The 1133461-nt window shown below is 48.6% G+C and overlaps 24 protein-coding genes and 6 long non-coding RNA genes across 107 annotated transcripts in view; 16 read left to right on the top strand and 14 right to left on the bottom strand.

Moving 5' to 3' along the window:
* The window catches only part of NRG2 (neuregulin 2), a 175953-nt gene extending 161292 nt beyond the window's left edge, over window positions 1-14661 (bottom strand). For all 6 annotated transcript variants that reach the window (XM_080554948.1, XM_080554947.1, XM_080554949.1 and 3 more), the window contains exon 1: window positions 14180-14661. In XM_080554948.1, the coding sequence (XP_080411074.1) occupies window positions 14180-14612 (433 nt within the window). In that variant the 5' untranslated portion in view covers window positions 14613-14661. The remainder of the gene's footprint in view (window positions 1-14179) is intronic.
* Window positions 14662-47187: 32526 nt separating this feature from the next.
* On the top strand, window positions 47188-68516 carry PURA (purine rich element binding protein A; the record flags this gene model as incomplete). 18 transcript variants are annotated; one of them, XM_080555886.1, is made up of 4 exons in its annotated part: window positions 47188-48402; window positions 65129-65194; window positions 65281-65336; window positions 66347-68516. In XM_080555886.1, one exon carries the CDS (start codon window positions 47188-47190, stop codon window positions 48172-48174), a length of 987 nt encoding a protein of 328 aa, XP_080412012.1. In that variant the 3' UTR covers window positions 48175-48402; window positions 65129-65194; window positions 65281-65336; window positions 66347-68516. The 18 variants fall into 18 exon arrangements, with proteins under 18 accessions (XP_080412012.1, XP_080412013.1, XP_080412011.1 ...); XM_080555887.1 differs by lacking the exon at window positions 65281-65336 and having other exon boundaries at window positions 67957-68516; XM_080555885.1 differs by lacking the exon at window positions 65281-65336.
* A 29114-nt stretch (window positions 68517-97630) lies between these two features.
* CYSTM1 (cysteine rich transmembrane module containing 1) lies at window positions 97631-126189 on the top strand. The gene is made up of 3 exons (XM_080555600.1): window positions 97631-97788; window positions 107406-107653; window positions 125698-126189. Exons 2-3 carry the CDS (start codon window positions 107425-107427, stop codon window positions 125802-125804), a joined length of 336 nt encoding a protein of 111 aa, XP_080411726.1. The 5' UTR covers window positions 97631-97788; window positions 107406-107424; the 3' UTR covers window positions 125805-126189.
* Window positions 126190-128127: 1938 nt separating this feature from the next.
* Window positions 128128-161808, bottom strand: PFDN1 (prefoldin subunit 1). Of its 2 annotated transcripts, XM_080555598.1 has the most exons (4): window positions 160482-160748; window positions 160160-160326; window positions 145527-145611; window positions 128128-128348 (listed from the first exon to the last, which is right to left on the bottom strand). In XM_080555598.1, the coding sequence occupies exons 1-4, from the start codon at window positions 160512-160514 to the stop codon at window positions 128265-128267; spliced, it is 369 nt and encodes a 122-aa protein (XP_080411724.1). In that variant the 5' UTR covers window positions 160515-160748; the 3' UTR covers window positions 128128-128264. The 2 variants fall into 2 exon arrangements, with proteins under 2 accessions (XP_080411724.1, XP_080411725.1); XM_080555599.1 differs by lacking the exons at window positions 128128-128348; window positions 145527-145611 and adding an exon at window positions 152258-152405 and having other exon boundaries at window positions 160482-161808.
* Window positions 161809-166390: 4582 nt separating this feature from the next.
* HBEGF (heparin binding EGF like growth factor) lies at window positions 166391-174183 on the bottom strand. The gene is made up of 6 exons (XM_080555284.1): window positions 174024-174183; window positions 173737-173907; window positions 170940-171117; window positions 168291-168446; window positions 168082-168174; window positions 166391-166961 (listed from the first exon to the last, which is right to left on the bottom strand). The coding sequence occupies exons 1-5, from the start codon at window positions 174064-174066 to the stop codon at window positions 168102-168104; spliced, it is 621 nt and encodes a 206-aa protein (XP_080411410.1). The 5' UTR covers window positions 174067-174183; the 3' UTR covers window positions 166391-166961; window positions 168082-168101.
* A 6622-nt stretch (window positions 174184-180805) lies between these two features.
* On the top strand, window positions 180806-203755 carry SLC4A9 (solute carrier family 4 member 9). Of its 8 annotated transcripts, none has more exons than XR_013939171.1 (21): window positions 180806-181487; window positions 183256-183416; window positions 183627-183776; window positions 183979-184040; window positions 184488-184645; window positions 186598-186685; window positions 186974-187128; window positions 187695-187811; window positions 188070-188244; window positions 189023-189156; window positions 189282-189553; window positions 191046-191107; window positions 191231-191413; window positions 191552-191665; window positions 193065-193226; window positions 194116-194294; window positions 194703-194775; window positions 195756-195824; window positions 196765-196938; window positions 197097-197749; window positions 203213-203755. XR_013939171.1 is itself a non-coding variant. In XM_080554883.1 (21 exons), the coding sequence occupies exons 1-20, from the start codon at window positions 181210-181212 to the stop codon at window positions 197722-197724; spliced, it is 3096 nt and encodes a 1031-aa protein (XP_080411009.1). In that variant the 5' UTR covers window positions 180806-181209; the 3' UTR covers window positions 197725-197749; window positions 203213-203755. The 8 variants fall into 8 exon arrangements, 2 of the variants coding, with proteins under 2 accessions (XP_080411009.1, XP_080411008.1); XM_080554883.1 differs by having other exon boundaries at window positions 191046-191413; window positions 197097-197252; window positions 197674-197749; XR_013939173.1 differs by having other exon boundaries at window positions 191046-191413.
* Window positions 203756-204623: 868 nt separating this feature from the next.
* On the top strand, window positions 204624-324412 carry ANKHD1 (ankyrin repeat and KH domain containing 1). 16 transcript variants are annotated; one of them, XM_080554878.1, is made up of 39 exons: window positions 204624-205089; window positions 219618-219771; window positions 247159-247315; window positions 250061-250208; window positions 251102-251249; window positions 252243-252476; window positions 254076-254170; window positions 257323-257560; window positions 257755-257946; window positions 259323-259432; window positions 265857-265916; window positions 273064-273151; window positions 274440-274567; window positions 274741-274884; window positions 275553-275655; window positions 285331-286074; window positions 293953-294098; window positions 294241-294352; window positions 295202-295347; window positions 296792-296934; window positions 297678-297891; window positions 299154-299329; window positions 300018-300180; window positions 301116-301211; window positions 301485-301601; window positions 302673-302847; window positions 303262-303715; window positions 304146-304223; window positions 305932-306078; window positions 307575-307685; window positions 309227-309376; window positions 309674-311289; window positions 315720-315851; window positions 316932-317186; window positions 318556-318731; window positions 320247-320411; window positions 320863-320909; window positions 323818-323991; window positions 324192-324412. In XM_080554878.1, the coding sequence occupies exons 1-38, from the start codon at window positions 204790-204792 to the stop codon at window positions 323969-323971; spliced, it is 8016 nt and encodes a 2671-aa protein (XP_080411004.1). In that variant the 5' UTR covers window positions 204624-204789; the 3' UTR covers window positions 323972-323991; window positions 324192-324412. The 16 variants fall into 16 exon arrangements, with proteins under 16 accessions (XP_080411004.1, XP_080411002.1, XP_080411001.1 ...); XM_080554876.1 differs by having other exon boundaries at window positions 315720-315866; XM_080554875.1 differs by having other exon boundaries at window positions 315672-315851; window positions 316935-317186.
* Window positions 324413-324980: 568 nt separating this feature from the next.
* SRA1 (steroid receptor RNA activator 1) lies at window positions 324981-326893 on the bottom strand. Its single transcript, XM_080554890.1, has 5 exons — window positions 326744-326893; window positions 326422-326541; window positions 325763-325971; window positions 325445-325553; window positions 324981-325357 (listed from the first exon to the last, which is right to left on the bottom strand). Exons 1-5 carry the CDS (start codon window positions 326766-326768, stop codon window positions 325164-325166), a joined length of 657 nt encoding a protein of 218 aa, XP_080411016.1. The 5' UTR covers window positions 326769-326893; the 3' UTR covers window positions 324981-325163.
* On the bottom strand, window positions 326887-332515 carry APBB3 (amyloid beta precursor protein binding family B member 3). Its single transcript, XM_080554891.1, has 12 exons — window positions 332297-332515; window positions 330976-331166; window positions 330558-330634; window positions 330221-330278; window positions 329841-329987; window positions 329280-329407; window positions 328965-329079; window positions 328619-328706; window positions 328266-328349; window positions 327951-328066; window positions 327566-327748; window positions 326887-327272 (listed from the first exon to the last, which is right to left on the bottom strand). The coding sequence occupies exons 1-12, from the start codon at window positions 332343-332345 to the stop codon at window positions 327039-327041; spliced, it is 1470 nt and encodes a 489-aa protein (XP_080411017.1). The 5' UTR covers window positions 332346-332515; the 3' UTR covers window positions 326887-327038.
* Window positions 332516-332686: 171 nt separating this feature from the next.
* Window positions 332687-590447, top strand: UBTD2 (ubiquitin domain containing 2). Of its 5 annotated transcripts, XM_080554750.1 has the most exons (4): window positions 332687-332694; window positions 536094-536191; window positions 566510-566746; window positions 589636-590447. In XM_080554750.1, the coding sequence occupies exons 2-4, from the start codon at window positions 536122-536124 to the stop codon at window positions 590031-590033; spliced, it is 705 nt and encodes a 234-aa protein (XP_080410876.1). In that variant the 5' UTR covers window positions 332687-332694; window positions 536094-536121; the 3' UTR covers window positions 590034-590447. The 5 variants fall into 5 exon arrangements, with proteins under 5 accessions (XP_080410876.1, XP_080410875.1, XP_080410877.1 ...); XM_080554749.1 differs by lacking the exons at window positions 332687-332694; window positions 536094-536191 and adding an exon at window positions 536728-536868; XM_080554751.1 differs by lacking the exons at window positions 332687-332694; window positions 536094-536191 and adding an exon at window positions 537997-538057.
* On the top strand, window positions 347050-363622 carry SH3TC2 (SH3 domain and tetratricopeptide repeats 2). Of its 9 annotated transcripts, none has more exons than XR_013939117.1 (19): window positions 347050-347227; window positions 349018-349847; window positions 350531-350650; window positions 351783-351887; window positions 352100-352227; window positions 352719-352824; window positions 353173-353316; window positions 353422-353623; window positions 354152-354225; window positions 354576-354771; window positions 355582-355718; window positions 356077-356118; window positions 356211-357914; window positions 358005-358185; window positions 359624-359774; window positions 361273-361395; window positions 361659-361805; window positions 362430-362626; window positions 362986-363622. XR_013939117.1 is itself a non-coding variant. In XM_080554720.1 (19 exons), the coding sequence occupies exons 2-19, from the start codon at window positions 349532-349534 to the stop codon at window positions 363175-363177; spliced, it is 4203 nt and encodes a 1400-aa protein (XP_080410846.1). In that variant the 5' UTR covers window positions 347057-347227; window positions 349018-349531; the 3' UTR covers window positions 363178-363402. The 9 variants fall into 9 exon arrangements, 6 of the variants coding, with proteins under 6 accessions (XP_080410846.1, XP_080410844.1, XP_080410847.1 ...); XR_013939119.1 differs by having other exon boundaries at window positions 347051-347227; window positions 361659-361809; window positions 362492-362626; window positions 362986-362999; XM_080554720.1 differs by having other exon boundaries at window positions 347057-347227; window positions 362492-362626; window positions 362986-363402.
* LOC308177803 (beta-2 adrenergic receptor-like) lies at window positions 390890-423243 on the bottom strand. 2 transcript variants are annotated; one of them, XR_013939416.1, is made up of 3 exons: window positions 421841-423243; window positions 393996-394087; window positions 390890-391315 (listed from the first exon to the last, which is right to left on the bottom strand). XR_013939416.1 is itself a non-coding variant. In XM_080555597.1 (2 exons), exons 1-2 carry the CDS (start codon window positions 423012-423014, stop codon window positions 394053-394055), a joined length of 1209 nt encoding a protein of 402 aa, XP_080411723.1. In that variant the 5' UTR covers window positions 423015-423243; the 3' UTR covers window positions 390890-394052. The 2 variants fall into 2 exon arrangements, 1 of the variants encoding a protein (XP_080411723.1); XM_080555597.1 differs by having other exon boundaries at window positions 390890-394087.
* A 13394-nt stretch (window positions 590448-603841) lies between the features above and the next one.
* STK10 (serine/threonine kinase 10) lies at window positions 603842-652066 on the top strand. Of its 2 annotated transcripts, XM_080554731.1 has the most exons (19): window positions 603842-604336; window positions 615760-615924; window positions 630946-630994; window positions 632969-633118; window positions 634824-634896; window positions 635622-635816; window positions 636962-637043; window positions 638154-638288; window positions 639482-640042; window positions 643834-643964; window positions 645292-645415; window positions 646610-646789; window positions 647024-647116; window positions 647279-647408; window positions 647818-647942; window positions 648303-648491; window positions 648757-648882; window positions 649129-649242; window positions 649353-652066. In XM_080554731.1, the coding sequence occupies exons 1-19, from the start codon at window positions 604181-604183 to the stop codon at window positions 649491-649493; spliced, it is 2919 nt and encodes a 972-aa protein (XP_080410857.1). In that variant the 5' UTR covers window positions 603842-604180; the 3' UTR covers window positions 649494-652066. The 2 variants fall into 2 exon arrangements, with proteins under 2 accessions (XP_080410857.1, XP_080410858.1); XM_080554732.1 differs by lacking the exons at window positions 603842-604336; window positions 615760-615924 and adding an exon at window positions 630491-630637.
* A 341-nt stretch (window positions 652067-652407) lies between these two features.
* On the bottom strand, window positions 652408-655778 carry LOC308177447. Its single transcript, XR_013939121.1, has 2 exons — window positions 654360-655778; window positions 652408-654244 (listed from the first exon to the last, which is right to left on the bottom strand). It is a non-coding gene; the product is annotated as an uncharacterized lncRNA (long non-coding RNA).
* Window positions 655779-657894: 2116 nt separating this feature from the next.
* SH3PXD2B (SH3 and PX domains 2B) lies at window positions 657895-734609 on the top strand. 8 transcript variants are annotated; one of them, XM_080554723.1, is made up of 17 exons: window positions 657895-658140; window positions 670629-670709; window positions 681080-681219; window positions 681522-681603; window positions 682046-682129; window positions 691102-691177; window positions 701906-701982; window positions 704897-704988; window positions 715093-715118; window positions 715543-715578; window positions 721225-721359; window positions 722825-722929; window positions 724699-724816; window positions 726004-726230; window positions 726786-726835; window positions 726956-727081; window positions 727912-734609. In XM_080554723.1, exons 1-17 carry the CDS (start codon window positions 658069-658071, stop codon window positions 729340-729342), a joined length of 2958 nt encoding a protein of 985 aa, XP_080410849.1. In that variant the 5' UTR covers window positions 657895-658068; the 3' UTR covers window positions 729343-734609. The 8 variants fall into 8 exon arrangements, with proteins under 8 accessions (XP_080410849.1, XP_080410851.1, XP_080410850.1 ...); XM_080554724.1 differs by lacking the exon at window positions 715543-715578 and having other exon boundaries at window positions 657898-658140; XM_080554725.1 differs by lacking the exons at window positions 715543-715578; window positions 721225-721359.
* NEURL1B (neuralized E3 ubiquitin protein ligase 1B) lies at window positions 734137-862237 on the bottom strand. Of its 8 annotated transcripts, none has more exons than XM_080554734.1 (6): window positions 862111-862178; window positions 810866-810952; window positions 743102-743662; window positions 739610-740317; window positions 738722-738847; window positions 734137-737966 (listed from the first exon to the last, which is right to left on the bottom strand). In XM_080554734.1, the coding sequence occupies exons 1-6, from the start codon at window positions 862151-862153 to the stop codon at window positions 737722-737724; spliced, it is 1770 nt and encodes a 589-aa protein (XP_080410860.1). In that variant the 5' UTR covers window positions 862154-862178; the 3' UTR covers window positions 734137-737721. The 8 variants fall into 8 exon arrangements, with proteins under 8 accessions (XP_080410860.1, XP_080410859.1, XP_080410864.1 ...); XM_080554733.1 differs by lacking the exon at window positions 862111-862178 and adding an exon at window positions 838896-839048; XM_080554738.1 differs by lacking the exon at window positions 810866-810952 and having other exon boundaries at window positions 862111-862237.
* A 21041-nt stretch (window positions 862238-883278) lies between these two features.
* Window positions 883279-885979, bottom strand: DUSP1 (dual specificity phosphatase 1). Of its 2 annotated transcripts, XM_080554748.1 has the most exons (4): window positions 885462-885979; window positions 885187-885335; window positions 884847-885066; window positions 883279-884315 (listed from the first exon to the last, which is right to left on the bottom strand). In XM_080554748.1, exons 1-4 carry the CDS (start codon window positions 885829-885831, stop codon window positions 883945-883947), a joined length of 1110 nt encoding a protein of 369 aa, XP_080410874.1. In that variant the 5' UTR covers window positions 885832-885979; the 3' UTR covers window positions 883279-883944. The 2 variants fall into 2 exon arrangements, with proteins under 2 accessions (XP_080410874.1, XP_080410873.1); XM_080554747.1 differs by having other exon boundaries at window positions 885187-885968.
* Window positions 885980-913802: 27823 nt separating this feature from the next.
* ERGIC1 (endoplasmic reticulum-golgi intermediate compartment 1) lies at window positions 913803-971459 on the top strand. 2 transcript variants are annotated; one of them, XM_080555272.1, is made up of 10 exons: window positions 913803-913959; window positions 935167-935228; window positions 941518-941590; window positions 951912-952006; window positions 952643-952767; window positions 955444-955548; window positions 959553-959613; window positions 960664-960764; window positions 963520-963642; window positions 969347-971459. In XM_080555272.1, the coding sequence occupies exons 1-10, from the start codon at window positions 913940-913942 to the stop codon at window positions 969452-969454; spliced, it is 873 nt and encodes a 290-aa protein (XP_080411398.1). In that variant the 5' UTR covers window positions 913803-913939; the 3' UTR covers window positions 969455-971459. The 2 variants fall into 2 exon arrangements, with proteins under 2 accessions (XP_080411398.1, XP_080411397.1); XM_080555271.1 differs by lacking the exon at window positions 935167-935228 and having other exon boundaries at window positions 913806-913959.
* A 1883-nt stretch (window positions 971460-973342) lies between these two features.
* RPL26L1 (ribosomal protein L26 like 1) lies at window positions 973343-978519 on the top strand. Of its 3 annotated transcripts, none has more exons than XM_080555282.1 (4): window positions 973343-973452; window positions 975117-975289; window positions 975994-976134; window positions 978348-978519. In XM_080555282.1, exons 2-4 carry the CDS (start codon window positions 975122-975124, stop codon window positions 978474-978476), a joined length of 438 nt encoding a protein of 145 aa, XP_080411408.1. In that variant the 5' UTR covers window positions 973343-973452; window positions 975117-975121; the 3' UTR covers window positions 978477-978519. The 3 variants fall into 3 exon arrangements, with proteins under 3 accessions (XP_080411408.1, XP_080411406.1, XP_080411407.1); XM_080555280.1 differs by lacking the exon at window positions 973343-973452 and adding an exon at window positions 974136-974244; XM_080555281.1 differs by lacking the exon at window positions 973343-973452 and adding an exon at window positions 974211-974290.
* LOC308177669 lies at window positions 978354-979227 on the bottom strand. Its single transcript, XR_013939297.1, has 2 exons — window positions 979133-979227; window positions 978354-979098 (listed from the first exon to the last, which is right to left on the bottom strand). It is a non-coding gene; the product is annotated as an uncharacterized lncRNA (long non-coding RNA).
* On the top strand, window positions 979182-989024 carry ATP6V0E1 (ATPase H+ transporting V0 subunit e1). The gene is made up of 4 exons (XM_080555283.1): window positions 979182-979365; window positions 981156-981203; window positions 985550-985677; window positions 988513-989024. Exons 1-3 carry the CDS (start codon window positions 979262-979264, stop codon window positions 985641-985643), a joined length of 246 nt encoding a protein of 81 aa, XP_080411409.1. The 5' UTR covers window positions 979182-979261; the 3' UTR covers window positions 985644-985677; window positions 988513-989024.
* Window positions 989025-990670: 1646 nt separating this feature from the next.
* Window positions 990671-1010096, top strand: CREBRF (CREB3 regulatory factor). Its single transcript, XM_080555270.1, has 9 exons — window positions 990671-990829; window positions 998191-998370; window positions 999414-999539; window positions 1000150-1001227; window positions 1005417-1005611; window positions 1007404-1007593; window positions 1008054-1008127; window positions 1008264-1008386; window positions 1008628-1010096. The coding sequence occupies exons 2-9, from the start codon at window positions 998362-998364 to the stop codon at window positions 1008741-1008743; spliced, it is 1911 nt and encodes a 636-aa protein (XP_080411396.1). The 5' UTR covers window positions 990671-990829; window positions 998191-998361; the 3' UTR covers window positions 1008744-1010096.
* Window positions 990734-1015284, bottom strand: LOC308177807 (uncharacterized protein; the record flags this gene model as incomplete). The annotated part of the gene is made up of 3 exons (XM_080555602.1): window positions 1015146-1015284; window positions 1014773-1014997; window positions 990734-996405 (listed from the first exon to the last, which is right to left on the bottom strand). The coding sequence occupies exon 3, from the start codon at window positions 991901-991903 to the stop codon at window positions 990734-990736; it is 1170 nt and encodes a 389-aa protein (XP_080411728.1). The 5' UTR covers window positions 991904-996405; window positions 1014773-1014997; window positions 1015146-1015284.
* Window positions 1015047-1020688, top strand: BNIP1 (BCL2 interacting protein 1). The gene is made up of 6 exons (XM_080555277.1): window positions 1015047-1015457; window positions 1015576-1015668; window positions 1015850-1015941; window positions 1016400-1016501; window positions 1017193-1017311; window positions 1019392-1020688. Exons 1-6 carry the CDS (start codon window positions 1015374-1015376, stop codon window positions 1019586-1019588), a joined length of 687 nt encoding a protein of 228 aa, XP_080411403.1. The 5' UTR covers window positions 1015047-1015373; the 3' UTR covers window positions 1019589-1020688.
* A 10688-nt stretch (window positions 1020689-1031376) lies between these two features.
* LOC308177667 lies at window positions 1031377-1032970 on the top strand. Its single transcript, XR_013939295.1, has 2 exons — window positions 1031377-1031621; window positions 1032565-1032970. It is a non-coding gene; the product is annotated as an uncharacterized lncRNA (long non-coding RNA).
* A 4409-nt stretch (window positions 1032971-1037379) lies between these two features.
* Window positions 1037380-1043081, bottom strand: NKX2-5 (NK2 homeobox 5). Its single transcript, XM_080555274.1, has 2 exons — window positions 1042662-1043081; window positions 1037380-1041953 (listed from the first exon to the last, which is right to left on the bottom strand). Exons 1-2 carry the CDS (start codon window positions 1042939-1042941, stop codon window positions 1041346-1041348), a joined length of 888 nt encoding a protein of 295 aa, XP_080411400.1. The 5' UTR covers window positions 1042942-1043081; the 3' UTR covers window positions 1037380-1041345.
* Window positions 1043082-1070256: 27175 nt separating this feature from the next.
* Window positions 1070257-1082246, bottom strand: STC2 (stanniocalcin 2). The gene is made up of 4 exons (XM_080555273.1): window positions 1081924-1082246; window positions 1079851-1079993; window positions 1077185-1077396; window positions 1070257-1073886 (listed from the first exon to the last, which is right to left on the bottom strand). Exons 1-4 carry the CDS (start codon window positions 1082096-1082098, stop codon window positions 1073493-1073495), a joined length of 924 nt encoding a protein of 307 aa, XP_080411399.1. The 5' UTR covers window positions 1082099-1082246; the 3' UTR covers window positions 1070257-1073492.
* Window positions 1082247-1082586: 340 nt separating this feature from the next.
* Window positions 1082587-1087661, top strand: LOC308177666. The gene is made up of 2 exons (XR_013939294.1): window positions 1082587-1083962; window positions 1084473-1087661. It is a non-coding gene; the product is annotated as an uncharacterized lncRNA (long non-coding RNA).
* An 11213-nt stretch (window positions 1087662-1098874) lies between these two features.
* On the top strand, window positions 1098875-1131534 carry LOC308177664. The gene is made up of 3 exons (XR_013939292.1): window positions 1098875-1099857; window positions 1117858-1117940; window positions 1130101-1131534. It is a non-coding gene; the product is annotated as an uncharacterized lncRNA (long non-coding RNA).
* LOC308177668 lies at window positions 1111227-1112921 on the bottom strand. Its single transcript, XR_013939296.1, has 3 exons — window positions 1112763-1112921; window positions 1112554-1112664; window positions 1111227-1112459 (listed from the first exon to the last, which is right to left on the bottom strand). It is a non-coding gene; the product is annotated as an uncharacterized lncRNA (long non-coding RNA).
* Window positions 1131535-1133461: the final 1927 nt, after the last annotated feature.

Here is a 1133461-nt window from a genome sequence, read left to right as displayed (position 1 = left end):
CCACTTCTCATCTAACAAGTGAATTTTAAGGAAATTTCCTCAAGAACAAGTCTAAACAAGAAGAGTCACTGAAACAAATTCATGTCTTCAAACAGGGTGCAGCCTCAGAGAACACTGCAGAAAAAGAAACCAAAGCCATCATTAAAAACATGTTAGGATTTTCTTAGCTCATCTGCAATCGCTGCTCTAAAAGCTGAGGATGCATTATAGAGAATAGTGGGTGTGGGAGGGAGAAGAGGAGAAGGAGGAAAGGAGAAAGACAACAGCAGCATGTGAGGAAATTCAGCACTGCCAAGAGAAAGCCACAGTGATGGGCAGAATTTATTTCCTTGAAGAAGGGTTTCCCATACCATTGGTTACACAGGGAAGGAGAAAAAACATTATTTTGAAGAACACTGGCCTGGCCATAAAACTAAGACTTCTAGGAGGGAGGTTTCCCTCAGATGCTGCAGCCATATTACCCTCATGTATGCCGTTCCACCACCCTCCTGCAAAAGATGAGTTTAGACCAGCATAAAACTGTTCCACATAAAATCCCCTTATTAGCCCAACTTGCTGGAAGGTGTGTGTCCACTACAGCAAAGGCCTCCAAGCCTCACTGCTGGGCAGGTTTCTGTCCTAGGGACATGGATGTTTTCCACAGGCTCCACGCTCACCCCTTCCCACCGACATGATAACTCCTGGGAACTCCTGGCTAGTGGCTGACCTTGGTTTTCAACAGGAGGAGCCCAAGCACACGGGTCCTCGCACAAGCACTGCCTGTCACTACGACCACTCTTCCTTCCTCAAGCCCAGCAGGAGGTGTGGAGTGGCAACCTGTGCAGTATCTGGGGCTGCCGCAGTCTGAACCATTGCCAGTGACATGTCTCTTGGCCCATCCTCTCTTCCTCCTTTGACAGCATTGGCACCCGGGCTGTCCTGCACCAGGCAGGAGATAGGCAGCCAGGAGAGAAGGGGAGTGCCTGGATTCTCCCTTCCTGCAGCACCCGCCTGATACCACAATTAAAGATCTTTATCCCCACCCTCCCCAATCACAGGGATGTCTCAGGCCACGTGAAGAGTCCTGGCCAGTTCTACCCCTGCCCTGAGAGGAAGCAAGCACAGATCCTCCCCAGGGCCATCTGTCCTACTGAGGCATCACTGACCCTGCTCCTCACACCCTCAGCCCAAAGGAGACAGAGGAAGCTGCTTTGCCTCCAGCTCTGCACCACTGTCATCTCTGGAGTGGCCCCCAGACCAGCCCACCTAAGAAATACCCGAGTGGGTCAATATGGACCCTGCAGCCTCTTGGGGCCAGAATCAGAGACTCTGCAGAGATCTACGTGCTGCATTTCAGCACCTCACAGGCTCAGGAGGTGAAGTGCCAGGGACTTCAGGAAACCAGGATGGCTGAGCAAGGACCTGCTGGTCAAAATGAATGTAAGAAGGAAATGCACAGGCAGTGGAAGCAAGGAGATGTGGCCTGGGAAGAGTAAAGGGATGCTCTCCAGATGTGCAGGGATGGGATCGGGAAAGCCAATGCACAGATGGGATTAAACTTGTCAAGGAATGCAAAGAATAACAAGAAGGGATTTTATAAGTATGTTGCTCAGAAAAGAAAGGCCAAGACGAGTGTACCCCTTCTGATAAACAAGAAGGGAGAACTGGTAACGACAGACATGGAGAAGGCTGAGGGACTTCTGTAAGGCCTTTGACACGGTCTCACACAACATCCTAATCTCTAAATTGAAGAGATATAGATTTGAAGGGTGGACCATTCGTTGGACAAGGAATTGGCTTGAAGGCCACACCCAGAGAGTTGTGGTCAACGGGCCTATGTACCGGTGGAGGCCGGTGAGACTGGGAGAACTCATGGAGAGCAGCCTTGCAGAGAAGGACCTGGGGGTTCTGGTGGGTAAAAAGCTCGACATGAGCCAGCAGTGCACGCTTGCAGCCCAGAAGGCCAACTGCACCCTGGGCTGCATCAACAGAGCAGTGGCCAGCAGGTGGAGGGAGGTGATGGTCCCCATCTCTTCTGCTCTTGTGAGGCCCCACCTGCAGTGCTGCATCCAGGTCCCCAGCACAAGAAAGCTGATGACCTGTTAGAGCAGGTCCAGGGGAGGCCACAAAGATGATCAAGGGCCTGGAGCACCTCTCCTATGAAGAAAGGCTAAGGGAGCTGAGGATGTTAATCCTGGAGAAAAGAAGGCTCCGGAGACACCTCATTGTGACTTTCAGTTCTTTAAGGGGCCTTATAAAATAGATGGAAAGCGACTTTTTACTTGGGCAGATAGGAGTAGGACAAGGCGGATTTTAAACTAAAAGAGGGGAGATTTAGATTAGATGTTAGGAGGAAATTATTTTCTTAGAGGTTGGAGAGGCACTGGAACAGGTTGTCCAGAGAAGTTGTGGATGCCACAACCCTGGAATTGTTCAAGAACATGTTCGACGAGGACCTGGGCTACCTGGTCTAGTGGGTGGCGTGCCTGCCCATGGCAGGGGGGTTGCAACTACATGACCTTTGAGGTCCCTTCCAATCCAAGCCATTCTGTGATTCTATAACTCTCTGAGCAGAGAAGGAAAGGACTAACACTCCTCTCCTGGCTCTGTGGCACAGTCTGACCACTGGGTAAGAGAGAGGGGTGGAAAATTTCCCAACGGCGGGGCAAAAAGGTCTTTGAATTATGAAAGAGCTGATAGGAAGGGAAACCCTACAATAAGTCTCCTCCCAGCAAGTTGACATGATGCTTTCTAAACTCTCAGTAAATCTTTTGCAACATAAGAAAACATCCAAGAGGGAGACCAGCCCTATCCACAAAGCCTCACCATCCCTCATCCCAAATGGGAGTCCAGCAGGGAGCTGTGCAGGGCAGGGACTAAGCAGCCTTTCACAAAGCCTGTCCTACACTGCTGCACCCACAGCCACACGTGTGCCAGGAGCAAAGGAGAGAAGACGACCTCTCTCTCCAGCAGCAGAGCTCCCCAGCTATGGCTTCGGGAGCCACCTCCAGCCCCAGCAGCACCTTGATGGCAAAACCCCAGGGCTCAGCACCAGCACTTGCAGCCGTGCAGCTGGCACCCAGCACAGGCAGCTGCAATCCTGCAGCCACCCAGGGCTGCCTTGGCACCAGCCACTGCAGGGAAACCATGGCCACTCTCCCGGCAGGAAAGTTTTAGAAGGTCGCAGTTTCCTACTAGAACCATCATATGTGCCTATCTGCCATTCTGAAGCCAGAAACCACTTAAAGTGTCTCTGATCTAGCAGTCACCAGGCCATTTCCTGGATGTTTTAACATCCAAATCTGAGGTTTGCTGCTCTCATCAGATCATTGGCCAGTTTCAAAGCTCACCATGGAGTTCTCTCCTTTGGAGAGATGGAGAACCATCTGGAACCTTATTCCTGCAATGGCCATAGTTCATGGCTACCAGTCTGATTACAGAGAGAGCATGCACTTTGTTGGCAAATTCAGCTGTTTTCTCTACAGGTGTGTCAACACCATGTGCAAGATTTCCTCTACTTTCTTGCACCTGTGCTGTCCTGACGTGACTGCTCTGGTCTCTGTGCTTTTGCTCTGATGACATGGAGAAGAAGGCACTTCAACCCACAGTGCCTTCTTGGGAAGGCAGGAGAGGCCAGATATCTTCTGCAACCTGAGGCAGGAGGGCTCTGGATAAGCTGTCTCAGCACAGGTGGTGAGCACCTTTTCTCTCACCAGGAAGTCTGCAGAATTCAACCAGCACACACAGCCCTGCCTGTCCGGGTTTGGACAACCTCCCAGTAACATTTACTGACACGTAGCATCCCAGAGGGCTGCAAAATGAGGCTTGATGGCAACTTTCAGAGTCATTTCAACACACAAGACAACCTAAATTGCTCAGACCCACACAGCAGCTACAGATTTGCAGAATTTCACAAGCATCAAACAGACCAGCTGCTCAGCCCCCATTACCCAAGCATCCTCCATCACAACACGCACCACAAAGTTGCTCAGCCCTCCAACAGCTTGGGAAATCATCTCTCCACACCATCATGCAGGATCAAGTGCCCTCGGGGATCAGTGCTCGCTGCCAGCACTCCCAGCTAGTTCTGAGAATGAGAAAAACAGTCTAGATGCCAAGAGCCTGCATGTCACCACGCGATGGACTGACAGAGATCATCTCTTGACACGTCACAGCTCCCCCACACAGACAGAGCGTGCTGCTGCAGATCAGAGACAGGTCTGGGGACCACAAGTTTATGTCTTTGCAGATGTAGCACCTTTGCTGTGCGCTGAGCTTGGCTGGAAAGCTAGATGGCCACCCATGGAGAGTCGACAAACTGCTGGCTGGCAGCGGGCAGGTCCCTTGCAGACCTGTTCTGGGAACAAGCCAGGGCTCCTCCACTCCTAGCCACCCACTCAGATCCTCCCAGCTGCGTGAAGTACCACCACAGGATCTGTCCTATTTTGAGCAGGGTCTGCTATCTCCAAGGAGGAGCGGTCAGCTGCAGACACAGCCCTGCACCCAGGGGGATGGATCGCAGACTACTCTGAGATCCATCAGTGGCAGGCACTGGAGCAAGGACAGGCTTTCATTGCTATTTCTGCTGATTTCCAGCACTGATACACTGATACATAATCCAGTACATGACCAGTTTCCGCCTGCTCCCTAGCAGAGCATGCAAAGCAGCATCCTACCTGCTAGTCAGGCAGGGAATCACAGCATGAGGATGCTAAGAAGCTTTCCTACTGTCAGTGGCACAGATGGGAAGTGAACCCAAATCTCCACGCACGTCCCCCTTGCCTGCACCCATTCCCTCCAGAGCACGAAGACACACAAACACAACCCCGTGCCATGTGTGCAAAGGCACAGCCACCCACACACAGAGCTGGGACAAACCCACACAACAGCAGCTGGCTTTCTGTGCTGCAGCCTCCAGGTAGACTGACCATCAGGTAGAAACAAGGCAGATGCTCTACAGAGCTCCTTCTCTGGAGCATGGCCCAGGTGAGGGAGATCAGGCTCCACAAAATAATTACTGTTCATTAAAAGGAGAAACATGTCACTGCCTTACTGCACCGCACAGCCTTCCTGGGGCTGCAATCACAGCACTGCTTGACACCCATGTTGTGCCTCTCCCCTGGCACCGATGTATCTGGGGAAATCCAGAATCAGTGGCTGCACCCCAGCCATCCCATACGCGCAGACACAACCCCTGGGAGCCTGCATAATACTTTTTCCCTTTGGCCTCAGCAACACCCTGCAGCAAGGCAAAAAGAGAACATTCTTCGGGTGACCCTATGCCTGTTGCTTCCCATCACCCTAGTTCTTGTAGGTAGAGAATACATCCCTGTTTTCTACCCAGATTAAGCTGTATCTCCTCGTACATCCAATTCAGTGCCCCAAAACCTCAGGGCCTTTCCCAGCTTCTTACCTGCATCTCATCATCCCAAACCTACCAGGCCACCTCACCCCCCTCTAGGTTTCCCCTTGGGCTATGAGACCATCTGGACTCTATGGCACGGTCAGGCCTGGGGCTCCTACTACATTTGCCAAGACCTGCAGTTGCTGTTGTGCCTGAACATCCAAGAAAGGACAGCACAGAGAATCAGCCTACAGACCCAGCCTCTCCTGTTCACCATACCAGGGAAGACCAGCTTAAATCACCAACCTTGGAAGAAAAAGTACACCAAGAGCGATCCCGCCTTATAGCAGACCTCCACTCCAGCTGCATCAAGGCATCTTTCTGTGAGTGCTCAACATCAGGGCAGCACTGGGATGGTGGGACGCACATTTGACGTCTGCCCCATTTGCTTGGGGCCAGCAGCACTGCTGGAGAAGCAGGGTTGGGTGTGCAGACACTGAACAGGCACTAGCTCCTCCTGCCATGTACATGGAGCATGCCAAGCCAAGCCAGGAGCTGCAGGAAGGTCCAGAACAGGAAACCCTGTCAGGCAATGGTCAGCTTGGCTCAAGGCAAAAAAACAGCTTAGGGGAGACTCAGCCACTCCTCCACACCAAGGCACGCAGAAGGGCAGCCAAGGAAGACTGGTGGGGAGGAGATAGGAAGGAGGGAGCAGCCAGAGCAGCGAGCCCAGGCAACGGCTGGAGGCACCTCTTCCCATCACTGAGGTTACTACCACCCCACAGACCCAGGGGAAGACCCAAGCCCCAAGGAAGACATCCTCACAGCCCACTCCTACTCCTTGTCAAGTCCCCAAGGCAAACAGATGTGTTGCTGATTGTCACACCCAGCACACTGCATGTTGGGAAAGGCCACTTTACATTCGGTAGAGGCTCACAGTACAGGCCATGCCCGATCCTTACCTCACCTTGGCTTGACCCAAGGCCACCAAACAGCGTCAGCGGATGGCACAGCAGCAGGGAGCCCGGGTCTGACGGGGTCAGGCTCCTCTGAGTGCGGCAGCCAGGGCTGGTGCATCACTGCCAGCTCCGAGACAGCCCAGAAAGCACAGCTGATTCCAGTCCCCACCCTCCCACCAGCAGATCCCACCAGCTCATTTCCAGCACCTGAGACCACTCGGGTTCCCAGAGCCCTCGTCTTCATCAAGAGGTCAAAGAATGGTCTCCTCCCAGCCAGGAAGGGTGAGATGGGATGAAAAGGGTGGGAGCTGGGGGCTCTGTCATGAGCACGACACATCCCCACCCATCGAACATGTATGTCCCACCCCAGAGGGATGCTGAGCCTGGACACCACAGCAGCCAGCCTGCCACCAACCATTCCTGCAAAACTGGGACACACCAGACAACACAGCTGCCCTCCACAGGGCAGCAAACAATAAGAGATGGGAATATAGAAAAGGCTGGCACTGTCCTGCTGTGGCCAACAGGGCTTGGGGCAGGTGGGGGGAGCAGTAAGAATCACTGATGCCACACAGACCAGGCAAGAGATTTTAAAGGACTATCCTGGCCAGGGACAAGTTGTGAGCTGAAGTACCTTGTCCCTGCGTTACAACAGGGTGGGACTGGAGCTGAGCAGCTCTCTAGTCCCTATTCCTGCCCGCAAGGAGGTCCCCCATACCAGGGTAATTACTGATGGTTGCCCACTCAACCTACTGTCAAAATGCTCTGCTGATAGCTCTCACATAGCTCCAGACCAGGCTACCATTGACAAGGGGACAGATACATCTTGTTTGCAGTTCCCACAGCCTTGTCAAGGTTGTTGCCATCTTCTAGCCTCCTTTTTGCACACAGCTTCTTCTCATCAGCCCACCCAGCTCCATCCTCAAGGTGCCACACCAGCTGGGGTCACTGGTGGCTGAGCCCGTACCAACACCGTGAGGCCGAGATGACTTTCAACCCTTGATTCATCCTGAGCAGCGTTTCTAGGAGGTCATGCTTTGGTGATGGTTGGGACTGCAGAGATACCTTAAGGGAGCAATTGCTTGCCTTTACTACCTCAAGGCAGTAAAGGCAAGAAAACCAGAGAGGATTCCCTGAAACAGGAAATCAGCCAGTAATGCCAAGACACGGCTGCAATCTCAGCAAGAGCTGGTTAATCCCAACACACACAGAGAGGCAAGAAACCCCTGCTCAGCTGATCACCAGTGCCATGAGTCTCCAAGGTGGCATCTCCTCTCTCTCACCAGCCCACTGAGTATCTTTTCCTGTTCCTTTTTCTTCCCCTAATATGAACCCTCCCCATAACATCTTCAGTACTGTCTGCTGCGACATTCGTACAAAACTTCTCTTCAAATCTTCTGAGCACAGAGGTGAACTCCCCCTACCCGATCACATCCCATGTTTGCCTGTCTGTAGTTGCACACATTATTTTGATTCAAGTTGCAAATCATCTGCTCCCCTCTAGTACCCCATGTTCTGGTGAGCCTCACATTTTGCCTCCTCCACATTGGTCACCCTCTTACTCAGGACAGAGCTGAACCACAGGAATTAACTGAAAGTAGTTTTTACTGACCCTTCTGGCCAAGCTTTGCAGCACACAGCCCAGCATCTGAGGCCACAGCAGCCAAGCACTGGAAGCACGGTCATTCAGCAGAAGAGCAGCACAGTGATTCATCTTCCTTTTGATCTTTACCCCTGCTTTGCCAGCTCCATACGCTGTCCCCAAAATTTCAGGCAATTGGCAGACCTCTCCACATCCTCCCAGACCTGAGAAGAAAGCACCGAGAGGTGCTTGCACCCGTTGGGGGGGGCGGGGGGCGAGTGCTGCATATCCAATTCAGTAAGCAAGCAGATGCCTGGCTACCAAAGTTGCTAGGGAGATGAGCTTATTCTGGAGCCTCCCCTGGCTGCACACAATCTCCGAGCTTCCACTGAGGACCTGAGTCCTCCACCATCTGCACTGGACAGAGCATGGCACAGCACAGAGAATGGCTCCCCAGGGATCCTTCTCCTTTAAACAGTACCACTGGGACATGAAAATGCTCCAGCAGTTTTGGAGGATGCGTGCTCACATCTTGGCAGCCTGCTCTGGTCAGCAGTGAGAGCATGGGGAGAGGCAGAATTACTGACACCTCTCACGGCCCTTTGCTACAGCCAGCCCAGCTCCCCACCAGCATGACCAGCACCAACCAAGCTGCTGTATCCAGCACAGGCCCCAGCAGAGTGACAGGAGCTGCTAGCCAGCCACGGTGCATCCTGGTTCACTGGACGCACTTTATCCCTTCTTGTCACTTTATCATTCAGGTTTCTCCACAGAGAGAATTCCTCAGGCAATCAGAGTAACCCACAGGCTCACAGACTTGCAAGCCCTTTGGAAACCTGCTGCCCACCACTGAAAAACTTCACGCCTCTCACCTGTGCCCTTCTCACTGCATCTGCACTCTTGCCTCTCAAAGGCAGGCACAGATCTCTGGGGAATCCTCCACACTTGTTCCAGGACAGCAGAGCTCTCCTCTACACTCAGCAGTGCCACACAATGACTCAAGATGGGAGACAGAGACAAGGTGCACTCCAGCACCAGCATTCAGCATCCCAAACCCAGCAAAGCAGCAGCCATTCTCCATGGGACCCAGGCCATGCTGCTCAGGGAACCGGCAACCTTGTCTGATTCATCTGGGAGAGGCTCCCTCACCCCAGCAGTGTGGTACCAAAATTTAGGGTGCGCTGCCTTTGCTGCAAAGCCCATATACCTTGAGGGACTTTATAGTAGCTTTTGAGGTGTGCCAAAGGCCCCAGACCCTGGTGACCATGGTGCATTTTGCCTTTTCCAGCCCAAACCAAGTGGGGAGCTCAGCTGCAGTAGAACATGGCTCCCTTTCTGCCTAGTGATGGAGTTTATTGCCTCTGTGCTCCCAAGCATGCACCAGTTTCTGATCCAGATCCAAACCCAAGACAAGGTGTTGCCTGTGATTTAGAAAGGCCGTTATGCTTCAGGGCCCATATCTAAGGGTTATTAGCTAGCCGAGCACAAAGACAGCCACTGGGCAGCAGCTGGTGTCCAGGGGCTATGTATTGGGAGACCCTCAGTACAGAAACCAGAACTCCTGGGATCATTCAAGAGCCTTGTTAGTCTCCTGTTACTTATAGAGACCCTTGGGGAGATGCTTCGTTTGAAGTGTTTCTGAAAGGGGGACTGAGAAATTTTTGGGGTTTTGCTGTATGCACAGCATGTGTCCAGGTGGGTGTATCCTCGGGTCTTTCAGGTACAGCTGAACCTGCAGCACCAGCTGAGCAAAGCTTCAGTTGCCAGTTTCCCTCATGGCCGATTCAGCTGGGAGACAAGGAGGTGAACTGGCCACGGGGGCACAGCTATCCCAGGCCCATGCCCAGGCAAAACCCCTTGTGCCAGCAAACCAGGAGCAGAGAGCAAACAGAAGGGTGCCACCCTTGGAAGGGGTAAAAGCTTTCCGCAGCTAAGTGACCACTCCCCATCTGCAGAAGCTCAAGGAAAGAAGGAAACAAGTTTTCACTCCTCTGTGAGCCTAAGAAAGTGTGATTTTTCTGAAGGTGGTGAGAAAAAATTTCAGACAACTCTAATTAGCAAGGTGGCACATGAGAAAATCCAACTTTTTTGCTCCCCGCCTGGGATAAAGGGAGAGCCCTGGCTGGAGCCCACATCCTTCCCCTGCACCTGCCCAGTCTGGAGCAACTGAGATGATTTGCAGGATAGAAGAGAGGGATGTTTTTGCATGAGCTTCTTGTCCAAAGTTGCCGGTGCTATTTCAGGCAGCAACACCTACACTATAATCCAGAGGGCTGTATTTTCCCGCGGGCACTTCAAAATCAGCCCTCCCTACTCTCCTCAAAGGCCAGCTAAAACCACCCTGGCTCTCAGAATCAACAGATAAAGCTGCCAGCAATGTGTGGTCCCCAAACCCAATGACACAGCCACAGCATGTTCCTGATTCCCATTGAGTTCAAGGTACCTTCTGACCAGGGAAAAAAAAAAGAAAGGGGGGGGGGAGGGTTGATCAGGGACCTCATCTTATGCAAAGTACCTGCTGCAACAACAGGTCCTGTGCCTGCAAATCCTCCCAGGGATCTGCCACCACCAGATTACCCGTTCAGACTAAGCTAACTAATCCTACAGGCTAGTCGTGTACTTTGTCCTGGAAATCTGCAGCACTTTCAGTGAAGTGCTCCAGGAGATGTACAAGATCTAATTAAATCTACTTTGCAATTTCCTGCATATGGAGGCAGGAAGATATTTGTTCCTCTGTGGAAGCAGAAATCAGTGCCCAAAGAGGTTAAATCCCAACCATTCAAGAGCCCCTCCTGTATCCAAAATACCTACCAGTACATCTTTTTCACAAGAAACATCAGTTCATGTAGAGTGGAAAGCAAATTATGATACAAGAGAGCCTTGAGGACGAGGAGGATCAGGACCACAACCCCCTTTCTTGACTCAAATCAGGAGTGGTCCAAGCAGGGATATCATGCCACACAGACGCACCACTTGTGAAAGCCAGTGCTGGGTTTTGCACCTATTCCTTCCTCCTGATCTGTGCATTTAGGCACAGAGGAAATAAGAGACCATCCAAAATTAAGGAGCTAAAGGATGTAAAGAAAAGAGACAGGAGGAGAAGCAGTAACAGGAAACATTATATAACAGCATGAAAAAAAACAATACTGCCAGTGCAGAAGAGGTTTTAAGATGGCCAAGTGAGTGGTGAGACCCATACAATCCTGGGACCACAGACCAGCAGTACTTTGCAGGTTGCTTCGTGTGTGCCAGGGGAACACAAACACTCACTCATTTCACCCATGGTTGTGCAGCAGAGATGCAAAGGCTGCAAACCTCTGGATTTTGCAAGTAGGAAAGTTCCAGCCTCCCGAGTCTGCCCAGCAGTGAGACTGTCCAAAACGAGAATCCCCCTTTCTGGACCTCAGCATGGGGGAGACAGACACGAAGCAGTTCAGCTGAGACCTGCAACAGATTCCCAAAGTTCACAGGCTTCCTGAAACTCTGCACGTACCAGCTGCACAAACTGATTTTCCCATTTTGCCTCCCATACCCCATGCTGTCCTTCCCTCTCCTTCAGCCTTCCCAACACTGCCCAGCAAGGGTCTGGACCCCTGAAGAGCCTCACCATCTACCTTCTCTTCTCCAAGCAAGCTGAGCAGGCAACAGCAGAGATTGTCCATTGGAGAGAGACATAGGTGCTCCAATCACGGGCCTGGTCCTGCAGCGCATCCTGGACCTCAGCAAGCAGTGAGAGCAGAGGACACAGCATCTCAGCCTGTGGGAAGGGTATGAATCACTAGAAAACACCCAGGCACAGAGCCAGAGCAGGGAGAAGACGGTCCTGCAAGGCCTCCATCTTTGGAAGTGGAGGGATAGCGATCAGAGCCATGAGGTCCCTCTCTGCTCGTTCAGCAGTGGCCCCAGCATCTCTCCCCCTTGCTCTATAATATCATATGCAGCCTGGCTGCAGCCTGGCTGTCCCTCAGAGATCACTTTGTGTCTGGACACTCCACCTTCTGTTAATTTTAGAGTTGTCCACTGCCCCCATCTGCAGCAAGAATGAGAAACAGACCGGTGTCTCTTCAGATTTCTTCTCCCAGCTGAAACCAAGGAGCAAGAAAGCAGACCATGGCCTGGTTTCCCAGTCCATGCACCTTTCCAGCAGCTCAGATGCCACAAATCAGAAGATCCTGCCAGGAATGTCACCTTCAGAACCAACCTCCTGGTGCCCCAGCCGAAACAAGAGCATGAAGTGCTTGGGGAACTACAAGTGCAGCATGCTGAGGCTCCCATTTAAACTTCATCACTTGACAAAACCACAGTTATGACAGTTCCCAACCACCAGCTTTTTTTTCTTTTGCATCTGCTGTATAGCTCTGCTGAGATGATGTTCTCGACAACCTGCAGTCCCTTAGCCAGGGAGCCTATTCAGACTATCAAAAACACAAAAACAAAAGCATCAGCTCCAAGAAGGTGTCACAGCAGAATGACATCCTTTAACTTGTTGTTACATCAGCCTACATGATAACAATTTGGGCCTGATCCAGAAAGCAACGGAGCAGCCTCCATTCCTCTTAAAGCCATACCCTGCTGCTCACAGATACACAAGTTTGCAACCCTTCCTGCTTTAAAAAAAAAAAACAAAAGCCATGTACCTTTTGTCATGCTTTCACCTGACTGTGAGACCGCAAACCTGAGAAGTTCCCCGTTTATCTTTCTTTTAACTTCACAATAGCTATTTCACTAAATCCTCTATGTCCATGATGGCCCACATACAGATGTACATGAAATTAGTGCCTTCCAAATTAGTTTTCTCATACACCGTCCTAGCCCATTTTCCTCAACAACATATTATCATGTGCAGGGTTCCACCTTTCTCCCAGGAAATGCAATCTTCTAAATTTATCTTTTGGATAGCTAAAAATAGAGACAGGTCTGGCCTTCAAAATCTGGGGTCAGCAGCCCAGAATGGCAAAGTATTTGCTCCAGAAACACCTTTCTGATAACACAGCAACAAAGCCCACATATGTTCATTACGGAGCCAAGAATTACCGGTGTAGCACCTTGCCTCTAATGAGGCAAACGGCCAATTAACCCCATGGGCAAGTGCAGCATTCTGTCATTGAGTGGAGAACCAGAATTCCCTGGAGACAGGCCCTGTATATCCTTGCAAGCCACCAAACACGAGAGACTCAAATTTGTTTCTAATGGCACAGTACGGCTCTTGGAGCTCCATTTCACACTGGCCCCGTTGGGGTTTTATGACACAGGATCTGAGCGCTAAAGCTGGACTAAGGGCCAGCCTTGCATTTTTGTAAGCTCAGATCCTAACCCTGGGAAAATGCAGTCATTGTCTCCTCCTGGTCCCCCGCCCCCAGCCCATCGCAGGTATTCACCCTGCCGGAGGACAGCAGAGAAAATCGGGCACGACACGAGTAATGCTGTGGCAGGCACTCCCCTGCTGAAGTAATTTCATAACCGCATTTAGAAAGGCAATGAAGGACCAGTACACAGCACATACAAAGAACCGAGCAGGTACATTAAAGGCAGAAATCTAAATGCACCAAACAAAGAAAAAACAAATAGTTCAGAAAATGAGAACGTTATTTTGAAGGAGGCAAAACTTCCCGGCGCTCACAGCACACCTGGGAAGCCAGCATCTGCTCCAGGCCCCTCGCCCAGCTCGGGGAAAGGCCCGTCTCTGCGTTAGTAAACACGTCTGGGGAGAGGAATGCACCAGGCAGCACCAGTGCGCACAGAGTTAACGGAGCCACCACCGCATGCCGGTAACGGCTCTCCCAGCCGGGGGCTGGCCGCGATTACCGAGGAAAACCGGGGAAAGCAGCACCCGACGGGGTGCCCGGGGAGGGGGGCAGCAGGCGCCGAGAGAGAAGCCTTCGGCGGACCGAACCGCGCGGCCAAAGCCGCCGGTAAGGGCCGAGAGGAGCCGGGGCACGGGCCCCGCACCGGGGCTCGGGGCTGCGCTGCTGGCGCGGCGCCCGGGGACCGGGGCGGCCGGGGCAGGCCGGGACCTCGAGCCGGGGACGGGGGGGAGCGGGGCCGCCGCAGCCCGCACCGGGACCCCAGGGCCGGGCCCGGGAGAGCGCCCCGGCCCGCTGCCAGGCAGAGCCCCGGTGCCGGCCGGCGCGGGGTGGGGGGGGCGATGGCGGAGCAGCCCCCAGCCCGGGCGGGGCACGGTCCTGCCGGCGGCGGCTGCCCGGGCCGCCGGTACCCGCCGGGCACTCGCTGCGCCGGCGCCGCCCCGCTGCCGTCCCACGGCCGCCCGGGCCCGGCGCCCCCCGCCGCCCCCGCCGCCCCCGCCGCGGCCCGTACCGCAGTCCGCGCAGAGGATCCGCGCCACGTCCCGCTTGAGGTTCTTGCCGCTGGTGTCGAGCGGGGCGAAGGCGGTGCGGAAGACGAGCGGCTCCTCCGTGGGCTCCAGGAAGAAGATGTAGCGGTGGTTGCGCTTCACTTTGAAGCAGGGCGCCTTGGAGCCCACGCTGATGAGCTGCTCCCGCTGCAGCCCGCCGCTGTTGAGGGGCCACAGGTCGAGCACCTTGACCAGGACCCCCCCGGCGGGGCCAGCGGCGCCGCGGCTGTCATTGCCGCCGCCGGCGGGGGGGGGGGCCACGGACTGCACCTTGCCCTCCAGCACCACGGCCGCCGTGTACGCCTGGTCCTGCACCGACTTGAGGCTGGGCGAGTAGCAGGCGAGCGAGACGCCGAAGAGCAGCATGGAGAAGCCGGGCGCCGGGTCGCGCCTCATGCCGCCGGCTGCCGCTCGCTCCCGCCGGCCCTGCGGCGGCGGCGGCCGGGCTGCGGGGCTGCGGCGCGGCGGGCGGGCGGGCGCGGCGGGGCGGAGCGGCGCGGACCCGGACCCTCCTCCCGGCGCGGCGCCCCTAGGCGTGGAGCCGAGCCGCAGCCGCGCTGCCGCGGCCCCCGCCGCGCGCCCAGCCGCCGCCAGCCGGGCCCCGCAGCGAGCCGAAGCCCCCGTGCCTCCCGGGAAGGACGGGCGGGCGCGCCCCGTGCCGCGCTATGGGGGGGCGGGCGGGGGGGGGGGGGGGGGGGGCGGCAGTCGGCCCCGCTCCGAGCGAGGGAGGTGGGGACCCTCCCGGGATGCTGCAGAGGTAACCTCCCCCCCCCCCCCCGCCCCGATCCCCCGGGATGCTCTCGAGCCCGGAGCCCCCCGCCTCCCGCGACACGGCTTCCACCGGGCCTCCTCCCCCAGGATGCTCTGGCGGCTGGATCCCCCGCCGCAGCCGTCCTCCTCACCGCAGAAAGCCCCTGCGCCCCCCTCCCGAATGCTCTCGCAGCCGGAACTCCCACCCCCCGGCATGCTCCCTCTGCCGGTCCTTCCCCCCCGTTCCCCCCCCCCACTCCCGCCCCGGATGCTCCCGCAGTCGGCGCCCCCCGCGCCCCGGGATGCTCTCCCGGCCACTCCCCACCGCCCCTCTGCTCCTTCCTTGCTCCCCGCCCCCCCCGCCCGCGGCATTCCCCCCGCTCGCCGGAGACCCCCGCATCTCGGGGGCGGGGGGGCGCGGGGCAGCTGGGCCCCGCGGTGATTCCCTGCCCTCGGGGGGAGATGACGGGGAGTCCCCTGGGGATGTCCCCAGCACCCAGCTGCACTCTGTTCCCGCAGGGCTTGGAGGTCCCCGGGAAGAAGACAAATGACGTTCCCTCCATCTCAGACACGGAGCAAGCCCCTCCCTAGGCCCCCAGGCGTTCGCAGCCCCCAGCCCAGAGTCACCAAAGAGGCGCTCATCTGGGGGTTGCTGCAGGTGGCACGGGCTTCCCTGACGTGCAGGGCCCGGGAGCGGGGGTTTCTCTGTGCCTGATGCTTTTGGAGGTGGGAGATTTTTGCCTGAGATTCCCTGCACACCAGAATAAAAAGCATTAAAATACAGACAAATGGAGTAAGGTAATAACAAAGGAGACAAAGCCTCCTTTCATGTCCTGATCCCTGCTGTCGCTTTTTAATAAACAAGTGCTCTTCCCCTGCAGTGGTTTCCAGGAGGAGTCAGTTTAATCTCCAAAAAATGGCTTATTTGGGTTTATTTTCAAAGCTGATCCTAAAATATCTATACTCCTAAAGCCTTGCTGCTCATCTACTATAATGTGGAAGGGATCTGAGATAATTAATTAGCAGCAGAGGACTTCATATTTGTTGTCACAGTAGATTCTGCATTGAATGAGAGCCACTATGGTTCCGTTATGATGGAGGTGACCCGGAGGCAGGAAGGCTGAGCTCAGCCCAAGCGAAGGGCTGGGGCACACGGTTCGTAGCAGGGATACACAGCCGTGCCTGTGCTGCAATGGTGACCCAGGGGAAAGGCACAGCCCCTGCCCCAGTGGCTTTACAACCTCAAGGAAACACCCAGCACACCCTAAAAGATGGTGAGACAGGTCTTTGAGCGCAGCAGTGAGAGAAGTGGAGCACAGATGGCAGGATGAGGGTTTACACTCAATTTAATATAATGCAGCCAGAATAATTGGAAAAATATGAAAGGGAGCAGAGCTGCTGCACCCAGGTACAGACACAGAGCACTGCTTTTGCTTGTGTTGCCCGGGGCTGGAGCCAGCGTGGTCTCACCACAGGCACGTGATGGCACAGCCCCAGCACACACAGCTAGCTCTCCAGCCATGAAGTGACTGTGGCTCTGCACAGCTAATGGGGGCACCTGCATTCCCCCCTCACCTGGGAGGCAAACAGCCATCTGAATACCTCTGCCATTGCAGGACCATGGTGCATTAGAAGCAGCGCAGTGTACTAACAGAACGGGTTGGGGAGCATTTCGTGTGTGCATTTTGTTTTGCTAACTGTGGCTTTCTGTTTTCTTACATTTCTGAAACCATTCTATTTTGCCATGTTTGGGCGACCATGGGTTGGTTTAAGGTTCAGAGGGATGTTGCATGAAGCTGCAGAGGCCTCAGGTTTGGTTCTACCAGGCTGGGCTTTGTCCCTATATTTTTGGTGAACAACAAAGCCAGTGGCAAAGTCCTGCTGGGACTGCAAACCTCCAGGGACAGGCATTACTTAGCGCCCAAATGGGGATTCCTAGTTTCTGTCCCAAGTGCCCAGGCAGTGAATTCGGCAACAATAAATTGTCAAATTATATATATGTCAAATATATGACTATAACAAATCCCTGTCTGGATCCTCCCTGCTCATAGTGATGGGGTAAATGCGGCCAGCTCTATAGAGCAGGGGGCTGCCCACCCACCTGCTCTGCACCATCCACCCTCCCCCAGAGCAGTGGTCAACTGGTGGCAGTGCAAAAGCCAAGGGCTTCACCATGGTCCTCACACCCCTCTGTTTCAGGCAACACTGAAGTCTCTCCAAGGTCCCCTGTGTGTCCCACATGCAGCTATAGAGAGCAAACCTTCCGGTCCTGCTAGCACCTGACAACCAAGAAGTCGTTCTTCTAAAAACAGCTGAGATGAATTGCTGTCGCTTTCAGGAGGCACATGAAAAAGTATATGAAAGAATAGATTAACCATTTAAGAGAGCAATAGAGATACTTCACAGTTGGAAGAGGGGATGCAATAGACAGCCTCGGCATTAGAGATGTGCTGCAAGTGCCCAACACGCGCCCCACCACAGGAGGAATCTGCATGCAAAGGTCCTGTGACCAGGGAAGCCAGACAACACGAAGCCACAGTGCTGGGGAAATGCAGTCTGGTGACACAGCCAGCAAGTGACCATGCACAATAGAGGAATACAGGTGAAGGGAGAGGGGGTAAGAAGTGTTTCCCATAGCAGGGAGGATGGGATTTTGGCTTCATCAAACTGCTTGAAGGAGTGGGGAAGTCACCTGTCTTCTCTCTTCTTTTGGCACAAATCTCTGTGGAAATACACCATTCCCTAATGTTTTGTTGAGACAGCAACACAGACTTTGCCTAGGGGCAAAGGCAATACCTGATGCCATAATTTGATCCAGAGCTCTCCTTCTCTATCCTGCACTTAACCAGAAAATATGGTTTAATACCCAGGCATTTGTGTTTGTAACCCATCTCCTTCCTGTTTGCAGGCTGAAATCCCAATGGGACCCCAGTGGTTCTACAGCTGAGAGAAATTCGGCACAAGATACCTGTGAACCCTCCAGGACAATTGTGAAAAGTGAGGTCTTTCTGTCTCTGGAACATTTTGGGGCCTAGGACACATGACCTTACAAAAGGGCACTGTGCATGTGTCCTTTTCGCAGTATTTTTCCTACTGTTCAACTTGGCTGTTTTGGAGACAATTAGCCTTCATCTCCAGAGACGCTTGCAATTCTGTTATCATTTCAGATCAAATTATTTTGATCAAATTTTGATCAAATTTTGATCAAATTCCTTCCCCCTTCCCTGCTGCTTCTGGAAAATCATTCTCTTCTATACACCAATAGATCCCTGAGCATTTTGACATGTGAAATGAAGAAGGCAAGGCCCTAGGTGTAGTCACCAAACCAATCTGAACTCTGGTTTTGACAGAATGAAGCCTAAATTATATATATATATATATTTCTCTCTTTAATTGCCTTGCAAATACTGGACCCTCGTTCACATGATAATGGGATTGCTAAGGTTGGCAGGGACCTCAGGAGGTCTGTGGCCCAAGCATTTGCTCTAGCATGGACAGCTGGAGCAGGCTGCTCAGGATCATGCCTAGCTCAGGCTTCTCTGTCTCCAAAGACGTAAATCTCACAACCTCCCTGATGGACCTGCTCCAGTTTTGGCAATCTTCAGTGTGAAAAAACTTCTTCTTATCTTTAATGGAAATTTCCTGCAGTCCAGTTTTTACTTCTCACCCCTCCTTGGTCCAAGAGGAACCTGGCTCTGCCCCTCTGTCCCACTGGCTGCAGCCACCACCTTCATCTCCCATTTCCCTCTTCTTTTCCAGGCTGAGCATACCTAGCCCTCTGAGACCCTTCTCCTGCCTCTTGGTCTTCAGCCCGTGACCTCCGCTGCACTTGTACCTGTCTGACAGCACCTTTCTAGTGCTGGAAAGCCCCAGGCTGGAGACAGCGTCCAGCAGGGATTTACAAATGCCACACAGAGAGGAAGGGTCCCTTCCCTCACCCCACTTGTGGCACCCCGACCATACAGTGGATTTTGTGGAGCCAAGGGCCCTGTTAGAGATTGGTTTGGAGACCTGCGAGGGACCAAAGGACTCCTTCAGTTTGCTGGTGTCAGATGGCTGATCCTCATCTGCAAATCACCCATCAGTTCATTGTGGGTGCCCAAAGGGATGGCTGGCAGGAAAAGGTCCTAATTCTCCACCTAGGGCTGGGCTGCCTTTCTCCCACAGGAATGTAAAGGATGCACAAGGACATAGCCCAGAGTGTGCAGGGACAAGGCTGGCCATCATGCACTGAGGGCAGCAAAGGCAGGCGGGAGGTGGTGTGATTCAGCTGGTAGAAAGCTGCACAGCTAGAGAGTGATGGCTTCCTTCCAGCGCGCCCATGGGCTGGTGAGACAGACTGAGTCACATCATTTTCTAGTATCTTCTTTCAAGGCCTTGTGCTGCCTGATGGCGTAGGCAGTACTATGTCTTTCCCTGCCTCTGGGCTGTAGCATGTATGCGGCATCCTGACCACGATCATAGACTCATGGAATGGCTCGGGTTGGAAGGGACCTCAAAGATCATCTAGTTCCAATGCCCCCGTCATAGGAAAGGATGCCACCCACTAGATCAGGTTGCTCAGGGCCTCATCTAACCTGGTCTTGAACACCTCCAGGGATGGGGCATCCACAACCTCTCTGGGAAACTTGTTCCAGTGCCTCACCACCCTCTGAGTGAAAAATTTCCTCCTAACCTCTAATCTAAATCTCCCCTCTTGTAGTTTAAAACCATTTCCCCTTGTCCTGTCAATATCTGACTGAGCAAAGAGTTGCCCTCCATCTTTTTTATAAGCCCCCTTTAAGTACTGAAAGGTTGCAATGAGGTCTCCCTGGAGCCTTCTCTTCTGTAGCCTGAACAGCCCCAGGTCTCTCAGCCTTTCTTCGCAGGAGAGGTGCTCCAGCCCTTTGATCATCTTCGTGGCCCTCCTCTGGACCCGTTCTAACAGCCCCACATTCTTCTTGTGCTGGGGGCTCCGGATCTGGACGCAGAACTCCAGGTGGGGCCTCACAAGGGCAGAGCAGATGGGGACAATCATCTCCCTTGACCTGCTGACCACTCCTCTGTTGATGCAGCCCAGGGTGCACTGCTGGCTCATGTTGACCTTTTCATCCACCAGAACCCCTGAGTCTTTCTCTGCAGTCCTACACTCCCAACTGTTCTACATCCTCCCACCCCAAGCAGCATGGGAGAATGGGGAATGGGGGTTACAGTCAGTCTGCAGCTGCCCCTCTCTTCCACTACTTCCTCCTCACGCTGGTCCCTGCTCCACCGTGGCCTCTCCATGGGCTTCAGGGCAGACAGCTGCACCGCTGGGAGCACCTCCTCCTGCTCCTTCTTCTCTGAACTTGGTGCTCATGGGGCTGTTTCTCACTTTTTCCTCACTACACACTGCTGTGCACGCTTTGCTTTTTCTTGACTGTGTTCTCAGAGAAGCACCACCAGCATCACTGTCGGGCTCAGCTCCGTCCTGCAGTGGGTTCTCTGCAGAGCCAGCTGGACCCATCAGGAATGCCTTGCAGCAGTCTGCAGCCCCTGCTTCAAACACCTTTCCACCTTCACACAATAGACTATTCACTGTTCACCCAATAGAGAAATCTTAGCTCTTTTTTGGTGCTTCATAATCAATACAATAGTATTTTCTACTTTTGGGGTCTGTATATCCTGCTTCAAGAGTCTCTGTGCATGACAAAGCCACCTGAACAGACTGCTCTAGAGTGGTGTTGCTCATGGGTCCCCAGCCTGCACAGTGCAAGAAGTTAGCCTGTCCTAGATGTGCCATTTGAGCTTGTCCATGCTGCATTTGGTGAGGGCTCCAGTGGCCTGTTTCTCCAGCCCTTCTGCATCTTGCTGAATGGCAGCCTGACCATCAAGCATAATACCAACAAATCCCAGTTTGGAGTCCTTGGCACACTGTATGACCTCCTCAGGTAATTGTTGCAGATTCGAAACCACAGAGGTCCCACAAGGCTAGGTTGTTAAACAAAGAAAAGAAGCAGGGAGAATAATAAATTATGCATGCCAATGTTGCAGTGGGTTGGCTTTCTCTCCCACGACCAAATTCACATTACTGGGTGAGCCCAGGAGAGAAATGTTGATCCCTGACAGCAGTTTGGGGGCAAGTTTCTATAAGAAGGCCAGGTTGTGCTGAACCAATGCTCTTTTCAAAGCTTTCAGTGATCTTTTTAAAGCTTTCTAGAAAGAGCTCAGAAAAGCTGAAGTGCTGAAGCACAAGGGTTGTGCCTTGATCAGGGACTTGCATTGGTTTTACCTGCATGGGGAGGGGAGAGAGGGGAGATGACAAAAATATTTGGGGTCCAAAGCATGTTTGCCAGATAGTACTTTTTAAATCTCACCCTTTGCTGTTAAATGCATGTTCTGCATCTCCTGTGTCTGTTCCTCAGGGTAGGGACTCCCACCTGCCTCAGCAGCTATCACATCTTTTTGGCCTCTTCTGCTACTCATTTTGACTCAGAAACATTTTTTTTTTCCAGCTTTATCACCATGGTTGTTAGCTGACACCATCCCTGCTTAGTCTCAAGGCCGACATGTATTTTCAGATTTTCACCTCGTTTAATGATGGTCAAAACGGTGGCAAATTTAAAATACTTCCCAGTTTCCTCTGTCTTCTGCAACATCCGCTGCACCTGTTAGTAAAGAGGTTCTGTGTTTATTATCAACCAACAGCCAGACTTTTCTGCACCAAACCATCTCAATGCAACTGCTCTTGAATGTTGGTGTCTTTAACCCACTCAAACTCCTTCCCAACTGGGTTTTTATTTATTCATCTTTCATATTTTCCCCTTGTCAGGCAGTAAAGTCAGTTCATTCTGCATTCAGGCACAAGCTGGCATACCTTGTGAAGACCCACTGTTTCAGAAAACAACTGTTTCATTCCCCATCTGCTTTAATTGCAGCAAAGGCCATCTGTCCCCTACCTTCCCGCTGAAAAAAAAAATAATAAAAAAATAAATAAAAAATCACATTTGCCACCCTACAAGAGAGAGGGAGCATCTGAGCTCAGCCCAGGTTCCACCCTGTCTGGAGGATCCCAAGGGCTCAGCAGCATCCTCAAAGGCCTCTACCCCTCAAACAACTGCTGAAGGGGGCAGGTTTTCATTCACTTTTTTTTTTAATTTTGCCCCTGTGGTTTCCCAGTGATGCCTGTAAAGCAAATCACTACTCTGGTCTCTGTCTCCCTCTGCAAAGAGAGCTCCTGGCATGAAGAGTCACGTCCAGCTACAGATACCACAGAGCTCAGCATCTCAGGGACAAAAACCCTCCCTGCCTTGGGGAACCTGTGGCTCTTCTGCCAGGTAACAGTGACCCCCAACAGCATAGGCAGGCAGTCTTCAAATCCCCAGCATCTTCCACATTAGTTGAAAACACATTCCAGCAGACCCTGTCAAAGTCCTGTCAAAGAAAGTTGTCTTCTGGTATAATGAGGAACAGATCCTGCAAGGCTTTTCCAACCCAGGGTCCTCCGTATGGGCTTGTGTTAGCCAGCACGGGGCTGTGCTAAGCTTTTTCCTGCTCCAGATGAGGCTCAGAAGCATGTACATGTGCATCACAAGTGTGTCCCAACAATTCACGAGCCTGCCCCCTACCCACCATCTCCATCACCAGGTCTGTCCTGGTGCCTGGCAAGGACCCCACAAGCCCTGATAGTGTGAAGACAGCAGGCTCTGGAGATGCCCACGCATACCTCAGTCAAGGGGACATAGCTTTCCTTCACTGTGGGACATATCTCCCCTGCAACAGTCAGGGGTTCTAGAAAGGTTTAAAACATATCCAATACCAAATGCACTGCAAACATTTTTTTTCCTACCTCAGGTTTTCATCTGCAAGAAGCTGGCTTGTTAAACTTGGTGCAGTACAGCAACAGGGGGTAGGTAGTCCACAGAGAGCACCAGTAGGAGGGCAGCAGCCAACCCTTTGCCAGGACATTCCAGATTCCTGGCATCACAGAATCACATAATCACTGAGGTTGGAAGGGACCTCTGGAGATCACTGGTCCAATCCCCCTGCTGAGCAGGATCACCTAGAGCACGTTGCACAGAATCCCATCCAGGTGGGTTTTGAGCATCTCCAGAGAAGGATCCACAGCTTCTCTGGGCAACCTGTTCCAGTGCGCTGTCACCCTCACAGTAAAGAAGTGTTTTCTCATATTCAGATGGATCTTCCTGTATTTCACTTTATGTCCATTGCTTCTTGTCCTGTTTCTGGGCACCACTGAAAAGAGTCTGGCCCCAATGTCTTGACACACTAAACACATTGGTAAGATCCCCTCTCAGGCTTCTCTTCTCCAAGCTAAGCAGGCTCAGCTCCCTCAGCTTCTCCTCATACTAAAGGTGCTCCAGTCTTCTCATCATCTTAGTAGCCCTCCTCTGGACTTGCTCGAGTAGTTCTATGTCCCACTCGTACTGGGGAGCCCAGAACTGGACACAATACTCCAGGTGTGCCCTCACCAGGGCTGAATAGAGGGAGAGGATCACCTCCCTCGACCTGCTGGCAACACTCTTCCTAAAGCACCCCAGAATACCATTGGCCTTGGCCACAAGGGCACATTGCTGTCTCATGGTCAGCCTGCTGTCCACCAGGACCCCCATGACCCTCTCCAGAGCTGCTCTCCAGCAGGTCAGCCCCCAGCCTGTACTGGTGCTTGGGGTTATTCCTCCCTAGGTGCAGGACCCTGCACTTGCCTTTGTTGAACTTCATGAGATTCCTCTCTGCACAGCTCTCCAGCCTGTGCAGGTCCCTCTGAATGGCAGCACAACCCTCTGGGGTATCAAATAGTTTGAGGTGGCATCCTCAAACTTGCTGAGGGTGCACTCTATTCCGTCATCCAGGTCACCGATGCAAGTTGAACAAGACTGGACCCGGTACTGACCGCTGGGGGACACCGCTAGCTACAGGCCTCCAACTAGACTGCACCTCTGAGCACAACCCTCTGAGCTCTGCCATGCAGCCAGTTCTCAACCCACTTCACTGTCCACTCATCCAGACCACACTTCCTGAGCTTGTCTATGAGGATGTTATGGGAGACAGTGTGGAAAGCCTTGCTGAAGTCAAGGTAGACTATATCCACTGCTCTCCCCTCATCTACCCAGCCAGTCATCCCATCACAGAAGGCTATCAGGTTGGTTAAGTGTGATTTCTGCTTGGTGAATCCATGCTGACTACTACCGATCACATTCTTCTCCTCCATGTGCTTGGAGACGACCTCCAGGATGGGTGATTCCATCACTTTTCCAGGGATGGAAGTGAGACTGATTGGCCTGCAGTTTCCCAGGTCCTCCTTCTTGCCCTTTTTGAAGACTGGAGTGACATTGGCTTTCTTCCAGTCCTCAAGCACCTCTCCTGTTCTCCATGACCTTTCAAAGATGATGGAGAGTGGGCTAGCAATAACATCTACCAGCTCCCTCAGCACTCATGGGTGTATCCTATCAGGTCCCGTGGATTTGTGGGTATCAAGTTTGCCTAAATGATCTCTAACATGATCCTCTTCAACCAAGGGAAAGTTCTCCTTTCTCCAGACTTCCTCTCTTGTCTCTAGGGTCTGAGATTCCTGAGGGCTGGTATTAACAGTGAAGGCTGAAACAAAAAAGGCAGTCAGCAAATCTGCCTTCTCTGTATCCTTCATCACCAGGGCACTCACCCCATTCAGCAGTGGGCCCACATTTTCCATAATCTTCTTTTCCCTATTGATATATTTGAAGAAGACCATCTTGTTGTCCTTGAAATCCCTTGCCAGATTTAGTTCCAAATGGGCCTTGGACTTCCTTGTTGCATTCCTGCACACTCTGACAATGTTGCTATATTCCTCCACAGTGGCCTACCTATTTTTCCACTTGCTGTACACGTCCTTCTTCTGTCTGAGTTTTGCCAAGAGCTCCTTGTTCACCCATGCAGGTCTCCTGCCCCCTTTGCTTGCCTTCTTGCTCATATGGATACCTCAATTTTGAGCTTGGAGAAAATGATGCTTGAATATTGACCAGCTCTCCTGGACCACCTTTCGTTCCAGGGTCCTAACCTATAGGATTCCTCCAAGTAGGACCCTGAAGAGGCTGAAGTTTGCTCTCCTGAAGTCCAGGGTTGTGATCCTACTTTTTGCTCTGCTTCCTCCTTGCAAGATCCTGAACTCCACCATACCATGGTCACTGCAGCCCTTTTTGGTCTGTTAATACAAGGTCCAGCAGCACACCTCTCCTTATAGGCTCCTCAACCACCTGTGTCAAAAAAACATCAGCAACGCTCTGCAGGAACCTGCTGGACTCTTTGTGTCTAGCTGTATGGTCTTTCCAGCAGATGTCAGGGTGGTTGAAGACCCCCACGAGAATCAGGGCTTGTGATTGTGAGGCTACTTCCAACTGTCTGTAGAAGGCTTCCTCTACTTTCTGTTCCTGATCAGGTGGCCTGTAGCAAACTCCCACAATAGTATCAACCACGATAGCCTGCCCGTTAATCCTTTCCCATAAGCTCTCAACTCGCTCTTCATCCACCCCTAGGCAGAGCTTGATGCATTCCAGTTGCTCTCTCACATAAAGTGCAACTCTATCACCTCGCCTTCCTGGCTAGTCTTTCCTAAAAAACACGGAGCCCTCCATGACAGCATTCCAGTCATGTAAGCTATCCCACCATGTTTCGGTAATTGTGATGAGATCATAGCCTTGTAACCGCACACTGATCTCCATTTTGTCCTGTTTATTCCCCATGCTACGTGCATTGCTATACAAGCATTGCAGGCAGGTGATCGAGCCTACAGGTTTCCCAGGAGGGATGAAAGAGGATCCTCCATAGTCACGTCCTGCACTCATTTCCCTGTCAGGATGCCTCCAGTGAGGCAACATATTGAGGAAAGCATATTGAGGAAAAAATAACATGGGATCCCAGGCCCATCATGCCAGAACTCTAAAGTCCTGTTTGACGGTTTCTAATTTACCATTGGTGTCATTAGCACCCACATGGAAAAGCAGCAGAGGGTAACAGTCTGACTCATGGACAAGCTTTGGCAGTCTTTCCATGACATCTCTTACCCAAAACCACGGCAGGCAACAAACCTCTCTAGACAAGAGGTCAGGACAGCAGAGAGGTGCCTCCATACCCTGCAGCAGGGAGTCACCCCCAACAATCACCCACAGCTTCTTCTAGGCGTTACTGCTGGGCACAGGGTCTGTCGGTCCAGTTGTCTCCCTTGAAGTCTTGCCCAGCTCTTCCTCAGCCTAGAGGGTACTGACCCTGTTCCTCAATGGCAAGGCTTCAGAGGAGTAAGAGCCTTTCTCCTTCTATGAGAAGTGACCAGATTCCAGCCCTCTTTTATAGTGTTATGTTGACTGCTTCATGCAGCAGAGCCCTCTGACAACTCCACTGCTGTATGGGGTTGGGACTCCCGGAGCTGTATGGTCTCCATGTACACACTGTCTCTCTCTTGCTCATCTTCCTGGACGCTTCACAAAGTGTCTCACCAGGGGAGACACTGCCACAGATGTGGGTGAAACAAGAAGGGCAGATGATAAATGATGAACTCAGAAATTCTGTGGAAAAAGCAAAGCCCAAGACCCAGTCTGAAACGCCAATCTGGAGACTGACAAAGCAGGACCACATCTGGCATTTCTCTCAGGTAGACGAGGACTGGGATAGAGGTAGGCCTCCAAAATCTCCTATTCGACTGGCTTGTCAAAGGCTCCCGTGAGCAGCATGTCTGCCCAAAGGAAGCCAAGATTCACTTCAGTTCTCCACCAGCAGAGCTGTCGGTCTGGGGGGGTTTCCTTGGCCTACCCCGTCTCACTGTGTTCCTGTATCCCCTGCCTATTAATGTCACCCCCCTGGCCACTGCCAGTAGGGGAGTGCAGAACTGAGTGATGCAGCTGTAGGCACCAGTGCTGCCTCTCCCAGAGGGCAAAACAGTCCGGAGGCCTAATCCAGCTCTCTCCTCTGCAGAGAGCCTTCCCCTAGCTGTGTGAGCATTGCCCTACTGTCTTTTTGCAAGATGCTCAAGAGTCCAATGAAAAGAAGTTGGGCACATTCACTGTTTGGAGACAAAGCAGTACTTTCACTAGAGGGATAAAACCCATCATGGAAAGCCTTTTCTCTCTTGGCACATGGCAATCAAAGGGACAAAGACCCAACAAAAGTCAAGAGCTAAGTGGTTTCTTGCACATAGGAGAAAATCTACTAGGGTTCTCTCTAGCCCCCTTTATATCGTATTAACCTAGGAGCAAGGAAGAAAAAAGCCAGTCATCTTTTGAGAAAATGAGTGCCTCTTTTATTTGCTGCCCTCCCCAGGAAACTCATTCTCTCCTTGTCCACCCACACAAGCAGGAATGATGAATGGAAACAAAATATAAACAGATTAGCCTTTCTTTTTCTTCCTAGCCTTCCCAATCAGATGTTTTGGTCCATGCCTTGGTACCCAAATTTTGCACGTCAATAATTCTGATCACTTGCCTGTGTGGCCTCGGCTCATAGCGCCTTTAAAATGTTCTGTTTGTTAGATACGTACATAGGTATCCATGACATTTATAAGCAGCTCCAGCTTCAGAGGGTCTCACACCACTCAGTGTGGAGGAGGCAGGGGGGAGCCTGCTGCTGAAGAGCCACTGCCACATCACACCTCTCGGCACTAGGGTGCATTTTTTGGCTCCCTGCTTCTGCAGCCCCCAATCTCCAGGCCATCAGCCCTCAGGCTCTGTGAAAGACCATTCCGTCTCAGAGACTCTCCTCAGGACTGGATTTCTCTACCAGCTGCCAGTGCATCAGATACGTCTGTGTACCCCTTGGTTCCCAAAGCCTCTGGCAGACCGAACTGTGTCACGGCTCCCTTGGCCTGGAAGTCCTAATCGCTAAGAGAAGGTTGAACCACTGCCATTCACTGGGTCAGGAATCATTTAGAAAATTCTGCTTTTGGAGGTGTCATTTCAAACATTGAAATTTTTTCTGCGAAAACAGACGGAGCAACCTGGAGGGCTGTGTGACAGCAGGGAACCCTCCGTGTGAAGTAGCACTGTGTACTGACAAGAAATTCTTCATCCGTAGCCCCACCAGTTCTGCTTGGGGCACTCCTACCTCCACCCCAACTTCTCATTAAAAAATAACAACATCAGGTAAAGGTGAGTGTATGTGGGTTTTGCTCAACCTGAAACCATTTTCTGACCAACAGTGGTGAAAAATCTTTCACACTAAGCTCCTGCCAGAGACAGAAGAATGCACACAAAGGGCCACCAAGTGATGCCGACACAGGAGCAGCCATTGCAGACAGACCATAGTCCCCAGCATGGGCAGTAACTTCCTTAATATTGCACTTTAACCTCATAGTAACACTCCAAATTCTTCACGGCAACTGCATGTCACAACAGAGCAGGAATTCTTTGCTACTACAGCATCAGCCAGGCACAACAAGGTAGGCTTCTAATGAGTTCAAGGTGGCAGCTAACAACCCAGGCAGTGCAGAGGTTTCATGTTATCAAACTCCATACTCAGCACCTCTACTTCTCCTTTCAGCCCACCCCAGAGTTTGGCATGGGTGACACATTGCAGAGATTGGGTACTGGCTAGGGGGGGGCAACAAAAGAGGATGATGGCAATGGGGTGATGGCAGCAAGTTTGAAATTGGGGTGTGTGCACAACCACTGAAAGGCGGATGAAAGCATTTACATTAAAACAACAGCTTTCTGCACTGCAAAATACATGTGTCATTGAGGTGAACTCTTACTGAGCGCTGAGGGCTGTCTGCAGAGTCAGGAAAACGTTCCCCCTTCCCACTTTTGCCAGTTTGATGTATTTTGTTGTAAAAATATGCTGAGTGGGTATATACCTTATTACATGTATGGAAAATAGAGGGAAGGACTTGAGGAACCGTGAGAATAATAGAGACACAGAAGCCTCCTTGTCTGGCTTGGACTTTGACTTCCTTTTAGGTTTAAATGTTTGCCACTGTTCAGGCAAGAGACTTTCTCTGAATGACTTCTGAGATTCAGGAGACCATTTCTGCTGTAACAAGTTAATGTTTACAGGCACCCCGTGGCAGGAGAACACCCTTGATATTGCAGAAGTGGTGACTTGTTTAATGGATTCAAATAAATTGAAAAGCAAAGCCCAGGAGCTGAAGTGGCAGCATCTAAGCCCTGTACTGAGAGGTGCAGAGACCTTACAGTGAGATTAAATATAGGTCTCACAAACCAGAATAACAGTGCTTTTACTGAGAAGATAATCAAGCGCTGGAGGAAATTACATGGTATAAAGCTTAGATTTAAAATAAATGTGAAATGAGTTGGTGGATTCGGGACCAGTTCCTTATGGAAAAGTTTTCACATCAGAAAAAACACTTGATGAAACTGGCTTTTTAATTAGCAGTTTTGGCAGAAAGCCAGGAGGATGAAAGGGGTGGTGGAGCCTCAGTCCTCATCTAGCCCTTTGCAAGGAGGGCCAGGGACAGTGGAGGGCTGGGATCAGGAGAGGGGTGGACTCTGCATAGGCCAGGCCAGGACACAGGCTGTGACTCTGCACAGAAGGAGCAGCCACTGCAGGAGTAGGGTTGACAGACGTCTTGGGTCTTCCCCAGTGTGCCACATGCAAGCTCTCTGCTCTCGCAGCCTGGCTTGCAGTTCAGCTGATGCATTGTCAAGGAGACGGGTGAAGGGATGAATGTTCTGTCCTGAGACAGCTGCTACAAACATGTTTGTCCTGGCTTAACTACCTGTTGCCTTTGCTATCTTTTAGTCTGCTTTGTCACTAATGATCACCCTAGGATTTTTACTTGTGCCTATGGATGAATCTAAGGTCCCTGGTCTTCTCTCCCTGCCCTATGAACTGTGGGTTGGTTCCTCCATTAGCTCCCCAGTTCCATCTCCTCCCTGCAGGACAGGTTCCAGTGGAGCCCAGGGCTCCTGCAGGCTGGTGTCTCATCATGCACCCACTGGGGAACCTGAGGTGTCTGTTCCAAAGCCCAGCACCAGGCAGGCTGCACCCACCTGGAACAGGCCCTCTGACGGCATCAGACGTTTTGGTAGTAAGGTCCCAAATGCAATCTCCCTTCTATGACGCCCAGTCAGAGACTGGCCACATGACACGGCCACCGTCCTGACCAAGCACTTCTGCAGCCAGTTCAAAAGATACAAATAAAAAAATAAAGACCAAGCTGCTTTTCCTTCTTCTTCTTTCTTTTCTTGCTTCACATCAGACTGTAATCCTCTACTTTGCAGTTTAATTGTGTCCTTATGTCTCCTTCTCCCAATGAGTTAATGTGAATGATTTTGCGCCAAGGTGGAACATGAAGTCTTGCTCCATGCTGAGCTTGACAGCAAAATGCAGGGCCCAGGAGGCACATGATATCCTGCTTCTCTTGTGAGTGGTGAATTGAAAAAAAAAAAAAAAAAAAAAAAAAACTCCAAGCATCTGAGACTCAAGTTCCAATTTTCAGCTCAATTTTCATCTCTCTTTCCTCCCTGCAAAGTCTGTTCAACAGCAGTGGGAGGTTACAAATAGAGCAAGGCAGCTCATCTGCTGCGTCTCACTTGTGTGATCCATGAGAACACACACACGCACGCAGGAACCATCCTCCACAGGCACTTGACTTTCCACAGTGTATCTGTGGAGTGATCATCACGGGTCTTTCCTGGTTTGCAGCTCCCTCATCAGCCCTTCACTGTGCGTCTCCAGGATGGAGCTGAGGATGCAGGCAGCACCATGTGTCTGCACTGAGATTAACCCTGCAAAGTCAGGAACAACAATTTGTATTTCCTCATCCAAAATTCATCCTCTGGGAAGGCTGCCAGGCCAGCTCTGCAAAAGAAAGGCTTCGGTGGTAATATCTGCTCTCTGCAGGAGTGATGGGGTATGGATGTCAACACAGCTTACCTGGGTGAGTGACCACTGTTAGTGCCTGCTGTGGCCCCTAATGAAATGGTGGCAATACGGCATCACACATATAAGCTAGTTGGGTCAGGGATACAGGGACTGGGAGGAGGGATGAAGGGAGGTGATCACATTTAGTCTGGCCAAGAGGAGGCTAGAGGCTGAATTAATGGTGGCATAAAACTACCCGAAGAGCATGTATGAGGACAACAGAGAGAAACTTCCTTGGTTGGGGCATATCACAGGAGAGGCAATGTTCCCGCACTACAGCGTGGGGTGTTTAGGCTGGACGCACAGAAAGCTTTCCTTCACAGAAGGTGGTGTATCCCTGGGAGAGGCCACAGCAGGGGGTGGGTCTCCATCACTGGGGGTTAACGAGGATAAGCCCAACGAGGTCACAGTCATCCCAACCCAGCGCTGGCAGCAGTCGTGCTGCAAGCAGTCGCTGCCCAAAGGCGTCCCAGGGCTCCCACCACTTCCCCTCCGGGCCGCCTCCCTCCCGCCTCCCTGCCAGGCCCAGCCGGCCCAGCAGGAGCCCGGAGGGCGCTGGGACACCGGGGAGCAGCGGCCGAGCCTCCGCGGCCGGGCCCCGGGCCGGGCCCTGCTCCGGGCCCAGGCCTCTGCGGCGGCGGCCGGGCCGCGTCCCGCCTGTCCCCGCCAGGTGGCAGCAGCGGCCGCGGCGCCGCCGCCAGCCCGGGGCCCAGTGCGGCCCCTGCAGGGCCACGGCACGCCGGGCTCGGTGGGGAAGGCCCGGCCGCAAGCGGCCCGGTAAAACAGGTGGTTTGATAGAACAGAAGAAAATGGAGAAATGCAGCTCGCGCAGGAATCTTAGCTCCCTCCAGATGCTCCCCCCATTCGTGCAGCATCAGGCGGATCCCGGATGAATTTTCCCATGGTGCAGAGCAGATCCCGTTGCTGAAAAGAAGTTCCTCTTTTATGGTCCCTCAAGCAATTATTTGTCCCTCTTTCTATTTTAGCTTACTAAAGCAACTACTTTATTAAGACATTTGTTGTCAGGGCTTTCTCACTGAGCTCCAGAAATAACCCTGCCCCTGTCCCTCCTTCTCTCACCTCACCTCACCTCATCTCACCCCACATCACCCCACATCACCTCACCCCACATCACCTCACCCCCCCCCCCAGTGCAGAACAATGTCTCCCTTGCACTTGCTGGAGCCCCTTCCTTTTCCTAAAACATTCCAGTAGCCAATATCCTCAGTTGTAAACCATAAAAACAAAACAGACCGTATATATAGACACACTGTGAGAGGTTGAAACCACCCTAATAATGCTCCCTGGGGAGGGAGAAGGACCTGTTGCTGTGCTGGCTGCATTTCTTATCAGCTCCAGGTGATTCCTGCTCTCCCCAGTGGCAGGATTTGGGTGAGCTATGAAAATGCTGTGGTTCTCTCCTCCTAGCAGGAACTTGAGGATCTAAAAGCATATGGCCAGCAAACAACCCACACTTGATAAAAACACGCCCACAGTAGTGCTCAGTGGGCTGCCAGGGCAGAGTGCTGCTATTACTCTTTTAGGAACTGGGGCCCCAAAGCGTCCGTTTGTGTTACACCAAGACTCATCCCAGCACATGCCACCCTCTCTTACTCCATCCCCCTCCAAGACACATGGGAATTATTTCATAAAAGTGAAGCTATTTCCCAGCAGACACTATGCCAGCATGGACCCTGCAGCCTCTCTTGCACTGTTGGAAACAGAACATCGTGAGTCCCAGTACCTTTACAGGGTTTTTCGCATTGCATCTTGTGGAGAAATGTAAAGGGATGTTGCCTCTGCAGTGAGGGTCTGGGTTACGGCCTGAGAGATTTTAAATGTCACACTTCTTCAGCAAGATCCCAAGACACTGAGACCCATTATGGGGCAACATTCTCCAGCTGTTAGCCTCCACCTATGCTACAGACAGCAGACATCCCAGGTTTTCAAACCTTGACCAGGTCTCAGTGAGACAGGAAGCAGTAAAATCCTGGCGGCTCCCAGGGCCACGACAATGCAACAGGCAACACCCCAAAGGCAGTTCTGAAAGAGATGAAGGCAAATATTTAAAAAATAATAAATTAAAGGAATTACAATTAAAAAATTGAAGTGACTGCCCTATTCCTCTTACAATGCAACATTTCTTAATGCTCCCCATGGTAAGTCACTTGATAACAATGAAAGGTGTTCACTCCATGCCCGACTCTTCCTTGTCACAGCACCCATGTTGGGTACACAGGACTTCTGCTGTCAGTGCATGAACTGGGCCTCTTCATCTCCCCAGGGCTCATAGGTATCCCCATCACAAGTGACCCTGCTACCCTTAGACAATCCCTTTGTCACAGCCACCTTTCCTCTTGGTGAAGTTTCAAATCACAGAATCATAGAATATCCCAAGTTGGAAGGGACCCATAAGGATCATCCAGTCCAACACCTGGCACCACACAGGTCTACCCAAAATTATAGACCATGTGACTAAGCGCACAGTCCAAACGCTTCTTAAACTCCAATAGGCTTGGTGCAGTGACTATTTCCCTGGGGAGCCTGTTCCAATGTCCGACCACCCTCTCAGTGAAGAACCTCTTCCTGATGTCTAGCCTAAACCTCCCCTGCCTCAGCTTGACACCATTCCCGCAGGTCCTATCACTGGTGATTAAGGAGAATAGATCGGCGCCTGCCCCTCCACTCCCCCTCGTGATGAAGTTGTAGACTGTGATGAGGTCTCCCCTCAGCCTCCTCTTTTCCAGGCTGAACAGGCCAAGTGACCACAGCCGCTCCTCATACATCTTCCCCTCTAGTCCCTTCACCATCTTTGTAGCCCTCCTCTGGACACTCTCCAACAGTTTTACATCCTTTTTATACTGTGGTGCCCAGAACTGCACACAGTACTCGAGGTGAGTCCGCACCAGCGCAGAGTAGAGTGGGACAATCACCTCCCTCGACCGACTAGCAATGCTGTGCTTGATGCACCCCAGGATACGGTTGGCCCTCCTGGCTGCCAGGGCACACTGCTGGCTCATATTCAACTTGCTGTCAACCACAACCCCCAGATCCCTCTCTGCGGGGCTGCTCTCCAGCGTCTCGTCACCCAGTCTGTACGTATAGCCAGGGTTGCCCTGTCCCAGGTGCAGGACCCGGCACTTGCTCTTGTTAAACTTCATGCGGTTGGTGATTGCCCAGCTCTCCAACCTGTCCGGATCTCTCTGCAAGGCCTTTCCACCCTCAACAGAGTCCACAACTCCTCCAAGTTTGGTGTTGTTAGCAAATTTGCTCAAAACACCTTCTAGTTCTATATCCAAATCGTTTATAAAAACATTGAAGAGGACTGGCCCTAAAATGGAGCCTTGGGGGACCCCACTAGTGACCATCCGCCAGCCTGATGTGGCCCCATTTACCACAACCCTTTGAGCCCTGCCCATCAGCCAATTGCTCACCCATCGTATGATGTTTTTGTTTAGCTGTATGCTGGATATTTTGTCCAGTAGGATCCTATGGGAAACTGTGTCAAAAGCTTTACTGAAGTCCAAAAAGATCACATCAGCTTGTTTCCCTTGAAAATGGAAAGCCAAGTTCACTCTTCTCTTCCTCCAGGTCCAGAAATAGCCTTTAAATGGTGGTATCACATCTACTGCCCAACAGCGGTGATCCCCCTCATACCTTGTAGGAGGACTGCAGATCTAAATGCTGGCCCGTATTTCCATCTATCCACAAGGTTGGTCCGTGCTTCAGGTCCTCTTTCTCATTGAAAGAAAACTGTGAATTCTACCCAGGAAAGGCACTGGAGCAGATTTATCCCCTCAGCAAAGACAGAGTCTGGGGACAGAGGGTCTCCTCCCACGTGTGGGCACCAACACTGAAGGACAAGTCAGCAGTCATTAATGTTACAATAAATGATGTATGGCTTCAAACCCTTATACTGCTTTCCCCCACTCCATCAAACCATACTTAGGGATCATCTCTTAATATCCTCCGAAAGGGCTTTGTTTGCTACCACAGTTGCTGTGAACAGCCTATAATGAGATGCCTTCATTGTTCTCACATACATGATTACATAATAAGTAGTCCAGAAGTTACAAGCTATAAATTCTTTAGGGCCAAAGTTCCCATGTTCTCCAAACTGCCTGCTAGGCAGAGGGGCAACTACTTACATAGTTTTTTTTACAGTCAACCAAGTGCTTGCATGTCAGGAGATCCTGATTGCACCTCAGGAGACCCTGATTCCTTTCCTGGTGGCTGCCAAACGCCATCAGAGTGAGCTCCATTAGCACTGGGTGGAGCAGCAGATGCCCTTCATGAATCTGTGCTCAGCCTGGAGGCTTGCAGGGTGCCCAGAGGTCCATGTCCAGTCGAGGGTCCAGACTTCTGGGGAAAGGTCAAGCTCATGGGACAAACCGTCTATCTCAGAGAGATCAAGACTGAGCCCAGGGCTAGCGTGAAAACTCAGACCCAGCTCCAGAAGTTGTGGAAAGTCTTCTTAACGTCAAGCTTAATTCAAGCTTAATTCAAGAAACACAGAAACGATTGGGCATCAAAGCTGAAAAATGCCAAGAGACACAACTGCTTCAGCTCTTACCCACTGATTTGTTTCTGTCCCCTGCAGCCACAATGAGGAGCTAACTCCCTTGTGGCACTGGGCCCAGCATTGCTCTGGGGACAGAAATGGGCTCCTCCCTGTGCAGCTCCAGACCGGGCACCTCTGGCACCCCAGGGCTTCCCCCAGCTCCATGGCGCAGCCTGGCCATAAGAAGCTGCAGAAATGCCTTTGTGTCCTCTCTGTTCATCTCTGGGTGGGCATCAATGAGAACTTCCAGGGCAAGTTTTTTTCCACTTTCCTTGGAACTTGGGGGGGGGGGGGGGGGGAGGATTAGAAGTGTTTGTATTGGGCTTGCATGACAAGGTTTTGGTAGCAGGGAGGCTGCAGGGGTGGGGGTGCTGCGAGAAGAGCCCAGAAACTGGGGCTCCCGTTGGCTGCAAAAGGGACCCGGCACTGGCCAGTGCTGAGTCATGAGCGTGTCCGGTTGTGCCTCTGGGAGAGTGGATTTAAGAAAGGGAAAAATGCTGTGCGACAGCAGCTGGGAGAGAGAGGAATGAGAAACAGGTTTGCATCCACCAAAGCCTGTGAAAGAGGGCAAGAGGTGCTCCAGGCACAGAGCAGAAGTCTCCCTGTGGCCCATGGAGAGGCCCCTGGTGGAGCAGGCTGTCCCCCTGCAGCCCATGGGTCCCACACGGAGCAGATCTCCACGCTGCAGCCCGTGGAGGAGCCCCCGGTGGAGCAGGTGGATGTGGCCTGGAGGAGGCTGCGGCCCATGGAGAGCCCCCGCAGGAGCAGGCCCCGGGCCGGAGCTGCAGCCCGTGGAGAGGAGCCCACGCAGGAGCAGGGGGTCTGGGGGGAGCTGCAGCCCGTGGGGGACCCGTGCTGGAGCAGTTTGCTCCTGACAGACGGACCCCAAGGTACGGACCCATGTTGGAGCAGTTCTTGAAGAGCTGCTGCCTGTGGGAGGCCCAAACTGGTAGTTGAGAATGACTGTATCCTGTGGGACGGACCCCATGCCGGGGCAGGGGAAGAGAGTGGCCGTGAGAGTGGCACATAATGAAGTGTGATGGACTGATCACAACCCCCATTCCTCATGCATCTGTGCCTCTCAGGGGGAGGAGGTAGAAGAGGATGGATGGGGGGAAGGTGGTTTTAGTTTGCTTTTATTTCTCACTGCTCTTGTCTGTTAATAGTAGGCAATAATTACATTAATCTCTCTTATGCTGGGTCTGTTTTGCCTGTGACAGTAATTGGTGAGCAATCTCTCTGTCCTTATCTCAACCTACGAGCTTTTTTTTTCATCATATTTTCTCCTTCTGTCCTTCTGAGGAGGGCAAGTGAGAGAGCGGTGTGCTGTAGTTGAGCTGCCCATCGTTTTTTAAACCACTACAGTGTTTAAATTAATGACGCATGCACAGCTCCACTGCCTCTGCTCTCCTCCAGGCAGGTATAACTGTATTCCTGGTTTTATCTAGCACCCTTTCAAATTACTGCTTTGGATATCAGCTATGTGTCTGCAGGGCTGCATTCACTCACACACAGATACATATATATCCTCGCAACCCAAAAGGCAGGTCCTGAACTTCTGCGATGAGTGGAGCTACTAGCCTACGCTGCTAGAACAAGCTTTGAACACACCCATTTGCCAGTGCTGGTTGCAGTTTACCTCTGCAAGGATCAAGGATTCGAAGTCACAGTCTGCAGCATCAGCAGATGGGTGCAGGATGCAAGAAGTGGCAATTATCTGAATGCAACAAGAGGTTCCATTTTAAATAGGGACACGTGAGCTCAACAGCATCGATTACTCTCAATCCAGTAAGGAATCTAAGCACTTGTCTGTTCTGTATAGGTTGATCTGCATGGTTGGAGCTTTCCCTTCATGGTGTGAGTATTGGAGGTTTCCTTTCAGAGCTATGTAAACAACATCTCACAGAAGATGGGGACGCAGCAATGTGCCACACTGGCAGCAGCCAGCCTGCTTGAGAACAGAGGACTTTCCGCATCCTCTCAAAGTTGGAAGGAACAGTTTGGTGAGCATCCTACCTCAAGATCCATGCCTCTGCTACCCTGTCAATATGTTCTGATAATCCACAAGTATTTTATGCTAAACAGAAGAGCAAAGATTTCATCCACTCTGTGAGGGACTCATTGCTTTTAGTCCCACTTAGCTGATTTGCAGTATCTGGCTGAAAGCACATGCGATGGGGTTATGTTTGATGCTTCCTTGCATGTTTTTGAGGGTGGGCAGTCCTTTAAGACCTTGTGGTGTGGTGTCTTTTGTTTCATGCAGTGTCCTACCCTGCATTCCCACAGCTCTGATGTCTTCTCCAAAGTAACAGGGAACTTGTCCCTCTCTGCCCTCTGGCACAAAGAATTGGGCTCACAGCTCAGCATCGTAAGAGCTCCCAACTGAGCACACCACAAAATCTACAGGCACATCTGATGCTTCAGGTGCTTGCTGGTGCTGGACGCCAGATCCTCATCCTGGTAGGGAGCAATTGCTGAAACCTGATTCAGTTCCAGATTATGGTCCAATTAGGCATGTTCCCTGCAGCCCTGCCTTAGCACACGCTGCAGGAAACCTGTCCTGCTCTTAGCTGGGATAGAGTTAATTTTATTTGTGGAAGCTCATATGATGCTGTGTTTATGGTTTATGATGAAAATAATGTTGATAACACACCAATGTTTTAGTTGTTGCAGAGCAGTGCTTACACAAAGACAAGGACTTTGCAGCTTCTCATGCTGCCCTGCCAGCAAGGATGCTGGGCGTGCACAAGAAGCTGGGAGGGGACAGAACTAGGACAGATGACCCCAACTGGCCAAAAGGATATTCCATACCACATGGCATCATGCTAAGCAATAATATCTGGGGTAAAGAAGTATGAAGAGGGGGACATTCAGAGTGATGGCTTCAGCTTTGGACCCCCAAGGGCTCTAACTTCCATCTATTTACCATCTCATGTGCTGCATTGGATTGGGAACATCCCCGCTAGGAGCAGGAAGAGGCAGTTTCCCCATGGGGTGATGGGAAGCAGTGTGTGGAGACCCCTGGATTGATGAGGAAGAGCGATTCCTGAATGGGAAACATCCTACAGCTTTTGACGAGGTGGTCACAAACTGTCACTGTGGTGTTGGTGCCTGGAACTTTAATTAGAAGAGCCACTGCGGGCAGCAGAGCAAATCTGACTGCATTTCAACATTCCTCATGGATGAGATGGCCACAGTAAGCCACAGGGCACAAATGTGCCTTCCTCACACCTCCTTGGCCACAATGAATCAGAGTAGCTCTGAACAGGAGCTGTGGCAGAGCAACATCTGTCCTCCAGTTCCAGTCATAGCAAAGCACCCATCAGGAAAAGCGATGAAGAATCTGAAGGAATGGTTTTACCACCACCAGATCATGGTCCAGCCAGGAAGAAGTCTCCACAGTGCAGCCATCCATCAAATTCCAGCTGCACAGCCAGGAGGCTGAAAGAGAGGCTGAACCACAAGCTGTTTTTACAAAACAAGCATGTCACCTAGACATCCACAGTTGTTTTGTGCCAGCAGCAAAGCATGCATCGACTGCAGGAAACTTCCTCCAAATGGAGTTCAAGTTAACACACTGCACTCCTGCAGAGAAAACACTGCAGACAGCAAACCAGAAGGAAAGAAATCCCAAAACTTTCGTAGCTTTGGGCTGGCATCTGGGTACCAACCAGATGAAAGTGGTGAAAAAATTTTGGATTGAGATTAAGGCTTTGCATAGCAATCAGCAGGTTGCCTGAACAGTGCAGAACGCCACTTGGACATGCGAATGCACTGAAGACATTTCAAAGGACTGTAAAATATCTAGTCCATGATCTAGGAGTTGCTGACACCCTCACATGCTCTTTAAGCAAAGTGAGTTCAAAGTAGTGGGGAAGAATTACCTGCAAGAAGGTGAAGTGGGGAAGGGCTGTACTCTTACCCACAGAAACCAGATGCTACAGAAGACCAGAAAGCCCCCCTGGTTTTTGCCTGGACTGAGGAATGCTCAGACTAGGAAGTCTCCAGAGCAAAGACTCCACTGCACACAATATGAGACTACTGCCTCCTCTCACCCCATGTTTCTGTGAGAACCTACAATGTCTGGACTGCTATTGAGCATGCCAGTGACCTAATTCGTTGTGATCCAGCACCTTTTGGAGGCAAGATAAATCAGGTATTCTGGCATAGAAATGGGCTGCATTTCTGTCAGATAGGCCTGCCAGAATAGCCTGGCAATATCCTGGGCTGGGAAACCCAGGTGAGCTGCAGACAAAGCCAGACAATGCTTTTAAAAGCACACTTTCCAAAAATGTGCCTGAGGGGATGAATTCACAGTGCACAAACCCCAGCACATCTGTAAACCCAGAAGGAAAAGCAAGAGTGGAGATTGTGTCAGTGGGCTTGCTGCATGCTGTACAAATCAGGGACCAGGAGTCATGCTGGTAGGAACAGCACTGCAGGAACACCCAGGCACAGTCAGCTGCAGCTCTGGACACACCAAAAAGGCAGTTGAACAGGAATCATCGGCAAAAAAAACACAAGACTGACCTCACAATAACAAAAGGAACAGCTGGTGTGCCAAGAGCCAGAGGCAGCTGTCCACAGAGCCGGCTGTGCCATCCCTGGGGACTCAGCACCTTCCCAGAAAACGCCACATGGGAAGAGGGAAGGGAAGCTGGAGGCCCCACCAGGTATCACACCGCTTCAACCAGAGGCAAACAAGCAAGCTGGACGCTGAGAGACATGCCATAGTAAAGCGGGGTGTATGTAGCCCCAGTTCATGTAGGGTACATTTGCTGCTGTTGGACAAGGGCACAATTCAGTTTAGGGGATGCGAAACCTTTGCTAACAACAGTACATGATACTGGGCCTTACTTCTTACCTGAGAAGGCAAGGCACAGCAAGCCCTGGTTTTACAAATTTTTGTCACTGAAAACCAGCAAGATTAGAATTTGACGGCCATTTGTTGTTAGTTTTCAAAAGAAGAGCAGCCAGCACTTCGGTCTCTGTTACTGGATTGTCTGAGGAGCTGGAGAACCATGCCTCCCCCTAAATTCACAGGGAACCAAGGACTGGCAAGGCAGCTCCATCTCTGCAGGTGGCAACACTGCACAGTCCTCCAAGGTTGGAAAGAGAAAGATTCAATTAGGTGGAAGACAGCTTGCTGAGAAAAAGACAACAGGAAAACCTACAGGCCAGTCAAGGGAGAAGAGAAAGCATGCTGCATAATTGGAGCAAGGCATCATGGAAACAATCCCAAACTTAATTTACTTGGATGGATCTGCCGATTCACTTTTTTTTTTTTTTTTTGAAAAGTGAGCAACAGAGGCATCTTTATGGCTTGCCATGGGCGCTGCAGCTGTGGGCAAGGAGTGGTTGGTGAGTCCTCAGGACGTCTGTAGCAGGTGGTCAGAAACACACAAACCCTGTACCTGGGGACAGCCTGGATCCCGCGGTGCCTGGCACCAATCTCCCAAGAACCTGGAGGTCAGGCTCCCCTGCAGGCTGTCCCCCAGCACAACAACAAGGGAACATCACTCCAGTGTTCACCCAAAACAGAGCATCAAAAGAGTTGGAGCAACTTTTCTTAGAGAAGCGGTTACAACTGGAGGGCTGTAGTTAAATGTGGCCAAGCTTCTCCATTGTTATTTTACAATCGCTTGATGTTCTGAAAGATACTTAGAAAAATGACTTTAGCTGTCCTGTGCCAAACTGGGCGAGGGTAAAAAAAATGAAATTTGGCAGACGTTATTCATTCAGTGTGTAGTTTGGATGACGTCCAGTGACTAAGAGTTTTAACGGATCTGGGAGACTAAAAACCATTCACAAATAATTTGATTTAGGGTCATTGTGATTTCTTTTTATAAATAATTTTCATTGAGAAGTATTTTTTTAATTAGAATCGACAGACCTAATAGCAACTCTATTGTGTGCACAGCTCATCATTCCTGTCTTCATAAATGACTTACATATGTGGTGTGCTAGTTTCTTGTTCACTGCACATGATGGGGCTTGTTCACGGGGCAATGAAGTTCTTGCAGACAGTGTACAGGCCATGCTGAACTCCTCTTTCCACAGGCATTCTCTGAAGAGGACCCATGTGGAAAGCAAGGGAAGCTTTTGCCATTCTGTTGCACGCTCCAGCTTGGGGGCTGGTCTCAGCCTTTGCACAAATCAGACACCCCCACACTGCTGTAATTGCTTTCTAACTGCTCCACTCCGAGATCATAACAGCAACTTTGTGTTGACTGCTCTCCAGGCCCCAACATGGCGCAGGAAATACTTGGTAGAGCAGAATATATTATAAAGCAGAATATGCTGCCTTTTCCATGGTGGGAGCAGTGAACAAGGACTAGACCCATGCGCAGACCTGACACGTCCAGGCATGAGGGAGAAGATTTGTTCAATGGCACAACAAAACTTAATCACCTCCTATTCCAGTAGGTAGCTCAACTAGAGCTCAGCTGAATAGATCTGGAAAGACTGAAGGAGAATTCAGACAATGATGGGGAGAAAAATGGCTCCATGGCTCAAATGCATGGTTCTTGGCAACATTCTCTGTGTGTGACAGTCTTCTCTTTGACTTGCACATTAACAATTGCATCTCAGCCACTTTTGGTACTAATCTTGTCTGTTGTTTAAATGGCTCTTAGATTCCCTCCTGGTATTATAAATGTTCATACAAGGTCTTGGAGTCAGCAGAGTTGTTGCTCTGTAGTTAAATAACTGGCCTGGACTCCAAACTTTGAGATGCTCACTGTAATGATCAGGTATGTTCTTAAGAGCCCTCTGAATTGGATTTTGAAAGAAAAGTCCCATTGATCTTAAGTCTCAAGTCACAGCCATGACTCTGAAAACTCTATCCTCTGTCCTTCAGAGGAACTGACATTGATGCACTAAGACTACTACAACAGACAAAGAAAGGAGAATTTATCTCATGAGGGTAAACTACCAAAAATTTGTCTTATTTAGACTACCAAAACAGAGGCCGAAGGGGATATAATTGCTACTGTGAGGGGTCTGGAGAACAAGTCTTACGAGGAGTGGCTGAGGGAGCTGGGGTTGTTTAGCCTGGAGAAGAGGAGGCTTAGGGGAGACCTCATCGCTCTCTATAGGTACCTTAAAGGAGGCTGTAGAGAGGTGGGAGTTGGTCTATTCTCCCACGTGCCTGGTGACAGGACGAGGGGGAATGGGCTAAAGTTGCACCAGGGGAGGTTTAGGTTGGATATTAGAAAAAAATTCCTTTACTGAAAGGGTTGTTAGGCATTGGAATGGGCTGCCCAGGGAGGTGGTTGAGTCGCCATCCCTGGAGGTCTTTAAAAGACGTTTAGATGTAGAGCTCAGTGATATGGTTTAGTGGAGGACTTGTTAGTGTTAGGGCAGAGGTTGGACTTGGTGATCTTGGAGGTCTCTTCCAACCTAGACGATTCTGTGATTCTGTGATTCTGTGATAAGTGGAAGGGGAGAAAACATAAGAAAAAGTTGTGAAAGCTCGAAGATGAAAGTTGTGCAAGAATCAATAGCTGCAAAGAAGTTATTGATACATTCAAGCTGGAGATGAAAAGATTTCTGAGCTCTTGAGCAAAGAGGTCTGGGATGGTTTTCAGCAGAACCAAAAGAAGCCCAAAGTGGAGTTTGATAAGCATATGGAACGTGTTGGTATGACCGCAACACCAAGATACAGCAGCATGTTACCCAGAAGGTCCCTACAGGATCCTCGTCCAATCTTTAAGCCATCACTACCTAGACAAGGTACTTAGAGAGTCCCCTGGCTCCTGCAATTTGCCTGTTGTCCACCTTTGCCACCGTGTCTTGCCTTGCTCGAGCAGTCAGTCCAGGCTAGTCCACTGCACTGACCTGCCTTGGTCACCTCCTCTTAGCACTGGGCAGATGGACACAGGTCTCCAAGGCACAGCCACAGCCGGCTGCCTGCGAGGTGGTGGTGTATTAAAGTTCCCATCCAAAAAGATTATCTATCAGGAAGAAGAAATGCACTTTTGCTTTGTTCTGTTTATTTAAATAAAAAAGGGCCTGCATTCCAGTCAAATTCAGACTCAAAAGCAGAGTGTTTGCATAGCTGCTGTGACCAGTGACACTGAGCAACGTTGGGCAGACCAGGCCACCAGTACCTTCCCACTGAAGAGGAAGTATTGTCCAGTATTCCCAGGTCAGGTGTATCCACTGAGCGCATACACTCTGGAAGTAATAATGCTGACCAGTGTTTGAGAGGAAAATAACCTCTGCTGCTGGCCCTCCTTGAACAGCATCATTAGCACCACCAATGCTCACCCCACCATGGTCAGAGACAGACAGACTGGACACGTGCTTCCTAGGCACCAGGTTTTCACCAAAGGAATTTTGTCAGTAGTTATATATTTAGTTATATATTTTAATGCCTTTGTGCACGGATAAACTGGTGGTTTAGACACCATAAGGGCACCTGCTGGCATTAGCAAGATGGCCTAATGGTTAGGTCCCAGGTGAGGTTGGACGTTGCCATTCCTCATCACAGCAAAACAGGAGAGAGACTGGCAGAGCACCAGCGCTCAGCCTGCCCCAGGGGAGCAGGGTGGCAGTGCCAGCCTCGCCAGGACTCCCCTTGCTCACCGCTGCAGCCCCACCACGGAGCCCCGCCAGGACAGGCTTTCCCACTGCGCCTGAGGTGCCTGGTTGTCTCTGAGCAGCGTTTGGAAGATCAGACCCAGCGCCTGGGCAGCTCTGTGAGTCCCAGGCATGCAGGGCAGTCCCGCAAGCCTAAAAACAGCTTCTTGCAAGCTGCAGCAAACTGCAGCTAGAAACCATTGCTTCTATGCGAACAGTAAATTGTTTTCCTTTCTTTTGGGGGGATTATTAGCCATGTAGTCACTAATAACTACGGCTTCGATCATAACTATGGGGCAGACTGTTTTTTTTTTTCCCATGACAGCTGAGAAACATTGAAGACGCAGTTGTTTTAGCAATTTAATCTCTTTCTCCTCGACGAACCTGTACGTTATTTACTCCAGCACAGGGCACGTCCTGCAGGCAACTACGGAATCAGCCTCCTAAGCGGCCACGCTGCATACCATGCTGGCAGGTAGGGTTTTTTGGATGCTTTAGGCAGCGCTGATGTTCTCCACACCAGTCTGCCCTCGCTGTCCTGGGAGCAGCAGGCAGACAGGTAAGGGAATCGCAGCCAAACCGAGCCGGCCACGTTGCTCCCCGGCCCACAGAGCGGCCGGAGCAGAACGAGGAAAAAGCGCCCTTCCTGGGGTCGGAGCTGACTTTCGGTTTGGGAGTCGCGATTCAGAACTCGGGGCCTCCACCCCCGCTCATAACGGCTGAGAGGCTCTCCGCAGAGGGCGATCTGACAGCAGCGCTTTGCCGAGGAGCTGCCAGGACACCTGCAGCGGGATGCTCCGGGGACCGCCCGCCCGCAGCTGCCCCCCGGGCACGGCCCCGGCTCCGGGTCCCCTCCGGAGCGGCCTCAGGCCCGCCCCGCCCCGCTCCCCTTCCCCGGCCGCCTTCTACCTGCGCCCTCCCGCGGGGCCGTCGCTCACCGGCCCGCCGAGGCCTGCGCCGCCCTGCCGCGGGGGCCGAGCTCGGGGCGGAGCGGCTCGGCCCGGCTCGGCTCCGCTGGGCCCGGCTTGGCCCGGCCCCGCGGCGGCGGACGGGGGCGGTGCCGATCGCGGAGCGCCGCGTTGCGTCCCCGCGGCCGCTGCCGCCCCGAGCGCCGGGGCCTCTCCCCGCACCCCCGGCGGCGGAGCGGAGCCCAGCCGGTGGCTCGGCGGCTCTCGAGACCCCTCTCGGCTCCGCTGCCCCGGATAAACATAAATAACTGTATACTTAGTTAGCAGCCCCGGATAAATATATATCCCCCCCCCATCCCCATCCCTCGCAGCCCTCGGCCCTCCTACGTGCTCCGGGTCCGGGAAGCCCTCGGGAAGTTCAGGTCCCGCCCGGCCCCTCCGCCCGGTGCCGCGCACTGCCCCCCACGGGAGCGGTGGCCCTCGCTCTCCGAGATCTTCTGCTCAGCCTGCTGCCGTCACCCCCAGGGATTTCCGTCAGGAGCCTGGCGGCTCTTCCCGGTCCTACCTGCAGAGCCCGGCCCGACGGCAGCACGGCATCAGGTCCCCTCACGGGGAAGGCAGCCGTGTGCCCCCGTTGGCTTGGAGCCGCGCCGTCGGGCCGGGCTCCGCCAGATGAATGGGAGAGCCCGGAGCGGAGGAGACCCGGGCATCTGCTCAGCCGCAAACCTCCCCCGCTCGTCGGTGTCCGGCGGGCCGGGTGCCGGAGGAGCGCGGAGGGGAAGCCACGGTGCCGAAGTGCTCATCCGGCACGGCCCCGCCGGCCGGCGCGGGGCCCGGGCTGAAATTTTGTTTTCGGCATTTTCGTGCCCGGCGGCGGCCAGCCCCGAGTGTCTCTCCCTGTCGCCTCCGGCCCCGGCACGTTTGCCCCGTCTTGCTAAGGGGCTTGGGACGGACGGTGTCCCCAAGCGGACCGCCCCGACGGGTCAGGGCGGTCCCGCAAATCCTCTCGCCAGAACCTCTTCCCGCTACCTGCGGTCACCGCACACCCCGACCCTGCGGACAGCGGCGCCGGGTCGGTTAGGAGCCGCCGCCACCCGGGACTCGCTCTAGCACCGGGAACCGCACCACCGCCGGCCCCGGTGAGGGGGGAAGGAGGCTCAGGCGCGGTCGTAGCGAGACAACGAATTTCCGTGGGGAAGCCACGGGGCATTTGACGTGCGGCCAGCAGGAGCCGTGCGGCGGGGAGGGCCGCCCGCCTCGACTGGGCTCCTCTGGGTGGCCCGGGAGCCCGAAGGAACGGCTGTCCCGTTAAGGTCGGGTGGATGGGGGGACTCCCGTGGCCTCCCGGCCCCGACGAGAGGTGCCCAGGCCGTCTCCCTCCATCTGGGCTTGTCCTTTCGATGATTTCCCAAAAAGTAACCCTCGCAGCTGCCCGAAACGGCGAAAGACGGATTTTTTTTTTCCTTTGGAAAGAAACAGGTGGCGGCACCTGGGCCGGGAGCGGGGCCCGGCGCCGGCCCGCCCCGGGGAAACCGCGGCCGTGCCCGGCCGCAGACGCGCGGGGTCCCGGGGAAGCCGCCGACAGCGTTTCCTTCGACGGCCGGGACCGGGAGCTAAAAAGCTCCGTGCAAACCGTGGGAGCGGCCGGTGCGGTGGCCCCGAGCCGCCGCGCCGGGCAGGCGGGAGCCGCCGGGTCCCCAGCTCCCGCAGGGCTGGCCGGGGGGGGGAATCCTCCGGGCCGTCCGCGCCGGCGGCCTCGGGGGCCGCGGTCCCGCCGCAGGCACTCGTCCCGCCGCAGGTCCCGCTCCAGCCTCTCCTCGACGGGGCGGCGGCGCTCGGGGCTGCCCGCGGGGGAGCCGCCACCGCCAGAGCCGGGGAGCCGCTGGGCGCCCGCAGCCGGCGGCGGGGCAGCAGTCACGCCTTGGGGGGGGGGGGGGGGAGGGGCGGCTCCGGTGGGCGCCGGGGCGGCGCGGTGCGGCCCAGGCCCCGGGGGCGGCCCCGGCCGGCCGGCGGCGGCGGCGGCTGCGCGCGGTGCGCGGTGCGGCCGCCCGTCGGCGCGGCGCTGCTGCCCGCGCGGCGGGGCGGCCGGCGGCGGGGCCGCTCTCTGCCGCCTCCCGCGCCCTCTCCTCGCTCCCGCAGATCTCGCGAGAGCGGCCGGCTGGTGGCCGCGGGGGCTGTTGCAGCAGCGGCGGCGGCGGCGGGCGGAGCGGCGGCGGCGCGGGCGGCGGCCGGGGCGGCCGAGGCGGCGGCGCGGGCGGCGGCGCGGGGGCGCCGGGCGAGCGGCGGCGGAGCGGCGGCCGAGGCGGCGCGGCCGGGCGGCGGCGGCGGCGGGCGGAGCGGCGGCATCATGGCGGACAGAGACAGCGGCAGCGAGCAGGGCGGCGGCGGCGGCGGCGGCGGCGGCGGCGGCGGGGGCGCGGCGGGCGCCGGGGGGCCGGGCTCGGGCGGCGGCGGCGGCGGCGGGCCGGGCGGCGGGCTGCAGCACGAGACGCAGGAGCTGGCCTCCAAGCGGGTGGACATCCAGAACAAGCGCTTCTACCTGGACGTCAAGCAGAACGCCAAGGGCCGCTTCCTCAAGATCGCCGAGGTGGGCGCCGGCGGCAACAAGAGCCGCCTGACGCTCTCCATGTCGGTGGCGGTGGAGTTCCGCGACTACCTGGGCGACTTCATCGAGCACTACGCGCAGCTGGGGCCCAGCCAGCCGCCCGAGCTGGCGCAGGCGGCCGACGAGCCGCGCCGGGCGCTCAAGAGCGAGTTCCTGGTGCGGGAGAACCGCAAGTACTACATGGATCTGAAGGAGAACCAGCGCGGGCGCTTCCTGCGCGTTCGCCAGACCGTCAACCGCGGCCCGGGGCTGGGCGCCGCGCAGGGCCAGACCATCGCGCTGCCGGCCCAGGGCCTGATCGAGTTCCGCGACGCCCTGGCCAAGCTCATCGACGACTACGGCGTGGAGGAGGAGCCGGCCGAGCTGCCCGAGGGCACCTCCTTGACTGTGGACAACAAGCGCTTCTTCTTCGACGTGGGCTCCAACAAGTACGGCGTCTTCATGCGGGTGAGCGAGGTGAAGCCCACCTACCGCAACTCCATCACCGTCCCCTACAAGGTCTGGGCCAAGTTCGGCCACACCTTCTGCAAGTACTCGGACGAGATGAAGAAGATCCAGGAGAAGCAGCGGGACAAGCGCGCCGCCGCCGCCGCCCCCGCGGGCGCCGGGGCCGGGGCCGAGCCGCCGCCCGAGGCGGAGGGCGCCGCCGCCGCCGCCGCCGCCGCCGCCGCCGCCGCCGCCGGGCCGCCCGGCGCCCTGCTGCAGGCCGAGGAGCCCGAGGAGGACTGACCGCCCGCCGGCCGGCCGGCCGGCCGCCCCCGCCGCCGCGCGGACAGAGACAGAGACTGCGCCCGCCCGGGCGGGCGGCGGCCGCGGGGAGCGGCGGCGAGCAGACGTCCCCGGCCACGACCCCCCGGGAGCACCCCCCCGCCCGGCAGCCTCCACCGACCGACAGCAACGCCTCCGACCCGCCACCCATCGCTGGATGTTCCTCCACTTTACCCACCGTATCAAACAGTAAGCAGCTGCTAAAACAAAACAAAAAAACAAAACAAAACAAAAAAAAATCAAAAAAAGTAATAACATTATATATGAACTGTGTTTCCTACTTGATTAAAAATATAAAGAACTGAGTGTTTATTTCCCTAATTAACCGAGAACTTTTGTACACGTTTAAGCTATTATTATTAAAAGTGTTTGCAAAAATGGTCAAGATTATAATATTGCTGAATTATATAAAAAAGTCCTTTTCATGTTGAGCTAACATTTGACTTTAGCACAAAAAAAAAAGAGATATTTTAGAACACGTAAAATAATATTTTTAGTTTTTTCTTCTCATTTTGTTACCAAATTTCGAACCTTACATGGAGGTTACTATAGTATATTTGACACCCTATATACCTGTGATTAGAGATGTGTATATATATATGAGGGCTAGGCATGCTGTGTGTCTGAGCTTTGTCTAAATGTTATGCAGAAGTTTGTAGAGTTAAAAGGTACGTAGGTTTAATTCATGCAAGGTAAACAATAAGTGCTCTCTTTTATACAATATGCATTGCATCTGGACCTTAAACATATAAAAATGGTCAGTGAAACTTCTGTGAACATGAAGAAAAATTATTAAAAAAGGCATTTAAATGAAATTTGCTAACTTGTGATTTTTACGTTTGAACCAAAGTTATTCAAATAGTAAAAAAAAAAATATATATTAAAAAAAAAAAAAGAGGAAAGAGAGAGAGAGAAAGTAAAGAATTTCCTCCCATAATATTTTTCTGCACCTGTTTGGTTTACAACTAAGTAGGCGTATTGTCATTATTGTGTATATGAGATGTACTTGTATTGTTCATAATATATTTTTTTTATTATGTGTACTTAAAGTACTTACCTAACGTGCAGCAATTTCCAGTAAACCTGGTTTTGGACAACAGGTAGCAAGTCTTTTCTGTCACCACTGGCACTAGCGCTATCTCCTAAACTTGTAAGAGGTCTGAACCGATACTTTGGTCTGTGCCAGTGCTGTTAACTTCTGTAGGCCTGCTAAAAATCAGTGCAACGCAGTTGTAGAGCGATCCTACTGAGCCATGGGATTCTGAGTTTCGTTTAAAAGTGAAAGCCAAGCTGGTGTTTGTAATGGATTTCCATGTAGCTGTGGTGCTAGCTATTACTGGCTACATACCCGACGAGCGTAGCTGTGACCCTTCCCTCCCCGTGCCAGCCTCCTGTCCAGGGCGCATACTCGTGAGCTCTAGTCGAAAGCCTAGGGTAGGGAAACGCAGAGTTTATCCGAACACTAATCTGTCCAGTTGCGTTCTCCAAAATGAAATTCTTTGTAATAATAGACTTTTACAGTTGTTTTTTTCTTTTAAAAAAAAAAGTTTGTGCTTTTAATTGACTAACTTCTTGCTGCTGTATAGTAAAATATTAATATATTTTTATCATTAAACTGCTGCATGACTATCATCATGACGAGTGAAGAGAAGATGTTATAAAAAAAGATGCCTTAAACAGTAAAAAAGCAAAATATTATTTTTTTTTTCTTGGCTGGAATTCAGTAGAAAGCATTTAAGAGAAACTAGGATCTTGTTCCACTCAGAAGTTTTTTGGGATGCAATCCTTTTTCTTAACCTTCTTGGCAAAGTTAACCGTGTCATAGACCTAGCTGTTGTGCGTAGAAGGCACCATCTGTAGGAAGGGGAAGCTGTCGGTGCTTCTTTGCTAATTGTTAAGGACGGAGTTTCAGAAGGGTGGGGAAAAAAAAATCTTTTAAATCATTTTATTTTCTACTGTCCTTTATTTCTATTGAAAATTATAATTACCCCCCCCCCCTTTTTTTTTCTTGTTTCGGAGATGTACTGTGAGTGTCAAAACAAGCTGTTTCCATTGTACCATGCATTTCCCTTTAAAGAAGTTTTCTGTTAGTATTAACAGAAAGTTAAATATGAGATGAACGTAGTTAGGTGTTTCTGTTTCTTTAACAATCACTGGAAATGTTTAAAATTGCTTTAATGTGCACTTTCCTATTTCCAAGTAGTAAAATAAGCTTTCAGAGTGCATAATGTGACATTTGAAATGGTTCTCAATTGCATGTAAACATTGTCTAATAACCTGCTTTTTAATCGGAGGGTCTCGATGAGCAGTTTCGTTTATTACTGTTGTACTTCAACTGTGATGTGTACAGGACTGCATTCTCCATGCTGCTAGCCGTAGTTAGGAAATTAATTTGCTTTGGTTTTGCTACTTGATTGTCTCGGTTCTACTGTTTACTGCAGTTTTAAAAGTTGTACCGCGGATTGACACCCATTGCTTAGAGTTACAAAAATGTTTTGTGTTATCAGCAATAAGTAGCGCGAGTCAATGAAAACCCAGCAAAGTGCCCTTCCCGACTGCCGAGCTGGGGCGCGGGGCAGTACCGGAGCATCCTCCTCCCCGGGCGGCCGGATCCTGCCCGGGATCCGGCTGGCTCGGGACGTGCACGGGCCGCGCAGCTCCAGCCAAACCACTGCAGCGTGACACCCCTCTGGCAGTTTTGTGAACAGTGTCCGAGAGCTTGTGGTCAGTTTTTGTCTCATTTGTTTGGTTTTTGGGGGCTTTTTCTTTTTTTTTTTTGTGCGTGTGTGTTGTCGGTTTTTTTTTTTTTCCTTTTAATGCACATTATATATGTTCTAGGACTTTATGAATTATGATAATGAAAGACTAAATGACTGTAAAGGTTCGTGGGATTTGAGCTTGTTTTGTTTTTGCTTTTCTGTTTGGTGTTTTTGTTTTGTTTTGTTTTCTCGGAGGTGCTCGGTACTTTACCAAGGCTCTAATATCTCAGTATTTAAAATAAAGTACATAAAACCCTGTTTAATGTTGGAAGATTAAAGGTATATTTGACCATATGTGTTGTTTTTAAAAAAGACAGTATGCTCAAATGTGCCAAGTTATCTAATTCCTGAGAAGTATGCCTTATATTTTCCTTGGTGATATGCTTTTAAATGTCTTGTAGAATAGGTCCAAGAGCATGATAAAAACTACTTTATAATGACTACGTGCAAGAAAACTTGAAATTCATTGCAATACTGACATTATTTTATTTTAAGTTAAAGGGACACTGTCAAGTAATTTACCGCTAAAATACGACCTCCCTGTAAGTGGTTCTGTACTAACGGAGAAATGTCCTCCGAAGTCAAAGTCTAATTTTTGTTTAAAAAACAAAAAACCAAACAAAAAAAAAGTACAAAAACAAAACGAAAAAAAATAATAATAAAACCGCTCTGTCTCTGAGAAGTTCAATAAAAAAAAAAAAAAAAGAAAAAAAATGAAAAAAAAAAAAAACCAAAAACCACCAGCCGCTTGTTGGTTCCTGCCTCTTCTTCGCGGTCCGGCTTGCGGGCTGCTTCGCGGCCGGGAGGCGCTGGGCGGGCGCCGGTGCTGCCCGGTCCCTCCGCGGCCGCGCAGGGGGCGGCGGCCCCAGACCGGGCCGGGAGCGGGTCGGGGCCGGGGCCGTGCCGGGGCCGTGCCGGTGCGGAGGGGCGGCGGGGCCCGGGGTCCCGGCGGCGGCGGAGGGCGTTGAGAGGAGGGCAAGAAATACTTGACAGTGTCGCTTTTCTTGCGCGTCCCTTGCGGGGGGGGCTGAAAGTGGCTGCGCAGCGCAAGCCGCCCCCCGGCTGCCGCCCGCCCCGGCTCCCGGCTCCCGGCTCCCGGCTCCCGGCTCCCGGCTCCCGGCTCCCGGCTCCGGGCAGGGAGCTGCGGGGCGCCGGCCCCGGCTCGGAGCTGAGCGAGCGACCGCGTCTTTTGGGAGCAATGACTTTGTTGCCTTGAAAAATAGCACTGTAACCACCTTTTTTTATGATTAGCTGTAGTATGACCTTTGTCCCTTCAAACTATGCAAGCTCTTAAATGTAAATTAGGGATCACTTAGAGATAGTCGGTTATATTCGATCAGATGGCATTCGTGCACTAACTGGAGTATATACAGATAAAGCTATTAGAGTGACTTGTATGCTAACGGCAAAATATACCTACCTATTCTAAAAAATGGCTATTAATATTGTATAACAGGACTGTGGGGGGTCGGGAGGGGATGTTATCTCTTACCTTCTTAAAAGGGGATTTACGACTTTTATAACTGTTTTTTCCATCAAACTTTAATATTTTTGTCAAATTTTTAGGTATTTAATTTGTAAAATAGATTTTACTTTGTACTGGCGTACAGAAAATAGGGATTGATTTAAACTTTTTGAAGCCAAGTGATCAAGTACATTTGTAATAAAAAGTCAATGGATCTATATCAGTTGTACTCACTGTTTTCATTTCTTGTACGTTCTAATGCAGTGGCGCTGTATGTCTCCCAAGGAAAAAAATCGGGGAGGTGGGTGGAAGGAGAAGGCAAAAATGTCAGCATTGATGCTGCAAATTGATGCAGCTTTTCATATGCAAGTGGCCTGGGTTAGTCAGTGGTGATTTGGTCAATATGCATTTTTGCTAAAAACACCGGCACTTTTTCGATAATGGTTTGTGAAAACCTGAAGTTTTTGGCATGTCTTCACTCCATGCTTCTTCCACCTTGATGTAGCTTAGTACCCGTAAACTCAAAAAATGTCCTTTGGGATATGTTTCCCTGGCATTTAAAAAAGAACAGAGCAAAACGAAACTCTGATTTCTTATCAGGTGGTGAACTACAGCATGTTATATTTTTGCACCTGCGCACTGTCTCCCTTCCTCCAAGGTCTGCCACTTTCTTCTTTTCTCTAAGTTGAATGGATTAAACTTTTTATTATTATTATTATTTATTCTTATTTTAAGTAAAATTTCCACCTGTTTAGACTGAAGAATTCAGAGGATCCAGTGAGTCTGGATCCACCACCTTCCAGAGCACCAACTTAATTTTTCTGTTTGTTTGTTTGTTTGCTTAAAACCTAGACTTCCCGTTTCCTATTTCAGGGCATATACCAAATCTTATTGACTTGTCTGTTCCAGAATTTGTGGGAGCTGGAGTGGAAATCCTGACATTAATGTACAAGAATGCTAAAACAGGTTTACATCATGGGGGACTCTCGTGAAATGTGAAAATTCAGAGTATAACTAGAACCAACAAATTTCCTGATTTTTGCTAGTCTAACATGCAGAAAACGAGTCTCCGTTTCTCGTAGGTGAGTTGGAAATAAGACAGTGAAAGCAAATTGCCCCATTACTGTGCATTTTTCATTTTTCCCATTCAAAAACCTACTGCTTCTTACTGGCTCGGATTGCTTTTTTGAGATGTAGGCGTCTGCCTAAAACGTGAGAGAGTTTCACTGTTAAAAGGACACTGTCAATGATTTATAATTTTTTAAATTGCAAATTTTAAATCCTGGTTTGTACCTTTTTTTTTTTTCTCACTTTGCTTTGCTTTTTGTCGGGCTTATTCAAACTTTCCTTTTATTTTCTTATTATCCTCCTCTACTGCCCGTCCGCTTCATGTTAACTCAGCTTGTGTAATTGAAGGGTCACTGTTCATGTTGATGTTTGTACTATTTTGAAAAGGAGTCGAGCATAGTTTTAAGTTTTTGTGCCAGCCTTTGTATTTCTTGCACATGCACTTAAACTTTTGCTCTCTTGGTTTTGTTCTGTAACATGTAAAGATAGGTGGAAGGATCTGAATTTTTGGTAGCAGAATAGAGAAGTTGACTGCATGCAAAGTGTTGTCAAAATGTTTTGACAAAACTGACAAGGTAAACAAGCTAGTTCCATTTTTATTCTTGATTCCTTAAGCTGTTGCAATCTCCTGTGCCACTTGTAACAATGAAAGATAATTTCAGCCCAGAGTGTTTTTTCAAGCCTGTGGTTCCTTTTACTCTGGTTACTTTCACATGAGTTAGCTCTCTGCACCGCAAAATGTTGTGCGTGGGTTGTGAATGTGGCAAGGAGATGCATATATATAGTTTTAAGCTAGTTAAGGTTAATCTAATGAACTTTCAAAATGATAACATTTTTGAACAGACTGCTTTAACCAGAGCCTAATCTTTGGACCTGAAGCACACGGCATTTTTTCTTTTGAGCTGAATCTCTTGTGTTGAAATTACTGAGAATAATGGGCTGATGGCAAATGAAGAATGCTTCTCTAATTTGGCAGCTGAAGTTCCTGTGCCGGAGTGGGGGAGCCCTGAATGGGCTGTGTGCTTGGCTCAGATGAGTGATGCTGTCTCCCTGCTATCATATTGTTTGTGCCAGATGGTTGTCTTGGGTCCGCTTTGTGAGCTTCTTTTAACCTGCCTTCCCTTCTTTTCTACTTTTTGTCTTTTTGAAGAATTTCAGTTCTCGTTGGAACTGTTTTAGCAGCATCGACAAGTCCAGGGTAAAGTCAGCCTGTGGAGTAGCCGGCCATGCATCCCACTTCCTGCAACGTACCCGCGGGATATCAGGATTTGCTGGGCCACGCGTTGTTTGTAGTTAATGCAAATCTGAGCAACTATAGGTATCACACGGAAGTAAATACCAAATGGCAGTTTTGAGGTGATAACAAAGTTAATCTACCAACGGCGTACTGGATATTTTATTGCAATTTGGATCGTGTAAAAGTCGTTGATGGAGAAATACATGGGAAGGGAAGAGGTGAAGGAGTTTGCATTTCTAAGTGCTCGCCTGCGGGCACGTAGCGATGCTGTTGTCAGTAATGAAGACCCATGCTGGGCTGTGAGCGGGAGGAGGCTGGGGACTCGCTCGGGCACTGAGCCGGGTACAAAGACCTTGTTCTGGGGGAGAAGATCCTACTAGCCAGTTAGAGCCGCAGAAGTGGTGTCCTTTCCCGAGCCGTCTGGAAGGTGGGAAAAAGAGAGCTCAGCAGATTCCTGGGGCTTTCAGAGCGCGTGTAGTACGACAGGAGGGTTAGGCTGGCAGAAGCGGGTGATTAAGCTATGCATTGGCTGCATTTGGGATGTTTCAGCGTATACACCGGCGTTCCTTGTGGAGAATAGGTGGCGGTGATTGGAATTCATTCGCTGAGCATCCTGGCCCGCAGGGCAGGTGCAAGCCACGGGCAGAGGGGACGTGGAGCCAAGCGGGACGGGCCCGGTCAGGTGCCGGCAACACGGCTGCTGTGCGTGCCTGGGGCCAGAGAGGCAGCAGTGCTTGTCAGGAGAGGCAGAGCACGTCACGCCCGCGTCTATAAAAATAGTAAATAGTTGTGTGGCCCGTTTGAGGCAAAATATCACAGAAGAGGGAGAGTTGAATTCATTTCACAAGGAACGAGGTGTGTTTTCACAGGAAATGTTAGCTGGAGATCAAGTGCGAAAAGATAAAGGACTTCTGACCCTGCTATCTGTTTTTGAGTGTTGACTGATTAAAACAAGACAAAGTGAATGGCTGGATGTTCCTGAACAATGCTTTGCTGTCCCCATTCAGATTGATACCACTGGTGCGCATGTGTCTGGAAGGAGAATCTGGTCCTGAGCTTCTACTCCGGAGAGCCACCAGTCCTTCAAAGATAGATTCCCGCTCAGGCTGGGTTTAGGAAGCACACGGATGTCGTCTCTTTCCAGATGACATGGAGCCCCCCAGCACACCTCCCAGGGCAGCAGGGGCTGTGTCTGCATTACCTTGATAGCTTAGATCAGGAGCACCCTTGCACAGTCTCCGTAAAAAAAAATCTGAAAAAATCTGAGAAAATCTGAGATGATGAAGTCTCTGTCACCCCTGCATAACGTACCTTGGTTTTGATCATGGAGCAGTCTCAGAGCATGCAAACTGTTTCACTGTGGGTTAAACACAGACAAAACACAAGTCCTAACAACCAGTGGGACCAAGCTGTAATTCGTAGGAGAGTAAAATCCTAGAAACACAGATAATGCAGCTGTCAGATCCTGAGCACCAACCTTTTTGCTGTAGAGCTCCACTTGGCTCATGCCATAGTGATCGCTTGCGTAGACCTAGTCCTAGATCAAACAGGAGACTCTGTCTGTGTAAAGTGCTGGCCGTTTTTGCTCCTTGTTGTTTTGAGGCTCAGCTGGAAGAATGCTTTTTTTTGAGCATCTTCCGGATCTCCTTCAGCAGATAACTCTGTCTTAACTCAGATAATTTTTTGGCTTTGTGAGTTGTCAGTTGGTTTGCTGTCCATCCTGCCTTTAGCTTTGCGAAAATATGTCTTTGTCTTCTCTTCGGCTTAGTACATGTAGGAAACTGAAGTGAAAAGAGGACTGGCTACAATGCTGGTAATGGAAGTTTGTTCTGAGCCTTCCTGGCTGTGGTGCAGTGGTGTTTGTGTGTGTGTGTGTTTGTTTCTTTTGTTGTTTGTTTGTTTGAAACAGTTATCTTGAAATACGCAGAAAGTGAAGAAAAGCTTAATTCTTTCTGCTGCAGATCAGAGAGGAGAGAGGTTTGGAGTTACAATTGCAGTGTAGAAGGGTGTGCCCCTCTTGGCTGGTGAAAACTTGGAGGGGGAGAGGCTATTACAGGAGCTGATCTGCTGCCCACCATGGGGAAGCCAAAGTTAATGGTTTCTTAAGACGGTTCGACTACTGTTCAAAGAAAAACCTCTCTATGTTGAAATATGCCGGTCAGCGTGTTGACTTCTATGTGGAACTATTTGTAAAGATGACTTTATATGACCATGTTAACCCAAATGAGCTTGGGTTTCATACTGGACATGGTGAAGGGACCACTTTTTCAGTCTGCATCGGTGACTGTATTGTTTAAGAGGTTGTGTCATTACTGACATCATCTCAGAGGTTTTGACCATGAGGTGGCACTGCCTCACCGTCAGTCTGTGCAGCTCATGTGCCCTCAGAGGGGTCTCGCACGGCCGCGCTGGGTGTGTGGCCCGTGACTCAGGGTGGGTCAGCACAGGTGCCTGGGGTGCAGGGGTTGGCGAGTGCCAACATCTCTGCAGCACGGGTCTCCAGTGCAGAGCTGACCCCGATCCTGTGTTTGCAGCTCCTCTGGGCTGTTGGCCGTGCTGATATTCCCAGGGCTGAGATGAAGATGCAGGCTTCGCATGGAGGCTGGAAGAGGTTATATCCATATAAGCGTAGAATCACAGAATTGTTTGGGTTGGAAGGGACCTTTCAGGTCACCTGGCTCAACCCCCTGCCACGAGCAGAGACATCCGTCACTAGATCATGTTGCCCAGAGCCCCATCCAAGCTGACTTTGAACACTTCCAGAGATGGGGCATCCACAGGGTAGCCTGTTCCAGTGTCTCACCGCACTCATCGCAAATGTGTGCCCCTGGGTAATTCATACTCCTGGGAGCAGAGGGTGGAGAAAACGAGTGGTGGTGGTTTTTCTTTCTTTCTGTCACTGGTGAATGTCTTGATATGTGAGTCAAGCTCAAATCACCAGGTTCTCATGAGGTCTTCAGCACCCTTCAGCCAGTGTCAAGTGTTAGATCTGATCAAAGGTTGGGGGTAAGGGGTGCTTTTTTTCCTTCTACCTCTGCCTGGGTAGAAAGGCATATTGTTGTGTGCCAGAGGGCAGGACAGCAAATGTGCGTCTTGTGCAGTACCTGTCTGGATACGACACCTCAGGGTATTGTCGTAATTCAAAGGTTAGCCATACTGGTTTGCATATCTTTCTCACCTCCAGGTAGGACTTGCCGTGGTGTTTCACTAAGGAGCATCTTTTATTTCTCTGTGGTCTGTCCTAGTTGCACCATAGTTTGTGAGTGCATTGGAAGCTGTTGGCTCTATTGCTTGTGGTCTCCTAACATTTGAAGCTTGCTTTTCCCAGGCTTGCCTTTTACTCTAGCATTTTATATAGGCAGAGGAGCTCAGACAGGCTGTTCTTTGGGAGCACGTGTCACCTCATCAACGTCAGCTGATCCAAGCTCCTCAAGACTCACGTGAAACCTAAGGATGGACAGCGGGAACTTGGTCTCCAAAGGCCACCTCATGTCTTCTGCATTGGTCCAGCAGAAGCCGGTCCAGCTTTCACATTTATAGGCAAACTGTGAAAGCTTACTGATCTGCCAGTGCTTCAAGAAATCACGGGGCTAGGAAGTGTGCGTAAAGGATTTTGTGAAATCTGGTATTTAAACCTCCCGCTCAAGTGATGATGAGAAGAGCTGGCAATGTAATATTGGCTTATCAGGAACCATGTGGGTAGGTCAGTTTAAGAAAAATTTTGTGTGAACAGCACCAGAGGTTTAGAAGAGAAGCCAGTGCCTTGTCAGGTACAGGGTTATAAACCTAGTCTAAATTTCTTTTCCTTAAAAAAATTATTTAAATAATAAATGACGTTCATCGTAGCCGGGGGCTGATGAAGGACAGCTAGGCAAACCAAGCAGGTCTCTGAGTAAAACAGTAAACAGTAAAACAAAATACTTTGAATTATTTTTCTAGCATTAATAATTCTGAACTAAGCACTGCAAATTAATGTACTTGTCATCTCTGCTTTCATGAATTCAAATAATTTGGTGTGTGGATAGGTCTTTTGACAATGCTGTGTTCAGGAGCTCTTTCAATCTTGCTTAAAAAAAAAAAAAAGTTGTCTTTCAAGCTTCATCTGTCAATAAAAGTCCTGTTAATTGAGTCCTTGCAGGTTTCTGCAAGGGCATATGTAACTTATTTTGTCCAATGAAAGTCTCTAATTGGTGGTTAAAAGTAATTAAAAAAGAATCAGTTAGCAGTCACTCTAAAGATGGACTTTATGTGGTCATAAAGTAAAAATCCTTGCTTTGTTATGGAAATTAAAGAATATCAGTTTAATTGCACTAGGTACAGCACACTGGAGTGCGGAAAGGACACATTTTATAAGTGATTATCTTGTGATAAAATATTACATAGTGCAACAAATGGTGGCACTGTGAGATCCAGAAAGCATCTTGAGACCAGAGTTGTTGAGCTGTTGTAGAAGAGGTGGGATGAAATCATTTGCAGGTGGTCATTGTCTGTCCTCACCTCTGTACTGGCTTCTTCGTCTTTTATTTGAGGAAATGTGACTTGTAACTGGACAGGACCAAAGGGGCAATTTATAATTTTGGAAAAGACTTGGTTGAGGAGTTGTTCTCTGCATGTTGAAGAGCTGCCTTCAGAAGCTGGGGAGATGGCTTTGGAAGGTTTGAATGGCAGAGGATTTAATGGTGGGAAATACAGGCTGAGCTCCTGATGATTATGTGGTCCAACTGATGAGTGGAAAAATAGATCTAGGAAGATATCAGAGTGCTTGGGGCAGTCCTGGGGCTGTCATCTTTGCATATGAAAGAAGTTGAAATACTTGAGAATCCGAATTTGGTTGCCTGGGAAGAAGACAGCATATAGGACATGGTGGTACTTCTATCCAAAAGTCTTTATGTGTACCTGAGAAAATGATAGAAAGGGAATGATAAATAGGTGAATTCTCATTACTTTGTAGTGTAGGCTGTTTTCCACTTCAGCTGTAGTGGAACTAGACTGATGGCACAGAAAGTGGACAGGGTTTTGGGAGGACTGATTAAACTAGCGCTGATGGAAGGCTGAGCTGAGGTGCTGAGCAGGAACACCAGTAACGTGTGACCATTTCAACTGGAGGGCAAGGGGTGAGTTTCAGTGCACACATGGTACGAGGAGCTCGAGAGCAGAGCTGCGTGTGCTGGAAGGGCGACCAGATGTTGGACTGAAGATTTGGATGAGAAATAGGCATGTGGTCAAAACAAGGAAGAAATCTGTATACCAGTGTGGAAATGTGAAATAAAAATAGTCATAGTAGACTGCCCGGCAGTTTTAAAAGACCCTGATATAGCTAGCTTGATTAAAACGTGGTGGGGGGATGATAATGAAAATCAGTAAGATACTGTACTACCTGCCATCAAACTATACAGGATAGGCATGCTTGGTCATAAAGTTGTGAAAGAGCACTAGATTTAAAAGTTCCCATAAAGTCTGAGAGAAAATTGGAATAGTGATGACCACACAGCCAAATCTGTGTTGGAGATAAATCCCCCATTTTAATGAAATAGGGGCATTCAGACATTTTCTATTCCAGACAAGAAAAAGGTTATGGATTTCATGGGTCTTCAGGGAAAACCAGGTTCATACATCTTCATAAACCTGTTGGAAAAAGTAAATTCAATTATGTACATGCTATCTGGCCAGATCTTGGAAGGAGCTGGCTAACATTTTGGTGAACAAAGATTTTGGTTTACTTAAAGTATCATTTATTGTAACAGCCTGTTGTAGAGTTAGCCTTGATTTAGGACTAAAACATAAGAACAGGTTCAAGATATAATTACAGCTGAATCATTAAATAGCAGTGACCACAGAACAATTACAGGTTCAGCATCCTCAGGGGTGGAAGATTCTTTACTAAAAATGAGTCTTGTGTTATAAAACTTTGCAGAGGCGAATATCAGAAAAGTAAAATTCTTAGTTACACAGACTTGTCTTGAAGGAGCTTCGGAGTTGAAGTGTAAAGCAATCCAGTAAAGTAGTTACAAAGGAAGGGACTTCTGGAGCCCAGCAACACTCTTTAAAAGACAGAGGTCCAACTCTAATGAAGTGGACTGAAAGAGCCATGTAATCTTTCATAGTGGGTAATTCGTGATCTGGAAATTAAACAGTGTAGGAGGGGCTTTGAAGAACTGGAAGCCTGAGGGAACAAATGTTATTTTAAGTCTATCAGAGAGAAGGCTGGGGAGAAAATTGGAGCATGCAGGACTTCACACAGGTAATTTTCTGCACTACTTCATATTACTTAAGTGACTTCTCAGCTTTGTTCTGGAGCACAGGGCATACTGGTGAGCCCAACTATCTGTCATCTGGTCCTTTTGGATGAGCCTCTCTCTGAAACTCAATCATTTGAGGCAAAGATTATGGAGCAAAGAAATAAGTGTAAGTGGAGGAGCAACAAGTGTACCTGTACAGGAGTTTTAAAAGAGCTGGAGTCTGAAACACTGAAGTTACTAGCAAAAATAGGGACTGTTGAAAAAGATAGCTTGGTATTTTCCATAATTAGATAACATCCTAATGTCAGATTTTTATTATTTTTAATTAAAATGTTAAGCAGGGCACTGGGAATTGCATATCTGCAGTTTGAGAAGGAGTAGCTGAACTAGTATCACACTTTGTGTATGATAGGTTGAAAGCAACATACTTTCTGCAAGGAAAGGATCTTTGAACACGTTGGCAAACATCAGGAGGCAGAGAATCAGCTGATTTTTATTTGGATGTTTTAAAAGTTTTTGGTTGAGTCCTCTCAATAAGGTCTTAAAAATTATGTTTGGAACAAGAAGAGAAATATCATGGATGCCGCCTTTTGCTACAGCTGATGTTGATCACTTGGACAGTACAAGGTAGAAAGAAGTCTAGTTTGAGATGGAGACTGAAGGTTTCCTGGGCTTGGAGGCAGGTCTGCTTCTTGAGTAGATCAGCAGTCTTTGAGCAAGCAGGTTTCCTCTGGAAAATGCCGATTCACCAGAAACAAAGTTGCAGGGTGGAGAAGAGTAGATTTTTCTCTGGACTTTTCTGGTGAGCACATCTAGGTCGAAGTCTGGTTGGCCAAAGAGGAGACACAAGCGCAGAATACTTGGCAGCATGACATCTAGATTCTCCCCCACTGACGGCCCCAGTTTAAATCTCTACCCTGAGCTCAGTTTGCAGGCCTGCCACATCCCATAGCATGCCTCAGCAACGAACAGGTCTGGATGCATTCATTTTTCTTTTGTTTTTAACAACAACAAAAAACTAATAGGCGTTGGTTTTGACAATGGGCAGAAGGGCTAGGTGAGGAGAGAGAGGTCTACAGGTCTCATCTAGCTCCATGCTTGAGGTTGTCCATGTTACGTATGCATGTGTGAGTCCTATGCTGTCTCACTCCCAAGGGACCCAGGAGGAACTGTAATGAGCTGGCGTGAGCTAGAGCAACCCTTTGCTGCTCTACCTTAGTTTAAGGCTTCTTAAATGTCTAAAGGTCACAGTGAATCCTCTTGCTTTTACCGCCTTCCCTGTCTTCAGTAAGTCATGGCAAGTGCTGTGCTAAGTCAACGGGTGTTGTGATAGGAGCCGGTTAACAGCAGGCTTACCTCCAGGCCCGCTGTTAAAACTACTATTTAAAGGTATGAATTGGTGACTGAAAGCACGGAGAGGTTGGTTCATACCAGTGAAGTGGCTGCACTGCAGCTGGACGACGGCAGGGAGAGTTCAGGGGGGCATTCCTGCACCAAAGCTGGGTGCAGGCAGTATGCGGCAGCGGGGACTGCCCTCTGCAATGCAAGGCAATAGACAGAGAAAAAAATAATAATGCTCCAACAATATTGTTGGGCTTTAAATGATTTGCTCATTTGGGAGTAAGAGTGTTTTTCCCTCAGCATCTGATTTTGGGTAGCAAAAGTAAATGAACCAAAGGTGTATAAAGTGCCATAAAAAATAACTATGTTTTACAGATTTACGTGCTAAGATCTTAGAGGCTGCTGTGTTTGAACTCATAGGTAAAACAGTTCGTTAGATTTCCAAGATGTTCCTCTGCTGTTTTCCCGTGGTAAGCTGGCAGTTGTCACTGACACAACCTTTGTTCCCCTCCGCTAGAAATACCAGTTTCATTGTATTGCTCAATTCTAGTGAAATGCTATCAGCTGACTTTGAAGTACACAGTATAAAAATGTTGTAGTATGCTTGCATGATAGCTATTTGATGTAAGAAAATGCAAAATCTCTCGTGCTCTCTTTTTAGGAATTTGGGCTTTGAGTTTCATTGGGGAGTGCTGTATGTACCCAACTGCATGGGATCAGGCCCACCTTTTTAAAAAATGTATTTCACATCTGAGATTAGAAATGTTCCAGAAGACAAATCACAAGAAAAAATTGTCTGTTCCATGCTCAGATGGTATTAGTGACTTGTACTAAAGGCTGTCCATCCACACAGAAAACTGCACGGCTGCTTCTGTTTTAACTGCTGTCAAAGGTCTAGCATTTTGGTAATAGTATTTTTTTCTAAATGTACTGAGTATACTTGCCTTTAAATCCTTCTAGGTACAGATAATTACCATTGGTATTCTATAAATTAGCTCTATACTAGCATTCACATTGGACTAGGCATAATATTCTAGGCCAAATATTTTCAAGTCAAAGATGACTTGAAAAAGGAAAACGAACTTATAACCTTTTATGTGGTTCTGCCCCACATAGCGGTGGGCTGGTTTGTTTGTAGAAGTATCAGCAGTGCTACATTGGTCTTCCCTGTTTTACTTTCTGTGATTCTCTGCAGGAGAGCCCAAATAGGTAGACTGGAAGCCCACTCTGCTTTTAGTTAAAAGTTTTTACCTGCAAGATACAGATTTATATTTTTCCATCCTTTGGAGACACTGAGATATTGTCATGATGAGGTCCATGGAAATACTTAGATAAAGTAGGCCATAACAGAGATAATGCATCTTTTTATTTTTTTTTAATTTTGCTGTCAATCGGTTATCTGAGCTTTTTTCAATGTAAAATGTTAAACTGTTTGAAAAATCACTCGTCTGTTGGATACTACTCCTTCCTATACCATAAATCCAGTTAGGCCTGATTATTTGTAGTCTTCCAGAAAAGGTAGACAGGATATGAATTCCCCAAATCAAAAACTGTCCACGGTGAGGGAAGGAAACCCTTATTCTCAAAGCAGCACCCCTGGGCCCATCTTGGACGCTCTGGGTTACCCATACCCGCGCTTCTCTGCTCCGGGGGACCTCTCGGAGCAGCGCAGCCCACGGCAGGGCTGGGTGAGGTGGGGGCAGGCCGAGCTGTTGCAGGGTGGGACAGAGGTCCTGTCCCGCGGCAGTGCCCTGCTCAGGCAGAACGCACACAGTCCTGGGGCTGGGCTACCGGGCGGCTTCTGGCAGGCTTCTGCGCACCAGGCACGGGCAGTCCCAGGGCTACCGCGCTGCTCGTACCAGCCCTGCACCAGCGCTGCGTCTAGCATACATCTGACCTGTCGGTCCCAGGGAAGGTAAATCAGGAGTTTTTCCGGTCAAGAGAACACAACAAAAGTGACACCGAGTCCCTGGAGAGAGGTGTTTCCCTGTGGTAGTGACAGCCGCTCACACCTGCTTCTTTTCAACCATGACCCATGGTTCAGTTCTGCTGGGTTTTTAGCCATCTTGACCTCATGTTTGCAAATATTATTGGTAATATAATGCTATATGTACAAATGTCTGTGTGGCTCATGTATGTTTCTGTGGTTCAAATCAGCCACAGAATTCTGGAATTTCATTGTACTTTGGTTAAATGTTGGACTTTTAACTCTTCTGTATGGCTTCTTGATTTCTCTTGTCCAATGTGGACCAACTCTATTTTTGGAAATAAATAAGCATGTAAATAAAATGAATGGGTTTATGCCACTTACAAGAAAATGCTTTATTTGAAATATACACTCAGCCTTGTATATTTTATGGTATCTCAAGGAGTGGATGACCTGTGAAAGATTAGAGGCTGAGGTGAAAGCAGCCTTCGTGGTGAGATACCATATTATGTACAAATTCATTTCCAAGTGGTTTTAGTCTCCCAAGCTGCCAAACACTGTAGGGTCGTGGGGTGAACAGCAGTCTCATGGAGGAGGGGGGGAGTCCAGAAAGCGGCACGTAGTTTGAGAGGAGTAAAGAAAAGAGACCTGGTTTTGCGGTACACACACGGCTTCTGGTTTGAGGTGTCCATGTCAACAGTCGCCACCAAGCGCAGGGAGTCCAGGGCCAGCTCTTGGCCCCTGCCCGCAACACAGTCCCGTGGCACATCCCAGTGGCGCCGGGCGCGTGGAGAGCAGGAGCACAATGACGTTTTTTTCTTCTCCATATAAACCAATATTTACCAGTAATCCTGTGTTTCTGTTTTTGTTTTTTGGCAGACTTTTACCAGTAAATATCGGTTTATTCCTGAAACCAGAAGCCCTAAACATACCTTTGTTTATAAGGTCAGTTGCCGTTTTGTCTCTCTTGTTCCCCGCTTCCCCCAGTACAAACCGGCAGGTGATTGAAAGGTACCAAGCTTTCTTTCTAGTTTTCCTGCTCTGCAACTCTGGAAATGGAGCCCACGAGACCTAGAGCCTTCGCTTGGTAATGTAGACCTAAGTTTACAAATTATTATTTAACATTTTAAAGTCTACTTTCAAGGACAGAGGTGTTCCTGTCTGCCTGGTATGGGACTGATACAAACTCCTGCAGATGCATAAAGTGGTTCACCTTCCCAGAACCTGTGGGCAGGTGTCTCACAAGCATCTTCAGGATTGGGCTTGGAAACTAATTATTCCAAAAGTATACGCTGCAAAATGACTTCTCTGTTTTACAGTGAAGAGGATGGGGGTAGGGAAGGGTGGGAACAGAATATTGATATCATTTTTTCCTGATTTTTTTAAATTTTTTTTTCTATTTTCTGCTAGAAAGCAAGGCTTCTCTATCGTAAAGGAAGCATAAAGTGGGAAGGAGGGAGAGAATTTGAACATTGCCCGTCCTAAACTAGTTGTAAACTCTTCCCCGAAGGCTGAGAGAAAAGGCAGGTGAAAGGTCTGATCCTTAAAAGGACATTGCTAGGTATTTGGGACTTCAAAAGCAGCTGGCATTTTTAATGACTGCAATTGATTTAGGTAATTTTCAGAATTTTTCAAGACAAATCAACTTGGGAGAGTTGAAGCCTCCCTTTTTTCTAAGTATTTGCAACCCAAACACAACCATATTATGCTAATAGTTGAGAAACAGTGAAGCTGATAAGAATAGAAAATGGGTTGACTGCACAGTCCCAGCAAATTTTTTTCTTTTGAATAAACAATCTGAAAAAAAAAATCAAAACCACCCTAAGCCGAAAAAATGCAACCTCTCCAAAAGCAAGCAGTACAGACTCTCAGATGCTTAGTGTGGTTTTATCATGCATAGCTGGCAAGAGCATTTCTGGTATAGCTGCAACCTAACTATGTCCCTTTAAGGCTAACTTCATCCCAGTGAAACAAAAGATGAGGTTTCGCACTGCGGAGCAGATCAAAGCTCCTGCAGCTGTAGTTGGAGTCCATAATGATGGGAGTCTTCCAGCTGTACACTCTGAGCTGAAAACTACCTTTCCTCCCCTTTTGCAGCCTGTGTGGTTCTGATTGCTGGCAGTTCTGTAATACAACTTTAATCTGAGCAGTTGAGGCTGGTCCCACCTTATCTTCAGACGTCTTGCGGAGGACTCCTGTTACCAGTTTGGTACTCAAAAGCTACACCCCACCATGAGAAGTCACTTATTTTTTAAAAGGCAGTGATAGATTACCCTCTCTAGCTCTAATGGGAAAATTATATTGCAATGCAACTTTATAATAAATTGTTCATATATTCATAATTCTGTGGCAATCCCAAATTGGAGAACAGATCTGTTAAAGGTATATATTAGTCTAGATTTTTTCTTATTGTAAATACTGTAATTTTATAATACTGTCAATATTTTATTAACTTAGAAATATTTAACAGAGTTTAATCTATGGTAGTTGATTTATTTATAGGTTTATGTTGCAGCCAATATTGAATTGCATTCTAATGTAAGATTAACTTTAAGTATGTATACGTTGATTTAATATATCATTGGAAAGATTAAGAATAGAGAAAATTCTCACTCTTAATCTGTAATATTTATCCCCCGATTCCTGGCTCAGAATTCTCTAATGAAATATTACAAGCTTTCAAAAGCTCATGAAGATAACAATTGAAGTTGAATCATGTCATTTGAAAACTTGAATTTTGAAATGTACCTGGCCTTTTCGCCCTGTTTGTAGTGAACACAGTTGCTTCAATATCTAATCTATATAGTACGGAAGTCTTTATTTTGAGCAAAGGGACACTCTCAGATCAATCTTTGCTTCTTGTTTCATGAAGAAGAAAAAAAAAAGCAAAACTCACCCAGTGCTTGTGCGTTAATTCCTTCTTAATCACAAGGTAAAATTCCTTTTTTTGTTGGATTGTTTATTTGGCTTAAAGCATTCCCAGGGCACCTGCATCCCGGAGCCACGCAGCCCGGCATGGAGATGCAGGCAGCCAGCAGGACCCTGCCCCAGCCGCAGCACGCAGGGTCCCTCCAGCCCAGGTGAAGGCTTGGTGCCATCCTTGCCACATACTGCAGACAGATTTGGTCTCTGGCACTGGTTATAATCTTAACTTGGCAAGGTGGATAAAAGTGTGCTAAATGTCTAAACCTTGCCCTTTTTCGATCAAAGTTTCTCTTCACAAATTTGTTTCTTTTTTTGTGTGTGTGCATTTTCTTTTCTTTTTTTTTTTTATGTATATATATTTTAGCCTGATAGTGTCCCTTTGTCTGTATAAAGATGTTCACTTTCCTGAAAAATAAGTACAAGTTATTTTCTTTTTAAGACGGGGGGAATTCATCTGTAATATGTTTGCAACATAACATGCATAAAGATACCAAAAATATATCAAGGGTTTCATGAGAGGTTTTTGTTTGTTTGTTTGTTGTTTGTTTGTTTGTTTTTGAGTGTAAAAGTTAATCTTTATTAGAGATGTGCCAATCTATACTGCTTTATTGTAGTGTTGTTATATTTAGGCGTTTCAGTTAACTTACAAATATATACTGTAACAGTATACTTTGTACAGATTTATTTAAAATTTATTTGAAAACTGAAATAAATTAGGCAGAAAATAAAGATATTTATTTTTCATTTGACTATGTAAGAAGGTATCATTTTTTTGATTTTAGTGCACTGGTGTACCAAGCCTCAGAACCACTGCTTTCTTCAGTTCATAGGATGCTTTCCAGAGACTGTGGATATGTGTATGTGTACTGTTATATTTATAAGTAAATGCCAACAATGGAGTTCATTGCTTTTATACATCCCAAAGAGAAGTTCTCCACCGTTTATTTTCTGTTTTCTGACCGAAAAGGCATGTGCTTTTGAACAGTGTCGTTGAAAGTTCTGCCATCCCACTTTCACATCAGCTTATGCCAATACCAGGATGGGAGGATTTGCCTGCGTACCTTTCCTAATACACCACATTCACCAGTGGCATCGGCAGGGAGCAGTTCAAACGTGTGTCCTTTGGGTTTTATGTAAAGCAAATGCAGAACAAGAAAAATCAAGATGTTAAATTCATTAGAAAACAAATTCCTTATTGTACAGTAGTATGGAAATCTCTAGTCAACATGCCATTAATAATAGATTCTTATTTTTGAATGATCTATTTAAAAGAACAGCAAGCATTGTATTTGCTAGTAAATCTGAAGTGTTTACATGGAACTACTAAATAAATTATTTGATCTAAGATGGCTCTCATCAGTGCTGATTTTTAATGCTGAAAATTAATTTTGGCAGATGCTTTTTTAGTTTGTGCTGTTCTTTAAAATCTTCCAGAGCAAAATTTTTAATGTGCATCCTTTTGTTTTAAGTTAGGTTCTGAGGAAGACGCAAAACATACATTTCCCTGCGAGGTCTGACAGGGGTGCCACCTAACGTTTTCCAACACTCTCCGCATCACGATGCTGTCCTTTTATATGCCAGACAAATGACTGTATTACCGAAACAGAGCAGGATGCTGTGAACTGAAAGCCCTGCAGCAAATGGTACTGCTTAGCTACAGTTTTCACCGCTCTGAGTCCAGGTGTTTGTATATAGATAGATTTTTTTTATTATTATTATTATTATTCAGCAGAAAGTGGTAGGATAGAGGCAAAACACTATTCGTCAAGGTAACAAGTAGTCCAATTCGGTTCGGGGCAGGCTCAGCACACAGCTCGTGGTTTGCTTTATTCATTTTTATTTTTTTTCTGCAGGAAAGCCCCGTGCTCCAGGCCCACAGACGCTGTCAGAGCTGGGGCAGGACGAGGTTGTGGCCGGCCGCGCTGCTCCGCAGCCCGGGCAGGGGCTGGTGGCACGGAGCCGCCCTGCCTCAGCTCCCGGCTCCGGCCCCGGCGCCCAGCCCGCACACGGGGGCGCGCTGGCTCCTGGCTGGAGGTGGAAAGCAGCTGGAGTGAAGTTAGTGAGAGGCCCCGTGAAAGGAGCGGGCAGGACTAGCAGGCAGTCCTTGCAAATGCAGAGTCTGACCACACCGCGGCCCCCTCTCAGCACGGCATTCATTTGTTCTTTATTAAGCGTTGAAAACTGACAAAACTGAAACCACATAGCGCAGTCTATGCCCGTATTTCTCATTTTCCAGACTTTCTTGCACAGCATACGAAGCCACATCATGTTTAATATAACGGTCTCAGCACTAGGTTCTTGTTTAGAAAAACCCATCTAACATTTACATTAAACACTATTTGAATTTTTTTTTTGGAAATGGATTTTACGCTTTGTATCCAGGGCAGGATTCCCATCCTCCCCTCGGTGAGCTCATGTGGAGGCTTCTCCCCTTACATCCTCACACTTGCAGGAGATGTGACTCCATTCGGGAACAGCATACACGGACCCATTCCACATGGCCCCCCGCTCCCTAGCCTGCAGAGCTGGGCCCCACTTGCCCCTGCTGCTTTGGAAATATTCCTGATCCCCATCCCCTGTCCCCTGTGCCTGCAGTTCAGTCCCAGGTTGTCACAAGCCCTTCGTCCCCAGCTGCTCTCCCACCAGCACAATGCACCATGCACTGTGCTGCTTCAGTTGGAAATAATTCTGACCTCTACCTATTTTTCTGTATAGTACATTTATATGCACTTCTTCTTATATGAGAAATAGCATGTGATTATGAGCAGCATATTCCTAGTAATTTGCTTTCTGGTTTGGGGGAAATTGAGCATACCAATAAAATGTCTACGTTTGTGTGACTGACATAGGGAAACTTATTTGGGACAGATGTTTCACCAGGTTGATACCTATCAGCACTGAGCAATAGATGGTGCTTCAGAAGAAGTTGGAAACAGCTCTCACACACCCACACCCACACCCACCCCCACACACCCACACCCACACACCACCACCACCACCACCCCTCCATTTTAGCATGAGAAATTACAAACATAGCTCAGTAAATAATTCAAACCACTGCTGAGATTCACAGCTGTAACAATGCTTTAACACAGAGGCCAGCAGGCAAGAAGGCAGATGGGCCGACCTGCTCCGGTGAAGTGCCACAGCTCACATCCCACTCCCTCTGATGGCTCTTGTTCTCATTTTAATGCTTAAAACAAAATGCAGATTAAAACATCAGACAAAACCAGTGATAATAAACTTGTATTTTTAGTAATGGTTCTCATTCATTTTTGACTGGTGGGGCAGTGCTTGAGTAACTTTAAACTTCCTCATATGATGCGTCTTGCCAGTCTTGAAATACATTGGCATTTCCTAATGTGATTGAATCATAGAGTCACTGAATCATGGAATATCCTGAATTGGAGGGGACCTGTGAGGATCATCAAGTGCAACTCCTGAGTCTACACAGGGCAACCTAACAGTTAAACCATACGTGCTTCTTGAACATTCGTGGTGCCCTGAATATGTCCCTGGGGAGCCTGTTCCAGTGCCCAACCACCTCTGGGTGCAGAACCTTTCCCTCACACCCAGCCTGACCCTCCCCTGTCCCAGCTCCATGCCGTTCCCTCGGGTCCTGTCGCTGTCCCCAGAGAGCAGAGCTCAGCGCCTGCCCCTCCGCTCCCCTCGTGAGGGAGCTGCAGGCCGCCATGAGGCCTCCCCTCGGCCTGCTCTGCTCGGGGCTGAACAAACCAAGGGACCTCAGCTGCTCCTTATAGTCTTGCCCTCTAGAGCCTTCACCATCCCCATAACCCTCCTTTGGATGCTCTCTAATAGTTTTATGTCCTTCTTATATTGTGGAGCCCTTTTGGGCTGCACACAGTATTTGAGGTGAGGCTGCACCAATGCTGAGTAGAGTGGGACAATCACTTCTTTGGACCAGTTAGCTTTAGTGCACTCAGTGCACCCCAGAGTACGTTTGGTCCTTTTGGCCGTCAGGGCACTCTTGACTCATATGTATCTTATCATTAACCCAAACCCACACGTCCCATTCTGAAGAATTGATCTCCAGACATTTGTCCCCCAACCTTTATGTACATCCAGCATTATGCTGTCCCAGGTGGGCGGCCTGACACCAGCTGCCACTCTGGGCAAGAGGGGGCTGCAGGAGGAACAGTAGCATGGCTGATCCACCTCCTCCCATCCAGGGCCGGGACAGCAGCAGCTTCCAGAAGCGGCCCAACAGTGACAGCTGCCTCCAAACCTTGCATTGAGACCTAGCTGGCAGAGCAGTAATTTGCCCAAGAATGGTCCACGCATTGGAGCCGTCAGCTCATCTTGCTGTCAGTACTTCTCCATCTCACCAGCCCACCTGAGCTGCCTGTGCCTTTTCCCAGCCATAGGGAGCACTGGATGCAGACGGTCACGCACAGGTCTCTGCCACTGACAAATGTATTGGCAGTCCTGACGCAGATCAGAAGAAACTCTTTACACGTCACACCATTTGCCCCAGAAAACAAATCATTTCCAGATGAGGCTGCTCATCTCAGTCATGCAGAAGAACCTGCCTTAAATATCTCTCCCAGGCAGTGCTGTGGGAGAGCACCTGCTACTAGCTTCTCACAGCTGTACAGGCAGAGGGGCTGAATGCCCTTCTGGTGGTGATGAGAACTATTGGTGGCCTAATGTCATTGCTGGGTTCCCGTGAGAGCAGGAAGGGCCACTTTACACAGAGACCAAGGAGGCCCTGGTGTTAGGGGCTCTTTGAAACTTCTGAGTGTGGAAGGTCAGATTTATCTCCAACAGTGAGTGATACTCACAATCTCCCTCGCTTTGCTGATGAGTATACCTATGCCAAGATAATACCATTCAACTGGAAGATCAGGTCACTCTTCAACAACAAAAAAAACACCTCTAGCAGGAACGCCAACAACTTTCCTTCTGGCTGGTGGTATCCCCCCACCCTCAGACCATTTCCCTTGGAAGAGGAGAGTTTTTCCTCCCAATGCTGAGGTGCTCTGGCTCAGACCTTGGGGACAAGCCCAGCAGGAGACTCCAGCCCAGCAGCCAGAGCCTCTGGCCTTGCTTCGTCCTGGGCAGCCAGGATGACAGCTTCATGGCTGCTTCCTGCAGCAAAGCCAGGAGTGACAGTTTCATTCCCTGAGGCTTCCTTTAATTCCTTGTACTTGCTGCATTAGAGTTCCTTGAGTTTGTTTTTAGCCTGTAGCTCGACGGTTTCTCAGCAAGCCTCCACTTCTTTGTGATGGAATTAGTAATAACGGATACAGGAACAGCAAATAATCATTCAAGAAATATCAAATAATCATTTAGTAAAGATGAAACAGTAAATATCAGCTTAATTTGCTTTACATAGAAAATGATTGTTACATTGTTACCTCCTTGCACAACTACCAGCAGCAAAAAAATAAATTGACAGGTTTTCTATTATTTTAATAAAAGCTTGCAGTATTAAAGCCCTTCCATAAATATAATTCAAGGTGTCACACATGGCATACTGGGAAACTTAAGAATCCTGATGCCTTTAGTGAGGAGAGAAGAGCTGACCTGAGCTTCTCTCCAGATACTTTCATAGAAGTGGTTTCTGGTAGCAGATGAATCTTGCAGCAAAAAGTGTAGAAAGAGACAGAGGTCTGAAGATGGCAGTGCCAAGGACTTGCCTAAGATATGTCTGAGCAAGTGATGTTGGAGAGGCTGTTGCCTGAGACCTGAAGATTGAACACTGAAACTCGGTGTCGTTGCACTGAAGGTGTGGGTGAATGTTTCCACACCCTTTCTGAAGCCAGAGAAAATGATATCTGTGGCTTTACTAAGGTCTAAGCATTTATGAACCTGAAGATCCGTTGGAAACACCATCATATGTGGAATAACAAAAATACACCTGAGAGAACTGAGATGTGGACTGGAGCAGCACCAGGAATTCTCACAGTGAATGAAGGATCTGTTTGGAAGCAGGACATGTAGCCCTTGAGTTCCACTAGTGTCACAGCCAGAGGACTGCCCACATAGCACCCTTGACCATGGTGGTCCTTTCCAAGTGCAGATGGTGCTAAGACTTGAGGTCCCTCGGCATGGAGAGCAGCCCAGCCACGGCTTTATTGACGATGTGACAGATTGCCCAGTCCATCCTCCTGAGACAGCTGTGGACACACACAGCCATTAGATGAGGACTGAAACAAGGCGCTGCCAGTATTCCCAGCAAAGCCTGACACTGCTAGTGGGAACATGCGGCAACAACACCAGGAGCTATGTCAGTCTTCAGGCCATCAAACTTTTTTGCCAATGTGTTTGCACAAATGTGGTACACCTCTTGGCCAGGGCAGGAGATGTTGAGAGGAAAAGAACAGGTGGAGAAGAGATCTTCTCAGCTCCAACTCATAGCCTGCTTTCAGACCATTCATATGAAACAGGTCATCTTGAGTGCAATCACACAGCATGTGCCAGACAACCATGGGATCAGGCCCAGCCAGCATGGGTTCATGAAAGGCAAGTAAAGACTGACCAACATCATCTCCTTCTATGACCAGGTGGATGAGGGAAAGGCTGTTGACATAGTCTACCTAGACTTCAGCAGGGCCTTTGACACAGTCTCCCACAGTATTCTCCTGCAGGAGCTGGCAGCCCATGGCTTGAACAGGTACACTCTTTGCTGGGTTAAAAACTGTCTGGGTGGCTGGGACCAGAGAGTGCTGGTGAATGGAGTGAAATCCAGGTGGTGACCGGTCATGAGAGGTGTTCCCCAAGGGTCGGTGTTGGGGCCCATCCTCTTTAATATCTTTATTGATGATCTGGATGAGGGAATTGAGAGCACCCTCAGTAAGTTTGCAGATGACACCAAGCTGGGGGAAATGTCAATCTGTTGGAGGGTAGGAAGGCTCTGCAGAGGGACCTGGACAAGTTCGGTCGATGGGCAAAGGCCAACGGGATGAGGTTCAACGTGGTTAAGTGCCAGGTCCTGCACTTTGGCCAAAACAACCCCATGCAGTGCTACAGGCTTGGGGCAGAGTAGCTTGAAAGCTGTGCAGAGGAAAAGGATCTGGGGGTGCTGGTTGATGCTCACCTGAACACGAGCCAGCAGTGTGCCCAGGTGGCCAAGAAGGCCAACGGCATCCTGGCTTGTATCAGGAGTAGTGTAGCCGGCAGGACCAGGGAGGTGATCGTCCCCTTGTATTCTGCCCTGGTGAGGCCGCACCTCGAGTACTGTGTTCAGTTTTGGGCCCCTCACTACAAGAAGGACATGGAGGCCCAGGAGCATGTCCAGAGAAGGGCTACGGAACTGGTGAGGGGTCTGGAACACAAGTCCTATGGGGAGCAGCTGAGGGCACTGGGGTTCTTGTGTCTGGAGAAGAGGAGGCTCAGGGCAGACCTTATTGCTCTTTACAGCTACCTGAAAGAAAGTTGTGGGGAGCTGGGGGTTGGCCTTTTGTCTCAGATAACCAGTGATAGGAGTAGAGTGAATGGCCTCAAGTTGCACAAGGGGAGATTTAGGTTGGAAATTAGGAGAAATTTAATCTCAGAAGGAGTGGTTAGTCATTGGAACAAGTTGCCCAGGGAGGTGGTGGAGTCACCGTCTCTGGGGGTGTTTAAGGAAAGGTTGGACGTGGTGCTTAGGGACATGGTTTAGTGGGAAATAAGGAGGATGGTTGGACTGGATGATCTTAGAGGTCTTTTCCAACCTTAATGATTCCACAATTCTATGACATGGCAATGCCATTGAACTGGGAGCACGCGTAGCAGAGTTTCCTGAGCTCTGCTGTACTTCACACAGACTCAGTCCCTACAAGCAACATGGTTTTCTGCCCTAATTCTGCCCTTCACTGTTACAGGGATGCTGGATTTATTGTTGGTTTGAAAGAGATAACCCACTTTTCCAGGGATGGGTTAAGAAGCCAAAAGGATTAATTTCCAGCTTTTTTTTTTTTTTTTCCACATCACAACTGTGCCCAGTGGGGCATCCCATGGGCTCCTTGGTCCAGGTGTCCTTGGCTCACCTCTAAGTCTGTGTTTGGCAGCAGCCAAGACCTGCAAGGAACACATATCTGTTGTCAAATGAATGAACCTCTGTCAAACAGCAAATTTCATTCTGTACCATGTGGCCACAGGTCACTGTGAGCAGATCGGATGGCCTGGCTCTGGGTGACCACCTCTGATTCAAGATCTCCCCAACAGTTTGTTAGAAAATATGCATCCCGAGCTCTGGCAATGAGCAGCTAAACAAGGTGGAGCAGATCCCGGGCTGAGACAGCAAAAATGCTCCCCAGTTTTACTCCCACCAAGGCAGAGAGCTGGCGAGTTTGGGGGTGGAAGAACCCTGCTTGTGATCCCTCTGTAGCACTGCTGGTCCAGCTTGGAGGACAGCTACAGCTTGCAAAACACCAGCCGCATCATATGTGTCTTGGCTTCCCCCAGCCAACGCCAGACCTCTTAGGGCATGTCCTCTGTAGAACAGACGGGGACATGGACCTGGGCCAGACTCCCACCAAGTGCTGGTGGGACACCGTGGAACCACGGTCACTTCTGTTAAGCGCCTGGGGAGCAGGGACGCTGGACCTGAATGAAGGCATATGAATAACCATTACTTGGTAAAGCCAGGATAGCTCTCAGTGTCTCGGCAGAGCCATGCCCAAGGAAGAGGAAGGCAGCGAAGGCAGCGCAGCGAGAGCCATGTCCCTGCTGGGCCCTTCTTTGGCCTCCTCTGGTGCAGAGCTGGGTGGCGGCCAGAGGTTCAGTCAGAGCAGAAGGCTGACTTTGGGGCTTTTTTGCCTTTCAGTTATGTACCCTAAGGTAATTCTACCCAGAGCAATTCTTGACATGAAATGGGAATCAGTGATTCAGAAAAATTTTAAATGTGTTTAGCATTGCAACAGCGGAGCCCTCTTGGATCATTCATCTATGTCAGCTTTCAAAAGACCTGCTCATTTGGGCAAAGTAGAGTTGGCTACAATTTTTTAATGACACTGCTGTTTTGAAGAGAGTAGTTCATTGCTTCCTGTGCATGTCCAGCATGTGGGCTTCAACCTCAGGACATTTTTAGTTGTTATTTGCAGCAGGGAAATGCAGACCCACTGGCATTGGCCAAGCACTGGAGCTCTGCGGGGGGCGGTTTTCTGCCCTGCTGCCTCCGCACACCTGTATCTTGCCAGCCGCAGCTCTGCCAAGCCTTTGCCCAGCACCTTTCCTCTGTCATAGCCTAAGAGGTGTAAGGGCGCTGTCCTGCCATTGGGCTGGAGGAAAACAACTTTCCCAGTGTGCAGAGCACAGCCATCCCACTGTGTCCCACAAGAGGGGACATGCTGAGGGGTGCAAGGCTTGTGGAGATCTTGTATTCCCTGTTCAGTGCCCGACTATCATGAACCTTACAAGAATGATGCCATTGACAGAGAGGAGTGTGCTCAAGTCTGCCTGGCTGCAGAAGGGGTGTCAATCTCATACAGATGGGTCCTCAGCAACTTTGGTTTCAGCAACATATAACCAGAAATCTTGGCTACAAAATGCTTCTCTTTTTACTCTAGGAAAGCTGATTTCCTGCTCAAAACAGTGTAGTGATTTTCACCTTATGTCCACACAGGAACATCTCTTTTATACAGTTTTGAAATTAGATATAAAGCTATTTTTCCACTTGCTTTAGCAACTAATCCTGAACAAGTCATGTGCACAGACAGTATTTCTAACTTCAGCCTTTAGGTGCCAAGGCAGATATGGAGAGGGAAGGGAAGGGAAGGGAAGGGAAGGGAAGGGAAGGGAAGGGAAGGGAAGGGAAGGGAAGGGAAGGGAAGGGAAGGGAAGGGAAGGGAAGGGAAGGGAAGGGAAGGGAAGGGAAGGGAAGGGAAGGGAAGGGAAGGGAAGGGAAGGGAAGGGAAGGGAAGGGAAGGGAAGGGAAGGGAAGGGAAGGGAAGGGAAGGGAAGGGAAGGGAAGGGAAGGGAAGGGAAGGGAAGGGAAGGGAAGGGAAGGGAAGGGAAGGGAAGGGAAGGGAAGGGAAGGGAAGGGAAGGGAAGGGAAGGGAAGGGAAGGGAAGGGAAGGGAAGGGAAGGGAAGGGAAGGGAAGGGAAGGGAAGGGAAGGGAAGGGAAGGGAAGGGAAGGGAAGGGAAGGGAAGGGAAGGGAAGGGAAGGGAAGGGAAGGGAAGGGAAGGGAAGGGAAGGGAAGGGAAGGGAAGGGAAGGGAAGGGAAGGGAAGGGAAGGGAAGGGAAGGGAAGGGAAGGGAAGGGAAGGGAAGGGAAGGGAAGGGAAGGGAAGGGAAGGGAAGGGAAGGGAACATACAAGGTGTAAACCTCAACTTGGAGGTAGGAGGAAATGGAGGCAACCTGGGGCTTTGGTGCTCAGAAACGTTGTAGATGGGAAAGAGATGCCCTATGATGCTCTTTGAGCCATGACAACCTACAGGCTTCCCCTCACAGCTCTGCTCCTGACCATGAGCAGATGGATTTGGCACTCTTGAGGTGCTTCTGTCTGTTCTGACTGCGCTTCCCTTCATCTTTTCTATATTTTTTTCTGCCTTTTAAGCCCTTTTTTTCCATCTTCAGCATATTTAAAGGATGAGTGAACCTGTACTCTGTGTGTTCTGCTGTTGACCATATTTAGTAGGTATCAAGCAACATTTGTGAGTATTGAAAAAAATACATATCAAATCTTTTTATAGCTCTAATGCAGCTTAAGCACAAAGGACTGGGGAGCCTGAGCTCTTGTTCTTCCACCGGACACGTAAAAAACACACATGCAAAGATCTGCCCAGACAGTTGTGTCTAACCAGTAACATCCAAACAAAATCTCATTATCATGACACCTCTGCACCTGGCTCCCAAACACCTCTCAGCGGTAACAGTGCCTCCTTTTTTCTTCCCAGTAATTTTTGGCTAGCACAGATGTTTTTGGTGCTTGAAGACCACAAATGTGGTGACCACTTCAACCCATATTCTCCCACAAAAATGATCCCATCCCAAATGTGATGCACATAATTTCTGCCAAGATCTTCCACCAAGCCAAAATATACTTAATGGTCATAAGATTAAATAAAAAGCTTATCTATTTAAATAATTCCCACAGAAAAGCACAAATACACTTACAAGATTTATGTTTGATGCAATCAGGTTTTAAGCCTGGGGAGAAGGAGATGATAATACTTAACTATACAAACTTCTAGGTTACTCAACTATAAAATACTATGGGTTTAGAAGACAATCTTTTAGTGCTTGCACTGATATTAACAAAAAGTTGGGGTTCAGCCCCTCTTTCTGCAATCTGAAACCAGGAACCTTTGGGAAATTGCAGGAGAGGAAGACTGTGGCAGAGTTACTAGGAACTTCACTGGAGGACGCCAAAGCAGAGTCAGTCAGACTTTGCTGTAATGCTGTAACTATTAAAGTAGCTGTTCCCTCCATCCTGTGCCATCACATGGCACGTCAGCCACACTCACGGCTTATCCAGTTTTGTATGGCATGGCTGCAAATGTAACACTTGAAGACAAGAGGAAGAAAGTGACTGTGATAAAGGAATATAGGTTTACAGTGGCACCTCCCTGTAAGCCAGCTTTCCCTGTTGAGCTGATCAAGTCATCTGAGGCATTATTTGAGAGTTTCTTATATTCCAAAATACCCCTTTTCCAAAAATCTCTGCAGAGGCGAGGCTCAAATGCATATTACTTACATGTTGATCTTTTCACATTCATCCCCGTTGGGTTCCTCTCCACTTCTGATGGGCTTCCTCACAAGGAATTGGGCGGGGGGGGTCTTTCCTAAGACCATCCTGTTTCTCTCACTGCCACCCCACCTTGCTCTCTTCAAGAGGGTGAGACTGCTTCAGTAAATGTGACCCTCCAGTGACACAGCTCTTGTGCACAGGGCTCAGTGTAGCTCAAGTGGGCTGGGAAGGGCAAAACTGCCCAGCAGCGGGCCCCATGAGTCCCATTCTTGTTTAGAGGCAGCAGCAGCTGGGAAGACCCTCTAACACTGCTCTCTGTACCCTGGTCCAGGAGAAAAGCCAAAAATACCCAGGCAGTGGGACGGCACACCCAGCACCAAAGACTTACAGAGTGAAAGAAATCAGGGAGGCCCCAGGAAAGCAGAGGTCTTCCATGAATCAAAATACTTACAGGCGGACCCTCCAGGACAACACTTAAATACCCAAAATGAACCTCAGTCTCTGCTGCTGAGACTGGTGGAGGTGGGTTGAGACAAAATGGCTGTGTTCTCATGGGTCCCAGCACCCAGTGTGGTGTCTCAAGGACAAGGCGCTGTCAAAACAGACACTAATTTGTGCTAATTGCAAGTAGTCAGCCAAACCTAAGAGTATGAAGGAACCCAAGCCTGGCAAAGCCAATAGCTCCAGTAATAGTCATAGAATGTTTTGGGTTGGAAGAGACCCTAAAGATCATCTAGTCCAACCCTCCTCACCAGGAGCAGAGACACCCAGGCTGGACAGCTGGTTCAAGGAGGGCATTTGCTTGACAAACGCTGGTGGAAGAACCTCACAGACTGAGACCACAGAGCCTCTGCCCACAATCACCCACTTTTCCCGTGTTCCATACAGAAAGAAGTGCCTATGTGCTGGAGCATGTGTATAGCTCCTCACAAGCTGCTGCCCTGCGTCCTTTGGAAGCAATCTGCGTATCCAGAAGGGTTGTGTATTACAGCTCGGGACACCCTGCTGCAAGGCATAGGATGGGACACTGCTCCGCCCTGGGCTTTTGGCTACTTCAAAAGCAGTACAGACACTAAGTGAGATGCTCAGAGATGCCACATCCAAAACCAATCCTTGCTTCTGTCCTCCTAGCACCCTGGGCCTACAATCTGGCTTGGTGCACATGATGTTCCAGTGAGACGTTGGGTCACATCCTGTCCTAGCAGGGTTAAGCCCATTTTCTCCAGATATCTTTGAAAGAAAATAGTAGTATTTCCAACACAAGTTCTCAGCATCTGCTTTCTGTCATCTGCAGTTTTCTCTCTAGACACGACCCTTCGGTTCTCCATCACCTGTACCTGTAGCACTTTCAGGTGTAGCTCCTTTGGCCTCAAGATCCTCACAAAGCAATTTGTGCCCAGAGCAGATCTCTGAGCATGGCACCAAGAGCTGCAGCTGCAGTGTGAACTTGGCTAAATCACCACATCCCACTGGTGAACCCCATGGTGCCTTCCTGAGACAATTTGGGGTGATGAACAGGGTGCTCTGGCTTCTTCCAAAGACGAGGTTGAAGGTTTTTCTCTTTCATCCTTGTAAAGTGATTCTTCATCTGCAAGTCTGCCATCACATCTGCAGACTTTATTTTGTACGCAGATCCTGATGGGTACTGAGGTCTCAGAACTGGCTTTGAAATCCTCTGCACTTCCTTCCTTACGCATTCCACACAAATTCTCCTGGCAGATAGATAATATTTCTATCCCTGCCCACTCTGGAATAAAAAGCAGGGCACAAATACACAGGTGGGCATCACAGTGGGTGCTGAGCCAGGATCTCTCCCAGGGCAGTGTCTCCTGTCTCCCCAGCACTCACGATGACAGCAGAGCACAGGCTGGGACAGATGTCTCCAGCCCTGGGCTCCTGCTGAACTGCTGAGAGTCCTCAGGACATATTCACTGTGAGCAGGACATAACAGTGATGAGCAGAACGAGGAGTAAAAAATCTTACCTTTGTGCTAACCCCCGTGGTTACCCCACAACCTAATGGTGAGCTGCTCATCTTAACGGACTAGGCAACATGGAGACCCAATGGCAGACCTCTCTGTAAAGTTCTGGAACAAAATTTCAAACTTTTTGCTAGTAAGTTCCCATCCATGTGTGATTTCTCTAATGCCTTTTAAGTGTTTGCCTTTACTCTGTGCCCTCAATGAGTCAGGCTTGGAAGTGCATTGTTAGGCAGTAGAGAGCTGATCTCTTGCTAGGAATTGCCGTCTGCTCTGCAAGACAAATATTTAAATGTCCTCTTTTGGTTACTTCCTATGTCATTGACTTGGGTATCCCCTTCTCACTTCTGCTGAACAAAACCCTGGCAAATCTCCTCTGGGATCTTTGCTGGGATGTCTGTGCTCCTGTACTGGTACAGCTCCTGCTCTGCTAAGCTCCTGTGCACGCACGGACATTTCGCCTCCTGCTTCATTACCAGTTTCTGCAGCAGAATCATCAGCATGTCCCTGATTTTATTCCCATCGTGGGCCAGGACGACATCAGGAGTTGAGAGCTTGGCCTAATTTGCTGCTCACGCATTAGCCCATTCTCCACAGAAATGTCCAACAGCCCGTCCGCTAAACGAAAGCTGCCTTGGCCGAGGATGCTCAGAGTGTGCATGTTCACAGCCCCCTTGTTTCCCTACAGACGTTTGTATTTCTCAGCCAAGTTTAGTAAAATTTAGGATGTGGGAGATGTCAGGGTAATTAACTTCCTCTACCTTGCATGACAAGTGGTGGCTGCGCAGGAGGATGAAACCAGTGCTCCTCAAGAATGGAAAAACTGCAGTGAAAGTTCAGCCGCAGTACAAGCCTTTAGAGACGCCACAGAAAACTATGTTTTATAACCCTCCTTTTCCCAATAGCAGGGTTCCTTTCACAACTTGCTGTTCTATTTAATTTATATGAAATATCTTACAGAGCCATTACTTTTTCTTTAGGAAAAAAAAATGTCTGCTGTGGCTTTGTCTGCATTTGAGGAAGAGGATATTACAGAAAACGAAACCAGTTTGCCCACAAAAGTATTAAAATCCAAGCTGGCCATTTACCTAAACATGAAACATGAATTTTTAACGACTAGGTCATGCTACCCAACTCCCTCGGCAAGAGACAAGCTTATGCTGGCTCATTCTGCTCTGCTTGGTAAGGAAGACAGCAACTGGGAACTGCAAAGCCTAAATGTGGCATATTCCCAGGTAACCTGAGGATGCAGCTCTCCGGGTTCCCATGGACCCCTGGCAGATGTGCAAGGCTTCCCAGTGTGGTGTAAGGAAATTATGGCAGATGGATGTAACATCCCGGGGGGCCCTCCTGCCCCAAGAGCTGATCCCAGGGTCAGAGGAAATGCAATCCCAGCTGTGCAATCCCAGCTTTGGGGAAATACTGCACTGGAGGGAGGTCACTGCCCGAAGGGCCCGGCCCTGCCTCTCCACCTGCCACCATGTGAGCACTGCACCACATGTTTAAACTGTGTAATCCCAAATACTTGCATGCATACCTCCGCTCTCGCTCCAGTTCCTATGGGGGAAGAGACTCAGCACTCACCCAGCTCAGGCCTTTGGGGGTGAGATGCTGCTGATCAGCAGAGCGGGGCATTTGGTGAGGGCACAGGACCCTCTGAACCATTGCTCAGGAAGGTGCAGAGCTGTTGTCCATGTGCTGGGCACATCACTGGATCATTATGAATTCCTTTAACAGCAAAAGGAGAGTGACCCTTCACATTTGGCAAAAAAAATCAGCTTTGCCGAAAACTTTAATTCCACAGAAAGGACTTGGCTGGAGGAAAGCCTTTTAAATTAGAGGCAAGGCTGACAATGGCTCATTTCTGTGTACACTCTTCCTGGCACTCAGATGAGATGCTCACATGAAATGTGTGTGCATTAAATATTAGCCTCAAGACTGTTAAATAATGTTGCCTGAAGCTGACCTCTTTAATTTGTATTTTAGCCAGCTCAACAAATAGTCTGTATCTCACAGAGGCAGCACGCAGCAGCTTTGAAAAATTCAAAGTAACTGTAGATGTTTAAATATAGACTAAAGAAGATATTTAAGTATTTATCATTTCTCCTGGCCCATTAAAAAAAAAAAAAAAAACAGCTTATCCTTCAAACTGTCACACATTTAATTTGTTCTTTCTTGGCCAAGCTCAGCCTGGCTGTTCACTGTCCAAGGTGATGGGCATAGGTCACACCGTACACCTGGGCACCTACATAGTGAACACTCGTATTCCAACAAAATAAATGCACATAGATATCTTGGTCCAGCACCAAGATCAACAAAGAGAGTACTCTGAGACTGTCTTGCTTCCAGTACAGTCATCACGTGTTAGCAAGGAACCTCCTGCAGTTAATCAGACTGTGGCCTCTGGATGGAGACACAGGAGTGCCTGCTCAGTCAGCCTACTTTGTCTGACCCTTTCCAAAGCTCACCCTGCCATTTCTGTGACAAGCCACAGAATCACTGAATCAAAGAATCAAAGAATGGTTGAGTTTACCAGGGACCTATGAAGGTCATCTGGTTCAATCCCTTGCTCAAGCAAGGCCACCCAAAGTCCAGTACCACGTACAGAGGGCTTTTGAATCTCCAAGGAAGGAGACTCTGCAACCTCTCTGGGCAACCTGTGCCAGTGCTTGGCCACCAACATGGTAAAAATGTGTTTCCTGATGTTCAGAGGGAACCTCCCGTGCTTCAGTTTGCGCCCATTGCCTCTTGTCCTGGCACTTGGCACCACTGAGAAGAGCCTGGCTCTGTCCTCTCTGCACGCTCCCTTCAGGCATTTACAGGCATCAACAAGATTCCCCATGAACCTTCTCTTCTCCAGGCTGAACAGTCCCAGCTCCCTCAGCCTTTCCTAACAGCAGTGATGCTCCAGTCCCTCCATCACCTTCATGGCCCTTTGTTGGCCTCTCTCCAGTAGCTCCATGTCCCTCTTGTACTGGGGAGCCCAGAACTGGACCCAGCACTCCAGGGGTGGCCTCACCAGTGCTGAGCAGAAGGGAAGGATCACCTCCCTCGACCCTCTGGCAACACTTTGCCTTAATGCAGCCCAGGACACCGTTTGCTTTCTTTGCAGCAAGGACACATTGCTGACTCATGTTCAGCTTGGTGTCCACCAGAACACCCAGGGCCTTTTCTGCCAGGCTGCTCTCCGGCTGGGTGCCCCCAGCATGTCCTGGTGCCTGGGGTTGTTCCTCCCCAGGGGCAGGACTCTGCACTTCTCCTTGTTCAGCTCCATGAGCTTCTTGTCAGCCCATGTCTCCAGCCTGCCCAGGTCCCTCTGGATGGCAGCACGATATTCCTGTGTAGCAGCTCCTCCTCCAGTTTTGTGTCACCTGCAAACTTGCCAAGCGTATGCTCTGCCCCATCGTTAATGAAGATGTGAAACAGAACTGGATGCAGCAATGACCCCTGGGGCACACTGCTGGTTTCTGGCCTCCAACTAGACTTCATGCCACTGATTTTCACCCTCTGAACCTGGCCGTTCAGCCAGTTTTTAACCCACCTCCAAGTCTGCTCATCATCAACAGCTTCTCCATGAGGATCTTAGAGGTGACAACCTCGCAGAAGTCAAGGCAGACAATATTCAGTGCTCTCTCTTCATCCACCAGGCCAGTCATTTCATCACAGGAGGTGATTACGTTGGCCAAGCATGACTTGGCATGCAAAGAAGGCATTTGGTTCCTCAGTCTTTTCACTGTCCTGTGTAGCCAGGTCTCCCATTTCATTCAGCAATGAGCCCACATTTTCGGGCATCTTCCTTTTGTCACTGATGTTCTTATAGAAGCCCTTCTCATTGTCTTTGACATCCCTGGCCGTGACTGAATTCTGTTAGGGCTTTAGCTCACCTAATTTCAACCCTGGATGCTCAGACAATCTTTCTGCATTCCTCCCAGGTTCCCAATCCTTGTTTCCACCCTTTTTATGCCTCCTTTTTTTGCCAAGAGCTCCTTGTTCATCCATGTAGGTTACCTGGCATTTTTGCCTGTCTTCCTATTTGTTGGGATGGATCGCTCTTGTGCGTGGAGGAGGTGATCCTTGAATATGAATCAGCTTTCTCGGGCTCCTCTTTCCTCCAGGGCCTTACCCCATAGGACTCTTCCAATCAGGTTCTTGAAGAAGCCAGGCTGGATGGGGCCTTGGCCAACCTGATCTAGTGAGTGGAATTCTTGTCTACGGCAGGGGGTTGGAGTTAGATGGTCTTTAAGGTCCCTTCCAATCCAAGCCATTCTTTGATTCTGTGAAGAGGCGATCTTGAAGGTCTCTTACCCAGATGTCCAGGGTTGTGAGCTTGCTTTATACCCTCCTCCATTCCATCAGGATTCTAAAGCCCATGGTCTCTGTATAACCCTGTCCTGTCCTTTAGGCTGAGGCATCTGAGATTCCAACACCACCCTCCATCAAGCTCCAGCATCCAGACAGTGTATTTCTTGTCCAAACCTGTCTAGCTAGGGCTGCACCCTCCACATCTTCTCCTGGAGTCTGAAGACTGCTTTTTTCAGACACCTCACCTCACGCTGACTGAGACTGAGTCTTCCCTTGTGTCAGTTAATCCAAAGAGATCAAGCGTCTTCACTCTGCTTCTCACTCGGTCCTATCCTGAAGCCTGTGCCTGCTGCTCCCCAGCTCGGCTCTAGTTCTCTTTGAAGGAGGTGTTCGAAAGTGGACTTCACTGGGTTCCTTATAAACTGGGATGTGCGCCTAAAAGAAAGCAAGCTCTGCCCTGCAGCCAAAGCTAGAAAGTGCTGTTGTGGAGCGTGTTCCTGGGATCTGAGGACGAGGACAAGTTGTAATGAAGCAGACTGAGGTTAGTCTGATTAGCCCGAATTTGCACATTGGTGTGAAGCGCTGCACTGACGCCCCATTTCACAGCTTGCCCTGCGGTTTTTCCACTGTGAGACACGCACTTTATTGGCTGTGTCACCGTTAATGCACAGATCTGTAGGGATCAGAATGCGTGCTGTGCGGCTGGTTTATAGCCTATAAAACCTGCTCCATGGATGTCAGGTATGTAAAAAATTGGTCTTCAACTCGGCAGCTCCTGGCAAGCACCAAAGCTCATCAACCTCCTTCAAGAGGATGTTTCAAAGGCTCAAATATCTGTGCTCTGGGATGCTCCCAGGTTTCCAAACCCCTGCCGGCAGACGCGGCAGGCACAGCCACGAGCCAGGCTCGTTCTCCTCAGATTGACTGTCGTGGTTGTTCCCAGCACTGCCCAAAGCTACAGGGCTGGGGACCATGTGCTACAGCTGTAGTCAGACAGGGAATGGGCTGGGGACAGTCCGACCAGGCAGCAGCTTGCATTAAAGGGCAGGGGACTGTCACCATCCCCCAGAAACCAGCGAGCCCTGGGCCCTGGTCTCTCTGGAGAAGTGACCTTCCAAAGGGATGCAACCAAGTGTTTGGGAATAGCCACCCTGATTTATTAACTGACAGAGGGGAGCTTTCCCCGCTGGGCTTAAAGCTGCTGCTGAATGCCACCACCAGAACAGTGTCTCCGGTGATGGAGAGGACCGACTGGCATCTGCTTATGGTGTTAGTGAAGAGCAAACTGTGCTCCAGTGGAGGCTCAGCTCTACCACTTCTTGGAGTCCCGGCACAGAAAGGACTGAGGAGCTGGAAAACATCGCATCACTGACACCGAGCACGACCCACGGACATGCTGCTGCCGTTGCCATCAGTGGTGTAAGCATGGTGGTATCAGACGTGCTGCTCCAGGAGGAGCCAGTCCCCAGAAAAGGAGGGAAAACCGGAGAAGAAATGCCAGCATCCCGGCAGTCTCCTGCCAGGACTTCCTGGGGACAGAATAGGCTGGGAAGTCTGTCCTTGGAGGCTGCAGAAGATTGCTTGTCTGATGGCTGTCTGTGAGCATCAGGACACAGGAGAATGGCACTTGCGCTGATAGCTCCCTTGTGGCATTGTGTCCTGTCACCTTGGGGACGGAGGAATTTCAGGAGAGTGATCACAGTAAGCAAGCAGGGCTCTGCTTCCCAATGGCAGCACAAGCTGTCTGATCTTCACCTTGGACCATCTCATCTGTGCTTAATTAAAATTATTTCACAGAATCACAGAATCATTTAGGTTGGAAGAGACCTTCAAGATCACCGAGTCCAACCTCTGCCCTAACACTAACAAGTCCTCCACTAAACCATATCACTGAGCTCTACATCTAAATGTCTTTTAAAGACCTCCAGGGATGGTGACTCAACCACTTCCCTGGGCAGCCCATTCCAATGCCTAACAACCCTTTCAGTAACGAAACACACTTCTAAGAAGACAAGTATTACTCAGCATCCACAGGCAAGAGCTGGCTGGTGCCTGCCTGGGGCTAGGTGAGGAGCAGCTTTCCTCTGCCCTGGCCCTCGTGTGGATGCCAGAGTCATGTCTCTTATGTGGGGTGGAGGTGATGACTGGAATGCCCAGGGCCCTGGGTTTCACAGAGCCTCTTGTGCAGTTGCTGCTCCCTAGTGAAACCAAGCCAGGTGAAGGGATGCATAATCCCATGTCCAAGCCCTGCACGTTCCCTGTGGGGAGCTGCTGGCCTGTCCGCTCACTGCTAGGGCATCTTGCTAAAGAGGTGACAGCAACTGCAGAGGTCAGAAGTCTGTCTGGCACCATGTGGACTGGAATTCTGGAGAGCGGTGTTCAGCCTTGTCCCTGGGACACGCTGAAACCTGATACTAGCACGAGGCCGTAAAATTATGAACGTGCCCTTTCTCAACAGAGCTTCTTTGCATAGTGCTTTACACCTCTGCTCATTGCAAAGCAGTACATGCCTTTCTGGAAGGCTAAAATAAAGCTACTGGAAGACAAAAGATCAGTTCTTGCTTTTCTGGACTCCCTGCCACACTGCAATTCACACCCGTAATACATTTGTCTTTCTTGCTGCACTCTGCAGAGGTTCTCTCCAGCAAGATGCCAAGACTCACATAGCTGAGGAGGAGACACCTGTGGGACTCCTGTCGCTCCCTGGGACTCCTTCCTCGTGTGCCCTTTCTGCCGAGGTCACCTGTGTCACCTTGGACTTCATGACCAGGCACAGCCCCACTGTCTTGAGTCCCTGTATTTTGCTACAGTTTCCTCTGCTTATCCCCACAGGTGCCTCCTAAAGCACCTGTGCTGTCCAAGTAAAAATGGATATTGTTTTTATTTCCTTTAACTGTTAAACTGTTTTATATCAGCTACCCCTTCATCCATTTCTATGCATTTTTTGACATGAGGCACTGTTCCATAAACAAGCCTGAAACGCTGCAGTTCAGGAAAAATGCAATGCTCCTGGAAAGAAGCTGGTAAAGCCACTGTTATTTTCTTCCTTAATTGCAGTTTTGGTGACTCATCCCTGGTGCCACACTGCAGTGCACAGCCATTGTGTGGTTTTTCACCCAATCTCCAGCAGTCACAATTCACTGCTCAAGTTTTCAGGCCACCCAAGCCATTAGGAAAATAAATGTAAAATTAAAACCTCCTGGTATGCAGTTAGCTAGCTGAGCACCACAGCCCCTTGGGACAATAACAAGAGAAGAGACAAGCATTCAGTGCTTTCCAAGGCTGCTTGTAAACAATGTAGCTGAGCTAGCGTGAGCTCCCGTCTGAACATGTCCTTCTCTGAATGAGAGCTGACCTTTTCCCACCCCATTCCCTTCCTCTCCCCATCTTCTCATCTGTATTCCGTTCACCATCTCAATTCCAATTGAGATCCCAATCACCATCCCTATCCCATCTCACCCACATGCCATCCCCATCCCATCCCGCTCCCATCCCACCCCATCCTGTTCCCACCCCATTCCAACACATCTCCATTCCTATCTCATTCCATTCCTATCCCATCCCCATCCCCATCCCCATCCCCATCTCAACCTATCCCTATTCTTCTGTTTTGTATGCGGTCCCAAAGGTTTCCCCAACCCCAGCCATTCAATGCTGCAGGAAAAGGTTTCCCTCCCCTCCCAGGAGACCGGCTCACCTACCGGCTGCCTCCCAGACAGCAAATCCAGCCACGGTCTCCACCAGGCAGAAAGCTCTTGCCACAAAGACAGTGGCAACCCAGACTGACTGCCTGCCCCAAAATGCGTCCGTTCAGGTCTCTGGCTGCAGGGAGTGCCTGAGCCTGTTGCTGCCAACGGAGGGTAGCAGAGATAGCACCTGCACGAGGTGTGAGCAGGTGGATGATCTGATCAGCCTGGTGGCAGAGCTCAAGGAGGAGGAGGAGAGATTAAGGACGTGTAAGCAGGAGTTAGACTGGTGGAGCAGCTCCCTGCCATGCCTGCGAGAAAGGCACCAGGGTGATACGCCCCAAATAGGAGTGCACCGCCTGCCCTGTCACTGTCAGGCAGAGGGAGGGGACCTAAGGGATGGGGAGGAATGGAAACAGGTCCCTGCTCGGCATCGCAGGCAAGCCCCCTCCCTCCTCACCTCACGTTCCCAGGTGCCCTTATGCAGGTTTGAGGTTCTGGAGCTTGCGGTATGGGTAGGTGAGGATGTGGTGGAAGGTCCGCCCAGGAGGCTGTCTAGGGCAAGGCAGTTGACTCCATACCTCAAGACTCCCCCCACCAAGAAGGAAAGAAGGGTAATTGTTGGAGGTGACTCCCTTCTGAGGGGAACAGAGGGCCCTACGTGTCGGCCAGAGCCTACCCGTAGGGAAGTCTGCTGCCTCCTTGGGGCCCAGGACAGGGACATTACCAGGGAAATTCCTGGCCTGGTTCACCCCTCCGATTATTGTCCCTTACTGATAGTTCAGGCTAGCAGCGATGAAATAGCTGAGAGAAGCCTGAAGGCTATCAAAAGGGAGTTCAGGGGATTGGGGTGGTTAGTGGATGCGGTGGCAGTACAGGTGGTGTTTTCCTCTATCCCTTCAGTGGCAGGAAGGAATACTGAGAGGACCCAGAAAACCCAGATGATAAATACATGGCTGGTGCCATTGCAGGAGTTTGGGGGTTTTTGACCATGGGGTGGTTTACTCAGCACGTGGCCTCATGGCTGCAGATGGGTCCCACCTGTCTCAAAGGGTGAAAAGGATCCTAGCCTGGGAGCTGGCAGGGCTTGAGAGGGCTTTAAACCAGGTACGAAGGGGCATGGGGATAAAATGAGGCTCGATAGAGATGAGCCTGGGGAAGCAATGCCAGGGTTGGGGGTGAGGGAAATGGCTCACCCCCAACTAATGCACACAGCATGGGCAAACAGGAGGAGGTGGAGGCCACTGTGCGGCAGGCGAAACCTAGTTGCCATCACTGAAACGCGGTGGGTCCACTCTCACAACTGGAGCTCTGCAATGCATGGCTATAAGCTCTCCAGAAGGGACAGGCAACAAGGGAGGGGTGGTGGCGTGGCTCTCTGTATTAGAGAGTGTATTGGTGTTTTAGAGCTGGGGGCTGGTAATGATAAGGTCAAGTCCCTACGGATAAGGATCGGGGGAAGGCCAACAAGGCAGACATCCTGGTGGGGGTCTGTTAGAGACCGCCAAACTGGGATGAAGAGATGGATGAGGCATTCTACAAGCAGCTAGAGGAAGTAGCACAGTTGCCAGCACTTGTTCTAATGGGGGACTTTAACTTCCCGGATATATGCTGTAAATACAATACAGCCCAGAGGAAGCAGTCTAGGAGGTTCGTGGAGAGAATGGAAGATAGTTTCCTGACACAGGTGGTTAGTGAGCATACCAGGGGGGTGCCCTGCTAGACCTGCTGTTCATGAACAGAGAAGGACTGGTGGGAGATGTGGTGGTTGGGAGCTGTCTTGGGCAGAGTGACCATGAAATGGTAGAGTCAGCAAGACCAGCGAGGTGATCCTCCTCCTGTACTCTGCTCTGGTGAGTCTTCACCTCGAGTACTGCGTTCAGTTTTGGGCCCCTCACTACAGGAAGGACATCAAGTCCCAGGAGTGTGTCCAGAGAAGGGCTACGGAGCTGGTGAGGGGTCTGGAACACAAGTCCTGTGGGGAGCAGCTGACGGAATTGGGGTTCTTGTGTCTGGAGAAGAGGAGGCTCAGGGGAGACCTTATTGCTCTCTACAGCTACCTGAAAGAAAGGTGTGGGAGGCTGGGGGTTGGCCTTTTGTCTCAGATAACCAGTGATAGGAGTAGAGGGAATGGCCTCAAGTTGCACCAGGGGAGGTTTAGGTTGGAAATTAGGAGAAATTTAATTTCAGAAGGAGTGGTTAGTCATTAGAACGGGTTGCCCAGGGAGGTGGAGTCACCGTTTCTGGGGGTGTTTAAGGAAAGGTTGGACGTGGTGCTTAGGGACATGGTTTAGTGGGTGATTTTGGTGGTAGGGGGATGGTTGGACTGGATGATCTTAGAGGTCTTTTGCAACCTTAATGATTCTATGATTCTTAGGATTTTTCCTGGGAGGAAAACAGTGCCAGGCAGCTCCCACAGGAGCTGTTGGAGGGGTTGCACTAGGACATAGACTAGAGCTTGCTCCATTGCACTCCACTGCCTGTGTCTCAGCCCCAGAAGGGAAAGGCAGGCCCAGCCCAGGGCATCCCTCTGAGCACTTGACCTGGCCCCTGTCTTGCTCACACTATTGCTTTACTTTTCCAGAACTTGTCAGCCCATTTGTAAAGGAATGCAAAACCCTGCTTCCCAGGGCCATTCCTCAGCTCCTGCCTCATGGAACAAGGCAAAGAGCTGCTGACTTTGGCCATAACACTGGCAGAACAGCACTGGCATGTGCCCTGCCAGTCCAGATATCCTAACTCAAATCCATCAGCATAACACTCCTGAGCTGGCCTGTCCAGTGTGGCCAAAAATCCAGGCTACATAGCCTGGCTGCAGCTGGGCAGCACTCCCACTCCTGCACACCGGCCAAGCACAGCTCACTGTGCTGCTGGGGCTGGGAGGACGGGAGCACAGACACACACCTGGCAGAAGCTGTGCACAAACACAAGCCTTTCCTGCTGCCTCTCACAGTCCCTGTTTGAGCCCAGGGAGCTGTGGCTTAGGACCTAGAGCCGAGCAGGGCAGAAGGGGGAACCCATCTTGTGGCGCTGCCCCATAGAAGCCTGTGAACAGGCTTCATCAGCCTGTGCCAGCACAGTGCAAAAGACAGGCAAGCAACCCAGCCACCAAGGCATTCACTGAAATACATAATTGTGTCATTAGAGGGTGCCAGTGCATTACGCTGCAGAGCAAGCCTGTCCCCCTCACCTGTCCCAGCTGTACTCCTCTGGCAGCTGGCCTAAAGATGGGGCAGGAGTCATCAGGGGCTGCACAATGTTGCAAGCACAGCACATCTAAATTCCCTCTTTGGGAGTTCAAATGGCAGATCCAGCCTGGACGTGGAGCCGGGAAGGACGCAAGTGGTAGATGCAAAGACCTGGGTGTCTAGGAGGGGAACCCAGTGTGACACAGGGATGCTACCAGCTACCAGCTGTGGCTCCAGCTCTTGCAGAGGTTGCTTAGCCTCCTCCATGGTAGGACCTGCACCACCGAGGCCACTGGAAAAACCAACAGGACAGAAAACTCACAGCAGGCACAGAGCAACTGAAAGATGACCTATCCAGCCCTGCAGTCATCTCCAAGCTTTTCCATGGCACTGCAGGTCTGGTGAGTCCAACAAACCCAACCAAAAGGCTCAACCAAAGCTGTGCTCAGGTTTGGGGCTTAAGGTCTTCACCAGCAGGCCCCTGGATGGGGCCATGAGCTCACATGTCCTACTGCAGTGGAGAAGCCACAGTTCAGTTTTCTTTGACATCAGAGTCCCATTGGGAGATGCCTGCAGAGCCCCCAGCAAACACAAATGTGTATTAATTCCCCCAGAAGGGGAGCCTATGGGCTCCAAAAGCTGCTCTCTAGAGCTGCTGGACTTGGCTGACTGAGTAGGGTGGTAAGTAGGTGGCCCTCTGCCTAGGCAGGCTTGGAGACCCTGGGGCCATATCAGCCTGGCCATGCAGTCTCATGCAGATTGCTGCGGGGTGATGGAGACACCAGCTGCTGCACCAGGGATGGAGGTCTGGCAGGCAGATGGACGATGCCTCCAGCAGGGCAGGACCTAACCACACTCCGCTTCCTTGTGGCCATGCCCACCCCGGGCTTTGCCCTGCTAGCCTGTGGGTGTCCATGACCATGGATGGCCACATCCTCTGGGCAGCCTCCTGCCATCAGAGAAGGGAAACATTGGCCCTGTCTCCACTATGAACTACAACAGGGTCCTTGGGCATGAACCATCACCCCAGTCCCCTTTTTTACTGGGGACAGCTCTTTGGCACAAAGCTGAGGTGCCTGCAACTACTGTTGGCTTCAGCTGATGGACCCTCTCCCCATGCGCAGATTCAAGGACTCAAGGGTCATCCCACTATTCCATGTGGGACAAGGAGCTGTGCAACACAAGGCAGGCCCCGTGAGGGATAAAAGCATCCTAGCAGACAGCAATGTAGGTATGAGAACAGGGAACAGAGCTGCAAAAGCCAGGCCATCTGCAGGAAACCTTCCTGTCTTGTGTCAGAAGTGGGACTGGAAGCTCTAAAGGGCCCAGTAGCCAAAAGGTCCCATCCTGGGCCAGCTGTATGCCAGTGGGGACACCCATGGCAGGTACAGGAAGGAAGTCTGTTCCCACCCTACTCTGCTGGAGAGCAGAGGCTGAGCACCCAGGCCCTACCACTGGGATCCATGGAGTGTTTTCTGCTCTGCCCAGGCAGGGGGAGCAGCTGATCCGTCTGGCACAGACTCTCAGAGCTAGCTCCTCCATGCCAAAACTAGCTCAGCTGGCAGTAGAGGTCATTCAGATAGAGCCATTTCTACCACTGGAATTTTCCCCATGCTCGGCTGCTGCTAACAGAACTTTCTGGAGTGATTTCAGCCTTTGACTCCCTCCCTCCATCTTCTTTCTGTGCTTATCAAACAGGAGGTTTTCCTGGGCTAAACAGCATACCTGTAGAGAGGAATTTGATTGCTGAAGTTGCAGCCTTGTCCAGCATTGACAAGGCACTGACACCTTGGTTACCAGGTACCCCAAACGTGACAGGTCTGCACATCTTGTGTCCACAGGTGAATGCCCTTCAAACCTCAATCTGTCTAGCTGGGACCTGCTTTGGCTTTACAATGATCACCTCCAGACCATTCACATGCCTCCTCTGCTCCTTTGCGTTCATGGCTTGCCGTGTTGCTGAGCTCCAGGTCCCCCTGCAGCGCCACACAGCTGGCAGGGCTCCCCAGCACTGCTCAGAGCTCCTGGAGAAAACCACATAGGGACCTTGTGGCCTAAACACAGGCAAGATTTCCGCAGTCCACAACGGTTCTGCCAAGCCACCATTGATCTTTTCTGCCGAATCAGAGTCAGGCCAGCCCATGAATGAGGTACTGTTGCTGTTTTACTGCTGCTGGTGTCTTGGTTTCCCACAGCTTGAAAGCCTCTGGAGCAGTCAGCCAAACTGAAGCATGCCTTGCCTCAGCAGCTGCACAGCACTCACTAAGGTAAGGGGAATTTCCTCCTCGACCCTGGCAGCTGTATGAGCGACGGGCTCCACCATCCACTTGGGAGCAACCAGGGCTTGCCTGCCCAAACCCCTGGGGGACAGCACCCGGCAATGCACCAGCTGGAGAGCAAGATGATCACACCTGCTTTTTGAACTCAAACCTGTAGGCCTGCTGCACATTTTCTCCACCACAGATGATGACGTCCCTTCAAGAGCACTCAGCCTTCATTTTCTTGACCTTCTATATGAACAATGGTGAGTCGAAATCCATGCTTTCAGGGGTGGCCTCTGTTCAGCCTTTTCTTGCTGATAGGAAAACTGAGCCACAGCAGAATGATGCTGCTTCCATCAGTCACACTGGGAGTGTAGGGAGCATTCGTGGGTTTGTGATGTGTACATCTCAAGCCTCAACCTTGGCACAGGAGAAGACGCTCTAGCTGCACATTCAGTAGGCATCTTCCAGTGGGGGTCCTTGAGCCTAGGGCTTTGCCAGGTGATCCACTTTCTTTGCATTAGCCTGACACTTGATGCGGTTTTGTTTCCACACACCCAAGTATAACAACATTCATACCTTACCATCCAGCATAGATCTCTCTTGACTGGGTGGTGTGGGAGTGAGAGATGAGCATAACGCAGGTAGAGACCAAAAGACACTGAACATGATGGAGCATGGAGACCATGCTTCAGAGAGCCTCAGCACAGGACAACAGCTTGGAAAGGACTCAGAGCTCTAGAACATGTGAGCAGAAGAGCTACTTTGGGAATATCTGGTGTAAGATCAGGACACAGTGAGCACTCTAACAGCCTCTCTGGCCCATGGTGCTTCCCAGGTCTCTGCAGAGTGGAAGGCAGGGAGGGAGGTGCTGCCAGCAACTCCCTGTCAGGGAACCTGAGGCAAAGACCAGCTCACCAGAATTCATCCTAAAGAAGGCATGAACAACCATTGCTTCTGTGTCACAAAGCCAGTTTTTAGAGTGCATGGCTTAGATTCACTCAGATGGGGCTGACAACATGTGAAAGGGCATTGAATCTGTTGAACAGCAGCACAGCAGGAAGATGTGGTCCAGACTGGACCAGCCAGCACAGCAGCCACCCATCTCACACGTGGGTTTTGCAGACTGGGTTGCTGCTGCTTCTCTGCTCACAGGACCCAATTGCCACGGTTTGCCAGCAGGAGTATCAGCACGTCCCCTCCTGGATCCAGCAGTGCTCATTTGGTTCAGATCAGACACCCAGGCACAACTCAGACAAGTATCTCCTTCTAAATCCTTGTGTCCCTGAAAGAAACTATGGACTCAAACATTTAAACTGTAAATCTTCAGCAAGCAAGTCAGAAAACTTTTCTAACAGCATAAATGATGTCTGAGAAAGTACCTTTGACCCGGGCAGGCCTTGGATGTCAGCACACAGAGTGCAGACCTGCCAATCTTACCCTCCAAGGCAGCATTTCCATGTCGAAGTGTTTTATTGATCCTGGATCTGCCCACAAGGTCCACGGGATATTTCTGCACTGAGGTGCTGGCAGGTGGCCGGGACAAACACGCAGGAGGGCGGGAGCATGGGGATGGACAGGGATCTCTCTGGCTGGCACCACCGCACATAAAGACCTGGCCCTTCTGCCCACTTCCGCCAAAACTGATAGCTAACAAAACTGCCCAGCCCTTTCTGCAGACTGCAGTCTCACGTAATTGCCTTGCAAGTCAACGGGGTGTTTCACAAGGCTTTTGCAAGAGGTTTAACCAAATGACTGTGTGGAAAGAGGTGGGAAAGTCAGCAAGAATGGGGGCAAACAACCACAGCAAGTTGTCCGTGCAATGGTTGTGCACTCTGCCATTCCCCATCTTACAATTCACCTTCTCTGCAGTGCTGTGTGGTCTCAGCTTCTCCATTTTTACTCTGCAGGGTCAAGTCATTCCCTCTGGATGGTGTCTTTTGGACAATAAGATTTTAAAAAGTAAACACCAAAGACAAAAGCTATGATTATAAAGCCTCTGAATGTGTCCAACGTAGGGAGGATAGGGGAGGTAAATCTTGCTCAAACAGAGTTTCCAGGCAGCAGAGTTTTCCCAGAAAGCTGGATTCACATTTCCCTTCCCACGTTCCTGAGTAGGCAACAGAACAGAACCGAGGAAAGCAAGAGAGAAAATCACTGGTAAAAGAAAGGCAAAAAGGAGGCTGTTTTAGTAGGTGCAAAAGCCTGTCTGTCTCCCAGCATCTCAGATAATGTTTTCAAGCAATCACATCAGTATGTCTCAGGAGTTTTCTGCCCTCAGCTGCAGCTCGGTAGCAACTACCTCGCACGCACACACAAACAGGCTGTGCAGCCTGGGCAGGAGGTGAACGCATCAGTTCTAACCGTGCAATGCCTTCAGGATGCTCCTGCCTCTCAGGTAACTTTGTGTGATGTGCTAACACAGCTAGTGGAAACTGGGTGACCATACCCTCCATTTGCCTTGGTTCACCGGGAAACCCACCCCTTCCCATCCCACAGAGAGCTGGCACATGCTTTTTATAGGGGCTAAATCCCAGCCTGTTGTACAGTGTTATACGGTGTGAAATCTCAGCCTCATTTCCAGGGTACAGTCAAGGTATTTGGAACTAAAAATGAACATATAATTTCTGTTGGAGGGATAATAGGAGCAATAAAGCCCAGACTGAATTATTTGACTAGGCAATAAGTAGATTTAACTACCAAATGTCATTTTAAAATTTTAACGAAATTAATCAGTGTTTTTCAAGCTACTTTCTCAGTTGATGTTCAAAAGTCAACAGAGTATGTTCACTGGCACTGGAGTAAAGGACCAAGACAAGGTTAGTGCTAACCAGTGGAATAAAGCATATTTTGCCTGCTGTGACATACACGTCTGGGTAGGTATGTCATCTACCCATGAATATGGAAATAATATTGTAAGGTAAAGAAAGCTACACATGGAGGAGCCGATCTGCAGCTCCCAGGGCAGCAGAACTGGCGCCTGGCAGTGCCCCCGCCTGCCCACGGCCCCGCAGTGCCTGCTCCCTGTGGCACAGGCCACTTGAACAGAATCACCCAGCGCGGCCCAAAATTATCCAGGGGATTTTTTTTTATTATTATTATTTTGTTATGATAGGTTTTTCCCATTTTGCAAAGTAATTTGCCATGCAGGAGGCTCTGGGCAGTACCAGCCCCGAGCAGGACGGCGTGGCTGGCAGCTGGGGGGGGGGGGGGGGCGGGTGGCTAGCTCAGGGACCACAGCCTCAGCTGCGGCAGGGAGCCCTCTGTCCTCTGCCGCTTCGTGGCCAGGCGGTTTCATGCGGGATGTGGTCAGCACTTATTAAACTGCCCCGGTTCGCTCTAACGGCTGACAAAGACGAAAACGGAACCGCCATGCCCGGCCCCCCCCAAATCACCTCAGCGCCCCCCGGCCCCGCCCCTCGGGGGGGGGGGGCTCGCGACGTGGCCCCGCCCCTCCGCCATCAGCGCCCGGCTCCGCTCGGGGAGGGGCGGGGGCTGGGCTCGCGCTCGTGACGTCACCGCCCGCCGCGGGGCGCGCAGCAGGTGCCGGGCAGCGCCTCAGGTACGGCCGGGCGGGGGGGGGGGGGGCGAGGGGAGCCTGGGCGCTGAGGGGGCCGCGGGGTGCGGGGCCCGGCCCGGCCCTGAGGGCGGCTCGGCGAGGGCCCGGAGGCCGGGCAGGGCCCCCCCCCCCGGCCAGCAGAGGCCCAGGGAACGGCCCCGGAGGGGGCGAGGGGGCGAGGCGGGGAGCCGTGTGCGTGGCAGGGAGCAGGGCGTCCTGCCTTGGGTGCCCCCGCCTCTTCTGCCGGAGCCGTGCCGGCAGCGGGGTCGGGTGGGTTGGCTGGGTGCGGGAGGCGCCCGTGATGTGGTAAAAGGACTGCTTGGTGTCGTGGTGAACGCGGTGGCAAGGTACCAAGTGTGGAAGTGCTTCCGTGCCGGAAAATAGGCGTGTTGCTTCCCCTTCCACCGGTTGCTTTAATAAAAAGAGCGCCTTGTGCTAGAAACTTTTGGAAATAAGAACGCTGCTACTGTATCGCACTGAATGAGGAGGCAGCAGAAAATGTTGAAATTTGCAGTGTTTCAGTGGCTGTATTTCAGTGCTTTTTGGGGGTGGTCAGGAATGAATGTGTTCAATAACCAGCTGCGCTGCACACAACGGTGTTTTTTCCATGAACAGAAACTTCTGCGGCGCTGTTGGAGTTTGCCTCTTTTGCATCCAGTAAAGGCCGTCTTCGTTAAAACACTGATTTAACGTGCCCCGAAGGGTTCGGGAACGGCGACTCTCACCAGCAGATGCTGGTGGGTGTCCTCGCTGTGGAGGCTGAGGAGGAATGTCCTGTAAGCAGGTGACATCTGCTGGGTAGAGGCTGCCCCGGGCCGTTTCTGCCTCAGGTCGAGGGACGTGGGGACTTGCTGCCCCATGCCTTGTGCCAACACCCAGCCCTCAGCACCTCGCAGCGTGGGCCATACGCCGGAAACTGGCAGCGGCTTGCCGCTTCAAACAGGCGTTCCTGTAAACGTGAGCATAGGTGTTCTGCTTTTGTCATTGCACTGGGCTGATGGAGAATTACCTGGAGGGCTTTGTGTACAATAAACAGAGGAACTGCTTGTTTTCAGGGGTAATTCTATGCCTCTTCAGATTAATGTGTTACTTCATGTTTTGTAGCAGGGCACAGCAAGCTTGGGTAACTTCTTCAACAAACAGGTCTGCGCTGTTTCAGGTACTTGTTCCCTATGACCTGGCTGCAGACTGAATAACAAGGGATCATGAAAGCTTCTAGCGGGAGTGGCAGACTTGAGCAGAGCTCAAATGTCCACCTTTGATACCAATATTTTCTACTCAGTCAGTTCTGTGCTTTGCCTCTCAACTTCCTGTTTCTGACCCGAAACCCTGTGGCGCAAGTTGTAGAGAATGGTACTCTGTCATTTTTGGGAACTGAGGAAGGTAGCGAGAAGCCTGAGTCATTCAGACAGGCTCATTACTGCGGGTCTGGCATCCTGCCGTCTGCAGCTGCTTCCCACAAGGCATCCAAGGCTCTCACCCAGCACATCAAGAGGTCGCCTTCCTCCACGTTTCCAGAGCAGGTGCACACCCTGATACCTCGGGGGATGCTTCCTGGTTGTGGTGTGGCTGCGAGCACGTTCCTGCTGCTGCCACTGCTCCCGTAGGGAGGACACTGGAAGCTGCATTACGCTTCAGTGCCTGCCTGGCTGCCAGTTGGGACTGCAGGGTGCACTGGGCATGCACCAGCTTTACAATGTAGATCTGCCCAATTGCATCCCTTATATCGCTCATCAAAAAACACTGTTTCTTTCCGTTTCTTATCGTTATAATGCATTGTTAAGGCATTATTTGGTCTGACAGCAGTGCCCTGGACACTTTACAGTGGCATGTATGATGTGGAAAAGGAGGAAAAGCACAAGTGAGAAAGCATAGGGAAAGATGTTCATCTCGTTCCATTTTCCACCCTGTGACAAAAATCCCTTTTTTTGAGTAAGGAGATCTGAGATGCAGGAAATGTGTGTATTTCTGTCTGCATATGCTGACTTTGCTGTGTCTTCGAAGCTATCTGCTGGCCTTCAATGTGTTTTCAATGCACGCTTGAGAAGTGGGAAATATCATGCAGTCTGGGTAGTATCTTCCATCAAATCCACCAGTTTATCAGAGTCGGGGAGGCTATCATGAAAGGCTGCTGCTGTTCCATTACTGGGATGCTGCCAGAGCACCATCTGAACGACACATATGAATGTATTATCTGTCTTGGGTGCTTCTTGCCAGTCAGGCTTTTTGTTTCTCATTCTCTTTTCAGTTGGACCAACAAAGCCTCTTTAACTACTATTTGCAGAGTCTAGTTTAACTTTACAATCAGATGGTTTCAACGATTTTTGGTTTTGGTATTTGTTGTGCCTTAAAAATGTCTTAATACATCCCTTTAAGAGCAAAATATATGCTTGCATATTTCTGGAACTCTCTCTAATGTAGCATGTTACAAAAAGATTTGAACAAGCACATTGTACAAAAAAAAAAGGTTCAAACCCTGAAACCAGGGTGTTAATGCCTGTATCTAGCATGTGTTCCATAGAAAGGGCTTTTCTTTGTCATGTGTTTTCACCACAGCATGGTGCAGTATCTCAGCTGATGAGTGAGCACCGAGTGCTTTGGCTCTTCACACTGGAGGATCTGTGCTGCGAAACTTCCCATCATCACAGTTGTTAGTCTATGCAGTTAAGTCATGTGCTCTTAAAACTTTTAATCAGATGTCCGGAAATTTTGAAACCATGCCCTGTAAGGACGCAGTTCATGTGATAACAGTGCAGTGGATTTGATCTCTTTTTCCATTAGCATTTTTATTGTAGGAACTACACAAGCAGCGCTTCCAGTTTCCTGCTGTTACTTCTGCAACGCACAACATGTAGGTATACAGTTGACAGCATGTTGCAATCAGAAAAATTAGGGAGCAAGTTGTGAGTACTGTTTTTGAGGAGCTTATGCTCATAACAATTGACAAGACATTGAAGCTTGTCATCAGGAGGAAAATCTTGGCATTCCGACTTACATGGACACGAGGCTGCATTGCTGACTTGAGACAGAGCACCACAGATAAATCTTAAAACTACGAAGCTCTACAAAGACAGTTTAATCTGAGGCAAATGCTGTCAGTGTGTCTATAGGCCTTTTAAAGCTGATCAAAGCCCTTATTTTTGAAACAAAAAAATCTCCTGGAAACATATGTGCCGTGCTGGCTTTGTCAAGGAGGTGTGACAGGTAATGGGACAGGGAAAGTGGGACGGGTTTAAGTTTTCAGTTTGGAGGGGTACGAGGGTCAGCCTTGTACGTCAGCTGGGCAGACTTGAGGCCTCTGTGGGCTTGGAGGATCACGGATGAGGTAGCACCCAGCTCGGGAGTTTGTGAAGGTTAAACACCTCCTCATCCAAACCTAGGCAGCAGAGGTGCCTGCTCTGGTGACTTCTACTACTCAGAACAGCTGCTGAGTTTTTGTTTAGGAAAATTCTGTCAACCACTAGAATAAAGGTGAGGAAATCCACCTCTCCCTGATAACCACGGGGTATTCCCGATCCCCGGAGACCTTTTAAGGAAATCGGTTGAAACAAAACAGTGTTGTCGATTTTTCTTCCGACGGCACAAAGCAGTGCTTTTCACTCCTGCTTAGACCTGCGTTTTGGGAAGCAAAATGTTTTTGAGCAACTTTTTATTTAGAGGGTGAATGCAGTTCTGCTATGAAGTCATTACTCCAGGCTGATATACTACCTGCTGCAGTGGGTAGGGAACTCGAGAGGAGGTTCTTCCTGGAAGTCAACCAAGCAAGAAGGAATCTCTTACAGTTTGCTCTTAATGTACCTTTTATGCAGTCGCTGTGTGGAGCTTGGAAAGAAGCTGATAAGGGGGAAACACAAAACCAGTGCCATTTGAAAGCCACTTGTACTTTTTTCACTTGGATACTGTTCATATGAAATACAATTTAAATTCTAGGCTTGTTGCCAGGAGCTGGCTTGCTGCTCTTTGATGTACTTTCCATTAGAACTCTGCATTGGAAAACGACTTCCTAGCGCTGCAGGCGTCAGCAGGGTGGGTTACATCGGGGCACTCAGCTGCCCTTCTCAGGGCCTGTGCCTCTCACTGCGTTCTCTGACTTGAACCATACAACAGCCAGCTGAATCGATACCTGACGTGCACAGCGTGATTTCTCCTGACCTGAATAGTATATGAAGCATGGTGCTCGCTCTGCTGTTGTAAAAGCAAACTTTCATTTCTAAAGTTCTTAAAAAATGCTAATATTCTTTGGGGGAGGGAGGGAGGGAAGGGCAGAGGGAGGATTATTTTCATTTTTCATTATACGTATTTTTTAGATTTAGTAATCTCTCACTGGTTTTCAGAGAGCTATTTTTTGTGCTGTTCCCTATGCAATGGGAGGCTTTTTACCCTGTTTCAGTACCTACATTAGGTTGTCATGCCCCCCATACAGCCAGCTTTTTACTTAATTGATCCATTTTCATAAGAGATTGAATATGAAGGTTCAGCCTTTCAGCAGCACATAAGGACAGGTATTTCTTTGCAGGTGGGTTAGCAGCTGTGAACACCTACAGTATAAAAATGCAGATGGTTCTTATGTGTGTATTGCTTTCAGTTTTTGGGGAGGTAACAAGGTGTTGTCGCTGCCAACAGTTAGGCATGAATTCATGCTGGTCTCGAGTCAGTTTAAAAGGCTAGAATTGCACTGACCTCGTAAGAGAGATGTGCAAGGGCCAGCCTTTGAAGTGGCCTTTTTGGGAGAGGGAAGAGAGTAAAGCCAGGTCTTTTTGGTAGAGTGTGAAAGCTTCTTACTCGGGAACCCCTCATGCTAACAGAAGAGCTTTCCTTCCCTTGTACTTTCCCGTTTTCTCTTTGTCCTCGCTTGTTTTCCTGCGTTGTGTTACCTTCTGACCAGAAGTCCTGCGTGTTCTCGATGCTGTGCTGTGCTGCAAGGCTGCTCTTGCAAAGTAGAATGGCAGTCAGATATCTAAATGAGGCTACCACAGAGTACCGGTTTAGGAAAAAATCTTTCCCATTGATTCCTAAACACAGATGGGATAAAGGTGATTCTCACTGGATTCATCACTGGATCTTACTGGATTCATAAACCCACTCAAAAAAAGGATGGGAGGGAGCAGCAAGAGTCTAACCTCCCGAGGGGAGAGGGTCCCTGCTGGAGTCCCATCACGTGGTGATCTGTGGAAAGGGGTGAAGAGGTGGCAGCTTGTGCACAAGGAGACTTTTCCAGGACTGGTGAAACGAAGGCTGTCTTCAGAGACTTGTGGAAGAATCTCACAAGTCCCCAGGAGCTGGACTCGATGATCCCTGTGGGTCCCTTAACTGAGTCAGGATGTGATTCTGTGAACCTGATAGCTGGTCAGTGAAACAATTGCTTGGGAAGGGGATGGAGCAGGAGGACACTGCTGCAGCACCGCACAGCTTCCAGTGGCTGCTTGCTCCCCGCGGGGACACAGAAACCAGAGGCAAAGGATGGGTGACGAGAACAGCTCAGGAACAGGATGTGCTATGGGACCGACGAGCTCTGTAACAGCTTTGCTAGTATGCTGAACTAGTAGGAGGCAGTGAGTTTAAAGCAAGGAAGAAGTAGGTATTTTCAAAAGTGTAGTGATTAATTTGGTTTCTTCAAGGCGTAGTGGTTGCCAAAATTGACAGGTTTAAAAAAATACACGTGAGTATACGAAGCATCATAGTTCTGTACTTGCACCTGCATTACTCAAACACAGGTTGCTGACCTAGGTAGAACTTGGGTCCTCGCGTAATGGTTTGTTCTTATGTATGATCCTTCCCCCACACCTTGTGTGTGAGGATATAGATTGTGCTATATATCTGTGTGTGTGTGTATATTCTATATCTGCTGAATTGATTATGGACTGCTACAGTGATTTTTATTTTTAACTTTTTTCCTTCTCCCAAGCCCTTAAGAGAGTCAGCGTGCGGCCCTTTGGGGTACAGTAAGCTGCTTATTTAAAAGTTCTGCCCTTCTGTTAGGGTAGAGGAAAAATGTTTGCTCAGCAGCATGGAGCAGAAGTTCAGGTATCTTCTGGAACTGTAATGGTATATTAACAGGCTTATTTCTTAGCAAAATTACTCAGTTTTGCTGGGGGGGGGGGGGGGAGGAATAGCAACATGTGTCTGAAGAGAATCAGAAAACTAATAAATTTTCTGTTATCCAGCAAAATATAGGGCAAATGCTTAGGTAACATCAGGGGAATCTGAGTTTGCTGGATTTGGTTTTAAGCCAAAATTCCACATCAGGTGAGACTGTGCAGTGCTGCACTGAGGCTTCCTGATGGCACCTCCTGGAGTGCCATGAAAAACAAAGGGCTTTACTGTCATGGAGGTTGCTTTCTATAGAGCTTTGTCTACAGGGTGCTTGTTGGGAAAGCCACAAGCATGCCGCGTGATGCAAGCTTGTAGGAGTAAGTGTGGGTTACAACTCCTGTGGAATTAGGACAGGGTAAGAACCCCCAGTAAAGCTTGATAATAATACTCTTGACTAGGAGCTCAGGTATGTCTCTGAAAAGTATCTATGTAGTGATTTAAGGCCCTGCTTTGCAAACACATACCTAGGTTTGTAAATAAGGCCTGTAAAGCATGTAAAATCAGGTATGATTCATGAGAGTTGGGAAGACACAAATGTCATGCAGTTCAAAAAGGGCAACTAGAGAAGAGTGTGTGCATGGCAGTAACTGATGATGGAAATGGGGACAAGGAAAACATATTCCAGGAAGTGTACCTTGGGACAAAGCCCGTTGCAGGAGGGCTGACCTTTACAGCTCAGAGGGAGTGGGTGGAAGCTGTGCTTAGGACCTCTGGAGTATTCCGCAACCACCTTCTAGGCTTGCTGAATGCCTTTATGAAGTTTTCAGGAGTTTTAATCATCTCATTCATCAAAAAAAAAAAAATCTCCAATACAGTTGCTGCTGAAACTGTTCTTGTTGGATGCTCTCTTTCACTTTTGACCTCTTCTTGGTTGTGGTACTTTCTGCTCTTTTTTGAGGGGAAAATTAACTTTTGCCCTGGAAGGCTATACCCTTCTTAATCTCATTCTTCACTGTTTTTCTGTTCTGTTGTGTTCTTCTGACATCTCTGTGCGAGTGTCTGTCTGCTTTCTGGTAGACTGCGTCCAGTTTTCTTGTCAGTCTCGCTGTGTTAAGAAGCAGAAGCTCCATTCCATTCCTGCCCATCTTTGAAAACTGGGTTTTGCTGTGGCTAACACAAAGCTGTTTTTACCAGTGTTCGTTGTCTGTGATGCCACCATTCCCTTTTTACACAGGCCACTGCCAGACTCCTCTCTAGTTTCTCAAGCTCTTTGGCAGAGCTGCTGGCATGCAGCTTTCTTTACTCATTCACCAAGGCTGTCTGCTTTAGCCAGGCTCTTGCTTTACCGTATTCTTTGGATGGAATGTGAGCGTTACCAGGCGCAGCCTTGTACAGGTGATGCACATCCAACATCTTTCAGAGGTGTTTGTGTGTAGCCTGTGTGGTCTGGCAGTTGAGCCGGCTCTCCGAAAGTCTTTCGGGATGACCCAGTGCATGACAGGTGCTCGTGAGGAATCCGGGCAGCTACGGGATAATGGACGGGTTCCCTGCTTCGGTACTGAGGGGAGTGTAGCCACTGCATGTATGTAGTCACATGCGTTCACTTGTTCTTCCCCAGGAACTTGCATTTGGCCGGTATTTTGGGCTGAGTTTCTGGGTTAGATGAACGTTAGTGATTCCTCAGGTCCCTATTTGTTGCATCTGAGTAAGTTTAAGGGCTTGCTGCCTGCTTTGCCAGCTCTTTGAAGGGAGAACTTCCTTGCTGCTGACTTGGCGGAGGTGTTGCAGTGCACCGTGAGGGTTAACAAGCCTGACGCTGAACTTCTGTTGTGCTTGACCATTTTAAAATGAGCGGTTAAGTGGTCTGGCTGGCCTGGCAGTGGGAAAATAAAATAAATAAATAAAATAAATAAAAATAAAATAAAATTCCTCTAATCACTGGCGTTGGTAAAAACAGTTAAAACTCTTCTCAAAGGCGTTAAGAAATGCCCGTTGGAAAGGTAACACCAGTGCGTGAGCAGTTAACTTGAACTGCCCGGCTCGCGCAGCAAGAAGAGGACAGGGCTGCGTGTGGAGGACGGCGCGTGGTGTCTATAGGGTGAGCATACTGCCAGCAGCATGCAGGTAGGAGTGGCTGGTGAATACGCAGAGAGCCTCTGCAGCCTTCCCTGGGGAAGGACAGGCAGCTCTTTCGGAGGTGATGAAATAGCGAGCTGCAAACAAACAACATTCAGGTCAGCGTTCAGCCAGGGACTGCAGCAGCTAAACATAGCCCCAAGTCTTGACTCGGATGGCTTCTGCCTGGAGCGTGACTGCTTTTGGGCTCGCTATAGAGTTACGAAGGTGAAATTCTTCAGCCTGTGTCATGCCAGAGCTCAGTCTGGATGTGCTGATGGTCTCCTCTGGCCTCAAAGTCTGCACATCTCTGAGAACTACTGCAGAATACTGAGTGTCGAGGAAAATCTGTCCCAGCTGCAGTGGGCCATCCACTGTCTAAAGTGGGTCCTGCTGACTGTTCATCAGCCTGTCCTCTGTATCAGCAGCACCGAGCCTTAGCAAAGGCAAGTCACGCTCCTGGTATTTCTCCCAGACCTGCTGGTATGGGGAAGGAGGTGTGCGCCACAGGGAAATGGTGACCCTTCTCCACTGTATTTTGGTGGAAGAAAATAGCAGGGTGCAGCTACTTAAAACAGGATGGCTCCTGGACGTGTGGTGTTAGGGATGTTTCTGTTTCTCAGACAGAGAGAAGCTTCAGAAACCCAGTGTAAGGAATGTCTTGCTCAGTCATGCTGCTTGGAGGTTAATTAAAGTTGCATCATTGTGGCGACTGTCCTGTCTTCTGATGGCTGTTGCATGAGTAATACATTGGATAGAGGCTTCAAGTTCATAAAACCTGAAGTATCTTTAATGTTGCTTTTTTAACGAGACCGAGCCCAAGGTTCTGATTGCTTTTGGCTGCTTAATGGTTCAGTTGCATATTACTGGAAGAATAGATGATGTGCTGAGTTACAGTTTCATCAGGAAATTATTCATACACAGCCTTGCTCCAAAGTGATGGTCTAGATGCTTGTAACAATTAGCAGAATTGTAATGTTCTACTCCAGAACAAAGCACATCTCAGCTGAGGATGTGTGTTCACTCCTTCTATCATTAAGGCTATCAAGTATGTCTTGGATAGGCTGCTTTTCTGCATGTTTTTCCTCTTTAATATTGACAGAAATAGGAAGTAATCACTTTTAAAACTCACTTAAAAGCAATTGAGTCATGAGTAGAAGCAGAAATCATTTTCTTTGCAGTAGCAAGACTGTGAAATGTCTTAGAGTAAGTAGCGAGTGCATGACTGGAAATGAGCAAGCCACTGTCCGTGCTCTCCTGTGCTAAACTCCTGTCACTTAAAAGAAGTCACTTCAGCTCAGGCTCTGCCCTGTGATGGAGTTAAAAATATCCTCGCTGCTTGACAAGGTACTTTCGGGTCTGGTTGTGTCAAATTCCAGTTCCCTGGAAAGCCATCTGAAATGGGATTTATATGCTTGTGGATGAAGCAGGTGAATGCAAACCAACTCTTGTTTGTATTTGTTCTTCTGCAGGACAGATTCTGCGTCCAAAATGAACTACGAAAATCCTCCACCTTACTCCGGCCCGGGACCGACCGCCCCTTACCCACCCTACGTACAACAACCAGGTGGTCCTCCTGGCCCCTATCCTGGCTATCCTCCTGGACCTGCAGGGCCGTATCAGCCAGGTCAGCCAGGTTATCAAGGTTATCCGCAGTATGGATGGCAAAATGCACCTCCGCCTCCAGGACCAGTGTACACAGAGGGGCCTAAAAACACAGGTACATCTAGCAGCAATGGCGCAAAGCAGTCGTAACCTTTTCTGTCTTACAAATGCATGAGTGTGTGTTGACCTTGAGGTAATATGGTTATCAGGTTCTGGCATTAACAGAGCTGGGGGAGGTGGAGACCTGTTTGAGGTAGGTGGTTTGATTATAGCGTGTTTTCCTGCCTGATTTTGCAATTTTGTGCCTCTGATAGTTCTCTGGCTCTTCAGAGGTACTGCTGAAGGTCCTTGATGCTGATCTCTGAAAGGAATCCTTAAACTGAGGTTGTTACACACGCTTGTTGCTGGCTTTAGATTTCCCACAACTCTCATTCTGCCTGTCTTCTGGCTGATAAAAGTTTATCTGAAAGCTGCATATCCAAAACAGTTAAAACTCAAATGTGTGGTTCTTACTCAGTTAACATGCATCAGTTTTCTTGAGCCTGTGAATAGCTGTCCAAGTGATGTGGTAGTGCAGTTGGAATAATTCCTGAACTTTTGTGTGTATGCCTGAACTTTTGTGTGTTTTCCTGAAGCTATTATTGTCTGTGGGTGGGGGGGAAATAGGTTTCTGGGGCAAGGAAGACAGTATAACTTACCTTGGAAGCTACCTCATCCATCTGCCATTTTCCCTCAGTTGGTATGCTGGTTTAATCTGGATACTTACAGCTCTCATGGGGCACACTGCAGAGCTGGGACTGTTGAGCCTGAAGAAGAGATGGCTTGGGCAGGATCTTATCAATGTCTATAAATACCTGAAGGCAGGGTGCAAAGAAGATGGAGCCAGGCTCATTTCAGTGGTGCCCAATACCAGGACAAGAGGCAATGGGCACAAACTGGAGCACGAGGGGTTCCATCTAAACATTAGAAAGCAGTTCGTTACTGTGCGGGTGACGGAGCGTTGGCACAGGTTCACCAGAGAGGTGCTGGAGTCTCTCTACTTGGAGATATTCAGAAGCCATCTGAACGTGGTCCTGGGCAGCCTGTGCCCGCTGACCCTGCTAGCAGGATCTCCAGAAGTCCCTTCCCACCTCAATGACTCTGGGATTCTGGCAAGGCTGGCTCTGGTCCCTGCCTTTTCCACGCTGAGAAGAGGAGAAGTGTTCAGTGTGTTCTATTAACTTTGTTGTGCTGGTGAGGACATATACCTAGAGTTTATTCTCCTCAGTGTTTCATTGGCTTTGGTTTTAAAATCTCTGCTTATGCATCATGGAGTGTATACTCCCCATCAGCATGGGTACTCTTTTTGCCATACCAACTCCAGTGCCTTATTTTGAGCTTCCTCAGTGATGATAACCTCCTCATAACCGTAACCTCCTTTCAGGGAGGCTGTGGAGTCTCCTTCTCTGGAGATATTCAAGGCCCGTCTGGAGGCCTACCTGGGCAACCTGCGCTAGGGAACCTGCTTTGTCAGGGCGGTTGGACCCGATGATCTCTTGAGGTCCCTTCCAACCCCTACAATTCTGTGATAATTATACTAATCTGGACTGGAAAGCCAGACACCATCGTTGCCTCTGCTGCAATGAATATCACACACAGTTCTGAGCTGTTGAGAAGAGCCTTAACTTAAGTACCTACAGCTGTCCTGGCTGCCTTGGGGCATTTTATGCCTCGTAGGCCTCATTTTATGTGAAACTGGAATTTGAGACAGTTCCTGGTAGGAACTTTTCACTGTAGTGAATCCAAAGGAGAGTTGACACACATGGCTGGACAGGCTGATCTGTGGAAGGATATTTTTCAAGAACTTGTTTTTCCAGTATTCTTGGTTAAAATGGTGGGTTTGGATTCAACTGCTGAAGCCAGTGTACATAAAAGTACCCCTGGGGACTTTAACTGATGTGAGATGTCAGGAAATTTCTGGTGCGGGTATGGCCAGAGAACCCAAATATGAGAACTGAACAGTTGGTATCGGTGATGATGACAAGTAAATACAGGTTGTGTGCTCAGCTTCCTCTGTAAAAGAGGAAAACCTCAAGGGTCTGCCTTTCAGAAAGAGGAGGCAGCAGCAGAGAGACGCTTCCTACTGCTGCCACCACATGTACTCAAAGTATAACCAGGGTTTTTCCTGAGAAATGCACATTGTTTTGAAGTGGCTAATAGGCATGTATTCGCAGGGAGAAAAATTCAGTCTCCTAAGTAGAACACTTCCTTTACCTAGTGCAAGTGTCAGTTTGCTGCTGTAGCCATAAAAAGGGATGCCCTAGCAGAAGCCAAAGGAAGAGGTCCTGCTCCTTTGGACAGTCTGGCACTGAGCCAGATCAGCTGCCTTGGATGCTGAAAGGATCCCGTGTCAGACTTGATCAGGAAACTGCCCTGAACACCCTTGTGCTCAGATCAGGTTTCTCTTCCACTTACAAACCTGTGACCAGCATGGAGAACAGGCTGGGAGATTGGAGAGGACGAATATCATTCACTGACCAGGCTTGTGCTGCAAAAGGCACAGTTTTGTGTCAAACTGAAGCTCACACAACTGTTCTTCTGCAGAAATAGCACCTTAACCCCACAAACCAATAATCTTCTGGTAATTCATGTTTCTGAATTGGCTTCCTGTAGCCACGTGGGCTCTGGACTCAACCTGGGAGTCAGTGACTTGCGTTGCTTTCACTGAAGTAAACGTGATCATGGATCGGCTGAGGTTGGCCTCTGACAGTCATCCGTTCCAACCCCTATGTCACGGTTTTATCTGGGATAGAGCTAATTTTATTTGTGGAAGCTCATATGATGCTGTGTTTATGGTTTATGATGAAAACACACCAATGTTTTAGTTGTTGCAGAGCAGTGCTTACACAAAGACAAGGACTTTGCAGCTTCTCGTGCTGCCCTGCCAGCAAGGATGCTGGGCGTGCACAAGAAGCTGGGAGAGGACAGATCCAGGACAGCTGACCCCAACTGGCCAAAGGGATATCCCATACCATGTGGCATCGTGTTGAACAATAAAAGCCGGGGAGAAAGAAGAAGGGTGGGGAAAACATTTGGAGCGCTGGCTCTTAACACGTGTAACGGTTTCTTGGGAAGACGAGCCCTGTTTTCCTGGGAGTGGCTAAATGCCCACCTGCTGATGGGAAGTAGCGAATGAATTCCTTGTTTTGCTGTGCTTGTGTGTGCAGCTTGTGCTTTACCCAGTAAACTGCCCGTGTCTCAATCCATGAGATACAGGGGGAGAGCGTGTGAGTGGCTGTGTGGTGCTCAGCGGCCTGCCAGGGTTAAACCCCAGCAAGCCTGCTCCAACAGGGTGTCCCATAGAGAGATCCAATGAAGTTGCAATTAAAAGGCTTTATTAATAACAACAAGCTGTGAAAGCATATGGTGGCTATCCTCCATCAAATCCTTACTGATGACTCGTGACTGACATCAAACAGAAACACCTAGAAGATTAGTATACTACATGGATTTTATGTTCAGAGAGTTATTTGTGTAATGCTCAGTAGATGTACAGATGCTGCTTATGTCTCTCATCTGTACTATGTTAACGCCGCATGTTATAAGGCAGAAGGAAGGAGCACAAGTCATTTTATATTCCAGAGGTGATATCCGTATTTCAAAAAGGCAGGCTTTGCAATAACAGAAGTCTGCTATAGTCACTAGAAATATTTTGCTGTGTTAACAAACAAAATCAAATCGTAGATAAGATGTCAAGAGCAAGGATGAAACTTTCAAACAAGAAGGTACAAGAGAGTCATTGGGGGAGGGGAGGTTTATGCCTAATGCAGTGATAGGTATTTGCACAGAACTTCTGTGAGTTAAAGAACCCTCTACGTGGTATTCCTCTGACAAACTCACAGTTCAGATCGTATCTCAAAAGAATAATTTACTAGTGGAACTGGGAAAACAAAAGTAGCTGCTAAGTTTGGTACTCCTGAAGAAGTAAACATGCCTTAAGAAATTATTTTGGAAAAAGTTCTTTAATGTTTAACACACTTGAGAAAGAAGCTTCATTCGAGCTTTCCAGTTTCAGGTGCCTATTTTTAACCACTTCGGAAGAAAAACAAACAAAAACCCACAAATTTAATTCCTTACGGTTTATATCTTTTTTTTTAAATCAGCATTTTAACTGCAACCAGAAGCCAAGTATTTCCAGCACTTGGGCCATGTGTGCGCTCTTCAGCACTTTGTTTCCCCAAAACATGCAAGAAAACAAAATGCTAGAGTCAAAGTCACAAGTACTACAGGGCTGTAGCACTGCTCTTATGAGTGTGCTTTTGGAGGTGCTTTTGGCTTCAAAATGTCCAAAGTGATCAAACTGCTTATCGCAGTATTGCACGTTGCTTGGTATCTGCTTCTTGCTGGCACCACCTTCAGCGAAGTGATAAGAGATGAAGTATCATTTATTGCTTAAGTCATGCTTGTAACTCTCAGTAGCGGACGTTTTCATGTGCTCCATAAAACAGTAAAAATTTAAATGAAGGATTACATTTCTCAGTGGAATGTGTTGTTTGCTTATGTAAAAGGATATTTATTAATGTTTGTAGAATGAAGTCAAGTCTATAATTCTGTTTTTCTGCAAAAGTTTTTCCTCTTCTCGATTCTCCTTCCATTAAGCATCTGTTTTTGCACCTTTGTTCAGTCCATCATGCAGAAACCTGATCTTTGTTCTGTGACACCTTAACAGAAGTCTTCTGAGATAGCTTTTGGTGGGGCTTGTTTTAATGATCACCTACAGGAGTGTCTAATATATAACTCGTAGCCCTTAAAAAAACGATTTAAAAAAAAATCCATTATGCTAATGCTATATATCTGTTTCTGTGGTTTAACTTCTAATGTCAAAAATTGTCATCTAAATTTAATTAAGATGATGTCTAGCTAGCTGGTCTGGTGGGACTTAATGTGGCTTGTCAGTCCATGTGTTTCCAAGCAGTTATCTGGGAAGAGCTACTGTGTGGTTGCTTTCCTCTGAGTGTATGTTTTGCTCTTCCAAGTGTGTTTGCTTAATCTTATGAATTAAGCTATTCCAAGGAATTACATTGGTACTTCTGAACAAATGTGTGTCCACACTGAAAACTAGGAAATTTGCTCTATGTTAGTATTTATGTCTAGTTACTTTACTGTGTAGGCAAACTGCAAGGGAGGTCTCTTCTGTTGTGAATTATATCTGATGTGCTAATGTGTGGAGGTAATCAATTGTGCATCCTCAGTGGATCCACAGATGGAAATAATCGCTGCTGAGGCACTTTGGATCTAAATATCTGTCTTCAAATATGCGTATAGGTCCTCATGTATACGTGCAATCAAAATCTGATGTAAAGTATCATTTCTATGGCGGCAGTATTCTTTTTAATCAACTGATCCGTGGTCTGTCTGGAAGAGTGATGTACCTAGCGTCTCCAATTGGTCCTTGAAGAAGAAAACTCATATGGCTCACTCTCCATATTTAGAAAATAAAATTTAGAAAATAAAAATAGAGTTAATGCAATGTGTCCTGGCATAAGGAAACTAAAAATATCTGCTGACTGGTCATCAGGTACTTCCTTGTCACCATAAAATAGAGGTGAAATGTAACACTGCTATTGATAACGTACTGTAAGAAGTGGAATGGGCCGAAGTACGAAGTGACATTCTTCATACGTAATTTTGAAAAAACTATTTGATGTTAGCAGTTTGCACAGCTTTGATCTTTTTTTTTTTTTCCCTCCATTGATACGTAACATAATAGATAAGGCTGTGTGATTCTGTGCTAAAGGGAACCAGGCTCTGTCAGCAGCCGTTCCAGCTGATGGCAAACAGAGCTCGGTATTGCATTTGACCTATTGTGCGCAAGGGTGGAAATCTTATTTCTGCAAGTTGGCCACTGGTAGCACAGCTTGCTGTGATAAGAGCAGTAGTCACGGTGATGATGCCTGCCTCCTAATGTTTGGCCAGCTGCAAGAATAAACAGGTCACCCTGCTGCAGAGACGCTGCCTTCTGCTAGAGGCATGGATTTTTCCTCTTTGTGGCTCTCACTGTGGGAAGGAGGGGATCGTAATCGCTCTTGTTAGACTTCTAGGTGCCTTTCAGTGATTAACCCTTCAGTTCTCAAACCAAGTTGAGTTCAGCCTTCCACAGTAGAAGTTTACTTGGAAGGCAGCACGTAGCAATTCCCTCAGGCTTTCTCTTTGCCTGTTGAACCTTTCCAAGCAGCCTACCGTAGCATTTAGTTTAACTGTTCTTGTACCTTCCGCACCTGCAACTCCAGACAGATGGGATCCTGGCAAAAAGTTGTCAGGCATCACAACTAAGTTGGCAGGTGTGCCCTTACCTGCTTCTCATGATGCAGTGCTTGTTTAACCTGGTGTTGTCTTTTCCCCAGACCTGCTGTGTAATGCCTCTTTTTGTCCCTGGCTCATGCCAGCTGGCTACACAAACAGCGTGGGCTGCTTGCGGACAGGCAACACTGTCCTGGCGCTGATGTTTGAGGTGTTCTGGCCTTACCTGCTTTTCAATCCTAAGAAGGTAATCTGAGAAAAATTCAATGCAAGGGAAAGGATTTCCAAATTCAGGCCCTTTTTCTGAAAACATGCTTTGTAAAAACTGGCTGAACCCTGAAGAGTCTGGCCCATAGCTGACTGGATTGAAAGAGGCTGCCACTCTGGACAGCCTCTGTTAGCTGGGCACCTACCCCGGGCAAGCAGCAGGTGGTGAAGGGCAAGGAGCTGCACAGACCGTGGTGCTCCAGCCCTGAAGGGACTGCTCAGGGGCATTCTTGTCACCTTGAGCAACTGTTCATTGTGACATGTTCAGTTTGCTTTAAAACTGGACTTTTCCCTCCTGTCTGTCACCCAAAACACTCTTTAAAAAACCTTGTGAGACCAAGTTTGTGCTGCATAAAACCCTCCAAGCCAGGACATGTTTAAATGTGGAACTAAGGATGATTTTCACTTAAAACCCTGGCTCAAGCTGAGGAGTGTGCTGTTCTTATCTTTGCAGTTGACTTGGTGGAAGATTGATCCTTGCTTTATGACTAAATTAGGATTTTCTTGGGAAAACAAATGTTAGAGGAAGTTCTCAAGTTCTGTAGGTTTGGGAGATGTCTCTGCATCAGTATTTGTTGCAGTATGGAAGAAAATTGAAGGATCTGAAGCCCTGAATTACTGTACCCTTGAACGGGGGAGAAGCTGGCTTCTCACGTGACATTGTCTCCTGAATGCTTTCTAACCTGTGTGGCAGCATCTCTAGTGCTTCAGAGAGCTGGCTGGTACCTGCTTTACCCCAGAAGAGCCCAAGTACCTGCTGTATGAGGTATGCTTTCCTCCTAAGAAGTGCCTGTAGCCCTTCTTCTCAGAGACGTTGAGTTCTTCCTGAGCACATCTGCACTCCATAAATGCTGGTTAGTGTCATTTCCACAGGCTTCCTGTGTTGTCTCAATCTCTGAATGACAGCTCCATGTGATCCCTGTGTGTTCAGGTGAGGAAGCTCGCCTCTTCCCCATCCCAGAGCTCAGCTGCAAGAAAATCTTCTGCAGGGCTTGTGGTCAGAGGCACCCTGTGCTCTGCACACGCAGTCTGTGAGAAAGAAACTTCACCATTGTGCTAAATGCAGCCGATGCAGCATTGGCTCTTGAAAGTGCTTGCTTGGCGTGCCTCTGCGGTCGCTTTCCTGAAATGTCTTGCCTGGTCAGCTCCCTGAAAACTGAAACAGCTCTCCAGGGTGACCAAGGGCTTCTTGGATTTGCGGGAACTGAAAGGTGGGACTTCCTCACCCTGGTGGATGAGGTTGTGCAGCCACTGAACAGTGATGCTAGTGTGGGAAACTGCAGGTAGTACCTTCTGCTTGAGTGCAGGCTGCAGCCCGGGCTGCAGCAGCGGCAGCTCTTGGGTGGTGTAGAGGACTTGCAGGTGAAACTGGCTGTGCTCACTGGCTGTTGTCCTGCACAATAATTGATTTTGGCTCAGGTAGCTCTGGGAGTAGAGCTGTTCATGTTTGTAGCTGGGGATCGTGAAACTCTGAGTGTTTTGCAGCTTTGTAGGTTTTTTTGCTCGGGAGTTCACTGTTGTATTTCCACCTGGCTCTGGCAGGTGTCTGTTTTATGAGTCTGCTAAGGCTTTTCCTGGAATTTGAATACTGTGTAGGTAGAGTATTTGTACTCTGAAAACCTCTGGTCAAGACGGAGCTGGAGGACTGGGGAATATAATTTCACAGGTATGAAGCTGCTAAGATGTGTCCACAGAGAGAAGGAAGTTTTTCTTGCCAAGGGAGCTGCTAGGTGCCCCTGTGCTCTAGCTCTGCCCAGGAGGTCTTGTGGGCATGGAAGGAGGCGTGGTGTGGAGAAGAGCCCTGTTGGCAGCTAATGGGAAAGTTTTAGCTGAAGTACACGTTCCCCGGTAGTGCAGCCCCTTTTTTCCATGCTTGCTGCTAGCATGGGATGTACGACAAGATATGCTGCAGTCTAGGGAGGTCTAATTGGGTCATCCTTCCTTTCGTGGTGCTGTGTCTGTGCACCTGGAGTGCACATCCCAAAGCATGCCTCAGAAACGCTGGATTTCTGGTCACTATCACCTCTGCATCCCTTGACTGCTGCTAACACCCTTGTGCTAACTTTCTCTTCTCTGGACTCCATCCCAAATGGAAAGACTTAGAGAAAACTTAGGTAAGAAAGTTTTGAAGGTATAACCAGATGCACAGACTGACTTATCTTAGCAATCTGCTGCAGGCAGCACTTAAACCTGTATGAAATGATTATTAAAATAGTGTTGTACAGTATTAAATCCCAGAATCGTCTAGGTTGGAAGAGACCTCCAAGATCACTGAGTCCAACCTCTGCCCTAACACTAACAAGTCCTCCACTAAACCATATCACTAAGCTCTACATCTAAACGTCTCTTAAAGACCTCCAGGGATGGTGACTCAACCACTTCCCTGGGCAGCCCATTCCAGTGCCTAACAACCCTTTCAGTAAAGAAGTTCTTCCTAATATCCAACCTAAACCTCCCCTGGTGCAACTTTAGCCCATTCCCCCTCATCCTGTCACCAGGCACGTAGGAGAACAGACCAACCCCCACCTTGCTACAGCCTCCTTTAAGGTACCTGTAGAGAGCGATAAGGTCGCCCCTGAGCCTCCTCTTCTCCAGGCTGAACAACCCCAGCTCCCTCAGCCGCTCCTCGTAAGACTTGTTCTCCAGACCCCTCACCAGCTTCGTTGCCCTTCTCTGGACTTGCTCGAGCACCTCGATGTCCTTCTTGTAGTGAGGGGCCCAAAACTGAACACAGTACTCGAGGTGCGGCCTCACCAGAGCCGAGTACAGGGGCACAATCACTTCCCTAGCCCTGCTGGCCACACTGCTTCTTATACAAGCCAGGAGCTGTTGGCCTTCTTGGCCACCTGGGCACACTGCTGGCTCATATTCAGCCACCTATCAACTAATACTCCCAGGTCCCTCTCTGCCAGGCAGCTTTCTAACCACTCATCTCCCAGCCTGTAGCTCTGCTTGGGGTTGTTGTGCCCCAGGTGCAGGACCCGGCACTTGGCCTTGGTGAACTTCATACAGTTGGCCTCAGCCCATGGGTCCAGCCTATCCAGATCCTCCTGCAGAGCCTTCCTGCCCTCGAGCAGATCAACACACGCACTTAGCTTGGTGTCATCTGCAAACTTACTGAGGGTGCGCTCAATCCCCTCATCCAGATCATCGATAAAGATATTGAAGAGGACCGGCCCCAGCACTGACCCCTGGGGGACTCCACCAGTGACCGGCCTCCAACTGGATTTAACTCCATTCACCACAACTCTTTGGGCCCAGCCATCCAGCCAGTTTTTAACCTAACAAAGCGTACGCCAGTCCAAGCCACGAGCAGCCAGTTTCTTGAGGAGAATGTTGTGGGAAACGGTGTGAAAAGCCTTACTGAAGTCAAGGTGGACCACATCCACAGCCTTTCCCTCGTCCACTAAGTGCGTCACTTGGTCATAGAAGGAGATCAGGTTCGTTAAGATTTTTATCTTCATCTTATTAAATAAGGCTTCTCACTTGCTGTCTGGACAAGCTAAAACAAGGCTTCTGGTGCAGAAGTGGCCTGTGATAAAATCGCTTGAATCACGTGGGGGAAAAGGTTATTGGTCCATTCTCTACCGCACGCTTCTTCCCAGAGGAGAAAGCTATGGTATTAACGAACACTTGTGGTCTGAACAGTTGTCACTCTGGCAAGCAGCCGTTTAGATAGTATGGGATGAGTTTAGTCTGCATAGCACTGTTTGGTGACCTGCTTGTTTCTGCTTCCTCTTGCATGCTCCTGGACTTGCCTCGTTTGCAGCAACTAGGAGCGTATCTGACTTGTTTGCATGCCGAGTGGGGCTGTGTGCTGGGATGCAGCTCAAGCTAAAGAAGCAGCAGACGTGACCCGTTGCTGTTCCTGTGCTCCTAGCCCTGCAGCCTCAGGAGGCAGGAAGGGGTCTCTGCAGCCGGCCGGTGCCCCAGCTGAGCGGGATCCCTGGGCGTGAGTGCCTCGCTTTTCCCCAGGTGGCCAAGTTCGTGGCTTGCTTGAAGTGAGGTTTTGCTGTGTACATGGATGTCATCCCTGAAATAGCTGGACGAAGGTCAGAGCCCCATTGGCATGCAGCAAAGTGTCTGGAGGGGCTCAAAGGCCTCTTGAGGGCTCCGGGCTGCTGTTGCTCCCTGCTTTTCAAGGGGTTCTCTGTGTAAGTCAACACCTGAATGGAGCGGTGCTGTCTGTGCGAGGGCCCTGGGAAAGCACGGTCTGGTTGTGTTAGCAGAGCCTCTATCACTGTATAGCAATCCTTGTAGACCCATTAAAGCACTGGGCTAAGTCTAAGGTCATGATTTTAGTTTATACCAAACCGTGTTAAAAGTAATGCTCGTGCCTTTCCCTCATGGAGCTAATGATTAACGTACCACAGAATCATAGAACGGCTCGGGCTGGAAGGGACCTTTAAGCTCATCCAGTTCCAACCCCCCCGCCACAGGCAGGGATGCCACCCACTAGATCAATTAGGTGTGAACAGAAACAAAATATGTATGCTTAAGATAAAGCGAAATGTATGTGAAATAACAAAGTATTGTAGTATTTGTTTTAAAAACAAAGCGGGAGTTACTCGCGCTGGACTGTGCAGACTGTGTGATTACAGGGAGCGCTGCCGTATTCAGAGCAAGCATGATTCATTGTGGTCTGCAGTCCTTAAAGCTGATTAGAAGATGGGAGGGTCTGCTCAGTTTATACCTTGTCCCGTCCTATTTCAGAAAAAATAGTGGAAGTGGCAAAGTGTGAGCCTTTTAAAAATAAAAACAGCTTGAATGCCTCTGAGAATAGTCACCCTTATGTCTGTTCTCTATTGGGTCACCAGTCCCAGAGTGCTAACGGGTTCCTGCTGGTAGCAGGAGAGACTTTGGCACGTCATGGGAGATCTTTGGAGTTCTTCCTCTTGGACAAAAAAGAGGCACAAAGGAGGTAATGAAGTCCCCAGTAAGGTGTGCCACAGTGAGCTGGCTGGCTTTTGTTCGGAGCCGTTCAGATTTCTGACGTGAAGCATATAAAAACAGCCGTTTCCTTGATTGACATAGTTTGGGTTGGTTTTTTTGTTGTCGAAGTTACTGCAGCAGGCAACCTGATCTCTGTTAATGGAAGACTGCTGAGCAGGAGGAGTACTGGGAAACTGCTGGATACAGTGAGTTGGGGAGATGGTGGCTGACATCACAAACACACTCAGCTAAACTTACTTATTTTCAGTGGTTTGGGTAAGGGTTTCATTATGCTACATCTTAACCCTGTTTACAGAGGATCTTCTGCTTTTAAAGCAGCGCTAATGCATAGACTAGAAAGAGGGAATAAGGGTGCAGTAAAACACGCTCTTGGCTTCCTTGGGTTGTTCGCTGTGTTTGTATTAGTGCTTTGAAGCTGATGTTCAACTGCTTAGCGTCCAAAATAAAAGAATTGCTGTAGGACGTTTCTAGCTTAATGAGAGCTTGGCTATTTATCTAGCCTTCCTTTGAACTGTTTTTTACTCTATGCACTTTGATAGCTGCAAGTGAATGGTCAACCAGCCCTCACCCGGTCTGCTCTTATCCTCTCCTGCGTAAGCTGCACACCCAACTGGCTGATGAGAGAAGCTTTTTAGCATTAATACTATATAGCCGTAGTTAAAGTTTCTCTGGCATGTATGTCAGATGAATTGTATCCACACTTTCTGAAGCGCTGATGAATCTTCAAAGTGATCATTAAATTCAAAGTATAAAGGCAAGGAGGTCGTTTTTACTTAGGATATTGCCGAGGTGCTGTCAAAGTCTGAAAACCTTCACTGGTAGTTGTATTTCCTCTCAAACCAGATTCTTGCTTTGTCTGAAGCAGTGTTTGGAGCTGGTCCCTGTGAGCTGGTGGTGGCAGAGCTGCCCTGCTGAGACTTAGTATTTCAGCAAGTGTTTCATAACAGTACTTGATACGTACTTCAAATATGCTTCGTCAGTATGTCCTCATCGCTTAGCTGTAGTTTAAAATCTTTAATGGATTAATCATAAATACTTTAGGCAAACTCTTCTTGTATGCCTGCAGCCATAGACAGGTTTCTAGAAATTGCACAGGGCGTCATGCTTCAGCTCTGCTTTAAGGTGTGGATGGTTATGCAGCGCAGTCTTCCAGTAGATCATGTAGTTAAACTTGATTTTACGGATCTTTGAGTTATCAGCAAACCCACAAAATCCTTTATTGGTTTGTGTGGTAAAACGGAAGACTTATTAGTCCTGCAAGGATTGCATTAGTGTCAGTGTATCATTTGACAACTCATGCCTTTTGCATGCTCTCTACCATTGCTCTTTGGTAGTTTATTGCTGAGCTACAACACCATGACAGGCAGTGGTCTGAGAGCTCTTCCCAGAACGGTGCTTTGGCTGTGCCTGAAGATACAGCTTTCTTCATTCCCGAACTGTATTACCTGTTCTTCCTGCTTTTTTCTTGGGCAGTTAGCAAATGTGTACAGACTAAGCTATACCTAACTTCAGGTAGCAGCTCTGGAGTCTGAAATCAGCATCTTTAAATCGGGAAAGTAGCGGCAGTCACTGCACTGGGAACACAGGCTGGTGGGAGAGGTAGAGTGCTGCTTCCCCGCTCCTCCGAGCGGACGGTGCCGTATCTGAGCATGGGAAGTTGGGAGTCCTTCCGCTGCTCCAGCAAAGAGCGGTTTCTCAGCTTCTTGTCTTCCAGCAGCCAGCTGAGGAGATGTGAGGCAGTGCCAGTGTAACCTCAGTGTCCACCGACCAGATCTGGGAGCATCACATGCTGCAGAGGAATTTCTGGGGCACAGGAGGGTGCCAGACTTCTCCTGGGTCTTACTCAGGCTGAAGCTGCAAGGACTTTGCTCTGTAGCAAGTTTAGGTTCTTGCTGATGTTTTCAGAGGACAGGGTCAGCCTGCTGCCTCCATACTGCCGGGAATCCCAGGGCTTCCCTACGTGTTCTCCCAGACCCTTTACTGCATGAATCTGGATGTCTTAGGGCACTGTGGTCCTGAATTTGGGGTATGGCAGTGCTCTGTCAGCAGCAATCCAGATGTCTGTGGCTCTGAAATAGGACGGCTTGAAGTGCACCTAGCAGCCAGTTAGAAACCGGTGCTGCTGCAGGCTGCAAGCACAGTGAGCTAGTTCAGAAGTTTCCTGAGCAGCCACGGAGAAAACACCCTCACCTGCTTGCTCTGAGGGATGGCAGGAGCTGCCGAGCGTCCTTTCCCATGACTGTGGGCAGGAGGTGATGGGGGTTTCCCCTTAACAGCGAGGAGCTGTTGCCCTTCACGTGTGCCCTTCAGCAGGCAGCGTGCACCGCTGAAAAAACGCATGCCCTCTTTTTATACAGGGCTCTTGTATCAATTGATAAGTGTTTGGTCTTCATTCGTTGTAACAGAGCCCTTCTCAGAGGAAACAAAGGCACCAGAAAGTTAGCTGCTTGTTCAGGCCTCCTGGATTTGCCAGGAAAAGAAGCCCGAAGGCTTTTCCCAGCCTGAAACATAACTGCCTCCTCTCTCCTTCCTGAAGAACCAGGCCGTGTGACTGGGTCTGTACGGAGGCATTGTGTGGCGCAAGGGCTCGCTTCTCGTCGCAGCTCTGTGCCACGGCAGGCAGAAGGGCAGAAGCTGAGCCAGTGCTGGGCACCGCCTGCTGCAGGGGCGAGTGCCGTGCAGCTGAGGAGCGTGAGGAGATCAGATGTCTGGCTGCACAGCTTCTCCCAGCAGTGCCGGTCAGGAAAGAAAAGTAAGCCTGCATGGGCAGCTCTGTAAAGCCACCTTCTCTTCCGGAAAGCAAGGCACAGCTTCTCCATTTCCCACAGCTGAGCAAGGGGCTCTCCACCCAGGGGAGCACTGCCCTGGCCAGAGGCTGCGGGGAGGAGGTTGCGCAGCCTCCCGTAGCTGGCCCTGCTGCTCACAGCTCTGCTCTGCAGCCCGGGCACCTGCACTGCCCTGGTCTGTGCGTGGCTCCTGTTAGGTCCTGGTTCCCTCCTGCCTCACGCTGAGGGACAGGAGGTGCGTGCCTGACGTGTAGCTGGGAAGCCTAGGAGAGAAGAGCAGAACGGGCAGTGGTGCTCTGCCAGAGACGTCTGGGGTTCCTCTGGAGCTGGGCTGTGCCTGCACGGCAGGAGTTGCCTGCCCTTTGTTATTCCAGCTGGCGAGAGGGAGGCTCCCTGAGGTGGGGGATGCAGACTCTAGCTGAGGGTACGTATTTGGGAGTTTTTACTGGGCTCTGCCACTCTGTACGCCAGCTGTGAAGTATGATGACAGCAGGATTTTAGTATGGTGTAAGTATGAGCCAGATCATCCTCCACCCGTTGCTCTTGAGAGAACTGAAGCAGTGAAGGAGGAGGGATGTTTTTTCCTAGCATGAAGCTTGCCAGGAGAATCAGGCTGACAACAGGAGCCTTCTCCTGCCCAGACCTCTCGTTGTCAACACCACACGTTCAGCTACTCAAGGCAATAGCTATCTGCCTGGGTCAGACTCTTCTGTTTCTCATGTAGACCATAACAAATGGACCCAAGAAAGCTCTAAGGAAGGTCATATGTCCGCCTTCAAATTGTGCTGCAGTTGCAGGTGTGATAGCCAAGCACAGTGAGGAGGAACCAAAAGGAAACTGTTCATCTGCCCTGAGCTGGCTTTGGAGGCTGGCAGAGACAGCAGGCACCACGCTGGACTCATGTATGAGGTACTGCTGGCAGAGCTGCATCCCTGCCAAGGGCTGTAACAGGTGCCAGTGCTTACAGAGCCACTTGCTCCATCACCAGGTCTGTAACAAGTAATATGAAGGTTAATGCAACTGGAACACATCGCTTCGGGGGGTGGGTGCTCTCTCTTATGTGCATGTGCACTGAAGGTATGGGGAAGAAGCAAGGTGAGTTAGACGTGCACGTGCAGTTGCAGGGCTGTGATCTTGTTGGGATGCAGCGGTTCAACACTGGACAGCTACATATCACTGCTCCGCTCTCAGCCTCCCTCAAAAGGACAGAAAATATGATGGGGGGAAAAAAAACTCATGGGTTGAGATAAAGGCAGGGAGATTACTCACCAATTACAGACATGGGCAAATCAGACTCAGTAAGCTAGATTAAAGTAATTTATCGTTTATTGGTAACAGATGAGGGCAGTGAGAACTAAAAGCAAGCTGAAATCACCAAGAGCCAACTGACCGTTTATGGATTAGGACTAAAGGGAAGATAGGAATACGTGATATAAAAATGGGTGTTTGCTACAGGCCACCTGACCACATAAACCAGGCACATGAGGCCCTCTATTGACAGACAGGAGTAGTGTCACACTTGCAAGCCGTGGTCCTCACGGGGGACATAAACCACCCTGGCATCTGCTGGAAGGACAACACGGCAGGGCATAAGCACTACAGGAGGTTTCTGGAGATCCCTGCTGAAAACAGTCTGTTCCAAGTGACAGAGGAGCCAGCAAGAAGAGGTGCTCTGTTCGATCTCATACTCAGCAAAGAACTTGTTGGGTATCTGGAGATCCAAAGGCAGCCTTGGACTCAATGATCTGCATAGGTGCCTTCCCACTCAGGATATTATGAGATTCTTGGATGCAGTGACCATGAGATAGTGGACTTCAGGATCCTGAAGACAGGATAGAGGGTATAAAGCAAGCTCACAACACCTCTGGATGTCTAGATAGCAGACAAGCAATCTGCTGCAGCCTCCAAGGACAGACTTCCCAGCCTATTCTGTCCCCAGGAAGTCCTGGCAGGAGACTGCCGGGATGCTGGCATTTCTTCTCTGGTTTTCCCTCCTTTTCTGGGGACTGGCTCCTCCTGGAGCAGCACGTCTGATACCACCGTGCTTACACCACTGATGGCAACGGCAGCAGCATGTCCATGGGTCGTGCTCGGTGTCAGTGACGCGATGTTTTCCAGCTCCTCAGTCCTTTCTGTGCCGGGACTCCAAGAAGTGGTAGAGCTGAGCCTCCACTGGAGCACAGTTTGCTCTTCACTAACGCCACAAGCAGATGCCAGTCGGTCCTCTTCATCACCGGAGACACTGTTCTGGTGGTGGCATTCAGCAGCAGCTTTAAGCCCAGCGGGGAAAGCTCCCCTCTGCCAGTTAATAAATCAGGGTGGCTATTCCCAAACACTTGGTTGCATCCCTTTGGAAGGTCACTTCTCCAGAGAGACCAGGGTCCAGGGCTCGCTGGTTTCTGGGGGATGGTGACAGTCCCCTGCCCTTTAATGCAAGCTGCTGCCTGGTCGGACTGTCCCGAGCCCATTCTCTGTCTGACTACAGCTGTAGCACATGGTCCCCAGCCCTGTAGCTTTGGGCAGTGCTGGGAACAACCACGACAGTCAATCTGAGGAGGACGAGCCTGGCTCGTGGCTGTGCCTGCCGTGTCTGCTGGCAGGGGTTTGGAAACCTGGGAGCATCCCAGAGCACAGATGTTTGAGCCTTTGAGACATCCTCTTGAAGGAGGTTGATGAGCTTTGGTGCTTGCCAGGAGCTGCCGAGTTGAAGACCAATTTTTTACATACCTGACATCCATGGAGCAGGTTTTATAGGCTATAAACCAGCCGCACAGCACGCGTTCTGATCCCTACAGATCTGTGCATTAACGGTGACACAGCCAATAAAGTGCGTGTCTCACAGTGGAAAAACCGCAGGGCAAGCTGTGAAACGGGGCGTCAGTGCAGCGCTTCACACCAATGTGCAAATTCGGGCTAATCAGACTAACCTCAGTCTGCTTCATTACAACTTGTCCTCGTCCTCAGATCCCAGCAACACGCTCCACAACAGCACTTTCTAGCTTTGGCTGCAGGGCAGAGCTTGCTTTCTTTTAGGCGCACATCCCAGTTTATAAGGAACCCAGTGAAGTCCACTTTCGAACACCTCCTTCAAAGAGAACTAGAGCCGAGCTGGGGAGCAGCAGGCACAGGCTTCAGGATAGGACCGAGTGAGAAGCAGAGTGAAGACACTTGATCTCTTTGGATTAACTGACACAAGGGAAGACTCAGTTTCAGTCAGCGTGAGGTGAGGTGTCTGAAAACAGCAGTCTTCAGACTCCAGGAGAAGATGTGGAGGGTGCAGCCCTGCTGCAGGCTGCTGGAGGGCAGGGAGAGGTGGCAGGGCAGCTGCAGGACACTGGCGCAGGCTGCTGCTGCCCAGTGCAGGCAAGCAAGTGCTCCTGCTCTGCTCTCTGAGCGCAGCTTGCCTGCCCAAAGGAGGTGCATTCCAGGCTGAGCCTGTTTTCTCGCTCAGTAACTGCGGGTGATGTTATGAAAGCCTGGTCCTGGCTGATCTGCTCCAGTTACTCATGCTGAATGCGTAACATAGCGCAGTCCCAGCAGCTGGGACCTGACTGTGGAAGTAGTGCTTTATCTGGGGATAAAGTGCTTTATCTGGGGACTCGTCCGTCTGCAGTGGGTCTCTATGGGTTGCTGCTGCTGTTGGGATGAAACCATGGCTGGAGGCTCTGTCAGACCCATCGTGGCAGCTCCGCACGTGCCCTCCTGCATGTACTCACCTGTGCATCAGTGGAGGCACCCTTCAAGGGTCAACTCCCTGCTGCAGTCCTTGGGGGATGTGTAACTGCCCCTTTGGTTTCCGGCAGGCATGGGCAGCCCACCATAAATGCCGGGGTGCAGACGGGCACTGACTGACTGAGCTCTCTTGTCCCTGCAGTGTACGTCGTGGAGGAGCGGCGACGGGATGACTCAGGCGAGAGCGCCTGCCTGACGGCATGCTGGACCGCGCTCTGCTGCTGCTGCCTCTGGGACATGCTGACCTGACTCTGCTGAAGCCACCTCTCATACCTCTTACTGAGTGCTATGCAGTCTCCCCACTCCTCTCCTGACTCCTTTCTGTTACTGTAATCAACGCTCTGCTTTGCACAGCCAAGAGTTCCTGTCTGTCAGTCCTAGCGCCTTGTTGGGGTGGGGGGTGCACTCCTTATTTTAGTAAAGGGAAATCCCTTTTTAACATTTCTAAGACTTTTGTTGTAACTTTGAAGAATGTGCTCGTGGTGTATTTCAGCCAAAGGCATTCTGATGAAATGTATATTTATCAGTTGAAATTTTCTTAGTCCTAGAAATGAAGATATATGCAACAATTAAAGCCAACAGTTGATTTTCTTCGCTAGGTCACGATTGTTTCAATAAATCTGTCCTGTAGAGAGTGTGCTTCCCCCATCACTGTCTGTTCTCAGCCTCCTGCCTGCACTGACTCCGTGGTGCAGCAGTGATGGACCTGGTTTCAAGCAGTTAGGAGGCCTGATCCCACATGGGTGTTTTCAGCATCATGCCCCTGCTGTAGAGCACACACACAGAGGTGCTCAGAGAGGCAACAGCACAAGAAAGCCCCGCCACCACCAGCACCTTCCTCCCAAACACCCTGCCAGGCTGCTCCCAGGCCCACCACAGTGTTCATTGGGCCCAGCTCCATGAGCCCAGAGAGCACATGGGCCCAGTGGCAGGCAGGAACCAAACCAGGGTACAAACACCTTGTCTGGGCCCGTCTCCAGGGCTGCTCCTGCGACACCGCAGCCCCAGCATCCAGGCACGACACCCAGTGCCACGCATCGCATCTCAGACTATGGAGCTGCTTGCTTGAGGGAGGAACACATAACAGGATGCAGGGACAACAGTCATTCAGGCTGGCCCAGGACTTGCTATGGGAGGTTTAGGAGGCAGCAACCAAAAGGCGGAAGGGGGGAAGTGATTTGGAGCAGATCATGTGTGGAAAAATAGCAAGGTAAGGGGGATAAAAGAGCCAGATGCTTGCAGGTAACTGGCTGGTCAGCATGCTTGTCCAGCACCCGGCCAGCACAGGCTGGCCCGTCATTAAATTCCTCTCAGTCCTTGAGCGAGCACCTCCTGCTCCATGTTTCCATACGCATGTGGGGTGACTGTGCGGAAACTGGGGACAGACCACAGGTCCCGTGCAACAGGAAGGAGTGCGGGTGTGCGAGTGTGCAGTGCCTGGTGCCAAGCACCCCAGCCCAGTCAGTGGGTAGGTGAGGAGGCCTGGGGTAAGGGGGAGGTGGGTGGATCGCCAAAGGGTCAGCTCTGCGTGTGAGTGTAACTGTGTGCGTACAGGGACATGAGTGCTGGTGGGTCAGCTGTGGGAGCAGGGGTGTGCGTGTGCAACAGCCTGTACCAGCAGCTGCAGTAAGGCTGGGGCTTGTATGTCCAGATGTCAGCAGCTGGAGATGCTGGGCTCTGGGAGCAGCCGCTGAGCAGGCTGATGGGCTAAGCCCAGCTGCTGAAGGGACCCACCTTGTGCACAGCCTTGTCCATACTGGTGGACTTCTGTCCTGTCCAGCCAGAGAGGGGACAGCCCCGACAGCAAACGCCAGCAGTGTACACCATCCCAATGCTGTTTTTACTTCCCCAGTTCAGGGTGAAATGATGCTGAATCAGCAGCTGCTCTCATTGTCCTCCCCTCCCCACAACACCCAAGTGCCAGCAACAGTATTTGACTGCGCCGTGCCTATCACACCAGGGCTGACAGCCAGACCCAGGCCATGGTGCTGCACCTGGCTGTAAGGCGGGCAGGGCTGTGCCCATCTGCCCAGCACAGTTCAGCCTCCCCGAAATCCCAGCAAGCTGCCAGCTGAGGAGCGACCGCTGACAATTCAATTTTACGGCTGCACCAGTCAGGAGCAGGGGGAGCAGGGAGGCCGGGCTCGTGGGCAGGCACCACGAAGGCTCCCTGTGAGCATCGCGCACACCACGGCACTGACCCTGCACGAACTCAATGCCATGCTGAGGCTGCGTCAGGCCTGCATGTAGAGGGGGGAGTAAGGGACCAGGCTAACAGCCCGTCACCACCAAGACAGAGCAAGTGACAACCCGCACTGGACCTGGAGATGCTTGTGACAGCCTGATCCCACCAGCCGGCTCCACCACAGGTCATGAGCTTGACTGCAGTCACACCATGCAAGGACTGCTTTCGCACGCCCAGAGCCAGCAGCACCCCGTGTGTCAGGGGTGCGAGGAAAGCAGGCTTCCCCCAAGGACACCCACCTATTACTATCTACTTCAAACTCCAGCAGGGAAGGCAGCTGCTGCGCAACACAGAGGCAGAAGGCAGAGAGAATGAGCTAACACAGGCTTTGTGGTAGAGTTTATTAAAACTGCCAAGTAACAGCCATCGTGTAGACGGGCAGTGGTGAGCAGCACCGGCAGAGCTGCCTCGCATCACCCAGAGGGTGCTACGGGCCTGCCTGTGGCCCCATGGGAACCACGCAGCTACTGCGCCCTCCGGGCCATCAGCATTTCTCTGATGTTATCTTCTGCTTCCTTCACGCTTCGTTCCAGGTACGACTTCTTCTGCTGCAAGGCAGAAACCCAGAGGAGAGTTAATGTCCAGCCTGGCACCAGCAGCACAGGGAGACGATCAGGGCAGAGCCCCCAGCAGCCTGCTGAGGGCGCACGCAACACGGCGTGCTTCCCCAGGAGCAAGAGGCGTTTTCATTTCCAGAGGCATCCTGGAAGTGTTAATACTGAATCGTTTTTGCCTGGGCAGTGTTTACACAGAGCTTGAATTCTGTTCCCTCTGAAACCTTCCCCTCAGAGTTGTGGGACTATTTCAACAGCAGAGCTGCACAAAGTGTGTGACATTAAATGTAGCAATGAAGAAAAGGAAATCACACCCCATAATGCTTGGAGCCCAGAGATAAATTAATATGCTGGAGCCTGCTTATGCTATCAGCAACCAACACTAGAACCCTTTCACACTCAGGTTAAAAGAGGCTCTTTTTTCCCAGCTGGGTGTTTTCAGAAACCAGACCCTCTTTTCTATCTGCCGCATGTTCAGAAATTCCCTGCCATCATCACAAAATGTGTTTCTTTAATCATCTTTAATTAGTCCAGGCTTGGCAGGGAAGCAGACCGAAGCTGTGCATCCCAAGATAGGAATTCAACATGCAGCATTTTTTCCTGCTAGTCTGGGTTCTCCTAGGTGACTGGAAAAATCTGCAGTTGGCTCCCTTGACTATTTTCTCTGGGTTTCCAAACAACAGACACAACAGTCTCCCACGGATGCCAGGCCCACAGAAAGCATTCCCGTCCATGTGCTACCGGACTTTACTGCTGGGCGCAGGGAAAGCACCGCTCCGGCTGCTTGGTGATGGGCTGGGGGGAAGCCTGAGGCAGGCTCCCCGGCGGTGGGCTCGCGGAGGGCTCAACCAGCGCCTTCCAGACTGGCTGCACAACAAGCTGCCGAGGCACATGCCGGGCGTCACAGGCTGCACGTGCCTGCACACAGGCCATGCTGGTACAGGGCTGGCTGCCCATGCAACCGCAGCACGACGCTCCTTGCCTCTGCAAGGACCCTCTCCGTCTTGAGGCTGAGCAAGGTACCAATAAACACGGGCAGGATTATCCTTACATTACAGCAGGCTGAGCCTCAGCCTTGAGCATCCGGTCCCAGGCTCCACTGAATCACCTCTACAAACATGGGGAGAGGAACCCAGTATGATAGGAATGACCTCCCCATCTCACCAAAGCTTATCCAAGTGATGAGAGGAGGGGAAACGGCCTCAAGGTGCACCGGGGAGGTTTGGGTTGGATATCAGGAGAAACTCCTTTACTCCGAGTGTTTTGCGGCGTTGGAAGAGGCTGCTCAGGGAAGTGGTTGAGTCACCATCCCTGGAGGTCTTCAAGAAACATGTAGAGGTAGAACTTGGTAGCATGGCTTAGTGGTGGACTTGTCAGTACTAGGTTAAAGGTTGGACTACATGGTCTTAGCGGTCTTTCCCAATCCGAATGATTCTATGAAAACTAAGAACAGCTACGGGGAACACGGGAGGTCCTCAGCACTGCTCAGCCATGCATGGGGAACTGCAGAGGGGGAAAACAAAAGGGATAAAACATGTTGCTCTGGGGTTCTCACCCCCAGCCACTGCCTTGCTGAAGCAGACCAGCACCCTGTCACTCAGGTGTGGTGTGGAAACGGGGTACACAAGGCCACCAAAAGCAAACGCTGGCCTTCGATGAGCAGCACACTCCCGACGGCTGTGGGCAAAGGTTGGAGGGGGTTGGGGGTGAGCCCCATTTTTGCCAGATTGCAAAAAATGCCAAGCCAATGCTCCCCTGACAGTTTCCTGAATGATTCTTGCAAGAACACAGAGAGCTGGGATGCATAATGCAGAAGGAAAATCCATTAGCACATGGTAGGGCCCTGCTGCCATCACTCTGCATCCATCCTCTCACAGCTGACCCCACAGCGACACTTCTGCGTACCTGGCAAATTCCCATGCTGTGAGGACACCCCTTCCAGTCCCATTTCTAAATACTGAAGGACTTTTATTTAAATAGTAAAGGTTGTTAACAAAAGCCAAGGCCACGGGTACGGTAAAGGGCTCCTCATCTCTCTCGCCCATGGTCCCCCGACACATGGGATCCCTCTTGCTTTTTAGAGCTGCTTTTCAGGAAACTGGTGGCAGAGGAAGCACCTTGTGGGTTACCACTGCTAATGACTTCCCAGCACAGTGCTGACGCTCTAGCAGGGCAGGACTTCTGCAACTACCGCTGTGTTCTCTTGCTGCTCCTGGAAGACGTTGATGGATTTCACATCTAGGGAACTGAATGTGAAGGTTGGGAGGGGAGACACGTCATAGAAAAGCATGGGTCTGCGCTCAGAGGAAGCTCCCGGAGTTGCAGCCTCCTTGCCCTGCTGGCTATAGGAAGAGAGCAGCTTCCGCAGAGCTGATTTCTATGTATTCAAAACATTTTTTATATTAGTCTACAAAACAGACTTTTTATCCTCTCCGTTCTCCACCTATGCCCACCAGGAAAGAGACATTTTTCAAGAGATCATCTTGAAATGCTGGGGCAGGCAAAGGAAATGCTGCACCCACAGTTCGGAGTCTGAAAACTTTCTAAGCTGTTCTCCAGGCCGGCAGCGTGCAGCGCCAGAGCCAGCACAGCAGCTGGCTCTCACTTGGACCAATGGCCCACATAAAGCAGGGTGAGAGGCAGACTATCACGACATTTTCCAATGCATGTGGCAGGAGCAAGGTGTTCCTTCCTGAGAAGCTGCGGCCTGGTTTCTGCTTAGGTAATCACAGGAGAAAGAGCAGGAACTTACATGCAAAACCCTCCTCACCACAATTACTGGGGTCTAGACAGGAAACTCTGTGTCTATCTGATACTCCTTCCCGGGGAGCAGCACTGTGAGCAAGCCCAGCTGACACATATTCTGCCTCGTCACACCAGCTCTGAGAAAACCAAGTAATGGGGCTGACGGCGCGGCTCTGAAGTCATCCTTGAGGCTGTTCCAGTCCTGCCAGATCTGCTGGGCTGGCAGTAACTGCTGCCTGCACAAGAAACACCATCTGCGGCCTCCCAAAACCCCACCTCCGAGACTCTCCGAACTTGCTGTTGACCTGCAGCCCCAAGGCATCTGACCCAAAGCACTGGGCCAGCCTGCGGCTGCTAGGCTGTAGCTCTTCACTTGATGAGCTGCGTGTATTTTCCTGTGAAGAAGCATTTCGCGCTCCAAGTAGTAATCCTCTGTTGCATGTGCCAAGGCAAGTGCAGTTAGAAGCACATTTCCAGTGCGATGCCAGAACTGTACTGCTAATTTTGGTCCCTAACGAAATCAAAGGCTGCTGAGAGACTCCTTCCCCAGCACGTTAACCCCAGTGCTCACCAGTCTGGAGCCTGACCTGGCCACGGTAGCACACTGGCCCTGCGTGGTGTATGCATGGAAAGCTGCTGACTTCGGAAACTTCAAAACATGCACACTGCAGATTCAGAGCTCTTATCTGCACCCACACCATTACAGCCAGAAACTGCCTTCTAACACAAGAAAAACACCCATCCAGCCAGCCTACAAGCTCCCGTGTGCCTTTGGCAAGACAAAGTGGTTACCCAAAACAGAAAGACACACGACTGCCTGAGTCACGGAGCCTCAGGGTGGGATTGAGAAAGGAGACTTGCTTTGGAAAGCCAGTAGGTAGAGGTGACACACGCCATCTTGCTCTCAGAAAAGCCTACATCCATGGCCTGCGACAACCACCACCACGCTCTGCAGTGAAGCTGGCATCTCACCAGCGGTTACAAGAAAAGCGTGGCAAACGAGCTAAGGAGGAAATAAAAGGAGCATGGCAGAAAGATGTGAAGTTGCCAGTTCTGGTTCACAACTGTCATGGGTTTAAGCCAGGTTGGATGGAGCTTTGAGCAACCTGGTCTAGTGGAAGGTGTCCGTGCCCATGGCAGGAGGCTGGAATTGGATGATCTTTAAGGTCCCTTCCAACCCAAACCATTCTGTGATTCTACGGTTCACTGGAAAATACACCTATTGAGTGCTGCTGAAGAGGCATAGCTTCTGGAGACCCCTCTGCCACGCTGAAGCACTCAGCCAGGGCGGCCAACAAGCGCTCCCCACTCAGCACGCAATTCACATAGCACCAAAAGCCCCCGGGGTTCCTGCGCTCACCAGCCTGCCTCTGCCTCCCCGCTGTTCTCAAGGTTTCATAATATCACTTTGTTTTCACTGTGCTGCCCCTGATCACCAGTTCCAGCAGCTCCCACACAGGGAGGAATGACCTGAGGTTGCAACCACCATTGGCATGCCAGAAGCCTCCTTGCTGCAGGAGCGAGGACCTGAAGCAGAAGGCTGCCTCGAAGGCAGCTGAACACATGTAGGAAGGTAACGCGATTTGCAGTTACAAGTTTCCAAGCACGTAGCATGCTCATTATGCACGCTGAAATCTAAACAGCTCCAGCACAGGACAAACTCTGGCACCTGCACTTGGCCATACCACGGGCTGTTATTCACCACTTCTCACCTCGCCCATTATTTGGGGTGACAGCCTCTCAACCCCCCTCCTTCCCTGCTGCTTCCCCACACAGGAAGGGCACTGCCACCTGCACTGGAACACCTGAGAGAGACACCCTGCTACAGGTTAGCAAGGTCTAGGCTGCACGGAGACTAGAGGACAGGCTGCTTAACTGGCAGAGACGCTCACAAGGAGCCAGTGCAGTTAACGCCTCCAAGCCTGCAGTTTAACAATTTCTTTAAGCCAATCCTGTAGCCAACAACAGTCACCTTCCCTAGCCAGGAAGGGCTGCCGTGGCTGGAAGCAAAACAAGTCACAGGCCTGCTGATCTGTCTGAAAACAAGCCCTGAAGAAATGTTTTCTCTTAAATCTTTCTGGAACCACGTTTGCCACGCTAATGGCTACCTGGCACCCCGATGGAGGGCAGAGAACTACAGCCAAGACCTCTTTGGGCAGCACAGCAAATCCATCCTGCAGGCAAAGCTGCTCATAGGGTTGAGCTGCCCAGTGCCTACCCGTGGCTCAGAAGTCCTGCTAAGGCTCTCGGGCTCCCTGACTGCAGAGGGTGCCGTGCCTGGCCTTGCTCACCTCACCCCTCCCAAGGCTCGGGAGCATTCCACACTTCCAGGCTCTACTGCAGCCTTCCAAAACTCTGGAGTAAGGGCGAGGAACAGCACAGAGTAACCTGTACGTGTTTTCAGTAGAGCTACACAAAGTAAAACTGCCACCTCCCACGTGATCAGAGGAAGATGCAACCGAAAATATGACTGGCTTCTGCCACAGCCACGTCAGACAGCGTGTCCTGCTCACGGGGAATCTACAGAAGGAAGAGAGGACAACTGCACAGCTTCTGGCTAGCATCCACAGCAGCCCTCCTGCTGGGCAGTTGCTTCACTGGATGCCCAGTGTGACCCCAAGGAGGCCACCCGCAGCTCACAGGCGGCCCCGTGACTCCTGGCAGCCCGCCCAGGGCCACGCTCAGCCTGGTGACCCCTGTGCCTCTCCTGGGGACAACGCGCAAGCTCTTGAAAGCATCACCTTGAGCAGCCTCAGTCGCAAACTAGGTAAGGCAACACCCCCAAACCTTCATCTGCTGCTCGTGCTTCTCACTGATGTGCAGAAGAGGAATGACTCTATGCCCTAGTGATTATGCGTGAAGTGAAAATGATGCCATAAATTCTTGCTGCTGCTATTACGCAGTGCCACGGCTCGCCCTCGTACTTCACTCCCTGTCACAGGTAACCTGCTGCCAGCACGCTCCCCGATCAGCTCTGCGCTATTTGCTCTCAGCAGCTGCTGCGGAAATAATAGATTTAATGCAAATAAACCTGCAGGTCACAGCCCCGAAGAACAACAGGAGCTCTGGTTAACAGACATAGCTGGTGACCTTCTGACACTGCGTGAACTTCCCACCTCCACTGGTGTTGCATCACGCTGCAAGAAACCAAGCCTTTGTTGAGAGACACAATGACACATCCAGGCTGTGCATTCCTGGCAGATTAAAGAGCCAGCATCCACAAATTCCACAGCAAGAAAAAGCTATTATTCAGCTCCTCATGGACTGGATTTAGATGATCAAGGCCATGTATTCCCACAACGCTGTGATTTAGACACCTCTGTCTTCAGAGTCTGTCAGCGCTGGCCACACCAGCACACCTTCTAAGCCTTGTCCGGGGTGGGTAATTCAGTGCAGTGTTCCAAGGCAGGCGCACTCAGCTCCGAAAGACAGCACAGCACTTCTGTTCTCAGCAAGAAACCAATACATAGCAGCCAAAGTCTACTCGCGTTGCATAATGCCTAGCGCTCACATGTGAATTGCCTTTTTCAAACAGTGGCTTATCATTCAATTCCTATTCCTTTTGCTCTTTAAATTCTACTTTTTTCTCTTCACCTCAGCAACAAAAAAACAAAACTATTTCCACCCCTGGCCTGCAAACACAAATGTGAAGTGCATGAACCCAAACAAAAATGTCTCCATGGAAATTTAAGGATCTGGTATTGGAACATGCCTCCTCATTTCAGGTTGAAAAGAAAAAAAAAAAACTTTTCTGCAATGCCTAACTTGTGAGGATGAAACGAGTTGGCAGGTTCCTTTCTAGAGAAGACCTCCCTGTGGCCTGCAGCACGCTCAGCTGCTGGCATGCCGCTCCCGTGCTCAGAAGGCTGTTGTGGAGGAATGCCACAGAGTCTTCAGGCATGATGCAGTGCTTCAAATAGGAGCCTTGATATAACTCATCTTGTGACAGTCTCAGTAAACCTGCTAGCCTAAAGTTTCTGTATCTCCCAAAGTTAACCCAGGTCATTTTTGGCATTCCTCAAGGGCTCTGTGTGTGCACTCTTTGGGAAAGTGATAAGTAGATCCCCAGACAGCGCTGGGTGCACATGCTCATCTGCAAAGGGATCTTCCCAAGAGGGAAGAGAGCTGCGCTGCCAGCACAAGGGGGGCCAGGCAGCGGCAGCAGCACATCTCTCTTACTCAAGGGCCACTGCTGCTGCTAGGATGGCTGGAATCGCCCAAATACCGCCCGCCAGAGAACAGCACGCTGAGCCACCACCACATGCTGTGGCACGTCAGATATTTTGGTCAGCCTCAAATCACTGAAGATGGCGTGCCTAAGACGTGCACTTTGTTTAATGTCATTTCCATTTGAAACTCAGAAATGGTAAAGAGGCAGACGTGCTAAACAGCAGCCAGCTATTCCTGCTTTGGGAGAAACTACCATCCAGTGGGCACCACCGACAGGGCTGGGTGGGTGAGTCCCACGCCCTGCTGGGTCCACCCAGCACCGCTCCTCACCCAGCGCAGCACATGTACACATTGGGAATTACACACTACAGCAACCACCAAATATTTAGATACTCTTCAAGACTTTCCAAGCACGGTTATTGCTCTCAGGAAGTTGCCTACAGTTTGCTCAAGAGCGAACTGCAATAGGAAGGGAGTACAGCTAGTTTCTGATGACAGCTGCTGACAGAAGCACGATGATGCCATTCACCTAGGAGGAGAAGTGATGATTCACATCCCTGGGTTTTCCCTTAGCCACTCATTCCAGAAGGCAATGGGGACTTTTGGTCACTTCAAAGCCATCTGGATTACAATTGAGAGCAGAGGCTGTCCCAGGGAGAAAGGAGACCTAGCATAACAAGTGTACCTGCCAACTCCGGAGGATCTTTAGGAGCTCCTGCCTAAAGAACTGCTGGTGCAAATCTGCCTTCATCATGTACTGATCCTACCTACAGCACTACCAGAAGGGCTTCCAACATCATTATTATAGTGCTTTGAGACAATGAGGAACATACTCTGAAAAAAACTAGTTTGGAAAAGCATTCACTACTTTCCAGACATGGTACTAAGGAGGCAACCCTTCGAGAGACGATGGGGCAAAGTAACGGGCAGGAGAACACACCTGCAGAGCAGTCTCTCTGTACCAAAGCCCCAGCCCATGTTGGAGCATGCTTCACATTAACTGTCATGTCAGCCACATGACAGCGTATTAATTAGAGGTGGAGACACGTGCTTTCCACAAATGGGAAGTGACAGATTGTTCCAGTGAACTTCTGCACCCTAGCCTGACGTTTACTACAAAAGAAAGCTAACTGGGAACATTTCAGTAGGTGGCAGCAAGAAATACATTATCAACTCAGAAGACTCCCTTTAGGATACGTCTTCTTGGAAAAGTTACCCATTTAGAGCAGAGTTTCAGAGGCACGTTGTTTCAAGCCCAATGCAATACGCCTGACCAGACTCATGACAGCAGAGTCAGGTCAAATACAGAGAATTTAGGGAGGCAAAACTTACCCAGAGTCTGAAAATCCCCACTTTCTGCACGGAAATGTCCCTCACCAAACTGCCTCTTGCAAAATGTGCTAAGTTCCTTAATTTTGTGCTTGGGTTTCCATACTCCTGCAGAGTCAGTATGGCTGATCAGAGCATCTCCTAGCACTGTGACTTTTGTAAAATCAAGCCATATCTTTCATCCAGATCTTACAGCTCAGGCCAAATGAGGCCATTTTTTGGCATAAAATTACTTCTGCAAATTTCAAAGACTCAGAGAGCAACAAGAAGATGTAAACTCCCAACTAACCCTCATCCCCTCGCCCAGCCAATCTGGACACCCTTGGACTTGTCTGCCTTACAGACGGAGCGGGCACTGCCACATCCCCACTAGGAATACATTTTCAGGCAGATCACAAAAGTAAACCAGGCAGTGGCACAGGGCCAGCAGGAAGTCGTGACAACCTCCCTGCGTACCCAGCAAGCAAGGTGTGGTTTTCCAAAGCTGACTCAGGGCTGGGTCAGGTCTCTCACACGTAGGAGCACGCTTTCCAAATAATGGCTTCCTGTCCTCCCCAGGCAAGACGGGGGGGATGGGGGTGCCAGATACAGATAATCCCCCTCCCCAGAGCCACAGAATTGCCTGGTACAAAGGACAGCAAGGAGTGACTGCATGGGCCTGGTGACTCAGGCAAGTGCAGCGGCACTGGTTTTGTGACTAACTATTACTCACACGAAGAGGAATTCGGAGGGACCCACATCCAGCTATCCTCATTGCTTTGGATACTTCCGCAGCCGTAAGTACAAAGGAAAGCTTTGACAATGAATCAGACCCTGATTTAAAACGACAAAGAAAGACTTATCTATCAATTTTGTGTTCAAATGATTTCAGTGTATTCATAACAGCAGTTTAACGCTAATCAGAGGAAACAAGCGATTTTCAGACCCAGATGACTAAATGTAGGCTCCTGGATGGACAAACCATTTAGACAGAAGAAGGTTTATTTTTCTATTAATGCGTAATGTTCTTCACTTTCCCCTGAATTACAAAGAAATGCTAGTGTATTGGCAAATTTTACTTTGAAAAGCTTTTTCCGTTAGTTTTTTTTGTCAGAGCAAAACCAAAAATCCTAAACTTCTAGGATGAACGTATTTTGAAAGCATCTCTATAAGTAGGCTCTGAAGGATTTAAAAGTAAACAATCAACATTCATGTTCATTATTCTCCTGCTTTTAAAATCTACAATTATCCACCTAAAATTAAAGGAGGGGGTGGGAGGGAGGAGTTGCCAAATTCCAGTTCGCCCTTGTTGAGGCCTTTGCCCTCTCAGCCACTTTGTGTGCTTAATCTGCAAGCTGTAGTGCAGTGGAGAGTAACAAATAATCACTAATTAACTAGTTCCTTGCAAAAACTGTGGAGTTTGAAAAGGTTTCGCTGTGAGTCATTGCTCCAAATGAAAAATCCAGCCCTGTGAATGTGTATCACACACGTTATTTTAGAAATACAAGTCACTCTTCACAAGAATATGGTGAGATGTTGAGCTTTCATAAGCCATCCCACGTCTAAACCAGTGGAAGATCCTTTCAGAGAGCTGGGAATTCCCTCTCAAATGTGATGATTTTCTGCTTCTATATCTGAAAGGTTACTACTTAGCATTGTGCAACCAGTGACTTGTGCACTAATTAACATAGTACAAGCTTAAGTATGTTCTGCTTTGAAAATTGCTTATTTGATCTTCATCTAACAAACGTAACATAGGAATCAGGTCCAGTGTTAAAAAAAAAAAAATAAAAAGAATACACCTTCTTTCTTGCAATTACCAGAGTGTTTGTTCCCATGTAAAGCCGGAGGATGCTAACTGCAAACAATTCACTTACATTTGTCTGGGATGAGAGTGAAATTAGGTGATCTGGATAAAAGAAAAACAGCATAAAGCACACGTGAATTAGGCTGGAAGAAAATGATCCTCGTACTGTTTTCACTTTCCACAAATGACTGCAAGATCAAATGTGTGCTTTAAACAATTAAGTCATCACTCAGATTCATCCATGGCCTCAAGAGCAAGAAACAAGTATACTATTTGTACTATCACCAGCAGAAGCAGTTTAGGGGACAGCAACAATTAGTGGAGCATCAGCTATGCCCAAGTATTTACTTTAACTTTGTATGGTCCCAGCCCAGAGGGCTTCTCCATAAAAAAAGGCTTTACAGTATCACAGTATCACAGATTTCTAGGTTGGAAGAGACCTCAAGATCATCGAGTCCAACCTCCGACCTAACACTAAGTACTCCACTAAACCATATCGCTAAGCTCTACATCTAAACGTCTTTTAAAGACCTCCAGGGATGGTGACTCCACCACCTCCCTGGGCAGCCCGTTCCAATGCTTAATAACCCTTTCGGTCAAGAAGTACTTCCTAACATCCAACCTAAAACTCCCCTGGCGCAACTTTCGCCCATTCCCCCTCGTCCTGTCACCAGGCACGTGGGAGAATAGACCAACCCCCACCTCTTTACAGCCTCCTTTAAGGTAACTGTAGAGTGCGATAAGGTCGCCCCTGAGCCTCCTCTTCTCCAGGCTGAACAAGCCCAGCTCCCTCAGCCGCTCCTCGTAAGACTTGTTCTCCAGACCCCTCACCAGCTTGGTCGCCCTTCTCTGGACTCGCTCGAGCACCTCGATGTCCTTCTTGTAGCAAGGGGCCCAAAACTGAACACAGTACTCGAGGTGCGGCCTCACCAGAGCCAAGTACAGGGGCACAATCACTTCCCTAGCCCTGCTGGCCACACTGCTTCTTATACAGGCCAGGATGCTGTTGGCCTTCTTGGCCACCTGAGCACACTGCTGGCTCATATTCAGCCGACTATCAACCAATACTCCCAGGTCCCTCTCGGCCAGGCAGCTTTCCAGCCACTCATCTCCCAGCCTGTAGCGCTGCTTGGGGTTGTTGCGCCCCAGGTGCAGGACCCGGCACTTGGCCTTGTTGAACTTCATACAGTTAAATACTTTGTCCCTGGAGCGTTAGCTAGTTCTGTGTCCATTACACTCTCAACCTTTTCACCTTACTATTATTTTAAGGCCTATTTTACTCATTGCTCCAAGTATTTCCCCTTTCAAAACTGGAAATGAGAATGCAGATTCTCCTCCTGCACTGTAAATGTAAAGGCCTGGATGTCAACAGCCAGCAAGGTCAAGGTGAACTGTATTTCCCAGAAACATCACCAAGCCCAAAAGTCAGCACCCAAAGCAAAATGGCCCAGATACATGCTGCCTGGGCCATCCAACGCCTGGTGAGGCTCTGCTGCTCATTTATTATATACCAACCTCCACAATTTGCAGAGCTCCCACAGCTTCCTCCTAGAAGATCTATGCAAGCCCAAATATTAATCATACACATTTAATTCACTTCTATACTGCCTGTCCAATACCATCAGGTGCCCAGCCTCCCTATACAGCAAGCAGAGGGAGAAGATAATGTGTAGGAATAAGTGACCCTCTGAAAGCATTTCTTTTTCTCTTGTCTGTGGTGAGCATCTGGACTCAAGGCCTCCTGACAGCCAGGGAAAGCTAATGAAACTCCAAGGTGCGATTCAGGGACAAGAGGAGAAGATAGGACCACTCCAAACTCCCAGGCACCAAACGCTGTAAAGTTTGATTAGAGGAACGGGGCGGGGGGGCAACAAATTCAATATCTTCCAGGACAAACAGCTTAAGAAAATAAAAATCGGATCTGCTCCACAGCAATGCCCCAAAATAGCAAACCACTTGTGCTAGGGAAATTTTGTATGTTTGCAAACTACAACTGCAGCTGAGCTCCCAGTTTGCACGGACGTGGTGCGCAAACCGTGCCAGGGACAGTTCCGGCTTGGCTCCTGTATGAAGCAACGGTGATAAAAGCATGCCAAACTTCCTTAAAGCAGATGAGGCCATAAAGCCAAATGCACTGACACCGGGTCAGGGTTTGACCTCTTCTATACACACACTTAGGGTTGTCCTCAGAAGTCAGGGACTGTTTCTGTGACAACATATGTTTAAATCATGTCCTAGGTACACGCATGTATGCCAGCAATGGAATGAGAGAAAAATATACTCATCCAAGGTAAAATCTGCTCTAGGCTAAAGCACGGAGGGCCAATTCTTGAAGTTTCTCTCCAAAGCAAACAGGACCATTCCTTATTTTCCCCTGTTTAGTTAAAAAGCCCACCACATGCTCCTGGGCACTGGCCTATCCCATGCCAACCACGAGGATGAGAGCCGCTGTGCTGCAAATCCCAGGAAGAAATTGGTCTAACCTGGGAAGGGCCTAACAATTGCTACCATCTGATGGCTGCATAGTGGTCTGCAAAATGTACCATAAATCTTGTTTTCACATCTTTAAAGCTACCCTCAGAATTGGCCTCCACGTTGTCAGCTTTAGTATAAAAAAAAACAAAGGACCGTCCAGAGAATTGCTTTAGGAGTAAATGTAAGACACTTGGCCATTTGGAGCAAGTCCATCCCCGCCATACGTGCTCAGGGAAGAAGAGGCACCAGCTCCCAGACTCCGGCATTTCTCCCCAGCCACACCTTGCCCACTTAAATCTCTGTTCCCCCAGGGCACAAAAACATCAGCGTGGCAGCCAGCAGAGACACCCTGCACCGCTCGCTGAGAAAAGGAGCGCTGCCGTTATGCCCCGGGGCTGCAGCAAGGCCATCTTAAAGCTCCCAGAGAACAAGACTAGAGAAGGGGCCGCCCAGCACTAGCAAGGTGGCATCCAGGCCGCGCTGGGGAAGAATCGTTGTTAACTCTGACATCTGATCACCGAACAGCACTGTAATTCAGTGACATTTTGACTTTACCAGGAAACAGCCCTACAAAACCATCCACGCATTTACATGAGAAGCATCGTGGTGTTTGAGAGCAGAATATTTTTTCTTCATCATGAACAAGAGCAAAAAAGTTCTGTGTGTGGGATGAGACAACTGGACACGGCATTGTAGGGATCAAAGGAAGAATTTCTGAATCAGAGATCTAGCACTTGGGTGTACCTTTTACCTCTATATTTTCAACTTCAGACAGACAAAGAAGAAACCAACTTTAGCTCCACAGCATTAAATATTCAGTCTCCATACACACGTGTAAAAAAATTGCATGGGAAACAGGCACACAACAATATTACGGTCAGAGCTTTAAAACCGATATCCAATTCCACAAAAAAGCTGCAGGTTGCTGTTGCCCTTTGCATGAAGGAGCCAAATTCAGTGACACACAGTCAAAGCTGCCCAGCACAGCCTCCCCCTTATTTGTTATTTTTAGAAATTTAGTCTGACAACGCCTGACAACTAAACATGCTCAATATAGCAGGAGAGAGGGGGATTATCAGATATTATCAGAGAAAACGCACAGCAATAATCACTTTCTCCACCCCTAATGAAGAATCAATTTTCCATGTCTTTATAATATCAGAGTTTGTTCTTTTTAAAATGCCACATTTAAAAACAGAATCCATCTAGCCCTACAATGGAAACGGATAACATTTCCTGAAACAAAGCATTGTTCCACCCCTCACATATCATGTTTCCTTAAAAACAAGGGAAGAAAAACATTACTTGGTTTTTCTCTTAATACTGCACAAACATTGCTGAGCTAAAAAGAGTCTGTGCTCATCCCTTTAGAATGCTTTCAAAATAGATTTAGCACATACCCCTTGTACTGTGAAACACAACAAGAATTTGATATTATCAGGGCTGGAAAAAACCAATCGCTATGGCTAAGCAGAAAGCTTCCCATGCGAGTGCATGAGTCTATGCCATCAATCTCTGCAAGATCCAAGGCTTTTGGAAGCTTCGCTGGCATAGCCTTTAGGCAAGCATGTGCATTTTGCAAGCAAGCCTAGGCAGTTTATTTAGATTCCAAAGGATTATACAAAAGCTGTGAACTTAAGTTTGCTAAATGAATATATACGCACACATTCATAGCTTACCTTGAAGGAAAAGGGGAAAGCTACCCTGCTTTTTTCTGCAGATTAACTGACAGACTACACGTTTACCCCTTGTTTGTACACATCTATACCTCTATGGGCATTTTCAGAGACACGGTGACACAGTTCCCCTCACAAAGTACACTGAGCGCATATTCCAGCAAAGTCTCTTAAGTGTTTTTTCACAGCTCTATACAAAGACAGTTTGGGTTCTCCCTGCTGCTTTGCTGTGCAAGGAGCTGCAGGAAGGACCAAACCAGCAGTATCACACTCATCTGTGACGCTGCCATAAAAGAGACAATGCAACACTTGAACAGCAGAGAAACCCAGCAAAAAGGAATAAGGTAAAGAGAGTAACTTCAGTCATTGATTGCAGTAGAAAACATCTGAAGAAAGAGAAGGAAAGCTTTCAAACCAAAGGCAAAACCCTTTTCTGTCTTCATTTTGACAACTGTGAATGTCACAAAACCCATCTCACGTCTCTGAAGCAGATTAAAGCACATGTTTTCATAAACGGCCAGTACTTAGGAGTTCTCCTTACTACACAGCTGGACAGATTTATAGAAGAGCTTAGCTGTGAGCTGAGATTTCTGTGCTGTGCTCCTCCAGAAACAGAACCCAGCTAGCGGTGACAGCATTTCTGACATTCAGGTTTGTATGAAAAATGCATGTTTCACAACACCTTGGCAATAGCTCTACAATCACAGTGCATAATTACCTCAAGCTCACACTACAAGAGTAACCGGGTCAGCTACACTGTGTGGATACCAGAGGATTACTCTGGCCAGCTGCATTCAACCATGCAAAGTGAGCTATGTGAGTGATAAGGTAATTAACAATATAAAAAATAAACTTAAGCTTTAAAATCTTTCCAGTTTTAATAACTGATGGAGCGATGTTTTAATCTGGTTATCTTGGTCTGATATTTATTTTACAATGATGTAGTGGAAGCACAAGGTCACAAAGTTTCACATTCTTTCCTGCTTCTGTCACAACTTGTTTTCAGGACAGCAAAATCCCCTACTCCTGTGATAAGCACTCTCTTAACTTGGACTCAGGTATTTCCCCTGAAATCTTAGTTTCCAGCAGCTGTCACTTTTATCCTCTTCCTGAGGGAATCCCAAGTCTAAGGAATATCCTTTACACAAACGTGCCAGACAGCTGGAAACAGTAGTTAAAAGATGGATTTGATGAAGGACCTAGCAATCTGAGCCCTACTATCTATGGTTAAACAGAAAACAAACCAAAACAATCCATGCAGCAACCACCTTCACACTCCCTACCACCTTTTGAGAGGGTCACTGTTGCTGGGAACTGCAATTCAGTGACCATAACCAGAGACCTGAGGCAACAGGGAGCTACAACGTAGGAAGAACACATCTGCGTAGCAACCATCTCTGAGGCTGCACATAAGAACGACAAAGGTTGTAATTTGGGGAGAATTCCATCCATTCTAAAGTCAGCAATCTGAAAGTTCAGGAGGTAAGATCATTCCCCACCAGGAACAGGAAGAAACTGAGATGCACAGCTGAAGGGGAAAGAAGCCAAAACTGTCAAGCACACTCCACTCAGTTCCAAATGCAGGCATGCTGCTATGAAGTTCTCCAACTTCACTTGCAGAGCTGGTTTTGTTCAAAGCCACTGGTGTCTGGAATGGTTCCAGATTAGCCAGGATACAATCACTTTTATCACGTAAGCACATAAAGGACTGTGCCTTGTATGCATTAATGTGACCTGACATACATGGCGTATATATGGAGTACTTGTTTTCCCTGTGTAGAAAAGGTTCTGGCCACCAGAAACGCAAAATCCCTTAATATCTACCACAAAAAACACAACAGGCAACACGGCATGCGGTGACATGTTTGCCATACATCTCCCGAGACAAGCTTAGTTTTAAGAAGAAATTTAAAAAATATAATTTCACTTTTGCTGTAATATAAGTAGGAGACAACGGAGACAGAACTGCACGGTCCTGTTTGAGTACCTACTGCCTATTGCTGCTTGCCCCTACTCACCTGGTCTGCACACTCACCTTCTTCAAAACACTAACAGATTAGACAAGCAGCTTAACTCAAATCAGTCTTTGCTTTCTGTCATTCCCCAAAAGCTAAGGAACGGAGTTTTTACATTAATTCTATTTTAGGGGCAACAAGAAAAAAAATAACGTTGGCCTTGGAAAAGAACGGTCTGAAGCCCTTCTCCAAAGAAGTGTAAACTGAACTTGTAGCCACTAGAAGATACTCAAGATTCACTAGATAACTTGTTCAAACAGCTGGAACTTGTGCAGACACTACTTTATATATCCCAGATATTCTTCTCTGCCTTAGGAACACCAAAGTGCTCTGACCACATCATAAAAACTAGGTCCCATCTTCCCTAGCATCCAGTCTTCAACAGCAGCCCCAAGTAGATGCCTAGGGAAGAGTGTAAGAAAAGGGCAGGCATACACGGTACTTCCTCCTAATACTTTCCCAGCCTCCGGACATATTTAGCTCACAGACTTCCTGAGCAGGATGCAATTTCTACATATTTGGTAATGCTCAAAGGATTTCCCTTCCTTGAATTTCAGCAATTATCCTAAACCAATGTAAACTTCTAATATCCACAGCACTGGCAAAGAGTTTCATATCACCTATCTGCTGCAAATAACCACGTAAATATCCTCTAGCTAGTTTTAAACGTAACTCCTACTAATTTCATATGAAACCCTCACCTCCAGTTTGCATATCAGGACACAGAGTGAACAATCAACTTTATCTGCTTTTTCTGTACAAAGTTTGTATGAAGTTTTCTGTATGAGTTTGTAGACATATCAAAGAAACCAAGTGATACGAATTATTGTAGGTTACTTATTAACAGCTCCTTGTTCCCCCCCAGTTATGATCCTTGAGAATGAACAGTTCTAGATAGAAACAAGCAATGTAACAGATCGAATTTTGTTGACCTTGAATATTCTACTTTCACCATCTTTACTTGCCAGAAACTTACCTCTAATTCCTTAATTTTCTCTTCTGCTATTCTCTGTTTTTCTAAGAGTTGATTATGAATCACTCCTTTAGACTGAAGAATAAACCTACAAGTGGAAAAACAGATAAACAAATGTTGGATTATTTTTTTTTACACATCTAACTATTGTACACCTAGCTGTGAACCAAGTTAAACTGCAGTAACCTCTGCAAAGTATTCACATTCTCAACCTGCATGTTCTGTACAGAGACAGAAGAAACAACCATGATAGACTGCCCAAAAGGTTCAAAAAAATCAGGTGCAGAACAGTGGTAATCAGCTACTAAAAATGACAGTTATTTAATAACCCCAAATAAAAATCTTCACTGTTAAATTAATAGACTCCAGATTTTCTTTCCGTTCATCAACCCTACAATACTTACCAACCTTCTACCTTCATAATAGATCTTAACATTTGAAAAATACATACAGCATACCATTGAAACACCAACCCATTGGGCAAACATGATGCGAGCAGTCAGACATGACAACCTGATCTGGTGGGTGGCATCCCTGCCTATGGCAGGGGGGTTGGAACTGGATGATCTTCAAGGTCCCTTCCAACCCAAGCCACTCTATGTTTCTATGATTCTGCGACTGCAACAACTGCCATGTCACCGGGCTGGCCTTTAAGGTTTGCTCACTGATCTCAGCCATTATTCTGGAGGAAGGAAATGGATGGACACACATCACCCTCTACAATTCAACGTCCCTGAATACTTTGAAAGCAGTTTTTGCATACAACTAGCAATGGGAGTCTTTCTTTCTTACAAAGTATCAATCACAGACATTTTCACCAATGACAGTTTTATATGTAATAGCATAGAAATATAATCAAGGAGGCCTCTTTCATCAGGTAAAAGCCATACACCACCATTTTAGTGCTTGCAAGCTAAATGAACCTGTACCATAAAAACAAAGCTTTCTACAAGGCGTAGAGCTTTCTACAAGGTGCTTTCACCAGAAACAAAGAGACATGGTTTGCCTGTCTTCACTTGAACTTTCGCAGCTCCTACTGCTCAGGGCTTAGCTTTAACATGTACCCTCACTGAACTCCAAATTCCCATGTTTTCTAAATTCAGAGCGTTTTTCTACAGGGTTGGAAATGGTTGTTTAACTGCTGTTTCAGCCACTAGTGTCTATTTGTTCTGCATTTTAATTGCCAAAGGGATTTGAAAGATGCATCTGTAACATCTCTGTCACAGTGTTCTGTTGGACAGCACGCAAAAGCTGCCTGACTTGCTCAGAAGAACCAACAGCACCCAAAGCACCTCTCAAGCACGTGGCACTGGCATCGGCAAAGAAGTAAAGGACAACTAAGTCCAGACAAATTTTAGGAACCCTCTATGGTTGCCTTTCCTCCTTCCAGACATAAAGAATGTACAAGCTGGAGATCAGCCCCTTCCCTACTTAGAAAGTCCCTCAGGGGATTTAGGAGGAGCCTCCATGTGTCATACCAATGAGGTCAAGGTCTCCCCCCAGCAGTGCTGGGTGTTTGGGTCAATGTCATCTTGCCAGGTGACACGAGCTCATGCCTGAACAGTTAACGTGAACAGCTTTAGACACTGCAAAATCAGAATGCATTCCTTGTCTACTACAGAAGAGTCTGCGATCATTTGGTAGCGCCATCTCCCACAACAAATGATATTATTAATGGGTTTGCTCAGAGTCTCGACAATGTTCTTTGAATATAAATGGTACCTGCTGCTTGGCTTGAAAAACAGAGTACTCTGCATCAGCACCACAACAGCGAAAAAGAGAACTGCCTGTCACATCCATTCCTGAAATGCCTGAGAGCAGGACTGTGGTTAGGTACAACACGTTGTAAATTAAAACTCAAGATGGGCAAAGAAGAAGGGAATACCTCCTCATCAGCTTCCCCGAACTGTAGAGCAGTATCAGCAGTCTTAGTTCCAGTGAAGTCTCCAGCCTAACTAACAAATTTAACTGATACAGCTTGATCAATTTTCCTCATGCTGCAGCTGGGAAGATCTCTGAAGGGCTACGTGACACTGAAGTGATCCCTGCAGGCTTACAAAGGTTACAGGCACTTTGAACAAACGAGCGGCTGACTTCACTCCTGTGCTACAAATGTCAACAGCAGTCATCTGGGAAAATAACCTCCCTCCCACCCTCCTGCAACGCTCTGACAGACTTGCAACAGCAAATTAAAATTGGATGGCTGAAGTTAGCACTGGCGAGACCCAAGCGGGCAGCTGGACACAAATACTACTCCAATTTTACTGAGCCATAAAATAGTGGACTGGAACCTGTGTCAGTTCACGAGCTGGCTCAGAAGCAGACCAAAAGTCTCAGACAGGAGCATCCTTCAAAAGGTTGTCATCAGTTGCAGTTCAAGTCACGCATTTTAATTTCCTGCCCCAAGACCCTCAAGCCCTCAACCTAACGCTTACAGGCAGTGCACCACAAGCTGTCAAAGGCCACATTTTCAAAGTGGAAGCTATAAAGCCACATGAACAGGTAACTATTTAAACCCATGGCTTCACTTTCCAACATTGTATGGACTCAAAAGAGCTCATCAGTGTTTTAGCTTCGAGCTTGGAATACACACATGGTGAAGATCTCAGCCGAAGTTTTTACCAAAGAAAATACGGGGGCTTACAGCAGCAATCGGAAAAACACAGTACTTGTCCTGATCTTTAGGTAAGAAGTACCACAGGGCACTTGTAATAAACCAGAGTTTAAGTTTAACCTGGATTTCACTATTCTGGTTACTCTGACTAAAACACCAACTTGACCATTTTTTTCTCACCAACCCAGAAAAATAAGGCACAATCACTGTTGCGCTGTTCTGTAAGATTTGGTTATTTATGCATTTTTAAACTCATGAAAGGACCACGGGAGGCTTTAAGAATTTAGCTCTTCCTGAGGTTGTGAACAAGCCTTTCAAACACAGTAACTTCAGGAACTCACTGGAGGCATGCCACCACTCAAGAACTTCCTCCACGGACCATCCTACAACAAGTCCATCGTAAGAGGCTCCAAGCTCTCAGAGCTTGTACCCTGATTTGGGATGACTTTTAAGTACGGATAGTCCACAGAAGACAAGCAGCAAAAATCTTCCAGGCAACAGTGGTCACTTGTGCCCTCCTACAGAAACGAAGCTTTTCTCGCTTAGACACAGACAGAAGCTTCACAGCACACACCAAACTGGCCTGTTGAACATGACACGTACAATATCAAACCTGAAATGATGACTCAGAATAAAGCGTTCAACAACATAGCAAATTAATTGCAAAGCTTGACAACAACCATCTCCACATGAGCTTTTTCACTGTTGTTAAATAATACCAAGAATATCTGGGTCATAAGGGACAGATTCACCAAGTCTCATTTGGTCACTCATTTTAAAGGGAACGGCTAGTAACAGAGCAGAATATGTTCTACTCCAGATACTTCGCGATATATCCAGCACCCACACAGAGAAGTAAAAGCCCAAAAACCAAACAATGAAAAGCAGAGAAGAAAGTTATGGACTGGGGTCCTCGAGGACAGCCGTATTCAGCCAGATCTGGGCAGCCAACGCGAACAGCTCTGTAACACAGTGAAGTATTTTTGAACTGGCTGTATCTACGTGATCTGGTATCCCAGCGATTACTGGTTGTTAAAGAGCAATGCATGGAACAAAAATAGAGCACAAGGGAACTGAAAGAGAAACCTCACTCTAAATATTCCCTCTTGCTTCTATTTTCTTTCCTAGAGTCCTCTGCTAGCTCTACATCAGGCTTTTTGTTTCTCTAAGCCACAGCAAGTAATTTATAACACTATGGGACTAGGTGCTTGTTTCCCTCTGAAGAAATCTCTCACCCTTCTCAGTTTAAAATCTCTGGATATGGAGTCCCACTTGTTAGTGTTTATACAGCACTCCCTCACACCCTGGCCAAAATGGCCTTTGGGGTCTAGTTACACAGGTCAGCAATGCTGTTAGCTTCATCTGTCTGCTCCTTTGTGTCACACGTACACACCCACAAAGTGATGTTCATAGGGTGTAAGTAATTCCATAACTCAGTTTGTTTGCACCAAAATGTACTGTTTATTTGACTTTAAAACATAACATTAGATATTGAAATATTCATCCCCTAATGAATGAGGTTATGGAGATGTTTGTTCAGCACAAGCCAGCCTTTACTATGACATACAAGTTATTAAAGTTGTTAAAGGTGGAGTAACAGCAATGCTCATAGTGAAGATTTTCCATTAAGAACCCCTATTTTCAATTACTTGCAACTTCAACCTTCAACCCATATGTCTGAAACTTTTGGTGTCAGGCATCTGTCCCAGATGCAAGCACTCTCTCCTCTTCATATTTTGCCTAGGTAACACAATTCGGGTGTTTAAGTGAGGAAAGAACAGGACGGCCTGTGGGTGCAAGAGGCAGTCGTCCCCCGGGAGCCACGTTAAGGACCTGCAGGGCTGGCACTAACATTTTGCTCAGGAAATCACTCCAGTGGCCACGGTCTGAGCATTCAACTGCCCTGCACATGTCAGCCCCGCACTGGGGCTCAGGCCAAGCAGCACGAGGGCAGAGCCCCAGCACCAGCAGGGAAGGAGCAACACGGCAGGCTGCAAAGCTCCTCGTCCTGCTTTGGTCTGCTGCGCTCACTGCAGAACCTGCGTGGGGCACCAGGGTAAACACAGCTTTTCCACTGCCTCGTATTGATATACATCCCTACACCTCATTTTGGAGAGGCGCAGTTTGACGGGTAGGAAAGCTCCAGTTACTATTTTGCCAGAATAACAATGAATGACACAACTAGAAGTCCATTCATTCTGGTTTCCAGCTCCCAGAAAGGGCCTTCAACTTCAGCTTTACAGTTCCCATTGAATTTGGAAAACACTATGCAGAAACTTGCTACGATACAGAAAAAAACTTGCAACTTTGTACAAAACTGTAATATTAACATGTTTCTTGTACTTCTAAAGGAAACTAACATGACACGTTGCAACACTGCACAGTTGCTTGTAGGTAGAATCCCGCTCCTTGAAACCAAGCCTTTTCATTAGGCTCCTCCATGTGAAAAGTTGGGCTAAGCCCAGTCATGCCCTTGTCTATTTAAAGACGCTTTTTAATTCTGAACTTGCACTGCTGTTCAAGCTTTGAGCACACTCAGTAGGAGATTAATGCATTTTAAGTACTGTTCAAAGCCAATGAAAGAGAGGCTTCCAATGAGCTGATCCCAAGCAATCTAGCTTGATTGAACAGGAACCGGCTGTTCACAACTGCGAGCACCCAGAAGTCCCATTTTACTCTCCCAGGGTCTGCTTACGTTACTATAAATGATTCCCCATGCAGTTCATAACAGGCACGGCTTAGACCACAGCAAATTCCAGTTTTAGTCATCCTAGATGGATTACCCAGTTCCAAATCAGACAAGCAAGCAAATTCAAAAACGGAAAGCCATGACTAATTATAGTCGGTGCTGCCACCCTTCACGTCTAAGGGCTTCACATTTTTCAGTCTGATTTGAATTTCCCATTCAACAGATCAGAATCCTTAAGTAGCTTCTGAACAGGCTCACTTGGAACATACCAGCTGAAGCTTTTCCTATGTTTGCTTTTATTTCAATGCTCAGTTGTCTCACTAGGTCACTTAATACGGCTAAAATGCAACTATCCCCCTTCCCCTCGCCAAAGTGGCACGTAACATAAAGCAAAACAAATGCCACAGCTTATATTGGGAGGATTGTATACAAACACATTCTAGAAGCAGCAGCTTAGGGTTCACTGCTGCACCCGGAGAGACGTACATGCACCAGGTCCCAGGAGACACCTGGGAGAGAGACGCAGCAGAAGCATGCTAGCGGAATCGCAGGCAGGCAGCGGTACCTGCGCGAACTCAGCCTGACAGCACGGGAACACACAGAGCCGGGATTAGCAGCACTGGCAGCAGCCCAAAGGCACTCTTACGTAGGCCACAAGAAGCGTAACTTTTACTCAGATGAACATTTGTAAGCCGTAAACCTATTTGCTTTAAGGAGCTAAAGGAAAACAAAAATGCCACGATGTTGGTTTTCCTCTAAACTCCCCGCAGTCTGACTCAACACACATCTTGTGCAGCTGAGGGGCAGCGGCTTTTGTTCTGCACCTCAGGCCGTGTTTACATTGACTTTTCACTTTTTTTGGGGGGGGGGGGAGGAGGGGGAAGGGGAGGAAAAATGTGTCAATAGCTACAGCGTATTACATTACCTCAAATGAAGATAGTAACATAGCTCATAAACAGCAGTTTCTGCATTGCCAGACACTTAACTAGATGGTAGAATTATACCATTGTTCATACTTGGTTCTTTAAAAAAAAAAAAAAAAAGGAATATACCTCTAAGTGTGGATTAAATATAGCACAACCAAAAATAATAAAATACTACTATGGTCAGCTTTTAAAGGACAACATCCATTCTTTCTGAATGCTCATTCAAGATAAATGGAATTTTAAAAAAATGACTCCTCTTAATTATACGGGAATGAGTAACATCTGAATTCAAACCACATGTGGAAAACAGCACAAGTATGACTGCAGTTCATGATGGTAAAAGCTCCATGAATAGTTTTTCCTCACTATATCTCTAGTTTAGTAATTTTATCTTCTATTTTTGTTTTATAGTAAGTTTTAGTATGTAGCGAAGACGACCTGTAGCTTGTTTAAGCAAAGGAAACTCAAACGAGTACAACGTACCTACTAACATATGCACTTCAAATCGATTTTTTGCAGTTTATTTTGTACCAAATTTGAAAGTTGCAAGCTGCAGTAAACAGAAGCCATTCCCTCCAACAACAGGATGTCCGCATCCACTTCTAAGGCATCCAGTATTTTCAACAATGTCCCAAATTTCTAAGGAAGAACAGCTAAAACAAACAAAAAACAGCAAATGAATAGGCACTTAGGAAAACAGAAGCAAGCAAAAGTTAGCTTGAACACAAACATCTTTGTCAACCAATTCTAAAGACATTTCTATTAAAAAAAAAAAAGAAAAGTTCTTCTATTGGTAAAACTTCAGTGATCAGAAAGATGAATTCTGTAGTGGTACATGAAGTGACATGGAAACACCGCTGCACTCTGCAAACTTATATTTACACTACTCAACAGCAGCCATTCACTAAGAACCTATATAGGAAAGCCAACAAAATCAGGACACATCTCTTTTGAAAGACAAATCCATCCCCAGATGCAAGAAAAAAAAATGCTTTGTCTCTCCTCCTGGGCACACAAAATCAGAAGTGAGAATACAGACATAAAAGGATCCTCCTTTTGAAATGCTAGAGTGAGAATGAAGGCCCAGCTATCCATTTATGGTTCTTCAATAACACAGCCTTCACTCCTGCATACCACAAATCCTGCTATAAAAATCAACAGAACATCAAAGAAACCAATACAGCAAACAGCACAGAAGTAGATGCACGATAACTGTTTCAGTCAAAAGACCTATTTCTAGATGCTAAATTTAAATTAGCTAGCACTAAAACAATCACACTACAGCTTCCTAATCACTAAAAACAAAACGTTTAAGAATTAGCATTTGTGGACCGAAAAGGATGGATGTTATGTTGTTTTGGAAAATCATTCCTTCCCAGTATGTATGGTTTTGGTTGTTTTTTTGTTTGTTTGTTTGTTTGTTTTGTTTTTTGTTTGTTTGTTTGCTTTCCCCTCAATTTTTATTATTTTAAACTGGCTGAAACATTCTGTCAACTCAGCAAATAGTTCTGGAGAAAACAAAAATAAAAATTCAAGATAGTAGTTGCAGAATTCCTGAGTTAAGCACTTTGGTTCTTGCATCTCTGCGTTATAGTTATGTAAAATATAACCACATCCCACAGCATTGGAGTCCTCATATTTCACTTCACTCTTTCAGAGTAGGGGACATCAATTTAATCTTCCTGCTTTCAGATTTTGAACAAGAGCAGGCAGCTAGTTCAAAGGATGCTCAGACCTAGATTTATCATTTGTATTAAGATTGTTCCACATCAATTTTATACAGTATATTTAAATCTGCATATCAGACTGGGAACAGGCTCTGGGAATCTCCACCCACCAGCCCTAGGGCTGGTGTCAGGCTAGCTTGTCACACGCCACGGTGGTACCACATCTGAAATAGCATTCCCAGGCACCACACGGATACAATAGGGACTCTTCCAGTACCTCTTTGGTCCACTAATTTGGCCATTTTCATCTGCCACAGGAAAGCACAATTTAAATCCCTGTGCTAAAGCAGGGAAACAGATCTGTATTCTGAAAGAAATGCTTTAACGCTGAGCATTTCCCACAGGGACTCTAACCCTTGATTTCAAAATTTCCTGTGGGGAATGGGGGAAAAGGCTCAAAATACAGTACTTGAAATCCAGTCAACGTCAAAACAAGCAGAAGTTCTTTGCCGTTACAAAATACGAAACTGACATTTTAAGCGCAAAAATAAGATAGCCATCTTCCATAATTTTTGCAGTCATTTGGCACAACAAGCTACAAAAGCAGGCATTTGGATAATGCCTTTAATAATACGCTTTAACTTTTGGTTAACCCTGCAGTGGTCAAGCAGTTGGACTCGATGTTCTTTGTAGGTCCTTTCCAACTGAACTATTCTATTCCCCAAAATATTTAATACTTGTATAGAATTCTTCCAAAGATAGCCCTGTAGCATTGAAGCAACAAATTTGTTGCATTTAACAAGAGATCCCGGATTTCCCCTTTTTGGAGGTTGGGACAAAACAAAGGTGCCTTACTATGGTCCTTGCTCCCCACAACATGACATCCAAACTGCTGAAGTGCAGGACTTCTTGAAAGCTCTGGCACCTGTACTGTAACACATTAGATATGTTATACCACAACGCCTCTGGATCACAGCAGATCAAACTTCCTCTTCCATCTAGAACAGCATTCTGCACAAGTAGTCTGTCTTGGTTCTGACTCTTATCTTCTAAATTGAGATTTTACCTCCTTTACATTTACCCAGGTAGCTCTTTCGTCTGTAGGAACCCCTGTCGAGGTAACAGGTAGGGAAAATACTACGGAAAAAGAAGATACAAATGGAACAGATTTGTCTGAATATCATACTCAAAGACCCAACACAAATGTACTCCTAAAGAGTTAGGTATTTCCAGGCAAGGGAGACAAACATCAAGTAAAAACCGCATCCCCTCGTTCACTAACCTTCTATCACAATGCTCATGGAGTAGGTAGGGGAGTACAACCAAGAGGTTCTGAGCAAGGCTGAGAAAAGCAGCTATTTTTTAAGCTAGCCATTATTTATATTTTAAGACTATTTTCTTCTGTTGCTTATACATTTGACAAACACTGACTTATCTGATGTGTCCATTCTACGCCAGTTCTCTGTCAAAGCTGGTTTTTTTTGTTGTTGTTTTTTTTTTTTAATGCAGCTATTTCCTGGAATTAAGCAGATAAGCATTTTGCATGCAAGCTATGAAAATCTTTTCTTCTCTAAAGTTTCAGTGTTTCATGGAGCATTATATAGAGCAGCAGGGCAGGAGAGCTGTAACTAGACCACAATATCCAGAAGATTACAAGTGAGCAGCCCAGGGCAGTAGGAGTAAGATCAAGAACCAAGTGGGGGAACAAGGAAGAAGAACATCTTTGAGACACCAAAAGATGCCAAGCTGGCAAGGGAACCATCAGAACAAGCTCCCTTTCTGATCCTGAAGCAGAATCCAGCAGTCTAAACTCCCAGGATCCCTCTACCACCAGCAGTTAACTGAGAACCACTGACACCAATGGTATTCTTCTCTCACATTACTGACTCTACTTAGACTTACTGTGGAAAATGAAACCTTGACTTTTTCAACAGCAAGATCACAGAATCACAGAATTGTAGGGGTTGGAAGGGACCTCAAGAGATCACTGGGTCCAACCCCCCTGCCAAAGCAGTTTCCCTAGAGCAGGCTGCACAGGTAGGCCTCCAGATGGGTCTCGAATATCTCCAGAGAAGGAGACTCCACAGCCTCCCTGGGCAGCCTGTCCCAGGGCTCCGTCACCCTCACTGTGAAGAAGTTCTTTCGCATGTTGGTGCGGAACTTCCTGTGCTCCATTTTGTGCCCATTGCCCCTTGTCCTGTCCCCACAAACCACGGAAAAGAGGTTGGCCAAATCCCTCTGTCTCCCACACCTCAGGTATTTATAAACATTGATGAGATCCCCTCTCAGTCTTCTCAAGGCTGAACAGACCCAGCTCTCTCAGCCCTTTCTCATAGGGAAGATGCTCCAGGCCCCGTATCATCTTTGTGGCCCTCTGCTGGACTCTTTCCAGGAGATCCCTGTCTCTTTTGTACCGGGGAGCCCAGAACTGGACACAGTACTCCAGGTGAGGCCTGACCGGGACAGAGTAGAGGGGGAGGATCACCTCCCTTGACCTGCTGGCCACGCTCCTTTTAATGCACGCCAGGATCCCGTTGGCCTTCTTGGCCACCAGGGCACGCTGCTGGCTCATGGCCAACCTGTCGTCCACCAGGACCCCCAGGTCCTTCTCCGCAGAGCTCCTCTCCAGCAGCTCATCCCCCAGCCTGTACTGATACATGTGGTTGTTCCTTCCCAGGTGCAGGACTCTCCGCTTGCTCTTGTTAAGCCTCATTGGGTTTCTTCCTGCCCAGCTCTCCAGCCTGTCCAGGTCTCGCTGAATGGCAGCACAGCCTTCTGGCGTGTCGGCCACTCCTCCCAGCTCTGTATCATCGGCGTACTTGCTGAGGGCAGACACTATTCCCTCATCAAGGTTGTCGATGAAGATGTTGCACAAGATAAGCAAAATTTAAATTTATAATCTATGTATTGGCCAGAGGCTGATAGCAACATGCTTGTCATGGGATTCATTTAAGTATTACAGCACCCATCAGCTTCTCAGCAGCTGGGCTTCAGTGCTGAGCTCTGGACAAAGCCTTATCTGAAGAGATGGGCAACAGAGAGCCACTCAGATTTCACAGACTGACCTATAGTTAGTAACTGAACCATAAAGATTAAGCCTTGCATGTCCTTCAGTTCTTCGTGAGTTTTTGGAGTGTGAGTGGGCAGCACAGTACAGCTACCATATTCTGCGGTGATCTGTGCTGGTAAAATCAAACACCAATCCCATCCACAGAACAACAGAAAAACAACAACAACAAAATCAGCCTTGTCATGTCTCATTTAGAAACAAAACTAAGTATCATGCTAAAAACAGGAATGCATTTAAATCCCACAAATGATCAAGAACGTTTAATCCTCCCTCAGCTTTCACTTGCGGATGGTTCCACCAAAAATCTAAGTCACTTTTAAAAGAAACAATGAAAACTATAGCATTACAGCTGTTCCCGTAAAATAGTGTACTCACGGAAAACCTGGAATATAAAGTTGTGCTGCAGTATTTGCTTGATTTTTACTCTCTTGCACTTTATTTTTAAGTGTATTTCTAAAACAAATGAGAGAACACTGATGACAAAGCAATGTCAAACCAAAACTGAACATCTATTTTGGCATGGCATGAAAAACTGAAGTGCTCTCCTCACTGTGCCTAACATAAGCCCTTGACATTTTTCTTCTCTAAATAAGAATCTTGTGCAGGTTAATAGTTAAAGAACATAAAGGGAAAGGTCTGAATATTCAGACAGGATTCTGAAACTTAAACTTTCAGCATAGTTCTCAAAGCAGTATGATGATATCAGTTCACAAATAGCTTAAGCAGAAGTCCAGCACAGCAGTAGTTGTCTCAGGCTACGTAACAAGCCTTTCGAAAGAGTATGAAGTAAGAGAATTGAAATGTATTTGGCACAATGCCACTACTCAGATGATATCCTAGCCTCATAGATATGTACAGTACACAGCAATTCATCATCTCATACTATGTGGCACTGACATTTCTTGTGTTGAAACAAAAATAGCTATAGTAAAAGTAAATCAAGCACCACATGTGGAGGCCAGTAAGGCTTGTGCATGTTATACACGCTGCAATTATAACTAAATAAAACCAAAAACGAACTCGCCCACACAAGTTTTGGAACAACAAGTGGACTTTCACATTCACTAGTGGTGCAGGAAAAGCCTCTCAGAACGTAAGCAGGCTCAAGCTCTGGGTTCAGAGAACCGAAACCACACAACTACTGTCCAAGTAGTGCAGAAGCAAATACAGAACTAGGCAGACTTCTTCCCAGGATGCATCACATCACTACCGTTCCTCAAACCTTCCACTTTCACTGGAGTAGTTTATTCTATAGAAGTGTATGTACTACCCCCACGCACACAGCACATATCACCACAGCTGAAGAAAAAAAAAATCAGAAGTCAGATTCTAAGCAGCAGTTTAAGTGGGTTAAAGAAGAAAAGAAGGTGATAGGAAAAAAAAAAAGTGAAGTAAAACAAGAAAAAAAAGTTGAGTGCGGGAACAGAAGCACCAAACCTACTTTCAAGAATTTAGCTCTTCAAGGAAGCTGTCAGAAGAGCTCCAATTATCAGAGCTGATACTGACACCAACACCAATCTTTTCTGGATAACTGAAATCGACTACAGTTCTAACATTATTTACAGAAAACATCTATGCCTCTTTTGGTCACATGAGATAATGCTAAACTGTGCAAAACAAATCACAGGTGTTGAAGACATCATCAGCACCCAAAGGTGTGTAAAATCCCATATCCGTACAAGCCAATTAAGCCAACAAGGTGTTTTTTTGTGTGTTTTTGTTTGTTTGTTTGTTTGTGTTTTTAAAGTCTCCAATTTCACTCCATAGAACACAGATTACACAGACAAAACAACTGTAATGACCACTTCCTTTGGAATATAAATGGCCAGACTGCCCTTGGATTTTAATTCCTGCTCAAGCACAGCTTTAGCCAACTTTTCCAAGTGCCCAGATTTCAGCAAGAAATTTTCTATGATGGGATGGAGTGGGCTCCAGGAAGAGCCTTGTGTCCCTGGTGTGAGTTCATCGCGTTAGCGAGTGACACAGAGCATACCAAAACACAACTACCAATTCGCAAGGCAGACTTCAGCCCCGTGGCCAGAATAGGCTGAGCTCACATAAATACTGCATCAGGCTAAAGAAGGGGAAAAAAAAAATATATAAATAACTTATTCACTAAGTAGTATTGTGAGCAGAGTACTCTCTTAATCTGTATTTACATAATGACTACCACAACAAAATCCATTAAAAGTTCAGGCTTTAAATAAATACTTTCATAACACAAACCATATTTTTCTGGTGGCACTTCTACAATCCTCCAGGATCAGAAAGCCATCTAGCAGGGTCTAAACCACCTTATCTGGTCATTGAAAGGTAAGCAAGAGAAAATTCCCAAAAAGACTGTCACTCCAGCAACTGCTGCACACAGAGAAAACATAAGTGGTTTAGGGGACAAAGAAGTTAAGTGTCTCTTACTGATAAGCTGGCAGCAGAAAGCAGGACAATGCATTTCAGCTAGCAAGGAAACACCATCTCGTTCACAAGCAACATTACTTTGCAGTAAAGATTGATACACTCATGCTTTTAAGGAATCTTGAAGTATTTCTCCCTATTGAAGAAGTATTCTCTGCTTTCAGATTTTAAAAAAGCTCCTAAAAAAAAAAAAAAAGTTGACAACTCCTGCATTATCTACCCTCAGTCTGTCGTCTGTGACGAAAACGAACAGCCTCCAGTCTGACCAGGTTGCACCAGTCACCTTCTGCAAGAGACCAAAATCTATTTCCTTTCAAGGTCACTACTATCTCCACACAAACCCCAAATTTAGTTCATCTACATGGAAACATTTATTTACTGGGAGCCCTACCGCTCAGTGAGTGAGCATGCATTCCAGATCTAAAACCAGTTTGTGTGGACTTCTACAAGAGCCTGCTGAAGTCAAGCAGAGGTGCATCATCAATGTTAATCAAAACGTATTACTTCTAGCTTTAGGTGTTTCTTTTGACAACCATCCAACACACAGAAGTAGTTTTTCATGGGTGCACTGGGACTACCCATGCTCGCTTTCAAGGTTTAAATCCGGACAACGCCAGCCAGATCCACGCGCTGACATGACACTGCGAAGAGCTCTCCTGCAGACGAACACGTGTGTCAGCCAAGGCCTGAGCACATCAGCTGCACACGGGTGCTTTTCAAGGAGTCTGATGTAAATTACATCCGGAACAATCGCAGCTGGACAGACTTGTGAGAGCCCCCCCATGCTGCTCACAAACGCAGCTTGTCGTTAGAACTTTGTTTTGCTAATTGAGATGATAAAATTCAAAGTCATGGCAAACGAGACCATCACGGACAGCAGCAGAGCCAGCAAGCAAACGCAAGTAGAAGTACAAGTGGAACTTAACAGTCCTTCTTAAAGGCATGTAGTAGCACACCCCAACTGATAAAACCCAGTAAGCTTCACTGTACTCCCAGAAAGACTGACGGAATCCTGAGGGAAGGGAAGGCTGCGAGAAAGCCGACATAAGCTTCCTAACAAGAAGAACCCTCTCCCAGAGACAGCAGCCCAGGGGCCTTTTACGTACAGAGGCCAAGCAGATCTCCTCATCCACCGGGCTGCAACCGCCGCCTCGCTTGCCTACAGAAAAAAGGCACGCACAAGCGATTTGCCAGCGGCGTGGAGGAGCACGGTGACCAGGCCTCCCGCACCTGCGCCACGGGCAGGGCCGCTACTCACATTCTGCCCACGCCCTCGTACATGCGGGTCTCGTCCACCAGCATCATGATCTCCGTGTCGGTGAGGTGCGCGTGCTTCTTCGTCTTGCTCAGCTGCTCGATCTGGATGTCGGCCAGCTTCACCTTCTGCTGCGTGTCTATCACCTTGGCCTGGAGCTCCGTGAAAGCCTGGGGGGGGAGAAGAGCAACCACAAGGAAAGGCTGAGGCGGCCGGGCCGGGGACTGCGGGGGGTATAAGGGGCCAGGAGGGAAGCGCTGCCCCACGCGGGCGGCCCGAGGCGGCCGGCAGGGCTCCGCAGGGCTCCCCCGGGCTCCCCCGTTACCTTCTTCAGCTCCAGGTCCACGGGCGCCGCCATCTTCCCCTCGCTCGGCGCCTGCGCGGGGGGAGGAGAGGAGGTGGAAGGGGGAGAGGAGAGGGGGGGAGAGGAGAGGAGAGGGATGGAGGAGAACAGGACGGGAAGGGACAGGAGAGCGGTCGGGAGCCGCGGCTGGAGCCGGCAATGGGGACAGCGAACAGCGAGCAGCTCGGGGTAGCGCCCGGCTGCGGGGCGGCTGCCTCCGGGGCAGCGCAGGCAGGGCGTGAGGCGCTCGCCGTGCTGCACGGCTCGTCGCTGGCAGAGGAGGGGGGGGTCCCTGAGCCCAGAAACTGCAGGGACAGGTCAAAAAGCTGTACCCGTAGCTAAAGCCAGAGGCAGGCCGATGCTGGCGTGCAAAAGCAGGCTTCTTGCCCGCAGAAGCAGGGCTGCTGCTGCAGGGAGGGGACAGGATGGGTCTGGGGTGTCCTGCGCCAGAAGTGGGAGCGAGGTGCGGCAGTGGGTTTACGTGGCAAGGGTTTGGTAGCAGGGGGCCATAGGGGTGGCTTCTGTGAGAAGGATCCAGAAGCTGCCCCATGTTAGATAAGGGCCCTGCTGCTGGCCAGAGCAGAGCCAATAAGCGGTGTTGTTTGTGCCTCTGTGAGAGCAGATTTAAGAAAGGGGAAAAAAACAACAACAACAACAACAAAAACTGCTTCACAGCACCTGGGAGAGGGAGAGGAGTGAGAAACAGCCTTGCTGGCACCAAGGTCAGTGAAGAAGGAGGGGGAGAGGTGCTCCAGGCGGCCTGTGGTGAGGCCCATGGTGAAGCAGGCTGTCCCCCTGCAACCCATGGAGTACCCCGGTGGAGCAGGGTTCCACGCTGCAGCCCGTGGAGGAGACCACGGTGGAGCAGGTGGACCTGCACCGATGGAGGCTGCGGCCTGTGGAGGACCCCCGCAGGAGCAGATTCCAGGCCGGAGCTGCAGCCTGTGGAGAGGAGCCCACGCAGGAGCCGGTGACCTGGCAGGAGCTGCTGCCCGTGGGGGACCCAGGTTGGAGCAGTTTGCTCCTGAGGGATGGACCCCGTGGTACGGAGCCATATCTGGAGCAGTTCTTGAAGAGCTGCTGCCTGTGGGAAGCCCACACAGGATCAGTTCAGGAAGGACGGCATCCTGTGGGAGGGACCCCACGGCACAGGGGATGAGAGTGACCAAGAAGGAGCGGCGGAGACGAAGTGCCATAGACTGACTGCAGCCCCCATACCCCCATTCCCCTGCACCGCTCGGGGGGAGGAGGTGGAAGAGGGCGGATGGAGGGGAAGGCGTTTTTGATTTCTTTCCTTTGTTTCTCACTTCTCTAGCTTGTTAGTAATAGGCAATAAATTTTATTATCTTCCTACTCTGAGTCTGTTTTGTCCATCACGATAATTGCTGAGTGATCTCCCCGTCCTTATCTCAACCCTTGAGCCCTTTCCATTTCTCCCCCTTTCTCTTTGAGGAGGGGGAGTGAGAGAGCGGCCGTGGTGGAACTCGGCTGCCCACCCGAGTAAAACCACCACAGGTGCATGGCTGCAGCCAGGACTGGGAATACCAGCCAGCTCAAATCCAATTAAAAACTGAGAGAGAGGCTGAGGAGTGCAGCATACTTGCTTGGCAGGTAGTGAGCTGACAGCACAGTACAAAGCCCAGGGTCTGTCTGTGGCATGCAGGGGTAGCAGTGCTGCTTCTGCAGACGTGGCTGCTCCAGCAGCCTGCTGATCCCTGCACAGCCCTGCCGGACTCAGCCAAGCAAGTTCCTGCTCATGAATCACCTCCGCTGCTTCCAGTCCGAGTTTTCCTTGGAGTTTGTCCAGACAGGCTAGGACAAGGTATGAGATCATGATGAGACCATCAGATGCCTTTTGGGGGAAGGCAGCAAAAAACAAAATACCCAGCGTGGCATTCTGTAGTCAGAGGCAAGCAGGAGGGAACCTGCTGGAGCACCCTTATTTAACAGCAGAGTGCAGGACCTTCAGGGACAGTTGGTTCTTCTTGTAACCTGCTGCACTTGCCCTGAAGTGGGGACAGATCCAGGCCTCCCACCATTTCCCATGCTCATACACTGGGCAGACACACATGCTCTGAACCAGTTAACCAAGCCTTGGATGCAGGGAAGATGTTTCCCTTTGATCCCTCTGTGTAAGACCTCAGACTGTTGAGGCCCCTCCTGCTGCTCTGCACCACAGACCCCAGTGTATACAGCACACAATGATTCCTGCAGAGAAAAGGAAAACCTTGCACAGAACAGCAGGAAGAATTTCATCAGCCACTTCTAGCACGGCCTGGTCTCCCTGGGGGAGCACGGGTGTCCCTCTGCTTGAGTCATCCACGGGTTATAGTCCACTGCACAAAAGGCTAGAGGATGCTCAGGAGTGAGGGACAGTGCCTTGGCTTGGGGAGGCCGTGGCATGGGGACTGGAGCGAGCACTTCCTTCCCATCTTGGCAGCGACGGATGCTCTGCATTGGGCTGGTGCTGGCTCCTGTAGGGGCAGGCTGCTGCCCAGCTTCATGCAATGCTGCTGGTGATCTGTGAGCCCAAGAGCAGATCTGGAGCCTTCTGGCCCTGAAGCTGCCCAGAGAGGTGGGCCATCGTTTTCAGTGCCTTCCTGATCTCTTCGTGGCAGCTACCGTCCCACCAGGCCCAAGCAGTGCTGCTCCCCAAGCGCAGAGCTGGAGCTGGGAACAGTCCATCCTCTGCCATCAGTCCGTCCTCCCAGATCCTTGGCACAGAGCTGTAAACCAAGAGGGCTGACCTGCAACCACTGGCATGGAGATGCTCCAAGAGCTTCATGGGAGGGAGCTCTGACCAGGAAAAAAAAAAAATCTCTGGATGGACCATGTGAAGGAGGCAGCAGCAATCTGTGCTAGCAGATGGGCTGGAGCAAAGCACAGCCCTGTGCAAACCCACTGGGATAGGTAAGAACAGAAACTCTCTGGAAGGGGCAGGAACTGGCTTCCCACCTCCAGATCCAGACAGGCCTGGGCCAGATCTGAGTATCCCTATGATCCCTAGAAAGGGAGGATCTGCTGAGCAATTTTGCCCTGAAACAACGCAGTGACTCTGGATGCCAAGCTCATTTTCACTGTGAACCGGCCAATGCTGCAGGTGTTGTGGCCCCCTCCATGGGTGCTTGAGGCAGGGGGGAGTAGCTGAGTTCCCCTTTCCACAGCAACAAGAAACCCATGGGAGATGCCTCTCTGCAGTACAGTTCATTGCGTTCCTCGGCAAAGCCTGTCCTTGGCTCAGGGCTCAATGGCTGTGTAAGGAGTGGAGCAAAGCTAACATCTGTCAGGAAGAAAATCAGCTGAATGGAATTGCTTGCAGGGCTGCTGCTGTTTCTGCAGGGAGGCGGCTCAGCAGCTCTGGGGTTTTCTCTTTGGCTGCCTCACTTCAGGACAGGTAGGAAAGCACAAGCGGTGCTCCTGCAGCACCACAGCCTCTTCTGCTCCAACCCACTCATCCTGCCATGGTCCCAGATGCTGGAGCATGGCTGCAAAGGTGAGCAAGAGCGGTTCTGGGCAGGTTGGGAAGACGGTTATTAAACTGACTACTGTAACATAGTGCATTTTTTTTTTAATTAAAGCCAAAGTTAGGATTTTGTCTGTCTGTAAGCCTGACTCTGGAGAACAGTCCATCAGTAAGTCCCGCCATCCTGGCCCACAAGGGTGAACCTTGTGGTTCACCACTTCATGGTGAGGGCTGCTTCCTTCCCCAGTTCCCACAGGCCTCTGGCCAAGCAGCCCACTTTACCTCCACAGCGCCCAGGGACCTGGGCAGGACAGAGCTCAGCATGACCCTAATGGGCTTTGGGGTGTCACCTGCCTCAGTGCCAGAAGCACAGCCAGGCTGGGGAGCTGCCCCGGGGGCCTTCATCCCTGCCTTATCTAGGCAGAGAACATCCACAGGACTCTCATCCTTTCACAGCCCAAAGGGCAGAGAGAAGCAGCCAGCTTCCCCCTCTCTGCACCTTCAAAATACGTTCCCATCTCTTGGCCTGTCAAATTACCACCCATAGGCAGCCCAGCCTTTGCCACAGCCCTGCAGAGGCGCACTGTGATCCAGAACACATCCTTGCATGGCAGGTGTGCAGCGGGCAGCAGGGCTCTGGGCAGCATGGCAATGATGACGTGGCCCCGTGGCTCTCAGAGCTGCCACCACGGGGAGCACCTCCCCTGCTCTCGGTCAGGAGGAGCAGAACCGCTGCAGTGGCCATCAGCCTCCCCCTGTGGGGCAGGTCCGAGGTGAAGGCCTTGTCCCCAGGTGCAGGGATGCCCCATAGCTTGCTCCCCCCCAGGCAGTGGCTGCCTTGGGTCCATCACAGGCAGGACGGCAGCAGCAGTTGCATGCCCCTGTTCTCCGTCTTCCTGCAGAGCACCCCGAGCTGAGCGCCCACAGGCTGGGATCCCTGCCCGTGCCAAGTCAGCAATTCCTGCTGTTAGCCCAGCTGGGTTTGCAAAGGCTTTCACCCCCACTCCTGCACCTCCTGCTCACTCCTTCCCATCCAGAGCAAAAATCAACACAACAATTCCAGTTGTCTGCAGAAAAAACATACCAGCTAAGGTATTTCCAGTGCTGCCAGACCTGGGCCAGGCAGAGCTGCAGGCAAACAGAGCTGAGGAGCCACAGCAGCACAGGGAGGTGGGGATGCAGCAAGGTGACCTGCGGCAAGGGCCTCTTGCACAGCCACTGGAGATAGTATTTGCTTAACAGACATTGAAACGGTCCAGAGTTCAGAGTCCTTGATTAAACCAGCACTCTCGCAGCATTAAGGTTCAGGTTCACACAAAGCACAATGAGTGACTTGTTTTCCATTGCTGGGACTAGGGCTGCTGCAGCTGCTGGGGCTTTTGCTCTCTGGATGATAATGCACAAGGGTACTCAGTGCCGAATACCTGCTTCCCATCCATCGCAGCTCTGTACTTTAACCATTCTATCTTGGGAAGCGCTGGAGTTCTAAAGTATTGCTTCATTCCCCCTTCCCACCCCCCAGGTTACAGCAAAACTCACTGGCTGTGCAAGGGGCTTGAACTAATAAACTCACTTCCTAAAGCCTCCCCCAGGCAGCAGATGAGCATAGAAATTATTTCATGCTTTACCAGAGCTAAGTTGGGGCTAAGTTTGTCAAAAAAAAAACAACACTCTGCAAGACTATTCACTGCCCCTGCTTCAGCATAGCTTGGCATTCCCTTTTGAAAATTCAACTCTGACATTTGCAAAAGCAAAATGGACTTGAGGAAAGCAGATCTCATGCAGTGGGATAGGCCTTTTTTTCTGCTTAATTCACGAGGAATGGGTCCTGAAGCACAGTCTGAAACCCCCAATGACCCCAACCCCCAGGAAGCTGCATCCACAACCCTCAGCAAGCCCAGGAACCACTAGGAGCTCCTGCAGGGCAGGTATGAGAATCCACCTCATAATTTTCAGCCAAATGCTGGCTTAAAATCCAGGAATCAGTCCTGTTCACATTGATCTGTGATCAGAGTGGCTGAACTGCTGAACTCAAGGAGGCTTTGCTTCATCAGCAGATACCCAAATACCACATCCATCCCTGGCTGGCCAGTATGTGAGTCTGATAAAACACACGTGGGGCCAGCCTGGCTGCAGGCTCTTGCCACTGAGAAGCCAAGGCAGCTGCCCCAAGGCAGGGTGAAGTATGGATACTGGCAGCAACCCCTCACACCACGCTGTTCAGCTCCAGCAGAAGATGCTGTGCTGCACCCCACGGACAGCAGGAGCAGGTCTAGTGGCCACTGCAGCACACTCAGGACCCATGGCACTGTTTCACAGATGCACCTTGGTGTTTTGAGATACCCCACTAGCAAGGGCTTGCTGTTACGTACACCCTACAGAGGTCTGACTCCTTTCCACCCCCATCATTAAATTAACAAGCCAAGTGTTTGTAACAAAGTTATTTATTAGAATATTACATTGCACTTAAAAAATAAGGGAGGTCTGACCCTGTCATCTTGACCTACAAAAGGACACAGGGGCAGACCTCCAATAAATATAAATACTATGTACAATTTATCTAAAATAAATATATAATTTAAAAGGAAAAATATCGTGTTAAATAGCTGTTACCCTCCCACCCCTCCTGTGCCTAAGAAAGCCCCGGGCCAAGTTTCTCCGCCTTTCACAGTTTGTTCCTCCACGTGCACCACAGCGGGCATCCCCCAAGCTCTGGACAGCCCCTCTGCTGATTGCTGGCCAGTCCCTCCTGCCCTTCTGCGTGGCCAGCTCTGCAGCACGGCAAGGGATCTTGCCTTGTGGAGAGTCTCTCTCTCTCCAGTCTTCTCCATCCCAGAGACTGCTGAAGCTCCCTGCAGCAGCACTGCTGCCCAACAGAAATCAAAGCGAGCACTGTCATGCTGCTCCAGCAAGCTCCTGATGCACTGCAGGGTCCCAGGGACAGCACTGGCTCCGTGGCTCGCATCCTCCAGGAGGTAGAACTGCGTTAGTGCCGACCCCTGAAACACAGCATCACAGGATCAGTCACTGGCTGCGCACCAGTATCCAAAGACACTACTAACATGCTGCCCACTGCCACTCTCGCCCACGGAGTTGAGCCCTGTATACCAGGGCCAAGGTGCTCATACCATGCAGCTGGCGAGAAAGCTCTTGTGGCCACTGAAGCGTGGCCACTTTGCAGGACTGGACCCAGGAGAATTGAGGCCAGGATGCCAGGGGAAAGCTGTGGCAAAGTACAGGTAACATCCCATGTCTCTCATGGCATTTTTCCCCTGCACATGGCTTCCCCAGTCCCCAGGGCAGAGGACAGCAACAATAAGTCTTGCTCTGATTCTCCTTCCCTAACCTTCAACTCCTATCAAAAGTTAGAAATCCCACTCCCAACACTACCTAAAAACTAATAACATTTCAGAAACCCCTTGAAGGCATTACTTGGTACACCACCACCCCCAAAGAACGAAGTATTTTCTTTATTAGAAGGAGAAGTAGCTGTAATATATATGGGAACACCTAACATCAGGGTTTGGACCAGGGCAGAGGAAGTCTGCAGGCTTTCCAGCACCCAGCTACCACTGACATGTGGCCACCTCCGGGCCAGAGCACACCCAGGGTAACATCATGGGGCACTCCCATGCCCAGCTGCAAAGCATTACATTGGTGCAAGTAATAAGCAGAGGACAAGTGGGAGTGAAAAGGAAGGTTGTTTTTTTAGATGTGTATATAAATAGAGGCAATATCTAAGGAGGGGAAGTGACTCAGTGGGTCAGACAGAGGGAGCAGAACAAGTTACAGAGCAGGGGAAGAAGAGGGAAAGCAGCTTCCCTGCTGCCAAATATCCCCAAACCATGCAGCAACAGGCCAAAGGAGAGACATAAGGTTATGAAGGAGGAGGTAGTAGTCAGATGTCAGAGGACAGGGATTTGAACAGAAAGGGAAGGAAAGATAGCTGGGGCCACACGGGGCAGCCCATGCTCTTGGGCCACATCCAGCAAGCTGCTTCTCCAGGCTCAAAGCAAATTCAGCTCATGCCTGGCTCTGGCACAGGATCAGCACAGTGGTCCCAGCCAGCACAAACAAGCAGAGCCCCAAGCCCCCACCAATTCCCCAGCAAGGGCTCACCTTGCCAGCACTCGGCATCCTCAGTGATTCACAGTGATGCCCAGCTTTATTTTCTCTTCATTTTCTACATCGTAGACACCCCTCTTGTGACACCTGTGAGGCCAAGCAAAGAGACGCTCAGAGCATGGAGCAAGCAGCCCCTGCCACCGTTCCCCACAAACAGCCTTCCCAGGGACATGGCTCCAGGAACACAGCCCCCACCTGCTCACCTGAGCATCAGTAGGGCTGCAATGATGACAAGACACAGCGAAGACAGGACCACTGCAACAACAGCCAGTGCTGTGGTGTGGTCATACGTGCTAGGGGGGTGCTCCACAGGCAGCGAAAGGCCATGGCATCTCTCTCCATGATATCCTGGCTGGCATCTGGGTGAGAAGGAAAGTTTTTAAGGACGGTAGTGGCCAAGCAGTGGCGCTGTTGGCTCCCTCAATCCCCAGCGCAAAGGAACTGCCTCTGCTTAGCTTTGGCCAGAATCCTACAACCTTCTCCTGATCCCCACCCTGAGTCAGGAGGCCTGGTGGCACCATTGCCTCCCTAATACTGGTAAGTTATGTTTCTCCTGCATCCCTGCCCCAAGCATCACATTAAGACTCCTAGGAAGAGCGGTTCCTTCCCCACAGTAGAAGGCACTGGGGTCTGTCCACTTCTCAGTCATTCCCAGACTGAGCTAGGCTGCTTGAGCCACCTCTGAGCCATGACAGACCCCTCCACTCATGGGGCTGAAAGAGGGCTGGCCCCTGAGATCCCAGCAGGCTCACATGGGCTGGTTCCTAGGGGCATGCAGAAGCTGGGTATGCCAGGCAGGCTGCATGCTTTGGGGAAGGGAAGCCTCAGGCAAGGAACAGGAAACCAGCTGGGGCCATGGCCTCAGTGCTTCCCTTGGAGCAGGATTTCCCTGTGCTCTTAGCCAGCCCAAGAAGCACAAATTCCCTGCGGATCTGTGAAGTTGTTCACATATCAGAAAGTGTTCCCCATCAGAGCTGTGAGGCAGCCACCCAAGCCTTCCCTGCGAGGAAAAGCACACTGATGTGACCAGCTGAATGCATCCAGTGCCACCAACCCTCCGCAGAGCTGGGCAGTACACACATACTTGTTCCCAGCTCACAGACTCCATCCAGCCCTTCTGCCTGGCTCATGATACCGGGGCAAGTTCCAACACACTTCTATCTGCTCTCCATCCATGCAGCAGGGCTGGGTGCTGCACTCTGGCACCCACACCTGGCAGCATCCACCCTCACTCCCAGGCCCCCACCAGCAGAAACAGAGGTCAAGAAGACCCCACAGCCTAGATGGCACAGCTGGAGCCAGCAGCGGCCAGGCAAGCAGCCACAAGTGACACCAGTCAACATGAAGCCTTGGGGCAGTCTGTCCTCAGAACAGCAACAGCTCAGGGAAGACAGCCCAGAGACAGGCCACCAGAACGGGGAGCCCCACCTCGCCCCAGCACCAAGGCTGGAGCGCCCTGCCTGCATCCCCAGTCCTCCTGCAGCCCCCTGAGGGCAGCCGGTCAGGAAGGGGTTGTGTGGCTGGGGCGGTGTCACACCCTGCTTCAGGCTGGGACCCCAGCCCGAGCAGCCCCAAGACACCTGGCTGGAGGGCCCAGCAACATTTTCATGTCAGGCTCCAGGCAGAGGAAACTAAGCAGTTCAAGGAACTGCACCGACACTGATCTCTGTGGATTGCAGGGTGCGAGAGCTTCTGGGCACTGTAAGCCAGGGAGCTATTATCTGCTCCGGGCACAGGGCTGAGTAGCTCAGGGGATTGATTGCAAAGAACAAAGCCTCTTATATCCACCAGCTCAACCCCTGTCCACGTCAGCAGAGATCAAGTGTGTACCCACGGATATTTCCTGAGGTGGCAGAGCCAGATGCAGGTGCCCAGGCAGCAAGCAAATTATTTCTCCTCTGCTTGCCTCATCTGATCCCTGCTCGCTGCCTGCACCCAGCGGAGTCCGTCACACACAGACCTTTGTGGTGACACAGCCCTGGCCTCAGGGCTAGAGAACCACAGGGACGTGGCTTTAGCATACTGTCCCCCAAGGAACTGCCTCTAATCCCATCTGCCTCACAGGTGCCACGGTAGATGCTCTCCCTGTCCCAGCTGGGGACGTGGCAGGGTGAAGGAGGGAGCCCATTCTCCTCCCCAGCTCCTGAACTTTGATGGCACAGGGCCACGTACCCCACGCTGAACAAGGGATCACTCATACCGCACCCCTCATGCTGGAGCCTGGCATCTCCATACCTGCAACACCCCCGCCACCCATGCTGGGGACGCAGCCATTGGAGCTCCTTAGCTCTTGGACAGGGCTTGCAACAATGAGATGGGCCCAGGAACATAGTTACTGAGACGGGATAGAGTCTCTCACACCAGACCTACAGAACACTTTGGATATAGGACCCAGCCCATCTCAGAGGCCCAGGTGCTCAATTACTTCTCTGGGCCCAACCAAAGCTCGAGGAAAGTCAACCTCTGGACAGCTGCCAGGCATCTCAGCCCTGCATCGAGTTGGCCTCCTCCAAACTCCACCACTGCATGCCTCTGTGCCAGCCTCAGCCAGAGCTCACTGAGCCACGCCAGTGCCCCACAGGCACGGGTGCTGCAGAGCTGCCTGGGTCTAAGGCTGAAGTAGATTTTGACAAACGAGATTTGTTTAAAATCCAGACCAGAATGGAGGCCAAAGTTTCCCACTGCTCTTCAAGCGATACACTGCACAGAGAAGATGCAAAGTCAGAGCCACCCCCCCATGGACAGGGAACGTGCACTAAAAATATCTCCTACGCTCTTCCTCTGCGCTGCCTAGAGAATTCAAGGAACAATGACTAAGGTTTTCCCGATTGAGGCACACACCAGTAACTCACATGCAGGATGGAGCACCCAGCTCTCTGATGTATTTGCATTCACCATGAATGCAGAAATCCTTGTACTTTCGCAGACACGGGTCTCTCTTCTTCCCCAGGCCTTTTCCTTTTCTTCTTTTATTCCCATTCCCCTTTTTCTTGGGAGTAACCAGGCCTTGAGGCTTTGACAAGAAGGCAACTGGAAAACAATTTCAAAAGGAGAAAAAGTTTATCACCTCAATTTGTCATTTGAAGACAAGACAGAGCAGCAAACCCTCTGTTACTGTAGCCAACTCAGCCCTGGCATTTGTGCAGCCTTTTGTTCAATCTGCCCCCAGGCAAAGGTTTTTCCATTTTTTCAGATTTTCACAAATATCATGGCCTTTCCAATTCATATGAACAATTCTAAAGGAAATAAAGGAACAATTAAACAAGAAACCAGGGGAAAAACAGAGCTTTATGCATCTCAAATGTTGCTATTATATGCACCAGTTTCCACTGAACACAGAAGACTGCTAATTGCGCTGCTATCTGGCTTTTATTTCCTTGATGAGTGCGGTCTTTTGTAAAGAGTCCATTCATGGCCCCGAGGGACTCGCCTTCCTGTGGTTACAACGATGCTTGCATACAGGACAAGAGCAGGATTAGAAGAGCAAACCCAGGTCAATTTTTGGTTTTGCAAAACCAAGTTGATGGCTACGGAAGCGTTCCCATGAATTACAAAGGTATTTTTTAATTGCAGCGCAAAAATTGGTGGGTTTTGGTGCGAGGCCAGCTCCCTGCCAGGCTGGTGGGAACCGGAGCAAGAAGTTCCACGCGTGCTCCCCACAGACACGGGGTGAAACCGTCAACATTATTGGAATAGTTTGAGATGGGCAGATGTCAAAAATAAGCCCCCACCCCACCCCCGCCCCGATCGCTCTGGCAGGGTGCCAGGACGTCAGAGGACACCCCCTGCTTGGGGGGAGGCTGGTCAGCGCTGCCCGGCCACGGCAGGCTCCCCGAGACTGGGGAAATATGAACTGAATCACGTTTAAACCGGGGAGGGTAAGGGGAAAAAGGGCAGCCACATCTAACCTGGCAAGTTTCAGCCTGCCCCGTTCCTTCTCAGCAGCTTCCTTACACAACTGAGGCCTCAGCAATCTCTTCCTCCCCGTGCAAGAGCCTCTCATGCTGTGGAACACCATAGGCCTGTCTAGGAAGCTATTTCAAAGTTTCAACATCCTTCAAGGTAGGCCTGGAGAAAACCGATCCAGCAGAAAACTCTGCGACTTGGTACAGCCGGGTGAGGCACAGAGCTCCATGCAAGCTGCCTCAGGCTGGGAACAGGGGCTGCCCCCTCCCCAACGGGCTACCACCGGGGGTGCCCCGCAGACCGGCACTGCCACAGGGCTGGCACAGTGCTGCTGACTCCCCCCACGCTATTCCACTGGTGGCCTCCACTGTTACCACCCCCCTGGGGCTCTGACCCTTGTCCTCCAAACAGCACAGCTCCGGAGGCTTCAGATGATCTTGTACGTCGGAAAACAGGTCCGGCCCAGGTGGGCAGGGGGATGCCAACAACACCCTTGGTACTCAGATACCTTGTGCCATGGGCCCTCATGGGCTGCACCACCAAGGGGAAGGTGCCTTCAACACAAGAAGCGTATTTTTCTGATTATAGCTCAGCTCAAGGCATTGAGAAAGCGCTCCAAGAGGCCACAGGCTGCTGACTGCGCAATGCTGCCTCAACAGCTGCTATTTCCCATCCCATCAACCTGTCCTCCCCTCAGACCAGGCACAGCCCAAGCCTGCCAGATCGCTTGCACCTCAGAGGGCTGCACAGAGGAGCAGAGGGCAGACAGAAGCATCTCCCTGCCGCACCTCCCATCAGGAGGGGGAGCAGTGTTGCCCAGGGGCTGGGTCCCCTTTGTTTAGGGCTTAACCCAGTTTTGCAAGCCGGGGTTTGAGTCACAGTTGGATGGACACAGACAGCTAAAAAGCAAAGAAAGGAAGGCCAGAGAGCCAGGGGGGGACCTACATGGAGCTGAGCGCATTCATCCTGGTGCCAGGTTACCAGTCTGAGCATACCACATGCCCAAGGCTGGGCAGGTATGGGTCGCTCTTCTCAGCCTGCAGCGGGTCCCCCATCCCAGCCTGCCCTCACAAACCCTGGAGAGCCCTCCAGACGCTCTCTGGTCCTGACCCGGGGGAGAGGAGCCAAGCATGAATGCACAGAGAGCCTAACAGAGAGACAGTGTCCCCAACGCCCCCGTAGCAGGGACTGCCGGGTGACTAACCCTGCCTAGGTATGAGGAGCAGCCATGTGTGGGCGGCGGGTGACTCACAGCGATCCCCTCGCTGCCATCCACCAGTGCCATGCTCGGGAGAGCGGCTCGGGCCCACGAGGTGACCACAGGGCCAGGCTCCTGCCCACCTCACCCGGGGCCGCCGGGGACCTCCGTGCCCAACGCCAGCACCCAGGCTCGGAACAAGGAGGTGCCGGCACCCGAAGCGGGCACAGCCCCCTGCCCGGGACTCCTATGGCTTCGAGGCTACCGGGCAGCCCCGGTGGCCACGGCTCCTGCCGGAGCACGCCCGGCTCCCGAGGCCACCCCGAGCCTGCCGGTCCACACGTTCCCAGCTCCGGCCGCGCCGAGCCCCCCCCCCCCCGGCACCCCCTCCAGGTCCGGCTCCGCACCGCGGGCTCCCCTTGCTTTTCGGTCCGGACCGACCCCGGCCCACGTCCCGACCCCTCCGCCCTGCCCCGGGGCCGCTCCGCGATGCCGGTGCTGCCCCGAGCGCCCCGGGGGCGGCTCGCCCCGCCGCCCGCACGTACCTCTCGGCGCCTCGCTGAGCTCGTCCCCCGAGGCCGCTCCGCCGCCCTCCTTCTCCGCGCTGCCGCCCAGCAGCGGGGCCGGGGCCGGGGCCAGCGCCCCGCCGCCGCCCTTGTGCAGCACCTCGTTGTGCAGCTCCTCAGGGCCGAGCCCCCCCGCCGCCGCGGAACACACTGCGGGGAGCGGGACACGGTCAGACCGCGACGGGAACGGGACGCGCTGCCCCCGGCCCGAGCCCCCCCGCCGGCCCGCGGACCCCCCCCCCCTTCCAGCCCTTCCAGCCCCGTACCTGCTGCCAGCAGCGCGTGGATCAGCACCGCCCGCCCGTCCATGACCCGCGGGGCAGCGTCCAGGCAGCCGCCCAAGTCCCGTTCCCGGCTCCGCTCCGCCGGCAGCACTCGGCCCGCCCGGCCCCGCCGCCGGTAGAAAGCAGCGGGCGGCGGGGCGGGGCGGGGCGGGGCCGGGCCGGGCCGGGCCGGGCCGCCCCTTCCCCGGAGCCCCGCGGGGCCGCGTCTGTCGGGCCCGAGACGGGCGGGGGCGCCCCCGGGCCTCCAGCCAGCCCCGGCCCCCCCGCAGCGGACGCTTTGGGGCCGGGGGCTGCCCTCCGGGGTTGCCCTTAGCGCGGGGTGCCCGGTGCCGTGCGTGCTGCCGGCTCAGCGGGGGGACTGGGCTGCGTTGCGGAGATGTCAAGGAAGTTCTGTGGTCAGTTGATTCATAGGATCATGGAATGGAATCGTAGAATCGTTCAGGTTGGAAGAGACCTCCAAGATCATCCAGTCCAACCATCCCCCTACCGCCACCATCACCCACTGAGCCATGTCCCCAAGCACCACGGCCAACCTTTCCTTGAACACCTCCAGGGACGGCAACTCCACCACCTCCCTGGGCAACCCATTCCAATGAGTAACCACTCCTTCTGAGATTAAATTTCTCCTAATTTCCAACCTAAACCTCCCCTGGCGCAACTTGAGGCCATTCCCTTTAGTCCTATCACTGGTTATCTACAAGAAGAGACTGACCCCAGCCCCCCACACCTTCCTTTCAGGTGGTTGTAGAGAACAACAAGGTCTGCCCTGAGCCTCCTCTTCTCCAGACACAAGACCCCAGTTCCCTCAGCTGCTCCCCACAGGACTTGTGTTCCAGACCCCTCACCAGCTCCGTAGCCCTTCTCTGGACACGCTCCTGGGCCTCCATGTCCTTCTTGTAGTGAGGGGCCCAAAACTGAACACAGTACTCGAGGTGCGGCCTCACCAGGGCAGAATACAAGGGGACGATCACCTCCCTGGTCCTGCTGGCCACACTACTCCTGACACAAGCCAGGATGCCGTTGGCCTTCTTGGCCACCTGGGCACACTGCTGGCTCGTGTTCAGGCGAGCATCGACCAGCACCCCCAGATCCTTTTCCTCTGCACAGCTTTCAAGCTACTCTGCCCCAAGCCTGTAGCACTGCATGGGGTTGTTGTGACCAAAGTGCAGGACCCAGCACTTTGCCATGTTGAACCTCATCCCATTGGCCTTTGCCCATTGACCCAACCTGTCCAGGTCCCTCTGCAGGGCCTTCCTACCCTCCAGCAGATCGACACTTCCCCCAGCTCGGTGTCATCTGCAAACTTACTGAGGGTGCACTCAATTATTCCTTTACGACCATCTTAAAAACTGTAGAAGGGAAAAAACAGATTAGAAAAACCAGATTGGAAACTTTCTGTTCACTTGTCTTGCACAGATGAAGAAGAAAGGGGATCACTGAGGATCCAGCATACACCGCGGCATGTGGAACTTGCTGCTGCAGAATGCTCTCTGGATCATAATATTAATGTCAAAAGTGGCCAGGTTTCAGGAGGAGCCAGGCTCTCTATTAAGTACAGCCTGCAAGAAGAGTGTAAGACAGGAAGCGGAACTTCACAGTTTGGAGGTAAAACCTTCTCTGCTGTTAGCAATGGGGATGGCACCCTGTTAAGGAACTGTGTGAATCTTGCCCGTTTGCCAGCAAGTATTGGAAATGGGAGACAGGTCCATATGACAGCCTGAGAAAGTAGTGGAAATCCTTTTTTTCAGGGGACATCCAGCAAAGGGCTACCAAGATGATGAAGGGACTGGGGCACCTCTCTTATGAGGAGAGGCTTGAGAGAGCTGCGACTATTTAGCCTGGAGAAGAGGAGGACTGGGGATCTCATCAATGCCTGAAAATACCTGAAGGGAGGATGCAGAGAGGATGGAGCCAGCATCCCATTCCAAGGGTACCCAGTGCCAGGACAAGAGGCAACAGGCACAAACTGGAACACAGGAGGTTCCCCTGGACCATCAGGAAGCACTTCTGTACTGTGTGGGTGACCAAGCACTGGCACAGGTTGCCCAGAGAGGTTGTGGCATCTCCCTCCTTGGAGATCTTCAAAAGCCATATGGACGTGGCCCTGGGCACCCTGCTCTGGGTGTCCCTGCTTGAGCAGGGGGTTGGACCAGAGGTCTTTGCCAGCCTCAACCAGTCTGTGATTCTGTGATAAGCCCTGGAGCCACCTTTGTGCCTGGATGAAGAGTTCATTAACTAGGTTGATTCATGGCTTCCTCTCACAACCTGGTGTGAAAACATCCAAGTCAGCTGATCGCCCTGGCTCTCCCCCACGGTTCCAGGCTGTGGTGCTTGTGTGTGGGGGCTGGCTGTGTTTCAGTCTGTCTCCTGTGTCATGCTGAGAAACACTTCGGTTTGTGTTGAGTTTGGCCTTGTTTTCATGCCAGGTGACAGGCTAGAAAACACTGATGACGCCAAACATTGGGCAAGTGCAGTGGCTTTGCATTGTTTCAAGTCACATTTGAGATGGACACATCCCCTTGATTGTTCCTGGTGGTAGCTCGAATTCCCAAGCCAAGAACTCTGGTGCCAGTTTCAGTTCAGCAAGGCATAGTCGCGGCATGATTAAATATTCCTGTGATTGTTGTTGTTGTCTCCAAGGAATACTGCCGGATTTGGCAACCCCCCCCACTCACGCCCTCCTTCTTGCTCAGACTTGACTTTTGCAATTGTTTGCTGGATGTTGTTCCTTCCGGCTCCTCCAGGCATCATCAGCCTTTAAGAATTTGGCAACAGAAGCAGCACAGGTGAGGTGAGTTCATTGCAGCAGACTGGTTCTTGTTACTCTGAGCAGCAGAGGTGCTGGCACCTCCAGGACTCCCACACATTCATTCCCCGGTATGCCCCTGTGTCAGGAAGGGATTTTCTGCCCATCCAGTTCCCAGCCACGTTCCACCAAAACCCTTGAGGATGGTCTTGCACGGCTGGCGTGCATGGGAGGTGCTTTTCCTGACTTACCTGGAGCAGCACAAAGCAAGTGAGCACGTAAGGAGAGAAAGGCACCCGCTCGTGTCATCTGTGGAGGAGGTTTTGCTTCCTGCATTCTTCAGCCCATACAAAATGTTTGACTCTGGCTTAGTGGGTGAGCAGCAGTAAAGGTTTGTGTTTTCAAGCTGTGGCTCATGCATAGGACCCTGGAAAAGCCCCGATACTGGCAGCGCAGCCTGCTGCTCTTAGCAATGGCAGGACTGGGCAGTTGTGAGTTGTGTCAGGTCCTGGGTGGCTGAGATCAGCAGTTCTCCCAGAGACCCAGAGCTGGGTTTGAGTCCACAGACCTGACTAAGCTGTGTCTCAGCTCAGAGGCAGCCTCGCTGGCCGGGCCTGCCCAGGAGCAAAGCAGCTGGAGATGTTTAATTCTGTTTTCCTGCTCAAGAAGATCCTGGCATCCTCCACCTGTGCCCCTGGGTCTGTGTTTGTTGGCTTCCTTCTCTCGGGCCATGCACCTCTGCAGCTGCCGTGCCTGTCAGCCTCCCCCTGCCTGCAGCAACCAGCAGCCCCTGTGGCACGAATATATTCTGCTGGCTGTTGTTCGCGTGGACATTGTGTTCTCCTGCTCTAAAGCTCAGGAAGCCTTTCTGCCCAAATGTCTGCCTTGTACTGCCGGTGTGCTGGCTGCCTCCCAGTCCCGAGGCCCCACATCTCTAGGGCTGTCAGAGCTCTGTCTGCTCCTGTGCAGCACCATCCCCGGAGCAGCAGCTGTGTAGGAGCAGCACCCTCATGAGGGATGCAGAAACATGAATGCCCCAATAATCTTGAAGCACATAAGGAATCACTTTTCGAGCCTTCAGGTCTACTAATGGGGCCTCAGGAATACCTGAGAGAAGGTTGCGTGCCCTGAAGCCTCCACCACCTTTCTTGTCTCTTAAGTCCTGTAAGTCCTCACCTGTAAGATCCTGCTGCTTCTGCATGTCCAGCCTTACATTCGTTCACGGGTTGCTGAGGCACAGACCCAGGCACGTATGGCAGTGCTGAGGTCAATAAAGCTCTTGCTGTGCCCTGGAAGCAGCTTTGTGACTCTTGCTCAAGACAGGTCAGCCCATGCTACTGGCTGAATTGGGCAAACGCTGCCAGCCTGTTACAGCAGGGTCAGAGTGGTTTCAGGTGCTTTTCCTGGGCCTGGGCCTGGGCCAGTTCCAGTGGCTTTGCAAACACTTTTTTTTTTTTTCCAACTGTTCTTTTCTCTAGCCACTGTGCAAAAAGACCTTTTGCAAACAGAGGAGGAAAACGGCCAAAAAAGCTGGTTATTCCAGAAGAACCAAGGTGGAGGTCAAGCTCAAACACCCATCAAATACCCCGGGAAAGATGTGTACAGATCCCTTTCTACTCCTCTCCTTGCAGGTCGGTGTTGAACACCAGAGAGAAAGCAAATCCAAGGGCGAGCACGCTTTTCTTTCCCTATTACCATACTTTTCTTGCCTGTGGCAGCACAGCAGCCAGCGGCTGGGGAGGGGCAGGCACTGCAGGCTGGGATCTGCTCCACAGTCCCTGCCTGCACACATGCCCCGTCTTCACCTCTGCTCTGGAAGCAAACCACAGGTCAGCTTTTCCACACTGCACACCTAGGTGGCTCTCCACAGGCCAAATGAAAGCTGCTGCGTAGCTGGTAACCTGCAAACCATCCGTGTGCGCTGGCACACTCCTTAGGAAAACACTGCTATCGCAGGGCAAACAACCCAGCAGGTACACAGAGCACAGCTGGCGTGGTGAAGGCCTCTGGAGGACGTGGGTGCCAGGGTCCAGCCCTGAGGGCAGTGTTTGGATCCCTGGGGATGTGGCAGGCTGAGATGTGGCTGAGAAGTGAGCAGAGAAGTGAGAGAAAAGGATCAGCATTAAACTGAAAGGGAGAAGTGAGAATCTGGTACGTGATGGGAGAAGCAGGTAGAAGCGACAAGGACAGGGAACACAGCAGAGCAGAGAGGACATCTAGTGTCTCCTGAGCCAGGTGGGCAGTGACTGCCCCTAGAACAGGACAGCCTGGGGGTGTGGGGCGGGCTGCTGAAGCTGTAGTGCAGTCCCCAGTCATGACCTCCCACTTCGCCCAAGGAGCACTGGGGAAGCGTGGCAGCCCCAGAAGGGGCTGGGGATGGGCCTGGTAGGTGGGAAGCCCCAGTCAGTAGCTGCTGGTGCCAGAGCAAACCTGGTTTGCTGGAGGTCTGCGATGACTGATGGGATGCAGGTAGAGGGCAGTGGATAGGCATGAGGCAGATGTGGTTGTAGCTTTGGGATAATGAGGTTGGCTGGGAGGTGTGCAGGGAATGGGGGGATGAGGAGCAGGAAAAAGACATTTGACCAAAACAAGATGAGAGCCCTTCTTGGGGTGGGACTGGGTGCCACATGGGGAATGGGGACCAGTGCAGGACTGTCACAGCTACCTGGGGAAGGCACAGGAGAGGCTGAGCAGCACAAGCAAAAAGAGTTCCTGTCCCTGCTCAGCACAGAGGGTCTCGCACATCCCAGTGCCTCACTGTGGACCAGAGCTACCACCGTGGCCTTAGCCTCAGCTCCTGGCCCATTGAGCCCAAGCTACAGCTGCTGCGGAGCAGATACCAGCCCACCACAGGCCATCGTGTGCCCCTTTGGCACTAGGGCCCAAGTTTATGACCACCCGTGCTCCCCTGAAACGTGACTTCAGCAATGGTGGTGCCTGGCCCTGCTCCAGGCTGCTCCCAGCACCAACTCCTGCACAGACCGACTGGTTCCAGTACAAACAGCCAGTGTTTGCTGGGCTGTTTGTGTTGCATGTTGTGGTATTTGCACTGTATACAACGGGACTGTTTGTTTGGAAGGAATGAAGGTAGCAAAACCCCACGGCAGTGCAGGCAGGGCTGCATGTTGTGGCAACACAGCAGGCTTGTCTCCATCCTGCCCTGGCCCAGCGGCACAGGGCACAGCTCCCTGCCGTCAGCTTTTCTCCAGGCGTGGCCAGCTCAAGGCACAGGCTGGGGTGTCCAGCTGCCCTCACAGAGGAGGGTGGGCTGCTAACAGTTGCTTGGGGATGGTGAGAGTGGGTCAAAGACGGTCCGAGTAGGCCAACTAGCCCCTTGCTGCTAGGACAAGTGAGGGCTGGTCCCTTCATCCTGCACTGGTGGAGCAGTGATGGGAAGGGGAAGCACTGAGCTCTGTGGCGGCCCTGCACTGCAGGGCACAGGCTCTGTCTCCACTGGCTGTGGCTTCACTGTGCCAGCTCCCTCTGCCCAGGAGGGCTGTACAGATGTCCCCACATCCTTCCTCCTTGCACACGCTGCAACATCCGCTTGCCTGCCTCATCCCATGGTGACATCCTCTGCATGCCGTGATGGCCCTTGTCGCCACTCATGACGCACTGTTCACCTTCTGCCGTGAGCCCGCCAGCAACTCCTCATCTCCCAAAGGCTCCCTCTTGCCCCACTCTGGATTTCCTCAGCGGTGACACATCCTTCCCTGTCGCACATCCCCGTTGCCCCACTGCAGCAAGGGAAGAGCACGGTGCTACATCCCCCTCCCCGGCAAACACTGCCATGGGGCCGTGTGCTCCCTCCTCCCACACACTGTGGGGAGAGTGGGCAAGGGCTGCCTGGCACACGCACCCATACTGTCATTGGCTTCACGGGGTTGGCCTTTCTGTGTGCTCTCCAGAGTCCACTGAGGTTTGGGAGGGTGCAGGAGTGCTTGTAGACAAGCTGCTTCCTCCAACAACACATGTACAGGTGTGTGGTTGGTCTAGGAGGCAGGTGTGGGTGGTGGGTTCTGACATTTAACCAAGAAAGCCCAATCTCATTCTCACTGCAGCAATCACAGAGCCATCACGATGGTTATCTGGCTCATGTCATTGTCCCCAGCAGCAAGCGAGGTGGGTAAGGATGGGCCGTGTCACCCACAAGCCCAGGTTTAAGGTGGCAGACCTGGGGTCCCCAGGTCTCTTGCCCAGGTTGGGGAATAGGAGCAGTGGGAGCCAGAGACACCAAGGTTTTCAGGGCTGGCCACTGTATTTTGATAATGCTGTTTGGGGTTTGGCTCCTGGCTGTTAGTCTGTGGCCAGTTTGAACCGGCTCACAGCTTTTATAAGGGTGAGATGAGCAAGATGCCAGCAACTCCAGAAGAGTGAGCACCCAGCAAAGCTGGTGCACGTGGCTCCCAGTCGCTGGTCACAATGAGAGACCAAGCGCCTGGGCCGGCCAGCGCAGCTCTGCAGGCAGCAGATGCCCACTCACAGCTCAGGCAAGAAGACACCCCGAGCAGCAGCTCCGATGTCCTCTACCCAGTGGTCAGCTGCAGCATCTTTGCCTCAAGCATCTCCTCAGCAGCAGAGCGAGTCCGTGCCATCCTGCAACAGGAAGAGGTGGGGGACAGAAAGTGTCCACTGCTGTTCATCCAGCTCAACGAGCTGCTCAGCACCCCGGCAGGCCTGGAGTGGAAAGAGACGGCCAGGTAGGCACTCGTGCTGTGGTCAGGCCAGCTGGTGATGCTTGGGGAACGCAGGGTGAATTGGTCTTTAGACTACTAGGTGCTCCAGCAGTGCTGAGCTGTCTGCTGGGCAAGTCTCCTGCCTTACTCTGGCTTGTAATGGTTCCTCAACAACAGGGATGCTCGGTTTGCTCTCCCCCCTCCAGTGCCCATGCTGTGTCTTCCAAGAAATTCTTCTTCCTAATTTTGAGTGACTCATTTCATCTGAAAGTTTCCACCACCCGTGAGGACACAGTGTCAGGCAAGGTGCAGACAGTGACCCTGCCTTTGCACAGTGCTGACACATGTATTTCCTTAGTTCTGCTTCTGCATTTCTTGCCTCTCCAAGGCCTCAGCATCTATGCTGCAAGCTGGTGATGGGACAGTGCTTCATTGCTCACTGTCTTTGAGCACTGGCCTGGCACAGCTGAAGCTGAAGCAGAACCGAAAGCGTAGCAGCAAGATCACTGTGGGAAAACAGGGAAAGTAGGTGTCATAGAAGAGCTGGGGAGAAGGATGTATCCTGCAGTGCACTGGCATCAGGGGCGAAGCCTGGGTGCAGACCATGAGCAGTCCAGCAACACTAGGCAGCTCTTCCCGAGTAGTGGATGCAACCTTCCCAGAAATTGCTGGTGAAAATGAGGGTGTGCTGCTCTCCTCAAAAATTCTGGGACAGCGTCGATGGGTTGGATGTCAGCCCAGCAGGGGGGCTAGGCCTGCGGCCATGGTCCCTGTGCACACAACCTGAAGGCCTGGGAGACAATTTGATTTCTTTTCTAGAGCATGGAAGAAAGGCCTGGAAAAATGTTTAGGCCACAGGGCAGCACTTCCAGGGTGGAACTAGTACATAGGGGGAAAGAAGGAGCAGGATGTGGAAATGGCTCAGATGCCTGAGGCAGCAGGAGTCAGAAACAACCCGAGGGTGAGAGCTGGGAGCGGAGGAGTAGATGGAGCTCAGGGCTGGCTGGGTCACCTCGGGCCAGGGAGGGAGGATGGGACCCAGGGGCAGAGGCACAGTGGAGAGGGGCCAGGGCCAGCCGTGTGCTGGTGTGGGGTAGGAGCGTGGCCAGGACGTGTCCCCTCGCCACGCCACCCCTCTGCAGCAGATGGGGATGCATGGGCGGGATGCTGGGATGCGTGCGAAAGGGGGCTCCGGCAGCAGCAGGCCTGCTGCAGAGGCCACAGGGAATGGAGGGGAAGCGGGTGCCCTTGCCCCAGAGCCAAAAGTCGGTGTGCTGGGGGCTCTCCTCCGTACTCAGCTGTCCTCTCCCAGCATGGCTGTGCCCCAGGCTCCGCCTCAGCCGCCATGGGCCTCCCCTGGGCCTGCCTGGAGGAACAGCCAGCACTGGGCCTGCAGGCAGTCTGCTCGGCACGCTCGCACCGCGCCGCATGCTGGTGGGACAAAGGGAAGCTCTGTGTGTGCTGGTCTGCAAATATTTGGCACAGCCTGTTCATGGTAAATGCCTCAAAACACGTCTCTTCTGACTGCCAGCAAGCACTGCTAGCTATGGGGATGGGTGAAATTCCTCTGGGCAGGAACTCAGAGCAAGGTGTGAGGTGGCAGGGGCAGGGATGTACCTGCCCAGGCTGCTCCTGCCACCAGCCACCCACACTGCCAGCCCCGGGCCCCAAAACCCGATCCTGCCTGGTCTAGCTCCATGCTGAGATCAGGGATCTGCGGCTCCTGCTGCTGGGCACAGGACACCAGAGCAGCCTACTTCGTGCCACTGACCCTGTCATTCTTCCTGGGTAGGTGGATAAAGTTCGAGGAGAAGGTGGAGGATGGAGGGGAGCGCTGGAGCATGCCCCACATCCCAGCCCTCCCCCTGCACAGCCTCTTCGAGCTGCGGACATGCCTGCAGAAGGGGACAGTGCTCCTGGATCTGGATGCCCACAGTGTCAAGGAAATAATTGGTACGTGGGAGACGTAAAGGTCACCTCATAGGATGAGCTGCCTCTGGGAGCGGGGCCAGGCCACCAGGAGATCCCTAACTTAGAGCCGTGACACAGGATTGCTGGGTAGCCAAAGTGGCTCTGCCAGGCCAGCAAAAGGGGCCTTTCTCTGGCAGAGCCCCGTGGCTGGGCAGTGCGGGGAGCTAAGCTCTTCCCCTGTCCTTGTTGCAGACAAGGCGCTTTGCAGGCAGCCCAATGAACGGGCGCTGCCGCCTGAGCTGAAGGACCGCCTGGCAGCCCTGCTGCTCCTCCAGCCACGGCACCAAGCCACCAAATCCCCACTGCTGGCGCTCGCTGACCTCGGCCTCAGTCCCTGCAGAGGTATGCCTGGCACCTGGCTGTGCCCGTGCTGGGAGCTGAGCCACTCACGGCCCAGCCCCAGCTGGTGAGTCGGGACACCACCGTCCCTCCTGTTGTGTCTCTGCTGCCTCTGGGCCACCTACCTGGGGCAATACCCATGCTGAGCTTTTGCTTCCACATGTATTTTGCTGCTTGTTCCTTTTTTTTTTTTTTTTTTCCACAGGGAAGGCCAAAAACTGCCCTCAGGCCAGAGCTCAGCTCTCAGAAACACCTCTCAAGGAACAGGTAAGGCAGGAGAGGAGGCAGGAGGGAGCTGGGATAAGGTCTCAGTGGAGGTAATCGACTTTTCCAAGCAATGGACACGTTTCTTGGCCTCAAACCCAAAGTGGGCTGAAAAATTCTGTCCCGTAATGGCATTACTGTTACTGGGTAGGCCTGCGTTTGTCACTGCAGAACCAAGTCTTCCTGATGTGTCATCTCTGAGGGAGGCAGGGAGTCCCCAGGCCATGATGCCCCAAGGAGATGGCCAGGCAGGTGCATAGTGCAGCTGACAAGGCTGGCAGCTGGAAGTGCTGCAGCAGCTTAGTTTCATTGCAAGACGTTCCCTGGCCCCTGGGCAGCCATCACATCCTGAGTTCCAGCTGCTGAGCACAGGGAAAGCAGCTGCCTTAGACATGACAGTGCTGTGGCAGATGTCATCCTACACGGACTTTCCTTTCCATGTTGTTTCAGCTGAGAAACCGATTTAAGAAGAAGCTCCCACCAGGGGCCGAAGTTGCCAACATTATGGTTGGTGAAGTTGACTTCCTGAAGAAGCCATTTACCGTCTTCGTTCGTTTAAGGGAGGTGGTGGCACTTGGCTCACTGACTGAAGTTGCTTTCCCCAGCAGGTAACTGGAGCTTGGCTAGTGACCCTTTGCTGGCCACACAAACCCCTTTTCCAGCCCTGTAGTCCCCTCTGTGGTCTGTGTCCCCGCTCGCTCCTGCATCCCTCAAGCTCTGGACCATGGAGCACAGAACAACCATTTGAGCTAAGCACCAATGACTAGACTTACCTGGTAAAAGCAAAGGGGAAGACACCCAAAGCCACACAAAGAGCCTGCGCACAGACCCAGAACCCTGACTCACCGCCTGACTCCAGCTTTCCGGAGTCCCTCAGGAGCTTAGTTCCCTGCAGCTGGGAAGTGCTGAGAGCAGTGTCAGCAGCTGCTAGGCAGGCTGGGGGGACGGACCCCTGTGTTGTCCCCACCTGAACTCTGCACTCACCCTCCTCCCTAGGAGGGTCTGGATGCACTCAGCTTCCTCCCCAGGAGCATCAATGCTCGAGGCTGGAAAGGGACGTGGATTTCAGGGAGCCTCTCTCTTTCCTGCCAAGCTGGCCTGACGGATGCTTTTCAGAGCAGCGGGGCGTCTCTTGTTCTAGTATGGGGCATTGTCAGCATAGAGGGAGAGGAGCGGGTGCAAGAGATGTTTTGCCATGCTTGCAGAGTGCATCATGTGAAGCTGTAACAGGGAAGTTCCAGTGTGTCCCTCTGAACTGGGGACTTCCTTAGGAAGCACTCTGAGGAGACAGACAGGGACCTGGAGGAACATTGCCACCTCCTGGTCACTGCAGCCAGAGCATTCAGAGGATGAAGGGATAGAAGCAGGACATTCACCTCCTGTAGTCGGTCTCCTTGATGGGAATCGTGTGGCTTGAGGTCGAGGCATATCCCCATGGAGCACTGCTCGTGTCTTTATATGGCTGACAACAACGCTTATCCACATATTTTCTAAATGGCTCTTTTTCCTCTCCGGGCCCGAACAGGAGCAAGAGAGTTTGTCCCTACCCATCTCATTACCCTTAATGCCATTCCCCTTTGCCTGCCGCTCTGTGCTGCCATGCGGATGCAGCCAACAATCCGGAGCTATCAACCCCCCAGTTCCATCTCTAGGATTTTATCTGTCTGGTTTTCCCATTGTCCCGATGCACGCACATATGTGAATGAAATCCCGGGCAGCTGCTGCTCTGTACTGCTTTCCTCTCCTTCCTACCACATGGAGCAGGGTCTGGGAGGCTTCAAGCACTGACACTGCACATCAGGGCTGGAGCAGGCTCTTTTCAACCACATTTGGCCCTGCTCATGCTGTCAGAATAGTTCCCCTGTCCCATTTCTGGATGTTGATCTGGGTCTGATCACTGTAACCACTCTGCAGCCTCTGTGTATCATGACAGTAACAGATTTCTGCAGTCTTGGGAAAAAAAGTGGGGGACTTGGTTAAATATCTGGTCAGGCTGTCCCTCTGTAGCCTTTATATTGCAGCTGTCTGTGAGGTGTGGGACTTTAGCCATATTTCTTCGAGGGCTCTGAGCCCTCTTTCCATTCTCTTCCTATGTCCATGTAGTCCTATCAAACCTTGCTTCCCATGCAGCTAGCAAGCTCTCCTTCCTGATGGCAATGCTCCTGCAAACTGCCTGTGAGCAACATCCCCATGAGCATGAACCCACACGTCAGCATCTGACTCTTCCTGTGCCCCAAAGAGCTGCCTCCCACCCCAGTCAGCCCCATCTCTGCAGACCTTGGGGTCCCAGTGCCCTGTGGTCTCCTGGGTGAGCGCGGTTTCTGTGCACTGGGCAGCAGGTGTGTGTCCTGTCTTCTGCCCACCGCCCCCAGCCTCCTGCTTGGGGTAGGCGCCCACCTCCCCATGTGCAGGGGAGACTGCTTGGCATCTGCAGTCCCTCAAGCTTGCCGAGCCTTTGTCACTGGGATCCCAGCAGCACAGCGGCCTGCCCTCAGAAGAAGCTCCCCCAGGAGAAGTTGCTTTGTGCAGGGATGTTCACGGGTTGCTGTCTTGTCCATAGGTTTCTTTTCATTCTGCTGGGCCCCCACGCCAAAGTGAAAGCCTATCATGAGATCGGAAGGGCCATGGCCACACTGCTGACAGACGAGGTAAGCCTGATGCAGCAGTTGTCCTGAGCACTCAGGGTGGAATGGGGCTGAGCTGAGGATACCAAGACTCCTCCAATGCAGGCTGCAGTGTGAGAAGCAGAAGACAGAGCAGGCTGGCAGCTTCCATTGCCTAGGATAAGAAAACAAAGATTTTGGCTTGGTCTGTAGGATCTAGGCACACCCATTGTAATGAAGCGTATGGGTGCTTTCCTGGCTGGGAGGCTGGGGGAATAGCTCTGAGTAGCTGAATGCAGGGTTTTACAGCTAATCCACTGTATATCACCACAGCTCTTCCAAAGGGTTGCCCTGCAGGCTAAGAACCAAGAGGACATCATTGCAGGAATTGATGTGTTTCTGGATGAGCTGACCGTGCTTCCTCCTGGGAAATGGGATGCCAGTGCCCGAATTCCTCCACCAAGCTGTTTGCCGTCTCCGCATAAGAGGTATCCTGGGGGAAGATCTGCTGCAAAAGATCTCTGCTGCAAGCCTGTGATGCTGAAATCTGGGTCTCTATGGGGATGAAGTCACCCAGGAGCCAATCTTTGCCAGTGAAGTCCCAGCCAAGCCCCTTCACATCTCCAACTAGTGCAGATCACAGCGACGGTCCCCAGTGCTGTTGGTCCTGTGGTCCCACGTGGCTCTTGGCAGTGAGGGAATGGCAAAACCACACAATGTCCTGTTTGTGCAAGAGCTGCTGGGAATGTGGAACTTCAGCACACTCCAAGCAGGACACCTCCTGCTTCGCCCAGCTCCCCCTCTAGAACCGGTCCGGTTGGGGCTCATTCGGGGGCTGGCCTGCCAGCTGGTGAAGGGAATTTCTCCTCATCATCCTCCTGATCCTTTCCCTCCTCCTCATTGCCAGAGGATATACAAGGTTCCTCCAGCCCTGCCTACAACCCTCTTCCCTCTCCAACCTTCCTGTCCCCTCGTAGCCTCTCCTAGATGCATCGGTGTTCTGAGGGCTCTGCTCTGTAGCCTACCTGCTCAGGCTTCCCTGGCTCTGCCTCAGGATCTCCATGCACCTGCGGGAGTGGAAATCTCACTGCAATGGGAGCACAGCAGCTGCTGAGGACAGACCTGGCCTGGGCCACCCGCACTTCAGTGAGGAGCTGGAGAGGACAGGGAGGTGAGTGCCTGGACAGACAGGCGTCAGCCGCTCCCCTTGCCGTGGAGCAGGGTGAGACCATGCCTTTGCCTGCTCCATCAGCCCTAGCTTAGCTGGGCAGTTCAAAGGTCCTCCCCAGCGAGTCTGCCAGAGCCACCACCTCCAAACTGTGCTGGCTGGTAGCTCCAAGGGAAGGGACCAGCAGCTCTCTGGTGGGGCTCTGGCCATCAGGAGAGAGTGCTCTGAGACCTCTTTCCTCTCACAACCTTCTGGCTGTAGGCTCTTTGGGGGACTGGTCCGAGACATCCGGAGGAAGGCACCTTGGTACAGGAGCGATTTCTCTGACGCCCTGCACATTCAGTGCCTCTCAGCAGTTCTCTACATCTACCTGGCAACTGTGACCAATGCCATCACCTTTGGGGGCATGCTGGGGGACGCAACAGCCAACATGCAGGTCAGTGTGCTCACAGGGTGCCAAGCTGGGCGTGAACCATGCCACGGGGTAGGCACATGGGGCTTGCCTGGCAATGAGTGTCCTCAGGGCAGGGCTGCCAGGGGAAGCACAACACAAACCTCCCTGCTCATGTACCACTTGGCTGGGTTGCAGGACCTCGTGAAGCACCACCTTCTGTGGGTGCCCATGGAGTGATGGCCAGGCCCGTGCATCTTGAGCATTGTCTTTGGACAATAGTTTGCCCTTCCCTGGCCTTCCCAGGGCCCCAGTGCCAAGCTAGGGCCCCACACTCTGGGGCTTCCCCTGCTCCCCAGGAAGGATGAGGGATGGCAGCTGCCTCAAGACACAGCCTGCAGGCACAGATGGGGCTGGTGGTGTTCTGGTGTGCTGCCCCACAGTGAGCCCAGGCAAGCTGCAGCCCCTGGGCCAGCCTTGCTTCTGCAGCTCTATCCCCAAGCCGTGTCAGGACCTGGTCCCGTAATGGGCTGGCTCTGGTGACAGCCTGAGGATAAACCCAGGGGTGCTCCCTGAGCAGTGTCTCCTCACACCTGCAGCCAGTACCAGCCCCAGTAGCTAGTACCAGCAGCACCAGCAACGCCAGGCCCACATGCCCTGCATTCCCCTCCTCCCTTGCCTGCGGGGCTGTCACCCTGGAACCTGCCTTTCCGTTGTCCTTCATCAGGCTGACAGCACAGGAGCGTTCAGGCAGCCATGTGAAGCCCGCCCCCCCGTCTCCACTGCATACCCGGTCATGGCACCCCATCTATTTGCATTGCAGGGCGTGCTGGAGAGCTTCCTGGGCACTGCCTTTGCTGGCTCCATTTTCTGCCTCTTTTCCGGCCAGCCCCTGACCATCCTGAGTAGCACTGGTCCTGTGCTGGTCTTCGAGCGCCTCCTCTTCTCCTTCAGCGAGTAAGGACTGTGCTGAGGGGGGCTCCTCAGGGGACACCCCCCTGCTGCCACCATCCCCTGGCCAGGCATGGGCTACCTTCGTGTGTCTGTGCTGTACTGAGGATCTGGGTCACCCTTCCCACTAGGGACTACAGCCTGGACTACCTGGAGTTTCGCCTCTGGATCGGGCTCTGGGTGGCCTTTTTCGGCTTGGTCTTGGTGGCCACCGAAGCAAGCCACCTGGTGCAGTACTTCACCCGCTTCACCGAGGAAGGCTTCTGTGCTCTCATCAGCCTGATATTCATCTATGACTCCCTGAAGAAGATGCTGAGCCTGGCAGAAGCCTTCCCCATCAACTGGCACTACCGAACTGATGATGTGACCTTGTACAGCTGCTCCTGCAACTTGTCCAGCCCAGGTAAGCCCAGGCTGCCTGCTGCAGCTCCTGGTCCGTGCACAGCTCCCAGGCTGGCTGCTTGGGGTGGCTGTGGGGCTGTGCCACGCTGGTGGGCAGTGCACTGGCTGTGTACGAGGGGCTGTACCTTCACGGGGACCTCACGGCTGTGGCAGGGCCCCAGCCCAGTAGCCTCAATGTTTTCTGCTGTGGACTGGTCTCCACCAGCCTGTCTCAGAGCAGGAACAAGGGAGGCGATGAAGGTGGGCACAGCCGGTGTTCCTGTCCCAGGCACCACAGAGCGTAGCCCTGCCTTGTCCAGGCCCTGTCTGTCCAGGGGCTAGGTTTGGCCCCAAGGAGCGCTGTGGTCCCCAAGGCAGATGAGGGCTGTCTGGCTCACGGATGCCTCACAGCTGCAGCGGGAGGAGGCTTCTCAGTCCCATGCGCTGGCTGTGCCCCTCAACCAGGGCATGTGTGGTCAGGGACTGTCCCAGGGCATCCCCACGGCTTGCTCAGGTGTAGACACAGGAGCGAGCAGCCAACTGCATGGAAACGTCACCTCATTCTGCCTCTTTGGCTGGTCTGGGCCAGCCCTTTCCCAATGGGATATGGCAACTACCTTCCTGACTCTGGTGACAGACCCCCCCCGTCCCGTGCCAGGGACCCCTGCCGAGCCCCTCTGTGACCTGTGGCTGGAATCAGGGCAGAGGCACCATCCATCCACTCCCTCATTGAATCTGTGGTCACCCAGGTTGGAGCGCCCCGCTGAGCACAGCCCAGCTCTTGCAGCTTGGGGATGGGGGAAGCTGGCCACTGGAGGTGGGGGGTCCAGCAGCACCAGGGCAGGCCTCCTCTGCAGTTTATACTCTGGTCTATAAATCAGAGGGCGTTTCACGGGGTCTGGATGAGATGTGTCTCCAGTGACATGGAGATCACCACGTCTGCAGGATCGCTGTGGCAGTGGGGCCGTGGCACTGTGTACCAAAAGCATCAATGCTGAGCAGAGCTTAGTGCTGCTGTTGCCTCTGAGTGTGATGATGTTTCAGGCAAGCCCTTCCCAAGCCTTTACAACCCCAAAGGCAGGCCTTTGGGCTGGAAAACATCACTTTGAATGACTGAAGTTTTGCACGCTTCAGCTGGAAATGGGCTGTGGGAAGAGCTGGGGAAGGAGTATTTTAGTATGGCAGTGAGGAGGCAACACTGAAGAGCTGGAAAAGATGTGAGGAAGCCTTGCAGGGTCTGCGAGGGGCTGGGCCAGGGATGTATCCTGTAAAACTTGGCTCCAGCCCCTCCTGCACTCCCATGCCTCAGCCCTGGCCTGACACCACTCAGAGCACACAGCTGCCGATCAGGCCCTCCCTCTGCTGCCCGGAGACATCTCCAGGCCTCGGGGGTCCCACACGGCCCTGCCTGGGCAGCCAGACCAGCTCAGAACCCCCCGGGGATGCAACAGGAGCGGGGTCCTGGCTGCTCCAAGCCCAGCCCCAGGGCACTGACTCCCACCACGCTCCCGCAGGCCACGTCTCCGCAGGGAATGACACCGACACACCGCTCCCTTCGCCCACAGCCCTGCAGCAGGTACGGACCCTTCTCCTGGCGGGGGGGGGGGACAGAGTGCAGGGCTGCCCACCCTGGCCCTCGGACTCCGGGTGCCCGCATCCCTGGCCCCTTTCCTCCTGCTCCCTCCCCGCATCCCCACAGCCTCCTGCAGCCCCTGCCGGGCTGAGCCGGGCCCAGTGCCTGAGTCGAGGTGGCCAGCTCCTGGGGGCCAGCTGCCAGTACGTGCCCGACATCGCCCTCCTGTCCTTCCTGCTCTTCGGGGGCACCTTCCTCTGCTGCACGGCGCTCAAGCACTTCAAGAGCAGCCGCTACTTTCCCACAGGGGTAAGTGGTCCCCAGCCGCCCGGCTGGGGCTGGCCCTGCCATGTTTCTGGGGTGCACACATCGTCCCCCCCACCGCAGCTGCTTGGGGATGGTCCCCGGCCAGCCCAGGTAAAAGCCTCCCTGTCTGCGGCATTGCAGCTTCGGAAGCTGGTGAGCGACTTCTCCATCATCCTGGCCATCCTCATCTTCTGTGCCATCGACGTGGCCCTTGGCCTGGAGACCCCCAAGCTCCTCGTTCCCAGTGAGCTGAAGGTGACTGGCGGGCGGGGAGTTGGCAGCACTTTCAAAGAGGTGCACGCAGGGCAGGGGCTGTGGGCCCTGGCTGGCCTTTTGTGCACACAGCGCTGCCCAGGCACCACTGGATGGGAGAAGACACCAGGGCAGGGGGCTGCTGCAGCTTGTGCAAGGTCTCAGCTTGGAGGAGGGAGGATCTGTAGAAGAATGGAGCCTTTGCTACAACTTGCTTGCTCCAGGCCAGCCCAGGCATGTCCCACACACACCACGGGTGCTTGAGGGCTCGCCCTTGCTGGCAGGAGGCTGCTAGCTCATCTTCCCAGCTTGTCAACTGTCTCCAGCACTGTCTCACAAATCGAGGGGGCCTTGGAGGAGAGAGGAGGCAGGGGGCTGCCCAGAAGAGCTGGCATCCCTCCTCCATGGGAAGCAGGTGTAGCCCACCCAGCCCCGGTGTATTGCAGGGAGCGTAGTCCCTATGGACAACAGGAGAACCAGCTGGAGAAGCAAGCATCGGCATGCCAAACCCACTCTGGCCAGCTGGGGAGCCTGGATGCCCAAGGACTGTGGGGATTTGCCATGCCAAGGCCTCCAGGAGCTCACCTCTTTACCTCTCCCCACAAAGAGCCTGGCTGGGTTTAGTGCCCCAGTCCATCTCCCGCAAGTCCCACCGTGCTATCAGGCTGATGTGCTGGTGCTGGGCACTGCAAGCTTTGTCAGCGAGCAGGTCTGCATCCCCTGTGCAGACCGTCTCACATTGCTGCTGGTGTCTTTCCCGTCAGCGCGGTCTGGGTGGAAATGCAGGACGGATTGTTGGCATGGCTGTCCTCCTGTAGCCCTTCAGCCCTGTATCAGTGCAGGTTCCTCCACTGCATACAAGGGGCTGAGCTGCAGCCGATCCTGTGGTCTGTAAATCATCTGGCCCAGTCCTGTTCATGCGGGACAACCACCTCACGCTACAGCTCATGCTGGAGCTGGAGGCATGAGCTCAAGCCTGGGCTTGGGCTCCCCACCCTGGGTGTGGAGAGGGATTGGCAGCACTAAGGAGCAGGCTCAGCCTCTTCCATGAGCTGGACTGTCGCCCACGTGTGCTGCCACCTCCTGCGAGGGCCTTGGGCACTTGTGGCTCACTGTCGTCAAACTTGCAGGATCTCCTCTTCTACCCAGCACTTAGCTGCCCCCACAGGTTGTGTCCCGGGAGGGCACGTGCTACTCCAGGTGTGCCCAGCTCCCGGCACTCGCTCGTGGTGCCTGCTCAGGCGGAGCCAGGGTGTCCTGGTAGGGCAGCTGGGTGAGTCACGCTGCCCAGCAAGGAACATCCGCAGGTCCCCGTGTTACTCCAGCTCGGGCACCTATGGGCTGGTCTCTTCACCCTGCTGTGGCATCACGTCAGCTAGCACGATCCTTCTGCCTTCCGCAGCCCACGAACCCCACGCGGGGTTGGATTGTCCTCCCCTTTGGAGCCAACCCCTGGTGGGTCTGCCTGGCAGCCGCAGTGCCCGCCGTCCTCGTCACCATCCTCATTTTCATGGACCAGCAGATCACGGCTGTCATCCTTAACCGCAAGGAGTACAAGCTGAAGGTGAGTGGGGGCCAGGGGGTGGGCAGGGGCTGGGCGGGGTGCCGGCCGTGGATGGGGAGCACCCTGCTGTACCCCACGTGGGAGCCCTGGGACAAGCTGGGCAGCCAGGGGCGAGCTGCACACCTAACCACGGCCAGGTCCCGTGCTGGGCACTGTCTCCTCCTTACACGCAGCACCTCTGCTTAACCGATGTGGGTGCTCAGAAGGAGCTGGCTGGTCGGCTGCTGCCAGGCCTGGGTACCTGCATCCTTCAGGCAGCCGATCGAGCCCTTTCTGAAGCCAGACTCCGAGGACTGAGGGTTTCCAACCTGTGGGCCCGACCGCTGGGGACAGGAGCCCCAGGCAGGGATGCACCCGCGCTGGCAGTGCCAATGTCTCCGCTGACTTCTGCAGAGACAGCCCTCGCTAGGCAGGAGGCGATGGGGTTTGCAGTGTCAGGGGTGTCGGTCCTCTCCCCAGCTCTGGGGGGGTGCCACCGAGCCTCCCCCTCTGCTGATGTTGCCAGCCCACGCCTCCGTCACCCACTGCAGGGGGGGCAGGCAGCAGGGCTTGGTGGGGGCCGGCCATCAGGGAGATGCACCAGTGTGGAACCACTGCAGGGGCCAAGCCAGCTAGGGGACAAGGCCATCCTCCGTGCAGCTCCACAGGGCCAAGGGACAATGGTCACAGCAGAGCCAGGCAAGCTCCCACCTCACCGGCTTCGCACATGGCACATCCCTGCCTTCTTACCATGAACAGGCACCCGCCCTGCTGGCCGGTGGGGACAGCCCCCGGGTCTGTCATCCTCTGGGACAGCGTCTTGCCCCCTGTGCCCTGTGAGAGCCCTCCAGCCCCATGGTGCTGCCACGGTCCACAGCTCACCCCCCGGCCCTGACCTCCCTCGTTGCAGAAAGGGGCAGGCTTTCACCTGGACCTCCTCTGCGTCTCCCTCCTGATGATCATCACCTCCGTGACGGGCCTCCCCTGGTATGTGTCGGCCACCGTCATCTCCTTGGCACACATGGACAGCCTCAGGAAGGAGAGCACAACCTCAGCTCCGGGAGAGCAACCCGAGTTCCTGGGCATCCGGTATGGTCTGAGCTCACCCCCCACAGCACCCCCGTTCCGGGTGGCTCCCGTGTCCCTCCTGCCTGTGGCTGCGGCGCCAGGGGACGGGCAGGTACCCACAGCAGTCAGCAGAGCTGGCACCACGCCCCAGCTTTGGTGCTGCTCGTGTGTCCAGGGGGAAGCCCCTGATCCCCCCAGGATGAGCTCTCAGCAGTGCCTGGTGAGGCTCGGTGGCTGCGTGACGCTCCCCAAAGCGCAGGGGCGCTGCTGTGTGCCGCCCCCACGCGCTGCCACCACCAGCAAAAATGAAAAAGCCTCTGCAGGGACCCCGTGGAAGCCGGGGCACTGCTGTGCCTGGGGGCCAGGCAGGGGCTGTGGGTGCCTGAGAGAGCCCCGAGCTTCGTGTGACGCATGTGCCACCGCCTGCAGGGAGCAGAGGCTGACCGGGTTGGCAGTCTTCATCCTCACAGGAGTCTCCGTCTTTATGGCGCCCATTCTCAAGGTATGGAAAGCAGCTTCTGGTTTTGGCCTCCAAGTGGTTTTTGCCTCCTTTCTGAAGTCGGTGAGGAGCGGTTGCATCCAGCAAGGCCAGGGCCGTGGGCTGGTGGTTCCCAAACCAGACGCCCCTCCAGCCGCAGCCACCAGCATCTGGTCGAGCTGGCGCAGGGAAACCTAGCCAGCAACAGTGAGAAGGCGCTCAGCCAGGGAAGGGGAGGGGAAAGGGGAGGAATACCTCTCCAGTGACCCTTTCATCACACCGGTAAAGCTGACCCAAACCCCAGGCACCCCCACAGTCCCACTGGGAGTCCATGGGGAGCAGAAAGCGACGCCCAGCTCCCTCCTTGCCTGAATGGGCTCGGGGAGAAAAGCAGACCGCGCTGAGCAACACAGGTGGCAGGAATCTGACAGCACAGCGTGGAAATGCGGCTGTGAGAGAGAAGGTAAACATGAAAGCACCCCAGGGGTGGCAGGCCCCTGCTCTGCTCCAGCCAGCAAACAGCTCCTCTCCCATGCCGGTGCCAGCCAGGGGATAGCTCAGGGCATGCCAGGTCCCGGTGCCGTTTCACAGAGCTGCCCGCTCAGTTGTGGCCCTCCAGTCACCCATCCCAGCTCAAAACCTGCCTTTGCTTTGCCAGCCACACTGCTGTTTATAAATCTTAAGCCCTAAGACACATCTCCAAGTGGCTTGGTGCCTTATCTCCAGCATTTGATCACTCCTGCCATGTGCTAGAACACGAGGACACTCCGTGTGAGTGTCCCCTCTCTGAAGATGGAAATTGGTTGCATTGGTTTCCAGCACAGACGGGAACACATCTAGGCTGCAAAGCCCTTGGATCCATAATATAAGCAAAAATACATGAAATTGTGCTATTGGAAGTGAAGTGAGCAAATGTGGCCGAATATACAGACTGTTCTTAAAGGAAGCAAAGCTTACCGAGCACAAATCACACCCTGCTGAAGCCTCACCCTGATGTTTTACAGTACATCCCAATGCCGGTGCTGTACGGGGTCTTCCTGCACATGGGGGTGGTGGCTCTGAACAGCATCCAGGTGAGTGGGGCTGCACAGAGCATGCCTCTGGACTGCTCTGGGGAAGCTTGTGGGTACTGTTTGGGGGATGAAGGGTTTTGCTCAATACCAGCTTTTACTTTGAGGCATGGCACAAAGCCTGGATTTTGAATCTGTGCAAGTTGCAGCGCGGCACCGTACACACAAGCCCAAGGCAGTGGGGCAAAGAGGGGCCTTTAAAGGTCAGAGGAAAGGGAAAGAAAGGTATCTGGGATGCTGGGGAGCATAAGCGACTTCTGCACTGGCAGATCAGGTAGTCTGGGAGAAGCAGAGGACCAGCGGATGGCCCAGACCTGCTCTCCGCAGCTGCAGGGGAGCACGTCCCTGCGGTGCGTCTGGGAGCTGCAGGCAGAGCAGGGGACCTTGCTGGTCCTTTGACCCTGGCCATACTACTGATTTGCCAACTCCATCCTACTCCTGCAAAACCCTGGGTGGGGAGAATCCCCGCCCCAGTAATATCTACCCCCCCCCCCGCTCTTGATGAGAACATGATTGCGGGTACATGCTGTGAGCTCAGGCTGGGAAGTCAAGGTGTTATTATTCCTTGGTTGCACTTTGGACAAGCTTGACTTGTTTCTAAATGCTTACCTGGAAAGAGCTTCCCTGGTTTGGAGCAATGTTGTGCCCTGCTCAGATGAACTCACCTATAACAGATCCCAAAAGCAGCGCTGGCGGCCAGCACGGAATTGCGGGGGCAGAGAGCCTGAGGGCTGAACTGCACAAATGGTGGTAGAAACCATCCTGCCAAAACACAAACTATGCACCCCTCCTGCCCCCAACCCGCCCAAAGCGACCCCGTGAGCAGTGAGTGGCCATGGCAGGGAGGTGGGTGACAGCTGCCTGGAAGCTGGAGGTGTCTACAATGCCCGGTGTCCCTTCCCTGCACCGTGTGTGTGCCAAGTCTGCTGTCCTCTCGCTACAGTTTACGGATCGAGTGCGGTTGTTGCTGATGCCAGCCAAGCACCAGCCAGATCTCCTCTACCTCCGCCACGTGCCACTGCGACGAGTGCACCTCTTCACGTTCATCCAGGTTCTGTGCTTAGCTGTGCTCTGGGTCCTCAAGTCCACTGTGGCTGCCATTATCTTTCCAGTGATGGTAAGACGTACCTGTTAACCAGACAGCACTGCTGGCCCTGCCAGCGACCAGAGCAAAGCCACAGACCTACCCAGACTTGCATCCACGTGGGCAGCACCACACGGTGCCCCAGCCCTGACCGCTGTGCTGTGCTGACCTGCACTTTTCCCTGGCCCCAGCTGCTAGCCCTGGTGGGGATCCGGAAGGGGCTGGAGTGCATCTTCTCCCTGCACGACCTGAGCTGGCTGGACAGCATCATGCCTGAAACAGGCAGGAAGGAGGCAGAGGGGAAACTGCCCAGGAAGCATGAGAAGGAGGAAAGCGACACTGAGGAGGTGGGTGATGTCCTGGGAGCTGTGCTCTTTTGTTGTTGTTGTTCCCATGGATGTTTTGGTGCTGAGGCTGAGCCTGGCCTGGGCGTGCAGCTCAGGGCAGCAGCATCTGCAGCCCGGAGAGGCAGGTAGAGCCAACAGCCTCAGTGCAAGGCACCGAGCCCAGCTGAAATTGTACCAAAGCCATGAGTGCTTTCATCTGGGAAGCAGCATAGGAGCAGGGGCTGCAGCGAAGCCAGCAAAGCTGGGCCACGGGCTCAGCACACACCATGTCAACGGTGATGCTGAGTGCTTCAGGTGGCAGTCTGGGACAGCCACTGGGCCAGGCTGCGGGCAGCAGCCTGGGTTGGCTCCCCTGGATGCAGCTGCTGCAGCAAGGCTGGGAGCACCGCCAGCCTCATCCCTCCCTCACTTCTCCCTCCAGTCTGAGCTGATGCATCGCCAAGGTCCAGAGATCAACATCTCCGTGAACTAGGTTTGCAGCTGGGACACAGGGCAAGGTGAGTGGCAGAGGAGGACGGGCCTGGGACCACTCTCACTGCTCGTCTCCAGCTCAGCAGAGACACGCGACCTGATGGCATGCAGTTATTGCCACGCTGCATTGCAACAGGACCCAAACCTGTCCTCATACTTCACCTTTCCAAGCCAGCCTGTTCTCAAGGGGATTCAGCCCCCATGGGTGCATCATGCCAGCGTCAGCACGGACTTTGGCAGCACAAAGGCTGGGCTTAGGGATTCAGCAGTGCCCAGCCTCGTCTGGCAGAGCCAGTGGGTGCCACAGGACCAGCAGCCACCCTGCATAAGTGTTGACGGAGGGAAGACACAAACGCTCAATATGAGTGTTAAGTATGCTTCAGCTTTAATGGATAGCTCAATTGTCTTTTATCGTGTACAGAATAATTAGCTCATACATATTGCAAAAGCCAAGCTCCTTATTGGTAAGCGTCATCTACTGCCCTATCTGTTAGTTCCGCATTCTTCTATCCGCTAGTTCCCATTTCTAATCTAACTATAACTCCCAGGGCAGTATGCCCTCTACTATCATTGTTTCTAATTGCCTGGGATTTCTCACAAGAGTTCCCAGACAAGCCTTGCGTACGTGTCTTTGCTCTTGTTTCTCTAGACCAGCTGGGTGCGGTAATCCGCCATTTCCTTATCTTGCAGCTGCATGATATCAATGTGATTACGCGCAGCGAGCCAGTCCCCAACAATTCCCCCGTTTTTATTTTGAACCAAAAGCTTTCTATAGATTTTTCTATCAATCACCGCACACACTGCAATAAGCAAGGTACAATAAGCAACAGGGTCAAAAAATCTCATGCAGAACTACGATTGTAAAGTAGTGTGCCTACTAGAATCTACATCAGTCAACAAGCCACTAAGCGCTAGGAATGTTGCTTCGCAGCGATACTGCTTCTTACTCGCACAGCACAATCACACAATCACACAATCATGCAGAGAGGCCTCTTGCACTTCTCATTCATACCACAAGACAATATCACTGAAAATAATTTGTGTGCAGCTTCAGGAGGTCCTTGTCTGCTCCCGTGGTGAGCGGCTGAGAGTGGAGACCCCTCCGAGGAAAAAATGCTCGGGGTGCACCTAGGGGCGTCCGTTCCACAGTCGATCCCACAGCCGAGCAGAGCGGCTCCTGGCGCAAGGAAGGATGCTATTATAGTTTGTATAATGACAGCAAAGAGATGCATTGCAATAAGGAGCACGTGTGGCATTGACCCCTTTTTTTTTTAAAAGTCTGATGCTCTACCGACTGAGCTATCCGGGCAATTACACCTTACACATGCTATTACTGTTGCTAGAAAAACCCTACTAGTTAACTGCTCGAGCCTTTTTATTAGGCAACTAAATACTACTCGCGCCGCTACTATAATTAGGACAGTTATTAGCAGTAAGCGTAGCCCTTCTTTTATCAGACCCAATATCCAACCCCCCATGTTCCCAAACCAATTTGCAAACAGTTCATCAAGCCAATTGTCTTGGACCACTATCTTCTTGGTGTGGTCTCTCAGCCATTTCAGTTGCTCGTGGATTGACTCGCCATGGTCCGAGAGATTAAAACAGCACATTCCTTCGAGCTCTTCACACCCGTGGCCCTGTGCCAGCAGTAGAAAATCAATCGCCGCTCTGTTCTGTAATACAGCGTGTCGCAGGCTGTCCAGGTCCTGGGCCATTTCTGTGAGTATCTGCGTAGTCACATTTACTTGTTTTACAGCCCAACAAGCTAGTTTCCCAAGACTAGCCATAGCATGAGCCACAGCCACTCCTGGCACAAGTGCCGCCGAAAAGAACCTTTCAGCAGGACCCCAGAGTTCGACCTGGTCATCGCAGTCACTCCCCAAGGTTTTTAGACTGCGTCTCGTCCGGCGTTTCCATTGTTGAGTAATGTTTCGCAATTCTTGACTGTGTAGGTCAGGGGCAAACAAAGTCAAGCGTCCCAAATAGCATGGCCCCCCGTGCGCATTTGCTGGGATTCCCTGCCAGGCTCGATCTCCACAGATCAGGAATATGCCAGGTGGTAAGGCCTTAGCAGTTTGCCTTGGCCATGTGCTTGACTTGTTCCCGTATGCCCCCATGGTGGTGTTGGTGGTGTCGTTGTACCCGCAATAGCTGCTATTAGCTTCGAACCCCCTTGTGTGAGAGGTCACATTAGTCCATTGAGTCATACTTTGTTTTCCTTTATTCCACATAAAGCACGTCTGTGTCCAGTTATTACTGGTGTTCCCTACCGCCACTGATCCCAACAAATCCAGTTCTTGGGGATCCCATGGCAAGCTCGTGTTCAGAGCCACTAGCGCCGCCACAACGGCGTCGGAGAGGTTGGACGAAAGATCGAACAAATCAGTACTTGCGGAATATGGTGCTAACAGTTGTTTCAGCTCCTCCTTGTTCCCTATTGGGACCCCGAACAAACAGGTGCGGAAGGGATCAGTCGCTTTGGCAAGAGACAGGCAGAATTGAGCCAATCGAGTTCCCTTCGGTATATGTAGCGGAGGGAACATGGCTGATACCATAATTTGTATCTCCTCAGTAAAGTCCTTATCAATAAGTCCTGTTAACACTAAAGCCCCATTTAATGTCGCCGATGACCTTCCAATCAGAAGTGCTCCAACAGGCTCATTATTAATTTTTACAGGTCCCATAACGCCTGTTTTCACCCCAACAGGCTTGTTGTCCATCAAAGTCACATTTACTGCGGTTGCCAAGTCCAATCCCCAGGCTCCCTCTGGTGGCTGGTTGGAGGTGAAAGGATTCGTCTCGGTTGGAGTCTCCGCAGCTGCCGCCGCTGTTGAGGGAAAAGCCGCTTTTTGTGTCATTGCGGGGCGGCGGTTCCCGCCGGTCTTCCCGTTTCCCTGGGTCTTCCGCCGGCAAGCGGTTTCATTATGCGTATTAGATCGGCAAGAGGGACACCACACATTAGCCGTCCCACATTGCCTCTTCATATGACCCGCGATGCCACACCGATAGCAGCGTAGTGCAGGTCTTCTCGACGAGTGAGGTCCTTTTCCACTTTGCAGGGGGGCAAGGGCGGCGAATACCTGCGACAGACTAGCCTGCAGTCCCTGAGTAATACTTTCCCCTACCTTTCGAATAGCGTCAATCAATAGCGCCTGCGAGCCTATCGGTATCCGCGACAATCGATCAAGAGCCTCTTCTATAGTCCAGGTACTGGGCAGCGTATTTAGAACATTTCGAGAGGTTTGATTACAATTTTGAAGGGCACATTGTTTAAGAATAGGGCCCTTGAGATATTCGGGTAACCCAGCTACCTGTATAGCTGCGGCAACCCTATCAATAAAGGTTCCAAACGCTTCATCTCGCCCTTGCTTGATGGACATATAGGAGGGCATTCTTCCAGGCTCTCTAATTTGGTCCAGTGCTCTCCTAGCTAGCGTCATGGTCGCTTTTGCCTTATCCGGCCCCATTAGGGCCTGGGCCTCCAAGCGATTGTATGCACCGACCCCCAAAAGCTCCTCCAGCGTGACCCCGTATAATGGATCTCCGGGCTGACGCTGCACCGCAACTGCCTCCTGACAAGCTGAATGCCAGTGGGCATTAAACAGCAGAATCTGATGCTGCGTCAGTATTAGCTTCATGATATTACGAATGTCACCGGGGAGCAGTATATTAGTGGACCACAGATAGTCTAACATCTGTTTCGTTGGCTCCCCACGTATTCCTGACTCATTTACCGTGGCACGCAATTGGGTCAGTATTTTCCAGTCCAGATTTGTCATAGTAACAGTTATCTGGCCCTGGGCGTCTGGTGGAGAATACACCACGGGGAAGGCGCCTACAAGCGCTGTCGCTGCCCCCACATCACCTTCACGTAACGCCTCCCCTGCTATTTTCGCCCAGAGTCCTGCTCTCTCCGACCCCCCTGATTCGAGTCGCATATCTTTCAAAAATGGATTCTTTTTTCTCTCCTCGCCTGCCGCCTCTCCCTCGGGAGTTTCCAGGGGTAGAGGAGGCGCACTGGGTTGTGCTCCCTCCTCCCCTCCCCCGGGGGCCGGGGGTAGAGGAGGCGCACTGGGTTGTGCTCCCTCCTCCCCTCCCCCGGGGGCTTTCATAGTGAATTGCCGGACTGATGGAGGGAGGGGGTACGGATTGGTCTCTTCATCTGCCCTCATCGTTTTGCGCAGCCGTTGTGTCGCAGCGGCTGCCACTTTCTGCTCTACCCGATATATCGTTAAAGCGTTCGTAACAGCCCGCCATGGTTTTGCCAGCTTCTTAGCCGTCTTATTCTCATTAATCATTTCCTCAAACAATATATCACCAAACTTACGCCACTCATCCTCCTCAAACAATGTGTCAGGGTCAACAAAGCAGCCCTTCGCCACCCCATAGGCCACTAACCCCTGTAATTCTTTATGACAATCTATATCTGGCGTCTTACGCTTTTCTAAAAAGCACTTAAGTAAATCAATTGCCGCCTGTTTCTCCATGCTTACTCACGGTGCCGTTGCCCCCGTGCAAAGCGTGTCTTACGCTTTTCTAAAAAGCACTTAAGTAAATTAATTGCCGCTTGTTTCTCCATGCTTACTCACGGTGCCATTGCCCCCGTGCAAAGCTTCCAGTCGCGGCGTTCCGGCGGGACCCGCTATGGGTTCGTCCCGGGCGCTCTTCCCAAGTCGCCTTCTGCTCGCCCCAATCTTATGTTCCGCGGATTCCAGGTTACGTAGTCAGAACCGGCTTTCCCCTTATACTCCGTCGCCTAATTCCAGCTTACTCGTTCAGGGTTCTCGTCCAGCAAGGCCTGTTCGGGCGCCATTTGTTGACGGAGGGAAGACACAAACGCTCAATATGAGTGTTAAGTATGCTTCAGCTTTAATGGATAGCTCAATTGTCTTTTATCGTGTACAGAATAATTAGCTCATACATATTGCAAAAGCCAAGCTCCTTATTGGTAAGCGTCATCTACTGCCCTATCTGTTAGTTCCGCATTCTTCTATCCGCTAGTTCCCATTTCTAATCTAACTATAACTCCCAGGGCAGTATGCCCTCTACTATCATTGTTTCTAATTGCCTGGGATTTCTCACAAGAGTTCCCAGACAAGCCTTGCGTACGTGTCTTTGCTCTTGTTTCTCTAGACCAGCTGGGTGCGGTAATCCGCCATTTCCTTATCTTGCAGCTGCATGATATCAATGTGATTACGCGCAGCGAGCCAGTCCCCAACACATAAGTTTGCTGCTCACAGCTCCTGGTGCAGGGAGGCCGGGGAAGGGGGACCCTGGCTTGCAAAAGAGCGGCTCCTCGCCCGCCCAAGCCCGGCAGGCAGTGTTTGGGCAGCCCAGTGCTGCCCGGTTTCGGGAGCCAGGGGTGCCCAGAGCTTCCCTCCTTTCCCCTTCAGGTTGGGTTGAGCTGGGCTGTGCAGGTGATGGCATTGCCACGCGTCTGTCTGCGCTCTCTTTAGCAATGCCATCAGGTAATTGCCGTGTGCCACCAGGTGCTTGGAGCAGCCGCATCCCTGGGAGCGGCTCCGTTCAGCAGGCAGCCCGCGGGCTCCGACTGGCTCCGTCACCACCTGGCAGCTCGCAGCCATCAGCACCGACACGGCCGATCACCAGATCACCTCAGATCCCCGGGGGGATCCGGCACAGGCCGCACCAGCAGGCCGCGGGGGGCGTCTGAAACCCTCCCAAAGCCCACGGTGCCTCCTCCGCCCCTGCCTCGTCTCCTCGGGGAGCAGCGCACCCGTGTCGCCCGTGTGTCCCCCCCCTCCCACCGGCTTCCACGGCTGCGAGGCGGGCACGGCTCACCTCGGCCGGTGCCCGGCACGGGTGCGGGCTCCGGGCCCCTCTGTGCGGGGCAGCCCGGACCGGCCCCGCTCAGGCTCCCCCCGGGCAAGCCCCAGCCGGGGCTTTGCCTGCCCCTGCGGCGTCTCGGGCAGGGTCAGGCTGCTGGGAGCTCCGCGGCACGCCGGTGACGCGGGGTTGCAAAATTCCGCCTCGGCAATTAACGATAATCTGCGTTCGTTTTAATAAACGGCACCGTGACCCCGCGCCATCCGCCTGACTCTTCCTTCGGGAGGGAAAGCCACGTTTCGCCTCAGGGCGGCCCTGGCGGCGCCCCCGCACCCTGCTCTGAGGGGGGGGGGGGTTCTGGGGCCGGATCCTGGAGGGGAGAACCGGACCCGGGCGGGGGGGGCGTGGGGAGGCGCAGGAACCGGTCTGCCCCCACACAACTCCGCCTGGGGCCTGGGGCAGGAGCTGGGGCAGGAGGTGGGCGGCGCAGCCCCGGCTCCCCTGAGGGGCCCGCAGGGACGGGCGCGTCCCGGCCCCACGGAGCCCGCGCGGCTCCTGTCAGGGGAGGGGGGCGGCGGGGGGAGAGGGGGGGGGAAGCGGCCGGAGGGGCAGGCGGCCGGAGTGACAGCCCGCTCGGCCAATCGCGGCCCGCGCTCGGTGCGTGAGGTTGGGACGCGAGGGGGCGGCCCGCGCGCCTTGACGGGCAGCGGCTTCCTCCAATCGTCGCTCGGGACGCGCGGGCGTGGGCCAGGCTTCGGCGGTGACGGAGACCTTCACGGGGAGCCGAAGGGGGCGGGGTCTTAGTCCGCGGCAGGAGCCAATCAGGCGGCGCCAGACGCCGTGCGTTGTGAGCGACGGAGCGACCGAAGAATCAGAACCCGGGATCCTCGTCTTGCCGTTGATCGACAGCCGGCTTATCCAATCAGAACCCGAAGCTCCGGCAAGGCGCGTGAGCGACGTCCCAGAAAGCCAATCAACCCCCGGATAGTTCAGGAAGCGAGCCCAGGGAAGTGGGGCGGGGTGGCGGTCTCCAACCGCCTCGGCGTGTGCTCTCAAGGCAGCATGCTGGGAGCGCGTGACGTCGGCCGGAGCGACAGCCCCGCCGGCCAATAGCGCGCGGCCTCGGGCCGCGCTCCGCCAATGGGCGCGGGCAGCGCGGCGGGTGGGCGGCGCGGCGGCGCGGCCGGGTAGGGTGTGAGAAGTTAGTGGCGCTGCTGCGGTGCCGTGAGGGACGGAGACGGCTGGGCTCAGCGAGCGGCGGCGGCCCCGGATCAGCGCGATGCTCACGGACGGCACCGCCGCCCCCCTCGGCGACGAGGAGATCGATTCGGTCGCTCCCCGCGCGCCGCCCGCCGCCGCCGTCGCCGCCGAGCCGCCCGCCGCGGCCGGGCCCTCCCCGCTGGGGCTGCGGGCCGTGCGCCTCTTCGGGGAGGCCGGGCCCGGCGGGCCGGGAGGCCCCGGAGCGCCCGCGGCCGCCGAGGCCGCCCTCGACTTCAAGCTGGCGGCCGCCGTGCTGCGCAGCGGGGGCGGCGGCGGCGGCGGCGGCGGCTCCGGCAGCGACGAGGACGAGGTGTCCGAGGTGAGCGCTCCCGTGGCCGGGCCCGGCCGCCGCTTCCTGACAGGGCCCGGCCGGCCCGGAGCGGGGGTCGCGGCCCGCACCACGCCCCCTCCTCCCGCGCCGCCCCGGGGGCCTCGCCGTGGGCGGGAGAGGCCGCAGCGGAGCCGCGCGGGGGCCGGCGGCCGGGGCCTTCCGCCGCGGCCGGGAGGAGCGAGAGGGGCCCGGCACCGCCCGGCGGGCCGCGGGGAAGGGGCTCGGCCGCTCCGCCCGCGCCGTCCCGGGGCGGCCGGGCCCTCCGCTGCCTCCCGGCCCGGCGAGGCGGGGGGAAGGTGTGTGCCGTGCTGCCGCCTCCTGACCCCGGGGAGTGGCTTCCGCTTCGCGGGGGGGGGGGGGGGGGGAGGCGAAGCCGTCTCCGTACCTGGGAGAACAAAGTGAAGGCTCCGGCCCCCCGCCTCGCTGCCCTGGGCTCGGGAGGAAGAATCTGTAATGGGCACGCCGTTAAATGCCCGATAGATAGAGTTTGGCGGAAATAGAAATATTCTCTACCCGGCATCCTCTCTCCTGAAGGAAGGGTAGAAGGGTAATGGAGGTGTCTTTGATCTTCCAAACCTGCAGAGAGTTTTAAGGGAAGGGTGTGGGAGAGGGATTGGAGCCTTATCCCAACCCAAATGGGGCTTTATTGGGCAGGTAAAATTGTATCTGGGGCTGCTTTATGTAGCATGGGGAGAGAAGGCTTTTATCTGTTCCTGCTGCCCACTTACTACACCAAAGGGTGAACCGATGTTCTCAGCCATCTCCTTTAGAAAGAAGAATTAAGGATGCCAGCCACGAGCACAGCCCTTAATATAGTTTTAGTGGATGTCAGGAGAAAGTGGAAGCACTTGGAAGCTTGTTGCAGATCCAGTGGTTTGCGCTCCCGTATGCCTCTGCAGGAGGAGGAAGACGGTAGCCAGTATGAAACATGCCATTTGGGGGGGGGGGAGCAGGAGTGGTTACTTTAGTACGTGTCCACATTCCTTCTGAGAAAATAGAAGGAGGCAAGCCTGCATTTGCCCTTCTAGATCTAAATTTTCTGCCTTCCGTTGATTATTCTCTTTTCCCAGTCACCCCCGAAGTGTGAACTGACTGACAGGTCTGAATTAAAAAGTGATTAAACTGATGCAGACCCACTTTTGCACTGTGTGGCTGCCTGACCAAAGTTAAAACTTGTGGTAACAGCAGGACATGGAACTAAACTGAAAACGTGGTGATCATGGAGATAGAACTCACGTGTGAACATTCCTTAATTGACTGACATTCCAAACATATGGCGATAAAGGAAGCCATGTTCAGGTGCTTTCCTGTTTTGGGGAGCTGGAAGGCTTGTTGTAAGATGAATAGGATGCAATTAAACGTATGAGTTTCTGCCATCTAGGCTGTTTTTTTACTGTCTGTCCGTTCACATTTTAAAGTATTCTTGAAAGCATGCAATGCTAGTTACAGAAACTGGAAAATGATGTGAAATAAACTATACCGCAGTGTCAATGGCACTCTTTGCAAGATGAAAATGACAGAGTTCTGCTATGATAGCTTATCCCTTTTGAGCCTGCCCTATTATTTAAAGGATGTGAAGATTGAACAGCTAAAGTGTTTGCTAAGCACTCAGTTGGTCTTTTGACTATTGGCAAGTATTAAGATAGGCCATTATAAATAATGTCTGGGAGGCTAGCATTGAGGTTAAAAAAAAAGGTTTACAAACAGTTGTTAAAGTAAAATTACTTGTTTGAAAAACATGAGAAGAGCTTTCTTATTTAAACCATGTCATCAAAATTAAATTGGAATTAGAACACTTGAAGAGTTCCAGAACATGGTTAGAGGAGTTGGACCAATCCCTAAAGCTGAAATTGCAGGGGAGTTCTTGGGTTTTGTGTTTCTGGTTTTGGAGAGTAATGTGTGGAAGAAATGTGGATGGGAAGGATGTGCCTTGCATCTGTACAGCCTTGTTAGTTTTATGGGGTAGGGTTGTGAGGACCCAAAGTGAATTTTCAGTTTTCTTTTCTTTGTATGAGAACTAAAGGAGCACCTGTTGCCAGTGTGTTGTGGGTTTTGGGTTTTTTTTTTTTTTTTCCTTTTTGTTGTTGTTTTGTTTTGCACAGAATGTTAGGGATTGGAAGGGACTTGGAAAAATCATCTAATCCAGTCCCCCTGCTGGAGCGGGGGATTTTTGTTGAACAAAGAAAATTAAACTCTTGGGATGGAACATTACAATTCTTGAACAGCGCTGTTTTGAAAACCTAGTGGCTGTTTGGACTGTGGTCTCGTGTCATGAGTCACTGAGTTGGGTGTATGGCTTTAGCTGCTACCACTGAGTGGAATTAGTGAGAACTAGAAGGGAGAATTAAATAAATAATGTGAGCATTTGCCATGCTGCCGTGATCTGTGCCTCGTTCTTTACTTTTGAAGCCATTAAATAATGGTACAATATTCAGTAGTCCGTGCCATGTCTGTGCAGTTTTTGTACCCTTGTATTAGTCTGAGGGTAATATGCTGTAACTCATTAAAATGGCAGATTAAGCAGAAAAAAATAATCAGGGAAGCGCAGGAAGAAGAGTATAATGAAGCTTTTATTTAGAGAATGAAAAGAGCGATGCGTTTTCGCTGAACTTTTAAAAAATATATATATTGCATTTCTTTCTTCAGTTTTTGAAGTAGTTTACAGTGGGAGTACTGTGGAGGACAGGGAAGAGAGCGCGCTGTGATTATCCTCTTGGTGCAAAACAGGTAGAGAAAAATGAAGTTTTGCGCTGTGCTAGCTCAGTGCTGGCTGATGGCAGTCACCGGGCAGCTGTTTGGTCCTGCGTGGATGAGTTGTACGAGGGCTGTAAGGTGAAATTGAAATGCAGCTATAGAGAATATTTTCTAGAATTACCAGTTAAAACTATCACATGCAAACAGAAACGACTGCAAGCTGAAGCACGCCTTTGGCCAAGGAAGGAAGAGACCAGGAGGCTTTCTGCTATTTCTGTGTAAAATAGAAAGGAAGCTATGGTTCTCCTGGGCACCTGAAGAAACTTTCACCGGTGGTTGCATGCTGAGAGGCGAGGTGGTTTTCACCTTGTTGTATGTAGTTGCTTCACTGCCTTCGAAGCTTAATCAGGACTTGGATGCAGCTTGCAGCTTATTCAGAATTAAATTTTGGTGTGCTTTTAAATATACTATTGCCACTCCATGTGAATTTTGCTGGCACTTAAAGTGGTGCCAAAGGCGTGAGTATTAAGCAGCCTCCTTGATAATGGTTGTGAAGCCTGTAGGTCAAGGTGAAGGCATGCTGTCAGGGCAGTGAGTAATAGTGCGTGTATGTGAAGTTCACAGGGTCCCTGGCTGTGGAGGACTTCCAACCACAGAGCATGCAGGTTCTTATCAAATCCTGTCTTGGCAGAAAACTGCTGTGGAGACGTATGGAGCTGAAGGAAGTGATAAATATGGCAGTGCTAGTGCTTGCGGGATTGGGTGGTTTGATGATCTGTTGTAAAGCAAGCATGAGAAGCAAACCGCGCTGCCAAAGGTACCGCAGGATCTTGGAGCTCTGTTTGGTGAGTGGCTCTTGACGGTGACCATCCGTGTAGCAAGTTCCCTGCGTTCTGGGGTTTGGGGCTTGGAGGCACGCAGTGCCAACTGTACCCACCTCTGTGGAGTCAACTGAGCTCTTGGTTTCCCCTCTCCAGAGCAGGATGCCTGCCTCCACCAGCCTGCCTTACTTAAGCCTGTACCTATTGCATAAGCCTCTGGGGATATTTACATAAAGCATAATTAAAAATCAGACATAACCTCCCTCCTACAGTGAGCAGAATTATTATTCGAATGGCATGCATGCCAGATCACTTCAGCACTTGGAGTTTTTGTTTGGGCCTTATTTATTTTATTTTTATTTTTTCACAAATATTAAGTCTTTTAATTTTTAAACTGGGTTTTGAATTCAAAGTAAATACTTAAATGGTTTGTTTTAAATTAGCAATGTAATTTATTAAAGTCATTGCTGCGTCAGTGAACTTCTTAAGTGTGGCACTGCTTAAATGGTATATACAATGTGTCTCTGACTTTTGAGGTTAATTTAATGCTTATAAACTTTAGTTTCAATGTGTTTAAAATAATGTAAGGAACATTTTCTTGACAATAAGGAATAGAAATTCAAAAAGTTGATGCAAATTAGGTTGGATAACATTAGCCAGAAAAGCCTTTTCTCTGAAAATTTAGTAGTTGATGTTTTTGCTATTTTTACTATCTCTTTCAAAGTTTGGGAAGTAAGAGATAGAACAAGATGGAAAAATTTCTTCTAGAATTATTCATTGATTAGAAAACATTGAGGGAGAACGGGGTCAGGTTTCCAAAAGTATTTAGGTCCCTAATGTTGCAGGTAGCTGTTCCGTGGGTGTTCATTCATGCTCAACCGATTAGGCATCTAATTCTTGAAAAATATCGACAGGTAGCTGAGATACTTCGAAAGTCTGGCCTTAGATAGCCAGAAACAATCTGTCTAGTTGTAGCTAAGGCTTCATGTTCAGTAACACTTTCAAACAAACTGCTTTCTAAAATTTTTTGTAGAATGCTGGTTTTCTGCCCGTGCAGCTTGACCCAGTTGAATACATGACCTAAAATAAATATCATCAACCTTTTTCTAATGATAGGTATAGAAAGTAAAGATGTGAAATACTACTATGTAATTATATAAATACGCAGTACATCCCCTTGGTAAGGAAAAAATTACCAAATTTAGCAGAACATCTACATTTAGTTACAAATTTGCACATAGGTTTCACCATTCGGCTGGTTACTGTCTGCGGGTGCGCAGGGTGGGTTCATTTAGGCATTAACGTGCAACAGATTACAGCTGGCAAATGAAGAATTTTTGTGTTCTGATTCGAATTGGGCAACCCAGCAGCTCTCCTCTGAAATTAATGCTGGGATGCTCTCTTCTCTCCTGTCCCCATCTCAGAGGATTCTGAGCGTTAGGAGCAGAGGAATGATGCTGTTGCAGCATTGTCCCGTGTTGAGAGGTCAAGCCGTTCCTGGGATATTCCCTTAAGAAAAGGCTAGGTGTGGAGGGAAGGGAATTATAAAGGCACTCCTTTTTTCTGTGCGCACATGTGGCCTGGCCTTTAGAGCTGTGAGCAGCTATGTTACTGGCTTGGCGTGCTTGTGGAGGGAGTTCAAACTGGGTTTTAGCCCCTGCAGGTGAGGAGACTGCCTGGCTTTGATCTGAGCAGGTCACTTCGAGTTCTTGTGACATATGTGAAGGTACTTCAGAAGTATTGAGCCCTTGTTGCGGGGGGAGGAGAAATGACTCTGAAACCGAGGAGAGTCTGACATGAAAAAAGACAACTTTCTCAGGCTTGTTTCACACTTAACACTTCATCGAGCAAGAAAAGTAACTTCTACGTCTTGTTTGAGGGCTCCGCAGAGCGCAGTGCCAGCTAAGTTCGGAAACCTTGGCATTCAGTAGGGTGCTTCAGTGTTGCCTGTTTGTATACTTGGAGACTTGTGGATCCAGCCAATGCACACTATTGCAAATAACCACCTAAAGTCTGCCTTAAAGCTTACATCTCTAATTGAAATGGCTGTTAATGGAAGAGTTCAGAAATCAGTGGTTTGTTCAAGGCTCCTTTCAAGGTTCTCTTTTTTTTTTTTTTTTCCTCTCATGGTAACTAGCCCTCTCTGGTTGTTGTAAAGGTGCAGAGGTTTCATTTTGTATGTTTTTGGAGAAATGCTGAGCAAGTGAAATTTATGGAAGAAATGCACCATATCACAGCATGTTGTCTTCCTTTTACTCTTGCAGCTCATTACCTAAAGTTAAGAAAATATTGATTCTTTGACACTTTAACAGATTTTTAAATCAAAATATTCAATAACTTTCTCACTTTTTGCAGTATTTCACATCTTATGTTCTGATGCGTATAGAAAGGACCAAAAATATAAATAGAAGAATTGGTCCTGTACTAGATCCTGTCATTTCTTGATTTCTTTTTATAGGCTGCTATCACTCATTTATTTTGTGCCTTTTTCTTTTAGGAAGAAGTTATGCAGGTAGTTTTTCAAACTTCTTTTCATCTTTAGCTCTTCTAAAGTGTCCCCAGCCTAGAAGTCCTAGGCTGGGTAGAGTTCCTCATGGTCGAGTTACTGTGTTGTGTTTTGCAGAGTGCTGGTATTCAGTGAGAATGAATGTGTGTGGCTGTTCTGTCCAGGAGCAATTTTGAAAGTTACCGAACTGAATACCAGTCCACAGGAAAGATGCATCCCTATTTGTCAAATAAATAGTGGATGTTTTAGTGGGTGATGAACAGTGGGCCAACTGAAGAGCTCCTCTCTGATTTATTTTTTTAAATATTTCCTGGGTGTTAAGCTTCATCTTGGGCTCATAAGTTACTCTCATTTACCTTCAGTAAAACAGATTTCTAATAAACTAAGAGTTTCTTCTAGGAAAATCCTTACCTCTGTTGAACTCTTTCCTTTCCAAATTCACAAATGAAGCCAATGGTTTCACGTGGCTGAGAGGCAGTAAATCCATCCTATTTCAAACCAAGGGAAGAAGAGGAGATCAGCTTTTAGGCTGAATGGGCTGCCTGTCTTTGAGCCATGTTCTGTGATCGTGGCAGCTTCAGAGCATCACCTGTTGTGAGCGTGTGGTCATCGTCAGCGTGACGACATAGCAAGGGGGAAAGGGAGTCTGGGAAACGGATGCTTATCATTTCGGATTTCGTAGTTTAAACTCGATACCATATATGGAATGGATGTGTTTTAGCTGTTCTGCTAAAATAGTTACCTTTAAAGCCCTTCTGCTGCATCTGGAGTTTTCATTGGAGCCTGTTTTAGATAGGGGTCTGTGCTGTGCTATTCAGTGTGATCGGTTTTTAAATGGTTAACCGATGGATTAGTAGTTACATTATGGTTTTTGCTGGTTTTGCAATAGCAGAGTTCACACAAGCTTGTTTATGCAGGCTTTGAAAAATGTCTGCCACTAGCCTCAGCTCTGAGAACGGTAGAAAGCCCAGTAGGATTTTCAGTTTGGTATGAGCCTCTAGATTAGCTAAAATTTAGTCACTTTATTGAGGCCTATGTAAGAAAGAAGTTGAAATGGGAACAGATTATCAAATTATTAGAGCAGGCTGCATTCATCAGATCCACATGTATGATTCTGAGCACTGGAAAAACGTGTGTCCCTTTGGATTGATGAGAGACGTGAAAAGGTCACCTAAAGGTTAGTTAAGCTTTATTTATTAAGCTTGTGCATTGGCATGTAAGGTGCTTCCCAAGAAGGTGGCTTAGAATACTTGCCGTCTCAGTGGGCGTGGGCTTTTACATCAGCAACCAAATGCATTCGTTCATCTTCTGGAGTTTCTGTCACTTGATAAAATCCCAGGCATTGAGACGCTGAAGCAAAGATCCCGCCCCAAAAGCCCTGGCTACGTTGAAACAAGAAGGCTCTTTATACGTGTATGTTTTACGTTTTGTAAGGCGGGACATTGAGTAACACCTGCTGTTTCTCAGATTGAGATGAGGAAAGAAGAAGGGCTATTTCTACAGGTCTGTTAGAAATATTAAGTGATAGGAGGGAATCTTAAGGCAAGTAGATACGAAGGAACACCAAAAACATGATTTAGAGTGGGCTGAGGTAGAATACATGAAAACAAGTAGTGTTTAGGGCAGATGATGCTGATTTTAAATGGTAAACTCTATTGGTCTTCAATGCAGACTGCACATGTCATGAACAGGCAGGCAGTTTAGTAGCATTAACGTGAATTTTGAAAAACTTCTTTGTCAGTTCCAGTTCTGTAAATGGCAGTTCCTTGTTGCAAAAGAATGTTTTATTGTAAATTAGGAAAACTTAGTTATTTTGTTTCTACTTATCAGACTTTGAATATTGGTGGCTACAGGTTCGTTTTTAATGATTGTGGTTGTTTTTTTTTGTAGAAATTAGTGAAATAACTGGCATTTTCAGTTCAGCTATACATAGTTTTTTAATGTTGTCTGTCTCTTGTAACAAGAGGGCGCAATCTGTTCTGTGGCTTAGGTTTTTTTGAGAGCTAACTAGGGGTACAGTTGTGTCTTGGGTTTGTTGTTCTTGAACGGTGTTTTAATAAAAATGAATTGCATATTTCTAGTTTGTGGAAGAACTGTAAATCAGACAGCTTTGTCTTATAGACAGAAGATATCTAATGTCGATTGACTGCTTAAGAGAGAAACTTACTATTTACCTAAAGTGGTTAAATTTACGTGAACCTTGATGACCGGCGTTTGATCGTGATTGCCTGCTTTTGCATTTTCTGTTAGTTTTAGCACAAGGAAATTGAAACCCTAGGATTAACGATCTCTAACACTGGAGAGTAGTCCCATAAAGCATTAATTCTGATTTATTACTTTATCTGCATGTTTCAACTACTAGCCATAATTTTAAGAGTTGACTAGTTCCTTTGGGTGCTTGGCTTGAGATCCTCTGGGGCCTGACTTACCAGAGAGAAGCTGCCCGGGGAATATCAGGCCCGTCTTACTGCTGGTGCAGCACCTATCATGACTAAAGTCAGCTTCTGAAATCAAAAATTAATACTGACATCAGTTCCAGTGTGTGTGCGTGCCAGCACATCAAGAATATGCCCCACAGTTCTATATGTGAATGTCAGATGTCGGTACCATACTTTGTGGCTGGAAGTCACTTCCTTTGTCTCCAGTGACACACCGTAAAGTTAGCATCGTGTCCATCTTTGTGTTACATCTCTAGCAGTGTTTGCAAAATGAGCTGGTATTTTGAAAGAGGCTTATTACAGCCCAGCTCCTCTAGCTGCTAGTTTCATTTTGAACACGAGCCAGCAGTGTGCCCAGGTGGCCAAGAAGGCCAACGGCATCCTGGCTTGTGTCAGGAGTAGTGTGGGCAGCAGAACCAGGGAGGTGATCGTCCCCCCCTGTACTCTGCCCTGGTGAGGCTGCACCTCGAGTACTGTGTTCAGTTTTGGGCCCCTCACTACAAGAAGGACATCGAGGCCCAGGAGCATGTCCAGAGAAGGGCTATGAAGCTGATGAAGGGCCTGGAACAGAAGTCTTATGAGGAGTGGCTGGGGGCACTGGGGTTGTTTAGTCTGGAGAAGAGGAGGCTCAGGGCAGACCTTGTTGCTCTCTACAGCCACCTGAAAGGAAGGTGTGGGGGGCTGGGGATTGGCCTCTTCTTGCAGATAACCAGTGATAGGAGTAGAGGGAATGGCCAGGGGAGGTTTAGGTTGGAAATTAGGAGAAATCTTATCTCAGAAAGAGCAGTCAGGCATTGGAATGGGTTGACCAGGGAGGTGGTGGAGTTGCCGTCCCTGGGGGTGTTTAAGGCAAGGTTGGACGTGGTGCTTAGCGATGTGATTCTTTAGTGGGTGATGGTGGTGGTAGGGGGATGGTTGGACCAGATTATCTTGGAGGTCTTTGCCAACCTTAATGATTCTATGATTATCCGATAATTGCTTAATATATATTGGAATAAAGCTGTCTTTTTAGATAACCCAGCCTCATTTTAGTCAACTTGATGTTGTAGTTGGAGCTAAAAAGATGATGATCTGTTGGAGATTAAGAGATCATAGTGACTTACGATTTCTTGAGCTGAATTTTTTTGACTGAAGAAACTGTCTTTAGAAATTCGGTTCAAGCCTACCAGAGGGGGTATATGTCCTTAATTATGGCTGCATTGTTATTTATGGTGATTATATGATGTTCTTATGTGCTGACTCTGAAGTACTTCTCTGAAATGCTTCTTTTCTTTCTCTAGCTTTGAAGTGCCAAGAAGGTTTAGAGTACTGAGATCCCACTGAAAAGTTTTGTGAAAATACCCACGTTCCTGTATGTTTTCTTCCTCTTTTACCTGTTCTCTAGAAAGTGAAACAGTAATGGCAGGATTATACCGTAGTGTAGGTGTAAAAATATTTGGCTGATACTGCTGGGTTCTGGGAAAGCAGTGTTGAAAGGTGCTTCGTAAAGTAAGCCCAAACCAGACCTCTTGCTGGTATGAAGCCAGGGATGTGGTGGTGTTCTCAAGTGCCACGCAAGTAACAGTCCTTCGCTTTGCTTGCTCCTTGGGCTGATTATTTTGAGTAGTTTTGAAGGTGACATTCTTTAAACGTGGAATTCAAAGGGGCTCTGTGCCGAATTTGAAATACAAAGTCCTTTACAGTATTAACTTAGTTTTATCACAGAATATTAGGGATTGGAAGGGACCTTGAAAGATCATCTAGTCCAATCCCCGTGCCAGAACACCTCAATCAGGTCACACAGGAACGCGTCCAGGAGGGTCTTGAAAGTCTCCAGAGAAGAAGACTCCACAACCCCCTGGGCAGCCTGGTCCAGTGCTTTGTCACCCTCACCGTAAAAAAGTTTTGTCTCACATTTAAGCAGAACCCCCTATATTCCAGCTTGCACCCATTGCCCCTTGTCCTATCATTGGATGTCATTGAGAAGAGCCTGGCTCCATCCTCCTGACACTCGTCCTGATATGATACCTGCTGTCTTATCGGTACTCCCAAAAACTTTTTAAAGTAGAAATGATAGAGTAGTAGTCAGACACTGGCATTCAGTGTAATAAAGAACATGGCAGTGTAAAGTGAGAGGTAGGATTTAGCAAAGACAGCAATATATTTTAGTGTGGTTCTAATGCAGCACAGTACACTTTAATTATGGAATACCAATAGTTTAAATATAGGTGATCTATTTCCATTTTGTAACTTCGAACTTTCAGCCTAACCTACAGGCCTGCATTAACCCTAAGGAAGCCCGGGTCCCTCTATGTATTAAGACCCATTTGAGACTTGCCCAGATGGAATTGTTATAGAAATAATTAGGAAGATACAGAAGAGAAAATAATTTCTAATTTCTAACGCAGAAGAGAAAACTGGGTTAGTAGTTCATTTGCACTGTAATGTTGCTTAGGAGCCCCAGTCACAATGCTCGACTCCTCGGTATTGTAGGCACTGCAGATGCAATGCAAGGATGCTTGCTGCCCCACAAAAGTGTTCATTGTTCAGAGTATGACTGGACAACTCAAGTTCAAGGATGTAATTTCGTAGCATCTTTCTCTTACACTTTTCATAAAGATACTACTCCTAGTAGTTTGGCACACATGAGAGCTGAAGCCGCGATGGGCTGCGTTCGTATGCAGCAGGAGAAGGAAAGAATGGTGCTGGGACAGCTAGAAGAGGAAGCTTTTCCATCGTGTGGAGCCTGGGTCAGGAACAGGCTATTAGTGAACAGTCCAGGCTATTCTGGAAAAAGTACTTTTGTCCGTAACCGGCAGCTTGGTTCTTGTTGGTGTAGAAATACCTTTTTTCTTTTTTTTAAAGAAAAAAAAGTCATTTCAATGTAGTGTAGAAAAGATCAGTTTAGATTTGATATTAGAAATATAATCCCAGTCCTATATATCATTGCCAATTTTATAAGAATTGCTGGTGTTATTTTGGATGTTAGTGCTTGCAAAGTTGTCTTTGTATACCCCTGAGCTGAGGTAAACCCAATCATGGTATTAATGTATAAATACTGATGTAGTTGAGTACAAAGATCTGTGAATGTGGCTGTTACGGAGTGAGCAACCAGGAATGTAACTGGATCTGCAGAGCTGTGAGATCGCTGCAGTCTTTGGCAGAGCTTCAGGAAAGCTCCATCATTTCTCTGGATGGATGTGAAAGATCGCGGTATGGTGAGTTGCACTGATGTTTAGTGCACTGTCCTCATGTCCCACACAGCTAGCAGCTTGCAATGCTTCTTGGAGTTTTTGATCGGGAATTATTGCTAGTCGTAATTATATTGGGAATTAGGATGACATGTTGAATCCATGTATTCCTAAGGAGTCTTTCCAAATAAGATGCTTATCAACTACTGCTGTCCAAAGCAGCTCAAAAAATAATCCAAGAATAGTGCAGTGACCAGTGACCCTCTCGCTTTGCCTACAGATCTCATTAGGGTAAAGTGGAGCATCTAAATTTTGCAACATGAGCACTCTATGAAGTCTTCCTGAAATATGTGTGGTGGTGGTGGTTTTTTTGTTTGTTTGTTTGTTTTTCCCCGTTTATTTAAATTTAAAACTTGTTGGATATATTTGGTACCATGTGGTGGTGATGTAACCATCACAGGTCACTTTCATTCACAAGTTAATAAGACAGTTTTTTACTCTGCTGGTAGTGATAAGGTGTCCAGCTGTGCATCCTCTGTAGCCATGCCTGAGTGGGAAATTCTGTCCGTGTACAGAAACATCGTATGTTCTGACTTGGAAATTCATTGAAACCCATTTTGAAAGATTGGCAATGGCACAGTTGCTTAAACAAGTTGCATGTGGATTTTCACTATTTTCATGCTTACCGTATCCACAACACAAATATATACATTATTAAACATGAAAAAAAAATCAAAACCTAAGGTTTGATGCTGAACGTGTGCCTTTGCGTAGGATATCGTGAGGCTGAAGGCTAAGCTTGCCAGAAGGCAGTTTGAAAGTTTCTGGAGTATTTGTGTGGCTGCTTCAGTGGTAAGTAGCATCGTCCTTCCTTTTGGTATGCCTTCAAAGGGGAGGACTGCTGTTATCAGGGTAAGTGGGAAGGAAAAAGAACCCATCTGTTGGCATGCAATATACCTGCCTGTATGTAGCCCTCAGCTCTATGTAGTGGATAGTCGCTGTTGTACATGGTGGGGTTTTTCTACCAGTCATGCAAACGTTGCAATAGGAATAATATTTGCTGCATATTGGTGCAGCAAAATGGGCCTGGTGTAGTCTTAGTGGAGAATAATGAAATACCCCGAAGCACTCCTGTGTACAAGCGTGAGCTTCTCCACAAGCTATCTTTGCATCAGGCCTTATGGCAGCAAGGAGTCCTTAAACTGGCTAGGTGAACAGAAACTGAAAGTTGAGTTCTGCAGAGGGGAGTCATCGTGTGCGAATACCTTTTGCTGTGTGTCATAAGTTCTTCTGTTTGTAGTAAAAATGTGCATCCCTGGTTCAGGTCACTGCTTTTCTGCTTTTGTAACCTTCAGCTCTTTCTCACAATGAAACAATACTCTATTTTTAGGAGTGTTGTATCTCGTTTGGACTGAATTAGAGGTCTTGCTGCTTAAAGCCCTGAGCCATAGCCTGCTGTCCTACCTTTAATGTTTGTGTGTTGGCACGCGAGGTGAAATACCTTTAGCCAATATTATGCAGATCCCCTGAGATGTGCAACTAGTGATCTGTATTCCTAAAAGCTACTCTTCCCCCCTTCTCCCATGAATATAATTCTTTGTATTCTTATGTTAACATTGCATTTCACTGCCCTAACGATTATTGGATTGGAGGCTAGGAGATAATGTTACAGAACATTTACATATCAAAAAGAAATTAACAACAGTTGCTTTTGAGAGCAATGTCACCTGTAGCTCTCCAGACCCACGAACATCCTTCATACAATAGGGCACTTTCCTGAGTTTGTAGATGGCCTGATCTGGATTTTTGGAGCATTAAGGCGGTGTGTGATCTTACTGAATATGGTGGTAGGTTACCACTGGCATGAGAAAGACAGTGGGAAAAATTAGGGGAAGAGAAACGAAAATGAGGTTGGGATGTGAAGTTAGAAAGGACAGAAATTTGTCTCATTTCTGAGGGATACTGAAGGCACCAGTAGCCTTGAGCAGGTAATTTCTAATTGAGATAGCGTCCACGTTTTCATTTTAAAACGTTGCTGAAAATAGAGGGAGTTACGCCTGAACTTGAGACAGATTCTGAAATGTAGTTGTGCTCCCATTAGCGTATGAGTCAGGTATCCTCCTTGTTTATTCTGGCAAGCTGTCCTTAAAGCACAGTGTGTTATGTTGAGTAATTCCATGAGCTTGTGTTTTGAGATGACGTGGACCAGTGGTGGGACAGCATTATTGCTACTTAGTTGGAATACCTGCTTGCTTAATTGTTCTACGTATCTCTTCTTGTCTAGGAAACATTGGTGACTGGTTTTAAGTGTCAGTGTGGGAACAGATGTTTTGGTTTGAATTGTAGTTGACTGTCTTTTTTTCTCCTCAAACAAAATCCCTGTGTTGCATTAGTTGAAGTTACTTTCAAAAGGGAGCTGAAAAGTGTTTTAGGAAATCTTTCAGTCCCTCCCTGGCTCTCAGATAGTAATGACTTCGGTATGGCTGAGCCTCATACCTGCTTTTTGTTTTTAATAACGAGGTAGACGGACTCCTGGTGGCAGAGATGCTACATCCTCTTGTAGCAGTCTGTTCTGGTGGTTAACAGTGCAAACATCCATAACATTTTTCCAGTGTTTAATCTGAGTGGCCCTTGCTGTAGCCTCAGCTCTTGTTAATTAAGCTGTTGATACGCTGTTTCTCATGCTGAGTTTTTTCTTTAGTGATTTCTTCAGCTACCTTTTCAGTGAGTTGACCAAATTACTTCTAAGGTTCTATCCGATAATCTGTACAGTTAACTGTACTGTCATAGTAATGGTTTAAGTTATTCTGTAGATTTTTTAATATTTTAAGTTTATTATAAAATGTCAAAAATTGTAAAATTGTTTTTTCTTTGACTTCACAAACAGGTTGAATCGTTTATTTTGGACCAAGAAGATCTTGATAACCCAGTACTTAAAACCACATCGGAGTTGTTCTTATCGAGTGCTGCAGAAGGTGCAGACCTGAGAACTGTGGATCCAGAAACACAAGCAAGACTAGAAGCCTTACTGGAGGCAGCAGGTATTTTGTGCAGTATTTTTTTTCTGAAACCAACTTGCACACCGATCTGGCAACCTGTAAATTTTGACCCTCGTAAAGTATTCACAAGTCTGGAAGCTTACTGTGATGATGAGGAGCTGAGAATAACAATAAGCCCATAATTCTTACAGGTGTTGAGGGTTGCTTAGTTCACCGTTTCTGTGAGCATAAGGTTGGAAAAGTTTGTTTGAATTAAGTGGTATTTCATTGATCAGAGAATATTACATATTACCAGAGGGAGGGTTACAGAGGAAAGGATGGAAGGAAGTAGACCTGCTAAAGTTATGTTTTTCTTTATGCTGCTTTCGTCAATATATAATTATTAATTTACTACTTCAGAAATTCCTGCCTATGGCAGGGGGGTTGGAACTAGATGATCTTTAAGGTCCCTTCCAACCGAAGCCATTCTTTGATTCTATTCTATGAAATTTACAGGTGAAATACTGGTTTCTATTTTGACTTCCATAAAAATCTTTTTCTATTCTGTAGTTTTGAGATATAGCTGTTGGAAAATGCATGTTTAATGTTCACGTTACAGAACCAGACTAGATAAACACAGTGCCACCACATTAGTTACTTTTACGGTGAAATGGCTTGACTAATCAAGTCTTTCTAAATTTTGTGGCTCAGATACTTGCAATGAAATAGGAAATCAAGTCTTTTTCAAATTTCCAATGAAAAAACACCCTGCTTTGAAAAAAATACTGTTTGATCATTGAGTGCATACTCAGACTAGTAGTCTTGTGCTGAAGTTGGAGTTTTCAGGCATTAGCTTTGAATACCCTTAAGAGGTAGATAAAATAGCATTTATTTGTAGGTGTTTAGATGTTAAGCTATCTACAGTCTTAAAAGGAGAATTTCAATCTGAGGATGCAAAGTTTGAGAAGTGGGCCTGCATGAACCTAATGAGGTTCCACAAGGCCAAGTGCAAGGTGCTGCACCTGGGTCAGAGCAACCCCAGCAATGAGGACAGACCGGGAGAAGAACTCATTGAGAGCAGCCCTGCAGAGGAAGACCTGGGGGTTCTGGTGGGTGAAAAACTCGACATGAGCCAGCAGTGTGTGCTTGCAGCCCAGAAGGCCAACTGCACCCTGGGCTGCATCAACAGAGGAGCGGCCAGCAGGTGGAGGGAGGTGATGGTCCCCCTCTGCTCTGCCCTCATGAGGCCACACTTGCAGTCCTGCATCCAGGTCTGGCGCCCCCAGCACAAGAAGGAAGTGGGTCTGTTAGAGGGAGTGCAGAGGAGGACCACAATGTTAATCAAAGGGCTGGAGCACCTCTCCTACAAAGAAAGACCGAGAGAGCTGGGAACATTCAGCCTGAAGAAGAGGAGGCTAAGGGGTGACCTTATTGCAACTTTTCAATACTAAAGAGGACTTATAAAAAAGACGGAAAGCAACTTTTTCCTTGGTCAGATAACGTTAGGACAAGGCTAATGGTTTTAAACCAAAAGAGAGGAGATTTAGATTAGTTACTAGGAGGAAGTTCTTCATTCAGGATGTGGCGAGGCACTGGAACAGGTTGCCCTGAGAACCTGTGGATGCCCCAACCCTGGAGGTGTTCAAGATGGGGTTGGATGAGGCCCTGGGCAACCTGATCTAGTGGGTGGCATCCCTGCCCATGGCAGGTGGATTGGAACAAGATGATCTTTAAGGCCCCTCCCAACCTGAGACATTCTATGAAAGGGGGCAGGGGACTTATTTTGGTCTCTTTGCATTTTGATTTTTTTTAAAAAAAAAGTGTAGCTTTTGTCAGCAGAAAATTGCAGCACCTTAATTAATGATGGATCTCTGAACTTAATCCAACTGAATGTAGTTCTTGTGGACCAAACTTTGCTTTGCAGGAAAGATAGAATATATCTGGGATTCTCTGAAAACCCAAATATGAATAATTGGATCTGTTGCAGTTCTCAGGTACCTAATGACTGATGTGTCCAAAAGCCTATTGCTAGACTTAGAAATTGTCAGTGAAGATGTCTGATGGCTAGTGTTATGAGGGTAGCTGGTCTCTGATGGTTTCCATCTAGGTTTGCAGTGTTCGAAATGAGTTCACAGTATATAATAAATCTAGGATGTACCATTGCTTCTTATAATGTCTGTGAGAATGCTTTCTTCAGGTTTCTAAATAGCAGTTTGCAACTTGTCCTCTGGATTAACTAATTTGTTTTTAATCTGAGATTCCTGTGCTTTGATTTCCTCCTGTGCTTGGAGTAGAGATGTAGAAAATGGACAGAACAGAATCCGGAAAGAAGAACAAGCCTGTTGGAGGGCTTTTGTTTGTTGGCTCCATCTCCTGTAAAAAGATGGGATGAAATTAATGCCTCTTGATTAATTTTTGCGGTTGAAAGATTGAAAACACTTGGGAGAAAGTTTCCTAGTTAAGGCGTACTTGTCTTTCCCACTGTGAGTTCAAATACTAGAAATATCATTGGTTTAAAAAAATACTTAGTAAAAATATCCAGAGGAAACACTGAGAACCTGGTAGCTTATTGATAAGACTTAAGTTGAAGGTGACTGAAAAATAAGCTTGTGTTTCTGGGAGGTGTTCTAAATAGCTTCATTGGGGGGGGGGGTCACACTCATCTGACTGGCTTGACTGAAAACACCCTTTCTAGCCTTAAATGAGCTGTTCAGGTTTCCATCATGGCAACAAAATGACCTAATGCTGTGATTTCTGTATTGTTTTGCAGTTTGGCAATAAAGGTGATTTCTCCTGTTAGTCATGTTTTAGTCACACTTCATTCCCCAACATTAAGTATAGCTTGCAAAAAGTAGATGGCAGCACTGCTGCTAGAACAAGTAGTTAAGCTACAGCTTGTCTGATGTGGTTTCCAGGGCAGCTCGGCTTTCTTTGTTGTGATTTACCCCCTCCTGCAGGAGGCTTGATCTTAACTTGCAACCTGCAGTACAGTCAGCCGTGTGTTTCATGTCTCAGATTTCGTAGTATTTCTCACATGCAGGGTTCAGGCTGTGTCCTTAGCATTTAATGACTTGCAAAACTAGTTCTGCTTACTGTTCCCAAATCCCTTAATGCTCAGATCTCACGTGAGCATGTTGGTTATTCATTCTGGAAAGTTAGTTCTAGCAACTGCAGCCAGATGAAATACTCTTTTTCAAATTACATATGCAGAAATTTTCTTCAACCATTCTGTCTTTTTTTTTTTTTAATTTTTTAGCAGCTGTTTTGATTTGTGAGCCCTGTAGACCTGCATGTGAAGGTGTAGTGATGTGAGCTGAGTTGAACTGCTTACGAGTATTTCTGTACATCATAATTACCCATCACGATGTAGTGCTGGATTTTTTTTTTCACAGTTTAGTTTTTATTCTATTCCTGTTTTCAGGATGACTTAAAATATTTTGTGTTCTCAGATGCTGAGTGGGGACAGTCTTAGAATTTGTAGTGTTACGGCCGTGCCCTGCTCCACTTTAACAGAGCAGTAAATACACATACATACACACTAAATATGCATACACACACACATGCAAACATTGGCTAGATTCGCTACATTTGCTAGGCCCTCTGAAAACCTGGCTAATTAGCTTTATTTATGACAGCCAGGCTTCTGTAGTCTGTTTAAGCAAAGCACAATCACCTTGTTAATGAAAAGCTATCTTTAAACAATTTCAAGTGATTGTATTTTTTGAGAAATAAACCCAACAAACTAGCTTTAAATTCTGAAGTCTGAGACACTGTACTGTTCTGAAGCAGAAGTATGAAGGTCATAAATGAGTTGTGTTGATCTTCAGCAAAAGAACTGAATCCTGTTGTTTGGGAAGCTATCCTAAACAAGCCAAGTCTTTTGCTGGTCTCAAGCGAAGTCTCGTCAGTTTTGACTCCTAGTAGTAAAAAAGGGATTTATAACTAAATTAATCTATGGAAAGAGAAAGTGAAAGGGAACACTGCTGTTTTGAGACATTTAATTTTTTCAGACTGTAATTAAATTGATTCTTAGTCTTCATCTTATTTTAGTCATCATCTTATTTTGATGCTGGATTCATGTTCTGCACTAGAAACATTCAGGTCCGCTGTTAATTAGGGTAATGTTGGTTTCCTAAAATAATATTCCAGCTCTAAAGAACCGTGGTTCCTTTTGTGGATCTTCAGTAAGGCTACCTATTAAATTTATTTTTTTTAGAGACAATAGTTGGCTGTTGGAAGATGAGCGCTTTGCTGCTGTGAATATAACACTTATATACATATATATATTTTATATTACATTATATACATTATATACATATATTATATACAGTGTGGGTATAACACTTGTGTATATGAGTCCTTTACCCTCTCTTATCCATCCTGGTACATCAGAAGGGACCAGAGCTCTTGCTGCTCTTGGCAGATTCTTCAGCGGGTCCCTCAGCACATGTTCTTACAAGGACAAACTCCGCTCCAAAGAGCTGGGGAAGATTTGGCAGGTTAAAGCTGTTTCATGTTCTGGCCCCTCCTTTTATAGGCATCAGGAAGGGAAAATGATTTACTTAACATAGTGCAGGGCTCTTTAGGGGAGTACAGGTGTCTTTTAAAGAGGAAAGAGAGGTATTGGTTGAAGCACGTGGTCAAATAAAAGTCTTGGATGCTTGTTTGGTGCTTTCAGCACCTGAAACATGGAATACCACAAAGTTGTAAAATGTCAATGTTAATCACTGCAGTTAAAACACCCTTTTCATAGCGTTCCAGCGTGGTTTTGCTGAGTTTTTTGGGAAGCGATATAGGACACTGCTGAATTGTTTTATAACTTGAGGAAATAGCTTGGGTACCTGCGTACTTAACGGCAGATCTTTTGAGCATGGTTCCGATCAGTTGGAATTTTGAAGCACTTTGACAATGAAGCATCAAAAAACAGATGTAGAAGAAAGCGGTGAAGAATTTTTTTCTTGTAGTGTTAAGAACACTTTTTATTCCTGTTGAATATGTATATAGGGAGGAGCTGTATTAGCACACAATGTATTGTGTTAAAGGAAACAGAAAACGAACTGCCCCTTGCCAGCTCAGCGTCTACCTGACATAAGCACCCCTTGGCAGTAACCATGTGGGCAGCACTAGGAATAAGTCTTCAGTCTTAGCTGCAGGTACGTTGGTACTTCTGACATAGGAATTGTGAATACAAGTTTGCTTAGGGCCTGTCATAGACTTGGGTAGTAAGATGGCTTGCACGATTTCATGAGTGACTTCTTCAAAAATCCTACTATTAGTCATGAAGAGACTTGTGAGGAAGATTAGGGTATTTTGGAGAGGAACCTTCTTCAGCCAAGGGTTAATGAAACAGATGTGAGTAGTCCATTATTATGTTCAGAGAGCAAGTTGTATTTCAACAGAAAAGGCTGTATATAAGACTAAAAGGTGGCTGGAGACCATCAAATAAATGAAGTTTGGTGTGTTTGAGACTTTAGGAGATCAAATGTAGTGTAACTCTGTTTGAATAAATGGTCAAAGGGAAGTGATTTTATTTTTTTAAACAAGTGTCTGTTACTGCAACAAGCATGTCTTTAAAAGAGGCAGTGGGCACAAACCGGAGTGCAAGTGGTTCTGTGTGAGTATCAGGTAGCAGGCTGCCGTGCTGGAGACCGAGGAGGTTGTATGTTCTGGAACTGGGGCTTTCCAGTTCCAGAACTTTAGTTCTGGAACTAATCGCCTACTTAGTGGAAATAGAGAACACAGGTCAAAGTAAGAATGGGCCCAGATCAAATCTGCCCACTTTAGGATAAACTGAGAGGGTAGAGTTAGATTCAACAACTGTAAAATTAAGTGCTTTCCAGTGTGTCTCTTTATATAGCTCTGTATTTACCCACTCGACATGCTTTTTGTGATGTGAGCAAAACCATTCATTATTCACTAATGGCACTTTTTACAGCAAAGCTGATGTAAAATAAATAAAAATCACCCAACATTAGAGAGCTCGAATGTAACAAAATAGATTTGTGATCCAGCACTACCGGGCAGTGTGTACGTGGTCTAAATGAACAATTCGAAAGTTTCATGGCTTGCTTTCATCCTGCATCAGAGACACCCTTTGGAAAGTGTTGGAGACTGGGCTAGGTAAATATTTTGATCATATTTATGATAAAAAGATTCATAATTTGGATCTGGTATTTCTTTTCTTAGAGTTGATGAGTAACTTACTTCTGGTTTTTAAATATAGGTGAGCATCTCATGCATTAGAAACTTAACCTCTAAAGGGTTATCCAAGTTTCACTTCAAATTTTAGAATTTGGGGGCTGCAGAAAACATGGATGATTGTTTATCAGTTTAATGACTGCACATCTGTACTTGTGGTATGTAATGAATACACTTCTAGATTTGTGTCAGTATTATTGATTTTAAAAAAGAAAAACTGGGCCTTTATTAGAGGAATCTAAGAAGGGATTGCTGAGATTGGAGCAAAGATGAGGCTTTATTGTTAAATTACAGCAGTAACAAATGTAACAAATTTAAAGTGTGTTTAGGCTTCTTCAACATGGCAAAAGTCTTTCTTTAGTCCAAGCAACCGTTTTGTTCTTTATTTTTAAAGAAAGACAGACTTTTCACCCTGATTTGCTTTGGTCTGAAATACTTGTTTAAATCATTGTGGTATACGTATCAAACAAGGGAAACAGTTTTCATCAAGATGGCCTCAATGGGCTTCATTCCCTGAGTTCCTTTAGAAATCAGGGCTGTGCTACTATTAAAATCACTAGTGCTTTGTAACTGGAATACTTCTGCCCTTTGAGATATTGACATATTACAGTGACTTGCTCATTTTCTTTCTTCACCATCTAAAGATTCAGAATGGGAAGGAATATATGGTATGTGAAACTTACAGATGTGTTGTGCTTTTGATTAAGTTGTATAAACTGAGTTTTGTGCATGTAATTATTAATATTAAATTTTGCTAAGGTTTTGCATGATTGAAATATTTTTCTAATCTATTAGTCATTTAGATTAGAAAAAGTCCGGTCTACTCCTGTGCTTAGAAAAATTAACTTCCATATTTGGAAAGGGTTTTGAACTGTATCGACTTCATGTTTTTGGATTCTTTTTCAGTTGGATTTTGCTGTGAAGAACAGTTTAATTTTAACACTTAAATTGATGCTTCTAGGCGTCAGACAGCTACGTTATCATATTTGATCTGAAAGTTATGTTTTGGGAATTCTTTTCTTTGACAAATATGATTCCAAGATTTTAACTTTTCCTTGCGGGATGTGGTGGTGGGAAGAGAAAAAATGATCAGTTAAAACCTTTGACTTCTGAAGTTAGAGAACACTGGCCAGGGTACTGTTCAGTCTTTTTAGTTAACTGCTGTGCATAAGTGGTCACTGTTAATCAACTAGTGTTTTATGACTACTGTATACAACTTGCACAATTCTTTTTTTATATGTTTTTATTTGAGGTCATAGGTGCGTTTTTTATTAACTTCTCCTTCCTGTTTTACTTCTGTCTTGTTTTTTATGCAAGTTGGATCCATCTGCGAGGCGAAATCCATTTCACTCTCCTGTTCTAATACGGGGATATTTCTGGTTAAAAGCTTTTTTCCAGTTGGTATTATTTTGAGGGCGTCTTGTTATATTAGTGCTTCAAGCAGCCCCAGCCAAAGGTTGAAAGTGGGGACAGTTCAGGCAGGAGAAAAGAGCTGGTGCTTTATTGACAGTCCTTAACACGGGATTGAAACGGAGTTCAGCCAGTACTGAGTGGGAATCCTAGACTAGGATGCGCATGCTTCCTTCACTAATGAAAGTGGAAATACCGTGTTCAGGCTTCACAGGGGCGTAAAGAAGCTTACGCTGGGGCTTTGTGGTGCAGCAGCTGGCTCGGAGCGAGGTGTGCAGTACCGCGGCCTGCGCTGGGGAGCTGGTGCCCTGCACAGGGTTAGGGGGGGCTCTTGTGGGCCAGGTACTAAGACTCTGTTGGCAATATATTGAAGCAATATATGAAAACATAAAAAAAAAAACTCTATTTTGGTCATCTTGAGTTTTATGCTTGTTATATAAATAAAGATAGTTATGTAAATGTTATGTGAATAAAGGTAGTGCACAGCAATACCACATGCAAGATAGTTATGTGGCTATGTGATATTAACCATGTACAGAAAGAAAAAGAACACTAGCTCAAACCACAGGTTACTTGAAGCTGAAATGCTGGTAAATGTTACTGCTGCCCCAAGTATCTTACAACAGAATGTGTCTTAGTTGTGTGTGGTGTATTTCTGCTGTGTTCTGCTACGTTTATGTGCCTGTTTACATGTGTTGATAGTGATAGGACAAGGCGGAACAGTTTTAAATTAAGACAGGGGAGATTTAGGTTGGAAATCAGGAGAAAGTTTTTTCACTCGGAGGGTGGTGAGGCACTGGAACAGGTTGCCCGGAGAGGTTGTGGATGCCCCATCCCTGGAGGCATTCAAGGCCAGGCTGGATGCGGCTCTGGGCAGCCTGCTCTAGTGGTTGGCAACCCTGCCCAGAGCAGGGGGGGGTTGAAGCTAGATGATCTTTAATGTCCTTTTCAATCCAGGCCGTTCTATGATTCTGTGGTATGATTCTTTTTGTGATGCCTGTGTAAGAGATGAGCGCAGATGGTAACGGTGTGAAATGAAGCAGGTACTGTGCTTGCAAGTTGGGGTTCATCGAAACATAGCTCTTCTCCCCAAGTGCATCAGCACAGGGGGAAAGGAGTGAGAAGGTGGAAAAGCCTGTCTCTTGCTTGTATCTCCTGCAAGAAGACGTGTTTATAAGTAACTCGGTTACACAGGCAGGATAGAGGTCTGTGGTTATGCTTGTTTTCTGTGCAGAAATAGGATCTGAATCTCCCCAGTAAGATTTCAGTTTTATTTGACTTTCTGGAACTTAATGATGAGCTGTGATTGCAGTAATTAGTGCCAGCCACTTAACTCTACACAAGACAGACTGGTAAGTCAGGCTCGTGGTAGCCTGTATGGGAAGCCACCCATTCTGGGGCTGAATGGCAGTAGGCTGTGAGATGTAACAAGTACATTTGAATCAAGGCTGCCTGATACCTTTCTAAGAGTTGCTTAAACCTTCTCGTCTCTGTACTGTGACAAGTGGCTCAGGAGACTAGCGAAGAATAAACTGACCTCTTCTTGGTGTACTTACAATAACACATTGTTCTATCAGTTTTATAGCTGTACTGAATATTGTGGTATTGTGGTGAAACAGATATAGCTGATCCTCTTTTCAATTGGTAAGTCACCTCTGACAAAATACTGCTATTTTATATTTAGGGAGTAATCACAGTACATACTAGTTTCTAGTAAAAATAAGATAAAATATGCATAGTGTAAATGATCAAATTCTGTTTATTTCTAGAAAGTTAGACTATTTTTTGCCAGACTAATGAAAAAATAAAAATACACGAAATATATTACCACTCGTTCTTGGTTCTTCTTGAGGGATCAAGAGGTCTTTTTTTTTTGCAATAGGACCTGAGCACTTTTCCTATATAGCACATTTCCTATAGCACATTTCCTATTATAAATTCTAAAGACTTTATTTTGAAAGTTTATTTAAAACAAGCTGTAATATGTTAAGCATCTTGCACACTTTTTTTTGTCAATACTGTTTTTAATAGGTAGCTTTTTATCCTAAACTTGCTGAAACATTCTTTAAATGCTTCTTTTAATAATATTTATGAATATGAAGTATTTAAATATTTGAAGATTAGACACATTCTGATAAACTTAATTAAAAATGCATTGCAGAAATTTATCCTTGTTTTATCCATCAGGAAAATACTTGCTGTGGAAACAAAGTACAGTGCAGTTCTGTAAAGGCTTTTTTCCACCGTGTAAAAAAGCATTATCTCTACACCACCACTGTTAACTTCTTGTTTAGCCATTACCTTTTACTCATGTTTTGCACAGCTTCTTAAAACTTAATAATAGGGCTGAAAGAAATCTCAAATCTAGGTTTATCTCCTTCTCTTCCTTTTCCCCAGGCAGCCTCAGCCATGTCTGTGCCGTTCCTGACAGGTGGCTTTAAGAACTGGTTAGACAAACCATTTCCAGCACTGGAAGCTCCCGGCGTGCTGAGCCAATTGCAGCCCTTAAGACTGAGGACTGATACTTAGAAAAAACTTCTTTGTGCTAAAATATGTAACTTGGGTGTCAAGGAAACACTAAACTGCTTTGGAAGGACTTCATGAGGAAGAGAAGGAAGTTGTCCTAGTAAAGCATTTGATCTTTTTTTTTTTTTGGTGCAGTTGCTTTAGCTTCTGGCTTTGTGCACCATATCTGAGTTCAGTTCATTTTCATTCCAGCTAGACTTTTCTGTTCTTGTTCTCTGGAGTCTCTGTATGCGATCTGTGTTCTTCAGGGCTTGTCGCCCCAGTTTAGTAACATTACTGAAGTTGAGCTCTAGTGATTCATAGAGAGTAGGAGTATTACTTCATCTGTCCTGCAAGATGTGCTTTTGTTTATCTATCACATTTTGTTGACTGTCTCTTTGCAGGGGAAAATGTTGATTTACAGGTTGAATTTGACCTTGAATAAGTCTACCAATACTCTTCAGAAAACTTACCTGAACAAGCTATTCTGTATTTGTGCAGCTGATTATTTTTGTATGTCTATATGTATTTGTTGATATTTCTGTTTGAATATGTCCTTTGAGAAGAAAGCCTTGACTCGGAATCATTATAAAGGCTAAAGTTCTATCGTTGCTTTCAAAGAATTGTACGGCTTTCGAGTAACAGAGGAAGGACACAGCTAGAGAGAACAGACTAACCAGCCTGGCCTGACTTCTAGTTGGTTTCGTCTGGCTTTGCCAGAACAAGCAAGCACCATGTTTTAGAAGCCTTTACAGGGAAAGGAGTAGGTGGGAATGAAAAGAGGAAAAATGTCCTTGTGGCCATGCTTTTGGCTAATAGCCTTCTCTTACAGTGAGCATATCGAGTGCCTGATCTGCCTAGGCTGTAGATAGAATACAAGGAAGAACAACTTCATTTTAGTTTCTTGTACAGATAAGAACAAAGGTCTGGAGGGGAATGATGGAAGAAGTTTGCTTTACTAAAATCTTAATCTGCTAAATCTTTCTATCATTTGAAACAACTTCATCTGTAAGTGATCCATGTGATTAATGCTTATTACAACTTCTCTCAACACTGTGCTCCAAACAAACGTAGTAAAGCTTGCTCTTTGTGATGCTGTGTGTTTGATTCTGTGACCTCTGATGGACAAAAACCTCCATCTGATGAAGCAGAACTGTCTGAATTTGTTAGATATAGACTTAGGTGAAAGAGCATCTCTTGACAGCCTTATGTTGCCTTCCTCTTTGTTTTTTGATTGATGTATTTTTTTTGAATTTTAAGAGGATATCCCAAGGAATTAAAAACATGATGGGATGAATCTCCTGGACTTTTCTTGTAGAGGTTTTTTTTCTAAGGCATTCAGGGTAGGTGGGTGTGTGCTTTCTTAAAGTTGGGTCACGGTAAAGTAAATCTAATGGCCTTTCTGAAGGAGTAGGATCTGGATTTTGGTGGTTTTCTACTCTAATGTACTGTGGTATTCGTAGAGATACTATTTTCAGAATGCTCTTTTATTTAATGACAGTACACCCCCCACCCCGTTGCTGAACTGTGTAGTGAACCAGAGCTATTTTCTGATGAAAGTTACGGTCCATTTGGACTCAGTTTCTCACTGAATGCTGCAAATTTGGGGTTCAAGTAGGATATTTGCCTATAAATAGCCTTTACAGGTTACTTGAGGTCTGTTCCTGCGTCTTGATTGTGCACAGAGATCGTATCCTGCTGTTAGTCTCCAGAGAGTGATGATCCTTTTCCTCCATAAGCCTTAGGTTACTTAAAGATCAGAAAGTAATTCCATTGTTTTCACCTTCTGCCACCATATAGGTGAAGGTGTCTGAAAAGTATCTTCTTTTTTTTTTTTCCAAAAGTCAGAAGCCCTGAGGTAGATGAGGTGTAATATTTGGCATGGAATGGTAGCAGAAAAGAATTGGAATTTTGTGGACCTTCTACAGTATGAATGAATTTTATTCTTTTCATCAAGTTTCTCAGGGATATGTTTTTTTTTCCCTTTGGTGTTTAACCTCTCACAGTGGACAATATGATTTCTAAGTTCTGTCTTTCCATGTTTCAGTAGTAGTCTTAGTTCTCTGAGGTGTGTCCTTAAGATTCTTGGAGGCAAGCCGTTGTTAGACTTGAAATGAGGAAATACTAATTTTTATCTGAGTAAGGCATAAAAAGAAGAATTAGAAATCAAGGAATAATTGCCTACTGCTAGCCTTGATTTTTTTCCTGTAAAATAATGAAATAGTCCTGTAAGTTTTTCCATATTGGATGGAATGAAGTAAAGAATTTGAGACTTTCCTTATGGAATTCACATGAGAAACACTCTGTAGCCAATAACATAGGCTCAGGCGAGGATCTCAGTGACGTAGCATATTTATTTGCGATTGCAATGACGGGCGTCCCGCAAGCAGGAGTGCGCCTACTAGTTGTGTAGCACAGTTTATACACTTTATCTCTCTACGACTAGGACCCTCTCCCCTGTTTTCCCATTGACTGGGTAGTCCAGGTTCACAAATAATACATGGATTTCAGTTGCCAGCCTGTTATTTTTCAAGGTTTTTTTTTTTGACTTTTTATTTTTACTCTGTGAGGTGGTAATGTTTCTTCCCTTATCTGACTTGACACCGTGTTTTTCACCTAATTGCACTAGGGAGTATGGTGGTTGTCTGCATATTTACAAGGTAAGCTTTCTTATCACTGCAAGCATATCTCAATACCACATTCCTTCCTCCTAAACAATGTAACATCTCTGCAAAAACACAAAACCAATCTTCCTTACAGTTCCTGATGGTTTTTGCTCCTGGATCATTAATAGGGCTGCTGCCTTTATAGCTATACAGGGAAGTATTGTAAGCACTACAATCTTAAATAGAATAAATTCCTCCAAGAGTGACTTAGGGCTTTAAAGTCGTTTTAAAGCCCCTAGCAATCTAATTCTTTTTTCTCAGTCCCTAGTCTGGATACTTCCTAGAAATACGGTGTGTCAGAGTTGATGCCCAGAACTCTCAATTTGGAGCCTAGCTCCTTTGATTCTTGCTGGGTCACTCACTAGTTGATACCAATTCTGATATGCTGATTTAGTGTTGTATACTGTCATCACAATCCAGCTGAGCGTGCTGGTATGCATGGGTTGCACTTACGCTTCATTGAAGGGACACGAGCAGGTGACTGTCTCTAGGGCAGATGTGCTGAGTCTGCCATTTGAGTTTGTCCATTTAAAAGCTAAACAAATCCAGGCAAACAATTCAGCTTGTAGTTGACGTTTTCTCTTAGCTAATCACAGTGGTATTGTCAAATGTGGTACAACCAGACGAGCATTTGAGTTTATAAATGTTCTTGAATACTTGCTGATGCTGTGGCCCTGGAAAAGATGTAGCAGAAGGAGGTAACTGAGTAGGGAAGAGAAGGCTTGGTATAGAAAAGTCTTCAGGCACCCAAGTAATTCATTGAGACTTTGCTGCCATGGGAAACCTTTCTGGGTGTGTACTGCAGTCTTTTACTTATGTTTGGGGTGGAGTGGGGGAATGGGACACGGGACATGTACAAACAAAAATGAACAGCTTGGTCATTCCAGAAAATTCAAAAGTGAAACAATAAGCTTATATTTATTATACAATATATATTATAATATCAAATATAAATTTAATATATAATATACAGTACCTCCCATTTAATCTTAGAGGTGCTCCAAAACAAATTCACGTCCATAGTAATGTGTAAGTTTATAAACTGGTGCTTAATCCGGTCCTTTTTAATTTGGATTAAAGTTAGTATTGTGCTTTGAATATTCCTGTAAAATGCAAGATTAAATTTACTTGCAATCAAAAACAAGTTAGAAAGAAGACTTTGCCTTGGGTAGAAGAGCTTTTTTAATCACAAACAAACAAATGCATTACTGTAGCTGATAGAATTAGCTGTTACTCTGGCTTGGTTTATAGAAAACAACTGAGTTACTGTCAGAACTTCTATAATATTGCACTAAAACCAGTTTATATTCTGAGGGAAAACTGGCAAGATACCGTACTTTTCTGCAGGATACAGAATATTTTTTCCTACATATTCCAGTATAGATTCCTAATTTGACATGAGATCTTTACAGGTGGAATCAAGGGAAAAATCTGTGCTGCAGGTACCATCCCTGGCTTGACATGCGGCTTTCAATAGTTGTAGTTAGACTGGGTTGCAGCTGTCCCAGAGTTAGAGCAATTTCTTGGGTTTCTTCTTCTGACTCTTTTCTATTATAGTTCTCACTCAGCAGTCCCTGTTGATGTCAGTGTTGTTGTTTTTTTTTCTGGTCTGGTGTTCTACTTTTGCTGTTAACTCATAATGAGTAAACAGAAGCTTTCCCCTCCTCCAGATCCAAATTCAAATTTGTCTATGCACATTTAATATGTCTTGCAAGCCAAAACTCAAATACAGGGTTTAAGAGCCGCTTTTGTAGGATTCCTTAATGCTATACATTAGAAAGATCTAGTTTAACTTCCTAAGCCAGGTTCCTTGAAGAAACTTAAGTTTGTTTGCAAAAATAGATGATCTGGGACTGAGGAAGATGCTCCTTTCTTACCTCTTCATCTTGCTGCCTAATGAGTGTTAGCTGAGCAAATGCTTTGGCCAGCAGGGATGCTGTAGGATCAAATATGTGATTAAACTAGCAGTTACATGTCAATTGAAGCCTAGTTATTGGTGGTAGATAGAGACTAAGAATTTCTGTCTGGGGATTCATGTGTAATAGTTTTCAGTGCACACCAAATAGTTTTTGCCTTGATTGGTTGTAACATTTGGTAAGGGTGGGATATGTGCTCACTAGGTTCCAAAGCAAGGCTTAGTTCTCCCAATGAAGATGTGTTTTTAAAAAAAGAAAAAAAAAAAAAAAAAAAGTGGCTACTGCAGACCAATCTAGACAAGTCTGTTCTGTTCATAATTGTTTTTTTTACTTACCTGCTAGAAGAAATATGAATACTTTCCCATACCTGAATAAAATTCTTCAGTTTTTGTGCTAGCTTGCTTTGTTCGAAGCAATTCAGTCACTGAATTGCTGTTTAAATCGTGGCTTTGACAGAAATGGCAAGTTCTTACTGTATTATTTTTTGTGTTAATTGTAGCTGCTTCTCCAAAGGAAGAGCTGATCCAAGAGGCAGATGCTTGTACCAGATGCTTAACTGCAGTGAGATGGGTGAAAGTCATTTGTCCTTTGAGACCTTTCTACCTTCTGTGATTACTGCTGGAGCATCCACCTCTGCATTGCCATGCAACATCTGCAGCCAATTTGCAGTTCTGTGTTGTGTTCTTGCTTTGGCAGCACCGAGGAACTTGGGGTGCTTGGCAAGAACACATGTGGCTAGGCTCCAACTGGGGAAAAATCACCCTTTTGATGAAAGGATTGAAGTTTTGTGAACAGTAAAACTTGCTAATAGTTGGTGGAGAAAAAGCAGCAGCTGACCCTTGCAGTTTTCTGTACTGAGCATCCATCCTGTAATATATTCAGGTATGGATTTTGCAGCTAATTGATACGAACAAAATGGCTGATGACAAAGTAGATCTGTGTAATGTAGGAGTAATATGTGATGCTTCCATACCAACTACATGTAATATGTTAGGAAAGAAAGTGTACTTGGTTGCTTGATCAGCAAGACTTTATGCACATACATATTTCTAATGAACGTGTCCAAATGTCTGGGTTCCTATAAAGCATCAGAAGCATTGAGGATTGTATCTGGTAACTTGTGACCTTGTAATCAGGTGAATGTTTCTTTGCTAGAGATATAATAGGGAGAAAAACTTGGAAAACCAAAATTTGTTTCTTTTTATAAAGGTGTTCTATTAGGAAACCTGAACATTTGGACATTCTGAATAACTAGTACAGAAAAATTGTGGTTGAGGTAACTTAGTGCCTATTTGCTCTTACTGGCAGGCAGGAATCTTTCTTCTGTTCCTAGCTATGCAATTGGCTCTCCTCTTTCCAGTTGCTGTATTTGCTAGACTCTTTGCTGGTCATGTTCAACTTGCCGATCTGCCATAAAACTCCGTTTTCCAAAAGGTGAGTGTACTGCAGTTGGTGGGAGTGCCTTGGGAAAAATAAGAATAATGGAATCATCGAATGGTTTGGGGTGGCAGAGACCTTAAAGATCGTCTAGTTCCCGCCTCCCTGCCATGGGCAGGGACATCTCCCACTAGACCAGGTTGCTCAAAGCCCCATCCAGCCTGGCCTTAAACACCCCCAGGGATGGGGCGTCCACAGCTTCTCTGGGCAACCACATCCAGCTCTGAGGGTCCCAGAGCTGAACATGGTGCTGCAGGTGGGGTCTCACGAGAGCAGAGCAGAGGGGGAGAATCACCTCCCTCGCCCTGCTGGTCATGCAGCTGTTGATGCAGCCCAGGATACAGTTGGCTGAAGAAGAATAGGAGGAGTACTGTCATCTGCCTTTCTGGCAGCGGCCAGATACTAGAATATCTCCTGTTATTTCAACTGAAGAAGAGGTAACTAAAGAATTTGCTTAACTTTTGTATAATGGGAGAAAAAGGGCATTAGCAAAATTGCAAGGGTTGAAAAATCAAGCTGAGAGAGAAATTTAGATGCACGTAGTGATGCAGGGAAAATACAGTTTTGCAGTGAAAGTTTGTATCAAATGTATATAAGGGATAAATTATTGCATTAGGACAGGAATTTTAATGGTACAGTAAGGTTTCAGTGTACTGGAACTAAGATCAGACTATGATTTTGATATTCTTTGTTGAAGATGACACAGGTGTATGTTTGTCTTTGAGAAGACTAAAAACCTCAATGTAATTTTTTAGCATTTTAGAAAAATAAAGTAAAATATACCATATCATATTACTGCTTCCTGCCTGGGACTGATAGTGTTGTAATGACCAATTGAAAAATGTAGAATCGTTTTGTCATATTGTCTTTTTTTCTCTAGAAAAGCACTAAAGCTTTATATACAGGAAAAAATTCTTTTAAATGAGAAATTTCAAAGAAACAAAAACATGTTTCGGGGAGGTTTAGCTTCTATGAGTTTGTTAGCTGTGGTCTAAATACTTCACCATTATGTAATAAAAATGTTTATTCTCTGTGGTTGCAATCAAGATGTTCTCTTTTCTCCTGGTAGGCAGCTTTTCTCTCAGAAGGGATTTGGAATTTGCTACCTTATTCCTGCTCTTCCTCCTGTCCCTTCCCAGTCAAGACAAATCTGTCTACTATTACAAGCCTCTTGTGATTTTTGAGGTCATGTTTCAGAAATGCCAGGATTTTAAATATTAGCACTGCCATTGTCTGATTTTTTTTTCAAGTTGGGCATAATGTCAAGTTTCACTTGCACTGTAATTAAGAGTTTTTTCTGACACCAGTACTGGCTCCTTTTCTCACAGGAGCTCTTAAGCCAGTAGAGCTATTTGCAGAAGAGTTTTGGAAGATAGCAAAGGCTTACTGAAGTTAAGCAAGGTCTATCTGCTGTCAGATTGCCTCTAGTGCCGAAGTTTATCCTCTGTAATCCTCTGTTTGCTGGTACTGTCCATAGGGAAGATTATTCTCACTTCTGTAGAGGTATTGTGCTTGGGAAAGCTTGAATTATTTTCTGTAGCTGTGTGGGATTGCCCACTGATGGGAGGTGGATTGAATAACTCTACAACGTAGGCTGAGGAAGACCAGAAGGAGCGAGACCTTCTGCAGGGAGGTTTTGCAGTTGCTCTGCACTAGCTGGCCACAATCCTGCTGAGGTAAGATGGCCCAGCTGGGCAGGCACAGCTGCTCAAACGCATCCCAGCAGTGCCAGATTCAGTTAACCCACACGGATCAGCTCAGAGTTACATATGCAATAGACCCTGCTTCCCTGAAGCAGAGGTTAAACTACATGCTATATGAAGATGATTGAAACTTTTGGCTGGATAAAGGTATGGCAGTGCTAATTACAGGGTTTTACTGCTGTGAAGAAACCTTTTGATAAAGGCCAGGGTACTAAAAATGCTGTTAATTTGGAAATGCATCAGCATGAAGAATTGAAGCATTAGGAAGGTTTGTGGCTAGCTTTGGCTTGTACACGAGAGGTGGTTAGGTGATAACTTCAAATGTTTTTTCTCCTGTCTTTCATTTGGAGGCATCCCGTGAGACAGTAAAAGCTTAGTGTGTTTTAAATGCTTCCTGAATTGAGATTTACTGAGTATGCCAGTGATGTTCTGCTCACATAAAATGTCCTGTCAGAAAGATACTTCATTTGCCTTGTTGCATGATTGGTTTCCAGCAAAAATGCTGAACTTTTCTCATCTCAGGTTTGGGTTGCAAAAACTTAAATCATTAAATCTAGTTCAGTATGAAGGAGTCCCTTGTTAGATGAGGGGTTTTGAACTGAGGAAATGAGCATGACCTCTTGCTGAAGTGTCTTCTGTTTTGAGGCTCCTTCAAAATCTGAATCTTGTAGGAGAGGAAGGAGTAGTGAACAGAAGATTCAGCTCCTGTCCTAAGATACTTATATCTATGCTAGAAGCTAGCATCTTGCCAATTCCTGATTTTTGAGTTATCCTGACTTTGGGGTGGGGGTTCAATATTCATTTGTTGGATTTGACCTTGGAAAGGGTTTTTGGGGCAGGCATAAGAGGTATGCCATAAAGGAGCGAACCGACTTCAGAAGCTCTGATACATGAAGTGGCAACACAACACTGTCAGCAAGTTCTGAAGGTACCGGGCATGAAAGCAGGGAGAATATATATTCATACATTAAATTTAATAAGTCTGTACAACTATCTTGGATGATCCAGCCCTGCTGTATTTAAGAGAACATTGTGAATTTTAACAATAAATATAGTAATGGTCCACCAAGTTAAAATTTAAGCACATGCATAATATGGAGAAGCAATCAGAGCTGATTATGGAATGTTTTTTCTCATGTTGCTGAAGGTGGACCAGTGCACTGGGCTAGGCTGAGCTAGTACAGATCAGGTGTTTGAAAATATTGTGACCAAATCCATGTCAGCATGGTCTTGTCTGATTTGATTTGCATTCAGATACGCCTCTTGGGAGTAGTGCTTTTTCTTAAAGAGCGATTAAGCCTATATTTGAGTACGGTATTATACACTGTAGAAAGATTGATCTGGGAGGAATTTGGAGCAGGAAGGGAGACTCAAACAATTGTTACTTCATGATATTTTTTATTTAAAGAAATGGCTGGTGTTTAAAGATGTTCATGTATGAAACTGCATGCTTATTTAAGCACTAATGGGAAATCTTATAATGGTACACTAATAGGCGATAACATGTTACATGAGAAAAAGCCATAATCAAAGTTTTCTGGGTAGCGTGGTGATAGAGTAAGATAAGCAAGTTTGTTGTGACACAGAACTACGTGTCATTTTATATGTTGGGAGATTGAGAATACAAAAACTTTGAATGAAGGTTTCCACTCAAATTTCATCTTTATTGTTAATAATGTGAAAGACGAGGTAAACAATGTTATGGTGAATAGGGTATTTGCTACCAGTATATTTACTTAGGGGCAGAGGTCTCATAAGAGGACTTCTACGGTATGATATTGAAGTCAAAATGTTTTTTGGAAAGCAAAGTAGAATCAGCTACCTGTATTCCATGCATATTCAGGTTCTTCAAATACCATTAAAAAATAAGGCATGTTTCTTGACCTTGATTTTCATTTCATTCTTCTTTTAAGCTGTCCCCATTTGCATCAAAACTTGCCTTTGTGGAAAGAGTGGTTCAAGACCTTAAGAAAACACAAGATTCAGTTAAGCTTCTGGGACTAGCAGATGGTTCCATGTGAGCTGAAGTTTTGTTAGATTTCCTGACAAATGTGAGATCATAAACTTGGTCTGTTAGCTGGTGATTGGCCTCAATGGCCTTTGTCTGTGTCTGTGATGCCGGAGGCTGTCCTGAGGAGCCCCATACCCCTGAGGTCCCAGAGGAAGTTGAAATAAAGGAGTTTGCCTTGGGTGATGAGGGCTGGGCGAAGGATCAATTAAGGAAGCTGGACATCCATAAGTCCGTGGGTCCTGATGGGATGGATGCACCCATGGGTGCTGAGGGAGCCGGCGGAAGTCATTGCTAGGCTGCTCTCCATCATCTTTGGCAAGTCATGGGCATCGGGAGAGGTGCCTGAGGACTGGAGGAAAGCAAATGTCACTCCAGTCCTCAAAAAGGGCAAGAAGGACGACCTGGGTAACTATAGACTGGTCAGCCTCACCTCCATCCCTGGAAAGGTGATGGAACAACTTATCCTTGGCATTGTCTCCAGTCGTATCAAGGATAAAAGGGTCATTAGAAGCAGTCGACGTGGCTTCACCAAGGGGAAGTCGTGCTTGACCAACCTCATAGCCTTTTATGAGGACATAACCAGGTGGATACACGATGGAAAGGCAGTGGACGTGGTCTATCTTGGTTTCAGTAAAGCCTCTGACACCGTCTCCTACAGCATCCTCACAGCTAAACTGAGGAAGCGTGGTCTGGACGATCGGGTAGTGAGGTGGACTGTGAGCTGGCTGAAGGGCAGAAGCCAGAGGGTGGTGGTCAATGGGATGGAGTGGAGTTGGAGGCCTGTATCTAGTGGAGTCCCTCAAGGGGTCGGTGCTGGGACCAGTGTTGTTCAATATATTCATCAATTACTTGGATGGAGGGAATGGAGTGCGCCATCAACAAATTTGCTGATGACACAAAACTGGGAGGAGTGGCTGATGTGCCAGAAGGCTGTGCTGCCATCCAGCGGGACCTCGACATGCTGGAGAGCTGGGCAGGGAGAAATTTAATGAAATATAATGAGGACAAGCGTAGAGTCCTGCATCTGGGCAAGAACAACTCTAGACACCAGTATAAGGCTGAGGGAGCTGGGTCTCTAGCTTGGAGAAGAGGAGACTGAGGGGTGACCTGATTAATGTTTATAAATATTTAAAGGGTGAGTGTCAGGAGGATGGAGCCAGGCTCTTGTTGGGAAGAACTTCTTTACGGAAGGGGTTGTTAGGCATTGGAATGGGCTGCTCAGGGAAGTGGTTGAGTCACCATCCCTGGAGGTCTCTAAAAGACGTTTAGATGTAGAGCTTAGTGATATGGTTTAGTGGAGGACTTGTTAGTGTTAGGGCAGAGGTTGGACTTGGTGATCTTGGAGGTCTCTTCCAACCTAGACGATTCTGGGATTCTTGGTGACACCCAATGGTAGGACAAGGGGCAATGGGTGCAAGCTGGAATATAGGAGGTTCTGCTTAAATGTGAGACAAAACTTTTTTATGGTGAGGGTGACAAAGCACTGGACCAGGCTGCCAAGGCGGGTTGTGGAGCCTCCTTCTCTGGAGACTTTCAAGACCCTCCTGGATGCGTTCCTGTGTGACCTGATCGAGGTGTTCCTGCTCCGGCACGGGGATTGGACTAGATGATCTTTCAAGGTCCCTTCCAATCTCTAACATTCGGCGATTCTATGATTCAAGTGTATGTTGCATCATACCTTGTGCTGGAATTGACTGAGGGAAAGACAATCAACACTGAATCAGCAGGTTTTTTTGTTTGTTTTTGGGTAGGGCTATCAGGCATAGCTTTTTATAATATGTGTTGATCTCTTTTGAATGTTAATGGAGATTGCTCTGAGCATATGTTGACACCAGTCGTGTGTGCGATGCACATGAATAGGGGCTCCATACCACAGTCTTCTTAACATATTTTAAATGGTGCTAATTGTGAGCTACTAACTCTAAACTATTTTTCCGTATTTTTCTTGATATGAGCTTTAGGAAGGACAGAGTAATTGATGCTCTTGTGAGATTGTTCCTTTTCTTGAAATAGAAAGGGAAGGGAGTGGTTGCTAGAATGAGAATTATCTGACTCATTCCTTTACTACAGTGAACTTGAAACAACTTTGGACTGAGGTATTTGTGTAGGTTCTTTAAGATTTGCTCGTGACTTCTAATTTCTGTGTTTGAATTGTGAAAATGTACATACATAGTTTTCAGATGATGTTAATCTCTTGATTCCTCGTGGTGAAATCACAGAATGGTTTGGATTGGAAGGGACCTTAAAGATCACCTAGTCCCAACCCCCTTGCCATGGGCAGGGACACCTCCCACTGGATCAGGTTGCTCAAAGCCCCATCCAGCCTGGCCTTGAACACCTCCAGGGATGGGGCATCCACAGCTTCTCTGGGCAGCCTGTGCCAGTGCCTCACCACCCTCTGAGTAAGAATTTCTTCCTAATACCTAATCTAAATCTCCCCTCTTTTAGTTTAAAGCTATTCCCCCTTGCCCTATCACTATGCTTCCTGGCGGAGTCCCCGTCCAGCTTTTTTGTAGGCCCCCTTTAAGTACTGGAAGGCTGCTAATAAGGTCTCCCTGGAGCCTTTTCTTCTCCAGGCTGAACATACCCAACTGAGCTACCCAGCAGCAGCAAGAACCTGATGGATCTGACAGTCAGTGAGAAAGTCCATGCTTCAGATCAGACTGCTGGGTTTAGGTGTACAGGTGTATATCTGGGCAAACCTTTCTCTTAGAAGGTGAGCTTCTTGTCTAATGTATCTCAGCAATCAAATTCAGGATAATTTAAATAGTCCAGTAGTATGGCATTAACTTCTGGAACATCTGGCATTATCTGCCACTAATTTGAGGCATGCTGTGTGCCACAGTTGCTTCCTTATTTAAAAAAAAGGGGGGGGGAGTGGGCAGTTGCTCCAGACTCAACCTAGTTATATACTAGGCAGTTGTACTGGAAGCTTAGTTTCTGTTAAGCTGTTAAACTGTTGAAATGTTTAGCCTGATGGAAAGATCCTTTGCAGGTGCAGCTGGAATTTGTGCACCATGTATCTGGTAGTTTGTGGTCCAGTAGAAGGACTCATGTCCTTGCAGATCCTGGAATTTAGAACTGTTCCCTTGGAATACTTTTCTTCTTCAGTTTAGAGATCGGCATGTTGATGTGTTGGATGAGGAGGAGCTCAGTGTTTATCCCCAGTCAGGAGAGGATAGGATTAAGGGCTCTTTTTTCACCCGTCATGTGACAGTGCTGGCCTTGCATCTCCCAGGCATTGTGGATTCATAAGCATGGGGCTTCAGCAGCAGGTGCTCACCTGAAGAACTGCCCTACAAGTTAAGGTGAAAGGTGTGACTCTGCTTGTAGCAGAGTAGCTGTGGACACCTAAAAAGCAGTAAGCTCGTAGTGCAGATGGCAGTCTCTCCTGTCTGTATCTTTCCAAACTGTTGTTCAGGGATGTGCACAGCGTGACTGTCTAGGCCACTGTCTGTAATGCTGCTGTGAAGCCTATGCCTTCTGTGAGCCTGTCTAATCTATTTCCAAATTCACTTGTTTTGGCCTTTTGTATGGCAGTTGTACAAAAGTACTTCCTTTTGGGTTGCTTCTAAACATAATCTTGATAGTTCTAGTGGTAACCTTTAACTTTGTGTTGAGATTGTCACTGTCTCCATATCATTAATGACTGGACTGTGCTCAGTAAAGATCTGTCTGCAGTGGCTCCCTTGTTCTCTTTACAGATTTACCCTGCAACAGTGATCAGACCATGGGGGAAAAAGATATTATACAGCATTTCTGGTGGCTTGCATTCTTGAAAGTGTGACATTGTGCCACAGTAAGCAGAATGTCAAACACCGTAGGTTTCAGTTCAGGCATTTTCTGAACTCCTTATCAATTCTTGTGACTCAGGAAAGTGCTAGAGAGACTAATAATGTGGAAAACTGAATTCATCTTTCTCACACGCAAGTGATCACAGGCGTGGAGAATCCTCTTGAGGATGCTTCTAGTGGAGGATGGGAGAAGACGAAGAGCTCATTATTGCTGTCCATGTGTGCGTGAGGTGTTTGGAACAACTAGTGGAGTGACACAAGAACAAGTGGGAATTAGGTGGACACAAAATTAAGTCGGAGATTAGAAGATGACTGAGTATTACAGCAATAACATTCTAGCATAGTCATCCTAAGTCACAGAAGTAAAAACTGAGCTGGTTGGTAATTCTTATTATTTAGATAGTACTATAAACCTGCAAAAGAGAAATAAATGACAGGTGTCAGCAGTAGCAGCATCCAGCTTGGTAATGCTTGTGGTCTGACTCCCTTTTACTGTCTCCAGCCTAACAAATGTCTGCTCTGCCTCAGGTGGCTGGCTGTTGTTTAGTTTTACCGTGTATAAAAATGTGATCAGGTTGTTGAGTCATGATGCCCTTGAACTCTGTTTTGACAACAGTGTCCTGTCGTGTAGTTCCCCTGCCCCAACTGATACGAATGAAATTAACACCAAGGAGTGGCACCAGCGTTGTTGAGCCCTAGTTGGCTATGTAAATAAATGGCTTCTGCAGTTTACACTCTCAGAGTCCTTGGGATTATATCACCTTTTTGGGAACAAAGCAGGAAACAGTAAAGTGAGCTGTCAGTGTGCTTTTTAACACCTGTAAGGGGGAGGGGTCAGTGACCTGTAGGTTGGTAATCCCCTTGAGAAGCCATGGGAAATCCATGAAAACAGATATTTTGGAGCAGGAGCTCTGCAGTGGTTGAATCCTGCTGGTCTTCATAGGACACAGGACTTAGATCTGTGCAGTGACTTATTTCTTTTGGCTTCAGAAATCCTGCGTATGAAGGCTTCAAAGAACAAACTTCAGGAATGGAGTCAATAGCCAAGTGGAGGTTGTGTTTGCTTGTACCTCATCCCGATGAGATCCAACAGCTTTTCTTCTTGGGCACTAACCAGGTTCTACAGCTCTGAGATTAGCAAAGAATTAGCCAAAGAGGCGTAGGTAATCCCTCCCACCATACGGGGACAGGATCACCTGCACATACATCTGTCGCAGCTGTCTCACCCAATCCCTTCTTGATGTACAGAGGTTAATTCTGTGGCCTGTCTAGGTATCCTGTCTGTCTGACTACCTGAATCATTTGAAATGATTTGGGTATCTAGTTTAGTTGCAGATAGCCAGGAAACTATTTTGTTTGTTGACTGGAGCTTTTATTTCTCATCTCCTTTGCTAGCAGTAGAGAGGTATTTAGTCTTCCTTCCTGAGACCATTGTAGGTAGAGGAAAACTGCTGTTGTTATGCTCCTTTTACGCTAAATGTAGCCTTTGTTCAGGGATCATTTTTCCAAATCCTCTGGACTTCTTTCTTGTACTCTTCCATTTTGCTTAATGTGGTGGTCAGATTTGGCTACGCTAGTCCCAGATGAGGTCTCAGTGCTGTGTTGTGAAATCTTAATTCCATTTCTTTCCTTAGGCAGTACTTGTAGATACACTCCAAGTTAGCGCAAGCGAGCCCTGCCACCAGAACTAGCTAGTGTAAACATTTGGGTGATTTCCTCTCGGAGCTGCCTTGGGGCGTCAGAGCCACGCAGAAGGCTTCCCTGCGTGGCCAGTGCTGAATTGTTCCCTGTGCGCTTCCCCAAGGGCTGTACCCCGCCGTCTGGCCTGCTGCTCTGTGGAGCCATGGGTGCAGAGACCTTTTGCTCCTGAGCAATCCCAACTTGCTTCCCTTTGTGAACTACCAACACGTTCAGTTCACATTAATGTGAGGCGTGAGCTGCGGTGGTTGAGTCCTGCTATTCATAGCCTCGCTATATTTAGCAACAGTGGCTAAAAAGGTTATGTCCTCAACAGTCTGGAGGTGGAAGGGCTCACATCGCCAGCAGCCTCTGAAGTGGGGTAAGGAGCCTGTACACCTACATTTTGTTGGCCTGACTGCTCTTCAACATGGTTCTGCCATTTTTGACTGAAGATAAACAGAATCCTAGCGTGATATGGACGTTAGTCAGGACTAGCACTAGCCTGTCTTTGAAAACCAGGCAGGTGTGATGTGGTTAGAATCTACTTGTGATTTCTCATTTTATCACAGAGAAGATAATTTATTATAAATTCCTTTTCGTAGCTTCTTGATATTGCTGAAGTGATCTAAAGTGATCTAGAGACAGGGGGTTGGAGCTGGGGAGGTAATGCGCTCAGAACTGGCCACAAACCTGAAGCATCTCAGTCTTCTTAGTGTACTCTCAATTTCAGTCATCTAAGTACTTTTTGCATCTCCTCATGGTGTCTGGCTGGAGTTGACAGGATAGGATTTCTTCATTGTTACCAGCAACACAGTTCGAACGCTAAGCCAGCACTTACCAGCTCTGCGACAGTGATGTAAGGTTATGTGACAAAGCATCTCATGTGCTGTCCTAAGTTGTTTTTAGGACACAAAAATGTGGCCAATGTTGGTTCTTGCATTAATGTTAAATAAATCTGATGCTCTCAAGCTGGGGAAATAGTGTCTGAAGACAGCATTCAACGCTTTCAAAGTGTAATTTCAGTATTTGTACTGTAATAGTTGCAAGCTAGTTGTGGGAAACATGGTGTCAGTCAGTCTTGTGGAAGTGTGCGCATACCAAATAGCAAATGTCCAGAGATATGAAATGCTTTTTTTTTTTTTCAGAGGTTTATATCGAATGTGACTCTATTTAACTGCTAAGGAATTGAAAAGTTACTGTTTCATCACTGGTAAAGATAGCTAATCTAAAAACTAGGAACCATTTGCTGTTTCTAGCATGTGAAACTTTTTTTTTTGTTACACCTGTTTTTTTCCTTACACTATTTTCACAATTGTATATGCGAATATAACCGTGTTCAAGGCTGTGATAAACTTAATGGAATAAAACCTGTGGAGTAAAACTGCACAGCTGTACTGTAACTTTATATCAACCATGTAAAAGAATGAGATAAATAGCTGCTTTTGGTAGTATTCCGTATTGTCCTTCAGATTTAGTCCTGCAGGAAAGAAAATGATTAAAACAACACAAAAAAAATGGCAAAGTGAAAATGTTAAAGTTCTAAGTGTTTCTACTGTGTAGTGGAATGTTAGTATAGAGGGGACGTTATTTTGAAATATACTTAAAATACTTTATTTCATATTTCTAGTTGGAACTGTACAGTTTAGAATGTTACATTAGTGGGAATTTCAGCTAATTTTTATAGCTTTTTTTCTTGCTCTTCAAATAAGAAAAAAATGTATCAGAGGTAAATCCACTTCATTTTGGGTGGATTTGGGTGAACAAAGTGGGAAATTCTTCTTCACACACAGATAACCGTAATCCAAGCCTGTGGAATAATACATTCTTCCCATACTTCTGTGAGTGGGTTTAACACCTTAGTCCTGTAGTCCTGTATCTATCCCTCCCCCTCCCCGAGATTTTAATTTGTATTTTAATTCGTGAAAGATAGTTTTATTAGTGCTTTATTACAGTTAATTAAATGTTCAGGTTGTAGACAAGCATTAACAGTTTTAAGTAGTTGATTTTCTGGCATGTTTGCAAATGATTTTCAACTAATAGTGCATGTGGCTGAAATCTAAAATAGTGTTTTTGCATTTCTTTTGTGTGACTTTCATACTAACCTCACTGATGAACGAACGTACACTGAAGGAATTGGTAAATTGTCCACTGCCGATGGTAAAGCCTTCGCAGATCCTGAGGTTCTCCGAAGACTGACGTCTTCTGTCAGCTGTGCACTGGATGAAGCTGCTGCTGCATTGACACGGATGAGGGCAGAGAACAATCACAATGCAGGACAAGTGGACAAGTATGTATTGATCATTCCCCACCCACAGCTTTTGAATAATGGAACATATTTTTTTAAATTTCAAATTATTTTTTTACAGTTACTCCTTAGTAATATTTCTGCTGTAGTACTAGCATAAGCAAAGTTAATTGAATCTGGAGGTATAACTACTGCCGCATCAGGTTCTTACCATAGAAGTATAAGAGAAGTACACAAATGCTAATTGGTAGATTAGAGGAAATGCTGTTATTTCTGTGTAATAGATAACTAATTTCTTTTTCAAAAACTGGTTAAGCTTTTAGCTGTAGAAATGTTGGTGATACTCCTCTATTTACTGCCTCCACATATTTTGTGGAAACTAAAGGATCTAGTTCATAGTATTTTCTTTCAACTTTTAATACAAATACTTAAAGGGTAGTGATTTGCCCAGGAATCTTGCTCAAGAACTTAGGGGCAAAAAAAAACCCAAAACTATATACCTGGTAACTTTTTTTAGGTGATAATTAATGAGGATAGCATTCAACTCCCATGATTATAAAATTGAGCTCCAAAAGCTTACTTCTCCATTGGTAATTTAAAAGCATCATGAGGGGACCTGAAGTACTTTCTACTCTGATAAGTGAATAAAAGTTGTTCCTAAACTGTTGAGATGGTGTGACTGCATATACTGCTGAACTTCAAATCTCAGATCAGAAATCTTAAAGTCTATTTCTTTTCATGTGGGTGAAATTATCAATTTTGTCAAAACACTGAAAGTGATTATAATACAAATATAAGTGATCAGATACCTGAATGTTCTATTCAGGTCAGATCTCAGCTTGTTTTATCTAGCAGCTACTACTACGAAGGGCAACGAAGCTGGTGAGGGGTCTGGAGAACAAGTCTTACGAGGAGCGGCTGAGGGAGCTGGGGTTGTTCAGCCTGGAGAAGAGGAGGCTCAGGGGCGACCTTATCGCTCTCTATAGGTACCTTAAAGGAGGCTGTAGCGAGGTGGGGATTGGTCTATTCTCTCACGTCTTTAAAAGACGTTTAGATGTAGAGCTCAGTGATATGGTTTAGTGGAGGACTTGTTAGTGTTAGGTCAGAGGTTGGACTTGGTGATCTTGGAGGTCTCTTCCAACCTAAATGATTCTGTGACTAGCACAGTTTAGTTACACTTAGTTAGTACACAGTTAGTACATTTTTGGGTATCTGGCAAATGAGTTCCTTTTAAAATAAAGCCTTAATATAATTTAACCATTAGTCTTTTGAAAAATTGAAACTTGCATGCTTTCCTGAGGAAATGCTGGAGTCGGATATATTCTTCATCGCAAGTAAACTTCTTGAATGATTGTCTCCTTTACAGAAGAGAAGTTAAAGCCTTTTAATGAATCTGAATATAATGGCTTTTGCTTTAAGACATAAGCGTCCATACCTTGTAAATAAACTATACAAGAGGGAATACATCATATACAGTCCACTACCGATTCTAGTAGAAGGTTCTTCCTCCCTTTCCTTCTCCAACCACGGTATTAGCTGTATTTTCATTCCTGGTGGCTCAGGGACTATGATTCCTTGTATATGTTTTCCAAATAAAATGGTGTCATCATTTAGATAAGTAACTGAGTTGATACTGAGAATGACTTAATTTTGTTTACACTCAAGTGTGTGTTTAGCCATGCTTTAGCAGTTGTCTTTTCTGTTAGAATTACACTTTTTGGTGCAGAAAAAGATGTAAGAGACAGATTTGGTTCAAAATAAATTGAAGCTCACTCACCTTTTTCTAGATTGGTTTAGTGTGCTTTCCTAGGTATCAGGAGAAATAGCTCTTCTCTTTAGTGCAGAGGTTAATGATGGTTAAAGTAATGATTATAAACTTCCTGAGCTTTTAGATGCCAAGAACTTCAGGTATGTCTAGTCATTGCCTTTTAACACTTAGCTTGTAATTACCTATTTTGGCTTTTGAAGGATCAGTTATTAGTGTTCAGTGTAGGATTTGTGGTGTTATTGCTGTTTAAAAAAATGTGTACTTCAATTGGTGTATTTCATCCATATGAAAAGTTCTGTAATGTACTTTTACTGTTGTATGAAAGGAAAGATGGTAAACTTTTTGTAAGACTCCTCTCGTTTCTTCCTTTAAGACCTCATTAGGTGAGGTAAGGATTTTTCTTTGTTTGGAATGGCTGCTTAAGAAGAAATTCATGTGTTCACTTAAAAAAAACAAAAGCTTTGGGCTAGTGCAGAGAAGGAAATAGTCCCACTTTGAGAAAGACAATGGTCAGGAAGTTTGTTTTGTAGCAATATTTGGTATTAGTAGCCTCTTTGATGCTAGGCTGTTCACTTCTTGGCTTTATCTCTACTGGAAACTTGCCTTCCTACCTGTAGCTTGTCATGGTCATAGCCTGTGTGTACCTGGCATTCCAGAGAAGTGTGAATAGCATCAATGAGGTTTACTTCTGTATTTTGCACAGATGGCAAATTACTTTGTTCTGAGAACTTTTCTGCATGTAGCCTGTATAAGAGCTAGTGTTAAGCTAGCAACTGAGAACAAGAGCTAATATGGACATCAGCAAGGCCTCTGTCTCCGTTTCACCAATTGAAATAATGTATATATGTACTTTTTTCTTTAAAAAAAAAATAAAGCTGCAAGGTATATTTCCTAGTAAAACTTGGTGCTGCCATCAGCACTAAGTAAAGACTTAGTAAAGACTATTTCCTTGCATAAGAACACTACCCATCTATTGTAGGTCTATTTTGTGCTTACTCTTGTGATAAATGATTTTCCAGTCGCAGTTTGGCAGAAGCATGCTCAGATGGGGATGTAAATGCTGTCCGGAAGCTGCTGGATGAAGGAAGAAGCGTAAATGAACATACTGAAGAAGGGGAGAGTCTCCTTTGCTTGGCCTGTTCAGCTGGATACTATGAATTGGCACAAGTAAGTAACAAATACATTCGCAATTAAACCTTTATGAAACATTGTCTAAGGGGTTTCTTTGATAGTTAAACATCTTAGATATTCTGATTAAAACAATTTTTATAGTCTAAGTGGAGTATCAGTTAATACACCTTAATGTGGGTTTACAGCTGCTGGTTGTCTTTTTAATGTTAAATGCCATCACACATGCCTTAAGGTTTAACGGGCTTGTGTGAGGAATATATCTCGTGCTTTATGATTTGTCTGTTTTTCTGACATTGTTCTAGATGCAGTCAAGGTGTTCTGCCAAGCAGACATTGCAAGAGGATCTAAAATATCGGCAAAATAAAAAATGCAAGGGCTTACATTCTGAAGACTTATGTCTCAGTCACTCAGTCTGTTTCTTAATGACATCTGTGTCATCAGTGCATTAGTTTGGGTTAATTTTTGACTTTCATATGTGTATTCAATAGCAGAGCTTATTTGGTTTGAGTGTAACTCAGAAAGTGACCAGCTAAATGTTTTTTTGTGGTGGTCAAGTGTGCAGAGGGAAAACCGTTTACCTGTAAGCTTGATTTAATGTGGGCTGTGGTCATTAATGCAAGTTTATAGTTCTTCTGTTACTCTGGTTAGTGAATTGCCCTGTGGCTTTTGAAAACATCAGTACTGCACTGTAACTTAATATTGATTTTAACATATACGAACAAATGTAGAAAAACAGCATTTTCTGAAGCAGAGTACAGTACAGGTGGTAATTATACGCTATTCCTGGGGAGTACCATTTGTGCTTTGCGTTGTTATTAATGTAAGGGAATGTCATGGCTGACTGGGGAATCATTCTCAAGCCCGACTGAACTAAAAGCAAAATGTCAATGCTAGAATTTATTCATACTAACTGAACTTTTTTTCTTTAGGTGCTACTAGCAATGCATGCAAATGTTGAAGATCGAGGGAATAAAGGAGACATAACTCCCTTAATGGCAGCTGCCAGTGGAGGCTATGTAGATATTGTTAAACTTCTCCTTGTTCATTGTGCAGATGTCAATGCTCAGTCTTCAACAGGTAACTGGGAAGCAGGAAGTTGAAGAATCAACAAAATTAGCACATAAGCCAAGTGCTTATGAGTGTCAGTGGGTTTATCTGATGTTTTAACTTACAAGAAAACATGACATGAATGGTTAAGAATAGGCTAGATGCATATTGGACATGTTTAATAATGGCCAAATAAAGGTATGAAGACTGCTTTTAATATTAACTGTAATGGAAAGCACTGTTCCTCTGAAATCCATTGTGGTATTAGATGACCAGAAGAATTCATGAAGTTTAACTTCTCTCACTTTAATAATCCAAAATTACCCATTGAGAAGCCCAGGGAACATAGCTGGTCGAGACCAGTTACTTTGGTCTATTGCTTTTACCAAAGAAGAGCTACAGGTCTTTGGGCATTGAATATTGTCTGCTGTGATGATGCTTGACCACGACTTAACTAACCTTGCTGAGAGTATTAAACTGCTGTTCAGTTTTGCTAACCTTAAGATAGAATTTACATTTTTTTCAAATTAAAGACAGATGTTGAACTATGCAATGTTCATTTTATGTTGATGTTTAGTCATACTTAGTAGAACTTAAAATTTACTGTAACATTTAAATCATGGCCACATGTGATTGTCATTTTCAGAACTACAGTTTTAAGTTGCAATAATTTTATAAATGTTTTTTCAAGGGATCAATGGATGCTATTTTAGACAAAACAAAAATCAACTACAAAACACAACGAGCAATTCTCATGCTCACTATAGAGTTTGAGGTTTATTTGATCTCTGTGTGCTGAAGTAGGAAGCGTAAAGTAAAAAATGCCAATTTTTCTAATATTGGCTTAGTGTTAAAACTTTCATATTATAGTTGTGGTGAAGTTATTGGCTGGAGTAACATTACTGTGAGGTAAAAGGCTGCTGCTTGTGATGTACTTGGTTTTGTTCAGAGTTTTAAAAACTAAATTTTCTGTATTAGGACTAGGTAATGGAAAGGACTTACATGCAAACTTCTTCTCTGCAGGAAACACAGCGCTCACTTATGCTTGTGCTGGGGGCTTTGTTGACATAGTGAAGGTGCTATTGAAAGCAGGTGCTAACATTGAAGACCACAATGAGAATGGGCATACCCCCTTAATGGAAGCAGCCAGTGCAGGTCATGTTGAGGTTGCAAGAGTATTGCTGGAATATGGTGCAGGAATCAATACTCACTCCAACGAGTTCAAAGAAAGTGCACTTACACTTGCATGCTACAAAGGTATTATTTTGTACCTTATTTTGTTTTTGTTGTTGAAATTTATTTTCTGGGGTTTGTCTAACTCAGGGTTCCAGCCAAACTTTGATTCAATGTTTTCTTAACTGTTTACGGAATACCAGATTTTAATTTTAAACTTGGTGTCAGGAAATGTTCATCCTTGGTGTAGTTGTGTTAAGCCTGTCTACTTGTATCCAAATGTGGTGGACACACATTCAGCATGCTGGAGATGAAATCTTGTGACTGGCTGTGTCCGAACTTGTGCTTTGGCACAACACCACTTTCCTCTTCCCCCACTACTGTATTTTCCATTTCGTTCAGATTCCCTTCACCAACTACCTGCAAGTTCTGAAAACACATGTTAGTTGTTAGTGAGATGTCAGGTTAGACTAGATATTTTTAGAATACCTGATGGGGGTAAAATGCTAGTATTATTACTGAATACTCTTCCTCAACTGTAACTTTGGAAGTTGTTTATGAATTAATTCATTATTGTGAACACTTGTGGACTTAATTTCTTGTGCAGTTCAAAGTTTCTACATAAAATAACTTGGTGCCATGGTAATCCATTGGGCTTCCAGATTCTCTTCTTCCAAAGGAAAAAAGCAGAAAAACAAAAAACAATTACCAATGAATGTTTTTCTCCTAATAGAAACTATAAGGATGCAGATTATTGTAATAGTGATTTATGTTTTGCCTCTGCAGTTAGAATTGGAGGATACTTGTTATGTATAACCCATCGGAAGAGTTGGATCTGATACTGTCATGGAATTCCTGCAATATATAGTAGTTCATTACAGAGAGTTTTCTGTAATGGTACTCTTGAAAATGTTGGAGGGATACTCTTGTTTCTTGCAATGTTGAACTTAGTAGGTGTGATGTAATGCAAGATCTTCATTGACTAGGGATTTCCTTTATAACCTTTGGCAAGAAGGTTGAGCTACCTTATTTACCTATCCTCGTTTGTGTAAAACAGAGTTTTGCCTTGAAACTCGATGCCCATTAGGAGGATAAAATGTATAACTTCTAAGGGACACATTCTATCTAGAACAATGGAAGCCATAATAGAGTTGAGTTTAAAAACAAGCTTTGGTAAAATTTAATAGAAACTTTTCAAAGTAGTGTCAGATATACACATTATGTCATAACATGTTCCTGGAGTTCTCAGAAGTATTCCTGAGTGCTATGATTAAAAAGTTTAAAGTTAAGTTCAGATCTACAAGGGCCTATCTTCAGAAGATAATTCCCCCTCCAAAATATATGCTGCTTTGGAACACTTACTCAACTGTATAACGACATTGTTTAAGGAACAAGCACAGTCTTTTGTAGCTTGAAGTCACAAGTTCCTGTTGTATAAATTTGAATTAGAGAAGTCTGTCTTAATTTCATAGTTGGGCTGTATCATTGGAAAAGACAGTCTGATGTCTGACCGTTCTGCAATTGATTTTCATTAGAGGACTTAAAGAGCAGATTTATGAATTATAACTTATAAATTTATAATAACACATGAAAATCTAAATAATTCCATTAAATGTATTTTCTGTACTACTAAAAATGTACGATATTAAATGCTTGCCTATTTTGTTCTGTTTCATTTTGAAGGCCATTTAGATATGGTTCGTTTTTTGCTTGAAGCTGGAGCTGATCAAGAACATAAAACAGATGAGATGCACACAGCGTTAATGGAGGCCTGCATGGTAAATAGCCTTTATTTGTACTTCTTCCATCTCAGTGGGAGAGGAATAGAGGAGATGATAAAATGAAGTGGGCCTTTGTTAACAAACTGGTTTAGGTGTGCAGTTGAGTGTTTTAATTGTTACTGTAAGAAAGTCTTTAGTATAGTTAACACAGGCAACTTCTTAGTCTAATAAGTTTTAGGGGAAAAAAATTATATTTTGGGTATGTGGTATGTTGTATTAAATGTTCCCAATGTGAAGTGTAGGGGTAATTAATTTGCAATGCTATAGGAGGTTGAGCCCAAATCACCGTTTCTTTTGCAGTATAAAGAAGTTAGTTTTCTGCCTTTGTCTTTATAAATAAGGTCTCACGGGTCATAATGGCGTGAGCCTTCCAGAAGTGCATTGAACTGGATGAGTAATGCATTACACTTATCCTTTCACCACAGCAGGAAATAAGTGTTGCACGTAGAGACAGTTTGCTTTATTCTAGGGTTCTGTAAATGGTAATGTGAGGTTTTTGTTTTGCAAACAAAAACATAGTTCAAAAGTAGTTCAGTTCTTAGTTCCCTGTTTTCATAGGAAGCACAGAGAATGGAGGAAAAAATAGTTTTCTTCCAGTAAGCTATAATCCCTAGAATATGGGCTGCAATGTTCCCCGCTAGTCTTCTGAGATCAGGAGGATCAGTTGTTCTTTTACTGCAGCTGCGAGGTGATGATGGCAGTGACCAAGGTCAGATTATTACATCTCAAGGGGCGTTGAAGTCTTCTGATAGTGAGATGGTAATAGTATCCTTGAATAGGCTTCCCTGTATGAGAGCCTAGTGCCAATAAGGAATTTGGAAGGACCCAGTTGTGGTGGGTGTATGGTGTCACCTAAAGGAGATTGCAGCATGGCTGCAAATTGAATGTTAGATTTAGTCACTTCTTATAATAGTCTGAGCAGTATGTTAACTTGGGGTCTATGAAATGTCTAATCTGGGGAAGTTATGTTGGTGGTCTGAATGCTGTTATTTTGGGGTATTTCAGACCAGTTTGCAGAATGTGTACTTAACCTTTAAAAGCAATAGAGAGGAAACTGATCCTTTGAAGTTCCAGCTCCGAATCTAGCAATGAAGTTTCTTGTTATCTTTTAGCTACGCCCTTGTGGAAGGGAACCATTCTGGCAAGTTATTGTGACTTTTGCCAGCCAGCCTTCTGTGTTCTTTAACTAGTGTTGCAAAGAAATACAGGTTGATGAGGTATCTGAGCCTCCAAGTTTTGGTACTAGGTTCTGGTCACATTGGAGTACTACACCAAAGATAATACATTTTGGTTAGGTGAGGTGGTGGTTGGCTTTTTGACCAGCTTCACTGAGAACAACAGCCTGTCCTTAATTTACACATTTGGTTGCTGTTAATCTCATGTTACCTAGTACCTGCTTCATGGTTAACCTAAACGAGACAAGCATTGTCAGGAGTTGCCGGTTTGATATCCCTCTTTCCCTATTTTCTGTTGCTCTGTGTTAGCTGTTGGAGTTACTGGCTAGTGATTCTGATGAGATCAGAATGGCGAAGTCATTCACTTAAGATTGCTGTTCTTAATGGATAAAGTCTTTACTGTTGGGAATTAGTATGTGATATAAGTAGGAAATCCACTTTATGATCATGTCTAGGGGTCTGTGCCCTAACCTGAACAATTCTGGTTTTAATTTCAGGCAAAGGGGTATTCTGATGTCTTTTTTGCTCTTTAATATTGCCCAACTTCATTTGGATTTCTTTCCAAGGAAACAATATAAAAACATCTGCTTTTCGCCACTGAAATTGGCCTTTTTTTTTTTTTTTGACTATATTGGGAGGAAGTATCCTCTTCTCTAGGAAAATCTGCCAGTAAGTGTTGGGGCTAGTTTAAAGTATTAGTCCAGGTTTACCATCCTGTCCCAGAAGAACCACTGTGTCAGGGCATAGAACTCTGTGAACACAGCTAAATCATCAAAGCTGTCTGAACAGTTTTTTTTCCCCTTCTAGAAGAATCCATATTTCTTCTTTGAATAGTAAATACAGTGATCAATGTGATGTACCTAAAATGTATGCATCTGCAGTATACAAGGCAGAAAGTGTTTTTTTCTCTACTGAGAGATACTAACAGCATACCTCAATTCAAGTCTGTCACTTTGGAATTCCCTTTTGTTTTTACTATATCATATTACCTGTATATGCTGAAGAAAGGTTCAGTATGACATCCTCTGATTAGACCATCAGAACTCTCGTTTCTCACTGAGCACTGTTTCTTTGACTTGAGTCTTCTACCAGCATGGTTTATCTGTTTTGGTTTTCCAAGCTCTCTTCTCCAAAGTGTTCCAAAAGTTTGGGTTCCATTTGTGTTAGCAACGTGAGAGGGAGAAACCATGAGGGTGTTCTTTCCAGATGCCAAAACCTTTTTGCATTTGCCTATTCTCAAAGATATTGTGGCTCTCTACAAAACACACCTTAGATAAATCATGAATTTCTGGTACTTGGGCTCTTTCAAGGAACTGGGAGTTCAGTAGTAGCTTCTGGAGAAGCTAACAGCTATGTTTATCTGCTTTGATTGGTAAGTCTGAAAGACAGCTATGGCAATCCTAATTCTCTTCCTTCATTGGCAAAGATTGGTTCACCGCAAGTCACTTTTCATTATCCTTTTAAGATGTGTTCCAGCCTTCCCTCCTCCTGTCAACCTACCTAACTGAAGTTTTTCAGCAGGTATACAGAAACTGACGGAGCTTTTTTGTCTGTAGAAGCTATGAATCAACTCTAAAGAAAAATAGTCTCTTTTCTTTTTCTAGTGCTTGGTTTGAGGTTTAGTCATCCAGTGGATTTAGTCATGGTATTTGTTTGCTATCTATAATACTTCTGTGCCCCAGGTATTTTGCTGGATATTTAAGAATGTCTTACCCCACAACTCTTCCCCTGCTCAACACAGGAAAGGCGGGGAAAGAAAATCTGGCTCTTTTTTCCTGATGCATTTAAACCTAACATAAGCGTAGGTGGAAATCTAAATGTCAATTTAATCCAATTATTATAACAATGTCATAAATTAAACCATAAGCTTCCTCTAGGTCATTTTCAGGCCTAGTGCACGTAGTAGTGGTTGCAATTAATGCATTAAATGACTTTGACAGTTTCTGATTTCTGTTTTTCACCTCTGTTTTGTAGGATGGACATGTGGAAGTAGCACGCTTGCTTTTAGACAGTGGTGCTCAAGTGAATATGCCTGCAGATTCATTTGAATCTCCCCTCACCCTGGCTGCTTGTGGTGGACATGTAGAGTTAGCAGCTCTCCTGATAGAAAGGGGAGCTAACCTGGAGGAAGTTAATGATGAAGGTTATACTCCTCTCATGGAAGCCGCACGCGAAGGTCATGAAGAGATGGTGGCCTTGTTACTGGCACAAGGTGAAATCACTGTTTCTTTAGCATTCATTATGAAGCATGCAGTGTTGACTTCTGTATTCTGTGCAAATTCCTCTAATCTGGCCTGTGCTGTAACTACAGAGCAAAGCTAAAACACCTAAACTGTGGAGGTGATCATCATTCATGTTTCCATCCTGTCTCTGGTCAGTTAAAATAACAGCTCTTTTGTTTCCTAGGGGCAAATATAAATGCACAGACAGAAGAAACACAGGAGACAGCTCTTACTCTGGCATGTTGTGGAGGGTTTTCTGAAGTGGCTGACTTCCTTATTAAAGCAGGAGCTGATATAGAACTTGGTTGCTCAACACCTTTGATGGAAGCTGCTCAAGAGGGTCATCTTGAATTGGTGAAATACTTGCTAGCAGCAGGTACGTATACAGTACAAATGATATAGCCCACAGACTTCATAGATTTGAATCGTATGGCTTAGAAGATACCTAGGCTCGATGGTGGCAGCGTTGTAACAAGAAACCATCCTCAGATGCCTTGATAAGGGGTGCGTGTGTTTTTCATCTTAATATTGTCTGATACTGTTAACAGAGGAAGGTGTCTCATGGAACACTGGCTTTTGTTCCATCTCCAATAAATACAAATATTCATTAGGAAAATTGTTTCCAGCGTTTAGCAAAAGTTAATACAGATAATGCTTGTCTTTATATGCTGCTCCTGCTTTGACTAAGCCAAATGATCTGCAGACAATTAGTCTTCTTGAATAACTGGTACTTCAGAAATTGGGCCCTGAGAAGTAGTGTACAAGACAGATTTTGGAATGTGCTGAATTTCTTCATTATAAAGTCTTATAAAATTAAATCTTGGTGGAGTTGGGTGGGGTGAAATGACACTTCAGTGTTCATCTGTCAATTTAAAGCTAGTAGAAACTAGAGTACATTAATACTATTAAAAAAAAAAAAGAAAAAGCTGCATTTTATATATTTTCCTTGTAGTGGACAGTAACTTATTTGATATTCTCTTTTCTAAGAGTAAGCATAAAATGTGCTGGATTTGTAATTCTAGAAAGTAATGCTCACTGCTCATCAAGGGATGGTAACGATGGTGTCTCTTATGCAGTGACACCAGTCACAAGCTTGCTTGAAACTCTGCTTGCACTTCACTTACACTGGTAATGTAGAAAGTTAATTGAGGAGCTTTGTTTTGGCATCAGTTGATCTCTAAATATTTCTCACACCTTGAAAATAAGAAATTAGGTAGTCACATTTCCTTTTTTAGAAGACTAAAACATAATTTTAATGTAGCTGATAAAGACAAAGCTAGTCAAATTATTTCACTAATATTGTTTTAAAGAAAATGGTTTTAAAGAGCAAAAAAGAAATGAAATTTGTAGAAGTATATTCTCTTGTAGTATTAATACTTATTCAGTAAAATGCATTTTGTCTGGTTTTACAGCTACCTGTCAAATGGATAGTCTAGACAAGCATCTGAATTCACTTTTGTTGTTGGAACTGAAATCTTTATTGCTGTAGGGGAAGAGTAGTAATGAGTGACCAATAAGTGCTTCAGTTGTCAGTTAAGCCTCTTCTAAACCTTGGCTTATCCCATCTTCTCAGGATATTTTTATTATGACATCAATTTTGACTATGAGAGCAATGCCTGTGGGCTGTGGAAGCTTTTGGTCTGTAGGATGTAACTGTCGTTGTGGATAAATATTGCCTTGATTTTATGTTTATCAGATATGAAATACTTGATAAGGAGATGTCCAGTAAGAAAAAAATTGTTGTCTCTGTAGGGGCTAACGTTCATGCCACCACAGCGACAGGAGATACAGCTTTGACCTATGCCTGTGAAAATGGACATACTGATGTTGCAGATGTGTTGCTTCAAGCTGGTGCTGATTTGGTAAGGCTTCTGTTGCCTTTTGTGGGGAAAACTTGGTTTGAGACTTCATGCCAAAGGTTGTATGCTTGTAGAGCAGGAAGCTTTCAACAGTTGAGTTTCATATGTGAATGTGAAAAGAGGTGTGAGTAACTTTTTAAAAAGCTTTCATGTTCTGCTTGCTCTAAAAAATTAAAAATTTTTCTACTTAGCGGGTCAAATATTAGCTAATGAGTTTTAGCTATAGATTACACTTGTGACAGTTAATTATCTTAATTTCAATATGTTCCATAGGTTTTATTGTTTAGCAGGATACAATTCTACATTACGTTTATTTTTCATGCTACCTATTTTTTTCTAAACTCTTGCAGATTACAGTTTCTGTTTTACTGCTGTGAATTTAAAATAGGTTAGTAGTAGGATATATTACTTCTCTGTTGTTAATTTCTGAGTCCTTTTGGTATTCTTTTCTGTTGCAGCTTTCAAAAGTTAATCTAAGCAAATGCCTTTTAAATGACCAACATAATATGATCTTTTATTTTTTCCAGAAATCTTTTCTTTCCTGTAACTTTTTTTCTGTATATTGCTTTCATAATGCTTCTTTTTTTTATGATGCTTTTAACCACAACTTTTTTTTTAATGTTAACTGTTTTTTTAAAATTTGTTTTTACTTTCCTGATGTGCAGTGAGACACCTAAAATTGCTTCTTCGTGACCTACGGTTACAATGTTTGTTTGGCTTTTAAGCAGTAAAAGCAAACGATACCTTAGTCGTCTAAAGGAGATCAGGAGCCTTACGTCTTATAAAGCATGAGCAGGGAGGATTGTGCTTTTGTTTGTTTGTTTTAAACATTCTTCTTTCTTTTTCCACACTCTGCTTTTGTGCTTTTTTTTGGGGGGTGGGGGTGGGGGTGTTGTTTTTTTAGGGACTTATCTCAAAATAAGTCTTTTACTATTTGAAGTTTGTATTTAAAAATATAGATTTTTAATTGAATTAATACTTCCACTCTTGTTGTGAACATAGTGTGTTGTTTTTTTTTTTAGGTCTCAACAATTTATCTGCAGGAAAGTTCTAGTTCATAACAATGCCTTCCTACCAGGAAGGGAAGTCATGCTAATTGTGGGGGTGTTAATTGAATTGTTAGGGGGTGGCACATCTCCTGAACTTTGCTCAATTTAGTGTTAGTTACTAATCAGTAACCACTTAAATAGATATAGGCCTTTTTGGTTTTACTTGGGATTTAAAAAAAAAAGAGGTACTTTGGAAAAGGATATAATTCATGAATCCATGACAGTGAGTAGCACAGCTGCAAAGCCTGAAACAAAGAAATATAAATTTGGTGTGCAGAAGCTTTTAAAAAGATACAACAGTTTCTGCTTACGTGTAACTTTAATTATTTACAATTTACAAAAATGTCTATTACTGTATTATTTTTTTCTCTCTCACCTCTTGTGTGTGGGTTATTTGGAACAGTGCTTGTGGCCTTTAGCATCTAGCTCTGTGGTCAGTATTGCTGAGAAAAACATCAAACCTTTCTAAAGTCTTACTTTAATACATTTTTTTGTTCTGCCAATCAAAATGAAAAACTGTCAAGAAAATTATAGTAAGGACGAAAAGTAAAATTTCTGTCAGTGGTAATTGGCTGTAGCCTGTCCAAATAGTCGCTTATTGTCGAAGCACTGGTTTACATGTGAAAGGGGGTCTTTCCATATAGTTCTCCTATTTTTGAATTCTGATGTTACGTAACAATCTTGCATTTCAAAGGAAATTGCAGTCTCTAACATAGGTATGTTAAACTTCAGCAATTATTTCTTAAGATGGAGGGAAGATGTTTGTCAAAAGCCCCCTGGTAAAGTTATAGTCTAAATAGTACAGATGAAATCTTCAGAACAGGGAAATACCTGCAGAAGTGTAGTGATGCTTACAGTGGGTGCCTAGAGTTTTGAAGAGTTCCCTTTCAAACTTCTGTGTTGCTTTGCTTTTTTAGAAATTGTAAGCTGTTGTGAATAAATTTGCTGTGATTGTGATTGTTCTGAGGAAGGTTTCGCAAGTGTGTCACCTTATCGTTGGAGTTTAAAATACCTTCTTTGGCAGTACCATTCTTACAGATTTCAGCGTTCATTTGTAATTTAAATGAGATTAGATGATTTCACCAAGTTGTCACAGGAAGTCTGTGGTGGAGTGGTTAAATTGGTGCTCTGTCTGTCACTGTTTTTCTAATTAATTTTGCTTTCTTTCCGTTGTTAAGGCACATCAGATGAAAATACATCTTCATTTGCTTTCCTTTTTCGTGGTGCAACTTCAGGCTTTCTTGAGATTGCTTTCACTGGCATTTCACTGCTTTCTGGAATCCAACTCTTTACTTGGGGTTTATATCCCAGTCACTGAGGAGGTGGACATGTGCCATTTTACCTTGTGTTCCTTTATGTGGGAAAATAATGATTATGTCTATATTAAAATAAAGGATGGCCAAGGTCTGTTCTTGAAATGCCAGGAGAAAGAGCTGTTGTTGAACCCATCCATGCAGTGTTGCACTGGACCTGGGGATTCACCGAGCTTGTGCCTGTACCCAATGTCTATAAGATTTTGGTTTATGTCTGTGGCTATGTTGGCTTATGGGCTATGTTGCAGTCCACCAGAGTGGTGTTTGTTTAACACAATACTGGGACTATGCACTAAACACCCCTGCATGTGGGACGAAGTCTTGAAGTTCATCAGGGTGTGCAAGGCCTCTGAGATCAGTGGAGACAAACTTGACGTTGTGTTATCCATGCTGCCTGTTGGGAACAGTTCCTGGTGCCCTTTGTTCCCATAATTCTGGACAGGGCCAGAACTGTGCCAAGGAGGCTGTTAAGGAATAAACAGTGTGAAAGGTCAGAGATCCCATGCCTGAACCTGTTTTCTAGCCCTGTTTTATTTATCTATTTACCTAGGAAACTATTTACGTAGCCCTGATTTATTTATTTATTTACCCGGGAAACTACAGGCCAGTCAGTCTCACCTCTGTCCCTGGGAAGGTGTTGGAACAGCTTGTTCTGGATGCCATCTCCAAGCAATTGGAAAAGAAGGTTATAAGGAGTAGTCAGCATGGATTCACCAAGGGGAAATCGTGCTCGACCAACCTTGTTGCCTTCTATGATGGCATCACCAGCTGGGTAGACAGGGGAGAGCAGTGGATGTCATCTACCTTGGCTTTAGTAGGGCTTTTGATACCGTCTCCCATGACATCCTGCTAGCAAAGCTGAGAAAGCGTGGGATAGAGGAGTGGACGGTAAGGTGGGTTGAGAACTGGCGGACTGGCAGAGCTCAGAGGGTGGTGATCGGCGGCGCCAAGTCCAGTTGGAGACCTGTGACAAGCAGTGTTCCCCAGGGGTTGGTGCTGGGTCTGGTCTTGTTCAACATCTTCATCGATGATCTTGATGAGGGAATAGTGTCCACCCTTAGCACGTACACCGATGACACAAAGGTGGGAGGAATGGCCGACACGCCAGAAGGCTGTGCTGCCATTCAGTGAGACCTGGACAGGCTGGAGAGCTGAGCAGGAAGAAACCAAATGAGGCTTAACAAGAGCAAGCGGAGAGTCCTGCACCTGGGAAGGAACAACCGCATGTATCAGTACAGGCTGGGGGGATGAGCTGCTGGAGAGGAGCTCTGCGGAGAAGGACCTGGGGGTCCTGGTGGACGACAGGTTGGCCATGAGCCAGCAGCGTGCCCTGGTGGCCAAGAAGGCCAACGGGATCCTGGCGTGCATTAAAAGGAGCGTGGCCAGCAGGTCAAGGGAGGTGATCCTCCCCCTCTACTCTGTCCCGGTCAGGCCTCACCTGGAGTACTGTGTCCAGTTCTGGGCTCCAGGGTACAAAAGAGACAGGGATCTCCTGGAAAGAGTCCAGCAGAGGGCCACAAAGATGATACGGGGCCTGGAGCATCTCCCCTATGAGGAAAGGCTGAGAGACCTGGGTCTGTTCAGCCTGGAGAAGAGAAGACTGAGAGGGGATCTCATCAATGTTTACAAATACCTGAGGTGTGGGAGACAGGGATTTGGCCAACCTCTTTTCAGTGGTTTGTGGGGACAGGACAAGGGGCAATGGCCACAAAATGGATCACAGGAAGGTTTCCGCACCAACATGCGAAAGAACTTCTTCACGGTGAGGGTGAGCACTGGAACAGGCTGCCCAGGGAGGCTGTGGAGTCTCCTTCTCTGGAGATATTCGAGACCCATCTGGAGGCCTACCTGGGCAACCTGCTCTAGGGAACCTGCTTTGGCAGGGGGGTTGGACCCGATGATCTCTTGAGGTCCCTTCCAACCCCTACAATTCTGTGGTTATCAGTAGTGTGGTCAATGCTGAATTTTTTTGTTGCTTTGTTTTGTGAGCTGTCTGCATACTGTTTACTTTCAGACCACGAAGACAAGGAGCACAGTTTTTTGAGATTTTTTTTCTCTGATTATAGATTGAGGAAAGTTGATCATAACTTCTTCCCCAAATGTGCTTGAATTAAAGGAGCTATAAATACTGGCTGTATTTATCTGTATTGTCTTTTCTCATTTGCTAGGTGGTCAGGTCTGAACAGAATTTGAAGTGGAGACTTCAAGGCTGCAGCTCTGAGGAGGAACCTCTTTTGGGCTGCATTAGTCACATAACAGAGGGCAGAAGATGTTTCTGTCAGGCAGCTTCCTGTATTGTGCTCATTGACAACTGAAATCCTTGGACTTTGCTAAAGTTATGCAGCTCATGTTCTGAACTATTTGTGTGTTGTTTGTGTCCAGTTGAGGCTTCATCAATCTTCAGATAGAATCATGAGCTGAAGTTCAAGGAAGTTATTCTAGTTCCCAGTGAAGTCTTGTTTGAACTGAGCAATTATTACCACTATATCTCAACACAAAAATGATGGTGTTCCTGCAAGCAGAAAATGAGAGGTCTTGCTTTCCAGGGACTGACTCTCTGACATAGGTATTAAACATGTAGCGCAGTTGAGGAACCAAGCACCAAGTGATGAGGGAAAATGGCCTCAAGCTGCACCAGGGGAGGTTTAAGTTGGATTTTAGGAGAAATTCCTTTACGGAAAGGGTTGTGCAGCATTGGAAGAGGCTGCTCAGGGAAATGGTTGAGACGCCATCCCTGGAGGTCTTCAAGAAACATGTAGGTGTAGAACTCGGTAGCATGGTTTAGTGGTAGACTTGTCAGTACTAGGTTAAAGGTTGGACTAGATGGTCTTAAAGGTCTTTTTCAACCTGAATGATTCTATGATTCTGAAGGCTTTGCTGGATTCATTAAGCACAGTGGCTTTATAAGAACCAGGAGAACAAAAAGCAAATGCTTACGATTAATGTTCCTTGGATGTGGTTGGTTTTCTCTTAAAACTGTGTAGTGGGATGTTATACTAGAAGTGACAAATGTCAGATTATATCCTTGTCTTCTGCAGAGCTGTTTGCTCATGTATGGTATTTTGATGAATTTGTATCTTCTTGTGACTAATTGTTTATGTCCTGACTTGTTACCAATTATTTTGATGCTTTTCTAATGGAGTTCTTTAAGGTATACGTCTTTTATGTCTTGAAAGGAACAAAGTTGGCCTGTGAAAATCTGTAGTAAAATAGGTTTTGCAGGTCTACATCTTTTCTTGTTAATGTAAGCATTTGAAATTTGCTTGCTTTTGTGAAGTATATGAATGACTTGATGAGGCACGTCTGAAGACTTCAGCGTATGATTCCACCTGATTAACATCCCTCACACTAATATGAACCCTTAATTCAAAACTCACTGTCCTCTATGTGCATGACACACTACATGTTTGCAGCATAGAATCATTTAGGTTGGATTTAGGCCTAAGATCATCAAGGCATGATGCGTAAGGCAGTTTTTGAACACCTACAAAAGTAGACAATACTTCAAGAATTTGAACGAAACTATAACGGAGATCTATAATGGAATCTAACAACTAAGTTGCTGTTAGAGTGAGGGTTTCGAGTTGTCAAGTTTTTCTATATTGCTTCTTCAAGCATCAGTGGAATATCAGGAATTTTAAGTCTCTTTAGATTTGGCCCTCAATCTTCTCCAAATAAAGCAAAAGGCAGTAAGGACATGGGAAGCTAATTTTTATAGTTAACACCTTTTTGATGCTGTGTTTTTGCAATCTCTGGATGGTGTAAAGTACAATGAAATACTTTGTTTTGCCAGTAGGGAATAAAAGGTCATCTTGTATTTAATCAGATGCTGTGTATAACCTTTATGCTATCTTCATGAACCTGAATGGGCTGTAGTAGGAATCTTAACTGGTGAGAGCTGCGTTGCTTGGTTTTACCATTGTGTTTTGTTGGTGCAATTCCAGTAAAGCAGAACATTCAGTTGGTGGATCTGATCCATTTAAATTCACTTTCCAGGTCTTCATGACCAAGGATGACATTTATGTGTAGAACAAGAGACGTGAGTTCTTCTTTTTCCTTCCGCAGGACAAGCAGGAGGACTTAAAGAAGACTATTTTGGAGGGCATAGAGACGGGCAAGCATCAGGTGAGGTTGGCCTTTGATGCTTGTAAGCTGCAGCCTCAGGATACGCAGCCTCAGGATACATGCTGAGGATGAGCATGGCTTTAAAGCACTTACATTTCTTCAAAAATCCTTCAGAAGAGACTTGTTGTGTAGACTAGAAATGCCTTCTTTGTCCTGTATTTTCCCTTCTTTTGGGTTTTCTGAAACCCTATTTTTAAAGAAGAAAAAAGCATCTCAACCTTCACACATGCTGCAGGTTATCTCATTGAGCCTATTAACACTAATAGTTACGTTAAACTTTTTGGTGTATTTATGGTTTCCCGTAAGGTTTTCCCTTTTCAGGTATTTACTCTAAACTAGAGGCCTAGTTGTGTTCTTAGGTGCCTCTGAAATTCTGGTTGGCCATGTATCTTGGGAAGGTTGTCTGGGACAATTAGGTTGGTGACTGCTAGCATACTGTATCTTTTGATAGCAGTTCAATCTTGAAAACTAGCAAGTGGTATAGCATTAAGAACAGTATTACTTGTTGGCTGTCATAAGAAATCTTGTGTAAATCATTTTGTTTAGAATAACAAATTTAGACCCGAGTTGTTAAATATCAAGAGTTGACAGTATTCGCTGAGGAACTGTACGCTGTTGTGGACTGCAGAGGCTTGATAAAGAGTTGAGGAGAGCAGTTGGACCTTTCATAGTGGGTTTACGTGGCAAGGTTTTGGTAGCGGGGTGCTGCAGAAGTGGCCTCTGTGAGAGGAATCCAGAAGCTGCCCCATGTTAGTTAAGGGCCAGCTTCAGTCGGCTCCAAAGGGGCCTGCCGCTGCTCAGAGCCGAGCCAATAAGCAATGTTAGTGATAGTCATAGAATGGCTAGGGTTGGAAGGTACCTTAAAGATCATGTAACTCCAACCCCCCTGCCATAGGCAGGGATGCCACCCACTAGATCAGGTTGGCCAAGGCCCTATCCAGCTTGGCCTTGAACACCGCCAGGGATGGGGCATCCACAACTTCTCTTGACAAACTGTTCCAGTGCCTCACTACCCTTACAGTGAAGAATTTCCTCCTAATGTCTAGTCTAAACCTATTCTCTTTTGGTTTAAGACCATTTCCCCTTGTCCTGTCATTATCTACCCGAGTAAAGTGTCTTTCTCCGTCTTTTTTATAAGACCTCTTAAAGTATTGAAAGGTCTCAATGAGGTCTCCCCAAAGCCTTCTCTTTTCTGGTCTGAGCCATCCCCAGCTCTCTCAGCCTTTCTTCATAGGAGAGGTGCTCCAGCCCTCTGATCATCTTTGTAGCCCTCCTCTGGACTCGCTCTAACAGGTCCACATCTTTCTTGTGCTGAAGTTTTGTTTGCACCTCAGTGAGAGCATATTTAAGAAAAGGAAAAAATAACTGCTGTATAACAGCAGTTGGGAGAGAGTGAGAGGAGTAAGAATTAGCCCTGCAGAAACTAAGGTCAGTAAAGAAGAAGGGGGAGAGGTGCTCCAGGTACTGGAGCTGATGTTCCACTGCAGCCTGTGGAGAGGCCCCTGGTGGAGCAGGCTGTCCCCCTATAACCCATGGAGTACCATGGCAGAGCAGATTTCCACGCTGCAGCCTGTGGAGGAGCCCACAGTGGAGGAGGTGGATGTGGCCTGGGGGAGGCTGCGGCCTGTGAAGAATCCCCGCCAGAGCTGCAGCCTGTGGAGAGGAGTCCACACAGGACTGGTGGGAGCTGCCGCCCATGGGGGACCCATGTTGGAGCAGTTTGCTTCTGACAGATGGACCCTGTAATAGGGACCCATATCTGGAGCAGTTCTTGAAGAGCTGCTGCCTGTGGGTAGCCCACGCAGGCTCAGTTCGGGAAAGACAGCATCCCATGGGAGGGACCCCACGTGGAGCAGGGGAAGAGATGACTGAAGGAGCCGTGTAGGTGAAGTGCTGTAGACTGACCGCAACCCCCACTCTCCCTTCCCATGTGCCACTTGGGAAGAGGACGTGGAAGAGGGTGGATGAGGGGAAGGTGATTTTTAGCTTGATTTCTTTGTTTCTCACTTCTATAGTTTGTTAGTAATAGGCAATAAATTTATCTCCCTACTCTGAGTCTGCTTTGCCCGTCCTGACAATTGTTGAGTGATCTTCCTGTCCTTATCTCAACCCTTGAGCCCTTTTCCTTATATTTTCTACCCCTTTCCCTTTGAGGAGGGGGAGTGAGAGAATGGTTGTGGTGGAGCTCAGCTGTCCGGCTGGGTAAAACCACTACACCTTCACTTGGAAAATTCAGATTTTGTTCTAGAACTCTTAAATAGCACACAACGTTGGAAACAAACTTGTGAAAAATATCTCAGTGAATAATACTTGCAAACCAAAGAGAATAGTTAATAAAAAAAAAAAGTTTAAGAGTAGTTATGATATTGTTATTTATTTTTATTACGTAGGTAATCTTCAAAGTATCTAAGACTGAGGACATGAAATCAAGAGTAAGAAATATTATCAATGATTGTTGTAAAATACTTGCGATGGCATAGCTTTTGCTCTTCTCCTCCTAGACAAATCACTGCTTGAAAGAGCATACTTACTACTAACTGGACTCTCATCTTGGTTTTGCACCTTTTTCACTGGGACTTAAATAATGTAGAGTTGTACTTGAGTTGGGGAGTTCTCTCATTTTCCCCTCCCTTCCTTATCTGGTACACAAACCTACAGAAAATTGCACTAGGGCATTATTCCTATTCAGACAGGAATTAGCAGGAGAGTGCATCACGCAGAGAATGGCTTTTCTGGCCAGTGCTGGCATTAGGTATTCTTTATACCTTTTTCCAATATGCTAATTACAGTATTCCTCAGGATTTGGGCAGTGAAGAGAGAAACTAGAATATTGTGGTAATTCCTCCAGTGTGGATAGCAGGGGAAATTGTCTTCAGAGATGAGTTCTTTGCTATTTTTTGTCCTTACAAAATGAGTACTTACACATCTTCCTTGTATTAGCAAAAGTACATGCATTGCAAAGCAGATGGGGGTTGCTGTTGGATCACTTCAGTGTTCTCTGTCCCGATATTGATCAAGTATCTACTACAGCTTCAAAGAAATCTTTTAAATTTATGGTCACTTCAGGTGAAATAAAGGAAGCAAGTAGACAAGTGTAGTGTGCCTTCTTATTTTGTCTTGTTCTAGATGTTTATCATTAAAGCTTGAGTTGATACTAATCTGTTAGCCTTTATGAAGGCTAAATAGAATGCTGAAATCACAGAATTAATTTAAGATTAAAATAAGCATTTCTATCTTCTGATAAGAAAAGTACTATTAAAATGCTGTAACTTTTGAAGGTATACAGTGGGTAGGCACGCAAATGGTTTAGCTTGGCTGGACTGGTGATGTGAATGATACTGCGAGTATCTGAAGTATATAAAAGCTGAGGATCAAGTTCTGCCTACTCAGTGAAGTGACAGTTGGTCAAACTGGGTAGAATAACTGCATTGCTTTTAAATCATGAAGCCTTCTGACATCCGTGTTTAAGACTTCAGCAGTGAAGTGTACTAGGAATGGAGAATTTGTTGCAAATAGTGGTACCTAATCGCTAGTTCTCTGAAATATTACATTTGAATGCAATAAAGAATGGTCTTTCACTATCTTGAATTTAATCAAAATGAGCTAAAATAAATTTTGCTTTTTGCTATGTTTGCTGTTACATCAATGTGGATTTTGAAATGTCTGTTAAATTGTTTAGGCAGTAATGTTCTGGACCTGTTCAGTCAGTGAAGTGTTATTTAATAGTTCTCTGCATTCATAGCTGTTTTGTGAATGGTTTGCCTGTAGTTCTGGGGTTTTATTGTGCATAAAACAAACAGCAGTATCTGGCTTTTTATAACGCATAGGCAGTAGCTGAGGATTAAAAAGCTATGCCAAATACCTGAGCTCTCGTGAGTATGCTACTAATCCTTGCATGTCATATTTGACATGCAGACAATCTAAAAGCATGCATATATTTACTGATAGTTAAGCAGTGATTTGCCCTGGTAGTATAATCTAATGATTAAAAAATAAAAAGTGATTTAAGTAGCAAGCCTGTAAGGCTTCCTGTCTGCCTGCATGTTATTTATATATATGTGTGTGTGTGTGTGTGTGTGTGTATATATATATATATATATACATATATATATATATGTAATAGCAAACATTTCTTATGCAGGTGGCAAGAATGAAGTGCATAGAAGGGTAGTGTTGCCTTCATGATGTCAAAGGATTGGTTCGTACTATCTGTGTGGGATCAATCTCCAATATAAGATCCAGTCTAGATATTTCTTCCTCAAGTGGAAAGGCAATTCAGCCAAATAGCAGTTGATGATTACAAGAACCTTTGTAGGGTATGCAGAGATGAAGTCAGGAAGGCTAAGGCTCAGCTAGAACTGAAGTTGGCCAAAGATGTCGAGAACGACACAAAAGAGTTCTTCAGATATGTAAGCAGAAGCACAGGAAAGACAAAGATCTGCGAATAACATTGATAAGGCAGAGGTTCTTAATAGCTTCTTTGTCTCTGTCTTTAACAGCAAATTAGGGCCCCAGATCACAGGATCGAGGAGCTACAATGCATGTAGTGGGGGAAGGGCTGGTCTGCAGCCTCAGGGGCTCAACCCACGTAAATGTATGGACCCAGGCAGAATCCACCCCAGGGTGTTTACAGAAATGTCCGATGTTGTTGCAAGGCCACTGTCTATAATATTTGGAAAGTTAGTGAGATCAGGGCATGCCCCTGATGACTGGAAGAGGGCAAATGTTATACCCATCTACAAGAATGGCCCAAAAGAGAACCCAGGAAACTACAAGCCCATTAATCTTAATTCAATCCCTGGGAAAGTAATGGAACAAGTCCAACTAGAAACTATTACAAAGCAAATGAATCAGGTGACTGGGAGAAGCCCACATGACTTTACAAAAGGCAAATCATGCCTGACTAACCTGATCTTTCTACAACAAAAACAAAAAATCTTCTGTAGACAGACTGGTCTGTGAGGTGGGTAAGAAATTGGCTAACAGGATGGTGTTCAAAGATTTTTACTCAGATTGGCAGCATGTCGTAAGTTGGATCCCTCAGGGATTAATACTGGGCCCCACACTTCTAATATCATCATAAATCTTAACAATGGGATTGAAAACATCCTCACCAGCTTTGCGGATGATACTAAACTGTGTGGTGGGGTGGACATCTCAGAAAGGAAAACCATCTTAGAGAGAGACCTGCATTGGAAAAGTGGGCAAGGAAGAACTGTATGAAGTTTAACATGGCAAGTGCAAGGTCCTTTAACTGTGACAACATAACCAAAGAGCCCTGTACGGGCTAGGATCTTTGTGGCTAGGATGCAGCCCTGCTGAAAGGGACTGGGGGGTTCCTGGTGGTCAACAAGCTGGACGTGAGTCAGCAATACAGTGCTGAAGCAAGGAAGGCAAATTGGATCCTGGGCTGCATCTTCAAGGCCGTTACTAGCAGCCATAGAGATGCGATCATCTCACTCTACTCAGCACTTGCCAGGCTGCACCTGGAGTACTGTGTCCAGTTCTGGTCCCCACAACTCCAAAGAGACATGAACAGACTGGAAAGGGTCCAAGGGAGGGCCACCAAGATGACCAAAGGGCTGGAGAACCTGCCAAATGAAGAAAGACTGAAGGAGTTGTTTCTCTTCACCCTGGAGAAAAGTAGGCTCTGAGGGACCTCACTGCAGGACTCCACTACTTCAAGGGTGGCTGCAAAGAGAAAGGAGGCCCTCTCTTCACAAGGAGACACATGTAGAAGACCAGGGGCAGTGGGTACAAGTTGTGCTGGGAGAAGTTTTGTCTTGATGTAAGAGAAACGTTCTACAGTGAGAACAATCAGTCATGGGCACAACCTCCCCAGGGATGTGGTAGAATCCCCATCGCTGGAGGTGTTCAAGATGTGGTTGGACAGGCTGCTGGATAATTGCATCCAGGCTCCCTTTTCCCATGGAAGGTTGGATCCGGTGATGAAAAAAGGTCCCTTCCAGCTTGGGCTTTTCTTTATGATTCTATGAAGTGTGTGAACAGAAAGCTAACTTAAGATGCAGGCTTGCAACCAAAGCAAGCAATGTGTCAAGATATATGCATAGTTTTCAGGAATACTGAAACTAAGGGAAGGAGTTAATTAGTTTGATCAAATGTGTTCTTGTGCTTTTACTTTTGTAATCGTATCGTTCCCTGTCAGTACTAAATGTTAGCTTTCACAGTCGGATATACTTGCAATTCCATGATTAAATAGTGTACTTGGAGCTTGGCCTCCTAGACTCTTAATTTAAAAAAAATAAAAATACAAATCCTATTGTTCTTGTTGTATTAATGATTAGACTGAATATAAAGAGTGCAAATAAAAACACTCAGGAGGAGGACATTCTCTCCCCTTGTTGCTGTGGGATAGTTGATGTGTGTTAGTCAGCATTCTTTGTAGCAATAATCATGTCTACAGAACAGGCAGACTTTCTACGTCTAACTTCTCTAATATAATTCTATTCAGCCACATCTTTCCAGTTGTCAGAAACTTTTTAAATCAGAAAATCATTCTTGTTGTTCCTTTCTCTTTTGTTATTTTGTCATCTGTTCGTCTGTGATGCTGAATTCATCCTTTTGTTGTCTTCGTGGTTTATTTTCCAGTACTTTTATTCAGAGACTTGTGACCTGCAGTGAAGGATATTTACCCATCCAAAAAGAAAAAAAAAGAGGGAAAAAAAGGCGATTGTCTCCTTGATCCTCTTCAATATGTCTTAAAAATGTTTTCTGCACTTTTGAAGTTACTTCAGTTCTAAAAGTCTCATGTGCAGCATGTGACAGTTCTCAGAACTGCTGCATATCAGCTATGTGTATACTTCCCAGTGTTGGTTGATACGCATGAAATATGTATGTATTGGCCCGCAAGGAAGAAATGAGACGTTACTATTCTCAAGTGTGTTATGCATTTGAATGCTAAAATAAAAACGGGTATAGAAATTGGGAGACTTCCTTGTATGACTAACAGTATGGATGTGATCTTGATGACAAAATGATGAAAATTAATTCCAGTCAGTAAAGAAGACATGTAGATCTTCTTCAGAGACTGATAATTCCAGTCCCATCACTGGGTGGTTCAAGAGCTGAAACAATATTAAAGTTTTTGCCCATTTATGCAACATCTGTTATTTCTCTTTTACAACAGGAGCATGAATCTGAGGGGGGAAGAACTCCACTAATGAAGGCTGCACGGGCTGGTCATTTATGTACTGTGCAATTCCTTATTAGCAAAGGTAAAATATTAGTTTAAATAATTAGTTTTTTAAACTTAAAGTACCAGTTACATTCTGCATTTGTGATCAGTCTTCTAAAATAATCTTATGTGTATGTGAGCGCTTGTCAAGCTGTTAAGGGTTTCTTGAATTTTTTTGGTTTATGCACCGGGTCCTGCACCTGGGACGGGGCAACCCTGGCTATACGTACAGACTGGGTGATGAGACGCTGGAGAGCAGCCCCGCAGAGAGGGATCTGGGGGTTGTGGTTGACAGCAAGCTAAATATGAGCCAGCAGTGTGCCCTGGCAGCCAGGAGGGCCAACCGTATCCTGGGGTGCATCAAGCACAGCATTGCTAGTCGGTCAAGGGAAGTGATTGTCCCGCACTGCTCTGGTGTGTGGGACAATCACAAATCATAGTACTCACCGTGAGTACTGTGTGCAGTTCTGGGCACCACAGTACAAAAAGGACGTGAAACTGTTGGAGAGTGTCCAGAGGAGGGCAACGAAGGTGGTGAAGGGACTAGAGGGGAAGCTGTATGAGGAGCGGCTGTGGTCACTTGGCCTGTTCAGCCTGGAGAAGAGGAGGCTGAGGGGAGACCTCATCACAGTCTACAGCTTCCTCAGGAGGGGGAGTGGAGGGGCAGGCGCCGATCTATTCTCCTTAATCACCAGTGATAGGACCTGCGGGAATGGTGTCAAGCTGAGGCAGGGGAGGTTCAGGCTAGACATCAGGAAGAGGTTCTTCACTGAGGGGGTGGTCGGACATTGGAACAGGCTCCCCAGGGAAGTAGTCACTGCACCAAGCCTGTTGGAGTTTAAGAAGCGTTTGGACTGTGCGCTTAGTCACATGGTCTATAATTTTGGGTAGACCTGTGTGGTGCCAGGAGTTGGACTCAATGATCCTTGTGGGTCCCTTCCAACTTGGGATATTCTATGATTCTATGATTATGATGCAGCAAATCTCAAAATATTTGGTAGCTATTTTTTCTACTCCATAATATAGAGTAAGAAATAGCTTTGAATTATGGCAAAAATTTTCATTTTCACAAAAAAGGGGAAGAAAGCATACCCACACTCCCCTTGGGGGGAAAACAAACAAAAAAAACCCTACATTTCTGCTTTGTGAGATGATGACAATTCTGTATACAAGCCATCAGTTTATCTAAAATCTCTTGCTCTTGTCCCTAAAATATGTATGAATTTGGATAATTAAAAGACAAATCTTCTTATTCCAGAAAATACTCCAGTATTTGTTGATACTTTAAAAAAGTCCTTGTGTTTGATTCTGAGACGTTCTCTTTACAGGTGCCAACGTTAATAGGGCTACAGCTAATAATGACCACACAGTGGTGTCTCTGGCATGTGCAGGAGGCCACTTGGCAGTTGTTGAGCTCCTTCTGGCTCATGGTGCAGATCCTACTCATCGACTCAAGGTATTCACTTGAAACGATTTATTTATCATGGTTATTTCATGTATCAAAAGAACTACATAATTGATTTAATGAAGTAGTGAATGTGCAATTTTAAATTAAACATCGTATCTGATGTTCTATACCAGGGAGCAGAATTCATCTTCTGGCTTTTTATTTCCAAAATCTCAATTCAGGATGGCTCAACAATGCTCATTGAAGCTGCCAAAGGAGGACATACAAATGTTGTTTCTTACTTGCTGGATTACCCAAACAATGTTTTGTCAGTTCCTGCAGCAGACTTGTCTCAGCTCACACCTCCATCTCAGGATCAGTCTCAGGTAAGGTATAAGAAATTTTTAAAAAAATAACACAATAAATGTTGCAAGGAAATGCTTCTTTTGTACCTAACTTCTCAAGCAACTTCAGATGCAAACAGAGTGAAAAGGAGGGGAAAAGAAGTATACATTTGAAAATAGCAGAGTAAGAAAGTTGATTGGTATTGTCTGTAGTACATGAACTTTTTCCCATTTTCTTCTCTCAGGAAATGGGATAGTCCCAGACCTAGTGTCTTAAAAGTGTATCATTTTCTTGGTTGCTTAGTATTTTGTTTCTACAGCTCTAAACCATTAATGACAGTGCCTCTCAAATGTCCCTGCTGATTCTGATTGTTATATAAAAGAAATTATGCTGTATAAATTTACTATTCTCCAAGTTGTTGGAGACGTATCTTTCCAGCACAGTTCATTGATTTAAAAGCCTAAAGATGTAAACAGCTTTCCAGCTTACACTGTCCAGGATTTTTGTAATGACTAATACAGCTAACTGACATAAAATCCACAATAAGATGAATGAGAGTGGTCATGCCAACAGATAGCAGGGCATAGACAGTTTGGGAAGAGTAGAATGGAGGTCTGTAGAAACATACCTTCACATCAATGCCTTACGACTGGGTCAGTTTGAGAGTTTTTTTTTTTATCTGACTATGTATCTGTGACTTTATTTTAAGGTTCCTCGTGTACCAGTGCATACACTTGCTATGGTTGTACCTCCCCAGGAACCTGACAGAACCCCTCAAGAGAACTCGCCACCTCTGGTGGGAGTGGTGAAAGGTTAGTATGTAGCTCTTTGGAGAATACATGCAGTTTGGAAACTGTTAGGCTAGGGAACCTTTTCTGAGTGCTTATACGTAGTATAGTCCACTCCATCAATTTCTGAACACCTGTAATGAAGGTAGGACTTAAATATAGAAGTATTTTATGTAGTGAATAGTTTTTGCTAATTTTCTTATTTACTACAGTATAGTAACACTGGTTACTGGGCATGCTTAACCTAAGTTTTTGGAAGAAAGTGGTTTCAGTAACTGCCATAGTCCAGACTGATAAAAACAGTAATAAACACTATCTATGGTGTTAACTTTTGAATTTTGTACATTGGTTGTCTAGAATAGTTGCTATTTCCACAAATTTGTTAATATCAACTTATTTCTTTTTTTAAAGTAGCAGTGCGAGCATTTTGGCATCATAAAATGCCAACGTAGATCTACTTACAGGAGGACAATTTTTCTTCTATTAATAATAGTACCCTTGTAAGTAACTAACATCAGGGTTTTTGCTTTGAACATGGTTAAGCTGACTGGTTAAAATTATTTGCAGTCATTAAATGGCAAATTTAGCATTTGATTTTTGGCTGTGGATGGAGTTACAAATTCTTCACTTCTGTTAAGTAAGCTCAGGAAGAGAAGCAGATTGTCAAGTGGAAAGTTACAACTTCTAGCAATTTACTTAATGAGTTTTGGTTTGGAGGAGGGAGAGATTAGATAGCACGGTATACAAAGCTCTGTCAGATAGCTTCATTTAATTTGTTTATTCTTGAAGTGTTCAATGCTAAAACAAACTAAAAATGCCAGGGGCACAAATGAATTAAGAAAAATATTGTATACCTAATGGTTTTTAAGTGTGTGACCTTGATTCTCTCTATGCATGCCATGTAACTTCTAAAATACAGTTACTATATATTTTTTGCAGGATGTGCAACATCTGCTACTTCATATTTCATAAGAATTAGTACCAAAAGTGCCAAAAAATGAAAAGAATATGCAACTTCTGGTCTAGATAACGCAGTGAAAATTATCTGCTAGCGTAACATGCTTTCCCTTAAGTAACTTTTGATACCAATGGGTAAGCTAGTGTTCTGGAAATGCAGTTTGTGATGCATGGGAATTAATGAGAGCAGTTGATCGTCTATCAGAAGACTAAAGTTATAAGTTTAAAGTCAGATATTATTTAATCAAATAGTGAGATGCAGAAAGTTGATATAGTTTAAGAAATAGATCCCATTTAAAAAGAAAACTTATAGGAAATGTCAGTTCACGTTTTAGGCATGTTTTTAGCAATACTGTGTTGCTGAAACTGGTACTGAGGGTTCTTGGTATTTCACGATATGCTTCATGTGTGTCAGCAAAACTAATCTGTGGTGTGTTACATCTGAAAAGTAGTGATCTGAAGTGTCATTGGGTTAATGAAACGTTACTGAAAGCTTTGTGTGTAAAGTTCTGGTATATCTAAAATGTTTAGGGGGAGAAAACATTTTTGTCATAAAAACTGTGTGGTCGTTATAAAGATACCACTGTTGTTCTAACTGTGATAAGAACCAAAATTCAGCAGAGAACACTGTCTCTAACTTCTGACATGCACGTGGCTTTAATATGGCAGACTTCATTGTTAGACTTGGCAAATGAGGAGTGACAGAGGGTGCAAATGAAGAAAGACATATTATTGGGGGGGAGGGGGAGACACGGATGGGGATGAGACAGACAGAACAGTCTCAAGTTCTTATGTAATGATTTTTTTTGGAATAAATTTCTTGCCTGCAGAGTTACAAATAAGCTCCTAAGTCTTTTGCATAAATTCTTGACTACTTGGAGGAAGGAGAGGAACACCTAGCCGTTTCTACCTCATCTCAGTCTGTTTTAGGGGTCTGTATTACTTTTGCAACAAATGCAGTAGTAACAACTCATTGCCTAAAGTGTAAAACTAGAATGCACTTGTGTGTTGTTATAAGTCAAATATGCTGTGAAACCTTTGAAGAATTTATGGTTTAATTGTGAATGAAATTATTCTTACTATAGTGAGGAGGCTTGTAGGAACATTACCATGGAATAAATGTTTTGGCAGATTATTTAATTCTGATTTTGGCAACAGAAAAAAAACATTTCAGAGCTGACAGTGGATATACAGAGACATAGGCACTGTGAAAATGTTGTAACCTCATAAAGAGATGAAGAAAAACGAAAGAAGCAGCAGAATTAGTTTATGGGACTGAAAAGAACTTGACTTATAATTTAACTCATGTAAGATTGTTATTAGTATACTTCTAACATGTGTCTAGCTTGTCCATGTAAAAGTGAAATCACAGTGTAGTTTTGTGCTTTTGTGTGAAAAGGCAGAAGATTGTGACCTTGTTTTGTATTTGTTGCTTCCCTCAACTGAATGCAGTCAGAATTGCTCAGCAGTAATTCTGATGCAGCTGAACAAGGATGGTCTTCCAGCTGGAAAAATGAGCTGCAGTATTTCTGCAGCTGAAGGATGAGCAGGTATCTGCTGCTGCTAGTTGTCCTCACTGAGTGGGTAGTGAAGCACAGTGGCAGATGTGCAGCTTCAAGTGTCCCTGCATCTGGTTCCCTAGAGTATGCTGGGGCAGCTCTGTGCTCTCAGCCCAGCTGGCACGGAAGTCGCTTCCAGCACCAGCCAGCTCTCCAGCCAGGGTGAATACATTTTCTCCCTCTTGCTGTAAAGCTCTGGCACTGGAAAGATAGACTTCTTGCAAGGTGCAGTGACTCCAAGTGCATGACTTAAGAAAGAACCCTTTTAGAAACCATTTCTCCTCCCACTGTCTGAGCCTAGCTGGCTTAATTCTTTGCCAGTTAAGAAAGGTTGCTCTTCAGGCTCACTCCCTTGGAAATAAGCAGTGATGCTAAGAAACTTAATGTTTTGACTTCACATGGGCTATGTGAACTGTCAATTCCACTTAATGTAAGTTGTGAACACCATCAGGCTGCTTTTGTAACTTTAGGTGCACTTTTAAAAACAATTCTCTTTTTCACCTAAATGTGGACCATTTCCAGTATGTGAAATGGTTGAAAAGAATGCTGTCAGGTTACTTGAAGAAACTAGCCTGTGTAATATTGTTGACAATGATAGTATTGTATATCTTGTAAACTCAATATAATGTTAAATTGTGGGATCCACAGCTCCCAGCGTGTCTATGATTCTGCGCTGGCTTAGTCTTTCACAGCAAGCTTTTAGAACGTTATTGAAAGTAATCACACTAGTGAAATAAAGGGATGCTTAGGGAGTTCATGGTAAGCAGTAGTAGTGTTTTCTTATTCAAAGTATTTGAACTGATGTAAGGCTTTTTTAAACATGCAGGTTTAAGTTTGTTTTTTGAAGATGGAGATATCAGTTATCCTATTTTTTTCAATATTTATTTCATTTCATAACTGATTTGAAATCTTGGTTATAAATTAACTAATTGGCCTTAACTAAGTGCTTAAAATTTCAACATGCTGTCATTCCACGTCTTCACTATTGTTTTTAAGTTGACAGTAACTTGCAGTGTTTTCTTATTTGGAGAGCTTGGTTATGTATTAAGAATTCAACAGAACTTACAGACTTGTTATTCACAACTGCTGTTCACATCTGCCTTTGATCCCAGGGGAAGGAGATTAGAATCCCCTTGAAGTTAAATAGGTTTGGGGGATTTTTAAGCTTTTTAAGTGAGACCTTTAATGTGCTGTTTTCTCTGTATCATCATGCTAAGTCTTACTAACAATCTAATGCCTTGGAGAAAGAAAAACAAACAAAAGCTTCTACTTAGCTACAAACTAAATATATGTTTTTTTAGTCAAATATCTACTACTTTGCTTAAATACTGAGTTGTGTACTGATAAAGAACTTGATGCATTGTGTGACTTAATTGAAAGATCCCAAAGCCTAAAATGCCCACAAAGGTGGATAATTCTAGATAGTATTCTTTTTAATCTCAAGGAAGCAGTCTATGCCTTTTTGCTAACTTAACTAATGCTTTCTCAGTAGACTTACATACTCATTCTTCTATGTGACTCTTTAGTTGCAGGCAGATGATTTAAACGAGACAGGCGTAGATCCACATGATCACAAGTGTATCGAAATTATTTTCACGATGTTTTGTGAAATTCCAATCTTTGAAAGCTTCTGTTGCCTGCCTGCCACCTACTAATTTAGTCACATCTTAGCAGTTTTCCAGTTAGATTCCATCAAGCCCCTGGAAAAAAAAACCTTGGGAAGATGACTATAGTTAGAAAGCGACCAAAGCTTTTGAATGTCAGAAATTGAGTTAAGGTTGATTAGAATGTCAGTTTGGTTTCAGCCATGTAATCATTGCACCTAATTCCTGCAAGTTTTCTGTAGAAACAGTTGCAGGAGCGATAAAGATTGGCAGAAATACTACGTGGCTTGCAAGAGGAATGTAGTGGAGTACAAACTCATCTGAACTTTCAGTCCTCCATGAATCATCCTGCTCTTAAAGAAGAGTTAAGTATGCAGTGAAACAGTGTAGCAGATGAATTTTTTGGGGAAAAGTAGATTATTTTTTAATTGTCCAGTTAGCCCGATTAATATTTTGTGTATGTGGATTGACTGTTTCCCCGTGTCTTTACAGTTGAAGTTCTTACTGATATTAATTATAGTTAAATACATAATGTTCTCGAAAATTCAACATGGAGCTCATCCTATTCCTGTTGAAACTGGTAAATTTTAATCGGAGACTGCAAATCTAGCTTTAACCTTCAATTTAAAAAAAAAAATCACCTGATTTCACTCTGATGTGCCAGAATAACAGTAGGCGAAAAAAGCTGTAACAAAGCACTCATCACTGAAATCCTTTTCTATGGATTTATGCTTCCCAGTGCCTGCCTTTTGTGAAGGGAGGAACAAACTGAGTCTGGCTGTGTGGTTGGTTGGTTGGTTTTGTTTTTGTAAATTCTAGGCAATATTAGCTGTCAGGATGGATGACATGCTGATTAATACAGGTGTATATACTGGGTATTGATTCCAGTGGAGAGGATGTCTTTAAGTGTACAAATGTTTCACAGTTGTTTTTTTCATGCAATCATTTCTGTATGGCAGAAAAATCTTTTGGAATTTAGCTGTTTGGATTTGGATCCACTCGTTTTCATTTAACAACTCTGGCAATTAAGGAGCTGTCAACAAGTCCCAGAATTTAATCTAGTAAAAAGTAAAGTAAAGCAAAGTAAAACTGCTGCTAGTGGTGACCGAGATGAAAACCTCTAATCTGAAATGCAAGAATAGCAGTTGCATTGACAGAACCTTCCTGAAGAGCATAATGGATTATAAAAAACAAACCTAATAAAATAGTGATTAAACTTTGGTTGCTTGCTCTGAAGCACTTCATCAGAATGTCTGTCTTTGCCAATTTATTAGTGGCGCTTTCAGAGCAAGATCCCCATTAGCCTTTGTTTATATAAGGAAGTTGCATACCCAAGTCAGGCTTCCTGGACACTTCCTTGTGTTGACTGTCTGTCCTCTAACTTGCAGAAGACAGCAGAAGTCCCTGTCTGTGCTACTACTGAATGTTAGCAGATCTACATGGTACATCCAGTAACAAAGTCATTGGAGGTCAGTAAGGTAGCTTGTTTTAGGTAGGTTCATCTGGGATAGGTAGCACTTCACCTGTGCTACTCTGTTAGTTGTGAAAGGACATAAAATCTACTACTTTATTGGGAAAACAAGATACCCTGTAGATTAGATGGCAGGACTAGAAAAGCAGTTTCCTAGAGAATCTTAAGCACTAGGGATGAAATCTGGTATCATACTTGTTCACAAGCAGCAACCCTGTGGAGAGTAAATGTGTGAAAGCAAATTTAAATTAGAAGATTTTAATTGCTTAGGAGAGCTGAGAACTATAAATATCAGTTACCTTTCTTCAGTCTTGCTCAGAGCATCTAGGACCTTTAAATGTTACTTTATGCCAGAAGTGAGTTTTAAAAAAGAACTGGTATTGGTGTTCTCCACTGCATATTATTGGATGCTCAAGAGTTCGGGTATGATATTTGGAGCATGCTGATCTGAATGGATGGATTATTGCAAATCAATTTAGGTACTCAAGAGGTTATCTACAGTGTACTGGGATAAGTACAGTAGATCAAAGCAGAGAACTTATACTTCATATTTCCTGTAAATGTAGGTGAATAAGAATTCAGAGAAAATGATGGGATGCTGAACTTGTATGCAACTTGTACTTGGGTAGCGTATGTTTGGTGAAAAATGGCTGAAAACGTTCATGGGAGAAGAGAAGTGTGTGAGGCAAAAAGTAAAATGGTGACTCTGCAGGAATGATGGTAAAGGCTGTATTGATGAAGTTAGGATGCAGAACCCGTGGAAGTACGGGAAGCAAAATAGGTTCTGCAAATAAATGTGTGCTCTAAATATATTAGTACTGCTATTGACAGAATAAATTAGGAAAGGATCATTTTCTTTCCTCCACTGCTTTCCTGGCATGCCCATAACCACCCTGGATTTTCTGTCAAGTGAACAATTCTCTTTCCTGTAACCTTGATTACCTGGTAGCATGTGATGTTTGTCTAGCTACATCTAGGCTTTCACTGGACCTCAGTCTTTAGTCTTTTGGATACAAAGTAAGTGGCCAAAACAGCTGCTTTAGGGACTAGATGGACTCCTTGGTATTGCTAGGTTTAATTTCGTAGTAGGTTGGTTGTCTAGATTTACAATCCACTGAAAAGGTAAATGAAAATACAAGTTGAAGTAATTATGGTCTGGCCTATGCCTGAAATTCTAAGTCCTACTTTCAAAAGTGAAATTATAAAATAGCGTCTTGTTCACAATTATTTACTAAAATGGGCACCGTTTCCAGGATATTGTAATACAGAGAAGATCTGAATAAAGGCAGGAAATACCTACTTTCAAGTACTAATATACTATATAATATACTATAGTGCTTACAATTTTTAGGGTACCAATAGTGTCTTTTCCAGCTCTGTTTTGAACTGGTTGTTAGGATGTGAAGGTTTAGCAAATCTTTCTTCCTGTTCCTCATCCTTTTCCATTATCCCCAAGATTATAGCTGGCACCTATTTTCTGGCATAGGAGGAGTGATTTAGTGCCTATAAAGCACCCCTTCTAATCAATTAGAAGGTGATTGAAGTACATCTCTGCATCTTTTTTTGGAACTTCAGAGCCTAGCTCTTCATTTGTACCGTGTCCATATTTGCATACACTTTGTGCTGTAGCATGCTGTGGGCTGTACTGATTTTTCTAAGTTCTGTTTTCAGAAACTTTCTGAATTTTCAGTGCTAATTCCAAATCTGAGGCACTGTTTGGACAATCTGATTCCCATTGTGAGACCAGCCTTGTCGTCTTTAATCAGTACAGACTAGAAACATCAGATTTTTCTTTATACAAGCCTACTTTGTCTCTGTAGTTTCTCCTGTGTTCTTAGAAGACTTTTCCTATGACAACCAGGCTTGTTTTCTCCCCAGGTGGTAATTAGTTGAGGGGGGACATTGTTGATAATTTATTATTTGGGGGCTTTCTGAACTGCAATTTTTCTTTCCTGTGGAGTGATGGAGGCTGTCCAGAACTGTGAAAAGTCATGAGAATGCTTTGTGATACGATGAAGATGGTATAGTACTCTTAGGAACAAAAATAAACAGAGCAGCATGAAGTGTTCCTGTCTTAGCTGCATCTTAAATTATGTTTACTAAAATGTTTCTGCTAATTAGCAGAATTTGCAGAAGAGCAGCTTAGTTTCAAAGCACCAACGGACTTGTGTTTTACTGATTTCTAACAAAGATGTAGAAAAACATTTTACAGATTTTTGGTGAATAAATACATTTTCAATCGTGGTCTCCAAAACTTAAATTATATTTTAACTGTATGAATTAATTCACAATTTTTAAAATGAAAGGGTAACTGTAGACCTTAAATATGCTACAAAGTCAAGTAGCCAACAGCTTATAACAGCCTTGAGCTAAGGATCCAGTAGTATACCAGCCAATACAAAGGAAGTTACTACTAAACTTTTAATCAAGTTCGCTATTCTTTTCACAGAAATTGTCTTGGAACTTAGAGACAAAATAGCCGAAATGTTTTGAGTAGGAGTTCAGCTGGAAGTACTGATCTTTCAGGATATGGCAGTGATATAAAGTAGCTAAGCTAGAGAAGAAGCTTGGTTAAGGGTGTCTGTCTTGATGTACCTACAGTTTTGGTACTGAACAGACGTACAGTTTGTGGGTATGGTAGTATATTTCCTGGGGCTATTAACGTTTTTGTTGCTTCCTTTAAATTTAGTTAGGCTTTGTTTTCAGTCCAGAGAATCTTTTCGGTGAAAGTATTCAGCATAGAGTTGGTTCAACTCTTACTTTTGTTTCTCTTATTAAGAGGAAATTCTCACGCTTGTTTGCTTCTTGAATTAGTACCTTAAAAAAATAGTAATCTGGAAGCGCAGTGTGTATGTCTCCTGTTTTGACTGCAGTGTAAAAAGAACTCACTTGTAAATTAATATTTTGGTGAAGGAAGACTCAGAGAGAAATAAATTAGTGTTTTAGGGAACTTAAACCTTCCAGAGCTAGTGGCTTATATAGAATTTAGTTCTAGCATCCAAACTTTCACTTAATTGCGTTACATTCAGGTAGCTTTATTAATCCACGGCTGAAACTGTGCATAATTTTAATTCCCCTTTTAATGCTGAGGTGTAGGAGTGCTTTGTTCAAGTTCTGTTTCTTTCTTTAAAGCTACACATATTGCTGCTTAGATATGGTAAATGAGTGTTACTGCAGAAAGTTACTTGATCAAGCTAAAACCTTTTACAATTGTCATTAGAATTTCTTAAACTGAAGTAATAATTAAAATTTAAGCACTTAATAGATTCATATTAGCAAGAACTGAGTGAAGCTTTCGCACATGGCTTTCAGGACAGCAGCTGTGCTGCTTGAAGGCAGTGCGTTGTGAGCTTTCCCAGAAGCCGTGCTCAGGCGTAGTGTCTCCTGGTGGATTGAAGATTTTCAAGTCTTAATAGTGAGCAGAATCGCTAATTCGTTACCAGAGAGAGGGAGGCAAGCAAGATGTTATTTTTCTCTCAGAACTGTTAAAGGGGTGCCAAAGCTTGAAAATATGTTTGTATACATTGAGCTTGCACTGGCAGGATTCTTTTGTAATGCAAAGGTAGAATGCTATAGCATTTGGATAAACCATATATAGTGATTGACAAAATACTGATCTTACTGTAGAGTTTTCTCTCAAATATAGAGTACTATATAGAGAGTACTTTTGTTCTCTCAAATATAGAGTGCTTTTGCTTGCAACCTTGCTGTTGGAATTAGCTTCTAGAAAATAGTTTAATTTGCTCTGCACGCCCAAACAATTTTGAGAGCTTAGTGAATTATTTAAATTGCCTCGCTCTTGCTGATTTCCCTTCCAAGATGCATTGTCATGGGTATCAGAAATCATAAAGATTCCTTATTCCTTAAGATTAAAATAGTGGTGTTCAAGGGTGTATTAGGATCAATATTTAAAATTCCAGCATTTGCTTTGTCCTTTCTGTCTTAACGTGGAGTGTAGGGTTTACCTTTTTATGATTTGACAGATGTGCAGTGTTAGTTGTAAAGATTTTTATTTATTTATTTTTATTTTTATTTTTTTGGTGGGTGAGAGGGGAGGTATGGGGTATCTTCAGCATGGCATTTTTTCAAACATTTTTCATGTGCTTAGGTGCATCCAAGCAGAAGTCAAGTTCCCTGCAGGTAGCAGATAAGGACCTACTGCCACCTTTTCACCCATACCAGCCTTTGGAATGCATAGTAGAAGAGACTGAAGGCAAGCTGAATGAACTTGGACAGAGAATTAGTGCTATTGAAAAAGCACAACTTAAATCATTGGAATTAATTCAAGGTGAACCTTTAAATAAGGATAAGATTGAAGAACTTAAAAAGAACAGAGAAGAACAAGTACAGAAGAAGAAGAAAATATTGAAGGAGCTACAGAAGGTGGAAAGGCAGTTGCAGATGAAAACACAACAGCAGTTTACCAAAGAATATTTGGAGACCAAAGGTCAGACAGACACACCACTTCCCCTGCAGCAGCAGTGCCCACTTACAGGGGTCTTCCCAGAAGTGGAAGCTGATAAGGGTCTGCCAGAGGATAACTTTTCAGGGTTACCTCAGGTTGACACAATTTTGTCAAAAGATGATGAGCAACAACAGTCACCACCACCTGCTGAACAAATAGATTTTGTCCCTATCCAGCCTTTGCCAGCACTGCAATGTAATTTTTCTGGTAATTTAGGCTATAATGGGACAGAGTCTCTTGAACTTCAGAAAGCAATAGGTAATCAGCAGAATATAGGACAGCAGCAGCAAATTGCTGGGCAGGGACTGTTAGTTCAAGAACCAGACGGATTAATGGTTGCCACTCCAGCACAGACGCTTACCGACACTCTTGATGACCTAATAGCAGGTGGGTTAAGAAATATACCTCTTTTTGCATTAATTTGTGTGCTCAGTTTCCCTTTCTCTCCTTCCCTCCAAAAATATCTTGGGCTTTTCCAGTTTGGGAGTACTTGCTCATGCATAAAGTTCCTGATTAATCTATTAATTTTAACAGTGACTTCCAATTCTAATGTGAGACTTTAAAAAAAAAAAAAAAATCTTTTTCCAAACCACAAACCATCCTGCACTGGTGACCTGTTTTTTTTTTTTTAGACCTTTCGGCCTTTTTTTTTTCTGTGCTACTTTAAAGCTACTTTAAAAAGCCTAATCATGAGTTACTTGTAGTGTCCACTAGGAAACCTGAGAATGTGACAGCTTTTTTTTGTCTTCAGTAGAATTTTCCGTATAGGCTTATACCACAGTGGATATATTTAGTGTACTGGTCATCTCTAGAAAAATACAAATTATTGTCACTTGTATTGACAAATGTATCCCTCTCCATTCTGCTGGAAATGTTGCTACAGTTTGAACGCAATCTGGAATCCATGCACAACCATTTAGTTCTGTAATGGCTTGTGTTTTCAGAGTACATTCTAAACTGTGATCATTACACAGGAATATCTGCTTATTAGATATAACGTGGCAAAAAAAGTCCCATTATCTCGATGAAAAGAAAAAAAGCAAAGCACCCTTCCACTTGCTAATAACTATATGTAGCAGAATAGAGGGTCCCACACGTTGCGTTGTGTGAGTCCCATTGTGGAAAAAATCGGTATCATTTTTGTTGACTTCATTTCATATGTTTTACTAGGATTTGTGTTTACTGCTGGAGGTATAGAATCACAGAAAAGTTCGGATTGGAAGGGGCCTTAAGGATCATCTCATTCCACCCCCACCCTGTCGTGATCAGGGACATCTCCCACCAGACCAAGTTGCTCAGAGCCCCATCCAACCTGGCCTTAAATGCTTACAGGGATGGGGCATCCACAGCTTCTCAGGGCAGCCTGTGCCAGTGCCTCACCACTCTGAGTGAAGCATTTCTTCCTAATTATCTAATCTAAATCTACCATTTTTTAGTTTAAAATGTATGCAGGGCGTAACCAATGTTGATTGGTCAGTATTTTTTTTTTAATTCAGTGTTTTTCAACTTCTCTTTGCACCTTGTCTGCCCTTAAGCCCTTATTTTCCTGTCTTTTTTTTTTTTTCCTCTTCATAGTCACTGCCTTCTCCTCTGAAGTTCATTTCAAGGTTTTAGAAATGTGTGGTAAGACTTGCTAGCAGTTTCTGTGAACTTTCAGAATGGTAATTGCCATAATTGAGCTCATGCATGTCAAGGCTAACTACAACTTCGCAGCCTTCACTGGAAACCACAGTAGATCGAATAGCTGTGCTGTTTTGTATCAGCTGCCTTCAGCTATGTAGTTTTAATTCAAAGAAATCTTCCCGTGTTTTTTTGAGTATCAGCTGTTCTTCAATATACTCAGCTAACTTGAAAGCAAAAATGCAATTGGATTGTTCTCAAAGCGTTACTCAAGATTTGAAACTGCAGTGTGCAAGGAGGAAATTTTGAATGTATAACGCAAAACAACCACCAAGAACTTTATCTTTGCAATAGTTACTGTGCTGAGTTTAACATCTGGCACAAAACCATGTAGTATATACCTCTTAAAGGTCAGCAGCTGTGCATTATATTCAAAATACTCAGTGCACACAGACCAAAAAATTGCTATAGTCAGCTGAGTCAGCTCTACTAATTCTGTTTCAGATGTATTACCAAAATACTTGTGACTTGTCAATGATACTGGCATTGTACCCTGTGACAAAATGTACCTTGCCTTTTCATTTCCAGATAGCATAAGAAAATGAAATATACTTAACTATATGCTTGGGGGGTGGGGGGAGAGGGGGGGAAATCTTGAGCAGGAAAATAAACTTTATCTTAAAAAAAAAAAAAAAAGACAATTTTGAATAGAAATATTTTGACTCAAGGACCTTTAACAGTAGATTTGCTAGTTCCTGTTGTTCATTTTCTGATCTGTTTACTGGTTTTGCGAAGTAAATCTCATTTCAAAAACTATGTGCAGATAGCACACACTTCTAAAAACGATTAGATACAGTGTGCTTACAGATGCAAATCAAGGAAACTTTAGCTATCCTAATTCCAGATGCTCCTGTAAAAAATGTTGATGTTGCTTTACTTTCTTAAATTCATAAATTTGTTTCAAAAACAAAACAAAAAGTCAGGAGAGATTTAGATAGTTTTGCTCAGTTTTTAAAAAAGACTGTGTAAAACAATGTGTAAATCATAGTCCTACTAAACCCAAATGTATGTATATTTAAAAACAAATTGTAAATCTACCTAATCTTACGCGTAATTCTTTGATCTATATTTAAAACAAACCTGATCTTTTTCCACAAATTTGTCTATTAGTCATTAATTTTGTAAAGCAATTTTGAGCAGCAGAAAACATTATAAAAGCTGACTTTGTGTGCGTACTATAGATGCTGGTTAAAATTGTTAAGGGGATGGGTGTCTGGTGTCTGGGAAGTCTGTCTCCGTGGGAAGACTCCTGTTCTCCCTCAGACTGAGGATTTAGTGTGCGTATGAAATACCTCCCTTGATTACAGTGCCACTGGTGGAACTACGTTAATGGTGGTGAGTGACACTTGATTTAGAAGAGGTGTGAACATTTTTATTCCTGTTGAGTATCCAGTTTGTATCAAGTCTACTGTAGAAGAACAGAATGTTCAAGTCAGCTTTTGGCCCTCTGCACTGAAATGACATTGTTGCTCTTACCAGTGGTAATATAAAAAAGGCAAACTTTTCAAAGCTTCAGTTCTGGCTATTTGTTTGTAGGGAAGGACGTATATTCCTACAAAACCTCAAATCTTCATTTTGCTAACTTCCTTTGACAACATACACAGAGTATTTCTCGTCAGCTAATAGAATAGCTACTAGGGGCTGAGATGGTTGATGGTAAGGTACAAGGTATTGAAAAGTAACAGACAGTTGCTGGTAGGTGTTTATACCTGAGTCCCCTCGTTCATAAAGCTGATCAACCTCAAAAATGCAGAAGTAACTGAGCAATATTTGCGAAGTCAGGTAAAACCTAAAAACAAAGCAACTCTTCTTTTCTCTTCATGTTTGCTTATAATGGAAATTTAGATATGTAAATTAGTATGTAATGTATGTATGTAATAATTAATATGTAATTAGATATAGTAAAAACTTTACAACTAATTTCTAATTCTATCTTTGAAGGTGTGATCTTTAGTCAAAATTTTAATTGGGTCTGCAAAAGAGATAAATGAACATGGTGCAGTTTAGAGTGGGAAAACAATAATTTGGATCACATCTTCCAGTATAAGAGCACATTTATGACTTAATTATCATCACTTAGCACAATTTTTTTTTAAAGCATCTTGCCTTACATTGTTGGCGTTTCATTGCTGTGCACATGGCACATTTGCCGTAGTAAATTTCTTAGGTGGCAGTAGCTGAATTGATGTTTTCTTGCTTTTTATTTTTTTGTCTATTCAAGTATTCAGGATGAATGATTTTCTTTTGCTACTACATTTGGTTTGTAGCTAGAATATTAATGATTCCTGCTTGCACTCAGCTGTGGTTCTTTTTTTTGGGGGGGGTGGGCAGGAGATAGAAGTATGCTATCTGCCTCTCCTCCTGGGCGTTCAGGTTTGTATACTTACATTCCAGATGATTTAAGACACTTTATTAAATTTTACTTGGTTCTGAAATTGTGGTTGTGGTTGGTTATCCAGAATTGGATTTTTTTAACATAACTATTTTAAAGGTGTGACATCTGGGTTATTTTTTAGGATAGCTCTTTGGAATAGTTGTTTACTAGGATAATGTGGAGTGAGAATTGTGATTCATAGAATGAGACACAGCAATATGCGGAAGAATTGTTCTCTTTGTCCTGAAAACACCAGTCCCTTTGAGGAAGGCAGAACTGGAATACAAGTCCACTGTTCATGAATTTACATGTTCATGGCATAACAATTGTTATACATATTCTCCTTCAGACTAAAGCTGTGATCACCTCTAAAAGCTGTTTGCTTAAGTTTGTGCCAATGCCTTGAGTCGTACCAAGACAAAATATGAAGTTCTTGCTTCCATTTGTTTTACTCATGCTTCTTGTGATTTATTTATTTTTCCATAACTTTGGGAAATAGTCATCCGTGTTTATTTGAGAATTGTCTTAGGCTTCACCCTGGTGCAAAGGAAGTCTCTTTGGAAAATTGCATGCCTGTCTTAAAACGTGGGAAAAATGGATTTTGACGTTGTCATTTAAGGGTTGGACCTAGAATAGATACGTGTTTTTTTATTTAAATTTAAGTCTACAGAAGCATCCAAACCCTTTGTCACGAAATAAGCATTTTATCATGATCTAAGGTACACACTGTGAAAATTGATTTTAATTTATTCTTTTTAATTTATTCTTTAATCGGTGCCTGGTTATCATTGTTTATGGGCATCCTTTCACGTGGAAAGATGAAACAATTGTTCATTAGGAAGTAAGCTGCATTTTGAAAAGCTTTTGTCGTAAAGATTAAAGCAACATGTTTTCCAAGTCCATTAGAAATTCCGGAGTGGTGCTTGACACTTGGAGTCCCTGGAAGTGATCTTCCCTTTGATCACTTGTTTTGTATTCTCCAAGCAGTCTTTCCCCTGGAAACAACATGATTCACCTCCTTCCCTCTCACTGGCTACACCTCATGCTGCTGTACTCCTAGAGTTATCTTTGCAGTACTCCCGATTACTGAGACACAAGTAATTGCTGTGATCTGGATCGGGTGTGATATTGCCGCTACTTCGGAAGACTGTACTCTAGCTGTCGGTATTGGAAATACAACTTGCTAAAAATCAGTAGTTGGAAATTTATCCCGTTTCCCTCTGGTCTGTCAGGCAGACGATGGGACTCTCGCAGAGGTCTGACAGATCTGGTCCTGGCCAGGGAAGGGGATGGAGAGGTGCTTCTCCCATTCCTGTTGGAAGGGTTCTGTTCAGTCAGTAAGACGACGACATCTCCCTGGACGAGTTTCACAGGACCAGTAACTGGCTTACGGTTCAGAGATGGAGGTGTGTAATTGAGGAGCAGACCGAGAGATTTGTCTGCCCAGTCTTGGTTAACTGTCTCAGTATCCTAGGCTTCCGTAGGAGGGTTTGTGAAGGTGCATTGGAGACTTTGTTGCAAGATGATACTTCGAGTTAAAAATCTCTATATTCTGTAACCTTTCTAATGCACTGAACTGAAACATCTGTGTGAAACTGGAGGCAGAAGTTCTCAGGTATGTTTTACTTTCCAGAGCACAAATCACATTGGCGTTTCCCTTAGACCAATTTCAAGCCTGACAAACATTCTAAGGGAGTAAAAAATAAACTTTAGAAAAAAAGAAATCCTGCAATTTTGTTGACACAGTAGTTAACAGGAAAGGATTAATCACTGCATACTGCAGGACCCTTGTTAGATTGTGTTTTAAAGAAGAGTTTAGGGTATCAGTAATATACAGGGTTTATCTGTTTCTGTTGCCTTTGGTGCATTCTCTCACACTTGGCATTGTTACTGTGTAAGCGAAATGCTTAAAGCATACTCAGATTTCAAACGTGATGAAAATCTAAAGTATGCAGGAAATAGTTTGACACTTTCAGTTATGGTTGTGAAATATAGAGAATTTGATGAATCTAACAGTGGCAATAAATGTATTTCAGTAACAAATCTTAAAGTGGCTCAAGTGGAGTCCCTCTGCGTACACCTGCTTTGTATGTCTCACGCATGCATACATTTTTAGATGCCATCTGTAGCTGCAAGACCTGAAAGCATTGAGTCAGTATCTTGTTTGAGTAAGTTTGATTTAAAGTAAAATCAGTCCCTAACAGGGTGATTTGGTATTTCATGTTTTAGAAGGAATAATTTGTAGAAATGCAGTTAATATCTTGCACTTCAGTGACTTGAGGGAGACAGTTGTATTACGTGAATTCTCATCTGCTGCTCTCAGTAGTAATCCAGAGTAAGCAGATGAAGTGTGGCAACTTCAAAACTTCTAAGGCAAACCTGGTTTGTTCAGGAAGGTTGTAAAGTGAAGCAAAACCGGGAATGCGGATAGAATATCTTGTTGCTGAAATGTGGTAGCCACATGGTAATGTTTGTGACCGTGGACCAAGGAGAACACTTTAATTAAAGTAGCATTTAAAATTACGGTGGAAAATGGTAGCTTCCCACAGTTTGTGTTAACTCTACCCCCCCCCCATGCATTCATTTGTGCTTTCTCTCTTTCTGAACACATGTAAACTGGGCTCTCTACAACTTACTGCAGTCTGTATTTCCTTTGTCACGTGCAGTTGTATATGAATAGGCTTCATTAGTGGTATTAGAAGCCATGTTGAGGATTTTTCTAAGACTTTTCTATCTGTTTTTATATGAATAATTATGGATATGCAAGAGGAATCATGAAGGCTGAACTATTTAAGCACAATTATTGGGAAAATTTTGCAAAAGTGTCTCTAAGCAATACACAGATGAGAGTTTATCTTTCATATTCCCTTGCCACTTGAAATGTTTGAACTACAGCAGGTAACTGCACTGCGTATTTCTTACCTGCAGTTAATGTTTTCCATTAGTTGTTTGCTCCGGGAATACTACAAAGCAGTACTTATATTGGAGTAAGTAAAGCTAATTAAATATTACATCTGAAGAGGCTGCGCAGTATAGAAACTTGGCATTCCTGCAGTGCAAGTTACTTGTCCAATACAGATGTTACATTAACACGGCTTACTGTAAAGTGCACTAGTGGTTACTGCATTGGACCTTCCTGACAAGTAATCCCAGCTGAGAGCCTTTGATTTGAGTTCCCCTTGTAGTCCCTAAGCTGGAAAAAAACAAGGAAAGCTTGAAGGAAATAGGGAGGCTTGTAGCTTGTGTAGTCTTTCTATGGCTTGTGTAGTCTTTTAGCTGAGAAAATAAGGAAAGAGAGAGGCAGGTTGCCAGATGTTTTCACTGTGTTACAAAGGCAGGCTAGGGTCTGGAGCATGCAATACACGTCCATGGGGATATTTCTTTGCTTGTTCTGTTAAAGCTTCTCAGCTTATATTTAAAACTAGTCAAATAAAAACCTAATTTCAGTTACCAGTTTCTTAAGTTGTTAAGAGAAAAAAAAAAAGGAAAATGAAGTTGCACTACCAAACTACTTCTGTCCCTGAGCTGAGAAGTACCTTCAGGATGAGGTCTTTTAAAGGCTGCGACCAATCAGTAGTAAATCTTAAGGAGCACACAGTCTACAGTTTCCAGCTTTCTTATTCCCCCCCTCCCCCTTCTGTCTTTCAGCCTTTCTGGGTTGTTCTAGCCCTTCATGGGTTGTAGATAACTCATGTAACTTTTGGGTTGTTATAGCACGATTTGAAGGTGTGAGTAAGTCACTGTCACTTGTCTTGCTTTGGAAACCTCCTCTGGTGTCTAGATGTGCTCTAACCTTCACATGAAAAACTTTTTAATTCCAGATTTATACTTTATTTCTGAACATTGGGTTTGTATTTTAGCGATTAAAGTCACCTGTGTGGTTAGATTTAGTATATGATTAATCTCTAGTGGTGACAGTTGCAATTTTTTAAAAAAAAAATAACTAAATGTTATAGTTTATAATATTTACAGTCTAATTCATAAAATTATTTTTCTAAATTAACACAGTTTGGAGATAATACTTTTATTACTGAACTGCTGGAAAGCTCCTTTACGTGAGATACCAACTTGTTTGCTGTTAGGACCACTTAATTTGTTTTTTCTTCCGCTTCTGTTTTGATACTAGACTGTTGCAGTTTTACAGGACTAAATTTCTCATCTAAAATGTAGAATTTCTCAGAATGAATTCATAATATGTTGTTACATTTCAGCTGTGAATAGCAGAGTGCCCAGTGGCTCCACCTGCTCCTTGCACACTACGGAATCCCCTACACCTGAACCCTGCTCACAGACTTCAAGTAACGTGGCGTCACAGTCAGTGCTCCCTATGTATCCTTCAGTTGACATTGATGCTCATGTGAGTAATACCAACTAGGCTTGAGTGGTTTTCCTTTCTGATAAATTCTGAAAATTTTTAATCTAGTACTGTCAAAAATGCTGAAGTTCTCTTAAAATATTTTTAATTTTTGACTGTCTTCTTTTCTTGCCCAACTCTGCAGACTGAAAGCAATCACGACACTGCTCTGACCCTTGCATGTGCGGGAGGTCATGAAGAACTTGTTTCTGTCCTAATTGCACGTGGTGCCAATATTGAACACAGAGACAAGAAGGGTAAGCTACAATATCAAAACAGTTTGACCTTCAGCTACAACTTGGAACACCAAATCCCAAATAGGAATTTGGGATTCTTTGCTTCAGAAAATGGCCAGGGGTTGCAAAAGTAATGAATTGCATTCTGGTACTTCGTGTAGAAATATTGGCCATGTAAATCAAGAGACATTGTATGGCATTCCGTCCTTATTTTTGAAAAGAAGTGCACCTATCTGAATGGCATATTAAGCAAATTTTTGAAATATAAAGTTACTTCCATCATGATTCACTCTCCGCAAAAGACCTTAGTGTCCTAGAGAGAGCAGCTAATTGTGGTAAATATCAAATCTTGGATGACAAAGGTAATGTTTTGTGGATAATGTCAGGTTGCATATCACATTATTCCTAATAATCAAATTCAGCAAAATCTCAAATCTCTTGGAGCTGAGAGAACAAAACCATGCTTCTCTCCCCAGAGCTGGCACTGGCCACTGGAAATAACCAACATGCACAGTGCCGATTTGTTCACTGGTTGGAATGATATTAAATAAGAATTAAGTAGAAAGAGGTGACATGCCTAGAGACATGAATTGGTCAGAAGTTAATCCAAACTGATCGGTGCAATATTGTTCAGATTTATTTATTTATTTGAAGAGCCTTTAAACGTATTTGGAGTTTGGGTCTAGAAGTCTCAAATTGTCAGAGTCAGAAGAGGGGTAGGAGAGGATCCAAGATTGTGGCCTATACAGGAAAACGCCCAGTCTGAGGAAGACATGTCTGAGCAATGAAAGTCACTATGAATTTTGCATTTCTGCCACTTACAGTTCTGAAATTCCCTAGGTTACTTTTAACATAATTTTTTGTTATTAGGTTTTACACCTTTGATCCTGGCTGCAACAGCTGGACATGTTGGTGTAGTGGAAATCCTTTTAGATAAAGGTGGCGATATAGAAGCACAATCTGAGCGCACAAAGGATACTCCACTTTCATTGGCATGCTCTGGTGGACGCCAAGAGGTACAGATGTTTGTCATCCTTGAATGTTAATTCTTTTTTTTAAACTGTCTTCTGTATGGTGCTGTATGGTGTTTTTTTGTTGTGGATGGTATAATACATCTTCCTTTTTTTAAAAAAAAAAAAAGGTTTTTAAATTATATAAATGTTACTAGTTTTAGTCTTTCCCAAGAAGAAAGGGAATTTATTCTTTTCTCCCTCGGCTATCCTGGTTTTGTTAGCTAACTGTTATAACTCATGATCATTCTTTTGTCAATGTATCCCTAGAAGATGAGTAGTTTTGTGAAGGAGGTAGAGGCATTTAACTTCATTCACTGAACGCTACCCTTAGGAATCCTCCCTGCTCTCTAAACTTAGTCAGTGCAGGCAGCCAAGAACAAAAACTGGAATTTTGTGTTGGCAGTACATGGTTTTATTATTAGATTGATAAATGCAGATACAATGCACAGCACATTCTCAATAGAAGGACACATTATACTGGTCTTCTAATGATGTTTCAGTTCTCTCAACAGTTTTATTTGGACTTCAATAGGTTGTTTCTCTTTTTTTTTTTTAAACCCTTCCTACTTCCTAGCTGTAGTCAGACTAGCTTCGAATATACCATAGTAATGGCAAAGGATTCCATGCCAGATAAAAGAGTGATAAGTTTTGAAATCTGTAAGGACTAAAGTGATTGGACAATATTGGAAAGTTTCCTCTTTGTCTTCCAAATCACAGTAAAAGTGGTGCTCTTAAATAAAATGAGATGTCAATGTAGCCTGTGATAGTATTACTTATTAAACTACATACATCTCTTGTTCTTACCTTTTGTTTCCTTATGCCAGAATCTACCTGTCATGTTTCTTGCTTAGCAACTAGCTAATCAGTACACCAACGTGTAGTACTTCACCAGAAACATTTCAGTCTTTTTCTCTTTTATTTCTCTTAAGCAGCTTCTGATCCAGAGAGTAGTTCTTCCTCATCCTTGTTCCATTAACATCAGTCTGATTTTTTACTGTGTGTTTTATTGTAAAGACCATGTAACACAGTCAAACTTCTATCAAGTGTCATTTGAATTAAAGTTTTGGGAGTTTGTGAAAGACACTCAGTGTGAGACATTACAGGACTTGAATGTATCCATTGTTTGCAAACTTAAATTCACAGGAAAAGCTTCACTTCGAAGCCTTGTAATATTTGATTAGGTAAAATAATCTTTCTGGAAGACAAGTGCAGTACTGTTAGAACCCACGTGGATTATCAGATATATTTGTTAGTTGCTAAGTCTGTACAGTGACATGAAGGAAAGTAAAGATTGTACAGGAAAACCTCTATCCTCTTTTGCTCACCTTTTGACAATAGACACTGGTAGCAGACTAGAAAGTTTGAGCGTGTGATAGCTATCATCCAAGGACGTTAAAGAAGGTTAAGGCCACATAAATATGTCTTCTAATGTGTGGTGTTTTTTCAGGTCGTTGATTTGCTGTTGGCAAGGGGAGCAAATAAAGAGCATAGGAATGTGTCTGATTATACACCATTAAGCCTTGCTGCATCTGGTGGATATGTTAATATCATCAAGATTCTTCTCAGTGCTGGGGCAGAAATTAATTCAAGGTAACGTACCTAAGATGAACTGCATCTAAGGCATATATTGGATTCTCTAGTACTTTCAGACCTCCTCACAGATTTTCTACACTACTGATGTTACAGTTTTTGTTCACATTATCTTAATTACCTTTTAAGTTGCCTTTAACTACCACAGACAAACTTCATCTCTCTAAAAATTTTAAGTGATGATGTAGTTTGTAAACCTACTCCTTCACTCTCCTTTTTCTTCTGGGATCTAGAAGCCAAATTTCCAGTAGAACCAGGTAAAGGAACCAGCCGAAGAACAAGGCAGCTTCATGTATTTGTTTGGAGACACTTTTTTCTGCAAAAGAAAAAGAATGTATTTAGTTGTGTGTCTCAAGTTTCCTATTTATTAACTGTAGGAAAACTAATATTTTTTCTATCACTACAGAAATTTATGCTTCTAACACAGATGTAATTTTTCCTGAATCAGATGTAGCCTTGTTTATACGTGGTTTAATTCTTTTGTGTACTTCCGCCATCTAAATGTGTAAAAGCTGGAACACCTCTTACTTGTTTATTAATTTTGGTAGTCTGTGGATGTATTTACTCTGCTGGTTTCTGATAATCAATTCAGAATTGCTAGTATTTTAGGTGAGTGTCTGCTTTTGTATATTTTAAATGTTTGGTTTTGACTTTCAATGGAGCATCTTGTTCCTCTTAGATAAGCTTGCATTTCCCCGAGCATTCATCCAGTTCTGGGAACTGTAGTGTTTCTTTCTCTTTAGGACTGGGAGTAAACTAGGTATTTCTCCTCTGATGTTGGCTGCTATGAATGGCCATGTACCTGCCGTGAAGCTGTTGCTTGATATGGGTTCTGATATTAATGCTCAGATTGAGACCAATCGCAATACAGCCCTCACCCTGGCCTGCTTCCAAGGCCGAGCAGAGGTGGTCAGTCTGCTTTTGGACAGGAAGGCCAATGTTGAGCATAGGGCAAAGGTAAGTATGTGAATCACCTTTCTGTGTCACTTATTTCTCACAAGTGTATTTCTGAGTAGTCATTTTTTCATGTTTTCCTATTATTATTTGGGGATTCATCTCTGTTTTCAGTGGTTCAGTAGCAAATTAGCAATGAAAGGAGGTGGATGTTTGATCAGGTTTCTTTTTCTTTAAAGATACTTGAACGCAATGCTTGCTGATGAAGGATTAAATAATTTTTAGTAAATACTCCTTGCCCCTGTTGTGCAGGTTTAATTTACTGCAAATGAGAAATATATGAGGACTTATTTAGAGTTCTGAAATGTTTGTTTTTTATGTCTTGTTTAAAAATGGAAGCATTGATGAAGGTGCATTGTACTGGGGGTGAAAGCAGCCTGATCTTTTCAACTTAATAATGTAACTTGGATTGCCTCTCGCTCTCTAGTACAGGCAAACTTTTCAGGTGTAATGTTGGTGTGATATTCATCAAAAGATATTTCTACATCTGAGTGAAGTCTAGACGGGAAGAGAATCGTAATGCTTATTGTGATTCTCATATACAACAGATTGCTTAATCCAGATGAACAGAAGTAGTGGAATCAAACCCTGTAAAACTAAACTGAAAATGTTAGTGCAGAACCCATGGTTTCAGTACTGTGACTTTCTGTGCCTCTGAAATAGGTCCCATGTGTTGGTACTCTGGGGCAGCTTTGTATCTTGTGCCATAAAGCTTAAGGCTTGTGTGGACAGCCAGACTGATTTCCCTAGCACAAAACAATTTTTGATAACTCTTAAGGCTGCTGAAATAATTGCTATCCTGCCAGCTTTTGGAATGGCTGTGGCTGGAGAAAAAGGGCTATGGATAAAAGCCAGCTCTCAAATGGTCAGTTGGTATAAGTTTGTTTAGCAGTCTAGTCAGGCAACTGATTTGGCCCTAGAACAGTCATGCTAAGGGAGGCTAGAGAAATTGTATAAAGCTAGTTTGGGGACATTTTTATAGAAATAATTATCTCCATTTGGATCTGTTCTGACTCTTCTTTTAGGTACATTGTAAACTTTGTTTTTGCTGTTTGAGGTAGGTGTCAGGCCATACTTAATACAAACCCAGGCAAGCTCTTGACTAAATCAAATGGCAAGAGTTTTTCGAGAGACTGCTTCAAGTTAGGCTCCTTATATACAGCTAAGTAAACAAAAATCTGATTTCCACATGTAGAAAATCATGTATAGTTTATCCAAGTATATTGTATGAATTTCACATCACGTAATTCATTCTCTTTGCACAGACTGGTCTCACACCTCTGATGGAAGCTGCTTCAGGAGGATATGCAGAGGTTGGAAGGGTTCTCCTTGATAAGGGAGCAGATGTTAATGCTCCACCTGTGCCTTCCTCAAGAGATACAGCTTTAACAATTGCAGCAGATAAGGGTCACTACAAGTTCTGTGAGCTGTTGATTAATCGGTAAATTACTTCTCATTAGCAGCCCCTGTGTTCTGTAGCTATATTCCTCGTGGCAAGGGTACTCTTGTTTACATTGCCTCATGCATCTGAGAGCAAATGGGATGGGAATCTTCAGAAGTAGGATGTTGCATCTGCTCCCTACTCTCCTATGTTATCCTAGAGTATCCTGCTACTCCAGTGTTAATTAAGCTAAGCAGGCAGCTGGGACCACGGGTAAGCAAACAGTGTCTGATTTGGCAGCTCTGTTGGCTGTGTATTAATCCAGCAGTTCACACGTGATCATTGCCCCACTGTCACTTGCGGGGCAAAGCCTGGAAGTAGCTCGAGCTCTTCAAGCATAACCCCCATATACAGCTAACATCTCAAGGGGCTGCTTTGCCATGTGTTTAGTCACCATGTTCATGAAATGGTAAAGGACCTTTGGTTGCTAGTTGCATAACTGTGGTGCAGTAGGCTACAAGAAGTGGGTGCTCATTGCTGGGAAACAAGAGTAAAGGAGTCTTAAATAATCCTTGTGTTACTATGTTGTGACATAAATGGATGATTTCAGGGACACAATTTCTCTAGCCACTAGGTTTCAGTAATTAAAGTTTCATATCTAATTGTACTCTGATCTTTCATTATCTTACTTCCTGACTTCATCTTTACTCATGCTTTATTTCACTTGATTACACTTGTACTCTTCTAGAGGAGCACATATTGATGTTCGTAACAAGAAAGGAAACACACCCCTTTGGTTGGCCGCTAATGGTGGTCACTATGATGTAGTTCAGTTGCTTGTGCAAGCAGGAGCAGATGTGGATGCAGCAGATAATCGGAAAATAACACCTCTTATGTCAGCATTTCGCAAGGTAAGACACCAACTGGATTCTGTGTTTCAGTGCTAAGTGTTTTCAAAACAGTTTCTCATCTGGTCTTAAATCTGAATGGTTGGTTATGGAAGAATCAACACACCAAAATTTCTGTTTTGATAAAATGCTTTAAAGTGATCATAATTTTTTATTATTTATGACAGTCTTAATTTTTTATGATTACTTTAATCATAATCTGCGAATCCTAGACTATGTATGGAGAAGAGCTAAGGTATACTTCACACGGATCTAATTTATAAGAGGTGAAATCTTTGTTCCGTAAAGCTTGTTAAATAACTTCTGCTATAGCAGAACAATTCATTAACTGTAATTGTTTTATCTTTAATAAAATATCAAACAAGTCTGCAGCTTTTTGTGACAAATGACAGTACTGAGCATGCTGCTTCTGTCTCTCCATTGCTTTCAAATAAATTCAGAGGCAACAGAGACTGGCTGCACAGTGTACCCCATCAAGTGGTGGATCCAGCAGTAAAAGAAAATGTTTGCCAGGATAATATTCAGGTGGCTTAGTTCCCTGATGAGACTCACCTTGTAACTGGACAAATTGCATCCACTCAGTGGAGTGACTGGCCAGAAAATGGACTAGAGGTGACAGGTGGGGGCAAAACAGGGTCATTCTGGCTGTTAAAAATGTGAACAGCTGGCTTTGCCCTCAAGCCCAGTTTGCTCCCTGTATTTTAAAAGAAACAATTACTTGCAAGAGAGCTTGTCATTGCCACCATTACATACAAAAGTAAATGTACAGTCAACACTAAGCAAACTGTAACTGCCTTTCAGCCCAAATAGCAGTTTATCAGAAATGTTTTTGCATATTTTTTGTATTCTGTACTGAACCAAGAGATATCAAATTTGTGTTTTGATGATGAATACTAACAATTTTATACCAGAGACTAGATTTTTCTTTGATATTCTAGGGGCATGTGAAAGTAGTTCAGTTCCTAGTGAAAGAAGTTAACCAGTTTCCGTCGGACATTGAATGCATGCGATATATAGCAACCATAACTGACAAGGTGAGTTTGAGAGCAAACCCGGTCCAGTATTTTCAGCAAAAACTTATGAGAAATTCTTAAATATTCAAAAACTGAATGTATGTTTGTTCACGTGCTTGTCTGATTCTGAGTTTTCTGAATAACTTTTTAATACAGAATTTAAAATTGGTGTTCAGTGCCTTAATCTGTTCAAATAGTTTGTGTGTTTATGAATACAGGGAATCTCGTGTTTTGTAGAGCAAGCCTCTTTCCTTAGTTTATTACATAGGTGGTAAGAAAAATTTTGCGTTCCAGGACCTGTTGAAAAAGTGTCACCAGTGTGTGGAGACAATTGTGAAAGCTAAAGACCAGCAGGCTGCAGAAGCGAATAAGAATGCGACTATATTGCTGAAGGAGCTAGACCTGGAAAAAGTGAGTTGAGAATTGCAGTTGTGTAGCTTAACTGTTGAAGTTATGTGTAAATCTATAGGCTGTATTTCCTCTTGGTGTTTCTTTGGGCGGTAGTTCTTCATGCTATAACTGTATTTCCTTTCCTTAAATGTAAAATATATACTGAGGATGGCAGATTAGCACTGAATTTTGCTTTAGCCACTCCACTGTTGGACTTGGTGATTGTTACCTTAGTAGTAGCTCTTTTGCATTACTTCAGCACGGATGATAAGTTTGAATAAGGGAGATCTTCAGTCCTGGTGGTGTGATACATGGTATCTTGTATACAGTGTGAAGTACAGTCCATAGGTGTTTTATGGACCTGTAGTCAGGTTTGCAAAGGAGAGCATGCCAGATGAGCTCAACGGAGTTGAGCAGATGGTGAGGAAAGTCAAGTTCTTCCTCACTAAGAGTATTGGTAAGTGTCCCGGAATAATGCAGAGGCTTCCTAAGCACTCTTTAACAGGCTTTCTAAATGGAGGCTCTTAGAACTGCTGATGAACAGTTCATACAATATTTCATTAGTGAGGGATGTTTTGGACAAGTTTCATATTTGTTTTTTTAAATCTTCCGAGGTTGCTGACTTGTTAAACATCTATCAGTTGCTGTACAAAGCTACAGTATAGCATAGCTGTGACTGATACCATATACTAAAAATGTGATTAAAATGGAAAAATTACAGTAGTTTCTTCTGTATTCTAGGATACTTTTTTTTGAGTCAAAGGTGGTAATCTCATCAGTATTTTTGCAACATTATGAAATTTTTTTTGAGAAAGGACAGAGATAATGAGAGATTTTGCTGGCTTTCCAGTAAAATTGTTTTTATATCATCTCTTGTTTAGTAGCATTTTACTGTCATTCCTTGGAAGCTTTTGAGACCAGCTAGTCCTGTTGTTCCATGACGTCTGTTTAGTCTCTGCATAATGATTCAGTATGTGACAGTTGTCATTGTTCACCCTGCTCTCCTCTCCTTTCTCCCTAACCCCGCTTTGTAGGAATTAAAACTTAGTTTTTGTCATAAGGTTTATATATGAATACTTTTTTCCTATATAGTCAAGAGAAGAAAGCAGAAAACAAGCCCTTGCCGCTAAAAGAGAGAAGAGAAAGGAAAAGAGAAAGAAGAAGAAAGAGGAACAAAAGAGAAAACAAGAAGAAGATGAAGAAAACAAACCTAAAGAAACTCTAGAACTTCAAGAAGATGATGATGAAGAAGAAAATGATGATGAAGGTAAAGAACAAGTGTTTCTGTGAACAATGCAGTTGGGGTTGCCTGTTTTTTGCTATTTTTGTTTTTTTTTTTTTTAAACCACCTAGTGGTTAAAAGTGAATCTGTTAGGAAGCTGGTTTCTTGGGTACTGTGACATTGTTGCATAGTTTCTGCCCTGGTTCTTACCCCTTCCGTCAGAAACTTGAGTGAGCAGTTGTCTGTGTTCCTGGCAAATCTGCTTTGTTCTTTTTTTTTTTTCCTTTGGTTTCCTCCTATGTTCCCAAAGCTTTTACCTTCTTGGAGATTTTACAGCTGTATGTGGTGCAAATAGACTGACAACTCATCAAAGAGCGTAACTTCAGCTGGAGTATCTTCAGGGGCACTGATTCCTTTGCTTTGTGATTTTTGACTGTATATCAAATCTTTTTCTTTCAGTGGAGCAAGAAGTTCCTATAGAGCCTCCTAGTGCAACTACTACGACTACAATTGGAATTTCTGCAACTTCAGCTACTTTCACAAATGCCTTTGGGAAAAAGAGAGCTAATGTGGTGACTACTCCCAGCACAAATAGGAAAAATAAGAAAAATAAAACAAAAGAGACTCCTCAGAATATGCAGATTATTTTGCCAGATCAGCATATATCTCTAGCACAGCAAAAAGCAGATAAAAATAAAATAAATGGAGAGCCAAGAGGTGGTGGTGCAAGTGGGAATAGTGATTCAGATAATTTGGATAGCACAGATTGCAATAGTGAAAGTAGCAGTGGAGGTAAAAGCCAGGAGTTGAACTTCACAATGGATACAAATTCCTCTGAGCGGCGCTATGCCTCGTTGCTTATCCCTTCTCAGGAAGAAAAAACGAGTGCTTCAGCTTCAAAAACACCAACAAGGTGAGACTTTCTTGTTGCTTCCCTGTTGTTTCACCATGTTTTACCTATGCCGATGTAAATTTTTCTGTAGCTCAGGCCTTACGTCAGTTGGTACATTCCCAAAGTCTTAAGAGACTGAGTTTGCTTTCCTATTAAATTATACTGTCAAGTTTGAATGCAGCCTTGTTAGAACACTAAAGATATTTTTTTTGGTATTCCTGACTAGTTTTTAATACTACTTCGTCAGAACATCCAGTTTTCTCTTTGCACTGTTCTAAGTACCTGTGCTGAATTGCTGACTTCATTTGAATAGATTTTAGAGTGAATACACTGGGAATTTAAAAAATAAAAGCCGGCCTTTCTTATGATCTAGTCACAAGGTTTAGTTACCTCATGATTGTTTTCTGGTTTCATCATTAACTCATTTGAATTGCAATCTCTCTTTTTTAAGGAGGGAAGACGTTGATGACTCTGAGCATTTCACCTGTCAGGTTGATGGCCAGTTTGACTTAACCTTGTCGAACCAGAGGTGAGAGTCAAAAGAACTCAGGGAATGTCTAAGGGCCATATGAATGGTTTGGAAGATCATTGAGTTGCCAGTGAATAAGCTAATAACTAACGTTTATAAGACCAGGTTCTGAATAGGGTCATTGTATCTAAGCTTTCTGATTCAGACCAATCTAAATTTGTTACTTTTGCTAAAAAGTTCCACTCTAACTTGTACATGTAAGTAGTACAAGTCTGATCTCCATATATATTTTTCTCCCTAGGCATTAAGTGAGGTAGAGGGGTTACAGGGGTCAGTCTTCAGGACACCTGTCTGACTAAGAACCCAACTTCAATAGGAATACAAACATGGGATCAAAAAACACAGCAAGCAAGAAGGCAGTTGCCAGACTGATTGAGGCACTTGACTGAGAGTGGGAAGAAAAGTTGGGCTCTTAGCTGTTTTTCTTTTTCCCTCCAGGGTTAAAATTAGGTGCAGAATGAGTGGATTTGTCAGCCCTTGGGGTTGTGGGGAGGGAGAACGTCTCTAACATTCTTCATCAGTATTAGAAACTGGCTTCTGCCTATGTTCTGGTTTATGAATATAAACTGATTCTGTCTTGGACCTTTTGTCCAAGATCTCCTACAAAAGCCTTTGAATACCGTACACTGAAGCAGGATTAAGTAAATGCATACTTCTAACTCCTTATGTTGAAGAAAGGAGTGATGCTTCTGTTAGAAGTACACTTAAGAAAACAAAACAACAAAACAAGACAGTATATAAATTAAAATGGAGCTAGTATGTTTAACTTCTGCAGATGCTCTTTGGTTCTTGCAACAGGCAGACTTTTTCTGAAAAAATGTCTTAAGTTTTTTCTCTTCCTGAATTCTTTTCCTCTTTGGTCATAGACGTGTCTGTGACAGTGCTGTTATGATTCAGACGTTTTCCACTTGTGCTGTAGATTTGCTTGGCCGAGTCTAGTCTTACAACTATGACATAAATTTTATAACTTTTTAAATGTTTATAAAACTTATAAAATTTTAGACATCACGTCTGTTTCAGTGCTGCAGATGAACTTGTGAGCCACTAGAACCACTTTTTTCACCTTCACGTAGATCAGTTAGCCTACAAGAGTTTATCTGTTCCTCTCTTTCCCTTTTTCTCTCATCCAAACTTTGCACTGTTCATATCACTAGGCTATTGCTGCAGTTTTAGTACAGGTAATATTTGCATACGTGCTTTCAAATTGACTTTACTGGGAGTTAAATATCCTAAAATAAACGTGCCCTGGTTACCCTTCCATAAAATGGGGTCTTGAAGGGGGTAAAAACACTTATCTAATACTTTACTACTTTCTAGGGAATGTGTAATAATAAGAGATGAAAATTGGAGACGTTTTCAAGTACCAAGCAACATTATTCTCAAAGTACCTTTTATTAAAAAGCTATTCAAAAAAGAGAACACATAATCAGGGTGTACCTTAAGTGGTTGTGTACCACCTATTATAAACTATTTTATAGATGATGTTTTTAGTACTTCTGGTATTAATTCGTTCAGTTTAGTGCCTCCAATCCTTGAAGAAAGGATATAGGATGTGGACTAAAATGTAACAAATTACTTAAGTCAGCCAGTGGTTTGGGGCGGGGGGAGAGGAATGAAAGCAGTTCAGAAGTTCTAGGTTCTAGAGATGTACACTATAATGCTGTCACCATTATTCTGTATGTTGTAATCTGTACATTTCTGTTCCTAGACTTGATGGTGAAGGTAATTCAAATTCTTTGTCAACTACTTACAAGCCTGTTTCCCTGCCTCTGAGCTCTCCAAGTGTAAAGCTGAATCTGACTAGTCCAAAAAGAGGCCAGAAGAGAGAAGAAGGCTGGAAAGAAGTGGTTAGAAGGTAAAGACTTTAATTCTGTGTTTAAGAAAACTGTTTCAACGTTTTAGCTTGTAAATTATGCTCAAGTATAGAATGTCCATCAGGTTCGTTTAATTATTTCATTGTAATTTATTTTTTAAAAAATCCTCTTCATCTTGCAGTGCCATGAAAAATTGCAGTCCTAATTTGTAGTAACCCCTCACTAAGTTAATGTCAGTATGACACAAACACTTTATTTGGCATGAAGGTTTTCATCACCTGTGGCTTCAGCAGAATAAAGGATGTAGGGATAAGATAAAAGGGCAGGGAACAGATGGTAACAAAAAGTCCCGAAGGCAGATGATTGCACATGAACTAAAGGTGGAATAGATGTTAGTGAAGTAGAGGGCAGGTGGATGATCACTGCAAGGCTGAACCTCAGTTGTGTTTTGGGTGGTGACTTTGATCCCTGATTCTAATGAAACTTTTGTGACCTTAATTTGGGTGCTGGAAAATGTTTAAAACTAATTTGTACTTCTGTAAAGCACAGTTTCCCTTTGAAAATGTACTGATTTTTATTATCTGGTCATTAGCCACGCAGCATCTTTTCTGTAATCTTCGTTATGTCTACTACTTTTAACTAGAAATTGTCATCTGGCTTTCTTGTTTTGTTTCCTTTTTTGATAAAGGAATGTGGCACGGACATACAAGTGTCAAGTGCTTTAGGTGCACTGCTGTTTTTCTCTTCTGCAACGGTCGTGACCAAATATCTCATTTTAGAGAATTTTAGGCTGTGTGCAAAGAAAGTAATTGCACAGCGGATTTAATGCGTCCAGATTAGTGGAAGCCACAAAACTTTTAATAAAATTAAAAAGAGGTGTTTTAGTCTGACTACTTAAGCGTTTGAACCTTTGGAGTTGGCTCAGTCTTCTGCCTTTTGTTGCATTCACAAATATGGTTCTCTGCTGTGACAATGACCTTGTGTGGTCGCAGGCTGCCCACCGCTTGGTGAGTCGTGCAGGCATTAAACCATTAAACAGGCAGCTGGCTCCTTTCCAGGGCTGCACACAGACCCCGCCATTGACCCTGGAGCTGCTCCATCTCTCCTACTGTGTCTCTTGAGTCTCATCGGCTCAATTTAACTGCTTTGTTGGATATTGTCTGCTGTCCTGCCGGAGATGCTAGAGTTTTAGAAATAACACCCAAAACCTGAGCTTTCTTAACCCCTGAGGGCTCAGGTCTTGTCACAAAGAAAGAATGTGTGCGTAAAGTGTTCTGTGCCAGTGTTTGCTGCGACCGGCCAAAGAGCATTTTGGTGACTATAGATGTGGGTGCAAAATGCCTGGGAGCTGCATGCCTTCATCTCCTAAAGCCTTTCACGGTCTCAACAGTGGGAATTCTCCTCTTCCTCCTCCTTCCTCCTCCTCCTCCTCTTCCTCCTCCTCCTCCTCTCCCCCCTCACTCTCCAGTACCCCCCTGGCTAGAAGGGATGTCTGCCAAAGAAGTAACCAATGAATACATCCCTTCTACCCCGACAGGCAAGTAGGCAGAGTTTTGAAAGACCCTCCCCCTAGCAACACTCTGCAGCCAACACCAATTGAGCAATTTCAGCTGCAGAGAGGAGGGCGCTGCTGTTCAGGAGCAAAAAGGTACTGTTTTGGGCACTTCTCAAGGTTAAAAAATGACTGATCTTGGTGGGTAGGGAGGGAAACAGCAGTGGGTGTGGGGTGGGCAGGGACCCTGGGCGCTACGGTGAGCTCTGTTGGAAGAGGGACGTCTTCTTGGGTGGTGGCATGGGGTTCTTAGTGGAATGCGGTGAAAGGAGACCCAAGGTACAGTTAAGGAGCCCTGTGTAATGTGGAACTATCTTTAAAGATAGGTGATGATGGGATCTTTGATTTGGGGAGGGAGCAATTGGGATGTCTAGCTTGAGTGAGGAGCCTTTCGGGTAGAGGGCGCCCAAAGTACGATGCAGCCTTGGGTTAGGAGCTTGGTGCATGCTCTGAGTGCCTGGTTTCTGGGGAAGGGAGGGTTGGAGTGTCGTCTCCTGGCAGAAGGGAAAAGAAAAAACACCTTGGAAAGATAAGGTTGATGCTTTAGAATATTTCCATGTATTTTGATGTGTTTAAAATAAAATGTTTTCTTTAAATCCTGTTAACTGAGAAACAATTTCATGAGGATCAAATTACTTAATATTTTCAAAGACTGGAATAACTAGGTGAAGCTGGCAGCATTTGGGGGGGGTGATCTGTACAGTGTTCAGAGGTGCTTGAACTGTGATCACAGTGGTTTCTGAAACCCCTTTGAATCCCCTCTAATTGTTCGGTGTTGAACTACTGCACATCACTAGCAAGCTGAAAAGCAGTGTATGGGCTTGAGAGGTCCAGCCTTTAAAGTCTGGGGACATTAGTGGCCCAGAGAGACCTTGGCTGGGGTCTGGATGCAAGCATTGATCATGTTCAAAGACTTCCCAGTACTGTATGCCTGCACTGACCCACCAAAACCATTTGAATTAGAGAAATCCTAAAATGACCTTTCACTGAGCATATGGGTTACAGTGTTGTGGCCTAAAAATGAGCCTGCTTCTGAAAATCTGTGCTACCTTCACAGTGGCTTCCAGCAGCTCGTTAAATCACAGAACTGCACAATTTAACAGACTGACGTCCACCATTGTGTAGTGGCATGAATTAAACCTTAGGATCACGTTTAGTCAAGGTCTGAGAGAGGTGGATACTAAAAGGGTCGTGAATGTAAGTGGTACCAGAGAGCTGATAACTGGGAAAACACTGGAAAATCACCTTCTCCTGGCTGTAAATGATCAAAGTGGCTAAGTCGTGGCCTTTTATATTTGAAGCAGTGCTGCTTATGTAAATTCAGGCCAATAAGCTGAGGCTTTGTCTCACTTTGAAGTTACACGAGATAAGAAAAAATTGGAAAATGTTTCTGAAGCACTTTGAGGCACATACATCTGTGATGCAGCAGTGATGGTAGAAATGCTTCTGAAGAGTCCTCATCAGGTACTGAGGATAAGTAATCTGAGTGGGGGATTTTTAGAGAGGCTCCAAAGGGTGAACAAAATACTAGCAGAAAACCACTTCCTACCCTGAAACTTAAGAATTTTGCTTCAGACAATGAGGGAGTTTGTACGTGTTTAAATACATTTCATAAATTTGTGATCTTTGTGATACAGGTCAAAGAAATTATCTGTCCCAGCTTCGGTCGTATCTAGAATAATGGGGAGAGGTGGGTGCAACATTACAGCAATTCAAGATGTTACCGGCGCCCATATTGATGTTGATAAACAAAAAGATAAGAATGGAGAGAGAATGATTACTATAAGGTACAGTATCTAGAAATGGAAGTTTAAGTTAGTCCAAAATGTCATATATTAATAAACTTTGTTTGCTTTTTAAGACAGGATGTATTTGGTTTCTTGGTTCTAGAGTAGAACGCTTATAACTGCTGCCAAGATATGCTGAAGGTCTGCTTATTCAAAGTTGTTTCTTGACTTTTGCTTATCTTAAGGATTAACTTACTGGAGTAAGTTGCAGTAGACTTGTAGATCAGTATTAAATTAGGGCTACAAAATGCTGCACTTACCTTTTGTAAAAGATAAATATGTTCCTATTTAATACAGGGGTGGTACTGAGTCAACGCGATATGCAGTGCAACTCATCAATGCCCTTATTCAAGATCCTGCTAAGGAACTGGAAGACTTGATTCCTAAAACTCACATAAGAACACCTGCTTCAAGTACCAAATCAATCCATGCAAACTTCTCATCTGGAGTTAGTACTGCATCTGCTTCAAACAAAAACTCCTTTCCTCTTGGAGCACCACCTCTCGTTACATCGCAGTCATCAACACTGTCTACTTTCCAGCCTACGAACAAATTAAACAAGAATGTCCCAGCGAATGTGCGCTCATCTTTTCCAGTGTCTCTTCCTCTAGCTTATTCTCATCCACATTTTGCCTTGCTGGCTGCCCAAACTATGCAACAGATCCGGCACCCTCGCTTACCTATGGCCCAATTTGGAGGAACATTTTCACCTTCACCAAACACTTGGGGACCATTCCCAGTGAGACCAGTTAACCCTGGCAGCACAAACAGCTCTCCTAAGCATAATAGTTCAAATCGTGTAGGTAGTCAGAATGGAAATATTTTACAGACAGAGTCTCCTGGATTAGCTACTTCTAGTTGTCCCATTACTGTCTCTTCAGTAGTTGCTTCCACCCAACCGCTATGTGTAACAAGTAATCGGACTCCCTCTTCAGTCAGAAAGCAGTTGTTTGCCTGTGTTCCTAAGACGAGTGCTGCAGCAACAGCAATCTCAACCGTGACAAGCACATGTAGCGCTCTGCCTTCGGCCTCCTCTGCACCCCCAAACAATGGGCAAGTTCCTGCAGCGTTTCTGCCTTCTAATGCTCCGCAAACACAGCATTCTGCACTTAAAGTGGACTCTTTCTCAGCTGTCTCAGCACCCAAAGAGAAGGTGTCAACACCAGATCAGCCTGTTGGAAATGTGTGCGTGCCATCTTCAGTTGCAAGTAGTTCCAGTATGTCAACTAGCAGCAATTCGGGCGTCACCGAAGCTCACCCATCCAGCAGCCCCACGCCACAAAGTAACGCCCAAGATGAAATACTACCAGCCAGCGTGTCGGAGATCGGTCCTTCTATGTCGATGCCTTTTTCTTCCAGCTCAGAACCCTCTCCTTTAAGCTTAGCGTCACCCAGGTCAGTTGTTGCAGATAATCAGGACAACAGTAACTTACCTCAAGTAGCTGTACCAGCACCTCGAGTTACTCACAGGATGCAGTCCAGAGGTTCTTTCTATTCAGTGGTACCAAATGCAAACCTACATCAAGATCCTCAGTCTATTTTTGTTACAAATCAAGTTCCCATAACACCTTCTCAAGGTCCACCTGCTGCGGTGCAGCTTTCGTCAGCCATGAACGTTATGAATGGTTCTCAGATGCACATTAACTCAGCAAATAAATCATTGCCTCCTGCCTTTGGGCCAGCAACGCTCTTCAATCACTTCAGTAGTCTTTTTGATAGCAACCAGGTGCCCTCTAACCAAGGATGGGGAGACTGTCCTCTCTCTACCCGAGCAGCAGCTGACCCATCTTTCACTGTTCAGTCTACCTTTCTGAATAACTCTGTGCTAGGACATGTGGAAAACATGCATCCGGATAACTCCAAGGCTCCTGGCTTCAGGCCACCTTCCCAGCGGGTTTCTACCAGCCCTGTAGGTAAGTCACTAAGATCATGCACTGGACAGAATTTTTTTTCCAACCATTACACTTTGGTAATTTGAAATTATTTGAGAAACAGTTTAGAAATTAAGGTTATAGAATACTAGTGTAACAAATATGGCCTATTTTTGTTCAAGTGCTCTTTAAAATTGTTACAAGCTTATGTGCTTTGAGAAATTGGTGTGCTCCTGCATGGTGTGTTACTAGGAAGTTGCTGCCCTTCAACTGTTAAGTGCAGTAGTTGAAGTTTACGTGTTTTTAATTGAAATGGGTTAGGAACACTCGCAGTGAGCTCCCTGCCTGCTATACTCTGCCTCGAAGATTATCATCCTCTTAGTAACGATGATGATAGTGCAGGGTAACTGGCAGCATCCACTTGGCTGAAAGGGACCCTCAAGAGATTTTCTTCTATGCTACCCCATTCTCCCATTTGTTCTTGCTGTAATGAATTTATGGTGCCTAGAAGCTGGGTAGCTGGAGAGCCTTGCTTTGAAGCTGAAGATATCTAACACTGTGTGTTAGATATTTGAGCTAATGCTTCAGGACTTGAATGCTGAATTTGGGCATTTCAGTAGTTTGACTTTCAGAGTAAAGGAAGGGGGGACACTGGGAAGATTTAGTGGAGGATGAAAAAGATTTTCAGCATTCCCATTCATCCCAGTTAATTTAAAAATATCCAGGGCTTCTGAAAACCAGATCACCTCTCTCAGACCAGGTTTAACCACAAAATCAAGAAGTTTGCCATCACTGTAGTTTTCTTAATCATATAGTTTGAGCTGTGTAGCTGCGCTGCAAAGAACATGAATACCTAGAGCTCTTGCAACATGTCCATTCCCAGTTCAGTAGGCAGAACCAGTCAAAATTAAGACTGGGGAGGGGGGTAAAGTAACTGGGCCCTGCTCATCAGATAGTCTGCTACCAGAAGAACTGCCAGACCCTCCTCAGTAGAATACCAGAAGCACTTTACATTGTCTCACCTTTATCTGCAGAGCTCTCAACTGGATGTTGGCTGTTCATGGAATACCCTGCCCAGGGGAAGGAAACTTATGGCAAATGGGGCCCAATCATTTCTCTTAGGATTGTGCTCTGTGTATACAGAGACTTCACATAACAGCAAAAATTTTTGCTGTTCCCTTGTGCTAATGTCATCTCTCTTTCATTAGGGGTTTTTTTCCCCCATCAGTCCCTTTTATATACTTAAATGGCTGTAAATATTTAAAAGGTAGCTCTTCTGAGTTAAGAGTTAAGTAAATACTCAAGGACAGTGAGTTTGGGGAGATAAGTGTGAAGTTCTTCTCATCTGAAGCACAAAAATATTCAGATGTAACCCAATTTTTCCAGTCTGGAACTTGATCGGGATATTACAAAATAAAGAACAACTGAAAAATATGTAAAATGTGCCCCTAAAATCCTGACTGCTGACTGGTTTGTCAGGTCCTCTGTTGACTCATAATGTCATTCTACTTTATGCTACTTCTGATCACCCTCATTTCAGAATCTAAATTTGGTCTGTTACACGGAAGGAGAAGCGATTTACTGGAGTTGAAGGAGAAGGGGGCATTTGTAGGTGTGATGCTGAGGAAAGAAGAGGGGGCAGTAGGCTGAGGACCTCTCTTACGAACCTTGTACCAGAAGTGTGGTCCTGCAAGTCTGTCTGCCCGTGTCTTTCACTGGTGGTTCACAGATGAACAAACCTGAGTTTTCTCTGATTGACCAGTTCCTTTGAGAAGTGTGTGCGCGTGTCCCTACTGGCTTTGGATCTGTTCTGGAAATGGCCCTTTGTCCTGTATATGTCTTCATATCTCTTGTTCTAGCAGTTTACAGATTGAGGGCAGGCTTAGACTGTTTGGGAAGGCTGTACAGAAGACCAAAAGATTTTTTTTTCCTGTGCGTTTTAAGAAAGCATTTGAGACCTTGCTCTTCATTAAAAGGTATTGCAAACTCAATGTAGGTCAGCTTAAAAAGCAGCACGACTACAAAGTAGCGTGAGATGACTGGGCTCCCTATGTTACAAGGAGTCACAAAGTATTGTTACTTCTTATCTAAATGTAGAGGTAGCTCTTACAGTTAACCAGTTTTTGCAGGAGTGTCTGGGGGCTTTGGTAAACTGAATTTTGAGCGGAATTTGTGTGAGGCTGATAAACCAGTCTCTTAAAGCTCAGTTATGCTTTCAGAGTGTAATGAAGAGCCTGAATTTATGGGCAAAGTAACTGCAAATTACGCTATTGCAAAATGTTCTATTCTTAGTTTTAATGTTAAAACGTCTGATTCGATTGGTAAATACATAAACAGAAAGCTCATTACTGAAATCAGGATGAAATCATAAGTCATTGTTCACAGAAGCAATTTTTAATATTAAACTAAGCTTTTTTCATCTACTTCAATGAATCATAGAATCATTTAGGTTGGAAAAGACCTCTCAGATCATCAGTCCAACTGTAAAGACAAGACAAAAGCAAGATTGAAAAGTGACTACTCTGTTGAATTTGCGCATCTCTGGCTGCCACACTTCCTTCTACCTGTAGGAAACACACAGCAGTGCCGAAACTGCCATGACTGTTTAGTCATTGCACTCTGACAGCTGTGTCCCCATCCTACCAAGCATTCAAGAAGCACAGTTGGGCATCTTACTTCTGCGGAAGAGCTCTTTTTGTCACAACCTGTACCTTGTTCTCCATGTAGGGAACAAGCAGTCCCCGTGGGCCTCAGCTGTGTTACCCCGTCTGTGCAGGGAAGAGTTCTTGAAACTCAGCATCTTCAGTGGTTTGTCAGCCAGCTGGAAAGCAGTTGTTTTGTGGTGGCACCTATGACCTTGGGGGCCTTTTGACTACTCCAGAATGCGCTTTTGTGCATGGAGGGTTAGGAAGAGCATCCCACTGGTAGCTCCATAACAGGTGTGTGGGAAGGGCCCCTCAGCGAGAGATGCTGCAGTCTGCTTATTGCTGTGCTAGAGGTGAGCCCGCAGGCTCTAGGCAGGTAAAGATCACTTGAGCTGCATTTGCAGGCAGCCTGCACAGGCATTAGCATCTTCCTTATAGTGGCGGAGCCACCTGCGCTGTGACAAACCATGTAAGATTGTATTCCCAAATCAGGGCTCCCTTATGAGCACTCTATAGCTGGGTGGTAGTGATTTACTTTTATTTCCAATTGTCTGTTATGGAGACTTAATCTTTTGGGTAGGACTAGTGAGAAAAATGCCACCTCCTTCAAATCCAGTAAGTCATTTCTGTTATTGTGGTCAGGCTGAATCTGCCACTTTTGGAAGGAGGAAAGCGTGGCTTCGTGGTTGGTGTGGGGCTTCGTGGTTGGTGTGGGGCTTCGTGGTTGGTGTGGGGCTTCGTGGTTGGTGTGGGGCTTCGTGGTTGGTGTGGGGCTTCGTGGTTGGTGTGGGGCTTCGTGGTTGGTGTGGGGCTTCGTGGTTGGTGTGGGGCTTCTGCTTCATTTAATACTGGGGAAGAGAGCTAGCTTTCAGTAACGTATCCAGGAGATGCAAGGTACACCTCTAGTTTATGACCTGTTGCCTATCACCACTGCTGTTTTCGGACTTCTGGGATGTAAGTAGGTACTTAGTCTCAACCTTGCTCTGTGGCAGTATAGGCTAGTCCTGGTTGTGGTCATTTTGAAATGTTTAAATGGTGTTGAAACTAGTCTTGTTTAATAGGCCCTTGAAACTAAACCCAAAACTCAGGTAAACATACGGTCATGCCTGCTTATGCTTTTTTCTGGTAATAATGTGTGATGAAATCTTCTACATCATTTTGGAAAAGTGCTTAAAAGATTTGGCTTGTTCAAAAACTGTAATTACCTTTGTTAATTCATTTTTTTTGTGGGACTGAACTTTCTCTCCATCTTACCCTTCCTCACACACATTTCTGTAGAAAGCAGCCCCCTCTCCTTTTGCGCTGTGTATTACCAGCACTGGTTTCTTGGATGCATTATGCTCTGACTGATCTATATGTGAATGTAGCTATGGGATGGCAAAAACTGTGCTGCAGTGAAACTTTCTTGTTGTTTGATTCCCTCAGGACTTTCACAGAGCCCTGTGTTCCTGTTTGACTTGTATGGCTCTTTTCTAAGGAAAGATTTTTTTTATACTCCCGGTTTTCCTCTTTTGCCTTCCATGGTAGGACTTTGATTCCTTTCAGTGACCAAAGCATTGTTTTCTCTGCTTTCACCTCAAGTTTTAACAAAAACATACATAAATTCATTCTGTTAGTTTGTCTGAGGGAGAATCGTGCATCTGTAAAATGAACTTGCCATGTGCAGATACCCCTGAAGGTGATGAGATGCTTTAGTTCTATTTGGAGCACTAGCTCTCTCTGGTGCTTTGAAGCAGGTTCCCAAAGAGAAATATTTAATGAAATTTATGTTTATTTCAGGCTTACCCTCTCTAGATCCATCCAACAGCTCTACAACTTCTTCTTCAGGTCCTTTGACAGGCTTTTCAGCAAACATGCAAGGAGCACGGGTTTACCTTCAAGGGCCAGCGCCTGTTGGGACTCCCAGCTTTAACAGACAGCATTTTTCACCACATCCTTGGACAAGCGCAACAAATTCATGTAGGAACTTCATGGGTCTGTCTTAGTTAACTGTAAATTCTTAGTAGATTTGTAACTTAAGGGGAAATTAGCCAGTGATGCACAAAACGCTTTCCAATTGTGTTTAGCAGTTGTGAGGATGAAGTGCTAATCCCACCTAACTATTTGTTTCTTAACATGTAAAATGTCACTAGTTCTAGTAGCATAACTAAAGACATTTGGGCAATAATTCAGTCATAGGTTCTAAAAGGAGAAGGCATGAAGTTGTGGGGGAGTGGAGGTGATTGTACCAAACCAAAGATTCCCCTCTAAATGAGCATAAAATTAGGTGAAAATGTCCTGTTTGGCATGGTTTGAAGTTATACTTTGTTGTTGTTTTTTAAATTGATATTCTGGAATTTTCATGTTAGTTAAAATGTTCCAGATTCTTAATGCATCATCCAGGGTAACATAGGGACGTAGGGTTTTCCTCCTCATGGGAAGAACATGGAAGTAGCTTTACAGAAAATATGGGTCTTTGATTCAGAGTCTTAAATGAAGAGACTTTTCATGTCACTGCATGCAACTTCATTGCCACTCTAAAAATAAGAACTAAAATGTTTAAATGAGTGCTCAAAAGAAGTTGGATTTCACAGGAAGAGTCAGTGACGCTTCTGAAGTTGGTGGAAGTTATGCTTTTAAGTTACATATGTTGACTTTGGGAAGCTGTCTTTAGTTTCTCTTCTGCTGGAGGTGGTGGAGACCAAAACCAGGCTGCTCAGATATTTACGGAGTTTTGGCTGATTTTTTTCATATCTTCCCGAAACTCTTCCATGTTTCTTATTCTTTCTTCTAGTTATTTTAGATGCACTTCTATGTCGTGACGATATCACCATTCTGATGGCTTAAAGCATTTGTGTTAATGTTTGTTTTAGAGTTAAAATAAACTTTAAACAGAAATTCTGTGAAACTCTGTGAAAGAGTGAAGAATGATGGGGGGGAGGCTTTAAAACCTTCTTACTATTTGATTTGAGACAATATTGGGGGAATAGAGAGGGCTGCATTTACTCTCACTATCTTGTGTGCTTTTCGTGTGATTAAGCAAAAGAAATGCTCTTTCAGCAGGTGAATCTCCAATTCCATCAGTTTCCTCAGGATCGTCTTCGCCCCTTTCAGCCGCTTCTGCACCTTCTAACTTGGGCCAGCCAAAAACGGGTAACACAAATCAAGATCGAAAGGTACCCCCTCCCATTGGGACAGAAAGACTTGCTAGAATTCGACAGGGAGGATCTGTCACGCCTACACCCTTAGGAACCAACTTTACAGCTCCCGTTGGTCATAGCGGTATTTGGTCGTTTGGAGTTAACAGTGTATCTGGTAAGTCCACTATGTGCAGTCTGGGGTAGCCTGAATAAACTTGTGGAGCCTTTTGGAAATACTACATTTCAAAAAGAAGTTGGATAGGGAAAGTGCGAGGAGGAATAAAGTTCCACAGCCCAATCAACTTCAATGTAGTATATCCTAAAAGGAAAACTGGTATCAAAGTGGTGTGTTTTTTTCAAAGAAATCATCAATGAAGGTGTGGCTTTCTCTCCTAATATAGGTGATTCTCACACAGTCTAGATTCTCTCTGAGTACAATTGTTAAACCCTGAAAACAGTTTAAAAATGTTATATTAGGTGTATTGAACAATACGGAATTTTAAAAATAAACAACTTTACCTATTAAGGGAATCCATCTCCAAGTCTGACCTTTGGCCTGAAAGGACAAGAGCCTTCCTCCAAGTTTCTACTTGGTACCCATTAACGCTTTAAAATATGAGCTGTGGTGCAGCTAATACATCCAGAAACGCATAGTTGTGGATGATGATTTTACATTGATCTCCTTGTGGCTCTTAACGAGGATGGGATAACTTCTGTTCTAGGCAGTCCCACTTTAAAAAGAGTGACTTTGAAACAGCTGAAGTCTTGCATTCAGTTTCCTGATAGCATGGGATTCTTGTGGAAGGGAGAAGCTGCATCGTTTGAGTTGTAGATTGTTTCTATTTGTAAACTAAAGACAAATACATAATGGCCCTGTATTTGTTACATTTTTTGGTAATGCCCTAGGTATTTCCTTTAACTTCAGTTTCTCACTCTTACCGTGTTGGAAAACAAACAAACAAACAAGAAAAGCTCATGTATGCTCACAAACAGTGTTCGGAAGTTTATTGAATCTTAATGGTTCTAGTGTGGACATGTGAAATTTGAAGTTACTAGAAGTCTCCATAACTCCATGCTTGTCTGGAGAACCAAGATGAATGTGCACTCGGGTGGCCTGTGTCTGGTGCTTCCAACCTTCCCTGGTCTTAATGGACTCTCTTCTTTCCCTTTTTTTCGTCCCTATCAAAAAGTGTAACTTTTTGTGTTCCTATGATAATGGACAGGTACACGACAAAGGAAATGGAAGAGCCTTACCTGGTGTGCTTTCTGCAGCTTCTATGTGAGAGGCCATGACACCACTGATAAGACTTGTGTGTTTGCTTTGTTTGTAATGTGTCAATAGTCTAAAAATTGCAGGTATCTTCCTACTATGTGTAGGCTGTGGGAATTCTGCCTTTGCTCAGAGTAAAGCCCTAAAATATTCTGCAACTGTGTGTTTTCTGGGAGCCTTTGGATTTGTGGGGATGTGTGCAGCTGTATACACCAACGCTCTAGAGAATCTTCAATCGATCGTAATTGTCCATTTTCAATCTCTTCCTTTCCAGAAGGCTTGTCAGGTTGGTCTCAGCCTGTAATGGGAAATCATCCAATGCATCAGCAATTGTCAGATCCAGGCACCTTTTCTCAGCATCAGCCAATGGAGAGAGATGATTCTGGAATAGTGGCACCCTCAAACATTTTCCACCAACCTATGCCAAATAGTTTTGTGGATTTTTCTAAAGTAAGTCACAGAGGGCTGGGTTTTGGCTATTAAATGACCAAATAATTTATTTGCTGGAGCTATTTGGGCAGTATAAGACTAACAGACAGGGTTCACACTACTTTTCTGAAAACAACTGTGTGCGGTTTGGAAAATCACTGATCTGTTCAGGTGTTTCACTGTGCTAGTAGACATGAGGAGTCTGTAGCATTTATGTTGAGACATTTGCACTGGAGTGGTATGTTCTGTTTTGCCTATGTTACGCAGTATGCCTATCTTCTACCATTTCTCAGTGTACCTAGTTCTGAACCTCCTTTCATCCTAGTACTGATTTTTCTGGCTAGAAGAGATACACAAACCTAGAGGTGCACTTAAACAAAAACAGAATTTGTGGATTGCAAACGTTCCCTTGTTTAGGCACTAGATGCCTCTGTCATTCTTCAGTTTCCTTTCTTAGAGACTCAGTCACTTGGAAATGGTATCAAAAGGCTTGTTCAGCTCTTGAGGCTGTTTAAACATACTAATCATGCCTGCGAATGCTACAAGCCTTTCTTAAGGAAGTGGCAGCCTGAGAGAGCCATTCACGAGCCTGCAGGTTGTTGTTGGCATTGGAAAGTATCTCCAAGCAAACCAACGTTGCCAAGCCATCATCAGCTCAGCCTCCACTGGAGGAATGTCCAGGGCATGTGCTTCTTGGATCTTCCCAATTGTAGAGCAGCAGTCGTCTAAACACAGGCAAGAAGTCTTGTAATTGCAAAATCTGCTCTTTAACTTCCTCTTTCTGAACTGGATGAATATTTTAGATGGCTGTTAAGTAATTTGTAGAAAATATTCAACTTGGATGGAGTCGTGTAGTCTCAAGCTGCCTGAGGGCTTTGCTGTAGCAGCCCTCTAGCTGCAACACTGTGTGCGAGATTATCATGTGTTGCAGAGGTGAGAAGAGGGAACGCGGAGATCACTTTGTGCAACTGCTGTGTCCTGCTTTTGGGGTAATCTGAAAGCATTTTGCAGAGGTTGCCACCTTTTTAATTCACTGTGAGATGTAATTTCAGAAGAATGGGCACATTGTCTTGAATCTCAAGCTCTGAAGATTCTTTGTATTGCAAACTCTACCTAGGTGTGCAGTGATGCCCCTTTTCCTTACAGTGCTAATACTTACCAGTCTGTGAATGTTAAATAGGAATTTGAACCATCTCTGCCAGTTTGGAAAACGTGGTTTATGCTTGTGCATAATCCTTTGCAAAAGAAGTCTGACTAAATGTTGATTTTTTTTTGTAGTACTGCTTTCTGCATTGTTTTTAAAATACTACAAATCGGATGTGGTGCATTTTTTCATTTTCAGCATTTCCTAGTGTTGCCCTTGCCTCTATCTTAGGCCAGCATTTCAGAAGCAGATGTGATCTCTGAAGTGTTTGGTTGTTGTATGACGAAAGCTGAAAGGTACTACACTGCAGAAGCAAGAGAAAGATGACCACAGTCGTCATCTCTAACCAGTAGCTGTTCTCTGATGGTGCTCTTTTTTTTTTTCCCTTTTAGGGCCTACCAATTTCCATGTATGGTGGCACTCTAATACCGTCACACCCTCAGCTAGCAGATGGCCCAGGAGGCCCGCTCTTTAACGGGCTTCATACTCCAGATCCGGCCTGGAATCCCATGATCAAAGTAGTCCAAAATTCAACAGAATGTACTGATGCTCAGCAGGTAGTTTGATTGCATTTTTCCACCTTTGCTTCTGTGGGGCTTTGTACAGTGGCGTGCTTCTTGTTTTTCTTGATTATTTTTTTTAGCTAGGTGACTTTTTCCAGTCCTTTGATATTAGAATTGAGATTGTGCATGATTTTTCACCAGTAGTGTGTGTTTACAAATACATATAGCACTATCCATGCCACAGCTTTCAGGTAAAACGGCCAGAATTTTCAAAAAAGCTCAACAAGGTAACAGACTTTGTTGGAAGTGGTAGGGTTTACATCCATACTTGTTATCTTGCAGGTTGTCGGTCAAAACCTGGCCAGAGATGAAGACAGCTCCTGTTCTTTGGCAGTTGGGTTGTATTTTAGGGGAAGCCTTAAGCATGCCCTCTAGTGGTTAAATTCTATTAAAGGAAACTTTATTTGTTTTCATAATAGCCTTGTCTTTTTATTTCTTGCTGTAGATTTGGCCTGGCACCTGGGCACCTCACATTGGAAACATGCATCTCAAGTACGTCAACTGATTTAAGGGGGTCTATCCTTTTTTAGCCTTGTTTGGGAAACCTTATGATCTTGAAGAACCTTGGGGATTTTTTTAATGTGCCTAACTAAGCAATTTTCTGTGGGCTGTAACAATGAAAACTTGATTGCTCGTTGTATAAGAACAAATTGATTTACTTATACAACTGATTCTGTTCTCCAGTTAGTTTAGCCATTCTGAACTTAAAAAATCAGATGAAACTAATGCTGGCTAAACTCTACTGAATGCTACTTGCAGGAGAGAACTAGATGATTTCAAACTTCTAGGGTGATAAATACATGTATAATTGTTTACATAAAAGAAAAGCTGGGTAAATTTCATGTCGTATAGTGGCTCCACTTTATGTAGCCTGTATTAATGTGAAATATTTACCTGAATATTCAATAAAAGGCAAACAGTATTTATAGGTTGTGTGTGAGAATTTTGGAAGAGGATATATGTGGTTATCATTGGTAGCTGCCATGACCAGTGGTGCACCCTTTCAGGGTCACATCATTAGCACGTGGGGGAAGGGAGGGGGGAGTGTTTCCATGTACAGCCATCTGTGATACGAACTCCGCTGGGTTCTTCCCCCTGCCAGTCATGGTGACTGTTTGTATGTTTGTTTATTTTTGTGAACATCTTGTATATCTTTCTTTCCTGGGTTAGTTCTGTTTCTTGTAGTGCTCTTTTTCCAGGTGGGTTGCCTGAGACACTCAGGTATTGTTCAGTGGCTGACTTGACACCTTGGCAACCAATGGTGTCCTAATTTGCAGAAGGTAAATCAGTAGCTTATAGATGAATGCAGGGCTTGGCTTCTTCACCTGACTCTGTGACTAACTGCTCAGAAGCAGATACTAGGAAAGCAGAGACCACTTGCTACCAGAGAAAAATGTAATTAATTAATTTAAAGCTTCTTATAACCCTTTAAATCTGGTAAGAGCTTCTCAAGTCTCTTCCATAAGAAAGAAGGGGATTTTTGCGTCCTACTTAAGATGAACCGTCCTTCTCCACCCAGACTGATTCCAGTGTTGGCCTGCACTTGGAAGTTTTCCACTTCCTGCATTCAGACTATGCTTATTTCTGATTTTGATCAGTGGTGATGCAGTAACTACACTGAATATTTGGTCCATTTCTCAAGCAGGTAACTACAGTGCACAAACCGTCCAATGTAATGGACCGCTTTTGGTGGTCTCTTAGACCAGAGAACAGATGGAGACTTCTTTGCCTTCCTTCTTCCTCCTCCTGACCATTCCTTACATGCAACAGCAGTTTCCCCAGGAAAAGCATGAGGAAAGAGCACCCAAAAGAGAGGATCAGTGATAATTTGCATGGAGTAAACTCTTGAAATAATGTAATGGTGTGTGTTCTCTGTCCCAGTTACTCCTGAGTGTTCAGGAGTACTGAAAATATGAAGTGCACAAGTAGTATCTGAGTACAATAGGCAAATAAACCTCAGAAACAATACTGGATGTGTTCAGATGTTCTACCTAGTACTCAAGAAGGAAACGCAAAAAAAAAAAAATTGGTTTTACTGCTACCCTGACAATGCAAATGCCAAAGGAGAGCCACTTGTGTTAACACTAATTGTATTCAAAGTAAATGGTGAAGGAAAAAAATGGCAGTCTAGTAAAGGAGCTTTCGTGCTTGCTTAGGCATCTGTTCTTGGGGATCCTTGGGTGAGTTGTTGCAGCCGTGGCCCTGTGGATGGCACTCTGCTTAGCAGCGTGTGCACGGGAATGAGTTGTCCTCAGTTTGGCATTAGAGAAGAGTCCTGGAGCTCTGCTGTAGGCATTGTGTTAGCCCCTAAACCAGCTTTGTGAAGCACATATGAGAACTGGGCTGTGTCAGTGCCAGGTGTGGGGCTGAGGCTGTTGCAAGCCTGTGTGCTGCTGGCGTGAGGAGGCCTGGGGGGCCAGGGCCCTGCCACACTTGCGTTTGGGTCCGCTGCCCCTCGAGGCTCCATGGCGTGGTGGGCAGTGCTACCTCCTCGCGCCCCATCCTGGGTGGCTGCAGCTTCCCTGCTCCTGATGGCTGCAGCTCTACTCCAGGTGGCAACCTCTGCTGCTCTACATCAGGCTGTGTGTGCAGGGGCCGTGCTGGGAGAGCTGAGCTTTCATCTTGAGTGAAGAGTGGTGGCCTCGGCCGCCGCATCCCTGCCTGCTCCATGCAGCCCCGAGCTGGTGCCTGCCTGCCCTTTTCTGCTCCTGGGCAGCCCTGGCTGTGCCTCTCTGCCTCACTCCTGGTGGTGCGGGCACCTCCCTGCCCGGGGACACTGCAGCAATCCCCCTGGTCCTGGCATCTGGCAGGCTTCCCCTCTGTAGCTGGAGTGGCAAAGGGAACCTGAAGTTTTGTGTAAAGACTGCAGAAGCTGTAGCCACTGCAGAGGCCATCGTTGCTCTCATACAACCCACGGGAGCAGGCAGAGGCTGTGCCTGGCATCTGAGGGCTGCCTTGCTGGGGAATGGGCTCCCAGCAGCACTGCTGCAGTTGCTGGGGACAGTTCTGCTCCCAGGCTGGGATAGGCTGCACCCTGGCTCCCGGATGGAGAAGCATCCAAGTGCAAAGGCTGAAGTGCTGCAGGCACCTTAGGGCTGGACTTGGAGCCACCCAGTGCTGTGGCTGGCCAGTACTGCGTGGGCTGCCCCAGGGAAAAGCGTGGTTTCCACACCCGTGCCCCTGCTGTGCACTGTGCCTTGCAAGGCTCTGGGAGGCCCAGGAGGAAGGAACTGTGGTGGAAGCAGCTGCTGGGCAGGATGGCGTTCGGTCTGTAGGAAGTCTCACCGTTGTTCCAAGCGCTGCCTTCCACCCCTGCTCTAGGCTCAGGCCCAGGCTGTGCTTCTCAGGAAAGGGGGCTGCCAGGGGAAGGCAGTGCCTGACAGCCCCCTGCTTTTGGCAGGTACCCACATCATCTACGTCCGCAAGTTCCTGCTGGAGTGCAAGAATTCGCCCGCGGCCAGGACTCTTCCCTGCTGCCTGCCCCAGATCCCCGGTGTCACCTCCCTGGCCCCGTGCAGCCTCGTCAAGCTGGGGGAGCTCAAGGAGCAGAATGAGAGTGAAGAAGCCATGCCAGGTGAGCAGCCCAGGCAGCACAGCCCCTGCCTAAGCAGGCGCTAGGGCCCTGCTGCCTGGGGCGTGGGGCTCTCACCTGGCCACGAGGGGAGATCCCGTCTCAACCCTGAGCTCAGGCTGGCCCCGTTCCAGCCGTCTGCATGTTTCCTTTGAGGCAGCCCCATCCTAATGCTAGCCTTGTATGCCTCCCTACCCCTGCAGATCAAGACCAGTGTGAGATGGACATCTGACTTTCCAGCTTCCGCTCTCTGGGCCGTGGCTGGGCCTGTTCCTGGGCCTCGTGGAGGTGCTGGCACCGTGACCAGCTGGCTGCAGTCCTCTCTGATGCTGGGGATGGATGTGACACCTCAGGCTCTAGCACAACTGGCTGGTGCAGCTGCCTAGGAGCTCATGCTTGATTAATAAACACCCTGAAATCCCTGTGTGGAAATGATGAATCTCTCTGCACTGGGGCTCAGCTGGGTCCTCAGAGCCCTGGGGAAGGCAGCTTGGAGGAGCTGATCAGTGCCAGGTAACCTTTCAGGTTGCAGAAGTATTTTCCCTCCTGCAGTGAGATCCTGCATGTTAATAGAGGACCCTAGGGTTATGCCCAGCATTGCCTGGACCTGCACTGAGGCCAGGAGTGCACTTGGAAGTACAGGCTCATGCCAGGGCCCAGCTGGATCTGCTCCCACCTTTGGGATGCCATGTGTCCCCCCCGCTGCCCTAGCTGTGGCTGGGGCAGCTGCTGAGACCACCTGTGAGCAGAGGGTGGAGCAGTGCGTATGGGGCTGTATGGGGTCACTGTAACAGCCAGAACTTACGTGGCTTGGTGGGCCTGGGCCAAGTATCGTCATGCTTCAGCCCCTTCCCTGAGGCTGCCTGGATTGAGGCCCCCAGAATCTGAGCCATGCCACGATGATGGTGACAACATGGCCTGTAGCTGTGGCATGAACCGAAGTTCTGTGGTAGCCGAGAGCCTCCTGCACCAACGTTCCAGAGCAGGCCGTGACCAGGGGCAGATTCGTGCTATTTATTAACATGTAGTGAACTGCCACTGAAATGTTGCAGTGAGTAAAATCCCCCTTAGGAGAGCGCTGAGAGCCAGGAGGGTTGCCCCTTCTGGGAGTTCTTTCTGCTGGCACCTGGAGGCAGAGGCTGCCCTGCTTGCGGGCTGCAGCTCTGTGCTTGGCTTCAGGAAGCCTCCTGCTCAGGCTGGGCCTCAGTGCTGTCGTCCCTCGCTGCAGCTGGTTCCATGGCAGGCAGTTTCCTTGTCTCGGCTATCAGGCGCTTGACGCCTACCAGCCACTGGCTCACCTCATTCACATGGTCCACCATGAGGGAGCGGTGGATTTCATCTGCTGCGTCCCAGTGGCATTGCTGGAGCTCTGCCGAGAAAGGGGAAGCTGTCAGCAGCTCCGGGTCAGCGTTCCCATGGCCCAGTGTTGGTTTGTGTGCAGCACCCTACCCCTCACCTTGCACCAGGAGGCTCATCCTCTTCTTCACAGGGGCCGACAGCTTCCCCTGAGACCATGCCTCTCCGAGCACCGTCAGACGCCGCCCAATGTCATCACCCACTTGTTTCTGGAAGCACCAAGATGAGCCCTGGAGGGGACCTGCCTCTGGGCAGCCCTCCCAGGCAGGGGTGGCTCTCCTCTCCCCAGAGACGTCCTGGGTCTCCAGTGGGCTGCCACACTTCCATGTTTCCCTCCACAGGACAGCAGCGCTGTCTTGTTTGAGCAGCCATGCCTCGTGGGGCTAGGAGGCAGAGGAGCAAGCGCCAACGGCCTCACCTGCATCGTGGGCCGACAGTTGGCAAGGGTCTCCCTCAGAGGGCCAAGGACAGCATCTGCTGGCACATCGCCGCCCTCAGAGCTCTCCTCTGCAGCCGGCCTGGCACTCTCTGTCCTCAGGGCAAGGTTAACAGGCCCAAGCGGGGGTGGCCCCAGCACTTTGGGGGGCAGTGCTGCGGATGCAGCGGGGGCATTGTCCGGAGGAGCACCTGGGGAGGACATGTGCCAGCGTGAGGCCCTGTCAGCGGCATGCCCTCAGCCCAGCCAGGAGAGGCACCAGCCAGGTGCAGGGAAATGCAGTGTTGCCACCCCCATAAAACATGCTGAGGGGGAAAAGGGGATCTTAGCCCACCGCCACCTCCTGGCTCCATTGCCCCCCTGGCTGCACGGGACGGGCACTCGGTTGTTCCCGTGTGCTTGGAACTGCTGCGCCAGCGCTGCCCGGCCCGAGGGGCTGCAGCAAGAGCGGGCACCAGCGGTTCTGCTCTCCAGCAGAGCCAGCCCGTGCTGCTCACGGGGCAGGGCGACGCAGGACGCGCTGCCTGGGCTGGGCCTGGTCCCACCGGCCCTAAACGCCGAGTGCCACGGCTCCATCCCCGGGCGGTCCCCCGGGGCAGCCCCGCGGGCAGGGCGGCTGCGGGAGCCGGGCGGGTGCTGACCTGGGAGGGCTCCCGGGGCGGGCACCCGGCGAGTGAGCGGGGTTCGCCTGGGGCCCGCGGCCTGCGCCTGCAGCCCGTAGGAGAACTGGGGAGGGTCGTTCCAGCCGCGCTCCTTGTTCCCTGCGGGGGCAAAGGCCACGGTGAGAGGCTGCCGCTCGGCCTGCCGCCGGGCCGCCCGCGCGCACGGCCCCGGGTCCCGGCCCGGCCACGACGCCGCCCCGCGCCCCGCTCTCCCCGCTCCCAGCCGCCCCCAGCCCCCCGGAACCGCGTGTCCCCCCCTCCCACCCCCGCACCACCACCCCCCCGTCCCGCAGCCCCTCACCCGGCTTCACGTAGAGCTCCGCCATCCCGCCCCGTCACCGCGCCGCGCCCCGGTGCCCTCCCGCGGGGCGGAGGCGGCCGGGGCAGGGAGCCGCGGGGCGGCGCAAGGCGGAGCCGGCAGCTGCGTGGCGGAGCTTTATTGGGGGCGGCGCGGCGCTGGGGGGGGCGGGGGGCCGGGCCCGCAACCGGCACGGAGCCCCGGCCCCGGCCCCGGTCCCCGCAGCCGGGGGGGTTCCGACGGAGGGGTCCTCGCCGGCGGCCGCGCTCCGGCCGAGCCGAGCCCCGGGCTCGCCCCGCTAGGGCAGGTGCAGCAGGGAGTGCTTCTGGCGGAAGGCCTCCAGGAAGGAGAAGACGCCGCGCTTGCGAGGCCCGGGCCCCGCAGCCCCGCCGCTGCCCCCGCTCGCCTTCGGTACCTCCCCGGCGAACGGCCCGCTCGGGGCATCCCCGGCCGCCGCCCGCCGCCCCTCCGCGGGTGCGCGCTTCGGCCTCGCCCCCGGCGCGGCGGCCACCAGGCACTTCTGGTACTGCACCTGCGGGGACACGAGGGACACGGCGGGACGGCCGCCTGGCACCAGGCTCGGACGCGCAGCTCCGCGGGGTGACGCCCGGCGAGGCATGTCGGCACCCTGCTGCCCCCGCCACCCTGCCAGGGGTGGGCATTGCGCCCAGGCGTCCGGCCTTGCCCCATCCCCCAACCCTCCTGCAATGGGGGGGGGGCTGCCCCGAGCCCCCTGCCAGGAAGCCAGCCGTGTCCGGGCTCGGACCAGGTGAACGCGTGGTGCGGGCGGGGAAGCAGCGTGGGGGCCCCCCGGGTCCCGCTCACCATGCAAGCTGCCTGCACCGCCTCCGAGATGGTGCCAGCATCGGGCTCACACCAGAAGGCCGTGCACTGAAAGTGCTGTCCCGTGTCCACGATGAGCGCAAAGGTGTGTGCATCCCTGCCCACCCCGAGGAAGGTCACATATCGCACCTGGCACTCCCAGATGTGGCTCCTCTCTTCCTCCTGCTGGGATAGGACAGGCTGATCCATCACACACCAAACCCACAGGCAACCCTGCACGCCTCGGCACCCACGGCCTGATCTCCTCCCCTTGGGGGCTTGGCCGCTGTGGGCCAGGCCCTCCCCAGCAGGTTGCTTCTTCCTACCCTGGGTGCCTGCTTCAGCTGCATCACCCCAGGGCCCCCTCCCCTTCCCTCCCTGGTCCCACCTGTGCAGGGTGCACCCGCATGGCTGTGTCGGACACGCTGATGAGGGAGGGCGTCCAGCACTCCCGCCCAGGGCCTCTCGTCAGCTTCTCGATGGCCTCATTCAGTACGTCCATCCCTGGCAGGACAGAAGCCTGGCTGTTGGTCCCTGCCCCGGCAAGGTGGCTGCTGGAGCTGGCAGTGGAGTGCTGGGTGCCCCGCAGGTAGTGGCCCCCTACGCTGGGGCATGGTTGGCCACCCGTGGGACTCGCTCGGTCTCCCCACAGGTGGGCATTTCTCAGGCATCCCTCAGCTGCTGCAGGGCCAGCAGCACTTACCCATGGCCCTGGGTACAGGCAGGCTGCCGATGTACAGTGCTTCATACTTCTGGATCGACTGTCTCACGGCATCCAGGATATCCACTGCCAAGAAGGGAGAGTTGTGTGGGATCCCTGCCCCCCCCCCCCCCCCACCAACTCCCAGGGTCCATCCCAAGGCCCACAGGGATGCATCAAGACAGGCCGCGACGTTCTGTCTGCTGGGCATCCCGTGGCCCTGCTGGCCTTTGTGCTGGGGGTAGCAGCCCAGCAGCACCTGGGGACCTTGGGCGTGGGGAGAGCAACACAGCCCCTGCAGTGCGCTGGCTGGGGCCCGGGAGCTGCAGCCAGGCCCTGTGCCCGCGAGCTGGTACCTTGCAATGGCAGGTCGTCACTGGAGATGGGTTCCAGCGTGATGGCGTGTGGCAGCCTGCTGCTCGCTACTGCTCGCTCGGCCACGATCTGCAAGAGACAGAGTGCACGGGGTCCCGCACGCTAAGGGGCAGCCTGATGGCTCGTGTGGACACCCAGACACCCTTTGCCAATGGAGGGTAAGCAGAGCTCTGCATGGGGAAACTGAGGCTCACAATGGCAGAGGCAGGGGCTCCTGTGCCTCCCCTCACCCCCAAGACCCCAGGGCCACCCTAAAGCACACCCCCGTGAGCACCAGGGCCATGAGAGGGCTCAGGCCAGCCATGCCTGCAGGCCCGATTATCCCACCTTGGAGCACATTTTGTGCAGGGCCTTGGCGATGCCCTTGGCAGGTACGTTGCAGTGGAAGACGTGACACTTGAGCACGCAGGTATCCTTGTCACTGGCCACAAACGCAAAGTCCCTGCAAGGCCATGAGCAAATGAGTGAGGTCCCAGCAGAGGCAGCCTGCTTCGCTGCCCCTAGCCCTACACCAAGTTACCTGTCCCTGCACGTCGCAACAGGAGGGGAGAAAGGAGAGCGGATAGGTTACTGCCTGGGTTCCTTCACCCCAAACGGGCAGGGCCACAGCACGCCCATGTGTTCTGCCCCTGCCTCCAGCACCTGCCATTGTTGCAGCCAACACCCCAGACACGGATGTTGAGGATGGGCTGGCAATGGATGAGGCTGTGGTCGAGAGGGTCTACCAGGCTCATGGTGTCCTTCTTCAGGATCATCACCAGGTCCTGGCCCTGCAGAGAGTCAGGGGCACCCTCAGCTTGGCAGCAGGCCTGGGCATCCCCAGCACACATCCCATGTGTAGGGACAGCCACATCCATTCAGCCTACTTGCCCCCTCCTACCCCCCGGCATGACCCCAAATGTGGGGACATCCCCACAGCCTGTCCCCCACAGGCCTCTCCGATACCATTCCGATGTGTGGGGACAGCCCGCTCAGGCTCCCCTTGTCACTGTCCCCTTGTGTACACACAGTCCTGTCAATCCCACCTGCCCCACGCTCAGGCCAGCAGCACGGACACTGTACGTGGTCAGAGTTGGCTCTGCCACCGGCACAGGTCCCTGGGCTCCCCACTCCCTCTGTGTGAGGACAGCCAGCTCCAGCAGCACTGCTCCCTGGGCACGGAGGGGATAGGTACCGTGACTGAGCACCATCCCAGGCTCTCACCTCACCCCAGTTGTCTGCAGAGCCCTGGCCCTGGCATTTGCTGTTGGAGAGCTGCTGGATGCAGTTGTTGACAGCGATGCTGCTCTTGCCAGGTGCCAGGTCCTCCTCAGGGATCTCGACCCAGCCCAGTGAACGTACAGCGAAGCACTGAGCAGAAAGACATCTGGGGCTTGAATGACAGGCCAGCACAGCCCCTGTCTCATGCCCCTCACCGTGCCGATATGGCCACCCCTGCCCTTGCTTCCATCTCTGTGCCTGCCAGCTGCTAACCGCACGCTGCTCTGCCAGCCCCAGCACACGACACTGCAGCGAACCCTCTGCGTGGGCTGGGCTGGGTGCAGGAATCTTCTGGCACGCCAGGAAGCCCCCTGATGCAGTACCTTTGAGCTGGGCTCCGTGCTGTGCTGGAAGTCTTCTCTGTGCCAGGGCAGTGAGGTCCTGCAAAGGGACAGGGTGGTGAGGGGAAAGCGCCCACTCAGTATTCCTGACTCTGGGTACGAATGTCCACAGACATGCCAGAGAAGAATGCCCTGGCACCCAGAGACCCCCACACCACCAGCTGGGTGCTGTCCCATGAAGGTGCTCAGCTTGAGCCTGCTGGCTCCAATCTGTGTGGCTGTTCTGGGGGAACACACCAGGGACCAGCACCCAGTGGTGGTCGTGGGACAACGGTACCCCTGAGTACCACAAGCTGGCAGAGCACACAGGCAGCCCTACCTCCTGGAGAGCGAAGCCATGGGGCTGGGAATGGGCCTGGTTTTTGTTGGGTGCTTCACCACGGAGGCCTGGCAGTCCTGAGAAAGAAGACGAAAGGGGTGAGGGCAGCAAGAGGAGCTGTCAGGAGAGTGCGTCTGCAGAGGCACCAGGTAGGAGGCCTCCCTCCCAGGACAGCAGTCTCAGTTCACAGGCAGCCTGAGAAGAACCAGGATGGGGTCAACATGGGCCCTCCTGAAGTCCTTCAAGGGGCTTAACCCTGGCCAGGAATGGGTTGAGCAGGACTTTGGGGTGACAGAGAGAGTCCTGCTCCAAGGGGAGGCAGGACAAGGTACCCAGAGAGGCCTTCAGCAACCCACCCCCCAAATGGCAGGCTTCTGCCAGGTAGTGGGAACCAACACTCCCCTCCCACATCCCCTACCATTTCCTGGAGTGTCTCCTCTCCATCAGCCTTCAGGCACCCTCCTGGGCTCGCGGTATGTGCCGGGTGCTGCCACTGTGTTGTGCCAGTGGGCACGTGCCAGTAGTAGGTGCCCAGAGTGTCATGGATTTTCCTCCAGCCTGGGGGGAGGTCTGTGTCCATCTCCAGGCTCTGGTCACTCCAGAGGTTGTCTGTGCAGAGAGAGTGTGAAGGAAGGGGGAAAGCTCCCACAGCTGCTCCCAGCTGCAGGGAGCCTTGAGAAGCAAGCAGCTTTGGCCAGCAGGGAAAGGGTCGTGCAGCTGCCTCTAGGGCGCGATGTGCTGCCCCAGAACACAGCTGAGCACAGGGTTTGGGAGGGGAGTGCTGACCAGGAAGGTTTACAGAGATGCCAGAGAGGCTGCAGCAGCAGCAGACCCCAAGGCACCACAGTCAGTGCAGGCAGTTGCCTCCCTGACATCTGGAGGAACGGGGTGACCCCCACCATGAGCACAGAGAGCTTGGGCAGCCTGAAAGCCTCGCCAGGGAAGTTACCGTGCTGAGGTGCCCAGGCAGGGCACAAGACCGCCAGCCCTGAGGTCCCCCTGCTAGCACTCAGTTCCCAGCTCTTTGCCAACACTCCAGGACGCCTGAGGCTGGCTCCCTCCCAGCTGTGCTGGGGAAAGGCGGAGACCCTCTTCCCTGCACCTCAAGCTCTGAAGAGATTAAGAAAGCGAGCCCGTGGTACAGATAAATAACGAGATCTGCTCCTGGGCATGCAGCTATAAATACACAGAGGTCACCGTGCCCCTTGTGGGTGCTTATCCCCGGGAGCTGTGCTGCTGGGAGGGACGGGCTGCGTGTAACCACATCGCTGACAGCGGCCCAGGCCGTGCTCACCGCTCCGACTCCTGCGCCCCGCTGGACCCCACACCGGGGCCCAGCCCCAGCACAGCCACTGCCTCCTGCCCCGCGTCTGCTCTCGGGATTCTGGCTGCGGACCCGGGATCTGCCCCCCCCCAACCCCCTTTCTGCACCCCCCCCCCGCCCCATCTCGCCGTGCCCTGCCCGTGCCCTTCCTTAGGGCACCGGGGGGAGCAGCAGAAGGAAGACAATGGCGTAGAGCGTGGAGGGGCTGGAACCAGCAGCTCCTGCAGCAGCTGGGCCTGGCGGAGGGGCTACCAGGAGCCCGGCACCCCTCGTCTGAGCTCAGCCCCGCGGGGGGGGGGGGGGGGGGGTCGAGGACGATCGTGGCCCCCGACCCTCACCCAGGCGGCCCGGCCCCGGCTGCGGGCCCCGTCCCGGTCCCCCCCCCCCCAGCCGCCCCTGCCCGCCCCCGGCTGACCGTCGCAGTTGACGAGGATGATGGCCAGCATGTAGTCCTTGCCCAGCATGGCCCCGGCTGCCGGGCCCCGGCTGCGGCAGGGGGCGGAGGGGCCGGGCCGGAGGGGAGCGGAGCGGAGCGGGGGTAGCGCCGGGGGCCTGCGGCTGCCGGGGGCCGGAGCGCGAGGGAGAGGGGCCCGGAGGCACCGGGGCGGGCGGCGGGAGGGCGGCGTTTGGGGGGTAGGAGGGGACGTGCGGGCGTCTGGGCGTGGAGAGGGCGCTGGATGCGGCTGGGAGGGGGGGGATCGGGGGCGGGGGGGGCGGTAGGGAACGTGAGGGAGGGGTTGCGGGGCGGGAAGGTGGCGTTCGGGGGGGGGGGGGGGGTGGCTGAGTGTGGGGCAGGGGTGCGGAGCGGAGGGGGGGGGGGTGCTTGTGTGGAAGGTTTTCAGGTGCAGGGATGGGGATGTTGGGGTGTGGAAAGGGTATTTGGTGTGTAGGGGCAGGGAAGGAGGGCTTGGGGTGTATCAGTGGGTTCAGATCAGCGCTGTTCCGCTCCATATGCCCTCAGGTTAGTTCTTCTCGCTCCACACGCCATAAGGTTTTTTCCATTCCCTTGCCTTTCACGCAGATCACCCCTTTTCCATTCCATCCACGCTTTACATTCATTCTCTCTGATGCATGCTCAGATCCCCTCCATTTAGGGGGAAATCGGAGGATTTGCACATGTCTAAAGACAACTGCCTGTGGTCCAAACTCTTCCAGACAGTAATGAGGACACCTGACTGCGGGTGCCCGTCATGTTCCTGCTTTCACGAAACGTGCAGAGCTCTGCACTTCCAGTTTGAGACTTCTGTTTGCCATGCTGTCCCGAGCTGACAGTCTTAGCTCAGTACCTGGGGACAGAAGCTCTGGATACATTTGTTGTGCATCTCGGTTTCACAGAGTCGTGGAACGTCTCGGGTTGGAAGAGACCTTAAAGATCATCGAACTCCAACTGTGCCATAGGCAGGGGTGCCATCAACTGGATCAGGTTGGCCAAGGCCCTATCCAGCTTGGCCTCGAACACCTCCAGGGATGGGGCATCCACAACTTCTCTTGACACTTGCTCCAGTGCCTCACTACCCTTACAGTGAAGAATTTCCTCCTAATGTCTAGTCTAAATGTATCCTCTTTTGGTTTAAGACCATTCCCTCTTGTCCTATCATTATCTACCTGAGTAAGGAGTCCTTCACCATATTTTTTATAAGACCTCTTAAAGTATTGAAAGGTCTCAATGAGGTCTCCACAGAGCCTTCTCTTCTCCAGACAGAACAACCCCAGCTCTCTCAGCCTTTCTTCATAGGAGAGGTGCTCCAGCCCTCTGACCATCCTTGTAGCCCTCCTCTGGACTTGCTCTAACAGGTCATCAGCCTTCTTGTGCTGGGGACCTGGATGCAGCACTGCAGGTGGGGCCTCACGAGGGCAGAGGAGATGGGGACCATCACCTCCCTCCACCTGCTGGCCGCTCCTCTGTTGATGCAGCCCAGGGTGCAGTTGGCCTTCTGGGCTGCAAGTGTGCACTGCTGGCTCGTGTCGAGCCTTTCATCCACCAGAACCCCCAGGTCCTTCTCTGCAGGGCTGCTCTCCATGAGTTCTCCCAGTCTGTCCTCCTGTCTGGGATTGCCCTGACCCAGGTGCAGCACCTTGCACTTGGACTTGTGGAACCTCATGCGGTTCACATGGGCCCACTTCTCCAGCCTGTCCAGGTCCCTTTGAATGGCATCTCTTCCTTCTTTGGTATCAACCACACCACTCATTTTCCCCATGGAGCCCTCCATGTGCTGTTACAGACAGTCCCTCCAAGCATTAGGTGCCCAATGACATGTTCCAAGATGGTTTGCAATACATGGAATGTCTGGGCTTCTTCTAGTAGGGCTTCTTCTGGCCTGGATGTAGCATATATTCTTGAGAGCCTCCCATGCCAACTCATCTGCCCTACTTCTTTCCATGCATGGCTCTGCACAGAGCTTGTATTTTTTTGAAGTACAAAATAAATTTTTGATGTATGTTTCCTTGCTTTCAGCTAGGCATTGCATTTTTGCTCAGAGCTCAGCCCAATTCGTGCGTTCTGTGGGCTAACACGCCTCTAATCTCATGAGACTGTTTCACAGTACTCTTCCCTTCTATCTGCTTGTCTGCTGGCCTAAAAAAGGCACCAGCTCCATAATCCAATTTGGTAGCAATCTACCATTATTTCTGTCTTTTTATCTTCTGTTGAAATCTGTTTTATTGGCTGCAAGCTATTTTTTCTATTTCTTTATGAGGAGCAACTGAAGGAATCGGGGTTGTTTAGTCTGGGGAAAAGGAGGCTGAGGGGAGACCTCATTGCTCTCTACAGCTACCTGAAAGGAGGTTGCAGTGAGGAGGTTGTCAGTCTGTTTTTTTTTTGTTTGTTTGTTTTGTTTTGTTTTGTTTTTCCAGGTGACAAATGATAGGATGCACAGAAACAATTTCCAGTACCACCAGGGGAGGTTTGTCTCGGATATTAGGAAGAATTTCTTCACAGAGTGTGGTCAAACATTGAAATGGGCTGCCCAAGGAAGTGGTGGAGTCTCCATCCTTGGACGTACTTAAGAGACATGTGGATGTGGCACTAACAGGCAAGGTTTAGTGATGAGACTCAGTAGTTAGGTTGATGGACTTGATGAGCTTGAAGCTCTTTTCCAGCCTACGTGATTCTGCATCTGTCCAGAGCTAGTGGGATCTCTGAGATCCTGTTTGAGCTTCTTAGGACATATCTTGCCTTACTCTAGCCCTAGCCCAAACCATCCAAGCATGGCAGGAGTGAGAGGCTGGTGGGTCCCCGTGGCCTGTGTTCAGTTGTGTCTGAGGCAATGGGAGTCAAAGACAGTTGCAGACCAGCTTTGAAGAGACCAAGTCACATTTCCTGTTCTTCCACTACTCAAGAGTGAGCTTACTGCTATCAGGTTACTTGTAATATCATGGTGTGCTTTTCTGCATATGTTTCCTTGTCCTTAGTGCAACTGAATTTTATAGAACACTTCCAAAAACTGGACTTGGATATTCAGACATGTGGCAACAACTCTGAATCAAATTGCTCCGGTTTTTCTTCCTTCTTAGCAGACCCGACAGTGACCTCCAAAGAAGAAGAAAGGAAAAAGAGAAAGTCTGAAGATGCCAGATCAGAAACCCCCTCCCAACAAACGCTTGATAAAGCATTTGGTTACATGACTAAAGGCTAATCAAAGGAAATAGAGGAAATAACAGCAGGCGGAGAGAGCCCTGTAACCTACTCAGTGAAAATGGAGCACACTAAATAGGCTGACCCTCATATCATCAGAGAAGAACAGTCCCTGGGGCCATGGGTGATCCACCCCTGCATCATCCCTGGTGCAAAACCCACCAAGGTGACTCATTGTAAGAACTGTCTCCTGGTAATATCATGAAGGGTAATTATGGCCTACAGCGATAAAAGACATTACGGGATGCAGAGGGAGAATTTAGAAATGGAACAGAGCAGAACCTAGGGACTGCGTGAAACTTCATATGGGATGTTTAGGGGAACAGACATAGGAAGGGGAAAAGGTGGGATCAGTGCAGATATGGCAGGAATGAACATGGCAAAACAGAAAAAAAAAGGAAAAAAAAAAAGAGAAAAGGAGCCAGTGGCATGTAAACAAGGGGCAGGTAGATATGCTTGACCGACAGAGCATTTTGTTTCATCACTGTAGTCTGTCCTATACTCTTCTTAAACCATATTTCTTCTGTGTGACTGTGCTCTCTGTTCTGAGCCTTTGTTTTTGAGCAGCTACTGAAACTCAGACTGCACTAGCTGCTGAGTAGACTAGGTGGTCTGGATACCCCCACTGTCTGAGGGACCGGGCTGGTCCACCATAAAAGTGGGTAAATTCTATGTGCTTCTGTGTGAGGGAAGGGACATTGCTCCTAGTTGCTACGGTAAGCACCAGGAAGCTCTTTTGGTAAAGGTAAGGTAAGCTCTTTTGACCATTGCTCTAGAACTACACCCTAAGAAAGGAAAATACAACACGAGAGTATGTAGCGGGGAGAGTACCTTGCACACTCACCCAAACCTGCTTTAAGCACAGTTAGTTCAGCTCTGGACCACATATGGATTTGAGGGCAAGCTGTTGATGGGAGCAGCCATAAAGGTGACCTGGTTATAATGGAAAAAATACAATCAATTACCATTGAGCATTTATGTCCCCACAAGCTAGCACCTGACAGGCATTGAACAGGACAGTTTGAGGCACTTCTCTGTCACATTCACGCATATCTTGACAGGGTATCCTGTTGCTCCCCTTCTTGGTCATCCTTTTTCCAATCTGCCAATTGACCAAGGCCCTCTGAGGCGTAAAATGACCATAGTCAAAACTAATACTTGACCTCTCCCTGCCATTATTTTAAATTATTTTTAAATCTTTTTTAAGATTAATTATTTTTAAATTAAATAAATTATTTTTAAATCTTAGGTTTCCAAATAATTATCAATATTAAGATGAACTCTGCTACAAGAATTAAAACACCCTGGGGGCACTCCAGTTCTATATAGGCCAGTCCTTTCTCCCAATCACAAGTCACATTCATTAGTTACTTGCAAAAATAAAATTTGGTTTACAATTACAAACTTTTATCCCACCCAGAGTCTACTATGAAACTTTCTTTTAATTTTAACTTTCAACGACTCTTCTATAGGAACAACTTCCCAGGTACTAGGGTCGACAGATGCTTTCACTTGAGTATAGTGAGCCCAGCCTTTTCCCACAGTTCTTATGGCTGTTTCAGTAGTGAGCAGTACTTGGAAGGGTCCTTCCCGCTCAGGGCGGAGTTTTGTTTCTCTCCAGGTACATATCAGCAGCCAGTCTCTCGCGTGGAATGAATGCACTGGGAATTCCAAAGGTGGGGTTTGAGCCAACAGTCCATGAACCCTGAGAGATGTCAAGGAAGAAGACAACCTGAGTATATAGTTTTTGAGAAAAATATCTTTGGTTTCAAGAGTAGGTATCTCACCACTTCTACCCAGGTATGGTAGTCCAAACAACATCTCATATGGCAAAACTCCTATTTCTTTCCTAGAAGCAGTTCAAATTCTGAGCAGAGCTAAAGGTAAGCATTTTGTCCAGGAAAGTTTAGACTCTAAAACCGGTTTTGACAGGTGTTTCTTTAACGTGTGATTCATTCTTTCCACTTTCCCAGACGAGGAAGGATACCATCGAGTATGAAACTCCCATTTTATTCCCAAAGTTCTCATTAATCCTTGTGAAATATACGAAGTAAAATGACTTCCTTGATCTGAGTCTATATTTTCAACAATCCCATACATAGGGATAATTTGTTCCAGAATTATCTTTATCACCTCAATAGCTGTTGTTGATACTGAAGGAAAAGCTTCTACCCATCCTGACAAATGGTCAATTAATGCCAGCACGTACTTGCATCTGCCTACTTTATGTAATTCAGAAAAATCTACTTGGATTCTCTGAAAAGGTCGAAGTCCTGGCTTCTGTCCACCCAGAGGTTGTTTCTGCTGAGCCTTCTTATTCACTTGTTGGCACGTTATGCACCTGTTACACACCTGCATTCCTACACATACATAGTTTCTCAATACAGCATCACACACTGCCTGGACTCCCCAGTGGCTTCCTTGATGTAGAACAGCTAAAATTTCCCTCATTATTTGTTTATTTATTATTTCTCTACCATCAGGGAGAGTCCACCATCCGACTCCTTTGTTCCTAACTCCTTGAAGCTTTGTATCTCTTTTTCTTATACTTACTACTTCTTACTTCTGTATCTTTTTCTTATACTTTTCTTACACTTGCTTTTCAGGTGGAAGATTGAAACATGTAGCAGAACAGCTTCCTTCCTACTTCTCATGGCAAAGCCAATTCTTTAGTCTTTTCATCCACAATTCTGTTTCCCCATTCAACTAGGGAGTTTCTTTTTTTCATGTCCTGTTGATACGCACCACAGCAATCTCTTCAGGTAATAACAGATTTTCCAAAATCTGCCTAATTAATTCTTCATGGATCAACTCTTTTCCCTTACTGTTTATTGAACTCCTTTCTTTCCATTTTTTTCCCCAATGTAGGTATCACCCCATATGCACATCACAAATCTGTATATATAGCTCCCCGTTTCCCTTGTAAAACTTTATATTATCAATTCTGACGTAAAAACAACATTTTTGGTCCCACACATGGCGGGGGACAGGAGAAGCCACTGAGGGCGGCCTGACGGCTGACATTCTCCCGACCCAAGCCCTGCCCTGCACGCACCGCGCATGCGCGGAGGCGGCGCTCAGCCGCCACGCAGCGAGCGGCAGGCGGGGCAGGCCGCGAGTTCCGCGGCGCCCTCTGGCGCCACCTGCTGGCAAGTGCCGGTACTGCAGGCGAGGGGCAGCATTGCCCTCTGCTGCCGCCCGGTGACGAGACAGCGGTACCACAGGCGAAGGGCGCTGCGCATGCGCAGTTGCGGGGTTTTACTCGCGAGCAGCAGGCTCGGCGCGGCCACACAGGGCCCTGCCCGCAGCACGGCTGCGGGCTGTGTCGCACCCCGAGAAGTAACCCCTAACCAGAGCCCCGAATCCAACCCCTAACCAGAACCCCGAATCCAACCCCTAACCAGAGCCCCGAATCCAGCAGCAGTGTTTGCGGGGCTTGGACACGCTCGTTGAGTGTGGCTCGCTGAGCGTAGCTCAAGCAACCCAGCACCTGCTTTGTTTTTTGTTGCTCTGGCATGGCCAGGCTAATGCCATCACTTTTATGAGCAATTCTCCATTTCATTGATTTTTTTCTTTTTTTTTTTTCTCCTCTTTGTCAGGAGGGCATCCTTTCTGAGCCGGACATCAGGTGCTCCAAAGTTGAGATTGTGAGCTTTTAGTGGCAAAGTAGCAAGAATCTTAGACTGCAGTCCAGGAGACCTGAAATTCCCTTGGCAGGCTTTACACAACCGCACTCCCAACAGGACTCTGCACTATCTCTCCTTCCAAACCCTTTCCCTCCTCTAATACTCCCTCTAACCTTAAATTAAAGCTACCTAAGCCGTCCATGAAATAGTTATAATGAAAGCCTCTTGGGAGACTGCAGCTGGCAGCCTTAATCGAATCCCACACACAACAGGACTCTGAGCTTTGTCGCTCCCAAAACCTAAGCCCTAAAACAGAACCCCAACCCCAAGGCAAAGCTCGCTGTATCTAGCTGCCAAGGAGCCATCTCTTTTACAAGCATTTCTCTGTTTAATTGGTTTTCTTTTTATTTTAATGCTTCTCAGCTGGACACTGAACTTTATTGCTCCCCAAAACCTGAGCCCTAAACAAAACCCTCACCCCCTAAGCAAAGCGAACTGTAACTACCTGCTAAGGAGAGCTGGAGCTCGGCACTTCTCCCTGAATGCAGCGCTGATTTTTCGCTCTGGCATTGCCAGACTGATGCCATCACGTTTACAAGCAATTCTCCATTTCATTGGTTTTCTTTTTTTTTTTAAATGCTTCTCCTCTTTCAGGAGTGCATCCTCTCCGAGCTGGACATGAAGTGCTGTGCTGGAGTTGGAACGCTGCGTGTTTAATGGCAGAGTGGCAAGAATCTTAGACTGCAGTCCAGGAGACCTGAAATTCCCTTGGCAAGCTTTACACAACCGCACTCCCAACAGGTCTCTGCACTCTCTCTCCCTCCAAACCCTTTCCCTCCTCTAAAACTCACCTTAACCTTAGACTACAGCTACCTAAGCCTCCCATGAAATAGTGCTACCAAGGGAAGCCTTTTCGGAGACCTGAACACGCAGCCTTAGTACGATCCCCCTCACAGCAGGACTCTGATCTTTGTCACACCCCATGAACTAACCCTGAAACAGAACCCTGAATCCCAAGGCAAAGCACACTGTAGCTAGCCGCCAAGGAGCGCTGGAGCTCGGATCTTCTCCACGAATGCGGCTTGCCCCCTCGCCGGAGGACCGCGGGGACTCCAGGTCGGCCAGAGCTCAGGCACCTTGCTAGCAAGGCAGACCCGGCAGCTCTGGCAGCACTGCTTTGCCGGGGGCTCGGAGCCCTTTATCTCGGCAGCCCAGCTGCGCACGGCTCACGGTGGCGGGCACATCCTGCCCAAATCTTGCCCCGCAGTGCTGGGCTGGTGCTGGGCTCCTGGAACCTTGCTGTGCCATAGTGTTTTGGCGATGCCGCCTTTTTTTTTTCTTTCTCCACTGCCGCCACCACCACCAAGCTTTTGCACATGCTCTGCGCCTCACTAGGCTACACTCGCTAACCCCCTACACCCACCCGCGCCCACACCCCCGCGGAGGGGGAGGCCGGTGCCCAACACCACCTCCCAAAGCGTCTGCGCTGCTCCCACTGCGCTGCTTTCTCCTACCGTATGCTTCCCCTTCACTGCTAACACATCCTGCGACAGTGCCCACAACGCGCGCACACCTTCCTTGACGCACACCAGCGCTGACGCTACCACCGCAAGGACTTCACACCTTCTCTGGAGCTTATTTTGCGTGTTGGGATTTTTGGGACTTCACCTCCCCTCCTGAAAGACCAGGACACCAGGAGAGGAGAGGTGCTGCAAGATCTGCCTGAAGGAGGAGTGATGGCAAAGGCTTTAAGGCAGCCGGAACAAGGTGTGCTAACACCTTCAAGGATCTTTCCCTCTTGACCGCTGCCACTGCTGCATGCCAAGGCCCAAGGAGCACACTGCTGCGGCATGCAGCACGGCTGGGGCTCCCAGGCAGTCTCAGGGCACATTGCCTGAGGCCAGGCATTTTGGGGTTGCTTCATTTCCCCTCCTGCATGCATATCTGGGTCCTGGTGCCAGTGCAGCCCCTGCTCCCGACCCCAAAAAGCCCAGCCACGAGGCTGGGCACTGCCAGCAGCTCCAGGTGAGCAGCATCAGCACAGTGCTGCAAAGGGAGACTTCTACCAGCTGCAGTTCTGACCCCGAAGTTCCTGACCCGCTTTCTCACTGCCAGCTGCGTTTCAACCCATTAAAGGTCATCGGAAGTTGGGTTTATTTTTAGTTTTCCCTTTTAAGCTGCCCTCAAGCACCGAGGACCGACGGCAGGAAGAACCATCCTCCCTCCCACCAGCGCTGGACCAGGACCCCAGGACACTGATGCTGAGCAGCCGTGCCCACCTTGAGTCCTGGCGAGAGGCACGGCGCTGGTGGCACCAGGCTGGCACGCCTCCTGCCATGCTCCCCAGGGAGCCCCCGGCCGCTGCTTCCCAGTAAGAGCCATGTAGCCTTGGCAAATGCTGCCGCTTTCTTCTTGCCGGAGTGGCGTTATCACAAGGGCTTGGTTTTCCTTTTGTTCCTCATATTGTTTCGCGGGGAAACTGGGAAGCACAGCGGTTCCTGCACAGCTTGGGGACCACTGGGTCCCTGCACCCAGCTGGCTGTCCCGGGGACACAGCATTTTCATCCCCCTTCCCCATCGCCCTCCCTCCGTCCCATGCTGCAGCCAGCCACCACAAGGAGCCTGAGCCACGTAGTTAGGAAAAATCATTTCTTTTTACACTTCTAAGGGTAAGAAATACCGCAGAACCGCTAGCCCCGGGTAGGTGGCGGGTTCTCTCTTTTGTAGGAAATCTCACTTTTTTCTTTTCTTCCCCGCAGTCTAAAAATGGAACGCGGACACTTAAAATAAATTCCTGGAGAACAAAACTGAGAAAACACAATGGGATTTGCATCAAAGTGTTTGGATTAATTAGCTTAAACTGAAAGCTTTCATTCTGATTTCAACCTCAGCTTTATGTACAAAAAAAAAAAAATATTAAAGCAGCAAAGCTTTGCAAGTTGAAAAATCAAAATGTTCCACCCTGAAAATATCAAAATGAGATGCTTTGGCTCTCTGAGCTGCTTTGTTTCTTTCTAAAAGCAAATGGCATCAGGACCAACACCTTTGCAAGCAGCTTGGATCATTAAGAGCTTCAAAAAAATCTAGATCAGCATAAGCAATTAATATCTTAAGCAGTTTTTTTTTTTTCATTTTTCCCCTCAAGGAAGTGTAAAACTACTAGCTGGCCAAAATTATCAAACTATTTCTTTAAATTCTTTCCTTTTTCTGCGTGGTTGGCACATGGAGCTTGAGCCTGAAGCCCTGAACTTGCTGCTCGGTGCTCTCCGTGTTGGACACATCGGTTCGGCCCCTCGCAGCTCATATTGTGAATACTGGAAGGGAAAGAGGTATGAAGGAGGCTGGGATTTTATAAATGTGTGTAGTCTAAAGATGAACAAACCAAGTTTTTGTGAACATTTTCCTACTGTGGGTGAAACTGAAAAATGAAAAAATGGAGATCTGGGGGGTTGTGCTCACTTTGTTATTTTCCTTTCTCCTTCCTTGTCCCGTTCATTTCTGTTTCAAAGGCAAAATATGAAAAGGGTAAAACCAGAAACAGGGAAGAATAATAGAGCAAAAGAGAGGCTGGAAGGTAGAAATGCGGGGAAACAGAGAAGTTAAAATGAAATATTTTGAATGTTTAATTTTCTAGAGACATCTCCAGATGAAATACATTTCCTTTGCAAACCTCACCAACGAGAACAACTTTGACGTTTGGAGCAATTTTCCCTTCGGATTTTCAAGCAGCTCCCCCACTGCAGCACCGTGTCACACTGCTGTGCTCTGCAGGTCAGCATCCAGCGGTTCCTGGGTGTGCTCACTCGTGGGAAGGGCACCCGTGGATGTCCTCTGGCCCCAGCGGGTGTCACTTGTGTCCCCGCTGAGCCCCGCTGCTGCTCAGGACGCCAGTCCCCGTTTTAGAGCCTCTCCTGGTTCTCTTTGCTAGCCCGGTTCTGCAGTCCCGCAGTACTTTCCCCACGCTGTGTTAATTACACTGTGGGAACCGGCTGCTCGATGAGGTTTTGCTGCTTCTCCGTGCCGTGGTGCTGCAGCTGCTCCGGTGGGGTGAGGCTGGGGAGCGGCAGGGACTCATCCTGACTCCTGTAAGTGAGCTGGGTGGCCTTGTGCCTCCCCGGGCCCTGCCGCACCATGCACCCAGCTTGTGATGGAGAAATTTGGGTTCTGCCATGGTGCAGCTGCTGGTGGCCGGGGGCTCGGGGCAGCAGGGCTGGGGGCTGGCTCCAAATGGCTTTGTGCAAGGCCTGGGGATGCTGATGGTGCAGTGCTTGCTGCCATCTATTGGCTCTGACAATTAATAAGCTGGAGGGGGAGAGCCCTGCTGCCCACGCCGTGCACTTCTGCAGGGTTGGCGGCAATTAGCTAACGAGCATTCCCGTGAGGCTGTGGGTCTGCTGGGGGACGCTGAGGCTGAAAAGCAGAATAAGGTCCCACGGGGTGATGCTGAGTGCAGAGGGGGAGGCAGAGCTTGGGTGCTCCTCGGCCAAGGTCCCTGCAGCAATGTCCTTCCCGGGGGAGGTGAGGGCACCCTGGGGTTTGCATGCAGAAGGTCTGCACCAGCAGGAACCTACCAGCCGCTGAGCAGACCCCACAGCCGTTCCCCCTCTCGTGGCAAGGAGCTGGAAGATGGGGCATCCCCAACGGGAACGTGCTCTGAACGCCAGCCGTGCCCCAGGCTTCATGCGATGAAGGTGGCCCCTGGACGTGGTGCTGACAACCGGCATGGCCCTGTGCACCCAGAGGAGCCCCCCCAGTGCCCATGGCCAGCTGGTGCCATCCCTGTGTCCCCACAGCCGGTGAGCAGCCAACTCGCCGGGGCAGTGAGAGCATCCCTGCCAGGTCTCTCCGGGCCAGAGGGGTGAGCAGGGCAGGAGCTCACTGCCCTGATGTGGGTTGCAGGCTCTTATCCGCACCCCACGCCTTGCCTGGCCAAGTCCAGGGGGGTCTCGGTGTCCCTCTGAGGGTGGGAGCTCTCTACAAGCTACCTACCATCAATTCTCCTGCATTATTGATAGGGTAAGTGGATTTAATGCTCTGGTCAGTGCAGGGCAGAGATATTTCCAGCACGGGAGGAGAGCAGGGATGAGGGACCACGGAGAGAAGCCATGACCAGATGGGGCAGCAGGAAGGGTGGAGATGGGGGACCCCTTCGCAGCGGCTCTTCCATCGGCCAGGAGAAACCAGGTGGGCAGGGGAGACCTGGCATCAGCTGGGGACCTTCTGCTGGAGGGCAGGCGGAGCCAGCTGCCAGCTGCACGTGTGTCCCCGTGGGGCTGAGTCCTGGGCTGGGCTTCTCGGCGCTGCAGGGCTGAGGTGGTGTTGGGAGGGAGGGAAAATGAGGGCTCGAGAAGCGGTGGTGGTCGGAGGGGCAGTGGGAAGGGCTCCTGTCTTGCATTCGTGATGAAAAAATTGACATGGAGAGCATGTCGCAGGTGAGTCGGGGGTCTGGGATGTGGGATGGGCTGGGGACACCAGCAGCTCACGGCACACCTCATGTCCCCTTACACGGGGGCAGCGTCCTTGTGCAGGCAGGGAGCACCCTGCAACCTTGTCGTGGTGCAGGCAGGAGAGACGTACAGGAGCCGGTGTGGGCTGGGAGGAGCATCCCGAGGGCACGCGATGTTTTCAGGAGCTGTTAGCTCACATCTGGCAGAGCACGTGAGGCCTGGGCTGCCTCTGTCTCCCCGCAACCTCGGAAGAAGCTCTTCCAGAGGCAGAAGGAGTTTTTCCCTGGCAACTCCATGTCCAAAATCTGCTTGTACCTCCCGTGGCTGCCCCAGAAGCAGCAGTGGGGGCTGCTGGAGCTCTGCTTTCACCCGCAGCAGGGTGCTTGAGCACGGTCACTGCTGAGCAGGGGCGGTGAAGAAGGGCTGCAGCAGCTAAAGAGCTCAGAAAGGCTCCGAGTCCTGGTCCCTGCATGCCTGGAAACCCCCCGAGGTGTTTGCACGGAGGTGAGCAGAGGGGCTCCTTCCAGCAGCACAGTGCCAGCAGGGGCTGCAGCCACCTTCAAACCCTCGAGCCTCGCTTCCTCCTGGCTCTGCTCCCTCCTCCTTCCTTCCCAGGCCTTATCGGTGCCCCGCACGTCCCTGTCCCTGTCCCCGAGCAGTCTGCAGGGTGGGGACGCCGCGCGCTGCCTTTGAAGCTGTGGTCACGTTCAGAGAGCTGTGGTCATGTTCAGAGAGAGGTGGTCACGTTCGGAGAGGACGCTGAGGGTCCAAAACGAAGCAGCAGGGAGGAGACCCCAGAGCAGAGCCCAGGATACTCCCGGGTGCTGGGGACCCCTGATGGTTTGGGGTGCAGGGGCTCTGAGCCCGCCCGACCCGGCGGCACGGCCGAGGCCCGCCGGCTGGTTTCCAAGAGCACTTACTTCCTCCGCCCTTGGCTGGAACAATGCGAGCCGGGGAGAGGCGCAGGCCTCAGCATTTCTGAAAATGAAGCGCTGAGTTCAGCGCGGTTCGGCCCCAGCGCCCGCGTAACCCTTTTGCTGCGGGATGCAGCGAGGGCCCCTGCGAGCAGCATCTGCGGGCTGCGGGGTGCAGAGCGGGGAATGGTAAGGGGGTCTTGGAGGTGGAAGAAAATTCCTGAGGGCCACCAGGGAGGAGAAATGTCTTACAGCCAGGCCTGCATCTCAGCAATTTGCCACGCTGGTTTTGCTGCAAAATTTTATTTCCCTTGTGTCCTGCATCCATGCATGACTGCTCTCCATCCCCAGCTCCCCCCAGCTCGCACCACGCCAAGGCCACCCCATTTTGGGGGGCCATTTGGGGCAAACCCCTCTGCCCCCAGCAACCAGGAACTGGTCTGCAGGGGCCATGCTCAGGGCAGGGTTTTTCACCTCTCTGTGACCATTTGCAGCAGGTGAAAGCAGGAACAGGGAGCGCAGGAATGAGGAAATGCCACGGCTCACCGGACTCTGCCCTCCTGCCCGGGGCACTGCAGGGGCCGGGGGGGCTCTCAGCAAAGGAGGGGAGGAAAACGCTGCCCAGCTGTCCTGGTTCCAGTTAGGACAGAGTTAAGTAGCTCATAGTAGCTGGTAGGGTGCTATGTTTTGGATTAGGATGAGAAGAGCGCTGATAACATGCTGATGTTTTAATTGTTGCAGAGCAGTGTTTACACCAGGCCAAGGACTTTTCGGCTTCTTGCTCTGTCCTGCCAGCGAGCAGGCTGGGGGTGCAGCAGGAGCTGGGAGGGGACAGACCCAGGACAGCTGACCCAAACTGGCCAAAGGGGTATTCCATACCATCTGACGTCATGCTAAACAATATATAGGGGTGGCTGGCCGGGGTGGGGGGTCGGCTGCTCGGGGATAGGCTGGGCATCGGTCAGCGGGTGGTGAGCAATTGCATTGTGCATCACTTGTTTCTTACACATTATTATTGTTAATACTATTACCATTATCACTATTATTATTATTATTGTTATTATTATTTTCCTGTCTTAATAAACTGTCTTTATCTCAACTCACAGGCTTCACTTTCCCGTTTCTCTCCCCCCATCCCAGAGAGGGAGGGGGGAGGGTGAGCGAACGGCTGTGTGGTGTTTAGCTGCCAGCCGGGTTAAACCACAACACCAGCCCAGCACCAAAGCAGGTTCCCCAGCCCTATCGGAGCATCAAAACCGCGGAACAGAAGTTTGTTTGACCTGAAACAAAATGTTTCATCTTGTTTGTTTGCTTTTTCCCAGGCTGCCGTCAGGTGGAGGCCCGTTTCCTTTTTCTTTCAGGTTCTTTTTTAGATTACAAAGTGAAAAGCGAGGAGGCTTCATTTTGAGCCTGCCAAGGAACGGTCAACGTCTGAGCGCTCCCAGAAGGAAACAGGAATATTTGATAAGACTATTAACCCTTTCCTTGTTTTCAAAAGAAAGAAAGGGGGAAAAAAAACAACTCTGTTTTTCTCAGCTAGCACTGTTTGCCCAGGCGCACAAATACTGCTGGGTCCACAGATCTCTTGTCCCGTGTGTCTGCACTCGCAGTTTGTCTGAAAAGCAGCGAGTTCCCGAGCTGCTCCCCGGGCTGCTGAGCCTGTCCCCGGGCAGCGAGGACGGGAAGTCCCCAGCCTCAAGGACACGGCGCCCGAGCAGGGGACAGGTGAGAGCCGGGAGGGACCGGTGGCGGCACGGGGTGGACACGCGTGGCGCTTGGTTCCCGGCGAGGCTTCCCCTGCTGCCTCGCTGACCTCCGCTCCGGAGGCTCTGCTGGGAAGCGGAGGCTCCCGAGGTAATAAGCCTCTCTGGGAAGAAATTCCTTTCCTCCTACGAGGGAGTGGTGGAGTTGGGGACGCCTTGCGGGCACGTCCACACCTCTGCGCACACGCGCCAGCTCCCGGGGGACCCCGAGAGGTGGGAGCAGCGAGGCCGAGGCTTCCCGGGGAGGACGGCGGTGCCGGGGCCCCGTGGAGGAGCAGGTCAGTACAGCTGCTTGCCCCCGTGCCTGTCGCATGCCGGCCGGTCCCAGCTGAGCAAACAGGGCTGGGCGGCGGCGCTTGCAGGTGCTTGGAGCAGCCGGGTGCGAGGGGGAGGCTGCGCAGATCCAGAGCGGGGCAGGGAGCTGGGGTTGGGGTCCCGGAATGGTTGGAGGCTCGGATACGGTGGTGAAGAGCACACGGGGGAGGGATAGGTCTGTCTGGGGTCCTTTGTGTGCAGGAACCGGTGGGAGAGTGAAAGGGGAAATTGCACCGGCAGTCGCTAGATTTAGGGAAGAGAATTTGGTGCCAGGGAAGGGTGAGAACCCCGGAGAGCGGTGGGGTTGCCAGGCTGTGTCCCCAGGTGAGGGTTGCCCAGGCAGCCTCTGCTGCCTCTTTTGTGCCCTGGGGAGGGAAGTGGGGCCAGCAGCAGGGGCTGTGCGAGGGCTGCACAGGGAGCAGAGGCCCTGGGGAGCTGGTGGTGGTGGCTGTCCCACCCCCGGGCAGGGGCTGTGCCGGTGGGGACCCCAGGACATCGCTTCTGTAGGACAGGGCTCTCCCAAAGAGGCTGCGGTGAGATCAGCAGCAGCAGCAGTGGGGGCCCTGCAGGGGTACCCGTGGTGCTGAGGGTACGGGGGGAGTGGAACAGGAGGGGGTTGGGTCTCTGGCCAAAAAGAAAATTAAATTTCAGGTCAAACAGGGTGTCAATACCTTCACCTGTAGAGGGGTGGGTTTGGTCATCGAGTTATCTGGGTAAACTTGAAAACAAACAGGAATTTCAAAAGAACAAATGATTTTATTTTATTTTTTAAATGAAACATAACCTTCTGTTGATTTTTTAAAAAATGAGTATTTTTCCCTGCTTTGATGTTAATTTATAAATAGATGTTGCTAAAATAAACTGCCCTGCTCCAGCCCTGGCCACTTTGGCAAGGTGGGCCCAAACCAGCAGCATCTGTCCCGTACAGATGTACCTGGTGGCACCCCACGAACCTGGGCTGTGATCTGAATTCCCCCTCTGGTCCCCAGATCTTCCGAGCATCCCTAGACCGACTGGGGGAGTTTTCTAAATCCGGAGCCTTCCAAGGCTGCGTGCAGTGGGAGCAGGCAGCGTCCTTGCCGGGGGCAGAGCCTGTCCCAGCGCTCACCTTCGCACCGGTTCCCTCTGTCGTGCAGCTTTGTGGGGCTGCAGGGCAAGGATCAGATCAATTTTAGCATGCCAGGAAAGAGCAGCAGGGCTTTGCGCCCTCACATCGAGGGCTGCAGCAAGGAGGGTGAGGAGGACGGTCCCTTCCCCAGGCAACCCCAGCATTTTGACATCCAGGAGAGCCAGCGGTGCTCCTGGAGCACGGCACAGCAAGCAGGGCACCGCCGCGTGGCACTGGCATCGGCTGGAGTGAAGGTGCATCCCTGAAAGACCTCTCTGCCTGTGACTTCTCACCCTAGACCTCCTTTTGTTGTTTTTCTCTTCACACAGGGGCTGTGTTGACCTACTCAAAGCTGCTCTGAAGACGTCTGCCACCACACTGAGGCCACCCGGCGGGTCCTGGGTGCTGCTCCTGGAGGCTGGGGAAGGTCAGGGCACGTGAGCGGAGAGGGAGACAGAGTCCACCGGGGCAGCCCCGAGATCCCCAGATCACTCCCTCCTGGTGTCTGCGGCTGCAGTTCAAACAGTTCTGATCTCAGAGACGAGATGAGCCCTGCTAGCCTCTCGCGAGGCGGCCGTTCGTGCTGCAGAGCCTGGTGCCTTGCTTGGCCATAGCTCTGAGGCCAGCGCGGTGCCGGCTGCCCTCGCCGTGCAGCGGGGAGAGCGGTGCCGCCGGCTGGAGCGATGCTGGAGGGTGCTGGAGGAGCCCTGGCGGGCTGTGCCGGCAGGTGAGGGGGTGTCACAGCGGCGTCAGGAGCAGGGTTGGTTTTGTATGGGGGGAGATCAGGGCTGCAGCTCTCCAGAGGGGCCAGCTTGAAGCGCTCCCTGTGCCGCAGCAGGAGGAATGAGAGGAATGCACCACGTGGGCCTGGCGACAGGCGCCCAAAGGCGAGGGCGAGAGCAGAGCCTGGGGCAACGGCAGGGCAGCGATGCGGGCGTGAGATGTGCCCGGCCCCCGCCCCGCCGGCAGATAGGGCCCGCTCAAAAGGCACATTGTGCATTGTGGCCGGGGCCGAGCTGCGGTGGGGCTGGCGGTGAGCAGCTCGCTCCCTCCACCAGCACAGCAGCAGGCTGCCGGCTCGGGGCTGGCGGCGATGCTGGACACATGGGCTGCTGCCTGGGGGCCCCTTGGCACCAGGACCTGTCCCTGGGGTGCACAGGTAAGCTATCCTTGGGGAGACTACAGCCTGGCTCTGTCTGGCTCGAGGGGCTGGTTTATTCCCATGCCGTGGGCTTTTCGGGCATCCTGTCACCTCGTCCTGCTGTCGCCGCTGCCCAGGAGCACACTGAGCACTGTGGGACTCGCAGAGCCCTGGGGTGCTGGAGCAGGGGGGCAGCGAAGGGCCAGCGACTGTGGCCATGTGCCCCTGGGAGAGCAGGGCCAGTGGGTGCCAGGAGCACAGCCGGAGAGCCTGGGACCTGCACTCGGCTCCAGGCTGGGGCTGCTTCCTGCCCCGCATTGCAAAATCTTTCAGCAGCAGGGAGGTAAATGAGTCACTGGCACGAATGGGAACAACTCTCCACCAGCACTTTCAATTGGTCTCTTGAAAGAGCTCCCAGTTCCCTTTCTGAGGCTAGCCCAAATGAAAACAAACACTGAAGCAGCGAGCACAGCCATGAGCAAACCCACTTCTCTCACCCCAGGAAGCTCCGTCCCCATTTTGCCCAGCTCTGCGGGAACCCGTCAGGGTGCTCGGCCACGCCGCTGGCTCTGCCAGCATGAGCGGTGCCCCACCTGCTCCCTCCTTCCCCACGGCTGCCCCCGAGGCACAAGGAGACCCCTTGGGCTGGGAGCATCCCTCCGGGGGGCCGAATGCCTCCCCCTACCACCCTTTTTCCCCAGGAGAAGAGTGTGAGTCCTGCTGCCCCCGCTCGCCCCTGCTCCTGCCCCGCTGGGACCGCCTGCAGCGAGCCGCCGCCGAGCGCCGGGGACCATGGTGGCGAGGGACGACCATGGCATCAGGTACGGTCCCCGGGGAGGGGACACCAGCCTGCCGAGCCCAGCAGGACTGCCAGGGACTGCCAGGGTGCGGGGAGCAGAGGAAGGGAGGGACGTGGGAAGCGAGTGCCGCCCAGCCCAGGCAGCTCTGTTGTAACTCTGCCTCTGGCTCCTTTCGCTTCCCCGTCTCCGTTTCCCCCGTGTGTCAGAGGGGTTGGAGTTCCTGGATGAAGTCCTTTGTTAAGCTTGCTCAGTTCTGCTGTTGAGAAATGTAGAGCTTTTCTTCCGAAGAAAAGCCCCATTTATTGCCCGTCCAGCCTTGGGCTGTTCTTTTCTGCTGCTAACTCTAAATAAGGATTATAATTCTGTGTGCAAATAACACAGCTATTTGACTGGCCAGCAAAGTGGGCTGAATAATAAGACCTATAGAGAACAGTTATGGTCACAAAAGTAGCGTAGGAAAGCCGCTGCACTGTTCCAGCTCCAGATCTCCGGGTACATCTTAGTCGTGTGAGTCCTATCTGATTGCTGACAAAAATTGGTTTCTAACCTTGTTATCCCTCCACAGCCAATGCAGCTGTGGAAGAGCAAGCTGGATTTGTATGTGCCTCAGCCATCAGCCATCATTAACATAATTGCCAGCTAAAGTTTCCACTCCTGAACCCTTTATGGCAATAGTCGATGCTGTGTGAAGCAGAGAGCATGCAGCTTGGATTTCAGATACCAATCAGATCAGGCAGGGGAGAACATCTTTTTCTGACTGTCAAATTGATGAGCAAAGAGTTTTGCAAGTCATTGGCTCGCCTGTGCTGGAGAAATGTTCTCACTCTGAGATCTCCTCCGGAAAGCCTCTCTGTCCCGGGGCCACCCTGCCCCCAGGTCTGTGATGCTGGCCCCAGAGCAAGCAGGGGTAGTCCCTCACTTCAGGCCACCCCAGCACTGGCAAGGAGTGAGCTGCCAAGGGTACCGTGTAGGTAGAGCACATTAATCTTTCTTCCCTCCTCGAGTATGATTTTAGGGTGATGCCCGATTCGTGCAATCCCCCAGGCAGATCTGCAGTGTGGCTCACAGGCTTTGCTTTCAGGTGGCATGGTTAGGCAGAATAGCCTAGATCCCACTACAAAACCTGACAGCAGTGTTTCTGTGTCCTGTGTAGGTAGGGCTGGGGCACCAGAGCCAAATGGCGCAGCTACCGAGGCAGCAGAAGGCTTGCCGGACACCCCCTCGGTGCTGCTGGCCGTTGGGGAGAGCTTCCTCCCAGGTAAGAGGCTGCCTTTGGCATCGCCCAGATTTCCAGTGGCTGACCGTACGAGGCCAGGCATCGTGGCTAAGCAAGCCCTGCCATCCCTCGGGTTGCTGGAGGGGAAGGATGGGATCTGCCCGTGCTCCCGGAGCACGCAGCCGGGCTGGAGGCAGCCCCACCAGTGGCACGGGGCTCCTTCCCCCCCTAACCCTGCACGTTTCCTCCCCAAGAGATTTCACTCTTCTTCTCCGTTGAGAGCCGCTCCTCCCGGTGCCTCAATTCCCAGCTGCAGGAAGCCGCCAGGAAGAAGCTGTGGGCCCTGGAGAGCGACGACAGAGCTGTCCATGCCCTCTTCAAGGTGGGAGCTGCTGGGAGGCTGCTGGCCTGGTGGGATGTGTAATGGGACACCGAGCCTGGCCGAGGAGGAGGAGGTCCTCTGGGACGTGTCCTGCATACAGGGGGGCTAGAATGATGTGGGAAAGGGAAGGGTGATGGGTGAGAGGTAGATCCTCACGTCTGGAGCCTCATGTTGGAGGTGGTGAGCTGCTGGAGGGGTGGTACAGGTAGCACCGGGGTGAGTGCTGAGTAGCTGGTTGTGCTTCATAAAGAAAAACCCCATTCACTGCCCTGAACAATCCTTCCCTGCTGGTTTTCTGTGCCCTCACCCCCAAGGGCACCCAGCAAAGCTGCCCAGAAGACCTGGGACAGTTCACAGCTTCGGTCTCAACTGTGCTAATAAATGCCTGCCTGGTCTCATCCTGGGGGTTGCTTTTATGGCCACACTGCCAGGAGAACCCCTGTCAGGCCCCCAGCCCTCTCCTTCAGTCTTGCTTTCTCTTCTCTGTGCAGGAGCTGTCAGCCAGGCTGGTCTGTGTGCAGGCACAGGAGGATCGGTTCCTGCTCACCTTCAAAACCCTGGAGGAAGTCTGGAAGTTCTCCACGTACCTAACTTTAGGTAATGATGTTTTCAAGGCGTGGGGGATCCACACAGGCAGCGTGAGAAGCATTTTTGGAGAAGGTATCCTGTGACACCAAAAAAGTAATGGAACAGGGAGAACACCTTGAAGAGGAAGGAATATTAATGAGACCTTGCTATTCATGAAACCACAGTCTGGATCAGTGGAAAAGATTCAGGAGGTTTCCTTTTGGGTAATTCCTCTATTGCACCTGGGGATGGAGACGGGATTGCAGATCGTTGCCTTACAGCGTGGTTGCAGATGGCAGATCAGGAGACACTCGAAAAACTCCTCGTGCTGCCCAGCAAAGGAGGGTGCTGCCACTGCTTTCCTCTTTGCTGTCTTAGGCTATGTGGGCAACTGCTTGGAGCAGCTTCTCTTTGGCCAGGAGTACTGGCTAAACTGTGCTCTGATGGAGGACACGGCGATCAGAGTTAGCATGGATGAAGATCGCTTGGCCACCATCTACCTGGGTCTGCTGCTCCAGGAAGGTGAGATGGGGCTGCGACAGCATCTCGGCAGGACAAGTGTGGCCCTCTCCTGGGTCTGTCCTGCACTGGTGCCATTGACCTGGCCGTGACTCTTTCTATCTGCAGGTAACTTTTTTTCCAGAGCAGTGCCCGGTGTCTGCCAGCCTGAGGAGGAGGGAGAGGAAGGCCTGCGGCTCCACAGGAACGAGCTGATCCACGTGAAGAACGTTGGAGAGGAGTCCATGTGGGAAGGGATGTCCTTGCTGACGGGGCAACGAGGGCTGGTGCCTGTGGCAGCTCTAGAGCCCGTTCCTCACCCGTTTTACCAGTAAGTAGGTGGGCAATGGATGGTGCTCAAGCCAAGATTTATTCCTGACCCAGATGCACCACCTAACACCAAGCCAGGAGCGAGGAATTGCTTTTACCTCTGGCACTGGGCAAGAGCCAGATAATTTTGTGAGAATAAACATTGTAAAGACAACCGCTGGAACCAGCTCAGGTCCCGTAGTGGGACAGAGCAAGGGCATAGTTCTGATATCGTTCTTATATAATATTGATTTAGGTCATACCTGGGACTATTTGTGATTTACAGGTCAGTAACTGGGACAAAAAAACAGCCTGTCTTGGGCAATGCCAGTCGAAATAGGGCCTGACACCTGGCTGAGCCTCACAGACATTCACAGATCTTCTTGAAGGCACACAGAGAAATCCTCCTTAAGGGCTGGCAAAATCATCCGTCTGTCATCTGTGTCCTCTGTGTCATTAGGGGACATCCCCCCTGCTGTGTGGGACTGTCCCTGGTGGTGGCCCGAGGACTGCCCGGGGAGGACCAGCATGGCTCCCTCTTGCCTTGCAGGTGGTTCCTGAAGAATTATGCCGTGAGTTTTGGCATCTCCCAGGAGATCAGTGGGGCAACCTCTCAGCCGATCGGTGAGTGATACCTGTGTAAGGTGGCCGCCCTTCCCAACAGGGGCATGGCTCTTGGCCAAAAATGCAATGGGTCCACCTCCTGTTCTGACAATGACACTCCGTTGCAAGGGGTTGCATCTTGAGACTCTCCTGAGTGGAGAACAGACCTTTAAAACTGCAGGTGCTCAGAAGGATGATCTGAGGAGCACAATAAGGGTCTGAGTCTGAGAGCGCAATAAAGCTCAGGGGACGGAGGGACAGGCTGGCTTCTCCAGCTGAAATCACAGTCTCCTTGCCGAAATCTTTTCTAGCAAGGAAGCATTTGCAGTGGGCCTCGCACTGAAATGCAGCTGTTTGCCTTTGTTTCCCAGTGAAAGGCAGGTGCACAGCCACAGAGGACCACAAAGGAGCAGCGTGGGATGAACTGAGTTTCTCCAAGGGAGACAGCATAGAAATCATCGGCTTCCTCATTCCAGGACTCCCGTGGTTCGTGGGCAAATCCCTGAGCAGCGGGAGCATCGGCTTTGTCCCGACACGATGCATAAATGCCACGGCTTGTGAACCCTTGTAAGTTTACTGCTACCATCTAGATAAATTTAAAGTCAGGTGGAAAGCAGGGGAAGACACCCAAAATCCCAGTTCAAGGCTACGTGCAAGTCTGGAGCAGGTAATTTGCTTTGCAAGGACTTCATAGAGGATTCGCCTGAGGTCTGTCCAGAAGCCTTGGCCAGGCTCTTCTGCCACCAGGCTGGCTTTGCTTGCCTGCTGAGGGATGCCAAGGCAGGACAACCACTGGCACTGTGAGCAGAATCGAGCACCCTGCTGTGGACGAGGACAAGAGTTATCTGGAGAGGGGGGGTGACAGCTCAGCTCTTAAGATCCAGCAGTTGTCTTTGTTGCTGCCTTAAAGACAGCTCCAGTTCAATACCCATCCAAAAAGGCTTCTCCTCCAAGACTGTGGGGGGAGGATGGGGTCCTTAGGCTGTTGCTAGCTCTGTTAGCATCTGTTGGGCTTCCCCGGGTCAGGTTCACTCAAGATAAGTCTTAGGCACTTTTCTTTGACACTGCAGAGAAACAGAGAGGAAATCAGATATATCCTGGCCTCAGGAAGGGCTTCTGGAGAGAAAAAAAGGCCAATAGGTTACTCCCTCTGGCACTCCTTAGTTTCTCCATGGAGGATCTGGATCTGAGAGCCCCGATGGGGAAGGGGTCCAGACTCCAGTATCCATCTGCAGCAGAGCTTTTCTGGTGGGAGGAGGAGGAGGGAGGAGAAAGTCCATCTCCATCCCACAGGACAGCCGTGGTGTCAGGGGATGGGGAGACACTGAACTGTTTTTTTTTCTTTTTTCTTTTTTTCTGGTGTCTGCTTCAACCTAGGGGAAAGGGCTTGGTGTTTCTGAGCGAAGAGGAAAAATCCCCCCTCCTGCGCATCCCCTGCAATGGTGGCGAGCAGCACTTCGCCACCCTTCTGGGTGAGCTGGCACGCACAGACATCACCTCTGTGTACCGGCTGGGTGAGTTCCCCTCCTCTTCATGCATAGCCCCATCGGTCCCCCTGGGGAGCAGCCCTGGGCCATGTCTAGAGATCTCCTGCTCGGGACTCTGCCAGGGCCAAGACAGCCTCCAGGCCTTCTGCTCAGCCTGGCCAGGGAGGCTGGAGATACCCTAAAGGACTGGGTCCTGCCACACTGCAGTCTGCAGGAGGCTTCTCTGCTGCAGCTGTAATCACCGGGGCTCTCCCAAATACAGGTCTGGGGTTTAGCAAAGCAGCAGGAGATTTCTGTAAGGTTTGTGTGCTCTGCCTGCACACTAACATTGACCAAGCCTTTTGACCAAGCCTGGTTTTTTCTTTCTGTTTGTCTCTTTGTGTAGACGGTTTTGAACCCACAGCCATGTTCCCCAAAGTGCCATCAGGTGAGTATGTGGAGGATGCTTTTATAAAGATGTCAGAGGGTGAATTTTGACATGCAGAAACATTCCGCTGTGGTCTGCCTGTCCCCTTGCAGAGGCTGTTCTCCATGGCGGTAAGGATATCCAGCTGCTCCAGTCCTGGGAAGAAATAAATGGCCTGGCTACGGCTAGCACCTCCGAGCAGTCTAGCCCTGGGAGTGAATCAGCCCCTGCTACATTGGAAGATGTTCTCCTGGACAAGCTGGATGACTTTGATGATCCCAAGTTCTTTATTGACCTGAATGCTGGACACATGGAAGATGCTGATGTCTTTGACCCCATACTGACCTTCCTTAACCATGAGAGTTATGTGCCCAGTTTTCAAAGCCTCTACGATATGAGTTTTTCCTTTCTCAACTCCACTTTTTATGGTTTCTCTGATGAGGACGAACTGGTCTTGTACCTTGAAACGTCCAGGAACTGGGCTAAGAGGACTCGTGCGATTTGGGCTCATGTAAGGCTCTGTTTCCTCTTAGGCAAGCTCTGCATCAGAAAGGTCAAGTTCTCCCAGGCTCGGGTCTATTTTGAGGAAGCCCTGAGCACCCTGGACAGGGGCTTCGGGGACCTGCCCCTTCTGGCTGCCTTGCACGTGAACCTCGCTTCCATCTACCTGAAACAGAACATGAAGAGCAAGTTCTCCTTGTTGCTGGGCAAAATGGTGACCTTGCTCGTCTGCTTGCCTGGCCGCCCTTTTAGCTCTGAGAACGAGCTGGAAGTCATGGTGTACGTGCTGAGGGAAGCCATTGCCGTGGGCAATGCTCCCCTGGAGGCGCGGGTCTGTTTCCTTATTGTCAAGCTCTTCCTACAGCTGGGAAAAACTGATGAAGTGCTGCCCTTTACTGAGCATCTTCAGTGTCTCACCACCACGTTACTCAGCCCAGACACTGGTGCTGTGCCTCTGGATGTCACCCCCATCTTGAGCTACCTGTATGACAAGAAGTACTTGCCAAACATTGCGCTGGCCTCCGCCAGGCTCTTTGTTCCCAGCGGCATCAGGGGGGCACCAACGCCCATTTGGAGAGCTGGCTTCATCCTCCAGTGTACGTCCAAGCTCCTGGGAAGCCAACCGGAGAGGAGCAGCATCCCGGCGCTGGCTTGTTTCTACCTCCAGCAGGCCCTGCGTTTCTCCTGCGAGAGCAGGGCCGTGCCCACCCAGAGGACGCTGTGCACCATCTTGTCCCGGCTGCACCTCCAGCACGGCCTGCTGCACGGGGCGCTCCGCCACGCCACCAGGGCCGTGGCCTTCAGCAAGCTGATGGGCGAGGAGGAGGCCTTTGAGTCTTCCCTCTCCCTGGGGTGGATGTATCTCCTGAACAGCCAGCCGGGCCCAGCCGCAGAGCTCATGGGGCAGCTCCTGCGGTCCCTGCACGGGACGGACAGCGTGACGCAGCGGGGGGCTGTGCACAACCTCCTGGCCATTGCCCTCAAAGGGGAAGGGCGGGTGCAGAAGGCTGCGGAGAACTACCTCCGGGCCCTGCAGAAGGCCAAGGAGACCGGCAACAAGAGGAACCAGGCCATCGCCCTGGCCAACCTGGGGCAGCTGAGCCTCTGGCACGGAGCGAGCCAGCTGTCTGAGCACTACCTGCTGCAGTCCGCTCGGCTCTACGCTGAGCTGCAGGGCTGCCAAGACCCGGAGCTGGAGGCGGTGCAAGTGCTGCTGTGGCTGGCGCAGGCCATGGTGAACAGGCAGAGGGTGGAAGATGGCAAGCTCTGCTATGAACTGGCGCTGGGTTTTGCCCTGAAGTGGCGTAACGTGAGGAGTGAGTACCACTTGGCTGGCAGGAACTCACCGCGGGGCAGCGCCTGTTAGGTCCCTAAAGCCATCCCTTTCCCTTCCCTATACCACGCAGGTCAGCTCCACGTCACGGAGGCTCTCTGCCATTTCTACAGCAAGGTGTCCCCCAACCTCCAGGCCTGCATCACCTACCACGAGCACTGGGTGTCTCTGGCCCAGCAGCTCCAGGACAGAGAGATGGAAGGCAATGTTCGGCAGACCCTCAGCCAGCTCTACCAGGCTTTGGACACCTCCGAGTAAGTCCTGTTTGGGGCTGTTTCCATGTAGATGGTGTTAGAGCAGTGTCTCTGCTCACCCAACACCAGAACAGTGGCCTTTTTGAGGTGTCTGGAGCCAAAGTCCCTGGGGAGATGTGGGGACGGCGTGTGGCAGCTCCCTGCAGGCAGGCTGGTGGCTGGGGAACTGCTGAGGTCTGTGAGCTGTCCCTGCGCCGTGACGGGGGGAACAGCTCAATGTCAGCCAGAACGTGGTGACTGCTGGGCAAACACTGGGCTGCGAGCTGGGGCACGGCCAAACACGGCTCTCCAGAGAGACACGCGGCCCTCTTCAGAGGGGACCCAGTGACAGGGAATTCATCACTTCCTTTGGAGGCTTATTTCAGTGATTAATCACCGTCCGCCAGCAAAAATAGTCTCCTTATCAGTTATTGAAATAAGCCTGGCTTCAGCCTCCAGCCACTGAATCTGCCCTTCCTATCTCTACCGGAATATTTTCCCCAGGATTGCACGTAAGGCCCTCTATCAGCTCACCCTTCAATCTCCTGCTTGACGTATGCAGGTGGCATAAGGTTAGGCAGGAGGGGAGAGAAAGACTTGGGCAGACCACAGGCTTTCTTCCAGTTTTGAAAGAAAACGTGTCAAACAGCGGAGATCTGGCTCCCACGTCCCAGGAGGACAAGCGGGCAGGGACTGTCGTTAACTGGGACGTTAACCTTCCCGTGCTGGGTCGCAGTGAGTTCAGAGGGAAGGAATTTAGGAAGCAGACGCCTGTCATGTGAGCGGTGCTATTTAAGATCACAAAGCGTCCCCCAGCCTGGGCTGGAAGGACAGCTGGAGCGCAGTCGGCAGCAGGCGAGACACCAGGCAAGCAGACATGGCCTGGGCACTGCCCCGCGCTCCCCTGGCCACGGGTGCCTCGTGCCTTCAGCCTGCCACCTCGTCCTGCTGCTTGTCCCCTCGTCCTCCAGTGACACGGGGCGTGGGAAGGGGCTGTCAGGCCTTGCACATGTGGCCACAGAGCCGCCTTTTTGGATGCCCCAAGGGGCAAACAGCAGGCCGAGATGTGGATCTGGGTTCCAGAGGCTGTTTGGGAGATGAAGGCGCAAGCACTGCCAGCCTGCACTCCCTGTGTGGCTGGGGGTGACTTGGGGCTCGGTGCAGGGGGCAAATAGGCTTTGCAGGTGGCCTGGACAAACCTGCTTCATCAGCTGAAATGAGGAGCAGCCACTGGGGAGCAGCTCCCCTGGGGCTGTGCTGAGACAGAAGACACACGTACATGTCCTGCCCTTTTGCCAGGACACACTTCTGGGAGCTGTGGCTGTCCATTTGGCTCTAACCTGCAGCAACAGCAGGAGGAGAAGACAGCACTGCTAACGGGGACGTACTGTAGCCCTGCAGCTGGCTGCTGGTGCCCCGTGGTTGCTCTGTAATGGCTTTCTGCCCATTGCTGTCACAGGGCTTTGAGACGGTCTCTGGACTGCACCAAGCAGAGCCTAAGGATCTTCATCGACCTGGAGGAGACTGGCAAGGCGGCAGAGGCCTGGCTGCAGGCAGGAAGGCTTTACTACCTTATGCAGGAAGACGAGCTGGTGGAAATGTACTTCCAGGTATGCAGGAGGTGTCTGGAGCAGCCCCGTTCCCACCCTGGCTAGGTGCATTCCCATCAGGGCTGTGTGGCTCAGTGGGAGACATTTGGGGCTGGAGAACTTGGAAAGTTTTCTCTTGATCAGTAGAAACCTGCTGCTGCAAAGAAGAGCTGTTGCCTCAGCACTCGTGTGCTATCTGCCATTAAATTTCCTATCTTTCCTTCCATAAGTCGGGTTTGGAGGATTCTGGGGTGAAAGCAAGTGAATTTATTGAGTCAGAAAGTGATGTGGGAGTGCCAGAGAGAGCTGGAGCTGCTAGGTGGTCAGTTCCCATCAAAATGCACATAGATAGAGGGTGAGGTGCCGGGGAAGTGCTTGGAGACTTCTTGGAGTAGAAAACTTCTGGCTTCTTTCCATCTCTAGCATTATTCTGTCAGCTGGGCTGCAAAGAGGAAGAGCTACTCATAAAATCTTAGGGCTGCATCCTCCAGGGAGCATCTATTTAAAGATGCAGAAGCCTTCCACATGCCCAAAGTAAGCAGAGCAGGAGGCTGGCTGGGTCTGCTGGCATTGCACTGAGCTGGGGTATCCAGCAAAGCACCAGCCTGAGCACACACAGGGGATGCTCTGGGCCCTCACTCTGTGACCCCAGAAGCATTTCAGAGCTGGTGGGGCTGGGTGCCTGAGGCACCCGGTGCTGGAGACAAGGAAAGGAGCCTTTCCCATCAGCGTGTCCCTAAATCAGGGTGCTAGAGGCACCTGTGTTACTGGTACTGGGGGGCTGCTCAGGGACCTGGGTGATCTGAATCCGTGGCTCTAGCATCAGCAGGTTTCCTGGTGGTCACAAGGGAGTGCTGAGGCCCAGAACGAAGAGCCATCATCGCCTTCCTCATGGATTCAGCAGGTTTTCAGGGGCTAAGGAGGGGTGACTTCCCATTAAGATGAGCCAGTCAAGGAGAGATCTCAGCAGGGCATGTCTGCAACCCTGATGGGCCCTTTCCCAGGCAATGTCATTGGCAAAGATCGATTGTAACGATGAAAGGAACAACACATTCCTGCTGGAAGGTGGCACCAGGGTCGAGTGTGCAATTGACACAGACATCCCTTCTTCCCAGAAGTTAGCATACCTGCCCTCACTCCTGCTGGCGCTGGCCTTTCCCTGTCCTGGCTCTCTGCTCCCCTTGTCAATCTTCACGTTGGCTCCATCACACTGCAGTGACAGCCCAGGACAGGGCAGCTGCCGCCTGCACCGTCCCCACTCTAAGTCCTGATGCCGTGGGACGTCCCAGCTGGTTGGTCTGGCATGCTGACCCTGCATGGGGATGGGTGTCTGGCTCCATCCTCACACGTCAGCAGGAAACACAGCGCAATGTCCCCCCAGACTTGTTTGCCAACCTTTGTCCTTGCTGTTCGGAGCACTGGGGCTCACATTTAGTGTGACTTTGTTTTATTTTGTTTCTCCAAAGTCTTTGTGCAGATTTCTCTTTCCAAGTCTCACTGCAGTTTCTCTTCCCTCTAGGCAGCCATTCAGACAGCTCTGAAGTCTGAGAACTTCTCCTTGGCCATGGAGCTTTACGAGAAAGCAGGCGATACCTTTTTTAATGGCAGCCGAAACAGAGACCGAGCGGTGGAGTTTTATAGGGTACTGATCCCTCCAAGCGTTTCTCTCTTCATGTCCCTGCTACGTGATGGCCATGGGGAGCTGTGCCCTAGCAGGGTGGAGGGTGGAGAGGGATGGGGCCCTTCTGGGTGTGCCGGCATGAAAATGTGGCTGGGGGGGGGACTTGCAGCACGGACGCATTTGTAACGCCTTAGTCCATCTCCTGCTGCTCCATCACCCCTCTGCGGGCAGTGCTGTACCCATACCTCCAGGAACAGCCTGGACTCACTCTTTTCTCTCCCCAGGGCGGTGCTGTACCCTTGGCCAGGAAGCTAAAGGCCATACAGACAGAGCTACGGCTGTTCAATAAGCTGGCGGAGCTGCAGATTGGGCTGCAAGGCTACGAGAAGGCGCTGGAGTTTGCCACGCTGGCAGCCCGGCTGAGCATCAGGGTGGGTGAGTGATGCACAGCCCCTGGGAGCAGGGCAGAGCGGGTGCCTGTCTGCGTGACAGCAGCGTGCACGTGAAAGGGAGATGCTCCTGCTTTCTTAAGACCTCTGGACCGATTCGTATCCCAAGGGCAACGTCTCTTTAAAGGCCGCTTCCCTTTTTAAGCTGCCCATGGGGGTGCTCTGCTGTGGCGGCGGTGGGGCTGGCTGAGCAGAGGGCTGTTGCTACACCAGAGCACAGGAAATCTGATGAGGGCATGGGACTGAACGGTTCCTCTTTGCCCTGGCTCTTCCGATAAACTTACCCCTTTCCATTGCAGAAGTAGGCCTAATGGGCAAAATGCTAGCATAAATGCCTGAGATGGAACCAGCCTCTCCAGCCCCCAAGAAATCCCCTGGCTGAATGATATATGATATACTGCCTGGTAATCTAGCCCGCTTTGGTATCAGCACCCCTGATAGTTCTGTTTTCTCTGGACCATCTTCAAACGCAGTGTTTCCTTATGAAGACAGATATCTGTGCCCTGGGGCTGTGGAGTAAACACATCTCTGAGTGGCTCGGTGTGCTGGGATAGGAAGGGTTTGTGAGCGCCCTGCAGTCTGACTGTATCAGCAACTCTTTTCCAGGAGATCAATTGCAAGAGCTGGTTGCATTCCACCGCCTGGCTACAGCCTACTATTTTCTGCAGATGTATGAGATGGCAGAAGACTGCTACCTGAAGACGCTCGCCCTGCGCTCCCCCATGCTGCAGTGCTCTGGAGAGGCCCTGTACTACTCCAAGGTGTATTGCCACCTTGGCAAGCTGACCCTGAACAAACTAAAGGTAGGAGGACACCCTCTGTGATGCTGTGTCGAGTTTTCGGGTCTTCGTGGGGCGCTGGAGGTGGAGTATCCCATCTGCTGGCAGAGCAGCCATGGTTGTATACAGCTGCATCCTGTGTCTCTTGGTCCCATCTGCAGCTTTACAATAAGTACACACAGTGCCAGCACAGCCAGGTTTTGAAGTGGGACAGGCAGTTTGGAAAGAAGTGCTAGCACTTAGTGACTGTACAGAGCCCATTTCAATGAAGTCAGGTGTCACTGGCTTCTGCCTGGAACCGCTGGGCTCTGCTCCAGCACCCTCACACCCCATGGCCTTGCATTAAATGACTTCCTAACGCCTGCCCTGCTCTTTATGCTTAGGACGAACAGGATGCAGCAGCCTACTTCCTCCTGGCCCTCGCTGCAGCGACCGAGCTGGGAGACCAGGAGCTACAAGGCCTCATTCATGCCAAGCTGGCCGACATATCCAGGGCCACGCTGGGGCCTGTGGGCACGCCGGGCTGTGCCACGTACCGGCCCCGGTGGCTGAGCGAAGGCGGCCACGTCGTCTGACCCATCCATTGCCGTGGGGATGTGCCTGCGAACAGCTTCTTGCCTCGCACGAGTCCACGTGCTCTCCAGAAGCAGCATCCCACAAGGGGTCCAGCTACCGACGGCAATTTATCTCCGTGCCCCCAGCAGACAAGGGACCTGGGACCCTCATTTCTTGGGAGCGGGGCTGTGCGCTGCGGCGCTGCCGGCAGAGCGAGGCAGGATGGGGCCAGGTGCTGGAGCACAGTGCAACGGGGCGAGAGGCAAGCAGCACTCCGGGAGTGTGGCTGTGCGGGATGGGGACAGGGACGTGGATGGGGAAGGGGACAGGGGACAGAGACAGGGATGGGGACAGGGACAGGGTGCCACCTGTCCCCACCTGGACCCCACCGGACAGCTCAACCGGCGAGGGGACACCTCCGACCCGAGCGTGTTTTAACTCGAATAGCAACTCTATTTATTCCTAGCTGTTCTCTGTGCTGTGTGCTCTGCTCTGTGACCCCCACAGCCCCGCAGAAGCCGGGTCCTGTTGGGCACCGAGCTCCGGCCCCGCTCACCGCCAGGGCGCACCAGAGCCCCGCGGTTGCGGGCGGTGCAGCCGCTCCTCGTCCCGCCCGGCCCCGGCCCCGCCGCTGGTGCTGAGCCGGGGAGGGGGAGCGCTCCCCCGGGCTCCGCAGGCTGTGCCAGCCAGCTGGGGCTCCACGGGGAGACCCTGCTGCAAGTCCCTTCGTGTCCCTTCCATGCTGCGCCCCTTGGAAGTGCCAAACGCACAGCGTGGGTTTCCTCGCCCCCGCTGCAAGTGCCCACTTCGTTTTCCCCTTCTGATCCCTGTGAGCCATCCATCACCAGGGCAGCGAAGTTTAATGCTTGTTTACCAAGCGTTCCTGCGATGCCATCGGGGGAACCTCAGCCATGTGCTCGGAGGAGGCAAATCTCTGTCCCGTTTGACATCCAGCGAGCTTTTGGGGGAACCAGTCCAGGAAAATCCTCTGGCTGGCCCCACGGGCAGCCCGCTCTGTGCTCAGCTCAGGGGCCGTGCGCTCTCCCATGGAGGCCAGGATCTGTGCAGCTGCACCAGCCTGCCTGCGCACACATCCCGTCCTCAGCTCTGTCCTTGGGGGTCCCGAAATGACGCCTGAGGCCACCATGAGGCTGCTGCCCAGCACCCAGGTGGGTGCAGACCCAGCATCCCTGCAGACCCACATGGGTGGCCAGTGGCTGTTGTGGTTCTTGTCAAAGTGAAGCCCCGTGGAGGATGAATCATGCAGAGAGCATTCTCCCTAAAATATCCTTTCCAGAGCCAAAACCTGAGGCCTTTCCGCCTAGCACCAGTGAGAAAAAATGGACTTTGTTTAAACACAGCGAATCAGAGTTTCAGCTGGTCTAAATCAGCTGAGACATCCTGATCTGCAGGACTGTAGGTCTGGCCCATAGTTTTTAACCAGACATGTGTTTTCTAAATCACACTAAATGACTTTGTGGTGCCTGGGGGGGAAAAAAATGAGGAGGCTCGCTCCTTGAGAACATCCCATAAAACATCCTTTTCCCTCATCCACCAGCCCTCTCTGACAGATCTGGGCTGTTTTCCTATCAGGATGAGAGGTCAGGGTGGCCAGGGCTGATTAAACACCATAATAACACTTGGAAGTAAAGTGAAACTTGCTGCGTGCCAGCCCCTGTGTCTGTGCCCAAGGGAGGGTGAGGACCCAGAGTTCCTGCAGCTGGGGAGGAGATTTCTCCTTGCCCCCTTCTCTCTGGGCAAGGAAAAGCAGATCCTTTGGGATCTTTGTGCCAGAGGAGGTCACCGGGTGATGGCACAGGCCCTGGGGCAGCCTGGCCGGGGATTATCATCTTCCACCCCTGCATCCATCATTCCTGGGGCATGGGGCTGGGAGCTGTCTCTCGGGCTCGCCACGGAGCTGCTGTGTGTGTGTAGGGAGCACAGAGACCACACAGGGGGTGCACACCCCAAGGCGCTGCAGGGCGCAGAGCCTGGTCAGAGCTGTGGCATTGTTTCACCAGCGAGGAGGTCGGAAGAACAGGACTGCAGTGACACAGGAGATATTTATCCTACAGGCACTGCCACCAGTGCCCAGCCCGCTTCACCAGTGCGAATGCCACTCTGAGCAGAGGAAAAAATAGGGGAAAGGGAATGGATGGATCAGGTCTCCTCGTATCCCAGGTGTCGTCGCCGTGCTGTGGCTTGTGACTCATTTCTGAGCTGCATGTGACTGCCTGCTCCGTGCCCAGTCCCGGCAGTTTTCCTGCCTCCAGTCCCTGGCCAGCAGAGCTGGAAATAGCACCAGTGGGCCCACGTGTGGCAGCATGCGCCTCCACACGGCCACAGAAACTGCACCTTCCCTTCCAGCACGTTCAGAGGGCGAAGGGTGCTGCTGGAGGAACCTCCTCGCATCGGTGCCAGCGCTTGTGCGTGCCTGGGGCCATCCCCTTGCTCTGATCTTCCGCAGGTGTGATCCTCCGGGCACCAGCACGACCAGCCCTGATGCAAGCCTGCATAAGAGTTGAAGCTGACACCCTGAACCCATTTTTGTCTAATGCCCTGGGGGGAATTAAGGCCTGGCATAAAGAAGGACCGGATTTCTTTAACATATGCTCATTCTTGGACAGCGGAAATACTACAAGAGTAATTCCTGGATCGTCTTAGCTCTGGTGTTAGCCTCCAGGGGCATTACAAAAAAGGAAGCACTGATAACTGCACGTATAGATACGGACAGAAGTGTCGAGATAGCTAGATTTATTTGGGCTTACACAGAATCTACTCCTTCCTGCAGAAACACAACACCCAGCAGTAATACTTACTATGAGCTGACATCTTTCATTGTACGCTGCTGCAAATCGTCCCTGTCTGTGCTGGATAGAGAGACCTTCGTATTTCCAACTGCACCATACAGCACCTGAGGGCCCTCCAGGTTAGCTGAGGGGCAGAACCCTTCTCCGAGTGCTGTCAAAGCCCAGCAGTGGGGCAGGGACAGTGCGTGCTTCTTGGGCGAGACGTTTGAATTTCAGGATGTGCTGCACAGATCCAGGGAGTGGGTAGGAGCCGTCCTGAGGACCTGTGCCTGGGCATCCCTTAACCAAAATAACCAGCCACAGCACAGCAGCCAGCCCTGCTAGGAGCACACCAGGGCTGTACAGAGCTCTTCTGTTCCCAGGTTTTGCAGCCGGAGATGCTGTCCGTGGATCTTACATCATTTACCCATCCCCATCAACCTTGGATTTTGGCAGAGGAGAGGTGCTGGCCTCCAGCAGTCTGCTTCCCTTGGGGCTTGTTGAGGATGCGGAGGAGCAAAGCCGCGGGGGCAGAGCTCACCTTACCTCAGGGGCGGCTGGTCCTCTGCAGCCAGCGTCTTCATGCGCTGCTTGGGAAAGTGATGAGGGGTTGGTAAACACCAGCTGTTCTGCTAAGCAGAGGTGGGTGAAGTATGTAAAATGGGCAATTTAGATTAAAAATCATTTATTTTCAGAGCAAGCCGGGTTTTTGTTTGGTGTTAATTGGGATCATAAATATGCATGCTAGGAGGTGTGTTCGAGGCTGATGCCAGGAGCCTGAGCAAGAGCCAAGAGTCACTAACTGTAACTCCACGTGCTTAGATAAACCTGCCCTGCCCTGCACCACGGTAAGGCAGCAGCACAGTGCTGCCCATCTCTATCTGCTGCGACGGGGGCTCATGTCTGCACTGCTGGTGTCCCCATCCTGGGAGCTCGCCATGTCCCTGAGGCAGGGGAGAAGCAAAACCAAGAAGAAAGGAGGGAGAGAGCAGCTGGGAAGTGACCAGTGGTGCAGACAAGAGATGGTGAGGCCAGATATAAACCATTCCCTAGCTGGGATGTAACAGGTTTTGTGCTGAGGTGGCATCAGGCGTCGGTCAGCACTGGGGCTCTCATCCCTGCTGTCACTGTTCACAGGGCACCCGCATCTCCAGACCATACCCATACTGCCTGCCCTTACCCTCAGCCCTCGTGAGCACCCTGCATCCAGCCAGACCGCCTGGACACCAGCACTGGATGATGTGCCGGGCAGCACCAGGGCAGGCAGCCCTCTGGAACTGGAGAGAGCAGAGAGAACAAGCGGCAAGCACAGCGCAGAAAGCATTAAAGCATCATCCCTTCGAGCACCCAGCTGGCAGAAGCTGTGTGTGCTGGTGACAAGCACACCAAGAAGGGTGACTCTCTCCTGGTGGGTCAAGAGCTCCATGTCCCCGGCTTGTCCCATCTCCAGACACATGGGACGGTGCCAGCACGTGCCAGGGCACACCAAGGTCCCAGTGAAGCTGCTCTCCTCATAGCTCCGCAGCTCCTGCCTGGTGTCCCACCAGCTCCTCGCTGAGAGGGGAACAGGCAGGAAACCTGGCAGCGAGACCCCCTCACCGCTGGGGACAGGCAGAGGAAACCACACCAGTGCCAACAATTCCTGTCCACTGCAGGGGAGGGGGCAAGGAAGAAGAGTTTTTGGGAAAAGAAGAATAAATTCTTACATAACCAGCACACAAAGGGATTTTGGTCATGGGGTGGTTGGTTATTTTTCTTTTGTTTTTTTCTTCCTTTCTTTTGCACCTGCTCTGGCAGTGGCGCTGGGGCCACACAAGAAGACATGGATGCACAGGGAGCAATGGCTCTAGCATTTATATCCCAAAGCTCACATTTAATTCTGCCTGGGGCACCTCCAGATCCTTGCAGCTGGTTTTCCAGTTGCGGCATGACCTTTCCCCATTGCTGTCCAAGATTTAAGTCATGCCTGATCCCCAAGTATTAGTATAATATTAAAACATTTACTCCAACGCCTTAGGAAGGATTTGCAGAAGTTCCTAAATGCCTCCTGTGCACCAGGTTTGTGTCCTGAAAGCTCTCCCAGGCTTTTCTCTAACCCTTCAGCTGGGCTTTCCCATCCCATCCATCCCATGATCTGACAGAAGAACAAGCTGTGTGCTCCGCTGATGGCTACGCCTGGGGCAGGCCATGCTGGCACCTGCGAGGACGCTGTGCATCCCTCCTGGGGCACCAGGCAGCCAAACTCAGCAGAGCATCATTGCCTTCTGACTAATCTCTGTCCTCTGAGCCTGTATCATTTGTCTTGTGCCTGTTTGGGAAGCTATTTTGTACTCCAGAAGCTCCGGTCTTGGGTGGGGGTGACAAGAGTTGCTTCATGCCTGGCTTCTTCTGCAGAATAGGGTTTGTGAGCCTGTCCTGGCATCTGCCAGTCCTTTATCAGCTTGGTTTTCATCTTGCACACCACTGAACTCCTATCTAAACCACCTTTGTCTGGGATTGACATCTTTTTCTCTTAAATCTCCTTTATATCTCAAGAAGCGGGGGCATTTCTCCCAAAACTGGCCATCTTGATAAACTAGCAGGCATGAGCACTCACAGCTCTTTGTCTAGTATGCCTTTTTTTTTTTTTTTTCTCAGATTCTTTCCAAATCTGCCTTGAAAACTGGCATGTAGCTACTTTTTTGATGCCACGTCCTGCTGTGTTTCCAGTGTTCGTCTCAGATTGGAAATCGCGTGATCTTGCTTATCTGTTGTACTTTTATGCAGGAGGAACACAATGGGTAAGGAGACACTTAGACAATAATGTCTGTTAGACGCTTTACCAACCCAAATGGTCGCTGAATGGACATCTGGTGATTTGCATTGGCTTTTGGCAGGAAGGCTGTTGCCTTTGGAAGTCAGCAGGTGTCCCTTGGATGGAGCCACGGTCGCTGAAATTTTCATCTCTTGCCTTTGTCCAAGCTGAAATCTGCTCCTGCCTCTCCCCGAAGCCTGAGCCAGGGCTGCGCGGTGGTGCCCCAGTGCCTTGCCCCACATTGTCACCTGCCGTGATGCTGTCCTGCCAGCCTGTCTGAAGCAGTATTGCCTGCTCTGACCAAAATCCCTGACGGCACTGCTCCCCGTGCTGCTGTGGGAGCTCCCACCGCGCAGCTGGTGCCGTGCTCGTGCTGGTACAGAGGCTTCAGCGAGGCTGTGCCTGGTGGAGCTGTGCTGCCGCCACCTCCAGAGCACTGAGGCAGTTCCTATGGCCTCCCAAATCCCCTGATGCCCCAGTGCCAATTTGGCATTGAATTTGAGGTCAATCTGCACGCAACTGCCTTGCAAGGTGACCGAGCTAGCCTGGGCCTTCGTTACTCTCTGCAAATTTGCACTACCTGCGGTGTCACCCCCGGGCATAACCCCAACCCCTCAGTAGTGGCTCTGACAGGTTGGCTCTTTCACTTGCTTTTCTGATCTGCAGGCTTTAGTATGACAATTCTTGCCATGGTCTCTGTACAGGAACCGTATGCACATCATTCTCCACTGTCATCTTTTTCTCAGCACCACCCACAGACCTTTCCTTGCAGTTATTTTCCCTTTTTCCTTCTATCTCTGCATAGTCTCTGGATGCATTTCACTTTTTTCCCTGAGGTTTCCCCTGCTGGGCTGTGGCATATCGCAGAGCTCACCTTGCCCAGCACGCCTGCCCCGGGTGCCCTTTCTCAGACCAGCCCTGCAGCTTCCTCCCTCTTCCAACCTGGAGTGAGCAAGCACAGCTCCAAAGGCTGGGCCATCGCTCCTGCTGATGAGATGCTGGTTTCCAGCAGGCACAAAGCCTCTCCCACACCTCCCTGTCACCTCTGCAGGTGGGACATTGCAGGAGCCTTTCAGGGCTGCCAGCAGCTCAGCACGGGCAGCCTTTACCCGTTGCAGCTTGCCACGAGGCTGCTCTGCCTTCCCGGCCCCTTCCCAGCCTCGCTGCAGTCCTGCTGGCTCCGTACTCCGGAAAATGCCCAATTTCTGAACATTTCCTGTGTCGAGTCCAAAAGCTTGGTGCTTGGAAGTCGGTGTGCTGCTGTGTGCATTGTTTTCTGCATGATGTTTGTTTCTTTCCTTTTGTTTCGCTGGATTTCTTGGCTCCAGTGGCCCCTTGCCAGCCTCCTGGTGTTTTGCAACAAGTGTCCGAAGCACAGGACACTAAATCCCCTGTCCCTGGATACTTGCTTTCTCCATGGGATTGCACTGCTTGAACCATGGGGTAGGGGAAGCACTGAGAGCTTCTCAGCAGAGGACAAGGAGGTGCTCAGATGGCAGGGGAACGTGTAGGAAGCGACGGGAGGTGATTTGGACCACGGGGGAGATGGAGCAGAGACGTAAAGACAGAATAGAAAAGAGAAACGCACTTTTTTGGAAGGCTGAGTTGTCCCCCCCATCCCAGCCCCGTGTGAGTGCATGTACGCAGGGGTGTGTGAGAGAGGAGCCCAGCAATAATTAGCAGCTCATTAATATTTCCTGCTGCCCAGGCCAAAGGCCAGTCCTCGTGCAGCCTCACCGACACGGCCCCGCGCTCGCAGGCATCCTGAGCCCTCCCCTGCCAAGACACAGCTGCTGTTCCTGCCTGACCGGGGGAAATGAGCTCTTCCCTTTCCCCTCCCTTTTCGAGGGGCCTTGGCTAATGCAAAAATACACATGAACCAGGAGCAGGACAAAGGCGAGTCCCGGGGCCAGCTGCTGTTGTAAACAGAGCTTTCCTCCCCTCCCCGGGCTCTCTCTCAGCTCTCCCGGAGGTCCCGCAGCCCAGCCAGCCCAGCTCTTCCCTGCCTGGCTCTGGGTGCCCTGGCACAGGCACGTTCCTGGGGTCTGCGAGAGGAAGAGGGAAATGGCAGCAGGGAAGCAGGCAAGTGCTGGGTCACAGCTCCAGCTATTTCCCTCACAGAGCCTTTGGAAATCCCAAATCTTTCCTCGTTATTCAAATTTTTATCAACATCAGTTCTGAAAGTTGCTGCCTTGGCCTCCCCAGACACTCCACGTGTTCCTCTGTTGGCCCTAGGTCTGCTTTAGCCAGAGCTGTCTTTTAGAAAGACACCCGGTCCTCCTTTCAAAAGCCTCCCAGTAACAGTGAATCGCTCCACCCCTGTAGGTGCTGTTCTGCTATTTAATTACTCACCTTGCTTCCCACTCCGAATTTGTCTAATTTCAGTTTCCAGGCCCTGGGTCTGCCCGTGTCTTTTGCTACTTGGTTGAAGACCTTCTTACCATCACAAAGCTTTTTCCGAGCTGGCATTTATAGTCTGTAATCAAGTTACACATCTGTCTTCTCTTTTTCAAAGAAAATAGATTGAGTTTCGTTAATCTGCTCCTGCAATCCCAGGTTGCCAGGCCCTTTTTATTTTCTCCTGCACAGAGTGCACCTCGGCGAGAGCTCCAAGTGCCACATGTGCCCCGAGGGAGCTTTTTAAAGAGAGGGAGAGAGCTTCTTTCCAAAATTGGCTGAATTTTGCTGCTCAAATTGGCATCCCGTTTGCAACTTTTGGTGCCGGTCCCGTATATTAAGAAATGTGTTTAATGTTCAGTTGCACAGATTAATAAACATGACCCTTCTGTGGCTGCCTGGAGCTGGGCAGGGTGATGTGTTCATCCTGCCAGGCGCAGGCCCTCTGCCGAAGCTTTTACAGTCTAATGTAGGACGAGCTACGAGGGAAGCCGTCTACAAGGGTGGATGAAAAACCAGCAGGAGAAACGATGAAAGAGATGCCTGGGTAATGCCACCTCGCGCTGGTGGGTGGCCAGCGTCGGCTTCTGCTGCTCCTTGTGGGTGGAAAGGTGCTGGGAGCGCCGGGGAGAGCTGGCGGGGAATAGCCAGCGTCAGGCTGTGGAAGTGGAAGAAGGGGACACGGAGGGAGAATTGCTGCTGGGGACGTGCACAGAAGGATGGGAAGGATTTGAAGGACGGGAAGGGCAGCCCGGACACTGCTTTCTTGGCTCTCGCTCTGTGACAGGTTGGCAGCACCAGGCGGGCAGGGCAGCAAGCACAGCTCCCAGGGACATGCCGCAGGCAGCCACGAACTCGTCAGCATCGCTTGGTGACCCACAAAAAGTACGGCTGATTTTTAACCCGATGCAGGGTGTAGGAGTTTGCAGGAGGAGAGGGGCCACCTCTATTTTTACACACCAAGGAAGGCTGCAGGAACAGCACAAGCGGTGTCGGGACGTCAGATTAATCGGTTCATCATGAAAGGCAGCGTTTCAGACAGGCAGCACCTGGGGTAGCCCTCTGCTACGCCTGCTCTCTTCCCCAGCATCAGTACAAAAGCTTCACCCCAAAGAGGCCGTTCTGCATTCTCTGTGTTCGTAGGGTGGTCGCAGGCTTTCAGAAGTTGGGGTCTGCACCCGGTGGCTTGGCCCAGAAGTGGGATGGTGAGGGGCAGCAGCTAAAACTCATGGGCAGCCTGGGGAAAAAAATAGCCAGCATTAGCAGGTGGAAGGGCAGCACGTGGCCAGGAAAAGGGGTTACCATGGCAAAGAGCAGTGGCTGCTCCGAAGGACGTCCTGGACCTCTTCCAGCGCGCAGCCCGGGCTGGAGCCCGCAGCCATCCCCGTCGCTCACCGGGGCTGCTCTGCGTACGGGCCTGCACCAGGTGAGCTTCATTAATTCGGTCTGGGTAAGGTGGTAATTGCCTGTTTATGAAAACGCACAAATAAAAAAAAATGACTGAGATTTAATATCTACCCAGGAGACACGGATTGATTTTCTGCTCATCAGCCAGTCTGTAATTATTACCATGCACCTTTGTATTTCGTTTCCTAAAGAAAAGGCAATGAAAAATAAAGAGACTAGCATTAGATACCTATAACTCAATTTATGTATAATAGCTTTATTAGCTTGAAGCCTGGAACATTCTAGGAGAGTTACTTCAGCACATCCTCAAGATACAAGCACTCACTTGAGCTCTATGGGGACTAAAATCCCTGCCGCACTGTCCTGGCCAGGGCAGGCTCCCAGCGCAGGCAGCAGTTTTCTGCCACCTCTCCTGGAGCAAAGCGCCTGCAAAGCTCCTGGGGTTAACGTGTCTTGAGTCTCTTTTGAGGCGTTAGTCATTGTCACTTGAAAAAGTGCTCGCGTTTCAACATTTATTAGCATTTATTATCAACATTTATTATCTCTGAAAGCTTGCCCCATGCTTTGCCTTTGCCTTAGGGGAATGCTGCGCCGAAGTACTTGGTGGCCCTGTCATTTCTTACGCGTGTCATGGCTTCATCGTACGTCTCGTTAGTTAATTATACGGCAGAAAAGTTAGCAGCACAAGTCAGAGCAGCCCTACAAAACGTGTGAAAATGTCAGATGAGCTCACAAAGCGGAGCCCAAGGTGCTGCCCTGGGTGAAAGCCCCACGTTGGGCATCTTGTTGCTGTCATTCAGGATGAACATGGAGCACAGGTGAATGCTTGTGCCATGCCAGGACAGCTCTGGTAGGGGAAGGAAACACCTCACAGGGCACCTGGCTGCCACCCTGTGCCCGGAGGGGACTTCCTGCCCCGGGGTGACAGCCAGCGATGGGTGATGACTGCCCTGCTCCTGTTTTGCCATGGGCCCTCTCTGCCAAACTGCTCTCTTCTATCATTTCTCCAAGAGGAAGGGATAAAGGGCAACGCTCCATCATTCAGCCAGAGTTTTTGCTCCACGTCAGAGGAACCAGAGGCCAAGGTTGTGTTTTTCACACACACAAAAATGACTTTTCCTAGTTGGGAGGAAGGTGAAAGCCACAAATTAATATATATGGAGCCAGAAGGTGTTATCCTGATCGCTCCATCTGGTCGCACAGCCTCCTGCCCAGGCTTCCTCCATTTCCTACATCAGGTGTTTACATGCAGGGGGAGAGCAGAAACCTGCCCTAGGTAGATATTCAGGTTTGATTTCATAACTGCAGGAAGGTGCACTTGCGTTGGCATTCAATCTTGCCTTACTTGAGTTTCTTCCAGCCTTCACTGCTCATTAGTTTAGCTGGTCTGGGTTGTGCTAAGGGGGTCTGCAGGCACCTTGGTGTTCCCTGCGAACCTCCCTGAAGTGTGAAGGAAGCCTCGATGGGAAGGACTGGGATTATGCCTTCATTAGGGTGTGACTGCCACGGCTGCTGCCCCATCCCTGTGGCACTTATGCAGCCGCAGGACTATTTCTATGCCAGGCACTCAGGATTTTGCAGGCCTCTTCTGCAAAGCCTCTTACCCTTAGCATGCAAAACACGTGCTTGGGGTGTCCAGCCCCAAGGAGCCCCTCTGCTGCCCCATCCTCCAGAAGCCAGAGCTCTGTCCGAGGCCAGACCCAGGCACCAGAGCTTCCCTCCTGCAGGGCAGGGCAGGGTGAATGTCTGTGGGCTGCTCAGGGACACGGAGGCAGGAGAAAGCCTCCACTGCAAGGCACAGACGGTGCTTTCTGGAATTTGCTCTGCCACGTGGGCCGCAATATTGATTTTTAAAACCCCTCTGCTGGTTATTTATTTCTGAAACCAAGCCCAGTGCCTGCAAGCTGGGCACAGCTCTAAATTTTAGGGAGTATATTGTACCTGGCTAATTTTATGGTCTTCATTGCTTTTTACCTTAGCTTGCTATTAATTTAATAGCAAATCTCTGTGTTTGTCAGTTTTGATTCCTGGGGTACCATATAATTTCGTTTGAAAATTGATTTGTGCTTTCTGATACTTCAATAAACCCATTTGGTATAAACACAGCTCTTCATTTCCCTGTGAGTACGTGGACAACAAGCATCAGCTGAGCACAAAAATAGACATTTATTTAACCAGCAAGTATAGCAAGGGGGGCGGCAGGAGCGGGGCGGATGGAGCAAGCAGCAGTCTGCTGACAGCCTTCAAACAAGGTGCGGATTTTGGTGCAAACCACCCAGCAGCTACGTCCAGGCAGGCCCCACTGGGTGCAATACCCTGCTTATCTGCTGTCTGCTGTGTGCAGGTGAGAGGATTGAGGTATCACGGGGACCCCCAGCTCCCCGGGCTGCACTGCCCAAGATGCCATAGTGTTTCCCAGCCCCAGCATCTCTCCAGGTGGAGATGGAGCGGGTGGCTGAGCAGGAACCAAAGGAGATTGAGCCCAAGCTGGGAACAGACTTAGCTATTCATCCTGGAAGGCCACCAGGGCTCTCTCTCCTTCTCCCCAACTGTTCCTGTTCTCCGTGCTCATCCTCCCCTTCTCATGCCCAGTTTCTTACCTGCCTCACCAGCAGTGGATCGTGGTCCCAGTAGCAGCTGCCACCTGGCAGAGAGGACAGACATTGTTCATCTTCATTCCTCTTTGCAACCAGCTTTTTCTCTGTGCTGTCCAGCAGGCACCAAGGCAGCAGCGTGGAGCATCCACAGCCCGTATCTCACTTGGAGACAAGCTGCAGGTCCGGGCTCAGCCAGCTGGCTGTGCAGCCACTGCAGCTTGTTCAGCGCACAAATAGCTCTTGAAAGCCCACAGTAACTACTAATTAAATTAATTTGATAGTTGACGTGCCATGTGCAGGCGGTGGGTGATTCACAAACAGGGCTCTTGTTAGGAGTATTGGCTCAGAAACCGCTTTCAGGCTGGGCACCGTGCGAAATATCGACGAACGCGGAGAAGAGACGCAGCACTTGCAGCCAGGAGGGCTCAGCCGAAGGCTCTTCTCCCGCTCAGATAAATTCAGATAAATTCACGAGGTCTGCGCACTGTGCTGGGGCGGGCTGGCGCTTCTCTGTATGCCTCCTGGGCCACAGTTGCTGCTCAGGGGCTAACACTCAGTGCCCACCATTGGGAAGCCAGGGGCAAGATGGGCTGAAGCAAAACAGGGGGCACCCAGGTGGAGCACCTGGTGTGCCATCACACCACCCCCTTCCCAGGAAATCCTGGGAGAAGAACCAGCTTTCTGGAGGTTTTTAGCAGCAAAGATATTTTCATTCACGTGTAATTATCTTCTAAGCTGTCTATGCAAAGGAACTTGCAAGGAGAGCATCAGCTTTTGCTGGCGGCTTTGCTGAGGACTTAGCTATATGGGATGCAACATCCAGCCTGCAAAAGCAGCACCTGCAGGGAAAGCAGGGCAACATTTTAACCAGAGCACCACGGGCTAGGAGGAAACGTGCTGAAAGCTGTGCAGATGCTGTGGAGTAGGGCTACAGCACATCCAGCTGGTCAGGGGAAAGGACAAGTGGCAGAACGCCTAACTACAGGCAATGGAAACCACCTCTGCAACTGCTTTGTAGTGTGCTAAGTCAATAGACCTCCTTTTGCTTCTGTAACACAATTCTTTAAGCCCTCCCTCAACAACCAGCAAAATGCAGTTTGTAAATGTTCTCCTTTTGTTACTTCTTTTATTTTATAAACCCATAAACCGGTATAGAGGCACACACTTTGATTACTGTATTCACTTTCTCTCCTCAGCTGTATGTTTTATTCCTTTTTTTTTTCTTCCCAGTTAATGAAGCTTACTTGTATGACTGCAGATTGTGAGATTAGAGCTAGAAAAGTTTTATCTCAAATAGCTCCCAATTATCATTTAGACTTCTGTTATTTTTTGTCCTCCCAGATCAATACTGCTCTTAACTATTGCAGATTGGAGATAAGCCATCAAAATATTCTATTTCCACAAAAGATGTATGATTAGGTCGCTAGTTCCAAGTCACCAATCATTTTTATGATAATCATTTCTCTGAAGGAACTTCCTTTTTCATTTCTGAAACCTTTTTCAAGCACAAATACCAGGAAAAGCCAGCTAAAGTCAAACTTGACTTCTCATATTGTAACAGGTTGATTCATTTTTAGGGGGTGGGGAAAAGCATTTTGAAAAATAAAGAATTTGAAAACTGATATAAAAATAAGTTCATTTCTATCCTCCAAAATGAAACGTTTATTTATTTTTTTTTGTACAAATCCATTTCTGCTGTCAGCCACAGGCTGGCTGGGAGATATCTGTGTGGGAGAATGAAATTGCTCAGGCTGCACCAAGTTAATGATGTAGAGTGCGATATTCTCTTTTATTTATTTTCCTCTTTTCATCAGACAACATTTGTGCTTGTGCTTTTTTCCCCCATTCTCAAATGCTAAGGGAAATAGGTCCCCATGTGCAGCAAGGTGCCTCCTCAGCCCCGCACTGCCTTAGAGAGGGGCTGTCAAAGAAAACCCTTGGGAGTCCTTCAAAGTCTTGAAGGGGGAGCTGCCTCCAGCATACTTTCAGTGCGTTTCATCTCCCCTTTAGCTATTCCATGGCTAAATCTGCTCCCAGCAGTGCAGCCACCTCCCCGTGGGTGGCAGGCGATGCCTCTCCAGGCCAGGGATGGATGGCAATGGCATTTATTGCAGTCTGCCAGCAGGCCACAGCTGGGTGGGCACTGCCTCTAACAAGGGCTGGATCACCTTGTCCTCCCCACTGCACTGAGCTGAGCTCATTCCCACATCTGCCCTCCGTTGAGGCATCTGTTTCATGCATTCCCAAAAAACTTTGCATAGGAGGGAGCAAGGAGGTGGCAGGCTGCGGGCTGGTGACAGCAGCCTCTTTTATACATATATAAAGTGCCTATCACCGTGTTAATAAACACTCTTTTGAACTCCTCTGATGGCAGGGGTAAGAACAGGAGTTATCCCCTTACCTCAGCTCTTCTCTTTCCAACCACTGCCCCCGTTAATGCCCCACGGAGGAGCTGAACAGAAAAGGGTGCTCGAGTGGCGGCATTACAAAATGCCTCCTCCTTTGAAATTAATTGCCTGAATTCTGACAGAACCTGTTATTAAAAGAACACCCTTGCCTACTTAATTGAGTTGTTTGTAAAGCTCTCCCAGAAACTGGAAGTCATTCCCCCTCCCTTCCTGCCCCCCCAGCTCTTTTGTTCATTTCCATCTGGGGGGAAATTCATGAGAATTCATTAAAAAAATTATTTAAATATTGGCAACACAGAGCCAAAGGCAAGGGGCCTCTCAAAATATCCAAATAAAAACGGCTCTAAGGAATATTTGCTGTCAAATGGCCAGGCCAAAAAGGAGAGATAGGACAGCAAGCATAACTAAACAAACCTCAGTGTTTGCCTGTTAAGGGACTGCAGTTATACGTTCCGTGATTCACAACCCAGCTGTCTCCAGAATGATTCGAGGCAGAGAGCTTCACCCTCATGCCCTGGGTCTTTCATTTTTTAAGCAAAAACCCAGGGCTGAAGGCAGCTGGGATGCTGTGAACCTACAGATGCAACTGAAATTAAGGACACAAGGAGAAGTCAGCTCAAGGCAAGCTTTGACCGGCCATCTCCTGGCCACCACGAGGTGGGAGCAGGTTCAGAGCAGGTAACGGCCTGATCCTGGGCACTGAGCCTGGGGACCCTGCCCTGTGGCCCTTGTCCTCAGGCACTCTGCCATGGCACAAGGGGCTTTGCAGCATTTGGGCTGCGCTCGCAGTGGCTTCATCAATATTCATCCCGCTGTAAACATGACCTGCCCCTGCTGCTCGGAGTCACTTCAGACCAACAGCGCTGAATCAATGCGAATAATGATTAAATGCAATGTTCTTCAAAGCCTGCATTTAACAAGAAAGCTTGATTGGATTTACTGTTTTGAGGTTGGGTGGGTTGTTTTCAGTTACATTGCCTTTTTGTTTTTTTTCTCCCCCTTGTGGAACACTGTGTCATTTTCCAAATGAAGAATTACCCTCTTGCCTTTCAATAAAAACTTCCCTCTGAAGGATTCGCATCTTCCTGCTTAATCAGACAGCTGCTATGTCACACCCCAGGCAGGCAGCACCCACCCCTGTGCCGCAGGGACAGGCACAGGGACACCAGGGGCAGGTGGGTGCCAGCTCCAGGTCAGGCCACCCAGGACAGAATCGCACACAGCCCAGCTGGGTGCTCGCCGCCCCCCGGCTCAGACAAATCCCACTGGCTCTGGCGGTGCCCAAGCCATTCTGTGTTTTTCTGGATAGATAAAAATGGTATTGACATTTGTGTCTCGGCTTCCATCAGCTGGAACAAACAGCAATTACAGAACCCAGTGCTTGCCCTGGAGAAAATTTTATGTCTTTACAGAGAAAGTCAGAAGACAAAATGCAGAAAGAAGTTATTTACTTGATGATCCCTATGGGCAGTGCTGGAAAGGCATCCCTGAAACTCCACCACAGTGCAGTTTTACCTTCTAAGTGTTGATCAAGAGTCCGTCCACCCATCCAAACACCATCCATCGATGGGTCCCAGCCTTCACAGGAGATGTCCAGAGTTAAACATGAAGGAGGAACACGCTCCATGTAGACACACCAGGATGTAATTGCTGCACACACCTGGGGCAAGTGCTGTGGCTGAACCAGGGCAGAATTTGACTGCAAACAGAGCTGCCGTTGTATTTCTCATCTTGTCTGAGGGAAAAACAACATACAAGGGCTCAACCACGTGTTGTAAGGAAGGAATAACAAGGAGAGGACATAGAAGTGAAATTGCCGAGTTGCTACTAGTTAATGACAGTTCAAACGGAAGAAGTGAAATCAGACTCAGTAAAAAAGTCATTGACCCTCCAGAGCACAGAAGTGCTAAGGGAAGCAGCAGAGGCCAGCAGTCCTTGGGGCTGTGTGACACCGACGTGGGGACACGGGCACGCTCACCGCGCGCTACGTGCACCAGCAGCGCCGCCACTGCTGCGGACGCGTGGGCACGAGCGTGTTGCTGCTCAGGTCCCTGCGCCCGGGAGGAGACGGACAGATTGACGTGACCCAGAGGTCCGGGGTTACATCTGGTTAGCCTCAACGAGATGAAATCCGTTTCAGGATCTCTAATGGCCCTCCTTCAGAGCGGAACGCTGGAGCCGGGATATAAGGCACCTGTCAGGGTTATTTTAGGAAACAGAAGCCTCCTGCCTCCCTCCCGTCTGCACTGAGCTTACGTGGTGTCAAATGAGGTCTGCTGGAGCAGGGCACTCAGTTTTGTTTTCAGTGGAAAGGCTGGATGAGAAAGTGACTTTCTGAGCCCCTCTCCAGTCACCCACAGCCCTGGACCTGACCCATTACACCAGGATAAAGGCAAGGATGAACTGGGCTCGCTCTTCCATGAAAGCTTTTTCTGGAAAGACCTCACCTCTTCTCAGGAACTGCCAGAGGCTGCGTTTCCCTCTCAGCATGAGCTGAGCTGACCTCGGGCACCTCTGCACGGGGGCTCCAGCACAGCCTGTCCCTGCAGAGCCAGCGCTGACAGGAGCGCTGCGAGCCCGGCATGCTTGGCTTGGGCCAGGATAGCCCGGGGAGAAACACGTAAGGGAGGGACAGAGTGCATTTTAAAGCAAGAGACTACAAAGCAAACACGCTAAGTGCACTGTATGGAGGAGGAACCCTTCCAGCTCAAGAAGGATCCTGCTGTGATTTGCATGGGAAATAAACCCTTGGTGGAGGAAAGTAGGTGTGTGATTTCTCATCAAATGAGCGGCTCAGGCAGACAAGAACACAGTTCTCAAGATTATGTTGCAATTAATTCAGTTTAGCGTCAAAGCCTTTTTTGTGCTTGTCCCATTACCTCCTCCAAGGCTTCAGACCCAAGCTTTCTCTTTAGCAACCATACTTGCCAGTGCAGGGGAGGCCACCACCATGCAGCCAGCTCCTGCGGCAACAAGCTTGGAAGCAAGTGCTCTTCCTGACCCTCAGGGAACCAGAGGTGAGATGCATTTCACCTACTACTTCTCATAAAGTGAGGAAAGAAACCGGGGGAAAGTAAGAAATAAGTGAAGGAAGAGGTTAGTGCTTTGTCTGTGAGATGCCTGACCAGCTCAGTAAGCCCAGAGCAGTGCTGCAGCCCTGCCATGAGCTGTGTTTGGATTTATCACCCACCTTTTGCTTTCAGCCTCCATCATCGTGCTTGCAGACTAAGGACATTCCTTCCTCTACCAGAAGAGACACAGGGAAGATGCAGGAGTGAGATTTTTCAAAACCACAAATGGTTTTTGATTGGGAACTCAGGACCACAGCCAGTCACAGTGGTGATTCAGTAACCAAGCTGCTCCCAGAGAGAACTTGATTTATGGACAGTCTGAGAGCCCTGCTTTCCAGCAACAACAGCTCCAGTGCCTGGTTTCCAGCTCTCCTTAAAGGCATCTTTAAGGGCATGAACAGGCAACGAGAGCACCCAGAAACCACTCCTGGTTCTGGATGAGAGGCCCTTTACTGCAGTAAGACCAGGCCTTTTTCCACACTGCTCACCAGCACAGACCTAGTGTAAAAAAGCTCCTTTTCTTCTTCTGTGGAGAATTTGAAGACCCATCTGTGCTGCGAGTGGCTGCTGGCAGGATGGGAGGGAAGGGGGCACCAGCTGCCCAGGTATAAAGGGCTCTGCCAGAGCCTGCCCTTGGCTTGCTTCTAGTGCTGCTGGGCTGGGGAGCTGCAGGCTGGCCTGAGCTATAAGGTATAACAAAGCAAATTTATTGTTCTGTGACTTCTCATTGAGTTGCTCATGTCTGCCTCTCGGCTAGATGTCCCTGATGACCCATGTTTTCCTTCGATGTGCTCCTAGTGCTGCTCACTGGAGAGCTGCCTGCAGCAGGAGCAGGGTGCTGGCTGTGCTCTGCCAGCTGCGCTGCACAGCAGGGGCTGCTGGCTCTGTGACCCTTCCTCTGGCTTTCCCACCCCAATCCAGACCACTGGGGTGTCCTTGGAGGTAGTACTGCTTCAGAACTGAATTTATCCTGGTATTTCTGCTGGGAGAGCTCTGTCCTATCTGCTGTGGGTGAGTCCTTGGTGAGTTCCTGTTGTAGGGAATCACCATCTGCATTGATTTAACTTAGTTACTGGGGAGCTGAAAAGCCTATGGCTCAGTTCCTGATGTAGTAAGTGATTCTCTTGCTTACAAACCCTGTTACATCAGCAGATGCAGTTTGGGTTGCTGAAGGCTGCACTAATCACAAATAAATGCAGTAATATATCTGTCACTGAAACTTATCCCTATGCTTGACTGTGGAAAACAAATGCATCCCAACTCTACTTCTGGAGCTAAAAGAAAACTTCCCACTCAACCCTCCTGTTGTTTTTTTTCTCCTTACTTTGGCCTTGAAATCATTGAAAGGGGAGGGAAATGGGAGGACATGGAGACACCTGTGTGGGTAAACCTCGAGCTTTCTCCACCTGCTTCTGGCAGAAGGCATCAGGGCTCTATTTGTGCCCTGCCCAGCTGTGCAGCAGCCCCAGCTCTGTGCTGGAGGGGAGGTCCGAGCACCTCTGCCTGGGCTGTGTGCCCCTGGTGCAGGAGGGACCAGGTGGCTGCAGGGTGATGGCTGCAGGCAGGCATGAAGGGCACTTCTGTCATCAGACAGACATCTGCCTGCAGGGGGACAGAGTCACGGACTCCTCCAGCAGGCGCTGCCCTGGAGAGATTAACCCCAAAAAGGGGATGGAAAAACAGCCTGACATGAACCCGCATTCTCTGCAAGCGAGTCTGGAAGGAAATTCGGGCACAGGACACAGTGAGTCAGGCTCCTTTTTCTCCCCTCTAATAATACCACCCTGAGAAGGGTCCCCTGGAGCTGGGGACTGGGTTATGTGAGGTTGCAGGGGAGGTTTCCAGGAAAAAGCAGCGCTGTAATGACTGCTGGAAAGCCTGGTCATGTCTCAGCCCTTTCGGGGTTGCAGTGGTGCTGGATTTACACCTGTGTAAGTGAGAGGTGAGATCCTGTTCGGATGTGGCTTGCCAAGATACCCTCACACCAACACCCAGGCACAAACACGTGGCTCCAGCATCCCCAAAAGGGCACTCTCCCAGCCCAGCTGCATCCCTCAGAGCTCCTGCAGAAGTCCCCACACTGGAGCTTTGCTGTTCCAGAAGAAAAGCCAGGCAGTAAACACTGGGAAAAGCTGTGACTGATGAATTTCTGCTGCAAAAAGAAATCCCTTCAGCCTGGCAGGAACTTTAAGAGAAAGTCTTTAGTCTCGGTTTCTCCCTGGGGAACAGCAATGGAGCTCATTAGGACCCCCATGACAAACAGACCTTGGTGACGTGCCTGAGGCCAGGCAAGTCTGCCAGCTCCCTGGTCCCCTCCTGGAGATGTGAGGGGATGCCTCGTGCTGCAAGTGTCACACCAGGGGACAATGTGACAGTGCCACAGGCTTGGGCTGCTGGTGAAGATAACTCCTGTCCCTTGGGGAGCTGTGTGCTCGCCACCCACCTCTGCATCTGGGAGAGAGCTGGAGAGGGCAGCCAGGCTCGGTCTGTGCTCTGCATCTATAGGAGGCACCGATGCTGGTGCATTTGCCTTGTCCTCACCTTGCTGCTATGGTCCCCAGCTTTGAGCCGAGCTAATCCCAAAGCCCACTTTATCAGCTGTATCTGATAAAGACCTTGAACAAGAGGTGCCACTTGTCCCATCTGTCCTGGTCCTGTTCTCTTGGCTGCCTGGTGCTGCTGCTGGTGGAAGACACCTGGCTGTGGTGGGGTCACGCTCTCCCTGGGTTAAATTACTCAGCTATTGACTGTTTGTTAGTCACATATTGACTCACCCTGCTGAAGAAAACGAGGACTGCTACAGTAACTGCTTCAGTGCTCCGTCTGTTGAAAGAAAAGCTTCTCCCCAAAAAGTTGAGTGTTCAAAAGGTCAGAAGGATGTCTCAGCATGAATCAGCCAGGAGATGCAGATCTCAGATCAAAGGGATTGTCAATCCAATTAACAGCCTGGGTTCCTGCAGTGGCAGGCTGTTTGCTTACAAAATATACTCATTCAATGTTTCATCTCCAAGTCCCAGTCCCTCTGGAAGCCTCAAGTTTTTCTTCCCATCTCCCTGCTGACCCAGACATCCCTCAGCTGGCAGGAGCAGGTCTGTTACCAAGAGTGTAAATACTTTTTTCTCTCCTTCCCCAGAGATACTGCCTTTTTTTTTTTTTAGTTAATTAAAACCACCCTGTTTTCTCATTGCAGCTGCCTGCCCAGACTAGAGGGAGGAAGCTCAGCGTGTCCGGCTGCAGTAGGGAATGCTGGATTTTGGATCATAAGCAGGCCATGAGCTGAGCAACTGGGGGGAGCAGGTGGTGAAGCTCAGTACCTCTGCCTGGGGATGGGGCTGTGCTGTTGGTGATGCCTAGTGCTGCTCTGCAAAGCCTTGGCACTTCTGATAACTGATTTTTTGGCTTATCACACATAAAGGCAGCATGGGCTGGCTTAAAGCAGGAGGATTAATCCTGAGAAAGCAAGAGACTGGGAAATGTTGGAGGTATACAAAGGACCTCCTGAAGAGCTTGCTCCAGGTGGGTTAAAATCCACGTGCCCCACATGGAACAGCTTCTCTGAGGAAGCGAAGATGGGCTATTAATACCCTGCATCAGTGCCAGTTCCTTGGGGACACCCAGGGTACCCATTTTAATACCCTATCAGCACATTAGGATTCATGTGGGCACAAGAGAGACTGCACCAAAGGGATGAATAGTGATGAGGCCATTATCTTATTGGGCTTCCTGGAAATGCCGATATCCCCTGTGTGGAATTAGCATAGCAAGCAGCGGTGTTGCAGGCAGCCAGGAGGACTCGCCAAGCCTCTGGGACCTCCAAGCACCCAAAGCGCTGTGGATACAGGCTCTTACCTTCTGAATCCCTCCCTGGTGGGAGATAAGGACTCACTGTGTCCTCCCTGGGCAAGGAGGTGACAGCTTGTAGGAAAGGAGGGCTTGACACCTCCTCTGCCTTATTGCCAGTACCCAGTCTCTGGTAATGGCTGTCCTGGAGCAAGATGAGCACACAAAGCAAGCTCTGGCTGAGTGCTCAAGGTTTTCCTGTTCCTCAGCCAGGTTAATAATAGAGCAGGATCCAAACCCAGAGAGCTATGTTGTACTTTAAGCTGGTCCCAGTTCCTTCAGGGGAGCAGGTAGACTACATGCAACTGGCTGGTTCCCTGGCCTTGGGAAGGTGGGAAGGCCATGGAAAGGCAGTGCTGGTGGAGAGAAGCCCCCCTTGCATTGCTCTCTGATACCCTTGTCTGGTTAAATCTGGAAACTCAGCCTCCCAATGGGCAGGACATTAACCCAGTAGCTCCTCATTAGCATTTAGGACAAACGTGTGGAGTTGGGACCAGGCAGTTTTTCCACCAGTCACCTAGACAGTGCTGAGCTAAGGGAATTCATGGCAAAGAAACCTCACTTTAAAAATGTTTTCTTCCTCCACAGTTCTCCAGTCAGGTGGTTTTCTATTAAAAGTCACCCTGAGATGCAGCTGCCGGGTTCACATGGCATCACCCTGGTTGGCTCCGCAGTCCCCAGCTGTGCCGTGGCGATGCTCTGGTACATTCTGTAATTGCTAATCAGCTCTATGCAGCCCCAGGAATCAATGCTTAAATAAGCACAGGGAAGTCTGAGCTAATGAAATGGGTGTTCATTTCTATTCTGGGGCCAGGCTTGTTCTCTTCTTCCTGAGAAGTATGCTGGGTTTGTGTGCTGACGTTGAAGCAAGTGTGGCAGTTGTGAGTCCCAGATCTGCATCTGCTTAAATATTTCCCATGACACATCAACGGGGGCATCTGCAAAGAAACCAGTCTGCTGCTATCGTACCACCACCATTCATCGCTTCAGAGCTACGAGGCTCACTATTTTATGTGTGAGCATCCAGGACATGAGTGCATGTCTTATCAATCAATTACAGATGAAGAAAACGAGGGCAAAGCCATAACCATGGTTTTTCGCTATGGTTTCAAGACATTTGCTTGGGGAAAGCTGCTTTGCTCTCAGCATCCTCATTCTCAGGATCAGCTGTATTTCTACAGCCCAACCCCACTTCTTTTGTTCAAGTCACTGTTGCCAGGTTTTGTCCATCCCATCTTGAGCAATGCTTTTGGCTGGGAGAAACACACCTCAGCTGCTGGTGGGGCCAAGAGGTAGAGACCACCGTGTCCCCATGGAAAGGAGCAGTGATGAGGCTTCCCTCTATTCAGATGTGGTATGAGCACTATGTGAGCCAATGGTCCCCTCTCCCTGAAGCACCCAAAAAGAGGGGAGGCCTCAGGCAGATTGAAGGCTCCAGGCGATAGAAAATGTGGTGTACTTGTTCGCAGCAGGATGAAAACAACACTCGTTGAAAGCTTTCCAGGGACTTGCCCTGCTGGTGTATCTTTATTAAGGTTGTCAGCTTTGGACTTCTTCTGGCATCCGTGGGTGCCACCATATGATCTGGCTCCTATCGACAAGAAAATCCTCTCCTGTGAAGTTCCTCTGGATTGTATGGTCTGTGCAGACTGTCCCTTTTCAGTCAAGCTCCCCGATCCTAGAGAAAACACCTCCTCTCTCATCCCTGCTTCCCTCCTTCGGACCTCATATGGGGGTTATGTCTATCCCAGCCTGGTGCAGATGCAGAATCCTTCTCTTAGCATCACGTGGGGAGATCAGCCCCGCACCTTTCTGCCATCCCAGGATTGCTGCAGAATTGCAAATATCATCCCTGCTGGTGCTGAGCCCCGAGTATCTTGCCCTGCTGGGGAGGTGGGGGTCAGCCCTTCCTGCCCCCGCCTGGGGCAGCGCTTGGTGCTGAGCCCTCTCTCCACAGCCAGCCCAGCTCTCCTGTATGTGGGGCGCATTAATCCTTCCTGCCCTCAGGCATGCTCCAGAAATAGCGCTGAGCCCCTGCCCAGCGTGGCCACAACAGCAACAGGTGCCGGGAGGTGCAGAGCGCGCCAGCCCCAGCCTGCTCCGCGTCCCAGGGGCTTTGGGGCCATTTCTGGGCAATTAGCACGAAGCTGAAGTGTGACCTGCATGTACCCCGCTCTCCTCTGGGCTCTAAGAGAAAAACGATGTGCTTGAGGAGCTTCCACTTGCTCCATCTCACCAAGCACTGTGGGAGCCTGCTGCAAGCCTTCCTGCAGGGCTTTCTTCCATCCCACTCTGTGGTCTCAAAAAGACGGGCAATTTCTCTTTCTTGGCAGCGTGCTGGTACTCCATGGCCAGGCATGTCACCGCACCAGCTGCTGGTACAGCACGGGAATTAAAACCAGGTCTGCCCTTCTCCACGCTGCAAACCCTCAGCTGGACCTCCGGCACAGCCCATGGCATTTAACGGCATCAGGAAAGAAAAATCCCCAAATGGGTTGACATACCAGGAGGCACACCATGGAAATCAATATAGGAACAATATAATTTCTGCCTGCAGCAGGTCAACAGGTGATGGAAGTGAGGGAAACCAAGGCAGCTGCTGCACACCAGTGTCCTCAGCCCTGCTGGCCCCATCTGTGGTGCTGTGGGGGTGCTGGGGGTGTCGTGTCCTCGGGGCTGAGCACGGCATGAGGACTCGGTCACCCAGAGCTTATTTGCCAAGTGGGACTCTCAGGCTGCTCACCAAAACCTTCCTGAATTGCAGGGACCAGCATGGAGAAGTGCTCCACCACCGCCACAGGATGGAGAGCTGGAAGTGCCATTTAATGGAAACGGCCACGATCTGTGGACGAAAGGGTCTGATTCCATCAAACCCATCTCTTTTTCTCAAAAACATAAATTATGGTTTCATTTCCATAAGGGCACCTCTGAAACATGGCAAGCTTCATTTTGGGTCAATGCATTCATTTTGCTTTGGTCTTGATGATAAAAGAAAACTGAAAAATTTAATTTCCTCTTTGTTTTCTTTGTCCCTGAATGCTCTTGTCTAGGCGATGCTGAGGGCTCTCCTGTTCTTCCCCTCCCCCTTCTCTGTTATTTTTAAACAAAACAAAACAAAAGACTTTCCCAACTGAGGGAGGATAGGAAAAAGCAGAACAACCTGGGGGTCGGTGCACTCTGCTTAGATTTGGAGAGGGGAAGGCGAGGAATGTGGTGATGGAGATATGGTTTGTTTATTTAAAAAAAAAAAAAAAAAGTCTGATTTTTCAAACACAATTATTCACTTAAGGAAAAAAACTTTCCCCAAATATCTGCCTTGACAAGCTTGGCGTCTGTTGTGCAATTGCCCTCTGGTTCTACCCTTAGTGCACGTGCTCCCTGCAGGCAGCAGCAGCCCGTGCTCCTGCCGGGCTCGTGCAGGGGCAGTGCCCCCCGGGGGGGCGCAGGGAAGGCTGGCACCGGGGGCGACGTGTGCCTCTGCCCCAGGCCTGGGGCTGGGCCACAGACACAGAAAAGAGCAGACCAAGTGGCCAGCGTTGGTCTGACCACTTGCAAATATCTCCAGCTGAGCTACTACAAAGTGCTCGTGTAACCCTGGTAGAAAACTCGCCCCTCGAGAGGCAGTACGTTAACTCTTAAACAAGTGGGCTGCCTTGCAGCCTGCAGCCAGGATTAACAGCAAAATGGTTAATGATTGCTTTAAATATTTTTCTACTTCTCAGTTTCAAGTCGCAACAGCCTTCAGAGAAGCGGCACTGGTAAATCAGTCTGTGCCCGGAAACGTTTTGCTGTTGTTTTTTTGTTTTAATTACCATAATTTCCATCTCTGTAACACCCCGTCTTCCTGTTTTTTGTTTCCTGCTGTCAGATGACAGCCCGGTCTGTGCAGATTCACATTTTTGTTACAAATTTCACTGACAGACACGTACAAAAAGAAAAGCAGACAAATAACCCAGCCCCCATCACTTCCCCAACCGATGAGCCAAAGCCATTCTCCCCAGCATCAGGACTGTGCGATTGAAAGGTGATTTATTTTTTTTCTTAAATCGGTTTCCATGGAGACCAGAATGGAGTGCCTGGGATTTAAAAGTTCTCCCGTATTAATCAAAATTATGGTAAATTACCGGGACGAAGTTATTTAATCCTACATTTGCTGGGATTTGTGCCTCTAGAATTGGAAGCAAACGTGTCTGGGAGCTCCAGAAATGGGCTGCCGCCTCGGGAAGCGGGTCGGGATGTCAGGCAGGCTCGGGGCTGACGTGGGTGCCGTGGCAGCAGCGCCCTTTGGGGTGGTGTCAGGCCAGGGAAGCGTGACCGGGAAAAGGGACACGTCCTCCAGAAGCTATGCCAGGCATACAAGGCAGGGCAAGCGCCTCGCTGCTGTTTATGCCCAGCCGTGTGGTTTTTAAAAGGATGCCGTGGGTGGAGGACCCCGAGCGAGGGCCTGAGGTTACGGCGGGGGGAACCGTGGCTCTGGGGTCGGTGCGGGGGCTGCTGCTGAGGGCAGGGTCCCCTCAATGCCCCTCCGTCCTCCGGAGAAATCTGCGTCAGGAGCAGCAAGGCCCTGCAGAAAGGCACCTACGGGGCTTGCTGGGCTGTTAGCTCGTGCGGCAGCAAACAGAGCAGCCCTCAAAGTTGCAGCTGGAGCACTGGGCATTTCTTTTCTCTGGTTTTGCTGCTGGCTGCCCCCAAAGAACCCCTGACTCCTCCATAGCCTCTGCTCTTTGCCAGGTAGCAGGTAAGCTAGCCAAACATGGGGCTCTTCTTATCACTTACATTTGCAAGCTGCAAGACATCTCGTCTGCTGCAAGAGATGACGGTGCCAGAGCCTCGAGCGAACAAACAGGCAGGGAAGAAGGGAGCGAGGAGTGAATGCGATGCTCAGAGCGGGCAGAAAGGGGTCGTTCAATTCCTGGAAGGATTAAACTGGCTCGTAAAAGAGCCCCATTCAGGCAGCAGCATTTGCGAGTGCTGACATCTTAGCTTAACAAGGCTCTTTACCCGCAGTTTGAGAAAACAATTTTACATGCTGCTCTCGAGAGGCTTAAGCTGCCATAATTCATGTTCATACCTCTAACCATGAAAGGATGAAGAAAAGGTTTATTGCAGTTTTGTGCCGCAATAATCTCACAGCTCTTTTCTCAGGATTGCTTTAAAGCTTTAGGAACTTCAGAAAGATATTTGGACACATCATGGGATGTCTGGTTGTGTTCTTGGAAAATAAGGCTCACAATCCAGTCCCAAAAACCCCAGACTGACCCCAGAGCTCAGTAAATCTGGATACGAAGTCTGAGAGATGGGGAAAATGCATCCTGTTAGCTTGCTGGAGGCCTGCAGAGGCTAGACAAGCCTTGTTACTGTGGATGTGCAGGCACTTGGGTGGCGTAAAAGTCTCTGAGCCCTCAGTGACTTTGGAAATGTCCTCAGGAAGCAGGGCAGGAAGGATGCTGAGTTTTTGTGGTACTCAGCCACACAAAAAAGTGGAGCTATAGCACTGTGGGGACGTGTATACAGCTATACAACAGTTGGAGGCTGTTGCTACTCCTCGATAAAAGACACCCAGGCTCTCGGGGTATCTCTCCCTGCTGCTCCCCCCAGCTGACCCCTCCCAGGCTGCGTGCAGCCGCAGTGCAGATGCTGCCTAAAGCCCCGTGCTCCCTGCCAGCCGTGGAGCACAACCACAGACTCGAACATCTTTATGTATCAAGGCACTCCAGGCCCTCCAATGGTTTAAATTGGGATGATTAATTGTCTAATCATGAATTCTGCTGGAAATGTGTTGTTCTGATTCTTTCGGCGCGCGGGGACCAAATGCTTCTCCAGACGATTGCTTGTGGAAAGCTGTAATGTTGTCACTGCCACCCTGCCCCAAATCACAGGAGGGAGCAGCTGGGGATGGAGAGGGGCAATTAAGGATTGTTCTGGTGCATCACCGACCTGATGTTTGGCCACAGGAGCCCCTGGGAGCACACACTGCCACATGGAAGGGACTCTCCAGATTCCTTTATTATCATTCCGAGAAACCCTTGGGAGTCTCAGCACCCTCCCTCATCTTTTTGTCTCCTCCTTGGTTTCCTTGACCTCTGCTCCTCCTGCCCCACACCACAGCAGCTGCAGGCCCAGCACCACCCCGGAATGCCTTGCGTTGCTCAGCTCCCTCCAGCCTGGTCCCACAGCCCCATCCCCAGGAGATGCTGCACCCCAGCTGCCTCAGCAAACTCCCCGGAGATTCCCTGCTCCCATGCCCTTTCCATTTGCTTTCCCCAGCTGCTCTGCCTGCATTCGACCCCTCCCCAGGTGACCCCGGGCACCTCTCCACGAGCTGTCCTGGTGTCCCCAGGAGCGTGGCGTGCTCCCCCCACCCCGGTGCTGTCCCCTCCCACAGCACTGCTTGACGAATAGTGTAAAAAAGACGAGTGGGAAGAGGAGGGCTTTTCATTCTTTATTTGTAGGAACAATTTGTTCAGTGAGGAGAGAACAGAGCTCTTACGATCACAATAGTGCTCCGGCCGAGCGCGGCACGTGAGACTGCCCCAGCACATACTCCACGTGCCTTGGTGCTCAGCACCCCTCTGCTGAGCAGGATGTGGGGTGCCCTCGGTGGGGTGCCCTCGGTGCTGAGCTCACGGACCCGATTTCCAGGCAGCAAAAGCACAGACGGTGCCCAAGTGCCCCCTGCCCCATCTCTCAGCCTGCGTTTTGCAGAGATGGAGAGGTGGTTGTGCGCTCTCCCTAGCAGGCATTTGCTCCCTGTGGGACGTGAGCTGCTCACCACTGACTCAGACATTTCTCTGCATCTGCCCCGCTCCTGTACCATGTGTGCTGTGCAAGGAGGTGAAGAGCAGCTCCAAGAGACTGGGGAGACTGGGCTCTGCTACAGGTCCTGACTGCTCGCTCCTGGGTGCAGATCCCTGACAAAAACCCCTGACCTCTGATTTAACAGCAAACAGGCTCGTTCTGTGCCAAACTATGGGAAGGACAGAGCAGCAGAAACCAGGGAGCCAGAGAGGTTCGTGGGGGAGGCAGGAGGAGTGCAGTTCAAGTGGCAGAGCTTGCCCAGGACATAACGAGCAGCGGGTATTTGAAGGAATAACTGGGAATTTGATTATTCCCATCACTAGGAATAATGGAATGAAATTTTCAGGAGGAAATGCAGGTGCAATGCTAATAGCAGCTCTTGACTTGGACTACGGAGCAGCCTCCCAAAGGACAGCACATTAACCCTGGTGTCATGCATTTAAAAATAGACTGAGCATACCACCAGTAAATGGAATACATGGAACAAGCCTGAAGGTCCATAGGCAGATGGATTTGTAATACATCTCTTCCATATCCAACTCTTATGACTCTGCAAGGAAGCAATCAGCAATAAGCAGGTCACTGCTTTGGGGCCACTCTGATGAATTATTGGAGAAAACACATCCATCTCATGTATTGCTAACTGCTCTTGAGCATGAGAGGATTTGTGAGAAAAAGACCTACAAAGATCCCATGCGTGTCTCTAACCTGAATGCTAATCCCAAGGGCAGCGTTTCCAGTACATAATACGTGACTGGAGCCAGCCAGGAATCTTCTGAGGGAACAGGTTTTTGGTTGGGGAATATTTCCTTTTAGCAGCAGCACAGGTTTGGACAAAGCCCCTTGCCCAGAGACACGGCTCTTCCAAGGCAGGGGACGTTTGCTTCGTTGCAGCTGGGAGGGCAGGATCTGGGCATGAAGCAGGAAAAAGTGATTTGTGCATAAGCACTGCACAAAATCGGCTGCACACAGAGCATGGGGCTGGAAGGGCTCCGCAGAGCTTAGGCAGCGAACTGCTGTCCCACTGTCCTTCCTGTTCCACTGTCCTTCCCAACAAGGGTTTGTCCAACCTGTTCTTAATTCTCCAAAGACCAAAATTTGTGCTTGCCCAAGCAATGCATTCCTGTTTTATTGGCACCCTTTTCCTCGTGCCTCACACTCAGGTGCTCCCACACCCCGTGTGCGTGCCCGGATCCGGCACGATCGAGGCATTTACACCTGCTGCACTTCGACCACAGAAGCCTGCTTGTCCCTGCATGTGCATGACCCACTGTGTGCCCTCGTCACCTGCCTGGTAACACTGTGCTTCATGCAGATAGTGCTGAGGGGAGGGCAGGTGTCTGTCTGTCTGTCCATTTGCTCCCATCTCACAGACAGATGCACAGCACGCGCTCCCTCTCTGTGTCCTCACCCAGCATGGGAGGTGTGTGGGGAGGGTGCCCTGTTAGCAGCATTGCATCAAGCAGCAAGGTAATAAATAAATATGATTGCACACGAGGGAAGGGTTTTGCAGCTGGAAGCCCGACAGAGAAGGTCCCAGCACAGGTCAGTACCAGCTCATTTTGCCCAGGCCTCCGGGAGAGGCTCGGTGAGCAGAGACCTGCAGCCTCCCCGCTGGACACACCAGTCCGCCACTGGGACGCCATCTGCAATTAAGAAGTGCAAGTTTCCCTGCGGTTTTGAATCATTTTTTTCCTACATTTTCCTGCCTTTCCTCTGTCACTCCTTATGTCTCTGTCTCTTTCTCCGCTGAATGAATTTTTAAAAATCCACGATGCAGGAGCTGAGTGTGCAGCCTGCCAGCATGCTCGTTTCAACAGCTACAGCAGAGAGACGGATGTGCTGTGCTGTTTTGGGGCTCGGGTATTAAACTTGGCTCCCATGAGTGGCTCGTGCTAGCATATGACTGCTTGCAAGTAGGATTGCCAGCCTCGAGTCTTTCTCCCAGCTGAAGTCCAGGCATTGCAGCTGCAGATCTGTCGGCATATGGAGCAAATGAAGGCCAGGTTGTGTTTGCACTGTGCAACGTCAGCCCCATCTGGCAACAGCAAACTGCACTGGGCAGGATTTGCCCTGTGCTAATTCCCCTGCTTGTTTGCGTGGGTCTGTGCCCCGTATGCAGTACATTTAGGGCTAAAGAGAAAAAGAGGTAGACAGAGAAGATAACAGAAGGAGAAACAAGCACAGAATAAACCAAAGCAATCTTCCATGCTCCTTCTCCCTGAGTCTTGGTCAGATTCCTGTTTGTCTGGAGCCCCAGCCAACATGTGGACGGGGGCTGTGGGCACATCCTGCCACTCTCCTGATCTGGCCGTAAGGCAGGGACCTTGCTGTGGCTCTTCTGAACCAGCCACTGGAGACAGCCACGTAGTCCTGATCCCCCCTGCCCTTTTGAAAGTGCCTTCCAAGGATGCTGTGCCAGGAAAACCCTGCAGCACCTTTTGTGGTGACTCAGACATTCACCTCCGTCAGTTCACAGGGCTCTTGTAGCTTCTTTCCAGAGCTGGTTTCTCTGCAGTGACTCCTGCAAAGTGCCTCTCCTAGTGCTGGTTCCCCATCTGCATCCTCCGATGCTTGAAATGCTGCTGGTAGAGCCTTTCCTGGCCCTCTAGTAATCCTTCATCAGCTTCTCCTTCAGGCAGTGCGCGATGGGCTAGGGGTTGAAATGAAGACATTTGCCAAGGCGATCACTTCCCGCAGCATGCCCAGGCTCAGAGAACCAAGGCTGTGCTCCCACTCGATCTCTTCAGAGCCCTCAGGAGCTCAGGGTGGTGAGGAAGAGAGGTCGGCCCATTCAGCTCTCAACCATTCCTGGACACCCAGGGATCTCTGTGTGAGAAAGAGAGAAGAAAAAAAAAATGCATCAGATTTTCATAGTAGAGGTTGGAATAGAGGATGGCTTCAGATGCTGAAGCCAGGGAAGAGGTTACACTTCCCTGGGACTCTCTGCTCCTGCCTGCTGTACCCCATGCCCACTGGCTCCACCTTAGCCTTCAGACACTCATCTGATACATCCCCCAAGGGAGCCAGTGGGTGCATGGGCACCAGGAGCAACCTCTCTCCATGCCCCCTGCCCATGCACAGCACCACATGCCCGGGCTGCACCTCCTCGAGGCAGGTAAGCCTCAGCCCCCCGGGCCGCAGCAATGTTTCTACAGTGCCCTTGTAATCCTGGGCTGTGCGAGCTGAGCAGCTGAGCCGTTCTGCAGGGACAGCTGGGTGCGTTAGCACCCGGGCAATAGTTTTCCTGCAGTGCCTACCAAAAAGCAGAAAAGCACTTCTTTGCACAAAATAATTGGAATAAACAGATGCGGCTCTACGTACGCGCTCAGGTCTGCTAGCCAGAAGATGAGAACATGTTTCCTTCTGGTTTTAATATCTGTGAATCTACAAAAAGGAAGGAACAGGGCTTTCTCTTGATTGTGGAGATACCTGAATGACTGACATGTTAGATGGAAAAATGGGAAATTAATCTTGAGATAGAGAAAGGAACAAGTACTAGATATGCCTGTGCTTTTGTTTATTTGAAAGCGACATTTTAATAAGTACGTGGCAAAGATTACAGTCGGGGGGCAGCATTTGCAAACAGAATGGATCTAAAGAAATAAAAAAAGAAATCCTGTTCTTTGGGAACACAACACCTCTCTCAGAAGAATTCTGGGTATAAAAGACGAAGCTGAATTTCTTGTGCAAATGGAAGCTGAAGTTCCAATATGAGAGGGTTGATTTGCAACAGTATCAGTTGCCAGCACCTCTTTTAAAAAACCTTTCACTCTCCATCTGCCCTGCAATGTGTGTCTGTCCCTCCACCCTTCCTTCCTTCCTTCCTACCTGCCATTTCAGAGTATCCCTGGCTCCTGTGATGTCAAACCACTGATCTCTCCTGCAAAACTTGGGGTTTATTCTGCACGCTGACTTAAGCAAATACGAGGAAGAGCCGTGAGTTCTCCAGGGTGAGCAGAGGACTTTGCAGGGTGCTGTTGGAGCAGGTGGCAGAGCAGGAATGCAGAGAAAGGGGTTCCCGGTGGGAATGACAGCCCCATGAGAGCCAGCCCTGGGACACAGAGTCAGCTTAGCAAAAATATTTGCACTCAGGTGGCTCCAGGTACCAAGACAATCCCCCAGAACAGCAGTGACATTTTCAGACTTATTTCAACTTGAGGTTGGGCCAGTGTGGGATTTTACACGGTTAGGGAACCGAGCGCTGTTTGACCCCTGCATCCAGAGATGGGGCAGGGAGCACCCCTGCCCGGCTTGGGGCTGGAGCGTGCGTGCAGGGCTGGTCCTCTCATCCCGTCCCTGCAACAGCAGATACCACGGGAACTCTCCCCAGTGCCACAAGGGACCTGTGACCTCTACCAGGAAGGAGCAAAAGCCACAGAAGCTGCAGAGCACCACAGGGGGACACCAGGGGAGATTCAAGGGCACAGCCAAAGCCCAGATGGAAAAAGCCCAGCCACAGCCAAGCTCTGCACCTCAAAGCAGCTCCAGCTGTGGCTGGGGTGTGCAGGTGACACTGGGGGGGGGAGATGTGTGCACGGGGCTGGTCGGGGATGCACAAACAGAAATGTTGGGGTGGAGTACTTAAGAAAGTACAGTTACACCCTGAGCATAAAATCAAGCATGCTGTGGAGAATTTTGTACTGCCAAGAAGGATTCTACTTTGCACAAAAGAAGGAGAAAGTTTTTCACCTCTTATGTTTCTTACTCTAAAAAACCTCTGTGAGCTGCAATTACTTCTGCTGGTGCAGTGAAGTGTGGGCTGGGGCTGGCAATCATTAAACACCAAGGTGAGGAGAAACTGATTTGCTAAATCAGCTGGATTTAGGTGATTTGTATATGTTAATTGTTACCATTTAGTTTTACATATGGGCACTGTGGGCTATCAGAACTGTGGCACAGAAATCTTGCAAATCAGGAGCTCTTTAGAAAATCCCTGAGATTTCCCATGTGGAGTGATAACATCTCCACAACTCCAGTGATTTCCACAGGCAGCAGCCCCACAGGCATGCAGTATGAGACCAAGGGCTGACAGTTTAACCAGGGAAGAAAACTATACCCAAATATGAAGTAACAATGAGAAAATCAGTGACATTCTGCAACACGGTATGCTGAGCATGCTGGAATCTTTCCAGAAGAAAACTGGAATTTCTCAGCGATGCTTCTCTGCCCTTTTTCATCAGCTTGAAGCCAAAGGGCTCTTCTTCTACTATCCTACAGATGGAGCCTGTAAGCTTACAAGGACACTTGAACCATGCTGCAGCTCCAAGGGCAAAGCCACTGCTTTAGAGTTCATCCGGAAAGGAGGAGGGAATTCTCTAAACAACTCCCATGTCTACTTTCAGGAAAGACACCCATGAGGCAGAGCAAGGTTAAGTTTCCTGCATTCCTCCACTGCTGTGATTTAACTGCCACCGCTCCTCGTGGGAAGAGCTCTGGGACTGGTGATGGTGCTACTGACTGCCCTCACCCCTCGCAGGCCAGCCCCAAGGTCCTGACTTGACTTCACTCTTGCCAAGAATGCCAAAGAAGTCCGTGTTTCTTGATATCTGGATATTTTATGACATTATTATTATAATAGTGACTGTCTGGTATTCCGAATCCCCAGCCGTGCAGATTAGCTTTGATAGGACACAGAAGTCCAGTGTCCTCTCCTGCTCCCGCATTGGATGAGCTTCACTTTCAAGCCCAGATCCCTATGGCAACAATCAGTTTTGTTTCATGACTGGCAAACTCTGCGGCTTGCTGCCGGTGAACGCATGGGCTAAGTTATTCACTGCTGGGGAGAGCAGAAAGGGTGGGAAGACCTGGGCCGTGCTCCCCTGGCTCTGGTTTCATCTCCCCGGGGCCACCTTGCAGCAGGGGGGGACACGGTGTGGGCAGTGGGCGCCAGGTGCCTCCGAGCAGCGCCAGGCCGTGGCTGGGCCTCCTTGGGGCCAGGAGCATGGAGAACGGCGTTCGTTCTCCTGCCTGCAGCCAGCCTTGTGGATAGCGAGTGGAGAGGGAAGGACTGCAGTTCTTGGCAGGTTTCCGAGGTTCTCCTGGGCCTCTCACCTCCGGCAGCACAGGGGAGGCTGCTCTGGGTAGAGAGATGAGGAAAGCGCGGCCTCGGTTGGTGTAAAACAGGAAAAAAGTGGAGGGCTTCCCATTTCCCAGAAAGAGTAGGAGGTACCTGGGACACTCACAGCCACGGCCTGCTCCGTGGCACCTCCAGGCTACCCTGGAGTCAAGCAGGCCTCACGTCGATGTGCTGGCGGTGGAGCAGTCACAGCACGCAGGGCTGCATTTCACCCTGTGCCACTCGCAGCACACCCGTGCCATTACAAGTCACTTAAGAACAATTAAGGGATTGGCCCCATTCCAACAGAAGATTGCAGACCAGCGGGTGTAAATCTGTTTGTCTCCACTGGCTTTAATGGAGCAAGGCTGACAGACACCAAAGTGGCCACTGGGCTCTGACTTCCCAGAAGAAAACCACCAGAAAGCCAGAGCCAAAGTCTCTTTCAAACAGCAAGACACTGTGGGAAACCCTGCTGTTTCAAGAGGAAATTTCCATTTCTTGTCTCCTGCTTAAATCTGCAGTCTGCTGCCTGAAGCCACCCGAGATCAGAGAAGGGGCCAGCGCCCCTTTTACAGCCAGGCTTTCACCTTTAGCCCTTTACAGACAAGGTGGGAAAATCCAGAGAAACAAGTGTGTAAGGATTAACACCCTGACCACTGCCAGCACAGAATGCCTGCAACAACTGTGGGTGCCCTCTCAGAGGAGAAAAGTGCAGCCAGCTCTCCCACCCTCCCGCCTGGCCCTCAGCAGTTTCAGCTACTGCTAATGCAGCGTGCCTGCAGCTTGCAGCCCCTGATCCTTCCTGACATCTGCCTGGGAGCAGTCTGTCAAGATAAATGGACAGATTTACCCCTAGGTAACTCTCCTGGAGTAGTGACCAGCAATAGGACTAATCACTTTGCATGGGAGCATTGGCTTATTCTTTTTTTCACTTATCCCCTGCTAGATGAAGCTCTTTGAGCCCCAAACTCTGGTGACGCTACAAGTCATTTTCATCAACATAATGCCTGTGAAATCAGCGGAGCTGTTCTCTATCATCACCACTGTATCCCGCATGTCCCGCTGTTCAGTTACGTAGTGCTAGGACATGCTGAGCCCCGCTACTTTTGCTCTTGTTCTGGTGTAAATCAGCAGCAACATTGTGAAGCCAAGAAGGCCCGGTGTTCCTTTACACTGCTATTACAGTGCTGACGTCAGTGGAGTGACTTCAGATTTATGCTAGTGTCACTGAGGAAGGAATTAGACCTAGCTGATTTACATCACCGTAACACTGATGCACAAGGGGAACTGGGTTTGCAGCATACAGACCTGCCCGAGCACTGACAGAAGACAGGGCTATCTACCCAAGTAACAGCATAACCTGAACAATCCTTATTTATGGTCTCCAAATGTGTGCGCGAACACAGAAAAGACGTTTAGAAGATGGCAATTAAAATAAACAGCAGATCACTTCTCCTAAACATATGCCTTGTAAAAGCAGAAAATCAGATGTTGCCCTGGAACGCTCGCTATTTGCTGCTCTGGGTAACGCAGAGGGAGTGCAGCTCGCCTGACCTCTTCCAACATTTCCTCTGCCCTGAATTCCTCCGGGTTCACAAGTCAAAATATAATTTTCAAAACAGAAGTCATCTAAAGAAGCCTTGTGGTCTCTGTTATTGACTGCTGCCTGTTGGGAAACTTGGATTTGCACACAGGCCAGTCAAGATGAGAGGATGGACCACGTGTATCCCACACAGCAATGGATGTGTGGAGATGGGCAATAGGCCGGGTGCGTGCATCTTGCTGACTACATAGCCAGTTCGATATCGGTAATTTGCATGCCCTTATTTTGTACCAGTACAGTCCTAGAAGAGATGGAAAACTAATGATGAAATCACTTCTGGCCATTACTCATAATACATGCCAGGCTTGAGAGCAATCATTCTGTAGGGTAAAGATTTGATGAGAAAATAAAAATTACCTTTTCAATCAAAGGGAATTGACTATTACCTACACTGTTACAGTGGGACTTCAAAGTGCCCCTGAGGGACATTTCCCAAAGGTTCAAGGGAAGGATGAAGAGAGAAAAAATCCTTCACTGGCCCTAGGCTGTAGATTGGCAGTAGAGTTAACTCAAGTGATCTCTCGTGCTTCCTGGAAATCATGGAAAGCCCCAGCACACTCACCTTTTTGGGGTCCATTGTGATGGATTGCTCCCACAGGGGACGCTTTCAGCCTTTCTTGCTCAGGTTGCCCCAATTCCCAGTCCACACTGAGAAGCCCTACAGAGTCAAAATCCAGATATCCCCAGGGCAGATACTGCACAGGTAGGCTCTCAGACAGCCTGGAGAATTCAAAAAGCCCAGGGTTTCATCTCGCTGTGGAGCTCTCCACCTGAGCTAGTCATCCAGGCTGTCTTCACAGCCAGAGGAGAGAAATGGGCTCCTCTAGGACTCAGTCCTCAGCTCAGTGTAGCTATATGCAAGGCAGCCAAACAACTCTTCCAAGCATCAACCAGATTTAGGGTGAAGTGAGGGCAGAGCAAAAGCCTTCCTGCATCCCAGGCGAACTAGACAGTCTGTCAACCTTGCATTGCACAGCCTGTGCATCTGAACAGAGGTCTTCCGACTGAATAAAGTCTGGTGCAGACCGTCTACAGATTGTCCCCTCCTTCCCTTCATGCTTTTTCAATGTCTCATTGGAAACTTTTTCTATTTTATGTTTCAGCAAACTGTCACCTACCATTTGCCAACAATTCTTCCTGTAATCTTTAAATACGTTAAAAGAGCAGGGTGTAAGAAGGATCCTAGAGTGCAACAACATGAAAGAAACCATCAGTTGCTTCTTCACAGATCGAAGTAAAAGAGGAACCAGTTAATGCGTGATAAAAAGCTGAGGTATAACATAGGTCAGAAGGAACCACAGAGCGCATCAGTCCCAGAGTTTGCCTGCTTTATGACCAAACCTATTTGAACGGAAAAAACAAAACAAAACACTTTCAGTTTGCTGTAACCCAAACCTGTGCTTCAGGGCCTGTCTGTACTTGGCTGTACAGGGTGACACATGGTGATACTACTTGTTTTCATTTTGTTGCAGGGCTCTGACACAGCACCTTCCCTCCACAGAGCCCATCCATGACTCCAGATACAAGTCGCAGCTTTGGGAATGTCTGGCAGTGTCTCTGAGCATTTTATAATGAATCTGTCAGCTCAGGATTCATTATTACTCAGTAGTATTTTTCCTCTGTCACTCTCATCGGCTTGTGCTCATTTTGTACTCCTTCCCCCTGAGCTCTCCTAGGGAAGAGGCATCCAGCAGCCAGTGCAACCAAGCCAAACTTTGACACAACTTCCCAGTTGGTGTCAGCCCTTAGCACATCCCCAGCTTGCTTGCTACTAGCCAAGCACTGACTTAACTTCCCATCTCCACTTTTTGGTTGTTATCAAACTTCTCTGAGTCCTCTTTGTCCTTTATTACCAGTTGGGGAACACAGATCTCTCACCACAAGGATACACTCAAATCTGCCAGGGGCTCCGTGAAGATCACCGGCTCTTCAATTGATGCAGATGACACCACTAAAACCCATACCTGGATCCTCCTTTCCTTTAGTGAGAAACTTTAGAAAATGTCCTCATCAAATCCTACATTTGAAGGACTTCTTTTTCCTGGCAGTCAATCATCAAAGTAACTCTGGAAAGTAGCCAGAATGTGGAACAGCTGCAAAGCAACAAGATTTTAAAAGCTATGTTATCTTACTTCTCTCTTGTTTGCTTGCCCCAGATTTTCTGAGGGGGTTGTTTGCTTCCTTTTTGATTTTTGGGGAAGTCAGAAGGAGATGGTTTACTTTGCTTTTTTTAATCATTTAATAGATTGAAGGTGGTTCCCAACAGAATAGCAATTTTCTTTGAAACTATTAAGTCAAACTGCAAAATCTTGTAGTCCCCCAGCAGAAACTCTTGACTGTCAGAGAGCTGGGAGCCCTGCGGAATATTTTTTGGGGGTTTTATGGTTTTTTTTTTTTGGCAAATGATTTTCTTTGCTGTGTTTTTCTGACAATAGTGCAAAGTGCTGCTCTTGTGCATTCAGTCTGTGCAGTTGATAGACTTCACTTAAATGTTGCAATCGTGATGTTAACTATAAGGGCAAGAAGAAGGACTACAGAAAGAGAAGACACTTTCCGAAGCCTTAATGGGAGAGGTTGCCTGTGAAACATGAGCTACTGCATGCACACATGATGTAAGGCAAATGACTTTCTTCACTGTTGGAAGCACTGAGACAAGGCTCCGTGGAAAAGCTGCAACACAGCCAGTGACAGGCACTCAGCCCACACAGATCTGATAACTGGGCACCTTGCTGCTGGGTAGCGCTGCGTGCATTCCCCCAGGGCTGCATGCATTCCCACACAGCTGAATGCATTCCTACAGAGCTGGACGCATTCCCATAGAACTGCACATTCCCATACAGCTGCATACATTCCTACAGAGCTGCATGCAACCCCATTCTGGCCACGTGTGAATACCACGTATATGGGATCTCCCTATGCTCTCAAGGTGTAGAAACATGATTTCGCAACCATGGAAAAAAACGCATCCTTTTGATGCTCCGCAAGCCTGCAATCATGACAGAGTGTGCTGTTATAACCAAAGCCCTGCACGCCAGATAATGCAGGCAGTGCATTTGTCTTGGGTTGTGGCAAGACACAAGCTTCCTCTCCTTGGTGTGACGCCAACATACACTTCTCTTTAAGCCGGGCTTACACCCAGTTTCCTCTGATGTTGTTTCAACTAATACAGACTTAAAAACAAATCAAACAAGTTACAATGAACAGAAAGTCCTTCTTCCCGTAGGAACAACAGAAGACTCAAACATCATGCACACTCCTCCGTCTGCTCTGCGTTCAGTACCCTAGTGAAGAAAGGTGCTGGGATGGGACCTCAGCTCCTCGCCTGCCACAGTCAAATGCACAGCTGTGAGCAGCCTGCTCTCACTGACCCTGCTTTGGGCAGGGGGCTTGGACCAGATGATCTCCAGAGGTCCCTGCCAGCCCCAGCCATTCTGTGAAGCTGTGAAACGCACCAGGTAGCACTGCTGTGGGCCAGGCCCAGGTCATGTAGCATGAAAAAGGGCATACATGGAGACACTGACGTCTCTTCTTTCCTGCCAGCCAGCTGTGAAGTCGCAAAGACCTAATTTTCCTTTGAAATGCCTAGATGCTGCCCTCTGGGTAGCACACTGAGCTTGCAGGGCTGTCAAACACATTAGGTGCCATGCTGGCATGAAGGGGCGCTCTAGTGGCAGTTTCCTTAAGGACTCTTGAGGCTCCCAGTGAATTGCAGCAGCAAGAACCCTTCACTTAAGTGCCACTCTGTTATTTAAGTAACAAGGTGGTCACAACCAGCTGAAATAGAACCTCCCGATGACTTTACAACAGTGTTTTTCCCACTAACTCAGAAGTTCTCCATTTTCCTGCTACACTGGGATTTGTTGCTAGGTAGGCTATGTCCAGCCCCAGGACACAGAGGTGGACCACCATCAAGACAACCAAACCTAAGGGCTGTTAAGGCAGAGATTAAGCCCAGGTGCTTCCCCTGCCCTGCTTTTAGGTGCAAATTTATAAGTATGAATAACAAACAAGGGCCCTCTGGGTGAGAAAGGGCCAGGGATGGGAGCAGAGGTGACAGCGGCACATCAGCAGGTGCTTGCCTGTGAGTGTATTAAGAAAGAAGCATTTGTGACCAGCTGTCCCGTGGTCACTCAGAGCACAGAATCTCTCCTTTTGGGGCAATCTGACAGTCACAGCTAGATTGCTGTAACCTACGTTCTGCCTCATTGAACCAAACATTTCCAGGATGGTTTTCAGCCTTGGACAAGGGACCGGGACACTGGTGGAACTCAGGGCAGGTGAAACTGGGCATTGCCATGTCCCCCTTCAGAAGCACAGAGACTGAACATCCCCGTTAGTGCTTTGCAGTGAGCTTTTGTGATGCTGTTGCGGTTCCCTGGGCCTCTTCCTGGGCAAAGAGGCAGGAGCAGAGTGCGAGATAGGAGGATGTCCTCCCCCTTCCTCTCAAGTGCAGCTTCGTGGCTGTCCCTCTCGCAGGCGCTGTTCCCATGCGAGGCTTGGGTGCGGATGATCTCCGATCCCAAGGGCACGGGTGGAATGGCCTCAGATGTGGGAAATGGTTTGCAACCTTAAAGCCAAGTCCTCTATCCTCAGGCAGCCTGTGAATCCTGCGCTTGCCCCAGGGCTAGGCAGAGGCACGGGGAGGCTGGAAGTGACGCTTCCATTGCTCGTTGCCGGGCCCTGCTGAGCCGCAGAGGTTTGTTTGGTGTGCCAGGAACTTGTGGCCACTGGGGTTTCCTCTCCTGCTGGGAGAAGCTGAGAAGGAGGCAGGTGGCTTGTGTGCATCCAGCTCCGACGCTCCTGCCTGCCCCCACGCTGCTCTTCTCCTTCCTCGGCAAAGCCCAGCCTGAGACGTGCAAGGAGCGCTGACCCCATGCGATGCCAGAAATGGTCCGGAGCGGGGCCAGATGGAGGAAACGGCCCCCGTGGCTGTCCCCCAGAAGGAAGGAGCTGCTGCTGCCTGTGGCTGCCGGCACCCTGCTGCGTGGCCGGCGGTGCTGCCGCGGCGTGGTCCCACCGCTGGGAGCGAGGAGGAAGGCGTCTGCCTGCTTGCGTCAGATCACAAGTATTTCCCTCGCTTTCAAAATGCTGCACGTCACCTGCCTTTAGTCGGAAAGAAGTGCTCTCTCCCACCCTGCAAGGAGGGGCTGGGACCTGACCGAGGTCGCTCAGCTAGCCAGGGCCGCTCACGACAGAAGCCTGGTTGCCAAATCCTTGATCTTCAGCCAGCTCCCTGCACAGCTCTGGCATCTCCTGATGATCCCTGAGCTAACGCTAGCGCTAGTTTATGACTAACATGACTAATGAGGTAATGCGAACGCTAGTTTGGACTCAGAGATGTAGCAAATGCCGTTTCACTTACAAATAAAATTCTTTATTCAAATAAATCCTTCTCCTTAGGAGATCTTATTCTCCAAAGCTGGGCATTATCAACCTATTTAATTTCTTGGGGTCGGGATATGGCAGAGAGGACAAGGGACCAGGCAGGGGCTACCTGTGAGAGGTGACTATGGGGGAAATCCAGTTCCTGGGGTTTCAAATCAGTCAATCGCTTACACAAATCTGGATTTGGTGGGAGCGTCCAGGCACAGATCAAAAGCAGCAGTTCCTAGATATGATTTCAGTGATATATTTTCAATCAGCCCCGCTCAGGAAGGAAGGAGGGAGTCACCAGTTTCTGTTCTGTTCATGTTCTGCTGCCACGTGGCTGTACTGACCGCAGAGGGATGTGGCCTCCTCGCAAAAACAGCAAGGGGGCATTTCAGGGGTTGCCCAGGGTTTGTTCAAGGGCTCAGTTTTTCTGGTCAGGCTAAAGGCATGCAAGGCAAGTTACCCTAATGAATGGAAATCAAAATGGAAAGAGAAAGTGGTGAAACCTTAATGCTACAGCAGGGCAGGAGGTGCCCTCTGTTCTCAGGCATGACTACAGGGCCCAGAAATGTCAGGGCTTCTCTTTCAGAGTTTTAAGTGTTGACGTGGCAAGGTGTTGGTGCTACTGCTGGGAAGTAAGGGACGTGCTGCTGCCCCTCGGGACAGCCCCAGCAGCTGGAAAACTCAGCGCTGCCACAGCTGGGGGGGCTCTGCAGGGAGCAGGCAGCAGGAACGGGGGAAAGCAAAGAAAGAGGAAGAAAGAAGAGTCAGTCATAAGGTTTTGAGGTTTTCTTAAGGCAGATACTGGAGGACTTGCATGGTTTCCTAATGCTTGGGGAGAAGGCATTTACGTAACTGTACATGATTCAGCACAAAGAAACCATCTGGAGACAGCAAGTCCTTCCCCTCCGTGTCAGTGGCGGCACTAAGAGAGCATGTAAATAACACAATGGGAATGCAAACAGTGTCGCCATCCCCGTCACAGCCTTCCTGCACGGCCACGCTGCGCAGCAACCCTCCTGCAGGACACACGGAGCTCCAGGGAAGGCAGAGGTGGCATTAACCCCCCAGGGAGCTGGCATCCTCCCCGCACATGTCCCCAGCCTGCACAGAGCAGCACGAAGCAGCTTTCCCCCGAGCTGGGGACTTACAGGGTGCCTCCTCTGCAGCAGTAGCTTCTCACTTCTCTTTCTTAAGACCAAAGCAAGCCTGGAGGCTCCTGAATAGCAATGGAAGCAGCCTGCTCTCATCCAGCCAAAGAGGCAGCAGGAGAGAAGGCTGGGCAGAGCAGAGCCTGAAGAACAGCAGAGCCCAGGACTGCAGCCGTACCTGAGGCTGGTGGGTCTCCTCGTGGTGCTGTCTCCCACACAGAGCACATGGGAAGCTTTATTTTGAAGATCAAATGACACGTTAGGTCTCTGGGAGATCCTCGCAGTAAGCTATTTCTGAGAGGCTTCAGTATGGCTCCAGTATACCACATCTAACGGCACTCTTCCCCTTCCCACGATATGTGATCTAATAAAAAAGAACCTATTTTTCACCTCTCGCAACAGTAACCTAAGAGCAAACACGTGCATTTCACCCTGTGTATGCTGAGGTCACACGACCAGCTTGCAGTGGCAGTTTTCTGCAATCATGGTTATATACTGGTGCTTGGAGGATATCACTCCCGGGAAGCCCAGTGGCTCTATCATCCCGTTAAATCGGGGAGGAACACATGAGGAGTACATAGGTGTGTGGGCAGGAAGTGAGATGGAGCGCCGCCTGTCCTTTATTCCTCTCTTGTGCAGTAACTTTTTCAAAAGTGGCTCTGGAGCTTAAGCCCCATTTTCAAAATTACCTTGGGAAATCATTCACATTTACTCCCCACATGAGTAACTTCATGAGAAGAAGCCGAATTCCTTTTCCCTTATCCTGCTCATCCACATCAAAGGGTGGAGCAAAGAGGCCTGCGCCAGGGCTGATAAACACTCCCAGGCTTTCCAGGGCTAAACCTGTGAGGAAAATGCTAGGCTTCACCGTGGCGGAGCTCCCTCTGCACCTTGCTTTCCTTCAAAGCGAAGCTGCAGCTGCCCAAGCAGAGGCTGGTGCTCTGAGGTGCTGGACACAGCTGATGGTATCGCAGGCAGACACAACACCGCCCCACAGCAGGCTGCTGTTTGCAGCACAAACAGCACGAAGGCGACTGCCAGGAATCCATGGGTGGAGCGGGCATCGCACCTGGGTAAATACAGCCCCAGCAAGAAGGCCCTTTTTTTCCCAGAGCCCGGCTTCGAGCTGGTGATTGCACCACATCAGCCCTCGGGGGCTTTTCTGCATTACTCTCTGGCAAGCGACTTCGTGAGTGAGTGAGCAAATGGTTGGCATCTGCCACGGAGCTATTAGAAGACTTCCCTGTGAGGTGGAGCTTGGCTTGTAGATGATCTCATGGTTTCAGTCACGGTGACCTGCTGCACTTGATGGATGCACCCCTTCCTCCAGTGCCCCCTGCTCCCGCCCTCCTGTCATTCCTGTCTACAGATGGGTTTCCAGCCAGTGAGGCTGCAAGCTCGAACCTGTCGCTTTCCACTGCAAATCCCAGTCGCGCACATGACAACAGCAAGACCTGTCCTCCTGGCCCCCAGAAAGGGAGCTGGAAGCGAGACAACCCCTGAAGAAGGTAACGAAAGGAGAGGAAGAGCCCAGCAACCCCCTTCCATAAACATGCAGAAATGGCAGGGGCAGAAGGCGAAAGGGACACCAGGTTCTAATTTCAGCGATTTATTTATTGCAATTTCCCTGCTCTTTAGGAAGGGCCAAATCTTACCTCATGGCATCATGACCCTGAAGCAAGTGCAGGCTGTGAAGCCCAGCTGTAATCCAAAACCCCATTTAAAACATGGATGGTCCCAAGGCTTCTGCAGGCTGACTGCCCTGCTATTTATTTATGAGGCGTTCAGGCAGCTCAGCTACAGCCCTCTGATGGTCTGATACAGGAGGGCTTTCAGGTTTATTGTATTTTCAATCAGTTGCATGGTTGTGACAGCACTGACATCCGAAGCCCTCTGGCTTGCCTACTGGAGACTCACCAGCAGGTGAATATCAATAATCAGCTGTCTGATTCCTCCACACCTGAGCCTGAGATACAAGGGCTCACTGTGATGGCGAGAGGAAAAAGTGGGCTTCAGGATCCCTGGAGTTTCCAGCTCTGCGCTAAAACGGCCAATAAAGAACCAGTGACATGCAGAGGAACTGTTCCTGTGGAAGGAAAAGGAAAAGTTCCTGTGGCACGGGAATCCATCCAGAGGGAGTCCACATGGAAATCACAGCAGAACTTTCCATAAATTACTGGAAGTCGGACGTTAACAACCTCCTTGTAAGGAGATACAAGGTGGAGCAAGTGAGATGCACACATAGATTCGGCTTTATTCACCTCACCTCACAAACCAGTCCAGCCAGCCCTTTAATCACTCAGCAGCTCATCTCCAGCTTGTCTCTATTTTTAACAGTGCTGTGCTCGTAGGAGCCGCGGGTGGGGATGAGGACACCTGTGGTGACAGGCACCCTGCTGGCACAGGACGTGGGCAGAGCCCCAGCATCCCTCTGCTGCCCTCCTCGAACAGCCGGAGGGACTGAAACGCAGCAATGTGAGCAAGGGGGTGAAGTTCAGGGGACACAGGAATAGGAAAACGTGTGCTTCTGGGGAGTCCCAGACCTCTGTCCAGGGGAAAGGTGGGCACCCCGTTATCCTGTGTAGGGCAAACAGCACGAAGAGCTTATGGGTGACTTCTGAGCACAACGTGCTCATACATGTCTACGTTACAGCAGAGGAATCCTCCAGAAATGCACGAGATGAGCTAATATGTCTAGTTTCTGTTAGTCATCTGCTTGTAACAAACAGTAATTGGAACTTCTGGCTAAAATCACCGGGGGTTTCCTCAGGCAAAGCCATAGCTTGGACCTGGCTTTGCCGATGCTATAATTAGCAGGAGTACAGAGAGGTACCCATTAGCATCCGCCGACTCCTCTGGCCCTATTTGCACTGATGGCTGTGATGCGCTGGCTTCTTGTATCACCCACGGAGGAACGTGGCATCCCTGGATGAATCACGCAAGAAGCAGGGGGGAAGGAAGAAAGCTCTCTGCAAATGCAGCTTTTTTTTTGGCAGCTGAAGGAAGGAAATGGGGGGAGAAAAATTTAACCACTGTTTGGGGTTAATGAAACGCTTTTGCAGGGCATTGATGTTGCTTTTAGATTAGGCGGGATCACTCTAAACTCTCTGCAAAATCTAACAGTTAGTGACTTTCAACTGCAACTCGGAAGTTTCCTTCTTGGTGCACAGGGTTTATCTTATCCGCTGGGGATCTCGCCCCGGTCTCTCAGCCTGCTTGTGGTGAGGCGTAACGCCGTAACAGCTCGTCTCACAGACAACCTCGCAGCACTCTAGGTAAGCTCTGGCAAAGTCACAAACGGTTTAATCATTAAATGAAACCGGATCGGGCTGAGGTTGAGATTCCTGCTGCGGCAGCCAAGAGATGACAATACCTGGCAGTTGTAAAGCATCTCTCCTCTCCAAACTCCCTGACACCGCTTGCAGAGGCATTGCCCTTCGCGGCTCCACGCGCCCAGCAGGCTCCATCTCGCATCCCGCGCGGCGAGGCACCGCGATGTGCAGTGAGTTACGGCACCGGAGCGCAGCCCTCGGCGCTCTCAGCTTCTAATCTGGTGCCTGCATCGCAGATGTTTGTCACCACGGAACATGCTGATATTTTTGTGCAGTATTTCTTCCTGTAACTCAACAAGCACCCCACATAAAAGCCTTTGCGCTTTAGGGAGGGTTGAGGTCTTGAGGAATTAAGAACATCTCGGCACTACTGGCTCACCCTTGTTTCCGTAACACCACAATATAACCCCAAATGCTTTTCAGGGATGGCAATGGACATTGGAGGCTGAGAGCATCTCGATGTTACTCCAAGAACACCTTGTACATAAGGACAACTCCAGTCCAGACGCGGACCATGAACAGGTTTACACCCCTCATATGGCCAGGGTCGTGCCCAGGTCCCGGTCCTGCTGGGCTCCCTGCAGGAGGCCCAATGTCTCTTCAGGCACAGTGAAGCTGCAGGGCCCTCTGCACATCCTCCTGAGCTGCTAACAGCAAAACCACCTCAGCAAACCAGGGCTGATGCTAGCCACACAGCACGCACCCATGTTACCACCAGTGCCGCAAATAGCATGGCTGGAGCAGTGCAAGGGAGCAATGTGGGCACACCAGGAGAGATGAGCTATGGTGACCTGTCCCTTCCTTGCTACAGCTGCCGGCCGGCACATCTTGCATTGTGGAGACACCCCCAGACAACACACAAAATGCAGCCAACGAGCAGCAAAACTTCAGGGAGCGATGCTGGTGCCAGAGCCCAAGCAGCATCCCTGCTGCCACCCTGCTGCCCAGCCCCTTCCTGCGGCTCTCCTGCGGGGAAAAACTGGCTGTCACCACCTGCACCTTGCAGCTGCACCTCCTGCTTATTGCCAGGGACATTGCCGGGCCACCGCAGGAGACGGCTGTCCCGATTTGTCTCCGTACCTGGCAGGCACGCTGGCTGCAGAGGCTCGCATGCTTGCGGAACAGCAGGTCCGCCTGCTCCACGCCCTCCCTAATCGCGCCTTGGCAGGCAGCGGGGCAGCTCCGAGGAGGAAGCAAGCTCACGTTAGAGGAAATCGCTGCTCTACACAAAGCTTCAGCAACGCGGGAAGGAACCTGGGGACTGAGAGGAAGTCGGGAATGTGTTGCTTTAAATAATCCTGCCTTGCGCCAAGGATTAGGAGGGGGCTTTCCAAAGGCACGGCCTTGTCCTTGTGTCTTCTACTGACACGAGAGGAGGAAAGAGATGCTTTAGGAAACAACCAGGTTGCAGGACTCAAGGGCCCCAGCTCCAGAAGGAGAGGGTTGGAAAATGAAGGAAACACAGATGGTGTACTAGGGCAGAGAACTTATTTTTGGAAATTCCTAACAGATTGCCCTCATCTGCTGGCCATCACTGGTTTTCTCTGGGCATCTCTATCAACAGGTGGGCGCTGCTAATAGAAAATACATTAAAAATGCTTTTTAAAAGCCACCTTCTAATTCTTTCAGCACTCATGGACATCAAAAGTTAAAAACCCCAGCTAATGCCAGCCAGAGCACAAGCAGGTACTACACAAGCATTTGTCTGCCCCCATTTCTGAACCATGATGGTGCTCTCCCCAGCTGAGGCTGTTCCCCAAAAAGCAATGCTTTCAGCGGGGACTCCTTCCTTGGCCGTTTGACCTGTGGCCCTTTGTGGGATTCAACCCACCCCTTCCACAGGGTCACTTTCTTAAAAAAACTGCTGTGCAGGACACATTTTTCACATGACGCCAGCAGAAGTCTGCTGGGACGCTCCTAGTTGCTGGGACACCCGTAGTTGTGAAACCCTTCTTCCCTCGGCCACCCTTCCTTTGAGCCGAGAGCTGCAGCAGGCTGCAGGAGATGGCTCTGTGCCCTGGCTGCATGGCTGTACCTGGGTCTGTTCCCTTTTCACTGTCTGAGCACGTGCTCGGATCCAAGAAAAACCTCCCTGACAGATCAGGAAAGTTAGGAGAGGCATTTCACCAGCATTTCACCAGCAGCAAAGAGCATTTCGACGTTTGGAGATTTTACTCTTGGTTTTACTCACTGCTAGCACAGCAAAGGTAATGTATTCTGGTCCATCAGCCATGCAGGCTCCTACGTAGGCATCGTGTTGGCAAAACACAGCGTCTTTGCCAATATTTCCCCCTGCGGTTTGGACCAGCAGCTGCTGGCTCCTGGCTCCCACTGACAGCTCCATGCGAGCTCCGGTGCTGGTCTCAGCACGGTGAGTGTGACGTGCGGCTCGGGGCCGGCGGCAGAGGTGAGCCCCACCGGGATGTTCCTTCCCAGAGCTGCTGCTGGGACGGGCTCTGCTCCCAGTCGGAGCAGCTCTGCCCCACCGTCCCGAGAAGACAGAGGCAGCTCAGGATGGAGGAGAGGAGGGGATGAATGGTTTTCATCCCCTCTCACCCACGGTTCCCCAGCATTTCTCTTCCACCCAGAAGCCGTCCCCTCTCCCTGCCTCCTGCCTTCCTTCTCCTCCTGCCAGCCCCAGCTAGCACCACCAGAAAAAGGACGAGAAGGAAACACTAACGCAGGAGGGAAGAGGCACCAGTCAGGCTGCCTGTACTGAAATGCAGATCCTGCTCTCGTGGCATTTTCCAGCCCTGTCTCTTCTCCTTCTGCAATCCCTTTCCAGCTTCTCCCTCCTTTTCTACAAGGGACTCAGCCTCTTGCTTTCCACCCCAAGTTTCCTGCTGGTGTTTGAGTCATTTTCTCCCCTAGGGCCCATTTCTCATCTCCGTTTGTTTCTTTGTCACCGTTTTACACTCTCTTTGGGCAATGTTTCATTTTGCCTTTGTTCTTTGGTTGCCTCCATCTGTCCCTTCAGCCATTCTCCTGAATGTCCTTCTGTTTCCCTCCAGTTTTCTTCTCCAGTCTATACTGTATTTATGAATCTGTTGGGAGATGAAAGCTTCCTTACAGACACATGCCCTCAGTAAGCTGCAGCTGTCCAAATCTATGCTGAAAGGTTGGCTTTTCCAAACAGATTTATCATTATTTTTCATCTCCTGAGATTTGCAGTGTAAAGGGAACCTTTAGGCAGAAAATGTCTCCAAAAATCACTCTGATTTTGATACAAGCCTTTGGCTTTGCACATCAAATCACACAGGAAAATCTCCAAAGCTTTGCCACCTGGCTTTAGCCCTCTGAAATCCAACGGTGGCTTGTCTCTAGCACAGGAGCTTGGATGGAGCCCGTCCAGCCTGAGACCAAACCCGAGCAGATGAAATGTCAGCACCCCTCTGGTCCCTGGGGTCCAGGGAGGAAAATGCAGACTGGATGGGGATGCACATGAGCTTGTTGTGCCCCTCAGCAGCACTTTGGAGGAGCCCCACGCTTCACTGGGATGGCAGGAGGACCAGCCTGCACATCGCCAGGATGGGGAGATGTGCATACAGGGCTGTGTGGCTCCCCTGCAAGGGTTTCCGCGCTATAAATAGGTCCCGTGAGGATCCCCTTTTAACAAGGGTCTTCCTCTGCAGCAGGAAGCCCTGGAGGGATGGGGAACTAACTGCACAGCCAGGCTCTACGTGGGCTGAACAAATCACGCAGTGCAGTTACCGAGGAACTTGCTCCATGAGTCACAAAATGTCTTTCTGGGGTTCTGCTCTCTCTTTTTCCTGCTGTGCTTCCCCTCCCTGCAGCTCTGCTTTGTCTCAGCTGCTGTGCTGAAGGGGTATGAATTAACTCCAGCAGCTGTGGATTGTGCCCAGCTCAGTGCCTTCCCTTCTGCCCCATCTGCTTCGGTGTGCACTTGCAGCCTTGTCTCTGGATTTGTTTCTCAGCAGGAGACAACAGGACGTCCAGGTCTTGGGTGGGACTTGCCCTCACTGCTCCCCCCCCGTGACACTGCTCCCCAGGCAGGGAGGCTGCTAATATCTCCGTTGTGCAAAAGCCTGGCTAGCTCACAAGTGACTCCACTTTCCAGAAGCAGCGAAGAAGAGGACAGCCTGTGCCTGCGAGGAGAAGATGAGGGGAGGGGAGAGCTGAGCCACAGCACGTCACAGAGAAACGCAGGTCCCTACCGGCGCTCGCTGCAACCCAAACCAGGCTGTGATGCAATGTAAGACACTGCTCTGATGTCTGTGCTAGAAAACCAGTCCTGCTGCGTCACACCGACCCCTCCAGCCCATCCGTGCCAGCATCTCCCTTCCCCTCCCACCTTCCACAGCAAAGATCTCTACAGGCATGCCCTCCGGACCATGCAGAGCATCGACCGAGTCCCTGTCACGACCGGTTGCACCGATTCTGGTAATACAGTCCAGCTCAACAAGGGCACAGAGCATTACACATCTGCTTGGAAAACCTGTGGCCTGGTGGTTTACAGCACAGTTGTCCTTCATGTATGGCAAGCTGGGTACAAAGAGGTCCTGCTCGAACCGGGCTGGTTTACACAGAGCCACTCAAGTCGCCTGGGAAGGTGCTGGGGGAGAAGGGCCCAGCACTGCAAATCCCTGGGGAGAGCATCCTACAACCAGCCCACAACGTCAACAACTCTCTGTATCGAACTGCTGGGGTGCTGCCAGGGTGTTCCTCATCCCAGCACGAGGGAGCTATTGCTCTTTCTCATATTTAGCTACAAAGCAGTTTGTCCTGCCCTTCCTGCTCAGCAGCTCAGCACCCCAGCTTTTGAGCCCGACTTGTCTCTACAAAGAAGAGTCCAGACTCACGTGGAGGCAGGATATTGCTGTAGGACCTGGGTTACGGGGAGATGTCACCACAACCTACAGCCAAGACTGATAGGGATTTATCTCAGCATTGCTGCGGTGCAGGGCTGGCCGCGGTGCTGACATGCATCCTGCCGCAGCCCAGCGGCTGGCAGCAATGCCCTCATCTGGGTGAGACACCGACCTCGAGCGAGGTCCTGTGCTGGAGGGGAGGGATGGCAGCTTATGCCCAGGCCCACCTGAGCAGGACAGCCAGATACAAAGAATGGAGAATAAGGAAACATCTGAACAACAACAACACATTTCCCAAAGAACAGATTTCTACACAGAAATCTATTTTCCCCCTCCCCTGTGCACAGACGTGTTGGGTCCCCCCGTCTCTGCTGCATACAGAAATGCTTCCTTTCTCACTCAGCTTCTATCAGAAAACAGGGAGTATCTCTCCCTGAGCAGTTTGCTTTCAAGGTGCTGCTGTCACTAACCCGCTGCTGTCCACACCGCCGCCCATGGGACCCCCACCCAGGTGGCACCAAGCAGCGTCACGTCCCAGTCCTGCTGGGCACCCAGCGGGGCAGGCACCATTTGCTTCAGTGCCAGCGGGCTTCAGAGGCAGGATGAGCAATAGGGATTTGGGGGCAATAAGAAACGCTGTTGGCAGCATGGATTTTGCTTGGGCTGATGGTTGCAAAACACTAAATATCAAAGTGAGGGCTGTCCCTGCCCAGGGATGAACAAACATTTCTTTCCGCCAGAAAGAGAAAAGATTAAGGAGGGATATTTCACACTCGCATACACTTAAGAGGAAAAAATATTTATATGAGGGAGAAAGGACTTGGCAGGGTTTTCCCAGAGGCCCCGTTTGCTGTTTATGCGTTTCTCAGGACGGGGTTGATGTTGCGGAGCCCAGCGGAGGAGGCCGAGCCCCCCCAGCTGCCGAGGCGGGGGCGCAAGCGGGGGCTGCGCGCAGGCTGCCTGCAGGGCTGGTGAGAGATCTCGCCGAGGCTGCTGTTGCCTACGCCTGCAATGAAGTCATGTCTGCAAGGCTGCAGGTAGCTCCGGCAGCGGCTGCTGTGGTTTCCTAATGACATTCGTTTGGCATGGCTGGGGACCAGAGCCAGGAGGGGGTGCTGGGAGCCTCAGCACGGGCACCAAGGGTGCTGGGAAGCGGGCACTGGGCTCTAAGCACCTCTTAGGACCAAGCCCAAGGTGGGACGTGGTGAGAAATGTTCTCCAGTCTGAACGTCCTGTTTTAAAAGGGTGGATGGCAGCTCAGGCTCCCACTGAGATACTGAAGGTCTGAGTCCCTCTTCCAAACCCCTGCAGTTGGCAGTGGCTCCTGTTCCTAGCTGGAGCTCGCTATCCCTTGAAAGCACAAAGTTACAAAACCATAAATGATTATAATTTGGGCACCTGCCGCGCTTTGGAAGTGCCTGGTGCAATCCCTCCCTGTCCAGGCTGCACTACGATTCCTGTTCTTGTTTCTGGAAAGGAGAAGCCTTGAAACGTGCAGGGCTTGCACTGGCCTTTGCTGCCAACGCTTTCATCATGGTCTTAAGTGGCATAAAGAACGCAAATACTTGTCATTGCAACACGCGGGGCTGGGATCTTGCTTAACATAAAGCATGCTCTTTCTTCACCCCACCTGAGGCAGTGAGAGCAGCATGATAGGGCTGGGCAGCAGGTACCAGAGGAACAGGCTGGGGCTAGGATGCTTTTCCAAAGACCTCCCCAGAAGCTTTTCCAATCCTAATTAGGAGATAAAGCAACCTGAGACAGGCAGGAGAGAGCCACCACACTGTGCTACTGTCCCCCCACTCCTGCAGCTCAGGGCATCGTTGCTGCTTCACCCCATGCTCCTAACCGGCTGCAGTGAAGTTTGCTGAGCCAGGACCAAGGAGCCCCAAGAGGTGCACAGCACCCATTGTGGGCATGGTGAGACCTCGCTCAGGCAGCTCAGAGGGAGCTTTACGGTTGATCCCTGTATGCACTGCCCCTGTGTTTCGCATTTCCCATCCCTGGGCTCTGTGTTGGACATGTGTGCGCTCCTCCCGGCGCTGGGGAAGGCTGGCACCAGAGACCAGCAACAAAGGATTAAAAGCCCAGCTGTCCTCGACCCTGCTTCTTCAGCAGCCCCACTCTGCCACCACATGACTGCGGCTGTTTGAAGTCCAAACAGGCAGCAGAGCAGGTGGGTTTTTAAAAAACACTTTTGCTACGAGCCCTGACACAAGGGATGGAAACCAGAGAAGCCTTTTTACAGGGAGATGCTGAGCACCCCCAGCCTTCCCAGTGCTTCCAGGTAAGGAGGGCTCACAGCACTGCACAAACGAATGAAATTCTCTGCCACTGGAGGCTCCGTGTGCCTCCTGGCCTGCACCAGGTGACTCAGCTTTGAGTTATGTTTCACAGGAGTCCTGAAGGATTCACTGGAAGAGTCTTGGAGAATGTGGTAGATACAGCCAGAACAGCTTCAAGCAAGGACACTTGACTACAAGCATACCACAAATACTCTTTATTTAAACACAATGTCAGTCAATAGAACCTGCAATAAATACTCAAACGTCTGAACATACATGTCCTCATCTATGTATCTAGCCAGCACAAAACACCTTTACATTTCCTTGTTTAGATACAGATCTATATATCACTGTATATAGATAACATATATACACACACACACATACATACATACATCAAAATATATATGCGCTTGTGCAAAAGTGACCTTACCAAGGACAGTAAACAAGTAAATATTTCCCAATCCACTCTCACTGGCAATATTGCACTGAAGTTCAGTTGTATGCTCCTGCCATTGGGAGAGTGAGAAAACAGGAGAAAAACTGAAATTGCATGCATGGAGAAGCAGCAAATCCACTTTTATCATGATCAACAATCCTGATCAACAACATTTGTAAGGGCTTGATGCCCCCTGAAATACCAGGCTTGATTCAGCACCCTTACAGACAGCAACCCCAGCAGATACCCACTGCCAAATCCAGGTGAATCAGGGTTGTGTCGAGCTCTTACAAATAGATCCCATGACACTTACCAGGAGAGATAACCTCCTCCCAAGCTCTGTGTAAACTTGTTTCCAGCATGCACAGCTCTGTCTAGACCCGGGCTGTGTTACCATGACCCCAGCCAAGCTGGCTGTACTTTGTTCGGTGGCAGGCAAACAGCCTCAGCACTGCAGCTGAGGGTGCAAGGGGCAGCAGTTGTGCCCCAGGGTCTGCCTGTACCACCAGCTGCAGCTCAGACCCCAAGGAACAGCTGTAGAGCATCTCTCAAGAGGCAGAGATGGGCAAAATATGCACTGCCCTGCTCTGTAGTATCATGAAAAGCACCTACAGGTTCGCTGGGTGCCCCTGCAGCTGGTGACAGGGGAGGAATGTCAGTGATAAGAGGGTGCAGCTACCCCAGCTGCCAAACGGGGATGTGTGTTCACTGCAAAGTGTTCTCTTTGCCTCCAAAAGAAAGGTTAGGGCTAATGCTCGCTTTCAAACAGCTCCGGTAAAAGGCTAACCGGGGGAAGAAGTGCTCAGCCTGCTGGGCTCAGCTCTCCAAAAAAGCCAAGCTCTCACGCTTAAAGAGACTTTGTTGACAGGAAGATGCCCAACAGTGGCTGTAGTCCTATTCCTGGGCCTGGGAAGCCAAGCACAAGTGCAAAAACAGTGATGAAAGGAACCTTAATCCTTGCAAAACACTGGTCTCGGGGAGCCAGGGGTCACACCACCTCTCTGCCGAGCACAACATCCAAGGCCAGGGTGGTTTTTCAAAACAGCCCTTGCCCATCTAAACCTGAAGCACCACCCTCGGATACTATGCACACTGCAAACATGAAGTGCAGGCACACAGCTCTGACAAGTTAGCAAAAGATGTGGGTCAGCCGAAGTACGAGGTGCTTCCCCAGGGCTGGATGCTTCTGCAGACGGCTGGGGAAGGTGCAGACCCCCTGGCTCCCCCTTCCCACCCTCCCTGTCCCGGGACACAGCCAGGCTGCTCGGGAAACCTTTGCTTGCCTGCTGCTTTTACAGGGACGGCACTTTCTATTTGCTGACAGAGAGCAGAGAAGGGAACGTGGAAGGCAGGACATCCTCCCCCCTGCCAGAGGAATGAACATGCTCATAAACTCATCTCCTTGGGAAATGGATTCATCATACCAGTTAACACAAACACGCAGAGGCAGGGGACTGGCAAAGGGAGGGGGGAAAGCCTTTCCCTTAGCCAGTGCGGGTGATTTGGGCTCCTGGCAGCTGAGTATTGTAATATCAGAAGGGCAAGAGATGCTGGGAGAGAGACTGCAGCCTGCTGTTTACTCCTAGCCAGCCCTGTCAATGCCCTCCCCCCTACAGCAAAAACATGTCCCTTATAGTAAATAAATACATAAATAAGCCCTTTGAAAAGCACAGCGACCGTGACGTGGCAGGGCTGAAGAGCACGGCGTGTGCCTGCTCGCACACCCACTCCGGAGGAGCGGGGCTCTCCTTTCTGCACTACTAAGCCCTGGCCTATTTTCAAACATTTGGGAGGATTTGGTAACTTAAGTCTCTTCCCTCCCTCCCTGCCGTACCCACTGCCTGGGCAGTGCCCTCAGGCAGGGCTCCCACGCTTTCCTCGACCAGAGGAGAAGCCCACACGGTCCGGACCTGACTTCACGGGCTCCACGTGCCCCCCAACACCCCACAGATTTGTAGATGCCACCAGGTGGGGATCTGTGCCCAGCCCACCCCCCCTGTGCCGCTCTCCTTGCACTCTCACAGCTCCCCAGCAATCAGCAGGTTGTATTTCAAGACCCGGGCTTCCCTGAAAGCGAAAGGGCTCCAGGAATGCTCCCAAGAGGCAAAGGACCGACAGAACTCGCGACACTCTGCCCGCTGTGGTGGACGAAGCCAAGACAACTCCTGACGCGGAAGCTACAGCTGCCAGAGCGGGGCCGCCCGCAGCAAGGACAGGATTTTTAACACAAAAGCTGCATTTGTGACACTCATCTTGAGCAAGACGTTAAAAGCAGTAACAACCTGTCTGACTGCGGCTGAAAGGGTGAACGTACCGCAGCGCAAAGCTCCAGTTTGTGGAGCCCGCCCGTGCTCTGCAATACCGTGGCAGTGGTGTAAGGTACAAACCAGCAGCACCCAAGGCAGCCTGGTCGGTTTGCCATTACAATCGGGTATTTCATCACAGTGACTGTCCTCTAATTAAGTCACTGCTGTGTTTTATCAGATGTACTTAACCTGAGCCAACCCTCTGCTAGTGCAAATCCCAAGTACCCTAAAATCACTGTAAGTGGTTAGTGTCCTGACTTAAATGTTCCATTTTTGAATGCCTAGCATACATCTATAAAATTCTTTTTATTACAAAATATTTTAATAGGCAAAAGGATTCCTTTATATAGCTTATCTTTTCAACCCTGGAACAGGAAAGGTTTGTCATGTTTGGCTTTATTGGTGCCACAATTTTTTGTCCTCAATTATTTCTCTTTTGGCTCCCGCTGCCTCCAGAACTGAGCAGTTTGTATTGTACCCGTTTCGCTAGTGCTGCCTTAGAGGAACAAAATCAGTTCTTCAACACTCAGACTGCATTGCAAGCCTGACGTTTCCTAACACTGCGACTGAGCACTGCAACACAGAGATCAACAGACAAACGTCCCCTGTCCCTTCCACCTCTGCGCAATGGACACTGCACGGGTTCTGCAGCTAGCCATTGCTCGTCTCCCAGCTGTGGCATACAGCACCATCTGAACTGTGAATATAACCAGCCAGGCAAGCAGAGTAATTATTTGGACAATAAAATCCTGGTCCACAACACATGCTATTGAAATGCAAACAGTAATTAATAATGGTAAAAATACGCAGAGCCGCTGAGATGCGGGCACCGGATCTCTCCCGGCCCTGCCTTGGCACAGGACCTTGTCCCGCTGCGCTCCCGCTACAGCCTGCATTCCCCCGGATTAACGACAGGAGAAATCGATCGTGACAATCAAGAGGTTAATTTTCACTTCCCCCAGAGTGCTACATGATAATCATGACCTGCAATGAGCTGAAGCGCACCTCTAACCCACGCGGGGCACCTACTCTGACCCCGCAGCGCAGGTCCCTTCCTTTCAGCCCTGGTACAGTAGGAAATCAGAAGCACCTGACCCCACACAGCCTGTTAATGTGTCCTGTTAATGTGTATCTGAGGAGCAAATGTTTTTGCAGACCAGGGGCCACCTCCTCCCTGTGGTCACACGCCGTACTGTGCCATCACACCCCTCGTTTGCTCAGGTGGCTCACGCTGTGATCTCAAAGCTGAATGCAAAGGAGTTGGGGTGCGCTGGGGCACTGCTGACGGCCCCACCAAGGAGGGCACGGGGGCAGGCACGGCATCAATGCTGGCAGCGAGAGGCCGGAGGGATGAGCTCTCTTGGGCACATGCCCTGCCTCTGTCTACCGCGAGCTGGAAAGGCTGCAACGGAGCTGAGCCAGCACCCATCACAGCACCAGAAAAGGATCGGGCTGTTACAGCTCTTTGTCCTTCCCAGCACCCTTTCCAAGCAGGATCAGGGCTGCTTTGGGAAAGATAGAAGGGAACACTGGGAGCTCCTTCTCCCCTTCCCCACAAAAGCCGGGTGGGGCTTTACCATGAGGAGTGCTGAGGGCTCACGGATGAGCCTGCCGCTGCCCTGCACCTTGCAGCACCAGCACCTCCCCTGCCCCAAGCTGCCCCTACAGGGGTGATTCCCCTGCAGTGCCCCCTGGGGCTGCCTGTTCGGGTGCCAGTGCTTGGGACAAGTCCAGAGCTGCAAAGGGAGCCACGGTCACAGAGGGACTGCAGAGGTGGGCAGGCAGAAATCCCACTCCCTCCCTGGCCAACCCAGGCCAGCACAAGCTGCTTCCTTGCAGCGCTGCCCCCCCTCAGCAGCAGCACAAGCAAAACCCCCGGAGCTCAGGGCAGGTGCCTGGAAGTGCATCGGGAGAAGAGCCCCCATGCATGCAGTGCCCGAGCATCCCTCCCACGGGACAACACAGAGCACCGATCTATTTCTCCTCCATCTCCCCCAAGTATTTCTGAAGACACCACACTTTCTCATTCTCCTTGAGTCCCCCCTCTCAAACTGCAGCTGAGTTTGAAGGCAAGGGGGGAGCCCCATTTTCCCAGCTCTATTGCTGCTCTCCTCCAGTCTGGGACTGTCTGAGAAGAAGCCCTTAGCAGCACAGCGCAGCACAGCCCCCTGTCCTGTCCCGTCCCACAGCCTGCACCTGCCCGCTCGTGTCTGCGTGCCCCTGACAGCTCTGTGCGCCCGCCGCCAAGTTTTGCAACCCGGGAACAAAATGCAAAGCCTGCCGCAAGGGGGAAAAAAACCCTTAACAAACAAACAAACAAACCTAAAGCCATCCCGCGGCCAGAGCTGTGCTTCCAGTCTGTCAGTCCTCTGCAACAAAGTAAGGAAGCCCTCCTCCCTGCCCACCTCCTCGGGCTCTCTGTCACTTGAGACCTGAAGTTAAACAAACCGGGCAGTGAAAAGCTTTGGCTGGAATCTCAACAAAAGGACGGTCTGTGACTGTGACAGCATCTCACCCAGCTTCCCGGTACCACATTCCTGAGCCCCACAGTCACAGTCCCACATTCTGGGCAAAGAGTCCATTTATTTCTATAATTATTTCAGCAGAAACTCCTATAGCACTTGGCAGAAGACGCATTCTTTGTTTCTGTGAGTTGTTTAAACAGTCCCACCAGCAGCAATTGCAGCGGGTCAGACACAGCTGACCGAGTTACACTCAGCCCTGGTTTAAGCATCCCTTCCGTGGGGAATTAGGCACAGGGTGCCCTCTCTGCTGGGCTGGGCAGTGCTGGGAGCACAGGACTCCTCCGGCAGCCGCCCAGCCGCTCACACTCTGGCCATGAGGTAGTTCAACACCAGACACTGTCAGGAAGTTCCTCCTGGGACGAGCTTTCTGCACAGCCCCAAAATACCATACACCCCCCTCCGCTCCCCCTGGCTCAAGGGACCTAAGGTCGTGCGCCTAAATAGGTAGCCTCTGCGAGCAGCCAGCCCACCCGAGCCTCCCCGGGGCAGCCTCCCACCTGCCTGCAGAAGGTTTGCTGAGTTTTAGGTTTCTTGCAGCCTCTGGGTGTTAGGGGTGCTTTAGAAGAGGATCAATATTATTCTTGGGGGTTTTGTTTTTCCTTACAGAGAGAAAGGCTCATCTTTATAACCAGTGTGCCACTCCAGAGCCCATCGCGTCTAGCTACCCGCTAGGCACAGTACCTTTGCAGTGCAAAAAGCCCTCGGGGTTAGGGAAGGAGCCCTCTTCGCAGAGCAGCTCGCAGGTTTTATCCGGTGCCAGGGGGTAGCCGTTGTCCTCCTCGTTGTAGTCGCTCCTGCCGTTGCTGTTTGAGTAGCCATTGGCATACATCTTCAGGGCAGACCTGCGGAGGCACAGGAGCTCCTGGAAGGCATACCTGAAGTCCGGGCTCCGGCAGTAGATCAAAGGGTTGAAGGCAGAGTTGACATAGCCCAGCCAGTTCAAGAGGATGTACACGTACTTGGGTATGATGTCGTCCTGGATGACGTGCACGATGTTGACGATGAAGAAGGGCAGCCAGCACAGTGTGAAGGTGCCCATGATGATGCCCAGGGTCTTCAGGGCTTTGTGCTCCTTCAAGAAGAACTTGGAGGAACGGCGGTGCCCAGCTCGCCCGTTCTGGTCCTGCTCCTTGTTCTGGGTGTGAAACCTCCCCTCACTCTTGTCTATCTTCTGCAGCTGCTTCTTGGCCACCTGGAAGACCCTGGCGTACACAAATACCATGACCACGAGTGGCAGGTAGAAGGAGATGATGGAGGAAGCAATAGCATAGGCTTGGTTAGTGAAGAAGTCACAGCACGTGTCCTTCTCATAGCAGAGGATGGCCTCATCACGGTCTGCCCGGTACCAGTGCATCTGAATGGGCAGGAAGGAGGTGAGGGCTGAGACCACCCACACCACCAGGATGACCACGCGCGCCTTGCTCTTGGTCAGCAGGCTCTGATACTTGAAAGGGGAGGTGATGGCAAAGTACCGGTCCACGGCAATGACGCAGAGGGTCTCAATGCTGGCTGTGACGCAGAGCACATCCAGGGATGTCCAGAACTCGCACCAGAAGTTCCCAAACTTCCACATCTCCATGATGATGTGGCTGGCACCGAAGGGCACCACGGCCAGCCCCATCACCAGGTCCGCACAGGCCAGCGAGGTGATGAAGTAGTTGGTGACAGTCTGCAGGCGCTGAAACCGGGCGATGGCCGTGATCACCAGCACGTTACCAAAGACGATGGCCAACACGATGACCGACATGAGGATCCCCATGCCCACCATCCACATGTCCCGCGACACCGTGGGGTCTGCGGCGCTCTGGTTGGCGCTGCCGTTGCCACCGGGCAGCTCGGTGCCCACCACCCCCATGACCCCCCCCCAACAACCCACCCCTCTCCCCGGGCAGGCGGCGGGGGCTTTTCCCTAGGGCTGTGCCGCCGAGGGGCTGCACATAGGGGACGGCAGGTGCGGGACGGGCTGGGTGCCGGGGTGCGGTGCGGTGCGGTGCGGTGCGGTGCTGTGCTGTGCTGTACGCGCTGCGCCCCGGTGCGCTCCGCTCCCGTCCCGCCGCTCCCCGCCGCGCCGCGCCCGCCCGACTGCCCCGCGCCCCTCCGGCGCCGCCGAATTTATAGCGGCACCCGCCGTGACATCAGCCCCGCCGCAGCCAATAGCAGCCCGCGCCGCGCCTCCTCGCGCGCACCTCGCGCCCCCCCAGGTCCCCACTCCGGTCCGCCCCCGGCCCCACGCGTGTCCCCCTCCCTCCCCCCTGCCCCGCGCGCGGGCTGCGGGCACCCGGGGGTCCCGCGCGTGGGGCGGCCCCGAGGTGTCCCCTCCGTGTCCCGCGGGTGCTCGCCGCACCGTGCTGGCCCCGCGCTGCCCCGTGCTGGCCCCACGCCCACGCGTGCTCCTTGCCGCGGGGTGTCCCTGTGCTTCCCGCACCGCATGCGCCCCCACGCGCTCCCAGCCCTGTCCCCGTGCCTGACACCCACGGGTGCCACACTTGGGTGCTCCCTCTCTCAGGCTGTCCCCACAGCCCTTGCTCCACTCGTGTTCCACGCCACCTGGGGGTCCCCGCACCCCACCCGTGTGCCCCGTGTGCTCCTCGAGCCGGGCCGTTCCCAGGCCATGCGGCACCAGGAGGATCCCCCCGATGCCGGTGCTGGTGCTCTCAAAAACTTTGTCCCTGGCTGGGCACAGGGGTCCGGCCTTCCCGAGAGCCCCCCCCGCCTGGTGACGCTCTGTGCTGGGATGGCACCGGGCCCTCCAGCCCTCGCAGCACCCAGCCCAGCACCACAGCCCTGCAGCCCAGGCAGTCGGGGTCACATCGGAGCGCTGGAGCTGCAGCCTGGCCCCAAAAACCCAGGGCTGGCCAAGGGCATAGGGGCTGTGCGACTGCTGCGCGCTGCGCTCCGCCATGCCGCAGCCAGGCGTGTGTTTAACCCTGGCCACCACCACAAGTATTTCCCTCCAAAGCAAACAAATTTGCTAAATAAGGGCTAAGGAATCCTGCAAACTTCCTTTCAACCTAACAAGATATAACGCTGCCACTGGAGTTTCATTTGTGCCCATCGTTCTGCACTGAAATCTCCCACCCTGGTGCTGCTCTCCCGCAGACTCATCCAGCTGCCTGCAGGCCCTGGGGGCTTGCGGAGGTGCCGGCGGGGCCCGAGGGCTGTGCTTGGCACAGCTGCTAGCCCCGTGCCACAGAAAGGGGGAAGAGACAGCGTTGCCTCCGCATTTACCCCCTGCTACCAGCTGCACCAGCAGCGGCTGCAGCTCAGCGCCCTGGCTGCCGCGCTGGCTGGGCTAGCAGCAAGGCAGGGAGGACGGCTGCTGCCTCTGTTAGCAATTAAGCAGTTACTGCTGCTGAATCTTGATCGAAAAGCGTCGGCTGCCAGGGTCTGAAGGGGTTTCGTGACGCTCCTTCACTGTTTTCCGGAGGACCGCAGCGCTGCGGCGGCGAGCAGCCCTCCCACGGCCCCGCTAGGTGTCCGTGGCTTCGTGCCGCCTCAGCCCGGGCTATTTATAGAGGAGAGCCGGGTGGGGGAGAGGAAGTTTTGTGGTTTAAGACAGAGGGGCAAACGAGGTGTTGGAATCAGGAAATAAGATGAGAGGCAGTTTCAGCGGTGTGAGCGCTCTGCCTCGGCAGGCATCTGCCTTAACTAGTGGCTTCCCACACGCCGCTTCTGCGTCTGTACGCTCCTGAGGTTTTAAAAGTGAAGAGAGGAGAGCAGAGCATCGCAGGCACCTCTTCCCACTGCAGGCAGGTGCAGGCTTTAGGAAACAGGCATTCGGGGGAGCCGAGTGTGCGGGGGGAACACTAACGACTGCTGCTAATTACCAGGAGTTTCCACTGCCCGTTACTGAGATAAACAGGGGTGTACATTCACGCAGGAGGTACAACTGTAACCAGCTGCTGTACGCCTGTAGCTCTCCTTTGGCATTCACAGGCTTTGCAGCAGCTGAGGGTGAGGTCTGCACACAAATTCAGGCTGGTTCAGCACCTGCTGGGTGCCCTGCCCGCACCCCGCTCCCTGCACGCAGGTCCCCGCGCACCCTCAGGGGCCAGCAGCACGCACCTTGCAGGGGACGCGTGGCAAGGAACTGCTGGGAAAGTGGAGGTACAGATCAGAGCAGGGAAGGAGAAGTGGGAGGTGTGTGAGCTACATGTCATATACTCAGCTCAATGTTCAACCCTCTTTTTTAAGACCTGATCAGAAAAAGCTGGCAAATGATCCAGGTAAGCTTCTGGTGATAATCTGGCAGGTGTGCTGGGCTGTTTCTTGTGGGTTATGCTAACTTCTGGGGATGCTCTAACACTAAATTAAAACTTTCAGAAAGCATTGGGTTTCCTATCCTAACATATGTGCCAATGCTCATCCTCACAAGAAGCACTGAGTCTTGAAAGGAGGAGAAGTAGGTTTGGGAACTTAGTACAAAATACACTAACTCTGTGGGAGTCAAAGCTCAGTTCTGTGCTTCATAACACATGTAACATCACAGGCGTCTGTATGTCCTGCACGCCCCTGGTAACAGTCCTACATCCTCTCCCAGAGCCTGCCTCAGCTCTCAGAAAATTTCTGTGGCCCAGGATGCAGAAATCAGCAAGCCCAGCTTATATGTCAGTATTTTGTCTTTGTTGTGCTATATTCAGAGAGGCCTGAACCTCTTGTGGTTAATGGGGTGTGGTAGAGGAAGCACAGAAAGGCTGAATTTTCTTCCTCGGTTCGGCAGCTCTCTGCTTGCTTTGATGATCTTTGCTCACCTGTGAGGTGTGTTGGGGTGGCCCCATGGCGTGAGCTGATTCCAACCCCTGGCTATGTGGCCGTGAACCACACCAAGTGGAATAGTGAGCATGGGTTCAAAATAGAGGCAGGATTTTGCCCCACATAAAAAATAAATAAATAAATAAATAAAATTCAGCACCCAAAGTCTGAGTTGCTTCTGTGGCTTGCCTGCCTTTATTTGTGCTTTTCAGTAGTTGTTACCTTTCCAGCATGTTCAAGGCTTCCTATTCAAACAGAAATAACACCAAAACTCAGAACAGAGGTCAAGAGGAGAAGTAAGTTTGCATTTCTTACACTGCCTAAAGTGCTGGGGCTCTGCCCACAATAAAATGTCTCCTCCTGGGCATCTCGGGCTTGCAGGGTGTCAAAGCCAGGCACGCCTCATTTATTTCGTGCAGCACAGCTCCCCCACTGACCCCGCTGCTCTGCCATCAGGCCAATCTTTTCTCTTTTTATAATTGGATGTGTGCTCCCTCCTTGCTGGGTGACATTTGAAGAACGGCTTGTGGGATCAATGAGAAAGGCAGGATTGGTAGAAAGAGGTAATCACTTTTATTAGCCCAACTGACATAAATTGGAAAAAAACAGCCAGGCTTTGGGGTGTGCGAGACCTTCTTTGGGACTGTGACTAGCTGGGATGCTGCCCTCACCCCTCATTCCCAGATGCTTATCACAGGCAGGAATGCAGGAAGCACCCTGACAGAAAGCAGCTGGCCAGAGCAGGCCCTGGGCTTGCAAAACCACCAAAAGCAGCATGCAAATAGCCCCGAGGTGTTCCTCCTCGTGTGGCTGCTGGTTACCACCAGCTCTGCCGCCGGTGACCTGCGGCCGGAGCCACCCGTGCCCAGCAGCACGGAGCAGCCGGGGGAAGGCTTGGCAGTGCCTGCTGGAGGGGCTCGCTCTGCTCTTCCCGATTTTCTGCTGCATTTGTTCACAAGTGTCTGGCTTCGGGTCTCCAGGGGCTTTTGGCTTCCTAATTCTGCTTCAGACACAGCGGCTTGGCAGGAGTCAGGGAGCTTTCGGCAGGTTGGCTGTGGTGGCACCCGTGCGCTCCCGAGTTCCCTTCCTCTCCTGCTCTTCAGTCCATGAGGGGGAGCCACCTCTGATTCCCAGCTCCTGGTTACTTTCCTTTCTGTTAGTTTGGAACAGCAGTGTGATTAGAAATGAGGGTTTGAGCGGTAAAGTGATTTTTTTTTTTGCTTGTTTCTCTCTCAGGGCTCCCTGCAGGGGCTGGCGGGAGCCAGGGGCAGCTCCTTGCTCGGTGAGCAGTGAGGAGAAGCACAGGGCTGCCTTTTGGGAAAAATTCCTGCTTCTTTTCCCTGGGGAAGATGCTGCCACCCCCACGGTACCCAGATGCCCAGCCCTGGCACCCACCAAGGGCCATGTCCACCCCGAATTGTGGAAGGAGGCAGCGGAGAGGCTCTCGTCCGCGCTGGGGTCTGCGGGATGGCACGAGGCACCCGAGAGCTCTGCCCTCCTGCTCTGACCCAGGGGCATCCCTCACGCTGCCACGGGTGCCATTCCTGTCAGGGAGTGCCAGTCCCCACATCCTCCTTGTGAAGGTGCTGTGGGGCTGGGAACGGGCACTGCAGGACCCCCTGGGCTGCTCCGCGCATCTCCCAGGGCGTCTGGATGTCACGGCTGCCAACCTCTGCAGCCCTGGCATTTGCAGGGAGATAGTTATTGCCCTTTTTTTAGACTAGACTAAATAGAAAAAAAACTGCTGCATATGAGCAATGACCCCAGTAAAAATGGAGGTGCTTAATTTGGAACGTGACACCGCTGGAACAGCTGAGCACCATCAATTCATCGTCTCTGGGCCAAACACCGACCTGTTTGTCTGTACAGCAGTACTGGTGGTGGATACAGGCTACGGAATGGCACAACGTGAGGGCAGCAGAAGAAACAGAAGAGACCACTGGAATAATAGTTAGAGATAAAAAAATGTTATCAAGAGTTTTTTTTTTCTTCTCATGATTGCTCCCCATCGATGGGGGTCAACAGTGACCCTCAAGTGAGTCCTGGTCCTGGGGATAATGGTCCCTGCTTGAAATAGGGCCAGGGCTTCACCTCTTATTCCTAATTTTAGAAGCCTACTTCACGAGCTTTTAGGAAAGGGAACTGTGTGTGCCGGAATATGTGCCCAGTTCTACCGAGTCCAAGAGGAAATTTGTTTTTTCCTGAGAGCTTTCTTATCAAATCTGCTGCAAATCAAATCCAAAACAGCCTGTGTGGCTGCTGGTCAGAGCAAGCTTTCCCTCAGCTTTCAGGGATGGTTCAGAGGTGGCTTTGGGATTCCAGCACCAACGTGCTGCTGTGGGCGGCACAGCCTCGGTGACTGCCGTGTGCACGCTCTTCATCTGGGGACCAAGGGAGGGATTTTCACTTAATTTAATCACCTCTCCCACCGTGAGCAAGGCTGTGGCTTGTTCTGGAGGCAGGTACACCGGGGTGTGCTGGGGCTGAGCTGACAGCTGGTGGGCAGAAATGGCTGGGAACTAGGATGGGCACAGGCAGGGGATAAGTGGTTCTGGAGCTGAAGTGTCAGTACAGAGAAGGAAAAGTGGCAGTGCTTGACATTTGGCTCCTCCATCACATAGACATTTTCAGTAAACGGACCCGTAACTTTATGTTTCCATGCAGTGAGGCAAAACTAATTCATCCTTATTCATCCATGCTTCTAAAGAGGATATCCACTAATGCCTTTGCCAGGTCTTTTGGAGCAAACTTCACAAAGTAATGACAAAAAAGTTTGTTTTTCTCTGTGGCTACACCATCTATGGTCCCAATGTTTCTCTAAGCACCTTGCTGGAAGAAGAAAATCACAATTCAGAAGTGGTTTAGGATAAGCCCAGTCTTGTCTGTTCTTTTGTTATGCCTCAGTCTTACTGTAGCTATCAGTTTTTCTTCTTTATACAAGGCCGTGACGTTTGCAGTGGGAATTGTCATGGAGTTCTTGCTTTTGATGTGGAGGAGAATCCATGTCCTGAAAGAAAGGCCGTAGTTGTGTTATGAGAGCTGCGGGGATGGGAAGGTCCTTCGGAAGTGAGTGTGTTTGATTGAAAACATCTCCAGAACACACCAAGATACTTCTTTTGCTTGTCACCAACAAATTTGCCTAACTGGAGACCACGTCTAGCAGCAAAAGGTCTGGTAGGCAGTAAGGTACCAAGATGATGGGTACAGCAGAGGAACCTAGGCAGAATCCAAGTCTCCACAGCCTGCGCATCGCTTGCCCCTTCTCCTCAGCCTGCTGGTGACATGTGATGTGAACCATGTTTAATTTATCCCCTAGCTCTGGGAGGAATTTGCGGCACATTCCCAGCTCATATTGCATACCCCACCTAGTATCCTCATGTTTTTCTGCCTATTAATGATTTCAGGCTAAATTCAGAGCAGCACATGAAAGCAAAAGGCACCATGTCTCATGACCACCAGGCCTCTTTACCCACCCCAGCCCATGCTGGAATGTCAGAACAAACACCATGTCTAACTCCTCAAACAATGCAAGCAATCGCTTTTAGATGGGCCATTGTGTGTGGCATTCATCTAGGAGATGGTATCTGTGAATGGTGTTTTGTGTCGTTAGTGTATTTTAATAGCACGTGAGATTACATCTCTGGCTAGTGTTTTTATTTGCTATAGTATGGTAATTGTATGACTTTAATCTGTGGTTCTTTTTTTTTTCTCAATGTAGCTAGCCCTGAGGGAAATGGTGTAAATCTGTCTCTTACTAAAATTAGTCCTGGCAAACTCAATTTTGCCCCTTCCGCCAGCTCTGAGCGGAACAGTCAAGAAAAAAAGGGTTGTGAGTCTGGCCAGCTAAGCAAGCAAGCCTGGGCTTTTTCTCCTACTCTTGCTGTTAACTGAGGCTCCTCTCTGATGGAGACACACGCTCCAAGTTTTGAGAACCTTGCAACCTCCACAATTCCCCCCTGTTCCCCAGAGACCAGGCACGCTCTCCCTCCGTTCTCCAGGAGTGCCACCAAAGTCTCAGCTTTTTGCACCAAAAAAGGTTGTGCATGATGCTTGGGGGCTTTTCTGATCGCAGCCCTGGGGGTGCTGCTGCAGTGCTGGGCCCGCCCTGGCAGTCAGCACAAAAGCACCGTAAGTCTCCTGTCCCCCAGGACAATTTTAGAAACTTTTTTTTTTTTTTCCCCAGAAAACCTCTCCGAATTCCACCTTGCAGCTGTGCTGCTCCCCAGGGCACGGCAGAAGGCCAGGACAGGTAAAATGCGAATCATGATGAAGATCTCAATGCATGAATCAAGCCTAACACAGGCTGGCTCCTTGCCTTCTCCCAGAATAACAGAAATTAAGGCAGTGTTCCTGATGTGCCTGTAAATATTTCTGCAGTGAATCGGGCCCAGCCCAGCCATTGATTCCCCGCTTCAAAGGTCAAAGTCATTTGGTTTCATAATCCCTTGTGTAAGCTTCTGATGGGAGTGGAGAGCAGGGAGAGGAGTTCCAGAGACCTCGAGGGGCAGGTGGTACGATGCAGGAGATGCTGCGGTCCCAAAATGCAGAGCTATATGTCCACATAGGTCAGGCATGAGCACTAGGGAGGGGAGAAGGCAGAAATGCCATTGAGGCAGCTCTTGGTGGGCAGAGGTCCTCTCTCCAGGCCACCATGGTTTCATCCCAGGAGCTTCTGGCAGCCCAGCTCCTCTGCTGAGGTTCTCACCACCCCGAAGTCCACCCTGAGCTCTTCTCCCTGCTGCTGCCAGGTCCCACTGGGTCAAGGTTTGGGAGGCTACCCATGATAGGTGATGGAGGCAAAGGCTTCCTTTCAACAGTAATTCATTCCTTTCAACAGTTTCCTTAACAACTTTCCAAAAGGACCCTCTGAAATTAAAAGATTCTGGGTAATTTTACAGGCAAAGCAGAGGTGTGGAGGAGACTTGGAGCTTCCACGTCTGATGTCAGCTGCACCAGCTACAGCTGTCCTCAGCAGCATATGCCAGACACAGACGCTTTTCATCCAGAAAAAAAACTCGTCCCTTTCCAGATTTAGAGCTTTAGGGTGACTGTGGCTGATAGATGCTGATAAGAGGGAAACATTTTACGGGAAGGTATGCATTCCCTTCCCTTGTAAATCTCAGTTCATTCCTCTTGCATTAGTTAAGGCAGCTGTCGAGTTTGAGTGGGTGCAGTTTTGAAAAGGAAAATCCTGCTTGAAGTCCAAAATAAATAACAGTGAATATAGCCATGCGAAAAGTAATTATGAGGATTTAAATAAAATAAAATAAACCAGCACCCTTACCTTTTACCTGCTAGCAACTGACCTCAGCAGATGCGTTTCCTAGCCGGGTGGGTGAGGATGGAGAACTGAAGCAGGTAAAGCAGCCCAAAGCATCCAGGGTGGCTGTTTTTTTCTGGCTCCTGCCAAGTACAACAGCCTTCCCCCCAGACCAAGCATGGGACCAGGAGGTCGTGGCTCCTGGCTCCATCCCTCACTTTGCCAGCCAAGTCCCCAAACCTTTCTTTTCGCCCAAGAATTTGAGGCTCATTAACTAAACAACCCACACAGTCTGTGTTATTATTATCATTGCGAGTGAGGTCAGCAGCTTTTGTGGGAGACGAAGGAGACCCTGGTTCACAGGAGCTTCACTGTGGGCAGAAGAACAGGGTCGTCTGGTGCAGCCCTGTGAGACCCAGCTCCCGGCCAGCCGGGGAGAGGCTCTGGGCAGGGCTCCAGGCAGCTCCGATACCTTGCAGGGCTGAGCCCGCTTTGTAAATCTGCTTGCATCTTCTCTGACAGCCTCTGTAGCTTTTATTATTATTATTATTATTATTATTTTAATTACAACTTTCTTATCTCTTTCATGCTTGGATGCCACTTCTCTGAAGCTAAAATCTGTCAAATAGGAGCCCATGTCGGAAGCCTGTGCCTTATATTGCACCCCAAAGATGCAAACAGGAGGCAGACGTGCAGCTGAGCACGGGCTCCCAAGCCCCTCTGCTGTGTCCTTCACTAGTCAGTGCCATCTCACCCATGTCCACTTCTCAGGCCAATGTCCTGCTCTTTATCAGGACTATGGCAGAGTCCTGCTGGGATCTGGATTTCTTTAAATGCGGGCATTTTCCATGCTTTCAAATTGTACTTTCCATTGACGTCCTTAGATTAGACCCACAAATATAAGGCTACCTAGTGACCTCCAACCACCTTCAGACAATTTTCACTCCACAGGCACAGCCTTCTGTATCCTGTAAAAGCAAAATCTTTATTTTACTCACCTGCCTTACGCTGACGTATTTGTTGAGCAAAACCCAAAAGTACATAGTGGATGTTTAGCATCGGCCTTATTCCTATGTGAAAAACAAGCTCATCGCTTGGCTACTCGTTATGTAAATACCAATTAAAATGAAACAGCCCAACCCTTTAAGAAAAGAGGCAGCCGAGCAGCGAGGCTGGGCCATGCGGTGTGTATGGGGGAGGCTGGGGCAGGTCGCTGTGGATGAACCTTGAGAATCCCCATAGGGCTCAGGGACTCAACAGAGCTTCTGTGCCCAGCACGAGGAAGGGCAACCACAAGGACAAGGAGCAGAGTATTTCAGACAGAAGACTCCTGCCAGCCGTCATACCCAGCGCTGGGAAAGGGCATAGGACAGGAACTTCATTAGGAGCCCTTCACCAGCAGCAGGGGAAACACCTCATTAGTAGCAGGGCTATCTGATCTGCGCCATGTGCCCATGATTATCCCCTTGACAAGCAATGTTCCCGCTAATCCCCAGCTTCCTGCTCCGGATGGTGACTTCAGAGCTGGTGTCAGCGCTCAGGCTGGCAGCCAGGGCAGCGCGAGCCCCGCGGCGGGGGCACAGGACGGGCTGGGTGGCCCCGGTGCCATCCGCTGGGCAGCAGCTGAAAGCCCGGCAGGGTTGAAAGCTGCCTTCTGGGCAGGGGCTCCCTGCCTGTTCTGGTCCTCCCTGACCTCCTGCTGATCTTCAGCAAGGCTGGAGAAGGGAGAGCATCTTCACCTTCTCCCAGGAGAGCCCTCTAGACCAGGCAGTGGTCTTGCTTAGAAACCCACCTGCCCTGGAAACGCTGCACAATTAAATGAAAAATCCCTTCCCTCAATAGCCAGGTCTAACAAGGCCAATTGTTTCCTGCCTTTCAGCTCTGCTCCAGCTGCTGCTGGTCTCCAGGCTCCAGGGGCCAGTAAAAACACTCAGGGATTAGCAATGATTTAAAAATCACAGCGGGTCTCTTCCTTCGGTGTCAAATCTGTTCATGCCCTGCAGAGGGGAGAGAACTCTCCAAACCCAGGAGCCTCTCCACTGACCCCCAGCCTGTAACTGCCCCACAGCAAAGCCAGTGCAGTGGCACTGGGGGGAACAAACCCTAAGAAATGCCCCCGTGTGTCACTGCCCTGTCATACTGGGGTCCTGCACAGCTCTCAAGTCACACTGCCTCTCTGCAATGAGCCCCTCTCCTTGGGCGGAGAAAGCTGAGCACTCACTGCCACTCCAGCAGCCAAATTTCTGGGACCTGACCACAGTGCTGGGACCCCAAGGGACAGTCCTGGAACTCTACCAGGGTTAAGTCCACTTGGGGATTTCTCTGTTTGAGTTTTGGAAGGGATTTCAGCATGGCTTTAAATAAGAGCTCTGCCAAAGAACAGCTTTAGCATTGCAAAAAAAAATTACACAGAGCTCTGCCGGTGTATGCCAGCTGGGACCCACAGCACCATCTCCTCAGCCTGCAAACCAGCTCATGCAGCCTCCCTTAGTCCTGGCTTCGTCCTCATATCCCAAAAAGTTAGCTTCTGCTCATCTTTTCTAGCAGGACTCCATCCAGAGTTATAGTAACACCTAATTATCTGGATCTGAAAGCAAACACAAAGTTGTTTCCTGATTTTGTGGTGTGCAAAAGTGAGGGAGGTTTCTCCTTGGGATGCAGATACTGCTCTCTAGCAATTGAAAGAAATGACATATTTAATGGGTCCTTCCAAGTTCCCTTGATCCTACTGGTGGAAACACTACTGAATTTGTTATCTGGGTTGTCAGTGGAGCCGGATCAGCTCTTGTTCATCTGTAATGGGCCTGTTCATCTCTGGAGCCACTCCCTCTGCTATTAGTAGATGTGCTATATGGTTATCAGAGTTAAAACCACAGCTCAGATATGGCTAGCCATCTGCCACAGAATGTGTTAATTTGGAATAAGGAATGCAGGAGCCTTACCTCTTATTTACCAGTGTCCATCGCTGTTTTCTTACTCACACCTATATATATACCCACTGATAAAGCTTGAGGGATTTAACTGGATGCAAATGTTCTTCACCTGGGAATAGGACAAAGCACTTCAGAGAACTGAGCCCTGTCTCAGTCACTTTTGGACTACTCCCCAGCAAATGTTTCTGCTGATAAGGACTCAGCATTGTTAACTTTGGGTCCTTCACCCCAGGGGGAAAAATGAGTGCGTAGCTACTGTGGCAAATCATAAATCACGGGTTTCCTAAAGGCCCATCGGCAGTCAGGCTTCCTCAACGGTTGCAATGTTGCTGCCAGCTCCCCTTTGTGCCGTGGTTCAACAACAGGGTGATTGCTCGTTCTGCCCTGGGAGAACAAGTGGAAAAAGGAATCCAGTGGTGACTGCACATCTGAATCATTGACAACTCATTGCTGCTGCTGGCTGACAGCAAAAGGTGCTGAGTCTGACCTGCTTCTCCCTTTCACCCGGCACAGCAGCTTGTAAAGCCAGGGAAGAGTAAAAGCCCCTGTAGTGCCACAATGATCTGTGCTTGTCAGCTCCTGGCCCAAAGAGCCAGAGGGGATGAGCAGGCAAGGTACTGCCTCTGCAGGGTGCGACACCTTCGTACACAGGAATCGGGGAGCAAAAACCATCCCCAGGCTCCCAGATGGCCACAGCAAAGCACAGTCCCAGGTCTCTGAGCTCCTCACCCTGCACAGAGCCAACAAACAGGTTCCGAGTCATCACGCTGGTGGCTAGGAGGAAAGTAGGATGCCTGGAGATGTCTAAGCACTTACTCATGCATTAAAGCATGTTTCCAAGCTCTGCCAAAACAGAAGGATTAGGGAGGGATTTATTTATTTATTTAGTTTATCTGCTTTTCAAAGATTGCTTTTATTTGTGGTTTGGCATAGCAGTGCTGTAGGTCTTTCAAGGATTGAATCGAGTAGGTCAGTGTCCTTCATAAATATGCAGTCATGAGCTGGGGCTAAGGTCTGGTACAGCAAGGAAAGGACAGAGACAAAAGGGCAGAGAGATGTGAATGTGATGGCTGTTTTGTTCTTGTGCTGAGGCCTCTTCAGCATGGGGCTCGCCCGGACCAGGAGGAGATAAATATGGATGTTGCTGGTGGAGGCTTCTGTGATTTTGTAGTGGTGCTGGAGGGATGGGTGATTTCCTGAATTGCTGTTCCTTGGCCTTTTTCCCCAGGAAGAAATGCTCTTTTTTTTCTGTGGTCCCCCATATCTGTTGCTCATCCACCTTCCCACAAGGGACATGTGGTGGGGTGCTGCTCACCCAGTCGCACAGATAGGTTTCGTTATCAGACTGTGAAGGGCAAACACTGATAAAAACATAGGGACAGCAGGAGGGGAGAGAGCCACGGGCCAAAAGCTGGTTTCACTTGTCCATATCTTCATGTCTCAGGGCCAGAATGCAAGCAAGCGTCTGCCTGCACCAAAGTTAACAAGCGCCACCCTAGTGGTGCTTAGCTTAGCATAGCTGGGAGATACTGATTAAAAGCCCTTTTGCTTTTGTGGAGGTTTAGGATGACAGCAGAGAACCAAATAGAGCAGCTCGCTAGCTTAAAGGGTCTTTATTGGAAGTAATGGGTTTTAGAGTAGCTGGGATCTGCACTATAAAGAGACAAGATTAGGGAAAATGAGGACTCCGTTGAAGGGTGAGCACGAGTTTTGCTAATGTAGAGCCCCAGTAATTTGATTTGAAGAGGGAAATCCAATGACTGAGGGCGTTAGGCACCGCAGCCGGGGTGGCTGGGCTGGAGCAGCTGCTGTGCGCACTGATGTACCTCTGGTGCTGGGTGAGGAAAGGCTCTGTGCGTGGGGACGGCTCACACCTGCTGCGGTGAACTGAAATTGCAAAGCTGTGTCTCTGGTAACAGTGCAGGGAGGAAAGATCTTTCATTGTCCCTGCAGTGCCTCAGCAGACACTTGTCAAATGGGCCAAGGCAGAGGCCACTCCACTGAGTCCCTTCCAATAGGCTTTAGACAATAGGCTATTCGGTATTACAACTAACTTTAAAGAAATACTGCAACTAACTTCAAAACACTCTAGTAGATTATACAAAGGGGGAGAAAAACAACTAAATAAGTGCGGAAGAAATGTTTTCACCCGATTCCAAAATAGGAGCATCTTTTTCTTTAATTTCTGGGGGAGTATCTTCCTCTCTGACTGAAGAATCATTTTCCTCCATACTGTCACAGGCCCCATCATTTGTCTCTGTGAATGCACACAAGCCAGACCAGGAGCACTGTGTACGGAAGACGTCACACATACAGCACAACACAGACACAAGCCAAGACTTTGGGAGCTCACGGATGACACACTGGGGTTTACCAGGCGTGTTTGGATGGGCTGGAGGGATGTGCATGTGCCCGAGTGTAATCAGGATGCCACGCTGTGAAAACACAGTTGTGCTTGACTTGTTTTATGAACGATGCTTGTTTGTCTTTCTCCCTAATGCTCTGTGACTGACATGAAATTAAATTCTCTGAAAGCGGGCAGCTGGTGCAGAGCCATCCCAGCAGCGATGTGCCCAAACCGCGGTCCCATGAGTCCGGGCACGTGGAAGTGCACGGGGCGGTTGTGGTGATAGCAGGCACAGTTCCTCCGTGCCAGGAACAAGCAGGTCCTCTGCTGTGCCCTCCTCTCAGCCTTGGTCTGATTCTTCTCCAGGGCTCGATGCCAAGGCAAATGCCAGCGGGGGAAATGGTGGCAGGAGAGGAAAGGAGTAGTATGTAACACGAGGCAATTCTTGCAATGTTGACAAGCCAGGATTATCTAATAATCGGGTTAGTTTTTTAGTGCCCAGTCAACACCTGACATTATGAGCCATTCAGGTTTCTGTTTGCCTGTTCCACAGCTCGTGTTCTCGGTATGAACTTTGTATCCTCTCCACCTCAGTAAAGGTTATCCATGTTGGATCCTACTGCAGCTTCTTCTCACACAGCTTCAAAAGATGTCTTTCTAGTTAGGTTCTCAGGGATATTCATAAAATCTTGCATCACAGTGGAGCTTGACCTGGCTCTGTGGTCTTTATAATCCAGAGTTGGATTTGAAAACTCTGAAAATTCTCAGGATGGAGGAACTGAAAATCAACTCATCCTTTCGAATTTCCATACTGTAACTCCATCTTCAAGGGATGGATTGTGCTACAACAGCGGAATGATTAAGACATTAGCTGGCAGCACTCCTAGTAATGAATTGTCTTCATATCTGACCATATAGGGTATTAAAGATCACAGCCTCAAACTGTTTTAATAAGAAAACAACGTGAAATCTATATTTTGCATCCAGTGAAACTTTGTATTTTCAAGCACTGAAACGGACTTGTGGCTGTATACTGTACTGACTAATCTCGCCTTGCATTTTAACTTGTTCTTAAAACATTTCAAAATTATAACTTGGAGTAACACCTGGAAACACGAGCTGGATTCTCTGGTTATGGGTAATGAGGCCAGCTGTGTATTGCAGAATGCAAGGAAAGCACCTTTCAAATACTTGCCTACTGGTCCCGAAGAAGTCAAAGTATGCAACATGAAAGAAAATTGACCCGGAGTAGGGATGATATCACTTCCCGTACACAGCAAGAAAAGCAAAGCTGAATGGGCTTCTAAGTACCAGGAGCAATATTTCATTTTCTGAAAGGTAAGTACATAAAAATTAGGTACTTCCTACTTCAGACAAACCAGAGAAAAGTTAAAACAGGAGCACTAAGATAAGGTCTATTTTATATGGGAAAAATAAGTTTATTTTCCATGTAAAAGCAAGATTGAGAAGTGCTGCATTATGGATGCCTGGCAACGATAAGAGCTGATCTCCTCTGTCCAAAGCCTATAATAAAGGAGACGGAAGCAGAAATAAGATTGTTTTCCCCTGTTTCAGTCATACAGTGCACATAAAAGAAGTTTTCATAGTATCTATGGAGTTGGAAGTTTGTTCAGCTACATGAATACTTCCTTGATATCCTTCCTCAAGTGTCCTCAGAGAATATTCTTCCTCCTGAGAGGCGATTTCTTGATTTTTCTATTTCTTCAGCTGAAGGCTAATTAGAAGAATAACAAAATAAGACTTTGCAACTACTCAGATTTTAAGAAATTAAATTAAAGAGTCAGTTCTGTGTCAAGGAGGGACCCTCTTACATCATATTTGTGCTTTTCCTGACCCAGATTGAGGAGAGGTAAGAGCAGGTATCAGTGGTTAGGAGAGCAGCTGCAATGGGGTTATTAAGACTGAAACCATAGAGGCAAACAGGGAGCTTCAGCAGGACTTCTCCTCTGTTATCTGGTGGTGACACCTGGGAATACATGACAAATTCCTCCTTGTGCTGAATGCATGTTAGAGGAGATCATCCTTAGTATAGTGCCTGTTATGTCTCCTAGATTTCAAACATTTTACACTGGTCTCGACACGGCTTGAACGTGCAGAAAACCTCAGGGTTTGTACAGTACATTTGGCCAGGACATTGGGCAGCATTAGCCTCATCCCAGAATTTTGTTACAAGCTTCCCATCCTTGTGCAGAAAGTCTGAAGATTCTTTCAAGTTTGTACATGTTGACGTAAACAGAGCCCCTCGCTGTGGAAATAAAACTAAAGAGAATTTCTGGCACCATGCAGAATTATGCATAGTTTTACGATGACCTCTCCATAGCAAACACAAAGTTCTATCTCCCTGCTTGGCACCAAGTGAAACATTTGGCATGGCTTAAAAAGCCCTGAGGACCAAAACGCGAGCCACCTCTTAAGGTCCTTTTCCCCACTGCTCCCTGCAGAAGCAAAAAAAAAGTATCAGTGCTCTTTTTTAAATGCAGGAGGAGTTGCATTTTGGAAAGGTTAAGTGAGTTGCTCATGGACACACAGGAAATCAGTAACAGAGCCACCAAGCTGCATTTCCTAAATATTCTGTGTGCCCTTAAGGAAACCTTACAGAAGGTTTTATCCTACCGGGGAGCAAGTGATGGGCTGCCCCAGCCAGATGGCCCCGAGCACCTGCTCCAGCCCCCTCCACCCCACGTCAAATCTGCACCTCTTCCAGCTGCAGGGTGCCCTCTTGTCTCAGTTTGTACCCCGTTGTGGAGAAGAAAGAAACCCCTGTCATTTAGCAGCAGGCTGGCAGCAGCTGACCTTTCCATGACAAGCACTATTCCTCAGCAGTGTGCATCAATTTGCATTGGTTTACATTTATTTCGTTCATCTCCTGTAGGCATCCCAAGTGAAACCGATTGGATTAGACAGGCAGGATCTCTTGGCATCTTGAAGCAATCTGTAAGGAACCAGCAGCACGATAGTCATTAGGCAGCAGTTGCTGCAAATGGCTTTGGGGAATTTGTCTCTGCTAAAGAGCATTCTCATGTCAGAGGGAGGATTGGGAAAGCCTCGGCAAACAGGGTTTTGTTTGTCTTGGAAGAACTTCGGGGAATCACGGGGAGAATTGGAAGTCACTGGTGGAAACGAACCCATCCAGCTTTTTACACAAGCCCCTTGGAAGCTGTCACTCTTTCAGCTTCCCTGCATCTCTTCTAACTAACACTGTGGAAAAGCGAAGTCATAGCTCCATCTCCGCTGCATTTATCACAGCACACAGCAGTTTTCTTGCTGTAAAAATGATGAAATCCCACCAAAATCAGAGCACGATTTAGGGACAGGAATGCAACTGGAAAGCTTCAGCAAGGTGTTCTGCACATGTACATTGGCTTGTTGAGACAGGTGACACTAAATTGTCTTTAAAAACTCCCTAAAGGTGAATTAGCCGGGTGGCAGACCTTCATATGCTGCTCAGCACATTTCAGACACTGCAGGACACCTGTACCAGGGGCAATGCCTGTGCTCCTGGAACACCTGCACCCGTGGCACTCAGGGTTGTTCTGACGGGATTCCCAAAGGCTTGCTCAGAGCACGCTCAGGCTCCCCCAGCTTAAGGAGTCAGAAACGTGTGTCAGACCTGGTCTAGAGGAATGAAACATGGAGGAGGAGCTTAAGAAAATTTGGAAAGCTTTGGGGCATGGTGACTTGGAATGTCCTCACCCCATCCCCTGTATGAGGTCTGTTCCTTCAACGAGCTCCTGGTGGCATGACCTTTCCTATGGAGCCTTTCCCAAAAGGAGCCAGGGCACACAGGAGCACATTTGTACACAGGAAGGAGAGACAATGCTCCAGCCTTGACTCACACCCAGACGGGCTCCTAGTGACACTGCCCTGGAGAGACCTGCACTCCCAGAGGCAGCAAGGCACTAATGCTGCACTGAGTCTTGGCGCAGCCTCATCAGCTCCTTCACCAGGGTGACTCAAAGGGATCACCAGCAGCCCTTGTAGCTGCTGGACCCAGCAGTGAAGTTCTGCAGCTCGGCACTGTTCCACTTCCAGCAGGAAAAGAGCAAAAGCACTCCACTGAACCCAGGGCAGCATGCTCTTCCAGGCATTAGCCATTGCATTCGTTTTCATTTGCTGCTGTCAGAACAGGACAGTAGGATTTGGCCTTTTGGCAGAGATGTTGCCCACGTTTTATGAGATTGCAGCCTCCTGACATCAGGAATCTGTCATGCAGCGATTCTGTTCCATGGGGGAACCTCAGATGAGAGTCAATTCATCACCAAGTCCCCTGGCTTATCAACACACTGTCCAGGTGGGAGAACTGGAGCAGGAGAACAGTTCTGAGCAGATTGCTTAAGAGTAGTGTCACTGCCGGGAATAGGACCAGAACACTTTGTTGCCACATTACCACTCACATGTCTGAAGCAACAGCGGATAATGTACTCTGGAAATGTCAGTAAGACATTCTTTCACGTCTTTAAGTGGATACGTGTGTAGATCCTGGAGACCCAATAATGCAGTGATGAAAGAGATTTTTTTCTTAATGGGTTGTGCAGTGTCCAGTGGGTTTTGGCATTAAAAGGAGAATGAGCAGAAAGACCATAAAAAAAAAAGGGGGGGGGGGGGGAAGGGGATGTTGCTTAGCTATGAAGTAGAACTCAAAACTTAAAATCAGAACATGATGTATGTGTGTGTTGGCATTAAACGATACCAGTGTCATGTCTGCATGGGTATGCCATCAGCAGTAGGTAAGCATGCACTCAGGTTTGTATTCATGACCATATCACCTGGGTACATACCCAGAAATGTCAATATTCGTACTCCAGTCCAGCCCAAGCCTGCAAATTCTGATAATTTGCTCTGTGATTTCACATGTCAGCCACTATCCACAATATCAGCATCACCAGTATTGCAGCATGCCTATAAACCGGAGCTCAGACATACAAGTCATCCCACTCTTCTCTCCCCTCTCTCTGTAACACCACTTGCCCAGCTCATGAGCCTTCCAGTCTCTCCATCCATCCATCCATCTCCTTCCACCTGACATTTTCCCTCCTTGTGGTTTTGGCCACGCTGCCAGCAGTTTGTATTGATCTCTGACTGTCTGTCCATCCCATTGAATTTCTGCGTGTGTTCCCACTACAAAATAATTTTGCACGTAAGCACTCAGCCACCTTTGGCCTGATGAGGCTGAACTGCTGTGAACCCAAAAGTGTAAGAAGCAGCTCTGGGAAGGGGCAAACCAGTTTTTACTACACGAAGCAGGATGCAGCACTTCTCGGAGTCTCAAGCCATAAAGCCGTCATCTCCCCTGCCCTGCTCCCACAGCAAGGTACTTGCTTTCCAGGAAGAAGAGGAACAGCGTGCCGTGGCGGGGCGGTCACGTAGGACAGGGACGGGCAGGCCATTTCAGGCTGTGCAGTATGCAAGCATCCACCGAACTGCCCCTCGGGATGGCCCATTCAGCTATGACCCTGCAGCCTTCCCACAGCACAGGACACCACGGGCTGACCACCAACTTTCCACAGGCATGAGGAGCAGGATAGAGGTCATGCCTGGAGCTCGGTCATGGCGGTGCTGGGTTGGTTTTTTTGCTTCCCTCTTAACTCATTTGGCTTCCCTTTATCTGGAAGCCCCCCATGGGATTTGCACAGGGGGCTCTCAGCATGCTTCCCAGCTCATTCCTAACCGGACACTTCCCAGTGAAGGGCTCTGGAGAGCACACTGAGAGGTCTCACAGCATTTCTGTCATGATGGAAGCCACCGTAATATGGGGACATAATTCCCACTGAGCTGGTTTGGCACCAGCAGAAGTAAATCCTTGGCTGTTGACACATCTGATGGTAAATCCCAGGGTTTTTGTCCTCCCTGCCCTGGGGGCTTTCAGCAAACAAGCAAGCTGTTTCTTCTTCCTGCTCTTCCTGATCCTTCTCCATCCCTCAGGTGAAACTTGCCTGTTCTCAGGGCAGGAATTCAAGAGGGCTGAACAAGTGTGTGGTGGCGAAAACTCTCCTTAAGCTCAGCAAGAGTTGATAAAGTAGTTATAGTAGAAAAGTCATCAGACCTTTGAGCAGTTCCTCACACCCTTCAGGAACAGACCTTTTCCCTTGAAATTCCCTTTGCTTCCCCACCTCCCAGCTGCATGGTCTCCCCTTGTCCTCAGCACATTGCCCAGCCCAAAAGAAAAACCCAGGTTCTGCCTTGTTGAGCAGACTCCCCATGGTATTCCTAAGGGACAAATCGCCTCCTGTGGGAAATTAAACATCTCTTAGGAAACACCAGGAAAGCCGAACTGCTGACAGCAAAGGTCCAGCCTGACCAGTGTCCTGCCCCCAGCTGTGACCAAGTGGGGAGGATTGGGGAGAGATAATAAGCAGCAGAACAAAACTTGCACGAACCCTTCCCTGAGAGGCACTCCCTGTTCTGGCAGGCAGCTGCCGAAGGACTTACTGAGCCAGGGGTTGCATCCAAATCTCAGACACGAGCAGAGGTGACACACCAGAAATAATACAGTCCGCAAACTTCACTTGCAATGCAGGATCGCTGTGGAGAACTAGGTGATGATGTTTTCAAAGGAAACAGAGAAATACCTATCTGGACAGCCCATCAAAGAGGGGGCAGTCAGATTTTTTTGATGACCCCTGTTTAGAAGGAGGAGACACATTTGTGTGTCTTACGTGCTATTGTGCACTTATCTCTGCATTTCAGCTTACTTTAGTTTTATTTCATTCAGGCCTGCTGTTGGCAGGTAAATCTGACACGTCACATGTTTTGTGTGTACAGATTTAACGAAGATTCCTTTTTGTCGGACTGGTTATTATTCTTTGTGTGATTACAAAATATCGGGAAGCTATGGCAGAGAACTTTCTCGGAACATAAATAACTAACGCGTGCTGTATTCACCATCAGCCATAAAGCACAGTACAGCCAATGCACTGCCTTGGCATAAGTAGCTTTCTCTTGATCCAGGGGCACAAAAGAAAATATAAATGTCATTGCCAAGACCATAACAGAGTAGAAGTTGTATCATGCAACTGTGCAAGCAATTATTTATTGCACTACGGTGAGGGTCAGTACACACAACAAACCCACCACTTCCCTACTATTGACTGACCTGCTGCCCCTGCTGCATATTTCATCAGGCAGTTCCAGAGTCCATCCGTACCAAAGTTCAACCCCATGTGAAGCCTTCATCCCCAAAGACATTGGGAGGTTCATGCAGCCCTGTAGCTCTAATGTGAAAAGCATGAGGAATGTCAGCACCTCTGTGAGTTTGTAAGCAGCACCATCTTGTTTGCAGCTTCTCGGTGCTGAGTGAGCTGGAAAAAACCTATCACATGCTCTTTGTTCCCAGGGCAGGCTCTTGTTTTTATTAGAACATCTTGGACAGAATCTTGTCTCAGTTACATTGATAAAAATCCGGTTATGCTACTACAGACAACTGAAGTATTTCAGACATATCCTGGTGTGTCTCGGAGCAGAGTGTGTCCCTGTGCTCACAAGGGACTCCTCGGGGAAGTTGATAAACAGCATCTGGAAGCACAGGAATCCACACTTTGGATAAAATATTGCACACAAGTATCATATGTCAAGCCATTCACATCGCACAGTTAGCAGATGATGACAAGATTAGGTAGACCTTTTCCAGTTCATGTTTGCATTTATCTTGCTGTTGAAAAGCAGTGTTTTGGCTGGGGAACCATGATAGAAAATGATAGGGGATTCCAAGCTGAAAATAACTGAGGAGCACCATATTCAAGATCTGGCCAGAGCCCAAACTTGGTAAAGTAGGTTCATCGCTGTGACTTTAATTCATTTTTAGAGTGAGAAACAGAGGCGAAGCAGCTGAAGGTTCACGTAGTTTCCAGGCTGGATTGCCGAAGCTCAAAAACTACAGCATGAATACCTGCTTGAGAGAAAACAGATGAAAAAAAAAAAAAAAAAGAGGAACAGACCACAGCTCAACATAGGCTGCAGTCCTCACCCAAACTTCAGTGCATGGTCAGTGAGGATGAAATATTCAGGAATTAGGGGCTGCCTGCAGCCCATCCTCATCCTGGACAGGAGATTCCTTTTCCAAGTCCTAAGGAACCCTCTCTGTGTTTTATGGGGGATCATGCACAAACTGTACTGAATTTCAGCTGGTGCAAGTGAAGAACTGTCATCTTGCTGAGGACATGATACGCAAACATTGAGCTAAAATGTAAAAACACTTGAAGTCAAAAATAGTAGATTGCAAATTTTGCATTTATTTTTTTTTTTTCATGACTGAGTGCCAGCAGATAAGGCCATGTGATTTTGAACAGTTACACACAATTATGGTAACAGAACATCTGGACATACAGTTCAGCCAGCCGTTTCTCTAGTACTGGTGCCCACATGAGACCAGAAAATCAGTCCCTCGATGACTCCAGCGAGGTCTTTCCAGGAACAGTGCTTCCAGTTACAGTACTAGGAAGCTTGTGGATGGCAGAAAAAGGAGGGGAGAAGGAATTTGAAATAACTCAGAAGCTTGGTAAGTGGGAAGTGAGGATTTCTCAGGAAAGGCCAAGGCTGGGTCCTTGCAGAGAACAGCTCTGCTCATGGAGGAATATGTGCGGTGCATAAAATTGGGTTGCCCCTCTTTTGAATAACTTCTGCTGCTGAAAATGGAAGGCTGATTGCTGCGGAACTCCAGTCAAGGTGGTAACTGAAGCAACAACTTCTTGTGAAGTCCTGTGTCAACAGTGTACAACACCCAGAGAGGGGCAAGCTGGCACAGCCCTACAGGGAGGTCTTCCCCCTCCGGGGAACCACAACAGGGAGCACAGCCCTCACCTCCAGATTGCCTTATGCTGATGAAGCAGCGGGTACAGTTGTACCTCTATGCCAGTTGGATCTAGCACAAGAGGGAGGACCAGGCCACAACCGGTGGCGTAAGAGCCCTGGTTGGAAGGGATTGTTCTGTGACATGAGGAGACAGAGGCAGACTGTCCTGCGCCAAATCACTGGGGCAGCTCCCAGGGGGAAAGCCGGAAGAGTTGGCTGGGTTAGGAGAAAAGCCTGTTGAAAGATCTGCTGGGCAGATAACCTACTTCCTGCTGAAGTGTTGTTTTCTCTGCTCTGCAAGAGTGTTTGTGAAGGGCTTTAGGTTTATTCTCATCTATCAAGATGGGATGTGCTACAGATTTCAAGAGGACGGAGAGTTCATGGCCACCTAAGCATAACAGCCTGTTATTTATTAAGGACTCAGCTCTTCGGTGAGCTCAGCGTAGCTCTCAGCCACTGTAGTAGAAACAATGCCCAGACGGGAGGTGACATGGCACAGAGACATGGGCAGAAGCACCGAGGTAGGTCAAGAGCTGAGCGCTGGTGTTGAGTGCCAAGAATATTTTTAGTGTCCAGAGCACAAGACGTTGAACAGACATCCATCATGTGCCAGTCGCTGGCAATTCACCGCAGCCACAGACTCATTTTTGAGTGGACGATCCAAGAAACATGGAAATCTTCCTCAGCAAAGCAGGTGTCAATGTGCACTGTTGTGTGGTTGCTGTGGCTGAGTGAGTAGTATCCTCATACCGGTGTGCAGTCTCCTGATGTCTGGTCTCTGAACCAATGTATTATTAAATGGCTTGGGATTTAGAAATACAAAAGGATCTGTACAAAGTCCAGAGCTTTTTCTCTCTTTTAGATGCTCTGCTTTCTACAAATGTAAATTGCTTTCACCTAAAGTCTTTGCTGCTGTCTTACCTGTGCTATTGAGTTAATAGAATGCAAAAGGAGATGTCGTTGTCACATCCTCACAAGCTCCATCAGGGTTTCTTGCTCCATCAGTTTAACATTTCTCATGTGTAACTTGTTATGAGATCTGTGACTCATTTATACCCCAACGGTACGCCTTTTCTATTCAAAACTTGTGTAAAATTTTACAACATCACACCATAAATCAGTGACATCAGTAACGATATGCTTAAACTCTGAGGTTATAAAAAAATTATTTTGCATTATTATTATTCTGCATTAAAAATATGACTTATAGAAGAAAAGGAGTTTGCAGGACCTGGCAGGAACAACACTGGAAGGTCACAAGAAAGTCCATGTTCACCACTGGGTTAGTGATATTTGTCTGTCCTAGCTGATTAGAAACCTTTAACCTTTCCAAAGAAGTTATGCAGCTACCAAATGAGTCAACAATATCTAATCTGGGAAAAACAGCCAAATGTTAAGTAACGTTAATTGCTGCTTTCTATGACATGTGGTGAACAGAGCAAAGTTCACCAGAACGTGGTGGGAATTATCCCCAGATAATTTTCAAAGCGCCCTGTATGTGCCTGTGCACACACACACACCTTCCCGAGAGCGACTCTCTTGTCACTGATGCTTTATATCTCCACTTTGGCAATGTTGGGAAATTCATGGTTCTTTGTAAATCAGCTCGCTGTCTGCTTCTCGAGACATTTCTCAGTCAACCTTTACCACTCCTCCAAAGCCACCATAGGAATTCAAACATCCCTAAAACAGTTTTATTCGGCAGACTGGGAGGGAATTTCCATGCAGGGAAACAGTCTGTTTTCTCCTTCCCACACCCACACTTCAAAGCACTACAAGAAATCCTTCAGAAATTGCTCTAGGTTATAGGTCTTAAGTTATAGGTCTTAAGAAGGCTCTTCTCTCTCCCTGTCAACATGGTCAGGGGAGCTGTTAAGGGCTAACATTTTCTGCTTTGAAAAAAAAAAATAAAGCAAACACAAAACAGCACGAGCAGGTGTCATTCTTGGGGACTGTCTCATGTGGACTCGGGATGCTCTCGGAATAGCCATCCTCTGACCGATCTCAATGGCAGCTGGAAATCATGGGGAGGAAACTGTGATGAATGCTCTCCTTTAGCAGCCAGCTCCCAGTGCATCTCCACACCGTCCCCTCACCCAGCAGTGGTGCTGCATGGAGCTGGTCCAGTCTCCTTGAACTGTTTTCCTGAGGGCTGAGCTTTTTCCCTCTTTTCTGCAAAAGTTCAGTCCATCTCAAGATGCTGGAGAGAATTCAAGATCAACAAAAACCCCATATTCAGGGAGTTTTAAGCATACCCTTTGTTTGTTACCAGTTCTGTTACTATTTCCCCCCGGAGCTTAGAATTTCACAATACCAAGTTTTTCAGGAGCTCATTTCTTTTCCTGTTCCTATGGCACAGTTTGCTCACTAGGGCTAGGCAGTACTGCCAGAACTGCCAGGGACATTGAGAAAGGAATGTCAGAAGGAGGTCAGCTCCAAAGGGCACTACCAGGGCTAGAAAACACCAAAACACCTCTCCCAGGCAGGCAGTAGCCTTTTGGAGAGGCAATGTAAGATCTCAGGATGACACTGATCACAGGAGTAAATGAATCAGAAAATGAACTATCCTTCTGGTGTGAGTAAGCAAGACAAAACAATGATTTGAAGTTTTTTTGCCCTTTTTTTTTTTTTTTCAAGAGAAGGGTTCAGTACATAGGACGGGTTCAAGGCAGAGGCTTGCAGTCAGTGTTTGACATCTTGAGGCTGGCCTTTCCATCACTGTTTCAAGGCACCAAAGGTTTGTACCTGGCTAAGAGTTTGAAGAAATGAGGGATTCCTATGGTGAGTGGAAATTTAACTGGTATTTATAGACATTAACATCACGTTGCTTTACAAGCAGCCAGGACAAGACCAAAGGCTCAGGCGGGACCAGCTCCGGAGCTGGTGCAATGCCAGGTCAATGGCGGGCCTGAGCCTCAAGTGTTTGATCCAGCTTTGAATAGCTCAGGAAACTGTGTTTCCATTCTTCTCCTGAGCTTGTTCCACAGCCCTGCACAGCAGCTTACAGTTAGGAATTATTTCCTGACACACAGCTTACACTTTCCTTCAATTAGTCACTCTATTTCTCTTAACTATACCCCTAATGCTCTGCTAATTGCTTTCCTTTTCTTGTTGGTGTGTACACCCTTCTTGTGCCTGCAGACGGTTACAGTGCCCTATTAGTCACTGGTTAATTTGTACTGCTTCCATTTTCCTTGTCAACATGCTTGAGGCCTTCCATTTATTGTGTTTTTCTGGCTTTCTTCTCACCAGAGAAGGCAGGCACGCTGTCTGGCACGGAACAGTTACACCACCTCAAAAGACAGCTGAGCAAAAAACTCCAGCATCTCTGGGCTGAGTTTAAGGGCATTATGCATCTCATGTCAGCTGATTTTTTAATTATTATTATTATTTTTTTCACTTGGGATGCTGCTCTCCACGCTGGCAAAAGGCATGAGAGACTTTGCCATCTCCCTTTCAGCAAAGGAAGCTGGGGGATGTTATTTGCTCATGAAGTGCCTGAGGGTAAAGAGAAGAGAGCTCCAAAGCTTTAGCACACTCAAATAACTTGGGTGTGCCACCAGATTTTCCTTGGTCTCTCTGGCCCCAGGTCAGGATGTTGCACAGCAAAACAGCATCCCCAGCCACCAAGGGATGGGCTGCAAAGGTGCTGGGGGCTGCACCAGGGCAGAAGGGGGTGGTTTGTGCTTGCAATGTAAAGACTCAGGCCTGCTTGCCCTCAAGATAAGGCCTGGAGGAGCCCTTATCTCTTGCTGTCCCTTCTGCTGCACACAGCCAGCTTTACCTTGGCTCATGACGGGGTGGGGAGGTGGTGAAGGCTCTGGTGATCTCAAAGCAATCCCTATTGTCTGCAACACATGTGGAGATGCAGCAGTGAAGGATGTCCATGGTTTGGCATCCTCCAGCACTTGGTACATGTGCAGGAAGCCTTGTAGTCCTTTCTGAAAGTGCTCTGTCCACAGGGGCCTAAAAGGTTTCCCTCCTGCACGTCATTACACCCAGTGCTTTGCACTTCAAAGGCAGGCTGGAAGGACAGAGCATGCTACCTTAAAGTCCCCAGGTCACAGCCTGTAAGTGACCCATTAGCTGCAGAACCTTCATGTGCTTGATGATGACCACGGGGATGTTAAAATTGAGGCTGTCAGGAAGGGCAAAGCCTGCTGCTGCCTATGACATACCTCTTACTCTGTGCTGTTTTTCCTGAGTAGTGACAGATGAGGGTCACAGCCTGTGACAGGGAAAACCCCTCCTGGACAGGTGAGATATGCTTCTAACCAGGCTGAAAATGACCCAAAGCTCAGGGAGCCTGACATGACCAGGAGCAAAGATGGGACAGAAAGACCACAGGAAAAAGTAAAGCGTAGAAGTAAATCACCACTGCAGCCTCAACTCTTCAGTGTAAGAAAAACAGACTGCAGACTTCTCACCTCTCCAGTCTTTCTTTAAATAGTCCAGCTGAAAAATGCCGTTCTCCTCTTAACGCTGGTTCTTTGGACAGCAAGCTGTTGCAAGGAAATGTTGGGCATGCCCCTCCAAAAGGCTCGAAAGAAGGCTTCCAGGGCAGCGGGATAAATGATAGCTTTGGCATGCTCGGCTCTGGTCTGCCTTTTCTCCCCCTGTCAGCACAGGCCTGGTGACACCCAGAAGTGGCACTTGCCAGCCTGCAGTGCTCTCCACAGGCTTGGATATGGACAGCATAGGTGTTCCCAAGACCATCTGCATGCCCTACTTTGGGAAAAAAATGGAGAGCAATCGGTCTAGTTGATGCAAAACCAGGGATGGCCCCAAGCGGCGGGGGGCTGGCAGCGCAGCAGCGATGATTCACATCACTTCACATCACTGGGCCAGTTCTGCTTCCAGTGACTGCAGAATGGATGGGCAGGGAAATGAGGTGTGAAAGCTCCGAAGGAACGGGGAGCTGGCTGCCTGAGTCACTCCCAGCGCTTCTCACAGGTACCGCTCACGGCAGCAGCTCCCCGGCGCCCCGGAGCCAGGTGCTGGAGCTGATCTCAGCTAATCCCCGACCCAGCTACACCCAGATACCGAGGTGCTGAATTGTGCCGTGCGCTCGCACCATTCGCTGGTTTCTGCAAGGCTGGGTTAAGCTTCTAGAGCCCACGGCCTTGCTTTTGAGAAGGTTCGTGAATGAAATAGTGTTTTTCCCTTGATCCCCTAATACTGTGCCTTTAAAGTCCAGTACCACTGGAAGACATGTGTCCTTGTCCCATTTTCTCAGGGTGCAGTTAAATTCCCCCCATGCCCAAACAGAGCCAGTGGGGAGGCTGGTGGGGGCCACGCAGCCGGACCATTGCCACCCATGGGATATTTGCAGGGACATCTCTTCTTGCTGTCTCAGTGGCAGGTGGTCTTCCTTCTCCACAAGGAGAGCTAAGAACTGGGGGAGAGGGAAACACATGTGGGCACAGAAGCCTTAAAGAGTCACGTGAAGTTCTATATAGCCTTCTACTCTGAAGAAGACGGTGTCTTTATTATTTTGGAGCTGCTCACCTTCTCTGCCTCTTGCAAATCCTCCCAAAGCTCTTCCTTTGTCTCTTGCTTGCTGAAATGTCTGTAAGTGCAGCCACACCATGCAAAAAAGCACATATTTTCTTTAAAAATATTATCTGTATTCACTCCACCCAGATGAGTACAGGGGTGAAGCTGCAGAAGAATAGAGGTGTGAAAGGGAGGTAGCAAGCACATGGGCAAATAAATTCCTTGGCTATTGTTCATACCATACTTGACTCATTTAAATTTTATTAAAAAAAAAAAATCATCTCCTAAGTGTGAGAAAGAGGGAGTGTTTCCATTAGTGAAGCTTTGCTCGCAGAGTGCTTTCGTATTTACTCACACCTCTGACTCACGAGCGACCGAAGCGTGAGCTGTGCGGATTTCAGCGGTTACCACCTCCCCTGGAGGAACTGCGAGCATGAACACCTCCTGGTGACGTTCAGAGCCCCTCCGCTAACACTTGCAGAGCTGAGTCACAGCCCCTGGCCATGCCTCCCCCAAACCCTGCTGGGCATCCCTCTGCCCTGGGGTGATACTGTCTGGGGCTGATCCGAGGTGTCTGCCAGCCCTGGGTGCATCCAAGGCTGGTCCTTTGGGCTTTCCAAGCTCAGCTGTCTCAGGGGGTGTCGAGTGGCAATGGCTGGAGGGATGATGGATGGGGCACGGAGTGGGACAAGCACGCTGGCCCTGGTGGCCCCTCTGTGGGGCTGTGCCAATCCCATGCTGCCATTTGAGGAGCTGAACATCAAAGGATATTTTGGTTCTGGTGCTTAACCTTTTCTTTTTTTGCGTGCCTATTTAAATTGCCACACACACAATCTGCAGACCAAACTTATTATTTTTTTTTTTGATTTACAGAAGGAGAGAGCAGTGCCCAGAAATAAATTATTAGGAATAGCTGGCATGCAATTCCCATGTAAGGCTCTTGGGATGAGGGATGGTATTTCAGAGACAACAAGCTTAGCATCTCCTTGACTGTCAGAGGGGTGAAAACAGGAAGAAAAACCTATCCAGAGCTGTCATTTTAACACAGCTTGTACCAGTCTGCAGCCAGAGTTAGCTCACAGCAGCTCCTGCTTCCAGGGGCCAAACAAGGATGAAACCAACAGCAGCCAGCACCAGGCTGTGCAACCTGTGTTTATCCTGGAGTAATTTTCTCCTGCAGTTTGCCCCAGTAAGACCAGCTGGGGGATCACCTCACTCCACAAACCCACTGGGAGCTTTTTGAGCTGCAAGTGTGCCCAGGCTCAGCACAGACACCCCTGTGCACCACCCTTTCTGCAGCCCCAAAGCAAGCAGGAGTGGACATAGAGCTGGGAAGTTATATCATTCATTGTTCCCGCGTGCACAGCCCCAGCGGGTGACTGGAAATCCCTCCGGCACATGGGCAAGTCCCTGCAGCTCCACAAGCTGCAGGGCAGCAGCTGGGCTGCGGCAACCCCTTGTGCAAGCACACGTAGCGAATGGCACGGCCAAGGCAAAGAGCATGGGCTTCAGCGCCTGGGAAAGCCGTGCTTTGCTTCTCTGCTGCTTGATTTAAGCTGTGCGGGCAGCAATTCCTCAGACACATTCAGCAGGCACACGTTTTGAGAAAATTCATAATTAATGCTATCATTAATAGACTATTGAGATCCGCACACGTTTCCACAGGGCTACCATTGAGACTCCTGGGAACAGCATCAACCTAAGAATGGCAGCACTTTAATTCTTTTCATTTGTGAACGTGACAATGAACCAGTTTTCTTTTATATATTCAAACAATTCTGGTCTCCCAATTTCTCTGCCAGCAACCCCATTCTCTAAGTGCACTTTTCAACTGCTGTCCTCCAAACTATCTGTCTCCATGTTCAGCTCCAGTGAAACTGCAAAATGGCTTTAAGGTACCGTTTTCTGAAATGTGTCAGCAGTCTGGGAGCTCGCAGCCCAGCATGTTAATGCATTTGGGGGTTGCTGCGCTAAATGCTCACATCTAGGTGACTTCATTACTTTCCAAAAAGTGATGTGGAAAACAAAGTTTCATGTAGGTCAGCCTTCTAAGTGGGCTCACACCCTTAGGAGACATTGATGCGTTTGGAAACATCTTTTAGAGTCTTCCACCTCTCCACAGACTCCAGTTTTGCAGGTGCTTTCTTTGCAGCACTGCCACGGGTTTTCAGCAGAACAAGACAAGGCAGCTTTTCCCCTCTCAGTTCTCAGGCCTGGCTCCCAGCCACCGCGAGCACTGCAACAAGCGGCACAGGGCGTAGCACGGAGCTTTGAAGTCCAGAATCCCACCGACAGAGGCGTCGCAAGGGGAGCCCTCCCTTTTTGTTTTTCCAAATTCGTGTTTCCTTTCATGCCTTCAGTGGGCTGCTTGGCGTCTTCCTGCGAGGGAGGACAGTGTCCCTCTCCCACTGGTCTGCGCAGCTGCCTGCAGACCCTTCCTTTAATCCCTGCGAACACGGCCCATCCCAAGGCTGCTCTTTACCATGGCCAGCTCAAAGGCTGCCTGCTGGCATTACATGTCCCTTGGATGCTGCCATTCCCAGGCACATCCTTATCAGTGTCTAAGGGAACTCAGGGTTAAGTGCCTCATTTCTCCTCTCTTTCCCAAGGCTATCCGTGCCTTGGTTCATGCTCTTCCACTCTTGAATTGAGCACACTGTTCATCTGGTCGCAGCTCTGCTCCTTCCCTTCCTCCTCACTGTTCTTTACAGCCCCTTTTCCTGACTGATCCTCTCTCCTTCTCACCACCAGGTTCTTGCCCGAGCCCTCCCCATTCTCTTGTAGTGAGCCCATGCCAAGCATCTCCCCTCTGCTCTTTTAAATCCCTCCCATGCAGCATCACACCCAGCCCATCCCCTGATCAGTCACTGCTGCTGTAAGTGATTTGCAGGCTCCTGCTCTCACCCCCTGGGCTCACATCAGCCTGAGTTACTTTGTGGGCTCCTTGGGATGCATTTACAGTTCTGGGGCACCATACCGGGTGGAAAAGCACCGTGGGCTTTGCAGTGCTGGCTATTACAGTTAAATGCCAAGGCAGAGTTATGCAGCACAGCCTATATAAGCACTTAATGTCTGGCTGGCAGCAAGGGAAGTCTCCTAAAGTGGGAGTTACCTCTCTTATTAGGAGGGTTTCTAACAGCCCCACTTTCACACTGTCAGTCATACAGATTGGGCCTTTCATTCCCACATGAAGTAGGGTGCTAAACAGCATCATCTGTCCTCATGCCAGAAGCCAAAATGCTCCTCTTTGCATCTCCCTAATCATTTATAGCCAGGCAGCTGTACAAGCTCTGGGAACATTAGGCCCCAGGGAGAAGTTTATGTGAATCTAAGGTACTTTGCAAGCAAATTATCAGGATGTATATTCCCCTGCTTCACACACACCTTGTGCTCGTATGAATCTTTGGGATACATACACGATAGAGTCCTTAAAAAGAAGCCCTCCTCTTTGAGAAAACCCTTCTTAGTGCTTCAGTGGAAAGAAAACTTGATGGAGTTTGCTTGAATTTTCAGTGAACAGAACTCTCCCCAGATATTTCTGATCGCCCCTGCTTGTTTTCCTTTAAAACCAGCCTCTTGCCCTCTCCTCTCCCTGGGCAGGGTCTATAAATAGCCTTGAATGTCTGGCTCCCAGAGTGACATCCATGTCTTGGGGAAGGTGTATACGGTTACTGTGTTCAACTTGACCTCTTAAATTAGCAAAGCCATGAGAAGGCACAAAAGAACAACAGAAATTATGTTGATGTTTATTCCTGGGGAAATAGGAAGGAGGGGAGTTTCGTAACATTCTTCATGTTCTTTAATGCTCATGGAAATGATGCTTTGGCACTAGAAAGAGGCAGTCGACTGAATCATAGCTGCAGCAACCCAACCCAACCCAGGCAGCCACAGCCCAGTGCACGCACAGGGCTCCCTGCCCTTTGTCCGTGTCCCCGGACCCGACAGCAGCTTTTTGTTGTCCTATACAGCCCTGACTCTGCACCTCCATCCCTGCATGGAGAGCCACCAGCTCCATTCAGTCCTAACCCTTTCCCAAATGCACATCAGCCTGGCATAAAATGCTATGACTTTATTCTCGCACAGCTGATGGGTTTCATCAAAATAAAGTGGCAGTGCCGAGTAGGAAGACATGGGCAGCTTCCTTCCAGCAGAACAAGGTAAAACAGCTTTTTCCCTCTGCTGTTTTCCTCCTATGTGGCATCAGCCCATCATCACAACCCTAGCCCAGCCTGTACAGCAGTCCTTCCCCAGCACAACCTGCCTGCTCTGCCAGCAGTGAGCACCGTGAACTAAGGGTCACTAAGGGCCACGCAGATTGCTCACATATCTAATCTCCAAGAGCACGCTGTTTGCTTTAGGAGAGCATATTTTGGTGGATTAAGGCTCCTTGCTGTGTTACAGGGCATTTTACAAAGTCCGTTTGAGTCAATGGGAAAGCTGCTGATGGTTTAAACAGACTTGATAGGAGGCCTTATTGTATGGGATTTTGAAGTGAATCCTTAAAGTTTTGTGTATGTGTTGGACTTTCCAGGCAAGCTCAAGTCCTTTCAAGTACTCTGTGCCCCACACTCTCAAACCAAAGATTTTTATTTTTATTTATTTATTTATTTTTCCTGGGACAAGCAAAAATTGAAAGCTGAGGATTAGATTATAATATGATTTCATGTATCTAAAAATGAACCCAGGAAGGAGCAGTAGGTAAATCAGACTGCTGAAATGGGTTTTACACCAAGGCTCCAAACATCCTCACAGTACTTCTGATCTGAAATCCCTTACCTGTTCTTCCACTGGCTACTGAGGAAGCATGCATTAACTGTGAGATCCAAGTAAATTACTCACTTGTGCACTGTATAGTCTCAGGAGTCTCTCCTGAGGTTTTTTTGTTTGTTTCTTTTTGTTGTTTGTTTCCCACGATAATTAATTAGCTTCCTTCAAAACTGTCAAGAATTTAGCAAAATCCTTGGAAGCTGACTGCTAGTTCCAGAAATGTCCATCCATGCATTGAAGCCAGGGGCTGAAAGGCTGCTAAGAGAAGCCTTGCATTGAAGAGGGTCTTGGAAGAACTAACTCAGGATGGTGTCCCTCCAGGCATGCAAGGCTCATTTTATGCTGGCCTTGTGAGGTGAAAAAGAAACACAGCCCTGAGTCTGGCAAGTTGGGTATTTTCATCAAGACTTTAACCACAAATGGTTGAAAAACACGCCTAACATTAAACAACCCAGAAAATGGCCACTTTAAGGTCAAATGCTTTTCTTTTTGACGGTTATTGAGCTAGCACCACAGACAGGTGGAAAGATTTTTTCATCCTTTAGCCTAGTTTTTACACTATTTGCATCCCAAACAATGGGGCTTTACATCACATCCCAGCTGAGGACTTAACCCCAAACAGCAGGGTATGTTTGTGGCAGAGTGTGCCCCATGCTAGCATACCAGGGCAGCTAATAACATGAGCTTATTTTTCCCTTTATAAGACTCACTGCAGAGTCTGCTAGAAAGCTGTCGTGGGTCTGTGGACCATACATATAAACCCCAGCACCTCTGTGCAGTTCTCAGCTGTAGGGTGGCTCATAAAACTTCTCCTCTCTTCACATGTCTGAGAGCTACTGTTACTATTATTTTCTATTTGCACAACAATAATGCCCAGGGGCCCCAGACAGGACCAGGATCTTGCTTGCACTAGGTGTTACACATCCCCAGAGACAACCTTTGTCCAAAGATTTCGCAATCGAAATAGCTGAGAAAACAAACAGCGGAATAAAAACAGGGGTGATGGGATGGCTGAGACCTGAAGGGGAAGATCAGCGCTCCTGGGGATGGAGGTCTGGGAGGAGAGGATGATTTGGGGTTACCTGTGGACAAGAGAGGTGAAGGAAATGGACCATGTGCAAGCTTAAAGGCAGCTCAGTTTTCAGCTACTTTTATCACATTTGGAGAATGATTCATCAAAGACCAGTCACATCAGAAAGCTGAGGAAATTACAGAGTCGTAGCAATAACCATGTGGGCAAAGCAACCTTGCCAAGACATGCGCAGAACAAATTTTTGGTTGTGGGCAAGAGTCCTGCATCTGAAGAAAATTGTTCTCAGCCCAACTCCTGCCTTGGCTTAGGAGTAAAAATAAGCACAGTGGGTCCATCTACTTACCCATCTCATGAAACTCCTATATTCATTGTAGCTGTTGCTCCAGAAATGCACGACTTCTGACTAATGGGGAATACCCATTTCATTCACAGAGCACTGTATGGCCCTGGGGCCACCTGAGCTACTTCTGGAGCATCTTTATGCTCTCCACGATGCTCCTCAGGCCGCTCAGACACTGTACTCAACAGGACATTTTGGAGGATGAAGGGGCAAAATAAAAGGCTGACCATTTTGCTCAGTAAGAGGAATACAAACCAAAAACGGAGGTGCTGGGCAAGCACAGGGCAGATGCTCCCCAGCTATTGCCCATGCTGAATGCTGCGGCAGGAAAGGGTCTGCACACCGGCATGGCCAGCACCAAGCTGCTGGTGGCAGGGGGCTGGTGCTGCTCTCCCCCAGCTCCCCGGGGAGTAGCTGAGCCCTGTCCGAAGCAGGCAGAAGGCATTGCTGGCATCGGGCTCTTTGCAGAGTTTCCCAAGCAAAGAAAGTTCAGGATACCAGGAAGGGAAGCAAAAGCCCCATAAAATGAGAAGTGTTTCTGGCAGGGGCTCCCAGGAAGCACACAGCAAAGCTCAGTTGCTCAGCAGCGAGCTTCCTTTCCAGTTGCAGGCAGGCAGCCCTGTGCCAGGACACTTCTGTTTCCCTATTCAGCAAGTGGTTGACTTGGAGCCATCCACACTTGCTCAAAAGATACAAATGAGGGCATGTCCTTAGCTGCTGATTGCATAAGCCGCCCTTTGCCATGGGACACCTCCTGCAGTCAGGTGCTGTCTCCTTGCAGTGTACTCCAAAATATCCTCCAAAAGCTTTGGGCTGGTGTAAGCAGGGAGGTGGAGGATGGAAAGGGACAAATAACCTCAGTGGCCGGAAATATGTTTCCATCATAATCTGGCTATGAGTTGAAGTGGTGGCTGTGGGCCCTTGAAATGAGTATGGATTGGTGGAACCCTGTTCCCTTGAGCCCTACGGCACTGTCTGCCTCTCCAGGCTCACACCACCTATAAACTTCATTTTTAAAGTTATGTTGCAGCACAGCATCCCCTCCCTCTCCCTGGCTGGAGGAGAGGATTTGTCCCTCAGCACAAATCCTCCACCTTTGGAGTCCCCTCCTGGTCGCAGCCTCTGGGACCTGCACCATCCCTCCATGCAGCCAGGTCCCCCGGCGCGCACCCTCCTTTCTTTTTCCCCGACAGCTCCGCACTCTGCCCGATGGAGAGGCAGGTCCCGGGCGCATCCATCCCAGGACACCTTGAGAGCAATTCCTGTTTTGCAGAGGCTGGAAGACAAAGCTGTTTCTGAGGACGTCCTGAACGTCAGCGGGGCCGCTCAGCCGCCGGTGGCACTGCCACTTCGCTGCGGGAGGAAGCAGAATGGACGTGGTGAATCACTGCACAAAGGACAAAAAGCCGCTTTGGGCAAAAAGGACGTAATGGAAAATTCATTTTAAAAAATATTTACCTTGTCTTTAGAACGTTTAGGCCAAACAGCATTGGCGTTAATTAAGGGATACGGAGACAAATCATGTGCCTTAAAGTTGAGTCAATTAACACTCACTAAAATGCAATGTTATCTTAAAGAGCCTCGGGAAATTGCTCTGTTTATTCAATATAAAATAATAACACATGGTCTATCTGGCCACTGCCAGCTCAAGATCCTGCACTTTCCGCCAGCTGACTTTCACAATACCCGCAAGGAGAAGCTAATGTCACCATTTCCCCTTTTCCAGATGAGGAAAGTGAAGCAAAGCAGGGGGAAATGACTGGCTCGGTGTTATCAAAGAGCCCTGGCCTCCCACCCTGTGTCTTTGGAAGAGCCACGGACAAGTCCCCTGAAATGCAACAGGTATCAAAGGAGAACCAGTAGCCAAACCTGCCACTTTGCCTTGCTGTAGGATAATTTACACACAACCAGACCTCTTATTTGATATGCACATTTGCACCTGCAGCTGGTGAAAGCCTAGTCCGCAGTGTGCTCTGGTGTTCAGATAACACCTTGACACCAGGCGGACGCCTGTGATTGATGGCTGCCACACACCCAGGGGACACAGCCACCTGCCTCTGCTCTCCCGTGCTGCGAGGTGGCCCCGGCCCTCTGCTCCCCAACAGGCAGCAGCTCGGGGCTCACTTTGTGCTGAGAATTAGGGTATGCCAAAGTGCCCCCAGGCTGCAACGCAGCTAGTGTATTGTCATTGCAAAAATGAGGGAAAAAAGAACACATTTTCATTGAAATAATTTTGAGGGGACATTTAATGTGCTCGGTGTTTTTAGTCAAAACTGACTTGAAATTGTTGGCAAGGAATATTGTGCGGCAGGTTACATAAATACATAATATTTTACAATATAAATAAAAGTGAATATGATTAAATGATCCAACTGTGACACTTTCAGAGAATGTAGCGGCAGAGGTAATATTTTCAAAGAGTCCTGCATGGTGGTGGGCTCAACAGATGGACAAAGGTCAACACTTACAACCAGGAAAGCCTCAGTCACATTTTTACCATGAAAGCCATGTTTCTAAAATAAAACTCAACATTAAACAAGCCAGACCCCACATGCCAAGATCTACAGAGGAGAAACAGTGGGTTCAGAGCAGTAACGTGGTGTGCCTGAGCAAAGTTGCCCGCACAGCCTCACTATTATTTTGAGGAGGGTTTTTCCCTGCACGTCCCTTGTCATGGGATCCTCCGTCAGTCTGGGATGACATTCCACATTTCTAAGATGGTGGAGCTGTGCCACGCACAGAGCTCTGCCTGTAACTCTGCCTCCTGTCCCTGTGATCTCTGCAATTTGGGGAGGGGAGCGGGAGCCAGGTGTTTCCACACTTCTCAAGGAAGGTGCGTAGGTTACAGGAGAGTATTTTCCAGCCCCCTGAAATCCTCACGACACTTCCACCTCCAAACCGTAGAGAGTGGCGGGGAAGGTTGAGTCTTCCTGTTTACAAGCCAACCAAACCCCTTCCTGGCCAGCTCATGTCCCATCTCTTGGTCAATGCAATTAACACCCATAATTGTTTTTCCAGGCAGAAATGTAAAGAAAACATTTTTCCTACCGCTGAAGACATGAAAGGCAGGATACAGAATATGAAAAAATGTTTGGATCTGCTCCACTGCTTCAGGCATAAATTGTCAGTCCCTTTACGTTTATCACTGTGTACAGGGTCAGATTGTACCACTGTTTCCAGGCTTTTCCCTCTCCTGGTCTTATTCATGGTGCAGAAACAAACAAATTAGCAGCTGTCCCTTCTTCCAGCAACAGAGCTGGGAAAACAGAGATGTTGATGCATCTTGTTCTGGCAGCCCGATACACCAATACAGACAATGCACCAGGCAACACATCTCCTGCTTTCCACGCTGAGCCTGAGAAAAAAAAAGATCCTCATAAAGGAATTTTGTGTGCTATTGCTTTTCCTTGGCCCCTCAGCAATCACAGTAGCCACCGTGCGCTTGCCATCTATTTCTTTGTTCTCGCAAATAGCAGAGGTGTTGGAGAGGGGTGAACAAAGTTAAGTCTGGCTGGGGTGGAGGATATGCACGTCCTGTGCAAAATCCTCCTGCAGGGCCCTGTCAGAACATCCCAGCCCTGGCCTCCTGCCTCAGACTCCAGTAGTGTTGGGTCACTGTGGCTTCTGGCTACTCTGGAAACCAGCTGGAACAGCGTGCTCCTAGCTTCACCTCTCTGCTGTCTCTGCACATCTTGTGCTCGAGGACTTTGGGCTGACCGGAGGTAAGGCAGCCACTTCTGAATGGGTCTTGGGATTCTTACTGTGTTCCTTTCACAGCACGCAGCTTTCAGCAAAGCCTGTGAAAGGGACAGTGAAGAACTGGCACAAACATCAATTTGGCAACAGCTTGCTGAATTTCCAGAGGTCCCAGACACCAGCAGCCTCTCCAGTGTCTGGGTGGCCAGCGATGCCAGCAAGAGGCTCTCCACGCCCAGCCCCTGGCTGCCTCCAGGGCTACTTGAAGCCAGACAAACACAAGCCCGGGCCCCAGTGGGGCAGAAGTCACAGCAGGCTGTGCTTGCAAATCTTTGTGTACAAGGGAAGCTTCATCTGGAGGGCAGACAGAGCTGCTGCTCACAATGCACCTGAGAACTGGGGCTGGACTCCTTCCCTCCAGCACCTGTGCTCAAAAACATGTCCCTGAGTCCTCCTGAGTTTCATTATCATGCACTATAAAACAGAATTAATAGGCGGATGCGTTAAGTTTTGGCAATGTAACAGGCTGGGGGAAGTGAGAGTGGTTCTCTACCAGCTAAACCCTGACACACACAGAGCCTGTGTCTCTGAGGTTCACTGCAGCATAGCTTATCATCTGAAATGCTTCCAAAAGAAATGAGATCCCATTGTAGAAGCAGCTCTGTACCTTTATCTATAGCTCCACTTTGGCTATCCTTTGAAGATATCCATCCAGGTAATCCTCATTTGCTTAAAGGGAACTGAGCAGAATCTGAATTGCATTCCCCCTCTGGGAAGATCTGCCCTGGGGTATTTTCCTTCCACTGCAATCACTGAATTACTTCCAAGAATTTTGCAGCTGGCTCAGCCCCATATTTTCATTTGTTAACTAGCTCGCTGATGATTAAATAATGTGTAATAGCTCACATGATTTTTATTTATTTTAAAAATAAATAGAATGCCGATGGAGGAGTAGAATAGTTTCAACACCAACATGCCCTCCCACACATGCACACTGCAAGAGCCAAGCTCCCAGCTTGCCTGCAGCAATGACTTCCATGGAGGTGGCTGGGCAAACCTGAGTGCAGACAACAAGGAAGGGTCGGGCCCAAGGGATGGAGAGGCACAGGTGGGTTTGTTACAGCTCTCAGAGCTTGTGGTCCAGGAGTTAGCTTCAGGGAGGCACCTTAGAGAAGGGATAGGTGGTTTTAGCTTTAATGTCCTCAGTGAAGAATCTTACTGAAAGGCTACAACACTTACCACGGAGCAGATTCTCTGCTAAGCCTTTCCTTCACACTTTTGGACTTGAAGAGCCCTAAAGTAACATGGGATAAAATGCAGGAGCCTGCTGATATCACCTCTGATCCTTCTCTCAAGGGTATACAAAAGGAAATGAAAGAAAAGAAAAGCAAACCTGCACAACGAATGGAAGCACTCATCAGAGGTACACTCCAAGAGCTCCTGAAGAATTTCAGGTTGAGCCCAAAGAGCTGTGTCTGCTTCTTAGAGGATCACATCCAAAATCTACACAAATCATAAAGAAAAAAAATATCTTGTTTACGGAGGCAGAGTAAGGACTGATTTCCCTAAATTACCAGTGACACGAAGAGCAGAACGTACCGAGTCCCATAGATCAGAGAGATAAGTAATAAGCTATTAAGGTGTCATCAGAATATCTGTACAAACAGAGCATTTCATATTGGCAATAGCAATAGCTTTAAAATCTCATTTTTGGCTGGCAATTAATCTCTTGGGACAAATAACTAACTTTTAAAATATTTGCTTTGGTTCTCATGAAAAAAGAGGGAGTGTTAGCCCTGGCTCGGGACATTCCTCATTGCATGCAGGCTCTCCAGCCCATCTCTTCAGCATGGCCCAGCCTTGGCAGCACAATCCTGCCCGTGTGCTGCAGGGCTTGTTGGTTGTGCAGGTGGCAGGTCTGGTCCCCAGGGACCAAGGAGCATTTATTTCCCCTTCACCTGTGGACAAAAAAGCAACTTCCACATTCGAAATGCACAAAGATGCCACTGTCTCACCGTGAACCCTCAAATCTTCAATATGTGTACATTTTTAAATAAAATGATGCTGTGTGATTGCCAACTAATTAAAGAAATTAATCAGGCTGCCTTCATAAAAGCGTAGTCAGTGAAGAAATTCTCAATTACTTGGGAAAATACTGGATGTATGGAAAGTTATCTGTATATGCTAATCCCACAGCTAAATGCTGCCAAGTGTAGTTTATTGCTTGGGAAAATGTACGCCCATGGTTGATTGCAGGCATAAAATTAGAACCCTTTTTTTTTCTTTTCTTAGTAAGAAGATAAATGTAGTCGGTAAATTGCAAGTTCCAAAGTTGAAAAGATAGATAAATAGACAGAGAGAAGCCTCCTCCCAGTGGCAGGAGAACAGGCTGGCAGACTGGTTTCACAGACTGGCATTTTTCTGCGATCGCAGTGATGTCATTTTCCAGGAGGCTGGCCGCTGGCAACCAACGGCACTGAAATGCCAAAAGTAATTATAAATCCGATTTCCTCCAATGTCCCTGATTATGCTTGCCGGGACGTGTTTCTTGCCATATGAAAGTATCACCAAGTTGAGCTAGAGCCAGAAGTGTATGAGATTTACTGGCTGCCTCTATTTTAAAAAGTGCTTATAGTAAACATTTTACATTTGCTAAAGTATTAAAGTTTTTAGATGTCTCAGCACTGGCCTCACACACAAGAATTAACCAGGGAGGGGGTTGGGTTTGTTTATCTATGGTTTCAGGTTGTTGGCTTAAAAAACTCTTATGTGAGTTCTTTAGTGAAAACAAATGTCACATCCACTGTATCTGACTGGTGCTTAACACACTGGGTCCAATCCTGGCCAGGATCTCCTCAAACATCTGTACCACATGTAAAAGGGCATTAACAGCATTAAACCTTGACTTGCTACTGCAAACTGCTGCACTTCTTTATGTGATGCCCTGGAAAAGTGTAATGGGTCTGCCTTTTACTGTGTCACAATCTCTGTTTGCCTTCCCATAAAATTCTCTGAACCATTCTCCGAACACCGGGCACTACCTTAAATAAAGTTGCCACCTACAAAAAGGAAGCTGGGTGTCAGGGCTGGGGGACAAGTGTTCAGAAGCTCCCCCTGAGCTGTAGTCTTTGAGGCCACAGCACTGGAGAGAACATAATTGATGTTTGCAGGGGGCCAAGTCACAGGGACATCCTTTTAAATGGTTTTGAAGCCTCAGTGATTAGTAACAGATTATGGAACCTCTCTCAGGGGAGCTCGTGCTACATATCTCTGTCATGCACAAATGGGCTTGAATTTTGTGCAGCCAGGAGGCATTAATTAGCGATTTACACCCTGTTTCTCCAGGGGACAGCCTGATTGCCGCACGCCTGGGAATCGGGACAAAAGGATGGGGAGAAGCCTGGCGTGCTGGAGCCCAGCCATGGCTCAGCTAGTGCTGTGACACCATGGTGCTGCTGCAGCGGTGCCTCCTGCTCGCAGTGAAAGTCCCTGTTTGTGCTACACCAGGAGTCGTGGGCAAGGCTCGCAACCAGCCTTTAAGTGACCGAGGAAGTAGTGGCATCACCCAGGACTTTGCTGCTCCACTCACACACCCAGAGGATGCGACCGAGGCTCATGCAAGTGATAGCGGTACATTTAGCAGTTCCCGCAAATTGTCATAATTAAAGGCTTAACCAGTGGTTTTCCCAGGTGTTGTTCACCAGTCAGGCACCCAGTGTTCAGGTGTACAAGGTTTTATTGCTGCCTGAGACATGCAATAAAAGCTCTCTGCCGGCACTGCTCCTTGGGTGTGGGAGGTGAGCGGCTGCGAGGCTTCCCAAGGTCGCTTCGGGCAGCAGCAGCAGCACGAGGTGGGGACAGCTCACAGCCTCCCCACCGTCCCCTGGCAGTCACCAGCTGGGGATGTTCATTTTTACAAGATGATTTTCTGGGTGAAGAAGAAAAATAGCCTTAGCAAGTAGCTCCAGGTGAGAGTACCTCACAGTGCTGATTTGCTGTACATCAGCAGGGTGCGCGCAGGGGAGAGTGCTGCTCCATGCTATTTGCTCAGTTTTACGTTTTACTTGCTTTGGCTGCTTTACAAATACCAGCAGTATTTTGTTAGGCCTTTTTCTACTTAGCCGAGCAGCCCTCGCTTTGCCATTTGTCTCTTGCGGTTACTGGTAGAGCACGGCCCTGTCACAGCTTCACCCTCTCTTTTAGACGTGGCGTAAGATGTAGTTCGCCTGCTGCGATGAGAGTTTTTGTGGAGGACAATCTGGGTGAACCCCTTGTTTCTCTCTACTTTCTCCAGACCCTGTAAACCAGCAGAGTATAACAGCAATGAATTACAATGCAAGAAATGTGTGCTTTACTTTCAATTTGTCACCTCCATGGTCACTGGAAGAAGGACAAACGCAGCTTGCTCCAAGCAGGGCTGCTTCAGAAGAGTGGTTCACACTCCTTCCCTGTGCAGCAGTCTGGGGAGATTTACCAACCCTGAGTCTATGCAAAGAACAAAAGCCCGTGAAACACTTTTCCTGCAGTGATCTGATCTTTTCAAAGATCAAACCATCTCAGAGGAAAGGGAGGAGTTGGAGAAATAAGCAGCAGGGGGAAGCCCTGATGAGAAATGAATTAGTCACTGCTTTCCAAGCCCTGCAGTTGATCTCAGGGGGCACTGGGATCATTTTACTGGAGTCCTGTCTCCTCCACAGGTGAGAGCAAGCACAAAGCTGTGGGGATGCAAGCAGTTACGGGTGATTTGGGTGTGGACAAGAGGCAGGCAGGGCTGACCAAGCCATTTGCTTGGTCTGACTTTGCTCTCAAGTCTAACACAGTTTATGGAGCACAAAGTCTTCGTGGCAAACAGAAGAAACAGCAGAAAAACAGATCCAGCATCAGGCTAGTGCAAATGTTGATTTATAAATGATGCAGATGCATTATTGTTGTTTTTTTCTACATTGGCTACCCTTAGGCATGAAGGGGGTACAGAGCTGGCGATGCCATCATGCTGTCCTGGCGTTCCTACTGGGAGAGGCAAGAAAAGCCAACTGAACTCAAATACTGCCCTGCCCAGCTCCATAAAAGACTATGAATATGTATATATGGCTAATAGGATTTCAAGCTTGCTAATCCTGTTGGACTCATGCTGCCATCTCTAACATGAGTGTGTGAGCCCACTCCTATGTTCAGCAGTGGAAAGTACACAGATCCTATTTGACATCTTATTCTAAGCACAACGGAGGTGCCACGTTACCAGCCCAAGCCATTATTATTATTATTATTATCATTTTTTCCAGAAAGATAGCACTACCATTCTAAAGGAAAGGATGGAGGAGGCAAGTCAGAATTTGCCAATACATCCCATATCTGGTCTGTGTCTGTGTGCCTCGGCTGTCCCTTAATGTCCTGTGCTGGGACAGGGAGCTGCGGGCAGCGATCTCGCCCTGCGCCTGACTGCTCGCCCTGCAGCAGGAGCTGGCAGCCTGGCAGAGAGCATCCCTGTGTCAGCATGGCCTGACCTGCCAGGCAGATGGAGGTGTCAGCCGGATCTATGCTGCTCCAAATCACTTATTCTTTTTGCTGTTCCTCTTCACAAATTCCTTTTCAGCCACAGTTTCCAAAGTAAGGCAAACAGACCTTGCGCTGGGATGTCTTCCAATGCAAAGATGAGACATGTTGCTTTTCTTTAACCGGTTTGTTTAAGATATAGACGCCAGTTCCACAGTGGGCCAAGTTCCCTTCCCCTAATAAATTATGGGCTGATTTCTGAGACTGTTTGTGAAGCACTGCTGCAAAACCCCATTAGCCCAGGGCACATTTCTCTCGCCCAGCACCGCTGCACCTTGAAACGATGGCAGCTCCACAAATCTGCAGATACTCCTTGAGGATCCCTTGTTGCACCCAGGCAGGCACAGTGACAGCGCCCACTTCATGGTGCTTGAGCATCTTCAATGAAAGAGCCTCTAGCTAATAGAGAAGCTGGAGGTGCTGCCAAGTTTTCGAAATGCTTCTGTGCTGTGTATCTCACAGAGGTTTGCTCCCAGACTCACTGCAGAGTCCTGGAATATCTCACTGCGGTGCCAAGGAGTGATTCTTCCTGGAAGGAAGGGCTAGATGAAGTCATACTCACCCCTGGCACTGCTCTACTAAACGAAGGTGCAAATAACACAAATCTGTGCCATACAGCATCTCATGGTATGGACCTGGGCAGCAAGAACACAGCCTTAAAACTGTGAGATGCAGTACAGGGAAGAGACGAATTGGTCTTGCCTGTTCTCAGTTGAAATAAGCTTTAAATATTGCTCAGCTGAAAACAATGAAGTGTCAAAAAGGTCCTGTCCTCCCCTTATTTTTGAATCTTTTTCCCTTCCTCTCACAGGTGAAGAACTCCAAACTGCCAGACTCCACACCACCTGCTCGTGTCTCTGGATGTGCAACACCTTAGGGAAAGTTAAGTTTAACGTCATTTTCAGCAGATGATAGAAACTTTCTGCCTTTTGCACAAATATATGGCCAATGCCTCCCAAAATTTGGCTTCTTTTAAAATGTACTGTCATCACCAACCCCTGTAGTTTTATTTTCTATAAACTGTCTTCTCCCTTCAAAACAGTCAGCAGCAAGGGAGAGTGCTTCACTGCCCATGGTCAGAAACTGAAAGTGCAAGAGAAGCCATAATGCTCTGCTGAGGAAGGACGAGAGAGAAAGTAGGAAGACAGAAGTGCCCTCGAAGGTTAATGGCTAAAAACTGGGAAAGATGCACACTCCTTGCAAGCACCTTCTTAAAACAGGATGCAGATGATGGGGCCAGAGAAGAAACCAGGTGTTTAAAAAAAAAAAAAAAGTTTTACCATCCGAAAAAGGTGGTGTTTGTTCTTTTTACTTTCAAGACAGTTTATTTCTAAAGGTTTTCCTTTAGAACTCCATTTAAGACAGACTCATTGAGAAATTACTCCAGAGTGTTTATTCACACTGATAAAACAGAGCATTTGGCTCCAAGCCTAATGACACACCAGTTGTGAATTAATTAAGTGATAATCTTTATCGGTCTGCAGTATACACAGCAATAAACCTCCACCCTGACTATATTAATAACTGGAGAGATGGTTAGGCATTAAATCAATCTCAAAAAAGCTGTTTATTGCAAGTATCCTGCCCCGCAGTGAGGCTTATGTAGCCTGGACAACGAACATCCAGGAAATGAGAGCTGTGTTGGGAGCCTCATATTTGGGGCTCTGGATGTAAGAGCAGCCCCGGATGGTGGTGGGATTAGTGATGCACTGCGGTGTGGGATCAGCTGCCCACCAAGGGGCTGGCTGCTGCTGGCAAGGAAGCCCTGCAGCTCCTCCCTAGGGATGGATTGGGGCAGATCCTTGTAAGAGCATACTGAAAAACCTCTTCCCTCTTCAGAAGGGGGACCCCAGGGCTCTAATATAGGTACAGCCCTGCCAAACCAGGCACTGATTCCCTGCCACGGTGCAGAGGCAGCTCCAGGTATGTGGTGGGAGCTGAGAAACACAGCCCAGCCCCTGTGGCTTGCAGGAGGCACGCTGGGCTGGAGGTTGCACAGACAGCATTTGTCATGGAGCTTTTACTTGTTGCATTTTTTTTTATTTATTTTTTTTAAAGAACTAAATAGCACAGTTTTCCAGGCTTGGCATCCAGGTGACCAAAGGGCTTTCATTATTTCTGATAAGAAAGGCAAGCCTGCTGCCAGCAGAGTTCCCATCGCAGCAGTATCACAGCCAGTTGAGGATGATTTGAGATTGCCGTTAGCAGAACTGTGGTGGTTGTTCATTTCTTTTAGCTATCTGGAGGTTCCTATTTTTATTTTTCCTCCTTTTTCCTAATTGCAGAGTGTTTCTGAGTGGCAGAAAACAGTACTTCTGGCTAGAGCCTGGTTCCTTTACATAAAGGCAAACATTCTGGCCTCATGTTGGCAGCATCATAGCTTGTTACTGGTGGGGTAACAGTGCCCGGACTTCCCTGCAGAGAAAAGGATGCCCTGAAGGACCAGCAATTCCTGTTGTCCAAGAGCCATAACAAAAGCACCTGCTTTTTTTGTCCCACAGATAACTGAGGCTGAGAGGATAGATTTCCATGAGTGATTTTCAGCCCTGTTACTGGCTTTGGCAGTGGGTTGCTGGAGCCTTGGCGCTGGTTATTGACACAAGCCCAGCACCTCGGAGGGCAGGATGCAGCGTTCATCCCGGGCCAAACTGCCCCGGCCTCCTGCTCTGGAGCTCACTTTGGGCCGGGCCAACGAGTGTCACCAACTCTCTAAAGTAGGACACTTTGTCCTAGAGAATAAAATACACGCTGCTGCTGCTGATCAACTAAATTAGGAGCCCAATTATTTTAATGGCTTTTTTTTCTTTCCTTCTTTCTTTTTTTTTTTTTTTTTTTTGGAACACCAAGAACTTGCAGAACAATCAGCCGGGCCAGGATGTTTTTTTTTTTCCTAAATGCTAATGACTTGCAACTTGTCAACAGGAACCAAATTCCCATGGCGAATAAAGGGAGAAACCATGGCATTTTGGCATGTTTCACCATGCTCAAATCAATCACCTCTGAAAAATAACATCATGGGAGAGAGACTGGTCAAATAAGATAGTTGGAAAAACAGAATTTGTTCCCTGCTTCCTTTCTCCTCTAGCCAAAATGTACATAAGTACAACAGTTGTATCAATTATTTAGGGAAGAGGCTCATTCTCTCATGTACGTAAGGTTTTGGGTCTCAGTTCCAGTGGACCAGTAATTAGGCTTCTTTTTGTCATATATTTATGATGGGTCTCTTGAGACTTCTTTATGACTTGGAAACATTTATAGTGGAAGAAGAGATGGCCCCTATGGCTTCTTGTCATCCATATTTTTATTTTTTAGAACAAAACGCAACATAATTAAATACCAAAATATCAATATGATAACATTTAGAAATAATCTTCTGCCAGTAACATGTACATAACATAATAGTGCAATAATGCACTGGTAGAATGTGCTCACTAAGAGAATAACATGTATTTTGGCATGTTTTCACTAGATAATTTTTGCCTAAAAATTTTGTTCAGATTGTAGCCAGCTTGATCTGTAAACCAAGGGGTGGTCAAATGGAGGCTGCACATTCTGTATCAGATAATGTGAGCATAATTTTTTCATTATTCCATCTGCTCGTTAATGTTGACAACAGTCGCCATCAATAAAGCAATATTTGCTGACCATTACTATCCAGGTGGTCCCTGAGATAACACAGTCCATCCCTGCAATATAAACTGGCAAATAACTGGGCTATTTCCAGATACAGTTGTGTGGGCTCTAATGACAGATGCTGATTTATTTATTTTTTTAATACCGTGTGCTAAATATAAAACACCAAACAATTCATGAATAATCTAAGACCTTAAATAACTTGGGCCATACATATGTATATTCATTCTACCCAGCGTTCAAATCAAAATATCACAATCTGTCATCTTAACAATCATTACTAAACCATTTTTTGAGTTCTTTAAGGCTTTTATTTTTCTACCAGACCTGCTAGTATGGAGTTTGCTGTGAAAAGATTGTTCTTGACAAAGTTTGAGTTTATCTCTAGTAAATATCAGATTATTATTAGGACAAATATGCATGTATCCAGTGCAATATGAATTTGGAGCCTTTTTTTCTCATACCAAATATGTATATGTGGGTTTGATACTATTCACTATGACTGTTCCAGAACTCAAAGCTGAAGTCAAATTTCAGTACAAGTTGATCGTAAGTGAAGTTGTGACCCTCTTTACACTGTGCTCCAAAGATTCCCTAGGCTATTTCTTGCTGAGAGAGTTTAAACCTCATATTGGCAGTAGGTTGCCATATATTCCACTTAAGATGGTTCTATAATTTTTTTTTTACAATATAGAAATCCCAGTATCAGTTTTCTGTCATTTTATTTAGAAGACTTCCGTGGCTTCTGTTTAGTAGGTAGTAAAATCATTAAATTTCTCTTGCCTGGAGGAAAGAAATGAGTTTATGTCACACGTGTTTAACTCTTCAAATTAGTCCTGGATATATTTTCTTACAGAGTGATGAGAAAGGTTTTCATGGACAGGAGTTGTTCCACCTGCACTAATACCACTCTCTGCATCGGATTAACAGTCCAGCATTGCTTTTATCAATTACTGAATGTGCAGAAATAATTAATGATTCCCTGGTGTGGTTCTAAAAAGCATTCTTTGATTCTCAGGCTGCCCAGTTTGCTGACAAGTGGCTACTGAAGAGGCGTTTTCTTGGCAAGACTTAGGCAGTTCTGGAGGAGGCTCTGGATGCAGGATGCAGAAAGAGATGCTGAGCCCCAGCCTCGGGAGTGGGAGATGGCTGTCTGCTGCTGGGCATGGAGATGTGAGTCCAATCCGATCTGAACAACAGTCACTGCCATTTGCCAGTTTTCTGTGGAAAGCATCATTAACCAAGCAAGAAATCGGGCATTCATTCCTTTACCATGTAATGAAGTATTATTTGCATAGGCTTTTGGCTGAAGGAACCCACAGCGAGATGTTTTGCCCCTGTTTCAGAATGAAACTAGATCTTATTCCCAGTTTAATTCCCTATAGGACTTTTTTTTTTTCTTCAAATAACTTTGAGTTTAAGGTTGATCAAGATAACCTCCAGAAGTCCCTTGTAACTGGAGTTATTCTGTCGTTATAACCAGCCAAGAGCAGTGAGGGCAGCAAACTAGATTCAAGTAATTATTTTGTGCAGAAGACAAATTGCAGTAATATATTGCAGTAATTCCTTACAGTTCAAACATCTTTCACCATTGCTGATCAGATAAGCCAGAGAGCTGGCTTTTCTCTCATTTTTCTCAAAAGCCCCAAAGGGGACCGAGACTTTTCTGCCTTCACTGAAGTGTTTCTTCTTTGCTGCCACCTCTGTTCCTGCTTTGACAGCAATTGTTTCTTAACTGATGGAAAACTCTCTGAATGAGGTGGCATTTTTTACTGTTCTGGTATTTAATGAGACAGAACAGTGGGAGCAGGGGAAGATCTAGCTCTCTATTCAGCCTGTATCTAATGTATTGAAAGAAAACTGGAAGAAAAAGTGCCAAGGCAGCATCTTATCTCTCTTTATCTGCCCAGACAGAAGTACGTGAGAAATGATACCTGCTACACGAGTGAGCATCTTCACCTGTTAGATTTTTTTTTATATACGTATTTTAATTTTTACTAAAATGTGAGAAATGTCAGATTCAGAATATTTTTCTCAAAACAAGAGTGACAATTTCCCACTCCTGGTAGTCACATTGCAGGCCATCAGCTTATGTCCAGGAAAAGTTCAGCCCATCATTTTCATTCCCACAATGAAACATACAGCTAAGAGCAGCACATCCACTCAAGGGCCATTAGTATGCCTGGAGCATTTTGCATAGGGGAAACATGAATTATCTTTCCATAGTAAAGCTACAGCATGAATTAATGTTCCTTAATTTCCCCAGTGCAGTAATTTCACACTTGAGGGATAAAGCTTCCCTGGTGCCAGAAAGCTCCGCAGCCCAGCAGGCTGCTGGATTTATGGCAAAGCATTGCCCCTGTAAAGCTGACTGCAACAGCAAATGGTTGCACTGCTGTGGGGTGGTCGGTGCCAGATCTCCCCTTTCCCTCTGTGCACAGCCCAGTGCTCTCCAGGCCCCGAGGCCATGATGTGCCATCATTAACCAACCACCTTACTGCCTGAGTTAATTACAACAGAGTCACGGCTCCGGGACAGAGACCTATGGGCAGAATTCACAGCAACAAAACTTTTAAAGACTATTTTGAAGAGATACTTGCTGACAGAAGAAGAGAAAGATCAAGCAAGTGCCACTAGAAAAAATAATAATTAAAAAACAAACAAACAAAACCACAAAAACAAAAACAAAACAAAACAAAAAAAAACAACCACCAAAACCATACTCAAAAGCATGGTTACACAACAGCACTGCCAACATCAGTTTGAAATGAGGAGCTGAAGCCAAGACTAGATCCTGTCTGGGAGAAACTGGTGTCACGGTGTGGCGTTCGGGCAGGACGCAGCAAGGCAGAGGAGATAGCATCTCCTGAAGCCACACCTGGAGAGATGCTGGGCTGTGCCACGAGACCCAGGTGCTGGCACTGCCAAGGCAGTGATATCATGTGTGGTGTCACCAGCCACACCCTGGAAGAATGTAGGTCTTTTATTCAACACTTTTTGGCAGAAGAAAGAGAAAAGCTGCTGTCTGTCATCAGGGCTGTCTCAGGCTGAAGGTATGGACTCAAGTGAACATCAGCTTCTTTAACACTGAGACAGGCAGTACAAAACAACAGGCCTGTCATCCGTATATTAATTTCTTTCTCCATCCTGCTTGTATGTGAAAAAAAAAAGGCGTTTTTAGTACCACTCTGCCACATGTATTTCTGTGAGCTGGCTAAGTCTCCTGGCCGGGTTTAGATGCTGCTGGGATTGTGCTGGGGGAGAAGAGGGAAGGAGATGCCTAGGAAGTTTTCTACCATGTAGGATTGCCAATGGCACTAACTCCTTCAGGATTTTAAGTAGCCACACACATACACACAGCTGTGCTCAGCAGGACACACAGTGTTCAGGGTGAAGAAACTCCCACTCCTACCAAGTTTTCCAGTAACTCATCTTCCCAGGGACAGGACAGCAGGGACAGTGGATGGGACGGACTCGTAGCCAAAGCCAGGATAACCATACCTTGCATCCAGTCCCTTCCTGCCCTGCCCTGATCAGTTTTCTCCCTCCTGTCTTGATCTTTCTGCTCCTTTCCCCTTGCCTTGCTTCCTCATCTACTCTGAGGCAGATGGGAAGAAAGCCACGGACACAAACGAGGTCGCAGCAGTCAGAGCTGGCTTAGCTGTTCCCAGCCCGCAGCACGAGTCCCACCTGGGACCGGAGGTTTGGCAGAGTCACTGGGGCTTCACTGCTGACTGCAGGGGCTTCGTCCTCCCAAAAGTCAGCCCCAGTCTGCAGAAAGTCTGACCTCTGTTCATCGCGTTTTCTCAGCTGCTTCTCTGCTTCCTCCTTTGTGCTGCTTGCTGGCTTGCCAGTACAACAGTTCATCAGCAAGGAATTTTTTTTTCTTTCTATTTACAGCCCAGGAAGAGAGCACTTCAATGGCCTTTCCAACAACAGAGAGAGAGAGACAGAATCTATCTTGGACAGACATCAAATGGATGCCAGCCTGGTTTAGGCTAATAAAGAGCATCATTGAGCTAATGAGATTAAGGCTGACTTGTTTATGCTGTCCCTGCTGGAAAAGGTGCTCCAGGACAGCGGCTGTGATGTCCCTGGGACCTGGGGAATTACGGAGGAATTTTTGCGTGGCCCAGAAGGCATTGACCTGATTCCTCTGCCCTCCCACGTCCAGCAGTTTGCAGGTTTATTGGGAAAGATTAAGGTAATGAACTATTTCCTCCTAATTTTCCCATCCCTAGATAGAAATAAGCAGAAATCCTCAGGCCAGTGATGAGACACCACATTCATCTTGTCCCTGGAGAAACCTCTTGACATGTTCCCTAGGGTGGGGGCTGAAACTATGAGCAGGTGGGGAGGAAGAGGAGGGCAGGGCATAGGTGAGAGGGACCAGATGTCCACCTTGCTATCTATTGCCTGTAACATCCACTCACCATATCTACCTGCAAGTTATCCGCAAGGAAGGTAGGACATTCTCTGAGCCCTTCTGCTGCATCACCAGCTGCAAATAATTGAAACACAAATTAAAAATCCCAACAGTCAAATGAAGTCATGCCTGAGTCCAAATCCAAAAGCGGAAGGGACTCGGTTTTTCCAAGCTCTGTGCAATTGCTCTCAAACCCACTCCAGTGATCTAGGAAAAAGGAAAGTACTCCTCTGGGAAACGCTTTGGGAGTGTGACTGCCCGCTGGGAGGAAGCACAGGCGTGGTGGCTGTGGTTTTGGGGATGCTGGCAGAGCTGTGGACACCATGGGGAGAGAGCAGAGGTGCTGCCCTGGAGCTGGGCGCTTCTTGTGGCTCAGGATTTGGGGCACGGCTGCTCAGCCTGCCTGCTGGCACCGTACCCCGAGCTAGATGGGGAGGTTGTCCCCTCTGCCAGCCCCCATCCGCAGCACGTCCCCCTGCCCGGCCCAGGCACCAGCGGGGATGCTGAGGGGTCCCGGGGGGGCTGCCGTCCCCAGGCAGTGTCCTGCAGCTCCTGGGCTAGCGGGGGACAGGGGGATGGGATGGGATTGGTGCCACTGGCTTGGCAGGTGACCACAGGAAGCATTGTGCTACTGAGCTCATTTCCACCAGGACCAAGGGTTCATGAGGAGTAAAAATAACTCTGGAAAAACAGAGCCGAAGCCCAGCCGTGGAGTCCCTCAGTTGCTCAGGCTGATTCTCGATCTGCTCCAGCCAGCCCAGGATCCTTCCCATTCCACTCTACCTGCATAGCCCTATACTTTGTTAGCACCCACAAGCACAGTGATATTACCAGGACCAGAGGAACCATCCTCAGCACATCAAATGGACCGTCAGCCCTGCCTGATTCCTAAAGAGCAGTCTTTGCTATTTTTAAATAACAAATGTTGTGTTACTCTTTTGGGAAATGTGGAATTTGACTCCGAAGAACAACAGAAATGTTTCCAAACAAAATACTCTGCCCTGGTGCTATTCCTTTTGAGAGCCCTTGGATGTTTCTTACAGTCTTACTGTTTGAATAAGGAACTTGTCCAGCTCATTTGCAAATATGTCTTGTGCTGCAAATAGAGCTGTAGGAACAGCTGAATTTTCAGTTTTGTTGGTGAACAAAAAAAAAAATCAGAGAAAAATATATTAGCTCAGCCTGAACAGCGCTGCATTTTTCCCCAAGTTGCTTTTCAGAATAACAATGACAAAGAAGATGAACTAGACCCAGAAGCTTAATTTATTTGGGAACCATTCATTCTTCTTTTTCTCAAAATAAATAAATAAATATATAAATAAAAAGAGAAGTTTCAAAAGAAAAAAAAAAGGTGATTCTAAAAGATCAGGTTGAAAGGCTTCTTTCAAAAATGTCAAAACAAAAAACTTCAGTACCTTTGGTGGAAGGGTAATCTCGGAGGGGGGAATTTTTCATTAAACTCAACCCAAAAAGGGTGGATAATTTCCTTCTCCTATGAGCTGCCCCCAAAAATCGTTTTCCATTGAGGACAAATGCCCAATTTCCCAGCTAAATCTCCTCTGCAGCACTACGCTGGAGCAAGGGATAAATCTGTACAAAGTAGAAAGCCTTTCATGGAAAGACATGGAGAGCCAGGGACAAAAAGTGCAAGAACAAGGGACAGAAGAACTTCTAGCAGCAAATGAGTTTCCTTCTAATTCAGATATTATTGAGTTTAAAGCCACAGCGAATGTAGTTTGATCAGGGTTCAGGAGAAAGTAATAAATGTGGAGGGTTATTTCCCACTCTGCTTCTAAGTTTCTGATAAGAAATGTTCACATGCTCCCCCCAGAGGAATTAAAATGTAAGAAGCCCAAATCTGGCAGAGTTTAGTTCCACTCTGTTGTGCATGGGAAAAAAAATGAGACAATTGAGCTCAGGCCATATCGAGCAATTTATTAGGTGCTGCAAAATTAATAAGAAGCTACATGTGCTACATGTGTTTTCTAATATGATCATATTTCCTGTGGATGCAATCACAAGCTGACTGTACTGTGCTACTTCTTCTGGCTCACATTAAATATTAAATAGTCATGGAAATACCAACTTTGCAGGGAAAAGACAGGGTTCTTCACCATGAAATAAGATCTTAAAGCAGAAGTGTCTCACTGGACTCCAAGAAACCTTATGAAATAAGGTTCTCCAGAAGTATCTTTGTTAGTCTGCTCATGTTGTTCACTCAGACATGCTGAAGGAAGAACCTGATGTCCTCACTTGCTCATCCCTCAGGTCCCCCAGATGTTCATGGTTTCACAGGAGCCGCCTGACAAAGATTTAGTCTGAAAAGAAGGCGCTGAGATTTCCTAAGTCCCGGATATCATTAGATATCTATCAAAGCTGAGGGCAGTATTTCAAAGCTGAAAGACAGTGATAATCTTTCCACAGCCTTGTCTTGCTGACACAGGGGCTACTTGGGAGCAATCGCCTAAAAGTTGGTGTTGATGTTAAGGGCTCTCAGATAAGGTTATTATGGGATACATGGAAGGAAAAGTCTTGGTCCGACCACCTCCTCTGTCCAGGAGAAGGTAAAACACATCCATCCTCGTGGCCTGATAAGTGACTACACAGAAGCTCTGCCCAACATCCCTCTCCTGCCAGCCTTGATGGCCCTTGGGGCTAATGTTTCCCCTTTCAGGCTTTCTCCTGAGCCAACAAGCAGGGTCCCTGGTAATTAATGGCTGCGTGGTGCTGGCTGCCAGGAGAAGCCCAGGACAACCTCCATATCCCTTGCTGAGCCTTGACAAGGTTAAAGAAAGAGAGAAAAAAATCAAACCGCAACAACACCATCAAACTGCAAACAGAAGTTTGCCAGTCCAGTGTAACGAAGGGGTGGGACGGTAAGATCGTATCTTGTTTTCTTTTCTTTTCATCCTATGCAGGAGAGGATACCATTTCACATCTCATTCTACCAAAGCTCATGCCCACAGCATCCAGGCAGAGGAGCACCCCCAGGGCAGCAGTGCTCCTTCCTCACCCCTGAGAAATGCACACAAAATGGCCAGCAAGAGTCATCCAGCCTCTGCCATTCTCTGGGTATTGGGATGGGGCTGACACTCCTCCAGCACTGGGGCCAGTCCAAAACCGTATCACCCTGAATGCTTGCAGGGCAGGGCAGGGGGAACACGCTGAAACGGGAGCAGGGGACTGGAATCGCATCTGCTGGTGGGGCCAGGAACTCCCCTCCCCTCCCATAGCAGTCTAGCTCTCCTGTGGAGGGCGTTGGGAAAGGATGTGACCTTTTGTAGAGCACATCCGAGCTGGGGAGCTTTATTATTCCATAACAGCTACAGCCTGAGGGCAGATTAAGTTGTCCCAGAGACAAAGCTGATCTCTGCAGTCTTCCTGCCAATGCTTTGTCAGGGCAGGGGTGGATTTAATGAGGTGGTTATCCCAATCTGACAAATAGCAGTGAAATCAAAGGGCCCAAATCATGTTTGAACGCATCTGCATCAACCAAGCAAGGACTCATGTATTCCCAAGGTGGGATTGCTCCTCAGAATGGTTCTCCAAAGAGCAGTCTTGGAGCTTAGAGCTGGCACAGAGGCATTGGGCAGCTTTAAATAGGAGCCATGGAGATGTTGTAGCACATGGATCCAGCTCTGCAGAGACACAGGGGAGACACAAACGCAGCTTGGTGCCTGGCAAGATGCAAGTAACTGAGGTGGCCATAGTCAGATGGTTTCCTGAATGTATGACCTAAACAAACACAAACTCTTGAGCTTGTCTCCTTGTTCATCATGCCGTCATGCACCGTTTCTTGGGATCACCTTCATCTTGCAGGGACAGGCAGCCGCAGTTCCCAGCAGGATTTCTACCACTGGCACAGTTGAAGCACCGCCCTCGCAAAGCTGGTGACACTGAAGCAGTTCTGTCTGCTTTTGCCTTCTTCCACAAACAGCAGGTGAGCCGAGGACTCGGTTCCTTCATGACACAAACCTCCCTCGGCCCTTTGCTCATCACTAAATCAAATCAGGGAGGAAAAAAGCTCAGCTTGGCTGTGGAGAGCTCGTGGTGCTCACCGTTCTAGGCCCGCCGATTAACATAAACAGTTACCTTGACATTTTCCTAATTATGGAGAAGAGTTTCCTAAAGGGGACTCAAGTCCCCCCTTTCCCATCTGAACTGATGGGAAAAATAATAACTTACATTGTTCCAGTGTTCTTCAGCTTGTAAGATCCAACAGCACACTATAAATATAATTTATGGGTGAGGATTACACTGCTGACCACTGAAACACAACAACTTTGCAAGTGAGCAGGAGCAGAGTACGGAAAAAGCACACTGTGAGTTTTGTCAGGTTTTGTGTCCAAAGTCTGGGGGAAGAAGAATGCAGCTGGCTGAAGGGGAATTCGAGCGGGCTGGGGCCCAGAGTCTCCCATGACAAACGCTGCTGGTGAAACGCTGCTTGGTGAATGCTGCTGGTTAGGACCAGCATTTTGTCTCTCTTTGGCAAGCCATCAGCTATTCCAAAATGATCCAAGTACCATCCTTTGGAAATTTCTCTTTAAATTTACCCTGGAGCTTAGCAGCACCATGGTGAGGAATACTGCCACTCAGAAATGGCTTTGTGCAGCGACTGGCTCTCTGATAGTTCAGCAAAGAGATCTTCTCCATGTGCTTGCACCCAGGCCATGCAAGAGAAACCCGAGCCGGGCCAGGAGAGCCCCAGCCTGCCCAGGGCACAGCCACGCGGGAGCCAGGCGCAAGCTGCAAACAAACAAAGCCTGGGGAGGAATCTCAGCCCGGCTTTTTGGGGTGGGTTTTATATGACTCGGGTTACACAGACCAGAGCTGCAGATGTCACCATTTATCACTTCATCTCCAAGGGGACAAATATTGCCCGAGCAGGTCCCAGCACCCGGAATATGGTTGTGCCAACGCTGCAAGCAGGACGCGCTCCAGCAACCTCCCTGGTACAGCCGCGTGCACGGATTTGGCTGTGTGTCCTCACCCCTGCCCTCAGCCCACCCAGCCTCAGTGCTCCCCTTCTGTCCCTGGTGCTTTCACTGCTTGGGGACACGGAGAGTGCCTTGCCAGGGGTGTCTCTGCAGGAAAGGACTGTAGGGCAGGCAGGAGCCCAGCATCCAGCTGTCACCCCCTTGCCCGACACCTCTCCTTATCTGGATGCTGACTGTCCCCTCGCACGGGCAGGCAGTGACAGGACCTTGCTCCATCCAGGCCGTCTCCCACAGCTCTCTGCCCTTCCCCAGTCCCAGGCCGGGGCATTGCACTGCAGATAGCCTGTGTTTTTCAGGAACGAAGCATAAACATCTCTCCAAAGCACATTAGTGACTGTTTATTTGCCTTGTGCTGTTGCCTCCTTTCTTGGTCATAGTTGCAAGGTGGGATTTTTCTGTTTTAAACTTCAATGGAAAAGCAAATTAATACCTTCCTCCAGACACTGTCTGCTAGCCAGCAAGAGCAGCTGTCACCCACAAGGGGTGGCTTGTGACCCTGATAATGTTGGGAACAGGTCCACGGGCTTTCAGAGCTCATCACGCAGGGGTCAAGCAGGAGGGGCTGCTGCTGCTTCTCAGCCCAGTGCTCCCTGTAGGGATGGTGTGTCGATTAAAACTCGTCTCTATCTTTGAAAAATCATTCTGCTCTTTCCCCATCACTGAACGGCCTTGGCTCTTTGCTCTGTATCTGTTTATTTATTTCTGCATCACCTGGCCATGCGTCCTGGCTGCGGATGTATCCCTGGGTCTGTCAGGCTGAGGTGGGAGCTTGGGCCCCTCTTTTGTTTCAGAGCACCCATTTAGATGGAGCTGCAGAACAGGCTGTGCTCCTCAGCCTGCCTTCTCCAGGACGCCCTCCCGGGCAGGTTGAATACCAGCCACAGACAGGTATGGCTGGAAGCAGCTCAGCACCACCACGACACCAGGCAAAGCAAAGCAGCACAGCAAAGCTTGAGCCCCTTGCTGTGCTGTTTGCTGAGCTGAAGATGCTGAGAAGCCACTAAGTGACATCTCTTTGAAAGTGTCCTCAGGGAGGGCACGTTCAAAAGCTTTACAAAGCTCTCCCAAAGAGGCAGGAGACAGCTCAACACCAAGACCTGGCTCAGGGAGGCTCTCTGTGAAGTCACCATGACCCCTAGAGGGGAGAGGCTCAGTTTTCCTGGGGCTGCTGCACAGTTGCTTTGCCTGCCTGTGCTCTTGCAAATGCTGCTCTTCCTCCTTCCCATGACAGTTTCCCTCTCCTACCAGGCCTGGATCTGGCCATGCTGGGACAAGCTTCCCCCGAACCCTATGAGGTGTTTTCCTGGCATCTGTAGATCTCACTGAAGCTCCCAGACTTTCCTCTCCTGCAACCAAAAGTGGTGTGTATTTTGTTTTTCCAAGAGTGAGTCAGTATTCGGTTTGCAATTGTTTTTCTAGTTAGAAGAAAGTCTATGTTATGTGGTCCAAATGTGGCTTGCCTAGAATTTGCCCTGTATACAAAATGAATTTCATGGGAACACTCTCTCTGCTCCATTTTTCATTTTCTTTGCCTGTTTTTCACTTTGCCCTCATTTCCATGTATATTCGCTAGATTTTTTTTCATCTCCCTTCTTCTGCTGACTTCTTACTGTTCAGTTGTGATTTTCCCCTGTTTTGTTCCCTCTTTTCCTGTCCTGTGTGGCATGGTGGGCCTGAACCGCCAGGGCTTACACCTCACAGCCTTGAAGGTCAATGCGTGGCAAGCAAGCCCTAGCAATTTTCTGGGAGCCAACGACTCACGGGAGGTTCGTAGCCTTAACAGTTCCTTCAGTTCACCAGGTCTGAAAGGCAGTTCAGGATGGTGAGGGATCTCATGCCAATGGCCAAAGTGTACAGCAGGTGACAGCCATGGAGGGTGCTGAGACGGGGTGGATGCAGCAGGGCTGGGCACCGTCACACAGGTAGGAGAAGCATGGCTGTGTTTTGCCCTCCAGCTTTCAGAGCCTCACCGCATGGCCTGACTCTGCACAGCCCCGAGGCTGCGTGTTCACCCGGGACTGGGCAGGAGTCACATTTGGTGGCAGCTTGGATGGGATTCATGGCGTACGCCCCCAGTATGACCAGTCTGGAGTGCACCCCCAGTGTGACAGCTCAGTGCATCTCCGGCATGGCTGCACACCCAGGAGTGCCATCTGCTGGCACTGGCTCTGGTGCTGTCCCCTAGCAGGGACACGGTCACATTTCTTGCAGCTGGGACACTCTCCAGGTGATTCTACTCCTCTTTCTGAGATGTTTGCCTTGGGGCCACCTCCTCCAGCTGATTTCCTTCTGCAGAGTTCTGCATCGCTGGGTTTCATGGCCCATTCCTGCCAGCTGACATGATTTAATGTCTTTTCTTCTGTCATCAGTGCACCTTCCCTCCCCTGCATCTCCATTCCTGGCTCATGCAGGAGGACAAATCCTTCCTGGATGCTCTCCTAGCTGGGAGCCAAAGTGTGAGAGGGAAGGCAGAGTCCTGACCTGGGTCAGAGGTTCCCTGGCTGGGCCAGCAGCAGCTATTTGCTCCTTTGCTCTTGCATCTGGGATCCTGGTACATGCAAAGTGGAAAAACACCGGATCAGGAGCAGACATCCAATCTGTCTGCAGGAGGCAGAGGATTCCTCACTGTCTCCCTAGCATGTGATCATCCCATTACCCAGCGCCATGTAATGCAGGAAGCTAACCAGCCTTCTCAGCGTCATTTTTGAGCCCGTAGGTTTCATTTACTCTGGCCCCTTTTCAGTGCTCTGGGCTGGGGAAAGCGCTGCCTCAGCTCTTTGTGTGCACAGCTCCAGCACACTGCTTGCTCCCCATCGTTGCATCTGGGTCATCAGCTTGATTTGTTCAGTTTCCTTCGGATGTTGTTTTTCTCACAGCTAGAAGGGGAAGAAAGTGGGCAGAAAGCTCTTTATTCTGCTGGGTCAGGCAAAAAAACAAAACAAACCTAGAAGGTCTGTCTTGGGCTGTGGGTCTGGAGCTTTGAGACACAACAACAAAGTGTTTAAGGTGATAGAAGGGAGGAGCTACTGTGAGGATTGCCCAGATCTGTGGGTGCTGCTTGCCTGATGGAGAAAGCAGGCGGGGGCTGGTTGCTGTGGAATTACAAACCTAAGGGGTAGGAAGAAAGACAGAATACCCAGCATGTGCTGGGGCTCAAATATGGTCACTCCTGTTCTTTCCTAAACAGGGCTACATGTCCATCTCCCACCAGAAGTGGTGGATGGGGACAGAGCAGCATCCTACCTGTAGTCTTTTCTATGCTCCTCATAGAGCCTCCATGCAAGATTTTGATTCTGCAATTGTAAGAGCTTTGTCTCTGTGATGCCCTAAAAAAGCCACAACTCCAGTTTGAAGAGGGGTGAGCTCAGTGTGGGCTCCCCTGATCACTCTGCCTCTGCAGCAGGTACAAGGAGACATTCAGCCTCCTCCCCCCCTTCCCCTGTTTGCAGGATAATAACTTCGGTGATTAACAATACTCCCAGGACATGTTCCTTCTGAGCAGTGAGAACTTGCAGCATCAGTGCCTGTAGTCGAAAACTCCAGGTACCCAACTGGAATAATCTGGAGATTAACACTGGAGATAGGAAAATTAGCTGCCAGGCCTGGGTCCAGAAGGACATCTGAGAAATCAGGCAATTATATTCCAAAGGCATATCTTTTTGTGTTCTCACAGCTACAAATATAGCACAGAACAGGCTCTTCTCTGGCAGCGCTTGTCTATTTTGCTCATCAGAATAGTAGCTGACTGGAGGATAAAGATCTTTGCTATCAATCCTTTCAGCTAAGAAATGAAGCTTGAATGAACCTTTTATAGACAAACAACTGGAGGAGGGTGAAGTGAAACCACGAGCTGTTCTGTGACATCTCCAGCACTTCAGCAGTTCCCTTATTCTTTACAAGCTTTCACAGCCCTTTAGTGCTTTTTCAAGGTTGACTCCATTTACTGTCTATTCTCTGAACTTCCCCACACCTGAAAAATTGCTCCAGAGCCAGGAGAGTTCTCCAAAATTCAGGTACATCCCACAGAGACCCTGGGGATGCTAACAGGTCAGAGCCATATACCATATACCAAGTACACCATAAAGATCCTCAAGGCTGTTGTATTTATACAACAAGCTCTTTACCGTCACAGATCTGGCATTTTCCTGTCCCTAAACTGTGCTTTGCTCTTAAGCTACCACAGCACCCAACCACAGGCATGTTACTTAAAAATCTCCATCAGTCTGGAGGCTGCTCAGAAAAGCCTCCGGTTTGAGAGGGCTTTATGCTTTGCATGTTACAGATAAACAGAGTAGAGATATTTAGTTCCAAGGATGCTTTTAGACATTTTATACAGTGGCACATTTCAAACGTGTAAGCAGTCACTGCTTTCACTGCACCCTGAAGGATGTCACCACTGATAACACACGGATGGCTGATGGACGCCTGGCCTTTCAGTTCGTGCTGGTGAGGAGCTCCTGGTAGAACTGGCATTTTCTTGGTGTGCTGCTGCCTCCTAGGCCAAGAAGCTAACCAGGAAGATAAACTGTTTGTCAAAGAGCAAAGATCTAGTTAACACTGATCAGAGGGAGGCTGACTGCCAGAGCTCCTCGTGGATACACAGCAAAAGTCCCAGGTGAGGAAGGACCTGAAGTTGTCTTCCTCATGTGCTTGTGACTGGGGGATTTCAATACTTTCAAGATACTCACATGCCTGTCAAAATTGATAAGGTTTTCACAAGGCTATACCATCAATGTTTTAATATAATATGGAAGACAGCTGATTTTTAAGCCTTCTTGGCCTGTATGATCTTTTAACAGCAAGCTCCAAAGATGAACCGTGACTCACGTAACAGGCCTATTATCAATTTAAACACATTGCCATTTGATTATTTTGATTGCCTTGCATTTATAGCAGATGTAAATTTGCTTGTTTCCCAGCATATTTCTGTTGTATTCCTCCTTAGCTCATTGTTTCCCTAGCAGCAAGGCCTACCAGTGCACGCAGGGCCCAGACCAACAGGTCCCATCTTAGCTTCTTTTCACCAGGAGGCCTCTGGCCATTTTCAGGTGTTTCATTCCCTCCCAGCGTGTGCCCTTCTGAGACAGGGTAATCACAGCACAAGGCTGGAGAGGTCAGAGCTCCACCAGGTTACACATCTGTGGCAGAGGATTTCCTACCCCAACCTTGAGGCCTCCTACCATTTTGTTTACTCTTCAGGCCAGTGCTGCGCAGGGAGCCTTGCTCTTTATTTAGCTGTGTGTATATGCCCAGATCCATTCCCTTTATGGGTACCGTTCATTTGGAGTTCAGCAATGCTCTCACTGTACGAGGTGTTCAATCCATTCCTTCCAATGTGACCTAGTATTTGGCATACGATATGACATGGTGCTGTTTGTTTGTTTGAGTGTCTGACATCCTTTAAAAATAAATCAATATCTTTCCTGGCCTAATTAAAATTACTTTTTGAAATGCAAAGGGCTTCTCTTTCTCCAGTATCTATACTTTTATCATTGTAGTCAAATAATTATAGTAGACTTGAGGAGCACAAATATCCTTTATATAAATTATGCTTGTTTTTGGTTCTTGTGCCATATCTATTTGGCGTTTACACAGTGCTTCCTAAAGCCAAAAAGCATTCATAGTTTTAATCCCCAGTTTCATCTCAGACAATTCCTAGACCCAAAGACAGGCATTTTGCCATGAAATAGTCTTCTGAGATAGTTTAGCGAGTCTTTCTTTGTCAGTGCTTCAGCTACTTTATTCTTTTTAGCTACAAAGAAAACTAACAATTTTTGGCCTTTAGCTTAAACTTTGATGTCTTTCCAAGTGTTCTTCAGCTGCTTTCTTTTAGGGACAGCTAAAAATTTCCCAGTGAAGATAGAAACTTTTTTTTATCAGTGTCACATATGGGGTTTGCAATGAAGAATGTGTGGAGCTGATTTCTTTAGAAACCTTTTGTGGGCTCCAGTTATCTGCATACCTCAGCCAGAAAACTTCCTCTGCCTTGTAACCAGACCAGAAAGAAACCAAAATGGAAGCACTATGTGAAACTTCATGCCTTACACTGAAAACCAAATGATAACCGTGGTTCCTTCTCCCTTTAAAATGTGTAAAATTGTCAACCATTGTAACACCCCATGAGCATTTGTGTAAAGCCTCTCTGCTCCTGGGCACAGTTCAGCCTGCCCGGTCTATGGGAGCTCTCACGTTGCTTGGAGTCCTTCCCCGAACCAACTCATAAACTGCTAATAGCACTTCTTTTTTGGTCACTCCAATTTTAGACAATTTCTTCGTGTTTATTGCTTGGAAAAAATATCTTGAAAGGTGCAAATTGGTGCCAAGTAAATAATCTCATTTCTGGATAATATTTGAGTTGCCAACACGATTTCCTTGCTGTGCTTAGGATGGATTTTCATGTTTTGACTGATACTTATTTGAGGGGCATAGATTCTTATGCCTTGCTAGTTTTCACTTTTTTTTTTTCCTTTTTCTTTTCTCCCCACCCCTCCAACTCCCATTCCCCCATGAGACCAAACGTTATGAGGTACTGCAGTGCCTGCCACCACCCTGTCTTCTCCGCTTGGACTTCCAGGAGCTTCTCCACTACCCTTTCATCTCTCTGACCTCTCCTTTTGAAGCCAGGACACGGTAATTTCTAGGGAACAACCCTTTCCACAAAGATGCTGAATTTTGTCACCTGCTGCACTAAACAGCCCAGCCACATCTCATTGTCTGGAACCAGTAAGACACCAAAGGGACTGACAAACATCTCATCTGTTATAGAAAGGTGAGGCTGACTTTACATTTGCACTGAGAAAAGGCTTTGCTGGGTAGCTTTATCAGGCAGCTTGCCTCTCTCCAAGAGTCAGAGGTTCTTGGCACACCGCTGCATGGGCAGAGAGGCTCACATTTCCTGCTCCTGGAGCCCTCCTCACATAGTAACCTTTTTCTTATTTACTCGTGTTTTCCCCTCTTGCTTGAGCCACCCTGGATACGTTCTGCTGCTTAGACCCGTCCTGCTAATGTCTCTCACACAAAAAGGACAACATCCAGCTGGGGCTCAGGCTGGGATTTAGCTATTTCTTTCTCAAAGAGCCATTCAAAGCAGGCTGCGAGCCTGGATCCAGGTTTACAGTTTCCTAGCAGCCAGTATCTCAAGTGGCTGAAGGAAAATGCTCTGACATGGTATTTTTCACTTGCTTGTGTCAAAGCTGCTTTAACAGCCTTGTTTTCCACCAGGCCTGCTTGGTTGCAGGGGCAGCCCAGGTAAGACGAGATGGTCTCCAGACCATGCTTGTAAAAGAGGCTCTGACATACAGCTCCCAAGGAGCTCGGCTCTGGCCCATGGTCCTAACTGCAGCTTGGCAATCACAAGTCAGCCCAAACAGTGGGAAAAGCAAATTCAGGCTGCAGCACAGGCTGTTCCTCTCCCGGGACTGTCTCTGGTGGGCAGGTGCCCAGGAAATCCCACTGTATCTCAGCCCCAAGTCAGTGCAGAGGCACCCACAAGGCTGTGGCCAGCCGCGGTGCGATGTGCTGCACTGGAGCAGGATATGCAGGGCTCAACCTGCTGCTGGATTTCCCAGAAAGAGATCTTCTTCATGACAAAATGCTTCCACAGTGCTCCTTGTTGCCTCTGTGGCTGAGAAGAGTGACCACTGCATTAGAAAAATAACTTTGGCCACAAGGTGCTGGGTGAAGAAGGGCAAAGATGCTGCAAGTGTGTGAGGAATGTGCACACAGAGCTGGCTCCAGCCCGCAAAGGAAACTGCAGCTGCTGGGGAATGTGTGGGTGAGGGAGTCCAAGGGTTCTCCAAAATGCCAAGCTATGGTCTGTCCTTCCCAGGGTCACAGAAAACCCTCCTGCTTTACCAACAGGGAAAGGAAGGCTGAGTTTTGAAGTACAAGAGACTCCTTTGGCCAGGCAATATGTGAATATGGATAGACCTCAGTGCAAGCTGCATGGGGCAATATAATCTGGTCATCCTGACTGCAGCCTTCTCCATGGCATGATTCTCCCATGGAGAAAGTCCCAGTACTGAAACCTAGTGACTGGGACTCTTTTCTGGCTAATCACGCACCCATTTAGGTAAGACTCTGTGCACTGCTGTGCCTCAGTTTCCTTGATGGCAACATGAGAGCAAAATCAGCTTGTCTCAGTAGATGGAAAGGTATAGGTCATCACTGTTTGCACTGCGCAGATGGGAAGGAGCCATAAACCAGCAAGGAATTACAACTGACTTTATCTTGGTTTTGATACACACCCAGCCTGCCCTTTCCCCTTCTTAGCACCTACCAATTTGCACTCCTTTGCTGCTCTTTGAACTCAGGCTCAGCGCCACATTTGAGCCTCATGGGAGCTGTTAAGAAACCTGAAGCTCAAAGGCCCCTCAAGTCACTTGGGAAGGTGCCAGCTCCTCCACCCAGCACCTCCTTATCTCGGCCCCACACCGCAGCGAGCTGTCCCGCTGCAGCAGGGAGCTGTCATTGCACACCTTCGCAGGCACAGCCTGGCTAGGACCAATGCCATCATCCTGCCACATGCTCCAACAACCCTCTGATGCTCACTGTGCCTCCTCCTGCCAGCTCTGGTAATAATTACAGTGCTTTATCAGTTTCCTCGGTCTATCGGTGCATTCCCAGGTTCAGCCTGGTTTGGAAAGAGGTAGTTTTTCTATAAGGGCAGAGTCCTAGCAGAATCATTGACTTTGCTGTAGCTTAATCTTTCAGTACCTTTGCTTCTTGCCCGAGCTGGCAGCTCCCTGCCCTCACACCCACCTGCAGGAGCTCTGCTCTGTCTGTTCCAGGAGTGTTATGACAGTGAAACAGCCCAAGAGCATGAATCGTTGGAGCAACATTCTTCAAAGAATTGTTCTGCTCTCCCCTTCCCTTCCTCTTCTTTTCCTCTTTCATCTGGTACTCTCTCCGTTCCCTTGCCCATGCTTTTTCCCTCACTCTGCACACTGAAAAACAAAAAACACTAAATCTGAGCATCAGTACCCCAAAGGTTCCTGTAATTCTGCAAGCCCTTGCTATTGTATTTATGCACTGTGCACATGGCCACAGCAAGCTTGCAGGCTGCTCACCCAGCCAGATAAGTGCTGCAGTTATACCAGCCACAAATAGAGTTTAAGAGTAGGTATGTCAACCAGAATTATAATCCTCAACAACACAGAAGGTCCAAAATGTCTCTGAATCTGCACAAACAATACGTGTATTACAGTGACGATACACATCAGCAGAGAACTGCAGCTGATAGCATCCCACAGTAGCTGCAGTTTTACCTCTGGTGTGCTGATGAAGCAGTCCCTTGTGGTTCTTCAGAGGAGTGGACCTCCTTCAAAAGTAATTGGGGACAAAGTAATTGGGTTCAGGCTTTAATCCAGGCTGGCTTTGACAGCACTTTGTCCTCTTCAAAATGCCACCGTCCCCAGCAGCTGGCTGGCTGTGCTGCCAGTGGCACACGGGTGTCACGATGCAGGGCTAGTGTAAACCAGCCTGGGAGATGCTGGACTCCCTGCCAGAGAGGATGGGGTGCTCATCTGCTCCTTTTGAGGCCCAAGCAGGGCAGTGACAGCACACAGGCAACAGCCAGCATTAAACGACAGCAGCTGCAGGAGCACAGCCGTTCCCAGCCACGGTTTGTAGACGAGACAGCGTACAGCTAAGTGGTGAGAAGCTTCCTTGCTACAAAGGTAGCAGGAATAATCGGAGTGCTTTGAGAGGCACTGCAGAGATTTAAAGACAGCTTACCTGCCTGGGATTTCCTTGCTATTCGGGGATTATAGCCTCACTTATAGCATTAGAGAAGTTGCATCAAGATCTCAGCTTTCTTGGAGGAAAAAAGGTTCTAGGCATTTGCAGAGCTTAAAAATTCAAAGCAAGTAAATGTTAAAGATCAGACGTGAAGGGAGACCCTGATGCCTCTGAAAAATCCTTTCTTGCAAGGAGGAAGGAAGGAGAGAACAGGAACAGACTTGCAAGTCTGGATACATAGGGTTAGTGATATGGAAAAACAGTCCAAGGAGAGATGCTTCTCTGCCATCCCACACTTGTCTGAGAGCTTTTACACCCACTTGTCAGTCTTTGTTTCCCCAGTTCTCATCCTTTCCTTTCCCACACTTGTCTATCTTGGCCTCCTTTCCCCAGCTCAGTTCCTCCTGACTAGATCCAAGTGCTCTGAGCACCCCGCTTTTGTCTCTGCAAAGGAGTGTACAGAGCACATTACACAGCTGGCTTTGTGTGGTATGGGTTCAGCAGCAGGGCAAAAGAGGCAATGTGACAACAGAGGCTGAATGTCAGCAGAGGAAATCACCACGGACCATTCTTTATCAAGAATGCTAAAAATAAAAGCACCCATTTTTGAGTTCTGGGAACCCAGACAGTAGCTATGCTTCCTTCCTGTAGGTGGTATTAACCAGCCCTGCGCAAATCTTCCCAGCACTGCAAATTCAGAGACTAAAACCCTTGGGGCCATATCCTCAGTGGTGTAAAGCATTACACTGCTGCTGCCTCAGGTTTGCTGCTGCTGCTTTACTCCTGCTGAAGACTGGCTACTTTCAAATCTTCACAGTTATTTAGCTGGAGATTTGGGTCTTCATTTTCCCATAGCCAGATGCCTTCCATGTCCTGTAAATATGCAAAGGGTTGCTCTGAACCCTGATTGTGGGGACACAAGAAGCAGCCTGGTGCTGGTACCAGCCAGATCAGCCTCACCTGTATGCTTGCCAAGTGGAGGCTGTTTGTGGGACCACAGGGCTTTGACATCTTCACTTTGGGCTATGCAAGCCCACGTGCCAGGCCTGGTGATCACAGACCACAGGCCTCTGCCAGGTCTCTAAATCCCAATGGGTGATATCCACATTAGGGCTGCTTCTGTTCTTTGGTGTCTGGCAGCATCTTGCAGAGCTGTGATTCCTGTGTTTGTCCTGCTGCTGGAACCCAGCTCAGTTCCAGCCCTGCTGGGCCACCCCTGGCTCTTTGCAGACCCCATGTCCTCCCTGTCTGTTCCACCTCACCGCCCTCCTCTCGGTATTCATCATTCACGGCAATTTGGGGAGCTACTGGGCTCTGGCATTCTCATCTAAAATAGCCGATGAATTAAACCAGCACCACAGGACCTTACTGAGTTTTCGATGTTCTGGAAATGAGGGCACAGCAAGGAAACAGCCCAGGTTAATAATGCTCAGCGCTGGCTGAATGCCTCCCATCCCAGGAGCTCAGATGGCTCTGGACAGCGACGGAAGGCACACCCAGCCTCCTAAGAGCCAGCACAGCAGCTCCCATCTCCTAACAAGTTAGACCAGGCTTGTCCAAGCTTACAGGGCTCCTGAAGTGCTACAGGACACTAGGACCATTCACCATTTCCCCCACATCACAGACCTCTGCTCTGTCACGGATATTTCTGGCTGGTGTTTGAGGAGCAAAGGGACAGCACAGAACAGAGCACAGTGAAGCATTGCATCCAACTCAGGCATGGCAGAAACCTTTTTGTGGGGCTGATGAATTGACCAAGACAGTCTGTGTAAAGCCTTAACCCGTCTCATTCCTTGTTCAGCTGTGCTGTGCAGTTGTTTTGGGGTACCCTGCCTCCATGTCAGACGAGACATCTCCCCTGCACCAGCTCTAGCTTCCATCCTACCCAGGGAGCACGCCAAGCACCTCTAATTTTTGGACTGAGCACCTTCCACTGCTCTTTTCCACCCATTAATCTGAACCAGGCAATCTAATTCTCGCACTGGCTGATTTCTTAGGAAGCTACAGATGGCAGCAGCAGGAAAGCAGAATGTCCCAGCCAGCAGCTCCAGTTTTCTGGAGCCCCATGAAATCAGCCCCACACAGCTCTGCACTGCCCTGCCAGCTGAGAACAGGTTTGGGCAAAGCCCTTGTTTCGTGGCTTTTAAATAATGCCAGAGACTCTGCAACCTGCTGAGAAGAGGTGGCTTCCTTCTGAGCCCATCACTTCAGACTAATCCAGTCCCTTTCAGCTGCCTGTGATTTTTGCCACCATAGGAGCTGAGGAGCCGGCAGTGACTTCAGTGGATATTCAGCCTCCTGCAAACCACCTCATGCATCTCTCCCTGCTGTGTCACAGAAGCCCATTTCTTACACTGATCTTATCTTGATTTACCATAGTCCAGGTGCATCTTTGTATTCATGTAATGGAGCATAAAAATTGCAGAGCACCATGTTTTATCCCACCAAAGCTGCTGACAGCTCCTCTGACTTCTGCTTTGAACTGGAACTGCCATATTTGGCCCAAAGAGACATGACACTGCCACTCACTGCTCGGCCATCAGCTGAGTTGTCATCACCATGCTGCCTTTTGCTCTGCAGAATTAATTCCCACTTAAGCCTTGTGGCATTTATTTGTTTTCCTGTATTCTTTGCCCATGAATGCATGCACTAGTGCGGCAAGATCAGCCTGTGGATGTCACTCAGTGCCTTGTACTGGTGCAGGACTGGGGACAGTCCCTTACAATCTGTCCCAGCCTTCCTGCTCCACTTGAGTTTTCCAGCCTTATCCCACCAGGGGAACAGCTGATTGGATTATGTCCAGGCCATTCTTCTGTCTCTGGCTTTTGCTGAGCAAAGGAGCAAACTGGCTGATTTCAGCTGAGCAGACCAGCTTGGCGGCAGCTGCTGTCCGTGCTGGAAAGTGCCAAGCTTTCTTATTCTGCTTTGTGTGTGAGCGGCTCTTCTGCACATCCCTCCAGGACCTCAGTCCATGCTGCACCCTGGGTTCAGGCTCTCGGGGCTGGGATCTGGCTGGGATCAGGGAGGAAGATCCTGATGATCGGCTCTGCACGTAGTGAAAAGCTGCTGCTGTTAAAAAGCTCAGCCGCTCACTGAAAGGTTCAACAGACATGAAGCAAGCCCTAGGCTGTCATTGCACAGTGCTAAATAGTTGTAAATGTCCCCTTCTAGCAGCAGGGTTGAATTCTTGAAAGCTCAGGACCTTTTTTACAATGGGAAAGCTATTTGCTGCTCAGCTCTGGGATGGCTTCTCGGAGTTTAATACTGCCAGACCAGCACAGAAGAGAGAGAAATTGCACAGCCAGCTCCTGTCCAGGATGGACCATCAAGAGGAAACACTTCCACATATCCCAGCTTAGAAATTGTCATTTAGAACCTCCAGGTTTTGGGTCTCAGGGTGATGTGTTTGACCACCTTATGCTTTATCTTCAGCAAATCCATCTTTATTCCACCTCCTCCTTCTTTTCAAGCCTTTAATCACAACATTTCAGAAGAATTTTGTTGTGAATACATACAGCCATGTATTAGCTCTGTGTCTTCTTGGTTGGAGTTAATTCTGAGAATAATGGAGGAGCTTTATCTATTAATTAAAACTAATGACTTTACAAAATTGCAGATGTGTTAAACTTTGAAAGACTTGCTTTGGAGACCAATAGGAATAGGCAATTTGCAAGCTTGAATAATAAAGGAAATTGCCTTGAAATGGATATACCCAGCTAGATGAAAGCCTCTTCTGCTACTAGAAAAAGCGAAGAGAATTAATTGTGGCTGTTAGTTCTTAGATTACTGTGTTTATCACCCCATTTCAGAGGTGTGCCTGGGAATATTTTCCTTGTACCTTGCAAAACTGGGAAATGGCATTTGTGTCCTTCAAGGTAAAATCAGATACAAACCATTGCAATGATTTCCGTTTGTTTTCTTCCAAATTGCTTCCAGATTGAGCCTCCTCATTTTACAAACACAAGGAGTCCAGCTGGATGCTTCAGGCTCATCACACCCCCATCTGACAATAAAAGCTCTGCTACTTTTATTGTCACACGTAACTGCAGAGAACTACACTAAGCCCAGCAAAGAAATGGATGGTCCTTCTGAGAGCAGTCAGGAATGATTGCGCTTATCGTCACTGGGATTTTGGTGGTGGAGTAGGAACCCAGTGCCAAGAACCAGTACAGGGAGGTGTACCAAGTCCCCAAACAATTTGCCAGACCCTTTTCTGATGAATGACACCGGCAAGAATTCCCATGTGATTCTGTGATTCAAGGGCCACCCTGCTCCCGAGAATACCAGGCATCCCACCACCACCTCCTGGGTCTCCTCCCTGTCCTCTCTGCTAATGGCTCAGGGAGAGAATGGGGTGCCACTGAGCTGCTGCACTTGCAGACCGTTCCCAAGGGCCTGTTCTAGACTCTCTTGGGCAGAGCAAGGAGAAAACAGGCCCAGTATTCTCTGACTGCAAGAAAGCATTGCAAAACGTTAACTGTCTGCTCATTGCAGCTGTTGTGGGTGTCCTCCAACAACCTGCAGCAGCAGAGGAAATCACAGCAGCAATACAGAGAGAGAAAAGTTTCTGCAAAAGGGAAAAAAAACAACTCATGAATATACACAACTTTCCTTCTAAGATTGCCAGTTCACATAGGCTAAGCAGTGCAGATTAACTAGGATTTACTTTACCCAAAGATGCATCCCAAACCCCTCCTGCAGGCTGCATTCTCCCAGATGTTTCCTGTAGCTGGATGCTGGCCAACCTGATGCCTGCCTTCGCCAGATGTGCAGCCCACTCCTGCGCTGCCAAGTGTTTTGCCTGCCGAGCATGTTTCCTTCACTGGAGTTGGATTTTCCTAATTACCCACCTGCTCTGTGTTCCTGCCTTTCAGAAATTATTTGTTCCTGCCAGGCACTAAATCTGATGGTTGTAGTAGGTGTTTATATGGGAATAAAAATGGCAGGCTGACAAATCCCCAGTGTCAAAGGTTTTTTCTGGTGGACCTTTTGCACTGAAACAGGGGAAGATGAAGAGCACTGGGATGAAAGCCAGCCCTCCAACTGGGGTACAGCAAATTAACTGTGCTTCTCTTTTCTGTGCAGCGGCTGTTAAGCATGAATTTAGCACAGTGTCAAGTGCAGGTTTCACAATCTCAGCTTGTGTTCACTCTGGGCTGCTCTGGAGAGTACTGAGTCTGGGAGCACTCAGGGAAGGAGCACAGTCACCACAACTCCAGATTTACTTATTCTGGAGGCAGAGCTGTGCAAGCAGTTTGAATGAAGAGAGCATTTTTAAGAAAATTGAGCTGTTTTGTTCTTCAGAGAGGTAGTAGATTTCAATTTCTTTAATGACAATTGTGCAGTTTTTACAGCAGTACAAACTTAGGTTCTGCTTCCTTTAGCCCAGGTGCCTTTGCTGCAGCAGCAAGCACTGCCCACAGACCTGACTTCCCACCCTGTATCACCCTGAGAAAGCTCCAAGCTGCCCTGACCACCAGGACCCCACACAAGCAACCCAACTCTTTGCCCTGCCAACTCTCCTCGGGCTGGCTGTGAACAGGGAGAGATGCCCTGCCTGGTCTCCAGTCCATGCGGCGTTCACACATAGGTGTGTACGTGAGGAGGCAAGGAAACGTGTTTCCCTCTGCAACCAGGGAGGGAGGATGGCATGTTGCCTATTAATAATTCAGCAGCTGAACTCCTTCCAGGGTCTCAGAGCTATCTGGGGGGTTTGCTCACTGACTTGTCTCCTTTCGCTTCTCCAAAGCCACCACAATTCCTGATCTTTTGGCAGTTTGTGCAGTTTCTCTTCCGGTTTCTTACCGTGGGTGATACCAGTTGCTATTTTGTCACCCTCTCCCTGCCACCTCTATATAACAGTTTCTTATTAAGAGATAAACATAAGCATGGATTAGTCAGGGAAACAACTCTGGGCGAGGTGCTCTCATAATGCTAACAAACACAAGAGATGGCAAATATTGACTCTTCTTGCTGTAAGCCTCCAGCCTCCAGCTGCATGGGAGACAAGCGATAGCAGCATAGCTGCAGCTGGTGATAGCCTGAACAACCCCGAGTTCAGGTTTATGTATGGGAGCACACACAGTACTCACGGCTCCTGGCTTCTGCCCCTGCCCGGACAGCACCTCCCTCAGCACTGCCCCAAACATGCACCCAGGTGTCCCAAATTGCCAAGTGACTGTGAGCCCAGGGCTGGGCAGCAGCTGCTGGGTGTCTGCGAAGAGCTGGCTGGCACCGCAGCGCTGGCTCTGCTCCTTATTTCCAGCTGCTACTTCAATTAGAAGTAGCTAAAAATACGCAAGTGTATTTTAGCTCCCAATACTATTTTCCATGTATGCGAGAGGAGAGGGATGCTATGCAGGCATGAAGGAGAGGTGTATAGCTTGTCCTCATTTGGGGAGCAAGGGGAGGAAGGTCTGGAGGAAGGAAATTTATTTCCAGGCACAGCCCCTGCAGAAACAAGTTCAGAAAGCTCTCTGAGGATCTTTGATCAGGGTCTTTGCAAGAGTGTCAGACGGGAGATCACACTAGTGAACAGGCTGCAAAAGAAATATTTAGGCACCTCCAACACTTCTGCAGGGAGGCACCTTTCTCCTCTCCCTTGAGAAAGCTGTATTTATCTGGAGAGGTTTGTTCCAGACTTGACAAATAGAAGTTGTCCAAGTAATTGCTTCCACATGAAGGGCTTTTGCACTGCATAGATGCACCAAGCAGAGCTCACTCTGCCATGCAGCTGCCTGGCAGTGATGGGCAAGCAAAGGCTTGTCCTGAAGATCCAGCAGGAGGGTCCTCCCTGAGATTTGCTGCAGGCTACTACCTACAGCAGCTTTGCACCAGCCCTGCTGTGAAACCCATGTTCTTAGCGATCCCAGGACAAACTCACTGGGTGGTACAATCATATTTTGATGATTTAGGTGTATGTTGACTTTGTGTGACCCAGCCTGATGGCAGAAACATTTACTTGAGAGTAGATGTTCAAAGAACTTTCTCCTTCACAGATCCATAAATAAATAAATAAAGCTTTAGACACTGGGTCAAAATAGAAGGCACAAAAATTCCTTCCTAGGCACCTTCTCAGAAAAACTGCAAGTCAAATTAGAAATGCAGAAGTCTTCTTCGAATGTGGAAGTTGTGTAGGAAAGTTCCTGGCCTCACAGGTTGCATCTGAGAAAACATAGTGCAGATGGTGAATGTTCTGGTGTCTGCCAGTCTCAGCCTCCTGACACATAGGCAATGACAGGGTGAGACCTTCAGCTCTCTCAGAGCCCCATGGCCCAGCTGTTGGCCATGCACCGTTGCAAATCAGGGAAGCTGGGCTGGTGCAGCAAGTTGGGAAGTTTGTGTCCCAGCCTGGAGGAAGGGAGACAGCCCCTTCAAGAATGGCTGGGAGACGGAGATATCAAATGCTCCTCCTAAAATAGCTGCTCTTCCACAGCACGGAGCTTGGAGGCACTGTCCGGATAAAAGCAGAGGAGAACGGCAGCATATGGTGAATAGCCTGATGCCAAGTGGAATTTTTCCAGCCGTGTTCGAGGAACTTGGTTCCAAGTGCTGCTTCGAAGGCCTCAGCTCAGAGCCTATATTTAACCATGTTGAATTTGATGGCAGCCTGGATGGGGTGGACAGTGGCCAGCACCTCCCTGGCACATCATTCTTCTCTCAGAAAAGCTTCTTTAAAGGGCTGAAAGTGTCTTCTGGTACAAAGGCAAGGATCAGGTGGAAAAAAAGTAAAGAACACACACAGTTTGGGGCAGGTCAAACATGGTGTACTTCTTGTAGTGGATGTCACATCCAAGGAAGTGTATGGGAGCAGGAGTTGCCTCCAGACATCCTCTTGCTGTTGCTTGGACACTTTGAAATGTTTTTGATTTTCTTAGAGCCCTTACCTAGCACCAGGCATGCCCAGAGGGAGAGCACAGCCCTGGCTGCATGTCTCCAGCTCTCCCTGGAAGAGAACCAGCCCACCAACACCACCATCTTCAACCATCAGCAACAGCCCTGTGCAAACATCCCTGCTCCTGAGTATCCTAACCCAGCCTTAGGCCTGACATCAAGCTCTAAGATGTACAGACAGCCACACATCAGGCTGTAAAGGGCTAGCTGGATTACTCAGGCTTTGAGCTCCATCTCCTGTCCTGTTGGCTCAGCTCCATCAGGGCACCAGGGCACGCTGCCTGTGGCCGAGGAGCAGCAAACTGTTGCAGCAAATGTAACAGGGCTGGAGCTGCTGGCCTTGGTCCACAAACCTCCACACAAAAACATGTCTTTCTTGGGGCGGTATCATCATTTCCAGGTCTGGATAAATAGCCCTCAGGATTTCTTAGCATCAGCTTCTGAGCCCCTTAACACGGTGGTTAAATGTGAGGGCAGACAGAAGCTGTCTAGATCAACTCCAGAGTTTACATCATTGAGAGCCAGTTCACTTCTCCCAGCTCGGAAGTTTTATTTTGTCATTACTTTAAAGGTGGCAGTGCTGTATTCCTGTGAGGACCTTGTAGTTATTCAGTCCCTCAGGAGCTCCAGCATTTATCACATTAGTAACCGCTTCAGCACAGAGGCATTTTCCTGAAGCTAAATGCTGCTGGACTGTAAGGCGACACGGCTCTGATGGGGGTCAGATTTGACGTCAATGCCACACGCTGGCTTCTGTCCTGGGTGATATCGATGCACAAGCACCATCCTGCCCTCGCCTTCCCCCTCATCCTCCGATCCCCAGGAAGGGGCAGAGATCTCCGCTCAGGACCACGTGCCAGCCACCACCACCTTGGGTCACACTCAGTCTCCTCAGAGACATCCAATCCATCAGCTGGTGACTGTGCCCAAATTCACATCCCCTCCCTTCTCTATATTGGTACCACTGGGAACACAAGGCTGCTGATCCCAAGCAAAATGGGAAACAGCATGGCTCGGGTGCAGCTGGGCCTTCCCCGTATGGGGCAGCAAGGCCCACATGCACCATGTCAGCCTTCGTGTGGTGTGTTCCTCACATAAACACCTCCGTGTGTATGCAAGTACAGCCACCAGTAGCTCCAGCAAACATGACGCCATCCAATAGGGCCTGCAGGCCTGGTTCCTTCTTGGGGCCTGGGTGAGAGAGCAGCTGGTGGTGGTGGTGGCGGTTGGAGCTGGGAGGACACTCGGGAAGAGCTTGGCAACTCTGTCAGCTGGAGGAGAGAGGAGAAGCCAAGCTGACAAGCTGCAGGACTGCGGGAGGCCATGGTGTGTGTCAGGGTGTGAGGCAGGCTGGATGCATACATGGTTCAAAACCAGAGCCAGCTCCCAAGCTGTCTCCTGCAAGTTCCACTCTCCCTCTCCTTTAACTAAGCAGATTTCTCCCCATCCTCCTTCCCCAGCTCAGGTTTGGGCTCAGAAGTCTCCATCCCACGCCAGCCAGTTCCCTCCCTTCCCCTTGCCTGGCCTCTCAGACCGAGGTGGTGTTGCCAGAGCTCTGCTCATGGGGATGAAGAGCTAGCCCTGAGCAGGAGGGATGTGGAGGCTGGCAGGCCGGGTGAATCCACCCCATTTCATGCGTACATTTCCTGACACAGTGGTGGTTGGATGCTTCTGAGCCAAGGTTTTCCCCATATGTTCAGCTTTGTTGAGGCTTTCTGTATTGATGTAGCATCCTTCCCCATAGCTTCCCCACATTCAGTATTGTTTTCAGAGCGGTAGTTGTGAATGGAGATGACTCAAAATGGTTGAGGTGTTTAAATGTAAGAGGAGCACCACCAGCCCAGGCTGTGCATTCTTCCTTGCCCCAGCTGGGTGTTATTGCGGGATGAGAAGGCTGCCAGCTTCCCAGTATCTTATTGCCTGTGCCTGGTCACTGCCTGTGACTCTCAGCTCGACCGCCCAGAAAGTTTCCCACCGTGGGCACTGTCTCACAGGGACACTGGGCTGGATGTGCCTCAAAGGGTCGCCCTGACTTGCCATGGGTTATCACAGGCAGCCAGCCCATTTTAATATTCTCTCACTCTTCAAACACAGCCTTGATAAAAGCCTCCCATTTCCAGCAGCCTGACTCAGCCACTGGCCCACAGAGAGCCAGGAATCAAAGCCCTCAGCAACTTCCCCCACAGCTGTTATTAAAGGCAGGGACAGAGTGAGGATTTGAACCATTATCTCAGCTACCATGTGGACATGATGAACCACTCTCTTACCTCTCTCAACAAGATAAAGGCCAAGTTAAAGGAGTCCTTCCAGCTCTTTTCCCGCAGGCCACAGATGAAGAAGGACCTCAGTCCTGGCGGGACACCAAGTGTGCTCTGAGCTGGGGACTTGAACTCCAAGGACTCTGCAATACCAGTGAGCTGCTGAGCTCCTGGTATTCAAAACGCACTGGTGTTACAGCCAGCTGCCAGGAACTGTGGTCCTGCAGAGCAGAGCAGAGAGAGAGCAAGAGGGGCAGAGACCCAGGAAGCATCCCTAAAGCATCAGCTGACATTAAGATAACTTGGGAGTCTTCTCATTTTTTCTCTTAAGTCTCCAGCAAACACCTAAGAATTACCCACCTCTGGCCACCTCCCACTGTACAGAGCTCACGGTAGGAGATTTTTGCCTTCCATCATTGTTCTGCAGCAAAGTGGGATAAAAGACAATTAAAATCCTGGTTTGGGAGAAGGGCTGGAGCCAAAGCCGACTGTGGGCAGCGTTCTATGATGCTCCTGCTCTCCACGGGATGTCAGGGTCCCCCCTCCCGCTGCCCAGCCTCGGGGCCTGGAGCTGAGCCAAGCTCAGCTCTGCACAGGCAGCAGAAGGGAAACAAAACCAGAGCTGGCAGCCTGCAGACAGGGCCACACACGCTCCCAGGCCATGTTTTGCTGCCTTTCTTCAGAGAAGGACTCCAGGTCTGAGTTCCAGCACTATCAAAGTCGCTCACATCGCTCCCTTAGCCATAGCCTCCCAGATGGAGAACTCATCGGTTCTTCCCACAGATCCTGTTCATGTTCGTGCTGAACCCGCTTGAATGTCGACGTGGCTGCTCCTGTTCTGAACATGTAAGCTATTGGACTTGAATGGCTGCATCTTTGCTCTTATCCTCCAAGGAATGTTATGAACAACCCATTGAACATCTGCTGATGACACCCCTTGCAGGACTCCGGATGAGGTTATTTGAAAGCCCAGGTGCAACATGTTCTGTTTGCAGCTGCACAGGCCCCTTGCGTGTCAAGCCTGTTCTGCTGCTGAGGTCTGTGCCACAGGAGAAAAGGCTGGGTGTCAAAAACTGCAGAAAGGGAAACAGTACCAAGAAAGAGACTCACAGACTTTATCTATTAAAGAAATAGGAATGGCCATCTGTCCTGATCCAGAATGTCTGCAGCTTTGATGATTTGCACAGAATAGCAGCTCTGCTAATACAAAGGACTCATTTACTCAAGTGTATTGGCTTGCACCAGCAAGGAGAGCAAGAGGTTAACCCTGACAAAGGGTTTGCTGCCTGGACACCGTAGAAAGCCACATACTGACACTTGTGCCATGTTCAATTTATACCTTTACTAAGGGTGTATGTATTGCACAAGCATGGGGTGAAGACGAGAATCATTTTCACACTAATAGCAATAAATAGTAGATTCTGGCCAAAATCAGAGGAAGGGCACAAAAAGAGACCTGGAAGAAATAAATAGCACCGTAAAAACCAGAGACTGCAAGAGGCCAGCTGGTCTTGCCCCCTGCTCCAGGTTCAGCTTTTCCTGAAGGATCCCCAGGGGAAGCTCAGTGCCCAGGCTCCCCACCAGCCCTCCCAGCTCCCCCCAAACACCAGCATCAAAACTCAACCACCAGAGATAAATTGCAAGGTGAGCAGAGCAGGAGGAGACAAGATGGTCAAAGCATTTGGGACCTGCCGGCCCTGGGACAAAAAAATGAGTAACTTGTATCATTTCCTTTATTAGTACTGAACATTTTTGTGCTTCCAGTGCATCTCTGATCCTCTCACTCCCTCAAATGGAAAGGAGAAAATGCATCCCATGGTGCTTTTACAAAACAAAACAACACAAAGTATTAAGACGATAAAGTTGCTTCGTTTCTGGCAATCCGTTTTCAACTCCCCCCGATTTGGTAATAATGTTATAATTGAGCCTGCAGTTATGAACGGTCTTGTCTTCCTTTCCTACAAGTATTTCCTCACCTCATACAACAATATGAAAGCTGACATATTTTGGTGATTTTCTGGAGGAAACACAGGGCACAGACTGATGTGTGTTGGGGAAATGCAATCCCTAGAGAAGCCGGCTCTACTCCTGGGGCTAACCGTTTTGCAAAGCTATAAATGAATCCATATTTGTTATTGTTTTTAATTAAGAAAAAAGAATTGGCACAGCAAATGATTTAGAGTAGTAATAATTACATAATCGGGTCTAAAATTATATATTCCAAAGAGAAATGTACAGGGTGATTCTCATCATTACTGGAAAAAATAGCAGCAAATGTGAGGGGAGCTAAAGCAGGGGAAAACACAGAGCCCCCAAAATAGCACCTATGAACTAGCTTGTATTTTTAGCCTCCCGCAAGTCAGAGGGGGGGACAGGGAGCCCAAGACACACAGGATCTGCCCTTGGGCAAATCTGAGCTGCAGACCTTTCCCACAACAAGAAGAGCCCTTGGATGGCAGCAGATGTCCATACCAAAGATGCTGAGCCAGCAAAAACTCTCCTGTCCGTATAGCTCTGTTTACAGCCTGGCTGTACGGGCACAGCGAGCCAGCCCGGCTGGGTCAGCAGGATGTGACAGAGGACACCTGGTCCAAGGCAGAGAAAAGAAGGGAAGAAATATGATCCAGTGTTTTCTCGCCCGCTCTTGATTTGGAAATGCCACGTGACGCTTAATGGTCTATATAATTACAAAGTGCTTCCCTCTGAACATGAAGCCTCTTATAAAAGAAGCAGTGCTCTTGGCTAAAATTTCCAGAATCCCTGCGGTGCAGTAATAAATAAGATGAATGCAGGGATGTGGGATCCTGTCATGCAACAGCTGAATCTGGATGCCAAAGTGCAGATATCTCGATTGCCTTCGAGCAGGCAGGCTGTGCCCACAGCTTTGATATATGAGCAACCTCATAAAAACAAAGGAGTAGCAGCATTACCCTGGAAGCCAAGCAGCATCAACAGCAGAGAAAGGCCTTTAAAACCCCATCAGTTCTAACCAGAAGGCAGGACCTGCCCACACAAGTTTCCTGGCTGCTACAGATAAAAACTCTTCTGTTGATTGCCAGCGGCACAAAGAAATATGGGGACCATTCTGGTTATCATTCTGCTTCAAAGCTAATGAAAAGGCATTGCAGGTCTGTAGCACTGCAGAGCTGTGTCTAAGCAATGTAAAATACATCCATGAAATCTAACAGCATGGCGAGAGGGGAACAGCTAGAAACTCAGCTGTGCCCTTGGCAGACAGCAGGAAAAATAAGTTTCACTACATTGGGCATGGCTGGTCACATGTACCCAGATCTTTGCAGCTGTGTGTGATTTCTGGGATGGCTGGTTTGCTTCCACGGCATTGCAGCTCTGCCTCTTCAGCACCGTCTGCTCTGTAAGGTCCCTCATGCTGCCTGCTGCACACAGGGTGGGTGGAGGGAGCTTGTGCACGCTTATTTCTTGATTCCAGGGACTGGACAAGGCAGCTTGTCCATAGAATAAATATGGCCCTGAACCGGTGGGTTTTCCCAAGCAGTTCACTTTGTGCAATGAATTAAGGATCAGACCTTCTATTTTCACTCACTAGTATCCGTGAGGTGAATTCAGAGAAGTGATAGGCAATGAGTTACAAAGCCTGCTTCATAACAGACACCTTAAAGTGTTCTCAAGCTCCAAAACGTGTCTTAGTACATCTGCTCTGTAAGTCTTTGGCTTACTTCAAATTTTGGTCTACAGATTAATTTCTGGATCCCAGAGCTGGGCCACAAAATCAGGTGTACCTCATATCCCAGACTCCAAACTTGAGCTTGAGCATCCCCTGATCATACCATGTTTGCTCCAAAGTCAGTCCAAGAAGTCAAACTCAGGTAAATTTTCCCCAAGATGACCCATGAATACAGACACTTCCAGAGGGTTCCCAGAGCTCTGCCAGCTTCTGCACCCTGCTGTTTATAGCTCTGCAACCTCTGACAACAGCTTGTCCTTATTCATCTACTGAGAGCAAAGTGCTTTCAGCGCAGGGATAGATGTGTCAGGTTGTTGGTGACTAATGGAGCTTCACTCCCATTAAGTCAGCACGTTAATCTTCTGCGGGTCACCAGAGAGCAGGGGCTCGCTGCCTCCACAAGGTAAGTGCCTGCTAGCACCTGTCCTGCTCCCGAGGCTGCACGCAGGCTATTGCCTTCAAGAAAACCTCCAGTGTGCAGGAAGCCAGATGGCCCCACTAGGAAGCAGAGGGAAGGCGTGGAACTGCTGTTGGCCCAAAAGGATAGGCAGGGAAAGGGGCTGTCAGCAAAGGTCGAGGTGCAAAAAGCCAGAAGCCCTGCTGTGGCAGCCAAACCTGGCTTATTGTGTACCGTTGGGGCTGAGTGTCCCCATGCAGGACAAAATGCCTGGGAGGCCAGCCCTTCTGGAATCGCTGCTGCCTGATAAGACACAAGCTCCTACCAGCAACTCCAGTGCTGGAGCTGTTCCCACAGCCAGTGCCCATGCCTGTGCCCTGAGATCTCAGAAAGTTTTGCTGATGCTGCAGCCTCTTACTCAGAGATAGACTTAATTTCTTATGCTCGGTCATCTATTTTCACAATTTTTTTTAAGAATTACATTCTCTTTGGCACCCGTGTCCCTCTGATTGGTGAAATTTATCCAACAACCCCAAAGTCATCAGTGGGACAGGAAGTGAGAGAGAGAAAGATGATTGAAGCCTTATTTCCTTATGACACCAGACCAAAAAAAAAACTTTTGTGAGGTTTGCCCCCCATCTGGAATTCCAGGGTATAATTTTTGTAGCTGTGTTCAGGTGACAATGGGGAACAGCCTGAGGCCATGTTGGAGGCATCACTCAGGACATCAGAACAGGGTCGTGAATGTCTCAGGTACGCAGAAAGGCAATGCCAGGCCCCTTCCAGGCTCTTGCCTGTGATGCACGTGGCCACATCTCCCTCCTCTTGGCCATGAAATCAATGCCTGTCCACCTCCACGTGCAGCCTTCCCGGAAAGGACCGAGACGCGCTCAGAGGAGGGCATTCAGACCGAGGCAGGAGCGACGCCAGCACTAATCCTGGCAGCGGAACAAGGAGTCCTTCCTGTGATGGATGGAAACGCAGGAAGATCAACGTGGAACAAGAGAGCTTTCCAGTCCCTGGGCCTGGTGGCAAGCGCCCAGCCCTGGTACACTGGGCGGTTTGTTTAATGCCCAGTGAGGACAGAGGGAGGGTGAAAAGCCATGCAGTGAGCCATGAGCCAGGTTCCCCGACTGCTCGGGATGGGTTTTGGGGTATGAGAGGACAACCCCCTGGTTGGCACAGCCAGGACACAGGACTTGCTGTGGAGGCTGGATAATCACTGTGTCACAAGAGGTTCTGCCCGGCAGCTGTACCACTCACAAGTTGAATCCCTCTCTCTCATTTCACATTCAGGTGCTGTACTGAATTAATAATGGCAGAATATTAATGACTGTGCTGTTTTTTCTTGGTCAAACCTGGCTCGCCCTCACACTGCAGCAGCAGGCAGGCAGCTCGGAACCCCAAATGTCGACGCAGAGCCCGGGCAGGATCTGTCTGTCCTGCAGCTGGAGGCTGCTTACTGTTCTTGGCCCCAACACCAGCTTTCCAAGCTCCCATGCCTGTGATGCTCTTGGCTTCTTGTCCAACCCAAGAACGCAGCAAAGCCACCAAAACACAAGGAGATAGAAAACAACAAGGCAATGCAGCACCCTTCAAGCCCTGCGTGGTTTCCCACTGAATTACAGATTGTCTTCCATGTTTTCTGACACCAAAATGTCCCAGCTCTGCAGCACTGCCTTGCAGCTCTGCAGCACCTGGTGAGGGCAGCTTTATTTACCCCAGAGATGCTTGCATCGAAGGCTCCCCACAAACATTTGTCTCCTAATGTTGGTGGAGCTGATGGGCAACAAACAAAGGGACAAACAACTTGGAAGGGTCCATACCTGGCAATCAGCATTGCACCAAGAAATCAGGCTTTCCTAGCTCTTAATTAGGATTTATTTCAATACAATAGCTGATTGCGCCACTCTAAAATGCCTCAGCACTGTCCATAGCCTGTCTTTTCAGACTGGTATGTGGCTGGTACAACCCCAGCCATGGGACGGAGGGAATGCTCCACCAGACCTCAGCTTCACAGCTTTCAGCTGGTGAGGTCTGCAGTCCGCTGGTTACAACTTCCAGCAGAGTGCCATGGGGCAATAAAGGACACGTGGAAATGGGATACTAACCCTGGGGCTGGCTTACATATAGGCAGGGGAGGGTGTGGGGAAAACCTTGCTGCACCCTAATCGTCCTCCTCTGCTGCGTTGTCTGCCTGGCACATGCCCTTCCCCGAAGGCAACAAAACATAAAACATTTCATGAGCTAGAAGAACGGTGAAAGTTTATGAAGAGCTGCTGGCACTATATTCACAAGCACACAGAGGGAACGGAGTGATTTTTATTTTCCACCATGCTTAGATTATTGTCATAAAGCTCTCAGAGATGCCTGGCACGAGGGGATGTAACAGAAGGAAGACTTTGGAGAGCGTCGCTACAGGGCGAGCAGCATCTTGTGAGGTCTGAGATAAACGGCTCCGCGAGCACGACTGTGAGCAATTGGAACAGGCTGGGCACATGTACACATTTTTTCTCTGTATTAAAACTTGCAGAAGATTTTTGGGCATTGTCAGCATTTGCATTTACTGCACCTTTTTTCTTCTCTGCTTGCTGTTCACACACTGCCTTGTCAAAATGCAACCTGCTCCATGGGTAAAAGTTGCTGACAGGCAAAGCAAAGGTCTGTTTCATATATGCTGAAGACCATATTTCAGGATATGAAATCTAACGTCACAATTTGTTTTTCAAGTACGATTGAGGACACAACATGCTCTGTCCATCCTTGGGCCTGCACTGCTTCTTCCACACAACAGATTTTGAAGTCAGATCCATCACAGAGTTACTCTGGCTGCCCCACGGGGGATGCAGCCCATCACCCCACTGCCCACATCCATGTCCAGCCCAGCCCCATCCAGAAGGATATTTTTCCTTGGGATGGCCGGTAAGAGGCAGGAATGATCCCGCTACAAGGCTCCAAGTCCCAAGGCTGAGTCTGGGGTGTAAGTAAATAGGAAAATCAGCTCCTAATTTCTAGTTGGAGAAAAAGATTGTCTGGCATTGCTTGGCAAATGAACAAGAAGCCCTACATTGTTTATATAGTCACCCTCCTCCTCTCCTGGTGAGCTGCAATTATAGGAACTTAATGAACCTTTTTCAAGTCATAGGGATTTATTTTAGAGAGCCCATGCAGCCTCTAGAGAAGCAGAATACACACTCTAGAGAATGAAAGGGACTTTGAGACAAACTGGCCGAGCAGTCCTTCCAATCTGTTGTCCTTTCAAGTTCTTTAAATGAGATAGCTCTTTACAAATTAGGATCTCCTCAGCCAAACCCCAAACCAAACCATCTGCATACACAGTGGCTTTAAATAAGCAATCCTACAACCGCAAATAGTATATGGTGAGAAATAGTTGGTCGATTAACAATCCTCCTCCTCCCTGTGTCCCAGAGGAAGCATATGCAGGACAGAATGTTCATTTGCTGGCATGGATGCGCGGTATTCCTTTCATTTCATCTTGCTTTTGTAAACAGATCCATTTGTGTGCCACTGAGGACGGGGGATGTCATATGGCCTGTTCCCACTTACAGGTTCCCTCAACATGCCATCACACTTCATTAAAAAATGAGTGGAAGGATAAGGAGCCAGCCCGTTAATCCTCCTGGGGTCACAGGGGTGAGAGGTTTCCTCTTGGTGTCACTGGGGTGAGAGGGTGAGGGCTCTCACTTTCACAGGAGCCAGCCTCTGCACTGAGCGAAAATTAAATATTGGACTCTTGGGATCATTTAATTCATAGCTTCAGCAGCTGCCAATAGCCTCCTGCTTCCATTTTCCGAAGGGCAGATTGTGTTCACAGGCATCTGTAGGACTAAGGAGGCGTGCTGCTCTATCTGCCTCTCTGCTCAAGGTACATTTAAGGTACCATAGGTGTCTCTATGGAGATGACAATTTCCCTCTTACTGCCTCTGCCTCTGGTAGTCATTGGGAATATTGCTGGGCTCCAAAATTTAATGGAAATAAAGAAAAAAAATAATCTTAATTTTATAAAACTAAACGCATATAGTAAAATAATAATCTGTCCTATACTGTGGTTAGATTCAGGCACTGCACATCCAGCAGTCCTAGTCTTAGTGCGAAGCTTAGCTCTATCATCAATTTTATTTTAGTATGTAGGCTTGGCTATGTTTCCTGACTGCTCTATCAATTTTCCCATCACTAACAGCAGAATAACAGCTCAGAGCACTAAGGATTTGTTTGTTAATATTTGTAGACCATTTTGAGATCCATTCTGAGTTCTTGTTTATGGATTTAGAAGAGTTCCAGCAGTGATTTCAGAGCACGTTGTGGATCTGAGGTACCTCCTACGAAATGGATTTGGCCTCTGTTCCTTCATTCTCTTCTCTTGGTCAACTTCTCTGTGCCAAGGACAGCAGTAAAAAAGAAAGGATGGAGGGTTTAATTCCTGCTGCATTTCCCAGTTCAGAGGAAGGATGCAGCTGCTAAGATCAGAGAACATAGCTTCCAGCTGATTAACCAATATACAAGCTCGATATACAGGCTAGGTGTGCAGTGAGCACTGGCTGCCTCTGGGGAAATGATGGGAAGGCAGCCAAAGACAAACGTGCTGGATGTCTGCAGGCTGGAAGAAGAGTAGACAAGGGAAATTGGAGTCAGAAGCGGTTCTATGTCCTCTGGTTTGTTGTTGTGTTCAGATCCCCCAGCCTGAGTGGGATCTTTGACATCTGAAGCATCAGTAGTGACCTTTAGACATGCTTGTATTGCTGCCAGCTGCCTTCACATCCATACACATCCTGCATACAGACGGCCGGACTGAGCATCCTGACTTTCTCCTCCATCAGTTGAGGTGATAAAAATGATTGTATCAAGGGATCTGTGATGAAAACTATCATGCACACAGATGAAAGGAGAGGATCCAAGTAGGAAAAATGCAGTCTTGTGCTCCACATAAAAGCGGTGCCCATTGACACACTTACTTTGTAGATCTATGATTGTGGCTTCATTAATCTAAGCCTGTTTGAAGAAAGCGGTGTTTCACAGCTGACAGCAGCAAGGCCAGCGAGGAGCGATCTATTACAAAACAGGCTGTGTAGTTCACCGTGTAATTGGGACTTGCTGCTGAGCTCCCTTCTTTGGAAGGGTATTTCTAAAGCATTTCTTACCACGATTAATAGGAACCTGCCAAAGTGTGCCTCCTCTTCCCCTCCTACAAACCACTCCAGTGGGAGAGCTCCCATTTTTGCCAGCCGGTGTCATCTGTAACCACCCCTGTGCTAACAAAAGCATATTCAACCCATAAATTCCCAATAAACTAAATATAGTCGAGGAGAGAAATTGAAATTCTTCTTACTGAGCAGAGATATTTTCTTATAAAAGAGCTTTCTTGAAATGAAACCCAACGTGATCCAGCCTCCAGAAGAGAAAGCAAATATTTATCACCAGCGGTGAATGTGAGGAGAAGGAGGGCACTCACATTAACTCAGCATGGGCTGTTCAGAGAGTCCATTCATTTCTCTATAATCAACACAACCTGGCAAAGAATGTTTCTCTCTTGTCCTCTCTCCTTGTAAGTCCTGTTTCTTCGAGAGGATCCTTATGGCCTTTGAAATGCTTTAAAAGGTCAGACTACACAGCGGGAGGAACTGCAGAGACGGGGGGGGAAGCAGCAGAGGGAAAGGCCATCAGTGGAAACCCACTGAGAGGAGAATACTGGCTAGATAAATAATATCATATTAAGTAGAATTCAAGAGCCAGGCCTGCCATGCTCCGCTAACAGAGAGTGAATAATTATAGGAGAGGTTAGGAGGTGAAAGCCTGTCTCCTGTAGGGGATGAGGAGAGGATAATAAGCTTAGCACGCTCACAAAGGCAGCCAAGGAAATCTGACCCTTTATCACACTGTTATCGGTAGAGAAGTAGATGAGATTAGGCCCATAATGGGATTGGTGCCACATGAAGCTTTGCATTTCTGACGTTGCAAGGAGGTTACTGACACCAATCCCTGCTAATTTATTGAATTGCTGCAATAAAAATGCCTTCTCTACTGAAAATAGCAGAGAGTAACTGAATAAACCTCTTGAGTAAAAGGGGATTCATTGCCTGAAGAGGATTTTCAGGGCACCGCAGTTATTGAGTTAGCAGATTCAGAAGCAGCCAGCTGCCCTGGCGAGGGCTTGAACTGAATAATGATGCTTTCCCGGGCCGTCCTGCCTCCCACCCGCCGTGTGTGAGGAGCTGGGCTCCTGCTCCCGTGTCAGAGAGCAGGGAAGTGACCTGCTCAACAGTCAGGCTTCAAGCAGAGGCCGGCTTCACCTTTATTCTTGTGCCAGGCTTACACAGGAGTCAGAGCAGGAACAGGTCCTCGCGCTCCCTGCTGTCCTCTGGGACCAGTGTGCTTGTGATGCTAACCCTAACATGGTACTTCCGTGCTGGCTGGGATTGCCTTCACTCTTCCTTCTTCCTTCCCCACCTGCCCCTGGCTGAGCTGCCCCATCGCCCCTACACCTGGTGGGACCACGGGCACCAAAAATTCCTCCAGGCTGGGGTCGCAGGTGCCCTGATGGTGAGCAAAACCTACAACAAGGGGACTGCCCCCACTTCTCTGGGGACACTTCCCCTCCCCTGGGCTTTGCAACTGCATTTCAGGGGTGTTTTTTATCCCCTTTGGAAAGAACTCTTTATTATTTTGGATGACTGATTTTTTTCTCCCCACAATCTGTGAGCTTCTCATCGTCTGTGTGGCCCAAACACATTAGTATCCTGGGAACTCCTGACAGCTATTGACAGAAAATATTGTTTAAGTAGCGGCAACTGACAAAGCACAGATGAAAATGGATTGAAGTTGGCTGTAAGCAATTATTGTGTGAAAAGCATGTGGTTACAGTAGCTCTTAGTGAGTCAGCTAAGACAAGCTAAAGATGAAGAAAGTTGAGAATAATACTGTGGGAACTGGTTTTCAGAGAGCAGTAGATTTACAACCTCCTTCCCCCCCAAAAAAAAAGAAAGCTGAATTCTTTGATACTTTGAACACTTCCAGAGACAAAAGCCGAGATGGAAGAAAAAAACATCTTGAGAAAGTCAAAATGCAGTGTTTCATCATTTTCAAGATCAGATGGGCTAAAATCTAAGTGGTCAGATTATAATTTTGAAATGATCTTTGTTGCCAAATTGCCCCATTCTGTGAAAAAGACACACACACAAAAAAAAGAGGCATTAAAGGGTTAAATTAGCTAAAAATGATACTAAATGAAAGCTTTTGAGTTGAGCCAAAATAACATTTTTCATCTTTTTTTTTTTTCAGAAGGAAATAAAAATGTTCTGATTCAGTGCAGGAAAAATTTTTATTAGCTTTTTCTATTCAAGCATCAATAAAAAAAAAAAAAAGCCCTCTTTTTTTCCCTTGTGCTAATTCAGAGCGCTCTTGGCAGGAGAGGGTACATCCCCAAGAAGCAGCTTTTCATTTGTGCTTCGTCGTGTCATACCGAGAATAATTTTTCCACTTAACCTAACCGTAACTTGGTGTGTTTAGCAAATTCCTCCCAAAGGAAACTGGGATGGAGCAGGGGGCAGCGGGGGCCAGGAAAGAAGTGCTGTGGCAGAGCGGTGTGGGAAAGCGAGGACCAGGAGAGCGGCTCGAGATGTGCAAAGATCTGTTCTGCAAAAATATGCAGAGACAGGAAGCAGGCAGGGCTGTTTCCCCCTCTTTTATATCACGTTCGTTTTAACTCATCAGTGTTTCTGTTCTCATTTGGGGATATAGTTGTGGGAAACTTTCAGCCCCTTAATCATCCAGCTTGGAAAACGCCAGCGAGCATTGTAAACAAACCCTTCAAGATGACAAATGGAGATGGGCTTACTCCTCGCAGAGGACTTTCTCGTTCGTGTTGCTGGGAAGATGGGTGTACAAGTGGACAAACGAAACAGCCATTCCCACAGGGGAAGACGCTGTGAGCACAGAGCTTAGCTCTTGCCTCCCACGGGAGCGAGGTTTAAGTCTCTCCCTGTAGAATGAAACTTGCTTTAAATGCCCCAAATATGACACTGACAATAACTTAAACAAGAGTCTGAGAGCCACGGGACGGTGAGAAGCTGAGTCATGTAACTCAGCCAAGTGACAAATCTAGAGTGCAGAAGGTAGAGCGTACAGCACAGAGCACATCCTGTAGGACACAGACACTTTTTCTCCTGGAAACACTGGGTATTTTACAGTGATGATATCTCGGAAGAGTGCTTGACCCCCATCGTCAGCTCGTTAAAGAAGCAATCTTCCCTGACACCAGCAACCGTTGGTATGAAATGTTATGAAACTCTCACCCTTGCTCTTCTTAGTAACAGAGTTTTCCAAAACAACCTCAAACACAAACTTTCTACCAGAAGAGGGTTCTAGTCTGCGAAATTATCCTGCAATCACATGTAAATTTAACTCGCAGTGCAAAGCACCAGTTGGCCCTCCAGCACCGCAGGCTTAATAGCATCTTCCCTCCTGCAAGAGCCAAGACCAACGAGCAGGACTAGGCTGATAAGGTGTAACCAGCCAGGCTGCAGTGCCCTTATTCCCAGAGTCAGCATCTCAGTGCTTGGAACCAGAGTGAAAGGTTACCATTTTGATCTGCATGCTTCTTTAAAGCATTTTCCACTGGCAAAAAAAGATGACGCACAGGGAAAAAAGCCACGAAGAAGGACCTCCTGTCCTCCCTCCCCTCCTCTCCTGTAGTCCCCTCCATTTCTTTCTAGCCGTTTAATTGGAAAGTATATTTGCTCACCCTTGCTTTGTGACGCACTCCAGATATCATGTTCCCTCCTGATTGCTTCCACTTTGTTTGCCTATATATTAATTCTTACAGCTCGCTGCCTGGCTCTGCAGAGCCAACCCCTGCTGGGAGGACAGCCCCTCCGCCAGCCCCAGGACACGTACCGGGTGAGGCCATCCGACCTTCTCACCACCCAGTGAAAGAACACCTTGTTTGGGATGGCGGCTTGGATTTTCCGCTGGGGACAGACGCAGGACTTCACAGGAGGGAGGTGGCGACGGACTCGTGCCTGTCTGTAACAGGAAAATAGGATGTCTCTTATTCCTGGCAGTGATAAAACCCCGCAGCCCCAGAAATGAGGCAACCAGGACATCTTGTCCCAATTCCCAGGCAGCACAGGTGATGTCCTTCATTGACCTCAGCCCTGGAAAACCAGGGAGCACACGGTAGCAGAGTTTTGTCCTTCCTTTGCAGCAGGAAGGACGGACACGCACGCTTCCTCCACCCCAACTTTTCCCTTCTTAAGCATCCTTGCTCCATGGGTACAGCGCTGTGGGCTCCCAGTGTGGTGCCACATAGCAGTGCAGGAGACTTCTCACCGCTTCCCCTTTCTCACATGCTCTGTGCACAGGCCTTGCTGTATGAGTGTGTGATGAGTTTGATGGGAAAACGCTGAGAGGAAAACTCCAGAGGCTGGTGCAGAGACTGTGGCTGAGACAGGAGCAGCTGCCGGCTCTTTCTCCCCACCTTTGCCACTGGGGACACAGCATCCTCCACCCCTCGTGAGGTGAGGAGAGCCTCAGATGGTGGGGGAACTGTCACAAGATCTTCCAGATGCATTTCTGTTTCTTACTTAGGTGGCAAATTGCACAAAGTGAGGCTTGTCCCTCTCTGCGCTCTCCAGACTTCTGGCACTCAGCTATATCTGTAGCATAATTACGTCTCCTATCAGCTCTGTAAATAAAGTCTTGCAGCACAAAAAGCGGTCTGGATTAGCTGTTTATCAGTCCAGATGAGCAACAGAAAGGAATGCAGGGAAAAATCCAGGAACAGTCTGAGGCAAAAACTAATTCCCATTTATTCAGCTTTGCACTGCAGCCCAGCAATACCAGCAAGAACAGCACAAGCACTTACATCAGACAACATTACACCATGCAAATATTTTCATGGAGCACTTCCTGGGTATTCCTTTTTCTCTATTGCTTTACCTACCTAAGTTTTCATAAGTGAAAACCTTTGCTGAGGTACATTTGCTGAGGGAAATCAGGAGCTAGCAAGATAACAGGGCTATTTCCCAGGTGTAAAGTTTGCTTGGGGGAGAAGGAAGGCACAACTCCTCAAATTTGTTTTTCTACACCCCACCAAAACCAGAGAGTGGATACTCAGCCGTCAGCCTTTCCCAAGGCACTCAGTTGGCACACATCTGTGGGTGTGCACACTGGCACTGACACACACACGTGCACAGATGCCACGCTTCACTGCAGCCATCCCCGGGTGGGATTTGGCCAGCACTACCTCCAGGATCCTCTGCAAGCTCAGCAGAAGCACACCAAGCATGCAAACCAGCACGTACAGAGGATGGACTGCTTCCCTGCAGCCTTCGGTGTGGTTCACGCTGCTGCAGGAACGCAGAGCACCTCTGCACCTTCAGGCTGGCTCCTGAGTCCTGAAGGAGCTCCTCTCCCTCTGGTTGATGCCAGCACAGTGCCTGGGCTGAAGTCACACTGCAGCTCTCCAGAGGCTGGATGGGGAGCAGAGCCGAGTTATTCCCTCCTCATCTGCAGGGTCCAAAAACTAAGGAGATAACGCACAGATAGCTTGCATTGCAGTCCGCTCCCTGCAGCCCTGGAAGAGCCGAGGGATGGTGCTGCAGGATGCCCGCTCTGCACCGGGACACTTGCACACAACCTCCTAACCAAGCCCAAACTGTCCCAGCACTGGTACCCAAAGGATGCAGTGGTGCAGCACTGCCAGGAATAACGTGTGTGGTTATACAACGCGCTGTGTGTCTGTCACAGAGCCTGGTGTCCCAGGAAAGCAACGACGACCCCAGGCTGCTTGGTTTCAGCAGTGGCCAGGCGCAGATTTGAGAGATCAGCAGAGGAGGCAGCGGTGTCCCCATCAGCAGTGCCTTGCAGCTGGTGGGGAGCAAGAGAGCGCCCACGTAGCTGCACATCCCCGCAATCACGTCCCGGCTGTGTCCACCCCAGCTTTGACTGGAAATCAGGGAACACAAGGACGTCAAAGAGGCTGGGAGCGGGAGGCTGCCAGACACGCACACCCCGTCCTTCCCCGCCGGAGTCAACAGAAACATGGAGCGTTCGGGGGCCAGGAAAAGACACCTCCCTCTTTACTTTTACTGGCTTTGGACAGGGAGGAAATGTTCTCCTGCAGCTGGTGAAAGAAAAACCCTTTTCTGCCAACCCCCTGCTGGGTGAACAGATGAGGGAGGTGAGGAGCTGGGGTGTGCTGCGAGCCCTCCGCTGAGGCTGCTGCTCTGCTCCTCTCGGGCCACTCGCACCAAGCACGGAACCACACAGACAGAGCAATTTGTCGAGGCGTCGTCTCAGTTATTTTGGGAGCACTTCAGAAACTCCTCCGTGGCTTCTGGGAAAGGAACACATTGAGCTGATTGACCCTCTGATTTTTCTGTGGTTAGAGAAAAAAAAAATAAAGAGGGCATTATTTTTAAATGCTCGAAATTATTGCCATGCTCTATAAGGTGGCATTTCCCACCCAGCTGGGAAGGGTGAAGGACAGCCACCTGCTTTGTGGGAAGAAAAGGAGAGGAAAATTGCCAAGTGGAGGAGTCTTCACCATGCATTGATCGCCCTCTCCATATGACTGGGGTCTGCACTGTCACATCCCCAGGTCCCTGTCAGGTACAGGAGGCTTTCACGCCTCTCCAGCTGTTTGTGTCCCTCGTGTCCCCCTGTTGTCGCAGGCTGCCCTTTGCCCCAGCACAGCCCTTCACAGGCACTTGGGGCTGTCCCACACCCCAGCCCAGCTCTCTTACACCTCACTCCGTGGTCTGAGCACGAGCTCACATCAATTTGTTGTGATCCAAGCCAAGTTTGTGTCTTCTTCAGTTCTGTGTATCACTGGCCTTCAGACGTGTGAGTTAAAGCTCTCTTAGCTGCACAGGGTTATGGTGCCTGCGTAGGAAGTTTTGGTTACACCTGGGAGAAGGTACGTGCTGCGTGTGCCTTCAGGCATGGTGCTGCTCACAAGCACACAGCCAGACAAATTTGTCCTTACAACTCCACATGCAAAAAAAGACACACCCTTCTTTTATCTTCTGGTTCATCCTGGCTATTTCTCAGTACACCACAGGAGATTCTGGCCCAAATGTCGCTTAAAGAGGGGAGGCGATACAGAGGATCCCATAGGATACTATTGCAGACACTCTGAACCTCATGGTCATTAAGCCCTGAAAATGTTCTTCCTTTCTTTTTTTTTTTAATATATATTTATTGTGTCTAACACACTGATACCCAACAAAATATTTCTCCCTGTAAGAGTTAATAGAGAAGCAGAAACAGTGCCCTGGAGTGGAGCAGCCTTCCCAGCCGGTGGGATTCAAGGGGCTTCTCTCTTCTTGGCATTTCAGAGCTTACAATGGAAGCTACAAAGTTTGTAAATGTTCCCACTTGGCAGAGTTTCCGTGTTTACTTAGACTTTGATTTATAAAGTGCATCTCAAAGTCCCCTTCCAAGACGAGCTATTTGCTGTATCAATCAGCGTGTGCGTGGGGATCAGATGTGGATACAGGGCTCCCAGCATAATTCTCTTAAGTGCAGCCTGCGGAGCTTTCTGTCATTTCATACTTAGTTTCCTATTGATTGTCCAATACATTTTGCTTCAGCCCATGTTATTAGATAGATGCAGAGGTTTCTCAATGCTGACTTCACTCCAAAACTACTTGGCAAGCATCCCACCGGCACACAGCATTGGCCCTGCTGTATATGTACATTTCATGCTGGGTCAGACTGGAATTGCTCGGATATTTCTCACTGGACACGCAGCAGTAGGTGGGTTGTCACCTGGTTCTCGAGCACCAATGACCATCTGCTGGCTAGAATTAAAACTGGCCAGGCGTTGGTCATGGGCCTCCTATCACTCAAAATAGCTTTGCTGGGGATCAAGTGACTGCTTTGTGACAGTTCTGACCAAGGGGATATTTTGCGACATGAGCTGACACCTGGAGGGCTCCCGAGAGGATAGGTGGAGTTTGCGTGGTGGGCTCAAGAGATGGTTGGAGAGGTAGGTTTAGGACAGGTGGCCAACACGAGCCATGAGGAACACCGTCTGCAGTGCAGAGAAGCCCCCAAATCTGTGATGGGAGCCACCTTAGGACAATGCATGTCTCTCCCCCAAGGAGAGATGTGGTCGTGGCGGTGTTTTTATTATTATTATTATTTTGGTTATTTGGTTTGCTTTGGTTTGGTTTTTGTTTTGTTTTATTTTATTGGTTTGATTTGATTTGTGGTTTTTTTTTTTTGATGGTGGTGCTTTTTTTTTTTTTTCCCCAATTGTTTTCACTGGCCAGTAAACAAGGCAAGGGACATGCTCTGTTTCAGGGCTTCCTTGCACAGCAGACAGACAGAGTAATTCCCTCCTGCTTTTAAACACAACAAGTCCAGCTAAGAAACAGGAAGAAAGCTCTTTTGGTCAGCATAGCCCTTCCCCAGCAAATTTCTCCCCTGGATCTGTTCTATTAAGCCCTTGGGAGCTTGGAAACACTTTTCAGGTGTAAAAATAGTGCCTGCAAAGTCAGCAGTCAATCCCTGCTCTTGGACAGGTTGTATGGCAGGGGATTTTTTGCTTTATTTAATCCCCCAGACCAGTTCCAAACTCTATTCAAGGAAACAGGGACTCTCCCTGGCCATCCTGGTGCATGAAATCCTGAACAATATTCCACCTGAGCCATGTCAGGGAGGAAATTACAGAAAACAGATTTCCTGGTAAACTGAGCTCAGATCCGCATTACAGAAATGATGCCAAGCAGCAGTGATGCCAAGGAACCCCTGGGACCCCAGCAAGGCTGCCACCCTGGGAGCCAGCCTCGGGGTCTCCCCAAGCCCCCTCTCAGCCCCGCTCTCCCTGCAGGCTCCCCAGTGACCCCAGCCCGACCAACTGCGGTGTTTTCGGATTTAAGTCAGGAGGCCATTCACTCAGGCACAGACTGGAGGGAGGTTTTGCTATCCTGGAAAGAGCTCCCATGTTTCCTAAGGGTCCTTTTTTTTCTCTGTCAGGGCACTGCATGAAAGGAGGAGGCTGGTGGGCAACAGGGCATTTACCAGGGGTGCCCAGAAGTCATTACAGGTCTACTTGGGGCGGATGTAATCAGCAATTCCCAAAGAGGAACCTCTGTCCCAGCACTTCCAGCCCAAACCCTGGGGTTTAGCAACACTCCTAATATCCCCTTCAGAACCCCTTGCACAAAAAGTTCCCATTTCAGTAAATCAGCATTTTCTGACAAAACAAAACCAAAAAAAAAGCTATTTCTCCAGAAAATTCTCAGTTGTCTCAACTGCTAATAGCCCATGCAAGTTGAATGCCCCAAGGACTTATCACTTTGTTATGTTCCTGGCACCACTTCCCATGTAACTTGCAAATTGTTGTTTGCCCAGCTCTGCCTCTAACAGATCAGGAGAAATTCTGGCTACTGCAGCAGAGGAAAATAGCAGTGTGTGTCCACTTTTGCTACTTCAGAGTTGTTCAACCAGAAAATAATGAAGAGAGAATTGTTTTTCCTTGGCTACGAAGTGTAAGTTATTGGTGAATAAATAAGCCCAGAGGCCAAGGGATGAAGTATTTATTGATTTTTGCAGTGTTTATTTCTGAGTTAATTTGCAACCCACACAAAGAGAGAAAGAAATCACTGTGATAAATATAAAATATGCTTTATATTGTGTGTATTATGAAAAGAGTTTCAATAAAAAGATTATTACATCTTTCTATGGAGTGTTCGCTGGGTTTGGTTGTTATCATATCCGACAGTATAATTTGATCAAATCTGAGCAGTTGCAAGGCAGACCCACACAATTTTTATACTTTGCTTTAAAGCACACAGATGCCATTCTGCAAAGCTGAAATTTAGTGGGAGAAGGAGATGCAGGAGAAATAAAAGGAGATGAAGGAGATGTAAAAAATGCACTATCTCAACTCCTTCTGAGATGAAATAATAGTCTCTTCTAGCTATGTATAGGTGTCTGGATGGGATTCCTCTATGTACAGCAAGCTCACATTGCCATCTCCTCAAATTTTCAGTGACTCAGAGATGACAAGGCTTGATACAGGAGACTGTTATGCTCTGACAACTCCATCCGACTGCACTGTCTGCCACAGGTCCCCAGCTAATTAACTATTGATCTAAACTTTTGAGATTTTATTAGAATCTTCTGGATGTCACATTATTGCTAATAGGGCTTTAACATACAGCAGAGAGAGAACCGCCTGTGAAGATGAAATGTCCAAAATAATAATTTCTCAAGAAGCATTACCCTGTTTGCAAGGCAGGCTGTGAGCGTATACGTGCTGGCTCCGTGCGTGCTTGCAGAGAGCGCTGGCTGGTTCAGCTGCTTCGCAGGAGCCCCAGGACACTGCAGGCCCTGGCTCCTGGTGTTAAAGTCTTTGGACCCAATGTTACAAGACCTTTTATCTGCCTGTAAACTAGCCAGCAGCTCGCTAAATGGATCCCGTGAGTACAAGCATTGCACAGCAGCAGAGGGGAGGAGGGAGGAGCACCAGGCTGGGTTTCCTGCAGCACATGCAGAGGTTCAGCAGAAGATCCCAGCAGGCATGTCCCATCTGAGGCTGCATGTGCCAGAGCCTGTTCTTATTTGGCACAGAGCAGCAACACGAATGAGGAAGAGAGGCACCAAACCTCTGATCAGCAAGGGGACCACGCTGGCTTCAGCACAGGGCACTTTGAGCTATTCCTTCGGCCTGTTTCCCAGTCTGAACTCCCAGCTGGTTTAAAAGAAGGAACATGCTGTATGGTGAGCTACTGTTCCCATATCAACACCCCTACAGCAGCAGAAAGGGCACATCCTCTCCTGTCCGGGTCACGCTTCTTCGCCAAGCACCTTGTTGTCAGTGGACGCAGCAGGTTGTGTGCTCTCGTTGAACAGGAACTGGCCAGCACTTCTGAGCAGCTTCCAAGTAAGAGATGCTGGAATCTACTGAATAAATACAGAAGGACAGGTCTAAACAAGCACGGTTCAAGTGGCACAATTCATCTAGCTTCCTGTCAGGGCCTTATCTGTTAGCCTTTCTATTTTTGTTTATTTGCTGTAGCATATTTTCTTTATTTGTATTGTACTTTCTGGCAGCAGTTCTCTAGTGCTGCCTCCGGCTACCTTCCTAAAGGTGCTCTAGCACATGAAGGAATGATATGCCTGATATTTGTAGCCTTAGTGATTCACAATGATTCTTCTTCATATCAAAAAAATAACATATTATGAGGAAGAAACCTAAATTCCTGTGCTCTGGACGCTTGCCATAGAAAGAGAGACAGCAAGGAGCTTTGATGCCTTTGTTCTCTGACACACTCAGGAAAGGCAGCACCATACTGTGCCTACGCGAATTAGACGTGTTCTGTCTTTACAAGAGCTTTCCCAAGTGTCCCTTAAAGCTTTTCCATGCTAAGCACTGCCATGCTGCTGTTCAGCATCCAAGGCTGCTGGAAAGCTTCCTGAACATTCAGCAACAAAAGCAGCCTGTTTTAGGAAGAGCCTTGGGCCAGAAGAGGGAAATACATTCGGTCCCTCCCATTATCTGTGGTGGTGCTTTGCCTAGGCTGCCCGCACTAACGCTGGCAGAAGGGCAAAGTTTATCTTGCAGCAGTGACTGGAAGGATGCTGTTGGCCTTGGCAAACCCATAGCACGTTGCACTTCTCCACAGCTTTGTGCTTGTTTTGCTACTCTGCAACAGGGAGATGGTAGAAACTCATGGTGGTGTTTTGCTCATACTGTGGCAAATGTAGCAGAATCCTTTCTCCAGATGCTCCCCCCACAATTCCCCTTCCACTTTAGCTCTATTCTTCAGACCAAAAAGAGAAATGCGGATGATTTTAACAGTGGCAGACTCTAGGGTTGTCTTCATTATCTGCAAGGAGCATCCCCACAGCCATGCTCATGCCCAGCCTTGCTGCTCTGGCTGGAGAGGTCCTTCTCCAGCAGCAGAAGCGCTGTACACTCTGGAAGCAATGGAGATGGCAGGGACATGATACACATCGCACCAATCCTCAGGATACTCAACAAACCTCGCTTTAAAAGTGGAGTGAGGGCAATCTGCACGATAAAGGTACTAGTGGTGGGGAAATCCAGCAGTATTTTGCTGGAGGTGAACACTGACATGATTGCCTGGCTGATGCCACATCCAGGGCTGCCTCTCCACCTTCTCAGAGCCTTCCCTTTTGCTGGTGAGATGGGTTTCAGGAGCTGACATATACACACGAAGAATGAACCTTTCCAGCCTGTGCTCATTTTCCTGTTTAAATCAGCGTGTTTTACCATAGCAACTACCAAAGAAGGAATCAGCAGTGTTTGAGCAAACAAACACCTATTAGAGATCCCTTCTGGAATATTTATGCTTTGTTCCCCAAAGCCCACTAAGTGCACTGATGGAGCAGCTCAGCACGGCGCTGCGTGGAACCAGGAGTGTCAGGAGAGCCTTTTCTCAGCTGCCTGGCAAAGTGGAAAAAACATTCTTCAGCGGACTGTTTATCAGTCCCGGAGTTTAACCAGATCCACACAGCGTGATTGAGAGACCGAGAGGAGGAAGCCACTCCATCAGAGGCCAGGACATCCTCATCCTTCCTTTGCAATGAGGGTAGAGGCTGCACATCATCCTTCCTTTGCAATGAGGGTAGAGGCTGCACACAGCCTTGAAGACTGGCTGCAAATTCCAAAATTTCTGGTTTTCAAACTCCCTGAAGAATTCACCCCAAAATCTAACGAAATGCTTTTGGTCAAAATCTGTCATTTTTATGCTGATGTTTATAATGAACTGAAAGAGATAAGAAATGGAACTGGAGTTTGTGGGGTGGGAACTGGAAGGTGTTCAGGAAAGGAAATGCAGCTTACGGGGTATAATAGGAGAATCAAACCTAGGATGGAGGATGTAGTGACATAAACATTTCCTTCAGCAGTGCAGGCAGCCACTTGTCCACCTCTCTCTTTGCAGCCTCTTCAGTGCTGCAGAGGTAACCAGAGGCTGTTCTAACAGCCCTGAAAGCTGTTCAGGAGCACATCCTCCTTCAAACAGGACCAAGGAATTGACGTGGAGACCATGGAGGGAAGGAAAGACTTTTAAAATGGATTTTACTGCTGTGTAACAGCAATCTGAGAAGGTAGTTTGTATCTCTCACCATTCACCATTCGTCATCCAGAACCTGCAGAATGGCCTCGTGGCCTCTTGTTGTCCAGGAAAGCCAAACACCGAGGATTGTATGGGTACCTGCTCTCCTGGTGTGTGTTTTCCTCCCTCAGGAAGCAAATCAGATGGCCTGTTCCTGAAAACACTCTCCCCAAAACCTCACTGCTGCAGGCATGTGCTGACATTTGACATGTCTCTTGTTTGTCATTTGTGCCAAGTATCACTTCCTTGACAATGACGGAACTGCTCAAAGGAGGGTCATAAACCAGAATGAAACAACTCTGCCGAAGAAAAGTTGTTTATAATTGTGTATTCCCGGAGTTGTCAGCCAGCTCTTATGAGTAAATGTTGTTTTACAACTGAAAAAATTGTGTGAGCCTGCAGCTATTGCTGTTTTTGCTTGGGTTGAATTTTCTGCATAAATCAAGTTAGCAAGAAAATTGTGTACCATTACACTGACAGGAAGGTTTAAAACACTTGAGGTATTTAAACTGAACTGTGGGTCTTGTCAAAAACACCAGAAACTACAACAAGCATGAAATTGTACCAGCTCCCCTCCACTGAGGCTCTTCCATTTGCAGCTTCTGGGATCACCGCATGTTTGAAGAGAATGGCCACGCGAGAAGAGACGTGCACATTTGTATTTTATCTCATTTGGTAGTTGATGGATCTGTGGGGAGTTGGGTACTGAGGAAATAGTGCCTGTTTTCCCAAATATTTTCATTTGAAAAGGAGCAACATAGTTACACTGCTAAGAAGCATATGCCAGAGCACCGCAGGAAAAGGGGCCGCCGAAAGCATAGTGCATTGCTCCCAGACGCAGAAGGGGGGAGTGGGAACAACTGATGGAGCAAACATCTTGGAGGACGTCAGCTTCACCGGTGGGATCTGCGTCAGTCCAGGCGTGCAGACTGGATAGATAGAGAGAAGATGCTGTTCTGCCTGTGCAAAGACAATATACACATGGTCAAAGTATTTCAAACATCCTCCAGCGCAGGAAGCAAGGGAATAAGAAGCAATGTAAGCAGAAGAATTAAAATCAGGCTGTACGTTGGTATACGTTTAAATTGGCACTGCCGCCCAAGCCCTGGTGTCCTTCATCCCAGATCCGCTCTCTTGCATGCATCCCAGCGATGCTCTACAGGCACAAACACCCGCGTGCCCACGGGAGGAATCCCAGCGAGGTGTCCCTAGGAGAGGCTTGCAGCGGGTATTTCAGGCTGGCTGCTTGCCTCCCCGCCGTGCTGGGTCCCCTGCACCTGCTCACGGCTCCGCCGTGGAGCAGAGCGGGTGGCACGGTGGCCCTGGTGGGTGGCCTGGGTCCGTGGAGGCAGTGGCAGCTTTTCACTGCCACCTTAAACACAGAGCCAAGATAAAGAGCTCATTTTGCTCTTAAGGCACATCTCCCCTCCACAGCTCATTTGCTGTGCCTAGGTACACGAGGAGGATACGTCTTCTGAACAGGATGCCACGGGATATGACGGCTAACTCTGGCCGTATTAACGTAGGTACATAGCTTCTTGGACAAGCAAATTTCTTTGGAATGTATTATCTAATCTGCATTCTGGATTACAACATGCTGTGAAGACACAGACAACACTGAAGGAAAATGAGGCAGGATTCCTGTAAGATTTATTTCAACATAGTAGAGGTCTCAGTCCTTTCAGTCCCCACTGCCACAAAATAGCAGCAAAGGGTTCGGAATCTGACCTCCTAAAACTGCTTGAAATTTATCATTTTTCAGCCCTAAGAGCTCTAATATTTAGCTGTGAGTTGTGTGCTTACAGCACAGGAGATGAGTCGAGCAGAAATGAAGTGTGCTGCAGCGCGCGGTGCTCCAGGCACCTGCCTGAGCCGCAGGATCCAGCATCGCCTCTCGCTGTTACAGCACAGCGAGGAGCCTCCAAGCTCTGGCTCCAGCAAAGCAGAGATTTTCAAGTCAAGCTTCGGGAAGGAAAGGCCGATCGCTGGACCAGTTCAGCCACCTGGGGCCTATACAAAAGCCCGGTGACAAGGACATGCCACTGCCAGGGGAAGCCTTGGAGAGCTGGAGTACCACACTGCGGCAGCCATGGGCTCAACCTGCTCTCAGATAATAGGGCACATTTTTTGCAGTTTGTTCAGGGCAGTAAAGCCCCCTGAAGGGCTATTCAGTGACTGACATCAATGAGTGCAGGGGATAAATAATAGCAAACTGCTGCTTTGTTTTCTGGTGTTGGAAGGAGATGAAGAGGGAGCATTATGTGACCATTTAACCTAAATGATGCGAAGCCGGCTGTGCTCGCCTGCAGAGCCCTGTTTGTTTATCCAGCGATGCTATGCACAAGTATTTGGCAGGCTTTTCTCAAGCTATTCCAAGAAGTTTTTCCTTAAACAAGAGAGCGCTGCTGTCCTTTGCAATGTTCTCTAATGCAAGGATTCATAGGGTTTCTCCAATGAAAGTTATTACACACCACCCAGACACCCAGCATGGAGAAATAAGGAGGAAGGGGCACTGTTTGATTTCACGTATTTTTAATTGCATTGCATTTGCTGGTGCTGCCTTCTCCCATGAACTTGGGCATGATGACCAAGGAGAGGTAAGTGCCACCAGCAGCCCTGATGGCAGCAGGGGACAGCCCCCGGCAGCAAGCACTCACACCACACACACACGGGTCGCATCGCACAACGCAGGGGTCAGGAGATGGCCAAGGGGCAGCACACATATGCACTACCTTAACCACTACAACGACACCTTCCTGCAACATCTAGGGATCCCACCCACACATCCAGAAGGTTGTATGTTTTGTCCATTGACAAAGATGTGGGTGAAACCAGTCCACACACCCAAGTGAATCCACACAGGCCATTGCTAAAGGACAGAAATACCCCGTGAAAAGTGGAGGAACATTTCTCACAGGCCACTTACTCTCCTACTGCTTTTCCACAGAAAACTGCAAATTGCTTCAGCAGACAAGGGTGGGAACTATTTTAACAGTCCCTGGCATTAAAAACCATGGACTCAGCAGAGGTTTTTACGGCATACTACAAATGTTGCCACCCCTCATCTCCAGCTCCATCCCCCTCAGACACTAGCACCTTATTTCTAAGCAGGAAGCCAATATTTCCCATTTCCCTGGGCCTTACCAGCCCTTTCTCTTCTCTTGGCCTGCTGGTTAAGTTCAACTCAGAGCCATTGACCTCAGTCGGTACATAGCATGAAGTTTGCTCTTTCTCTTCCAGACTTAAAGAAGATACTGTGCACCCAAGAATTTGTCGGCCTTTCCTTTTCCCATGATATCAATGTAGTACAAGTTACCATTTTTCTCTGCCAACTCTGTCTCATTCATACCCTCAGATCATCAACACTACCTGCAGAGATTTTACTATTAAGCATTCATGTCTTGATTTTTTTAGTACCACCAAGTTCCAGCATTTCTTTCCTGAATATGATTTTGCACAATTTATGCCATCAGTGGACAAGGCTGATTCTTTGCTAGGGGACTGCCAGCTGTGTGCTCACACCGTCCAAAAGGCAGGCTATGCAAGTTCTGGCTCAGTGTCAGCTTAATGCCATGATGCGATTCCCAGATTGGATCTGGGTTACCTCTGGTCCCTAGACCAGCCACCAGAAGATGCCCTTACACAGGGCAGCTGATTCCAAATCTAAACTGAAGTGTTGTTAATCTGCTCTCCACATTAAGTCACTTTCTATGTGCCCCAGACTGAGGTGACAAAGGGAACACTTCGGTAGGTAGAATTTTTAACTTTCCTTTGTTAAGAGCTGCAGCTAAAAGATTTTTTTTTTCCTAGCACTACTGTGGATAAGATTAGAGAGCTCCCTAGGCACAAAATGAAATTTAGCACCAGAAAGCCCCAGGAGAAGAAATGGGTGGTTGCAAGCAGCCAATGTACATTACGCTCAAAGAGGGCAGAATTTCTGAAGCGCTTGCAGGAGCTAATTCAACCACTTCTCCAGGTGCAGACAGACTTTCACAGGAGGTAGGCAATCCCTTGGCCCATAAGCAAGGGGAAAGGTGAAGTCCTGAGTTGATGGGCATAAGCTGTAATCACAAATTTCGACTTATTTTTTCTGGATCTCATGATCTGAAATGTCATTTCCATTTCATGCTACACAGCAGTTGGCATTGGCTATAGTCTGGCTCACCCTAGTGGTCTGAAGTTTAATGAGATGTATGTAATGCTCTTTAATAGCTTTGGCTGATTTAAGTATTAAGGAAAAGTCATCCGATCGCTTGTGAGCAGTTAAATTAAAAGCAAACTGGATTTTGCTAACTATGGTGTGTTTCTAGGTGATAAATGCTTTTTAACAAATCCCATAAAATATCCTCTCTCTGCTGCCCTGACTGTAATTTGGATTTTTATGGTATTTTTTTTATAGTTCTTCAAATAATTTCATCAGCATAAGGTCTCCTCCTGGATGGAAATTTAATAAAAAGCTGAATTGTTGTGAAAGGTATGAGCATGATCTAATCTTGCCCACTCTTATTCCCAGACCTTGTAAATGTATTCCTAACAGTCTGAAAGTTAATAATTAATAAATGCAAGAAATTACTTGGAAATTTCAAGCTCACACCCTACTCTGCCCACCTGCCTGGCCAGTGATAATTAACACTTTCATGTTTGAGTTGCATGTCCCAGTGCCTCTGTGGTGCAGTGTAACCAGATTCACTACCCAAATAAAGATGCGGCATGTCCCAGGTGTGTGTATCAGTACATGCGTGGCTGTGCTTTTGGCACCAGTGGGATCTCTCAGGTTTGTAAATCTGCTCTTAGGGTGAGTTTGCTGGGTTCACACTTGGGCAAAACTGCCCCCAAGTAAAGATGCAGAAAATGCCCGGTTCTTTTTTCAGGTCATGACATGGCGAAACAACCGCCCATGGGCAGCAGCCATGATCTGGACCACGACTGAAACAGCAAGGGAAGAGAAAATCCCCCATGGCAGCAGGCAATCTGTGCTCCGATACTCCAATACCTTTCAGAAGGCACAGTTTCAGCTGTAAGGGTTTCAACCGCCAGAAACCCTTGAATTCTACATTCTTCTCTGGGCCATAGATGTCCTCATAGAGCAATTTGGATGTAGGACCAATTTTTCAGTTTCACAGTTCGTCTTTTAATTCAGTAGCCTTATTATTTGATGAATAAACACATGATCAGGAAATTGCCCCTGTTTGGTAGCAAGAGTTTTAGGGCTAAGTGCTGCAAAACCGTGGTCTTATTTTTCCTGCAGATGTTTAGGGAAATGAACCTCCAGCTGAGAGGTTTATTACAGTCAGCCAGACCAGGTCTATGCTGTGGAGGCCAGGACTTCCCAGCTCCTTGCCTGGGTACTTGTCTGCCTGCACGCACCCCCAGTTTTGGATCGATGCAGACACGCTCCACCATGGTGTCCTCCCTTGCAGGAAGCAGCACCCGGTGCAGGGATGGGAAAGGAGCCACGTACACAGGCTAGACTAAGGGAAGAGCACATGTGAAAATGGTTGGAAGTCAGCAGAGCTAACGGAATTCATCCCGGAGCACTTGGGAACCAGCCAGGGGGATTTCTAAAGCAGTAGTGGTTATCTCTGAGAAGCGGCGGTGGCAGACCCCAAGGGATGGGAGAAACAAACAGTGCCCCAGCTTTAAAAAGGAGAAAAAGAGGCCCCAGGAGTTATCCACCACCCTACCTAACTCTATTTCTTGGAAAGATACTGGAACAAATCATTAAATAATCAATATAAACACCTAGAAGATAATAAAATGACAAGAAAGAGCCAGCGTGGATTTCTCAAGAACAAATCACATCAAATCAATCTAATTTCCTCCTCTGACAGAATAACAGGCCGGGTGGACATGGGAGAAGCAGATGTGATATATCCTGACTGTAAAAAGACTGTGTACTCAGTATTACATGACAGTCTCACGAGCAAATTAGGGGCATGTGAGCGAAATGGGAACATAAACAGAATTACCATAATCTGGGCGCATAAGCAGGAGAAAAAGCACTTCTCAAAGAGGCCATTTGAAGTGAGGACACAGGAGCCTAGTTTCTTCATCATGTTCATTAGTAACTGATTTGTATGATAGCAAAGATAATACAATCTTATAAGCTGGGAGGTATTGTAAACAGTACAGAGGAGAGGATCTGAATTCAAATTGATCTGGATAATGGAATGAAATCTGTAAGCTGAAACTCAATGAGGACAAATACAAAATACTGTGCTTAGGCAGGAAAAATCGAACGTACAAATGCAAAACGAGAAATAACTAACAAAGCATCGCTGAAAGGGTGGTGATACCAATTACTCTATCACTTCTGCCTGCATGTACAGTATTTTTTTGCTGATTACAATGGTTAACCTAGAATTTACTGTTGTGTACTGATACTATTGATGTTGACAGAGCTGGAGGCAGCTCACACATTTTTATTTTTGGCAAAGAAAATTTCTTTTCCCGAGGTTCATTCATTAAAAAGTAACTTTGGGGGGGTTGGGGGGGGGGGCTAAGTGGAGAAAACGTGGTGAGTGTGAGGGTTAAGCATTAAGCGCCAGGCTGCAGAATCACAGTACTACAGTCCTGTCTGGGATGGATGAGCTGTGGTGTGTGCACTGTGCCATCGCATCCCGATGAGCCCTGTGAGAGTCCCAGGCCATCCCTGCCTGAAGGACAGGACTAGAGATGCTCTGTATACGGTTAGGCCAAGACAGGAAATCTCAGCTATGGTCACTTCTCAGTACCATACCCAAAAATGTGTTTCTTGCTAGATCCAGCAGAAAGGGGTTGATCCAGGTCCTGAAGCAGAAGTTTAAGAGTTCTCTTATGTTCCCATACACCGTAATAGCAGGCTCCCTTTTACTACTATCAATATATAAACCATTTTTCTCTCTCTTCAGGTTTTTTCTATAAGGAGTTTCAGGGGGTGGCATTCACTCTGTCCCAGCATCTCTCCAGTTTAAATCACTGGAAACGGTTCACAGAAGAGCTTGGAGTTCTGAAGTGGACATTAAAGCAACTTGTATTTATCTGAATTCACAGATTTTCAAACTTCGCTGTGTGTGTCCCTCATCTGGTTCCCTTGCATGTGCTGTAGGCCACGTCCACCAAGACAGGACAGGACGGGTCCCTCGCGCCGTGCTCTGTCTCACACAGTCATTATTTTCCTCTATTTATACAAAGAGTATCTAATAAAGCAGGAGGAGAAACTGCCTCTTTGTTTACTGGAAATATAACAATACGATGCTATTCTAAAGCAGGAGGCAGTGTACAGCACAGGGGACAAACAACAGTCAGAGAGACCTCTTCTTGCTATTGTTGCTATTGTTGTCATTGTGCATCGTCATCAGAAGTTCAAAACAGATTTTGAATTATCCCTGACATAATTCCACTAACTCATTAGAATTACAGTACATATGAAATAAGCTTATCCTCAGAGACAATAGGGACAAGAGGAAACAAGCTTTGACGTAAATCCAGGAAAAGTCATCGAACATTTCAGTGTGAATATGTCTTGCCATGCTGGTTTTTTTTTTTTTCATTCAAAACTCAGTTATATAAAAGAGAACAAAGTATTTCACTTCTGAATACCACGTCACAACTAGGAAAGCCGGCATGAATCTGGAAGATGAGCAATCTTATCATTCCTCTTCTTGGTAGTGTCTGGGTCACCAAGACAGGAAATCTCTCCCATACCGTGAACACGACACATTCCCGGGCTCCCTGGGACAGAACTGGCTTTGAGCATCTCACCATCTGAAGCAATCCTGAACATCATTCCCCCATGGGTGAGAAGCCACAGTTTCATCTTCCCTGCATGGGAAGGATAGGGAGGGAGGACAGCTAGGGGTGGGATGGAGGGACAAGGAGTCAATTCATGGAGAAGCAGGCTTGCTTATGCTCCTCGAAGCCATGTCTCAGCAATAGCTACCATCACCTAGACCTCAACCCCTCTCAGAAGCAGCATTCAGTGGGTTCTTCAGACCTCCAGCACACACAAAGCAGGCAGAAGGTATTTGAGCTACTTGAGCTACCTCAAGCAGTGTCCACTTTGCCCTAAATACACTGTCTGTGATTGCTGCCGTGACTTCTGCTTTTCCCTGTACGACTGTCAGACAGAATTGAATTGGTCTGGAGCCAATGCTCGTTCACCCCTGCTCCTTTTCCTCTCCCTCCCCAGCTGCCACCAGAGCCGTGCAGGAGGCACGTCCACACACTGCACCTCTCCTCCGATGTCCTGCACCGCTGCAGAACGGGGACTAACTGGGGCTGCCAGTGTCCCTGCCCTGCCCCTGCGTGCCGTCAGCCCTTCTCCCTTTCAGTGTCACCATTTCCCTTCCAGGCAAGCACCTGCCCAGCCACATACCCTGTGTGACGTGGGGAGAGCAAAGCAATAGCTAGGCCAGATGTTTCCTTCTGCTGAGGAGAGTGGCGGAGGAAAATCCCCCCGGCGTGCAGCAGCGGTCCAAGCAAACGCTTCCTGAACACGTGCATCTTCTCTCAGCTACAGAGCCCATGAGAATGCTCAAGATACAAATCTCAAATATTTGGAATATTAACATCTATCAGTTTCACACGTTCCTTAACGTAGCATATTTCTTGCATGACTGATCCTGCCATATGGTAACATTAGCCTGTACCATTCCCATCTGGCTCTGCTTTTATTGTATGAAAAGCATTTTGACAGGAGGTAGCATCTTTCCTTTTCCACCCCTCCTTCTCCTCCCGCCAAAAACTGTATGATTTCTCCTCAGATGAACCCCTCCTGTGGTCCTGTGTGAGAAGCTTGTCTGGATATTCTGTCTAAGCTTTAGCTCAGATTTCAAATATTTTGTATTTGGGAAGCAGAGCTAAATCCCCGGAACAAGTGAACACAAACTTCTTTCCAAAAGGAATTTTTGGTGTTCCTTGGTGCTAAGCCAAGAAGGAAGCAATGGGTCATGAACTAGCTGCTGGAAAGCTTATCCGCACCCTCTCCCACCCCCTACACTCTGCCCTGCAGTCAGCACACCTGTGTACCTGTTAGTTTGTGACTCTGCCACTAACTTTCTTCCCTCCACTCTGCTCTGGACAGGCAGGAGACCCCCTGCCTGTGGATTATCAGAGCGAGCAGCTGAGAGGCCGTGTTGAACCTGGGGTCTTTCCCGTTCCAGCATCCAGCATCCAGCACCAGCTGCTCCGCAGGGAGGTGCAGAAAACCCTGAAGGAGGTGCAGACAAGACAGGCCACCCCCTGACACACCTCCAGTTCCAGCTATGAACCTCTGGGAATTTTTTTCCGTGGGGCTATCAGTTTCTTGTACTCTCGACTCAGTTACATGCTCCATGGAAAAAAGTTCCTTTACCAGCTCTGGCTTATCCCGTTATCACTGCCAGCACGTGTCTTCATTCTTGCACTACAAAGAAATCCAAATCTCTCGACGTGACTCTTCGCACTTATTCATGACCACAGATATTTTTATCATGTCCCCTGCTACGTTCCTTTTCTAAAGTAAACCACATCCCACATTTCCATGTCTTCCCTTTGAAACTTCAGCATCCTTTTGTATGGTGATATGGGACCCTGGCTGAGCCCTCCAGATATCAATACAATATTTATAATAGTAGCAAGTGCAGAAATGGTGAGAATACAGCCCATTGTGCTGGCTGTCACTCTGTGCTGGGCCAGCAGCCTGTAAAACAGCTCATGCTGCATCAGCGTGCTCTGCGAGCAGGATTATGGCCTTCATCCATGCTTGCTCCCTTTGTCCCACTGCCACTAATCTACTTCATTATTTAGCACACTGAAACGCAATACTCATGCCCCCCCCCCCCCCCCAAACACTGAATCAATTAAAATGCAGCTGAAAGAGGAGAACTTGTCCATAAACAGCAGGTCCTAATGAGATGTGAGTTCGCACATCTTCTATCACAGCCTATTAAAAGTTGACACTGTGTGTGCTTAAACAGCACAGCTAAACTTCGCAAAGAAAACCTCCATCCAGCACTGTAACAATAACAGCAGGATGTGAATGACTACTTGGCTGCAGATCAACAAGAAAGTGATAGTCTGCAAATGTTGTCAGAATAACACGAAAAATAATCACTTAATATTTGCAATGTATTTTTTTCTATACTAATTCAGCATTTCAGTGTGCAATCAGGAAAGGACACCACAAGAGGGAAGCAGTGTTTCACTTTCGTTTCTTTAGTATTCGAGGCTAATTCTTTTTAAAAATGTACATTTTGACCATTAGAACAACCTCCCTGATGTGACAAAGCAATAAATATCACCCAGGAAGTCTCTTATTCAGAGAATTTAAGTTGACAGGAGCTGTTTGGGACTGCAGGTTAAAAAAATCTGCTTTCAGAACAGCTTGCAGAATTCAGAATTTATTAAAAATGAGAAGCGTGTTTAAAAGGAGAAGAAGCAATAAAGCTGTCACAAAACATAAAATGAAAGTGGACAGCTCACTTGCCAGCTGCCTTAATGCATGCCTGTCATGACAGTACCTGCTGGCCAAAAGCTAATACTTTAGGATATATGGTCCTGCTTTCCATTTAAAAAATGAGTTTGTCAGTTCTTGATTTCCAGTGCAGACAAGACACGGAACTTACAGTGGAATTGCTTATATACTTATAGCCTGAAGATATAGCAACTGTTTTCTGACATAAATTATTTGACAAACATAACTTCACAATTTTCTGGTTTTAATGGCATCGATGGAGAGAGAATTATCTGATTAAACTCAGTGCTGAGAAACTTACCTATTTTCAAGGTTATCAAGTTTAAAAAACATAATAATCTATGGTCCCTGTAAAATAGTACTGGTACTGAAATGTTCAATGGAAAATTATCATTTTCTCTGAAGACTGTCTGTCAGCAGACGGTACTGACACCACTGGACAATGTGCACTCTGGACATCTGGGTCTCCTGCAGAATGAAACAGCCAGCAAGGAATATTTGAGGGAATTTTGTCATTTCCTGCAGTAAACCCCTGCTCCTGCTGGAGATTCCTACAGTCATCTCTGATGCTGCACATTAGAGAGCAATTTTTAGCCTTTCCAGTGAACCCTTCTCTACAGCTACTGAGGAAAGGAACCACAGAGCTTTGCAGAAATGTATCAAAGAAGGCTGAAATATTACAATTCCTTCTGTTATCAGCAGAGAAGATGAGAACAAAAGCCAGCAAAAGTCGACCACAGGTGTAGGAGCTTGGCAGAGGTCAGGAGAGAAACAGAGCCTGCTTTTGACAGCAATATGCTCTCTGACCGATGGAAGACCCCCCAGAAATTCGACCTGCCCATCCCAGCACCTCATGCGGCAGAAACATGTGCCAAGGCATTCCGAGCGGTGTGCTTATGCTGCTGGAGATCCGCGGAAAGGCGTGCTCTACCAGAAGGCACAGGACTGGGCAGACATTCACTCTGTATACACTCAGCCAGCTGCCGATGTCCTGATGTCTGATGGGGTTTCTCAGCCACAGGGACCCCACTGTGCAGTAGATTTCTTTCAGCTTGTGATTCCACGAAAACAAACTCTGCCCAGTTTAACATCATTTCTGACACAGCTTTGCGGTCTCTAGGTGGTAGGGATTGGTACCAGATGCTTTGGTATGGTTTTCTAAAGGACAGATTACGCTAGCTTGGAGCCGGCCTAAAAATTGCTGGTGGGAATTTTGGAATGGGAGCTGGCGTTCCTCAAAACCGCATCTAAATGAAAGCACTATGCATCATATGGGGGCAGGGGAATCTCGATCATGTTGCCTTTGAAAATGAGGCTACAGCCTCATTAGCTTTCAGGAAGAGAGCCATGTGGAAGTAAATCTGAAAATAGCAACTTGCTAAATTTCTTCAGGCTCTCTGAGGAGGAAGACAGGCTCAGCATCACACGGTGGTTGGGCTCTATGGTTCTTTCCTGCTTCTGCTTCCTGTGGGACTTCTGGCAAATAACCTCATCTCTTGTGTCTCCCTTTCCCATCTGTCAAAGAAGGATGAAAGAGATCTGGGCAGACTTTCACTTAGAGTGATAAGACTTTGATACTACAGTCCTGGGTAGCACGGATAAAAATCAAAATGTTGATGCCTGAGACAGAAGTTTCAGCACTGGTGCAATTCGTCAGTATCTCATTCTTGTTCCCACGCAAAGATGAATCATCAGAGAACAGGGATTTATCATACTGTATCATCGCGTGATGGCATAAACCACTGCCATTGACTGCAAGCAAACAGTGAGATTCCAGTTGGAAACGAAGCCAGGTGAAGTATATGAAATGTTTTAATGTATAGGAATGTACAGGAAATAACCCTGACAATGCAAATGCAGATTCACTTCAGACTTGTCCAGACGCTGCATTCCTTGGGTCAGTAACCCCATTGTTATGACCCTCCTGGTACAACACACAGTCCAGTAGCATCCTATGCCAAAAGAAGGTTCTTTAGCAGTTAGCGCTGTAGGGTTTATGGCCTACAAAGAATAATTTCCAACCATATAGTGCCATCGCACCTGTATGGAATAGTCGATTCATTACAGCATCTAATTTGTGAAATGACACTTCCGATCTTCAAAGTGTTTTACATCCCACAGATTGCAGGCAGTTAACAAGTAATGAAGAGTAAGAATTAATTAATCCTAACCATACCCCAAGAGATAGGTAGACAAACATTAATCTACTGACAGAAATAGAGCAATTGAGGTTATGTGACTTGTTGAAGGCCACAGTGGATATCTAGGACACAGCAAAGATTAGACTGCAAAAAATTTCATTGCAAAGCTTAGTCCTTGCTTCTCGTGAGACGTACTTTGAGGAGTGCAATCTTCAAAATATATCATTTGTTTAGGAAAAGCCTTCGTTTGTCTTCTGTACTTTATTAGTACATTGCGACTGCATCCAGATACACAGGATCAAGCAGTAAATATTGACCTTGGCTAATTTGAATATTTACATACACACTAATACATATATATATCTACCATGTACTAAATACAGCGTGTGTGTGAGAACAAGGTAGTTAATGAAAGGGTTTAGTAGAAATATTCAGAGCATCATGCGTCAATGTGTTGTTGCAATGCTCCGCAAGCAGACTGCTGTGTCAGGGTGGACACACTTTTCCACGCCAGCTCGCTGTCCTGCAGCCACTCCATTATGGAACAGTCACATTCTGGTTAACCCCCACCAGCTTCACTGACAGCCGTTTTTGGGATCTCACCGGGCAGGATGATAGCCAGCAGCAGAAGCCCTCCCAGTACCTAAGCGCAGTTCATGCTTTCTCTCTGTACAGTTACACTCTTACAATGATATGCACACATCAACACCTACTCTCATCAAAAATTGTAAACATCCTTTATTTTATTCTCTATTTCTACAATTTTGAAACAATTACATCCAACCCAAACAAACAAACAAACAAAAAGTACCCAGCACACATTTTAAAATACCTGTGCACGCTCAAGCAGACAACCTGTGTGGCCTACAGATACAAGCTGAAAAGAAAGCTCAAACAACTTGAGTGCTATGTGTTTCCTTTCTCTGGTTTAAATTTCTTCACAGAAAAGAAAATTTTGCTTTTCTTGTAATTAGCGTGAATGCAGGCAGATTCTAATGATCTTTCCCCACATTTTCTTACGATTTGTGAAATTCCTATTTGGGCCCATAAAGCAGATCGACTCTACATCATTTTGTTCTCAGATGATGAAGTGTTCAGCCTCTTGCACTCAGCTTATCTCATACATTTGGGATTTTAATTATTGACACAGGTGTCTTCCCAAAGGTTGACTGGTCTTCCAGCATGAAGAATACATATGAAAATTAATGGTAGAAACGGACCTGTCTGTGTGTTCCTCTCATGTGGTGACTATGAGCCCTATGAACAGCTATGGCATTTTAATTAAAAAAAAATAATGTATTTGCATTGTTATCTGTAAGCAGGTAAAATATGTTCAGCCTCGGTTCCATTTTCTGCTTTTTTTTGTGTGTAGCAGAACATTAAGCTGCTGTGTACAGCAGAACATAGGGGAACCCAGAGCTCAGTCTGTTATCATGTTTTATTTTTTGCAGCGTCTGCTTTCATTTTTCAATGTTCTGACTTATTTTTCAATGTTCAATGTTCTTATTGCTAGCTGTTTTGAAGAGCGACAGTACATCTGATAGCGTACGAACCGTAATTCCACAGTGAGATCGCTACTAAAATAATATAACCTCTGGGCACGAAGTGCACAAAAAAAGCAAACTTTTCTTCTCAGAGGATTGAAGGCAAGTCCTGATTGGCCACGAGGCACTATTTTTGCTTAGCGTTGTTTTTAATTTAAACTGGCATGCTATTAACACTGAGGTGTTATTAGCAGGCTATAGATTTATCCGAGTGTGCGTGTACTTTCTATGTAAAAATGTAAACGGTATTGGCAAAAGGGGGGGGGAAGGAAAGCCCCAGACTGCGAAGCAAGGTCAGGGCAGGCTCCGCACGACCCCTGGGTCTCGGCCTGGACCCTGCGGGCTGCGAGGAGCCGGGGGCGGCCCCGGTTCCCCACGCGAAGCCCCGCGGCCTGCCCGCCGCCCGGCCCCTCGCCTCGCACCGCCCGGGCGGGCCCAGCCCGGCCTCAGGCTCCGCCGCGGCCTACGCCGGGCCGGGCCGGGCCGCGGGCAGAGCGGGCCGGGGCGAGCCGGGGCCCGGCGGCGGAGGCGGAGCGGCGCGGCGCGAGGCAGGCCGCGCCCCGGGGGCGGCGTTGCGGAGCTCGGAGGCGGCTCCGGAGCCATCGCGCCTGCCCGGCCGGCCGGCGGCGGAGCTCGGCTCCAGGGGGAGGGGGGTGGGGGGGCGGCAGCGGAGCGGAGGGCGGCGGGTCTGCGGGCCCCATGGGCGGGTGTGTGGGCTCCCACCACGACTCCTCGGGCAGCCTCAACGAGAACTCGGACGGCACCGGAGGTGAGAGCCGGGGCCCGGAGGGAGGGGAGGGAAGGACGGAGGGAGGGCTGGTTGCCCACCGAGCCGCGCGGGGACCCGGGGCCTGCGGCGGGGCCGGGGCCGGGGGGGAGCAGCGCTGCGCCCCCCGGGCTCGGGGCGCCGCGCCCGGTTCCCGTCCCCGACACACGGCCGGCCGGGCCGCAACTTTCCCGGGGAGGGCACTGCGGGGACCGGGGGCGCTCGGAGCCCTTCGGGGGCGTCCCCGCTCGCCGAGAGCCGTCCCGGGATGGATCCGGGAGCAGGGAGCTGGGTTTGCCCCCCCGGTGCCCCGGGGGGGGGAGCGCGGACGAAGCCCCCCACCCCCCCCAGCCCCGGTGCTGGGGAAATAAACACGGGCTGGGGGAACGGCCTGCCCAGGGCTCCCAAACTTTGTTTTCCTTGGGCTCAGCTCCTTGTGGTGTGTGGGAAATAATTCTTCAGATAACTTAGGTCCTGGCACTGCTGTGGGTTGGGCTTTTTTTTTTTTTTTTTTTTTTTAAATTCTCTCCGAGGAAGATGGATGCTTTCCTCTAGCCTGGATCACCCCTGCTAAGTAGTCAGTTTCCAGGGACTTCAGATGCTGGAGCAGCCTGTGCGCGCTCATGTGCAAGTGCACACCTCCTTAGCCAGCGTAGCCTGTGTGGAAACACTTCTGCAGTGTAAGTGGCCTCAGCCTTTCTGTTTTACCCTACCTAAATGTCTGAGCGATTGCGTTTTCAGTCTTAGGTTTGCGGACCCCTGATGTTCTCCAGCAGAGCTCTGTATGCTGTGCAGTCGTTTAAAGCCAGCCTACCAACAGGACACTTGTATAAGTATTCCTCGCACATGCAGGGTCCACAGATTTCAGGTTGAAAACTGCTGACCTAGATCTACATCTTCCTCTGTACCTTACAGAGTATTATTTATTGGTCTGTTTTTACCTCAGACAGCCCAGCTGATGGGTATTCTGTCACAGCAGTGACTTTATCGCTGTTCCACAATGTCCAAAAAACGCAGCTTTTACATCTGAAGCAGCCACCTGCTGATTAATGCCAGATACATAGTTCACAGAAATACCAGGAAGTCCAGATGTGTGGGATTTAATCACATCATTGACATTAAAAGGAATTTTATAGCTTTGCCTAATGTGAGTCTTTCTTACTCTCCCCTCCTCCCTCCCCCCCTTTTTTTTTTTTAAAAAAAAATCAAGTTACTTAAAAACTACATCAGTACTAAGCAAACTTACCAACCAGTAAGAGATGCAAGAGCGAGTAAGGGACCAGAGCATACTAGATGTCAAGGAAAAAGAATGGAAGGCATAGTAACATACCTGTAAAATCTTGACCAAAAAATAGCATTAAAAGCTGTGCTGACGATTTTTCAGAGTCCTGCTTCAGTAGCTAGGTGTTGCGAGGTGAGATCATGTCACAGAAATAGCTGTGGTTTAATTTCCTCGCTCTTATCTTCCCTGTGATGCCCAATGAATGAGATGGGGAAAAAAATCAGAATTTTGCTGATGCTGTAAAATAGTAATGCTGTCTTATTATACTCTCAGTAGCAGTGTGTGAGGTAGGCAGTTTCTGTCCAAGTTGTCTAAAAATTGCTGTCCCGGGTAGACTTACTCAGAGCATGTTACTGCCTAGTGTTTACATGGCGTGGCACGCTACAGCTTTGGGGTTAAATAACCTATTGTACTTGGTGCATTAGAACAGCAGCTGGGTTTTTCAAGATGTAAGAGATGCAAAATGCATGTCAGCTGGCTCATGTTGATTCATGCTCTAAGGATAATGTTCCTTAAGGTTGTCTTGCTGAAGTGAGAAGTGATGAAATTTCAGTTGAATTATGTGCTTCTTAGGACTGTCTTAAACAGTGAGTTACAGCGTGCAATAGCCGGTTTTGTAATGTTACATATCTGTTCTTGCTTCTCTGAAAGGAAACAAAAAAAAGGGGGAGGAGGGTGTTAAGGTGCAGGAACCTCAGTACATCTTCTATAATTCCTGAGACGTTGAAGTCCAGCCTTCACCAATCCTTAGATTTCCAAATTCTGTGTGCGTGCCTGTGCTGAGTATGAAGTCTGACTTGAGCTCTGGAGGGAGCTTATGTCTTGAGACATCAGAAAAGGAAACAGCTGAAGCCCAAGTGAACATGATTTTGAGCCCAGTGCTGGACAGAAGAGCAGCCTATTCCTGTTTCCAGTACAAGGGTTATTTCCTCCAACTCCTGTTTTGTGACCGAGTGCAGTGTAATCACTTTCAAATTGCTGTCAGTCAGCAGGGCTGCATCATTTTATAAATCTCAGGAAGGTGTTTTAGAACAGAAACATCTCACTTACAGCCAGAACATTGCCAGTGATAGACTTGCTTTGGGGGAACTTTGTGTTTTTTTTCCTCCAGAACAGGAGAGTTTTTTAAAGAATTACAAGCAATTGTGACATTGATTAGATAGTAATAGCATGCTTGATGTTGCATAAAAGTGGGAGCCAGATCTCAAGTCTAATTCATACCACTCTCAACCTATTACAGTGCTGTGAGGAGCTGGTGAAATCTTGCTAGATTGTATCACTGGAATTGAGATGAGAATTTGTCACATCCCGAGACTGTCCTTGGTCCTTTTGTCAATCACTGGCACTTCCAGTTATTTCCCTGCTGCTCAGCAAAGCTGACAGTGCCCTGACCGTGTGCTGTTCCTTTGTCTTTTCCTATGGTATTTTTCAAGGTCAGAGAGATGCTTGCATTTACCCAGAGAACTATTTAATGTACTTGGTGTGTCTCTGAGTGTAAGAATGAGTTAATCAAACACACCAAGCTCTCCTGCATGTGTACCAGCTCGCTGCACGTCTCTGCTCACATTGACCAAGCAGGAGGAGTCTGTTACTTAACAAGAATTAAGCAGATGCTGCTTTGCCCATCCTGCTGGAAATGAAACGGTCTTTTCAGATTGATGCCAGCTGTTTCATTATCACTGCTCTTTTTAGTGAGTTTTCATTTTAATAGAATATTGCTGTATTTAGAGAGAAAGTTCCTGTCTCAAAGCTTGGTGCATTACAGTCCAGCAGAGCTGTACTGTGGTGTGCGTATGTCCTAGGTGATGAGATGGATTTATTGGTGACTCTTTAAAGGAGATAAAAGAACAATAAAAGATGATTGTTATATGCTTTATAGACACAGGTGTTTTTCCCCATTCCTTTAGCTCAGATGTCTCCCATCAGATATTTCAGGAGCCAACCAATCTCTGCTTGCTGTGCCTTGTCAAAGGTGACTGAATATCTGCAGGAGAGAGAGGGGAGGGAGAAATAGCTGTTCTCTGGCTGCTTACAGGTTGTGGGACTTCTTCAGTTCTGCGCTGAAGAAAAACACTGAAGCATCGGGTTAGGAGTTAGCAGCTGGAGAAGCATGCATCGTGCTTGTACGTATGGTTTAACAGCTTATCAAGTTATGTTTGGTTTAGCATAAACTAGGGAGTTTGCATTCCCACATGCAGGGCCTTTTCGGAGGTCTCTTCTTAAATTTCTTTTCCTCTTTTTGGAGGGGAGGAGTGGGAAGTTTATGAAGGGAAAGGAGAAAACATGAGCCAGTTCGTTTTCTTCTGGTGAACTCTTTCCCCTATTATAAGTCGCATATTACTTTGTCTGACTTCGTAAAGTTCAGCGAGACAGTTATTTGTGTGGAGTAACGAAAGGGCAGGAAATCCAATGTCTTGAAGCGCGGGCATGACAAGTCATTATAGATTAAGTCTTTTAGCTGCAGCTGTCTGATTGCTGCTGTGCTCTTGATGTGATGTTAGCCTGCCTGCTGGAGCTCTTATCGCTATTCTTTCTTATAAAAGACGATGATTCTGTTTGAAATTTGTCTTCTTTACTGCTGCCCCTATCACCCAGCAGTGATAATAGGAACAAGCGGAAATAGGTCTGCCCATCTGAGTGACACACCAGAATATATTAGAAGCGTAAATTCTTCCTGCAGAATTTGATATAGTACTGGTGCTTCATTAAGCTCTAGAAAGCCAAATGCCAAGCTTGACCTCTGCTTTTGGTAACTGGACAACAGTTTCTTAAATATTTTCAGTCGAGTGCTGCGTAATGCTGCACATCACGTGTCTAATCTGAAGCTACAATAACTGCTTTCATGGTGCCTCCATGGCAGGCTGACCAGGGGAATTTGCATATTAAGTAGTCAGATTTGTTGCTCACAATTGGCCTGATACAGTGGGCCTATGCACAGCTTGCACAGGGTTTTTAAACAAGGCTCTTATGACTGAGCAGTTAAGAGCATTTGGTGCGGACCCCGCGTATCAGCATACAAAGGATCTCCCGGATTGCGTTTTGCAGTGTTTTGGCTGTTGATTGCAAGCCGTGGGTAGCGCGTGCCAGCACGTAACACCTTCCTGGGACTTTGCTGTTACCTAAAGGAGGTTGTTCCAGACTTCAGGTAGTTCCTGCTGTTTCGTAATGCAACCCTGAAATAAGGTGCTGGATATGTTTTTGCAAACATAGTGCTAAATTCAGAGCTGGCATTAGGCATTACGGCTTACTGTGGCTTTCCTAAAAAAAAAAAAAAAAAAAGAGGAATAATAAGGAAAGCTTAGTATGGTTTTCACAACTTGCTGTAAATCTCTTGTGATTTCCACAGCAGCATGTGTGTGTTTTATCGGGGCTTTGTAATAAAAGTAGCTGTTAATGAATGACTTGGTTTCCTAAGGGCTGGGCACCCACAGCCTGCTTGGGATGGGTAGGATCTGCAGATCTAGTGCAGAGAGCACCCGAATATCACTTTGCCGGTATGGCACTTTTCATTTGTAGCCCAAGAGACCTTATTTGTTTTTCAGGTGATAACAAGTAACTGGTAGCAAATGAAATAAGGTGTTATTCGTGCTGTTAATAAGGGCTGACTAATGCAGCTGTTCTGTTTCCTTTTTGGCATTGTTCCTCCATGTAATTGTTTGTTTGGTTTCTAGATGAAGTGATTTGTTTTAATTTCTCTGTTTGGGCTTTCAGTGTTGAAAGCAATGAAATCCTCCCTCCCTGAATATTAAATATAATAAATTGAACATTCTTTGTGCATTGGAGTTTTTGATAAATGGAAAATATTATTTGTTTTCTGTTTGAATAAACTCGAAGTCAGCAATCCAGTCTTATTACAGCGGGTAATGTGATAGCTATTATTTTTCATATGAATGTTGAATAATACAATTTATGAGTCACAAGTTATAATGCAACTGAAGGCAGAAATAAAGATCTGCCTTATAGCTAAGTCTTGACAATTGCTGCAAGTCTTGCAGGTACAAGGAAGGATCAAGGTAGCCACAGTTGGTCTAGTTACCCAACTCTTAAAAATAAATATATAACTAAATCTGAAGAACTTCTGACCACATGACCCTGTTCAAGCAATGAATACAATTATTCCTTTGTTTTTAAGTATCACAATCCTTTTTTTGCTTAAAGGGCTTTATGTAAAAAACACTTTCACCCTGTCTTGTAGGCTAACACTGTATTTGTCAGTTACATTTTTAGGCAGTTGTTACTAGTTTGTGTCTCCTTCACTTCCTTAAAATTCAGACTGCTCCGATGCAAATTCTTATACTTCATTTACTTTTTCCTCTTAAATGGTGTATGTGTGCTTGTGTTTATATATATATACACACACACAGAGATAAACACGTAATTTTGCAAATTGCTTGTGCTGGCCACAGGAAACTATGGTTTGAGGGCCAGTAGGTGCTTTGTGATCCTCCCAATTCTTTCTCATCAGATTCAGATGACTCTTTGAGCTTGGCTGGTGCGGTACAAACATCCTGTCCTGCAGAGGCCAGGTACCAGTACCTGCTGCCGTGCCTCGTGGCTTTCCAAAGAAGTGCTCTGAAAGAAAACACAGCAAAGGCTTGGTTTCCATTCCTGGTGGGATAGCCCATGAGAAGAGGTCCAGCCGAGTGTGCAGAACCAAGCTTCCCTTTCCCAGAGCTGGTGGCATCCCTGTTCCAGGGAATCCTGCCTCCCAGCAGCCAGGGTGAAGAAGGGGGCGAAGACTGTGTGTGGCATCTGTTGGACGCATGTTGCCGCAGTGTCAGCTTAAAGGCAGGAGCCATTGATTCGCTTTCATCTTTCCTACACGCAAGTGCTTAGGGTATAGCTTGTGGAGGTTTGGTTTATAATTCTTCCAGCTGGAAGCTCTGTAGGTCTCCTCTTTCTTTTGCAAAAGTCAGATTATGAAATTAAGCCTCTCTGAATGTTGCTGTATCTAGTTTTAAAAGCAAGTCCATTTAGATGGCTGTAGTTATTTTAATCATAGTAAAAACACAGCAGGTTGATGAGGCAGTACTCAGGGATGCCTTGCCCGTTTGGGATGCTGAACGTAAGTGTGCTGAAAGGTGGTTGACCTTGGGTGGATGCCAGGGTGATGAGAATGTTACGTGCGTATATTCGGGGCTTTCAGTCATCTGTTTGCTCTGCGTACTGAAAACCTACGGGCTCTATTTACTCACAGAGATGCTAAGCCCTTGGAGTTTGCTTTGTGACTTTGCAGCCGGGGACTTGGCGCGGCACAGGTGGATCTGCGTGTTGGGAGCAAGGGCACAGCACATCAGAACGGTTCCTTGGGGAATCGCCTGTGCCAAGGCAGTAGGAGAGTGGTGCGGGCATCACTTGGCATGGGAGGGGGGCAGGACTCAGTTACCCAAAATCAGTGAGGTGACCCACTCTGTGAAGCAGGTAGAACGGAAGGAAGGATAAAAAAAAAAAGCTGAAATTGGCTGAAATCTTAAGATTTGAAGGAACAGGAATGTTCCGCTGCTTGAGAAGCAGAAGAAATAGAGGATTGTTGTTTATTTTTAAGAAAAAGCTTTCCCCTCACATTGTAATTGCATTTCCAGTGTGAAAAGTGCAGGATTGAGTTCAGTGCTTCAGACTGATTTATCAAAGATCAGCGGCAGCTGTAAGAGCGGCACATCCAAAAGCCGCCCGGGTGCTCGCGTTACGCCGCTCGTACAGTCTACGGCAAGCACCTATAGCACGGCGTAACGTGATATGTCACTGTCTTGACCAGCGTGCAGTAAAATATGCAGGATATCTGATGTGGTTTAAGGTTCAGCTGGAACCTGAGTTTTGCACGTTCTGCCTCTTGCTGACCTTGGGCTGATCTCCCACTGTTACCAGGTAGTCGCTCTCGCTCCTGGCAGGCTTCGAGTAGGTTTGTTTAAATGAGTGATGGCCGAAAGATGGGGCAGTGCAAACTGTGTAAATGGTTTTTCCTCTGTTTCCTGCCTTTGAAATAAATGGAACCGCGTTTTAAATGCTGAATGGTGCTAGAGTCTCTTAGGCTACCTTAAATATTTAAAATGACATAAGCAGCCTGTCATCCGGAGACTTCGCAGTAGTGAGAGATGCAGAGCAACTGCAGATTCTGCAGGTGATAAGTGCAGAAGCCGCTAATACACACGGCTAATGAATTTGCAGTTGTTGTACATCCATTTGGCCTGTTAGGAGCTAATGTGAAGCAATTGAAAATTGTACTTCATAAAGTACAAATACTGGAGGGGGGGGTCTTTGCTGCTGTGCTTGTGCATTAGACCACTTTTATAGCTCCTCCGTTCTTTTTCCCAGTGTCCTTTTCTATTCCCTTCTCCCCACCTCCTCAGTGAACATGATTTAAAAGGAAAAATTCAAAGCACTGCTCAAAAGCCGTTTGTGGGAGGAGATAGGCACGGTTTTGAAGAAATGAATCTTCCCTTCTGTAGAAACTCAGATGTGATGAAGGATTTTTTTATGCGTGTGTGTATATGAAGACATCCTTGTGCTTAAGATGAGGTAGAGGAGAGGAGGGTTGGGGAGTTTCTGCGTGATCTATCATGTGGTTTTCCTACAATCCCAAACATGAAAGAGGAGGCCCTTTACAAATGGTAGTGAGGACTACTTCAGTAGTTTTCAGTGAGAACAGGTTCTGCCCAGGGGAAAAACATTTCCATGGAATAGCCTGTAATCTATAATGCTTTAGATTGCATGTTAATATTTCATGTTTCACAGGGGATGTTTACCCTTAGTATGATTAATCTCCTGTTATTGACACTTTTCAAAAAATAACTAAAATACCGTTCATTATAAACATTTTATAATTCATAACCTTTAATGTACAAGAACTTCTAATAATTGTACCAACTGTAAATAATTCTTGGAGTGCTGCCTTCCTACATTGTCTGCTGTCATTTTTCACCTTTTTCTCATTAGAGATGCGTGTTCTGTGAGAATACTCCCAGGGCCTGAAATTGTATCAGGAGCAGAGCACAATAGTTTGGGGTTGGGAGCTTGTTACCTTTGTATTTTTAAAATTCAATTCTGGAACTCAATTTTTGCTCTCATGCTGTGATCAAGGGCGCTCCGGATCCGTGAGAAGGATCTCTCCTGGCATTTACTTTGTCGTTTTATTTTTCTGTGGCAGAACTATCATCTCCTGTGATTTCTTGTCTGTAGGGATAAATACAGTCTTTTATAAAAGACTACCTACAAAACATGGGATAGTACCTACAGCTGGTGAATGCCATTTTCTCCTGCCAATTTTTATTTGGCAACGTGCTGCTGTTTGAGCGACTGAGCCTACTGTACAACACTGGCAATTGCAGGATAACGTCTGTCTGGTGAAAAGGTAAATAGTTGAAGTAAAAATCGCTAATTCACACACTTGGTATGTACCGCACCAAATATTTCTGGGCAGAGGTATAGAGAAACGCTGCGTATGTCGTATGTATTGAACTTAATGATTTCAGTGCATATTCAGATGCATTTGCTTAATCTGTGGTATAAGCAAAAGCTGCGTGCATCAAAATAATGTCTTCAGTGCAGCGTGCTGGGCTCTGGTTGGGCTCCTGCCCAACAGACATTTTGGAGCCCCTCTTGTGAGTGTCGCTGCACTGTTCCCCTGTCTTCCCAGGGAGCTGAGCTGTGCAGGGCCCTGCTGGCCCTGGGGAGGGATGCTCGCGTCCCTGTTCCGCTCACCGGTGGTGGCTGATCCACGGCACAAGGGCTGAAGCGAGGCTGAGGAGGCAAGGGGCAAGAGGTATTAATGGGAAGCAAGGTTTAGTCTGAGGAAAACAGTTTAGAAACAGCAAACATTATCTGAAGGCTGGACGAACAATTTCACTCAGGCTTGCGGGATGCATTCTTCAGGAAGCTATATTTGGTGGCAGCGGTAGTTAAGCATACGTTCAGATGAAGCTTCGCGCTCCAGTCCTTCACACCTCTAACTAGCATCATCCTTTGCTGCTGCCGGATTTGGTGTGGTTGCCTCTTGGGGACGTGATCAGAATGTCCCGAGGGTGAGCAGATCTTCTTTGCGTTGCGTGTCTGTAGCGCACACAAAATGCACGCGGTGAGCATCCCCGCTGAGTGGCTGGTGGAATCGCGGGTCCCAGCTGAGGGTTAGCACTTCGAGGGGTGAAGAAGGGGAAAGCTGTCAAATATCGATTTAAACTTTTTTTTTTAAAGAATTGGAACCGACTTGAGTTGCATGTTGATGACTTGGCTCAGTAAAATGCATGACTGATTTTTTTAAAAGATTTTTTTTGCTGTGTGCCTAGAGAACCACATTAAAAGAATGTGGGTTACTATAAATACAAGCAATTATTGAATAGCAGTATGTTGTGTAAAGTGCTTATCAATATCTGATATTATTCTAAGGCAAGTTTAAATGCTCATTTCAGATAAGTTTTCTTATTCATTCGTTTGTATGTCAGTTTTTCACATCTGTATATTTCCATTGTATCTTTATCCAAATCGAAAACTAGTTCTGGTGCCAAAACAGCTTGAATTCCAATGGAAAACCGCATGTGTATTGAAATCACATTGCTTGATTAAAGTCACATGCTTTAAATCAGTCACGTATTGTATAGCCTCACGCTGATGGTACTTAATGCAACGTTCCATCACTGTCTTAACGCGGCTGAAACAAACGCATTCATTGTACGTATCCAAGGCACTTCAGCTGCTGCACTGATATTACAGCACAAAAATAGCTGCAAAAATACTACAGACTCAGTTTTTGGCTTTAGCTGGAACGCCTTCGGAATGGAACAAGAGGGAGTACAGAGTTTTAGTCTCTCCTCTGGGAGAAGAAAGGAGCAGCAGCACTGTCAGAACAAGAGCGCGTGGATGTTGCGCATCGGCGCTGCGAGGCGGTACCAGCGTGAGGGTCCTGCGGGTGTAAGTAACCCTCCAGTCCCAAACTCTCTAACACACGGTACAGACTCAAAGTGTGTTTTTTTAATATGAGGAAAAACAATCCAGTAAACAGTTGATTTTCTTATAAACCTCTAAAACCAGTTCAACTCTATTGGGGCTATTTTCATGTGTTGAAATGGTATGAACCCTGTGGAAACATCTGGTGCTCCTAAACAGTGACAGAGCTGCCTAGGCCATTACCACCTTGAAGAGATCATTATGTAAATGATGACATTTGTCCGAATGCAGATTTCCAAAAGCTTTCATACATTTAGTTTCTTATGGACAGAAGCCTTGCCAAAAGGAAAACTCCAGGGTTTCGTGACTTGCTGTGACCCTGCGGTGCTCTCTTGGCTTCTGTCCTACTGCTCTCATTTAAAATGGATTTCTTTGGGGAAACTGTGCTTACAGATGGAATTATGCTATTTTAGTAAAGTCATAGACAGAGTCTTTGTTGGGCAAGCCGATGGATGTGGAATAAATGGAACCAAAGGAACAGTACTGGCCCCAAAGACTTTAGTCTGATGATTGCAACCTTGCAGTTTTCTTGGAAGCAACTTCTGCGTTTTCTGAGCATCCGTGCCCACTTTTTTTTTTGGGGGGGGTTAAATAGGTCTGATCAAAAGCGAACACTTTGATTCCTGATCTTTTCATCTTGCTATAGTGTTCTTAGCTGGCTTATTTACCATTCGTTATGTTAATTTGTAAACCTGGAAAGAAACGCCACCCTTGTGCCCACCCCATCGCTGGGGGCTAGCTAATGTGTAGGAGTGGTGATGGCATGGGCACAGTGGGTGGCCTCTCTCACTCTCCCCATTTCCTTCATCAGCCCCAGGATGTGATCACTCATGATCAGTTCTCAGGGAACAACTTTTCCTCAATAATTTATATGTAAACATAGTTAAAACAGTACTTACCACAACTTCCTCAAAATACTGGATCTGAAAACAAACAAGTTTAACTGTTCACATATGCAGTCTCACTTTTCTGGCTTTATCCATCCTGAAGAAGTGAGGTGTTTCACTATATTTTAGGAATGCAAGTGCAACTTTTTCACTCCAGTTACGTTCTCTTTCTGTCGATTATATTCAGGGGGCAGGGGGGAAATGGCATGCTGCACAACTGTGGAAGAAACAACATTAGCATCTTATCTTTTTGTGGTGGAAACTTATTGCCAAGAGTTAATAATTTGCATTAAGCTCCACATTAGTTAGGAAAATGTTGAAGATAGTTGAGGGTGGGGGAGGAAGTGTTTCGGTTCCTGCAAGTGTCCCACCTTGTTAATGTCTCTTGGCAAACTACGTGGGGAGAGACACTGTGAAAGCTGCTATTTGATAATTAAACCTGTTAATGAGAGTTTTTTTGTTGGCATTTTTTTAGCAATGACGTTTCATATTTATACGAGGTTGTACAAAGTCCAAGATAGCAGTGCTGGCAGAGGCATCTGTATTTTCTAGTTCAGTGCAGTGTCAAGCAGAATATTCCCAGTACCAGCCGAACTAATCTTCTCTTAAACTCTTTCCAGGTTTGCCTACTCAAGTATGCTGTCACTATCTGATTGCTCTTCCTGCCAAATTTCCAAGCTGAATTCATCTTCCATTGATAAAGTCTGCTTCTAACTGCTCAGTGCAGTCACCCTTCCTTCCTTCACGTCTTCTTTCATTATCATAAATTAATATGAGGATTTTTTTCCGACTGGAGGAACTCTTGCCTTGCAAGTCGGATTTGGGTATCTGCACCACTTCTTTTCTTGTTCTGATTTGGACACGTTCCAGTGCAGATTCACTTGTTCATATTTAAAGCTAAGAAATAAAACGCACAGTTTCTCAGAAAGCAAGTATTTTCTAACAAGATATTTTAGTGCAGATTATTATGTATGAAAGTCAGTGTTGGTGCTAAAAAAATGAGCCCATATGAATGGGCTGTTCTCAGCTAGGATAGCTCTGGTGAGTGCTGTGTAGACATGAATGTTTCCTGGTGCATTTTTCTCATGCTCATCTTTAGCTTTTACACAGGTCAAAACCTTCAGATTATGCGCATTCCTTTTTTTTCCCCTTTGTGGCTGATATTACATTATTATCTGCTCTTTGGAAATGCACTTGGCATTGATTAACTGAGTCTTTAAATGTTCTGGGACTAGCTTTTCCAAGCAGTGCGACCGCTGAAAACCCGCGTGCTGCAGTTGTTTCCTTGGGATGACAGTTTGGATTGAAAGCTTGGGACAGTTTGGATCCGATCCTGCTGTTCCAGTTACTGGTAATGTAAATGCCAAAAATTGCTTTGTTGCTGTTTTTTCAGCTTTTGTTCATATACATGTTTAGAAACCAGATGGATTTACCATAATCTAATAATACTGTCAAATACTAGGTAGGCTTTCATCTTGAGGAAGAGAAAAAAGAAAAAAAACTTTTTTGGTAAATTTTACGTTTGTTTAAAAGAAATAGTAATCTGGATTTCTCTTGCATTTTTAATTAACGATGAAGGGAGCAGGGCGGTCCACCCTTCTGTGCTGATTCTGAATGCTGAAGCTGTGTATATTTCTGTTGGATATGAAGGGATTCTGTCTTCATTTTCTTCTGAGCAGGGATTTTTTTTCTTTTCAGTTTAAGTCTGAAATCCATTTCTTGCAGTAGGAGATGAAAGCATAATCTTTGGCAGTATGGCACATTTTCTTCTACAGTTTTCTGTAAGTGGTGGCCATTCTCTGTACCTGTCCCCATCTGCACCTGATTCTTTTCTTAAAAAAAAAAAAAACTACGAAGGACCTCACTAAAAATCCAACTCCTGCCAAAGCTGTTTTGACTCCACAAAATGTATCTTAAGATAATTCATTGAATGGTTTGGGGCAGTGAATATTTTGTATTGCTTCTAAGGACTGCAGGAAGATATAAGAGATCCTTGCCTTGAAAATGAGATTAAAAATAGTTATGCCTGACTCAGTCTAAATTAAATGTTTTTCATTATTTTTACAACTATCTGAAGAGTAGGGGCTTAGAAGGGAAGAGGAGGTGTGTGACATCAAGACATGTTCAGTATAGGTGCTTAGAAAATTTAATCTTGGCAAATATTCGCTATCTAGGAATAGACGTTTTGAAAAAGACAGATTTCTAGCTAATACTGCTCCATTTTCTTTTTTTACCGAGTTCATACCAAATGAATGAGAAGGCACAAGCTATTCTGTGGTAGCCGAGAGGAAAATGCTGTGATCTGGGGAGGGGAATTACAGCTCGGTCATAAAAATAGAAGTTGGTTCAGAATACGGGAAATCAATCTTTCAGGTGTAGCATGAAATGAACATGAAAAGCGGATTATTCTCTCTAGGTGATTTTTTTCCACCCATTTCTAAATATTTTGCATTCGCTCATCTTGGACATACCCCAGCAAAGATCGCTCTTCTCACAGCAAAGGAATCTCTTGTTTCTTGCTGTGTTTTTGGTTATTTTTAATAGCCTCTGTTGCTAGTAGTGCCTAAATATTGCTGGAGTCGGGAGGGTACTGAACGCTGGCTGTAGTTCTGTGAACCAAAGATAGAGCTTAAAAAGTAGAGAGAGGAATTGCTGTTGGAAAAATCGCTGCCTGCAGGCTGCCTGTGATAACAGGGCCAGATTGATGGGTTCCAATCCTGGCTGTACGTTTTCGATTCTTAGTTGTGATACAGGCTTTTGAAAGCAGGAAAACTTAAATACTTTTTTTTGTGAATTCGTGCTCTTCGCTGGGGGATCTGAATGGCTTTCTTTCACGTTTACAATGCGGTTGCTACTGTAAGGGAGGCAGCACTGGAGCCCCCAGCTCTGACAGTCCTGTCCAAAAAGCACTCCCGGATTCAAGGCGCCCTTGCTCAGAGCTGCAGAAGCAGCACTTGGTGTGCGTAGTTTGCTCGTTAGAGCACAGTAATTAGTACAGCAGGCTGGGCGGATCACAAATGCGCTTGCGGCCAGTTGTTTTGGGGAATTCTTCCTTTTTCCGTTGGAACCATCAACCAGCATTTTGTTCAGTGCTTTCAGCAGTCACTACACCTAAATAAAATAGTTGTACCTCTGCAACAAATGTATGAAACCCATGAGAGATCTGGGCTGTTATTTTTAAGTGGCTGAAATAAAAATCTTTTTGCTAATGCTCTCGTACTCATTACGTGCCAAAATTTCTCGTTCTTACATTTGAAGCTAAGTATTTTCTCATCAGGTAAGGGGGAGAAGGGATGAGAAAAGGGTCTGTGTAATAATGATGAGCTCTGCCTTGACTTTAGGACCAGACTTTTCCTACAGGAGCTTAACTCTCAAGTTCAGGATCAACATGCGCTCAGTTTAACCTGCTGTTATGACGCTTGCTACTTAAATTAGAGGACAAGGAAAGGAAGGTGCATGTTTCCTGACAAACGATACCATTTCTGCTTATGAATAGATGGTAAAATGAGAAAAGTAAGCTGCCTTGAGTGTCATAGTGAACAGATTTTAAAAAAAAAAGTGAGGGTAGCCCATGTTCAAGGCCTGTTTCAGCTGTGCCTGGGAACATAGCGGCTGCTACGTTTGCCAACATAATCATTGCACTGCGAGTTTTTAGCTTGCTCTGAGTTGTTGAGAATTAAATGCATTTTAAATCAAATCACATTACACAGTCACCCCTTCCTTTAAAAGGAAGAGAAGTTACTTAAGTGAAGTGCTGTTGCGTCTGTTGGAAAGGCTGCCCTTCGTTACAGAGCGAGCATCCCTCAGTCCATTAATAGAGCTAAAGACCTGTGCGCTCAGGGACTTTTGGAGGAGATCAAATTAATTTGCTAAAGGTGGAAGGGCTCTGGCTACTCTAATCTATCTTAATTCGAGCAATTTAAACGGAGAGGGCAGTTTCCTTGGCCTGCTCCTCGGTCCCTCCATCACAGGGAGAGCAGCAGGCTCCCGCAGAAGGTTTGCAGCAGGAGCTGAGCCATGCGCCGAGGAGGCTGCCGGGGTTTGCTGACTCTGCTAAGGCAGAAGGTTGTGCTCCTAATTTCAACACCCGCAGTTAAATGCTTAAGGTTGGATTGCATCAGTAATCCCCCGCCATAGGCTATAATATGCCTCCTTTTTTTCTAAGTAGATCCAGAGGGACCTAACGTAGCCTTGAATGGATGTAATTTTAAGGCTACTTTGTGCAAGTGTTCTGGTCTAAGAGCAGTTTTTTGTTGGTTTTTTTTTTTTGCCTGGATGTATGAGAGACACAAGCCTTTGTTGCAACCTGTACATATTTGTGTACGCTTTCCATTTTAGGTTCGGAAGATGGGTGATAGATTCCTAACTACCAAAGCAGCATACTAAGTATCCTAATGTATTATAAATTGTCTCTGACTCTAAGTTAAATATGGTTTTCTTAACAAAAAGTACACTTGAGAAGTAGGAATTTTGTCTAAGGGTCTTACATGTGTAATAAAGACATCGTTTTTCAAAAGGCAGCTTGGGCTCTTGAAGTAGAAAAGCTTGAGCATTTTTAGTAAATAGTGTGATTGTGCCATTTTAGAGAAGTCCTGCTTGCAGATGCCAGTTAACAAAACCTCCCCATATTGAGCTGTTACGAAGCATCACCTGCTAAGAAAGTTCTTGAAGGACTTCTTGACACCCGCCCAGTCGCATAAATTCCATCAGTATTAATCTGAACAACACTGAGAAGTAACTAAGCTTGTAGAATATGCCCGTCTTGTCCTTTGCTTAAAAAAAATCACCTTGCCAAACCTTTGAGTGCAGTTTGTTCACATTAACCTTGTATGCTGTTGGTTCTTGTCATCTTGCATTATACACAAGCAGTGCACAAAATTCTCTGCATTTATCACCAAAATAGGGATTACTCCAAGGTAATTGTGCTAATTAGTGAAGCAATTATTATCATTGAACTTATTAATTACATGGTAAAATGGTATGGGAAGTAAGCCCTTAGTCTGATTGCAGAAGAATAGTTAGCTGAAAGATTTATTTTTTAATTCTTGGGTGTGATTTGTTTCCCTTCCTCTAAGTACTGGCAAACAAATGGGAGCTTTGTTGAACCTGTGGGCCGAACCCTCTGATGCTGTGTAACACACTTTTTTTCCCCTGAAATCTTCTACTTCGGAGATTAGGGTTAAAATTTGTTTTCAGCAGCAAAAACTCAACTCCTGGCATGCTTTAACCTTTCTTGCATGACCTGCGTATTTACATATCCATGGAAATGAGAGGCAAGAGGATGGACGTCACCCTGTCAGCATAGAGTAGCAGTCTACAGGAGTCCTGGTGGCACCGTGCTGCCTCGTGTCGCAGGAGGGGAACTGCATACACCACAAGACACGGGCTGGGATGTATGGATGGTGGTGGTAGTGGGAAATTACCCAGCTTCACTTAAACTTGAGAGAAAGTAGTCTTTTGTCCTGTCCCCATGCTGTCTGGAGATCCTACTGTGGAGCTTCCCTTATTGAACTGCTTTCCTTTCAGGGTTTTGCTTTTTTCTTCCTGTGTTTCATAATCTTCAGCATTCTCAGGCAGAGAACAGAGCTGTCAGTCAATTGCTGTAACCTGGTCCTGTTTTTTGGGGTTCTCTCAAACTCCTGTAAGTAACGTCTTTTATTTCACCACTTGATCCAGACACTTAATCAGATTCCAGCATCCACTTCAGTTTCTCTGGCTCTTACACATTGTTTTAATGCAAATTCCTATCCTTCCCCTGGGATAAAAATCAAACGTAGGATTGGCCCCATCGGAGTTTTTGACAACAGTTAATTTTCAAGCAGATCCCAAATTTGTCTTCAGTCATTCTTCACAGTACATTATAACCTCTGATGGGGGCATTGGGAAGAGCAGACTTTGGCATCCCAAGGCAGCTACTGATAGCTTTGTATTACTCTCGTCTGAGAAGTCTGGATGTTGCTCTGTAAGCTCTTGATGCCGCTTGGCCTTTACACCGATTCCTAGACTTCCAGTTACTGAGCTTTCTCCGGTCTTAGGTTCTGGAGTATCTGGAGAATGACTGTCCAGAAGATCCAACTTGCATCATTTTTCCTGACACCCCACCCCTTGTTTAACACGACACGCTGTCGAATAAAAATTTGGAGTTTGCTTAGGCTGTGAGCATTGGTATGTCTATGAATAAATTTTCAAGCTTATTAACTGGCTTGTGGATCCAGAAAGTACTGACTAGAAGTGAACAAGTGTTTTTGTTTTTCTCTGGGGCATTAAGCCACTGTTCTGTGAGACTCCTGCCCCGCAGGGGTTCAGTGTGCGCAGTCGGATGGATGAAAACTAAAATGGATCTGGTTCCTGTGGTATCTCGCTGTTTGGGAGCACCTGGAGGCTCAGTGATGTGGTCATTTAGCTTCTGTGATCATACTGATTTGTTAATGTTGTGATGAATTGCTTTTTGCTAACGGGAAGCAAGAGACAGCAGGGGAGGAGGATGACTCCTGCTAGTGAAGCACGTAGAAACCTTCTCTGGATGAAGAGCCTTTTGTGCTTTTGGGCAGTTGAAGTATATGAGGTTTTTTGTTTGGCTTTGGGGGGGTGTTTGTCTTGTTTTAATCAACCCATCTCAGAAATGAAGTCTCACCCTTGCAAGTCTGTGTTTTTTTTGGCTTTAAGCATGTCAGAAAGGACACACAACCCCAAAAGATGGGTTTTGTGGTAGGCAGAAAACCAGGTCTGTGTTCTGGAGGAGTCTTGAGTGATGTGAAGGTGTGATGACCTGCGCTGTGTGCCCTTGAAGGGTAAACAGCGAGCAGGGTACTTGAGGAACTTCTGCTTCTAAATCACTCGTGCTAGTCCTGTGTGTGGCAGGACTGATTTGACAGCTATTAAAGATGATGTTACCACCTATTGTTAAGAGATAGATGAGAGATGACCTCATAGAAAGAAGCCTGATGTTTGAGGAGCATCGGGAGCAACCTATCCCCCTCTTGCACATCGGCACACTGCCATCTGCCCCTGCCTGGTCCAGCGGGTGCTGGCAGAAGCACTTCTCCCAAACTGCTGGGGTGGAGTCCTGGGAAAATGAGTGGTAGGTTGCAGCTAGACACCAAGATAAAACATCTCGTTAATGGGAAGCAAGTGGAAAGCATCTAAAAATTGATAAAGAAATAATTTGTAAATTAATTTGAAACAGTAACTTTATCATGGAAAAACTACCTCGTAAAATAGAGCTTAGTAAAGCAGCAAGAAACACAGCCTGCTGATAGAATCTTTAAATGTTTGCTTTCGTGCATCTGGCCTGTTCCTTACACTGAGCAATTGGTTTTCCAAATGGCATTCATGGAACATAATGCAGAACTGTAAAATTAAATCATTAAGGTAATGCATGTTTGGTATGTGTGTCAGGTAAGATTCCTATTTTCAGCTTATACTGATCTCTTAATTAACTGATGAGCTTAAGTAGCTGAGATACAGTAATAGTGCATTTAGTTAATTGGCTAATGTGAAACTCTATCCCTGCCAATGACTATGACACGGGAATAAATTCAAGACGTGGTGTTAGGTCCTGCAACTAAGCTAATTTAATCACTGGCCATTGTAAAAACAGTTACCTTGGAGGCTTTCTTGTTCGTTCCCTTCTGGAGGTTGACTTCTGTGCACAGAAGTGGCATTGCCAGCAGTGCCATGTTTATGCAAGCTCTTGTAGGAACATAACATTGCCTGTCATGGGCATTATACCTTACACAGCAGAACAAGCTGTTTTATTTCATGTTTTGGTGGGAGGCTCAGAGCAACATAGCCTGATGCAAACTCCCACAGTGAGATGGGATACGAGAATGTTATTAATATGATTTTATATGTTAATATTAATATTATGTTATTAACATGAATGTTAATGTGCTTTATCTTTTGGTTAGCCCTGAAGGAGTCAGGCAGTTGGGCTGGATGATCCTTGAAGATCCCTTCCAACTGAACTCCTCAGTTCCATTGGTGTTAGCTTCTGCAGCTCCTCCCAGGAGATCTTACTTTAGGGGGGCCTCATGAGTTTCTGGGATCTCGGTTGGTTTTAAAGTTTAAAGAAGTCTGGGTTTACTTTTTGTAACGAAGTAAATTCACCGACGGTGTTTCCCAGAAAGTCTTCAGAAGTTGCAGAGTCAGTGCACACACCCCGTACGTGGTTCTGCTGGTGAGGGTTCGCCTGCTGGCTTCTGCTGGCTTTCAGCACTCTTGCACCTAATCAGGGTGGAGCTGGCTGCATTGTTTAAAGAAAATTATTAGCCTAATCTTTTCGGTAACTCTGGCAGGATGTCTGATAAGGCTGCCTTTGATATTTTTTTCATTTTTTTTCTTAAATGAAAATTGTGCTGGTATTGGAAGTACTTGTGGCGCATTAAATAGAGACCAGATGTACAGCAGATGTCCCTGTCTGTCACTTAGCAAATTCAGAGAATTTGTGATGACCTTGTGTGGTCGGTCTGTGGCTGCATGACAGAGGCTAGCGCTGGTTGCACGGCTCCCATGGCCAAGGCCTCCATAAAAGCAAAGCTTCAGTTTAAACTGCACTGAGCCAGACGCCGGCTTCTGTCTTGCTTGAAGCACGCAGATTTTGGCTGTTAGCTTGCAGAGAAAAGCTTGCAGCACTTCAATCGTAATTTATTTTTTTTTTTTGACGGGAGATGTCAGCCTCCAGTAAATGTCTTTAAATCTTTCCTTTACAGTTCATATACATGACTGTTATGCAGTGGTCAGAGGGAGTACATTACTGAGGAGGGAAGGGGGCTTCTGAGCCAGGACAGCATTCGTTTGCAGCTGGAAGCACTAGATGTGTTGGTACATTAAATCCCTGCTGGCAGGTGAGACCAGCCGGTGCTGCTGGCTGAGCAGCGGGCTGGTGCTCCTGTTGTCACCACCAGCGGGCACGCAGCTGACCTGCCAGAGGAACCATCGCTGTGCAGTTTGAGCTGGTGCATTTCAAGTTCCCCTGTTTGAACGGAGGGGAAGACACAAAAGGGTTTCGGTATGTTAAAAGTGAAGTTGCTGAATCCCATTCTTCCTCCTAATGGGAGACAGAGGGCCTTGGGGTTTTTTGTTAGGCTCTGTACAAGCTTCCCACTGCATCACCACGTTGCCCAACTCCGCCGTGCAGCTTACTGTGATGATTTTGGTTGCACGTGAGAAGCTGTATTGATGCTAAGCCCTCAACTGTGATCAAGTCTTAAACCGTGTAATGCAGCCTATGTCAAATAGAATATTTTCGTGTTGCTGACAGCTTTCTTAATGGTGGTTGTCACAGGTATCCAGTCAGATGGTCTGGTTGTGCACTGTAGGGGGTAAACATTGAAGGTCTTGGTGCTTGCATGCTGTGGTTTGCAGATGGGTAAATCTTATCCCGTTTTGCATCTAGCTGAAAAAGTGAAAGCTATTCCTATCTCTGGTAGATAGGAATAGTTTAAATTCTGGTGTAAACAGCACTGAAAGGTAATTGTGTTGATAATGGCAGTCCCTTGAAGCTCATCCACCATATCGCTGTCAGAGCATCACTGGGATGCCGAAGCTGGCACGGTGCAGTCAGTGCCACCACTGCCGTGCTCCTTACTTTCTGTGGAAGCAGAATTATGGCTCTGAGATGGCTCTGATGGGGTGCAGTTGGGCCAGGTGGGCATCACCTGGTCATCACCCTGCCTGGCAGCATTCCGGCTTCATTTGCAGTCACCCCTTGATGGAGGAGCAAAGGATTTGAGGTGGCAACTCCGCAGGGGTGTTTGCTCCCCTAGACGTCTTCATCTGTCAGAAGATACATTATATCAAAACTTTAATTTAGATAATCAGAAAATTTTCTGCTTGTGCTTCTAGCAGGAAGCCAGCTGAGCAGGCAGGGCCCAGGAGTAACCATAATGTGCTTTGCAGCTTTTGCAAACTAATAATGAAGCCACAGAACTAATGCTAGGAAATAATGCTGAGCTTTTTGGTGGCAGACCAATGCGAAAAATTTCCTTTGAAAAACCGTATGAAAAGTTGAGGCAAATAACAATAGAGAACCTCACACTGGCTTTTCTTGCATTATTGCTCTCTCCTACAGTGCTTATTCAGAGCGTTTGTAAATGTCAGGGTTTGCCATCCTGTTCTCGCAGCCTTGGAAGCAGAGAAATCATCCTCATAAAATCTGAATGAACGGACCAGAGGCTGAAGTTTACTCTCGCCAGCTGGCTCTCCGCTGTTAGACAAAATACACGGATGGGTTTCAGGTTTCTCTGAAAGGCCACCTACCTTACCACAGCCCATCCCAGCGTGAAGCAAGTGGCAAGGCTCTTGGCTATCTGGATGGAGCCTGTGTGCGCATTGTGGGACGGGACGTTTGGATGTGGTGTACAGTCGGGGAGCAGATCTCACAACTTTGAAGCTTTTATTTCTTGCTGCAATACCGTTCGTTCCTTTGAAATGTGAGAGGTGATGAGCTGCTTGGAAATAACCAGGCTCTCTCGATTTCTTCTGCAGTTCCTGTTGAAAATGATGGGAGCAGTGGAAAATACAGTGTAATAGCTGGTAATTAGAGTCAATTTTCTTCTTTGTCCAGCACATTCATACGCCCTCGTCCTTTCATGTGTTTTGTATCTCATGCTGTGAAGCCTCTGGATTGACTCCGCAAAGATTTAGTGCCTTGTGCATGACTTGTCCAGAGCTGACTGTAATTACCAGTGTGACTTGCGCTTTACTCACTACGGTTGTTTCTGTGCAATTAGCTGGTTTTGGAGGAAGGTGCTTGGTAAGAGTTGAGGAGAGACTTGAAGAAACAGGGGAGGCGTATTCCCTGTTCCCGCTTCGAGCAGTGCTCTGCGACATCCACGGTCCCGGCACCGGTGAGTAGCCATCAGGGGACATGGTGCTGTTTGCCCTGCTGGCTCTCGGTGTCAGGATGGTGCCCACAGTGGGTGATGCCCCTTCCCTGGGGGGACCCCATCGCTTAACAGCAGCCCGTGAAGTGTCTGGTAGGCTGCTCACAGGAGAGTGCAGACTTGGCTTCGAGTGATCAATCCCCTGTCCTCCACTGCTTCTTCCCCTTTTCCATCTTTTTCTTTCTTCCTTCACCCCCGTGTCAGGAATGAGAAAGGGAAAATAGACCTGGGGTTGCTTGGTGGGTTTAATTCTTCTGCACAGGTTTGTCCTTGTTAGGTTTGCTGCTCTAAAAATCTTCGCACCACAGGTTTACTACTTGCGTGGCTTAATTTTGACTGTTTTGCCTACGCCTTTATAACTTGGATTTGTCCATAACCTTATGTTTTATGACACATCTATTCAAATATGTAGCTTGAATTTCTACCAGGAAATGTAATTTTTGTGTTCATTCCTATTGGGAAATGGAGTTTTTCTTGTGGCATTCATTCCCCAATCTCCCTTCATTAAAAAGTCTAAAACTTAGTTTCAAGTATCAACAGATAGATGGACGTACATAGATAGATGTACGTGCACAACATCTGGTAAGATCATGCTTTCCCAGTCCCTCAGTCCCACAGCATCCTCGGATGTGTTACGCTACTCTGAATATTCTCAGGACTGTCCTAATGGATGTTTTCTTATGAAATCCTGATGTTCCTTCTTGTTACGAAAACTTGATTATTCAGTGAAATATTTCATTTGTAAGGCTGAAAATCTTTTACTACTGCCCAGGGACACTTTCTTTCCAAAATACTGTTCTTGCCTTGCAAAAATGTAACCTTCTAAAGAAAAATATGGAAAACTAGCAATAAACAGATAAGATTCTGCTGTTTTCCCATTGTCGTGTAAGCCCGTGCTACTTAATATAACTTAGATTGTGTGAGTCTATGTGACAATGTAATTCAGACTGTCTGCTGCTTAGGTGCAATGCATTTTCCCCTTCCCCCTCCTCAGTTTCTGTTTTTCTGCACCTACCCTTTGTACCTTCCTCCAAACCCTATTGTAATTCTGCTTCTGGAAGGATTATGCCACAGATGGATGCAAAGAAAATGATTGGGATAAATTCTATCTAGATATTGATACCAAATTACAAAATACCTTATGAAGAAATTGGAGCAGCGTAGATTTAAAATGAGACTTGATTTAAAATGAGACTCATTTGGTGATAAAGTACTATTCACTGATTTTGGGGAGGGAAGCCCTTGGGACTATTACTAAAAGGAACTTTATAGGTAGCAAACTGTTACTTTGTATTTCATTTGTCTTCAAAAAGTAATTTGTTAGTAATCAATCCTCAACCGCAAAGCAATTTTATAAAGAATATTTTTGATGATTAGTTCAATTTGTATAATACTCAGCTAGCTTCTCATGACTGTCTTCGAATAATTACTCTTTGCTGTTTCTCAAATTGTTCCTCCCCGAGAGGGTATCGTTTCCCCTGTTGAAGCTGTGCATGCCTACAGCTTAAGCAAGCTGAACGGGAACTGTGTGCCACGCTTTCCTTGCTGGCCTCTGCTTCTGCAAGGCTTGGTCTATCTTGTTTGATGGTGTATCGTTTCTGTTCTCTGCCCGTGGAGCCTGGCAGTCATCAAACCTCCCATTTCCACTGAGAGCAGTTTTTGAAAAATGTCTCTTCATTCCTGTTCAAACAGACTGTTTTGTTAATTTTCTGCCCTTTCTTTCGCACTTCTTTTGGGTGTTCCTGCGCTTTTCCCCACAGTTATTCAAAACCGTTCATCTCTCAACACTTAAACAGTTGTTTTCATCTCTTACATACTTAAAGAAAAAAAGGAAAATTATCATATCTTCCCACCTTCTCCCGATACTGTTGGCACTTCAACATTTTGATGTTCTCTGCTAATGTTTGCCCATATCTGGTCTAAACTCGTGCTCCAGGCTCAGCATGGTCCAGAGACCTCTATGCCAGTCTTCCCAGTGCTTGTTTCTTGATGTACAATGTTCTTGCTATGAGTCTGCAGAGGTGAAAGCACAGCAGGGCCCAGTTCTTGCAGCTCCTGTACACAACTGCTTGCAAATGCACGATCAGCAGCGTTGGGCCTGCAGCCCCCAAACAGCATGCGAGTGGTCCCTAAGTCTCCTTCTGAGATCTGTGCTGCCAAGCCCTCCCCACCCTGGTGGATTAGGTGCCCGTGGGGATGTTTCCAATGCATGCTTTGGCCAAATTTGGATGTGTTTTCTGAGAAGAGCAGCAAAATTCTTATGCTACAAGCAACATATGCTTCTGTTTCAAAAGAAAAGGAAGAAATTCACTGCAGAGCATTTGCATGGATTTTAACGTAAGCCAAATGATATTCCTCGCTTCGTTTTAAGGAATAGGTGAAAGATGCTTGAAAAAATGGGGTGAGAGGAAAGAAGCTGACGGGAGGATGACTGAAAGCAATGGGGATGTCTCCCCAGATGGTTATGTTGTAGCTCAGTTTGAGGAGGTAACTCCAGACTCTTAAAATGGACCAAATCCTGTGGTCTTAGAGGGTTGCCAGTTTGTTTAATAACAGGGAAGCAGGAAAATCAAATTCACATCTAGCGCAGAAGAGATCTACCTAGCCTTCTGTGGAGGGTGTCAGTTGCCTGATGTCTCATTTGGCTGTTGCGTTTGTATTATTTGATTTGACAGCCAGCCCCTTGGGGCAGAAATATTATCCAATTTGATTATCGAGTGTTACAGTTCATGGGTATATAAACTAGAATTAGGAATGCTTTAGCTGGATGTTGGTATTTATTATGAGACTCTTCCATTACCAGCTGCTTCTGCTCATCTGGCCTGCCTCGAAAAGAGGCAGCAGTGCTCTGATCCGCAGCGATAGTGACATAGCAAACACAACAGCTGTTTAAAGAGTTCTACTTAGACATTTTTTGACATTCTGTGAAGAAACTGATTTAAATATCTGGATTTATCTGCATAAGCTCACTCAAAAGAAGCACAGATAACACTGATTCCACTGCTTTGACGGGAAGCTGCAGGGAGAAGAAACAAACCTTCACAATTCATGTTAAAAAATAGTCTGAGGACTGGAGAAATATGCCTTTTCTGAAAAATAAGACTTTGCAGTTTTTCAAGAGCTGAGGTTAGCAGGACAGGCAGGAGTTCCCTCCAGGATCCAGAGCTGTTCTTTACCTGGGAAGTGAAAGCACGTTGTGTGCGGCTGCTGATGGGGCAGAAACAGCCTACGTGCTTGTCTGGAAGTATTTTTAGGTCCCTTGAAGGCTTCGAGGGATGAAACAGTCTTATGAAGGACTCTTGACTGGGAAGGAGACTTGAGCAGTGCTTGGATTTTGCGTGTGTAGGAATGGCAGAAGTGTGGGCGCAGAGCTCAGGCGAGGCTGCCTCTGTTTCTGCAACCTGTTGTCTCCTCCTGCCCCAACCCCTGCTGTACCCCGGTGTGTCTTACACAGGCGTTTCTTCTTCCTTTGCATGCTGAGCCCTGGGAAGTTCATTTTGCAGCTGGTGATTATCAGGGCTTCTTATCTTCTTAGCTGCTGCTTCTGCTCTCATTAACCTCAGCGGACCCTGGCAAGTCCTAAAAATGGTGTTTGGAGTTTGTGCTCAGCAGTAGGTGGGTCTGACTGAACCGGAGGGGAGCAGAAGCAGTGCGAGAGGCATCTTTCAGGTCGGGCATCCGGGAGGATAAAGAGCATCTGTAGTCTCTTTGCAAGCAAGCCCTCTGACCAGCCTAAGGAAAACATCTGCGAGGCCACAGGAATGGCCTGTGGTCGTTCCTCCCTGAGAAAGGCTGCTCTTAAGCGAGGTCCTGCAGCTTGTCAGCAACTTCTTAGCTCCGCTTCAGGATACGCAGCACCACCTGGGTGTCCGTGAGCTGCTGCAGCAGGAACACCCGGAATTCTTTGGAGGCGTCGCTGATGTGCTGATCTTTGCCTTTTTTGAAAAGCAGACTGTTAATGGTCTTCATTTTTCCGTCTAAATAAATCTTCGGCCAAAAAATATCAACCATCACCATCTAATGAGAAGTGTGAGTTTCAATATTGCTTCAGCAAGAACATACCTCTTTGGCATTTATAAGGCAGTATTTCATATTTTCAAGCATGATATTAATAATTTGTTACTTCTGTTGAAGTGATGTAAGATGAAAAATTAATGGGGATGTTACCTTCTCTTCCAGATCTTGCAAGCTGTAGTGCCTCTGATGTACGTGGTCTTAAATGAAGTCAATGTTTTCTTTTGAGCTCTCATTAACTTCAGAAGCGAGGAATAGAAAAGTGGCGTTATAAATACCTGACAAAGTGTTTTCAGACTGCTAACGTTTGTTTCAGTGCATTTTCTGTCATTATCAACCTTATTTTAGGGAAAAAAAGTCCTTCGATGTAGTCCAAAACTTTGACCATAGAAGTTTGTGTAGTGATGTTTCTGTCTAGTGACCAAACCTTGAAGTGAAAAATGGGCCATTTGACACGTTTTTTACGTGTCTTGTGGCTTTTTGTATCCTTTCTGCTCCATCTATCAACACAGCTAAAAGAGATTAACATTTTTTCAGGAGGGTCTAAAGCTTTTTAAAGCTTTTAGGGGATTCTTGAAACACTTGTGATAAATAGTAAACACACTAAAAACCTTTTTAAATATCAGCTCATGACGCCAAGTTGTGTTTAAAGGCTCGGTACTGGGATGAGTGGCTTGCTAGAGTAGAAACGGCTTTAGCGGTGTTTATAGAGTCACTTCCTTCCACCATCCTTCTTTCCAGCTTGAGAAACTATCGCTGGGTTCCTCGTCACCGCTGCCTGTGTGGGCAGGGTTGGATCTCCAGGGGGAAGCTTTTTTGGGACTGTTAGGATCTCCGTGTCCCCCCTGCCATTCCTGTCTGGTGAAGAGCCGTGTGTTCAGATGCTGTTTTGGGCAAAGATGGGAGCAGGGAGTGGGAAGGGGAGAGAAACGGCCTGGAGCAGCTTGTGCTGTGTTGCTGGGTACCCGGCAGACAGGGCTCCTGCAGCAACCGCCGCCGTGCTCGGGGACTGCAAGAAGCGCCTTTAACCCGCTTTCATAATTAATGCTTGGGGAGGAGGAGAGGGCCCTGTGGGATAAATTAGCAGCCATTGAGTGTACATGCTAACAGATGTTAGCCTAAGTAAAATGGAAGAAAAGATGCCCACTGACCCAAATTTGTTGCGTTGTCACGTTTACTCTGTCTGAAATTTTCATGCTCTGCCTGCTAAGCCTTAATAAGGAAACAATTCCTCGTTCGAGTGTTTCACCACATATGTTTCTACAATTTCATAATATACTGCTTAATGCATGCAGTCCTCCTTGGCTGGGCTGCCTCCTTTGCCATTCTTCTAGGCTGAACCGTCCTCAGCTCCCAGCTTGCATGCGCTCAACCAAGGCTTGGGCTGTCAGCGGTGGGCTCTGCCAGGAAACTTGGTGTTTTGTAAACACTTAGGTTCGCTGCTCCGAAAGCTGTTAAATGGTCAGCGCTTCTCTGAAAAGCAAATGGAAGCAATCTCGTGGAAGCAATCCTGCGGAAACAAAAGGCAATAAATGTTTGTGGTCACTTGAAAGGGTTCTGTTTCAGAAGTTGATTATTGGTAGTTTCTGCATGAGATGCAGAATAACAGCTGGGGTGCCGCGCAATTGTCATTTGCTACTTTTGATTGTGATCTGATTTAGACGATGCGTTTGTATGGAAACTGCCATGACTTCTTTTTATAACCTGAAGAAGCCTTATGGATTCATGCAGTTGGAAATGTCACCTTGCCATCAGAAGTTCCTTTAAATACCCATTTTTCAATTAAGTCACAGCTTATTAAGCATGAATGTCATTCTGAGCTATGAGTTGAATCTGGCGCTTCCGTGGTTGTAGCAAGTAGGACTGTATAAGGGGGCAAGCCGTAACCGTGAGTATGTGTTTTAGACTGCGAGAAGTTGAAATACCTTTTGCAACACCAGATGCTGATGGTCAGCCCCCAGGCATAACGCCTGCCGTTGGCTGCTGTTCTGAAAGCAGAGCTGAATGTGTCTGTGGCAGAAAAAGTCAAGGAAGGAATGGGAATATTTGAGTAAAATATTTTTGCAAAGCATTAGTTTATCTGAAACTAGTATTTCTAGTGTATTGAAACTTAATGTTCTCGGTCACATCCCTCGCCCTGCCACACAGACATTTGTATTAAAGAGCTGTAGTGAATTGCCGTAGGTATGGTTTGTAGCTAACTGGAGATACAGCGTAGGTCTAGATTAAGAATTGAGGAGTATTTAGACATGAGATTATTCTTCCATTGAAATCTGAACGCTGGAGTAAGATTGAGGAGAGACATAAGTTTTTTTTTTTATTAGCTATTGCCAACTCTGTGCCGGAAAAATAAGAGGGCCTGGAGAAAGGCAGTGTTCCGTGTTATCTCTGAGGACAGACGTGGGATGCAGGATGCCGGAGGTAATTCCTCATGTTTGTCCTGGGGCTCTCCACTCCTTGCAGATGAACCAGGAGCGCCTGATAAGTGGCAGCTTTGCTCCGCGGGCCTTGATGCCGCGGCAGCTGCGGTGTCTTGCTTGTGTGAGCTTCTTTTGGCCTCGGTGCCACAGACATCGGGTGACGGACCAGGTCTGCTCGTGCTTCCCCGGCCTGGCAGCAGCTGCGGTCCCTCTGCTCTCCTGGGACTGCGAAGGCTCCTCACAGACAGCATGGGAGGGGACATCTCCCCAGCGGCACACGTGGTGGGATCCCTAATGGACTTCAGGTCTGGTAGCTTACCCGTCCCCCAGGAGCGTTTGGTATTCATCACCTCATTTTTATAATGCTTCCATGTTGATGCAGCTGCTTATTTTCAGCTGCAGACACCCTTAAATGGGGTTTAACTGTTGAAGGACATCTTGCTTCCTCTGGAGACGTTTAAACTATGTATTCAAGGTTTTGCGGTATCGAGCCGTGGTGAGAGCTGTTTTCGTGGTTTGTCATTGCTCTCTTCCCCATACTGTTGTCGCAGTGTCCCGTTTCAGCAAGGTCCCTGCTGCCAGGAATGGATTTAAGTAAGTGGGGTTTTAACTCTTGCAGGGAGAAATTCTTCCCCGTGTGCACTGAATTTTGTTCCCTTCGTTGTACTTCAGATAGTAATAAAAGCTTCTCTGTACCATCTCAGTGTTCTGCAGTTGGACAATTAATTTTTAGTCTCTGCTAAGTAATAAGTGCAAAATAATATTTGGAAAGTACAATTTTAATTTGTCTTTCTGTAGGACAGTAGAAGCCAGTTTCGTGTATTTGGTCTCCATCACAATGTTAAAATGCTGATTGAAGGTTCTCTTTGGAACTGGTCTCTTCCAGCTTTCTCACGTGAACCCCAACAGGAGAGCCCAAATGACAGACTTCTTCAGTCCCCAGGATCTGTTTTGGGCAGATACTAGCGACAGAGCCTCTCCTATACGTAGGAAAGAGGCATTCAAACATCTTGCTCCCAGGCATGTCTGGGCACTGTGCTCAGACAGGAGTTGAACTAACCCCTTGCTCACAGAAATGAGGCAGACAAACAGAGAGAAGGCTTTTAGCATGCTCTTGGCAGTGCTGTAATTTAGAGCGAGCAGGTAGTTTTAATCCGCCAACATTAGACCTAAGTGATTATCTTAACTGGCTATTACATAAACATAGCGGTAGTTAAAATAAAACAAACACTCTTATGTTTATTGTGAATGAAGTAACTACTTACTAAAACTTGACAGATTCCTGGATTATTCTTCAGGGATTTGTCTTTGACGATTCTAGTCTTTGTGCATCTTATTTGCCTTTCCACACTTACTCTGAATTGAAACCATTTAAAAGCAGATAATGCAAAAAAATAATCCTTAGTCTCTTAAAACTCTGCATGTAATAGAGTATCCCATTTGCTGAGCAGAGAGCATTGCTGGCGGCACGGAGAGGAGATCCTGGTGCAGCGTTGTCTCCCTGCACCCTGGTGTGCGGATAATGGGCTTCTGCCTGCAGCGCTGCTGCTGCCGTAGAGAATTTCTGTGGGGTATGCGTCAGCCAGCCGGGTGCACGTGGTGCAGGAGGAGGGATGCACTTCCCAGGAGCCTGGAGAGAAGTTGTGGGGTGCTCAGATGTGCAGGTGGAACCAGCAAGCATGAGGTCGCCCTTTGTTTTTACCTCTCAGAAAAAATTAACTTGAGCCCAGAGGGAGGAATGGGCTGTCCTGGAGAAGGTGGGTGAAAAAAGGATCAGGATTACCTGAAAGTAAACTTTCTCTTCTTAAAACCTAGACAGAATAACCAAGGTACGCTTGAGTAACTTTGTGCTGTTACCATTTTTTTTAACTTCTCTTCCTCATTCTACTCCACAGTTGCTCTTGGTCGGAATCAACCCTTGAAAAAAGAGAAACCGAAATGGAAAAGTGATTACCCCATGACAGACGGACAGTTGCGCAGTAAGAGAGACGAGTTTTGGGACACAGCACCAGCTTTCGAAGGCCGCAAGGAGATTTGGGATGCCCTCAAGGCTGCTGCACACGCTTTCGAGAGCAATGACCATGAACTGGCGCAAGCAATCATTGATGGTGCAAACATAACACTACCACATGGTAGGTTCATCTGAGATGGATGTGGCCAGTGAGAAGTGTAACAGGAGGTTAAGCAAATGAGGTTTTAACATCAAAATCAAATGAGGCAAGCAGTAGTCTCAAACACTGGTATTTCAGCATGCACAATGTCTTCTGTTTGGTGTTTCAAAGCAAAATTATGTTAGTATGTAGAGAAGAGTATGAAAAAACCTTCCCAGAAACTTGGTGCTGACAATTTGCATTAAGATTTTGTACAGGATGCACTGTAAGCACTTACCACTTCAGTTGTTTTCCCTTTCACTCTGTCATTCTGAATTCTGTTTTTTTTTTTTTCAGGCTCTGTGCTTACTCTGTTCCTCAAAAATGAATCACTTCCCTTTATGCCAAATAGAAATACAGAAAATTAAAAAAAAAAAAAAATGTTTTCATGGATTTATAGGCTCACTAATCTCAAGAGAAAATAGAAAGGGGGGATGAGGTGGATAAAAGAGGCTGTTCTTGGTGTCCTCTCTACCAGAAGGGAAGTGAAGAGGTTTATGCCAAGTAATGAACTACTTCCAGACACGTGGAACTGAATGCAGTATAAAAGACACTATGTATATGCTGACTCAGGTCTCCTGGGAAGAGAAAAAGGCTGATTTGGAAGATCTCACACCTTTCTTTCTGCGGTAACTGCTCTTCATGAGGTTGACTACTCATGTTGCCCCTTTTTTTTCTTCTTTCATTGTTGTGTTTAGGATCACAATTTCCTTAAGCAGTCACAGTTGATCACCTATTTCCTTTGGAAAGGGTGGATTTGGTGTCTTTTCCATACTGAAGTGTGGAACATTCCTAGTCGTTGTGGCTCAGGATGTTCTTTTTCCCCACTCCTGTTCAGCTGTCAGTAGGATGTCACTAACATAGCTGAGAGGTGGAAAGTTTCAGTGCTGCAACATGACCTGTCTTTTCCGTAATTCATGGGCGGCCTATTGTAGTCCTCCAGATCATTGTTTGTTTTCAAGGAGGTTTGTGTTTTGCTGGTTTGACTGATAACGAGTGAGTTTTTGTCAAGGGCGGTTATGCATATGGAAATGGGTTTTGTCAATTATTTCCAGAACCTGCCAATGCCAAGGAAATCTCCGTGTTCCTCTTGTACAAACCTGCAACAGTTCTGTCGATATTCTAGTCCTAATCAATTGGAGAGAGAAAAGTAATTCCCCTGCTTATAAGCTAGTGTGATTTTTCAAAAGATAGAGACAGGAGTCAGGTTGTCTAATGTGGAACTGGTAACATTTTTGTGCCTCTGTTTGTCATACTATTTTTCTTTCCTTGCAGTGGTTCATAAAATTGGCCAGAATATGGAAATCCTAAATTACCTACTAGGTTTCTTGATTTTATGCATCAATACACATTTTATGTATCAATTTTAAATAGCACGTTATATTTACTGTGTCCAAAACCCAGAATATTCTCCTTCTAAATTGATAACGTTACTGAATTGTTGTCCTTCCAAAACATCTACACTGCTGAAAATATGAAGCAGCTGGATATTTAGGCATGTTGTGAGCTAGTAGGAACTGCCTAAGTGGGAGGAGTCTGGCAAAATGGATTGGTGAAGATACTGATAATTTTAAGTTACCCCTCAAATGGAAATATTTCAGAAACAGTATTTGCGGACCTAAAATAGCCGCTGTATTGTCTTGCTTAGGTGGTGAAATAAAAATGGTAGAGGTCAGGAAGACTCGATGTTACAAGTGAGTTAAGATGAACAAAATGCAGATTACCTTCCACCATGGTTTCTTATGATGGATGTGAGCTGATCTCCAGATAGGATTTTAGCTTAGTATGAAGAATAACCTCCCTCTGCAGTTCACCCTTTGCAGTGAGGGTCTCATTCTGCTTATGACCATACACAAAAGACTGACGGAAACATAATTGTTTCAGTAAATGACAATCTGAGTCACAGAGCACGCTCTGGCAGAGAGAGGGATATTATTTGTATAACGCAATCATGGAATTTGACAAGACCCTGATAATGAACTATTCTGACAGCATCGGATTATGTATTCAGTTTAAGTGTTGCACAAGTATACATACGAAGAACACTTGCAGGGAAATGTTAAATTTATAGCGTCAAGTCATGCTAAGAAGCTGCTCAACGTGTTAGGTCCCTACTTCCTCTGGTTAGAATGGCACAACAACTCGTCGTTGCAGAGGAGGGTTTTGGAGCAGTTCAAGTCTGCTGGGAAGAGGGGGTCTTTGGGTTCTGAGATGGAGTCACTTGTGTGTCCGTGCACTTTCCTTAGCAGGAGAGAGGATGTGCTATGTATACTTCTGACACTACCGCATCTTGAAAATAGTGTTTCTTAGTTTCTTGAATAGCAGTTTACTAATCCCATTCAGAGTTTCAGACTTTAACTCCCAGACTTTAAGTTTCTGGTTGCAAGCAAAAATGTGAAACTGGGTAGATAACTCACATTTCTCCCCTCTGGGCAGTCTGAGGAATTTAGGATGAATGCCCTGCCCTAGAAATTAGCCCTTTCAATGACTCTGAGTGTAATACTTGAGGGGGAAGAAGTATGTGCACTGTGAAATTCTGGCTTTTCGGCAGAGAATTTGCTCAGGGTACTGCCTACTACTGGCAGACTGTGGCCTGCTTTCTGAGGCCCACATATGGAATATTCAGAATATTTCAGAAATAAGCTGGGAATCAAGCTTGTATCAGAGCCTCTGTTGCCTAGGCAGGCCTGGCCTTTGGTCAGATTCCAAATAGAATATTTTGAGTGTTTATCCGGAATCTTGAGTTGAGTGCAGTGATTTTTTGTACCCACAAAACTGAGTTACTCGCTCTTTATCCATCTTTCTGCTGGTGACACTTGTCTTGTGCATCAACTGCTTGCATGGTTCTCAATGTTGTGTGACCTTTCCACTACAGAGAAAGCCACTTCATTTAGAAACTCAAGCATTGTTAGTATCATGCGTGAATAGATTATGAATAAAACCCTTTCATCTGTGGGCTCGGTAGCGCCTGTTATCAGCAAGCTGAGCTTATCCCCAGGCAGGTAGAACAAACAAACTGTCCTTGTTCCAAGTGACACCAAAAACCTCCACATTTTTGTTTACAAAAACCTCAGATTGGGTGAAATTCAAAAAGAGGGGAAGCTAGCTGTTAAGTAATCTGACTGCTTGCATATGCATTAAGTACTGAATCCTGTGTGTACCTGAGTGGTGCCACCACCTAGATTTACATGTGTGCTTGCCAGCAGTGCAGAGCTCTTCCCAGCACCTGCAGGTCTGCCCCCCAGGGGTGGACTGCTCCTTGCACTGACACTGGAGCATGGCAGGTGCCACCTGTGTCACCGCTCGCATCCAGCTTTTGTACCCTTTTTTATTTTCTACAGCAGTTTACTTGTCTGTGCAGCAAATACACATCCAGTTCAGGCTGTCTGTCCCTCACGGTTAGCATGAGAATTGACTGCTTGCAGAGCCTCCTGAAATAACACACACAAATGCCCACGCACGGTTTTGTCGTCTGGTCCACAACAAGCCCTGGTAGGAGCTGCTCCGGAGTGCCAATGTGGCTCCTTGGAGCTTAGGCTTTGCTCCTTCAGGTAGGAGGAAAAAAGGAGGTTTACTGATTAGGCTGTGCATGAAAACACTGTTTCCTCAAAGCAAGAAAGCATTTAGTAAGATGAAGTGTAGAAATCATGTCAAGATTTTTTCTAAATAAATAGCTTGATGGCGTAGTTCTGGTAATTCTGGCCATGAAAGCTTCTATTTGTGGTGGGATTTTTTTTTTGACAGACAAGGATGGGACATCCTCCTTTGATTTCATAGCTCACCAAAGAGCCTCAATTCCAAAGGGAACCTGTGTTATAAGCATCAACTAAGATAAATTTCTTTAGTGGAAATATAGAGTGATGCAGTACGTTAACGTGAGACTGTGGCATTTCCTCTCATTTCTTTTGTGTGAGCACAACCAAGGCTTTAAAAAAAACCCACAACAGAATAACATAGCCAAACACCTACATTTTAACTGTCCCTGCGTGATGGGCTTGCATGCAACTGTGTATTGCTTACAAAATTAAACCTTTGGGAAGTGGAGGAGTGGGAAGAAGGGTCTGGGGATTAAGGAGTGGCAGAGGTTTGCAGATAAAGATACTGGCCTGGCTGATGCTGCAAATATAAAATTGCTATTTCATTCTGAAAACCTGTAGGGAAGTGAGGAAAAATGCATCTCTCTTTACTGTTGCCTTCAGCCAGATATCTTCCCTGTCTAACCTGAGTGAGAAAAAATCTAACCAATGTAATTTTTCTAATGGATGCCTTTTGCTGTCTTCTGCAGTTAAAAATAGCATGTAAGTATTAAATAAATAAATAAGCTTGTGGGATGGGCTTAGCACTTCTCATCTATCTTGGGTGCCTCTGTGGGATGTACTTAAAAATAGAAATAACGTTCTCACCAATTTACATGTTTTTCTGATGTCTTAAAGTAGCACATCCTCAATACTTTATTAATGAGTCCATTTAAATTTAATGAACACTTTTTGCATACTTCTTAGCTACTAAGAACAAAATGTTGGAGTGTGTAGTATTTTATTAGGGTCTGCACCAAACGCTAGTGCTGAGCTGAACTTGTCCTGGAAGCAGTTAATTTTAATTGGAATCTCTCTGGGGTTAAGTGGAGTTTTAAAATTTCAGGATAGACACTTAATCCACTGTAGCATAGTTACCAGTGTATTGAATTTATCTCGTTTAATACTATTTGAACGATAAAAGGGCCTCTCTGTTAAGCCTGATGGCTTTGTGCTCAGGAGCAGCCAACTTCTCTGTGCCTTAAAATACAGCTACTGTAGCTCGCAGCGAGCTTTTTCAGTGAGCAGTCTTGCAGCGTTGGCTTTTTGTGTGTAAGCAGAGCTGTCACATTTACTGTGTGTAACACTCGAGATCATGAAAAGTGGGGAGGTGAATATTTACCTTAAATGCTGGGGAAAAGTAAGTGAAATTACTCAAATGTTCTAGCAATGGGTAGAGCGTACTGCTCTGTACTGCTTCAGGTGAAATATTCATCAGAAGACCATAAAAAAAAAAAAAGACAGCCCAAACCAGCAATGGTAATGTAAAGGAAGCGTGCCTGTTCTGTTTACCCCCACCCTGATTCAAACACAAATATCTGACTCTGGCAAAACTATTTTTCCCCCAGTTGAGCTGTAATTACACATCATGCTGTGGTACTTGCTGCCTCTGGGCTGAAGGCTCCCTGCACTAAAGCTCAGCTCTTAATGTTTGTGCCTCAAGTCCTGCATCCCTCTGAGCACTGTCTCTCGTTTGGGTGCGTCTGGATTTCCGAGGCTTCCATCACCTGAAAGGACGCATTTAATGGCTTAATGTATGTTGTCCTTTAGTGCTCACTGCACCTTGGTGCACTACATCAGGAGATGGGGACCGGGATTCAGCAGAGCATCAGGATGCGTCTACTCCTCACTAATTTTTTGTTTGCTTGAAGTATATAACTAGTACTAGGAGAACACTTACAGGTTTTAGTTTATAAAGAAAGTTACCCTCTACAGTGTTGAAAACTCCGTTTCTGTTTGCAAATGAAGGTTTTCACACTGTTACAGAAGACCTTGAGAGTGCAAGGTGTAGAGGAGAGAGGGTGATAGTTAAACACGATCAAACAGCGCATGACACTGGGTAAGTGGGAGAGAAGCCCACAGCCTGGGTGTGTTTGGCAGGATGTCAGGGTTGCTTTTAGCATTGATTGCATTCGTTGTGCAGAAAGTCCCGAGGAGGTTGGTATACTACTAAAGTAAATCACTGGGAGTGTTGGAAAACTTCTGCTCCCTGCTGCAGTTGTTATTTCACCTTCGCTTACTGGTCTTGGTGTAAATCAGAAGGAGAACTGAAGCTCTTTTGGAAATGAAAGCTGCATCTGTGTTCAGAAGTGTTGGACAGGCACACAGGGTGTTGATGTTGGATATCTGTGTGCTTTTTAGCTGTTTATGGCTGACATGCTATTTTTGTGTTAGCTTCATTAGAATTGTGTTATTTTACCTTCATTCAGATAACAATATTACCTTGTTTCCGTCCTGAGATGATTCTGATGTTTGGGGAAGTTTCGGGCAGATAGACTTTGCCTTGCTCTGTGGAAGAGAATTAAGTAGTTATGAGAAGTTTTTATATCAAGATCACACTGGTACATAAAAACACATTTTGCTTAAAGCAGTTATCCCCAGCATGTTTGACTGGGTGGACAGCACGGTCTATACTGGCAGTAAAAACAAACCACAAGCAAAATACCATTTCCTTCTTCCTTGCAGGGCCAAAAAGCCCAGTAGTGACGGGAATGCGGATCTGTATATGCCATCAGTACTAATTAGACATCCCAACCAGCCTAGTCCTTGCTCATAAGGAGAGAGGAGGCTGTAAAGACCATCCCTTGCACAACAAAACAGACCAAGGTTGCATATGGCTTGGAGTGAGGGAGGGGAGGGAGTCACAGTAGCTTATTTTTGTAGTAACAGTAATTAAGGATGAAAATAACGTTCAGTGCTTTTATTGAAAAAGAACCAGACAACTCTGTCCTAGAGATGGTAAGTTAGCACCCGAGAGCAAGCATCCTCTTAGGGTTTTGTCAGCCCTTGGTGCCTGAGCCACTTGGCATTAAAGATATTACATATCACAGACATATGAACTCATTTGCATTAAAGCCAGATCCTTTATCAGAAGAAGGTTTCTGGTATACAGGAGAGAAATCGGACTTTTTTCCCCCTAAGTGGGGCTGAAGCATCGTCTGTAGTTCAAATGATCAGGTATGAATCTTATTCTGCTGTAGATCTTGCGCATCACGTCCTAGAAATTACATCTACTGTGGTGTCTTACCTATTAATGGGGAACATCTGCTAAACTCTTTCTTCCTTTGTGAAGACTCCTGTGCCACACGCCTGACCTTTCCTAACATCCAAGGGGTGCTGCACGGGGATGCCAGTGGTGGGGTGCTACTGTAAGAGAGCTTCCTGCAAAGGGCCCTACATATCCATCTCTTGGGAGCCCGGAAAAATCAGGCTAAAACTGTAATCACTAAAAGTGAGTTGCTAGACAAAGACGGGAGAGGAAGTAGTAGAAGGTAGTCAATAAGCTCAGGAGTTGGTCTTTAAATTTGTACAGTAGTTCAGAAATATCCACTGCAAAATTGTATAGTAGATCTTTAACACTAAGCACTTAAGATACGTCTCACTTAAAATAAGTAGCTACAAAAGTGGAACTCTAATTTTTGCAATGCTTTGTGTGTGATAGCTATATTCGATTTATTAACCGTTGTGTTGATGAATCTATAGTTGCAAAAATCTATACAGTACATTTCACAGTGGCACCTTTTAGTGTTTTAAATTTCATCTGCTGCTGCCTGTTCAGCTGTAAAATCCTTGTGGGTTTTTTCTACCCTTGCCTGCAAGCTGCTGTATCCAGTGCTGGTGGGTTCAGAAGATAGAAATTGCTTTCTCAGTAGCTTGTTTGTCTGAAGAGATTTCTTAATTGTCATTAAGAAAATATTTTTTTAATGTATTATATTGTCTACATTCAAACATAAAAATCATGATGAACCATGTGCTTTTCTGTCTGGATACAGAATCCTCGGTCAGGTTTTTCTAATGTCTGTTTAAAACGATAGTGAATGATATTTATAGTGACTCTAGCTGTCTAATTTTAGACTTCAGCAGAGTTATGAAAGCTTTGGGAGGTCTGACTGTGAAAGCATATCTGTCAATATGATCAGCAGTAGTACTGAGATGAGCATGCAGGCCATAAAAGTTAAGGAAACTTGAAAATCTTTCTGTCATAGATATCATAAAATTTACAACAGAGGCTACTTAATTATTTTTGTATGAAGATCTGCCAAGCAGAAAATAGTTCTTAGTTCGGGAGGAGGTTTTTCTCTTTTGTTCTTTCTTCAGTTAAAAAAAAACACGCCACCACCAAACAAGGGTGAGGAATTAAAACCAAGAAGTGCTGGTGTATTGCAAGGACGCAGTCTGGCTGCTGCTAGCACCAAGGACCTAAGTATGTATTAGGAGAGCGCTCGTTGTATGTCAGTGTTTCTTCTACCCATCGGTGTCTATTTTTAAAAGTTGTTGACATCAAGTTCCTCCCTTAGGCTTATCTTTGCTGAAATGGTTAGTGAATAAATACACTGAGTCCAGCTTTTACTAAAACTGCACCCAGACTGCGTTAATAGCATCGTGCCTGCGAGCAGTGCCGATAGATGTTTGAAGAAGGCTGGCACGCTTCGGGGAGAGCCACAGCTCGGCTTTGGTGGTGCCTCCCACAGGTTTCGACCGCTGGGTGCTGCGGTCTAGGTGTCGCTTTACTCTGGGGCACTGACACAGCGCAGGGGTGTGACAAGTGTGAACAGGAGTGCCACCGCCAAGCTGCTCCATCCGCAGCCAGGCGGGCACCAGCTCCTCGCATGTTCGGCATCCTCTTCAGGGAGCGCCTCTGAGCCCACTCCTGTCGCCCTCTCTGTCCTCCCAGAGTACTGCCTGCTGGTGTGAAGCATCAGAAATGCTCAGGCATAGTAATTGCTTTTTTCTTAGGAGACTTCTTCTAAATCAGGAATCTTCAACCAGTGCCCCCCAGGCTGTGCACGCCCTGCTCAGACACCAAATTCAGCCTGCTGCAACCCGTGCCCTGGGGCTGTTTGGTGGCAGCTCCTCCTCTACCGCCTCTTGTCTCCCTGCTTCCTGGCATCTCCTTCCTCTGTCACAGAGCCAGTAGACCTGGCAAGGTGTTTTCTTCCATTTGTGAAATGCCTTTTTCCAGGAAGGTGCGTGTGCAAGCAGTGCTGGGAAAGTGGATGTGCTGTGCCTATGCTGCAGCCCTTTGCATGAGCAAAGTCCTTAAAAATGTAAGACTTGAGTCAGGGAGGATCCCTCAGCTCTGTAGTTGCCATTGTTTAAGACCAGCCAGATATTTAGGAGGTCTAACAAGTTGTCTGGTGAAAGGGAGAGAATTGTTTAATTTTTGCCCTGGATCCATGTGACAAATGTTATCTTTTTAAAGACAAATGTATCTTTTTAAATAAAAAGACAAAAGTAAATCACTACACCAATGATGTTACCTTTTTACTGTCCTTTGGAAAAGGAATTAAATGTAGATGCAAACTATGAAATGTTTAAATGATTTTCAAAGCCTTGTTTTGCGTTCTTTTCTACCACTTTGTGGTCATTTAAAAGCAGTAAGTCCATAAACCTCACTACATGACTGTGTTGCACAATTGGCAGCTTCAGCTGATTTTATTCTTCTTTTTAAACTAAAACTCTGAGGAGGAGTTAGCATACAAAAATGAGTGAGAATACAGCTCTTCCTGGCTGAAAATACAGCACGTTATTTCAGTTCCTGGATGCTTAAAGAAATGCATTTGTTTACCTTCACACTGAAAAGGGGCAGATTTGTAGCATTAATTTATAGACTATAGTGCAGCAGAAACATCTTTCCTAGTAACCACTTCAGAGCTGGTAGTAGAAAGCTTTGGAGAAACCTTTGATTTGATTTTTGTGTTTAAGTGGAGCTCTGAATGCTTAAGCTCTTGAGTACTTTACCCATTTCCCTTTTGAAAGCCTTCTAGCGGAGAGGGGCAGGGAGATAATGTGAATAACGCAATCCAGCATTGACCTGGAATCTCACAGCCGATTGTTTCTACTCTTGAGATGTGTTTTCTCCTGTGTTTGCTTCAGTTTTTACTCCAGAAAGACCCATTCAAAGTGGAGTGTTACTGGGAAGGTGGCTGTAAGGTATAAAACAAACTGAGGTAGAGAGCCTTGGTTTTTATGTGAAGTGGTATAAAAGATTGCTTTCCTAAATAGTAGAGCTAGACTTTTTTTTATACAATTGTTTAGATTGCTTTTACTGGAATCAGAAGATGGATGCAGGGAAGCATGGAAGCAGTACTGCACAGCAAGATGGGGCTGCTTGTTTGCCATGTTCCCATCTTTAGAGCTGTTGACACTTCGGGGGGGGGGGGGGGGGAGTGTGTATTTTAGCAGGGCAAGCACCAAGAACTGATTACTTTGGTGGGGTGTGTGTTGGTGTTCATAGTTTACTACAAGTATGAGAGGCAGCGTGGAAGAAAGCAGAACATGCATTTTCTCAGTTCAAGAGAGCAAGGAGTTGGCTTCCCAACACAGATCGTGGCTGTGGACCCTGAAAGCTTTAAGCAGCGGAGCAAGACTAAGCAGGTTGCTTGCTTTCCTTTACGTAACCTCCTTGTTTCCCCCACTACCTCTGTTCCTGGGGCCGCGGGATGGTGAGTGGGGTCATGGAACATCTCTAGGTTTAAATGTCCTTTGCCACAACCTCAGGTTGCTTTTGGCATTGATCAGCTCCCAAGTCCAGTTCTTGATGTAGCTGCAAGCACCTATAGCAGAGCAGCTCGATGGGTGATGCAGGAGCTGGGAGTCAGGCAACTGCTAGGATAGTTTTGCTGCTTAGAAAAGTATCCATCCATCTACAGCCTCAAAAGTGGATGGGGAAGGGATCGTTTATGAAGGACCTTTACTTTTACAACTAGCAGCTTCTGTGCATTTTGGACAAGTATGTACACCAGCACTGATTTAAAACGCAATGCGCTGCAGAGGAACCTTGGTCCGCCACATAACAAAGTGATTCTTAACAGCATCGTTAAATGCATTGATCATTTCCATCCCCTCTGCTGGGGAGTTGTAACCTGGGTGTGACGCCAGGTTTCTGAAGAGCTCTGGGATGTATCCCCTGTGTCCTGGGAGGACAGTGTTCTACTGTGGTGCGATTAGAGGTGAGAGGCAGAGATACTTGGAGAGGTGCTTTGATTATCATCCATTGCTAGGCTGTCACTGTGCAGCTTGTGGCCAAACCAAAACCATATGTTTATATAGTATCGTTCATTAGAGAAATGCTCGTAAAAGTGAGCCCTTCAAGAGATTCCCTGGCTGAAAACTAGGGAAATGCCAATAAATTCTTTTGTAATTGGCAAATTCCATTTGAGAAGGATGCATCTAGAGTGCCTACTGCACAGTGCTCCAAAGTGTGCATGTTTCTTTACTTTTTGAGGAAGGAAATAACAGGTAGACTAACATTTGGCCAATTTACTGTTTTTTCTGTATTGCAACCACTTTGCATAGCATGTAGTGGAAAGCTCAACAGAGTTTTGTGAGAGGAGAATGACAGGAAATGACAATAGCTGATCAATGAGTCAAATAATGGTAACTGTTTGAATTGGATCTGTATATTGCTACTGCAGGTACTTTTATTTCAGTGGTGCACCCCTTTTTATTTTTATTATGTTTTCATCAGATTTTTAGATGTTGTGGATGCCCCATCCCTGGAATTGGTCAAGGCCAGGCTGGATGGGGCTTTGGGCAACCTGATCTAGTGGGTGGCATCCCTGCCCATGGCAGGGGGCTGGAACTGGGTGATCTTTAAGGTCCCTTCCAACCCAAACCGTTCTGTGGTTCCTTTTAGCCTTCATGAGTGCTCATGGCACTGTGGTGTGTCTGTAGCAGCTTTCTGAGGAATCGTGTGTTTTCAGTAGGAACTGTACAACTCTCACTGCTGCTCCTGGTGAAGCGTCTTGGTGCCAGCAAAGGACACATTACTGCTGTGCAGGCTGGAATGGGTACTTGGCAGGACTCCTAACCTTGAAACAGAGTGTATTTTCTCAAAAACCTCTTGAGTCCTGATGATCAGCAGCGAAGATAATGCTGTCTGACATTACTGCTGTGATTAATGTTTTTAAAATAGATGCACAGTATCCTTTCTGAGGGATGCTGGATTTCCATGTTTTCCTCAAATGGAATATTGAATCAAGCCATCAGGATGTAAAGCAGTTGTGGCTGACTGAAATAGTTACATATCTAAGTGCAGGTTAGAAGGCATCAACCCTTCAAGTAAAAACCCACTTATGGCTACATCCTACAGTTGTTTTCCTTAAATATTTTTAACTTCTGCTCTTGTTTTTGAAAGGTATTTTGAGGAGCTTCGTCAACATAATTGCTTGGACTCTTCTCAAGTCTCTTCCCCTGGTAGCATATGCCTGTCTGTTTTCTGTCTTTGGTTTCAGTTTGCCTTTTCTGCTGCGGTAAGGACGACTGTACAGCACTGTTCTCAAAACTGCAATTTTTTGTACCATTAACACGTGGCCAGGAAAGTGCAGCTAACTCCTTTAAGAGGAAGAAGAAAAAAAAAGACTGACTGTACATGATGGCCATTAAACGCTCAAAATAAAATTGGCCTCGTGATGAAAAAATGCCTCAAATTAATTTCAGAAGAATCATTTAGGTTGAAAAATACCTCAAAGATCATCAAGTCTAACCATGTAGCAACGAATGAGCTGCAGACTGCTTGTTGATGGTGTGTTGCAGATCTTCCAGATAGGAGTATGTCTGCCTTAGGTGAAAAATAATCCTTTGGCGTCTGGTGGTGACCAGGACGTGACGTGTAGTTTATTAGATACTCCACAGTGGACTTCTACCACCTCCTTGACTGCTTACAACAGTGAAACTAAGTATCTGCTTAATCTGCCTTGCTGTCTGCTAGTAAAATGAGAAAAAGAAATATGAAGCGTTTAAAATGTATTCCTCATAGAAAATGTCAGTGCAAGCCAGTGAGAGCCATCTAGGAGCTGCCTTCGCTGTGCACAGGTGGTCTTCAGGGGTGGTATTGTTTCTGTAATTGATAGAGATGTTTTCCCCCCAAACTGGTGCACCCGAAGCACTGCCTATTAGGAGGCTTGGGTAGATAAATGAGGGCTCAGCAAGGCCTTAGGTGCCTCACTTGCTCCCTGCCCATGGGTACACTCTGCTCTTCCTCCGTGATCTTGAGTGGGTAGTGGTCAGGATATCTGTCATCTTTCTCTATTTTGACTTCAGATACCTGAATAACACAACGATGGTATCTTTTCTACAAGACCAAGGCAAGATAGTTATGTTCAGAAGTGTCTGAGTTGTGGAAGATGGTTTCTTTTGGGGTCAGGTGATGACTAAGGAGAAGTCCTCCATGGTGTGCTTTACAGAGCCGCACGGTACTCACGAGTCTGCAAGCGACCCAAAAGGAGTTGTGTTAGTACTCTGAATCTTCCATATTGTCTTTCAATAGACACTTTGAGGTGGTAACTTTAAGTCATTACAGGGGTTCAGTGAGTATTACAGAACAGATTTACCACTGGAAATGGAAGAGAACTCCCCGGTTCCTGGATATCTTGCGCTGCCCAGTGCTTTGCAGGTTTACTAGGCTGGTAAGCAAAGGAGTGTTGAAGCCTCATGAAAGCGTGTGATAGACAGTGGCTTCATCTGATGAAATACAGATTTACTAGTAAGGAGAAAAAGTACTAATTTCTAAGTAATTTCATTGTGCAGAAAAAAATAAATCACAGGCCTGTCTTTAGTTGTTCTGTAGCAATCAAGTTTTTGTAGATTACAGCTGCAGCCAGGTGTTGCATTTTTAACCTGTCTGGGTTCTCATAATCTGTGAGACTCCCCCAAATTTACGCATTTAGAGGGTGATACAGATTTAACTAACATTGTCTTCTACATTTATGCTTACTCAGTATTTTTTTAATTAAAAGTAAGGTAACTCTGAAGGAACAGCATCTTGGAGGGTAAAGAGGACATTACATGGAGTAAAAAGCAATTCTGCAGATTCGCTTTAAATCTTTTCTGTAACCTTATTTAATCCTCTCCCTCTTCCCCCCACCCCACCCCCTCTTTTTAAATAGTCCTGTGTTGTAGTTTTATTTTAGGACATAGGTACTAATGTGGGATTATGTCAGTCTGCTTGACCTCCCTGGAGCCTTTAAAATTTTTCCTGGTTATCCTTGGAGACTGAGCATGCAAATGAATGACTCGGTGCTCATTAACTTGGCTTTGAACGTCAGCACAGGGATATGAGCAAGTTTGGGAGTAGTAACAAAATGATACAGGGCAAACTTTTGTCTAGGTTATTCTGTTCATTCTTTCCATCCCCCTGTTGTATGTAGGTAGGTTGTGGAGGGGAATGGATTGCTGTTTAGTCTTAGAAAGCAGACGTTTTTCACATGTCCATCTCTCACTGTAAACCGATGTGGAACTTCTGTGCGTTCCATAAAAGCCTACATTCGCTTTTGTGTTCAGTCTGTGGGGTTGTCTCTGCTGCTGTGTTAGCTCAAGCTATAATAAGTACTGTCCTGAGCCAAATTTCCATATCCACTTCTAGCTCATATTAAGCTAAGTCTCAAATATCACTCCGCTGCCCAGAGAGGGCATTGTGGCTGGCAGGGGGTTGCTCAAGGTTAAGCACCCTGACACTGGTCATGCAGCGGAGATGGAGCAGCTCGAGTTACAGCAACTGTTTGAGTTGCTGTTGGGACCTCCCCTGTGCAGGGCACTACTTCCACTGGTCACACCATGCCTTCTCTGCCTGCCAAGCAAAAGGACGTGCTGTGTCTTGGGGTCGATACATGAGTCGGTGCAAGGTAGAACAAGCAGCAAGGACAAGTGGATTGCACCTAATGAGATCAGTCCCAAGCAAAGGTAAAGCTGTCTTTACCTTTTGTCCTTTATTTGGAAAAGAGTGCAGCAGGCTCTGGCATATTTGTTGGATGATGAAGTAGTTTATGGTGTTGATCAATAGTGCCCTGCTGATCTCAGCGAGAGGAAAATCCTCTTAAAGAGAAATGCAAATAGAGAGCAGTTACCTTGTCTTCCAGGAGTAACTGGAAATAGCAAAGCAGTTTGTCATGTTAGGAAAGTGAGGTTGAATAGCTGGACGTTCTGTATGTGGTTATTATGCAAAATATCCTATTGTAATGGACAAAAGCTTTTTTCCTCTCAGTACACCAAAAACAGTGCTCACAAAGCATGTTGCTGCTCACTGGATGATGGAGTTCTTTTGTAAATGTAGGGATCTAGTTTAGGTTTAACACAACTTCTCCAGTCTGAATGGTGTCTTCTATTTCTGGAAAAAATGAGACGTTTGTAACTGAAGAGCTGATATGCTTTGTTTTGTGGTGGCCTTTCTGCTTCTGTGCATCCTCCCACTGACCAGATAACCTGGTCACATTGCCGAGTTAGCTGTCTGTGGAGGGATATGATGCAGGCTCAGATGATTTGGAATATCATCCTTCCTTTTTTTCCCCTAACACTGCTTCACCCCCTTAAAGAAAGTGGATAATGTAGAACAGCAAACGCAAATGAAAAGGGTATACAGAGGAGCTCTTTTACCAAAAAATGAAAATCTGGTTATCTAAGAAGCCTGTCTAGACAGACATCCATTTTAATGAAATGCAAAGCAGAATAGTGCATGAATACTTCATTAGTAAAAAGACTTGTCATCTTCGAACCCTGATGTAATGTTTCTTGAAAGCTGTTACCTTCTTGCAGTATTAGATTGAAGTTTTACAGAGTGATAGAGAAGTGGCAGTACATATGGTATTGTTAATGTGACAACTACGGAGTGTTAATACATAATTGACTTTCTCTATCAAACCTCATTTGGTTAAAGGAATGCTCACCAATGAACCTGTTCTAGAGCTTATAGCACAGCAAAAGCCCGCAAGGAAACAGAAGTGGAAATTTACTGTAAATGATGCTATGACCGTGTGACTGGTTAACCAGCCTCTGAACCCACAGTTGTGGTTAAAGTTCACTGTCTTCTTGCAATGTTTAGTTCACAGTTATTAGTGATGGTCCTGGTCTAGTTATTGGCTGTCCTCTGCAGTGTTGTGAATTACAGGTACACGTTAGCTCAGCTTGTGGCTTAGTTGACTGCATCAACTAGAGAAGGTGAAAACTGAATGAACCTCACTGTAGGTACTTGTGATCTATGTAAAAGTAGAAAGCAAAAAATAACTCTGTTCTGTAAGTTACATCGCTGTTCAACTTTGAGCTTTCTGGTGTAGTTCACCTCTTCTCTGGCTTCCTCTCCTTGTCCAGCAGACCACCACCGTGCCATTCACCAGGAAAGCGAGCTGAGACTGCAGACCTCAGTTCTTCTTACGGGTTTACTGCTGCTGTGGTCCCCTGCAAATTGAGGGGGGAATTGCAAATTACAAATTTCATGCTTGAAACACAATTGTTCTCTTATCTGAGGAAAGACGGAAAGCAATTTGTTCTGGCTAAAACGTGAATAGCAGAAACATGCTTGTGTCCTTCTTCCCTAAAAGACGAAGGCGTTAGCATGAGGTAAGAGTTCCTGGGAGTCACTACAAGCAGTGCATGCAGCGTCCTGCATCCATACTCCGGTAGCATCAGTTGTAAGGTCAGATCAGCTGCGGCAAACCGGTTGCTCCCTCCTCTGCCCCTTAAGTTTTGGGGTGAAATGATGCATTGTCAGAGTTGACAGAGAAGATCATTATAGGGTCAACTCAGACCATCTTATGTGGAGTGTGTAGTAGCTGGTGTGTATATCTGCGTGCCCCATCTGGACCATTTGTGGTGAAACCCAGTCGGGTGGCTTGGTGTTGCCCTAAGTGTCACATAGGAGGGCTTTGCTTCCAGCCTGGATTTGAGCCCCCCACTTACTTAGAGGGGTTATCGGGCAGGAGATGCGCAGGGTTGTACTAACTGTGGCTGAAATTTGAGGAAAAGTGAATTGCTAATCTAGTGTTGAAATATGTATTTCAGAAGATGTTAATCTTAATTAACTTTCACCTTCAGCCCAGTTAATCAGTGCTAATGAATTAACTGATGCTGGTGCTGGGTTACGATAGAGAGAGAGGATCAGCATGTCCAGTAATGCACCTTTCGTATCTGCACCAGCCTTTTCCAAACGAAACACCTCTGCTCCTTCTCTGCTCCCCCCCACCCCCCAAATCCAACCCAATACAAATGCAAAGACAAATGCAGGTAGTAATGGCATGCAGACAGATTGGCTTTAATTTACAACACATGCATGAGGTGTATCTGTCACTTGGGTAGTGATGGTGTATTCCTCTTAGCCGGCAAGTCGCTGCAGAAGCTGCTGTACCAAACTCGTCTCGTTGCATCTCAGTTTCTCTGGCTTGTTTCTGTAGGCGCCCCGTGCTGCTGATTTGGTGAGAGCAGCGTGGGTTACCCTCCTGTGTTCCAGCCTGCAGGCGTGAGTTGCAAAACTGGTTTTAAGAATGGATTACTCATGAGATCTGGTTCACAAACCCTGCCCCTCGCTAGGGTGAGGTCTGCTTCACTGGAAGCAGAGGGCTTAAACACGCTCACCGTCTCGGGCTAGACACTTAGCCTAAGATCTGCTGTTAATTACAGCTAGTTGGGATCCTTCAGGTTGGAAGGGACCTCAAGAGGCTGTCCAGTGCTCTGCTGCGAACGTGTCACATTATTCTTTGCAAGCTCGTTCAGGCAGCAGAACATATTTTATCAGCTATCTTGCAGCCCAGGTGAGCTCGGCTTGCTGAAGAACACCCAAGCGCAGATATGAACATGAACGGTGCGGTAGCTGACTCAGTGCGGCACCCACTAGCTAAATCTGCCAGGAACGGGGCGGGACGATTACAAAGGCAGTAGCAGAGTGCCAAAATTTCCTGCTCCTTTCCCTTGCAGTACGCTAAGTGCAATTCCAGTCCGTCTTGTGCCAGTCGCCACAAGCAGGAATGAGCTGGGCCCCGCTCATCGAGCGGCTCCCAAAGTGCTGGCATCCTCTGCCGCCTCTGGGAGCGGCTCTTCCGTGGAACGGAGCCAGACCAATGATGTTCTCCTAATGGAAGAGCTTTCTCAGGGAACCTGAAATGGGAATTATTAAATGCTTAACACTTATCACTTACAAAACACATTTCTTAAGGTGCTGGAGTAAGTTCTTTGGAATAAAAAGAGGCTGAAGATGAGAGCAGAACAGCGTTGGGTCAGCGGTCGTGCAGTGGCTTATGAGGCAAGTGTGTGCCTTCATAAAGAGTGTGAGAAATGAGACTTTGTACGTAGCTTATGGCAGCTTAAATTTGCATGGCCCGTGGAAATTTAAGTGTGGAAGAAACATGAGAGAGGGCTCATATATTTGGTTTATTATGAAATGGTTCATCCACACCATTAATGATCATAGTTTATTGTTCTCCATACATGATATGGGGCACAGGCTTCCACAAGTACTCCCACACGGTGCTCTCCAGAAAATGGGAGAGTACAGCTGTTAACTGCAGCATTAATCCCTTACAGTTGTTCTTAAGTTATATGGACTTTAATGTGAAATAGCTTCTTTCCTTTAACTCCTCCCAGTTTGCAATGGTTGTAGGTGAGCTAGAACAAAGCTCTGCGTGTTTTCACTTGTTTGTCTCAGTCCTGTTCTCTTAGTGAGCAAAGTCACCCTTCACCACTCTTGCATGCTGTTGACGTCAGTGTGCTTTTTTCTTACAAGGTTCTGCGTTTCCCAGCCATGACCTGGAATCAGCTGCTAATACAGATGAAGAGATAGTTCAGCTTTTCTGCCTGACTTAATCAGTGCTCTCTAGGAATTGTTGTGCTGTAGGATCCAGAATAAGACCCACTTGTTTCCTGATGCTTGTAATGAGTTCCAGGCATTCATGACCTGTTTTGGATAAAAACCAGTAGTCTACAGGTGAGAGCTCTGTCATTGCCAATTTATTTGGTGATCCAAGCTGAGCTTTGAGTGGAGTTTTTCAGTAAGAAAAACAAACAAACCAGCTGTTCCTAGGGCAAACATGTTATACACAGACACTTAAGCTCCTTAAATTAGCTGGTCTCATTGCAATGCTAGATTTTGGGTTGTGTTGTTTTAATTTCTCTTCCTGCAGCAAGTCTGTCTGGGGGAGGGGAGTAAGAAAAGAAATCTGCTCGGTTTTTCTGAGCAACCCTCTGCAAAACTGCTCAAAATCTTAAAAGGCACTTTAGGAACAGAAAACAAGAAATTTGTTGCTTTTTCTGAAGAGAATGTCACTTAGCTTTCTAGAAATGCCATTAAAATGCATTAAAGCTTTTTATGTTTCAGTAACTCTTAGAAAAGTTTACCTTCGTGCTGTTTAGGTCTCTAACTGGTAGTGCTTTCATGTGCAAAAGGCCAAGTATGTCCAAATTTGGAACTCGTTGGGGATGGAAACAGTATCTCAGCCAGTCCTTTTTCAGTGTTTTCCCTTACAAATCCAGAGAAACATCCACATCCTAATAATCTTAGGAAAACAATTTTATGGCCTGCAAAGCAACTCATTTCAAAACGTTTCAATTCCATATGCTCGATGATCACATCTGCTTCTTTTTCCGCCCAAAACTCTCAAGCTGTCTCTTACCTGGATAACAACCAGCAGGAAGCTCGGTCTTGTGGTTCTTTCCAGAATTCCCCAGTCTCCAGGGCTATATTACTTTTGAACTATTAAAAAATAGTAGTAAACAACAACAAAAACACCACCTGCCTGTGGTTCTAGCTTTGGAAAGGATTAGTGCGTCGATGGGTTTTTTTGCTTGTTTGTTTTTCTCGTTGTCTTTGCTCAAAGGCAGTTCTTCAGACTGCTGCCCAGGTGCTTTGTACAGGAGTTTATTGAAGTCACGCGAACATCTAGAAAACTATTTAAATGCACGATGAGTACTCAAGCATATAAAGTATCAATGTGCTTAATTTATTCTCTCCTTGCTATTGTTTTGAAGTCTTTTTTATAAAATCTTGGTCTTTCACGTGTGTACCTCTCTGTGTGGCACTTGCTTTTCCTCCGTTTTAAGGGAGGCTGCATCCTTCCTGTGCCATAACTGGCTGCTGAGGACCCTTGTTGCCTAGGGAACAGGGAAACCTTGCAAAAAAATTTTTTTTCTTTGTTTTCTCATGAGAGTTTGACATTCTTTTCATGCCCCTTTGTGCTGAATAAATTCTGTGGCCAGAGCTGATGTATCTCACAGGAAGGATCAGAAACATGTTTTTCAATTATAGCAGGGAAATAACAAGGGGGCTGCAGTTCCGACGTGTAATTCGCCGTGTGCTCTGCTCTGTGCAAGGGACGCTGCAGCGAACGCCTCGGTGAAGAGCTGCCATCTGGCTGGGGAGATAGGCCCGGTCGTGATGGCTGTGGGTAATGTGCTCGCTTTCTCTTTTCCTCTCTGATAACTTGCTTTGCCTGCATTGCTTAAAATAGCTCCAGACTCACCGTTCCTTCAGGTAAAAGCATTCAGCCCTCCCTTAACTTCTGAGCTCCAACCAACACGATGCTTCTTCACGCTCTGCCTTCGAGTTTTTTTTTTTTTTACCATTGACAACGTTTTGAAGGTTGTCAGCAGAGCCCGATCCTCTTCAAAAATCCCTTAGAGCCTGGAGAAGTCCTGCGTGAACGAGCCGTCTGAAGAGGACGGGGCAGTGCCGCGTGCTTGTGCGCAGCCGTCCATCTGTACGTCTGTCGGGAGAGAGGGCTGACACCTCCTGACCCCTCTCTGGGCTCTTGTAGACGTGGTCTGGCTAAGTAAGTGCAGTCGTAAAGTCTCTTTGGCTTGCAGGAGACTTCTGCTTTAATCAATATGTCCAGTCTTGAAAATGTTGAGTGGTATGTGATATGGCTCAAAGGTCTTAGGAATATTTTTACCCGCAAGAGTGGAGGGATGGGCGTTTGTTGGTTAGGTTTATGGTAACTTGTGCTTGCATCATCAATTTGTCACAAACTGATTGTCAGCCTTGGATGAAACTGTGCAGGTTTCATTGGCAAGAGTTTTTCTGTACTGTCTTAAATAAAACCAAACTAAAAACCTCGCCCACGCCTCCAAGTTAGCTGCTCTTTCAGAGGATTTTAATTTTGTTTATCTGATTATGATTAAGCAATTGCATGTTTATAGCATACACTTTGACCTTGATGTTGGTTCAACTGGGCAAGGATATAAATGATGAATAAATACCATAGCAAGCTTACCATTGTATTTGAAATTAACTCTTTAATGTAGTTCTCTAAAATAGGGACATTCTTTTTAAAATTGTACCATTGCTAGGTATCTTATCTTTTCTACCTAAATTTAAGAACTATTGGAGTTTGGGTTTTTCCTCTTTTCAGCAAAAAAACCTGTCTGCTTTTTCCTATGCACTGATTTAGAACGTAGTACTGTGGCATTTACTAAATTGATTAGGTGTACGGGATGAAATTAACGTCTTAAAACTAGAATATGAGCGCTTCAGGTCCTAGTATATAAATCACACTCAGAGTATCATGGAAGCTCTGGATCCAATACAGTTTTGATAAAGCTGGTTTGCTCTGAGATTCATAAATGATACAAGACCCTACTGAGTGGTATAACTGTATTTCTCTGAATTTCCTTTTTTGAATTTCTCTGAATTTCCTTTTTTGATTTTTCTTAGTAAATATCACAGCCTGACAGCCTTGGAACTGCTGGTACAAACAGAATAGCCCCCCAAAGTGGCTGTACCTAAAACACTGACACTTTAGCCAAAGATTTCCTGTGTTCATCAACACATTATCCTTAAAAAAAAAAAAAGTGGGGAATTTGTCTGAAAGACAGTACATTTCTGGCATGAGAATGAGCTAAGCAACAGCGAATCCCCAAGTTACAATTTTATAGTGCAGTAATTTTGCTGATCAAACAGCAAAGTTTTTAAGACAACTCACTGTCAGCATGGAAAAGCCTCCAACCAACAAAACAAAACAGAAGAAGCCTTAGTTCATAACGAGGAGCAGTAGAGCGTTGTGTGCAGAACTGCCAAGTCAAAGAGTTTTTTAAATATTCTGTAGCTTAAGGACTTGGCTTCTCTTCAAGCATTTCCAACTACAAAAGGATGGAGAATCTTGCAAGTGAATGTGCCCCCTCTAGGGGCAAAAATGTGGAAATCTGTTGTAGCAGGTAAATCCAAGACGCTGGTGAAGCATTTGTTTGGACTGTGACTATCTGGGTTTTTTTAACCCCACTGAGGAGGAATTTCTGTTGGGACTGGGATGTAACTTCCTCTGCATCTTGTTTTTGTGGTTTGCGGCAAGAGGTGATACATGAAGAGGTGATACGTGCTGTGTGTTAAGGCTCTCATTTCTGGGCTTCTGACACTTGAACTCTTAAGAGGTTATGAAAAACGTGCTGCTGTTTTTCTGGGGTGGTTCTTGAAATGCCTTTATAAAGGGTGTAAGGGTGTTTCATACTGTTTGTTTTTGTTTTAAAAAAGGGCAAAAAGCTGTTCATTAGTTCTGTAAGAGTTGTAATATTGAGCTGTTCTGTGTGCATGTTGTATAATTTCAGTAGGGAAGGATATGCCATGTGCAAGGCAACACACCACTTCCCTGTTTTCCTTTAACACAAACACCCAGATCATCCTGGGGAACCTCTCAGGATTCTGGGAGGAGAAAAATCATTCCTGAAACTTCAGGGATTTGAGTGTGGGAGCTGCTTTAAACTTGCATCAGTTTTGTGTCGCTGCATGTCACTGCTCTGGCGATGACACCGCAGCCACAGAGCTGTTGAACTTGGATGGTCATGTTTATTTTCTATGGCAGTTATCACTAAAACACAACTCCTATATAAAACCATTTCAGCAATTTTTGAATGTTTGAGAAGTTACAAAATCATTCTTTCGTAGTAGTCTTTTGCCTCCAGTCTTTGCCATTTTGGGTTTGAGATCATGCATTTCATCCCAGTAGTACTTTCTGGGTGTTCGCATGCCCTAAATCTCATCCATGCTGCCAGTGAAATGCTCTTTGTTTAAATTTCACATGGAGAAAATAGTATCCTCCCTCAGCTTTTCCTTCCTGCTGCTTTTGAAGTTTATCCTGCTTTATCCTAGTGGGTTGGGTGCATTTGGCTTTTGTGGGGAGTGTTTTAACTCAACCCCAAGTTTCCTTATGAAAACAAGGTAAGCAATTTCTAATGATACTTGAGGATCCTACTGATCCTTTAAAGCCTTGAAATCAAGCCTCACCAGGTGCCATAACAGTGGGGTCAACGCTTCCAAGTGCGACTGCTTCAGTTTTCAGTGTGAAATGTATTGACGCTCACTTTTCTCCATTCTCTTACCTCCTGAAGGTGCTCTTACGGAGTGTTACGATGAACTGGGCAACCGGTACCAGCTCCCCGTCTACTGCCTCGCTCCCCCCATCAACATGATCGAGGAGAAGGGCGACCTGGAGACTCTGGATATCCCTGACCCGCCGCCTAACTCGGGGCACGAATGCCAGCTTCGTTTGCGCCTGTCCACAGGCAAAGACCTCAAATTGATGGTCCGCAGCATGGACACGGTGTACCACATGAAGAGGCGGCTGCATGCGGTGGAGGGAGTGGAGCCCGGCAGCCAGCGCTGGTTCTTCTCGGGCAGGCCGCTCGCAGACAAAATGAAACTGGAGGAGCTGAAAATCCCAAAGGACTACGTGGTGCAAGTCATCGTGAGCCAGCCCTTAGCGAACCCAACCCCGGTGGAAAACTGATTTCTGCTTGTTTATTGATTCTTCTTTCCTCCGTCTCTGTCATGGGATGGGTTTTCACTGCCCTCTCGTCTTTCGGTTTGTCCTGCTAATGGATTGGTTCCAAGAAATGACCAGCAAAAATTCCATCTGTGATGGAGATCTGCAAAAACAAAACATAAAAATGTAAACTGGCCTTTGGGGTTTGCCTGATCTCGTATTTAACACAACAGCAAGCAGCACAGGGCAAGGGCAAAGAAAGGAGTGGGGAGGGGAAGGGAAAAGGGGGGACACGCAAAGAGGGTGGGAAGAGGTGGTCTTTCACTTAAACAATACAAATACGTAATGATTCTTGAAACTGTAAGTGGTGTCCTGATCTACAGAGCAGGAGTAACAGAGAGCACTTTTATTTAAAAAAAAAAAAAAAAAAAATGAAAATCAATACTTCATATCAGCACCACCTGCAGTTCATGCAAGACTTGTAGCTGCTCTGGGTAGGAGCCGTGCTGCGTGTCCATGGGGATCGTGTGTGTGGTTTGACCTAACTTGTGTGCTTCGTCCGGGTGCTGCTGAGGCACCGCGAGCCCTGGGCGGAGGACCTGGGCTGGGGGCTCGGCCCCTGCCCCACGTGGGTGGCTCCTGGCGATGCTCAGACCAAGCAATTGTACATTCCAAGGTGGCCACGCAGTCCTGTGCCATTGCTGGCTCCAGCGCTGGGGACACAGCCTGCTGGAGCCTTAGGCAATAACTTCGTAAATGTATACTTTCGTGTACTGTACTGTAAACACGCTACAAGACTGACTTAGCCTGAAGTTTACAGGCTGACTGGCACCCGAGTACGTGCCTGCCGAATTACTGTATGTCACTCAGATCATTAAAACAAGCATTGAACAAGCTAGCTAAGGTGAGTGATGCATTGGTCTGCGATTAAGGATTAGGTGCGCGACCTTTGTCAAGTGGCACTGGTGTGCTTGCTGTAATAGGTCCAGGTTAAACTGCAGTTACACCCGGATGTAACGGATTGGAACTTCCCATGCTCGGTTCCTAGAGGGCATGAAGTGTGGAAATAGGTGGACAAACGAGCACACAAATTTCAGCTTTTCCTCTGAGTGTCGTTTGCAGCAGCAGTCTGTCTTTCTAGATATGGTGATCCTGTAGCCAGAGCAATTGGAGGTATCCTCACCAACACACGCTGGCTGCCCAGAGCATGGTCATGGTGTTCAATAACCAGGGCTTTTCCCTTCAGAGCGTAAGAGCAGCCCTTTTGGCACACAAGAGGTCCTCTTCTAGTCTCAAAAATCTGAATCAGATGAACATATCTGTGGGGGAAAGAACTTGATCGTTACCTTGGTTAGAGATGCGCTCTGTTCCTTGGCTGCTCCGCGCCCTTGTCTGGCAATGCCTTTGGATGAGATCAAATTCCCTGTTCCTTTTAAACTTGATTGCTAGTTGGCTTGTTTTTTCAGCCATTACTGAAATTACTTTATTTCTTCCAAAGGCTAATACGCTGGTCAGGCTAATCCTTTTTACTGGTTTCTGTCTTCCCTCTCTGGGTCTAGGGTCTAAACCTACAATTGTCCCAACTCTTAGTCATCTGCTAGTGAAGCTGTTGGGTTAGGATTGACAATTTTAAACCTGTTACTGCTTCATTAATGCTGTAGAACTCTGTTCCTCAGAATCTAATGGAGTTTCGTGCTCAACAAGCATCAGTGTAGAGCCAGAATGGGCTAAGGTCATGCGTGCAACGTTGCAAGTCTTTCCCAACAGATGGAAGCAGATGTGAAATTTACATTGATGTTGGTGCAGCCAACTTCCACCTCTTGGAAAACAGATCCACGTTCTTTGTGCATTTCCCACTCTACCCCAAATAAATATAGCTTTCATTTTCATCCCTGTGTTGTATGCAAAGATTTCCTGGCAGTTCCTTAAACTCCAGTTCTGTACAGGATGACTGAAGGGTAGGGGCAGAGGTGTGTAAAGGAAAATTAGTTCTCTGTTCTCATAAACACCCAAGTGACTTGGTTTTCTTTTTTCTTTTTAAAAATGAAATCAAAGCTGATTAATAATCTAGAACAAAAGTTTTCTATTTTCTTTTTAAGACAAATATGATTTAATATACTGGGGTTTTGCAGCCAGATCTTTTGCATTCCAGAGGGAAAAATATTTATTTGATATGTAAACAACTCAAAAATCTCTTGGATTTTCAGTGGTCAAAGGATGGTTTTGTGCCAGGAAGACACTACTTGTCTCATAAGGCATAATTTACATCTTCATGTAAATGGTCATTGCAATGTCATTACCTTCCAGCCCTTTCTGGAAAAAGGGGGTGTGGGATGAGCAGAATTGTGATAGCTGATTGGGAAAGATCAAAGCTGAAACCGGGATGACAATTTGCAACTGCAAACATTAAAACACTAATTTTTTTTGTAGATTGCGTTTTGGAGATTTTTTTTTTCCTTTTGTTCAGGCAGTTGTTACCATGTCCTGGTTTTGAGATTACAGCATGTAGGAGCTGGGAGAGCTCCTTCTTTCCTTCCTTCCCCTGTCAGAAAAGCATCGGTCCTGTTACGTTGTAACAGATTACTGTGTTTTATATCAACTGTTATTATGGTGGGGAGCAAGGCGATGACCTGAAGGCTATGTCGTAAGTGGGCTTTGAGTAGAACAGAGAACTGGTTTATGAAGATGCACTGTTCTCTGATAACCTCTCTCCTCTTCTGTCTAGTAAGTACATAGCTAAACCTGAAATAAATGGTTAAATGCTTTTACAGGTGGAAGTGAAGACGATTTTAATTTCTTCTTTATAAAATGGCAGATGTGCTAGGCACGTACCCTACTGGAACCGAATTTTACAAGATTTGTATTAGGGAAGAATTCTAAGTTTCCAAAGTGTATCTATATATATTAAAAAAAAAAATCAGTAATGAAAGCATACAGCATGTTGACTGACATATCCCTTGTACATGCCTAGAGGTTGCAGTATGCATCGAAAGCAGTCATTGCTGTCTCTGTGAAACGCCTTGTCCTCTGAGGTTGTCTTCAGTGCAAGTGCAGGGGACCAGGTATGGGCTCCTGCAGGACTCGTGACCTGGAGCAGGGAGGAAGGGAGGGAGGCTTAAGTGCAGAGCAGAGGAGGCACGGCTGAAGCAAGACTAACGAAGTACTAAAATGCCATTTAGCTTACAGGACCAGGTGCAGGTCTGCATGTGGCTGCTCACGTGGGGAGGACAGAGAAAAGCCTGCTGGTGGTGCTGCGCCTTTACTCTGTAGCATGGGCATATGCTGAGGGGTAAGCTCGGTGCTGCTGGCAGCCTGGCCTGTGCTGGTTTTTGGCAGGCTGGTTGGTGCGGTGTCCTGAGCAGAACTGAAGTAACACAGCGGATTTGTAGTGCACGCAGCCATGAACAGCAATGCCAAGCGCTGACAAGAGGAGTAATAGGATTTTATTTGTTTTGTTTTGTTAGACCCATCAGACCTCTGTGTCATTCCTGATTAATTCTGGCCACGAACTGATGCCAGTAGAGTACGTTTTTTGCCCTGTCAATGACAGGTCTGTTTGACATGCTTCAAATCTTCATACTCTGTTGTTGCTTCTGCCTGACCCAGAAGTAGTAAACCAGTGAAAGCCCACGCTCCTGCACAGCCTGAGAGGCAGAGAGGCATGAACACTGCAGAGTCTGCTGGGGAGCTCCAGGAAAACCTCAGATGCTGTAGGTACGTTGCAAAAGGATGCTTCAGGTCATCCTCCACAGTCAAGTGACAGTACTCCTGCAGAACATCCAGCGCCCAAAAGCTTGGTTAACTACGTTGGCTTTTTGTGCTTTTCTGTTTATTAGTGTTTTCTACAGAAAACATAGCTGGGAATAGCTGCTCTGTGAAACCTCTTTTTAGTTTTCTGAAAGCCTTTTCTTCTCTAGAGCTTGGAAAACTAACTGATGTGAATCATCAGTATAACGAGTTGGTTTTTGTGTTTTGTTTTTTGTTTTTAAATAGCCACACAAATGCTAAAAGCAGCAACAACAAAACTAAAAAAAAAGAAAACTCATTCCAGGAGCAACCAGACAAAACCACAGCACCTCTTTGCCTTTCACAGAAAACTCACAAGTTGGGGAGGAGAGGAGAGGGATCCATTGATGCAACAAGGCAACACGTGCCATGTGCATAACGCTTAGTGTAAACCAGGTGGCCAACTGATAAAATATTGCTGTAGTATGACATGCTTCTGCATATATATCTATCGTTAGTAAATAATATAAAAACTTCAAAAATGCTATTAAAAATCTTAGTTTGTTACAATGGTGGGATGCTTTTAGCCATGGAGTTTTGAAAGCATTTTAGCTGTGTAAGTGTTGACGAATTGAATGCTGTACATTTCTCCATTTCTATCTTCTTCAGAAACACAAGTGGTAGCTACCTTTCTGACTCTTGATCTGTATTTTACAAACTGTTTTTTATGTCACTGTAAATACGTTCAAGACCCTGCACCTTATGCAGAGAATGTTTACTTTTTTTAAGAAAAAAGATTTCTGTTGGCTTTTTCAGTAAGCTGCTCAGACCTTGTTATGTTGAAATAAAAGCAGTCTCTGTTAGAAAGGGGCTTTTTTTCTTTGCCCTTGACCACTTCCTCCGTACGTCAGGCTCCCTCCTGGATGATGGCTGGCAGCTCCCGGATGGCTCGCACCCTTTTGGAATAGAGCATAGAGGTACTTTGAGAAAGGAGTTTTTGAAAACTTGCTTTGGGTGGGTGGGGGTGAGCTTTGTACGCTCTGCAACAACATGATGTACGCTCTGCAACAACAAAACCTTCAAACCCCCTAGATGTTGGTGGTCTGCCTTGCAAGCTCTAGGAAGTCTTTGCGTTAAACTTGTCAGCAGCTGTGCTTCTGTCTTCTCCCAAAGAAGATGAATGTCCTACTATTATATCTGCAGCTACAAACACTTTTGTTGGTTAACGACTGTATATACAAGTCTGCCTGCTTTAAGACTTTCATTTTCATCAAGTGTTTTTGATTGTTCTGCTCTGCAAACGGCTCTCCTCTTCCATATTTCATTTAGATACTCCGTAGCCGCATGTGTGTTGCTCTTGTTCCTAGGAGATGGAGCTATAGCTCTCCTTCCACGGGAGACATATACATGCCACCGAGCCTCCAAAATTCAAATAGTTGGAAGAAGAGATGTGTTAACCAGCGGGCTTCTTTCTGTGGACTTGGAAACTTTTAATAAACGTGTCCACTGGACTCTCCATGAAGAAGTATGTTCCTGTCCTTCAGGCAGGACCACTTGTTGGGTATTTATCCGGTAGAACTCTGTATTTGTATATTTTACAGACGATGACCATTTGATCAGAGCCATGGGGCAAACAGAGAACTTAAAATCCTGACTCCTGCCTTAAAACTCGTAGTTCATCTTGAGCTCCAAAAATTCTGCACCTGCTTGTTTCAAAGTCCCTTTTTCCTTAGGAAATTTGAATCCAGTTAAAGGCTGGAGACGATTTAAGGAAATTTGAATCAAATTAAATTTTAGCTGATGTCTTTATTAAAATAACTAACTGGTCTTGTATTAAAAACCCTGTTTGTGCCTCTCAAGTCCAGGGAATGTTTAAAAAGTGGAGGTGGCTTTTGAGCAATGATTGAAATTACTGCATCAGCTGGAGATTTGTAAGCCACTTGCTTTCGTGTGTTCTGAGCAAGAGACTTAGGTTTGTGTCCTCTCTGCCTCATGGTAATGGCTTTCAAAGATGGCTGGTACCATCAAATTTGTACTTCTTGAATAAATATCTTCATTTTTATGGTAAAAAACCTTTTGTACGCAGTTTGTTTGTGTGTGCCACGTAACAAAGAAACATTCATGTTGCGTAGGATACGGTGCTAGATGTGGTACTGACACAGAAAATACACAGCTCCAGCACACAGTGAAACAAGGACGAGGGAATCCCAGTGACGCGATCTTTTTTTTCCCCCCCTGTAACTTTTATAAAATCTTTTAGAATCAAATATACAACTGTGTAAAACATGGCTTTTAACTTTTTTCCCCCCTTCCTGGCTCATTCAGCCAATGAAGAGTTCTAGGCCTATATACAGATGCTGTGAACATCAGGTAACTTTTAAAATGCATTCTGTATTTTTACGTTGTACCTCTGTTTCTTGGCTGACATATCGCAGTAGTGTGGTGCACATATTTTTAATCAACTGCAAAGCACAAGTAGGTTGTCTTTAGACTGTTAAATTATTTGATTTTTTTAACCTAGGGAAGATCTTTTACTGTTGAGAGCAAACCATCATGATCTTCTATGAGTTGGAAATGCTGTACAAAATTTCCTGTATTTAAAACAAAAAAATAACAAACAAAGTTTTTTTCCTGCATTTAAAAATAAAAGTAATACTGGAAATACCATGCCTTAAGAACTAAATTCAGTGTTGTTTTTCTTTTTGAATTTCTTAAATAGGGCATTTAATTCTGAGCTGGAATTCCACGACTTTTTCATTACCATCTGATACCCTAGAGCCATGTTTTTGTGGTTGTTTTGGTGTGTGCCAAAGCACCTTGCAAGTAAAGTGTGCGATCCATGGAAATGCAGGGCCCTAAGGAAGGGTAGAGCAGCCTGGAGATGCCCTTGGACACCTCCTGGGAACATCCTGTGTCCACAGCTCCTGCAAACGTGCCTCAGGCTCCTTGGTGAACAGGGAAAGTGCAAAATGATGGATCGGTGTAATTGTCCTGTAATTAAATTAACTGACATGTTGTCTTAATTCAGGTCACTACTGCCTAGTCTTGATTAACTACCTAATGTATCAGAGGAGTATGATTTTTTTTTTTGTAGTCTGCTTTGATCTAATGTTATCACAACCAAGACTTTCAATTTTTTTTTTTTAATATTTATTTATTTAAGTCTTAGGATATTTTCACTGTAGAATCCACGTGAATTATAAACTTGCCTGAATTTTTATATATATTTTTGTGTGTATATATATATATACAATCCCTTTTATATATACATATTCCCATTCTCAGAGCTGATGCCCTCAAACCCCATGATTTATGAATAACGTGTGATCTTCCCTCTTCACCCATCTTCTAGCTGAGCAGTGTGGTCTCTTGTGAAACAGCAGGAGGGATGTTCACCTTACGTCGCTGCGTGTGCATGCGCAGCCCCATGCACCCCAAGCTGTCTGTGGTGTCCAGAAGCTTGGTGTGTGAAATGAGCAGGGGAACACCAACCTGACTGTGAACCTAAGCAAAGCCCCAACAGGAAGTGGACTTTGTGTCAAAAGTGCACGAGAAATTAAATTTTCCCAGTTGCTGCTGCAAGCAGTGAGGTTGGGTGTTTGTTCATACCCTGCGACGTATGAGCTTAGGGGAATATATGCTGATTTGTAGAGCAGTTATATAGACTATTTTGTTTCCCTTCTATCTAGCATGGAATATAATTAATGTTTATAGTGTGACCGTATTCATAGCTAACTGAGCTCTATCTCACTATGTGAGGTTGCACAGCGTGCTAAGGCCAGCGCAGCGTTTCTTCCCCCAGGTGGGTGCTGTGCCATCCCTGCAGGCTGCGTGCCAAAGGCAAATGCACCCATCCTGCTGCGTCTGGGCTCCTGCAACCTGGTGCTGCACTCGTAGCTAGTGGTCAGCTCCAAAGGCATCACATCTGCTGCACGGAGGGACTGTCCTGGCTGGACCTAATTTTGCTGCTGTTCGTACTGGGGCAGCTGCCTTGGTCAGTGCAGGAACTCCAGATGCCCCCCACGTGCTACAGGGAGAATCTGGCTGAGAGCTCATAAAAACACAGGGCATAAAGGTAAAATTCCAGCTTTGTGAGGAGTGGCTCGTTGTGTTCTCTTCTCACAATCCCTGAAAGCGGATCTTTCAGGCGCTCAGTTTATTTTCTCTGGAGTCGGAGCGGTTGTAAAGGTCTGGGAGCCAGGATGCCATGCTGCGGGCGTGCTCAAGCCTGGCTTCATGTGGGGTCAGTGGCCGAGCCTGGAGATGGGAATTTTCTGTTCTAATTAATCCCTTATGCTACAGCCTTGCAGCTTCATTAGGGGAGGTCTTTTAACGGCAGCGAGTTTGGAGGAGGCTGAATGGTGTGATGCCCTCAGTGTAAGGTGAGAGGGGTAATAAATTCACTGGGCTGCTGTGTCCGAAGCGTAAACAATCAATATTTAGCAAGAGAAACTGCCTCTCTTGCTTTCCCTCCATATGGGTTTAATTAGGTGGTTTAGTTAACAAAGAAAACAGCATTTCCTTTAGTTGGGCTGTTCCCCATAAGAGCAGTGACGAGGACACAGGGAAGCTGCCTGACGCCCAGGCACGCACAACGAAGCAGAAAACACAGGAGAGGGAAGCTGACAGCCCCAGCTGGGTGCTGTGCTGGAGAGATGAGTCTGCCGAACCTCAGATCGGCCTTTCTTTGTGCTCATCTGCATCTGAGCATCCCAAAACAGCCGGGGAGGAGGCTCCTCGCTAAGGCAGTGTGTGATGGCACTGGGGGACAGGCAGAGATCGTCTCTCAAATGCCGAGAAGACCCCCCTGTTGTACGGGGCAGGGGGTAATGCTGGTATCAGCTACTCCTGGGGAGAGTTGTGAAGCATGAGGCTGAAGTCTGAGTTGTGCCCATCCTTCCTCCTCCTCCTCGGATGTCAGTCTCTGGAGTTCATCTTGTTAGAGCAGCGGCAACATGAAATGGAGAAAACGGAACAAGCAATCGCTGGGCCACATCCCTTCGGTTTATTCACCTTCTACAAGTTTGATCCACCTATTTGGTGTCTATGAAGTGAACTGGAGGATGGAGGAGCAAGGCTGGCTGCATTGTTCCCAGCTGGGGAAAGTCTTGTTTGGTCTGCTGGGAGCATGCTGGTCCCTCTGGGAGGTCAGCCACTGTTCCCTTTCCTCTTTCTCCTCTTTTCTTCTCTTGGTTATCAATGCAGAAGACTGCAAACATCTTGAATTCCACATAGCTCAGTTTCTAGATTTGGAGATGGGTATCTAGCTTAGTGAAAAAGCCTTGGCTAATATCAGTTTTTTCAGAGGCAGACGCAGCACCCCAGCTCTCACCCCCTTCTCCAGCTTGCTCTAGTTCCCCAGCTCACTCAGGAGAAATTGGATTCAACTTATTGCCTCCAGCTCCTCCCAAACATGTTACAGGCTCATAGGGCACCTCCCTGGCACACGGATATTTCTCCACCGTTCTGTAAAGACTTGCAGGTGTGGCAGTGATTCATAACATCTGGGGTCATCGCGTGGCTGGGCATAAAGACGGAGGGCAGAGAGCCTTCGCTACTGCTTCACACGGCTGGGCTGCTCCTACCGACAGCATCCTTTCCATCAGGCAGCCTTCAGGTGAGAGGGCAGCATCACTGCAGCCCAGGGCTGAGGCTGCTTGGTCCAGGAAACTGCTCTGAGGGCACTGGAGAGCCGTCCCCAACGGGACTGATGCTTTGATACCCAGCTGGGCTGCTACCCCAAAAAATATTCTCTACCTTTTGCTATTTTCCTGTTAAACCATTTTCAAGTAAGACTTTGGGAATTACATCCGTAAAGAAGACAGGCTGCTCTTCTTGCTTTCTCCATGTAGGCTCTGACTTCCTCTCCCAGACGCAGCAAACTTTTCACCTCCCAAGGACTAATTTTAAATACAGGGGCATTTTCATGACCTCTGTCTGGACTGTAATTTCTCTAATTTTACCTCATCTCCAGAAATGTCGGCCTTTGAATACCTTAAGTTCTCCTTTCTGGATGTTAAAGAGAAACTTTTTGGCTTGAAACTCATGACACAATCATATCACCATCTGTGTCCAGCAGCTGAACAGCAGTCCCCCAGTGCCGGTGGACGAAATGCTTCTCAAGACAGTTCTGTTTTGGGGCAGAAAGGTTTAGAAACAGGTCACGAGCGCTGATTTCCTGCTTCGAAAGAATACGTGGAATACCAGACGGTGCTCATGTCCAGAGAATAAAGGTGACCTCTTTCTGGCTGTGCCTGCAGGAAATACCAAGCCCCTGGTGCTTCCTGCGCACAGGCAGGAGCACGTGGATGGGTTGGGGCTGCTGGCCGTGCCGGGGGGGCTCCTCGTGGTTCAGGATGCACATCACGATGCAGAAGTCATTAAAGACAATCTTCCCCATCACGTTGTGGTCTAGCAAGTCAAATAGCAGCACTAGCTGGTTTTTATTCAGGCCTGTCATAACAGAGCATGTAATAAAACTGCAGATCTGGAAAAGAGTGAGCTCTCAGGCCTCGTCTGCACAAAGCTGTGAGCAGTAATTAGCAGGATTTATTTTATTTTAAATGCCCGCTGCTCCCAAACAAGTTGCACAGGCAATTAAAAACACAGTAGCAGACAAGAGATACTGTTTGGAATTAATAGACGGCGTTAATGAGATGTCTGATTTATGAAAGTGGCATATGCAATTTCTACAAGGAAGGCAATGTTAGAGTGCCAGTGATTTTGTCTTCCTTTTCTTCCACTATACCCCAAAGGAAAAAAAAAAAAAACTTTTTTCAGTAAACCAGAAACATTGGGAAAAAAAACTATTTTTCTCCTGAATCGCTGCCAGTGGCTCAGTCCATGGGAAGAGGTGTCGTCTGAGCTGGAGCACCGTGGTGGCTTGCAAAAGCACAGGAATAGACTCCAGACCTGCAGGCAGGACGTGAGGAAGCTGTGAACCAGCAGACCAGCATCTGCGAACAGCCCCATGTGGAGAAAACTGTTGGCAACAAACCCACCTGCTTTGTAGTGCGGAGCACGGTCGGTTTATGGAAAGGATTACATGATGGGGTTGCTGCAGTACTAAGGAATTAGCTTCGGTGAGCCAGAAATTCACTCCTGCCCTATGTTCCTGGCATCTTGCTTGCACAGCTGTAAAGATCTCCTTTATCACCACCCTGGGTTTTTTGTATGTCGATTATCTGCTCACTGGGGCCAGGAGCTGGTTATCGTGTTTGCGCAGTGCTAGCAAGCCTGAGTGGGGGCTTTACGAGCTGCTGGGATGCAGGGGGTGATGTTAGTATAAAATCAAACAGGTTTATTGGGCTTTCAGACCTTTTTCTGTTTCACAGATAGGGAAGGAAGCAATTGAAGGGGGAAAGGGATACCCTCAGTGGGAGCTGAAAATCCCCCTCAGCTGCTCCAAGAGGTCCCACGAGCCGTACGTGGATCAGGAGCAGCCAGGCCAGGTAACTTCCAGTGCACCCAGGGCATGATACAGCAGGGAGGACGTGCTGGTGTGTGCTGTAACCGAAAGCTCTTTGGGGTATTTCCAAGTACTCGTATCAGCTAGCGGCTAGGTAATTAGTATTACGGAGCACTGCATTTGTTGTAACATCTGAAGTGCAGTGTTTGTAATCTCCGGATTTAAATCCTAGGCGATGTAGCGTTCCATATATCTCTTTTCAAAACATTACACAGGGCCTGTAATTTTATAGCATTAATGCCAATCTCATTTTGGAGAAGTGCTTACTGTTAGGGCTTTCTTGCACTGAAAATCCAGGCGCTGGAAATGCTGTGCCAGTGCCACTGACACGAGGCAGAACGGTTCATCTAGTACAGACGCTGCAGAAAACACCCAGATTTCAGCTTAATCTCCCAAACAGAACTAGCACCAGGGCACTGACCCCTCACAATAAGAAAACTCTGCCCTAGAACCAGAACACAGCCTCTGTCACACACTTCAATGCTTTTTCCGTGTTTTCAAGATTTCCCATCAGATATGGAGGCAAAGCTTTGCCTACCATTGATAAAAAATAATAAATATAATAATAAAAAAAAAAACATAATAAAATTGAGTGACAGAAATTATTCTGACAATGCTTAAGAGCATTAAGTCTGATTAAATTGTGCAAGATAACACAGATTTAAGGACTTTAGCAAAGCAAATGGCCTTTGAAATATCCTTGTGATCTATAGCTCAGAGATGGCTGCTTTGGAATGCCCAACTTCTTATTCAGGTTAGCTGTCAGGAAGCCGAACCACTCATATTTATCTCTATCACCCATTCCTCTTCCCATACAGAATGAGTCCTTACACCTACACTACACCAGAATCACTAATAATAAAACCAAACTCCACTGGCTTGCCTTGGTCCAAGGACCCTCTGCAGCCAGCATTTAAATGCAGAGCTGCGTGTAGTCTCATCACCAAGTTAGCAGCTTCTGCTCCATCAGTCATGCTGTGCTGACTGCTCCGAGCAGTCGTGTTTAACGCAGTGGTGATGCTCGTGGCAGTCTGCTCGCACGATCAGGGGTGCTCCTGTGAGCCTGGGGCAGACCTTCAAGGGTTTTTGTTGTTGTTTCTGGAGTTTATGTTCTCTTTCTCTTTAGCATTCGGGAAACAGTAAGGAAAAGTAATCTATAGGCAGGTGATTAGCCTGGTTGCCGACTTGGTTTAACGTTTGTGAGCTTTCTGCAAGAAATGGGTGGAAAGAGTGCAGATGGCTGATTCCTCTTGGCTGTGAAGAGACAGCAAATCTGTGTCAAGCACTGGATAAAAAATGCCACGGCCCTCAAAATGCTGTGCTGTATCAGAGTTGCTCAAAAACTTCTGAAGGGTTAACGTGCATTTGCAAAATTTATGCTAGCAGAGAAATCACCTGTCTGAGCTCCTGTCTGACCGGGCTACCCTCCGGTAGGCTGCAGGGCACCCGCCCACACTGCGAGCCCTTTGGCACAGGACTTATCTTTACCGAACCTGATAAGGATGGAGATTCCCAATACCTGCCCTCAGCTGTTGTGGCGGCAATTATGACGATGACTGATGCAAACACTGATCAGGGGGGTAGATGACAGAGCAAGGGAAAAGACCACAGGTAGCAGCTGGGGAGGTCCAGCAGGACATTAGGAAAAACTTCCCCTGGGATGGTGTGTGTCCCAAAGCAGGTAACCTGGGGAGGTAGTGTCTGCTCCGTCCTGGGAGGCTGCCAGCACTCAGATGGACAGACTGCTGCCTGTCCCGCTGCGTGCCGTGACACCCCTGCCCCAGGTGGGAACTTGGGCTGGGTGGGCTCTGGGGGTGCCACCCGAGCAACATTTCTACGCTCGTGTGTAGCGCCCAGGCCCACTGGTGCAATGAAGTAAATACACTACTATCGATACGAGTAACTGAAAAAATGAGTGATACCTGAAACACTGGAAAAATTGAGATTAAAAGGTGGGTGATTTTGAAAAGCAGCTGCTCTGATTCTGTTCTTACTCCGGCACTGCCAAATCTGCATGTTGCGTCGTATCCAAGACTCAGGAAGCTGGATTTTTAAAAAGTGCTCCATTATTTCTGTTCCAGGGATGTACTTGGGTTGTATTTTCAGCTTGTTTTTCCCACAACCCACTGGGGAGAGGGGAATAAGTAGGGGAACACGAAGCTTGCTTCAAAAAGGCAGCTAAAATTCTACTATAGCCACAGATTTCCAGGAACTGCGGTTTTAAATAGCATTTCGAGCATCACGATTGGGAAACTCCCAGCCGAAATGCTAGGGCTGCTCACACCAGGATAAATCCAGCTCTGCTTCACAGCAAAGGCAGCAAGGGGCGGCGATCAGCCCCCGCGCTCCCGGGTGCGATGTGTCGGGGATGTAAGGAGGTCTCACGCCGGGAGGCAGAGCGGGGCGCTGCCAGCATCACGCAGCGGGATGCGGGGGGGGGGGGGAATCCAGCCCCGACCCCCGCTCTGGGGGCACGCAGCAGAACACCCGCAGCCGGTGAGGGGTTGGCCCCAGAAATTACCGAAGGCGGCTGCACCGTCGGGTATTTCCCCTAGGTGTCCCCATTCAATGCGTGATTTTCACGCGGCTTTCCCGAGGGATTTAGTTTTTTTTTTTTTTTTTTTTTTTTTTTTTTAACCAGGGGGAGGATGCTGCGCACCTTCCCTCTTGCCCCCCAAACCGGCTCGCGAGCCTGAAACAACCCCGCGCCCTCCGTCCCGATGCTCCGAAGCTGAGCTCCGCTGGGCTCCGCTGAGCTTTGCTCGGCCCCTGCCCGGCCCGGGCCAATGGCAGCGGGGGCTGCGGGCGGGCCAGCAGGTGGAGCGGCGGCGGCTCCGGGCACGGCTCCGCTCCCCGGGGCGCTCGGAGGCTGCTGCCGGGACCTCGGGGCCGCCGGGCTCCCGGCTCCGCACGGAGCAGCGCCGGGAGCCGCGGGAACGGGAGCAGCGGGAGCGGGAGCCGTAGGAGCGGGAGCGGCATGGCTTTCGCAAATTTCCGCCGCATCCTTCGCCTTTCCACCTTCGAGAAGCGCCGCTCCAAGGAGTACGAGCACGTCCGCCGCGATCTGGACCCCGGCGAGGTGTGGGAGGTGGTGGGCGAGCTGGGGGACGGAGCCTTCGGCAAGGTGTACAAGGTGGGTGCGCGGCCGAGGGGCTCGGGGGGACCTCGCCTGCGGCCGCCCCGTCGGGCTGGGGGAGCCCCCGATCGTTTTCCCCTCCCCAGAAGCCGTGGGAGCAGCAGGGAGCTGGACCCCCGGCACCTTGCGCTGCCTCCCCACGTCCCCTGAGCTGCTGGAGGGGAAAAGAAGCCGCTTCTCGGCCTCTCCTGCCTGGGAGCAGAGGCAGCGGGGCGGCTGGTGGTGCTGAGTGCGGGGTGGTGCTTGGGGCAAAAAGAGAGAGAAGCGTTCTTTGCCCCCAACCCCATCTTTTTTCCTTTTTTCTTCCCCCTCTCCCTCCAACTCAACTGCTTTCCGAGTGTGTGAGGTGCTCCCTGCCAAACCTGGCGGTGCAATGAATGGAGATTTCTTGGAAGTCAGCAGGCTCCGGGCTGCCTCCAAGTTTTGTGAGCCTCCGGAGGTGACATTATTTTGTATTCCTGTGGTCCTTGCTGGCAAAAAGAAAACTTAAAGGGAGAAGAGGAGCCCAGCTCCTCACTGGTGGGGACGTGTCCAGTGCTGTGCCAGTTTAACCTTCGTGTTGGGGGAGCCAGGTTTTAAAGGCCAAATGCTCAGCTGTACTTTGCTCTCCAAAGCAACTGCATTCTCGCCTGTAACTGGCTCTGAAATGCTCCGGTCATCTCTGCGAGGTTGAGACATGAGGCTTTTGGCTGGGGCTGGCTGGAGAAGCAGGTTGGGGATCCAGCCTTCTGGGGCAAGCTGCGTAACAAAGATAATTTGGAGTTGGAGCTGTGAATTTGTTGCTTGGCAGCTGCTTTCTGACAGCCTCATTGGAACATTCAGCAAGGCATTGCCTTGAGAAATAAGTAGTAACTGCAGAGAAGGTCAGGAAGGAAGCTGGTTGTTTTCAGATCAGGACAGGGGTGTTTTACCGCAGCACTCCGGCTCTTATCTATTTATTTTCTCTATCATGTTATTTGAGAGAAACTCTCTAAAAAGCAGGCTTAAAGTGTGCTTTCCACACACTGGGTGGAAATCCTTGGTGAAGGATCCTTTCTGCTAATAAAATGCAGTTGCTGATAATCGTAATTTAATGTCTGATATATTTATAATTTTAAAAGTAGCACCGGTAGCAATTAGTGCATCTGTTACCAGTTTACTCGGTGTTGTGCATTGGAAACCAGTTTGTATATAGCAACGCTCACTCTTCTCCTGGGTAATTATTTACTTGTATTAGCTAAGGTTTCTCATGCAATGATAGGAATGAGGTAAACATTGTAAAACAAGTTAATAGGCTTCTGAGACAAATGAAAACTTAGACGAACACCTGATTTATATATCCTCTATTTTAAATGTGTTTAACATATCCTACATAGTGAACTTTTCAGAATGAACATACTTTGAAAGTGGCTGGTTTGGTTTTTAAATCTGTTGTCATACCTGAATGCCTGTGCTGTTAACTCCAGCCTGATATTAATACATTAAATTATCACAGTAACTTTATGTATGGTGGGCTAAGGACGTCCGCGTGCCGGATAACACTTTCTCAACCCTGATTCCACCTTCTTTGCTCCCCACTTCAACCCAAAGAAGAATGGGGATTGTAGCATACGATACAGTGCAGACCGTGTGGTTACAACCCAAAGTTCACTCCAAGCGTAGGTGAAGTTGTTAACGTACACTTAGACAACTGTCTGCTTTAGAGATGTTTTACTGCGGCTGGTCATGGGGAGGGGACTAACCTTGTGACAAAGCAAACGGATGTTTTATGCTTCGCGTTGCTAAAGTTTTTAATTCTCCATTTTCTTTGATCTCTTCTCTGCCCATCCTTCATCTTGGTTGGAGTTCTTGTGCAAGATTTTGTTTGTTTGTTTACGGTTCCCCAATTATTCAGGTGACATGCTACTCTAAAGCCTTATTTTAGATAATAGGCAGTAGCATTGTTATGGAGTAGTTTCCTGCCACGTGAAGATTTAACTTGCATATTCTCTTCCTTTGTCTTTCTAAATTTGCAGCACTACCCTAGGTGATGATATAGGATGCATATAGGATGGTGACGTGAAAGACTGGGCTTGCCTTATTGTTCTGCTCAGCTGCTAAAAAAGCCCAAAACAAACAACGCTTGCACACAAGGAAAACACAGGCAGCCGAGGTGCCATGAAAACTTTTAATAATTCCCTTGAAGTTACTTAAGTCAATTTGCTCTTCACACCAAAGCAATCATTCAGAGCAAGTCAGGGTGTTTGTAGGGCTGTGAGAGTTTCAGGATGTTTGAATGGAGTTCCTGCCTGCCTTCCACCCCCTTTCCACACACGGAAGCACGGGGATATGATATAATCCGCCTGTGCTTGCATCCTGCCCTGCCTCCTGCATGCTGTGCTCAGCTGTAAGAGCCCGTGGTCCCTGCGCAGGGCAGAAAGATGGGATTTGTACAGGGAATGGTCTGACACCCAACCAGAAAGTTCTGACCTGGGAGTAATTTTGATTTTCATATAAGAAAAAATGTCTGGTTTAGTAGGTCTAGTTTTTATGGTGCCAGGCTTGAGCAGGAGGAAGAAGGGCTCTTCTGTGCCGTGGTTTTGCTGGTGTTACTGCCTGCAAAACACTCAGGGAGCTGTTCCTCGGGCTCCCCGTGCACTCAGCTGAGCAAACTTGAACTGGTTTGGCACAGCGTCTACAAAAGTAGGACAGGCTTGATTTAAATGTTTGTTAATTAAAAATAATCAGGCCTGCAGTAGAGCCTGAAATGCATATGGCAGAACTTAAGGAACCAACCTGCAGCCAGTGGGATTTCCCTATTTCTATATAAAGACTTTTTTCTTCTGCAAAAGAGGGACCTGATGGTATGAGGAAATGGCGAAACTTGTTGCAGAGGGTAACAAAGCTGAAAAGTAGGAAGGGAGTGGGGAGAGACTTTCTTCCTTGCTTTCATTCTATTAATCTCTTGGTTTTGGTACCTCCAGTGGCTGTGATAAGGAAGCAATAGCAGCCCATAGATAGCAACGCACTGCATGCCAAATAGAATTTGTTACCCGCCCCGTCCAAAGTTCATTAAATCAATGATCTTACATCACTCATTAGGTCGGTGACCAGGAGTTGCGAGCAGTGTGTGCTAACCTGTGAAGTCTGCAGTACCCCAACGTTTGTGAGCCTATAAAAATACAATTTCCTAACTCAGGCCCTTTCCAAACAGCCTTAAAAACAGAGTTACTTTTTGCTGCAGAAACACCTAATACACATCTCATAAAATGCTTGGCTGGGCCTGTACTGGTCCGAAGGCGATGTCTGTGGGTGCGTGCGGGGAGGGAGGACGGTGGCAGCGGCGCCGTGAGCTGGCTGCTGGCGCAGGGCTGGGCTCGGGGCCGCGAGGATGCTCCAGCTGCAGCCGTGGGCTTCAGCCCTGAGCCATTCAAGCAGCTCCTGAAAAACCCACTGGGTACAGGGATAGGGGATTTACTGCTGCAGACAGATGCACTGGTGTCAGCAGGAATAGATGGATACGTCCAGACTCTTCTGGGCTGGCAGGGAAAGGGCTCAGACGTACAAAAGCGTGGCTCTGCTGGAAGGAGGCTCACCGCGCTTCTAACCATGGGATTGTTTTGCTCTGCTCATGCCTCTTGTGAAATGCTATCTCGGCTTTCCAGCGTGTGCTGATGGGGACGCTGGCTCCCTGATAGCGCTTTCTTCTCGCAGGGTGGGGACAGGATGGCCCCTTCGGGAGCGCGGGCTGCCACACTGCCCCCAGCCCCCAGCGCAGTGGAAAACTTCGTTTGAATTCGCCTTCAAACATCTCTCCGTTTGAAACAGGCACCGAGATAGATAACGCTCAGCCCTGTGCCACAGCAATTCATAAGCACGCCTCTTGTGCGGCTCTGCTTTCTTCTCCAGATGCAGCTCAGAAAGCCACGTTTGGGTTATCTGATCTTTCATGGCGGCATTAGGGCTTAATGCTCTCCCTGCTACAGACTATAAATGCTCCGTTTTGAAATTTGGGTAATGAAGGACTAATTGTTGAGGTGTCGTGCAGCTGCCTTGTAAGCTTGGCTTCCACAGCGTGGGCCCAGGAGAAGTTGCAGGATGTCTCTTCTGCTTGCAGACCTCTGCTCGCCAGCTGAGGTTGCGCCGCGCTCGGTTGGTTCTCAAGTGACTTGGGCTCAGCTTCTGGCAGTCTGATTCATGGGGGTTTTAACGTGCAGTTCCTGGAAAGGGTGTTGCGGAGGGATGCTAATCTGCTGGTTAGCTTTTTTTTTTTTTTGATTAAAAGGAAAAAAAGCATAAAGTTTTAAGTTGATTGATTGCAACTGTGCCCAGAAACAGGGGAAAAAAAAAAAAAAAAACTCAGATGATTTCATGACTTTGTCTCTTAGACTAGCTGATGGGTTCTTTCCCCCCATAAAACATCTTAGGAAAAGAGGAATGGGAAGACACCACTCCTTTACTTTTAGAGCTGTGGTGCAACAATATTAAACCAGGGTGAACTTTAAACTGGATTGAACTTAATGGTCACTTAAAACTCACTGAAACGTGCACTGCTCCATCCCTGCACGAGTCCAAGAGAAGCTTGTCCTGAGCCCTGTGGAGCTGCTGCTCGCTCTGTGTGCAGGGGGAGAGGGATCCCTCTGCATGGCCTAAATATTTTGACAATGATTTCTGTGTCATGGCCCGCAGCTTGGCAATGCTGTGGGCAGCTGCGTGGAAGAGAAAGCTCAGAAGCCTTTGAGCCTTTCACTCCCAAGCACATGGCAATTGTCCCTTAGAAAAATCTCTGCCCAACATGCCTCTTGATTCATTTTTTTTTTTATCTTTTTCCCTTTGAGTGCCCAGTTTCTCTGGGGGCATGTGAGGAGGGGGGGAGATGTTCTTTTTCTGATCCTTGGGGTGCTGCTGTCTGTAAGTCTGGGGCTTTTCTAACAAACCTCAGCTTAAGCCCACCCTCAGTGCCCCAGTGCTTGGCTATGGGGAGTTCTGACCCCGCACGTCCCCACAGGCTGGGGGTTTCGTGTCCCTGTTCCCTGCCACGCAGGCGTGCAGCCATTCAGCCCACGGCCAGGCCCTTAGCACTCCATGTGCTGAACTTGTTGCAGAAAGTTGCTAGGAAACTCAGAAGTGGTTTCATGGCTTTTTTTTTTTTTTCCTGATCTTATTTTTTTTCCCAGTGTTGTGGTGTTGACTGAGCAAAGATCAAGGCAGGCGTACTTGACTTGAGCCGCTGTGCCTTTCCAGGTGGTTTGAGGGATGCTCTGTGCTTCCAGACTCGAGGTCTCTGTGGGCTGAAGTTGTTAGATCCACATAGATCTTTCCCCTCTTCCATCTCTTCGAATCTTGCATGGGTTTCTGTTCATTTCTTGCTCGTGCTGGGCCTGAGAAACCAGTTGGTGTCTCTTGGAGGGCTATGGTGTGGTGTATCAGCAATGAAGCTCCCTATTGTTCCTCTGGCCTCTGCTGCTGTGCTCGGGTCCAAGGTTCATAGCACTGCATGGAGCTTCTCTGCTCCTTGAGTAATCTACTGCTGCTTGGGCTTGTTGGCTCTCCCTGCCTCCTGCCAAGCTTTTAAGGCAAAAAGGGCAGTACGTGCCATGCTCTGGTCACACTTTTTTCGCATGCCCCTGTAGAAAAGAAGCCCTTGGTCGTTGCTCAAACTCGCTGGCAATGTTTCTTTCCATTACCCCTAGCACGTCAAACCAGAGGAAGGCGTTTCTGCGTTTTTACTAACGCTTTTCTGTGTGTTTTGCAAGCCACTTCCACTTCCCCCTAACTCTTGCAAAAGTATTGCCACAGCTGCCAGGGCAGCAGCGCTGGTGCAGCCACGAGGTCGGTGCCCAGCCTGGCCGGATGCCTGCAGATGACCCTCAGCGTGGGTGCTTATTTACTAGGGATGCTCAGCAAATAGAACTTGGTGGTGTGATGTGCAGGTGGGGCAGGAGGGCTTGTTGCATGCGTGCTGCGTTTGTCCCTCTGGCAGATAAGGGAGCCTGCTGGCGCTCTCCCACATCATGTCGGCATGAGGCTCAGAGTAATTTCCCCAAGCACGTGTTTTGCACCTGAAGTCGTAACTTGTGAGCTCAAAATGTAAAGAGCTGAGCTCCTGCGGGGCCCACGCTGCAGCCAGGCTGGGTCTGGCTGGGATTGCTCAGCACCACCTGCAGCAGGACATGCTGCCTGCCTCCCTCCCCGGGCTGATGTGAGCTCGGGATCTTCTCTGCCACCCACAAGTGCCCAGGCTGCAGGACACAGCACCCTCAGGTGCCCCGCTGCCCCAACCACACTGCTGCACCCGCTCGTCTCTGCTGGCTGGTGCCAGGGGTAAACTAAACATTTCCGAAAGAAAAAAAAAATAACCTAGAGTTATTGTGACAAACTGAAGTGGCTCCATGGGTCTTGTCGGACATGGAATTAATTTCAGCTCCCATTGATTATTTGACAATAATAGGAACACTGACTTGAGCCTGTCTGTCCTGTGCTTATTGATGCAGACAGCTCAGACAAAGTTCATTGGAAGGCAATTAATCATTACGTTATCCCTGAGAAATATCTAAACGAGCAGTTGTTTGCGTACAAAGACATGCAGCAGGAATACGCTGCATGGAAAATCAAGCCAGAACTATCAACCCCCAAAGACATGGCAACCATGGGGCTTTTCCCTCTTGCTTCTCCAACTCAGTGAGATCTGAAACATCAGTGCTCCCAGCGCATGGAGAGAAGCGCATGGAGAAGGGACAGAAACGTGGTGGCACTTTACCGCAGAGCAGCTTCAAAAGGGTCACCCCAGGCTTGGAAGACCCCGGGCCACCAGCCACGCTGGCAAGCGAGCCCAGACAAAATTCCCATGGGACCAGCCGGAGCGCCCTCGCTGCTCCCTTTGTCACTGCTGCAGGAGGGCTTGCGTGGGGTTTTCCTGTGGCTCCCGGAGCAGCGTGCTGTGCCTTGGCAGCAGGGCTGCCTGAGGAAGGACGCAACAATCCTGCCTGCCGGTAACGCGTTCTGGAAAGGCTTAAAATAGCCTGGATTTCACAATAGCTCAGAGGGTGAGTCACAGGCAAAGGCCAAACAGCTTTGTCACCTGAACTGTCACCTCTTACCCCTTAGGCCCATGAAGTAAGCAGCACCTCTGCCTTCGAGGAGTGATCCTACTCGTTCCCTGCCCCCTATTGCCTGGCAGCAGCGTGCCCAGCACCTGCCTTTCTCCGGAGGGCTCCAGCAAGATCCTTTCTTCCTTTTCCTTTTTATCCCGAACCTTGGCTCCTGGCGTGGCTTTCTGGAAGTGGTTTATTGGATAACTTTTATTTGATGTGTGCTCTCTTGTGAAATGCGTGCCCCGTTCCCGTCTCTGCACAGACCTGTCAGCCTACCTCTGCACACGCGTTGGTTTGCACAAAGACTGCCACTGGCCCTGAAAGCATTTGGGGTTTTAAATGCTGAGACTGCAATGAACCCAGCTATGGTTCAGCATCACGTTCTGGGCAGTGTGCTGGTAGCTGTCTGCTCTATTTTTGTACTAATTAGCACTCCAGGGACAAATTATCCAAGGCATTAAAATGCCCAGCAGAGGATTAAATGACAGACGCGAATGCTTGTTTTTTTTTGTTTGGTTGGGTTGGGTTGGGTTGGGTTTTGTTTGTTTGTTTTTTGACTGACCAGCCATAGGTCGCACACTAGCATCAAACAGTTTCTGTTCTTGGGACCTCACCAGTTAGGGGTGGTTCTTTGTCTTCCGTCCTCAAATTTCACCAGAAAATCTGATGGTCTTGGAAACGCCATGGGAGGAGTCTTCATTTCCATCGCTTCAAAATGGGGCTTGACCCTCGCTGAAGCTTAAGGTAGAGGTGAAGCTGTAGAGAGGCAGCTCTGTTCTTCCATCCCGCAGCTCTTGGAGAGCGAGCAGTGGGTGCTGCCTTTCCTGAGCCTGGCACTGGGTCCCCTCGCTGCGAGGAGCGTGGTCCAGGCCAGCAGCTTACAGACCCAGAGATGCAGGTTACCCCTGCAAAATTGCTGGCTAGGCTTCTTGGGGTTGGAGTGGGCTGTATTTTGCTTTGTGCTGATGCCTCAGGACAGATTCTGCCCTATTGCACAAGGACAAGCAGAAATCAGAAAAGGCCTTTAAGCCCTAAAGCGTCATCCCGTGCCTCAGATGTCTGAAACTGACTTGTGGGGATGGCACCAAAAGCATTTGGCCTATTTAGCATCCAAACAAACCTTCCTGGAAGAATATCTCTGTTGTAATACGTCGTATGCAGGAAAACACCAGCAGAGAAGCTGGAGGAAATTGCCAGATGTGAGTTCCAGAGACCGCACGGCAGGTTTAGCCAAAACCTGACGCCGCCTGTATGAATCCGGCCCAGCTCCGGGGGCTGGCTGGCTGCTGCGAGGGGCTGTGACGCAGCCGTCTGCCTGCCCCATGGGGGACAGCTGTCCCTCGGTGTGCTGCGGGGCTCCTGTGGCAGGAAGGCTGGGTTTGGGCTCAGTGGGATCGTGGGCAGCTCAGCAGGGGTCAGCGGTGCCGCCTCGTGGAGTCTTGGTCCCCTCGGTGGCAGCTGCGTGGGAACCAGTCTCCTGTCTGTGCTGTAAGGGGTCATACTGGAGGAGATTTGTTTTCTAAGATCTGCTGCTCAGCCCACGGTCTCAGGTCACCTTCCTGCTTAAGCTGCTGCTCTCATACGTGCTGTATGTGAGGCTGTGAGGCACTTCGGTTCCTCCTGGGAATTGTGCTCCCACGGCACGTGAGAGCACTCGCTTCTAGCAGAGATGTTACTGCAAGGCCAGGGGAGGCACAGGGCTCCTGCCTGTACCGCGTCCTTGCATCCCAACCCACGTGAATTTGCTGTTGCTATTTCAAAGGCTCGTGTTCTGGCATCGTGAGTTTGCGATGTCCTGAGCTGGCTTCTCCTCAGAGATGATGGTCTCATTTCTGCCAGCGTGACCAAGCCGTCTGACTGCTGGTAGCTTGATTTCACCTGCGTTGTGTTTGGGCTGAATGTGAGGCAGTGTGCTGGTGGGTTCATACCTAGAAAGGAAGCTATATCTGTGGGTTGCTGGGCTACTTGCCGTTAGTCACAGGGGTAGCGATGGATAAGATCAGACTGCCACCGCCAAGCACGTGGGCCATGATCGCTCCCCTGCCCACAGCTTGCAGCCGGGTGTGCAAAGCTGCGTCCTCCAGGTCTTTGTTCAGAGCCTCCGAAACGCACAGCACAGGAGAGGAGACCCATGTTTGGGCAGGAGACCTTCACGATACCGATTGTTTCTTCACCTTCTTCGCAGAACGAGCCCTGCCATGCTTGAGGAGCAGCTCTGCGCCCGCTCCTGGTGGCACCGGCGGTGACACCGCGGGGTGGCAGCCTGCCTGCCCTCTGCCAACGGGGGCTGTGGGTTAAGTGGATGCACAGACCCCGGGGACCACAGGGACTGCATGTCCCACGAGGGTGAACACCCTACATGCTCCAGGCTCTCAGCCCCAGTGTTCTTCAGGTGCCTTCAGGGCCCCAGAGTCCTGGCAGGGCTGAGCTGGCTCGGACCCCGCGTATGCGATAGCTGACCTCAGAGGGAAGCCCCACCTTCTCTCACAATATTTACTTCCCCTCCTTGGCTCTCTCCCAAGGCCCTAAGTGTATAGCAAACACGGTGGGGTACTTCTTGTGGTGTTTGGGAAGTGCTGCGCTTTTTCCCAGAACTCCGCTTTTCCCCAGAACTCCTCTTCTCCCCTTACACCTTGCCCCAGCCTGCCTGCCCTCCTCAGGGTTGCTGGTGGCAACTTATTAGGACACAAACTTGAGAAAAGAAAAAAAAAATACAAAAAACCTATTTTGTTCTGAAACCAGCTTGAGCTGCTGTCTTGCATTTGGGCAGCAAGCCCAGGTGGAAATGGGTTTGTCCCCTGTAGTAAAGACCCAGCTGTGCGTGCCAACCAGTGTCAATTCAGCAAGCCTTCAAAACCCAGCAGAGAGGCAGGGCTCCCCTATTTTCCCTCCCTCCGTTATATGGCTTTTCCCTCGTTCCCTCCTCCCCTCCCCAGCCTGTTCGGCAGTACACAGCCCCGCTCTCACCTAAGCCTTGTAAAACTGCTCAGCGGGGCTCGGGGTGTTTACACTAGGAATTAATCCTACTGTAAGCTCCCGCCTAGGTTTTCCAAACACAGATACGTAAACTGCAGAGCAGTCAGAAAGGTCCCAACTGTTCCTACAGCCGAGCATCCCTGCCAGGGCTTCCTCCCCCAGGAAGCAGTCGTGATCCCAGCTGGGGCTGTGCAGCCCGGAGGGGGCACGATGAATGGAAAATGGGCAAGGAACTGAAATCCTGCCCTGGGGGCTCTTCTGTGTGGGTGGAGGAGTGGGGTGAGGGAGCTAATGGGGATTTCTCAACCTGCTGATTCAATGCACTTCGGGGAACGGCACTGAGCTCCTGAGTCAGTGTCTGCTGTCTCGCCCCCACTCCCAGCCCGTGACACGGCTGATTGTGGAGCCCTTTGACTCTTGCAAACAACCTTTTTGCATTTGGTTGCGGACTTCCATTTTTTTTTTTTTGCAGAAGTTGTGCAAATTTCCAATTGAAAAATGCAAATTTGCCCTGACAGCTTTGGGGAGGGTTGTGGGCAACACTGGGTGGAGAGCCCCCGAGCAGCAGCAGCGCATGGTGCCTCCAGCAATAGCAGCCACCTCTGGGGCTTGGCATCTGCCAGCAAAGCTGCAGGCAACCTGGGGCGAGGTCAGAGTCACTGACCCAATGTCACTAACGGAGTTGTTGTAAGGAAAGGGGAGAGAAAGTCAGCAAAGTTTTCCCAAGCAGCAGAAGAAAGAGGTTTGGGCAGGTTTCTAGCTATTTGGTGAAGCAGGTTGCAATAAGCAGGCTGAAGGGACTACAGGAATGGAGGGGGCAACCAGGAGAACATGTGGAGTATTTTTCTTACCGTGATCTGAGCAGCTTGCTGAAATGCAACACCAGGAATGCTGACCAGGCCTGGCAAATGCACCCTTCTCGTTGCTTTCCCTGCCAAGGAGGACATCCCTATGTTTCCCTCACACATTGCAGAAAAGTTCTGGTTAGGAAGGGAGTGTAGGGATGCTCAGGGCTGTTGACAGTTCACATCTGTACTGTGAATATGGTTGGATTTTGGAGATACTGCCCACAGTATTATATGTGGGCCTCTGGATTCTGAGATTTTCTTGCTTCCATCTCTTCTCATGCTACAGACAATAGGATTCATCTCCTTGTCCAAAAGCCTCTTCCTCTCCAGTGTGGGCATTGGAGGGAGGATGCTTTGTCCCCTGCACAGCATTTGTCCTCCTTCCAAAGCTTTGGGCATGCTGAGGGAGCAGCGAGGCACCTGCAAGCTTCCTGCGCTTGTGTTGTGGATGGTGCTGAGCGTGCATCGGCCGAGCAGGAACTGTGCAAGTACTGCGTGTTCTGGCTCTCCTCGCCTCTGTACTCATATGGGTTTTGTCTTGCAGGCTAAGAATAAGGAAACCGGTGCCTTAGCGGCTGCCAAAGTCATCGAAACAAAGAGCGAAGATGAACTGGAGGATTACATGGTGGAGATCGAAATACTGGCGACCTGCGATCACCGGCACATCGTCAAGCTGCTGGGAGCGTTTTACTGGGATGGCAAGCTCTGGGTAAGAGACTCACGGTGTGTGACCTGTACGGCTGCACATTTCTCTCTTGGCAGGGAGGAAATGGCTAATGCACGGTGAAGCAGAACCTCTGGAGCAGCTCGAAGCCTCGGAGTGAGCTAGAAATGACTCACAGGCCGTGCTCTGCTCGCTGCTTGAACAGGGCCTGGATTTTCCCCGCTTTCTTTGATAGGCAAACTATGTTCTAACTCGAGCTGGTTATAAATAGCCCCGCGAAGTTCAAGAGATCTTCACTGTGAGTTGAAAACCAGAGTTCGATTTTCTCCTTTTGCACCTTGTGAGGGTAGAAAAGGCAGCACCGATGAGAGCCTTTCTTCCCCACTCAGCCACTTGTTTTTGAAGGATTTGGTGGGAGGGTAACCCCACTTTTTGACTCATGCCTTAGTTCTATTTCAGCAACTGTAATGCACAATGGACAGTTGCAGCTCAATTCCCCTGGCTACGGAGGTTTGGGGACACAAAATGCAACCCCACGGGCTGCAAGGGCTAGTCGTGCTGGGCTGGAACAGCAGGTTCCTGCATTATTTTCCCCAAGCCCAGCAGGTACGCTTTTTTTCACCCCATCATTTTCTGTTAATTCTTCAGCACCAGAGGACAGTTGGTGTGAAAGGTGCTTTCCTGAGTGCTGCCACGGGACAGGTGCTGGGTGCAGGGGGCTGGAGAGTTTAAGGGCACATCCCCTTAAATTGCATTTGCTGACTCCTTGGGGTAACTCCCTGTATGTGAGCCGGAGGTGTGCTTATTCAGCAGGCACCTTTTGCAATGCCACCATGCATCAGTGTCCCTTCTGATTTCAAAAAAAAAAAAAAAAAGTATTGATGAAGCCCACGACTTCTCTGTGACATCCTCCTCGGAGGGGCTGCAGCACTTGGACTTTCTTTCTGTGCATTTTCGTGCTGCGAGGGAGAAGGGTTGCAAGTTGTTGGGAGATTTGATATTTGGATGGCTGCTAATCGTGATGCTGAGACGTGGGCATGTTAAAGCACAAAAGTAAATATGTGCTGTTCTAAGGAAGTGGAAGGCAAACATCTTTCCTAGGAGGGGACTCGGGATTTGGACAGATTGCAACTGCAGCAAAATAAATCCTGGCAAAATTAAAAAGGCAAATATATACCGAGCTTGGGTGGGAGATGGGGCTGCCTTATGTTCCCCTCTGCTCTACTGCTTCTTCCCTCCCTGCTTTCTCCTGGTCTGCCTGAATTTTGCACGCTGGCCTTGCTGAAATGTCAGCCCCCTCCCCTTTCCCTTCCACCTCCTCCCCGCAATAGGAAGCTTTGCCTTCCTTCCTGAAGGGAAAATGGATTGCAGATCTCCCCTGCTCCGCTTTTGTCTGAGAAGTGCTTTGTAATGTCATATGCTCGCCGACCTCCTAAAATTAAACTGCCTCTTTGAAGCTAATGGAACAAGAGCCTCCTGTATGAGGCTCTCCCGTGAGGGCAGGCGTTACAGCCCCGTCCATTGTTTTGGGGAGAGGATCGTCCTCTTTATTTAATTATTTGAGCGGCATTTGCATTTCAGTGCTCAGGCTGTTCTTATTAATGCTCTAGTGTTTTACTGGCTCTGAGGGAAGTAAATAAGCCAGGCTGTTATCCTGCTGGAAGGCTTCTAGTCTCTACCAGGTTGTCCCGAACCTCAAAGGCTTCTGCTTCTCAGTCACCAGTACTGCAGGGGACATAAATGCTGTCTTTCCTTGTCTAGCCTCCCCCATTCCATCACAATTTCTGCCTGTGCTGTCGTTTTGGCCAGCGCTTTCCTGCACCATTTGCAAATGGACTATCTGCGAGGTGGGTTTGTGGACCTGTGGCTCGGGCTGGGGGCACGCTTCTCGAGCAGGACCATGCTTTCTGGTTTGCTTGTGCTTGCTGCCTGGCGTGGAAAAGTGATGTTCAAAGCGAGGAAGGGGCAGGAGCCATAGCACAGCCACGCAAGGGGAGCAGACGTGCCCTGCCTCCCAGATGGCAGGAGGAGTGCTTGGGCTCTGAATAATTTATGGCTTAGTCTGTGCCACAAGCGGTCACAGCTGACGGTGCTGAGAGGGGCTCTTGCTAAATCAGTCTGTTGGCCGTTCCCTGGCTCTTGAACTAACAAGGAAAACATGTGAGGACACCTGGCCTTCAGAGGTGGCCGCTGCTGCAGGGGCTCCTCTCTGCGAGGCGGGGTGCCCATGGGGAGCCAGGAGGGGACGTGCAATATTAATGGAGCAAAAACCTTGCGTGCAAAGGGAAGTGGTGTGTCCTGGAGCAGCTTTAAGTACATAGCACCGAAATGAAAGCAGCAAATTGCTCTGTCTTTCATACCTGATCTGCACCACGCTGAGCCCACTGAAAAGCATGGGCTGGGCTTGGAGGACCCCAGTGAGTTCCCAAAAATACAACTGGCGATGTGACAGCATCCAGCATGAAATTCCTTAGCATATAAATCCTTTGCAGAGATGCAGTGCCCTCAGCCAGGGGTTGCTGTCTCGTTCCATTCCTCCCTCATCTTCTTCTCTTTGCTTGTGGCAGAGGCTAAGCAGCCTTGTGCTGGTTGAAAACAGCCCAGTGAGGCTTGCAAAACTGCAGTGTTGGGAGCTCTCATGATTTTTCTTTTATTTTTATTATAAGCCCTGTGGCATTTGATGTTCTTTTGCATAAATCCCAGCTGCTGGAAATAGGGGCACCAAATGAAAGCTGAGAATCTTGAGCTATTAAAAAAAAAAAAAAAGTCTGGTGTAGCCCTTGTGGCTGGGCTACATTTTTGCTTTTTTTTTTTTTTTTTTGGTGAAGGGTGATGTAGGACTTTGAAACACAAAGGCAAATACCCCTCACCCAGCATATGTGCAACTTTTTAAAGCTATTTTGCAATTGAGGAATGGGACTAAGCTATGGGTTTTGAACTCTTGGAATCAATGGTGCTGATATCATTTAGTACATGGGAAAGAAAAACAGCAGACCTCGCGTGCCGTGTCCCTCTTGTGATTTACGGTTTCTTTGTTTTTTCTTTCCAAAACAACACAAAAAGACTGAGACCTCAGAGGAAGGGAGGGCCTTTTGATCTGCTTCTGGGTATCACTGCTGCTTCCGAGTGCCTCCTCTTGCAGACAGAGGAGCGATAAGAGGCGGGGAGGAGAGCCTCGTTTGGACTGAGGAGTTCTGGCACTCCCACAGGAGATCTCTGCTCCCAGGACACCGTGGTGTCCCTACCCACAGCAGCAGGACAGCAGCATCCCTGGTACACAGCCCGTCGAGATGCTCCAGCATCACGTCTGCAGCGTGCTGCAGAAATTACTCAGGCTGTCGTCTGGCCCTAGGTATTTAATGCGACCACTCTAGTGGATGTACAGCTTTGTTAGTGAAGCACTAGGGAATTCTTTCTTCCCCCCACTCCTTTTCTATAAACCATGGTTGCTATAGCAAATGGACTTTTGAATAAACAGATGTTTCCTGGAGATCAAAGCAAAAATCACTGTACCATGCAGGTAACCCTGCCTTGCCAGAGCGTTTTGGGGACGGTTAATTTAATCAGCTTAGAGTTTCTTCTCGCTGGCCCGCTGTGTGGGTATGCAACTCGTACAGCTTGCAGATAGACCAGCTTTGTAGCTAGTCTTTGTACCTCCCTTACAAAAGCATTTTGCATTTTCTGTGGGCAGGCCCTGACCTGTTTAGCCAGGGACTTTTTGGATTGCCACCCCTTTGATATGGATGTTGACGGGAGACTTGGGCATTCTTGAAAATCCTGTATCATAAAGAAATGTTCATTATCCCATGCACTAGACTGCTGGGCTATGTAAAGCATCTGCAGCTTTTAATTCTCTTAAGTAGAAATACTTTTTCTGTAAAACAAACAAACAAAAAAAAGCTGATAACTCTGTCAGGCTCCTTAAGATTTTTATTAACGAGATGATTGCTACTTGCAGGAATGTTTTGCAGGGCAAGCAGCCGGAGCCATGGCTGGGTGCAGGCAGCAGACCCCAGCACGGGGTTGCAGTAGCAGAACAGGGCTCTGGGCTTCGGCCATCCGTCCCTGCGTGCTCCGAAAGCTGTTCGTGTGCCTTTACAGTTTCACTTGGCAGGAGCTTTGCAGTCCAAACTGGCCCTTCCTGCTTGGCCTCACGCTCTTGAAGCTTTGTACCGAGCTTCCTCCCCGAAAGTGCTCGGACAGTCGCTTGCAGCTTGCAAGACCCAAACCCTGCGTGGTGTTTGAGAGCAGCACAGCCCCCCGTTTGAGAGCAGCACAGCCCCCCGAGCACAGCTCTGCTGTCGTGCTCGTCGTGGCTGCCATGACGCTGTGTCTGTGCCGACGGGGTCGCACCTCACTGCAGAAACACAAAGCAATGCCACAACTGGGAGCTTTGTTAAGTACCTAGCCAGCCTCTTACAGGAACAAGCCTTGCCTTTCTCCTCCTCCTTTTCCACAGCGACAGAAACTTAAATTCATGTCAGTTTTGGCTGCAAAACAGTCTCTGTAACTTCTGCAGGGGATGGGTAGACAAGGAGAAGATGCGTGCAGATGTTGCTGCTCGAGCTGTGTCTTCAGCAGCCGGGACTCAGCAGGTGGGTGTCTGGGGGTAAATCCTCCCTCCCTGCCTCCTGCCTGCAAAGCAGGAAGGCTGATCTCTGCCTCTCCCTTACCCAGGTCTTTTGCTGCCTTTCCCAAAGCCGTGGAGCTCTAGGTTGCCTCCCGTCCTCCTCGCTGCTGTAAAGCTGGGCAGCACATTGCACGACAATATCTGCTCCATCTTGTGAATGTGAGCAAAGCTTTTGGGCTCCTGGCAATTCTCTGGAGATCCTGGGTAGAACTGGGGCCTTCTCTTGAAGCAGGGATTGCCAAGGAGCGATTCTGATCAAGCACCAGAAATGATTTATGCAGCAGGCGAATTACCATAGCAAAGCCAAGTTCAAGAGCGCTACTACAGGTAGCAACACGACAACACAAACTAGAAAAGGAGCCTTTGTGTATCATCCTCTGTAGAGGATAACGTTGCAAGAAAAGGTTATTGAAGCCCTCATAATGCCTTGTGATTACATACCCTTGTCATATATATGCTGCAGAACGCTTTTATAAAAGAGACTAAGTGTCATTATCCCGGTTATTAAAAGGGAGAGCTGAGGCACAGACAAGAATTTGCCTAAAATTTACCCAGCAGGTAAATGGTACCTGGGAATAAGTCCTGTGTGCTGCACCCCACTCCAGGGTTATAACCATGAGGCCATAGATTTATGAAAAAAAGGTGGCAGACAACAAGCCTATAGGCAAATTCTCTTTCAAAGCTTTTTTAAAACTTTGTTTAGAAATGAATCTCAATGAGCCACAATCCCACTGGGCTGGCTTACCAAGGGAAATGCTAAGGAACTACGTTTGCATTTAAGTGAATATTTAAGAGCTACCTGTGTATAGGAGGCAGCGCCTTGAAGCCCAGCTATGCCCTTGAACGAGTGATAGGCTACAGTTTTAGAGGCTGGTTTCTCTTTTTTTTTTTTTCTTCAGATATAGCCTGGAAGTTTTCATCTGGGAGGGAGGGATGTCACTCCACAGACCTCATGGCCTGGGGTGGTTTCCATTGGCTTCAAAGCCCTCACTGGAACAGTTAAGCAGCGATATTCTCATCCTCTGCGATGGATCCAGGCACCTTCTGGGGATGAGCTGAATGAAAAATTGCTTGTAGGGAGAGGCCAGGCAAGAGCGGAAAACCTGCCAAGTCCTTTGCCCCTCCTTCAGTGAGGTGTCCTCACGGACAGGCAGCCAGGCGCTGGCACTGCTGGCTGTTCACGAGGCTTGTCCCGGGTCAAACTCCACCTCTCACGGTGAGCTCTGCCCTCCTGGAAGGCATCGACTATCTCAGGTGCTGGCATGGGCTTGGGGCACTTGAGGTCACTGAATTGTCTCACTGAAGAAGCAAATTTGCTTCTGAGCTACCTATATTTTAAACAACTTTGCGCTTTTTGCTGCCCGTCCAATGATAAATGTGAGCTGAGTGGCCTCAAAACACTGATTAACCTGGTGAGAGAAGGGGGATCCCACCCGCTTTGCCCCATGCCTGGGCAGAGAGCCATTGCCTTGGTGTTCTTCTGGTTTCTATAGCAAGGGAGAACACCGGCCTTACTCCCCGCTCCGCGGAGCAGCCAGGCGTGGTGCTGGGAGCTGCTCAGCCTCATGCGTGGGTTGCTGGATGAGCCCCTCGTCCCCGCAGGCAGTGCTCATAAAGGCCCTTGTGCAGCACGCTTCACCCTTCCTGCAGCACTCGCTGTCCAGCTGCCACCTCGCTGCCCACGTTTCTTGCCCACCACTATTCCTGGATCCTCGTCCCTCTGGGACACCGGTTAGGAAAGCTGGGAACAGTGAATCCAGTGGGATTAGTTATCGCCCTTATCAAAAGTAACAAAACGCTCTGTGTGGTTCTAGCAAGGGGAAGGATGCTCTTTGCGATGTCAAAACCACGTGGTTAGCCTAAAAGGAGTTCTCACTTGCTCTGCCAAAATTCCAGTAGGAATAGCAATATTCCTGCCAGCCGGGGGGAATTAGTTCAAGGAAATATTTGGTCATCTTGGAGTGATTTAGATGTGAAAGAATTCATCCCCTGTCTCCCTGCGATCACCAGGAAGCTCTGTGTTTCAAGAGGAGCATGCAGTGCTCCCTGGCTTTGCTCTCGATAACGCTTTGCTGTTCCAAAATTCCCCAGGACATGGGTTTCCTTGTGCCCTGCATCTTTCCCTTGCTGGTCACAGAGACAGACCTTTTTTATTCCAAATATTTTTAATATTTTACTCTGTAAGTTATTTTGTTCAGAAGAAGGAGAGGGGGGAAAAAAAAAGGTTTATTATATTTAAAGTCTCTGAATGGTATCCTTGTCTATAAGGAAAATTGGCAAGCTGGGAACTCTCTCTTACAGAGATCTAATTATTTCACTTCCACCTACAGCATGCTTGCCGTGTCAGGCGAGCTGTTGACATTTGTTCTCTGTGGTAGCAATGAGGGCTTCTGCATTGTTCGGTGGCAGAACCAGCGTGTGCTGTGGCTGAAGGGGGGCTCTGCGGGTGCTGGGGCTCTGCGGGTGCTCGTTTGTCCGGGGCTGGTGAGCGATGGCTCACAGGTAACCCCGCCGTGCTACGTTCACCTCCAGCCCTTTGGCGTGTGCTGGGTGAAAAGCCTTGGGCAGGAGGGGCAGAAGGAAGGCATGAGCATGGGGCTGTCAGCTGCCTCCTCGCTCTGCTGTGCGGTGGAGGCTCGAGCCCTGGGCTTCGGATGGAGCAGGGCTGTGATAGTGGGATGGGTGCCCAATGTGCTTGTAAATAAAGCTTCGCCGAGCAGCACAACCCTTGACTGGAAGGGGAGGGTAGATGGGGCCAAACGATGTTCAAAAACCGCACCTGCCCCTGTGTGACGGGGAGAGGCAGGCTGTGTGCGCTCCCACAGCCGTTTTGGGAAGGCTGGCCTGGAGTCACCGCTCCCATCTCCTCTCCCAGCCTGCAAAGCAGCATAGCTTCAGAGTTAACCGCTGGAACTTGGGTCAGATGTCAACCAGACAGAGTAAAGGACATGCCCTTTGACCGTCGCTAAATGTGGTTTCTGTGCCTAAATATATCGCTTTGTTCTTTCCATCGACGGAGAGCAGCTCTGTCCTGTGGGGTTTGTTTTGGTCACAGCTCGAGCTCCTTTCTCAGCACTTGGAGGTGTGTGGTCATGAACAGCTTTCTCTGGGGCCACAAGGACAGGCTCAGCCTGCCAGCCTAGGGGATGGGATCAGCTGTGCCTTCCTGAGGTCCACATCTGTCATTTGTCTGGGTGGCTTTGGAGCAAATGGCCATCAATGTTCTCCTTGCTCCACCTTGTATTTGCTGCTGCCAGCGTGTCTGGACCAGCGGTGTCCTCTCCACGTGTTTTGTGCAGATCTTGGTCCCCACCCAGATGCTCCTGATCCTGCCAGAGACCTCTCAGAGCTGCAGTAATGAGCAGGGTTTGAGAAAGCAGCTAGCTGTTGCATCTCTGCCCTTTATTTTCCATGCCGTGTGTTACAGGGCTGAGAGGCAGTGTAGGACGCCAGCTGCAGCAAGCTCCTGGGTGACTTTGTTATCAAAAAAATGTCTCGGAAAGCTGGAATTCAGAGCCCGCTGAATGACTGTCAAAGGAACAGAGGAGGAAACCTTCCGCTCTTCTGGAAACAGCCCCGAGGGCTGCAGGAGGATGCTTTTCAGGATTGCTCCATCCCTGCCTCTGAGTCGAGACCAAAAGCCCTGGGGACCGTCTGGGCCCTCTGCTTCCCCCCGCTCCGACAGGGCTGGGGAAGAGCCTGTCTCGCCTGCGCCCCATGTGCCGCTGCTCCCCGAACCTCGTCGCAGACGGGGAGGTCTAGACAGCTTCCTCCATCCCTCCTGTCCCTCCCCCGGCACCTCCAACGCCGGGAGAGTCATCCTTTGTCAAGGGTGAAACGGTGCCAGGGTTGGCTCCGTGGGGAGCCTCCAGGAAAGTCGTTCACCCCCAGGCTGGCCGTGCTGAAGGGAGGCTCTGTCCTGCGCCGAGGCCAGGAAATGTTTTTGGTGGGTTGGGGCGGCTCACAGAGGGGCACTGTGCTCCCCAGGTGGGCTCCCCACGCACAGCAGGGTGGGGTGAGGGCTCGCCTGTGCGTTTGCTGTGCAGAGCAGGGTTGGAGAAGGGGGAGGAAGGCGCCGGAGGCTGCGACACCCTTGCTGGTGGCGGAAGGGCGGTGCCGGGTTTCGGGGCTGAAGCCTTTGTGGTTGCAGCGCAGCCCTTGGCCGGCTGCCCCTCAGAGCAGGGCTGGGGGCTCTGCGGGGGGGACCGACCCCGTGCGTGTCCCCAGCCCATGTCCTGCTGCATGGATAGCAGCAGGGACTGGCAGCGAGGGGGAAAAAGCTCTGCAGCTGCAGAGGCAAGTTGCTCAAGGCAGTGTTCTGCTCAGCTCGGGCGGTGGCACAGGCCTTGCGGTTTTTACCCGAGGTGATGCTGCTCGGGACTGCCTACGCTGCGGCGGGAGGAGGTCACAGACTTCCCTTTTTGGGCAGTCCCCGCGCAGAGGAGAGGGGTCTGCTCTCTCGCTGCAGGCTGAAAAGCAGCTTTGTAGAAGTCTGTGTCGTGGGGTGTCTCGCTCCTTCCTTCCCCCCTGTGCCTCCTGGGACAGCCATGAGCAGGGGCTGGCTGTGGGGCTGAGCCAGGCTGTGCAGCCCCACACCTCCTGCGTGAGCGTGGAATTTGAGTCCCTCACCTGGGTGTGCTGGGAGGAAAGAAGTGGAGCAGTGCCCGAGGGCGTTGGGATTCTCAGTGGCAACCCGTTACCTGCTCTGCACCCTCCTCGCCCTTCCTTTATGTCAGGCAGCTCAGCTCCTCTGCACCACGAGAGCCTGGAGGCAGCTGGAGCCTCTGACTTGCTCAGGCTCTTTCTTTCTTTCTCTCTTTGTTTCCCTTTTGTTGTGTTTCTGCTGAATGTGAAAGATTTCTTCCGACTTGCTCTGCCCCCACCCTCCGCTGTTTGCCTTTTCTTCTGCTTTTCCTGGAAGCGGGTGGGCCATGCCAGGAGGGCGCTGCCCGCGCCGAGGTCTGCTGCGCGGCGTTACCCACGCCTGCCGGCTCCGTCCTCGTGCCAATCCCTGCCGGCAGGCAGGGCAGGGTGGGCAGACTCAAGGAAACCCTGAGAAAGCAGAGATGGAAAAAACTGAGCTACAGCATTGCCGTGGGAGCCTTGTGCCCACTCGGCATCCTGTTGAAAAGGGAAGGTGGAAAGGGTGGGATCACTGGCAATGGGGAAACCTGAAAAGCATTTTGCTTTAGTGACTCGGTCTATAAACAGAGCAGTTTACTCTGCCACATACACATTTCTTATTCCCCTGGTCCTTCTGCAGCAGTACAAGGCAGGAGAGCTGGTGGCTGTGCAGGAGGGCAGCGCCACCACAGTACGTGGGTGACGGTGGCAGCACGGGGTGCAGGGTGCTGCATGTTGCCTTCTTCCCAGCAGCAGGCAGTCAGCTACACAAACCAAATGAAGCCCTTCCCTGCAGATTGCAGAGGAAATTGCTGAAGAACTTCAGTTTTGAAGTAGTGTCAGGGCCCTGCCGTGTGGGTCTGGCGGCAGAAGGATCCTGGGGACACAGAAAACCTCCCGTGCCTGCTGATGCACAGGGCACAGCGTGAAGGGAGGTGGCTGCGGTGCTCTGGAGCAATAAAGCAATGTGCAAGCAATGTGCAACTGCAAAAGCCACACCACAGCAAGAACCTCTGGTGCATTGGGAGTAAATGTGCTGTCAGCCGAGGGCTCCTCCATCCCAGAGGGACCCGGTGGCCTCCCAGCCCAGCCTGGTGTGCTGCTGGGAAAAGCCTGGCTGCCCACGGGCCACTGCTGCCAGAGATGAGCTGCCCCCAGCTTTCCCAGCTGATTCTTTTTTCTTTTTTTTTTTCCCTTTTTTTTTTTTTTTTGTGACTAGAAGAGGCATTTCTCCAGTCCACTGTTCCAGAGGGAACAGTTCATGGGCCTCTGCCCTCTGACATGCCAATTGGCTGAGTAAGGAGCTTGGCTGAGGGTGTGTCCTCTTAATCCTGCCTCAGCTGCAAACCTCAGTAAAAGTTCAGGGACATCAGCTGTCCCACCCCGGGCAACCACGCAGTGTTTGGTGAAATACCCTTCGAGATAAGATTTTCTCACTCTTTGTCATGTCACAGAAAGTTCCACGAGTTCCGACACACCCAGGGCAGAGCCCGTCCTGGGAGGAGCGTGCCAGCTCCGTGTCCTACCCAGGGGGGCAGCAGTGCCTCCGCAGGAGATGCCATTTACACTTTGGTACAAAGCTGCAAAGGTCTCTGATCCATCCACAGCGTGTTTATTTTCCAAGCTGGTGTCCCCCTGCCACCTTGCCCCAGGAGAGGGCTGGAGGGAACATCTGCTGCAACGTTGGACCTCCAAAGTCACATCTAGCTTGTGCAAAACACGCGGTGCACCTTGAACACCTGCATCTTTAGGAGCACTTTAATTTAATACATTGTGTTTTCATACAAATACACATATGCTTATCCTTCTAGGGAACACCACGATCGCTGGACCCACTGCTCGGGCTGTGGTACGGAGGTTTGGGAGGGCGGGCTCCTTCCTGCGTCTGCAAACCGGGTGCCCAAATCCGTTCCTGTGCGTGCAGCTCGCGTGTCCCCGCTGAGCTGCGCACCAGGCGGGTTTCTTGGCCGTGCTCTCAGAGCTGAGCTCTGCTGGGCTCTGGCTGTGTGGAAAGGCAGCCGGGCGTTGCTTTTTTTCAGTGGCAGGCGCTAACGATGAATAATATCTGCACATGCCTGTGATATGCATTTGCAACCGCCTTTGGGCTTATAAATGCACTTCTGGTGTGTTATTTTTACCTATACATTTGGTGCGGAGGCAGGGGGGAGAGCTGGTGCTGCTGCTGCTTCCCCTCCGGAGCGGGTGCAGCAGGCGGGCTGAGGAAGTCCCTGGATTTCTTGCATGGAGGAAGTCGTTACAAACAGGATGTTTGCCCCAGGCTGCTCGCTGGAGACCCCGCAGCTGGCGCTCAGCCCCTCTCAGCCAACTCCTGGGCCATGGGGCTGCACACCCAGCTCCCGTTAGTTGGAAGGAGCTGCTTTTGAGGGTATCTGCATCAGGGCCGAGACCCCCATGGGTCTCCAATCTGTGGCTCACAAGACTGCAGGAGTAAATTCGGGGCCAGGCGTGTGCTGTGCAGTGGTGCTGGGGCTCTGCAGCAAGCCCTGTCCCCATGTCTCACCCGTCGTGGGGAGAAGGCTGAGGGCAGCTGGGCACCGGGCTGGCACGGGGCTGAGAGGCAACGTGCAGCACCCAGATCAGCACTGCCACTAGGGAGGACTGATCCAGCTGTGCCTTGGAGGCACGTAAATAAAGGTGTAGTCCACCCATGAATTAAGGAACACGAAAACCGCCCTAAGTGAAGCATTAACCCGCAGCCCCAGCCCTCGGGTTCATCTCCTCACTGCACAGGCTCTTGCCAACAGCTCTTTATATTGTGCTTGTTCCTCATTGCAGCCAGCACAGCAAGGTGCCCACCCTGGGTGTCAGGTCCCACCTGACTGCTCCCCTGCCTTTTCCCTGCACGGCAGGCCTCCAGCCTGCATGCGGAGAAGGCTGCATGCTGCAGATACCAGGCCTGTGCCCCTACCTGGTTTGAAAGTAAAGCTTTTTTTGAACTGGCCCTGCTCCTGAAAGGAAGGTTTGTGTGTGTGAACTATAGGATTGGGAGTTGGATTTATTTAAATCAGGATTTCTGGGTTGAAACGAGCCCGTTAGGTTTTTTTGGATGTTCAGACTATCTAGCCACACCCGTAATTATTCTTTGGCATCTCTGCCCTTGTTGAAAATGCATATTTTTAAATTTCCCATATTTTCCATATTCCCAGTGCCTGGCTTGCAGCCCACTGTGCCTGCATAAACTCATGCTGTTTCAGAGGTACTGATTTCCCTAACATTCTCATCGCCAGACTGCGAACCAGAATGAAGCTCAATGGCGATGAAATGCAGCCCACGCTGATCCAGAGCAGGGTCTGGCGAGCTCAGCCCTTCCCCATGGAGAAGCTCAGCCTCCGTGTCCAGAGCCCCCTCCCGCTGTGCTGGCACCTGTGCCTTGGGGCAGGAGACCTCAGCACCCACCCTGCTGGGCTGTCGCTGAGCTGTCTGCACCCTGTTTCCCCCAAAATAAGTAAAGGTACAAGCTGGAGGATCTGCAGAAGGAGCTTTGGGGAATGCCAAGGATTAGCTGGGATGCACAAAGAGCTGTGAAACTGTTGAGCATTTGCAACAGAAGTACCCAAGTCACCTGGATGCCGTGTTAGCAGCTGATTTGAACTGGGTTGCTTGAAGTTTTGGGACTCCTGAGGCTGCTGAGATTTGAGAGCTGAGCCTGGTAGCATGGAAGAGCTTCTCCTCAGGTCTCCTCTACTGGTTGAACTCAGGGAGGCTGTTGCTTGAACCAAGGGACTCCCCCTCAGGCAGGAGATTCCCGAGGAGCCTGGCTCCAGCGGGAGCAGGAAGGGATTGCTTCTGCGGGATGAGTAAAGCTGCAGCTGTGGCTCAGTGATGAGGCAGGATAATTTGCACAGACAGGTTTTAGGCCAGACAGGCAGTGCAGAGAGGTGATGCTTGCACTTACAGGGGATCAGGTCTGCGCTGCGTTTGGGTGGGGACCCCAGCACACAGGCAGTGGCAGGAGGCAGTTCTTGCCTTTGCTAGTGACGTGCTGATGCAAGGTATAAACTCAAGCTGGAAAAAGTGCGGTAACATCGCCTGTTACCGAGAGGGCTCTGCTGGCTTCCTCCCTGCCAGACTTGTGCTCAGCTCTGAGTCAGTGCAGATTTGTTCTCCTGGTTTTCAAATAGTTTAAACCTATTCCCACTTGCTTCTCTCCATCTGCCTGTTCCCCCAGCTGCTCAAAACGCTTCCCTGCTCCTGGCCTCTGGTTGTTCTTCTCGGCTTCCTCCTCCAGTGCCTGTGCAATGCTGCCCAACCTGTCTGCAGTTCCCCTCTCGGCATCGCCTCCCCTCTCGCTTCTGGACCGGGGCCGATTCTCATGGCACGCTTGGAGGTGTGCTGCATCCCGGCAGGGAGTGCCAGATCCTGCTGCCCCTTCTCCAGAACAAAGTCTTCCACCGCAGCCCACGTCAGGAAAATACATTTCCCGTGTCCACGTGTAGGAACTGCGGGACGAAAGGCTGGGCTGTGGCTCGCCCGTTGCTGCAGGATGAGGCCATGGGAAAGAGGGAGCTTGGACCTCCTCCCTCAGCCACTGGTGCAGAGCTCAGATGGAGCAGGGCTGAGTTACGTGACCTCCCCTCGAAGGGCAGTTTCAGCTCAGGGAGCCGTGCTGGTAAACATCTCCTTCGCTGCATTCAGTCCTCGTCCTCACGGCGACCTCTGGCATTTCACCTCTCCGGTATGTCGCCCCGAGTCGCTGCCACGAGGAACAGAAGAGCTTGTCAGGGCATTAGGCTGTCAAGTGTCTCTTGTCCCTCTTAACCCCGGGCTGTTTGAATTGTTTCCTTTGCTTATCTGAGCGACCCCATCTGGGGTCAGCACCGAGCTGTCCCTGAGGAAGGATCCGACCGAATTGCACAGAGGCAGGGGACATGGGTGCGTGCTCTGGGCAAGCCTGTGCATCGGCGATGTGAGGACTGGGGGGGCGGCACCCCGCACAGGGCCATGTCCCAGGTCGCACACCGAGGGACTCAGCCCCCTGGGACCTGCATCCCGAGTGCCTAAGGGTGCCTGCAAAGAGCTGATGCTCCTGAGTGCTTCATGCCGTGGTCTCTTGGAGGTGCTGATAGCCAGGGGAAAAGTGGGGACAGGCAGGCGAACATGGGAGACTGGCAGGGCTCTGCTCGTGTCCCTTGGAGACAAACAGCAACAATCTGGCCAATGTACTCGACCTCTTTATTGACATATTTTTCCCTCAAATTGCTCAAAGTCAAGAGAGCAATGAACTACTGAGTAATGGAGGGGAAAAAAAAAACAAAACAAAAAAACAAAACCCAGACCCAAGCAGCCCTCCCCATCTCTTATTCACCAAACAAAATCCTGCCTGATTTCTCCCCGCCACGTCAGCTCCCAGCTATGACAGCTATCTCATCCTGTTGGCAAGGCCACGCATCTCTGGAGCAGCCCTCGCTCCAAAATGCTATCAAAAAAGTTGTAAACAAACGCAGCGAGCGGAGCTGGGGGCGACTGCTCCGGACGGGCCTCCAGGTAGGGCAGCGAGGCCAGGTGCCGCCGCTGGGGCTGCGGGGTGCTCTGCACCCCGGGGTGCTGCGGGCAGCCTCTCCCAGCTGGGTGCTGTGCAGGATCAGGCTCCGGGGCTGGGGTGATGGCTCGTGCTGGGGATGTGCCCCCGGGGAGGCACGAGGAAGGCGTTGAGGTCTGCACGGTGTGAAGGGGCAGCTTTGCCACGCGGGGAAGTGGCAAAACGAACGCTTTCGTTTCCTCATCCCTACCCTGCGGGCTTTTGCTGGGGACACCCAGCCCTGACTGTAATTCCTCTGTCTTTGTTTTCGCAGATCATGATCGAGTTTTGCCCGGGAGGGGCGGTGGATGCCACCATGCTGGGTGAGTGCCGCGCTCCGCTCCGTGCTGCCCCTGCTGCTCCCAGCCCCGTGCCCGGGACATGCTCTGCACTCGGGGCGATGCCCACGAGCATCCAGCTTTGGGCATGCTTCCAGGTTTAACCTGAAGGCAGCAGACAGCTCAGCCTCTCCAGCTACTGTTTCTCTCCCATGAGTTTGCATATTTTCTTACCTGGAGCACGAGGTGTGGCATCCCCTGGGTGTTTCCTGAGCTATTTTTGATGTCCTTTTGTGATTTAAATGCTGCTGGGATCAGCAGATCACAAAGCATGGGGGAGAAGGGAGAGTCTGACTGAAGGGGGAAGGAGGCTTTTAATATTTATTGGCTTGAGGGTGCTCGGGATCCTGTTCCCACAGCTCCCCGGGGAGGGCACTGGGGCTGAGGCTCTGAATGTAGGCACCCATCGTGGTGATTCCCTCAGGATGCCCTTGCTGACTTCTCCGTATGGTATCGGTCATCTGGGGAACCAGCCCAAGCATCCAAACAAACTGCAGTTTGCAGTAATTCCAGGAATCTTCCCGTTTTTAACTCCTCCCTTCCATGTAGAACCGCTGGGACTGGGAGCGGGTGGGTGTGCCCCAAAGCCACCCCCGGGCTGTGGGGACACGGGGAGGTGACGGGGAGGTGATGTTCCCTCCTGGAGGGCAGCACAACTCCCAGCTCCCATTTGTGAGAAGCCCCTGGGCCAGAGCCATGACTCCAGGGGGTTATTCCCTTTCAGGCCTCAGATATTTCCTAAGGCTTCACTTTCTCTTTATTTCCAAGAAAAGTGAAGCTGGACCCAAATTTATTGGTTTTGGTTCAGCCCCTAAAATGTGTGCGTCATTTAGGGAACTTCTTAACAATGGGTTCAGATCACTGCAAGTAAAAGTGCCTGTGCTGAAGTGCTGAAGGAAGCAGCGCCTTCCCCCTGGAAAACCTGAGCAGGAGTGCCCTGTCCCGTGGGACACCAAAATCCCCTTGGCACTTTCCTGGGGCCATGGCACTCGGTTCCTGGAGGACCTGGGAGGTGGGGTGGGAGAAGGGCACGTGGGGAGTTGTGAGCCAGGCCTGGCTGAGTGCTGTCACCTCCCAGCCGAGGGGCACCACGAGCTGGGGGCTGCATTAACTGAGTTACCAGAAGGTTGCCCACTTGCTGGGTCCATCCATCAGCCCCCACCCCAGATATGGAGCTCAGGTGGCTGGAGTCAGCTGAGGTTTGTTCTGCTTTTGGCATGCTCTGTGGTACGTTTGGCCACCATACAGGGTGTATATGCACAGCCCAGGGCTTGCAGAGGGAGGGAGGAAGGCTCGGCCGACGCTCACCACCTGGAGGTTTGCTGGGTGGCAGAGCCGTTGCTTTGGAAAGTGGCCTCAGGTGGTGAAGGTAGCCAGGCAGAGCTCAGCAGGGCAGTTGTGCCAGTGGTTGCATGTCCCTGCAAACTCCAGAGAAAGGGAGGGACAGAGTGGGATGATCTGGGTGTGCTGGTACCTGCTGCCACCAGAAAACCATCTTGGAGCAGTGGGTGGGGATCACGCACTGGGATTTGGCCCCGCTGCCTCCTGCAGCTGAGCTCGGCTCCCTGCTTTGTGCAGCACCATCCCCTCGTGTCCCCGTGCTGGGTGGGACCCAGCTCATCTGCAGGGTCCCATTTCCCAAACTTACAGGGACCCCACCATGCTGCAGTCCCCCCACGGGCTCGCTTGCCTCTCATCCCCACCATGGCTGCTCCTGGACCAAGCGGCTTGGCCGCGCATCCCTGGGAGGGAGCCGTGAACCAGCAGCTCCAAGCTGCCAGCGCTGGCTTTGAGAATAAATTACCCTAATGAGCTGATTTACATTGGTCTCCCACTGCTTTGACACACAGACAGCAGTTTTTAAACGGTCTGCTGGGTAGCCCGTGCCCTGCTGCTGCTGCTCAGGTGGAGCCCAGCCCAGATCCCCATCCCATTTACCTGCCCTGCCTCTCCCAACAGAGCTGGACCGGGGCCTGACCGAGCCCCAGATCCAAGTGATTTGCCGCCAGATGCTGGAAGCCCTCCACTACCTCCACAGCAAGAAGATCATCCACCGGGACCTGAAGGCGGGCAACGTGCTCCTCACCCAGGACGGGGACATCAAGCTGGGTGAGCGCAGGGGAGGCGCGGGCACTCGCTCGGTGAGCGGCCGTCGGTGACGGTGGTGCTTTTGGGGCCATTTCATGCTAAGGTGCCACGGGAGGCTGCTGTGGGCACTGTATCTCAGCAATCGGCTGTGCCCAAATGTGGCTGGGATTGAGGGATGCTCTCTGCAGGGCTGGGACTGTGCGTGGGTTTCACAGCCCTGCCTCTTGTCTGCTGAGCTTGGGCAGGAAAGGATGGGGAAAAACTTATTTTTACATGGGGGGGCTGAATCCACCATCAGGCTGTGCTCAGATGGGGAGTTCTCTTAATAGCTGCTGCAAACAGAAATGTGATGTTGCTTTCTGTAACCCGGCAGGGGTTAAAGACAGTTGGGAAGGAAATGGTTGGGAAGAGTGGAAGCTCTGCTGCCTGGTCCTGAGCAGGCAGTCGGGGTCAGCTCTCAAACACACTGCCCCACAGATAGGTCAGTGGGAGAGGAGATGGGAAAGGGGCCATCGGTGTCTCCCTCCTCGGGGATCCCAGCCCATGTGTACCCCACGTGCTGGCATCAGGAAATCACTGCGATGAATGTCCCCAAACACAACCGAGCACAGCACCGTGGTGCGGGGGCTCTGCGCTAAACCACGGGAGAGAGGAGACACCCCCCAGCCCCAGCCAGAGCCTTGATGGACTTTTTCTTTCATGAATTGTTTAATCACGTTTTGAACTTGATTTTTATGTGTTTTGGCCTGCTGAGCATCCTGTGAAGGGTGCCAACTGGCAGGGCCGGGAGCTGGAAGAATTCGTCTTATCTCCAGAGCAGGTCTGGTGGTGACAGGGCGAGTTATGCCAAAGGGTGGCCTTGCCAACTCGCTACAGGTCTGAGTTCAGCTCGTGTCCAGCTAGCTGCTGGGGGATGAGAAGGTCTGATCAGAAAGGTGCAAATCCCTTTTAGAACCTGCCAAGGGGTGCAAGCAGCTGTGGGTGTTCATGAGATGTGTCTGTGGGTGCCGATGGAGACTCAGGGGTGGCCTGTACAGCAGGAACCCAAGCACAGCCCTCCCAGGATGATGGAGACCTTCCTGCGACCATGGGCTCTGCTCAGCCATACGAAATGCTCTGCTGGGTTGAGCCAACGGGGACCCACAGTCAGGGAAGCCCTGGGCCCAGGGTGCGGATGGACAGCAGCTCCTCTGAAGGTCACCAGGGATGTCGTGGAAAGAAAACCGACATGGGGTGGGCTCAGTACCCACCTCAGGTCTTAATGGGTTGGGTTGGCTTCAGCAGCTGTCTGTAGGAGGACAAAGTCAGGGAACGGCATCACACAGTACAGGGTTGAAGGGGAGGCAAAGAATATAACAGTGCTTTGTTTTTTCGGGTGTAAAATGAGACTTTTTGCTACGAAATAGTAGTGCCGAGAGAAATTTGTCATGGAGCTGCTTTTGTTTGTGGAAAAGGTCTCAACTTCCCCGTAAATATGTAGGGTTTGGGTTACAGCAGGGGTGGCTTGTTCTGGCCTTGTATCGTACATGGGAGGGAGAGGTCCCTGGTGGCTGCGTACCCAAAAGCAAATTGAATTTCTGATGCTCAGCTTAGAGGAAACAGCACATTGTATCATGTTCTTTCTTTAAATGTGTGTTTGCTTTTAAATCTGCATTTCAGCCAAGTGTGCTAATTCAGAAGGGCCTTTCAGTTTTCCTACAGCATCTAATGTTACTGCTCTTTGCAGCTGACTTTGGAGTGTCTGCCAAAAACATGAAAACCTTGCAGAAGCGAGACTCCTTCATTGGGACCCCTTACTGGTGAGTGACCTGATGGGTAAGCAATGCCGTGTTCGTAAGGAGCCGTGTGATGGCTTCACTTCTGGAAATCAGGCACACTCAGAAACACGGAGCCGGTGGTGTTTGGGGCGTGTTTGTCCGTATTGCCTTACCAAGCATGGGCGGGAGGATTTTTTAACAAGGAGCCTGGGCCAGCGTTGGCATGTGGAAGGGTTTCCTTTGCCTGAAGGGAGCTGTGAGGAGCATCGGTGGCATGGGAGCATTGCACAGCACCAGTGCCCCGAGGTGCTGCCGTGCTCCAGGCTCGGAGGAGCGAGGGACGCACATGTGCTCGCGTGTGTGCTCTGGCTGCTCCCCTCTGCCTGGGTGGTGGAGTGTGCTTTGAAGCAGCTCCAAGCACATGAGCACAACGCCTCGCTCCAGAAATGCAACCTCTAAATCACCCGAGTCGCTGAAGGAACGGGGTCGGCGAGTATTAATTTATTGTCTGAAGCAACATCCGTGCCAGATGTCAATGGCCTGAGGGTTTTCACGGGCTGCTTCGGCTGTTTCGGCTGGTCTGCATAAGAGGGAGGAGGTTGGACCATGACCCTTAGAAAAGATGCTGCTACTTCCTAAACCCAGAGCTAGGAGGAAAGGCCATTTTTTGTGCCATGCTGCAGATTATTTCAAGCACTTTTAATCTCTGCTGAGAGGCATGGCAGCAGCTGTGGCATCATCCCTGCTCCTTGCTGTGCCCCTTGCAGGATGGCCCCAGAGGTGGTGATGTGCGAGACGATGAAGGACACGCCGTACGACTACAAAGCAGACATCTGGTCCCTGGGAATTACGCTGATCGAAATGGCCCAGATCGAGCCGCCCCATCATGAGCTCAACCCCATGCGAGTCCTGCTGAAGATCGCCAAGTCCGACCCTCCCACGCTCAGCTGCCCTTCCAAATGGTGAGGGGGGGCCCTGGCTGGCAGCTCCTGGGAGGGGGCACCCTGGGATTTGTGATGCGCACTGCAGTGCTCCCCCTCGGAAGGTGCAGCTGCGCAGCAAAGCCTGGAACACACATCTTCCAGCTTGTGCAGTATTCCAAGAGAGAAAAAATAATCTTTTATCACTGTGCTGTTTAATTTGAGAGCCTAGCGTAGGGTTTGGGGTCCAGCTGTGTGCCTGGGGCCCTGGGCACTGCTGTGTGAAGGAAGCTGCTCGGTGTGGGGTGCGATGGAGCAGGCGCTGCAGGGCTGTGACCATGCTGCAAGTGCCAGGGCAGCATGGAGGAAGCCCCGGTAGCCCTGCTGGGTGAAGCAGGAGGGGTCCTCTCGTTAGTTTCAAAATGTCCCATTCTTATACGGAAGGCAAATTTTCCTCTAAAGCTGGAGGTGGCCAAGAACTCCAGAATTCCTTTCCTGGAGTTTGGAAACCTTCTGCATTTAAAATGAATCCCAAATAATAATAATAATAAAGAAATCCAACCTATTCATTTGATTTCCTGTTGTGACTAAACATGCTGCCTGACAGCCTGCAGCAAGTTGCTGGGAGAGTAGTGGGGCCACAAGTGCAGTTACAGGGTTCAGGTGGCAGGTAAGCATCGAGCCCGCTGCTCCACATAGGAGTGCTTCCTCTGGGGCTGCTCAGAAGCCAGAACTGGATCTGGGACACACTCTGTATCCGGGAGCTGCTCTCTGCAGGCTGATGTTGCCCTTCTGTGGGGTTTCTGATCCTTCACAGTGGTCCTGCCTCACTGAGGCTGAGGGGATGGATCCTGGAGCATCCTTGTCCCCAAGCTTCACCTGGGAAGCCAAGTGTTGGTGCCCTCTCCCAATCTCTCTGTCCTGGCTGTGGGCACAGTGGCCAGTGCTCAGTCCTGCCGTCTTGTTGCCATCATGGGTAAAGGAAAATCTAATCCCTTGCTTGACCAGGTTGATGATTCTCTTACAAATAATCAGAATAATTGAGCACTGCACTTCCCATGCTGTGAGCGCAATGGGGATCGTGGTCAGATGCAAATAGGGACGCAACCTACAAGAGATTGAGCAGACCCCTGGGGCATTTGAGGCCTTTCCCTCTTCTGAGCTTCTGGCAATGACTGTGTTTGAAGGTCCCTGGAGTTCAGAGACTTCCTGAAGACGGCACTGGACAAGAACCCAGAGACCCGGCCCAGCGCAGCCCAGCTGCTGGAGGTAGGGACCAGCACCGGCCCCGGGATGGGTCTGCACTGGTACCTGTGTCTTCGTGGGTCCCTGTGTTTGTACATCCTCATTCTTTCCTCCTCCTTCTACTTTTTTCTTTAACTGAAAAAAAAAAAAAAAAAGAAAAAATAGAAAGTGTTCATGGTCCTAGAGTACTTAGCCACTAAAATGCTCCAGATGGAGCAGCGATGTTTTTCCCATTGGAGCAAATTGCAGAGCTCCTATTGATGCCAGCTGAAGTAGATGTGGCTCCCATTTCCTAAAAATGCCCATGTGGCAGTCAGCTTGCTTTATAACTGATTATACCAAATTTAAATCCAACCCTTTTCCTCCCGTCCCCTTCCAAAATAACAACGAAACCCTACAAGGTGCTTTTTTTTTGCACTGATTGCAAATGCTCTGTCTGCATCACGGACTTGTTTGCTGCATCCTGCACATCCTGCACATCCCATCCAACTTGCAGCTCAGCTCAGCGTGTGCTGGGGGCTCTGTCCCCACATGCACAGGGTGCTGTGTGGAGGTGGGTGGGAGAGGAGCAGCTCCACTTGTCACCGGTGGGCGCATGTTTGCCCAGCTCAACAGGAGGAAGCGCACGATGCGCTCTGGAAACCAGAGGGACTCCCCAGCCTCTTGACGAAGCTCAGCACAAACATGCCACTGTTTGCTGAGTGATCTGCGCCCAATTTCAATTAAATCTTCCCCCAGCCTGTGTCTGCGTGCAGGCTTCCCGCTGCCCTGCTCTGCCCCAGTGATGTCTCGTGGGCTCGGACCTGCATCGGGGCTCAGCCTGCCCACAGCAGGGGAGGGCATTGCCTCTGCAGCAAGAGCCCCTTGTTTAAATGCAGCTGGTGCTTTTAGGGGGGAGATGTTAAAGCAGCTTTGCAGAGCATCGTGCTTTGAACGTTTGCAGAGCTGGCACTTAACCTCGGCATCATTTCCTCCCTTGTACTAAGCTGTAAATCCATTTAGGGGGTTAAGCCTCATGATGCTGGCGAGAACCACGTCCTTAGGTCTTTGCAGTTGTTTAAAAGCAAGGAGTGATCCTTGCCGTCCTTCTGTTTTTGTGTGCTTCACATAGGTGTTTTGTGCTTGGCTTTTCAGCATCCCTTCGTGAGCAAGGTGACCAGCAACCGAGCCCTGCGCGAGCTGGTGGCCGAGGCGAAGGCTGAGGTGATGGAGGAGATCGAGGACAGTCGGGATGAAGCAGAGGACGACGACTCGTCAGAGTCCGCCTCGGTGAGCGCTGCCCTGCCAGCCCCGCGCCAGGCTTTGCACCGAGTGGGGCTGCAGCGGGGGGAAAAGCCCCCAGCCTGGCTCCCAAAGGCTGCTTCGTGGCTACTTCCCCCAGACACCCATGGGAGAAGGCTGCTGCTTTGCTGGGGCCCCTCTGGTGGATGGGAAAGCAGTTTTTTGGCCAGGGAGCAGCCGTGTTTCGGTGGCTGCCAAGGGCACAGGGAAACAATGGCGCTGGCGGGCGGCCCAGCTGTCCACTCGCAGGAGGGGTGTGCACAGAGCTGCTGCTGTGGGCAAGGCTGGGTTACGTGCGAAGGATGGAGAGCCTGGGTTTTCACCGAGCTGCCTTTCTCCTCCACCCCTTCTGCCAGGCAGTGCTGTCTGCACGGGGCTTGGGGTGGCCGGTGAGTGCGCTGAGCACCCCTGGCTCCAGCTTGTGTCCCGCTGCTGCAGTGTGGGTGGGAGGATGGCAGGTTGCTTGTTTCTCGAGAGAGGTCGTCCTTGAAAAGGGAAGCGACAAATCCTGACTTAAAACAGGGTCTAAAGTTGATCTGGTGGGCCAGGAGCAAAAGGGCTGTGCGTGGGCAGCTCTGAAGGCGCTGGCAAGGGGGAGCTTGGAGGGGATGGAGCCCAGGCTTCCTAACCCTAGGAGTGGTTAGGAAATGCCACTCCCCTTCCCAGTCAAAGAAACAATGACTGGGTCTAAATAAAAGTAAAAGATGTTTCTATGTGGAACAGGACCTGGTGCAGGCCATGGCACAGTGATGCGGGCACCACCAGCCCCAGGAGGGAGCTGGGCTCCCAGAAGGAGCACGGCATTGTGGCTGCCCAGGCAGCTTTGCTGCAGATCATAGATGTCCCAAACCCTCTGATCAGTAGCAAAAGACAGTGGTGAATCCATGGTGGTGCTAGCCAAGAGAAAAGGGATCCAGTATGCAAACTCCTAGGCGGCCTCTTAAGTGCTTGTATTTCTCAGACCTCCTCCACCATTCTCTTTCCTTCCAGCCAGTGTCTGGAGCGCTTCAGACTGGAGAAAGGCATCAGTATCCCAGGGCATATGTCCCAGCAGGGAAGATTTCTTCCCAGTAACTCTAGCTGTGGATGACTTTGCTCTGAAGCACAGTGACTTACAGCTCTAGTAGTTGTGTTAAAGGCTTGGTGCAAAACCCAACATCTTCCCCTCATTGTCTTTTCAGCCACCTGGAAAGCACAAGAGGGACCCCTCTGAAGTGAGCCAGCTGAGCTTTGATGGGGAGAAGCCTCCAGACTCTTCCTCGCCCAAGACAGTTAACGGCCCTGTGGGGACTGGCAAGGAGACAGCAAATGGACAGGGTGACAAAGCCTCAGATGAAGGGCTAAGCAGTGACAATGACAAACTGGTGAACAACCATTCCACGAAAACCATTGTCAGCTCTGCTCCTTCTGGCCCAGAGGATGGGAAAGCCACCTCGGGCAAACTGGACGTCATCTCGCAGCCCGGACAGCTGGGAAATTCAGCAGAGGGGGACAAGAAGCCCAAGTCTGGCAGCAGGGAGCGGAGCAGCATCGCGGACCGGCCGGAGAGCAGCCACCTGGAGAACTTCACAGAGGAGAAACTCACCAACGGGAGCTTGGATTCCTCAGCTCCGATCCCTGGCAGCCGGTCCAAAGGGGATTCAGATTCTGGCAGCACTTCGGCCTCAGAAAGCATGGACCTCACCATCTCCCTGTCTGCCGACCTGTCCCTCAACAGAGAGAGTGGTTCCATCTCCCTGAAGGTGAGACTGGTGGGCAGGGGGTGTAGAGAAGAAAGGGCAGCAAGTCCATGGTAAATGCTGGGTGTTCTTTTTCACCAAGTTCTTGACATTCAGATCCTTTCCTTGAGAGGCTGAGCACATGCATGCATCAGCCATAGTCCAGGAAAGTCCTTCCTGAGAAAGCAGAATGCTTTTCTGGAAGATTTTTACTCTAGATATTTAGATTTTTACTCTTTGCAGGAGGAGAAAGTAAGTTGCCCCTAGTCTTCCATGTGTCTGGATTAGGAGCATGTACAGTAGGAGAGCACAGAGGCTGGATGACAGCAGAGGGTCTAGGAACCTCGCCTTTAACCCCTGAGCACGATGCTAAAGGTGCCCCAGGTGCACCGTGGTGCAGAGTGCTGTTCGGTGGGATAGCCTTGCAGAGATGGTCAGTGAAAGGCTCGTGGCAGTGCTGGGTTAAGCTGTGCCATGGGCACATGGTGGCATGTCTTGAAAGGGAGGAGAAGCTCTCAGTGGAGCTGTTGCATGTCTTTTGCTGTCCCAGGCCGTTGAAATCTAATGAAAGTCCAGTGCTTTGAGGCTACTTGTAGGTCCTGGAGAAATCTGAAGGAGCTGTGCCACTTGCCTGACTTGTGCAGTCATACACAGTATGAGCAAGCCCAAGTATGAAACCCAAAATGTCACTTCCTAAACTTTATATGTTGCCCATCATTCCCTGCTCTTTCCTAGAACATCTAACCCAAGGAGAAAGCTTATTTGGGCTGGTGGCTTTCTCGGTTTTTGCAACCTGCTGTACATCTGGCCTGGTTTGTGTCAGCAGCGATTTGCGTGAAGACCTCCCAGGCTTTTTGGCTTTTGCAAAGGCTTTCTGGAGGCTAGGAATGCTTGTGAGCCAGAGCCAGCAAGGTCAGCATGGCTTAGATGAAGAGGCAAAATAATTCGAATGATATTTGCTGAGCTTCAGGGGAAGAAACGTAGGCAACTTGAGGGGGCAGAGCATGTGTTGCAATTGCCTGCATGAGTGATAGCTTTCCAGCACAGAAACGTGCCCAAATACCATTCTTGGCAAAACTGACCTCCCCTCCTCTCTGCTGCTGTGAGCAGGAGAGCTGGCATCCCCTGCAGAGCCCACACTCACTGTGGATCTGCTAAGGAGGGCGGTGTGACACTCTTGCATAGCCGTTCACCTCTCCATGCTGTCTTTCCTGTGCCACCCAGTCTCCTCGAGGCCAGCCACGGATGCATGTGGTGCCACACGTGTAATTGCTCTCCCCAGTTGGTCCCCTAGAAGGGGAAATGGATTGTTTCAGTTTTTAAAGGGAGTAAATCTCCAAAGAGATGGTCGTGTTAGATGACAGTTTGATTTGACCCAGAGAGAGACGATGCTCACAACAGACTAAATCACATCTCCAAGCAAGGCTTCCAAGCAGAGCTGTTCTCCAGACGTGATGCTGCTGGAGGGCCCTGGGTGCCCTGGTGGTGCCTCTGCTTTGCTCAATGAGCTGTTAGTGCATGGAGAGTACAGGCTGTGCTGCTCCCTCCTCACCTGGCAGCAGTTTCAGTGCTCTCCATTCCTCTTGAGTTTGTCTGTGGCTGAATTCCTCTTCCTCCCATCTGCTGGGGACCGCCCCAGGCTGGGATGTTTTGTGATTTCCAGGGGCTGCTGTTTACAGTTGAAGGAAATAGCTGTGCTTATTTATTTACTTGGGGTGAAGGAGAGTTCTCTTGCTGCCTCCCCTGGCTTGTCCACACAGACTATCCCCAGGCTTAGCGTTGTGGATGTAGACTCCCCTGCTCTGCCCCTGCTAGTGCTTCTGGTGATGCTGGGTTATGTGCACAGGGTGCCAGGCAGGTTGCAGCCAGAGAAGGGACAACAAAGAGTTAAACCACATTCTGTTTGTGAACATCAACTGTTACAAGACTTTTATCACAGGCTAAACTGCAAAGTTAATATCACTGTTTCATTACCGGGTTCCTTTTCCAGTTGTTTATAATTTAGTCAAAAAGAAAGCAAAAATTCCACCAGAAAGTATTCAGATCTTGTTTTAGAAAAATCAAGGATAGAAATCTACAGGTGAGTCTGGGAGGCTGCAGCTGGCAGAGAAAGCAGTCAGAAATGGGATGCAGGTAGAAGGAGACAGATAGGGTTTTGAAAAGGTAAAGCAAACGTTCTCAGATAGAACTGTTTGTGGGAGGAGATCCTCATTTTGAGTACGTAGTTTGAATTTTTGCCCAGGTGGGTACTGCTTGGACCTGCTGAATGTTGGCATTTTTCTCACCCTGGAAATGCCGGGTTTTGGCCGGCTATTTTAATTCAGTTTCCAGGCAGTAAGAGTCTTAGTGACCTAAGCTGATCTCATACAAGCCTTTTTGCACCAATTTCTCTGTGTTGGTTTAACTGCTAATATACTGCTACGTCGTTATACAGTGGGCAAGTCGTGTGGCCTCGGTGTTTCTCTGGCTCCTTGTCCTGGCTTGGTTGGGGTAGAGTTAATTTTCTTTGTAGTAGTTCATAGGGTGCTAAGTTTTGGATTTGTAATGAAAATAGCACTGATAACATCCCCATGTTTTCAGTTGTTGCTGAGCAGTGCTCGCACCAAGCCAAGGACTTTTCAGCTTCTCATATCACCCTGCCAGGGAGGAGCACTAGGAGCTGGGAGGGGACGGAGCCAGGACAGCTGACCCAGGCTGGCCAAAGGGATACCCCATAACATATAGGATGCCATGCTCAGAGATAAGGCTGTGGGGAGTTAGCAGGGGGGCTGCCATTGTTCAGGGACTGGCTGGGCATCGGTCGGCTGGTGGTGAGCAATTGCGTTGTGCATCGCTTGTTTTTTCCTTCAGTTGTGGGGGTTCTGTTTTCTTTTTTCTTTTTTTTTTTCTTTTCCTTTCTTATTAAACTGTCTTTATCTCAACGCACTCGTTTCCTAACTTCTACCCTTCTGGTTCTCTTCCCCGCTTCCAGCTGGGGGTGTGTGTGAACAAGCAGCTGTGTGGTGCTGGGCTGCTCGCTGGGGTTAAGCCACAGCACTCCTCCATTTGCTGGAAGCTCTCTGGGGGCTTGCTTTGACCACTGCAGGCTCGTGGGAAAGTCTTGTGCCGTGTTCTCTATCTGTAACGGCCATCAGCATAAGAATGAGAGGATCTGGGGGAGTCTTGGCCCATTCTACCCCTGCGCATTCCGTGTAGGACTGTGATTCAAGTCGTTTGTGCCCCTATTATTTTTGTCAGAGCAGCCGAGTCCCTGGTCACAGTCCTTCAGCCTGGCTGCGGATGCAGAGCGAGGCAGGCTTGCTCACTTTCCCCTACTCCAGTGGAAACAAGCCTGGACTGTGCTTTGGGGAGGTTGCCGTAAGGGGCTCGGAGCTGCTTGTGATTAGCGAGGTATTGTAATGAGGGCCAGAGGGACAGGCGTGCAGAGATGTTGGGCTGGGTTGGCTCCTCTCCCCATAGCTGTGTCTGCGGCTGCAGCCTGATGCGGAGGCCTTGGCTGCCCTGCACCTGTGGGTCAGATGGCCCAGGGGACTTAAAAGGAAACATTGCAAACACCGCATTGTGTGGATTTCTGGGAACTGCAGTTTTGCAGGGTGGAAATCACACCTCACTCCATCATGCAGCAAAGTCTGCACGATTTGAACAGCACCTCCAGATCTGCTGATGATATTTGCTTTGATGCAGTTTCCCTGCTTGCATTTGCTCTTTATCAACAAGAACACCAAAATTGCTCTGAGACCTCCAGCTGTATGCCCCGAGCAGCAAGCTGGGGAGCTGCTTCATGGCCTCTTTCTTTCCTCCTTTGCCAAACTCAGGATTCCCGGATGCACAACAAGACGCTGAAACGCACCCGCAAGTTTGTGGTGGATGGAGTGGAGGTCAGTGTCACCACCTCGAAGATCATCAGCGAGGATGAGAAGAAGGATGAAGAGATGAGATTTCTCAGGCAAGTTGGCCACCAGTGTGGAAGGGAGGGCAGGGCAACCCACTGGGCAGTGTATTCTTCTCCACAAGCAAATCCAGGAGCAACCTAAAGTCCTCATGTTTCCTGCCTTGGTCCAACTTGGACAAGACAAGTGTCCAGTGTGGACATCACTTCCTTTAGTCTTCTCTTAGTAGTATTTGTGCCAGGCAGGGGGCTCGCTGTACTGTCTCAGCTGAGCTCTATTCCCATGAAGACAGCATCCCTGAAAAAAGAATCCTTCCTTCTGATGGTGCCTGCTCCATTTGCAAGGAGGAAGAAGGGACAGAGAGGCTGGGGTTGGAAAGTATCAGGTCCCTGAGCATCTTTTGGGAAAAGTGGCTGTTCTACTGGGGCTACCTAGTGGGCATGGTGAACTCTCCTGGTGTCTTGTTTTGCACTTAGGAGCCTTGCTTCTGAGTTTTTGGAACACACCAAGGCATCGATTTGAAAGTGAAATTAGAAGAGAGCCCATCCTATTGAGCCAATTGATTTAGTGGGGCTTGAGTTTGTTTTGAGAGAAGAAATTGTTCCGAAGTGGTTTTCCCAATAGGGCCCCCAGAGAGTTGCACTGCAGTGTGTAGCATTAATGCACAGCAGCAGTGGTGATCCTGCGCAGGGAAACTGCTGCTGCTTTTCCTTTTGAGTGGTACGTCGCTGGCTTCCAGCTTGGTTGGGGCACAAGCTCAGGAAACAGGCTCAAACACAACCTCCTGACCGAGCAGAGGCTCCCTTTCACCAGCTATGAAGCTGGGGGACTCAGTGGGAGGAGTGACACAACACCTTGGGAGATAGGTCACAATTTGGGAAAACTGCCCTTTCTGCCCCTCTGGGTGTGAGCACAATCGGATACGGAGCGGGGGAGCCAGGCCAGGGCAATGCCAGCTTGGCCTGAGCTGTGTTTTGAAGACCAGCGTGCACTAATCTTTATGGCAGAAGGGATATTTTGGATCCTGACTGGAGGGAATTGCCTTGCAGCATCACTTTAGGAGCTTTGTCAAGGCTTGTTGGAGAAGGCTCGAATGCTAACAGGCCTTACCTGTGAAAACTGACAGCATGCCAACAGTTAATGTAATTAGCACCCTGCTTCCTTGTGGTGGGCTGGTGTTGCAGAGCCCAACAGCACATCCCTCAGTTGGCATTTACCTCCTGTCTATGCTCAAAGCAACTGAGTGCTAAGGGATGCCCGTGCAGTTTTCCCTCATTCCTGCAGTGCTCTTGTTATTGATTCTGCCATCTCCGCTCAGGCACGCAGCTCTGACCTCGTCTGACCTCATTTCTCTCTCCCCTTCCCTTTTATAACCCTCTACAGGCGCCAGGAGCTGCGGGAGCTGCGTCTCCTTCAGAAGGAGGAGCACCGAAACCAGGCCCAGCTCAACAGCAAGCACCAGCTGCAGCTGGAGCAGATGCTCAGGCGCTTTGAGCAAGAAATGACGGTACGTAGGCAGGGGAAGCTGCCGGCTGCCATTCGGTTTGATTTCTCTGCAGATGCCCTGCAAGCCCCATCACAGGGCAGTGCTGTCTGGGTTGTGGCAAGCCTGGGGCGTCTTCTTGGGGTGGAGCAAAACAGCTGAGAAGCCCCTTTGGGATCCGAGGGACAGGATGCATTTGCTGGGGACAGAGCCTTGTGTGGGTGTTAAGTGCTTAGGGAGCACTGATTGCCACTGCAGGGTGTAGCAGGAAAAAAGTTGTTCAGGACTTTCCCTCTTCAGCGATCTTTTCTTGTATGTCCCTTCCTACCTACTGTGAGAAGCAGTACTGTTGTGTTTAACAGAAAAAAAACCCTTCAAATAAGAAAGTGATGTGGTTAGAGTGCGAGAGCAGAAAAACTGGCAAGTCTTTGAGTATAAACTGACTAAAGATAAACTTGGTTGGCTTATTTAGTTTCTCGGTGGGCAGCTTACATTGAAGTAGAATGATTTTATAGGTAAATCCTTTTAAAGCTTTCATGAGCCATCTTCTAAATACCCCTTTATTAATTCACCTAGCTTGTCCGTCTGATAACCCCGTCCTGCAGCAGGCTGGGAGGCATCATTCATTCATGTGCTCTGTTATATTTCTGAAGTCTTGACGTGCCACGTCTGTAAATTTCCATCTTAGCCAGTCTCTTCTCATTTGTGAGAAATTATTCACCATGCAGTGTGATGTGCGAAAGCTCCACATGTGCTTCTTTTACCACTTACCTGTGGCAGTTTGCAATCCAGTCCTACTGATACCAGTGCTCTCTGTCCCTGCTGCTCGCAGATATCAGGCACAAGTGCGCCGTCGGAACACAGTACCCTCAAATGTGAAAATTCTTGTCTGCAGAGAAAGAAGTGTTATGCTTGAGCTCCACTGCCTGCTAATATTTGCTCAGGGCTGTGGGTCCCAGTGGGATGTTACAGAACAGGACTTAAGCAAGGAAAAAGTGTTGAAATGCATCGGCACTAGAACAAATTCAGAAATGCTTCGTGCTCACACTAGAGCTGGCTTGTACTTCATGCGTCATTCTTTGGAAATTTCTTTCCTCTGTATTCAGTAAAAAGGCTCGATTCATGCTAGGACAACCACCCCACTTAAAAAAAAAAATACAATTTTGTAAGAAAACAAAGCTCAGAGGAGACTGAGGTTGACCTCTCCTTCCCATACAGGCAAAGAAGAAGTTCTACGACACTGAACTGGAGAACCTCGAGCGGCAGCAGAAGCAGCAGATTGAGAAGATGGAACAGGATCACTCACTGCGCCGGCGGGAGGAGGCCAAGCGCATTCGCTTAGAGCAGGAACGGGACCATGTAAAATTCATGGAGCAGCTGAAGCAGATGAAGAAGGAGGTAAGTGGGGTAGGATGGAGGAATCGTGGTCTCCTGCATCTGTTTCTTCCAGGAAAGCATCAGCCATTGTCCATAGCAGATCTTGAGGGGGAAGCAGGTGGCATTTTAGCAGGAAGCTCTTGCTTTTCTTTGGTATATTTGGGTTTTTCCTGAGGTTCTGCTGTTTAGCAACATTAGGTTGGGTTTTTCTTGGCCTAAATTACCTGCTGATAAATCTCCTCTTCCTCTCCGAAGGTCAAGAATGAGGTTGAAAAGATGCCACGGCAACAGCGCAAGGAGAACATGAAGGTGAAGATGGATGACTTTGCCCAAAAAAAGCAAATCATGGTAAGGCGGAGAGAATATTGCCACGACTCAGAGACTGGATAGGGCAGAGCAGACTGAAGCATCCTTCTCCCTTGAGGGACTGGTAGTCTGTAAATTACCACCAGATGCTTTTCAGGTTCCAGTAGGAGGAGGGCTCATGGTGCTATTGCTGTTTCCTTCCAGGAACAGGATTTTTTGGCCAAGCAGAAGGAAGACCTGGAGCTAGCCATGAAGAATATAACTGCCCAGAACAAAAAAGAGATCTGCGACAAGGAGCGCGAGTGCCTCAACAAAAAGCAGCAGCTCATGAGAGGTGGGTGGCAAAGGCTGAAGAGGAAGAAAGCAAATGCTGTGACGATGGGCTTATCCACTGCTGGCTCTTCCCACGCAACAGATGCTGCGGCAGAGTTGCAAGCTGGCAGGATAGGATTTAGAAAAAACAGCCCTGCCAGATCCTGTCTAAATGTTTAACAATAATAATACTTAGCATCTTAATCTTCAGAGTGCTTTACAAATATGAACCAATTAGGCTTCGTAATTACGAGAATGATTCTCTGATATGGTTTGCAACCAATTTCTCTTGGAAAACAGGTGGTGAACAGTCACACTCCACATCTGCTGTGCTGCTCCCGTGTGTAGGGACCACTCGTGCTTGGGATGCTGCGTGTGACCGAGCTGGTAGGCTTGGGTGGGTTTTCTCCTGACTCTTCTCCCTTCCTCAGACCGGGAGGCGTGCATCTGGGATCTTGAAGAGCATCAGCAACAGGAGAAGCACCAGCTTGTCAAGCAGCAGCTAAAGGACCAGTATTTCCTCCAGAGGCACGAGTTGCTCCGCAAGCATGAGAAGGTGAGGAGTTAGCTCCTTCCTATGCCGGTGCCAGGTGCTGCTCGGCTGGGTGCAGGGGTGTCCCTAAAAACATCCCTTTTAGGATTTAAATGAGGGTGGAGAATGGGCTAAGTGTTGAGGGACTTGGTCAAAGTTAGTCCAAAGGGATCACAATAACACTGGGGTCAGCATACTTGCTTGGGCTGTATATTCTGTGCTGCCTGCATTTAACATCCAAGAAGCAGCTGTGAATTTGGGGGGCTTTTCTGGAAACTTCTCACTGTCCGTTATGGGGTTTGGTGGATTCCCACAGCACTGAGTGAAGGTTGGCACACCTGATGTGTGTCTCCTGCTCTGATGCCTTGTCCTGTGCCGTTGCAGGAAAGGGAGCAAATGCAGCGATACAACCAGCGCATGGTAGAGCAAATGAAGGTTCGGCAACAGCAGGAGAAGGCCCGGCTGCCCAAAATCCAGCGGAGTGAAGGGAAGACACGCATGGCCATGTACAAGAAGAGCCTTCACATCCACTCCAGTGGGAGCGCATCCGAGCAGCGGGAGAAGATAAAACAGGTCAGGCCGTGCAGAGGACACCAGGGCTGAGGCTTGGCTTGGGGGTACAGTTACTTCTCTGAGGAAGGGAAGTTGGAAAGAAGCCACCGTTCCCAAATTTCTAACCCACTGCAGGGAGACAGAGGTCTTTGCTTTTGCGAGTAGCACTGGGGAGCATCATCAGGGCTTTTCTTTTCCTTCTTATGTAGTAGTACAAGTTGACTGGTCTCTTAACTGGCTTCAAGGAAGCGATGCTTACACACTCTTCTGCTTTCTTCTCTTCCAGTTTGCTCAGCAGGAAGAGAAGAGGCAAAAGGCAGAGCGGCTGCACCAGCAGCAGAAGCATGAGACACAGATGAAGGACATGCTAGCCCAGTGCGAGAGCAACACGAACGAGCTCCAGCAGCTGCAGGTACCCATGCCTCCTGGTTTGGCCTCTCAGGGGTGCAGCAAAGTCCTGGCCATTGTCAGAAGTGGCTGCAGAGAACTAGAACTGGCATCCTCGGCTCTGCCTCAGAGGCTTTTGTGGCCGTGTCTTGACATGCCCTGGAGCTCAGAGCTCTGAATGCCTCTGGCTGATTGATGCACGGCTGGCCGGAGCACAGGACTTAGAGTCCCAGCTCCTTAATGAGTGTTTTGTTTTGCGGTCTGTGTTTAGAATGAAAAGTGTCACCTGTTGATTGAACACGAAACCCAGAAGCTGAAGTCCCTGGACGAGAACCACAACCAGCACATGAAGGAGTGGCGGGACAAGCTGAGGCCGCGGAAGAAGGTATGGCCTCCCCTGTGGTGTCCTGCTTGGCTGGTCGGGGGGGACAAAGTCCATAAATCGAGTACAACGCCAAACACATCTCTTGTTGCATGTGTTCCCTTCTGCTTCAGGCCCTGGAGGATGAGCTGAACCAGAAGAAGCGTGAGCAGGAGATGTTCTTCAAGCTGAGCGAGGAGGCAGATGAACAGACCCCCGCATCCCCAACCAAACACGCCAAGTTCATCCCGTTCAGCTCCACAGAGAGCTCCTAACCCCCAGGTGGCAGCTGGCAGGCCCCCAGCTGGTACTTGCCGTGCCCTCCTGGGCTGCAGGGGGGCCTCTCGGACTTGGAAGACCCTCCTGGCAGCCTCTGCTCACGACATCACCCGCCTGTCCCCTCGCTCTGTCTGGGAGAAACGTGGCCTCTGTCCTTCACGTGGGGTGCTGGCGGGAAGGTTTGGCTTTTCCAGAGGCTGGCCCGCTCAGCGAGGAGGCTGGGAGGGCTGTTTCTGTGGTTGTACTGGCACCGTTAGCTGAACGCATTGCCTTGGACGTGAGCCTGGTGCTCACCAGGCCCGTCAGCTCGGGCTGGAGCAGTAACAGCCCCGAGCAGGAGGAGCGGGCAGGCCCTCACGCACCCAGCCCACGGCCAGCAGCCTCTCCTCACGGCTGCTCCTTCTCCTCCTGGTCCTCCATAAACAGCTGGCCTGGGGCAAAGCAGCTTTGGTGGTGTCTTATGCTAACCTTGGCCTTGTGGCCCCCCGCACTCGCCTTATTTGTATCTACTGTGGCTTTCTTGTGCTCAAGGGAGACAGCGATTTGGATTTTTTTTTTCCTTTTAGCAGGGAGGGTTGGGTTCCTTTTTTCCTCGTGCTCCTAGTACAGACTGTGCAGGCCTTTGTCTCTTACAGAAGAGTACGTGCTTGTGCGGACGGGGAGGTTTGGAATGGCGTCCAGTCCTGCGGTGACACCACGAGGTGTTGGTCACAGCCACGTGCCTTTAGTCAGTGAAGGGCAGAAGGGTGTCATTGCCACAGCCCTCACGGTCACACAGGTGTTTGAGATATTTTTTTAAGTGCCTTGTATGTGGGCAGGTAGGTCAGCCACTCTGCAGTCAGGGTTACAGGGTGGAATAAAGGATTCTTGGAGCAAGGGAAGGGGAGATGCAGACAGGTCACGGTGGCTCGTTACCTTCAGCATTGCTTTCTCCACTGATGTTTCATCTTCTCATGAAGTGCCAGTTTCCTGGGTGACTCTCCGGGCTTTCAGCTTAGGGTCAGGCTGCGGTGACAGGGCAGCGGCAGGTCCAGCCCTCCATCCTCTCTGCTCCCTGGCGATGTGTCTCGGCTGGGCTGCCGTTCTTTCCCCACCTGCACCATGCACTGCTTGGCTGAGCTCCTGGGCAGGTCCCAGAGCATGGACCTGGGTAAGGGGACAGAGACCTCACTGGGCAGCACCCTCCTTATGCAATGGCAGTGACCAATGGGTATGTGGTAGCACTTAAGTTTTTCTCTCTTTGATCTCCAGACAATTGTTAAATGCCTGCTACCCTAGCAAAATGAAATATCACTTTAAAAAAAAATAATATATATATATATTTTAAAATCTCACATGTAGGTTCAGAGACATATTGGCATTTCAAGAAAAGGTGGTATGTGACGTGCTACACTTCTAGGTGCCTAGCTGAAGGAGTCAGTCCCCAGGTCTCTAGCACCTCTTTATCTGAGGAGTGCATTCACCACCATTTAGAGTTCATAATACATATTAATAAGCTTCCTGCAAACTAGCAAGACTACATCCATTTGGGCCATTCCAAGTTTCTTCTGAATCCACACCATTATTATCTTTATTAACAAACATAGCCTAGACAGAGTTCTAAGGGCTGGGCCCCTTTGCCCGCAGACTGCTTAGTGGCTTTTCAGTAACTGGCCTGTCCTAGGGAGACTGTCTGTCCCGTCTCCAAAAACACTGACTGTGCCTTTCAGATATAATGACAGCACCAGTTGGGAGCTAACATAAAAACGAATGAATGCAGGGGTGATCCTGAACCAGGACAATGTGCTGGTTTCAGCCTTTTAGCTGCAATAGAAATGTGTGATAGCAGCCCCCGAGGTTTTGTTCCCTGTCCTGTTGGGGTCAGCTGGAGCTGTTCCATGAAATGGTTGTTGTTGCAGAAATCAGTACCCAGGGCCTGGCCTTTCATGTGTTGTGCGTGACTAGTGGAAGGATGTCTTGCAGCATACTGTACCTGCAGCATAATGTACCTGGTCTCGCTGAAGGGGGTTGCAGCTTCTCTGACTGCCTTCTTGCACCAGCCCAGGAGCATCAGTTCTCTCTGGATGTTGTGCAGCCATGAGAATGTATGGAGGATATTTCTGGGGGCTTTTAAAGGGCTGATGTAAGTACTCACAAGGTGAATCGGTTGTCCCCTCCTCCAGTCCACCTTACTTGCAGCCTCGAGCTAGCAACATAGTTTTGCTTTTGCTAACAGAGGGTGGGAATGGTTTTGTCCCCTGCCCTTTGCCTGTTCTCAGCTCCTTTTCCAGGTGTGTTGGGGCTCTAACACCAAACCCTTCTCCTAGAAGGGGGCAGGGGAGCACGTCTTATGATTGTCATGTTTACAGGGTGCTTATTTTTCCCCCTTGAAAAAGAGGATGTCTTGACGTTTCCTGTTCAGAAGTAACCATGAATAAATCCAACTTATTTTTGAGGGGAGGTGGGGTGCCATTTTTAAAAATGTGGCTTTGAATAAAAGTGTTTTTTTTTTTTTAATATTTTGTAAAATGTCTCTAGTGGGGTGACCACTGATGTATAGAGCCTTCTAATAAAGTAACAGACTGAGAAACCCAGGCATGTGTCTGCTTTCCCGCATGATTGCTGGCTGTGGCCTCAGATCAGCACAGTTTTGCTTTTACAGTCTGGGTTTTGCTGACTTACGGAAAGCTCCAGAGCCAGTTCTGGCATGTGAACCATGCAAGGCTGAAATTCCAGTTCATTAAAATGCAGCTAGTTGTTTCAGAAACACTTCTGCTGGGTGCTGCAGCTTACTGACGGTAACATCTTTGCTCCGAAGCTGGAACTGTGGCAGACCCGAGTCAGGCAGCACTTCCTTGTGTTAGAACAGTGCTCGGGTGCCTCCGCTTGGCGAAGGGGGAGTATTGCATCCAGTTGTCTGGAGAGTGCAAATTGTTTATGCATGACTTTTTTCCTTTTTTTTTTTTTTTCCTTTTTTTGATGAGGTTGTCTGGCTTTAGCAGAAGATACCAGACAAATGCCTCAGTTCCCATGCTTTTTTGGGACAAGGATGTCCTAGGGCTGCCTCACTGTCTCCTCCCCACTATGTCCTGCTGCTCTTGCTGAGGTTTTGCTTGGATCTGGGGCCGTGTCATGAGACCAAGATGCAAACCTCGTCTTCCCATCAGTGCAGGGGGGACGCCTCTCCTTGCTCCCCCAGGCTGCTCAGAAAAGGTCCCACCGCTTCTGTAACCAGCCCCAGGGCTTGTGTGGTCTTTGTTTGCTGCTTGGAGATTTTTACCTGCAGGTTTAGTTATTTCTTTCACGTAGATGCCTTGCACCAAGCAGGGACATGCACTGTACAACAACAGCTTTGAAAGGTACTGGTGCAATTGCTGTGATTTTTTCCCCCTTGTTTTTGGAAAGTTGCTCCAGAACCTACCAATTTCTGCCATGCTGGAAGTGACCTTGCTACCTGGGTCCACCCTGGTTACATAAAAGTGCAGGCTGGGAGTCCAAAGGGGAGGTGGTGAAAGGCAGAGGGAGCTGCTGGTGCAAACCAGCTGGCTGGGGGGGGTTAACTGGGCGGCACTGCAGTGAGAGAAGGATGAGAGCAAGGTGCCTGTCTCCTTGCTCTGTGAGATAGTAAGAGAGGAACTAGCTGAGGACACAGAATTAACCACCTCTTTCATTTACCTGTGCCAGGACTGCACCACCCCCTGGGGCACACTGGTCAAAAATGGTCTCCCCCAGTGTATCCCCAGGAGCTCAGGGGAGTATTTAACTTCATCTGCACGGCCTTGGCAGTGCCTGGGGGGAGCTTCAACTGCGAGGATACTTAATTTATAAATACGTGGAAAGTACTGTATATTCCAGAAATAACCACTATCTGTCACCTGCCCTGGTGGAACACTGAAAACAGACCAAAAGTGACAAATCTTTATTTATTTATTAAAAATAATAATAATAATAATAGATGACAGCCCTGAGAAGTATGTGGTGCTGCACAAGCCGTACTGTTCTCGGCTCTCCTCATTACCTTCTCTGTCCTGTCACATCCTCGCAGCTGCCCAGGGCCTTTCACAGCGTTCCTGCTGTGAAGGGGACGGCGATGCTCTCGGGGGGGGGGGGGAAGAAAAATCAGGGCATGCAGGGAGGGCCGTGGAGCCGGGCTTTGTGCCTCCGCTGCCCTCCTGCTGTCGCTGCATCCTCTCCCCATCCCTCGCTGCAGGAGCGCAGCTGGAGACGAGGGCTCCCTCCTCAAATCCTCTGCACCCCGCTATGCCGCGGGCCTTTGCGCGTTCTCCTGCTGCAGGGGGCAAGGTCTGGGGACAAGGTTTGGGGACAAGGTTAAACCTCCGGCCACCGTTCCCCTCTCGGGCACTAGGTGGCACGCACGCTGAGGCGGCCGCCCCGGCTGGCCCCTTCGCACAGCTTTAATCCTGGATGCAGAGATCGGTGTTTGCTCTGGCACACCTTTACCTTCATCTCTGCTTTTCCTTGGTGCTTCAGTACTTTGTCCCCAGCGTTGTCCTCGTGAAAACAGGGCAAGGACGGAGTCCCCCTGCACGGGCTCTGCTTCTCCCTGCTGTGAGACCTCTGTGCAGGAGGGCAGCACTCTGCCGCCAGGCTGGCTGCCTTCGGTGTCATCCGCACATGCAGCTGAACCTGGCAATATTGGGGTCAAACCAGTGGGAAATCGTTGCTGGAGGTGGCTGAGAACTGGTGCAAGACAGCCGTGGCAATACAGTGTGTAACCACTGCCTCGCTGTGCTCCAGCTGCAAAGACCTGCCCCGTAAAATATTGTGGTAAGAGCCCTGTTTTTGACTCGTCTTTGTCAGGGAGCTCAGGGAAGACAAATGAATTTGTTCCGTATGTGAGGAAGGATTAGGAGAATACTCACCGTTCTTAAATTAAGAAAGCAAGCAGAAATAGTGGACTGTCTGTGGCAGAAAGGCTGCAGGTGCTGTTTTCTCTGGGTGATTGTGGGGCACCATTTCTCATTCCACTACATTTCTGACACCTGCCAGACCCTGGGGACAGCCCAGCTGTGACCCAGCAGCAGGGAACAACTCATTTATCCCCAAACTCCCCCCAGTTCCACCTGTACCCTTGTACCACGTAACCTCAGTGTGGGAAGTGCTGCTGCCACATCCCTGCTGCTCCTGCAACCATACCAGAGGTGTGGGGCAAGCACGGGACTCCAGGGCCATCACAAGTGCCTTGATACACGACTGAGGAGCAGCAGAGACCCGGCCAAGGCTCTCCAGCTGGCTTCCTGGCATGCCTCCCACAGGAGGTGACCAGGTCAGCACACAAAGCCACGCTCTGTCTCCTCAACAGCTCTCATCAGACCTGTTAATTAAACACAGGAGCCGTTTGACAGCATCAGCTGCGATCAGTTCCAGCCTCTGCTTGTTCCTGGGTGCTCGGAAGTGATTGAGCCACGTACACTGTCTGTGTTCTTGGGGTCCAGGTGCGATGGAGTCACTTCAGCCCCCTCTAAGCAGATTACAGCCCTGGGGAAGTAATGCTGATGCTTAAGTGTTTCCGATTGATTTTGTGCAGTCCCTTGGCTCTCCGCCAGTGTCCATAAGCCTGGAGTGGGTTTGTCCTGAAATAATAACCTCTTGTGCGTAACAAGCTGGCTATCTCATACATGTGATTTATCCCAGATGTAAAGAAATGGCCCGACAGACCAGCAGCATGTTGCTGCACCCAGAGCAGTGCCCAGAAAGGAGCTGGGAGGGTGAAGGCAGGAAACCAGGGTCTGGGCCCTGGAGCAGGTGGGTCCGAGATGCCATGACAGCTCATTCACACCTTCTCCTTTTTGCTTTCAGTCTCATATATCTCCACAGGTGGATCTTGTGGCATTTGGGGACTGGATTTATCAGCAAGGGGATGCCAGTAGGTTTTGAGAAAGGGGAAGTGAGAGCAGAGCTTCCCCAGACAAAGCCTGACTGTGTCCCTGTGGGCTGCAGGGACTTGTTATCATGTTCTCTATTTGCTCTTTCCAGCCTTTTTTTTTCCTCTTTAATTCTGACTATTTTTTGCTAACCGGCCGTTTCCTGATGAGGAAAGCAGCAGGAACTAAGAACTCACTGCACGTGTGGTTTTATACTGGTGTTTACATTCACTGACATTCCTGGGCAAGCACAGACTGATCCTAGGGTTCGTGGTCGTGAGTGCAAGGGGTCTAGATGACTCTGTGTTGATGTACAGATGGACCGGGCAGCAAAACGATCAGCCTGGCTATGTTGTTTTCAGAGCACGAGGGATGTAGGGTCAGTCTGTGCACTCTGTAAAACCAAATTACCAGAATGCATGAGAGCAGCTATGCATACAGATGACCAGCAGCCCGAGCACCTTCCCTGCAGATGCCCGGCATCCAGCAGTCACTGCTAAACAGAACAAACCAGCACCTGAAGCAGGAGGGATGGCAGCTGTAGCATTTGTAACTCAATTGTCTCACTCAATTCCCATCACCTTGCAGTTTAACATCCATTGCGTTGTTTAGCAGGTTTCTGTGCTTCTTTTGTGTGTGTGTTTTTTCATGTCCAGTCACCTCCTGCTGTTTCCCCATGATCACCTTGCCCAGCCTTTCAGTCCTGAGCTCTTCAGGTAACATCCTCCTCCACCCGGCTCAGCTGCAGTGCCCTCAGCAGCTCCCTGTTTCTCTTCTAAGCACACAAAGACCAGTAATTATTTAATTCCTCTCTTACTCCCACTTTCTCCAGTGTTCCTCACCTCCTCACTATTAGTTTCTTCTCTTACCAACATTATACACAGCTTCTTTCAATGATTTTCTGGTCATCCTTTAGATTATTTATTTGCCCATCTAGCAGGGCTTTAAACCCAGTACAACTCTAGCTGCTTGTGCCTGCAAAATGCCACCCAAGTGATGAAAAGCTACAGTCCTGCCACATGTTGTCTGCCCTGGTGCTTCCCCAAGCTTTGACTCTTAAGTAGCACTCAGGGAGGGGAGCAATGTACAACTGATCCTTCTGTACCCCGTGGTGGCAGTCGGGCATGCCAGCAGGTGCCAGTGGTGTAGTTTCCCCTTCGCACAGCCTAGCATCCTTCTTGCAACCACCTCCTCTGCAGGGGCACAGAAGTCTTGCGCTCAACTGAGGGGAAAGAGTATGAAGATGAGAGCTCTGGGGGGGCAAGGGCGGTGATAAATCCCTGGCAACCTGCCTGCACCTCCCCGATTCTTCATGGTGGCGCGAACAAAGCTAACAGCATTAAAAAAAAAAAAAAGGGCCACATTTAAGGAGCTGCCAAGGAGTGAGATGAGTTGTTTATGATTAAATTAAATTCATATGAAAGCTAATGACCTGCCAGCATGAGTCTTGGGTAACTTTATAATGTAACTAAAAGCCCAACAGGGAAGAGGGCTGTGGTTATGCCACGTGTTGAGAAGCTGCTGGGAAGAAGCAGGCCAAGGGTGGTGCTGGTGCAGAGAAGCACCAGGTCGCTGCGTTGTCTTCTCCACTGTTCCAAGGGCATGGCCTGATGGAGTGGGGTGTGAGCAAGAAGTGGGGTGCAGTGGCTCAGCTCCCAGCTTCAGAGGGTACAGAGGTTGTCCTGGGTAAGGCCGTTCTGGTGACCCGATCATACCCACAGCCAACAAAGCCTCTATTTTCTACTCAATTCATTCCCCAAATGCCTTAGGGCTGATGCTGTTGGAAACCACGTCAGCAAAGCCTTGGGGGCAGTTCTTACGGGACAAGAGCAGGGTCAAGGATCAAACCCTGGGTGTGGAGCCCACACACGGGTCCCCCATGTCAGGCAGGAGGCGTCAGCCTGGACCCTCTTCTACCCTCTGCAGCTTCCTACGAAGGCAAACAGCAGCAGATAAGGCCAAAGAAGCCGTGCCCTCCTGGAGAAATGGCTAAGTTGCCCCTGACCAGCGCTGGACTGACTCTCGTGCTTTGACAGCATCTCGGGTTGCTCTTTTCAAAAGAGCAGAAGGGGAAAGAAAGAGGGCAGCCGCAGAGGACTTGCGCTGCCTCACACTCCTTTTTCCACACGTGTTATTAGGAAAAGCACCGCCCGTGGGCTGCCACGGCTTCTGCTTCCCAGCGCTGGACACGGGGAGCCGTTGAGCAGCAGGCCGCTGACCTTGGCGACTTACAGCGAAAAGCCCGGAGCGGCCGGTGCCGCCGCATCCCTGCGCTTCTCCCGTGTCGCACCCACGCCAGCTTTTTCCTTTTTCTTTTTTTTTTCCCCCCTGATTTGGGGGCAGGGGACGGCGTGGGGCGGACAGGCAGCAGCCGGCCGGGTGCCCCCCCGTGCCAGCTGCACCCTTAGCGGGGCGGACACGCGTGGAGGAGACGGACACGCGTGGGGCCGGCGGCCACGCTCGCCCCTTTAAGCGGGCGCTTGTAGGGCCGCCCCGCCGGCTGGGATAGGTCGGGGCGGGCCGGGGCCGCCTCCCGCCTCCGGCAGCGGGCGGGTGGCTGGGCTCGGCTCGGCTCGGCTCGGCACGGAACGGCACGGCTCGGCTCGGCTCGGCTGCGAGCTCCGGTCCCGGCTGCGTGCGCCTGTGCCTCCCCCAGCGCCACCGCTCCCCGCCGGGCCCCTGGCGCCGGGCTGCGAGGGGCAGAGGCATGCCCAGGAGGAGCATCGCGGAGGTGAAGGTGCTGGACGTGCAGAAGAGGCGCATCCCCAACAAGCACTATGTGAGTGGCACGGCTCGGCACGGCTCGGCTCGGCTCGGGGCGCACCCGGCACGGCCCTGGGCAAACAAAGGGCGGGCGCTGCCGGTCCCCGGGTTGCTCCGGGACGGTGGGAGGAAGAGGAGGAGGAGGAGGAGGAGGAGGGCAGCGCTGCTGGGGCTGTCCCGGTACCGGGACCCGTTCCCCACCCGGGCAAAGTGGGGGGAGAACGTGGGTAGGGACGTGCCAGGGGGTGCTGCCGGGACTGGGGCTGCTAGGGCAGCCTGCACCCCTGGAGTCACCCCCGGGAAGTGTCTCTGCCTTGGTGAGGGGCAGCGTTTGGGGGGGGAGTCAGGAACCTCTTGGCTGCGGGGTCCCCGCACAAGGACCCCCCCCGTTTCCATCCTCCTGCACCTGGGACGGTGCCGCTGTCCCCCGCCGAGATGGCTCCGTGCCCGCTGCACCCCTGCTGCCCCGCTGTCCTGGGGAGCACATTCCTGCACACTCCAGGGCATCTTCCCAGCAGCTGCGGGGCTGTCTTTTTCTCGAGTTTTTTATTATTGTTGTTGTTGTTATTTAGACTTTGGTGCGCTTCCAGGCATCCATGGAGACCTTGTGGGTGAATCTTGGCAGCAACTGTAAAACAAAGACCAAAATGTTCTCCCCGCCCCGTTCGCCTTAGACCGGGGTGACCCAGTGACACACTGCTCGTGTTGCATTTGGGTTACAAGGACGGGCTATGCGCTCGGCTGGAGTGCCTCGTGTCAGCGGAGCCAGGCAGCCTGAGCTCTGTGCAGATCAGGGTTTTTTTTTTTGGGTCCCCCCCAGCTGGCTTGTGGCGGTCAGCAACAGTCAGAGGAAAGCGAAAGAACAAGCTGGCTATAGCCAGGATTGAGGAGAGGGTAAACAGGGCCGATGTCCCCTCTTTGCACCCAGAGAAGCGCCTTAGCTCTGTGATGTGGTGGCCACCACCCAACCCCTTATCGCCCCTTCCTCCTCTCCTGCCTTGTCTGTGGTTTTATCAGCGTCTGGCCGAGCCTGGCCCCAGCTCCAGATGTGCCCCCTTCCTGCTCTGTCCACCCCAGCCTTACTCACCCTAGCTGGGCTGTGCATCAGGTCCGGAGGAACACGTACGTGAGGAGGTTTGATGAGTTGCGTGTGCTTGTGTTTGTCTTGGCCGATCTGTTGCTTCGCCCTCAGGTCCCGTAACGGGTGTGCTGGGGTTGCCTGGGGCTGCTCCTCCCTTTTCTCTTCTGGGCCTTTTTGTACTTTGCAGGGGCTGAGGGCACCTCACAGCCCTTGGGCTCCTGCTGTCCCTCCAGATCCGAGTCCCCACTGCTGGGAAATGCAACCCACGGGCTGGGCACCGTCCCGTTTGGGCACCATCCCTGCTCGCCTGCCAGGGTTCCCGCACAGCTCCGCAGCGGGGAGGCGGGTGGAGTTGGGCATAGCACAAATAATCCTATTGGGCTGGAAAATGGGGACAGCGGTGTTTATGAAGACGTATCGCTGGGTGGGTGCAGTGGGGCGGCAGCTCCCGCGGCCGGATCCTGAGCGTGCAGAGGAGACGGCGGAGAAGCGTCTGCACAGAGCTCATGACAGTCAGCTGTGCAGCTCGGCTGCTTGGCTGCCCGCTCCCTTCTCCACTGGCGGCTCGAGTCCTCTGCCTCTAATCTTTCCCTGTACTTGTCTTGGACCCAAACACGGCCATGCGAGCCAGGGCGGGCTGAGCCCGGGGAGGGGCAGGCAGCGGCCTCCCTGCAGCAGTGCTGGAGTAAACGGGAGCGCTCGCCTCGCTGGAGGGGATCGATAGGAACGAGGCAGATCCACAAAGCCAGTTAATTATATGGAATCAAAACCTTTTTTTTTTTTTTCTTTCCCCTTCCTCTGCAAAGAGAGGCAGAGGAGGGGCAGCAAATCCCGGCTGAGTCATCTCACTTTAGACTGTATCTGTTGGCAAACAGCAAAGCGAAGTCAACCACGAAGTGTGTGTGCTAAACCTTTGCTCGCTTGCTTCTGCTCTCCGAAATAAATGTGCTCTCTGCCATCCCTGGAGGCAGCAGCTTGCGGGAAGCCCTGTGGCTCTTCCTCCCGCTGCCTCTGCTCTGCCCGACCCGCGGCTGACCTGTAACGCTCGGGTCTGGCCTCCGCTCTGCATCCGTGAGGCTTTTCTTTTGTGCTGGACAAAGGTGCAGTTGTGTCGGCTGCGTGAGGCCACAGCAAAAAACCGTGACATTCCACTTTCCCAGAGAAGTGATAGCAAACCAGTGTTTCAGAGTCCTTGTTTATTCCTGCGGTGGGGTGATTTTGAAGAGGCCAGCTCTGTTTGGGCTGGCAGGGTTCACCCATCACCTCGGTAATCGATACAGAGAGCGTTGTGCAACCGAGACAAAAACTTGTGCTTTTGCAAGCTCTGATGTGAAGCAGGAGACGCATTTCCTAAGCTGGGGGAGGGGGTGATTTTGAAGTATTTGCCTGTCTTATCAAAAAGTGATCAAATGCTATTTCGGTGCTGGGCAGTAGCATTTCTCCCTGTGTTTCCCGGTGCTGCTCGTCCATAAGCACAGCTCACTCTCCATCCCTGCCTCGGCCTTTCACCCTCAAACGCCTCCGAGTTTCGCAGCCCTGCGAGAAATGTCACATGTAACAGTTTCCAGGGACAGAGGCTGCACGGGGCCTCTGTGTTTCCATCCTTTCCTAACCCTTCGTGGCCCATTCCCAGCTGGCTGATGCTGCTTTTCTGGCTGGAAGAGGCCAGGGGTTGCTCAGACGGAGGCAGAGCCAGGAGCAGCATCGCTCCCTGATGCAGGGCTCTGCCCTGCACGAGGATAAGGACCCCACGAGATGCATGCCGGTGGGTGGGGTTACCCAAACGCTAGCTTTAACATGTGCTGTGCCAGAATTTAAGTGGGGACCCTAGTGCTGCCCAGTGTTCTTCTGCACCTTGCCAGTCAAGTGCATCTGTTTGTGCATTTTCCCGGTGGAAGAGAGGCAGTGCTGCTGTCTCGCTGCTTTTGTCCCTGCAGCTAGCCTTGTACTCCTGGAAGGTTTTTACTGCTGTAGTGTTGGCATGGTGTGAGGCCAACACGTCTGCCTCCTGTTCTCGTCAAACCAACTCAAATTGTACAAGGAGAAGGGCCAGGAGGGGAAGGAAAACCTAGATTCTTGCTCCAAGTGATAGGAGCCTCAAGTTTGCTCTTCTAGCTGTGAAACCCTTTTTCGGTGTATTGTTGTTGCACCTTCTCTCCTGACCTCCTAACTCTGGTCTTTAAATTGTGCTATTTGTATATTTAAGCTTTTTTATTGATATATTAAAATAATATTTTTATGGAAAGGGCAGCTGGAGAAATGATTTTTTGGCAGGTGCGAGTTGCTGGATGTGCTGCTCGGGCTCTGTCAGGAGAACAGCTTGGGACCATCGGAGTGAAGAAGAAAGACTCCCTCCCATCAGGCAGAGGGTGAGGGTCACCCTGCGGTGACATTTCCCATGCAATCACATTTCAAGTGATTACAGCTCATGTCCCGGAGGTCTAGTGCTCAGGGACACTGGCAGCGAGGGCTCCAGGACCGTATTGCAAATTAAATTCATTTGAAAAGACAAAATCCAAAAGCAAAGTTTAAAAATAATCATTCTGGGCGACAGAGTAGCAGACTGTCATTTCTATTGTCTGGCCAAGTCTCAAATTCTGATAAATGGATGTTTATTCAGAAAAGACCCAAAACAAAACCGTAGTTGAAACAGACTAAATTTTCCTTTAAAGGACTTCATGCAGGATCTTTTTATAGCTTTGTGTTTGTTATTCCTAGTAGAAGTCTCAAAAATACAGCTTTTGCTTACTAAATCTAGATCTTAGTTGTTTTCTTGCCCTTAAGGAAGCTTTAGGAGCTTTCTTTGTAATACAGCTGCAGCTTGTGCGTTTTGTTCTATGTGTTAATAACCATGCCATTGAATTGCACCTTCATTGCTATGATCCTGTCCACTAAGAATACTTCCATAACTCATGTAGTTTTTAAATGTTTACTCAAGAGTACAGAACAAAATTATATATATGTCTGACGGGGGGGAAAAAAGAGCAGCATGCAGTATGTTTTTGCTAGGTTATTGGAAAACCTGGACTATGCTCTTGCAGGGACTTCCTTTCCCAGCCTCAATGCACGCAAATATCACTTTGAAAAAGGAAAATTTAAACAAAGTGTACAGCATACATTTATTTTACAAGCTCAGTTAACAAGATTGCAAACTTTAAACAAGGTGAATATCCACGCATATTTAACTGCCTCATTTGTATCTGCAGCTGCCTTGTAAAAGTAATTAACTGTGGGTGTTGGAATTTGGTGTCTAGGTTATAGAGTCTATAGATATTTTAAAACAAGTTTGATTAAAACCACATTCAAAAAATTAATGTGTTGTTATTTTTAATTGTGAATTTATAAAGTGTTAGTAGGTATCTTCTCTGCTCCTGTGCCTTGTAGTCATGAGACTATTTGTGGTTTGATTCATCACGCAGCCCAACCCTACTGCTTATCTGGAATTGATTATTCAGTATTCGGAGAAGAATGCTCCACTGGCAAGGGAAAGAAGATTGCAGATCTACAGATTCAGTCGTTCCTCAGTGCCTTATATGTATAGAGCAGGAGATGCCTTCTGAACGACTTGTCCCATGTCTTGCCAGAGTTGCCCAGTCCTGACGTGGTCCATTGGAACACAGGTCTGAGGGGACCTGGCCCCACGTTACCACGTACAGCTGCCTTATTTTTTCTGTTGTGAATCACACCGGTTGTTTGGCTTAAAAAGGACTTCGGGGGATGACTCTCCCCAGTGTGATGCTCTTTGCGGAGGGTGACCGTGCTCCCGGCATGGCTGGAATGTCCTGTGGGGAACCGGAGGAGCTGGGTGCACTGAGACAGAGGAAGCAGGAGGTTAAAATGAATAGAGTGAAATCCATCCAGCAGCTGTTAACTAAGTGAGGAGTTAAAGAGGGGAAAAGTGAAACTAGACCATATAAAGCAAGGCTGAACCCGTGATGTTGGAGTCTCTGCTGCAGCAGAGTTTCTGAGCATCTGGCCTTTGGCCCTGAAAGTTTGAGGGCTCTTAGCCTCCTCAGTATTGTTTTGCTGCTGTGTCCTGTGGTTCTGCTGTATCTCGTCCTTTTTCCTGTCAGCTGCCTGATGCTCTCCTGCTTGTGGCAGGCCAAAGGCAGGGTGCCTGGAGCTGTAGATGGGGTGAAATTTGGATCCATCCTTGTGTCTGTTGTGCAGTGTTAGAGATCTGATCAATCCTTCCCACTTCTTGCTCCTCAAGAGAGTTGAGGCTTCAGGGAGCACTTTTGGCTTTGTGGGTGAAACCAATAATCAAATGCAAACTCTCCTTTGTTTTTCTTCCCTATTTGTGTTACCTAATGCTGGTGAAAACCTTGAATGTCACAGGTCAGTGGAAGGACCAAATCCTGCCTGGTAAGCGTCTGCTGAGGCTCTGCCTGCAGACTGGAAAGCTGGTGCTCATATGCAATCCCAGCAGTGAACTTCAGTGTCAGGGCCATTGCGCTGCCTGCTCAGGGGTCTGGTGACCTTGGTCCCTCACAGCTTTGCTTTGGAGGGTATATCTGTTTTCCGGCCCTTTCGCGTAGCAGTGGGAAATAGGAAACAAAAGCATCCATGTTTGACCTTCAGCATGACTCACGGCAAACAAGCCGGTGTGTATGTTTGGTGAGAGGAGCCTGCGCCATAGTTGAGCAAGGCTTGGTGGGTTTGTCCTTGCGGTCCCTGTGACCTGCGTGACCACACACTTGTGCACAGCTTTGCAGCAGCAGGACAGGATGATCTGTTGCTCACTGGAGTTGTAAGGAGGGTACAGTGGAAGAAGGGTTGAGTCAGAGCTGGGGGATGTGGTTGGCTTGTAGTTGAGCAGCTCCTGGGCACGTGGGCTTTGGTTATTTGACGTGACGGTGAGGATGTTCCCGTCCTTGTGCCACCTGTATCCCCGTTACCCACCTCCTCCCTGCAATCTGTCTTGCTGCTTCTTCCCCCTTCCTCTGCTAAACTAGAGAAATCACAGCAGCATCCAAAATGTCCCACATCTGTTGCTTCTCTGTGGCGTTCTTGGTGCCATCTGAAACAGCACGGCCCTTCTGGCCTTTTCTGTCCTCAGAGCAGGGCTGGCAGGGTCTCTAAGGATGGAGCTGGGGCTTGCTGTCCCTCTTGCTCCAAGTTATGGTGTCGTGCGGCACCAGAGCCCCTGCTCCCCTCGGCAGCCCTGTGCTCCTGCTGCAGAGAAGGCTGATGGAGAAGGGCCAAGCACAGCAGCTCGCCGCCAAGAACTTTCTTTGTTTCCAGCCACCTCCCTCTTTTTTTTTTTTTTCTCTTTTCCTCTTACAATTTCCCACTCCCTTTTCTATATTAAACCCTGCTCTGTTTTGGTTCGTTCCCTCAGCTGCTTTGGTTTCTCTGCCCCTTTGAATTTCTCGGTGCTCCTTTCTCGTGGCTGGGGCTGTCGGCTCCCCAGGCTCTCTCATTGTTTCCCTGTGTCTCGGGGTGTGAGAGAGGGCATGTGGAATAAAGAGACTGATGCTTTTTCCCCTCTGCTGGCGAAAGATGCTTTAAATCTGTGGAGTTTTCCACAGAGAGGTTTATTGTACGTAGTCTCTCTGGGCCCAGGACCACACAGACTCAAACCCATTTGAAACAGCTCTGCAGACAGCTCTGTCTGCTGGAGGCTGTTATGTCTGACTGTGCCCTCGGAGCTCTGCTGAACCTTTGTGGACAGACACTGATGCTTGTCAATGACGGGTGGGTAGAGATGGGTGTTCTGGACCCCTGTGGAAGTGTCTTTGTAGGTGATAGCAACAGTGCTTTCTCATCTGCTGCTCTTCGTGTGCATCTGGCTGGCATTGAACCTGGAAAGCCTTGGAGTATGCAGGGGAGCCAGCGGGATGCTGCCCCAGATCCCCCAGTGGCTGAGACTCCAGCCTGCCTGCTGCCAGAGAGGGCTTTCTCCTGCCACGTGAGCAGGAGGAGAATCCCTTGTAGCCGTGTTCTCCCTTCTCGGGCACTCCTGCCTTCTCTATGGGCATGGGGTTGTTTCGGAGACATGGGAGCTCGGTGGGGGCTGCTGCCAGCCAGCCTACGGCAGTGTGCTGGGGTGGCCTGCAGAAAGAGTTTTGTCTGGCAGTGCTGTGCGGGTGTGGGTGCGCTGCCCTTGGGCTCAAGCTGATGTGGCAGGATGGGGCTGAGCTGTGTTGGGTGGGCTTGCAGCCTCCTTGTGGACTGGGGTGCCCTCAGAGAGCTCACGGACTGGAGAGAGCTCACAGCGCCTGCCCTCTCCCCAGAGCAGTACGTGTACCCCCACAGCCGGGACATTTTCCAAGTCTCGTTGGAGAAGCTGTGGGAGGAGAGAGGCTGCAGCCGCAGCTCTGGGCTTTCCTGCAGCTGCGGTCTGCCTTCTTCCCCAAATTCGAGCAGTCCAGGCAGATTCCTGGTTGTGCTCTGTGCATGTCCTTAGTGTGTTTACGCAGGGAGTCCAGACGTGATTATTCTAGAAGGTCATATGGCCTTGCGTTTCAAGAATGGGGAACTATTTTTATTTTTTGTATCTGTTCTTAATCCCATTGCTTCAAGTCAGCCCATTGAACCATCTGTGCTCTGTAGCCATGGTTTTATGTAACAACATGCCTCCTGGAGAAGCGTAAAACTGAGGGCCTGCGAAGGCCTTCAGAGTCCTCAGCCACTTTTCGCTGTGGAAGTCACCAGAAGCCGCTGTTATCTGCAGCACCGAGACTCTTATCAGTCTCAGGAAGAGCACTCCCAGGTCTGGAAGCTCCCAGGGCTCAGGCATGCTGCTCCATTTATTTAAAATAAGAAAAAATAAAAATCTCTGGGTTGCCTTTCAGATAGAGGTAATTTCCAGTGGCTTCTCCTCCCCTTTCTCCCAGTTCCCGGCCATTGGGCCTCTGACCACTGTGACCACGTGAGCTCTCTTGCATGGCCTCTCTAGGTGGTGCCCAGCATCTGGGCGAGCGGAGGAGCCTCCTTGGTGCCTGCCATGCTGGCTCTTATGGCCCTCCTTCCCAGGAGGGATGTCCCAGCCCACTCCATGGGGAGCACAGGTCTCCCTCGCGGAGCCAGGGAAGCATTCGCCAGCTGCCAGCACATTTCCCCCACGGTTGCCAGAGTCCTTGCTGCCATGATGGCTGACTGGCAGCTTTTGTTGACAGCTCTGTTACGGTTGGCCGGGTGCCATTTGCATTGCTTTTAGCAACCTGTCACTTCTGACAGTTCCAGTACGAAGGGTTTCAGTCCCACTTTCCACTGGCTCGGTCTCCCTCTGAACTGCGTCTCCAGGAACGCTGGAGCAGCAGGAGGGCTGCGCTGCACACCAGGCCGTGGAAGAGACAGCAGGGACCAAGCTGGTGAATAAGGACGATGGACTGGGAAAGCTACAGTATTTTATTTTAGTATTTTTTTTTCCATCTTTATATTCCTGTTTAGGGTACTTGGTTTCGAACATGACCAAGGAGAATCTTCGAAGATGGGGAGCCTGATGGTAAACTCCTTGATCAGTAATTTTTAAACAGTTGGTATACGGCCAATTGCTTGTAATGTAGAGCTTTGCAGGAAGTCTAGGGAGCCAAAACACTGCTGTGTCTGTCAGAGTTCAGCCTTTCACATCTGTTGGTTTCCATTTTCTGTGAAGGATTTGTTCCACTCCATCCCTCCAAGGGACGGGAGCACATGGTGTTCTTTGCATTACTGTGAAGTGCTTCTCCCCACCAGCGCTGAACAAGCCCCACGTGCACCTCTAACATGTCCCAGTGGCCTCTGGTCTTCCCACTGCCCAAGGGGAGCCCTGTGGAGGAACGGGGGAGACCTCGTTCCCTTGTTTTGGTGGTGGCCACCTGTGACGGTGTCTCTGGTTGAGTATTCCCCCTGCCCTGAGGCTCAGGCTTGCGGGGAAGGCCTTGTGCTCAGGTTTTTCAGGATGTGGCACGTGAGTAGCACTGAAAACTTTGTACCCCTCCTTTGTACTGTGCACTAGTGGGACAAACACCATGAATTGCATTTCAGCAATTTCGGAAGCAGGAGCATGAGTTTCAGCTGTGCTGCCATGACCTATGGCTGCAGTTAAGCTGGGGAGGTTTCAGTCCTGGTGATTACTGCCTGTCCCAAAGCTCAGCGTGGCCGAGGGTGCCTTCAGCCATCGAGCCTGGTTTGATGTGATGGGCATGGGGCAGCGTGGTTTGGAGCAGGGCAAGGGGTGGGGACCCTCGGGGTGGGGAGAGCGAGGTTTCCTTTCTGGAGTGAGGGCAGCCATCGGTTCCTGGGTTTCACAGAGTCAGCTAGATCCCCTCCACCATGCAGAAACCACCGCTGGCCTGGGCGAGCCTGTAAATATTTAGATAGCTTCGCCTGTTGGTTTTGGCCATGGGCCCGGCCCACGTGATGGGGCTGCAGCCCCCTCCTGGACCCGGCCGCCCGCTGCCTCCCTGCCATCTGCTGGGCCCTCCCCACCCCTCCAGGAGCTGTGGGGCCTGGCCTGTGGCTCCCCCCTTCCAGCAGTGCTCGCTTGAAGCTGGAGAAACCCCGTGAAATAAGTTTCCACATGCCCTCACCCACACAGCCAGCCTTGGATAAAGCCCCTCCTCAGAGCCGCCTCTGCAGGAGCGAGCTGCTCGGTGCAGTCCCTGTGATTACCAGGGCTAAACTGAGTTTGTTGGGGCTGTGAAAACATCATAGGGTGGCCAACTGTACTATTTATCCCTTTCAAAATCTGCAGCTTCTGTGTTAATTAATGAACACCTGAGTTTTGCTTTCTGATGTCTCTTTTTTCATCCCTCGGGGAATTATCAAAGAGCTGTGGTATTTTTGGCCTAGAGTACCTTGGTGGGATGGGTCCACTGGAGTCAAGGACAAGGGATGCTCACAAGTAGAGAGGGAATCAGCTTCATGAAGACAGTATTTTTATGGATGTTGAGGATCTCCCTGTTCTGCGGGGTTTCCTATCTCTTCAGCTTTTCACAGATAGATGAGGAGATATCCCCAGAGACCTGTCGGCTATTTAAATGGGATGAGCAAGAAACCATTATCCTGACCCCAGGGAGATCTGCCTTCTAGCAAAACAGGAGTGAGCTCATCAGCTGGGAGAAGGTCTCCTTCCCTCAGTTACAAAGGGTATAATAAAGCATGGTGTGCCCTCAAATCTCATGGCTTTATTACCCTTCTGAGCATTGAATTCATTCTGGCTTGAGCAAATCCACATCCTGATTAAAATCCCAGTCTAATAAACTGTTGACTCCAAATAAAGGCAGAATAGGAATAAACAATGAAGAAAAGTTGGCTCTTCCTCCTGCCCCAGTGGAAGGCGTTCTCCAGGCAGGCAGCCAGCAGTGATATAACCCCATGAAATGCTGCGGACTGGTAAGAAAGCTGGGATATCAGCTGAGCTTCCAACCAAAATGAGCTCATGCTGGCCTGCCCGCAAGTCCTGGGGTGAGGGTAAAGGCAGCTTGGATGGTTGCTTAGCATGAAGTTAACGCTTGGCTTGCTGGTGGTATGATCCACGAAAGGTAAGCAGTAGGTGCAAGGCTCGAGTTCAGCTGGGCTAGGTGACTTCTTTGTGTCAGTAAGTGGTGGTACCTGTACAGATGCTCTCAGGAATTTGAGGCCACGTCATGCAACTTAGCCTGTTCTCATTGCAGACTAAGGTCAGCCAAGTTGTCTCTCACCTGTTGAGGTCTAGGAGCATGTGCTTAAACAAGTATTGGCCTGATCCAGTGGAAAATACTTGTCAAGCCATGTCTGGTAGTAACTGAACAGGTTGTCAGGGCCTCTCTTGTAACGTATCATTTTATATCCAGATACTCGCAGCTGCTGCAAAAGGTGTACTGCGGGAGTCCTCTGTCTTCCTTGAGTTAGTGTGCAGAAAGTGCAGGCCCTTCAGCTCAAAATAATATTTTGAGTGAAAAGGGAGGATTGTGGTTAGCTGAATAAGACCCAGGAGGTGAAGCCAGGTGATTCTGAATTTGCCTGGGAGAGGGTGGTGGTAGTGGTTCCCAGCCATCTTACTGCAAGGTAGCAAAGCAGCAGCAGCTGTGTTTGAGCTGAGCATCTGGCTTAAGACAAGTGGTCATTGAACTGCTGGCTTGAAACTACTGCATTTTTTTATTTTAGTGGTGAGCACGTGCTTCATCTCGCTGCCTCCTTCTCTATCGTAGCTTGTAAGTGGTTCCACTGGGAAGAGATTGTGGTTCCTTAGGAGTCCCCTCACCTTGGTAGCTCGTGCTGCGTCAGCCCTTTGGGAAGCAGAATGGCCTTTCGATTAGAGCTTTAATACAGTATTCAAGTAGGTTTGGTTAGCTCAAACAGTTTACTGCTGTGCTAGCCATTTAAATCTCCTGGTATTTGAGTTTGGATATTGGGCTGGGATGTTGGTCATGTTCCAGCATCTGGAAAAATGTGTCTCTGTGGGAAACGTTGTGAAACTGTTAGGGGACTGTGTTTTAAATACCAGAACATCACCATCCTAAGAGCCTTCACTCTTCATTATGTTAGACTGAAGTTTCTACCAGGTCTGTTCACCTGGTCTCCTGAACTGTTTGTTCCTGCTTCAGTGAGTTAATACTGGAATTTCTGGTGGAAATATGTGGAACATGATAGTAAGAAGAAAAATGAACATATCCTTGTTCTGCTTACCCAATCTGCTATCAATTAGTGAAGGATGAGGTTTGCAACACTTGAGAGTTATGCTGGCATCTCATCAAGGGTCATCTCTGGTTTCTGTGAACAACAAGCAAGGACATTAAATAATTTCCCAATTCTGTTATTTGCTTGTTGTCTTTCATGGAAGATTAACAAAGCTGGGGTATTTTCTTCCTTCCCCCCCCCCCCCCCCCCCTCATTCATCACCAGTAAAAGCCTGGTCATGTGATTTGTGAATAACCTAGAATTGCTAGTATTAGTTGTGTAGCATTTTGTGTAACAGGAGGGCAATCTGCACCCCAGCAACTCTCAGAAAACAAAACCTTAAGGTGACAGCAAAGCTGCTTATGGAAAACAGAGTTTTGGATGGTACGGGGTTTGAGTTCTCCTCACAAGCCCCGTTCTGGGGTGCAGACTGGCCTTGGGGACTGCATAGCAGGATGCAGGTTTGAAATCGGGCTCAAACCATGCCGCAGCCATAGGTAGGATCACCAGTGCATTGTTATTAACTCATCACGTGTCTGTCTGGAGAGACTGTGTGTTTACGTAGAAGCACCCTTTCGTGTTTGTTGTATACCTGTAGTTAGCGATAGGGAGCTGTCTCAATTCACGATTATGAATAAGCATTTTGTAGACAGCTAAGTTGTAGCATGGAGCTTAATAATTCAAGCTTATTTTCTAGTATTGCTGAAACTACTTTAAGTGCTGCTTGAAGCGTTCTGTGCAGTTCCCTGGTTGATGCCCAGCTGTTTAGCAGCCATTGGATTGTGCCGTGGGTTGTTCTGTCACTCATATCTGATTTCTTCCTCTGTTCCCTACAGGTGTACATTATCAAAGTCACCTGGTCCAATGGGTCCACAGAAGTCATCTACCGACGGTACAGCAAGTTCTTCGACCTGCAGGTAAGCATTTCTCCAGATCTTGGGTTTTGGACTTCAGAGGATTGAAAGCATGGTAAATTGCAAAGAATGGTTTATGTTTTATGCTAGGGGCAAGCATTCCTTTTGTAATGTACCAGAAAATGTTTAGATCTGGGGAAACTTAAGTGCAGTACTGGACATCCTTGAAAAAGCAAGAACAAAGCAACCTCTAAAGCTGCACTCTTAGCTCCAGTGTCTCTCATGATGCAGTGTGGACACCCTGGGGTTTCTGCATGTCCCAGTCTTAGTTTCATCTCTCACTCCCTGGGTTACAGGGGGGACATAGTTGTGTTTGAATTCCCACAGCTGGAATTTGTGCAGGTGGTGGTAGGTCGTTTTTTACTCTGTGTGTGTGTGTGTGTGTGTTACAGTTTGCCCCAAATCCCACTCCTGTGGAGCTAATCCCATGCCTTTCACAACCGCTAGCACACCAAAACGGGGTGCTGCTGAGAAGCACCAGGTCCCAGGGTCCCTGTGCCATAGGTTGGCATTTCAGGGAGTACGCAATTGGGAGCTCCTGTTATCTAGTGAGGTGCATTGCTTTAGCAATTACCTCCTGGTGTGGGGTAGAGGAGGCAGCTGGGAGGAAGATGACAGAGGAATGGAGGGAGAGGAGGCTGGAAAGGCAATTGGGACAGGCTGGGCTGCAGAAAACCGGAGCCGGTGTTCTGGGCGAGCAGGCAAAGGGTGTTTTCCACCCCCTCCTTGTACTGTGGAGATGAGCCAAGGGGTCTGGCTGAGCTTTATGAGCCAAAACGCAAACTGAGCTGCTGGAACAGGCTCTGTACAGATGAGAAAGGAAAATGCACGAAGTGATCTGTGGGCCTGCCAGAAAACTCGCTGGCACATCCCTCCCGGCCCGCGTGTGGGACTGGGAGAGGAGCTGGGCACCCTCCAGCGCCCTGCTCATGTGAAGCTGTGGGCAGCCTTATGCTTTATCTCAATGGGTGCTGTGCTTGCCCAGGAATGAGGATGCCTCACTTTAAACAGCTGGGGGTTGGATGCATCCTGACACAAATAGGCTACTAAAATTACAGCGCATCTGGGCCCGCATAGCAAAGTAAGCCTGGGGGAATCCAGATGGCTTTAGCAGGATCAGCTGGTCAGTTTGCTTCAGGTCAACTTGAAAAGCCTTTCTCCGCGTGGGTGTGCAGGTGGGTTCGGGCGAGGCGTGCCCTGTTCCCTGCCCGACAAGGCACCTTCTGCAGAGCCCTGGACGTGAGGATGTCCATGTTTTGAGCCCTTTCGAGAGCCCAGCTCCATTCAGGACCTCAGCAACCCTCCCCCTGACCCGCAGCATCGTGCTGGGGCAAGGCAAGGTGGGCAGCGCGGCGCGGGTCGTTGCCTGTGCAGGCAGGGGTTAAGCTGCGAGCAGCTGCTTGTGTAACCAAGGAAATATGAAAGTAAATAAACAGGGAACAGCTGTTGGGCTGCGGCCAGGGCTGGAAGGAAATGGAGCTCAGCTCTTCCTTCTCCGCAGCATCTCATCTTCTTCGCTGATGCTCCAAGGTTGGAGCCAAGCTCGGGACGTCGTTCGCCATGAGAGGGGCAAACTTTGGTGGTGTGTGTCTGCCAAAGCAGTGCCTCCCTCCAGCTGTGCTGCGTCCCCTGTTGTTGTGTGGCCTGCCTTGCTGCTCGCGGGGAAAGGCACACAGGGATATCGTGGCTGTCCTTCCTCTCTTCTTCCCCTTGCATCTTGGCTTGAGCAGTGCATGCTCCTAGGTGGAAGTCGTCGTCACCAGAGGCTGCTTGGAGACAGAGACACAATCTGGCTGTGCTGCAAGCACAAGTCTGCAAAACGCCCTGGGGCACCTCTAGAGGAAGAGTTGCTTTACAGTATCGTGGTACAGATGGGAGAGTTCAAACCAAGCACATCCCCCTTCCCTGCTCCCCTCAGCATTTTCTTGAACAAGAAAAAAAAAAAGTAACCGCTCCTTTTTGGCTCTGTTGAAAGAATGAATGAAATTGTGGTTTTTCCCTTCCTTCCCTGTTATCGCACATGCTTCCTGGTGTCCTTATTTTAAACTTGTGGTGCAGTACAGTGGAAATTGGATTGAAAGGAGAGGAGTGAAACAGATCCTCTTAGTACAGTGGAAAAAAATGCTCTAGGTAGGCTTGGTAGCAGTGACTGTTGCAGTTGCTGGAGGCCTTTATTATATGACTGTTTTATGATTCTACGCCAATTTTAGCTCTTTAGGCAGAAATTTTCCATGCTGGAAATTATTCATGCTGCTGGCTATTAAAAAAAAAAAAAAAAAAGTAATTGGCTAAAAGGTTTCGGCTGCTTCTGAAAACATAGTAAGAGGGGAAAAATAGTTTTCATGTGTCCAATTCTGATGATCTTTTTGATGCGTTAGAGGAAGAATTGGAAACTGGAGCCACAGGTGATCCCTGTGTCAAGAAACTGTCTTTTGGATTATCCAGTGAAAATCCATCCAGCCTTGCTCATACTCACAGCTCTGAGCAATCTTGGTACATGCATGTTTGGGGAGAGATATTTGTTAATTTAATATCTGTGTTCCCAGCGATTCTGGCTGCACTTTGCACACTCCTGCCAGAAGCTGAGCAGGGTTTTGTTTTTTCAACAGGAGCTCTGGCCACATTTGGGTGAAGGTTGGTGCACCCTCCTTTGCTGTCAGTGAGCCTCCTACTAAGCCCAGGCAGAGCGGGACAAGGAAGGCGTTTGATCCAAGCAGGAGAGGGGAGATGATGTTCTTGGGGGGTCAGTGAGGGCAGTGGGACCAGATGGGGGCTGCCCTCAGGGGCTGACGTGATGCTGGTGCTTCAGAGGAGTTCCAGCACAGTTGCGCGAGTGGCTGGGGATTTTCTCCTGGTATTCCCCAGTGGGGTTGCAGCTGAATCGTTTGTCACCTTCCATTGTGGCCAAACAATTATTTTAGGAGTAGGGCCAAGTCAAACACACACACTTACTACTGACAGCCTCGCTGGCTGTCCTGCTCCCACTGCAGTTGCAGGGCAAAGGGGCCGTTTTGGGTCCTCCCCTCCCCAGCCGGTTGGGAACGGTGCTGGAAACAGGAACTGCCAGATCAGCTGAACTGGGGTGAAGCCTGCAGTGAACCCGGTGCTGTTCCCTGCCTCTGCACACAGACATGCAGGAGTGGCTGTGTCCCCCTTACTGAAATCATGCTCCCTCTGGCCCCGATGTGCTCAACGCCCACTGCTCCGTGCCCCCATCTCTCTCGCCTGTTCAGGATTTGTCTTCCTACAATGTCCAAGCCACCTTGGTGGTCACGGTATTGCCTGCAGTATGTGCTGTTATCGCCTTAGGAGCATTCCAGCTTTTGTTTGAATACTGTGAACTTCTACAGCTCTTTCCTTTGGCTGTCATTGATACTGAGAGACTGGCTCGTGTGTGCAAAAGTCCTAGTTTGGCACAAATGCAGGTATATAAATACTGTCCTGTGTTGCAAGAGAAAAGCTATGGTGAAATTCATCCTGAAAATCCCCAAATAATCAGTGTTTTGTTTAAGGCTTTGAGTTCTCTTGTTGGAAGCTGCTAGTGGTTGTAAGCTCCCTGGGGACCTTAATGCTTTCCTAGCTGTGTATCAAGCAACTTTACTGTCTGGGGCAAGATCCCTTTCCCACAAAGACCTCTTAGTCACTGTCCCCTGCACTGGTTTGTGCAGATGAGAGGAGGAGGCCCCTGCTTTGTTTGGGCCAGCAGGCAGAAGTGTCCTTAGACGCTGAGCCCTGCAGGAGAGGTCCCGTCTGCCACTTCTGAGACTTGCCAGGTTCGTGATGACAGAAAAACTATGGAAATTCAGTATTATCGTTGTGTGAGGTTGTAGGATAAAAGAAAGAAACAGCAATGGATTTGTGGTAATAAAATAAGTTAATATCTCACCAGTAAAGATCTTAGTTTGCAGACCTGGCTAATCAGTGCAGTGAGTCACCCCATGGCCTCGGGCAGTGCTGGGTGCTGCCACCCTCTGCTATTCCCTCTGGAGGTAACGGCTGCAGCAGCCTTCCCAAGCACCACCCCGCTTTTCTTTAAGCAGGGCAAGACCTATTTCTGTCAAATTATTTGCTTTCCTCCTTTTGGCTGCAGCATAGCCCTTCCCTTGGTTGCACAGGAGATGGTCAGCTCCCATACAGTGACCAGTGACCAACGTTTGTTCTGGAATTTAAGTAGTGTGTGCCCAGCACGAGGCTGAGGCTGCTTCCTCACCTTACAGCTGTTTGGAAATATAAATGCTGTATTTCATGTGTCGGGAAGTATGCAGGACCTGCTCTGGGGTTATCACGAGAAGGCTTGGTGTACAGTGCCAGGCAGTGAAATTGGGAAGGGAATGCTGGGGATGCACTGCAGTGAGTCCAGAGAGTGCTCTGGCACCACTGAGTTGCACTGCAGTGAGTCCTGAGAGTGCACTGGCTCCCCTGGGGATGCACTGCAGTGAGTCCAGGGACTACACTGGCACCACTGGGAATGCTTGAACAGGCTAATACCTCTCTCCTCCTATGTGCTGTTCATTGCAGGAGGAAATCAGGGCACTGGGTTAATGCTCCAGAGCATTTTTGCTGCTCTGTGTACGTAGATCTCTATATTAAGCTTCCTACTCCCACTCCTTGTTTTTCTCCGTATTCTCCATTCTCAGTATTTCTCCACCGCTGTGTGATGTTTTCCATCACACAGCAATTTACATAATATTAACATTTGACAGATAAAAACAAAACAAAAATCAGAACCAAACCCTACATGAAGCTGCAGTTCTGAAATCTGAAACCTCAGGTAACTAACTGTGTGATTTGTAGTAAATTTGTAACGACAAACACTGAACTCGGTTCTGCATGAGCCTCTTGGCTGGAGGAATAATTTCCTTCGAACGGCATTGAGGCTCTTTCATAACTCGTGGCATGCCAGATGTGAGCTATTGGGAGCAGATGGATGCTGTTCCTAAGAAATAAAGGCAATAAGATTGATGCTTGCAAGGATGCCAGTTGTGTTCTGGACGCTAATTGAGGCTGGCAGGTATGCTGGAAATTTTTTGCTGGCACAGAAGCTGGTGATCGGATACGTGAAGGGCTTTCTCTGGTAGACAAAGATCAAGGATCAGGATTTTGTGTGCCCCAGAGATGCTCCTAGCACTGCCCGCAGGTGAGGGGCCGGCCGTGACTGCGGCACTCCGCTGGGTCACGTCATGCATTGCTTGGGAGGAGGTTAGCAAGCCTTTTGGAAGGCTCCTCTTAAAACCGTTGTCTGGAGAGATGGTATTGGTTAGAGAACAGATACTGGCTTGCGTTTTGTGTTTTTTTATGGAAACCCCAAAAAAGAAACATTTTTTCCACACTTCATAATTATGAGCTCATCAGCCATGGTGGTAGTTGTTTCAAGTCCTCATGTGACTAAGAGCCATGGTTGTCTTGCCATGCTCCTGATGTGTCCTTACACCCAAACTCGACCCTTTAACATGTTTCACGCCCTTGTCAGCTGCCCATCTGCCCAGGCAGGGCCCTGTGCTGTGGTCTCTGCCTACTTTGCCTTTCGGCTGCAGCCGCCCTGGCTATTTTTGGTCCTGTTGAGTTTTGTATCGGGGACAGCAAAACCGATGTCTCTGTAGTCAGGAATGGATCCGATCCATTAGGAAGCGAGCCGTGATGGAGGTACCAAGCCTCTACTTCGAGCAGGCTTTGCCATTCACGCCATGGCCTGCCTTCTTGCCACCAAAGCAGGATTATCTCCTCTGGCAGGCAGCTGCAAGCCCTTAAGCTTCAAATTGCGGTACAGGGGTGCCCTCCCTGGGCACAGGTTAACCCCTGATTTTTCTGCTTGCGGTCAGAAGCTTTTCTTCTAGTCTTCCGCCCAGCTGAAGGCTGTAGGAAGGGAGGGTGATGCCATGTGGCTGCTTCTCTGCACAAAGGTTTAATTGTGAGCCCAGGGAAGGAGACGTGACATAGTCTGCAGTAAATGTGCTTGCTGCATGGTTCAGAGACAGACAAAATGAGAATTTTAAGCACACTTAAAAATGGCTCTGGCTTTCTCAACCACTGCATGCGCATCAAGTGTGTTTCTCAGTCCTCTGCTCTGTCCATGTGTTTAACAAATCCTTCAGGTTCTTAGCTGGAAACTTTCAGCCTTGACCCACCTGGAGCTATGTCATCTTGGAGAGAGTCCTGCATCCCTCAGGCCAACAGCTTTGTGTGTAAGAGGGGGAAAAAAAAAAAAAAAACAGACTGCTGAAGTGGTGCCTACTTTTTATGAGAAAACTGGCAAAAGGCAGTGGTGTGTGCATGTTGTCTCTGTGAAAGACAGATTAGCCATTCTGGAGGGGGTTCTTCACCTGCCACGCAAGTGCAGCAGCAAGGCAAAGATGGGGAGGGAAAGTCAGTATTTGAGTAATTCAGCCCATTTTAAAATGAAAGGTTACATTAAAATGGGCTCAGAAGACGCTGGCTGGCACACAGAGGAGAATTGTTCTTGTCAGCTTGTTTCAGGCTGCTGGCCTCTTGAAAAATTAAAATGAGCCTGGTGCATTGCTTCCACGCTGTGAGACATGCTGGCACAGGGTGTGGACCCTGTGAGCACTATACTGGTCTTCCTCCACTTGTGCTTCTCTTCCTCCTCCTCCTGCGCTGTGCCGGGGGCTGCAGCTCTCAGCAGGGCAGTGAGCATTATCTTCATTCTCCAGGCGTAGAAAGCCAGGGGCAGGAATGCAAAGCAATTTGTCCCCATCAGCACAAGGTAGAAACACAGCATACTTTGCCGCTTGTATTTCATGCCTGTCCTGGGCTGCTGGTGGCGTTTCTGACGGCCTCTTTGATGGAGGAAAGGCCCTAAGGCAGCTCGGTCACTCTGCTGCTTAGGAAGATGGATGTCTTTTTGTGTCCAGGGATTGTAAACAGGGCGCTTCTGAGAGCTATTTCATAACAGGGATCTTATTTCAACACTTTGGGAATTTCTTTTTTTCCGGGGTTTGTGGAGTTCAGCAAAATTCTGCACATTTGTGTGTGAAATGACTGCACCCAGCCACAAATATAAATCAACAGGATCTCTCCCTTAGACAGCTGGATCATGAAAGACAGGCACTTGCATGACCAAATACAAGAAAAAAACCACAACTTCCTATGGTGAGGTTCCTGCTACAAAGCACGGGCAAGGCTTTTTCCTTTGTTCCTCTGTGTCCAGACTTTACCAAGAATAACGAGCTTAAGCAACATGCAGAAGTATAGAAAAGGTGAATTGTCATAATCTAACTTGAGAAAAGAAGAAACACTTTCCATTAAGTAAGGACTACTGCTGTCTGTAGAAGAGCAAGCCTGTATTTTTCCAGTACTACATCAAAGATCTTACTCATTCTCTCTCCCTCTGTAAAGAATACGTACAGTCCTATGCACTTCAGCCTGGTTAAAAGCTGGCTCCTTAATCCTTTTCTCTCCAAACGTCTCCCATTTATAGCTTTCCAGCATTTGGCAGCCTGCAGCCAGCACATTCCCGTGCGTGTTAGCGCCAAGGCAGGTCAGTTGAGTTATAATTGGCTCTCGCTGGCACTCTGACTAGCTGCTAAATTCTTTACCTGGCAGCCGAGCGGGGCTCCGAGCTGTTGAAAGCCGTGCCTGCCCCTGGGACGCTGCAGTCAGTCCTCCCAGAAGGATGGCGTTGGATGAAAGTCCCCAGGACCAGTGCACACCTGGGGCAAGCAGGCATCCTCAGCAGGTTTGATTCTTGTAGCTGCAACCTTTCTCGAGCAGCTTGCTGGTAGCAATTCTCGATGATTTTTGTTGTGCTCCAATCTGATGGCCAGCCTTTGCCCTTCAGCTTTGCTCCTGGATCTGCTGCGGTGGCCCCGTGGTGCACCTTCATTCGGCCTCTTTGGCACCCCCGGTAGCCTCTCCCGTGGAAATCTGGCGGGGAGGGGATGGCAGTCACAGCCTTTGCTCTCCAGCCCTGTGGGACGTATGGCACAAGCCAAGGGTCGCTCTGTGGGTGTGATCCGGAGGGGAGCTGTGCTGAGCGTCACCCCTGGAGGGAGATGCACGGGGTGGTTAAAGCAGCTCGGGCTCCTTGGCGACTAAGCGAAGTTCTCTTTCTGGAAATACAACGTGGCTTTGTTTGGCGCAGATCTCAGTAACGCAGTGTTTAAAAGTTGTCTTGTAACACGAGGAGATGACCTACACCCCTCTTTCTGTCTCAGCCCTGAGTCTGAAGCTTATCGTTTGATAAGAAAGTACTGACTGATGCTGCTTGGGAGGAGGTGAGGGCGGAGAGCAGTAGATCAGTACGAAGGAGTCAGATGCACTGAATTTTTCGTGGAATGGCTAGGAACCAGCCACACTGCTAAGTGTGTACGATGTAGTACTGACTGTAACGAGCACCACACACACAGCGTGGGCATCTAGGAAATGGGAGCTATCCATGTGTCTTCATGGCAAGCGGGAGGTGCAAATGAGAACAGGGAGAGTTGGAGAGCGATGGTTCTGGGCTTTTCCTGGCCTTGCAGAGGGAGGTGATACAGGTGAAGGGATGGTGGGTTTTTCATGGTTCTCATTTCTCACTTCTTTTCTGTGCCTTCCGTTCAGTTGCATCAGGCTTTCCCGGGTCTCATGTGGTGCTGGAAATCCTGACCTGCTCTGGCAGCTGAAAGAGCTTTCCGTAAAGGACCCAGTGCTCTGAGAGTCCAACTGCAAAACAAGGCGTGGACCCCTGGTATGATCCCCATGGGGTCCCAGTGGGCCCAGGGAGAAGTGACGTTTAACTGCTTGCTCTCCCTTTCCGGCACTCTTGCTCCATCCGAGAAGTGATGCTCCTCTCCTTTTACTTTCCTTGCCTGTGTTTTTCCTTCTCCAGCATGCATTCTGCCCTGAGGCTTGTCTGGCTCCTTGTCCCCATCTTTGGGACCCAGCACAGGCTTTTCCTGGGTATGTGACACTTAGGAGCAAAAAGGAAGGCAGGTCTGTGCCAGCCAGGCTGCTCTGTCGGATGGATTAGGAGAGAAGGATGGGTGTGCAGGATCTGCCCTTCCTCTGTGATTCATGCCTTCCAGCTGGCCGGCAGCAGGAAAGGGGGGACCTCATTAACCAGAAAATGGAGAGGGGAAAACATGCAGTGGTGCCAGCGGGTGGATGCTGAAGGGCTCCAGCAGCCTGCACGTCCCTTCCATGGCCGCTCCTTATTTTTTTCTGCCAGCAGCTGGGACTTGGGGGTGCTGATGTGCATCGCACCCCTTCTGCTCATCTTCCCGTCATCTGATGTTATCTAGGATTGCAATGTCGGTGATAAGCTATGTGAAAAATGTTCTCTCGTGAGCTGTCTGCGTGAGGAGAGCCAACATTTTCCCTGTCTGAGTTTCACCTCCCTGATCCTAAAATACTTTCTGCCTTATTGGGACCATATCTTGAGGCCTTGGCAATGGTGGTGAGTCAGTGAGCCGTGAATGAATAACAAATGATGGTTGTGGCTGTCTTTCCCTGGCAGTGTGGAAATTAGATCTTAGAGATTAGGTTTAGTAGATGCAATTAAAGTTGGTGAAATTATTGTTTTAATACTGCCTTTGATAGAACGTTTAATGTTTGGGCAAGAAATAGTATTTAAATTTCTTTTTTCTTTTTTTTTTTTTCATCCAGTGTTGGTACCATCTTAAATTAGCGAAATGAGGCGTATTCTGATATGTGCAAGAGCTCCTTGTGCTCCTGTTTTCTCCGCAAGCAGAGCTTGCTGTTCGTTTACAGTCAGCAATGGTCAGGTACTTAACCTTTCTGGAAAGAGAGAAGATAGCCGCTTATTTTGTCTGTAGCTGCTTATTTTGTCATAACAGACTTTGGGAAATGCCTCCCTCAAAGAGTGGCTTTGTGACAGAGACGATGCTCCTGAAGGCCAGTAGATCCCCGTTAGCAGTGCAGCATCATCTGGAGGTGGAGGAACATTCCTGTGGGCTCAGGGTGGCTCCTGGAGGGCCAGGAATGAGGAAGGTGGAGGTGGGACCCATCCCTGCATCTTGCTGCAGGCAGAAATTTGTTTCAGCTGTATTGTGCAACTGCGCTCTCAGGTATCTGGACAGCTTGTCTCGGGCACTGCAGGGTCACCTGAACTGGTGTCTGGGGGGTTTTCAGCCTCACAGAGTGCAGCTGACTTTTTTCTGGGAGTGTTTCTAGGGAAAGATATTGCTGAAAAATGAGGGAAACATTACTTTCCATAAAGCTTAGGTTGTGGGTCTGCCTGCCTCTCTGAAAAGCTCTATCTGCAGAGTTGCTGCTGGTATCAAGCACCACTCTCCTGTCCCAGGAAAAACTGGGTGATAGAAACTATCAGCACCCATGGTGGAGACACAAAATCTTGGAGTTCTCACCCAATCTCATCAAACAGAAAGTTGCAATCCCGTATTTTTTTTTTTTAACAGCATGCGTACATGATGAAAATGACTGCTGGAACGGCCCCTGAAGAAGCCTTTGTGTTGGGCCACACAGCGTGCCAAGCAGGCTGGGAAGCCAGGCAGCTCTGCAAAATGATCGAGTTTCCTTGTCCTGCCCTGGGAGGAAAGTTAGTGCTTAAATTTTAGCGAAGAAAGAAACTCAGTTCAGTACATGTAAAACGTTCCCTCATTTTTAATTTAAAAATTAATTAATAATTACTATCAATAATTCTTGCTATTAATTATTATTTTTTAAAAAAGAACTTTCTTATTGATGAGTCACTTAACATGTAAATTCCTTCTTATCGTAGTGGCTAGGTTTTACTATTGAAATTGAAATGTTAATTGAAATGGATACCCATCTGCTGATCTCTCCTTGTGGCAAGTCAGCGTTTTCCAGCTCCCCTCCTCTCCCTCTGGCTACCTCCAGGAAAAAGAAAAGTCCTGCTGGGACATCCTGGGAAGCTCCAAGGTTTCTGCATCAGAGGCGGCTTCTTTCCACCTGCCAACAGGTGCCTTCTTTTAAGCCTCAAAGCCCTGGTGGTTTTTTTATCAGCCTGTGGATTTGACCAGAGGCTTTTCAGGCTTTCTCTTTTAATATCTTTACAGTAACATAGAGAAGAGCTCTAACATCCCCCAGGGTTTGGGTGCTGTTACGGGTTCATGCTCTTTAGGGGTTTAGTTGTGCTTACAGTTCTTGGCATCTCTCTCTCCCCCCCTATCCCTGCTGGGTCCTAAAAAAGCAGATGCAGTTCCAGCTTCGTGGTTTGGGTTGAACTGTGTGTGTGTGTGTGTTTGTGTGTGAAATCTGGATTCTCATGAGCAGAAAGCATCGGGGCTGCTGCTCTATGGGCTGCTCTTCGCCTGCTGCGGGGCTTTGTGCTCGCTGGCTTCGGTGTCCTGGGAAATAATGAGTGTCCCGGGTCAGGAGGGTGCTCTCCTTGTCTCCCGCAGAGGCAATGCATCTGGCTTTGTGCATTCCTGAAGGCTCCCCGAGATCGCAGCTCCGTTGCACAGCGCCAGCGCAGCGCTGCCCTGGTAAGTGCATTAACTCCTCAGCAAGCGGCGAGGCCGGTCTCCCCCATCAGATATCCTTTAACAGCAGCGCTCTGGTTTTGCAATAAGCAGAGTTTCTTGGCGAGCTCCAGTCCTCTGGCAAGGACTGTCTGGACTCAGTAGAGCTCTGAAGCCCCGGAGTGCCTGTGTATGCGCTGGCTGTGGAGGCTTCCTGCCGTGCTCAGGCTTTGGGCACTGCTGAACTTGGCACCTCTAAATCCCACCCTTTCTGTAAACAGAGGAATACAAGGGCAGCTTGTGGTGCTCCTGGCCACCCAGCCTGGTGCTCGGATGCTCCCCAGAGAGATGCTGCTGGAGGAAAGAGGAGAGGGAGGAAAGGAACAAGGTCATGCTAAGAAAGCATGTGTGTTTTATATGGAAACCCTGTTTGGGGCAGACAGACCTCAAAGGTTTGCCTTATCTCGTGTTTCTGTTCCACTTGTGTAATTTCCGTGGCTCCTGTGGAGCTGCTGGTGACAGGCACCCCCATGAACCTGAGCAGGATGAAATCTTCCCTTGCGTGGAGGGAAAAAAACCTCCACACAGGCCACTCTGCTGACTGTGCTTGCTCAGCTGGAAAATGGGGTATGTGTTTAGAGAAGGAACAGCAGGGAAAATAGCTGGTTAGGAAGAAGTCTGATGCAAGAGGAAGGTCATGAGGCTCCTGTTTCTGACCAGCAATGCTCTCCCGAGTGGTAGGACTGCAGCTTTTGCGGTGCTGCCTGTAGCTCGAGTGCCGCCTCCTTTGTCTCGTCACGTTCGGGCCTGCCACAGATTTAAAACTTTACATTAATTTCACGGAAGGAATGCACACCAGTCTGCTTTTCTTCGTTTGCTGGAGTGGGGAAGATTTTTGAGAAGGGAGGGGTTGAACAGAAATTGGATCATGAGCTGTTTGGGGAAGAAGTTAGTGAGAAGTCATCCAGAGGTTTTGGCAAGCACGTGGCCTGCAATGGGGTGGCACGCACGTCGAGCCTCTGCTGGGTGGCTGGTTGCTGAAATGTTTGACTGGAGGTTACATCTTGGTGTGAAGCACGAGAAGCACGACACTCGATGTGAAACAAGACCTGCCTGGAGCCTTTGGCCTCAGCTCCCTCCCATTTGCTGCACCTCAGCTGCTCAGCACACAAAATTGGGTAAATGTGTTGGTATTTCTCCACCGGTGTTTCCATTTCCACAGCAGAAACCCAGTCTCATGACCTCGTGGTCTTCCAGGCAGATCTCCCCTCTAGCATCCCAGAGCAGGATGTGGGTGAATAAAAACCGTCTCTGCAGTCTTCCCTGCGACCGCTGCTGCCGGGACAGCTCAGGAGATGGTTTCGGTGGTTGCCCTGTGGTCTATGGGCTGAGGCAGGTGGCTCAGCTCTTCCCTGCTCCCGTGCTGAGGCTCCTGGCAGGGCTGACGTGGCGCCGGGTGTGCTGGATGGGGAAGTTCCCATGGCGAGGAAGGGGAACAGGAAGCGGCGCAGACCAGCATCACCCCCAGGTATTGCTCAGTTCCCAAGCACGTCTCCTGGCAAGAGTCATTTCCCATGGCTGGGTCACCCTGGTGAGTTGTGGATGCTTATTGATTCTTGGCGTTAATGCTCCACTCCTGGTGTGGACGTGGAGAGCTGCAGCTTTCAGTGCTCTCTGGTATGGTCTCGGGCCTGCCTGCCCAGCCCGATTACATCTAGAGGCTGTGCTGCAGTGATCAGAAACTGTGGGAAATGGTTTAGAAAAGTACTGCAAAGAGAATGATGGTTTCCAGGATTCACTACCCCTAAATCAGATGTAAAGAGCTGTATATATTTAAATGGCCCAAGAAGCAGACAGAGGGGCCGACGTGGTGAGGAGGCTGTGTTAATGGAGATCCCTGCTTTGGGATCGCTGGGGGCAGAGGCACCATGCTCCTGTCCAAATGTGAGGTTTTCTTTTTTCTATTATTTTTAATTTATTTTTAGGGCAGTATAGTCTTTCCCAAATATATTCTTGATAGAAGGGGAAACAAGTAGTGCCTTACAGGAATAGTTTGATCCATCCAGGGATGGGTGATGATTCTGGATCCTACTGTTTTGGGGTGTCTCACCTGATGCCTTACTAGAGCTGGGCTCTGCAAAGGTGCAGATTTGTCAGATTGCTTTCTGGGTGCCTCAGAGTGGACAACCAGGGCTACTCACTGCTTGTGGAAGCACGTAGGCTTCTAACATCTTCGGACATGAGTTTTCAGTGCTTTTGGAAATGCATTAGCAAAAAAAAACACACAAAAAAAAAACCACTGCAGGAAGTAGGGCGAAACTTGTCCAGAGCGTGCTGTATCTGGAGACGAGGGTATCCCTCGTTCTCCCTCCATGACTTTGTCTTTGGCCCATCTGCTGCAGTGGGGCTGCGATGGTGACATCGGTGGTTACAAACTCCCAGCCTCTCACCGTGAATGACTGACCTGGATAATCCGGTAGTGATTTCTGGGGTTTTAAGTTTCAAGGTCGGATGCTGAAATACAAAACTCGTTACACAGAGGTCAAAAAAAGGCTTTTGGGGGTTAGATGCTTGGGTCCAGCCTTTGCTTTGTTGGGAATGCCCAGTGATGGTGCAGTGCCCAGTCTGCTGGCTCTCACTTGCTCGAGCTGATGAGTGTGTCAAGTAAGCGCTGGCAAGGTTTCTGCTCAGAGAACCAGCGTGTGCTCTGGCTGGAAACATCTCCCGTTCTGGACAACAGAAGCATTTTGCCCGGTTGCTCTTGGAGACCTCACGTTGCGCTTGGTTCCCTGAACCCACGTGGAGGACAGGAACAGGAGGGCCGGGGAGGTGCGGAGCTGGCGGTCGCTGCTTTTGGGGGGCTGCCCAGGGCAGGACGTGGCCGGGGGTGCTTCCTGCCCTGTGCCCGTTTCCCTTTCCATGCGAGGGAGCTATTCACAGACACTGACATCTCTCTGTCTAACGTTTCCTGTGATTTCATAGGAAATTTCTCTTGCAGTGGCAGCTGCTGCCAATTTGTGTAGCCCTTTTCTCTGACCTCAGTTAATTCTTTTTTGTCTATTGCTGAGCCAGGCTTAAAGTTTTCCATCAGGTTTTCACAGTCTGGCCTCTGTGATGCCATTTCCTAGTGCTGAGCAGGTCAGGATCACCCTGCCCAGTAACATGTCAAATGCGCTTCAGTTCATCCCTCGCACCAGAAAAGCAGGGACTGGGGAGACGCTGTGGTCATCAGGACACTGCTCGGTTGTGCTGCCCGTCACCTCTAATTTCTGTCTTTTGGACACCCAGCTCGCACTGAATGGTCAAAGTGAGCTGGGTGCTCCAGGACAGGTGGCTTTGAACAGTCAAGGTGGTGGTGCAGCACCAGCAGAGCAGTGAGTCCTTCCCCAGGCTCGGCATCACCAACGCCTGGGGTCTGAGCTTGCTCCACGTTGGTCCTTCTGTCTCCTGGGCTGCTGCGCTTCCACCTCCTGTTTCTTCCAAGGCAGTCCGTGGAGATGACGGGAAGGTGCCTCTCAGAGCACAGCAAGGAGACTAAACAGCAGCTGCCCATGAGCCGCTGCCAGATGTTGCTCTCTTTGCAGGCTGTCTGCTTGGCAGATGATCCCCGAGCAAGCTGGCTCTGGGGTGCCAGGGTGCTTTGATCTGCAGGAGAGCTTGCAAAGGCTTTGGTTCACGTCTCCGAGTGGCCCTGTGGGTGCTGCTGTGAAAACAGGCAGTGTCTGGACCTGCTTCCCTTTCCCGCTGCCTTTCGAGATGAGTGGGACGCGTCTGGAGGAGATTTTGGCTGAGGGAGTCAAGGAGGTCAGAGTGAGGGGTGCGTGTGAATGTCCCTGGCTGGAGCTGGCCTCCATGGGAACAGTGGGGCACGCAGGATGTCCGTCTGCCTGCTGCCTTCCCCTCTCCCTAGGGACAGGGACCCAGGGGAATTTTGGAGTGTGGGGTGAGAGCGGGTTTGGCTCAGGCCCGTCTTTTCCCCATGGGAAGCGCCTGCCTCCTCTCAGCGGGAGGCTGTCGCTTTCACAAAGAGCCTCCTGTGACTCTGCTGCCCACGCCGAACCAGACTGTGAAGCCTTTTGTTTTGTTGAATTCTTTTTTTCTTTTTTTTTTTTTTCCCCTTTGGGTGGTGTCAAAAGCTGACTTCTGGGCTCAGGGTAATAATGGCAGTGCCCGGTGCAGGCATGGATTAGGTCAGCTCTTGCTTGTGAGACCAAAGCAGAGAAATACGGCTTCACTCTGAACACCCGTCACGTAGCCAAAGCAAATTCTGCCAAGAAGAGAAGAGGGAACTTCCCTCTCCCTGCAACTGCGGCTCAGCGCAGCCCATGCATCATGTCCTGGTGTTGTGCAAGAGTGGAAGAGTTTGCTCTCCTTGCCTGGGTGTTTCATCACCACCATCCCCTACTGGTGTATCTGGCTGTTCGGTGACATGCAGCATCCCCTTGGTGAGCTGGCAAAGACTGGCTTTCTCTTCTGCAGCCCCGGAGTGACCCACACAAGTCGCAACACTTGGAAGCAGAAATCCTAAGCTTCCCAGCTGGCCACAGCAGCTCGACAAGAGCAATCCCACAGTCCCCCCCCAGTTGCAGAGCGCTCGCAGCAAGAGTCTACCTATGCCCCTTCCACTTCATTGCTGTCGGGGAATGCATTTCGCTATCACGTTTTTCTTTCCACCACACCAGATTTAAATGAAAAATAATATATCTTTTTTCCCCACCAAAATATGAAGGTGAGAAACTTTTCCACTCTATAGTGGAAAAGAAGCGAAGCGATGACGTGCCTTATTAGCTACTGGCACTTGGTTTAATTTTTTGCAGAGACTTTCCTGGGTTTGGCTGGGGCCAGAAAACGATAGGGCATGCTGGCAGCTCTGCTCCTCCAGCAGCCATCCATCCCTGCGGCGTTATGCTGTCTGCATTAGCAGCTCTTATTTGGGCAAAGCCCTTCCTGAATGCGCTGCTTCCTGGGAATACTGCTGAGTGCATGCATTCTCCCTCCCCTAGGATCCCTGGCGGCCCGCAGCACCGATAATTGATTCAATTAGGATGTTATCTTATGAGTTTCCTGTTAACGAAGAAGCTGCCTGCCAGTGTGTTAGCTGTTGATACAAGGCTGCTGGCGAAGGGCTCGCTCTCCCCGGGTGCCCAGACGGCGTTATCGCCTGTCCTGCTGATGGACAGCCCGGCCACGGGCCGGCAGGGGAACGCAGAGCTCCTCGGCTCATGCCACGAGCGTTAGCCCCACTGTCTTCTCCGGGTTAATAAGGAAAACAGCAAATTGGTAAGATAAGGTAAATTGGTGGTGGAGGTATATATATAATGGGATAACCACGACTCTGTGCCCTGTCCTGACGTGCTGCCTGGAGGAGCCCTGCTGCAGGTTGGTGCTCCGCTGGGACCTCCGTGCCATGGTCCTGGTGCAGGGAGGCAGGGCACGGGTGGGTGTGAGCACCGTCCAGCCCAGCGACTTCTGCAAATGAATCGGTGAGAAGTGCCTGCAATGCTTCGAGTTCCTGCCCAACAAAAAGACACCAATATGCATCTACTGCATCTACTTCTTTTTTTTTTTAAGGTTCTGCCTCCAGTGCTTTTAAATAATCTTGGAGGGGGAGAAACAATAGGGTTATTGTTTTTTTTTTCCCCACCCTGGCTGACTGCATTGCTGAGAGCAAGACTGGCTCTTGGCCTCTGCGCTGCGCCACGCTCCGCACGGATAGCTGCGCTCCAAAGGGCTCCGCGGCTGTCTGCTGCTTGTCTGCCTGTTTTCCACCCTCTCCCCTGGATCTTGGATGGCTGGGCGAGTTTTCCCTTCTGGGAATGTGATGTGATCGGTCTCGTTCGGAGCTTGGATGGAAACCCTGGCTGCTGACATGATTTGTGGGAGTCTCCCTGTGCTCGCTGCCTTTGTTCCAAAATTCCTCGCCTGCTGGGGAGCGCGTTTCCCTGCCGAGGCTGAGCAGGAAGGTGCTCTGCGAAGAAACGTACCTGGCTTCTCACTGGTGTGCCTCGGTTTCTGCAGACCATGTTCTGGTGTCTGTTGGTGCGTCTGTCCCCCCAGGGCATGTGGTGTTGTCGGGCATTTGCCCATTTTCTATACTTTTTCCAGGGTTCTGGGGCAAGAGCGGTGCAACAATCTGTGCTCTAGTCTCTGTCCTGCAAAATCAGCTGGGACAGGTCGGGCCAGAAAAGGGTCTAGGGAACCTCAAAATGCCAAGACCTGCCAGCTGGGCTCCTCCAGCTCTCCAGTGGCACCTCCCAGCCCCGAAGCTGAGTTTTTCCCACTGCTGTTACATTCTTCTCCTCGCTGCAGCTTTATGTTGTGGTGCCGCAGTGGAAGACCTTCCAGCCCGTGACTGGCAGGCTGGTTTCTGCAGACGTGGGCTGTTGTATCTTGCTAACGCAGACTGCCTGCCGTGCTTGGAGCCGGCTCTGGGGCTGTTTTCTTTGGAGTGGGTTTCTAGCTGTTCCTCGACCACAGCCTTATGTCTAGCAAACCTGATGAACTGGTGTGTGCTGCTGCCTTCTCTGGAGCTGTGTGATGTGGCAGCCGGGCTGGGTGGGATGCAGGGGACTGAGCCCTCTGCCTTGCTCCTTTCAAGGGCTGGGGGAGCAGGGCAGCTGCAGCGGGAGAGCCCCGGGGTTCCTCCTGCTCTGCTGAGCTGCTGCCACGAGAGGCACTTTGGTCAAGAAACAGCAGGCAATGGGGAGCTTCTGGGCTGAAGTTCTGGCCTGGTTTGGTGGGATCACACGGCTGGGAGCAGCTCTGGCCAGGGGCACCGTCCAGGCACGTGCGCATGGGAGAAACCACAGTCTGCTCCGCCTGTGCCTTGGAGGCTCTTGGTGCTCCAGGAACGAGAGATGCTCAGCTCATGCTCAAAGACCAGAGGAGGGGAAAGCTTCCAGGGACTCAAATATTGCGCTGCTTAACAGCAATCAGATGTGCGGCGTTTGTGACTTGTTTTGTTTTGCTCGTCCCTCGCCTGTCACAAGCCCTAACGAGCGCTTCCAAACAGGAAGAGTCGGGGTTAGAGGCGGTCAGGCTCCGCCGCTCCCCGCTGTGGCACAGCGCGGGTGTTGTGCAGGGTAGCTGTTGGGCCATCCTTCGTCCTCCTGGGTTGAGGGAAGAATGGGAGGGTTTTACATGCCCCGGGAGCCTGGTGAAGCCGTGCTACCTTGGCCGTGCTCGCTTGTGGCTGCCGGTAACGTCAGAGCCGTCCCCGGCTACTGCTGAGTCTGCGCTCGTTTTCTGTGTTGCACACTCTCTAAAATTTGTAGTGGAAAGAAGCTGTAAGCACGGTCTGCTTGGGCTTATTGTCATCCCGGTTTGGAGATGGCTTGTTTTCATTTTGAAGAGAATATTTGAGAGATTCTTTTGGTTTTCCTGTTGTGTTTGGGAGTGTTGGGGGAGGTTTATATATAAATTTTTTAATCACGAAGTAGGAAAAATGCCCTCTTCCTTCTGCCCCCTCTCCACCAAGTCTCAAGAATTTTATCCTGGTGCATTTAAGATCCAAGGGAAAAAAAAAGGCAAGTATTTGATGTGTCAGAGCAGAGGTGCTCTATGGACAAAAAGGGGGCTTAGCTTCACCATCACAACACTTGAAACAAGCTCGTGCCTCGCGGAGGAGGAACCCACAGCCTTCAGCTAGGGGCAGATGGCTCCTGTAAATGTGCGAAAATAGGTGCCAAACAAGATCCATGAAAACCCAGGTGCTGGGACCCTGCAGCCCTCGATGGGCTCCCTGTGATGAATGGGTTTCCGATGTTTTGTGGCTGAGCAGCTGGCACAGGGGAGCACGGTCTGTTTGTCTGGCTGCACGGTGTTGCCTCCCATGGGGCTGCTGCAGGATGGGTGTCTCTGTCTCTCCAGTTGCGTAGTTTCCTCTCTGCACGAAATGCTTTAAATATTAATTGTGCCAGAGGAAAATGACTGTATAGGCTTTGTAGGAGGGTGTGCTTAGGGCAATTCCTGGGCAGATTGTCTCCATTGCTTCCATAGGCGCTTAATTATTTATGCGGAGTGCAATAGCTCTGACAGAAGAGGGTGTAAAGCCTGCTTCAAACACCTGGGGGACCAGGGAGCTCTTCAAGTGATGGGAGACAGAGCTCAGATCCATACCCTAGGGAAAAGAAGGGAGAGTTTGCATCTCCATCCCCTTCCTTCCGAAGGAGGGGCTAGCTGAGCTGGAGGATGGGTGGATGAACATTTTCCCTCTTCTGCTCTGTTAAGTGCAAAGTCCAATCCAAGTAGTGTTTTCCAGCAAGGCCGAATGTGGGAAATGCTAAGGATATGGATCCTGCTAGGGGCTTGGTCTTAAGCTACATAAGGGGTATACATGCCCTGAAGCACCAGTACAGACACCCAGTGGACACCGACAAGAGTGAGAGTTGTCTACCGCCTCTCTTTGCTGACCGAATTTACCGAGCGCAGTCTCCGTGCAGTTGCATCAATCAGGAAATTACTCGTTCAGTGCTGAAGTTCTCAAACATTTATCCGTCACAGCTTTTGTAGCACAAAGCGTTCCCCAAAGTTGACGCATGACTTTATGGTCTTGCCTGCAAGCATGAGGCTGTGCTCTGAGTCCAAGTCAGTTGTAGTCCAGGAGCTGTGTCAGTGCTGTGCTATGCTTGAGCTAATATATTCCTTGAGCTTAAAATATTTCTTTTTGTGAGGAGCTTCTGAGCTCTAGTGACTGAGGTCCGTCAGGATGACTTAGTTGCAGAAATGCAGGTGATGTTAACCACCCATGCTGAGCAAAATGATAGTGGTAAGCAGCATCAGTGGTAAGAAATGACTTGAAACGCTGGTAAGATCTTGTGTTTCTGGCACTTCTTTGGATCCTTGGTGTTGTGGTCGCCGTACACTGACTGATCATGCTGTGTACAATGTCTCAGGACACTGCTAGTTTGGAAAACAGGCTTTGCCTCCTGGGGAGTGTGGCTTTGTGTTGTGGGCATATTACTGACTAATCACCTTTCTTGCATTTCCTTTTCTAGATGCAAATGCTGGACAAGTTTCCGATGGAAGGAGGGCAGAAAGACCCCAAGCAAAGGATCATCCCCTTCCTGCCAGGTAGGAGAGTGAGCTCCAGTAAAACCATGCTGGCTTTGTCATGGCAGTGAGCTTTGTCCCAGTACATGTGAGAATATACACATGCTTCAGCTTTTACCTCCTGAGCCATCTGAGCAAGTTCTTCAGACAGCGCTGTGCCCATTAAAACATCTGTATGTGTTAGCAGGGCACCCCGTGGGTGTTAAGCCCCTTCCCTCTCCCTCCAGAAAGCATTAACGGGTGACTTCAGCCAGCAGTCCCACTTGCGCAGCTTTTGCCAGGAGCAACCCCACAGCAGCCTGCTTGTTTTTGGGAAGGGCACGGCCAGCGTGACGCAGAGCTGAGGATGGTGTGAGGCTCCCCAGGAAATGCTCATACGCTGTTTTTCCTGTCCCATGTAATTCAAAGGGCCGTCCGGAGAGAAAGAAATAACGATTGAATTCCATATGTTAAATCAAGCTGACTGACAGCCTTGGCTTCCTCCTGTGGTGTTTGGGACTGGCTGCTCAAAGACAGGATTTCTGTGGCATGGCGCACGTACCACCAGTCCAACGTGCAGCGGAGGATTTGTGTGCCCAAGTACCAGATGCAGTGGCCCATTTCAGACTTTGTGGTGGAGAGGATTGCTTGTGGCTGCCCTCTGAGGCTGATGTTACAGGGGGAAAAAGAGCCCTAATGTGGCATGCAAAAATACCCGGACTGAGGGGACCCTGGGAGCCTTTCATGCACCCATAGCTAATGTGTTTGACCACAAAGTTGTCTTTACCCCCACCCACAAGTAGCTAATGGGCGTATTTAGAAATGTCACGGTACCATAATCGCTTCCAGTGACTGTCAGGCTTATTTAATGTAGCCCTTTGTGCTGTGTTCTGCCTCCTGGCTTTTCTAGACTCATAAAGACATTCAGTGGGGTTTAGTTTTCTCTGACTGGCTTGAAGAAAATCATTTACACCCCCTTCTGAGAGTAAGAGAATCTTGTCTGGATTTCCCACCGAGGGATTTCTGCTTCTGGCTTGTTCCTTGTGTTGTAACATCAGCAAAAACAAAGTACACCTGACATTAATACCGAGGAAAAGCCTTTGCTGCACAACCGCTCCTGCCAGCAAGGGCTGGGGAGAAAAAAAAGGAAGCCAAATTGGCAAAGGGCATAACTTGGAAAAATTGGACTTACAGTTTGGCTGCGCTGCACCTGCAAAGAATTCCCACCAAAATGCCGCTATTTTTGGAAGGTAGCATCAGGCTCAGGAAGCCTGGTTGGAGCCCTGCTTCTCACAGCACTCATCGATATTTGTTTGTTCTTCTTTGTGTCAAAATAGTTTCCTTTTGCTTAGCAGCATGTCACTGGGATTTCCATTGGAGGAAAAAAGGGAGTTGAAGTTCCCAGAAAATAAAGCCTGGATCTTGTGTAATAAAGCAGTTCGGGGTAGTGAGGATGACCGTCCTCTACAGGAAGTTGTGCATTTGTGTGTTTCTTCTGTAGAGGTGTTTGCCCTTTTGCTGTGGTTCCCTTTTTACAACAGGATTAAATAATACTTAAATAATAATTAAATAACTTAGATAATAATTAAATAATTAAATAATAGGATTAAAAATAAAAATTAAATAATTAAATAAGTCACATGATGTGGAAAACTGCTAGACCGTGCTAGATGCAGAAGGTTTTCTTGAATTATTTTTTTCACTTCTGCAATGGCTTAGGGTAGCTGAGAAGAGAGACCACTGATGTACAACAGTTGGCCTCTTTGGGTGTATTTACCGCTTGCACTTTCAGGTGCCAGCAAGGGGTAAGGGCTGGCTGTGATGAGAAGACAGCGGCATGGAATGGTGGCCTACCTCTAAGCAGGAGATCGTCACTAGATAGGAAATCTCGTATCTCTCTGTCCCCATGGGACAGTTTCAGAAGCGCTCTTGCTTCAGGGAAGTCATGTCACTAAGTGGGGAGATGGTGGCTTTCCCACGAGCCGTACCTCCTCAGTGAGACGGCTTGCAAGCTGTCTGCTTCTGAAAGAGGACTTCGCTTGGGTGTAAGGGAAAGCTTTATTTTCTGGCTGTGCTGGGGGATGTGCTAAGCAGAATGGTTCCTTTCTGCAGCAGTTCTCGGCCTTCCCAGTTTGGGGCGGCGGTGGGTTTTGTACCATGCAGCTGAACCCAGACTTCATGTATCTCAGCCTGGGGGTGCCATCTGAGTGAGCTCAGCACACACGGGCCTGGGTCACTCCCCCTGCAAAATGTGGCTCTAGTATGCTCAGACTCGCTAGGTTTTTGGTTATGTTCAGCTTCTGTGAGTACTGCAGTTTTCTCCCAATCCCATTTTAAGCCACGTTTTTAGCATCTGAATTTCATTACCGGTGGAGATTTGGCTCCAGTGATGTACTAAAAGCATACTGGTGTCTGGGAAGATGGTTGCAGAGTAACGTTAGACGTTGTGACCACTGAAATTCTCCAAAGTGTCTCTTGTGACCCTGTACCTCACACAGCTCTGGCTTTCTTGGCAAAGCCCTAAACCTCCCAAACTTAGGGTCACCACCACGACCTGAGAAGGTATCATCTGGGTTTGTTTGTCAGGCTGGTTTCCCGGAATGGGAAGAAAGCTCCATGATTACTCCATCGTTACAACATCCAGCCCAGAGGAACTCCGTTTGCGTTGTGTCACTTTTTGTTACTGCTGTTTGTTCTGAGGACTTGCTTCTTGGAAATTTCTAGAGATTTTGGGAGTTTTGAAGTAGATCTGTATATCAGAAGGTGCTCTCACAAGTGAAAGTCCTTCAGCCCACTCAGTCAGAAAGCTGGGTTCTCCAGAGGGGAGTGGAGCAGATACACTTGAGGGGTTTAGGGCCAGGGCTGTCCCTGCCCAGGTATAAGCCCCAACCTCGTCTGTAGCACAGCTCGGTGGGGTCAGATTTGGCCTGGCGGGATGCTGCAGCTCCAGCACTGTGCCTGGAAAGCCTCTGCTGCTGTATAGGGGAATGTGGAGTGGACTCTTGGCTACTTCTGCTGGCTTCAAGCCGCTGGCACAGCCTGCCCAGCTTCATGTGGTGTTGAGGATGGCCCTTTGAAACAGCGCTGGCTACACCAGCCTGTGCATGGGATCGGCTGTGGTCCCTGGAGCAGTGTCAGGAGCAGCTGGTGGGAGAGAAGATCCCAGGGGACGGCGTGCTGGGCAGGGCAGGGCAGGCACGACAGCTCCGTCCTCGCTGCAGGAATTCCCATTAAGGGTTACACATCTGCTGGCTGGAGAGATGATGGTATGGAGACCCCAGGAAAGAATGAACTAAGAAAACAAATGAGCTCAGTTGGGCCAGTTGTGTAAGGGCTGTGCCAGATCTTTCAGGAAACAGCTTTTATAAGGAGAGCAGAGCCTTCCAAACGCTGTACAGCCCAAGTGGCCTGGAGCTGATCCTGGCCAGCCTGCTTCGCTGGAAACGTGAACCTCAGCAAGGAGGGGTTGCCTGAGGCTGAGCTAACTGGCTGTAAAATTGCTTTTTAGGAAGCTTTAGCTACAGACAATAGCAAACTCCCAAGAAGGGAGGAGAGGAAAGAGGATTTGGTGGGATCAGTTTAAAAAGCAGAATGATGCTAGCCCACTAACCTGCTTGGCACAGGTATCAGTGCTGTCTGCATCCTTTAGGGCTTTTCTCCCAGGACAGCTGTGGGGATGCTGATAGCTCCCTCAAAGGCCTCGTAAAGGAGGTGGAAGACGACTCGTCCCTTGTCCAGCTGTGGTACCTGACTTTCCCCACTCCCACTGCATCTGCATCAGAGCTGGAGGTGTGCAGAGGTCCTAATTACTATTTTCTGCTCTAGCAAGATGTGCCTCTCTGTTATAGCAATGTTGTGTGGACAGTCCCAGGCTTGTTTGCAGCCCATAATGTGCACGGTTGCCTTTTCGGTAGGGTTTCAATGAATCCTGCTGATATGCAAGCAGAGCCCGATGTGGAGGTAATTGCTCTGCTTCTGACCTTTGAGCTGTCTTTAAACAAACCTATCTCGTGTTTTTCTCCATTATGTGGCCCAGCAGACCCTAGGAACAGTGGCCTTGGGAATGTTTTGCTCCAGGGAACTCTTGCGTTTCTCAGTTAGCTCCTATATGGGTGGTTTGCAGTAGGGATTTTGGGAAGATTTTGGGGGTTTCTTTCCATGTGCTTCCACTCTTACTCATGAAGAAAAGCTGCTGAGTCTGATAGGATAACCAGAATTCGCAAGGATTTACTAAGCTGGGGAGCTGCCTTTCCTCCTCCTTTTATTTTTTCAACCTTTTCTCTTTTCAGAAATGTGTTTTATTTTTGTTTCTGGTAGCAAGGAAGTCAAGATACTGAGGTGTGCTGCTGAGCTTGGTGGGGACAAAAAAGCAGCTTCTCTTGTATCATCAGCCTGGCCCAGTGGTGTGCTGAGGAGCCTTACTGTTTTAGCCCAGACCAAAATCCTTCCTTTGTATCATAGGTGACCAGCAGCACCCATAGGAGTCTCAAGGGCTCCCCCCCAACTTCTTTTCTTCCATGGAGGTTTCATCTCTTCAGATCTATTCCTCTGGCCGCCGCACCCAATACCTGGGAGGTTTCTTGCCCCATCTCTTGTGCTCTGTAGTTCTCTCAGATTATTGGCAAACTAACAGAACTAACCGTGCTCTTCCCAGCGTGATCTCAGCCCATGAGCTTGATGGAGGCACTGTTGAGCTCACCTTCGTTTCACAGATGCACAGGACTTCATGCTCAGGATATTCCCGTGACGGCCACGGAGGTGTTTTGCTGGTCCCCCTCCTTTTCTCCAGGCTATGTGCTCAGCACACAACTTTGCCAAACAGATGCTAAGTGCAGGGCTCCTGGAAGTGCTGTCTCCCACGCCTGCTTCCCTGTCCTAGGAATAGCCCACGTAGCTAGCTGGCTTTTCCATGGGCTGGGACTAATTATGTATACATTTGGGGCTGCCTTTTTTTTTTTTTCAGTCAGTTTGGAACCCGTGCCAGGCAAAATCTGGATGTGATTTGAAAGGTGCAGAGAAGTAAATTCTTTCCGAGGCAGTGGGGTGGGGGAAGTGGGGGGAGTCCTTCAGAGTAAAGCGAGAGGCACAGACGTTTTTCCAGGCTGGAAATCTCTGGCTTCACTCACAGCTGTGATCAGCAGGGTGATGTGTTTAAGGTTCTCTGCCCCTCCAGCTTGCTTGAGACCCAGTAACAGCCTTTGGATCAAGAGGAGTTTCAACTATTTTTGTTTGAGAAGCCCCTGCATTGTTTTCTTCTGCTTTTTGCTCCTGTCAGCTCTGCCTGGAGAATCCCCATGGGAGGGGGTAATTTGCACAGCCCTCTTTCCTTACCTGTTTGTTTGGAGAGATTAACTCCTCCTGTGGCCTGCCTGCTCTATTTCATCCTGCTGGAGACCTACGGTCCTTATCAGCGCTTTCCCCACGCTGTTCTCTGACACGTCGCAGTCCCTGATGGATCCGTGAGGCAGCGGCGGCTGTGCTGCCCTGTGTCGCTTCGCACCCCCCTCCCGAGCTGCTGCGGCACCTTTTGCTCTCAGACAATCAGATAAAGCACAGCAGCTTTGATCAGCCACAAAGAGGAGTTTCTTCCAGGCCTGGGAGAGCAGAAACTTCCTGGCCCCGGGGGGTTTTCATGGGTACAGTGTGTCTTCAGTGAAGTTTCTCTGGCCGGACCATGCAGCTCCTCTGCTTGGTGTCAGAGCTCGTGCCCCGAGCAGGGGTGGTGGGTAGCAGCATCCCCTGCTCCCATCCAGCTGGGTACAGGGCAGCCCAGCAACGTTATTTCTGCTGTCAAACCCCTGAGCCCAGCGGTGCACAACTTAAGCTCAGAAGGGCAGCCTCTGCCCCGGCAAGTTCACTGCTGGATGGGGGGTAAAAGGCAGCAGGCTGTCCCCATGTCTCCTGGCTGAACTGCGTTGGTTGTAGCTCTGTTGCGGTGGGATTTTGTGGGAGAAATGAGTGCAGGGATTGTGGAAAAGAAAGGCTTGAAGGAGAGGTTTGGAGAAAACCATGCCAGTGGTACAACCGTGTTTCCAGGAGAAGTCTCCCTAGGTAGAGGCACAGCATGGGACAAGGAATGGAGGTGCTTACTGCGGAGTTGGTTAATTTGATGGTGGTGTGAGACAAGCAAAAGTACTTGTCTGGCTGCAGTGATGGAGGGAGAGAAATGTCCCTAGGGAAAAGGGGAAGAAAAGAGGAGTGCTTCTGTGGTGGTGGGACGTAGAGCTTTGTAACCAGGGAGCATCACATCCCAGCAGGCTGTGAGCTGTGTGCACTGGCTGATGGAGTCTCAAAGCGGTACCAACTCTCTGCTGTGGCTTTCCAGGCTTCCCTGCCAGCAGGGCAAAGAACAATTACGGCTCCCTCTTGTCAGTGCAGAGCTCAGGGCAGTGAAAGAGAGGAAATGGAAGCACTGACACAAAGGGAGCCCTGGAGCTGGTCAGATCATATCAGCAGGTCAAAAGGGAAGGGAGAGGAGTCAGGCAGGGCAAGGGGAAGGGGCAGGGTGAGTGCCCGCAGCGTGTATCCAGGCTGCTTGCAAGGTCTCTGGTTGCTCCTGAGCTGGGGAGACAGGATACTTGCTGCTGACTCGAGGTCCTTCAGATGTGGCCAGATGTTGGCTTTGTGGTGGATTGCGGTTTTTTTAAGTTTCCCCCCTTCTTTGTGCCTCTCTGAGTGCCCTTGGTGCTGGGCGCCCCTAGCATTGAATCACCCATCCAGGTGGCTTGGTTGTAAGAACAAACCAAGGTCAATGAGGAGATAAAACGAGTAAACAAATGCACAAGTCAGCAGGGGAGCCAGAGACATGGCTTTTGCTGCTGTGTTGCTCTTGAATTTGTCCTGCCTTTGGGTAAGTGGAAGCCCCAGTGGGCTGGAAGCCGCCTCTGAGGAGCACAGCTGGCGCTGGCAGCAGCACAGGTGCCAGGGGCTGGGGAGGAGTAGCGGGGTGAGAACTGGCATCGATTGCCCTTGGGATTCCTCCCCTTTGGTGAATCCTGTGCCAAGGGCTGCCCCTTGTGTCCTGCCCCTTTCCTGGGCTGTTCATGGGGACAACAGACAGCTGGGGGACTTCTCCTGGATTCTCCTGGACATTGCAGCAGAAGTGCCTCACTCATCCCAGCTGTTTCTGTATTGTGTATAAAACACCTGGCGATTTCTCGAAAGCTCTGCATTTGACTTTGATGTCCTATTGATATAAATATTTATGGTGCCTTACTTTTTTCTAAATGAAACTTATCCTTGCTGCTCCAGAACAATCCTACAATAATAAATGAGTCTGCATTGCTTAATTCTCCCCTGCAGCTGCAACCAGCCAATAAGTGTGCGAAAAGTGACATCAGGGGTAGACAGGGAGCATCCTCCCACTGCTGCACTGAAGACCAGCAAAGAGAGACTTCATTTGCTCTGATTTTGAAGGAGTTGTGAATATTTCAGCTCTCTCTTTACAGTTAAAGGAAATAAAACTGAAAAAGAATGGGTTGTGCTGCTCAGACTTCTCCAGTCAAAACGCCGATGGGGAATAATAATACTGCCAGGCTGCGCTCAAAGACATATGCTTACAAGATGCTTAACTTCTGCTGTGAAACAAATATATATCGAGCAAGGCAGGTGTGATGCTTTAGTGAGATTACAGTTATAGTAAGGTAATGTAGCGCTTCATAAATGTATTCACCGAAATAAAGTGTTGTATTTTAATCTGGAGAAAGAATGCTTCCTAAATTGTACACAGAGTGCCTTCTGTCCTCCTCAGAGGCACCACTCTTTTCCTGTAGGTATTACCAGGTTTTCAGATCCAGATGAAGCAGACGGTGTGTCCCAGAGGCTGGGTGCTTCTCACTGCACAGGGAGACTTGTCAGGGCAGCCGCTCCATTGCAGTGCCTTATCTCTTGTCGTCTTTTTCCAAAATCAACCTACTTGACACATTCCCAGGAGATAAAAGTTCAGTCTGCTCACAGCTCTGTGTGTGTAAAGGACGGTGTATTTTATCGCGCCTCCTTGTGCAGTGACTTTTCTTGTGCTAACAGGGAGACTCATTGCTCTGTTTGTGCATGCAAAACATTATATGTAGGAATATATGAAAAACTAATCATTTCTAAGTGCTTGAGTTACACCATGATTGAGAAGGTGGTGAAGTGGAGCCCGCAGTGCCAGTGACCTTACCAGCTGATGGAAACCTACGCTAGTCAGCAAGACGTGTTAAACTGCCCGCCTTCGGGCTTTTCTGTTCTTGCTCATTATGCTGAAGCTGAGGGCAGGAGCTACAGCAAGGAGGGGTGCAGATATAAGATGAATAATGTCAGATGTTTCTCTTGCATTATATGATCTTCAGCCCCATGAAAAGCCCCAGGGGCAGCACTGCTATTCCCATTTTGGAGGTATGGTCAAAGGAAAGGGAGCTCAAGAAAATGTTGTCTTGTTGGCCCAGGAGGGAAGGAAGCAGTTTCCTGCTCTCTCCTGCCTTTCAAATCAAGGATGTTGATAGCTGTATTTGGCAGCACTGGAGGGTCTATAATTATGTTAATTAGGCATTTTGATGGAACAACAGCTTTCTGTTAGAAAATAAACTTCATTGTTGAAAAATACTAGATCTAGAGCAAATCAAGAGATGAGCTGGGTTTCCTGCTGTGTTTTGTGCTCTGTGCCTGGGCTAATTTAAGATCACTTTAGTTGTTGTGAAGCATTTATTCCCTGTAACTATATTCTTTTTATTAATATTCACTAGCATCAGTTTGTTAAACATTTAAATATTCCCACACCCAGAGTTTGCTCCTTTAGACATTTATAATGTGCCCATCCATCAGGGATTTCATGTTGGCAGATGTAAAAACTAAACAGCTATTCCTTACAATTGGCAACAAAGCTATCCCGACCCATTCATCTTTTAAAAATCATTCAAATAGAAATCTACACAGCAAATACACCACGACTGCTAATGAGAAAACTGTTAATCATTTGTTTGTCTGATGGAAAATAATTGCTATAGGCAAGGTAGGGAGCTTGGACCTGGTTGTCGCTCCCTTTCCCTCCCAGCCTTTCCAGACAAATTCTGCGTTCCCAGGCTATTCACCCTTCTGAAAGGCAGATTGAATAGAGGGGCATTTTTTTTTCACTATCACAAAGGCTGCCAGACTTGGCTGAGACGGACTGCAAGAAGGAATACGTTTCAGAGGAGAGCATTTCCCACCATGACTGTCTCGGTCCCTCACTGTCAGTGGGACATAAAGGAGAAGCAATCCTTCTGGTATGAGCCTGTCTGACTGTTTGCATTTCACTTGAGGGCAAGCATAGCTCTAGTACTGAGTGTGATTCCTGTGTGCTCCCTCTGACAGTCCAGTTTTGAAGGCATTCTGCATTAACTGAGCCTAACGAGAGATTTGGCTCCTCCATAAAGTTCTGAATCATGCTCCTTGCAGGCTGAAATTTGGTCATTTCAGTTCATCTCTGCTTGAAAAAATATGTTGGCAGGCTGCACGAGTCAGTCATGCTCCAGATCCTGGACCAGTCAGGGAGCAGTTTTAAAGCTGTGGCAAGTATGTGGCCGTTTTAACAGAGCCTGCTCACAGATAACGTGGTAGCATCCAGCCTCTACCTCCAGCGCTGCCATGGCTCCTGTGAAGTCTTGCTGGAGTGGCTGAAAGTGGCCACGGTGCGGCCAAGAGCGTAGTGACTCTTCAGAGTGCTTTCAGTTTTCTGGTGCTGCTTGTAATGAGTGTGTATTGGTGTTTGGCTTCTGGGTTGCCCAGCGGTGACCTCCTTGATAAGTGAAGGGATTGCACGGACAGACACATCAGTTACTTGCTGCAGGTTTGGTGGTGGGATTAGAAACCCAGGTAGGGACAAAAAGAGACAAGACTTTCCTGCAGTATAGGAAATGTTGGAAGGAACTCAAGGGAACTTTATCACCCCCTCCCAAAGCACATTTTTTTCTGGTTATTGTATTGCAAAGTAGTGCCAATGTGTGTTCCTAGTCTTTTGGAAGTTTGAAATCCTACCACATACAGGTCCTTTTGATTACTGAGTCTCTGTATATATCTGTTTTGCTGTCTGCTAATGGCTTTTGTCTCATTAAATGCCAGAGAAGCAGTTCTCTGTGAAAGCAGCTTGAAGCATTTAGGACTCATTAGACTTCAAAGGAAATAGGTCTGTACCACAAGCGAGAGGGGAGGAAGCGGAGTGGCAAGAGGATCCCATTAATGGAGAACAAAAATAAACCCCAGACAGGAAGGAAAATCCTATAGGTCTGACTCAAAGCTGCAGTCCCGACACTGTGGCTTCGAGGACCGATTTGACACCGGAGCTGCAGAGGGAGAACCCCCCCTGGCCTGGCTGCTGCCCGTGCTGGAGCTGGGTTCAGAGCCCGTAGCCTGCAGCAGAGGTCACGTTTGCATTGCCTGTAGCAGGGACGTCTGCTTCTCTGGCCAGTGCTGGCATTTCTGGTGGACTTGTACACCCATGCCACGTTGCAGACAGGCAGTAAGGTACGGGACACGTGCTTTGATAGGGCTGCTCCTCCGTCATTGCCACACTGGTGAGGGGAGATGGGGATGCACTTTGCTGGTAGTTGTTTCCTCTTCTCTCTGCCTAAATATGCTTGCCACTTAAAACATGCTTTGTTCTAATATTTAATGCACAGGAGGGAATGTGCTTTAGGTACGGTGCTTTTGGTGAGAACAGGATGCAAAGGGAAGAGGTCCCGACAGTGTGATTCAAAAGAGCGTCCCTGAGCATTGCATTGACCTGCTCCTCTCTCTTCATCTCTCCTGTTTCAGGGAAGATCCTCTTCCGCCGCAGTCACATCCGTGACGTTGCAGTCAAGCGCCTGATACCCATCGACGAATACTGCAAGGTAAGGGAAGGTTGCTAGTGTCAAAGATGAAGCCACCTTGAGCAGTCTCAGTTCTGTTCTGGTAGCATGTAATGGTGCCCCAGTGCTGGCAGAAGGGGGAGTGTGAGCTGTCCCTCGCCATCAAACCTTTTTGGTGATGAAAACCTACCACTGATTCTCCCACCCCTTGATCATGTCATCGCAGAGGCAAGGTACAGTTGACTGGGACCTTTCACCAGGAATGCTGAAACAATTTCATCCATACTCTTCAAGAATACAAGACTGTGCTAAAGTGTAAAGCAAGTTATGATGTCAGGGCAGACGTTGTTGTTGTTGCTGAGTTTTTTGTTAGTATTTTGTTTTTCCCCATTAAAAAAATGTAAATTCCCCATTTACACAAAATATACCATGTCTCATCATGTCAAAGAATTACATTTGCAGCAGCCATGAAATGGTCTGGAGGCAGGACTGGTACTTCTGGAATCCATTATACATGCAGTTGGAAACATATACACAGACTGCAAAATCTGGTGGAGAAAACGGGGAAACAGTGAGTTTTTTGTTATGTTCCTTAGGTGCAGGAGGTGTAGCAGTGACCGTGGCCGAGGACTTTGCATGGCAGGAGAGACTGTGGGTGTGGGGCCTCAGCCAGACCTAGGGAAAGGTTGTTGTGGCTGCAGGAACAAATACAAGGGTAAAGATAAATTAGTGAACGCATCTTGACAGCTCTGCAGTGGGGCTGTGGGTGAAAACCGTGGAGGGCCAGGACAGCAGAAGACAGCCAAGTGATGGAGATGTGGTGCAGGGTGTACTTAGACCTGTGAGCTCCAAATGGAGCAGCACCAGGGAAGCTGACAGTGCAAATAACTTGGCTCCAGCCAGCAGTGATCAGCCCCTTGTCTTCCGAGTCACTAAAATGTGCCAGCTTCACACAGACACAGACAGCCATAAATTTAATTTTTGAGAAGAAAACGTCCCTAAATGATGAGATGCTGCAGCTGTCTGTTTCAGAATGATGCCACTAATGGCATAAAATATAATGAATCCATTTGACTTAACAACTGGAACATAATGGCTGATGGTATATGACCCACTTAGAGAGCTGCTGTCTCCTCCCCCCGTTAATGCATTTCCAAGTAATAACACGCACACTGGGCCTGGCCTTCCCGATGCTGCTGCTTAGCTGAAAAGCTGCTGCTGAGCTCCAAGGTGGGTGTGGGACTGAAGAGCTGCAGAGATGTGGGATGAGCAAGGAGTCAGTGGGAGCAGAGACATCTCCTCCAGGGCACGTAGCGCTGCAGGGCTGAGACGTGGGGTCCCATCCTGCTCTCCCTGCTGTTATCATCAGAGGTGGACGTTGTGTGTGCTCAGAGTGTGGTGGCACAGAGCAGAAATAAAAAATCTCCCCCAGCCTGCTGAATGAGAATTGAGGGTTAAGCAAGCCTGTTGTGAACAGGTTCCTGCAGAAAACTGCCTAGGAATGTTCCTGCTTGCTTGCCATCCCCTGGTGGAGTAAGGAGGTGTCTTCGTTCTCTGGGAGAGCCCTGGAAAGGACGGTGAGATTTGGTCTGGAAGCAGGTGAGGGGAGCTATAAAGGAGGGATCCACTGCTTTCAGAAAGCAACAGAGGTCTGAAGTTTCTTACCATTTTTTCCAGTTTATTCTCTGTGCTCTGCGCTTGTTGGTGTTTCCCCTGAAGCGGGCTCTGCCTTCATTGTATATAGGGGCTTTTGAGAAGCTGTTAGTGGGGTGTGGATGGAGGAGTTGCAATGCTGCAACATTCAAGCCCAACAGGACTGGGTGAACCTCTAAAAAAAAAAATCCCTGCTAGAGAATAATCCATTCTCACACCCTGGAAAATGGATTTTGACGCAATAAGGTGGGTTTGTCCAGTAAATGACCAAAGTGACTTAATGTGGTTCTAACACCACGGTCTGAAGCCGTGTGCAGACAGCCCTTGCCAGTTCACTCCTTTGGACGTCAGAGCCAGAGGTGGGACAGACATCACGCTATTCATGTCCCTGTTTTTGTGTTCGTGGCCACAACCGCTGTAGTCCATGGCCAGCTGGGCTTCGGGGTGGCCTGCTTGACTCAGCCACAGCTGCACCCACTGAGTCAGCGCTGGTTGGGCTTCCTGCAAGACGTCCTGAAAAATGAGCTGCGGGTCTTGCCTTCTGTGCTCCCAGCGCAAGATGTTTTCCGTGACCGTTCCCTGCTATCAGAGGATGTGTATCCCTTCTCCAGGCTGCAGAATAGGGATGACTTTTTTTGGCACAAGGGAAGTTGTGCAAATCATGGGATGCTTGGTGTTGGGGAGTGCTACCCGTGTGGGGATGGCATCCATGCAAAGCCTGGTCTTTGGATAGCCCTTCCCTGCACACAAAATCCACAGAGTGAGTGCTTTTCTCTCTCCTGTGTCTCTCACATGATCTTGTTTGCAGCAGCGCTGTGATTAGTGGTCTGACTGTCTGCTGTGCTGGCAGGGAATGACTGCGTGCTGAATGGCTGGAAGGGCTTTTGGGGCCCAGCAATTAGGTCAGTATGGAGCCACATCTGATCTTGTGGTAACCCCGGGGCTTTGCAGATGTGGCTTTGTCTCTGATACAGAAAGGAGTGGAGATTCAGATTGCCCGCACTCCTTTCATGAGACTGCTGTGACAGCAAATGGAGGGTGGGGGAATTATATAGAAAATTGGTCAAACATCTGCTCCAGGTTGGGAAGCAGGGCTGCAGCATTGCTCCCTGACTTCAGATCTTCAGTTGCACGTCAGTTTTACTTTTTGCAATTGCCATCACCCACGGCCCTATTCCTTCAAGCAAGCAGGGACCAACACGGTGCTCTGCAATGCCATGACCTCGCCTCCTGTGCTCTGATGCTCCTTGCTCAGTCTTGATGGCAGTGCTTCATATCACCCATGTCTCTGTTTCACCTGCAGGCCCTGATCCAGCTGCCTCCCTACATCTCGCAGTGTGAGGAGGTTCTGCAGTTCTTTGAGACCCGACCCGACGACCTGACTCCCCCCAAAGAGTAAGTTGGGTGGGTGGCCGCTGCCACTGGCGCGGTGATGAAACACACTGCCTCCGACTTGCCAGCATCCAAGTATTTGACAGGCTTTGATGGTTACCCCAGGAGTCACAGATCTGGGATATGGATGGTTTCTTGGAGAGGGAATGGGGGCTGCACAGCTTCAGGTGGATACCTCCACCCCCTCGGTCAAGTCCTGGTGTGGCCTTTTCCACCAGGGAAGTGGACGTACTTCTCTGGGACACCATCAAGCGCTCATTTCCCCCCAGGCCTGCCAGACACAGTGCCACTTTCTGTTCAGTGAAATGCTGGTTTCAGAAACATGGTCAGGCTGAAAAGCCTCATTTCATACGGCAGCAGCCAGGCTGGGACTGCACATCCTCTGCCTCGTTCGAAGGCTCTTTCCCTTAATAATGTCTGTGAGCCCCATCCTTAACCACTCCTGACTTTTTCCATGCAAAACAAGGAATGTTTGCAAGGAATCCCGCGTGCCTTACGCAACTCTGTGTGGTTATAAGTCTTGTGACTGTGAGCTACTTTGGCCAGGAGCCACCCATCTCTTACTAATCACAAGCAGCATAAATCTGAGCAGCCGCCTCCATCTCCCGCTATGCGGCTCGCTCTTTATGCTGCATGTGACACTATGTGCAGCTCTACCAAAGGTTGAGCAACGGAGGAGGCTTGATTAATTGTGCAAGGAAAGGCAATAAATTGATTTGACATCATTCTCTATTGGAAGGGTGCGGAGGTAGATAAGGGATTTTGTTTTTCTCCTCTGAGCAGGAGCACGGAGTCTTGCAGGTCTCCAGCTAGGTGTTATGCTTGTGTGGATTCTGTCTTCTCCATGGGTTTTACATTTTATTCGTTTGTTCACTTTAATTCCCCCTTCCCCCATCCCTGCTTTCCTCCTTTGGCTTCTGTTTCTAGTACTTGGCCTGTCGTCATTCCTTCTGCAGCTCACAGTCACTTGACGAGATTGGTCTGAGGGCCCCGCAGCCCATTAACTAATTGCGTGCTGTCAGCTGCTGCTCTCATCCATCCTGCCCCGCTATTGCTCACCACTTAATCTGCCAACCTGATGGCTGTCCCTCAGCAAAGGTGGCAGGTTCAGGGGCAAGCAAGAGACAGAAGAACAAGACGAGCTTGCAAAGACACTGAGTGAGGGTTTATCATGGGGATTAACAGCCCCTGAGGCTGTTTCAGGGCATGGGGAGCTGTCTGTGTGTGTCTGAGCCCTGCATGAGAAGACGATGAACTGCTCTGCAAAGGGAGTCACCTACTGGAGCTGGCTCTAGCTGGGGCACCAGCACGCATAGGAGATTGAAGGGCAGCTTCAGTCTTGCACCCACTCTTCCAGCCTTTCCTTTTGTCTCACAGACTGAGCCAGATGCTGGCCTGAAATCAGGTGTGGTGGGGCTGTGGCCAGGACAAGGAGCACACTCAGGAGTGGAGACCTTCAGGTGCTGAGCATCAGCTCAAAGTGGTGCAGCTGTCTGCACTCAGCTATGTTTGCTGCTCCTGGCTACCTGGCCAAGCAGCAGTCAGTGCTATGTCCTGCTCATCATCTCCCTGCTTTGTGTCCCACAGAACTAACCAGAGGTAAAGTGTGGGGGGCACCATCCCGAAATATAATCCAAAGCATGTGCTTATGTCACAAGATCCAACCTTGGATACATCCTGCGGTGTCCTGCAGGACAGCTCTTGGGTGCAAAACTGCACTCGGTGCAAAACTGCTGTGTGTTTGACCTTTGGAGTGCTGGCAGATGAGTGGGTGAGGCACCACTGAATCTGGTGGTGGGCTGCGCTGCCTCCCCCTGCCTGCTGCTCTCCTGAGAGGAGAGTTTGCAGCACGCAGAAGGACTTAGCGGGTGACTCCTGTCCATTCGCCTCCAGCAGCAAAATGCTACAGCATCTCAAGGACGTCTCTGTTGTGTTTCATATCCCCGCCTGAATGCCGGAGGGGTATTTATAAGCTACAATTCAAAATGCTAATTAATAAAAGTCCTTGACTCTCTCCTCTGGAGAGATTGGTGGTAGCCCTTTCCCGAGCCCTGAGCGTTGGCACGCGGCCAGCCTACCACTAACGATATGAGAGCTGTGATAGACGGCTGGGCTGGATCAGACGTGATGGCGTGTCTGGGGTTTGGCCGGATGTCATCATTCATAAGGCAGATAAATACTTTTCTCCGGGAACTTGAAAGGGAGCCAGGCCATGAACGGAGTATTTAAAAAAAAAAATAATAAGCAAACATTTTTTTATGCTGGGTGGTTGGAAGGTGGGAATGAGGGAGGAAAAAAGGACTGGTCAGCATGCTCTGTGCCAAGCCAAGCAGCCGCTCTCATGGCACCGTGGCCAGGAGCCTTCCTGCTCCCTGTCCCCTGTCATTTGTCTTCCCTGGCTGATGCCCCAGGGCTTGTCCTGGGTCGCAGCACGGAGCAGGGGCTGTTGGTGATAGGGACGTGCCCTTGGGTGCTCTGGATGTGCCCTCTGCTTTCCTTTTCCTGGGTTACGCAGAGAGGATCCACCCATCTCGCAGTGCGCTGGGATGTGCAGCCACTTTCAAGAGCTGCAGCTGACTGCAGACTGTAGAGCTCTGTTTGACTGCAAAGGGTGAATGTAGTCCTTGGATCTGGCAGCGTTTGGGAATGGAAAGAGGAGGCAGGACAGCCCATGCATCTATCCCTGCGCGCCTCCCGTGTCTGTTTTCCCCAGTGCTGGAGCTCTTCCTGGACTGATCCAGGCTTTGCTTGTGCTTTCCTGCAGTGCAAAGTTCCCTTTGGTGTCTGTTCGATGCTGTTGGGAGCACCAACAGAAACAAATCTTAGTCTCTCACTCACTCTACAACCCCCCAGCCCTGCCGCTGACATGTTCAAAGAAAGAATGAGGAGAAGGGGACTGAATGGAGAGGGAAAGAGACAAATGCATCCTTTTTCCCCCATTGCTTCCAGTTGGGCAGTGGATCAGAGCCCAAAGCAGAGCTGAGACAAGGAGTCTCCAGCAGCTGGGGGGTGGAAGAGGGAGGTGAATCCCTTGCTCCATCCCCTCCGCACACACATGCCAACTTTCCAGCGTCCTCTTGCCCACAGGGACCACTTCAAACAAGGGAGCGGATTGAGGCTGTGGTGTTTCCACTGGCAGAGATGCCTGGTGGCTTTTGTGACGTGGATCCCTGTCCAGCAGTCTGTGGACGGGATAATTCAATCCCTTCCCCCTCAGAGAGCTGCCCAGTGGTGGGTAGGAGTGGGCTTGTAATCTGGATGGATTGATTAAATTTGGGAAGAAGTGGGTCTGCAGGGATGGAATGGAGGTGGGGGAACAGAAATAGTTATGGAAGGAGAAATCATCCAGAAACTTAGCTGTCGGTGGGGCTGTGGGGGTTTTTCTCCTGGTGTTGGATGAAAGCCTTTTGAAAACTGTAGTTTCAAAGGAGAGGAATCATCAAATTCCTGCTCACCACATATCTCAGCAGGTCTGACCAGCAGCAGGATGCCTGGCTGTTGAGGTGGGAAGTTGCCATGTGTACCCCCTCACCCCTCAACCACCCTTTTTCAGTTTAAAGCAGTTCATTTAACCACAGCACAGAGCTGCTGGAATAAGGCTGGGGAAGTCTGAGCTGCTGGGCACAAAGCCACTGCTGAGTCAAGGCATTTAGCTGCTCGCGCTCCTCGCCAGCTGAATTTCTGCTCTGCCACGTGCGGGAGCCCAGGTTAACTCTGTAGTGAAGCAAGGTCCTGAGGCGTCCCTTCGTAATTGTCGGTGCTGTGCAGGTGAGGAGCACTGGGGAAGAAGCCATCATCTGCTGCCCAAGGGCTGAGGAGCTACACGGGAGGTAACCTCATCATGAGAGGCATCTTTCATTAAAGGCTGCTTTCTCTTTTGTAGCTGGGCATCCTGTCTTGTGAAAGACACTAGAAGTTGTTTTGAACCTTTCAGCGTACAAAGCCGATTCCTTTTTATTTTCCTTCCAGTGGGGGCACAGGCACCTGTAGAGCAAATTTATTGTCTGTTACTGTGCTTGAAAGATGTCCTCATGCACTCTGCGTTCGCAGTTTGAAAGCTACTGGCTTCAGGAGATATCAGTGTTGTCTCTAAAATATGTAAATTCCTCTTGTCCTTCTTTCAGACAGTTTTTCCCTTAGGTTCTAGGTGTGCCCAAGTGCCCAAAGTGCTCCTTTCCTGGAAAGGGAGGGCAGGGCTGTGTGTCCGACACATGCCCCTTGGCAGCCCCCACAGCACGCCGAGACTTAGTGCAGGGTTGGTGTGGGGACCAGTATCAGCACCCCACTCTTTAAAGGCATTTTAGTAGGGGATCATGACCTCTGCACGAGCAGATGGCAGTGGAAGTAGAGTCTATGTCTCACCGTGGGGCTGCCCCTGTGCCCGTCCTGCCTTTGGAGACCCCAGCTGGGAGTTTTGCTGGGGAGCTTCAGCTTCTGCTCCGCCGTGCTTGCTGAGGCTGCTCGGCTTTCCCAGCCCCTACCACCCCAATGCGTGCACTGGGAGCAGAGCCCTGCGCCTGCTAGCCGGGCTGCATGGTGGTGGGAGCCGCAGGAACACCACGTCTGACTTGCCTGGGCTGCAGATGAACGAGAAACCTCCTCCTGCTGAGCAAACAGCCTCCAGGAAACGCGTTGTGCACGTCGTTTTGGCTGCTGCTTCCCAGTTGAGCCGATCTGCAAAGCTGTTTGCTTGAAGCGAGACCTGGTGGCTTTTTCTGTCTGTGTCTTAGCCGGCAGCTGCTGAGCGTCCTGAGAGCAGTGGGGCCACAGGCTTGTGCTCAGCTCTGGAAGGTTGCCTCTTGGGCTGGGTCGTGTCCCCTCTCCTGGCAGGAAGGCAGCCCGGACAGGCAGCTGCTGTCCCTTCTGCCTTGATTTGCTACCCCACAGCAGTGGGTCCCTGCCCAAGCTTCCCAGCCCTCCTGGGTCCCTGCTCAGTGGCAGCAGCTTCTACTGCCACAGTGTACATCTGTACACACCAAAGATGTTGTAAACAGAGAGAGAAAGCAAAAACAAACTGCATTTTGATTCTGGTGGTGTCTTCTGGCTCTGTCACTGAGCTCCAGGCAAGCCTCCCTGAGGATTTTCACCCAAGGCACTGACCTGTGCTTCAGTTGTGCCTGCCTGGGAGTCTGCTTGGCACTCAGGGACAGGATCCCTTCACGGGGCCTGGAGCCCACCTGGAGCTCTCTGTTCCCCTGGGGCTTCAGCAAAATGTCCCCATCGGTTTGGCTGCCTTGTGTGGCTACAGCTTTGCAGTTCCTCGGGGCAAACACTCGGGGCAAATTCCAGTTGTAGCAGGGCCACTGACAGCAGCCAAAGTCCAGGGCAACTCTTAGAAATCATTTTCTTCTTTCCCTAATGGACGTGCAGGCCCCATCTGAGCTCACAGCCCCAGCTTGCATTCCTGCTGTTTCTCCCAGACAGCCCTTGGCTACGGAGAAAGGATTTGGGAGTGTTTCAAGGGCAGTCCAGCTCTGCTGCTGGGGATGGTTTTCATTGCTGGGGCGGAGGACCAGGGGAGGTGCACGGTGATGAGCTGGGGCATGACCAGAGGAGGAGAGCGTGTTATGCCTGCAGCGAACCTCAGCAGCCCTTCGTGCTTCTATTAACACCGAGGTTCTGGTGCTGGGCAGTCGAGTGGAGTGGCGATGGCTCTCACAGCAATGGATCGCTTCCTGCACCCAGACTGACGGGGACACCAGGCTGTCGCCAGCTCCAATAAATCAGCAAAGGGATTGCTGGGCCAAAATGAGACTCGAGATGGCTGTGATCAGCTTGTGCCAGCTTGTCTCCATACGTGTGATTGAGAGGTCCTGCGTAGGGCCGCTGTGCCAGCAGCCTTGGCGGGTGAAAGATTTGTGTTAGGTCCAAAGCACCAGGAGACGATGCTAGACTGAAGTGTGTTTCCACCAGTGTAACAGGGAACAAATCTGGTCCTCTCCCTTATTTCCATAAACGTGAGCAGACTCACAACCAGTGTCTCCCTGAAGCAAGTCTCTTTTCTTCCTGCTTCCCCGTAGCTTTTCATGCGCTTACCTTTCCTTGTAGCTGAGCTGTGCCAGGAGCAAAAGTTTTCTTTGTAACCCTTGTGTGGTGTTTGGGGGGCGATAGGGGCTTCAAATCCTGGGCCAGGTGATGGGGATTTTATAGAAAATGGGGAAGCTCAGGTCCCTGCTGCAGGATGGAGTGGCTGCCCCATGTAGGAAGCCATTCCAGTCACTTTTGCCAGTAAGCTAGAGCTCCCTGAGTTGATGGATGTTGACTTGGGTAAGGAGGCTTGTTGGCTTGTGGCTTTTGAGCCGTGTCCTGCTATCCAGACAAATTACAGCTTGTATAATGAATTGTTTGTTTTGCAGTTCTGCTGATGCCTACGTGCAGATTCACCAGGAGCTCAGGCTAGAACCAAAATAGTGGTCTCCCTCCCTCACGGCTGAAAGCTGTCTTTCCTAGATGATAATAGAAAGAAATATTAACAGGGTTGAAACATGATTTGCTCCAGTGTAAGCTCCTTGCATGGAGAGAGCACTTGGTTTTCTGTGCTAACAGGGCACAGGGCAGCCTTCTGAGCCCAAAGGTTTGGCTTAGATAGCTCTCCAGTGGTTAAATACAGGACTGGCACAGGCACTGCGGTTCAGATGACAGGGGCCCTTTCAGTCCTTTGTGAAGCATTTGCTAAACATCAGTTCTCTTAAACAGGAGCCCTGTTGTACCCCAGTTCTGTCTCTGTCTTGCTCGCATAAACCTTGCTAAGGCTTCTAACATCTCCATGCTTGCTGAGTGCTTCCAAGCAGAACTTCCTCCTGAGAGCTATTCTGATGACATCGCTGTATTATGGAAGGATATTTTATTTTCCTTTTTTTTTTCTTTTTTTTTTTTTTTACAAGAGCTAGACTTTTCTGTGGGGAATGTTTTCTTGGAATGGTGACTTCAGACCCATCTCATCCCAGTTGTGGGTCCTGCGTGGATGGCATTGCAGCAGCTGGAGTTGCCATACTCGTGTTTGTGCTCTGCTGTCCCTCTCCCTCTCTGTGCCCTGGCTGAGGCAGTGGGTGGTGCTGAGGTCTGTGAGTGCTGTGCCATGCCAGAGCCTTCCTCCCAGGACCCCTCCCATGGGATCTTCCTCCCCCAAGCCCCACTGCACAGCCACCGCAGAGCCACCTCTGCAGCGCAGCCACGTGCCTAGCTCAGCAGCCACCAAACCCAAGTGCTTGCTTAAAGTCAAGCAAGCTTGTAGAAGCTCCTCTCTAGACACTGTCCTAGCCTTCAGGGCTTTCCTGGTTTTATAATTAGCATTTCTTGTCTGAATTGTGACCCTGTAAGCCTGCGAAAACTCTCAGCATCCACAACATCCTGCAGTAAGGAGGTTAACAGCTTAATACATTTCATTGAAGAACAGCCTGCTTCTGTTTGGTTTAAAGAGTTTTAAGTGAGATTCCTGTTACGTGGGAACCTTTGCCTTCAGTGTTCCTGACATGGGACTGGGAAAGTCCTGGGAAGTGGCTGGAGAGCCATTGCTGGGTTTTACCTCTCGGCGAGCTCTGTAGAGGCACCTTGTCATCGCTATGTGCTGGTGCCTTGTAGCCGTGCTGTGACTGCCTGGTTCATCTGCACAGCACGACTGCTGTGAGGGTGAGAGTTAAATGAGTTTCCCAGTGGCAGGCAGTGGCCTTTCCTCCTCCTCTGCCTGAGCCACTGGTTTCCAGGAGGCCGTGCATGCAGGCTCTGCTGCGTGCCTTTCTCTGGTCCGTGGGGACCGGCGGAGGAGGAGGAGATGCTGCCGGGAGTCTGTTGCTGCTTCCTGTCTTGTCTGAGCTCCTGTCCCCTCTGAGGTGGTGGGCCGGGGCTGCTGCTCTTCAGACCTGCGGCTCTCTGCATCCGTGCCAGAAACAACCCAGCAGCAAAGTGAAATTGCAGCTCCTTCCTTGCCCCCTCACCCAGACGGAGCAGGCGGCGAAAGGAAGCAGGGGGATGAGTTACAGTAAGAAGTTTAGCAGATGGCAGGGGAAATGCAGCAGCTCTCTCCATCAGGGTGATGCAGTGCCCACCTGCCATCTCCTGTGTGTCTGCCAGGCCTCCCTTCTCCTCCCTGCCCTGCAGCAGCCCGTGGTGGGGCTCGGATTTAGCTCTGCGCTTTGGTCTCTGCTTAGAAATGTATTAGAGATGCACTGTCCCAAAGCTTCCTCCTTGGTGTCTGCATCAGGGACATGGTGCTCAGGTCTTCACACAGTTCTGTGCTCTCTGAACTAAACAGATAGGCACGACATTGCATTTGTTTCTGCTCCGTCTTTGCTGCATTTAATTTAATTTTATTGATGGCTCAGTGGGCAAGTTCCAGAGGTTTCAGATGCAAAGGGAGAGGGGGAGTGTGGGGGGGGGGGGACAGGGAGGATAAAGCATTGCTAGCAGAAGAGGTTAACTCCTCAGTGCCCACCTAAGGCCAAAGAAGAGGCTGTGGGGGTTACTAGTGGGACTAGGCTAGGACACAGGATTTGGGATACGGGGCTGGGGGGCTGAGCTTCCTCACTGGGACTTCTGGGCATCAGCAGTGGGCAATGCTAGGCTGCCCGATAGCTCCCGTGCCTTCCTCTTCATTTGGGATCAGGGCTGTGAATGCCCATGCTACATCCCCTCAGCCAGGGAGGCCTGAATGTGTTTCTCAGGGCCTTGCACAGGAGGGGTTAAAAAGCAGATATTTGCTGTATCAGTTTGGTGCTTTCCTGTGTCCCTGGCTCCCTTCTTGCCCCATCCTGCAGGTCAGGGAATGGTTTTGTGTGGGTCTCCCCGGAGCAGTAGGAGCGGTGCTGCCTGGGCCGAGCACACAGGGGATGCACGGCCCGGATCTGCAGGCAGGCTCTGAAGGCCGCCGAGTCCCTGCATCACCCCATCGCTCCGGGGGAATAAAACATCTGCAGTAATTATGGTCTGAAAATGCAGATAAGCTTGAAAGGGAACAAAGCGTAGCCCAGCTTTGGCTGGCTTTCTTGCTGAGCATGGAGGGATTTCTCTGCTCGGCCTGAAAGGGACAGGGAAAGGTTGTTTTGCCAGTGGATCTCGTAAGCAGAGGAAGGGGCTCCTAGGCTCTACCTGGGCTGGTCCAGCTGCCTTTCCAAGCAGTGGTCAAGCAGCTCACAGCTAGAGGAATTATAGGTTATCATCACCCCATACTACAGCAACATTTCAGGGCCACAGTGGCGATTTGTGTGAAAGTGTTGAGAGCTCTTTTGTAGCAAGGCAGACCACTGCGGTTGGAGCTGGGGACGGTGCTGGTGCATTTGTTTGTATTTCACCCTGGTTTGGTACTTTGTTTTATTATCTGTGATTTTTTTGAGGCTTGTCTCAGCCCATGCGTTCTTGGGTTTGTTTGTTTTTTAATCATGCCCTGGGTTTAAGGCTATTCAGCAACCATGTTTCTTAGCAGCATTCAAATAAGAGAAGGGACTCAGGACCTCTGGTTTCTAACCCATCTTGTCATCCGTGTGGCCAGTGCTGTCCATAATGAGAGGACTTGGGCTGGAGCTACCTCATTGCCTCCTCATAACTGCCAGTAGCTCCTGCTTGTGTTCATCCTCTCTACACCATTTTAGCGAGTTGTTTTCTTTTGGGGCATAAATCCTTGCCCCTTCCCCAGCCGCTCCCCATCCTTGTCCCCAAGAGGGGTGCAGGACATGGAGCAACTTCAGTATTTCCCTCATTGTCTTCAAAGTGGTGTCCACTTCTGTGGGAGCTGTGGTCTGTGCTGAGAGCAGTTTTGGGGGTTTGGGTTTCCCCTGCACCTGACTCTGCTGCCAGATTGTCCCAGCCCTCCTCCTTTTCCAAGTGACACGATGGGAGTTGTGGCTGTCAGAGCAAGCCGCTGAGGAGTCCAGGCCAGCAACCCTCATCTTGGGAAAGACAAAAGCATTAAATTACTCAAAAAGAGGTGGGGAGACAGCCTGTTTGCACAGCTGGTTGTGCCCCACATTGGCCACGGGGACATTAGCTGGTGTGAGGGAGGTCAGCTGCACCGCCAAGGCCAGCTCTGCTGTGTTTTCCTGCGTGGTTTTTTCCTGTGGCCAACAACCCAGCCGTCCCCATCCCTCTGCTGATGCTCTTCCTTCTCTTTTTCAGGGAGCCCATTGGAAAGAAGCGGTCTGGTAAGCACTCCTCCTCTCCTCCCATTTCACCACCTCCTCCTTTCACCCGCAGCCTTGGTCTCCTGTCACGGGGTGTGGGGGCCTGGCCCCATGACGAGCACCACTGCCAACCCCTGCTGTGCTCCCCCGTGGGGCACGGGGTTCCTGACACAGCATGTCCCCTCCAAGTCCCAGCCCCACGTCCCTCTGCGCCCCCAAGGAAGGGACAGGGCTGAGGACAGCAGGGGCTGGGGCTCCTCGCTGCCCCTGGGCCCGCAGGCGTCCCACAGAGGAACGGGGCTGATGGACGCCTACAGCTCCGCATGCTGCACCAACTGCCCCGTTCGCTCGTGCATCGAGTCGTTCCCACCACTGCTGCCACCCCCGTGGTCGTGTCCCTCCTCTCCTCACGCCTTGTCTCCCATCGTTTTTGTTCCTCCATCAGGGTTTATCCAGAGAACGGCCTCTTTCCTGCAGAGAGGTAGTAACAGCCGCGCGCTACCTGGGCCTTGCTCTCGCTTCGCCTTTCGCCGGGGGACACCTGCTCTTTCTGGGTGGGCAAGCCCCTTGCAAAAAGCTGTCACGTCCCCCGTAGCTTTCTGTGGTGCCTGGTGGACACGGGGCGGCAGCAGCCAGGAGGTGTGGTGGGAGCGGGACAGGCGCTTGGCTGCGGGCCCAAGGTTTCTGGCCTGGGAGTTGACACTGCCATAAGCTGTGTGAGCAAATTTACCTGTAGATGTGTGGGTTCCTCTCTAAGGAGAGAGGAAAGGTATAGGAGAGACTCAAAGACCTAATTCCACTTTCTTTTCTGTTGGAGCTGAAGGGCATCCCTCCTTCAAGAACGGCTGATGTCCCAGTCTCTTAACTTGGACTAGCGGTAGGATGTGTATGAAAAACTCAAGTATTGTCTGCTTGAACAGTGGCTCTTGGTTTTATTCCGTTCTCATGGGCAGGTCATAACTGAGTGGTCTCCTGGTAAACTAGCAGGGGTTTACCAGTATGGTTAAAACCTTTGGAAAACATGCTCTCCTCAAACTCTGACAGCCGCAAGGTATGTCTGTCAAAGCTGGACCTTAGGGAGGTAGTTTTACAGCTCTCATTAGCCATTTGTAATCACAGACTGTATTTTTTTTACTGGCTTTCTCATGCCGAAGTGGTGGGTCTTCCACTGGCTTTGTCAGAGGAGATGTGCTGAAGGTTTTGCTTCAAGCTGAGTTATTGCTTTCAGTACAAACCCATGTGGAGGCAGAGAGAAGCATCTGGCTGTGGGTGGGGATGAAAACAGGCTATGTTTTTTTTTTCCTTCTCCTCTCTTCTGATAAAGCAGAGGTAAAATAAAGACACAGAATCCCTTGTCTCAAAATGTCTCTCGTCTGATGGCTCGGTAGGAAGATCTGGTGAGTAAGGAAGGGTATTATGTTTCCCTGTGAGATCAGTGTGTGTTTAGATCACTTTGAACCCAGTCCGCTTACATTAAGCAAGAGAAAAAAAGACGACCTTTCTAGGGTTGAGGAGGAGAGAAAGATCTGAGTTATGCAGCAGAAATTTTCTTTGAGGGCAGAATTTAATTCAAGGATGCTGGCTGTTGGAGAAGCAGATTTTTTTCTCCTGTTTGTGCACACAGCTACGTTCTGCCTTCCCGCTTCACATAGACCCATTAGCAAAGCAGGTTTATGGGCAGCTCCACCTTGCCTCTTGCCCCCAGCCCTGAAGGCATGGCAGGTTTATGTGTGACACAGTGATGTTGTGAGGTCAAAGAGAAAATGCTCTTTGGGATGCTGCTTGCTTGCCACCGTTGTGAGGGAGAGAAGAGGGAAATTTGGGGTAACTTCCCAGCCAGAGCCCTCTTCTGGCAGGACAGGATGGGATGTTTAGACCATGGCACTGAACTCCCCTTGTTTGGCCATGGCATATGTGCAGTAGCCATCAGGGAGAGGTGTTCGTGTAACACTACAAAGGGCTGATGCTTTGTGCCAGACATGCTTAGAGACTCCTCTCACCATCTTGCATTTTCTGGCAAAAAGAAACCAAATTTGGCTCTGCTGCTGTCACATGGAGCCCTGTCTACCTTGAGGAAGCCCCTGATTCTTCATCAGTAGCACAAGCCAGGGCTGCTTTGAGCGCAGAACAGCATGGCACAAAAAAGGCTCTTTTAATATGAGATCTCCCTGAGGACGGGGCATCCAACAGCTGCTGACAAACAAAAACAACTGGAATTGTCTCCCAGTCGCTTATTTCTCCAGCACCCCCAGAGCGGGGGTGAGCTGCTCTTTAGGGTAGCACTGGAAAGAACAAACGCTCCTGAGCGCCTGGCAGCAGCGAGCCCTGTTTTCTAACGGGCTGCAACCGAGCACTGGGATGCAAAGTGGGTTGCAGTGGTACCTGCAGCCTTCCTCGGTGACCAAGAGGCTCAAGGGACAAATGGTTGGTGTTGTGAGGAGGCCTGGAGGCAGGGACTTGCCCTGTGTGAGCAATGTTTGCCATTATTCATTGTTGCCCATGCTCTGGGACTCTGAAGCCCAACTTGGCCACTGATTTAGGTACGTCTAAAAGTAATCATCATAATCAGTCCCCAGTACTGTTTCAAACATTTCTATTTGCTCCTCCTTTCTGAGTTCTACAGAAAGCAGATGGAGATTCATGGGTTTGTTGTGGCGCTAATGTAGTGCAGAGGAGCCTGAAACTCTCTCAGCAGTTTTTATTTGGGTGGAACTGCCCTAGGAGGCTGGCAGAAGAGCTCCCATATCCCCCTGCTAGTTTTATTTTAGATGCTTTCTTGCATGGCTACATTCCTTTTGCTGTGCTGTGCAATGTTCCCGCAGTGGCACAGAGACCCCAAACCACAGTGTTTGCTCTAATAAGGGACAACAAAAGCACAGCTCTCCTCCTACAGAAGCGATAGGAGGGCCATTCTGAAACTCCACTGGTGAATGCTATTCACATGTGATTATTTCCTAGTTCAGGAAGAACCCCTGGAGGGATGAGAGGGATTGCAGTGCTGATCTTCGCAGGCTCGTCAGGTCTGGGAGAAGAGGGGCTGGCCTGAGAGCACTGGGTCTGATCAGCACAGACCAGAGAACAAAGAAAGTTTATCCAAAGCGTGACATTTTTGGAAAGTGCAGTAGGCAAGGGCTTGAGTGTATAGCAAGGACAGGTGTTTAAAAACAAATACCCAAATACCTGTGCCCCCACTTTTATTTCAGTCCTGAGCTCTTTTCTTCTCTCTGAAGGCACCAGTGTCCATACCATTAAGAGAGTCCTCACTTTTGGCACTGATACTGCAAAGGCAGAAATTGGAAACATGAAATCTTGGAGCAACCCTGTATCTGAGATTTCCTACCTGTTTTTGTACACCTCACTGCTTTGGGTGAGTGCATCTCCTCTGCGGCTCTCCGGCATCTATAGCCAGCGTCTGTTCTGCAAGTCCAAGGACCCCAGTGGTCTCTTGGCTCAATGCACATCCCTTCTCTAGGCCACCTTTGTGTCAGTCTCAAAAATATTCAGGCGATACAAGCTTTGTGCTCCTAGCTACTGTTGTTCTACACAACTCCTCTCCTGTGGGCTCTGTACTGTGCTAATCCTTCCTCCCCTCCCCAGCTACAGAGCTTTAGGTACTATTTTAGATGATTAAGTTTATGCCATTGCTATTCTTAAGAGACCAAGTCTGCCCATAAATAGGATGTTTTATTGTAACTTGACCATGTATTTTTGTGGCTGGGGATGATTATGCCAGGTGAACGCACTCCTGAAATTAACTCCTACCTCTTCCTCCAAGCTTAGTTTACCACTTCTGTTGCCGGTTTAATAGGTACATTGGAGGCTCCAGAATTGCCTGGTGAAACTACAAATAGCCTCACGGCATTGTGTGTAATTACAGCTAGGGAGGCAGAACGGAGAGCACAGCTCTCTTCCTGTAGCTGTTATTCTGCTCTCAGGGGCTGGGTAAATCCTCTGATCACTTTAAGCACAAACCTTTAATTGAGCTAGTAGAACAGATAGTCCCCAATTTCCTAGCATCCTCCATTCACTTTAAAGGGCTATTTTTAGTTTTGTCTGGTGCCCCACCTCTGGGTTATGGCTTGGAGGAAGCTTTCATTAGTGGTAACAGATCCTCTGCACTTGGCCAGCTCACCTGCAGCTCTGCAGAGAGCTGTTTATGGCAGGATGACATGGACAATTAGCCTCTTCCTCCTTTAAATGAGACTGTCCTGAAAAAGCATTTCAGTTAAATTGTGGTTGTGGTCTTTCTTTCTCAGAACCAGTTTGAGAGGTGGTGACCTCGGGCTTAGGAGAACTTCTCAGTGGGGGAGCAGAGCGTTCCGGCACCGCTGAAGACCTGTTGGATCTCATCCATCTCTGCTCAACCCTCCTGCTCTGGTCACTGCAGGATTGTGTCCTGCACTAGGTTCCCTCATAGGAAAGCTCTTTTATCAGGCCGAGATCTTTCACGTGGCAGGGGAGCCACTGGGTCCTCTTGCAGCATAGCAGTCTGTGGAAATTTCCTCCTGATGCACAGATGCAATTTCTTCGCTGTGCTTTGCCTTTATATCCCGAGGGACCACCGCTCTCTGTATCATTTCTTTCTCACACCCTTCTGAGACTGGGAGGTAATCGTCCCTGTATCTGCCATGCTTTAGCAGCCAGAGGGCTGGAGCAGATGTGATTTCTGCCTTTGATCCAAAACATGAGGCCCCCTGCTCAGAGTACATGCACAGCCCCTGGAAGTACGCCTTAACACCCACAATCACTCCTGCTATAATAATTAATACTGTTCTAATTCCAAAGCACTGGGCAAATATTAATTAATTCCTACTGCACCTGGGAGAATTGGATAATATGAGTCTATCCTCAGCTGGCAGGTTGGGAAGCTGCAAGGCAAAGCGTTGGGCTGGAGGCTAGAGCCAAGCCTTGGGGCGGAGGGGAGAAGAGTGCAGGCGTTTCTGACACCTTTTTGCTCCTCGGAGACTTTCGCAGGCAGCTGGGCAAGTGGTGCCTGTGCTCTGGGTACCCAAGTGCCTTGTGGCTGGTTCAGCGTGAGGCTGAGCCCACGTGAGTGCCTTCCCAGAGGGGCTGAGGAGTCTGGGTTCGGTGCTGAGCACCCCCAGGTCTGCAAAGCCCTGGGTCGCTTCGTGATCTCCCTGCACACAGTGTGACAGCACACCCCTGCACTTTTGGGAACAGGGGAGTTTTGCTCCATGCACAGAGATAAACTTGGGGCCGTGTTTCTAAAGCAGAATGGATTTGACTTGAAAACTCTATCCCAGTAGTGCCCTGGTAAGAGGCGCCAAGCAAAGGGATCCATATCCAGACTACTCTCCTAAATGAAAACGTGCTTGGAAAAAATAAATCAGCGTCGCCCTGCTGTGCCTGGCTGGTGCCTGCTGGTCCCCTGGCAGGGCTGGTGGGGCACTGCTGGCTGTCCCCTCGCCTTAGCCTGCAGTGCCACCTTCAGCCTGGCCGGGCTCGGCACAGCCAGCGCTGCTGCACCAGGCTCCCATGGGCGCATCCAGCCCTCCGTCAGCTGGCAGGCCCCTCCTGCCTCAGGGAATGCTTTGCTTTCTGAGCACCCTGCCCCTTTTGCCCCTCCTGGGGTGTTTCGTCTCAGTGGGTTGCTTTTCTGGCATCGCATTAGGATCTGCTGCAGGAGCTGAGCAGGGTTAGCGGAGCAAGTAGCTGGGACAGCAAACAGCCGGCGAGTCACAAGAAAGGTAGTGATGGCTGGGGGATGCTGCTGTGTCCTACAAATGCCCCTCCGTCTGGGTGGCCAGGCTTTTTAGGACCAGCAAAACTCCCTGCAGGCGGTGTGTGCTGAGCTGGGGTCTGAGCTGCTCTGCGCACTGGTGTCGGACAGCAGGGAGCAGGATGCTGTGCGCCCGCGGCGGTGGTGGCGGTGCTTGGACGGCTCCGGGTGAGAGCAGGAGGTGGGAGCAAGCGCGAGGTCTCACCTGGCTGTCCCCATCTCACCTGGCTGCTGGTTTGGTCTCTGTCCTCACTCTGCCCAAGCCTCTGGCTCACCTCTTTCACGCTGGGGTCCCCAGGGTGTCCTGGAGCTGCTCGCAGGCCAGCAGGCGCTCGGGAGCTGGGTGCTGACCCCGGCACACGGCTGGGTTCTTGTCCCCCTGTGCAGGAGCTGACTCTGCGTCGGTCGATCCCCTGGTGCTGGAGCAGTATGTCGTGGTGGCGGACTACCAGAAGCAGGAGAGCTCCGAGATCAGCTTGTGCGTGGGCCAGGTGGTGGATATCATTGAGAAGAACGAATCAGGTACAGAGAGTTTGGCTTGGCAGAGGGTTTCGGATCTACTCCGCGTCTCAGAGGAGCGACAGGAATAGCAATCCTGTATTCGTCAGTGTCTTCTTAGTAGGAATTTAAGCAAAACAGCCTCCAGGCACCTCGCGGGGATGTCCTTGGATGGGCAGCTTAAGTGAGATGTGGAGGAAGCAGCATCAGCCTGCAGGATTTCTGTATGAGCATGGACAAGGCTTAGGGACTTTCTCTAAAGGAAGGGTCTGATTGTGCTGTGCGCCAGGCGCCGTCCATCTTTTACATTCTCATTTTGTGCTTCTTTGTGCTGAAAAATACAGTGGCTGATGAGGGGGACGCTGGGCAGCAGCACCATGTAAAGCCCCCTTTGTGCACTCGCAATTCCTGCCTCCTCCAAAGGAGAACACCGTGCAGCGCTCGACCCTGGGGCAGGGGCAGGCAGCCCAGACATTCGCTTGCTAAAGCTTAAACTTGCTCTTAACCTCTGCAAGGGGAATGTGTTATGTCATAGGTCCGCCTTCTGGAGTTGGTTGAAAAGGGGATTTTATTCCCTAAAGGTAATAGAAGTTGCTTAGGGGGGTTTATAGATAAATCAAGAAAATAGATTTTTAAATTCTGGAAACCCAGTCCCAAGAGGATGAGTTGAACCAGCAGCTATGCTTGAGAATGAGGAAAATAAAAGCAATCTTAAAGCAAGCGAAACCTATTAGCACAGCCAATTCAAAAGGTATGGCAAATCATTTATTTATGAAATGTCAGCCCTGGTTTTCACTTCCAGGCAGGTAGCTGTTGATTCCCTTTCGTTGTCTTTCTAAATGACTTGCTGATGAGGCTCTGAAAATAATGCTGGTCTTTATTTTTCTCCCCCCTAAAGACACAAATAGCTTGTGCTTTTCATAACTGAGGAGCACGCGTTTATGTTGATTGGACACCCAGGGTGGCCCGGGATTGCTGGCGGCCTCTGTGGAGCTGGCCAGGTTTCCGCTGGGAGAGCTCATGTTTTAATCCTGCATTTGCTCATAGCTTTTAAAATTTGCTGTTTTCACAAATGTAAAGAAGGCGAGAGCACAGCAGGAGTCAGTTATCGATTTGCAGACAGTGTATTCATCTCGGCTAATTAGACTGGACTTGCTGACCCATACTGAGAGAAAATGAACCATGAAGGAAAAAAAAAAAAAAAGAAAGCAAATGAGGTGGCTGGAGTCATTCACTTCTGAGTTGTCCCATTTTTTGTGACCGTGGGGAGGGAGCTGTACATTTGGGTATCGCTCAGCTGCGATTCTCCCTTGCTGCTGTGTGCGCTCCCTTTCGGATGGCACTTGGCTCTGTTGCTTTGGGGTAACCCCAGCCTCCCATGTGGCAGCACGGAGGGGACAAAGCTCCCCAGACTCATGGCTTGTCAGGAGGGAGGTGGTTTTTGGCTGGTGGGTGCCCTTGGCTGATCCTCCTGCTGTTTTGTTCCCAGGCTGGTGGTTTGTGAGCACATCAGAGGAGCAAGGCTGGGTGCCAGCGACCTGTCTGGAGGCCCAGGATGGCGTCCAGGATGAGTTCTCAATGCAGCCCGACGAAGGTAAGAGGTGGCTGGAGGCACCTGACCCAGCTTCTTCGTGCTGAGCTATGCTGAGCGGCTTGCAGGGTTGCTTAGCCCTTTCTGACCTAGGGAGGGGAAAAGCTCTGGGGAGGACAAACCCACAAGTGCCACAGTCGTGTCTGTCCATGATGGTCTGCCCACTCTGCGCCAGTGCTGCACCAGGAGTCGGGCAGGGGGATATTGGCAGTGTAGCTGCTGGCATTCCTGCTCCCCCAGAGGGGCTGGAGGTGCCACCTCTGGGGATCACCCAGTCCTGCCATCGCGATGTCCCCTGTACTCCCAGGGAGGTGGTTTGCCTGTATACTGGAGGAGGAGCAAACCTGAGATCCTAGGACAATTCCTGTGTCTTCTGATGTCATGCAGAAAGCAAGAGCATGCACGAGTTCACATTATGAGAATAGCAAAGCTGCAACCATTGCATACAGTAAATCTGAAACAACCCTGTAGCACGCATCCTTTCCACTGACCGCTGTATGCTCAAAGCAGTGCTGTAGTTTGCTCAGTCATTTTCCTGGGGAGATGGAGGTGGGATGGGGGTTCAAACCAGGGAGAAACCCCCGAGAGCTCCAGGTGAGTACAGCTCTGTGCCTCTCTCTGCTGTCAACCCTGTTTCCTCTTAGACCCGAAGTGCTGCCTCCTTACGTCCTCTCTTGTCCTTCTCCTGCTTCCCCAACATGCTCTTCCCAGTCCCGTGGAGATACTGGTCTCTGCCCAGGCACGTTGGCCGCCGTCGGACCCTTGGGGACTTGTACACCAGTGGATGGGGTCAAGGTGGACTTTGTAGAGACGTGTTCAGCTGCCCTTGTTTTGTGCCTGCAGCCTTGTTGTGTGCATGTTTGTTTGCTTTGCATGGGAGGGACTCTGCTTGTGTCAGTCCTTGGTATGTGCCGCGTGTGCTCCTCAGCCTTCCATCAGGCCCACTCACGTCCTCCTCTCTTTCCTCTATCAGCCGTTCCCTCTAACTTTTTGAGGCTTGTTTTGGGTACAGAGACTGGAGTCGCTGCTTTCCCCCAACACATTTATGCGAACTTCTTGTAGCTGCTGCCTTAGTCCCTGCTCTCAGCCGTGGTCCTGGTGTCGGTGGCTCAGGCAGCACCAAGAGAAGAGCCCACCTGGTTTTGCTGGATGGGACAGGACGTTTGCTGCTTTGACTCATTCGCATGAAGTGGGTGGGGAATAGGTCTTTCGAGAGCTGTGCTTTTCCAAGAAGGCAAGGGCAAAGGGCCGGGCATCCAGTTTTTGTGTGTTTTCGAGCCCTGGAGGAGTGCATTTTCAGGAACAGTGGCTATTTAGGAGAATAAAGGCAAAAAGCAACTGGAAGGGGAAGCTTGAGTGACGTATGAAAGTGATTAAAGACCATGGTGGTAGCTGGGATTGGGTTCTTGTTGGGGTCGAGCAGCTTCCTGTGCTGTATCCTTGTGATCAGTGAGTGGCACAGGATCCCGGAGCAAGAGCTGAGACCACAGACTGGAGGGATGTGAGAGGATGAAAAGAAGTGGGCATTCAGTGCCTCCTCACGTTGGCTGTCATAGGGGAAACTCACCAAAGCTTACATTTCAAAATGCAGCTGGGTTTGTTTTGGAATTCATTTCACTGGCATTTATTTTCTCAATAGTTGTGTATCTCTGTGTGTTTGCACCTATGTTACAACAAGAATTGCTATTCATAGAAAACACTTAACCACTATTTGACTGGTCCAGGTTTCTGTAAAACAATAACTTAGTAAATCTCCACTTTCTTTCCTACAGAGGAGAAGTACACAGTTATTTACCCATACACTGCAAGAGACCAGGATGAAATGAACCTGGACAAAGGGGCCGTGGTGGAGGTGATCCAGAAGAACCTGGAGGGCTGGTGGAAAATCAGGTACCGTCCCCGCCTCTTGCCCTTCCCTGGCACTGCAGGCTATGCAAAGCAGAGACCCGATGCACAGTCCAAGGGCAAGCCTAGGGCAATGGGGAGGGCAGAGCAGCAGAACTCATTTCTCTCCATCCCTAAATACTAAGGCTAACTGTAGTTCAAGGTTTCAGCCAAGCATAGTTGTGGTTAAACATCTTGAAAATCCCTCAATTTCCTGTGCTGGGGAGGTGGACTGCGTCACGGCATCACATGCCCCAGCAGCGCAAAGAGAACGGGTACGAGAGCATTAACGTTACATCATGTGCTGCTGATAGGAAAAGCAGCGAGTGTCCTGGAGGCAGACTGGATCCTCTGGCTGTGTTAGGAGGTTCCTGCGGAGAAGGGCCGTTGTCCGGGCCAGCTCTGCTGTGTACAGGGTGTGCTGAGGCCAAACACTCCCGGTCATCCTGAGCTGGTACTTGTTTTCTCCTGGAAGCTCGTTTTTGCTTTTCTGTGGTCTTAGCTAATGGCTGGACTTGAGCAGGGTGGGAGCATATGCCACGGTTTTCTTAACCTTACGTTGAACCTGTGGTATTGGCAGAAGCAAAGCCCCAGAAAAATGTCCATTGACTTTCTGAGCAGAGGAGAGCTGCCACAAGAGCTCCAAAGGCAATTACAAGCTCAGGATCCGGTGCCATGTGAGTGCAGTGGCTGCAGCCCAGCCAGCAGGAGAGTCTCTGACGCTGGCGCAAGACCCTCGAGCATGGCAGGGAGACTCCGTGGATGTGGTTTTTCAATCAGATCACAGCACTGGTTTCTCTCCTAAACAGCGCAGATTTAGAGCAGGGAAGGGATCCAGGCTGTGCTTCATCCAGAGAACAGGTACATCAATCCTAGCAGCAACCCTCTGGTTTTCCCCTTCGCTTCCCCTGCCAGTGCATTTCATTCCTGAACCAGTGCCATTGCTGAGGTGAAAAGGAAATCGGGCTTCTCGCCGTTCCCAGCCCTCGGCCTGCTGGCTGCAGCCGGCCTGCGTGGGAGCACCAGTCATTGCTGCCGCTCTCCAGGTGCCACCTGGCATGGAGCCTGGCACTGAGCAAGCTCACTTTGCCCAGATCAAGGCTTGTGCTGAGCCCTGGCCCCAGGGACGCCTGGTAGGGCTCGGGGCAGCACTGAGGCTCTGCACAGTGACGCTGCCGTTGTTGTCACTGCAGGTACCAGGGCCAAGAAGGCTGGGCCCCCGCCTCCTATCTCAAAAAGGGGAATGGAGAGATGTTCTCGCAGAAGCTGGGATCAGGCTCCTCCACTCATTCCTGTGCCTTGGATCTGGATGGCATTTCCCGGCAGCAGATCGTGGCCAGCCGAGAGAAGGACGGGCTCACCGGCCAAAGGGACGGGAGGTTCGACAGCCGTCCCCTGCCCAACGCTGACATCCGACGCAGTAAGTGGCCAGCTGGGAAGGTGTCAGTGCAGCCTGTCCTGCAGAATTTTGGGCAACAAAGCTCAAATGGGAGGCAGGAGGCTTGCAAGTCACCGTGAGCTCTGTAGCAAGGTCTGGAGGTGGCATTACACAGGGCATGGGCACAGCGCTGCCCAGGGGTCTGCTGAGGAGCAGCAGCAGAGGTGTGAATAGGAGCCTCTCAGCCTGCAGGTTCAGCTGCAGACTCCTCGCAGGAGCTGCACAGTTTAATCCCTCAGCACGTCAGGTCTTTGGGGTCAGGCCTGCAGTGAAAAAGCAGTTCCATGGGGTCACCTCAGCTGCATTTCCCAGCAGCGCCTGATGGTGCAGAGCTGGTTCCTCTTCCAGCGGGATAACCTTGGAACCTGGGTGACCTGTGTCACTCAGGGTACCGGGCAGAGAGGTTCCTCATTTGGCTTGCTTGCCTGAGGCAGGCTTGGTCCTTGCCTTTCTGCCTTCTCTTTCACTTGCCTTATGGGAATGCACGTGTGACTAAAAGCCAGACCCTCAACAGCATCTGAAATTCTTCCTCCACAGAGTCACCGAAGATGCGGCAGAGACCCCCTCCTCGCCGAGATCTCACCATAGTAAGTGTGTAGAGCATGCACACCACCTCCCTGCTGTCTTAAGACTCCTCTGTCTATGTGGACATTGTGTTACACCTTCTGTAGAGACATGCTGATGGGTTTTCTTTTTCGTTGTCATAGCCACGTGGTTTGAACCTGCCTAAACCTCCTGTCCCTCCTCAAGTGGAAGAGGAATATTACACCATCGCTGACTTCCAGACCACCATCCCCGATGGCATCAGCTTCCAGGCAGGAATGAAAGTAGAGGTGAGTCTGTCGTCTTCCCTCCTCGCATCTTCCCATCAGAACAGTGCTTGTGATTACCTCTGTGGACTGTTAACATCACACAGCAGGAGCTCGTGAGACTTTAGAGTCCCAGGTGCTCTTGGTGGCCTCCTGTCCCTTGAATATGTGGGTGCTGTGTTGTTTGAGCTAATGGAAATAAAACTTCATCACAAATGGGGGTAGAAATTACATTTTTTTTTCTTATTTAGGCCAGGTGTAACACTAAAAGCCCTTCCAGAGTTCCACACCCAGTTTTGCTGGCAGAATCCCTGTTGTAGATGTGATTTTGCTTTTCAAAATGTACACTGTGATTATTTAAGAGGATTTTTCTTCCATGGCTGCCCCAGTCTGCTCGTCCCAGTCCTACTTCTGGAGTGCGTACAGGCCGGATGGCTGCTGATCAGTGCAGTGATGCTGCCGGTTGATCGCTCCAACAGTGCCACGCAGTGGCCACTGCCAGTACCTGGCGTCCTGCTCCTGTCTGCTCCAGCATCCTCGACGTGGCTATGTCACTCCTTGGTCCCAGCTCATGATGTGCAGGTCCCCTTAGCAGGATTCCCTCCTGGTTGGATATTGGTCCTGTGCTTTTTGTGCCGAGCTGAACATCCACTTGTAAAAATCATTTGTGCTCGTTTTCCTTGTGATTATACGGCATTTGGATATCAGGTTGGGGAGGAAGGAGCCTGGAAGCCACATGCCACTCTGATATTATTTCAGAGATACTGAGGATCCCCTTTTGGAGATACTGAGCATCTCCTTTTGTGCAGAGGGGGCTGCTGAGTGTGTGTCTGAGGTTTCCTTTCCTCCTGCAGGTCATTGAGAAGAACCTGAGTGGCTGGTGGTACATTCAGATAGAGGAGAAGGAAGGCTGGGCCCCCGCTACGTTTATTGACAAGTACAAGAAAACCAGCAACGCGTCCAGGCCGAACTTCCTGGCTCCGCTGCCCAACGAGATGGCCCAGCTCCGGCTGGGCGATGCCGCGGCAGAAGGCAGTGCCACCGAGGAAGCCACGGGACCGTGCAGACCTCTGCCCGAGGCTCCCCCCAACGGCATGGACTGCGGTATGAAGTGGGCCAAGGACTGGAAGGGGAAGGAGGCTACTGAGAGCAGTGACCTTGCCTTGGCCTGTGGGTATGAGGAGATCTCGGACCGTGACGTGGAAGAGAAGCCCAGCCTGCCGCCCAGGAAGGAGTCCATCATTAAGTCGGAAGGCGAGTTACTGGAGAGGCAGAGGCCTCCCCCCAAGCCCCCAGGCATGATTTTGCCCATGATCCCGCCAAAGCAGTCGGTAGCCCCAAAAGACAGCAAGAAGCCCGAGCTGAAATCAGAGAAGGGCAAACTCTTCCAGCTGAAAAACGAAATGGGGCTGGAATGTGGACACAAGGTGTCAGCCAAGGAGGTGAAGAAGCCGAACCTCCGGCCCATTGTCAAGCCAACCAAACCAAAACCTGAGCCTGTGGAGGACAAGCCTGAGCCAATCACCCAGAACCCCTTCTTGAAGTCAAGACCTCAGATCAGGCCCAAACCCGCTGCAGCCCCCCGGACTGACCCCCCTCCAGCTGACGATAAACTGGACATCTGCAGCCTGCGGAGCAAGCTGAGGCCTGCAAAGTGCCCCGAGAAACCCTCCGAGCCGGACACCGCCGCCAGCGAAAGCTCCTGTGGTAACACCACAGTCACCTCGGAAGCTTCTGGAAGGTTTCAGGAGCGACTGAGCGTGGAGAGCAAACCCCTGCCCAAATCTCCCCCGGGCCCAGCCATCGTCCCGGCTGCCCGCGAGCCCGCGCCGCAGCGCCCGGTTGTGCCGCCCCGCAGGCCACCGCCACCCAAAAAAACGGCGTGTCCTGCCGCTGGCCCCGCACCCGAGGCCAGGGCTTCCCCGCTGCCGGGGAGACCCATGCTGGTTCCTCCCAAAGCCAAACCCTTCCTGTCCGCTGCGATCCAAGACGAAGCCAAAGTGAAAAGCAGCTTAGGCCCAAAGGTAATATCCAAGGCAGTGGAGAGAGGGGAAGCCAAGGAGAGGACATCAGCCCCTTTCTCCAACCCGGACATCTCCAAGGAAGCTCTCTACGTGGCAGTAGCAGATTTTGAAGGCGACGAGGAGACCAACAGCTTTAGAGAAGGGACGTTGTTTGAAGTGCGTGAGAAGAACAGCAGCGGCTGGTGGTTCTGCAAGGTCCTGACTGGGGGCCCTTGCTGGGAGGGCTGGATCCCTTCCAACTACCTGCGGAAGAAGCCATAGCCTGTCCTCTGTTTACATGGTCGGAGGTTCCCCGTTCTCCCACCTGAGTATTTAATTAGCCTATTAATTTATAGTTTTCCATAAGGCTGGCTTTAAAAAAGAAATAATAATAATTGAGATACCACACATTCCAGCTGGTGTCCGTTGGAGGCAGCGTGCTCGCCCCTCGTAGCCCAGCCTCCTGCTCCCACCGCGTCCCACCGAGCTCCTGCTCTCCCTTGGCTGGCTGCCACGGGCTGCCCTGGCCACACTTCGTGGTGTATGGACCCCAGCATAGTCCTCCGTGCTGGGGAAGTAGACCTCGATAGGTGGGTTTTGCCACCTGTACTGGGAAATCAAGAGGCAGCAGCAGCCAGGGAGAGGAATGCAGCTTGGCCCTGGTACCAGTGAAGGAAATCTGGCCTCGTGGAGGGATTTGGTTTTCCCTGAGGCTCAGGGTCACGGTTGAATGTTGTACGTCGCATTGCTTAGTCCAAATGTGTAGCAGAGTCATAGGAGATGTGGCAAAAAAGAGGGATGATTGCTCAGAACAGGGTCCCTATAGCTCTGCGTGCATGTGCAGCCACGACTGCACGCTGGTGGCCAGGTGCTGCACTCCACGCTCTGCCTTGCTTTCCCCTGCACACGTCATGGGACAGTCCCATGGTCCTTCCCCACTCTGCAACGACAAGTGTTAACTTAAACATCCTTCTGGTGGGAAAAAATAGAAAAAAAAGAAAAAAAAATGCACACATGCGCACACACATAACAGGTCCTCTCTGCTGACCCAGGGCACTATGCAGACCGTACCTTGCAGTATTACAAGCAAACAAGAGGTGTTTTGCTTCGGTAGCTGAAGAATACTATGCAACACACAGAGGACCAGAATGACCCCAAAAGCCCTGGAAAGAGGATGCTTTGCTTTCCTTGCAACACAGACTGCGCTGCCCGTCGGACTAATAGGGGACTGCCCGTTCCTGCGACCCACCGAGCTTCCCGGGGCTGGCGGGCAGCAGCCAGAAGGTGGGTCCTTCAGTAGGTGCTGATATTATCAAGTGCAATCCAGAATGTGGGAGTTCAGCTCCTCATCGCAACCAGTTGTGAGGCGTGTCTGGTGCTCAGGTTGCTCCCTGCCTTGTTTGCCACCCCAGCTTTCTGTCGTCCTGTCCCCTGGATTCTTTCAGTTCCCCCTGTGTGTCGGTCAGCTTTGGGGGCTTCAGGTCAGATGGAGCCTGGGTTTTTTTCCATGCTGACCATCCTGCCTGCCAGGTCTGATGTTGCTAGCGGTGATTTTTATCCCAGAGGGAGGATGGATGTGGTCTCCTCACCTATTGCTCCCTTGTGCTGCTTTCCTCCTGCCCGTACGTGGCTGCTTGCAGATTGAGGGCCACGTTTCTCTCTCTGGAAGAGCTTCATGCCCGGCACTTCTGTGGGTTTGCGGCTGACCAAGCCCGTTTGCCCTTTCTATTCTAATTGCAAGTGTAAGCGCTGCAGATGCAGTTCTGCGGCTACGTTCTTTTGCTGCTGAAAACAATTAGAGTTTTCCCTCTAATTTGAAGCTAGCAGAATTGAGGGCACTCTGCATGCCAGAGGAGTGTTGTCCGCTCCCTTGAGCACTTGCTGCCTTCCCTTGTCCCATGCTTTCTATGCTGGAAATGTGGACTTAGAGATAGCTTTTTGTACGTACAGATGTGGTGGTGCCTCAGGGCAGGGTCCTTTGGAGAGGTGATGGGGCAGTTTGTCCCAGCCCTGTTTCATAGGTAGAGAAGCCCTGACCATGCTAGTCCACCCAGAAGCCCCGAGGTCTGTTTTCAGCCGTGGGAACTCATGCACCCCGATCTCTGGCTGATTCCTCTCCTTCCCACCTACAGGTTTCTCTGATCACACATCAGCCTCTGATCGGGCTGACTCACCTGAGCTGGCAATAAGCAATACATCCGCAACCCAACCCAATAACCAAGCTGCTTGCGTGGCACATAAAGAGGTGTTGATGTGCTCCAAGGAGAGTTGCAGGGAACAACACTGCCTTGTCTCTGCACACCCCTTGCTCCATGAAGACTCTCCTGCCATGGAAGTGGCTGGGGGACAGGCCAGTTAGGGCAGAGCTGCCCAGCAGCCAGGTGCAGCCCCACCGTGCTTGGGGAGGGGGCAGGAGGAGCTGGGTCCCCCCACCCGCTCTGGCTGCTGGCAGTCACGCAGGGGGTGGCAGGGGTGCCCGTTTCCCCTGGCGCTGCATCCTTGCTCTCGGTGCTGAGCGTCCTTTCAGGCTCAGAAGGCTCTCTCCTTTCTCTGCCTCACAGACCTCACTGATCCCCCTCTTCCTCGTAGGGAACAATGCTCTTTCTGTTGCTTCCGTGCTAAATGAGGGCTATTTCTGCTTTCCTCCCAGACTGAGCCTCAGAACTGGTAGTGCTTCATTTTGCTGACACAAGTACTGTATTTGGCTCATCGAGCGCGTGACAGCATCGGTCCCTTGTTCCCAAAGAGCTTCCCAGGAGGCAGGGTGCGTGCCAGCATGGTCACTCACCCTCGCAGGGTGCCGACACCGGGAGCCTTACCCCTCCTTCTGCTCCTCCGTCTGCGAAGGGACCACAGGCTGCAAAACCCAGACCCCGGTGGGGGAGACGTGCTTGGTGGCCACGCAGACCGCGTCTCCTCGCCCTGCCTCGCACGTCACACGAGGCCGAGCCCCGCGACTACCTCGTGAGGAGGAGGAGGAGGAGGAGGGCGGCCCGGGATGCTCGGGGCCCTGAGCACCGCCGTGGTCCAAGCCCGAGCTTCCTCCTCGCCCACCACCAGCACAGCCCGAGGCGGGGGCATCGCCGCGGCCGGGGGGCAGCGGAGGGCTGGAGGCCCCCGCGCCGCCTCACGCGCTCCCGAAGCCGGTTTGTTTGTCTGTGTCTCGCTGTATTATGTAAGCGCGTATAAATCGACATTGCTGTGGGCGGGTGGGGGTGGCAGCGGAAGATAGATGTAGCCGTGTAAATGCCGTATCTGTACTTTCACCATTAGGGGTTGAGTTTTATTTCTTATTTTTAATTCGTTGGGGGTTTGGGGGCTTTTTTTTTTTTTGAATTTTTTTTGTGGTTTGTTTTTATTGTTTTTTTGTTTGTTTGTTTTTTAAGAAATAAAAGAAACAGCTTGACTGGTTTCAAGCACCTTGTGAACCCCTGGCTGGCGTGTGTCTGGGCTGAGCTGCTCCCTGTCCGGGTGGTGGCAGCTCTGCGCAGGGACCGGGTCTGGGCGCTGAGCAAAGTGTCCTGAAGGTGTGAAATGTGGCTGGATGACCAGGGCAGGGGGCTGCCGGGGGGGACACAGCATGCGCAAAGAGCTGCTGCTTATCGCTGCAATGGCAGTGACATTGAGGAGCCCTGAGCACAGATTTTGGTCTTGCAGTCCCCGGTCACAGATAACCCAGCTCCCCCCGCACTGCTGTGCCCCAGGTCACCATCCTGTGCAGGGCTGCGAGGAGCTCGGGCAGGGCTGTGCAGGCAGCAGGCGATGGCCCAGTGCCTGCTGACTTACCTGCAGCATCAGGGCCGGTCTCCCTGCCTACGGCTGCCGTTGGCTCACCTCCCTGCAGCACGCGCCCCGTGCTGGGAGCCCACGCTGTGTGGCTGGCACATCGACAGCCCGGGGCCCGGTTTCTGCACGGAGCCACCACGCGGCAGGAGTGAATCGGGGAGGAATTCGGGGCCGGTGCCACAACCTGGGGTATGGCACCACCGCGCACGGGGCCTGTCCCCAGCCGGAGGGGCAGGGAGCGGTGCCACGCTGCACCTCTGTGGACGCGCTGCTCCCCAGCCTGCCGGGGCTCGCCGCTCCTGGCACCGTGCGATGCTGGCTGCAGCCCAGTGCTCAGCGTTTGTGTGGATGCCCCACCAGCCAGCGCCGCGAGCTGAGCTGGCAGAGCCCTAACGAGGGCTGGTCTGCGGCCACGGGAGGCGCATGGTATGTGTGTCACCATGCCCAGGCTGGTGGCTGCGGGTACAAGCGATGGGAGCAGGCAGTGGTCCTGCAGACTCGCCCCAGGGCGTGCACGGGTGCATTGCTCTGACACCAAGTGCTGCCTGAAACCTGCAGCGTGAGGCTGGTGGCAGCTCAGGAGCATCAGCCCCCCTGGATAAAGCTGGGCCACACAGCCCATACCCAGGCATTTGGCCATAAATAGCCATTGTCGGGCTCCTTCACCACCTGCAGCTTGCGTGGGTCTCAGCGCTAACGCGTCAGCGTGGCTGTGCTCCTGCCAGGGCAGAGTTATGAATGAATTCTTCTACTCCGCTTCAAACCACATCTGAAGTGACTTGACTGGTGTCTGGCTTCAACCGGCCACATTTCAGAACATAAACAGTTTACAGCACAGCCTCCTGTCGACCTCGGCTTGTTAAATACAGAGCCAGGCAGCTTGGGGAGGGGGGGGAATAAAAAAAATAAAAAAATAGAGAGTCCAGCAGCCCTCCTGCCCAGGTGCTTGGCCCCCTCCCCAAACAGAGGTGCAAGTGGCTGGAGCAGGCGCCCCCTCCTACCTCAGTAGCCCCAAAATGCACCTTGCTTTTTACTGTAGGGGCTGCCAAGTTTTCAAGGGCTTGCAAGGTTAAAGGAACCTTCAAGGGACGGAGCCCTGCAGTGACCTGCAGTGACTTTGGAGCAAAGCAAAGCTCCTGCAATGTATTTAACCATTGTCCTGGAGCAGGGGTGCCGGCAGGGGCAGGGGGCGGGCAGCATCCCTGAGCCTCTAGCTACTCCTGTTAGCCCAATTTGGAAGAAAAGCTTTTGCTCAGCCTTCTGGTCACTTTTAAATGCCAAGGAGCCCTCTTTACAAGCCAAAATTTTATTTGTTTCATAAACAAGTAAAATTATATTAATGTAAAACAGATAAATGGACAAAAATAAAACACACACAGCACTGAACACAACGCTATAGAGTACTGACATGTAGAAGTGCAGGTCCCTCCCTCGTGCGACCCACCCCCACCCCGGTCCCCCTATGATTTGCTTGGAAAGCCTAATACAGAGGCGCACCGTCTGATTCAGCTTCGCCATGACGTACAGATCACAGTATTGACTTGTAAAGGTAAGAACAAGAGAGTAACTGGCTTGGAAAGGGGCAAGGTCAAAGGGTTCCCCTACTCTGCTTTTGCTTTTGCTCTTTCTTTTTTTTTAAACAAATAGGAGCGGGGGGTAAATCCATAGAAATAAACACTTTTTTTCACTCCTAAATTTATATATATATGTTTATATATATATAAAGCAGGATTCTCAATGAACACAAAAAAAAATCTATAAAACTACCACTGATCTGTGATATTTTCTCCCCATTTTTCTTTGTTTTTTAAAAGTTGCTTTAGAAAGGATAAAAAGTGCACAGACACCCTTATAAGGCACAAACAGATCTTCTGTACAAATCATATATCATCGGACTGGTTAAAAAAAATAGCAATACGAGTACTAACGATTAAATCTGTAAGAGGCTACCTTTTCCTGGAAATCTTTTTGAGGCCTCTGCACCTGTTTTGAACACCCCTGTCGCTCTCAGGTAGGCAGGGCGCCACGGCCACCGCTGCTCGCTCCCCGCCCCGCTGCTCGGCAGCACCCTGCACCCCGGCGAGGTTCCTTACCCACCCGAGCTCGCTCCCTTGCCGGCCCTGCTGGATGCCGTGCCCTGAAATCACTCGCAGCTGCTACAGCGCAAAGTAAACCTGTGCAACCTGGTCAGCTCGGGTGCCAGCTTGGAGCGAGTGGTTTCACTGCTTCTCCACGTTGGCTTAAAAGAAAAGAGCTACACCAAGAACTAAGCCAGGCGTGCAGCCAGCCCTGCTTGTTGGAGACCTGAGGGGTCGGCCATCTGAACCGGCTCTGCGCGTTGGGGGTGCTGGCTCCGAACAGGACCGGGCACCCCAAAACAGGGACTGTGGTGTGGGGCCGGCTGCTGGCGTTTGTTAGCCCAGCGTGCTCCAAGCCAGCAGCGCTCATTGTGAATTCAGACAGCTTTCCCTGAACTCCTCGTCAGGCCAAAGCTGCCCACTGCAGCCCGCTCACAGAAGGGCGCAGCCTGACCCACCTGGCCGGGTTTCACCCTGCGGTCACGTATTTGCCACCACGGCACCCGGCGTTGTGCCCGGTGACCACGGCTGGACCCTGATCTACAGCCGGGGGCTGGGCAGGACCATGGAGGTCCTCAGCTGGGCAGCATCAAGCTCGGCACAAGGCTTCAGCCGCTGAAAACTGCAAAACAGAAAACTGGAAAGCTCACCGCTGCGTTTTGCAAAGGTGAACGTGCAGCGGTCGCTGCACCGGTGGCTCTGCCGGGGCTCAGCACGCGCTGATGCTGCGTGGCCAGCGCTGAGCCGAGTTTCTAAAAAGGGCTCTGCAAAGCCAGCAGGCGCTCGTGCTGATGCAGCAGGGCAGTGTCTGAGAGCTCTCACTCTAAAGTAGCCTCTCATTTATACACTTAATGGAAATGCTAATTAGCTCTTCAAGTTTTTTTTTAAAAAAAAGTTTTCTCCGTGCCCTGTGAGCTGGCACATTTGGCCAGCCTCCGAGCAGCTGCGGCCCGACGTGGGACGGGTTATCTGCTCCCCTGGGTGTGCTTCCCATGAGGTAAGAGAGGCTCTGGGCCAGGGACCGAGAGCAGCCACACAGCCGTCACGCTGCCAGCAGCACGCCCCCGCCACCAGCCCGGCAGCAGTAGCAGGACAGCCGGCGGCGCACCCACAGCCAGAAGCGGCAGGAGCAGGCCGCCCCCTGCGCCCGGCAGCCCTGCGGTGTGCTTGGGTGGGTTTCGTGCTTGGTGGCACACGGTCACTGAGCGAGAGCGGCATCGGCCCCGCTCTAATCGTGCCGTTTGCATCCTTGCTCTTCACCTCTTTACCAAGCTGGACCAGGCTTGGGGTGTGCTCGGGATGAAGGACCAGAGGGGAGGCCTGCAAGGGGGCCGAGGATGGAGGGAAGCTCCTGCAGGAGCATCGAGGAGGAGGACACCAAGCCCCCGCTGCTGCCTGCTTGTACACTTCCCAGCTCCTCTGGGTTGCTGCTGCTTGTGGCTGTCTAACATCACAGCTGAAATCCATCTACCTTTTAAGTCCCAACATCTGATAATAGCCTCAGAGCCTTTTTCTTTCCTTCTCCCAAGTAAAACCAAGTTTCAACCCTGGTCATCTCGATAAGCTCTTGTCTATGGCTGAAGCCTCCCTTGAGACCCAGTGTCCGGGCAGTGGGAGCTATGTTGGGACACCTGGAGAGGCAGGAGAAACGCAGAAGGTAAAGCCAACACATCTGCAGTCCCCAGAAAGAAAAGGTGAGCCCGCGGGGACTGGGGCAGACGTGGATTTCTCACCACAGGCTCCAAAAAGTCCTTGTGGTGGGCAGGGAGGGAGGCCGAGCCCTCCGCTGGCGGCAGGGGCAGGGTGAGGGACATGAGCCGGGCAGGGCCCCGTGAGATTCACCTCCCTGCACCTGGAGGAGCAGAGCAAAATGCAGGCGCACGTGCCTGCGTGTGACAAAAACTCGGTTCAGCCGATGGCAGCCCATCGCTTTTCCCAAACTGGGATTACAGCCCGCTCGTCCGAACACCAGTCTAATCCACAGGCTGAAATTTACGGCTGCATGAGCAGCCAGACATGGGGACGGTGTGTGAGCTGCCCATTGCTGCTGCCCGTCGCTGCTGCTGCAGCAGTTGGGTTGTCTGGGGCTCTTGCTGGGCTTGCGCACCTTGCTGCTACCCCTCGGCTGCTCCCCAGGTCCCAGCCTCCCTGTCCAGTTGTCCCTGCTCTGCCACAAAAAGCAAAAGCTGCTTTATCTGAGGCCAAACCAGCTTCTCCATGTGCCCCAGAATTCCGCTCAAAACCCAAATAAGTGAGAATCTGGCTGTGCTACCATTTGGGCCTTAGCAATTTCACCTTAAATAGATGGGTATTACATTTTCAGATCAGTTTTGTCCACTTTGAGCTCTCCCACTGGGCCTTATTCCGATTTTGTTCCACCACAGCGCAGGCACCCCAGGGCTGTTTGGGCTTTGGGGCTGGGAAATCCAGTGGCACCCAGCACCGAACAAATGGCAACGTCCCCGTCCTGACCCACACCACCACGAGCCTCATCCTCCGAGGGAAAAAAGAGCCTTCGCACAGGGAGTTTCCCACTGGCAGCCGGGTCAGGTCCCTAACACAATTCACCCAATTAACCCGCGGGCACGCAGCCCGGCCGGCACGGCAGCCTTGGCTTTGGGCCCCATGTGATCCTCAGCTCAATTTTATCCCTGAATTGTGCCCTACCAGTCAAATAAGGAAACACAGATAACGAGCCACTTGATAACGACTGACCAGCACGATAACCCATAAGCAGGGACGGAAAGGCATGGTTACTGCTAGCGGCGTTCTCCCTTCCTACAGCCCGAGCCGGGCGCTAAGGGCGGTAGATTTTAATAACATCTTTGATGACCCGTCGGCAGATCGGGCAGCAGGCGTTGAGCTGCTTCTTCAGCTTAAGACCGCAGGTGTTGCAGAGGCACATGTGTCCGCAGGTGTAGATCACCGTGTCCACCTCGCTGTCAAAGCAGACGGTGCATTCCCCGTTCTTGCTGCTTGATGGCTCCGGAGGGGGGAAGACGGGAGAGATGGGGGGGCTCAGGGGGGAGCTGGGCGCAGTCACTGCAAAGGAGGGGGGACAAACAAGATCAGTCAGTCACCAGGATGGGGCAAGGCTGCCCACAACACCCTCGAGTCAAATTTAAGGCCCACCCTTCCTTAGTCGTATTATTTAGCCAAATAACCCCCCAGCGTACTGTCTCGGTGCGGATCATGCCCTCCCGTTCAGGCAGACAGGCAAAGTGCAGCTTGCTGGGGCTTCCCCAGGCAGGGACACTGCTCTGCAGGGGGTGTGGGTGTGCAGAGCCCCTGCTCTCCGGAAGGAGCCAGGCTCCTCGCAGGGCACCCCTATGCCTCGCCCTGTGTGCTCGGCTGCTGCAGCACAGCACGACGGTGGCTCGTGCCCAGGATGGTGCCAGCGGGGAGCTCTCAGCCGCCTGCCTGAGGCCAAACAACTGCAGATGAGCATTTATGGGGGTACCCAGCAGTGCAGGGAGCAGCAGCCCAGGTCGTGTCACACACACCCAGACCAGGCACTGCACACCCCTGCTAGCGCAGCAGCTCCCTTGCAACGTCTTCCATTAGACTGACAAAGTGGGAAGTAACCCAGGGCTCCCCTTCAGGCTGTGGAAAACTTCCCAACGGTTTGCTTTTCCTTCCAATTATTTCTGTTGGCCTCGCAGTAGGAGAAGCATCTCCCCCTAAGCTTTCCCCACTATCTTACATAGCCCTAGCATCCTCAGCAGTCGGTGTTCAAGCCTCGGTGTACTCCCGGCTTGGCAAACCCAGCTGGGCGCCGCGGGCTGGGCTCTCCTTACCGAGCGAAGACTCGGAGGCAGACGACGACCTGTTGACGCTGAAGGCCATGTCCGAGTCGCTGTCGTACTGCGAGCCGCCGGGGGACCCTGAGGGCGAGACGGTCACTGGGCTGGACTGCACAGTGCCTGCAAGCACAGGAGAGAGCTCAGCCCGAGCGGGCGAATGGACGCACGGACCCTTCTGCTGAGCCCTCGTGGTGAGCTGCTCCCACCCTGCAAAGAGCCGCTGAGCCAAGTGCTGCCCCTTAGCCGTGTCAGGGGCACGGAGCTTTAGCTGGGACCTCTGGGTTCACTGCCTCCTGGACCTTGCTGTGCCTCCGTACGGTTTCTGTCGGTACTTCAGCCAGGTGAGCACCGGCTTCTGGGTGCAGGGTGCAAGTGGCCTCCCCGCAGCCCTGCTCTCTGCAGCACAGCAGCCTCAGGCTCTCGCTGTCTCGTGTTGGGGCAGAAGCAGCTGGGAAAATGCCCTGCTTTAAATGTAAACCCGGTTTACAAAGTCACCAAGGTGTGCTTTTCTGGCTGTCCTTAAGGGGAAAGGGAGAAGCACTACAGCTGTGCACCAGCAATACTTTAAAAAGTGAGCTCTGATACCAGCCAGCCCCACACACAGCTGTCCCTGCCTCCTTACCTGCTGCTTATGTTATCGCTCAGCTATCAGCGCTTTCTGGTGGCCTTACAAAGGCTGCATACATCTGTGTGACAGCTACCACGTCTCGCTTGCTCCTGTTTGCCAGCGCAAGGTCGGGTCAGAAGCTGCTTACTCACATCAGTGGCCGCCTTGCTCAGGCAAGCAGCTCTGCTACAGGCAGCCCAGCGCCCCCCTTCTGGCCCAGGGCACCTCACCAGCCAGGTGCTCCCCATCATTCTTCCTTTTAATAATGCACTTACCCAATATTTTGAGCTGGTTGATTACACCATGGATTGTAAAAAACACCCAGAGAGACTGAGAGGTGTCCACGCACATGAGCATTCCCCGGCTGGCTCCGTTCACGCCGTGGTGCACCTCTCCGTTCGGCAAGACCATGAAACTGAGGATGTCGCCGCTGTTGAGGACCGGGAACGCCCGGTACACCACCCAGTACTCCTTGCGGTCCAGGAGAAAGTCCGGGTCTGCTGGGAGCTCGTTTGTCCGTAAAGTACTCGGATCACAAGAAGTGATGCCAAACGAGAGGGCCCCGTAGTAGGGCAACCCAAGGTGTCCCACTTCCACAAAGAGGCTTTCGCCGATGTGCAAAGGCCGGTCAGAAAACACCAAGGTCCTATTGCTTTCTTGCCAGTTGGTGCACGCAACCATCCGGTCCTGAGAAAAGGTGATGTCAGGTCCGCGGGTGGGGTGGAATCGCAGGTCCGTGTCCAGGAAGGCTGGGACCCCCGGGGCGCGCTGCCGTCGGTTTGGGCAGCAGGGGATGAGGTGGTTGTCTGTGGCGAGCCCCGGCACCCGGCTCAGGTTTAGGTTTGCGATTTTGGCCACCACTTGGTTGTTCTCCAGCTCGTTGTTGTTGAAGTTGGCGGAGTCGTGGTTGCTCTGCGGAAGGCAGGTGCTGAGACGGGCGGTGCTGAGACGGGCGCTGGTCATGGTCTCCGCAAACATGCTATCTGCGAGATAAAGCCAGCGACACGGGGCGTTAGAGACAAGGCACAATGGGCTACTCTTACCGCTACTATTGTTGTTATTTCAGCCTAGGGATTATCTGAATTCTGCTCCTCCGAATGGAAAAACAATGGAAAAATTAGACAGAGGTCAGCCACTAACGAACACAGGGCTGGAGAATCAAACGTGGGGCAGGCAGCAGGCAGAGGAACGGCTGCAGCTTGGCACCAGCTGAGGAGAAACAAGTGTTGTGAAATCCCCACGTCACCTGCGAGCTCCTTGCTCTGGTGAACTGGGCAAAGCTGTAAACTGGCCTGGTTCTACAGATTTCTTAGCGGAGGGGTCTGATTGCTCTCAGGCTGCTCTCTTCAGGAGGAAATGTCTCAATGGCCCCACGTCCAAAGGTCTTGTGCGAGCCCAATCTGCAACAGAGTTGGGTGAAGGAGCACAAGCGTGACTTTATATTCCTTTCACACTCATCGCTGCCTTAAACTGTGACATGTCCAGACACAGGTGTGCCCAAGAGAGGTTGTTTTACGACAAGATTTCAAGCCTTGTATCTCAGGGGTGTTCACACCACTGCAGAGATTTTGAATTGAGAATTTATCACAAAATCTCCTTGCTGCAGGTGTTAGAAAGATGATTTTTTTTTACAGTAAGAGAGTTGTTTTCCCCTTTCACAGCAAAGGGAAGGTCAGGATTCTGACTCTTAACTCATTTCCCACATTTTCACCTTGGCCATGCCAGGCCAAGGGGGATTTCAGAATGTGGGGAGGTTCAGGAGTGCCCTTCCTTCTCCAGGACTGCCCGGGGTGCCTTGGACATTTCACTCCAGAGGGAAGGCAATAACCAAACAAGCAAAGCCAAAGCCCATGGAAGTCAGAGTGTTGGAACGAAGCAGACTCCTCATCTTCCCAAAGATGGGGAGGCATGAAGCATCCCAGCACCAACACTGCCAGTGACTCGGAGGAGAAAATCACCAGGGTTTTACCAAAGGAGGTAACTCCCCAAATGCATCCAGCGGCTGCGAAGGAAGGGCTGCCTTAGATCAGGAGCCTGTGCAGGAGAGGCTGCCAGGGCAGTTCTGGTGGCTGGACCAGCTGCTTCTAGCAAGCGCAGGGCATCTGGCAAGAAATGCTCCCCCAGGGGAGGAGAAAGCCACATCCAAGCTTCATGATGCTGAAAGATGCGTTTTGTGCAGCTGCGTTCAGTCTGTATATCACAGCTTTTGCAACTTGCAAAATTTTGGGAGGAGTTTGAGAGACAAACACGTCTCCTAAGGCATCACCACATCTGTAGGAAGAGGCAGCATCCACTGGTGCCCCAGGTGGCTGAGCATCGCCCCGATGCCTGGGGCAGCTTGTGGGGCTTGGTACTTTGATCTGAAACAAGGCAGAGTACAGCAGCCCTCAGGCACGGGCTTTCACTGAGCTCTTGGCCACCACAGGCAGGCCTGCAGGGAGGCGTGAGGGCAGAACTAAGCAGCATTTTGTTTTCCTAACTACAGTGTGCTGAGGAGGAAGGACTGCTCTGGCGAAGCAGCTGCACCGGTCAATGCAGCAAACGCTCCCTCGTCTCTGTGATGAGCACCAGAGGCTGGAGCGTGTCACGGCTGCAATTACAGGATGAGCTACTGGTAAGGTTTAATTACGCATTTGAGGCAGAGCAGGCAGGTCAAAGTGTTGTTTATGCGTAGCGTTCCCAGCTGCAAAATCATTGGTACTGCTCTGAAGAATGTGTGGCAGAGCTGCCTGCCCACCAGCCCAACCATTTCACAGCCCGGAGCCGGTGCCTGCTCGGTGTGAGGACGGAGGCACCAGCCCCTCCAGCAGGCGCAGCTCAGCTTGCCTGCTAACACTAAATCAGCTCCTAGGAGCCCCCCAGGAAAGGGCAACACTTGTATTTTAAAAGGATTCCCTCTGGTATAGACCAGTTCAAAGCACTCCATCTAGAGCTCAGCGTGTTTGCTGTAAAAGTCACAGAAGGAAAGTGATTTCGTGGCACCCAGCTCAGCTTGCTAATGGGGATTAATTCATCTTCTCTTGCAGCCTTCCACAGGGATGGTGCCTCGTAAGCCAGGCAGACACCCCCTGATTGCAGGGATCTGCTTAGGGGTGAGGGGGGATGTGACACGCAGTGCCCAGGGTACTGGACCGTATTCTGCACTGTATTTTTTGATCTCTCCTCATCCTGAGCTGCAGCCGGTGCTTTGCAGACGTGCGGTGATGCCCATGCGGAAGGGAAGGATAAGTCAGGTTACGTCTGCAAACACGGCTTGCCGAACTGCCAAATTAGGTGGCCACCAAGGCCGAGAGCTCAGAAAGGGGCTGGGGAAGGGTGCCAGGACACAGATGGGGAATGGGTCATAATTTTCCAGTGGACTGGCAGTAGCTGGGAAAGAAAAGGGAAGCCAGAGCTGCTTGTCTTTGTCTCTTCGGTCCCTGGGACCGTGCTGGCAAGCAGCACCACGTTTTTCCATGCCATAGCAGCACAGCTAGCTAAGTAAAAGCTGGGGGAAGTTACATGTAGAGATTTCCATCTAGCCCATCACACAGCTGCTATAATGCACAGCCTTAGCACTTCCCATCACTGACATCCCTGAAGCGTATTGCTTTCTGGATCCTCACTGCTGCCAAAAGAGAAATGATTAATTTGATGAACAAAGGCAAAATTAGTTGTTCTTAAGTGTCCCACAGAAGCAATGAACCAGAGAGATCATGCATTTTCTCTCCATGAAGATGCCACTGTGGAAAGAGCAAGGAGCAGAGCAAGCCCACCTGCACACTCACCTAGTATTTGCACTTCGTGGGTAATCCCGTAGACATCTATGAGCGCCCAGAGAGGACTGGAAACTTTAATACCACAGTGAAACAATATCGGCTCCTCGTCGTTAATACTGTAGAAGACTCTCCCATGACGGTCCACCCAGAAGGCCAGGATATTGTCCCTGACGGCGAACCTCTCTGGCAAAGCCTTGGCCCAGTACCCGGGCCGGGTGACCAGGTCGGGGCAGGCGTACTTTGGTATGTCGTCGGAGCTCATCTGCGAGGGGTCGTGGATGGTGAAGCCGAAGCGCAGGGCCCCGCTCCAGCCGTGGTGCACGGCCACCAGCTTCAGCCTCACTTTCTCGTAGAGGTGGATGGGCCGGTTGGTGAAGGTGACCCCATTACAGAAGCTGTTCCTCCGCGTGGCGCGGCGCGAGTGGGCGTCCAGCCGCACGTTCTTGCCCTTGGCTTGCGAGTGGAAGCGCGGCGGCTCCGTGACGGCGAGGACCGAGCGCCTCTCATGGCTGCTGTTGGGCAGGCTGTAGTAGGGGCGGCTGGAGACGGAGCGGGTCTGGTGGCTTGTGTCTGCGGAAGAGAAAACGGCACCCAGCATGAGGGCTTGGCCCCAGCCCCGCGTTCGCTCAGCCCGGGAAGCTCCGCCGCGGGCTCCCCCCGGGCGGCGGCGTGGCGCTTTGCACTGCTCGCTGGGAACAGGGCTGTTTAGTCTTAAAATGCTGTGCTCGGCCACAAGCTGCTCTTTGTTCCAGCAGCTTGGCCCCCAGCTTTATGCAAATCTAAGGCAAATGTGGCTCCTGGGGGCAAAGGCTAGGCAGCTTCCCTCTGCACCCTGCAAAGTTGGGCAGAGAGCATCCTTTTGTTCTCGTCAGATGCATCCTCCTGCAGTCGGAAGGGCCTGATGCTGGAACTGTGGCTCCCCGTTTCCTATTTCAACGCACGTGTTGTTAAATCATCACGTTGGCTGGCTGGGGCCAGATTCCCACAGTCTCTGGGAATCACGCATGTTAAGATCAGAGGTGCTCAGGATGAAAGGCATACCTCGGGTTTTTGTGCAGCCACCGGCTCCTCTGTCCCTTAATTTTGTAATGATGAACACTGCTTTTGAGCAGTGCACACACCGAGACATTTAGCAGCTGGAGCACTCCCCCTGCATCACCAGTGTGTTCCTCCAAAGCTGCCAGCCCAGCCCCTGGCTCGGATACCAGATCCAACAGCCATGGGAAGGAACAGTTCATCCCGCAAAGCCTCGCCTTTACACGCAACCTCCCGTTGGAGCTCAAAGCTCCTTATAACCGACGCTTGTTTGCAGCTTCGCAGCACCACAGATGGCGCAGAAATCCTGCCGCCCTCCCTTTACAGATGGGAGAAGGAGAATTTATGAGTGAGATCTTGCAGCATTTCAAGTCAATAGCAATTTCGAGACTGATTTCAAGAAAAAGCAGATTTGAGGCCTAAAGGGAAGTTCACAGAAGCGTGAAGCAGGAACGAAAAAAAAAAAGAAACACTTCTAATCTTAAGCCTTAGCTGTAAGTTCCCCGAGGCAGAGATGCTCCCTCCTGCACAGCCCCGAACGCAGTGGGACCAGGCTCCCCTGCGACCACCACCACGGGGCTACCACCACTTCGGCTGGGGCCATTTCAGCAGGAAAAAGCCTACCGGGTTGGGCAGCGAGAAGCTGGGGCTTGTGTTCATGAGCGGCATCAATGAAGGCATTTGGGAAGTAACCGCTGTCTTTGTGACTGCAAAAGGAGTGGGGCAGGAGCTGGGCACTGCATTATCCATCTGCGACAGGAGCCGAAGAGCTAAGGCTGGAAGCTCCTGCTTCCGCTGAGCAAACGGGGCAGTCCTGAATTACGACAGGGACACGCAGAGGCTAAAGAAAAGGGCCTTTGTGCGCGCTTCGTTGGACCCGCACGTGACTGTGAACCGTTCATCCTGCTGTACACGAACGTGAGCAAACACATCCCTGCCCTCGTGCCTGCGGGGCCTTCACCCCTCCAGCGCCAAGGGCAAGAAGGCAGCGACCTGGGGGAGATGGGCAGGAGGCAGCCCCCGGCTGCTGCGTCCCGTGGTGCCATCCTCACTGCCCCCCGCAGCAGAGGGGCTGCAGGAGCCCCTTCTCTCCCCAGTTCCCAGCAGAGAGCCTGGGTGTTTGCCTCCCAAAGAAATGAGGCACAGAAGACGGCTGCTGTCATCACAGAACCACCCTCAGCTCACCCGGGTGCTGCTCCACGGGGCTGCCTGCAAATGGTGCCGGCAAGCCGTGCCACCGCGGAGGAGCCACCGCTCTTCTGGCCGTGCACGCACTCACCTGCTCCTCCTGGATGCACGGGGCCTTCAAGCCGCTTAAATTATTAAAATGATGAAATTAAATTGATCTTAACGTTAGGCAGAGTTTTAATTTCTGGCAGCGCTCCCAGGAGAGGCTCCGAGGTGCCCACGTGCAGGGGGCTGCTGGCAGGGATGGCGGTGGCGCACGGAGGACAGAGGGTGCAGGGCGCACCCCCTTCCAGCACTGCTTCCCATCTGCCCTGCCAGAAAGCAACTTCGGGACAGTGTTCGGTTTTATTTTTGTTTGTTTTTTTTCGGTGTGTTTTTTTTTTTTCAAAACAGGAAAGCATATTGTGACTAAACAATAGGAAAGCCTCCCGAAGGAAATGAAGGGATAATTTATTTATAACGCCGTTCCCCCTGCACGAACACCTGGCGGCTGCCACCAGCACCAGAGCCTGACATAACCCGAGGCAGGGGAGGCACAGCTTTCCCACCGAAACCCACTCGGCGCTGAACTTGGGCATGTGTTTTACTCATTATGTACTGAAGGGGACGAGGCAAGCTCAACAGGATGTTTGTGCATCTGAATTGCCCTCATTTGCAGCTCAGCTCTCACGGTTTGGCTCGCCTTTCAGTCCCTCTGCTAGTTCCTTAACCCCCACTGAACCTCCCCTCTCCTGCCTGGGCTTTCCCACCCAAAAACATGTCAGAGGGGTAATGACAGCCAAAGCCAGGGCAGAAACGCCACCCGCTTGGGGGCCCAGTGCTATGCTGGGCAGTCAGGAGCTACGCCAACTCCTCCCTCAGCCCTGAGGTTCCTACAACGCTCTGAGCAAGTCCTTTCTTCTCCTTCCGCCTCACTTCTCACTAAAAGAGAGAAACAGCATTCCTCCAGCCTGCGGGAAGCCAGGAGGATCCAAATGGTGAGGCTCTCAGATGCTGCAGTCCCTGAATCATCATCCAGCCCCGGGTCATCGGATGGCACACGAACCCACTGGGCACCCCCGGGTGATGCCCCGTGCCCCCATCCAGTGCTCTGCTGCTTTTCGTGCTGGAGTTCTCTGCTTTTCCTTCCCACCCTCACCAGCCACACACGACGCTCACAGCCTTGGTCTCTCAAACACGAGGGGGGCTTCAGAAGATGGAACGAAAAAGCTGAACAAAGAATTAAGAAGGGTGCAGGCAGGGCCTCTCGCTGACACCCGAGGCAGACACCCTGGCTGGAAGGCAGCCGGCATTAACAGCCACATCCTTGCGGTGTGACACGGGCTGGGGCTAATGGGGACCCAGGCTCCCAGCTGTGCCAGCGCACATCCGAAACTTCATCTGCTTCCCAACAGCCCAGCACGTTCGTTTCTTAGGTTGCGCTGACCTTTGGAGAGGTTTTTTTTAACAAACACACGCTTTGCATGTCAAAAAGATGCAGCAGGCAGACCCTGGACAAACTCCACATATGTATCACGGTTCCAGTTCTAAAAATACACATTTTTTTCACCCGCTTGTTCACAGCATCAGGTCTGCTGCAGCACAGTACTCCCCCTGAGAGCAGCAGGCGAAATTCAGAGCCAGAGCTCTCTGAAAGCCGCTGCTGTGCAGGGCACAAGGCTGGGCAGCTGGCCGGGAGCTGACCCCAATGCTGCCCGACCCGGCCCCATGCACACAGACCAGCAGGGCAGCAGGAGCACTGCGAGGAGGAGGAGGAGGAGGAAGAAAAGGCAGAGGAAGAAAAGGAGGAGGGAGAAAAGGAGGAGGAGGGCACCGTGCTCCTGGTGCGCCATGCGTAAATCCCGGGTCTGCACTGACTGTACAACCGCTGCATCAAGAGACATTTGCTGTGCCCCGTGTCCCTTTCCTTGGGACTCACGGATAAATCCGTGACAAATGAAGCGCAGGATCACAGGGCAAGCAAGATACGGGTCAGGCAGGTGCCAAACAGGAACACGTACAGGATAAAGCAGGATGTGAGGGGAACAGCAATCTCTGGGAGCAGTCCTGGTGGTAGCAGCTGGCAGAGCACGGCGCGTCAGCATGCCACTGCCGTATGGTGTCCCGTGTCATTCATATGGGGAGAGAGAAAAGGCTGAAGGGTGTTATCAGTCCACTAACGCTCACTGCACAAGAGAAAGGGAACCCACCCAACGCCCCGTGTCTTATCTTTATGGCCGCTGCTCTATCAGCAGCATTGCGACTTTTTCCTACTGCAGTGGATAGCTGGGGTGCCGCTGCAACAGCCCCGTTGAACATTAAACAAGCCTTCTGGAGAGCGGGGGCAAGGTGGCTTCTGCTTTCAAGCAGGAAAATCCCAGCAGGCCGGGACGATGCGGTCACGTTTCGTGCACCCCTCACACGCCGGCAGTTCCGCCCTCGCGGGCCGAAAGGCGACCACGGTGCGGCAGGAGCGGGGTCTGCGCCACGCTCACCCCGCCGCGCGTTGAACAAAGCCCAGCCCCGTGCTGCCCCGGCGCGATCTTATCTGCTGAGAACAAGAGATAAAAATCTGTTCACATATAAATTTAGCCCACTGCCTAGACAGTGTGTTTTGCTGGCGGTTGGGTTTCGTGTTTTAATACAGAAAACGTGTCGGAGCTCTCTGGGAAGTGCCGGCTTTCACGTATTCCATGCTCAGCGGGGTGAGTTTGTAGTCAGGCTACCAAAGGCACCGCGCGGCTGCTGCATGAAACCCGCCTCGTTTCCAGGCATCCTGGTGGTTCAAACATGCGCCGATTGGAAAACACAACCGTACAATTAATAAATATCCCCGTTTACATTCCTGTGGTTTGCGTGACCAGTCCGGAGCCCTGCTTTGAGAGAGGTCTCCCTGCCTGTGCCTCTAAGCCCAGACAAATTTCCAGCCAGTTAAAAAATCCACACAGCTCGCTTGTGACAGTGAGATAGAAATTGAGGTGTAAAGGAGATGTAAGAGCCTGGAGAGACTCACAGGAAACATGGCTTTGGTGACATTTTCTACAAGACTAACTTGGGAAGGAGGCGAGAGGAGGAAAGACATGTTTCTTACAGAACGTAACTACCCGGCAAAGCAGGCACCTTGCATGCCGTGGGGAGCTCCTGCAAATGCAAAGTGCGACCACGCCATCTGAAAAGCAGCAGGCAAAGAACGGTTGCCTTGGCAGGAAAGCAACCCCAGGCCCTCGCTCTCCCAGGTAACTGAATGCCACGTAACGATGGCAGCACCGGAGCCAGGAAACCAAAAGTGCAGCGAAATCACCACTGTCAACCTCCACGTTGCACCAGCTGGCTCGAAGCAGAAAATAAACCACGGCAGAAGGCCTGCCCCAAGGCCGAAAGGTGCTGAGACAACCCCTCCGTGAGCCAGAAGCCATCACCCAGCCCCAGGACGCGGCCGTGCAGGAACCTCGCCGAGGCCACGTCCCCACCTGGCAGCTCTGGCACGAAGAGCGGGCGCATCCAATGCTTGCAGCGCTGCCGGCACGTGCTTGTAAGGTCAGGCTCATCCAGGCGGGCTGGAAATCAGCAAAACGTCAGCACATTGTCCCCAGTTAATCAGAAACGCTCTCTAACAGGGACATATCACTTCTTCATTCCTCCTCTGTTCATAGGTCTTCATGCCTCTTTGCCGTTGTGCCTCCCTACTGTAACAACGCACAGAACAGTTCCCTTCTGCCTGGTACCTTTAGGAGTTTCCACGCCTCGCTATTGCCTTCTTTTATTGAGGCTGAAGGTGCTTGGCCCTTCAACTTGGCTATAGATTTGCTTTTGTTTTAATGAAATAAATCTTTTCATCACCTGCAAATGAAAGACTGTTTAAACTAAAACAAACAAACAAACAAAAAAAACAACCACAGAACCAGAATAGCATTTCCTAATCTGGAACGAAACGATAAAATACTTTGACCTACAGTTAGTTTTATTTATTTATTTTCTTGCCCAGGTGACGCAGCCAAGAAACTGTCTTCTGGTGGTAAAGGAAAGCAAGCCTGATGCATCCAAAGCCAGTGTACGTACGGCTTTGATGGTGTAGTATTTTCAGAAGAGCGTCTGCTATCCCCCAGGGTCTGCTATCCCCAAATCTTCCGATGGGCCTGCAAGTACAGGGAAGTCCCCTGCACTCCCCTCCGTTCTCTCCTGTTGTGCCTCTCGCTGTGCACGCGTGAATTCTGCTGCAAAGCTGGCCCCATCTTTGTTACGGGTTTTTAGTTCTCCTGCATATAAATAGCACTAAGAATACACAGAAGCCAGAGATTAAGCAGGGAAGAAATCGCCTCTCCCGTATTATTAGCAAGTCTGGGTCAATGAGTCTGCAACTCTAGTAACAAATTCTTAGACTCGGTTAATGACAGACAGAGCAAGAGCGAGCGGGAGAGAGATGGAGGAAAGGCAGGGTTCGTGGCATAATCCCTGCTTAAGTCCTTCGGTGCGAGCAATGAAAGCAGCTGCAAGATGGATGGGGAGCCTTGGAAGTGATGCCGCGGCGTGGCCCCAGCACCCAGACCTGCGCTGCTCGGAAGGCCAGGCTCGAGAGCCAAAAAAGAGCTCAAAGAGCCTTTGAGGGATGTTGGGGATTTGAAAGTCATAAAATGCGGGATGCAGAACTAGATGAAACTTTTGTCTACTGGCCAAAGATAGAAACACCTTGTCAAAATCAATCAAGCAGCCACTCTTACTATAAATAGCTCTTATTGGGAATGTTTGGACTATGTTCACTAATAAAAAATAATAAATAATAATAAAAGTAAATAAATAAAGTAATAAAGCGTATGGTTTCATACACCAAGAGCACAAACCCTGGCTTCTTACTCGATGCATCATCTGCTTGCACAATTGTTCCCTTTTTTATAAAGTTGAGGGTACCGCAGGGAGAGCAGAGGGCTGCCTAGCTCACTTCATCTTCTAATCCTGAGCTCAGAGCACACAGCACAGTTTTGGGAAGCAATCAAAAGCTCTAAGAAATAAGCAGTGGACATCTGTTTGAGCAACTCCGCAAACGGTTCCCGACTGCTGCGCTAGGAGACTAAATATTTTCCAAGTCTAAATGCTCAGCTTGTCAGTCAGCAATTAAAGTACGTATCGTTGGGACTTCTTATTTTCACTGCTCTCCAGGAGCAGACAACACAGCGCAGGGCGAGGCCGAGAGCACCAAGAGCCCCAGCGCTCCAGGCTGGGCAGACGGGGCTGGGGAACGAACTCAGCCGGGGACCCAGGTGGGAGGAGAGGGGCAGAGGGGTGGAAAACCCTCGTGTTCTCCGCAGCCGTCGGGTTCTGCTTTGGTTTACAAAATGCATGCAGACATGGGCTATTAATGTCTAACCCCCATGGATTCACAATGCAACACTGTTTTTTTCCAATGGCTGTTACTTCGGGCACGTCTGGAGCCCGCTCCCACCCTCCGATGAATCACTTCTGTTAAACCTAGGGCATGGTGCTCACTGCCACTTAAACCCAGCGCAGAAGGCCAGCATCCAAGGGTCTCTCCTCTTTCAGCAGCGGTTCTGCTGTTATGCCACGCACCATCTTCCTTGTGCATTCCCAGCCTGACTCGAGGACAGCCCCACGGCACCGGTGTCGGGGCGCTTTCGTCTACACAGGCTGCTCCTACAGTCATCAGAGGAGAGGACTTTTGACCATGCGGCATAGCTCAAATACAGATTTTTGCAGAGATATTCTTAATATCATGGGCTGTTGTGCCACCGGGGCCTGTCTCACGGACACAGACTGCAAACACAGCCTAAGTGCAACCCCAGGACCCACAGCACGCCACCAGTGGGGCTGGGGGGCTGCTGTGCCCGCAGGCGGGAGGACGCCTTGTGTCTGTGGGACACCCCTCGTGTGTTACTGCTCATCACACTGCGCGGGATCCCAGTTAGAGTATACCTCACAGACCGAAAATCAAACCTGGGTTTGTCTCCTTGTCCCCAGCTTCTCTCCATTCATTAATTCCTGGCTTCCGAGACTTTTTTTTTTCTCCTACAAACAGCACGAACAGCTCAGAAATGTTTCTCAGAGCGATGCTCTGTGTTTAAAAACCCATTGTCCTGAGGCGGTGTTTTCTTTCCCCGAGCACAGCAGCGATCTGTTGAAGAGTTAGGAGAGCATCTGACGGGCGTAATTGCTGACACTGAAACTCTCCATGCCCCCAGCATCTCCCCTGGCCGCCTGCGCAGCACGTAACGACCATTAATGCAGGCAGGCTCCCTCCTTCCACCAAGTCCCTTTCCTTCTGACCAGCTGTACCGAGTCATCTGCACGGGGGATTTATAAATAGCGACCATCTCGTTCCAGTGTTAATGGCTTTTAATGAAACTGGAGAATGAAATGCATTCCCTTTTAATATCCTCACAGCAGCGATTTTATTCCATCGCGGCGTTTCAACCCCGGGCTCATGGAAAGAGTGCCGTAGCTTGGCACATCCTTTCCACCTACCCATCAACGTGAGCGTACAGCACAGGCAGGAACAAAAAGGGGGAAAGAATTTTGTTGTCCCCGACGCAGGAAACCCACCCACCCCCTGCAGACACACCGGGAGGGCAGCTAGTGAAACAGGAAGAAAAAAAAAAAAAACCCACGTGAAGAGCAGAAGAGGTGACTGAGCCTAGCTTTTGGTCCCATTGTTCTCTGCAAACACCCTCCAAGCCAGCGTTTACATCGCCTTCACCACTCTCAATCCGGACCGTACACAATTTACACCGATTCCCTCCCAAAAGCCTGCTGGAGAGGGGCCGGCGCCCGAGCTGTGCCGTGGGACCCGTGCTGCGAGCCGAGGGCGCCTTCTGCTCGCGGTGAAAACGGGAGGAAACCTGCACGTGAGCGCCGAAATGGTTCGCAGACAGGGCTGCACGGGAGGAAAAACTGCAGGTGAAGAGCGAGCTCGGTGCAACGTTCCGGGAGCAGAGAGGAGAGCCGGGCCATTCCTTTGGGCCTTCAACTTTTTCCAAGAAATGCTCACGATAAAGGGAACAAACCTGCTGTTTTTCTTTGCTTCAAATTTCTTACAGAAGCCGCTGCCGTCTTTATCTCCTCTCCACATAGCGGTTGTAAGGTTTGTTTTTTTCTGTGTGTGTGGTTTTTTTTTTTCCTCCTAATTCCAACTTCTCTATAGACAGAGGACAGGGAAGAATTCAGTTAAAAGCAAAACCGATGGAGCTATTTTAGTCCAAACGGGGATGGATAACCAGAGAGCCATTAGACATAACAGTGGCACCCATAGCGGGCTTTTGATCTGTCCTAAGGGAGCCGCAAAACCACAGGGAAAGGGGAAAAAAGGCCTCTAGGAAGATGTTCCTTCCAGCAGCCCTGCTCCCAACATGGTGCAGCATTTTTAAACGCTGTCCATAGTTCCCTTTATATTTACACACAGTTTAAACAGTGATCTGGCAGAGAGAGGGGAAAATGCTCTGGGAGGAACGCATGGCTGAGGAAGCTAAATAAAGAAGTGGCCAGGTCTTCAATCATCCTATATTTTATATATACAAAGGCTGTGATTCCACTAAGCTTTTCAGAAACAATATGTAAAGAATCCAAAACAGGGCAAAGGGATGGGAATAACTGGTTATAATTAAATGGAGGGGGGGTGGGGGGGAAGCACAGCTCCTCTGCTCTGCCAGGAGAGCTCCCCTGCAGGAATCACAAGGCACAGAGGGGATTTCGGTGGTGGGAGCTCAGGCTGACTACAGGCAACCACACGGGGGGGCTTCGGATGGGATGTGGCTGGCAGGTCCATCAGGTACACTCCAAAAACAGTAGAGATTGAGCACAAACTGCAGCCTTTTATTCCCGACTCCGACACCAGGCTGATATCAACCAACCCCTTTCCAAACCATCCGAAGGGCCGATGAGCATCATGTCCTGAGCACGTCCAGCCCGCGGTGCAGCAGCTTTCCATGCTCACGGCTCGCACCCAGCACTGCCGCTCCTGCCCTGGCGTTCCCCCGGTGCGGGCGTTTCTTACCCAGATGTGCACCCTGTGCTTCCAGAGAGGTCACACGAGCATCGTTTTCTGGGCTGCATCAGTTTGCTTTCTCCCATTCTTTCTAGCTTCTCATTCTTCCCTGTCCCAGCACTTGCTGGATGTTTCAGTAGTTGCTCTGAGTAAGTTCATCTCTGCAGCACGGAAAAGCACAGGGGAGGGCCCTGCTTGTCCACACTGTTCTTGTTTCTTCTTCCTTCACCCCTATTTTCTCAAGTCATCTAATGCCACTGCAGCTTTCCATGATTTTTCTGATCTCATCGCAGCTGGAAAGCAGGCTGATTTGTTAATTATTTTTTGAGTTTTTCCATCCAAGCTAAGGATTCTTTTCCCTTTTTTAAATTTATTTTTTATAATGAGTCTTTTCCTTGCCTCTTTTTGCAATAGCTTTTTTTTTATGGCAGTGTTCCCAACTGTTCAGCTCCTGTTCTCTACTTGAAGACAGAGCTTGGGTTTAACCACAGCCCCAGCAGGACTGGAAGAGATGGGTTCAGCAGACCAACGAACTTCAGCTTTGCAGGAGAAGCTCCTGCAATGCAACTGAGGATGGTCACAATGTCAGGGATAAGGAGACGATGAGATGATAAGGAGACGATGAGAAAGGATGAGAATCCTTTCAGATACCACAAGCAATGTAATTCTGAATACAAGAAATAGCTGGCTTTGCTCAGTACAGCATGATTCTGCAGTGTTTTACTGAATCTTACCGGTCTTTTGCTGAACATTTGACCTTCTCGTCATAAACATGCAGATGGGACCTCACCCCGCTAATGTACAGTCCAACCTGCACAATTATGGTACATATATTGCTGGTTATTTTAGTTAATATTCAGATGAAGCTCTAGCTTTTTCTAAATACATAGCATTTTCAGAAATAAAGCCAGAAGTCTTTAAAACAAAACAAGAAAGGAAAAAAAAAAAAAGGAAAAAAAGGAGAGTTCTTTGCTGGTCCAGAAGTAGAGGAAAACGTTCCACTAAAAAAGACACATCCTTTTTTCCTGGGTTGAAATTTTTTGAAATGCATAGTTTTCTGCTGTGCTACAAAGCCAGTTTGAGAGATGACGGGTGGTTGTGTAACACTTGGCTGCTGCATGGCTGAGCTGTGAGATCCTTTTCCACGGTATTTACAGGAATTAATAAGAGGAAACAAGAGACACTTCAAGACATTAAACTGTCCAAACAAAAGAAAATACAGTCATACCATTACTGGACACACAATGACCTCAGCCCCTTTCTTCAGCTCAAATGTCTTCAATTATTTCAACACAAGAAGGATTTGAGCAAGAGAGGTTTATTTTTAAGCCTCCGTGTCAATCTTCTTAACGCCAGCGGGATTTGATCCCAGCACACCTCAGTCAACATTTTTCTCCCGTTGCTCTCCCTTTGCGGCACCGCAGCCAGCAGACGATGAAGTCAGGTGAAGCGCAGAAATCCGGAGCTGTGAGACATTTCCTTGCACTGCTGAAGATAAAAGCCAACTTTTTTTTTTTTTTTTGGCAAAAAGAAAAGAAGGCCAAAGCACTTTGTCGCTCCCTCCCTCAGAGGAAGGAATCGCTCCCAAGAGATGGGAGCTGATGTGTGAATTATCCAGCAAACAAACGGCCCCGCAGCCTCAAAAGCGATCGCAGGCGGACGCTTGCCTGGCAGGGGAGGAGCAGGCAGAGCAAAGCACTGCATTGCATCGTGTTTTCCCACCTTTTTGAAGTGGAGCTTGGACCATCATCCAGCAGAGCATGCTCAGTCAGTAACTTCAAAGAATTTGCCACGGGGGTGCGAGCTGCTGTTGTTTTCATGGCTGGTTTAAGTTTTTTTGTATTCTTCCTAGATCACTTACACTGATAAAATCCCACTGTACAGTCAACCAGCACACTCCTTACTAACTATGGAGTTGAAAATCCCAATCGAAACAATACAAACAGCTGTCCAAAACCTCTGGTTTCCACCCAGATGGCTCTTGTTTCAATTAGCAGAATCAAACTTTAATTCAGAGTCGGTCGCTGGCCCTGTTTGGATTTGCTTGGAAAAACACACCTATAAATCACAAGTGAGAAACTGTGGAGGGAACGACTTTGTTTCTCTTTGGGTGGTTCATTTGGTTAGCTTTTGTTGTTGATTTTTTATTTTTTTTTTTTGTGGAGCACAGCTTTATTACCAGACAAAAGCTCCACAATGGTGTGTTGACAGCTGAGAGCCTCTGCTGGTTCCGGCCACAACAAGCCCAGGCAGCGGCACGGCCACGCGCTGTCCCGCGGCTTCTTCCAAGCACGTGGCACCATGCTGCGTGACGCTCCCAGGGACTTCTGAGCTGGAAACACGTGGAAAAAGGGATGCCAAATTTACAGAAAGACCGAATGCACCAAAACGGACCCACGTGGGGGCTCTCCCCCAGCCCCGAATGCTCAGGACGCTTGGTGTAACCGGTGCCATTGCTCACAGGGCAGCGGCTTGAAATACCCAGGCTGCTCTCGTTCGAGAAGTGGTGTTGAGAGCTCCAGGAAAACCTCTTGTAAGCAGCACGTCCCCCGCAGCGACCCGCTGCTGGCAGAGGAAGGGGAGCGCTCGGCTTCCCCGACACCTCCCCGCGCGTCCCCCCGCGCCCGCCCAGCCCCTGCCAGCACATCGAGGAATTGGCTTCAGCTGAGCCGGATTGCACTCGAGATGTCTAAAAATAGCGTTGAAAATCATCTCGATGGCAGTGGCCAACGTCTGCCCTGGCACAGCTCCGCCGGGGAGCGGCGGTGGCCAGAGGTGACGTTGGTGGCGCCGCTCCATGGAGGGCTTCCAGCAGCGGCACGCGCCGCGCGGCCCCCCGCAAGGTGTGCTCGCGCCTTGGAGCGCGCCCGCGCTGCTCCCGGGGGACACGCAGAGCCGGGCGCTTACCGCCCGTAGCCAGAGAAGCTGCCGGAGCTGGGAGAGGCGCTGGAAGTGCTGGTTCCCAACGAGAAAGCCCTCTCGTTAGCACCTCTGCAGTGTTTTTTTAAGACAGAGGCCAGGACCCAGGACCAGCAAACCCGGCGCACTGGGGGATGTTTTTGGCTCTGCCCCCTGCGCACGGAGAGCTTGACAAGGCCAACACAGCACCGTATCCTAACACACCCCTTTAGGCTTCTCCAGGCCACCCAGCGAGGCAGGATCAACAGCAGAAACATTCAATGGCTGTAAAGCACCAGAAGCCCTCACCTGGCCACAAGCAGTGCCACAGGGCCACACAAAAGCTCCCCAGCTGCGTGGCTCCCTGCGCTCGGAGAACCGGTACGCGAGATGCTGCCATAGGGCACCTTACCAGCTCGAGGCGGTGCCCAGCAAGGAGGGGGTGACACCAGGACACCCTCCCTGCTGTGGCACCAGCCATGACCCATCCCGCTCCAAGCCACTGGGGAGCCCCCTGTCCTCTGGCACGGGGATTGGAGTCCTGCAGCGCTGCTCCCGGCATGCGTCTGTGCCTCCGACCATGCCCATCGCTCCATCCTTCTCATCTGCCTCATGCCGACACCTCATTTCCCTTAGCCCTAACCGCTGACTTGGAATATTTTCTGTGTGGGCAGGGCTGGCCCATGGCATTTGGGATGGGGAGACGGCTCCCTCCTCTTTCTTGGTACTAACCGTCCGCTCCGGAGAAAGCCTCGGTGCAGCGCGCGCACCCAGGGTGGCAGGGGGCCAGGGAAAGGACGGAGCTCAGCCGGCAGCTCGGCCCCGAGCATCCCCCGCAGTCCTGGGGTCGCTCCCCAGGTAGTGCCACATTTACACCCCACACACCCCTCCAAGGTGTGGTGAGCTGTGAGGCACCATTGCTCCCTCCAGCACTCACCTTTCATTTCCACAGACAGGCACAAGCCAAAAATAATGCTCCCAACGCCGGTGCTAGCCCCAGGGAGAAAAGGGTATGAAGAAAACAGGGCTTTTGGAAGAGAGTTGCCTTGGTAGGGCAGGTGATGAGTCTGCTGTGATGAATGATGGCTGGAGATGCAAGGCCTCCAAAGCGACGTCCTGGCTCAGCACAGGACCAGCAGCACAGAAAGGGAAAGCATCCTGGGCACTGACCTACTTAACGCTTCTCCCCATCACCTTGGGTTCATTTAGAAGCTGTTGGAAATGCAAGAGGCAGGGGGCAAACTGAGGAGGGAGAATAAATGGCCACGGCCCAAAGGCACAGGGGAAAAGCTTCTCCCCCCTTCTGACACTGCCTCGTGGATTCGTACCGTTAAGCTCAAAGGCAAACCCGCGAGGCTGGCTAAGGGCTGCTTGACATGGCTCAGCGACTGATCCTGCTGGCGTGCCCGCGGGTTTCAGTGTTTACAGCAGTACAGGTTTTTTGCACGGCTGTATAAACATTTACTAAATAGGAAAGCATATAAAAAGATGTTTTGAAAATAGTTTGTTTGAAAATGTGAAGCGGTTTTGACCTCCCTGCAAGGAGCATACCTCTGCCCTCTCGGGATGGCCAGCTGAATGCTTGAAGAGGGTGGAAGAGATAGTAAACATCTCCGGGGAGCTTGGAAGCAAATTCTTATTTTTGTTTTGCTTCTAAAGATAGCTTTTAATATTTCTAAGAGCAAGAGAGATTTCACAATAAACACGGTACCTTGAAACCCAGTTTTGAAACAGGGCTAATTTCTAGTGCAAAGAATTTTTCAGAGAGAAAAACGCGAGCACTTGGCTTACGTGACAAACTCCAGCTGCTTCCCATGGGGCCTGCATTTCAGGGAGAAAGAGCTTCCCGAGGTGTTTGACTAAGCACCCTCGTCAGGCAGATGAGCCTTATTCCGGGTACCAATTCCCAAAATGGAGCAGAGGGAAGGGATTTCCCAGTTCGTCCTGGGAGCCTCAGCAGAGCAGGGAGCTCAGAGCCGCGGGGATCCCCAGCCCCGGCACCCCCATAACGCAAAAGGGAAGGAACCTGCAGGGCTGTTAGGAAGTGCTGAGAGCCGTCACAGCTCTTGTCTGGGGGAAAAAGGGACTGTTTCGGCCAAGTCCTTAATTACGAATATCACACCCGTGAAGTTCTGGAGCTCGGTTCGTAATTACCGAAGCTTTCCTTGCTGTTCCGCTCAGCGCAATCAAACTCTGCAGACAGCATCTGTCAATCTGATTATGATGTCGTTAAATGGGGGAGAAAAAAAAAACGCTGTTCCCTCTCACCTACAAAGAAACTGTCTGTGCTTTGTAATTTGTTGCCTTCATAAATTTAATTTACTTGAGCTTTCCTTTCTAGATTTGGCTGGTCAAGTTAAACCATAAAGATTATTCATGGAAAAGCAACCATAGCTGGTTACTAGGATACAAAAAATCGCTCAGTACATTTCTCCAATGAATAATCCCAGCAGAACACACACCAATTCAATAAATTATGATTTTCTCTTTCTCTTTTGAATAAACAGTGGGGTTGCAGAGGCATTTCTTGGAACCTTTTAAAATAAATTGGTACCTCAATTTCTATGCGATAGCAAAACAAACAGAAGCGATAGCCCAGCCTTGCAGGTGAGCTGCATCCTTTGTCTAGACATGGAAGTTATTTTGGAAGAAAGCAGGGTGCAAACAGACAGCAGATCCATTATCGCCAGTATCTGTGTGCCGACGCTGGCATTTGGCATGCTCACATGCCTTTTCGAAGCGGGTAACGTAAGCAGTCGACTGAGCTCTTTCGGAAGAAGACATTCGTGTTTCAGAAAAATCTCTCGTCCTGCACAATTCCATGTAGACAAAAGGTCTTACATAAAAGAGCTGAGCCTACAAGGTGAGGCGAGAGAGAAGTTTTCCTACATAGGGTGGCGGCTGCCGAGCCGGTCGGTAGGAGGCCAGCATCCCCACGGCAGCACCACGGATGGGCAAACACCGATCAAAGTGCGGTCTGACCACGGCTGCCTGAAAGAGTCTGTCACTCAGACCTTTCTGGAAACACCCCCCAAAATCAGGGCATTGATTTTGGATACTTAACAGCATTTGGTCTTTCTTTGTGTGTGGTTGTATTTTGCTTTATCCCCTAATAACAGCAAGCCCCAGGCACGACTCAGTGCAACCTGCTGTTCAAGGCTGGGGTATTTAAAGACACGCTATAGGGTCTGTTGGCTAAGATCAGTTTTTATAAACTTTAACTGAGACGGATTTCCTAGAAATTCTAACTTGGGAAGCATCTGTCCTTCTCACCCTCTCCCTTTGATCGCATCGGCAGCACGAGCAGTGCCGTTATGCTGCCGGCAAACCACACGGCGATTGCTATTTAAGATTCGCAAATCCGACGCCAGGGTGAAGATCTGCCTCATCTTCTTCAGAAGACGTCTCCCTTCCAGAAGACATCAGCCCAAACACCTGGCGGGCTGAAATCTTTGCAAGCCCTCTCCAGTGCAATGGGAAGGGCAGCTCCACGTGCACCAAGCTCCCCCTCTCTGCACGCCCGCTCTCGATGCTCAGCTTTTGGGTTTCGCCCCTCACTGCTGGCAGGGCCTTGCTGTGCCGGGCCCATTCCTGCACCCGTGTCCCCAGCCCAGCTGGCACACGGTGGCATCTGCCACGCTCTGGAGCAACCCTGCTGCAGACTGGCAGGTGAAAGTCAGGTCCTTTAAACACTTTGTGTAGTTTGTCCCCGTGAACCGCCGTATGAAAGCTATCGCTGCTTTGCGAGCCGGCACAATGGACACCGCGCGATACACCGGGTAATGCCCTTTGTCACCAAACGTGAAGCAACAGCCAGCTGGTAAATGATTTCAAGGTTTGGACTTAGAAACCCTTTCACTTTGCAGGATGAAGTAATTGGGAGCTTTGGACGGCATGCTGGGGAAAGCACCGCCAAAGAAGAGCCCCTCGCCGAGGCGTCCCTTGGGCGCAGACACCGGCAGCGGCTCCAAGCCCACCCTCACCCCCAAGGGCCCAGTCCCGCTGATGCTGCTCCCAGCCGGTGAGTAACAAACCTCCTCTTTAAGACCTCCAGTAACCCAGATCGCTCCAGTTTTCCCTACTCCACCAAGACTTTGGCGTTAATCATCCGGCTGCCTTCTGGAAAGCTCGTGCCCCGAGCCCAGCCCTGCCTCCTCCCAAACACCCCCAACGCGCCGCAGCCCCGGTGGTGCCCTCCTCCTCTCAGCAGTGATCCTGGCCACCGTCAGGACACCAGACCCGGCAGATCTTTTGCCTGCCCCGTAAGGCCAGCCTGGAGCCGAGGCACAACGGGGAGCCCGACCCCGCTGCTCCCACCAGACGCCAGCCTCAGCTCTGCTCAGGCTTTCTCTGTTACCAAAAAGAGCTCCATCCAACCGAGTCAAGGCCAAGGCCCCAAGAAACAGCCACTTCCCCTCATTAGGATTTATGCTTTCAACCTCAGCATCGCGCCCAGTAGATAACTTCTGAACTCCACTCCATAAATTACAGAGCACGTTACGCTGAGCAGCCGGTGCCCCAGTGAGACCACAACAGATAACAGGCTGAGAAAAGCTGTTGCCACAGCGTTAGTTATCGCTGAGGAAAGAGAGATAAACCTGAATGAAATTATTTCATTTCTGCTGCCGAGTGGGATATTCTATCTTTTATCTCTGGCTTGTCAAGCAGGGTTTGGCAGATTTAACATTCACGTTATGGAGGAGGGCAAAAAATCAAACAACTATTTTCTGTGACATTTGGAAACCTGATGGAAAACTTTCGCTCAGGGAAATTCTCTCTTGACTGACTTCCCTGCATTATTATACAGGCTATGAAAAACAGAGGTTTGCTTTTATGTGGTCTATTTATTTCTCCCACGTAGCCGTAAGACACAATGCCGTCAGGGGTGCAATCACAGGGAAACAGGAGTCACGGACAAATGGGTGGTTAAAAGAGGACAATTCCTAAAATACAGAAGTCTCATTATTATGTAAATACCCACAGCAAAACAAGAAAACGAAACCTGTTATGTGCATGTACCTAACTCTACAAGCATGAACGCATCTGTTTTTCTCCCTTCAAAGAATCAGTAGCTCTTAAAAAATCCTAAATGTGATTTCCCTGCCGTACTGAAAAGCTTTGAAATGCAGTTAAATGGCTTTTCTTTAAAGAGTCTTCCTGTGTAATTCCAGCAGCAAGCAAGAAGTCGTTCCGTGTGTTCTGATTCAGTTTCTTTATGCCAGTGCTGCTGGCGTAGAAAGGAAAAAAAAGGCACGGTTTTGCAGGAGCAGGGAAAGGGATGGGGTCTGCTCCTCTCGGTGGGAGACCTCTGAGCTGCTCCACGGCCAGAGGTCTGAAAGAACGGGAGAGAAAAAGCTCCCGGGAGCAAAGCGAGCCCTGCTTACACAAAGCAGAGGAAGATATCTCCCTGGACACAGAGGGAAAAACAAATTAACAAGCAAGAAATCACTTTCCCCTCCCTCACTCCGCCCCGAAGCCCTGCTTCATCTGTTCAGACACCAGGAATTGAATGTTCCAGCGCTCGGTGCCTGAGCCAACAGGGCAGCCAGGTCTGCGGAGCGGAGCTGGCACAGGTATCCTGAGATACGGCTTTCGGGCAGATGTCTCAGTGCTAGTGATTCATGCTTTTTAACATACAGGGGAAAGAGAACAGAGCCAACAACAAGATGGGGAACAGCGCAGAGGGAACAGCGTCTCCTCCCCACCAAGCGCGCCCTCCCCGTGGCACACACCTGCCGGAGGGACGGCCCCAGCTCGCCGCTCGCGGCCCTGCTACGTCTGGGAAGGCCCCGGTGGGATGGGATGGGGAGGTTTGTAGGGAGGTGGCACGACCTAAGGGCATGAGGGCCACCGAAACAGGCACGTGGGCCACGGACAGGGCTGGCCCCTCCAGGAGGCAGCAGGCGAGGGATGCCAAGGGTAAAGGTGGAGAAACTGCCTGCGTGAGAAGACAAAGCAAAATATGGAAAGGCTCCTGCAGGAAAACTTCCTCCAGCTGCCACGGGCAGAAAAGCCTCCCCGAGACTGGACATGGAGGCAGCTCCCTTCCGACAGCCCCTCGGGCTCCCGCCTCCTTGGTAAGCCCGTGCGCGTCTGCCCTGCGGGTACGGTCTGCAGCGCGCTCTGCCAGCCACGCGGTGCCGGGCCACCAAAGGAGCGCGAGGACACGGAGCTCACCAGGAGCCGCGAAGGTGCTCGGCGTGAGTCAGCCCCGAGGTTTGGCTGCCGCGGCAAGAAGCACCAGCAGGCACGGCAAGCCAAGGAGCTCGGGGCGCAAGAAAGGAGAGGAACGAAGGGGACGAGGCAGATGGGGACCCGAGGAGAAGAGATGGAGGAGGCTGCGCACGCCTGCCCCTCAAGGCAGCTGAGATGAGAGCTGGCAGGCGTTTCAGGGGATCACACCTGGCCTCATCACTGTGCAAGCAGCCACCCCAGCAAACAACCCCGCTCTCCCCCTGCCGGGGGCAGCAGATTTGTTTCCCTGCTTCGCTCCTGGACCCACTCCACCATCGCAGTGCTCCACCTGAGGAATGCCCGCTCTTATTTTAGCCACCAACCTGCACGGATCGGCTCTGCAAAGTGTAGGATGCTGATGAGAAAGAAAACGTTTCCTTTCAAGGCAAACTGTGCAGAAGGGCAGTGACTGTCCGAAAGTGCAACTCGGAAACTGAATCCAGTGGGGCTAAGGAGGACCAAGGTGCTTATCTTCATTCCTAACTGAAAAGTCACTGAACGTGGTACGCGAGGAGGATCCTTACTAGAATGGGAAGAAAAGCATGGCATAAGCTGCCGAGTGACTCATCCTTTTCATGTCAAGTAAACATTAATGCTTGCACATTCAAACTCAACTGCCTAAAATTAAACACCTTAAACACACTTAAGCACCTCCATAGGTTGTCAGGTTTTATTGTGCTGAGAAGCAGCAATTTCCTTTGCCTGCGGTGAGGGCTCTCCAAGAGCTTTGCCTGCAACCACAGGCTTGGGTGTGAGATTTGAAGCTACACCAGGGTCAGGTGGTGACACACAGGTCCCTCTTACCAGCGGCAATTATCCAGAGAAATAAAAGAGGAAAAAGCGCGGTTTACCAGATACCCTACCTCTTCGTAACGCAATTCCCCTCTAGAGTGTAAACAATAAAACAGAAGGGAAGGCACCTGGACACCACCGTGCAGCGTCAGAGCGCAACAAAGGAGCGTACCAAAGCGTGCTCTCGCCTTAATGACACACTTGGCAATGTGCTGCGCGCGCCTGACAGCGCAACCGGCCACGGGGCATGACACACAGCTCCACTTAGCACTGCCTCCCCTGAGAGGCGATGCCTTCCTGGGCTCGAGTGCCGCCGTTTGTACAGTCTCACCAGCCGGGATCCAGTGGCAGCGCTGAATTAATCACGCCAGTTGGCTGTGGCACATTTTTGGGTATGTGCTGTGCAAGGCTGGTTAAAGATAGTTCTCAGTATACGATCAGCCAGTTCCAGCTCTAAATCACCGTGAAGGCTAAGCAGTTTCACAGGTTTCCTTTTGAAGAGTGGAAAAGCAGAAAGCTACAAAAGAAGCAGTGAATTAATCTCTTTTTTGCACTTGTGTGACCTTTTTCCTGGAGATGCTTCATGTCTGCATGTTAATTAATTAACTCTCATATATCCATGTGAGCCAAGCAGTGTTGCCTGCCTCCTTTAAACACGAGACACCATATGATAAAGACGCTCAGGGGTGACGCAGGGAGTCAGCAGCAAAATCAGTGACAGACTGTAGAAACCTCAACTCCCAGACTGAGAGAGGCAGGAAAACAGGCAAAATGGGGCTGGTACTGAGGCAGGATTAACACCTGTAATCTTGGAGCTGAACCAAACCCAAAGCAGAAACTGGTCTGAACAGATATCTTTTTCACTCAAACCAGAACAACCTGAAGTGTTATTTTGTAGTTTTGTTGAGGTCAAACTGGAACCAAACCAGAAACCTTACCGAGCTGATTCCCTGCTGACAATACCGAGAACTCCTCCTACAGTGTATCACTAGCAACTAAAGGGGGAGGAGGGACGAGAGAACAAACCTAAACAAAAATGCTTTTTGTAAATGTGATTTTACCCCCTGCAAAAGGCAGATAGGTCTCTTTCCACTAAATGGACTTCATTACTCCTCTCATTCAAAAGAAGTACGTACGTTATGACAACAGGCATCAGTATACTGAAAAGGACACACAGAAATGTCAGCTTTTACCCACAAGCTAAAAAATCCCACCGCACTGACCATCGCCATTTTGCAGCTGATTGAGAGGTGTGAGCATCAGCCTGAAAAAGGTCAAAACTTGGGATTTCTGACTTGCTGAGAAAGGGTTAATGATTAAAAGCATTGTTCGTAAGAATGCAAAATAATTTATAGAAAATAAGAAACTGAAGCCATTTCTCCCAGAACAAGCCCCATTCTCCTTCGTCTTTGCCAGACCCAAATGCCACTCATACTTGGTATTCCTCGCAGTTGTGAGGAAGGCTGTGGGAGAAGCGCTGCAACCAGATCCCAGCCGGATTCTTAAAAGGGAATTTGGCTCCTTTGTCAAATACCAACGGCCCTATTTGGGCCAGGATCAACAACTGCATCCCAACTGCAAAGCCCTTTGCTCACGCCCTGGCCGGCGAGTGCCTCCGGCCCTCCCTGCCCTCCCGCGGCAGCAGCTGTCCCCTCTCCACCACCAGGCCACTTGGCTTCCCGACGCTCCCTAGATGTTCCTCCTCGCTATCTCCCGCACCTTCCAGCCCCTTGTAAGGGCTTCTCCGGGTCAGGGGAATTTTAACCTCTCCCAGCCTGCTTGTCCTCAAGTACCGTGGAGTCTCCTGGCCTCGTCTAGCTGCTAGCCCTACCGGAGGAAAGCAATTAGCACGGAGAAATTCGCACCACCCACAAGGGCTGGGGTGCGGAGGGGCGTTGCTCGTCGACGAGCTGGCTCAGGAGAGCAACTCCTGTACGGGGCCGTGACAAAGCATCGACCAGGGGCCGTACAATGCAGTGCACCCACCGCCGCCATCGGCCCGGCCCGCAGGCCAGGACACGTCCACGTCCCTGCAATGCCGCGCGCCTCGTTTATCTCTCACCTGTAGGAGACAGGAAAGCGACGTGCCTCAATACCCAAGAATTCGCTCTTGCCTAACCGCCCGCCCGCAAAATGAGCGTGAACAATGGGCAGGGGGGTGAAGGAGAGGGAGGCAATAAAATAAATAAAAGCGAGCCGCGTCCAAGCGTCAGCTCCCGCACCGCGGCCTGCTGCCGGCCCGGGCTCCTGAGGGAGCTGCCGGAGGGCGAGGAGCGGCCAGCCCGGTGGGGACGTGTCACGTCCCGCTCGGCTGCCACCCTGACAGCAGCGACTTCCACCAGCACCTCAGGACCGTTGTTAAGCGCATCTGACACATCTCGGCTCCTTTCCACTCCAATGCCTCCTCAACCGGTTCAAATATAGAAGCTGCCTTTCATTAGCCCCGGCCTATTACTCATTTCAATACCACTCCGGGTAGAAACCTCACTGCTAATTTGACAATGCCTTCATCCATTGTGTGCTAACCATGAGATACTTGGCAAACACGGGGTTCCCAAGCTCCCGATACAGATTTCTGCCCCACCGATGGTGTGTGCTCTGCTATCGTTGAATGGAAACGTGGGCAGAGAGGATTTAAAGATGCAACGAGTGCCGAAAGCCTCTTTGAATAAATCTGTATGTAAAAATGAGTTGAACTGTGCCCAACAGGATTTAAAAATTAATTCCACTATTTGAGGAGAGTATTTACATTTATATAGAAAACCTGAATTGTTGATTGTTTGGCTTTTTCGGGAGCCTAAGGATGAAGGTCCCTCCACACTTCCTCTACATCTGATCAGAAAGGAAAGACATTTTCCACCTTCACCTATTTATGGTGAACAAAACAACAAAAGGGGAACAACATCTGTAGGTTTCTACAGTTAATCATTTTAACGCAACAGGTAGGCAAAGCTAGTTTGGGGGAGTTTTATTTTTGTTTATAAATAAACTACTGACGCACATAGGGCAGGGGAGAGCAATTCCTTTGTTAGTTAAAACAAGAGTGAAAATGCAGTGCTCAGTCTGCCAGGGTGAAAAAAAGAGGTGCACTTTGGACAAAAAAAAAGAGGAAAGACTTAATTCTGATTGATTATCTTTGAGTAATTCTAAACAGCCATAGCATTTATAAATAGGATTTCATCCAACCATTCAGTCTGCTGGAAGAACTTTACAATTTTCAAGATGACTGTTCCAAGAACAGCCCTAAACCTACTTCCCTCCCTAATGACATCTGGCTAATGAAAGACAAACAATGTACCCAAGAAGATCAATATGAAAAATTGCTGAATTATGTCCAGCTAGACAAAATACATTTATATACTTTAAAATTGCAAATGCCCGTAATCTTTTCTGCAGTCACAGGCTAGCAGCTTCTTTTGGCTATCGTTACCCCGTAAGAACTGAACACGGCTGAATTTGAGGAAGAGACACACTCCCGGCATCTTACAGCACATTAGCAAACAACGTTCAAGTGTCCTGCGTGGGTTTGCGCAATTTGACAAATGTTTGCAAATGGACTATCCCCAGCAAAGCAGCGCTCCACAGACGGTCTCCACCTGGCAGGACAGGACTGCGTATTTCTAGGCCACCAGAACAATGCTAGAGTTGGGAGGTCTGCATAAATCAAGCCTTAAGTTTTTTCCATCAAACTTTTCCTCTTTCTCAACGACTTTTAGAAGCACCACTAGGAACTCTTTAATCGCAGAACTGCGGTACAACTGATGTCATCCCTTTTTTTAACTTCACGTGTGTATGGCTGTGCAGAGGGAGGCTGCTCAGGAGATACTGCTCTAGCAATAGGCAGAAGGGCTGGTACAACTCAGCCTTCTGTAAAACAGCTCGCAGCTAGATCCCATGGCCAGCAGGTACAGGTATTTTGTCTTGGGGAAGGTCTAGCGTTACCAGGGGAACCTCCCCTGACCCGAGGATATAGCCCTGGCTCTCTCAGGTTTTTTGCATACGTCCCTTGACATTGCCTCCAGCTGAAAAGCTGACCCACGAAATGAATTTTCTCCAAGGTCACGCATGCCTTACAACGGCGGTTTGTGAGGTATTTAAAAAAATGCAAACTTCCTTATTGTGAAAGTAGCTGATTTCCCATTTAAATGGAACGGAAAGCAAAAGGTGCATAAGCTTGCAACTAAAAATCTAATCACAGGTTCACAGCAAACCCACAAGCCAGAAGCTTTCTTTTGTGCCTTGAAGGTCCCAAGCACCCTCTCTTTGCAAAGACAATATACGGCACATCCAAATGCAAATCTATTCCTCTCTTTATTTCTATATTCAGCTCCCTGGCTGATTACAGGGAGGCATGTGTGTGTGTGTTCAATAGGTCCTCCTGCTTCTTTAAATAAGTTTAATAATACCCTTTTTATTTATGGGAGCCCAAAGTACAAAGGATGCAAGGCAGGAGCTCTGCAAGAGCAGAAAAGAAAAGCAAACTAGCCGAAGACACAGGCTGGCAAGGGCTCAGCGATTCAAAACTGTTGATTCTATAGCGACCAACTGCTTTCATTATGCACCGGTTCTCGGGGGGGGAAAAAGCCCAACAGTTACAAACTTGCAAAGGAAAGGAACCCGCACGCCTCCCGTGCAAGGGCACGCTTGGCTAAAAAGGCAGTTTAAAACCAGGGCAGGCTAGGAAATATTCGAGACCCGCTTCCACACACTTTTCCTCCGGTGGCTCTGAACAATGTCCTCCTGCATTAAAAAGTTGCATGGAGAAAAAAAAAAAAAAAAAGGCAGAAGAAGGGGAAACGCAAAGCCAGCCGCTCGGAGGGCTCACCGGGGAGGCAGGGCAGCACCGGCCCGGCTGCGGGAACCCCTCCGGCGGCGGCCGCAGCATCCCTGCCGCCGACCCCGTCTCCCGCTCGGGGCCGCGGCGACCCGCGGCCACCCCCCAGCCCTCCCCGGAGCCCCGGCGGTACCTGGCAGCGTCTTGTGCACCGTGTTGCCCATCGCTCCGCTCGGCGGCGCGGCGGAGCCCGGCGCTCCGCAGGGCCATGGACAGCGCCCGCCTCCCGCCTCCCTCCTTCCCTCCTCCCTCAGCCGCCGCCGCTTCCCTCAGCGCCCGGCCCGGCCCGGCCCCGCCGCCCCCCGCCCCACACGGCGGCTCCGCCCCGGCCCGGAGCACAACCGAGCCCAAGCGAGCCGGGCCGGGCCGGGCCGAGCCCCCGCCTCTCGCCGGGGCTGTGGGGCTGTGGGGCCGCCCCGCCGCCGGCCCCGCTCCGCCCCGGCTGTGAGGGGGCTGGTTGGCCCCGCGGGGCTCCGCCACCCCCGGGACCCCGCTTTGTGCCTCAGGGAGAAGAATAACTGGGGGCTGTGGAGCGGGAGGGCGCGGGTGGGTGTTGGAGGTGCTGCCCCGAGGGGTCCCGAGGACTGGGGCGCCCCCCATCCCTGTTCGTTCCCTCATGGGGTGGCCTTGGGTGAGGCGCCCCGCGTCGCCCTGACACGGCTGGGGCCTGAGGCCAGCCTTGTGCTGGCGAATTCGGAGCCCACCGATGCCATGGTGACGAAGGACACCCGGTGCCGGCGAAATCGGCCTTGTGGTTTTTCCATCTTCCAGTCTCAGACAGAAAAGAAAGTTCGTAGCCCAGTTAGAGGAGGGCGAGGGGCTCCATCTCCTTGCTGGCCCCGCTGAGGGGTGATGCTGCCGAGCCCTTCTTCTCTGGCACTGCTTGCTTACTTTTAAAAAGGGGGAAACGGGAGGGTGGGAGCCACAAAATGCACTGCAGCCACCCCACTGGGTTGGTGCATGGTGGTGGGGAAAGGCCAGCACTTCCCGTGGCAGAAGTTGCCTGCATGGACTCGGACATGTCCTGGGACATAAAGTGGAAAGGGGGAGAGCCAAGCACCAGCTGCTCAACGGCCTGGCAGAGATCAGGCTCTGATCTATTGCAGGCAAAATAAGGTAGAATAACAAGCCTTTAATCCCTAGATCACGTTGAACTGGTCAAGTATGGCTCAGGAGATGAGAGGGGACAGAAAAACCTAATTTCCACTATTTTGTGCCACCAGATGGATTTGTTAAAAATGGGATTATCGAACGAGACACCAGCAGCTGTTCTTAAAAGTGCTTGCACCCATCTGCTGTCGTCTTAGGTTGGCATATGTCTCCCGCTGTCTGCGGTGCCCCCAGCACCAGACCCGGTGCCACAGGGCAGGAGCTGGCGCACTGCGCACAGCGCTGCCCCTCGGGGACACGGGGAGGGGAGCAAAGCCACGCTGAGCACCGAGGGGAAAGTCCTCGTTTCACTGCACAGCGGGGAACGGGAGGCTCTGCCTAATCCCGACCAGTTTCCCTCAGCAGGGAGTGGTAGTTATTTTAGGGCTTAAACGAGTCTTCATGCCAGAGGGGTTCTCCGCAGCCGGGGCTCCGCAGCTGCCTGCGGGCTGCCAGGGCAGGCGATGTGCTCGCCGTGTGCGGGCTGCCTGCCACCTCCCCGGGGGCAGACCGGGAGACACGCCACGTCCCTCCTTCCACACCCCGTCCACAGCAGCCCAGAGACGGTCGCTGCCTTTCCCAAGGGTGTTCCAGCCCTTCCTCCCCCCCAAAACGAGACAAAAATAGAAGACAATGACATGGAAATGCACATCCTTAGGACATGGAGGCAGCCTCCAGGAATGCAATCAACGCTCCTAGTTCTCCGCATCGTAAAAATGTAGAGTTTGTTAAAATAACCCGCTTCACACAATGCTAAACAATAAGCACGAGAAATAGTTTGGTGAAGATGACTTCATCTTCCCCAGAAACCACACTGAGAAAGTACAAGGGGACCAGGAGATGGCACGGAGCGGGAACTGAAAGGCAATGCAAAGTCACTGCTCCGCCTGCAGAAACGCAGAAAGGAAACCAACTGTCCAGAGCAGGGGACCACAAATGAAGGCTCATTAGCATGTTTAAATTATTTCTGCTCCAGTGAGCTTTGATAACTATTGATAACACACTTCAGTAATCTCTTCTGTAAGCCTGACAGATGGCTGCTCCTCTGAAGAAATCCCCTTCCCTCTCTCACCCTCGTGTTGACCAAAGGACAGAATGACCCCCATAGGTGTCCTTCACTTTAATACCTGCATTCTCACTTACAGACATAAAATAGTAATAGCACCCAAGCTCTTTCCTAGTATTTTTTATTACTAGGTCTTAAACCATTTTGCAGACAAGGTTAGTGACGTTATTCTTTTTTTACAGGTGATGAAACTGAGGCACAGGAGACATGTACAAGGTCACCCCGTCAGCCAGCAGCAGGCTCGGGAGCAGAGCTCGGGAAGGGAGCAGCCCCAGCCCCTTACCCATGTTGGATCCAGCTGTGTTGAGGCATGCATGCTGTGCTGTTGCTTCTCCCACTACATCTTCTGTGCCCCTCTCCTCCCCCCTCCAAATTCAACTCAGGGTAATACCATGCAAGAGAAAAAGGGTCCGAAAGGCACTCTGTATTACACAGATGGACGTAAGACGTCTACTTCCCAGCTCGCCTGAATCGCCTCTAAATCTTACCATGTGTGAATGCGCAACCCAGGGCTTTAAAATCTGGGACAAAAAAAGAAAAGAGACAAATTTCTTTCTGAATCAAACATGGTTGACTTCCACCTAAGGTTTGTTACAGACAGGGATCCAGTTCAAACCCTCCTATACCCGTGTAAACAGCCCAGGCCTTTCACGAGATGGTATGGGCTGCACTGAATGGTAACACTCACATAAACATACTCATCAACGTCGTGTTTCCAGAGATGGAAATTACTTCCAAAGAACAGCTAAATTTCCGCTGATTGATACCAGCCTGAGCTATAACTCTCCTTAGAGCATCAAATGAGTCGCACTGTCTGTACAAACCCCTTGGGGGGTTGGGTTTTTTAGGATGAAGGACAATGTGAGTTGTAAGGTATCACTGTTATCAGCTGTCAGCCTCGTGTATCTAACAGATGGCAGTAAATAATGACAGGCTCATCTCTTTCAGCAACAGTGAGTTAAAGCACTGACAGCTCTGTCGGTCTTCCCCCCTCAGGGCAGCGACCCCCCTGTGCCGGCGGGGCACAAGCTCCTGCCATTCCCAGGGCAGCTGCATGGGGGGCACGGCAGGGGGCCGATAGCCCCAGCTGCTGGGTGCTTCCCTCTCTCAAACTGGCCGGTTTTGTCTTGTTCACAGCTTAGCTCCACTGAAAACCTTCATCCCATACCTACCCTTTTTTCTTTTGCCACCTTTAGGGCTTCCCCAAATCTCCATCGTTTCTTGGAAGCCAGATTGCTGCTTGCAAACAGTTGCCTGGGAAGTTGCACTTAGCGCTGCTCCACGGCCCCAGGGCTGTCACCTCTCGCTCTGGCTTCACATCCCTGCACCTTCAGTTCTTCTCTTTTCTTTTCTTTGTGACTCTAAATCCGAGCAGACACCTGGAGCATCCATTTTGGTTTCAGCCCCAGCTGTCTGGAGCTCTGAGACCGTCCAGAGTACTTCCACTACATCTCACCCTGAGCTCTCCTTCTCCCTCCCCTACTAAGCGGGAGCTCCCTGGGAATTGTCAGAGACTGCAGACAAGAAATACCCTGGAAAAATACGTGAGTTGACTGCATGAACCTACAAGGCTCTTCCAGCAAGCAAATGCCACCACACCTAGAAGAGGAAGGAACAGGACACGGTCCCTCCGAGGCGCACGCTGGTGACATGGGACGCACCTTCTTCAACAAGTACGTACCCAGCATGAACACACCAAGCAGCAGCACAGAAAGAATTGCGTTCCTACTGACACAAGCACAGCAAAAAGCTCGTTTTTGCAGCTGTGCTGCATGGCAGTACGTGCTTCCCCCTGCACAAACCCCACTCCCGCTGGCACCTCGTGCTTCCTTCCCCCCGAGCTAGTGGCTCAGTGACTGCCCGGGGAGGCAGTAGGTCTGACTGCTAAATACAGATGTCTCTCATCTCACAGCCTCCCAGCCTCTGCACCTCACCTTTGGAAAGAGAGTACTAATGAGCATCGCTCCTACTTGGAGGAAAAAAAAAAGTTGTCGTTCCCTGAATTCCCTGAATTCCCATAATCCACGTTTTGGGAGGTATTTGTTTAGGAGGGATGCGTGTACAGAGCGTCCTCCGGCACCGCGCAAAGCCGTCCTGCCACCCACACGTTCCAACTGCTGCAAGCAATTGCTTTCCTCCCCTGCTCTCAGCGTTAGCACAGGATGCACAGGGTCCCCACAGGTCACACAGAAACTGGCTTTTACTTTTCTTTTTTTTTTCGCTTTAAGAAATCAAGGGAAGCAGAAGCTTCCAGCGCAACAGTAGGAAAACATGCACCTTCCAAAGAGCTTCTTGAACTGGCCTTGACTGCTCAGCAATTGAAGCTGTTTCCTGATCCGAGCCCTTACTGCCTGCTGAAGATTTGGCTGCCGTGAGGCTTATTTACCCAAAGCTGGGGAGATTAAAGCACATTTTCTGGGAGACAGGGCAAAATGGTGTTGGGCCAGAGGTAACCCATGAGATCTGACGCAGAGAGGGAAATGCAGCCCGCAGAGCTGGACCCATCCCATGGTCAAAGAAACCCCGTGAGGCTTCAGAAGCAGCAGTGCCCATCTGCCCTGACGGCACTTCTGTATTCACCATGCAGCGAGCGGTGCGATGTGTGCCAGTCGTGCAGCGTATGGAAAAGTAATCTCTGACAAGAAGCCGGAGGAACTCTCAGCCAGAGAAGGTGTGGGCATCGCTGGCAAAAAGGACCCGGCGATGGATTCCTTGGCTGCAGGAATCGCAGCCCAGGCAGAGAGAGGAAACGGTGACACCACAGTGCGGCAGGGCTCAGTACGGTGTCACCCCCATGAGCCGCATCCCGAACGGCTTTGGTACGAGCAGTAACACGGTCACCAAGCAGCTGCAGAGGCAGCCATAAGGGGCAGAAGCCGGGGTTGCAGCGAGGATGATGAGGCTGCAGGGAGGAACGAGGAGCAGCCAGTGGAGAGGAAGCATCGACAGGGAGACTCGGGGAAAGCATCTTTTCTGGGAAGAGTGCGGCTGTTTGTTCTGCTGCGCCGTTAATCCCTGTAGATGAACGGCGCTTGCCGTCCGGAGAACCAAAAAGCATCAGCCGTGGGTCGTTCCCTGCCCTTTGCACAGGGCATGGGGAGATGAGGGACCTGTGGCCGTGACCCCGCGGTCCCAGAGGCACCAGCTCTGCTGGGAGATGCTCCATCTGCGAGTCCCAGACGAATGCCCTTTCCTTCGCCGGGGGCGGAGGGTGGGTTGGGCCCATGTAAGGAAGAATTTCCAATTTAGAAACGAACAGAGGCAGTTCCTATTACTGTTAGTGGAATGTCAGCATCTCTGGTCCCAAGCACCACTGTCAACAAACACGCTCACAAATGCTCCTTCAGCATCAGCCAAAATAAAAATACCCCCCTCCATTTCTTTCAAAGAAAGCGTCTCTAGCTCAGCATTCACTACACACATAACAAGCCCTCATTTTTCTTTTTAAACCCAGTCTTGTCCATGTAATTTTAACATAAAGGAACTGGTTGTGGGCTGTGTTATCGAATGAGTCATCATTTTGTGTGACAGTATAATACGATTTGGAGAATTCTTGGCACGCCGGTATGGATTATGCATTATAATCTCTTAATTTGGACTGCCGGTGCCGCGCGGCATTGACCGGAGCAGGAGGGAAGGAGCAGGTTATCTGCTGTATTACAGCCCTCGCCCTGCTGCTGCTCGGTGGTGTGACCTTCGCGGGTTAGCTGCCTGCTCTCTGCCTTGCCTTCCTTGTCTGCGAGGCAGAAACGAGCCTGTGTCTAGCAGCAGGGTAAGCTGATGTTTGCACGGGAGATCTGAGGAACATTACATACGGGAAAATTATTATTTTAATAAGGGAAGAAAAGCTGAAGTACTTTGTTTTGGATGCAACAGGCTGATCTCTGGCAGTACTGTGAGAAATTGCCAGGACACAGCCCCTGCATGCCGTATACCTGTCACAAGCTCGTTGGAGGCAGGGAATGATTTTCAGAAACATGAGGAATAGGAAGCGCTAAGAGGAAAGGTACTGATTTCCAAACTGCAACTTTTCAGAAAATGAGGATGATTTCTGATAAACATTGATATGCAGAAGATAAATATGGACCATTGTGGAAACCCCTTCCCACACCTCAAATACCGCATGGAAACGTAGTCTTGACAAGCAACATTGGGTCAAAAACCCCAGACCTGAGAACAGCTATCAGTTGCTGGGGAGGAACAGAGGCAGTGCCAGGTGAAGGAGGAGCCACATTTGGCTCTTAGGGTAAGGGGTGATGAAGATGAGGGGCTGCCACCCTGGGGGAAGAGGAAGCGCGTGTGAACCGGGAGCCGTGGACACTCACCCGCTTCAGGCAGGACTAAAAGTACTGCTGTTGGTTCACCCAGTTCCTCCGTCAGAGCGGAAAAGTTTGGGATCACAGTGTGCTCGGGAGATCCAAACAAATAAACCCAGAGCGTAACATCTGCAACTGTTACTAGTAACCCCCCCAGGCTTCCCATCCCCTCTGCTTTTTTTAAATGCAACGCGGCCCATATTTAGCAAAGGGTCACGAGGCAGCCAGCAGGCCGGGTACCCATTTCCAAAGCTTTCTCCATCCCTCTGGCTAGCCGCCTCGCCAGCCCAGGACGTTTGGCTTTCTCTGCACCGTGCAGCACGTCGATGGCCTGGCATTAGCAAGAAGCAGTATTTCTAGAAGGAAGATGACTTTTATGAGATCTAACCACCAAATGAGGAATTTGGGGAGACTGAGGAATCCCCTCGGAGAGAAGAAAGCACCCATTCCGAAGAAATAAAACCCACCGTCTACGTTTGTTGACAGGAGGGTTTCTTCTAAGTGTGGCCTTTGGAAAGCAGCTTGCTCCTGCCAAGGCAGCTCTGCCAGAACTGGGAGACGGCTGGGACAGATAACCAGCCTTCCCTGAGACCAAAAGACCAAGTTTTCCCAACCACCAGTGAGGAGAGGTCACCTGTGGCAGGCGAAGCAGGCAGACAGCTCCAAGTGGCCTCCGGGAGCAATTTGGGGAGGGCAGGACAAGTGAGAACCACAAACACGGGACCGCTGCCCGTGCTTTCAGCTCTCCCCTGTTACTCATTTCCCCAGGCAGGGCAATGACTGAAAGGCTGCTTGGAAATGCAGTAGCTGATAATATTTTACAGCTTAAGAGCTCATGTAAAAACAAAACAAAGCAAAACAAAAAAACCCTTACATACTACCTCTGACATCCTCCAAACGCAGGACAAACTTCTTAAGTCTTTACTTGGGAGTTAGTCCTTTGAAATGAAGGAAGAGGAAGGAGAATGGAGGAATACTGGATGACCCAGAAAACTGTCAAGGAAAAAAAAAATCTTTCACTTCTTGTTCATTCTTCTCAATCCTTTCAAACATATTACAGCAAAAGGGAGCTGACCTTTGGTGGCTTACAGTTAATTTGTAAGAGTGAAGCTCTGTGCCCGGGAGATCCCATGCTGCTGTGCCAGCTACCCAGCACAAAGCTGTGGCTGGAAGGGCTGCGGGGGATCTCCGCACGTGGCTGGCGGGGGCCGGGGGCAGAGCAGAGCCCACCAAACCCTGCACCTCTGTGCGGCTGGACCCATCGCACCCGGGTTGTGCCGGGAACCGCGCACTGCCACCCACCAGCACGTCATCACGGGGGGAAACCGCACGCAGGGGCCAGCGAGATGCACGCAGCTGCCACGTAGAGACGAGCAAAGCCTTTTGTTCTGCACATCTCCTGCACTTCACTCAGCGCACCCAGCACAAGCCAGGCGAGAGATGAGTCACGGCTCTCGCACAGCCGGGGCTCCTGGCTACCCCGAGCCCCGCGCCTGCATCAGCGCCGCGACTCAGCGGGCACGGCGGGGCAAGGCCGGGGATGGGCAGCAAAGCTGGGGGCAGCAGTGCCGCCAAGCACCACGTGGATTCGAGCCAGAACCCACGTATTGTTCATATAAAAAATCCCCTTGGTGCGAAGGAGAACCCAAAGGAGATGAAGTCGGGACTTTCCCTTAACCGTGAACACGCCAGGGCTGCGTGGATGCTGCTGCTCCCTTTGTGAGCTCCAGCCCTCAAAACTAACATTATCTCCTGTTTTCCACGCATTGTCCTTCCGGAGCCGCAGCATCGAATCCTGACCCCATGTGCATAACACTGCTGCCTTTATCCCTAGCCCGGGGAACATGAAATCAGATGACAAAGAATCCAATCTCAGCTGTCCTCTTCAGGGCAGAACAAGGCATGATTTATAGATTTATATACACACATGCCCATCTATTCATCCTCTTAGCAAACAGTTCATGAAGTGTGCCTTAAGCCTTTCTGAATCGGGCAATTCTCTGCTTAGACAATCAATCCCTAACTGAGAGTCTGCAAGGAAAGACATCATGTTGCAGGAATGCTGCAGAAGCTGTTGCATATACTGTTCCCTTTGTTGAGAATAGCATCTTTGCCTTGGATATATTTTTTTTTCTCCTTAGCCATTTAATTTCATGAAACAGGGCCCGGTTCCAGCAGGCAAGAAGAACATAGCTAGATTTTGCTTCTCCTTTCCTGAAAGGCTGAGAAACCAGATTTTCAAAATGTGCTTAGTGGGCGTTTGGTGGGACGAATTCTCTCCCCTAGTTCGGCATTTTTGAGACAGAGCGAGCAATAGCTACATTGCATATGGTGCCTGGTTTTTCTCCTACAGCAGGTAGCCCAGAGAGCTACAGCTTCCCTTGCTATAAAAAAAAAATCATAATAACTGTTTTAATTCAACAGAAAATTCTGCAAGAGGCTTCAGGTTAGACCTTTTTGTGAAAAAGGCTCGGTGCAGAAATTTGTAGAAATGTATCCAGTGCTTGAGAGTAAGCCGAGCCTTTTCTCTGCATCCTCATTACGTTGGAGGTTGCATGCAGAGACCATGCAAATCAAGCGTGATCCCACCATAACTGGTGATCTTAAACCACTGCAGAACGCCTGGTGTCAGACATCGGCTGCTCAGTTTGCAGAAACACGGCCAGGCGCCGTGGAGATCTCCGTGTGCCACGGGGAGAGGGTCAGGAGAGCGGGTAAGGAACAGGCAAGAGGAACGGAGCAGGAGGATTCCTAATGAATGACATTCTTGTTTCCATGCATTCTTATTAACAGAATAAAAAGGGGAGAAAACAATTGCCAAGATGTGCTACATCTGCAGAATTGTCTCCAAATTAAATGCTCATCAAGGTTCTGTAAGGCATTGGTAGTTCTTAAAATGTACCGGGTTTTTAGGTGCCTATTTTAGAGTCTTCCCAGGAGATAACGGCCTAAACCTGCTATCTCGGCTATTAAAGAAAGAGATGCGATTTAAAATCAGCAACAATAACCCCTCTGAGACTCAACAACCTGGACTGGAGCAAACAGCCCTGCAGCCAGGAATGGCAGCTTTGAAAAGACTCCACCAAACAGCTCCAGTTTCTAAATCTTGCCTCTACACCGCATATGCTAGGCAAACCCTTCGGGCCGTGGGGAAGCCCTTTTCCACCAACCTGCTGCCGAAAACCATCCTTTTGGCCACGACACACCTCTGCATCACCCAGCTTTTGGCTCTGCCTCCACGCGGGTCACTGTAATACCTGCCACACGTGGGGCAGGATCTGCACGGTCCCAGCTCAGCAGTCATCAGCCGAGAGCAGCGCCAGCGCTCCTGGAGAACATCCACAACGCCAGGTAGCTGTGCAATGAGCCTGGCCATTGTTGGTTTTTGTGTTTTGTTTGTTTTTTTTTTCCATGAGCTCAGTGACCCGATTTACAGCTATTTACCCACATTTTAATTTTTAACAGGCAATTTCTAGTAATGAATCTCAATCCTGTGACTAAATGGGTACTGCTAGGAGGACCACCAGCTCAGGCAGCACTTAACTCACAAGGCTCCATCCCAGCAGGCACTCAAGACATTGACCTTGCACCAGTTGAGACCCAATCCCAACATAAGGCGAGTTTTCCTCCCGTAAACAAGACTGAGATCTGAACCTTGATCCCTTTTTCTCTGTGACTGGGAGCAGGATCCAGGATCTCTCTTCCCCTTGAGAGGCACTTGGAGATAGGCAGCTGACAGACAGCTACTACAGTGCCACGTGGATTTGGGGATGTTTACAAAACTGCAGAAGCCAGAGCTGTCTAATAAAGGGAGAACGCTGAATTCATTACGCCCCCAGACTGGGTTTGGGCTCAAAGAAATTTCAGATGAAGGGGATGTTACGAAACTTAATAGGACATTAAAGCCTTTCTTCTGCGGTGCCAAAGAGCCAGCCTTTCAGCCTGACATTTAACCCTTCCCTTTGAAAAGCTCGAGCCCCATTCCAGGCTTTGCACGCTCACAGATGAGACCCACCCTGACAAGTCACGTAGCCCATCGCACTCGGAGAGGTTTGCACCAAAACAGCCAGGGGGGGACAAGAAGCAAGGTCCCAGCCTGGCTTTTTGGAAGCAGCCAGTGGCACGACTGTACCGACACGAGCCCATCGACGTGCGCTCCTGGCAGCTGGTTATCCCAGGGCGAGGGCTCGGCAGCTTCTGGAAGGCAGCCCTTTTCCGAAGCACCTCAGACAGCCTTGTGAGAAAAGCGAGGCCTCCCCAAGCAGCAGTATCTACCAAATGTTGCTATAAGTCTTTTTATAGTTCTTCCCATTTCAGTGCCCAGGCGGCACATCCAGAGCGACGGCGCGCTGAGTCAGCCGGTGACATCGGCCGGGGAGGGACAAGGGCGCAGGGCACATTCCCCGGGCTGACCTGGGAAATGGTGCTGGGGGAGCTGGGCTGCGTGCACGTGAGCCAGGGTGGATGCGGGAGCATGCTGCTGCCTTGGATGCCCTGAGGGATAGGGACGTGCATGCAGTGAGCCGAAAAACACACTGCCATGGGGCTGCCTGGCCCGTCCTGGCCAGCTCGGGGATCTCTGTGCTTCCCGTGCCCATCGCCACAGCCTGTCCCTGGCAGGATGCCGAGAGGCGGCTGGGTGAGGATGTCCATTGCCTGAGCTACACTGCCCCAGCAGCTTGTCAGAGGTCTGCCAGCCACCGTCAGCTCAGCACGGGACCCAGCAAGGGTTCCAGAGGTAAGTGTCTGTAATCCGTCTCCAGCTACTTCCCTGCAGCTCACCCAGCGTTTCTTTAAGTACGTTAGGAAGTGAAAGCAGTACCTAAAGCACACGTCTGGTTGGGCTAAGCACTCCACCTGCACCTACTTCAAGTGCTACCCCCAGAAATGCCCTGGAAGTCACCGGCTCACCTACATCTCCTGCTGCCCTGTGAGGCTTGGGCAGCAGGGGGTTTGGGCTCAAAGAAATTTCAGACAGCAGGGGCTGTCCACAGCACTCCGCAGGGACAGTTGCCACAAGCTGCTGCTGCTGCACAAAATTAATGCTGCCACAAGCACTTTGGGAGCAGCAAGGAACCGAGCTACTGAAGTAAACGTGCTGAGTGGGAAGGTACCAGCAGGTTTTCACGGTCTGCTCCTGGCAGCCTCAGTGAGCGTCCAGCCACTGCATCACCAGGGGATGCTCAGGGACAGCTGCAGGTAGGACACCGGGGCAGACGTCTTCACCTGGCCATCTGTCTTCATCTGCTGAGCATTACAAGCAAAACAACATGGGTCAAAACACGTGCAGAGACGGGCTTTTGTAAAAAAGCAGGAGCTGAGCACTGAGGAAGAGGCTGTGGTGGCTCTGCAGCCATCAGCTTCCAGCAGCTTCTTGCAAGGAAGCTGTGCTGATGGGCAGAGCATGGGAGAGACATCCAGTCTCTGCGTCTTCCAGCCGGCTCCGCTCCTTTACCCTGGGACCAGCTTCTCCCTGGCAAGCAGCTATGCAGCACCAAGTCCCTGCTTGTAGCAGACAGCTTTTTCCATCAAGTACCAAGTCCAGCTCATCTCTCTTTGGTCTGAACTGGGTTTGCTCAGGGCAGGAACTGGACTGAGATTCGGGAGGAAATCAACAGAAGATCTGTCACTGATTTTCCCATGGCCATGAATTCTCCCTGTTTATTTTAAAAACCATGCCCATTCTGAATGGAAGTGCACTTTATTATGGAAGGGTTTTGTCTAAAGAGAAGAGGAATCTATTATATACCTCCGTGCAGTGAAAAGGAGGACATGCTTCGCAGTACTTGTGACACATCCAGGTAGGGAAGAGAACAGTTTGCGAGACATCATCTCCACTACCTGGCAAGGACTGAGCCTGCTGCCTTCACTCTGCTCTTGGCTTACACTGGCCCATCCATCATCTGCCTCTTTAACTGGCAATGATGAGGAAATTATGCATGTGAGCAGCCATGTGCACCACAGGGTGTAATTCCTAGCGTCCCAGAGCAAACATTTTTCCTGGTGCTAGCAGGTGTTTCAATCCTTCATCTGGACTTTTATGAACAGTGCTGCTGGGTATCTCCCTCCAGCTGCTCCCACCGTCAGCCTGCCAGCTGTGTGCCAGCTGAAAAAAGCCACGGGGAAGGTTTCTGGGGCATCTGGAGCATCTCGGCGTGCCCTGCCCTCACCCTCAGCTTGGTTTTAAAGGCTGGCACGGGAGGAAGGAACAAGGGTGGTGAGCAGACCAGCTGGTGGCTCCTCGTGTCCCCTCGGACCTCGTGGGTCGTGTCTGTGCTGCAGCAACCAGGTCACGGCCAGGCCTGGGACACAAAGCTGTAGGCAGGATGGGACAAGTGGGTCACTCAGCTGCGGTCCCCACAAGGGTCACATATGTCTAAGCCCTCCAGGAACAGAGGCAGCGGTCCCTTTTCTCCCTCCCCAGCGCTGTAACATCTGGTCACAGCGGTCACGGACGCGGCCAAGGACTGGGACTGAGTGAGCTGCACCAAAGGTGCCCACAGCAAGCAGCGTCACACTCGAGGCTCGTCCCTGCAGCTCCAAGCAGCAGCAGTCCAAAGTGCTCGGGCTGTGCCTTCTCGGGGGGCGTTTTCATGACTCCTTTTCCGTGCAAGTCAGTGCTTCGCTAAATACAAACAAGCCTCGGAGAACCCTATGGAGGCAGGGGCTGCTGCACTGCGTTTCTACAGAGAGAAACCAAGGCACAGAGATGTCCTGCAGCTGGCACGTCACTGGGAAGGTCTCCTGCTGCGTGGGTTGGGGCACCCAGGCTACTCCGTAGGGGCAAGCCCCTGGCACAGCTCCGTGAAGCAGCTCTCCTGGGACATGAGGACTCCACGTTAGGAAGCACCAGGCTGGAGGTGGCTCCCCACAGCAGCACCGCTCCGCACATGACTGCTGGCCAGGTCTCCGTCCGCACTCGCTCTGGCTGCAGTTACTCATTCAGCGTTACACTGAGATCTGCCAGGCCCTGTCCTTGAAGCAGCGGGGGTTTATCAGCAGAATCCAGCCTACAGCATCCCCCTGCATGCTGCTGGGCCACACACAGCCCTGTGCAGCCCGGGGGCTGCAGCACTCCCCTGCCCCGGTCCTGGAAAGGACTCGGGATTTTCTGCATATGGAAAGGGCTCTGTGCCGGGACAAGCTTCACGTCGAGCTCCAAAAGAACTTCCGTCTCTGAGCCATACCAGCCCCAGGAGCCAGCTCTCCAAAACCCCAAAGGTCAGACCACATAGCTCTGTAGTATTTGGTATTTCTGGGTTTGCAGCCTTGTAAAGTCCCCAGGAATTAGAGAGGCAGGGTCCCAAGTCTCTCTCTGAAGCAAGGCAAACCACTGATTAACAGAAATGGAATAGGGAAAAACAGGACATGTGTTTACTTTCCTTATTTCTTTTGCTGTAATTGTTCCAGACCTGTCCAAGGAAAGCATCCCTCAGGGTTTATCGGAGCAGCCACCGCAAAGGAGAACAAAGGAAACACCAATCATTTCCAGTAAATCAAAAAATGACAAGCTTTAACATTCAGGAGAGAACAGATTCCTGCAAAGGGTTGGGCCGCTCTGTCTTTGAGTTTCCTTTTCTCCAGTCCCAGTTTCCTAGCAAAAGTTTCCTCAAACAATAGAGATTGGCATCAAAAGTAAAACAAAACTAAAAATCGAAATTAAAACACCCTCCTTTCACAAATAGCCTGAAAATGGAAAGATGGGGCTTGTCACTTGGGAGCAATTGGTTACTCCGAGGAGCTCGTGGCAAGCAGCGCAGCCCCGCTGTACCATCACGAAGGGCTGACGGATGCCTCTTGGCTCCCTCTCCCTCCCTTTCTGCGTGCAGGAGAGACGTCGGGGACCAGGACGTGGCTGCTCACACCACGGAGCCGCTGCAGGTCGCAGAGCCCACCGCGAGGCTGGGGAGCCGCCGGCAGGGGACGGGAAGGATGAGGAGGTGCTCAGAGCGGGGGCACAGCCTTCGGGCACGTGCTGCACCCGGGCACAAGCTCAGAGGGGCTGGGGGCCCACGCATCGCTCTGGGAGCCAGGCACAGCCGTCACCCTGCTCTTCTTTTTGGCACCAATTCCCTCCACAGTTCTTCTCAGCTCAGGTGCATTAGTATGCTCAGATGTAAAGCAGACTTAGAGAAGTCTCTAAAGACAAAAAGAGCTAAATGAAGGTATTCTGGCAATGAGGGATTGGCCCAGACACCACGGCTGACCCTGCTCTCCTTTCAAAAAACCACGAGGTGCTGACCAGAACATCCTTCTTATCCAGTGGGAATGAATGGGAAGTCAGCCCAACCTGATGACACGCTGGTTTAAAAGTATCTCCTGCATCAGGAGGAGTGAAGAAACTGCACACAAGCTCACACACCTGTGACTATCAGAAAAGAAACCATGCAAAGCTAAGTAACCAAGAGATCCTTTGAGAGTGGCAGATGTTAGATACAGCCGGGTAATTGCTCGGGCTGCTGTAAATCTAAACTCAAGGGCCTCTTTTTCATGGAGGATGCTTTTCAAAGCCCCACAGAGAACAAGAAGTCCTTCCCTTTTTACTCACACATCTTTCCACCTAGAAAAAAAAAAACAACAAAACAGACATCTCAAAACCTTCTTTTCTGGGGAACAAGTCTCCACTGTAGAGTCACATCCAGCGCAGAGCTCAGGCACGTGACGGGTCGGTGCCACAGACTGGCTGCTGAGGAGGAACGTGCCCCCTGGCACCTTCAGCCCTGGCAAAGCAGGATCCTGCCCCGTGGCCCTCCTCCACCGTGCAGTGACACGGCCCAGGCCAACCGGCTGCCCCCGGGCATGTGCCAGCAGCAAGCTGGGTCCTGGAGGACACATCAGCCGGCCTCGGGATGGGCTGTGCAGAGTCACCATGGCCAGGGAGAGCTTTGTAACGTGCTTGCAGCTCTCCTTTCCCCTTGTCCCAGCTCACCCTCCATTGTTTTACCATCTTTTAATCTACCCGGGCAGTTACCGATAAGGAAGATTTGTTGTCTGGGAAAAAATGCCTCGGTAGGCTGCAGCTGAAGCAAGAACTATGAACGGGTAAGCTGCTGCTCCCAAGAATGTGCCCCGACCTGAACGACGGGCTGGGCAGAAGTCTCTGCTCAGACCTCTGCTGGAGCCGGGGCTTGCTCAGTGCTGACGTTGGCTCTGCACGGGCAGCGACTGCTGCAGCAGATGTGTGGGCCAGCTCGAGAGCCCCTGCAGCTCAGCACCCTGCCCCAGACAGGGGACGGTCCCTCACTCTTAAAAAAAGATAAAATCAAGGGGGTTAGAGCAGAGTGGAACTTCTGATATTTTCCCAGTTAGCAGAGATTTGCACGCAAGGAATCACAGAACAGAAGGGAGAACAGGCTTGCGAAAGCAAGGAGCAGGTGAGGAAAAGGTAAGAGAAAGCCACCAGAACACCTCAACCACCATAGGAAAGGGAAAAGTAAGAGAAAGCTACCAGGAAAACCACCGTGCTCCTGCAGATTGAGCTGCCAGCAGGGCAAGCAAGGTGCAGGACACCAAAATCTCATCAGTGCCTCCCCAGGGAGGTCAAAGCCGTGGCCGTCAGCAGCCACGGGTTTCCCGAGGAGAAATATACGGCTGCGCTAACATCGCCGTGCAAATACCCATGGTTTTTCCCTCCCTTCAGTGAGCCAAGCCGTGGTAATTAGGATACCCCGAGCACCGAAGTGCCGCACGCCGCCTGTTCTGCCAGTGGTGTGCTGGAGCAGTGACCCACGCCAGCAGCTCACCGCACCGCTGCGGCCACCCAGCTGCCCAACGCCTGGTAGGAGACGTCCCCTGCTCCTCCAGCAGCGGCCCTGCCAGCATGCAGGGATGTTTGCAGAATGCGTGGTTTTTCTGTAGAGAGGAAAAGGTGGTGGTTTTATGGCAGAACCGTGCCTTGAGAGTTAGCTTCCAAAGAGAACTGAGTTTCCCTGAGCCATTTGCCGCCTCTGCTGACAGTTGTCTGCTAGGGGCAAACCACTGAGGGTCATCTCTGTGCGCTGGAGATCGGCCCTAATCAGAGCAATCCGCTCCACAGGCAGGGGACGGTGACCCCTTCGTTAATGCCAGGTTTCCAGGAGGTCCAGCAGCTCCAGACAAGGGCTGTTCCCAGTGCTACAGATGCCGCAGCAAGCTGCAGCTTATCTGCAGGAGGGTAGGAAATCACCAGGAAAGGAACTTGGACTTGGGGTGATGAACCGAGCACAGCACCCATATCTCTGAAGCCTGCTCCGATAACAGCCGCCAGCTCCTGACCTGCCAAAGCCCGGCTGCTGGAGAAAATTTCACTTGAAATTCCCATCCTTCGCTTTGCAGATTCACCCAGCACCAAGCTCAAACTCCCCATCCTTCAAAATCCATCACCCCAAATACCAACCACAGACCCCCGATTTGCTGCTCAGAGCTCCACAAAGGAGTTCACGGCCCTGAACCCTGAAGTCTCGCTGAAACAGCCATGGGTAGGTGTTACTCCCCGAGTAAAGCCTGCAAAAAGAGGTCGCCAAACTGCATTTGTGCATGGGGCCAGTGTGAAATTGAACCAACTGAAGTGAAATTAGTTCTTGGGAAAAACTCCTGCTTACACAGGTAATTTGTTAAAGCCCTAAACCAAAGAGGCACTTTCTCACTACGTGCTCTGGTTTTTCTCAGTAGCTATGCTGGAGTTCGCCATGCTCCTCTTCCTAGTCCTGCTCCAGTGAGCTCTCACCGAGGAAGTGTTGAGTTTTCCCTGCCAAGAGTGAATGAAAATGAGGAGAATTCTCTGACAAATGCTCAGCTACAAGAAAAAGACATCCCACAACAATAACAAAGCTTTGGTCCAAAAACTCAGAACCATCGTGGAAAGAAAAGGCTTTTCATCGCCATTTCACATGCTCTGATATAAACTCTGCCAGCCTAAACCAGCCATGCCAGTGAAATAAATTCACTGTTCTTTTAATCTCACCTTTCCTTCCCTCCAGGTTGGTTTTAACCCAGGTCACTTATCTAATCGGCTCACGCACCTGCACACCAGGGAGGAGCTGGTGCAAGGGCAGGACAAACGGCGAGACTGCTTCTTCCCGTGGAAGCGGTGGCTTTTACCCCTCAAAGTGCCGGTGAAACCCTGCCCTCGAGTGCTTTCTGTGCCAGCAAAGGCACCCAGCACGAGCCAGTAGCAGTGCAAGAGTGAAAAGTAAGTGCTGCCATCCCCCCGCTGCTTCTCTGCGGGACACTCCCTGCTGCCATGCACGGTTTTGGGTGCTGTGAAAATAAATAGCAATTTTTAAAATTAACCCCCCCCATCCCCATTTAATTTAATTTAGTTTCCTCCAAGAAGGACCTCCGGAGATCAGCCTGCCTGTGTGAGCCATTGCCCCATTCGTTGCAGTGTTTTGGGTGATGTCTCGGGCTCTCCTCTGCTTCCAGAAACCTCCGTGGGCTTGCTTCTGGGCGCAGGGGTGGGACAAGACCACGAGGTGAGTCGCTCCTCTAGCAGCCTTGTATCATTCTTCAGAAAGGCTGGTGTGGAAAAAGGGTCCCTTTTAACGAAATGCTAATGGGGTGAACCAAAAGGATTATTCTTAAAGTTAAGAAAAGAGATAGCGAGCAGCTCTCATATTTTATATAGAGGAAAGCCTGGGCTGCTGGAGGCTTTGAAATCCCATCCATAGAATCGCTAGTTTTACCCCCTAACTTCTTGTATCCACAATACGGATGTGCTAGCGTTGTTCTCAGTCATTTACCCCAGCCTGACTTTTCCCTTTCAAAGATGCAAAGCTTCAGCAGCTCCCAGGCCATGGGGACGCAGCAACGAGCAAAGGAGCAGCGGGAGCAGAAGCCATGAGTAGCTCCATGTGTGAGGACAGGACACTTGTGTCCTTCATGGAGAGCAGACTCCTTGGGAGCACGTGTTGGCTCCTGTGATGTGCCACGAGCATTGCAGATAGGCCTGAGGCCAGAAAGGGAGAGCTAGGGTAGCTGCCAGGTTTGTAATTTCTAGGATGAGGATGGCATCCACGAGTAGTCTGCCTGTCCTCCAAAGACCACAGATGAAGTCACAGAACAGGAGGAGAGTCACAAAACAACACAGAGAATATTTATATGTATACGAAAACCCAAAACAATGTGCTCATGCCGCTCTTTATGGCTCCAGGAAAGCGGCAGAAGTTGGACATCTCTTTGTTTCTTTTTTCTGTGCCTACCACGTAGTTCAGGCTGCGAGCTGCCTGGAACAAATGGGCTGAGAGGCACCGCTCCGAGACAAAGGACTCTCCCCGTGGGGAAGGAGAAAGCTGCAGACTTTGGAGAGAGTTAAAACATCTCTCCTGGGACAGGTTTCCCATTTCCCCTGAGCAAGTCTTATTTTGTGCGCCAACAGGCCAAGTACAAATCTCCACCTCCGAGCCCAACAAACGTGGTGTGTGTGCTGGCGTGGGTGCATCTGTGTCTATTCCTGCCTGCATACCAGGCCTGGGTGAGCTTTGCTCCCGTTTGCCCCTTTCGGGACAGCGATGCGACTGGTATGCAAGGGCTGGAGACAAGCAAGCAGCCCCGGTATGTGGCATCACCCAGCCTCTGCTTCCTTCTCCAGCCCTCTGTTCTCGCCCCTGCCTTGGTGTCCTGGGCACGGCGTGCGAAGCATTTAGCAGCAGGGCAGGGTTCACGTCTCTGCAGCCCTTGCTGCTGGCTCCCGCCCCCTTCCTCACCAAAACATGCCGACGTCCCCTTCCCAATTGTTTCAGTAAAACTGCCCTGGGAGCCTTGTGAACCAGGGAGAGAAAACAGGTCCAGCTCGGAGAACAGCAGCCTCCTCTCCCATTCACAGTGCAGGTGCAGCCAAGTAAGGCTTGGCACAGAAGTGGGAATAACGTGGTGCTGCCAGCAAATGGTTTGCGATATAAATCTATTGCTTTAAGTAAAATCTACAGGGCACCTTGCGGTGGCTAAGCACAACTTGATCAGGGACCAAGGAAAGTAATCCTGATGCCAGACAGGTGCTGTGCCCAGGCTGTCCTCTTCTGCCAGCCCCAGCCCCTGAAAAAACCAGAGCACGTGCCCTGGGCTAAAGGCATTTCTAACCCAAAACTTAGAGATAGAAAGGACACACTTGGAAAAGGGAGTCCAAAAAACACTCTCATGAGATAGGCAGGATGTAGAAATAACTCAAAATGTTCAGTCCTTGTTCTCCTTAACCCAAGGCATCCATCACTCAGAAACCTAGGAGCCCACACACGTCCAAACCATGCCTGTTTTCTGTCCGACTCCTGACTGCACAATCAGGGTTTAGAAGAGGATTTCTTGCTACGTCCTACAGAAGTCAACGGGAAAGCTGAGGGCAGGGTCAGCTCCTTCCGTTAGATTTAGGCCTAGAAAGGGCTCTTATGTCAGGGTAGGGTCTGTGCCTGCCACCAGGGTTCAGGAGAGGCAGAGGCAAAGCAGCGATGCATTGCCCCACTCTACAAGGGTTGTGCCCTGTCTTCACCACACACACTTCCCAATCTCCACTGCCAATCTCCACTCCACAGGTAAGCTCAGAATGGGTCCTTGGCAGCAAACTTACATTTGTGCATACTGTTCAGGTTAAAGCAAGATCCCAACCATGCCAGATCTGGGTTTTATTGTATTGAGAACTAAACACATGCAATTAACCTATTCCTAACCAAATACCAAACCGAGCAGCCTGGCTCCTCTCATTCCAAGTACCGAGCATGGCTGTAACCCCAACTCAAAGAGCTGCTTGAGGCTGACAGACTAACATGGGCAGAAGTTGGTGTTTCCAGGGGGTCAGATATTTTCCAGAAGACAGCATTGCTCCCACTTGCATGACAGACTTAAGTTGCACAACAGAGTTAACTTTATCCACCCACTTACTCCATGTTCTCAGGCTACAAGTACAGCTTCATGTGAAGCACCAGTGACACAACTCCTAGGACGAAGGGGTTTTCCCACAAAGCATCCCATCTTCAGGGGAATTCAGAAGACTCTTGAACCAGTTCTGCCCATCCCAGCCTGGGAAGGCCAGGCCAGCGTGACACTGAGCAGGATGGTGATGAATATTGGCTGTCCCTGAGCCGAGCAGCCTCTCTGTGCCAGGGGAGCAAAGGCAGCGCTGCTCTGAGGGGGGCTGGTGCCAGACAAGAGCGACTTGGGGGGGAGAAGAAACTCAGTTCTTCTACACACACACAGCTGCTTTTCAGGCTTGCTAAAGTTACAATGCTAAGGCAGACGTTGGAAAGATGGATGGATGGATGGATGGATGGATGGATGGATGGATGGATGGATGGATGGATGGTCAGGCTAAAATGTGTGAAACAAATGAGCACCGCTCTTGTTCCTGAAAAAAAGACACTTCACATTTGACAAGAATATGCACCCAGTCTCAGCTGTTTTTCTGGTGGCTGTACCTGCTTAAAACACCCATGCTGGCTGCAGTCTGTCTCCCCTCCAGGGAACAGCCACCAGCCGACTACAAAACCATCCCATATGGCACAATCTTTGTTTGACGTTGCTCCTCCTGTTCACACACAGAAGTTTCTCTCTGCAGCTCCTAATGAAGCCTAACGGACCTTTCCCAAGGCATAAAAAAACCTCAGACAAGCATATTTTATCTTATCTTTCCATACACCATTCAAGCCTTTTCCTCCACCAGCAAACATCAGTCTTCTGAACCCCTGGGTTGTCTTCGCCCTTTGGGACATCTATCTGAACCGAGAAGCAGCGGCTCGTGAGGGACACATCCACCCAGCTGTGAGATAGCAAAAGTGCCGAGACCCCTCGACTTCAGCCACAGCTGAGGGTCTCTTGGAAAACATGTGCATCGGGGCACAAATTCTACCGAGGTTTGTTATTTTTCCCGTAATGGCAAGAAGTGGCTGTGTGAGACTGAAGTAGTGCAACTATCTGGGTTTTCAACAGGAAATCTATTTTGGGACCTAGGAGGAGGACTCCTTAACCTTCACTCTTGGAAGAAATTGTTGATGATCTCACTGCATGGCTATCAGTGTCCTGGGCCAAATTCTCCTTATGCTCTTGGACTTCTGATCAGCTAACAAAGCAGATGCATGAACTAATTAAAGAAGCAGAGCCTGTGTTTTCTGCTTCTTACAGCTCTATATTCAGTAGCTGGTACATGACACCTCGTGAGCTGATGCTTGTCTGTCTGTGATCTAAGATGAAAGAAACATTCACAAAATAATCTAGGGGGATGGGAGCCTGAACACTCTCTGCTCGGGCTGTTTCAACATATGGAGAAACAAAATCAATTACAGAATCCCAGATTCATGGGCCGTAGTTCTCAGGAGCGCTATTACAAAAATAAGCTGATTTCTTCTGGCTAAAAGCACCTCATACCTGAGATGACGCCACCTGGAATTTGTAATCCGATTTTGCAAGAGGACAGACTGTGATCAGGTTCCATGGGTCTCTTCAATCCTTAATTACTATAGGATATTTAATCCTATAGCATATTTCATGGGAGGCAAGAGGATAAAACAAAGCTGCGTTGGCTTGACACAGGAACAAGCACAAATGGTTCCAATGCCACTAACCTGTGCTGTTTGACTTAGGCTCTCAAGCAATTTTTATTAGACGCACATGAGGAACATCATTAAAAATAAAGTAAACTAACCTGTAATTTAAAAAAAGAAACCTTCTCTTCTCTGAGTTATTTATTAACCAGTTCAGAATCTGTCGAGGCCTTCTTAACTATTAACAAACAGTTCCCAAGATCAAGACAGAAGCCCAGACCAAACTGCACAATTTAATGACATAGATTCTGAAATTTATTGCTCTCCTTGTCCAAACATCGACCTGCAGCTGCACACAACCACCTCTCCCCCACATCTCCAAGAGGAGCTCAGAGCTTGGGGTCCTGCTCTCTACACACAGGGCTGCAGGGACTATTCCCCACGCACCAAGGTGAGGCAGGAATAAGCAGCCATAGAAACTTAAGGCAGACATAAACACCCAGTGAGGATGACATTCTCCTACACCCACTATTGAGAAACATATTTGGCTGAGGAAGATGTATGCCATTGCCTGCTTTAATATAGAAAATATACCGCTTAGCTAGCAGGAAGCCGGCAGACATGGCATGCATGGTAGAGCACATCTTGGGAGAAATAATGACCAGGAAACCAAAGCTCTCAGCCTTAAGTGCTTCTGAACACACGCCTGGGGAAGAAGAAGAACAAATGGCAACCGAGAGCACCGGTTCCTACGCCAGGTGAGCAGCTGCCTTCTCCATCCCAGGTGGGCTCTCAAACCTGCTCAGGAGCAGCGAGCCCAAAGCAGACAGTGAGGGTATCGTGTCATGAGCACTGTTGGATGAAATACAACAAGCCTATGAGAAAAGCAAGAAGAAAAGCAAGTGAGTTTGTATCACAGCCTCTGGAGTCTAGATTTCTGGAGGTCAGCGTAGAGAAAGGTGTCATTTCGGCTTTCTTTTTTCACCCACCACCTGTACATTACAAGGGGTGCCTTCACCGGCCTCACCAACACAGGAGATGTCACAGAACTGAGACGGACAGGAGCTGCTAAGTGTCACACACTGTGCCACCCACTTCCCAGTGCTCCTTAAACTGAGTTCTCCACAGCTTGGCCGGGTTAGCTCTGAGGGGAAGCTTCGCTTCCTTCAGCTCCGGGAGCTGCTGCGCCCTGTGCCAACTCGTACGCGATTAAACATGAGCAAGTGTATCAGCTCTGCGGCACGGCCACAGACCCAAACAGATCTATCACGACATCTTTTGCCACCTAAATTGCTTTGAAGTGTTTTTGAGCTGCGTGGGGCTGTGCCGTGCCGTTTGCTCACAGACAAGGACCCTTTGACACCAGCGCGTTTCCAGCAGAGCTCGCTGCCGCTGCAGGATTACTGACGGGCACTGGGGAGAAAAACCAGCACCAACCTGGCTGCTCGTGGGCTTGGCTCCTTTCCCTCCATCACACCTGGAAGAGTCTCTCCCCACCGGCCTCCCAAGATGCCTCCTGCCACCGCCATTCTGGCCTCCTCCCCAGCCCCCCCTGCCCCACGTGGGGCCTTCGTCCCCACATCCTCCTCTCTCTCCTGCCCCAGATTTCTGCTCTCTGTCTTATTCCTGCCAGCCCTCCCTAAAGGAGGCTGCAGCCAGGGTTTAATCCCACTTGTTGGCAAGGCCCTGGGTGCATTTAAGAAGCAACCTGGATGACTGTGCAGCCACCTCTTTGTGAAAGCTCCAGAGCTGGTGGACGTTAGACTCCCTTACTAACGTTTTGCTGTTAATACTTCTCACGAGATGCCCAGCTGTGCTCTGGGAAACATCCTTCTGGGCAGGATCTGCAGAGGAGAAGGAATCGGAGAACCTGACAAGGCAACCAACTGGCCCGATTTCATGCCCTGTAATGATAATTGCTTGTATGAGTGGAAGGGAAAACCAAGCATGATTTGTTTACCAACAGACATATGTCTCTATAAAATAAAGAGGCTCAGCTGAATTGAAGGCTCCTTTGGGCAAGGACATGGCATTTAAGTTATAGCTGTGGGCTCAAAGCACATGTCTGATGTACCATAAAAACAAAGATGTTCTCTTAACCATTATCTACAAAATGCAAAATAATTAGCATTGCCAGAAATCTCTATTTTGACATTTAATTCCCCCTGCCTTTCTTATGGGTATCCTCGGGGCTGGTCCCAAAGCACTTATGAAAGACATTCTCTGCTTCTTCCCTTTTCAACCTCATTTTAGCATTTGGATGGTTCTGACTTCCTTTGAGGCATAAATGGCCTTTGACACACACGCCCTCTGCAAAGCCAGAACCATGGCACGGCTAGGTATCGTGCTGGCAAGCAGAAACCTAGTTTACTTTGTTTTCTCCCTAAAGTTTTAAGCAACGTTATATTTTGGTCACTGAAGATGCCTGTGGTAGACAGCTGAATTTTCACACAGATACAGCTGCATCTGAAAACTAACAAGAACAGTCTGGAAAGAAACCTTGCTGCATGCATTACGGGAAGGATCTCAGCAAACTAGGAGAGGTCTTTCAGCAGAATAAAAACCAGGCCAACTCCCAGCTGCAGGTGGGGATCAGATAAGGAAAAAATACTGAGAGTAGAGAAAGGCTTTACACCATCATCATTTTTTTTTAGTATGGTTATCCTATGTTTCACCTCCAAGGGGACACAATCAATTACATCTATTTTCAGGATCCTTCAGCTGAAAAATGTCCAGCCACGCTCCTCTTGGAAAATGGGTTTTTCTCCCCACGGTCTGTAACAACTAGGAACAGCCACTCTTTTCCCTGTTGATTCCATCCCTTTCCACTTGAAAAATATCAGCTTGTGTAACTTCCTCCCTTTCTTAGGGACCACGTGCCAGAATGGCTCTGCCTTGTTCAACTTCTCTTCCAAGAGCATCATTAATTCTTCCCATCAACACTAACGATGCACTGGAAACACGACTCCCTAATGAGCAAGGCATGCTCTGCGCTGCTCACAGAACAGAGCACGAATACTGCAGGGTCCCAACAACTCCTTTTTGGCCTGCTGCGATGGCTTGCCCTCCTTGACACCAGGTCAGCGAGCTCTCCTTGGCTGTTCCAATTACAATCCTATAAACTGCTGAAATCCCCCAGTCGTGGTGTGTCTTTTTTTCATCTTGGATCTTCCGCTGGAATAAAGAGTCGCTGACTGGGACCAAGTTGTTGTGAAGGCATCAGGTGATACGAAATCCAGGTGACAATTTTTGCTAGTTTAGTAAGCACATGCAATGTGTCAACGCAGAAGAAAGGAGGGGAGGTGTTGAGTAACAAATAAGTCATTTCACAGTCATTTTCTTAACAGTTGCCACATCTTCCATGCGCAGTTTTCTCCAGGCTCTTTATTACTCTGCTCTAAGTGATTGTCACTCCCTGGCTGCTGCCATCGCTCACACAAATACCCACATGAGAACATGTTTCTACCCTACCATCTCTCTTTCATAAATGCCTTCACAACCCGAATTTCTTTGTTGATTATATTTTGACCAAAAAACATTTCTCTTATGCTCCTGCTTCTTGGCAGCCACTGCCACACCTGGGGCAGCTGGTGGATTTTGCAGTTGGGTCTGCCCACCGTGACTGGCTCTCCCATGCAACGCCCACCCCTTATCACACCAAAACACACGGGTATGGACAAAGCAGCAGTGTGTTTTCCCTCTATGACTGCCAAAGTTTTGCAGTTCCTCAGGACAGAGTTTAAAATCCATTGGAGACCACATCCTGCTCCCCATTCCATCAGGATTAACCCCAAGAGCTGTTTCATTCAGTGGATTTCTTTTTTTTTTTTTTTTTTTTGGAACAGAAGGGAAAAGTGAAAAGCAGGACCTATGTCAGTGAATTTCCACTATTCTCTTGCACACTGTTAGTTTAATTCCTGGATGTGCAGGATTTAAGAATACCAGATCACAGACACAGTCTGGAAGGGAAGATTTAATTTCCAAAGCTCACAGCCTTTGGGATCTGACCTCCCACTTGGGTATCTGCTAGCTACATGGGAGGGCAGCAGACTGGGCCGTTCTTTGGTGAGTAAGCACTAAGGCAAAGAAAACTCACAGCTGTTGTGACACAGAAGGAAGAATCTAGAAAAGCAAGAAATTTCCCCCCACACCCCTACCAAAAGGACTTTGTGCTCATTAAGTCAGATTTTGCTGACAATGTCCAAAAGTGTGGGGTTACCTGGGGGCCACTAGGCAGAGGTACTAACCGCCTTGCTGCCTCATCTAATCCTGCTCACGAACCACAGGGTTTTACAAGGCAACGAGAGCTAGTGCTAGGCGATCCTACACCAGCCCTGATTTCTTCAGAAGGCAAATCTTTTTGCTATGTTACCGACATCCCTGACTCATTCCCCTGTAAAGGACGTTGAGTGACTGTGCAGCCCCGCGAGCAGCTGACCTACCTCCTCTTCTCACGAGTCTTAGTCACGTTATTGTCCAACACGGGTCCTGCTTCAGTTCGTGGATCTATACAGCCGTGCTAAGCTTCAGGAGACAGATTTGTCGCAGTCAGAAATGTTTGCTTTAGGCTGTGTGGTTGCATCGTGCACCCTACAAAGTTACCATCCACCAAGCACCTGGAACAACGATGTTCAAAGGTTATTTTCTATTGCTTGAGAGTGGCTCTGGGTCTTGGTGATCCTGGTAGGTTTATGCCCATCTCCACCCATGACAACACGGTTAAACTGTTGGCCCTACTTATATCTAGCTGTATGTGCCTTAGGATATTAGCCTGTTGTGGAGACCCTTCCCCATCATTGCACTCCAGCTCGATCCCTATATTTGACCCTGCACTGCGGCTTTCAAGGTGTTTGAACCAGGTGTGGGTTCGCAACCACCAACCAAGAAGTTACGGTCAGGAAATCCGCTTGAAATCACCTTAAAACACAAATCAGACGGAAAGACAACTATTCACTCACCAAAGCAAACCAGTAGCAGTGACACCACCCAGGCCCACAAATACATTTGACTTACATTTTGTATGCACATTGCCAGAATCCCACAACCATGCAATGCTGACATACCTTTTAGGTTGAGGGTCTAAAAATCCAAGCCTAACTTCAGAGAGCAGTTTGCAGATTGCACACGGTTCTCTGCGTTATTTTCACTCGTTTTCTAGTAAGACAGATCCTCATCCATCAAAAGAAACCCCATTTCTGCACATATTTATCCCTAATCCCCTGCCAGGCCTTCAGAAAGCGTTGCTGTGGAGACCGGCGAGTGGCCACGAGCTCCAGCATGGCACAAAGAAAGGGACGAAGGTTGTGCCGTGCCGCCGCGGGGCATAGAGCCCAGCCTGTTGGGAAGGAAGTTTGGGGCTGAAACGCGGCATTTGGGGATGAATAGCAAGGACAGCTACCCCTGAGACAGCTGGGCAGAAAGAGTGGCTCTCAGCTGGCCCCGTCAGAAGGCAGGGGCTCCTTGTGGGATAAAAGTTGCACAGCTGCAAAGCGTAGATATTTTGGGCTAGCATCCCTTGAAGTCAATGCCAGTCTTTCCACTGGCTTCACTGCACTTTGGATGAGAGCAAAAGGCAGCTCTTCTTCACCCCAGTGCTTTGAATTACCTGACTTTTTTCAGAGGGGAAGAAGAAACCTAATTAAACTCCCCATTAGGGAAGAGACCAAGTGAAACAGATTCTGAAACCTTCTCGGTCTTGGGTGAAAGTACATCTTTACCTCTGTGATGCTGTTCAGATCTGGGAAAGGAAAGGGAGGAAAAAAAGATCATCATCTAAAGATTTATCTCAAATCAAGACCCATGATCTTGTTACCAAGGTATTTAGGATGTTAAAAAAGACAGACTTCTGTGGGTGGAAATGAGCAAAAAAGATCAACTGAGACTCTGGTTCCATGCAGCTGCCTTCAGTAGAATGCAGTACGAGAGGAAAAAAAAGAAGTCCCTAAGCAGAGAAACTCAGAAGATGTAAGCAAGCTAGCTAAGGAAGAGAGTGACCCTGACACCAGAAGATCAGCTGCTCCTTAATGCTAGGCTAAAGGCTGTACTGCTTCTTTTTAGGAATTGCCATAGACTAGGAAGTGCCTCAAAATAACCTTAGAAGACATATAGGTATATATACATGAGAAAGCGATGGAAAACAGAATATGTCTAAGTACAGATCCCTGCAGCCTTTAAGGCTTAGAGCCAAATCCACTTCCTGCTGTGCTCAGTCACTGAAGCTCCCCAGCACTCAGGACTCCAGACTTGCTAAAATTGGGTACCTCCAAATCAACATTTTAAGTAAATCATGATTTCTGAAGAGGCAGAATGCATCTGGGACCTCAGCTGAAGAGCTGCCTCTTCTCTCAGCACATGAGAGTAGCTCATGGGAAGCACAGGCTTCATCTTGGGAGTTTCTAGCTAAAGGAGGCACTCTGCAAAACAGAATTGCTTAGGTGACATTCAATTTCATATTAAAAGCAGGGGAAGCTTCCTTCTATTCTGTAGCATCAAGAGCAACCTCTGAGCACCCTGCAAGCTGGCTGACACAGCCCTGCCTCACATGGGTTTGGGATGTCCCTAGCCCAGATCTTTGACACGTTTCAGGACTGGGGCTGCACATCCCAATACAGCTGCGAAAAGCAAAAAAAAACATCAACAGGTCAAAACACCCAGTTGTTGACTTATTTTCAATGACAGGGCTGCTGTTTTACTGGCCCTGCAAACCCCAGTTCCTTAAAGTCCAAACCGTTGTGAAGGAGCCTGAGCTGTGCTACTCAGAAGCCCCATATCAAGCTCTTCCGTGGTTATTAATAGCACCAGGCCTGAACAAGGGCTACGGATGATCTTTAGTTCAACGATGCTAGATTTCATGGAGACAACGCTGCCTTTCCACGTGCTGTCAGCAGCGAGGGTAGGCAGAGACAGAAGCCGTGCAACCACATGAGCCCTTTCTTTGTCAGCCCAATCTGCCTTCCAGAGATGCTGGTCCTGGTTCTCCAACCCCACACTGCCCCACCAAACTCCATCCCACCACGAGCAGGAGAGCTCTTCCTCGTTCACCCATCTCAGCCTCATATTTGGTCTTTCTTCCTCTGCATTTACTACCAAGGGCGCAACTGCTGCAGGCACACGTGGATCCTTCTACCTGTTGTGCCACTGTGATTCCTCCCTCTCTGCCAGCAGAAATCCCAGAGCGGAGGGGGGATCCCTCCAAGCACACAACCCAACACCTCCACCCCCACGAGTCTCTTCCTCAGCAGAACCAGGCAGACACCTCCCCGCACGCCCCTCCGTGAGCACGCAATTCAGCCCCCGCTGCTCTCCGCGGAGCACGAAGCCAGTTTCTTCAGCTCCGGGGGACATCCCCTCCTCTCCTCCCAGGAGGTGACACGAGAACAAGTGAGGACTAGGGAAGATGCATGGAGGAGGAGGCAACCTCACTGGTTTTTAAGCTGCAAGTTTTGCAATCCTCAGGTGTAGTAGGGAGGAGAGTCTCTCCTTCCCTTGTTCGCAGCCTGACAATACCACTGGTGCATTTCCCCTCCTATTTGGTGACCTCATTGTCTGGCACTGATGTGCACTGTCAGGAGTGGCTCTACTGGGTGACAGAACAGTGAGCATGTCAAGTCCTCCACTGTGCTCTTTTTTCCCTTCCCTTCTCCCCAGAACCTTCACACAATTTCTTGCAAATAGCCTTACCCCCCCTGAGCAACGCTCTCAGCTCTCACCAGTGCCACATGCTTCTGCCGTAGCTGGATCCCTTACACACCCCTCACCACTCTCCCCAGGTCTGCCACAGTTATTAAAACCTCATCACAAGCTGCTTTGCATTTAATCCCATCTGTCATCAGATCCTGTTTAAACACCACGACTTAAGACTTTGATGCAACTGCTTCCTCAGACACAACAGCTTTCTTCCACTGAGCTCAAAGCGCCCTGCAAGAAAAGCCGAGCTCCCCTGAGCCCCTTTCTCTGTGTGATAACTGATGCACAGAGAAACAGGGCAGCCCAAGCTAAACGAACACAAGAGATCTGGTTGAGATATCCCGGCCTTGACTTGTAACTATTCATCTAGCTGCCTACAGTACAGAGGAGCACCTCTCAGTTTCCATGCGACAGGACACAGGCAGGCTAACAGCACGTACAATCTGGAAACACCACAGGTCGAGGTCAGATGCATGCACCAGCAAGAAGACACCATTTTTAAGGTCACATTTGCCTGGTCAAGCACTCCCATACCACTAGAGAGCCTGAAGCCTCCTATATCAAGCCCACAATGCAGGCTGCAGCAGCTAAACCACCTGGGATCCGCATCCTTGGGTAACGCACAGGGCAGGCTGCTGAAGGAGCTAACAGGGCATTCTTGTGTAAGAGAGGATGCAAACAGAAAATTGGGCGACGGCGCTTGTTATTATTCATTAAAGGTACTGGAGCTGCCTTACGTGCTAAATGTTCTTACCCTGATGATCTTACCAGCTAATTAAGGAAGATTGATGAAGGATGATAGCAGTAATGTGTCGGTACTTCCAAACTGCAAATGGAAAATTGAGGCAGAGCGAGCATATGTATACATTACCTACATGAAATGCAGGGAGGATGAAATCCTGTACGAAAGCCAGCCCTGTTCCTCCAGATCAAAACACTCCTTCCTCTCTTTGAAACTGTGCTAGCATGACACATCGGCAAAGTTCTCCTTGCCAAAGTAATTACCTGCTCTGCGATGCAGGCCAACAGATTTGGAGTCCAGGATTAGTGATCAGAGAAACTGGTATCTGGTAAGTCCTAAAGCTGGGAAAGCTTTGCCAGAAATGCAGTAGAAGTTGTCCCAAAAAAAGGCTGGCCTGGGGCCACTTCTGGAACTGAACTTGAATCAAGCCTTCTGGAAGGGCTTATTTATACTTCCACGGGATGATGACACCAAGTACTGGGATACCACGAGAGAGCTGGTTCTCATGGAGTTTTCCATCCTCCATTTAGGTAGCTCTTTGAAAGATATCCAGCTCTGTACCTTTTGGGTTTTCTCCAGCAATCAGCAGGAAAAATAGGGATAGCTCAAGTTATAGCTCCAGTTCCCAGTACTCCATCCAGATGAAAGTGTCCCAGTTGGGCACTTAAAAGACCAAGTCAGAACCTGCAAATCATCCCTATGGCCAAGGAAAGGAGCTCAGGTTCAAACTTCACTGTTCAGTCCCTACCCTCCTTATGTCCATATATTAATTACTAGGCATACTCAAAATGCTAGGCACGTGTTAGATACTACCGTGATGAAATCCTTGGCATCCATACCACTGGCCATAAATCTTGTGAACAAATTCCTTGTGATTTAGCTCCTACTTCCAGTCAGACTGGAATTCCCACAGGACACTGTCTGTCAGGAGTTTGACATCAGAAATTACAGATGGTTATGAAAATGGAAACAACGAAAAGCCAACCTAGTTTATTTTGTTTTCGACGCAGACTTCTCAAGAGATTCGGGTCAAGGCTGATTCATAGGTCTGGGCTGGTTCCTGTTTTATCCCAATCTGTCCTCAGCATGGCAAAAGGGCTGGATCCTGCTCTCACTGACTTCAAAAGAAGGACTATCAAGCCCAATTGTCACATTAAAAACCACAAATCATGTTATATCTTTGGATTCTGGTTCATCAAGCCACATCCTAAACGAGACTCCATCCAGACCCAACGATGTTTGGACAAGCAGAATCACAGTTTGATGTTTAACCAAACTATTTGATGGTTCGACAGCAACGCTCCTCTAATTGCAAGCAACGCGGGGCTGCCAAGTTTTAAACAAAAGAGCACTGTGAGCAGCCCATCTAACGCGGAGGTCGGACGGGGCACAACCTGCTCCTCGCCGTGCAGCCTCTCCGCGGCAGCATCCAGCGCACGGGGCCGTTCCCCGCGGAGGGAAGGACCCTCTAGGGGACAAAATGGGGGGCAAGGTGGCACCAGGGCAGGGTGAGGACTTGGTGGCATGGTTGTGGGGCAGGTTTGACCAGCTTAATGCTGAAAGACAGACAGAAAGACGACCAGCTGGCAAGCACGCGTAGGTGGGGAGAGTCATGTTGTCCGTGTTTGCCAAAGGGGCAGAGAATAACACGCGTTCCTGTCTCTCAGCAGAGAGGGGGAAGTTCCCAGAAACTTGCTTTATCTTTCTGCTCTTAACCCTTTTCTGGCATCTTCACAAGGCTTGGTATTGGGAGAGGAGGCACTCTGCAAAAAAGCAATTCAGAAGTCAGCCCTCCCGAGCCTGGCTGTGAGCAGGCCCCTTTTGTCTCTCCAGCACCAGAAGGGCAAGAGCCGAAATGTTTTTTCCCAGAATTAGCCTCGCTTAAAGAGAGATGGGCTTTGAATGTAAATAAGTCACAAGTGCTTTCAGAGCAGGGTCCTTGCCTTGGCCAGAGCTGGGGAAGCTGCCTGCCTCTCCATCACCCCACGAACATGCCCCTGGCCTGTCCCCGGCTCGAGGAGCTACTGCACGCATTGCAAAGACCAATACAGTGTTGCAGGGAGCAGAAAGACTCAGGCAAATATTTCTGAAACTAAAGGGTGATGCGTTGGCTCCACGCTTTGTCTGATCCAGAACAAGCATTGTTAACTGGAAGGTGTTAAACTGTGCCCAACGGTGGATGAAAGCACGTATGTGAAGGTGTATCCAGCCCCTGGTCACAGCTCCTGTCTGTAGATGTCTAATAAAGGTTTGATTTAGTGTGTCCATGTCTGAAAAGTCATTCTGGGAGCACGGATCCCACTTGTCACCATGCTAACTCCTTTGTCCCCCGGGGCAGCTTTCATCCCACGAGCACAGCTCTCGCTGACCTGCCTCTGAGCAGGGGCAGGACTTGATGGTCCCCAGAGCTCCCTGCCAGCCTCGGCCCCTCTCTGCTGCTGTGAATCATCTCCAGGTCCTGGCTTGCATCATTCCAGAGGAATTAAACCCCTCAAGTCTGAGGTAAGTGTCTAAAACCCATTTAAAATCCCCAGGGTAAGAAAGAGGCTTTCAGAGCAACAGACTTGACTTGGATTTTAAAGGAAGATTTTTTTCTGGGAAGCAAAAACTCCTCTCTCTCTGCTTTCTTCAGCATCATTCCCAGGTCACAGCTGTGGGATAATTTTGTGATGGGGGCTTCCCACGACGGGCTGCAGGAAGGGTGCAGGAGCGGGCAGGTCTCTTCCTTCTCTCTCTCAACTCTTTAAACCATTTTTGCCTTCTTCTGTCCCAGCTCCTCAGCCCTACCGTGGCGCTGACATGGAAGCATCAGGTAGGGCATGAATCAGATAGGGCATGACTTCCAAATCCAGGGGCTTAAACTCCTGGGATGCTTTTCAGAGGCGATGAGCAGCCATGACTGCTCACACAGGCTGAAGCTGAGCAGCAGCACTGGCAGGATGGAGGGGAAACTGCACTCAGCAGCGCAGGGCAATCCGTGCAGGAGCCAGACTGGCTTTCGGGGGCTAGATCAGTATCTGGGTTAATCCCGGCTTCTTTTTTCAAGTTGAATGGAAGTTTCCAGCATTTGTCATTACAATTTGGAAAATGTAAACTGATCCCTTGGTTGGTTTCTTCCAAAAAGCTTGGAAGACTTCAGCTTCCTGCAAATAGCTACCGAGGCTGGGAGGGGCAGGAAAATGGGGATGACAGATTCGGGCGGCATTAAGAAATCAATGGATACAAAAACCCTTTTTATCTCTAGACCCAAAGGAAGTTTACAAGAGGCTTTTCCTCCACTGTGGATGGGAAACCTGGCCGTGTGTTGAGGAGGGGACCCACTCGCCTGTGGGCGCTGCCCGAAGCCTCACCAGACCCAGCGAAGGAGCCGAGAAGGGGACCGACAAACAAGACAGACGTGGGCTCAGAAACTATGGCAGAGGAGGCTGGAAATGCTGGAAAATAGAAGCAGAAAGATGCATAGATAGGTTGAATAGTGCCCTCCCTTCCCGTCCACCAGCACAACAAAAGCAATGGGCAGCCCAGCACGGCCGGGCAGAGGAACAGGCAGGGTCTGGAGTGGTCGTCCTTGTCGGGGCGAGCTCAGCTGAGAGGAGAAAAGCAAGGTACCGAGGAGGTACAATTCTCTCCAGGTTCACACGTAGCAACAGTGCAAGTTTCTATAGCAACGCCAGGATTATTTTTAGCATTAGTCATATTTTAACAGCAACAACCCAACGTGGAGCTGGGGTGGAGGGCTGCATTTCGCCCCCCTCCACTGCTTCTTCCTTTCCTCCTGGAGATGCAAAAGTGCAGGCAGGCAACTGTGTACGTGTATGTATATGACCTGCCCGTGCCTACGAATAAAGCTGAGAGGAGAGGGCATCAGGCAGAAAACTCCCTTTTCCACCCCAGTGAGACTCCTTTGTTGCTGACCCTTCGGTGGTGCTCAGCACCCTGGTGAGGTGCTGGTCCCGGTGGCAGCGTGGTTGGACACCCAGCCCACAAAAGACATTTCCGGGGCATTCTCCCAGCTCCCTTCAGACCCGATCTGTCCTAAGAACAGAGCATCTTCCCCAGCACTGGGACCACGGGAAAAGACACAGCCCAGTCTCGCTGCCTTGGAGAGCACGGGGAGGTGAACAACGGGACCGGGCACAACTTGCAGCTTGTATTTTTGATACTGCACAAATACAGGAGGCCAAGCAGATAGAGCTTTTTGGCTCTCCGAACAAGCAAGCATCCTCCAGGATGCCAATCCCCGTGGCTGTCACCGAGCAACCGATTCCTTAGGCAAGTTTGGAAATTCTCTTTCTTGTTCTACAAAGCCCGGTGCAGCACAAACAACAGCCTTGCTTAACAGTCACTGGAGCCAGTGACAAACAGAGCAGATCCATGGCAGCCTTGGCCAAGCAAAAGCAGGAATGCAAATTATAACATCCCCTAAGTATCTGTTATCCACCCACACAGTCACAGACAGTTCCTCTTGCCACTCAGAACAACCCAAATCATTAGCAATAAAAATATGTGCCGTGATAATTAATAATTTCCCTTGCACGCAGTTTCTTTCATGCAAAGAAAACCCAACGGTGCTTCACAATTCGTGGCATCACTGAACAGCGAGCAGCTTGCAGGGGCTCGGCCACGCACGTGTACCCCCGGGAAGCAAGGCGAACACTCAAATCTCCAGCTCTGGGAATGGAGCAGGAGTAGCCCTGCTGGGATATGACCAGTAAGAGCCCTCAAGCCGTAATTTGCTCGAGGAACCTTCCCTCAAGCAGGGTGCCACTGAGAAGGGATGGGAGAAGAGGCAAGGGGGCAGACAAAATGGGTTTCAGCCCTGTCAGGGACCACAAGATTTAGCCCAGAGCGCTCCATTCCCACCGTGCTGCTGAGACTCCACTGAAGCCAATGGGAGCAGCGAGTGAACCCAAAAACATCCCGTCACTTCAAGACCCCTGCTCGTGCTGGGGGCCCCAGGCAAGACCTGCCTGGGCTACGGTCAAGGCAAAGGAAGGGAATGGTGGCTTTCCCTCTCCATGGGCCTCGACATACCTTGCATTTATCACGGAGGTATTTTATTGCAGTGTGGCTTCCAAGAGGATGTGAGTCTGTGCTGCACTTGGGGCTGGGAGCAGGTAGGGTGCTTCCCAGGCTGCCTCTTACCAGTGAATAAAGTCTTTTATGGAAACAGCTGCTAAAGCAACAGCGGTGCCTCTGGCTTCCCATCCTTACTCACTGCCTGCCTGCAGCTTCTGCTTCATGGCTCACGGATCCACAGGCCAACCCATAGAGAAAAAAAGGCAAATCACCTCCTGTGCGGCAGCTTATACATCTAGCGGGATGCACTAAAGGGAATCTCTCCGCTGGCAATATTTAAGAATACACAAACTAAACCAGGTATTAAACAACCATCAGGGGAGCCAGATCCTGATCACATCTGTGGAAAGCAATCCTCGCTTGTCTCTGATCTTCTCCAGCTCACTTCTGCTCGCTCCTGAGCCCGTACTGAAGGAGGGTCACTGGAGCTCTGCTCAGAAGAGCAGGGAATCACTTCTGAAAACGACCTCGTGGGCTGGCTGGAACCAAGCTTTATATCTTTATTTTCCCTCCTGAATACCATATTTGCTATGCCATCCACATCACCGCATCCAAATGGCCACCCTATGATAGCAAAATGGGACGACCACACACTGCCCCCAGCACCGCCATACAGGACTGACCCTGGCACCTCGCCTGGAGGAGCACGATGCCCAGAAGGACGGGAGCAGGCAGGACTTTTTTGTCCACCAGCTTACGCAGCCTGTGGATCCCCCGCATATTCTGGAACAGGCAGCGAGTACAAATGCCCTTGGGGAAAGGCCAAGTTTGTGCTGCGAGTTAATTGCCCGTATCCACGGCATCCAAAAAACCACAGAAGCTCCTTAGAGACGAGCCTGCTGCCTTGTGAAATCACGGATGCTGTTTTACCACTTCAGTGAGTACTCAGTGTCCCCAAAAAAAAGGCAAGGTTGATTAAAACAATTTGCTCTTCAGCCTTCGTCCATCTGCTAAAACCCGCTGATCTTTCCCCAAGAACGCTTCAGCACAGAGCCAAGCCACCGGGAGCAGAGAAGACGGGGAAAGCTGGGATAATTGGGCTGTCGCTGCCATAAGGGAGCTGTGTAAGCCGGGAGAGACGGAAAGGACGCGTGGCTGGCTGCCAGGAGGGCTGTCATCCCCGCAGGTGAGCTAAGATTAGTGCCTGGGAACGCAGTAAGGATGGGCGGCTCGCTCCGCTCCTCCGCCGGCTTCCGCGCCGCTCTCACGACGCTCAGCCCCGCGCAGCGCTCGGTGCGGGCAGCGCGTTATCCTGCAGCTATTTTCAGACGGTGACGAGGAGAAGCAGAAGGGCCTGCGATGCCCCAGCTGAGTGGCAGCCAGCGGAGCTGCTGTTGTCACTGCACCAACTCCTCGGCACCTGCCACCTCTGGATTTGGCATCCGTCCCCCAGGCTCGTACCAGGATGATATCATCTGCTTTTCTGACTCCATTTCGACATCTACCTGACACTAAGTTATGTAAAGCCCCATGAGAAAGAAAACTGGAGCAGGACCCAGAGAAGCTAAGGATGCTCTGGAAGGCAGGGATCACGACCGAGCCCCTGCCTTTTGGCGTCACTCCTTGCCACAGCTCTTGGCTGCTGGTCCCAAATCCCAGCAGAGCTGGAGGCAGACCACACCTCAATAGTTTTTGGCGAGCACTCCAGTTGGAAACCACTGGAGAAAGACCAGGTCTTCTGGCATTTACCCTTTACTTTCCTTGATTTCCCCAGGTCACTAGGGTTGTGCATGAGAAGAGGTGTGCATTTTCTCCCTGTTAGCCCAGGACAGATAGGGGCTGCTGGGGGAGGCTCCAAAAGCGTGCCGTAAGGCTCTGTGCCTCACTAATGAGCCTAGACTAAAGTCACGGGGATGGGGCTCGCTCCCCGCCTGGCAGCTGAGGCTTATGACACTGGTTTTGAGCTTATAGCAGTGGCAAGAGGGAAACTCCTCGTGGCCAAAGCTGTCGAGGTGGGAATGCAGGAGAGCAACAAAAACCATTCTTGGTAGGGCTGAGAGCAAGAGACTGCAGCTAGCTCCCAGTCACAGAGACATCACTTTGGAGGAGCTGGAAGGCACTTGCAAGGTTCCAGCAGAGCTGACAATTCAGGAGGATGATGGTGAATCAGTGCAAGTTTGCGGCATGATTATTCCTATAAGTTGTGCAGATATTTGGGAAAATGGACATTATAGATGCTGGAATGGTCTGCTGCTTGTGGAAAGGACCTGAAGGTACCCTAGCATCTACTTTGGCTGCTCTGGAGCTCAGCAAGTGCATTAACCAAGAAAATTAATTTTTATTGATCTGTATTCAGTCCTCCATTGTTTTACACACACTTAGCTTAAGGAGCTTCCTCAGGAGCCTGACAAAGTAAAAGCTATTTTCCAAAAGGAAAATCTACCTCTTGCTCACAGCAGGATAACCAAGGGAGGAGACCCCATGGGCTGCAAGGCGCCTGTGCCATCCAGCCACTACCTCTTAGCTCCCCAGATCCAGCCTCAGCTCCCCACTCTCCCGTCCTCCCAGAGAGCAGAGGGCAAAAAAAGCAAGCGGCAGCCGGCGTCTCCGGAGGGCTCTGCTCTCCCACGCTGCATTTCCACGGGGAAGCCATGCCAGGCTGATGAAGAGCAGCGCGCCTGGCCTGCCCTCAGCTGCTGTACGTTTCATTTTCCCCAAGGAAACGGAGAATTTTCCTAATTAAGCATTAAAGTGATTCAATTATGAGGAATGCTCTCTTGTTGAGTTAAACTCCATCTCAGACAAGAGTGCAGCAAGGCTGTGGACAATTCTGGAGAGGTTTTGCTGACTGGTAGATCAGGAAGTATCGCAGCTCAGAAATGGGATTTTTTTTCCCTTAAGAAAAGCGCTGAATCGCAGCCTCTGCAAGCGTAGAAGACAATGGAAAAAACAAGAGAAAACGAGACAAACAGGAAAAGAAAAAAGACACAGGCAGCTTCTTGAGCAGAAGCATACCAAGTATTTTGGGCTGCCGGCTGCCCCAGTGCCTCCCAATCTGCCATGGACAGGAGGAGGCTGGGATTTGTGCAATTAAACAGGACAGCATTTGCCAATGCAGTCCTCACCCCCAGTCTCAAAACCCTTGATGAAACTTGCTAATTGGCATGTCAGACTGCTCTGACTGACAGCTCTCAGGTCAGCATAGCCCCATGTCAGCTCTGCGAGGCAGCTAAGTGAAAAGCATCCCACATCCCCTGAAAGGCACATCATTATTTTTGTTTCAAAAACAAGCAGCCCCCTTCTTCCCCACGGTGGCAGCAGCCCTGGGTGTCTGTGGGGCTCGGTCCTGCCCCAGGAGGGGCTGCTGGTCCCAGCTGGGAGCGCCTTGTCCCCAAGGCTCAGCTAGAGGCTGCTGCATGCCTGGTGGCTGTATGGGGACAGCCCCGTAGCTGCTTTGCCAAGCAGGACTCAGCCCAGGTTCTCTCTTCCCCAGCCTCACCAAAGGAGGAGGGACAGAGAGAAGCCTCCTGGGCATGCTCCCGGTGCTGCCTAACTGCCTTTCTCTGCAGGAACACCGTGTGAGATCAGGGTGGGAGCCAAGGCTGCACTGACAACCCAGGGAATGCACTTCAACTTGTAATGTCCAGTACGGACTATGTTTTGGGAGAGAAAAAATATTAAATCGCAGACACTGTCTAGACAAACGTAGCCACCTTCCAGGCCCCCCTTCCCTCCCATCTACTCCATTTGCCTTCACGCTCTCCAGCTGGCCTGTCCAACATCCCCTCCTCGTCTGCTGCTCTGCATTAACAATGTCCCCATTTGTCAGGGGCTGGGGGGACTCCTTCCAAGCCAGCACACCTCGCTCTTGCAGGGACAGCTGCAGAGCAGCGAGCCAGCAGTGCAACTGCAGCTCACGGAGCCGTGTCTGAGCCAGCTTTACACTGGCTGGAGATGGTACTGATAACAGCAGAGCTGTGGCAGGTTGGAGCTCAGTCCAGAATCTGGCCAAGAAGTCGAAAAATGCCTTTTCAGGCAGCGTGCCATGAGCTGCCTGCTACTGCTGCTACACCGCCAGCAGCACCGCTGCATACAAGCCCCCACTACACGCATCTCTGCCCCAACGTCAGATCCAGGCTCTGCAGAATACAAAGATGCATTTAATCAATTGAGCTGCAGAGAGCATCTTCGTAAAGAGGCTGAAGGCTGGGTGAAAGCAGAGGGTGACAATGAGCATCAAGAAATGCCCTAAGAGGAGGCAGGTCGGTGCCGAGAAGCAGGGCTGGACACAAAGCTGCTTCCACGAGAGCAGCATCTCCTCTCTGCTGGGAGGTGATGACTGCTGCGGCAGCAAGTTGCATCCATCAGAAGGGCTTTGTGAACCTCCAGTGATCTAGAAGGACGTATGAACACACTTCTCCACACCAGCCGGCAAGCCGCCCTTGCAACAACTTCGCGGTCAGCTGCAGCCAGGAGCTGGCACCACGACAGATGCCCTTCCCCAGCTCTTCCTCCACCGTCCCAGCAAAGCTCACGCCTTGGGACACCAGCACTGACCGCGCAGAGCACGGAGAGCTGTGCAACAAGCCGATGGCTGGAGGTGACCTTCCACAACCCAGCCAATTTGTGCCCTACTTAGATTAATCCCTGGAAATCCTGGACCGTAACCTCAGGACCTGCCGGCAGCACACTCTGCTAAAATTAAACCAAACCTTTTCCAGGGAGGTTTGCAGACCTCGGGCGTGTGTTTTGCTCCTCAGAAGCTTTGCAGGTTAACTGTTTCCAGCCCAGAAAGGCAGGTTGTGGATGGACAGGCATGAACTGGCCCTGTGGCACCGTCAATACCGGCTGGTTGAACCCTACGAGCTGAAGGCCCCGGCAGTACCACCTGCAAACAGAGATGATGACCCTCACCTTCACAAAGCATCTCTTGTACCCCAACCGGAAGGGTGACGAAATATTTAAGATAATCCTGAAATATAATTACCATTGAACAAGTTAATGACAGAAGAGACTGAGGCTGTCACCTGGCAATAAGCAGTGATTATTTCAGATACGTTATCTCATCCACTTCCCTTTCTGTCCACCTCCAACCTCTCTGCTAGCTGCTCCCAATTAGGGTTTTTGCGTCCCTTCAGCCAGGACAGAGACCATTTTCCTGCCCAGCTGGAGCAAATCCGCTGACCTTTGGGACCTGTCCACCCCCACCGGGCAGCAGATGCCATGTTCTCGGGAAGGAAGGTACATCCTCAAAGGGACAAGCTGTATCAAACCGACAGTCAGACAAGCCACAATTTGGCCCAGGTTCAGCTGACCTCAATTCTGCCTAAACTCCCAGAGCCAAGCATGGTCCGTGGGAAGACCCACAGCTTTCAGCAGCATCTGCCAATGGGAAGCATCAGATGGAGACAAAGGTGGAAATTAGGCCATCTGAATCTGGGCCAGCGCTCCCCGGTCTTGAGATCCCATCCCCTGCTGCAGTCCTGTCCCTGCTGCTGGGACGGGAGGCCACCAGCCCAGCCACTTGCCGTCAGTGCCACCCCTGTGTGCAGGCAGCACGTCCACCTCCTCTCCCTGTACGCCACAGAAGCCAGGCCAGTTCCAGACCTGGGAATCCTGCTGAAAAACAGAGGCTACAATTCATAAGCAAACCATTTCCCCATTCATTATTCAACCGTCTCAAGTAGCGCACGCTACTTTTCCTACCACTTTGCCACTTTTCAATCATTTGCAGTAAAGCAAATCAATCATTTACGTGACTTACAATTTGGTTCAGCCTACACAAAGCTAAAAAAGACAAGGGCTCTCCTTGAACGGGGACAGTGCATTACTCGAGTGAGGCTGACAAGAACAGGATCTCTTTGGCTCATCTCCTGCCACTCACTGACAGCGATTTAGAAAGGGCTGTTTGACAGTAATTTCCTCTTTCCATTCTTATGCTGCCTGACTGCAAAACTACCAGTGCAGAAACCAAACCGTTAAAAAAAAAAAGACAATCAAACATTTGAGTGAGGTGCCTCTCGTTTTGCCATCTGATATTTTGAGTGATTTTTGACTAAAAGCACTGAAGACCACAGGCTCCGAGGCATGCTTGCAAAAAAGGGTCTTGAGCATCTTCCCCCTCTTCCCAAGGATGCTGCGACTTGTAAACACGCTGCATGGCCACGACGTGCCTCCTGCTCCTTCTGGTACCCGCAGCACCAGGACGCTGTGTGGATGGGGATGCACAGCCTGTTTTGGGCCAACTATTCACCTGGTCAGAGCACACCACCCCGGGCATGGTTACACACGTGGGGCTGATTTTTGGAGCCTGACGTATTCTGCAGATGCACTTCCTTGCTACAAAGTCTTTCTGGTGCTCTGCTGTTCTCAAGCTCTCACCCCTTGCAATCCTTTACCCAGGCACCAAGCCACCCTGCTGCTGAGCTGCCAGAGGATTTACTTATACACGTCTTCTCCCTGGAACAGCCCCAATATCCATGTCAGTCATGATCATACTCAAATTCCACATCAGGCAGCTTTCCTCATCTGCCTGGAAATATTATTTTAGCCTGCTGCCACAAAGAGACAGATTGGTATCAATTTTAGATCAAGCTATTTAAAATACCCTGGTCTCCTTTTAAAATCTTTCTTTCCTGTCTGACTAACTGCAGGCAACACATACACCCTCAAGATGCCTGAACTTTTGGTGCAGAACACGGGTATAAAACCCACTTCCTCTCCTGATTGCACTTCCAAAAATGAAGGACTGTGCATAAAAACTTAGCCCTTGAGCTGCAGTGCTTCCACAGGGAGAAGAATCTCAACAGGGAACAGAAGTGGCTGGGATGACCAGAAAGACCATAACATAGTGGGAGAGTAAAGCCTGCAAGAGGCCAGCTTGCTACACACTGCCAAAGGAGGGCATGCACCGTTCAAATGCAGATGAGGTGAAGCGTAAGCAGAACCTGAGAAGCTGGTCTGGCACAGATGAGAGATGTGAGCAAGAAATCCCTTCCTTGCATGCCAGAAGTCCTCTTCATCTCAATATGTGCCTGTGTAGCCCAACATGTCCTCAGTTACTTGTAGATACTAACGAACACGTGCTCCTCACTGGAAGCAGAGCCCTCAACGGAGTGACCGGGACACAAGAGCCCTTACCGCATCTTTTATGACACACCTTGGGCTGAAAACCCCTTCTTGTCTCCCCACATCCCACACCAAGAAACTTCACCAGACATCCCTCTACCTGTAACTGCAGAGCTTGTTAGATTAAACCTCGCCCTCTTCAAAAACCCACCCACTGCGTTTCCCCTTGGAGACTTGTGTGTCTGCAAACGTGCTGTGTGGCTGCGGTGCCACCTCCTCGGGGCTGCCCCAGGGGGAACGCCGCAGCACCACCGCGCCGCTGGCACCGCCGTACCTGCGCAGTGCAGGGGCACGAGGGCGAGGACGGGGACCCTCCTGCTGGCCGTCGCGTCTCGTCTCCTCCCTGCTGCCACGGGATTCCCTGGAGGACCGGAGAGAATTGATGGGGATGAGATGAGTAACCACGGTGAAGAGAAAGTACTCTTACCACACACACACAGGAGGCTGGAAGGAGCAGGGGATGCTTTCGTCACTTGCTTATAAGCTAGACAGTGAGGCTAAAGAGATTTCACATTCAGCCTTTTTCTTTCCCCTTCTCAGTGAAAATATTCTGGTTCAATAGTGACATTCGAGTGCAGGGGGAAAGGAGTGCAACCATCCCAGCTTCTCTTCTGGAAAGGCAAGCAGGGAAGAAAAGCTCTGAACAGCAAACACACACTGACACACATTTCCAGGCTTCCTTCACACTCTGCAAAGCAGGGCACCAGGGTCAGCGCCTCTTCTCTTTCCCATCACATTCGACGTGAAGCACGCTGTAGGGTTCAGCCCCAACTCTTGTGTTAGCTGGAGGAAAACACAGCTGATGTAGGGAGCGTAGCACTGCTTCTAGGCCAAACAGCCGGAGCCTCGGCACAGAAACGCCTCGTAAAGCATTAGCCCGGCTTGCTTTTCTGCCGGCCTTCTGTTTACGCGGGCAGGAGGCTCTTCCTCTGCGCTCTGCTGTGCTTGGCAGCGTCTTGGGAATGCTAAGTCAGGCAACCTGCCTTTAAGGCATGGGAAATCGGCTGAAAACATAAATAGCTCGTGCGTCTTCACCCGCTGCTCACGCGGAGCTTCATGGCACAAACACAACGAGGGAAGGCACAGCACATCGCCAGCTCCTCCGCAGCACCCAGGTGAAAGCTGGGCCGCCCGCTGCCACCGTGGGGACACAGCAGCGACCACGGGCTGAGGGTGGCAGAGCCCCCTGACCTCAGCTAACGCACCCGTACACCCATCAGCTTTGCTGATAAGACCAAATGGGCTGGCTTCACTTCCCTGCAAGTTTTATGTACTCGATGCACGCGATTTCTGTCACGGCATGGGAATTCTGGAGAGCCTAAATATCCAGGGGTGTCCGTGCATCTGCGCCGCTTCCAGAGGCACCCACTGTCCTCAGCTCCAGGCGTGAGGGCGAGGCCATTTATTTTGCCTGGACACCTTGAGTAACAGATAACTGCCCGCGTCTTCCTCCTCGCAGACAGCTCATTATCGCCTTGTACACACACAACCGTGATATTTCACGTGTCTCCTGTGCCGTCTTCTCAGGCCCATTGAGCCAAGGAGACCTCACAGTAGACTGCGAGCCAAGGATTTACCAAAGGACAATTTATCTGCAGTGAGAGCCCCTAACCTTAAGAGATTACCCTGAGCTTCAGGCTGAGAGGGACCCGGGGATTTTCCAAGAGAGATGGTTAGGAAGAGGTGGAAGATGAACAGAAGAGAAGACAGACAGCAGGTAGAGGCTGGATGCTGCAGAAGCAGAGCCATGGCAGGGCAGAAGCAACAAACTTCCTCAAAACATTAAAAAATAAATAAATAAATAAATAAAACACTTCTGCATCTTTTTCTGGTGCCATCCACAGCTCCTTGCACCCAGACCATATTTCTCAATCCCTTGCCTGGCACTGAATATCGCTCCTTCAGTTCCTCGCAGCTCTTTCATCGAAACATTCCTCACAAACCTCCTCCTCTTCCCACTCAGAAGGCACCAAGAAAACACACGAGGGAAAGCAGCGAAACCAAATCTAAACAAAAAACAGGGCAATGCAAGCTGAACTTGGGATCACTGACACTTCGCCATTAGTCTTTGCAGCCTCCACCCTTTCTGCTGAAAGTTTGCATTTAAGCCGCAAACTCTTTGGGGCAACAACCTCCTCTTTATTCTGCCCATGACGCATTTATTGGGAAGTGGTTAATATCTAAAGTGGACAGGCACAGAGGCTTCTTGGAGTACACGAGAGCCCAACGTCTCCTCGTCTCGTAATCCACAGGCAAGTTGGGGAATGGTTGCATGTGAAACGCCAAGAGCAAGATCTTGAGCCGAGCAACCAGCTAACTCGGGGCATGGCAGTCACACACACCATCTGGAGCAAATCATAACAGTTTGGGGCTGGAGAGTGCCAACTGGCACAAGCTCAGACCCGGCCCTGAAAGCCACGAGCGCTGCTCTGTCGGTGTAGACCAGGAGATGGGGGAACTCCCTTGGACTGAGCCGGGCACGCTTGGCAAACGGAGCTGCTGCAACAAGGAGCCGGCAGGGCTGTCCACGTGCTGAGCTCCATAAGAAATTCTCACAACCCTCCCTGGGACAAGCAGTCCCAGTGCTGTGCCTGCGACAGGCTCACGAGGCAAAAGAAGCAGGATTTGGGCACGCAGCATGGGCTGTCTGCAGCAGACAGGGTGCAGCCAAGGTTTGAGACAGCTGAGGGCAAGGGATATCACACCAACACGGGGATGTGTGTGCCTCCGTGTGCTCCTCCTCAGCCTCAGAGAGGATTCCCAGCTATCCCAGTAACCACAGCATCTCCAAGGTGGCAGCACTGGGAGACTCTGCCCAGGGAAGGGAAGGGACCTTTCCGTCCCAGCCCGATGCCGAGATCCCAGGGCTGTCACCACCGGGAATCTGGCAGTAAACAAGCTAGCGTGCGAGGCTTTTGTGGCTGCAGCCAAGCATGAAGACCCCTGAAGGCACATGCATGCTCTTTGTAGGGTGCTTAATGCGTACGGCTCGTTTGTGGAAGGTCAGCTATGTAACAGCAAATTAAGGCGGCTGAAGAGAGTGCCTAAAAGTTTTGCTGCTCTCAGCAAAAGCTCATCTAATAGGCACAGCTCTGCTTTTTGCTAATGAGCATCCTTCCCAACCCACAAGTGGCCAGCACTAAACCTCAGCGATTCCTTCAGCCTGCCCTAGCACCTGCAGGCCCGTGAGCTCTCCCCAAAAACTCCACAAAGCCCTCTCGGACCAGCCTTCAGTTAGCAAATTCATCATTTTCTGCTCCCGGAGCAGCTTCATTTTTAGGTGCCACTCAAATTTGTGCAGCGTTTGCACTGTAAATGTCACGTACGTCTGTCTCTCTACCACCACGGCCTCCCCCTTCTCTCCCTGAGCAAACGGAGCCCTGGCCCCGCTGATGCACAGCAGTTTTGGCCACCTCACTCCTCTCCCTCCATCTCCTCCTGGGTTCCCTCTGACACAACACAGCAGCCACCCATCCTCTCACCCACGGTCCCGTAGCAGCTCTCGGTTCTGATCCGTGCTGTTCTCTGCCATCACTTTTCCCCTATCCCTTTTCCCTGGCACTTGGACCAAACACCACAGCGCTGACTTGTACCATTTTTTGGTTTATTCCTTCCTAGGAGGACTGGCAGTCATGTCGCGCTGACCCGCACCACGCAGCTATTTCTGTCGGGCAGAAGCATGCTCTCCAGGAAACAGACGCTATTTTCCCTTGCGATCTCAGATTGATGGGAGCTCAGGTTCTTCCTGGGCGATATCAACTTTATGAGCTATTTACACAACCTCCTGGCTGTCTTAGCTGGAAAATAGACAGAAGAGAGAAAATCAAATATTTAAGTAGCAAAAAAAAGTCTCCAGCCCACAGTAAAGCTGCTTTTCCCACCGCAGAGCCACGCTGGCTCTGCCCCGTGCGCCACGAGGGGTGACCAGGCACCGGCAAGTGCAGCGTGGACCCATTCCAGATCTCAGCATGACAAATGATGCCCTCAGTGTGGGGGCCAGAAGACAATGGTGAACTTGTGACACGCTGGATCCTAACCAACTTTGATAGGACAATAGAAAAATTCATAAATAGAAAACGCAGAATTGCTGGAAAAAGCAATTTGTGAGAAAATGTCAGAGGATTCTGAGTGATTTGACCCAAAAGAGAGAGGAAATCTGCATCGAGAGAAGCTTAAGAAAGACCTGACTGAAGAAGATTGCCCCGGTCTTTTGATACAGCTCCAGCCTCAGCTGAGGCTGGAAAAACCAAAGCCTGTCGCCATTTGTGATGTTCAGAAGCAGGCAAACTACTCCAAAAATTATTTTTAAAGAAAAAAAAATCTTTATTCCCTTGTCAACTCTTACACAGGCTCTTAGTTTCCCCAGAGGAGCTACAAGCTTGGTGCTACCGCTTTTGTCATTTTGCCTACAAAGCCAAGATCACAAAAAGTGGATTTGAATCTATCAAGTGGATTTGGATCTATTCAAGAGAAAAAATAAAATTTGGGAACTTCTGTAAAACTCCAAACCCAAATACATCCCACACACAGAATATTTTTGACATTTGACTTCTGGTACTCAGAAAAATCTCATGCCCAGTTAACATCAGGATGTTCCCAGGTAGAGCAAAGCACACAACTCCATAGGGGAAAAAATAAGAAAAAAAGGTTTTAAATTTATCCTGCACATTAGGTTAAATTTGTCCTACTCTTCAGGTTCAATTTAACAGCCAGGAAAATCTCAAACCCCCCAAACCAAATGCATTAACGTATTTATCCCTGCCATGGCAACAAAGGAAAAGCTGTGAAACACCTCCAGTCTGAGGCACAGCCACTAGCTGAAGCCAAGCACCGGGCTGGGATGAGCTCAGACATTTTGAGTAAGGGAAATAAGTTATGTGTGCATAACTGCGTGGCACAGCAAGGTGGTCCAGAGCTGGGGCGTTAAATACACGCTGCAATACACCTTGTGCTTGCCTCTACGTTAAATCACAAGCCAGTAAGTCTTGATCTATGGCCTTGTATTCAATTTGCTCAGTTAATTTTGTAGCTTAAAAGGCTATTGAATACCTTGGGGAAAGCAAACTACACAGACAAAGATAATCTCATCAGATCCTCTGCCCGCTGGCTGCAGTGGAAGCGCTCGCACATCCTGCTAGTCCCAGCACAAAGCGAGCTCACGGCAGGGTAACCAAACCAAACAGCCCTGTTGTATGAAACCAGACCTCGAAACCTTTGCTCTTCGTCCACACCCACCTCATCCTTTTGCTGAGCATCATCCTCCTAGAGGGAGCTCAGAAATACCTGCTGCAGGGACAGAGCTATAAGATCTGACACCGACTTGTGCGTGCCTCGGGCACCGCGCACCGCCGAGCCGAGACACCCGCAAGCTGCTCGGGGTGGGCAGGCTCCAGCACCCGTCCAGATGTGCCCTCGTGTCCCCTCCTGCACCCGCCCAGATGTGCCCTCGTGTCCCCTCCTGCACCCATCCAGATGTGCCCTCGTGTCCCCTCCTGTACCCATCCAGATGTGCCCTCATGTCCCCTCCAGCACCCATCCAGATGTGCCCTCATGTCCCCTCCTGCACCCGCCCAGATGCCTGGCACGGAGGTGTCTGATGTGCCCTTGTGTCCCCAGCAGCCCAGGTCCAACCAGGGAGCGATGCAGGACTCTGGGCCAGCATCAGCCTGAGCCAGGCACCCACACCTTAGCAAACCCAGACCTTCCCCACGGCCATCCGCAGCCTCCTGAGCAGCAAGAAACCAACCCCAGCTCTCACGGGTCCGCGCGAGGGCTTTACCTAGCCACCGCTCCTCCTCTGGAAATGCTAGGCATATTTCCCAACTAAATAAACTTGAACCCTTTGCACAAGGGAAAGAAAAAGAGGCAGCTCCCACCGGGCTTGGGGTGAATTCTTGGCAGGGGTTGTATTTCTCATCGCCAGTGCAGCCACAACTCGTGTTTCCTTTAGTGAGTTATCTTTGCAGCCAGGAAGTGGGTCTTTCCATCTGGACAGCGTCAGGCTCTTGGCTGATTCTGCCTAAATGTTAACAAATCCCTGCTGCTGCCTTTATTTCCCCTCCTCAGGGATACTTGGAATTTTTATTTTTCTTCATAACCACCGAAGAATACATATTTCACAGAGTCCTGTGATCTTCTGGAAGGACCAAGAGGGAAAGCAAATCACACTGGGTCTCGAGGTTATCTGCTTAGCCTAAAAAAAGGCACAACGCGAAACACAAAGCCAGACGTTGCACAAGAGATTTGCAAGGCCTTAGGGGATGAAAGACTCATTTACCAAATGGATTTCACGGAGAAGTCCCACAGGAGAAAACAGCTCTAACTAGACGGAAATATATTTGCACAAACGACGTGAAGGGCTCGCTATGAATGGGTATTTACACGGGGTGCAAGAAGGGAGATGAGGAGAGGCTTGGCGGCAAAAGTAAGTGTCATGGCTGAGCTGTCATGAGAGAGTGAAAAACTTGCTGTCCCGACAGCAACGAGGGCAGAGGCTTCACCCCTCTTCTCAGCGTGGGGAGGGACCCAGGGGAGCGGGATGGGATGGGAAGGCACCCGGGGTGCTGCGCTCGCCCTGGCAGCGCTGCGGCTCCCCGGGGGCTGGCAGCGGGAGCAGCTGTGCTCGCAAGCTACAGGCGACCCCACTAATGAGGGATGTGCGAACTGCCTTCGCTGTCAGCCTCAGCGCAGCTCCTTCAGAGCAAGGGACCGAGCGCTCACACCCACAGCCCGCTCTGCCGCGATTTCTCTGCCACCCGGGAGGACCGGAGGTGCTAAATCAAGGGGTCACACAAAGGCAGAGGAGCCAAACTTCTTCTTCGAGTTGAGAAAAATCACTCTGGTGCTACTCACATCAGGTTCTGGCCTTTGCCATGAGCATCTGCGAGAAGCTTTCGTCTCCCCCACAGTAGCTGTCAGTTAGCCGAATGATTCTCATCAGCCTCCTCTTAATTCTTCCAGCCCGAACATCGAGGTGCAGCGGTGGAGGAAGACAGCCTGCACCCCTCCTGCGCCACGCAGACAGCGACCCTCCAAAGGGGCAGCTTTAACAGCATCCGAAGTATCCTCACGGTGTGAGGCACCCAAAGACCCTGAGGTCTCTTATCCTTCAATCTTTTCTGCTCTGTCCTCGTGCTTTGAAATAGGACTGTGCAAACCAGGAACGCTTTGCTCTGGCTCCTGCAGACAGGGCCAGGGAGAGCACCAGCTCCTAAGGATTCTCATTTCAGAGTGACCCAATCTTTTTCCCATTATTTTCTCCTGCTTGCTGGACTGAAAAACGTGAACCGTTAATCTGGCCCAGATACAGAGCTTCATTTGTCCCTGAGCAAAATACTCAGGGAACTCTGGCAAAGGCAAGCCAAGTATCAGACTCACAAATCAGCCGGAGAAGCTCCTCTTTCATCTCCCAACCCAGCTCACCTGAGGGGTAGTCCCATAAACACCAATGTTTTGTACCAGGTGGAACTCTTTAGGGGATCTTTCATGGGATCCACTCCCATGGGATCCTTGTCAAAGTCACTTTTACTCTTGGGATAAATGAAAATCTTTTGGGCAAAAAAAAATAAATTGTTAAAATGCATTGTCCTCCATGTCATGGGAACATCCTCAAGCCTCTGGATGAGGGGGGAACATCACTCAGTCCAACGCTTGGTTTCTTTTGGTTTTAGTCCAGCTGTCCCAAACAAAACATTTTAGAAATGTCAAGAAACGTCCATTGTCAGATCCGATCTGTGAAAAGTTTAGTCATACTCAAAGCACTTTTTTTTTCCACTGAAAAATGACTCAACAGGGGCAAAATATCTATTTTTAAGTCAAGTTCATCTTCTCCACAAGAAATATTCAGTTCCAAACAGGACCTAAGAGGGCAGGTAGTTGCTATGCAACTCCTGACAGAGGATGGCAAGTCAGAAGGGCATTTTCACTGAGTTAAGATCTTTATAAAAAGTCTAACCAATCCCATAAAGTGTTATTTTCACTGTTTCATGTTGTCTTCAATAATTATATAAATCTGGCAAATGAACCCAAATAATGAAAGGAGAATGCTTCTTGGAGCAGATGAGCCAGGATGTTTAACGAGGGAAATTCTGTCTTCATGGAGAAATATCTATATTTTTGCAAGATAAGAACTGAGCCTTTCTAAAGGAAAAAACACCGAGCAGCCAAGAGGACTCTTGCCAAGTTGGAGCCCTTTGCAAACCTGCACAGGGCAGTCAGCACCGCTCACTCCATCGGCAGCCTCGTGGACGCCTAACCCTAAAATCACATCCCTCTTGCACTCACGATGCTGAGGGAACTGTGGGGTCACCTCTGAGTGGGAGCTGGGCAGCTCAGCCAGGCTTAACGTCAAGGAACATAAAATACCCAGCAAACCGAGCTCTTGCTCATATTGTGCTTTTATACTCTAATGGGTTTGGGTAAATAAAATAGCTGCTATCTGCCCTGGAGGGAGGATCCCTGCCAGTTGTAAAGCAATTCTTCTTCTTGCCGAGAGCACCGCAAGCTTTTTGCATACACCGTGAGTCATGCCTGTGACTGATAGCGGGATCGGGGAGTTTGCACTGCCCGAGCCTGCCGGTAGCTTCCCAGGTTCATGGGGCCCAGGTTTGCAGAGCCTCCGGGTGAGGGTGGAGCAGAGCGCTGCGTGCTGCACCTCCACCTGGCAAACCCTCGGGGAGCACGGAAAGACCGGCGCACGGAGAGCTGCTGATGGAAACCAGAGGTAACTCCACAGGATTTGGGGAAGAGATGAGGAATGTGTTCAAAAGAAAATTAAAAATAAATAAATAAATAAAAGCCAAGGATGGGTGGTGAGATAGCAGTGAAGATCAGCTCTCCAAGGGCTGAGGATCAGCCACTGGTACATGAGCATCCCCCAGATTCACTCCAACCCCACGGACAATGCTTACGGACCCAGCCGGGGCCATCCTGCACAAGCTCTGATAGCAGGGCGTGGCGCAGGGGAAATGGGACCACCGAAGATTTGCAGCAAGTGGGAGACTCGTCTTCTTCCAGACCCTGCTCTGAGCCTCAGCTGCCATGTAGGTAGGTCAAGTTTTGTCAGAGCACAATTCTTTTATCTCAGGGTCAAAACTATATTTATTCGTTCCTGGGCATTTCTGGAGTACCTCTATGCCAAGTCCAAGCTCTTAACTCAAATTGCCTTTCTTATTGCCTTCCATGAATCAAGGATATCTATTCTCCGTCATTTCAGCAGGCAGGCACGATGTGGCAGCTGCAGACATGACAGTTACTAGAAGGAATTCAGACTGATTTGGGGACAGGCTGACCCAGATTATTCATATCCTGAAGCAACATAACCCCCCTCAGGAAACACTGTCGGGGAAGGAGCAAATAGTGCTAGCTACAGCGTTTTAGCTCTACGAGAAGCATACCCACACTGATCCTAACGAATAAATCAACCACTAATGGGCAGTGAGAGAGCTGGTAGCGTGATTCAGAGCGGCTCAAAATATCCAGGAACTTTTGGTGCCGTCACTTCGAGAAACACTGTGATGGTGCCGCTTCTGCAGGTAGCAGGCAGAGGCACTGAGCCAGGTAAGAGAAGAGGAACCGCTCATCTGATGCTCAGCACAGCTCCGACACAGGCAGTGCTGGGAAAGGAGAGGGGAGATGAGTAGGAACCAGCCAACAACATCGACTCGTGCACTATTCCTATTAATCCATCACGATGGAGCAGGTCAAAGGGCTGGCCTGGTCCCACCCCAGCCAGTTGTTGTTGTTCCCTGGCTCCGAACAATGCGAGCCGTTTGCCAGCTTCCTTCCCCGGCACAAAGAAAGGCAAGAAGGTCCCCGCGAGAGCCCCCTGGCACCAGCCACGCTGTCTGGCCAGCTGCAGGACACCCCACCACGCCGTACAACTCCGTGCCTTCTCCAGCATTTTCCCCACCGTGCCTACACAGGGACACACGTGCTTGCCAAAACCAGCAGCTATATTGTAAGTGATGACAGAAACCACGGCATAACAAAAGTGCCCGTCACACGCAGAAATAGAGGAGACACGAGGCTGGGCTCCCAGCGCCAATCCGACGGCACAAAGGGAAAGCAGAGGGCACCTCCCAGCCTGGCCCACCTGGGATCACTGGGATTTTGCTTTATCTGACGCCGAACAATGAGCCCAAGTGGCCTCTCTTGTTGTTTGGCTGAAGGTGACTAACCTTTTGTGCCAGACGGGAGACGCCCTCCGCTCCAAAGCCTGCCATAAACAAGTGTCTGGTCCAAGAACACGCTGCCCCTGCCCACCCCCAGCTTGGAAAAATCGGTCAGGAGTGGGGAGATGGAGACGTGAGCCTTTTCTTTCGTCCTGTGTTTTCCCAGAGGTTCCCAGCAGAATGAGCAGCCCGGTCCCAGGGCAGCCCAGCATCACCACCGGTCTGCTGCTCCTCTCCGCGGTCTCTGGGAGGTGAAGCGTTGGGAGTGCCGGGGCTGGAGGGCACGGGAGAGCTCTCCAGTGCGCAACACAAAAGCCAGCCCACAGATCTGTGTGTCGGCGTCAACGCTTGGGGCAGCAAAGGAAACCACCACATATGATTAAGGCAGGTAGACTTATTTTCGACTTTGAAATAAGTCGTGCTGGGATGGAAGATGGGAACCACAGCCGCTTACCCAGGAAACCACATCCAGCAGGGAGTGGCTGTGGGGAGAGAAGGGAGGCTCGAACAGCCTTATTTCTCTTCGGCAAACCGTACCATCCCCACGCCGATATTCCCACAGACTTCAGGATGTCAGCACAGGGGAGTTGCATGGCGTTTTTTTTTTCTCCTGCGAGGTTCTCAGAGGAGAAAGAGAGGGAAGCGAGAAGACACAGCCCAGCCTCGAATGCAGCTCTGCTGGCTGCTCCCCAATGGGTTCCCAAAACCTCCCAACAGGATGCTGTTGTGCATTATCAGCAAGGCACAACTTTCCATGTACATTAATGAGAAACACTGCTGTGCTACCAATTTGTCTGGCTTGGTCTTGGCAGTATTTCTAGGTTGGAAATCCCACAGTTCACATAACCGGTCTATTCACCCCGCTGCTTAATCTGTCTTCACTTGAGGAGATGAACTCCATATATAAACACGCAGCGCTGTATATAAACAGCCCCCAGGCCCACGGACAGCAAGAATTAAGCATCGCTCTGCATGTATACGTGCATGGTATATGTGTGTGTGTGGGAAAGGGGCGGCTATTTGCTTGTTTATTATAGTACTCTAAATTGTAAACGCAAAGTTATCCCAAGCCCAGGCTGGGCTCCAAGCTCGGAGATAAACCCTGACCAGCGAGGGGCTGCCGGGGGGAGACTCGCAGGCGACAGGATCCTCCGCTGTTTGTTGTGGTTGGCAGGTCAGAGCGAGATGGCTGCTTTCTAGAACAAAATTAGGGGGAAGAAAAAAAAAATAAAGCACGCCACTAAAATCCAGAGATCTGTCCCGATTTCTGCAGCAGGAGATTGAGAGAGGAGCACGAACTGCAGGAGACCGCTGGCGGGGCCCCGGCTGCCTGCCCCACCAGGGAACCCAGCTCCTCGGTGCGGAGCCCTCCGGAGAGCTCACAGCCCCGTGCACGGGGCTCAAGCTGTTTCTTATAAAGAAATGACAACAGGGAAGATCATGTTTTCCTGCTCAGCACTTGCAGAATTTGCCAACTTAAATGAAAACAAGTCCCCTCGACTCCTTGAGGTTTTTCTCATGGTTGGTGGTTTCATTATTTTCACAGCGCTAACACTCACTTCTCTCCAAAATGGCAGAAACCAGCAATAAAGGGGAAAAAAAAACTAAAAACTACCGGGGGAGAGGGGAAGGCAGGGAGCGAAATCCCACGTGCATCACAGATCAAAATCTCCTAAGTGACAATAAATGCAACTGGCTGCGAAACCCTGCCAGCCCGTGGCAGAAGGGGAGGGAGGCAGGCCTGGCAGCGCAGGGTGTGCAGACACACGAATGCTGGAGCCAAGGAGGGATCCCCAGCCCCTGAGACACGAAGTGATACAGGCAAATGTGGGGCGCGAGGCCCCAGTGGCCCCCACGATGGTGAGCTCCTGCCGCTTCTCCCCCTGCTCCTGCTCAAAGCAGACACGCTCGCAGGCAGGGGTTCCCGAGCTGCTCCCCCCCAGACTCACCCACATCTCATTTTTCCCTGAATAAAGGCTGAGAGGGGAAACAAAAGGAATGAGAAACTCCAAATTTGGCAATTCTAAGTGCTCCGTGCTTCAGAGGAGGAGATAGCACAGGCAGCATGCACCCTACGGACAGCACCTTGCCCAGAAAAACAGCCGGCAGAAAACGCTGGTGTACCCCTGGCTGCTATTCTGGGAACAGAAAGGAACGAAACAAAATGGAAAGAAAGAAAAAAAAGATAAGTGGTGCCTGGCTGGGCAAGCAAAGGTTTTAAGTTCACTGCCTACCCCACACCAGTGCATGCAGCGCTTCAGCGGTCTCGGCCACCACTGCCTGCAAGCTGATAGCAAATCTGGGGAAAGAAATAAACGCTGGTGGAGACCCGGTGTGCATCCTGCACCCAGGCTGATCACCGAGCACACAGCCTGTACCCTGCTCGCACAGGCTTTGGGTATGCTGTGAGAGGATTGCAGCGAAAAGAGTGCCTTGAAGTGCTCCAAGAAACGCCGAGAGCTGGCCTCCAGGTCTGTCACTGCGCCCTTAGAGGAGCTCCCGGTGCAGGCACACGGTCTGAAACCGGGATTTTTTGGAGAAATTTTTTGGAGAAATCCTGCAGAACTAATTGTGGGAATCACCTTCAGGGCTCCGTGCAGGTGCTCCTCAAGCGAGGAGTTTGGCATTTAAGAGGTTCGATGTGTCTAGGCTGCCCCTGGAGAGCAAGCAGCATGAGGGGAGCTTTCAGCAGAGGCCACCTGCCTGGCAGCCTGAAGGGAGCCCCTGCAAATCGCAGCTGCGCACGTGGAGGTGCGGGAGTTTGTCAGCCACCTGAAGGACACGCTTCTGCTGCTGATTCAGGTGTTGAAGGAAGCAGCATTTTCCCTTCAGAATTTGAGCTGTCTTACAGCTTACTGTCCCAGATTTAAAAGGTATTTCTTATGCTCTTCTGCAGTCAGAAGGCTACAAAGGAGCTCCAGAAAGGACCTGCTCACCGTCGCAGAACAAGTGCACGTGGTTTCCCTTGATCTAGGAATGGGGTCGTTCTTCAGCTGCTTTACGAAGCACAGTTTAATGGCCTGGTAGGCAGAGAACCTCAGAAACCACCCGTGTCTGTCTCCTTTTGCACAGCACACGAGGCGGCACTGGACCAATGCTCATTTTTACAGTTGCTGTGTCTCAACTCAGCGTAAACCATGAAGACTGAGTGCCCCAACCCCTGCAGCGTGGCCCCGCTGTGTTCCCTGGGTCTATGAACGTGCCCATCACCTGAACCCCAACGAGGGTTTTCTGCAGTAGGATGCTTACCAGGAGCGAGGGGTACACGAATCACTAAAACCAACCAAGCCTGGAGAACCCAGCACGTCACACAGACAGACTGGGCGGCTTTGTTTCACCGGCACTTACAACAACAAGATCTAAGCGTCGACAATTTCCTCGCCGGAGAAGTTGAAGAGCGGGTACCTGGGCCCAGAGGGCACCGCCTGACAAAGTAACACGGAGTGCTGCGAGGAGGCAGCTCGCCTGAAGAAGCTGGCTCCGCTCCAGGCAGCCTGGGCTGGGAGCTGGACCTTTCCACGACTTGCAGCGCAGCCAAAGCCCCAAGCAGCGCCCGGGGGGGAGAGCAGGCGGAGGCTGCCCAGCCCTCCTGCAGAAGCCAAAATCCCGTGCTCCAGCCCTGCCAGCCCAACCAGCAGCCCCAGGGGCTCTGTTGCCCTTTATAGTGCTTTACAAACGAGGGTCTAGAAGCAAAGGAACTCCAGTCAACAAACATCAGATTGCCAGCCCGTGTAAACCCAAGCTGCTCCGCTGAGGTCCGTCAGCCCAGTGAGGGTGATGAACTGAATTCAGATCCATCATTCAGATCCACACGTCCTATCTGGAGCATAAACAGTGACTTGTCCGGTCTGCCTAGCCCCATTCATCACAGATTTTAAAGCTCAAGAGGATTTTTTTTTACCCCCCCAACACAAGGCAGCTGCTACTGGAGCAGAAGGCATCAGCTGCTCAGCAGCACAGTCTGACTGCAAATGGAGGAAGGTGCAAAAGCAAGAGAAGCTACATGGGAGTTTTTCTCCCAGAATTAAAAAAGAAAAAAAAAAATCACCAAAATTTGTACAGAACACCAGGACCCCACTGCTACCACTAGAAAAGGTGCAGGGGGGGTTAAGTATACTTCTGTCGTTGTTACCCAGCTGCTGTACGCCTTTTTACACGGGCTGCACACATTGCCAGCACACGGTCTAACAGATAACCAACTGTGCCAAACACCCGGATGTGTTAATTACACTTTTATGGCAAATTCTCCATTCCTACCTTGGAAACCGCTGTGCTTCCCTCTCCTTGCTTCGTTCCTCAGGGACATGGTGCCATCCATGCCGGATACCTGCAGTAGCTGCTCACTGCCGGAGTGCTGCTCCCCGGCTCTCGCACCCGCGTGCCCAGGAGGGGCTCAGCACCAGCTCCGGTGTCACCTCCCGGACACCAGAGCTCCTGTTCCCGCATCCCAGCCTCCCTCGGGCAACCCAACACCTGGGGTAGGAAGGGGATCGAATCCCTGCGGGACACCGCGGCACCTGCCCGCCGCAGGGCACGGAGGGATTCGTTACGGCCGCGCCAGGTGGCTGAGCGTTTGTAACCCAGCCAGGGCACTGGCGAGCGGATTTCTGCACGGGGGGATCGTCAATTATGCAAAAGGGGTACGTGGTTAGTGTAGCCTGACCCACCCGTGGGGTTATGATTCTCCACCTCACTAACTCCAGCTGAAGGTCTGCCGATAGCTAATTCGGATCCCCCGAGATCCCTCCTCTGGGCTCCTTGCAAAATGTTTTTAGATAAACAGACGAAAACTACTGCGAGACTCAGAGGAGCAGGACTGCCATGTTACGAGCAGGGGAGTGGAGGCATCTTCTTTCCCAGGCAGCTTCCCCTCATGCACAACGCCAGCAGAGAAGCCAGGATCTAACACAGCATCGACAGCCTCCTTGGCCAGCACCACAGAAGAGGATTCAGCCCCACGCTGCACCAGCTGAACACCTCTGGTCATTAATAGGGAACGGGAGGTGCAGGAGTTTCTCGGTGCTGGAGGGAGGCTCACACAGCAGCCTCAGGAATGCAGGTTTCCCACTTACACCGATTTCCCTCCCAAGCCTATAAGGAGCACAAAGCTCCACACCAGCAGCACCCAAGCCAGACTTCCACCCATGCCCTGTGCCATTTGCTGAGGGATCAGCCGGGAGGTTGATCTTTGGGATCTGTGGGAAGGGCAGAGCCATTTTACACAGGCAACCATTTCCTTACCCGCAGGAGATTCAGCTGAGGTTACCCAAGTCTCACTGGACCTGTCTGGAATAAGAAGCCCTAACTCAATTTCCCAGTACAAACCCATATCCACCGCAGAGGAGAGGTTTGCAATAACCGTTAGAGGATTTCAGATGTAAGAATTCCCTGCAGCCTTTCCACCAGGCCATGTAGAAACTTCCTATTCTTACCACTGAACAAATAAGACGCTGTTTCTGCAATGGCTGTGGAATGAATAACTTTTTTTTTTTTTTTAATGCAAACTGACTTTCCAGATGTACTTAGAGACATTCCTCAAAACCCAAACTTCTTACTGCCTTGGGAGATCTGGATCCCGTCCCAGCTCCCACACCAATTTCCCGCTGACCTGGAGCAGTTCTCCTGCCTTGCTCTTGCTCAGCGAGATCTTTCCAGGTCTTGGAGGAGTTGTGAGGGTTAATTATGAGGCCACACGGAAAGAAAGGCACTATCTACATGTCCACCGTAAGCAGAGCAAGATGCTTTAGATATCAGCTTTTCAGAACAGGTTTAGATGTTTCTACTGTGTCAGCGAAAAATATTCTTGAGAAAATATGTTTTAAAAAAATCTTAATTGAGATACTCATTTAAGAGCCTGGCCTATTTTTCCTCTAATTCACATGGACATACTTATCAGACAGATAAGCAGCAGTGAACATGAGAATCAACAGGCACATAGTGAATAAAGCAGACGTCAAAAAAAACTTTGTCTGCAGATGTTCCAGAGACACCGTGCGTGTCTGCCTCGTATCCTTGTCCACGAGCGATGGTCCTGCTGTTGCTTTGTTGCAGCCAAAGCCTCTGCTCAGAGAGGAGGTGGAACTCATACCACTGATTTCTGTGGTCAAGCAAATCCTCCAGATGGGCAACTCTTTGCTAGACAAGTCGCTTACTTTGATAAATGAACGTGCTGCAGAAATAAGTCTGGACGGAGCCATTCAGCTCCACATGGGCGAGAGAACAGCCTGTGCCCAGAAACCAGCCTCGTTTATAACTACATTGCTTGGGCTGCAGTCTCAGAGTAACCAAGGAGCGGGGAGCCCCGGGGCTCCAGCCTTATACCCCTAGGAGCAGTACTTCAGACTGAGAAGTGGTTTGCTTCCCTGCGTGCACGTGGCACTCGGGCACCTCCGTAAAGCCCATGCAAAGCACGGGACAGACTGCTGTCCTGGGCGGGCTGACTGCACAACGCTTACTCCATCAGCACGAATCACAGATGTCACAGCTAAAATCTGATCACTCGACCAAAATTAGGAGAACAGAAAATGCATTTTTGGTCTAATCTCACCATTCCACATAGGTGTACAGGACAGGCAAGGCAAGAGCTGGGGACATCCACGAGAGGGTCTGGATACGGCCTGAGGCACGTGGGGGAAGCACAGGGCAAAGGAGCTAAAGGGATGGCAGCAGCACAGGTGAGAGACCTACTGCCAGCCTGCAGTCAAACCAATGCTCTTGTCCTCTCGTCCTCTCGTTTTCATGAGCAATGGATTGTCCCAAATCACTTCAGGGAAAAAAAAAAAAAAAAAAAAAAAAGGAGCCTTGTAAACAACACAGTTCTCCACATCCTGTGCGCTCTGCACCACGCATTGTGCACAGCCCAGTCATCTGTCACTTCATCTGAAAATAGCTAACCACGTTCATGTCTTTTCCCCCCCGTTTTACAAAACCTATAAAATTCAGATAAAAGCATGGACTAGTTGAGTTCAATAATCTCTGCTTTGCAAACCCTGAGAGTATCTCCAGCGGTGGCACAGATGTCAGTCCAGTGAGCATGCGGGCGCTGGCTTGCTTGTGTTACCATGCTTGTGGACTCTTTTGACCCTATAACTTCCAAGAATCCAAACAGACAGAAAAAAATGGAACAGAAGAATTAGAAAATTTTGCTCCCCCTCGAAAAATTAAAAAAATAAAAATCAAATTTCTGTTTCCATGGCTGTTACATTGGAGAAACTGTGAAAACATCACTTGCCTGAGCATTGTCCACGTACTTAGCTGTGCTTCTCTCCATGCAGCTATGGGTAGGACGGCTAACGCTTCATTTCAAGTCCAACACGATGCACTAAGGGCCCTTTGGACAAGGCCACAGCACAGGAGGCTGCAGGCAGTGAGTCCGGTGACAGGATGACAGCAGCCATGCCCTACACCAGCATCTTTCTTCAGGCCAGGTATTGCCAGTGAGAAATACCCGGCAGCTCCTCTCCTCCCACCCTGCCCAACTCGCCATCAACAAGACTTGCCGGCCTGTTTCCTGCGGTGCTTCGTACCACCCTGCCTGTTCTGGGATCGTTTCCTACGTGGGACCAGGGCAGGAACCCAGGCCAGCACCTCTCGGTGACATGCAGTTAATTGCAACTTCTCGAGGAGAGGCTACGGTTCGGGCTGCTCAGCCAGAAGCATGCACGCTGCGAATAATGGCTCCAAACCACTGCTCTGATTTTGCGAGCTGTCAAGGTCCTGGCTATTTTTTAGCACATTAAAGCTGGGAGCGCAGCATGGTTTTTAAAGCAGCCTATGAAGCATGCTATGGGCTAGTACAGCATGTAATACTTTATCTGGAGCAACACAACCCAGAAGGGCTTTTCACTTGAGAAGTGTAAGCCACTACTGCCTTAACGGGAGAATTAAATCCATTAGAGCTGACTCAGAGGCAGGTCCTTATCCAGAATGCCAGCCGCCCACCGGTGAAGACATGATCTCTATACATTTAGCGTATGTAGGTAGAGCAGGGAGTGCAGCTCACCGAGGCTGATCACAGCGCGCATCCCTGCTACTACACGCAGTACAACTTAATTAAAACAGAGCAGAAAAAAATTCAAAATAATCTAAGTAATTGAAGTACTTGAACCTCACTTATTTTCAAGGTACATTTAGGATGCTAAGACACTTTGGAGAGCGGTTCCTCTCAATTTAACCTCCGGTTAAAGTAATAAATAAGAGCCATGTCACAACCAGACTTTCCATACCCAGAGCTCTACAGGCACTGAATGACCGAATGTATTCCTTTGAAAAAGTCTCACATGTCTTCACAGTTCTGGACTAAAACCTCATTCCAATAATATCACCACCAAGACAGACCGGTGCCTTTCTCTGCAGCCAACATCCATATCAACAGACATACTACCGATGGAATTCTGCCAAGGCCAGTTAGTAACTCACTTGTGGTTGTCATCTCATACGATTTCAAAGTAGCCTACAAAAGCTGCTAAGAGCTACCAGAATTAGCATTCGATGGAAGAAATTAAGTTGCAGGAGGTACATGACTTGCCCAAATTCACATATCAAGTAACTAGCAGATCTAGACTGTAAACTACAAGGAATGGCCAAGTAAGAACGGAATGAATACTTTATTTTATGTGCTAGACAATCTTACCAGTAAACCCTTGAGATTAATTAGCCACAGCTGCTAATAATTTATAACCACTTGGAGAAACTTATCTTAAGCAATATCCCATGCCAAAGATTTGCATGCAAGAAACTGCAAGAAAAGATGCTCAATTCCTATATCCTTTGGAGAATTGGTTTTGATAAACACGACTGCACGAAGCCCTCCCTGCCTGATGACCCAGCCGGACAAAGCACGCAGCCGCAGAGAGCCACGTGCAGAATTATCTCCTAACAGTGCCAGGTTTTGTCGGATGGAGGGATGGTGCCGTTCTTGGCGGGGCTGAGTGGTTCTTCTTTTTCAGTGCATACTTTATAGAGGGAATTGGCTTTTTGAAATCTTACGGGTAAGACTTGGAAGAAGCAAAGAAATCGAGCCGGTGTCCGTGCAGGTAAGAAGCTGGAGCCAGGGTGAAAAAGCCTCGGAAAGGACAACCCAGCACTCACAAGGTTAGGAGTTCCTGGGAAAGCGATAGCAAGGAGAGCTGGAGCTTTTACTTCATTTTGCACCACGGCTATCACTAAAAAGAGCGATAACATCATGCATTAAACAATTAGCGACTTCCGAGCACACGCTCCCAAGCACCAGCTCAGTATCAGCTTGGGCCGAAGCAGGCAGCTGATAAAAACTCCACTTGGGAAGCAGTGCGGGTGAGCGCACTGCCTCGGCACTTTGGGGACAGACCAAAGGTCTGGCTCATGCCGCAGGGATCCGAGGATTTTTTCCTGGAAAAGGCAGGTCCTGGTGAGGTGGAGCACCAGCACTTAGCACAGCCCTTTGGCTGCCCATCCACAGACCTCCGTTCCGATCTGCTCAGGTCAGAGGCAAAGTGAGTTCAGCAGCCTCGCTCCTCCCGAACGCAGCCGGTACAAGATGACACAGTTAACGTGATGTATGGTTCTCCTGGGCCAAAGCCCAGAGCTGAGAGCAGACAGAGTGCAGGTGACGATCTCAGTGTACTTGAGGAGCGGGTGGAGAGCCCACGGCCGGAGCAGACACCCCAGCTGAGCTCAGGGAGCCTGGCACAGGTGGCACCAGGAATCTCTGGAGTTCAGGACTGAAGGACACGGGACTGAAGGACACGGGCAGGAGAAGCCTGCACAGCATCTGCCTACGCCTGGCTTCCCGGCCATCATCCACGCCTGGGCAACTAAATCAAGTTTGCAGCCGCTGCTGCAAAGTGGGTAACGCTGAGGGTCTTCTGGGTGTACTGCACCTGAATCCAGATTAGAAACCAGCGACCAAATGGTCCTTAAATTCACAGAATGACTTGCAGGAGTACAAAGGACCCACTGTCCTCTCGCCTCTCCAGGAAATTTTCCTTTGCTTTTTGTTGTTGTTTGTTCTGTTTGTTTGTTCCTCTTTTAAGTACCACGCACCACCAAACAGCTTCGGCCCTAGGCAGCTTTTCCTTTCTGAATGAAAACGCCCAAGTTGAGATTTCTGTAAGGAGACCAACCCTCCTGAAGGCCTGGAGTGCTCTGGGACTTCTCCTTCCCAGACAGAGCCATGGGCACAACCCCCCTCCAGCTACCTGCAAGGAACCCTTCGAGCAGCTGCACGGCTCCGCAGGGAGGTGTTGGGGACTCACCCCGAAGGGCTGCAAGAGACGCTGCAGAACCACAGAGACGCAGAGGAGGTAACTTGAAACCTGACAGCTGGAAGAGTCGCGCTTTCTGCTCCAAACAGCAAAAAGGCAGAAACAAACAGGAAAACCAGTAAAAGGCTGAGCAAGGGCAGATCCGTTCCCTACTTTTCATATAATGAACTTTGCTGAAAAACAAAATAAAGGATTGCCTTACTAGTGACCTGTTATGTCTGTGTCTCTCGTTAAATGTGTCTGGATTTTCCTGTGTCTCTAAGCAAGCCTCGTCTCATGCCTAAGCCCATTAGAGCTGGAGCGTCCTGGGACAGCCACCCGCCAACACCGCCCTGCTCTGGTGAGGCAGGCAAAGAAAGCAGCTCTGCAAGATCAAGCTGAGGCCACCGGAGTGTGTCCCTGGCGATACAGAGGTGACAGTATGTGCCACTTCACCCCACACGGCCCTCGTCCTCATGGGGTCACTCCTCGGGTCAGAGAAGGGCAGCTCAGGACAAGTCACGGATATAACTGCTGGAGGAGGTCTCACGACAGGTTACACTGAAGAGACTTTACAGGCTGGAAAAATGGGACACAAATGCTCTGCTGAGTGCCCCAGCTCCCCATTTAATTGATGAAAAAGCCCTCATCCATCACCCCAAAACGGAGGTGGGGAGGAAGAAGGGGAGGCACAGGCAAAAGGAACGGAGGTAGAGGAAGGCTGAAGGGTGGAAGGGAGGCATTCGTTGCAGATAACTCGCACCAGAGCATAAAACTGACTGCAAGCAGGACAAAAAGCAGATATGGAAAGTCATCAAAGCCTATTCATGAGAACGATCGGCTCTCCCCGGGTCTCTTCCTCAGTCTGCCTCCAACTGTCCCTGGGGAATGCAAGAACACATCCCAGCCTGCACAGCAATTGCAGGAGGGCTTGGGGGTTATTTTTAAGATAGAGTCATTCCGGCTCTTGTGACTCACTGACTTGTAATGATGGAAGTATGTTGTTTGATCTGTGCGGACCCAGGCATCCAAAGAAGAAAACAATAGGGGCCCTGAGATTAAAAAAAAAAAAAAAGAAAGAAAAAAAAAAGAAAAAAAAAGGAGGAAAAAAGTTCCAGAGAAAATAGCAAGACAAAAGGCAGATGGTTCAGCAGGGCAGGGTCGCGTGCTGCCCCACGAGCACAGTGCCAGCTCTACCTCTTGCCCCTTGAAATGCAATTTGAACAGCCCCATGCTGTCCCATTACAGGGCAGGTCCGAGGTAGTTACCGGCCAGCAGTGTGTCACAGGACGCGCGGTGACTGGGACAGCCTAAAAAGAAAGTGGAACAGATCGAGACCAAGCTCTGAAACATGCTTCCTTCCTCCCCCTGAGCTCCCCTTCCCCAAGAGCATCTGGTGAACCCAGCTTGTCCTGGTTCCCCTTTTCCAGGGACGGTCTCGGGCTGGCTTTCTGGGACAGAAAGGGTAAGGGGGGACAGGTGGTAAGAAGGCCAGCCAGGCCCGGGATGCTGCTGGCTCTGCAGATGCCAAGGCAGGATCAAAGTGTTGCTGACTTGATAACCTCCAAGCGACATTCCTATATTAGAAGCAGCAGTGGCACCAGATGCATTTCAGCCTCAGCATGACCTGCAGGCTGATTTTTCTAATATAGGCACAAAGAAGCCACCCCCCAGCGACCAGGAGACCACGGCGGTGCTTTTTTTCTGATACTCCAGAAGCATCCAGAGCTAAGCCTAGCGCAAAGATTTTCGCTGGTCTTTCACTTCTTCAGTTACGTAAAGCAGGGAGCAGAGCTGCCCTGGTTTCTGCTCCATATAAATCATATGGCCAGGGAGCAAGGAGCGTTTTGACAATGAACTAATATTTCTGGGTTGCTATTTCTGTTCCTTTGTTTGCCCAGACACAAAGAATCAGCCCTTTGTAGTTCCCAGATCACAACGTCTATGTTGCATGAGATCATGTTTGTGTTTTTGGACGCATCTTTTTTTAACAGCGCCTATTGAATTCCCTCAACTCAGCACTTTCCTTCCTCTTGCCCTCAATTGATCAAACAATATCAAACAGAGCCCAGGGGCCATGCATATGCAGATCTGTCCCCTGGGGTGTTAATGAGGCTGGAGGAGATGGTTTGCTCTGCACGGTAACTTTTCAGGTGGGCAGGCAGAGCAGGGAGTACCTGCCAAAAGCAGCCCCAGGCAGCCGGAGCAGAGGTGGGCACGGCAGCCGACGAGCAAGGAGCAGAGCAGAAAGGATCAGAAAGAGGTGACAGTAACAGTAGGGACGAGAGGGGTTAGGACTTCATCTGGGCAAAGATAATGAAGTCCTTGCTCTGTACACCACGATAGCCTCCCAAGAGATAACACCGGGCAAGGGATAAGGTCACCAGGTTGGGAACACAAAGCAGAAGGAGCTCCGGCTCTTAAACAGAAATAATTTGCTTTCAGGTAACTTTGAAAGAAGGGCGCAGAGATGCTAGTAGCACCTGGGCAGTGTGATGCCTGCGGGGTCAGGAGAGAAGATGCCATCCTGGAGGATTTCTGCATGTTCACCTCCTCCTTCTTGAAACCAGAGGCCAGCTAAACACAGCGGAGACCCCGGGCAGCCCCCGAGGCCGCAGGCAGCTTGGGATGGCCCTGGCTGCAGAGGGAGGCTCTCCCGGTGCTGAGACAGCAGAGGTGCGGGGCAGCGAGCCAAAGCAATACTGAGGGTGCAGCAAAACAGACAGAGAAGCAGATTTTGGAAGGACAGACACTAATTCGCTCAGGAACAAATCTCTGATTTCCTGGTCTCCCCACAGCTGGGGTTTTCTAGAGGAAAGGGGGTCATAAAGCACCGAAGGAACAGAAATCTCCTTTCTCCGTGCCAGCTCACTCCCTCCCCACAGGACCATAAATCCCATAACCCCCAGACTCGCTGGATGCAAACAGGAAAACATTAAATCACGAGAGCTAATTAGCAGCATCCATCCAGCGAGTTCTTTACCAAGAGGGGCTCCCTCAAGCCCACTTCTCATCAGCATCCCTCCCCTGGTAGGAGCAGGGAGGTGCGGCCAGCCCCGGTCCCACGGGGGGCTGCCACCAGCTTCCCCAGCTCCAGCGTCCCACGGCGACTGGAACCATTTATCAAAAGAGCTGACAAGCTCCTAAACAACTGCTACCAAAAACCTCCCCTCACTCCAAGTTTTTCCACTGACAGACGTCTTCGGTTTGTTTTCATTTCTTTAATTGATATCTTATTAAATTCCCTATAAATAGAGCAAAGGGCATCACCCAGGCGGGGTCCGAAGACCAGCGTCGCAGCGAGATGCCCCAAGGGAGGAGAGACAACGGGCTCCCGGATTCCCAGGGGAAATCGTGCATGGGCAGCAGTGGTGCTAGATGGGACCTTCTTATTCTCAATCCACCCCACCGCCACCAGGCGAGCTCCAAGCAGCCCCCGGCCCCGTTTGCTCGGCGATGCAGCAAAGGCCGAGCTACCGTCCTGTGGCATGCACGGCCGAGTCCCACCGCGCTCATCCGCGGGAGGATTTTGGCCTCCTCTCCACGCACGTCATTCGCGTTGGCAGAACTCCAACTGACCTCGATGGATGAGAGACACAAAACATCTGCACCCAACCAAATACTTTTCAGCAAACTTTTTTTTTGTTTTTCCCTAAGAAAAGGCGAGGCTGAGCTGCCCTGTGCTCCCGTGTCCAGGGCAGTGGTGAGGGCACAGCCAGAAGGGATCCTGCACGGATCCTCTCCGAAATAACCATCCGCTCTGACCAGCTCACAACACTCATCCCACCTTGCCGCCACCACACCACCTCCCTAAAACCTTCTCACATCAGCCCCATTCTGAGGACAGGCCAGCTCTGAGGAGCCATTTGGACACATGGGAAGAGGAGAGACGTTTCACCCACGCTTTGTCTAAGATGTGTCTATGGGGCTGCTGATCTCTGAATCTAAGTGCACAAAGCTGGAAACTGCCTCATTGCCATTTTTGAGGTGGAAAATCAACATGTAGAGGGAATAAGTGGTCTGTCTCAGTTCACACTGGAAGCAGGAGGCAGCGAAGGGGCAGTCCCACAGCAGTGTGCATCCCTCCTCTTCCACTGTGAAAGGGCTGGTGAGTAAAAACGGAGGAGACCCCTGAGCAAGGCACCCAGTGGACACTTTCCGACAGCAGATAAATGCAAGGAGAGCACAAGGGATTTGTCTGGAGTGCTCGCCAGGTGTCAACATCCCCACCTGAAAACCTGCCCGGGTGTTTGCTCAGAGCCGAGGCGTCGCGCTCCGGCGCCCGCAGTGCCAGGCACGCTCCCCGAGGGCTGCTGCAAGCTTCCCATCCTCAGCAGGAGAGCATTTAGAAAACAAAACAAAGTTAAATAAATAATCACAAAGGGATTTTTCTTTGTTCCTTTGCAAGTGCAGTTGCTGGAACAGCGATGCCCAGCCCAGCCCCACCAGCAGAGCCAGGGCTGCTGCAGAGCACAACCCCAACACCAGAAACACAGAGTTAACACGTCCCGCAGTGGCTTTTGCCCTGTAGCTAATTGCAGAGTTCATAATGCTGCTCACCAGACGGTCCGAAATACCCATAAATAATCATACAGAATGTTAACCGACTGCAAGCTACTTCTGTTCTCACTAACCATTGTTACGAGCCGGGTTAATTTAGGTCTTGTAGAGGTCTGTGGGTTTTGGTGTTTTTTTTCTACAGTCACTATCTGATAACCAGATGGAAAACTGCAGAGCATTTTCCCAAATTACACTCTATGAAGTACTCAGTGTAAATTAACATTTCCATTACAGTTGCACTCATAATCAAAGCTGAGAAATAAATTAATATTGTGCTAATCTGAGGTGGAGAACTGCAGCAAGAGCAGGAAGTTGAGTGACCCGACCAGAGACACACGGTAAACCAGCTGCAGTGCAAAGGATGCAGTAGGTTTGCTGTCAGCTGTCCAGAACTAATTCAGCTACACAAACCTAATCAATGCCTTGGACCGAACATGACATCCCCCAGCACCACATCCTCCTGCTTCAAGATCAAAAATTTCATTAATGTTTGGGGCCAGTGGGGTAGCTAACGTAAGTGCTTAGGATGTAGACTAAGATAAAATGCAGACAATTTGTAATACATTTATATTAACAAAATGCCCAGACAGAACCATGCTGCTAACTAAAAGAAAATGGGGTGGGGTAGGGGGAATCCCTGACCACCTCGCGGCCTCACATCCCAAAGCACTCAGACAAGGTGGGTCCCCTTGGGCCACCCCTTCCACAAGCAAGCCCCCGGTGCAGTTTGGGGCCACCGAGCGACCTACCCTGCAGCACAGACAGGTATTGTTCCTGCACCAAAGGAGGAAGCTAAACCAGCTGGGGATTAATTGAGGCCCCAAAATTCACACCGGGACTCTCCATCAAAGCCAAACACAACAATAGGAGCCCCTGATGCTGTGCTCAGCCAGCCACTGACCTCCTACTGCTCCTTCTGTCCAATAAATTCCAGTTTCGGGGGCTATTTTTTTCCCAGGAATGAAAATAATCTTTGCACACATCCACGCAGACCACAGCGCCATATCCAAACAAACACCCCGCTCGCAGGCAGAGAGCTTTGCTAACACAACTAAGCGCCTGAATTATGCACGCAGGTTGCTCGAACACGTGTCCAAGTTGGAGCGATCGCCTGGAGCCCTCGATCTGTTTTTATACCGTGCTCTCGTGGGCTTGTGTTCAAACCATCCTGCCCAGCAGCAGCCAGGGATGCAAGGGGCACCGCACACCAGGGAGGCCCACTTGCCAGCAAGCAGCTCCGCCAGCCCAGCTGCTCCGCTCAGCATCACGAGGCGATGGCCTGCATTTCTCTGGTGCAGCTGCTCACGGAGGGGAAAGAAAAAAAAAGGAAGAAAAATAAGAGGAAATGCAACGAAAGCTTCGATCAAAGGATTTTCCTCCACCTCCAGCCTACTGTCTTAATGGTCCCTGAGCCACTTTGCATTTATGCAAAAACTCCTTGTGCTAAATCATCTCACACCGGAGCACAGGGAGGAATCCCCAGGCCCCACGTGTAGCTGTGAAAGTCACCCTGTGTCTGCGGGCAAGTAATTCGTGATTCTTCTGACTCTTTCCTCCCTCCACAACCAGCACGATACCTGACTCCTGCACAGAGAGGGGTCCGCTCTGCCAGCTCCTTCATCTGCCAGTTCTCATTTCCAATCCTACGTCTTCCAGCATTCCCAAGCCGTTATCCTGGGTTTCTTTGCCTGACACGTTGTAAAAATAACGCAGTCTGCAAAGCTTTCTTGATGTTTATAGGACACCATGGAAACTTACAGCTCGAGATAATTACCTTTAAATAAAATGGTGATCCGCAGTAAATACAAACTAGAGTACAGCTTGGGGAGAGGCTCTGAAATCCACTGGTGGAAGTCAGTGCACCGTGGGTCCAAATTAAGAACATTTATTAACGGGAGAATCTTGCTGCATTAGGCAGACTAACAAAAGCGACAATTATTAACAACATTAGTCACATCAAACATAATTGACTTCCAATTGCTTCTAACGTTATTTTTCTAATGAAGTCGCTGGAAACTAATCAGGGGTGGCCGGATAGCTTATCAGGGCCAGCCACAGCCGGCGGGATTAGCTGCCGAGCCCCGGGAGTGTGATTCACCCCGAGGAAGAGCCGATGTCCTTCCCAGCGTCAGGAAGGAAGCTTTCGGCAGCCCAGCCTGCGAGGCTTTCATCCTCGTCCCGGGGGGCGGCCGGGCAGCCTGGGGCGGGCAGCACACGCGGGCCCCGAGCGTGGAGCTGCCTGCCGGGAAAGGGCTGCCCTTTGAATCTCCACACTGACTTGCTTGTGGTCACTGGCAAGGTCTCTAACTGCCCCTGATGATTTTTTTTTCCGTTTTTTATAATGATGTTTACCTTTGGTGGTCATAGAGAAGAGCGTGGCGTTGCCACCCCTGGATGTGAGGACACGTACGCTCTTCTCTTGGAAGCTGCCTTTGAAATCCAGCCCTCTGCCTCTGGGGTAAGTGTCTTTTCCACAAAACCTTTCTGCACACAGCACCTTAGTTCGGATCCTGCAATATCACTTCTCAAACCAGACAGGCTCCTCGCTGGGAGGAGAGGGAAGGGTCCTACAGGAACTGCCCCTTTCTGTCCGGCGAAGCTTAGGGCAGGTGCAAACTCCATTGGACAAAGACCAAAAACAAATTTCTGGATAAAATGAACATCACTTCCGCAGCAACCTTTCCAAGCCCACCACATTGCTGCCCCAGCAGCTGCCTGGCTCCTGTCACACCCCATATCTCTGTGCCCACTCCCGTGGGCGATGCTCCGCTAGCCCCAGGGACCCTGCTCGCTCGTTTGCCCGAGCAGCCCCCTCCCAGGGAGGCGCTGGCTCCGTCCTTTTCAGCAAGGACTGTGCCACCTCGCATCACCCTGAAGATGCTCTTCTCAGCCCAAAACGCATCCAAGCCCTTGCACGAGCTGGTAGCAGCGTTCGCCCAGCCGTGCCCGTGCTGCTCCACGCCTGCCCAAGCCATCAGGCGAGGGCTGCACGGGGCTGCCACCACCACGAGGCCACCAGGGAGCCACCCCTGCAGACACAGCCCCACGGCCACCAGCACGCCCTGCTCTCGGTGACCACGGGGGGACCGACAGCTGGGATAAGGAGGGTGACACGGAACCTCATCTGTCCCTCCCCCAAGCAGCCACACAGCGAGACCAGCTAACTGAGCAGTAACATCCTCAGTGGGGACAGCATCACGGTGTTGCACGGCCCCGTTCCCCCACCTGGCTGATAGCCTTCAGCTGACATCACCTTTTTTTCCCCGTTCAGCAGCAGGCAATCAGCTACAACAACAGGGCCCCTCACCGACACCTCCCCGGAGGATTTGGGGAGGACGTCCCCACCCACCTGCGCCTCTGTAAACTGCCCCTCGTCGTCCTCGGGGACCAGAAGGCTTGGACTTCCCAGGCATTGCAAAAACCCCGCTCACGCCGAGACAGCAGAGCAGGCGAGTTTGTTATGGAGAATCCAGATCACATTTTTCCACCCTGAACAGTACCTTGTTTGCACCCTCTCCACCCGCCTGTCCCTTCCTCCCTCCCAGCCAAGCTGTCAGGAAGCTCAGCAGGGTTTTTTTTTTTTTGCCCTGGCCAGATGTTTCAGCTGCTTTTGTTGCTCCAAGACGCACCGGTCAAGTCCTGGCAGCAGGCTGCAGATCCTGAGCTGCGCGGCTAATGACCAGCATCTGCATCCAAGATTAATCAAGGAGGTGGGAAAAGATACAGCCAGCAAGAAAGCAGAAATCCCCTTTTTTAATTGTTTGGGACTAGAAGCAAAACATTTATTTCCAGGATTTCCGAGAGGCGGAAGAGGTGAGCGAGTGGATTGCTCGGTGCCTCCTGTTTACAGGGAGGAGAGGGGAGTAGGTTGGTTAACCGAGCATTTCTTGTTCCGCACCAAAGCACTGCAACCTGGAAGAGATCCAGAAAACCCTTTGTCCTTACGAACAAAAGGGACATCTCCCCGTTTTTGGGGAAGCTCTGCACACTGCGACGTGGCCCACGCTGGCAGCATCACCGTGCAGCGATGGCACACTTTCGGTGAGGGTGTCCAGCGATGACAAAACCCCCAGGAAAACGCCTGCTCGGCTGCCACAGGGCAGGAGCACAGCCGAACCCACGCGCTTCTTGTCCAGTCCTCGCCCATCTGAGCTGCGTCCGGCCCGGGGAGCAGTGCACAGAGCTGAGGACCTCCGGGTTTTCCAGCGACTTCTCACCGTTTCCTCCTTCCCACCCCATGTTCGCAGGCTAGCCCCAGAGACAGATCTCATGCCATTTGGGGGGATGAGGCTCCAATAAGGGGCGTCCCCCACCGACGGAAGGGGAAGGCACCTTGCAGACAGCTCGCAGCCAGCCGGCTCCCGTGGGACACCCGTTCCCAAACACAACATCTGGAGCCTTACCAGGAGCTGGGCTGCTCCTTCGTGGTGGCCCGTGGAGGTCTGGAAATGTTTAACGGTAAAACATCTTGTCTTGTCTACCCTGCCCTTTTTCCTCGAAGTCTCTGCAGACAAACGGGGAATTTAGTACAAGGATAGTTGAAGAAGCGAGTCTAAAGCAGCTGCTGACTCCTGATAACCCTCTGCTTTTATTTTCTTTTTTCTTTTTTCCTCCCTCCTAAGTCCTTCATTCTGCATCCATGGTGTTCCTCATTTAGGAGGAATGACCTGCTGACGTTTTCATGGCAAGGGAAGTTGCCAATGGGCAGCTCTTCCAAGGAGACCAGCAAAACCTACCTGGCATGGCATCGTTAATACTGGTAAGGTTGAAAAAAGTAAATGGGTGTGTGGCGGGGCAGAAACACTTAAAACCAACAGCAATTTCAGGTTTTATAACAAAGCAGAACAGCAGGCACCAATGACACCGCAAGGCACCTTCAGGCTACAGCCACCTATTTTTAATGACAAGGCTCAGACGAGCGACCTGTGACTGCTGCCTTGGCGTAACCCCAGATCCTGAAGCCTCCTGCAAACAGGGGGCAGGGAGAGGAGACCCCACGGCCCAGGGGTCCCCTCCCCAGGCCCTGGGATGGTCGGCGGTGGCACCGACAGGCTCCCAGCTGGCTCCCATCACCCATGACATTGGCATTGTTTCCGTGCCCGTGGGCTGGCTCCATCCATAAAGATTTGCGGGGTGCTGGGCATGGAAAGTTCTTTGTACCTGCAACGGGCAGCGAGACCCCTGCCAAGAGCAATCGCCCATCCGGGCTGTCTGCCCCAGCATGGCAGGCATCCCCACGTCCATTAAGGACGTGTCCTTAATCCTCCGATGGCTGTTAAGGAGATGTCCACTTCCTGCCTGTCCTCCTTATTTACAGCTGTTAAAAAATCCCCTTCTTCAGGGAGCTGGGCCAATAGCAGCAAACTGCTGCTCTTCCCCCTCCTGAGGGCCCAGCGCGCGGGGAAGGCATTACAACTATGTAACCTGGGGTCACGTTTCACCCTGGACTCAATTAGCAAGGGTTAAAAATGGAACAAGTCCTTACTTTCCCATAGGAAAGTTGCTCTCCGCTGCCCGCTGCCCCCAGGGGCCTGCTGACACGTCTGCAGCGAGCAGCAGCATCCTCGGTTCTGGTGAGCAGGGATTTTCCCCCGGGCTCGCGGCTCCGTGTCCGCCAGCCCCTCGTCCCGGCCACCACGTCCTGCCTGGGCCGAGCATTTCGGGTGCCGGAGCTCCTGCTGCGGTGGGAAGCTCCCTTCTGCATCAAACAACAGCGCCACGCACGGCAAAGCCATCGCAGCCCTCGCTCCCCCCGTACAAATGAGCCCTGTAAAGAGGGCAGAGCTGATTTGAAAGGGAGAAATACCTACGGGAGGGCAAACACCTCCCTGCTGCCGTTGTGCAGCCCCAGGGCCAGCAGTTTGGGTACTGTGGCCGCTTTGAAGTCCATCCGCTGCCTTGCACCACATTTTACTCTCCCCTATCCAACCAAGTAATGACGACAGCGACACCAGCAACTGGGGAGGATCTCCTGATGGCGAGCTCTTGTTCCAGGGTCCCGTGAGCTGGTGCTGAGACGTGTGAGAGTCTAAACTCCTAAAAGTAGAAGTTCAGCAGCAGGTGACCTCCTCTCCTCCCCTCACACCCAGCAGGACCCCAAGCATCACCAGCAGCAGCACCCCCAGCTACCTGCTCGCATCCAAAACCCACCCGAGCACGTCCCGGCATGGCGCGTCCGCACTGGTGCAGCGAGGACGCGCTGCTTCCATGGGTTGTGATGTACTGGGGGGATCCACGTGGGAAAGTCGGGGCTCTCCACCTCTCCCCTGTGCCAGCAAAGCCCACGCGCATCACGCTTGCTGTCGTGCTACCACTCATCTACCCCCCGCCGTCCCTGTGGGCCGCTGCCTTTCGGCATCAGCCAGGTGCCCCCTAAAAGCAACGTGATGTGTGTCACAAGAAAAATGAGAGAAACGTTTTAATAGCACAGCAGTTGGGAGCTGAGTGAGAAAAGGCAGCAGCCCTTTGACTGGAAGGGCTACGCAGCGGCTTGGGAGGCTTCCCAGCTGCGCTAAGGGGCTTTGGAGCCTGGATCGAAAGAATCACTGGTGGTTAGGTGGGAAGAGGAGGAGTTCAATTCACAGGTACGCCATGAGGAGTTGTAGTTAGAGACACTGCTGCTGTCTTTGTCGCTCTCCATTGAGCCCATCAGCTCACACCACTACGTTGCTGCATGCATGCAGCCCCCCTGGCCCTGCAGAGCAGCTTGGCCCGGGCTGTGCCCCGTGCCCACCTCCCTGCAGAGGAGCCAAGAGGATGCTCAGGCATCCCGAGCGCCGGGCAGAAGGATGAGGTGGCAACACGGGGTGCCGGGGAGGCAGTAAGGGGACCTTGCTCCCAGGGGCAGGGCAGGGTCCAGCCCTGCACTCACTGCCGGGGTTGGGTTCCCAGCAGCACCCAAGGGCTCCCGCAGGGACACATCTCTCAGGAGCTCAGCACCCAGCTTGGGATGCGTTTGGAAAACCTGCCCCCCACAGCGCAAACCCTATAAACCAGAATGCTCCAGAAAAATAGACACAGCAGCGTGCGTCCTCTCTCCCCCACACGCTGCAGCATATATAATTGCCAGCGCGGCAAGGGGAGAGATATACATCAGTGATCCTCTTTCATTTTTCTTGCTGAAAGCTGCTGGCTGCAGGACTTGGCAGCCAGGGAGCCAGTGGTACAGCCCGCGCAGCCGCACCGAGGCGCAGCAGCCCCGCGCGCGGTCCCGTCCCCTGGCCTCTGCCCTGCAGCAAGCTAGGCTCGTTCCTATAGCTCATTAAAGAGGGATAAAAGTAACCTTTAAAGGTTGCTTTCATGTGAAGCGAGTCTAAAACCAAACAATGACTTGGCAAAGAGCGAATCGGGTTTTTGAAAGCAATGCATTTCACTGGAAGTCTTAGTTCTTTCCTTTTTTTTTTTCCCTCCTTCTTTTGAGCCTGATGGTGGATTATTTTTCCTTGACACAATCCCGCCTCCGCTGTGATAGATGACGGCACATTTAGCAGTGTTCAGCCAAAACTTTTAATCTCCATATGGAAGATGGATGGATGAGGACTCTGAAGCCTGCATCAATCCCTTCAAGAACAAACATGGATCCAGCCCAGACCCCCCTCCCAGGCTCGTCTGAAATACACAGAGCATAGTGCCGAGGACACGGTCCTACAAAACCTCATCTGGCACCATCTGCAGTGTTTGTGAAGCAAAACGGAACAAACGCTGCCCAGGACCCCCGGCCGTCTCACCAGAGAGCACAAAGGGCAGCGTAGCTTGGACAGGCTTTGTGCTGGGGGCCCAGGACCGCCTGCACCTCTCCGTGCCAGACACGTTACATCGAGCACCGCTCTGTGCTGCGGGGTGGGAGGCCTGGGGACACTTCCCCAGCTACCTGAGCAGGGATCACGCACAGCTCCTGGAGGACAGGGGCTAGGAGAGCCAGAGAAGGAGCCAAATGGCTCCCAAGATAAACACCATGCATCCCCTACTGCAGCAGTCCTCGCTAAGAGTGTGCAACGCAGAAGAGGGGATGATGACACCCAAAGGCATCTTCTCTGGTCTCCAGCATGGGCAGCTTCTTTGCTTCAACCCAGACCAGACACCATTTATTGAGGTGAGGGAGCAAACAGGCAACGTTCAGGACCCCAAAACAAAGGAAATAAAGGAAATCCATCAGCTCCACAGCTCCTCCTTTCTTGCTTTTACATGCCACAGGATATGGGGCCAGGAGCCTCCGAGGAGCTCCTCTGGAGGCAGCGCTGCAGGCAGAGGAGTGCCAGGCCCCAAAAGGGCAGCTCCCGTCCCCTAACTGTGCTCATAATGCCCCCTGTCATTGCAGGGACGGGCAAAGGGCAGAGGCTTGGGGAAATTTTCCTCTGCAAGGTGCAAGTAAAACTCCAGAGAAAGCTTGCTGGGGGACCACTAGGCAGGAAGGAGAGAACTCAGTACAGGACGGGCAGGAGGGATGCAGGGGGCAGAGAGCCGAACACCTGCAGGAAAACCTCCCAGCTACGTCCCCGCACGGCACGCAGCAGCAGCAGAGGAGGATGCATGCACCGCACGCAGCGCGTGTGCACCTCGTTAGTATCGGCTAGAGCCCCCGGTGCAGCATGCCAGAGCAGTTACCTAACCAGCCATAAAAACTCCTCCGGCCCCTTCTCAGGTACGAAAGCCAACACTTCATCTCGTAAACTGCAAAAAAGCCCCCAGATGTTTATAAAACTCCGCCGGGCAGCTCGGCGCAAGCGTTGCTCACCGGTGAAGCTTTAGGGGTGAGACGCAACCCCCGGCACCTTGCGCCCGGCCCCGGGCAGCTGCTGGCAGCTCTGCACCCAGACATTGGGCAGCACCGTGACCCTCTCTGCACCCCCAGCCCCTCTTGGCGCCGTCCCCACCGAGGTGTCCCCCTGCCCACCGTCCCCAGCCCCTCCAGCCCCTTCCCTCGGTGCCACGCAGCACCCGCTGCTCCTGCTGCGTCCCCAGGGCTCCTTCAGAGAGCCGAGGGCTGAGGGTAGGGGAACGCCGGGCAGCCGGTGACGAGGCATTACGCAGGGGAACTCCTCAGGCATCTCCCCGTGCCAAACGCCATCCCAGCTCAATGGCTACGATCAGCCAAGTAAACACAACGTATATTTATTGCTCCTAGGAAATGCTTTCATTTCTTCCCCCCCTCCTCCTCCTCCATGTTCGCTCCGAGGTAGCGGCAGCGAGCTATGAAACACTCCCTCCGCGCGGTGCTGCTAGCCATGGGAAGCCAACGCACTGGCTTGGGCAGATCATTATCCCTTCGCGCACAGGGCTGAGGGAGGGGGTGGCAGCCTATAATGACGCTAATTAAGTCCTTAAGTGTCTCGGTAAAAAGCAGGTAAGACTTGAGCACAAGGCAGAATATTCCATTAAGGCAGGCTTCACCGTAGACACAATGCTGCATAATGGGATCCTGTAATTATGCCTGCACTGCAGAGACTTTTAAAAAAAGGAACCCTGTTTTACATTCTCTAATGCAAACAGCATGAAATGATGTTGCTTAGAAACCTTTACACTCCTACAGTGTGTGCAAAAAAGTTATTCCAGACATCTGTATTTAAAATAAAATTTAAAAACAATCCTACCGCACACACTCGCATGGATTTTGGCTTCACGTTGAGTGATGAAGCCTATGAAATGTCAGAGGAAATTTAAATTAAAAAAAAAAAAAAAAAAAGATGACATGCATTTAAAAACTTCAGCAGCTCGTTAAGTCATCTGAGGCTACGTCTGGTGCTATTCCACCTCGCCCGTTCACGCGGGGCTCTGTCTCAGCAGACTGACAGTGCCATTCGTACCAAGCCAGAGTCGCCGGATCACAATCGTTTGCACATTTGTGCTGACCTCAAACACCCAGAAGATATTTTTCCCCAGACAAACCACCCAAGGTTTCACTGCAGAACGGGCACAGTGGGAGCAGAGCGCTGCCCAGGTCCCAGAGTCACAGGAACTCCACGCAGCAAAGCAGGCGGGGGGATTTTGTGCCAGCACCGCGATGGCAGCAGCTCACCAGACCCCAAGCACCCCCTGCTGCCCCCTGCCCAGCGGCTCACGTCAGACCCCGCAGGAGGCTGCAGGGGCCCGAAATTTCCCACACTGGGGGCAACACGGTCAGACCCGCAGCAGCCCATAGGCAGCGTTTTACCAAGCACCGTCTAGACGCTTCCTCCCTTAATTCGGGCACCGCGTCCTACAGGCAGCCCGAGCCCGTGTGTCCTCGTTGCAGGTGAGTGTCCCGAGGGCAGAGCTGGATCTCACTGCCCTAGAGGGAAAGCCTCCCGCTGACGGGACGCTGGGGACACCAGCTGCTGTGCCCCTGGTACCAAGGCCAGCCTCAGTAAGGAGGGTATCTGACCTGTGCTAGGGAGACCCGGGCACACAGGAACCTTTCTCAGCTCTGCTGGTACCTCCATATTCCCACCAACACTGCCTAGACCCTCAAGACTACATGAATAGAAGTCATTTCGCTTAAAATCTCCCTTCAGAAAGACCTCTTTTCCTTCTGTCTGGCCCAAAGAACCTCCTCATCGGAGCGTGGTAACGGTAAGTGCATTTGAAACGGCATACAAAGCAACGTCTGTGCTTTTTCTCCCAAGACCTAGAAAGGTCCCTAGGCAGTGACAGCTGGAGAAGGCAGCAGCAGGAGGAAAAGCCCCACCACAGAAGCACACAGACCATCTGTGACCCCAGGCAGAGGGCTGGCAAGAGCTCCCATCACCAGAGCACCAGCATCAGGGCTCACGGAGAGGCCAGGAAGGAGCTCACAGCAGAGGTCGAGGGATGAGCATCATCCTCAGTGCACTCTGCTTCCTCTCCGGGTCACTCGTCCCCTTGGTACACACAGAGCGACAAAACTGTTCTCACCTGGACACAGCAAAGTCAAACCAAGGACTAAGGTGCTCTGAAAGCTCCTGTTAAGATAGGCATGAAAATGATCAAGTTGCGATCGTTTTTACGTCCTCCAGAAAGCAGATGTTGGCCAGCTGCTGAAGACAGAGGGTTGGCAAATCGCCCGCCGCACACTGCTCACCTCCAAGCGGCGCACACGGCAGAACAGCCATCCTTCTTCCTTCCCTGGGGAGCGCCCCGAGCAGCGGGGCTCAGCAGCTCTCCCTCTGCTGGCTGCTCTCCTTCAGCTGAGGAGGAGACAACTGCCTTGTGGGCACGTTCTTATTTTACCCTTAATTGTTTCTACAAGTAATCAATGCTCGTTACAGGGCTCACGCTGCTCTTACCAGTCGTGGGGTGAAGTCTGAATCAGATCAAATGTAATTGTGCAGGCAGAGCGTGCACATATATAATGCACCGACCAGGCCACCACCAGCTGGGACGTGTGAGGACATCCATAGAAATGGAAAATCAGAGCCGAGGAGCTGGGTCTCCCATGTACCTGCATGCCAGAAGTTAGAAATCCTACTAAATTTGAAAAAATAACACAACATTCAACACGTGCTACCCATACAACATTAGCTGTCTCCATTCGGGTATCCATACAGCCGGCTTAAGACTCAGTGAGTGCTCCCTGAATTTCCACTTATTACCAAAGCTCGGGTGTAAAGCACAGTGCCTATATGGTTTTGGTGGTTTGTTGGTTTGGGAGATTTATTTTTTTTTGGTGGTTGTGCTGGTTTTTACTTCCCCTTTCCCTTTAACCCTGGTATACGCAGCACAGACCAAACTGTTAAAGCACAAGCCCAAAGCGTGAAAAGTAACACTACAAAATTCAACACAAATGCAACTTTGGCAGAGCAAACCTCAGAGCAGTCGGGAGGTCCCAGTCCCCTCTGCGCTTCCACTTCGGAGGGCCCAGAGGACGTCTGACTTCTTACGGGTAATTAAGCAAAGCGCAGGTTTCACCTGGCTGCCCTTTGCATGCATAACGGATATTTTACAGAAGACGGGTAAAGAGCTGACAAAATAAAGTAAATTTCAAAATTTCCTATTAGAGCTTGGAAGCCTGATTAGAGCCTGCAGAGCCCACGGGATCCCCTCCCCTCCTGCCCAAGAGATCAAGGCCGCGACCCCACCTGGGGCTATTCCTGCAGCACTGTATCGAGGAGCTGGATCAAAAGGCTCGATTCAAAGCCCACAGCAGAGCAGAACACTTCCCGAGCAGCTCCAGCAAAGAGTTAAACAATGCAACCTGTTGATTAATTTGCAGGCAACAAGCTGCACTAATAGAGCCCCGGGGACCTTAATCAAGCTGTTTGCTGGATGCCAGACCAAAGCAGGAAGATGGGCAGAGCTGTCAGGATGGATTAGTGTTTGCCCACTGGCAACGTTGCTCCTCGATGGAAGCGGGGGGGGGACACGAGCCTGCAGCGGCAGAGCACGGAGGGGAAACGATGAGCCCGGTGCAAGCTGGCAGAGGGTCACAGGGCCGGATGGCTGCGGGAGCCCAGCAGCCCCCGCAGGGGAGTTAATTGCAGGAGATGGTTTTGCATCTTGGGTTTTACGTTCTCCTCCATTGTTTGCAATTCCTTCCGAGAAGCTGGGAAGGAGCCGCTTCTTCCTTAAACGAAAACCAAACAAAAAACCTCGTCCTTTTCCATTCAATATTTTTTCCTGGCCCCCATTCTCCTCCTGTGCTGTGGAGAGTTGAATGAAATAAAGTTACTTAACCCCTTCAAAATGGGGTCAATTATATGTGACACACATTGGGGTACGGACGTTCAGCAAATTCAGCTTAAGTTCAGAAAGGATCATTTCCTTTCATTATTACAAGCTTTGACTTGGGTGCTTTTTTTTTCTTTTTTTTCCTGCAGCATTTTCTGTTCTGACACAGCACCACTGGGTTAATGCAGCAGGATCCAGACAAACCCCACATCTTCCCATCCCTTCCCCTGCAAGGATCCTGACTGGGATTAGTGCCGGAAAGTGCAAAAATTACAGATCCGAACTCTGTTTCTGGTTATACACAAGGAAAATTTTCATCTTAGGCACCTAAACCTTATTTAATCCAACAGTCCTTTTCACCAGAAGTACGCCCCTATCTGCTGCCAGAAAGCATCTTTCTTGGCACAACAGTTTAACGGGATGCTCCGTGTCCAAGTGGATGCACAGAGCGTGCAACACACCTGCCTCTGTGCAGGAACAAGCACAGAAGACAAAAAGATTTCTTGCTAGCCCCAAACAGACCAAGACAAAGGAGCAGAGAATCGCTCAGCTGTCTCTTCCTCATGTCAGGTATGTTTGGATTGAGTCCATTTTCCCTACCAGCTTTCTGCTGTTCCAGCCAGCAGGAATGAAATATCCTGCGGGCATTTCCGCAGCTGGTGTAAATTGCTGTAGCCTCACTCATATCAGCGCGGCTTTGATCATTTACACCAGACAAAGACCTTCCTCTCCTGCGTTTACAGCTCCACCGAGCACCACAAGGGACACGAGGGACACGAGCAGGATGTTGACGCTCCATGACTTGTACCCATGGATGAAGGCAGAGAGGATCATAAGCACCGAGCAAATGCAAATGCAGCTGAGGATTAGCGAAAGCAATTATGAAAAACAAGTAGTGGAAATAATGATTCATCAGGAATTGAATCAGATGCTGGGCCCTGTCCTGCACTCCGTGGATTTGGTGACGGCAGTGAGAACGCCACTCCCATAGAGATAGTTTTTAACGCTATTTCAATGCCAAAAATGCCCGGTGCTAATTTTGCAATAGCACCTTTTTGCCCACCCTATTTTTCAGACAGCTCAGGACCTTGGAAAACGACTGTGTCATCCCTTTCACCCCACAGGTACTTCTCTCTTTACCAAAACTTGAGGTCAAGAAGAATCACTCCATTACACAGAAGCGCGATAGGAAGAGCTGCATGAAACTGTGGCTTGCATTGAGCCAGAGGCCAGGCTGAGCTCTCACAGTCCCCCCAGCCAACACACCACAAACACACCTGCGTACATCATTTCCCCGCAGATCTCCAAGAGGCTTTAGAAAACCCTGGCAGTGCCGACAGCATCCCCACAAAGAGCTGGAGGACACGGGGACGAGGAAATGCAGACAGCCTTGATGAAGGCACCAGGTGCTCTGCACCTAGGTCTGAAGGAGCACACCAGGACTTGGTATTTCCATCGCTCTCACTGGGAACTGGATCAGGCCCGAAGCTGGGGAAGGGCTGGGGCAGAAACCTGCCAAGGACTAAGGAACATCAGACCCCGGGTTAGATCTGTTCACACCAGCTGAGCAAAGTGACCTTGCTCCGCTAGTATCAGTTCTCCATCTGCAAAGTTTCAGGTTAAAACGTCACTATTAAAGACTAAAGTCAAGTGTCGAGTGAGTCACTAAAGTAAAGATGAACTAAGAAAGCTCTGCTTGGATCCCCCACCCTACTCCAGGTCGGCAGCCAAGACATTCCCCATCAGCTGCGAACGTCCTGGATCGCCAGCAGGATTGCAAGCGAAAAGCCAGGGGAGCTTTTTTCCCCCCAAGGTTCAGAGCACGAGCAGCAGTTTGATTCCCACAGGCTGTAAATCCCCGAGATAACGCTGACCTCTGCCAGCAATGCATTAACGCCCTGCTGACACACCACATCTGCCCGGCTGGTGCAGCTCAGAGACCCTTGCTAAGGGGCCGTGCTAGCTTGCGTCCTGGGAATAATTCATGGGGACCTTCCTTCCACCAGCTGGCGAGGAGGGCTTGGTCATATGGACTCTGATTTTTGCCCCCCAACAGGTCAGGAAGAGGCGGGTGAGCCTCCCTGAGGGAGCAACATGGGCCTGAGTACGACGGGAGGGGTTTTCTGGCACAAGCTCCCGTGGTGTAAAGAGACTGGGGAGGTGATACAGTGAGCACATTACAGGGGGCCAGCAGAAGAGGGGCTCGCTGGAGCTCCCTCACCTCCATATACTTCCTCTGATGGAGACACTTCTGGGGTCTAACCCTCGTTTGCAGCCCCACGGGTGGAAAGCCACCTGGGAGAGCCTCTGCCCTGCGTCAGGAAGGGACATCCTTCAGGATCTTCATGCCTTTACGAGAAGAAATTGGTACAATGCCGGGCAGACACGGCCCCTGCAGCAGTTCCAGTACCAGAGGCAATGAAGGGGCCGGTGCCCCCAAGGCCCCCAGCACAACCCGGGCAGCAGGCTCCCTGCTGCGGCCACAGAGGTTGCACACGCCGACGGAGAGCCACCTCAGCCCTGAGCCACGCTGCTCAGTCCCCTCTTGTGGCCAAATTATTTGTGGTGACCAAGGTGCAGAGTCCCCAAAGCCGTGGGTAAGGCATGGGAAGGACAGAACCGCTACCTCTGTTCAGCTCTGTTCCCATCCCACGGTCCCAACAGCGACAGCGGCTCTGAAACAGAACCCCAGGCGATGCTCTGCCACCAGACAGAACATAAAGCCTGGCTAACCGAGAGGGAATCGATGGCAGCAACTGAAATGCAATTTTCCAGCAAAAAGCCAGAATATAGAGGTAGCAGAGGGAGTCTGTCACAAGCATAAGAAAAATAAAGAAAATATAGAGGAGACAAAAATCAATAGGGAAAGAGGTGGGGGGAAATCCACTATTCAGAGCTTGGATCGCACAAAAAAGTAAATAGACAAAAATGTCTATTTTTCCTGCTTGCACTCTAGCAGAAAATGATACGAAAATATAGAAAAAACAATCTTACTGCAGCCAGCAGAGTGTGACCATAAATTACAGCTGCCAGATAGCTGAAAAAGTCAAACCAGGAGATTATCTGCAGAATTTCGTATGGCTCTGTGGGTCACCTCCATCTCCAGCAGTTCAGGAAGAAAAGGAGGGCACAGAGAAACTAAATTATTTATGTCAGTCAAGCTTTCCTGTCCCTGTGCTCCACCTTTCCTACCACGGTGCAGTTCTGGGATTAATGATCAGGCGCTATCTGGAAGTAGGCACAAGAAGAAGAGAAGCTGAAGCAATTCGGTGTTTGGATGAGGAGAGACGCCACCGGGCTCAGCTCGCACTGAATTTCGGAGGAACATATCCCTGAGCTAGCAGAAGATGCACGTCATGAAAACCAGAAGACCGAAGCACCGCAGGAGAGCGACAACGACAGCGCTCCCGAAAAGGACATCCAGGAACGACAAGTCAGTCAGCGTGGTGCTGCTACCCGATAAACTAATTAAGGTGCTAATTAAAACCAGAGCGCTTTCCCGTCTGGGGCTGGCAGTAGAGACCAGCTATGGCCAGAACAACTCTCAGCGAGGAAAGGGGACGGGTGAGCGAAGCAGGCAGTGCGGGGCAGCCGGCTGGCGGCGTGTTTGGATTTTCAGACGGTCTTTGATGAGAGCCTTCGCAAGAGGCTGCTAAAGAAACCGAGCAGTCATGGGAAATGGCAAGGAAGGAAATCGCTTAAGGAGTGGGTAAGGGGAAGAAGCAAACAGGCAGGTTCTTTAGAGCAGTTTTCTCGCCTCAACACACCAGATCCCCATGCCAATTCACAGGTTTATCAACACAGAAAGCAGGCTGAGTAAAGAGGGGTTAAAATCCCCTTTCCCTTCCCCAAACTATTGCCAGAGGGAAGCTGTGAAAACTTCAGAGGAACAAAACGTGGCACTGCCAAGCTGACAGAACTGGAAAAGAAATCAGATTTGTTCACCCCCCAACAGGGTCCACACCCAGCCAGGAAGGGGCACGGGCAGCTCGGGGATGACCCCTGCCCAAAAATATGTGAGAGCGCGACCTGGAAACGAATCAGGCTGACATAAACCAAGTTAGTGATGGAATAAGGCTCACAGGCCCAATTACGGCCGTGGAGACCAGTGCTGGGAGCGATACAAGGCCTCAAAGGTGGGGATGAAAGGAAAACCCCCACCTTAAAAAAGCAGAGCAAGAGGGTGGCAGAGTCCCAGCTCCCCCCTCTCCTCTCCAAGAAAGTCTCTGGTTAAAAGTTTAGACTGAGGCTGCGAAATTAAGGATCTGAAAATCAGTAACGGCCAAAGTTTATACGGGGCAATCTTAATTCAGCCTTCCTAGGTGTTGTACAGCAAACGGAGCAGGTGTCTGTACGGGGAGGTGGGGGGAAGGATGCATTTAAGGATAACCTTTGTGTGTTTATCTTTGTGGCCTTTCACCACGGCTACTTTTGTTTGGGCGTGGACAGACTTGTCAGAGGAAATGAGTTAAAAGACACCGTATAATTGCACAAAAGCGCATTGTGCTGCATGGCAATAATCCTCCCGAGAAACACATCTCCCAGCGCGCCACCACCACGGGGCTCCCTCCCGCACAAAGCCCTCGTCCAGCCCCGGCCACAAAGACCACGCTGCCCGCACCCCCGCTGGCTTCCCCCTTGCCCGGGGTGGCACCGAGGGGCTCCGGGCTTCACAGGGGTCCCGGGCACCCAGCTCGCCCCCAGCAACACCGAAGTTTGCTCAGGCCACGCTCTGCACCGGCTGCATCTTTGCTGGGAAAGCTTTGGAGCAGCTGAAGGTCAGTGCCACCACCGTGCCGGCAGCCCCGGATGGGGCAGGAAAGGTGCCCGGGGACGCAGCCCGGTACCATGGTGTCAGCCCCGGCGGCCAGCCAGCGGCGAGGCAGGCGCAAAGGGAGCAGACTGCCCAATTATCTAAATAGCAGGACTATCCGGAGCTGTAAAAGATGCCGATAATGAGATTTTCATAAATGCTTCTAGGGCGTGTTAGTGCAGCCCTTAGGAGAGCCTCCGAAGGCTTCCAGTGGCAGTGAGGAGCAGATTAGTTCACCTGGGCTTTTAGTGGGACCCCTTTCACCGTCCCGGGAAGCAGCAGACACGGGGATGCTTTGCAGAGGGCTCTGGTCCGTGGGAAGGGGCCCTGCAGCAGTGCCTAGGAAAAGCTCCATCCCCTCCATCCCAGGAAACAGCCAGCAATACGAAAATGTGGGTGGAGGGGGAAGGGAAGCGTCACTTTTGGTTTCCACTGGCACCAAATACGCTTCTGGCACTATGTGACTTTTTTTTTTCCATAATCAAGATAGTGGGTTATTTTTTTAAAGTAAACAAAGGCCTGTAATGTGGCGTCTGTACCGTGCCATGTCTGGAGCCTCCGGCTTATCAGGGCCGTCACGGGACACAGAACTTTCGTTCATTTTATCTGGAAAAAAAAGTCCCTGAAGCCCACAGACCCAGCCCGCGGGGCGGACGGGAAATTCCCCCCCATCTCCGGCAGATCCTGGACTCGGGTCAGCTTTGGCTGGAGGCTTTGAGGACACCGGGACACAGCAATCAGGGACCAGACACCGCTGTGCTGCCACCCAAGCTCTGACGTGGGACGGAGCGCTGGCTAGCGCCGAGGCGCAGAAGGCAGCCGCAGATAACCATCTCCGGCTGCATAGTTCTGGGCCTGAGAAAGCATTTCCCCAAAGGCTCGGCCCGAGGGGCTTTCTCAGCGTCCCACCCTGGCTGTCATATCCTCAGCCTGGGGCTCTGGGCAGTCGATCCGGCTTTCCCATGGCCCTGCGCGATGACCAGCGGGCCCCAGGCATCCAACACCAAGCACCCCGGGTCCCTCGCTGGGGCTGGGACCAGGGGGGCAGCGGGGGTCGGGTAGGGGCAGCCCCAGCCCCATCGGGACCGGCCCCGTGCCCCCCTTTGTGCACACACACGCTGCTGGGGAGCAGGGATGCTGAACGGATGCAGAGATGCAGATAAAACCCTCTGCCGGGGCTGGGTTTACACAAAAAGCCCCTGGTTTACGAGGCGCAGCTCAAATACAGCACACAAAGAAACACGCTGTAATATTTTCTGAAGGTTGGTTTTTTTTATTATTATTATTATTGCTTGGAGAAGCGAAAGGTTAGCTACAGAAATAGAACGCGGCGATGTAGCACAACAACTGCTGCTTGTTTCTCTTACCCTGCATCTCCTTCCCATCCTCCCGCAACGCCCGGCCGCCCCCAGCTCCCGGCCCAGGCGGGACGTGCCCGCTGCTTTGGGGCGCGCAGGAGGGTGGACCCGGCAAGCAGCACCGAGGACCTGCAAAAACACATGCCCAGGGAGGGGGGAGAGCCCCCAAAAGCATTTGTCACAGCACAGCTTGCATGAAAGGAGGGAGGAAACGGGGAGCTCCTGGTGCTCCCCAGCCCCTTCCCGCACCCCGGTGCCCCCACAAGGCTGGCGGCGGCTGCAAAAACCCCCGAGGCCTCCCCAGGGGACAGGGAGCAGGCAGCACCCCAGGCAGGAAACACTCAGGTTATTGTACGTAAGAGGGTTGTTTGTCTCGGCCCCGTTAGCAGTCAGCAAATTACAAGTAGGGATTAAAACACAAAGCAGAGCAGCGCCGGGGCTCCAACCAACCTGCTTGTCCAGCTCACGGCACAAACCTTCATTTACTGAGACACAAACCAGGCAGCCCCGGCACCTCTTGGCCCCGTGGAGTGTCCTGCCCCACAGAGTGTCCTGCCCCACAGAGTGTCCTGCCCCAGGTGAAGGCGTCGTGGCCGCACGTTTCCTCCCCATCCCCACCACGGCCACACGTGGCTCGCAGGGGGAGTCCCGCTGGTCCAAACCTCTTTCCACAGCGGGGACCCCGAGCTGGGATCCCAAATCCTCCCGGTGGGGTGGAGGTGACCCTCCGGAGGGCTTCGCAGGCTGAGGCTGGAGTTTATCGGCACGCGAGTGCCACACGCAGGAGGAGAGCCGTGCGCGCATCCCCGGGAGCTGGGTGCTCCCACCCGCAAGGCTCAGGCAGAAAGCAAAACAGGTTTGACAGAGAACAAATTAATTCAGCATGAAGATTTTCTAAAAAATAAAAAATAAATTACGCCTTTGACACGTGAAAAATAGATAAATCCTCGCAGATTGCTTGAACAGGGCCAAAAATCCATCACAATGCCGAAGAAAGGAGGCACAGACAGAGCTTAAACGCACACAATGTTTTGTGCCCCTCAGCAGCAGGAAGGCGGCACAGCTCGGGGACGGCAGCGGGGATCCCGGCCAGGACTCCTGAATTCCCTCAGGCTTTGGGGGATTGCTGCAAGCAGGAGAAAAGGAATAGCTCTCCTTCCACAAACGGGTATTGTGACCTGCTACAGACAGTTTGTGGCGTCTCGTGCCTTAATTTCCCCTTCAGGTAACCCCAACAGCAGGACAAACCCATAACTGCGATTTTTTTATTTTGTAAGGTCTTGTGAAGAAACGAATGCAGCACTGATGTCTGCATGAGGGTTTGGGATCCCAGAATCTCTTAGCATAGTGCCAGGGTGGGCAGGGGACAGGGCGCCCTCCCTGTCACTGCCGAACCAAAGTGGAGCTCAGGTCCCGCACCCGCAGAGCCAGATGGTGCCGAGACTTCATTCCCGTTCCTTTGCCCAGCATCCCTCCTTACTGGGGGCACACCAGCACCACGGACCTCCCCCCAGTAACTCGGCCAACCCTCAGTGCCTGCTCTGCCTTCTTGGCTATCCCAGCCTAGGGTTTAACCTTGAACGACACCTAAGAGCTGTTTTTCTCAGCATCAAGAGTCTGTTATAACTTTTTAAATACACGCACGCACTTTACAAAAAGCATTGCCCCATCTCCTCAGCTTTTCTATGGGCTCCTTCAGGCTCCCAAAATCCTGCCCAGTTTTCAGGCTGTCCCTCCACCTCGCATCTCGTGCAGGTCCCATACTCAGGTTCTCCCCTCTCCCACCAGCGCAGCACAACCCCGCTAACTGCGATTTTAGCACGTCCCTTGTGTTATCCTTTCTTCCTGGGGAATTTCCAGCCTCCCTCCCATGCCCTGTCCTCAGACAACCAGGTCCCTGCAGCACAGCCTTCAGCAGGTCCTTTTGCTGTGTTCATCCTATTGCCAGAACAAAGATGTTCCAGGCTAGCAGCCTCTGGGACAGTTCTGTAGCTGCTTTCAAGCAGGGCACATGTTGTGACGCTTTGTGTTCTGATTTATAGATACCAAAACGTTTTACGTAGGTACTCACAGCCTCCCTGTACCACCAAGGGCACCGAAGGATACCCCTAGTGGAGGAGACTCATCCAAGATTCAAACAGCAAGACAGCAGAGCCGGGAGTAGAAGGCAATGCCGCAACTTCCAGACCCCAAAAACGAGCCCCCAGAAATGGGCTGTGCAGGTTTGAATTGTACAGACTGCAGTATATCGTACATAGCGTGTCTAAGTGCTTTTCTATTGTCCCTTTCCAGGATTTATTTTTGCATTAGTTAACTTCGCATCAGCCCAAAGCCTCCATCTCCCGACCCCAAGCGCAGACCACACCTGACCTTTGCATGTGTTCTAAATTTGTACCGTGAAGTGCACATTGTATTTCATTAGCCTCTTGTATGTGTTTTCCACAGACACAATGACACAAAAGAAGCAGAGCCTGAGAGCCAAGCCCTGGAAAGACGGCAGCTTTAAATAGCCGAGTATTTAAATGCTCTTTGTCTTGCCTTTCCTTGCTGAAATATTGCATGTTATTTAGAATCAAGCCTTAGCTTTATCGGGAACCCTGAAATAGAGACAATGGAGGGCTGGGTGAATTTTAGCATCATTTTAGGTCTTAAAGTTTCTCATTGCTCCCTCACCCCCCGTTAAAGGACGTGTGCCTGCACCCCCAGAGCCAGCAGCGATCTCTGCCAGGAAGGGACGAGATGCGCAGAGGTGGTGGTGCAGGGGGAGAAGCTTCGCCTCCATAAACTGAGGGCAGGACTGCAAAACCAAAGTTACTGTCCTCGATGGGGAAAAGTCTGCAACTTGAACGGACTTTCAGGCTGGTACACCCAGCTGAAGTCAGGAATGAAACGTTTTCTGAGCACTAAATCAATGGGAAAACCGTCAGGAGAGTAACAGAAGCAATAAACATTTATGTTCCAGTTCAAGGCAAGAGCAGGCGTTTATAACTGCGCTATTTGAGTGCCAAATTCTCTGAGAACTGGAGTCCTCTCTAGTCAGGGCACACGGATGCTCCTTTTTAGGTATCTGTAGCAGCCTGCAGAGAAGATAAGGCACTTGTCCTGAGTGAAGAGACCCAGATAGGGGTGTACCAGGGTGACCTAATGGGAACGCGACACCAGCAGCATTCCCATCCCTCCTCAAGGCTTTAATTAGTCATTTTGTTTGGGTCCTAACACATTTGCCCGTGTTTTGTAAAGCAAATAGAGTTTAGGTTTCTTTCCTTTTTTCACTTTCCTGAAAAAGCAGCTGCAGAAGTCAGAGGTACTTGTGGAGGGAGAACTGTGCAGGCGTCCAGCCCAAAGATGCAGCATGCAGCAGAGGATTTGCAGTGAGAATCGTGCTGGGAAGAGAAGGGGTCATCCTACAGCGCTCAAGAAGAAGAGAGGGGAAAAAACAACCAAAAAGAAGCCACCTGGTGAGCAACCCCCCTACCCTGCATTTCAGAGCCATGAAGAAACAGCAAGCACATCAGTCAGTCCACTGATGAGGAAACACAACATGCACTCTCCCCCATTACCTCTGTGATAAATCTACGTAACCATCGTTCATTTGTCAGGAAAAACACACCTAAGGCTATCGTGTACAGTAAGATCCCAGGATGCTAAGTGAGCCGTGCTTGGCACAGTCAACAGTACGAGTGCTAAAATGTAGCTCTGCAGCAGTTTGTTAGTAAGAAAATAGAATATACAGTGCAAAACCAAAGTGTCTTCGAGTAAACCATGCTTAACATGAAGAGAATGATCTATTTTCCCCGCAGCTAAGTGCGCCCACCTGCAGCCCAACGTGTGCAGGTTAGCTGAGAAATGGAACTGTTGTTAATCCACGCGCGGCAGGCAACACATGAGAAAGCAGCTCATACGAGAATTAACTGTGGGACGGAATATTTTGGCAGCTGGGTACAACGACTCGGAGTAAGAAGCACAGCAGCGAGGACAAAACCTGTGCGATCAAGTTCCCAGCTGTGAATGCAAGGTACCAGCCAAACACTACGCTCAAACCCGCAGAATTCAGGCAGCCTCCCTCCTCCTCACCACCCGCATAAGGCGCGCAGGCCAAGCGCTGAGCCCCGTGGGGCAGAAGCCGGGGGCAGAGCAGACCCCAGCAGGGAGCTTTCCTGGGGTCTGGTGCCACCTAAACGCTTTGTTCCGTCCTTCAGGCTGATCCGCCTGGCTTCAGAGCAGGGGAAGGAAGCCTGTCAATGAGCAACCTTCTTGCTTCTGCAGCACCGGGCCGCTGGCAGAACACACGTGCTGACAACAAGTATTACAGCGGGCAGGACAGCACCGTGGGCTGGAGCAAGCAGCACGGAGATGCAGGGCTATCGGGGCTCCTCTGCAAAGGGCAGGGAAGGAAGGACAGAAGCGGCATTCAGACACAGAGAAGCTGCTGACCACGTGGAGAAATACCAAGCAAGACAAGAGGGATGTACACATCTGCCAACATTTGCAGTCATTTTTGTGATCTGCCCATAAATACACGAACACATCCAGCACTTCAGCTAACTGATGGCTAACTGAAGCTTTCAGACCAGTAGCCAAAAACTCAGCACAGAGGCCTGTGGATGCTGTGCTGACTTGTACCGCTCTCTAGCACTGCAATCTAGTTTTACATTCAAAGACCATTAACGGAGTTCAGTCAGGGAACGATTGTTTAATGCAGACGTAAGTGGACCTGTATTACACAAAGAAAACTTCCCGTGACTTTTGACATTGCCGAGCTGCACAAGATGCAAACAACTCAGAGCTCCTGCCACACTGCGAGGCTTCCCGCTGCTCCTGGAGGATGCTGCAGTTGGTCAGTTGCTCTGAAGGAAGATTTGACACACACAAAAAAAAATAGGAAAAAAGAAAAGACAGGTGGCGTGGTGAGCCAGAAACTCTTCCTGAAAGGAATGCTTCTTTGGATCAAGAGGTAATTACTCCTTGGAGACTTGCCTGTCTGTTGTAAACTGTTCTCCAGAAGTTAGACCAGACACTGTGATGTCCGACCATCCTGTACAGGTCCCAACCTAAATGTCTCAGTCAGGCATCAGCCCCCAGCCACGTCCATCTGAGACAGTCCCATGCAAGTGTCAGCCTGCCGTGATGTGAAAGGCACCTGCGCTCTGGGTGCAGAAGAATTACACATCCGTCCGGATTTAACAAGTGCTCACACTACGAGCACGGCTAAGCTGTCACAAGCTGTCAACTGCTGCAACTTGTCCTGGTTCTCCAAGGGAAAGGAGCTTTGCCTTTCCCCTTCTGCGGAGGCAGAGGCACAAGTATGCACAAGAACCAAGAACCACTCTCAGATGTGCCCTCCCCAGCTACCAGGAGAGATTTCCTCCCCTGGGGACCAGCTGCTGCATGGTATTTGCTCTTCTTTTGGCCAGGCTCAATCCCTTAAGCAACCTGCTTTGCAGTGTCCTTTTCCTGGCATTTATTCAGCTCTTTTTTTTTTCCCTGGCCCAGCTACGCAGCAGTAGAGCTGGCTTCTTTAATCCCGGCTGCCCTCTAGCGAGGGATCGCAGCCTGGTGCCTTGCTGCCACCGAGGCTCTCCTGGAGCAGGGACAGCCTCGTCCTGCACCGCCGAGCTCGTTACCCAAGCCCCTGCCCCACTGCTCTGCACGAGAGATACACAAAGCAGTATTTATAAACGGTCCCTCGTACCTTAGTGGCAGCTCCAGTTTCGAAGGGAAATGCATATGAAAGAGCAAATCAAGACTGCCACCAGCCCACCAAGCTCCAAGTCCCGCTGCAGCTGGAGCGTACACAAGCTCTTGGCCGGGGCATCTCTTTGCACGCTTCAGCGCACACCGAGCATGGCACGAGCAGCACAGGATCACAGCAGAAGGGGTACCAACCGCTTGGATTTGCTCACATTAGGTAAAATCTGTCGACCCCTAACAGGTCAGGCTGCAGAAACTGGAAGCCGTATCAGAGACGCGTGGAAGCTACCCCACGGAAGCTGTGTCGGAGGAGGCAGGGGGCTTGGGCCCATGAAGGCGGCACAGCTGAAGCTTCAGCAGTAGGAAAGGTGGAGAAACCAGCTTGAAATCTTGGAGCCTGGACACAAGTAGGGCTACCAGCTTTGAGAACTGATTCATCAGATTTTCGGTGACTGTATTGTGCAAATGGAGAAACTACTTCAGGTTGAGAGCAGGCTGAGATTTTTACGTTCTTTCTTTCTCAGTCCTTGACAATTAATTCCATCTCTGCTCAAAACCTGCTATCCACCGCTGGAACCGCCACCAAACACATTTATCTATTTTCTCTGCTGAGCAAACGGGAGCGCAGCAGTAGCTGTTGACATAATGTATTACTGAGGGCTGACTTGCCTGACAGTACATTAACTTTAAAAATGTTATCTCAGGTACTGTTTTGCAGAACTGGCTTTATAATCAAAGACTCGATGTTTGGATTTCAAACCAAAAACTGGCATTAGGAAGCACGGTTACGCATCGATTAGAAACAATCTTCCATTACATAGCAAACATGTAAGCCTAATGGTGACTGACTGCCCCAAAAAACAAACACAGCATTAACAGCTCCCAAGAGAAAGAAGTACAAGAAACACAGGAACCAGCTAGGGCAGAACATTACCTGCACCCAAGGCACGCATTCCCTAGGACACAATCAGCACCTAATCCCCTGGTGCTAGCAACACCCTGCAGAATAGCAGAGGCCCTCCCTCAATGTACATACACACCTGAACTCAATAGTGCCCCACACACGTGAGCAATAGGACTAGGAAACAAGGATCAAAAGTCACTGCTTTTTTTTCTCTTGTTCTGCCCACAGCCTGCAGTCACCCATTGCCAGAAGTGAGGTGCCTAAGTCTGCAGTAAATACCCCTACATCACGGCCCGCGTTGCTCTGGGTGCCTTTTCCTCCTGCACTGGGCAGCACTCGGCATCAGTGTGAGTGTCCTTAACGCAGGCCACCCGGACCTCTGTAAATGCGTTTGCCACTCACCAGAGAGGAGGGCGGTGTGATTTTGGGCTCCTGGCACAGCCCAGAGGGACCCCTAAGTCCTGCCGGGGTGCTGAGGCAGAAGCACCCAGCGCTGCAGGACTCGCTCGTGTTTAGGAAACGCTGCCAGCAACAAGATACTTTGTTTTTCCCCCCAAACGAAGAGAAAACGAAAGTAAATACTTAAAACGTTTTGAAAGTAGTCATTAAACCACATCGAGCCACCCGAAGATTTGATCACGTTTCCGAACTTGCCACCGAGAATCGGGCGCGAGGAAGGGCAGCGCTTTATTTCGAAAGCCCGTAGCAGGTCCCGGGCACGTGGGAAGCGGCACGCAGATCCCAAGGGCTCGAAGCCAAGGAGAGGCTGGGGAGAAACAAGCCCAGCCTTGCGGAAAGTCGTTAGGAGACGGTAGCAGCAGCAGCGATGACAGCCTCGGGTAGCTCACCCGTTACCCTGGCGCTCGCAGCCCGCACTGTTTGTATTTCGCGGCCTTGGCACCTTGCGCGGGTTGGCTGAGCTCCGCCAGCAGCTCCCTTCAAATCCAGCCAACCAGGCAGCCGGCCGGGGGACATCGAGGCCGAGCACAAAACCACATAAAAACGATTAAAAGCTGACACCCGGCCGCAAAACCCGGCACCAACCCTCTCGTTCGCTTTACCCCTCAACCTGTCAGCGGGGTTGGGGGGGGGCGAAGGGCTTGGGATGGCGGCACGGGGGGGGGACAGCGGGGACGGAGGCGGCCTGAGGGGGCGGGCGGGGCCGTCCCGCACTTACCGGGGCCGGCGGCACCGCGGAGGACGGACTCGGCGTTCCCCATGGCCGGGCGGCGTGAGGCGGACGGGCGGGCGGCCGCAGGCAGCCGGGCGCTGTGAGGCGGGCGGGCAGCGCCGCGCCGCCGGTTCGAAGCTGCCGCCCGCCCCGCCCCGAGGCCGCCGCCGCCAACCGCAGCCTGCGGGCGGAGCCGCACCGAGCTGGGGCCGCCCGGGATCGGCTGGGATCGGCTCGGAGGCGGCCTGGGGGCGGCCGGCTGGATACCTGCCCCCGGGACCGCGGCCGTGCCTCACGGCGGCCCGGTGGCTGCGCCTCGCGCCCGGCGCTGTGAGGGCGTGGGGTGAGGGCGTGGGGTGAGGGCTGTCCGTGCCCGCCGCGGGGTGCACTACTGGGGTTGTTCTGTTTCGTATGACAACTTCTAGCAGGACCAAGATCTGTGCCCCGTCTCAGGCAGGGTGCCATCCTCTCATGACAGAGAGCTGACAGATTTATAGCAGAGATGAGGCCTGCTGCCCCCCAGACACTCTGTTCCCCGTTACTGCGTTTGCTCTTACGTTTTTCAAAGGGCTGATTGGGGTTTCGGAGGCACTGAATGAGCAAAACAGGAGGTGTGAGATTCTTGAGCTGTCACGGCAGCCAGGCCACCCGTGGGGATAACAGAGAGCATGGAGGAAAATGGCAGCAGGGGGGGCACCATTTATCCCAGTGCTGAGTTCCTCTTTCACAGCCGCAACCAGAGCATGGCCACTGGATGCCAGCAGCTTTGAATTGCTTAGATGTAGATAAAGACATGTCCTGCCCTGGAAAAGAAAGACACAGCGAGAACGTGGCATGCAGATAGATGAGCACACTGCTGCCTCGAGCCAGGGAAAGGGCCGGGTCCAGGAGAAGAGGAACAGCAAAGCCCCCGCAGTCCCCACAGCGTCCCAGTGGCCCTTATCAGACAACACGGTTATGCGATGAGAGCCCCGCTGAGGCAGGGATGTCTTGCTTGAGTGCGAGCAGGGCAGCGACTGGGACATGCGGATGCTCCTTATCTATCTGCTAATGCACTTTTTATCTTCTCCGTTAGGTGGGAGCAACACAGCAAGATCTCGAGTGCTTCAGCAATTTCCAAAGCGGCCTCCGGAGCCGTTGGTGATATCCTCGCACATGGCAGTTGTAGCCGCCTCATCACCAGGTTTGGGGTCATTCGTGTGGTTTGGGTTTCTAATAATACCGCTTGGAACAACACCGACAGCAGCAGCACGATGCAGAACTGCTGAGTGTTCACAGCAGATCCTGTGACATCCCCGGCAAGTCGGGACTAGCGGCAGGACGCGACCTGGAGCCCTGAGTAACAGCAGCAGTTGCAACAAAAGGGCACTTAGTTCTCAGACTTTCTCAAAGCAAAAGGGAGGAGACGTCTTGCCCTCTTGGTTCCCAAAAGGCACTTAGACACGCTTTCATTCCTGAGCAGGGTGAGTAGCACCCTGAGAAGCTTTCCCAGCCCTCTAATAACAGGGAAGTTGCAGCTACCTAAGCAGGTGCAATGGGAACCTGTATTCCGAAGCAGTGAGTCCCAGGGTTGCCTACTGCGAGGTGATCACCCCAAAGCCAGGGAAATGGGCCCTGGAGCCATGTGGTTGGCATGCTCAACATGCTCCATTACTCAACCATCTCGTTTCCTGCAGTGTAGCCGGGATCTCAGCCCCTGCAGCCCCAGCAAGAATTTCCAGATGGATGAAAATAGCCTCCTTTTATCTCCGTCTGCTCCCATCCCCGCTGGAGCAGCTGCCGGCCTGTCCCCAGGAGGAGGAGGCACCCAGACAAGCCACTCCATGTCCCTCAGCCGGACACTCGCAGGCACTCAGGGCAGGCTGAAGGGAGCCTGGCAGCACTGCTCTGAGGACAGAAGCAGAAACCTTCTCAGACTGTGCCTTGCAGCCTGTCCCCACTTTGCACCCACTGATTGCTCCCATCACAGATGGAAACGCTGCCCAGGGACAGGACTCCCGGGAGGTACGGCCTCGCCTGCTGGTCCTGGCACAGAGCGGCGGAGCAGAAGGTGATACTGCAGCTCTGACAAAGGGCCGTCTAGCATCATGCTGCCTAAAATACCCCACACACAATTCTGTGCTGTTCCTGAGTATTTTGCTCTGGAAGAAGACCTGATCAGGCTAAATTTTCATAATGTTTTTTTCCACAGTTACAGTATCATGAAGAGTGCAGATTTCCCAAGCAGATTTGAAGCCAAAATGCATCGATCCTGACCTGTAGAAAGGCTTTTTTACATTCTTCTGTGTTTATTCAAGCTCTGAACTTTCTACTGTTGCCAAGAAGCAGTCTGGCTAGCAATGACCATGGTAATGATTTTTTAAAACATGAACATCTGTCTCCGTTGGGAACCAAGCTGAGGTTCACCAGCTCACTTCATACCGAGACCACCGAGCGGCTGTCAGGCAGTGTTAACTCTCAGCATGTGTTATTGGACTGGATCCAAAAGCCTTCAGAAAGGAAAGCTTTAGCTCCCATAAGCTGTCACACCTCAGCTCTAGGGACTCAGCATCTGCACCACGACTCAGCCAGCCGTTCCAGCTGCATGGTGCAGCCCACAGCTTTCCCAGCAAGACACGAGGAGACTTCGGAGTTCACTCGCACGCTCGGTCACTTCTGCAGGGTAGGTCCGGTCAGGGCTGGGCCAGCCTTGTCTTCACTGCTGCAGAAGCAGGAGGATGCGATCTTTAACAGGGGCTATGGGTTATACAAGGCCACATCCCCTGAGCAACAGGACAGCGAATTACCTCAGTGAGTAACAAAGCATGCCATTTGCATTCCTCTCCCCATAAGCTCCTGCTCTGGAAGCACTGGAAGAATAACGCAATACACCAAATGAACAGAAATGAGAGCAGACCTTACACAAGCAGAGCACTGCAGCTACTGCCCAAGGCACATCCATGTTCTCGGGCCAGTCCCTGCAGTTGCCTATGGTTGCATACAATGTAATTGTGCTGCCTGTCCTAAGGTATCCATGAACTGACCGGTGGCTGTGAAGGAGCCCTTGTGATTCCCTGTCCCATTGCCCTGCAGGGAGAAATTTTGGGTTCTGTCACAATATAATCCTGGAAAAATCATTGTCTTCCTTCCTGAAACTCTGAGAGTTGCAGCAACAATAATACGAATGCCTAGCTTCTTACTTAGCAATTTTATTAGCAGATCTCAAAGCACTCCACAAATCTTGATCCCCAAACTGCAGACAGAGAACCCCATCCCCAGGGAACAGGAGGAATAATGTTTCCATTGAGGTCACTTGGTGGCAGACCTGGTACAAAACCCTACATCTCCCAGTACTCACTGGTTTTATATCCCCCCAGTGTTAGGGCATGCTGTTGCTCAAATCCTGGACACTTGTGTGTTACTCCCCCATGTTCCCAGTAAGAAGCTGTTGAAGAGCAAATAAGATATATATTGAGTCACTTTACATTTTTTCAGTGTGCAACTCCATTAAGGGCCACTTGTAGAATGACAAAAATTTGTTCTTTCTGTGAAGAGCAGCTGAGTGATATGACAGATCAGCCTCCCTCCAACATCTCTTAAATCCTAACCTCAGATGACTACACCAGGCAAAGTCCTTCATGTATCTTTCCAGCACTTTCTTCCTCTGTCGAAAGCACAAAATAACAATAAAGATGAATTTTGCACTCAGGATGCTGTGGAAATTAAACAGACACTTATTTTTAAAAATCTAAATGGAAGTTTTAATACGGTCTGCAAGCATTGTTATAACTGGATACCTCAATGACATCATTATCACCCTTCTCATTACAGAATATAATCAGTTATGACCCCTCTTGTGCTGCCTGCATCCAGAGATGCAGTAAATGTCTCTGCTGTGCAGTTTCTGCAGCCTTCTAGTGAAGGGCAGCGCCTCCGGGCTGCTCTGGGTGCCTGGCAGCTGCCAGGATCACCCACTAGAGGGGAGCTTTTCCCTACGAACCAGCAGCAAAGTTTCATAAGTATAAACTGAGCCCGGATTTCCAGAGATGGATTTGCACTGACAGTGCTCCCGGATAAGTGTAAGAGTTTCCCTCTCAGCTTAGCTTATGCCACTTGGAAATGGTCTTGATACATCTGCTGGTCGACACATGCGCGCCCACAGCTCTGCTGGTATCTCAGGGTTCCCCTTTGGAAGTAAACATCGGTGCACATTGGTACAGAACTGATGTCAAGCCAGCCAGCAAGGGCAGAAGGATGACATCCTTCCAGTGAGCAAGTCCAGGGTCCTCCTCAGACACAGCCCAACATTTTCATGTTGTTCCAGTGTTTTGCAAGATGTCAAAAACTCAAGGCAAGATTTCGGTCTGGGGTAGCTTTCTGCAGTAACCACAGACCCCAGAGGGAAGGGAAATGATATCAGGCAGACGTCCCTTCACCATCCACTGCCGCCTTCTGCAAACAGTCTTCCCTGGGAGTGGAGAGGGCAGGAAGGAAGGAGACGTCCTTGCTGAGGCCACAGCAAACTTTTCAGACATCTCTGGCAGGTCATGCATCAACGCACACCTAAATGTCATCTGATAAGTGCATGGAAAAAAAAAAAAATGACGCGGCTGCAGGCCACATGAAATGAAGTCACTGGCAGTTCTCACCACTGCTCCCAGAGCTTTGTCTCCCAGACACCAACCAAGCCAGCCTCTGCCAGCCACCCAGAGCCATCCTATCTTGTGCCTCAAAGTCCAGCAGATGGCAGAAAGACATACAGGGAAGGGGAAGAACACACTATTAATTACAAACGCAGTTATTATTTGTAGAGCGGTACCCGATACCTCCTGATCACAGTTCCAAGTTTTATTGGGCTGAGCATGGCAGGATGACATTTCTATGGCACTTTTCATCCTAGAGTTATTGCAGGGCCAAACAGGCCATATTTCTGGCCCAGGACGCGTACACTGTGAAATAAATGCATTTTGAACTCTGTAAATGGAGACAAGGGTATAAATCCTGCACTGAGGGCTTGCATGCGCTCTGTGCATGTTGTTCTTAGCCAGAGCTGCTCCCTGGACCCATTCATCCTATCCCCCACTGTCCCCATCTGCCCACTGCCAGCTCAGTTACATTGTTCTGGCCTCACGATATCCAGGAATCAGAGATGAATGTCCCAGCTCCTTAAATTCAGCCTGGAAAATATCCCTATGTAGGAAAGAAGCTACTTCTAGAAAACACCATGAGCAAGGTAGCTGTATTTAAACTCTTGGCAGCTTTTTATTTATTCATTCTGCAGTAGCTATTTTAGAGGGTGTCATATGAGAAGGAAACAGAAGAAAAAAACCTCTCAGCTACTGTGACAGCAAATCTGGACAAGACAAATCTCTGTGAAGGTGGGATTGTGTCTTTCTGTGGGTGTGATGGCTTCCACCCACCACTTTGGGGTGACGAGAAACAGTGGTTTGGCAGCGACAGCAGTGCCGTACAAGAGTCTATGGCAGGAGATGAAAAACCACAAGTCAAATCACATGTATTAGGGTTCTCACATAACTTTCTACTGCACTGAAAATTAGGGTATGACATTTTCTCCGTCACACTTTGAAGACGCAACGTTTACTACTGCCCATCTATGCCTTAACACCATGAAATAGCGGGGTAATGCTGCAGGTTTCAGAGCGACCCCTGAGAAGTGTCAGAAGAAGTTTGACATGGGACTGAAAGCCCAGATGTGTTAGGTATGCAACAGCAACTTCTGCTTTGGCTTAACATGAGTCACTCCTGTAAGTCATAGGACTTAAAGGCCTCTCTTTTTGAATGGAAAAAAAATAGTGGAAAATGTGCAGGGGAATATTTCAAAGCATGTGGAAGCTGATAAAAGCACTGGCAGCTGGTGCCTGGACCTGGCAGAAGTACTCAAGAGATGTGAGCCCCATTTTTTTTTCTCTCTCTCTCTCCCGTCATTGACTTTCTGGATGATTTTTCGCAAGTTACTTTCATGACTCAGTTACCTCTTTCCTCTGTGTTAAGAAGATGGAGACTCACCTCCTTGATAAAGCACGTCAAGATCTACTGTTGATGTGACTACTGTCTGAATAAGAGCTTGAGATCACCACAACCCACCGTATCTCTGCGGTGGTCACTGTGCTGATGTGATGTCTAACAGAGTGGCTAAGTGTTGGCTGACGAACCAGGTACAGTCACTGCGCAGCCTTTCTGTGGTGACACTGCTGGGCTGGGGACCTGCACATGGCCAGAGCCCAGGTTTCCTCCCCAGGTTGCCAAATTTGGGCTGAAGAGAGGCACCTGCCTCTTTTTTTTTTTGTTTCATTAACAGGCTCCAGGTGGCCTGTCAATGTCTCAGCATCCTGTTAACGTCCCAGGATGGCTTTCAAGGTGCAGGCCATCGAGCCATACCCTGCTTTTCCCTCCCCAGCTCTTTCTGCAGTGTTTGCTTCTAGATTTCCACCATGAAAGCCTTGAGTTGTCCAAGCACACGTTTCCCAGTGTCCTGGCACACGGCTATGTGCCTGCACAGAGCAGCGTTCTTTGGTGACACAAGTGACATGGGTGGTGGCACAGCTGGGACAAACCTCACCGCGAGCCGTGCGCTGCTCCCAAGAGGACAGGAGCACACACAGGAAGGGGCCTCACCTTGCAGCAGGCGCCTGTAAAGTCCCAAAAAAAAGATCAAGCAGCAAATAAAATTAGCACCGTGGGCTGCGCTTGCTGCGCCAAGGGAGCTTATTTAGTGTGGGAAGGGGAAATGCTGGAGGTAGTGTGACCAAGGTATGTGGGAGGAGGCAGAGAAGGAAAGCTGAGCCGTCCCACACCTTCATGTTGCTTCAAAATACAAGACCCAGCAGTCTGAGGTGGAGGTTATAAATGGCTGGTCAACTGAGCAGCAATAAAAGGAAACAGTGTGTCCCGCAGCATTTAGCAAGCTGGAGAATATATGGCCAGAAGGGTCAAGAGAGCCAAATTGTGCAAGCGAATTTTTAAAGGACAGCCTGTTTTTCTAACTACTAATAGCACTTGAAGTTACGATAGCATTAATCTTAGCTCTTGCTGGAGGGCATCAGCTGGTCCATCCACCTCCCTGCTGCCCAGCACCATGTCAGGAGGTGGGTTGGAGCCGGGCATGTCGGCAATTTCCATCTGTCCCATGCCAGAGGCAGGGCAGCGACCTGTGCAGAGGACAGGATGGACACTCTGGGGTGGCTGGGACCAGCAGGAGGTGCAAGGCAAAGTGCCGCCTCCAGGAGGGCTGTGTGTTGGGGCTGGAAGGGACGTCATCTACTGGCACAAGGACTCACCTCGCCCCCTCAGATGCGGGGTTGGATCGCCCCTTCTGAGCTCCCTCGGGGTCAGGGTGGCCAGGCACAGCAGAGCAGTTGGGCCTGCTGTGGAGATGAGCAGCAGATGTCACACGCAGCTGGGTTCACATCTCCTGGGAGCTCCCTGTGACTTGTCCCCATCTCCTGGTGCGTCTTCTGGCACTCAGAACCTTCTGGAAATGAGATCCAAACTGGGCCTTCTCTTGGGGCAGTACTGAGGCCCTTTCCTACTCCCCCAATCCTCCATCAGCTTGAGGAGGACAGCAGCTGCCCTGACCATGGACCAATTCTGTGTCAGAGGCTCCAAGCCATGCCCAGACTTTGGGAACTTATGGCCTGCATGGGGCAGGCAGCAGAGGGGAGGTAGGACCCCAGCAGCACTGCCCTAAACCCTCTCTGCTCACCCTCTGACTTTTCAGAGCACCCAAAACAGCCCGTCCGCGGCCCGACTGCCATTCCCTGGAAGCTTTGCCCTTTTCCTCGCTGCAAAGCCCCGGCAAGCCTGAAGAACCCGTTTGGCTTTGTTCTGAGCTGTTTGTGCTGGCGCGGGTGCCGGCACTGCTGTTGCTATGTTTTGCGGTGGTGAAGCGCGGCGCGGTTCCCGTTTCAGGCGCTGACGTGAACCCTGCGGATGTGGAAGGAGTTAAAGAGGCCCCGCTGTGCTGCAGCCAGAGCATCGCTGCTGGCCTGCCTGCAGGCCCCACCGAGAGGCAAAGCACAAGGGCAGATCCACCACAAAGCGTCACGCTGCTCGGGGAAGGCTCGGGCCCAAAAGAGCTGGAACTGGGCTCAAAACCTTCCCAAAGACAGCGAATTTGGGTTGTGCACTGCTCTGGGCCCAGGCTGTGAGCCATCCCTGGATCTAACACCACATGGGGAAGCCACCCAAAGGTTTCAGGCTGTTTGCTGTCTCACACAGCACGGCAGGCACTGGGGGAGTAAATCCTGCGTGGAGACCCCCAGGAACTAGGGGCACAGACTGCCTGAGCAGCAGGTGCCCATCACCCTGAGCAGGCGACAAAGGAGAAAAAGCCTCATAGCGCCTCACGGCCCTTGGGAATTTGGGGAAGGAGGAGCGAGAGCAGAGATGTGGACACACCGCTCAAATGCTTTTGTGCTGAAGAGACTTGTCTCCCCCTACCCCTGCAAATCTCATCTCCCCTCTCCTCTAAAATGAAGGCAAACAAGTCCCTGCAGTGGTTGGGACGAAGGGGCAGGAGCATTCTCAGTCCCTGCCAGCCCCTCTGTGTGAGAAGAAGCGTGGGGCCTCCACTCGGATTGCAAAACCCTCAGCCGCGCCGTGTTTAAGGCTGGTTTTCGCCAACGTTACCAGGGCACCAGGAGTGACTCATTCTCTCCGAACTTTCAGTTTCAGCCTCGAGCACTGCCTTTCAGAGGGACCTGGTGTCTGTTGTGTGGGTAAAAAACTCTGAGACATCTCAGCACTGCAGCTGTGCGGGGCAGATATATCCATATACAGAAATCGGCCTAATAATCGCCGCTGCTGCCTTGACCTGGCAGGAGGGAGCCTGGCCCCAGAAGGCAGATGTGGAAGGGACGAGCACACGCTCCTGTCACTGAAACCTTGCTACAGCTGCCAAAGCACCGTCAGCCAAAAAAATCATTAGTGCTCTCCTAAGGCGGATGAAAGAAAGAAACAAAACTGCTGCAAAAAGGATAATGTTTGCAAATACAAAAGTAAGCCAAATGCAGCGAGAAACAAACCTTTTGCACAACATTTTCTGTTTTCAAAGCAATCTCTGGACTCTATTTCAGCCATAACCAGCAAATAAGAAGCAGCCAGTAGAAAGAGGGGTGAAGAGCAAAAGGACACGGGTGCCTTTACTTGTGGGGACCCCAAATTCAAGCCCAAGCCCATGCTCTCCCCCATCTGCTTTCTCTGCAGAGCCGCAGGGCTCCCTCCCACCACGCACTGGAAAAGTACAGCCCATGCGAGAAGGCTCTGGACAAGCACTTGGGGTGGAGGCAGGGGGGAGCCGCTTCCACCCTTGCGTGTGAGAAGAAATACAGGTCTGGAAACGTGCCACGGCAATGGGCTTCAATAATAGGCCAAGCGCCCCGCGGGACGCAAGGGGACGGAGGGGCCCCGCGCAGCTATGGGAGGAATGTCCCCAGCTCCCTCAGGAACCCGCTGTTCCTTCCTGCGGCGCCAACGTCACCGCCGGCAGGGCAGGAAGGCTCCTCCGCCCCGGGGCCTGCGCAAGCAGCCCCTCTCCGGGGGGCCGCAGGAGGAGAGGGGAACACGTGGGACTGGGATCGGAGGGAAGGGGGTTAAAGCTCTCCAGCCCCGTTCCCGGCTGCACCAGGCATCTATCTGCGGGATGCAGGCATCTCCAGGTGGCACGGGGGAAGGTGGTGGTGCCCCACGGCCCTCTCTCATGTGAAACTTGTCCCCCTGAAAGTCATGGGGGGGGGGGGTCCTGGCACAGCCAGCACCTCCCAGGGTGCGCATGAAGCAGCTGTTTCACCACCACATCCAAGCGCTCCCCATTTCTCATTGCCCTCCTTGTGGTCTTGGGGAAGGGCTGGGGGAAAAGGGGCTGCAGTGGCGGGGTGGCCACTGGCCAGGCCTCTCCTGCGCCATGCCCAGCCCCGGGAGGCTGCTCCCTGCCCTCACACAGTCCTGGGGGCACCGCACACCCCCTGCACACATCACCTGTGCGCTGGGACACCTCGGCAAGGAGAGCACTGATGAAACCTGTGCAGGCAGCGACACTGGCATGGTCACCATGTGGGAGGAGCTGGCTTCTCGGCTGGCAAGCTGAGCCTGCAGCAGCCCATGCACCCTTTGCTCCTTGCACGGGCTCTGCATCCCCATTGCATAAGCAGCTCCGGCAGAGCGGTTGGCACACTAGCCAGACCCTCACTTTTTATAGCCTATGAGCTCTGCAACCTTGCCTGAACTTTGCAGCATGAGGGAAACAGCCATACAGGCAGCTCGGGAAGGGAATAAACACATTACAGCAGCCACCAGGCAACCGGGCAAACAGTGCCGTGCTTCTGCAGCCACGGCCCAGCCCCACCGGCCGTGACAAGGAGCAGCTCAGCCATGGCCACCGTGCTCCCAACCTGCCTGTTCTGCTCCTCCTGCAAAGCCCTTTCGCCATCCTTTAACTGCCTCTCAGAGCCCCAGCACTGGCTTGAAGGGGAGGGGAAAGGGAAAAAATGATGAAGAACAGGAGGAGGGTGAGGAAATGGAGGTTGCTGGCAGGATCTAAAGCTTGCGATCTGGTGGAGAGCCAGGTTGTAGGAAGGGCCTGGAGCAACAGGTCCCAGATAGAGCAGTCACCCAGCAGGTCTATCTTTCCATGCCTTATCCTGAAACAGTTATTTCCCTATGGAAAGGAGGTACAAGAAGAGAATTCTGATGTGGTAATATCTTATACCTGCTTTTTGTCATGGTGGGAAGGGCAAAACAAGGGAGAATCAGGCCCCTGGTCCCCAGGAGTTAAAGCACCCCTCGGCAGGGACTGTGGCCAGTGCAGTGCAAGGGGAAAATGGAGCAACAACCCGGCCAAAACCGCAACAGTGGGGAGAGCCTTGAGCAACAAATTTCAGGCTCTCCAGTACAGTTAACAGGATCCTTAAATCACCAACACAAGAAAGTACGTGGCTCCATAGCTGCACCTGCACTCAGCCTCACCTTCCCTCTGCATTTCTGTGCCTCCCACTTGCACGAGGAAAGAATGAGGTCTGGAAGGCTGGAAATGCTGCAGGACCACACGCAGCACCTGCCCACAGGAGCGAAATGCCCCAGCTGGTTGTTGCAAGGGAAAAGAAACCCCGCTACAGCAGCGCACAGCTCAGCATGGACCAGTTTGATGGGAATGGAGACATCCCAGTGGAACAGCCCTTCCCAGGGACATACTGGTGGCTGGCAGCTATTGGACCTAACGTAGTGCCAAGGCATTTGTGTTCAGAACAGAGCAACTTCTCACAGCGAGCTCAGTTGAGCTGGAGGCAGCAGGCAGAGATCTGCTGTTCAGGAAATGCATCTTTGGTCACAGACCTGTGAGCAAAAGTGGATGTCCTAGAAAGGCAGTGCGCTGCCAGCCTCTGCGCAGCTTTGACACTGAGCAATGGAGACTTTGGTGAACCTCCCAAAACAGAACAATAACATGACAACAGAAGTACTGGTCAGAAATGCAGCGCTCTTTCCCTGAAGGACCCAGCATGATGCAAGCACTCAGCTCTGAAAGGGAACCCATGTTCCCCACCTCTCATCTTGTTATGCCCCTTTCTGACCTGGTTTTCTGCCATGTTGCTTCACAAACCCTCCTTGTCCTTCTGCCTGAGCCTCCTTTTCTGCTGCCAGGCTCCACAGCTCTCCACCTAGGATCTTACCACAGTGTGTAAGAGAAAACTACTACAAATACAAGAGACTTTCTTTCCCACCTGCTCTTGCCAAGGCCACTTCCCAGGTGAGCTCAGGAGCCCCATCCCTGAGCTGGGCAAGCCTCTAGCAGTCACCGGCACCGTTCCTGCAAGCCCATCCTCTCTGGCTCCCCAAAAAATGCCCAGCGTACTCTGGTGGATGTACGCTCTCCCCAGAGAGCTGCTCTGCTCTCACCAGCTGGTGATCTGCCTAATTAAAGCTGATAGCATTAAGGCTGAGCATCTCAGTCTTCACTCTAAAGAAAACTAAACTGAGGTAGTAAAGCAGGAGGTGACTCTGTGAAAGAAAAACAGAACCATGCTGAAAATCAATGATTTCTGACTGTCATCTGCTCTTTCCACTAAAGCACCATCCAAAAATTCTTCTGTAAAAATGATATCCCCGTCATTTAAAAATTTCCATCAGGACAGTGTCCTTCTAAAGGATATAAACTTTTCAACCAGAAGTTTGGCTTACATTATGCAGGTCTCAGACCACATGATCAAAATAGCCTGTGCTGGCCTTAGGAATAGGTTTGTATCTTTACATCTGCTACCATTGGTAACCAGAAAAAGTTGATGGGAAACAGCTCCAGCCCAGCCTCCTGAGTCTGTATCTACCTACAAACAGACCTAGTTCTTTTTCTAAATGAGATTGTTCTCCCCTTTCTTCTATGCTTTGGTAGTAAGTGTAAGGGAAGCATTTTGCATCCTTACCCCCTGGAAGCCAAGTTTTTATACGCAGACATTATTATATCAGCCCTGATTGGAAATCAAAGTGGAAATTTTTCATCAGCCTCAAAAAAATAAACACTCCCGCAGGATATCAAAAAAAGAAAAGCTGTCAGCAGTCTTGTGCTAGGTTTGGAAGCATATCCACTTTGGATTTATGATTTTGGAAGAGATCTTCCTGGTGCACAGGTGAGTGGGGAGTAAGAGCAGGTTTCAAAGAACAAGAATTTCATCAGCACCAGCATGAGTGTCATAGTCACAGCATTGTTGTGCCACCTGGAATTTGGGAATTGGTATTGGTTTGAAGGATATCAGCCCTTACAAGCTGGCTGGAAAAAAAAAAAAAAAAAAGTAAGCTCCTGAAAGTTTACATCCTTCTCCAATTTTTTTGAGAAGCCTTTATGCAATCAGCACCCACCCATGCTGTAAGAATAGGAAACATTTCAGACCTCTGGTTTCCAATGTAGGTGCAGAGGTTACCCTGCCGAACCCCACAGCCACTGGAAGTCAGTCCATGGCCATGTATGGAAATTTTCACCTAAAATAGGTAAAATAGGTTTCTGCACTGAAGAGCTGGGCAGGCTGTGGGTGATGGTCTGGTCTATCTGCCCCAGCACCTGGAGGCTCCAGAGACATTCCCTTCCCAGTCCTGTGAAGGAGACATCCCCACCACAAAGGAGCCTGCAACACTCTTCAGGGCCTCTTGGTATTAGTACAAGAGATGTAGCAAACAAACTCCTTTCTTTTTAGGAATCTCTTTATGTCCTGGCAAACAAATGGTGTTCTACTGCCCTTGTGATCCAGTCGATCTGGAGTGAGATATGGGTCCAAAATTGGTGAAAGCAAATAACAAGCTTACACTCTGCATTTAGCATCCTTGTTCATCCCTTTTAGCCTTGTTAAATGTTTTGGAATCTGAAGCTGCCCCAGCAGCCTATTTCAAACAAATGCAAAGCCCTCCAGTGTCCTCACTACACCCCAGCTGTAAACCAAACCCAGCACTTTTTAATTCCTGATCCATGAGCAAATCACTGGCAATGAGCACTCACTGGTGGAAGCAAGCACCGAGCTCTCCCCCTGCGTAAGAGCTCCTCGGCCGTGAGCTCTCCATGTCTTTTTTTGCCCTTCTCTTCCAGTTGCATCCAGTTGTTTCTCTCACCGACTGCGAGCACAAACCCATGCATTTCTTATGAAAAAAATCCCCGCGTCCCCCACCCAGGAAGATCATTTTGCGCCAGAAATAGAGTACGCTATTCTTGGGATGCAGCCCGGGCTTCTCAAAAATAGCTCGGCGCGTAGCTCGCGGTGCCACGCACAGCTCTGCCAGCTGCCTGGACAGACGGACAGGGTGCCAGTGGGCAGGTCCTGCCCGCGCAAGGCCATAAATGACCATGGTGCTCTCCGGCAAGCCAATTGGTGCCTGGCAGGGAGAGGTGGTGAGCAGCATCGCCCTGGATCCCAAACGCTGCGCCTGCCTCCCTCCTGCCCACCCCCCTGCTGCTCGCCCCCCAGCCCGCGTTCCTGCTGCTCCTGGAAGGCATCAACACCAGATACAGGCGCGACGAGCCCAAATGTAGCACCCTGACGTCAGCCATCCCTGCCGTTTGGAAGGGAAGCTGTAAACAGAGGAACAAAAGGCAGTTATAAAAGACCATCTTCTTCGGCGCCGGCGGACAGGCGTTTAAAGAAAAGAGAAAAGGAGCAAGCGAAGGTGCTGAAATTTGGGGTCTGCTCTGTGCCAAGGTGTCTGCTGGCTCCTGGAGGGAGGAAGCTCTCCAAAGGGAGTCAGATTGTAAAAGACTAGGACCAATGTTTTTTTTTTTCCTCCTTGCAAATAGCTTTGTTCCTTTCTGTTCCTCCCAGTCAGTAGGAAAGGGTGGGAGCTATTGTTCAGTGCTGCGCGATCTGCACAGCTGGCTTCTTGCAGGGCTCCCAGGGGCAGCCAGAAATCCTGCAGCTCCAGGCCCCCGGCTGACACAACAGCGGTCCCAGCCAAGCTACAGCAGCCGACCGGGCTCGTATGCGAGACCAGCACTGACCTCCCTGCTCCACCTGCACCCATCACAGCAGGTGCTGCAGTTTGTTGAGCTGTTGGACTTCTCACACCGAGCTGCCGACAAGGCCTAAAGATGTTTCCAGAGGTCATCTCCTCCCCTGGGGGGCCAGAGGTGCTCCACCTAGACTAGGCAGCGGGAGAAGCAGACTTCACGTAGACACGGCAGTATGATCCCACTTAGGCTCTAAAAAGGCCCGCTTGGCACCCCCTTGCACCACAGCCATTAACTGAAAGCCCGGATCTCTTGCAACACCAAAGCATAGCACAGCGACGCAGGGGGAAATCCCACACGTGCCCAGACCCAGCCCGGGTTCGTGACTGCCGCTGTCACAGCCGACATGCACATAGGATTGCTGACTTCTTGTTTTTAACATTAAACCACTAAAAAGCAGCAAAGTTCTCACCTCGCAGCTGAGCATTTTGTATGTATGGATTGCATATGAATGCAGGATTGAAAACAATCACATATGATAAACAGTAGATGCAATTTCTAAAATGTTCATCATGCAAAAGCCCCTGAAATATGCCTCCAATCATAAAGATTTCACTGCAGAAAGCAGTAAAGGAAAGAAGTCACCAGTTGGTCAGCAAGTATTGCAGAGTGTCAGGAAAATCTATTAGTTAATGAACATCTACAGTTTATATCCTCCATAAAGTAGAAAAACCTGCCATTGGAACCACAGTGCTTGACCCCATAGCCAATTAACGAAATCATAACAAGATTTAAAAGAACAAGATAATGATGTGCAAACAAATTTACCATAGATGATATTTCAACAAGAGTTTATGGAAAACACTGGAAAGAGACAACCTCTTTCCAGTATGTAAAAGACCTGCAAAAAAATATTTTTAGACATGCTTACCAAAACTGCTGGGGGAAGAAGAAATAACATCTTTCAAACGAAATTGGTTAATACCAGAAGTTGGAAGTCTAAATCACACTGTAGTTGATCATTTAGTACAGGTGGGAACTACATTTGTCTCTGGGAAAAAAAAGACATGTATATGTAATTATAATTATTGTTTGAAGTGTTATATACTGAGTATTTGTAGCCAAGTGGTTACCAAGTTCGACAGTGACTACGTCATATCAGAGCGCTCTGGGAGTTTATTTTTAAATATGGCCTATAGTTTGGAAACCAAAAGGTACTGAAATGAGAGGGACTGGTGTCACACAACCATTTTTTGAGAAATGAAGCATTTTCTGCGGCACTTGGGACAGCCCCTACGTGGATTTTGGAATGAACTGGCTGATGGCCGTTCCCACAGCCCTGACTCAGCCACCCTGAGCAGAGCGCACCCTCGGTGAGTTTGCTGGTGGCACAAAACAGGGAGGAGTGGCTGGTCCACCAGAAGGCTGTGCTGCCATTCAGGGGGACCTGGACAGGCTGGAGAGATGGGCAGAGAGGAACCTCTTGAAATTCGCCAAAGGCAAGTGCAGGGTCCTGCACCTGGGGAGGAATAACCCCGAGCACCAGCACAGGCTGGGGGCTGACCTGCTGGAGAGCAGCTCTGCGGAGAAGGACTGGGGGTCCCGGTGGACACCAAGCTGACCACGAGCCAGCACTGGGCCAAGAAGGCCGCTGGTACCCTGGGCCGCATTGGGAAGAACACAGCCAGCAGGTCAGGGAGGCCATCCTCCCCCACCAGTCAGCCCTGCTGAGGCCTTGCCTGGAGCGCAGTGCCCAACTCCAGGCCCTCCAGTGCGAGGGGGACGTGGAGCTCCTGGGGGGAGTCCAGCAGAGAGAGGCCACAGTGATGGGACGGGAGCTTCTCCCATATGAGGAAAGGCTGAGGGAGCTGCGCCTGGTCAGCCCGGAGGAGAGAAGGCTCGGGGGGATCTGATCAATGTCTATAAGTAACTGAAGGGAGGGGGTCAAGAGGATGGGCCCAGACTCTTCTCTGTGGTGCCCAGCGATAGGATGAGAGGCAATGGGCACAAACTGTGGCACAGGTTGTCCTGTCTGAACATGAGAAAGCACCACTTTACTGAGGAGGGTGACAGAGCACTGGAACAGGCTGCCCAAGGAGGCTGTGCAGTCTCCTTCCCTGGAGATACTCAAAACCTGCCTGGGCACAGCCCTGTGCAACCTGCTGTAGGTGACCCTGCCTGAGCAGGGGGGTTGGACAAGATGATCTCCAGAGGTCCCTTCCAATCTGTGACTCAGTGAACACCAGGCAAGCCCCAGATAAGTCCGGGAGAAGCAACGGAGATGCTAACATCTACAGTTAGTAGTTGTGCTTCATCTCCATCTCCACACACCAAGCGTGTTCACAAGCGTCCCCTCTTTTAGCTCTTTCGGCTCCCATCCCGCAGAGCCCAGCGTCACCACAGAGCGCCTGCCAGGGGGACAGGGCCACCCGCCATGGTGACAGCGGTGGGAAGGGAGCTGGAAGTCACCTGCGGGCTGCACCGAGTGTCTCATCGCACCCACTCATCTGTGTCTGAGCAGCGCCCCAGAGGGGAAGCCCAGAACGAGTCATTTCTGCGTCTCGCAGGAAACGCACGCAAATGCAGGATCTTGAGCGAGCCACGCAGGAAACCCCCAGCTCGATGGCATCCTGGGGGCTCAGCCGCATCCCAGGGTCTCAGCCTTATCCTGGACTTGCCACGGGTGCCCGCGAGGCTGGGGGCACACACAGCTCCACAGGAGGGATGCGCAGCCCCCACAGCAGCTGAAACCCTGGGAATGGGAAATTCCCAGGGGAAAAATCCCCCAGAGGACAGGCCGTGCCACACCTTGTAGGGACAAAGACCAAACCTGCCTTCTCCCTGGCTTCGAATGCTAGTCCTAAGATGAGGGAAAGTTTGCTCTGTGACTGGGTAATGGAGCCAGTCTAAGTCCACGTAGGACCCTGGCACTGCTCTCCTGACAGGCACAGACTTGTACACTACACTTCCAAAACGGGGAATAGCTCTCAAAACAGATAACTTCTACCTGTCCTGGGTACCAGGGATGTCCCTTGGGTATTGCCCTCAGCTTTGCATACCATGATTTGCACAAGAGCAGAACACGCAGACCTGACCAGGTCCCATGCAGAGCTATCTGTCCAGGCTGAAGTCCTCGGAGCAACGCCAAGTATCTCACCAGAACACCAGCCTCTGCAGCTCCCACTTCACCCCAGGCTCTCACCCTTTTCCCTTCAGGCCTGCCTTCCCGCCTCTAACACCTTGGTCCCACTTAACCCCGATGGGCGCTAACTGTGCCCACCTGTCCTGGCGCCTTGGCTGTGCTCTGCACGTAGGAAAGCACACGTAGAGGGGAGGCTACATGCGTCCACACATGGTACAAAGCTTGAATAATCTGTTCTTTCAGCATGTATGTTTTAGCCTGGGTTTTAACTGTTTTCCCTACCTGTCTACAGTCTTGGATCGGAGCAGATTTGGGAAAGCCAGGATTGCACTGAAATGCAATTTCCAAAGGACTTGTGGTGCCCTTTCTGCTGTCCTGGAGCCAGAGGGGGAAAAAAAAAAAAAAAAAAAAAGGCGGGTGGTAACTGGGCAAACTAGATTTGCCTGTGTATGATCAGGATGTAATGTTCTTTTTCAACCTAAATACATAACACAGCCTTGTGGCCCTGCTGCTCTGATACCGGGGTGACTAACGCAGGACAGTCCCTAAGCGGTAGTGCACCCAGCGCCTCTCCGAGCGCTGATTACAAAAGAAAGGCAAAAGCTTTGAGACAAGGGGATTACCCCAGACGCTCTAATCTGGAGCTGTGTGTCTGTCTGTCGTGTGGTAACCGGGTACGCCACATCCCCCGGGTACTGCCTTTTGCTGGGGGCATTACGTGCTGCTCATCTGCTGTGCCCCCCATGGGGGTCCTGCATTGTCTGCGTCTGCCCCTCACAGGAGGGACACCACGTGCGATGGGCTTCACGCTGCTGCAACCCTTCTTTGTGTGTCTTGCACCCAGCTCCCCCACCCCGTTCAGGCGTTTTGGGGACCCGAAGGGCTCCATGCCGTCCATGCCTTCCCCGGCCCTGCTGCCCGTGGCTGCTGTTTGCCTTCGGGGTGGGTGAGCGGCTCCTGGCCTGGAGGAACGACGCCGGGAGCCAGTTCCTGAAACGCAAAACATGCGTTTTTATCACTTTGTGACAAATTGGTTTGTCAGCAGCAGGAAGTGATGTTACTGCCGTCCTCAGCAAAGGGAAACTCCTCGTGGTTTCCATGGGGACATATGCAACTGTATAATTACGGGTTTATATAAGCCTAAGCCCTCCGTACACCCGCTGTGTGCCTCGTTTCTGGGGGTCTCAGGCCCCCAGAAGGGGGGCAGGAGCGCAGCTGAGCCCTATTAGCACGGCAGGGAGCCAGGATAGCAGGAGTTCAAAGTCAGGCCAACCAGGGGGAATAAATTGGGGGGGGGGGGTGGAGAAGGCAAAATGCCCCCCAGCACGTGCACAGGGAGCAAAGTTCAGCTTGGCCGTGTCCGTCCATCTCCCCCAGCGCTGACACGTTGGCACACTGACGTGCCATTTGCTCTCTCGCTTGCGCCTCTCCTGCTTTTGGTGGCTGTTCTCTCCCCCTTATCCCTCACTTGTCTGGCCCTGGAGCAGTTTGGGATCAGGACACAATCCTGTTCACAGATGATTTGCAGGAATCTGTGGGCTGGGGGCACCGCAGGACTCGGGTGGCAGCAGGAGGGTCATGACAGAGCCCGCAAAGGTCGCTCTGAGCCGGCAGCGCCTCTGGGTGCCACCGCCAGCTGGCTCTCAGAGCCCTGCTTTGTGCTGAAGCCGCTCTCTGTGCCCCTCTGTCAGGTGCCTGCTTAGGTTATAAAGCTGATCGGCTGCCAGGTAATGAGTTTTATTGTTCCAAGAAGCACATAAACAACCTCCCCCGGCTGACGGAGAGCGGATTTCTGTTTGAACTGTGATTAACAGGCAGGATTTTTTTTATCAGTTGCATGGCCAGGGCTGCCAAGGTTGTATTTTTCCATTGAACAAGCTCTGCTTGTCTTTGAAGGTGAAAGTTTGTTCCACTGTTTGCTGCAGGTGAAAAAAAAAGGCTCACGTTTCCAGAAAGAGCCTTGTGAGTTTTACGAGGAATGCAGCGGTGGGTGCGATCCCATGGAGTCCCTGCCCAGGGACTTTCCATGGAGGAAAGAAAGGGGTTTTGCAGGCTCTGCAGGATGAGAAGGACTTTTGGGGAGGACATTGCACTTTGAGGTGCTTCACACTGCGGAAAGACGATTTTTAACTTTGGTTCTTGGAGCCTGGGGAGCTCTCCTCCTTTCCCTTTTAGCTGCTCCATTTGTTTTTATCCCTTGGCGTCAGGTCGAAGCGCGGCGCTGACGACAGAGCTGCGTCTGCGGAGCAGCGCACGTGGAAGCCTTTCAGACGCAGCGCTGCATCATCCCGGCCTTCAAGGGCACCTTCGCTTCAAGGGGCCTGGGTTTTAGCACCGTTAGCGCTCCAGGTAACTTGCAGGGTTTCAGCAGGAGGCTGTGCTGCTCAGTACGTCTTCGGTTATGTGACAGGACTGCAGCTGCTTTGTGCTTAAACGTTGACTTTGGATTGTAGCTATTAGGACGCCTTGATATTACACAAAGAATCATAAACTGCTGTTATCTGCCTGAGCAAATCCATTTTTGATGGGGCAAAAGCAGCACGTGACTCCTTGAATTTCAGCGATGCGAGGACTGGCAGCTTCCTCCTGGAGTGGATGCAGAGCCAGAACACCTGCTGTCCCAGTGCCCCCCCACGTCCAGTTAGCTGGCGCTGCCACCACTAACTTGCTTAAAAAACCAGCCTCCAGCTGCATTTCTTCCACATTAGCTTCCCCCGGTAAGGACATGTCCCAGCAGCGCTGCTCCCCCCCTACGCACCCCACAGAGGTGTCACACCCCATCCACAGCATCAGCCCCGCACCATTTGCTGCCACCATCGCCCCGCAGCTCCTGCCCACGAGCTGCCAGCAGCACCAACCAGTCAGGGCTTGTCTCCCTGCCTTTTGTTATGCTAGATAAAACTTCTCCTTGCCTCAGCTTAAATGCTGGGGAAAAGTCCAGTCTAGTGGGAATCTGCAGCCAGAGAATTTATTTGGGTCTGTGTAAGAAGTTGTATGACTGCTGGTAACCTGGCCTGTTGTTATGCCCTGATTTATCTCCAGAGATAGCACAGCAAGCCAAATATTTCACTGCAGGGATCAGAGGCGCTTTGAATTGCAGAAAGGAGTTAAGGAGGCAAGACAGAAAAAGAAAACACCTTGGCACAAACTCAGCAGCACTGGAGATCAGCTAGCAACAGGTTAATTTTTAGACTTAACCTTTGAAGCATTCAAAGTAAACAAGCAATAAGGAAGCTTCTTCCTCCTTCCTGGGAGAGGACTATTTTAACTCCCCTCTAGTCCCTTGCCCAAGTCTCAGTTGGTTCAAACTATTACAGCTCAGTTGCCAATACTGCAGCCAAAGCCACCTTACAGCTGAGAATCTGGCCTTGGCTGTTTGCCACAGCACATAATTATACAGGGACAAAGAGCTCAGGTTAAGAAATGGCAGAAGTTTCTAGTCAAGTATGTTGTTTTTAAATTCCTTTTTCTGTCTAGTTCAGTCAAGACCCTAGGAATTTGCACTACCTGGGGCCAAACGCCATTAGAAATTCAGACTGACTTCTTTTGCTTGGTATCTGGGAGCTTGTAAAGTTTTAGGACAGTAAGATGCACAAGACTTTAAATAATATAATCCAGCTTTCAATAGAAATACCATAATTTATTCTGTTTGTATAAAAAGTTATAGTCACGTAACAAAACTATGTCTTCATAAGAAGAAATATATTATTTCACATCATAAATAAATCAAACATACAACCCTTGGCAACTCAAAAAAGCACGCGCCTGTGGTGCTTTCATGTCAGTGCTTGGGAAACAAGAAGAGCTGACAGATATATACACACAGGATTACAGTACCAAAAAATGCTGAGGTATTTAGTTTCTCTAGAAATGAAACTGTAAGTTCATGAAGGCAAAACAATGCTCTAATGTAAAAATAAATAAATAGGATTGTCATAAGAAGGGACAGCATCAGTGTTGCTTAAAGTGTCCAGGAATGGGAATACTGGTGAGCACACTACTAAATGTGCAGCAGGCTTAGGACAAACAGAAGGGGGAACAGCTCAGGAAAACACAGCGTCCTTTGCTCTTTGCGTAAGCATCCAGATATTGGCTTTAGAAGACAGCAAGAGAGTCTGTAACACCTAGTTCTCTGGCATCAGGTGAGCTCTCCTCTGCTCGTGACAGTGTTCTGGGATGCACGGATGGTTCCCCACAAGACACAAGTGACTGATGACACTGTCCCCATAGTTATTGCACTTCTGAGACAGTACGTCTGAGTTCTGACCGCATTTTCACCTGCCTCTCAGCAGCTCGGGGAAGTGGTGATGGGACTCTGAAGGTAGCTTAAAGCATTGGACGAGGTGTGAACAGGGATGGAGACTGGAAAGTTAAAGACTGTGGTGGTCGATGCTCCTCTGTCCAATACTGACATAGCGGGGCTCCCAGCTTCTGCTGAGCAGTTGGGGGCAAGGACCTGTGACTCAAACTGGAGCAGCTGCCCCATGAAGCTGAAGTTTGGGGAGATGATGCTCCTTCTCTGCTTCACGAACTCAAAGGCTTCATCCAGCTTGACTCTGTTGGTCCTCATGAGATAAGCAAGGCAGATGGTCGCTGACCGGGAAATGCCAGCCTGGCAGTGCACAAACACCCTTCCTCCATCGTTTTTAACAGAGTCTGAAAGAATTAAAATACACAGTTAGCAAACAAGTCCCACTGCTTCCAGAGGTGGGGAAGCAGCGCCTGCCATTTTACATGTCTTTAATCCATCCCTTCCTTAACTGAATAGGTGAGCCTGGTGCTTTCGAGACAAAGAGAGCCTTTGTCCTGAGGGAAACAGCACTCTAGCTATTTTCATTCTGGGCTCCAATTCCAATTATACTAATAGGTCCTCCAGGTCACTTTAGCAGTCTCGCAAGATTACTTTAATACTGATCCGCTTAAATTCACTAGCTCTTTTCTGCAAGACTAATGCCTCTTGATTCAAGATTTCAAACAGTTTTGTAAAGCCAAGATTATTCCTCTCAGCTGAATAAAATTAATGGAAACATTCCCTGGGCATTTATCCCTGCACAACAAAGGTTCCCCAATCTCAAACGTGGCTGTGCTGAGGAAGACAATACCACTCCCACCCCAAAAAAAGGAAAAAAAAATCACTCCCAGGGTACACCACACGAGACAAAAGAACCATAGAGAAAGCTCATTTACCTATGAAATCAATCGCCTCATTAAACCAGGAGCTGATATCCGCCTTGTGGTTGTCCTCCACCGGGATACTCTTGTACTGGTAGTGCCCTTCGAAGTGGTTGGGGCAGTTGGCCGAGACGTTGATCAGCGCCGTGATCCCCAAGGCGTCCAGCATGTCCTTCCGGGAGGCATGGTACGCGCTGCCCAAGTAGAGGAACGGCAGGATTTCCACGGGGCCACCCTGGAAGCGGACGGACAGACAGACAACCGGTCAACACCGCTCGGGCAGCTCCCCACCATCGTCCCTAACACCCCCCGGGCACCGCGGGGTGCCGGCACCCACACATCCCCCCCCGCTCACCTGGTCGTACAGGGGGGTGCCGCAGGAGCTGCACCCCGAGTCGGCGCTGCCGGGGGCGCTGCTGGCGCTCAGGGGGAGGCTGAGTCCGGTGGGGGCGGCCGGCTTGGTGCACAGCTCGGAGCAGGCGGCCGAGAAAGCTTCGTAACCTCCTGCGGGGCAGAGGGGAGAGGGGCGCGGGGTGAGCGCTGCGCGGCCGGGGGCGAGCGGAGCCCGCGGCCGGCGGCGGGGGAGGAGGAGGCGGCCGCGTCCCCGGGGGACCCCGGGCGGCCACTCACCCTTGAGAAAGCAGATGCGGGCGCCGCGGGCTTCCCTGCAGAGGGTGCCGAGGGCCAGCAGCAGGGTGCTGTCCCGCTTGGGCAGCTCCAGGTCGGCGCTGCGCTCGTCCAGCAGCACCACGGTGTGCACCAGCCCCTGGCGCAGGCGGGCGCGGAGCTCCTCGTTGGGGACGACGTGCTCCAGGGCCAGGGCTCCCTTCGCCCGGCGGCGGACGATGGTGCTGAGGCGCACGTTGCAGGAGCCGCGGATGTGCGCCGCGTTGAAGGAGAAGAAGGAGCGGCAGTCCAGCACCAGGCACTGCGCGGCGCGCTCCTGCAGCAGCCCCCGCAGCGCCTCGCACTCCAGCGCGCACACCCGCAGGTTCACCATGGCTGGGATCGGCCCCGAGGAGCGAAGCGAGGAAACAAACAAAAAAAAAAAAAAACAGAAGCGCTCCCGTTCGGCGCGGCTCGGCTCGGCTCGGCGCGGCCCCGCACGCCTTATATCGGGGCGCGCCGCCGCCGCCGCCGCCGTTTTCTCAATGGGGGCCGGGTCACGTGGGGCCGCCCCGCGCTGACGTCACCTTGGCGGCGCGCCACGGCGGGGCGCGCCCGGCCCCGCCGGCGTGACGTCATGGGCCTCCGGGGCGCGCGCTTTAGCCCGCGCGGGCGCGCGCGGCTGCGACCGCGTGGAGGTGCGGCGGGGTGGGCGCGCGTGGGCTCCCGCGTCCAGCCGTGCACAGGCGCGCGGGGAGCGCGCACGCGCGTGAGCGCGCACCTGGACGCGTCCCCAAGGGTGTGCACGCGCAGCTACGCGTGCACGCGCCTGCGGGCACACGCAGCGCTGTGTGGCTCTTGTGCCCCCCGCGGAACTCGGGGCGTTGCTGGGGGCTGCGAGCTGCCGGAGCTGCGCTGCGGGGGGATGGGGGCATGGTCGTGCTCCTAAGGCACGCGTGTAAACGCGTGTAAACGCACACACGTACATGAGCTTGGCGGTGGCTCGATGGTTCTGTGATTTGGATTCGTGCGTAGGCAAATACACACGTACAGGCGCATCTAAACACAGATGTGTGCACACGCAGACAGGTATTTGTGTATGGATTTGTTATGTAAATGCCTTTGAGAGCTGTTCTCACGTTTTGTGTGCGAGGAAAAAATCTGCGGTAGTTCGTTTTCCACTTCCGCAGAAGTTAGGGCGGCCCAGTAACGGGCAATGAAGCAGCTGGAGCTCTGTTTTTTTCCCCGTGGTGGTGTATCAGTGCTTCCCAAAAGTTCTCTTTTCCCCGTGGGCGACCAGCTGCCACCAAAACACTGGGGTGTTTCTTACACACGGCTTCCAGGCAGCGCCGCTTTCACTTCCCCTGCCTCCTCGCGATTTCTCCCCAGCCCTATGAGCTCCCCAGCGCACGCTGCCCTGGCCTCCGCCTGCCCCCAGCACCATCCCTGGCTTCGGCCCTTTTCCCACAGCCCCTTTCCAGCAATTCCTCCTTCCCCCAGCGCTGCCTGCCCGTGCTGCGCTGCTCCCTGCCTGCCCCGTGCAGCAGGTAGCTGTCGTCACCTCTCTTCTCCAGCTGCTCCCCTTCCAGAGGAGACCTCCCCATGCTCCCTTTTGCCCCGGGGTCCCCTCCCACCACTCAGGGTGCCTTTCCCAGCACCGAGCTCTACCAGCCTCGTGGGCTGCCGGCTGTCAACTTTCTCGAATTTTCCAGTCGCTCCTCCACCAGTTTCCACCAGTCTTCGGCCACCTCCAGCCTTCTAAAACCAGCACACCTCTGTATCTGGCCGAGCGCTCCAGGGCTTTCCAGGCTCTTGGCGGGTGGCCAGGAGGAGGGGACTCAGGGACGGGCACTGAGCGAGCATCGGCCCCAGCTCACCCGCTAACTGCAGGGATGGCTCTGCTCTGCTGAGCAACGTTGGGTTTTTTCTTTCATTTTTTTTGTTTTGATTTTTTTTTTTTTTGCCAGAACTGCAGCCTCAAAGGAAATCTGTTTTTTAAACACGTTCTTTAAAAATAAACACTGGCTTGCACTTTTCATTCTATTTATTTATTATTGTTCTTTTAACAGTGGGTTGGAAACAGATTGCGGGAGAAACACTCATATGCTCTAGTGCTGGGAAATGACTCCGCGCGACCACACGGTCACCCACGCTGTTACTGGGACCCTCTGGTGGCCCAGAGCCCGCTGCTGGGTGTGAGGGGCGGCCCCCAGCAGCTGGGTGGGTGACACTCACCCCTCCATGCCACGCGCGCATGGGCAGGGCGCACGGGCTGTGCTGCAGCTGGCAGTGGTATCGCTGTGACAACACCACGCCGTGGCCGAGCTCTGGTGACCCTGCCAAACGGCCATCCCAGATTTTTCTAAGGAACCCGACAGTGGGAATTAGCGATGACTGACTGCTTGCCAACTTTTCACAGCAGAAAGCGGTACAGCAGATGGCCATGAGGCAGGCCTTTATTCATCACGTTTTCTCACTGCAATTCTCCTCATTTTGGTGCTGACCTCAGACCATGACGTGCCATAAACTTATGGGTCGGAGCAGGCACCGTCCTTCTCCCAGGGGACTCCATCAGGATGCCGAGCTCCTCCAGCAAGCCCAAAGCCTCGTGTGTTCCAGAACCGGGAGCACGGGCTGGAAGAGTGGATTTGAACTCTGTAATGGAAAGTAGGATTTTGATGGTGCTGTGCCACCGGTGCCTTGTCAGTGCAAATGGCCACTGGCTCATGGAGGGGGGTATCCCTGTGCTGCTGACAGTATTTTCTCTTCTTGTCCCAAACTCTTCTCCTGCACAGAAAAGAAAATTAAAAGATTGAGTTTTTTTTTCCTGTTTGGCAGCGTCAGTTTTCCCCAAGTTTAACGCCATTGCCCTAGCTGCCCCCTGCACAGGTAGGCGTCGTGCTCTCATGACAGCCGCCGTGCCAGCTGTGCTGCCAGCTGGCTTGGTGCAAATATTAAATGTGGGCCGGGCACCCTGGGCCGGGTGCCTTGGCTGCCCTAAGCCAGCACAGGGAAGATGTTCAGCCGAGGCATTTGCGCAAGGGGAATCTGCCTCTGCGAGAGCGCACGGCGATGATAATTGCTCCTTGATGGACTTATTTAATTACGGTACTTTTGAATCTGCTCTTTTTTACACCCAGCGCAAATCAGGAAGAAAAAAATTAATCACATGTGGCAGTGTGTACTTAATCACTTATAATCCTGGACTAGTTATTTCCTTGCTTTACTCTATTTTTGTTTTCTTTTCTTAAATAAACCTGCCATAAGAATGAAAGAAAGGAAAATACAAAGCAGGACTGAAGTGCCTTTTAGGAGCTCAGGCTGACCTGAATGACTTTCTTAAGGGCTTGATTTCCTGTCTTAACAAAAGGCAGGAAATACAAAATTAACCCCTTCCTCCAAAACAAATCCGTGTTTGCACTCGGGCCACAATGTCATTGTAAAGGTAATAATAGAAACTACGGCAGTGCTGTCCCCGAGGGTGGGGGTGCAAGGCGATGCTTTTCTTTCAGCAGATGGGACCCACTGCCGGCGTTGCTCCGGCCCTCCTTGATTCCCTGGGCCTGAGCAGTTCCCATGTTACTCTGCCAAAATATTTACAAGTCCATAATGACACGAAAGGCCCATTAGTGTGATCCCCCGCTTGTGGGATTAGGGACTTCTTGGAAAAATAATTCCCTGACAATTTCATCATAATGCCATAGCTGAGCGCGTTGTCGTCTTCTCAGCCCGACCGGGGACCTTGCCGGCTTCCTTCAGAGGCTGCGGGTCTCCTGGTGCAACCTGGCTGATGTTTATCTGCGAGGGGATAAATTGAGGGCTGGGGACAGCTTCTGCATGGACTGGCACCGGTGCCAATTTGTTAGCAACTTGGTGACAAGCGTAGATAACCCCTAGCCTGGAACTGGCCCATTGCACAAGCTGGTTAACCGGTAAAACTGGCTGCTCAGGCCTTTTAACCAGTCACCCATGGCCAAAATCAGCCCTGAACCGTTCCAGCAAACCCAGCATGACAGCACCGTTGGACCTGACCCGAGCCTGCGCCTCACTGCTCTCGGTGCAAGTTTTGCCTGAATAAAGATACGGAGCACTGAGCCTCAGCACTTGAGACACAGAACAAAAATTCATGTGGGAAAATTTGGAAACCGTGCTGGATGCATTTCTTCTGCATGTGTAACATTTTCTCCGAATTCAGTTTCACAACCCAGCATTTCCTTTTGTAAATATTTGGACTTTGCAGAGGCACAAATTCATAGGAAACAGAAGGAAAAAGAAAGGAAAGATAGGGGGAGAGAGAGTCAGCAAAAGAAAGAATAGAAAAAAAAGAATGATGAGACACAGAAAAGGATTCAGTGACGAAAGGTTACAACAAACAGCGTATGAACAATATAGAATTACCGATGAGTCATATTACGATGAAAACAGCATTTTTAATGCATTTAAAATCCTGCGATTGAGCCCTTTCACCAGGGTTTGGTGAGCTCAGGGTGCCTCAGATTCTGCATGCGAGAGGTGATGAGGAGGGGGCCGGACTGGGGCTGTGGCCCCGCTGCTGGAGAGGCAGCCTGCAAACCTGCTGTGTATGGCTTTACTTCTGCGTGCCACATCGAAGGCATAACTGGTCCTTGCTGCAAAGCGGTTGGGGAGCAGCCTGGGTAGTTTCACTGAGGACATGTCCTGGGTATAGATGTCTAACTGAGGAATGGGAAGAAGAAAACCTTTTTCTCTTCTCCCTGCTTTCCTGCCCTTCCCAGACCAGTGGCTGCCTCCTGCTCGCAGGCTCTGGGCCGCGGAGGGGCGAGAGCCCACGCTCGGATAGCGGGTGCCTGTCTGCCTATCCTGCACCCCTAACGCTCCTCCTGGGGCTCCCCGCTCCCCGCTCGGGCCTTTCCCTGCTGTATTTGTAGTGCAGAGCCGCGGGCTGCTGGCTCCAAAACGTGACAGCCCACCGAGGCAGCCCTGCGCTGCAGCTGGGGCTTGCCGTCAGCTCTGCAGCTGCACTTGGTTGCATGAGCTGAGGTGCCCAGACAGCGAGCCCAGCATCATATAACCCCATACTTGTGTGTGTGGCTGTCCCAGGGCACAGCACGTGGCACCTCATGGCCTGAAACCCACGGCATTTGGGAAGTCTGTCGCAGGGATGGTCCCCCGTCGTCGTTCTGCAAGTGTCTCTGCGTCTGCTCGAGCAGCTAACGCGAGGCAGGAGCTCTGCTTTCTCTTCTTCCAGTGACTCACTGAAGTGCCTTGGGCAAGTTGCTTAGTGCTGCGTTTTAACATGATTACAGGCATTAGGCAGCCAGTCTGGGATACCGTGGATTTGATATTCAAAATCATTAAATAACTGCCTCCGAAGGAAAATCTCTGGGAATTAGTGGCACTGATACAGTTCTCAGCACCAGGCTCAGCTTAGTAGGGCAAATGGTTTAAGCAATTTAATCTTATATTTAATTGCTTCTATTAATCTGCTATGAATCATGACATGCACCAGGCATGAGGGTATTTATTCAATAAAATCACTGTATTCGTAAGGTTCTCATATTTCAAGATGAAAGGTATTAGATCTATAACAAAATATACTTATGGGAAATTATTCTTCCTACCGCCTGAGCGAGTGTTTTCTCAATAACATTGTCTAATGGCTAGGATGGCGAGGCAAGGCTTCTGTGGGAGGAGGACGAATTTGAATAGAAAACAAATGACGTACCTTGCATCGAGAGGCAGGGAGAGGCGTGCTCTGCTCTCCAGAAATGTGAGCCACGGTTTATTGCTAGTCATGTGATGTCAGTGTTTTGTGGGCGCAGTGACTATGTATGAGCTTCGAATTCCCAGAACCATCAGCTCTCATAAAGATTGAGATAAGAGCTGCTGAGGCACTGCAATTTGCAGGTTGTTCTTCTGTTCTCCTTATCTGTGTTATCTTTACAGCGAGATGAAGGCTTCATAAATGCACATGGCACACAGTAACCAGCAGAAGGGCGGAGGGGCTGGTCAGGGTTATTTTGGGTTGTGCCCATTAAGGCAGGGATACAGCCAGAGTCTGGCATCTTCTTACCTGTCCTGGAGGGAGCTCAAACCTGTTCTCCATCACCTACAGCTGCCTCTTCCCAGCAGCTTGCTGGTGCAAGGGTCTGCGAAGCCAGTGCAACCAGCTGCTGTGGGACTTCCCCAGCGCAAAGACCCTGTCTGGGAACAAGCTTTGTGCCCAGAGCCCCGTGCACACCCGACTGCTCCGACACAGGAATAACCACGGGTGCACAGAGGCAGCGTGGAAGACTTGAGGACTGTCGGGGCTAACAGCTGCGGAGGTGACAGGAAGGTGCTCCTGCCTGCCTCTGCTGTCCCGTGCTAGGGGCAGGGGCGCAGACATGGGGCTCTCACGGCGTGCTCCCAGGGCTTACCCGCACCGGTTTCCTCTCCGCCAGCCCGACATTTGCCTCACTGCCTAACGGCACTGAAAGGGGTTGTTTGCTGAGGGGACAGAGGGCGAGGATTTAACAGCAAAAGCAACTAGCAGGAATGTAAAACCGTATGGTGTGTGGTTTCTGTTATCAAAAATCACAATTCCCATGTTTTTGGACTGTGGAGAGTGGAGACCCAAGAGTACACTTCATAAGGGTAGACATAAAAAAACAGAGAAGCATTTAAAGGAAGCAAAGCACAAAGAAATGCCAGTGTGTATGACATTACACATGCTCCATCTGAGTCTCTTAGTGTTCATCTATTTTTTCTGTGCTTTTTTAGTATAGCTTCCAAGGTGTTTATAGCCAGTCTTTGTATTTAATTCATAACTGTTAAAAAATATCCCCGTATCAGTAAATACAGAACCGCTTATTCATTTGCTGCTGTGCAGTTTGTTAAAATATTTGCAATATGACATGATTCTCTCATGTGATAGAGTGAGGTGATGTTTGTGTGTAATAGCGGTTAGTGAAAACACAGCGTTAGTCATAGGAGAGAATAACACTTGACTGTTTTGAATATGAAAACCTTTAGGCTGTGGAAAAAGCCAAACTTTGGCCCACTGTGTTGTTTTCAGAAGTATATGAGAACATATGGGACGGAGTGAGTCACGGTGCAGCGTCCTCTGAGCGTCAGTCACCTCGAGTGGGACACACTGTGAAATTCAGGAGAGGCATAGGACGACCCGTTTCTTTGTCCGTGAAACTCCTTGTCACAGCCACCCAGGACCTGTCCGCGTTGCTCATGCCCCATTTGACTTAATAAAACACACACACACAAAAAAAATGTTTAGTTTTAACAAAACTGAAAACCTGAGGCACTGCCTTGCTGTGAAACCTCCTCCCCTCAGGTGAGTTTAGGAAACATTCGCGCTGGCTTCCTCCGAAGTGTCGGACAAACTGTTTCTTGACAGGGATGAATAAGAAGTGAAGTCATACGGCAGAGCTGGCTGAAACGAATTTGCCCAAACATGGGGCGTTTCTGCGGGGGGGGCGGCCGCGCGCTGTGGCTCTTGGAGCCCGTCACGAGCTGTGATTTCACCTCGGCCGCCGCGCAAAGCGCTGAGCTCTGTTCAGAGAGGCCCAGCCAAAGGGACTCTCACACCAAGACGCTTCTTAGAGAGTATTTTTTTACAGCTGCTGCAGTGTAAAAAAACCTCCCTTCCTCGTTAAGTGAGAAGGAAGCCTGTAAACGCAGCGGGGTGGGGGGAGCCCTGAAATGAGAAGTGTTGAGGGTCGAGGGAGGCTTTCCTGCCAGCTCAGCAGCCCCCAGACTGAGCGAGCAAGTGGATGAGAGCATCCCTGTCCCTGGGGACGTGTGGCAGGGACGGGGCATCCCGGGTACCTCGGCACCTGCCCCCCGCCGTGGCAGTGCCTGCCTTGGGTCCGAGCTGCGGAGGTGGGGGGAAAACGCCCCTGGGTTTTAGGATCGTTTTTGCGGTGTCTCAGGCAGAGAGGGGGGATGACAGCCCAGGTGTTTTCCAGAGCCCCACCGCAAAGAATTTCTTGTGTTCTTATACACCCCTACTGAGAACAGGCGGCTCCCTCGTGGAACCAGATAAATCAATAGGCAGCCCCCCACCGGGTTTGATTGAGCCAGTCACAGCTACGATCAGGCTTCAGAGAAAACAAATTAGAGTAGGATAACTAAATAAAGTAAGGGACTTCTTCTAAACAAACGACAATAAGATCACTATATTGGAGTTACATTTGAACACAACATCTCGCTTGAACACACAGAATTTTGAAAACATGTGAAATGCGGGCCAAGGGCTGAATTTCACAGTATGGGCTCTGGTAAATGTAAAAATTCAAAGTATTTTTCCTTTCTGTTTTGTCTCTGTTCAGTTCAGGTTTTTAGTTCACATGCCAGGACCTCCAGTGGGACAGGTCACATCAATCAGCAATCGCTTTGCTTTCCTTCACACTCATATTTTTTAAAACAAAAAGAGGAACAAGAAGTGAAATTAGCTAAAGGAATCAGGCACATTCTCAGATGGTAAATACAAGAGGAGCATGAATCATCCTCTGATAGAAATGACGAGAAAGGATGGAAAAGGTAGCGGTTTGGGAGAAGAAAGTTATGTTCTACACGGCTGATTCAGCTCACTGGACTGAAAATGAATCATCAGAATATTTAAATCATATTACCAGTATTAACACACACAAAACCCCCAAGCTCAGGAAGCCTTTGTTATGAAACAAATGTGATAACGGATAACAAAAGAACAAAGAGGCAGCTTCCTAGCAGCACTGCACTCGCTCAGATCTGCTGCGTGTCCCTGTCCCTGGGAGAAGCGAAAAGTTTGCTTCAATTGCAATAGCCATGTCCTGGCCGCTGCTGAGCCTTACAGCACCGGGTGCTTCAGAAACCAAAAGACAGACTCTTCTTCACCCTCTAGAGCTTTTACACTTCAGCAGTGACAAAGTTTTTTAAAATAAATGATTTGCCCACCAGAGAGTACTCAACTAAGGCCTCATTGCTCCCGAGGATCATACCGTTAGCTGGTGATGCAGACACCGTGTTAGAGACCTGAGTAGGAGGTTTGACACTGGAAACACATCTCTTCTTATCTAATTGTGCCTGAGCCTAAGCTACAGCGTTAATGAAGCTGTAACGCACCAGGTTTCGGGCAGACTCTAGGCAGAGATAGCAGCCAGGCTAAAGGATGGTTTGAAATCCCCTTATTTTCCTTCCACCCTTCTGGCTAAGCTTAGCTCAGCGGGGATAAAAAAGTGACCCTTGTGTGTAGGGATGCTTTCATTCACGTAGGAAAGGCAGTCACCTCCAGGATACAGCACAGCATAGGAAGCAAAGCAAACCACAGGATTCTTTTACATAATGAGTTGCAAAGGTTTTGTAGGGAAGTGTCTGGTTGCTATAAAGTACATCTGTGTATTCCATAACAGTTTGTCACACTAAAAACTCTCAATACCAGAGTAAATGTATCTGTTCAATAGCTGGAATCCTCAGGGGGATCACAATGAGGTAGATATCCATCTCCAAATATTTTTACTGTGTTTTCTTGTCTAAATCTTCCAGGTTCCTTCTCAAGTCTTTGATTTAGACTTCAAGCATTAACACTACGGAACTAAAGCTTTCAATCTCAGCTAGCAAGCATGGATCCTAATGAAGATTTGCCAAAATTCTGACAAGCTATTTTTAACAAAAGCTGTTTTAATAAAAGAATGTATATTACTGAAGTAAACATGGTCAGGAAAGGCAGAAAGTGAGAGTGACAAGCAGAGAGACGAACACTTCTTCGCAAAGAAGCCTTTGAAACATCTGGAATGTTGCAGCAAAATGTTATTTACCAGGAATGTCAGCCAGTCCCAGCGCAGATGGTTCCCATTAGTGTAGGATCAAGAGACCAGCAAGGCTAAAAATATGTGTTTGCTTTTTTAGAAACTGGTCTTCATTCTCTGTGCTTTAAAAATAATAATCACTGTTACGCAACTTCTGTAACTTTGAAATATTTTCTTGGAATATTGTTTGGCATGCTGGCTAGGCTGCAGGCCCTGTGCCACTGCTATTACTCACAACCTCTCTCCCTGAGGACTTTATGATCTCTCTTTTACTTAGAAATAGGAGGATGGCACATTAAGCTGAAACTGATGACTTTTTGTTATCGTGTGCCATTGACATAATACCTGAATTACTACTGTAGGCCAGTCTCTTGCCTGGCCTTAACATGTGCAGCTCCCCTGGAGTTCACCAGGGCACCATACAAAGCCATCACGGGGCTGTGGAGACCGTGGGCCACTTCCCCAGCACCAGAGCATGAGCACGTCCCGTGCCAGGCAGTGCTCCTGGGGGAGGTTGGCAGCGGCGAGCTTCTAGTCTCCCTGGTCAATATATTTCGGAATAGTGGATTAAAGTCAATGGAAAAACGTTGAATTACACCAGGCAGGAGCCTGGCTCAGCGAGAAGAAGCGTGGTCAACTGTGTGAAGATCTTTGCTCCAGGCGGAGATAAGAGAAGTTCTGATTTCTGCTGGCTTTGCTTACAAGGCACGTGGTCAGTCATCTACCCAGAAATACACCAGCCTTGGAGGCATTTGTGACTTAAATAAAAAAGCAGATCTAGTATGGCTCGTCATAGCACATTTTGTGTTGAAACCCCTGTTAGTCAGCCAGAGGTCTCTGCTCTGTCCGGAACACAGGGAGAGAAAAATGCAATTCTGCAGGAAAACGCTCTAAGTTTCTCATCAGCACCTGGGGAGAAGAGAAGAGAATGCTGATATGTATGAGCCAGTCTATGACTTCACAAAAAATGACACAAATGAAACAGAAAAACTTTCAGGATTGTTCAGAAGATGCTTTGAGCTTTTCAAATGTAGCGTTTCAAAGCACGTTACAACAGCAGCTGCCCCTGTGAAACACATGAGGAGATAAAGAGCTGAAACTTGAATGTGGTCTAATGAACAATTCTTAACTAAAAGATCTGAGTTCTCAGTGGAAACGCTGAAGAAAACTGTTCACATATTTCCTATGGGCCCCAAAAGAAAAACAGGTTTTGGAAGAAGGCCTTTGATAAAATGGTTCCCACTATCACTGCTCTTCCAGCAGTAACCAACCCTAAGCGGAAGAAAGCAACAGCAATGAGTTCAGCTTAGAAAAACTTGTTCCTAAAGGTGATTACTTTGGTTGGGAAAGAGAATTCGGGATGGTGGTGGAGCAGGGAGGGAGGAGGCCTTGCCTGCCAGCCCGGCCTTGTGCTGGTGGCGCTGGCAGCAGGGCCCCCGCGGCCTGGGCTCCTCATCTCAAGCCGGCGGCTCATGAAGCCAGCGTGCTGTAGAGAGACATCGCCTACCAAAACCTGCATTTTGTTCTGGGACTGGTGCACGCACACCAACCAGCAAAGCACAGTCGTTGCCCTCAGCCTTGGCTGTTAGGCCTGGCAGCAGCACAGCGGCGTGCCCGCCAGCAGGAGAGCCGCTCGGACGATTAGCCGAGTGGACCCTGTCAGTTAGCTTTGCATCACTTCCCTTTTTTGTGGTTTGCTTTTTCTTTTTTTTTTTTACTGGCAGTACTGACAGGAAAAAATATGTTTCGAAGGGAAAATACGTGATCAGCATTCTTTTCATCAAAACATGAATGTGACAAAGACAATTTCTCTTTGAGGCCAGCTGTTATTGTGAGAACAAGGGATCAGATCCCACCCCGGTCACCTTTTCTCCTGGAAAGGTGATCTACAAACATGAGTTTGTGGGTCTTTCTCAGTCTTTTTCTGAGCACGATAGCACCCGCTGGTCTCTCTGTCTCAGAAGAAACCTAGCTCAGCTGGCTGCAATGACAGCAGGGAGCCCTCTCGGCTCCCTAAGATAAACCAGAGGCAGCCTCAGCAGGCAGAGCAGGGCAAGGCTCCACTGCCCACGCTGAGCCTCCTGCACGGGAGAGCATTTGAGTGTATCGGGATGATTTATGGCACCTATCAACAGCATCGAATTCACCACAGGACGAGAACAGAAGCAGATGCTAAAAGCCTGAAAGTCAGAGCTAGCAAAAGTGTGGTGCAGAATGAGTAAATAGATCCCCAAAGTATTCAGTGACAAATTCCAAGTCTCCTCGTGCATGGAGCTCTCTCTTTTTGAACCAACACTAACCATTTCTTGAAATAACATCAGCCCTCCTCCCGCAGCCCCCCATCCAAGGGCTGTGCACTGCTCGGCAGGGCTGTCGGCTTGGCAAGTGGGCGATCTTCTGTGTAATGTATAATTCAAGTCTCCAATACACAAATGATTGCAGCAGAGTCAGAGAACATGTAAATTATGCCCCACATCCTGCTGTTAGTCACCCTCTTGGGGGAACTCACCCCTACAGAGCCGGTATCCCAGAGCACACCATGTTTGCTAAGCTTCACTTTCTAACTGTTTCAACAGCAGCAGAAATCTCACAGCTCTTCTCTTGAAAATGACTGTAACTTAAAGCCACTGAAGTGAAATACTCTAGTGGTTTTTCCCTAAAAATAGCAAATGAGTTATCCATATTTCGTTTTACTGCTGCATAACAATTAGAGGTATTAGTTTGAAATATTATAGTGAATTACATCGAATCTTTCATCAAAGGGGATCAAAGCACTTTGCATATTAATTAAATCTCAAAACAAGGCTCTGAGTTAAGCTTAATTATGGAAGATGGTGAATTCTAGGGATTGATATGGGTGAGAAGAAACCAGGACGCCTGGTGATTTGCTACGTTCAGGGCTTGTACAAGCCCTTCAGATTCTCCATGCCTCAGCTTCTCTGCCTGCGGGAGGGTAGTTATCCAGAGCTGTGTTTGCAAAGTATGAAAAAAAAATCCTCTGGCAAAAGTGATGCCTGAGTGTTTATGTGGCAATTACAGTGCCTGGGTGTTTACGTGGGCAGATAGAGACGAGCTGACAGACGTATCCAGTGGAGTCCTAAAGCTGCTCTGTTTCCCATCCAATTTCCCACCCGTGACAGGTCTGCCTGTGCAGCGCTCCCCAGCACCCTTTTCCCCTTGGTCTTATGAACTCTCCTGAAGGCAGAACAGAGGGCTCTGCTAGCTGGTGATGGAGCAGCGCTCACCATCACAGTCCCGAGCATCTCACAGCTTGGGAAGCTGCCACACGCACAGCGACTGTCCAAGGTGTCATCACATGTTCCTATCCGACAGCTCAATGCAGTCAAAGTGTTCAGGAGCTATCAGTGAATTAGGTACCAAAGCTCCTTTACAGTTTCAGTCAAGCATCCCCATTCCTCCCTTCCTAGGAGAGGAAAAAGTCCGCCTCAGCTCACAGTGTAGCTGGGACAATGCTCTCATGGGGAATTAACCCAGCGTTAATTTCACAAAGTTGTCCCTTTTTATAACACTGACTAATGGCGGCTTTATGAAAGAAGGATCGATACGAAATGCCTTGAACAAAGGTTATTATTAGTTGTGCACTATTTGAACAAGTCGTGTAGAATCATAAATGTACCTATGACTAAACCTGAACAGCTTGAAGCCACGAGACCAATGATAAAATTATGAGAATCAACAATGGAAAACCAGCCCCTGGTGTCAGGCAGAGTGGAAGGGCCAGGCAGCATTCGCTTCTCGTTATCAAACACACAGGGAACAAACTGAAACAAACACTCGGTCCAGCCTCGGATGACTACAGGATTAGCCAGAAGGGTGCTTCATTTCCATATGTGAGGTAATATGACTTACCATGTCACTGCTAATATTTGCCAACTTCTGTTTACTTTTCAGCAGATGAAGTAATATTTATGAGTGATACCTGAGTGATATACCTGCTGAATACACTCACACCTGAGTGCTACAGGTCCACATGTTGGGGGAACCTGTGCTGGTCAGCATCTACATATCTCATTTAATGACTTACTAGAATTCAGCTTGGTTTCCCCTGCAACAGTGAAGAAGGGGTTCCCATAGACATGCCAGCAGCCCAAGACGCCTCTTGTTCTTCTCTTAGAAACCAGAAAGGCTCGCCCAGCGTCTGGGAGGAAGGGCAGCCCCGCTGGTCCCATTTCACTGGGGAGCACTGGGTGGCTATGGAGGAGGGCAGCAGCCCTTCTGCAGCCAAACTGGCGCTTCCCATGGGGCTGCCCTTCTCCTTTCCTATCTGAAGAAACAGGGCACCATCAGCAATGCGGCCAACAGAAAAGCCACAAACGTCACTGTGGCCTTGCCTCAGTCGCATTTGACAACTGGCAGAAAGCCACTTCCCTAGACAACGGCCGTGCCGTTTGGGGCTGGTGTCTTCTGCAAGGCTCACGAGCAAGCCCTTGGCAACACGTGCTCGCACAGAGCCCCAGCCCCTTCCAGAAGCAGCGAGCTGTGTCCAGTGACCCCAGCTCTTCCTTGTGTGACACCGCAGGGCTCTTGTCTCATCCTCATGCAAACCAGGCGCAGCGTGACGGGCAGAAGGAAAAGCCTGCAAGCCTCTGGGCGGCCACTGCCACCGCTGTCAGCACTTGACAGAGCTGTTCTGAGATTTGGCTTGCTAATGTCTGAGAAGCTGAGATGAGAGCGATTATGGAAATCAGAGACAGAAGTCTGGGACAAATGTTCCTGGATTGCTTCTTATGGTGCATGTTCTCATCCCCGGTCCTTTGTAATTGCAAAAAATGGTGCCTTGCAGATACCTTGAAGAGACTGGAGACAGACATATGCATCTCATCATCAGGAAGTCTGTCTTGATAGTCAGCCAAGATCCCAGAGGAGTGTGCATTATTTATTATTATTATCATCATCGCCGCCACTAACCTCATTTCCCTAGAGATTTGACTCCAGTATAAATGCCTGAGACCATATCCTGGGGTTCGTACTCCATTTTTGTTAACCATATGGTCACACAAGCCCCCTCTGTCATCTCTGAGAACTTAAACTTCTGCATAAAGAATGGGTTGCACACAGAGTAAAGTCCTCTGGACACTGCTCTATCTTTTTTATTGCAAGCTTCACTTGAGAGCCATATGATAGGAGAGCAAGAACCTGGATGTACTGCAAAACGTCCGCAGAGACTGCCTGCCTGGCTCCCCGCAGACATCAGCTTTACTGGAGAAAAGGAGAGCAGCAGAAAATCAATAGCAACAAGCAAAATTCTTTATTTGTGCCAACACTGAATTACAAACCCTGAGCTTTTTGCATACTGCATGTGCAGGAACATAATGTCAACAGCACTGTGCTGCAACAGGAAGCAAAAGATAAGACTTGGTGAACCATCAGCTTCCTGAGCACCGATCTGTCACTATGTTTTTGTTTATGTTTTACGAAGTACAGATTGGCATTACAAATGATTTGGCAACTTTTTCCTTTTTTTTTTTTTTTTTGATTATTTCGCAAACTGTTTAAGCTATTGCAAATGCATCTTTTATTTCAAAATTCTTGCCTAAATTTTAGCAAGAGGCATGTACTCAAATGCTACACTATCTGCGGTTTGTGGTGTACGGTCACAATGCAGAACTTCTGACCCTTGAGTGGATGACAAAGAGAAATAATTCCAAAAATGAAAAACGACGTACTAGTAATAATTATTAGTCATTTCAGAATATATTTCTAGAGACGTTATTTGTCCTAAGGAATCATAGGCCTTCTTTATAATTGTCGGATGACTATGCAAATATTAGCGGTAACATGACAAATTATATTACCCCATGTATAGAAATGAACTGAAATCTAAATTTAAGAACACTTCATTTTCATTATTCATCTAAGCTTAATCACAAGCATGGGAAATATCACCGTAAAATCCAGTGAGTGCTTGTTTTGTCTTTTTTTTTTTTCTTTTTTCCCTAAACAGAAAATAAGGGGGCTGTTTCCTTATTCTGACAGCAAACTGAATTTAGCACATGCTGCTCGTGGTATTCTCTCATCCATCACAGCTGAACTGAAACATTCGAGTTTCTGGGGCACTGATGCTTGACAGCACAGAGAGCGACTCTCCATTATGAGCATGCCGAGATGCTCTGCACTGCTCGCTGAAAGGAACAGCAGCCGGCACAATGGAGCCACTGATTAATGAGAACAATCGTGGAGGATTTCCTATTATGCCAAGCTTCAGAGGAAAACAGTAAGCAATGCAAAGGAAATGAGTGCATTTGCTCAAAATGAAAAGGTCATCCAGCCACAAATTTTCAGCTTTGATATACACGTAACATTTCAACTCCCATTTTTATCACAAATTATAGCTTCCCAAGGTCTTCAGGAAGTTGACAGAGAGATTGGAAGGTTATTGGGTGGTGTGAGAACGGAACTAACTATGATTTACAAACTTGTCATTGCAGCATATCCACTTTTGTGTAATGAAGAACAAAGCAACCACCCTAGCAGCATCCCTTTTGCATCTTCATCATCCAGTTTTAAATAACAGCTTCTGTTGGTGTCAGAGAGACTCAAGACCTCTATCCCCAAAATACCCTGAAAAGCCTGTTTAACAATACGGATATGCAAAAGCTGGTACCCTCTTGTGAATTGCAGACTATGTTGCAATTTTACAGAGGTTCTGCCAGATGCTCATTCACATTGACATCACTCAAAGTTAAATACTAGTGAATGTAAATGCAGCAAAATCTTTTATGCAAAGTATTGTTCCATTAAAAAAGTGTGCAGTTCCATCCGCAATACTTCCGTTGCCTCCTTATCACAACCTAATCTACCCCAGCCTCAATTCCCTTGCTTACAAAATAGAAATAATAGCATTTAGCTTCCAATTAATTTATGTATGGGACATTGTGAAAACTGGTGAATCTTCAGTGAATGTTTGAATGATCACCAAATTGGTGTTGCTAAAACAAAAGGACTGTTTGTACTAATCCAGTAGTACCAATGGTATTCATATTATTTTAGGCATGTCCTAGTCCCCTCAGGTTTCGCACAGCCTGGAAAAGCAACTGTAAGCTATTTGTGTTGGGTGAAAACAGATGCTGAATATATCATGATGTAGATGTAAAGGGAGTTCTGTATTTTAGCTAGGGAAGCACTCAGCACACAAAGAGTGAAACCATGGAACTGCTGCAGCTAAAGGGAATTCTCATTGTATATAATAAAATACTGCTACTTGTACAGCACCTATTGAATCTCCCAGAGCCTTACTGAGACATAACTAAAATGCCAAATTGAAAACTCTATCACAGGACTAGACTGGTAGGACAAAATTTCGGTCTATGGCACTTGAATGTATAATGAAAATCCATTAGTGACTCACTTTTTCTAAGGATAGCAGGCGGTATACCTTATGAGTCAGCCTTCTGCTGAGAAAAAAGTCCTACCTTCAACAGACTGGGAGATAAACCACTGAAAAGAGCATAATTATCAGCTGTTACATTAGGGGACAGAGCGGAGAACAGGCAAAGGAAAGAACAAAAATGTATGAAGGACTTAGCTCACGGAAGAACTCTCAGTATCATAAGACTGACCTTTAAAGGACCAGTGAGAAATATGAGTTGAATACACTCATCACCTGTCTGGGAGGTTTACTGAAGACTTCTCTGGAAGTCGAAGCACACAGATTAGTTCTGCCTCTGCATGCTAGCAAGAGTAGGGTTAAAATAGATAGGACTGCTTGCCTCACATGGAGGCCTGAATCAATTAGAAAAGGAAAAACCAAAACAAAGGTAAATGAACTAAATGTATTCAGCATTATCAGATTAGGATGACTGTAAAGTATGATTTGCAATTTTAGTGTCTGCAAAGGATGAGAAAAAAACTATAGCGTTTCAGTCAGACAATACCTAGAGGTAAAGGAACAGAATCACATATGAAAATAAATACGCAGAACACTGAGAAAAAGTGATACGGGCTCTGAAGGGATTTGAGGGAAGTTACCTGTATCTCTGTGAACTCTGAATTACATAGTGTAGGCAGAGGCAGTGACTCTTCTGTGAGCTCTGGGCTAGTGAGATAGATTTTTTTCATCTCTCATTTCAGCTACTAAGCCCTTATTCAAGAAAAACTCCCACTGCTGTCAATTAAATCTTCCTTCTAATTTTGAACAATGTATATAATGCAAGACAAATCCTATCTAGTTTGTCACTTTTCCATACCTTTTGGCTCTCTGCAGTCATCTGCAACAGTCAGGCTATGCTATATCTGCTAGCAATACACACACATGAGTCATTGCACCCTAGAAATAAGACAGCTAAGGAGGTCAACATTTGGAGTCTGACATTCTCCTCTCTCATATTATTTTCACACTAGATTAATTCCATTGTCTTCAGTAAACTTCAGAATTATTATTTTCATTTTTTTTTGTGAGTGAGTCAGAGAATTTGGCCCTCCACCTGGACTAATATTATCCGTGCCTTTGGATAGACACAATTCAGCTGCATTGGGTTTTAATGCTTTCACTCCTCCTCATTGCTCCTGCCTAGGATATGCTGCCTACATGAAGCTGTTATGAGAGGGCACGCAGCATTACGCCGCTTAGCAGCAGGGCTTTTTTCATGCTTTGGATAAGCTAAATGAGATTATTAGCCATGTCAGAGATGACCCATGCATCTTACTAAAAGTGATTAATTCCCAGGGAGAGAGCAATTTGCTGAAAGTTGCAACTTCCCCCTTATCTGTCTCCCCCTCAAAGTTTACAGTCAGTGGTGAGAGGCCCGATCGCTTTTGCAACTGACAGCAAAAGGCAACAGCAAACTTTCTCCAGGCGCTGCTGCTGGGAAGGAATCTTCAGCCTGGTGTTCCAGGGGTTTCACATTCAGATTCACTATCAGTTTTGACCTATTGCCCTCTCTGGGGGAACCACACTTCTCTTACCCCACATCCCTGCCCTGGCTCAACAGCGGAGGGGACAAGGGAACGCAATGTCACTGACGTGAACTATACGTGGCCTCGTTGGCACAACAGGAAGCAACAGAAGAGGTTCTTCATTTACATAAAGCTCCAACCATGAGTCATCTCCATCTTCTACAGCTCCAACTTGTCACTCTGACGACTCTCTAGATCACAAGTGAACGTACTGTGCCATTCGTCAGTCATATGCTCACAAACGTTGGCCTGGCTGTTTCAGCGCCTGCATTGGGGAAATCGAGATATGTAAAATGTGCACATAAAATTTCCCTGTAGTGTGGGAAAGTCGTGTGTCTAGCCTCTTTTATAGTGGGAGGGAACTATTCGTTAACTGGTAATCCACGCTATCACAAGCTGATATCTCAACTTTAAGCCTTTGGTATCTATAGCTGAATGACCATCAGCTGTCCATCTAATCTGTGTCCTTTTGGAGAAAAGTTATGTATTAATTAACATAGTAACGTAAAAGATTTCCCATGCAGAAAACTAAGGCCAGAAGGCTGCCTGCTCAGAACTGCTCAGAAACTTGGCTGCAGAGCTGGGAACAGAACAGAGGGATGTTGTCCTGTACAGCAAGCCGGTGGTTACCCAGTTGAGAACATCTTTTGTCATGTCAGCATAAAAAGCCAATACATCTGCAACAGTGGGAATGGATTTCAGTCTTTTAAGATACTACGTTTTAAGGTCAAGCAGTGAATCTCTCTGAATACCCTAAGTTCTCCATGGAATGAGGTTCCTGCTCTGAGCCTATGGAGGAACCTTTCCCTGCACATAGGCTAAGAGAGGGAATCTGGGACAATTGGTTTCATTAGACTAATGTTAGCCTTGTGAATACCCTTTGTGAATAACCCGTGAGGTTTTCATCTTCCTGATGCTGCTCACACTACTGTCTCTGGATAAAAACATCCACTAATACGGAAAAAGGGCAGCAGGGAAATTCCATTGAAATAAATAGAATTGGAAACTTCTCTCTCGTGCTTTTTTTTTTTTTTTGCATGGGGTTGTTTCCATGATGATTTCAGGGAGGACAGTGCATGAGTAAGAAGAAGATGAGGAAGAGGCAGGGAAACAACAAATACTCTGAGTGTACACCCTGAGAGGATGGATAAAATTTGAAAATAGTTACTGTAGAGTGGAAGCATTTGGGAGGCAGAGCTGAAGAAAGTGAAACAGAAATGCTGACAGACTCATGCTGTAGTGATGGAAAAATAATGAACAGGACAGTGATCTTTGTTCATGTGTTTGTTACATCAGTACTATGAATCCAACCAAAAGGCAACATATTGTACCACTGAACACAACCTAATACACCAAGGTTTCCTTCTTTTGGCTCAATACTGTGATAACCAAAACCTATATATAGATTTCAGAGTCAGCACAGGCCAAAAAGTTCCTCTGGACATTATCATTTTAGTGACCAGAATCGTAGAATGATAAAATATGAATTTCAGGAGAACAGAATCTGGATGTTTTCTAGGCCACATCTTACTTATAGAACCTCATCAAATACCAATAGATTGTAGAGCAGGTGATCCCAATCTGCCCTTGTCTCAGACACTCCCTTTAGTAGCCTCTGACACCAGAGCTGAAAGGGTACAGGCATCCTACTTTACACCATAGGATGCTGCAGAGCCAAACTACATTAACATACGGCAGCTAAAATAATGTTTGGAAGTGGCCCAGTCTCTGAGTCAGACTGATCCTTTCCGTTCATAAACTTTAAAGTGCCAGGAAAAAAAGTTAAAAAGTCCAATTAAAATAAACCCCAGATAACTTCACCGCAGGCTTATCATCAGGAGGGCAGCATTTTGCTCTTCTGTGAGACGGTTGAGCAGGAACCTTGAAGTGCCCCACAGGAGACAGGCTGAAAGGGGTCTTTATTGCCGAGGGTGAGTCTGGAGACTACGGGGCCTGGCTTCCTCTTAAGGCAGGGGGATTTTTTCTGTAAGTGTTTGTCTGTTGCTTTATTCAGTTTGGTTTAGTGATTTCTCCTTATGCGCACTGTCATTTGAAAGGGACCTTTCACTTGAGCTTGGTTTCTGATGAATCAGCTCCCCAGATACATCTCCTCTTAGCTTCTGCCATAGCACAAAACTTTTTAACCTCACCTCTAAGTTCCTGAACGAGCCCATGTATCTGCTCTCATTTCTTCCTAGTTCCCTTCTGAGGGGTATTCACATCTCAAGCAATTTCTCTTCATTCTTTTGTATCTTTTCACACTTTCTGTGCTCTGTGTATTTACAGTACTTGCTCTCTCTGTCTCCATTAATAACAAAAGACAACACCTGGAGATAATCACCAGTTTGGAGCCTCTGTTTGACCAAATGGCCGCTTGCCGAAGTCAGCAGGAAGGATAGATGCTAGATTGGACCCCGTGTCATCTGAAGCTGGCCACCCAAAACTAACCCCACTGCAAATCGGAGACCAGGAACTGGGAAGTCGTACCCTAACGATGGCATTTCAGAGGTGCTGAGTCCCCAGGCCTCGGGTCTAATCAGTGCGATGCCAGAAGCAGCCACCTCTGGCTTCATTCATTAGAGGGTTAATAAAACCTTTTTTTGAAAGATTTTCTCTGGCCACACCCTGACTTCTGCAACAGATTCTTTAGCACTGAGAAAACCTTCCCAATACAGTGACCATCATAGTACTGGCAAGCGACCAAGCAAGAATGATGAAAACACAAGTGTCAGTTGCAGAAGAGGCAGCCTGCTAGCAAATCACAGAATAAGCAATTAAAAATCCATATCCGCGTTACAACAAAAATGAAAAAAGAGTATGTATCTCTTTTCTGAAAAGCCCCGCTGGGCTTATTCGGCTCCCTAAACACTGCATAATATCTGGAGGAAACCACTGAGAGAGCTGATAAGGCAGCACACACTAGCATGCCAAAAGCAAGTTGGTGAAGTGCTATTTAGTATCTCACGCATATGGCCAGTTCCAGTAGGTCAAATGACGGGTGAGAAACTAAGCTGCAAGACCGTGACTGGGCGCCCACAGATTGCTGCAGATTTGGCAAGTCGTCCAACAAACCTTCCAGTGCCTTCTTTGAAACGTTACCCCTTGACAAGGTTTTGTCTTGTTTAACTTGTCTGCTGTCTGAGGGCCTTTGTGACGACCCAGTGCTGTTGGATCCTCCCATACTCATTCTGTTGGAAAATGCCAGTTTCCACGTCTTGCTGCCCACAGGGTAGCATTCCCTCCTTCTAGACAGACACTTGGGCACAGGCTGGCCCGGCAGTCAGGATGCTCAAGCTGCCTTCCACAGCCCATACCTAGGAAGAAGCCACTCGTTCTGAGAAGGTCATTCGTAACACAGCAAGCCAGGCACTCAGCATCACCAGCCCCCGTTGAGCTTTCACGCTGACTCCCTACTGAGAGCATGCTGGTGCAAGGGCTCTGGGAGAGATCCAAAATAGCACTCAGGCACCAAAGTGCAACTTATGCAGACTGCTGGCGCCTGTGCTCATGAGAGCAACCCAGGAAAGCCCTGCCTAGCCTCCCTCAGCTACGTCAGATGCTGTAAGTGCCTACAGTTTCTGGCAAAAACTTCTTCAGGCGCCTCAAGGTCTGGCGCCTTTTTGTGCCCAGAAGCCCCCCTGCTCTGGCTGGGCTGAAATTCTCTTGCTTACTTCTCAAGCTACTTCTTACCTAAGTCCACCCAGAAATCAGGTGGGCTTTTTTGCCAGTAAGGTCTTAATGACCCAGTTTCCTAGGCATGTTGTGACTGAATGGGACTCCAAGGACAAGGCAGAAGGGACCTCTCAGGAGTGCTTATGTGTTTATATGTATTTAACATTAGTAATAAGTCATGGACTCCTCCCACCCATGTCCCAGTCTCAATATTGCCCCTGTTTTCCAGATAAGAGCCCTAACCAAGCACTCTGTTTTGACACAAGACATTTTGCACTCCTGGTTACGCAGTGGCTCAGCTTTAAGATGCTGAACACAGAGCTCTCTCCTTCCTCCCTCTGAATGCCCTAAGCTTCTTGCAGCACTTGCTGTCCCCTTAAGTTCAAAGGTCCAGAACTGGACTTGGGAATATGTAAAAGAGAAGGGGTGGCTCATCTCGTAGGAGTTGTTTTCACTGACAGGACTGATTCAGGTGTCTACACTAAATGTGTGACTTACTTAAACCCACAATCAGTTTTTGGTCCCATATCAGAGTTTCAGAGGGACATATTCAGATGCCCCCTTCTCCCAGGTGTTTCCTACTGGCTGATGCAGGCATCTCACCACCCAGTGTACTAGCTGTGGACATGTCAAGTCCTTAGGTTCCCAACTTTTCCTTTCCAATGTACAAGGAATTCAGGCATTTAACTCACTACAGAACGTTCCTCCTTTGAAAATCAGGTGCTAATCCTCAACTCATCTTTGCTATTAATCCAAATCTCTTCGAGATTTAGTGCTTTTAGTGTTCAAAGTCCTCGATCATGAGACTTTGCTCTAGTTAACCATTAACTTGCATCTCCCTTTGGGCATGACCTCAAGCATTTTCAGTAACCTGAACTACACTAAACACTGATCAATAAAGGGATACGATGAAAGCTTGAGGTAAGCCTGTGACAGCAGCTGAAACTTGTTCATGGAATTCATTTCCACGGTGGAAAAGGAAGCAAATACAAAAATATTCTGTTCACCGTGACTTTCCCTTAGTAAATTCCTGACATACTGAAAAGTAAAGCAAACAAGCAAGAAAAGACAAACCATATTAAAAACAGGATAAATTTTCCGGGGACTTTAATAACTGTAGATTTCCATTAGCATTGCCCAGTGCAGTGCTCACCCACTGCCATATGGCAAGAAAGAGGACGTGTGCCTGTACCAGCCCCCTTCCACATACACAAACATACACACGGCAGCTGTAGCCAACCCTGGGATCTATAAAATAACCAGGTTATTACTTCTGTGTATTGAGCAGGAAGAAGAAAGTTTGTTTTTATGTCATCTTAAGGGAAAAGCTCAGACAGTCAATGAAGAAGGACCTTTTTAACTAGCAAGTTGACTAGATACTAATTTATTCTGCTGTCAATTTAAAGTCCAGTCTCACAATAGATTGATAGCTATAATAGCATATACGATAATGAGAAACACATACTATACTGTGTCAAGACTTAAAGCTTGTTTTTCTGTTCCCCAGTATTTGTAAAGTACTATCAACAAGCAGCTTACTAAAATCCTAAGAGGAAGGGCTGAACTTTCATTACTGATTATACTTAGCACAGCACTTGTATTTGAATTCCTCACCTACATGCGCATCCTGTTCCTTCAAAAAGATTTCCTCACATGCTGTTATTTATATTTTTTAATGTTTTATAACATTTTCTGTTCATTCTCTAAAATGTTTTTTCCTTTTCCTGAACGGCAGTTGTTTAATGCTTCATGCAGCCAGCGACACACCCAGCAGAATACAACACATAATCAAGTAAACACGCCCTGCAAAGCAATGCGCTCACTTAAATCCCAAACCCACCCTGACACAAGTGCTGCAAGCATGTCCTGTGAATACATGCACAATGGTAAAATGTCGCAGAGTATATACCCGGCCACACACTGTCCCAAAGTAAAAGCCTCAGATCAGCTGTGAGCAAGCACTTCGCTAGCAGAAGGGGCAGAAGTGAATAAGCACTGCACCTTCCTTAACAGTCACTTCACATTCCCAGTTGATGAACAAAACCTAGGTGACCTAAACGATGACTGCATGTACCCTGCTTTACCTTTAGCAAACAATGCTGCTCATGACCCAGTCACAGCACTTACAATATGTTCTCAGTTCGAGAGCTGTAGTACGAGCCAGGGGCTCACATAAAACTCAGCCATGTGTAAGGAATCGCAAACAAAACAAAAGAGGAAATCATACATGAGCGTTACAGGGCGTTTTATTGTATGAAGTTATACTTAATGGGTTACACTTTTTTTGGAACAAAGAAATTTTGAGGTGACAAAATAGAGGTCATCAAAATTATCACAGATTACTATAAATGTATTAGCATGAAGTTAAAAGTAAAGAACAGCATGTCACTGAGAAATTAGGAAGATCTAGAAAACCTGGACAGACAAAAGTTTACTTGTAAGAACAACTTTATGGAGTAAGTATTAAGGAAGATGATTAAAATAAAGCACTTGTGGGTCACTTTCTTTCACTCCTTTCTTTCTTTCTCTCCTTCCTTCCTTCCTTCCTTTCTTTTTCTTTTCCTTTCTTTCCTTCTTTCTTTCTTTCTTTCTTTCTTTCTTTCTTTCTTTCTTTCTTTCTTTCTTTCTTTCTTTCTTTCTTTCTTTCTTTCTTTCTTTCTTTCTTTCTTTCTTTCTTTCTTTCTTTCTTTTCTTTCTTTCTTTCTTTCTTTTCTTTCTTTCTTTTTCTTTCTTCATTTCTTCCTTCCTTTCTTTCTTTTCTTTCTTTCTTCCTTTCTTCCTTTCTTCCTTCCTTTCTTCCTTTCTTCCTTTCTTCCTTTCTTTTTCTTCTTTCTTTCTTTCTTTCTTTCTTTCTTTCTTTCTTTCTTTCTTTCTTTCTTTCTTTCTTTCTTTCTTTCTTTCTTTCTTTCTTTCTTTCTTTTTCTTTCTTTCTTCCTTTCTTCCTTTTTCATTCTGTCTTTCTGTCTTTTCTTCCTTCCTTCCTTCCTTCCTTCCTTTCTTTTTCTTTTTCTTTTTCTTTTTCTTTTTCTTTTTCTTTTTCTTTTTCTTTTTCTTTTTCTTTTTCTTTTTCTTTTTCTTTTTCTTTTTCTTTTTCTTTTTCTTTTTCTTTTTCTTTTTCTTTTCTTTTTCTTTTCTTTTTCTTTTTCTTTTTCTTTTTCTTTTTCTTTTTCTTTTTCTTTTTCTTTTTCTTTTTCTTTTTCTTTTTCTTTTTCTTTTTCTTTTTCTTTTTCTTTTTCTTTTTCTTTTTCTTTTTCTTTTTCTTTCTTTTCTTTCCGTCTTTCTGTCTTTTTTCCCTAGGAAGGAGGCAGCATTTTGTTTCTATAAAGCATTAGTTACGAATCCAGATAGTCATCCATGATCTGATTTATCTATAAGGAAATGAACTAAAATGAGGAAAATATTCCTTTTTGTGTGTGTGTGAGATCAGAATTATGAACACAGAATTAGAAATGAGGGGATTTGTTTGCTAATTTTAGAGGTGAAGGTGACCTTACTCTGTAGTCTTAGGTGAGTCAATTCATCCCTCTGCTTCAGTTTCTTCATTAGTGAAAGAGTTCTCAAAATTTTTACTTACTGATTTCAGAGTAGTAGTTTGGCTCAATGCTATTAATGCTATTTGAAGAGAAATGATTGATAGTTTTAAGGCTACCGTTATCAGGAAAATATTACCTTATTACTTACATTAAAAACAATATAGTTAACTTTTAAATCAGTTGTCAGTATCGGTTTACTTATTCCAGTTCTAATGATGTGACAAGCACCTCAAATAAATCCGGGCTTTCAGTTCCCATTCTAATACACAACATGATCTAAGCAGCCGCACCCAGCTGGACTGAGGACAAATTCCAGCGCTTATCTCAGGCTCACTAGAAGCCTTATGTAATTAAACAATATTGTGACGAGGGTCTTATCTCAGAGCATTAACTTCTTCTTCCCTTGGCAAGGATGTAAGTGAACTGGATCAAATTGGAAAGCTGTCCTGGCGCTGCTCTGAGTCCATTAGTTTCTTCAGAGTTTGACCCTTTAGTTGCAAATAAAATCTTCCCAATGTGAGCTCTTACTACTTGAGGAACAAGAACATTCAGGGCCACCTCCAGATTTCTCTACCGTACAAGTTAAGTGCTTCTGTAACCACTTTAGCACTATTTTGGCTCCTGACAGAGTTTGTCTTTGCATCAGATGGTTAATAACAGTTAATGATATCCAGGCCTTGCCAGGAGCCCAGACTAGCACTTGGTTGTGTAACTAGAACTTGATAGGCACTGTTTTGTTGTGTGTTGCTTTTTTTTTTTTTTTTCCACTACAGATAGTACCCGCTGGCTATGCCTACGTAATTGGTTTGACCTCATGAGAGATGAGAACTGTCTCATTAATTTCAGTGTGTTGTTCAATTTTGGAGCACAATGCAAAGTGCAGCAGGATTTCGTGGCTGATCACTTTGCAATCTGCTGAATATGCTTGCACAATGCAGTTTGGATCATTTAGATGTCTGAGATCAAAAAAACAATTAGGTATTTTTATCTGTTCCCTGGGGGCTTCTGAGGGATTGTGCCTTGTTATCTCATCCCTGGGATTCCTCCACTTTAGTTTTAAATACTCCCAGCAAGAATTATTCTCTCTTCCTTTGAAAGGCTATGGCATTGATTGGCATTGATTAACAGCTCTGACTCTTAGGTAATTTTCCTCTGCTTGTTTCAATCTGGATTATTTTTTTTCCAAGTATGGGTCAGGTTTCTGGGTGAAACGAAAGAGTGGAAAGATGTGAATCTCTAAGCATGGAGATGATGATAGCATGAGAAAGAGAAAGCAAGCTGCAGAACCAAGAAGAAAAGCAGTATTTAGCAGAAAGCATATTTAGACTGCTGCCATTTCTGCTTTTAGAGTGAGAAGACGAAAGTAGTTGTGTTCTGTTCCTGCACTGTAATCAAACATGTGAGTGATACCACTCCCAATTGCAGTAGTGGTCACAGTTTATCTGCAGCAAAAAGTCCCTGGCTGATGCTATTAGCTGGAGACATTAGGAAACAACCTGTGGTGCTGGCTGATACACGGAGCAGTGGGGCACTAGTGATGTGCGTTGCATTAAACCCAGCAGGGATGAATCCAGACAAAAGCATCAGCGCTTCAGGCAAAATGGCAAGACAGCAGATCAGAGAGGTGCTGGCGATGGGGAAATGTCTTGCCTGCGGAATAGGGAGCTTTTTCTTACTTCAAGTCTTTGGCCTCCTATAAAACTGCAGAGAGATTTTCAAGAGAAAGCAAAGAGCCATGCTGGCACCGGAGGAGTTCACCCAGCGCGTGTCAGCAGGTGCAGCAGCGGTGCGAGGGTGCTCCTCCGTCCTTTACGGTCACTTCGAACCCTGACCCATCTCCCTGTCTATCACCGCGGCTTTCCTCTGTCCCCAAACATAAGCTGTCATTACTGCGATGCTGAAAGCACAAGAGATGCCTGACGAACCCACGACACCGCACCCATGTGAGCCGCCACGCTGCGGCCCACGTGCCTTGCCATTCCCACTGGATCATCCAGGGCAGGCTGTGATTTTGATTTTTCATTTTTTTTTGATTTTTTCTGAGGGCTGCTGAGGAGCCGGCGGCCTCTTGCAAACGTGTGGTGGCTGTGAAAAGCCAGGGAGGGGAGAGCCGGGCAGGATCACTCCCCTGTAGGCCAGGAGCCCTTCGACTGTGGGACAGCGGCTCCCAAGGGTTTTGGGCTCCCAAGGGTTTTGGGCTCCCAAGGATTTTGGGCTCCCAAGGGTGCCCGGCCTCCCAAGGGTGTTCATCGGGGTGCTGCAGGCGCTGAGAGGGCCCGGGGGGTGCTGCGGGAGACGTGAGCACCCCTCACAGCCGCGGGGTGCCTCGGGGGTGCCGTGGGGGGGGTGCCTCAGGGCTGCGGGGCACTGCCGGGCCCCGGGGCGCCTCCGGCCGGGCGGGGCGGGTTCGGCCGGACCCCGCGGGCACAACCGGGGCCCTCGGCCCCCCGGTGCCCGTTAACCCGGCGGCGGAAGCGGCGGCCGGGCCGGGCCGCCCAATGGGCTGGTGCAGCGCGGCGGCGGGGCCGGCACTTCCTGGGGCCTTGCAGCCGGCGGCAGCGGGGCGAGAGCCGGGGCCGGGGGCCCGCAGCCGAGCCCGGCGCCCTCCACCAGCACCATGCCCTTTGACTTCAGGAGGTGAGCGCGGCCCGGGCCGGGCGGAGCAGGGGCTGGAGCCGCCGCCTCCGCTCCCCGCCCGGCCCCGCGGCCTCCCCCGGGTCGGTAAAAGGCGGGCGGGGTGAAGCCGAGCAGCCGTCCGGGTTAGGGAGGAGCGGCAGGGAGGCGAGAAGTAGGGCTGGGAAGGGACGTGGGAAAGCCGGGCGGGCGGTAATTAGCGTTATATAATGGCGTTGTGCAAAGGAGAGCGGGGCGTGCGGAGTTTCGGGCGCCCCCGGGTGCCAGGGGCGGAGCGGCGGGGGCTGCCCGGCCGCAGGCAGCGCCTCGGCCCCGGGGAGGCTCCTCCGGGGCGGGTGGGGGCCGAGGCGCTGCCTGCCTGCGGGGTCCCGGGGCTGGGGTGCGCCTGGTGGGAGCGGCTGAATCCCCCGAGACCCCTTGGGTTATGGTGGAGCCGGAGGAGTAACGATTCGTTTCCCGCTTGACCCCCTGCAGACCCTAAGAGCGTCCCAAATCCATGCACGTTGCGTGCAAAGTGCACAGATTTGTACACCCTATGTGCAAAGTATACAGATTCATACATGTTGCATGCAAAGTGCAAGGATTTGTATGCACTTCATACACGCTACGTGCAAAGTGCACAGATTTGTCCCTACTACATGCAAACTGCACGGATTCATACACGTGGCATGCAAAGTGCACAGGTTCGCGCACACACGACGTGCAAACTGCTCAGATAAGTCTCACCTAGGTTTCGTCAGAACATTAGGACTGCAATAAGAATACGTGAGTTTGGGGGAATTGAGAGGTAACAGGTGTTTCTTGGTGCTTCGCATGCTAAACCATCATGAGCCATACAAACCCAACCCTTTGAGGTGACTGGAGGAAACAGCGATAGTGTGTTGTTTTTTAGTTCTCCCAAACAAAAGCTGCGTACTGTGTTTTTGCTGTAATTCTAAATCAGGCCTCTCATTTATACAGGCTAACATGATCTTGTATGTGATCCGTGAGGCACTATTGAACATGGAGGCAGTTGCTTCTGAATGAAAACTTGCTGACGCTGGAAACAGCATCTGCTGGATCATGTGGGATCCGGGTCCCAGAGCCCTGTTTCTGCTTTTGTCTAAAACTTGGTAGAAAAATTCTTCTCGGCTTTGGAGACATTCTGCCAGCTGCAAGTCCTGTTGCCGTCTGTTTTCAGGCTTGTAGAATACACGAACAATAAGGAATCCTGGGTTGTGGCTGTCACTTTATAATAGCAGATAAAGAAAATGTTATTTCTGATGTCTTAAAAATGTAATTTTTGTTGGGTCTCAAAATGTGCATATGGAAAACAGGGCTCATAAAGAGTAATTGTCTTAAGAGAAAGCACTAGTGCTAAACTTCAGAATAGTACAAAGGCATTGAATAAAAGCTGAGTTTCAGCGTTTGGATTACTGAGTTATAAAAACATAGAGGCATCAGTTCCAATCTGCATTTTAAAGATTCACAGTCCCAAGTAAGTTCTGTGTCACCAGGTTGGAGGATTGGAAGTAAACATTTCGAAGCACCTGCTTGTATGATGTAAGAATACTGAGGTTCATCTTTTCTGCAGAGATGAGACTTCAAAAGGCTGCAGTTGGTATAGCCAAGAACTATATTTTATTGTACAGAGAGACTGTTGTCATGTGCAACAAACTGCTTTCCTGTTTTAGCAACGTGAACGGAGTTCAGGAACAACATTTTTTCAAAGGTTAGAGACAGTCTTTTAGCTGATGTGGTTTTTGTTCATTGTGCTGCCAGTGGAACAAGATCTGTTGAGGTTGGAAAATTTTACTGTCGTAGGTAAAGAATGATGCATGCATTAAAGAACTTACAGTTGCTTCCTGACAATGACATAACATACAGCACAATATTCTTAGAGAAAGAAAGTTACCACCTGTAACGTTTCTCAATGAAGAGGTGAAGAGGTTTTTTGTCACGTAAAATGCAAGGATTTTCTTTCAGAGATTTCAATTGGATGTTCCCTTTGCAAGGTAGAGCTTGGCACCTTAAAATACTTTAATACTTAAATACTTTAAAGTGTGTGTTACACTTTTGTATGATTAGAGGGTTGGATTGTTTAAAAAATTTTTATAAAACTGCCCCTACATATCTTCTAGAGTCCAAAATTTAGATGTTCAAGTGGAAAGGTATTGTTTTTTTCTGGAAGTCACAGGTTTCACCAAAAAAAATCTGTTCTTCAACTAAAAATCAAACCATTTCCAGCCATTTGACTAAATCTTTTGCATCTCCTAGATTTTAGGTTCAAATTTGTCCGGATTGAAGAACCCAAAGTGCTTAAACCAGTTTCTTGGAAGTTGTCTCCCAGGCTCAGGGTCTGAGGCATATTGGTTGGTATCAGATGTGGAAGTAGTTTGTTTTGTTGCTTGTACTGTACTTTTCTTTTTCTGTAAGACTTCTGTGTTCTTGGCTTATCAATGATACCTTTTGCTGCTAAAAAGTACATTTAAATTATAAATAAAAGAATATCTTTACAGTAATTTCAAGTGAATAAATAATTAATTCTGTCCCGAGTAGCTTTAGGCTGTTAGTAATCCTTAGTACTTGCCTAATGCTTTTCACTTTTCAAAGCATTTCATGTTCACTAATCTCTACTGTCCTGCTGTGATGTTAGTAAGGAATCGAGCTTTTATTTTCCAGACTGGAGGCTTCGGTACAGGTCTGTTCAGTGCCTGTCACGAGACACCAGCCCTCCTGCAGAACTACTAAATCAGTTTGTATTTCTGGAATGCCCGGTTCCTTCTTAATTTTTAGAACATATTTGGCTGAGAGAGCAAAAGAGGTTTTTGCTTGTTGCGTTTCCCCCTGTGTGTTAGAACTTGTGTCGGCAAAGCAGCTTCATACCTATTTGGGGATTTTGAGGTATGCAGCTGGAGCAGAAAGGGTACTTCCCCCTCAAGCCTGTAAAACTCAGTGTCACCTGTGTTTCTGCAGCTTCCCTAGATGTTAAAAATCATAATGAGATTAAACTATAAAGCCTGGGTCATCTTGAATGGTGATCGCAGGCCAGGTTTCTCACATGTTGTGTGATCCACTTAGCAGGGAGGCTTAGCTTCGGTGAGTGCACAACAGTGCTGGAACCGAGCCTGCTCTGGTGCTGGGAATTACAGAAGTAAAAATGAGGTGACTCCTGCACACTGGAGGTGGACGTGGCATAGAGAAACATGCTGCAAGTTCCGTTGCTTTTGAACCTGGTGGCTTTTCTTGGCATCTGCCTATTTGCATGAAAGTTACTGATGGCTTCGTAGCAGCTACTGAAACTCCTGAACTATTTTGGTAGCCATAACTGATTGGACTGGGAGGAACTAAAATAGACTAAATGGACTAAAATAGACCATTCTGAAATCAAGTTTTTGTTCTAATTGCGGGTGATTCTCAGTTGTGCTCTGACCACTATTTCATGGGCATAGAGCAGCAAATATCTGTGAATCCTCATTGTTATATTCAACTGAACAATTCGGAATTTATTTCCCAATACTGATCATTGTGATGTTTTGATTAGGGTTTTTGTTGTTGTTTTTTCCCCTTATGGCTTAATAACCTCAATGAAGTACTGTTGTTCACCAGTATGTTATACCTGGATTTTGGAGGTCGTGGGAAAGGAACCAGGCTTAGAAGGGATTTTGATTTAAGCGCTAACTTAGAGTGGAAGTTCTTTGTGGCAGAGACTCTTATTCCCTCTGCACAGTACAATGGGGCCCCTCAGTCAGCTGTTTTTTGCTAGGATTGTAATAAATGATACTTCCTGCATGGGTATTCTGATTCAAATCTAAATAATATATACATATTTTTTCGTTTTGGGGCACAGGCAGGTCTTTGCTTTGTTTCCCCTTAGTCTTTTTTAAAATCGAATTGTCCAGTCTTAACTGAGCCTGACACACTTTCGACACGATTGCTTTCAGGAGAGGCAGTATGTTTGTGAATGTTTTTAATTTCGACCTGCAAGGTGTGATGGCTAATAGGCAGGCTGATGCTCGAGACAACTGACCTGGCACAGTTGCGAAACTGGCGATGCAGCAGCATCAGGGAGGTCTGTTTGGCCGCCTTCGATTCCCCACCAGATTAGTGAGATCGAACTGGCGGATTGTCGGCGATTTGGAGTCTAAAGAGAAAAATCTTTTTCTGAACTAAGCAACCCCTTGGACAATGATTTCCCATTCACTCGTAAGCTGAAGGAAAATAGCTTGCTTTTAGTCTTCAGGCTTAAGGAAAGAAGGAGCAAAGCTCTCGTAATCGTACTGTTTGACAGGTTTGTGGGGGTCACAACTTGAAATCTGAGGGGTTACAGAAAGATTTTGCTTGAACTTTTTGGGGAGTTGTTCAGCTTGTGTTTGAACATCTTCCAGTTGTAAAGCAAAAATAATGACTAAATGACGTTTTGGCGCTGCCTAACGAATATCAGATGCTGGTGGAAATGTACATATTTGTTCAGGAGCTTTAATTTGCAGTCTCTTTGTGAGGTCTGAGGCGGTTCAGTTTCCCATCAGACTGCAGCACTCCATCCACCTGTTTGCTCTCTCTCAGCACATTGTTTAACAAGCCACATAAATACATAGTGGTTCCTTTGGCACAATTACTCGCTGAACTTTACAAATGAGCTCACGGTGTCTGTCCCGCGGAGTGTATGCAGTGGTGATAGCAGCAGGTATCGCCTGTTCTTGGCTGAAACAGCGTGGGGAGGATAAGAAAGCAGAATGAGCAGCCGAGGCCAGCCGGGATGGTTTCTCCTGGTTAGATGACTTGTGCACGCAGCAGTGGTGTAACAACAAGGTTTGCATGTGCCTTTACAAAGTTGCGTGTGGTTACGCTCCCTTTTGCAGCCCTAAGCTTTGCCTCTTGTATAACTCTCTTCAAAATCTTAAATCTTCCATGGGATTTACTTGGTAGCTGACTTCCTAAAGCAGCTCCTACATTTCCAACTCGTGGCGTAACACCGTTCTGTGGCGGTTAGATGGGTGCCTCTCTACACTTTGCAGAGACCCGCACTTTTTTTTTAGCCTGTGAAATGCCAGCTGACCGTTTCAGCACACCTGGTAGCTCTACGAGCATATTTTCATAGTGAACTTAACCATGCCTGGCAAGCGTGCTGCTCTCTGCGTTGTGCAAGGTGCTGGTAAACAAGCCTTCCCAGGGCTATTGCTGCCGCCTTACGTAAGCGCCAGGGTTGGTTGTGGTGCCAGGCAGCAGCGTGACTAACTTTGTTTCAACAATAGCCCTTTGAGAGCACCTGAAAAATTATTCTGCAGTCGGATGGGCACACAGAGTTGTACAGACAGAGCCTGTTGATGTTTACGCCACCAATAACTGACTATGCATAGAGTGCGTGTGTGTAAACATTTCTTCCCAAGTCTACTTAATCCATTACTTGTCTTAAAATAGGAAAAGTTACCTACTCCCGCTGAGTAAGTACAGGAGCATTAAAGTCTGGCTTTGTAGGAAAGTTTTGAATTATTCCTTCTGAACTTTAACTGTCCTGCTTTGTTCATTCGTTGATGACACAGATGCTTTCTTCATGGCATCATAGTTCATTGCTGTAAAAATGACTGAATCACACAGTAAACAGAGTTGAAGCAATCCCATGGAGTGAGAGAAGCTGCACAAGTTGTACAGCTTGTATTTTGGTACAGCTTGTATTTTGAAGTGTGCATGTGTATTTTTTTAGGTATGTAATTCAAACAGCGGAGGTGGTGAGAAAAGAATAGTCTTGCAACGAAAGAAGAAATCATCTGTTTTTTTTGTCTTCTATCCAAGCACAAGCTCTGAAGCGTTGTCTAGGTATTCCTGCACCAAGCCAGCTGCCCCTGGAATGGAAAACTTATTCTGCCAAAAAAACTATTAACAACAATCTTGTCGCGATCTACAAAATCTTATACTGAAATATTTGACTATTTTAGTATTGCTCATGGCAGACACGAGCCGGTAAAGACTGCAGTTAGATGGACGGTGCAGTTGGCTGCATTTGAATTGTGTGTTTGGATGTTCCTCGTTTTGCTTCGCTTTTTTTTAAGGCTATTTCCAAATGAGGTGTATATAGTTTAATCCAGAGAAGGTAGAAACACAGGGTGGCTTTTAATACAGGAGGCTTTGAAATGCTGTGTTCATGTAGACAGGCATGCAGAACTGCTAACAGGATTTCAGGCAGTCATGACTGGTTGGTATTTGTTTAATAGTCATGTCCTAAGGCAGATCACTTGCGTTCTTAATTGCTGTCCATCTCCATAGACCACTAAAATACCAGTGCAGCCAGTAATGTAAATATAACTTTGTGATTTCAGATAAAGGTGAGGTCCCAGAGCCTCACCGATTGATTCCACATGGCTAAATCAAACGTGAGCAAACTGAATCTGGCTGCTGGGTTGTGGCAAGAGATATCTTGACCAACGAGCGCTGATAAACCCGGTCCCAGCTGCAGGTTGCGGCTCTGACTTGGGTCTGTGTCGGCCAGGTTTCTGTAGCGGGGTGGGATCGATATGGGGACTTCTTGAGAACTGAGTCAAAGCCAGGAGCTGCACGGGGAAGCCAGGTGATGCTTCTGAGCTGTACTTGCTTGTAGGGAGTACGGTTACAGGCAGCTGAAAAATGGCACTAAGTTGAGGAGGCACAGACAGGAATTCTCTTAGATTGGAATTTAAGTAGGAGAACCTGAACTGGTCACGTCAGGAATTCCCTGCCGATACAGAAAGGTCTTCTGCCATGCAGCAGCGTCGGCTAGCCTTTGTGCTTCTGGGGGGAAGCCTTATGAAGATGGAGCTATGCTTCACTTTTTTTTTTGTTTGTTTTTTTAGTCTCCCTCCACTTTCTTGGCAGAGGTTATTTTTTGTCATGCAGTTCTGGGGAACGTAGAGGTGCACGGTCCAAATCTCCGATTTGTGTGCTGTCCTAGGGCAACTGGGGCCTAAACCTTTCGGAAGGCAGCTTCCACAAAGGGAAGGTACAAGGTTCTGATGCTGTCTTAATCTTACAGCTTGTTTCAAGGTGTTCAGCAGTACTGGGCAGAAACAATGTCTTTATGTTTGGTGACTTCTAGAAAACGTGGGAAAGGTATCTTACAATTATTATTATTATTACTTTTAAGGATTGGAGCAATTTAATTAGCTTGGGGAGCAGCTATATACGTTTTACCACGCTCTCTCTTCTCTCTTCCTCCATTCTCTCAGATCTCCAGAATACGGTGGTACCACGCAGAAGTATAATCTCTTACTTTCAGTCTAGTGAAGGGCTGGGTCCCTTTAAATGCCAGTCCCCTTACTCGAACATTTTTATTTCGTGACTCTTTTCCCCAGTTTTGATGAAGCAGAGTATAGTTTGCTCACTTTATTAAAAATACATTTCTCTTTCATCCTTCATTTTGACACCTGCCTCACTGCCTAAGAGGGAATAAAACGCTTGCTGGCAGGACTCCACCATTGAGTATCTGGGATTATAAGTACATTCCTCTTCATAATTATCTTTGAAATATGTTTGAGCCTAATGTTTTATTTTGAAAAAAAATGTGTTGTACTGCTTCCTCTCTTCCATTCTTCGGTGACATCTGAACTAGTTTGCACAGTTGGGGTAGTTCAGCAGTAGCAATTGCTATGTGTTCCTGGGCGATAAAGACCAAGCTCCTTACACGCTGAAAGAATAAGAACACAAAATTTAGCAGATGGTTGACAAAAATACATTGTGCAGGACAGCACAGTGGAGTGAGGGAGGCTGGCAGAAGGGAGGAACCAGGAGAAATAGCTCCTTGGTAAGAAACCAGTTCAGACAGGAGCAGAATCTAAGCATTTCGTGCCTTCTTTCTGCAAGTGTTGTGGGGATTCAGTGTCTTTTGTCCTAGAAGTAAATGGTTTTGCTATTTTTCTGTTCAAATTCTTTCCTATACAAATCCCATACCTGCCAAGTAGCTAGAAGCCCAGATGACATAACGCCGCAGAAGCTGCCGCCGAGCATACTTCCGAGGTTCTCTCGGCCCCTTTCCCTAAATGTCCAATTACACAAAGGCTGAATTATATAATGAATGACAGTCCTCGTGGCTAACCTTGTTTTCTCATTCTCAGTACTCCTCCTTGTTTCAGAAACTTCCTCTGTTAGTTTCATTATGTTCTTGGAACTAGAATTAAGAGGGAGGAGCTGGCTGGCAAGGAAACCTATTCCTGCATTTCACTCCTTGGCCTATGAGTGTGGAGAGTCAGCAGGTCAAAAAAAAAAAAAATTGCTGGAGGATTATGCTTTAAAAATGGTGTGATGTTGGGATGAAATGTAAGTCGTACAGAATTTGAGGATTCCAGACTTCGCTTGCTTGCAGTATAGATAAGCTAGTTTAAAGGTGTATTAGCTCCTCCACCTCCTTGTCTAGTCCTTTGCATCCCAGAATTGGCTCAAAATTCTGAAAAAAAAAAAAAAAAAAGCTCAGGATTAAGCAGTTTCCAATATGATTTTGAAGCCTTGAGAGTTTGTTCATTAAAGCTCAACTTGTACAGTATTGGTGTTAATACTTCATTGTGTTTAAATGAGGACTAGCTGATTACTTAATGATGTTTGTATGTTATCTGCTGTTACGCAGGTGTTAATCTTATTAAATGTGTTAATAACCGCTTGGTATTTACAAGTATCAATTTATTAGTCCTGCTTTGAATCTTTATTTGCATCTTGAACTCATATTCAGGGCCCGACTTTGATAGCTGTATATTATGTGTTTACTTTCCATGTGTAAACACTTACATTAACTGGATCTTTTTTTTTGGGTCCCAGTTCAGGAAACTGTTCCTAATCAAGGTTGTTCATAAACGTGCACTCTAGGCACAACCCTGCTACTGAACCAAGGCTTGGCTCTTACAGCGCACATCACAGTTTGTTTTCATAAACATCTTCCTGGAGGTTTCCTTCTGGAGGCTTTCAAAGAAATCGGGGCTTTGATCAGTCATGCTTCATGCTTTTGTGAAGTTTTTAGTCTGTAGATTTCAACGTGCTTGATGAAAAGTGGGCAGATGTCACCAGGTGCCTCTCCGCAAAATGAAGAAGCTGAAGAAGAAAGACTTAATTGGCCGGAGGAGAAATTACGCCGTGAGTCAGTGCTGGGAGCAGGATAGAGTTCAGGTCTGTTGGCTCCCACTGCTGCATCTCATCCATGGGATTGCAGCCTGTCTCTGTTCCAGAAGCTGTCCTGAGCTGCTCTCTGCACATTATGTTCTCATCTGCCGTCAGACAGGAAACACAGAAATTTCATTTAAACAAAGAATTATCAATCTCAAAACGAAGCGTTCAGAGTCAGCAGTTCCTATTTGCTTCCCCTGCTGCTGACTTCCTGCCATTGTTCTCCTCGGTTTATAAAACAGGGTGATAGATTTCACCTACTCTGCTGGAAGAGTTGGTTCTTTTTATCTGTGCTGGATTGGGTAAGAGCTGAGTGTGCCTGCAGAGTCGTCAGAGGAGGCGCTTGCCTTTGGATGGGCAGGAAAGCAGCGTGAGCTCTAAACGAAGGATTTCAGAAAGAAATCTTGAACTAATATTTCCCCCTAAAAATTGAAAAAATAATGCTTCCTTTATATGTGTAGAAGAAGTTAGTATAAGGCATCTGTCATTTTCCTATTGACTGTTCTAGGGTGGATTTACTGGTATGTATAAATTCTTCGTTTGACAGATCTGTAGAATAAAATTCGGGATTTATGTCCAGAACAAACAGCTACAGTGAAGGCTGTAAGGAGCTGAAAAGCCTAGGCAGCTGGAAGTCACTGCTTTTTTTAAGTCAGGTAAGAAAGTTGTGCTTCAAGAGAAGCTTTCCCAATTAAAACTGAAATAAAATCAACCAAGCAAATTAGTTCTGACAGAAATTCTACTTCCTAAATCTTGTAATTTGATTTCAGTGTTCTTTCACGTGTTCCTGTGAGGAACTGGACCCTCTTTATTCTGACATTATTTGTGAGGGAATACAACACATCAGGTGGGTTCCTTCTCTGTGGCATTTAGGGGTCCCTAGCTCCATCAGAGATGGCACCTACTCTCAGCTCATGCTTTCCTAACATAGTGATTTGTTCCAAACTGCTGGTCAGACCAGGTCTGACTTTTTTGTGTGGCAGCTTTCAGACACCCGAGGTGCACAATCCTGCCCACAACAATCATTGAGCTGTGCTGTGTCACCTGTCCAGCCGTCTGCTCGTCCCTGTCCTCTCGCCCACGCCAGCCTAATGACGTCCGAGCCCTATCTGGGTCAGTAGGCAGAGGGGAGCCTTGCCCCGCTCGTTCCCTTACCACCATTGTCCCAGGTACTCGCAGTTCTCTGGGGCCATCTTCTTTACTATTGTGATTATTTCAGACAATCTGTCGTTAGGTGCTTGGAACAGGGTAATTGGTCCTTAAGGCCACCTCGCATATCCTAGGAGTCGGCCTGCTGTTATGCTGTTGAATAAAATCAATTTAACAAGTAAAGAGAATAATCTTTTTCTCTCTGGTCATGGTCACAGTAGTTCTAGGTATGGTTTTAACAACGGTGAATGATAGCAGTCCCTGTCCCCCCCCCAGCTTCGAGTGGATGACTGGGATTTTATTTTTAAGTAGATTTTTTTCGTTAATCAAAAGAGCATTGTGTGTGCAAACCTGACTGGCTGTGCTGTTTGTTCTACCTTGACATTTCACTCAGCTTGAACAGTCGCATTGAAAACTAAATTGGTGTTTTTGGATTTGTTCATTACACAGAAGTAACAGCTTTGCTTTTAAAGATCTGGCCGTGTGATGTGCTTCGTAGGAAAGAACAAAGCCGGAAAGGTACGCTCCGTGTTTGGGGGACCTGCCTGTGTTTGGTGGAGTAAAGGCGTATGTATTAGCCTGCTTGTTTTTATTTGGAGTTAAATGGCCTCTGAAGAGGTTAAAAGCTAGCAAGCTAGGGTTGAATGCCTGGCAGCTTGTGTTGTTCTGCTGGCATTGCCGGGCCTGCTCTTACTGCCCAGTGTTCAAAAGCTGTTAAAGCAGCTTTATTGACAAGCAGGGATGAATTGTCCCAAAGCCATTATTTGAGAGCAGTGACCCAAGGAAATGGAGAAATGGTTGAGAAATGGTTGCTGCCTGTTAAACAGCTTTAAAAAAAAAAAATCGCTCTTAGCTGAGTGATTTGATTTTTTTTTTTTCTTTTGGTTAAAAATCTTTTGTTCTTCTGGTAGCATTGGAGTATTCTGAATGCCTTTCTAATTTCTTTCTGTCTGTCATCTGTCTGTCTTTCTCCATTAAAGAAGCACTGAGGTGTAATGTTCTGGGGCAGTGATTTCTTCCCTTCTCCATCTAGTGGCTACAGCCTGAGAATCTGTTTTCCTTCCTGCTTGTGTTGTTGAATATCAGGAGATGGATGGGGGTTGCCAGTTACTGGATGTTGTGGTGGGTACTTTCTGTAACCCAGTGCTGAGTTGCTTCGTGAGACTTCTAATGCATCAGTGAGCACAGACCCCACGACATCTCGAGCTGTTGGAGAGGTAGGTTTTCACTTAGGTGATTTGTACATCTGGTTCTTAGGCTTTGGTTAGGTAACGGACATCTCCTTGCCCAAGCAGCCACATATCACACGGATACAAATGCTCCTTGACACAAAACAGCATGCCTTTGGTGGGAAGGTTTCTCTAGAAATGCCACTGGGGACTAAAAGAAGGGTGTTTCCCTTCTGCCGTTAGTCTCCAGCCTGAATGATCTTGCTCTGACAACAGTGTGTTTGTAGCTTTGTTTTGATTCCGTGAATGCACATAGAAGGCATCCAGCGTGGCCTCTGTATTACTATGTTTTTCTTCTCCCTCCAAGCCACCCTGATGTTGGGGGGGCAGAAGGAGGCTTCTGAGACAAACATGGTGACTAAATTCTAAGCTCCCCTTCGTAATACAACCTCCACTAAAATTTTCCTGGAGAGAGAGAATAGGGTCTGTTTGCGCACAGTTGTCTTTGAATGTCAGACAGACTTAATCCAACTTATATTTATAATGACTGAGTTTCTCCTTGCATCCCGTGTCCTCCTTATAAATGATAAATCATTTCATGCAAAGTGAATTGCAGGGTTCTAAACTGTAAGTGGTATCTCTGGTGAGAGCCTTAATAGCAGCAGGTACCGAGTGAATCACAGTCCATAAACTCTTCCCCTGTCTCTAGGGATGCTTCTCCCAGAGGTGGTAGCAGCAGTAATGAGAGAAAAGAAAGTTGTGCAGTCGGCTTTGCTGCGAGCTGCTTGAAAACTCCTGGGGGCCACTGTTCCAGCTCACTTAAACGTGGCTCCTGGAGTGGGGTCGAGGTTGCTCATTCTCCTCTCCTCGCTTCGCACCTGCCTTGGTTTCCTGCACTGCTAATGCAGCTCTTCTGTCATGAAATGACAAACTTAAAAATAGATGCGGCTGCATAGATCTTGTGGGAAGAGCTGGTTGTGTGTCTTTGTGCATCAGGCTTAGAGCTCCTGTGAGGAGCTGAATAAAGGTGACTGAACCAACCGTCTCCGTGCTCTGAATCATATGCCTGTAACACGGCGATAAAATAGAAGTGCTTGAGAAGGCAGATAGGTAAGCAGCAAGAGGAAGAATAAAAGCATGTGGAGAGTGACGAATCCCAAGGTTATGTCCCTGTCTCCAGTGGAAGTTAATCCTTCTAAGAGTTAAAGATGATTTGTCTCTGCTATGGCATCTGAATAAAAATGTGAGTTGGCTGAATTCACTGATGTCTGCGTGAAGTAATTAAAGCGTATAGTGTAATTCAGAAGGATGTGGCCTAGAAATGAATTTATTCAGAATGTCTAAATTTAGATTTAGAATATCTAGCTGCTTACCAAGAAAAGATACTCGATGTTTTCTAACCTGTTACCAGGTGGAGCTGCCTCAGGATGACTGTTACTGAGGATGAAATGGATGCTGGGGTGGATTTGGCTGTCCAAGGTTGTTTGACAGCTGTGTTGCTCCTTGAGGCCCTCCCATGGTGTAGGTAGATTTCATGAAGGGCAGTCTGCGGTGGTTGTTTCAAGTGATGTTCCTAGTGTGTTCCTAGAAATGCCCTGTGTGGCAGTTGTCCTACCCATCCGGAAAAAAAAGGCAGTATAATCAACAAATAGTGTGCCTTATCTTCTTCTGAGGAAAAACTTTCTTTTTTTATGAGTTTGTTAGTGTATAATCCGCATGAGATACCTCTCTCTGTTTCTTGAATGTAAGTACAGTGTGTAACGGTAGAAGTCGTCTCTTCCACATTATAACTCTGTTTACTGGGGAGTACGTAATGAACGGACTCTGTAAGGAACAGGCAAGCTTTGTTGTGTTAGTCAGGAATTGGCGTATGCGTGGAGAAACACTGACATCAAGGCTTCTTGGATCGCTTTTCCTTGAGGCCTGCAGCCACACTGATTCACTCTTCTTTGGTTTGCAAGAAAGATTTGACAAATAGGAAAAAAACCAGCAGCACTATTGCACTTGGAGATACCTCCTGTTTGTAGGAGCTCTGCTACTTGCTGTTGAATTGGGTAAGGGCATTACCAGCATGTGGGCAGAAGCACGAGAGGAAACAAGTTTTGAAAACTTTAACAAATCTGTATTCCCCTGTATTGTGGCAAGGGAACTTTTCTCGTGTGAAATAGTTCTTCAAATGCCAAACTAATCTTCACTTCAGGACAACCAACCTGTCTGTCTGTGTGTGTCACAGATGTCCTGCCTTTCTCTTTTTCAGCCTGCAGCCCCTCTGTTTCTCCAAGCAGTAATGTTTCTTGCCAAGAAGGAACCAGTTGGGGATGGGGTTTTTATTGACCCTAAAAGCCCCTTGGGACAGTTCAGGTTGCAAGGCTTCACCAGTGGGCTCTTTTTAATCTTTTTTTTTTTTTCCCTTATATCTTAAATACCCTAGGGAGATCTCCCCCGCACCCTTTGTCTCTTTGGGAAACACTGCTGTATTTGATGGATTTTGATGCTCCCTATTCATCCTCAATGAGTCCTTCTTGTTGTGCTTTACCCCGACAGGCAGCTGGGCATCACCTAGCCGCTCATTCTCTTTCCCCAGGTGGGATGGGGGACACAAGTGGAAAGGTAAAAGTGACAGAACTCAGGGTTGAGGTAAAGACAGTTCACTAGGTAAAGCAAAAGCTGCTTGCACAAGCAAAGCAAAACAAGGAATCCATTTGCCACTTCCCATCAGCAGGCAGGTGCGCAGCCACTCCCAGGACAGCAGGGCTCAGCATGCCTAATGGTTTCTTGGGAAGGCAAACGCCGTCACTCCGAACATCCCCCTTTCCTCCTGCTTTGCTCCGGTTCTATCTTTGGCCAGTCTGGGCCAGCTCTCCCGGCTCTTTCCCCTCCCAGCTCCTTGCGCACCCCTGGCCTCCTTGCTGGGGAGGAGCATGAGGAGCTGAAAATTCCCCGGCTCTGTGTAAGCATTGCTCTGCAGTAACTGAAACATTACTGTGTTATCACCACTGTTTTCATCAGAAATCCAACACAGAAAAAACAGAAATCCAAAAAATATGAGCCCCTACAAAGAAAATTAACTCAATCCCAGCCAAAACCATGACACGTTTAGCACTGGGCCTCCAACCTGCAGCACGCTGGAATACAAACTCGGGCTCCGCAGTTCTTCAGATTTCTTATTGTGGTAAAATGAGGATCTTTATACTATTTTCAGAGTTAATTTTCTGTATCTGTAGTCAATAGCCCCTTCTTTGTCTAGTTTAGTCAAATCTGCTGTAGAATCACAGAATTTTAGGGATTGGAAGGGACCTTGAAAGATCATCTAGTCCAGTCCCCCAATCTTTGAAACGTTGGTTGTTCAGTTAACTTAATAGTGAAGTTAGATCTCTGCTTTTACATGTATGGTACTTGGCAGGTCACTTCAAGTAGAGTTATTAGTTAATGAAGCAAGTTGGTTCAATAGTCCCACATCGTCTCTTTTTTCAAACAGATATCAAAGCTACTGATGCATAGTAAAATCGAGGTAGTTTTCCACTGTGCCCTGAACCAGCTATTGAGAGTGAGTAATGCCACCAAAAATCGGTGGCCTCAACTTCAAATATGGTATCTGCTGAAAAACGGATGCTTTGAAAAGCTGGTTAATATGGGAGGTGGAGGAACCGAGCATTGTTTAAACACCCACATTCTTCTGTGTGAATCACAGCCATGGACCCTTGCTGCTAAGACGAGATGACATGATGTATTTACGCCACTGTTGACCAGCTAGAGGTGGAATGTCAGACCTTATATCATTTTTTAATCGTTTTTGACATCAGAAATGTAATTTGCTGTAATGTATGATCGTGTCCTCTAGACACCTTCCCTCTTCAGTACGTGCTGCAGACCTACCTGTGATAGAGCCAATACTCTTCAAAAAGAAGACTGATGTTTAAATATTCGTTTTTTTCTGGGGAGAAATAAACTCTGCCTAAAGAATAAAAATGTTTTTCCCCTGTCTGCAAGCATTAAAGCTAAATTTCTGAATCACCTGAGAAGTGGTGAGGGAGGAAAATTAAGCTGCTGCTGACTTGGAGTGTCCAGATTCTGTTCTGTGACCAAGTGCAACGTGAATGCGTTGCGCTTCTGCTTGGCCACTTGGTTAACTGGAATCTGTGTTTGTCTTTCTCTGGTATTAGCTCCTTTACGTATCAAAGTTTCCCTTTGCTACCAGACATTCAAACCACCACTGAGTTCTACTTACAAGTATTGTTTTTTTTGTATTGCCTCAATTTTTTTACTTCCTGCTCCCAGAAAAAGATAACAGCATCTTACAGAGATGTTACTGTAGTGTTTTACTGAAGCTTCTTTCAGGCTCCAAATATAACAGACAGGATTTTTCTCTTCAGGGTAATCTTGAGCAGAATAAAGTGTTTATTACTTAATTTCCTGAAATATTTCAGATCCAGACTTGAAACTGTTCAGGTGTATGCAAAGCACGCCTTGGCAGGAAGCCCAACCTGTAGTAGTAGCTCCTGCTGCAGGAGTGAGCTCATACCTCTTCTCCAGGCAGACATTTTAAGTATTCACTCTAGAAGAAAATTTAATGTTTGGGTAGGCATCCTCTGCCCTCTCTGTCACCCATCTTGCTCTGTCAATCAGATGGATTTGAAAGGAAAGTCAGGAACCACCCCAGGGCTGGTGATGTCAACTTGCTTCATTCTGTTGGTTTGACCTACCCGCGCCTTTGCTGAGCTGGCTTTGGACATAATTGCTCGTGGCTGTCCCATTCAGATGAGCGCTGCTGCATCTGCCTGGGGCTTGTTAAACATTTTGATGCTTTCTGTGGCCCTAGGAGACCCTGAAAACTGAACAGGAAGAGCACATACTTCTATGGAAAGAAAAAATGTTTAAGTAGCAACAGCCCGTGGTAGTCTAGATACAGCTTGAAGTTCATCTGATGCTTGCTGGCACTTTACAAGTGCCATCTATTACTTGGGTACATTAAGGTATGCCTGTCTGCAATTTTACCTGGCCATCCACTTGTGCAACTGCAGGACGATGAGACCAAGCATGTCGTGTCTGTGTTTCGGAGAGGACTGTGGCACACCTGTCCGTCAGACAGCCTTAGCTCTACCTTCAATCTCCTTTAATCATCTTAAGGTTTGTGGATTCTGTTTGAGCCTCCTAAAGAAGAGCTGCAGGAGGATCATTGTGAAACATGCTGCTTGACCAGTTCATTGACATTCCCGTCAGGGAGGTGAGAAAGTTTCTGGTTTTGTCCTTCCAGCTTTGGAGAGGGGAAAAAAGTATTGTAGCGTTCCCTGACGTTAGTCATCGATGTTGGTTCCAGTGGAACTCTGACATTACCACCAGCCTTTTTTCGTTTCTTTGTTTGTAACCATGCTGTCCGTTGAAACACAAGACAATAGATACACTGGATGTGTCAGGAAATTCCTTTGTTATACTGATGACAGCCCAGTGCTATCTTTAGCCTGTCCAGCTCCTCCTTTATGAGGATCTGTGTGACCTGGAGGAGAGGCTTTCCTGGTGAAAAGTTTGTTGTTTCCATCCTACAACCGTGTCAGTTGTAAGATGTTATTTTGCCTTACAAGTCTCGCCTTTCTGAGCAAAGGAAGAAAGTTGCCAAAAGCTAGATATAAATAACCTGCTGTCCCTCCTGTGGAAACTGTCCATGTGCATGCTTTGTAAGCGTAAAGTGATGCATCCCTTTGTGAGAGCGGGGTAAACCGCTACGCGATACTGCCGGCTGAGTTCCCTTCGCCGTTACTGTGAGGGGATGAACATGCTGTAAATCGACGCCCTGGTTTCTCGTGATTGTTTAGGATCTAACTACACAAATACCAAAGTGGGTATTCACAGCGTAGTACAGTGCGTCTCGCTGCATCGTGAGCTGTCTGGTATAACTTTTCCGAGCATCCCGTCTTCCTCCAGCGTTACTAATACCTTCCGCTGCTTTTAACGTGCTGGTATCAGAAATCGGTAAGGCAGCTTTTGCCACATAGAGGGCACAAGGTTCCTGTCTGCTCCCAGGGTATAAATACTCTTCCAAGTGACCAATGCTTCAGGAACCTTGAGGCTTTCTGGAATTTTTACTGCAGGTGCTTGCAGGAACATCTGACCTGAGGGCAAGTAAAACCTGTTCCCCTTTTCCATGCATCCAACTGCAGGCCTCCTCCCTCGTAGGTTACAATCATCTGTGATGGCTAATCCTCATTCTTTCCTCTTCCCAGGACAGTGTAAGTGATCCCCTGGAATTGGTTTGAACTCCATGACAGAGGCAAGAAGCCAGTGGCAAAAGGAGAGGGGTTTGAGTGAAGCATAGAGATTAATTGGATTTTTAAACCTTAGTTCTGATAGGAGCCGTGGCTTTCACAAATACCTGATTTCTTGGGGCATAGGCTCTCCTGTTACAGTAACTCTTCCCAATTTCACAAAATTGCTTAAGAAGTTTGCTTGATTTATTTATTTTCATTGATTATAAATAGTTTTAGCAGTCTTGCAGTACCATCTCCTAGTTATTGCTGGGATCTCATCTCTCTGCTGTCTCACAAACATACTTTTCCAGCTGTCATTGAATCCCGTGCAATTTTTAATCTTCTTTTAACTCCGAGTTTAAATTAGAGTTAACTGAAGATACCTTTTTTCCCTGACCAGGCCAGCATCTCCATCATTCTCTTCAATGTTCAACGTCTTGCTCTCCTTTTTGGTTTCCCCTTTGTCCTTCTCTAAATGTGCAAACCCAACTGCTGTCTTCATCTGCCTGGATCAGACTAAGTTACATTTCCTCAATCTGCGGCCAGTGCCATACACGTTATGTGAAGATGCCTGGTACCCTGCAGAGTATTTTTCAGTTACCAAACCATAAACCCTCCTAATCCAGAGCATGTCTTTTCAAAGCAGATGAGTGTTCTGTCAGGATACTTACATATATCCAGTCCTTTTTATTCTGATCTGGTAGTCTCTTTGACTTAGTGGTAGAACGGGTCAGTGAGCAAAGCGAGCCAGCAGCGTTTGTCTCTAATTCCAAACCTGTCTCTTTTCCATTCCCTTCCTGTTAATTGTTTTGACCACTTCAGCATCCTTTTCCAGGCTTAAATAAACCTGCCATGTTGGCCTTCCCTTCTGCTGCTTGAGCCAGGCTCTGGACATCATCCTTCAAGCTCCTGCACTCACCTGTCAGATCTCGGCTGAGCTCTCCTTCCTCCCTGCCATCCAGGCTGCTCTCGTGGCCTCTCTTGGAGACCTTGTCCACTCTTGTTTCAGTGTGGGTTCTTAGTGTCTGTCCTTAGCTAAAAACATGTTAATTCTATGAAATGTACCCATTCGTGCACTCCTCCTGGGTTGTTCTGTACTCTGTATGAGCCTCCAGATTGTAAATTCAAGGCTGAGAAGTTGTTTGCCCGATGCTCTTGCCTTGCTAGCTGTGTATGCTCGCTGTGCTCGTATATTAAATGATCCTCGAAGTGCTTTAAGGGCCTCATGAGACAAATGTTGCACATGTGCCATACTGTCCTTACAGAGAGGCTTGAGCCTCTAAGTATAGACCTAGAAGTTGTCAAAACTAGGTGAACCAGATCTGGAGATTTGCTTAAATCTTTTCTTAGTTGTGGCATGAGAAGGAGAGAGGGAACGTAACGTAGCTGAAGAGATGGGAGGCAGGAGAGCACGCTGAGAGGGTGAACTGCCTTTTAAGCACTTAAAGCCAGGAGACGAATGTGGCTGGCAGCCGCTGATGGTCAGCTTTCTCTAGTGTAGCCTATTCCTAGCTTACTTTCGCCACGTAAACTTGATTTGTGTGTTTTGGTTGTTACTTATGTGATTAAAATGACAGAGACGAGAGAGCCATGCAGTGACATCGGCTTTCCACTGAGTTATTTAAAAAGCTAGGTTGCTTTTTTTAAACCTGCAGTAGGTCATCCTTTTAAAACTCGTAAATATTTCTGATTGTAAGAAAAAACTTCCTTTTATAGTATCCCCATACTGCTGTTTTTACTGAATCCACTGTAGAGCTATTTCCTATTTCTAATTGCTCACTCACCAAACAGCTCTGTGTTTTTTTTTTATGTGCTCTTTCTTTCTCAGCTTTTTCTCCCCATTGCTCCGTTATTGTGACTGTAGTGTCACGACGTGTAGACGACGCCAGCTTTCAGCATTTAATGGGCTGCGAGGAGGAAAGATCAGCTACTTCCTCTGCCCGTGAGACCGTGATGTCACCGGCTGCTCCGGGCTGCTTTATCATCCGCTGCTGCTGTTGCTGTGGTGCATGGGGAAGGAATGTAAACAGCTCTTTCCAGATGTTCTCGGGGCAGCTGGAGATCCATAAATGGCCTCTTTGGTTCAGGAATGTTACTGATCCATCTAGGGGATAGCAGGGAGCGGAGTCATAAAAACATACAGCTCCATACGCATCCTGTGCAGCATGCTCTGTCAATTTTATCTGGTGAGCAAGAGCTGTGTGCTGTTGGCAAGTGTGCTGGCTTCATCTCGCTCTGTGCTGGTGTGGCCACGACAGCACGGGACCTGGATGTGCTGCAGATACTGAGCTCATCCTCACGAGACCCTGGAGGGATGTACTCTTCCTATTTTGTAGGTAAATAGGATGGCTGAGCATGTTCAGGGCTTGAATTGCATAAATGAGCTACCATGATACCAGCTCTCCTTCCTTGGCTTACCCGTTCTTCCTCCAGCTTCGACTCCTGGACAAGCACAGCAATAGTGTCCTAATCATGTGCGTGGCAAACGCTGTTTTGTTCACCCATTGTACCCATGATTTAATTAGATACAGAGTGAAGGAAAGAAAGCTGATGTAGTTTTGGAGCTCTGAATATAAAATTTGGTGTAGTAGGAAGCACTGAATCAACATGGGGCTGTTTCATCTTGGTGCTGGATAGAGCAGGAATTTGGAAGCCAGTGTCTCTCATGCTTGTTCAGGACTGGAAAAAGCATCAAATCTCACTCGCTAATGGCGTATCCAAAAAAGTCTATTCTGGGGGAGAACCAGTCACTTCCTTCTTTAGGGTGTGTGTGTTTTTAATGCATTAATTAATTTTTATTGAGTGGTGGAAAAACTGATGTCAGCGCTGCATTGCGGCTGGACATGCAGCAACACAAGGTGGTAGGAAATAATACAGCTAACATCATAAGGGCAGTGAAAGTTTAACCACGGAGAGTTTAAAATAGCAAAGTTGAGCCATATGGATATTAAAAGGTATGACCGAATCAAAACAACTGTCTAATATTAAGTTGGATTTTGCTGGGGGAGTAGCAGACTTCTTGGGTTAACTTAACTTCTCCGGTGTATCCAATGTCTAAGGGTAGGTTTCTTGCCTCAACACCTTGATTTCTGGCTTTGGTATTGGCAGTCCTTGGCTACCGTGGGATACAAAACACTAAGTGCAATGTAGGTTGTCTCTCCCTGTGTTTTTTTGTGAGGCCTTTATTATATTCAGGAGTCTGTGGAGTATCATTTTCCTTTTACGGTGGTCTATAAACTTGTCCAGCATGACTTCTTCCCTGGCACCTGTAGCAGCTCAGATTGCAAAGATCCATGACAGCAAAGCCGAGGGAGGTGGAGGGAAGTGCTCTGGAAACTGGAGCCAGAAAGCAAAGCAGTTACATAATTGTACAAAAGAAAAAGGATTTTTTTTGTTTTGTTTGGTTTTTCCTTTTCACATCCGTCTGCAAACTGAAAAAATGCTGTTGGAAAGCTGGATGGAAAAACGTTCAGCATCGTTCATCCCTGTGGGGACGTGAAATGTATTGAAATATTCCACCTGTTTTATGGCTGTTACTTTTCCTTTTTCAGGTTTGACATCTACAGGAAGGTGCCAAAAGACCTTACACAGCCAACCTACACAGGGGCTATTAGTAAGTAGCACTTCGTTTTGCTGTCCTTGCATACCCCTGATCTAAAATTAAAGATCTTTTGGCTTCTGTGTCTTTAAAGATATTTTTAAAGGGATATTAAACACTGGAAATGGTATCCTTTGTTGCTGAGACAGCTCATTTTACCCAATCTGTAAGGTTGCACTAAATGACAGGGTAGTTTGCATGGATTTGGAATCTCGGTAACAAAAAGTAGCAAAGATATGTTGTTATGAAAGGGAGCTCCTAAAAGCTAAAGCTGAAATACCTACTGTGCTAGCTACTGAAGTAGCTAGTGAAGCTTTCTGCTCATCTTCCCAGGAATAGAAGCTATGAGTCTGCTCCAAACACTGGGGGAGTGAACGATGGCAGGGTTTTTTTTGCCTTTCTGTGATAGGCATCCTGTTAGTGTGAAAAACAGCTGATAACGGTTGGGTTCACAGTTACTGAGCTCGAGTTTTTGCTCCCTGAAGAGACGCAAGGAACCAAGCTACTGCAAACTGGGAATCCAGGTTTGATTCCTGGATCCATAAGAGCCGGTTGGATGGCAACATGCAGTGGCCAGCAGGGAGGATGGTCTGGGAAACGGATATTTCTGTCACGACATACTCAGGGGATTCATCTGACATTGCAGATGGGATTAACGAGCAGAGAGCTTACTTTGTTGTTATTTCTCATGCTTTTAAAGGAGAAAAGTTCCTTTGTCAGAAACCACTGATAGTGATCCACTCTCACTCCCATGTATCAATACGTAGACTTCAGCTGATATAAATCTCTTGCCTTGGGCCTCTTTTCCTTCCTTCCTTCTCCCGAGGTAGGCTGTAGGCTGAGTAATGCAATTTCGCACAATTATATCCAGTGAGTGCACTGTGCAGAGGTAAACATTGATCAGGTTGATCCTGCCAAGTCTGTAATTAGACGCCTATTGCAGCTTTCCTGTTCCATTGAACAGTGACTTCCTTTGATCCATGCTGTGCTCCATTCATCCATTCTTGTAGATGGGTCAGTAGCCCTGTATGTCATTGCTGACGTGAGTGATGTCATATCCCTTGATGACAACAGGCATCAAATAGAACTGAGTCAATAGCATTGAATCAGTGGGGCACCAAGCAAAGCCTTTTGTGAGCTGCAGAAACCGTGAGGGTGGCTGAACGCTAGTACAGGTTGCCCAGAGTGTTGTGGAGTCTCCAGCCTTGGAGATACTCAAAACAACTAGATCCAGCCCCAAGCAACACCGGGGCGTTGGATGGGATGATCTCCAGAGGTCCCTGCCAGCCTCAACTATTCTGTGTTTCTGTGAAGATAGCATGTTACTGTAAATATTTACTTTCATGGAGTCCTTGTCCTCCCTGTTCTCCTGACCACTGAATTACTTGCATGTTGACTCCCTCCTAGGTTTGCTGAGACTGTGAACAAAGCTTGAATAAAATTGTTTAGTAATTTAGAGGCGTATGAGATTTAGTGTTCTTTCAAGAACACTTTGAACTTGCTTAGTGATCCTGCCTTCTCTTCTGTTTTGGAAACGAAGAGTTCCCACACTGTAACTGGGCTCGCTTTGAGAATTTGTCTTGTTATGAATCACCTGCAAAAAAGAATGTTTTAGAAACAAAAAACCCATCAAAGGCCATCCAGCAGTGTTAGGCTTTCAGATCTGCAGTAAACAGCTCAAGTGATAAGTGTGTTGTGGGAAGGCTTGGAGGCTGTGACTCTTACTTAAAATTATTAGCTGACTTATTTCTTTCTATTGTTATTTGCAGCTTCTCAGGCTTTGATTTTCTTCTCTAACTGGTTCTCCTTCTTTTTGTCAGTGTTTGCAGACAGGTTGATAGAAGCTTTTGAACCACGTAGGCAGCCAACAACCTGTAGTGGCTTTGCATATGAGGATCCTGGCTGCAGCTTTCCTAATGGGCTTTCTGTCTGACCAAGCCTGTGACTTGTAATTTGAAATCCAGTAATCTTGAGTGTTGTAGGAGGCCGTGAATGAGACCGGCCCATTGCCATGCCAGTTTGAAGTCTGGGAAGGTCTCATGATTTTGTGATAAATGCTTCAGGGAATTCAGATGGTAAGAATAATAGGGACTTGTAGGCAGGGGAAGGTGCTTCCTCATAGAAAATCTGGTAGGGTGTAGTAAATCTGAAATGGCTATGGCAGCATCTGTATTTTGTCTTTTTTTAAGTCTTCCGAGGTTTACAGAGCAGATACAAACTGTAGTAGCTGACTATTGACCTAAGCCCTTTTCACGTGATTTCTCTTGAGACTTCAGCTCAGTATCACTTCTGGTGCTGAAAGCTTTGAAGGCTTTCTGGAATGAGAATGGCTTTTCTGCAGGATTCTTCCAGTTGCTTTCGGTCTGTAAGAAGCTTGAGGTTTATTAGGGAAGAAGGAATAGATAAAATTACAACAGAAAATAGATGTAAGTACCAACACTGCCTCCAACCACCATAGATGAAGTGTCCAGCTCCTGTAGAAAAGACGCAGCTCAGAATAAGTGTCTGCTCTTCTCCGCCAAAATACTGTAACAGTCTCGAACACACGCAAGTTCAGAAGCCAACTGGAGGGTTATTGAGAGTCCTTCTGTTGTGTAGGTTTTTGTAATTTCAAAAGTTGCAGTGAACACTTCATGTAAGGTGTTCCAGATCTGCGTAGAAACCCTTCTGGCTACTAAAAGTTGGTAGGAACTAAGGAAACAAGAAACATCCCCTATAGTTCAGTGAGTGGGTTTTGCACAGAACAACACACCCACTGGTCTGGACTTCTCCGAAATGCACGCGGTAGTTGGGCATCCCTTTTTCTCAATACAGATCTCTTCTTTCAGACCACGTTGTAGTCTGTGTGCCGCTCAGCCGTGCTATTGCTGTCCCTCTTCCACCAGGTGCTTGTGCCAGTCTTTGCGAGCCTTCCCACCCCTGCTCAGTGCGTATGTGGTGCCAACACACGGCCGTTCTAACAGACCTGACTGCCATGGTGACAGATTGGCCGCGTTAGGGTATGTAGGCAGCAGTGGCACGTGCCATCTGGCAGCTGGACAGCAGCAGTCCGACTTCTTAAAGAGAGGGGCTTGCAACTCAGGCAGCTGCTGTAGCGATCCTTCTGTTCGACAGTCAGTGTGGACGCATAGTTTGGGTGCACATGTTGTGCGCACACATGGTAATGTTATCCAGAAATACTCCATGCTGTATGGAGGCTGGAGTTTTAAATACACATCAGGAAATATCAAAGTTATGATTCACATGGCATCCGTAACGAGACCCAATCCTTGCACTTCGTAGCAGTTTGCTTCATTGTACAATAAATACTATTAATTTTATGCCTTAATATAGGCATGGGTTCACGTTCTCAGTCTGCGTGCTGTGTTAAACAGTTTGCATTTCTTTCATTTCTTGCAGGGTGGGGAGGAAGAGTCAGGAATGTACCTCGATGGAGCATATATCAGAAGGGGACACATACAAAAGGGTTAGGTTGTAGAAAACAGAGTAGGAAAAAATGCTTGGGAGAACTTGTTATCCTTTTGGGGTTTCCAATCAACCAACACCAGTGTGTTCCTGTGTGCCTAATGCCAACAACCTTTGATATATTGATCGTATTGTCATACTAGAATTTTAAGACCAACTGTCTTAGTTGGTCTTTCAAGCTCTGTGGGAACATCGCAGTGCTCTTGCAGTTAAGCTCTATGCATTAATTTTTATCATTCTGTCTGATCGCAGTTTTTAATCTACTTTTCCAAATATAATACAATTACCGAATTGTGGGTGGCAGGAACACCATGCCATACATGGCAGCAGGTAAAGTCCTCCACTATGGAAGAAGTAGCTGAAGCAGTGTGTGTAGATCGTTACACTGGGAACGTTGTGTGTGCCTGCAGTTCCACACGAAGGAGAGGAGTGCATGTTCTGTGTGGAAAAAACTTTGGCACGAGACAGTTCAACACACAAAACTTTCACGAAAGTCACATGCCAAAGACACCCCCCTGCTCTGAAGATTCTTTTTGGAAGTCTTGCAGACTTTTTCTAGTGTCCACAACATCCATTGTTGAGAAGTTTCAGAACTTATTTAGGTGTCATGCAGGGGAAAACCTTCCTCCTCTTGTTTTAAACTGCCACTTTTCATCCCTTTCTTGTACTAGAAGAGACAGAGAGTGGTTGTTCCATTCATCTCCTCCAGGCTGCTCGTGACTTTATAGACCCTGTCATGTCCACTATATGTAATCTCTTTTTTAAGGTTGAAAACTGACTGTGCAGCTCGAAGACTGGCAAAAGTATAGAAAGCCTTTGAAAGTCAGTCCCTGACAGGTGTTTCGGGGTACTCTTATGGGACTTCTTAAATACGTGTTCCTATAATTTTATTGCACTGTATTTGGTAAGTATCATCACAAGTCTTCACTGAAAGAGTTGAATTGGAAAGTGAGCTTGAGGGAGACAATGCTTTCTATACCAGGAAAGGAGAAGGTAGTTTGATGATGGAAATGGCAGGAAAGAAAATGAAAAGTTGGAAGAGAAAGAAAGCTCTGGGAGGGAATTTACAATAGCAGTACCAGGCTGCGCAGAAGTGATGGAGAGCAGAGGTCTGGCTGATGCTGTGGGAAGCCCTTACAGGATGGTAGCAGGGCAGAGGGGAATACGGGAAGCAGGTAAAGAAGAAAGAGTTGTCGCTCTCTTAATGTCCTCCCCTGCTTTCTGCCAAAGATCAGAGATCTTGTGTGTCTGCTGTTGGGTGATTAATGGTACGAAACACTGGATCAACTAGTCTTGTGTCTGACTGGTTGCTTTTTTGTGCTCTTACGTAGGAGTAGATGTTCTCAGGAGAATTTGCTGCTGTGCTTTAAGTAGACCTTCCTCCACCCCCATGCTGCATGATGCACTGTGCCAGCGGCTCAGCTGGGTTACAGCAGTGTTCTTCTGTGCCTTCACAGCCAGGAAATGTGTGACCATCTGAGGTTTTTCTTTTCCTACGAATATCCCCTCTTGCTTCCCAATTTCCTCCTGGTCTTTGACTTTGTTTTTCCCTTTTCTCCTCTTCTTCATCCTACCTAATGAATTTGTTGGGCATCTCTTTTAATCCGTTGCACTTCTGAAAGGGTCAGTAAATGAACCCACCCTTGGAGGGACGGACGAGGAAGGGGAAGCAGTGCACTTCTCCTTCCTCAGAACTATCGGCTGACTAATGTGATGAATGAGGCACAAGGCTCTGGGTCACTCAGGCGTCTGTCTCAGTATTTGCCTTAAGTGCCTCCTCTTTCCTTCGCATGCCTCTCACGGTCTCTACCGAGGCAGTTTGGCCAGGCACAATAGTTTGGTTAAAATTGCTCCCCGGCCAGTTGTGGCTTGAGCCTTCCAACGGCATGGATATTCGGTCATGTGGAATAAAGCTGAGGAACCCGTTTTTTTCTTATGCATTTTGCAATCTTAATTAGTGGCTATGGTAAAATGGTCTTGTCCAAAGAGTGCTTGGTCATCGTTACTGTGCTGGGACTGAGGGGTGAACCAGACCGTATGCCTGTCGTCACAATCCTGGAATAGCATGCCACTGCCCACTTCACTCTTTTGTGTAGTGATTCACGGTGAACTTGGATATTTTACTGAATGTAAATGCACGCTGCAACCCCGTCTCTTTGAGCTGGCACATCCCTGTCTGCTCCAGTCGTCCCTGCTCAGTAAGATTCCCAGCTGTCCTTCCTTCCAGCCCCTGCCGTGTAGGACACTGCCTGTCACTGCTGCTTGAAGGGCACTGTGCAATGCTTTGAACAGTTTTCTGATGAAGAGTAACCGGTAGTACACCAGTAACTTTTGGCTCCCTTCTTTTAACTGTAGGTTGGCTTTCTTAGAAATGACATGGGCCTTGTCCAGGTACTTAGCATTTACTTTATTAGGAATTTTTATTTTCTAAAGAATCAATATATTGGCAGATGGAGAAATTAGAGAAATATCAGGCGTTATTTAGACTAGTCCATTATAACAATGTCTCTGCTGTCCCAGCTCTACCTAGTGGTTAGTGGAGGCTGCGAGATGACTTACAGATAGCCTTAGAACTTGACAAAGAACTGAAATGTCTCCTAATTCACGAAACACTGCATAGCTGACTGGAGTTAAGATACGCAGCAGGATGTTGGGTATTGGCATGCCATTGAAGTCACTGCTCAGATGGCCTCAGCTTGGTCATTGTCTCAAAAGAGTGTTAGTTCTCAAGTGTGTCTGGGTGGCATATTTACAGGGGGAATAATCTGCCTGTGTGAAGACAGTTTGTCTTTGTTAGAGATAAGAAATTAACCTTTTCCTCTACTCTCCTCTTTTCCAGTCTCTGTCTGCTGCTGTCTCTTCATACTGTTTCTCCTCCTGTCTGAGCTCACCGGATTCATAGCCACTGAAATGTAAGTAAAAATCATGTTTTCCTTTGTTGGAATGTATGTTTATAGATGGTTCTTTACAGCTTCACTCTGTTATATTGGAAAAATATGCCAGTAATTTCACTGGCCCAGTTAGTTGGCTAATAGTTTAGGATTCCTTTAGGTTGAGTTAAAATTCTCAGTTATACAGCTTTCTGATTTACTAAGGCAGACTGGGCAAACTTGGTTCTAAAATAATTTTGCTAGAGAAAATTGTTCCAGACCTGCTTGATCATTTTTCAGTTGCGTAGTAGATTTCTATGTTGAGCAAGGTGGATATTTTTGATGTGACCACAGATCCCATAAAAGGCTTTCATCCCCTTTCAGTCCTCTGATGATAGGTGTAAGGCGCTGTGAACGCTAAGATCAATGCCAGTCAGCTGACATGCCCTCTTTCTCCTTAAGTTCTTGATTTCTTGTCCTCATCTGGGATTTGTTTCTGCTCTCCTCCTGAATGCATGCTTTTCTCTATACTTCTTTGATTCAAAGTGATTCTGGAAAAATAGTGTATTTTTTTGACTGGTGCCTCCTGTTTAAATGTGTGGTGCCAACTGGTTGAAATCACGTGGGCTGTGCTCTGAGGCTGCCGGGTCTCATTGCAGATAAGGTGAGATCTCTGACAAGACATCTTCTTTTCCCCTCGCTTCCCTGTGGGTAGAATGGGTACCGCATTCTGCCAGTCTTCACTGGATGTCTTCAGAGATGCTTTTGGGGAAAATGAATTGCATAAAATAGGAATGCTTACTAGTTTATTGTTAATAATACCATTTTTGCTATGTTAGGTAGAACTGGATGTCCAATACATTTAGGTAGCTTTACTCATGCCATGAGTTTTATCTTCTTTCTTTGTACCTGTTAAGCCTTGTTTGAAAACTTAGTTGACAGGTTTTTTGTCTGAAGAGTTGCTGTCCCTAAGTGACCTCTTTGGGACCTGCTCTGAGCAAAATAGAAATTATTTCTGCTTTTAAAAATTGCTCATAGAATAAATATTTTAGTTAAATGGATTTTTTTTTCCTGTTCTTATGCTCCTCCTGTCTTAAAGTTGACTTTTCTTATTAACTGTTAACCTAAGTACCTTCAGGGTTCTAGGAAACATTCTCCATCATCCTGCTGATGTGGCAGTGAGCTCACTGGACTGTGATGCGGTTTTCCTGGAGAGTTAGGAAGGGTGGAACTTCAACCAGTACACAAGTCTGACAGATAGGCACACATGTCACTGTGAGCACAAAAGCTCTGAAAGCCGTTGGACTCGTGTGCCGTAGTTTCACTGACCATGCTTTGTGTTGCTTGTGATAACCATGTAATCTTTCAGTGTTTTTATGTATCTCTGACGTGGGTCATGAGTTTAACTTCAAGAATAATTTTAACCTTGAGTAGTGTTTAACGTTAAGATAGTAGTGTAATCTAGCTCTAGCTATTTTTTATGCCTGTTGCTCACTTGTTTCAGAGATCATGTCCCTTAATCCTTGAAAGTTTCTTGAATTCAGTTCCATGCATTTGCTTGTGAAATACTAGGGTCACCTTATCAAGCCACTTCTCTCAGGAACTAAATTTTCTTGGTTTTCTTGTTTATAGAAAATAGAGAATCGCCAGACAAATTGCTTCAAGTAAAATAGTACTTTATCTTGCTACCCTCTTAGATCTCATTTTCTTGAATGATCTTTTTAGTTAATGTTTTATCGGAGGAATCAGTAATATTTACCTAATTTTGATCAAATAGAGTATCTGTGCCTTTATGTAGCGATAGTTTCCTGACTACAGATTTCTTTTTGAACAGCGAAGTTGTATAATTCTCTGACGCCTCTTGGTGCTTGTTTCACCTTGTGACTTTCTGAACAAGATGATGCATTTTCCACAAAGATGTTAGAGGTGCGCTAAGTTCCTGAACGCTCAGCTGACAGGATTCTTGTTAAAACCTCAGAGAGTTGGTAAACTGTTTTTCCCAGCAGGAACTGGGAAGAGGGAGGAGGTGTTTGCAAGCAATAAAGCAGCAAAATTTTAGAGGGGATGTCATGGAAGAGACTGAAACAAATGAATGCAGGAAACTGCTTCGTCACGGACAGTCCAACACAACAGCTCGCTGAATATGAAAACCTCCTTTTGAAGAGTTATAGGTCAGCAAAATCTCTTGCTGGGAACAGATCAGCCACAGCATTTGTAAATAGGCTCCCTCTGTAACAGCGGAAATACTTCAGAATGTCATGCAGCAAAGTTCTTCCCAGTTCAGTAACTCTAAAGCAGAAGTATGCTTTTCTTTTTCCATTTCTTACTCATTGCTTTCTCTTCTGGGAAACCCATGCCTTAAAGGTGTTCGAAGATGTTGCTAACCTTTCGTGCTTCCTTTTTTTTTTTTTTTTTTTTTCCTCTAGCACATTACTGGCACTATGTTGTGAGGCAACATAGTCTCATGGTTTGGAACATGGGTGTAGAAGTGTGGAGCTATATGTGGTCTGGAACAGTGTGAGAACTCTGTACCACCATTATAAACCGGGTGGTGGCAGATAACAAGGGAGATACTAGCTCAGAAATATTTTTTGAGCCTTGTTTGCCCACAAATCAAATACTTTTGAAGATGCAGGAGATTCCTTTTGTGCAAATGGTTCAATCCCCATCACCTTTTATTGCAGGTTTCAAGCTTCTTTTATATCAAGTTTCTTTTTTATATCTGTTATATCTCTTGCAACACATATCCCTCCCATCTTGAAACTTCCTAGGTCAGCCAGGATTTGAATGATTAACCAGTGTGTGCACTAGCATGGGGTGAGCTTTCCTGCTTTGCTAGTGCCAGCTGCATCAGTCCTTCTCCTCTTGTGTAACATTTCCCTTAAAGCAGTCATGTGCTTTACAGAGCCAGATTGCATGGGGATAGCTGCACATTTTTGATAGCAAGGTGAAACTGAGAGCAGCTGGCCTGGTGCCTTACATCAGGGAAGTACCAGCTTTGCTGATGTGGACTCGCACTTACCTCACAGCCCTGTTACAGCCAGTAATTGCGTGTGGTGTGTGTGCACTGACAACCTGCTTGAGGGCAAGTCAGCAGCAACCTCAACAGCAGTGGTACCCAGAGGATTAACTGTCTGGCTCTTACCAATGGCTTTCTTTGGTATGTGGATCTGAAGCAGGAGGTTGGTGTGGTTTGCTGAGCTCATGTTCGCTGTGCCATGAGAAAGTAAGATCAGCTCTGCACCACACTAAGCCCTGATACTTGCTAGTTTCTCCCCACTGTTGGACTTCCTCTACATTCATGTGACTGTAGCAACTTAAATTCCTGCTATTACTAGAAGTCTGTCTGGTCACTCTTGCCCAACTTCAAATCTGTTTTTCCTTGACCAGCCCGTTGTCTTAGTGCTTACAGTCTCGACTACTAAAGACGTGTCTGGGTGGCAGAAAGCCAAGAAATTACACCTTCATCTTGAGGATAACAGTCATGACACTGAACCCAAACAGATTGCCGATGTGAGGAAACCAGCGTGCATCACGGTGGTTACGTCACAGCTCAGCGTGTGGGCATTTCTAATGAGCGTTCAGATTGCGTCCGTGTCGGGGAGCTTACTTCAGCTAGGAAGCTGAATTAAGATGCTGTACATGTTACAGCAGACATGCAGGAAGTTAATGTGCCATAGGTAATGCGCTATAACTGCACATCCTATTTTGTTGGTTACTGGCTTCCTGTGTAGATGAGCCTTGAGCAGGCTAGAAAACTCCTGGCTGCTCATGTTAAGGATCCATTGCATGACCCTAGCAGGCAGTCCTCTGAGCAGCCACGAAGAAAACCAAAGCTTGGTTTTAAGGTGGGACTAGATCCTTTTCAGGAAAAGCACAGTGAAGTTCTGGTGAGGGAAGAGGTTCTTGTTTCTTTACTCAATCACAACCTATCCTTGCCCTTAAGGAGGGGGTGAGTTTAACTGTGGAAATCAAAGATATTCATGATTTTTTTTCGGTCCATACTGGGAGTGACTGAAGACTTCAGAACGGTCCAAAACAAGACTTTAGATCGAAATCCTTAATTCTGTAAAAGACAGATAAAGAAAAGGAGGTCCTTGTCCCACATTTGAACATCTGCAAAACTGGCAGTATCAAACACATTTGTCCCACTGAGCAAATGACTCAAATGGCTGCAGACATAAAGCCAAAGTGTTAACTGTGTCCGGTATTTCCTGGGCAGGATTGACAGGTTGAGAGTAGATTGAAGGGTAGAAATTGCTTGGCATACCTTTAACGGCTTTCCTCATTCATCTTGCTGTCATGTTGCAAATCAAGAACGTAGAAACTACCTCTCTTTTCTAATTAACCCAGATCAGTTCCAGAAGTTAATAGCCGGCAAGATGATAATCCTGTAGTTTTATGGCCGTAATTAGGTCATGAATTATGTTCTGTAGGATCAATAAGAGTTTTCCAAGTATTCCATTATTAAGAAGGAAAGATGTAATTAACTAATCTAGACTACCTTGCATTGGCAGCCAGGGGAAGGGGTAGGAGGGTATGAATGTGGTATTTGTGGTATGAATGTTTCTGCTCAACAACAATTCATCTGCCACAACACACTGTGTAGAAAGCAGAAGACCGTTTCTGGTAGTGGTGGTGGTGGTGTGTGGGTGGTGTTTTATTTATTTATTTATTTTTGTTTGTTTTAATTGAAGTAATGACACTGAACAGGCTGAAGTGACGAGTTTGTTGCTTGGAAGGCTGTGTCCCCCCGCAAGGCAATTAATTATGTAAGCAAGGATATCTGTAATAAAAATACTGCTTTTCTGTAGAAGCATAAATCATCAAGCATAAATCATCAGCAATGTCCAAATCCCTCGTTCATTTAAGGTGACTGTGGCACTCACTGGGGGCACCTGCTTGCTTTAATCGTTATGAAAAATACTTTGGCTGGTCTGTGAATATCACACAGCCCAGCTCCCGTGCCGGGGCCATGCAGCACAACTCAACTGTTCATGCAGGCTGTCAGGTACCCCAAAAATGGGAGGAAGCAAAAAGCCATGTGATTTTGAGACCAACATTGCTTGTTCACGCTGGATTCATTTGCATGGCCGAATATGATCCTGCGGTGAAGCAGAATTGTTATCATACTTACCTTGAGAGCTTTTCTGTCCCTTAGCTCTCCAAGGTATTTGAAATGTGTCTTGTGGCTCTTGGCCCGTGATGATTTCTCACCATGACTTGCAGGGTCAGGTGGTACCCTTTGTAAGCAGCAGGTGCAATAAGCATTTCTGCTGCAGGAAACCGTAGCCTTGGAACATGTGCTGCGTGCACCAGAAGCACAGCGCTACAACTCCGGGCCCCAGACACCAGTTGGAGATGCAACTTCAACTCCTCCAACTCATCCAGTTGAGGCAGACGAAATGCTGGAGCAGGCTACACCAGCAGGTGAAATACGGCCTGGTAGTCGGAGGAGAAGGGGAGCTGCAATCCTGCTCTCTCCACAGTCTGACCTTGGGATAGACAGTTTTCTGTAGAAGGATGTAATGCTTAGCTGCCTACCTCTCAGGGGTGTTAAGAAGCTTAATTAGTGTTTGCGTAGTAACTTGGAGATTACCTAATATAAGGTGCTATATATTTGTGAAGTGTCGTTATGCCATTTGTCCTAATGTACGTGTATGGGTTAGCAGGAAGCGGAAGGTGCTGTCGTGATGTCATTTGCAATTTCTGATTCAAATATACATTGACGTCTTTTGAACCCTTCTTCTTCCTGCCTCCTGGAGAACTGTAATTCCTTCCTTTGTAGGACAGCTGTGAAGCATAGAAAACACACTGAGCAAAGACCTAATGTGGGACAAAGACCTTCTAAATGACAAATCGATTGATATTCAGAGCATAGAAGGAAGCTTACGAGTGGCAGAGCAATAGATGTGCACAATTTATTACGCAGCAGAGAATTTGCGGATTTGCTTATTTTTTCTTCACACAAATTGAGAACACGATGGTTTGTTTGTCCTGTGTTGGGTCGTCTCTCGTTTGTCACAAACGAGAAGGAGGTAGCTCAGGACTCTAGGCTTAGAACGGTTGTGATGGTGAGATGAAATGGCAAGCAGAGCCAAGAAGGCTTGGAGAGTTTGCCTGAGAGAGTCTTTTGAGAGAAGCTTTGGGCTGGAGAGTGGAGAATGCCTCCTGGGATTTAGAGGAGAAGGTAAAATGTAGCTTGCTGGAGTAAGTGGTTGTATTTTTTGTCTGTATGGGAGATGACTGGGGAGGAGAGTGCTTGTTTTTTCCCTCTGAAAGAGGGAGGAAAAAAAATCTGCTATTTGAAGCAAATGCTAAGCCAAGGAAGACGGAGGACAAGGACGATGTGCTTAGAGAGCACCCAAGGCAGAGCGTGAAGCCCTGAAAGGCTGATGCCTTGTGTCTCCTCTTGTCTCCTCTTGTATTCAAAGGGCCGCAGGCTCTTCAGCTGTGGAAGTGCTCAAGTGTCTAATGAGGGTGGCCAGGGTTGCTGGATGGAAATAAGTTATCGGGGAAGTTTTGTTTCTGGGGAAACAAAGCTGTTGTATCATAAATCTAAGTTCCAGAGCTTGGAGAACAAGTCTGGCCGTCTTTGGATAAAATCTTAAAGAAATGCTGAGCCCTCTTGCTGCTCTTCCCCCCTTTCATTCTGTCTCTTGTGCCGCTTGCACAATCTGCAATCTTAGATGACTGTTTCTGTGTAATGCTACAAATTTATAAGCAAACGGGATGAACATCTATCACCAAGCAGCATTGCTTAGGAATGTGAAGTATTTCACAGTGGCTCTTTCTAGAAGTGAAGCAGATTCTTTCTGTGTAGATCATAGCCCCTGCTGCGTAGAGAAACTTTCCTCCATTTCCTTGAAGCAGTGATGGGAGGCCCTGGGGAGGGAGAGGTGTACCTCCTACATTTGCTATTGCCCTTGTTATACTTTCATAGCTCGGCATCTCGCCTCTGCTTTATTATAAAGCTTCTATTCAAACAGACCTTAACGTCGACCAGTAAAATACCAATTCCTACTTGCTTGGGGTCTTTGGAGGAGGTATGTGCCACCTCTGGAGTCACAATACAACCCTGTATGCTGCCTCTGTAAAGAGCTATAGAAGCAGCTGTGTTTACAGAGTCCTGCCTGACCTCAGATTTTATTTCCCTTCTGACTGTCCCATATTCACTGTTAGGCACAGTTGCTCTAATCCTGGGACACATTACATTCCAGAAGAGACAGGTATAAATTACAGCCAACTTTTCTTCTTCTGGAGACGTTATCCCTTCAGGGGGAGTTAGTTGCTAGAGGTGGCAAATACTTGCTTCCTCAACATCCCAGAACTGTCCGATGAAATAAAATAATTAGGCTGTGTGCAATTTGTTTTTTGGGATTTTCTTTGGCCTTGAGGAGGAGGATAGCAACTGAGATGTGAGTGCCAGTTCTCTGCCAGCTCCATCCAGACTTTCAGGGGGAGATCTGGAAGGAGCAGCCTTGACCCTGGGAGTCTGCTTTACCTGTGGGATTTCCAGAAAGTGTTTTGGGAGTGAAATCTCCAGTTTGTTGAAAGAGGCTTGCCCTGGCAAGCTTGGCCTGTGGTATGTTCTCACTGTGCCCAAGGTTCCCCATGGTGAGATGCACCTCAGTAGCAGCAGATCAGTGGGAGGGGTACGGTTTGGAGCCCCTGATGAGAAACCTTGCTGGGTTTGTTAGCACAGGCCCTCCTAACGAGCTGGGAGGAGGCAGCAGCATGGGCCGGCAGGCCGGGTGCCCCACCAGAGGCAGCGCTGCAGGCCCGAGGGAGGTGAGGTGAGGAGATTGTTATAAGCTGCCAGATGTCTACACGGTGATAGACAGGGCTGTGAAATTCCTCATGGATAGGAGGAGCAGGGGACTACCAGGTAACGAGGAGGAGGAGGAAGCGGCCGTGAGCCTTGCCCAAGAGACAGGCTGGGAGCCATCAGTCCAGTGACCGGAGCTCAGGACGGGACGCCAGTTCCCTTTATCTCTGCGACTAATGGGCGGCGTGACGTGGGCAGACTGGCCTACTTCTCTTTGCCTCAGTGATCCAGTCTGCAACCGAGTGACCTCACCGCTTCGCCTTCCGATGTAAAAGCCTCTTTTACACGTAAAGGCTCTGCGTGCGCAGTGTATCCGTCGACTTCTACCAGCAACCGCTTCTTGCTCACTTGTCACTGAAAGGCGTACAGGCGTTTCTTCACGCAGCACACCTGACTGCACATCTTCTAGCTTGTTCAGAATTGGAAATCAGCAACTACAAACGTTGACCTTCCTAGTATTTTTCTCCCAAGAGCTGGGATTTATCAGCTCAGGTGCCAAGCCTCACGTGCTTCTCTGCTAGCCCTGGCGCAGATGCTCCCTTTTGCCACTGACATCAGGTTGCCTGCGATGCTGGCTGGGCATGGACCCATCTCGGACAGCGGGGAGCTGGGGAGAAGCCAGGTGTGGTTACGAAAGAGGCTGGCTGGCAACTGGGATCTGGATGGGAGAATGCAGAAAGGTGCATTGCTTTGGGGAACTAACGCCTCTCCTGGCTGGAGTGCTCCTCGCCACCGTATTTGGACATATGACTTAATCCTGATCGCTACCCAATCTGCCAGTAATGAACACGTAGAAGATTTAGTGCATTCCACCTGGAAGGAGAAGGCTCAGCCAAGAAGCTTCTAACTAGGTCGCTGATGAGCAATCTTGCCTCTCCCTCTGTGTCATTTTTGTTAATCACTTGAAAAATACGTTGAGTAATGATTGCAAGCAACTTGTCAAGCCAATTAAAAACAGAGAAAGGTAGGGCTGCGAAGCTGAAGACAAATGCTGTGCTGGTTTTAAATGAGTGTCTGTAAACCCCACTGACCCGTGAGTAATTACCTCAGAAAAAATTGGCAGCGGTGTGTTTCTCAGTCTGAAGACTTGTTTCTTCTGAATCCACAGGGCAAACAGTTCATTATGGTCCAGAGATGTATCACCAGAACAAAAATCACTTTGATTCTGTCTTGTTAGCTGCCCTTAGTCTGGTTTGTCTATTAGCATATGTATTCTTCAGCAAGGGCTTGTCAAAGGGTTTCGTGCACTTTGAGCATTAAATAAAAATAAAACAGAGCACTTCGTAGCGAAGGTAGTTTATTTTATGCACCTTGCCTAAACGTAAGTTCCCATAGCTTTATTATCTGTCCTGCTGGAAGATAAATTGTCAAATCTTCTCACTTGATGAGGCTGAACAGTGTCAGACTTTGAGAAAGAGTTGTTAGGTACCCTCAGCATCTTCTTGGGTCAGTGTGGTGTGTTTTGCTGGATTGGGTTCTCAAGGTCATTTTAGCTCATTTGTTTGTGCTTGTGTTGGTTCTTTTGGTTTATATTTTACATCTCAGGTGGATTGCATGTGCCAACAATCAATATTTATACTCTTGTGTTCTTTTTTACTGTATCTCTATTTTGTCTTCTGTGAAATGTGTTTCATAGCACCCACAGTGCTGGCACATCATTACTCGTTGGGAGACTGTTGCGTAGTGTGTTAGATCCTGCTGTCCAGGATGTTTCCTTCCATCTGTTTCCTGGCTTGAATCCTCTTCTCCTCAATTTTAGTCGTTCCTTTTGATTATGGCTCACAGATTGAAATGAAACATTAAGGAGAGAGGTACAAGGGGAAAAGTGCAAGAGGAGACCTTGGCACACAAAAATGGAGTACCAGTGATGGGAAGTGAAGAAAAAGGAAGAAACGCAGGCAGCTTTCTTGCCTAGCATGGTTAATCACACAGAGGGACTCTCATGCCCAGTGGCCTGCCGTGCTGCCTTCTCCTGCCACTGCTGTGTCAACTGGGTGGCAATAACAAATGGCAATTAGTTACACAAATAAGCTTTCCTGTGGGGTAGATGAGAGCAGCCTTTCTCTAAAACTATTCACGAAATAAGTGGAAAAGCACATGCTTCCTTCTTTCTCAAAAGGAGTAACGTCCCAGGTGTGCAGAGGGCTAGCAGACCTCCTGCCACCTCCTCAGCATTAGGTTCGTGGTCTGTGTCTGTCATGGAAGCCCAGGTTAGGGAAGGGGCAGGAAGCGTACATCAGAGCAGTTTTGTTTTCTGCTGGGACAAGGGAGTAGTTGCCTAAAGCCACCATATCCCGCACTTGTCAAGCGATAAGGAAAATGAAAGGGATTTGTCCCTGTGCAGTTATGGAGGGCTCTTCCTGCTCTGTCTTGTAATTCAGGCTGTCATGCAGTCAAATCCTGTGCCTCAAAATGTCCTTTTTCCCTTTCCATGCAGAGCTGGTTGTTGAGTTTGATGTTTGTTTGTTTGTTTGTTTTCCCTTCTCCTGTGAAAAGTAGCTGTGACTGAACCCACCTGTGTCTTCTGTCCTCTAGAGTTAATGAGCTGTATGTGGATGACCCAGACAAAGACAGTGGAGGTAAAATAGAAGTGAACCTGAACATCAGTTTACCAAACCTGAATTGCGAATGTGAGTATCCCCTTTCAATTACCTGGTTTTTGTTGCATTTGAAGTACTACTTGGACTAGGCTTGAGTTGGTACAGTGACCCTCCTTCTGTAACAGGGTGGATGGAGATCAAGTCACTGCAACCTTTGCCAATATTCAACTGCTTTGTGTTCCAGGCCAGGCCACCTGTTTTCTTGGACCCTGTGCTCTCTGCAGCCCGTGTTAGTGGCTGATCCCCCTTGCTGGCTTCTTTCTAAGTCTTGTTTCCTTTTTTATAGTGACCTTTTACTGTCTGGAAGCCAGAAACCTCCCAAGTTTCATTTGTAACTCTGAGTGCACCAGCCATTTATTATTGCCTTTTCACAAATCACCTGCCTTTTCTACCTGAAGTTTTTCTGATTCTGTAATTGAGATTGAAGTTGCCTGGCAGGTCATAGGAGATATATTTATGTCAAATAAGCAGTCTGAAGAGTGTGGTTACAAACTTCATTCTGGTATAGCAGTATTTGACAGATGATGTTATTAGCACAGTTTAGTCATGTGTCAATAAAAAAGATGTGGAATTTTTCCCGGTAAAAGCAGTGCACGCTTTTCCTATGCAACCTTTCTGTTATTTCTTTGATTTTGATTTTTGTTTCCTCCCCTCCCACCCATGCAGTAGTTGGACTAGACATCCAGGATGAAATGGGAAGGCATGAAGTGGGTCATATTGACAACTCGATGAGGATACCTCTCAATAATGGGGATGGCTGCAGGTTTGAGGGACATTTCAGCATCAACAAGGTGAGTATGTGACAATGGGTGAGTTTGGGCTGGCTGGGGAAATGCTAGGAAGATCTGTAAAAAGCTCGTGAAAATCTGTGTTCGTGTCTCTCCTGCAGGGATTACGTTCATGCCCCTAATCAGTAGGTGAGGTTGGTGCTCTTGGTGCTGCAGAACAAAATGGGGAGAGGAGGCTGTGTAGTTAGAGCCACAGAGGACATGTTAGATCAGACTTAACTCTCCAAAGCAGGTAATCCAGATAGCATTCCTTAACAGTAGAGTGGCTCTGTGTTGCGGCCAGTGCTGTTTCTTTCAGTGCAGCAGCCTGATGTCTAGGGGATTTATGAACTCCCTACGAATGCCGATGGCTTCTGTGTTGACTCGTCACGATTTTTGCACCTCCAAAATGTGACTCACTATGCAGAGGTCTTTGGCAGTGTCTTTATCCTAGTGCTCTTTTGTTCCTAGAGCTGCAGAATGACAGGAATGTTCCTGCTAGAGGATGCCAGCATAACAGAAACGGCTCCGTGCTGAGATGTTTGGAATACATGCATGAGGCCTGTGCGCATGCTTTGTAGGAATGCTTTGCTTCTGCCTCAAAGAATGAAAATCCAGGCCTGGAGGAGGCTCCTCTCTGGGCTGGGTGTGTTCAGAATTGAATAATCTTGCTATGTAATGCTAGAGATGACTAGATGGGGTGGGGGAGGTAGTGGTGGGGCCCACTGATGTCCTAAGAAGGGCACACCCTTTATTCACGCCTCCTCATGTACCACAGGCTACAAAATCCTACTTCCTTCTCCTCCCAGGTCATGTTAAATCGCATCTAAAAATAACAGGCAGAACCTCTTACTGATTCTGTGGCATGGGAAGGATTAGGGACTTAAAAAGAAGACGTTTCTTTCCTGACCTCTAAGCCGCCAAAACTACTGGCAGCTGGTAGTCCACAAAACTGGGAAAGGGTTTCTTGAAAGGTAGTTCTTGTTCTGCTAATCCTGAAAGCATAGAGCTAAAACACTTTGGGACTTGTGTGGTATATGTTGTGCATTCTGCGCAGCAAAGCAACTCAGAAGGGGGTTGCTGTGTGAGGGCTTGAGGAGCGCCCTTCTCTGCTTTGTTTGTGCAAAGCCACTAATCACGTTGTCCCATGTAGTGCCTGGGACTAGAGGGAGGGGGCCTGACCCAGGGCTTCTGTCTCTGAAAACCTGAGCCTCTCGTGTCTGAGGGGAAAGTCTTCAGACCCTTAGCAGAAGTTTTACGGGTTTCTGTGTGAGCTGGTATCTAGAGTGGGACACAGACCTGCTTTGAAACGTGACCGAGTGTTGCAGTTGGGCATTATTCTGTGGGGCCATAAGCATGCATAACAAAGACACTCCTCTTTTTAAAGAGCTTATGTAAGTTAGTTGTAGGAGCAGCTGGTGGCTTGATTAGAGCCAGGACACATGATAGTACATGGCAGGGCATCAAACCTGGAGAGGAAGGACAAGGTAACAGTGAGATGCTTGTGTGTAATTCTTACTGCAGACTCTGCCACCCTGTTTACCAAGCCTGTGGATGACACAGCTTATGTCCACGCCTGAAAGTGTTCCCAGGAGTGCACTGGCGTTCCTCAAGTCATTTAGTTTAGCTTTCCTGAAAGCACATGTAACCAGCATGTGACCTCCCTTGGCCCTGATGGTGAAGTCTCTGCAGTAAGCACAATGGGCCCTTGCTGTATAGCTGTCATCCTGCTGTTGTCTGAGGCACTGTCAGGTTGATTCCCAGCTTTGCCAAAGGGTTTGCAAATGAAAACCATTGAATTTCCTAGCCTTTTCTCCCTAGGAAAATTTTCTTGCATGCTCTCTAACAGTCATTCAGCTGAAGTTGCTGAAAGACTTAATAGTGTAGGTCTAGTGACCTGAAAAGTTTGTGCATGCTACAGTGATCCAGTCAGAATGACACCAGTGCTCATTTCCTGTATTGAAACTGAGACCTTAGGTGAAATCTGTGTTTTTCAGAACTTTGTATTTCTCTCAATTAAAAAAAAAAAAAAAGGCAAATTCTGTATTGGTAGAACCAGTGTCTAGAAGCCAGCTACTTGCCAGGGCTGTAAGCTGAAGATGTGGCATAGTTTATATAGGGTGCCCCAAAGTTCTTGTGGGTAAGAATGAGTTTTATATCAAAAAAAAAAAACCTAACGATCTTCTCAAATACGATTTTTTTTTTCATGACCGGTACTACAGTAAGAAAGTATGCACAGCTTTCTTAGGTTGTTCTGTGACAGTGGGCCCATTCACAAATGTGAGATGTGGGAGTAAAATGTTAAGCAATTATTTGTTGCCTGTCAGAGACGTGAATCTTATTTTAATGGGAAAGAAAGACATAGCCTTAAGTGTTAGGAATCCCTAAAGTTGGGAGTGATCCACTCATCACCTCCTAGTCAGCAGCGGTAGCAATGAGAAGATGCCTGACTCCTGAGATGTAACAGATCTCCGCTCTGTATAAAATATGGTGGTGCTGATCATGTAGATGGTGGTGCTGTATCATGCAGAAAGATATTCCAGAGCCTTTCTCTGACATGCCAGAAGTTGTCCGCTGCTAAGTAGATACAGCCTGCCAGGCTGGATGGATCCAGGCATTTCAGCTTCATATCACAGAGCCTAGCAATGCCTTGAGGGATAAAATGTGAAATCCTGTCTTCCTTGTCTTGACTAATTTTAGGTCCCTGGTAACTTTCATGTGTCAACGCACAGTGCCACTGCGCAGCCTCAGAATCCTGACATGACTCACATCATCCACAAGCTCTCATTTGGGGACAAGTTACAAGTGAGTTTGCTTCCCTGAAAATTTCCTTTCTCTAGGGGACTGAATGGAAACAGAGTAACTTGGGTATTGGACTGTTTGGTTTTATGGAAGGGCCGTGTACAGTGTGGGGAGAACACAAGAATGAACTGCCTGGGTAATAAGGAAGCACATCCCATGGATTCATGCAGTGCGCACTCAGTCCAGAACAGTTCGCAAGTGTTTGCGTGCCAGCACTTCAGGAAAGAGCAGCGTTCACTCATAGAGTTTTCAGCTGTAAATGTTTTCATCTGAAACAGAAGGTGCCTTTGGAAAACTGGGGCCGTGTTCCTGCTGGGAGCGATTCTGTAAAATACCATGCAGTACTGTTTTTAGTATTAATTTAGCAAACATGTCTTGACCCTCTTGCAGAGGAGCAGTGAGTAAGTATACTGAGGGAAGATGTGTGCTCTCTTCTGTATTTACTGTGGCACCAAGCAAGTTCTTTTTAATTCACATCACCAGGCTTCTATAGCAGACACCTATTAGTCAAATTTGTTCTGTGAAACACAAGTTAGACTTAGAATTGCCAGTTCCCTGCTGGGAAGAAGCTGAACGCGTGCACTTGCCCTGTGGATAGAGTTTCACCAGGTGTTGCAAGTTATGTAATAATTCCTGATTTCTCAATAAGGACAGATTACAGTGCTTTTCTAGCCTACTTCCAAGGAGCTAGCATCATAGGTGGGAGTTATATATGTGCACACCCAGTTTGCGACTCACCCTAAACATTGCTTACCTGTAGTCTCTCTGTAATCTTCTTTCCTCAGCACAGACGTCTCATTAGTCTGCTTCTTGTACACCCACTTCCAAAACCCTTTTTCATGCTAACAAGTCTAAGCGTTGCTTTGTAGTCTTCTGACTCTGCTCCCGGCTTCTTTTAGGAAATATCTTGTGTGGGAACGCTGAAATATTAGCATATAAATAAGCTTGGCTTAATGTCTGTAAAGTACACTGAGATTATGAAAAATATTAGGTAAGTGCTAATAGGGAGTTCTGCAGTTTGCGTGGGAAATCGGTGCTATAAGGTAGTGTTCCCATTGTTTTATCAGGGAGTCTTTGAGCAGAGTAGCTGAATTCATGATGTAGCATCAATTCTTATTGATGTGAATCAGCATCAATGAGACGAGAAGCCTGGACAGTTGGGGGCAAAGGAGCGAGCATCTTCTGTGCTGGCGGTGAGAAACCTGTTTAGCAGATCTGTAGTTGGCTCATGATTTGGACAAGTTCCGATTAGTTTTTTCAAAGCTCAAAATAACTACTCATCATCTCCATACACAAGAATGGAGCATGTAGGTGCTGCTGATCCTGTAGGCAAACATGAGTTTAACAGCACAAATTAAAGAAGTCTGTGTTCACCAAACAGGTGCTATCAAGACTCAGCAAGCAGTGTAGAGAGCCAGCAAATATGGAGAGCTTTAAAGCTATGTAGATGCATCTTTAAATATTTTTTTTTGGTTTGTCTTCCACCTGCTTTGATATAATATACACTCAAATTACTTAAAGGGGGCTGAGGAGCTTGTCTGATTCACATGTGTCATGGGCTGGGACTTTTCTTTGTAGGTTGTTGCTAGCTCTGTCACTAAGGTGCATGCTGCATTCTCCAGGAAAAAAAAAAATCTGTTTGAAACAGAGATTTAAATCTTATCTGGCATTGAATGAGCATCAGTTCTTCTGTGGTAGTTCATGTACAATAGTGGCAGGCTTCTTGTACATTTTTTTCTAATGTAAACAATACCAAAATTCAAACTGTTTCGCTTATTGCATGACGTGTAATCAAGTAAAGAAACAGATGTGGAAAGCAGGAGATTATACATTTTAAATTGTAAAATTGTGTTGGGTGCCAGACCTTTGTGTTGAAAAATACTAGTTTTCGCAAGAGGTCTTGTCTTCCCATGATAGTTACAGGATTGGAAATTATTTTAACTTGCTGTTGGACTTTGCCTGCTTAGTCAAGTTATATGTATGTCTTTGAATGCATTTGTAGAGGCTAAAGCCTGGGGTGCTCAGAGCCCTGGCAAGCATCTTTTTTTTTTTTTTTTGGAGGTCCATCTTGCGTGAGGATCAAGTGTTGGCACTAACTAACAACGGAATAGCCCCCTTTGTTTTCAGTACCACTACACAAAGCACTAGGTTTGGCCTTAGTGTACTGCAGTGTAGTCCTGAGAATGTCCGGCTAAACAGGCTTGCGTAAATTCTCTGTTGCAAAACGATTCTGTTACTGTGGCCAAAATCTTATTGCTTCTTGAAGTCCCTCCAGGTATTTAACAAGGTACAAACAAGTATGTTCCCCCAAGGAACACACCTGTGCACTTTGCAGAGCAGAGATTAATTAGCAGTCTACGGACAGCAAGTACAGCAATGGGAGTCCAGAATATTCCACACGGGAAATCATGGTAAAGCGTCAGGCTGAGAGTTACAGGTGCCAACCGTGCTGCGAAGGCAGGAGAAGCAAGTGCAGCAAAGGGCCTGATGACACAGAAACAGGAGCTTGTGGAGATGTCTGGTGACTTTGTGTGGAAGTGCTGTACTTTGCAGCTTTGCAAAAAAAACAGAAGTGTGGAAGCTGGGGAACCAAGGACGAGAACACAAGTCCAAACATACAGGTACTTCACAGGATAGATACAGTTGTTTGCTGAATAGTGACTCAAATATTTACTGTTAGAGTGGTTTAAATGGTCTTAAGATCTCTGGCCTGGATATGCAGTAAGCAGCTTACTTCTCAGCAGCATTGGGCATGGTACATAATGCCATAGCCCAAGCCGGTGGCTTCTCTTTCTTCGAAGGCTTTTTTACATAGACGTTTTCCATGTATGTATAATAACTGAGAGAGAATGTGTAGGTGCAGGTGTAGTTCAGAAATAGTTGCTGTTGTGTAAAATATTTGAAATCCCAGCAGAGTGAAAAGCACTGTAGGAGGTTCTGCTGTTCCTTTCACTTCGTGTTTGTTACCAGCACCTTGCTAGTTGAATTTGCTGATGATTTTGTGTCTTTAGTTTCCTTTCTGAGTAGAGAAACTAGTGCAGTTTCTTCTTCCTCCAAATCATCGTCTACTCTGTAGCATTCAGAACAGGGAAACAGCCACTAGTATCAGAAAAATGCATCCACATGCTGGCTGTTATTAAGAGGGTCTGGGAAGGAAATTCTTGTATGTTGTCCTGCTATTGAGGTAAAACTCACGCATGACTGAATACTTCTTCCTAACTTTTCTTCCTTCTTGTCTGAGTTAAGGTCAGGAATTTCTAGGTAGCAGTTATTTGTTCCTTCTGTATAGCTTACTGTACATTATGTGAATGATGCGACATCGAATCCACAGCTGTTCTGTGGGGTTTTCCTTGTTTAGAGTTCACAGATTGATTATTCTGTTGGTGGACATTAGATTCCAGATGATCATAGTATGTGGAAGGTATGGGGTAGAAATCCTGTTATTCTGGGCAAAGAGATACTTGCGTGCCTGGGACCAGCTGTAGGAAAAGCTGAATGGATGGCAGTGTTGGCATGCGTCCTTCCCAGCTCCAAGGGCATAGTGTGCATGGTGTGAGGGGTGGGCTAATGAGTTAAAACTGTGCAAACCCAGCTGCTCTGACATAAGCTACCTTTGCAGGAGGACTCTGGAGTTTATCCTGAATCTGACTCCCATTTATTTCCCTTCAGCCTGATAGGTGAATTTCAGTTAGCTATGCAAAGCTCTTAAGAAATATCTCACTATGCTGTTTCACAATTGGCCTCCTCCAACTGCAATTCCTTTACCTTTGGAGTGGCTTTGGAGTTTCATCTTGTAAGACATTGTGAAATCAACTTTTTTCGTTGGAACCAACCCTTGTGCTGATGGTCACTGAGAGATATTTCAAGTCATCTTGTACTGGGTTGAGGCTTTGTTTTTAGAAAGGTTGAATCAGGCTGATCTTCTTGTTACAGGGTAGGATAGGGAAGCAAAGGTCAAGAGTGACAAGTTAGAGCATAGTTTCTTCATGTGTCTTTCTGCTTTCCAGGTCCAGAACGTTCATGGAGCATTCAATGCCTTGGAGGGAGCAGACAAACTCAGCTCAAATCGTAGGTATTCTTGGTGATTACAGGTCTTAGCCACCCTCTGCAGGAGGGAAAACAGGGCCATTCATGCAACACTGGTGTATCCAGAAGTCTTTAATTTGCTGCTTTAACCAAAATGATCCAGACATTTCTGACAGACATTTCCATTTTCTCCAGTACTATAGAGAAGTTTTCATCCAAAAGGTCCTTTGCAGTCCTTCTGCACTCTGGACGTTGCCCTCTGCTGTATGACCATCTGCTGTAGAATTAGAGCGTGTTGGTTTTTTTATCCACATTCTATTCCTGTAGCTCCCCTTTGCTGCTGCCACTACCACCAAGACTTTTCCTTGTTGTATTGTAAGTTAACACTTACCATAAGTTCTACACAGTGGATGGAAGGATAGATTGTTTTTCATTGCCTTTCTTCATTACCAACACCACAGAAATAAATTTCTAATGTATGCTACAATTCAGCTTAGTTTTTCTCCTTCACTTCTTCATGTTCCTGTAGGATATCAGTTTTGACCATTTCTTGGAACAAAATTTCTATGGCTATTCATGAAGATAGCTCTTTTTTTTCCTCCAAGAGTCAAATGCCTTTGTGTTACATTTGACCAAAGGATCTTGAGGAAAAACAATTTAAATTCTGTTTTAAAACTGTTTCAACAGACACAAAAAATGGCCCAAGCCATTTAAATAATGTAAAATGAGTAATTGTTAAGCAGCTGTAGGAGAAGGAAGAAGAGAAAGGAGTAGAGATGGGTGCACAAAAGAAATAGGACTACACAGGTTGTGCCTCAGCACTTTCTGTCAAAACCAGCTGAGCTACAGCTCTAACCTTAGCTACTTCTTGATTTAACCAGGGCAGCTTTTCTTGGTGTCAATCATTTTTAACTGCAAACAGCTAGGAAGTTTCAAGTGATCCAAACTTGGAAGGTAATGAGGAAGGAGATACCTTTTCTGTAATCATACTTGTTTTAGTTGATTTCCCATATTTGCTTTGAAATGTTACGCATGCTGTGATTCTGTTCTCTGAATACTAATTTATACTTTCCTTTCCTTTTCTGACTATAGCTCTAGCCTCTCATGATTACATATTGAAGATAGTCCCAACGGTGTATGAAGACATGAGCGGCAAGCAGCGATACTCGTACCAATATACTGTAGCAAATAAGGTAAAGAAGCAGCAGGTAGTTCTCAGAGAAGCTCCTCATTGCAGCCCAGTGGATGCATGGAGGATCTTCAGTCATCATTCCTCGTCCCTCTTGCTCCTCTGCTCTACAGTCATGTACATTTGTTTGTAGGTGAGCAGTAGCCTCTGCTGGGAGGAGGAGGAACTGAAGCTCTTCAGAGTAGGGCTTTCTGTTGCTCCTGGTTCTGGTTTACTAGTTAGCTTATGAAATTAAGTCACTCAGTTGGGCTGACTAGGGGGGAGACTCATTTCTGATTTTTTTTTTTTTTTGTTCTTCAGGATTTTATAAGTAGTAGATCTCTCCTATTACATTGCATTTTAAATGGGTGTCAGAAGGGGAGATAGGATTTCTTGGGCTTTCTTTAATTTTTCAATTCCAGTATTTTTTTTATTAACTCAGAAAACAGCCAGTATAAAAGTAGCTAAATAAACTGAAATGAAGGAGATAACACCCTCTGAATTAGCAGAAAAGAATTGTACCAGAATTGTACCAGAATTTTCAGCATTTTACAAATGTCGATTTCTGATACTCAGCCATTGAATCTGCAGCAGCAAATATACAAAGCTTGACTAGTTCACGTTATCTACTTTATTATACTGGATTATGATAGTTACTGTAACTTCATAATTCTTGAATGAATTTACAATAAATGTGTAGATACTTGTATTTTAATAATAATGTATTGAACTTTCTTCTTTAAAAATATATTTAATTATTAAGGTAAAATTCCTCATTCAATTTAAAATAATTTGCCACCCAGGTGCTAAGTGAAAGTCCAGGATCTATTTCTAATAGCTAATGACTGCTAGTGTGTGATAACTGAGATTCAAACACACACTTTCATGGGCTACTTCTCAGATTAGTGTTCCTGTCTAGTGATTTTGGGGTTTGCTTGTCCCAATGATTTGGATGTCTCTCTCTATTCAGATAACAATGTCTTCTTTCTGCTTTATGTCACCACTGCAGTTCTGATAAGACTCTTGTGACACAAGCTCTGAAAGTAATTTGGAAAACAGACAGCAGAAGCTTTTGACACTTCTGTGAACGTGGTTGCGAGTTCAGCCAAGACTGACTCATTACGGTAGAATTCCTGGTGGAGAAAACAGGAGAGGAAGGAAGAAATGAAGTCAGTTCTGTCAAAACTGAAGTGCAGAGAAACAGCCCTGCCTCTGCATTTTCTTCCCATTAAAAATAAAAATTTTCATATCACTGTTTTTAGTCTTTGACTGCCATTCTCATTAGTGGGAAAAAGAAATTGGAAGCCATTGGAATAGTCTGGCATAGATTGGCTAGTATTACGAGATAAAGAAAGTTTTAGCTACTAGATCCTGTTTCCTCACTTCCCCAGGTAGCCGCTCTCTCAACATATGCTGCAGAAAATGTCTGCAATAAGAGTCCTGAAAGTATTCTGACATTTCAGCACCATTTTACTTTTCTCCTCATTCGTGGAGGGGAAATAAACAGAAAAACCCAACCTAAATAGAGCAAAATTTGAGAGTTATATGAGATCAATGAAGGAGATTAGTAAGAGATTGATGCTGGCTCATTGGTTCCCTCTGATCTCAGAGGGAAAAGCAGTTGTCTTTTTTGTATCGTGCTCATGGGTGTCATATCGCTTGTCAGTTCTTCATCTTTCCAGAGTACATGAGCTTGTCTTTGCCTCTGCATGAAGGAGAACTGAGACCGAAAAGGTCATCTGAGTTGGCAGGCATGTCACAGGGATAAAAGAAGGGAAGAGCAGCTGGGTAAAGAGGCGGTGTGTGCCATGCAAATGCTGATGGCTCTGTACTGAGTTCCTAGCAGATTTTTCTTTGGTTTTGCTTGTCAGTTGAGATCAGTGTCCTGCTGCTTGAAACTTGATAGATGTTTCCACTGAGAGCACAGACAAAATGTTAGCTCAGAAAGATGTAACACTTCATACTAAGCTGATGTTAGTGTCTGTTCTACATTGGCATCGTGCACTATGTCTTACCAGGGTGTTGTCCTGTGGCTGACACATAGCACTGTACCTCTTCTTAATTAAATGGATTAAAGGAGATTATCAATGGAAATCTAAAGATGTCTCTCTTGAACCAGCTTGAAATATTTTTGTAACCTTTGTCAATATTTTTCTGTATACAGCTTAATGCCAGCTTTCAGCATGATTTTTAAACCCGCTAAATGGGTCTTTAAAAGAGACGCTTTAAGGGCTCTACGTGGTTCATACTGAGCAGTGAGCAAAGCATTCACGTTGTTGGTCCCCATGTGAAGGGGGCCTCACAGACAGGAATTGCCGCTTGCTATTGTGAGTGCATAGACAAGCAGGGATTTTCAGGTTCTTGCAAACGAAGTTCTGTTTGATGAATTTCCCAGCATATAATTTACATGTTAACAGTGCAAAAACTTCATCTGCCACCATTTAGAGACTCCCTGCGTTTCAGTAGAGCAGATCTAAGCTAGACTAATCAGTGACAGACAGTCTTTCTCCTTACTTCTGTAACTTCAAATGAAGGTGAGCATAACTTCATCACTCTCTGTTCCCATCAATATCATAATCAGACTGTGAAGAAATTATTTTCCTGTTTGAGAAGGATAGGGGAAAAAATATACCGGGATTAACTGTTTACTTCTTTGTCTGATCATTAATACAGAACAGTCAATTAAGGACCAGATCCACAGAAGCAGTTTTATTGCAGATGCTGTACATGGAATAAGATTGCTCACACTTTGTGACATTTTTCCCCACTTTCTCTTCTAGGAGTATGTAGCCTACAGTCACACTGGCCGCATTATCCCAGCTATCTGGTTTCGTTACGATTTGAGCCCCATCACAGTGAAATACACAGAGAGGCGACAGCCTTTGTACAGGTTTATCACATCGGTGAGTTACTCTGAATCTCTAATTCTCCTTTTTTTCTGCCTGCCTTCCATTTCTTTTCTGAGCCTAACTTTCCCAGAAAAATTGAGTTTCTGCTTCAGAGCGTTATGACATAATTGAAATAAAGCAGTGCATCACCACACTTGTACTGAGGTGTAAGTGAGGTAACTGGTAAGTCCTATACTCTGACAATTTGATTTAATAGTTAGGCACAAGAAGGAAGAAAATTACCCTATTACAGAAGTGCCAAACTCTATCTAGGCAGATTGAGCATGATTGCAGCATGTCAGAAACTTGGAACTAAAACTTATGTGGTGTGCAGTAAAGCAGGCTTCAGTATGACCTTTCTGATGATGAGGTCTAACTTGGAGAGAAGACAAGGCAGTTGTTTTATTCAGTATAGCTGCTTGGTTTAAATAGGTATGCCAGCTCCAGACTTCTGCTCCTGGGCAGAAGTGGAGAAGGGCAGCATTATCAAATTCCAGAGGTGTTTTCCCAACCAGCTGTGTTTTGATCTATCCAGATCACATCCTGTAGTACTGATCTCAGCATCTATAACAGAGCTGTATTGTCCAAACTGCTAGATAGGCTAAGAGTTATTTCAAGATCTTCCAGAACTTTTAAAAAATGTCTTGAGGGGGTTGGCTTAAAATTTAAGCTGCAGTCTCTTTGTGCCAGTGAGACACGACACAACATGTAGTAGTTGATAACTTGTCTGGAATGAAGACCTCGGATTTTGATTTTTAAACTGTTTGAATATTTTAATTGGAAGTAACATAAACAGTGTGGCTATGTTGCACTTAAGGATTTTGATTTTGCAGCTTCTGGTAAACACCAAATTCTTTTCACTTAACATCGGAGATGTGTGTGATCTCCAGGATACACACATACCAAGACAAAGGGGCTTGAAGCAAAACCTAAAAGTCATGGTTTAAGACCTTCTCTTCTTAGCATGTCTGTCTGGCTTCCAAAGATAATCCTAAAAAAGGTCAAACATCAGCATTTTATTACTTGGCATCTCATACTGCCTATATTTTTTTCCCTAGCACTATGCTCTGGTAGGTCACTTAAGCTTCTTGGTGGGGGTGGAAGTGTGGAGGTGTTTTTAACAGGAAACGATGTTTAGAAATCACTGATAGCTGGCACTGTTCTTTGTCTTGTCTGTTGCTAGTATTGATTTACTGCTGATATGCCATTGTATGCATATAAATAGCATCTTTGTTGGATGTGATGCTGTGCTTCAGAGTTCACATAAGGAGTTCAGAGGAGAGGCTCCCCGATTGCCACGATGACCTTTTGGATTTGGGATCGCCCAGTTAGAGCTTTGCCCTGTCCTGTCTGTAGAGTTAGGTGCATGCTGGCTGCTAGATTGCTGAAGAAGAGGTTAAGAATTGATTTTTTGTCTACTTCGGTCTTAATTGGCTGTAGTCTGAAGCAGCTCGCTTGGGGCCATGCCAATTTAACATCCTTCCTGTGGAGTCATGCGGATGGCAATGATATCTGCAGGAGCTGTTACGCAGCGTGTCAGACACAGGTTTTCCAGACCCTTTTCAGACGTGGCTGACTTAAAGGCAGCCGATCCTGTTACAGGTGCCGTGCCGTGGCTGTCAGCATGGCCCAGCTGGCCCTGGTGCAGACAATCTGCTCTTGCATTCATTTAGGCTAGGAAAGTTTTACACTAGGGCAGCTCTGCCTTGGCGTGGGCGTTAGAGCGTTCCAGGTGGCACCGGAAAGGTTGGAGGGGAGCAGGGCTGCAGAGGATTAACACACCTTTTGTCCTAGGTTTCTTTGCCCTGTTTTGATGACACGATCTGCTCTGTTGTCCTTTCCGCTGCTCTAGCCCCTTCCTGTATTTCCTGCGTGGCATTTTGCATCACAGTTGCTTTGGAGACCGGTTAATGATCATCACCACCAGGCTGAGGCTGCACCTACCTGGCCCAGGCATCTGGCCCGTTGTGCTGGGGCATCTGGAGTCGTTGCTGAATGGGGCTGGGGAAACGCGTCAGCTTTTTCTGAGCAGCAGCTGCTTGGTTTTAAAACGACAAGAGGGGCTCTGGGGTGGGTGCTGCGACAGCTTTTATCGAGCAGATTGCTTACTAAGGCACCCATGTGACTTCCAGCAAAATAAGTGTGTCCTGGGGAGGTGAGAGGATCCTTAGGGTTTAAAAGAAACTTTAGCAGGGTTAGAGACGTAGCATGGTGTGTCAGGGTAAGCAGTGTTGATATTGGAGGGGCAGATACACTGAAGGGGGACGGTCCCATGTGGAGTGATCAGGTGAGAAGGGTATTGGCTGCTCAGCAGAGAGCCAAAGGAATTTCATTCTGCTGCTGGGAAGGTTATCCGATGCTCTTTGTTGGTGTTGTGCTTGCCTTCCAGAAATTTCAGTGCTGCTAAGGGTGGCATGCCTAGCGTTGGTCCCTGGTCTTCTGTATCCCCAGGGGAACCCCTGCACTGTGTATTTCAGCACTCAAACTCATGCCTGTTCCTTTTTTTTTTTTCTGTACCATGCTAGAGGTGTCTCCTGGGTAGGACAAAAGGCATTGCTTTAGGATAGATTTTACGTGTCACGCTTCAAAAAATTCAGTACTAAGTAGGATTTTGAATTGCTTGTAAATCAGTGCTGCCACTGTTGCCACACTGTGAATTTGCCATGGATCGTGAGGTTAACCACACACACCTAGCACAGTGTTACACACAGGAGTTTTTGCCTGTTAAATCATACAGTGTAAAATCAAGATATATCCCAGTAAAGAGAAGCCATTCATAGCCTTGTGGTTGAGGTTGTGGTGCAAAGGGGAAAGTTTCACTGCTGAAAATTCATGAGTTCTTGCAAGTGGCCAAGCTGAAAAAAGTGTTTTATCATGAGGTCAGCCTAGGGACTGGAAGGGGACAGCAGGCAGAAAACAAGCCAAATTTCTGGTGAAGCACTTGAAATCCAAGAAAAGAAAAAAATGTATTTTTTTTTCCTGATATGACAGGACTAGTCAGTCCGCTAGGTGTGAAAAAAAATTAAGCTGGAAGTAGTGGTGAAAAAACGGTTGCAGGGAGAATTATTTCAGCCATGGGACTTGTTGCCAACAGGTAGCACAGACTCAGTCCCATGGATTTGTTTAGAGCCAAGATAGTGTTGTTTTACAAGATGTGCTGCAGGTCAGCCAGAAGCCTCTGGGTGGAATTCTGCAGCTTACTGCATTGGGAATTACATGGTGCTCCTACTGGTCTTCTTTGTCCTTTAAATCACCTCCAGATTTAAGACCTGCCAGAGGTCCACAGTCACATCTGACTTTTGCCTTTCTGTCTTCTTGCTTGCAGCCTTGCCTCTTGCATATCAGCTGGCATTTTGCTTTAGACTTAGCCTGCATCCCGGCAACTATCCCATAATCGTATGCTGTTAAAAACCCTCTTGTATGTCGCACATTGCATGGTCTCTCACTTCTGTAATTACTACATTTCTATATTCCTTTTCCTTCCTCCTTTAATGCCTGAGTCAAACTCCTGGGGCCAAGCACAAATAATTCACAGCATAAAACTCCATTAAATATGAATAAGTGCACGATGCCTGACTTCCTTCAGCGCTGCGAAGGAGCAGAGCTCCGTACGTATTAGAGCAGCGATGATCCAGAAGTGTGGTGGTGCAGCTTCCGTGCTGACCTAGAGACCAACCCCGGCGCTGCCTTTTTTTGTCACAACAAAGCAGAGCACTGTGTGCGTGCTTGGAGGCAGGCTCCGAGCGAATGCCAGGTGTGTGTGAGTCATAAACACTCAGCAGCACAGAGCAGTGCAGATGAATATATATATTTTTTTCTCTTCCCCCCTACCTTGCGCTGCTGCACTGAAATCACATTTTCCTACCATATGATGCAAAATCTTAGTGTTGGACGGTTTTGCTGTTTGCAGTGTAAAATCTCCCGTCAGCTGAGCTGCTCTGAACTGAACTAACCCAACTCCATTGCTGTCATTTTCCCTGAAGTCACCCTGTGTCATACTGGGGGACAGAGAAGGCAGGAACTGGCCTTGTTCCCTAAAATTACTAACTTTGCCTCAGGCTGCTGCTCTGGTTTCTGAAGCCTTTATCTTCTGGAATGCCAACCATCCCTCAAAAAGCCATGTTTACCTTGCCTTGCTGTCCCTGCTGCTTCTCCTCGTCTCACTGAGTTCACTGCACACAAATACCCTGGTTATAAATATGCGTGTAAATGAGTGATTTATTTCTCGCTGCCTTCACTCGGCATTAATGACCTGTTTGTTCTGTTGCCGTTGCTAACTCCATGCCGACCCCAATGCTGCTGCTCTTACGTTACTCTTTTGTCTGTAACTCTGCCCGTGGGATTTAGTGTTTTTGGGGATACAGTAGGTCAGTGTGGCTCCGCTTCCCGTCCGGGTTAGTTGCATTGCGTTTCCCTGAAGCCCTGCTTTTCTCACTCACAGCCAGCTCCTCGTTTCCTAGGCAGGCCCTTCTCAGGAGGTGAGCCCTGCGTCGTGTCCCATCCTCACTGACCCACCGTCTCTCCTTCTCAAAGCCACCTAATCCTACACAACGAATTACATGCAAAAGACCGAATTGAAAGAGCATCACAGTTAGGAAGCCAAAAAACGTGGGCGTTAAGAAATGCCAGGTCCCGTGTAATTCTAACTTAGCTGTTAAATGTTACTAGGTTACGTTACTGTGCACCACGCTTCCCATGTGAACGCAGCCCTGCGCAGTGTGTGTGGTGGGGAGGCGCCCCGTGAGCACCGTTCCTCCCCATCGTGCGGCATTCACCTGCCTGCCGCCTTGCTGCTCTCGGGTGGTCTGTGTTAACCCAGCTTCGGGCTGTGCGTTTCCATAAGGACTCTGGGACAGCTATTGGCGTGGTATTGGGCACTTCAAATGCGTTTTCCCTTGCAGTTTCCCTGGAAGGCAATTTTGGCCTTGTCCCTGTTTCATAGATAAAAGAATTGAAGCGATGTGGTGCAGTGGCTGAAACGGGTGCCCCCTGATTTTGGGTGCGCCATGCCAGGGTACTTCAGTTTGATGTCAGAATACTGCTGTGTTTTTCTAGCATTCGAGAACTGCTTTAGGCTGTTCTGCTTATCAGGAGATTAAACTTTTCCCTACCTCTGTTCTTGAAAATGATTATATGTTTATATAATTCTACCCGAGACTTCTTGTATGGAAAACTTTGGCTCACAAGCGGTTAAGTTGGCAGTGCTTTTGTAAGCAGCCCTTGTAATGGAAAGTGTTAGACAGACTTAGCTGTAGGTGTCACTGGTAGCGACTTTTTTCTGTTAGTCACTATCCTTAACATACTATTTAAGTGTCTTTTGCCTGTTTGCGAATGCTCTATCTTGTGAAATAGGGAAAAGACTACAAGGCTGTGATATTTATAATAGAAAACAGTAGTAGGAAGATGTGAGCAACACAGAGCTTCTCGAAAGCTTTGTTAGGTGGAGCTCAGCCTGGAAAAGAACAGTGTTTATGCTGTACTCCTAGGAGCTGGGTTTTATGACTGGATCAAGCTATGATGATTCTGGATAACACTAAATTATTCCACTATAGAGAACAATTTTCCTGACTGATTGTCATGTAATTACTGCACTGTTACTCAGCTCTTACCATGCTTCCAGAAGATACCCTAGCAGTAGGCAATATCTTCCCTCTCAGTTTCAAGCTGCGTAAATGTTTGCCTCCTCACTAACATTTGTTTCCTCTTTTGTATGTTTCAGATATGTGCCATCATTGGGGGAACGTTTACTGTAGCTGGGATCCTTGACTCCTGCATTTTCACAGCATCAGAAGCCTGGAAGAAGATTCAGCTGGGGAAGATGCAGTAGCGGTGAAACTCGTCTCCAAGGACAGGAGCAAAGATTGAGAAACCTACCACTACCTGTTTTTGTCTTTATTTTTTATTTGATTGAATCAGTAAGTTTTTCTCTAATAAGGCTGTTCAGTGAAGACCTCTTCAACAAATCAAGGAAATTTCCATGCATTTCAGAGCTCTGAGAGAAAAAAAAATAAAAATCAATGGAATCAGGGCTTAGATTTTGATTCTCTCCCCCCAGAAACGGGTTGAAATGCTATATATGAAATATACTGTCAGATCTAAGTAAGGAGAACAGGATCTTCTGTGGGAGGTTCCGATGGCAGTGTACAAACTAAGTAGTAGATTACAAAGAGTTAAGCTGTCTTTTGGCACTTTTTGGAATTTGTTGGATTTGCATGATTAGACAATCGACTTTTATATAACACAAAGTTATACATTAGGAAGAAATTCCACCCGTGGTGCCAAAAAGGTGATGTATCTGTTGGTGAGGAATGGAAAGTGTTAGTTCCCATAGCAAGCTTTAGAGACAGAGGGCAGAAATAACATCAAGAAATGTCTTGGGCTTTTATGGAAAGCTCTTTCGCTCAGATATGACCTTTCTAATGAAATGAGCAAATTTGAAAAGGAAGCTTTCCCCCAGCTACTTTTTCCTGGATGATCTGTGATCCAGGCAGAGGAAGGGCCGTTCTTTTACTCTGGATGTAAAAGTGGTTTAATTTCTTCCCAGAAACTGAATATCCAGTCTTGTGTTTACAGGTGGCATGAAGTAAAAACCAAACTGAGCAACACAGTTTTATGTGGCCTTTGCTTTGAAAGGGAATAGTTGTCTTACAGCATTAGCTTTTATTCTTTCTTCTGTGTTTGTTTTTTTTTTTTTTTAAACACAGACCACCCAGCAGTCTGGACTCTGCAATTCTGCTTTAATATTATTATTATTATTATTATTATTACTGTTGTTGTTATTTTGAAAAGGGGTTGTCCATTCTATGTGCCCGGAAAAATGATGCAGTCTTCTGGGTGGATGAGCACAGCTTACTGTCTTGCTTTGTGTGTGTATATTGAATACACCTGTAAAACACAGGAAGTCTGTCTCTTTACGGTTTAAGGTGCCTACCTGCTTCTTTAAAATTCAATCAGGCATCTTTCCTGAGCCCTAGACTGACACTGTTCACCCACAGGTACACCAGTAGCAGGGCAGGCATTCCCACAACCCGGCCCCTGCTAGCAATTTTCTTCTATTCCTTAAAACGGTACCTGAACTTCCATGCCCGTTCATTCAAGCCTTGTCTTCTGAGACCTCCAATAAATGGAGGTGTGAGGGGAAAGCTACTGCCAGGTGTGGCTTGTATGCAACGATAGACGTGAGTTCACTGATAATGAGACCAATGCCCACCAGTGCATTCTCCATACCCTCCTAAATGTTCCTTGGGTAGTAACAGTCACTGCATGCTTTGTGAGTGTCTGAGCTGAGGATACACAGATTTTAAGTGTTCCAGGATAGACAAAAATCCTAAAAAATTAAAATCCTTAACTCAATCAATGGTATAAATTCTAAGACGGGTGCAGGATTTCTCTTGGATAATATCTACTGTCCATTGCCTTTTCCTGGAGGCCAAAGTATCCAAACATTTTGTTGTAATAATATGAAACTTTGAATATTCAGTGTTAATGCTAGAGTCAGATACATTTCAAAAGTATTCCTAATACATGTCTGTTGAAATTGTCTCATTCTTTTGGAAGTAGGGAAGGTAGCCAGTTTTATCTGCACACACACATACATGCCCACACCCCCCTAAAAATAAAAAGGCCACCAACCCCCCCCCCCCTACCCTGGCCCATTTTCTGCCCTGTAGTGATTCCTGACCAGTTACAGCATTGGAACTTTTCCTTGTTCTTATTATGGACTGATTGCTGTTCCTTTAGGTGTAAACTGGATTGTGTAATTTCCTGTATCTGTTAATGTATGGATAGATTTTATACATTTTTTCCATTTACAAAAATCAACTTGAAAACGAGATGCTTGTCTTCATTTCAGTGCGCGCGTCCATCTGTCCACGAGCGGTACCCACTAGATGGCGGCGGCTGCCTCGTGGCAGCCTGGGGTTTTTCCATTGCAGTTCCTTCTCGTGCTGCCTGAAGGATTTCCTCTGATCCACAGTCACCAACTGAAATTTAAAGCAAAAAAAAAATCCTAGTTTTTCCTCTTAAATTTGTTGGATCTTTGCTTATAGCATGTGAACTTGATGGATTACAGGGATGCAATGTTAATATCTTAGCAGGGCATCCTTCTGAGTGATGCAAGAGAAGATTCCTGTAGCACAGCGGATTGTGCTGTCAGTTTTCTGAAATTTCTTCCCTATTATAATTTCTTCAACACAAACTAGAAAAAGTTGGTTGCAGATTCCTGCGTGTTTCTTGCCCCAAGTGTGTGATTTCTGCCCTTCTCCCCCATCCTCTATCTGAATTAAACGCTGCCTTCTGCGCAGTCCAGGCCAGTTCTTTAAACCAGATCAGTGAAAGTGTTTCACTTTTTTTGGAAATAACAGATTGCATACTTCAGTGTGCTTGCTTTCTCTGCCAAAATGTCCACTGCAATAATGTAATAAATCACTTTTTTTTTTTCCTAAATGTGGAAACCAAATTATAATAAAGTTCTGGCAAAACTGCTGAAGAAACAGTCTGCACCTTAGTTCTCTAAGCCAGGTCTAAGCCTCTGAGCACTGCCAAGCCAAGGCTGACTTTGGGTCTGCTGGCCGTTGTGGCATGCTTGTCCTTCAGGCATGGCTGGCTTGGATCAGGTAATGTTGCTGCATCGTGTGTTTACAGAAGAATTTGCTGTTCTCTCCAAATGTGAAAGCGCGGTGGTTACTGTTGCAGCAGGCCTGCCCCGTGCATACAGGTGTCATTAGATTTCACTTCTATTCTCAGACATTTTCTAGAGATAAAATGAGCGTAGTTATGCTTTTAAACATCAGTGAAAACAACAATAATCTCAAGCCATAGTGGAAGGAAAACTGTTGATTGTAGGTGTTAATTCATCTTCTTGACTTTGCTCTTTCAAATCAGTATTTTGACAGAAGTATTTGTGGTTCTCCAAGAACGACATCCCTGTAGGAAGTAAAACATTTAGAACTTGTGTATATTCTGGTTTAAATAAACCTCTTTGAAGCTGCGCTTCATCATACAATGAGAACTTGCAGCACGGGATGCTTTGTGATGGTGGAGTCAGAATTTCAGCTCTAGGGGAAGCTGTAAAGCTGTGCTTTGGCATGTTCAAGAACTATGTGGACTGCTAAAGTGGTTTTGTTTTTTTTAAGAAAATGGAAATTGAGAAGAAAAAAATTGAGATGCATTTATAAATGTTTGATGTATCAAGTATTTGCATTTAACTACTGCTCTGTAAAAAGTGAAATCTGCAGTGTAGATGGTAATGTTTATAGCTAATTTTCTGACTATTTCTCGTTTAAAGTTGCTTTTTGGTTGTGTGATACGCAGACTTTTGGGGCTGAAAATGACTGCAACGAGTATCTGCTTTAGAACAGCCCTCTGAAGTTCCAGATGAAATGTGGCGATGAGGTATTTCTCAATAGTCCTGGGAAGGAGGGGGAGAGGGGCAGGGTTTGCAGTCCTGTAACGTGGTGTGGCAATGTTTAAAGCACAAGTCTTGCATTTTTACAGTGGAGTTTATTAGGGAGTTCTCGCATTTCCCTTTTAATTTGCAACCTCATGTTAATAAAATACTAGACTTTTTAGTTCTACAATTAAAAATAAATCTCTCGTGTTTTGATTGGCTTCTTGTTGCACTGCCATTGCAAAATCAATCTGAAAGGGTTTTTTCGCTTGTTTTTAATTATTGTTCCAATGAACTAAGCGTTATCGCGCAATGAAATCACTGTAAGCCAGGTCACTCTGCCGAAAGTTAACGCGAGGCTCTTTTGCAATCAGCCCTGACTCATGTCTGGACGTTCAGTGCTCGGTTTTGAACGGTACCAAGTGTCCAAACCTCAGGTTGGTTTTTTTTTGTTTTTTTTTCCCTTTTGTTTTTTTAAATGAGGTGCGTGGATTTTGCTTGGAACTTGGTGGTTTTGGCTTTACTCACGCGGTGAGTTGGTATGTAAAATAACCCCTTTTTTGCCTCCCCCCAACCTTTTAATTTCCTTCTCGTCTTGCTTCACTAAATATTTAGCAATCACACTGAGGTAATTATGGAAGATTAAATTGCGAAGGGTTACGACAGACTGAACATGGGCGCTGTGTATCCGCACCACATTAAGTAATTACTTATTTTTAACTGGGGGGCTGCTCGTGCCTTGCTCCTGCCCTACACCGCCTGCCTGAGGGACGGGACCCCCCGCACCCCCTTTTGGGAATCAGCTCCCCAGCTCCGAGGGGAGACGCTTCATTTCTACCAGAATTGAACAATTGGGAATAATTTACTAGAAAACAAAGCGGGTTGGGGGGGGGAAATAAAAAAGGAGTGCCCCCCTGAGGCAGCGGGGTTGGGGGGGGGGGGGGGCTGGGGCCGGGCCTCGGCGCCTCAGGGGAGCCCTCAGGGGGCCCGGGAGGGGCGGGGGAGAACCGCCCGCTTGGCCACGCCCCCTCTCGCCTGGCCACGCCCCCAGCCCCACGTGGCCGCGCCCCCGCCCGTCTCAGCCCCCGCCGTTGGCCTCCGGCCGCCAGGGGGCGCTGCTCGCGCCCGCTCCTCTCGCGAGCTCTCGCGCGAACCCCGCTGCCTCTTGACGGAAGCGGAAGCGCCTTCCTCTCCTCTTTCCGGCCGAGCGGCGCGGCGGCGGCAGCGGGGTGAGGGCGCCGCGGGCGGGCCGCGGGCATCCGCCGCCATCCGCCGGTATCGGCCGGCATCCGCCGCGGCTGGGGGCGGGCCGGGGCCGGGACCGGGCCCCGCTGCCGGGGTCGGGCGCCGCTGGGCCTGGAGGGGCCGCTCGCTGGCCGCCGCTGAGCCCGGGGCCGTCCCGGCCTGCAGCCCGGGCTGCCTGCTCAGGCGGGGCCCGGCACCGGCACGGGGCGGTGCGCGGCGGCGGGTGGGTGGCAGGCTCCGCGCTGACCTGGCTGATTTAGGGGTCTTCCGTAGCGGAAGGCTGCGATCTTCTGGTTAGCAGCGGGCGGAGGCTTGCCGCGGGCAAGCAGAAGCACCCGGGGGGCAGCCTGTCGGTCAGGGCAGAGCTGTGCTCTGATAGACAACCTCAGGCGTGGTTATTAAGGCTTAGGAATGGCCAAGTGCAGTTCGTTTAACAAATCTGTTACGTCCTGCATAGTTTAATAGTGCACTGCACAGGCAGCCTCTAAGCGTTACAGGTATTCTATCTGTGCGAGTCTGAAACCTGCGCTCACTTCATAAATAAAGCAAATGTTTACCTTGGTGTAAAATTAAGACTACTCGATCAGATGTCCTGCACTCTCAGTACTCTTAGCTTTGGATTAGAAAGAATGGTCGCATGCACACGTAGAGCACATTTGTCAATCCACAGCATCATTGTCACTCATGGAAGAGGCTGAAACCTTTGAAATGCAGTTTATAAAATTACACAAATTGGGAGTGGGAATAAAAACAGCTGAAGTGAGCTTTTAAGTTTTAGCGTACTTAGCGTAGGCAGACGGTAGCACGAATGCCTTTGAGTTACAAGCCTCTCAAAGTACTGTTTTTCTTCCTGCAGCCAAAATGAAGTTCAATCCATTTGTGACCTCAGACCGCAGCAAGAACCGCAAACGGCACTTCAATGCACCTTCTCACATCCGAAGAAAAATAATGTCCTCCCCGCTCTCCAAGGAGTTGCGGCAGAAATACAACGTCCGCTCGATGCCCATCAGAAAGGACGATGAAGTCCAGGTATCTTTCAGGCTGTACTGTCACGCTTGAAGTTTATTCATATTTTGTTTTCCACGACAAATTCAAATCGATGCCACAGCTTTACCATGAGTCTTGTAAAAATAATACAAGTTAACGTAATCATAGGTTTGTCCTGTTGAATATTTCTTGAGACACAACCAGTGAGAAGGAAGGTAAAAGGAACATAAACGTGGCAGTAGAAGTATGTGCATTGTTCACATGCGTGATTTAGTTGCATGCATTGATTATCACTCTGGATTAAAGACTTTAAACAATAAGGCAAAGAATTGTTTGTTTTCTTTCTGTAGACTGTTTGCTACCAGTGATATGGGAAAGATCAGTTTAGAAATGAATGGAGTTAGGTGGCCTTTTTGTTTTAAAATGTAATAGAAGAGAAGTTAGGATGAAAAACAGTTGGGGTTGACTGTTACCTTTCTGGTTGAAAAGATTTGGAGTTACTTGATCAGGACTTACTGAAGGCAAAGTGAGTGAAAAGTACAGTTCTGATCCATTGTATTTTCCATGTTAGTGATCAGCTAAATCCAGTAACTGGTAGCTTTCTGGCATGAGCAGAGTTGGGAGCTCAACCCGTGCAGTTCTGGTTTTCTGATGGGATAATTAAGTTGTGTTTGCTAAGGCCGGGTGATTGTTACAGGGGTGTTTTGGAAGTATTGGGAACGTGTGCCTTCTGTGTGCTCCTGCAGGTTGTCCGGGGGCATTACAAAGGACAGCAGATCGGCAAGGTGGTCCAGGTGTACAGGAAGAAGTACGTCATCTACATCGAACGTGTGCAGCGCGAGAAGGCCAACGGCACGACTGTGCACGTGGGAATCCATCCTAGCAAGGTACAGGCTGTAAAGTGACATCTGCGGTGCAAAAAGAGGCCTTGCTGCCACATGAAAAATCTGCTGCTTGCTTAAGTAGAACCTTGTTACGGCGCGTGGAGTAACGGATTGAGATTGATTGGGATGGGCGTTAATAAAGAAAAGTTACAGGGTCACGGTAGCAGGGAAGTAATGGTTGGAACCGGGAGTTCTCAGATATTTCTGAGGCTTATTTGGTGGAGAAGTTGTAACAGACTTCAGAGTGTTCCTAAAGTGCTTTTTGGAAGAGCTTGGCGATTTTAAAGCACAAATAGTTATTTTTTTGTTTGATTGTTTTGGGAACTGATCATTTAGAACAACTCTTCATTGTTGCTGTGTGGCACTGCACTGACTAAGGAAGTGTTGGAAATGTTTGGGTAGATGCTCAGAACTGTGGTTTGTTCTTGTGGCTGTTATGCGCTAATTTTGCCTGAATCTAGTTTTAGCCTGAAGTGTTTTACAGCGTTCAGAGTTAGCGAAAACCAGGCAAAGCCTGTTTAGATCATAATAGCAAAACATTTCCAATTAAACAGAACAACTAGCCAGAAACCTAGTTTGAAGCAGATGAAATGAGTCTGCCCCAAACCTGTCATGTGGGCACGGGTATCGAAGTGCTGGTGGAGGAAATCCAGTTGTAGCAGGTTTTCTGGTCTGAAGGGTTGGTGTGTACAGGAGAGGCAGAGCAGAAGGATTCCAAAACAGCCTAATGGCTTGTGTGCAGGAAAAACATCTGAGGTACAAGGTGACACTGAGGGAACCAGCGTACCTGCAGTTGGACGTTACTTCCCTGATAAATAGCAGTGGGAGAAATTGAGGTTGGTGCTGGTCCTGCGTTTCTGTGAGCGCTCTCCCTAACTGGGAATTGGACCTCGGGAAAGCTTTGTATGCAGATTCAAGTTGTTAGTGCATGGGAACAGGGGAACGCTTTGTTGCAAGCTGGCAATGGGATGGGTGAGCGGTGTCTGCCTCTTTTAGGTAAAGGGATGATTGAGACCGGACCGCACAGTGGAACTAACCAGGAGCATTTCGTTGTACTGCAGCCTATGTCAGTTTTCTCGGATTTGATTATGTCAATTGTATTTTTAAAGTGCTCCTTTCAATAATATCAAAGTATTTCTTTCATCGCCAGTTTTGGGAGCAGAAAAAGAACTGAAGGTTGTCCAGGGGCTGAGAATCAGCACTTGGGTTTTCTTCTGCGTTGTTACAAAACGTCGCGAAGGATCTGGTAGCGAATGGATTGGGCGGATTATCTTTTGTGTGTCCATGTTAGTAATGCTTGATAATTCCTGTCCGCTTTACAACTGGTCAATAGCAGATCGTGTTCTTGGAAGCGTTCTCCACGTACGAGTCAGTGGTGCGTGGACTTCATTGTTCCCTGCAGTTACGCCAGATGTTCGGTTATTCCAGGCAGCATAGCAATGACACGACAGCAGCCAGCAGCTGTGTGGTTTTCCAGTGTTCCAAAACGCAGGTAGCATTGTTTAAAACATGGAGAAATTAATGGAATCATTCAGGTTGGAAAAGACGCATGGAGTCCAACCATCCACCTGAGGCCAGCGCTAAACCGTGTCCCACAGCGTCACGTTCACACCTCTCTGAAATGCCTCCAGGAACGGCAACTCCACCCCCTCCCTGGCGGCCTGGTCCAGCCCTGACCACCCTTCCTGTGACAAAATTCATCCCAGTTGCCACCCTAAGCATCCTCGGGCACAGCTTGAGGCCGTTTCCTCACATCCTTAGGATCTATTGCTTTCCTTTGTGGTGGTGGGAACGAGAGTCAGCTGTATGCAGGTGTAGCGCCCATTGTGTTTGAGCAGCACCTGGTGTAACGGACAGCGTTCCAATGAAGTGATGGAAGTCGGACTGACTTCACGGTAACGATTTCATTATGTAGCTGGCCCGAAATTTGGCTGCTCTTCAGTTTGCTCAAATGTTGTGGCTGTGCATCCAAGCCACGGTCCATATATTTTGATTCCTTGAATGCACCTGGAGAAACCAATACACCGCAGCGTTGTGAAATACGCGGGCAGCTCAGTCCTCAGTTCTACTCAAACCGAATTAGAGAATCTGTGTTAATAAAACGTGTGCTTTGGTAGTGTCGGAGGTGATGGGCCTAGGCCGCGCTGCGTTAGCTCTGTGCTGTCAGGCTGCTGTGCGTTACGCTGAGGACGCTGAATTCTTTGTCTTTTCCCTAGGTGGTGATCACAAGGCTAAAGCTGGACAAAGATCGCAAGAAGATCTTGGAGCGTAAAGCAAAATCTCGCCAGGTTGGCAAGGAGAAAGGCAAATACAAGGAAGAAACAATCGAAAAGATGCAGGAGTAGATTGTTTTCTTTTTGACACCATTAAAGAACTGCTAAAACTAAACCTAGTGTCGTGTCTTCTGCCTTAGGAAATCTTGATGCAGTGTCTGCTCAGCGTTTAAATACTCGTTTTAATATTTAATGCTGGTTATGTGAAAAGCACAATAACCTAAAAAGCTTTCTAAGCCTTTCTTGCTTTTAAGAACATGTTGACCTTTTCGCAGTGAAGGTGTATTTCAGCCGAAGTCGGGAGGCGTGGTGCAGGACTGCTACAATCTGGGTAACATCTAGTGCCTGGTAGACTTTTTTTTTTTCCCCAGTGATCTCTGACATTCACTTAGAAAAGCCCGCAGTTTTAAATGAAGATGTTAATTCCGTGTACCATGCACATTCAGTATTCTCTCAGGCACTTGAAGTTAGCTGTTTCTGGCCATCGGTAATTTCTTAAATTACATTTTTCCACCGATCTACGGGATTTGACACCGGAAGGTGACGTTTGGGGCCTTGCTGGGCACGTTGCGGCCCCTGAACCTGCCCCGCGGTGCCCCAGCCGCTCCCGTCGGTGCTCTCCGTGCCTGCAGAGCCGCGGTGCCGGAGGTGCCCCGAGCACCCCTGGGCGCGCCCCCCCCACCCCCGAGCACCCCTGGGTGCCGCCCCCAGCACCCCCCCACGAGCACGCGCCCCGCGGCCCCTCCCGTGCGCGCCCCCGCGTGACGTAGCGCCCCGTGATTGGCCGGCGGCGCGGCGAGGAGGCGGTCCCGCGGCGGCCGTGCCCGCGGCCGGCAGAGGCGGCGGCGGCGGCGGCCATGGCGTACGGCGGGCTGGCGGTGCCCATCGCGGCCGTCACCGCCTTCTGGGGGGTGGTCGGCGCCCTCCTGCCCTGGCTCGTCCCCAAGGGGCCCAACCGCGGGTGAGTGACCGGGGCCCGGCCCCGCGGCTCCCCCCGAGGCTTCCCCCGCCCCGCCCCCCCGAGCCGCGGCCGGGCCGGGCCGGGCCTCGCTGCGGTGTGGGGGCTCCCTGCGGGAGCGTCGGGGCCTGCTGCGACCCGGGGGTGGCGGCGGCTGCTCGGCTCCTCTTCCTCCTCCTCCTCCTCCTCCTCCTCCTCCTCCTCCTCCTCCTCCTCCTCCTCCTCCCCCTGCCAGGTACCGGCCGCCTTCTGCTGAGCCTGAGGGGCTGGGCTCCAGGTGCCGACTGCCTTCGCTTCTGTTCCTCTGACCCCGGAGGGGCCTCCCTGAATTTCCTCCCCCCCAGCCCCGCCGCTTCCTCAGTTTCCCTTCCCAGCCCTGGTATTCAGCGCCCCGGCTGGTTTTGTGCCTGGCAGCCGGGCTGGCCTCGGGTGTCCCCAGGACATGGCTGGGAGGCCTGCTCCTGGCTGTGGGAAGTGGCCCGGGGTCACCGGCAGGCCTTCCCTGCTTCTTCCTCAATTCCGCCAAATATGAATGTTGCACGGCTGTGCTTCTTCCTCAACTCGATCATTTAACAAATAGTAATAGGCCACTGCTCTACTTCTTCCTCAATTTTATCACTTAACAAATACCAACAGAGCGCTGCTGCCTTCTGATTCTGTGCTGGCACTGCATAGTGCCCTAACTTCTCATCTCGTTTTGTTTCTTTCTTCCTTTAAAAACCACCAACAAAAAGCTGCGTTTGAATTGGCTTCTTCATCTTCTAACAAAGGAAGTCAGTGCAGATTTTAACTGAGTTAGGAATTCGCGCTGTGCTGGTTAAAACTTCCAAGCGATGGCTCCTGCCTGGGACTATGTGGGAAGGAGGGGCTCCTGGAGCTCACTGCAGGCTGCGCTGGGTCTGTAGCAGTTGTCTGAAGGTTGACAAGATGAATGTGTATCGATAGGTTATTCTTATATATATACACCTATACACACACATCTTGAATGTTATCCGTGTCACAAAAGGGTTGGAAGATACTCACCTAGCACAGGTTCTTGTCACTCACTTTAGGGGGAAATATGTAGAAGGAAAATCCCTTTTTTATTAAACAAACAGAACCCTTCACTTTGCTACAAAGTTCAGTAAGGAGTTGGACTCAATGATCCTTATGGGTCCCTTCCAACTCGGGAAATTCTATGAATAGAAAAATCTTATTTCTTTTCCTCTTGTTTCAAAACCATTTCTGTATGTAGCTCTAGACTTACTACTGCCAGTTTCAAGAGCAGCCTGGCTTTTACTTCTCAGCTTAACTATCACTTCTGTCACTATTGCCTTTCAGTAAGGAAGCTAATTCTTATCTGCAGATAAAATCTCAAGGCCACTTGAAATTATTCTGTGTGCAAAAAATCTACGTTCACGATGAAAAAATTAAAGCCTCTTTGACACTGACAATTTCTGTAAGCAAAATTTTGAACATGAAGGAAATGTTTTACTGTGGTATTAGAAAATCCAGCTTCAGTAGTTGGATAACTTGCTGGTGCACATGACAGCGTGCGTAATGGAGCAAGGACGCTTACTGCGCTGGATTTTACTCCAGTTAAATACTGCTGCATGCTTCTGTTCTCCCAGTCTCTGTCAGTTCTTTTGCACAGTCTTAGCCTCTGCAGTTTGCTCAGCTGGAAGAAGTTATCAACGTTGAGTCATGTTGCATATGATCACAGCTGAACTTCTGCTTGGTGTTTTTTTTTCCTATGTATCTTGTGGTCAGTCACAACATGACTGTTAATCAGCTGCGTCTCGTTCTTTTTGCAGTGTTATCAACACGATGCTGGTGACCTGTGCTGTTTGCTGCTACCTGTTGTAAGTATAAATACTGTCTTGCCCCTTAATCAAGGTACATTTTTCACGTAAGAAATTTAGGAGGAAACTTGAGCATATGAGTCACAGAGGCCTGGATACGTGGTGTTCCTCGACAGCTCGTAGAATTCTTGGTTCTAAAGGCCTTCAACACGGAGAAGAAAAGGTTTTCCTGGTGGTGGATACTGCATTGAAATCTTGTTTTGTGTCATTGCCCTGTGGCTCTTACTGTTGAGTACTGCAGTGCAGTGACTCGATGTTGCTCTTTTCCAGTTCACTGGATTATTCATTCACAAGCTTAATGACAGTGTGTCAGGGAAGCTATGTGCAGAAGTGACTTTGAAAGGTATTTGGAAAGAACTTAGTATGGAGATTAAACTGGTGAAAGTAATTAGATCTTTCAGGATAACTTGTAATAAAATGATTACTTGAGTAATTTCAAGTACTACTTGAATAGTATTTGTACTTTGCTGAAGTATTTAGGTATTATTTACATACTGTAAGGAGCTTAACATGAATGTTTGGAGAAATGCATCTCTACTCGTTCCTAAGAACTGGCAGCGAAAAGCCATATTATCAGCGTTGGCACATTTCAGGGGACGCCTTGTTGGGTTGCCTACTGCACAGGCTTATGCACATTTAATTTACTTTTGTAATGTGATATTCAGGTTTTATGCAGGCTGTGAAGGCTCCCTACCCAGCGCACCAGTTATTTAGCAACCTAATCTCATGCTAGGTCCTAAATGCTTGGGTAGGAATGGGCAACTGGATTCTTACTTTGGCAAAGGTGTCAAAATGGGGTTCAGATTATGGTAAAATTTTGATTGGGGGGGGGGGGGGGGCTTTTTTTTTTTTTTAATTTAAGTTTAATTTCCTTGTTGAATTTCTTTTCTATACTGCATTGCAACAGAAATCATGTCCTAGTCTTCCAAAATCCTTCAAGTTCAGGATTTGCTGGTTTTGGTGTTGCTCTTTGAGGAACGACAGTTTCCTTAAAGTCAAGGCCGCGTGGCACCCACAAAATCCTCTCGATTATGATCTGGAATGTATTTGTCATAGAGCTTCCTAAGTTTGACTTCGTGTTTTGCGCACTTCAGATTTTCAGTGGTATTTCATTGTAAGTTCAGTGGGTTTTGTACTGAAGCAGATCTATTACAAAGCTCATGTCATTAACATGATTTACAATCTGGTTCTGCGTGTCCAGTGAGTGGGTGCCTCTGTCTTCATTCTTAACCTCGTGGGCTGTAACTCATGTTCTACATTTCCTTTGGCCTTCTCCAATTACACCTTGAAAAAAGAAGAAAAAGAAGAAAATCTTGCAATGTTTTAAGCCGTCAGTAATTATACCCAAGCACATAAGATATATGTATAGTTTCTGCCTCCAAGTTCAACAAAAAACAGATTTTAGAACCTGATGTTCCAAGACGGAACTTGCCGCATCGCACAGTCATTGTGTTGTCATGAATTCTGTATGGAATGTTCTTGCAGAAAGCCCCAAAGAATGGATTCTCAGGATTCTTCCTCAGATACAGCATTAGGGGCTGAAATAACTTCTCATCTCAGATCTTTGTGTGTCCTTAGCAGGTGGCTAGTGCTGTTCATCTACTTCTTCATAGGGTGGTTTGAAACTCCACTGCAGCTGCTGTTGTATTCTCTATCTTTCCTTTCCAGTTGAAATGGAGAGGGAAAAAAAATGGATTTCCTGTTATTATTAAATACCAGTTGATTGACAAATTGATTTGAATCAGACTGAATTTAACTATGTTTAAGTCAATCACATTTCAACTTAAACCTATTTCTTCTGTGTTTTGATTTAACAGTGATCAATTTGAGCAACCACATTGATCACATGGTATTAATTGGCTTATGTGCAAATTTGTTGTGTGTGTCTGTAATTTGTGTACTGATATCGTATCCAGCCACCTTTTGAAGGAGAACGTACAATCTGATAAAAATAAAAGGTAAAGTGTGTGGGGTTACCGCTGCAGAAGTACCAGGTTGTACCGTTTTGTCTGAATAGCCTAAATCTCTTTTGCAGTTTACAAAGCAGCTCCTGAAGCAGTACTGTGATATTCTACTAACCAAGGATGTTTGAAAAACACTATTATTTGGTACTGATTCTAAAAGGATTAAAATACGGTTGCCCAATTTGACATTTAAGCAGAGATAACAGGACCTTAATTTGTAACATGCAGCACAGACAGATGGCAGTTAGGGTAGGAAGACCTTTTAAAAATCTTTCTGGTAGAACATAAGGGACTTTGGTTTCCTTGTATGAGCTGGGTAATTAACACTAGCTGTTGTAGCTGCTACCCGGCAGGATTTAAGGACCTGTGGGTGGCTCGAATGCCATACCTGATTTTAGCAGCTCCAGCACACTGCATGTTGGGTACAGGGGCTTGCTTTGTCTTGCTCTGAATGCTGCATTTTGTTTTGCATTGTCATGATAGATTGTCACTTAGCAAGACGCGGGGAAAGCTTTTTCAAGCCTTGTGTTGAACGCAGGGGAGTCACAGAGCTCGGTGCCTAACCGCTGCTGCAAATTATGAGGCCCTAGCCGTACAGGGAGGAGGAACGCTGTAGACCTGTAATGCCGCCGTGCTCGGAGCCTGGCATCCAGCGTGGTCCCAACAAACAGCTTTAGAAAAGTGCACAGCGCCTGCCTAAAGCGAGGTGACGCAGCTGGGACACGCCGGTATTTGGAACGTGTTCCCAGCTCATTTAATGCACAGCCGTGCTGGGTCTGATCTCCGGCACACGGCGAGGTGAGGTGTTGGTGCACAGCGTCCCTTCCTTCCGTACAGCGCGGGGAGAAGCGTGTCCTTTAGCAGGCTTTCGGTGTTCCTATCCTCCTCCCACTGCTGGTAGTCCAGGATATTAAAGGCAGATGGTGCAGTGCTCTGGCACCCCTTTTTCTGTCTTTTGTATCTGGAAATTAACCGTTCAAAATAAATTCCATGCAGTTTTTAAGAACTAATTTGCTTTTACCATAAGTAAGTTTAATATAATGATTAATACGGCTTCAAAATATGTCGTCATCACTTAGTTAGCAAGGCAGGAGCAAGTCAACCTAATGGCTGTTGGCTCCTTTTGTTGGTGTCCTGCTGATGTTTCGGTTGCTTTGTGGTCTCTGTTAGGTATTTCAAGGCTTGCGTGGCTGATAGACTGCTGCAAGCTCGGCGCTTCGTTTTAATTGGGGCCCTAATTTGCACAAAACCAAAAGCAATAATGAAAATAAATATTTGTAATACTTAAGAGTGTTACTGATGCGTTTTCTTTAAGTCTGGCCAACGTCTTTTGCCCGTGGCTGTTGTAGCCTTTTTACAGCTGACCTGCACTTCGTTTGCTGGTCAAAGCATCAAGGTTTGTGTGGAATTTTCCATGACTGCCTAAGCACTCTGATACATTTGTGGCAGCTCCCATTACAAAGCTGCTCTGCTTTTTCTCCTCCTTACAAAGCGTTCTGGAAATAGCAGATAGATGAACCAGTGTGTTCGCTAACTGTGTTTATATAGTTAGCATTTAACGGAGACTTAAATCCATGGAAGCATCCATGGCTCTCTCCGAACCTTGTAATATTTACAAAGCAAATGTATCTTGTAACAGCGGAATATTTATTTCTGTTTAGCTTTCCTGGATATTTTCCACAAACTGCATTCCTCTTGTTCTGGGCTGTGGCTGTGGCTTCTGCAGCGTTGGTTTGTGAACGCTGCGATAAGATGGCTGTGCCTGACGAGCACGTTGTCGTGTTGATTGATTATCTTATTTGTTTTGTGTTCTGGGGGTTTTGCCTACAATTGCGCTTCAGGTCCCTGTTTCTTTGACGTCTGTGCCAGGTTTAATCAACTTTTGCTCAAGCGCTGATAGCAATTACGCCAGGCTTGCAAGGGCAGGCTGCTGTACATGGAAAATAACGGCAGATGAGGGAGAGTGGGTTTCTCAGAGCTTGGTTGTATTTTTTTATTTATTTTTTTGGTTATTTAAAGGATGCTTCAAAGGCACCAAGAAAAGGGCTGACTTTTTTATGTTGCTATATTCTGAACCTACAAATATCTGAGTGTCGTATATTTCCTGCCAAAGAGAAACTATGCGAGAGTGCTGTCGGTTGTGCTGCTTCAGATGGAAGAGGACAACTTGTTTCAGCTGCGGGATGATTTGGTCCCAGGTCTTCATTGCTGGTATCCAGGCAGCGTGTGAGCTTGAGCAAGGTTTTGATCTGATACGAGCCCTTCCTGAATACTGTCTTGTCTCCTCTGATAGTACCTGTGCTTTGGCCAAGCCTTCCCTGTATAATAAGTCCTGTAATTTGGCTGATGTTCTCTCTTTTGGGTTGGGGGGTTGTCTTGCAGTTGGCTGATTGCGATTCTGGCTCAACTCAACCCTCTCTTTGGGCCACAGTTAAGCAATGAAACAATCTGGTACCTTAAATCTCACTGGCCTTAAGGACGTCTGTCCACTGCTGCAATTTATTGACCAGGTGAGTATGTTCGCATCTGTTAATACGTGTGGTGTGTTAAATGATTCAGGAGCAATTGAACAGTAGTGTAAGCAGCGGGTTCGGCATCATTAACTGTTTTGCAGGAGAAATCGATCTTTCCAGGGACTGCAACAAAACAAACGTTGGGTGTTAATCTTGGCCGGATACTTGGGCTGAGGTGTTGTACAGCCTCTGCTACCCAGCCATGTGTGTTCAGTACGCGGGTATTTATAGGGAGAACACCTCATTTCTTCATCCAGCTGAAAAAAGTAGTTAGGAGGGAAGGGCTTGTCTATTAACAGCTAGCATGAGTGGGTTTCCTAATCTGTTACAATTGTTGAGCCCTTCTCCCAGCACACCACCGTTTCATCCAAGAACTGCCCAGGTTTCCAGGGCAGTGTCCAGTTGCCTCCATTCATCTGGGAGGCCTGAGAGGGACCTGCAGTTCCAGTGGCTCTTCATCTCCTGTCGATGTACACCGCCAACACCGAACTTGCAGACGGCTTTTATTTTAATGACAGCCTGGGTGTGCCGAGTCGTAGCTGAGCCTGGTGCTGCTGATCTGGGTAGAGCTCTTTGATGCCATGGTCGCAGTTGCAAGGCATGCCTTCTGACACCACCAGCAAAAATACACAGTTTTGTATTAAAAGTAGCACGGTGACCTCAGGTATCTCCGAAAGGGCAACATTTAGAATTGAAGGTTCAAATGAAGGTTTTGCTGCAGAAAGAAGTACCCGTGATCTCTGTTTTTAGGCTGATAACACGAAGTAGTTGAACGCTCCTAGGGTTTTTACCTGTTTTTTCTTTTTCCTCTTATTGCTTTAATTGCCTGCTCCTTTGCTCTTATTACTTTAACTTCTGTTTACAGAAGTCCAACAGCGGCAGACAAATGGCAGTCGATGTTACAGCTCAGTTAAATGCCGGCTGTAAAGCATCCTGAACATTTACCCTGAAGCAAAGCTCCACTGCTTCAAAGTAGGACTCATCCGAACTGGGGTAGTGTCAGACACCGGCATGTGGATTTGCCTGCGTCTTCTCTTTTAAGCAGCAAGCAATAAAGGTAGACGTGGCCCTGCTTCAAGCAGAGGCCTGTGATTAGGTAGCTCGGGCAAGCTGAATGCCCCGGGTGCATTTTCACTGCTCTTGTGTGGTAACACAAAAATAGTTAGCAAAAGCAGAGACTAGTGTATTCTGGTATTGGGCACACAGATCACCGAATCCCACAGTTCTGAGACCTGAAATTGAAGTGTAGTTATCTGGAGAAGTAGATGCCTCAGATTTAAAAACTGGGCTCACTTCTGCCTGATACAGGGACTGTGTGTTGCTACCAGCCAAGGCGAACTGGAGATGAGATATGACATTGTAGTCTAGGTGTCTGCTGCAAGAATCGGGGCTTATCCCCCCTCTCCTCTTATCACTTCAAATTTGTACTGAGGAGGAGAGGGAACTGCTGCGTTCTGGGATGGACAGAAAGTTCACGTGAGGAGTTCTAAACTTACTAACGGAGAATTTAAGTTGTATGTAGCGCACACATTGTTGTTACATGAAGTAGTTTGTTTTAACCTTTGATATATCTGATTGCGTTGGCTTAATTTTGAAATAAAATGAAAGTTCATCTTTGAGGGGGAAAGCATGCTTAAAGAAAAAGTAGAAGCAAATAATAATCCTCAAATACCATGGTTAGATACCATGTTCATTCTTGCCTTTAGGTAGTAGAAATACACTATTGCAGTACTCACGATTCTTCATGGTCTTGTTCGAATTACCCCTGCAGAGCTAAGTGAGTCTGGCTGCAAGGGGGCGGCTGCTTTGGTCAGGCTGCAGTGTCCTGTCTGTCACTTCTGTGCACTCAGAGGCTCTAGATGAGTTTGTCACCAGACTGGAGCTGTGAATTAGATTCCGTGTGAAAGAGTTGGGGTCTCTCTCTCTGACCTTGCAAAGAATTCCAGAAATACAGCTACCGTTTCTTTTTTGATCAGTTGTTTTTGGCTTTTAAGATGTGCTTTTGCAGTGTTCGAGGTGCATGCAATATACCCCTTTCTCTCTTCAATCTCTGTTTCAACTGAGGTGGGGATGGATTAGTATGGACAGAGTGTGAGGAGTTAAAAGGAAATGAAATACGAACTCCCGGAATACAGAGACTGTTTTTTAAAAATGAAGGTAGTGTAAGCAAACCTGTTCAATTTTACCAGTGGAGCAGGCTGAAAATGCATGCAGAAGGCTTACTGCATTCTAGTAGGGAGCTTCTACAGATGCTGACTTGATTGATCTGTGCCAAATTACAGAAGTTTGGTCTTTCTCTGTGGTCAGTATCCCTCTAATTTAAGTGATGCATCAGACGGCTGACTGTATAATCAAGTTAATGGCTCGGAAAGCAATATGTAAGGATATGCAAACTTCTTCAGCTGTGGTAAATATGGGCTGTAGCCTCTTTCCTTTTAAGCTGTGTGATGCAATGCCTGCTGTTGTCCTTAAACTTGTCTCTACAGTGTGTATTCTCAGACCAGGAACTGCCTTTATGCAAGGTCTGTCATCTAGATGGCTGGATGCTGCTACAGCAGAATTACTTGAAACTTTCTAAGAGTAGCATAATTGTTCCACCAGCTTATAATATAACTAAACCTACCTGCCGTAACTTTGGAAATTAAATTGTGAGGAAAGCAAGAAAGTAGAGATTGTTCTTTTAACTCCATAAAGATGAATTATCTACAGTTCTTGACAACTTTTTGGTGCGTTTGTGGAATGGAAATAGTTGTGGTTAACTCAACAACCAGGTCTTCAATTAGTAAATCACCTCCATGGAAAGGAATAATTAAATTGCCTCTTGCTTTGCAGGTAAAGAAGAGATTTCCTTCAGATGAAAAAACTCCACAGATCCAAAGATGCCCTTAACGTAGCTGGTTGGATACCAAGCCTGCATTAATGCCTTAACACTTGTATTGTGCTTTAAATGGCTCGTTCAAAGCCCTCTATTTTTTCCTACTATACTGTTTAAGAGTGTGCCTAATGCAATTTCTAACTCCTCTTCAGTACTGTACATTTTTATCTGTTAACTTCAGTTGTGATTAAAATTTCTAATGTTTCTTACAGAGACGTAGCTTCCCTGTTCACTTTACTCTGTAGGAACACTATATCTTAGAGGTTTGTCTGCTGTGCTATTCACCTCTGTTCTGTTTGACTGCACTTGGAAAAAAGCGTGCAATGAAACTGTACGAGGAGAAGAGAAATAATGCTGCCACATGTTGATTGCCTGTTGTTTTTTTTTTAAAGTGAGTTGTGTTTTGGGGAAGTTGAGTCTTAAATTTCTCATACCTGGAAATAAAACTAATCCTCTGCTTTATACAAAATGCTCTTGTGCCATGTTTAACTCTTCTGTGGTTTTAATCAGACGCTAGTTAGCCAGAGTTCAGCTGAGGACTAACGATGTACTTGGAAGGGGAGGATAAGATCTGTTGATATAACATAGGGAGGGGATGAGAAATGCTTCAAGACGTTGAATATTTTGAATATGTAGCAGTTTTTAAAATACCTTGATCTGCTCATCATATTTAATATTCAGCAGTATCAGTATATATTAGTATTAACTGTTTTATTTAAAAAAAGCTTTCTATTTTAGGTTCCAAGCTCTCACTCACTGCTGAAGCTACAGGAGCAATAAAACAGTTCACATGGCATATTTTGCTGGTGGTGAATTTCATGCAAAGAATTCAATTTCAATTCAAAGCCTGGACAAACAAGCCATTCTTGAATTTATATTTAGATGCTTTTCAGATAAAGACATTTCCCTGTATCTGAATGCTTAATATTTTCTTTGAAACAGATACCAGCTAGTAGCATGATTCAAGAAGATAAAAGATAATGTTTTGCCTCTGTTTTGGGAATGTTGTGCGGCCTGTTGTCTGCATTGTGATTGTCTACTACATGTGTCCCAGAAATTAACGCTGCTGAAGAATTTTTTTTTGTGTGTGTGTGTGACTGCAGGAAATTAGAACTGGCAGATTCAGTCACTGTGTTTAACAAACAACGCAGGTATCAAAGCCTGTGACAGTTTCTTGTTTTGTGACAACAGAAGAGGATGCAGAATGTTAAAATATGTATGAGAGAAGCTTGCTGGTGCTTGAAATAGATAGCCTGGATCTGCAGCGAAACACTCTGATCTACGGACGTATTTTGATAATTTTCAGAAGCTTAAAAAGAGGGCTAAAGAAACTTGACTCCACAGTGAAGTCTTGAAGACTATTGAGAAAGCGCTAGTGTCATTTCACAGGCTTTTAACGGGTTTTGTCAGTATTGTCTGGGAAATGCAAATATCTGCACAGGAAGCTGCTCTGAAGACTTTATGGAAGTTATCTTTCCTGTGCTGAGAATGATGAGTTGCTGGGGTGGATGGCTGGCCCCTTGTTTCCAGAGCTGTGTTAACAACAATGTGTGGGGGGAAAAAAAAAAAAGCATTATTTGTGTTTCCAGCTATGAGTGCTGTGGGGTACGGTGGGGAGCAATGGTGGTAACATGGATGAGTGAGTTGCAAAAAGTAAAGAAAACAATCAAAAAAAAAAAAGTTCTTTACACAGGGCATGATAAGAATAGCTGGGCCTTTTTTCTTGTGTTTATTAATTTCATGTCTTGTGTCTGAGCGCCTGAGGCCAACCACCTGCGGGTACGACCCAAGGCCCTTCACGTGGCTATGGGCAGTAGCACAAACTCAAGGCAGCGCTGAGGAGATGCACAGATGAACGCTGTAAGTATGAAACTGTGCCCACAGCCGAGCGGGGCTCTTGCATCCGTCCCCTCCAACACGAAGCATTTCTCGGGGAAAGGGAAAGACAAAGAGAACGTAGCCCACCCCCCTGTCACCCTCCCACCTCACACTGCCCGCCGCCAGCCCGCCACCCTGCCTTAAATACCCCCCGCGCGCCTCTCCCCTATCACGTGGCAGCTCGGGGCGGCACCCTATTGGCCGAGGGACGAGCGGGCGGTGTCCGGTCGGCTCCTCCTTCCCCCTCCCTCCCGCCCTCCTCACGTGAGGGGGGCGAGTCACGCGATTTCCGGGAACCCGTCAGGAAGGGACATAAACAAAACAAACCCGCAGCCGCATGGAGGGTCCGGCCCGCAGCGCGGGGGGCGGCGCCCCCTGCTGAGCCCCGGCCGCCCGGTGAGTGCGGGCCGCGGGGGGGGGACGGCGGTGCCGGGACGCGGCCTCGCCCAGCCCCGGGGGCGGCCCCGGCCGCCTGCTGCGCCCCGGGGAGGCGGGGGGGGGGACCCCTGTGGGAAGGGGCCCGGCGGGGAGGAGGAGGCCGTGAGGGGGCTGCGGCCACCCGGCAGGGTTGGAGCCGTCTGCCCCGCTCCCCGAGTGCCGGGGCCAAGCGGCTAGGAGCGGAGCCGCAGCAGCCCCGCCGCCCCCTGGCTGCACAGCCGGGGGGGTGTGGCCGTGCCGGTGCTCTGGGCGGCGGGGGGCTGCCCGCGTCCCGCCGGGTCGGGGCCGGGCTGCGGGAGGGGGCGGCGAGCTGGCGGCGTATCCCCTCCGGCCGGCAGCGGCAGCCCGTGGCGGTGCGGGGTGAGGGAGCCGCGGGACGGCGCCGGCCCCGCCGGGAGGAGCGGCGGCTGCGGGCGCGCTGTGAGGGGGCCCCTCCTCGGGGTGCCGCCGGCCGCACTTGTGCCTCGGGACGCGGCCACCGCGCCGCGCTGCCTCCTCTCGGGCTCCCCGCTTTCCACCTGTTGCAGCCGGGGGGGGCCCGGCTCTAACCCGCGGCGGGGACTGCCCCCCCCCCTCTTGCTCGCCCTCGGGGCTGGGTGGGACCGCCCGGGCGGGCCGCGGGGCTGCACCGGCGGTCGGCGGCAGCCCGCGGGGACGGGGCTCTGCCGGGGGGAGTGCTGGGTGGGTGGGTGAGTGCCGGCCGTCCCCAGCCCCCGGGAGGGCCGCAGGGCGGGGGGCGGTCCCCGCAGGGCAGGGGGAGCCCCCGGCTCGCTGCCCGCCGGGAACGGGGGGCTCGGGGCCTGGGGCCCGGTGCGGGCCGGGGGCGCTGCCCCGCGGCGCGGCGGAAGGGGGTTTGTTTACATGTCGCCTCAGCCAAGCTTGAAAGAGCCGCTGGGCGGCTGAGCGGCGTGCGAGGCCGCCAATGGCAGCGCGCGGCGAGGAGACGCGAACCAATGAGCGGGCGGGGAGGGCGGGGCGGGGCGGTGGCGGCAGGGCTAGGCTGCGCTCGGCGGTGCCCGGCGGGGCGGCCATGTTGGCGGGGAGGTGTGGTGGGGACGGGGCTGCCCCGAGCCGGGCGGGGGCGGCCTCTGGGGGCCGGGGCGGCTGCGGGGCGCCCGGTGCCCGCCCGGTACCAGCCCCGTGCCCACCCCGGGCCCGTCCACGGCCTTCGTCCTCCCCCGTGCCCGTGCTGCCCGTCCCCGGTACCGCTCCGTGCCCCGGCCCCGTCCCAGCCCGGCGCGGTGTGACGGGGCTGCTGGGGCAGCAGAGGGGCTGTAAGGCCTGAACGGGGCCGTGCCGCGCTCCGGTACGGGCATGAGCGTTTCCTGAGGCGGCCCTGCGCGGCCGGCTGGACGCTCCCAGCCTTCGGGCTGCGGAGCTGCGAGACCGAGCGCTCCCTGCGCCGGCTGCGAGTCGCTTGTTGAAATCATCCCTTACAAAACCCGCGAAGCAGAACCAGTCCGATAGAGTTTTAAAATATTTTAAATGTTTTTAAAATTAGGCTGTTAGCCTTTGGCCTAAAGTCGCTCAGCCAAGTGGCTTCTTCGCATCCTTGTGGGGAAAGTTAATTATAATCGAGTGTGTGTTTATATGCAAAGAATTGCAGAGGGGCAGGCGCTTAGAAGCTGAGTCAGTTTTCGTTGTTGGCAAGTTCAACGAGGAATCAGGCTTCTGTAGGGAAAATAGCTTGGTGGTACTTCTAGCAGGAAAGATTTCTTACAGAAATATCAGTGCTCGGCGGTAGGACTTCTTACGGGCATAAATAACGCAGACAGCACACCGCCGTGAGCTTTGTGGCCATGAGTTGACCTGAGCAAAAAAATTGTTGTGTGTTTGGTGGAGTGTTGCCTGCTGCTAAGATAAATCTGCAGCAGAGGCATCCAGCCACTGAGCATCTTTGCCATGTTTTTCTAAATAATGAAGGTTCCAAAAAAAAACCAACAACAACAACCAAACCCTAACTTTCTGAAGCACAAATGCTTTGAAGTTCCTTCATAATTAATAGGGAATAAATAGAAGTTTCTGTCTGACTAATAGCCTGATATGGGATTGTATAAATAAATGAATGCAGGTTTAAATTCAGGCGACTTGCATGTCTGTGTTAAGTGGTTTGTGAAATCTAACTAAATTATGTTTTGAAATACAAGTTTAATAAGGATATTTGGCACTTCGTAAGAAGTGCTTGAAAGTTGGTATTGTCCTGAAATTCAAGCCAGAAAACTTCTGGAAAACTGATGTTTAGATTTAGACCCTGCTATAATACTTTCCCTTTTTTATTATTACAAGAAAAAACATCTTCCTGATGCTTTTGAAGTCTTCCACTGGTTTTTGACTGTTTGGACTGATGGGGTTTCTGACTTTTTTCTGACTTACCTTCACTTAGGAGTTGAGCAGTCGAGGGACAGTAGGGTCCTTTTCTTGGCTGGCTTTGAAGTGTGCCGTGCTGATAACCCCTTTCTAACAAAACCCACTTTTACAGTATGAAGTAGAAGTAGATGAGGTTGTACCATTCGCTTCATCCTAAGATTTATTTTTTTTTTCAGGCACTGGAGAAATATTTTTTTCTTCAGACTTTGCACTGTCAGAAAAAATATAGAAACAACCATTGTGTAGGGATGTAGAATATTTCTGGAGATTGTAATTTAAATTGTTGTCTAGCATTGCTTTTGTTTTCTGTCATGGCTTTGATGGCACCCATTTCAAGGAATATTTCTTGCAATAAAAACTAAAAACGTATAAAAATTGAATGTTAGTCTTACTGCAAATTCTGCTGTGCAAACAACTCTCCTAACTCTACAGTGTTCATTTAATACAATTAATATTTTAACCATTAGAAGTTTTTTAAATGAATTGAAGTATGTTAGCATAGTTCTAATAAGTTTAACATGCTACATTTGCTACTCTTGGCAGTGAAATAATAATAAAGTCTCAGTCTTCGCTCCAGAACGTACAGAAAAGCTCGTGCTTCTAATAGGAAAATAGTATTCTGGGTGTGGTTGTTATAAAACATGCAGATGCAATGCAGTTGGTTTGGGTTTTTAAATCACTTTTCTGCTTCTTGTATAGTGATCAGTTATTTGCATTTGCTTAGGCAGCCATGCTGATGTGGAATACCCCTCCAAAGTTAGGTGCTGGGAATTGATATAAAAGGGAATAGTAATTCAGAGGGAGATACGCTACTGTATTCTTTTTGGAGTTTTATCCACTCTTTGCCTGAGGTGCTGCATGTGTGATTGGAGCCCAGAGGTTGTCTTTGGTGGTATCACTTCCAGATCTTGACGTCTGCTCTGAGCAAGTAGGATTGAAGAATAAATTATAGGGAAGGTCAGTAGAGGAAAGGGAACAACGACAGCGAAGTAGCAGTTTCTGTCTCCTGAAGGGAAGAGGCTTAAAAGAAGTGAAACAACCTTTGTGTGTTCAGTTCTTTTAAATGGCAGCACTCCATCAAACCTAGGATCTGGATGTCGTAGGCAGCTGGTGTTTGTTCTCCGGGATAGAGAAGGCAAAACGTATAATGTCTGAGATGCTTATGCTGACATCTTAACACAAAAACCTCACTGAGAAGGTAGAGGAACTTTGCTGGGTGAGCAGGGGAATGATGCTATGGTGGGTGGAAGCAGAGGAAGACGACCTTTTGCAGGACTGTCTTTGCTCGCCTGCTACTAAATAAATAAATAAGCAAGAAAAGAAAACTGAGAGACTTCATGTTGGGGGAGAAAAGTAAAAGGTTGTTTTTTTGTTTTGTTTTTAAGTCTGGTTAACAATTGAAGATTAATGTAGAAGGAAGAAAAAAAAAACGAGAATGTTACTCTGAGAAACAAAACTAAGAAAAATATGTTCTGTGCCTGAAGACGGCACTGAACAGAGTGTGTTCTGTAATACGAAACAAATTGGCACAAACCGTGGAAGGAAAAAAAATTAAGAGAAGCGTAGGAGTACTTATTGCACCTCTAACTGTACTGCTTTATAAAACATCCAGATACAGCAACCAGCACACAGTACAGAAAGGCTCTTTTAAAGCATGTGGCACCGTTCTTGCGCCTTCTCTGAAAAAGAGTGGGGCTTTTTGAATGTTTTACCCTGGCTGTGGAGGTTTGGTATTGACAGGCTCTCCTGACATGCTTTCATTATTACTGTTTGCATCAAAAATGTAACTTTGACAAACCGTGCTGTACGACGCACAGCCACCGCCATGAAAAGTGTAATTGTGCGCCTGACATGCTTGTAAGGAGCGTTTGGCTGCTGTGATAATAGGCACTGTGCAGTCCATAAAATGGTACGGCCGTGCTCCGCGTGCTTTTCGAACTGTACAAAATACATCTGAATTCAGACAGAAATAGCAACTTTAGTTAGAACTGCAGTACAAATGATTCATACAGGTGACTGGGGAAGACTTTCAGACTTGTCAAGCTGTAAATGGGCAGAGTAGGTTTTTCTCTCATAGGGGCTTCTTTGGAGGTGATGTATTGTTGCAGAAGGGTTTTTACTCATCTGGGGAAATGGCACATGCATGGTAAGTGCCATCTGTCTCCTTAATGCTGCATGTTTTGAGTTTAGGTCCTGCTATCTGCCAGTTTAAATGCACTGCTCCATCAGTAATGTCCTGTAATAAGCCTGCCATTAGGGTGTTTGAAGTTCAGGCTTCCCGGGTGGCTTGGGACCGCTATTAAACTATTACTGATGGGCGTTTTCAATAAGTGAGTAAAAATGCGGAGGGTTTTTGTTAGGATTTAGCCTTAGATTAAGGAATTGTTAACTCTTATAACACGGTTTTTGGTTACTTTTATCCAAACATCAACAGTGTGTGTATATATGCCATAAACGCATATACGTACCCCAAATTCAACGTTCAATGAACGCAGTCGCTCTCGGGTGTCTCGCCCTTTCTCTCGCCCAAGTTGCCGAGCGAACCTTTTCTCAGGAGCGGGGGTGCAGCTCCCTGCCGATGTGACTCAGTCCGCAGCCACAGAACCAGCTCAGGGGCTGGTTCCTTAGTCACCCTGATCTGATTTCACTGCGGGCCGCTGCCAAAAGGAGCGGCGGCACCCTGCCCAGCGCCCCGGGCGCCGTATTCCACCTGCGGTTAAGCCGCTGTGAGGCAACTGTGGGGTTTCACCTGTGGATCCCTGCGTGTGGGAGAGGTTAATGTGAGCCATTAATGGAAATTGTCCTAAAGTAGAAATTCCTGCTGTGTCTATTTTTAGTAATTCTTATACTGCCGTTGTTGAGCTCTGCCACAGATCTTTCCCTTCATTCCAATCTGTATTCATTGCAGACAGTGCAACAGCTGTGCTGTTCTGTTCAAACTCAGCCTTGAGCTGAGACTGTCCATGATGATACATTCTGTAAAAATTGGGCTTCAGCTGAAGTCTACAAAGTTTCCTTTGCAGGCGGTTCAGGGTTTGCATCTAAGTTTCCATATGTGTATTTGACCGGGGTCTGATTTTGGGGTGGTGCTGCGTGGAGCCAGGAGTTGGACTCGATGATCCTTGTATTCCCCTTCCAACTCAGGACCTTCTACGATTCCGTGCGTTCTGACAAAAACGTAAAGATTAACTGGTAAAGAAGACGCAAACTTCTCCTTCCGTTCCCCTTTATACCATGCAGTGGCAGAACTTCCATGTGAGTGCAGATGTTGTGGGTGGCGTCCTGGTGGCGACACCAGAAAGTATTAATCTGATATTCCAGTGAAAAAGACATCTATTTCTGCTGCTCTATATAGAAAGAAAGACAATGCTAATGTGTAGACTGATATTAAAGACGGTATCTTTCTTAACCTCTTCCATTGCATGTGAACATCGTTAATTTAAAAAAAAAAAAACAAAACAGGCCCTTTTTAAAGCATTAGGCAAGGCCAAACAGTGAATTTGTCATCCATGCCAAATTTATCAGCATAGGAAAGACCAGCACTGTTGCTGTGTCATCTTCCCTGTGTGAAGGAAGACAGGGGTTGTTTAGGCACGTTGCCCTGGGACACAAACTTAGCTTTTAAATGTCACTTTCAGATAAGTAAAAGGAGTTCCCTGGAAGTTTCAGAGCGGAAGGAAAATTTTCTCAGAAGGCGCTGGCTCTTACTTGACGCAGGACCCTACAAAGGAACGGCTGGGGTTGGCAGCGGTAGCGTGGTTTTATTGAGAACTGTAATTTGTGCATGACTGGACTTGCAGCTTTTGTTTTCTTCTTTATACTCCAGCTGATGTTTGAAAAGCAGTATGTTTTGATGACTGAAGAATTTTTTGAACAATGTCTGTTTTTACCTCAGTTTGACAATATATATGCTGAAGTTAACAAAACAGCTGAGGTGGTATCTGGAAGTAGGAATAATCTGCTGTCATGTGCTGGTGGGAGGAGGCTCCTGAGTGTAGGAGAACACTTCTACTTTGCTATGTGCTTTTCAAAGCAAGAGAATAAACACTCTGAGCAGATTGCACCAAACTGACTTAGGAGCAATGCCGAGTGAAGAATTCTGGTCAGAGAAACAAATGTGTTTTCACTGATAATGCTGAAAAACTGTATAAGTATGATGGTTCAGGTTTTGGATTGTGCCTCTCTAACAGCATTTTCTTCTAAAAGAAACATTTTGTATAGGGGTAGGGATGTCCCGGGAAAGCAAGACAATAAGAAAGCAGCCTCCCTGAAGGCAGTTACATTAGATACTAACATCTGAGAGCATGGATTTTTTTTTAATATAACTTTTTTTTTTTAAAATTCCTGTTACTTAGTAGTTCTGTTGGGCAAGTCTGTGTCTTCCCTTCCTATACTTTTCTGACAGTGAGCGTACCTGCCGCAATCCCTCTACCACTAGGTGTTGCTATATGAGTGATTGATACAATCTTATCTGAAGCTGAATGGATTCAACTCCTAAGAAAAGGAGGAGATATTCCTAAAACAGTATTACTCTCTATTCTGAAACTAGTGTTTTGAGACGTTTGTCTGAAACGTTTTTAGAATTCATTGGCTCTGTTATATTAGTCATAAAGGTTTTTTCTTTTTGTGTGCCCAGCAGTATGCTAGTTATTTTTCCAATTAGGCAGGCTTTTCTTTTCATAGAGCTCTAGAGTGCACAGTTTAGGTAGTGAGGAAAAAAGGCAACAAAATGTAACTCAGCCGAAAAGGTTTTCACAGGAGCTCTGTTCTGTAGCATCAATGGCTTTTCATTTGGTGAAAAACGGCAGGGGAAGAAAATCGCTGTACATTCTAGCGTGAGGAATAATCATTTTTCAGGGAGAAATTTTGTCTTTAGTTCACTTTGGCTGTTTTTTAAGCACTGTTGTTTTTGGTGACAGTATACTTACCTCCTTGGCGTTTATTCTACACAGAGATCTACAAACAGAAGAGCTCCGTATAAGGGTGAACTGAAGTTATCCTAAGGAAAAAATTCATTGCATGGATTGTGTAAACTCACTGAGACTGAAGTAAAGCTGGAAAGGAATCTAAAAGTGAATAAAACAAGAAGTTTGGAATTGGATTTGGGTAATCTGGGCTTGGAAATGCCTCAGGTAAGTCTGAAATGTTACGATTGTATTTGCTTCTGCAAATAATTTTGCTTCCTTGCTTAAAAAATGGAAAAATGTAAGAGCAAATTTGTCTGGCATCAGCAGGAGGAACTTAGAAGAGACTAAATGGTATATATTTTCAGGGTCCTGGTAGACTCGAATCAGTGGAAAGAATTTGGAAGAGACTGAATGGTATATATTTTTTTAGGGTCGTGGTGGGAGCTATGTTTCTGCTCTTGGTGCTGTATTTGTTCACACAGCAAGAAGCAGCAAAAGTCTTCTTGATGAGGGTGAATGCCTGGAGAGCAGCCTTTTATTACTGCAGTGATTCACACATCAGTGCACTGAGTGACTTTCAGCAGTATAGTGTTTCTCCCTTCCCAACCCTCAAGGCGAGTTTGTCTAGAAGAGAAATAGAGGTCTGGCACTAAATGTTGCAGAAGGCTGTGCTGCCTTTTGCCTGCATGCCTAGTCATCCTGCATAATGTTTTTTTTTTTTTTTGCAAAGTTCTCTTTTGTTCTTGAGAGAGATAACACTCTTGATTTAGTTATAATATTTTTTGCTATTGTTACAATCTCAGGTAGAAGTTTTACAAGTTCTAATGGTTCTAAAAACAGCCAGCGCTGCTTTGGTACAAAATGGTGTGTATCAGGGTGAAGGCCCTGCAGGCGTGTAGTCCTGTTGATATTCCCAGATCTTGCCAGTAACTCACTCTCCTCTTCTACAAATGCCTAATGTATCCCTAAACTTGGCAAACGTGAGGATTTCAAACCAACCCAATAGAATGAATGAGCAATGCTCTTGCTGCCATATAGTGAATACAAATGTGTCCTTTGATTAAGAGCTGCACGTTGTTAGCTGCTCTGAAAGCATTCTCTCACTCTGAGAAGTGACGTACTTATCTGTGTAGGTAAAAACCTTCCAGATGCAAGTATAACACAAGTTCAGAGACTTGGATGAAATGACAACACTCTTCTGTTTTATTGAGGGAAAGAATCTGCTTTTTTATAGCATGCTTCAATATTCAGTATCAATTTTGTTGTAGCCCAGTGTGAGTGGAATGGACCCTCCTTTTGGGGACGCCTTTCGGAGCCATGTGTTTTCAGAGCAGACTCTGATGAGCACAGATCTCTTGGCAAGCAGTTCAGATCCAGACTTCATGTATGAACTGGTAGGTCATCTTTCTGTGTGTGTGCATGCATCCCGCTCCTTGACTAACACCGTGTGTTCCCATAGTAATAAAGGCGTATTTGTTCAAGAACGCTGGAGGATTATTCATTACTGCTTGCCACTGCCTAGGGAAGGGCCTAACTGCTTGGCCAGCAAATGTAATGCTTCTTCAGTAGACGCTCGTTACAGCTGGCCATCAGGAGAGGCTTGATATACAAGTCTCACGTGGAGCTGTGTTGGTGTTACATCGTTGTGCTTGAGACTCTTCCTTACAAACCATCATTTCTGCAAGAGCAGCTATATGCTACTTCACCCAAGCTGTGAATGCAAGGGAAGCAAAATACAAGTTGACTCATGAGCTGTTTACAATAGCATTCGTGATTTTTTCCTGTGTCAAAGGAGAAAGGTAGCTCACTGTTAACTGATCGGCTTAGAAGGAGGTTTTCCAGGGACCGGTAAACTTAAGCGCATTCTGTTAATCAAAGTTTGACGTAGGTTAATGGAAACTAGAACACGTTGCCTGTGATTCACCGTATGAATTTAAGTAGACAACAGATATGATTTGATACCTTTTTTTTTAACTCCGTTTTAACTTGTCTTACAATGCACAGGACAGAGAAATGGACTACCATCAAAGCTCCAGAGACAACCTACTTTCAATGGAGGACTGCAAAGACCTCGAGAACTTCGAGTCTTTTACGGACATCCTGGACAAAGAAGTTGCTCTCACCTCCAAGTGGGAGCAGTGGGACACGTACTGTGAAGACTTAACTAAGTACACTAAACTAACCAGCTGTGACATCTGGGGAACAAAAGAGGTGGATTATCTGGGCCTTGATGACTTTTCAAGCCCATACCAAGATGAAGAGGTGATAAGTAAAACACCGACTCTGGCTCAGCTTAACAGTGAGGACTCCCAACCTGTTTCAGATTCACTCTATTACCCTGATTCGCTCTTTAGTGTAAAACAAAACCCTTTAAATTCTCTGTTACCTGGCAAAAAAATTGCAAGTAGAGCAGCAGCCCCAGTCTGTTCCTCCAAGAATGTTCAGGCCGAGGCACCTCTATCGGACTGTGTTCAGAAGGCAAGCAAACCCGCAACTCAGCCTGCTTCCAGTACACAAATCATGGTGAAGACCAATGTGTACAATAATGAAAAGGTGAACATTCATGTTGAATGTAAAGACTATGTTAAAAAGGCAAAAGTAAAGATCAATCCTTTACCCCAGAGCAGACCAGTGGTGAGCCAAACACATGCAGATGCAGCAAAGGAAAACACCTGTTACTGTGGTGCCGTAGCAAAGAGACAAGAAAGGAAAGAGTCCCCGCACAGTCACAGTACACCTCCTGTTTTGCCTTTTAAAGAGACTCAAGAACTGCTCCTCAGTCCACCCCAGGAAACCACAGGACTTATTGTGGGGGAGAGCAGTCTTTCTGCTAGCACATCAGTGTCAGATTCTTCACAGAAGAAAGAAGAGCACAACTATTCTCTTTTTGTAACGGACAGTCTGGGTGAGCAGTCAGCCAAAGGAGACCCTGAAGAAGATGAGGAGGATGAGGAAGATATTGAAGATGAGGACCACGATGAAGGATTCGGCAGTGAGCACGAGCTCTCTGAAAACGATGATGAGGAAGAAGATTATGAGGATGATAAAGACGATGACATCAGCGATACTTTCTCAGAACCAGGTACCAGCAATGTTGGGGCTTATTAACATTAAGGTTAACAGATTTGTCTGCCAGGAGAGAAAGAATGCTTTTGAATGCTTTCTAATTACAGGTGAACAACACTGGTCTTAAATTCTGAACATTCATCCCAGATTTTTTAAGCGCTATTCAAAATGTAATTAATGCAAACTGTACAAGGACTGTGTTTTCCCTGTTTTGGGGGAAAAAAAAAGATAAATGGTGGTCATACTTCAAAAGTGGTAATAGACAATAGAGGAAAGCAAGCTTGTAGCCTGAGGTTGTAGAGCAACTAGATGCAATTGATACCTCCCTTTTTGTGGATTAATGAATGATAGGATGTGCAGAGCTTTCTAGGGCTTCAGTAGGCTGTGCTCTGAATTTATCCCGAGTTGTACCTCTTGATAGCTGGTATGAAATTGTAGCCCAAGTGAAAGCATTTCATAATTACTTAAGTGCTACTGTAGGTATATTTTTCCACAGAATCCACATAATACCTACCACTGAAACTAATAGAACTATTTCTTGGTGGTTTTTGACAGTAACACTTAGTGGGTCTGCAAGTAGAAATGGAGCATTAACAACAAAAATAAGAACCAACCTTCATCCAGAAGGTAACAGAGTGGTAAGATTCTGTAAAAAGAAAATCTACAGGGACAGGACTGTAACCGAGTATTAGGTTAGTTGTAGGAAGTATTATAGTATTCACGGTTTATAAGTGCTTTGTAGTAGAGTATAAGAATTAAGGTGTTCAGACATCTGGCAGTATGTAACTTTGGGGGAGAAGAAAACCAGCTGAAATTCTCCCCTTTTAAAAACAGCAGCTTCTCTAAAACATGCTGTTGTTTGTCATACTGAACTCTGAGATTAAATTATTTTCTAAGTAGATTTCCTGAGCTGGAATTAAACTTGTTAAGCACTGTGCCCTTTATGTTACTTTTTCATGTACATAACACATTTTTATTAGCATTTTAAAATCGCTTCCTCCCTTCTTCTGAATTGAACTCCCTTTACTTCCTAGCTTTCAGTAGCTATTAAAGCTCTGTAATGACTGCTGTACTACACAGTGCTTTGCAGCCCACAGAGGCATGTTGCACAGAAAGCCTGGTAATCTTGAAAAAGAGATGTTGTATTAAAATGCTGGGATTTTAGTTGGTGGAATTACATTAACTGCTTGTTGTTTGTTCAGATTTTGCTGACAAGCTCTCACCTTCTAAATGTAACTGCATGGTGCGGTGTAGGAACTGAGGAAATGAGCTTCTACAAGCTTGCTACGAGTCAATGAAGACATTCACCTCCAGTACAGTGATATTAAAAGATAGTATCTGCACATATTTTTTAATATATAAAGAGATAATGTCTCCAGGTATTTTAGTTCTGTTACTCATACTTTGTGTTGCCTTTTTTTAAAAAAAAAAAAACACCTTTACAGTAAAGGTAAATTCTATGGAAAAAGCTTCTAAATGAGCATAGCTCTGGAAGACTTAACCTTGCAGAGTTTCCATGAAACCAAAATCTGTTCATAAAGAAGTGAAGATAGGACAAAACTTTATATTTGCTGACCCTCTGATGTGCGTACTTTACATACAGTTTGCTTTTGTTTATTCTTTTTCACGTGTGTTTTGGGAATGTGTGATATGCTTTCTTAAAGCATTGGAGTCAGTGTTGTCTGAGGAAGTACTTAGCTATAGTGATTTCAGGGACTTGGGAACGTAACTGAAAATGTGACTGCCTTTCACCAATGCTTTTATTGTAATTGGAATACACATTTAGCAATTTTGGTCCCCTATGAAGCTTATTTATTATGGGAATTAGGAGCCCAGATCTGGGCATTTTACCTATCTTGTTTAATAGAAATATTTGTAGATGACTGGTTTGCTATCAAGTAGTGTAGACATTCCAGAAAGGAAAGATGCAAAAATTGATTCAGTTTTCAGTAGTACTGGAGAAGAGAAAACTAAAGGGAAATGTGCGTGTAGAGACATAGAGGTTGTTTAAAGTTGCATTGCCTGTTTGAGCACCTGTACCATCAGCTGGAGGAAAAGGGCTCCGTAAGTGGTTTTACAGAAGTCATCATGATTAAGTGGTTTCAGAGAAGGGTGTTCTTGGTTTTGTTTTGGCTGGGTTATTTTTGCTGTTAATCTCGTAAAATGCAGAAGTCATGTCTATGCTGTTCTCTGTCTTTCTTACTTTAACTCTTCTAAATTTAAACCTAAAATTAGTAAGGGATGTGAGCAAAGATTTTTAGGAGTGACTTGCTAGAGACTTGAAAAGTAAATACAAGAACCTTTACAGATTTCTTAGAAGCTCAATAAAGAAAGTGAGACTGCTGTATGATGCTTGCTAGGAGGAGGATTCAGTGAAGTTTAATACAATGCAGAAAAGCTAAACACATCTTCTGACTGCTGTATGTTGCAGACTACATTAGGACGTTGTGCACTAGACTATTCTATGTAACTCTAAAATGATGGCAGGCCAATGTTAGATTTGCAAGGCAGGATGCATTAAGTCAACATAATTTAAATTGCCAACATAATTATGGTTTAAATAAGCAAACAGGAAGTCCTGTTTTTAACCTTGTTTTACATTTGTACATATCAGCTATTAAAGAGATTTGTTTTCATTGGTTGGCTTAATTCTGTGTTATCATGAAGATGGGCTGAATTTATACCTATCTGTATAATGAGTTACATAGCTTGACGTGATTTTAAAGTGGAAAGTAAGGTGCGTTTTCTTTAAAGAGTATTTTGATACTTATGTCAAACAGCATTTGGGTCAAAGGGAAGTATAATTAAAAATATCCGTGGTATTTGAAACTATATTTAATGTAATTTGCCATAATCACTTTGTCTATATAAGAAAAAACGTGTTCTTTAAAGCATGCTTCATTTGATTTTTCTTTTAAAATACTGTCCTTTTAATAAACCAAAGAACCAAAGTAAATGAGTTGATGGCATGATTACAAACAGAACTTCAGAACTGGTATCATCCTTCCGTGTACCTAACTTTTATTCATACGTTGGGTTATGAGGTGAGAGTCAGACCAAAGCAAGAAAGTTTGGTTTTTGTTTTTCAAACGTTTTTTCAAGTGAAAACAGAATAATTGAATGGACTGTTTTAAAATAAAGAAGGCGTTCTTTGTGCTGTTGTTACAAGATGATGCAGAGCTCAAGCATATGGGCCCAAGGCTTATTGAGCTTACAGTCCAGTCAGTGGTTGGGTTTTCTTTAAGCTTCGTTGGTGTATAAGGTGTTTTGAAATCTACTCTTTTTTAATTAAATATAAAGTGTGATATAGCATTTTAGTACAAAAGGTGATGCAGTATTTTTTTTACCTTAGTACAACTTGTATTTATTTTCTAAAGCATGTGTAGAATTTTAAAAATTGTATTTTGTGTTTCCATACTTACAGTCTAAACATGTATGCAATGTGGATATTGTCATTATAGTTCCTGTGTACTTGAAGAACAGTTTGCCATATCAAGTGCATTGTAACACACCTCTAAAATATTCTGTAGCTTTACTGTGGATTTCTCTTGATTTTACTGAGGAGGTGAAGAAGAGGTTGAACAGCTTGTGTCCAAACCCTTTCAATTCAGATGTTCTTTTCTTATGGACTTTGGGTCATTGTCCTAGTAACAGAGCCCCATTCCTACAGTCTAATAGAGATGGATGGTTTATTTCCCAAAGGTACTTAAACGCAAGGTAGAGCAATAATTTTGCTTTATTTATTAGGCTTTTGCTAATCCATCTTTATTTTTATCATCTACTTCTCTGTTTTTATGATTAATTAAAATGTGGAGGAGAGTTAGGATTATGTTCCTGCAAACTACTGGAGAACGCTGTAAAAGTGGAGGGACGCTCTCCAACAGCTGTCGTCTGTACTCCACAGTAGTGAGATCGTGGGGGAGAAGAGCAATAGGGCTTAAGGGGTCAAAGAACCAGAAGGAGCTTTCAATGCACAAATAATTTGTCTCTATTCAGTTGATGAAGCACCATCACTAGCTCAATGTCTATCCCTGGATTTAAAGCAAATACCCAGTAGTAGTTGAGGCTGAAAACCAAGTAGATTAGATAACGTGAAACAAGCCATTGTCGCTCTTTTTGTGCTCACCTTGAACGTTCAGCCTGCAGTTAAAAGGCTAGAAATAGTCTTATAAACATTATATAAACAATGCAATGCATTATTTTAGGGTATGAAAATGATTCTGTGGAGGATTTAAAAGAAATGACTGCAATATCCTCTCGAAAAAGAGGCAAGCGAAGATACTTCTGGGAGTACAGCGAGCAGCTAACACCGTCACAGCAAGAAAGGATGCTGAGGCCATCTGAGTGGAATCGAGATACATTGCCAAGTAACATGTATCAGAAGAACGGTCTCCATCATGGTAAGGATAGAGTCCTCGTTACAAGTTAATGGCTTTCATGCTGACACCATCAATAGCCAAATTCCCATATGTGAAATGGCAGAGAGCTGCATTTTGGCCATGGAAATAAATCCTTAAAACACTGCAAGTCTGTTGCTTAATTAGCGGAGTTCTGTGCCGTGTCCAAGGAGGGCACAGTGAACGTACAGTAGTAACTTTCAGTGTGGTTTCTTCCAGAGGAAGGTGGATGAATTGAGAATTGTAACTTCCAATAGCTTTCAGTGGAAATCCCAAGAGCTCAGAATTTTCTCAGTGTGATGCTGTAAACAGCGTGGGTAGGGCACATGACTGATACGTGCTCCTTGGAGCTGTTGGACAGTATCAGTCTTGCTTGTGTTCAAGTAAGCAGCAAGTGATCTGAGATGCAAAGTTCACATTAACTACAATGTGAACTAAAGGACAGGCAGGTGATAAGATGTAACTGTCTCTTTCTGCTCTTCCTTACCTGTTTCTCCCACCTGTGTAAATGCAACACAGTGAAGCAGATACTTTTCTGTGAATGAACAATTTCTTTAAAATACCCTTTCAGAAACTTAGACCGATTGGTCCAATAACTGTGTCTTTCATTCCCATGACTTTTTGATTGCTAACTTGCTGTACTTTAAACATGACTAACACCACTGAGATCAAACCACACGTAGGAATAATGTTTGTTCTTTTGTCGCAGGACCTGTTTGGTAGGCTGTCCCATTTGGTTGTGGTTTTGAAGGAACAAAATTAAACCAATTTCTCTGGCTGTAACATTAATATTTCCTTACAACTGAAAATTGTCTTTAACATTGCAGTTTACCTTCTGTTAAACAAAAAGATTTTTCTATTTTACTTATAGATAAATTCATTAATTAACTTGTGGATTCAGTCTCACTAGACTCTGGTGGGAGCAAGTGCCCTTTAAGTCAGTGAGTTGTGTATGCAAGGGACTTATAGGATCAAACACTAGTTAACATCCAGAAGCTACAGAATATTACACGTGCAGGATTTTTGTATTACACGTGTACCAAGGTCATCTGCTACCTCAGATGAATGATGCTAAATTATCATCTCCCTGATCAATATTTCTGGAGCAGGTTTTGTCAGTTTTATTAACATTTTCATGTAAGCATCAGTAACAACTGACACTTAAGACATGTAGGTACCAGTGACAGAAAATCTCGAGGAATAAGGATTTTGTCTTGAATGTGCAATTCCACCATAAAAGCAGCCCTTAAATAGCTTCAAATACATCTAAAAATCTAAAAAGGATCGACTGGCCTTTATGTGGGTTATTTATGCTTGATATCAATGAAGATCATGCAGGTACCAGGCCTCTCGAATCTTTCTTAACACAGAACTTTCCGAATAAGATTATTTAGGAATTTAATCAGCTTGAGTGCCCCAAGAGAATATGCTGGTTGAACACATGAGTTAGCAAGTTACAGCTGGGGCAAAACAACTGGGTTTGAACTTGTGATGTATGTTTTTCAGCACAGTTTTGTGCATACTGTCCATCACATCTAATATATTTCTAGCCCAGCCAGCAGTATTTGCTCTTATCTGATCTGGATATAATACGAATTGTACAGAGCAGTTTGTCTGGAAGTGCTCTTTCTATTGTGAAAGGCCACAGAGATCACATGATGCCAGACCATTCTCTTGTAACAAACAAAGGAACTTAAACTGCACCAAAAATAATACATATTTAAGAATGTTTTTTCATGGGTTTGTGTACATATTGTGTCACTTCCCAACTCAATTTTCTGCATATTCAAAACAGGAAAATATGCAGCAAAGAAGTCACGGAGGACTGATGTAGAAGACCTGACTCCCAATCCCAAAAAACTTCTACAGATCGGTAATGAACTGAGGAAACTGAATAAGGTGATCAGTGACCTGACGCCAGTCAGTGAACTTCCCTTAACTGCCAGACCCAGGTCAAGAAAAGAAAAGAACAAACTGGCTTCCAGGTATATACTCGCTCACACTACTTGGATGGGTACATTTGCATTACTAGAGCTGTACAAGTAAGACTAACTTTTGTCTCGAGATCCTGCTTCACTGTGGCAGTCCATGTTGATGGGTTTATAACCTGTTAATCAAAAAGCAGGACAACTGGCTCTATGAAGATGTAGTTTGCCTGGTCCCTACTAGATAGGGACTAGATAGATAATGATATACTTCCACTGGAAGCTGTCTTAGCTGCAGTGCAAATGATCGTTGCAGTTGTAAAACCCGCAAATGTGAAATGTAAGCAAATACAGGTAGTAGTGTGCTTTCAGTGGAGGTGAGTGAGTAGATAAGTGATTTCGTTTGTCAAAGCTCTGGGAGCACTGAGTGATAAGTTGGTGTGGCTAACTGAAACAGATGCTCTTAGTATTCTGGAACATTTGTTAAAATGTTCTAATTCTTCCACTCTTCTTACTATAGGGCTTGTAGACTAAAGAAGAAAGCCCAGTATGAAGCCAATAAAGTAAAACTCTGGGGTCTCAACACAGAATATGGTAAATACAACTCTTCACATGTTAGTTTTTCTTGTGTTCTTAAGGCAAGTCTGTGTTAACGGTGTGTGGACAAATGAGCATCTCTTTTGTTCCGGGGGAACGTGGTATAAATCTAATCCCGTTTCTTTCTTTGCAGATAATTTACTGTTTGTGATCAACTCCATTAAACAAGAAATTGTTAATCGAGTGCAGGTGCCTAAAGATGATAGAGGAGTCAACATGGAACAAAGATTGAACGTACTCATTAAAGATACACTCGGTAAGCAGTAAATCTAATGTATTTGCATGTATGTGAAGAGACATGTCATCTGCAGTATGTTAGATTGCAAACGATTTCTGGCATAGTGAAAAGAAAGAAGCATTTCGTAATTACAGCTGTAACCAAGCGTTTTGCTTGGTTACTAAACAAAATGTTTGTTGGCTCTGTTACTTACAGGAACGTGCAAATATGTGCAATTAATATTAACCTTACAGTGCGTTTTCCTACCCTCTGTTTTTAGGACTGCCTGTAGCTGGACAAACATCAGAATTTGTGAATCAAGTTTTAGAGAAGACTGCAGAAGGAGACCCAACGGGTGGCCTTGTAGGGTTACGAATACCAATGTCAAAAGTTTAAGACGTGATTTCACCTGTTCTCATCAGTCAGATTCTTCCTGTGTTGTCAAGTATTTCATTGTAAATTGCATTCTGGTCTGCATGTCAGTTTAGCATTATGTAAACACTTACAATTAGGTTCCATTGTTTTTAAATAACAATGTAGTAAACAAATCAGAGCATGATATAAAATGCTTAATAGCATTTCTGGAGCATAAACTAGGTAGTTTTAAAGCTGCTTTAAGATTAAATACAGACTTGAGGATTCTTTTTAAAATTAAGTTATCTAGGACCAGACTTATCACTTTTATTTTAGAAGCAAAAACATGTTTTTGCTAGTAAAAATTTTTAGCATATGCCAGACATTGTGGCAGGTTTATGCTCCAAGCAAAATAAGAGGAAGCATTTTTTTGGTAAAGCTGTCACTTTAAGAGTTTTTTTGGTTCTTTTTGTTCTTTTTTTTAATTTGTTTGCTTGTTTTGGAATAATTGGGTTTTCTTTGTTCTTAAAAAAAACAGTAAGGTTTCTTTGCAACCATTAACTTGTACATAGCACACGTGGCTTTAGAGCTAGTGTGCCATATAAGACTTTAATTTTCTAAGCTTAATATAGTATTTAAATGTCTGTGCAAGCAAGAGAAAAAAGTATATTCTTTGTGCCTTGTATTTTGGGGGGAGAGCTATCAGTATAAGCTGGTAAAGTTTTGTATGAAGAAAACCCTGAGGGGAGAAAACAAGATGTACAGATGGTGAGATTATAGGTTTTAATGTATTTGTTCCAGCTCTTAAAATTTTTGAATGTATATAGGAATATGTTGAAAATGTAGATATATGCCACAGAGTCTATGTATTGTATAAAAGATGGCTCTAGAAACTCAATTTCGGTACTTTGGCCGGAAGAAAACAAATACTTGCACATTAATGCGATTGTTTATTTTTGTACCAAAGACAAATGCAACTGATATGGCGAACTGCCAGTCTAAGTAAAGTTTTGCACAGCTTATATGATACTGTACTGAATGTAAAAAAAAAAAAAAAAAAAATGAAAAAAAAAGAAAAAAATTAAAGGTCAGGGTTAGGGATCTTACTGAACTGTGAATTTTTTTTGTTTGGGTCCAATTATCTACAGAAGGAGCATTCATACATAACAATATTATTTTGCTGTTCTTGTAGTTCGCTTCCATGGTAGATAACTTGGTGGCCGTCTCGGAGTCTTTAAATCTTTTTTCTCTGCACTTACTGTAGGAGATTTTAATATATTTGGATTTTAGTAAGCTATTGGTAAAATAGTTTTCAACTTTGAGAATTTAAAAAAAAATATTTAGCTTGTTGTAGTATACTTCCAACAAACAACCAAAATAAAATTATTTTTATTGTAATGTGTATATATGTAAAGAGAAAAAAGAGCTACAAATACCTAATTCCTTAGTTGCCACTTTTCCAGTTTATGTATTATTATGCATGTGATGTTTCCAAGGATCAACACAGGCTTCAAACAAAACAAAAAAAAAATTTATAGACTTTTATATTTTTGTACAGGTATTTCGAAACTAGCTTCTTCAAACTTATACGTGACTTATTCTTGTTAATTCAGTAGTTTCTATGATTGGGGAATATTAACACAGAGTTCTTATTTGCTCTTCTGCTAATAAGAGTTGGCTTTGTAGTCAGTGTTAACGTACAGATTAAAAGCTTTAGCCCTTGATGAAAGTCCTTTATCTCAAGGCAAGATCATTCTCTGGTTTCATGGACCCCCTTTTCCTCCCTGTTCTTTCTCTCCCTATTTAACAATGACAAAACACTGTTTACTGAAAATAGAAATACCAAATATTTTCAAATGTAGCTGCTGAAAAAAAATGCAAAAGTTCATGAAGGCTTTCTCCCCACTCCCTTTGGGGAATTTCTCCATTTCGTTTCTGGTTTGTCTAAGTTTGTTTGTACTGTGATTCCTTTCTGTTTATATGTAGGTTATTTTTATATCAAAGCTTCTACTATTAAAAAAAAAGTTTGAATTGGTAACAGTGCAGTAAGAGTCGCAGATGAAAGTGGCAATCCTGCCACATACTTACGAGCATGCACACAGCTTACTTTGTATCTAAGTATTTTAGAAGACTCAAAAGGGAGGAGGCCAAAATACCACTACTGAGCTGTACAGAAAGATTTTCCTTCACAAGACTGAACAAATACCCAGGGCAATTTAGGCAAAACTTTGTAAATCCACTTAAGATTTGCACAAACTGAGTGGACTTTGGGTGTTTTTGTTTCAGGTGTTTTTGTTGTTGCTGTTAGGGTGAGGTGAGAGTTGGCTGCTGCTTTACACAATGGGTCAGATGCATTCCTATTATAAGCATTGCCAATGTTACAGTTATTCCAGAGATGCATACTGCCCATTAAACCTCAACAAAGAATGTCTCTTGTGAAGTTAAGGCCATGTCTGTACAAAGATTTAAATACTGTTGTTCCTTTCTGATGAATGGTGTTAACACACTGCTCAGATAAGAGAGGTCCTTTATGCTATATCAAAACTGTGTGGACAAGGCAGCAGTTCTAAATATTAAGAGAGCAGTTTGCAATCAGGTGAAAACTTTTATGACAAATTAAACTGACAAGGTATTAAAAAGTCCCTTTTTTACTGCTCAGAAATACTGGGCAAATATAACTTTATAGCTCTTTATTTTTGTCTGAAAACCAGAATATGATTTTGGTCTAGCATTTCAAAGTAGACTTTGAATCTTTAGTGAATTCCATACCTTTGCATTTCAGTGTTTTCTATGTATTATTTTAAGTTAAAGCTTTTGAATAGTTGAGCTTTTTAATGTTGACACTTTATTTTGTACCTATTTATATGTATGTATATCTTAGAAAAGCACTTTGTTTAAAAAGGAAAAAAAAAAAACTGCGTTTTATATGATTCCTGCCACTTGCTGCTAACTCTGGGCTGGTCAGAATGCTGCAGCGATACTTGATATAAATAAAACCTGGCAGTAAAATGTAGAGTAAAGATAAGACCTTTTGCTGGTTTAACTTTATCATAAAGGTGACATAGGCAAGCTGTGCAGCTTTACATTTTAACCAGGGGACTCTGTGGCATTTAAACCGTCTAGAAATGGTTGTACTTTAATGCCAGTAACAATCTGCTTCCTCTAGTGTCATTAAAATATATACATTTAGTGTATACTTATCACAAAAAAAAAATCTTATAAGGGTATAAAAAACAACAAATGTACATGTTCTGTTTTTTGGCAATTGTGGCATGCATTTTTGGGTGATCTTTAGAGAAGACCATTTTCTAAAGATTTTCAGTGTTCATACATGGTATGTGGATCTTAATGAAGTCCTGGATTCTTTTTGTTTGTTTTTGAGTGTAGGCATTGTGAATATTCACTTTTAATCCTATATCCAAAAACAATTACATACTTTTGATTTAATACAAACAAAAGCTCTTCCTTTTTCTGATACACTGGATTCTCTAGAATTTGTTTCCATATTAAAAGCATGCTGTTATAACTGCTCTTGTTAAAATCTCGTTGGTCTGAACTTAGGTGCCACACTTTTTGAATTGATGGACTGCTTGTTCTACTGTACCATGTATGATTCTTGTCCTTTCCTACTTCCTTCATTACAGATTATGATGTGGCTTTATATTGTGCCTTACTTGTACATCTAGAACTAAATGTTTTTCATTCCCCCTGAACACTTCAAACCTAACCCTTCCTAAAGTGAATCAGAACTATAAAAGAAGAGTTTGGATAGATCTATTTTAGTTTCTCTCAATAGCAGTCATTTTCTATTTATATGGAAGAACAGTTTTTGAATGGCCTTGCAAAATGTGGGGGTGCTCTCGAAGGGCATTTTTAGCCCTAAACCCCTTTTTGCTAACACTTTCTGTTAGGGTTTATTGAACACATGTACTGATATTTGGTGAGTTCTTTTCTTGGACGAGAGAGACTTATTACTAAAACTATGTTTAGGTGTGGACTGGCTGGATTTTCTTACCATACCAGTTGAAATCATTGTGATTTAATGAAGTTGCATTGCTGCAAAGTTGATGTGAGAGTCAGGCTCAGCTGTGTTCAGTTCCTAAACTTTTATAGATAGCAGACTTTTTCCATACTTAGAAAAGAAGGCTAGGAAAAAGTAAAAGAAAAAAAATCTGAAATGGATGAAGGGTCTTTTAACTAACCTAAAAGCAACCAGACGCTTCTGAAATACAGTGGTGTCATTTTTTATTTTATCTGAAAAAGATCCCATCCCTCCCCCCCAGTATTTATCTGGTATTTGCCTTCATTAATAAAACAGCTTCTTCACAAAATGTAAAGAATGGGTGTGCTTTTCTTTGACATAAATCATTTAAACATAGCTATTTTTTAAAGCTCTAAAAGGCTTTGTCAGGAGAATTTCAAAGGGTTGTATATAAGTTGCCTTTAACAGAAATAGCAAATGCAATTCTGTTCCTCAAACTTGCTTGCTAGTCTTCCTGAAATTCTGTTGAGGCATAACCCAATTATGTACCGTGAATGTTAGGATCTGTATTGGCCTTGAGACCTGAATTTCAATAACGCACCTAATCATGATGATATTTTATTTTTAAGTCGGAGGCTTCAGTTGGAATCACCTAGTTAAGTGTGCTGCTAGATGTGGCTAGCATCTTGGCTTATTGACACAGCCTTGCGCAGAGCTGAAGTTTATGTTTACCCCAGGGATCATGTGAAGTACATTTCAAACAGTTGCTGCTTCAATGACTATTCTTCTTGTAACTGTATTAAGGGCATTAGTATGTTGAGAAAACACCACTCTTTAATATATCCCAATACAAATTGGGATTCTTAAATATCATTAATGAAAGATGGCACTTTTAGGCTCTAACTTCTTTGCAGTATACAAAAATATCTGTCTTTCTACGATTTACATTTCTCAATATGCCATGTTTTTCCCTCAATGCTTTTAGCATGATAAGAAGGTGCATGTGCACACTGAATTACAGTCCTCAGCCTCTTAGACATTCATGAACTTCCACAAGAACAAATACTGACTATGCATTCATTGTCTTTCTAATGAGTAGTGGAGCTAAACGTGGAGCGAGAGCTATTTTAAGCCACGCAGTTTTTTCATAAATAAAATAAAATTCCAGTCATTTTAGATAACATCAGTTTTCTGATTTGTTTTTCACAGATTTTTTTTGAGAATATTTGTTAGGTATCTGAATGTTGAACTTGAATGAGTTATCTAGCTACAGTAAAGAAAACTGGATTGGATTTGGTACACTCCACCCTATGAAACTCTTTTGATTAAGAACAGAACCTAGTAGTAGTATTTAATTTTACCCATTTTCTTACAATAATGGGTATTCATACATTCTTATTTTAAATGTTTTGGAAGGATAGAAGATTAAGGAAAACTTGTCATTGTTCAGTATTTGTGGTTCAGTGAATTCTAAGGCTGATGGCACGTGGGGATGTAGGTGATTGACAGGAAAAAAAGGCATTTTAAGCAAAACATGGCATCCTGTTCTGCCTAGATACTCTATAATCTACTTCCAACTGGAGCTCAGAAAAACTTAGTCTTGTCTCTGTTAGAGAAAAATTTACCTTGTTAAAAGCATGATTTGTTAAAGAGTTGCAATGTTTAATGTTGGTTAATAGTTGTGCAGTTTTTCTTTTTCTTTTCTTTGAAAAGAGGCACAATTAAACTATTGACTTTGTTTACTCTGTCACCCTTGATCCCTAGCACTTCTATTCAGATACAAATTCATCAATGTATGCAACATCCTTTGTAATTTAAAATAAAAATTGTGGAGAAAATACTGTCTCAAATCATTGTGTGTGTGGAGTGATAGCGAATGGCTTGTGCTCTCTCCCAGCGCTGTGGTATGGGGGCACAACTTTTCTTATACTATGATTCTTGAGTTTCCTCATGAAAAACGCTTAACACTAGCATACCCTTCAAGCATTCCCTTGGTGGAACAGGTACAGCACCATGCTGTGATGGAGGAAATGCCCTGGGTACCCCAGTATTGACACCATTCCTTTGGGGAGGGATCATAACAAGGTACCTTGCTCTCCGGTCAGCGCTCCTATTGACGGATGCCTTGCATGGCCGCTGCGTCACAGCCCGGAGAAGCTGGACCACACGGCCACTCGGCACTTCACTGGCGTTCTGGAATGCCCGTGAAGGTGGTCGGTGTCTTCTAACAGCAGCTCCCTTTGTCCAAATCTGCTTTCTTTCACAGCATCCTCTGCAGGCCCCGGGGGGGGGGGGGGAGGAGACCAACAGGAGCCTGTGGAAAAAAAGCAAAAGGGTCACTGCACTGCCTCCCATTTCATTCAGGGACACAGTTCTCTGACAGACACCAGCCACCCTGCACCTCAAAGACCTTATAGCTCCAAACCCACCCACCCAAAAACCTCGAGAGCTCTGCTGCTCACAGACAGCTAGCATCGCTTCTCCCGGGAGGAGCCGCTTTAGGGCCGAGGCGCCCGTCCCTCATCCCTTCCACCCGGAGGCCACCTCCTCGCTTCCTCAGGGGCTCAGCCGCGGCCGCGGGAGCCCCCAGCCCGCCGGCCCTGCCGCGGGGGAGCCGGCGCCCGGGTCGTGCCCTCAGCGGCGCCCGCAGGCGGCGCTGGAGGCGCGGGCGCTCGGCCTCTGCTCCCAAGATGGCGGCGGCCGCCGGCGTGCCGGTGCGGGTCTGCCACCAGGAGATCGTCAAGTTCGACCTGGAGATCAAGGCGGCCGTGCAGGTAGCGCCGCCCGGGGATCCCTCACCCCACCGAGGCCGCGGTTCCCCTCTCCCCGGCCGGCTGCAGGGCGCCCTCGGCCTCGTAGGGCGGCCCCGCTGACTGGGCCGTTGTCTTCCAGGACATCCGGGACTGCCCGGGGCCGCTGAGCGCCCTCACGGAGCTCAACGCCGCCGTGAAGGAGAAATTCCGGCACCTCCGGGGCCGCATCCAGGTGAGGTTGGGGGGAGGCTGTGGGGATGAGCTGAGGGTGGGGGCTGGGGGCTGTGAGGGTGTCAATTCCCCGAATTAATCGCTGCTAATTCGCCCCCTCGCGGAGGGGAGGTGCGTGGGGGTGTCCGAGCTGCAGGTGGCAGCAGTTCGGCTGATTTTTGTGTTTCTGCTTTCTGTCCAAGGAGCTGGAGCAGATGGCCAGGGAGCAAGATAAAGAGTCAGAGAAACAAGCCTTGCTGCAGGAAGTGGAAAACCACAAAAAGCAAATGCTTAGGTAGGCTGGGCGGCCGATGCTATTTACGGGTCTCCTGTACCCTGAGGTACCTGACTTCCACGCAGAATTTCAGATCCTGTTTTGCAAATGCAGTCAGTGGCACGATGCTGTTTTGACCAAGACCAAGAGTGGATCAGGGACTAAAAGGATAGGGCTCTCTTCTCCTCCCTCTCTCCTGTTCTGGTTTTCTGACCAGACACTCTTGCTTTGAACAGCTGAGCCTGTAAGCAAGTGGCTTGAGAGTATTTTTGACTCCTAGCCCAGTATTATTCCCCTTGCTCCATAAATGATAGGCTTAGAAGAAGAAAGAACTGTGTATTGTTATTCTATGGTATGATACAGAGAAAGCCCATGTATGTATCAGACATATCATATGCTCAGTTAAGATGACTCTGAAAATTGTTTCAGTGTGCAGGGTGTTACCATCATACTACAACATTGTGCTCTTGTGATTTCAGCAATCAGGCGGCTTGGAGAAAGGCAAATCTGGCTTGTAAAATTGCTATTGACAATGCTGAGAAAGATCAACTGCTGCAGGGAAGAGATTCCTTGAGACAAAGGTATTAAGGTGTCCACTTGAATGATGTGAAACTTAGCGTATGCTATATTCACTAGTATAAATGGAAATGATGTAATATTTTAAAGTTATTTGATCGCATCTAGAACATTTCTTTTAAGGAGGGTGGCCGTTTTCTGTGGAGGTTTAAACTGTTAAGAATTGTGATAATTTCATGGGTTTTTTGGTGTTGGCATCTCAAAGCAGAGAAGGGGTTGTGGTAGACTTCACAGTTTTCCTGACAATCTTTTATATTAATTCCAGTCGAGGTCATAAACATGTAACGGATCATTGTACAAGCTATTTCCACATGTAAAACTAGATATAAGCTTCTATGATTTGTGCATTGAGAAATTTTCTTACTCAGTACCATGAAGCAGCAAATGGGATACCTAGGATAATGAAGTGGTAGTTTGTATCAGTGCTTCCATGCCACCTCTTGAAGTTGTACCATCATGGATGAATAACCGGTAAAATGTAGGCATACATGAGACTGAGACACAATTATTTTGGCTCATGACTTTAATATTTTGCAATTTTTCTGTGGTGGCTTAGTGAAGATAATCTCCAGTTCTTATGCGGTAAAACCTGTTTGCGTCTTTTGTACACAAAGTACAGCCATACTTTCTTGCAGTACCCAAAGACACAATTTTATCCCTTCATGCTTTAATTTTTTTTTCCTCTTCTTTTTTCAGGAAGACTACAAAGGAAAGTCTGGCAGAGAGTGCAAGTAACATCACGGAGAGTCTGATGGGCATTAGCAGAATGATGTCACAGCAAGTCCAGCAGAGCGAGGAGACTGTGCAGACCCTAGGTACAGATGTAATTGGGTGAATGGGTGGGGGTTGGATAACTGACGGTCCTGTCACCAGTTCTGTTAGGATGAGGAGTGGCAAACTGTCATCATGGGGAGCACAGTGGAAAGTGCTGTAGGAGAACTTGCTGTGATTATAATTAAAGAATTGTCCAGCAGAACTCCTCTAACATTTGAACGTAAACAGAAAATAATAACATACATTGTATGAAGCTGTTTGCTGGAGTTTTTGTTTCATGAGTGTGAATAAACAAGGAATAGGGGATAGGATGAGGAGCTTTGGTTCTAGTTTCATGTGAAAGCAGTGTGAGCTCACACAGTGTTAAGAGTGTGTTTAGTGTTACTCTGTGCTACTGTCCTGGGATGCATTTGGTAACAGAGAAAATAAAAGCATAGGTACAAGTCCATACTTAGAGGAAACTTGGTATGACTAGGAAGACTGTTTTCATCCCTTTTCCAGCTGGGATGACTAAGAGATGAGACGATCAAGTGACTTGAACCCAAGGTCATTTGCTCTGTCAGCAGTGCATCAGGGACTGTGAAACCAAGATTTCACTCCGTTCTTTGGCTTAGACTCCTAAGACAATAAATCAAGTGACCTGTCAAAATTGGTGATTCATGAACCATTTAGAAGTTGGATCTGCATTGCCTGGGCCTCTTACTAGCTGTGCTTTTATGCAGAAGAGAGAACAGTTTAATGACTAGGATAAATAATGCAACTTTTGCCCTCCTTTGGGGGCTTTCTACCCCTGTCTGAGGATGGCAGCTGGGCACAGTTTGTTCATGCAAAAGTAGCATATTTCTTCTCCCATTAAAAAGACAGTTTGGCAGACACTTTGTCACCCTGTTTCTGACTGAACAACACTTGGAGTTCATCAAGGGAAAAGCTATAAAAGGTCATTTACAAAACCCAGCTGCAAATTTTGAATTGGCAGTTAGAATTTCCTTTTTTTTTTTCTGGGCAAGTCTTATCCTAGTACACAGTGAATATATGCAGCTAGGAAGCTCTGCTTTGTCATCAGTAATGGAAAGCAACAGATTTTCTTTTTTCACTTAGATCAGAATACCTCTTTAAGATGGGACAAAATGATTTGCAAAGTATTGCAGAAGTACTTCCACTATGCTTGCTTTTGTGAACCAGACAGCATACTTAGAGTACTTTCCTTAATCAGTCAGTTCAGTCTAGAGTGATATACCAGCATTCACGCTAGTACGAAGTATGCATTCTGTACTGACAGAAGAAGGGGACTCCGGGGCATTTGCTTTCTGTCCTTTATTAATTTGAAAGAAGGAAGGCTGATGGGTCTCAGGGATTTGGTTGGTTGGTTGGCTGTTTTCACAGGGAAAACAAAGTTGAAAACAACCGATGTTCCATCTTCCAGTTTTGGCATATTCTCAAATTCTGTCTTTAATTGAGGTTTATTAATATGCTTTTTCTGTAGTTGATTTTGTCTTTTTGAGTAGAAGAAAAACAAAAAGAACTTGTTTGCCAGAAAGAATTGGGTTTGTCAAAAATGGTAACCATAAAACAAATTTTTAATTGTTTGAAGAGAATAATTAAGGAGTTCATGCTGTTCCATGCTGCTTTTGCACTCTCTTTAGCCCCATCTGAATCATAATGATATACAGCTGTGACTTGGGGGAACAGTTTCAGTTGTCCATTGGATATATTCAAATAATGACTTGACCCGCTGCTGCTGGAACTGATGGTGATGGTGATTTCTCTTAAATTGGTGGTTCTAGCGTCATTCTTATTTCACTCTACTTCCAGAGAGCTCTCAGGTAGAACTGACTTTGTTCATAAAACTAACCTAAAAATTAAAAATTCAGTAATGGGACGTAGGGCCTTTAAGTCATTCAATACTTGTATTTTGCTTTGCATTTTTCCTTATCACATCTGGACTATTGAGTTGTAAAAAAATTCTGCAAGAACACAGCCTGCTTTTGTCTTAGCCACAAGTCTGACGCAGGAGGATCTCACAGTCACTACCTGTATTGCCAAATACTGCATGCTTACGTCCGTTGTCAGGTATTTTTGAAGCGCAACCAGCTGAATCTTTTTCTTCTTTGTTCATTTCAGCCAATTCTTCGCGAACCATCCTGGAAGCAAATGAAGAATTTAAGTCCATGTCTGGGACAATTCAGTTGGGGCGAAAGCTAATAACAAAGTACAATCGCAGGGAACTGACAGACAAGCTGCTAATCTTTCTTGCCCTTGCCTTATTCCTGGCCACTGTGCTCTATATTTTGAAAAAAAGACTCTTCCCATTCTTGTAAAATTCCAAAGCTAAACTGAACTATTATGAAAGATTAGAAAGGGATGGCATAATAATGTTAGGCTTATTATAAAAGGGATATTGCAATAGCTGAAAGAGCGTTAGAGCAGGCATGACTTCATACTGTCCCTATGGAGTATACAACCTGACTAAGAAGAGCTTAAATGAAGACAAGTTGGGAAGAAGCGGTTAGATCAAAGTGTGGAGAGAAGAAACACCGATCTGCCTGCAGGTTTGGGGAAGCAGACAAACACTTGAGGAACTAGGCACTCAGAGGTGCCAGTCTTACCTTTTGTCCTCTCTCCATTTTGCCATGAAATTAACTTTTGTCTTTGGTTTGAACTGGAAGCTGCGTTGATATCTGTGCGTGAAGTGCTGAGAATAAGAGGAAAGATGGAAGAGAGAAAGTCACATACATTCCGTTAATAAACTATTTATTGTATCTATGTAAATCGGGTTTTGTTTAAAAACAAAGTCTAATGGATTGAAAGAGCCTGAATAACTTTCAGTGTAAAAATTCTGCTTAATGCTTGCAGTAGTAGGTGCTTCTGGAATGTTTTTTTCCAAGAAAGTAGCACCTTTGCTCTGTTCTTCTGGCATCAAAGGACTCTGACCAAAGAAAAATGGAAGTCTCGCTTGTTACGATTAACTCCTGCAGTGTTTGAGATTTGTACAGTCAATCTGTTGAAATCAAAAGACTTTTTTTTTTGCTTTTCTTTATGGAATTCCACTGAATATTTTGTATTTGCAAAATAGTGACAAGTTCTACATTTGAACATTTTTCTTACTTATACAGTTGGTCTTTTCTCAGTTAGTAAAATCCTTTACAATGACTGCCTTTCCTATCTCTTGTGCTCTCATAATGGGAGTTGATTTGCTTTAATAATGCAGGTACCAACATGCCACACTCTTTGCATCGCATTGAAGTACCAGAAACGCACTGCACTGTTCTTCAAACTGGTGTCACCTTCCCCTAATGGAATTGTTTCATTCCTTCTTCAGAGCTGACTGGTAAAGTTGATGTTCTGCTCAGAAAATTCTCACAGAATGGTGAAATATTGTCTTAATTTTATTGATGGAAGTAAACTTCTTAAAAAGGCAGTGGTACATGTGTCTTAAGAAATACTGCATGAAGTTCTCAAAGTTTAGAGAGAATAGGTGACTAGTGGATTATCTTATCATAGTGATATTCGTTTTCCAGATCTTATCAGTGGGCACAATTTACCCTTTCACTGGCAGCTGCTACAAGCTTAGTTAAATAAGTGAGTAGCAGTAGACTCTGATAATCCAAACCCCTGTACAGGACAGTGGAAGTGGTGATTGTGTGACTATGTGCATAAACGTATAAAAGCTGGAATCTGTCATCTAGGTCAAAATCAAAGCCTCTGTTTGAAGAGTTAAAATATTTGAGCTTTTCTTCCTGGTGCAGTAACAGGGATTTGGAAGCCTTTCCACTAGGACTGATCCATCCCATAGAGGGCAGTGCTGTGTATCTGTCGTGAGCATTTTCTTGCTCTGGCAGTCCTGTAATGCCCAGGGCAGAATGGATGTGGCTTTTCCCATATTGTTTACTCATCGAGTTTCAGTGCAGCCTTCCTAATAGCCTCTCCTGAGACGCAGAATTACACAAAGATTGAAATAAGTTGAAACTTCCACGTTGAAACTGGAACACATTCCAGTTTTTAGTAAGAAAGAAATTACTTCGTTTAAGGAAAGATACATTACAGAAAATCAACACATTTGGACTTCTAAATAATAAATAAAAGCCTTGCTTTGGAACAAGTCTTCAGAGGAGCAGACTGCTAACCAAGGAAAGCACTGTGCAGTCCATGGGCTGGAGCCACAACAGAGTACGTTTCTTCCAGCTGGCTGTTCAGCTTATATGTAACACCTCCAGCACCAGGCTAGAACCTTCTCAACGTGTCCCCCTCTGCACGGATGCATAGAAGTGTTTGTGCATTGATATCTGTGTGCAGAGCGTGGACTTCTGCCCCCCCAGTCTTGGAAAGTCTTTAAATACAAACAATATTTAAAGAATGAAGATTATTTACTTTACAAATACGTCTCAAATAAGTTGCTGTGCAGCAGCTCCTATTTTCCGGATCAGCAGTGCGGTGCTGTTTCACACAGAGCAGGCAGAATTCTCCTTTCTAGATGATTTTCTTCCTTCTAGGCCGGCTGCAGCAGTGCTTTATTTTTTTCCCTAAGTAAAACAGTCTTGTCTTTCTGAAACGCAGCACCTGCAGGTGGTCAGACACTAGCTGCCTCAGTATTTCCTCCCTCGTGTGGACACAATACAAAAATAGGTTGCTGCTAATCTCTGAGATACTGGGACGCTAAGCAGATGATAGAGCTGTGCTGTAAGCAGCGATGCAGTGCAACTGTCTGCAGGAAGTTTCACTTGGTTTATCTTTGCTACGTGTTCCCCTCAGAACAGAGACAAACCTTAAAAACCAAGCAGCCTTCTCATGGCGCTGAGAGTTTCAGGAAATTTTGTTTCAAAGGGGTGATCTTTATGTATAGGCATTGTAAAGTAGCGGTGTGAGGGGAAATAGATGGATTACCAAACGTCTTGTTTGCTCTGTTTCTGCAGTGATACTGAAATTGTAGCTCTCAGACCTTGACCCGCTGGCATGCACTGAGAGCAAAAAATAACTGTTAAGGATCTTCTGTATGACATTTGTTCTCTGTCACATCCGGATTTCATTAAAAAAATTCTAGCCCTTTTGTATACATAACTACCTTCTCTGTATAAACAGACTTTAAATTTACAGCCCTTGGAGACAAGCAAAATAAGTAAAAAAAGATCAAAGACAACCGGAGCTTTTGGGAGAAAGGAGTAGAAACCTCGCCTGGGACCCACAGGGTCATTTGGCAGCACTTGGTGCTCAAACCATTTCCCTCCATGGGAAGGCAGAAGGCATCCAGCCTCCTGATGGCCCACAGACTGGAATAAATAATCAGTGGAGGTAGTGAGATAAATGCTATTTCCTCTTTGGGGTAAGACAGGTGATTTGACGAAGCACCATCTCCAGCACGTGGAGCCAACCACCCCAAGGTGATTTAAGGTGCCTTAATGGACAGTTCTGCTTGGTGGTTGGGTGCTGGAGCTCTCCTGAGCTTGGCAGGATGCTGAAATCAGCCCATATTGCCCCCAGCTGAGGGGTGCACTCAGGCATGGTCCCTGCATGCTGCAGCATGGTATCTGGCTTGCTCCTGCCCACAAGGTAGGTGTCTGCATCTAAACTTCTGAATAACTGAGCAGGAGCAGTACTGGGGGGAGAGGAGGTGATTGTTCCTGGCTTTTGTTGTCTCATATTTGCAATGTTTGTCCCCTAACTGTGGAAAGTTAGGTTTGTCTGGTTCTCCTGCCTCTGAAGAGGGGTTTTATTTGTATCTTCTGCCTTCTGGGTGGGCTTGGTGGCTACCTCCTTAATGTGAAGAATTGTCTGGGGTGGTATGTCTCAAGGTTTTGCTGCTGCTGTGTGCCTGAGGTTGCGTTGTGAAAGGTAAAAGCTGGCATCACAGCAATTTATTTGAAAGCAAGTGGTGTTTTCTAAGGCATGTCACCCTGTGAGTCTGCCCTGGTCAGTGCAGTAGAGCCACCGGGGTGGTGAGAAGAAGACAGTCCTTCCTACTGCGTGGTTTGGCTTGGGCATCGTTTGGGGAGCACGGACCAGGAGCTCCAAGACTCCTGAAACAAAATGTGTTTGGGGAGCTTTGGAGTAAGAAAGGGAGTTTGGGGCTGTGCCAAAGGACTGCAGTTTCTTTGCAAAATACCATGAGTGAGCACAGGCACCTCAGCTCGCCTTCAGCCCTGTTTAGGAGGCATCAGTTCTGGTATTAGATGAGCTGGTGCTTGGGTTTGTGCTTGTATGTGATGGCACCCGTGTGGCAGCATTGCTACCTCTGGCTGATACCCAAGTCAAAGCAAACGGTGCTCCTGATGCTCTGAACTGTTCCTCTCCCCCAGGCAGCAGGTGCCAGACACGGTGTCCGTAAGCTAATAGCGGGATCCGTTGCTGAAAAACGATTCCAGTTTAAAAACTTGTTCCCTCAAAGACCATTCCTTTACAACAAAGAGCGTATAATTGCTATGAGCTCTGAAAAGTGCTGAAATCTCCCTGCCCTGGAGTCTGGAGGCTGGGACAGGCAGCTGGCAGCAATCAAAGAGCTGTGAGTTAATGAGCTGCTCATCAGCTGAGCCTCATTAAGTACCTGTATAGCCTCCAGCCCAGCCAGAAGCTATCTGAAGGATACTGATGTCTTGTTGTGATGCTGGAGCTACTAGGGATGAGGGTGGGGGCACTTCTGATGGTTTGGTGGATTTATAAGTTCTTACAAAGTTTGCTGGTTTGAAAGCCCATTTCGGTTCTTGTCTGCGGGGTCCAACCGACTGAGATAAGCTTGTGATTTCTGAACGCCTGTGGAAAAGGGAAAGAGGAATGGGAGCTGATCCTCAGTCTTGGTGCACATATGCTTATTTACAGAACTCAACAAATAATAAATGAGGTGGCTGCTCAACAGGCAGCGGTTGCAGTTCAACGTGAACCTGAGGGAAAGAAATGGAAATAGTTTTAACGCACTGTGTAATTGTGCTATAAAGACTTGCTTGATTTGTAATTCTTTGACGTTGTCATGGCGTCAGCAAATACAGCAATACTGCAGGATAATTCACTGTGGGGAGGAAAAAAAAAAAGAGAACGTAATTTTTCTTCCCCCTTCTAAGAATTGAGGCAAAACTAAGCGTGTATTTGAACTTCTCCTTTTGAAATGCTTTCCACATAACTGGCTTTACCGAAATGGAAGGGTGAATTCATAGCTCGGATGTTTCTAAAAATGTCTCTGCCAAATGCGTGCGGCTGCTATCGCATGCCAAGTGGTCCAGAGCGAGCCAGGCTGGAATCTCTGGGGGCTGAGAATATCCAGGGGGCATGTGTGCGCTTGTCTGCAAATATGCTGGGCCCTTCTTTTGAAGGGGCGGGGAATTATCCGAATGTGTTTGTAACAGTGTGATCCCACCAGAAGTGAGATCTAAAGCAGATATTTTAATGAGATGTGGTGCCTTTTCGATCCTGTATTGCTGCAAAGTGCGCCGAGCCCTTCGTGTAATTGGTGCCCGAGTGCTTGCTGTGCTTTGCCCCTCCAGGTGGGTGACAGTTCTCCAAACCAGCAGCAGGTGCAGCGTGCCAAAGGCACTCAGCTCTACCAAAGCAGCGTGGCTGCTCCTGATGCCCCGTCGTGCAAGTGCCAAGTATCCTCAGTGGGTTTCTTCTAGTTGCTGACATCAATGCAGTTCTTTCTCTGAGGATAGCGGTTGAGAGAAGGACCAAAGCTCCAAAGCGTGATGCTTTTCATAGGGCTGGAAGTTTGCTCTGGTGTTGAGTGGTTTCCCTGGTTATCTGTGTTTGACAGTCACAGAACAGCAGAGGTTGGATGCGCCTCTGGAGGTGACGTTTGGATGGACCTCCAGTGGAGGGGTCACTGCCCAGGGCCGTGTCCAAGTGGCTTTTGAAGCCCTCCAAGGAGGGAGACCCCACAAGTTCTCTGGGCAAGCTGTGCTAGTGCTCAGTCACCTGCCCAGTAAAGAAATGTTTCCTCGTGTTCAGATGGATCCTCTTGTGTTCTAGCTTGTGCCCAGTGCCTCTTGTCCTGGCACTGGGCACCGCTAAAAAGAGCCTGGCTCTGTCCTCTATTCACCCTTCCTTCAGATATTCATGTATGTTTATAAGATCTCCCTGACCCCTCTATTTTCCAGCCTGAAGAGACACAACACTTTCAGCCCACATTTGGTCCTTATTTGTACCATGAAGTAAGGTATTTTTTTATACTATGAAAAACAAGCTCAGCTTAAGAGGTGGAAAGAGCCTGTGTTATAGTTGGAATTTTAGCATAATATTCACCTTTCTAACGCAGCTGTTGATGGTATCATCAAACATTTTTCAGTCATGTACATTTCTAGGCATGCTTTGTAAGGAATAAGGGGATTAGCTGATGACTGTAATCTTGCCAAGACTTGATGGCTGCAAGATTTGTCATGATCTGTAGAGAAACAGGAAGGTTAACTGAACCTAAAATGCTCGCAGGTGGTGAAGGCAGACTTTTCATGCTCCTTTCCAGTTATACTGCGGTATCTGGAGCACTGTCATCTTTCTAGTTGCATTCCACACTGTGAATGTCTTTGACTCGTGGACTAATTGCAGCTGGGAAGTGCAGAACCAGCTCTTGCTCCGTCTGCTATCTCTGCACTGGTCCCACTGTGCTGTCAGGTTTTTGGCTGAATGAGTGCATCCAGGGGCTCTTGCGTCATTTCACTGCTATCTAAATGGGTAGCGAGGATCTGGGTAACAAAGGTCTGGTTTCGTTCTTATGTTCTGAATAAGGCTAAATCTACAGACACCCTGATTAATAAGGGCACATCCATAAGGACCTAGTTTTTAGAAAGAATATTTCTTAGTCCAGTTTCACTTAGACTGTTTCCATGGTATGTTTAGCCACTTTTTGCCATTGCTATCCCACCTGGATAGGTAGGAAGTCTCTTAGATTTATGTGCTTTTTTTTGCTAATTTAATGAACTTAGTTCTTTTTATCATCAGAGGTGACCTGTTTTTCTGATCTATTTCTTCTTGATAGGTGACTTACTGAGTTTTTTTTGAAGGATGCTTATTCCTACGCTTCAATTACAAGTTCAACAATGTTGCAGCTCTTGATAGGCTCCTTCCTTAGTATGTTAATTCTGGTGCTGCATGTAAATGGGTTTCATGCAACTGGCAGCCGAGGGGAATGGCACGCTTCCAGCACAGACCTCGGGTACTACTGCGAAGGAGAGATGCAATAAATACCGGTCTCACTTCTCATGAAGCGATGAGTATCGGATGCCAAAGCGCTGGGTAAATCATGAGGCTTATGCAGCCTTGCAAAGTCACTGAAAACAATTTTGTAGGGGTTGTGAGAAGTGAACCTGGTGAAGGGCTCTCCCTGGGGTACCGTGGCACTTCAGCGTCACGTAGAGCGCCGCGGTCCCGTCCCTCCAATTGGGCTTCCCTTTTATTTTTAAACCTGCAGCATGAGACCGATCAGATGCTATCGCTGCCGACCTTTGTCTCCTGCCGCAGCAGCGGAGCTGACTCGCACATCCCGCTTATCTCCCTTCTCCGAGGCTGCCAGGCAGGGTCGCGGGCTGTGCCGCCGTCCTGCGAGCCGCTTTGCCCTGCGTTTGGTGTCAGTTTCTGCATGAAAGGAAAATGCCACTCGGCTGCTCTGAGCCTGGCCTGGTGATAATGCTGCGTGCGTCCCTCCGCTCCCGCGATAAGCGCCCAAAGGGCAGGCAGGGAGAACGTCTCCGCGGGGATCAGCGCACACCAGGCCCTATAGATAGAACCACATATATATAGAACAACATGAAAGCTTTTTGCTTGCTTCTTTTCAACAGCGTGCTGGCTACGTATCGCGTGCAGGGACGCTTTCGGACCTGACCCCTGCAGGGGTCTGCGCTCGCTGTGCCCGCCAGGTCCTCGCTCTGCGTCGTCCCAACGGGAACGCAGATTTGAAACTGAAACCCGCGGCCCCTGCGGAGTGTTGTTCTGTGGTCCTGATAAACGAGCGGAGAGGTGGATTGGTTTCCCTTTATCTTCAAAAAGGACAGCGGGGGAAAAAATTTCTGTTTGGATTATTGGCTTTTCGTAGGTGTCACCCAACTCCCCAGGAGTTGTTGCTGCTGCTGATCTGAGATAACTCTGTCAGTGGCATCTAGGTGCTGACATTATTGCTAGCTGGTCTGAAATGGAGATAAGATTTTCTATATTGAGTAAGGCTATTGATCCAGTTGGCCTCCTATCCCGTGGCTGATAATAGCAAATACTTAATGCATCCAAGAGAAGCGAGCCTTGCCTTCGTCTGAGTTTGTGCTCCAATACAACGCTGCGTATTTGGGATTAAACAAATGAATTCCTTTCTGAGCCTTGTTCGACAAAGCATTTTTCTTTTGTTTCTTATCGTTTGGATATACAATTGTGTGTGCTGCCAAAGATCTTAATGTTACTCACGTTAGTTTAAATGTCAGAGTATATTTGAAAATAGCTGAAGCACAAATGCAGGTAGCTCAATGCGAGTAGTTTGACGCCAGCGACTCCCAGCTTTCAGTTAGCGACTGCTTTGTGCCAGTAAGCTGTCTGCTTCTTCAAAACCAGCCACAAAAGGAGGGGAGGGGATTTCTTTATGTGCTGATTTTTATTTTTTTAATAGTTTTGTCTTGGTACTGGTATCTGCTATTACTAAATAGCAGACTTTGACCCAAACTTAGCTCCTGATCTCCCACAGACCTAACTGTAGATAGCTCTGTAGGCAAATAGAGAATATTCGCAATGAAAGACAGCAAATGGGAATTCACTTTTGGTCAAAACTGCAAGTCGGTTAATTTCTGTAAAGATGTATGTGGATGTTCATGTTTACGTACTGCAATAAGAGCTTTTGGTGTTACTGCCTTGTGAAACACACATTAAATTACCGCTGTTAGAGGAGTCTGCAAATGTTAGTGAGCTTTAAGAGAGAAATCGCCAGCAGAGTATAGTACCAAAAACATCCAACAGTAAATACAGAATGCTTCGTTTTGGGAAGGGGGCAAAAAAAAAAAAAAAAAAAAAAAACTTCTGTGTTTATTTATAAACTTTAAGTCTTCGCTTTGGCAGAGCTATTTTGGGGGATCGAAGCCGATGTTAACAGCCCTTTCCACACTGACCTATGATGCGTAAGGCATGGGATTTAGTGTTGTAGTAGAAACCAGACCCTTATTGTTAATTAACATATCCCAATGTTATGAAGTACCTTGTCCATGGACCCGGTGGAAGAAAAAGCTCCCCCAGGTAAGTGGAGCCGCTCAGTATCTCTTGCAGCCCGTGCACACCTCCGACTCTCTGCAGCTTGCTCCAGAAATGTGCTCATCAGCCCCAGGTGCTGCTGGTGACAAATAACATTTTCTTTGCCTTTGTACACTAGGGCATTAGATGGGGTGTTTCAATTCACGATCAATTATTTTTAACTGAAGAATGATAGCCCTGTGTCTAAATTATCTCAGGGCTTAATTCACATCAGTTAAACCTTTTCAGAGGCTTATTAAAATTCCTTAAGTGTGTCCAACTTATCAGCAGTTGAGTGTCGATGGCATTGTACAAATGTTGCTATTGGAAATAACTGAAGTTTTGTTTGACTCTATTAGTCCCATATATACATATTGCGCCTGTGACTATTAATACTACTTAGTACTTACACGACTCCTTTCATCTGGCGATCAGGAGGCATTGCCCGGGGAGGCCAGCATCGTTCTCCCCTTCCTAAATATGGGAAAACCGTCACGTCCGGCGGCTGTCTCGTACTGGGGTTTGACTTCTCCCACCAAATGCTGCCAGACTTGGCTCCCTGTCTACCCTGGTGGGTTTTAATGAGACTTCATCTCATTAGGTGTAGCACCTGGGCGCTGCTGTTTTCTGTCTGCATGAGCACACGGCAATGGCGTGGCTCCTGCAGCAAGGCCCCCACAGTGAAGGAAGATGGATGGATGGATACAGATGGAGGAAGGGAGGAGATGGTACTGGGCTGTGCAGAAGGCAGTGGCAGCAGTTGCTGACCTGTTTCGGAGCAGAGGGAAGTTTGAAAGGAGGTTGGAAAGGTTTCTGATGGGGGAGAAGGCTGTTTGGCTGGTTCCAGAGCACCCCTGTGCTGGCAGGAAATGTGGGGAAGCTCAAAGAGGCTTGTCTGAAGTTCTCATCAGAGCCTGGCGTTGACATCTTGATACTGAGAAAGGGAGGGACAGTCTCTGAAAGGCCTCCGGTGCCCCTAGCTCAGTTTTCCCGTGCTAATCTCCAGCAGCGGGGAGGAAGGAAAAGTCCTAATTGTCGAATAAAGGGGCTACCTCTCTGGCATCGGATCCAGCTGCTGGAGTGTGGGTTGCCAATGTGAATTTATAGACAAATATCCAGTCGGAACTGCCCGGGTTAGTGATCTCACGCGGTTCTCCCTGCTTTCTATTTTTTTCCCCTCTCCTGCAATGTCAATACCCAGTTCCCGTTCCGCTCAGGCAGGTTTGTGTTTACACGGGTCTGGGTTTGCCTCTTACTGAGCTCGTACAAGGTCGCCTCCTGACTCGGTGATCGTTCATCCCAGAAACCACTAGGTCGCACTGTGAAATAAAGTTCTGCTCAGCCCCGCACCGCCTCAGCACTCACCTACCCCGCTGCGCCTCCTCGGAACAAAGCGAAGACCCGTTCCATGAGGTTGAATTTCAACATAAATGAGTCGATGCTGAATATAATAGAGTATATAGAGCTCAATATAATAGAGTATATAACGGAGAATATATAATAACACTCTGCCTTTGGGCAGGGAGAAACCAGCCATGATATATGCTGCTGTATATGCTCTTAGATGTTTTTGGGCACTATTCAGCAAAATACTTCAGCGTGTGCCCGCTCAGTACGTGAGTGAGCTGCCTGCTTGTGTTGGCGAAGCAGAGCAGAGGCTCGCACAGAGGAAAGCCCCCCTTTGGACACACCGAGGTGTTCTGCTTTCAGTGCTAACCATCACTCAGAAGCACAATAAACTGCAACGCAGATGCTACAAACATTTCCAAAATGATTAATCTTTGGGTTTTGGCAACAGCTGCATATTTTAACTGAGGTGTGCTGCACCCAGATATATGGCATATTATTCTCATAATAAGCTTTTTTTTGCTTTATTGGAATATAACTCCCAATTTTTTATGTAGAATTTATGAAAAAGATAGTGTGCAGTTTGGTACTCAAAACTATTTTAAGTTAAACTGAGTTTCTTCTATCCCAATGAGATTCCTTAATTCCTATATATTTCTGATTTCCTTTGGAATATATCACAAAGGACAGTGTATTGATTTTATTATGCTAGGGGTTATTCTTCCAAAGGAACAGAGTTAGATAAAACTTGGTTTTTAATTATTGACTTGCTTTTATTAAAATTACTGCAGTTAATCCAAAGTATTTATCTGATATATTAATCCCCATGTTATTCTAAAAATAAAATTGGCAAAAAAACTTTGAGCTTCAAGTTAGCAAGCGAACTTTCTGCGTTCTGTTCAGCACAGCTCTGTGTAGCCAACCGCATAATGGCTCGTGCACACTTGTGTTACAGTTAGCTGCCGGGTATTTATGCGGGACTGCACCGGGGCCGTATCGCTGCTTTTTAAAATTAGAACTTGCTCTGACGGCCGCAGGGAGAGGAGCCGTGATAAAGGGATTGAGCATCGTGCTCTGCAGTAACTGCTGGCCTTGGGTGCTTGAGCTGCAGGAACACTGAGCCACCACTGCTGGAAAAGCTTGCCTGCTCCTTGGCTGCAGGGCTTGCGATCGCACCCGACTGGTGTCAAATGCTTTGGAAAACTTTAGCATCAGCCTTCGCTGAGGAGCTGGAAATGAGGAGCAGGAAATTATTTTCCTGTATCTGCCGCACCTCGTGTAACAGCTTTTCCATCTGCAAAGTAATTACGTTCCCAAAAGTATTTCTTGAATCAGGCATAACCCAGGACTGCTAGGGAAATAATGTGACCAAAAAGGACTGTGTTTACACAGACTTTCATCTTGTTTAAGCCAAAGATATCCCAATTTAAGCTGAAACAAATGCCCTTATTCCGAATGGGTTGTTTTCACCTTTTTTATATGTTTGGCCACCGAGGCTTACAGGAAACTAACATTTTGGCATCACCTGTTGCTCTGGCTGTGTCTGTGGGTGCTTGCTGGGCAGTTGCTCTACCTTATCTGGTTACGTCTGTAATATCTGCAAATAAGTTATGTGGTATTCTCATCCCCCTGAGGATTTATGGTGACCCCTCGGGGACCTTAATCGTTGGATCAGTACCCTTCTGACACCTGTAGATCAACATAAACTTGACCCTTGGTCTTGACAAATCTATCACCGCAATGCCCTTTTTTTTTTTTTTTTAAGCATCCCCATTGCTGGGAGCTGGACGGAAGCGATGATGGTGGCGGGGAAGCCCTGCACCCGTCTCAAGGTCAGAAGTCAAAATGATAAAGGGTGGGTCTGTGGTACCCGGGCGTAGCCATGGGGGAGCCTTCAGGGAAGGCTCCTCTGGGCTTGTGGGGTGCAGCCAGCCCCCCGGTGGGGCTCAGCGAGCTGCTGGCCCTGTGGGGCGTCCCGTGGCCTGGGGAAAGCCAGCTCTGAGCCCTGCATGTGCTCACAGGTGTGTTTTCCTGTTGCCCTGTTAGAGCTGGCTGGTGGCTGGAGGAAGAGCTCTGTAAAACGCCGTGTTCGGTGAAAGCTGTTTCCCCTTCTAGGGGTCTTGCTGATAAGATGGGATGTGCTGCCTTAAAAAGCTGCTGGTTGTGCTCATCCTATCTTTAGCTCAGGTCATCAAAAAGTGTTTTCTCTTTTTGAAAAGTCAGTTCCTCTTTGTGCAAGGCTTCCCTACGCTCGCCCCCAGCCCCATCCATTTTTCCATCCATTTAGCATGCAAGTTAATCCCTGCTCCAAAGCAGAAATTTGTCTGTGTCTTTTCAGGCTGCCCGTGTTCAGTAGGCAATGGAGGACCTTGTTCCTCACCTGAACCATCTGCCGCTGTTTGCAGCACCGTACGTGAGGTTAGATGACCCCCACAAGATTCTGCATGGAGTGTTAGGGCTAGAATTTAAATAGGGTCTTCCCAATTTCAAGATCTCACCAACTTTGAGCTTACTGGAGAAAAAAAAGCAAGACCACAAGAAGTGTGCATGCTGCATAACAGCCATAAATAAGGAGCACCCCGCACAACAGCTAATCACTGCAAGACTATTTTCAGAGTGATTATTCGTTGTCCCTGAAAGTTTTCCACAACATGTCAGTGACTCAAATTCTGATTTTTTTTTCTTAAGGAAAACTAATATAAAATTCCTGTAACCCACACTGTTTTCTCAACTGATTCTGAATCTCCTCTAAATAGTTTTATTTTCCCTCGGAAGGTGGGTGTCGTACTGGTATCCTGCTTGATACAACAGGAATGGCATCAAGATGTGTTTGTAGAAGATGACGCTCTTCAACTGACGTACAATCTGCAAAATTTATTTCATCTAAATGGTATTTTACCAGGAAAAAAAAAAAGAAGACTGTAAGTGGGGAACTAATTGCTTGAATGGCCTCTCGAGTCCCAGCCACCTGTACCTCAGCCTAAACTTGACTCCTGTCACTTATGCTCTTTAAGTGTGTCCCGTTGACTTCGGGATGAAAGGACTGAGTAGAGCTAATGAGTGCCAACGTCTTGATTTTTGGCTGCAGTTGGGAACAGCTGCGCGTAGGGAAGGAACCTGCCCAGCAAATGAAAGGAATGGCCATCTGGGAGGCAGGGGGAGGAGGAGATAGGAGGCATTTCCTTCTGCTCTGCAGTTAGTCAGGCTCTCTGCCTTTCAGGACAAATCTTGGAGGGCCAGCTTGGCTTTCTGCAGAAGAAAGAATCTTTAAATATGTTAATTTTGCATTTGTAGTAAGGGTGTGTCTTACTACCGGGGGCAAATAATTGCCTGACTCTTAGAAACCTTTCTTCTGTTTCGGTTTTACGTGGAGATTTGAATGGATCTACCCCCAATTTACATTTTTACCTGAGACAAGTTGAGTATAATGATATTGACCCTCACCTGAAGAGTGTCTTGTGTCACCACAACTCTGACTGTGGCTTTTCTGTGCTGCAAAGCTGAAAAAGTTACTCAAACTTAAGCTTGAATCTGAATTACATGACACTTAGGAACATGTCTGTATTCAGCCTTTGCTTTGGTAGCCTATTTGCTCTGTCTTCAGCTTTTAAGGCCAAAACTCTTGATGGTCCAGCATGGTATTTTCCTCATTATGATTTCTTGTCCCTTCTCTGAGTAAATAAAAGAGCAGGATGATACCTACTACCCAACATAGCTATCCTTGCAACAAGGCTTGTGTAACTCCTGTCATGACCAAGAAGCCCAGCAAATCTAAGGTATTGGAGAATAAACCTTCTGTATCATGGTAATGATGGGTGTATGTATTTATGAATTGTAGAAAGGTGGAGTAAGGGTAACACTGAATCTTGTGTACAACAGGGATCCAAACCATAGAACTGTTGTCCTCTGCGGAACAATGAGGGAAGCTCTGGGTGTGTAAAAAGGAAGGGGGGAAAAACGCCAACATTTCTACTTACCAACGTTTTTGTGGAATGTAAAAATAAGTTTGGCACCAAGCTAATTCTTTTGTTCAGAAATGTTCACTCCACCAGAGCTTAGCCACTGGTTCAGGAGCTGTGGTGTTAAAATTTGGGGGTTTGCCTCTAACTCTGATCTGAGTGATTTGAGTTAAATCCCCCTAACCCTGATGTGCCATCTCAGCAACGTGTAAATGGTGATCCCAGTAGTTTGCAGGGCGGGTGGTGCTCAGCTGAGTAACACTGGGGTGTGTAGTGGTTTAAAATGCCACATTAAAAGAACTGAAGCAGTACTGATTATTGGTTTCTAATGGGTTCTAAAATGATGCTTGGTGGCTGTAGCTGTCGGCTCTTGTGGGTGCCCCGCTGATCCCCCCCATGCAGCATGGATTGCTGCTGCACAGGTTGGTTTCAGCATGTGTAATCTGGACCTGCACGGCCAAAAGGCATCCGTCATCTCCTGCTGTGACCTTGTACCACCTGTCTGTCCCATGCAAGGCCAGCAATTAAAACGTAAGGTAATGAAGACAGCAAGACATGAAAGGGCTTTTCACTCGCTGATCAAAGGGGTAGAGTGCAGTGTTTTCACAACCAGTATATTGAGACCAATAGGACTAGAAATGTTGTTGGGAAAGAAACTAAAGATATTTGGAAAGTAACCTACAAACATCCCTGTTTTGGTGTGCTGCACTAGATGTAGTTTCCCTGTGCTCTTATTTTATTTTGTGGGAAAAGCATCAAGTACTCATTTCCACCTTGCTACCTGGGGAATAATCCTTGTGTGTATAAAAATGAAATGCTATAATATTAGTGCTGAGGACTGCCTAGGGAAACTTGGTTTCCAGTTCTAATGCCTCATTATATGAAGTCATTTAAATTTAAATTCTCAAGGAGAAATGCCAATGGGCTGTAAATTGGTGTCTCAGGCCTGGCTCTCGGTGCTGCTGCAGACCAGCAGCTCTTGTGGATTTTTTATGTGTATCTAAAAGGAGAAATTAGCCCAAGGTCCCAGACAGGCATGCTGATGCCTGTGAGTGGTGGGGGAGAGATACTGCAGAACATCTCTTTTTATAGCAGCAATTTAGCTTTCCTGTTTTAAGAACTATGAGTGAGTAAAGCAAATTTTCAGCATTGCTCTAAAGGGGCTGTCCATAAAGATGTCAGCGAGGAGCTGTGTTCCCTGTGGGGGGTCTCTGTACATTTAGTGGTGACAGCACAGGACTCTTGCAATACCCATGGATGTGCAGCGTGTGGATTACTTCCCGGGCATGCAACTGGAAAGAAAAACCCAGATATGCACCATACCCCAGCGCATGTATAACAACCGCCCTAGCCCTCATAACCAGAAACAAACAGCAGCAGGATGCTAGAGCCTCAGCATGGGAGGATGCCAGAAATGCAGCCGGGTGTCAGCGTGTCCCTCCGCTTCCACTCTGAGCCTCGCGTGCTGCCTGTGCTGGTATGAGGACCTTCAGCGGGATTAACCACGGCCGTAAAGTGAAGTGTGTGTACTTGCGGGGTGGATCTGGACCTGTCCCTGTGGTGGTGAGGGAAGCGGCAGCTGACACTGCACAATGCATAAAGCAGCACACGGAACCTCAAGTCAACCAAGATTTATGTTTTCCTTCCCAGAAATAGCATAAATCATCCCATTGACATCATTAGAACTGACTTGCTGAAGCCAGGCAGTACAAATTTGTTCTAGTCTTTTGCTACTTAAAAATATAAAAAACTTACTTATTTGACTGAAGCACTCTTTTTGGGGGGGGGGTGGTGGTGGCGGCCTGTTTTTTAACAGCTTCTCTTGATGACAGCCAGCCAGAACTGTGCACATGTTTGTGTGCTGCACCTCCACTGACTGCAGGGACTGCTTTGAAAGCAGCTTTTATTTCTCACAGATAGTAAGGGGTACAGAAAATCCTGGCCAGGAAGATGGGATCTGGGGGGCAATTTTTAGGAGCCAGTCCTGTGACTTATTCAAAGCCTGTGCTGGAGAACAATGCAATCTATTTAGGAAACGTCTGCAGTGCTAAAATAAACTATGGTTATATTCTTGCAGCAGCAGAGTGCACCAAATCCTAGTCCCAATATGCAGAACACCTATAAAATATTTCTGAGAGGAGGTGTTTTTAACCCTGAAAATTAGTCATCTGCTAAACAACCAGATTTCTTGGATCCAGGACCAAAACTCTTAAAAAAAAAAAAAAAACTTAAAAATGTTTGTTTCCTAATAAATAATAGAGCATTTCATAGAATTTGAAGTGCTGGACAAACTTACTTTTCTTTTCCTTCTTGGGCCTGTTAACTCTTGACCTTACCCACTCTACAGTAGCATCATTCATGCTTGTTTCTCCTTCAGCCTCGCCATCTCCACAAATAGCAATCTAGTTCCAGGACGTCTCCCCAAGACCAATAAATGCTATCCAGACCTAAGGAATAAAATCGCTTTGGCCGCTAGGAGATTCTGCCCCTTCGCGAGTTGATTTTTCTTTTTGGGCAACTTCTTTTTCCAGCACATCAAACTGGGCAAGCATCGAGCGCTCGCTGCAGGCCCCGGGGGTGAGTGCTGCACTTGTGTGGCCCCCGCTTTGTGTCGGTGCAGGGGTCTGCCTGCGCTGACCCGTTTGAAAATGGGGCGCCTCCGCCTGTAATGGAGCTGGGAAAACCGCACGGGTCTCCTGACGTGCAGACCTGTGTTTTAGCCATTAGCCTGTGCTGCTTTGTTGACACCAAACAAATGTTATTTTAAGCAGGGATGACTTAACAACTGTTTTATGGTCTTGGTGGAGTCAGTGCATCAGTCGTTCAGCACAGAGAGCTGGTTTAAGTGTGCCCTGCTTTGCTTTTCTGGATTCTCATCTCTCTTCATGGGTTTCTGTCATCTTTTCCTTTTGCTCTTGTTCAGGAAAGTTTATTTTTTGTCTTATTCTGTATCTTAGTGTATTTATCAGGGCTCCATTTACACTGTTTGTATGTGATCTGCGGTTACAGCAATTCTTTCACACAAAGACAATGAAGCTCATCTATTATTTTTTTACTTTTTTTTTTAATACTGATTTCAGCCAGCCCGTAGGCTCTAATATGCATTTCAGGCAACAGCCTGGGGCAAGCGTATGCAGTAGCGTGATGGCAATGGCAGAGACGCTTTAAAGCTGGTTGGTTAGCTGAGGGACAGCTGTACAACCTTCACTGTGGTGAGAACCAACACCAACCTAGTTCAGTCGGTGCCCTTGGAGATACTCTTCTGCTCAGTGCCTTCTGAGGACTAACCGATGAGCTGCGGTGGGAAGGGAGGAGAGGGGACTTTGAGATCCTTAAAGATCCTGTGTTGGTATCCAGAAAGGAAAAAAATCAGTGTGGGTCAATGCATGGCCTGAGAAGTGGAGGAAGCAGTAATGATGAGACCGCTGTTGGAGGCTGGATTGAAGTTTGTTCTAAAATAACAAAGCAATGTGTTTTGAGGGGGGGGGGGGGGGGGGGGAACACCACAGTTCCCTGTGGCATGGAAGTGAACTAGGAAGAAGTTAGGGAAGGCCTCGTCTCTGAAGGAGGCTTTCTTAGTGAACGATGCTCTGCAGAGGCAGTGTTACAAATGACTGCAGGAGACAGGTAATGATTTGCAAGTAATTTATTCCGTGTCGCTTTGCTAAACCTTGATTAATTAACTTCCACAAATGTATTGCCGGAGCTTGGTCTCCTGTTGGGAGAAGTCTCCATTTCCCTCTCTCTCTGCATAAAAACGTAGCACGAAGCTGATATTGTAGTAAATCAAGCACCCAGGAATGAAAGATCAGCCTCCAGTCTGAAAGCTCCCAGTCTCCTTTCCTCACTCTGGAGACAATGAGGAATAGCATTTTAAAGGTGTTGATTCTTCTTAATAATCCCCGTTAACAAGAAATCACTTACTGCTGATATTGATCTAAACTGTTGTCAGTGAGATGAATTAGGAGCAGGGGCAGGGGAGAGAGGGCTGTTGATTTGTTGTTTTCCTGCCGGGCTCCTCCAGCACACTTTGGCTGATTCCTGCCAGGACCAAACCTTGTTTTGTGACTCCACGGAGTAACTTTGTGTGAAAGCTCCCAGAACTCAAGGAATAAGATTCTGGCCACAGATGCACTCTATGAATTGTAGGGGTGTTTTTTAGGAAAAACAATTACCTCAATTTCTAGAAAACTGCCAGAGACAAGGGATTTGGTATCAGTCCCTTACAGCTGACATGTTTATTTGTTATTTTTGTTCCTTTACAAGTTGTATGAATTCCAGATAGTTTGTGTAAACCCACCGTACACAATATGTCTGAAGAGAAGCGGTGCTGAGATGCACTCCCGTTACCTTTGGGTGGAGCTGGGGGCACTGAGTTCTTCTAAATAAAGCTGGCCTAGAACGGGGGGAGGGGGAAATGCCGGTGCCAGACCGCGCAATTCAAAAAAGCTGAGGAAAGGGCACTGAGATCAGATCCAGGTACAAGGATTATTAAAACCTCTGTCCTTCACCCCCTAGCATGCCCCGAAACACTGAGAGGATCTCTGATTTCAGGCTCCCTAGGGAAACGTTCATACCCTGTGCTTCCCTCTGGAACGATGCTTTCTAAGCATATATATGTATTTTTTTTTTTCATATTGCTCCAAAGACCTGGAACCCTTCACACTCAGGCAGAGACATGTCAGGTTTGATGTGTTCAGTTTTTGTAAGCAGTTGAGAGGACTGGACTTGTGTGAGGGCGTGCTGTGGTGTGTGCCGACAGCCTCGGTGCCTTCAAAATCCCGGGGAAACCTTTTTCCACCGCTCAACCCTGTTGGCCACGCCGGCTCCGGAGGCCGCTCTTGCAGGAGGCGAGCCAGACCCGACAGAGCAGAACTAGCAGCGATGGGGTGCTTGAGCACATGAACACCGTGAGTGCCCTGTGGCTGAAATCAGCATGTTGGGGGTTAATTCCTAATGAGCATTAATTGTATCCAGCTTCCCCCATATCCACCTAACGAGAGGTCTTTAACCATGCCTTGCTCTACGGCTGCTGGAGCAGGGCTGCACTGCTGTGCTCGCCTTCAGCCAGCTGCTGCTCTGTCCTCTGCCTGCACCGTGTTCAGAGCTGGCTCCAAAGCTCCGGCTGCTGTTCCAGGGCCCCGTCTTATCCTGCCGTGCATCTGCTCGTGATGCAATTCCCGCGGGGATGGGGAAGCATGGGGAGGAGAGGAGCGTGTGAGGGGCTGCGCATCCATCCCGTGCAAGAACGAGCACGGGGCAGTCCTGGAAGCTGGACCTGAAAGTGGTGTCCAGAACTGCCCTGCAGAGTAACGGCAGGCCAGATCCCAGCGGACAGCTGGATTCCCTGATAGCTGCGCTGCTGAGATAGGATGGGGGGAAAATAAATTTGAAGAAACGACCACATGTGAGGAAGGGGAAAAGATGTCTGGACTATGTGGAAGTGAGAGGGGTGCTGTAGACCACTTCATAAAGGGCCAGCCTCTGAACAGCAGAGAGTCACGTCTTAGCTGGTCTCGATGCTTTCCCTCATGTTAACTCGGGACTTGTCCTCATCGCCTGGGGGCTCCCTGTCAGCTCTGATCCTGGCCAAGCCCTGCAGCAGCAGGCTCTGACTGCAGACGATGCCAGCAGCCTTGAGCCAGGCAGTAACGCTGTGCGTGCCCTATCGATAACTGAGGCACGGAACTGCCAGTGCCCCACGGCATGGCAGAGTTTAAACCTGGCTCCCTCCCGTGCTCCCTCCCTGCGGCTCTCAGGAAAGCAGACACCTCGGCTCTTCGAGCAGGCTCTTCTCTGGCTACCCTGCCGTCTCTCAGCCACCTGCTGAAGTCTGAGAGTCCCTCTGCCCCACAGACTGTGTGCGAAGAAGGCCAAAGTTAAGGTGCAGCCAGCGATCCCAGGACAGGAGAGGTTTCGTGCAGAAGTAGCCCTTTCCTCCCGGGCTGCACCGCTCTGGGGCTGGCCCCAGCTCCTGCACGTTCAGGGGTAGGCAGCCGTGTGTCCGTGCTTTGGACCCTGCAGCCTGGCCCCCTTTGCCGTAACGAGCCCAGCGTCCCCCTGCCGGGTAAGTGTCCCCGAGGCAGGCTGGCCTCAGGGGGCACAGCCCCCGCAGGTGGCTGTGCCCCGTGTGGCATTAGGGGCTCCGCGAGCAGCACCCAGGGCTCGTCTGCCCCTTGCAGAGACCAGGAGGAGGTGGGAGCTCCTCGCCTGTGCCATCCTGCCTCGGGGGGCGCGGGTTCGTCCCTTTGGGAAGGAGGGACAGAGGCTGCAGAAGGCTTCCATTCACCAGCAGCCTTTCATCCCATGTCCCAGGGCCACAGCCACCCTGTCTCCATCCCTGTTTACTGATGGGGCCGATAGGGCCAGGACAGGAGAGGTTGCAGGTTCCCCTAATCGCCTTATCACCGGGCCGGACAATCTCAGACACTCAGAGGATGTTTTGACTGCGCCGAATTACAATGTTTGTTGTTTCTCACTCCCAATAATTGACATTTGATAGCGACTACTGTAAAGGCGGCCGAGGGGCTGGGGCTGAGCCAGGAGAGAGGCAGGGGGCCCTTCCCCTCCGGCAGCCCCCGAGCCCTGTGGTTTAGGGCTTGGGCTGTTTCCCCCCCTCCCCTCCTTGCGCTGCCTTTCTGTGCGAGGAAGAACTCAGCCCCCCCAGAGCCTCCCAGTGATGGGATCTGGCCGGGAGATGGAGGGGGGGGGGTGGGACAGGGCTCATGCACAGCAGTCCTGCCCGGGCTGGGGCTTCCAAAGCAGGTTGAAAAATTATTTTTAAAAGACATTAAAAATACAAGCACGGTTTGCACTTACCAATGCGGAAATCGCGGAAATTTAGGGAGGGCTAAAAGGGGGGGTGGCAGCAGGGGGGAGCCCTGGGGGGACCTTGGCCGTGCAATGAAGGCGGGGGACGCGCAATGAAAGCCACTCTCTTTAATGACAACTCGCTGATCTCCGTCAGCTGCTACAGCAAAGGGAAAGGCGGCGGGACGAGGAGAGGACAGTGCATTTCGGTACTAACGGATGTTTTAGTGCATAACCCTACAGGGACCGGGGGGTCGGGGGGGCCTTGTTCCCCAGGGGGGCTGACCACGGCTGTGCGCTGACGAGATCCCCATCAGCTGCCTGGTGAGGGGCAGCCCGGGGGGGCGCTGAGCTGGCCGGGCAGCAGTGACCGTACGGGAAGTGCAAAACTTAAACGTGGATCTCAATAATAATTAGTATAAGAGTAAAAAAAAAAATAATAATTACGGGTTGTAGGGCTTGGCTCGCTGTTGTTCGGTTAGTGGGAAGAAGGCAAGCAAAACGAGCGGCTGTTTTGTAGGAAGGAAGGAGAGGAATTACCGGGATGAAGACCCCGCTGGAAGCAGGGAGCCAGAAGGGTCCGGCACGGCCTGGGGTGGGAGCAGCCCCCCGGTGCCAGCTCCAAACACCGGAGGCCTCCCCATGGAGATGGGTGCCAGGCTCCTGAGCTCCGGTGGGATGCTCCAGTGACCCGTCCTCATCCCCCCGCAGCCCCCAAGTGTCCCGAGAGCGGCTCCCAGGCGTGGCCGAGGCCCCCCCCGGTGTGGGGTTCCCCTGTGGGGCCGCCCTACCAGGCTCGGATCCCGTGCAACGTGGAGATGCCTGCGTTCCCCTGCGGGATGGGTGTCTGCACCGAATTCAAGTCCCCCACGCTGAAGTTCATGAAGTTGTTGCCGGCCGCCGAGGGCTGCATGGGCTGCACGGAGGGGTAGTTGCAGTTGTAGTTGGCGTTGCAGGCCGGGCTGTTGTAGTTGGGGTACGCGGGGTAGGCGTTGTAGCTATAGGGGTTAATGCTGACGTTGTAGGGCGAGCTGTAGGGAGAAGACTCCCCCAGGCAGGGCTTCCCGTCCCGCACCAGCACCGGCACGGCTATCCGCCGGGGCGGCGGGATCCCCACCATCTCGAGGGTCTGATCCTGTCTCTGCCTTTTGCATTTATACCTTCTATTCTGGAACCAAATTTTCACCTGGGTGGAGGTGAGCTTTAGGACGTTGGCTAGATGGTCTCTTTCGGGAGCCGAGAGATATTTCTGCTGCTTGAACCTTCTCTCCAGTTCGTAGACTTGGGCCTGGGAAAAGAGGACGCGAGGTTTCCTCCTCTTCCTCTGTCTGGGGCGCTCGGGATCATCCAGGTCTCTCTTCTCCTGCTCCAGGCTCTTGTGCAGGGAGCACAGCTCTGCAGCAAAACAAACGGGCAAAGGAAAAAGAGGGAAGGGTGGGAAAAAATAAAAAAATAAAAATAAAAAAAAAAGAAGGGAAGAAGAGTGGTATTAAACAACCCGTGTGTACTGAGAAAGACCCTGCAGCGCCGTCTCTTCCCTCGGCCCCACTGCTGCTGGCCTGCTCTTGTAGCAGCGGCACTGTCTCAATCATGCTTGCTCAAGTCTCAAGTACCTCTTTAAGCAATTTGTCTTTATTATTATTATTATTGTTACTATTGTTATTATCATTATTATTCTTTTGTAAACAAGGAGGCTCCGCGCCGATTTTAGTCACGCTCGTCTCTGCCACGGCTTGGCTTTCTTGCACGTGCGCCCTTTATATCGAACCCCAGCTGCGGAGGTAGGCTCAGCAGAGCTATTAATTAGAAATAAAACTTGTTGCCTCATTTCTCTTCGAAAGCGATGGAGGCCTCGGGTGTAACATTGTGCCTTTGCCCCCTGCTTCCGCAGCGAGTGTGGCTGTTGAGGGGCCAGGGGTCTGTCCCCTCCGAGGGGCTGCAGGGCCGGGGGGATGTCTGGAGGGGGGTATGGGGGATATGAGATGCTTCTCCTCCCCTCGCTTTGCTTCCCCCGAGCCCCTCGGCCGGGCAGCCGAGGCCGGTCGCGGTGCCTCCCGCAGCCTCCCCGCACCATCCCCGCAGCGCCTGGCCGCTCGCCTTTACCTTTCTTATCCGCCTTGGGGTCCTTGGCCGAGTCCATCTCCGCGTAGCTCTTAACGTAGTAAGGGCTGGGGAAGGCCGCCTTGCCCGGGGGAGGCTCGGGCAGCTCCTCCCGCAGGTCGGGCAGGCTGGGGGGCTCGGTGCCGAAGGCCTCCTGCTTGAAGGCGGCCAGCATGCAGGAGGGCGACGGCAGCTCCATGGGGGCCAGGCCGCTCTGGTGCTGCTCCAGGTTCAAAATATCCTTGACTGAGAAAGGGGTCGTCGTCACAGGGCTAGGAAACATGGCAGAGGAGAGCGGGGCAGCGGCCGGAGCCCGGGGTCATGGAAAAGGAGGCGAGGAGCAGCCGAGGAGGAGCGGTGGTGGAGCTCGCCGAGGGGGCACATAGCATCCCCGCCAGCAGCCTCGCCTTGTGCACTGCAGGCAGGTAGGAGCGGACCATAAGGGATTGGAAGGAGGGACTAGGCACTTTTTGGGTGACTTTAGCTTTCTATTGGCCAACATTGCGGTGATGGTATGAGAGATGCAAAGTTGCATGTCACCTAATATAGTAATACATCTCCAAAACATCCCCGCTCGTTTAAAGGGGCGGCACTGTATTTATCCAGCTTTCCCCGCCGAGTTTGTTGATCCATTTAGAAAAAAAAAAAAAAAATCCAGAATGGCCTAATGTGTACAAAGCCCCTATCTGATGCCATCTATCATACAGTCAGATTAAATAAACAGGCCGGGAGGAAACCATCAACCAAATATGTGCTGATTTCATTTTTTTTTTTTTTTGAACGAAGGAACGGAGGTTTCGTTTTTAGCATTCTGCAATATCCGAGCGCAGGAACCAGAAAACGGGAGGTCACTGTTGTGCGAAGGGGAAATCCGTGCTTAGGGTTCACACGCCTGCAAAAGCCAGCTGACGGAGAGCGACCCTCGGGCTCTGGAGGCCGGAACGAGGGGTGGTTTTTTTTTTCCGCCGTTGTTCGTAAAGCTTTCAGCCCCCAAACCAACATTATTTTTTAAAAAAACCGCTGCTAGTGCCAGCGTTTGAAAACACGGGGCCAGGGGCCGAGGGAGCAGCAAACCTCGCCGTGTCCCCAGCAGCCGGGGGCGAGCCCCGGGGGCGTTGCGGCTCTTTCTTGGCTTAGGGGTGGGAGGGAAAAAAAAAAAAAAAATCCCCCTTGAACGGCTTCTTTGGTGCGGGCTGCCCGGCTCCGGGAGGCTCCGAGCCCTGCGGGGCAGGGGGAGCGGAGGCCGGGGAGCGAGCGGCGGAGCCCCCGTGGATGCGGTGAGTTGGGGAGCCCTCGGCCGTGCCCTGCCGGGGAGGCTGCGGCTCGCAGGCGGCCGCCGAGGGGCAATTTGTAGGGTTTGTCCCCGTGCTCCTGCCCGCAAAGCGTCCTCCTCCCGCACAACGGGGGAAAAAAGTCCTCCGAGGCGGGGAAAAACCAGGGCACCTGCCCGCAGCAGCCCTCCCTGGGCAGTTTTTCCCCTGCTGCTGCTGATTTTTCTCTCCCCACGGAGAGGTTTTGCGTTTTGGGGCAATTTGGTTAAGGATTTTTTTTTAATTACTTTTTTTTTTTTTGCGGGCGATGCTGGGACTTTGGGGCCGCGGCTGCAGCAGCGCTTGCAACCTCGTTGCTGCAGCCTCCTGCTGCCGTCCTGGGAGCGGTTTTGTCGTGAATCGGATCCGGATTTTGCGCTGAATATTTCGGAGGCCCGAAATATTGCTATTTATCGAGGGAAGGAGGCGGCACGGCGGCCGTCCCGCTCCCGGCGGCTGCGCTTCGCTGGGGAGCGAGCCCCGAGGAGGCCGGGGCAGCTCGGGGGGGATTTTCCTCGGCTGCAGGAAAAGGGGAGAAGCGCCCTGGGAAGGTGGAGGCAGCCTCGGCAGAGCCTCCCCTGTGCCTCGGCAGCCCCGCTCAGCCCCGGCCGGCTCCGTGGTGCACAGCCCGGCTGCCATCCCGACCCCGCCGTCTCCTTTCCGTTACCCTACAAGTTTATTGGGATAGGCTCGGTAAATACCAACGCAACGAAGCGGCCTCCATCTCCCCTAAAAAAAAAAAAAAAACCACAGCGGCGGCTGCAGGTCCGCCTGCGTTAGGGGCTGAGAAAACCGGCTCCAGCCCGGGGTGCTGGGGAGGCAAAACGCCCGTCCCGGCTCGGTCGCGGAGCTCGCCGAGTGGGGTGCAAAAGCCCCGGAGTCCCACTCGCCGAGTGGGGTGCCTGCCCCGGAGCCCCTTTCCCAACCTGCTGAGCCCCCGGGGAAGCGGCTCCGACCCCGGCGGGGTCCGGCCCCGGCCGCCCCCCGGCCCGTAGCGCATCCCCAGCGGGGCGTCCCCGGGGAGGAAGAGGAGGAGAGAGGAAGAGGAGCGGAGAGCCGGCGGCCACCAACCGGCCCTGAAGCGAGGCCTGGAGGGCTGGAATCACCCGGCGGCTCCCGATCGATGTGGGCCCGGCTGCAGAGGGTGGAAGTGATTAATTGAACGATAAGCCGCAGCTATCATTTGGAATGTCATTAATGCGTCGGGGAGACATTCATTGGAGACAGACAGCGTTATCTCCGCTTTATCTTCAACAATGCATCACTTTTAATACTGCAGTTTAGAAACAAATGGGGGCTTTAGCCTTAGCCCTTCTCTGCGTGTTTATATTTTTGGAAGAATCACAACTAGTGGGAGTCCCGGGCTCGGCCCCCTGATAAATGAACATTAGCACTTTTTAGAACTACTGTATCAACAAAAAGAGCTGCAGGGCCGCAATAATTGGTGAAAAAGCAAACACTCCGCAAAGAGAGGCCAGGTCTGCTCTGTGTCCGGCTGATTGATGAATAAGTCCCTGACACACAGCAGCTCACGGACTTTCCGGGTCGGGGCTCGCCACCCGCTCCCCCCCCTGCCCCTCTCCCCGGTGCTCTCCAGCTCGCTGCTCCGAGACCCGGCTCCGTTTTCGTGGCGGAGCGGAGGGGCCGAGGCTCGCCCCGACAGCCGGGGCTGGCTGCGGTCACCTCGCACCGCCGTCGTTTATGGCCCCGCCGACCGGGCTCCGCACCCTGCAGGCGCCTCGGCTCCGGTGTCCCCGGGGCTGGCACCCATGGGACCCCCTGGCCCTCAGCGGGAGGGTGCTGGGACCCCGGGGGGCGCCGGGCATCACCGGCGCCCGGCCCCCCCGAGCTGTCCCGCACCGCTCCTGCGGTGCTTTGGGGTCGCTTTGGATTGCTCCGGGCTGAGCCTGGCCCCCGCGCCCCTCTGATTTCCGCACCCCTCGTTGCTTCTTCCCGCGCTTGTTAAATGAAATTCGTTTAAATATACGGGTATGGATATAGAGAGAGACCTTTTCTCGCTGAAAACAAACAAACAAAAAATCCACGCAATTAGCCCCGGAGAGCACATCCTCCCTCCCCCCGAGCTTTCGACACCTCGGACTGTTTAGAGAGCGAGCTGGGGCCTTTTAAAAAGTTTTCCTCTTAATGCCAGCCGGTTAAGACGTCCAGGGCCCCCTCCCGCTCTAATTCCCGGCTATCTCCCAGGACTCTGTTTATACCTCGCCGGTAAACGCCGGGTTTTGAAACCTTGTCACTAATTGAGTGCTAACACTTCAGGTGCTATAGATTTGTTAAGAGCCAGTAGTCCCGAAATAGCCTATTAGGGTTTCGTTGCGCGACCTGGTGCCAATCTCCCAGTTCCCCATGGGAGCCGCTGGGACCTCGGCACCCCCCGGGGCTGCCCCGGCTTGGGGAAGGGGTCGCTTCGCCCCTCCGCCTTCATGCGGGGAAATGCGGCTTCGGAGCTGTCCAGGCGCTTCGCTCTGCCGCACCTAAAATCGCCTCCTCTCCTCGCTCTGATTTTTTTTTTTTTGCTCGTTTTTTGCCGTAACGAAGCGCGCTTTTGCCCGCCGAGCTGCTGGCGGGGAGAGCGGCCCCGGCTTCCAGCGCCTCATCCAGGGCATGGAACAAGGGAAAAAAAGAAAAAGGGGGGTGGGAGAATTTTGAACTTGACGCCCAGGGCAGAGACAAGGGCCCTTGGCGAGGGGCCGGGGCTCGCTGCGGCATCCCGGGGCTGCAGCCGTGCGCTCCGGGCGGCCGCGGCACCCGGCCGGAAAGCACCGCAGAGCCGCCCGGCTTCTTCATCCCTTCGTTTCGGGGCGATTTCCGCAAAAACCAGGCTAAAAGCAGCGCGCTCGGGGGGGGTTTGGGAGGCGCCCCCGTGGGAGCAGCGCCGGGCGGGGGGCTCGGTGGCCGCTCTTCTCTTCTTCTCCGCCGCTGACCCGGGCAGGGTGGCCGGGGCAGGGGGACTCCGGGACAGCAAAACGTATCCGTGGCTTTTCCCCTGCTGCCCTCGCTGGGCTCCGTGCCTGGAATCTGACAATTAGGCTGGGTCCTGCCCCGCGGGCGCTGGAGGTGGGCTTTCTCCCCCCCGGCTGAAGGCTGGGAGCCCGTCAGATAAATCCAAGGCTTTGCTTTTACCTCGCCTCTAACCTCTCTGCCCGGGCCGGGTTCGCTGGTGGAAGAGGGCGACCTGGGATTTCGCCTTCTTTCCCTTCCCAGCTCCTGGGCATTAACGCAGCGATCGCGGTCTTAATGCTGCCTCCGGTACGCGCCGCTCACCTGCGCTCGGGTAAAAGCTTAATTACAGTTAATTACAAAAGCGCCCGGTACGTTTCCCAGGGGAGCGCGAGCAGGGCAGAAGCAATGCGGTTGTTTTGGGGGCAGGAAAACCAAACGAAGAGACTTCACAAACGCAACAGCGGCTTGATCCGGGATGCGCCGGTGGCTGGTGATGGTCAAACCCGCTTTAAAAACGAAGGACCTCGAGGGCTGCCCCCGGAGCCTGCCCCGACCCCCGCGGGCTGCCCCCGGCGGAGCGCTTCCCAGGAAGGGGGGCAGCCTCCCGGCCGGGAGGATTTCGGGGGTTTGCAGCTCGCCTGTCCTCACGGCGCTTTCCAGAGGAGATCGAGGTCTGACTGCTCGGATGCTTCCCGCTAGCCGTGCAAATCCCAGCCGGCTTGGATGCGCCGGGGGGACTGCTCCGGGCCAGGGCAGCGGGGTCCCGTTCTGACCCCCCCCCGGGGCCGGTGCGCAGCCTGGAAGCGGGGAGGCACGGGTCGGAGGTGGGGAAGGAAAAGGAGTGGGACACATTTAATGCGAGTTAGTGTTTGGGCTTTATTTGGCCCCAAAGGGATTTCCACCTCCCCGCCCGGGCTGCAGCCTGGAGCCACCGACCCTCCGGGCGAGCCCCTGCCCTGCGCCGAGCCGGGGAGGGGGGAGGCTGGAGCCGGGCGAGGAAAATTACAGAGCCCTGACCCCCACCTCCGCTCCGGCGTCTCCCGGCGATGTCCCCTCGGGTCCTGCGAGGGCCCAGCCTGTGACCCACAACCGGAGAGGCGTGAAATCGGCTGCCGAAAGGCCAAGCGCCGGGGCGGGGGGGTCCCTGTCCCCGCCGAGCCTCCCCGCCGCCCTCCAGCAGCCGGCACCGGGCTCGGGGGCTCTGCTTTTCCTCCTTGTCCCAGCACCGGGAAGGCTTCCCCGGTCCTTACCGGGCACGACTGAGCTGTCCCGGGGGGCGACACGGCCGGGCCGGGGCTCTCCGGTGCCCTGCGCCGTCCCCACCCGCCTCCGGGGCTCCTGCGGAGAGCAGGAATGAATTAAAGTGTGAATTAAAAAAAAAAATATGTTAAATAAAAACGAAATAAACTCACGCTAACCCGGGACGCTCGTCCCCGCTCTCATTTTCTGCTTTACATTTAATTTTGCTTTTCCTCCCTTGCCCACCGGTGAATTTTATAAAAGGGGCAAAAAGGGGCAAAAAAGGGCTCCCCGCACCTGCTCGGCGGGGCCCGGCTGCGGGATTTCTGCCCCCGGGAGCAGGAATAGGGGCAGGAGCAGGGGCAGGATCAGGCCCTCGCCCTCCAGCCGCTGTTTTTCCCGACTCGGGGGAAATAATCTGTCGGGCGCTTCCGCAGCTCCGGGCCGGTCGGTGTCTCCGGAGCAGAGGATCCCGGCACCGCTCCTCTCCCACGGGCCCTAAAACCGAAGCTCCGAGTCCTGCTGCGGCTTGGTCTGCAGAGAGAGGAAGGGCTGAGGAGCAGCTCGGGTAAAAACAAGGTAGATGGGGGAGAGAAAGCGGCAAACGGGCTGGCGGGCTAGGGGTTTTGCCAGCCCGAGGAACGTGCAATCGCTGAAGATAAAATATGCCGTTTTTCGAGAGCGCGAGAGAAACGAAAATCTTGTAAAACTTGTTTAGATTTTTAACTTTTTTTTTTTAATCTGTGTAAAATTTCCATGTTTCTTACGTCTTCGCAAATTTCTTTTTAAATTTCCGATGCTACTCGCATACCATCTATTTACCAATCGCGTATTTACCATCGCATGCCCAAACCCATCTATTTTTTCCGTCTCCCTCTAATTCCCTCATAGCTAATTAACAAGGAATTAGCCCAGCGGCCGAGGGCAGGGCTCGGTGCGGGCGGCAGCCTCCCCGTGCAGCCCAACGCCGCCGAGCCCAGCCCGCAATTTTCTATTAAAAAAAAAAAAAAAACAACAGGAATAAGAATATCAAAATGAAACGCACGGAACGGTAAAACTTGCCCGTGAATTGATTTTCGGGGATGGGTTTTATTTCGTAAAGAAATCGCGGAGTTTTAAGTTTTGGTTGCCGGTGTTTTCTGATGGTTTCGCACGCCTGGCTCCCGGGGGGGTGTGGGGGGGGGCACTCCCGGATTTTAATCGCAGCGACCCTCTCGTGTCTGAAAGCTAAAATTAGCGAGAGGAGCCGGCAGGGGATGGGGCTTTTGGGAACGGGGGGATCCGACGGGAAGGGCGAATCCCGGGGAGCCGCTCGGGGGGAGCCAGCGGCCCCCTTCAGTGCCAGTTTTGGAAGCGGGCAGGACAGCCGTGCTCCCCAACCCCTGCCGTGCTCCCCAACCCCTGCCGTGTTCCCCAACCCCTGCTGTGCTCCCCAACCCCTGCCGTGCTCCCCAACCCCTGCCGTGCTCCCCAACCCCTGCCGTGCTCAGTGCCTGCCCCCCGGGGCAGCACCTGCTGCAGCCCCAGGGACAGGGAGAGCCCGGGGGGGACACCCGGGGGCCCCCGTTCGGGCCCTGTCTCCCCAGCCCTCCAGGGCAGCGAGCTTGGGAAAAAATCCCCGAGGAGGCAATGCAGCCTTCTGGGGCATCTTCGTGTTAAATATTAGAGCCAGAAAAGATCCTTTCTTCATTTTTTTTTTTTTTTTTGGTCCCTGGCCCCTTGCAGTTTTTAATCCGCAGCCCTGATCGGAGCTCAAGAGGATATTTCCTCCTCCAGCGTTTCTCTGGGCAAAGAGGCACCACCAGATTTTTTCCGTAATGATGAAAACATCTGGCCGTCTCCGAGCTGTCAGGCTCTGCGTTGCTTCTTCCCAGATGCCGGCTGCCCCAGCGCAGCCCCTCCGTGCCCTGGCCACTCGCCTGGGCGCTGCACTCCCGACCTCCAGCTATGGCCCCCACATCCTCCTCGCTGCCTCTGCACGGGGTGCCGAAACCTCCGGGACCCTCCTCGTGTTCGGAAACACTTTTTAGCCATAGCCCGGGGGAAAAAAAAAAAAAATCTGTCCCAAAGTATTTTTGGAGGCTTTTTTCCTTCGCTGCGTCCAGAAGTTGTTTCCACCGCTGCCCCCGTGAATGTAGCTCAGGATGAGCTGCCCTGCGGCTTCCAGCCCTCCGGCTTGGCAGAGTCCATCCCGGGGACAGGGGCACCGCTGTGTTTTTAGCCAAAGCCCTTGTCTCCGCTCCTCATGCTGTCTGAACCAAACGTGCTTTGGTAAAAACGTGCCCTTGGTTTTGTGTGTGTCGGAGCTGGCATGTGCATCCGCTTTTAAGAAAAGTTAAAAGGCGGTAAACCCCCAAAAGAGAGTTAAGGAAATAGTAAGCTCTGATTCAGTAAGATCTTAAAGTGCTGGTTAAATTTTAAATATCTGGATTTTGAGGACCATTCATGTGCTTGAAGTATCATAACAGAACTGAGGCCCAAACTACGAATTCTGTTACACGGTGTAATTTAAAATAAAAAAAAATCATGAAACAGAGCCGCCTCTGGAAAATGAACAAAGGTACATCCAAGTGGAATGACTGAAAAAATAAATACTTTCTTAGGCCACAAGAAAACGCTCTGAAAGATGCATTTGGCTCCAGTCAGTCAGAGCAGCCCGAGCCCTATCTAGAGTGACTCTTAGAATTTCAGTATTTAAAAAGGAAAGGGGGGATGTCCTATGTTTAAAAATATGACTTTACTTAGTCCCAAAGAAGAATAAACAAAGCAAAGGCAAAAACCTAAATGCCTCTAGAGAAAAAAATGTGTTTAACCACAATTCTAAACTATCCTTTTCCTTCTCCCTCCCCGCTTTTTAAAAAATGGACAGATAACAGCCACATTCAAAACCATTGTGTCATATTCTAGCTTCTCTATCTTTGCTCTCGTTGATGCCAAGGTCCATAAAATAACAATAATATTTACAAAATATGAACCTGATCCAGTAGTTCACGTTCAGGCAGAGCTTTGCACTTAAGGTGATGGAGGCTGTGGCGAAACAGGGAGCAGAAAATCACCGTGCTTCTCCTGTCTTGGGAACTTCACAGTTCTTCAGGGGAGCAAAAGCTCGGCCAGACCGAGCCTTGGCTGTGTTCGTGCTGAGTTTCAGGTGCTGGGCAGGAGGTGGTGTGACTCCGTGGTGGAGATCTGGGGGAAGCAGTGGAGGTCCATTTGCTTAGCTGACCCTCTCTCCTCATTCCCACCACATTTATTCAGAATGACTTGTTAGCATTAGCTGGATTAAAGTTCCAGGAGGATAAAATGTCCCACAATACAAATTTCGGTTCTACAGTTTGGTGTGTGTAAATGATGTTGGCTCTGTGCGCTTCTTTGCGATAAGCCCCAGAAGCCCTGGAGTAAATCTGCATCTTGAAATCTGCCCCTTACTTGGCTGGCTGCTGGGCTCGCTCTCAACCAATTTTTATACAAATTCTGCAAGAAGTAAAAAACAGGGTAAAAAGGCTGCTGAGCGAGCTGCAAAGTCGGGCACTCGGCACTCAGGATGTGACCCTCTGCTGCGTATGTTCACAATCAGCAATGGGCCTTTGGGGTTGATTTTAGCTTTGCTTCCCCCCCCCCCCGGCCTCTGCCTCCCAAAGCGCACAGGATGAACAGCGCTCGTGTATCAAGCAGCCACTCAATATTTAGTTTTATCCTTCCTGTTGAGCATGTGGCCCCAGGCCTTGCTCTGCAGCAAGCTGTTGCAAGAGCAGTGCAGCAAGAGCACAGAGGGAGAGCTTTTGTCCCGTCTGTCATTTCAGGGGTGTCTGAGCGCTGTGGTACGGGCGGGTCCACCTTCATCATCCCACACGTGGGAGGAAACCACGGAGGTGTTGGTTTTATTCCCTATCCCTACCGGAGATACTCCCTCTTGCCCAGGGAATTTAAGGTGCAGAGGTGAAGGTAAAAAGCACCCACTGAGTTGGGGCACCCACTCTGAGGTAGCTGCAGTGTGACTGTAAGTAGATATTGTTAAAAAATGCTACAATCTTCAAAGAATGTAGAAAGCATAGAGAAACTGGAGTTTAGCAGGGTGTATATCTAGGCCCACTTATGGAGATTCTCACGTAGGTGACAGAAACGCCTGTTTCTGTTACAGAGGCACAAGGACAAGACTTTTCCTACATGCAGAGGTGTGCCACGCTTTCTCAAAGCAAAGACCCCCAGGATTTTTGCCATGCATCATTTTCCAGCCTTGCTTTCCCCTGAGCTTTTCCAGAGCGTTGTCGTTTTGGCTCGACTGAGAAAAATCCTTCAGCAAGTGAAAATAATGGAAATATGGGACAAGTCTTCGCGAGGCTCTGCCCAGAAGTTGCCACGGGGTTGTCAAGTGGCTGTCCCTCATTCTGTCGCCGAGTGCCACCTTGTGGGACCTGCAGCCCTGCCTGGGAGCCCCCAGGGCTGGCAGGGTTTGGGGGAAAACAGAGTGTTTGTGGGTCCCCAGGGTGTGGGTGGCATCGGGAGCAGAAGCCTCTCGCTGCTGCCTGAGATGCTGGGCTTCCTCGGGAGCACTGAACAATAACTGGAGGATAACCTCGGGGCATGAAATCGGAAAAAGCCCAAAGCAGAGCAGAATGTAACACGGCCCACAACAGCCATGTCGTTCGTGTCTTTGTCTCAGCGAGGGCAGATTTTATCAGCAGCCATCCAGCACAGGGATGAAATGCTGTCTCCAGATGATGAGCTTGGAAAGCTTGTGTGCATGAAAAGACATCAGGGAAAAAAAAAAAAAAAAAAAGGTTCTTTAGGGAAGTGCTTTGAACTGATCATTTGCAAAACTGTCCTACTCAGACACTTTTTGGGGGGTTAGAAGCCTACAGCAGGCAGGTGCTGCTAGTGCATGGGTTTGCCCATTTTGCAGACACTAGGGTTGTTCTGAAGGTAGAAAAATCAGAGCTCCCTGCTTGCTTTCCTTTTGTTTACTTTCCCTTTTGTAAAATTAAATGTTTAGCCACAGTTCTGCAAGCGAGTAGTCCATTTGTAGAAATTCTAGCATCCTGCCTGCTGCTTTTCCAGGGAATGCTATCTCTGTCTGCTTTGTCTTCCCTCTGTCTGGTTTCGGACACCCCATCCTTGGCATGGGTTTACTTCTATCAGTTGTGGTGGTGCGTGTTTAGGATGTGAAAGGCTATCCTTAGGAGCAGGAGCTGTTACCTCATCACAAAGACGTTAGGTGGGTCCGGCTTTTGATCACTTCGTTAGCTCAGACTTGATTTGACTGCCGTGGCAATCGGATGACCAATACACCAACGCATCCTGTCAAACCCATCCCGCTCTCCTCTCTGTCATCGAAGTCTTGAGATAAGCGGTAGCGAAATGTCTGTCTGGGAGGTGGAACTCGCAGCTTCTGGTCTAATCCATGCTGGGCTCCAGCACAAGTGTCTACCGAGGATCTCCGAGCAGGATGGTTTATACAGGACGTGCTGGTGGGTAAATTTAGAGTTGACAACTCCCTTCCCCAATTGCAGGACTTAAGGACAGTCCTATCAGGTGGCAACCGGCTAGGGGAGTATTTATAATCCATTTGCTGACTGCAATTAATAGGAATCTGTCATCCCTTGTGCCACTTGGGAAACCACGTAGCTGCGGGTTGATGATGCCAATAGCTGTTGGTGATCTTTTTTGGCAATAGCTGCACACGCTGTTCCCGACGGCCAAACGGATTTCAGGCTCTGCAGAAAGCTGTCACCGAGATAAAGCACTGTCCGCATCCTCCTTCCTCCGGGCTCTGCCGACTCGGGGGAACGGGGGATTTGACACGGCCGGGAGATTGCAGGCTGGCTGTGGCCGAAGCACAGCTGGCAGGTCCAAGGAGCTGACAGCTGTCTGCGGAGCACTCGGAGCTTCTTTCCTCTCTCAGTGCAGAGCAGCATCTTGTGCTCGCGCCTGGTTTCAGCAGGGAGTGCTCTCTGTTAGCTGGATCTGCCTGCACAGATCTAGGACTTACCCTGGTTTAAGTAGGTGAAACACAGCCTGAAGGCTCCCAGGCAGGTCCTCCAAGGGAGAGGTGTTCACTGGTTTCTCTTCTTTGGCTTCCCAAATGCTGCGTTGGATTTTGTGGTTCTGAGGGCTGAACTGCGATGTCAGAACGAAGCCAGTTAGAGAGGTGGTTGGAGCAGAAGGGCAAAATGTTGGCACTGAGTAAGATCCACAGCGAGAGGGGGGCTGGTTGGGGCAGCAGTGTTGGCAGAAGGGGTGGTGAACTGGTTTGCTTGGGGCATCTTTCCTGCAGCCAGGTTTAGGAGGAGGCAGGGGAATAAGCACAGCTTTTTTAAATTATTATTATTATTATTATTATCATCTATTTTGCATGTATGCAATAGTCTGGAAAATAGCAGAGCTGTGAAAGCCCCTGGGGCAGGGGGAGTGACCTTTGCCTGTGCCCTTCCCTCCTCCTCTGCCAAAGCACTTTGGGGGGCCAGCCTTGGCACTGCTAAGCCCCTCCTGCCTGTATGTCCAAGTCGAGGACGCATCTACATTTTCGTGTGCCTGCTTCTCTGAAAGCAAGGCCTGCAGCAGATCTTGCCTTGGGTACATAGCACTGCCAGGCTGGCTGCTTGCCCTCTGACTTGGCTTTTCCATCTCCTGGCGAGCCGATGCCATTTGTGTGCTGTCAGGCACCCACAGACACCCTGGCCCACACCTCCTGGATGTGTGTCCAGGACTCTGTTCCAGCTTGGCAGCTGGATAAACTAATTGTGTTAGTTTTCTTCTCTCAAACAGATTAAACCAAAGCAGCACAGCTAGCTAACCTCTCCAGAAGGCCCAGACCCATTCCTTTTTTTTGCAGAAGCTCCAGATCCATCCCTACTTCACTGTTCTCCTCCATCTTCTTTTTTCCCTTCCTTACCAGCTTGAACCATCACGTTCAGTCAGTCTTTCCCTAGCTGTTTGAGATGAATGCCTCGCTGTAGCTCCTTGTGTATGTTAACAATAGCAGTGGGTTTCGTCAGCAGGAGTCCCTGTAAACAGCGTGCACCCTAAGAGCACCCACAACGGAGAGGTCTGTGGGCTGCAAGCAGCCAAACGTCCCCGTGCTCTGTTTAACAGCCACTGCCAGAGCTCCTGCTCTTGGGAGAAATGAGTTGTGTCTCAGGGTTTCCTGATAAATAACAGCCCTTGGCTTAGCAGTTGTGTAACCCAGCGTTAGCATCTGGGATCCAGCACCCCTAGCATGTAGCCTCCTCTTTTGTTGGCCTCCGTGGATGTGCACAAGGAGGGCTGAACGGATGTGTTGTGGAGAAAGTCCCAGCCCGAGGTACCTAGGGGTGGGAGCTTCCAGGTTTCAGGAAGGTGGGGTTTGTTTGAATGGAGAACCGTGAAAGCGTAACAACCTTCCCAGAAGGAAAAAAATGAAATTAGGGAAAAAGATTCACTCCAAAAATATACAACCCTTTGAAGCTGAGTCAGCCAGGAGACTGTGTACTTGTCCCACTCTGCCAGTGACCCTAGCTGGTTAGAGGAGATGGAGTGGCTGTGCCACGTTTGAGAGCCACATGACTGCAACGCTGTTGTTATCTCGGTAGAGCTATGATATTCTCACAGCATGATGCCCCTACGCTGGGAAGCACACCTATATGCTGGGTGCAGCAGCTCAACTAATATTTTGCACACTGTCATGGTCCAAACTGGGCTGTAACCTGTTGTAGCAGCTTGAAATTAAAAAACAAAACAAAGAAAAAAGGGCAAAATACCAAGGCAAATACTTTGCAATTATTTTATTTTTTTCAGACTTGCTGGCAGACATTTACTTTTAATTGCAGGGTAGCTTATGAAATGGTCATTTTCTAAAAGAAATGAAACATGGGTAAAAATGTAAGTGGAAATTTTGGGCTGCTTTTCTGTGTCGGAAAAGAAGCAATGTGGTTTGATGATTTTTAAAATTTTTCCTCATGCCTCCTACTTTAGTAAATCTAATAAATGGAAATAAAAGATGGCACTGTTATGCTGAAAGGAATTTTAAAAAGTAATGAATTTCTCCAGGGTTCTGATATTTCTTTTTGCATTTCACTCTGTTTGCAAAGGCTAATAGACTGCCTCTGTCTCTCCCACTACTTACACAACAACCCCTTTCCTTGGAAATACAGTTCAGCCACATTTTATCTGCAACCACTAAAAGTCAAGATATTTTAAACGCATTTATAACATATTCCAAGCCCCTCCTCCCATATTTTAGACCCGGAGAGATGAGCCCATTAAGAAAAAAGGCTGACGCAGTGGTGGCTTGCTGGAGACTTCCTGAGAGCTGCGAGGAGGCTGCTGGTGCTGCCAGGGAGCCGCACACCTCGCCTCCGCCTCATCCTCCGAGGAGCCTCAGCCGAGAGCCCGGCTCCCTCCCCACGCCGATGCCGTCTCCCAGTGTTGGCTGTGAAGTTTCTTCCCTGCTCCTGTGCCCCGCGTGGAGGTGGCCAGCTTTCAGGGCTCTGCCACCAGTGTGCTGGGACATTTGGAAAAAATATCAGAAATCTGGCCTGAAGTTTCCAAGCAGGGGCTTTGATTTCATTTCCTAATGTTTTCTGCCCGCAGACCGGGCAGAATCCTCCTCAGAGGTTTCAGGTGTTGCTTCTAAGCCCAACAGAAATGGGTATGAACGTGTCTGTATCAAACACATCTCCCTGGTGCACGGGGAAAATTGTGCTTCCTTTAGGGATGGTGTACACTGTCTTTCCAGACTCCCATATCCAATAGCTTCTTGCAATTTTATTTTATTTTATTTTATTTTATTTTATTTTATTTTATTTTATTTTATTTTATTTTATTTTATTTTATTTACTTATTTGATTTTTTTAAGTTAATTAACTGTCATTATGCCAGCTACGTCTGAGGAGGGTCTTGCATCCTACGCTTTCAGATGAAAGTTCCTGGAAGTTTTAAGTAAAACTTGAGGCAGGTTTGATGGGGTTAGTTTAGGGCAAGTCAGGAGTAAAGTGACAGTGGATAATACACAGAATTTGCCACCTAGCCTGAGGCTTCGTGGAGAGGGACGGAAATTTTTCTCGTTTGACATATTGCACGCACAGAGAGAAAACTGTGCCGTAACCCACAGCTTGTTTCACACCAGATCTTTTCAGTTTCTGAATTTAACTTCAAGCCCACGTATGTTTCAGAAGAGAACTATATTCTGCATCCCTAAAGCACATGAACTGCTGGAAATTGGCACAAATTTGTCGCCAAACAGAAAGTAGAGAAAAGGCTCCATTCCAGAAAGTCTGTTGCCAGATGGTCATTTTGAGCAGAAGGAGAAGAAGAAAATGTTAAATACTGCTCTGCTTTGAAGAGTGGTTTTCTAAATGCAGTTAGTGCACAGTAGTGTTACTGGTTGTTCTTTTCAAAGTAGTTTCAAGAGGTGGATGTATATAATTTATTGATGAGTGTGTTTGCAGAAATGAAGGGAAAATATGTGCTTAATACCGTAGGCTTTTACATTTTTCTGTATTGTGTCTCCTTGTCTTCTCCATGCCTCTATCATACACGTTTCTGTGTGGTGCCGCTCGCTACAGACCAGTCCACGGGTGCTGTTACTCATCCTCCTTTCTTCCAGGCCCTTATTTCTTCCAGTATATTTCTGGGAATCGAAGATAGGCAGACAGGTCTGTAATTGCCTGATTCCTCCCATCCCCTGCTTTTGAAGGGAGACACTACCTTTGCCCTTTGCCCGTCTGCTGGTATCTCACCTGTCCCTCACAAGTTCACTAATGGCCAAGATAACCGGCTCTCCAAGTACCCGAGGATAAAATTCCTCGGGGACAGCTGGTTAGGAAATATCGCCCTTATCTACACAGTCCCAGCTCCTTCTGTCCCTACTCACGACGAAGCTCCTACCCTAACAGCACTGCTATTAATTGTGGTCCCCGTTGGTACTTTTGGCGAAGAGAAGAGCTCAGGAAGGCGGCGAGCTCTCGGGCATCGTCTGGGGATGCGCTCAGCTGCAGGGCATCTCCCCAGCAGGTTGCAAGGCTCTCAAATCCTGGGGGGGCCGAAGGAGGAGGCAGCAGCATGGGGGTGCCGAAGTGACCCTCAGCGGAGCCTCTGGGCTCTTCTTCCTCGGTGCCCGCAGCCCTGCGCTTCCCACCTGCGGGAGGAGGCGTGCAGAGGAGCTCTCCTGCCCGGCTCTTGGCGCGGAGATGTGCGGTGCAAGGTTGCCTTCAAGTGCAAGCAGGAAGGTACTGCAGGGACGGGAGGGTGGGGGCTGCGGGCACCCGCAAAGGCTGGGGCACGTTTGGGAGCTGCGCTCCCAGCTCAGGGCACGAGAGCCTGCAAGTCACAAACAGCCAGGACCTCTTTCTTCCTACAAACAAGAAACAACAAAGCAAAAACAAAAATCACCAACAGCAAAAAAAATAAAAATCACCCCAAAAGACAGTAATTTGAGAAAATATGACTTTAGGTAGTTTATATAGCCAGTTTATATAGTTGCACTATGTAACTTCGGTAATCCTGACCATATTCCGTGGCCTGCACACCCCACAGAATTTAGGACCAGCTCATATCCCTTTCCCGCTGCTGCATGCACAAGTTGGTCAGTGGCTTTGTGGGACAAGTTGGTGCTGGCAAAAGGAAGCAAAGCTTCGTCTTTGGGAGCCAATGCAGATTGTTCTCAGCCCTCCTGTCATTGTAATTTCAGGGGTTTTCTTTCACAGAACAAAGTTTTTATGAAAAAAAAATCATATATTGATTGTAGCAAATTTTGATCTTTTTGGATCATTTTTCTCATTAAAAAATGCAACCTGCCTTAGAATTAATGACACAAATGGTCTGAGTGTAGCTTTCCTGAAAATCGCCTTCTCAAATTTAATTTATTTTCTTAGGAAGGTTCTGGAAATAATCACTTAAAACTTAGTTAAAGTTAATATTAAGTTTTCACATTTCAGAGCCCATTAGCTATTTTTTTCTCACGGTTCTGAATTAATATTTTTTCCTATTTCACGTCCATGTAACTTCTTTGCTGTTCCTTTATCTGGGAAATCTGGATACTGACATGAGAAAGCTGAGTTGTCCTCTAGGAAAAGTAATGAAACCTAATTAAGAGCCATCAAACGCACTGAAATCTGAACACCTCCACATGCTCCGTGCCCTTTCTCTTCATTCTGGCATGCCTGATATCATCCGAGCAGAGGGAGGCGAGAGTGGAAAGGGTCGTTCTGTGGTTGCTGCTATGGCTTCAGTTGCGTCCTTTGCTCTTCTAGATGCTCCAAAATTGTGTGTGAGAGAGGGTGGCAGATCTGGCACTGGGGAACAACGTCTTGTAAGGCACAGAATTTAGCGGCTATCCCATTCTAGCTGGATGAAAAGCAGCCACCAGTAAGGGGGACAGGCAGGAAAGGGCTACAAGGGAAGAAGAATATAACAATAAAATACCGAATCCTGCAAACTCTTTCCCAGTTCATTTAAACCCCGGTGCTGGCGCTGGATGTTGTCGGGGATGCTAAAGGCCGTGACTCTCCATCCCTACCCAGCCTTTCGGTTATTGCCCTGCCCGTTGTGCTCCTGCTTGCAACTGCAATCCGGACTGCGGTGCCCTCCTGCTCCGCCTCTCCACGCTGCCGTCTGCAGAAGGTGCTTTCCTCCCTCCTGCTGCAAGATGGTGCTGCAGAATCGGGAAACGCGGCCGTGCGAGAGCCGCTCGGCCTCGGAGGCAGCGTGCAGGAGGTATTGCTGCTGCAGGACGGGGCCTTCCTTCCCCGCACAGTGTGTGTGCGTGGCTCTGAGCGGGTGCAGGGGTTGCTGGCAGCGGGGGGGGGCCGGCAGCGCAGCACAAAGCTGGAGCGGGCTGGGGGCTGCATCTCGCCTGCGCCAATTCCTCCTGCCCAGGGACAAGCGACTCCGGTGGTGATCCCTCCATCCATATGTGCCGCGGATACGGGGGTGTCAGGGCGGAAAATGCGGGTGGAAATTCCCCCTCTGCCTTTGCCGTGCCTTTTTCTGCATCACGCACAGGGACGGGACAGCTTTGGCTTGAGCGTGGTGGGTTGGTATGTCCCCGAGTGATTAAAACTGCTGTGTTTGTCAGGCTTTAAGTCAAAATGTTCATGTGAATCCGGCCCTGTTCTGCACTGATGTAAGCTTTAGTTATTTCCTTGAAGAAATGCTGCTTCACACTGGTGGGACAGTTGGCAGCCTGACTTTCTGGCTAATGCGCCCTGGTGGATCTAGCGGCAGCAGTTTAAGATATTCCTGCCCCCAGCTCACCGTCTTGTGTTCTTGTGGAACGTGCCTAACCCCAAGTCAGACCAAGGCATATACCCATCATTCCACTTCTTTAGCCTTATAGCTTGCATTTTTTGGGAGGCAAACTGACCTTTGCTGATGGCTTAAGCTGATGTAATGAACTCCTCTTCGGAGCTCCCGCAATGGAGGTGTGCATCCCATGAGGCCCGTTTTGCTCCAGGAGTGGTGACCATAAGCAAGCCACAGCAAAATCCTTTGGGTGTCTTAAACTGGTCTGCTGTGGTTGACCAGAGGATGTAGGTCAGAGCCCTAAATACAGCCCTTGCACTTCATTTGTTCTTGTTTTTACCATACCTGTACCCATTTACTTACAGAGTTATACAACTTACCCTATGTTTATTTGGGTTCTCTGTAGGAGACTTTATTGTGCAAGAAAATGGTGCATAGAACATTTGTTGTTTTTTGACAAACTTCATTTTCATTAGTAAATTATTTTAAAACTTAGGGTAGACATGGAAATTCAGAATAGAAGTCACAAGAAGGAATTAAGGAATTATTACCTAAAAGAAACTCTCTAATGTATCAAATGTATATGAAAACCAAAGTAAGTGTATAAAAGCCTATTCTGCATGTAAAACTGATGTATTTTTGTTTTTAAGTGGTGAGCTAACTTAGGTATTTTTCTGATTGGTTTTCAAGATTTTAGTGCTAACAGAACATATTCTGAATTTTTTATTCATGGCTAGAGGAGGAAAATTAAATTTTCCTGCTTTCTAAGCCATTAATTAACACCTGAATGATACAGTACCTGAATCAAACTAATTAAATCAGAATGAAAGATCTCTTTTTTTTTGGACTTGCAGTAGAAGTTATTTTCATTAGAAGCTTATTGAGCTTTTTGACCTGATTTACTCTTGGTCTGTGGCTTCCACCATTTCAGCAGTTTGACTTTTCTGTAAGATGCTGTCCTCACGTATGGTTTGTGCAATTTTTCTACACAGCACAAAAGATTTCAACAGGTTATGGTCTAGGTTTGATTCCACTTCTGGGTATAATGTCTTGTTTTCTGTTCTCATCCCCATGACATTTATTCCTAAACATCCTAGCAGTTGCTGTGAGGGGTTTGACCATTTTCCTCAGAGCCCCCCATGACTCTGCTTCCAAATCCTGGCTGGAGTTGGTTCCCCAGCACAGGCTCCTGAATCCTTTTGTGGGGATGCTCTGCTCTTAGAACAAGGCTGTAGTCCATTTTGCACACCTAGGTGTCCTGCTTGGCCTCCAGCTGCTGCTCCAGAAGGCCACCGATCTCCAGGAGGTCCCGTGTCCCACCTGCCAGCCCTGAATGGGTATCTTGGATAACCTGCACACCTCAGCTGGCTCCTGACACCCGCATTTTGGCAACAAATGCCTTGCAGCTCACGCTAGACGTTGCTGTTGTTCTGCTGCGTGATCTGGAGCAAGTCACTTCTCCCTGCTCCTTTCATCCTTGGCTGTGGCTATTTTGAGAGTCACCTCCTTGGTCCATGGGCTCTCTCGTACCAGGTATTTACCTGGATCAGAGGAGTAATACACGGGTAATAACCATGTGGCCCAGACCCACCTGCCAAAAGCAGCAGGTCCAACAGGTCCAACTCGACATCCATGTGCACAGCGAGCTCCGGCTGTGTGCAGAGCACAGAAATCCTGCCCATGTGCAGCTGGGGCTGCCCGCCACCTGGAAATTGAGTAGGGGATCATAAAAGGTGGGGGGACCAGAAAATGGACAGATCGGTACAGGAATAGCAGGGAAGATGGTGGCAGTGGATGTGAAATTATCAGTGTTTTGGCTTTCTCCTCCCTTCCAACTGGACAATGACATCCCTTTGCTCTCGGGCAGGGTTTTCAGGGACCAGAGCTGCCTCCTTCCCGTGCCATACCGTGTGTGCAGGCGTAGCCTCATTAGCAGCTCATTAGTAGCACTCCCTCCCTTTTCTATTTATTTATTTATTTTTTAATCCTTCTTCACCCATCTGGGCAGTGAGTGCCCAGCAGAGTCAGCAGAGGAGCAGAGGTGTAATGTCTTTACTTTTAGGAATTTCTTTACTCTCGGTGCCTTCCCCCCCTGCCCAGCGTGTCCCTGCAGATGTCGCTCCTCAGGACACAAGGCAGTGGAGTTTGCCTCCTGCCATCCACCCACAGTGATTCCGCTGAGAAGTGACCAGAGGCAGGTTTACTCCTTGATTTCTGCCATCGGCTCCGTTCCCTTGAAACTCCTTGAAAAGCAAACTGGGGCACGACTCAGGGTTCCCATTTGTCTTGGTTTCTTTCCAAGTCTTCACAGTTCCTTCCCTTTCAGTTTTTGTCCGTTTTTACTCTTTCTCTTTTGTTTCTTATTTCCCTCTCTGCTGCTTTCTTCAATTTTCTCCTTTCCTTTCTCCCCCTTTCTCTTCCTTCCTCTCTCTCTTGCTGCTGGATATTATGAGCAGTGACAGCAGCCGCTGGGGGCTGGAATCCAGGGAGATAACAGCACTGCCATGAGAATCCGTCTGCTCGGCTACAATTAGCCCTGCTGATATCTTTCACCTGGACAGAGCTGCCTTATCATTGCTACTTCTTGGAAAATGAAGGGTCACAGATACTGATCGCAGATAGCACGACTCTGGCATTTCCCTCTGGTTTTCATGTTGCTGGAATCCCTTTTTGGCTCCCTTCTCCATATGATTAGTTTTGCATCTCTCTTGTTCAGCTGTGCTGCTGTCGGATGGAAAGCAGGCACCGCAGCTTTCCAAAGGGCGTACGGCTCAGACAGAGACCCGGCTACATTTACCTGATGTGAGCAGCAGCACACGTCCATGGATCCTGCGTGTTTCTGAAGTTCAAAGCCAGAAATAAAATAACGCGTCAGTGCCCCAGGGCCTCTTTATGGTAAGTTGTTGCCCTGTCTTTGGAAACTCTGGAGAAGGGCGCAAGCCAGAGCCAGCTGGGCTTGTTAAGCGTTGGGCCGATCCACCCACCCTTCTGCTGGCTGCTTGCGCAGTTCCTGACTAGCAACGTGAAGATATTGGCAAATGCTGCCACGGCTTTTTTTTTTTCCACCGTGGATGAGTTTTGGCAACTGCTTCTTGAGTCCAGAGACAGCATGGTTGTCCTTCGTGGTCTTTGTTTTGGTGGCAAGTCCACCCTGATAAAAAAATTGTAGTCCCTGCTTTGCATTTCCCTGCTTCTGGTACCTTTCTTTCTGTTAGCCTTATAAATACAGCTCTGTAGCAAGAATAAAACCTGGTTTCTTCCCTCTCTGGACTTTGAAAGCGTCTGAATGGAAGAACAAGGTTAGCAGCAGGGCTGCATTTAGCTGAGATGGAGACGGCCTTTCTCCAACTCTTTGTGTCTTCCTTCTCTCTTGCTTTTCTGTGATTTATGGGTACAGTCGCTGTTAGAGATCTGTTGGGCTGCATGTAGAGAGGTGAAGAGATACTGAAATTAAACTAATGGCTCTGGGTCATAACTGGATGAGAAAACCTGCACTGGCAGAGAACTGGCAGCCCGCTGACCACCTTATAAAGATGCCCTTCAGGACAAATGCAGAGATCGTTGTTAGTGCTTTCTCTCTCTCTGTTTTTGCCCCTGATTTGCTCCATTTGCAGACAGTACTCAGTGGCAATCAGCATGGCCCTGGGAGTCAGAACGGATATTTCTAAGTCTTTCCTTCTCCTTTCCCCCTGGTCTGGTTGGACTCCAAGTCCCTTTTTGCCATTTTCATATGAACTCACAGCTATGGATTGCAGTCTTGGTTGGGGTCTGTTGTAGCCTTTCTGCCAGTAGCAGCATTTTAGCTGACTGCATGCCCTGTAGCTATAACCTGTGAGATGGTGATACCGCTGTCACAGCTCCTGCTGGCTCTGTGTGCCGCCAGATTGCTCAGTACCGTATATCCAGCTTGAACATGTGAACATATTTATATTTTGGTCAGCCGGAGCACACAGGTTGAACCAGCTTTATGCTTCTGCAGTGACTGTGGTTGGTTGTGAGACGGCGATCGGGATGATTTCTGCCAATACGAGCCAACATGTTGGGGGCACCAGCCCACATTTTGTGGTGTAGCCAGTGCCACGTGAGGGTCCCTGATACCGGACTCGCTGTGTTTCTGCTGGAGAAGTAAGCTGTGTTTGCAGGTGTGTGAGTGTCACTGAGTGTAATAAAGCCGGGGTTGTGTAAGAGTTACTACAGGTGTCCAACGGTGCAACTACACCTGCGGCACTGCGCTCGCAGCCGGGCATAGCCTTGAGTGCAGCCCCCGCTGGCAAGGGCACGGGGCTCGTAGTCCCTCGCTTCCTGCTGATGTCCTCCAAAGCAAACCCGCAGTCGGAGTAACTGGTTTCTAACGGCTCAATGGGTGTTACGGCTCCTGCAGTGTTTTAAGTTAACTCATTGTCTTGTCCTCAGGAGAACTGCAAAGATGTGAAAATACTCATGGCTTTCTTTCAAAGCCAAGGATGGGCGTTGCCCTGGGTTTCTTTATCCTAGGGAGCTTTGAGTTACTGTTACAGCCTCTGCCCTCTCCGTCCTGCCTCTGCCTTGCCCTGGTAGAAAATGTGGTTCTACAATTACCTGCCCACCCACCCTTAGTCCAGACAGAAGAAAACATAGGTGAGTCGCCAGAGGAATGCGAATCCAATAAATTGCGACACTTGTGTGTTTATCTGACCTTCACTGTTTACAAATTTGGCTGGCAGTCTCATGAAAGAGGATCTGCCCAACGTATTGGTCAATTGGACCTTAATGCTCTTCTTGTTTCTGGTCAGCCTGGCAATACTGTAAGAACAGTTTGTTCTAAGCAAGCTCCTGAATGAGTTTATGTGCTTAAATGGCATCACCGCACATTCTCAGTGCTGTCGCCTGGTCTTTTTTTACTCCACCCTTCCAAGCTTTTGACTTCGAAGTCATGGCTCAGAATAATTGCTGTATTTACTCAAATTAAATGGTCACATCCTGCTACCGTCTTCACTGGGAGGGTACAGTTGTTCTTTTCTCCTCTGGAGAGAGGCCTGACCACTTTTCCAGGACGTATCAGTGCTGTGCTGCTTTACTGTGGGATCAGCAGCAGGAAAGGGAGAGGGCGCCTTTACTTCTGTAGGACGGCCAGAATTACAGCAATATGGTGTGTAATGTCATGAAGCCCAGCAAACTTTATTTCAGGTTTTTAAAAGCAGCATTTAAGTCTTATCTTTGTGAAGTTTGAAATGTCTAAAACAATTCTCTGTTGAAGGACGCTGTGGATCGCCTGCTCTCCACAGTTTGCAAATTGTCTGCGCTTCGAGAGCGCTGCAAAAAAACCCACCCATGCCTCAGATTCAGACATTTCTGAATGTGGGATGTTTGGGAACAGATTATTTTCAGCCTCGTCTATTTTCTGACTCTATTAAGATCCTCCCTGATAAGCCTATGCAGTCAGGAAAGCTCCAGTGATTCCCAGCTCCAGCAGGAGCCTAATCCTAACGTATCGCTGTTATCAATAGGATATTTTACCAGAGGCTTTGGTGAAACCAAGAATAGGCCTTTAATTATTATCCAAGACTCATTCCCCAGTCCTGGCTTGTCGGCTGTGGCCAGCTTTCACTAGTCCATGTAATGCAGATAGCCACAAAGTACATCTCCTCCTCCAGGAATCTGCAGAGTCAGCGGCTGCTGCCTCGGGCTGCCCGGACCCTCGGGAGCCCTTTCTTGCTGCAGAGCGGCTTCAGCTTCCTCGGGCATCCTCTGCGCCCTCCAAAGCGTCCCGGTTGTTTTGACTCCCCGTTTTTGTACAGGACACCGTGCTTTTAATGGGCCTTCGCAGGCTCGTTGCCTTCCTGCTGGCACGGCCCCACACGTGAGGCTTCTTCACGGCCTCAGGTGCCTGAGGAGAGGTGGCCTGGCTGGTGGTCTGCTGCTGCCGCCAGAGCCCCTTTTGGGCCGTGACCCTCTCCTGTGATACATTGACCCGTAGCCCTGAGGCTGGGACTAGCCGACAGCCAGGAGTCATTATAAAGAATAAAAACTATTTCAAAGAATGCCTCAAACTTGTGCATCGTGCCCCTCTGCAGGCGGATTTCGTAGTGACTTGGTTTCGTGTCAGCTTAACAAAACGCTGAATGTGCATAATTCCTTTTCATTTTGTCTTAAAATAGGACATCTAAATCAGGCTCTCCGTAGGCCTTTCCCAGTCTCTCCTGGCTGTCAGCTTTCACTGAGCTTCCCCACACCTCCCACCGCATTTTTCTGCGGGGTAGGAAGAGACTGAAATGTAAGTGGGATTATGCCTGGGTGACAAATGCAGCCCGATGTGATTGCGGGACGGAGAAAAGCAGATACAAAGAGAGCCAAATCTGGGAAATGGGAGTGGGCTTTACAGAGGGGATTACGTGCCACAATGCCTCAGATAGCAGCGCGTGGATCCTGCTCCGTGTTAAAAAGCAGCCTGGTTTTAGCCTTCCCATTCGCACAACGCTCTCTGCCATTTCTAATGACAGTGGGGAGAGCTGGGACTGGCTGTGCCACAGGGGCATTTTGTTCCTGCACCGCGTGAGCTGCCCTGGGCTTGATTTCAGCCCTGTTGCGGTGCCCGTTGCGGAATCGTGCTCCAGACACGCCGCCATCAGCGCCACCGGTCCGGGGCGTGCTGCAGCGGCACTGCCCAGGGCTCTGCTGGCCAGCAGAGGAGGAATACCCTTAAAAAAACCCTAAATCCCTATCAGTGCGGAGTGTCTCCCAGCAGCCTCTCCAAAGATGACTCCTTATTTTAAAAGAATTTCTAAATAAACTCCAAGCCGCATTTTATAAGAGAGGATGGTATTTGCAGAAAAGGTCAAGAATATAACAGTCAGCATCCTCGGAGATAGGAATTCTCAGCCCCTGCAGCTTCCCATAATTTGTCATGGCTTTAAACCCTCAAGTCCCCATTTTACATTCCCAATCAAGACAGACATGAGGTTTTGATTTCCAAATGAAACGCTCCGCTGGCTGGGACGTTTTTCCCTAAAGAAGATGTACAGAAACAAAAATTGTTAGGATTTCACTAATTATATGTTTACGCTCAGTCCCGACCCTGAGCCAGGACCCATTAGTGCTGGAACCGTGGGGGCAGCCCCGGGGGGGACCCTGCGAGGCGCTCGTGGCGCTGTGGCCCCTGGGGATGGCCAGCTGCACCTCCACCCCCGTGCCACCTCTCCGCAGTGTAACCTTCTTGTTGGGTTTTGGGCAGCCGTAATGTGGGTGACCCTTGTGGGTCGGGGTGCTGCAGGCTGCCCATGTTGCTTGAAGGCTCGCGCTCTGCTGGGTTTCTCACCGGGGAGAGCGTGCAGCGGTTTCTGCCGCTAGCAGGTGTGAGAGAAGCCTTTCCTCTGCGAGTCTGCGGGGAGAGCATGGAAACGCGAACACCGCAGCGAAAACTGAGTGGGATTTGTGTTTCTGGTGAGGTGTCGGGAAATAGCTTTTAAAATGCGCTGGTGAGAGGCTTCCCAGCGAGCATTAACTGTTCCCTCGCCTGGAAGGATGGCTGCAGTGAATGCACCTGGCGAGGTGCAGCAAGAGCTGTGCTGCTGCTGCTGCCACGCTCCGGGCATCCCCGGGTGTGGGCTCGGTGAGCAGAACCACGGGCAGTGCCTGGGAACCAGGGAGGGCTGCCCCGAAACCCTCACGGCGGCTTCGGCTCAGCTCGCGGCGTGGGCTGCCATCTGTAAGTTGCCATATATACATTTGTAAATGTTTTGGTATGCTTGAGCAAGCCAGTATCTGGAATTAATTTTGTTCTTTTGGGAGACTAGACAGGGAGCCCGTTGGAGGAGAAATCCAAATGGACCAAAAGGATGCATTTTGGTGGGATTTGTTCAGTTGGAAGAGACCTTTGTATGGACGTGCTTTTACAATTTGAATGGCCTTGATTTGTTTTTTCTTACTTCACTTGTGAAGTGACTCAGAGCAAATTGAACTAAACTCACTCCAGTCGTGAAGCAGATCTGTATGCTGATATTAAATGTTTTATACACTCCTCAGGGTTGTGCAATGCAGCATCCCTGCTGTGCCGTCCGTGCTGGAGCTTCTTTTCCCCTCTGTGCTCCGTGCTTATGTCAGCACTCTGTTACTGCGCTCCTTTGTAAGATGCGACGCCCTGAGGGAAGGTGAGGGTCACTTCTCCACCACTGACGTGTAGCCGCTCTTTGAGCAGAGTGCAGTCTCGCCACTTCACACGTCAGGAGATGAAAAATTACTTTTCTGGCTGAAATTGCAGGGAGGATGGTAGAGAGCAGAATGCACTTACCTTCGTGGCATCCCAGCCAAGGGGTGGGCCAGCTCCTGCAGGAAATGCAGTGGGATCTTTAATGCCAGTGAGTGGCCCAGCACCAGCACAAGCTGGTTCATGGTCTCAATCCGACCAGTTTGGCCCAAGATCATACCCCACCAAACTCCGTCACTTCTTTACTGGCAAGATACGCGTTCCCTGTGGTGCCTGACGACAGTCTCTGGCAGGGTTATAGATAGCATTTCCTTGCCTTTAGGTGCAAAAGCTACAGGTCCTCGATTGCTGCAGATCACATTTAGGCTTGTGAAGCCCATCTCATCCAAAGGCTTCAGCATGATTAGTTATTTTTAAACTCCACAGAAGGAGTGTTAAAAATGTGCTTTTTCATGCAAGCAGCCTTAAAAAAAATCCCTGCTTTATTTATGTTCTTGAGGTGCTTTCTCATAATTTTCCCATCCCCTTGCTGCCTACACCGCAACGCTGTATGAAAATGGCTTTGGAGACAACACAAAGTGCTGTATCTGCAGTTTGATTTTTGCAAATCTTAGAATTTTGCTTTTCTCCTTTGCTGAAACTCCGATAAGCATTTAAGTTTTGATACTGATCCTTCCTGGGATGGTAACAGAGAGAACTCAGGATTACAGATACTGCCCTCCTGTTACATCCCTGCTGACCTCTATCCTCTATCTTACTGATAGATTATTCAGAGCTGGCAGCAGAGATGCCAAATGGATGCCCTCTGTTTTCACGGTAAAATGTTGAAGGGAGATCTCTTGCTACGTTATGAACTATCAGGGTCTTTTATACACGCAGGACAAGTCTTATCAGCTGTTACAGCATCTAGAAAGCCTTGCAGTTGTATTTCTTAACGGGTCTGGCTGAAACCCAGTGCTCATGGCTCTGTCCCCGTGCTTGGCGCTGCTGACTTTGTGTGGGTCCCCTTCCCTGCCCTGGCAGCATCTCGGGACGCTGAGCTGTGCCTCCAGCCAGGCTGAGCACAGGGCAGCGCCACTGCCACGTCTCAGGGGATTTTGTGATCCAAGGTCCAAAACGCTGGGCAAGAGGAAACCCACCAGCACCTGCATCCCCGCACTCTCTTCCCAACCTGAATAGGGGCTAATTTAAAGCAGATGAAATGGCTCTGACATGCTGCAGTGAACCCAATCCGCAGCTCCTGCTGGGGAAAAAGCCTCCCAGACTGTGCAGGGGCTTTGCTTGAACCTGCAAAGGATGTGAGCTTCTGCTCCCGGTGGTTTTTATCGTCTACTTTGCCCTGCATCTCTTTCTCCACTCCCAAGCCAAGCTGCCAGATCCCAGCTAAGCAGCCAGCAAGGCCTCCCTCCCAGGGGAACAGCCCATCGGTGACAAGGTCTCTGCCCCTGACGTACAGGGAGGAAAGGCTGGCTCTGTCCGGGGAATGAGCCACGGTGCTGGCACAGCCCCGTCCCCGTGTCCTGCTCCAGCCAGGGCACAGCGCTGCTGCTCCCAGCCCGGGGACAGCCAGACAGATCACCTCTGCCCCCCTTGGTCGCTACCGGGAGCCTGGCCTGGCTTCAAAGGGCTTTTCTTACCCCTTATCACAGCGTCTGAAATTCCAGCTTAAACAAAACCCAGCCACAGACTTATTCAAAACATTTATTAGTGTTTAAGGAAAATAATAGTGTGAAAGGTACAGAGCTTTGTCTAAAGCCATATGCATTTTTGTTTTTTTTTTTTTTTACAAGCTTATTTGGCTGCAAATTCTACATGAGATAAAACTAGTATGTTTTTCTCCCAGAGATTTGGAATTAAGGACAGTTTGTCTTTTTTTTTTTCCTTTTAGTTCAGCACTTTAAGTTAGGACAGCATTTTCCAGGGTTTATTGGTATCTTCTTCCAGTAAGCATTTTGCTTCTCCCAGTATTTTCATTCCAGAACAAGGCTCATTCCAGATGCAAAGCGTAAAGGAAACATTCATACCTTGGCTTTGAAGCTAAACCTCCTTCATGAACAGCAAGTTCATAAGGAATGTTAATTAAAGCATCATACAGTATCTAAATGGACTTTTTTTTTTTTTAACTTTATAAAGAATTAAGGCTATGTAGATGTCACAATAAAATACTCTCAGGTAAAACGCACCCTATTTGTTAGGCATGAAAGAAGGTTTAACAATAAATAAATGATTTATGCTGTCAATAACATTATGGAACTGTATAAAACTATATTTACGCAGCTTTAAACATAAAAAACATACTAGTGGCATGAATATATACAACACAGGTCATGACGTACGTTTAAATTATCATAGCCAGCAGTGTTTTTTTTTTTAAATGGAGACACTATAATAAATAGAAATGTTAAATATTTACAATAATAGCATATGTGGAATCAGTAGATGAACACATAAAATCTTCACACACAGAGGAAAAAAAAAGTTATGCCTTATAAAAAAAATCCCTCCCACCCACAGCTTGCCCACCCACCCAAAAGAAATTGTCATTGACTAGACAAGGGGAATATACAATTTTCCCCCCTCAAAACAAATGAATACAAATAAAACTGTACGCATGCTGAGGTGATATGTTGACTGAGACATTCAAGGATATACCTGTCTATATGTTTGGTTCCCATAGATGCATCGGACCTCTAATGAGAGAGGGATCTTATTTCAGTTCGATGCATGAACATTACGTTGGTAGCGAGTCGTTTCATTTCGTGTTTTTTTTCCCTTTTTTTTTTTTTTGCTGAAATGCTTGGATTGTCTTTTTGGTTCGAGCTTGTTCTTTACGGTGACATATGCCACCACAGGGGAGAGGATGCTCACAGGAAATTCCGGGAGGCACACTGGAGACTTCCTTATGGTACCACCAGCAGCCACTTGGTTTTTGGAGCAGTTTTTGGAGCAGAGGTGCTAGCTGTCAGAGCTAGCAAGAGCTAGCCTTAGCTAGCCTTGGCAAGCCCCTCCGTGACATCCTGGGGGCACCCTCCAGGGGACAGCCCTGCTGCAGCTCAGCAGGTCAGCCTGGGCTCTGCTCCTTGGGTCACGCTGGTCTTTGTAGCTACGGTATTTGGCCTGATCCCACATCTTCCTGATTAAGTTGAATGAGAACATCACAGAACTTAGCTAAAATCAGGAAGGATCAAGGACATTTCCTTAAAGACCTGGTGATCACAGGGAGCCACACCTCTTCAACTTAGCGGTTCTCTCTTGCTTCCTACGTGACTTCTATTAAAAGTAATGCCTAGAAATTCTGCGCGTGGATACATGCATTAAACCCTGAATATAGCTATTAGGAGCTGTGCTCACTCAGCAGTAGCTAAAATCTGAGTTGGAAATTGTAGCCAAATTCCAACAGCCTCTACTGTTTGTGCAGCTCCTTCCCACCATGCGACAAGACGTACGTTAGTTCACCGGGTACGTTCTGTCTCTGCTGAACTGCCTTCCTGCCCCCACAGCTTTCCTCCCAAACTTTCTAAATAAGAAGGCTCAGATCTTTGGTGTGATTCCCACTTTCTAAGAAAACTCACTTTTTCTCCAGAGGAAGCTGAAGAGCTCACCCTTCTGTCCCCGTGGGTGCTGTCACCTCCATTTCCAGTACCATATCTGGGGACATAGGATTGCGCGGCTGCAACCTGAGAATTACAATTGCATAGGGGGTAGGAGAGATGCATCCCAACACCTCATTCACACTTTAAACTGCCTAGAGACAATCCATTCTTGGCACTCTCTCTCTCTAGTAACTCATTCTACAGAGACCGGCGGTCGTTATCTGCACAACAATGAATAAAGAAGTCAACCCCCTCTCCAGATCTTTGGCATTTTGGTAAACCAGAGCTGACAGGCAGGTTCTGGTGGGGCTCCACATCCCAGCAAACCACACCGTGTCACTTCTAAGGAGAGACACATTTCTGATGGGCTTCCAATGCAGCCCTGTGGAAGAATTTAGTGTATGTACGGGGTCCTTCATTGTGTGAGCCTACGGCCATCCTTTTAAGCTTGTGCATTAGGGTGGAGTAGCTGTGTCTGGGTGGACAGGTGTAAGAAGAGAATATGCAGGGGGGTTTAGAGGTTCGGGAACATACTCTTGGGGGTCCTCCATACTGTGCTCTGTAAGTAGGGAAGTCGTGTCAAACTACTTGGTCTGGAAGCTGATTACCTAGGCCTTGGATACGCTGAAGTGACTGGATAAGCAAGTGTTAAGTTACACAGTGGTTAAAAAACAACTAAGGGGCACTTGAACTAGGCAGTGTCGCCCGGATGGGAACAATGGCTCAGAAATTACTCAGCAGACAACGGTGGAGCTCCAGACTGCATTGTTCCTGTATGAGAGACAGGACAGCTATTTCATTCCAGTGTGTCACAGAGAGCCTCCAGCCCCTGCCTTGTCAGCCACAGGCAGAAACCAAATCCCTCTGGAATTCAGCCATCTGCTGTAAGACTGCACCCTAAACCTTCGGAGGTGCTAAGCCACAAGCGGCCGCATGCAATCTGCCAGAGCCCTTGTAACCTTCTCCCCAGCTGAGGGACCAAGATAAACAAACAAGCCCCCAAAACAACCCAACGACCCCAGAACAAGATCCTAAATTTCAGCCAATGTCCGTTTCATTAATAAACAGAGGGGAAAAGAATTTAGTCGGAGACATTTTGCCACATTTAGCGGCTGCTCAAGTGTCGAGTTTGCTGGTTCAATAACCCATTGCCACTGCTCTCCCTTTGCTACTATATACACTGGTGCTGAGGTCCATATATCTTGCAATGCCCTGTGCTTGACCTCTGAATGGGAAATGCTTTGGAATGTCCATAGACGGGAAGATGGACTCAACGGAGGAAGCTTCCAGCGGAGGGGGAGGGTGGGGGTAACGGGGGGCTTGGTGCCTTTTTTCACCTCCGGATGTCCGAGAAGTCGGACAGTTCATCTGCCCGGTCCATGATCCCATGTGCCCCTTTGGGACCGTGGGCCCCAGCTTTCACCCGGGCATGGGCATTCAGGTGGCCCTTGGTACCTCTCTCTCCCTTGGACGCTCGTGAGCTCTCCCTGGGGTCGGACTCGGAGTGGGCCAGGATGTCCCCGCGGCCAGCGGTGGCTTTGCCAGCTTCAGCCAGCTTCTTCTCAGGGCTCAGGATGGCATCACCGTGCACAGCTGAGGTGCAGAAGCTCAGGATGGAGCAGAGACTCCCCCAGTTCTGTTCGCATTGGGCCTGGACGCTTCTTGTTATTGCCTTTTTCACCTCCTCGCCACAGGTGAGCAGGATATTCACTAGGTCAACATACGGCCTGGAGGGAAAGAAAACAGTGAGAGGCGAGTCAAAAAATATATTAGGATTATCTACCAGTCAGCCAGGGTAACGGCCTCTCTGCCTTACTCTCCCCTTGCCTACGGCGCTGTTCAGTAGCGTTTGTCCCCCGCTACCTGCTTACTTGGCCACCAGGGGGTCAGACATCTACTACCTTGAGGGCCAGTTCTGCACCATATGTTGACTATGCGATGTGTTATACTCTAATTGGCCACATCAGAGTAAGAAATGCACACGATAGCATCCTGTGGAGCTGAGTCACTCAAGTGCAGGGGCAGCCTTGATTGTTCACCCAGTGGAGATGCTCTGGGAGGACTGTAATTCCCACCAGAGGAAGACAGGAGGTCTACACGCTTGGCAAATGGGGCTGTCAAACGGAACAAGTGCTGTCTCACATCTTCTCTCGCTATCTCTTTCCATGCTCCTTTGTCTTTATTAGTCAGGAGACATGACAAAGGAAGCCAGCGCTGGAGCCATCAGCTTGATAAAGCAGCTTGCTATCTCCGGGTGAACACCTGATACAGACATACACTGGTAACCAGCCTGCAGGAGGCAGGCATTTCCTCTGCTCTGGGAAGAACAAAAGACACTGTTCTGTATGAGGTCCTCTGGCTTTTCTCACCACCTTCAGCTCTCCCTGGAGCAGCAGGTGTTGACCTCTGCCACAAGCAAGATCCTATCTGGGCCCATGATCCAACTGCAGCTAAGGCACATGGAAATCCACTCAGGTGGCACCAAATGTTCTCCTCATTTCGTTACAGAGTTAAGTACAGCCTTCAGTATATGCCTTGTCCCAGCAGAACAAGGACTCCAAACAAGCCAAGGCCAAATGCTGCTCCTGCTTCCCACCCAGCGCCAAGAGCCGCCTGCAGCCCCGCAGCACAACGCGGCCTCTGAGCACAGCTCGCTTCCTCTGTCATGGGCACGGAGGACAGCAATTTTAAAATAGCTGTGGTCGCAGGTTTTGTGGGTCAATATTGATGTTGTCTATTGACACAAGTGCTCAGCTGTTAGCAGGAGGTGCAGGCAGGCTCAGAAGGACATGCTTAAGACTTGGATGGTAGGACCCATGCAAACTGCAAGTCAAGACCTGTCCAGGGCTGGCAAGCCTGGGTTCTGCGGTAAGGGCGGTCGTGGTTGCATGCATGGGGTGGTGGTGGTGCACCTTCCACCATCCCCTAGCTCTGTGATGGTGGACGAGCCCTGTCTAACAATCTCTTCCCAAGAACTGAGTCGAGGAGATGAGGAGAACCAACAGACCGTGAGCAGATACTACCCTGATTTTGCTCTGCCCAACTGCTTAACCTCATTTTGAATGACTAATCTTGGAGAGCCACCTATTCCCCTATCTGAAAATATTTCCCATGTTTGGATTGTTTCTGTCATTAAAAAAAAAAAGCTATTTGGAATGCAACAGGGAAGGATCTGCCAGGGCCTGTCACCACTTCCACCATGACAAATGGGTCTGACCCACACCCCCACAGCAGCTGACTCCTCAGGAAGAGGCTTCGCTGCCCTGATCGTGCTCCTTAATGCACATCACAAGAAAACAGCCAGAAGAATAAACCAGAGAACAAGTCTGAAAGCTGCCACTGGCTTCTAAGCTCTTAGGTTTTTGTCTTAATCATAAAATAGAAGATGGCAGAGAATTGAGCACAACGCATATGAAGTAAAGGGGAAGGATAAAAAAGAGATCAGTCGTTAAAACCGGGCATAATCTGTGCAAAAAATCTTTGGAAGAAAAAGGTTGCTGGTATGACTAAAAAGCGGCTCAGCTGCCAAATATTTCAGGTATTCAAAGTCTGCCAGAGCCCTGCGGATTAATACTGGCCCATTTCTCCTTCACTGTTTTACTTTCTGCATTTCAGCTGGCCTGACCATAGTACCTGAACTGAGCACAAGGCTGCAAGTCAGCAGACGTGATTTTATTTCCAGCTCTGCCACACTCACCTATTGATCTCCAACAAGTTACTTAGCTCAAGAATTTCAGAAATGGCCTCTAAATTTAGAGGAGGGGAGGAGGCTGGCTTGCTTCTATTCGGGGAGTCCCACATAGGAGAGCTTAGCTCCAACTCCACAAGATGCTGAAGATGAAGTTTATGCAGCTCTAAGTGAGATCATGTAAAATGTAGGTGCTCAGCTAAATGACCTGTGCCTTCAAACTGAGACCCCCCATTTAAGCTCCCCAGAAAGAAGCAGTTGCCTTTGCGCATTCCTGTTTTAGCTTGTTTGCAAAATAAGGAAAACCTAACTCCTCTTTCTACAGCTTTTGGCTCTCATAGGTGGTTTTCAACATAAAGTAAGGTAATCAGGGGCCAGCTCCTCCGGAGACCAATGAAAATTCAAGGCTAGAAGTCAAAAATAAATGATTCGGTGAAAAATTAACATCACAATCGCTGGGATTTGGGGTTTCTGTGCTAATATCCCTTGGGGATAAAAAAAGCATAGTGGCATGGTAGGTAGATGCTCTAAGGTAAGCCTGCTGCCAGGCTGTGGCTCAGCCTCCTTGTTTGGGAGTGGGATGTTCAGCTGCAAGAAAAAACAGGCTCTGATTTTTGCATCTGTGCACAAAGAGTTGGTACAAACAGCTTGTGCCTGGCTTGTTGCTGTCATGGAGCAGCTTTGATCAATTCCTACTAGGACTCATGCCTGCCATTCCTTGGAGGGTGGCTGCGTTCCCAGGCAGAGGGATGAGCTGCTCAAAATCTGACTTGTGCCTTTATTTTGTACACCTCCATGTTTTATTAAAAAGCATCTTAGATTAATAAGGAGTAAGATGAATGGGAGATTACCTGGGGGACTGCAGCTCCTTCAAGGACAATTAACTAGAAAACATTTGAAAGTATGTATTTACAAAAGAAATTATCCTGCTGACAACTCTGCAAAGACCATCTTCCCCCTTCTCCTCTAGCTGTCACTTGTAACAAACTGGTCATGAACAGTGCCTTTGACTACAGAAAGCACAAAGGCTTTGTGAGATGCCTCTCGGAACATCAGAAGCTAACGCTGTATTTGCCTAAGGACCAAGAAGACAGCCAAATCCAAGTCCAACCCACTTCATTTCCTTCCACGACCACATCCAGCCCTTTGCAAGCAAGCTCCTCTTCCAGGCCCCTGCGAAGAAAGCATTGCCTTGGTCTTGTACCTGGGAAAACAAGCCGTGCTTAAGGCCAGAAGGAGGTAAAACAGCTTTTGGGCAGATGCACAGCCCATTGGCACCATCATGCTCCTGGAAGGAGCTCCCACGCCTCTGACTGCACTAGCACGGAGGCACTTACTCATGCTGCAGCAGGTCTTTGAAGTGAATCATCTCCACAATGACCTGGACGTTCTCCTTGGCAGCGGAGCAGAGGTCATGCTTCAGGTAGCACTCCCGCTGTAACTGGAACACCATCTCTTTAATGGCTGGGCACTTACGGCTGATGCAGCTGAATTTATGCCTCAAGGCATGAGCCTTACACTTCAGAGCGTCTTTAATGAAGGATTTTCCCTGAGAAGAAAAGAAACGGAGGAGGTCTGTATTTTTGTCCATTAAGCACAGCAGCTGATTTATGGCCAGCTAGCTGCTCCTCTGCAGGACAACCTCAAGGGTTATTAGATTGCTGGGGAGATCACTTAATGGCTTCTTCTCCCCTCTTCTCTTTGTTTCTCTGCCTTTAAAGATCACGCCAGGTTGCGCTGCCTTGCTATTCCACTGGGGCTGAGCACACAGGGCTTCCTCAGATATTTTGGGGTTTCCTCTGCCCCAATAACAGACTGCCCAAGAGGGAAAAAGGGAAAAAGTAGGCACCTTGAAATAATGCAGTGCTTGAGTTACGGGCTTGCTTCGCCTCTGGGGTGGTAGCACAGCAGGTTCCCACAAAGGAGAAGGGCATCCTGCCATGGCTAGGGTCTCCAGAACCACAAGCACATTCCCATTCCTTTGCTTAATTTTTTTTCTCCATTTTTAAATCAGTTTGTAAACCCCTTACATAGCATACATACATGTATGCACCATTTCCCAGCTATCAGTTTTTCACTACTACCACTTCCTCAGGTAGAAAGGGACCCAAATCAGCACTAATAATAATTCTACAGTGTCTTGATGCCTGTCTGTTGCAAGAAATTCTCAGTGAAATAAAAAAAACAAGAAACTAAAATGTACACTGCAAGAAAGTTGCTTTAGCAGTATCTCTTTAAAGATCATTTGCAATTCCCTCATTCAGCTGCTTAGAGGGTATCAAAAATCATCCCTACCTTCTCCCTCTTTGCCATCTGACCCCATAGCCAGCCATACACAGTGCACGTGTCCCAGCCTGGCAGCTCTGCTCAGCCTTTCTTTACTTTGCTGAGCAATAGGTGCTGCACTGCATCCATCTCTTCATTGTTTCCGATTCTTTTACACAAATGCTTCCAGAAGACCAAATTCCTGTTGTCCTTTATCCAGAACACATGGGCACAGCTCCACGGACATGGACTAAGATTCACCCAGACCTGTGAGCAGATTTTGTCCCTAAATTGTTTCAACCCAGAAACACTTCTCCCTGATCAAAGAGCTATTTCAGGTATCATCCCCTTCTATTCCCTGTACCTGTACCCTACCTGTCCTTCTCTTCAATACAGAACATGCAGAGCACAGTGGGAAAATTAGGATAAAGAGAAAATCCTTATACAAACCAAACCTCACATCATTTATCAGATTTCAGAGAGGGAGGAGAGCAGAAAGCAGAAAACGGCCAGGGCTAGTCTTGTTATTTCATGTACCCTAAAACAACTGTAGGTAATACAGAGATAAGCCCTGAAAAACCACATCACAGCAGAGGCTCAAGTCACCTCCAAATTAAAGCTCCAGGGGTTTGGTGCTTGTGCACTGCAAAGGGGACAGCCTGGATGGGAAACGGGCTGGATCTGACCGCAGTACCTGGGGATCCCATGGAACAGGCATCAGTGGCTGCACTCAGCCTTCACAGGCACACCTTCCTCCCAACAGGGCTCGCTGCTTCTATCAGCTTTGCTCACTGACGGAGCTACGCAAAAATAAGTGTTTGCTGGAAACCACTTTGAAAATCATTTTCAAAGGTTTTCAGATACCCACAGACTTTAGGAGAAACAATTCCAGCCTTAATAGCTAACCAGACCCTGTGTACATCCTTGAGAATTTAAGCCTAAAACTCCAGCACTTGAAGTGTTTCCTGCTGGGTGGTCCCACCATCCCTCACAAAAGGGATGGAGCCCTGGAGACAGCTCTACTTTACACCACGCTTCCAGCAGTGCCATGTAGCTGGTGCTTTTAGTCAAGTTATTCTGTAAACTGCATGGTCAAGCCAAATGCCGCTGGCCCGGCGTAATGTTCTCTTCCCTCCACACTGAAATGGGAGAGTAGGTTTACAAGACATAATAACAGGATGTCTCAATGATGCGTAAATGGTCTGGGGAGAAAATGAAGGAGACAAACTTAATACCGCATACCATCGAAGTCATGTATTTTAATGTCAGTGCTCGAACTAAGGCTTAGATGAATGCAGCAGCTTTTGGACGTTGCCTGTACTGGTTGTGTGCAAGTCTCGAGAACCAAGCTTTAATAAGCACACAGTGGGAAACATCTTCTGATACATCTACATGAACTTGGGAGCCCCAGGTGCATTTCAGAATCAGCTTTGAACAAACATGATGTAGAAGCTTCAGTCATTTAATGTTTCTGACAACCGTGCTCAACTACATTACTGATTTTTGTCCTGGGTGCAGTAGGAACAAGTCCCCACGTGAAGCTGCAGCTAGGGACCTGTCTCCTGGGGCAGCTTACACACTGCTGCTGCCTTGGGTCTTGATTCTGGACCCTTCGCTTCAACAGAATAATTTCTATTGAAGCTGGTGTCACATGCAAAAGCAGATTTGCTCCTTAGTGGTAACTTTTTCCTCAGATGTGCTAAAGAGCAAAAACACATCCTAAGTTTCATTGTGTTACCTGGGCATCAAATTTTCCAGCGTTGTGCAGGAAAGTCATGCAGATCTCATGTAAGCCTCGGATCTCGCAAGAATTGTTTTCAAAGCATTCAAACACTCCGCATCCCACATCGCCGGCATTAACCAGGCAGTGCTGGATTTCAGCTAAAATGAGCATTGATTACAGTTAATTTGAAGAACTGTTCATAGAAGCTGCTGGTGGTGGGTAGGGGGGGAAGGGAAAGAGACGTTTTGCTAACATCATCAGTTCAAAAGAAAAAACACATGTGACAACAGTTATTGTACCCACAGCATGCCCACTTTCTGCAGAAATTAGGCCAAAACTTGGGTGTATTATGCTATGAAAGTGATATCCAAGAAGCAAATGCCAAATCCACTACGCTTACGTCAAGCTCTTTCACTTGAGAACTGTCTAATGCTTTCACATTCCTCAGGAGCAGAGGACAGGCATGATTTTTGCTGTCTGACTTGTAAAAAGACCCCATCAAATTCAAGTGCCAAAACGAGAAGGCCGTGAGGAGCTGGTCCCAGCCAGCTGGAATTGGTCGTTTCTGGTGATACAGCACAATGCTCTTTGCAGGCTACCGGGCGTCCCCTGTCCCGATGTCGAGGAAGTTTATGGCAAAACTCCCACTGATAAACAAAGTCCTTTGCACCGATTGTTGCATAAAGCTGAGACTCTGTCCTCACCTATGCAGAAATCAATTGGAAATGCGTATTTTTATATACGGCACATAAAACAGATCCACTGGACCTAGCATACGTGTTTATTCTGCCCGAACAGATGTTATGTAATGCTGTTAAAAAAAATGCTGTCTAATACCTACGCACAACCCCTCCTTCCCAAGTTCTAACTCTTAATAAGACGGCTTCTGGGCCTTTAAAAAGAAGGGACGTCGTAGCGCTGCCAGAGGGAAGGTGGTTGCTGAAAGAGCCCGGGGATAAAGTTAAACAGGGGCAGCTTTTAGGCCGGGACTGAGGATGCTAAGAACGCCTGTGCTCCGTGCCCCAGTGGTACCTTTAATTAAAGCTCGCTCTTGGGAGCCAGCCTAATCCCCCTGCGGACCGCAGCGCGTTTCAGCCCCCCCCCCGGCCCCCCCCTTTGCCATGCGGCCCATTTTGCAAGTCTTTGCAGCAACTTTGGGTCCCATTTCAGCCCGCCGCAAGGCAGAGGGGAGCAGAGCCGGGATGTCCAGGCTGAGTCCCACGGGGCTCGTGTGACCCCCCCAGGGGGGCAGCGGCTCTCTCCGCCACCCCTTCTCCTTCCTACCTGCCCCGGAGCGCATCTGGGGGTGGGGGGGTCCTGTCCCCGGTGCTGGGGCCGCTCCGGCATTGTGTCGGGCACGGGCGGGGAGCTGCGCAAAGCCGCGGGCACCGGGGGGGGGGGGGGGGGAGAAAAAATGGAGCTCTTTGTGGAGCGCTGCAGAAGCGCGGAGCCGGGCTTTTTTTGGGGCCGGGAGCTCAGCTGTAGTGCTTGTGTTGGCATCCGGATGCAAACCCTCGCCGGGATCACATGTCCTGGCTCCAGCGTGCTGAGAACTGCACAGTGCCGTGATTCACATGTGGCAGTCCCTAATGGGCATTCGTGCATTCCTGCTCGTGTGTGTTTAAACACGTCGCGCAGCAGCGAGAGTGTTAAAAGGGAGGAAAAAAAAAAATAATAAAAGGGGGGTTGGGGTGGGGGGGGGAGAAGGAGGGGAGGGGGGGAAGGGAAGCGCCTGGATCCCGCGCTCTCCGTGCACGGCTGGGAAGCGATCCAGCAAAGTGCACGCCTCGGCTCCCTCTTTCTAGGCAGCTACAGCCGGGGGAGGGAGAGGAGGACAGAGAGGGACCCCCCCGAGCCCCCCGCATCACCGCCCGGCTCCGTGCGGAGCGGAGCAGCGGGCACCCCCCCCCCAGCCTCCCTCCGCCCCCCAAACTTTCTCCTCGCCCCCCGCCCGCTTGGTGCCGGGCCCGGGGGCCACGTGCACGGGGCAGAGCCGGCTGCGGGCTGCCAGCACCGGGCTTTTCCCCTTCCTTCCCCTCCGTGCTTTCACCCAGCAGCTGCCTGCCTGACACCCCCCCCCCCCCGTACCTGTGTTCTGCAGGGACAGCCGCCCCTTCTGCGGCGGGGTCCTGTCGGGCGGCCCCTCCGGAGGGTGCGTGGCCTCAGCACCGGCCGCCGCGGGGATGGGCAGCACCAGCAGCACCACCAGCAGCAGCAGCACCACCAGCAGGGCCGGGAGGTGCCCGCGGAGCCCCTCGCACATGGTGGCGCCTTGCCGCCGCCCTCCTCCCCCTCCTCGCCTCCTCCCGGCCCCAGCGCGCTGCCCGCCGCGGCCCCGCGCCCCGCATGTGCCCGGCGCGGCGGCGAGCGCGGAGTGGCGGCGGCGGAGGAGCCCGAGGGTGCCTCAAATATCCCCGCCGAGCCCCGCTGGCGCTCGCATGAGGGAGCCGAGCAGGTGTCGCTCCGCGCCGCGGCCAATGGCAGCCGCCGAGCGCTCCGCCCGCCCGCCGGGGGGCCGGCCCCGGCCCGGCGGCAGGTTGCAGCCTCCCGCCCCCCCCCCCCGCCCCGGTTCCCCCCCCCCCGCCTCCCTCCGGTCCCCCCCCCCCCCCGCTGCTGGGAAGGGGCCGCCAAGGTGCCCCCCCCCCCCCCGCGGGGGGTGGCGGCGTTGAGGGGTGGTTTTGGGGGATTTGGGTTCGATTTCTGAGGGGGAAGGTGACTAAAAGGGTTTGGGGACCCGGGGGGGGGGGGGGCGGGGGGGTGACTTCGGTTTGTTGGCGCCGAGGGGCCGGAGCCGGCCGTCCTGCGGCGCTTGAGGCCTCAGTTGTAAGACTTTAGAAAAAAAAAAAAAAAAAAAGAGAGAAAAAAAAAATAAATGAAATCCCTCTCCAAAGCGGCTGTTGCACGGAGTTTCTTGGAAATCCTCTCCTCCCTTTTTTCCTGGGATTTTTGTACCCTGCGAGCTCTGCGGGGAACTGGGATAAATTTGGCACCTGGGGGGAGGCCGGGGGGAGCACCTACGGGGTGCCGCCTGTCCTGGCCCCCCAACGTCCCCAGCACCCCGCGGATGGGGGGGGACATCTCCCCTGCAGCCTCCCCCCGCTGCATCCCCTCGGCCTCCCCGAGCTGCTGCCTCCCTGGGAGCCGGGGCTGGGGGAGAAGGGAAATCTCCAGCAGGTGATGGGAAGCGTCCCGCTCGCGGGGCCAGAGGCGCGCAGGCCTCCCCTCGCCCTGCTGTAATGCGCATCAGATGTTTCATCAGACCCCGCAGGCCCCAAGCGGCTCCCACCGCCCCCAGCAGCCCCCCCCCAGCCCCTCGGTGCTGCCGGGGCGCGAAGGGCCGGGGGTCCCGCCGGGGGGGCGCAGCCAGGAATGTCTCCAGCTGCTGCTGCCGCTGCCGCCGCTTCCTCACAGCTGTCAAAATGCACTTGAGGAAATCCACTCACACCTCCCCGAGCAAGGGTCTCCTCGGCGGGACGTGACACCGCGCCGCAGGACCATGGCTGAGCACCAGCAGGCACGTTTCGACCCCCCCCAGCCTTCTCCTGGCAGCCCCCAAAGCATCCCCCCCGCCAGCACCGCCAGCCCGGGGCCTTGGCCGGTTGTGTCCCAGGCTGGGAGGTTTTTTAGCTGGGTCTGAGCTGCGCAGAGTTTGTTTACTGCTCTTTAGGGTCTGACTTCTAAACATCTTTTTGAGGCTGAAATTACGAACAGGCGTGCCAAGCTCGCGTGGAAATTCCCTGTTATCAATACGCCGCTGCCTCGTAAACGGCGACTTGCAGCTCTCCTCCGGGGAGCTGGCTGGGCCCCGTGCCCCTGGGACAGGCTCTGCTCTTTTTGACGGCAGGGCTATTAATGGAATAGAGAGGGGTTTTTGTTTGTTTGTTTGTTTGTTTTCATTTCTACCTCGCCCGAGTGCCTGTTGGCCCTTCTTTTGTCCTTGTTCTCTTGCTGTTTATACTGCTGAAGATTTTCGCTCTTTAATTGCCTTCGCTAGGTCCAACTAACTCGGCTTTAACAATTCTCATCTCCAGCTTTCGAAGACCAGGGGCTGAATGAACTCCGGAGCAGCACAGATGGAGTACAGGCAGGAGGATTCGAGGGACAGCAGCTTTTCTCTGCCAGAGGAGGTAACAGCCAATGTCACTGTTCCTAACCAGAAACTTTGTATTATATAAGATACCACGTATTTATACTTTTTCCTCATGCCTCGCAAATTGTGCTCTCTTCTGTCTTCTCTCTGATGCGTTGTCTGATGCCCTCCTGCAGCCATCCCCCGCGAATCCTTTCTCCCCTTTTTAAAGATATAATTTTGGATGGGCTTTGCCCTTTTGACTTGAAGGCATTCCGCACATCCTCCATTCACCAGACCCGAGTTCCTCCCTCTAGGTGCCTTCTCTAGTCAGGGCTCGTCATTTCTCAAAGCGTGTCCTTTGAACCAAGCAGCCCTGCCGCCTGTAGCGTGGCTTGTCCTCCCCCTCAGCCCACGTTGTATTAATTGCTCCATCCAAGGTTATTTTCACATCTCTCTTCCTTACCAAAACCGTGCCTAAAATAGCACCCCCTCGTGTCACTATTTGGTGCAGAAATCTGCCGGCTGTCAGCAAGTTGAGCGTTTCCCATTTCTTTCTGCTCAGCAGACGTTGCTGCTCGGCGGGTGGCACTGGGAGCTGTGCGATTTCTCCCTGCTTTTCTCTGCCGAGGTCACTCCTTGGGGTGCTCCTGGGATTAGAGGATCTGTTCCCAGCCAGCCCTTCCTTAGCAAGGTGAGGTGCTGTGAGTGCATTTTAAAAGTGAGAGCTGTCAGAAAATTTGCGCGTGCTACACAATTCATGCTCTAGCAATTTTGTCATCTCCTGGAGAGCAGTGCAACTCGCTCTCCGGCAGCACGATCGACTGCCAGAGGGAGTGCCAGATAATTTTATAGAATAGTTATCAATCCCAGCGATTTCAGGGCTGGTTTCCAGGACACTTGGGATGCCCAAATCCCGAGGCACCAAGGCACCGAGCCTGCAGATTTGCACCAGCAGCAGGAAGCTTGTGTGGATGCAGGCATCTGACTGCGGAGCGGTGTCCGGTTGCGAGGCGTTCGATGACGTTTGAGGAGTGACACTTCAGAGAGGATGGCAAGGCATTCCAGCAGTTTTGAACGCCTGTTTCTCTTTCGGAAATGCACTTTTGAGTTCCCTTTGATTAACACATGTGGGCATTACTTTATAATAGCATTTCATGCTTTGATCGAAACATTATGTGACCGAGCACAAGCATTTTGCAACTACCTTTAAATGGGAAGCATTTAATTGTTTGGGGTTTTTAGGGAGAAGAGGTGCTTTCATGATTATTATCAGGGCTGTGTCCCTGCAAGGCCTTCTCAGACTGGCGAAGGTTGAGAAATGCTGTGCGAGAGGCCCTGGCACACAGGGAGAGAGCGAGCACACCTTGTTATGCAGGACGGAGAGGCCGATGACTTAACAAGGGAAGAGGATGCTGTGGGGAAGGTGTGCCGAGGTCTGGATTCTGGGATTTTATCTGTGACTAAAAGCATTTCACAGTAGAGTTAGAGTAAGCTGTGCTGTGCAGCCCAAGCAGCGCAGCGTGATTTCATCAGACTTGAGAAAATAAGCAAGACAGGGAAATTTATTGTTGCCTCTTCTCCTGGGTAATTTCCCCACCTCGGGGCTTAGCGCAAGGTGCTGACTTGCAAATGACACATCATTACGAAGCCAGCCCAGAGCTGCAAAGCATCGCTGGGAAAGTGGTCGGGAGAGCGGAGGAAGCTGCCTTTTGGACCTCGTTCATCCTGGTGCGGGACCTGCTCTGGGAATGTGTTGATTTAATTCCCACAAGTTGGTTCTCGGATGGTGCGAATAAAGCTGCTGACAGTGACTGAAATGGGATTTGACACTGGAGAACCTGTTAGGCTCAGTAAACGTAGGCCTGTTGGGAAGCTTCAAAGGGTTGTATTTTAAGCCACTTTCCCCCCATCTATCACTGATTTAGTATTTTTGAATCTCTGGCAACTGGAGTTTTTATGATGAATGAGCAGAAGTTGACAATAAAGCCACAGAAAATGAAATGCAAGAAAAATCGAGAGTTAATTATATTAAAAAGTGTACAGACTCTCTTTCCTGATTGTTTGTGTAAAAATCAAGTATTTGAGAAATGGTCTCAATGAGTTATGCAGCAGGTTTGAAGACAGTCTGGCTTCTTTGATAAAATATGAACTATTTGAAAGATTTATAAGGGTCAGAAATCCTGCCGAACGTTTTAGTATTTAGAGCAGCAGGAAACCACTCTGCGATATTTTTAAAACAGGTATTTACTCAAGTAATTGGTTACTTTTTATGTGGAATAAGAAAACCTGGTGCAGCTATATTGGACTTGACATAAAAGAGAGGTATGTAATTTGTGAGCAAAACAGGGTGGAATGTACACATTGTACCTGGGGAGGTATTTCGAGAAAGACAACTCCTTGAGACAAAAAGCCAAAACAACAGACAAGCTAGGTTGCATGCCAGGATTGTTTATTCCTTAGTTAATCAGCTGTGTAATAGGTGTCCAGAAACAATCCCTTCTGCCCAGGTAGTTTAAGTTTCAACCTTTGCAAGCTTTGTGGCCTTCATAAAATGGATTAGATGGAAGCTGGATAAAAAACATGTTTCTGAGAACATTTTGATTCAAATAAAAAAAAAAAAGTGGCAATGTTGGTGCCAACAATTTACTACAGAATATACGAACCAGATGCTGTTAAACTATAATTCCAAACAATTTGCCAGAATTATGTATTTGCTTTATTCTTAAAGTCAAACTAAAGATATGCATGTTTTTTATTACTTGTGGATATAAACAAAAATGTGATGTGATTACAACTAATATGAGGCAGATAATGCCAAACAGTCGTGATTTCTGTGACTACTGCACTAGCTCAAGAAAAATGGGAGCTCTGTTGGTAATTATGTGCGAAAGGGTCATCAAAATGTGGCTGCTCAGATTGAGGCGTATCAGGCTGCAGTCTGCTTAGTCACCAGATAAAGAACATTGGCCAAAACCATCTATTTCTCCCCTTTTCTCACAGTAGCACTTTTTTTTTTCTTTCTTAAGAGAATGGGGAAGAAATCTGTAAGGCATGCTGAGTTACTTACATTCTTAAGTAATATAATACAGGGAAGGGACTCTTGTTATGTGATTCTTGCAGGCAATCTCTGACTTGCCAGTTCTTACCCAGATGAGCTGCTTTGTGATGGTTAAAGAGACAGACATTGACGTCAGGACTGCCATCTTGAAAGGACAGAGTGAGTTTTAGGAGGAGTTTTTATGCCATTACATGTCATTCAGGTTATAAAGGGTTCTAGCTGGCACTCCCACAAGCTGAAACAGTCTTCACCTACTGTCAAGAGGCTCTCAGAAAACCTCAAATAATTTCCTCTAGTGAAGTGGCTACCTCAGTCATCTGTGGCTTGACGCAAAGAAGTGCTGAACATCCTGTAACACCCATCTTCTCAGGTCGGACTCCAAGTCAGCTGGGAGAAAAACACACCAGAAACTAGAGAAAACAGTTTCGAGAAGAAGCTTGGATTCAGAGAATTGCTTGCTGAAGTCACCAAAACCGAATTCCCCTGTGTGTTGCAAAGAAAAGAAGAGTCTGCAAAAGATTTGTCACGGAGTCCTCGGTCTCATCCAGCCAACGGGCTGCTGGGGCACAGCGAGCTGTCTCCTGACCAAGTGCTACAGCGTCAGATCCTGCTCAGAAAAGCATGGAAACTCATCATGTCTTTTCTGTAGAAATCATGTTTGATTTTGAGGAAAACATCCCTTTTTTTTTTTTTTTTTCAATAAAACAAAAAGTTCTCTGGGTCCCCGTCAGAAGACCACCTCTTATATGAAGTGCCGTCTTGGTTTTACATCATTTAAGGTTAACGTGCTTCACTGTGGGCAGGATCAAAACCTAGAGGTGAACCTCCACCTGCAGCACAAGAAGATTTTGCATTTTTGAACCCGCCAAGTCCTGAAGCAATAGCTATAGGAGAAAAGAATTAGCACGACAATATTAATGCCAAAGCCTAGTAAAATGACTTACTGGTGTCATGGCTGATATATCTACCAGACACACCCAACGTATGTGTGCTTACGATGCAGTTATATGAGGCAGAAGTTAAAGATGAGGGAGATTTGCTAGTCCCAGGGTGTCCTTCTCCTTGGAAGTGCCAGATTCTTCCTATGTTTGGTTCCTCGGGCTTTCTCCACATGAGGAAGACCCAGCTTCATCAGTGGCGTTTCCAACTTTTTCACTGGACTGGGAGTCCTGATACAGTTTTTCTCCCCCCTTTTCTTCCATCCACCTTCTTGACACTGCTAACACCTTACATCCTGAAGGAGCCACAAGCGATAGTGCCAGGAAACACTCGAACCACACTGGGTTGCAATCGAAGTGGACATTGACCACATATTTTTTTTCCTCTGGAATAAAACTGTCTTGGCATTCCTGTCCTTCCAATTCATACTACCCCTACCAAGTTGCAGCCAGGCCAAAAAAAATAAAATAAAATGCTGTTGTCCGTCGTGTTAGGACTATCAGAAACTCAGGTCAGGTAACGGGACTATAATTCCATGGGGCTCGCCAAGAAGGAAACATGCCAGTGTAATTATAGTGGTAATTATAGCACCGTAGTCACCGCCCACAAAGTACGACTCTCTGCAGAGCACAATGATTCCAGAATCAGAGTCCAAACAATATAATGCTCGTGAATTTCCCGACCCGCCAATCCTGGCTCTCGCTCTGATTGACCTCAGATTGAAAGCGAATCCGCCTCTGCCGTGAATGGCCCTGCGGCTGCCAGCAAACACAAACTGAATGGATGCTTCGCCTGCCTCTCCTCCGCTTTTTCTCCACTGATTCCCTTCAGCCAGCAGCTGATGCTGAAGCTAAGGGCCGGTTTTTGTTTTCATGCTGGACCTGACAAATTAAACACAATTCTGCAGAGCCAGCGAGCATACAAGGGGCAGGAACGCCCCTCCCCAGTCCCACTTTGGGCTCCCATTGCCTTTGCATAACCCCATTTCTCTTTGTACATGTAGATGGTCTTCCCCCAGCTTGGGGACTTCTCAGCACAGTTGAGAGAAGAACTAAACCATACCTTGGTAGCTATTCCTGTGGCCTAACGGCCTCTCATTTCACTCTGACGGGATCTGACACACGGCACACAGTCTGTAAACCCAGTCGGGTGGGAGGTATTGTGTGTGATGGTCCATTTGGGACCACCCAACACGTGTGGGTTTGTATCCTTCCCGTCAAATAATAACTACGTTGGATTGAAATTCACATTACAATAAATAAGTGGTTCAGCGAATAATTATTTGTCAAACGTGGGCAGCTGAGTCTAAAACCACTCCCCAAATGTTATCAGTTCTGTGCAGGACTTGCCGACAGCCCGCAGTAAAACCAGGGCTCCCTGCAGGGAGCAGTCGCGGTGCCGAGGCCCTGCTGTTGGCTCTCAGAGGAGCAGCTGCCGAAATGGGAGCGGGCAGCCTTCAAAGCACAAGGAAAGTCCTGCTGCTGCCGTGGGGTCTGCTGGTTCCACTGGGACCACTGGGATGCAGGGAACCTGTCTGAGCCCAGCCTTCCGCAGGGCTGATGCTAGCCTCTATTTTCAAAGCATCTTAAATTATTACTTACCACAAATAACTTGCTGTTTGCCACTGCGATGTGTATGTTGCCTGTATCTTCCGTATCTGTATTTATTCTGAGAATGAGTTTTTATTGTGATTAATTAGGGTTAGCTTTTGCTTTCTGTGGAAACCTTTTATTTTGCTGGGCTGTGGTGGCAGGAGCTCTGTGCTGTTGTTTATCCATCGCCATGTGCTTGCTCCGGGTACGATGTGCCCCGTGTATCCACAAGCACGCACGCCTGCTTCCAGTGGGATCCGACGCCAGTGGAAACACGTTCTTCAAAGAGATAGCTAATTACTGAAGACCTTGTCTAACGTTACAGCAGGACCAATAGACTCTTTGAACCGGTTTAGTATTCATAATAATACATGGTTCGGAGCTGAATAAAAGGCTATAATTCTTTTGAGGGGTTCCACTGACATAATAAACCACGAGAGCTCAGCTAGTCAGCAGAAAGCAAAGATTGGATTATAGCTGGGCTCATCGGCGTGGTACCCTACACGGCGGTTTCTCATGTCTGCAGAGGAATTATTTCAGAAGGTTTTTAATTCGTATTTGAAATTACTTTAAATCTATACCCCAAAATAGAGGAACTGCCGGCCGTTGTTTTCTGTAAGAAAACCCTCAGAGATAATATTTGATTTCTTCTCTACTTTGGTGTAATCAGATTTTATTCTGGACGTGTGTCCATGAATGGGATTCAGTCCTTTCGCCCATCCAACCCCAAATAGGCCGTGGTGCTGCAGAACACCAGCAGCTGCAGGTCTGGCTGGTGCATGGATGCCCCCCGGTGCTGCCCTTCAGGTGGCTCTTCTCCCACCTGCTTAGCAGTTTTGCTGCTCTACGGATGAAGTCTGGAACCTATAATTATTTAAATGGATTCTGTACATGTACTGGGTGGGTCCTTTTCTGTGGCTGTTTGAGCTAAACCCGTTTTCATAGCCAGTAGAGGGTCCCATGTGCCAAATATGCTTTGACTTTAGGTTGATGTCATATTGCATTTGTAAGTAGTTAGAGACCATGTCAAAATAGAGATGTGTTTATATAAATATTTATATATATTTTTTTGATCACCTCAGGAAACCAACTCAATGACTGAGGAAATAAATAGGCATGGAAAAAATCATAAGGGTATTGTTTATGAGCAGATTACAGTCAGATGATAATAACAAGCAGAATGAATAAACTGGAGAGACAGAACTGACATGATGGATACTAGCTTTAATACCATGTACTGAGCTTTCAGTACATCTTGTTTTAGGATTCATATTTCTTGAAAATCCACAGGAAATAAATTGGACTCTGGGTAAATGGCTCAGCCAGAGCTGACTGGAGGCTGGAATGTGCAGAATGAGACCACAAACAGCATGTCCATGGTCTTCTGCTGTCTCCCAGGACTCCTCTTTTCTCTGCCTTTTCAAATCTCTGTGTTTAGTCAAGTTTGTGTTCTGATAATTTATGCACACTGGATAAGGTAAATGCTGTCTGGTCTTTTGTGTCTTCCTCCACCAGCGGCTTTGCAGGGCTCCCTGAGAGCATCTGCTGGGACTCCTCTGTGCATTTAACGTCCCCAGCTGGCAGGTGGGGACTGGTCCTCCCCAGCCCCCGGCGACACACGGGGTGTTTCATCCCCAGCGGGAAGGGAACAGGCTGGCTCTGGCTTGAACACGGGGTGGCCGTGGAGCAGCCCCCGCTCCTGGGGAGCGGAGCACTAGCAGCCTGGAGGAGGGCACAGCTCCCAGTGGCATGTGGCCGGTGACACAGCTCTTTGTCAACCTGTCTCACCCTTGGGCTGGGGAGCGTGATGGAGAACTGGCACAGCAGCGTTAACTCCGAGTGCCTCTAGCTGCCAGAGTCTTTTTGGGAAACTGTTTTGCAGGGCACAGTTTAGAACAGACTCGAGACTGGTATAAATTGCGCTGAGGTCAGCCTCGGCTTGGATGGCACTAGGATTAGATTGCCAGAAGGTTTTTCAATAATAACAGCAACCATCCTAACTAGTGACACAGTAATACTCATTTATATGATTTATGGGAACACTGTACGTAGTGATTCCAGCATATACAAGCAGGACTGAACTTCTTTTTAGCCTCCTGAATAGAGGCAGCCGTGTAATGCACACAGGAGCTTAGTGCTTGTAGGAATATCCAGCACTGCCTGTGGCTGGAGGAGCTGTTTACATCCATCATTTCTACTGGCCCCATTAGGAGTTTTTGGAAACAGTAAGGAAATTTCACCGGTCTTGAAACCAAGAGACCAGGTAGCCTCCTATCTGCTTTATGTTTCCGTGTTCATCTGCCCACTTGTGTAGCACAGTCAGGCACGGGGATGTTGTTTGTATTTGGGTCTCGATTATCAGTGAGCATAGAGCTTGTATTGTCTTGGCTGGGCCCCTCATTGTGGGCAGACTGTCTGACTGCAGTGGGTTGAGTCCTGAGATCATACCAGCAATTCTTCCTCCACAGCCAGTCTCCCATTATAGGCTGTTGGAACACACTGGGGTATTTCCAAATTCTTTTCTGCATCTGTCTGGGAGGGTTACGGAGTTCCCTCAGCATTCGCCTTTCTTTCAATGAACGTGTGTGGCAGTCTTGATGTACTAAACAGGCCAAAATCTTGGGTTTTGCGTTTGCAAAAAAAAAAAAAGTAGGCTGTTCAGTTCCTTCATTGCTGGGTAAGATTCGTTAGGTACAGAAGCCACAGTGTACCCACAGCAGAGCGCTCCTTGCACAGTGCAATCCAGGGCACCCTTGGAGATGCAGGGGGAAACATGGCTATATATACTGTGTGTGTATACATTCCTCACCGTGTGCCTGGAAAGCAACATTCAGTACAGATGTCCTCAGCTGGCTACAGAACAGTGAGAACAGCCTCACACTGGCCTTGTGACAGTGTTATGCAAGATCGAGTGCGGGAGCCTGACGTGTATTTTGTGCATCTACAGCCCGAACAAAGCAAACTCCAGAGGCTCAACGCAGCTGAGCTTGTGTGTATTAGCCACCCTGCAAGAAATGAGGGGAAAAGAGGAAACGTATCACATCCCAGGGAACTCCAGACTTACTCCTGGTCTTGACATAGAAGATCTTGGCATTATAACATCATTCACTCATTGTCCCTACTAGGTATTTCGTGTGGGACCCATGTTTATGAGGTGATGTGTGGCTGCTGAAAACTAGCAGGGCTCCTGTATCTGCAGGGGATCCTGTGTCTGCATGGACCCAGAAGCAAGCAAGTGAAGGAGAAGATGGCTGCTGTGAAGGGGGGAGGTACTGCAGTGACACAGGGAATAGCAGCACAGAAAAGAAAAAAAAAGTATATATACAGATATGCTGTTTGCTGATTAGAGCTTTAGGGACTCACCAGTAACCACAGGCTCCTGTTTAGCAGTGGAATACTGATTTTGCTCTCAAAAACTGTATAAATTCCTCAAGTGGTACAATCACTGCCTACCAAGAACCTCACCTGGTTCAAATGCAGGTCAGCATCATCTTCAAGGTGTTTTAGGGGAGATGAGATGGATTACTGATTGGAGATCAGCTTGGTTTTGAAGTTCTTTTAGGTAATTTTGTCTAACATGCGTTGAGTATTCCCCTTTTCCAGTCAAAATCTCAATTAATTAGCTAGCATAGTAGTTCTGTGCCTATTCTGTGAAGTTTTGAGCAAATCTGTATGATTTCCTGAAGCCTACTAACAGCTGCATCACCTTAGTGTGCCAAAGTGCGTCTCCTAAAATAGTCAGATGATTAAACGTCCCACCAGGAGGATACGATTTCTCTCAAATTGATGTCTGCTCCCTGCAAATTTAAACTTTATCTCATTAAAATGATTAGGAGTTCCTTACTCTCCTACCAAATATTCCCTCCGTGTTTTAAGGATACGAATGACATAATCTAAGTGAAGATATTTTCAGTTCTCACATCTTGGGTTAGGTCATGTATCATTCTCTGCTATCTCACTCGAACATTTATGGGTTTGAATGACATTCGGCAGACCGGGGTACCACCAGTTCTTTTGTCTTGGTACTTGGAAACTGCTGATGGTGTTGGAGGCGCCATAGCTAAACTACAAATGTATTCCTCTCTCGGTTGGAATTCCACTGTGGTTGTCTGCTACGTGGGGATAACGGTAGATTTGTCTGTAAATGAAAGCTTCAATAGTCAGTGCATTGACCAAGTCTCTCTTGGCATTTCTTACTGCTGCTGTTGGGTCTGCCGAGGGCAATTTAGGCAGATGCCTCTGGCTGTGCTCCAGCATGTGACTTTGTTTCTCTCTCGTTGCCATCTGACCAGTGCTGTGATGACGGAGCCCTTGGAGAGCTCCCTCTGGCTTAAAAGTGCCGTCCGATGTTGGCTGAAGGGCAAGGGTCCTCCCTTCTTCCTCCCTGGAGAGCGGGCTCGTGTTTCTTCTCATCACATTCTTCCTCTCCTCCTGTCACGTCTGCCAGCCTTTAATTCATCGAGCTGTTTCAGAGCCAACCTCCTCTCTTGTGACACCAGGTACACTGAACTCTGTCCCGGCGATGTGATTTTCCACCAGGCACACCTGCTGCTCACTCGTGTCGTTCTCCTGCACTGTTCTCCTGAATCTGGGCTTCGGTCACTGCAGACTGGTCCAGCTCGGGACAGCTGGTTCCCACCAGCTCGTGGAAATGGCGTCAGCGCATGGGGAATCCTTTGGGACGTCAGCGCATCACAAGCTGATTTCACCACAGTTTTTCTCAGAGGCTGCACGGGGAGCACTTCATCTCTGTCACCCTGGAGGAATGGCAGGGGAAGCGTGATTTGCCCCCAGAGGCAGCACTTGTTCTACTCCCACCCACTGGAGATGTCTGAAAAACGTCCAGGGGAAAATACGTTAGCACAGTTAACAGACAGATGAACTCACTCCAAAACAGCACCCTACTGAGCTGATTCGGCTGCATTTCACAGGTAAAACAACACTTGGTTGAAGTCCCTCAAAGCCCAGAAGCACCAGAGAGAGTGATCATTTCATCAGAAGTCCACTCAAGTTATAAATGTGAACTTCTCTAAGAGCTGGGTTTCTCGTGTAGTCTGATGGAGCTGATAATTACAGCTTATTTAATTTTTGCAGTTTCCATGTGCTTCAGCAGCGCCCGTTTTCCATGGCTCAGAACTGTTTCTGGCTTTCAGGCTGTCAGCGTCATACCTTCACCAGCAGCTGTGTGGCCAGTGTTTTACATGGGCCTTGGGAAGGGTGGCTGATGGTGACTCTGCTGCTTCAGCAACTTCTGTTTTTCCCTGATGTGGTTTCCCTACACTTGGGCAATCCTGTCACTGGCGACCTTTGCCTCTATTCTGCCTAAAAATTCATCTAGCCTCAAACCCACGTGGGAAACAGACGGTCTCCTCCGAGCCGTGGGACACCTACCACAAGCTCGCACTTGGGCCACCTCCAGTTTTTAGCCAGTTCACTAACGATCCTTTTCTGAAGGGCTTCATTCTGTACAGATGATAGGACGGGAAATTACTTACAGATGGGAATTAACAGCTGGTGCCTTAACAAGATCCCTATTTCTGCTTCCCTGGGGGAGTCTGTCTAATTTAGGCTCATTCAGTACCTTCTTTTTCTTCATCAGTGTAGATTTTGAAGTTCCTTCATTCAGTTGTTTATGACCTGACTTTTCACTAGAGCTATTTTATGGAGCCCTTGTAAGAACAAGCATCTTTTCACATCACGAGTTCTGCATTCAGCTCAGTACAAGCTGCCTTGCAAATCCGTCTCCTGGCTGAAGTGCTCCATCAGGCCCTACCACAGCAGTCTCCTCATTGCACATGATGTGCCAGGTTCATCTCCTGCCTCCGTGTGGTATTTCAAAAGGTTTTCGTCATAGCTATCTGCAAAACTGGAACAGGGAACAATGAAAAAAAAATTACTAACAGCTATTGGTACAGGCATAAGGACCTAAAATCCATCATAAATACTGCAGTGGCTTCTCAGCAGCCCTCCAGCCTGCACAGAGGAGCAGCCTCACCTCCGATGTGCTCTTGCACCTTCCAGTCCATCCGCACCCTTCAGCATCTCTTCACCCATCGAGTGACTCCTTCCCAGCTGGAAGACCTTGCCAGCTGTGCTAGTTCTCGCTTGTAAGCTTGCTTACAGAGATTTCACAGTTCCAGCAGGCAGGACTTTAATCTTAGCCCCTGCTTCAAGTGCAGGCTGAAATCCTGAGCTTGACCCTTTCAGAGAAGTAATTTCTTTCCCTCGGCAGGCACACCGCAGTGAATGTGCGTTCTCCATTTCCCCAAGTAAACCAGGCAGTCTTCTATGAATTTCAGCTAAAAGATACATAGATTGTGTTCTTTGCAGGGAAACTAAAAAGAAGAAAGTGCTTCACAACATATTTCCACCTTACTGAAAGATCTTATTTTTGCACTGATTTAAATTTTGGGGTTAAGGGTATGATGTTGGGCAGCGTTTGATAATGGGTGCAGGTGTTATGTGGCTGACCCTGATGGATCCTCACCAACGAGGTGGCCATCACTTCCTGATCATCTTTTCCAACCCTTTTCCTTTGAAGGCTCTGTCTGAGACAGGAGATTGGAAATCTCCGTTAGACAAGCTCGAGTTATTGCTTGCATGGGCTGTATTCTCAGCACTACGTCAAATGCTGCTGAAGTACTGTGTTAGGCGAGAAGCTAAGATCTCTGTCAGAAACAGATGCAACACAGCAAGCATCTGCTGAGGGAAGTGTCCTGGAGAGAGTAAGTGTGTTCCTGCTTACTGCACCCACTCCTGGGACAGTCCCCAGGGGTCTTTCAGACCTCACTGACACCTACGAACTGTCTGTTCTGTCTCTGCCTCTTCAGGGCTAGTACTTTTTCCATATTAATAGGAAAATGTACATTTTTTCCCTGCTGTTGAAGCCCTGATTTCACAAAAAGCAAAAATTATCTTGGATTTAGGCCCCTACTTGTGTCTCTGTGAGCATATTTCCAAGATCAGGTTCTCTTGCCCACTCATTCATTTGGATCTCCAGCCCAGCAGGGATCACTGCCATAATGATTAATACCCAGTCTTTCCCTTTCATTATTGTTTACCTTTTTATTTTAAATTGGAAGTTTGGATATTTCAGTACATTGTTTGCACAAGGATTTTGTTGTTTTAAGCTTGATTTTTCAGTTGAGATAGGGTTTATTGCCGTGTTAGTATTGTGACTGTAAAGGCACAGTATGTTTTCATCCATGGTGTTCCTTTCCTAAGCAGATCAATCCCAATGAACTCTTACTCAGCAAATGATGTGAGCCTTACCAAACATTTGCTCAGAAAATACATTCTGTGGTTAGGTATACTGGCATGTTTGCTGATACGACCATGTACTTCAACAGTACACGATTGGAGCTGGCCTGTGATTTATGATCGTGGGGTTGATTGCAAAACAACGGTTTGCCGCTTCTTTATTTTAAAATGTGTTGGGTATAGCATAAGGGTAAAAACCAAATCTTCTTTAAAAGTATCTGAAATTTAAGAAGAAAAGACAAAAATTTTGATTTCAGTTCTGCGAATTGTGACAACATCCTTTTGAGTGCTCTGTACCAAAAAAACAACCCCAAGTGATTCTCAGGGTGTTTAAAAGGAACAGGACTGAGACTCAGTCTTTCATGAGGTTCTGCCAAAGCCCCAAGTAGACGCAGACGCTGATGTCAGAAGAGAGCTGCTGCAACTGTCTTGTTTTCTGTGTGAATGACAATACGTGTGACCGAATCCCAGTGCCCAGCGCAACTCAGTTGGAGTTTTTCCATTGGCTTTGGTGAGAATTGGCTCAAATCCTACATTTGTGTAATGTGTTAATGTGTTAACTGTGTCAAAAACTTTGCGACACCATTGACTATTGTGCAGTTGATGATCTATTGGATGATAGCTGTATCTGAAGAGGACAGACGACCACAGGAATTTCCCGCAGCGTCTGTTGCATTGTTATTAAAGACAGAACGATCGTATGGTTCTGACAGTGCAATTTCATTATAAAACCAGTAGATTTTCCAGGAAGTTAACTTATGGGTTGCCACCTAATCGCCAAACCAATGAGGGGCTGTTAGACTGAACGGAGAACAGTTTGCTTTTGACTGGATGATTATTATTTTTAACCATCGCATCGTTCAGTGTTATTATTTTTGCTCAGGAATGAAAAACAAGACTCTGTGTCCAAGCAATAGATAAATAATATCATAGCAGAAAGTATGGGAGGAAAGCCCTGTATGCCTCCCTGATATTCCTGCCATCAAGGGGTTTATTGTTAAGGGTTGTGTGTGTTTAACGGAATGGCTGAAGCACCTATTTTGTAGCTGTAGTATTTAATTGGCACTAAATAATGAATTTGTTCAGGATTTACATCTGTTCTTGGTACCCCAGCAAAAGAGTACCCTCGGTCAGGTCTGTCTTATCATTCCAGCACATTATTAGGACAAACAGTCTCTGTAAGTTCAAAAATGAAGCAATGCTTCACCCCTCAGCTTTGTTGATTAAGCCTGGAACCTGTGCCTTTTCTTTTCTCTGTGCAAAGCAAAGCATGCTTTTTTTTTTTTCTTTTTTTTTTTTCCACCTTTCTGTTGGTGTTGATGAACTTTCGCTGCTTACACATTTTGTTCTGTTAAGTGAGAGCTCTTCATTTTCAACAGCTCCAGTCTCTCAAACTCCTTGTAGTGGCCATGGCTGAACCCCGAGGTCCTTTCTTTGGTTTGACTCTGCCTCATGATCCTACTGAGCTCCAGTTGATTTAAATGGGAGTTTTGCTTGAGGAAGAGGAGGAAACTCAGGATTTGGTGCAGCATGTTCTGGGAAAGGACGTTCACCCATAACCTATATTGCCTTGACTTGGCAGTATTGTTTTATCTTGCATATCTGACAATCTCCCTTTCACTGCTTACGTAAGAAAATCGTTTGTACTGTCAACAGCTCTGTTTAACCTTTAATAATAAAATTAGTAACTAAAACCAAGAGGCCCAAGTCCTGAGGCCCACTTTTGGGTAGTGTTTCCATTGAAGCCTATGACAGTTTTGCCAGGGCCAGCTCTGGGTAAGCCCTGAATATTGAACTCAGCTTTTACCCCAGCAAGCTTTTTCAGTAGTCTCTTGTTTCTGCTCTACAAAGAGCAAGTTGGGCTACAGTGGCAGGGAAGGAAGCGTTAGGAGAACCTTGCTGTACTTTCCATTTAATGACTTTATTGGATGAGACGTCTGATGATACCAGGTTTTTCTAATTCTTATTTTTGTAAGCTGTCTGTTGCGCAGAAATGTCAGTTCTGGGCATATGTTCCTGTCCCTGGAGTCTTGTTCAGACATTAGAGAAACATTTTCTAACTCAAAAGATAAACACTTCTGCTAGAGTTCAGGGACGGAAATTGTTTTCATCGCAGCAGGTGTTGCCTATTAGTTCTACTAGAACTAAAACCCGAAGCTGGGCTTTAAGCGAGATGCATAATCAAACTCTTACATCATTGTGAGATGTACCGTACTTGAACCTTTTGCTTGCTGAGACTGTATTTCCTCCAAGAAACATCCTGTTTTGCAATCCCCCAAATTCCCCATGTGCCATACAGCATTAGGGATTTCATCACCTCCTGGGCACACAGGCTATGCTTTCTGCAAAAGACCCGAAGGGAGGGAGAGACAGAAAGCCAGACAAGTCAGAGGTTTCCGTGTTTCCTGGTGGGACCATGTGATCTATGAAAGATAGCTTTATTTTTATTCCACACCCCCCTTCTTCGCTTCATGCTGTTTCCATTCTAGACCTGAGTCTGCCTAGCAGGCTGCTGGAGACTGCTGGTTGCATCATTTCAGGGCAAGGATTGGGCTCTGTGCACTCCTGCTCAGTTGTTCCAGGTCCTCTCTTACTTTGAACAGCCTTGCCTGCTGTATTTCTGTCCTTCACCTTGCTGAAGTGACCAGTAATGCGCGGTCGTGCATGCTGTCGTGCATGTCAGACCAGTAAAAGGCATCGCTCTTTGTAGATTCAGTTCTTTACCTCCAGCTTTCTTCAGAGTTTATGGCTAAAGACTGCATTTATTTGCAAGTTTCAGCTTTGTATTTGTGGACAGTATAGAGATATATATTTATTAACAGTTCTTAACTTTGCAAGTTGTAAGTCCTTACTTCTTTCTTTTGGACCTAATTTGACTCACCTGAATTCACTGGGTTTGTTAGCCTGGGTTTATAAAGATGTTTGCCAGGCTGCTAACAAGCTCTGAGGGGTGCCCTGAACTGCTCCACCTGAGTCCCTCATCCCCAGAGGTCCCTCTGGGAGCTGTGCCTCCTGCTCCTGGCTTCATTTGGACTTGCCTCAGGAACTGGGTCGTTGCTGACTTTGGTTGTGGCCACCAGACTTGCTCAGCTCTTGCCCAGGTACTGGGGGCTGCATTCCTGGCTGGTGGAGGGGTCATCCTTGGTTCTATTTGTCCATCTCTTGCAGGGCAGCTCGCTGTGTCTTCTGCCTGGCAGGGCTGTGGAAAGCAAGAGTTGGCTTTCAGTCGCTGTGAATGCTTTCAAGACTGGTTTGCTCTAAGCGCTGCTCCCTTGTTGTTTTGTACAACTGACCTGGGTCATGCATTGTGACTTGTCTGCAGCTCTGCTGCCTTTTCACAGGTCTTACCCCAGCTGCAATGCTTGTTTAGCACCAATAGTCTACATCCCTGGTTCTGCAGCCAAGGATATTTGTCTTTCTAACAGTTAAAGGAAAGTGGTCTGGATATACTTTTTCTTGGGGGAGTGGGGTGGAGGCAGTTGGCTTGTTTTGTTGTTCTTGTGTATTTTTTTTCCTTTGTAGTGAAAGAAATGTATGTAGCTACACTCACTGGTTCCCTGTGTTAATAAGTGCTTAGTCACCTATGAAATTGTAGTTAAAATGGTGCCAAACTCTGAAGGGTGCAAGGAAAACTAGAAGGAAGAGCTCATCTCTAAGATGGTTATGGCCCCGATGAGTTTCACCAAAAAACTTTGGTGAAACTCATCGGGGCCATAACCGTGTTTTAGAGCTCATGTGTCTTATTAATGCATATTTTGCACGTGATGCATGGTGGGTAGAGGCAGGCAAAAAGAGAAAAATCTTAGCATGCCTATCCTATATGCAAGCTCTGTGAGTAATATAGCAAACTGTGCTGTGTTGGGAGACAATGTATAAATAAGAGAGCAGCCTGGAGAAGCACTTTTTCCTCATCCCACTAGAGGGTGGGTGCAGTTTGGACAAAGCGAGGCTTTGGCTGCCTGAAGGCTGCCTGCTTGGCAAGGCACACAATGGGAGCGTGAGCAGCAGCTCATCATCTAACAGAGGTGGTGGGGCTGTCAGAGGTGCCAGCTCAGAAAATATTCAGCTCAGGGATGGATGCAAGCATTTTGTCTCCGTAGTTCAAGCTCTGTAATCAGAAGCTGCTGTGAGTGCTAGTAATATATAAATTGATACAAATGTTTTGATTTTCAGTAGCTCATGACAAAAGTGTCTATGTGCTTTTTTCCACTATGGATTTAGAAGTTCATCATGTTGACATGTTCTACTAGGCTCACAGGCACAGCATTTAAAGACACTTCTTTCAAAGAGATGGGAAAAATAGAAGAAATAATATTCCAGACTGTATTTTCTTTTACTTTAATATTTGCAGATTTTTTTCAACAGAAAACATGCATGTAAGAGCCCCTGATTGCAGTCTCTGCTCTGGAAATGAAACGGCTCGTGCAGAAAGTAAATAGCTGCAGTTTAGAAAGAATATGCTTCAGTGTATCACCATCAGTATGGTGACTTCCCTAAACTCTACTTCAGGTACAACAGCCTAAAATAGATTGTCTCAGTCTATCTTTACTTTTTTTCCCCTAATCTGTTGGTTTGTATAGTGGGAACTGAGAAGAAAATGTTGGTTTAGGGTCGAGCTAAGTATGTCTATAGCTGAACTTTAAAAAGCTTGTCCAGGATAATGTGGAATAAAGATAGGAAAGAATAAAAGCTCATGACGTCAGGGGTTAGAGGATCTCTAAAGAGACAGCAAATTAACCATCCTTAATTTGGTAAGGGAAGGAAAGGGTTTAGAGCTATGAAACAGGGTGAGGGTCAAGAGAATGTCATGAAACTTCAACTACTGCAAGAAAAATCATTAACATACTTAAGAAAAATGTCACCCTTTGACACCAAGTTGAACTCGTCTGTAGAGTCTAGTCTTGCAGACTGTAGTGAGAGGCCAAAGATTTGATCTTCTTGCAGAGGACTTGCAGTTAGATTAAGCTAAAATGAAAAGGAAGAAGAAATTACGGTCCTCTGACTTGGCCATCGGGTACTGTCATATAGAAATATATCTGGGGTACTACAGCGTGGCATACCCCAGTTGTGTGTAAAAGTAGTACAGCCGTGTCCTGGGTCAAGGGAAGAAGATTGCACAACTGACCCAGGTGCCTTGCAGGCTCTGTGTATCCATTTTTAATTTTCCATTAAAGTATCAGCGTTGGCCTCCGCTGGAGACAGAAGACAAGAAGATGGATCACTGAGTCTGTTCTGGCCTGATAGTTCCTATGTTTTGTTCCACAGAAAAGGTTGTGATCAACAAAAACACTGCCAACCTAGGTCACTTGCCAGTTTATGAGCAATGGGATTGCTTTGCTGGTTTGTGCAGCCCCAGTTATTTTTGCTGTTATTGAAATGTGACATTGGCTGACAGCTCTGTGGGATCTCACATATGGAGACTTCGTTCCGCAGGGATGGGAGAAACTGGACAAATTGTAGTGGGTTTTCACATATGGGGCCAATTCATGCCTGATGAACTCCTGTGGAAGATGCTGGCACTGCACCAGCCGAGAGACTGTTTGTCATGATTAAAGCGCTTGAAATTTTCTCCCTAATGGGGGACCATGCTGGGTTTCAGTGTGTACTGCTCTGCCGCCGCCTGTTTCTGTTGTTGCTAGCTCTTCTGTAGTTGTTTGTGTTTGTTTAAAAGGCGAGCGGTGAACTAAGCTGGTAGCTGAAGCTGCAAATGGGGTCTAGTTGGATTTAAGAGTGTTTGACACTGTCACCTTCTTCACCATGTGACGTGAGAGGGTGTGAGAATGGGTGACGTGGATTAAGAAGAGTCAGATCATGGAAATGAGACCAGAGTGGTGGAAAGCAGAAGAGATAGAAATACTGTGGTGATTTGCTCAAGGACAGTCTCGGTCCTGCATCCAAGTGGTTTGGGAGGAGACAGTGCTGCTGCAGCTGTGCTACACGTGTCTGCAGAAGATGGAGCCTGAAGATGACCAGGGATGGAGGGGAAAGGAGCGTGGTGGGATTCCTGGAACTGGGAAGGAACTGGGTTGAAAGATCTGTGTGGGAGCAGAGCTGGGGGAAGCTTCACTGCAGCCTGTAGTGTTAGACCCATGCAACGTGCACGGCTGAACTTGGCTGGTGGATTTAATGGGCCACCCTTGCAATATATTAGAGAAGGTGATGAGGGCGTAGAGATGAAGATACAACTGTTGTGCTGTTTCCCAGCAACTTATGGCTATGGTTCAGAAAGCTAAGAAGCGAAGATGCCAGTGAGTGATTTTTGGTAATAAAAAAAAAAAAGCTCAGGTCTATTGTTTTAAGAAGTCTCTAAGGTCATACATAATATGGGGCTCACTTCCACTGCTTGCAGCATGTTGTGGAGGAGGGGGCTGGAGGAAGAAAAGTAAAAACCCAAGAGAAATGAGCGTGAAGCTTGAAAACAGTAGCAGGGCTGTAGTCTTGAAGAGAACCAGAGAGGCATCTTGTCTAAATAATTTAAGATGCTTCAGCTGGCCTGAAAGGGTAAATAATGATCTGGCAAGTGGGAAAAGATTATTTTTAAAGAGCTGACAGTAACACAGCCTACTAGGAAGGGCAGTGGTAGCCAGACTGAGAGACTAATGTGGGCAGCGGAAGGAGAGGGTGTCTCAGGGTGGTGGGGAGAACTGGAGGCACCTTCCTTTGTAGGAGGTGGAGGCATGCTGAAACAACGATGCCCATGCCTCATTTCATGGTCTTTTGGAGCACTTGTTCTGTTTTCATATGCAGTTAACTTTGGGCAGTGGAAGTAACATTACAAAAAAAAAAAGAGGGAGTAAGTGTGGCCTCTGAGCTGTTGCTGTGTTGCTAAACCTCCACCATCCAGTGCTGGCTTAAGCTGGTGCAGGAGGCTGTAACTAGACAGAGACAAATATGAAGATAAGCTAGGGAGATCAAATAATGTGTCCTGTAAGATGCCAAGAGTGTTCTTTTACACAGAAGTGCTTAAATTCTAGCAAACTGTAGTCAGTAGTCATTGCTCTTGCAATATGCTTAAACTCATGTGTAAGCTCTGCTTTAAATTAAGTTGTTAGTGTGGAAATTGTGTATAAATGAGCACAGCAGTCATAGAAAAATCGAATGTGGTAACAGAGAACCCTGAAGTTCCCGAATAAATTCTGACTTATTTGTATATTTTCTGGAAACCAGCAAAACCTGTGAGCATTGTATGTGAAAGCAATGAAAGCACTGTCTAATATGAAAAATCTGCTTTAGAGAATCTTTATTCTGCTTGTTTTAGGGGAGGGACTTTGACAGGTAACAGGTCTTTCTCCATTCAGATTTTGAGGCAGTGGCTGGCTGGTGAGGTTTCTGGAATCAGAAGGACACGAGGGTGAGCCAGGGAGGTCATACAGATGTCTGTGGATGGTTCATGAGGAAAGAGAAGTAGGAGAGTAAGGGTGAGGACAAGTGGAGCCAGAGAATACAGCTGTGAGATAAAGGTACAAGGAGGGTGCAAGTATTTGTTACACCTGGGGCTGGACTTTTTGGCAACATACTTGAGAGTATGTGCATTCAGCATGTAAGCTGGGAGTATTAAAAAAATACTGTGTTATTGCCTCCCATGTGCATGTAGAATCTGCCTGCAGAATCTCAGGCAAATCTTCTCCCAGTCTGGAGGTAGCTTTGGTTTCACATGTATGGTTTTTGAAGGGCCACCTCTGTCAGCCACTATGTGGTATTGCTGTAAAATACGAAATAATAATCTTGCTCCCTGAAAGCCAAATCAAACCACAGGACAGATCTGACAGCTGTCCAAGCAACTGAAAACAATCAGTCATAAAACAAATGCCTAAGTCAACAAATAGAGAACCAAAGAAATATCGAGTGAGATTAATCACTATCAGTTGTTCCAAGATTTTATAACAAAGGGGGCAGGAGGAGGGATTAGTCTTGCAGACTTCACACACTTTTTTTCTTAAGGGCAGCAGTTATCCAAGTCAGTAAAAATGAGGTAATTATATTGCAAAATTCTTTGGATGAGAATGAGACTTATGTTCTAAAATCCGAAGCTACACTTACCCACAGCAGAAAATTGCTGGAAATCAGGAGAATAGCAGCTTGCATGTTTATTTTTCCTAGAAGAAAACAATTGACTCTTCAGAACTCATTTTGGAGTGACTGAAAACAGATGGTGGTGGAGATGCTTTGCAACCCAGAAGCATTAGGGTGGTTATGGATTCCTGGGGGCTTGTCGTGCTTGCCTGCCTCAGGCTTAAACTAATTCAGACTGGACTGGGAAGCAAAAGACTTTTCAGGAGGCAGGAATTCTCAATTGCTGATTTCTCATACTGAAAGAGCAGGAACGCAGCTTTGTTCTTTCTTCTGCTGTGACTGTTAATTAGACTGTAATGTGCTAGGTGCTGGCAGGGCTGACCTTGGCTTTCCCAAGTCCTGCGAAATTCTTATTTAAATTCTGTAGCTGGAGAAAAAGGGGGGCTCTGGACAGAAGCCTGAAAAAGCAGGGTTCCCAAAGATCTGTTGATACAGTTCAGTGGCAGCAGATCATGCTGGGAAATATATGTCAAAGTTAACCTGTGACACAGTAATTCTAGGTGTACGTATACTTGTAATAGCTTGACACAAACAATGAAAAATCCTTCTGTATGCAAAGGCTCTGGGGGGGGATCCTCCATTGTTTCTGGGGATCCCCTGCTCTAGAGGGGTTCAAAGAGGAAAGACAGGCTTGTGCTGTGGAGATAGTTTTCTTCATCAGAATAAAGGTGGTTGTTAAGTGTTTGAGGAAAGCACCTTTTCCTGTGATGCTTTTTCAATGTTAGTACACAAAGAACTTGAATTCTTTCCAAGCGAACAAGTATGTGCATTAAACGACAGTCGCCCTGTTTCTACTTGCCAGAACATCCAAATGAGGCTCACTATTTTTATATCAACCAGTTAGGACAGAGACACCTATACAATATCTCTTTCCATAAGCTGTAGTACAAAGACATGGAGATCCAATTTGGTGTATTAGTCCTCAGAGTTTCTACATCTGTGACTTGCTGCATGACTTTTACCGTTCTGTCAATATTATATTTTACCGTCCTTTCCAGAACTGGGTGCTGCTGCAGCTAGTTGTGCAGCTAGAGGATACTCATGACATACTCTGATCCAGGATAGTATTTAAATAAATGCTTAATAATTTCAGGTTGTGAGTAGTCACACTGGATTAACAGGAGCTCCTGCATTTAGAGGCTAGCTTGTGCATCTGTGCTTTGTATCAGGGAGCAGGTGCACATTTTCGGTGCTGTTTCTTACAAAAACTAAAGTGATGCTGTGGAGAGATTCCAGATCAAACTCAGTTTTCAGGCCAGACCTATAGTATAGCAAACTCTGCCTGGGATCTGGAGGTGGAACTGTCACTCTTCTGTCGCTTTCTTCATCCTTAACTTAAAGGGTGGAGATGGGTCAGGCCTGCCTGTCACTTGCAGCTTTGCCCATGCTGCAATCTCTTGGGGCTGTTGCAGACATCTAGGGTTTGAGGCAAGGTTAATTAGTGTAAAATCTGACCCTTCCCCCTTCCCTTTCTCTCTCTGAAGTCACAGCTAAGCCCTCACCCCTTTTTATTTACCTTGCATCTTATCTTTTTGTTCTCTTCTCTCCAGGAGTCCAGTTCTCTTCATGGCTTCAGTCTCCCTCCTTTCTCTCTTGTCCTATTGTCATGCTGAGCCTTTGGGGTTCTTACTGAGGAAAGGTTAGAGTGAAAAGTCCCTGCAGCCCAGATCTCACACAATCTCACTTGAGCTTAATCCAATTTGTTTTTGCAGGGAGTTTTATAGCCAGGATGGGGCAGCCCCGGAGCCTCTGAAGAGCAAACCTGGGCTGGCTGTACTGCAGTACGCTCCTGCCTTGTGTTATCACTGGCTTGGTCCTTAACCTTTGTGGGTTAAGGTCTTTAAATGAACTAAAAATGGATGGAAAGCCTGTAGAGAAATGATATTACGTTAGTTTTCAGTGGAGGAAGAAGTGAGGACCAGGCAACTAGAGGCAGAGCAGCATATGTACATCCTCAGTGGTACTGAGGGAGTGAACAATTCCTGTGTAAGCTACGGTCCTTGGAGGCTTCTTCAGAGCTCCACGTCCTCTTAGTGCCACCATTTAAATGGGCTCCTGCTGGCTCTTGGGCAAGCTGGCTGCTTCCCCTACTCTGAGGGGTCAGAGGGAGTGACTGTTGGTATCACCCGTTGATGTTGCTATTTCAGGCTTTTGAACACTTTGGTGGGGATGGAGACTGAAGAAATGGGAGAAATAGTATAAGACCATATGCTGCCTGCATCCTGGTAGTATCAGAAACCACAACTTATGAGTTTTGAGATCTTAAATTATCTAAACGAGAAGTCTGAGATTAGCTGGGTAGTAAAAGCATAGGGGCTAGACCCAAACCCTGCTCACACCGCAGTCTGGACTTGTGGTGGTGGAAACTGAGGTTTGTAATGCAGTTAGGGCCCATCTCTCAACAAATAGCTCTTCAGGCACTTGCTAACTTAAAAACATGGCTAGAATGCTTTGGATATGAGGAGTACTCTATCCGTGTTTACAGAGCCTTGCAAAGGCATGAAATAGTGTTCCCTGCGTTAATGTTCCATTTAATAATAGCAGTCTGCCCCTCGAGGTAGTCCATTTCAAGACATTAATTGAACTTCTTGGGTGCTCAAGGTCATTAACCTTTGACTGTAGCTCACACCAGAGGCAAAGTAATAACTCAGATGTTCTCCCCGGTGTGCCTTATTGCTTAAGCACACTGTAGGAATGCACTATATCACTGGATAAATCATTCACCACGATATCATCAGAACGGCTGGTTTGCCATTTAATTCTACCGGGGTACAGAATGTTTCAAAGCATGGCAATTAACATTTTCATTGACTGGAAAACTTAATTGAATGATGTACATGTGTTTTTTTAAAAAAAAAGTGGGGAAGGAGAACAAAAGGAACAGTGAGCTGCATGTTGGCAGGTAAGTCTGCATCCTCCCCCAGGCAGGTGCCTTATCTGCGTGGTGTGCTTACTGTTATCTCTGCTGGCCTGGACCATCTGCCAGGTCTTAGCTCTTACCATGCTGGAGGTTTGCAACATGGTGTTATAAGGGAGAGAACTGGGATGTAGCTGTGTGTATATCCAGAAAATCCAAAGAGATCCAGAAAAAAATAGAGACACCTTAGACACTAGGAAGCTTATTTTTCTCTACATTTTTCCTGCTGTCTGGAAAATTCCTCTAGGGGATGTTAGGTTTGAGTATTTTTAGAAGTAATTTTAAGCTGAGAATGTTAGTGGATTTGCTAGCTTGGACCAAAGCTGGTAGTACTTCCTAGGGTAAAACTTGCTGTCAGCATTGTGAGAGTTGAGTGTTCAAGATTTCCTTGCAGGTACTTTCTGGACTGCTGTAGTGAGCTATAGTTGGCGAAATCACCAAGAAAATTAGTTAAAATATGTATTCACAACTCCTCATTCTCACTACAGCTTAAAAAAAAAATCAATCCCTTCTTCAACACCCCTGCACCTCCCAGCCCTGCTACTCTTCTTGGCTCCCTAATCCCTGCCCTAAGCAGGGGGCTTCCTCTGCAGCCCACCTGGCTGCTCTGGGCACCCCTTGTCCTTTCCTCTCCTGCCGGCTGAGCCCCAGCTGGGGCTGTTTGGAGGTTCTCAGACCACTGCATCCTGACACAATTCTGGGGCTTTCCGCGCTGAAATGCCTGCAGAGACTGTTCTGGGAAGAAAAGGGCTCAGCCTGTCCAAAGCCAGAGGCAGGGAAAAGTCCTCCTCTTTGACGCCTGCTGATTCCAAGAAGTAGCTTTGGCCTATCCTCCTGCAGAAGCTGTCTCTGCTGGGGCCCTGGTGGATGACCACACGAGCGGTAGGCCCCAGTTACTGGTAATGCTTCCCAAAGAGAGGGACTTGGGTACCAAGTAAGATCAAAATATTCTGCATCTTTCTGTGTCGGTGTGACCTTAGAGCAATGTGACCAGAGGGTGGAGTTCCCAAAATACGTGACCGGTAGCTACAGTCCTGAAGGAATCCAGAAACCTCCAGCAGTGTGCATATGAGCAGGATAAGGAAGAATGTGTAGCTACTGGCTTTATTCTAGGACACTGCCGTCCCTTAGTCTAGCCTAAACCTGGTGCCAGAGCAATGAAAGAGTAGAGATGAGTCTGAGGGAGCGTGGAAGAACATGAGCTCACCCTGGAGGTCTTAAGCTGCCAAGGTTTTCCTGAAAAGGGAGCTGATTTCATGCAGGCAGAATACAAGGACTCGAATGTCCCCGATAGGAAAGTTTCTATTAAAAAAACAAACCCAGACGAACGCTTTCATATTAACGTAAAAATTCTTCTGTTTATGAAATCAACTCTTTAAGGGGGGTGGAGGGGTGGGGGCAGAAAAAGAAAAGCTGTTTGTTAGCATAATGAAATCCAGACAAATATTTATAGCTACTTTCAAGTGGCTTGTTCTAACATGAGTCGACTATCCTTAATACCTTCCCTTTAACACCATTAAGCATCTCACTGGCACTCAGAACAAATTTATGAATGTCTTATAAAAGTCAACAAGCCGCAGGAAAAAAATAAATAAAGAGCCTTGTGCAAACAGTCCTTCATCACAAGAACTCAAACAAAGAAGGTCATATTCGTCATTTGTTCAGAGAGAGGGAAGCCAAGAAGACTGATGAAAGATGACACAAGACCTGGCTGACTTTAAATCTCCACCTAAGAGCAGTTTCTGTAGGTGCTGCCAGGGTGGCCACACTCTTTGCAGGCTGCTCCCCTGCCACGTCTCGTGGTCTGGTGGCTGCTTTTCTCCTCTCGAGCGTTGTCTTCTGCACAGATGCAGAGGTGGGGGGAACTGCAGGAATCTGGCCTGCGAGGCCCTGTGAGGAGGGGGGACTCCTGTCTAATGGGAAGTACGGTTTGATGGGTTTAATAGAAATAGGCAATGGAATTTATATTGTTGGAGCCCATGAAGCAGGTGGGTAGGCTTCAAAACAGAGGAGTTGGTGGCAAATCAGGTGGGCAAATGTGATGGTATGAGATAGTGGGTGAGCATGGCCTGAGGTAATGTAACTCTTCTCAGCAACGGCTCAAGAGTTGGTAAGAGGGGATTTGTGTTGGTAGTTGGTGGTTCCCTGTCATATTTAAGCACTCTGATACACACAACAGCAATTAATTAGGAGCTTATTGTGACCAGTGAGCCTTTTTTAATCAATTCTAGGAAGTTCTGAAGCTGGAAGGGAAACTTCCTGGAAGTGTCATTCTTTCGGTGACAAGCACACAGTGGAAGAGGGAAGACGCCCATGTGGTGGAGGTTGAAGCTGGGCTGAGTCATGGGCTGTGGCTGTAGGAGTAGGAAGGGCTGGGGCCTCATCCAGGGCAGTGAGGTTCAGCTCTGAGCATCAGCGGGAGGCAAGTCACCCCCTGCAGTGGGGAGAGGCTTGGGATGGGGCTCCAGCATGGTGCATGGGGGGAGTTTGCCCTGGGCTCGTTGTTTTCTGGCTTAAGGGAGTGTTAAAGCCTGTGGAGGGATGGGGACTGTGGGAGGAATATGCCTTGCAAGATGGGAGGTGGGAAGCGTTTAGACTATATTGCAGTAGGGTCATAAGCCTAGGTTAAATCTGGAGCTGGAGATATTTTTTTTAATATCATAGAATCATTTAGGTTGGAAAAGACCTCTAAAATCATCACCTTGGCTGGGGTTTTGGAGAAACAGATATTTACTGGAGAAAGTTCCTTTCTTGTGGCAGTTTTTGTTTCTGATGAATCACTGAATTGTTCTGCCAGCTTTTAAACCTGCCCTCTATTTTCACTTTCCCCAGCTTTTGGAAATCTGTTCAGAATTAAGAGCAGGGATTGTATTTTTTTCCTTCCCATGGTGAAGGAGCACGTGTGCATGCGGTCACATCGTACAAATTGCCAGTACAATGCAAGTAGTGCTGCATTGCACTGAAATGAGTCAGGGTCTGCCCCCATAGCAAAGCAGGTGTCCCACAAGGTGACTACGCTTACAGGAGACCTCATCTCTTTAGCCTACAGAGCTGTGCAGTGCTTTGAAACTGGAAAAATACACATCTTTATTACCGCTTGTGATGTTCCAGTGTTGAAGCTACCTGGCGAAAGGGCTGCTACCACCAGGCATCTCTTTGCTCTTGCTTGGCCACTGGCTGATGTCAAGCAGAGAAGGGGGCTCTAAGGTCCTTCCTAACCAGGACCTCGGCTTCTGAGCTGCAGGGATGCTGGATGTGGGGCAATCCAAGCTCTGGCTGCCTTGTAATGTGGTGCCTGTGGGATATAAGCTATCAACAGCCTGCAGCCCACAGTTTCCCTCCTCCAGGACGACATAAGCCTGATTTCTCTTGGTTTTGCTATCCCTGTTATTCGTCTGCAAGGTGAACTCAGAGGCTCTGCCACTGACCACCATGCATTAGACATGGTCACTGTTCCCTGTCAGGGTCTAACGCTGCCATTGAGGGCAGGTTACTTAAACATCAGTGGGTGTGTGAGGGGCAATGTATGTGTATATTCTCTAGCTCATGGAGCTTAATAATCCTGTAGAAAGGAAGCTGCTACAGGATGCTCATCATTTTCAAGCAAAACTGGAAGACTTATGCCCATGAGATAGCCTGCAAAGTTCAAGTGAAGGGGAGTGGAAAGAGCAATCCTCAGACTTTTCATAATTCACACAGAAAAGACCTGAAAAAATCCTCTGGCAAGGGATGATGAAAGAGCCTCATGGTTTTGAAAAGTTTTTTTTCCTAGGGTTAAAGTCTGCCTGCTGTGGAGTTAGACTTTCTCCTGCTCGGAACCCATGTAAAAGTTAAACAGTTCAAGAGTATTTGCTGCTGTAAATTGTTATCCAGAATCCTGGTGTTCTTGGCTATGTTTTATCTCTTATTCATGTCTTTTCCTTCAATATTTAAGGTCATTTTCTGTTTTATGGCATGACATAAACTGATAACAAAACCCTACAGCCTCAATAGTTACTTTAACCACTTATTTTCTTTTAAACATTTTGTCTTGCCAAATTATTGAGTCAGCTGTAATGACCTTGATGTAAACATGTACTTTTGAACTTATATGAGGATCAAAGGCAAAGCAATGTTAAATGGAGGCTGGAATCTGGAAATGACCCATGCAAAGTTGGCATCTGTCTTCCCTCTCCTTTCATTCATTTTTGCAGTGTGGAGCCCAGAATAAATTTGCTCATTTCAAAAGTGAAGAAAATGAATTTTTTTACAATTGCCAGTTCTGCAAACACTATGGTGTCTGAGCAACAGCCTGCCTCCTTTCTTGCTTTAGCATTGTCATCATCATGATAAATCTTTCACAAGTGACACAGGGAAAAAGAGCTGTGCTATTTATTTTCTGACCACTCCTTTGCTTGGATTCTCTGACCAGAGTAAAATGCTGGCCAAGAAAAGTAGTAGATAGCTCTAACTGCAGGCTGCAGTATTTCAGGAAGAATGCTTTGTCTGTAGTAGTCCTTGATTTCTTTGAGAAATGAAGAAGTAGGGGGTTCATCAGACTACTTTTATTCATTTCTGGATGAACAGAAGAACAGATCAGCTGGTTATCACTTCTAACAAGGCAGACAAACCTGAACAGCGAAGTTAGAACTTTGCTACGCTGCTCTGAAGAAATGAAGGATGAGTTGTGCTGGCAATGGAGGTTTTGATTCTAGTTTGTTCTGACTGTTGACCCTGGAATTGAGAAGGTTTTGGTAATTTACTAGGTGACATTTAGCTTTGCTTAAGATGACTTAAAATTCTAAACCAAATACTCTAGAAATCTTACCTGCTGCTGTGAGAATGTGCAGAGAAATAGAAGTCCTTTTCAGAAGTGCCCTCTGATTTCATGGACCTCCCTTTAAGTGCTCAGAGCATCTGCAGCTTCCCTTGGCTTCATCTGGAAAGGGAAGATGTTGGGGAAAACCAGGCCTGCTTTGTCCCTTAGGCTGCACGCTTGGAAGGAGGAGATGCATGAAAGCATCCTGACATACTTACATGTTGTGAGGGCAGTCAGGGCTGAAGCAGCACTAACAGTTTCCTAGGTCTCCTCCGCTTTGTCTTGCAGCCCGCTCTTGTCTGGTGGTAACAACAGAAGCTATCTGGGGTCAAGGACAAGAGTGCTTTTCTCTTTTCAAAGAGAAACAAGTTGTTCCCCCACCCCCCCACCCTCCTCAAACATCCTACGTTGAAATGAATAAGATCCCTGCTGTAGCTATCATATCTACTTTACAAATTTGTTGGGTTTCCAGTGAGTAAGTACCTATAAATGCTAAATATTTAAGAAGTTAATTTTCCAGGCTCTTAGTGGCATTAAACAGTAGATAGAGTTTATGGAAACCTGACTCTCCAGCAGCTATAAATCCCTAACAGTGACGAAAAAGTTGCTTCTTTTTTTTTCCAGCCACACGGTCTTTAAAATATTAACAGGATTTTTTAAACTTTATTTGGACCAGCAGTCATTTTTCCAGCTGTTGAGCTGATCAACACTTCAGTTTTTTCTTCGCTCCCAGCCCATCAGACACTCTAACATTTTTATTTTAGTTTTTAACAAGGAGGAAGTTTCGTTGGCTACTTGGTCTTATTCCTAAAAATACATATGAGTGTGTTTAAAGGAGGCTTGTCACCATTGCCTGGATTGTACAGAGGTCCTGTCTTATCCCATGGGGCAACATTTTGCAGGCATAAATACAGAAAAGAGGCTGCTGCTGTTGTGACCTAGCAATAAAATACTTCATATTTATTGTATGTGCAGTTCTGATATCAATGAGATCTGGCAGTGTAGATCAGATCTAAATCTTCTCAGGACACTGCAGTCAGTCCATGCCGTGGCATACTGATGGGACAGAGAAGGCTTCTGATACCTTTCCATCTGCCTCATGGGAGACCCTCTGCTTGCAGAACTCTCCCTGAAAATGTTCTCCCCTCCTGGTATTCTCTGCCACGTGGCCATTTTCCTGCCTTTGTCAGGAAGGGCGATGTGTCAATGGGCTGGATGTCGGTCAGAGTAGGAGAAAAGGACACTCCCAGGATTCTTGCCCCAGCGTATTCTCCAACTTGTTGGACCACATGCAAGGAACAGCTTCACTGTGTCCGTCTCCTGGTCAAGAAAACTGCTTGGTGTTGAAGGGGTGTGTGTGTGTGTTCATAGGGAAAATAAACCCTTGGGACTGGCCAGGATCCTGGAATTTCATGGTGCAGGGGAATTGTGTGCTGTCCATGCTTCAGGAACACCACATTCTTTCAAACTGGGTCTGTGGTGATGTGCCATGTATGACAGCCACCGAGAGCTCTGCATGCGCCGCTAGTGCTAGAGGAGGTGAAGGAGTAAAAGACTTGAGGTGATGGGTGAACTCAGACTGTATGTTACTCCCTAGTGCCTGGCTGCAGTTGGCTGTGTAGCACTAACGGTCCCATCATTTGCCTGTGAATGTTTTATAGATCTATATTGAGTTGGTTGTATAAAAACAATTAGCAAAGAGTATCAGTTATGTTCTCAGCTGAGGAGATTGCAAGGAGCAGACAAGAAAACTGGTGTCTGTAGTTCTCGCAGTGTTCAGCTCCTTTCTGGTTTATAAAAGGAGGTGTGTCAGGGAAATTGCACAATCTGGAACTTGAATCTAAAATGAATAGGGCTCACAGAACCAGATAATTCTCCTAAGGGAAAAATAAATACCCAAGGAAGTTAATGGCTCGGTATTTTGAGCACACGTTACCAGAAAATGAGAACTAACAGCCGTGGTTGGGTATGGCCCTTCTCTCCCCTGCCCAGCTCAGGGGTTAGAACATCTACTGATCGTGGCCAGGGGGCTTTCTTGGAGTGGAGCTCTAAGCCTCTACATATACATATATAAAGGAAGTGTATCTTCTAGCTTGGTGGTGGGAATGAAACAACGCATCAAGACAGTCACAGCCGGTGACAAGCCCCAGAGCCACCTGTGCCTGCTGGGTGCATTTCAGCTTTTAGTTATTGTAGAACAGGTTTAAAAATAAGCTGGCATTTACTGATGTGTATCTTAACTTTCTGCTTTCATCTCCAAGTGGATTCTTGGGCAGAACTCCCAAATTTCTTGGAGGAGGCCCTTCTTCGCACCCTCCAATACTGAACGCTTTGGGACCACAGTTCTGTGTGTTCTTACTCTCCTCGAAAGCCTGATGCAGGACAAGATCCTGCTCTCCTTTGTTTAGTTGTTCTAAAATTGGGCCATTTGTTTGGACTGTTGCCCAAGTATTTTTTACAAGTCCAGACTTCCACTCTGCCCTTGAGAGCTGCTGGTCGTCTCCCTCCCCTCAGGCTTTTGTTTATATATGTCTTTCCCTAGCCTGGCTATTGGGGGAGGGAGAAATACATGAGAAGAGCTGGAAGATGGTGATACAGATGATTGTTTGTATTGTGTGATTGACACTTGTTTGTAAATGAAAATAATCGGGTGGTCACCTTGGCCTAATGTCCAAGGTGTGTTTAACTAAAGGGCAGAACAGCTGACAATCAAAGTTCTTGTACAATAATGGAACATCAATCATTGTTTCATTCATGATTTTTTTTTGCTGCTTCAGTAGAACTAGGTCAGGATGAAATCTAATCTGCCTATCACAAAGCCAATCCTATCACAAGGTCGCTCCTTTCATCCCGGCTGGAAGGCAGGGTTACATCAGACAAGGTGAAATTGCTGAAGTCCATCTTCCACTATCCAGAGGTCGTGTTCCAGATGGGCAAGTGGTCTGATTTGCTGCCCTGCCCTCTGTTCCCTGTGGTGGCATCCTCTTCCCTTAAGCCGGGGAGCAGAATTGCAGGCTTTGCCCCTGCTAGCAGAGAATGGGATGGCTCAGGGATGTGAACGCAGCCAGGAGGCAGTTGGCCTGCTGCCTGTCTTGTGTGGTCGGTCAAAGCTGGCTGCTGTTGTGCTCTGCCAGGTGCCGGCAGACTCAGGCAGGAGCTGCTGCAGTTTTCTCAGCCCCTTGGAGCCCTCTCCAGAAGTCATGCGGTACCACCAGGGCTGCTGTCATTTAGCTGCTGTGGGTGCATTGGCTGTGGAAATGACATGGGGTAGAACAGAGGAAACAGTTCAGAAAAAGTAGTTAAATCTTCATCTTCCAAGTTCATCGACTCCCAGATTCCCTCTCAGGAGGGAACATGTTGCTATTTTTTCTAATAAGATTCTGGATGACTTCTTCCTAAAGTGTCAGAAGTAAAATGTGTTGTTGCGATGAGGACTTGCTGTGCCCAGTGTCCTCCTGAAGACAGATCTATCTAAATCAGAGACAAGAGTTCCTATAGAATTGCACCGTACATAGGGCGATACAGTCTTATGAACTGGCATTATTATTGCTGCTATGATATTTGTATGTCATGTATTACTTGCAAAATGCTGCTTATTCCTATTTTAGATAGAACACACATCAACCAAAATCTGTGTTAGTGCTTGAGGCATGCAGGCGAAGGAGAATAAACATGGGAGTAAATTGCAATCTTGTTTTCCAGACTTGGATGCACAAATAATGCTGGAATGGTTCTCTGACAAGTTTTGGGGCTGTGCCCTCTGTGTAATGCTTACATATCTTACTGGTGTGATTTCTACTTACCTTAATTCTGATTCCATGGTCCACTCCAGGAGTGATGCCTGTAAATTGTTTTGAATGTATGTCTGAGAGTGTAAGCATGAGGATCCAAGGAGAGGTCCATGGCAGTTAAGCTGTCTGACAAGCAGCTGTTGAAGAGTACCAGGCAGACATTCAGGATGCTCTTTTGCTGCTGAAGTTGGGCAGCAGATCCAGAAATGGGGAAGAGGGCTGAAACTGAGCTTGAAGACTGTAATGAGCCCAAATGCAGGAGGGAGTAAGATGGGAGTAAGATGGGAGTAAGATGGGAGTAAGATGGGAGTAAGATGGGAGTAAGATGGGAGTAAGATGGGAGTAAGATGGGAGTAAGATGGGAGTAAGATGGGAGTAAGATGGGAGTAAGATGGGAGTAAGATGGGAGTAAGATGGGAGTAAGATGGGAGTAAGATGGGAGTAAGATGGGAGTAAGATGGGAGTAAGATGGGAGTAAGATGGGAGTAAGATGGGAGTAAGATGGGAGTAAGATGGGAGTAAGATGGGAGTAAGATGGGAGTAAGATGGGAGTAAGATGGGAGTAAGATGGGAGTAAGATGGGAGTAAGATGGGAGTAAGATGGGAGTAAGATGGGAGTAAGATGGGAGTAAGATGGGAGTAAGATGGGAGTAAGATGGGAGTAAGATGGGAGTAAGATGGGAGTAAGATGGGAGTAAGATGGGAGTAAGATGGGAGTAAGATGGGAGTAAGATGGGAGTAAGATGGGAGTAAGATGGGAGTAAGATGGGAGTAAGATGGGAGTAAGATGGGAGTAAGATGGGAGTAAGATGGGAGTAAGATGGGAGTAAGATGGGAGTGGTTGGATGTTAGGAAGTACTTCTTTACCGAAAGGGTTATTAAGCATTGGAACGGGCTGCCCAGGGAGGTGGTGGAGTCACCATCGCTGGAGGTCTTTAAAAGACGTTTAGATGTAGAGCTTAGCGATATGGTTTAGTGGAGTACTTAGTGTTAGGTCGAAGGTTGGACTCGACAATCTTGAGGTCTCTTCCAACCTAGAAATCTGTGATACTGTGAAGATAGGAGTAAGATAGGAGTAAGATAGGAGTAAGATAGGAGTAAGATAGGAGTAAGATAGGAGTAAGATAGGAGTAAGATAGGAGTAAGATAGGAGTAAGATAGGAGTAAGATAGGAGTAAGATAGGAGTAAGATAGGAGTAAGATAGGAGTAAGATAGGAGTAAGATAGGAGTAAGATAGGAGTAAGATAGGAGTAAGATAGGAGTAAGATAGGAGTAAGATAGGAGTAAGATAGGAGTAAGATAGGAGTAAGATAGGAGTAAGATAGGAGTAAGATAGGAGTAAGATAGGAGTAAGATAGGAGTAAGATAGGAGTAAGATAGGAGTAAGATAGGAGTAAGATAGGAGTAAGATAGGAGTAAGATAGGAGTAAGATAGGAGTAAGATAGGAGTAAGATAGGAGTAAGATAGGAGTAAGATAGGAGTAAGATAGACTAACTTTGATATCTTTTTCTTTTTTGTAGAACTCATCCAAGGCACAAATGGCAGATGCATTCCACCTTCACTGTCCTCAAACTGAAGCAAGGAGTTTCATGTGGAAGTTAAGGTAACCTGTATTTCCTTAATTAAAACTGTGTAGTGAAATTCCTGATGATATAAATGAAAGGACGTGGGGAAGAAAATTCTATGACATGAAGAATAGGACAAATGAATCAGGTCTGAGACCTGTCCCTTTCCAAACCTCTGCACATTGCTCTTCTGCTTTGCTGGTTCTGGTGACAGTGGAATGATGCCAGCCACATGTCCGTTACATTTTCTCCCCAGCTATGCCTAACTAAGGTCCTGGCATTGGGACGTGCTTTGAATGCTGTGGAGTATCAAACCAATGGCCTTCCGCATCTTTGGTGATCAGACTAGGATGCTGTGCAGAATATCAGTCTAACTGGACAGAACTGAGCGGGATGGCTTTCAGAGAATAGTCTTTCATTTATATGAGAATTTGCTTAGCTTCTCTCTGGTAAGCTTTCGAAGCCTGCGCAAGGATGAGAGCGGTTATCAGAGTGCTGCAGTGCTTTTGTGATGACTTGCAATCGTTAGGACTTCAGTCTGTGGGAAAGGACAGACAAAGAGCTGTACTGAGTCATCCCAGAAGTGCAAGTAGTCCTAGCTTGTGTCTGGTTTGGGTCACAGCAGCTGTGTAAGGAGGAATCTGTAACACGTAGTACTTCCCTTGATGTTACCTTCCTAGCCTGTAATAGTCTGCAACTGAGGAACTCTTTGAACCGGAGATTTGTTCTTCTCTTCCCCCCTCTGAGATCAGTGACAGCTGTGGGCTCAGTAACCTCTGAAACCCAGGCTTCTATATTTAAATGCCTAAATATAGATGTGTAGAGGCCTATGAGCCCATGGGCACCATTGAAGTGGACTGGAAATTTCACATTTGCCTTTCTGGTGATTGGATCAGGCCCTATTTCAGGTAACCAGCTTGAAAAAAAAAAAAATTGGATTAAGTGGCTTCTGCAAGATGGTTGAACAAATGGGACAAATGGTTGGCAAAGCTCAGGAGTTCTGGATTCCATTCCTGTGCCCTGACTGCTGAATTAAATTTGTTCTTGCGTAGAAAGAGCTCATGCATGCAGCAGAGATGCAAAGGCATCTTAACTGCATCTTCTCGAAGTACAGTGCTGCAGTGTTATTTCTTGCGCTGTTCTTTACAGCGGTGTCTAGAGAGCAGGAGCTTGTAGGATGTTTTAGTATGACTCCTCCTGCTTGGTTAACAACACAATAGGGACAGAGCCTCCATGTTTTGTGTTGATCCAGAGAAGATTCATGATCTTCAGTCCATCTGTTCCTCCTGAAGTGTGTATATGTGTAACCAGTCGTGTAGTTTAATATCTCTATTTCAAACAAGAGCATTTACAGTGGGGGAAGCAGAGAACTGTCAGAATGTGCTGCAGCAAGAAGGAGGTATAGCTTGGAGGTTTTTTCTGTGCAGGATACAGCTCCTAAACTCATCTCAGGGAGATCAGCCAGTCTAGCAGTGCTGCAAGTATGCACCAAAATCCCTTTCCCTTTGAAGAAGGGAGAGTTAAACCATTGACTTCATTGCAGTTGGGTTAAGCCTGTAAATAGTTTGTAATACTTGCATATTATTAGTTACTCTCATGGCTAGATCTAAGCATACTTGATCTCCAGAGGAATTTGACTTTGCATACAGTCAGGCATTCCTCATTTCACATTAGTTGGATAAATGCATGTGCAAAGAAGTGTGGGTTTGTCTTAGCCCAGTTGCTTCTTCCTGAGAGGGTGACGAATGCTCTTTTAGAAACTGGGTGAAATGCAGCATTTCTGAAAAAGAAATCTATAGTTCATCTCAGAACAAACTACGGCTGTGACAGCTGAGCAGGGAACGCTCAGGCTCTGCATAGGTTGAAATCTTTTATGATGTGGGACCGTTGGCATCTGCTGTGCATGTCACAGTCAGAACATAAGGACAGCAAGTGGGCGGTTCAACAGCTGGGATGGGAATTGGGGGTGGGGGGTATGGAGCGAGCTGTCATCTGATGGCTCAGAGCAAAGGGAACAATAGGGTTTGGAATACTGTCTGTAACTTAGCATGACTTGCTTCACAGTATATTGAGCTTATTTCAACACCATCTCTCATTTTTTCTTCGCCTCCTATTCCCCAGTACAGTTGCACACTTTGCTTACTCCTGCCCTTCCACAGTCATGCATACAAACTTCCCTGTGGATTTGTCATCAAGAAAAGCTATCAGCAGGTGCACTTGGCACATCACGTGCAAATGAGCGTGCTACGATGCTAGTGCAGGAGTAGCAGCCAAAAGGTGAGAAGCTGGATTCTAACAGAGGGACTATGCCAAGGCCTGGGGTACCTTGTGTATCCCTCAGTCTTCATGGGGAGCGATCACAAGGCTCAGCGCTGGGTGGTCCAGCGTGGTCCTGAAGTTGGAGGTGGTTCAATACACTGGAAAAGTTGTCCTGCTGTGACTTGACAGGAGAATGGCTTGGATAAGCACACTTGAGATTTTCTTAGAAATGCTGTTAATGCTTGCAGTTGGGTTTTATCGCTCATTAAGCTGTTAGCCTGTTTTGATCTTTATTTCAACAAGGCCAGCTTGCTATATCTTTATTATACGAGTGTCAATGTGTATATAGTCTGTGTTCCTCTTCTAAGAAATGAGTGAGTTGCATCTTGTCTGGGTGATATCTCTGGGCAAATTCCATGCAGAAGGCATTGGGCAGCCACACCCAGGGTCAGAATCTTCTCAAAAATCACCAGGAGTGGGTTCTTCCAGGGGTGTATGCGTGCAAATGTAACACATGAAGCTAGCCATCTTTATTCGCAGTTTCCAGGTACAAAGACTTACTGGTGTGGGTGGAAAATCAGACTAAAAATAGACTTACCTTACCTGACCTTGCAATTAAGCTTGATATCTAAGAATCCGTGGGAATGATCCCTGGGTCTGAATTTATTGCCTGTTGTGAGCTGAGCTGTTTCCCTGTCTGAGGGTAGTACTGCATTGTTCTCTTAAGGGCTGCATGAGTCACGTCTTACGTGGGCTGTTTTATCACTCTAATTAGTCTACAGATTGAAAAAAGGAAAAGTGTACACAAAAGGACAAAGGCAAAACATATTAGTGGCCCTTGTAAACTTATGAGGCACTCCATATGATCTTCTGGTTGAGAAATAAAACACTCCGAACTCCTTTCATCTAGGCTACAACGCTGAAATGTCTCTTCCATATGTCAGTGGTATAATCTACATAATGAACAAAGCTTCGCAGATGGGCTGGCTGATGCAATGGACATTCTTTTCATAAGTTGCCCTCACTTTTATCATTTTTCTTTGGTTTCCCACAAGATGGGCTGAATATTGACAATTACTGAGCTATTACTTCCTAAGTTGCATAACTTATAAAACTGCTGCAATTCAGTGAGGTGAAATTTTGTTCCAGAATAATCAGTGGCACAAAATAGCCAGAGGAAAAGAAGGTAGAAATTAAAAAGAGGGGGAAGAAGAAAAAACACTTCAGAATGAGTGTCTTTAGTAAATAAATCCACCCCGATTTTATGCTTTCTTTTTTAACCAATGTCATTAAGTTAATGTTTTTTTCTCCCTACGGTTTATGCAATGATACAGATCTTCTGACTGCCTTGGAACTTCTTTGTGTCCTTGGCTTCTGAAGTTTTTAGAACTTGTTTTAGTTTTTATTACAAATGCTTTTTTTAAACTAAAGGCCTTTTAGGAATGCAGGAAAATATTTGTTTTGAAGTCCTGCTTTCACCTTCATTGCTTTCCTTGGCCAAAGATCACCACTTATTCAAATTCACAAAGTTCTAGGACTTCAGCTTTTATTTCCGCAAGCCTCCTTGGTAGGTTGGAGATCAAATCCCTTCTGGTTCCTCTCTTAGTCTTTCTCCAAAGATGGTTGGTGGTGACGTGGTTTTAAACTCAGGCTCAGTCTAGCCTCCCGGTTATTGCTGGATCAGAGAAGGTAGAGTCAGAAGCTGAATTTACTATGACCATGTGTCCAGGACTTGGATGAGCTTTGTGGAAAACAAAAGTCTCGTTTGTATGAAAGAGGGCATTTTCTTTTGCTGTGTTACGAGGATGCATCATCCCAGCCAAGAACCTGGAAGACATTAAGGTAGATGTGATTGTCACAAACATTGAGCTTGTCATTTCTGTAAGGGACCAGCTGAGCTTGCAGAGCATGAGGTGGAACTGCAACCCACGAGTAGGTATGAAGGTGACATTTTGGTTATCCAGGAACAACAGTAAAGTGCAAGAGTTCTCACTTCTCATTGGCTATGTGTATGGGGAGAATATAAAACTTTATGTAGCGGTGGCTTCCAATAAAAGGAAAGATATCTCATTCTTGGAGTGAAACTCAGACACTCGCCAGTCCAAAGAGTTTGCCTAAGGCCTCCCCAAACTCAGTCTCCTCTTGTCTTTCATAGTTGCCTGGTTGCTGGTTCTCCAGCATTTATTCCGTCTCTCTGAGTACGTGTGCCACCCAGCTGAAGGTGTGACTGCTCTACCTCATGTACCCGTACCAATAACCAAGTAACCGCACTGGCAGAGGTTTAGGTGCCAAATATCTTCCCAATGTCTCAGGCAAACATGCTGAACCTCCCACTGCTGTCAGACATACTTTTACGCTGACTACCTTGGAGATGTCTAAAATAGTGACATTAGTAAAAAGAGTGGCATTAGTGCCGTGAATTGTACTGTAAATGCATCTTCAGAAGTTCCTGCAGCTAGGATCAGAGCTGCACTGCTTCCAGTAACGGGAAAGTATGCAGAAAGTGTACTCGCTTCTCCAGAGATTATAAATATCCTTGTATATTTTTTTCTTGATTTAAAAGAAATGCCAGTGCCTCAGCTTTATGCTGAAGCCATCCATAAGGGTTTCTGTTCTATCTCTTGCTAGATTCTTTTCAGGTGTTGTGTTAGATAACATCTCCCCTCCTATCCACCTCTCTGGGACCATCGCCTCTGAGTGCCTCTCTCACTATTTTAGGCATATTGTCCTGATGCTTCTTTGGTGCAGAGCGTGGAGTCTGTTTTTACAGGCTGACTGAAACAACTGGCCCAGGGACTCACGGGTAGCTGTGGGTTGAGCGAGGAGCTGAGCCCAGGTCTCTTGAATCCCAGTGAAGTGCGCTGACCATAGTTGTTTCCTTCTCACTTCTAGCAAGAACTTAATTTCCTTTCAGGAGAACAACATTCTGCTGAAACAGTAGCTCAAACCCAGCTTTTAAAAGCCTGGGTGCCAGAAGTGAGAGGCACCCACTTACGTTGTCATATTAAGGAGAATAATTCAGAAATGCTGTCTGTCCTCAGCTTTCAGAGTTGTGCTTACCCATTCTCTCTGCAAACCAGGCCCTCTGTTTTGAAGTCTAGTAGATGTGTTGTGCCTTTACAGCTCATGGGGATTTGCAAATTTGGAGCCAGACTGAGGTCTGTAAGGGCTCTTCCTGAACTTAGACAAAATGTTATTGTCAAATTTAATCACATGTTTCATACAGTATCTGTGCTTTTGACCTGTTTGAGATTTCCATGTGGAAGGGAAGAGAAGGGAGGTTCTCCTGGACCCACCTCAGATAATCCATGGCTGGGGGGGGAAATGAGCTCCTGATTTATTTTTGGTTCTGTAACATGATGCAACTGCTGTGCATGGAAAATAAGGCTGCATGTGTAGACTGAATGATTCCCAGTGAATATCTATCTGTACAGTACTGTCCTTTTTTTGCTTGCTCACCACTAGTACACCAACCATAATTTCCTGTAATATGTTTCAATTCCAGGTTAGCAACTGGTTTAACAGCCATGAGTCTTTGGGCTTTTTTCACCTTTCTGGGCTTACTGAATACCAAATAATAAAATCAATACCTAGATTATATCAATTACCTGAAATTAGTGAGAGAATACACACAATATTGTTGTTGTCTCCCTGGATGGAGGAGTGTGTAAGCATTTCCAAAGCAAACACAACAGTAAACTTTGCTTTCCATGGCAGCTTGTGCCAGTAAAATCTGATTTTTTTGTGCCAGTAAAATCTGATTTTTTTCAAAGCTCATGGCAAGCTAATGCAAGAGGTGTGAGTGTGGAAGGGATAAATCTATAGAAATATTCAAACAATATTATCTCTGTTCAGCTCTCCTGGATTTCTGCATTTCTCTTGATTAGGATGATATCTGAATATCTGATCTAGATGCCCATTGTAGCCTGGCTTTACACTTGTGTGCTTTCATGGAGGCAGCTGACCAGGGCAGGTTGTACTGACACAGGGTTACCCCCCTTACTGCCACGTTTCCAGTTTTAGTGCAGTGTCCTGGGCATGCAGAATGGAGGGAGTGCTCCCCATGGCCCCAGCACTGCTGAGGTTGGCAGGGACCTCTGAAGGTCTCCTACTGCAGGTTGTTCAGGGCTGCATTGAATATCTCCGTGGATGGAGACTCCACAACCTCTCTGTAAAACTTGTTCCAGTGTTTGATCATCCTCACGGTAAAACAATTCTGTTTCTTATGGTTAAATGGAGTTTCCTGTCTTCTAATGTGTCCCTTGACCCTTCTCCTTTCTCGGGATACCACTGAAGAGAGTCTGACTATCCTCCGGACTCCATCTACCCATGAAGGATGTGCTCCTACACGTGTTCTGGGTTCCCGTAGTTATGCAGTTTCCTGAGTGCTTCAACATTCATTTAAAAATAGGGGTTTTAGCTTTCTCAACCGGGGGATCGTTTCAAATTTTTCATTGTAAAGGCACAGGAACCAGAAGGATGATGAGGTTTAGATCAAAGTGACTTCCAGACTTGTCCTCTCCCCTGCAGAACATGCTGCCTCCCACACTGACAGCTCTCCTCTGCGCAGAGATGCACACCTATGGCACCGTGTCATTATCACACCATAATATTAAGCAAATGGTTTTTGTTCTACTTGCCCATGTGTACCAAATCCTCAGCATGATGGAATGTCACATGCTGCAGGAGAGAAAAAGGTGCATTTGCTTTTGTAGCTCATGCTGAGACACTGGTTTCATCTACCCCCTTCCTTTTTGTCTTTACGTCCTATGCATTATTATAACTCTGCTAGGGACAGAAAAATATTGGCTTTCCTGGTTGGTTAGTGCAGTGGCAACTAAGAAAAATAATAAAAAATAATCCTAATTAAGGAGTTATCCTCATGATTTGTGGTTTTGTATACTGGAAAGCAGGCCAAGGCTGTCTGATTTCATTTCTGTAAAAGAATGTAACTCCAGTTCCTTGCCAGTTTATACCATTCCCCATGCCGGGCAGTAGATAATTTCTCATGGTCCCAAAGCTTTCAACAATACTCCATTATGTTTCATGACTCATAAATGGGCTGGTGCCCATGGAAAGCCATGTGTCTCAGTGCAGGCAGCACAGCTCCCCACAGTATGTTTGAACTGATTTCATAGCCTCCAGACCTAGCATGGTTTATTATTTTCATGACTCGCTCCCTGTTCTCATTGTTGCTAAGACCATATTGCATCAGTAGCAGGAATAATATTAAAGGCTCTGATGCGTTTCGATACGAAACTAAAAGCACAATATGCGGAGCTTCAAATGAATGCAGAAGAAACAAGATCAAACAAAAGACTGAACTAAAGTTCAGACCTAATAGCTCTTTGAGATAAGCAGCTCGTATAAACTGCAGAGGCGGCTGACAGATAAGACGATATTATCAGGACCGATAGAGCTGCGGTGATTATTGCTGGATTACCTGTGTACTCAGGGCTCCGCGCTGATGGATGGAGCACACATCCTCTGTTAGACTGGAATAAAGCTGAAGGATTAGAAAGATATCATGCATAGTCTTGCGTCTGCTCCTGCAACCTTTATTCGAAGGAGCTGAATCAATGAAGGCAACTGTTGCTTGCCTAATTATTATTACTTGCTACTTTCAGCCTGTTCTGTGCTGTGCAAGCGCGTGTGAAGCCAGGGTCCATACCTTTATACCCGAGTAAAGGTTGGGAGATTATGGTGGTGTGTTTACAGCCTGATTCTGCTTTTATTAATGTCTGTGGATAAACTGCTGGTTGGCTTTTTTCCTCCGTATTTTTTAATCCTGTTGTGCTTTCCTGGGGTTTTGATTCTGTTGGCGTGGTCTCGGGAGCCCCGTGATATGGGGAGGGCTGTTCGGGGGGGGGGGGGGGGGGGGGGGGGGGGGGGGCAATTCGGAGCAGAAGCCAAAAGCCAAAAGCAGCTCAGTTGAGGAGGGCTGAATGGAGCAGTTCTGTCTGCCGTCGTGGAGGCGTTTTGTAATACTCGGCTAACTTAGTGAAACTGCTGCCAGGTACTGTCGCAAGCATCTGACTGTGGAAATAGCTGCTTGAGTAACAAGAACAATAGAATCTGGAGGAAAAAAGCAACAAAAAAAGATTTATAGTATTTCTATCTGGTTTTGGTGTTTTTTGTTTGTTTTTAGCAAACGAGTTAGTATTGCTCTATGTAGTTAGACTCATTTTCATATACTTATACTCCAGTATAAGGCAAGGTTTAGGCTATAAGTAGTACAAATTGAAGGCTTTTTTTAAAAAAAATCCTTTTCCTTCTTGTTTTTTGTCTCTGTCTCTAATAGAAGCATTTACTAATCTTTAAAAAATTGATTTTAAAAAAGCCTCAATTTAGCTTTGGAAGAGCATGAATAAAGTATTTTAAATGCATGTTCTCATTGAACTTGCTCTTAGCAAATGGGAAATTATGTAACTATTCCATTTTTTTCTGATTTAGCCAGTTATCAAGTTTTAACGTACATATTTATTTGAGAGGGCTGAATATATTTGGTCTAGTGAAAGAAAAGTATGTTCTATAAACAGATCTGTTCCTTCAGCAGAGCTTCATCTGTTTAGCTATTTTTTTGGAAGGAGCTACAGCAGTAACATTGGAAATGTGCTTGGTTTCTTGAAACAATCACTGGGCATTTGTACAGAAAACAGAGGCAAGTCAGGAAGCTTTAAGAAGCAAAGCATGTGTGGATCTGTTGTGATGCTTAATGATTCATTTAGTGCTCTGTGGTTAATGATTATAATGACTATATGTGGTAATCCCGCTACCACCCTCGCCTCCCCTTTTCTCTCTCACCCTTTCCCCCCCCCCGAAATAGGCAAGCAGATAAAAATCCTGCAGCGTGCAGCGTCGAGGATGGGGTTACGCCGAGTGGCTGGCAGCAGGTGTGGCGCTGGAAGGGTTTGTGCCATTAGCACCCTCAGCAAGACTCAGCATCAATTTAGGAGCTGAGGCTTCCCGCAGCCTGGCCCACGCTTGTGGCTCCCGTTGGCTTTCTGCAAGCTGCAACAGGGAAAATTCCCTGCTGGGGACCGGGCTTGATGGCTGCAAACTACAGAGGATGCAGTCCCTAACTGTAATTAAAAGGGCCTTCCTATTAGTTCATGCAGTTGGAGCCGAAGGACCTGGCTTGGTTCTCTGATGCTGAGGGAGGCAGGAGCAGTAATTAATTAGCTAGATGAACTTTCCCATTGTGCAGAGTCTGGTCCCATGACCCTAGACGGGTTTCGTAGCAGAGCTGAGGGAAGATTTGTTTATTAAAGCTTAAGGCAAAGGTACGGATAGATAGGTAAACGTTTGGGAAACAACCTAAAATCCTCGTGGAGTGTAGCAGCCTGGGGAACTGTTTACCCAGCTTTCATGAAGAATGCCCTCCTTCCATCCCACCTCTGACCAACTCCAGACTAGCCACCTGCCTAGACTTGCTCCTTGGGGATTTTTCTCTCGGTTCAAATGCAAATGCTGTGCCGATAGCTTGCTCAGGAGGTTGGCAGCTGCTTTACCCAGGGTGCAGTTTCGTGAACGTTTTCCCCAGCAGCAGAGGCAATTTAAAAGCTTTGCCCCACCTTTGGCCACTTGCTGCTGGCTCTAAACCGCATGCTTCATTGCCCCCTCAGCTGTGCTGAGATAGCTCTTTGTGGAGACATGAGATGAACCGAAATTAAAAATAAAAGACCACCAAAAACCACAAAACCAAATCACCCTGCTATCCAAAAGAACTGCCTGACCCAGTTTAGCTCAGCCCCACCACCAGTTGCATCAGCATGACCAAGCAGGAGGTAAATTGAGGTGCAGGGGTGGGAACAGGAAACCTGGGTCAGGAGGAAAGTGAGAACTTCTCAAACTCCATTTCTTCCTGGAGAAAATGGTTGTGTAATTACTGGCTGTGGCTGTACCGTACCAGATTGGTGCATCCAGAGGAGCTAAACTGATTGTAGGACAGGGATGGGAACACAGTTGTCTTCGCGTTGAGCACAAGATGCAGGATTCACACCAGCTTTGCAGAGCTTTGCAGTTTTCTTTCAGCTTTATGCTGGTGGCAAGAGGACGGGGGAATACTTGAACCAGCATACAGCTAGCGTGGTGCAGGCAGGTGATATTTGATCTGGCATAAAGCCTGCTGGTACAAAGTTAACATGTTGAAATGTTTTGAACAAATTTGAGCCAACACAGCTCATAGCCATTCAACGTTTTGCCCATGTGGCTGTGGTGCTTTTGGTCAGGCAACAAAGCAGATTCAGTGTGTTATCAAACCATGGCCTGGAGGTCTCGCTTCTCTTCCCACAGCCCAGCTCTTTGCGGGAAGCTGCTGAGCTCCTGAACAAGATATTTCTTCCCTACCTTTGTGTTCCCCACGAGCATGCTTTGTTTGAAGTCGGTGCTATTCCATGCCTCTCTGTCATCAAAATCTGAATTAAGAGTGCGGACGCTCTGGTACACCCCGCTCAGCTTCCAGCAGAGATCCCACGAGACCTTCAGACACTTAACTGAAGTAGCAAGCAGACTGACAAACAAGGTACTTGTCTCTGGATACAAGCTCCGAGGACAGATTTGTCCTGTTTTGTGCTGTCAGAGTTTGGGATTCCTAGGTCACAGAGGGAAGGGGAAAAGCAAGCTGTCTCCCCAGAAGCTGAGGAAGGTGAGAGATGCAGCTGCTTCTGTCCCTGTGGTAAAGTTCAGAGAGAGCAGGTAGGCTGAAAATGGGAGTATTTGCTGCAAGTGATGCAGAGTTAATGCTCTTGACAGGTAGATTGTGCCGAAGTGGTTTATTCGTTTATCCAGAACACAGGCTTTGCATCCTCTTTGAAAAGTGTTCAGGAAAGTCTGGTTGCTTCTGATACTCCACACGAGGCTGTAGTTCCTGGCCTAGCTCTGAGCTGGCAGATGTGAATGAAACTACTTCTTGGCAGGAAAGGGGGGCTTTGTTCTGATGTCCATCAGGACCAGAGCCTCTCCCGTGAGGCTGCTGCTGAGGAGATGTAGAGCCGAGGGTGGCCAGACAGTGGCTGTTAGAGCAATTACTGCCATGGATCAGATTTGTTCACGTAATGAGTTAATGCCTAAATAAAATTAGACAGAACCTAGTTAAAATTGCGTGCTGTGTCTGAGAAGTGATATAAGCCGATGCCTTCAGATCCTCATTGAAAACTGACTTCTGTCTGCAGAGGCTATAGAAATGTGAAGTGCTGGCTGCCTATGAGTTACTGGGTTATTGAATAAATGTCAAACCCAGTGAAAATGCAGGCCCAGACATTCAAACGGTCTGGGCTGCACAACTGGCAGAATTATTTCTGAGCACGTAATGAGAAGATATGTGCAAAAAGTTAATTAGGTGCATTTTCCTGAACATTACCTGGTATATACCCATAGTCCCAGTGCTTGAATAGGCAAGTCTAATGTGTGAGTGTGAGCATCGGGCCTGGCAAAGCATCTTTATGATGATATTTGGACATGCAAGTCAACACACAATTTCTTTTGTTTCCCTTTTCCTCTACTTTTTCATGATTAGCTAAACATACCTAGAGGATGCTTTGTTTCCCTATGGCTCCCTTCACCTCATTCAAACAAACTTAATATGCGTTTCTGGACAGCAACCAAGTTTATATTTGTGCCAGCACCCCAAGCTTGTGCTGACTTGTTCCGTTGTGGCAATAACTGCTAATGAGTGCAAATGTGTTCCTGGAAAACCCTTGACGCTGGAGAGGCATCTCTGACTGGAATGATGCTCCTGGCTATGAAATAGCTGAACACCTGTTCCTTGCTCAGTGCAAAAAAAAATACAAGAGACCCTCAGGAGCTCTGCTCCCTTTTTAATTTTCAAGTGCCCCCTGACTGCAAGGCCTGCTGTTGAATCTCAGGTTTTTTTCTTAATTGCCACATTCCTTTATCAGCTCAGCAACAATCCCTGCTCTTCTGTTCTCGCATGCAAAGGGTCGTCACGATGCAACAGATGGAGCCGAGGGTTGACCACCAAGAAACAATTCCTGTGAAACCCAGAAGGCGGTGGGAGGAGGAGTGATATTTGGAAGGCTGTTTGGCTCGGTTCCAGGGCTGACCTGTAGTTGTGTGAGTCCTGCCTGAGCAAAACTGAGAGTTGGGCTATATTTATTGCTTAAGCATATTTATTACTTGCTTGTGGTAGGTTTTCTTTTTTTCCCCCCCAAAGTTTTTCATCACCGATGGTGCTGTGCTAATAAATGTATTCATGTAGAGAGACTGGATGTCATTGTTGTTCTATCAAGTCTCACAGTTCTTTCTTTGAATAATTTTCTTCCTTGTCTTGGCTAATGTACCAACCTGACCAAGTCATTTAAAACCTGATTTAAAGCAATGTGGTTTTGCTTCATTCCTTTCCCCATAGCTATGTTGAAATATCAAATCACCATAAGCCAATATTGGCTGACTGAAGAGTGCACTCAGGATGGGTTCAGCTTGTAATAGTTTTCCCCAGGTACTATTGATGTTAAGGGGGACAAAATCAATCTAGGAGTCCACTCAGAGGCACCGACTGCTGTAGTTCAACCCATTAGGCTTTTGTTGTGGCAAAACAATTAGAGCTCAGCCCTTTCACCGTCTTCCTCCAATAATGAGAAAAGCAGTAGGGAGATGTTTCAGAAAACCAAAGATGCCCCAGCCTGTTGAAGAGTCTTGTGTGTAGTGCTGGGCTCAGCGTGGCCTGCTGGGAGTAGCGGTGGCTGACGGACGCACATCTTCTGTCACCTCAGAAACTGGGTAGAGGAGCTCATTAGAAATGGCTTGCGGATTACCTGCGACAGAGGATTTGGGTCAGATGTGCCCTCTCTCGGGCAGTGTTCCCAGGTTGAATATCTGCTCTGTGTTATTGCCCAAGGCTTTCCTCCAACCCGTGTTCCTGCTCCATTGCCATGGTGATGAGGCTGCAGAGGACTGGGGAGGGGCAGACGTGGTCCTGCCAACTAACCTGTTCCTCACCACAGCATTCAGCTGCCACCGTCAGGTGTAAAGCCCCATCTCTTCTGCTGAGGCAATGGGGGTCTGTTCCGCTTTTTGGGAGCTGGATCGGGAGAGGATGAGAATGGATATAGGAAAATAAATACCCCTGAATAGCTTTATTATTGTCTTTAAAAGACAAACAAAACTCACCAAAGCAACAGAACCCAAACCCAAGGAATCAGGCTGTCAGCTAGTACAAACCGGGCTTGTTCTTAACAGCCGAGGAGCTGGCCTGTCTGCATATAATTCACAGTTGGCTCTTCTTTTCTGCGTTTATTTTGCCATCTCTGTGGTGACTTTTTTTAAACAGTATACAAGTCGCATCACCTTCAGCTTCGAAGGTTTTATGGACACAACATAATGGACTTCCATCCCCCCCTGAACCTTGAAGGCCCTTATCTCTAGATTCCTTTGGCAGCTATGGTCCATCTCAGGGATCCGTAACTCCTCCAGGGCTGGGAACAAACAGTTCTTGACTGTTTTCAAAGCCTATTTGTACCAGGCACTTCATCATTTTGACTTTATGATACATTTGTTCACAGAAATATATAGAACCATTTTAACAGCTTCAAGCTGTTCTAGGTTGACCTACCCTAGCAGGTACTGGCAAAATCTGAACCTATTGCTTCATTAGCTGTTGTTCATGAGACCTGGATGGGACAGAGGAGTGGAAATGAAAAATAAATTCTCCTTTCTTGGGTACTGATGTGACTTAGAGTATGGAGAAATCTTAATTGATGGGTTACACAAGAAGAATTTAAGGTGTCTCAGCCCAATTTCTAGGGAGCTGAAGGTTTTTATCAAATAGCTGCCTTTACCTTTTTCAGCTGCGTGGAGGGATATATAGATTTTTTTTCTCCCTATTCTGTCTTCATTTGCCAGAAACAGTTGATCAGAATAATATTAAAAAAAAAAAAAAAGAACAGCTGTTTCCAGTGATTAGTAATGGGGTGGAAGGGAGGCAACAGTTCAGGACATTTTCCAAGCCTGGAAAAGGTGCATTTATTTATTTATGATCTCTCTATTGTCAGAAAAACGTGTTTACAAATGCATGGGAGTGGGTGGGCTGAGGCTGGCCCCACTGGCCCTGTCATAGCAAGGACTGGCCTCTGCTACGGGTGGTTGGTGACAGGGACCCAAGTGACAGCCCTGCATGCCCTGGTTTGCAGCCATGTAACTCAGGAGGAGAATAGGTTATTTATATAGGGCTCCTCGTTTCTAATTAGGGAGGTCTTATACTTCTCGGACTTCAAAGCTGAGGTCTGCTTTTGGACAGGGTCCGCACTGAAACTTTCAGTCCAGGTTTCTGTCAGCCAATATTCCTGTATGAACTTAGCAAATAGGCCATAATTTCTGTGTGAAACTAGATTGATGCAGCTACGTCTGAAGGAGATTTTGAGAGTGAGCCTTGAGCACAAGCAGTCAATATTTGTACACTACATAATTAAACTGTTCTCAGGAGAAGAATTATCTAATAGCTAACACACTACAGCTTGGAAGTGGGAAGTCAAATACTTTTTGCCTACTGTTACCTTAGTTACTCTGTCTATACATTAGGGATAATTTGAGAAACCCCTACAACAGACCTGTGGAGTTGTTCAAGTGTTAATAAATGTTTGCAGAGCTCTTTAAAGTTTTGATTAAAGTGATTATGAAAATGTGAAGTGTTAAAATCTATTTCTAGACTTGGCTGCTGTGAAAAGGACTCAAATAGAAGAAGCTGAATCTTGTGCTGAGAAACTACTGAAAGCAGAATTTAAAAGAGAATGGTTATATGTTAAACTGTAACCACGAGAGATTTTATATATTTAAAGAAAGGCAGATCCTGTGATATTGACACAATATGTCAGGCTTTTTTTCCAGTCTGCCAAGCCAAACTACCCAATTTTCTGGCAGGGATTCTGAGAAATTTACTCTTATCTTCTATTTAAAATTCACTCAATTAGTATTATCCATAGTGGACCATCAGAAGCACAGACATAGATATCTCCCATAGCAGCTATTCAAAAGTGACATTCATGGGGAAAGGGAGTTCACAAACAGAAGACGTCATTCCAGAATTAGAGTTGAAACACCCCTTCACCTGCCCTGTGTGTGTCTTGTTGTTGTTGATTTTGTTTGCTTGATTTGTTTTTGTTTGCTTTTCTCTTCTCTAAATTACAAGCCAGGCAGTGACTGTCTACCTCCTTGTAGCTGTATAGTGCCCAAAGAGCCCCATTCTTGGCCTTTTGACAGTGCTGTTTTAAAAACATTTCATAATAATAAAGCTTCCAGTGTTAATGGTAAGGCAAGAAGACTTGACTTTTCTCAACTATAGCTG

The sequence above is a fragment of the Anser brachyrhynchus genome, assembly GCF_964034855.1.
Source record: "Anser brachyrhynchus genome assembly, chromosome: 14".
In the NCBI taxonomy this organism is placed as follows: Eukaryota; Metazoa; Chordata; class Aves; order Anseriformes; family Anatidae; genus Anser; species Anser brachyrhynchus.
The sequence above is the reverse complement of the archived record's forward strand: the minus strand, read 5'-3'. Positions and strand labels throughout refer to the sequence as shown.

Bases quoted from the DNA above. Each gene is read 5' to 3' on its own strand.
- CYSTM1 (XM_080555600.1), top strand. From the start codon at position 107,425: ATGAACTACGAAAATCCTCCACCTTACTCCGGCCCGGGACCGACCGCC. The intron at 107,654-125,697 runs GTACATCTAGCA...TTGTCCCTGCAG, and splicing joins AGAGGGGCCTAAAAACACAG to TGTACGTCGTGGAGGAGCGG.
- PFDN1 (XM_080555598.1), bottom strand. From the start codon at position 160,514: ATGGCGGCGCCCGTGGACCTGGAGCTGAAGAAG. The intron at 160,327-160,481 runs GTAACGGGGGAG...CTCCCCCCCCAG, and splicing joins TGGACCTGGAGCTGAAGAAG to GCTTTCACGGAGCTCCAGGC. The intron at 145,612-160,159 runs GTGAGTAGCGGC...TTCCACTTGTAG, and splicing joins TACGAGGGCGTGGGCAGAAT to GTTTATTCTTCAGTCTAAAG.
- HBEGF (XM_080555284.1), bottom strand. From the start codon at position 174,066: ATGGACGGGCGGGCGGTGCTGATCCACGCGCTGCTGGCAGCAG. The intron at 173,908-174,023 runs GTACGGGGCTGG...CGCTCCCCGCAG, and splicing joins CCACGCGCTGCTGGCAGCAG to TGTGTTCCGCGGCGGCGGGG. The intron at 171,118-173,736 runs GTACGTGCGGGC...ATTGTTTTCCAG, and splicing joins GCTCAGCGAGGCGCCGAGAG to TTGCCTTCTTGTCAAAGCCT.
- SLC4A9 (XM_080554882.1), top strand. From the start codon at position 181,210: ATGAGAGACCAAGCGCCTGGGCCGGCCAGCGCAGCTCTGCAGGCAGCA. The intron at 187,129-187,694 runs GTATCCTGGGGG...GCTCTGCCTCAG, and splicing joins TTGCCGTCTCCGCATAAGAG to GATCTCCATGCACCTGCGGG. The intron at 193,227-194,115 runs GTGAGTGGGGGC...CCCTCGTTGCAG, and splicing joins GCAAGGAGTACAAGCTGAAG to AAAGGGGCAGGCTTTCACCT.
- ANKHD1 (XM_080554870.1), top strand. From the start codon at position 204,790: ATGCTCACGGACGGCACCGCCGCCCCCCTCGGCGACGAGGAGATCGAT. The intron at 306,079-307,574 runs GTAAAGACTTTA...CTACCCCGACAG, and splicing joins TGGAAAGAAGTGGTTAGAAG to GCAAGTAGGCAGAGTTTTGA. The intron at 317,187-318,555 runs GTAAGTCCACTA...CTTCCTTTCCAG, and splicing joins TGGAGTTAACAGTGTATCTG to AAGGCTTGTCAGGTTGGTCT.
- SRA1 (XM_080554890.1), bottom strand. From the start codon at position 326,768: ATGGCGGAGCTCTACGTGAAGCCGG. The intron at 326,542-326,743 runs GTGAGGGGCTGC...TTGCCCCCGCAG, and splicing joins GGAGCTCTACGTGAAGCCGG to GGAACAAGGAGCGCGGCTGG. The intron at 325,554-325,762 runs GTGAGGCCGTTG...TGGTGCTTCCAG, and splicing joins ACTGTCGGCCCACGATGCAG to AAACAAGTGGGTGATGACAT.
- APBB3 (XM_080554891.1), bottom strand. From the start codon at position 332,345: ATGCTGGGCAAGGACTACATGCTGGCCATCATCCTCGTCAACTGCGAC. The intron at 329,080-329,279 runs GTGCTGGAGGCA...ATGGCCTTGCAG, and splicing joins GTTGGCTGCAACAATGGCAG to GGACTTTGCGTTTGTGGCCA. The intron at 328,067-328,265 runs GTAAGTGCTGCT...CTGTCCTGCCAG, and splicing joins GCCTGTACCCAGGGCCATGG to GGATGGACGTACTGAATGAG.
- SH3TC2 (XM_080554718.1), top strand. From the start codon at position 349,532: ATGAGAGGAATGCACCACGTGGGCCTGGCGACAGGCGCCCAAAGGCGA. The intron at 353,624-354,151 runs GTAAGTAGGTGG...CTTGCCTTGCAG, and splicing joins GTTCCTCACCCGTTTTACCA to GTGGTTCCTGAAGAATTATG. The intron at 354,772-355,581 runs GTAAGTTTACTG...GCTTCAACCTAG, and splicing joins GCCACGGCTTGTGAACCCTT to GGGAAAGGGCTTGGTGTTTC.
- LOC308177803 (XM_080555597.1), bottom strand. From the start codon at position 423,014: ATGGGGGTGGTGGGCACCGAGCTGCCCGGTGGCAACGGCAGCGCCAAC. The intron at 394,088-421,840 runs GTACTGTGCCTA...TTTCTCACACAG, and splicing joins GGGCTTTTTGCACTGCAAAG to AGATCCCTGGGTGTCCAGGA.
- UBTD2 (XM_080554749.1), top strand. From the start codon at position 536,787: ATGCTGGAGCAGCCTGTGCGCGCTCATGTGCAAGTGCACACCTCCTTA. The intron at 536,869-566,509 runs GTAAGTGGCCTC...TCTACTCCACAG, and splicing joins TGTGGAAACACTTCTGCAGT to TTGCTCTTGGTCGGAATCAA. The intron at 566,747-589,635 runs GTAGGTTCATCT...TACCTCCTGAAG, and splicing joins AAACATAACACTACCACATG to GTGCTCTTACGGAGTGTTAC.
- STK10 (XM_080554731.1), top strand. From the start codon at position 604,181: ATGGCTTTCGCAAATTTCCGCCGCATCCTTCGCCTTTCCACCTTCGAG. The intron at 604,337-615,759 runs GTGGGTGCGCGG...TTTGTCTTGCAG, and splicing joins CCTTCGGCAAGGTGTACAAG to GCTAAGAATAAGGAAACCGG. The intron at 647,409-647,817 runs GTGGGTGGCAAA...TCCCTTCCTCAG, and splicing joins AAAGCAGCAGCTCATGAGAG to ACCGGGAGGCGTGCATCTGG.
- SH3PXD2B (XM_080554723.1), top strand. From the start codon at position 658,069: ATGCCCAGGAGGAGCATCGCGGAGGTGAAGGTGCTGGACGTGCAGAAG. The intron at 721,360-722,824 runs GTACAGAGAGTT...TTTTGTTCCCAG, and splicing joins CATTGAGAAGAACGAATCAG to GCTGGTGGTTTGTGAGCACA. The intron at 726,836-726,955 runs GTAAGTGTGTAG...TCGTTGTCATAG, and splicing joins CTCGCCGAGATCTCACCATA to CCACGTGGTTTGAACCTGCC.
- NEURL1B (XM_080554733.1), bottom strand. From the start codon at position 838,959: ATGCCTGGGAAGTCCAAGCCTTCTGGTCCCCGAGGACGACGAGGGGCA. The intron at 743,663-810,865 runs GTACGGCGGTGC...TCTCTTCCGCAG, and splicing joins CGTGCCCCTGCACTGCGCAG to ACACAAGCCACCAGACCCGC. The intron at 740,318-743,101 runs GTGAGTGTGCAG...TTTATCTCGCAG, and splicing joins CCACGAAGTGCAAATACTAG to ATAGCATGTTTGCGGAGACC.
- DUSP1 (XM_080554747.1), bottom strand. From the start codon at position 885,831: ATGGTGAACCTGCGGGTGTGCGCGCTGGAGTGCGAGGCGCTGCGGGGG. The intron at 885,067-885,186 runs GTGAGCGGGGGG...GTCCGCTTCCAG, and splicing joins GCACCCCCCTGTACGACCAG to GGTGGCCCCGTGGAAATCCT. The intron at 884,316-884,846 runs GTAAATGAGCTT...TAATTCTTTCAG, and splicing joins TGAGGCGATTGATTTCATAG to ACTCTGTTAAAAACGATGGA.
- ERGIC1 (XM_080555271.1), top strand. From the start codon at position 913,821: ATGGGCTGGTGCAGCGCGGCGGCGGGGCCGGCACTTCCTGGGGCCTTG. The intron at 959,614-960,663 runs GTAGGTATTCTT...TTCTGACTATAG, and splicing joins AGACAAACTCAGCTCAAATC to CTCTAGCCTCTCATGATTAC. The intron at 960,765-963,519 runs GTAAAGAAGCAG...TTTCTCTTCTAG, and splicing joins AATATACTGTAGCAAATAAG to GAGTATGTAGCCTACAGTCA.
- RPL26L1 (XM_080555282.1), top strand. From the start codon at position 975,122: ATGAAGTTCAATCCATTTGTGACCTCAGACCGCAGCAAGAACCGCAAA. The intron at 975,290-975,993 runs GTATCTTTCAGG...GTGCTCCTGCAG, and splicing joins GAAAGGACGATGAAGTCCAG to GTTGTCCGGGGGCATTACAA. The intron at 976,135-978,347 runs GTACAGGCTGTA...TCTTTTCCCTAG, and splicing joins TGGGAATCCATCCTAGCAAG to GTGGTGATCACAAGGCTAAA.
- ATP6V0E1 (XM_080555283.1), top strand. From the start codon at position 979,262: ATGGCGTACGGCGGGCTGGCGGTGCCCATCGCGGCCGTCACCGCCTTC. The intron at 979,366-981,155 runs GTGAGTGACCGG...TTCTTTTTGCAG, and splicing joins CCCAAGGGGCCCAACCGCGG to TGTTATCAACACGATGCTGG. The intron at 981,204-985,549 runs GTAAGTATAAAT...GTTGTCTTGCAG, and splicing joins GCTGTTTGCTGCTACCTGTT to TTGGCTGATTGCGATTCTGG.
- CREBRF (XM_080555270.1), top strand. The intron at 1,001,228-1,005,416 runs GTACCAGCAATG...GCATTATTTTAG, and splicing joins CGATACTTTCTCAGAACCAG to GGTATGAAAATGATTCTGTG. The intron at 1,005,612-1,007,403 runs GTAAGGATAGAG...TATTCAAAACAG, and splicing joins GAAGAACGGTCTCCATCATG to GAAAATATGCAGCAAAGAAG.
- BNIP1 (XM_080555277.1), top strand. From the start codon at position 1,015,374: ATGGCGGCGGCCGCCGGCGTGCCGGTGCGGGTCTGCCACCAGGAGATC. The intron at 1,015,458-1,015,575 runs GTAGCGCCGCCC...GTTGTCTTCCAG, and splicing joins AGATCAAGGCGGCCGTGCAG to GACATCCGGGACTGCCCGGG. The intron at 1,015,669-1,015,849 runs GTGAGGTTGGGG...TTTCTGTCCAAG, and splicing joins ACCTCCGGGGCCGCATCCAG to GAGCTGGAGCAGATGGCCAG.
- NKX2-5 (XM_080555274.1), bottom strand. From the start codon at position 1,042,941: ATGTTTCCTAGCCCTGTGACGACGACCCCTTTCTCAGTCAAGGATATT. The intron at 1,041,954-1,042,661 runs GTAAAGGCGAGC...GTTTTGCTGCAG, and splicing joins CCCCAAGGCGGATAAGAAAG to AGCTGTGCTCCCTGCACAAG.
- STC2 (XM_080555273.1), bottom strand. From the start codon at position 1,082,098: ATGTGCGAGGGGCTCCGCGGGCACCTCCCGGCCCTGCTGGTGGTGCTG. The intron at 1,079,994-1,081,923 runs GTACGGGGGGGG...TGCTCATTTTAG, and splicing joins GCTGTCCCTGCAGAACACAG to CTGAAATCCAGCACTGCCTG. The intron at 1,077,397-1,079,850 runs GTAACACAATGA...TTTTCTTCTCAG, and splicing joins CTGGAAAATTTGATGCCCAG to GGAAAATCCTTCATTAAAGA.